This window comes from Xenopus laevis, chromosome 6L, assembly GCF_017654675.1.
Source record: "Xenopus laevis strain J_2021 chromosome 6L, Xenopus_laevis_v10.1, whole genome shotgun sequence".
Taxonomy (NCBI): Eukaryota; Metazoa; Chordata; class Amphibia; order Anura; family Pipidae; genus Xenopus; species Xenopus laevis.
In genome coordinates this window covers 16,224,261-17,158,616 of record NC_054381.1, presented here as the reverse complement: position 1 = coordinate 17,158,616, position 934,356 = coordinate 16,224,261, and the positions used below count along the sequence as shown (strand labels likewise).

At 39.6% G+C, this 934,356-nt stretch overlaps 4 protein-coding genes and 1 long non-coding RNA gene across 11 annotated transcripts in view; 4 read left to right on the top strand and 1 right to left on the bottom strand.

Moving 5' to 3' along the window:
- Window positions 1-38,156, top strand: part of esyt2.L (extended synaptotagmin-like protein 2 L homeolog) — a 90,647-nt gene extending 52,491 nt beyond the window's left edge. The window contains 17 exon segments of one of the 3 annotated variants that reach the window (NM_001087117.1): window positions 7,820-7,875; window positions 8,702-8,822; window positions 9,011-9,187; window positions 11,304-11,386; window positions 13,316-13,364; window positions 14,061-14,150; window positions 15,807-15,902; window positions 22,367-22,429; window positions 24,551-24,625; window positions 25,980-26,066; window positions 26,507-26,656; window positions 27,410-27,789; window positions 28,425-28,523; window positions 30,865-30,996; window positions 32,387-32,492; window positions 33,698-33,747; window positions 36,215-38,156. In NM_001087117.1, coding sequence (NP_001080586.1) covers window positions 7,820-7,875; window positions 8,702-8,822; window positions 9,011-9,187; window positions 11,304-11,386; window positions 13,316-13,364; window positions 14,061-14,150; window positions 15,807-15,902; window positions 22,367-22,429; window positions 24,551-24,625; window positions 25,980-26,066; window positions 26,507-26,656; window positions 27,410-27,789; window positions 28,425-28,523; window positions 30,865-30,996; window positions 32,387-32,492; window positions 33,698-33,747; window positions 36,215-36,260 — 1,860 coding nt within the window. In that variant the 3' untranslated portion in view covers window positions 36,261-38,156. 3 annotated transcript variants of the gene reach the window in all.
- Window positions 38,157-48,302: 10,146 nt separating this feature from the next.
- ncapg2.L (non-SMC condensin II complex subunit G2 L homeolog) lies at window positions 48,303-99,645 on the top strand. Of its 3 annotated transcripts, none has more exons than XM_018266532.2 (28): window positions 48,303-48,442; window positions 51,885-51,977; window positions 56,011-56,199; window positions 57,076-57,190; window positions 60,482-60,639; window positions 61,753-61,887; window positions 64,676-64,770; window positions 64,874-64,943; window positions 66,213-66,299; window positions 67,905-67,997; window positions 69,174-69,299; window positions 69,422-69,601; window positions 70,646-70,798; window positions 73,739-73,961; window positions 75,845-75,987; window positions 77,218-77,391; window positions 79,869-79,939; window positions 81,109-81,262; window positions 82,632-82,805; window positions 85,515-85,631; window positions 87,289-87,426; window positions 89,353-89,452; window positions 90,878-91,068; window positions 92,270-92,413; window positions 93,382-93,485; window positions 97,154-97,254; window positions 98,902-99,004; window positions 99,408-99,645. In XM_018266532.2, the coding sequence occupies exons 2-28, from the start codon at window positions 51,900-51,902 to the stop codon at window positions 99,460-99,462; spliced, it is 3,471 nt and encodes a 1,156-aa protein (XP_018122021.1). In that variant the 5' UTR covers window positions 48,303-48,442; window positions 51,885-51,899; the 3' UTR covers window positions 99,463-99,645.
- Window positions 99,646-122,799: 23,154 nt separating this feature from the next.
- LOC108718467 (receptor-type tyrosine-protein phosphatase N2-like) lies at window positions 122,800-729,162 on the top strand. Its single transcript, XM_041565802.1, has 23 exons — window positions 122,800-123,301; window positions 189,176-189,226; window positions 256,067-256,180; window positions 287,842-287,959; window positions 289,007-289,169; window positions 296,441-296,909; window positions 298,513-298,746; window positions 300,426-300,466; window positions 301,507-301,895; window positions 318,598-318,684; window positions 342,349-342,428; window positions 496,409-496,473; window positions 633,550-633,762; window positions 670,033-670,227; window positions 684,590-684,737; window positions 685,619-685,692; window positions 693,402-693,479; window positions 700,264-700,383; window positions 703,467-703,633; window positions 713,513-713,566; window positions 715,236-715,300; window positions 723,405-723,478; window positions 727,920-729,162. Exons 1-23 carry the CDS (start codon window positions 123,199-123,201, stop codon window positions 727,989-727,991), a joined length of 3,174 nt encoding a protein of 1,057 aa, XP_041421736.1. The 5' UTR covers window positions 122,800-123,198; the 3' UTR covers window positions 727,992-729,162.
- Window positions 729,163-856,251: 127,089 nt separating this feature from the next.
- dnajb6.L (DnaJ heat shock protein family (Hsp40) member B6 L homeolog) lies at window positions 856,252-915,756 on the bottom strand. 3 transcript variants are annotated; one of them, XM_041565801.1, is made up of 10 exons: window positions 915,596-915,751; window positions 892,965-893,052; window positions 890,539-890,648; window positions 886,503-886,559; window positions 886,028-886,141; window positions 884,040-884,183; window positions 880,141-880,297; window positions 878,931-879,001; window positions 862,111-862,329; window positions 856,252-856,466 (listed from the first exon to the last, which is right to left on the bottom strand). In XM_041565801.1, exons 2-10 carry the CDS (start codon window positions 893,027-893,029, stop codon window positions 856,384-856,386), a joined length of 1,020 nt encoding a protein of 339 aa, XP_041421735.1. In that variant the 5' UTR covers window positions 893,030-893,052; window positions 915,596-915,751; the 3' UTR covers window positions 856,252-856,383. The 3 variants fall into 3 exon arrangements, with proteins under 3 accessions (XP_041421735.1, XP_041421734.1, XP_041421733.1); XM_041565800.1 differs by lacking the exon at window positions 856,252-856,466 and having other exon boundaries at window positions 861,989-862,329; window positions 915,567-915,756; XM_041565799.1 differs by lacking the exon at window positions 856,252-856,466 and having other exon boundaries at window positions 861,989-862,329; window positions 915,596-915,755.
- A 15,422-nt stretch (window positions 915,757-931,178) lies between these two features.
- LOC121394852 lies at window positions 931,179-931,988 on the top strand. The gene is made up of 2 exons (XR_005962036.1): window positions 931,179-931,384; window positions 931,508-931,988. It is a non-coding gene; the product is annotated as an uncharacterized LOC121394852 (long non-coding RNA).
- Window positions 931,989-934,356: the final 2,368 nt, after the last annotated feature.

Below are 934,356 nucleotides of genomic sequence, written 5' to 3'. Positions count from 1 at the left end.
TGACCACCAGTTGGGCGGGTTCAGGTTGAATTGACCAACCGTTGTGGGTTATGGTTGGCTGTGGGTCAGGCAGGGAAGTACACTCCTCCACTGCTACTGGAGATTCCCTGTCTTGGAACCAAAGGAGCATACAGAAGAAGCTACAGAGCAGCGGGAAGATGTGGGTACACTTTGGGGCAGATTTATCAAGGGTTGAATTAGAAATTTGAACTTTCGAGGTTTTTTTATGGTCAAAAGTATCAAATTCGACTAGGGAGTTATTAAAGTAGAAACAAACCCTTTAATCCCCTACCCTACATAGACACCCTCCCTGCTCCCCCCCCCCCAGCCTAAGTGGTACCTTTGCTAAATGCCCCTAACTCTTTACTTATCCAACGGTGCAGATTCTGTCCAGCGGAGTTCACGGGCGCCATCTTCAGCCGCTTCGGTAATCTTCGGGTCTTCTTCCGGCGCTTCTGCAATTTCTGTGACTTTTGGCGCATGCGCTGTTGTCGCTAAAAAAGAAAATTGCTCCAACTGCGCATGCGCCGATATTCTGATCTATTCCTGAAGATTTCCGAAGAGACGAAGATGGCTGCCTTGAACTCCGAGGCCCTGAATCTGCACCGAGGGGCACATCACTATGGTCACGCTCAAGCAGATCCTAATGTCGGACAGCTAGATCTGTGGCTAATTTGCCTTAAGCACGTTTAGGGTACCCTAGCATAAGTGGGGACCTTGGGCTGTAAAAAGGACATTTTAAATTCTAACATGAATTTCTATATTATTTTGTTATACACATCAAGGATGTCCAGTATTCATAAAGTCACCCTATCGCTAGCCAGGGTTCCTTCTTCTTCCCTTAAAAAAATACGGACTCGTCTACCCCCATCCCCCAATAGTCTTGTGTTTTCCCAGACGCATAACTCTTTACTATCCAATAAAAGACATAAAAAAAATGCCGCCCCCCCTCCCCTTGAGATGTTTCTGTCTACAGCCTTTGACTCACTAAAGCAGATTTGGACGAAAAACCAAGGTTTTATGGGAAGAAGCAGAGCAGAGAAAATGTATTTAGCTGTGTCGGATCCCATTGGCAGCCACTTTGCTCGTTTTCCCTGAAAGTGTTTGCTGGGCCTTTGATTCCATATAAGGCCACAGGGTCTCATTGATTAATGATATAAATTCTTATCAAACCCATAGTCACAGAATCCCGTGCCCGCTCTGCAGGGTTTAACTGTACATGTGATACTGTGAATTCTCCTTGTGTTATGTTAGTATAGAGATGCAACATTCCACAACACTCTCTGCTATCCAGTTAAAGACTTTATGCTATCTAGTTAAAGGGTAACTAATGCCTTGGAGTAACATTATTTTATTAGCATAAGGGTTGTTCACCTTTAGGGTTCAAGCACACCGGCAGATTCGGGTAGATTTAGTAGCCTGGCGACTAATCACCTCTCACCGGGGCGACAATCTCCCCAAACTGCCTTCCCCCTGCCTGCCACCTGCTATAATGACAAAACGGCAATGCATTCGCGGCGCTTCGATTTCCGAAGTCGTCTGACGTTTTGTTGTTAGGCGACTTCAGAAATCGAAGTGCCTCGCAGGCAGGGGGAGGCAGTTCGGGGAGATTGACACCCCGCAGAAGAGACGATTAGTCGCCAGGCGACTAAATCTCCCCAAATCTGCCCGTGTGCTTGAACCCTTAGAGAGTGATATATTGAGACAATTGGTCTTCTTTGTTTTGTATTTATGGGCTTTGTTTTTTTAGCTTTTTATTCAGCAACTATCCAGTTTGCAATTTTAGCAATCTGGTTGCCAGGTTCCAAATTCCCCTAGCATCCATGCACTGAGACTGGAATATAGTAGCGGCCCTAAATAGAAAGATGAGTTACTCACAGAACAATTGTTATGTGGCTGCTTGGGTCAGATGAAAACTGAAAAAGGGCCAAAAAAAAAAAAAAAAAAGGAAAAAATTAGGATGCTTCAAATGAGCCATTCTATAACACAGTTAAAGTTAACTTAAAGGTACACTACCCCTTTAATGGAAAAGTGAGCTTACACTTTAAGCTACATCTAAAAGCCCCTATATTTTAGGATATAGAATAGAAAGATGTGTAATAAAAAGCAGCAATGACAATAAATGTGTAGACTCACAAAGCATTTGTTTTAAATGGGGTCAGTGAAAGCTGGAAAAAGTAAGAAGAAGAAGGCAAATCATTCAAAAACTATGAAAAAGAAAAAATGAAGACCAATTGAAAAGTTTTTCAGAATTAGACAATCTGTAATGTACCAAAAGGTGAACCACCCCTTTAATATGTCCTGCCGAATTCAAGCCGCCGGTATCATTAGTGACAGATTCCTGGGCATGATGCAGACAGGGTTCCTTTCCCTTTAAATGTTAGGGTTACAATAAGTGGTATAGTAAGTGCCGTCCCTCGGAGCCTTGTGATGACTGTGTCGTTAGTAACCGCAGCTGTTTCCTCCAACACCAAGCTCGCTGGCACATAATAAAGAGGGTGTGTCCTCACATGACCACAAACCTGACTTGGAACCAGTTCTCTTGCTTCACTGTATGAGGCTATGAATGTAGGTCCCACGTTTCCGCCCGTGGTTTGCTGGCGTGGCTCTAAATGCAGAAAGTAATCTTTCCACCTCATTTCAGACCCTCTAGTGCTCAGAGACGCTTTTATCTGCCTTGCCAATCCCTTCCCCAAATAAAGCCATAAGATAAGTAAAAACATATTTATGGCAACGGTCAGCCTTTATGCACAATGTAGATGTCAAAATGGCAGCTGAGTCATGTAATGGCAACTCCTGCGGCTGCTGAGGTGCAGGGAGGGCGAAGAATTAACCCCTATGGGGTGTAATAGTCTTTCTTTACTGTCTGCCAGCAAAGATCTGTTGAGTCTCTCTCAGAATTGGGCCCCCGCTAACAATATGGCAGCGGAATTCTGGGTTATTTCTGGGACATACAGGTTAATTTAATGGGATTCTGCCATGATTTTTATGATGTCGTTTTTATTCCTAAATTACACTGCAAATAATCTATTCTACAATTTAAAATTTCATTCCTGAACCAGCAAGTGTATTTTTTAGTTGTAATATTGGTGTGTAGGTGCATCTCAGGTCATTTTGCCTGGTCATGTGCTTTCAGAAAGAGCCAGCACTTTAGGATGGAACTGCTTTCTGGCAGGCTGTTGTTTCTTCTACTCAATGTAACTGAATGTGTCGCAGTGGGACCTGGATTTTACTATTGAGTGCTGTTCTTAGATCTACCAGGCAGCTGTTATCTCACTCATATCACATATCGCTCCAACTTGCAGTACAGCAGTAAAGAGTGATTGAAGTTTATCAGAGCACAAGTCACATGACTGGGGACAGCTGGGAAACTGTCAATATGTCTAGCCCCATGTCAGATTTCAAAAATAAATATAAACAAAAGTTTGCTTTTTTGAGTAACGTATTTCAGTGCAGAATCCTGCTGGAGCAGCACTATTAACTGATGCGTTCGAAAAAATAATTTTTCCCTAAGAATGGATACAAGGATGCACAGCATTACATATGTGCCTTGAGGCCCCTGAATACTTGAAAATCTAAGCACGCTGTATGAGTCTGATTCCTTGTAGCCTGCGCTTTCAGCACAATAACCCTGTAAGTGGCAGTACCCCTACTTATAGTAACTATGGGTATTTCTTCTGGCACTATTACACCTGCATAAAAGTACAGTATTGAGATACAGCAGCACCTTCTATGTACTGTAACAAAAGTAGGGATGCATCAAATCCACTGTTTGGGATTTGGCAATATCCCTTAAAGGACAAGGAAATTTAAACTAAAGAAGTAGCTAGAAATGTTGTACATTATGTTTTGTGCTTCTGTACCAGCCCAAGGCAACCACAGCCCTTTAGCAGTAAAGATCTGTGTCTCCAAAGATGCCCCAGTAGCTCCCCATCTTCTTTTCTGCTGATTCACTGCACATGCTCTGTGCTGCTGTCACTTACTGAGCTTAGGGACCCACTCACAATATACAGTACACATAGAATAGAAATGTCACAATATAAGGCTGATTAGTAATTAATACAGATAATTACTACATGGCAGCACAGAAACCAGTGCAATTAGCATCAGAATTTAATAATCGGCCCTGTAGCATCATCTTATATTACATATATTATATTTTCTGCTGGATAATTAGTGACGAGCCCTAAGCTTAGCTTCTCAAAAGCTGCTCAGAGCTCACTGAGCATGTGAGTGTCACAGACACTTTCCAAGAAACTTTAGGTTGGTGCAATAAGTTCAGTGTATAAACATGGCATTTTTAGCAATATAAATTTTTAGGGTTTAGTTCTCCTTTAATCCTTCATGAAAGATTTGTTCGAATACCGAAGTGAATCCTAATTTGCATATGCAGGAGTAGATGCAATCCCCCCCCCTTTAGCTATATATGAGCGATAGCTATGTTTATTTTGTTTAGGGATGCACTGAACCCAGGATTTGGTTCAGTATTTTTCCATTTTCAGCAGGATTCAGAATTGGCCCGAATCCTCATGCCTGGCTGAACTGAATTTGCATATGCAAATTGGGTCAGGAAGGGAAATTGTGTCACTTTTTGTCACAAAACAAGGATATGTATATGCAAATTAGAAAAGGGGAAAAGTGGGAATATTTATTTATTTATTTATTTTTTACTTCCTTGTTATGTGACAAAAAGTTACACGATTTCCCTTCCCTCCCCAATTTGCATATACAAACTAGGATTCGGTTCAACCAGGATGGTATGAGGATTTGGCCCAAATCTGAATCCCACTTAAAAAGGCCGGATCCTGGATTCGGTCTATCCTTGAACAAAAGAAACATAGATATATAGCTAAAAGGTGGCATTGCATCCCCTTTAAAGTGATACTGACTCCTGAACATAATTGGCATGCTGGGAAATGTAGTTTCCAGTTTACACAGCTTGGCAGTCGCCACCAATACGTATATTTGATATCCCACTTTGTGATGCAGTTTGTTTGGACTGAACCATAATGTTTAAGCAGGGGACTCATAAGGGGCCTGGGTAGTTGTGAAATTGATAGGGGTTGGTGGATCAGAAGTAGGGTGGGTCCGTGGCTTGGTTAGGTTCTGGCCACACGAGCAGATTCGGGGAGATTAGTCGCCCCAGCGACAAATCTCCTCTTCTTCGGGCGACAATCTCCCAGAACTGCCTTCCCCCTGCCCTCTGTCTGCTAAAATGAGGGAGGCAGTTCAGGGAGATTGTTGCCCCAAAGAGGAGATTTGTCGCTGGGGCAACTAATCTCCCCGAATCTCCGTGAGGCAACTTCGGGCGACTATGGAAAACGCATCGCCGCGTGTGCTTTAGCGCAGACGACTTTTCATTATAGCCTATGGGAAAACACGCTGAGGCAGTTTGGGGAGATTGTCGCTCAGAAGACGAGGCAATTAGTCGCCAGGCGACAAAATCTCCCGAATCTACTCGTATGAACTAACCCTTAGGTAGGTTACATGATGTTGCTTGAGGTTCGCAGGCATTGGGGTCACATTAAGGGTAAACACACCCTATAAATGGATCTTAAGTATTGTTGTTCCCTAAATTACAATCGGAGTATGATCAATTGTTTCACAAATCACAACAGGCAAAAGTTATGACTGCAAAAAATATTATGTATTATCTGTCATTCATTCATCATGAGTTAACCCTGTTAAAGGGTAACTCCGCCTACTGAAAAGTTAGTTTTTGCATAATGCAAAATATGTAGCATTCTCCATAGCTTTAAAGCATACATTGCAGTGTTTTCACAGTTATATGTAGTTTCAATCCAAAGTAGCATTTGTTTCTCCCGTTCTGCACTGCTGGGCCTGACCCTTGAAGCGCAGTAGCAAACGCCAGCTCTCCTCCAGCCAAGACTCGGTTTCCTATGATGCCCTGCATGCTTTTCCATTGGTCTGTTAATCAGCTGGCTTCTGCTACACTATTTCAAGAGTCAGAACCAGCAGTACAAGTTATGTAAGCAGAAAGACAGATTCCACTTTCAGCAGCAATTCCATGTACACATACCTTTAAAACCACTGACGAATTATAATGAATGCATATGGAAAAGTTGCTTAGAAGCACACCATGAGGTAAATGAGTTCCCCTTTAGAAAATTAGAAAGCATAGTGTGGTCAGTGTTTCCCTTTAAGCAACCGTGTAACATGTGACTCAGACATTGCAGCCCAAAACGGATACAGATAAAGCTGTTGGTAACGGAATTGTTATTTAAACAAACTCAAAGTCCACTGTAGTAAATGTGTCTGTATACATAGGCACCAGGATATATACAGGCCAGACAGGGCATTAAAGGGGTTGTTCACCTTTAAATTCACTTTTAGTATGATGCAGAAAGAGACAATTTGCGATTGGTTTTCGTTTTTTATTATTTATGGTTTTTGAGTTATTTAGCTTTTTATTCAGAGGCTCTCCAGTTTGCAATTTCAGCAATCTGGTTGCTAGGGTAATTTGGAACCTAGCAACCAGATTGCTGAAACTGCAAACTGGAGAGCTGCTAAATAAAAATCTAAATAACTGAAAAACCATAAATAATAAAATAATAAAAAACAATTGCAAATTGCTTTGATTTGAATAAGAGACAGGAATATCAATAGGAGAGGGTGTGAATAGAAAGATGAGTAATAAAAAGTAGCATTGATAAAAAATTTGTAGCCTTACAGAACATTTGTTTTTTAGATGGGGTCAGAGACCCTCATTTGAAAGCTGAAAATAATCAGAATAAATGAAGAGTTGCTTAGAATTGGCCATTCTATAACATACTTAAAGTTAACTTCAAGGTGAACCACCCCTTAGGGTTGGCCTTATTCTGTGTGGCAGTGCCAATCCTCATTGTGTATAAAAAAAGAAAACTACAAATGGCCCTGGACTGCAATGGATTCAGTAAAAATAATGGTAAAAATGAGCACAGAGTTGCAGTAGATAGCATTGCTGCCTTGCAGTGCTGGGATCCTAGGTTTGATTCCAGCCAGGGCAGCAATGTGTTAATAGTAGGGACTGTAGATTGTAAGCTCTACTGGAGCAGGGGCTGATACGAATGATAATATCAGAAAAGTGTGGGTGAATATGATACTGCTATGAACGTAAAGGATAATAGTAATAAATAATAATAGTAACAGTAGCCAAGTCAAAGAAAAGACTCATTCTGTTATACTGTCTTAAAGAAAAAGGAAAGGCTAAAACTAAGCAATCAGAAAGGTCTATATAAATACACCAGTAAACTCTCAAAGTAATGCTGCTCTGAGTCCTCTGTCAAAAGAAACACAGAATTTCTTCTATTGTGTACTCATGGGCTTCTGTACCAGACTTCCTGTTTTCAGCATAAATCTCTGGGGCTAGGGCTTGAGCATGCTCAGTTTGCTCCCCCCCGTCCCTGCTGTAATCTGAGCCCAGAGCTATGAGTTAGCAGGGAGAGATTCAGGCAGGAAGTGATGTCACACCAAGCTAATATGGCAGCTGCTATCCTAAACAAACAGAGAGAGCTTCTCGAGCATTGTAAAGCATTCTACAGAATAAATATAGTGTTATAATAAACTGCTTTGGTAATTTTCCTTCTCCTTTAAAAATAATAAATGTATGTCAAATTGCTCAGAATGCTCTTTGGAGCACGTTTGCATTTTTTTCTTACTTTGTTTTCAAGGGGTTATGTGTCCTTTAATCTAATAATGACCTTTTTGCTGTATAGGGTGGATATGTTGGCTTCTGTAACAGATTCAGGTTTAGCAGCCTTGTTCTATTCCTCTTCTGTTTCCTTAGGAGTGTTCATCTATCTTGTATTCTCTATTGCAGCTCCTAGAGATCAACTGGACGGGACTCACCAACATGCTGGACATGCCAGGACTCAAGTAAGCAGATTTACTATAGTTACTCTTTCCTCACATTCATTCTGTTATGTCCCCCATGGAGACGTCAGTGAGTAGCCAAAACCTGCTCTATTTTCAGCTGCTGTGGGAGGCTGGGGGGTTCACATATTCATAACCAGCTTTATATATGTATCCCAACAAAACCCAGAAACCCCCATTTTATTATTCTTAAAGGATACTGTCAAAGGAAAACATCTGACATGGGGCTAGACATATTGTCAGTTTCCCAGCTGCCCACAGTCATGTGACTTGTGCTCTGATAAACTTCAGTCACTCTTTACTGCTGTACTACAAGTTGTAAAGATATCACCCCCCTCCCTTTCCCCCCAGCAGCCTAACAAAAGAATAATGGGAAGGTAACCAGATAACAGCTCCCTAACACAAGATAACAGCTGCCTGGTAGATCTAAGAACAGCACTCAATAGTAAAATCCAGGTCCCACTGAGACACATTGAGTTACATTGAGTAGGAGAAACAACAGCCTGCCAGAAAGCAGTTCCATCCTAAAGTGTTGGCTCTTTCTGAAAGCACATGACCAGGCAAAATGACCTGAGATGCAACTACACGCCTATATTACAACTAAAAAATACACTTGCTGGTTCAGGAATGAAGTTTTATATTGTAGAGTGAATTATTTGTAGTGTAAACAGTGTCATTTAGAAATAAAATCTACACCATAAAAATCATGCCAGAATCCCTTTAACAAAGCTACATGCTGCCACCTAGCTGCAGATTTGTAAAGTATATTATCTCTCTTAACTGTAAAAAATAAGGATTGTGAGTTACTTTGTTTTTGTCCTTCTAACAGCGGCCTGTCGGACACAATTATACTGGATATCATATCAAACTACCTGGTACTTCCCAACCGTATCACGGTTCCTCTCGTCAGTGACGTGCAAATTGCTCAGTTACGCTTCCCAATACCAAAGGTAACAATTAGTCATTGCTCTGGAACAGACAGAAGGACTCTGTGGGTATATGGGCACAGAAACTGGTACTATAATAGAATGGACCAGCTAGAGCACAGGGGTAATCACTGCAGGCAGGGGCTACCACTGCAAAGTACTGGGCTAACGGCTGTTCTGATTAAAACGGAACTTCTTCCTTTTGTTTTCAGGGTGTCCTGCGGATACATTTTCTAGAAGCTCAGGATCTAATGTGGAAAGATACCTACATGAAAGGTCTGGTCAAAGGCAAGTCAGACCCATACGGTGTTGTCCGACTTGGCAATCAGGTTTTCCAGAGCAAAGTCATCAAAGAGAACCTCAACCCTAAGTGGAACGAAGTTTATGAGGTAGGTCGCAGTTCTCTTCCCAGGCATGATGACAATTTCCTTCTCTTCCAGCAGCTGTTTCTGCATGTCTTCTTCTGAATACACTTGGATTGCTTAAAGGAGAAGCAACCCAAAAGTTGAAAAACGCCTACCTTATATAGCCCCCCCTTCCTTCTCCCCCCAGCCTAGCTGCCCCCCCCCCCCGGCAAATGCCCTTAAGTCTTTAATACCCCTCGGTGCAGATTCTGTCCATCGGAGTTCACGGGCGCCATTTTCGGCAGATTCTGTAATGTTTGGAAGGAGACCGGTGCGTCAGCAATTTCCATAAGTTTCAGTGCATGCGCAGTTGTTCCGAAACAGAAAATTGCTCCAACTGCGCATGCGCCGATACAGCACTTACTTCCCGAAGCTTACCGATAAGAAGAAGATGGCGTCCGTGAACTCTGCTGGACAGAATCTGCCCTGAGGGGTAAGTAAAGGCTTAGGGGCAATTGCCCGGGGTAGCAGCTAGGCTGGCGGAAGGAGGGAGGGGGTCTATGTAGGGAATGGGGGTAGGGTATTTTTTTTTACTTTAGGGCGGTGATCCCCAACCAGTAGCTCACGAGCAACATGTTGCTCTACAATCCCTTGGATGTTGCTTCCAGTAGCCTCAAAGCAAGAGCTTATTTTTTAATTCCAGGCTTGGAGGCAAGTTTTGGTTGCATAAAAACCAGGTGCACTGCCAAATAGAGCCTCAATGTAGGTAGGCAATCTACATAGGGGCTACTAAATGGCCAATCACAGCCCTTATTTGGCACAGCAGGAACAGTTTTCATGCTAGTGTTGCTCCCCAACTCCTGTTACTTCTGAATGTTGCTCACGGGTTCTAAAGGTTGGGGATCCCTGCTTTAGGGTTTGCTTCTCCTTTAAAGGAACAGTTCAGTGTGAAAATAAACACTGGGTTAATAGGCTGTGCAAAATAAAAAATGTTTCTAATATAGTTAGTTAGCCAAAAATGTAAAGTATAAAGGCTGGAGTGACTGGACGTGTAACATAACAGCCAGAATACTACTTCCTTCTTTTCAGCTCTCTAACTCTGAGTTAGTCAGTGACTATAAGGGGGGCCACGTGGGACATAACTGTTCATTGAGTTTGCAATTGATCCTCATCATTCAGCTCAGATTCAAAAGCAACAGTTATGACCCATGTGCCCCCCCTCAAGTTACTGTCTGGTAACCAATGAGTGGAAACCAAGAGAGCTGAAAAGCAGGAAGTAGTGTTCTGGCTATTATGTTACACATCCAGTCACTCCAGCCTTTATACATTACATTTTTGCTTAAATAACTGTATTAGAAACATGTTTTATTTTGCACAGCCTATCTATTTACCCAGTTTTATTTTTACACTGAACAATTCCTTTAAGGGCTCATGACTTAAAATGAATAGACCTGCACTTTCTCAGTCTCATCTGTCATGCAGTTTGGCCTCCACATTCCCTCTCTGTTCTGTGTTATTGACCCTCAACAGGTGTAACGTGTAAGGAATGTGCACTCACATTAGCTAAGTGCTGAACCCTGTGGTTTATGCCAAGGCTTTAGGTTACCCAGGATTAAAGGGCAAGTCAACCCCAAAATAAAAATGTGCCTAATAAAAGAAAACCTAATTCTGATCAACTTTTCAATATATAGTGCATTCATTAGAAATATTCAGTGCTTATATTCAGTTATTTGTAAAAAAAAATTGCTATTGCTTCCAGTTGTTACTTTTTAAACAATATTGCAAAAGTCTTCGTTCCACAGCAGCAAAGACAGGTCTGTTAATCAGCTGCCTTGTCTTACATTGTATCAACAGTCTTAGACATAAGGACAGAGAATAGAAAGGGACAGACAAACACTGCTTTCAATAGCAATACATATACACATAACCTAAAAATCATAGAACATGTGTATTTAATGTATATCGAAAAGTTGTTTAGAATAATGTTTTCTTTTAAAAGGGAAATTTTTAACTTGGGATTTTAGTTTTTATTTTGGGTTGATTTGCCCTTTAATCCGGATTCCCTTTAATGCTGAACTGCAACAGGCTCCCTTTGGGAAGTCTGATCTTTGCAGACGTAGTTTGAGCATGGGAAGTTCTCACCTTATGTTTCTCCTTCTAGGCTTTGGTACATGAGCATCCGGGGCAGGAACTGGAGATTGAGCTCTTTGATGAGGACACAGATAAAGATGACTTTTTGGGCAGGTAATGGGCACCTCTCGTTGGTTCCAGCACTTTATACTCATACCATAACCCCTGTTTTCTGCCAGATACGTTCTCTTGATGGTGCAGTTATATCATACTTGTGACTGGATGCTGTCAGACTTGAGTCAGTGAGAAACAAGCATTTTATCTGTGCCAATACAGTCTTTCAGCTGCCAGAACTGGTGAGGGCCCCATAGTAACCTTAAAGGGATACTGTCATGAGAAAACATGTTTTTTTTAAAGAAATGCATCAGTTAATAGTGCTGCTTGAGGAGACTTCTGCACTGAAATCCATTTCTCAAAAGAGCAAACTGATTTTTTTTATATGTAATCTCCCTTAACTGCCTTCCCCCCCCCGACTAGAATGTAAATCGTTAGTGGGATGGCACTCGTAGGGTTTCGGCTTTCTCGTAAGGCAACTTCGAGCGACTTCGGAAAAGCGTTCAGAGTGCCATCCCGCCAGCTGGTGGGAAAGCAGTTCAGGGAGATTAGTCGCCCGAAGAAGAAGCAATTTGTCGCTGGGCGACTAATCTCCCAAAATAGCAGCGTGTGTCTCTGCCCTAAGAACAGCACTCAATAGTAAAATCCAGGTCACACCGTGACACATTCAGTTACATTGAGTAGGAGAAACAACAGCCTTTGAGAAAACAGTTCCATCCTAAAGTGCTGGCCCGTGGGAAAGCAGTTCAGGGAGATTAGTCGCCCGAAGAAGAAGCGATTTGTCGCTGGGCGACATCTCCCAAAATAGCAGCGTGTGTCTCTGCCCTAAGAACAGCACTCAATAGTAAAATCCAGGTCCCACTGCAAAACATTCAGTTTCATTGAGTAGCAGAAACTACAGCCTGCCAGAAAGCAGTCCCATCCTAAAGTGCTGGCTCTTTCTGAAAGCACATGACCAGACAAAATGACCTGAGATGCACCTACACACCAATATTACAACTAAAAAATACACTTGCTGGTTCAGGAATTAAATTTTATATTGTAGAGTGAATTATTTGTAGTGTAAACAGTGTAATTTAGTTATAAAAACGACATCATAAAAATCCCTATAATAACAGCCCCTACTTCAAACTGGGTTTACACGTTTCCTTTTATCTCTTTTGCAACAAAAGGAGGAATGCTATTAATTTATCCAAGAAACCTCTCCATATAAGGAATGAGTTCAGCCAGGAGAGACAATAAATTGGGCTTAGAAGCTCATGACTAATGCTATCTACATAACAGTGATCCAGTACAGTAGGAATGTGATAATCTGGTGAACGAAACCACTACTTTTTCAAATTAAAATAAAAATTCAAATTAAAATGTAGGGATGCACCGAATCCAGGATTCTGTTCGGGATTCTGCCTTTTTCAGCAGGATTCGGATCCTTCTGCCTAGCCGAACCAAATCCAAACCCTAATTTGCATATGCAAGTTAGGGATGGGGAGGGAAATTGCGTGACTTTTTGTCAGAAAACAAGGAAGTAAAACATGTTTTCCCCTCCCCACCCCTAATTTGCATATGCAAATTAGGGTTCGGTATTCCGCCTAATCTTTCAAGAAAGGATTCGGGGGTTCGGCCGAATCCAAAAAAGTGGATTCGGTGCATCCCTATTAAAATGATACAAGAACTTATGTAAAATGAACCTGGGTGTATATCTACAATCCTAGAATTCCTGCCATAAAGCAAGACTGCTGTTTCTGATATTATTTTTTTGCCAGAAAATATGTTTTATAGTGGAAAAATAAAACTGCTTTATACAATATTACTGTTATCTGTAATAAGTCAAAGTCAAACAGTTTCCTTTGCTCGTTAGCAAGGATTTCTGGAAACTTGATACAAGAAAACGGGTGCATCGCCTCTAGCAAAGAGACTTGCTGTATACGGTACTTCTTTTGGTGCCAGACAAAACACTGCATTACTAATGAATGCCCTACTTTCTTTCAGCCTCTTGATTGATCTAGTGGAAGTAGAAAAGGAAAGAATGGTAGATGAGGTACGCATTATTTCTGAAATCCCTGATAAAGTTCTAACTCTATTATTTAACTGGACCTAATGTTAGATTACCTATAAAAGGATCACTGAAAAGATCACTATTTGTCGCAGCGTTGATGCAGCATGCTGCGTCTGCATCCGATAGCGTGTTGCATCAACAATGCGACACGATCCGACACTGGCGTTACTTACCTTATTTCCGACTTTGCGCAGCACGGAATCGGCCGTGTAGTCCTGCCCTTACTTTTAGGGGCAGATTTATTAAGTCAAATTCAAAATTCTATTTTTTCTTATGGTCAAAACTCTCATATTTGAATTGTGAATTATCCAAACTCGATTCAATTTTAATTTGAATTTCGTGATTTATCAAACTCTGGCTCTTTAAAAATTAAAATTCGACTATTCATCACCTTAAACCTGCCGAGTTCATGTATAAGTCAATTGGAGAGGTCCAGGGACCAATTTGGACATGTTACTAGCCTTTTCGGAGAAAAAAAACTCTAATTGAGTTTAGCTGAATTCTATTTGAGTTTTCGAATCGGTAAAATTTGCGTGTAGGTATTTGATTTTTTTATTAATCAACACCCAAATCGAATTAAAAAAAATTTGACCTTTGATAAATGTGCCTCCTAATGTTAATTTATCATGAATTGATTGTATTCTACTTTCTAACTGGTCGATATAAATATTCTTTCAGTGGTTCACTCTAGATGAGGCCACCAGTGGAAAGCTTCATCTGAAACTGGAGTGGCTTACACCAAATTCTACTACAGAGAACCTTGACCAGGTGAGTCCATCTCGATGCCCCTGAAGCACAGACTATTTCATCTATTTTAGATTAAAGGAACAGTAATGCCAAATAATTAACGTGTTTTAAAGTACCTCACATATAATATATTGTTAGCATGCACTGGTAAAAGCTGTGTATTTGCTTCAGAAAGACTAGTATAGTTTATATAAATTAGCATTTGGGCAGCCATTCAAGCTGGAAGTAGGAGAAAAGGCACAGGTTACATAGCAGATAACTGATATGCCCCTGTAGAATACAATGATGTTTTATCTGTTATCTTCTATGCATCCTGTGCCTTTTTGAAAGCTGCCCCCATGGCTACACAGCAGCTTATTTAAATAAACTATAGTTGTCTTTTTGAATCAGACACACCAGTACAGCACTACACTACATTATATTTTAATTACTTTGAAACATTTTCAGATTTTGGTATTACTGTTCCTTTAATAAGATAAGGGTGGTGCTGCTGCTGATAAGACAAATAAGACACCAACTAGTGGTTCCTACATTGTGTCACTGTTTGTAGTCTTTATTGTTTATTGATGACCATAAATATGGAGATCCGCTCGTTTAGCGAGGCCTTGAGTCCTGCAGTGGGTCAGGTACCTGTGGGTTACCCTCAAAAAAAGTTGGGCACCCTGCAGAACGAGTGGAGGATTTTCAGGTGCGGGTATACCCGTGGGTAGGGTTGCCACCTTTTTACAAAATTTTCACTGGCCAGTGGTGGGGGCGGGGACAAAAGGGGCGGACTGTGATGTCAAAGGGGGTGGAGCCACAGCACACGATGGGCAGAAGGCAGTGAAAAAGGTAAATTTCAATCTGATTGGGGAGGGCCAAGGGCCTTTTTTAGGGGTATTACAAATTTACCGGTAAATTTGTAATACTGGCCTTGGCAGGTGTTTTACCGGCTAGGCCTGTAATATACTGGCCGGGTGTCAACCCTACCCGTGGGTCGGGTCTCATCTAAATTTCTTATCTTATGTAATATTGTCTATATTCTCTATATTTTACTCCTTTTAAAATTTTACAAAAGTTGTTTCTGTCCCCGCCCACTTTTGATGACGTCAGTTTTGGTTTGCAGCACCATCACTTCCTGTTTGAAGGAGGTCAGCGGGTTGGGTCGCGGATAAGGCAGTTGCGGGTCCGTGTCCGGTAGCGGATCAAAGTGGGTACAGGTTGTGGTACGGGTCGCGGGCTGTAGGTTGCGGGTTCGGGTAGGCTCCTGGTCTTAGAAATTGGTTCTGCCCAGGACTCTACTTGAGGCAGGTGATCGATCGTGGACCTTACGGCTGAATTATCGGAACATAGCGAGGAGAAAACAGGCTGTCGGATCGAGGGCCACATCAGTGTTCCAATGTGGTTCTCAATCTAACAGAATTTTTTTTTATTTATATATTTTTTTATTTGCAATTGAACAATTGACATAATTTGGGTTTTCCCGGGGGTACAGCTATTACTGTTGAAGATATTATTATTACATACATAAAATATGCATTAAAAAAACATATCCAACTGATTGTCAACACTAACAGGATTTTTAAGCCCTGGCCAGATCTAGATTGGGGAAACCAATTGGAGGGCCCATTTACTGGGAAATAAGCTTTTACAATAAGTTGTATCCAGTTCCTGACATGTGCCGTTTTTTTGCTTTAGGTGCTGAAGAGCATCAAAGCCGACAAGGACCAGGCTAACGATGGCCTCTCGGCTGCCCTGCTCATTCTCTACTTGGATTCCGCTAGGAGTTTGCCTGTAAGTGAAACCGTTGCTTTCCGTTCCGTAATCTCCACTGTATAAATCAGATCCGTACTTCCTTTTCTTACGTCCTGCTGTGATTGCCCATGTTTAAAACCACCAAGAAGAATCCATCTTTTGTCATCCATGATGATTTCATTTGGTAAATTGTAACCATGTGTATGAGTACTGATAAGGCAATTCCAAGAACAGTATCAGAGTAAGTGGCATTTTTTTTGGCAGCACGGTACACAAACTATTTTTTTTTACCTCTCAGCCAGTTAAATATCAGAACGGTGAGTAGGCAAAGTGCTTTGTAGATCCCTTGCATCTACTTTCCATTTTTATACAACAGACTTATAAAAGGCACTAAGTTTGTCAAGTAGCAGTAACCCATAGCAGCCAATAAGATGTTTGATATTAATCAGGTGACCGGTAGATTCTACCTGCTGATTGGTTGCTTTGGTTTACTGCTCCTGGGCAAACATAGTGCCTCTTATTTAGGGATGCACCGAATCCACTTTTTGGGATACGGCCGAATCCTTTGTGAAAGATACGGCCGAATACCGATCCGAATCCTAATTTGCATAAGCAAATTGGGGGCGGGAAAGGAAAAGGTGGGGAAAAATGTTATTTACTTCCTTGTTTTGTGACAAAAAGTCATGTGATTTCCCTTCCTACACGGTTCAACCATGCACAAGGATTCCTCCGAATCCTGCAAAAAAAAAAAATCCAGAATCCCAAACCGAATCCTGGATTCGGTGCATCCCTCCTTTTATTACATAACCCCCATGGATATTGCACTAATTTTAGGTTTAGGTCACATCGCTCACACCAGAAACCACATCTCTTATATTTGAATGGATTTTCCAATGGAGTGCCTTTAAAAGGGTAATTAACCACCTTGTTCAATATACAGAAAAATCTATGGATTTGAGTTAAACAGGGCAAATGGGAGATTGGAGCTGCTCTATATTTGGTTCTTGAGAGGTAGATAATTAGATTACCAGTGTACAGGTTATCCCCCTTCATAATGGACCTTTGCTAGTATGTAATCCAAAACAGTCAAAAGAAAGGGTGACGTAAAAGGGGGGTTGTTTATACATAGCTTATTATCTAACTTAAAATTACAGGGCAGTTTGTAAGTGTAACAGAAACCCATTATCCAGAAAGCAAAACAATCCTATTGGGTTTATTTCTTATCTAAATTATTTTCGAGTAGACTTAAAGGTACAGAGATTTTAATTACGGCCAGATCCCTTATCTACAAAACCTATATCAAGGCAAAGGAGTATTGCACTTTTTATAAAACATAATTTCTGAACGTATAAATGTATAGATAGGGTACACTTTTTTACCTTTAGAAATACCTGCACCACTTGGTGGGCACAACACTATAGCACCATTTCTTTAGAATAGGGATGCACCAAATTCAGGATTCTGCGTTTTTCAGCAGGATTCAGATTCGGCTGAATCCTTGTGCCTGGCGAACCGATTCCAGATCCTAATTTGCATATACAAATTAGGGTCAAGAAGGGAAACCATGTCACATTGCCCCTAATTTGCATATGCAGATTAGGATTCAGTTCGGTATTCGACCAAATCTTTCACAAAAAATTCAGGGATTCGGTGCATACCTTAAAATGCACCTATCCACCTCCGAGGGCATCACAAAGGGGATATTCAGAGGTTCACACACAATGAATATTATCCACTAGTGCACAAAGTTTGGGGGATGACTGGTGCTTCCCGTTCTTCAGCTGCATCAAAATCTGCCATTTTCCCAAGGCTGAGAGATAAGAAATTGCTGTGATATTGGGGCAGAATACTGCATGGCAGCCCAGGGGAACAAGACAACACTTAGCGCTGGCATTTAGCTAGTGGCACTCGCACATTCAGGGCTTCTAATGTGTGCACTGCCTCCTTATTAAATAAACAACTTTTATTACTGAGCATATATCACATTTCACATGTGCCTCTGCTTTATTTGTGAACAAGGTGCCTCTGTTTCGCTCCCAAAAATACAATGTCCTACCAACGCAATTCACTCCGTCATTCTCTTTATTTCTGGGTCTGGCTGGCCTCTTTACTCCTTGCTGCTTTCTGATCTCACCCTAAGAGTATCTACGAGGGGAACCTGGGTTGTGGCTTCTTAAAAGAGAGGAGAGCTTCTGGACTGATCTTTTGTGAGAATACCTCCTCGCTCTATAGATCATTATTTGTGAGTTTTGCCTGATGGCTGTGTGCTGCAATAAACATGCATGCGTGTGCTGCCAGTGCATGTTTTTCAGCGTGACATTCACACCGTCTACTTGCCTTCAAATAATGATTCCCATTGGGTGAGTCTTTTGGAGCGCAGCCTTCATGTAATGAACTGGACTGAGCTGCTGCACAAGTGTCATTACTGGGGGGGGGGGCATCCAATGACAAAGTGATCTTTTAGGCACTTTTGCAATCTACATTAATTGTTTTTTTAAAAAAAGTTTTGTTTTTTTATGATATATACAGTAATATATATATGTAACATAGGTGCCCCCTGCTGTTCTGGGTACAGGTTGGACATGACTTAAAGGAGAAGCAGACCCTAAAGTTAAAAAACTCTACCCATTTTTTATTATTTGTGATGTTTGAGTTATTTAGCTTTTTATTCAGCAGCTCTCCAGTTTGCAGTTTGTCATCTGGTTGCCAGGATCCAAATTACCCTAGCAACCATGAACTGCTTTCAATGAGAGACTGGAATATGAATAGGAGAGGCCTGAATAGAAAGTAATAAATAGTCGCAATAGCTATACAGAGCAATTGTTGTCTTAGATGGGGTCAGTGACCCCCATTTGAAAGGTGGAAAGAGTCAGAAGGAGTAGGCAAATAATTAAAAAACTATAAAAAAAATAAAATAATGAAGACCAATTCAAATGAACCCCATTTAAAAGCTGGAAAGAGTCAGAAGGAGAAGGCAAATAATTAAAAAACTATAAAAAAATAAATAATGAAGACCAATTGAAACGTTGCTTAGAAGTGGCCGTTCTATAACTAAAAGTTCGCTTAAAGGTGAACCACCCCTTTAAGTTACTAATGCAGGAAGTGTATTCACTCTGTTGCTCAGTTTGACAAGAGGGATTCAAACCAAGCAGAGAAGCATCAGGAGGCGCTGCCTGCATTAATAATGTAAGCTTCTGAATTTCTATCAGGCCCATGCCTGGACAGAACAGCAGGGGGCACTTACATTACACGTGTCATGGAAAAGAAAGGAATAAATTAATATAAATTATAGTATCTTTACATTTAGTTGTTTCTGAGGTTATAAGCCCTCCTTGGCTATCTTTACAACCAGTCACAAGAGTCACCAATCCTGTGCCTTTTTGGGAGCTAAGAGCCATGTTTTTGTCCCCAATGCACCTTCTCATCCCCAAGTTTTGTTTGTGAAACACAGGTGTAAGTCTCTGCTAAACAGGGTGCACCCGTCCTTGTATGTGATGCTGACGGCACATTTGGGCACCCTATACAAGAGGGTCACATGTTTTATCATAATAATATACTTTTTTAGTAGTATGTGCCATTGGGTAATCTCAGGCAGCACACAGACCATCACTAAATGGTGGCTCAAGGCAAGAGATGTAAAAGGGTAATATTTGCTTAAATATATATATATATATATATATATATATATATATATATATATATATATATATATATATATAACACGCCCACCCCTCATTTGAAACCCAGACTGGGACCAGAGAACATCTATAGGGAGCTCCAATAAAGGGGCTATTTTTAAACATATTATTAATTTTTAGCACCATGTAAAAGCAACACCATATATTCCTCATAATTGCAGACAAAATTAGGGTTTTTTCATTTGTCTCCTTTAACATCATAACCTAGGTATCCTGGTCAAACCACAACAACCCCACCATTATCCTTTCCCTTATGTCTTCAATTACTTTTATTTTCCTTTACACAAATGTATAGGGTTTATGCCAATTTGCCTAACGCCTCATACATTTACAGTTTTGCCTATGTTTTCAGTTGGTGTCTTCCCCTTCTGGCTTGCATGAGTGGCCTTTTATTTTATTTATCTGCTTTTGTTTCATGGTCTTGGGACTAAACCTGGCTTTATATATATATATATATATATATATATATATATATATATATATATATATATATATATATATATATATATATATACCAGTTTGATAAGATTCTTTAATATGTCACTTCATATAATATAAATAATCTGTTGCTTAAATATGCATTTTGGGGGTAAAGTTTTCCTTTAACTCCTTCTTAGGACTGCTGTTTGCTGCAAATGCTAAGTGCATTGTGCACAGTTTTTAAAGGTCTCACTTGGCCTTTGAGACCCTTTAGGAATAGGTTTTTGTCCACAGCAGTAATTGTTCCCAGGACCAGGAGCACTGCCAGGTAAACCAGGCAATAAATGGACCTCTGCGTATCAATAAATGTACAGTACAGTAGTCATGGGCCCTTGCTGCAACTGCTATTAATTGTATGATTTCAGAATGACTCCATTTAATGGTGAGGCCACACTACTTTATTTTACATGGAGTCTGCTCTGCTGCACACTCACTATAGGAAACTGGTTTTCCTTATATACACTGATATTACAGCAAATTCACTTTTACTGTATGGAATTCTGAGATTGTTGTGTCCGTGTCAGTTTGTTGTGTTCTGCATCCCTCCATTTGGGCATTACAGCTGCTGTAGGAGTGATCCCTGACCCTATTAAACATATAGCTGTTTAAATTCAGGCTACAGAGACTAAAAGTTAAAAAAACTAAGTCGAAATTTAGGTGAGCGTTCTCCCAATAGGGGTGATTAGCAGAATAAATGGAAGCAGGGCCAACTTGCACTCAAATGGATCCACAGGACCAAAGAGGACTAGTTAAAAATATATTTTAATTGTGCAAAGTTAAAAAATGTGTACCATCTCCATACGCCCTACGCGTTTCGCACCCACTTAGGGCATCTAGTCATGGGCATGAGCTGGGGGACAGGGGCTGGAGCTGGCCGGACCACAATCACTATTTGGCGAGTCATTTACTAATTATTCTGTTTCTCCTAATCAGTGGCGTAACTAGTTGTTACTGGGCCCCATAGCAAATTCAATTTAGGCCCCCAAAATATTTATAAGTTGGCCTATTTTACCAAGATATATTAAAATTGCTAATTAATTAGGGTCTCACTGGGCCCCCTACACTCCTGGGCCCCCTGCAACCGCAGGGTCTGCTTCCTCTATAGTTACGCCCCTGCTCCTAATTATTGCAATGTGATTAGCAGAATGTCAGTCCATGTTACTACTACGGCCCTTGTTATTACTGTAATAATGGAAATGTGATATAATGGTGATGTGACGTTGCTTAATGAGCCTCAACATGGCCTGGACTGATACAATTGGACCATATGCTTGAAAATCAGCTTTAATTTACATTTCATCAGCAATGACATCAAGCTGCCTAGGATGACAGTTGAAGCAAAGTCCCTCCCTCGCTGAGGCAACTTCGGGCGACTATAGAAAAGGCATCGCCGCGTGTGCATTAGCGCAGGCGACTTTGCATTGTAGCCTATGGGGGAAAACGCAGATGCAGTTTGGGGAGGTAGTCGCGCAAAAGACGTGGTGATTAGTCGCCAGGCGACAAAATCTCCCCGAATCTCCTCGTGTGGCCTTACCCTTATAGTGAAGAACACGAGTTACCCACGGAGCACTGTTTATTAAAGGGGTTTAGCAATCTGGTTACTAGGGTCCAACCATGCATTGATTTGAATACGAGACTGGAGTATAAATAGGAGAGGCCTGAACAGAAAGAGGAGTAATAAAAAGTAGCAATAACAATACATTTGTAGCCTTAAAGAGCATTTGTTTTTTAGATGGGGTCAGTGACCCTAGTTTGAAAGCTGGAAAGAGTCAAAAGAAGGGAAATCATTAAAAAAACTATAAAAAAAAAAAAAAGAGAAAAATGACGGCCAGTTCAAAGAGTGCTAAGAATTAGCCACTGTAGAACATACTGAAAGTCAACTTAAAGATGGACCACCACTTTAATGTCCCATTGGATACAGAAGGACAATAGCTATTTGGGTATATAGCTTTATAAAAACACTGTATCCAAAGGGTGTAAGGGTCTCCAAAATAAAGAGGCAAATATAAAAAGTAGAAAAATGTATTAGGACATGAAGACCTAACGCGTTTCGTGCCTATAGGGGCACTTACTCATAGGCTCATAGTATATAGCTTTATACTTTATGAAATACCAGACTTGGTAACAAGCAAACTGCCAGCCGATTAAGGTGCCATATTATTACCTCTGTACCCTCTACTCTTTCTGTTGTGTCCTTTTGTTTTGTTTGTTTGCTGCAATGTCTCTCATTTCATTTGCCATTGTGTCCCTTTGTCTGTGGTTAACCTGCCCGGTTGTCCTGCACGGTTTATTAACCCTGTGTGTGTTCATTTTCTCCATTGTAAGAATAATCCATTAGAAATTAACCACGACGGCATGAAGAAGGCTGCTGTTGAAAAGGCTAAAAAGGTAAAAGAAGATTTAAGAATGAAATTACCACTGAAACGTGAATACACAACACAAGCCACTCATTCCTAATGTTGATTTTATATTAGGACTTGTTTTTTTCCCAGGCCTCTGATAACAAGGAATTGGAGTCCTTGTATAGCGCAGAAACTTGTGGTTTTTGAGGCCTTATTGGAGGTTTAGAGACAAGGCAATGGTTTTCCTAGGAACATCTATGGGTTAAGAGCACACATGAACAATCACATCATGTCTACAAAATAGTCACCAAGTGCTTTTTGGGAAAAAAAATCTATTTGGCCATGCATTTGCAGTATAATAATAGTTTTAACCACAAACCAGCTGGTTATTTTTCAGTAAGTTCGTTGCTTATTACAGACAATTTCAGTTATACAGTAAAGTAAGCAAGATCACTTCAAAATTTACAAGATGTGATACAGGTGTGGGATCCGTTATCCGGAAACCCATTAGCCAGAAGCTCCGAATTACAGAATGACTCCATTTTAGCCAAATAATTATTTTTTTTTAAAAATAATTCCCCTTTCTCTGTAATAATAAAACAGTAGCTTGTACTTGATCACAACTAAGATATAATTAATCCTTATTGGAAGCAAAACCAGCCTATTGGGCTTATTTAATGTTTAAATTAATTTCTAGTAGACTTAGGGTATGAAGAGCCAAATAACGGAAAGATCCATTATCCGGAAAATCCTAGAGCTCGAGCATTCTGGATAACAGGTCCCATACCTGTACAATTTTTTTTTTAAATTCAAATAATATAAAGTGTAATACAATAAAATGTAAAATTAAAATTTTAATTTCTCTGCTCGACACCTAATTAAGGGATAAAGTCTTGAAGATTACTAAACCATCAATGTGAATGTGTTGACTTCTAAGCTTATATTACAGAAGAACAACAGCCCTTACAATCCAAACAGTTTAAGATAACTTTCTCTTATTGGTTTGTATAATTCCAAGATAAATGGAAGGGCTACCAAATGGGCTGATCCAAATTGGCCTAATCCAATGGTTCACCCCCCCCCCAGTCAGAGATTAGCGCCCATGCAGACTATTGCCACAGGGATACATATATGTGCTATGTGATCCTCTGCAATGTCTCACCCTTCCCTTTGGCATTTACCTTTTTCCATCAAAATTAAACCACACAATGAGATTTGTTTCTAGCCGAGTGGTTTCTTTAAAGGAGACATATTGTATAAAAAAGAAGAATGTACCAGTGCATTATACTCATTTAGATATAGAAGAATTATGCTTAAAAAAAGTAGTGTTTCCGGCTGATTTATTGGATATTTCTGCAAAACCCCTAATAATCCCTCCATTCTCTTCCACTTCTTGCTCCCTGAATTCCCAGGCTGTGCAGGGGAGCCGGCGGCACTCAGCTCACTGCACTGTAGGACAGGAACCAATCAGCAGCTAGCAGGACCTGATAGGGAACTGAAGCCTGTCTGTGCTTGTGTGACTGCAGGGCTGTGATTGGCTGTCCCCCTCCTACTGTGCTTCTGGCAGGGACTGTTAAGACACGCCCAACCCCTCGTTTGAAACGCACACAGTGAATAAAGAACATCTACAGGGAGCTCCAATAAAGGGGCTATTTTTAAACATAATATTAATTTTTAGCACCATGTAAAAGCAACACCATATGTTCCTCATAATTGCCTACAAAATTAGGGTTTTTTCATTTGTCTCCTTTAACATCATAACCTAGGTATCCTGGTCAAACCACAACAACCCCACCATTATCCTTTCCCTTATGTCTTCAATTACTTTTATTTTCCTTTACACAAATGTATAAGGTTTATGCCAATTTGCCTAACGCCTCATACATTTACAGTTTTGCCTATGTTTTCAGTTATTGTCTTCCCCTTCTGGCTTGCATGAGTGGCCTTTTATTTTATTTATCTGCTTTTGTTTCATGGTCTTGGGACTAAACCTGCCTGTGGCAGACTTCTGGATATATATATATATACACACAGGGACCTTTCTCAAGGCCTTACAATTTATTGTCTGCTGAAACAATCTGTGCCTAAACATGGACATCATTGGATGCATCCCAGATAGATGAATTTGTACAGAATCCCTTGTTCTTACCTCTCCATTCCAATACAGGCTGGAAAGAAAATCGGCAGCAGCCCCAATCCCTATGTGCTGTTCTCTGTGGGTCATACAGTGCAGGAAAGCAAGGTAAGACTGCTGTAACTTCACTCCTACCAAACACTGTTTTGACTAGTGTTCAGTGTTAGCAGGCAGGGATAGTGGAGGCCGAGAATTAGAAATGGCTGCAGAGGTACAGGTTAGAGGCATTTATGCTGGATATAATTATTATCTTGTGAATTATTCTACATACCTACCATATTATCACTAGGAATTTATACAGAGAGCAGAAGGGATTCTGAGTACTAATCGTGTATCAGCATGAAAGAAGGGAAATACTCATAAGAATATTCTGTTGAAAAGAAAAATACTGCATTATTAGAGAGGGAGTTCTTCTTCAGCAGTGACCATACAATTACTCTGTTTAATGAAATGCAGACCAGTTATAACCACAACAATACATAAACCCTAGGCCCTATAACAAACTGTATATTAGGGATGCACCGAATCCACTGTTTTAGGACTCAGCGAATCCTTTGCGAAAGATTCAGCCGAATACCAACCGAATCGGAACCCTAATTTGCATATGTAAATTAGGTAAACGAGGGGAAAAGAGAACCACGTGCTATTTTTTTTTTTTTTTACTTCCTTGGCACGTGATATTTTGGATTCAGATTTGGTTGGAGCAGGCACTTGGATTCGGCTCAAATCTGGCTGAAAAAGGCCAAATCGCGAGCTGAATCCTGGATACAGTGCACTCTTTACCTTAAAGGGATTCTGCCATGATTTTTATGGTTTAGTTTTTATTTATAAATTATACTGTTTACATTGCAAATAATTCACATTACCATTTCAAATTTTATTCCTGAACCAATAAGTGAATTTTTCTTTAGTTGTAATATGGGTGTGTAGGCGCCATCTCAGGTTATAGTGCCTGGTCATGTGCTTTCAGAGCAACTGCTGTCTGGCAGGCTGTTGTTTCTCCTACTCAATGTAACTGAATGTGTTGCAACAGGACCTCTATTTTACTATTGAGTGTTGTACTTAGATCTACCAGGCAGTTGTTATCTTGTGTTAGGGAGCTGCTATCTGGTTACCTTCCCATTGTTCTGTTGTTAGGCTGCTGGGGGTGATATCACTCAAATTTGCAGTTCAGCAGTAAAGAGTGACTGAAGTTTATCAGTCATATGACTGGGAGCTCCTGGGAAACTGACAATATGTCTAGCCCCATTTCAGATTTCAAAATTACATATAAAAAAAAAGTTTGCTCTTTTGAAAAATTGATTTCAGTGCAGAATTCAGCACTAATAACTGATTAGTTTTAAAAACAACATGTTTTCCCATGACAGTATCCCTTTAAATTAGACCAAGAGCAGGACTGCTACAATGTGCAGACGTTCATACTTTCCATGAAGAGCTTATTTGACTACTCTGTGCTTTACAGGTTAAGTACAAGACGGCGGAACCAGTATGGGAGCAGACTTTCACGTTCTTCGTCCACAATCCTAAAAGACAGGACCTTGAAGTGGAGGTATCTCAGATTCATTTGCTTATTTGGTTGGCACCATCCCACCACCTTCAGATACAGTTTTTCTGATCCATACTTATCCGTTTTACTTCTCCTCTGTAGCTATATCTTTCCTAAACACTGTGACTGCATTAAGTGTTCTGGATCTCCTTTCGCTTTACCTTGTGCTACCATTAATGCATTGTGCAAGCTTTGCATACTAGATACACTAGTCTACCAGCACCATTTAGCAGATGGAGCCATAGGAACTATGTATGAGAGTTTAGTTCCACAAGGGCCAAAATTCAGTGTAACATAGAAAAGTACTAAGACCTGGTTATAACTCACGGCATCACAAAGCAGCATTTATAAAGACATTGTAAAGCGTATTTATGCCGCTTTTGTATCACTGTTTTCTGTTTAATATAAGAACAATAACAACTTTTTTCTTTTCATCCCTGCAGGTTAAAGATGAGAACCATCAAAATTCTATGGGCAATATAAAAATTCCACTGAGCCAGATACTTGCTAGTGAAGACCTCACTTTGAACCAAAGGTTCCACCTTAATAACTCCGGGCCCAACAGTAGTCTTAAAATGAAGATCGCACTAAGGGTATCTGTAATTCTTTTCTTGTTTTGTAGACCATCTGTGATCCTTACCGTGTTTTGTAGACCATCTGTAATCCTTACCGTGTTTTGTAGACCATCTGTGATCCTTACCGTGTTTTGTAGACCATCTGTTATTCTTACCGTGTTTTGTAGACCATCTGTTATTCTTACTGTGTTTTGTAGACCATCTGTTATCCTTACCGTGTTTTGTAGACCATCTGTTATTCTTACCGTGTTTTGTAGACCATCTGTGATCCTTCTGTGATCATTACCGTGTTTTGTAGACCATCTATGATCCTTGCCGTGTTTTGTAGACCTTCTGTAATCCTTACCGTGTTTTGTAGACCATCTGTGATCCTCACCGTGTTTTGTAGACCTTCTGTAATCCTTACCGTGTTTTGTAGACCATCTGTGATCCTCACCGTGTTTTGAAGACCATCTGTAATCCTTACCGTGTTTTGTAGACCATCTGTAATCCTTACCGTGTTTTGAAGACCATCTGTGATCCTCACCGTGTTTTGTAGACCTTCTGTAATCCTTACCGGGTTTTGTAGACCATCATGTCCCAAGAGAAAAGCACCAACTCTTGACCGTTTAATACTTTTCTCTTGGGGCATGAAGGTGTTATAAGTTCATTGTGGTCAGTTAGTTTGATGGATCCTCTATGTGTTTTCTAAATTAGCCAATTGCTTGCCCATCTATATAACGTATACTGTTTGTGGCCATAGTGTTTTGACCAATGTTTAATTCCTTCTAGATCCTCCACGTAGAGAAGCCTGTACGTTCTCCTGACGAGCAGCACACATCCCAAGTCAAGAGGCCTTCCATATTCAAAGGGAAGCAGCCACCAACACCCCAAATGCCTGCACCTTCACCTGCAGTAGCTCACAAACCTCCGCCGACACCCAAATTAGAGACAAATAAGAAACTTGAAAATGGAAATAAAAGCAGCACGCCCAGTGCCAGCCCCAAGAGGCCGACAGAACTACACAAAAGCTCTTCAAGCCTCTCAGGTTCCAGTTTTACCTACTCACCCCCACACCTACCCACAAAAGAGCCCACGCCTAGCATCGCTTCAGACATATCATTGCCAGTTGCTACACAGGAACTCCGGGAAAGGCTGCGGCAACTGCAGAAGTAAGAATATATTTTTGGCTCTGGGATATGTGATAGGAACCTTTAGATAGTAAGCTCCAGTGCTATGTACAGGATTATAATATATAAGTGTGAGCAGCAGCAGAAGAATCCATAGTGAGAATGTCCTTAGTTATATATGTTTTTGAATGGGGGTGTACATTATAAATTGTGGCAGGGGTGTTGTATTTACGTTACTATACGGGGAGGCCCATTTATCAAAGTCCAACTTTCTGAAAAATACTCCAACCAAATCCGCACTGGTTTTTTCCCCCTTATTTATCAATAAATTTACCCAAAAATTTCCTGAAAAAAAAAACCTGAAAAAAATGAATTGTGCAAATTTTTTCAGATTTTCCACCCGAAAACTCAAATTTTTCAGATTTTTGGCCAAAAACCACAAAATCTTCGGATTATTGCACGAAACCAGATGCCAGATTTTCGGATTCTGACTTTATCCATCCTTGGGGTATAATAAATCGTGGAAATTTCGTGTTTTTTTTTTTTTTCCACTAAAGATTCGGATTTTATAGTAAAAGAAAAACAAATTTTTGGGTTTTTTGGTATTCGGAGATTAATAAATAACCCCCTATGTGTTTAGTACACCGACTAATATGCTTTTTCTTTTTTTTTTGAAGTGGAACAACGCTGGGTCAGTCACCCCTAGGACAAATCCAGTTAACGATCCGCCATAGTTCTCAAAGGAATAAACTGATGGTTGTAGTACATTCCTGTAGGTAAGTCAATAGAGTATTGCCTAAAAGTGACAGTGGGTGTGTAACAAAATGTCATCAGTAAGGCTGAGAGAGGACAAATAAAACATAGAATATCCATGTAACTGAAAGAAAGATAATAGAGGACGTTTGTGAAATAAATGTATTAAAAGAGAAGGAAAGGCTTGGGGCCAAATGTTAGGCACCCCCAAGTGATTGTATTGACTTACCTGGTTCACCTTTGAGATAACTTTTAGTATGCTGTAGAGAGTGATATTCTTCTTCTTTCATTTTTTATTATTTTTTTGAGTTATTTAGCTTTTTATTCAGCAGCTCTCCAGTTTGCAATTTCAGCAATCTGGTAACTAGGGCCCAAATTATCCTAGCAACCATGCATTGATTTGAATAAGAGACTGGAGTATGAATAGGAGAGGCCTGAATAGAAAGATGAGTAATAAAAAGTAGCAATAACAATACATTTGTAGCCTTACTGAGCATTTGATTTTCAGAAGGGGTCAGCGACGCCCATTAGAAAGCTGCAAAGAGTTGGAAGAAAAAGGCAAATAAATATAAAACTATAAGTAATGAAGACGAATGAAAAGTTGCTTAAAAAGTGGCCATTCTATAACATACTGAAAGTTACCTTAAAGTAGGGATGCACTGAATCCACTATTTTGGATTCAGCCGAACCCCCGAATCCTATGCAAAAGATTTGGCCAAATACCAAACCGATCCGAACACTAATTTGTATATGCTCATTAGGGGTGGGAATGGGAAAACCTTTTTCATTTCCTTGTTTTGTGACAAAAAGTCACGTGATTTCCCTCCCTGCCCCTAATTTGCATATGCAAATTTGGTTCGGCTGGGCAGAAGGATTTGGCCGAATCCTGCTGAAAAAGGCTGAATCCCGAACCAGGCGAACCACTCCTTTAATACACTAAAGGGGCCCTGAACTAACACTAGGGCCACACTACTCGAATCTCAGCCTGCGGCCCACTCCCCGCTGCTCCTCTTCTTCTGCCGTGTCTACACCCAGAAACATTACCTCCGTGTGGGTACAGACAGGCACAGCGGATTGCAGGGAGCGAAATGCAACATCTCATGTTTCAGCGTAGCAGTCCATGGCGGATGTAATAATTCCTGACATCGCAGCAGAAGAGGAGCCGTAGATCCGTATGGGATGGCCCTCCAGTGGGAGTCCAGACCAAAGTTTGGACTATAAATTGGGTCTTGAATTGAAAACATTTTGAAAAACACAGTTATAGATAATGATATCAAATTTAACACCTTGTGATTGGCTAACCTGTTCTGCTTAGTGTAGAACTGCTAATGGATAATCAAAATGAAGGTTGAATTGGCATAGCTATGTTAGGGATTATAGTGTAGCTGCGTTCATAATAATTATTTTTTGTATTACAGCACTTTTTATGTTATTCTTCATGTGCTTATATTGAAGCTTCTATCTGAAACTTAAATTACGCATGCTGTTTTTCTCTCAAGGGAAGCCATTTTGCTCATTCAGAGCGTGTTCTGGGCCTTGAGAGTGTTCCCGCCTTGAGAGTGCTTTGTAATTAACAAATGGAAAATTTAATGTTGCCCAATCCCTCTGGCTGTGGGAGTACATTATAGTCATTTTTCCAATCCTTTCGTTGCGCACTCAATTTTCCCTTTTAAGTTTTGTGCTGTGTGTAAGGCTTACAGACTGAGCAGCTTGTACTTTCCTAATAACTCACAGGAGCTGTAAGGGCAGCATCTATCTATCTATCTATCTATCTATCTATCTATCTATCTATCATCTGCCTATCTATCTATCTATCTATAATATCCATCTAACTATCTATCATCTATCTATCTATCCATCTATCATCTATCTATCTATCTAGCATCTATCTATCATCTATCTCTATCTACTGTATCTATCTATCTATAATATCCATCTAACCATCTGTCTATCCATCCATTATCTTTCTCTCTCTATCTATCTATCTGTCTATCTATCTATCTATCTATCTATCTATCTATCTATCTATCTATCTATCTATCATATCCATCTAACTATCTGTCATCTATCTATCTGTCTATCCATCCATTATCGTTCTCTCTCTATCTATCTCTCTATCATCTATCTATATTTATCTGTCATCTATCTATCTATCCATCCGTTCTCTCTCTCGCTCGCTCGCTCGCTCTCTCTCTCTCGCTCTCTCTCTCTCTCTCTCTCTCTCTCGCTCTCTCTCTCTCTCTCTCTCTCTCACTCACAGGAGCTGTAAGGGCAGCATCTATCTATCTATCTATCATATCCATCTAACTATCTATCTATAATATCCATCTAACGATCTGTTATATCTTTTATTTCACTTGACAGGAACCTGATCGCTTTTTCAGAGGAGGGCTCAGATCCTTATGTCCGAATATATTTATTGCCAGACAAGAGGAGGTCCGGAAGAAGAAAAACCCACGTACATAAGAGAACATTGAATCCAATATATGATCAAACGTATGTCCCATTTTATTTTTTAAAATAATTTCACCCTTTCTTCTGGTCTGGTGACAGCTTTTCCAGTTCACTTAAATGGAATACTGAAAAGTGAATTCTGCTTTGCTGCTATTTTCTAAACTTCTTGCTGACCATTCAGTACCAGTTCCTTAGGCCAGTGCACCCCAACTGGGGAGGGGTCAGAGCAATGACTGGGGGCCCAACTTGAAGGCTTAGAGTGCCTATTTGTTCCCATACTCCTGAAAGTCCAGCTTGAAGGTCAATCAAGGTGAGATATAGGGTCAACATTAGGGGGGTTATTTATCAATAGGGATGCACCGAATCCAGGATTCGGTTCAGGATTCGGCCTTTCAGCAGGATTTCGAATCGGCTGAATCCTTCTGCCTGGCTGAACCGAATCCTAATTTACATATGCAAATTAGGGGCGGCGAGGAAAACCGCGTGACTTTTTGTCACAAAACAAGGAAGTAAAAAATGTTTTCCCCTTCCCACCCCTAATTTTTATATGCAAATTCGGATTCGGTTTGGTATTCGGCCAAATCTTTAGAGAAGGATTTGCGGGTTTCAGCCAAATCCAAAATAGTGGATTCCCTATTTATCAAAGGTTAAGTTTTAGAGGCTTGCTAATGAACTCAAAACTAAAATGTTTTCTGATTTAAGAAAAAACTCAAATGCAAAAAACTCGAATCAGTGAATTCGGGGTGAAAAACCCTAAAAACTCTAAATTAATTTAGGTTTCAGCCAAAACCTCAAATCGATCTAATTAATCGAGTTTCCGAGCGAAACCCACTGAAAAAAACCCAAACATCACAGAGGCTACAGACTTCTTTAATTGGTTGAAGGGACTTCAACTATTGACTTCTACATGACCTCGGCAGGTTTTAGCTGCAGTATTTTCTGATTTGAGCTACTACTAGGTTCGGGGTATAATAAATCTTGAAAAATATGGGTTTTTTTTAAAAAAAAAAATTCAAGGTTTTCTTTTTACCTCGAAAACTCAAATTTTTCGGGTAAAAATCAACTTGATTTTTAATAAATAACCCCCTATATGTTCTTGGAACTATGGCAGATACACCAATGTTTTTACATATCTATAACCTTGTACTGAGATCTGGTCTCTCGAACAAAATATGCTGCTTTAGGCTAACGACACACGGGATATTTTGGTTCATCACCAATCATAATACCCTGACATGCCCGGTTTTATCATTTCAGTATTCTTTTATTATTTGCATTCTTCTGTCTCCTTCTCTAAACTGGAATAGAAAAGGCATTCTTTTTGCAGAGCTGCAAACAAAAGAAGTAGATCTTTGCCGGGCTGTGATTACTATTACTCCTTACGTCGTTGTTCAGTCTGCTATTCAAACTGTCACAACGGTTTCACTTTTAGGTTTGAATTCAGCGTTTCGCTGGCTGACCTGCAAAGAAGAACGCTGGACGTTGCGGTGAAAAACGGCGGGGGATTCTTGTTCAGGGAGAAGGGACTTCTAGGGAAGGTGGGTTACTCAGCAGCATCACAGAAACAGTCTCCTGCAATATTGTCTTATTTATTGCCCTATGTAATTTTAATGCATAGAGAATTAAACAGGTATTTTTATAAGTGGGAGCTGTGAGGTTGTTTGTATGCTGAAAGCTTTCCCAGGGTACAAGTGTAGCAATTAATTCAAATGCAATACAGGTATGGAACCTGTTATCCAGAAGGCTCGGGACCTGGGGTTTTCCGGATAACGGATCTTTCCGTACTTTGAATCTTCATACCTTAATTCTACTAGAAAATCAAGTAAACATGAAATAAACCCAATAGGCTGGTTTTGCCTCCAATAAGGATTAATTATATCTTAGTTGGGATCAAGTACAAACTACTGTTTTATTATAATAGGTATAGAACCTGTTGGGATCAAGTTCAAGGCACTGTTTTATTATTACAGAGAAAAAGGAAATAGTTTGTAAACATTTGGGAGACGGCCTTTCTGTAATTTGGAGCTTTTTGGATAACTGGTTTCCAGATAACGGATCCCATACTTATATAAATTACAAGGAATGAGTCCACCTCTAGGGATCTCGTCTGCATCTCCTGCTATTATAGAACCCCTAAGGATTCCTTTTTCTTTTTTTTGTGCATTCCATCTGCATGTGTTCAATTTAATTTTAAAGGAGAAGGAAAGCTACCGAAGCAGTTTATTGCCAATAGATTAGCCACAATAGTTTGAGCTATAATATTATATTTATTCTGCAGAATACTTTACAATACCTGAGTAAACCACTCTAGAAGCTCTCTGTTTGTTTAGGATAGCAGCTGCCATATTAGCTTGGTGTGACATCACTCCCTGCTCGCTCATAGCTCTGAGCTCAGATTACAGCAGGGAAGGGAGGAGGGAGGGGGAGAGGAGCAAACTGAGCATGCTCAAGCCCTAGCCCTGGAGGTTTAAGCTGAAAACAGGAAGTCTGATACAGAAGCCCATGAGTACACAATAGAAGGAAAGAAATGTGGTGTTTATTTTGACAGAGGACGCAGAGGAGCATTACTTTGAGGGTTTAATGGTGTATTTATATAGACCTTTTTGATAAAGCTTACTTAGTTTTAGCCTTTCCTTCTCCTTTAAGCTACGAAACATACAGTGATCTTTGCACAGGGAAATAAATGACGGTAGAGTGTCAGCATGCAGGCTCAATTTACTGAGATGTGTCTGTTGTTTTGCAGTTGTTGCTGGAGATCAACACAGAGGACGCAGCAAAAGGATGGACACAGTGGTAAGATTTATGTCAGGCTGGTACCCCGATAATCCCAAATATCATTAGGCATAAATAGTTTAGAGAAAGCTGCTTGTAATGGATTATCAGCATATATGCACAGAGACCCTGCTGTAAAACCCTTGTTTTCTGTCTGACCATACACTTGTACTGGCTGCACCTTGGCCTCTTATGAGTGCACCAGACTTACACGTCATTCCTAAGCCCTCTTTCTTTCTTAAACAGTAACACCAGATAATGCAAGTGTTTTAAAGTAATGCAAATATCATGTAGTGTTTCCCTGCACTGGTAAAACTGGAGTGTTTGCTTCAGAAACACTACTATAGTTTATATCCGTGATCCCCAACCAGTAGCTCGTGATTCCTTGGATGTTGCTCTCAGTGGCCTCAAAGCAGGAGCTTATTGTTGAATTCCAGGCTTGGAGACAAGTTTTGGTTGTATAAAAACCAGGTGTATTGCCTTTCAGAGTCTCAATGTAGGTTGATAATCCACAAAAGGGCTACCAAATGACCAATCACAGCAGTTATTTGGCACCCCAAGAACATTTCTCATGCTCAAGTTGCTCCCCAACTCCTATTTCTTCTGAATGTTGCTCACAGGTTCAAAAGGTTGGGATCCCTGGTTTATATAAACAAGCTGCTGTGTAGCAATGGTGGAAATTGAAAAAAGTCAGTATGGCACAGATTAAATAGTGGATAACAGATAACACCATTATGTTCTACAGAGCTTATCTGCTGTGTAACCTGAGCCTTTTCTCCTTTGAATGGCTGCCCCCATTGCTACACAGCAGCTGATTTATATGAACTATAGTAGTGTTTCTGAAGCAAACACTCCAGTTTTACCAGTGCAGGGCAACACTGCATTATATTTTTATTACTTTAAAACACTTATTTTTTGATGTTCCTGTTAAACCTGCTGAAAGGATTCCATTCAGCTTTCAGATTCAAGTGTTCTGCTGTCACTCATCTGTCTCACTATGTCCTCTAGTAGGGATCAGTCACATTCTTAAGTCTGTCCAATAATGGAATCCTCTATTTTTGGGAAACCCTGGCCCAGCACGTTTCCCCTCGGAGCCTCACCTAGGACCTTCTCTGTCAGCATTGTTCCCAGTGACTTTCTTTCTTTTTCTTTCTTTCTTTTTCTTTCTTTCTTTCTTTCTTTCTTTCTTTCTTTCTTTCTTTCTTTCTTTCTTTCTTTCTTTCTTTCTTTCTTTCTTTCTTATCTTTCTTTCTTTTTGTTCTTTTTCTTTCTTTCGTTCTCTCTCTCTCTCTCTCTCTCTCTCTCTCTCTCTCTCTCTCTCTCTCTCTCTCTTCTTCCTTTTCTTTCTTTTTTTCTTTCTTTCCTTTTCTTTTCTCTTTCTTTTTTGTTATCTGTCAGCATTGTTTCCAGTGACTTTCTTTTCTCTTTCTCTCCTTTATTCCTTTTATCTTTTCTTTCTTTTCTTCTGTCTCTCTCTCTCTTTTTCTTTTCTTTGGTTCTTTCTCTTTTTTTATTTTTCTTTTCTCTTTCTTTCCTTTTCTTTTATCTTTCTTTTCTGTTATCATTCTGTTTCTCTCTTTCTTTCCTTTTCTTTTTTTCTCTTTCTCTCTCTCTTACTTTCTATCTTGCTTATTTCTTTCTCTCTCATGGTACATCATAGGTCACCAATGCTCATCAGGAATTTCCATCCAGTAGGGTCTGACTCTCTGGAAGTGTCTCCTGCAGGGTTCCCTAATATCTCACATAACTTACTACAGGGTAATGTAGTACTTGTATTACTACAGGGAACTAACTCATTTGCAGCCTTATGACTCTTCTCAGCTTTCAAATGGGGGTCACTGACCCCAAACATATACATATATACATATATCAGAAGAGCATCCACTTATAGTAAAATAACTCACCAAAGTAGAATAGTGGTCCAGGTACTCTTTCCCCAGGCCTTCAGCTCAGGGGAACTGACAATCCTTTTACAATGTAAGAAAGGTTTAGGGCACTCTATGAAGCCACGTATGGATCAAACAAAAAAAAAAAACGTTGATTTAAAAAGTAGAAAAAAATCTTTATTTTAACAATCATCTTGAGCCTTACATGTTTCGTGTCCCTAAGACCCCACATGAAAACAAATGCTCTATAAGGCTTCACAATTGTTATTGCTGCTTTTTATTACGCATCATTCTATTCAGCCCTCTCCTATTCATATTCCAGTCTCTTATTTAAATCCATGCATGGTTGCTAGGGGAATTTGGACCCTAGCAACCAGACTGCTGAATTTGAAAACTGGAGAGCTGCTGAATAAAATCCTAAATAACCACAAATAATAAAAAATGAAAACAATTGAAAATTGTTTTAGAATGTCCCTCTCTACATCACACTAAAAGTTAATTTAAAGGTGAACAATCCCTAAGACAGGGGTGACCAATGATGAAAGGGCATGACTTGCTCCTGCAGCTTCAGTAATTACCCACACTGTGTTCTCTTTCTCTAGGTTCGATTTAACAGAAGATGGAACGAGAGCTGCTGCTTCCAGTTAGGCCCCCAGTCTCCTCCAGAACTATCCCCAGTCTCTGTACTTGCAGAAGGCGTCGGGCTGACAGAATGTGTCAATGTTATTTTTATAAATCCGTGTATTTCATTGCTTCACACCACATTTGTTTGCCTCCCCCCCCTTTTTTTTTAATGTGTACTTATGTTTTTTAAAAACCTTTTTTTACATTATTTGCAGACCTTGGCAAGGCCTCTTATTAAGCTGAATTGTGGCACAATCATACCATGTGATTAATCATGTGCAATAGGGCCTTCTCAATGCATTACCTAATTGGGAAACCGACAGTTGCTTTTACAAGATGGGAAATACGTTTTAGTCGAGTTAGTTGCCGAGTTGTATAGCATCACTGTACTCCCTGTAAATATGTACTATTCTCTTTTGTAATTCTTTTCTTTTTTTTTTTTGTTGCCTCTGCGTCAATTGGTATTTTAATTGTTGTTGTATTTAGTTGTGTGTGTCCCAGTGAAGCAGCCCCTACATTGGAGGAGACTGGGCTGGTGAAATATGACAATTGTAACGGTGTCTGAGATCCAAAACAGCAGCCTATTACAACCTGCAACATTTAAAGGGCAATTAAACCCCTCTAACTACAGTATGAATGTATGCCGTTGAATGTAATGTAGCCGAGAGCTCTATGCAATGTCTGTATAACTGTTAGCAGTTCTGCCAAATTCAACTAGGGAATTATCCTAACTCGATTTGAGTTTTTTTTTAAAAAAAAATTGAATTTGATTTTCGAGATTTATCATACTCTGGTACTTTAATAATTCAAAGTCGACTATTCACCACCTTAAACCTACCGAATTACTGTTTAAGTGAATGGGAGATGTCCCGGGATCAATTTGGAGATGTTTGCAGCCTTCCTGACATTTGTTTTTTTTCGGCAAAAAAAAACTCAAATTGAGTTTGATCGAATTCGATTCAAGTTTAAAAGGAGAAGGAAAGCTATGAAGGCATTTTATTGCCAATAGATTAGCCGCAATAGTGCAAGCTAGAATACTATATTTATTCTGTAAAATATTTTACCAAAAATAAAAAGCTGTAGAAAGCTGTTTGTTTAGGATAGCAGCTGCCATATTAACTTGTTGTGACATCACTTCCTGCCTGAGTCTTTCCCTGCTCACTCATAGCTCTGGGCTCAGATTACATACCTCCCAACTGTCCCTTTTTCGGAGGGACAGTCCCTCTTTTGACAGCTCAACCCGCAGTCCCTCATTTGTACTGGAAAGTCCCTCTTTTCTCTGCACTGAACAGCCAGAAAAAGAAACAAAGTTTCTCACTTAATTGGCTTTTAGCAGAGAGCCCAGAACAGCTAACAGGTGCAAATCAGATACTTTGTAACAATTTTGAGACACAAAAACACAGTTTAGATAAGGAGAAATATTTTCAAACTTTCATAACCTGCCAAATTTTGTAAAACAAACATGGTAATTAGGGGGTGTGGCCATAGAAAGGGTGTGGTCAAAAATTGCTGCGCTACATGCGGAAAAAATTTTTTTGTCCCTCTTTTTACTTCCAAAATGTTGGGAGGTATGAGATTACAGCAGAGAAGGGGGGGGGAAGAGGAGCAAACTGAGCATGCTCACGCCCGGGGCAAGGCGGTTTACGCTGAAAACAGGAAGTCTGATACAGAAGCCCATGTGTACACAATAGAAGGAAAGAAATTCTGTGTTTATTTGACAGAGGACTCAGAGCAGCATTACTTTGAGGGTTTACCGGTTTATTTAGGTGGACCTTTCCGATAAAGCTTAACTAATTTTAACCTTTCCTTCTCCTTTAAATTCGTCCGAGTTTTAATCATTTCATTATTTTATTAAGAAATTTCGCCAGGTCGAATTTCTAATTAATTTGAATTGAATGGAGTTAAATAAAAAAAAAAAAACTCTAATTCAAAATTCGACCCTTGATAAATGTGCCTCTTAATTGTGGCCTGTAAACCACCTGACACTCCTTATTATAAAGGAGTCATTTTTTCCTTGTGCTCAATGATGACATGAACCTTAAAAAAAAAAAAAAAACCCCCAACACTGTTTATAGCTCCCTTTTACACAATCTGTGCCAAAAAGTGAAGAAGTGGGTGCTGAGAGGTGGGGAATAGGGGGAATCATTGCTGCAGTCACTGTATATAGTGTTTGCTGACTTGTTCATTTAGTTCTCACACTAACTTGTCCATGTGATTTTTTTTTTAAAAGGGCAACGGTTAGTCCTCCATTAAAAGATTTGAAGCCCCTGGTTGAGGGGGGCTTCAAATAGACCATCTGCAACGATATATGTTACTGAAGGTGCAGAGTGAAGCCAAACCTGAAGCTTTAGGACCCAGTAGTGCTGACTGTATAAAGCAAGGTTACTGACACCCTCATGAAAATGTTCAGGGCCTCAGTGTGGCTTCCTGGGTGGCTCTGTTTTTAAAAAGGTGAGGGGAGCCCCTTTTTTTATCAAATGATGCATCACATTGGGAAATACATAGAAGTGCCCCTTTCATTAGTTTCATCCCAAGGCAGAATTCTAGTTTATTTTGAAGGTTAGAATGTTGGGGCAGGAGATGTAAGTGATAAATATATTTTTAAAGAAAACCTATTTATATAATGAAGTAGCCTACAGCTTTGCCACCTGCAATAGTTATTTAGTATAAAATTGATGTTGTATGTTATTTTTATGGCGTTCCTTACAGGATCGGAGCAGTCCCAGGGGACAATACTGTATTGAAAATGGGTTTTTTTAGTGGTTAATACTGGGCATTAGGATGGGTAGAAGCTGCGTTCATGAACTGAAACCATTGTGTACTTTCCACCGTTCATTCGTTACTGTGCTTAACACGTAAGGGCAGAGACAGACGCAAAGATTTGGGGAGATTTAGTTGCCCGGTGACTAACCACCTCTTCTTCGGGCTACTAATCTCCCCGAAAAGCCTCTGAACGCTTTGTTTTCCGAAGTTGCCTCACAAGGAACCTTCGGGCAACTTCAGAAAATGAAACGAGTGCCATCCCGGCCGGCAATTACAATTCTAGCCGGCGGGGAGATCAGTCGCCTGAAGAAGAGGTGATTTGTTGCCAGGCGACTAAACTCCCCGAATCTCCACGTGTGTCTCTGCCCTAAAGAGGAACTTTTGCGAAAATGAAAATTTTATATAAGCTTCATCTTACTGAAATAAGAAACTTACTAAATATCATCAATCCTAAATTCTGTACTAGCAGATGAATTAGAGCTCACTCAAATAACTGATTCCAGTACAAACAAAATCTAACAAAATAACTGCCTTTGGCACAAATCCTGCATGTAGAGATACATGATGTCTGGTGATTTTAATAGAGTGAGCTCTAATACATCTTCTAGGCAAAAGGAGCCCCCCCTATAAGATATATTGGATCGAACTGTCATTCAAAATCAGACTCCCAGCTCCTGCATGAGGACAGAATGAATAGCGACAGATGCTGAGAGAGGAATAGTGAATGTAAACTTGATAATGTTTTATTATTAGATATTGAAAACTAGGCCCATAGAAGCCTGCTGTCTGAATGAGCTGGAGGCAGGTATCATACGGTACAACCATATCCTGTTCCAAAGAGCTGGCAATTAGGAGCCACATGGAAGCATGTTTTAGGGGGACTGTGAATTAAAAGGCCCAAAGTTTAAAGTCAGTAGCCCATGGCGACAAAAAAGTTACCAGCCTTTGCTTCCTGCTGATTGGTTCCTATGGGTTACCGTTACTTAATCAGTTAAAGGGGTGGTTCACCTTTTATTTAACATTTAGAATGATATAGAATGTCTCATTCTAATCATCTTATTTTTTTATTATTTTATATAATTATTTTTAATTATTTGCCTTCTGACTCCTTCCAGCTTTCTGTATTGCTACTTTTTATTACTCTTCTTTTTATTCAGGCCTCTCCTATTCATATTCGAGTCGCTTATTCAAATCAATGCATGGTTGCTAGGGTAAATTGGTCCCAAACAACCAGATTGCCGAAATTGCAAATTGGAGAGCTGCTGAATTAAAAGCTAAGTATCTCAAAACCCACAAATAATAAAAAATGAAAACCAATTGCAAATAGTCTCAGAATATCACTCTTTATGTCATACTAAAAGTTCATTTAAAGGGGAACAACCCCTTTAAATTTGTGTACAGACCAATGGAATGTGCATCACAGTTACACTTAGTTTATGTCTCATACTGCACTTCTTTGAAAGAATATCATTTTTTAATCCAGTTGCTATTATAATCTATATTTTCTACTCGGAATATCGTCAATAAGCCATGAAGACTCTGTTGTACATAGTAGGAGGTTAGTAAAATAAAAAAAATATTTGTACAGGAAAAAAGAAAATCTCTAGATTTTACTGGGACAGAATCTTGCAGGGACACATAACTGTATGGCTGTATACAATAGAGGGCCCTGTGGCCTGTACAACACTATTTAAAATCCGAGCCTATCCAGAAGCAGGATAATAGGAATGCCATGTGCTTAACACTTCCTGGGACTCAAATAGGCTTTTATCTCTTTGTTTTTTTTTTTCTTTTTAAATAAGTATTTGCTGGCATCCGCTTAGCCTTTATTGTGCCTGATTGGGCCAAAACCGACTCTGCTTGGCCAGAACAATCTTTTACATGATATATATATTTATATTGTGCCTTAAATAAAACATGTTTAAATGTATCTTTATTCTGAAAAAGCAGTTTACCGTCTCATGGCAGCGTATATTTTTTTTGTGTTCCCGAAACCATGTTAAAAAGTGCTGTGTTTGGGCCACAGACTGCTAAACGCGGGGTGGGCGTAAAATCCAAATATGAATCACTGTACGACTTGGATTTGGATTAAAGATTTGCAATAAGAACGAGTCTCTAAGGTGTATTTCTTTCTCCCCCACAAGCATTGCTTTACCGGTATGGGATCCGTTATTCGGAAACCCGTTATCCAGAAAGTCCCAAATTACAGAAAGGCCCTCTTCCATAGACTCCGTTGTATCCAAATTTTAAAAAATGATTTCCTTTTTCTCTGTAATAATAAAACAGTAGCTTGTACTTGATCCCAACTAAGATATAATTAATCCTTATTGGAAGCAAAACCAGCCTATTGGGTTTATTTAATGTTTAAATAATTTTTTAGTAGATGTAAAGTATGAAGATCCAAATTATGGAAAGATCCCATACCTGGAAAGCCCCAGGTCCTGAGCATTCTGGATACAGAAGCTCTTCTATGTATATACAGTTATGTATCAGGTAGTGCTGGGGCAGGGCAATAGCTGGTCAGGCCGATTATGGCTCTGAAATGTGTCCTATAGTAGAGGATTTCAGATTTAGCTCAAACTTTTCCATTAAAGGGGTAGTTTACCTTTAAGTTAACAGTTACTGTGTTATAGGGTGGCTCATTCTAAGCAGCCTCGTTTTTTTCTTTTCTTATAGTCTTTTCTTATAGTCTTTCAAATGGTGGCCATCTTACCCCAAAAACCAAATGCTCTGTGAGTCTACAATTGTATTGTTACTAGAAGATGTTATTACTCTTTCTATTCAGGCCTCTCCTATTCATATTCCAGCCTCTTATCCAAATCAATGCATGGTTGCTAGGGGAATTTGGACCCTAGCAACCAGCCACTGAAATTCCGAACTCGAGAGCTGTTTCATAAATAATCACAATTCCATAAAAAAATGGAGACCAATTGCAAATTGTCTGAGAATATCATTCTCTATATCATACTAAAACGTAATTTAATAGTGAACAATACTTTTTCTCTGTAATAATAAAACAGTAACTTGTACTTGATCCCAAATAAGATATAATTAATCCTTATTGGAAGCAAAACCAGCTTATTGGGTTTAATGTTTAAATGATTTTCTAGTAATTGCAGAAAGATCCGTTATCTGGAAAACCCCTAGGTCCCCAGCATTCTGTATAACAGGTCCCATACCTATAAATATATCTGTGATTAATACAATGGCCTCTAGATGGCAGTCTCATCCTTTGAATAGTGCAAAACTTTAAAAAAAAACACACCATTTTTACAGTACAAATGCAAATGAAGATGTATTGGACATAGTACATGAAGTCTACATCAGTGCTGGCAATAAATACATCTTAATATTCCTCATTTGTATCTGCTCTCATAGATTCCATCCATAGGTTGCTCTGTGGCTGTGCCCGAGTGCCATTGTAGTTTCTCTGTGTCTCCCAAACCAAATTAGTCTGACTTTTAATCACAGTTCACAACTTAAAGGGACTTTGATAGGCAAGTGCAAAGTACTACATGTGTAATACATAGTATTTAAATATTCAGAACGTGAACCAAACATAATCCCAAGTTACTCAGAACAACACTACAGCTGCAGAGTTCTTCCTTCTGTACAGTTGGGCTCTGATGTTGGGGATCAGGCCTGGCTCATGCTAATTCATAAGAAAAAACAATAATTGTGAGTCTCTCCGAAAAAAGTAAATCAAAAAGTAATAAAATGTACAAAAATGTTTATTAGGACATAATGGATAAAGGCCTGACACGTTCCATGCCTATTAGGGCACTTACTCATAGGCTCACATGCTAATTCATCCCACAGGGGTTTAGTTGGGTTGAGGTCAGGGTTCTCTGCAGTTAAGTTTCTCCGCTCCAATCTCAGTGAAACCATTCTGTATGGACCTCCCTTTCTGCATTCAGGACCGGAACTGATAGTCACATGCCTAGGGCGCAAAAGCTGGGGGGCGCCAGGCTCGTACCTCCTCTGTTGCCTAGCTCAAGTCCGGTCCCCTTTCTCCGCCTGTCTTTTATTTGCCCGTGTATTTGCACTTTCGTTTCGCCATTCGGAAGAATTTAGGCCCCCATACACAGGCCGATAAAAGCTGCAGACAGACCAAGTCAGCAGCTTATCAGCCCATGTATAGAGCCCCCCCAATGGGCTTTCCCAATCGATATCTGGCCTAAAGTCGGCCAGATGGCGATTGGGCAGGTTAGAAAATCCTGTCGGATCTTTCTGTTGATGTGATCCCGCGATCCGTTTGGCCTCCGTTCTGATCCAATCGTTGGGCCCGATATCGCTGATTTGGCGACATCGCCAAACCACTGGACCTCCCTGTGTTTGGCCACCTTTACGTTGTTAAAGAAATGGTAAAACCAAATGAAAAAAGTGTTTTAAAGTGATTAACATTTAATATACTGTCAGGGCCGGGCCAAGGTATTTTGGCACCCTAGGCAAGGGCTTAAATCGGTGCCCCCTCCATCCGGATCTGCATTACCATTTCCCACCTTAAAATTCTTATTGCCCCCTGTACCTGTGCCAGTATCTATCATTTTGCCCCCAATCTGTACCTGTGCCAGCATAAGCCAAAACATAAATCATATTGTTACCCCCAATCTGTACCTATGCCAGCGATAGCCAAAAAATTCATCATATTGCCCCATATACCTGAGCCAGCAGCAGCCAATCCCTAATATTGCCCTCAATCTGTACCTGTGCCAGCAGCAGCGAAAAATTCCACAGTATTGCCCCCAAATATGTACTTGTGTCCGCAGCAGTCAAAAATCTTTCATATTGCTTCCAAAATACTGCATGTAGGTGTGCCAGCAGCAGCTAAAAATCCATCATATTGCCCCATATCATCTGTTTACCTGTGCAAGCAGAAGCCAAGATATTGCCCAAAAATATGTTCCTACGTCAGCAGCTGCAAAGAGGGAGATGGGAAGTGCTTCGGCCTGCAGTATGAATCAGGGTCAAGAGAGGGTTTGAAATTGAAAAACTATTAAAGGCCATGCAAAAAAGGGTTAAAAGAAATAAAAATAAAAAATACCCCTAGTTCCGGCCCTGTATACTCTTATCATGCACTGGTAAAAGTGATGTGTTTGCTTCAGAAACACTACTATAGTTTATATAAAACTATGTGTGTGAGGTCAGCCTGACCCGCGGGCCGGCACATGACTAGCACTTACACTTACATTCGTCTGTGTGAGTACAGTCCCCGTGATAATAATTGAGTGCGTTTATTCCTGCGCCCTACAGCTGAAAGTGGAATGCAGGGGAGCGCAGCAAAAAACGAGTGTAAGAGCCCTTATAGCGCAGAGCTGCAATCAGGTTTTCTCCTTGCCTGTGAGATTCTCTCTCTGTCCCTTGGCTCCCTCTCACTGCCTCTCTTCTATAGCTCCATTCCGTGCCAATTATTTCTGCTCCATCTGTGCCGTCATCTGTACTTGTTAGAGGGGGGAATAAAAACTTCTATAAAATATTAACTCCGTGCTTTTCTAACTTTGCTTTTCCATTTCGAGATCCACGGAAAATATCATCGTCGATTTCCAAAGGACAGGCTCATTGGCCTGATATAATCACGTCCACAGGGAGAGATGTCTGCGCTCCCTTCTCTTCGCATGTTCACAACAGTCTCCCGTCCGTATGACTGAGATATTAGTGCCACATAATGAAGGACATATGGGAGGTGATTATTGCTCTGTGTGTTTCACAGTTCCAGGTAATTGATAAATGAAGATTTCCCTTCTGTGCAGCCCTGGCTTTAACTGTATCAGAACTAATTATACAGTCTATTCCAACACATATCGGTTCTCCGCTAAGTGAAAGAAGCCAAAATTAGCATTCCAAGCCAGGAGGTAAAGCCGAACATAACAGCGTGTGGCAGAATTCTCATGCAAGCTGATTTTTTTAGGCAGTAGGCTGTTGTTATCACATCTGAGTTGGTATTTGCACTTCCATCTGTACCATGAAAAATCAAGTACAATTTGGATTCCAGTTCATAAAACTTTTCCCCTCAGGCCTTCGTTTCTGGGAATGTCCAGGTCTTGATTAACAGATAAATATAAATGGTGACAGACTCCCCTGTAATCTAAGTGCCACCAATGTGCGACTCTGAAACACTAGAAGGGTTAATTAGGAATTCAGTACAGCGCACATTTTGGACACAAATTTTCATGTTCTTTTACCCACATTCTGGTGAAGCTCCATGTTACGTCCATCATAACATTTTCAGTATGAAGATTGTGGCATTTCCAGCATGTGCCATTAAATCTGCTTTTTATATGTCGTGCATCCCTACCGCACACTCGACACTCAGTCTCTTGGGAGGGTCATGCAGCCCGCGACCCCCCCCCCTTCTGTGGCCCCCCCATGCTGTGTCTGCTTCCCATATGTAAGATTTAAAAGGTATCAATACAGAGATTTACTGGCCCCTGCATTGTTTAAACCTCAAATTCAGACTATAATCCCCTGTATTGTTCATACCTGTGACACCTCTATTGTTTATAACCCAGACTTAAACTGCCCACATTGTTCACCTGTTCACACCTTATTCAAAATGCTAATGAGCACCAGCACTGTGTCACTGTATGTAGTACATATTAGAATGATAGCTTTACTTGTCTCCTGCTCTGTTCTGTCTTCCCTCTCTGTGTGTGCCATTCTCTGCTTGCCCAGTGCTGCTTGTGTGTGCCATTCTCTGCTTACTCAGTGCTGCTTGTGTGTGCCATTCTCTGCTTGCCCAGTGCTGCTTATGTGTGTACGATTCTCTGCTTGCCCAGTGCTGCTTGTGTGTGTACGATTCTCTGCTTGCCCAGTGCTGCTTGTGTGTGCCATTCTCTGCTTACTCAGTGCTGCTTGTGTGTGCCATTCTCTGCTTGCCCAGTGTTGCTTGTGTGTGTACGATTCTCTGCTTGCCCAGTGCTGCTTGTGTGTGCCATTCTCTGCTTACTCAGTGCTGCTTGTGTGTGCCATTCTCTGCTTGCCCAGTGCTGCTTGTGTGTGCCATTCTCTGCTTGCCCAGTGCTGCTTATGTGTGTACGATTCTCTGCTTGCCCAGTGCTGCTTGTGTGTGCCATTCTCTGCTTGCCCAGTGCTGCTTGTGTGTGCCATTCTCTGCTTGCCCAGTGCTGCTTATGTGTGTACGATTCTCTGCTTGCCCAGTGTTGCTTGTGTGTGCCATTCTCTGCTTGCCCAGTGCTGCTTGTGTGTGCCATTGTCTGCTTGCCCAGTGCTGCTTGTGTGTGCCATTCTCTGCTTGCCCAGTGCTGCTTATGTGTGTACGATTCTCTGCTTGCCCAGTGTTGCTTGTGTGTGCCATTCTCTGCTTGCCCAGTGCTGCTTGTGTGTGCCATTCTCTGATTGCCGTACGCTACCAGTGGGATGTAAGCCTTTTAGGGGTTTGTTCTTGGGGTTTGTTAGCATTTGGAAATTGTTGTTAAGGGCCCCTAAGGTGTTTTATCATGTGTTGGGGGGTTGCTGTATTATCCACAGTGGAGGATGACGTATATGGGTTTAAGGGTATGTTTTTAACATGACTTAAATTTTTCACATATGAGTGATGAAGGATTTCCCTACAGTGAGCACCAATCATTTGGTTTTTTGGTGTGCTACCACCGTTAATGTGGATGTGATCTTAAAAGTTCTTGTGGTAACATGGGTGTGGTTTACAGTGGGTGTGGTTTAAAAGGGGGAGTGTCCAACACTGACTTCCATTATTGGCCATTTTGGCCCTCGGTACCACAGAAGTTGGACAGCACTGATGTAGTGGACTGTGGCGACCTCTAACTTCACTCTTTGATAAATAAACCCCTATATCTCTAACAACAATAAATGGCTCAAAATGTGCATTGGTATGCCATGCCAGCTACAAAAGCCTATCCTAAAATACCATTTGAACCCCTAACCTCTGGATCTAGGTCAACTTTTCTATTAGAGTATCCGGGAGATATGTGGCACGCAAAAAAAATTTCCGGATTGTGACATCAGTGGAAATTACAGCACACGCCCCTGCAGAGCCTCTCCTAAAGCCACCAAAAATACATTGCGCATTTCACATCACTGAAATGTTCTGAGCATACGTACACTGAATTTTTGCCTGCAATTTGCTGGAAATCTGTAGCAATAATCAGAAATCAGGGGAAAGCAGTAGAGTGACAGACGAATGAAAAGTCGGAGTTAACAACTTCACGGTCCGACTGTTGGATGAAGACGCTGCTTTCTGTGTCCACATCTGACAGTCGTATTGGATCTAATGAAGATATTACCTTTGACTTTTCATTCAGTCCAATTATATCTTCACGCGTGCAACTCCATCCGACTTGTCGTGTGCGTTTTGTCATTGGGCTTCGACCCGACAAAAAACGCTTGTGGAGCTCTACCCGAAGTCTGCAGCCATTAACCTACATTTGATCCACCTGATATTAGGCATGCACTGAATCCACTATTTTGGATTCGGTCGCACCCCCTAATCGTTCGTGAAAGTTCGGCCGAATACTGAACTGAATTTGCATATGCAAATTAGAGGTGGGAAGGGGGAAAACATTTTTACTTCCTTGTTTTGTGACAAAAAAAGTCATGCAATTTCCCTCGCCACCCCTAATTTGCAAATTGCAAATGCAAATTAGGATTTGGTTCAGACGGGCAGAAGGGGTCGACCAAATCTGAATCCTGCTGAAAAAGGCCGATTCCTGGATTTGGTGCATCCGTACCCGATACATACAAGATAGGAGCGGCTTTGGAATACAAGCGGAGACAGGGCTAAAATCAATCTTTTTGAATCTGCACAGTGCTCCAAGGGTGGCAGTTTTGCTTGCCAGCCACGAAGGACGAAGATTTGCATAAAAAAAGGAAAAACAAAAAAAATGTCTGGTTTGTCCACATTTACTAACATATCCGGAGTCACGAATAGCAACCAATCAGGGCTTTGCTTTTATTTCCCAATTGTGATCTATTGACATCTCCACTGACAGGGGCAGATTTGTTAAATTAGAGCTCACCACAGAAGAACTCACTCACTTTCTGTTCATTCCTAGGAATATTTATAAGACTATTCATCAATAGGTGAGTTATTCTGTGGCGATCTTTCATTTTAGAGGATTTATAGGTTGGCTATCCCTGAGCTTAACTCCAAATCCCCTCAAACTTGCTTCCTGCAATAACCCTAAACCCCAACCCATGCTCCTCACTACCATGTAGATCCCCTAACTCAGTGCCCGCCTCCTTCTAGAATTAGCTACACGTTGCTAAGGAAACAACAAAGAGTACGGAAGTGGCATTGAGTTACGTCATTTCCATGCGCGGTGTTTTCTACAGTGTGAGGCGGTGCGTTTCCGGTGACGTACTAGAGCGGGCAGAGAAGTTTTGAAACAGAAATTAGGCGGGAAGGAACTTCAGGACCGGGTTGGCGCTAGTCGGGAGAACGGTGAGTGAAGATTTAACCACTACAGGTGGGCGGAACGTAGCCTGTGAGCGGCAAGTATCTGTCAGTCCTTGCTTGACTATGTGTCGCTAAGAATGCTGGGACTTTGGGTTTTTGGCAAGAATTGGTTTTTTTTACATTCCCTCAGTGAGTGGCCTTCTGTAAGGTAAGGTATCTGGCGAGTAAGGTAGGGCTGTATTTACACAGTAGCTAAAGGGGATGTGCACCTTATAATTAACTTTTAGTCTATTGTTTTTGACTTATTTAGCTTTTTATTCAGCAGCTCTCCAGTTTCAGTCTGGTTGCTAGGGTCCAAATTCCCCTAGCAGCCATGCATTGATTTGAATAAGAGACTGGAATATGAATTTTAGTATGATATTTTGAGACAATTTGCAATTGGTTTTCATTTTTTATTATTTGTGGTTTTTAAGTTATTTAGCTTTTTATTCAGCAGCTCTCCAGTTTGCAGTTTCAGTCATCTGGTTGCTAGGGCCCACATTCCCCTAGCAACCATGTGTTGATTTGAATAAGAGACTGGAATATGAATAGGAGAGGCCTGCATAGAAAGAGGAGTCATAAAAAGTAGCAATAATAATACATTTTTAGCCTTACAGAGCATTTGTTTTTTAGATGGGGTCAGTGACCCCCATTTGAAAGCTGGAAAGGCTCAGAAGAAGAAGAAGGCAAATAATGAAGAAAAAAAAACTATAAAAGAAAAAGTTTAGGCCAATTGTACAGTTGCTTAGAATTAGCCATTCTAGAACAGATTAAAATTTAACGGTGAACCACCCCCGAGACACCAGTCCATCAGAGAGTGTACCATATACATCAGGTATCTAGGGGTTGCCACCTTTTTTTGGAAAAAAAGTACTGGATTTCCTGTGTGTTTAGATTTTTTCCCCTATTAATAACATTGGGGTCAAACATCATTTTTACCGGTCAAACCGGTAAAACACTGGCCAGGTGGCAACCCTAGGTATTACTGTCTGTGGCTAGAGTTGCCACCTGGCCCGTAAAAATGATGGTTGGTCCCAATGTTATTAATAGAGAAAAAAGATAAATATATAGGAAGGCCGGTATTTTTCTCCAGAAAAGGTGACAACCCTAGTTGTGGCCCAGAAATTGCTTTGCCAAAAGCTGCAGGCTCGACATCCCAGAGCTTCATTAGGTTTTCACCTTCTAATTCAGACTACTGGTTTCAAGCTGGGCCTTGGAGTAAGGGACTTTATAAACAAATTGCTTTTCTTTGCAAAACATTTTGTGTAACACACAGCCACCTTAACAGACATGATCTGCACCATTATTAACACAGCGTTCTTGTATGATTCTCTATATTCTCATCAGTATTAATTGCAGGAGGCTATTGGGGACAGCACTGGTGCAATTTATTATGTATGTTAAAATGGTTGTTCAGTTAACTTTTATAGTGTTGTAGAATGGCCAATTCTAAGCAACATTTCAATTGGTTTTCATTAGTTTTTTATAGTCCAATAATTATGTGCCTTTTTATTCTGACTCTTTGCAGCCTTCAAATGGGTGTTGCTGACCCCATCTAAAAACAAATGCTCTGTAGGGCTAAAAATGTATTGCTATTGCTACTTTTTATTACTCCTCTTTCTATGCAGGCTTCTCCTATTCATATTCCAGTCTCTTATTCAAATCAATACATGGTTGCTAGGGTAAGGCCCTAGCACATACCTCCCAACTGTCCCTTTTACGGAGGGACAAGTCCCTCTTTTGACAGCTCAACCCGCAGTCCCTCATTTGTACTGGAAAGTCCCTCTTTTCTCTGCACTGAACAGCCAGAAAAAGAAACAAAGTTTCTCACTTAATTGGCTTTTAGCAGAGAGCCCAGAACAACTAACAGGTGCAAATAAGATACTTTGTAACAATTTTGAGATACAAAAACACAGTTTAGATCAGGAGAAATATTTTCAAACTTTCATAACCTGCCAAATTTTGTAAAACAAACATGGTAATTAGGGGGTTTGGCCACAGAAAGGGGTGTGGTCAAAAAAATTGCTGCGCTACGTGCGTAAAAAATTTTTTTGTCCCTCTTTTTACTTCCAAAATGTTGGGAGGTATGCCCTAGCAACCAGATGGCTGAAACTGCAAACTGGAGAACTGCTGAATAAAAAGCTAAATAACTCAAAAAACACAAATACGGTAATAAAAAATGAAAACCAATTGCATATTGTCTCAAAATATCATACTAAAATTTATCTCAAAGGTGAACAACTCCTTTAAGAAACAAGCCCTGGTAAATATGAAATCATTCAGATTAGTGATGGCTAATGTTGTGATGTGATGCTGATTCAGTTAATGACTATAAGAATGGCTTGGATGATTTTTTGGACAGACATAATATCAAAGCCTATTGTGATACTAAACTCTATAGTGAGTATAGATATGTGTATATAGAATTTTATTTAAAGTAGGGAGGGGTGTGTGTATGTTTGCTGGGTTTGAACTTGATGGACTTTGTCTTTTTTCAACCCAATTTAACTATGTAACTAACTATGTACTAGTACCTGTATTGGATTTCATGGCGTCAGGTATAACTTGGCTCTGCTATAAGTACTGCTAGATGTACCCCCAGGTGACTGACTTTGTCATGCCCATTGTAATTAACGCAACATTTGAGCGTTGGCTTCACCTCCTGTGCCAACTGCTTGTGATACTCCCCATTCATGAGGGATGTGTTATGCCGCACAAGTCATCAGTGCTACAAACTTGCATTTTCTTGGCATGTTAGAAAAACAGTGCTGAAACCGCTGACCTCTATAAAGGGCCATAGCCATATAGTATATACCTCCTAGCAGATCACTGAACAGTAAACACTTATTCTACAACTATTGAACTGTAAACTATATACCGTACATATACCCATTAGGCAAATACCTGTCTGTCTTAATGTAAACCTTCCAAGACTATATATACAGCTATTGGATTGGTTATATGGAAACCCATTATCCAGAAAGCTCCGAATTATGGAATTGCTGTCTCCCATCGACTCCATTTTATCCAAATAGTCCAGATTTTGAAAATGAGTTCCTTTTTCTCTATATTTAAACAGTACATTGTAGTTGATATAATTAATCCTTATTGGATGTTTTTTTTAATGTTTACATGATTTTGTAGTAGATTTAAAGTATGAAGATCCAAATTACAGAAAGATCTGTTATCCGGAAAACCGCAGGTCCCGAGCATTCTGGATAATAGGTTCCATACCTGTATCTCTATCTATCTCTTTTAAGAGTCAAATGTGCAAAATGTACAACATCACTGTATTCTACTCAATTTACAAACAGAAAGTACTTTTGTCTGATTTAGTTTATTCATTTTGGGACAGCACTGATTACTACTGGATAGTACAAGTGACTGTGAGTTTGTACAGGCAGACTGCAATTTCTTTGGAACTTAAGTCGCTTTTCACCACAACATTATAGTATTTTCTCTTTATCTTGTAGGCTGAACAGTTCATAATGTCCAAGCGTGAAGCTTTCTTACAAGCCACTGCCAAGGATTCTGTTGAAGATTTCCTGAGCTTCATACAGCTCCACGTGAGTATATTTTTTTTTGTCCCACTTTGCTAGATAACAAGCATTCATTGTGATACTTTCAGACCTCTGGTCAGAATAACCCCCTAATGTTACCCCCTGAACATTAGGGGGTTATTCTGAAATTCAGATATGTAAATATATTGGAGAAGTAAGGTGAACTTCACTGGATGGTGACAATGTGTGAGGCACCTTCTATTGAATATATTCACTGACCTTAGTCATTGGGCTGGTGGTCCTCTCTGCTGAAAAGTGCATCAGCTAATGGTACTATTCCTGCTACACCACCAGAGTTCTGCTTCTCTGTACAGTAACATTTGCCAATTTGAAATTCCTAATATTTACTCTACTGTGCATAGGGTTGCCACCTGGCCGCTATTTTACTGGCCTGGTAAAAATGATGGTTGATCTCAATGTTATTAATAGGGAGAAAAGATAAATATATAGGAAGGCAGGTTTTTTTTTTCCAGAAAAGGTGGCAACCCTAACTGTGCATGAACTGTGTATCAGACACAGTTCATGGCAGCCCTTTGAATCTGAGCCTTTGTAATAGAGACAATAAGGAGGATACAAAATAATAGCTATGGGCTCTACACTGATATGGCTGGCTAATTGATTTTATACTTATCCTATTAAATGGGGCAGTGCACCTTTAAGTTTAGTGTGCTATAGAATGCAATGCACCATTCTTGGCAACTTTTCAATTGTTCTTCATTTTTTATTATAGTTTTTTTTGTATATTTCCAAATTCCAAATGGGGCAGCCAAAAAAAAAAAACATTTCTCTGTAAGGCTACAGTTGTACTGTTATTGTTAGTTTTTATTACTCATCTTTGTATTCGAATCCTCTCATGTCCATCTTCCAGTCTTTCATTTAAACCGCTGCCTGGTTGCTGGGTAAATCGGGCTCTAGCAACCAGATAGCTGGTGACATTCCAAATTGGAGGACTGCTGAGAAAAAGAGCTAAATAATTCAGAAACTATGAAGACTGATTGCAGTCTCCAACTATCACTGTCTACATTATGCTAACGGTCAACTTAAGGTGAACAACCCCTTTAATTAGTGAACCACTAGAAAGTTTTCACCTGCAAGCAATGGTGCTATGTTGTACTGCTACAGAACCTCCACATATGACTTCAAGTAGAAGTTTTAATTACTTTTGGGTTCAATCATCCCCTTTTAGTGTTCTTCATTTAGCTGGGCCCATTTAATTGTAGACTGGCCACCGTAAGGGGCCCAAAGCAGAAGAAAAGGTCCCAACCTGTAGGACAGGTGAAGATGAATATGCTTGCTTCTTTACTTTCATGGCTATTCAGGCAACCATAGCATAGTGACACAGTCACATTTCCATATGTCTACATAGTAAGTTAGGTTGAAAAAAGACACAAGTTCATCAAGTTCAACTTTTTTTTTAACCTGCCTATCTGCCAGTTGATCCAGAGGAAGGCAAAACCCCCATTTGAAGCCTCTCCAATTTGCCTTAGAGGGGGAATAATTCCTTCCTGACTCCAAAATGGCAATCGGACTAGTCCCTGGATCAACTTGTACTATGAGCTATCTCCCATAACCCTGTATTCCCTCACTTGCTAAACACCATCCAACCCCTTCTTAAAGCTATCTAATGTATCAGCCTGTACCACTGATTCAGGGAGACAATTCCACATCTTCACAGCTCTCACTGTAAAAAAAAAAACCTTCCGAATATTTAGCCGGAACCTCCTTTCTTCTAATCGGAATGGGTGACCTAGCGTTAGCTGGAAGGACCTATACGATCCCCTTATATATTTATACATAGTTATATTACCCCATAAGCGCCTCTTCTCCAGCGGGAACATCCCCAATTTGGCCAGTCTCTCCTCATAGCTAAGATTTCCCAGACCTTTTACCAGCTTAGTTGCCCTTCTCTGTACCCTCTCTAATACAATAATGTCCTGTTTGAGTGATGGAGACCAAAACTGTACGGCATATTCTAGATGGGGCCTTACAAGTGCTCTATACAGTGGAAGAATGACCCCCTCCTCCCGTGAATCATTTCCCCTTTTAATACAGCTCAGGACCTTATTTGCCCTTGATGCTGCTGACTGGCATTGCTTGCTACAGCCAAGTTTATCATCTACAAAGACTCCAAGGTCATTTTCCATAATGGATTTGCCTAGTGCAGTCCCATTAAGGGTATAAGTGGCTTGTCTATAATTTATGTGTAGTTTTATGAGCTAAGGGGACACCAAGGGGCATTTATCAAGGGTCAAATTTAGAGTTTATGGGAGTTTATAAAACTCCCATAAACTCGAAATTCAGGGGGGAAAAAAAGGACAAATTGAAATTTAATTTAAAAAAAAGGATCAACCTGCAAACTCGAATCGAATTTGATTCGAGTTTTATCACCAAAAAGACATTTTTTTTTTCTTCTGACTGACTTTTCAATTCAAGAATATTCCACTTCTTTGCTTTAATAAACTTCTGGGTTGCTTTGGCTGCATGTTTTGGGTCATTATGAAACACCTCCCAATCAATTTGACTGCATTAAGCTGGATTTGAGCAGACAGTGTCTCTGAACAGCTCAGAATTAATTCGGCTGCTTCTGTCCTGTGTCACATGATGGATAAACACTAGTGTCCCAGTGACAGCCATGCACGACCAAGCCATCACACTGCCTCCCAAATGTTTTATACATCATGTGCTATGCTTTGGATCATGAGCTGTTCCCACACCTGCCCGTGAAATAGCCTTTGAGCCCCTCGTCCAATTATTTTTGAGCCCCTGAAATGAAGTAATTGTGTTAAAAAAGTCTTTAGTTCCTCACATTTTTATGCAATCTTTTTGTTCAACCCACTGAATTAAAGCTGAAAGTCTGCAGTTCAACTGCATCTGAGTTGTTTCATTTAAAATTCATTGTGGTCATGTACAGAACCAAAATTAGAAAAAAAGAGTTATTGGCCTAACTGTATATATTGAAACCTTGGAGTAGCAACAATAACTCCTTTTATCAAGAGCATCAATAAATGATCTCACAAGTTACAGCAAGGTTACAGATAAAAATAAACATAAATAAGAGTGTCACCTCCAAATCTCACCCTGCATGGCTTTCAGACTGGGCCCCTTAGCTCATAGTAAAGGATCAGTTCTTTTAAAATGCCCACCTTGCTTTTATTCCCAGGATACCCAACGCAGCAGATCAGCATTCACTGCAAAAACAGATTTGGCTCATTGTATTATAACATGTTTACAGATGTATTGAAACCCTGGTGTAACAGTAATCCTGCTATATTTCCCAATGGAATCCACGGCAGAAAATATGCCCCCATTTTATAAAAGCATCCCATATATAACTGTGCTGTGCTTAACATTATTTCAATATCTTACACTTCATTTTCATTCTAGGTGATAAGCCACCACCATTCCCTATGTATGCTGATATGTTAATTATATCCAGCAATATTACAGATAACAGTTGCTTATATTACCTATAATAGAAAAGGTACATATATGGGATCAGTTATATGGAAACCCATTATCCAGAAAGCTCCAAATTACACAAAGGCCGTCTCCCATAGACTCCATTTTATCTAAATAATCAAAATTTTTAAAAATGATTTCATTTTTCTCTGTAATAATAAAACGGCAGCTTGTACTTGATCCCAACTAAAATATAATTAATCCTTATTGGAAGCAAAACCAGCCTATTGGGTTTATTTAACGTTTACGTGATTTTCTAGTAGATGTAAGGTTTCAAATTAAAGAAAGATCTGGAAAACCCCAGTTCCTGAACATTCTGGACAACAGGTCCCATACCTGTATATACAGACACCTGAATATAAGGCAAAATAAACCGTTCTAATTACTAAAAAAGTTGCTATGGCTGTATGATTAGGTATTTTACATTTTAATTGTTAACTCCATCTCAAATTAATTTTAAGTGCATTTTAATGGATTCTTTTCTTAACAGATAAAAAAAAAGGCTTGTTCTTATGTTGTCGACGTTTTTCATATTTTTTCTGATAATTCTTTTAAAACTTTTTTTTTTTTTCTTTTACAGAAAGATGTGTCTGATCCCTTTGATCTAAATGAATTACTGCAAGAGTTGTCAAGGAAACAGAAGGAGGAATTATGGGAGAAACTGAAGACTCTTTTAACGGAGGCTTTGGTGGCAAACCCAGTGGAAAGGTGGCAAAATATTGATGATGACAGCGATGATGACATGGAAGTAGAGAGTTCCTCAGATGTGGTAAAATAATATATTTTATTTATGTGCTGCTCTCGCACTGGCTTTAACTTTTTCTCTGGATCGTCTAACAGTTCTACTTATAATACCCTGTATTTTCATATGAACATGCACCAGAATAGTCAATAATGTGCCAATTGCTGGACAAGTATATGGTTATGAAATTTAAAATAACATTTTTATATAATGGGAAAAAAAATAGCAAACACTGAATTCAAAGTTTGTTCGGGTTGTGTGATAGGAGATTGTTGTTGTATAAGGATTATTGTTCTTGCTACTTATTATTACTCCTCTTTTTAATCAGGCCTCTCCGATTCTCTTAATCAAATCCGTGCATGGTTGCTAGGGTAATTTGGACCCTAGCAACCAGACTGCTGAAACGTTACAGAAGGCTGTATAACTCGAGTGAAAAATAATAAAAAAAACGAAAGCTAATTACAAACAGTTTCAGAATATCACTTTCTGCATCGTACTAAAAGCTAGGGATGCACCAAATCCGCTATTTGGGATTCGTCCGAATCCTTCATAAAAGATTTGTCCGAATACTGAACCAAATCCAAATTTGCATATGCAAATTAGGGATGGAAGTTGGGGGGGGGGACTTCCGTGTTTTGTGTGATTTTCCTTCCCGTCCCTAATTTGCATATGCAAATTAGGATTCTGTCAAATCCTGCTGAAAAAGGCTGAATCCCGAACCGAATCCTGGATTTGGTGCATCCCTACTAAAAGTTATCTCAAATGTGAACAATGCCTTTAACAAAAGTTATCCAGAAAACTCAAGCATTCTGGATGACGTATCCCTTAAATAAAACATTTCCTTACTAACAACATCCTAGAATATTATGTCATGCTTTGTTTTTTCTCCCTTGACTCTCTTAGAAACAAACAATGTGTGTAATCCATGGAGTGACAATAGCTGCTGCAGCTTCTCTGTGCGTCATAGATGAAGATGTGTGCTATGAAACTCTCTTAGAATGTGCAGCAATCCTCAGTGGTACGTTTGTCTAAATGTGATGCAAATTCATGCCAAATTTTTTTTGGATTGTAGCGGTTGCCTTGTCTTTTCAAGTCTTTGTATGTTTCTCAGCAGTGATATTTGTCCATCTTCCAGGGAGCTCAGGCTTGTGCCCCTCAATTTACAAATCGTACTACAGGTTCTCAATTGGACTGAGACTTCTGACTGGGTCATTGGAGGATATTTAACTTTTGGTTCTTGAGACACTTTCCTAGCATTGCTTGAAAATTGAGCTTTAGTAATATGTTGTTTTTGGTTCAATATCCTCTTTATATAGATATATGAGAGATAGAGAGATAGACACACACACACAGATCGAGAGAGATAGATAGAGGGAGAGAGAGAGTTAGAAAGAGAAATGGATATATAGAAAGAGAAAGATATATATAGATATATATAGATATATATATATATATAGATATATATATATATATATATATATATATATATATATATATATATATATATATGTATGTGTATATATATATATATATATATGTATGTGTATATATATATATATATATGTGTGTGTGACAGAGAGTGAGAGTGCATCAGTCCTAACTAAGTGAAAAGAATATTTTCTTTGGGAGGAGAGAGCGAGGTAGAGAGAGAGCGAGTTAGATATATATATAGATGGAGAGAGAGATAGATAGATATACAGTGAATAAAGTACCCCCTCTTGTAAAATATAAGGATATTATAAGTTACCGAGGAGTTTCATGACCATATAAAAACACGAGGCCGAAGGCCGAGTGCTTTTATACAGGTCATGGAACTCCAAGGTAACTTCTAATATCCTCATATTTTACAACTGGGGGTACTTTATTTATTATAATACACAAGTTTCAGTGAGTCATGTGACAGGAATGACATCAGAACTTGTCGTTTATAACTGATGACATCATATAATGTGTATTATATACTGTATATAGATAGTATATATTGTATTGCGTTCATTCACGCAAACTATTTTTACCCTAAAGCTGCGTGTCATTTGAGAGCAATATTTTGTGTTTGACAAGCTCTTTCCCTTTACACATTTATATAACAACTTGTATTCTATGTATGGCCATATCTGACAATTAACAAATGTTCATGCAGTTGATGTTTACTTCCCCCCCTTTCCTTTTTTATCGTGATAATTACTGCTATGGGAAAGTGGCTTTAAATAACCAGGCTCAACAGTGAAAGCAAATGTGATTTATTTTGGCAACTGTAGCACTGTAATTTATGCCCTGTTTGTGCCCAATTTAGTGATTTAAAAGAACATTGCTCACCTAACTCTGTGTGCTTTTCAAAATTCATCTAGTGCTTCGAACAAGGGAGCAGAATCTTAACGGGTAGTTAACCTTTAAAATAGCTTGTACAGGTAATGGACCTGTTACCCAGAATTCTCAAGACCTGGGTGTTTCCAGGTAACAGATCTTTCTGTACTTTGAATCTTCATAATTTAAGGAGGTTATTTACTAAACTCTGAATTAATCTGGTCAGGATTTTTTGGACAAAACTCAAATTTTTCAAGATTTATTAAAGCCTGATGTTGCAAAAAGCCTGAATGAGGTTATGTTTAAGTCAATGGCAGAGATCCCTATCCTATTTGGAAGTTTCTGTGGTCTGCACTGGAATTAGCCCAAAAATCCAACCATTTTGTGGGGAAAATCTGTCTTTTCTGGAAAGACTGAAAAAATCAAATGATTCTGGGAAAAACCCAGAAAAATCATTTCAGGTTTCACTCAATTTTAATGGATTTTTACCCGAACCGATTAAATCAAGCTTTTTTTAAATAAATAAATAAATATGGTAAAATCAGATATGGGCGTTTGGTTGTGTTTATAAATTTGGATTTTAGTAAATAACCCCCTAAATCTACTAGAAAAACAATGAAACCTTAAATAACCCCAATAGGCTGGTTCTGCTTCCAATAAGGATTAATTATATCTTAGTTGGGATCAAGTACAAGCTACTGTTTTATTATTACAGAGAAAAAGGAAATAATTTTGAAAAATTTGGATAAAATGGAGTCTGTGGGAGATGGCCTTTCCGTTATTCAGAGCTTTCTGGTTAACGGGTGTCTGGATAACAGATCCCATACATGTAGTACATTATAGAATGTGATATAAGACAATATGCATTTAGTCTAAATTGTATTTTGTATTTGAATGTGAATGAGATAAATTATAAGAATAGAAGTTTTTCTTTATACATATGTGATAGGGTGGCCTATTCTTAGCAACTTTTCAACAGGTCTTCATTTTTTTTTTTTTTTTTTCGTTCACGTATAATTGCTCTTCTGCTTCGTTCCAGCTTTCAAATGAGGGGACACTTTTTAAAGGGTGTAGTTCAAGTTAAGTTTTAGTATATCATCATCATCATCATTTATTTATATAGCGCTGTCAAGATACGCAGTGCTTTCTATATACACGACAAAATTGGGACTTCACCCCCTGCCCATGTGGAGAAATATAGTAACATAAAAGGCAATATTTATTCAACACAATGACAACATCTTATCTAAAACCAATTAAAATTAGGCAGTGCTGCATATGGAAAAGGGATCCCTTAATATAAATACTTAATCCCAAGGAATCAAGTATATATAATTTGGTATATTTGAGATAACGTGTGTAACTTTATTTCAGCGGATTAAACGTTGATTCCTGGCGCATTTCGCATCCTAAAATACGTAGTCATAGGCAAGTATCTTAGGATACGAAACGCATCAGGAATCTGTTTTTAATCTGCTGAAATAAAGTTATCTTTTACCCTACGAGTGGCGTTTGCAGTGCTTGACGATTCTTCCCCTCCATAATTATCACTGACCCCAGCAGCCAAAAAAACTGTTGCTCCAATTTAACTGTTATTGTTACATTTGTTTACTTAACTTTCTACTAAGACCCTCTCCTGTTCATCTTCTCATGCCTTATTCCAACCGCTACCTGGTTGCTACAGAAAACGGAACCGTAGCAACCAGATGGCTGGGGAAATTTTAAGCTACAGAGCTGCTGACCGAAAAAGTAAAATAGAAAACGAACTGCAGAAATTAAAAATGAAGACCTGTTGCTTCCTTGCTAACCAGCAGGTGGGGGCTTGGCAAAGATTCCGGGGATACCGAGTTTTAGGAGATGCTTTTGAAAAAGTAAGCCACTAACTCAAGGTTGCCACAGCAGCTCATTCTGCCTTATTCTGTTGTGGCGCTTTACTTGTCCTTTAAGTCTGTATTGCATCTAGCAACCCTGATGCTTAAATACTAAAATGTGTTTTGTTTTTAAGGTATTGTTTACGCTTTACCGAAATCTGAATCCCACATTACCCTTGCTATCAGACATCTGTGTGAGGCCTGGTGGGAAAAAGGGCTTCAAGGAAAAGAAGAATTTGGCAAAACTGCCTTCCTTTTGCTTTTGGCAAAATCTCTTGAAGTAAAGTGTGTGGTAAGTTTTATCCTAAAATCAATCTGATCTTTGTCTTAATTATAATCACTGCTCTGGTGGAAAAAAAATCACTTAAAGGGATACTGTCATGGGGAAAAAAAAAACATCCGTTAATAGTGCTGCTCCAGCAGAATTCTGCGCTGAAATCCATTTCTCAAAAGAGCAAACAGATTTTTTTTATATTTAATTTTGAAATCTGACATGGGGCTAGATATATTGGGGTATATTTATCAAAAAGTGACGTTGGAGATCGCCACAGTCCTCTAAAGTGAAATTCCACCACTCTCCATTCATTTCTATGGGATTTTGAAAGGCGTATTTATCAAAGGATGAACTTTCACCCATTGATAAATACTCTTTTAAAAATCCCATAGAAATGAATGGAGAGTGGTGGAATTTCACTTTAGAGGACTGGCAATCTCTAACTTCACTTTTTGATAAATATACCCCATTGTCAGTTTACCAGGTAACCCCAGTCATGTGACCTGTGCTCTGATAAACTTCAGTCACTCTTTACTGCTGTACTGCAAGTTGGAGTGATATCACCCCCTCCCTTTCCCCCAGCAGCCTAACAACAGAACAATGGGAAGGTAACCAGATAACAGCTCCCTAACACAAGATAACAGCTGCCTGGTAGATCTAAGAACAACACTCAATAGTAAAATCCAGGTCCCACTGTGACATATTCGGTTACATTGAGTAGGAGAAACAACAGCCTGCCAGAAAGCAGTTCCATCCTAAAGTGCTGGCTCTTTCTGAAAGCACATGACCAGGCAAAATGACCTGAGATGCACCTACACACCAATATTACAAGTAATATATACACTTGCTGGTTCAGGAATGAAATTTTATATTGTAGAGTGAATTATTTGCAGTGTAAACAGTGTCATTTAGAAATAAAAACTACACCATAAAAATCATGACCGAATCCCTTTAATTGGTTAAGGTGCAAAAACATCTAAATCCTAATTAAATTGGAGCCCACTTTTACTGGTACTATTCCTTTAGCTACTCCACTTTAGGAGGGGGTTAATGTTCCAAGGGTTCACCAAAAAAACATTTGAGCTGTTAAATGACCCATTTCAAATATGTATTCACTGTATGTCTTTCAAGGTTGCTGATATCGGGCGTTTGTGGCATCTGCATCAAGCTCTGCTCAGTTTCGATTTCAACTCTGAAGAGAGTCACAACGTGAAGGATCTGTTACTCCAGTGCTTCCTGAGCATTAACCATATTAAGAAGGAAGAGGTAGTGTATAGCCTTTCTCCGTTCCGTTTAAAGGAAAACTTTACCCCCAAAAGTAATATTTAAGCAACAGTTTATATCAAATTAAGTGGCATAATATAAGCTGATGCTACAGGGCTGATTATTAAATCACTGGTTTCTGTGCTACCATATAGTAATTATCTGTATTAATTACCAGCCTTATATTGTGACATTTCTATTCTATGTGTACTGTATATTGTGAGTGGGTCCCTAAGCTCAGTAAGTGACAGCAGCACAGAGCATGTGCAGTGAATCAGCAGAAAAGAAGATGGGGAGCTACTGGGGCATCTTTGGAGACACATCTTTACTGCTAATGGGCTGTGGTTGCCTTGGGCTGGTACAGAAGCACAAAAAAACATTTCTAGCTACTTCTTTAGTTAGGCTTTAGTTCTCCTTTAAGTGGTGTAAATGCCATGTGTCTCTGCAGCTGTGGAAACGTATTACCTGGAGTGATAAATGAAGTTTCACACATTTCACAAACTGGGTATGGCACATAACAGGCGAGCTTTACCTGCCTGAATACATAGAGACACATTTATCAAAGGTTGAATATAGAATTCATGTGAGTTTTTAAAAAATCCCCTAAACTCCCATAAATTCGACCAATCAAAATGTATTAAAAAAATAAAATTTTTAAAACTCATATGAATTAAATCGACCCGAAAACTCGAATTGAATTAGATTCGAATTTAGAAAACTCGGTTTGAGGTCGAATGTCAGGAAGACTGCAAACAACTCCAAATTGATCCCTGGATGTTTCCCATTGACTTAAACAGCAAGTCAGCAGGTTTTAGGTGGCAAATAGTTGTATTTGCAGTTCTTAAAGGGGCAGAGTATGATAAATCTAGAAAATCCAATTTGAATAAAAAAAAAAATTTGAATCGAATTTTGAACTCCCTAGTTGAATTTGACATTTTTGACCATTAAAAAATTAGAGAATTCGAATTTTCAATGCAACCCTTGATAAAACTGCCCCATAATGTTGATGGTAAAGTTTGGTGGAGCATTAATAACTTTCTTGGGCTCTTTTCCATGGTGTGGGCTCCTGGTTCCATTGAAAGCAAACCTTAATTGAATGATGAGTTCGGCCAGGCACGAGGATTGCCCTAAAATATATTCCCCCCCACCAAAGGTGCAGGCTAATAAAGCACCTACCGGAGTGTGAGTTCTATTAGCCCGCACCTTTGCTTGGGGCTAATATTTTAGGATAATTTGAACGGTGGCAACTTGCTCTGTGCTTTGTTAGATGGATGGCATCTCATAAACTATTGAAGTTCTGCATGCAGTGCTCACTAAATCTTTTCCCTGATGATTTTGTTTTCAGTACAAAGTTACTGTTATTTATAATAAATTCGTGTTCTAGCAGCAAATGCTGTCTCAAATGTAGTGATTAAGCGTAAAATATCAAGCTAAGCTATATCGAGTGTATCTTCTAATAGTGCCTTGTTTAATGGTCTGCATCTCACTGACTGCCCTCGCTGAAAAGCATTCCACTTAAAAGCAGCACCAGTCTCTCCTACTGATAAACATAAAAAAAGAATCTCTGTTGTCTGTGAATCCTTCTGTGCAGATTTTACTATAGTCTTTAAAGGGGTTGTTCACCTTTGAGTACATTTTTGTTGTGGTGTAGAGAGTGAAATTCCGAGACAATTTGCAATTGGTTTTCTTTTTTTATTATTTGTTGTTTTTAAGCTATTTGGCTTTTTATTCAGCAGCTCTCCAGTTTGCAATTTCACCAATCTAAATTGCTAGGTGCCAAATTCCCCTAGCAACCATGCACTGATTTGAATAAGACACTGGAATATGAATAGGAGAGGCCTGAATAGAAAAATGAGTAATAAAAAATAGCAATAACAATAAATGTGACATTTAGTCACTCCAATGATGCTGCATGTTTTTGGTCTAAAGGTGGCCATACACTATTTTAATCTATCATGCCCACTAATGGCTGGGCAATATTGGATTACAATGCTGCAAACGGGCACCGATGTGTCGCAGAATCGGTCTAAGGGACCGATATTGGCAGCTTTAATCTGCCCGTGTATGGCCACCTTAATTCAAATTTTTTTATGGTCAAAACTAGGGAGTTATTCAAATTTGATTCGAGTCTTTTTAAAAAAAATTTGAATTAGTTTTTTGAGATTTATCATACTCTGGCCCTTTATGAATTTAAATTTGACTATTCGCCACCTAAAACCTGCCAAATTGCTGTTTGAGTCAATGGGAGAAGTCCACCGACCAATTTGGAGTTCTTTGCAGCCTTCCTGACAGTCAAGGTTTTTTTTTTTTAGGAGAAAAAAATGCGAATTGAGTTTTTTTTAAATTTGAATCGAATTAAATTCCAGTTTTCGGGTCGATTTAATTCATCTGAGTTTTAAAAATTCAATTTTTTTCTAATACATTTCGGTTTGTCAATTTTTACTTAATGGGAGTTTTTAAAAACTTGCATGAATTCGAAATTCGACCTTTAATAAATGTGCTTCGATGTGTTGCATCGCACATTTATGTCTCGCAAAGAAAAAATTCATCAGCATTGAGAGCAATGACCGTGGTCCGACTGCCGTCTGTATAAACAGGCAGTTGTGAAAAAGCCCCCGGGCTATTATCAAGACACCTCTCTAGCTGCATCAGAAAATATCTCATTCGGTGTAATGTGACATAGCTATGAACCCTGAGTGATGTGAGGTTTAACAGGTGATAAAACAGAAACTGAATCTTTGTCTTATACTGTGATAACGGGTTTTAATTGATCTGTTTCTCCCTTTATCAGGGCAGGAGATTTCTAAGCTTTCTTTTCAGCTGGGATGTCAACTTCATTAAAATGATCCATGGGACTATCAAAAATCAGCTTCAGTGCCTACCAAAGTAAGAGATCATTCCAGCATTCTTTATTTCATTACATGCATAAGTGATCTTTTCTCTTGTGTAAAATCAATGCATCTAAAGGAAAACAAAATCTCATTGACAGATCATTGATGACCCACATCGCAGACATTTATTTTAGGGCTTGGAAGAAAGCGTCCGGGGATGTTTTACAGGTACGTTTTTTTTCTACTCTATGATTTGTTGCAAGTAAATTGCTCTTCTTGGCTTCTTTGTCTGTGACACAACGGGATCAGATCCTGATTAGAGGCGCATCGTTTTGATTACAGTAGAAACAATGCTAATAACGCCCAATCGCTGCGTGTACAAGCCAGACCCAAGGGCCAAAAAATTTTTTTGAATACAGCCCCCAGTCTGAAAGGGCCCAAATATCAGTTGCACAAAAATTATACTCCAAAAATGTTGAGTTCAGTATAATTTTTGTGCAATTGATTACAGTAGAACCCCCATTTTATGATTTTCAGGGGACCAGGAAAAAATCTGTGAAAATGTAAAATCAGGGAAATGTGTTAAAGCAACTTTTTTTTCAAGTACCGAAAGGAAATAAGCACAGTTTTAGTATTTTAAAACTCTTTATTTCACAAATAATAACATTTATAGAGGAAAAAAAAGCAGTTCATGGGAACATCAGGATAAAATTTTGATGTAAAATCCGGGAAAACATGACTTAAAATCAGGGAAATGCACCCATTGAAATGCATTATAAATTGGTGGAACCACGAATAAAAAATGTAAAATGCGGGGAAAACTTAATATCCGGGTTCTTAAAATTGAGCTAAAGAGTTAAATAGCCATTGTAGAATATAGATGTATGGTTTTTCACCCGAAAAAGTATAAAAAAAAACCAAAAGTATATCAAGGGTCGAATTTATGGGAGTATTTTCTAAATCTCCCATAAACTCCAAATTCGACCAATCGAAATTCATTAAAAAAAAAAAAAATAGAATTTTCAAAACTCAGCTGAATAGGATCGACCCAAAAACTGAAATCAAGTTTTTTTCGACCCTTAATAAATTTGCCCATAAAAGTATAAAGTCATTTATTAGGACAAAAAAATGGCCTAACGCGATTCGTGCCTGTTATCTGAAGCAAACAGATCCGTTTTACCAGTGCAGGGCAACAGTATATGATATTTTCATTACTTTAAAACACTTTCATTTTTTGGTGTTACTGTTCCTTTAATAAGTTAGGCTAGTCCTAGCCTAACTGCACATCGTTTATATGAGGCGGCAGAGGAAAAGGAGAGTGCTCAGAAAGTTGTCTTTAGGCCTATGAAGTACAGGTGTTCTTGGTTGCCATGGGCCTGTCATGGAGGACTGCATTAATCAAAATTTTTTGTAAATGAGTAATGATTGATCTGTGGCAAATTGTACAATGTATGCACCAAATTAACATGGTCTTTTTTTTATTTTCAATTTCTACAGACAATTGAACAGAGTTGTATTCAAGACTTTATGCATCATGGAGTCCATCTACCAAGGAATTCTCCACTTCACCCCAAAGTGCGAGAGGTACGGTTGCCCTTGCTGATAAAAATAGAACTAATCATTTGTTATTCCTCTTCTCTCCGAGCAGCCATACAAACAAGCAGAATGAAGGCTTATAAAGCTTAAAGGAAATTGAATCTGAAAAAAATAATTAATTTATTATTTGACCCTTTCTAATGGCAGGATTTCAGCTCAACAGCTATCATTTGCAACTCAAAATGTCAGCCACACGAAAGGCTTCATTTAGGAACACGAGAAGTTGATCTTATATGAAAGCAAATGTGCATTTCATTAAATGTGCATGCGCTCTTTACACTTTCACATTATTGAGCCAAGCTCCCATCTGCAATGCAACTCCGGAGGTACTACCGCCTAGAATCAAGCAGTAATTTTAGGGTTACCACAGCGGGCTGTGTCAGTAGGAACAACAAACTTGCACCTAAAGAATAACACACACTGATGTTAATTTAGAGGCACATTTATCAAAAGTAAAATTTCGAATTCATGTGAACTCCCCTAAACTCCCATAAATTAGAAATTTGACCAATTGAAATGTATTAAAAAAAAAATCTAATTTTTAAAACTCAGATGAATTAAATCGACCAGAAAACTCAATCAAAATTCGATATGAGGTTTTCCTCTGGAAAAAAACTTGAATGTCAGGAAGGCTGCAAACAACTCCGAATTGATCCCTGGACTTCTCTCTTATTGACTCAAACAGCAATTCGGCAGGTTCTAGGTGGTGAATAGTCAAATTCTTAAATGGCCAGAGTATTATAAATCTCAGAAATCAAATTTGATTCGAGTTCTTTTAATAACATTTTGAATAACTCCCTAGCCGAATTTGAATAAATAATATAAAAAAAAAAAAATGAAAATTCGAAAGGGGAACTATTGAGAAAATGAAAATTTAATATAAGTTTCAGCATACTGAAATAAGAAACTTTTCTAAATACAATCAATTAAAAATTCTGTACAGTTTCTAAAATAATCAAGTTCATGTTCACCATTCCTCTCTCAGCATCTGTTTCTCCTCATTCTGTCTTCATTCAGGAGTTGGCTGTCAGATGAATGATCTAATATATCTTATAGGGGGGCTCCATTTGCCTAGAAGAAGCATTAGAGCTCACTCTATTAAAATCACCAGACGTCATGTGTCTCTACATGCAGAATTTGTGCAAAAGGCAGTTATTTTGTTAGATTTTGTTTGTGCTGGAATCCGTCATTTGAGTGAGCTCTAATACATCTGCTAGGAAAGGAAGCCCCCCCCCCTATTGGATCTAACTCAGTGAATATCTGACACCCAACTGCTGCAAGAAGACAGAATGAAGAGAAGCAGATGCTGAGAGAGAAATGGTGAATATAAACTTGATTATTTCAGTTTTTCATTTATCGTATTTAGAAAGTTTCTCACTTCAGTATGAGGAAACTTGTATTAAATTTTCATTTTCGCCATAGTTCCCCTTAAATATTTACATGGTTTAGGCAAGGATAGATGGTGGTATGTGTTTTTAAGCAATATGGATGTAACTAATATCAACAGGCACCTGAAAATCATATACCGTTATATTGTACTGTGTTATTGTTTACTAGACTGTTTTCTAAATGAATGCATGCTTCTTATCCTAGGTGCTAAGTTACTTTCACCAGCAGAAGCTACGGCAAGGTGTGGAAGAAATGCTCTATAACCTCTATCAGCCCATTATTTGGCGTGGCTTGAAGGTGAATTTTTTTTTTTTTAGAATCTAAATTTCATTCTTCGTCGTCTGCATTAGTGACGGCTTCAGGCAATCTAGCAAGCACCGTTTCGTTAAATAATATTCAATACTTACCAATAACATGAGTAACTGAAGCACCGAAAAAACCCTTTCAAGGGATATAATATAAAATTTGCAAATACATATTAAAGTCAGACCTTTAGGATTTGCCGAATGCTTAAGTTTGCTGCCAAAACCCTAAAAAAAGGACAATGGCTGACAAATTCATAGGGGGTTAGGCACCCCCCAGTGGATAGAATGGTTAAGCTGGGCCTCCGCAACAATTATCCAGGCCTAGTGATCAATAAATGTTTTCTAGGCAGCTATAAATAGATACTAATCTGTCCATGTTATATCAGCCTTGGGTTTTATCCTGATTTAACACCAAGAGAATTCTAGAAAAATATCTAATGGCAGATGTAAGGGGATTCAAAAAAATCTAAATGTAAAATATTCTTGTGACTAAATGTGCAGTGATAATTTGAACAGGCAGGGTTGCTCTGCATACAATTATCACTTAAAGGGATACTGTTATGGAAAAACATGTTTTTTTCAAAACACATTAGTTAATAGTGCTACTCCAGCAGCCTTCTGCACTGAAATCCAATTCTCAAAAGAGCAAACAGATTTTTTCATATTCAAGTTTGAAATCTGACATGGGGTTAGACATATTGTCCGTTTCCCAGCTGCCCCCAGTCATGTGACTTGTGTCTGCACTTTAGGATGGAACTACTCTCTGGCAGGCTGTTATTTCTCCTGCTTAATGTAACTGAATCAGTCTCAGTGGGACTTGGCTTTTACTATTGAGTGTTGTTTTTAAATCTACCAGGGAGCTGTTATCTGGTTACCTTCCCATTATTCTTTTGTTAGGCTGCTGGGGGAGGGGTGATATCACTCCAACTTGCAGTGCAGCAGTAAAGAGTGACTAAAGTTTATCAGAGCACAAGTCACATGCCTGGGGGCAGCTGGGAAACTGACAATATGTCTAGCACCATGTCAGATTTTAAAATTGAATAAAACATTTTTTGAGAAATGGATTTCAGGGCAGAATTCTGCTGGAGCAGCACTATTAACTGAAAAAACATGTTTTCCCATGACAGTATCCCTTTAAAGAGGATTTCAATACAATTAAATTACACAGGCAAGAAATTCTGAAGTTCGGTCAAATGCTGCCCTGTTATTCGTTGAAGCATTTCCTATAAGGGACCCCAATCTTAACCATGAGGATATGGACAATGAAATCCAGAAACAGTTTGAAGAACTTTTTGTAAGTAAAATCTTATTGATGACTGATTCATTGCTGAACACCCACTTTTTTTTTTTTAATTAAATATTTATTTTTCTACAGCCATGTTTACTGTTCTCCCTCTCGTGCTGATTTTATCCTAGAATCTCTTGGAAGATCCTCAGCCTCTTGTCCGTTCTACAGGGGTTTTAGGTGTCTGTAAGATAACTGCGAAGTACTGGGAAATGATTCCTCCAGCCATCCTGACTGATCTACTGAGAAAGATACTCGGTGATCTGGCTGCGGACGTAAGCTCAGCGGATGTTCGGTGTTCTGTTTTTAAGGTAATTTTCAAAGGCAAATCCATGGTAAACCCAGAGCTTATTTATAAATAGAAGGAATGTACCAAAGCCATTGATGTGGTAGATTATGGACTACTGCAGAATAGACTGGCACCAACCCTAATTTAGATATTCACAGTCGGCAGCATAACGGCAGCATCTACGCCACAAATGATTTTGACAGCAGCCAGCTGCATTTTCAGATTTCTGCATTGTTTTTACAAAATTGCTGTGTGAAGCTCGGGGGCTAGGTCTTGAACATGCTCAGTTTGCTCCTCTCCTTCCTCCCCTTTCTGCTGTAACCTAAGCCCAGAGCTATTGTGAGCAGGAAGAGACTTAGGCAGGAAGTGATGTAACAGCAAGTTAATATGGCAGCTTCTATCCTAAACAAATAGGGGCAAATTTACTTATGGTCGAATATCGAGGGTTAATTAACCCTCGCTATCCGACTGCCGAATTGAAATCCTTCGACTTCGAATATCGAAGTCGAAGGATTTAACGCTATTCCTACGATCCAACGATTCGAAGGATTTTAGTATAGTACTTCGACTATCGAATGGTCAAATAGTCGAACGATTTTTAGTTCGAATCGAAGGTCGAAGTAGCCCATTCAATGGTCGAAGTAGCCAAAAAAAACATTCGAAATTCGAAGTTTTTTTCCTTTATTCCTTCACTCGAGCTAAGTAAATGGGCCCCATAGTCTCTAGAGTTAACTCATATATATGGAAAATGGTGTTGTAGCTTGCACTATCGTGGCTAATTTATTGGCAATGAACTGCCCTGGTAGCTGTCCTTCTCCTTTTAAGTACACATAGGTTTACAGCTTTCTATTGGAGAACTTGGAAGTTTTGTGGTCCCAGTACAAATTCATAGCAGCTACCAGACTTGGCACCAAAGGAGTTAGTTTGCTAACTGAATTACTCGAAAACGCAGAAAAAACTTTTATAGTGTGTGTGTTCTTTATCACACAGTGGGACCTTTTATAGATGTCACGATCTGAACTGGCTCTGAAGATGTTTTTCACACAAATACATTTTGTTCTTGCAGTGTTTACCGATTCTGTTGGACAACAAGCTAAGTCATCCGCTGCTGGAAAACATGCTGCCGGCACTGAAATTCTGTCTCCATGACAATTCTGAGAAAGTTCGAGTGGCTTTTGTTGATATGCTGCTGAAGATCAAAGCTGTCAGAGCGGCCAAGGTAATGCCCCACTGGTTTGGAGATGTAAAATATTACAGGTATGGCATACTTTATCCAGGAACTAGTTATCCAGAAAGCTCCGATTTACGGAATGCCCGTCTCCCATAGACATCCAAATAATCCAAATTTTAAAAAATGGTTTCCTTTTTTCTCTGTGATAATAAAACCGTACCTTGATCCAAACAAAGATATAATTAATCCTTATTGGAAGGAAAACCAGCCTATTGGGTTTATTTAATGTTTACGTGATTTTCTAGTAGACTTAAGGTATGAAGATCCAAATAATGGAAAGATCCCAGGTCCCCAGCATTCTGGATAACAGGTCCCATATCTGTACTAGATTCACAGTCGTAGCAGCTTTCCAGTTAAGATGATTTGGAACTTTCCATTAGTTTTTAACATGCCCTTTTCTGCCTTTGCTTTTACACCTCTCATGCATGCAGTTTTCCTAAATTTACTTTTTTCCTTCCTCGACTTTATTTTACCCTGCTTACTGCTTATGTATCCCTGTATTATGTGTGGGGTTTTCTATGAAAACGACGCATGCACAAAATGGAGTATTTGGTTTTGGGATTTGGCCAAATCTCAATTATCAACTGATCCCTTAAACTTGTGTGACTTTAAAGCTTTGGACAACTGAATGTGATCATTTCTTTTTTGCACAAAATTGATGGAATCTTTCGATCGTCCTCAAATTTGAATATGCAAATTAGGCTTCAGGATCTGTTCAGGACCTGTCCAAATCTTACATTAAATATTATTTGGACTATATTATGGATTCTCTGCATCCCTAATGAAAATAATTATTTCTGCTTTTTTGTTTAAAAACTCTGCATCGTTCATTTACTGCTTTTACACATGAGCTTGTCATATCGACAGCAAGAGTTCCTTCCTCAAACGTCGCTGTCGCTTGCATTTTCCTTTCTTTAACTACCTGCACCTTTACGAGACCATTTTTTATTTGCTTATCTAATGCACAGAGAATGCAGAAAGCACAGCAAATAGCTCTGTCTGAAATCATCAGGAAATGAAGCAGAGCTTTTAGGGGGCTAGTTAACCTAAAATTCAACTTCTAGCATGATGTAGACTGCAGTATGCAGGACGTTTGCAATTTGTGTTTATGTACATTTTTTTTGTTCTGCTAATTCTAGGTTTGCAATTTCATCTGCTATTTGGTTACTACGGCATAAGCCAGGAAGTAGTTTAGAAGAGGCCAAGAATCATGAGAATAAAACTGAAACCTCACAGTTTAACTTGGATTTTGGTTACCAGGGTCAGTGAACCCAGTGCTCAGACAGTCTAGGAATAAGGAGTCTAGCAACCCCTGATAATGCAGGCTGATGGCTAAATAAGACTTTGGCTGTATATGGGATGGAAGCTGCTGTGCAAATTTAAGGGGTTAAAGAATAATCTGCAGCTGGGGAGCCAAGGGTGGAACTCCACGAGCTTTTTTCGTCCGATCGACGCCCGCCAACAAAGCGCACACAACAAGTTGGATGGAGACACCGGCATCAAGATTCTAATTGGACTAAATGAAAGGTCACAGTTAAAAACGACATTACATCCGATGCAACACAACTGTCGGATGTGGACACAGAAAGCAGCGTCTCCACCCGACAGTCGGAGTTGTTACCTCCGACTTTTCATTCAGTCCAATTATATCTTGAGGCGCGACTCCATTCGACTTGTCGCGTGCGTTTTCTCGGCGGGCGTCGATCCGATGAAAACCGCTTGTGGAGTTCTACCCTTAATCTTATATATGGCACTGAGGCAGCCTAATGGTCAATTTGGGTCAGCTGACTGGGCACACAGGATATAAATAAGCAGGTAACCTAAGGGGTAACACTTACATTTGAGCTGGTCTTAAGACACTCCCATCCAGTATTTGATAAAATGGTTTAATTAAAAAAAAAACTATTGTCGCAGCTGGCGGCAGGTGGTTTGAAATCATTTAAGTAAATTGGTACAGATTTCTGGTTAAGTTAAACGCTGGAGTCGGATTTAAATAGGCGGCCTAAGGCACCCGGCTGGCTAGGTGATCATTGTTAATGATGATGATGAATATTTAATGTTAATGTATAGTTATCACTAAAGTGTAGTAATAAAAAAGCTGCGGCCATTCATCACCTAAGTCTTTGTGTCTCTGTGTTATTGGGCTAATCTCTAATTTAGTCTGTTTGGTGTTTTGGGTAGTTTTCATGTGCAGCTTGCTCATCCCATTCAAAAACCAGCCAATAATGAAGACCAACTGAAAAGGAAAGGTTAATCTATAACATACAAAAAGATGTGAACGTCTCCTTTAAAGGAACAGTTCAGTGTAGAAATAAAAACTGAATATATAGATAGGCTGTGCAAAATAAAACATGTTTCTAATATAGTTAGTTAGCCAAAAATGTAATGTATAAAGGCTGGAGTGACTGGATGTCTAACAAAACAGAACACTACTTCCTGCTTTTCATCTCTCTAACTCTGAGTTAGTCAGTGACTTTAAGGGGGGGGCCACATGGGACATAACTGTTTAAAGAGTTTGTAATTGATTCTCAGCATTCAGCTCAGATTCAAAAGCAACAGTTATGACCCATGTGATCCCCGTTCAAGTTGCTGACTAGCACAGAGTTAGAGAGCTGAAAAGCAGGAAGTAGTGTTCTGGCTATTATGTTACACATCCAGTCACTCCAGCCTTTATACATTACATTTTTGCCTAACTATATTAGAAACAGATTTTATTTTGCACAACATATCTATTTATTCAGTTTTTATTTTTATAAACTATTCCCATAAGGACTTTTCCTCCTTTCTGTTTTACTGTATCCCCACCAAACCAAACATCAGTAACTGTAACAGCTGTGTTATTTTGTCTAGTTGTCTACTTTGTTGCTGCTGCTTTTCCATGCACAAAGCAGACAAATTACCCTAATTGTTTTTCCCCCTTCACTCCAGTTCTGGAAGATTTGTCCTATGGAACAGATTTTGGCGCGTCTTGAAGTGGATTCCCGTCCTGTCTCACGTCGAATCGTAAATCTGCTGTTTAACTCTTTCTTTCCTGTTAATCAGCAAGAGGAGGTTTGGTGCGAGCGCTGTGTCGCTCTTATTCAGATGAACCCGGCGGCAGCACGAAAGTTTTATCAGTATGCGTACGAACATACCGCCCCCACCAATATAGGTAACTCAAATGTTTGTTCTTCGTTTTCAATTAGAGGGTCTCTTAAAGAGGTTGTTCACCTTTAAGTTAACTTTTTTTTTTATTTTTAATATGATGTAGAGAGTCTGAGACAATTTGCAATGTAAGGCTACGTTCAGTGTGCGCACTCTTACCAGATCAAAATAACGAAGATGGTCAAGTCATATTATACAGCTTTGCAAATGGACCCGCACCCCTTTTATCGTGAAAATAAATGTGTTTTATTTATAATATTTAATCTGATTGGGGACAAACTCAATAAAATTGTTTTCAGGCTTTTTCCCTGAAAAACACCACATTTTTTGGACTAATTTCAGAGCAGACCACAGAAACTTCCAGATATTATAAGGACCTCTCTCCCATTGACTTTTATATACAACCATGGCAGGTCCGAGTTGCCAGATTTTTGGATCCAGACTATTTCCACTCGCGTATAATAAATCTGTAAAAATCCCACTAAACATTAGGGGGCATATTTATCAAAGGTCGAGGTGAATTTTCGAATGGAAAAAAAAAGCAATTTTTTGTGTTCTTCGACAAGGGAATGTCCAAATTCCATTAGAATTTGAAAAAAATTTAAAATTGAAATTTATCATGCACTCGACCATTCGCCATCTAAAACCTGCTGAATTGCTGTTTTAGCCTATGGGGGCCCTCCTACAACCTAATTGGGGCATTTTGAAAAATCAAAGTTTTTTTTGGAAAAAACTTTGAATCGAATTCGATCTAATGCGCTATTCCTTTGATTCAAATAAATCAGAATTGCTTTGGGTGATATCCTTGCAGCGTTTGTATAAATATGTATCTGCTCTCAACAGGGTGTCTGACTCCGTCCAGTCAGGGAATTTCACAGATCAATGAATAAAGCTTACCCTGGAGAACCTTCAAACAATTGTATTGTTTATTTTAATGTACACAACATGTTTCGAGTCCAAGGACTCTTCATCAGGTGCGTAAGCACCTGATGAAGAGTCCTTGGACTCGAAACATGTTGTGTACATTAAAATAAACAATACAATTGTTTGAAGGTTCTCCAGGGTAAGCTTTATTCATTGATCTATTGCTTTGATTCATACGATTTGAATTCAGGCGAATACGGACCTATTCGATCGAAAACAGACCTATTCGACCAAAAAAAAAAACTTCAACTTAATTTCAGTTGGTTTTTTTGAATTTCGACATTTTTCCAATTCGAAATTCGACCCTTGATAAATATGCCCCCTAGGATTTTATAGTAAAAAAAAAAAAATAGAATTTTTCGAGTTTTTGCCATTCGCACTTTAATAAATAACCCCCTAAATGTCCAGTTGCCTTTGACTTAATTCTACTAGATACTGTATGATACCTTGACATTTAGCTTTAGGCTCATGGCATGGGGGACATATTTGAGCTTTTTCTAGCTGAAATTAATCTGTTTTGGTAGTAGGATTCATTCAAGTAAACTTTTACTCATTTTTTTATCATTTGTGGTTTTTGAGTTATTTAATCAGCAACTCTCCAGTTTGCACTTTCAGCAGTCTGATTGCTAGGGTTCAGATTACCCTAGCAACAATGCATTGATTTGAGTAAGAGACTGGAATATGAATAGATGAGGCCTGAATAGAAAGATGAATAATAAAAAGTAGAAATAACAATACATTTGTAGCCTTACATTGTTATTTTAGATGGGGTCAGTGACCCCCATTTGAAAGCTGGAAAGAGTAAGAAGAAGAAGGCAAATCATTCAAAAATTATGAAAAGGAAATAATGAAGACCAATTGAATATATGCTTAGAACTGGCCATTCTGTAACCTGCTAAAAGTTAATTTCAAAGGTGAATCACCCCTTTTATGTGTTTCTTATGGGTTTTGTGGATTTATTTTCAGCCAAACTGATGCTAACTATACGCCGCTGTTTGAATGCCTGCATTAATCGGACTGTTCCAAACGAAGATACCGAGGATGAGGATGATGACGAGGGTGACGGCGAGGGGATTGTACGAGGCGATAGTGAAAAGGAAAATAAAAGTGTATGTACAAGCTGCAAATAGTTGCTATTGATTTAATACTCTTGAATGCTGCCTTGCAAAAGGGATTCAGTTCATTCTCTCATTTTCCTACAATGAACATTTGTTTTCTGTCATATTTTTATTTTCAAACACTGAGATGATTTTGTTTGAAAAACTATTGCAATAACAGAAACACTATTGCCCTAACAGGAACACTATGGCCCTTCACCAGTGAATTACATAAAATATGAAACATTTTCTGGATAAAACCCCCACATATAAGGAGTCATTCTACAGGTTGGGACAATGTAGACTATAGAGCATTCCAAAGAATTTAAAGGGATAGGTCGCATTTTCAATTAACTTTACTTATTATGTAGACCGTGGTATTCAGGTATGGGTCTTGTTATCCAGAATGCACAGGACCTGGGCTTTTCTGGATAACAGATGTTTCCGTACTTTGGATCTTCATACCTTAAGTCTACTATAAAATCATATAAACATTAAATAAACCCAATAGGCTGGTTTTGCCTCCAATAAGGATTAATTATTTCTTAGTTGGGATCAAGTACAGGCTACTGTTTTATTATTGCAGAGAAGAATAATTATTTTAAAAATTTGGATTATTTGGATAGAATGGTGTCTATGGGAGGTGGCCATCCTGTAATTCAGGGCTTTTAAAAATTTGCACATTGAAGTCAATGGGCCTCAAAATTATTTTGATGTGTGACAATTGTTATACGTGCAACTCTTTTGTCCAAATGACAAGGACATCCGAATAATTTTGACGCGCAACAAATTTGTTTTTTTTGTTACAGCAAACTTTTCCACTGCGAATTTTCACAGCAGTTTCGCTAAAACATTCACAGACGTCGAAGTGCCGAAATTTGCAGAGAATCCATGCCTGGCGAATAAATTCGCCCTTCACTATTGCAGCTTTCCAGTTTGGAATTTTTAGCAGCTGTTCAGTTGCAAGGGTTCTATTTACTGTAGAAACATGGCAGTGGTTTGAATAAGAGACTGGAATATGAGTAGGAGAGGGCCTGAATAGAAAGATGAGTAATAAAATGTTACTAGTTCTAGCAAATTGCATAGTGTTGTGTTCCAATAAAGGGACTTTCTCTTTTCATACCTATCTATACATTGATATAGCCTTAACCTTAGCACCAATAGGAGTCATAAACCAGCAGTCTAGCAATCCACTTAATATCTGCACAAAGCAAAAATGTTGTTAAGCTTCTGATATTTCAGGTTTTGGAGAATGTGTTATCCACGGAGGACTCTGCCTCTATGGCAAGCTTACTGGAGATTGTGGTTGTTCTCTGGCGCAGTATCAGAAAAGCCCTTGACCAGAATGAAGAAGCCAAAACCTACACCATTAGCAAATTTGCTTCTGTGCTTCCAGAATATTTTAAAGCATTTAAGGTTAGTAAGCATTCCTTGTATGCAAGTATCACATATGTATATATGGGGCAGATTTATTAAAATGTCAGTTTAGAACACCTGAAATTAAATCTTTTTTACATTTATCATAACATTGTATTTGCATGCTATTTATAATTTTGCCATGAAAGTATTTACTGATGATTACCTATCTAATCCCCCATGTTCCTCTTCAAGGGGGCTGAGTTGTCCATTAGCATTAAAAACTCTTGACAGGTTGAGAAGGGACAATCTGGTTAGCAAAAACAATACGGTTTAGGAACTTCAAGTACCAAATACTTACAAAAGCTAAAAACGGTCAACATGACCCATAGGTAATTTTTTTGTGTACATTACTATTTTGAAAAGTTGTTTTTCAGTGGCCATATCACTTTAATAAGTAAAAACTCACCCACGTTCTATGCATGCCTATGGGATTTTTATAACTGTATTTATCAAATGGTCAGTCTGACTTTCACCCATTGATGAATACAATTCTAAAAATCCCGTAGGAATGAATAGAACATGGGTGAGTTTTTATTTTTTAAATTCTAAACTCACATTTTGATAAATCTTCCCCATGTGTGGGTTATATATATATATAATCTGATTGGGGACAAACTCGGTAAAAAAAATGTCAGGCTTTTTCCCTGAAAACCCCACTTTTTTTGTATTTTTGCCCGAAAAGTCCGTAATGGCCGGATTTTCGGACTAATTTCAGCACAGACCACATGAACTTCCAAATAGGCTAGGGACCTCTCCCATTGACTTATATAGAACCATGGCAGGTCCGAGATGCCAGATTTTTGGATTCCGTCTTTTTCCATCCTTGGCATTTACTAAATCTGGAAAAAATTTCATTTTTTCCCCCACTAAAAATTTTTTGTAAATTCTTTATTTGTGAAAAAATTAAGGATACAGAAGAAAGAAAGGGAGGGGGAGCAGACGCAAAAAAAGAAAGAAATATCCAATATTCCATTTCACTTTGAATATGTTATACATACTCTAATATTACGTTTACCATACATATTCTCTTATATCGGAGTGTATTTATATCCCATTCCATAAATTAACAAAATAAAATAAAAACTAATAAAGTTAAATGAATTAAATAAAATTAAAGGGAGACGGCAAAAGAGTAGGGGGCGCTTGCTTTCCTGGTAGACCTTGCATCGTATCGTTTATATTTGTAGTCCTATTTGCGATTTTTATTTAGATTGGAGTATCCTAAGGTTATCCTAAAATTATCCCAGGGTGACCAGATTCTCCAGCTATTTCCTTTAATTTTTTGATCTCTTCCATTGCTTTAACCCATTCTATTACAGTTGGAGTGTTCACAGATTTCCACGTTTTTGGAATTAAAGCTTTTGCTGCCTGTAACATGAAAAGTGCCAAATGATTTTTGACTATCTTACCCTTTGTTGAATCATAATGGAGGGCCATTAAAGCAGGAATATCTGCTTCCTTTAAAAAAGGGTGTTATTTTTTGGATATTATTAAAGATCTTTCCCCAGAATACTTTTATTTCTTTACATTCAAACCAAATATGTAGTGGGGTTCTACATGTGGAAACATTTTGTGCAATTGTGATGGTGTATAATACCAACCCATTAACAATTTATAATTTGTTTCTTGAGTCTTGGAAGCCATAGAACCTTTATGTAATGACATCATAATTCTCTGCCACATTGGTTCTGATATTTTAAGTTTTAAATCAGTCCCATTGCTTTTTCTTAAAAATTAGGATTTATAGTAAAAAAAATATATATATATATAATTTTTAGAGTTTTTTTGCATTGGCACCTTAATCAATAACCCCCTAAATGTCCAGTTGCCTTTGACTTAATTCTACTAGATACTGTATGATACCTTGACATTTGGCTTTAGGCTCATGGCATGGGACATATTTGAGTTTTTTCGAGCAGAAATTAATCTGTTTTGGTAGTAGGATTCATTCAAATAAACAGGCTGCTCAGCCATGTTATGGGCACTTCTCTGATGACTGAAAAATGACAGCAGAAAATATGCCCTGTGTGCAGTGGCTTCTGACTTTTTGTAATGGGATCATAGACACAACAGGAGGCCTGTGCGAGGTGATAAGGAACTTTGTGGCCAGCCTGCAGGAATGTCAGCCTTAATATACTTTAAATGGCTGGGGCTGGACCTCCGTACTGTTAAGTTAGTGAGGCTCTTGTTCACAACAGGGCACAATTATTAACCCATTGGTCACTTGAGCATAGGGCAGCAATTAGAATGGTGTCCTTGTGGAAAAGATCTCTGGATTCTTGACCACACTTCTTAATCAACCCAGTCATACACATACTTAAACCCTACTCTCCATCCACTGCTCTCTGTCCCCTTCATCACTCCAAATAACAGAAGTTTTATGTCTCCTGGAACCCCTGACTGCTTCATCCTCCCATTATGGCCCTGGGTGAGGGGCTTCTGATGAGGTTTTGTTTCTTTTGTTTGCAATACAGGAAGAACGCTGCACTGTTCCGTTAATCATTCTGGCTTCCTTTATGCCTCCAGCTGCTGTCCCAACTTTCAGGTACCTATTTATAGTGAAATGAAACGATTATAAGAAAGGGGGAACTTGTTAATGTTTCTATACATACTTAAGTAGCAGTGACTGTGATGTGAAACTATTTTACTTTAAATTTAAAGGGATTATGTCATGATTTTTATGATGTTTTTATTTGTAAAATTGAACTGTTTACACTGCAAATAATTCACTCTACAATATAAAATGTCATTATTGAAACCAGCGTGTTTTTATTAGTTGTAATATTGGTGTGTAGGCGCATCTCAGGTCATGTGATTTCAGAAAGAGCCAGCACTTTAGGATGGAACTGCTTTCTGACAGGCTGTTGTTTCTCCTACTCAATGTAACTGAATGTGTCTCAGTGGGACCTGGATTTTACTATTGAGTGTTGTTCTTAGATCTACCAGGCAGCTGTTATCTTGTGTTAGGGAGCTGCTATCTGGTTACCTTCCCATTGTTCTGTTAGGGGGGAAAGGGAGGGGTTGATATCACTCCAACTTGCAGTAAAGAGTGACTGAAGTTTATCAGAGCACAAGTCACATGACTGGGGAGAGCTGTGAAACTGACAATATGTCTAGCCCCATGTCCGATTTCAAAATTAAATATAAAAAAATCTGTTTGCTCTTTTGAGAAACTGATTCCAGTGCAGAATTCTGCTAGAGCAGCACTATTAACTGATTCATTTTGATTTTTTTTTTTCCCCCATGACCGTATCCCTTTAATAAAGACTGCTTTGATAAAGAACAGCAGCAGTCTTATTTCATAGAAAAGTCTTTCACCCTATAGTTGTAAAGAGAGCAGTATATGTGTTTATTCTTCATGTAAGTATTAAAAACAATATTATTGGTATACTGAACAGGTTACACATTATTTCCTATGCAAATGTGGAACTTGCATGGCTGTTCCAGTGACTACAAAGTATCCTGCTTATATTATATAACAATATTAGAGCTTCTTAAGCAAAATCAGACTGGAGATATATAATTCTGTGTTTGTAAGTAAGTATAGAGTGCTGCTGAACATTACACTTTTGGAACTTTATTCATGTGCACAGTGCATCCATCTGTTTATGCTGATTTACTGTTGCATACATTTAATTAGTGGTTAAAAGTTAGAGCTAGATCATTGCCAGAAGTTTTTTTTTTTTCTTTAACACTTGTTATTTAATATTTCAGCTGCTCTGTCTTATCCAAGCTGAGACATTTGGACAGTGGGGCTGATGAACAGAAATACTCCACTCTTATTGACTGTCTTTGCCGCTGGGGGCAAGTGGGGCATGTACTGGAGCTGGCAAGCGAATGGCTCTCAGAGTCATACCCAGAAAAAAGGGTATTTTGTTTATTTTATTTTTTTTATCTATATATTTTTTGTTTATCCATTGTGTTTATGGTTTCATTTTCTGTATTGTTATTACACTATTCCAATTCATATACAGGTATGGGACTTGCTCGTGACCTGGGGTTTTCCGGATAAGCGATCTTTCTCCATACCTTAATTCTACTAAACCGTCAATCAAACATTAATTAAACCCAATAGGATCGTTTTGCATCCAATAAGGATTAATTATATCGTAGTTTGGAAGTACAAGCTACTGTTTAATTTAGAGATGCACCGAATCCACTGTTTTGGATTTGGCGGAACCCCCGAATCCTTCGCCAAAGATTCGGCCGAATAACGAACCGAATCTGACTCCTAATTTGCTAATTAGGGGTGGGAAGGCGAAAACATATTTTACTTCCTTGTTTTGTGACGTGATTTTTCCTCCCCGCCCCTAATTTGCATATGCAAATTAAGATTTGGTTCGGCCGAATCCTGCTGAAAAGGCCAGAATCCAAAACAGAATCCTGGACTGAGAGCAAGCGATTCTGTTTCGAGAGGGCTCTGGAGTGCTCCGCCTAACCAATAGATGCATACTGGATTCGGTGCATCCCTAGTTTAATTACTACAAGGAAAAAGGAAATCATTTTTTAAAATCTGAATTATTTGATTACAGTGGAGTCTATGGGAGATGGCCTTTCCGTAATTCAGAGCTTTTAGGATAATGGGTTTCCGTACCTTACAAGTATGGGATCCGTTATCCAGAAAGCTCCGAATTACAGAAAAGCCCATCTACTCAATTTTATCCAATTTTTTCAAAATGATTTCCTTTTTCTCTGTAATAGTAAAACGGTACCGTGAACTTGATCTAAACTAAGATATAATTAATCCTTATTGGAAGCAAAACCAGCCTATTGGGTTTATTTAATGTTTATATGATTTTCTAGTAGACTTAAGGTATGAAGATCCAAATTGCAGAGAGATCTGTCACCCGGAAGACCCCAGGTCCTGTGCATTCTGGATAACAGGTCCCATACCTGTATAATGGAATAGAAATCTGGAGAGCTATAGTCATTCGTTCCTGTATTGTTTCGTGCTATGTATTTAAGCTCAGTTGGGCTGTATTTATATGGATTGGTTAGTGTAGCCATTATCTCTCTTCCCTCGTTATTCCTGGGGGTAAACCATTTTTGGTTGATGTTAATAAACAGCTATTTGCTTTGTCACACGCTGATTTCTTTTCCCTCTTCCATTCTATCTTCTAAACTGCTGCTTGGTTGCTGCTCTGTGGCTCTCCATAGGGTGTCGTACCCATGCCATGATCTTAATTTGATATATTGTGCAGATGTATTTATGCATTGCCTCTGGCTTTACTTTACAGGGGAGAAAAGATTCCAATCGGCAAGTGCGAATCCAGGACACAATGGAATCAAAGCCGGCGCTTGCCCTTGATTATATAGAATATATCATGACCCACACCATGAATAGAGATTGCCTTCTGTCCCTTCAAACAAAGAAACTGAACCAGCTCTTAAAAGTGCTTGGTTTAGTAAAGGTAAACCTCATATATTTAGCAAGTTTGATTCTCTTTGGTAATGGACTGTGTTTATGTGGTTTTTTATAAAGGTATATAGGATTCCTATCAGCACTTCTTTTTCTTCCACTTATTAGTGGTGCTTTGGTTCCCGGATGGCTGGACATCATTATGTAGCAGTATAAATGAATAATAGTAACAGCACTCCCGTGAATATTCTGGCATCTTGCACTTTATTTAAATGAACAGTAACACCAAAAAATGAAAGTGTTTTAAAGGAATGACAATATAATGTTGCCCTGCATTTGTTAAACGTGTATTTGCTTCAGAAAGACAACTATAGTTTATATAAACAAGCTGCTGTGTGGCCATGGGGTCTGCCATTTAAGCACAGGTTACACAGTAGATAACAGATAAGTACAACTATAGTTTATATAAACAAGCTGCTGTGTAGCCATGGGGGCAGCCATTCAAGCACAGGATACACAGTAGATAACAGATAAATACTACTATAGTTTATATAAACAAGCTGCTGTGTAGCCATGGGGGCAGCCATTCAAGCACAGGATACACAGTAGATAACAGATAAGTACTACTATAGTTTATATAAACAAGCTGCTGTGTGGCCATGGGGTCTGCCATTCAAGCACAGGATACACAGTAGATAACAGATAAGTACAACTATAGTTTATATAAACAAGCTGCTGTGTAGCCATGGGGGCAGCCATTCAAGCACAGGATACACAGTAGATAACAGATAAATACTACTATAGTTTATATAAACAAGCTGCTGTGTAGCCATGGGGGCAGCCATTCAAGCACAGGATACACAGTAGATAACAGATAAGTACTACTATAGTTTATATAAACAAGATGCTGTGTAGCCATGGGGTCAGCCATTCAAGCACAGGATGCACAGTAGATAACAGATAAGTACTACTATAGTTTATATAAACAAGCTGCTGTGTAGCCATGAGGGCAACCATTCAAGCACAGGATACACAGTAGATAACAGATAAATACTACTATAGTTTATATAAACAAGCTGCTGTGTAGCCATGGGGGCAGCCATTCAAGCACAGGATACACAGTAGATAACAGATAAGTACTACTATAGTTTATATAAACAAGCTGCTGTGTAGCCATGGGGGCAGCCATTCAAGCACAGGATACACAGTAGATAACAGATAAGTACTACTATAGTTTATATAAACAAGCTGCTGTGTAGCCATGGGGTCAGCCATTCAAGCACAGGATGCACAGTAGATAACAGATAAGTACAACTATAGTTTAAAAATGATTTTCTTTTTCTCTGTAATAATAAAACAGTAGCTTGTACTTGATCCCAACTAAGATATAATTAATCCTTATTGGGAGCAAAACTAGCCTATTGGGTTTATTTAATGTTTACATGATTTTCTAGTAGACTTGAAGTGTGAAGGTCCAAATTACAGAAAGATCCATTAACCACGGAAATTCTTTGATGTTACTGTTCCTTTTAACCAAATCCAATATTTTGAGGGGGACAGACATTTTTGATGAATTGAGGGTTTGCACCCCCCCCCCCCCCCCAAAACAATAAAATTCATTGCACACATCGGCCGGTGGCTTAAATAAAGGACAAAGTGCCAGAATTTTCCAGTGAGTGCTGTTAATATTTGGACATTTTTTTTTAAAGAAGGATCCATGTAACTTCATCAGCAATTAGTTTATCTATAATTGTGCTATTTCTGCTTTATCTTTAGCTACTTGCTCTATCTGTTTTACACAATCCTAAATTATATTCCCACCCTGCTAAATCTGCCATTGGTAATGTCATCATTAACTTGATTTATGTCCAATACAGGGAGCAGGAGACCTTATGTTCCAAGTTGTGACTGAATTCCTAATTACAAGAATAATCCGAGAGTCCGTGTTATAAAATCACTCAGTGGTGCCACCTTACAGCATTCACAGAAAGGAAAAATAGCTTTGTCTGATCCCCCAATTCTCAGGGGGTGGGGAAAATAATGGCGAGGAAAAAAACCTCCTATTCGCTGTATAACAAATATTTTAAATAATGCAATGGCTAGTCCACCTTTACGTAACTTTTAATAGACAATTTGCAATTGGTCTTCATTTGTTAATTATTTAGGTCTTTGTTCAGCAACTATCTGGCCGCTATGGTCCAATTAACCCTAGTAACCAGGCAGTGTGAATGATAAACATGGAGGATGAATAGGAGAGGGTCTGAATAGAAGGATTTGTCATAAAAAAATAACTGTAAAATTGTAGTATTTTTTGACTGGCCGAGGCCACTGACCCCCTGCTGGAAAGGTGCAAAGGAGGAAGACAAACTATAAAAAAAAAGACCAATTGAAACTTTGATTCTCTAACATACTAAAAGTTAACTTCAGGTTTACTTTAGGTGCCCTAGCCCTTTAAAATACTTTTATTTTCATGCAAAATTGTTCTTCGTAGTACAGGGGATACTTATGTCAGTATAGTGTGTGTGGCTATTTGTGACTGACCACACCTACAGTATCATTTACCATTCCTTGGTATGACGAAAACAAACGCCCCTCATAGGTGATACAGGAAACAGAACTAGATTTTAATTTTACATTTCGCAGTCCCTTGCACGAGCACAAAGTGAAAATGAAGGTCTGTTTAGTTTTAGATACGGTAGTTTGTTTAATAAAGCGCCACATTAATGATTGTTTCCTGCCCTTTACCCTTTTATTCTATTAGGAGGTGCTGTTCTGCTACATAAAACCATCCGAAGCCGTGACACATAATGTAAATCAAGATACGGCATTAAGAGCCTTCAGCCTGTACTGCAGACTCAGCATCCACCTGCAGCATAAGGTAAATATTAGCATTATTACTTAATTCAATGGTATGAACTAAAAAAAAAAAGTGGGCCACTAGCTTCCAGCTCAACTGTTTTAAAGAGGATGGTCAATAGATTAGCTGGATGGGGCAAGAGCAAATACAACAACTACTGATAGCATTAAATAATTATACAGTGAATAACGTACCCCCCTCTTGTAAAATATAAGGATATGTTACCAAGGAGATACATGGTCATGGAACTCTGGGGTGGCTTATAATAACCTCATATTTTGCAACAGGGGGTACTTTATTTATTGTAATGCACAAGTTTCAGTGAGTCATGTGACAGAAATGACATCACTACTCATCATTTATAACCAATGACCTCAATAAGCACAGTTTATAAGGATATGATTTACAAGATGTTCATGGCTGTTGTCTATTATATAGTGAATAAAATACCCCCTATTGTAAAAAAAAAGGATATTCTAAGTCATCAAGGAGTTTCATGACCATATAAAAGCTCAAGGTCGAAGGCCTGAGTGTTTTTATACAGGTCATGGAACTATGAGGTGACTTCTAATATCCTCATATTTTGCAACAGGGGGTACTTTATTTATTACAATACACAAGTTTCAGTGAGTCATGTGACAGAAATGACATCAGAACTCACCGTTTATAACTGATGACATCAGAACTCACCGTTTATAAGGATATAATTTACAAGATATTAATGGCTTTTGTATATTATATAGTGAATAAAGTACCCCCTCTTGTAAAATATAAGGATATTATAAGTTACCGAGGAGTTTCATGACCATATAAAAACACAAGGCCGAAGGCCGAGTGTTTTTATACAAGTCATGCAACTCCAAGGTAACTTCTAATATCCTCATATTTTGCAACTGGGGGTACTTTATTTATTATAATACACAAATTTCAGTGAGTCATGTGACAGAAATGACATCAGAACTCACCATTTATAAGGAAATAATTTACAAGATATTCATGGCTTTTGTGTGTTATAAGGATATAATTTACAGGATATTCATGGCTCTTGTGTATTATATAGAGGATAATGTACCTCCTACTGTAATTTATAAAGATATTATGTCACCGAGGAGTTATGTGACCATATAAAAGCACAAGGCCGAGTGCTTTTATACAGGCCACATAACTCCGAGGTGACTTCTAACATCTTGATAAATTTCAGTAGGGGGTACATTATGCATTGTAATCTACATTTTGTGTGAAATGCCGGGAGGGGGGTGGGGGGGGGGTCGGCATCAAATTTGCCGGCCAGGGACTCCCTGCTATAAACAGCACGTTCTGATGTCAGAATGCGCCGTTTATAAGGATATTATTTACAGTCTGGTCCCATAGGGAAATAACCAGACTGTAGTTTATAAGGATATAATTTACTGGATATTCATGGCTCGTGTATCATAAGGATATAATTTACAGGATATTCATTGTGTGTTCTAAACATATATCATAGATTCATCTTCATTTGGAGCTGCTGGACCCCTAGCTTATGCCTAAATCCCTTATGTTATTTGTACTTAACTTGCAGTAAACAAGTCTGCATGTGTTCCAAAAGGTATTTGTATAATGTTCTGTAGAAATGTCTTTCCATGATTATAAATGAAGGTGTGCAGCGAGGCAATAAAGATCTGTTTGTGTTTAACAGTTTAGTTCTGAAGGAAGAACATATTTGTCTGTGCTGGAAGACACAGGTGGGTGGATTGAGAGCCAAGTCCTTCCAACTCTCGAAAGTAATCAAGACATCTCTGAGGAGCCGCGTAATATGTGTCATCAAATCCTCAAGGTTAGATTGCTTCGCCATTTTAATTGCCTTTTGCGTTTGACGATGTGTAAATCTATTAGGCAGGTCGCTTTAAAATTGGAGAAAAAATGTAATCTGTATTTATTTTGCTATTTTTAAATGCTGTTAGTACAGTTATGGGATCGTTATCCAGAAAGCCCCGAATTATGGGATGGCCGTCTCCCATAGACTCCATTATAATTATATAATTCACATTTTTAAAAATGATTTCCTTTTTCCCTGTAATAATAAAACAGTAGCTTGTACTTGATCCCAACTAAGATCTAATTAATCCTTATTGGAAGCAAAACCAGCCTGTTGGGGTTATTTAATGTTTACAGGTCTAGATAACAGGTCCCATACCTGTAGTAAGTTTTAATGTTAGAGAAGGGTCTTGGCACTTCAAGATAAAGAATTGAAAGGCTTCTTTGACATTTGGAGCAAGTACCTAGACACATTGGAAGGACAGAAACAACAAAATCGACTAGCCCGTATCAGATACACCAAATGGTCGGCAGAAGCTTCCCTCAGACAAGAACTTGCCTAAAAATCCAAGATAAAGAACACCAAAAAGAAACGTGCCTCCTCCTCCTCCTCCTCTCCCTTTTTTCAGTGGCCATATCTAAACCTACGGGCGACCTTCCAAATGCCGACTTCCGGGTTGAGTTTTTATAGACGTGCGCCTTTAGCCCCGCCCCTTTTGTGACGTCATCGGCGGCCTGGGTCTATAAAAGAGACCCGGAAGTTGGGCTCAGGCTGGACGGGAAAAGTCCGACCTGCACTTCACTACTGCTTACTTTCAAGTCTTATTGTGCTTTATTCAATTAGAATGAAAACGTGTTCAAAATGACATTCAAGAAACGATGGTATATACTTACCCAGTATGTCATAACAAACACACAATATAAGGTTTTATCTGTTTTAATATTATGGATGCACCGAATCCAGAATTCGGTTCGAGATTCGGCAAGGATTCTGCCTTTTTCAGCAGGATTTGGATTCGGCCGAATCCTTCTGCCCGGCCGAACCGAATCCTAATTTGCATATGCAGGGAGGGAAATCGCGTGACACAAAACAAGGAAGTAAAAAATGTTTTCCCCTTCCCACCCTTAATTTGCATATGCAAATTAGGATTTAGTTCGGTATTCGGCTGAATCTTTCGTGAAGGATTGGGGGGTTCGGCCGAATCCAAAATAGTGGATTCGGTGCATCCCTATTTAATATATATACTTTTGAAAATACAATAAAAAAAGTTTGGGGAAAAAAAAATCGTTACCCTCAGGCTAGTACAGGAGGTACTTCAGTCTGAGGCCCCATGGGATGGGTGTGGGGCTTGTGAGCAGGGTCTGGACAGAATGTAGGTTTGTTTTGGGTCTAATGGGCAAGGTTAGGGTTGATTTGGGGCATAGCCAGGCTTTTGTTTCTTTGTTTTTGTTTTTTTATTTACTTGAGCCCCATTCTACTTACTTGGCAGAGCGCACTACCCAGGGTAGTTGCAAAAAAAACGTAATTTTTGAGAAACAAAAAATGAAATATCCCAAATTCTAAAATTAGAATATCCAATACCCAATGATTTCAATGCATAGCATTTTATCTGATCTGATGAACATTTCTGATTCATTCAAGTTTGTTATAACAAATCTCAAATTCATGGTTTTTTTTTTTTAATCCCAAAAGCTTGAATTGCAAATAATGATTGTATACAAACTGGGAAAGTTGTTTAGCAAATCTCTGCCCTTGAACATTGATGAATGTGCTGCAAATGACTTGACGCATTAAGCTATGAACACCAATATCAACCAAAGCAATCAAAACAAAACAACATTATGCCAATAGAGTTTTAGGCCCCCATTGCAACTCATAGTGACCCTGGACAAGGCTACTAACCTCCTCTGATTTATATGTCCAATTCTTTTTATCTGTAAACAGGCCTATCTGACTGTTTGTAAAGACGTTTTGATGGTCGGACTCGCTGACTCGGAATTTCAAGCACAGCTTCTGCAGATTACTCTTTCAGTAATACAAACCGGTAAGGGGAAAAATTCTGCAAGAATGTTTCATTTTGTGTTCTTGGTAAACACTAATGCCCAACAAAAGCAGTATTCCAGATATGGTGTATACGTACTTCTACATAGGGCTGGTATTATAGCCTGAAAGTACAGGAGTCGGGAGTTTAAAGATCCATATCTGTAATCTGTTCTCTCCAAAGCTTTGGCAAACCCTCTTATGCCTTTCCCATCCCATCCATCCCACTTAAAGGACCAGTAACATCCAAAAAAATTTCTAAAAAGATTTGTTAGTATACATCGAAAAACAGACACCAACACAAATTAAACTTTTAAATTGCAAAGCCTTTATTAAAAAAATAACTTACTGAAACTCCACTTCCGCTCTTCTTGAGAAAAGGCGACAGGGCGACCATCCAGTCAGTGCACAGAATATCACAGAGCTATAAATTGGCACAGCACTGAAACAGCAAAGGAGGGAATAAGATTTCGTTTGGCGGAGGAGGGAGACGGGGCAGGGTGGTGCGGGAAGAGACGGAGGAGCAGTGCTGGGAAGTGGGGAGCAACTGGCAGGCAATGGCGACGTGGGCTGGGTGATACAATATGTGCCCGCACAAAGAAAACAAATACATCACTTACAAGTGCTGCCCCAATCTTGCCGGAAGAGCGGCCAGGAGAGATAGCCAGGGAGGAGAAATCAGCTGCTGCAGAATGGATGGTCACCCTATCGCCTTTTCTCAAGAGGAGCGGAAGTGGAGTTTCAGTAAGTTATTTTTTAATAAAGGCTTTGCAATTGAAAAGTTTAATTTGTGTTGGTGTTTATTTTTCGATGTATACAAAAAGAATTTTTAAAAAATTTTTTTTTGTTTTTTTGATGTTACTGGTCCTTTAAAGGGCAAGTCAACCACAAAATAAAAATGTGCCTAATTGCCTTTCTAGCAGCCGCCATAACATTTTGCTGGGGATGAAAGAGTTAAAGGGGTGGTTCAACTTCAAGTTAACTTTTACTATGTTAGAAAAATGCCATTTCTTCGCAACTTTTGAATTGGTCTTTGTTTATTTTTTGTAGTTTTTGAATTATTGTCGTTCTAAATATTCTTTCCAGCTACAAATGTATTGTTATTGCTACTTTTTATTTCGCATCTTTCTATTCAGTCCCTCTCCTATTCATATTCCAGTCTTTTATTCAAATCAATGTATGGTTGCCAGGGTAATTTGGACCCTAGCAACCAGAATGCTGAAATTGAAAACTAGAGAGCTGCTCCAAAAAAAATGCTAAATAGCTTAAAAACAACAAATAATAATATAAAAACAATTGCAAATTGTCTCAGGATTTCACTCTCTACATCATGATAAAAATTAACTCAAAGGTGAACAACCCCTTTTTAATTGATATTTCATTGGAATATGCTGTTGAAATAAATAGGTTTCTATTTTCTTTCTTCCAGAGAAGTGCCATAATTGTTTGCCAATGCTGTTCTACGTGCTGAAGGAAATCACAGAACTGTGTTTGGCTCACAAGATGAGCGACGCCAGCGTAGAATGCGACGAGATGCTCGATGCCATCCAGAAAGCATTCCATAAGTCTCTGGAGACTGTAGCACGCAGGCTTAGAAAACAGAGAGAAGAGGCACTACAGGTATTGATCTGCGCAGTATACAGGAACTCTATCAACGACACCTTTTAACTAGCTTATTAGCCAGGAATACAATTAAGTGGTCTGAAATCTCTTTTCTGTAAGGGCAAGGGCATACGGCAGGTTCTGGGAGATTAGTCGCCCCGCGACAAATCACTTCTTCTTCGGGGCAACAATCTCCCTGAACTACCTTCCCGCCGGCTGTAATGAAAAATCGCCAGCGGTATGGCACTCTCATCACTTCGTTTTTCTGAAGTCGCCCCGAACTTTCCTTGTGAGGCAACTTTGCGCGACTTCGGAAAATGAAGCGCCATGACTGCCATACCGCTGGCAATTTTTCATTGCAGCCGACGGGAAGGCAGTTTGGGGAGATTGTCGCCCCGAAGAAGAGCCGATTTGTTGCCGGGGCGAATCTGCCCGTGTGCCCTTACCCTAAACTAGAGACCTGTGCCATTGCAAACTGATTAAAACTATAAGCAGCTTGCATATAAGTCGGTGATGATGAAAGGGTTAGCAAAGCAACACCTATCTATACAAGATAACATTTGTAGATGACAAGTACATCTCAAGAGAGCTAACACATTACAATAAATGATCCAGAAGGGTCCAGAAAGATAAGGGAGGAGATTTCTAATAGTTTTCTGTCTAATTGTATATAAGCTGGCACTCACACATACCAACATATTCATAGGCAATGGCAATAATCGATGCCTATGAATAAGTACCAGGGGGTATGAAACGTGTAAGGTGGAATACCATGTGGTTTATATTTTTTAACCTGAAATTTTTGCATAAAGAGTATAATTTTAATATAATATTGAGTTTTGGGATAGCTTTTCTTGTTTTCGATGTCTATACCCTTAGGAACTGGGGGCTTTATCCCACAAATCATGGGCCTTTTGGACAGGCCCTGTAGAGACTAGCATCCCATAATATATACACTTTAAGTATAGGCCTTACATTCCCTATGCTGTTTTAATTTGGATACATACCAGCTGGTACCTGTGGTTAAATATCCTACACTGGGGAAGCTTTCATTAACACCATAAGTAGGAAAACGACAAACCATTACTATTTGTATGTAGACACTGATACCATACGAAAGTACAAAAAAATTATTTTGTAGGTTGATCTGCCTGGCCCAGTAGTTTCAATGCACCTTAATACCCTGTATGGTTTTGTTACATGTGTTTTATCTTTGCAGCTCCTGCAGACTATTCAGCTTCCCCTTGGAGAATTTGTCCACACAGTTCAATGCTGGCACACTGCTTCCAAGGTGCTACATCGGGGGACGCTGTCCACCCTCTTGGCTGCGGTGGTTGTTGAAATCAGCCACTCACTGCGCAAAGTAGGTTTTAGTTTACTTTTATTTGTGTTTCAAATGAAATGTCCCACATCTAATGTTGTATTTTATCTCCTGCAGAGCATTGTTCTACCTTGCTGCTACTTGCAAGGTTAGCCAATTTGCAGGAATCTGATAAAATATATATCTTCAATACATTTCTCTGCTAGTACATCAGAGCAATAAAATACAAATTCACAGTGCAGACTATCAATCAAACTAAGAATGGGATTAAAGGGATTCTGTCATAATTTTTATGATGTCGTTTTTATTTCTAAATTACACTGTTTACACTGCAAATAATTCACTCTACAATATAAAATTTCATTCTTGAACCAGCAAGTGTATTTTTTAGTTGTAATATTGGTGTGTAGGTGCATCTCAGGTCATTGTTCCTGGTCATGTGCTTTCAGAAAGAGCCAGCACTTTAGGATGGAACTGCTTTCTGGCAGGCTGTTGTTTCTCCTACTCAATGTAACCGAATATGTCACAGTGGGACCTGGATTTTACTATTGAGTGTTGTTCTTAGATCTACCAGGCAGCTGTTATCTTGTGTTAGGGAGCTGTTATCTGGTTACCTTCCCATTGTCCTGTTGTTGGGCTGCTGGTGGGAAACGGAGGGGTTGATATCACTCCAACTTGCAGTACAGCCGTAAATTGTGACTGAAGTTTATCAGAGCACAGGTCCCATGACTGGGGGCAGTTGGGAAACTGACAATATGTCTAGCACCTAGTGCAAAATTCTGCTGGAGCAGCACTATTAGCTGATGTGTTTTAACAAAACAAAAAAAAACCCATTATAATTTGATTTCATTTCAGCCATAGACGCGGCATGTAGTTTGCGCCAGACTCTAGCACATGGCTCTTGAATCTTACTGTAACACATACTAATTGTTTCATTCTCAACATAAAGTATCTGAAGCTTGGTTGTACATCAACTGTACTGATGAACTGCTTTCCTATTTCCTCTTTAGATTACAGATTTAAGTGAACTAACACCACCCTCGTCCATCTCTGATCTACCTCCACTTTCAAAATGCATAATGACCATTATCGTTAAATCTCCAAGTGCTGTAAGGTGAGTGCGGGGATTTCCATCTAGTGCTTTGCCACTGATCAAATGTACCTGTAATAATCAAGTGCATGTTAAAGGGACACTAACATCAAAAAATGAAAGTGTTTTAAAGTAATAAAAATATCATGTAGTGTTGCCCTGCACTGGTAAAACTGTTGTGTTTGCTTCAGAAACACTACTATAGTTTATATAAATAAGCTGCTGTGTAACAATGGGGGCAGCCATTCAATGGAGAAAAGGGTCAGGTTACACAGCAGATAAGCTCTGTAGAACATAATGGTGTTATCTGTTATCCACTATTTAACCTGTGCTATATAGACTTTTTTCAATTTCCATCATTGCTACACAGCAGCTTGTTTATATGAACTATAGTAGTGTTTCTGAAGCAAACGCATCCGTTTTACCAGTGCAGGGCAACACTACATGATATTTTCATTCCTTTAAAGGAGAATGAAAGGCAAATATAACACACTACACCCCTGAATAGGCTTCCTATGGTAGTGTTTGATGTATATTTTTAGCTCACCAATGCGTACATTCAAGTAGTTATTCATATGTTCGATTCACAGTCTGTTTTGCTTAACGCCGGTACCATCCTGTGTAAGGTATGTCCGGTTCAGGTCCCTCACTGTTCAATAATAATTGTGCTCATGCAAATATAGCTGAGACCGCGCCAAGGTAGAATGGAGGAAAGGTTCATATTTCAAGCCAAGAGACGAGAAATTTCTCCTAATGCTATTCAAGGCTGTTGCGGGCAGCCGGAAGGAAACGCAATCAGATTTCTATGATGTAGATGGAGTCCTGTTCTTGCTTTCCACTTAGAGCGCCATTCCTCTTAAATGGCACCAGGGACACAGGCATTACTATGGGCTGTGAGTGCTTGCAAACAATCATTTTGATGTTACTGTTTCTTTAATAACCATTGCCTTTTTAAAAGCTAGTTGGTTACATTCAGTGATGCATAAGCATAACCACTCTGTGTGGAAGTCCCCTGCGTATATGCTGCAGGAGTCTAGGTGCCTTTAGAGTCAGAATGATGCATTTACTAATCCTGGTGTAAGTATGCTAAGATGGTGCAAATCAAAAGGAAATGTTCAAATGTCTTGTGTTTCTGTTCAGTCCCTCATCAATTCATATATCAGTCTTTATTCAAACCACTCCCTGGTTTCTAAGGTAATTTGGACCCTAGCAGCTAGGCAGCTGCTGAAATACCAAACTGGAGAGCTGCTGAACAAATAATAAGAAATGAAGACCAACTGCAAATTGAATATTACTTTCTATATCAAGGGGGTTGTTCACCTTGCTTAAAGGGGAACTCCGGCTTCCAAACCACAATTTTATAAAGAGGCCACATAACACCGAAACCCCTAATATACCCATCACAGTTACCTGTTTCTTCAAAAAGTATGAATAAATGCCATTTTCTATGCTGAAATCCAGCTGTTTGTTAACAGTTCTTCTCTTTCTGCATCATTTGATAACCTGGCAGGGGAGGAGGGACTAAACACTGATGTTACAAATTATAACAACTACTCCACAGCTTACAGACAACATGCAGGAACTACATAACCCACAATGCATTGCTCTGTGAAGTTCCTTTCCTTATTGAAATCAAATGTGCAGGGAATTGTGGGGTTTGGAGGATGCAGGCTGAGGACAGATGACTGTTGATACAAAGTAACAGTAGTCAGACAGCTCAGCAAAGTAGTCGGACAGATCAGCAGGAGGCTAGGCTTAGGGAACTGTCAGTAACCATTAAAAATCATGAAAAGTCTGCATATTTTTCTTGAAATTATAGCATTTTCCTCGCTTTTGAGCGCTGATCCAGATAGAGGAGGCGTTCTAATATCAAGCGTTATTCAAGCACACATATTAATGTTACAGCAATAACCACGCTAAGGTTTTCTGATTGCTTGAAATTATATTTACTTTTCAAAAAGCTTAAGTTATGTTTTTGTGGAGTTCCCCTTTAACGTTTAGTATCATATAGCGGGTGATATTCTCAGACAATTTGCAATTGGTTTTCATTTTTAATTATTTGTGGTTTTTGCGTTATTTAGCTTTTTATTCTGCAGCTCTTCAGTTTGCAATTTCATCAGTCTGTTTGCTAAGATCCAAATTACTCTAGCAACCATGTATTGATTGGAATAAGAGACTGGAATATTAATAGGGGAGTGACTGAATAAAAAGATGAATAATAATAAGTAGCAATAACAATATAGGTGTAACTTTACAGAACATTTGTTTTCAGATGGGGTCAGAAGAGGAAGGCAAATAGTTGAAAAACTTAAAAAAATATATAATAATGAAGACCAATTGCAACGTTGCTTAGAACTGGGCATTCTATAACATACTAAATGTTAATTTAATGAAGAACTAAACCCTAAAAAATGCCATGTTTATATACAGCCTAAAGTTTCAGCTTGTCAATAGCAGCAATGATCCAGGACTTCAAACTTGTCACAGGGGGTCACCATCTTGGAAAGTGTCTGTGACACTCACATGCTCAGTGGGCTCTGAGCAGCTGTTGAGAAGCTAAGCTTAGGGCTCGTCACTAATTATCCAGCAGAAAATGAGGTTGGTCTGTAATATAAGCTGATACTACAGGTTTGCTGATTATTAAATTCTGATGCTAATTGCACTGGTTTCTGTGCTGCCATGTAGTAATTATCTGTATTAATTACTAATCAGCCTTATATTGTGACATTTCTATTCTATGTGTACTGTATATTGTGAGTGGGTCCCTCAGCTCAGTAAGTGACAGCAGCACAGAGCATGTGCAGTGAATCAGCAGAAAAGAAGATGGGGAGCTACTGGGGCATCTTTGGAGACACAGATCTTTACTGCTAAAGGGCTGTGGTTGCCTTGGCCTGGTGCAGAAGTTCAAAACATCATGTACAACATTTCTAACTACTTCTTTAGTTTAACTTTCCTTGTCCTTTAAAGGTGACCCACCCCTTTAAGGCTGACATCTTTGGGCATCATCGATAACTTCCCACCTTTGCTGCTGTGTTTTAAATACCTATTTTAGAAGTTACAAAAGTAATAATGAAATGCTTTATACTTTGCTAGAAACAAATCGTTTTAGCTTTATATTCTCATGACCAACTCTAGCACTAGCAGCCACTGGTCTCCTACCTGTTCCTTTCCAGTTTACGGTAGTCCTTCTAGTTGTACAAGTTATACAAAAGCTGAGCCACCGTCGATTCTAACAACTGGTTCCTCTTTAAAGCTCTCCTGTCAGCATTCCATTAAATGTGTGAAATAGAATTCTGATTCTTGTAGCACATGTACAGCATCGTGTGGGAGTTAATAGCTGTAATTACTGCATGTAAAGGAAACCGGCCGCCTCGTTCCAGCCAGCTTGTTTGAGTAATCATAAAGTACATTTCTGATTGCAGTATGGTTACTCAGCTCAACCAAAAGCACAATGGGAGACTTGCTGAGCTCCCAGAACATCATAGAGAGATGTTCTATCCAACCTTGGCTTGTGAGTTAATGAGAATGATAGTTGCACAGTCTGAGCCAAGCAGTGGGTTCAAGCACAACATCTTCTCTACACATTATCCATCATTGCATTAGCATCTGCAGGCTGCGGCATGAAAGCAGTGATTAGGAAACCATAAATCTGCGGTAACATAAATATATTTTTTTTTTCTTCCCCTACAAAGTTCATTCTTGGACGAATTGACAGAATGCATCACATTGGAAGAAGTGGAAGGGATCTTGAGTTTGACAGCAGCTTTGTATGTTGCCGTTGTCAGCAGTAAAAGTAAGGAATGCAGCATGTTCCGTATTGTTTCTTTTTTTAATGGGAGCAGTGAATGGATCCTTCTTAGTAGGGTTGCGCTGAATCCAGGATTCGGTTCTGGATTCAGCCTTTTTCAGCAGGATTCGGATTTGACCGAATCCTTCTGCCCAGCCGAACTGAATCTTGCATTCAGTGCAACCCCTTCAGTAATCCAAATCCTAATTTGCATATGCAAATTAGGGACAGGGAGGGAAATCGCGTGACTGTCACAAAACAAGGAAGTAAAAAATGGTTCCCCTAATTTGCATATGCAAATTAGGATTCAGTTCAGTATTCTGCAGAATCTTTCGCAAAGGATTTAGGGGTTCAGCCAAATCCAAAATAGTTTACAATGAGCTAGAGTGGATGGATGGAGTTTAAAGAGGTCAGAAAAGGCAGCTCCCAGACAGTGCTCAGAGTGGAGGAGGCTTGAAAAGTAGAAGAATGATAAATGACAAGTGTGGTGTGTGCAGAAGATCCGGAGCAGAGGCTTCTTTAGCGGGGATGAGGATCAGGGGGGACTTGCTAGGACGGGGGGGGGTTCTAGACAAGTGTTGGGAAAGATGCGTTGGGAGAGCAGAAATTTGTGAGTAGAAGGTGTTAGTACAGACAAATGGACAGAATGCCAGGATCTAGAAAAACAGTGAGCCAAACTTGTCTGGACTTTAAAGAAGAAGGAAAGCTACTAAGGCAGTTTATTGCCAAGAGATTAGCCATGATAGTGCAAGCTAGAATGTCATTTTTATTCTTTAGAATGTTTTCCATAGCTGAGTCAACGACTCTAGACACGGCCTCTGTTTGTTCAGAATAGCAGCTGCCATATTAGCTTGTGACATAACTTCTTGCCTGAGTCTCTCCCTGCTCGCTCATAGATCTGAGCTCAAACTGCAGGAGGGGGGGGAGAGGAGCAAACTGAGCATGCTCAAGCCCTAGCCCTGGAGGTTTATGCTGAAAACAGGAAGTCTGATACAGAAGCCCATGAGTACACAATAGAAGGAAAGAAATGTGGTGTTTCTTTTGACAGAGGACTCAGAGCAGCATTACTTTGAGGGTTTACTGGTGTATTTATAGAGACTTTTCTGATAAAGCTTACTTAATGGAAAACTGTACCCCCAAAATTAATAAGCAACAGATATATTAAAGAATCTTAGTAAACTGGTATATATACACTTAAGTAAATTTTGTCCTTTTACATCTCTTGCCTTAAACCACCATTTTGTGATGGTCTGTGTGCTGCCTCAGAGATCACCTGACCAGAAATACTACAGCTCTAACTGTAACAGGAAGAAGTGTGGAAGCTAGTCACAACTCTGTCTGTTAATTGGCTCATCTGACCTAACATGTTTGGTTTGTTTGGCATGTTTGTGTGCACCGCGTTCCCAGGGGGCGGCCCTTATTTTTTAAAATGGCAATTTTCTATTTAGGATTACCCAATGGCACATACTACTTAAAACTTATATTATTATGAAAATGGTTTATTTACATGAAGCAGGGTTTTACACATGAGCTGTTTTATGCAATAACTTTTTATAGAGACCTACATTGTTTGAGGGGTATAGTTTTCCTTTAATTTTACCCTTTCCTTCTCCTTTAAGATTATTCCTAATGACAATTTTACGTCTTTCTTAGGGAAACAAATACCACCTGCAGTTAAAAATACTGCGTCTGCCATTTATAGAAAACTGAAGAACTTCTGCGAAGTAACAATGGACGATGCCGGAAGCATTGAAAGGTAAATTGTTCAGAGAATACTGGAATATATCGGTCTTCATTTATTTAAAAAAAAATAAAATAAAAGTAGTAGAAGTTAGAAAATGTGTGTTTCTGATATTAGGGCGCTGTGATAGACAAACCAGGACTTGCATTCATTTTTATCACAGTAGTGACAACAGTCTGGCTCAGGCCTGTCTCTCTGTTTTCTATGAATTGGGCCGGTTGCTGAATTATAAGCGGAGTTGTATATTCTAATACAATGAATGTCCTCCAAATAGGTTAATGAAGCTATGGGTCAGTCGGAGCCAATATAGAAACATTTACTCAATAACCAGACACTGGTCTGTTCAGTGGCAGGTATGGTTAACCCCTTATGTTGATAAAATGCCTTATTTAACCCTTTACATGGTTTTCTTTTTCAGGGCTGTGTATGAATCATCCATGAGGATATTGAATGAAATGCTTCATCCATCATAATGACAAAGCCGAGAATTCCTACCTGTTGGATAACTAAAAGAAAAATGTACAAATTCTTTTTATAAAGTTTCTTTTAATATTTCTTAAACGCAATCGTTGCTTTACTGATCAATGAACTCGTATCATGGCTCAATGTCGATTTGCTTGTTTCACTACATTCTGTCTATAAATACTTTTTACTTCTTCAAGTCTCCTGCTTATATATATACACCAAGATGTTTTACCTGGAACCTTGCCCTGAGTGTCTGTTTTATTTGTTTATAGCCCATAAAGCAGGGCAGTATTTTGTATGTAACCAAATAATTAAAATATATAGTTGAAGGAGTGATGTATATTGATTACAAATGATGTTATGTTAAAGGGGACAAATAACCACCCATAATAACTTAAAGGTAAAATTGCAAAAGGGCACTCTGAGCAATTTTCTTTTCAAGATTTTTAACCATTGTAATATTATGAATGTGTAAAAGGAGCACTCTCTGCCGTTGAATGGCAAATGCATAATTTGGTGACGTAGGAAGCGTCTCCTGGTTCTTATCTGCTCAGTTTTGCCACTCACTGTGACCCAAGCTGGATGCATTGTCTCTGCTAGGTTTGTGGGTTGCTTTTCATTTCAGTGGGGAACTCCGTTTATGTAAAGCAACTTCAATCTGCATAGCCTGCAGCAACTAGATTTTTTTTTGTGTGTGTGTGTGTGCCAAATTTAAAAAAAAAAAAAAATGTACAGAAAATGTAGAGAGCTTTCTACTTTATTGAGTACATTAGTTGAGCTCCAAATTACATGGCGACTGTAGCCAGCAATGCACATACATGTTTCTCCCACAGCTCCTTGGGAGACACAGGAACAATGGGGTATAGCTAGGAGGCAGGACACTAGAGAAAAATACCTCCTCCCTCTAGCTATACCTCCCGGCTCAGACAAACACGCTAACCAGTTTTTCTACTGTCCTCAGGAGGTTAAAAGAGAACTAAAGTCTAACTAAAGAAGTAGCTAGAAATGTTGTTGTACAATATGTTTTGTGCTTCTGTACCAGCCCAAGGCAACCACAGCCCTTTAGCAGTAAAGATCTGTGTCTCCAAAGATGCCCCAGTAGCTCCCCATCTTCTTTTCTGCTGATTCACTGCACATGCTCTGTGCTGCTGTCACTTACTGAGCTTAGGGACCCACTCACAATATACAGTACACATAGAACAGAAATATCCCAATATAATGCTAATTAGTAATTAATACAGATAATTACTACATGGCAGCACAGAAACCAGCGCAGCTAGCATCAGAATTTAATAATCAGCCCTGTAGCATCATCTTATATTACAGACCAACCTCATTTTCTGCTGGATAATTAGTGACGAGCCCTAAACTTAGCTTCTCAACAGCTGCTCAGAGCCCACTGAGCATGTGAGAGTTACTTAGTTAAATTGGGTTGAAAAAAGACAAATTCCATCAAGTTCAACCCCTCCAAATGAAATCCTAGCATACACACACACCCCTCCCTACTGTCACATAAATTCTATATACCCATACCTTTACTAACTATAGAGCTTAGTATCACAATAGCCTTTGATATTATGTCTGTCCAAGAAATCATCCAAGTCCCTCTTATAGTCATTAACTGAATCAGCATCACAACATCACCCGGCAGTGCATTCCACAACCTCACTGTCCTGACTGTGAAGAACCCCCTACGTTGCTTCAAATGAAAGTTCTTTTCTTCTAGTCTGAAGGGGAGGCCTCTGGTACGGTGATCCACTTTATGGGTAAAAAGGTCCCCTGCTATTTGTCTATAATGTCCTCTAATGTACTTGTAAAGTGTAATCATGTCCCCTCGCAAGCGCCTTTTTTCCAGAGAAAACAACCCCAACCTTGACAGTCTCCCCTCATAATTTAAGTCTTCCATCCCTCTAACCAGTTTAGTTGCACTTAGTCTCTGCACTCTCTCCAGCTCATTTATATCCCTCTTAAGGACGAGTCCAAAACTGCACTGCATACTCCAGATGAGGCCTCACCAGGGACCTATAAAGAGACATAATTATGTTTTCATCCCTTGAGTTAATGCCCTTTTTTATGCAAGACAGAACTTTATTTGCTTTAGTAGCCACAGAATGACACTGCCCAGAATTAGACAACTTGTTATCTACAAAAATCCCAAGATCCTTCTCATTTAAGGAAACTCCCAACACACTGGCAAAAATAATATAAATGCAAGTTATACACTAAATGGCAAAGTGCGTAACATTGAACCTCATTTTCCAGTTTGCTGCCCATTTTCCCAACTTACAGACATTTTCCAAGATGGTGACCCCCTGTGACAAGTTTGAAGTCCTGGATCATTGCTGCTATTGACTAGCTGAAACTTTAGGCTGGTGCAATAAGTTCAGTACATAAAATAGGGCATTTTAACCATATTAATTTTTAGGGTTTAGTTCTCTTTTAAAGAAGAAGGAATGAGAACTGCAAAATGTTAACTTTTGGTCTAAAAGTATCACATGAAATAATGTCCATTACTTTGGATTGAGTATCTGAGTGCTTATAAGAACAGCATTAAGCTAGAGATGGAGAATCTGTTGGATTGTTTACAGCATAAATATAGCTAGAATAAGCCATCCATATGGTGTGTTGACAAAATGCAAATATTCAAAGGTAACCTGCCATCTACTGTTCACATTCTGCTAGAATAAAAGCAGTCTGCTTCCAGCAAACACACACATTGCTCCGTGGCTGCATGCCTTATTGAATAAATCTGTCTTGCATTTATAGTTTATATTTTTTCTGCTTCCCCCTAAACATGTGTTCATCTGGTAAGAAGCTCTGGAAAATCGGGATGCTAAGTTAGAAGGCTCCAGGCAAATCTGAGGTTGGATGGAGAGAAAAGAACTGCTGGGATCTATTTTCCAGTTGCGAGCTGGTGTCTGCTGCCTCTCCTACCTGAAAGTGTGCTCTAGGGCCAGCCTCTCTGCTGACTCCCAATTAACCTCTTAGTTATTGCTGCTTCCTAAACACAACTATTCTTTTTACCTGTATTTCATATGCAAGTGAACAGATATCTGCGACATTTTTCACTGTGGAACTGTGCCAAGCTCTATTTTAACCCTTTGATAACTCTACCTTCAGAAAGTTCTTCCAAAATGATTATACCATACAATGACTATACTATAAAAAGAATGGAGCTCCTCTATGTTGTGTTCTTTTCATTGTTTAAGAAAGATCGTTCATAGTGTAAAAATATGTCAATTAGTCTGTAATTTTGGAAACGCCAATTATCAACAACATGGTCAAGTCTACGTGACTGTATTGATCCTTGTCTAATGTGACGTATGATTGAGGCCTCTCAGTCTGTTGAGACTAATGGTTGATGGCTTGGGAAAGACTTGAGAAGTTATGGTTTTGGATCCAGTATCTTCTCCCTAAGTCTGTAGAGATTATGGTTTTGGATCCGTTAACTTGTCCCTAAGTCTTTAGCGGCTGATGTTTGGGGCTTGAGAAGGACCTAAAAAGAGTATGGTTTTGGGTCCAGTAACTTTTCCCTAAGTCTATAGAGACTGATGGATGGGGGTTTGGAAAAGACCTAAATAGATTATGGTTTTGGGCCCAGGAACTTCTCCCTAAGTCTGTAGAGGCTGATGGTTGGGGGCTTGGGAAGGACCTTAAAAGGTAATGGGTTTGGGTCCAGTAACTTTTCCTAAATTTTCTGAATCATTAAGAATTATTTTGCTTCATTATACATTGACATAGTTGGCCAGCTTAAATATATTGCAATATATGGACCAACAATGCCTGTTTTGTTAAAAGGGTAAGGCATTTTTTAGTAGCTGTATGCACAAAATGTCTCAGTGTTTTAAATATATTGATAATAGGTTGCGTACAGAGGACCTCTTGTATTTGTCTATATGAATTGTTTGGTCAAAGCTTCATTGTACCCCCACTTAATGGTTTAAAAATTAGCGGTAAGCACAACTTTCCTTGTTTGTTATAGTTTTACCTACGTCTATAGAGACTGATTGTTGAGGGCTTGGGAAAGACCTAAATAGAATATTGTTTTGGATCCTGTACCTTGTCTTTAGAGGCTGATGGTTGGGGCTTGGGAAGGACCTAAAAAGATTATGGGTTTGTGTCCTGTTACTTTTCCCTAAGTCTATAGAGACTGATGTTTGGTGGTTTGGGAAAGACGTAAGTAGATTATGGTTTTGGACCCAGGAACTTCTCCATAAGTCTATAGAGGCTGATGGTTGGGGGCTTGGGAAGGACCTGAAAAGATAATTGGTTTGGGTTCAGTAACCTTTCCCTAAGTCTATAGAGACTGATGGTTGAGGGCTTGGGAAAGACCTAAATAGATTTTGGTTTTGAACTCATGAATGTCTTCCTAAGTCTATAGAGACTGATTGTTGAGGGCTTGAGAAAGACCTAAATAGTTTATTTTTTTGGATCCTGTACCTTGTCTTTAGAGGCTGATGGATGAGGGCTTGGGAAGGACCTAAAAAGATTATGGGTTTGGGTCCAGGAACTTTTCCTTAAGTCTAGAGACTGATGTTTGGGGGCTTGGGAAAGACCTAAATAGATTATGGTTTTGGACTGAGGAACTTCTCCCTAAGTCTATAGAGACTAATTGTTGGGGGCCTTGGGAAAGACCTAAATAGATTATGGTTTTGGATCCTGTACCTTGTCTTTAGAGGCTGATGGATGGGGGCTTGAGAAGAACCTAAAAAGATTATGGGTTTGGGTGCAGTTTGCTATAGTTTTCCCTAAGTCTATAGAGACTGATGGTTTGGGGCTTATGAAAGACCTTGAAATATTGTGGTTTTGTACCCAGTAACATTGCCCTATGTCTGTAGAGACTGATCGTGTGTGGCTTGGGATAGACCTATAAGATGTTTTTGTACCCTGTACCTTCTCCATTGTTATACCCAAGATCCATTGTTCTACAAATAAACCATACTATGATGTTTTCTTCCATTCAGCCATAAGAGCATTATTGAGGTTGGGCACTGAAGTTGGCATCAGGTCCCAAATCATCCCACAGATGTTGAGTGGTTGAGGTCCAGGCTCTGTGAAGGTTGTTCTGTATGGACCTTACTTTGTGCATGGGGTGCATAAAGGGAAAAAAAGACCCTTCCCCAAACTGTTTCCACAAAGTAGTAAGCACAAAACTGTCAAGAATGGAAATGCAAGTGTATGAGCCCCATTTCGGCAATGATGCCTGGACAATTATTTACATGAGGTCTCTATATTCTAAAATCAAATAGCTTGTACATGGAAGGCATGGGTATATTTATAAAGTACAATAATGTTTCTTGCATTCAGTAAAAGTAAGTAAGTTGTTTATTGTGGCATAATAATGACTTTGCTGGGGTTTGCTATGGAGACACACCATCGCCTATCTCTTTTGCCTCTTCAAAAAGAAAAATTACTAAGTGTCCCCAAATAATGGGGGCGTGGAACTATTATCTTCCCAAGGAACAATACCATCTTTATAGATAAAAACTTTTTTTGTCTTTCAAATAATTGGGACAGCATCTTCTTATTTTATCGCTAATGACTATAATAGCGCAATTGCTGTTGGGGTCTGGAACACATTAGAGCAGTTAACGTTGGATATTGTATTATCTGCAGATAACAAGAGGCCGCCAAGTCAGAATACAAAAAAGAACATAAACGTTATTAGAAATTGAATGTTTCCATCACAAAAGCACTAACTTTCACTTTCCTCATCTAGGTCAGGAGCCCACGTCCATAGAATTATTTGTCATCTAAACGCCAGTTTCATCATTGTTCTGTATTTCTTTATGGAAAAAAAAAAGAGCGGAAAAATGAAGAAAGCCGCCCACACACACATTGACACTAGGTTTATCTGTTCCTATGGGCTCTGATATACTGGAGCCTCTACTAATCTCTTAGCCAATATTTTTTATGATAATGGGACTGGATGTGAATTATAATCTTCTCCAAAGTTCTGCCTAATACTTGTTGCTATACATGTAAATGATAATAGAAACCATCACACTAGATACACAACATGGCTAAAAGTATGAGGACATCATTCCAAACTAAAGGGATTGCTATGAAGTTGGTCCTCCCTTTGCTGCTATAACGGCCTCTCATGAGGATTTCCTCTAGATGTTGGATCGTTGTTGGTGGAATTTGCTTCCATTCAGATGTATGAAGTTGGGGATCAGTCCTGGCTGGTATTAGTGATCAGATTCATCCCATAGGTGTCCAGTTGGGTTGAGGTCAGGGCTGTGTGCAGTAGTGATGTGTGGGTCAACAAAAAAAATCCACCTGCACCAGAGCCTTCCGACCCCTACCCTACACAGGCACTCTATTAATGGACCCGACCTGGCCGTCTCTGATGTCACAAAAGGGGCTTGGCAGGTGCAAACCTGTAAATAGAGGCAGAGTAAAGTTATGGGCGGGGAGAGAGGAAGGAAGAGCGACCTGTCAATCTTGTGTGGAAGTTGAACCAAACCGCGGCTAAACCTGCGGATTGTGGGCGGGTCATCACATCACTACTGTGCTAGTCAATTAACTACTTCTACTCCCATCTCTGTATGGAAATGGCTTTGAGGATGGAGTTACTTCCCTGCTGTAACAGGAAATGGCCTTCCCAAAACTGTTGCCACACAGTACAAAGCGTGCAATTCTCAGAAATATCATTGTGTTGGGTAGTGGCACCTGTATCAGAGATGATGGGTGTGGCTTAAAAGGGTGGTTCACTTTTAAGTTACCTTTAATATGTTATAGAATGGCCAATTCTAAGCAACTTTTTAATTGGCCTTTATTTTTTATAGTTTTTAAATTTTTTACCTTCTTCTGACTCTTTCCAGCTTTCAAATGGGGGTCACTGACCCCATCTAAAAAACAAATGCTCTGTAAGGCTAAAAATGTATTGTTATTGTTACTTTTTATTACTCCTCTTTCTATTCAGGCCTCCTATTCATATTTCAGTCTCTTATTCAAACTGATGCATAGTTGCTAGGGTAATTTTCACCTTAGCAACCAGATTGCTGAGACTGCAAACTGGAGAGCTGCTGAATAGAAAGCTAAATAAATCAAAACCCACAAATAATAAAAAATGAAAAGCAATTACAAATTGTCTCAGAATATCACTGCCTACATCATACTAAAAGTTAATTTGAAGGTGAACAACCCCTTTAAGTAGCCATTAGAAATAATTCAGTGGGGGTCCATATAATGTTGGTTGTATACAGCGCTTGAACTGGGGTCAAAAAAGTGGAGGGATGTTATGTGCCCTGCCCACAATTATAAGCCAACCCAATGTACTTTCATAGGCATTCTAAAGAAACAGTAAAAAAATTTTCAATAAAAATTATTGAAACCTACAGAAACAGTAACATCAAAAGAAATGAAAGTAATGAAAATATCATGTACTGTTGAGCGGCACTGGTAAAACATCAAAAACTCTACAATAGTTTATATAAATAAGCTGATGCGTAGCCATTCAAGCACAGGAGACAGTAGATAACAGATACATTGTAAAGAATCCCATTGTATACTAAAGAGCTTATCTGGTATCTGCTGTGTATCCTGAGCCTTTTCTCATTTTTCAGCTTTGAATGGCTGCCCCCATGGCCACACAGCAGCTTGTTTATATAAACTATAGTAGTACTTATCTGTTATCTACTGTGTATCCTGTGCTTGAATGGCTGCCCCCATGGCTACACAGCAGCTTGTTTATATAAACTATAGTAGTACTTATCTGTTATCTACTGTGTATCCTGTACTTGAATGGCTGCCCCCATGGCCACACAGCAGCTTGTTTATATAAACTATAGTAGTACTTATCTGTTATCTACTTTGTATCCTGTGCTTGAATGGCTGCCCCCATGGCTACACAGCAGCTTGTTTATATAAACTATAGTAGTACTTATCTGTTATCTACTGTGTATCATGTGCTTGAATGGCTGCCCCCATGGCTACACAGTAGCTTGTTTATATAAACTATAGTAGTACTTATCTGTTATCTACTGTGTATCCTGTGCTTGAATGGCTGCCCCCATGGCTACACAGCAGCTTGTTTATATAAACTATAGTAGTACTTATCTGTTATCTACTGTGTATCCTGTGCTTGAATGGCTGCCCCCATGGCTACACAGCAGCTTGTTTATATAAACTATAGTAGTAGTTATCTGTTATCTACTGTGTATCCTGTGCTTGAATGTCTGTCCCCATGGCTACATTGCAGTCTGTTTATATAAACTATAGTAGTACTTATCTGTTATCTACTGTGTATCCTGTGCTTGAATGGCTGCCCCCATGGCTACACAGTAGCTTGTTTATATAAACTATAGTAGTACTTATCTGTTATCTACTGTGTATCCTGTGCTTGAATGGCTGCCCCCATGGCTACACAGCAGCTTGTTTATATAAACTATAGTAGTACTTATCTGTTATCTACTGTGTATCCTGTGGCTTGAATGGCTGCCCCCATGGCTACACAGCAGCTTGTTTATATAAACTATAGTAGTAGTTATCTGTTATCTACTGTGTATCCTGTGCTTGAAATGGCTGCCCCCATGGCTACACAGCAGCTTGTTTATAATAAACTATAGTAGTACTTATCTGTTATCTACTGTGTATCTGTGCTTGAATGGCTGCCCCCATGGCTACACAGTAGCTTGTTTATATAAACTATAGTAGTACTTATCTGTTATCTACTGTGTATCCTGTGCTTGAATGGCTGTCCCCATGGCTACATTGCAGTCTGTTTATATAAACTATAGTAGTACTTATCTGTTATCTACTGTGTATCCTGTGCTTGAATGGCTGCCCCCATGGCTACACAGTAGCTTGTTTATATAAACTATAGTAGTACTTATCTGTTATCTACTGTGTATCCTGTGCTTGAATGGCTGCCCCATGGCTACACAGCAGCTTGTTTATAATAAACTATAGTAGTACTTATCTGTTATCTACTGTGTTCCTGTGCTTGAATGGCTGCCCCATGGCTACACAGTCGCTTGTTTATATAAACTATAGTAGTTACTTATCTGTTATCTACTGGTGTATCCTGTGCTTTGAATGGCTGTCCCCATGGCTACATTGCAGTCTGTTTATATAAACTATAGTAGTACTTATCTGTTATCTACTGTGTATCCTGTGCTTGAATGGCTGCCCCCATGGCTACACAGTAGCTTGTTTATATAAACTATAGTAGTACTATTCTGTTATCTACTGTGTATCCTGTGCTTGAATGGCTGCCCCATGGCTACACAGCAGCCTTGTTTATATAAACTATAGTAGTACTTATCTGTTATCTACTGTGTATCCTGTGCTTGAATGGCTGTCCCCATGGCTACACAGTCTGTTAATAAACATTTACTGTTATCTACTGTGTATGAATGGCTGCCCCCATGGTAGTACTTACTGTATTCTGTGTATCCTGTGCTTGAATGGCTGCCCCATGGCTACACAGCATAACTATAGTAGTACTTATCTGTTATCTACTGTGTATCCTGTGCTTGAATGGCTGCCCATGGCTACACAGCAGCTTGTTTATATAACTATAGTAGTACTTATCTGTTATCTACTGTTATCTACTGTGTAAATCCTGTGCTTGAATGGCTGCCCCATGGCTACACAGTAGATATAGTACTTATCTGTTATCTACTGCTTGCAAATGGCTGCCCCCATTAGTATGTTTATATAAACTAAGTAGTATATCTGTTATCTACTGTGTATCCTGTGCTTGAATGGCTGCCTGGGCACAGCAGCATTGTTTATATAAACTATAGTAGTACTTATCTGTTATCTACTGTGTATCCTGTGCTTGAATGGCTGCCCCCATGGCTACACAGTAGCTTGTTTATATAAACTATAGTAGTACTATCTGTTATCTACTGTGTATCCTGTGCTTGAATGGCTGCCCATGGCTACACAGCAGCTTGTTTATATAAACTATAGTAGTACTTATCTGTTATCTACTGTGTATCTGTGCTTGAATGTGCTGCCCCATGGCTCTTTATATAAACTATAGTAGTACTTATCTGTTATCTACTGTGTATCTGTGCTTGAATGGCTGCCCCCATGGCTATAGTAGTACTTATCTGTTAATCCCTGTCCCCATGGCTACAATTGCAGTCTGTTTATATAAACTATAGTAGTACTTATCTGTTATCTACTGTGTATCCTGTGCTTGAATGGCTGCCCCCATGGCTACACAGTAGCTTGTTTATATAAACTATAGTAGTACCTTATCTGTTATCTACTGTGTATCCTGTGCTTGAATGGCTGCCCCCATGGCTACACAGCAGCTTGTTTATATAAACTATAGTAGTACTTATCTGTTATCTACTGTGTATCCTGTGCTTGAATGGCTGCCCCCATGGCTACACAGTAGCTTGTTTATATAAACTATAGTAGTACTTATCTGTTATCTACTGTGTATCCTGTGCTTGAATGGCTGTCCCCATGGCTACATTGCAGTCTGTTTATATAAACTATAGTAGTACTTATCTGTTATCTACTGTGTATCCTGTGCTTGAATGGCTGCCCCCATGGCTACACAGTAGCTTGTTTATATAAACTATAGTAGTACTTATCTGTTATCTACTGTGTATCCTGTGCTTGAATGGCTGCCCCATGGCTACACAGCAGCTTGTTTATATAAACTATAGTAGTACTTATCTGTTATCTACTGTGTATCCTGTGCTTGAATGGCTGTCCCCATGGCTACATTGCAGTCTGTTTATATAAACTATAGTAGTACTTATCTGTTATCTACTGTGTATCCTGTGCTTGAATGGCTGCCCCCATGGCTACACAGTAGCTTGTTTATATAAACTATAGTAGTAACTTACTGTTATCTACTGTGTATCCTGTGCTTGAATGGCTGCCCCATGGCTACACAGCAGCTTGTTTATATAAACTATAGTAGTACTTATCTGTTATCTACTGTGTATCCTGTGCTTGAAATGTCTGTCCCCATGGCTACATTGGCAGTCTGTTTATATAAACTATAGTAGTACTTATCTGTTATCTACTGTGTATCCTGTGCTTGAATGGCTGCCCCCATGGCTACACAGTAGCTTGTTTATATAAACTATAGTAGTACTTATCTGTTATCTACTGTGTATCCTGTGCTTGAATGGCTGCCCCCATGGCTACACAGCAGCTTGTTTATATAAACTATAGTAGTACTTATCTGTTATCTACTGTGTATCCTGTGCTTGAATGGCTGCCCCATGGCTACACAGCAGCTTGTTTATATAAACTATAGTAGTAGTTATCTGTTATCTACTGTGTATCCTGTGCTTGAATGGCTGCCCCCATGGCTACACAGCAGCTTGTTTATATAACTATAGTAGTACTTATCTGTTATCTACTGTGTATCCTGTGCTTGAATGGCTGCCCCATGGCTACACAGTAGCTTGTTTATATAAACTATAGTAGTACTTATCTGTTATCTACTGTGTATCCTGTGCTTGAATGGCTGTCCCCATGGCTACATGCAGTCTGTTTATATAAACTATGTAGTACTTATCTGTTATCTACTGTTATCTGTGCTTGAATGGCTGCCCCCATGGCTACACAGTAGCTTGTTTATATAAACTATAGTAGTACTTATCTGTTATCTACTGTGTATCCTGTGCTTGAATGGCTGCCCCCATGGCTACACAGCAGCTTGTTTATATAAACTATAGTAGTACTTATCTGTTATCTACTGTGTATCCTGTGCTTGAATGGCTGCCCCCATGGCTACACAGTAGCTTGTTTATATAAACTATAGTAGTACTTATCTGTTATCTACTGTGTATCCTGTGCTTGAATGGCTGTCCCCATGGCTACATTGCAGTCTGTTTATATAAACTATAGTAGTACTTATCTGTTATCTACTGTGTATCCTGTGCTTGAATGGCTGCCCCCATGGCTACACAAGTAGCTTGTTTATATAAACTATAGTAGTACTTATCTGTTATCTACTGTGTATCCTGTGCTTGAATGGCTGCCCCCATGGCTACACAGCAGCTTGTTTATATAAACTATAGTAGTACTTATCTGTTATCTACTGTGTATCCTGTGCTTGAATGGCTGTCCCCATGGCTACATTGCAGTCTGTTTATATAAACTATAGTAGTACTTATCTGTTATCTACTGTGTATCCTGTGCTTGAATGGCTGCCCCCATGGCTACACAGTAGCTTGTTTATATAAACTATAGTAGTACTTATCTGTTATCTACTGTGTATCCTGTGCTTGAATGGCTGCCCCCATGGCTACACAGCAGCTTGTTTATATAAACTATAGTAGTACTTATCTGTTATCTACCGTGTATCCTGTGCTTGAATGGCTGCCCCCATGGCTACACAGTAGCTTGTTTATATAAACTATAGTAGTACTTATCTGTTATCTACTGTGTATCCTGTGCTTGAATGGCTGTCCCCATGGCTACATTGCAGTCTGTTTATATAAACTATAGTAGTACTTATCTGTTATCTACTGTGTATCCTGTGCTTGAATGGCTGCCCCCATGGCTACACAGTAGCTTGTTTATATAAACTATAGTAGTACTTATCTGTTATCTACTGTGTATCCTGTGCTTGAATGGCTGCCCCCATGGCTACACAGCAGCTTGTTTATATAAACTATAGTAGTACTTATCTGTTATCTACTGTGTATCCTGTGCTTGAATGGCTGCCCCCATGGCTACACAGCAGCTTGTTTATATAAACTATAGTAGTAGTTATCTGTTATCTACTGTGTATCCTGTGCTTGAATGTCTGTCCCCATGGCTACATTGCAGTCTGTTTATATAAACTATAGTAGTACTTATCTGTTATCTACTGTGTATCCTGTGCTTGAATGGCTGCCCCCATGGCTACACAGTAGCTTGTTTATATAAACTATAGTAGTACTTATCTGTTATCTACTGTGTATCCTGTGCTTGAATGGCTGCCCCCATGGCTACACAGCAGCTTGTTTATATAAACTATAGTAGTACTTATCTGTTATCTACTGTGTATCCTGTGCTTGAATGGCTGCCCCCATGGCTACACAGCAGCTTGTTTATATAAACTATAGTAGTAGTTATCTGTTATCTACTGTGTATCCTGTGCTTGAATGGCTGCCCCCATGGCTACACAGCAGCTTGTTTATATAAACTATAGTAGTACTTATCTGTTATCTACTGTGTATCCTGTGCTTGAATGGCTGCCCCCATGGCTACACAGTAGCTTGTTTATATAAACTATAGTAGTACTTATCTGTTATCTACTGTGTATCCTGTGCTTGAATGGCTGTCCCCATGGCTACATTGCAGTCTGTTTATATAAACTATAGTAGTACTTATCTGTTATCTACTGTGTATCCTGTGCTTGAATGGCTGCCCCCATGGCTACACAGTAGCTTGTTTATATAAACTATAGTAGTACTTATCTGTTATCTACTGTGTATCCTGTGCTTGAATGGCTGCCCCCATGGCTACACAGCAGCTTGTTTATATAAACTATAGTAGTACTTATCTGTTATCTACTGTGTATCCTGTGCTTGAATGGCTGCCCCCATGGCTACACAGTAGCTTGTTTATATAAACTATAGTAGTACTTATCTGTTATCTACTGTGTATCCTGTGCTTGAATGGCTGTACCCATGGCTACATTGCAGTCTGTTTATATAAACTATAGTAGTACTTATCTGTTATCTACTGTGTATCCTGTGCTTGAATGGCTGCCCCCATGGCTACACAGTAGCTTGTTTATATAAACTATAGTAGTACTTATCTGTTATCTACTGTGTATCCTGTGCTTGAATGGCTGCCCCCATGGCTACACAGCAGCTTGTTTATATAAACTATAGTAGTACTTATCTGTTATCTACTGTGTATCCTGTGCTTGAATGGCTGTCCCCATGGCTACATTGCAGTCTGTTTATATAAACTATAGTAGTACTTATCTGTTATCTACTGTGTATCCTGTGCTTGAATGGCTGCCCCCATGGCTACACAGTAGCTTGTTTATATAAACTATAGTAGTACTTATCTGTTATCTACTGTGTATCCTGTGCTTGAATGGCTGCCCCCATGGCTACACAGCAGCTTGTTTATATAAACTATAGTAGTACTTATCTGTTATCTACCGTGTATCCTGTGCTTGAATGGCTGCCCCCATGGCTACACAGTAGCTTTGTTTATATAAACTATAGTAGTACTTATCTGTTATCTACTGTGTATCCTGTGCTTGAATGGCTGTCCCCATGGCTACATTGCAGTCTGTTTATATAAACTATAGTAGTACTTATCTGTTATCTACTGTGTATCCTGTGCTTGAATGGCTGCCCCCATGGCTACACAGTAGCTTGTTTATATAAACTATAGTAGTACTTATCTGTTATCTACTGTGTATCCTGTGCTTGAATGGCTGCCCCCATGGCTACACAGCAGCTTGTTTATATAAACTATAGTAGTACTTATCTGTTATCTACTGTGTATCCTGTGCTTGAATGGCTGCCCCCATGGCTACACAGCAGCTTGTTTATATAAACTATAGTAGTAGTTATCTGTTATCTACTGTGTATCCTGTGCTTGAATGGCTGTCCCCATGGCTACATTGCAGTCTGTTTATATAAACTATAGTAGTACTTATCTGTTATCTACTGTGTATCCTGTGCTTGAATGGCTGCCCCCATGGCTACACAGTAGCTTGTTTATATAAACTATAGTAGTACTTATCTGTTATCTACTGTGTATCCTGTGCTTGAATGGCTGCCCCCATGGCTACACAGCAGCTTGTTTATATAAACTATAGTAGTACTTATCTGTTATCTACTGTGTATCCTGTGCTTGAATGGCTGCCCCATGGCTACACAGTAGCTTGTTTATATAAACTATAGTAGTACTTATCTGTTATCTACTGTGTATCCTGTGCTTGAATGGCTGCCCCCATGGCTACACAGTAGCTTGTTTATATAAACTATAGTAGTACTTATCTGTTATCTACTGTGTATCCTGTGCTTGAATGGCTGCCCCCATGGCTACACAGTAGCTTGTTTATATCAACTATTGTAGAGTTTCTGAAGCAAATACACCAGTTTTACCAGTGCAGGGCAACAGTACACTATATTTTGATTACTTTAAAACACTTTTATTTAATTGTTGTTACTGTTCTTTTAATACCCATTTTCCTGTGCCATAAACTATAGTTGTCTTTCTGAAGCAAACACACCAGTTATACCACTGCCAGGTAACACTACATTTTTATTGTCATTCCTTTAAAACACTTTAACTTGTTAGTGTTCCTGTTAATGAATAGACACATAACTTTCTGATAACTTTCCCTTTTTGCACTAATTGCCTTCCTGTCCTTTCTAGCCCATGGACTGTTTGCGGCCTGCGAGGCTGTCACAGAACACAAATATTTGCTTGTGCCGTGTGTTTCGCTGGTGATGGAAGAAGAATATCAATTATAGAGCCGGGCTTTATGTGACAGCTGCTTCAGATGGAGCACATTTAAACCTGAAAGGTAGGTCACCCTCGCTGCCTTGGATGAAATGTTACAAGGGAGAATATATTGTTAAATACCAAGCAAAAACGAGACAACTTGCTGTCAGCTCTTGGACCTTGAAGTGACACACGGGTGGCAGCTCTATTGGCAGATGCAGCGGGCAGGACGGCGCATTTCGCTGAGGCTGCCACTTTGGAAGCGTTTATCTGTTGCACGCAGAGCTGTTACTGAACAAAGGCCAGAGGAAGCCCATACAAACGCCGCACATTGGATTTGGCAGGGAAATCACAGCAAAGCAATAATACAACTGTTACAAGCATTATGCACTGCCATCACACAGAACGGCCAATTAAGGCCAACTGAACACCAAGTGCCGTGGCTTTAATTTTCCATTGTAAAAATCAGGCTTTCTTTTACGTAAAAACGCCAAGATGCACATAACAGCGACTCTCATTGCATGTCTATAGTCCATCAGATTTTTTAAAGCGGAACTATCGCGAAAATAAAAATGTAATCACACAGAAACGTTCTAAATACAATCAAATATTCTGCATCGTTTCTGAAATAATCAAGTTTATCTTCATTATTCCTCTCTCAGCATCTGTTTCTCAGTTAGATCAATATATCTCATAGGGGGGCTTCCTTTCCTAGCAGATGTATTAGAGCTCTCTCAAATAACTGATTCCAGTACAAACAAAATCTAACAAAATAACTGCCTTTGGCACAAATCCTGCATGTAGAGAGACATGATGTCTGGTGATTTTAATAGAGTGAGCTCTGATACATCTTCTAGGCAAAAGGAGCTCCCCTATAAGATATATAGGATCTAACTGTCGATGAATATAGGACACCCAACTCCTGCATGAAGACAAAGAAACAGTGAACATAAACGTGATTATTTCAGAAATGGTACAGAATTTTTAATTGATTATATATAGAAAACTTCTTATTTCAGTATGCTAAAGCTTATATACAATTTCATTTTCACGTTAGTTCCCCTTTTTACTGTTAATTAAAATGAGGCAGAGCCAAAATAATGGATCATTCCATCTCAGCAGCACACTAAGCTCCATGTTTCTTTATTTTCCCAGGGATTTCTTGCACTGCACGCATGACAGGAACATGAGCAGCATCGTACATTTTCAAACAATGCTGGAGGAAGAGATCCCTGGCAAAATCAAGAAACATGGTGGAGCAGAGCCGGGATAGAATGTACCCCAGTTGCTGCATTTTTTTACATAGGGGGTGGTCTAGAGTCCCAGGTTAATTTCTTTGGGAGATGTAACAAATTGGCACCCACAGGGAAGTTGGCTTTCCTTATCCTTTAAAGGGTAAGTAAAGTCTAAAATAGCATAATGCTAGAAATGCTGTATTTTGTATACTAAACATAAACATGAACTTACTGCACCACAAGCCTAATCAAACAAATGATTTATGCTTTCAAAGTTGGTCACAGGGGGTCAACATCTTGTAACATCTTTGCAAGACCAAGACTGTGCACATGCTCAGTGTGGTCTAGCCTGTTTAGGGATCGTCATAAATTATTAAAATAGCACAAGTCAAATATCTGCCTGAAGCAGATACAGCAAGACTGATTAATAATCAGAATATACAGACTGCACTGGGTCCTGTGTTGTCATGTAATCTAATGGGGATTTTATAGTTGTTGTATTGTTTAATACAAACTTTCTCCAACTCTGCAGAACCAGTGGCTGCAGAAAATTAATTCTCCAAATTAAATCTGGCTCCATGATCTTTGTCCCTTCAGCTGGAGTTGGAAAACAGTAAAGGGGATGTAAAGGCAAAAATAAAATCCAATACTAATCTCTACACAGTCGCCAACTGCTCTACAGGGAAACAAACAAAGCTGCTTGAGTTCTGCATGGCTGGGAAGTGAGGTGGGGGCTCCCCCTGCTGTTCATAAGTATGATTGTTTCCCTGCTCATCAGTTAGGGACCGTCTAACTATTCCTATCCACAGCCGTAAATGAACGAAGAATTTCACTGCATACAGTCAGGTTTCTTATAGAAAATGGTACACATTTTTTAATTAAAGTATATTGGAGATAGGTTTCTTTTTCTTTGAAGAAAGTAAAAATGTGATTTAAATTTTTTGCCTTTGCATGCCCTTTAAGTACCTTCAACTCAAGGATAAGCTTACCCTCCCCTTGCATTCTCTGCTAATTCATCCTACCTTGTCCCAGTCTAGCATCTTTAAAGGGCATGTAAAGTCTAAAATAGAATAAGGCTAGAAATGCTGTATTTTGTATACTAAATATAAACATGAACTTACTGCACCACAAGCCTAATCAAACAAATAATTTATGCTTTCAAAGTTGGCTACAGGGGGTCACCATCTTGTAACTTTGTTAAACATCTTTGCAAGACTAAGACTGTGCACATGCTCAGTGTGGTCTGGGCTGTTTAGGGATCATCATAAATAAAGCTGCTTGAGTTCTGCATGGCTGGGAAGTAAGGCGGGGGCTCCCCCTGCTGTTCATAAGTATGATTGTTTCCCTGCTCAGCAGTTAGGGATCGTCTGACAATTCCTATCCACAGCAGTAAATGAAGGGAGAATTTCACTGCATACAGTCAGGTTTCTTATAAAAACGGTACACATTTTTTAATTAAAGTATATTGGAGATAGGCTTCTTTTTCATTAAAGAAAGTAAAAATGGGATTTTATTTTTTGGCCTTTATATGCCCTTTAACCTCTCTATCCACATTGCCATTATGTAATGAGACTTTACACCATGATGTGACATTTTTAATCCAGGTCTTAGTAGCAGTTATTAAAAGGTTAGGCAGAATTTAACAACTATCTCCATTATGTGGTCATGCTGCAGATTCCAGGGAAGGACCTCACTGTGACTTCAATAGGGGCTTCCTACAGATCCTGGAGAAAAACCTTAGTTTCTTTTAGATGGATACATCCCAAAGGAGTAAGTGCACAAGTCAACTTAATTGAGCTGGTGACATAATCTCTAAGGAGTAATTACTATATGGTGCAGCTGTTCTATAGCAACAAGACTATCTGCATGATATCTGGCCAGGAAGAGATTCACCTTCCAGCACCTCAGGGTTCCATTGTGTCACATGTAGGGAAGAGGAGGATTGGTCTGGGCTCCCTGGTTAGTGCTTAGTTTATTTGGTGGAGAGGGGTAATAAATTGGAACCTGCAGTGAATTTGGATTTTCTTATCCTTTAAGTACCTTGACCTCATGGATAGGGTTACCCCCCAGAGCCAAGATCTCTTAGTCACAGTTTATTGGTGAAATGAGAGGTCAGAGGTTGGACGTAGATATAGGGGTCATGTTATACCCTATTAAAGTAGTTATTTAAAACTCTTAGTCCTCTCTGTGCCCAGTGGTATATCTTGTTTATAGCAGTGGGGGGCACAGGGAAAAGGGAGGAGGCTGGACCTGCTTTCTACCCAGGCCCAGCTACACCAGGCTCTATCATTTGCAAAGGGTCAAACTACAACATTATGCCATCTACTTGGCATGGACTAAGCACACCATCCGGCATTGATATAAATAAATAATATTGACAGAACAATAGCTGTACCAACATAATAGGCACTAGGTCCCATAACAAAGCATTGTCCATAGAAAACTGTCATTTAATGGTCTAATGAACTGTTTTGAAAAATGGAGCTGGGTCAGCAAAGCATGACCTGGTTAAGTCTGAGGTCAGCAGAACATCACTTGGTGGAGAAGGGGTTTCTGTGGCCTTAAGCTCCCAGGGTCTCCATACAATATATTGTGCCTGTCTCAATAAATGAATAAATGCTGCACTGCTGCTTCCATTTGATAACAAGCCTGGGGGAGACAAAATCTTGTATTATAAAGTATCATAGCCAAGAAAGATCAGAGGAAGACACTGTGCTACTGGTATGCTGTATCTTTCTATCTAGCCAATATTAAAATAAGGAATGATATCCCAATGTATTATTTTTGCTGTGGGTGTACCTTTAAAATCTAGATCTTGCTTAACATTTTTGTGAAATCACTAATATGATTTGATTTCCACCAACTGGCAGCAAATTTATCCCTCCAATAACAAATACACTATATGCAGCCAACAGTAGGTGGTCCCATGCCTGTCCAACATCTCATTCCTAAACCAGCCGATTAATATGAAGTTGGGTCTCTCTTTGCTGCTCTGCAGCCTCTACATTTCTTAGAGTTTGGATCATTGTTGGTGGGTTGATTCAATTCAACCAGAAGGGTCTCTGTCAACTTGCCTTACTCATGCCCTCACTGGGTACTCTGGTGGTGGCCCCTGAACATCCAAAAGGCATACCTCACTGAAGTGACCCTAAGGATCCTGGATGTGAACTTCACTACTTCTTTATGGGGGCATCCTACAGATCCTGGAGGGGAAGCTTACTATCTCCTTGTAGAAGGCACCCTGCATCCTGGAGGGGAACCAAACTGTATCTCCAATGAGCTCATCTTGCAGATCCTGGTGGAAAGCATTATGATATGTCCTTGAGTTGGCTATCACTAACTGCTGAATGGAAGAATCCTACAGATGGGCAGGGGGTCTTCACTATTGTTAAAACTCATTGTTAAATATACTTTACATCAATATAATTCTTCACCTGAGAGCTAATAGGTTAAAATGAGTGGGAGCCCTCAAAGCCCACAACAAGAAACAGGAGTGTTATAAAAAAAGGCATGTGCCTTAATTACATGAGGAACCCACGGAAAATCACAGTTCGTCCATTGGTTACACGGAACAAAAATAATAATAGTAAGATCATAGATCAGTCATTTTTAGATAGATAAGAATCCCTAGGAAAATAAAGAAACATGGTGGAGCAGAGCAGAGATGAAATGTACCCCAGTTGGTGAGTTTTTTTTTACAGAAGAAGAGGATTGGTCTGGGGTCCTAGGTTAGTGTTTAGTTTCTTTGGTGGAGGTAAAATATTGGAACCCCCAGTGAATTTGGCTTACCTTGTGGTTGAAGTACCTTGACCTCAAGGATTGGCCTACCCTCCCCTCAAATTCTCTGCCCATTCATCCTACCTTGTCCCAGGCTACCGTCCTTAACCTCTCTATCCAATTGTCATCATGTCTCAGACTAACTTTATTCCATGATATGAAATTATTAATCCAGCTGTCAGAAGCAGTTGAGGACCTCACTGTCATTTCAGTTGGAACATCCTAGAGATCCTGGAGAAGAACCTTAGTTTCTCCTTGATGGATACAACCCAAAGTAGTTTTTGCACATAAACATGGTTGAGCTTGTGACAAACTGTTTAAGGAGTAATTACTATATGGTGCAGTTGTCCCATAGCAACAAGACTACCAGCATGATATCTGTCAGGATGAGATTCACCCTCCAGCACCTCAGGGTTCCAATGTGTCACATGTAGGGAAGGGACAAGATTAAAGGAACAGTAACACCAAAAAATGAAAGCATTTTAAAGTAGTTAACATATAGGGGGTTATTTACTAAACTCCGAATGCAAAAATCACAAAAAATGTGTTTTTTTAAAAATAAAATCAGACTTTTAAAAAACCACAAATTTTTCGGAATTGATTAAACCCAGAGGATCGAAAAGTCTGAATCAGAAAATCCAGCATCTCAGACCTGTCAAGGTTGCATATAAGTCAATAGGAGAAGTCAAAAATGTTTTTTCGACGTGCGCTGGGTTTCATGCAATACCCAGAATTTTTCTGAGTTTTTGGGTGAAAAATCCAAAAAAATCATGACAATCGGATTAAACATCCGAAAAAAAACGTGAAATTGTTTTTTTTTCCTGCAAAGCAAGTTTTGGGGAAAATGTAATAATAAATAAGTGAAAAAGACCCAAGCGGATTTTATCGGAGTTTGTAGCAGAAAATGGATGGACTTGGGTAAATAACCCCCATAATATACTGTTGCCCTGCACTCGTAAAAGATGTGTGTTTGCTTCAGAAAGACAACTATAACTATAAATAAGTTACTGTTTACCATGGAGGCAGCCATTCAAGCTGGAAAAAAAGGAGAAAAGGCACAGGTTACATAGCAGATAACAGATAAACCCTGTCCAGTACAATGGTGCTATGTAACCTGTGCTATTTCTCCTGTAGCTTGAATGGCTGCCCACAAGGCTGCACAGCATCTTATTTATATAAACTATATTAGTCTTTCTGAAGCTAACACACAGCTTTTACCAGTGCAGGGCAACATTACATTATATTTTAATTTCTTTGATACACTTTCGGTTTTTGGTGTTATTGTTCCTTTAAACCCAGAATAGGATTTTCCAGTCTCCAGTCCACCCAATAGCTCTAGGATCCATTCATTTTATGAGAATCCAGCCTGCAAAAAATGTGCTATAATGGATGCACAGCCCACCATATGGTAAAAGCCGCATAGCACCGACCTACAGCATGTCTTAAAAGCAAATACTGGATTATGTTGTTGTCACGTGGGTTAGAAACCATGAAAATGCAGAGATGGGAAAATAATTATATTGGAATTTTCCCTGTGTCATGTCTTAGACATGGATGGAAGAAATATTTTTATACAATATTCATTTTTAAAATCCTGCTTCGTTAAGAGATTGGACATGGACATTAGGGCCACTTTGTAACTATGAATAGGTAAATAAATGCAGTTGAAAGAAACCAGAGCATTACATACAGAAATGATGTGCCCCCTTCAATGAACAAGGATATACATGGAATTAGCATTGTATTTATACTGCTGTGCATTCCAGGGACATTATATACGGAACTGGTACTGTATTTACCCCCACACCAAGTACGCGCGACAGTCAGGCCCGGACTGGCAATCTGTGGGTTCTGGCAAATGCCAGAGCGGCTGCTATAAGTTTCCATACAAAGTCAGTATTTAGTGGGCTGGTGGAGGCTGTTTGGGCCTATGTGTGGGCTGACTGGGCCTCTGTATAACTGAAATGCCAGGGCCTATTGTGAATCTCAGTCTGGACCTGCGCGAGTGTACATGTGAGAAAGAGCGCAAGCACAGAGGACACGCCGGTGCACATGAGCAGAAGAGCTCACACACTGCCACAACTTCTGGACACCAGTCTGAACTAGGGGAAGGCGTCAGATGAGATACGTGCCTGGCGCCTCTCTACCTTTGTACCCTAGGCTCGTGCCTCTTGTGCCTACCCCTACTTCCAGCCCTGGACACTGTATTTATCCTGCCATGTGTTCTGGGGTATTATAAATGGAAATGGCCCTGGGATACTATCAAGGAATCCATGTAGGAACTGTTGTTAATGTGTCTCCCCAAGAACAAAAAATCTCCCTCCTCCTATGTATATTCCGCCTACTGGGATCCCTAAGCATCAGTCAGAATTTAGCTTTTATTAGCATTGTTACAGCTGACCAATCACAGATAATTACTAATTGGTTACTATGGGTAAGGACGGCAGCTTAGCGAATACCCCCAGCACCCAGACTCTCCCCTTCTCCTTATTATATCCTAATGTTTAACCGACCCCCTTAAAATACATTACACACCCCACGGCGTCACCCAAATCTCACAACCCATAATACTGATTGTTTAACAACCTTTGTCCCTCTATTTCCAGCAGTGTCTCTTCATCTCTTTTTCCCATGGGACCCAGATTAAGTCTGTAGAGGTCAGAATGGAAAACCCAGAATAGATTTATGCTCAATTATTAACAGCTCAGATCTCTTTTAATTATCATCTGGAGGAGGAGGAGGACACTTCATTCTATTGAGGGGGATAATGGAGAGTCAGACAGTAAACAAAAGCCAATTTAGGGGACCGCCAATCAAAGGTCAAACATCTCTGCGCTACAAGAACCAACGTTTCCCGTCCCAGCAGCTCCTTCTATTTTGCTCTCCATTGTGATATCACCTGGCTGGTAACAAGTCATTCGACATAATGTGATGCCACAAGAGAATTACTGATGATGAGCATCTAATGTAACAAGCTGCCCCAGCTCTATTATACACATACAGCCCGAGCTCTATCCCTGTAGCACCAGCAGCTCGGCGTCTCCATTCAGGAATAAGGAGAGGGCGGAGAAAGCCACCTAAACTCATTCATCACGTTCCCATGACGTGTCCGTCCGGGGGAGGCGCTAGGAGGTGGGCGTGGCTGTTGCTGCTGGTCGCTGCCCTGGGTGCTGAAGCTGCTGAGCGGAGGCTGGAGGGAGACCGGGACTGGAGAGAGAGAGAGAGATCCGAGCGCTGCTGCCTCCACCCCTCCCATTCCGTTCATTGGCCCCGTCCCTCTCTGCTGCCCCCACATGTCTCACCCCCCGCACTGCTCAGACTGATGGATTAGCCGGGACTATGGCATCTGTGTGTGTCGCTCTCCTGCTGCTTCTCTGCTCCGCTACTGCTGCTGCTTCTTCTTCTTCTCTCCCCCGGGGGGTCACGGCTGACAAGCAATTCGGTAAGTGCTCAGGGGGGGGGATGCTGGGAACTGGGGGCTGCAGGGGGGGAGGGGGTCATTGTTGTTACAGGTGATGAGAGCGGCCCCTTTAATAGACAAGCTCATTGCAAGACACAAGGTAAAATTTCCTCTTCCAGCTGTTGCTCAACTACAGCTTCCGCCAACTCCACAGCTGAGGGGCTGCTGGGAAGTGTAGTCTTGCTGCTGCTGCTGAGGTGCTGCTGGGAAGTGTAGTCCTGCTGCTGAGGGGCTGCTGGGAAGTGTAGTCCTGCTGCTGCTGAGGGGGATGCTGGGAAGTGTTGTCCTGCTGCTGGGAAGTGTAGTCCTGCTGCTGCTCCTGAGGGGCTGCTGGGAAGTTTAGTCCTGCTGCTGAGGGGCTGCTGGGAAGTGTAGTCCTGCTGCTGCTGAGGGGATGCTGGGGAGTGTAGTCCTGCTGCTGCTGAGGGGGATGCTGGGAAGTGTAGTGCTGCTGCTGAGGGGCTGCTGGGAAGTGTAGTCCTGCTGCTGAGGGGGATCTTGGGAAGTGTAGTCCTGCTGCTGAGGGGCTGCTGGGAAGTGTAGTCCTCCTGCTGCTGAGGGGGATGCTGGGAAGTGTAGTCCTGCTGCTGAGGGGCTGCTGGGAAGTGTAGTCCTGCAGCTGCTGCTGAGGGGTTGCTGGGAAGTGTAGTCCTGCTGCTGAGGGGAATGCTGGGAAGTTTAGTCCTGCTGCTGAGGGGATGCTGGGAAGTGTAGTCCTGCTGCTGCTGCTGCTGAGGGGCTGCTGGAAAGTGTAGTCCTGCTGCTGAGGGGAATGCTGGGAAGTTTAGTCCTGCTGCTGAGGGGATGCTGGGAAGTGTAGTCCTGCTGCTGCTGCTGCTGAGGGGCTGCTGGAAAGTGTAGTCCTGCTGCTGAGGGGCTGCTGGAAGTGTAGTCCTGCAAAAACTAGAGTAGTAGAGCCTGGCTGCTGGGACTGTTATCATTGGCTTTTGTTCTGCTCCAGGGGCAGGAGGAGAGAGAGAATCATTATGGGGTCTGGTCATTTCATGGATCAGCTTCCCTTTAATCCCTAAACTGACTGGGGACTCAATGACACCTGCTATTCCTCCAGCACATTTAACCCTTTGCTCTGGGACAAACTGTCTGACATCTATTTGGATTCATAAAAGGGAGACTGACGGCAGATCCAGCCCTCCTGTAACTCTACTTTCTCTCACTCCTCTTGTTTAATAAGGGAGCTCCCAAACACAGGCTGGGGAATAAAGCTGTACTCACTATAATGGGACTTTACAGTCCTTCAGCTGTTGCTGAACTACAACTTGCACCACTTCTGCTGTTGTTGCATCTCAACCCCAAACAGCCCTCATGGGTTATTGCTGATGAGAGTTGCAGTTCAGCAAACGCAGGTCGGACATCCCAGGTATCCAGTGTAATTGTCCTGCACCAGTTACAGTTTCCTGCCCCACAAAACATAATAATGAGCCCCCTGCGACTATGAATAGAGGGGGATCTCTTTGCCCCCAGATCAGCCAATGGCTGGCGACTCTCATTTGTTCTTTTCTCATATGCTCTTTTTATCCCCATAATCCTATTGGCCAAATCCTGGGGATTGAAAGACATCTTTATAGTCACCTGACAGTGTTAGGAAGGAATTAAATGTCTATGAGATCATTACACGGCATTGGATAACCCCTTGTGTACCATTCTTGTGGGTACAGGCCTAGTGCAACACGTAGAGTTAATGAATGATGAAAGTTGATTTGCTGAAAATATGTGTATATATATATATATATATGTGTACAGGATATGTGTATATATGTGTGTGTATATGTTTGCTAAGCACCAGCACTCGTCTCTTGCATTAGATTTGAAGGGGTGGTTCACCTTTGAGTTAACTTTTAGTATGTTATAGAAAGGCCACTTATAAGTTACTTTTTAATTGGTCTCCATTATTAATTTTTTATAGTTTATTTATTTGCCATTTTCTTCTGAATCTTTCCAGGTTTCAAATGGGGGTCGCTGACCCCATCTTAAAGCAAATGCTCTGTAAGGCTACAAATGTATTGTTATTGCTTTTTTTTATTGCTCATCTTTCTATTCAAGTCTCTCCTATTCATATTCCAGTCTCTTATTCATATCAATGCTTGGTTGCTAGGGAAATTCGCTCCCTAGTTTCCAGATGGCTGAAATTGCAAAATGAAGAGCTGCTGAATAAACAGCTAAATAACTCCAAAACCACAAATATTAAAAAATGCAAACCAATTACAAATTGTCTCAGAATATCCCTCTCTACATCATACTAAAATTTATCTCAAATTGGAACAACCCCTTCAAAGGGGTGGTTCACCTTTCTGTTAACTTTTAGTATGTTATATAATAGCTGATTTTAAGCAATTTTTCAATTGGTCTTCATTATTTATTTTTTATAGTTTTTGAAATATTTGCCGCCTTCTTCTACCTCTTTCCAGCTTTCAAATGGGGGGTCACTGTCCCCATCTAAAAACAAATGCTCTGTAAGGCTACACATTTATTGTTATTGCTGCTTTTTATTACTCATCTTTCTATTCAGGCCTCTCCTATTCATATTCCAGTGTCCTATTCAAATCAGTACATGGTTGCTAGGGTAATTTGGACCCTAGCAACCAGATTGCTGAAATTGCAAACTGGAGAGCTGCTGAATAAAAAGCTAAATAACTCAAAAACCACAAATAATAAAAAATGAAAACCAATTGCAAATAGTCTCAGAATATCACTCTCTACATCATACAGTTACTTTAAAGGTGAACAACCCCTTTTAAGAGAGTTTGGAGGACATGTGATGCAGGATTCAGTACCAACTTTATCCGAGTCTCCTTTTGCCTGGTGCTTCTGGTTAATGAATATGAATACTCCCCATACCTGATATTGCTGCCCTATACTATCTAACCTCAACCTGGTCATTTGCTTTTTTTGTTGTTAATTATACTCACACTCAATATCAGACGAATAATTGCCGAATACTAATTTTTCTAATGAGCATTTTGTATATGTTTTCCAAACATTTATACAGGTATGGGACCTGTTATCCAGAATGCTTGGGACCTGGAGTTTTCCAGATAAGAGATCTTTTTGTAATTTGGATTTTCATACCTTAAGTCTACTAGAAAATCATGTAAACATGAAATAAACCAAATAAGCTGGTTTTGCTTCCAATAAGGATTAATTATATCTTAGTTGAGATCAAGTACAAGCTACTGTTTTATTACAGAGAAAGGGGAAATCATTTTTAAAAATGAGAATAATTCAGATAAAACAGAGTGTATGGGAGACGGCCTTTCCGTAATTCAGAGCTTTCTGGATAACGGGTTTCCGGATAACAGATCCCATAAGTACCTGCTGTGAGTTCAGTTTGCTTTGTTGCCTGGGGCCTCCCGATCGGCAATAAGTTCCGTCTGCCTAATAAGCCGATTGATGTAGAGGGCAGCCCAGCACCACCAGGACTCATTTATCAAGACAGGATTATTATTATTATAAACAAGTATTTATATATTACCAACATATTTCATAGCACTGTGTTGATTGGTGTGCTATTTACATCCCTGGCTCTCTACCTTTAGAACATTGATCCCTTCCATAAAATACACAATGAGAAAAGGACAGTGCATGGGCTACTCCACACTTCCTTATTACGGTAATTAACTGTGCAGTCATTGTTTAGTAATTAACTGGCAGTTTAGTTTCACTGCCACACGAAATGTAATGTTGGTATTTTTCTTTATTATTTGATATACAGTTCATATACAGATAGTAAGAATGTTTAGAAACTCAGGAAGCATTTGTGGACAATAATGTCCAGGGAAGTTGGTATGTTTCTATCTGCACTGCTGGTTCTTACTTTTAAAAAATGTAGCAAAAGCTTCCAGCCAAGACTCCAGTTCCCAGAGTGCCTTGCATGCTTCTTCTCGGGTCTATTAATCTGCTGGCTTCTGCTATATTGTTGCAATAGTTACAACCAGCAGTGCGGAGTCCAGAAAGGGATAGGCAATCCCTGCTGTCAGTAGCTGTTACATTAACTTATTACTCATTGGGGGTGTTATTCATGCAGACAAAAAATGGACCAACCAGCACCCTAGGAAATCTACAGGGCCACAGAAATAAAAGTAAAAGCAATATTTATTAAAAAAAAAAAAGTACAGGCATTTCTGTTGGCCCTATGATCGTTGTGTTTTTTTTTTTATAGTTTTTGAATTATTTCCCATCTAAAAACAAAAGCTCTGTAAGGCTACACATTTAACATTTATATATATATATATATATATATATATATATATATATATATATATATATATATATATATATATATATATATATATATATATATATATATATATATATATAGTTACTGCTACTTTTTTTATGACTAACCATTCCATTCAGGCCCTCCCCTATTTATAGTCCAGTCTCTTATTCCTATCAATGCATGGTTGCTAGGGTATTTGGGACCCTAGCGACTGGATTGCGGCAATTGCAAACTGGAGAGCTGCTGAATAAAAAGCTAAATAACTCAAAAATAAAAAAAAAATAAAAAATTAAACCCAATTGCAAATTGTATCCCTCTCTACATCATACTAACCGTTAGGGATGCACCGAATCCAGGATTCGGTTCGGGATTCGGCTAGGATTCTGCCTTTTTCAGCAGGATTCAGATTCGGCCGAATCCTTCTGCCTGGCCGAACCAAATCCGAATTATAATTTGCATATGCAAATTAGGGACGGGAGTGAAATCTCGTGATTTTTTGTCACAAAACAAGGAAGTAAAAAATGTTTTCCCCTTCCCACCCCTAATTTGTATATGCAAATTGGGATTGGGACTCGGTTCGGTATTCGGCTGGATCTTTCGGATTCGGGGGTTCGGCCGAATCCAAAATAGTGGATTCGGTTCATCCCTACTAACCGTACCTCTCAACATTTTGGAAATAAAAAGAGGGTCAAAAAGATCGTTTGTTTCAATACACACGTGTAGAACTGAATCGTCAGATATACAGGTAGATATACGGGAAGAAACAATAGAATTCTACCTGTATCTGACGATTCAGCACTAACAATGGCCGATGTTTGGGTCCCTTCAAAGGCACCCAATCAAGTCCAGCCCGATCGACGATCCCGATCCAAGTCTTCTGCCGATATCGGTCGGCTGTTTTTCCACCATACACACACACCGAATATCGGACGAAAATTTGTTTAGTACGATATTATCTGTGCGTCTATGGCCACCTTAAGTTTTCCCAAGAGACCTGCTTATCGTAAATTGTTACAGTTGCTTATTTGCTTATCTTAAATTGTTACAGTTGCTTCTTTGCTTATCTTAAATTGTTACAGTTGCTTCTTTGCTTATCTTAAATTGTTATAAATGTATCAAAGTGCACCTGCCGTGTATTCTTGGCTCTCTGCTAAAAGCCAATTAAGTTTTAGAAACTTTGTATCTTTTTCTGTCTGAGTTTTGCAGAGAAATTCAGCTGAACCTCCAAAACAATATACATCAGTCCTTGGACATTGTCATATATAGTATTTCCGACATTTATACACGAATGGGCAGGTGAATGAAACATGGCGCCATGCAGACTCCCCCCTTCCTCTTCTAATTTGGTTTTTTCTTCATGCATAAAATATCCAGCAGAATAAACCAAATCTAAACAGGGAAGCAGTGATAACGAACGACAAAGGAAATCCTTATCTTTTATTCTCAGAATTTTGTTATGAAGAGTGAGCCGGGAAATACGCGTCTGATAAGCATGGAATTAGCACCCTGTTCTGCACTTACACAGAATATTAATACAGGGGCTTAACAGTGAGGGACCCCTGAGGGTCCAGAGTGGTAGAAGCTTCTGAATTTAATATATATATATATAATACCTTGTCAAAGTAGACTCCAATTCTTTAATGTTGCCAGTAACATTCTTAATGCATACTTTATTTGTTCCTGGTTGTTCAGGTTGGTTGGATGGGTCTCATTCACAGGGCTGCCAGCTGGCAGTTAATAAACAGGCTGATAAACTGCCAGCTGAGGCCATGGCTGGTTTTACAAACTCATCAGCAATATACTTGTCATTTAATTTGTTGTCCAAATCATTACACCCTCAATTCTAATGATCAATTTTAAGGTACAGGGAATTGAGAGGGTCAGTCTTGGTAGCAGAGTAAGGGATCTGTCTAGAATTCTCTCAAAATTAGAAGTTTTTATACAAAAAACAAGGATCCGTGTGGGTATGCACTCAGACTTTAATGTTTCCTTTTATTATTGACTGTTGGTTGAATTTGAACTCAACGTAAATAATTTGCATAGAAAGTGTGTTTATGCATTCCGTGTTGAAAACTGATTATGTCTTTGTTTTTATTCTGTATAGATATGTTATTGTGGGTGTCTGTTTAAGATGTTTGGAGGTGACCGTTTCTTTAAGAACATTTTTTAGTAACTATCCTCTGATTGGCTGTGTCCCTCCTTAAATTCTCACTTCCTGTTTAGCCAGTGATTAAGTGCCTACTGGACACAAAGTGAGTAGGACCAATAGAGATGCCTGTACTTTTTTTTACAATAAATATTGCTTTTACTTCTATATCTGTAACCCTGGGGATTCTAGGGTGCCGATTGGTCCATTATTGTCTGCATGAATAACACCCCCAATGGGCGCTCCTGTTCTAACCAAATTTGTTCGCTCTCTGACCCAATAGGCTTGTCTCGACCAACCCAAACCCGACATTCATTGTGTCAAATCCCTTCCCCCTGACATTTTAACCCAGCCCCCTTCCAGTTCAGCCAATAAAAGGCCCTACTTCTGCACATTAGCTTTCCAGTAGGGCTTTGACTTGACCATGGTGGGACATTCACCTTTTTGTTCTTGAGCCTCTCCAGCATTCCATGGCTTTGTGTTTGGGATCATTGCTGACCTTTTTTCCAAGACCCATTTTTTAGCTGTCTGAACCCGATTCTCTTGCAGTATTTCCCTGTGTTTTTCACCCACCTGCTTCCTTTTATAATAACAATAGGCCCAGTGCCTGCTCATGACAAGCAGCTCCCATCATTGATTTTATATTAGAAGAGCTGGGAGCAAAAATACCTAAAGCAGCAGCCTGGACTCTGAAGGCAGTTCATAGGGGGAGGGGCTGGGACTTCTAATTTAAGCAGGGGCGTGGCTAGAACACTAAGATGGCAGCTTACAGCGGTACAATATTTATATGTAGAAAAAGACATAGCAGCCTATAGTTTATATTCGTTACCAACTGGAATGTTGCCTTGATCACATACAGGTACGTGGGTCAGAGGAAGAATCTTTATTTTTTTAACTTTTAGATGCGAGAAACCTTTACAAAACAGGAGGCTCAGATGTACAATGAGTATCTTCCCTATTACCTGTAGCAGTGTTTGCACAACAGAGTCAGCAAGCAGCGCATGTGTATTATTAATATGTTAACCAGACGCTGCTGAAAAACAAGTGTCGGAAATGTGTCCTCTGAATTATCAGGAAGGTCACACGAGTCTTTCGATGCTGCACCCCCCCCAAGGCCACGTTCTTGATATCAGTTAAAAGGCTGGCTTGTCAGCTCTGTAAGTTCTTAATGGTGTATTCTTACCAGCTGTGTGTACAGTTCATGGGCTCCCCTCTGCACCCATAACAAATGTGCCGTTCTGCTGGGAGAGGTTCTCCTGGTTGCAGTAATTGTCCTAAATGTGTTATTTATACATTATCCATAAACCCATTATCCTGAAAGCTCCAAATTATAGAAAGGCCATCTCCCATAGACTCAATTTTTTTAAATAATTTCCTTTTTCTCTGTAATAATAAAACAGTAGCTTGTACTTGATCCCAACTAAGATACAATTAATCCTTATTGGAAACAAAAACCAGCCTGTTGGGTTTATTTAATGTTTACATAATTTTCTAGCAGACTCCAGGTATGAAGATTCAAAATACGGAAATATCCGTTGTCCAGAAAACCCCAGGCCCCAAGCATTCTGGATAACAGGTCCCATACCTGTATGTGATCATTGGAAGAAAATACTGCTCAACATGGAAGAACTCCTACCCCCAATATATTGACAGCTTTATAAGTGGTGTTGTTGCTGGACTAGGTAAATTCAAATGGGAAAAGACCCACTACTAGTAAAGCAATAGCCCAAGTGTTTATAAAGTAAAAAAGACTTTATTAGGACATACATTAGCCTAACGCGTTTCATGCCTGAACAGGCACTTACTCATAGGCTGTTGGTCTTCCCTCAACACAATCCTTTTATAGGGGTGTCGACCAATGAGGTTTGCATACATTGCATTACACAGAGTCTTATCCAATCAAAGGGAGGCTTATTACAAAATCACAGACCAATAGGGATGTATTACATAGATTACATCACACCAAGCCATGCCTAATCCGAATAGGGGACATTACACAGGACTTGGACCAATAGAAAAAAGTGGGTAGGTTAAACTCAGCCAATGTATCTGTTTGATAGCAAAAATACACAGTGTAAACATTCTTTTCATATATTGTGAGTGTTCCTAAATTCCTTCCTATAGGGCTGGGTATGTTTTAAGTGACCACACCAATATTGGACACATTGGATGACTAAATAGGAGATAAATACAAAGTCTTAGTGAATGAATAATTATATTAAGAAAATAATTAAAGGTAAACATGAAACTATTAATATTAAAAAAAACTATTAAAGTTAAAAACACTTAGTAGCAGGGCCTTATTCATTTGTAATGAGTCTCAAGCTAGAGAGCTAGTACAGAAACTTGCAATTCATCATATAATCGCAATTTGTGCCTTATAGAAAAAAGCAAGTGATGTCATATTCACTGTTTAAACCATCTTGTATTCTAGTATGTAGAAAGAAGATCCATTTAGTCTCTATTTGCAGAAGTTTGGGGACTGGATCCCCACCCCCTGGGTCGGACTGGGCCAACGGGACACCGGGAACAAAACCCGGTGGGCCCTGTGACCCAGATCTGCACCTTGTTGCTGCCTCAAGGGCCCCCTCCCCCACAAGTATGTGCATGCATGATATTGCGTATACGCAAGCTGAGGTTTTTGCTGCAACTGCCTCGGAACCACCCTCCGCCACCCATGAGCGCACACGTGATATTGCGTATACGCAATCTGAGGTTTTTGCTGCAACTGCCTCGGAACCACCCTCCGCCACCCATGAGCGCACACGTGATGAGCCACCCATGAGCGCACACGTGATATTGCGTATACGCAAGCTGAGGTTTTTGCTGCAACTGCCTCGGAACCACCCTCCGCCACCCATGAGCGCACACGTGATGAGCCACCCATGAGCGCACACGTGATATTGCGTATACGCAAGCTGAGGTTTTTGCTGCAACTGCCTCGGAACCACCCTCCGCCACCCATGAGCGCACACGTGGGCCTTAAAAAAGCGCTCATGGGTGGCGGAGGGTGGTTCCGAGGCAGTTGCAGCAAAAACCTCAGCTTGCGTATACGCAATATCATGCATGCACATACTTGTGGGGGAGGGGGCCCTTGAGGCAGCAACCCTGGTGGGCCCTGAGCCTCCCAGTCCGACCCTGTCCACCCCTCAATCTTATCTTCAGTTTATCAATTCCCATGACCCTTAATTTGTGGCTGTCACCTCCATTGCACTGATTGAAGTGTCTCGCCACTTTTGAATCAGGACTTTTGTTTTCTATGTCCCGTATGTGTTCCCTAATGCGATTTTTTTAAGGGTCTACTTATAAAGTACTCCCTGTAGTACAAGGAAAGCTCACTGTGAGCTCTGATTTGTTGGTCTCCCAAGTGTGCCATGTCTCTAACTGAACTGATCCAGGGTTCTTTAGTGTCTCCATGTTTGTTCAGCTTCAACTTGTTCCTTGCTTGGGCTTTAGCTTCCTAAGGTTGGAGTATACTATGCATGTGCCCAGCCCAAGTTCATCTAAGGATCACTTTGGAGGCAAAGTACCCTGGCCTGCTTTGTTTTCCTTAGAAGAGTTATATGAGGCAATTTTGATCGTGATGGACATAAATCTTCCTTTGGCTTTACCCACCGTGTTATCATGAACATAGGCTCTTCAACCATATTCCATATCAGCCAATCAGGTCTTTGCTTTCATTTTGTAATTTTTTTTCAGACTTTTCAAAGCTATTTGTTGAATGGTACAGGCAGTTGTACAGGTGCAATTTAGCACATATGTCCAGTCCCTATGCATTATATTGTTTGAATGAATGTAATGTCTACATGACTGGCCCTTGATGCAATTCTCATCCAATAGTCATCACTGACTTTTCTCCTGGGGTGAGTGAATACGGTCCAATACCTTATGCAGCTGTAAGCCTCTCACTACTAGGGCATTATTAATACACTATTCATGTACCAATGCTGTGCATGATCCTTCTAAAAAAAAAAAAAAAAAGGCACAAATGAGTTGAGAGCTCAACTTGGAGAGTCCACCATTGTCCATAAAGCCACAGGATAGCTTTAGCTTAATTAGCTTTAAAAGCATTGTGGCTAATGAAATATGCATGGCACGGTCTGTACAACAATTAGGGTTATGTAGTCGTAGCCTTGAAAAAGCCAAGTGCACAGCTACTGCATTGTAATTGTTACAGATCTGCGCTATGCATTTTTCATTAACAGCCAATAATAGGGTCTGGTGCATTCATCTCATACTATTCACAATCAATAGAAATTATGTGTCATGTGTCAATGTCCTTTGTCACTCAAGAGCTAACCTCTGACAAAAAGCCCATGTCAGCCTCTGTATTGCCCCAAGTGAATTGCATAAGCAGTTGGCATCCAACTCTGGAGGTGGCCATACAAGGGCAGATAAAAGCTGCCGACAGACCGCGTCGGCAGCTTATATGGGGCCCCCCCGACGGGCTTCCCCTATTGAGTTCTGGCCGAAAGTCAGCCAGATCTCGATCGGATGGGACGAAAAATCCCGTCGGATCGCGGCTGCATCTGTTCGTTGATGCGGTCCCGCGATCCGACCCCCGTTTCCCGGAGACATCGCCAAACGAGCGGATCTCTTTGTGTATGGCCACCTTAAGACCTTTGTAGATGAGGAGGTGGCCAATGAGCAAAGAATACTGAGTTACTTGAAGGCAGTTGCAGTTTTAACAACAGCTCATGGGCTGCATGTTGCACAACCCTAATGTATCTATGGAACACATTGCAGTTGTATTGCAATATCATAAACTCTTTGTACTGTTAGCTATTCCCCCCAAGAGGCAAATCTGATGCTGGGGAGCCCATTCAAATGCCCTAAATCTAGCCATGCTTGTGGACCAGTTCTTGTACATGTTGGTTGAACATATGAGTGAGCTGAACAATCCAGATGCATGATTAGTAGTAGTAGTAGAATTGTGCCCCCTCAACCAGTGAGAGTTCCAGCTCAGATATTGATTAACAGGTTATCCCTCAGCTTTTAGGGCAAATTCACTTACCTTGATGCAGAGTGCAATCTGCAATTTCAAGTGCAATCACCATATTTTTTCCCATAATGCAGCGGGTTTTCCTTTGACATTAGGGGTGCAAACAGCTTGGTGCAACAGCGCTGTATCTACCAAAATTGCATCTAGTTCCCCAAAATAGGTGCAACTGGGTGTACACTTGGACTTAAATTGGGTGCAGTTGCACCGAATATTTTCAGTCTGCCTTTAATTTTCAGTGTACACTGTGCAAGTGATGTCAATGCCTGATTCGTTAGGTGCAACTGCACTCGGCTGATTGCCGCAGGGTACTGGGGGGACCCTGGAGCTACTGCTTGGTCAGGAGGTGGTGGGAGCTCCAGGGTTCTTCACTATCAACAGTTACAGCAGCGCCTGGTTCAGGAACGGGAGGCAAAAAGAACTGAACGGAACAAAGCACAACTCTCTGTGGGGGGGGGGGGAACAGCAAGTTGTAAACAGTGTAGGATAGGGCCAGTGGAACACAGGGGAAAACCCCAAAGGCCCCAGCCCTCTTGGGACCACCTGCCCAGACCAGCACCTCCCTGAAGACACTGTGGGCTTGCAGCGCTCCCTCTGACCTCCCTCGATTAGAGCCACTAAGGACAGATGTTATGAAGTATGTGGGGGGGGGAGGTGGAGAATTGCGGTATTGGTTACTGCCTTGAGGGCCCCTGAGGGGGTGTGGGGGCCCCTGAAATGGTAGCCCAGGTTGGCCCTGGTCATATAAGTGAGCCTTCTTGGGTCTTGAATTGCCATGAAAGTTGCAATTGCAGTCAATCAGTAGCAATTCCTGGGCTAGCAGTAGCACACGGCACCTGGACCTTTTCCCCATAGATCTTTGTGGTATGTCCGGTTGTTGCCTATTTATACGTAATCCTTATCCCTTGCATAAATAAATATTAAGCACACTCTTTTTTTTAGAATGCATTTGCTATCACATTATAGGGATAGGGTGGCAGTTATGTACATGGTGGGCTAGAAAATTCTATTCTTTGCAAAATTTAGGAGCCTTTTAACAGAAAAATTGAGTAACTGTAACTGTAGTATGTGCAATATATAAATACATTTATGAGTGAATATGAGTACTATCCATGGGATCTCTATGTTTTATTAGCTCTGCAGCTCTCGTGACCCTATCAGTTCCTAATATTGTCCTTGCATGGAAGAACTGCATGTAATATTACAAGCAACCTTGTTCTGTATTTAGATTGATAAGGGATATCACTGATACGATATGTGTGGCTTGGAAGTTCTCTTATAGAATGTTAACCCTCTGAATTCCAACAGCTTTCTTGTAACAGTCAGCCGTGGAGGAAGAGATCCATGGACATGTTTAATAACGGGTCGTCATCCAGTTTACTACCATAGAATAACTGTATCAGTAGAATCAGTGTACAGAACTGGTCCAGACGGCTAGCTGGCCTTTATTTCCATTTTTTTCTAAATGTATTTGTCCTAGAGAATCAGGGTTAGACTGTTCCTAGTGGGCTTCACCCTAGGAGAATTTCATCTACCCATCCTTATTTTGTTGCCATGGGTCTATAAACCTGTACCATTTGGGACTATCTACTGTATAGATAATTGCTGTAAGGGTTGGTTTCTCTGGTGGTTTTTAGTATACCCACTATGACTCTCTAAACTATTGTTGTACTTGTAAAAGTCCCGGAGTATTAAAACTGATCACAGATTTGGTTTTTATGGTGTTTGGCGAGCACGGTGCACACCTAGCCAATTCACTAATGATACCAAATATATCTCCAGCCTTGTTATGCACTAATCTTAGCCAGGGCTGGACTGGGAGTCAAAATAGGCCCTGCCATTCCAAGTACACAGAGGCCCAAACAGCCCCCTACCAGCCCACTATATGGTAACTTTCTATGGAACCATATAGCAGCCCCTCTGGCATTTGCCAGAACCCACAGATTGCCAGTCCAGGCCTGATTTTAGCCCTGATCAAATGTTGGACCATAAAAGGGGCTTGGAATGAAAAAAGTCTAAAAAACAACAACACCGCAATATTGGCTCCCCATAATCCCTCAGAATACAGTGATATTTCATTTTTCAGGAGTAAATAATATGTAATGGGGCAGTATACGTTTTGCCTATTGTTTTAATGGATAGTGGACTCCTGCTAACAAAACAGTCACAACAAAGGGGAAAGGGAAGAGGATTATCTTGGTATCTTGGTGTATATAGGTGATCTATTTGCCTCGTAAGGAGTAGCATTGGTTTCCCTGTTTAGCTCAACTAATAAAAATGCAGCCACAGGGTTGGTGGAGCCATAACTGGCTGTTTGTTTACCAATACCCAGGTCCCATGTATTCTATATATTTATATATATCCTGATCTGTGATAAAACTGCCTGCTCGTTCCCTTTGTTTATATATACATTCAAATTTGTTTGCCTTTTATATTGAAGAATTTATAATCTTTATGGTTGATGATAGCTCTTCCTCAGATATTGATGCCCAAATAACTGTATCTCTGGCTGATCTGTGTATCACCGCCCATATAACCTTCCTATTTTCTATAATGATGATATTAAGGGCACTTCTTTTTCGTACCTCTCAGCAACGCTATAAACAGCCGTTGAGAGTTTTGATCAGAATTAACTTCCTGGGCTTCATGACATTCCTCATCGACATCTGTGGTGAAAAATCTTGTGTAAAAAGATGTGGGATGTGTCGGTTCCTATTTTAATCTGTCTAGGGAATTCTTGGCATGCTGACTGCAGTAAAGTGTGAAGCTAGCGTGGCGATAGGAAGATTAAGGTTAAATGCTTTTAAATGATTACCTGAAGGCAACAGCTGATCAGTATCAGTTTCTGAGGACATAGATGGTGATAGTTTTCTCAAATTAATTAGAAACATATTCTTTGCAGATTGCCCTTCCTTACAATGGCTCTCTGAACTCTATTTATAAAGTGCTACATGATAAGTAATACCAGGCAGTGCTGGAATGTACCTTTCATCAGAAGATGACTTTGCTGAGCTCCAAATGTAGAGTAAGGGACTGTGCTTTGGACTGTTTCAATTTGATCACCCAACTCATGGTCAGCAGTGTCAGACAGGCCCATTGGGATACCAGGAAAACTCTCGGTGGCCTCAGGTGTCAGTGGGCCCTCAGGCTGCTAAACATTTGGCCTATTTCATGGCCATTCCCTATATCTATGAGAACAAAGAGGCTAAATAGATGGAATAATAGATTATATTATGTAAAGAAAAGGGACTAGGAGAATAGAGATTGAGTGAGGAGAGGAAGAATAATAGTACTGAGAGTGGGCCCCTGATCTAAGGTTTTTGGGTGGGCCCCTGCTGTCCCAGTCCGACACTAATGGTCAGTACTAGTAAAACACATCTTTATAACGTCGCGTAGCAGTTGCGGGTGAGTGCTAAGAATAAAGAGCTGATAAAGGGTACTTCAGCTTGTTTTTATTAATATCTGCCCATAGACGTTGTATTGATAAGAATGATCCAACAGTGCCAAGAATTCCCTAGACAGATTAAAATAGAAACCGACACATCCCACATCTTTTTACATTAGATTTTTCACCACAGACCTCAGTGAGGAATGTCATGAAGCCCTGAAAGTACCCCAGGTACCCCAGCCTGAGAAATAGACACAGCTCTGTAGTCTAGTGTAGGATTCTGGTTCTGGTAGGGATCCCTGCCTATAACTGGCCTTGCGTTTAACCCATCTATGTTGCCTACAGGTCTTAAATATAATTAAAATACTTCATAGATGCGAGCAAGGCAGGTTGGGATCAGTCATAGAGACTAGTTCACGTTTCAGAATTGGAATCAAGACCACAAGCAAAAAAGGTCAAGGCACTATGAAGGCCAGACCAGTGAAATGAGTGGTATGGGAACCAAACAGCATCTCAAGGACAGAACCCACCCAGGGGCACAAAAAAATCACCTACTGCTGGTAAGGGAGGAGTTCTGGACTTGGGTCAAGGAGGTCTCATTTTGTTTTGTCACTGAAGATGGCAGACATGATGCCTCCTCCATGATCTCTTCTGGATATTGAACTGGGACTAGAGGCATCAGGATTGTTTGTGTAGAGAGTTCTATTGCATTTTCCTACTCTAAAAAGGCAATAATTCCAGTTAGAATAAAATACTGTAAGCAGGGCAGGCTGTTCACTGTAAATATATTGTAACTGCCTTTGATTCTTCAGAGTTATAGTTCAACATGCCACATCTTTACCTACCTTTAAACAAGACTGATACCATATGAATGGTAACAGATATTATACTCGCTACTAAATATAAACTATAAACATATTAGATGTAACCTTGGAGTTCCAGTACTTGCAGCTTTCTTTGTAACTTAAACATAAAGGCTATAGTATCCTTTCTAATGTGGTTTAGTTTTCTGCACTTTCAGTTATGAAATATTGCAGCCCTGGTGGGGAGTCATGGCTGTACAGGATGAAAGGATGGGATTCAGATGAGCTTCAGTTCTCCAGCCTGGTCATTACTATTTTGCAAAGCCCTCTTGAAGCATTATTCTGTACCTGTTCCTAATAATAAATGGAGTGCTCCATGTAACTAGACAGAGGTCAAGATGTTTACAGGTCTAATAATGTCTAAAGGCCTAATTCATGGGTGCTGAAAAGGAACATTGTGATCTACCAGAAGATCTTGAGCCTGTAGATCACTGTAGATCACAGCATTGTCCACAGGTAGTTCCAGTAGATTACACTTCTTCATACTTCATCTTGATTGTAATGTGCATGCGATTGGGTGTTTTCTTTTGGAGTAATGCAATGTAGTTTCAGTGTAGGGTTTACGGTTATAGAATCGGATGCAAACTTCATTAGATCCCAGATTGGAAAAGTCTCGGCACCCATGATTGAATTTCTCTATAATTCTTCTCCTGAGTGTCTGTACATACCTGTAATGCTGTGCGAGGTTTGTGATGATAGAAAGCATTATGGCTGGCGTTGCTGCTATTCAGCAAATGTGCTGGTAGGTTTCCTGACTTCTGATGAAGCTGTGAATGTGACAGGGAAATTAGATTATAAGCCTCACTGAACAGAGACTAATGAAAATAACTCAATTCTCTCTGTGAAGGTCTTCATGATATGCTGGCTCAGTATGAATAAAGAACATGATTTTTTTTTTATTGATAGAGAGAATACACTACACGGCCAAAAGTATGTGGACAACTGCCTGTTCAATATCACAATCCCAAACCGAGGGGATTAATATGAAGTTGATCTTCCTTTTGCTGTTGTACAGCATCTACTCTTCTGGGAAAGCTTTGTTAGTTTACATTCAGCCACATGAGCATTAGTGAGGTTGGGAATTGGGCCTGGTTTGCAGTCCATGCTCCAGTTTGTCCTACAGGCACAGTTGGACTGGGCTGGCGGACACCGGATATAATCACGGTGGGCCCCCTCGACCCAGACCTGCCTCCCTACTGAGCTCCTCCCCTGGCCCACCAAGGAGAGAAGGTACATGCCTTGTTTGTGTGTGTGTGGGAGGTTGTGGCTGGGGGTCCCCAGGTCTAAGGTTGCCCTCAGGAGTTTAGCTTGGATTAAGGTCACTCTGATGAGAGGTGAAGCATTTTTAAGAATACATAATTCAGAAAGTCAAGTTGCTTTAGACTTATCACTTATCATAATATACAATAACAATACTGTATTTTATGACCTGGGTGAATAAAACTTTCTTAGACATTGTAGAAATATAGTGTAGTGCACATAGGGTCTCTTACCTTGTGTCAAAACAGATACATACTTGCCAACTGTCCCTATATAGGGAAGGCTAAATTGGTGGCTGTTTGGGGCACTCTGGGCAAAACTGTGCATGCAGTAACTGAATGTGGGGTTATCCTGGGTTTATTTGCACCTCATATTTCTCAAAAAAGAGCTTTTTTCCCTTTCTAATACTGGGAGTGCCGTCCATTAACTTATATTTGTCAAAACTGTGCATGACCTGGGCAAATTGAGTCATCTGCAGAAAGCTGTTGAAGGCTGGTGTCTCTAGTCACTGGACATCAAATGCAGTCTAAAGGTTCAAGGCACAAAGAGACCTTTATAAGATAAAGAGCTTAGTGTTCATCAAAATATTGTTCCGCATTTGCCCAGAAAAGAGAATGATAGTATATAAAATGATGGTGTGCTGCCTAGCCTTTGATATTGGCTGGTCTGGTTCAAATACAAGTCAACAAGCAGGAACGGGCCACCAGGATTTGAAATACGCGATGTCAGCATGAAACTGAGTTCTGCATTTACTCATCACTTGAGCAGAAGAGCCCTCAACCCCATAATCTGTCTATTCTGGACTCAGGTTTTTTCCATGAAATTTGCCTATAGCAATGTTTCTTGGTGTCTTCAAAGACAGAAACTTGGCTACAGACATATATAGACAGTTATATGTGGGAGATAAACAGATAACTTCTTGCGCAGAACTAAATGTTTCCGTATGCAGCACCATTGAACTCTTTGAATCTAAATGTAAGAGACCTTGTATTTTCAAGACAGCAATCAAGGGTAAAGCCCTTTATCTATGTATCATGTAGTTACCATAAGCCTACAGAGTGCCTTTATTCCCTGTTTGCTGCACTCTCCCTGCCTATAAACAAGACATATTAAAGAGACAGTGCTGTGCTTTAAATACAATGTGCTGTGTTTAGTGAATGAGTTTAATGCTGAAAATGTAAGATCTGATCTTCCTGCAATCTGCGAACGTTATAGCCAGTATCTGTATGCCTCAATATTTCCTAGGTAGACATGTGCCTATCTACTTTCTTGCAGCTATGTTATTCTAACTTATCCTTACCCAAAATAAGTTTTTTTGCTTTGAAGTATAGACAAAGCACCTTTCTATGTGTCCCTGGAAAACTTGCCATATTGATAATAAGAGGAATTAGAATCCATAACCTACTGTTGGCGACACAGGTACAACTGTGTGTGTATGTATGACTGGAACGGGCCTTATGGGCTCTGGTCTAGATCTCCATGTGACCTTGTATTAACCCAGCGCTGGGGATAACAGGCACAAGCATGACTGATTAGTTATTAAGTAAGTCTGTGGCTGCTGCTCGCTCATTGTCAGATTGGAGACACAGCCAAATGGCTCCTTGAAATTGCAATATGATGATTGGAATGACTCTCCTATGTTGTAAACACACAGCTTCAGTTGGGCAGTCCTGTTGTACATACATCAATTAACTGCTACATTATATTTTTTATTATACTTATCTGTTCTTGCCTCTAAGGGTTCACTAAGGGTGCCAAGGGCTCAGGTAAAATGTTGTCTTGGCCATGCTGTAAAACTACTATGATTATATTCCATATTGCTTTTTGCTTCCCCCAAAGACAGGACAATCTTTGGGGTATTGCATGAAACTTTAATACAGTTTTATTGCTAGAAATAAAGCCAGGGATATACAACGTGTGGCTAGAGCAGGGGTCCCCAACCTATTGTACCATGAGCCACATTCAGATGTAAGAAGACATGGGGAGCAACACAAGCATGAGAAATGTTCCTAGGTGGAGCAAAATAAGTGCTGTGATTGGCTATTTGGTGGCCCCTATAAGGACTGGCAGTGTAAAGGATACTCTGTTTGGCATCTGGTTTTTATAAAACCAAAACTTGCCTCTAAGCCTGGAATTGAAAAATTAGCACCTGCTTTGAGGCCACTGGGAGCAACATCCCAGCAAAGGGTTGGTGAGGAATATGTTGCTCACTAGCCACTGGTTGGGGAACACTGATCTAGAGACTTCTCATTCTGACTTCAACTTGGAACACATCTGAGCAAATGTCTTTACTATCAGGGAAATTGCAAATCAGGGTTGGATTGGTCGGCCAGTGAACTTGGAAAAATCCTGGTAGGCTTTGGTCCTGCAGGGCCTCAGCCTCTGGACTAGTGTCGCTATCCACCTTCTACCTGCCAACAGTCCAGCGGCAGCAGGGGGCTCTAGAAATCCACTTCTCTATTGGGCCCCATTTGTATAAAGCTGTTCTCATTATTTGCAGTAGGGACTCAACCCACAAGAGCCTGCTTAAGAGGAAGGTCTATTCAGACTGCCTGATACTGCCTGACAGTCCATGTGGCAACTCATCCTTACTTATGGGGTGCAAAAAATATGTTCATTGGGGTAGTTGTATGTTAGAACTCACTCATCAGCTTTGTGCAACCAAACTTTCCAGACTCTCGTTCTTCAACTGCTTCCTTTCTGTTTACACTCTTTAAAAGGAATGGCACAGATCCAAGTAGAGCCCACAATATCTTTATCTGCCAAGAGCTGCTGTGCATTGGAATCCATCAGAAATTCCATACACTCACTTTAGATGATTGTTAAATGTTTTGGGTAGGATTTCTTTCCCTTAAGTTCATTAACCTTGTTATATTTATACACAGTAGTTTGTCTGGGCAGTAGGTACCTCTATGGAATATCTATAGAAGGAATTAATTTAGAACATCTTGCCAGATGTGCTTCAACAGGACTCTCTCTTTGTAATGCTAGCTGGCATCTAGTGCTGAATGGGTTGAATCTGTGTTTTTCTGAAAATCTTTTTAATAAATAAAGCAAAATGATCCGAGTGCAGCTTCTGTGTAGGAAAACCAGGTGTCTGGATCAAGTTCCTTTCCCATTACTGTCAGTCCCTGTAGGATAGAGACAATGCTTTAGCACCTGGTCCTTTATGATAATCAGATGTTAGTGGCATTTAGCAGCGCTGCTAATGGAGATAGATTTCCAAATCATCCTCATTGGGGAAAAGATAAATATTGAATATTGACTATGATTAAAGATGGGGAACATTAACATTTACAGTCTGACCAAACTTAATTATTAAGTCTATATATATATATATATATATATATATATATATATATATATATATATATATATATATATATATATATATATTTATATTTATGTCCTACTTTTGAATAACAAAGATGGAAATCAGACCTCACCAATTCTTTAAAAAGGTAAATATACCTTAATGACGAGATAATCATTTTCATGCTCTTCGTGACCTTATGAATAGTCTTTTTAAATGACCTTTGTTGCTATGCTGGCTCATAGTTGGCTTGAGACTCGGATATATCTAGTATGTTTGATGTATTAAGTATTTTCCATGTATTAAGGCTGTTGCCAACATAATGCATGATCACTGGCAGTGGCGTAGCTAGATGTTACTGGGCCCCACAGCAAATTGAATTTAGGGCCCCGAAACATTGATAAGTTGACCAATTCTAAGAAGATATATTGAACTTGCTTATTATTTAGGGTCTTATTAGGCCCCCTGCCATCCTGACCCCCTGCAATCACAGGGTCTGCTTCCTCTGTAGTTACACCCCTAATCACTGGTGAGATTGTGTTAATTAAAGTTATAGTGGAGAGAGGTCTACACTGGGAACCATAGCAACCCCCATGGAGGACACCATCAGTGGCGTAACTACCAGTGGTGCAGAAGGTGCAATCATACCCGGGCCCGCACCCCCTTGGGGCCCACCAGAGCCTTGATAACAGTTATTGTGGGAGGCTGGGCAGGGGAGATTTTGCAGCATACATGCCAACAGCACAATTCATAGGGGTAGGGCCTGACAGGGGCCCCGGGTGCCCATTCTGTACCAGGGCCCACTGGCAAGTAGTTACGCCACTGGACACCATCCATCAACCAGATCTCTAGCCAATGCTAATGTACGATATTTTGCTAGAATTTTAACGTACAAACCAACAAATATGTATATATTTTTCTATGATTATTATTACCTGTCTCTTCCCCATTTCTCTGTCTTTTTATTGTTTTAGTTATTTATTTTTTTACTTAATCCTCATACCTGTGAACATTAAGCATGAATCATGTCTTAATCTAGAGTTTTCTGGCTGATTTCTGTGACGCTACTGCCAATGAAAGAAGGCAAAGATATAGTCTGTCCTCCATCTGAATGAACCCTGGGAATACACTGCAGGGAATGTTGAATTATATGTTCCCCCAAATAAATCAGGGTTCCCTCTTCCAGTGAACTGGTATAACCTTACTGATACAAACAGTAACAGTTGGTCCAGTGTTTTTAGATTGGTGCAGGGGATAGGCTTGAGGTGAAAGCAGGAGAACAGAATCTGTTTTTAATTATTGATCTCAAATCCTTGCCCCCCCCCCACAGTCAAGATGGACTTTATTTCATTATTAAATCGGAAGTTCACCTTCAACAGAGTCCTATCAATATGGAAGGACTAACCAAAAATAATATTAGTAAACAAAGACAGCATTGACCCGGTCGATGAGTTCATGCCATCCATTTAGAGGAATGGAGTCGCCAATAGGGTTGCCACCTTTATTTTTTTGGATGAAAATGGGCAGGGGGTGGGTCAGTGATGGGGGATGGGGGCAATGTGGGGAGGCAGGGCGCGTGGCATCAGGGGTGGGGCTGATGACATGGCGATCAGCGATTGTTTGATCGCCATGTCATTCACTTCAATGTCCTGTCCGGGCAGTCCTTCCAAAAACTGGGGTGTCTGGGTGAAATCTGGACAGGTGGCAACCCTAGTCACCAACGACCCCTACACTGATACTGAGTTTATCCATATAAAGTAAGGGGCAGGAGAAGGGGTCTCTGGGCAAAATTATTGGTGGTTCTAGGGAGGTGGGTCACTGCAGCTTTGTGCCTTTATATAAGCTAGGAACTCTTTATCCTTTCAATTGATTCATTATATAGTGCTAGTATAAGATGCTCACTTTACGATCGTCCAAAACATGATTATCCAAAACAAATCCATCTTTAGTTATTAGATGCTTTGCAGGCAGGTGACATGGGGAGGCCGATTTATCAAAGGTCGGATTTTAGTGGTTTTAAAGGTTTAAACTTAACTCACAAACCACGAATGTCATGACATTTATTAAAAGTTCCGAATATAAAAAGTACAAACGGAAAATTAAGTGAAAGATGCGCTAAAAAATATGAATACCTCTAAAACCTCTAAAAATTTGTTTGTTTTTTTTTGGACAAAAAAATCCAAAAACCACTAAAATTCAGAATTGATTTAAAACAGTCCAACATGATCAGTGCAGCTCCCATTGAGTTCTGTAGGTCTTCGGCAACTATTACCTAGCAAAGTTTTGTATTATTGTTTTTTTATGGTTTTTACACTTTTTAAAAAAACAGAAAATAGGAAAACCATGATTTTTTTTTGAGATTTGTGGAAAAAAAGAAATTTGATTGCTAATAAATGGGCCACTAAGAGTGATGGCAGACAGGGCTATTTAAGTGTTTTGTACCTTTGCTGTTAAATCACCCCTAAATGTGACAGTGTAGCACCGTGCCTGTACTTAATGCATTCTTCCGTTACTGTTTAAACCTAATTATATTTGTAAATGTTGTAAGCCACTTTGTAGTTACTGAATTACCTCGTAGTCTGATCTAATTAAAATAATCTGTAGTCTCTTTTTTTTCGGTGGTTTCCCTTTTACTCGAGTTTATTTTTTATAAATGATTATTATTATAATTAAAGCTAGCCTTTCTAAATTCATTGGGCTTATAGAGCATTTTGGCCAATGGCTAATTGGTCATCTACCTTTGAGGGCACATAATTGCTCCCCGTAGTGCAAGAGGCACTGGTATCTTGGGTCATGGTGACATGAGTAGAAGCTGCTGCCCTCTCAGATCCTTTCTGATTGGTGTCTGCATTACAGATGAGCATTGGGTGCCATGAGAACAGCGTTTCACTGCCTGGTGCATTGAGGAACTATCTGCTTGATGATTGGTTGGCATCCTACAGTGCTGCTTGCTCTCTTGAACATCATTGGAATGCAGTCAATGGCTGGGGTTTTGGGAAGTGGATTATTATCATCCTAATGACATGGGGCTACTTGGCATTTCTCCAGAAGTGATTCTATTTCAGATTAAATTTAATAGAACACATATTGGCTTTTACTGTTTAATAAACCTACAATGGGCCATCATAGTGTTTTATTATGAACAATCAAATTCCTAATTAATTTTTTTGTTAGCCTCTGATCTGTTCCATTCATAGATCCAGACCTTATTTTTTTGTTTTGTTCTTTTTGTAATTTAACATTGTTAATTATACAACTTGCATCATGGTTTTCAAAAACTGCCAGCCAGAGCCTGGAAACTCAATCCAACTAAACCTTAAAAAATGAATATGACTAGAAATGCGGTATTTTATGTACGGATCTTACCGTACCTGCCTAAAGCACCCGCAGTAATGGCCAATATGACAGTAATGATCGAGGCCTTCAAAGTTGTGCACAGGAGCTTCACATCTTGGATTTTGTCAGTGGCACTGCACATGCTCAGTGGGCTCTGAGCAGCTGTTGAGAAGTTAAGTTTTGGGGTTGTCAGAAATCATCAAGCAGAACGTGAGGTTCGTCTGGCACAGAAGCTGATGCTACAGGGCTGATTAGTAGCATCAAGTGTGCAGTTGTCAGGTAGTGTGTAACTTGGGTTAGCCAGCCTTGGATTTTTACTACTGATTGTTCTCATATCTACCTCTAGGTGGGGCATGGGAGCATTTTTAGCACTGCAGTTGTCAGGGAGCTGTTATCTGGTAACCTTCGCATTGTTCTGCTGATGGGCTGCTTGGGGGGGGAAGGAAGCGATATAACTCCAGCTTGCAGTACAGCTGTAAAGAGTCAATGAAGTTTACCAGAGCACAAGTCACATGATTGAGGGCACTTGGGAAACTAACAACATGTCTAGCCCCATGTCAGATTTCGAAATTAAATAATAATGAAAAAAAAAAAATCAGTTTTTTGGTTCAGTGCAGGATTCTGGCCAAATTACCCGCCATAGTCTAAAATGGCAATATGCTACACTTAAACAGCTTTGAAATTTATATCCTACCGTAGCTTTTTACAAAAATAAGGGAAGCGAAACATTGCTGATGGTTAAAAGACAAGACACAGTCTGGTTTTCATAGACTGGACTGTTGTAAATAAAGGTCTTGCTAATAGCTGAGAGTAATTACTGTAATCCTTTAGGGCTGTGTTTATTCCCATCAAGTCCTGTTCTCAAGCAGCATGCCAGGGATTAGCTACTGAATACAGGTAGACGTTTTATCCGGTGAAAATGCCTATTGTGGATATTTTTTTCCTCTTTTGGATATAAATTACTCACTTGTGTTTGTTACCCTTAGATCTGATGAGGAGCGTTCATACCGTCCAATGACAGTTTTCAAGCAGCTACAAACACAGGTAGCCACGGAATGGTTATCAACCACTATAGGCTGGAAACCAAAACCAAATCAATGATACCTGATGTAAATGTCATTTTTATATATAAAATATATAAAATAAAATAGAAGACTGATTGGCTGGGAGAGCTTAATACAATGCACACTGGTCAAAATCCAGTTTTAAAAACTTAAAGGGCATGTAAAGGCCAAAAATAAAATCTAATTTTTACTTTCTTTAATGAAAAAGAAACCTATCTCCAATATACTTTAATTAAAAAATGTGTACCGTTTTTATAAGAAACCTGACTGTATGCAGTGAAATTCTCCCTTCATTTACTGCTGTGGATAGGAATTGTCAGACGGTCCCTAACTGCTGAGCAGGGAAACAATCATACTTATGAACAGCAGGGGGAGCCCCCACCTTACTTACAGCCATGCAGAACTCAAGCAACTTTGTTTATGATGATCCCTAAGCAGCCCAGACCACACTGAGCATGTGCACAGTCTTAGTCTTGCAAAGATGTTTAACAAAGTTACAAGATGGTGACCCCCTGTGGCCAACTTTGAAAGCATAAATTATTTGTTTGATTAGGCTTGTGGTGCAGTAAGTTCATGTTTATATTTAGTATACAAAATACAGCATTTCTAGCCTTATTCTATTTTAGACTTTACATGCCCTTTAAGCAGTTGTTACATATACAGATCTGCTCATTTGGTCTGGTCACCAGACAAGAAGATCTCTACCTGTTGTGGCTATGGTTGCCACCTTGAAAATGATGATTGATGTAAATGTGTTATTAATAGGGAAGAAAGATAAAATTATGGGAAGGCTGGTATCTATTTCTAGAAATGTTTGCAACCATACACATGGCATGCTGAATTAGGGGAGGGAGACTAACAGAAATAAATTTCATATAGTGTAGTATTTTTAAACGTTTTTTGCTGACCCCCTTGGTGTCTATTTAAAACCACCGTGCTTTACAATTCACACTATAATTGTGTCATCCAATGTTTCGTGCCAAACTTAAATTAAAAGCAATTTTAAAGAAAAAATAAAAATAAAAAAATTCTCCCTCCCCAAATTTATTTGGAGGAATACAGCGACTTTACATTTGGAAGAATTTTCTAACAGGTAGAGGAGAACCTGAGTTGAGGCTGGACTTTTGGGAGTGATCCTAGCTTCCTCTGAATCGAACTATATTTGGACTTTTATGCTGAATTAGGGGCATCTGAATGCTTGGCTCCCCGGGTATACACTGAATCACAGTGGGGGTCATTTATAAAGTTCGCTAAGCGCATATTTATTCGCAAATGGTTGTATGTTTTTTCCTGAACGATAAAATATTGCACTGATGTGCCCGCCTTACCGGTTTTTGCCGGTAAGGCGCCCACTGTGCGAGGTTGTTGTGCGCGAAAATATCGTTGACAGTAACAAATCCGCAATTTGCAAAACTGTTTTGCAAATATGTTCTCCGCCACCAAAGTTGTGGCGTAATGCAAACGCAGAGTGCGCGCATAATATTCACAAATTGCGATTTTTGCCATATTTAAAAAGTTCTTATAGGCATTTGCAGTGTGAAAAAAAAATTGCAATTCTGTTTGCACCCTCTTATTCAGCTTTATAAATGTAACCATGTGCAGGGCAAATATATTCACTGTGCAAACCAATCGGCCCGGCGCATAGTTTATAAATGAGCCCCAGTGAGGGGGCAATGAAATGCTGTCCTTTAGCTGATGGGTTGATAAATAAAATCAGCCCCTTGGGACTTTGACGATCAGCTTCCTCATTTCATTAATTAAATATCAGAATTACACTTATGGCAACTTGTGATTTTATAGCCTTTGTTGTATATTATAGAATTGTATTAGATGTTTTAAGGCCTCGCTATCCGCAAAACCCTCCTGTGACAACTTTATTTTTGCACCAACCCTTTCTGTCCACAAACCCTGTTATGGATCACCAATCAACACCAACAACACCTTTCTTGCCGTTATCAGTATTGAGAAACTTTTAATCAATGCCTGGATGAGTTGTGTGGGTGTATTGTGGGGTACATTAAGATATTAGCAGCCAAACTGTTCTTGATGCATGTGGACTTTACCTATTTGAGCTTTAGCTCTGGACATTAACTATTAACCAGCATCTAAGGCAGTGATCCCCAACCAGTAGTTCACGGGCAACATGTTGCTCTCCAACCCATTGTATGTTGCTCCCAGTGGCCTCAAAGCAGGAGCTTATTTTTGAATTCCAGGCTTGGAGGTAAGTTTTAGTTGTATAAAAACCAGGTGTACTGCCAAACAGAGCCTCAATGTAGGTTGACAATCCACACAGGGGCTACTAAATGACCAATCACAGCCCTTATTTGGCACCCAAGGGACATTTTTCATGCTTGTGTTGCTCCCCAACTCCTTTTACTTCTGAATGTTGCTCACGGGTTCAAAAGGTTTGGGATCCCTGATCTAAGGCAAGGGTCCCCAATGTTACCCGTGAGCAACATTCAGATGTAAAAAGAATTGGGGACAACACAAGCATGAATAAAATTCAAAATACCGTAAGTGTTGTGATTGGTCATTTGGTAGCCTTTATGTGGACTGTCAGCCTACAGGAGGATTTGTTTGGCCGCACACCTGGTTTTTATATAACCAAAACTTGCCTCTAAACTAGGGATGCATCAAATCCACTATTTGGAATTCGGCCGAATCCTTTGTGAAATGTTTGGCTGAATACCGCACCGTATCTGAATTTTCATATGCAAATTAGGGGAGGGAAAGGAAAACATTTTTTTACTTCCTTGTTTTGTAACGAAAAGTCACATGATTTCCCTCCACACCCCTAATTTACATATGTAAATTAGGATTCTGATTCGGTTTTGTCAGGCCGAATCCCGAACTGAATCCTGGATTCGGTGCATCCCTACTCTAACAAGTAATTCAAAAACAAGCACCTGCTTTGAGGCCACTGGGAGTAACATCCAAGGGGTTGGGGAGCAACATGTTGCACATGAGCCACTAGCTGGTGATTCACTAAAATCCAGGGCCAAAAATATTTTTGTGTATCGCTTAAATGCCCTCATGCTGCCTATTCCAATTCAGGTTTATAATTCTGAGGCTGAGCTCATAAGCCTTTTTGAACAGTTGCCCAACATCTGAGAACTTCCAGTTCCATGTCAACGTCTTTATGAGATAATGTAGTCTTCATTTCATTGTCTTGGGCGTAATCCATCTGCTCAGGTGATTAATTCAATTTTATGTTCTCCAGTCACTTTATCACTTTTCTGTAGGTCAGCCAAGGACTTCCTAGAGATAATAAGGAATTTTTTTTTCACTGAGTTTTTTAGCTACAGCTGCAGATATGCTAAATAAAGGATTTTGTGAAATATCTCTGTGTGTTCCCCGTTGTTTATCATCTTGCCAGACTTCCACAAAGCCAGTGCTCGTCTTCACCTGCTGTAGCTCTAACCTGATTCAGAGCTTACTGAAACTCCGCTTGCGCTCCTCTTTAGAAAAGGCCTCAGGGCAACCCTCGATTTCTCCTATAAGGAAGGTATGGAGGAGAAATCGAGCGCCGCACGATGGATCACTCAATCGCCTTTTCTAAAGAGGAGCGTAAGCGGAGTTTGGGTAAGTTATTTCTAATTAAAGACTTTGTGATTTTAAAGTTTAATTTGTGTTGGTGTTTTTTTTCGTAGTATACTAACGAATTTTTGTTTAAAAAAATTGTGATGTTATCGGTGTTTTGATGAACGACCGATTTCAGTGCAATACAACCAATTCGCCAAATTATCGGTAGGTCGGTGTGCAACGAACGATCGTACATCTACCGATCTTTCTCCTGACATTGTTTGGGAAATTGATCTGGAAGGGTAAAGAATTTTCTAAACCATGAAAATGGCCCATTGATGGGCAGACAGATTGCGATTGTTTACAATTTGTAAAACTGCACATGTGTGGGGAGGTGCTTGCAGTTTAAACGAAAAACATAAACGTCAGATCCTCTTCCAGTTTTGGGCTACTACTGGACGATATCAATTGAAATGGTCATTAATGTTGATGGACAAATTGGAGCTGTAAACCATCGTTTCACCAATATCTTCGGTTGTACGATTACAAAAAATCTTACAGATCCCATACCTATCCTGGAATTCACCTATGCTCCTTTTGGGACCCTAGAATTTTTCACCTTCAGTGATCCAGCAGCACTTAGGAAAGAAGACAGGCCAATATGGCAGCCACGAAAGTAGTCAAGGTCCAGGCCTAAGGGGGCAGACATCAAGTATCAGAATGACAAAACTAGCTGGGCAGGTGGACAACAGCAAAAATCCATTAAGATTTGATCTTGGGCAAAGGACAGCAGTATCTCTATAACTGTTGGTAGCCAGGTGCCAGAGCTGTGTGCCAGATATAAAGCTACGTGCTTGTAAGTCATCAAGGTTTGTAGCTTAACTAGCGAGGAATCGAGCAGTTGTGCCAACTGACATGCCCTGCAGAGAACCAGAACTCCAGGACAGGGTGGCCGGGCATGTACTACCCAAGCCTTGTGATTGACAACAGAGCAGCCACTTCAGTACTGCAAAAAACATTCCCTTTAAAAAGCACTAACACTGCTACAATTCTACAACAATCTCATTTCTCATCATCTGCTCTGCAAGTTCCCTTTCTCTATCATTTTGGCTTGTTAATTCCCCGTTGTTTGTGCAGACTCGACTTCTTGCTTTATATATCCTCAGATGCACTTCTTTAGATTTAGGTAACTTAGGCAGTGTAACCGTAACTACACAACTTGCCATCTGTTCTGCAGTTTTAGCATTCCAGCCCTTTGTGATTGGTCCTTTCATACTGTTACTGGATGAGTTATTGGTGGTGGTGCATTTTGCAAGAGATCTGCTTCGCTCCTTGGAGTAGTGGTGGACAAACCCCTAAAGTGCTGCTAGTTGCATACAGTGCAAGCCTGAGAAACCATATTATTTCAAGCTTTATCAAACATACTCTACATTGATTATTTAGCCATAAGTTCACTTATGCTTTGCATCATCCCTTTACTTCTGAGAAAGTGTAAAATCACGTGCTGGTTTTCCTTAACAGGACTAAAAATGGGCTAATATGCCATGAATGGTGAGAAGAGAGGGACAACATGCAGGTAGACTTCCAATGTTTAGGTCAAGCACTTTCCATAAGAATAGCATAAAGTCATGTCATCCAAGTATGGAGAAAGGACAGAGAGGTCAAACAAATGGCAAGAAGTCAGTGGTTAGGGCAGGAGGAAATCAGACTAAAGATTGTACCAGAATAGAGTGATCACACCTGATACCTACAAATGGCAAACGAACCGTAAAAGCTGTTTGCCAGATAATGGTGATGATTGCTGCAGGGGCCTTCTCCATGTTTGGAGATCTAGATAAGAGAAGGGCAATTGCCTCTTGATTTTATCGTCAATCTCCATGTTGGAAAAGAGCACCAGCCATGTTTCTTGCATCAGTTTAGTATGGACAGTGAAGCACTAGGCACATTGTATTTATAACCCCCTGCAGCTGTCACCCAAGATACACTTGAAACCTTAAAAAAGGATAAAGTGTGCAACAAACAATATGAAGGTAACTTTGCGTTGTAAGTGGCCATGAATCTCCATCACTCAGCTGCATTCTAGGGGAGCTTGTGCAGCATCTGTAACCACAACCATCAGGTATGAAAGCAAATCCCTAAAGGTCCGTGCTTCTTCACTAGCTTCTTTCCTTCTCCCTTAGTTAATCTCATTCATTGCTGGCAAATTACCCTGCTCCTCAGGGTCTCCAAAAATGACGATTGGATCTGATCTCCTTCTAGGTCTGATCTGATTTTGTGCTTTATGTGCTAAACTTTTCTTGATAAAAAAACCCATGGTTGATCCAATATGAAAAACAATATTTTATGTTAATCGTTTCTGTTATTTCTTTCCCTTTCTGTTCTTCTCTTCTCTGTAGCCTTTGTCCCTAACCCTTTCTCTATAACTATCATTCTTGTGTTAGATAGATAGATAGATAGACAGACAGACAGACAGACAGACAGACAGACAGACAGACAGATAGATAGATAGATAGATAGATAGTTGCTCATTTAACAGACAGTAACACAACACACACATATTATATATAAAACATCATCATAAATAGCTAAAAACCTCACAAATTACTACCTGCTTAGAAGGGAAGCTTTAAAAACAGCTGCAGGTAAAAAAGATCTCCTATAGTAGTACATCTAGGTAAAATCAATCTATTGCTAAAGGTACTACGATATGACTCCAAAATTTGTAAAGGATGTAAAGGATGAGAATCATTAATTTACACATTAATTTAACAACATTCTTTTCTCCACGAACATCTCTAAGGTCTCAAATCTCATACCTAAAACAGAACCTGCCTTCCTAATCAATTTATTAAGTCTATTTATATCAGCTGCCGTCAACCGACTTCCCCAACACACAACACTATAAAACACAACACTAGCTGTAACCGATTGATAGAACATCAGCAGCATTTCCTTCTAAGAAAGAAAAGCCTACTCACATACCCTTCTTTAATTAACAAGAAAGCAAAAAAACCTCACTCAACTGGGTAGCACAGCCCTTTAACACCCTAGGGAATAGACCATCAAGTCCTGTAGACTTCCCAGAGCAAATCCTAAAAAAATCTTCCCTAACCTCATACCTTGTAATTGTAATACTCATGCTCTCATTATAACTATTCTTTTCTAACAGGGGACATACAGATTCATTATCAGCCTCAAACCTGTTAAAAAATTGATTCATCTCGACCTTTTCAATACCACATTCTAGTGTCTGATCAATCATCTTTCCAGGGTCATTAATAGTATTCATGCCCCTCTACACCTCTTTAATATTCCTCTGTTGGAGTTTCATCTCAAGTTTCCTTCTATAAATCTCTTTCCCCTCCTTGATTTAAACTTTTAACTCCCTCTGAACATTCCTTATCTCGTCCCCATCACACCTTCCTATTCAATAACACCTTAATATCATTGGTTACCCAAGCTGTATTATTAGAAAAGCAATGTACTTTCCACTCAAAACTTTACATAATCAGTAATACAATTCAGAAGACCATTTAAATCCCCCAAATAGGCATTATAGAAGACCTGAATCCATAGAGATCGCAGCACTCCCAGTTAATATTAAAATCACCTTTACTTCACATATGGCACAGCAGAGTTTCGAACCTCAAAGGTTCTTTATCAGGGTCCAAAATATTTCTGTGCCATATGTGAAATAAAGGCGATTTTAATATCATCAACTGGGAGTGCTGTAATCTCTATGGACTCTATCTCTCTGACTGTTTGTACTTTTATAGAAGACCTCCCATCTCAAAACAGTCCTGGAGTCTCTCTTCGACTTCAGGTGATCATGTTTTAACAGTTTTAATAGTCACAGGCTGACGTTGCGCCAGTGGTTTATATTGTGGCTTCAACCAAACCAAAATATGATCCAATCTGCCCAATTCACGATGAGCAAGGGAACTATATGAGTTTATAACATGGACATGTCCTTTCAGTCATTTCTTTATCTTCCTGTTCTCCTACCACTTCTTCTTCTTCTTTTATGTTGCCCTGCTTTTCTTCCCATTGTGCTTTCCCCCTCCTCTCAGGCTCTTCTGCCCGATTATCTATTCTCTTTGGCTTTTCCTTCAAATTCTAATCATTTTCACATCTGCTGTTTTTCTTTTGAATGTTTTCTTTGTTCCTCTTCCTTTCTCTTTTGCTGACACCTTGTCTTCCTCTTCATTCCATATAGAGGGCAAAAATGTTAGTTTGGAGATGAGAGTGTCCACACCAGATTATACCCGAGGAACTGGTCCCACGTTGGCAGTTTGCTTTAGTAATGATATCAGCCTTGGTGTCCTCCCAACCATTTCTCCAATTTGAGATGGAATAGCACAATAGAATGACTGAAGATGATGGACGCCTCACTTCCAAAGTGCAGTCACGCCAAGTATTGATGCCAATCATTAAAGGTACCTGCCCCGTGTGAATCTGATGGAGCATGTGATATTGACGCTCAGAATCCGGGACTTACAATCACAATAATTCCAGGGTTCCCACAGAAGGTTGTGTCAGACTTGTGCCAAATGAATTCTACATTGCATTAAAATGCCATTAATCAGCTTGCAGACCGTTGTTTGGACTTTATGACAAGAACAATTACATTTGTATGATACATGTACATTATGAAAAAATGGAAATTTTATTATGTGAATTTAAGGAGAATTATGTTCTTCCACATTATTTTATAATTCAGATAAAAGAAGGGGCGCACAAGGACGCCTCCCAAACATTCTCAGAAAGATACAGGAGATCAACTTCAGACTGCTAATTATCATGTATTAGTGATTATTAGCTTAGCTATCTGTTTGAACATGTTTCTGTCTGCTTTTCCCATCTGCCATCCTCTGATTCTGTCGCAGAAAACCTGCTCCCCCCGACTGGGTTTTTTTTTAAAAGAAATAAGATCTCCAGCGTTTCTGAAATGAAAGGCAATTTCTTCCAGTGTTTTTCAAGTCAGACAGTTGTCCATGGGCAGGTACAATGTTCTGCCAGCACAAAGGTATATATAAAGATATTTATGAGAAATCAATATAGGCCAGAGGCCATCAATGTAATTCCATCCACAGAGGTTGCATACAGCAGTAAGGCATAGGGCAACTGGCAGGGGATGGAACAGAGAGAAGTCAAAACAACAAAGGTTTTAGCTTTCAGGAGCTTTAAGCTGTCCATATACATGTACATCTGCTCGTTTGGCAAGGTTATCAAACAAGCATATTTTTGACCGATACGGTCACCTTGTGCTAGATGATATGTGGATGATCTGATTGTATGGACCAAGGATAAGCATCTCATAATAGGCACCTATCATCTGATATTAACGAGCCAATGTGGTCCTTGACCTAACAAGATTTTTAAACCTGTGCGATAGATTTCTGGCTGATTTTTTTACCAGATTTCTATTGGATAAGCCATTGGAAAGGGCCCATAAATGGGCAGATAAACTGTCAACTTGGTCTCAAGGGGCTGAACTAGCAGCTTAAATTGGATAGTTTTATGCCTATGGCAAAAGTGATATTTTACCATTAAATTGAGCATTTCCAGGTGGACCATGGCTTGACTGCCACCATCTGCCAAAAGTGCTGCATTTTCCTTGTTAAGAAGATGGACCCAGCTGCAGATGAGCGAAGGGTATTTTTAAGTAAGAAGTAAAGTCATACATTTATTAAAGTACTGAGTCCAGTCGCGCAGACCCATATCGTTGACCCACAGCCTGACCTAAATCCACCTACTTGTTCCACCCCAGACCTGCTATCTGACCATACCCACAGGTGGTTTACCTTAATCTCAACCTGGGATACCACAAGTGATTTATCACTTGGAAGCAGCTCAACCAGGTTAAACAACCTCCCTCCTCAGTGCGGTTAAAGAGCCCACACTTTACCCAGGTTCCCATGAATCTCCAAAACAAACAGATCTCAGAAGGACCATGGTCACTCATATCTGTAATGAAATGGTGGAGCAGCACAGCTAATTTGGTGGTCCCTATACGTGAAGCGTATTTCTTCCTTCACCTGTCTCACTACACAGGTCTGCGTTTTCAGTTCAGGTAAAGGGGTGCAGGACAATTTTGAGTGTCTGTATGGCGCTCTTGGGGAGAGGGGAGGGGGCCTCTGCAGTGGCCCAATTATTACAGCATGGGTTTACTTCTCCTTTAACTGCCTTGGGTTCTCTCTGATAATATGACCAGCACATCCTTGGCCCAGGGGGGTTCACAAGATACTGTTGGGGGCTTTTATGGATGCAAACATGTTTATTAGGCTTTAATTTTCCTTTAATTATGCAAACTGTATGAAATGGATATCGAGACACAGCTGAAATAACCTATAAGAAATACCCATTTCATATAAACAACTGCTTTTATTGCAGCTTTGTGATTATCTTTTGTTATTCCAATGATTGCTACAAAGAACACTTTAATATTACATCGTTCAGTCAAGTGGAATGTAAAAAGATAGTGTCTAGGCTGTAAATTAATAATGAATTGCCCCATTAGACTATTATGTACCGTACATTTTAATGCATAATGCATCAGGGACAGTGTTTACATGCTAATGGCTAATGAATACAACATGGTGTGCCTGGCATAGGGATTGTGCTCTGTCACAGTATTGATCTAAGCTTGTCGTCAATTCCTATAGCTTTTCCTGAAATTATTATACACACCTACAATGCACTGATTGATTAAGGCTGTATGTGTTGGGATAGACCAATTATGACTTGTTGTGACTTGGATCTGGGTTGGGGATCTACATATATGTCACTCTTCCCTCTTATCAATTATTTTGCTGTGCTTTTTTTTTTTTAAATTCCCTAATGAGAATGATCTCCCTGCTACTTAACATTTAGGAGTATCAGAGCCAACGGAAGTGCATGCAAGAGAGTTCCAATGGATTCATATTGTTCAGATTGCCTGGAAGAGCTTAATGGACAAAGGCTATAATGGAGTGGTACTTGGCCAGGTGGCCATAGACGCACCAATAATATCGTACAAAACCAATTTTGGTACGATATTTGGTGCGTGTATGGAGGGAGATGAGCTGACCGATATTGGCAGGAGACTTGGGTATCAGTTGACTCGTCAATTGGGCTGGCAAAACCAGAAAATTTTGTTCAGGTACTGTAAAGGCTTACCCTGGTGGTCTAGTGGGGGGACGGCGCGGACGCCCGCCGCGTCTTCTTCCTCCTGCGCCAGTTCATTAAGCGCACGGCGCGCCTCTTCTGCTTTGTAGGCGCATCATGCCAGCACGCAACGGCGCGAAAATTCAAATATTGAAAGGGCAATTCCACCTGTTCTCATTGCCCGTTATAGGTTTGTTCCTGGTGCCTTAGCTTTTGCTATTCTGGACTCTGAGCTTGTTTCTGATTATCTGTTGTGACCCCTGCCTGTTCATGATGATTCTGACCTCTGTATCCTGATCCATTGCCTGAATTTTGACTACCGCTTCTGCTATATCCCTCTGATTAATCTCCCGGTTTTGACCCTTGCCTGCCTGACCTCGCTTTGAACGCTGCCTGCCCAGACCCTGCCTGATTTGTTTACGCTCACTTTCTGCCTGCCTCGACCCGGCCACTTCCAACTACGATTCTATCTTACACCTTGTACCACGACCTTCTGCCCAAAGACTTTTCTAACAGTCGTGCCCCTCTGCTTATCCAGAACTTCTAGCCTTGCACCTCTCGTTTAAGTCCTGGTGGCATCCAAGTAGTTGAGGGCTCCTCCTGAGGCCAACAGCGGCCACACTACAGGTGAAGCACGAGCCGAGACCAGGGTGCTTGGCATTTGTTCTGGTGTTGGGTGCCGACCGTGACATTTACCTTTGAAGGCACCAGAACATCGGCTATGGTTAGTGCTGAATCATCAGATACAGAAATAATTTGTTTCTACCTGTATATCTGACAATTCAGCTCTACACGTGTGTATTGAAATGAACGATCTTTCCTGGAAAGATCTTTTCCTGGAAAGATCTTTTCCTGGAAAGATCTTTTCCTGGAAAGATCGTAATTGTTACGTCTATGGCCACCTCGTTATAAAAAGGTGAGACCTCCTAAAAATGGTAGAAAACTCTGACCCAAAGGAAGAAGTATCTCGCCCTAGTTAATATACTATGCAGTTATGGGATTTCCAGCCTGTGGTTTTCCAAATGCTGCTGAACAACAGCAGTTTTCCCCTGGAAGCCAGGTTAGTGGCTTTTAAATCATGTGCCAAGTTAAGTAAGAAAACACAAAGTGTTCTCCTGAGTGTGTTTACAATTTACTTCAAAGAGCAATTCAACTTTGAATACATTCTATGAGTAAGCCTGGGCAAGAACATCAGATTTTTAGTGCAGAGTTACAGGTATTACAAGCTGCCCAGTTAGACCTTGGATATGCAAACTTGGAGAACCCATTGAAGAATAAAAAGTGGACATAGATATCAGTGTACTTGGCTACAGTGTTCCCCCATCTACCCTCCACCATGAAAACAGCTGTACCCTTAGTTATACATAAAGGACTGCAGCCAAAGGAGGCTTTGTAGAAAGAAGCACCAGTTGGGCATCACTACTGTAGAGTTATTAAGACAGTTTTTTAGCCTCTATGGCTATGTTATTCTGTTTCTAGAAGCCCTCCTAAAATCCACTCCAGCCAGTGGGTGGGGTGCAACCAGGCACAGAGTATTAAAATTAGAGAGGAAATTAGAGATATAATAGGAGAGACAAAGATAGAGTGCAGCAGAAGACTATGTCATATATTGATGGGATCCTGTGCTACCGTGTACCCATAATTCTGTGGTTACTGCATCTGATATTGTTGGGGCAATTTGTTGGAGCCCGTGACATGGTGTCAGTAAATGTTATAAATAAATATTGTACGGGGGCCAGTGCTATATATTGCTTTGATGACTGTGTTATGTAATGCTGGGGACACTGTGATGATTATTGCTGGGGCCACTGTTACATATATTATCAAGGCGACGGTGTAATAAAATAGTGGGTCCATTGTGTTATATATTGTCGGGCCACTGTGTTATGAAATATCAGGCTGTCTCTTGAAATGCTGGGGCCATTGTGATAGAGCTGTTCTATGCTGTAAAGTTCGAATTCGGCATGTCACTTTGTAAGGGGATGGTCTTACACTAATCTTGTGTACCTTAAAAAATTGACAACTCATACCACCCCTCCACTTTTTGTAGCAACTTCAACCACTGACACCCACCGTCTAAGATACCCATTGGCTAGTTGAATAGCTTCGATTTCTGTCTGTACCCTCACGCCAAAATAAGGTTACCCTAGCTAAGTTAGGGTCTTTCAAAAAAAATGCATTGCAGCCAAGGAGTTAAGATGTAAGAAAACCTAGAAAATAATTGTCTCTTTCTCTCTGGCACATCTTTTTAACAACAAAGCGGTTGCAGAGTAACATAGAAAGTTTGGCTGCACAGTTGCTCTCCCATTTTTCTACTGGCTTTTGTTTTGTTCTTTATCATTTTCCAATAACGCTGCTCTAGAACCATTGTTTTGCTTTTTTCATCTTTTTCTTTCATTTCTGTTGAGGTGAGAAGGGCAGACATCTTACAGCAGAATTCTGCACCAGCAGCGAGCAATTATATTCGTGTTCAGAGAGTGAAAACGGCCTGTGTGCAACGCGGCTTCACCTTCTCACCTTCCCTTGGTTTCTCTTACTTATTTTGTACAGGTATTTTGCATACAGTTACATAATGGAATTGAATTGTTATGCCCGGCATGCCAATCCGATTTATTCGCTGAGCCCTCATTAATACAAAGTCATGTCTTTAGGAATTGCACAGCTTTAGCTTTCACTGACTAAAGGTAAAATTTTGAGCATTTCTGTCAATTAGCAGAACATTTGCTAGTAAGTCATGCCCATTTAGTGGACGTTGGACTGGGTAAACTAAATAGCAGGTCATTAGCCAATGGTCCCTTTGGTCTGCTCAGATGTTCTTTGGCAATAACCTCTTGAGGAACAGCAAGAGTTCCAAAGGTGGACCTCTTGCCCAATCACAGCATTGTTTGCTCTTAAGCATAGTCAAAGTTGAGCTAGGCATTCATGTAAACACCCCATAGCCACCAAAAATGTGGTTCTTTTCCTAATTTATCCACCAACATTTGGGCCAATATCATGAGGACCACATTGACCTTGGGCAAAAGGTTTTATAACCTGCTCAACAAATATCTGGCTAATTTTTTACAAGATATTGGTTGGCCACCCCATTGGATTGACCTCAACCCTGGGTCACAGCACAGTCTCAAGAGGCAGGGTCTTGGTTTATATAAACCATCATCATCATCATCATTTATTTATATAGCGCTGTCAAGATACGCAATGCTTTATAAACCTGTGTATGATCAGATTTAAACCAGATTAGCTTTCAAGTGGCCTCTACAAGTAGCTCAGTAGGTGGCCTCTGGATATTTCCAAAAATGTATATAAAGCCTACATGAACCATTTGAACCATTTACTTACCCTTGGATAGTTTTCTACTCCTGAAGAAGCAGTACAGGCAAGGGAGTTAGAAACAGATACCGATAATGGGTCATAAAAGAGGGAAGGTGTATAATGAGGGATAGAAGAAAGATGAGGGGGTTAGGAAATACAGAAGGATCCAGGGTCTGATACCCACCTTGACATTTGCCTGTCTTACTTGGGTGTCATCTAGGGTGATCCAGTTTAATATCACAATCCAAAAACATAGGTTAATTGGTTTATGCTGAAATTGACTGTTAGATTGTAAGCTCCACTGTACAGGAACTGATGTCGATGATTAAACATAAATCCATGTGTGATAGGTTGGTGTAATATAAAAAAAGCAATCATTATAAAATACCTTACTTTTTCTCTTTTTAGTGCCTTTATAAAGATGCTTTATCCTAAACCCCAGCAGAACAGAGCTGAGATTGAATGGGTGGTTTGTTTAAATGACGCTGGAACTGATGGCGAAAGCGTTGTAATAAAAACCCCAACTTCTGCTTCAAAAAACATATTTATGTTACATATACAGGATAGAAATAATCGGTGTGTCAATGGAAATCAGTCAGTACTGGTCCCCTGCTTTCTGTTGTACTGACCTGACTATTTTAGAAGTTGTTTATGGCACATTAATTAATAATTGTACATATATTTAGCCAGTGGTGGATGCAGACATCTCTCTCTGTCTGTAGTTTGCAAAATGAGTGTGGTGTTTGCTTATGCATTGAGCTGTAATTAATTACTATATCCCTGTAACTGGAAAACAGCTGTCAGTATTTTTCATCTTCCAATTTGCCCCCCCTTTGTTTGTGTGTTTATGGTTTGTAAATATTTATCTGTATTATGCACAGGACTGATTATTGGCATGTTCTACAGTTTATTGTTTCCTTTACTTTAAGGGACCACTCTACCCTAAGATTTTCCTTCAATATTGTACTTATTGCAGGGGGCAATGCACATGTTTGCACAGATTTAAAGACTCCCAAATGTACAGACTATGACAAAACTTAAGAAAATGTAACTTTTAGGGGGTTATTTACTAAACTCTCAATGGCAAAAATCTGAAAAATGTGTGGTTTGTTTGTAAAAAATCTGAATTTTTAGTGAAAAAAAAAATCACAAATTTTTCGGAATTTATCATACCCCAAGGATGGAAAAAGTCAGAATTCGCATCTCAGACCTGCCGAGGTTGCCTATAAGTCAATGGGAGACGTCCCAAAGATTTTTTGATCCGCGCTGGGTTTCGTGCAATGATCCAAAGTTTTTGGGGTGAAAATTCCAAAAAATTCGTAAAATTTGTATCTTTCATGAGTGTATTAATAAATAAATTAATTAATAATAAAAACCCTTGTGGATTTGGTCTGAGTTTTTTTCAGAAAATATTGAGATAAATTTGGACTTTGATAAATAATTCCTGTTTATGGTCCAACCAGTCATCCCATATTTGGTCAGAGTCCCTCTTAGGGTTTGGGTGGGATGGGATGTGGCCTGGGTGGCTGGGTGTGGTTGTGGCAGAGGAGGGGCATGGGCAAAATATATCCTCGGTTTATAAAAAGAAAGGTTGACACCTCTGCTTTTTACACCATCTGATTTGCCAATCCACTCCTTTTAAGCAGCTAGGGCACAATTCCTACTAGCTCCTTTAAGGGATTAGGAGGGTTAGGGAAGGTGATAGGGAATTCTCTGTTCAACCTGAGAGACCATGATAGTTTAGACAAGATATAAGGGTACATACTGTAGACTCCTCCCCCGAGTACAGACAAATATCCTTTACCCGTTACAAATGAATTAAGTTTACGAAAGACAATGGGACATTTTTATGAGGGTGACTGTAGACTCCCCCCCCCAAGTTACTTTAAATGTATGAAAATTCAACCTGTTACAAATGTTTATGAGGTTTATGATTATTCATTAGGCAAATAACAAAGAGAGGAATATTCAAATGAAAGAGAAAATATACCCCCTTTTTTAAATGAGATTGAAAGAAAGGCATTTTATTTGTAAGAACTGTTTTCCAGCCTCCCCTTAGGCTCACAGTGTTATGCAACCTACTGGCAGCCTATAGGAGACTCTGGGGCTCATTTATCAACACTGGGTAAATTTGCCCATGGGCAGTTACCTATAGCAACCAATCAGTGATTAGCTTTTAAAGCCAGCTGCAAGTAGAATAATGAATGCAGCAATTTGATTGGTTGCTATGGGTTACTGCCCAAGGGGAAATTTGCCCAGAGTTGATAAATGACCTCTCTGTTTGGCAGCACACCTTGTTTTCACTAAAACTTGCCTCCAAACCTGGAATTCAGCAAATAAGCTCCACTTTGAGGCCACTGGGAGCAAAATCCAAGGGGTTAGAGAGCAACATGTTGATTGAAAACCACTGGTTGGGGATCCCTTCTTTAAAGTGTATCTTTTACCTCTTCCAATTAAGGCAGAAATTACAAACCTGAAAAGGGGAACCCCATTGGCTGGAAAGGTGCGATTCCTTTATTTATTAGTCATACAAACCTTGCTGTGATGTGGGGTGAGTAGCTGAGTTACACCTCTGCCTGTTTCTAGTTTATCATCTAAACCTCATTAGCGCTTTCCATGAGGCTAATTGGAATTTCTGTACCTTGCAAATGATGTCTAGTTCTGTACATCTGTGTGTGCATTCTCCCCTCCTATAAATCATACAGTAATGTATAAATATAAGTATGTCAGCGAGGGTGTTATTGAATAAGCAAAGCAGATGGGAAATGTAAGATGTGCTTAATGCGGTACTTGGAGATGCAGCTGGCGGTGTCCAGGAATAGCCATTGCACAAAAGACGAATTACTGTATCAGGGCAATGTAATGTAATAAGAAAAAAAACATGCGTGTTATGATTTGTCTGGTCCAATGTTGAATAGGCTCCCATATAGCCACACAAGAACCAAGATGGGGGAGGACACGCCACCGTTAGGATTTATGTCTTTATATAAAACAGGTCAAATTCCAAGTAGCATTGACTGTGACTTGATTAGTTCTTTTGCCCAGAATGCTGTATTAGTGGACTACTAGGTTCCGGTTTCCAAAGAGCCCCTCCGTAATTATTGTTAACATTCATCAAATAGTTGCCATGTATTACCTTAAAGGGATCCTGTCATCGGAAAACATGTTTTTTTCAAAACGCATCAGTTAATAGTGCTACTCCAGCAGAATTCTGCATTGAAATCCAATTCTCAAAAGAGAATACAGATTTTTTTATATTCAAATTTAAAATCTGACATGGGGCTAGACATTTTGTCAATTTCCCAGCTGCCCCTGGTCATGTGACTTGTGCCTGCACTTTAGGAGAGAAATGCTTTCTGGCAGGCTGCTGTTTTTCCTTCTCAATGTAATTGAATGTGTCTCAGTGGAACATGGTTTTTTACCATTGAGTGTTGTTCTTAGATATACCAGGCAGCTGTTATCTTGTGTTAGGGAGCTGCTATCTGGTTACGTTCCCATTGTTCTTTTGTTTGGCTGCGGGGGGGGGGAGGGAGGGGGGTGAAATAACTCCAACTTGCAGTTCAGCAGTAAAGAGTGATTGAAGTTTATCAGAGCACAAATCACATGACTTGGGGCAGCTGGGAAATTGACAATATGTCAGATTTCAAAATTGAATATAAAAAAATCTGTTTGCTCTTTTGAGAAATGGATTTCAGTGCAGAATTCTGCTGGAGCAGCACTATTAACTCATTCATTTTGAAAAACATTTTTTTTCCCATGACAGTATCCCTTTAAACTGTGACAGGTTTGCTGATAACCCCAGTCTACCTTTATAAACCCCCTATTATTCATCCAGCCCTTGTGACACCACATTCAACTTCTTCTGCACCCCTCCAATCTGCTCACAGTTCTCCTCGACATGTTGGAGACTGCTCCAAAAGTCCTTTTCAAATTAAACATGAAATCCAATTTCTATTTTTTATTAAAACATTCATAGCTGTTGTAAGCGCATTTAAAAATCTCAGCTGTCAATCAAATATTGTCTGCCACTACTTTATGCCCTGGGCATAGAGGCGGGGCAGACAATTACTTTCACTTTCCATTCAGCACTTCCTAGATGTCACTGCTCTCCCCATATTTCTCCAGTTCTCTTCACCATTTAATTGTGTAGCCAGGACATGGGGATGGACATCTGGTCCCCCATTCTGGTGCACAAACAAGATTCTGAGATGATACAAGGCTTGTCTTAATAACAGTGTCCACAAAATGGCTCCTGCCTGCTTGTTATAATTATGAATTCCCAGACTGAAGGAAACAACATTCAAATAATTTATAATGTGTAATTAAAGTTCGTTTTGCTTGACTAATGTGATAAAATAAGATTTTAAATGTTTTTTTGGGTGACTGGTCCCCTTTAAGACCGGTATGAACATCCTGCACATGTTGTCTGTGTCCTATTTTGTAGCACTGCCCCTGATATCTGAGAGCCAATGCCTAGGGGTTCAACTTTGGGGAATGATCATTGGGTGCCTATATGGAAAATAAAATAGTTGACGGGAAAAAAACATCTGACATCTGGTTGCATTGCATCTCCCATCCTAACAAAGCTTCCATTTTCTTGTGCTTCATTTCCCATCTTCTTGCTCTGCTCATGACCTTGCACTTCATCTCCCATCTTCTTGCTCTGCTGATGACCTTGCACTTCATCTCCCATCTTCTTTGTTTATAGCTTAATGTCCTACAGCTCCTCATGGGTGGGTCCCTCATTACACGTACTTTGTCTGTTGGTTCTTCATAAACCATTTTAATAATAATGAAGTTTCTACTAGCTAACCCTACTGCTACCTGTGGAGGTAAAATACTAACCTGGGGCACCTGTGCCTTTTTTCTACACATTGGGTATTCTTTTTTCTTAAAGTGAGTAACGATGAAGGCAGACTAGCAGTAGGATCTTTCCTACTGTCCACCCCAATCTGCAGCTTAATGAATCAGCTGCTGGAGATAAAGGCAGTTGTCTTGGACGTAGTAATCTAGGGGCACTGGAGCACCATTTTTTTGCTTCCTTTTCATGTTTAAAGCATTCAGATATAGGAAGAGATCATCCAGTAGTAAAGTAGTAGCCAAAAGTATGTGATAAAATTAAAAAATCTTTATTAGGGCATATATTATTACATACTTTTGGCTACTACTTTACTACTGGATGATCTCTTTCTATATCTGAATGCTTTATCTATTCCAAAAAGTTTGGAAAACCCTTGGACTGGGGGTTACCTTGGTGAGAGATCATTCTATAAGTTATTGCTTTTCTTTTTGCTTATTTTTTATTTTTGATTCTGGTCAAGAAACGGAGCAACACACCATTGTCTATGCGGTCCTTTCTATGTTGCCTAAAAGTCCATCTGCTGATTAAACCTCACAGAGTGTTCCAGTCCCCTATACAGTCAATCCTTACCTTCTTATCCAGATGCACCACTATATATAAAGGGTCAAACATGGGGAAGGCGTGTGGCCCCCAGGTCTGGCACTGCTACTTACCCCAACTTCATTCACATTCACCATTCCGTGTCTCTTCTCTATACAGGGGAGCAACTTATTTCTGTATTCTCTGTCAGTGTGCGTTACAGTTGTACAGAAAGAGCCATTTAACACATCGTCTATAAATCATTTCAGGCTTTTCCCCATGGGGATGACTCATGAGTCACTACAGTTATTTAGCTTTTTATGTTTTTAGTAATTGCTGTGAAAGGATTGCAGCGGATTTTGTGAGTAAGGACTTATGGAAATGAATATGCATTTGTAGTATGTGTCACTTTGTTTGTGTAACCAGGGTGTGTATAGATACAGGTATGGTTTGTGTGTGACAATGGGACTCTGATGTAATCAACAAAGGCTGTGCCATCATGTGATAATGATCCAGCCCTGGCTTTTTTAACAGTAAAGAAACTAATACTACCATCACGCCACATTTAAAGGAGAACTAAACTCACTTAGCCAACATAGGGTCCCTGCATAGGTCCTTTTTCTGAATCTCTACAGCCTCGCTCCCCTTCTCTGTGCCAGTGTTCCTAAGGCAGAGTTGTGCAGCAGGGTTGGCAACTGCCATGTTCTACGGAACCCTGTCCTGGCTTCTAGCAGACATGATCAGGGTCAACCATCAGTGCCAGGGAGCTGGATTAGAGCAGCTGAATTTGGTAGTTGCCAACCCCGCTGTACAACTTTGCCAACTCTGTGCAACTTTGCCTTTGAGCGACTGTTAGAGGGGCAGTCCTGTATTGTGGAGCAAGTTGCAGAGGTTCAGAAGGGCCCTTAGTGGATTTATTTATCTTTTTTTTTTTTTACAAACCTTCTTTAATAATGCTGTGTTATTTTCCATCACACAAGAGGTTCATTTGGTCATAGAGTCATAGATTCACATTGGAACCAGACTCTTATATTCAGAATCAGAGCAGTCCATTTTGCTCCATTCACCAACAAATCAGTCAAGATGAATGCTCGGGACTTGGGGTTTTCTGGATAAGGGATCTTTATTTAATTTGGTTCTCCGTACCTTAAGTCTACTTGAAAATAGTTAATAAACCCAATAGGCTGGTTTTGCCCCACAATAAGGATTAATTATATCGCAGTTTGGATCAAGTACAAGCTACTGGTTTATTATTATAGATATTAAGTAAACCCAAAAGGCTGGTTTTGCTTCCAATATGGATTAATTATATCTTAGTAGGGATCAAGTACAAACTACTGTTTTATTTTCACAGAGAAAAAGGAAATTGTTTTTAAAAATTTAGATTATTTGTATAAAATGGAGTTTATGAGAGATGGCCTTTCAGTAATTTAAAGCTTTCTGGATAACAGATCCCATACCTGTACAGCTGTTCAGCTTTATTTCTGTTTGTGTAATTACAAATAAAGTTGATCTCGGTCAACCACTGAACTCCAGATATACATATAATATACAGATTTGAGAAGAGATGCCATTTATATTTCGAAGGTATCAGTTTTGTTTACAGCTATTCCCTCTGACTATTGCCACAGGGTTCCAGTACATGTCCAAGGCAACACCAGCACTTGGATATTTGTACCACCAAATCTACCTTTACTTTTTTACTTTTTTACTTTGTGACTTCCGTTCACCATAGAGTGACCTTACTAAGGTGGAGAGCTTGCTCCCTTCTCTGGTATCAAGGCTCACATGTATTAGATTGACCCATTTTGTCTCCTTTGGAGATGTTAAATATGAGATAAAGTAGAGTCAGTGTCTGCCGTATGAAGGTTTGTGTTAAATCTGTTATTCAACATAGTTTATTTTATGGAACTTAATCCCCTTGAGCAATTACAGCTTTAATCCAGGCAGCTGCTTGTGTTTGTGTTTCTTTACATTCCAGAGGCAAATCTCATTATTAATATGTAAATTTCCAGATGAAGTTCATGGACCAATCCTTTGATTAAATCAGAGTGATTCAATGATCTGCTGGTGATAATGTGCACGAGACCTCCATTGATTAGAGGAGCATTTGGTCTGTGTTTTTATAATTAGGATGTGTTATTCCTGGAAAGATGGTCCTCCTTGGAACAATATTATGCCTGTATATTTCATACAGTAAAAACAAACTCAGGTTTGGTGGGACAGTTTGTCCAGTTCTGACCGCACTGCATGACCACCCAAGTAAGTGTTGTATTTTAGCTGGTTGGCTACTTTTGACAGATGGTCCTCTGATTTTATGAAGTTGTGTCCAAATTTAAAATTGAATTTAATGGTGAACCTTGCCATTGGCTGCATGTATCATTGGCAGATGAGGAAATGAGATGGGCTTTTGCTTCTCTTCACTTACTGTCCGATCTGATGGCCAACAGCCTGAACAAACAGTACAACACAATGTCAACATGTCTGTGTTTGGCGCAATATCCATCTGTTGGGGAACCTTAATGGTCGTCCTAAGAATGTCCACTTATAAGGTGGCCATAGACACACAGATCCTAACGTATGAATCGAGGATTCGTACGAATTTCGAATCGTATGTGGCGTGTGCCGACATCTTTCGTCCGGCGGAGATCGGTCGTTTGTCAGGTTTGATTTTGACCCAACCGATCCCGCCGGAGCCCATGGCACATCATAATCGGATCGTTCAGCCATAAGGCCGAACAATCAGATTACCCCCGATATAGCCATGCTTGTTAATGGCATATCGGGGAAAGATCTGCTCGTTTGGCGATGTTGCCAAACGAGCGGATCCTTGTGTCTATGGCCATCTTAAGACATTGTTTTCGTGCATGTTGAGCCTCAAGTCAGTCCTCAATAATCACCAGCTTGTGGGTAAAACATGAAAGTGAAGTGTTGCCTCTTGGTTACTGAGCCTACGAATGTTTCCAAAGAACACCCTTCTCCTTACATAAGGCCTTTGTGTTTACACAGAAATAAAAATATCTGGCCATTTTGGCCAGACCACACTAAGAAATAAAAACCCTCAATCACAGAGCACCAGCGGTGTTAAAACCATTGCTTTATTTAGAAAATCTTAAAAAGCATGAACAACAAACTAATGATTGACGCGTTTTGTGGACGCTTCCTCAAAAGTCACAGCCAATATGGGGGGCATACTACTTAGAAGGGGCAGTGTATTGTGAAAATTAAGATAACTTCCCTTTATATAATCATTTAACATAATGGCCCTGTCAAAAAAGTTTTTTTCTAATATATATATTCCATTAGTAAAAATGATTAACCGCGTGGCTCTTCTGTTATAAATCACCCTACCCACACCATCGCACTTCATGCATCTGTCGGAGCTTCCACCAGTCAATTAACAGCATGTCTACGACTGATAGAGGAACGGGAGCCTTCCACTGCACGGTGGCACAGAGATGGGAACAGAGCTGCTTGAAAACTAGGTTAATATATACTGTATTGAGGAAAGGAAGGATGACGTTGAAAGGATACAGTCATCATGCATTGCCCTACTTTTCATGGTCACTAACATTTAAAAGAATTATTACATTACTTTAAGTTCAGCCTCCCAGGTTATATTTTCTCGGGTGAGTTCATACTGGACTGAGAGGGATACAGTTTCTGTGGCTGCAAAAATATCAACAAATTATCACCCCCACCACTGCTGTATTATGCGGTTGATATGAGGAATGCATTATAATGATGCTTTTTGGCTTCTGCCAATCATGGCCTCGTATTTTACGATCCAATAACGCCACTTCGGGCTCTTCGCTGCCAAGCCCATGTTCATTCAGTCTTCAGAAGCTTTCTTTTCTAATTTATAGACAGTGACCTTTATAACTCTGGATACACATTTTGGTACATCATGGAGCATCATGGAGCATCATGGAGTCTGATCAGGGATGCCTTCTCCTGGCAAGAGTGGTGGGTGTCTTGGATGGTTTCTATTTCTAGATAATAATTGCCTGTGTAGAATGATGGACTTACAACCCATCTCAGACCTGAATACTTTCTTATCCATTCCTGATCAAATGTTCTGCTTATCATTTCCTGGCTTTGATTGTGACATCATTTCATGATGACGTCCCTGAGTATATGATGACTTTATGATGGATCAATCATCCAATGTTCCCTTTGTGGGGTATATATAGCCTTGGGGTTACAGTAGCAGTGTGGGTTGTGCCAAGCATTTAGCGGTACTAGTTGGGCAGAATGCTAAGACACCCTACTGAAGGATAGAAATTCTTCCTGTTGGCTGCTGAGAAGAACTCGATGCTGTGTCAGTTATGTAAATGTGCACCTCATATTCAACACACATGGCACCATCTGCTCTCTTCTTATTTGCGAATGTAGAAATGACAGCTAAACAATAGGCTGCTGTAAAGACTCACATTACATTTCATTCCTCGTATACATCAGATGCATTTTAGAGATTTGACCGGGTTAGGAGTCATTTATTATGTGCAGGGCAGGGGGTAAAGTGCAAAGAACTGGAACAACCTGCTATGTTTTTTTTTGCATTTTGCTCCCTCCACTGCACATAAAATAATTGCTGCAGCTTTCTGCAATGCAAAACAGAACTCAGAGACCTGTGTACCCCCGCTGAATACAGTGCTGTCTGCATTTGGTGTCCTTGTATTCATAAGAGGCAGGGCCCCCAGCAGCAGGGTCATGTCCTTAATGCTTATGACTGACAATGCACCTCATACCTGATTTCATACTTACCACCTACTCAGTCCCCCTGCACCTCACACTGGATTACATAACTGGACAGAAGTAGTCTTTGAATCAGGGCCGGGCCAAGGGGTAGGCAGAGTAGGCACGTGCATAGGGCGCAAAGCTGGGCGGGCGCCAGTCACGTACCTCCTCTGTCGCCTACCCCCAGTCTGTTCCCATCTCTGCACAACTCTCTCTGCCCTTTTCTTTCTTTTTGAGCTCCTGTGCATGCACGAATTGGCGCTCACATGCGGTCCGCTCTCTGCCCTTTTCTTTTTCTGCGCATGTGCAAATTGGCGCGAACACAAGTTCGCACACAAGCACAGTAGCGCAGAAAGAAGAAAAGGGCAGAAACGGTCGGGCCAATTCGCGCACGCGCACTCGCGCTGGGCCAGCGTCGTGTCAGCCCGGCTTGCCTAGGGCGCCTGTGCGGCCCGGCCCTGCTTTGAATGATTATTAACAGTACACTATTGCACTCCTTTGTGCTATTGCACTTCTGTCCTGGGTCTAAGTAAATTGCTGCTATAATATAGATATAGACAGGCAGACAGACAGACAGACAAATACATAGATACTGATAGATAGATAATACATACAGTAGATAGAAAGATAGATAGATAGATAGATAAGAGATAGATAATAGATAGATAATGTACAAATAGATGATAGATAGAGAATACATAGATAGATAAAATATAGATAGATAATAGATAGAAAGATAGATTGATAGATAGATAAATAATAGATAGATAGATAGATAGATAGATAGATAGATAGATAGATAGATTGATTATAGATAGATAGATAGATAGATAGATAGATAGAAAGATAGACAGATAGATAGATAGATTGATATATAGATAGATAAGAGATATACAGACAGACAGATAGATGGATAATAGACAGACAGATAGATAGATAGATAGATAGATAGATAGATAAGAGATAGATGATAGATAGAAAGATAGACAGATAGATAATAGATAGATAGATGATAGATAGATAGATAAATAATAGATAGATAGATAGATAATGTACAGATAGATAATAGATAGATAGATAATATTGCTCAGTGGGCAACTCTTTGAATGGTGCATAGTTCATGAACATTGGGTTCTGTGCACTAATTGGCAGTGAGAAATAACACAGCACCCATTCCCGGCACTTCTGGTTTGACACATTAGATGGAGAAGACAGCAGTGTGTGTGTGTGAGAGAGAGATAGAGAGAGACAGCAGGTATCTCAGGGTGAGTCATGGTCCCACATTGTGCTACTTCTGAATTTAGGGAAATAATATCCAGACAGACGGCAGCTACAGTTGCTTGTTTCACATTCTCTATGTTATCCTTTGGGATCTGGAATTTAGGAACAAAATGACCCATTTTTAAGCAGTAGCTCAGTTTTCCTTGAGCTTTTCTGTGCCAGTGCCTCTTGGAATGCCAACTCTATCGACTGGTCAGCTGCCCAATGTGGACTCAAGCCTGAAAGTTGCACTAGAGATGTGACTGTGCTCAAATGTTCCTCAAACTCCCGTGTTTCATAGACACAAACCTGTCAGTCACTCTTCTTTCCAAAAGCTCCCTCGCCTCTCGCCTCAACAATTCAGAATTCATTTCCCACTTCTACTGAGCATCTTGTATATGCATACGAATGAGAATGTACAAATAAGAGAGGAGCGATTGTTCAGAACCGTGAGAAGCTACTCTGCATTCCACTCCATAGACTGATTCATTAATTCGGTGGTTCATCTTTAAAGGGGTAGTTTGCCTTCAAACAGCTAGTTGTTTTCAGATAGATCACCATAAATAACGACTTTTTCCAATTACTATTTTCTATGTGTCACCGTTTTTCTAATATTGAAGTGTAAAGTGTCATTTTTCACCTTCTGAAGCAGCTCTGGGAGGGGGGGGGGTCGCCGACCCTGTAAACTGTTCTAAATTGATACATTTAGTTGATACATTTCTTATCTTTTTCCCTGCTGAGCAGAATCTCTGGGTTTCATTACAGGCAGCTGTTAGACTTGATACAATTGTTGCTAATACTCCAGAGATGCTGCTGAGAAATGGATCAACTAATTGTTGCAAAATTGTAACAGTTCAGAATCTGCACCTGAATTACTGAGCTGCCAGACTCAAACACCAGAGACAGGGACATTCAACTTTAAACTTAGATTTTGGAAAAACAGTAAAAAATAAATGCATGGTTGCTAGGGTAATTTAGACCCTAGCAACCAGATTGCCAAAATGGCAAACTGGAGAGCTACTGAATAAAAAGCTAAATAACTCAAAAATCACAAATATTAAAAAAATAAAACCAATTGCAAATTGTCTCAGAACAGTTAACTCAAAGGTGAACAACCCCTTTAAGGTTCACTGATACCTTGTTATCTGGAAACCGTTATCCAGAAAGCTCCAAATTATGGAAAGGATGTCTCCCATAGACTCAATTTTATCCAAATATTCCACATTTTTTAAAAATGATTTCCTTTTTCTCTGTAATAATAAGACAGTAGCTTGTTCTTGAGCCCAACGAAGATATAATTAATCCTTATTGGAGGCAAAACAATTCTATTGGTTTAAAGAAGATCTAAAGTATGGAGACCCAAATTATGGAAAGAATCCTTATCCAGCAATCTCCAGGTCCTGAGCATTCCTGATAACAGGTCCCATTACTTGTACTATTGGTTAATACAGGACTTTCCAGCTGACAGCCTGTGGACCGTAAATGGCCTTTCAACATGTTTTTTATACCTCCCGGAGAGCTCCCATAACCTTTTTTGATGTCATCATGGTATTATAACCTGGTTCCCTAATAAATCAATATTAAAGGCATTTAACCCAAATAACATTCCATTTATCAGCCACTGACAGAACAGACTTATTAGCAATGATTTTACATGGAGCTGGTGACATCTAGTGGTAGCAGGTTGTATGACAGGTGGGCAGCCAGTGTCTCCCACCACGGAGTATTAAAGATACATTTATACCAATAATTTCCAGCCATTGCTCAGTTGTATTTCTCATTGGAAAAGCATTCTCAGCTGACAATGGAATAATGACACTTAGAATCCTTTTTTTTTATCTGCTTATAAAATACTACATAGGGAATGCAGAGGGAAGAAAGAACCTTTGCAGTACAAAAGGGATAATATAGAAGAGTATATAATAATCAGAATCAATATAAACCTCCCTGCACCTGCCATTAACACCCCTGCTGGGAGGCCATTCTGGATATCCACAACTATTTATGGAATTATTTAGTTCCCTTCTGTCAGAGCAAAGCCTCCACCTGTGACATTTCTCTTTCTTGTCATTCTATTTCCTCTCATTGATTTGTATCATTTGTCAGCTTTGTATCTTACATAGACATGAGCAGCTATTCATCCTTCCAGGCTGTCTCTGCTCTCCGCTATACCTTCATTATGTGAATGTATTATTTTATCTTTGCGCTTTTTTATTTGTTACACTTATAAGAAGAAAGAAAAGAAAGAAAGTGACAGCTATGGGGCTCTGTATGACCCCACTGTGTATCTGCCATGGAAGGAGCCATATGGTCCACACTAAAGTCCTGAGTGGGTCCAATTTAGGAAACCCGTACTCCTGACCCAACCTGGAGACACAACCAAAGTTTTACCTATTGAACCTAATACCCGCAAATGCCTCATCTGCAACCCAATTTGCTACCCATCACATCAGAAGACGTTGGCGATGAAAAAAAACGAACAAAGATAACTTATATTGAGAGCCACTACCTGATCCTCTGACTCACAACCTGCACCCGCACCTGCATCTACAAGTCCTACTCGCAACCCAGCTCCCTCCCTGATGCACAACCCCATAGCTGTCAGTTCCACCATGCACAATTGCACCAACAAGAAGGTTATAAAGTCTTGACTATGACTTGAAGCATCACTGTGAGGTTTTGGAATGAGAGAAACTTTGGCCTTTGCTGATATCACCTGGGTCATATTTAGTGTACTTGCCTTTGAACCCCAGCATCCTAGGGGCCCCTTAATAGGAAAACGACAGTTTATAAAGGGGGATCAGGGGTGTAACTACTATGGATGCATAGTCCTTTTTCAGCAGAATTTGGATTCGGACGAATCCTTCTGCCCAGCCGAACCGAATCCTAATTTGCATATGCAAATTAGGGGCGGGAGGGAAATCTCGTGACTTTTTGTCACAAAACAAGGAAGTAAAAATTTTTTTCCCCACCCCTAATTTGCGTACGCAAATTAGGATCCGTATTCGGTTCGGTATTTGGCCGAATCTTTCGCGAACGATTCCTGGGTTCGGCCCGAATCCAAAATAGTAGATTCGGTGCATCCCTAGTAACTACAGAGGAAGCAGACCCTGTGGCTACAGGGGGGCTCAGGAGATGTAGGGGCCTCACCAGTAACGCAAATAGAGGGGGGGGCGGGCCCTGGCGCAGGACGTGCAGCAGGGCCCCCCGCCCACATAATGGAGCAGCAAGGTCAGCCTGTACCCACCCACATAAACCCGTAGGTATCGGCCCGGCCAGCACATTACTAAGCAATGCCACAAGCTCCTGTTTTGATGCTTATGGGAAGGTCCAGTGCTGCCCTAGACACCGGAACTCAGCCTGTCCCCTCCCCTTAGTAACTGACCCAACATGTGCCAATCACAGATGAGACTGGTATGATTTAGCCATAAGTATCATCCAGTGGGCTAATAGGATTGTTTTTCCTTCATTTTATTTACCCTATAGGCACCCTATAAAGCTGCCACCCTGGTCACGAGCTTGGGCACCTATATGGTAAATACAGCCCTGATTATGGGGGTAATGTAATGAACGGGACTACTCTAGCAACCCATAGCAGCCAATTACACACACTCATTTGTACTGGAAAGTCCCGTTTTCTCTGCACTGAACAGCCAAAAAAAGAAACAAAGTTTCTATCTTAATTGGGTTTTGGCAGAGAGCAAAGAACAGCCTCAGCAGCAGATAAGATACTTTTGTAAAAATTTGGAGATAAGCAAATAAGTAATTGTAACAATATAAGATAACAGGTCTCTTGGCAGAAGTTAAACTCACAGCTTAAAGGGCAATTCACCTTCATTAGCAAAACTGTTAAGATTGAAAAAAAACCCAAAAAAACAGAAATATGTTCAAACTTTCATAACGTACCAAATTTTGTAAAATGAACATGGTGGGGTGTGGCCACAAAAAATGGCCCACTATGCACTACAACTTTTTCGTCCCTCTTTTTATTTTCAAAATGTTGGGAGGTATGGATTTGCACCAAGACTGACAGCAGCCAGAAGTAGAGGAAGGTTTTCAATATCCTCATTTAATTTATGACAAAGAGCGTTGCATGGTGGGTAAAATTTTGCTGATTTTTTTCTTGTATTTTGCCCAAGGACAAATAGCCCTGTGATACATCGGTACATCTGACCCCAGGAATTATTGGTTCCACAGCAGCTGAATACAATTTTTTACATTCAGAAAATAATACATAAAAAAAAAAAGTTTATATGTAAAGTTTTTGAAGAAGCCAAATCCCCAGCAGGAGGTGCAGAGACTTTGGCTGCAGGAATACAAATTAATGAAAATAAAATAACAGCCCATTCTCTTGCAGTGAATAATGTCAGACTTGGGGGCACTGATATATATATATATTTTATTAGACTTTCCCTCAATAGATATATATTTATTTGTATATTATTGTTCTGTGGGTTTGCAAAGTAATTGGAATCTTGGGAAATTGCAGGAAATATTGCAGGAAATATTGCTGCGCTGCTCATAAAGCTTGTGGGGAAGAGACAGTAAATTTTCTCGCTGCAGCGTCATCTTTCTCTGTCTGTCCATTTCACCGGGAGACCCTATTTCTGATCTATATCTACTTATGGTTTGTGCTATAGATACTTGGGACTATGGGGCAAATTCACTAACCTACGTAAATTCGCCAGCGACGGCTTCGCTCACGCTAATTCACTAAAATTCGAAGTTGCATCCAGGGCGCCGAACTCTGGCGAAGTTGCGCTAGCGTTGGCTAATTTGCATATGGCGGGAAGTTAAAGTTGAATGGACGTATATGTTGCAGCAAATACATTACAGGGAACCTTAATAAAATAAAATAAAGTTGTTATATTTCCCTACACATGAGCCCAGTGTATAGTTTATGTGCCATATGTTAGGAAATGTAGGGGGGAGCCCGGGTTTACCAAAAATTTTTATGGACTTTTGCAGCCTATCACCCTGAAAAAAATAGACGCAAGCGTTTTTTGGGACTTTCAACTAAAAATTGAAGAAGCCCTATACAGTCCATTGCACTTCGCCTGGTCTGAACTGTCGAAGGCAAGTCTGGCGGAACAGGTAACGTTCAGTAAAATCCACATCTTAGTGAATTTGCGAAGTAACGCTCGTTCACCAGAGCAAAACTTTTACTGGCGTTAGAGTGCGAAGTAGAGTTAGAGTCTTTCTCCTTTGCTTAGCGAAGTTACACTGGCAAATTCTCGCTAAGGTTAGTCAATTTGCCCCTATATGTCCAGCTGAGGCTGAGCAATGCTATATGAGACTCCGCAACTCGCACATGTATTGGATTAAGGGTATCCATGGGATAAACATCATTTCACACACCAAGTTCTCAATGGGTAATAGTCACATAATAGGAATTGGCCCCCAGTGTACTGGAATCCTCACAATTTGCCACAAGAGAATACTCTCCGATTTTTACTAGAGTCCCGACATCATGGTAGGGGTCACCTGGGGAACTACCACACCTTAGAGGGCGCTTGAGGGCCCATTTATATGCAATTTTGAGCGCAATCTCCATGATTGCACTGCCTCTGGCCTAGTTGCATTTTGTTTTGCCAAAATTACTGCACGTTTACAGCTACGTCAAATATTTCTAACGTCATTTCTAGTGATGAGCGAATGTTTTTCGCCACAAATGGATTTGAAAAAATTCCACCAAAAATTCACAGAAAATAAATGCAATAAAAATTTGAAGAATTTGCTGTGAGAAAAAAGTCACCCGTAGACTCTAATATATTTTGTTACAAAAAAGTCGCCACAACAAAAAAAGTCACCTTAGGGGTCGTCACTAATTATCCAGCAGAAAATGAGCTTCCCCAGTAATATAAGCTGATGCTACAGGTTTGCTGATTATTAAATTCTGATGCTAATTGCACTGGTTTCTGTGCTGCCATGTAGTAATTATCTGTATTAATTACTAATCAGCCTTATATTGTGACATTTCTATTCTATGTGTACTGTATATTGTGAGTGGGTCCCTAAGCTCAGTAAGTGACAGCAGCACAGAGCATGTGCAGTGAATCAGCAGAAAATAAGATGGGGAGCTACTGGGGCATCTTTGGAGACACAGATCTTTACTGCTAAAGGGCGGTGGTTGCCTTGGACTGGTACAGATGCACAAAACATAATGTACAACATTTCTAGCTACTTCTTTAGTTAAGCTTTCTTCTCCTTTAAACTCTTTAGGGATGGTAAGAAAAGATGGGCAGCTATGTTGCTGGTATATTGGTAATACTGTCCCTAGTTCTCGTTGGTGATTGACCAGCTTGGTCGGTCAAACCCTAGCTGACCTTATTTTCATGGGACTGTCCCCAACGGGGGATGGGGGGGAGTTTATTAAAAACTGTCAGGGACTTTGGCATAAAAAGTAGGGATGCACCGAAATCCAGGATTCGGTTCAGGATTCGGCCAGGATTTGGCTTTTTTCAGCAGGATTCGAATTCGGCCAAATCCTTCTGCCTGGCCAAACTGAATGCAATTTCCATATGCAAATTAGGGGCAGGGAGGGAAATTGCGTGACCTTTTTGTCACAAAACAAGGAGTAAAATATGTTTTCCCCTTCCCACGCCTAATTTGCATATGCAAATTAGGGTTCGGATTCGGTTTGGTATTCGGCCGAATCTTTCACGAAGGATTCGGGGGTTCGGCCGAATCCAAAACAGTGGATTCGGTGCATCCAGGGGCGATCCTGGCTGCCGCCCCCCCCCCCCAGAAATTCCCTCTTAAAGTACCAGGAGCAGCATTTTTGCTGCCCATGGTACCGAGTGGGGCGCTGCCGTCTGAGGCCTCATTGGCGAAGCACCCCTGGGTGCATCCCTAATAAAAAGGCAGTAATGTACAAAAAGGAACATGGCCAGGAGGATGGAGTGGGGGCCTGGTGTGTCCTGATAATTAAATAACAAAACTTAGGGGGTGCAAGGTGTAACAGTGCTGAGATATCGGCTTGGCAGGCTCTTTTATTTTGTGTATTTTGGTCATTCCCCTTTACACCCCTGTTTATACCCCATTCACACCCCCATCCCTGCCCAATCACCGTCTATGCAACTCCATCACTACATATTCTGGAAACCCCGCCTTTTCATCCTTCAAAATATGAATCCTTCAAAGAAATGAATATCTGAGGACTTGGTATAAACAGCATTAACGAGATTGCAGGGAAGCCTCAGCCGCGGTTGCTCTTACACGACGTGTCTCCTCAAAGTGCAAACTCATTTATCAAGCTTGTCTTTCCCCGGACTGTAAAATGATAGAATTTGAAAGGGGGGTCCAAAGGTTTCTTCCTGTTACCATAGCGACGGGCAGCCTCTAAAGCCGAATATTCTTTTTTGCCTATTTGGTGTGTCAGATGATGTTAGACTCAAGGGCTCAGATATGCCTCGGCAAAATGATTCCTCTCGGCGTTACAAGATACTTATGTCTCACATCGTGCATCGATATTACGCCGCCTTTAAGCACCAAGTCACCAGGCCTCGTACACATCCATCAATTTAACAATGAAGCCAACGCTCCATATTCAGTTGAATAATTTGGAATTATTCCCCTCGTCTCTGTAGAGGCATCTGAATAGCAAAGCCACTGAATGGGAGATATTTAAACAAATAGAAATATATCTATGGACTGCCCCCCCCTCAGGGTGTAGAGGGTCCTTCTTAAAGAAAAATAAAATCCTGTTCAGAATTCCAAATTAAATTCTATGTATCCCCTATAAATTGACAACAATGGAGTCATTATTTACTGGGTGCAAAAAGACTTCTTTCTGTTTGTTTATATGTTTGAGAGGGAGCTGAAATGTTGCCTGCCCTGATTCATTATTCAGATACTCTGATGGAAAAGTGATGTTGTTATGCAGGTATAAATACAAAAATGTAGTAGAGTAATAACATTTTCTGTATTGTTTGTAGGGAAGGCACTGAAAACAGCAATCCTTCAGGCAGTAGTAGTAAATAAAAGTTCTTTATTGAAGTACAAGTGTGGATTACAGCCTTACGCGTTTTGTGTTCTCACAACACTAAGGGGCACATTTACTATTGGTCGAATATCGTGGGTTAATTAACCCTCGATATTCGACCCTCGAAGTTAAATCCTTTGACTTCGAATATCGAAGTCGAAGGATTTAGCGAAATTCAAAGGATTTTAATCCATCGATCAAACGATTTTCCTTCGATCCCAAATTGCCTAGAAAGCCTATGGGGACCTTCGAAGTAGGTGGTCGAACTTTTTTTTTAAAGAGACAGTACTTTGACTATCGAATGGTCGAATAGTCGAACGATTTTTAGTTTGAATCGTTCGATTCAAAGTCGAAAGTCGAAGTAGCCATAAAAAACATTCGAAATTCGAAGTATTTTTTTTTCGTATTCCTCCACTCGAGCTTAGTAAATGTGCCCCTTAATCATAGAGCCTATGATTATGTTTCACCGAAAAATTGCGAATTCCGCACAAAATTCAAGGAACAGTGAAAGTTTGCGAAACCCGGATTTTGTCTCCCGTGTCAATTCGCATAAATTTAGACACCTGCGTTAAAGTCAATGGGCGTCCGAATAGTGTTGATGTGCAACGGTCTTGATGCGATCAACTTTTGCGATGCACTTCAATTTTTTTTTGACACTGTGATTTCACGCCTGCCGAATGTATTCGCCCATCATCCGCTTGTACATTATTAGAACAGAGATCTGTATGAATCAGACAAGAATGTTCCTACACGACGATGCTTTTGTAGCGCTATAGTAAATTGACAGTACGGTGGTCAATTCTAGCTACTTTCCACGTGGTGTGGAACCACAAATGAGACTCTCTTTACATGGGGGTAAGCCCTCGCAGTGGGGTGGAGGCAGGGTGTAGTGTAACTGTAACTGTGTAGCATATACTCACAGTACCAGTATAGGCTGAATCCCTGCAAGCCCGGGACACATCAGCAGAGGGCTGTGAGAGGTATTGCTCAGTTTTCAGGATCTCTTTAAGTGTCATCTAGGGGAATTCCTATCATCCCTAGTCTCAACACTTTGTCCCTACTCTGGGTCAGTAATACCTTGGGATCTTAATCCCTCTAATATCCTCGTCGGAGCCTTGAGCTGCTCAACTATATAACCTCTCTATCACTCCTAGGGGCAAATTCACTAAGATGCGAAGTTGCGCCAGGCGCAACTTCGCCGCACTTCGCCGCACTTCGCCAGGCGTAGTTTCGCCAGGGCTCCGCAAATTCACTAAAATCCGAAGTTGCGCACAGGGGTAGCGTAAGGTTGCGAAGTTGCGCTAGCGTTGATTCGCTATATAAAGCGAAGTTACGCTAGCGAAGGCTAATTTGCATACGGCGCGAAATTCAAATTTCAATGGAGGAATACGTATCTGCACTACAAATGCCTAGAAAACCTTCAAATCTGCAAATAAAAATTTTATTTTGCCCTACACATGTGCCCACTGTCTAGGTAAGTTGCCATGAGTCAGGAAATGTAGGGGGGAGGAAGGGGAGCCCCAAAAATTTTTCGATCTTTTTCAGCCTATCACCCATCATGTAGAAAACACGCCAGCGTTTTTTTGGGACTTAGAAAAAAAATTGACTTTTTTTTAAACAATCCCTATCTACTCTATTGCGATTCGCCAGGTCTGAGGTGGCGAAGGAAGTCTAGCGTAAAAGGTAGCGTTCAGTACACTGCGCAAGTTAGTGAATTTGCGTAGTTTCGTCGCTAGCGAAACTTCGCCTGGCGTAAGGTTGTGAAGTAACACTAGCGAAACTACGCCAGCGTTCGTTAGTGAATTAACGCTAGCGTTCGGCGCTTCGCATCTTAGTGAATTTGCCCCCTAGAGTGATCTATAAAAGAGTATGCTGTCACTTTACTAGGGCCACTGCTCCTAGGATCCACTACCCATTCCCTTCCAGCCTGCTTGGTTGGGCTAAAGTAATGGTTCCCAATGGTTCCCAATGGTTCCCAATGGTTCCCAAGACCTTTATACTATGACACAGTGCCATCTAGTGTACACTGTGAGAACTACAGGGGTTACATAAGCACAAGGTCCCCATAAGGACCCACTTAGGCATCCATATTACTAGGAATATGCCTCTCAATAATATGCGAGGGTGCCTAAATTTTCACATCCCTACATTTTCTTAGTATTCTGTACAAGAAACCTGACCTCGGTGACAAAATAGAATTCTGGTTTTGTTGCTTCATATAAACGTGCCAACAAATATACATATTTTCTGTGGGTGAGACTTTGCATAAATCCAGAAGCGAGAGTACAGTATCATGGGAGAACGTGCATTTACAAGTGTAATTAGACAGCAGCAGTGTATTGAGAATATTATCTTGAATTAATGGACACCCGCATTTTTTTACATTTCCTAAAAAAGTTTAACAATTTTAACAGAAGGAAAACCACACATTCTGTTTCCTTTTTCACATTATTGGCACCGAGGAGTCTGTATAATGAAGCCTGAAATGATGTGAAAAGGTGAAATCCAGGTTTTTCTCCCTGTCCCTGGCTTTAATTGGGTCTATAACAGTCAGTGGAAACTATTTGTATTTTATAACCCTATGCAAATCGGCACAGTGGCATGTGGATCATGGAGAATGCCTGTCTGTATTTATATAGCAATATTGTGTTTGCACATTTGCTAAAAATTTTTGTGCTTCCAAAATTTGCATTTAGGGTCAAATTAAATTTTTCTTGTGGTGCATGGATGGTCCTGCTGTAGCCATATATCAAACCGGTGGACTTGTTTTTTGGCTTATTTTTTGAGAGGTGCTTATTCAGGGTCAGACTGGGTTGTGCGAGGCCCACAGGGGCTGCAACCCCAGGACCCCACACCACCTCTGGGGCCATGTGAGTGCTCACCAACCACCAATCCCTTCCCCCCCCCGCACACTTTTCTCTTTTGCCGCAATCAGGGGGAGGGAGAGCAGCAGGATCGATGGTGGAGGGCCCATTAAGACTGAGGCTTACAAGCTTTTTTCTAGCCTATGAGTAAGTGCCCCAACAGGCACGAAACACGTTAGGACTCCACTCATTATGACCTTATAAATTATTGTTTTTTTCATGGATGTGTGGACTGGGGTGAACTGTAAGTATATCCTCCTTCCCATGTAACATTTTGTTTGCATATACTATTAATATCTTATTTTCTGTGGTAGTGCCCACATTGGCTTAATTTTTGTTATTTTTTCTGGCCTGGTCTGACTGGCCCAGTCCAACCCTGTGCTTATTCCATGCCCTTTACATTTTTACCTTTCACCATAGAATGAAAAGGAAATACCCTGCAGATCATGCACTTCCTCAATATTAGAAGTGTCGACCTAGTGGGAGATTCTAATAGTAATTAATGCCTAGATATCAATAGTCTATGCCTTAAACATAGACCAGTTGCAGTAAAGGGGACTGCTAACCAATGCAATCAACAAGATAATTTTGGTTTCAAATTAAAGTTGTTAATCCTTAGTAAAAATTGTATGTTCTCGAAACCAGTCAATAAACGATCTCTCTAAACTAGAGATTCCCAAACTGGACTTTAAGGTGGAGCTTGGAGCAGTGGCATTAGTGCTCACACTGAAGGTCAAGTTGGGTTATGATTTGGAGATTTTGGCTTTCCTAGATACTCCTGAGAGCCCAGCTTGAAGCTCGGTGAGATTTGCAGTGACCTTATTTGCCCTGTGTCAGACATACTATGTTTAAATGTCTGACACAGTATTTTCTTTCTATTGTAACCCAGTTGGTCATGACCAAAGACTAGTCTTGATCTAAAAAAGTCTTTGTGTATGTCTTCACAAATGTTGAGGCCACAAATTGTGGAGTAAACTGAGAAGTTTGCGTAAAAACACAATTTGATTCTTGTATGGATCCACCCAACCAACCAACCAACAAACCACCAATCTCTTTGTGCCCAACCAACCAACCGACCAACCAACCACCAATCTCTTTGTGCCCAACCAACCAACCACCAATCTCTTTGTGTCCAACAATTGGGAAAGGGTTAGGACTATCACAGTGCTTTTGTAGAACATCTAGTTCCAAGTGGTCTCATGTGAGGCCTCATTTGTTGCCTTTATTTACTTTCCAGTTAACTGTCAGCAGACATCATTTTATAAATAGCTAATTGCCAACAAAGAGTGAGGCTTAATAATATTATATCTGCCTTCAGGCTGCAGATGGGTTGGATCACAGTATCATCAATGACATGACGGTAAAGGCACCTTTAGCAGTTCCAGTATCTGGAAGGGAGTGACCACCGCAGGAGTCATTATATTGGGCTACGGCAGATAATAATGCAATTTCCTGATTTTGGATGGGTTACTAGCAAGGCATTATGGGAAATAAAAGTGAATTTTGTTTAATTAGCCGCAGACCGCATGAGCGAGGAGTTTAATCATACTTTTGTTTAACATGTTCCATTAATGCATTCCACTTGATTAGTGTTCTGTATGGCAATTTATATTGCTGTTGTGGAAAGCTCTTCCAGCCCATTATAAACCCATTACACACCCACATTCAGCAAATTTCTCCATACACGTAACTAATTATGGCAATTACGGACATAGTTACTGTGGTATTTGCATCTAATGGATTAAAAGGTAATTGTGCAGGGGGGCACCAAAGGGTATTAACAGAACCAAAGACTTTTAATGTTCAATGAGCAGCAGAATGATTCTTCTTGACAATGGATCATAGATTTCTGTTTCTTCATTTAAACAAATTGCCAACCCAACTATTCTCTGTCGCTGGCGGCACCAGGTTAGGTCCAAAATGGCACAAATAAATATCTTGGAATATTTTATGTTTTCCCTTAATAGGGAGTCAGACTGGTTTTACATGCAAGAGGCATTTTGTGATACATCAGTGTGTTGGCTTTTCATAGTTTCTCTTTATTCTGCATTGGCTTTTTTTGAGACCAGTAATGTTTGATCTTTACACTGTGGTGCTTATTTTTAATTGGTACAAATAGGAAAACTACCCTTTTTGCTTAGATTTCCTTATTACACATCTTCTCAATCTCAGTCATTTTATTTCTCTTATAAGTAGAGTGTACAGGTGGCCATACACGGGCAGATAAAGCTGCTGATATCGGTCATTTAGTCCAATCTGACAGTTTATCTGCCCATGTATGGGGGCTTCCGACCGGTCTTCCCAATCGTTATCTGGCCACGATATCGATCGGGAAGGTTTGATTTTTACCCGAACGACCCATCGGAGCCCCTTGGCGTATCGTAATTCGTACTTACGGCCGAACATTCGAATTACCCCCGATATAGCCATGCCGTTAATGGCATTTCGGGGAAAGATCCGCTCGTTTGAGTCTATGGCCAGCTTAAGGGTTCAATAAAAAAGGGGAATGGAGCGAGATACTGGTAACGGATTCATTATCCGGAAACCCATTACCTAGAAAGCTCCATATTACGGGAAGGCCATCTCCCATAGGCTCAATTTGAATAAAAAAAATTCTAAATTTTAACTGTACCTTGTACTTGATGCCAGCTAAGGCCCTGCTGCGAGACAACCATTGCCATGCAACTTTAGAAAGATTTGAACAAAAGTACAGATGGCAGTGGGTTCCACAGTGAAATGCACAGAGATTTTTAATTTTACCCCTGAAGGTGTGGCCTGATTACGGTTGCCACCTGGCCAGTATTTTACCTACCTAGCCAGTAAAACACCTACCAAGGCTGGGGCTGGTATTACAAATTTACCGACAATGTAGTTGCTGGTAAATTTGCAATATTCTTAAATTTAGCCCCTGCCCCCCCACCTAGGCCCTAAACCTGCCCCAATCTTACCTTTTACCTTTCCCAGTCTCCCCTCAATCTACTTTTTAGTTGTCTGATGCACAATAGCACTGCCTGCCTGCCTGCTTGTCATGCCCCCATTTATGTCATAGTTCTCTTTTCACCCCTGGTCAGCTGGTAAGAAGAATTTTAATAGGTGGCAAGACTAGGCCTGATAATTATGAATGATTAAGTAGTTGTGCAGGTAGTTTGCAACACTCTGCCTCTGCTACATGCAGTAAGTTTTCACTAACTGTCACCTCAGCTCCTTACTGACCTGCTGCTGCTTTCCCAGAAAATTTCTGTCACTGGGAAGCATTACACATAAAATTGCCACTGTGCCATCCTGCTATTAGTTCTGGGGGTATAATACATGAAATAGCCACTGTGGCATCCTGAGGAGGTATGCAATGGGGTTTTGGGGTGGAGTTTGCAAAGGGGGTGAGTGTGGTGGGACCCTTTAGGGTGGTGGCCCTAATGGCCCCGAACCCTAATCTGATACTGTCCACATGAATTTGCTTAACCTATTGATGTAGCCTGCAGTGAGAACCCTGGAATTTCTGTCAGCTTGAAGGTGGCACAGGAACTCCAGAATAACCTCTATTAATAGGTGAACTTCCTAACAGTTTGGAGAACTGGAAGCAAAACTGTAGGGACCTTAATATATTTAATATATGACAGCAATGTGTGTGTGTAGGAGCCTATATGGTTTAAATTGTTTCTGGGCAGAAGGGAATGTATCTAGTTTGGTTCATTAGCATAAGCGTATCAGAGGCTGAGGGTGGAGCTCCCCTTTTGGACTTCCATATCAGAATGGGGTGGATGGTGCTGGGAGCCTGGCACTTAGGCCCAGTAAAGGAGACGCCGCTTCCTTTTCCACATAGCAAAAACCCATTATTGGTAATATAATCCAGTGTAATCCCATGTTCTAGTCTGGGAAGACATTTATTGATCTGAAAAACAGGTTACACATATAATGACTGCATGGGCAACAACCCATTTATTAGTTCACAAACAAGCCCACAGGATTTATTTACTAATGCAATAAAACATTTTAGCAATTCCCCATGATTTTTATCCCTGATGCAACATAACTCCTTATAACTGCACTGTAATTGCATTTGAAGAGGGGGTTAATTTAGGGGGATAGGTAATATGCTACAAGTAAAACATATGTATAGATCTAATAACAGAGAACAGTGTTGTTTGTACCTGGAGCAAACATGTGAATGGAAGTTATAAAAACCGCAATGGAACAGATTAAAAAGCCTCGCGGGAACTGCTTTTCTATAACAAAGAAAAATGACACAAAGGAAAAATGATGATCAATCTGAAATAATAAATCTTGTGCTTAAATAAGAAGAAATCATGAAGCAGCGAATGGGACTGCAGAGTCCAATGAAACGACACATTATATGGCTTCGCTACAAAATAATCCCCATATCTGGAAGCACAGCACATGCAAAATTTATATTAAGATACCTAATGATGGATAGTACATCTCGGCAGATTTATTTTAGTTTATTTCTTTTATTAAACAAAGTTTGTAACTTTTTCATAGTTACACTAAGATATAAGGGGTTGTTAAATACAATATAGTGGTGCAGGCAGCTCAAGATATTATGTAGACGCTGAATCATCCCGTTGAGAGTGTCTCTGCGCTGGCCATTTTTCATGCCTCAAGCTTTTGTTGTAATACCTTCAGTGGTAACCATGTCGGTGGCCATAAAAGTATACAGCACCTCTCTTCTTGATAATTTTACTTAATAATATCTGGATGTGGTGTACTAATTGTAGAAGAGCACATCTTTACTGCTGGGTAGCAATTCCCATCAACATTTCAATAAGAAGAACCCACTCCAAGATTTAACTGCTTAGAGATATTGTTTTGTCAATTTTTTCAAGGCCCCTTGGCCAATGAGGTCTTTAGACATTCAATAAATCTTGTTTTAGGAGATATCTTTCCTATAGTGATGTGGAAAGACTTTGGTTGTTCTGATCAAAGTCAAATATTTACAAAGTACAGTATCTCTTATGATGTTCAACAGATAATATTTTTCCCTCTGATTCTCAAGTAATAATCACTGTTTTCTTGTTTTGTTTTAGGTTGTTTGTTTGAAGAAGACCTCTGCAAATCATTTGAAGTGTGCCTGAACGGTAGGCTTATACCACCTGTTGTTCTCAACTGTTGGTGTGATTGTGTTCCTCTGAATAGATGTTACATTAATTGTGCATGTTACAGGGTGTAAGATTTGCTATCTGAAGGTCTTTATGGCTTCCATTTATACACCAGTCATTATGTAGGGCAGGGCTGTCCAACTTGTGTGGCCCCCACATCAAAGTCTGCCTGCTGTGTCTGCTTACCATATGTAAACTTTAAAAGGTATCACTACAGAGATTAACTGCATTTTTTAATAAAATTCAGACTGTAATCCCCTATATTGTTCACACTTGTGACACCTCTATTGTTTATATCCTAAAGGCCTATACTGTTCCACCTGAGACCCAGACTGAAACTGTCCACATTGTTCACTTGTTCACACTCATACAAATTGCTGGAGGGGCACCTGCACTGTATCACTGTATGTAGCAAATCTTAGAGTTGTCCTGATCAGTGGAAACTGTCTCTTGCTCTGTTCTGCCTTCCCTATGCTCCCTGTGTGTGTCATAATCTTTGCCTGTCCTACTCTGCTTGTGTGTGTCATACTCTGCCTGCCCTATGCTCCCTGTGTGTGTTCTACTCTGCCTCTGGAACATAAGCCTGGTATTTGTTTTGGGGATTCGTTAGCATTTGAAAATGATTGTTAGGGGACCTTAAGGTGTTTAATCATGTGCTGGGGGTGCTGTGTTATCCACAGTAGAGGAGGCATATGGATTTAAGGGTAGGCCTTAAAGGACCAGTTCAATGTAAGAATAAAAACAGGGAAATAGGCTGTGAAAAATAAAATATATTTCTAATATACAGTAGTTAGTTAGCCAAAATGTAATGTATAAAGGCTGTAGTGAGTGGATGTCTAAAAAATCAAAACATAACACTACTTCCTGTTTTTCAGATCTCTAACTCTGAGTTAGTCAGTGACATGGGACATAACTGTTTAGTCAGTTTGAAAATGATCCTCAGCATTCAGTTTAGATTCAAAAGCAATAGATATGACCCATGTGCCCCCCCCTCAAGTCACTGATTGGTTACTGCCTTGTGACCAATCACTGGAAACCAAGAGAGCTGAAAAGCAGGAAGTAGTGTTCTGGCTATTATGTTACACATCCAGTCACTCCAGCCTTTATACATTACATTTTTGGTTAACTAACTATATTAGAAACGTTTTTTATTTTGTACAGCCTATCTCTTTGCCAGGTTTTTATTTTTACACTGAACAATTCCTTTAATATGACAACTTTTTTCACATATGAGTGATAAATGATATCCCGCCATTGAGCACCAATCATTTGGTTTTTGGTGGGCTACCACCATTAATGTGGACCTGGTCTTGTGGTTACATGGGTGTGGTTTAAAGTGGGTGTGGATTAAAAACAGGGAGTGGTCATCACTGCCTTCCATTATCGGTCCTCCACCAAGTAGGCCAGAAAAATTCCGTCCCTCGGTACCACAGAAGTTTGACAGCACTGATACAGGGCATGATACCTCCTGTGCTATTCCTGAAGGACCATGGGAAAATATTCTCTTTCAGCCAGGCCTGCAAATATATAAAAAACGAACATAAATATATTCAGTACGTGGTATCTTCAAGTTTTTATTACCCACAAAAACATATAAATTGCAAGAAAATACTTATTCTCTTAAAATTAAGCGTTGAAGGGATCACTTAAAGTAGATGAAGTCACTAAATGAGCAGATCTTTGCTTTGATTTGGCCATCCATGTGATGGATCAAAGTGGGCTGGTGCACTTGTTGATCATGATTCATGATGGCCTATGGGGACCATTCAGGTGAGAACGACAACTGGATCATGATGTGGGCCTACAGGGACCTTTCAGATGAGAACTGCATCCTTACGCTGCTTGTTTGGCCAGATATCTGTGCGATCAGCATGTTGACCCATATATGGCCATGTTAATACTGTCTACATTGCTTGTGGGCCTAAACTAGTGTCAAACACAATCTGGGGCATCTGCAAATATTTATTCTTCTTTTAAAACCCAAAACTTTTATATGAGGATCTTTATGTGTATATGTTATGTTCTGTAAGAAAAATTAACTGAGCCTTTATTTCAATATAATACACAAAAGCCATGAATATCTTGTAAATTATATCCTTATAAACGGTGAGTTCTGATGTCATCAGTTATAAACGGTGAGTAGTGATGTAATTTCTGTCACATGACTCACTAAAATTTGTGTATTATAATTAATAAAGTACCCCCAGTTGTGAAATATGAGGATATTATAAGTTACCTCGGAGTTCCATGACCTGTATAAAAACACTCGGCCTTCGGCCTCGTGTTTTTATATGGTCATGAAACTCCTCGGTAACATATAATATCCTTATATTTTACAAGAGGGGGTACTTTATTCACTATATCTTACACATTAACCTCCTAATTCAAATCTGGAAAATTCTCAGTTACGCCAACACACCGCCCCACCCCCTTGTTCAGTTCTTTCAGTTCTGTGCTAGAATCAACCTTCCTCTAATAAAGACAAGCTGGAAATGAAGAAATCAATACCATGATGAGGCCGAGGGGCATCATTCACAGGCCATTATTCCTGATGTGTGTAACAGCAATGGTCTGATTTCACAAGGGAGACAATCTAGGCAGGTATGAATACGTCGTCCGGAAGATCAATGGCAAACAATTGGCTATATGGAACAGATCATTCAGCGATGGACTAAATGTTTCTCCACAGAGACAGAAGTCTTGATGCTGATACAGTTGTCCATCTATCAGTCCATGTCCATGTCTGTGGGGTTCCTTGCATGGTCATTTCTGATGGTTAAGCCCAACTGTCATTAGGCTGCATCACAATGTACAAGGGGATTCAGAGAACCTAGGATAAGGAAATCTACCCTAGCTGCCCAATTGACCTTATATATGACCTTCAGATCCAGCCCTGCCCATTGCTTTAGAGAACATGCACCTTTGATAGTTAAGGGCCTCAATGTACATTAAAATTAACCAGTTCTTCTCATACATAGAGGTTGTCACAGCATTTGGTTTACATTAAAGGGGACCTGTCACCCTAAGAAATAATTCCAAAGCCCTTTCTCTTATGTTAGATGAGCAAATAAACTTTTCTTACACTATATATATTATTTACATATTGTTTCCTTGAGTCATAGAATTCACAATCACAGCAAGCAGGCAGGTGCCATTTTGTGGATACTGTTATTAAAGCAAGTTGTGTATCACCATAAATCTTGTGTATGCGACGGAATGGGGAACCTAATGGCCATGTGCAGAGCCCTACACAATTATAGAGTATGACGAGGGAAGGGGGAACGTGAGGAGTGCAGTGACATCAAGAAAGTGCTGAATTTAAAGTGAAAGTAGTCAGGGGTGCTCTGCCTCAGGCGGCAGTGCCAGAGAGGATTCCAGGGGCGGCAAAAAGCCGCTCCTACACCTTTAAGAGCCGAATTTCCGGTCTTTAAACCGGAAATTCGGCTGCGCTATTGTGAGAGAGCGCAATTGCGCTCGCCGCAATCGCGTTCCTGCCTCCCCTCCCGACAGGTAAGTCGTTGCGGGGGGCGGCATTGAAGGAGCCGCCTCAGGCGGCTCCTTCGCCAGAAACGGCGCTGAAAGTAGTTGACTGCCCCGCCTTTATGCCTCAGACATAGAGGCGGGGCAGGCAATATACTGTATGATTGACAGCTCAGATATTTAAACACCTTTATATCAATTATGGATGTTTTAGTGGAAAAGAAAGAATTAGTGTTCCATATTTAATTTTTAAAGGACTTTCATTATACAACTTTTTTTTTTTATAACATTTGAGACCCCGCTCTCAATCAACAATGGCCATGCTCAGTTACACACATGTCCCTGATCCCAACCCATTTTTGGAGTCCACTATTCAATCCACTCATTACTGTCCCACAGTATCTGGACCATTGGGAGGTATGTGACCATGTACTAGTAAGTCACGGTTGTGCAAATGTCTGGAACGATTTGGGCTTTGGACTGGCATCAGTTTAGTATTTCCTATCTTATAGGAAACAAGGCAGTCATTTAAATCAATATAAAATAGGTTTCTTTCTTCCCTACACTTTAGAAAAGCTTGATAATTATGTTTGTATAAGAGCACGATGTGCAGAGAAAAATAGAAAGGCATCGTGAAATGATGCAGCTCAGCTTTAAATTGCACAGGATAATTAAGTAAAATGCATAGAAATGGCTCAGTGTGTGTGTAGCTATTACCCATGCAGCCAGTGTGTATAGAGAATTGTACCAAATACACTCTTTTTTGCTGTATTCTGTTCCTCTGAACAAAGCAGCACAGTAAATAATGACTGTAAAGATTCCATAGCAGGTACCCAAGTGCAATAAATTCCCAAATAATAGCTTATCTGCATAGTGTTTTTGTTGGGGTGCGCTCCATTTTCCCGTGAATGATAAGGTGCTGTAGCATACATTATTGAGTGGGATATGCAGCTGTATTCCTGCAGGTAGGGAAATAATTGCATTAGAAACTCCGCTGACAGGTAGACAAGCAATTTATGTTTTTTTTACCCCCTAATAATATGCATTGAAAAGTAACACAGGCGTGCGAGTGTTCCGTCCCAGCTGTGAATATATTACAGAATCCTCAGCCGACGGATTTTTGTATTCCAGCAAAGCTGAACAACCGTAAATCCAAATTTGGTTATTTACTGCTTGATATTTTTACAAATAGATTTTCTGACCTAATCATACTGATGTAGAATGAGAAGGGGATCTTAGGAGCAAGGCTGGAGTCTCAGCGAGAGCCAAATTAGAATTTAGTCTATCGTAACTCTTGGCCCAAAACAAGGTTTCTATCTAATGTGAAGCAGAACATGGTTACACTATAACCCTTGCAATGTTGTAGGAGCAGTACTGTTGGACTACAGCTCTCATGCTCAAATGAATCAGGATAGCAGGGTAACGGACGTTCTTAACCATGAGAACCACTGGCACCACTTTGGAGATTTATTTGGTAGGTTTAAAGTTCACCTCAAGGAAACACTTCTATCCATTTCCAAACTCTGGTCCCTTTACTCTCAGGCAAAGTATCACCTTGACATACCTCCCAACATTTTGGAAGTAAAAAGAGGGACAAAACTATTTTTCCCGCACGTAGCGTAGCAATTTTTTGACCACACCCCTTTCTGTGGCCACACCCCCTAATTACCATGTTCGTTTTACAAAATTTGGCAGGTTATGAAAGTTTGAAAATATTTCTCCTTATCTAAACTGTGTTTTTGTGTCTCAAAATTGTTACAAAGTATCTTATTTGCAACTGTTAGCTGTTCTGGGCTCTCTGCTACAAGACAATTATATGAGAAACTTTGTTTCTTTTTGTGGCTGTTCAGTGCAGAGAAAAGAGGGACTTTCCAGTACAAATGATTGACTGCGGGTTGAGCTGTCAAAAGAGGGACTGTCCCTCTGAAAAGGGACAGTTGGGAGGTATGCCTTGAAGAGCTACCTCCGATCTATCAGTCCTATGGTATAACTCACTACTGCTCTTTCTTGCTAATCCTGTCTAGCTTATACTCCTACATGGTACTATTACAGTTGCCGGTCTGTCATCACCCCTTTAATGGGGTCCCTGTTCTCCTACTTCCACTAAAGGAACGGTTCCTTACTTTGCATGTTATCTCTGTGATACTGTCACACTGGGTTCCCGATTCCTGGTTCTGTCTCCCATTAGCCCCTGCTATCTGTATATTATGGTTATGTACTTTAATAATATCCGCTCAAAGGGACAACTACTGTAGATAGCAAGTTATTCACCCATGGAATATCTGCAGAGCAGTCACAATTTGGTCAGAAGACCTCCTGATTGTGGATGGTCTGTGTTTACCCTGCAGGGGGAGTCAGTTGGATGCCAGAAGGGTGTATTATATTTCTCATGTCACATCTGGGGTCAAGCAGGATGTAATGGGGAGCAGGTCAGATACTTTTTTTTATCTAGATTGGGCCTGGCAAAGATGGTGATGTGAGGGTCTGGGTTGGATCAATGCCTGGTCTGGGTCAGTAGCAGTTCTGCTGAACAAAAATAGGGTAGGCGATTCTTTTTTACTATCTCCTTCTCTTACTCTTTCTGACAGTCCTTCAAGCTCTATAATGGTTTAAGGGTAATGGTTTAAAGATAATAATTAACATATGTTGTTTATCCAAGGAGTAAAGCCATGAACATCCAGCGCCGGATTTCAGTGGCGGGCACCCTTAGGCTCTCCCCAGTGCTCCCCGGAAAGTGGCTGGGCAGCACGTGGCCCCTAGTAATTTTCCGCCCTAGGCCCTGGCCTTTGTGGACTCCGGGCCTGTGAGCGGCATTAGCATTGACAGTCATGCAATCTACCCTCTCTAATCTGGTGCACTTTACCAACATTATATTTGTCTCGAAATTAACTTTTGTTTTAACCATTTTACAGCTCCAGAACTTTAAACGTTAACCCATTGATTCCTACCCAACATGTTGCTCACCAACCCCTTGAATGTTGCTCTCAGTGGCCTCAAAGCAGCTGCTTTTTTTAAATCACTGTTTTGGAGACAAGTTTTGGTTGTATAAAAACCAGAACAGACAGAGTCTCCCGTAGGCTGCCAGTTCACATAGGGGCTACCAAATAACCAATCACAACCCTTATGCTGCACCCCAGGGACTTTTTTCATGCTTGTGTTACTCCCCAACTCTTTTTTATATTTGAATGTGGCTCACACATATAAAAGGTTGGGAGTGGTGACCCCCCTCCTTAACCTATAGAGAAGGTACCATCAGCTTTTTCTTCTCTTCTATTAATCTCCTCTTCTACTCAACCTTGTCTTCTTCTCCCTAGGCTTGGCACTTTACAAATCAGCCATCTTTTTTATTGTCACAGTGCAAAGGAACAGATCTTATTGGATCCAAGACAACCAGGAACGGATGCAAATAAGCATAAGGGAAACTTACCCAAGCTCATTAGGAAAAATTAATGGTCAATCTTTAAAAATAAGGGGTGATTATTTGATTTACAGGTGCAGCATTATGTATTTTATATTGTGTATTCTGCAGTGTGGCATTAGGAATATATTTACTTTTGTTAGATAAAATTGATACCGACTGACTCATTCCTTCCTACACTGCAAAGGCTGGCGAATAGTAGTCGGCCCATGTGGCATTTGAATGGCTTTCGCTGACTCCAGTTGATTATGTGTGATCAATAGCTTTCAGCAGGCTGCGTGCCTTACAATTGGAACACACGGTCTAAATGAAGGGTTATTGTCAATTCACTGAACTTTGGAGCCATCTATGCGCCCTGCTGTAATTGTCGGCTTTTATGTAGAAAAATACATTGCAGCCGCATCCGGAGCTTGCATTGCAGCCTTTATTCTGCTTAGCACACATGTGGGTTTTTATTCATCTGCTCAGGCCTGGCATGGAAATAGTAATGAATAGTCATACTGTGATCCTTATACAGGTATGGGATCCGTTATCCGGAAACCTGTTATCCAGAAAGCTCCGAATTAAGGAATGGTCGTCTCCTATAGACTCCATTTTATCCAAATTATCCTCATTTTTAAAAATGATTTCCTTTTTCTCTGTAATAATGAAACAGTAGCTTGTACTTGATCCCAACTGAGATTTAATTAATCCTTATTGGAGGCAAAACCAGCCTATTGGGTTTACATGATTTTCTAGTAGACTTAAGGTATGACGATCCAAATTACAGAAAGATCCGTTGCCTGGAAAACTCTGGGTGCCAAGCGTTCTGGATAACAGGTCCCATACCTGTACCCTGAAGCTTTTTTTCTCTGTACTGAGAAGCTTACAATCTAAATGATCTATGCACTGTGCTGTGCCACAGCAGTTGGTAGTAGCTAGTCTTCCCTGCAGCAATAAATATGTGTTTAGGAGTTCTTACAGCACCTGCATTCCTTCTCAGGAAGACAAACAGTGTGTAAATCTGGGTTCTCTATCTCCAGCTGTTCCCAAACTACAACTCCCTGCATGCACTGACAGCTGTCTAGATTTGCTGGAAGCAGGAGACAGGCAGCAGCTGGAGAACCACAGGTTGAGCGCGCCCAGCGTGAGAAAGCGATAAATATAACCGAGCGGGCAGATACACACTCTGCAATTTTTAATGGAAAATAGGCTTTTGGTGGAAAAATTACCAACGCCTCTGACAGATGCGTCCCCTGCATTTAATACCAACCGGTTCCACAGCTGGAAATCTCCTTGCTAATTGCGCTAATTATTTAAAGCTTTTGAGACACTTTTCTGCACACAAACATGATCCGACATTGTGGCACACAGCAGGCTGAATAATCCTGGCACAATGAGCGAGGCGTGGGCCGCAGAGGTACCAAGTGACTGGCGGGAGGTGTGATTGGCACTTCTAGCATTAACTTGTAGCTCTGGGATGGAAAGGGTTCCAGATCTTCTACCACTAAAGGTTTTGGTATGTTCTGCTATCTTCTGTTCTAAATGCAGATATTAGACATACACAGCAGAGCAGATCGTTGGGGGGTATTTGGACTCCTTCAGACAATGTATGTGTGATATTGTTGGTGTCATTCACATAGAGGCAGTGCAAAAGTGCAAGGGGCACAAGATCATGGTCATCAAGAGAACAATTCTGTCCCAGGTCTGGCTGTGCTCTGTCCCTTCTCCTAAATAAAACATCTGGCATGGGTTTCAGAGTGCATAGGGCAGGCAGTAATTACAGGACCCTGATGCATTGTAGCTTGTGTCTGTCACTGCTCCCTAAATTGCACGTAATTCAGATGGGGCAGGAGGGGTGGTGCCGTGTTTGCTTATCATCATTAATGAACAGGATCAGTGGGAATGCTGGGAGTAAAAATGCTGGAGGGCTGCAGTTTGAAGAGCTGTGATGTATGCACTGAAAATCCCTATAAATGATTAAACAAACCAAATGTCCCCCCAAGGGGCCCTGATGATCCTAAGGAACCCTCCGCTCTATAGGGCCAGTCAATGCAGACGATTGCGATTCACAGGAGGTAGAGAACCCGCTGCCCTGCTGCTCCCCTTCTCTTCTGAAGTCAGGGCAGATTTTGGAGTGAAATGCAGAATGTTGTCTTTTGGCTCCAAAATCTGCCACGTACAGACAATACTTCAGGGAAACTCAGGCAAATACCTACAATCGTCTGGACCTAATTGTCTGGTTCTAGCCTGACTCATCTTGAGGCTGTGGGTAGTGATGGGAGAATAAATTCAGCAGACACAAATTTGTGGTGAATTATTTGCAAACTGTGTTCACAATTCGTCGATGAAAAATCCGGCACGTCGAAAAAAAAATTGCCGCATACATAAAAATTGTTGCGTGTCAAAAACTGGACCAAGTAGCAAGGTGATATTACCTGACTCAGAGCCCTGATAGCCTGCCTCCTGAACACTTGCAACCACAACCAGCCGCCCATCACAAATTTGCTGCTGCTTCTCAACCTCCTGTTCCCCTTGTCACTTGCTCCTGTTTGTCTTGCAGAGACAGGTTGGAAGTCTACAGTGAGTGTTTCAACTGAGGAAATGCAGTTTTGTAAGGGGATATGACCATATAGGTTATATACATAGATAAAAGCAGGTGTGCAACTTAAATATGTGCAATTTCATCTTGGAATGACACTGATACTTATTTTAGTCTTTTTTTCCTCCAAATTCTTGGCCTTTGCTCATGGACTGAGTTGTCCATGAGTTTATTAATTCAAAGAGAAAGAGAGAGCACCCCTCCTCTATCAATTATAATAGTCTCAATACTAATCCAAATACAACCAACCAAGGGATTTCAAACACAATACCTGTGTGACAACACCAATTTAACCACTTTAGGAATTAATTGGTCAACTTAACTTAACCTAAAGTTTCTGATTAAAGTGCTTAGTGCAATTTTAACAGTTCAATAAATCAATATGTGTCAATGTTGTAAATAATGCCTTTTAATTAATTAATTCTAAAAATCAATTAACTGTTATTTATATAAAGTGCCCATGTGAAAATTGATTGGAAATGAATTAACAGAGTTGATAATATAAAATTAATTTAAAGTGCTGTGCCAATAAATACTTAAAATGACATTCCCAATTGATTAGTGATTAAAGATTGTGAATTAATTAGTAACCTGTTTTAAGAATTAATATACAGAATAAATTATTTCCAAATTGACTCAATTCATAGAGGACCAGTAGGAAAATGAAAACATGGAGAGGTGGAGTTGTCCCAAAAACTACTGCCTGAATTTTTTCTATCCCTGGGACACCACAAAGCTGTAGAATAAGGGATAACCGGGACTGTGGCCTTGTTGTTTTAGCTTGCCCTAAGCTGTAGGAAGAACTTACTTAGACCTCACAAATGGAACAAATCGTCGGTCCCCTTCAGGAATCCAATAGCGAAAAAGGAGAAGAACTGAATAGAGCGATGGATTCGAATGTGCAGCACCCTACTTGACCAATTCCCAACTAAAATTCTAAAACCGCTATAAGATTAACTGATTAAAATCAAATAAATTATGTAGAAATGTTTCGCTAGTTAAGCTTTCTCAAGGCAAATGGTTGGCCCGTCGGGAGATACGCGACTAAAACACTTCCGGGTTCTACGTAACACAGGAGGTCTCGTGAGAGTTTTCAGGCATAATGATCAGCCATTAAAAAAATGTCTGTTCTCAATATATTAGATCCTGGGGATGACATTCTAGTTTTGAAAAAATGTCACCTCTTGTAAATATGTCATCCTGGTGCAAGTGTGGATTTTATTGCTGATGCCTGTTCTAATTATCCGGCTTGTTCAACAAATTTAAGGAGCATATTGGGAGGGATTGGGGTGGCTCATGCCCTCAGTATTGCAGTGTATTGCAGAAGACAGTGGCCCTAGCCCAAACCTCAGTCTCTTCTGGGTCCCAGTACCACTGCAATGACCAAATTATGGATAGTTCTGCCCTTGTGCTGGTCCCACCCATTATTCCAGGGGGCGCAGTGGGCATTTGTCAGTGCCTTTATGGCAGCTGCCCTTCATTTCCAAGTGAGAATTAATCATTTCTATGGTTCTCAACATAACTTATTCCACCATGTGAAATGTATTAAATATGGTGGGCTAAACTACTAAAGGGATGCCCAACCTATGGGTTCTGGAGGCTGCTGGGGGTTCTGACACTTGTATATCAATTCTTTCAGGAGGGCTTTCTGAAATACCTGTACATATTTACAGAAGAGGAGATATCAACGGTAAATGTCTCTAATATATGCTTTGTAAGGCCGTAGTGTTGACCTGTTGAACTGAATTCCTGTTAAGCATTTTGTAATTTCTTGCAGTCATTAATAACATTTAGTTCTCTATGCAACATGCCAGATGTGTCCTGTGTGTGCCCTCTTTGGAACGAGCAGAAATACAGAGTTATTACGGCTAAGAGATCAAACAGTTTGCGTGACAGCACTAAATGTTATGGGATTACATTTCAGGAAGCGACAGGTACAATATTAGCCGCATTGTGTTAACGTTTGTGTCATCACCTTTCTGGCAGCTGACAAACTGCCGTGTCCGTTATTAGGAAAACAGCCATTGGCATAAGGGATCACAACAGGCTAATATGCTGTGACTCCATGTTTTTCTATCCATGCTATATGACATTGGGTGACAGAATTCCACAGTTAATCTCTAGAAACATCTCTGTATGTTTAAGTCGCACTACCACTGGAGAATTTCCACCATTTTCCTGTTCATGCCCCCTTTATTATTCTTATTCTTTATTTACTGTATATAATGTTGAGACAGCTCATTACAGAATGCATGCCGCTATCCAGCACAAAATGCCTGTAGGCTTCTGTTTTTTGGGGTTTGTCAGGAACCATTGCAGACAGGAGTAGGACATAAAACTCCTTGCAGATAGGGTCCAGGTTGGAGCTGAACATTGGACTCGAGTACTGCAAGGCAGAAGAGCTAACCACTGCACAACCAAACTTCAGTCTAAGACCATAGAAAATAAAAATATACAAATCTTTGACTTTATCTTACCCAGTCAGTTACATCTTACAAAGTTGGTTGCCTATCTATCAGTTGGCTGCATATCTTCCAGTTGGTTACACCTCCCCTAGTTGTTGGCATCACACACAGCTTCTCATCACTTTCAGTTTGTTAAGTATATTTTCTGGTTTGTTGTATCTCACTGGTTTTAGCAGGCCCGGATTTCATGGTCCTAGTGCCTGGGCCACGTGATCCTAGTGCCCGTCCACACTACCTCTCCCCGCGAGGAGCGTGGTAGAGGAGCCGGAGCATTGGGGAACTGTGCATCCCTAGTGCTCCAGATAAGGCAAGCCGGAGCGACATGTCTCCCCTAATTGTTTGCCTAAACTTGTCCACTGAAGGACCCTTTAGTTTATACAGGAGCTAGGTTCCTCTTCCGGGGTCAAAGCATGACCCTTAGAGTTCTCAGGTTTAGCCACTAGGTGGCATTTGTTATAATATAAAAGCTGAGCACACATGTGGTCAGGGTTCATTTTTGCCCGTCCCCTTACCTGAGCAGGCAGGAAGGGTTTGCACTTGGAACCTAGGCAAGGTCAGGTCTAGTAAGTGATGGAGAGGCTACTCGCCATAATAGGTCACTCTAGGAGTGATCAATAGTCAGGGCTATTTAGTCAAGCAGCACAGGCTCCACCGAAGAGTTTTGAGTGGGACTAGGATCCCGGGCACTAATTGCTCAGAAGTAGGGACTAACCCTCATATGTAATAAAAGGCACTAGGTTTGCCCAGGAGCAGTAACCCACAGCAACCAATACGATTATTATTTTTAAACAGTTGACCAGGAAATGCTACCTGCTGATTGGTTTCTATAGGTTACTGCTCCTGGGCAAACTTAGTGTTAATTACATAACCCCCCAAGTGTCAGAGCTAGGGCCTTGGGGCTCCAGGGTAAAGGCTGAAAGCTGGGAGTGTATTCTCTCTCTCTCTTACCCTGCAGGGATTTATACTGACCATTGGTGCATATACTGACGTTCTGTGTTCCTGCTTTATCTCTCTTTGAACTCCTATATGGATTAGGTTCTTCAATAAATACATTCTATGGTTAAGTTATAAGAATCACTTGCAGTATATTACACCGTGCCTCCACACCATTGCGAGGGCTCACCCCCTAAAAAAATAATAGGTCTTACCCGGAGCAAATATAGGGTTAAAGCTACAAGTTAGAGTAACGGTGCTGCTCAATTTACTATAGCCTTACACTGGAATTATGGAGAAAACGTTATAGGTAACAACCATGGCTGTTTACCTTGAATTTGTACTTTGCATGCTGTACTTGTTTTCATAAATGACCCCTCAAGTTTTACAAACTTTGTGGAAAAATGGTGAAATCATCAAACATTGATCCTTTTAAAACATCCCTGACATTTGTAATAGATTTTGAAACATCTCTTGCTAATGGCAGGCCCGTTGTTTTAATCAACCAGAAGTGCTCTCCGACATATCAATTTTCCTGGATAAAAAAAAAGTGACTCAACCCCTTTAAGCTCTTTGCCATCAATAATTACTCCGGCATCTGCGAGTAAGTTTCCCGCTCAGACGTAACTGCAGCATTAAGCAGTCATTGCAGAAATCTATGGCGGGTTATCCATTTTATTTTAATGAGGCTCAAGTGTAAGTGATTGATTTATGGTTAAACCCTGTGCACGTTAAGGCTGCGTTGTGCGCCATTATTCGTGGGTATATTCATTTCTCTACAGTTAATATTAGAATGCAGCTTGTGTCTGGTGGGTTCATTTAGGTTTCAGACAGACAATATACTGTACTATACACTATAATCAGGTATATATATATATATATATATATATATATATATATATATATATATATATATATATATATATATATATATATATATATATATATATATATATATATATATCTAACAATATAGGATATACATAAAAGTAAGTCATGGTTTTATCTCCTGAAGTTCAAGCAAAGGGGCACATGGAGCAGGTCTCATATTGGTACAGGAACAAGAACTGCTGCAAAATTGCGCAGGTCTCAAGGGTGCCAAGCTGTATAGGGCTCTAAGGTACTCCAAGGCTTGTTTCTTATAAATAACACGTAAGCTAGGCACCTTCCACCCCTCCTGTGTGTATTTCTGCTGAATTCACAGCTATTTACAGGACATTCTTGAGAGAACACGCTCACCTAGTTGAGCAAGGTGCAAAGTACAAAAATAGGCACAATGTTGTAGGTGCTACCACCAAAATATAAGGTTAGATCATATGTTCTAAGCGCTACAACCAAAACACAAGGTTTAAGTGGCCGTAAGAACTGCAACCCCATTATTTTCAGATTAGGCACAAGTTTCACATCCCATGTAGTAGGTCCTACCACCAAAATATAAGGTTCAGATCCCATGTTGTAGGTGCTACCACCAAAATTTAAGGTCAAATCTCATGTTGTAGGTGATACCACCAAAATATAAGGTTCAGATCCCATGTTGTAGGTGCTACCACCAAAATATAAAGTCAGATCCCATGTTTTAGGTGCTACCACCAAGATATAAGGTTTAAGTGGACATAAGAACTGCAACCCCATTATTAGCAGACTAGGCACAAGGTTCAGGTCCCATTTAGTAGGTGCTGCCACCAAAATATAAGGTCAGACCCCATGTTGTAGGTGCTACCACCAAAATATAAGGTGAGATCCCATGTTGTAGGTACTACCACCAAAATATAAGGTTCAGATCCCATGTTGTAGGTACTACCACCAAAATATAAGGTTCAGATCCCATGTTGTAGGTACTACCACCAAAATATAAGGTTCAGAACCCATGCTGTAAGTGCTACCACCAAAATATAAAGTCAAATCCCATGTTGTAGGTGCTACCATCAAAATATAAGGTTAGATCCTATGTTTTAAGTGCTGCAACCAAAACACAAGGTTTAAGTGGCAGTAAGAACTGCAACCCCATTGTTGCAAGATTAGGCACAAGGTTCAGGTCCCATTTAGTAGGTGCTGCCACCAAAATATAAGGTCAGACCCCATGTTGTAGGTGCTACCACCAAAATATAAGGTCAGATCCCATGTTGTAGGTACTACCACCAAAATATAAGGTTCAGATCCCATGTTGTAGGTACTACCACCAAAATATAAGGTTCAGATCCCATGTAGTAGGTCCTACCACCAAAATATAAGGTTTAGATCCCATGTTGTAAGTACCACCGCCAAAATATAAGGTTCAGATACTATGTTGAAGGTGCTACCACCAAAATATAAGGTTCAGATCCCATGTTGTAGGTGCTACCACCAAAATATAAGGTTCAGATCCCATGTTGTAAGTGCTACCACCAAAATATAAAGTCAGATCCCATGTTTTAGGTGCTACCACCAAGATACAAGGTTTAAGTGGACATAAGAACTGCAACCTCATTTTTAGCAGACTAGGCACAAGGTTCAGATCCCATTTAGTAGGTACTACCACCAAAATATAAGGTTCAGATCCCATGTAGTAGATGCTACTACCAAAAAATAAAGTTCGGATCCTAAGTACTATGTACTACCACCAAAATAGACAACAACCCAAATACCGAAAGCAGGGGAAATATAGTAGAAATTTCCACCTTATGACGTCTGAGCTCCAACTGCCCAGTCTGACATCAGCCTAAATATTATACAGAAAGGGAATGCTAAGGCAGACCTGTGCTTGGTGGGACCTATGCATTTGGTATTTATTGTTTTGGTTTAGCAGTTTCCTCTCATTTCGGAGTTTATTTAACAAGGTATATATACACAGGACTGTTCCAAGAAAAGGTCATGTTAATTTGGTTCTTAAAGGAATGAGAGTCTCTCAAGAAGCAAAGTGCAAAATAATTTCAGCAGAGCTACCTATTGACTTTTTATTCTCTGTAAAGCACCTAATTATAGTGCTGCATGCATGGCTGAACATTGACTGGATCGTGTGATGGAGCAAGGATTACTGACTCTCAAAGTGAGCTGAATTCAAATGAAACATTCATACAGAAGAAAGTATTTTCAGGTTCTATAACAGAGCACTTTGACTCTCTCTCTCTCTCTCTCTCTCTCTCTCTCTCTCTCTCTCTCTCTCTCTCTCTCTCTCTCTCTCTCTCTCTCTCTCTCTACTGGGTATTTGGCCAAGAATTAAAGAAGGCTATTTTCTACCTCACTTTAGTTCAGTTTAAATATTACCTTCAAACCAATTATCTATAATATATAGTCTGGAAACCCAGGGCTAGTATGGCAAGTAATTCTGTCAAGCTGAAGGCAGTTTAAGGTAAAAGCCCATAAGGCTCTTGCGCTATCTGGAGGCTTGTCTGAAGGAGGAGACAGAAAGTACAGAAGCAAAAGAGTAGCCAGAGTAGTTTAATCAAGATCAGTGTCAAGCAGGTCTTGGTCTTGGTCAGAGCTGGCAGCACTGGTGTAGGAACAGGAGCCAGGCTGGGGTCAGGATAATCAGAAATCAATAGTGAGAAGTAACCTCAGAATATCAAGTAGAAATTAGTAACCAAGTTTTGGGTAAGAGTGGGAGGAGAAGGAGGACCTGTTGGTGCCACAACTTGAGCATGTCCACAAGATTTTGTGGAGCAATGCAAGATGATCACGCAATTATGTTGATGCAACGGTGGCTCACAAAGGATTTGCCTGTATAGAGCCACAATTTCAAGCTGAATCTTGAGAGTCGGAGTTCGTGCATGTGCCCGTGGACTCACATATTGGTGAGGGGAATTATAGAGAGAAAGAAAACTGACTCCAATAGAAGGCAGATCCAGATTACCCAATTCTGTGACCCCAGATGCAGGCTCCTTTTAGTTAACTTTTAGCATGTTAAAGAATGGCTTATTTTAAGCAATTTTTCAATTGGTCTTCATTATTTATTTTGCATCGTTTTTTAATTATTTGCCTTTTTAATTCTAACTCTTTCCAGCTTTCAAATAGAGGCCAATGACCCCCAACTAAAAACAAATTCTCTATAAGGCTACAAATGTATTGTTATTGCTACTTTTTTATTACTCATCTTTCTATTCAGGCCTCTCCTATTCCTATTCCAGTCTCTAAGTGAAATCAATGCATGGTTGCTAGGGAAATTTGGACCCTAGCAACCCGATTGCTGAAACTGCAAACTGGAGAGCTGCTGAATTAAAAGCTCAATAACTCCAAAACCACAAATAATAAAAAATGAAAACCAATTGCAAATTGACTCAGAATATCACTCTCTACGTCATACTAAAAGTTAACTCAGAGGTGAACAACCCCTAAATAAAGCATATTTGTGTCACTATTCCTTAAGACATGGGTGACACCAGCACACTTCCCGCTTCTGAATCATCATCGCTTTCTTCCTGGGCCGGAGCAGCCACACTACTTTAAGACATGGGGGCAGATTCACTAAGGGCGAATTGTCGCCATCGACCGTTTCGCAAGGCTCAAATTCGCTACCACTACGCTAATTCACTAATATGCAAAGTTGTGCCCTGGGCGCAAAATGCTGGCAACTTTTCGCTAGTGTTAGCATTTCATAATCAAGATGCACTAGCGTACGTTTGTGCCTAGTGAAAATTCGCTAGTGATCTTGCGCTTAGGTCAATTTGCATTCGGCGGGTAATTTAAAGTTGTATGGACGTCTAATGCTTGAAGTTACCACTTTTTCTTACAAATGTCCAGGGAACCTTAATAAAGACAAGAGAGTTAATATAATGCCCTACACATGAGCCCACTGTAAAATGAATGTTCCATACGTTATGAAATGTCTGGAGAAAACCGGTTCCCTAAAAAAAGTTTGCTAGGACTTTTGCAGGCAATTCCACTTCAAAAAAGGAAAAGTCGCCAGCGTTTTTGTAACTTTAATGCATTTTCAGCACATAGGATATGATGTAAGTGACATAAGATTGAGGAAGATGTAGCTTATTTTTAGCAGTTCACCTGGTCTGAGGTGGCAAAGTCAACTCTGGCAAAAGAGGTAACGTTCAGTAAAATCCACACTTTCTGTTTCTGCAATGATAAATGTTCATACTAATATCCTAGTATATCATTACGCACTACTGAATTTCACCAGCTGGATGCAAAGTCAAGATGGTGGCCATGAAGAATAAGGAATGTAGTGAACTTATTAAACTGTAGTGTAAGTGTGTACTGTACTCCTTTATTTGTAGGAATTGGTGGAAAATCCTAGAGGCCATGAACATAATGATTATATGATTATAATGAAATGCATCTTTAAACGAATTGTAGATAGGGTCTACAAATCTTCTCCTAACTGGCCTTCAGGTTGGGACCTCCATCAGGGCCAGCCCCACAGTTTTGAAACTACAACATTAGATGGACACGATCACTTGTGATAGAGATAAAACCTACTGGCCCAAATCTTCAATGATTGCATCCTTTCCGGTGCTGATTACAGCTGAGCATTTCAGTTAGAGGCTCATTTATATTCATTGCAAACATTCTATTTGTGGCTGAAAACTCATCTTCCTTCTTCCTGTTGTAAAATTAACTGCTTAACAACACATGTGACATTATGTTCTACTGGGACTTAAAGCCTTGCAGCAGGGGAAGTAACCTCCAACCCATTGGTGGGTCCTTGTCAGGGTCAAGGTTGGATACAAGGGGATTGCTGCCGAGGCTGTAATGTTGAGAAGCCTATTGAGGGGGATTGTATAAATAAGGGATATCCAACCTAATGCTAAGTCCACAAACTTAGGTGGTACATTTCACATTCGGCATCCTATATCCAGAACCCAAGCTAAGTTCCCTGGTCTCGGCTCTCACTTCTGACTTTAACCGCCGTCTTTCACCTCGAGCGGAGCCCTCGGCTAATTGGATGCCGCCAGGTCTTAACAGAGAGAAGAGCAAAGCTAACGGTTCTGGACGAGCAAAGGGGCACAATCGTCTCACGAGGATACTGGAAGGAAGAACACCACCAGGAACAGGCAGGCCGGGCCAGCACAAGCTGATAGATTGGTCAGACAGGCCGGAATCAGGATAGAGAGCGTAGAATAGTCGATGGACAGGCAAAGGTCGGATTGGAGAGGTCAGAATAGTCACAGACAGGCAGGATCAGGATTGGAGAGATCAGAGTAGTAAACCAGGCAGGCAAGGGTCAACACACAATAGATAGTCAGGATTCTCAAGGAATTAACACCCAGGAACTTCTAAATAGAACCTAACAACGGGCAGTGTGCTGCAAACGAAATTCCCTTCTTATACTTGAATGAATTTGGCGGCATTGCGAGCTGACATCAGACGCTAGCGTCACTAGCTGAAAAAGCCAGAATCCTGGCCAAATCCCGAATCAAATCCTGGATTCAGTGCATCCCTAGTTGTTGTACATGAAAATATATTCTGTGTCAATTGCTCTCTTATATACACTTCCTCTGCCACAGGGAATACCTCTGAAGCTGGGGACTAAGGCAAATTCTTATTCTAATTAACTGTTTGGCAGGACCAAAATGATTGACCATAGACCAATGAAATGCTCTCCCTGGGACTTGTCAATAGGGTCTCCAAAGAGGCTCTCCAACTCCATCACGGTGGCAGGCATAATGGACAACTTGGTCCCATTGGGAGGCTTATGGGACATCAAGCCTTTCATTAAATGGCTGCAGGGAACCAGCCAGATTGTGGCCTCATAATTTCAAGGCAAGGTAAGCTGCTGATGCTGAGTCCATACAAAACCATCTTCAGCATTGACACTGCCATTGAACTAATAAAGTGACTTGTTAGGAGCTGTGCCTCGTTAGTCTAATGTGACAAAGGCAAACTGTGGTCACAACAAATACTTATTAAATGCTCATAAGTGAAACGCGTGGCACTCTTTGCGCAATTTATGGTGGGTTAGGGTAATGGAAAATACATACAGTATATATATATATATATATAGCGGTGAAGAAGATAAGCACTCCAATATTTCTGATCAACAATTATTTATTCCACTGTGGAATATTGGAGTGCACATCTTCTTCACCGCATATTTTGATATAACACCCATTTGGACAAGTCAGAGTGCGGATACACACCTGGACTGTATATATATATATATATATATATATATATATATATATATATATATATATATATATATATATATATAAAGGTTAGTTCAACCTAGCTGTTGTCCCAAAGGAGGTGCTGGTTTGCTGCGGGGGGACAAAGTTAGAAGGCACTTGGAATTTGGAATTTAGTGCCGCTACACTGTACTACATATCAATCTGTTTATAGCTCCACAGAGACAATTACATTTTTAAATGGAAACAAAAACAGCTTTAATGATGTCTGTATAATAAATGGAAAACATAGAAAGGATGACATGCCTGCGATACAGGTATGGGACGTGGAAACCCATTATCCAGAAAGCTCTAAAATACATTAAAAAGATTTGACTAAAAAAACTCTGCAGCTAAAACCTTGCAATCTTCTTTAGAAGGAGGTGTATTTTCAATATTCAATCCTATTTTTAGACACATTGTAGTTTCATTTTTTGTCCCTTGCAAGTTTTTCTTTCCGCAAATAAATATAGTCAAGCTTATCTAAATCGCATTAATTCAATAGCGAATCATTAAAAGCTGTACAGGCAGTGACATCAGATATATACAACCACCATAAAAGGAATTTTAGGGCTTGTTCAACTTTCCATTAACTTTTAGTATGACGTAGAGAGTGATATTCTGAGATAATTTGCAATTGGTTTTCATTTTTTATTATTTGTGGTTTTTGAGATATTTAGCTTTTCATTAAGCAGCTCTTCAGTTTGCAAGTTTGGTTGCTAGTGTCCAAATTACCCTAGCAACCATGCATTGCTTTGAATAAGAGACTGAAATATTCAGAAGAGAGGCCCTGGATGGAAAGAGGAGTAATAAAAAATAGCACTAACAATAAATTTGCAGCCTTACAGCTCATATCTTTTTTAGATGGCCCCCGTTTGAAAGCTGGAGTCAGAAGAAGAAGGTAAATAATTCTAAAACTATAAAAAATAAATAATGAAGACCAATTGAAAAGTTTCTTATAATCACCCTACCCTATACCATACTAAAAGTTAACTTAAAGATGAAGCACCCCTTTGATATTCAGCAATGGAAATTGACAAATAAATTTAAAATAATGGAAATAAGTAGCAAAAAGGGACAAGGCAAACCAATGAGTGTCTTGAAAAGAAGCTTTTTGAGGTGCCGGTAATTGGAATGTAAAGGAGAAGCAAAGAAATAATCACTGGGGGGTGCCAAAAATCTAAGCACCCCCACTAAATACAATCCTTTACCTGAGACCCTGAGCTGGTGCTCCTGTTGGCAGAAAACAGAGGTAACCCTGGGTACAACTGTAGAGGGCAGATTTATCAAAGGTCGAGGTGAATTTTCAAATCAAAAAAATTTGAATTTCAAGCTATTTTTTGTGTACTTCGACTAGGGAATAGTCCAAATTCGAATATCGAAATTATCATGTACTGTCTCTTTGACTTCGACCATTCGCCATCTAAAATCTGTCGAATTTCTGTTTTAGCCTATGGGGGACCTCCTAGAACCTATCTGAAACATCAAATGCGCTATTCCTTCGATACAAACTATTTGAATTTGGCTGAATACAGACCTATTCGATTGAAAAAAAAAATTCAACTTAATTTTGGTTGGTCTTTTTGAATTCGAATTTAGAAGTTTTTTCAATTCGAAATTCGACCCTTGATAAATATGCCCCTAGGTGTTGCAATCTGACCCTAAATTGCAGAACAGCGCAATGGAGCTCCAGGCCACCATCTTCCGCCGCTTCGTATTGTTTTGAATATGAATTTGAATTACTTGCGCATGCGTAGTTGAAGTTGATGCCTGACTTGGCCCAACTGAACATGCTCCTGCAGGCTTCGTTTCAGCGTTGAGCCCCGAAAGAATATGAATCGGCGGAAGATTGTGCCCTGGAGCTCAGCTGCATTTTAGGGTCAGATTTTTTAAGGGGTTGTTTTGTGACTAATGCTCAGTGCGGGAGGGGGGCAAGGACAGGCAGTTAAGGGGGGGGGTTTAGTTCTCCTTTAACTTCTCCTTTAAAGGGGACCCCTCACCCAAAAAAAATATTCCAAATTCTATTTTATCATGTTAGTCAAGCAAAAAAAACTTTTAATTACACAATAAAAATGATATGAATCTTGTTTCCTTCAGTCTGGGAATTCATAATTATAACAAGCAGGCAGCAGCCATTTTGTGGACACTGTTATTAAGACAAGCCTTGTATCATCTCAGAATCTTGTTTGTGCACCAGAATGGGGGACCAGATGTCCATCCCCATGTACTGGCTACACAATTAAATGGTGAGAAGAACAGGGGAATGTGGGGAGAGCAGTGACATCTAGGAAGTGCTGAATGGAAAGTGAAAGTAATTACTTGCCCCGCCTCTATGGAGGGGCAGGCAATATTTGATTGACAGCTGAGATTTTTAAATGAGTTTACAACAGCTATGAACGCTTTAATAAAAAAAAAAAGAATTTGTATTTCATTTTTAATTTAAGAAGGACTTTCATTATACAGCTTTTTATGTCTGGGTGACAGGTCCACTTTAAAGGGTGCATTTTAGTCTTATTATTAAGCATGATGTTAGAAATTTAACTTTATTTAATCATTTCAAATTCCGTCCAATACTTTAGGATACATATTCATTGAACGCTGTGGGATGATAAAACACGGTTATTTGCTGCCTATTAGGCATATAGTATATGTTCCCAAGTATATCTATAATACGGAGCCATTTGCAGCACATTACGGAGATGCGCGGGTGTCGTTTAAGCCACAGTTTAGGCTAAGTGCGCCATTCCTCAGGCTGGAGAGAGACTGGATTCTCAGCATTATTAAAGTGCTCGGCAGCTGCTAGATAACCTTATTTCAGCCTCGGCCCATTTATTTTCCAGCTTTTTCCCTTCTTCAGCTGCGCAGACATAGCAGCTATTTTGGTGGGCTGATAACGTTTCATGCCCAATAAGCTGAATTATTCAGTTAAGATGATGGATCCCCCCCAGATATTCCCTTCTCAGTAACGTAAACCCTGTGCCGTTGCAATTTTTTGTTTTATTGTTGTTAAATCCCATAATGCGGTGACACGGTTTTATTGTGTGTTTGAAGAGGGAACCTTTGTAAATACATTAAAGTGTAAAATACTGTTTTTCTTTCACCTCTGTGCTCCGGAGGGGCCCCAGCCCCGGCCTGCTGGATCGGTAATGGGAAATCTCTGTATGTGGGTGTGATGTATTGCTATGGACAGAGCGTGTGTTTCCTTTCCCCCCCAACCTCCTCCTAGATGCAATTACCCATTAGGAAATTTGGTCCTAGCTGCGAGATATTTATTGAAACAAAGAATTTTCCTCTGCACTTTTTTTTAACACTATATGGAGAGAAATGTAGATGATTTATATTGGTTGACCTTCTGTTTTTACACATATTAAAGGGGTTGTTCACCTTTAAATTAACTTTATGTATTATCTAGAGAGACAATTTGCAATTACTTTTAATTTTTTATTACTTGTGGTTTTTAAGTTATTTAGCTTTTTATTCAGCAGCTCTCCAGTTTCAGCAGTCTGGTTGCTAGGGCCTAAGTTACCCTAGCAACCATGCATTGACGTGAATTAGAGACTGGACTATGAATAGGAAAGGGCCCGAATAGAAAGGTGAGCAATAAAAAGTAGCAATAACAATAAGGGGCAAATTTACTTATGGTCGAATATCGAGGGTTAATTAACCCTCGATATTCGACTGCCGAATTAAAATCCTTCAACTTCGAATATTGAAGTCGAAGGATTTACTGCAAATAGTTCGATTGAACGATTAAATCCTTCGAATCGTTCGATTCGATGATTTTAATCCATCGATGGAACGATTTTTCTTCTACCTGTACCTAATTGTTCCAAAGCCTGTGGGGACGCTTTGCTGTTGCCCTGCATGTGAAAAATAAAGGCTTTTCTTTTAATCGGAGTGCTGCCCATTTGAATTCCTAACAAATATCGTATACGTGTGGAAGGACACGTGGGAAAAGTGCACCCGTGAACAAAGTTGCAGACAAGTGAGTGCGACCTAAATTGAATTCGAGGGACCTTCCCCATAGGCTAACATTGACTTCAGTAGGTTTTAGGTGGCGAACTAGGGGGCAGAAGTTTTTTTAAAGAGACAGTACTTCAACCATCAAAAAAAACAATAAAGCTTACAAAATGCAGCCCAATGAAAAAATGTCAGTCTCTTAGATTATTTCTTGCCGACCCCTTCACAGTCTCTCAACTGTACATGAATCCAAAATCGAATATATATAAACCCCCAAAAGAGGGAATACGTATAGGGAGCGATCAGCGCCTGTGGCAACAGAAATAAAAAACAACAAAAATAGCGCAATACGTTTGCAATGTAGAATATCACCCCGTGCTTGCACTGGATGTTAAGTGGATGTGTTTTCCCCTTTTCCTTCAGGTGGCTATTAGTGAATGAAAGTGGCAATTCAAGTGAACAGAGGGGCGGAAGAGTGCTTTTCCTGTAAAGATAAAATATATTCCAAGGATGCAGGTGCCTCCACCTTCTATATAAAATGCCTACTTACAAACCACTGGCGTGGTATAATGCGTTTAATATGAAGCTCTCTCAGGTTTTTTCTCCAGTGTTCGACTCCGTCCAGGTTCCCAAAGTAGGAATACAAACCGATGATAGTGTAACACCGTTTATTTAAAACATAATTAAAAGCAATTAAAATTTACACTCACATTTCCCTTGCGGGTTTTTGCGCATTGAGTCCAACAAACAGTTTTTCTGGGGTCCCCAGAGGCAGTCCTGCCAGCTCGCTCCAAAAATCTTTTCTGCTCGCTCCAGGTGCCTTGGTCCAGGCTAACATTGACTTCAGTAGGTTTTAGGTGGCGAACTAGGGGGCAGAAGTTTTTTTAAAGAGACAGTACTTCAACCATCAAATGGTCGAATAGTCGAACGATTTTTAGTTCGTGGTCGAAGTAGCCAATTCGATGGTCGAAGTAGCCAAAAAAAACAGTCGAAATTCGAAGTTTTTTTTTATTCTATTCCTTCACTCGAACTAAGTAAATGGGCCCCCAAATGTGTAGCCTTACAGAGCATTTGTTTTTAGATGGGGTCAGTGGCTCCTATTTAAAAGCTGGAAAGTGTCAGAAGAAGAAGGCAAAAAAATTCAAAAACTATAAAAAAAGAAAAAAATTAAAAAAGTTGCTTAGAATTGGCCATTCTATAAACTTCCTAAAAGTTAACTTCGAAGTAAACAACCCCTTTAAGGTAAAGTCATTTATTTGGCCCCTGAGTGCAAGAGCACTAGATACTACTGGAAGCTTCACACTGGAAGTAATTTTGGGGTGAACACATATTTGCTACCTTATATATTCTTGGAACAACAGTAGGATTGAATAATGAAAAGATATGGGACCCCTTATCCATAAATCTGTTATGCAGAAAGCTCCATCTTCCGTAGCGTCCATTCTAAGCAAATATGAAATATGCCAAAATCCCTTAGATCACAGTTATGACTTTTGCAACAATAACAGCAAGCATTGCTGAAAGAGCCGACAAGCTCAATAAATGACTCTTGTACACACCAATCCAACTCCAGTAGCAGACAAGGCTGGAGAACCCTGCTCCACATGTCAAATGCTTTTCCTGATAATAAAGCCAATGCTAACTGCCATCATCTATTCTACACTAACACTAATGTCCCCAGGGGAAAATGCAGTTCCTAAAACAGATGTACTGAAATGTACCTAACAAAAAATCTAAATTGTCGTTTGTTTGTTGGAATTCTGCAATTTTTTCTCTGTACTGTGACATATTGTAGCTACAAGTTACCCTTCTGAGAATTATGCATACTTATAAGCAAGCCTGTATTGGGTTTAATGATGTGCGAATCAGCAATATACACCCCACGCTTACATGCAAAATGTTGCCATTGTAGGACCCACATCTGACCTGTACCTGTGTCTTCTTACTCCATACGCTACTTCTGTTTGTGTCTATGCTTAAAGGGATACTGTCATGGGAAAAAAAAATGTCCAAAATGAATCGGTTAAAAGTGCTGCTCCAGCAGAATTCTGCACTGAAATCCATTTCTCAAAAGAGCTAACAGATTTTTTTATATTCAATTTTGAAATCTGACATGGGACTAGACATATTGTCAATTTCCCAGCTGCCCCAAGTCATGTGACTTGTGCTCTGATAAACTTCAATCACACTTTACTGCTGTACTGCAAGTTGGAGTGATATCACCCCCCTCCCTTTTCCCCCCCAGCAGCCAAACAAAAGAACAATGGGAAGGTAACCAGATAACAGCTCCCTAACACAAGATAACAGCTGCCTGGTAGATCTAAGAACAGCACTCAATAGTAAAAACCCATGTCCCACTGAGACACATTCAGTTACATTGAGAAGGAAAAACAGCAGCCTGCCAGAAAGCATTTCTCTACTAAAGTGCAGACACAAGTCACATGACTGGGGGCAGCTGGGAAATTGACAAAATGTCTAGCCCCATGTCAGATTTCAAAATTGAATATAAAAAAAATCTGTTTGCTCTTTTGAGAAATGGATTTCAGTGCAGAATTCTGCTGGAGTAGCACTATTAACTGATGCGTTTTGAAAAAAACATGTTTTCTGATGACAGGATCCCTTTAAAGACACAGACACATCTTAGGGAGTAGAGGAGGAGTGTAGTTCCCCAGTCTGACCTGCACCCAGCCCTAACCCACAGTGTTTGGCCAAATTTCAACCTGAACCCGCCCAGCCAGTGGTCAACCCATGGGTCACAGGTCAAGGGATGCCACCTGGTTTTGAACTGGACAGTTTGGTTTTTACAAGGCATGTCTGGTTCCAGACTTTAAGAAGACTAGCATATGGGCTTCCACTCAACTCCCGAAGTAGGGGCCAAAACATATACGAGTACAAATGTTTTTATTTACATTTCATTTACAAAAGACAACCTTACGCATTTTGAGCCTCATCTGCAGCAGGGGTCCGCAACCTCTTTTACCCATCAGCCACATTCAGATGTAAAAAGAGTTGGGGAGCATCACACGCATGAGAAATGTTTCTGTAGGGCCAAATAAGGGCTGTGATTAGGTATTTAGTAGCCCATATGAGGACTGGCAGCCTACAGGAGACTCTGTTTGGCAGTTCACCTGGTTTTTATACAACCAAAACTTGCCTCCAAGCCTGGAATTCAAAGATAAGCACCTGCTTTGAGGCCACTGAGAGCAACATCCAAGGGGTTGGTGAGGAACATGTTGCTCGTGAGCTACTGGTTGGGGATCACTGATCGACTATCGGCAGCAGAGACAATCTCTTCCAAATGATCATACTCCCAATATAAGAAAGGGGCATGGAACGCCATTTACAAAGCCTTCATTAGATACCGGTATCTTTACAGGGTTACAGATTGGGGCAGCTGCACCTTTCAAGGCTCCACAGAGCAGCAGTTGTAAGTATAGAGAGCGGGTAATGGAAGATATAACAGAGAAATTTGGAAACAGTAGGACAGGATGGTACCATTAAGACAAAATTTGGGGCCTTCTAAAAGCTGTTCTTCAACAACAACATGTAGGCAGCCCCAAAACCTGTCCCCTAAGTTATTGGGATTTTGTACCCCTCTGTGCTGTTGCCCTTGTGCCTGGGGCCCCCATAGGGGTTTAGTCTATTTTAGCAGCACAACATCCGTATCTTCTGGAAATGCTACAGGGAAAACCTTGCAGATCTGAATAGTAATCATTATTACAGCTCCTAAATAAATTAGAATCCTTTTTCCATTTCAGCCTTGGTAATTACTCATTGTTCTGTTAATAAGCCCATCATCCCCAGAATGTTATCAAACAAAAGTTCATGCTTTTCTGAATAAATAGGCACCTTTTAAAAACCATATGGCGATGCTGTTATGGAACAAACATCTCAAAACAATTAATAAGGATAATTACTTGCACGCTTTTGCTGAAATTACAAAAGGGCCGGTTTACTTTTTAGCTAGCCTTCAATTCTTATTCTAAGCGTCAGCCTCCACCAGATGGCAGCATGGTTTAAAGAGACACTCGAGCCTCTTGGTTCAGTTGGAGCTGCACACTTGCACTGGAGGATCCGGACAACCAATTTCTGAACTTAATTGACACCTTGGAAGCCACATACTGTGGCAGATCTTTCAGTCTGCGTTTGGGCAGAACATCTAAAATCGGTGTCATTTCTCTGTAGCTAAATAATCCTAGGTTGTGGGCACATTGCTGGAGAACACAGTCCTCCAAACTCTCAACTGTGGCTCCTGGCATCTTTAAACCGATAGCTGGCTGAGCATTCTGGGATTATTATATAGTATTTAACAGCGGAAGGGCGTGAGATTGATTCAGGCCCTTGCAAATCAGCAAAATATTTTATTTGAAGCATGAAACCTGTGTTATTTAAAGGAACAGTAACGCCAAAAAATGAAAGTGTTTTAAAGTAATGAAAATATCATGTACTGTTGCCCTGCACTGGTAAAACTGGTGTGTTTGCTTCAGAAACTCTACTATAGTTCATATAAACAAGCTGCTGTGGAGCAATGGTGGAAATTAAAAACGGCTATATGGCACAGGTTAACTAATGGATAACAGATAACACCATTAGACAGACAGAGCTTATTTGCTTTCTGCTGTGTAACCTGATCCTTTTCTCCTTTGAATGGCTGCCCCCATTACTACATAGCAGCTTATTTACAGTATATAAACAATAGTAGTGTTTCTTTTATTTTTTAACATTGCTGTTCCTTTAAATAGCACTCAACCAAATAGAAATCGACAATGTATTTTATAGCAAGCCACTTGGTGCAGTCAATATATTGGATTCAATTCTGATTTCCTAGTAAAAGGGGTTCTAATCTGCACACCATTCCTAATGAAAAAATATATAATTCTCTGCAACTTTCCAAAATATATATATATATATATATATATATATATATATATATCTATATATATATAAATGGTTTAAATGTTTTTAAAGTTCATTTTAAACTGAAAGCACTGCTTGTTGCAGTAACCAATGTGTTGCAGAAACTCCAAGATGGACGTAGATGTTCTTGACCAGTATATGTAAGTCGATGAAACTGGAAACCACCATAAAATAAATGGTTAGCATTGCACAGACTGTCAACCAAATTATTGAAGCCTTCACATCACTGAAGGACCAATGTTAGTGTTACATAGTTACATAGTTAAGTTGGGTTGAAAAAAGACCAAAGTCCATCAAGTTGAACTCCTCCAAATGAAACCCAGTATCCAAACACTCACACCGACCCCTCCATACACTCACATAAACTATATATACCAATATCGATACTAATTATAGATAGCGATGAGCGAATTTTTTCGACAGAAATGGATTCGCGGCAAAATGTTTTTAGCGAAATTGCAGCAAAAATTTGCCACGGAAAAATTGGCAGTGACAAAAAAAACGACAAAAATGTTGTAGAGGCAAAAAAGTCGCCATAAGTAAAAAAAAAATACCCATTGATTTTAGGTAAAACAAAGTTTATAAGGACACATATAAATGAACTGAGCTGTATATTTGGATATTTTTCTACTTGATTTTTTCTATTTTTCTGTTATTTTTGTTTTTCTGTGTTTTTTCTATTTTTCTATTTGTTATTATCCATTTTACTGATTACTACTTAATCTCACTGTAATGAGGTAATTGGGGGAGGTTCCTGGAATGGAGGAGGAGGGCATTTAATCCCATAATCCTTTGCACCCTGAACACCTGAGAAAGGGCTCTGCCCTGAAACATGTAGTGTTCTACACTGCTAAATAAAGAAAGCACTTGCAGTTTGAAATCACTGCCTCTGAAGCTGTTTATTCCATCCTTCTATTACCCATTGATTTTAATGCATTTGGACACAAATCGCCATAAGAAAAAACGCCCATTGACTTTGCATTTGGAGCCAGAAAACTTGTCACAGTCGAAAAAAATCATTGACTTCAATGCAAATTTTTCACCATTTCGCAAATTTTTATCTGTCCCGTTTTGTGAAGCAAAACGGGACAGATTCGCTCATCACTAACCTTGGATATTATGTCTGTCCAAGAAATCATCCAAGCCCCTCTTAAAGGCATTAACAGAATCACAACATCACCCGGCAGTGCATTCCACAACCTCACTGTCCTGAAGAACCACCTACACTGCTTCAGTTGAAAGTTCTCTACAACTCGCAATCAACTACACACAAACACACACAAACACAGCACTACCTACGGTGCACTGGTTGCAGAGTTGCCTGAAAGCATCACATGGACCATCTCCGAGTGTTGACTAATCATCTAATTATGCCTTATACCTCCGTGGTCTAACCTAACCCTTCTAGCTGTTATGCCTTCCTGGAAATTCCCTCAATAATCTCCTTGATGGGGTGTCAGGTGCCATGCTAGTTAGTCTGGTTGCCTCTGACCTTTGAGGCAGTGGCAAAAAACCTGGTGGGCCCGGCCCTCATGGGCCCCTGCTGGGCCAGACCCTGATTTGCCGGCCTCCACAAACAAATCAATTCCAAAGTAGAGGCCAAAACATATACAAACGTTTTTATTTACATTTCATTTACAAAAGACAGCCTTACGCATTTTAAACCTCATCTACAGCAGAGGTCCCCAACCTTTTTTTTACCCACCAACAGACACTGACTGAGCATGTGCCACTGACTGAGCATGTGCAGTGCTTCTTCTGCCTGTGTCTAAACACTTGGGTATCTAGGATGGAGGATAACACTTGTGGAATTTACCCCAGCAGAACAAACTACTTAATAGAACCAAAAGCTGTAAAAAGATCTTTCTGGGAGGCCCAACAGCTTCTAGTCATGCTGAATAATCCTGAGACACTAACTCTGATCCTTGATTATTCTGTTACTATACAGTGAAATAAAGCATACATTTAGTGCACAAAAATATTCATGTGATGGTTCAATTTGGATTCTGAATGTTGTTTAATGTAGAACTACCATCAAATAGAGGCTAAACACTACTCTTAATTAAGAGAAGCAGCAGAGAGACAGGACAGTTAAGGGTTTTTTTAAATGTTGTGCTTTTTTACAGCTTTTGGTTCTATTAAGTAGTTTGTTCTGCTGGGGTAAATTCCACAAGGTATAACTTCAGAGAAAGAAAATCACTGAGCAAAGTTTAGTTACATAAAAGATGCAGCTGCTCTCAGGATTTTACTTTAGAGTTAAAAGGGCCCTTATCACTTGAAGCAGCCATTTAGCTACGGTGAAAGTATGGAGAGCTGAAACAAAAGCCAAGAGGCACTACAGTAAACTCAAAATGAAAAACAAGAAATGGGTACAGGTAAAGTTAGGGTTTTGTTTAGAAAATTTGTGAAAATGACATGGTAATAGTAAAGCATTATGGAAGAAAGATAAGAGGGATGGAAGGAAATTAAGGATGGAATGATATCAAGGAGTGCATTGGAGTATAGAGGGACGTCAGGGAGAACCAGCATTGTTATGTATGACATCCAGAACTGATGACAAAATGTTATTTCACCAGTTCCTTGTTTTTGATCATATCATCAAATTATCATCAAACGACAGGGTGTGACCTGAAATGAACTCCCACCATACATGTTGAGCCCCATAGCAAGGTGGGGCACAGGTGGAGATGAAGTAGGATAGGGTTTTGTTTAAAGGGTAAGGTATTTTTATTAGCTTTAGGCACAAAATGTTTCAATGTCCTTAATATATTGATTATGGGTTGAGTGCAGAGGGATACTGGTCTTGGGAAAACATGTTTTTTTTTTTCTAAATGCATCAGTTAATAGTGCTGCTCCAGTAGACTTCTGCACTTTTTCAAAAGAGCAAACCGATTTCTTTATATTTAATTTTAAAATCTGGCATTGGTTTAGACATACAGTCAGTTTGCCTAGGGATGTGACTAGTGTGGTTCAGGAATTAAAGTTTACACTTTAGAATGAATTATTTGCAGTGTCAGCAGTGTAATTTAGAAATAAAAAGTACACCTTAAAAATCATGACAGAATCCCTTTAATTTAAAACTTATTTAATACAACTTCATTTGCCAACATCATTTTTTTTTTTCAATTCCTGCACCCAGTGGAAAATAATCTCACTGTGATTGCATTTGCCTTGTGGGCAGGGACCCCATTGTTTCAAAAAGATTTCAGATTATAACTCCCTCTATCTGCCTCATCTCTCTGAACAATCCACAATCTGTGTGTCCTTGTCAACTAATAGCAACAGCATCTTCAAATCTGAGCTGCATTCAATCTCCTGATCCCCAAACATATTGCAGTTAATATATGAGCGGAAAGATGTTAAATGATTCATAGCAGGTTTTTCTTCTATATCTAACCCAAGGGGTAGCGCCTTCAGTATTTGAGGCGATATTTTCATAAGATGTTGTACAGTAGGTGGTGGTGCAGTTGTTTCAAACAGTATAAAGACTGACAATACATATACAGTATAAATATATTATATATATATATATATATGTATGTATGTATGTATGTATATATATATATATATATATATATATATATATATATATATATATATATATATATACAAGAAGTAGGCGAGCACTCACAGGTCTTATCAAGCTTATAGAAGTGTTTTATTTAGCAAATAGTAGCTAGTACTCTAGGCTAGAGTGCTAGCTGAAATGTACACTGCTATGAAACCTAAAACTTTGAAATTGAACAAAGATGTAAAGGCCAAGGGATAGTGAGGCCCTTGAAGACCTTGGGGCACAGGGGCTCTAAGCATGGATAACGTTGAGAGCTGTCCTGAAGATTAAGGCAAGCTTCTTGTGCTCAGCTTGGATAGCTTGGGAGCCCATCTTAAGGATGTGAGATGCTGTGGATGCCTGCACCATCTCTGTGGGAGCCCTGGTGTTGAAAGTGTGTGTGTGAGAACAGAGGTTGTCTGTATGCCTCCTATGTGGGAGAACTACCTCTGTCCAACAGGATTGGTATTTGTGCCGGTAGTGCAACCTGGGGAAAGTTAAGAGCTCTTGGAGGAAAAGGACTGTGACTGTATTTATCCACTCGGAGTGGGCAGGCAGGGGTAATATTGTTATTGGTATTGTAACTGCCTTTTGCCTTTTTCACTACTTTCTTTATTCTTTTATAAAGTTCTATTTGCTTGCTGCATGTGTGTGTGATTATTGTTTCCTATTGGGGACACCCGTAGATGTATCCCCAGATCTAACTAGGTGGAGGCACTGCCACAAAAAGGAATAGTTCAGCGTGAAAATAGATAGGCTGTGCAATATAAAAAAATGTTTCTAATATAGTTAGGTAGCCAACAATGTAATATATAAAGGCTGGAGTGACTGGATGTGTAACATAATAGCCAGAACACTACTTCCTGCTTTTCAGCTCTATAACTCTGAGCTAGTCAGCGACTTGAAGGGGAGCCACATGGTACATATCTGTTCAGTGAGTTTGCAATTGATCCTCAGCATGCAGCTCAGATTCAAAAGCAACAGATATGATCCATGTGGCCCCCCTTCAAGTCTCTGATTGGTTACTGCCTGGTAACCAGGGTAACCAGTCAGTGTAAACTAAGAGAGCTGAAAAGCAGGAAGTTGGGTTCTGTTCTATTATGTTACACATCCAGTCACTCCAGGCTTTATACATTACATTTTTGGCTAACTAACTATATTAGAAACATTTTTTATTTTGCACAGCCTATCTATTTACCCAGTTTTTATTTTTACACTGAACAATTCCTTTAATATAATTTCCCAGTACCCTTCAATTTAGCAAAGGGGATTCAGGACCTGTACATTGAAATGATGTATATCCTATAATACAAGCGGTGGAAAAATAGGGTTCTTAACGTGGATCTTCATATCTTAAGTCGACCAGAAAACCATGTAAACATTAAATAAACCCAATAGGTTAGTTTTGTTTCCAATAAGGATTAATTATATTATATATCTATCACAGAAAAAAAAATGTGGATAATTTAGATATAATTGAGTCAATGGGAGATGGTCATCCTGTAATTTGGAGACTTCTGGATAACAGGCTTCCTGATAATGGATCCCATACCTCTATTGGTTAAATATTTCTACTGTTGCTGGTATAAAGCAATACTATCCTCTGCTGAACAGCAATATCAGTTCTGTAAAACTGTTAGAGCAGATTGTACAGCTGCCAATATCATGGGTGATATATGAGCAGGTTTACTTTATGAAAGTGCAAGTGGATAAAGGAAAGAGTGGAGTCATGTTTAAATTTAGGCACCCATGGGCTTAGGATAGCAGCTTTAGGGGGATCAGCCTTCTGGTGAATTCGTTTTAAAAAAAACTTTCCAAAACAAAAAATTCTCCCTGCTTGCCACTAGAATTCCAGCTAAATACCCCTTCTTGTGTGGTGGTGTCATACACAGACCATCCTGTGCTTGTGCTGATGGGGAGTTATTTGGTAGTCTGGTGCAGAGAGCAGAGCAGTGGGATAATGTAGATATGAAGCTCAATAAACAGGTATGCCTAAGTCTGAACATGGACTGGAAGTAGCACTTAGGTGAGTGAGAATACCTGGAGACCCTGTTGTTGCTGGAAAAGTGGGTGTTGGAGACCCTGGGTGGTCAAGATTCAGGACACAACATAAAATACAACTCAGATGAGTGGTGGGACATTTGCAACATTACTCAGCAAATCCAGTTTCTTCAGGGGTCCCAAACCTTTTTCACCCATGAGCCACATTCAAATGAAAAAGGTTGGGGAGCAACACAAGTATGAAAAAAAGTCTCTGGTGGTGCAAAATAAGGGCTGTGATTGATTATTTGGTAACCCCTATTTGGACTGGATAGTAGACCTGGTTTTTATGCAACCAAAACTTGCCTCCAAGCCTGGAATTCAAAAATAAGCACCTGCTTTGAGGCCACAAGAAGCAACATCCAAGGGGTCGGAGAGCAACATGTTGCTCCAGAGCCAGTACTTGGGGATCACTGCTTTAGACTTATCCCTATCACATACTGTGTTTAGCATGACCTAGATAAAGGAAACCTTCATAGACAACACAAAAAGCTGTTTATGTGAACTTCTGAAATTTTGTGAATTATTTGCTATCTTCTTACAACTTTCAAACAAAACAAAAAGCTTGGAAATTTCCAGTGCCAGAAGCACAGCTCTAATGCACAGGATAGTGAACATTATTTGGCCCAGAGAGTGTCTGTTCTTTTGATTTTGCTTTCTCCCCTAATCTATACTAGCAAGCAATGGCGTTCCTTGCAAGGAAAATGCACTTAGCACATCTTCCCACATGCCTGAGCTGAGAGGGAAACCAAGCTCTAATGTATTTACTGATTAATCAATAACACTACCCCAAGCCGCAGTGTGAGCATTTTCCTTTGTTTAACCAGCATCTGCCATGATTTAATTTTCTCTTGTGTGACTGAGTACGGAAATGGGGAAACAGCTGGCATCTTTTGTCTGTGCCAAAAAGGGGGCTTGTGTTTGGTTTTCCTTTCTTCTGTTCCAGAAATTTTCCAAACACCTTTACCGCCTTCCTTCCTATTTCTTTTAAGAAAGGATAAATGCTGAAGACTTGCAGTACTTAGGAGTCATAGTGTTAACGGGGTTGTTCACTTTTAGCAAAACTTCTAATATGAAAGCGATTAGTTTTCCGAAGTCGGAAAACGAATCAATCCGAGTGCCATCCCGACGGTGATTTACATTCTAGCAGGCAGGACGGCAGTTCGGGGAGATTAGTCGCCCCGAAGAAGAGCAGATTTGTCGCCAGGCGACTAATCTCACCGAATCTGACCGTGTGTCTCTGCCCTAAGGGTCGAAGTGAAAATTTTAATTTTTTTTTTGGTCAAAACTCTCAAATGAGAATTGTGAATTATCCAAACTCAATTTGAGTTTTAATACGAATTTGAATTTCAAGATATAAGAACTGAAATTTGACTATTCGCCACCTTAAATCTGCCAACTTGCTGTATAAGTCAATGGGAGAGGTCCAGGGATCAGTTTGGTGACGTTTGCAACCTTCCTGAGATTCTATGGATGTCAATTTTTTTTTTGTCGCTCATCACTATTTGCATGAACTGTGAGGTTGCTGGCCCTAAAAACATCTTATAGGAAAAGGCCCGCTTCAGACCCACCCTCTGCCTATCCTTCTCCACAGTTCTTGTATATACCATGCTGTGACCTTCCCTGGTGCTCCGCCACTGGCACCGTAGCCATCTCCACGCTTTTCTCAATCCCAATCCAGGCAGCATTCCAAGTTGCAACAGATTAATCATAGTTCCATGATTAAGGGCACCAGCGCCTGAAACACGTCAGGCCTTACCTGTTGCAATTAACCTAGAGTGCCACCTAATTTGTGATTGAGACAAGTCTTAAATAATTTTGCATCCATTGGAGCCTTAGAAGCTGCAGCAGTTAAGGATTCTTGAACAAGGACATGAACTATTGCTTCCTTGTGTACAGGTCCCACAGGGTGGCTATTGATCATAACTGCAGAAATCTCATTGGCTTTAACCTTACAACAACGGTGCTAGCTTAGATACAGCTTCAATAAATAAATCCAAACAATTACTGAAATTGAGCTTCTTTAAAATGATTCAGGTCCTGGTTTATGGCTGTGAGTAGGTAGGTATGTGTCTACTGTTTTGTTTTAAGGGGTTTCTAGGCTAGGTCAAGAAAAATATGATGTGGTGCAATGAGCAACGGGCCGGCGTTGGTACATGCGCGAGGGGTGTGCAGAGGTTTGGAAGTTGGGAAGAGTCTGAGGACTGCTAGGAGGGCCCTTGGTGTCACAGCTCCGGTGGGCCCCCCAATGCTCCAGTCCAACCCTGGCAGTATGCATAGTGCAATTTTAAATAAAATCTACCAATTTGGTGTTTTTTCCTGTAAATCTTGTGTTTTCCATATTGTCATGAGTTATATTTGTGCATCGAGTCCGTACATAATTGTCTGGCTTTTGGGAATCTGATAAAAAATACTACTGTACAATCTAGGGGTGTAGAATCCAATGATATTGTTGGTTTTGGAGGATAAAAATCAAAAATATCTGTAGAAATAATAAGTCAAATCAACTGGACTTGCTTTGTTTTTTCCATTGAATTCTTCAAGGAAAAAAGACAGCAAGTCCAGTTGATTTAACTTATTTCTACAGATATACCATGACGTGGATAAATGAGAATCTTCACAAACAAAAATCAAAAATATTAGTATCAGACCATTTTTCTAACTAATGAGATATATATATATATATATATATATATATATATATATATATATATATATATATATATATATATATATATATATATATATATATATATATATATATATATATATACGAAATCCAAAGGTGCACTCCGTTAACACAGTAAAGTCCTGGGTGCCAGCCAGAGTAGGTAAATATTTGCAAGAAAGAGCGACACTCACAGGTTGTTTTCAGTGTAGATAAGTTGTGCTTTATTCCACTCAATGTTTCGATCCCTCACAGGGATCTTCGTCAGGAGATTACAAACAAACAGCCAGACCCACTCCCAACCCAGAATTTAAACCCCCTGGCCGTTTATTGGCGCCAAAAACTCGTTGCTAAGCAACCACCAAGTGTATGGATCCACTAGGATCAGAGTAGGAAGTGAGAACATCGTATAAAGTATAAGTAGTGCTGGCAAGTGTAGCCATGTGAAACAAAGTATGCAGAGTTAGGAAAGAAAGAAAGTAGCGAGTCAAAGAAATGTCTCCGTGTCAGTGTAAAGCCATTCCTGTAGACCATAACCAACAGCCAATCACAGCGCGTCTAGGTATGAATTGTCCAATCAGGACACAGTGTAGAGGTGGGTGTGCGCCTCAGCGCACTAAGACTGCTGTACGCCGGTCTAAACATTCGCAGGGGTTACCGGGGCAACCGGATGACGCCAAAACAGTGCTGGGCTTGCGCTGGTCTGACAGGAGGAGCCGTGCAGGCGTTGTGTCCAGCATATCAAGGCTCAGATGGACACGCTGGGGTCGCCCAGCAGAATAAACAGTGCCGGCATACTTTAGAGCCCTTAGGGAACACTGTGGCAGCAGCTTACTTCGCGCTGCTTTCTGCCCATAAGCACGGTTATCCAAAATCTGTATTAGACGACCAGGCCAGCTTATACTCGATTCCACACGGGTACTTTCATCATACCCCACATATCATTGTGTCATGGATCAATGTCGCTCTCTCCTAGGTACAGGCCCAATGGTTACTGACATGTGCGGAGCAAGGAGAGAAAGAAGAAGAAAAGGGATAAAATAGGTTTAAAAGCAAGTAGCAGGAGCAAGGAAGAGGAGAACATAAATGCAGTTATGGTGGCATATAATGCTGAAGGGGCATAATCAAAATCAATAGGGCCCGTGGTCCAGGTTTCACTGTTCCAGGGTATTCAAGGAGGGAAGAAAAATATATATATATGTTTTGACGACAGGACCAAATAAAGAAATCTATGTCTAATATTGCAGTAAAGGGAAGGGATCTATGATACAGAGTCCAATGGGTTAAAGTTTATAAGAAACACCCCAAGGGGAGTGTTTCATTTAGGCCACGAGGGGTGACTGTGTCCAATCGCTGGATCCATCTTGCTTCTCTCCTGAGGAGGGACAGGTCCTCCTGTCAGACCAGCGCAGCCCAGCACTGTTTTGGCGTCATCTGGTTGCCCCGGTAACCCCTGCGCATGTTTAGACCGGCGTACAGCAGTCTTAGTGCGCTGAGGCGCACACCCACCTCTACACTGTGTCCTGATTGGACAATTCATACCTAGACGCGCTGTGATTGGCTGTTGGTTATGGTCTACAGGAATGGCTTTACACTGACACAGAGACATTTCTTTGACTCGCTACTTTCTTTCTTTCCTAACTCTGCATACTTTGTTTCACATGGCTACACTTGCCAGCACTACTTATACTTTATACGATGTTCTCACTTCCTACACTGATCCTAGTGGATCCATACACTTCCCCACACCACTTGGTGGTTGCTTAGCAACGAGTTTTTGGCGCCAATAAACGGCCAGGGGGTTTAAATTCTGGGTTGGGAGTGGGTCTGGCTGTTTGTTTGTAATCTCCTGACGAAGATCCCTGTGAGGGATCGAAACGTTGAGTGGAATAAAGCACAACTTATCTACACTGAAAACAACCTGTGAGTGTCGCTCTTTCTTGCAAATATATATATATATATATATATATATTTAGCGCTGTAATAAATGAGTGCACCGTTCTCTTTCTATAGGCTCCAATCCCAATACTGTGCTCCGGATGAGACCTTAAATCTTAGGGAGTAAGCCCTCGCAAATGGTGTGGAAGCAGGGTGTAGTTTAACTGTAACTAGATACAGGGTGCAATAATAATTGGGTGCCAGTGGTTCTTATAACTTAACCAATGAACATATTTATTGAACAATTACAATCCTCAGTCGAGTGTACATAAGAGCAAAGCAGGATCATACAGTACAGTGGGTAGGCATATACTCACAGCACCTTTGGTCAGTATTAGTCCCCATAGGGAAGAGAACATGAACAGCAGCAATGAAGGTACACCCAGCTTTCAGCATTTTCCCTAAGTAGAACCCAGGTGATTTCTACATCCCTAAGTCTGTACACTTAGTCCCTACTTCTGGGCAATTAGTACCCGGGATCTTAATCCCTCTGACTCTTCTCGTCGAAGCCTTGAGCTGCTCAGCTAAATAACCTGTCTATCTGTCACTCCTAGAGTGACCTCTTAAGGTGAGTAGAATATCCTTTTTAGCCCTGATCTGTCTAGGTTCCACTCGAGCTCTGCCTGCCTGCTCAGGCTAGAGCCAGCACAAGATGGACCAATTACAATCCTCAGTGGAGTGCACATAAGAGCAAAGCAGGTTCATACAGTACAGTGGGTAGGCATATACTCACAGCACATTTGGTCAGTATTAGTCCCCATAGGGAAGAGAACATGCACAGCAGCAATGAAGGTACACCCAGCTTTCAGCATTTTCCCTAAGTGGAACCCAGGTGAATTCTACATCCCTAAATCTTTACACTTAGTCCCTACTTCTGGGCAGTTAGTACCGGGGATCTTAATCCCTCTGACTCTCCTCGTCGGAGCCTTGAGCTGCTCAGCTAAATAACCTGTCTATCTGTCACTCCTAGAGTTACCTCTTAAGGTGAGTAGAATATCCTTTCTAGCCCTGATCTGTCTAGGTTCCATTCAAGCTCTGCCTGCCTGCTCAGGCTAGAGCCAGCACAAGATGGACCCTGAGCATGGCTTCAAAGGGTTTTATACTTTAGCAAAGTGCCATCTGGTCACTATTGTGAATAGCAGGACATTAACACAAGTCCCCATTAGGACCCATTTAGGCATCTAGAATACTGGGGAATTGCCTGCCAATTTTAACTGGGGGGGGGGCTATTTTACACATCCCTACATTTATATCACACATCACTTGCCCTCTGACCTTATCTCTGCCTTTCATCCCTTTGAACACAATATTGTAATGTTGACTTTGAAATACAAGACAAAAACTCATCCTTTCTTTGATTTTTTTTTTATTTCCTGTCATTTGTTATTTTTTTTTCTCTGCCATTACAAAGTTTTCTTAATACAAGAAAATGGAAATGACATTGGAATAATGAATTATCCAACCAGGTAAAGCATCTGATGAGTTTTTTTCTTTATATTTTTCATTCAATGGAAATTAAATGCAAATCCTAATTCCATCTCCAAGCAGCGCACAAAGGTTTTAAATATCCTGTTCTGGGAGCTAATGGACTTGCGGTAAATTAGCAGTGGGCTCGCTGCATCTCATTCTGCATTATGTTCCTCCTTTCATCTGATCTCTCTGAGAGCACTCTTATCCGGGAGCATTTCATTAATAGAGAACACGCTTCATCTTATAATTCACATCAAAATTAGAATCAATCATGTAACCTTGACAGTTTTTCTTAAACAAAAAATTGTTTTCCCATTTTGATTTGTTTTAAATCACCTACAATAGAAGTTGTTTTGTATAATACCCCTGTTGGTTTTTCAACAATTTAGAAGATATTATCAGCAGAATATTGCATTTTTTTGATTGCATGGCTTTCATTTCCTCCTAAGAGAGAAAAGTTTTTTTTTAGTACTTTTTAAAATAAGGTATTTTTTTTTTATGTCTGACTTAAAAGGCTTTTCTCTCAGCCTGTGAAAATTCATAGGAAAATCTTAATGCACTTACAATTGGCCATAACAGAGAACTATCTTTTAAATGAAGTGACCATGACAAGCAGTATTGTTTACACAGAAGTGAACTCTTGTTTTCTTTAATTAAAGGGGAACTATCACAAAAATGAAAATTTAATAAAAGCTTCAGCATACTGAAATAAGAAGCTTTCTAAACACAATCAATTAAACATTCTGTACTGTTTCTGGAGTAATCACGTTTATCTTCACTATTCCTCTCTCAGCATCTGTTTCTCTTCATTCTCTCTTCATGCAGCAGTTGGGTGTCAGATATTCATTGACAGTTAGATCCAATATATCTTATGGGGGCTCATTTTGCCTAGAAGATGTATTAGAGCTCACTCTATTAAAATCACCAGACATCATGTCTCTCTACATGCAGGATTTGTGCAAAAGGCCGTTATTTTGTTAGATTTTGTTTGTACTGGAATTAGTTATCTGAGAGAGCTCTAATACATCTGCTAGGAAAGGAAGACCCCCTATTAAAATATATTGGATCATTCATCTGACACCCAACTCCTGAATGAAGAGAGAACGAAGAGAAACAGATGCTGAGAGAGGAATAGTGAAGATAAACTTGATTATTTCCAAAACGAAACAGAATTTTTAATTGATTGTACAGGAATTGGATCCATTATCCTGAAACCTGTTACCGCATTACAGAAAGGCCATATCCCATAGACTCCATTATAGTCAAATAATCCAGATTTTTAAAAATGATTTCCTTTTTCTTTGTAATAATAAAACAGTAGCTTGTACTTGATCCCAACTAAGATATAATTAATCCTTATTGGATGCAAAACCAGCCTAGTGTGTTTATTTGATGTTTACATGATTCTCTAGTGGTCTTAAGCTGTGAAGATCCAAATTACAGAAAGACCCATTATCTGGAAAGCCCCAGGTCCCGAGGATTCTGGATAATAGGTCCCATACCTGTATTTAGAAAGTTTCCTATTTCAGTATGATGAAGCTTATATTAAACTATATTTTAATTTTCGCGATAGTTCCTTTTGTAATGGTCAAAGCTCAATATGCACCTGGAGGCACATATAGAATGGACGTTTGGGCAATTAGCCTCCAACACAATATCTGGGAGAGAATTCCAAGTGTTTTGCTTTTCTACTTGTTCCTTGATGGTGTCAGAATATGATGTTGCGTGGTATAGAGCAACTCATGTTTTAAATAAAAGGCTCACACATAGAGAAAGCTATGGGACGGCACAGACGAATCCATTTGCATAATTATCAGTTTTCTCAAGGCCTTTGCATTAGTGATCAAATTAGAAGGTGATTGAATGACAAATCATGATAGGCTGCTCATTTATGCCTGACCCAACCACCTAACAATGCGACGGGCCTCATCCATAATTGGCTTGATGCCGATCTGATGTGTCTTTAAAACATCACTGTGTAAATCGATCATGAGAGATTTTCTTCCTTGATGTATCACCCTATCTGAAACGGGTTGGTATACAATTAAAAACACAAAGTGCGAGACTTGATGAAATGGACACGTCCAAAATGTTCAAAAGTGTTTGGTCAATACACGTCTATGTCTTATGGGAGGTTATAAAATGAAACTGTGTGTAAATAAGGACAAAAATAACTGTTGGTGGTGTATCTCCATTTGACTTATAGAGTGTACAACGTGCTAGAAACACACCCGTGCGCTTCATGAAACCTAATTAAAGCGCCAAGCCCTTGGAGGCGCCACATGCCCGTAACAAATCTATTTTGATTCTCATCGTAACTCACCAAATGTTGTTTTTATTTCACATTATTGCACAGGAAATTACAAGTGTTATTACATAGAAGCGCTGTTCTTGAAAATGCATTTCCACAGGGATTTAGCAGGGAAATAAGCAATTCTGGACCCAGGATGCTGTTTTTAATTCATCTTTATTGAGCTAATAGTAGAGCCATGAAATGAAAAACTCCCAATTATAAAAATGGTGATGAGAAAACAAATACTGAACAATGTAATCTAGTTCAATAAGATATAGGAGACTAACTGGAGATTTCCTTTCCTTATTCTAACTGCTCAAAAACAGCAAACTGTTGGTTACCATGTTTTACGTGTCTTTAGAACGTACATTTGCCATTTCATTTGTACATTAGCAACTCGTGTATCGAAGGTACTTTCTCACTTGGAAAAACATCTCAAGGATAAGGACTTGGTGATTGTACAAAATGAAATTAAAGTTATTTGTCTTCTCCGGAAACGTATATTTATTAGGGATGCACCAAATCCAGGATTCGGTTTGGGGTTCAGCCAGGATTAGGCCTTTTTCAGCAGGATTCAGATTCAAATCCTTCTGCCTGGCCTAACGGGATCCTAATCCTAATTTGCATATGCAAATTAGGGTCAGGGAGGGAAATCACGTAACTTTTTGTCACAAAACAAGGTTAAAATGTTTTCCCCTTCCCACCCCTAATTGGTTTTAGATTCGGTTCGGTATTCGGCCGAATCTTTTGCAAAGGATTCGGTGGTTCGGCTGAATCCAAAATAGAATCCATAATATTTATGCCTAATTGTTAACTGATAAATGCTTTAACAGGAAAGCCTGGATGTGAAGGAATATATTTAAGGTTCTTTTCTGGTGTTGACCGTAACACAGATCAGTTCCTGTGAATGGTTTAGATTGGCTTGTCGTGCCTTCCAACAATCCATTTTTTCACTGAACATGTCATGAGTTCCTAGAGGCAAAAATGATATGATCCACCAGAAAGGTACTTGAAGAATTTGATGTGGCATTGGTAGATTAGAGTCTATGCCAATTTATTTATTGAACTGAGCATGTTTGGAAGTAAGCATTAGATCAGGAGTCTCTGACCTTTTTTTTCCCCATGAGTCAAATTCAAATGTAAAAACAGTTGGGGAACAACACAAGAATGAAAAAGCTGGGTGCCAAATAAGGGCTGTGATTGGTTATCTGGTAGCTCCTATGTGGAATGGTTTAGTTCAGCAGTCCATCTGGTTTTAATTCAACCAAAACTTGCATCCAAGCCTGGAGTTCAAAAATAAGCACCTGCTTTGAGCCCACTGGGAGTAACATCCAAATGGTTGAAGAGCAGTGATGAGCAAATTTGTCCCATTTCGGTTTGCCGTGAAATTCGTGCAACTGGCAAAAAATTTGCGAAATGCGAATTTTGATGCACATTAGTCAGTGGCCGCAATTGTCACAGCAATTTCACACATTTATTCGCCAGTGGCAAAATGCGGAAATTCACTGCGAATTCGCGCCTGTCGAATAAATTCGCCCATCACTATTGAAGAGCAACTTTCAGAAGTTATTGCCTAACTTCTGAAAAGTCAAATTGGAGCATTCGTTGTTGAGCCTCAATGTAGGCCAGTTCATTTTCATTAAAAACCTTCACTTTAAGCACACGCATTATAAATGTAAATACAGTTACATCTTCAAAACTCATTTGTATATTTCGCCTTGTCCAAAGCTGCAAAAACTTTTCCAGCGTTCCTCAAATTTGTTTTTCAATTAAAGTTTTTTTTTTCCCTTTCCTCCAGCAAAACTCACAGCTCATTTCAAGCATGCTGGCAGGCTCCAATTAAGCTCAGGCAAAATGCCATGGACGGAAAATATTAGAAAATCCCAGAAACAGAAGCGGCAACTTTGCAGAGAAGTTTTACATCAAAGAAATCTCGCTGGAAATTAATTATAGCCATAGTATTTTCTAAAGGATGATGGGCTAATGTCTTCAATTGTAAAGCTAACAGGAAGCCAAATGCAACAGCACAAAAGGTGTTAATATACTCTCCATTAACATCATGGAAAATGTAATAGCCAATTGAAAGCTTGACCTTCATGCCTTTACTATTTAGGAAGAGGAATTAGTTTTTCTTTCCTCTTTACAACCGTATCTGTCTTTCTAAACATAGACCAGTACCAACTGAATATTAATTAATGTTTCTGCCTCTGTTTGGAAAGCGTTGGCTTAGACTTGCTCAAAAAGGAGAAAAATTATATATATATATATATATATATATATATATACTATATAAAACTGGAAATGCCGGCACAGCACGTATACTGGTATAAGGTGCGTGGGTGAAGATATGTATTAGTATTTACAATGGCTCAAAAGAAGCTAGCACACACAGGACTTATGGAGAAAAAATGGTTTTTATTTTAACAGAAAAAAACTAACCTTTCTTTGAGAAAGGCTAGGGACCTAGCCGAAACATTAGTTTTTTTCTGTTAAAATAAAAACCTTTTTTTCTCCATAAGTCGTGTGTGCTAGGTTCTTTTGAGCCATTGTGTGTGTGTGTGTATATATATATATATATATATATATATATATATATATATATAGTTAAATTGCATCAAAACTGTAGCATATATATATAAGGAATAATATACTCCAGTTGAAAAAGCACCAATGAGTTTCATGACCATTGTATGCAGGTCATATGATTCATATGGTCATATTTTACAACAGGGGTACATTACGGGGCAGATTTATCAAGGGTCGAATTTCGAAGTTGAAAATACTTCGAAATTCGACCATCGAATTCAATTACCTCGAATATCAAAGTCGAAGTTTTTTTTCATCGAATTTGGCCATTTGCGGTCGAAATAAAATCGTTCGATTCAAAGGATTTCAGCGATCGATCGAACGATTTCTTCGACTTCAAAAAACGTAGAAAACTGCTCTCGAAGGGTCCCATAGGCTAACATAGCACTTCTGCAGGTTTTATTTGGCGAAGTATTGAAGTCAAAGTTTTTTTTAAAGAGACAGTACTTTGATTATCGAATGGTCGAATATTCAAACTATTTTACTTCGAATCAAAGTCGAAGTCGTAGTATCCTATTCGATGGTTGAAGTATCCAAAAAATTACTTTGAATTTCAAATTTTTTTACTTTGAAGATTCCCTCGAATTCACTTTGACCCTTGATAAATCTGCCCCTATATATTATAAAGCACAAGCCCCCACTCCTGCGTCATATATTGTTAAGGGCCCAACCAAAAGGTACCAATCCCAATCCTAATCACTAGGTAACTGATCATATGCCTAAACATCTTTCAAGCATACAATTAACAGGATATTCACGGCTCTTGTGTATTATATAGTGAATAAAGTACCCCCTCTTGTAAAATATAAGGATATTATAAGTTACCGAGGAGTTTCATGACCATATAAAAACACGAGGCCGAAGGCCGAGTGTTTTTATACAGGTCATGAAACTCCGAGGTAACTTCTAATATCCTCATATTTTACAACTGGGGGTACTTTATTTATTATAATACACAAATTTTAGTGAGTCATGTGACAGAAATGACATCAGAACTCACCGTTTATAACTGATGACATCAGAACTCACCGTTTATAAGGATATAATTTACAAGATATTCATGGCTTTTGTGTATTATATATATATATATATATATATATATATATATATATATATATATATATATATATATATATGTGTGTGTGATGTTATTTGTGTCACATGATTTACTGGCACTTGCGTATTATAAAATAAATAATGAACTCCCTTTTGTAAAATATAATGATATCAGAAGTCTACCACCTATGTATGAGCACTTCACTTTTGGCTTTGTACCTGTGTATGGTCAAGGAACTCTTTGGTGACTTCAACTTTTCTTATATTTTACAGTCAGGGTAACAGACTTAAATCTGGTTGCTAGGGTGAAGACAAGGGGCATATGAAGCAGACCCTGTGGTTGAAGGGGGGTCAGGAGGGTAGAGGTCCTAACTAATGAGTCATTTCAATATATCTTGGTAGAATTCGTAAACTGAGCAACATTTTAGGGTCCTAACTTGAATTTCCTGTAGCATCTAATTACGCCACCGGTGAAGAAGCCCTAAATGAGACTACAGTCATCGCTTTGCTCCACAGCGTAATAAATACGGGTGACTATCAAACAAAAAAAAATTTGTAATGGCTGATAAGTCTGAGGCCAGCATTGTGCACTTGCCAAAAGCCACATACTGGAAGGCTGTATGTATTAACATAAGCAAATAGTTTGCAAGCATTTGATTGGTTTATGTGATTACCCAGAGCAAACTTTACACCTGTTACCCCTTTATCCTATATAATGATGATGAAAAAGATTTGAGTAAAAGCAGAGTCAAGTGTTTAATTATTTAGGAATCCATGTGAGAATAACAAGAGACGGAGGAGGTTCCACTCTGGCAAGTGGCAAAGATCATGAATCGTACCCATAGCACAAATCCTGTGTCTATAAACCAGTAAATGACAAGATGCAGTCAGTATATCAGACTTCCAGAAAATCTTATCAGACTCGTTCTCACTTTCCTTCTGTTTATTCACCCAGAGCAACAAACCGAAATTCCACTGCCATTGGCAGACAAAAAGCAACAAGACTGCTGATAACCCTTTCTGTGATCATTGGAAATCATTTTATTTGTCAATGCCAATTTTGTTTTACACTTCCCACAGGAATCTGTGCTTTGTCTCCCCAGCAATTGCTGAACTGCAGTTTTGAGCTGTCATTGATGGGCCCCCAACCATTTTGGAAGGATTGGGGGGTTGTCATTTGACAACGGCTTTAGAGCCACATCTTCAGTGTACCCCGTGAAACATCACTTTACATGGGAAGAGATGAACAGCATGGGATCCAGGTCATTCCACCAAGTTCAGGGATGTAGAAATTATTGCTTCTCAAAATACAAGGTTCCACAATACATATCCAGTAGCTATTTGTCATTTTTAGTTTTTTTTCCCCAAAAGTCATGAAGCACCGGGCCTGCCCCCACCCCATCCCATTTGTCCAAGTTTTGGTGATATAGCTTCCAATGCCTAAAAGTAGTATGGCTTTTCAAGGAGGTTTCTGGTGGAGCAGGGCAAAGCTGGGCTGAACAGGAATGCCTGTGACTATGTAGCAGAGAAATCTGGAAGAATATGAAGCATTGTCAATCTGGCTTATTTCCATGAAGACTTTATACATATGTCCACTAATTACACACTGGTCTACCCATGTAAGTTGTGTTGTGTTGTGATGTGGTCCCTCTACTTGAGGGAACATTTAATGAAACAGGAAATTTGATCTGAGAACTACTATTGGTCAAGTAGACAGAGGGACAATGTGTCCCAGACACACATAAAGTTACTCATAAGAGCTAAACAAGGATCCATTTAAGTTTTTCATATTTGATGAATAATGGCCCCAAACAATATGGGAACTATCACTTTCAGGACTCCTTATCTACTTTAACCTCACAAATTCCACATTGTTAGAAGGAGGACAAATTGTGTCATTTCTATATGAATAGATCATTGAGTAGAGTGGAGAAATGAATACATTTTGGGGCAGATTTACTAAAGGGCGAATTGTCATCAGTGACCACTGCGCCTACTTCGTCAGGTGAAAATTCGTTACCACGACACTAATTTACAAAAATGCGAAGTTGTCTCCTGGCCGCCGAACGCTCGCGCCTTTTTGCTAGCGATACTTTTCAGTGCGAGCATTTCATATCAAAGATGCGCTGGCGTTCATTTATGCCTAGCGAAAAGTCGCTAGTGATCTTACGCCTAGGTCAATTTGAATATGGTGGGTATATTAAAGTTGTATGGACGTCTTTATTAGATGGTGCAAATGCTTGGAGTGGCCACTTTTTATTACAAATATCCAAGGAACCTTAATAAAAACAAAATACATCACATAATGCCCTAGACATGAGCCCCCTGTAAAATGAATGTTCCATGGCCCTCAAATGTCTGAGGAAAAATGTTAACCCAAAAAAGTTTGAGTTAGGATTTTTGCAGGCAATCCCGCTTAATAAAAGGAAAAGTCGCCAGCGTTTTTTCAGCTTAATGCATTTTCAACAGACAGGATACAATGTAAGTGACATTAAATTGAGCTTCTTTTTAGCAGTTTACCTGGTCTGAGGTGACAGTCAACTCTGGCTAAAGAGGTAACATTCATTAAAATCCAGAGCAACGACCATTTGTCTGAGAGAAAAGTTGTCTGGTGATAGCGTGCGAATGAACGCTAGCGAAGGTCTCTTTCGTTAGCGGATTGTCGTCTATGCCTGTAAGTGAATTGGCGATGTCCCTGTGGATTGGATTTCTGGCAATTTTCACTAGCAGCGGCCACTTCACCCTTTAGTAAATCTGCCCCATAGTAAACATCCAAGGGGCACTGTAATGGTTGAGCTGTAATGGTTTACATTCATAGAATGTTGTTGCTTTTTGTTTCCTAATTTATATGGGGAAAAAAATGGAGGATTTCAGAAAGAATCTACCTGGGCCATCCTACTGAAATTGTATTGGGTTTTGAAAGACATGCCTTTATCCATATTTAGCCTCATCATGTGTATTATGTTTTATCTCGAGACAATTATGTTTTACATGTATGTTTTGGAAGTTCCTCTCTTAGTTTCATATGTTTTTAAATATGTTTTTACTTTTTAAGTGTCTCTCCTGTCCACATCATGCCACATGCCCTAGTATCTCCTAAATTCCTGTCCCTGTTGTTTTTACAGGTTCTGGCATGTTAGACACTTTGAGGCAGATTTATCAAGGGTCGAAGTGAATTCGAGGGAATTTTCGAAGTAAAAAAATGTGATATTCAAAGTGATTTTTTGGATACTTCGACCATTGAATAGGATACTATGATTTCGAATTTACTTTGAATTCGATTCAAAGTAAAAAAAGTTTGAATATTCGATCATTTGATAATCAAAGTACTGTCTCTTTAAAAAAACTTTGACTTCAATACTTCGCCAAATTAAACCTGCCGAAGTGCTATGTTAGCCTATGGGGACCTTCTACAACCATTTTCTAAGTCTTTACACATCGGAGTAAAATCGTTCGATCAAACGCTAAAATCGTTCGATTCGAACGATTTAATCGTTCGCTTGAACGATTTTACTTTGATCACAGGATGTCCAAATTCGGTGAAAAATACTTCGACTTCGATATTCAAAGTCAAAGTATTTCAATTCGATGGTCGAATTTCGAAGTGTTCCAGTAGCATTTGGGTGGAGAACACTATAGACTGGAAGAAGAGAAGATAATGGCACAGAATGATGGTTAATCTAGGAATCGGCAACATGGAAATTATGCTTAACTTGCATATGTTTACAAGTTTGGTGAGGGTAGAGGTGAAATGTAGAATGCATCCTTTTGTAATAACAGCAGGAATTGGAAAGAAGAGGTTTCAAATAAATACCTACAGTAACATTGAGGATCACTAGTGTATAGACCATCACAAGTCTAAGAAAGGTGTTCTGGTTCATTTTCAAAAGCCAAAGGAAGAATGAGCATTTTCTATTATTTCCATAGGGGTGTATAGGCTAGAGCCAGACGATATGTATTCTCTGCAGGCAGTGAATCCGCTGCCTGGCTGCTCCCCTTCACTTCTTCATTATGGCGAATTTCATCTTGTTTTGGGCCCGAAATCTACTCGGTGTGTTTGTGCTGGAGCCAACAAAGGCTTCAAATACAAAAGAGAAGCCTTTGAAAAGGTTGAGGGCTGAAATTTGCTCCATTTGTCCTGTATAGGAGTAAGTCAGAAGGTTATGAAGTGAGTCAGTTCGAAACAAGTCAGTAAAGGAACTTAACAAAGAAAGGATGAACATGATGCACAACCCAAGTTCAAAGAATTAGAGAATTTCATCATCTTAGACTCTGGAGACAGATATGAAATAAAAGGTTTACACAGAAGAAACAGACCCAGTGATTGCGGGGGGGGGGGCACAGGACTGCAGGGGGCCTAGTAAAGCACAAATTCAAGAGCTATTTTAACATATTTCGGCTTACTAATGTTTTGGGGCCCTAATAGAATTTGCTATGGACCCATCTAGTTACACCACTGGGTAGTGAAGTTGTAAACATTGTTCCCATTTCTACTTCTTTGGATTTGGGATCTTAATTTCTGGAGACCTTTGATATACAGTCAAGTGAATTATTTTCATATAGCGCTCCTTTTTCAACGTATTTTGAATTGTGCTATTTATTGGAGAAAAACCCTCTGGGAAGAGCCAATTATTTTATTGAAGAAAAATATAGCTCAGACCATGCTTGGCTTGCACGTCATGGATTCTGCTCAGCCTAAGCCTGAAGGTTGGAGATGTTCCAGCATTGTACTCCATTTCTGAATTCCTCAAAGAGTCTTGGGCTTTTGGAGCACATACGCTGCCTATTACTTTAGATACGTTATATTAAAACCTGTCAAAGAAAGGAAACCAATTTCATAAGGTTTCCAAATTAATGAGAGTCTGGTTCCATGTTGGTTGCTTTCTTTATGCTTGCGGGCCTTAGTCCTTCTGCCATTCTTAATCATATTTTAATTTTCAAATAAATTGCTTTCATTATCCCTTCATTTACAATACCATGTGTGCATTACTGCTCATTAATGTTTGTCATCCACTTTGCTGAGACCAGGTTTTCAACTAGCCACGCATTTAGGACTGTAATTAAAAGTGATGCGTGTTGATTTTTACTGAAATGATTTCGCATACATAAATGAACTAGAAAGAGGTGTTGCTAGTCTCATCTTATTTTTCCTTGGAAAGCATTTGGAAACAAATTGTTTTTTTTTTTCAAATAGTTTCTAAATCTCGTCTTATGGTAATTGGCTCAGTAAGCCAAAGGTGATGTTCTTAGGGCAAATTTTAAAAAAAAATATTTTAAATATTGTTAAGGAATTTAGGTCCAGCACTAAGTGCCCCTTAGCACTCCTGCACTCCTGTGGTAAGTAAATGACCCCTCATTTCTCTATTTTCTACAATAAATCAAAGAATATTAAATAGAAAATCCAAAATTGCTGGTGGCATTTATCTGTTCTGTAGAGGACAATGTCCCTCTGGTTTGTCATGCAAATTAACCTACTGTATAAGTGTCAGGCTTGACCACAGGTGAGTGGCAGGTAGTTAGGAGCCTTGGTGCTGTATAACACGAGTACAGCGGGTATTTGAGGTTTTGATAGGCCGGAAACATGTTATGCAGAAGAGTATTTTAATAATGAAAAGTATGACAATATAACAGATGAACAAAAGATAAAAGATAATATAAGTTCTTACACCGGTCGGTGGTCAAGGGCAGGCAACAATAAACGCAAGTCCGAGAAACAGGCTGAGGTCGGGGGCAGGCTGATGGCAATAACAAGTCCGTATGGCAGGCCGAGGTCGGAGGCAGGCTGATGGCAGAGGGTAGTCCAGTAAACAAGCCGAGGTCAATTACCAGGAGATCCAACAGAGAGTAATGGGAAACTGGAGCAGAGAACACAGGAACAGGGAACCAAGCAGGAATCTCAGGAACAAAGCAGGAATCAGGCACAGGAGTCACAGGATCAAGGAGTCACAGGATCAAGGAGTCACAGGATCAAGGAGTCACAGGATCAAGGAGTCACAGGATCAAGGAGTCACAGGAACAAGGAGTCACAGGAACAAGGAGTATGCAGGATATAGCTTGGGAGCTTCAATGATCAAGCACCGAGTATCTTTAGCAACAGGCCTATAAAGGCCCTTAATTAACAAATTACCAACACCTGGTAGAGCAAGAAGGAGAAGGAGGTGAGCAAACGTATAAGGTAGAAAGTCTTTAATCATACCAGTAGAATCCGTTTCCAAAGGTCTCCAGTGGCTCAATGAAATAATGCAGGAGCTTGTGAGTGTATAGTTCAGAGTTCGATCCCAGGTAGCTCCTGACAATAAGTACTCTTTGCATGAAATGCGTCAGGCTGTTATAAACATTTTTTGCTAATAAATATTTAGGTTTTTTAGATTTACTTTTTGGCCCGATTGATTTCTTGCAAGTACCCATTTCTATTGTGGCTTAACACAAAAATGATTAGTATCAATGCATGTTGGTTTAAAAAAAAAAATCATATTCTTAGGGTTTAAAAATATGGTTCATTTTGGAAATGGGCTGTATTTCTATTGCATAGAATGAACCGATTTTCCTCGGTCATAAAAAATAAAATGAAACTCCTATCACATAAGAAACAAACAAAAACCCCATGCAGGGAAACATCAAAAGGGCATTTGTGGCATGATCTAAATAAAAGCTTACTTCCATTCTATAGTTGAAAAGCAATGTATTATGAATAGATTTCTCCCACGGTTGAAATATTAGAGATGTATACACCGGGTAATAGATCACAAGGCACACAATCACGTTATACTTTAATAGCGTCAGATTTATTTGATAGTGTCATTGTCACTGTGTCAAACTGTGCTGATGTGGAGGTCTGAGCCCTCTGCGTTCCTCTTAACAGCTTAAACTCTTGGAATCATTGGAATCATTAAACTCTTACAATGGTGTTATTTGTCAAGATAAAGGCTCCATTGTGAAACATTTTAGATGATACCACAATGATTAGGCTCCTTCAGATAAAAGTTGCTGATTATTTGAACCGATAAATGAAGAAGTAGAATTTTAACTTGAATGGGAACAAAACGCAACCAAGAAAAGGTGAGAGTAAAATAAACAGATAACTATATGGTATTCTTTCCACATAAGGGGCCATATTAATTGTATTCTGTTCCTACCCCCCGGTGGCATTGTATTCTATTCTTGTTTCAATTGTCAATGAAACATTATGGAACTGAAGTTGGCCTTCGTTACTTGGCAACGGCTGTTGAGCGGAGCTGTGTGTTTCTGATTGAAGAGATTAGCCGCCTTAGATAAAGCTTTTATTTCTGCCCTGCTGCTTATCTTTCCGTCTGTAACAGGCTGCAGTAAATATGACAGAAGTTTCAGGTTATGGATCGAAAATGAGCCTTGCAATAAATGGAGATTACAGGCACACAATGGCGTGTCTAAAAAGGTAGACTGATTTATGGGAAGGGATTATGAACCTTGTTAAGGTAAGAAGAAATAAACTGTGTTTAGTAAGCCCCAAGACATACAGTAATTGGTTTTGCTTTACCTTTAAAATTAAGGAAACATTGGCTTTGCTTGTATAATAAAATCTATAATGCAGATATATCTACTAGTATTGGGTTCTGGTATACAGTATCATGACCACAGACACCATGAGCTGTCTTGGACCTTGTTACTGAAAATAAGGGATGAACAAGGAAAAAAAAGAGAAAAGGGTAATTTTAGCTGTGTTGATTTTTACGTTCTTCCAGGTTAAGGCTAAAGGTGGCCATACAGGGGCTGCCCCATATCTTTTCTGTCTTCTGCTATGGGCCAAATGTACAGAGCGTGTGCAGCCAGACACTATATTGTGGGCTTCTTATTGTTCAGAACACCATATCGATTGGATCGGCACATCGGGTGTTACTATGAACTGGTGCTCCTCTTCATTTCTTCATTTTCAGTGAACCTTGCACTGGTTGATGTCTTCTAACCTTTTCAATTCTAGAACTGGCCATATACATAGTGCATGGATACTGGTTATGCTTAGTGGGCACCATACATGTACCAATAATGTTCATAAAATATTGTGTATGACCAGCTTAAGGTACTGACTGATTATGTAGTTCTAAGACCTATTCCATTCCTTGTTTGCCCTGTGGTACTGACTCTACACACTTTCTTGGAGAAGACTATCTTTGACATAAGGTTTAAGTGTATAGTTACACCTCCATTTCTCAAAATATAGGCATCACAGATCACTTGGTAGGCAACTCACTGCAGATGCAAGGCCAAATGCAAGGTACTTGCATTTACTTCATATAGTTACATAGTATCATAGTTAAATCTGGTTGAAAAAAGACAAAGTCCATCAAGTTCAACCCCTCCAAATGAAAACCCAGCATCCATACACACACCCCTCCCTACTTTCACATAAATTCTATATACCCATACCTATACTAACTATAGAGTTTAGTATCACAATAGCCTTTGATATTATGTCTGTCCATAAAATCATCCAAGTCCCTCTTATAGTCATTAACTGAATCAGCATCACCCGGCAGTACATTCCACAATCTCACTGACCTCACTCTAAAGAACCGCCATATGTTCCTGTATTACCCATTGTACAACCAGGCTGTTTTTTTACCTGCATTACCCATTGTCCAAACAAGCTGTTTTTTTAAGATTAATGTACATTAGTAACATTATGTTTAAGGTTGCCACGTTTTCCAGTGGGGAACTCGGGCAGGAGGTGGGACCGATAACGTGGGGGTAAGTGTACGTGATGTCAAGGGGCGGGTCTTTTGTATCAGGGAGTGAGTTATACCCAGGCCTGGATTTGTGGAAAGGCCACCTAGGCCTGGGCCTAGGGCGGCAGAATTTTAGGGGGTGTTATTGGTTCAAAAACACTGGGGATACAATCATTTTATAAATTTCTCATGCGCCAATCCCCATTGATGATGAAAATTTGCATGAATAAAGGGGGGATAGGGGCGACGAATGGCAGTGGGCCTAGGGGCACCCACTATGTAAATCCGGCCCTGGTTATACCATGGTGATCAGCAATTGGCTGATTTCCATGGCATTAACATCAGTGTCCTGTCTGGATTTTTGGAAATCCGGACAGACAGTTTTCCCCCTGGACAGCCCTTCTGAAAACCGGGCTGTCCGGGTAAAAATGGGACAGGTGGCAATCCAAATAGTGTTTTTTCTCCTGTAAGTAACTTCTCTCAAAACTCTCTTTATTCCCTTTGTTGTCTTAGGGTTGTATATCATAAGAATTGGAATTGTTGTATTATACGTCCTGCTTTCAGGATAAGATATAAAAATATATAGTCCATAATTAAAAGAAAATAGTATTGCCAGAGATATCTGCATATGATAAAAATACTATAGGACCTAATCACCCAAGATATAAAAATATAGGGGTCCGTTTACTAAAGTGCGGTAAATCTGACTTTAATTTTCCGCATGTTATCGCTGAGAGTATTTTTACACCAGAATATTCGCAGCGACTAAGTTTACTAAACAGCGATGCAGTCAGAAGTCATTGCGATCACTTGCGGTAACTACGTCAATGAACCAGCTTACGTTAGCCGCTGCCAATAATACGACTCTGAGCTGAAATTGCAGCAGATAGAAGCAGAAGCCAAAACATCCTGCCAGCGATAGCTACAGATCTCTCTCCTGTCAGCAAAGAATGATGGGTAAAAAAAAACAGTATTATGCGATATTTCCTGCCCCTTGAGAATTTTCTGGCGAAAAAAATACTTTTACGCCACTACATAGGTGGTGGTAAAAGTTTGCGATTATTCTGGCGTTAATTTTGTCTTTAGCACATTTCGCTGTTTAGTAAACCGGCCGTTAATGTGTACGTAGCGTTATTTTCAGTGAATACGATAACTGCCGAACAATTATTCTTGCGCAAGAAAATCCGCAAATTTATATTTACTGCAGGTTAGTAAACTGGCGATAATATACTTGGCGAAAATTCTGTCTATATATTGTGCGAATATTATAATAACGTACTTTAGTAAACGGACCACATAGTCTTGGAATAGTCCATAATATAAAGGAAAATAGTATTGCCAGAGATATCTGCATATGTTAACATACTGTAGAAACTAATCACCCAAGCTCGTATTTGGCACTACCCTGCAGTCCTATAAAACCAAAAGACGTGGAAGACATGATTAAATATCTAGTGAGCTATAGCTTTGGTCATGATATAAAAAGTACACCAAATGGGAATGCACGTCGCTTCATATACCACCGAATAGGGATATTAACGGAGCATACCCTTAACAGTCAGGAAGAGGTTAAGCGTTGGTTATGGTTCATTTGGGGGAAAAAAACGTTAACCTTGATGGAAGTGTTCCTGTTTTTTAACCTCATCTACTGTATAAGTATAAAATCCCAGTGCTGGTTCTTTTAAAAGCAATGCTCTGTGTGTGATTATTAGGGTATGCAATGCTGTGTTGTTATCCATCAGATGTAATCATACATTATTTGTACTTTATGCCATCCTGCTCCTATTTAATTGCATTAGGACACTGCTTCGCTGTGCTTGGCTTTCATAAGCAGATGGTTTCAGGTACACTTATCTGGCTTCTTAGTGATAATGATATTTTAGAAGCTTGTTTGCATTTCATGCTAGAAGCGGCTCTTTCACCCTTGCTGTTTTTCTAAGATCAGAAATGTATCCAAGCATGTAATCTGTTTTTCTAAACCTTTTTTTTTGCGGTAGAAACCTGTTAAAATTGTACAGAAAAATAACACAACCAAAAAAAAAAAAAAATGCAATGCCTGGTAGTTCTATGATCAAATTGTTCTGACTGTAGGAAAATATGGAGAAATGTATTCAAACAAAAAAGTAAATAAAAGCTTAATCGGATACAGATGGTCTTTGGTTACTTGGGTCTTGGCAACCTTTATATTCCACATGTTCAGGGGCCAGAAATGAATAAATAAAATGTTGAGTATGGCAGGTGCCTCCTCCAATATAGGTAAATGATGATTTGTAGTTGGGCTACTGATCCTCAGTAAAGGTTCTGCAGCGATATGGTGCTAATGGTGCACAGTTCAAATCAGGGCTGATCCTATCAAATGTGGGGCCCAATTGGGACCATGTTGGCGGGGCCCCTAGACAAAGTGTTGCTGGCTACTGACACACCAAGTATTTAGGAAAATAAGGGCATACAGGCACAAAATAGAAAGGAAAGGGGCAGACAAGGTAAGAGAGTGATTGGGATGAAATAGGGGCACATAATAGGGGCACACAGGGTAAGAGAGAGAGGGAGGAAATAGGAGAGTGGACTGGGCCAATTAGTTTGGGGCAGGCTGGGCCAATTCAGCTTGGGAGCAGGCTTGGTTGGATTGGGGGCAGGCAGGGCCTATCAAGGTTGGAGGAAGCTGGGCCTATGAGAGTTGGGGGCAGGCTGGCTTATCAGAGTTCGGGGTGGGCTGGACCCATGGATTTGGGGATGGACTGGACTCTCAAAGTTGGGGGCAGGCCAGGCAGCATCATGTGCTGAGGGAAATATTATCTGTGCTGCCCTGTGGTGGGGGGCCCCCAGAGGTGCGGGGCCCAATTGGTCCAATAGGCCTAAGGCCGGCCCTGGTTCAAATGAATCCTTGACCATTTTCAGGCCTGAGTCTGTGTTTGTTCCTGGATGAGCTTTATTCCTATTGCTTATGGTTTGGGTTCTAACTTGGCCTGTTTACAGACTGTTTGACACCAGTTTTCTGGATTTGTTTGCATGCTGCCTGCCAAGATTTTGTAGGCAGGGGATTTTCTGACTTCACTCCCCAATCTTTGTGGGTATAGAGCACCATAGTGCTCTATCAGAAGGAAGTGTGCTGAAGGTTGATGGGTTCAATAACTTACCACTAACCACCGTGGAGCATCTGTAAAGGGAGAGGTGAGGGTATCCAGTAACACAGGAGTGATTTTCATTGTCAAATAATATATGCTTTCCCCTTTAAACATATCAGGCTATTGTGGATATTCATTTTTTTATTTTATTAGTGCCAAGGAGACAGTTTAAAATGGTTACTTTTCCGTTTAGGATGCAGGAGACCATTTTTTTAATTAGACCATGATTAAACTCACCTTTCTGTCTTGGGTCTGGCAGTTCCTTTGTATTATTGTACTAAAGTATGGTTTCCATAGTGATCTGTTTCTAAAATACATCCTAAAATTGCCGATATGGGAGATGTTTGCCTCATTTCATCAACAGCTCTGGAGAGGTTATCGTAGACGTCTATGTAAATGAGACTCTTTGTCTGTAGCTTTTGTCTTGATCCATCCCTCAGCAAGACAGAACAAATACAATACAGGCTAGTTTCAAGAAATTTAGAATGTTTGCAGATGAAGTTGAAATCAGAGAGGGCTGTGTCTTTCTGGTGCATCTTTATAATACAATCATTGTGTAGAGTCAGTTTTCTCCAGAAAGCTGTGACTACCTTTGGGTTTGTAGAACTTTTGAAATTAACCCTAACAGAGGACATCATTTCCTATTTAGAAATTCTTTGTTGAATAGCGTGTTTGATTTGTGAGATGATGGGGGTTAGCTATGTTCTTTATATGAAACTTTTAGCAAATAAGAACTGATGGATAAAAATACCAGAACAGACATCAGAGCAGCTAATTTGGTGAAGGAGCTTAGGGATGGACTTTAAGATAGATCTTGAATTTCATGAAGTAGATTAAATGGCATTCTTGATAGTTTTGAAGATGATCCTTCTGATGGAATGTCTTGTGTGTTGTAGGGGACTCTATCATTACCAAGGTTTATATCAAACGTTCCTTATGCCTGTACTGAAGGCAGTTGCGTCCCTAAGGTTTGAATCCATGAGCTGCAATCATGAAAAAGTAAAGATAATACATATTCAGATTCCTCTGTGATTGTAATGACAGAAATAATATAATAACGTCTCTGCAACTACTGATCTTTGAATAATAATTGAAGTAGAGAGAGTAAGGCATTCCTCAGCAGAAAATGGTTAATTAAAATAAAGAAAAAAAAATGGAGTGCATCAAAAATGGAGTGCATCTAACGCTTCTCGTCCCCTCTGTGGCATGGGTTGGGTGAATTCACATTTTATTTTTCCTGAATTTATTCCCTTTGCACTGCAGTCAAGCAACATCTTTCTTGGTATCATGTTGACACACAGGAAGACTGTTAGCAGGTAACTGCTGAAACAAACATAAGCCTGCATTAAAGGCACAGTAACACCAAAAAATTAAAGTGTTTTAAAGGAATGACTGTATAATGTACTGTTGTCCTGCACTATTAAAACAGGTGTGTTTGCTTCAGAAACAGGACTATAGTTTATATAAACAAGCTACTGTGTAGCTATGGGGGCAGCCATTCAAGCACAGGATACACAGTAGATAACAGATAAGCTCTGAGACACCCCATTGTATACTACAGAGCTTCGCTGTTATCTGTTGTGTATCCTGTGCCTTTTCTCCTTTTTCAACTTTGAATGGCTGCCCCCATGGTTACACAGCAGCTTGTTTATATAAACTATTATAGTCTTTCTGCAGCAAAGTTTTACCAGTGCAGCAGGTCAATACATTATATTTTCATTACTTATAAAGACTTTCATTTTTTGGTGTTACTGCTCCTTTAAGCCTTGCGGGGACCATTTAGGAAATGGTATCCTCCATTGCCTGTGATTGATATAGACATGACCCTACTGAGATGTTTTCAAAAGAGTTTATGCAATGTCAGTTCAGAGTTCAGATATTCTGACTTGTGTTCTAATGTTCACGATGATGATGAGGAAGGGGAGTTTGAACATGTAAGTACTTGTATCTTCATGTCTGTATCCATGAATTGACCTGAGTGTCTAATTCAGTGAGCAGGGGTTGAAGGGAGCTTATTATTAACTCTGATGGCTGTGTCATGATAGTCCCTTGGTCTTATTGATCCAAGGAAACAGTATACTAAATGGTTGACCAATGTAGAATGTCCACTGATGCAACCAGCTCTTTACAGGTCAACTGCACCTACATAGGAATTAAAATGATGTGATGCAATGTCCTTATATTGACTTGTGCTAGGTTTCTTCTTATGGTGTATACTCCATGCCAGATGTTATTGGGGTTCTACAAACATTTGCAACAGGTCTAGAGAAGCTAGGCCAGGAATGGTGAGCAAACTTTGATTTTGATGCAATCAGCACAAGTAAGTGAAACATTCACAGAAATGGGTATATCACAAATATAATCCCCTGCCATGGAAGCCTCTGCTATGTTATCATTCGTAGAGTTGCTTTGAGCAAAGTATCTTTATGGTGATATGTCAAACTATTATATGGTTTGCATATGTGGTGTCTACAATGAGAATGTTTACACTGGTTTCTAGGACTACTTTGATATCTGTTTGGCACCAGCTTCCTAGTGGGGGTTATAACAGGGGTTCTCTGTGCCTTTGTTCTCATTTGTTCTTCCTGTGGAAGATGACGATGGTCAAAATGTTGGTGTGTTGCTTTAAACACATTATGAGCAGCAATCAGCATGGCTTTATGAAGGATAGGTCATGTCAGGCAAATTTGATTGCTTTTTATGATGATGTAAATAAGATACTGGACAGCGGGGGAGTAGTGGATGTGATCAATTTGGATTTTGCTAAAGCCTTTTATACAGTGCCCCACAAACGACTGCTTTCTAAACTAAAGTCTGTTGGGCTTAATGAAGTCATTTGCACATGGATAGGAAACTGGCTACAGGATCGGGTACAGAGGGTGGTTGTTAATGGTACATTCTCTACCTGGATTAAGGTTCTTAGTGTGGCCTTCAGGGCTTGGTATTGGGTCCACTTTTGTTTAATTTGGACATTAATGACTAAAGGAACCCATAACCGGGCCGATAAAAGCTGCCAACAGACGAGTCGGCAGCATATTGGCCTGTGTGTGGGCCATCTGACGGGCTTCCCTGAGAGCTGTGAAGATGTGGAATTCTCTCACTGAATCAGTTCTACTGGCTGATACATTATATAGCTGTATTAAGGGGTTGGATGGCAAGTGAGGGAATACAGGGTTATGGAAGGTAGCTCATAGCACAAGTTGACCTAGGGACTGGTCTCATTGCATCTTGGAGTCAGTGAGGAATTTTTACTCCTTTGAGGCAAATTGGAGAGGCTTAAAATGGGGTTTTTGCCTTCCTCTGGATTAACTACAAAATGCAAAAAGGAAAGGTTGTGGGAGCACTCCATGGCTTAATAAAAATGTACTAAAATACAATGGAAGTGCTACTGATCTGGCCAAATTAACTACAGACATAGAAAAAAGAAGAAAAATTAATCAATGCACATTCCCTGGTCCCCTGTCATATCAGTAATCTATGCAGAGGCATGTATTTACAAAGACAGGGGTTTTTTAGTTACAAAATTATGATCATAAGATTGATAAGCCACCATACCACGTCAAGGTAAAACCCATATGGCGGTCCCTAACTATTTACCTCTGGTCATAATTTCAAATGCTAAAGCCTCCCGGCATAAGAGCATTACCTGAAATAAAAGGTCCCCCGACCTGGGACATTGGTTTTCATCATAGGGCTTAGTCCTTCCCCGCCATTAGCTTTCAAAGGGGAGAGATAACCTAGACCCCAGCATTGGTTCCATGAGATTAATCCTCCCCCGCTTGCGGCTTTTAAGAGAGAGAAACTGCCCAGACCAACCCCCATTTCCAAAGGCATTGTTCCACCATTTAAAGGGACATGTGTGGGGGTGCTACAAACACATGGAAGCCTGGCCTGCAGCATAGCTGCTGAACTTCCGAACAGAATAGATCTGCTACAATACAAAATGCAAAAAGGAAAGGTTGTGGGAGCACTCCATGGCTTAATAAAAATGTACTAAAATACAATGGAAGTGTTACTGATCTGGCCAAATTAACTACAGACTTAGAAAAAAAGAAGACCAGGGAATGTGCATTGATCAATTTTCTTCTTTTTTTCTATGTCTGTAGTTAATTTGGCCAGATCTTTAGCACTTCCATTGTATTTTAGTACATTTTTATTAAGCCATGGAGTGGTATGGTGGCTTATCAATCTTATGATCATAATTTTGTAACTAAAAAACCCCTGTCTTTATAAATACATGCATCTGCATAGATTACTTATGTGACAGGGGACCAAGGAATGTGCATTGATCAATTTTTCTTCTTTTTTTCTATGTCTCTGGATCAGTTAGGCAGGTTATATATAGAGTTAAAAGATTGAACTTGATTGACGTGTGTCTTTTTTCAACCAAGTTTCTTGAGTGCCCCTCTGTGTATTATTACATATACATATATAATACATATATACATATATATAGTCAACTACAAGAGGTCCTCTGCACTCAACCCATTATCAATATATTTAAGACAGAGACATTTTGTGCATACTGCTACTAAAAAATGCCTTACCCTTTAAACAAAACAGGGATTGTTTGTCCATATATTGCAATATATTTAAGCTGGCCAACTACATCAAAGTCATCCCATATCTGGCCAGTCCTACGCTTAATTTTCATCTGATTCATTAAGAATTCAATTGCTTAATTATACATTTTACAAAGGGACTAAGTTTTACCTGCAACTTACTAGCTGCTTTCAAAGTAAAACTCCCAAACTTGGCTGCCCTTTTATTAGACACCAGTGGGATCACCTGACTATAGCTGGGAAGGGTGGCAGGTACAACATGGAGCTGGTCACTGCTCCTGTATAACAACTTTCCCTTGTTTGTTATAGTTATACAGGAGCAGTGACCAGCTCCATGGTTTTAAAAAATGGTTTTAAAAAATAGTGGTGAGCACAACTTTCCCTTGTTTGTTATATACATATATATATATATACAGTATATATATATATATATATATATATATATATATATATATAGCATTTCAGCTTTACAATATTTCCGTGATAGCATTCCTTTAGAAATGTAGTGATCAATGAACAAAGAGCAAACCATCTCCTCAGATGGTCAGATTTCCCCATCAAATATTTAAACAGTAATTTTGTCTTTTGTACAAAATTGAAAGGTAATTAAAATGTTTGAATGATGTACCCCCTACACGCACACACCCACAGGAATGCGACTTGATGAAGAATTCTCCAAACAATGACTAATTAAGAGTTAAGTTAATTATAAGGTGTGCTTTAGAAAAATGTTGATGAGAAGACTCATCATTTCAGTCAAATGGAATAGAACTAAATAAATTAAACTTCATTATAATCTCATTGTCCTTTGAGCTCTGTTCATTGCCTTCATTATGAAACAGCAAAGCCATGCGACCATTAAGCTATTCATTCCCCATGGCAAATACATTAAGTTGTCAGATCTGCATAATTTTTAATCACCTTTGAACTTTGTTTGATAGGTTGATTTAATTTTTAAATAATGTCATAATTATTATCCTCAAATATCACATTTCTTATCTTTTGGAATGTGTATGGTAGGGATTGAGGTACCTTCAGAAAAGTTATTAACGTAGAGAAACACAATAATTGGAGCCCTTTCATATTTTTGGCCAAATTTTGCAATCTAAAAATAAGTTATGTTGTCGGGTTAGCCATAAGAAGGAAAGTCTACTCATCTGACAAGGTTGGAGATCTTTGCTTGATTTGGCCACCCATAAAACAAATGATCAGCACACATAGGGCCAAGTACAGTAGCCGACCATATCCGCAGCTTAGTTGGGTCCTTGCCTAACCAAATTTTCAAAAATTCCCAACTGATATCTGACTAAACCCCTACTAGATATAAATTCAAGTAGACAGCCAATGTTGACCTATGTATGGCATGTCTAGTGGTTTTAGTGCCCAAGGGTTGTTCACCTTTTGAGTTAACTTTTAATATGATGTAGAGAGTGATATTCTGAGATAATTTGCAATTGGTTTTAATTTTTCATTATCTGTGGTTTTTGAGTTTTTTAATTTTTATTCAGCAGCTCTCCAGTTTGCAATTTCCAAATTACCCTAGCAAGCATGAACTGATTTGAAAAATAAACTGGAGTAAGAATAGGAGAGGGCCTGAATAGATAGTAATAAAAGGTAGAAATAACAATATTTTTTGTTGCCTTACAGAGCATTTGTTTTTTTAGATGGGGTCAGTGACCCTCGTTTCAAAGTGTAAAAAGAAGAAGGCAAATAATTCAAAAACTATAAAAAAAGAAATAATGAAGACCATTTGAAAAGTTGCTTAGAATTGGCCATTCTATAACATACTGAAAGTTTATTTAAAAGTGAAAAACCCCTTCAAATTATTTGTCACCGATGCAAACTTTTGTTTTGTGGTTTGAGCTTTTGGGAAATTGGAAGATAAAGGTCATAGATGGTCATAGATGGTCATAGATGGTCACACATTAACATCAACAACAGGTCTACAAGTTCCCACAACCAGCTATCTCCCCCCCCCCATGTATCCATAACAAAAGTATGAGCATTTGCAATGGTGCTGTAGGTCAGGATGGGTATAGACCTCCAGATTATGAATATTATGGCTCTGGGCTGCTCAAGCAGACATCGTAGTGTGTAATGTTAAGTAAAACTGATTTGGACAAGCGGGCATGTTTTTGACTGTCACTGTTTGCCAACAGATGGTACCACTAACCTCGAACAAAAAATAAATAAAACACAGCTTCTAAAAATACTTGCAAAACAAAATAGATTCTTGCAGTTTGGCTAGCATCTCAGACAATACTTATTAGGTGCTGTTGTTTATCATTTCATTTTAACAAAGCTGAAGTATTTGTTTTACTCCTCGTTATGTCCACGAGAAGAGACATCCTAGAAAACTACTTTATTTGTTCGTACTTAACACACATACAGATTTTAGAGAACTTTGCCCCTTGCCAAGCAAGCGTGAGTCTTTTTGCCAGAAGCTCTACTCTCACAATTCTCCCCAGAGGTTGTCACTAGCTCCAGTCTATGAACTATTGCTCCGGCATTTGTCTGCCTGAACGATTTCAGTTTAATTATTTGCCCGGGAGGCCACCGTGCCACTGAGAACAAATAATTATTTTTGGGAAGTCTTGGAATGGAATATCTCATTGCAATAACGAAGCAAATAAAAGTTTTTGTGATTTTGATGAATTCAGCAAAGTTATTACATTTATTGCAAGCTGGTTGCTCAAACCAGATCTTCATATTGGCCTTTAGATATAATATATCCCTAAACTTTTTTAAAAGTTTTTAAATTTAGGTTCATTTTAGCCTGTTAATGTACAAGGAACTGAACAAGCTTGCAGTCTGTCTTTTATTGATATAAGTTGACAAAAAAGACTTCAAAACCCAGCAGTATTTTATTAATTTCGTGAGAGTTGGACCATTGTCTGCCATTTTATGCCACCCGGTTGCTTAATTTGCTGTGCAGGGTTCCTGTGGCTTTTACTATATCACTATAAATGATTTCCATTGGTGGCAGAAGCAATTCTTGAATTAGCCACACTAACTCTAGATTGGACTGTTAACTCTGAGGTGTCTGGTGATGGTAATCAATAGGGTTGTCCTAGAGGTCCTGGTCCTGCTTCACTATGGATCCCCCTCCCCATCCTTGTGTACCTTTATTCAAATAAACCTAAATCAGGTAGGGCCACAATGCACAACTTAGTCACTCAGAAGATCCTGTGTGTTAACAGTTAACACCTGGCCTTACAGTCTCCTTACAGTTGATCGTTTCAGGATGTCCTCACAAAAGTAAACCTTTATCAGCCAGCAGGTCAGGGAGATCCATGTGAATGAGAATTAAACACTGCTGGTCTTTCATAACTAGTGCCCTGGAAAATCACTTCATTACTTGGGACATTAAGGACCATGATAGCTGGGTCATTATGCACAAAATGTATATAGGAGCAGTGGGTCTTGTTGTTTGCCCACATTGTACCTTGCTTTATGCAGTTTTACATGAACTTGCAGAGCTGTCGTACTCCCACCACAAAGGGGTGAGTATAAAGGGTGCAAGAAGGAAGTGAAGGTGGGTGCTTTAGAGCTAAATATGTAAATATGAGCAGTTGGACCTTTGGTCTTGTAAACTAACCCTAATTTCTTATTGACATAGGGTAAGGTCAGTGTCAGACTTGAGGGGGGTCTGGGCCAACCAGGGCTGTCACATTAGGGGCCTGCACACCCCCATTAGGGCCAGGGACCACCTTGTTTTTTTCCCAGTGTCCAGCCAACTCAGCCGGAACATGGGTAAGGTAATAACAGGTGATTGCTCTCCATTTCTCCAACAGAAATTTGCTTATCAGATGCTTTCAAAGGCAGACCAGTAAATGGTGCTAGATTATTGGTGGATATGGGTTAATAGTCCTTGAGCAAAATATCCATTGGTTTTTACATTTGCCTGGTTTGCATCATTTTCAAAATGAATATTTTTTTTGGAATAAGTTCAGAACACATCGGTTGCTTTTGTGTTCACAGATGGCGTGTTTGGAAGATGCCAGCGGTTGCCGGTGATAGACGTATTTAAGTATGAAGTTTCACCTGCCGTTGTCCAGCGTCTCCAGGCGATATTACAGAAGCTTTCACATAAAGGTAAGTGTTTGCATACAATACAGTTTCTTAGTATTGAAATTTGTAAATGCATTCGCAAATAATAAAACAAACGTATGCTTACCCAGTTGTGCTAAAATGTATAACATGGAAATGAGAGAACACAATCTTCAGCCGATGGTGGATTTGGTTGAAAGCAAAATTCAAGATTCAGCACATCCCAGATAGGGATAGTACCTTCTCCATTGTAAAGAGACACACTCTTTGTGAATGTATTATATATTTAAATTACTATTTAGTAGCTTCACAAGAGTCTGAGTGGATATCATCTAAAGCTTTGTATCTAAAAAAAGTTTAAACAATAACACTATCTTGTTCTTCAGAGGAAGAACAAAGGAGCTTCTCATTTGTCACCCATGTGTTAGGTTGGTTCAGGGCTTTTCCTTTTGCTGACATGTCTCCCATAGTCTGCTTGGCCACTCCTCTTCCTGGTTCTTGTAAGAGAACTATTAACACCATAGGAGAGTTGTGAGCCAGCCAGCTGAAGAAACAATGGCTATAGATTGAAACTACAGGCTGAGATGGCAAAAGCATCATAGAAATTAGGGGAAAAAGGGAAACTAAATGAACATTCAGTCCAAAAGTAAGGAAACAAATGACACCATTAAAGGGCATGTAAAGGCAAAAAAATAAAATCCCATTTTACTTTCTTTAATGAAAAAGAAACCTATCTCCAATATACTTTAATTAAAACATCTGTACTGTTTTTATAAGAAACCTGACTGTATGCAGTGAAATTCTCCCTTCATTTACTGCTGTGGATAGGAATTGTCAGATGGTCCCTAACTGCTGAGCAGGGAAACAATCATACTTATGAACAGCAGGGGGAGCCCCCGCCTTACTTCCCAGCCATGCAGAACTCAAGCAGCTTTGTTTGTTTCCCTGTAGAGCAGTCAGCGACTGTGTAGAAATTTGTACTGGATTTTATTTTTGCCTTTACATCCCCTTTACTGTTTCCAACTCCAGCTGCAGGGACAAAGATCATGGAGCCAGATTTAAACAGATAAACTGGTATTCTATTTGGAGGATTATTTTGCTGGTTCTACAGAGTTGGAGAGAGTTTGTATTAAACAATACAAAAACTATAAAATCCACATTAGATTACATGACAAAACAGGACCCAGTACAGTCTGTATATTCTGATTATTAATCAGTCTTGCTATATCAGCTTCTGGCAGATATTATTAGACTTGTGCTGTGATAATTTATGACGATCCCTAAGCAGCCCAGACCATACTGAGCATGTGCACAGTCTTGGTCTTGCAAAGATGTTTAACAAAGTTACAAGATGGTGACCCCCTGTGTCCAACTTTGAAAGCATAAACCATTTGTTTGATTAGGCTTGTGGTGCAGTAAGTTCATATTTATGTTTAGTATACAAAATGGAGCATTTCTAGCCTTATTCTATTTTAGACTTTACTTCCCCTTTAAGGACACATACGTATAAAGGTTATACAAGCAAGCAAAACAAGTGTTTTACAGCATGCTTCCTGAAGGCATCCAAGCTATTGACTATGAGTGACCAATTAAAGAACTACCCTTTAAGTGTCACTAAGCCTGCGGTTTTGTAGACATAAAAGTAATATAATATAAACAAAATAATAAGCTAGACATGACAACCGGAGTTCACTTACAAAGGGGAATTGCTCAGGCAGATTTCAGGAACTGTGGTTTACCACAAAAATGTCAAAGAAAGTAGATGCAGCAAACTGTACCACTGTATCTTCTGAACTGTTGTACACACTGAACTGTGCTACCTTCTGAACAGTAATACTCCTGGAACTGTGCTACTCCCTGAACTATGCTGCCTCCTGAACTGTGATACATTCTGAACTGTGCTACCTCCTGTACTATGCTACTTCCCAAACTGTACTATACCATGAACTGCGGTACCACCTAAACTGTACTACCCTCTTAATTGTACTGCCTCCTGAACTGTGCTACCTCCTAAATTGCACTACCTCCTGAACTGTACTGCCCCCTGTACTCTACTACCTCCTGCAGTGTGCTGCCTCCTGAACTGTGCTACTTGTTCTCATGAGATTAGCCATGGGTTAATAAAGGACAGTGGTAAATGTGCTATGGACAAAACCTTCATGTTTACACAACAGAAGCATTACTATTGAGGCAACCCTCTCCTCAGTTGCATGCAAAGCAGAAGTAATTCTGGGAAGCATACATAGTTTCCCTTCTAAAATTTCAATTGAATACCCTATAGGCTGAAGCTCACCCGTTGGGTTTTAAAACTCAACCAGGACAGTGGCTGATCACATCCCTCCAAGAGATCGATTTCATCCTTATTGGGCTCATTAGATTATTGCAGGGTTTTCTGATCACAATTTGTAGAGCCAAATATAATTCAAATGAATCATTATCTTTTGATTGGTTGGAAGGGTGTGAAACTGAGTCCAAAACATTTTCATTTTTTGTTTGTAGTACATGGGTAGTTTGGGACCTGTTATCCAGAATGCTCGGGACCTGGGTTTTTTTTACTGATAATGGATCTTTCTGTAATTTGAATCTTCAAACCTACTAGAAAATCAATTAAACATTATATAAACTCAATAGGCTTCCAATAAGGATTAATTATACAAGGTGAGCAATGTTTCTGTAAACTGTGCGCTCATGAACATGTACACAAGTTATAACACCAACGCACATTGCGGAGAGCACACGTAATGCGTTGCTTACTCGGACATTTTCTTCACAACATGTGCACTAAAGTGAATTTCGCCCATGCAACCTGCAAGAAATGAGTTACGTTGGGCGAGGGTTACTAAAAAGTTGAGAACAGCTGTTCTAGAACATATTTCATTTTATTTAAAAAAACCCAGTAACACGAGCCATTCTATCCATTTCTTCCACGCACAACAAGGTAAGGGTTCTGTGCTAAATTGATCATTCTCAACACATTTCCCGCTGAAGTTCGCCTGCAACTAAAAAGCAAGTGTTTTGACAAGTGCCGCCTTTCTCGCGGGAAAAAAAAAGAAGAAGAAGAAAAAAAAAAAAAAACGATCAAACTTGCAACAATCAAATCATCAAAGAACAAAAGGTAGATGGAGGCTTGCCAGCAGATGGTGAAGTGTTCGTTATAATTAATTCCACTAAGAGAAAGTTCATCAAAAAAGTGATATTGAGCAAGGGAGGGTAGATGTGCTTTACACGCATGTTCCTTCTGAATTTCACGTAGGTCTTTTTTATCAGACTGCTTAATACAGGTGTGGGATCTGTAATCCGGAAACCCATTATCCAGAAAGTTCCAAATTACAGAGAGTCTCCCATAGACTCCATTTTATCCAAATAATACAAATTTTTAAAAACCATTTTCTCTGTAATAATAAAACAGTAGCTTGTACTTGATCCCAACTAAGATATAATTAATCCTTATTGGAAGCAAAACCAGCCTATTGGGGTTATTAAATGTTTACGTGATTTTCTAGTAGAAAGATCCAAATTAAGGAAAGATCCATTATCCTGAGCATTCTGGATAAGAGGTCTCATACCTTTATAAGTGGAACTTGTTCTTATGACTACAGGTATGGGATCTATTATCTGGAAACCCGTTATGCAGAAAGCTCTGAATTATGGGAAGGCTCTTTCCCAAAGAGTCAATTTTAATCAGAATATTTATATAAATGAAACAGTAGCTTGTAGTTGATCCTATGCTGTACAAGTATTCTGTCTTGTGGCTCTGATACGCCCAAGGCTTTATAGTCCTTTTAAAGGGGACCTGTCACCCAAATATAAAAAGCTGTATAATAAAAGTCCTTTTCAAATTAAACATGACATCCAAATTCTTTTTTAATTAAAGCATTCATAGCTGTTGTAAGCTCATTTAAAAATGTCAGCTGTCAATCAAATATTGCCTGTCCCTCCTCTAGGCCTTAGGTAGCCAGGGCATGGGGATGGACATCAGGTCCCCCATTCTGGTGCACAAACAAGATTCTGAGATGATACAAGGCTTATCTTAAAGGGATACTGTCATGGGGAATTTTTTTTTTTTTTCAAAATGAATCAGTTAATAGTTAATTCTGCACTGAAATCCATTTCTCAAAAGAGCAAACAGATTTTTTTATATTCAATTTTGAAATCTGACATGAGGCTAGACATTTTGTCAATTTCCCAGCTGCCCCATGTCATGTGACTTGTGCTCTGATAAACTTCAATCACTCTTTACTGCTGTACTGCAAGTTGGAGTGATATCACCCCCTCCCTTCCCCCCCCATCAGCCAAACAAAAGAACAATGGGAAGGTAACCAGATAACAGCTCCATAACACAAGATAACAGCTGCCTGGTAGATCTAAGAACAACACTCAATAGTAAAATCCCATGTCTCACTGAGACACATTCAGTTACATTGAGAAGGAAAAACAGCAGCCTGCCAGAAAGCATTTCTCTCCTGAAGTGCAGGCACAAGTCACATGACATGGGGCAGCTGGGAAATTGACAAAATGTCTAGCCCCATGTCAGATTTCAAAATTGAATATAAAAAAATCTGTTTGCTCTTTTGAGAAATGGATTCCAGTGCAGAATTCTGCTGGAGCAGCACTATTAACTGATTTATTTTGAAAATTTTTTTTTTACCCATGACAGTATCCCTTTAATAACAGTGTCCACAAAATGGCTCCTGCCTGCTTGTTATAATTATGACCGAAGGAAACAAGATTGAAATTATTTATACAGTCTAATTAAAGTTTATTTTGCTTGACAAACTGGATAAAATAGGATTTGGAATATTTCTTTCAGATGGCAGGTCCCCTTTAATGGATGCTGAGTTTTACTAGTTAACCAACTGAAAACAAACACTTATGAAATACAAATGAGAAATAAGAAATATTATTCCTTTAACTGGTTTTCCTAGTGGGACAAGGGGCAGTTTTGGGGGAGGCCTTGCATGAATGGCAACTAGGGTGAGATTGGCAGATCATGCTAACTGCTTCTCCAGTACGGGCTTCTGAAAACCCAGTTTAAATGCCAACAGTGGATAGATATGGGGTAAACACATTTTGTTTTTTTTTTTTTAAACTAGGATTGCATAGATGATACAGCAGTGTTTTCTGTAACACATGGAGCACATGTTAATATGGAGTACAAGTTAATATGGAGACACAAAGCAGAGCTGTAGGGAAACTGGGGGCCACTACAGACCATCATGGGGCCCCTGGTTCCTATTAGAATTTAGTGATTGACAAGCAGGAAGTTGAATTACAGAATAAAGGCAGTGTTAACAAAAAACAGACTCTGGCACAAGGATGTTTAGGTAAAGGCAGGCACTGGCACAGGCAAGTTCATAGGAACAGAAGGCAGGGACACATTGCAGAAAGGGTTAACTAGATGCAAGGTCCAGATTCCAGGTACAGTTCAGGGCACGTAACATGTTAGCATGTTAGATAGGCAAGGATCAATACCACAATAAGGCATACAAGTGTATCCGTTGGACATTAATAAACAAGAAGCTCTACCAAGAATGGTCTACAAGAAGGCATGATCATTAGCATCAGTAGGCCTTTAATACTTGAATTTAGTGCCACTGACATCATGTTTCGGAATCTCCCTGCAATTTCCGGAGTCTGTTGGGCATTTTCTGGGTTATCAATGTGTCGGCAATGACATTATCTTACTGCGCCAGCTCAGAGCCCTAATATACATTCGGATATAACATTCTGTTATCCAGCATGCTCGGGACCTGGGGTTTTCCGTATAATGGATCTTTCTGTAATTTGGATCTTCATTCCTTAAGTCTACTAGAAAATCATGTAACCAGTAAATAAACCCATTTTATATCTTAGTTGGGATCAAATACAATCTACTGGTTTCTTTGGGTTATTATAAGAGAGACAATGGAAATCATTTTGAAAAATTTGGATTATTTGGATAGAATGGAGTCTATGGGAGACGGCCTTTCTCTAATTTGGAGCTTTCTGGATAACGGGTTTCCATATAACAGATCCCATACCTGTATAACATTAACATGTCTGTTAAGAGTTCAACTCCCTTTATATTGATTCAATCGTTGCGGAGGATTTTTTCTGCGGCTCCATCTGCTTGATACCCATCTACTAGATTGGTATTGTCTGGCATCCTACAGTGGCAAGTTCTGAGTGCCACCGGCTCTCCTGCTAAGCCTTCAAAAGCAGCACATGTTCAATAAAGCAGTATTCTTGACTCTATACGGCCCCTTTAAAGAAAAAATAGTTTCTCCTGACACTTTTTTTTATTCAGGTCTAAAACCTGTTATATTTTGTACATTCTGTTCTGCTCTTTTATCCGTTTGCATTCCATCCTTGTTCCATTTAGCCTGTCTCTTATAAGGTAGTGGAGTGGAAACACAATGATTTCAGCTCCAAGCTCCTGTGGCATGTGATTGTCTGATCAGTAAGTACATCCAAAACTCCTTATCATCGCTGCTCTTGTTCATCAACAGTGACCTTCATCTGCTCTTGTTTATCAAGCATGACCTTCACCCGCACTTGTTCATTAACACTGACCTTATACTAAACGTCTCTTTTCCAGGCAAACGACGCTGGATCTAAATACCACTTAAGGTGTGATGATGGCTTATAATTATATTAAGCCAGATGAAACTCTGTTGCAAAACCAAATTTCATATACATTTACAGTCAATTTCTTCTGCCCCCTTAAAGGTGAAGTCTACTTTAAAACTAACTCATAATAAAAGATATCCGCAACACTATTCAACAAGTTTTTAATGGTTTTTAAACTGTTTGCATTCTTGTAGTGAATGTCTTAGGCTTGGAATTAAATTATTATTTAGTTATGGACATTAATAAGCACAGCCACCAGGCGGCAGTTTGTAATTGTTTGAAAGTCACGCTGGAAGATGAGTAGATACATTATGTTGCTGTGGTATGTGACTCTACTTATTAAACACAGTCCAAAGATCAATGTGAATTCGCTAAGATCAAAAATCATTCACAGCAGTCAAATCCCAGAAAGACCCCAGAGCATGTACCATATGGTTAAGTGAAATCAAACAAAAACAAAAAAAAGCCTGACGCATTTCGTGCCAAGGGTGAGCACTTGCCCACACAGCATGAAACGCGTCAGGCTTAAGTCTATCCCTTTTTGTTTTTTTAAGATGAGTAGATACAATTAATCCTTATTGGAGGCAAACCAAGCCTATTGTTTTTTTTTTCAATGTTTAAATGATTTTCTATTAGACTTAAGGTATAGAGAACCAAATTCTAGAATGCTGCCTTATCCAGAAATCCCCAGGTCCTGTACCTGTACACTTATTGAGGTCAGTGCGAGTGCCCCCACCTGGTGTGAATGAATAAAAACTTTTAGGTAATAACAGTTGACTTTGGAAACTATGCTGCTAAAACAAGAATTAAGTGTTCCCCAACACACGTATTCTTATCAATGTGACACTTCGTTTGACTAGCAGCCCCTTTACAGTTTTTCCAGTGGACAATCCCTCAAAAGGTTGTAGTTTTTGCACCAGGGCTCATGCACAGGACCACAGACATTTCATTTATCTCTGGACAAGTATTTTTAAAACCACCTCCAAAGTCCCTCTGTCCTAAACAGGGCATTATCTGTTTACTTTATGTTCTCTCCTCATATATATATGGGTTTTCTCTGGCTTCCTCCTACAGCCGAACAAAACATGTTGGTGGGTTATATGGCTTCTGATGGAACTAACCCTATTGTGTTGGTAGAACCAGGGTTCCTTCAGCATCGTGCATCAATCTTAAAGGAGAAGGAAAGCTACTGAGGCAGTTTCTTGTCAATAGTTTAGCCACAATAGTGCAAGCTAGAACGCTTTATTAATTTTGTAGAATGCTTTACCATAAACAGCTCTCAAAGCTCTTTGTTTGTTTAGGACAGCAGCTGCCATATTGGCTGTAATTACCTGGTGGTGACGCCTATCACTGCCATCGTGGGGGATGCCCACACGCGTGAACCTTTCTTCTGCATGTCGTGTCCGTAACCAGGCATTGAAATAATGTTTCAACGCGCATGATGATGTCACATTGGCATGAAATTTGACGACTGCCTATACCCCAAACTAACGACAAGCTCCCAGTCTCGGCTCACACTTCTGCCTATAGCAACTTTGTTTGAGAGGAGCCTTCAGCTACTCAGATGCCACCAGGACACCAGGACTTAGTGTGAGAGGCGCCAGATGAGAGTTCTGAGTGAGCAAAGGGGCCAAATTGCAGCTGGTAGGAAGACAGGAGGAAACACCAGCAGATTGGATCATTGGCTCTACAGAAGCATTGCAGTAAGGGAGAAATGATTAGCCCAGGTGGATCACACACAAGGTCAATTCAAAGGCAGGGGTCAGTCCAGGCAGAGTTCAAGCAAAGTCAGGCAGGCAAGGGTCAAACCAGAAATACGCACCCAGGAACTATGAAACATAGACCTACAACTGGCACTGAAGCTCTGCTAGAAACTGGTTTAAATAGTAAAATTTTAAACAAAGGTGACGTCATCATGTGCATCAAAATGTTGTGCCATTGCCTAGTTATGGACAAGACTCGCAGAAGAAATCAAGCTTCATGCGCACACTTGACGCCAGCACGGATGCTGCTATGGCGGTGACAGGTGTCCCTATCTCTGCCCCCCTAGACCACCAGGTAATATTACATTAGCTTGGTGTGGCATAAATGCCAGATTGTCTTCCTGCTCACTCATAGCTCTGGGCTTAGATGACTGAGCAGGAGAAAAGCAAACTGAGCGTGCTCAAGCCTGTGCCCTGGACGTTTAGGCTGAAAGAAGGAAGTCTGATACAGAAGGCAATGTATACATAATAGAGGAAAGAAATGTTTCTTTTGACAGAACAGCATTACTTTGAGGGTTTACTGGTGTATTTATATAGACCTTTCTGATAAAGCTTACTTAAGGTAGCCATACAAGATAAGAGGTCGCCAAACAAGCAGATCTTTCCCCTATATGCCCTTTTACATCTCTTACCTTGAACCACCATTTCGTGATGGTCTGTGTGCTGCCTCAGAGATCACCTGACCAGAAATACTGCAGCTCTAACTGTAACAGGAAGAAGTGTTGAAGCAAAAGACACAACTCTGTCTGTTAATTGGCTCATGTGACCTAAGAAGTATAGTTTGTTTGGTTTGTTTGTGTGCACAGTGAATCATACGATCCCAGGGGGTGGCCCTTATTTTTTAAAATGGCAGTTTTCTATTTATGATTACCCAATGGCACATACTACTAGAAAAGTATATTATTATGAAAATGGTTTACTTACATCAAGCAGGGTTTTACATATGAGCTGTTTTATGCAATATCTTCTAATTTGCGATAAGTTCTAATTTAGGCTATATGTCCCCTTTAAGTGGAAACATTACAAGTTCATTCAGTTTATCTTCAAATCCTATATATGACTAGTCATCAATGTTATATCAGAAGGAGGAGAAGGTTTTAAGGGAAGCGGAATTGCTATACAGAGACAAATCCAAGTTCCCTAATGGCCTTTTCTTCTTTTTTTCTTCCAAGGGCAAAAGATAGCTGACTACACGATTGCAGGAAACGATGGGCTGTGTGTAAGATAATGTATAACTAGATGTAATGACATATGGCTCCGAGGGCACACAAGATAAATTACCCCGGACATTGTTAAGCTTTGTCTTGTTCAAGGAATCCCATGTTCTGGGAGGGAAATGAGTCCCAAGTGGTTACATTCTAATAAAACAGCCACGAGGGCCTAACCACTATTGCTCTGATATTACGTGGCCACACGAAAAAGACACTAGGAAAACCAGATTTTATCTTTTTTTTTTAAATTTCGTTTTTATTAAGAGGTTGAGCAGAAAAGGGAAGGCGGTGGAGCAGTTTGCCGTTTATTAGACTTTAATGGCAATTTAATTTGATGGGCCACCATAATTTAAAATTTTTCTGCAGAATTAGGCTTCCTATGTACAAGGGGAATGCCTTTACAAATTAGATGTATTCTGTTTCTCTGCTCAAACCAATGGACTATAGGGTTCCACTGGTAAGAGAACTAAACCCTAAAAATGAGTCCTAGGGGCAGATTCATTAAGGGTCGAATTTCGAAGTTAAAAATACTTCGAAATTCGACCCTCGAATTGAAATCCTTCGACTTCGAATATCGAATTCGAAGGATTTAGCGCTAATCCTGCGATCGATCGATCAAAGGATTTTTCGTTCGATCGAACGATTAAATCCTTCGAATCGAACGATTTGAACGATTTTAATCCAACGATCGAAGGAAAATCCTTCAATCAAAAAAAGGTTAGCAAACCTATGGGGACCTTCCCCATAGGCTAACATTGACTTCGGTAGGTTTTATCTGCCGAAGTAGGGGGTCGAAGTTTTTTTTAAAGGGAAAGTACTTCGACTATCGAATGGTCGAATAGTCGAACGATTTTTACTTCGATTCGTTCGATTTCGTTCGAATTCGAACAAATTTAACCAATTCGATGGTCGAAGTACCCAAAAAATACTTCGAAATTCAAATTTTTTTCATTCGAATCCTTCACTCGAAGTTAGTAAATCTGCCCCCAAATGTATTAAAGTCAATGGGCGTTTTTTTTCCCTATGACGACTGTTTTGTCCTAATGCATTAAAGTCAATGGAAGTTTTTTCTTATGGCAACTTTCTTTGTCCTAATGCATTAACGTCAATGGAGGTTGTTTTTCTTATGGCGACTTTTTTATCCTACTACATTAAAGTCAATTGGCGATTTTTTGTTATGGCGACTTTTTTTGCCTTAATGCATTAGGGAGCTAGCACATGGGCAGATTCGGGAGATTTAGTCGCCTGCTTCTATTGGGTGACAATCTCCCCAAACTGCCTTCCCCCTGCTTTCCGCCTGCTATAATGAGAAAACGCCAGCGACAAAGTCGCCCGAAGTTGCCTCGAGAGATTGTCGCCCAGCAGAAGAGGCGATTAGTCACCAGGGGACTAAATCTCCCCGAATCTGCCTGTGTGCTAGCTCCCTTAAAGTCAATGGGCATTTTTTCTTTTGGCAACTTTTTGTCCTAATTCATTAAAGTCAATGGGCGTTTTTTCTTATAGCGACATTTTTTGTCCAAATGCATTGAAGTCTATGGGCGTTTTTCTTATGGCGACTTTTTTTGTCCTAATGCATTAAAGTCAATGGGCATTTATGCATTAATGTCAATGGGCTTTTTTTCTTATGGCAACTTTTTGTCCTAATGCATTAAAGTCAATGGGCGGTTTTTCTCGTGGCGATGTTTTTTGTCCAAATGCATTGAAGTCTATGGGGGTTTTTCTTATGGCAACTTTTTTTGTCCTAATGCATTAAAGTCAATGGAGGTTTTTTCTTATGGCGACTTTTTTGTCCTAATACATTCTAAAATAGTTACATTTCCTGCAAGGGCACAGTCTTGGAGAGACAACTAATGGTAAAATTCCTGCAATTCTAGATACAGGTAAAGGAGCCATTATGCAGAAACCCATTATCCAGAAAGATCTGAATTACGGGATGGCCCACTACCATAAACTCCATTTTAAGCAAATAATTCCAATATTTTTTTTTTTATGTAAAAATAAAACAGTACCTTGTACTTGATCGCAACTTAACTGCATGAATGTTTTGGTGACAAAACATTCATCCTGGGTTTATATACTTTTAAAATAAGTTTTTTTAGCAGACTTAAGACAAGGTGATCCCTTTTCAGGAAAACTCCAGGTCCCAAGCATTCTGGATAACAGGTCCTGTACCTGTATATTATTTTTTCCTTCTGTATGAATTTAATTCACATCCCAAGATACTGAGTACTTTAGCAGCAGTGACATCTACTGGCAGCCAAGTAAAATGCATCTTGTGGTGGAGTAGCTGGTTCTGACATTTAGGGGGTTATTTATCAAGGTCCGAATTTATCTCAGTATTTCCAAGTTAGAAATCGGAACAACTCCCAATTCCCGAATGGACCTTATTTATGAATAAAAAATCCGAAAAAATAGGGTCGGGCAAACTTCTGAGCTTTCCCCCGAAAACTCTGAATTGTTAGATTTTTTCTGAGTTTTTTTAGCAGAAACCCTGAAATTATCTAATATCGTACGGACATCAGTGGTAACACTGGGACCTTCTCCATTGCCTTATACAGGACCTCAGGAGCTTTTAGATGCCCGGGTTTTTGATTTTGAGTCTTTAGACCATCAGACTTTAATAAATAAAACATTTTTTATTTTTTTTTGCTTCGAAAACTACGAATTATTCGAGGTTTGGATATTCAGACCTTGATAAATAACCCCCTTACTCTAGAAAACAGACCATTTGCAACTGGTGCACTCGCAAGTTAATCTCCAATGCCGGTTTGAGGAAAATAATATTATATTAACAAAAAAGAAACCGCACCAAACAGGACTTCATATAGTGTCAAAAAAACAAAAATATATTTTCAACGTTTCGGCTCTAGTGCTCGAACCGTCTTCAGGAATAAGCTTCAGGAATATTTCTCTTTCTTTTCATTTTTCTGTTTTATTTTGGACCTAGTTTTGCTGGTTAAGCAAGGGTTCCCTTCTGATACCCTATATAGGCATTTACAATGTACCCCTTTCTGATGATGATACATCTGTTAAAATCACTGCAACATTTAGGTTATCTTCTTTTATTTATTTATTTTAACCCCTATGCCTAAAATAGTAAAGGTATAATGATATGGATATGTTGTATCCAGTAGCTCATAGTAACCAATCAGCATTTAAATTACTGGTCGCATGCTAGAATGATACAAACAAACCTATGATTGGTTGCTGTTGGTAACTAGACCCTGGGCCTAACTTGCCTATGTTAACACCTTTCTCTGTACACGCGTGGGATCCATGATCTGGTAACCCATTATCTAGAAAGCTCTGAATAACATGCATCTTCAATAGACTCCATTTTATCCAAATAATCCAAATTTTAAAAAATTATTTCCGTTTTCTCTGTAATTATAAAACAATAACTTGTTCTTGTTTCTGACTAAGATATAATTAATCCTTATAGGTCAAAAAACAACCTATTGGGGTTATTTAATATTTACATGATTTTCTAGTAGATTTAAGGTATGAAGAAAAACCTCAGGTCTCAAACACTCTTTACAGAAGCTAATTGGAATATTTGTATCCATTGTGTAATAGCAAATACGTGGCAGTAATTTCACTGGTGGATATACATATATATATATATATGCACCCGAGGGCCTGTGCTTTTGGGGGGTGCCTATATAATTGAAAATCAATTTATTAAAAATTAAAAAATTCATTAAAAAAAATACCCCTAGCCGCCGCAGTAGACTTGCCGTTTAAATCTAGTGGCGGAGCTGGGGGCTGAGCTCACCATAAGCATGATGTCATTCTGAACCTTGGGGTTCTATAAGGCTTGGTACATAGGGTTGCACTGGACCTAAATAAAGCCATGTCTAGGGGAACTCAGTATGCACCCCAAATGTAACCCTGAGACCCATTACAAACTTTTTAAAGCCTTTGTAGTGGGACAGTCATACACGGTGGCAACCACTGGTAGGTCAGTAAATGATAACTGCTGATGGGTGACTGAAGAAGGGTCAATTCTGTTTCTGTTGATGGATAAACCCCCATTTATATTTTCTGCTCCATCAGTACAAATACTGTACAAGTACAAATACTGCTTCTGCACCACTGGACTTAAAGGGATTCTGTCATTATTTTTATGATGTAGTTTTTATTACTGTTTACACTGCAAATAATTCACTCTACCATATAACATTTCATTGCTGGACCAGCAAGTGTATTTTTTTTTAGTTGTAATATAGGTGTGTAGGTGCATCTCAGGTCATTTTGCCTGGTCATGTGCTTTCAGAAAGAGCCAGCACTTTAGGATGGAACTGCTTTCTGGCAGGCTGTTGTTTCTCCTACTCAATGTAACTGAATGTGTCGCAGTGGGACCTGGATTTTACTATAGAGTGTTGTTCTTAGATCTACCAGGCAGCTGTTATCTTGTGTTAGGGAGCTGCTATCTGGTTACTTTCCCATTGTTCTGTTCTGATGGGTGGAAAGGGAGAGGGGGTGATATCACTTGCAGTACAGCAGTAAAGATGTTTATCAGAGCACAAGTCACATGACTGGGGCAGCCGATAAACTGGCAACATGTCTAACCACATGTCAGATTTCAAAATTGAATATAAAAAAATCTGTTGGCTCTTTTGAGAAATGGATTTCAGTGCAGAATTCTGCTGGAGCAGCACTATTAACTGATGTGTTTTTTTTTCTCCATGACAGTATTCTTTTAAGTGAACGTTACCCTTGCTCAGAGGATTTTATTAAAAGTTGCCCTTAGTATGGGGGTAGTTAACTCTCGTTGCTAATTCGTACAAATCTCTGTATGGGATTCAACCCATTTAATACACACATTATACACCTGCCCCATGACGAAACTCTTGTTCATGAAGATAAAGCATCAGGTGAGCAAAGGAAGTTTGTATTGGTTTTACTGTGATGATTATGATCACCGTGCCTGCAAATAAATGATTTCCTGAGTGATTAAGGTGCCGTGGTCATTATCGCTAATGTGACATATTTGTCCAGCCTTCCAAAGAGAGCATCTGCTCGACAAAACGCAATTTCTCTGGCATGTACAGGCCATTTATTTTCCTTTCTTCCTGAATGCTCATTAAGAAACCAGAAGCGTCTATTATTTTAACCCTTAATACATAGCGCAGGAAAGAACTGAATGGCAAACGGCAGATATTTTCCATTGGATTGAAGTATTAAAGAGGCCCTCTGGCTGGTGACTTGAGCAAACTAATCCCCCACAAGGGAGTATAAAAACATAAATATTGTTCATTGTTCATGGCAAGATTCTTAAATGGGTGGTTCACCATTAAGTCAACTTGCGAAGGCACATTTATCAAGGGTTGAATTTCGAATTCATGTGAGTTTTTTTAAACTCCCTTAAATTCGATTAAATTTGAAACTCAACTGGGGGAAATGTATTAATAAAATCGAATTGTTAAAACTCGGTCGAATTTTACCTATCCAAAAACTCGATTTGAGTTGATTCAAGTTTTTTCACCGATAAAAAACTAGAATGTCAGGAAGGCTGCAAACATCACCAAATTGATCCCTGAACCTCCCCCATTGACTTATACAGTAATTCGACAGGTTTTAGGTGGTAAATAGTCAAATTCGAATTCGAAAGTGCCAGAGTATGATAAATCTTGAAAATTCAATCCAAATCGTTTAAAAAAATTCAATTGAGTTTAGATAATTTCCTTGTCCAATTTCACAGTTTTGACCATAAAAAAAAAAATGTGAGCCTTAATAAATCTGCCCGTTAATATATTATAACGTGGGTAATTCTAAGCAACTTTACAATTGGCCTGCATTTTTTTTCTTCTTTATAGTTTTTAAATTATTTGTCTTCTTCTTCTGACTCTTTCCAATTTTTAAACAGGGGGTCACTGACCCCATCTAAAAACAAATGCTCTGTAAGGCTACACATTGGTATTGCTACTTTTTATTACTCCTTTTTCTATTTAGGCCTCTGTTATTCCAGTCTCTTATTCAATGGGGGGCTGTATCTTAAGCTCCTCAAACCAAATCTATTTCTACTATGGGACTATGTATTTAGATTGGCCTGGAGAATTAAAAATTATCAGGGCTTGCTTTAGAATAAATAGCCAGAATATTATGATCATGAATTGCTATCCTTTGTAAAAGATGGACAATACAGAGAGATAGACAGAATATAGAATAAACAGTTGTGTTCCTTCAGCTCTTCAGCTAAGAGAATTAGCTTCCAGCTTGGACTTTGTTGGATGTTCTTTCTCCCCTTTCTCTTGTGTATTCTTCTGTTTAAGCTTGCTAATAAAAGTATACGCTTCTCGATACGCTTCTCTGGTATCAGTGCCTGTTGAGACTTCAAAACATATCCAACAAGTTGGGAGCGATAGGAAGTAGGTGTGGAAGTTGTAATAGGATTCTAGTGGAAGTAGTTAATTGTGATTGAAATCCCATTGTTTTAAATGCATTTCAATTACTTTATCCATATTATCCCAGGATACTGTCATGGGAAACGCATCAGTTAATAGTGCTGTTCCAACAGAGTTCTGAACTGAACCCCCGTTTTTTAAAAGAGCAAACAGATTTTTCAATATTTAATTTTAAAATCTGACATGGACATCTGACATGCAGTTTCCCAGCAGTCCCCAGTCATGTGACTTGTGCTTTGATAAACTTCAATCACTCTTTACTGCTACACTGCAAGTTGGAGTGATATCACTCCCTCCCTTCCCTCTACAGCAGCCCATTAGCAGCTTATCAACAGAAAAATGGGCAGCTAACTGGATGGCAGCTACCTGACACCTCTGCTAAAACATTTGTTTGCAATGCAAAAGGTGCTCCCTAGACCCACCTACTGGTAGACATGAGAATGGCACCAAAACAGGAAAAAAAAACCTAGGTCATGGTAAAATACAATGGAAAGGGGAGAAACAATAGCTATCTCAAAGCAGTTCCATCCAGAAGTGCTGGCTCTTTCTCAAAGTTCAGGATCAGTCAAAATGCACTGAGATGGCTGCCTCCGCACCAATATTACAATATTTGTTGGTTCAAGATGTTATAGAGCAGAGTGAATTATTTGCAATGTAAACAGCGTGATTCAAAAATAAAAAGTAAATCATAAAAATCATCACAGAATCCCTTTAAATATAAGCAAATCCTTCTCCCCTGTTAGCAAATAGAAGTTCTCCATTTTTCATAGGAAACATTTGGTTTTTACTAGTTCTAAGTTCCACTATTAGTTATTGAAGTTGATCCCTAAGTTGATCCCTAAATGCTGCATGGGATTTTATTTATTACCTTGTTTTATAAGTGTCCTACCCTGTATGAAGGTCCGAGATGTTGTCAGATCAACTCATAATAAGATTTCAAACATGAAAAGCTTGTTGGATCATCCATTTGACCATAGTTCTAAGGGCAGGAAAGATATCAGGCTAATTAATCCTCAAGCTGGACTTCCATGAGTATTTGGGTGAGAAAATCTCTTCCTCAATGGCCTTTAAGATTGGGTTTCCCCAGAAACAGGTCTTGTCTCATAGGAAAATAATGCAAATTTAGAAGGCTTAGCCTTCCAAAAAAAGATCACCTTCTATACATTATTATATAGCTGTATGTTCTACTGGTAGCCTCCCCAAAACTTTCACTCTTCTCCCTTGTCTTGGTCTCCAAAGCTAGACAACCTCATTAAAGCTGGCCATAGACGTGCAGATTTTATTCTTTGTACAGTGAAAGATCATCTTTTTTCAATGCAACGATCTACAACTAACTATTAGGACAAGTAGGAAAAATAACAAATCAGACAATGTTCTGGCCATGAATTGACAGACAGAAATCATACAAAAGTTATGTCTGACAAATAGTAGTGACAATCACTCATGGATAGTGCCAGGCAATACATGCACAGATATTATCGTAAATCGTAAAATCGTACAAAACAAAACAAAGGTCCCATTGTGTGTCCAGTGCATAATGCCTGTCCATATCAGTTTGAAAGAAGAGAAAGATATTTTATTAATTTCTTAATTTTTGCAGATTTGTCCTTTGTTCTTAAAGGAGAAGGAAAGCTACGGAGGCATTTTATTGCCAATAGATTAGCTGCAATAGTGCAAGCTAGAATGCTATATTTATTCTGTAGAATGTTTTACCATACCTGAGTAAAAAGCTCTAGAAAGTCTCTGTTTGTTAAGGATAGGAGCTGCAGTATTAACATGGTGTGACATCACTTCCTGCCTGAGTCTCTCCCTGCTCTGGGCTCAGATTACATCAGAGAAGGAAGGGGGAGGGGAAGAGGAGCAAACTGAGCATGCTCTTGCCCAGGGCAATGAGGTTTAAGCTGAAGGCAGGAAGTCTGATACAGAAGCCCATGTGTACACAATAGAAGGAAAGAAATGCAATGTTTCTTTTGACAGGGGACTCAGAGCAGCACTACTTTGGGGGTTTACTGGTATATTTAGATGGGCCTTTCTGATAAGGCTTACTTAGTTTTAACCTTTCCTTCTCCTTTAATGTATGTTCTACCATATAGTCAAAGTTGTTGTGTGTTTGCATCCCAGCCAATACTCCCAGGGGAATAAATAAAAGCCTTGACTTGCTCACCAAGCTGTTTTGAAGCTGCCAGCAGAAATTCAGAAACGTTAAAGGGATTAATAAGTGACTTGAAAGCGTTACCCTCTTGCTCTTTTGCCGTGGAAGTTTATCGCTTCGCCTATTATGGAAATGAAAAAGGGGAATGTTTCACTGCCAGCTGCTTTCTGATACGAATCGTTTTTAAAAAAATGCCATGATGTTAAGATCAAGCCCATTGGTGCAGATTCCAATTAAATTGTGAAGCCATGGAAGTCATTAATTCTGAAAAAGATGGTAGTTGTAAAATAACTGTCCAAGCAATCAAGTGCCTGCTGATTGCACTTTATATATATATATATATATATATATATATATATATATATATATATATATATATATATATATATATATATATATATATATATATATTATATATATATATTAGATTTTTTCCCCTGGTTTTCAATCCAACAATATTTTTTTTTTTTAATATTTTTTTTAACCATTATTTTCTAACCTTTCCTTCAGAATAAAAGAACAAGCCATAACATGAACATGCTGACATGGAGGGGGGATGCAGTAGGCCGAGCATCTGACCTTTGGATAACTATGCTGCCGAGTTCACATATATAATGGTGTTGTCAAGTTAAGGGAAATTGAAGGTGGCTGTTTAAAATCAATTACCTTCTTTAAATGTTATGACTAATTAACTTGGAAAATGAGAGCAAATGCCAACACTATGGAACACGGAATTGTATTTTTTTTATATTTACATTATTTTCACATCATTCTGTCCCTGGGTTAGATATTTGTAAAAAAATTCCTGTGGAGTTAAAAGTAAATTACAAATTATTTAATTGATGAAGTAGCTGAATGAGACCTGTTATGCTGAATGCTTGGGACCTGATGTTTTCCAGATAAGGGTCTTTTTTGGATCTCCATAAATCTGCTAAAAATCATTTATATATGTAAAATAAACCCAATAGGATTGTGTTCCCACCATTAAGGATTAATTATATCTTAGTTGGGATCAAGTACAAGCTACTGTTTTGTTATTATAGAGAAAACGGAAATATGCCACAGAATGTAGAATGCCAATTTTTCAGTTTTTGTTGGTATTTCGAGCTCTAAATCATGTTCCAGAAATACACAAAAACATCCCCCCACCAAAAAAAACACAACAATGTATAGTTTTCCTACCCAAACTAAAAATCCCCCCAGGAAATGCCCCTAAAGTCAGAGAGCACAAAATGTTCAAAAAACTTCTGGCAAACAAAATGCAAAATTCTGCGGGCACTTAAAGGGTTACAATTTTGAATTATTTTACTAAAATGGAGTCTATGGGATACGCCTTCCCATATTTTGGAGCTTTCTGGGTAATGAATTTCTGGATAACAGGTCCTATACCTGTAGTAAGGAAACCAACCACATTTATTTTTATCTAACACCCACTGATATCCCTGCACTCAGGGCCGCTTTTAGAAATCACAGGGCTCTGTACACAGCCGCCTCTGCACCCAAGCCCTACCCCTGATCCCGCCCACCCCACAGTTAAAAGACCCCACAGACATCAGCACTAAAAACTGTAAAGCCCCCCCACACACACAAGTTATAAAAAGCCATTGATAGTCAGGGCCCCCCTATAAGTTAAAAAAAACTGTGGTGCCCCCCATGAAAGTTTTAAAAGAATAAAAACATTGGCACCAGGGACCCATTAAACGTTTTTTAAAAATCATTGGTGGGCAGGGCCCCCATAAGTTAATGTTGGTGCAGGGGGCCCCATACAAGTTAAAAAAAACATTGGGGCCCCAGAGAATATTAAAAAAAAAACATTGGTGGCAGGGGCCTATAGAGTTTTTAAATAATACATTGGGGCAAATTCACTAACATTCGTAGTTTCGCCAGGCGCAACTTCGCCGCACTTCGCCGCACTTCGCCAGGCGTAGTTTCGCCAGCGCTCCGCAAATTCACTAAAATCCGAAGTTGCGCTCAGGGGTAGCGTAAGGTTGCGAAGTTGCGCTAGCGAAGGCTAATTTGCATACGGCGCGAAATTCAAATTTCAATGGAGGAATACGTATCAGCACTACAAATGCCTAGAAAACCTTCAAATCAGCAAATAAAAATTTTATTTTGCCCTACACATGTGCCCACTGTCCAAAAAATTTTTTTCGATCTTTTTCAGCCTATCACCCATAATGTAGATAACACGCCAGCGTTTTTTGGGATTTAGAAAAAATTTTGACTTTTTTTCAAACAATCCCTATCTACTCTATTGCGCTTCGCCAGGTCTGAGGTGGTGAAGGAAGTCTAGCGTAAAAGGTAGCGTTCAGTACACTGCGCAAGTTAGTGAATTTGCGTAGTTACGTCGCTAGCGAAAATTCGCCAGGCGTAAGGGTGCGAAGTAACACTAGCGAAACTACGCCAGCGTTCGTTAGTGAATTTGCGCAGTAAGGAAAATGCCAAACGCTAGCGAATTAACGCTAGCGTTCGGCGCTTCGGCGCTTAGTGAATTTGCCCCATTGATGGCTAGGGCTTTACATTTTTTTTTAAAAAAGTTCAGCGCTTTTTCATGACTTTCAGGTCTTTTTGTGGTTTCAGGACTTCAAATTCGGCTCTTTTTGGGACTTTGGGTCTTTTCGTGGCTTTGGGACTTCAACTTTGGCTCTTTTCGTGACTCACATCTTTTTGAGCACATGGTGCTATATCCCTTTATACTTTTACATGTTGCCACCTAGTGGGAAAACCAGAGCCTAGAGTAAATCCCAGTGGACCCAGGAAGGGAGCAACACACAATTATAATGGTCAGTCAACCACTGCCATAAGAAGGCTTGACTAATCAATACCTAAACAAACTGCTGGGATAAGACGAGGGCATACAAGCTGAAAACACTGTCTTGTAGGAGTTGGGCACCTGTATCTAGCATCCCTAGGGTAAAAGCAAGTCAGTTAGCTGCTAGGCCAGGTCAGTATCTTAAGAATACCAAATATAAGATTATTTATACAAGATAAGTCAAAATATAAAGTACAAAAATAAAGTACAAAAATAAACTGTTTATGGTGTAAACCAGGGGTCCCCAAACTGTTTCATCCACAAGCCACATTCAAATGTAAAAAGAGTTGGGAAACAAAACAAGCATGAAAAAGTCACTGGGGTGCCAAATAAGGGCTGTGATTGGCTATTTGGTAGCCCCTATGTGGACTGGCAGCCTATAGGAGACTCTGTTTGGCAGTACACCTGCTTTTATGCAACTAAAACTATGGTTCCAAGTCTGGAATTAAAAAATAAGCTCCTGCCTTGAGGCCACTGAGAGCAACATCCAAGGGGTTGGTGAGGAACATGTTGCTCACGAGCCACTGGTTGGGGATCACTACTGTAAACCATCTTACCTCTGATGTAAACTGAGATAATATATAAAACCCTATACAGGGATTAAAGGGGAAGGAAACCTCGTCGGCGCTAACCCCCTCCCCCCCTCCCTCCTCCCCCCTGGCCTACCCCTCCCGCTGGGCAAATGCCCCTAACTTGTTACTTACCCTTCTGCGCAGGTCCAGTCCAGGGAGTTCACAGACGACATCTTCTTCCACGCGATCTTCTTCCTCCTTTGACCGGCGTTTTGGCGCATGCGCAGTAGGAGCATTTCGCCGGTACGGATCTACTGCGCATGCGCCAAAAGTCACGCGCATGCGCAGTAGATCGTACCGGCGAAACGATCCTACTGCGCATGCGCCGGTCAAAGGAGGAAGAAGATCGCGTGGAAGAAGATGTCGTCTGTGAACTCCCTGGACTGGACCTGCGCAGAAGGGTAAGTAACAAGTTAGGGGCATTTGCCCAGCGGGAGGGGTAGGCCAGGGGGAGGAGGGAGGGGGGGCAATACACGGGAGGGGGGTTAGCGCCGACGAGGTTTCCTTCCCCTTTAAATAATGGAAGTGAAAATGTCTTTGTTTCCTTGGACCCCCAATAACAAAATATCTGTATTATGTGTACAAAATGTAGTTCTTCTGACTTGCTGTAACTCTTACTGGCAGCTCTATAAATCCCTTCTTTTAAGAACAGAGTGTTTTTAACGTTTGCTTCTTTTTAGGTTGCCAGGTTCTGATTTAGTGATTAAAACAGTTTGTAATTACAAACGGTAGTATTCGTAATCCGTTAAAAAAAAAGCGGCAGAATTTAATTTTTTAGCAGAGAAAAATCATATTGAAAATGTCATACTGAATGGTTTTCCATTATTAGTTGGCAAGTAACCAAAGTTTGCTAAATTGCATTTTTTCTCCAGTAACAATGGTTGCCAGAGGTACAGTCCTGCGGGCTGGAGCCTGACTTTGCTATTAACTTGTGTGTGTTTAAACCATACCTCCCAACATTTTGGAAGTAAAAAGAGGGACAAAAAATTTTTTCCCACACGTAGCGCGGCAATTTTTTTGACCACACCCCTTTCTGTGGCCACACCCCCTAATTACCATGTTTGTTTTACAAAAAATTGCGAGGTTATTAAAGTTTGAAAATATTTCTCCTTATCTAAACTGTGTTTTTGTGTCTCAAAATTGTTACAAAGTATCTTATTTGCACCTGTTATCTGTTCTGGGCTCTCTGCTAAAAGCCAATTAAGTGAGAAACTTTGTTTCTTTTTCTGGCTGTTCAGTGCAGAGAAAAGAGGGACTTTCCAGTACAAATGAGGGACTGCGGGTTGAGCAGTCAAAAGAGGGACTGTCCCTCCGAAAAAGGGACAGTTGGGAGGTATGGTTTAAACTAGATCCTACAAAATGATCTTGTGATCTTCCAGTAACCTGGGCAGGCCTCACAATTTGTAGGTATTCAAGTACAGATGGGATTTCACATTTTGTCCCATTTTGTCCAGACACCATTTTCTAGTGCTAAATCCTGCCTCTAGCTGGTGCTAGAGAGCATACGTTGCTTCTGATGGACTAAAGCCATTGCACTTTAGCACCATCTAGAGGCAGGATTTAGCACTAGAAAATGGTGTATGGACAAAATGGGACAAATGTGAAATCCCAATGGCTTCATCTGTACCTTTATGTTATATATATGAGTTAGCATAGCAACTGTCGTAATTTTGACAAATAAAAATAGGCAATTTGCAAAAACTGTTTAGAGGTAGGCAGAATGGAAGTAGTGGTGCTGATCGCAATCATAGGGAATTGTAAGGAGCATCTTTGGATGCAAGTACAGGTATGGGATCCGTTATCCAGAAATCCATTATACAGAAAGCTCCAAAGACCATCTCCCATAGACTCCATTTTTCCAAAAATTCCAAATTTTTAAAAATGATTTCCCTTTTCTCTGTAATAATAAAACATTACATTGTACTTGATCCCAACTAAGATATAATAAATCCTTACTGTTGGCAAGACCAATCTATTGGGTTTATTTAATGTTTAAAGATTTTTTTTAGTACAATTAAGGTATGAAGATCCAAATGACAGAAAAATCCCTTATCTGGAAAACCCCATGTCCCATGCCTTTGAATGTGTCCAACAAGTTGTGGAAGAAGATGTAGAAGATGTGTTCTTGGACACAAGAACCTTTTATTAATGGTGTAAATGTGAACAACAAGTTGCATTTTTGTGTCATCTATTTCTGCCATATGGTGTATTTATTTATTTGGCACATACAGTCATCTGAGGTTCTTTTTTCTGCAGTATGTTATAAAGGTGCATGTTGTGTGGCCTTGGGCTGGGCTGTGCCACCTCCCTCCAATATTCGACCAGACATCAGTGATTACGGCAACTGTCAAGATCTCAAGGTTTCTACATTATCAATGCAGTTGCCATGTAATCGTCCTCTACATTTATTTGCTTTGTATGTTGTTATGGAGATATTTGTTTTCAAGGTTTTAGCCAGTGTTGTGAAGTGTTTATTGTTCGGTGTATGTGCTAATGTGGTTGAAGGCTCTCCGGCTGTTCTGTTAATTAGCTACATAGCTTTGTTGAACGAATGTGCAAAACCTTTTCAGGCTCTTTTAATAAAAACTGATTATGAGAATCTCACTAATAATATGTACCGTACATAAACAAGTCAACGCAACACTCAACCGTATTCACATGGCGTGTTTTATAACAGTCATTCACTTCATTACTCTCCGATTTGCATGTGTTCCACTCATTTGTGCATTTGGCTGATTAAATGTTCAGAATGACAATGTGGCCTGGTATCCAGCAGGGAATGTCCATCAGATACTGGGTGTCCCTCTGTACTGTTGAACTTTAGTGACATGGAAGTAATATCTTCATAGCAGGCCTGTGATCCTGCTTAGATGGTGATACAAAATTATTATAATTGGGGCAAGAACCAAGAACTTTATCGAGATGCCATGGCAAAGACGAACAAGGAGATCCCATTTAGACTTCTCCTATAACAATTGACATGTTGGAATGAAAGGTTTAAGGTATGAGTCTTCACTGAACACAGCAGGTGGCAGAAAACTGGAGGACAACGAGGAATGTGCAACTAAGGTTGACGTATGTTGCACATTCCTAAAGGCAAAATTCCTGGTCCCATAGTGGGAATGTACAATGTATGCAGAAACCCTACTGTTTTATTATTCTTTTGCTATAAGGATCATTAATGTGTATTCCAGAGTAAGGATAAGGATTAATTATATCTCAGTTGGGATCAAGTACAAGATACTGTTTTATTATTACTGAGAAAAAGGAAATCATGTTTAAAAATGTGTATTATTTGATTATAATTGAGTCTATGGGAGGTGGCCTTTCTGTAATTCGGAACTTTCTGGATAACTGGTTTCCGGATAATGGATCCCAAAGGTGTGAAACTTGATAGGAAGCTAAATTTTGTGAAGTAAGGAGATTTTTCAAAATACAGATTCCAGAATTAGGACTGTGCTAGTGCCTGCTTCTCGTCATCAACTTTTTCCAGAGAGTTGACACGGTGCCCTTGGAGAGCATCATTCTCACGCGTGATACCTGGGACCTGGTTTTACCAAAAATGTCTTAGTTTAAATTTAAAAAAAATTATGTAATTTCTTAAAAAGCTGTCCTCAATGACATAATATCTGTTATGGGGCCAGATTCCATACATCTATTGCTATGGCTGCTTGGTGAGTTACCTGTACTATGATGTCATTTTACCACAATATTGACAGTATCTACAGGAACATATGTTGGGGCCTAGAAATATAGGTGGTCATTTGGCTTCTGGTCAAACTTTAGTTATGTCGTAGTGATGTGCGGGCCGACCCTATACCTGCGTGTCGGGTGGGTTCGGACCGACCTCGTACCCCCGGTGACCTTACAAATGCCTGCTTCCGGGTTAAACTATCATAGATGCACGCCTGCACACCCCACCCCTTTTGTGATGTCATCAGCGAGGTGGGGAGGTGAAGGTCTATAAAAGGAACCTGGAAGTTGGGCTCGGACGGGCGGGGAAAACCGGACCCGCACATGACTATTATGTAGGCTTTTCCACAGCCTGCTACCACCACACAATGGACATTTTTCCTTATGCATATCCATTTTCTATTAGATTAGTAAATCTAGATTTACTAACAGTCTGATTTAAATTTTTTTCACGAATCGTATTTTCCTCTATAAATTTGTGTTTTTTATTTTCCTCTATAAATTTGTGTTTTTTTATTTCCCTAAAAATTAGAGATTTATTAAGTGTAAAAACCACAATATACTCCAATACAAAACTTCACCAAGTAAAAGTAGTCGAGGTCCTATATAAGTCAGCGGGAGCTTCGCTGATCCTATTAGACCTTTTTTAGCCATTCAGTCTTTTATAGGTTTTTGGATTTTTTTAGCTAAAAATTGTCCGAAATAGAGGTATTTTTATTCAGACCATTCAGTTTTTTTCATTTGCACTTTTTATATTTGGATGTATAAAAAATGACAAGGCATTTGTAGTTTCAGAGATAATTAGTTTATTTGTGGTTTCAAAAGGCTTTAAAACCACTAAAAGGAGAATGTTTATAAATGGGCCTCTCCATGTTCTAAGTCATGTTCCTCCAGTACATCATGGTGGCAGCAAAATGCCAGGGCAAAAGAGCACATTGTACCCTGTTGTTCTGATGTTTGCTTATGGGATGATACATACTATGGGGGGGTATTCTCAATTTTTTTTATTAAAACAAAGCTAACTCCCATCCACGATTTGAATTAATTTATCAAAAAATCAGATTAAGAAAGTTGTGCAGGAAAAAGTCACTACAAAATTGTGCGTCAAATTGAATTGGGCAACTTTTCCAATTTAACGCCCAAAAAAACGTTTCCAATGAAAATCAGCCTGAAACCCTTGAAGATCATGAAGGCAAAATACATCTTCAAATTTTAAAAGGGACATCTGCCATTTACTTTTACGTGACTTAGCTAGAGTATTTTCAGATTCTGATTTTTAGCAGCTTTGGAGCATAATAAAGCTCATAAAATTAAGTCTCAATTTTTTTTGTTTTCCCCATAAAACTCGACCCTAAAAAATTGAGGCTTCAAAATAGACCCCATACGTTTTACACTTGCAAACTGGAGCAAGAACAGATACTTCCATGTATGGATGCAGTTGGGCGGCATTGTGGGTAGGATGTGGGTGTCTCCAGCATGTCCCTTACCTTGTATGTTAGGAAATGCAATGGAAAACACACAGAGAAGGGCAGCCAAACTCATTTTGTAAAAGAGGCTCAGTTCTGTGTGCCTGAAATGGGAACATGAAACCTACAACTCTGGTTTGATATAGACCAAGAAAATACCAAAATATCCATATATCCAGCTCTCTCAATGGAATTAAGTGGATTGAAATGTGATAGGAATTACTTTGATGTGAGTGTGGGGTGATACGAGTGATGTGTTTGCCCATCGGCTGTTGATATGTTCTGTTGTTAATGAGCAGATAAAAAGCGAATAATAAATAATCATCACTTGAGGAAGTGTTGCTGGTCTACAGACAACATCTCAACATGCCTTCATTTCATTTAGCCAGCAATGTATAAGTGAGACCACCTGGATAATGCCATTATTTTGTCATAGTTGTTGCAGTATCATTAATTGTTTTGTTACTGTACATCATCCTTCTATCCATTAACTAACTTAACTGTCTTGCTTATCGATACATAGATACTTAGTTATAATAGGTATGGGACCTGTTATCCAGAATGTTCGGGACCTGGGGGTTTCCTTATAACGGATCTTTCCGTAATTTGGATCTTCATACCTTAAGTCTACTAGAAAATAATGTAAACATTAAATAAACCCAATAGGCTGGTTTTGCTTCCAATAAGGATAAATTATATCTTAGTTGGGATCAAGTACAAAGTACCATTTTATTATAAAATTATTTAAATTATTATTACATTTGAAGCATTTTTGGATTATTTGGATAAAATGGAGTCCATTCGACAGCCTTCCTGTAATTCCAGGTTTCCGGATAAGAGACCCCATACCTGTATGGTATCATTACAGAACTCATATAAAGGCTAAATACTGCTTGACATTAGCCCTTGTTTTATTCTCCTGCCTGGATTTTATATGGAGTTAATACGGCAGGCACGAATTCACTGCGAATTTCCACTTTTTGCCGCCAGCAAATAAATTCACGAAACTGTGGCAAAAATTTGCTGCCAAAAAAACTGCTGCGACAAATAAAATTTGAATAGTCGCGCGCATAAAATTGTCACACGTCAAAATTATTCAGACGTCCATTGACTTTAATGCATTTGGACAAAATAGTCGCGCATATGAAAACTGTCAGTCGCATCAAAATTATCACACGTCAAAATAATTGTGACGTCCATTGATCTCTGTAAATTTTCGGTAAATTTGCAAATTTTTCGGCAAGTGAAACGGCACAGATTAGCCCATCAATATATGTGTGTTAAAGACCTATGGTTTTTTTTTGCCCATAAATATTTACTATTTATACACATACTTTCATTAGCACATTTATTTATAAAATATTTGATCAATAGTTCCCGGTCACTGGGATTTTCTTCATATTACTTTTATTAACACATCCAAAGGTTCATGTCAATATTCTGGTTCCTTTTGAGAACCTTTATCTAGAAAGGAACTGTACTCTCATCTTTTGTTATATTAATGTCATATAAATGTAATATAAAGAAAATCCCTGTAAGTTCCCTTGGAAACCTTTATATTTTACATGGACAATATCACTGTCGGGGCCCGTTTTTCACAAATATTATGAAAGGCAACTTTTTATTAGAGAGATGATTATGTTATTATATTACATTTATAAATAGTCAATAGAAAGCACCCACAGATAACATGAAAGAATATCTATTACTTTATTTACCTTTGTGCAAAAACATTAATGCGTTTTAATCTTTATAGAATGGTTGTACCAAATGCACCCACATCTAGAGTGTGTTGGACAGGTGAGAAGGGGAACACTATAGACTTTTGTTACTGGCATGTGCTACTGACCTGGCAGATTCCCCATCAAGGCCTTTTGCAGTGGCCAAAACAGGTTGTGTCCCCCATTGGCTAAACTGCAACTTCTACAGACACCACAGATAACCAAATTGCTTCATTTTATTCCAGAGACAATTACACCTTCCTGACATTCATGTTTGGTTAGTATCAGAAAATGTATTTAAGGAAAATAGAACGGTTCTGCTTTATTAAAGGAGAAGGAAAGGCTAAAATTACGTAAGCTTTATCAGAAAGGCCTATATAAATACACCATTAAACCTCAAAAGAAACACAGCATTTCTTTGCTTTTTTTGTGTACACATGGGAGTCTCTATCAGACTTCCTTCTTTCAGCATAAACCTCCAGGGCACAGGCTTGAGCATGCTCAATTTGCTCCCTTATCCTTCCTTCCTCCTCCCCTCCCTGCTGTAATCTGAGCACAGAGCTATGAGTGAGCAGGGAAAAAGGCAGGAAGTGATGTCACACCAAGCCAATATGGCAGCCGCTATCCTAAACTAACAGAAAGAGCTTCTAGAGCTGTTTACTCAGGTATGGTAAAGCATTCTACAGAATAAATATAGTGTTATAGCATGCACTATTGTGACTAATATGTTGGCAATAAACTGCTTGTTAGCTTTCCTTCTCCTTTAAACAGCCCAGGGTTGGGCAGGACTTCCTGTTGTCCACAAGGGAACCTGACATCCAGAGTATCTTAATACAGAAGTAAAGAAGTTAATGGGAAAGAAGAGAAAGGCATTTAAAAACTACAAATCTGTAGGGACAGAAGCTGCATTTAATGAATATAAACATTGTAATAAATGTTGTAAATCAGCAATCCGAAAGGCTAAGAAAAGAAATGAAGAGTTAATTGCGGTGGAGGTGAAAACTAACCCTAAAAAGTTTTTTAAATATATTAATAGTAAAAAGATGCAGGTTGAGAGTGTTGCTCCATTAAATAATGGTACCAGTATGGTTGTAACAGATACACATAAGGCAAATGTGTTAAATCAGTTCTTTTCTTCAGTGTATACAATAGAGAAGTCTGGGTTCACAAGCTCACTTAATAACTGCACGAATGGTTCAGCTCAATCTAGTCAGTGGCTGACTCAGGATATGATTCAAAAAGCTTTAATACAAATTAATGTAAACAAGGCTCCAGGGCCTGATGGCATACACCCCCGGGTTCTAAGAGAGCTTAGTTCAGTTTTAGACCAGCCCTTATTTCTGATTTTCTCAGATTCACTGTCATCTGGTATGGTGCCTATGGATTGGAGAAAAGCTGATGTTATTCCAATATTTAAAAAGGGATTACGATCTCAGCCTGGCAATTATAGGCCAGTAAGCTTGACATCTGTGGTGGGCAAATTATTTGAAGGCTTGTTAAGGGATCACATTCAAAATTTTGTCCTAATGAATGGCATTATGAGCAACAATCAGCATGGCTTTATGAAGGATAGGTCATGTCAGACGAATTTGATTGCATTTTATGATGTGGTAAGTAAGATTCTGGACAGTGGGGGGGCAGTAGATGTGATCTATTTGGATTTTGCCAAAGCGTTTGATACTGTGCCCCACAAACGACTGCTTTCTAAACTAAGGTCTGTTGGGCTTAATGAAGTCGTTTGCACGTGGATAGGAAACTGGCTACAGGATCAGGTACAGAGGGTGGTTGTTAATGGGACATTCTCTACTTGGAGTAAGGTTCTTAGTGGGGTCCCCCAGGGCTCAGTATTGGGTCCACTTTTATTTAACTTGTTCATTAATGACTTAGGGGAGGGTGTTGTAAGTAATGTATCAGTGTTTGCAGATGACACAAAATTATCCAGCCCAATTAATTCCATCCAGGTTGTGGCATCCTTGCAACATGATCTTGATAAACTGGCAATCTGGGCAGCTAAGTGGCAAATGAGATTCAATGTTGATAAATGTAAAGTCATGCACCTGGGATGTAAAAATATCCAAGCCACTTATACCCTTAATGGGACTGCACTAGGAAAATCCATTATGGAAAAGGACCTTGTAGATGATAAACTTGGCTGTAGCAAGCAATGCCAGTCGGCAGCATCAAGGGCAAATAAGGTCTTGAGCTGTATTAAAAGGGCATAGAGTCATGGGAGGAGAGGGTCATTCTTCCACTGTATAGAACACTTGTAAGGCCCCATCTAGAATATGCCGTACAGTTTTGGTCTCCATCACTCAAACAGGACATTAATGTATTAGAGAGGGTACAGAGAAGGGCAACTAAGCTGGTAAAAGGTATGGAAAATCTTAGCTATGAGGAAAGTCTGGCAAAATTGGGGATGTTCACGCTGGAGAAGAGGCGCTTAAGGGGTGATATGATGACTATGTATAAATATATAAGGGGATCATATAACAATCTCTCTAATGCTTTATTTACCAGTAGGTCTTTCCAGCTGACACAAGGTCACCCATTCCGATTAGAAGAAAAGAGGTTCCACCTAAATATTCGGAAGGGGTTTTTTACAGTGAGAGCTGTGAAGATGTGGAATTGTCTCCCTGAATCAGTGGTACAGGCTGATACATTAGATAGCTTTAAGAAGGGGTTGGATGGTGTTTAGCAAGTGAGGGAATACAGGGTTATGGGAAATAGCTCATAGTCCAAGTTGATCCTGGGACTAGTCCGATTGCCATTTTGGAGTCAGGAAGGAATTTTTCCCCCTCTAAGGCAAATTGGAGAGGCTTCAGATGGGTTTTTTGCCTTCCTCTGGATCAACTGGCAGATAGGTAGTTAATAAAAAAAAAAAAAAGGTTGAACTCGATGGACATGTGTCTTTTTTCAACCTTACTTACTATGTTACTATGTCTACTTTTACAAAAGTTAGCTGCTAAATGTTCATTGACTTTGTCCCTCTGTTATTCTTGCAGCCCAGTCCGAACTTTGGTGTCATGTTATTGAAATTATCTGCTGCAAAATAACTGGAATATCCACCCACAGTTATGCCATGCCCAAAATGTATGCTTTGGAAACATAGTAACCTCATATATTTGATTGGTTTCCTTTAATCCTGTTTTTAATTAATGACTGGAGACTATTCCAGGTATTTTCCATCTCCAATTCTCTAAGGAAAAATGCATTGGTGAACTACCAGTACTTGTATAGGATGCTCAATATATTTTATGGCAGCTTGAGGTTTTTACCTTTATTTAATTGTTTCCCTTTCAGGTTTAACTTGGAAGGATGATTTTACTCAACAGATCATTGCCAAGGAATTATCAAATATCCGCAAAATCTACAACAGGCAACCTGATGCTCTTTCTTCTGAAGGTTCCAGCACATCAAGGTAAGAGTCATGTTATAAAAGTAGTACAGAATAAATAGTAGTCTGTGCTTGATTGGACTTTTGGAGACAACATTCTTCTTCCCAAATTTCCATTTGGTTAGATTGGTACTTAATAGTGTTATACTTAATCTATGAAATGAACCCCTGGATTGAGGAAACATTCACGGCTGATGGGAGCCCAGTATGTTTAAGGATATCAGGTCTAGATAGCTGCAAAGACATTGACTGGTGGTCTTCAGCCTTTTTTGTTTAAGCTTCTGTAGTCCATTAATTGTTTTGGGGCCTATGTTACTGCATGCCAGGTAATAGAAAGCACTAAGGTGTCAGTAGTTCTGCTATAGTCCCAAGAATATCCAGATATGAGTTAGATGGGTAGTCCACTTTAAAATTTACTTGATATGCTATAGAAAAATATTTAAAGGCAATGTACAGTTGACTTCATCTTTTTGGTTTTTGAGTTTTTGTACTTTTTGCTCTACATTTTTCCAGTGTAGAATTCAATGACTACCTGGTTGCGAGGACCTCACTTACCCTACCAGCCAGGCAATAGTAAGGATTTCAGGATAGAAGATAAATAGGAGAAGGCCTCTACAAAAATAAGCAGCAAAAATCTTTTTTTGATTACAGATATGCAGATATCATTCTACTTTGTATTCTGGATTGCATTCCAGATACATATTATTTTTAAAAAAAATTTTTTTTTAAATATCATGAAAACTGGAAAAAACTTTTGAATGTAAATTGCAGAAGAGCTTAGAAGAGCACCTTGAGCAATTTTATATTGACTTGTTTAGAGAGTTTACTTTGAGGTTGGAGCAGAAGATTTAATTCTATCACTGTGTCCTCCTGTGTTCCTCCTCTGGGTCAAGTAGATTTCCAGGGCATCAGCTGAATTTAAAGAGACAGTGTCAAAATTCCCAGTCCAGCTGTAGGAATTCTAATTTCTCAAATAAAATTGTATTAAATCCTTGCAGACTTCTTTAGCCACAAGGATTATGCCTAAAAGGGTGTTGCTTGCATGGATTTATCATTTGAATATATTTCTAGGACTTCACAGATAAATGCTGAAAATAACAGAGATCATGAAACAGAGAGGAATGCCAATTTTGCCAAATCGTTTCACCAATACCTCCAGTATCTTGGAATTCTTCCACAGCCAGCACTGCCAAGTTTCTATCCTAGGACCAAGACGGAAAAGCCACTGATAATGGTAAATGATTCAATCACAGTTCATGTCAATGTCAGAGCATCAGGGTACGGGAAGCCAAAACATGACAGTGTTACAGTGTTATTTTATCGCTCAAAAATATATTTTTATTCATCCTTCCACTGGGACTGTGCATTTATCTCTAGCGCTAGAGCTTTTTATTAGTATGATATTATTAATTCCTTCATTTACCAGATTTGTAGTTCTTGTTTGGCGCCATATGGAACTTTGCTAGAAAGTAAAAAGTATGAGGAGGAGACCTGGGGGCACATTTACTAAGGGTCCAATATCGAGGGTTAATTAACCCTCGATATTCGACCCTCAAAGTAAAATCTGAAGGATTTACTGCAAATTTAATGCAAATACTTTGATCGAACGATTTTCCTTCGATCGAAAAAAGCCTAGAAACCTTATGGGGAAGGTCCCCATAGGCTAACATTGAAGCTCGGTAGGTTTAAAGTGGCAAAGTAGATAGTCAAAGTTTTTTTTAAAGAGACAGTACTTTGACTGTCGAATGGTCGAATAGTCGAACAATTTCTAGTTTGAATCGTTCGAATCGAAGTCAAAATCTTAGTTGAAGGTCGTAGTAGCCTATTCGATGGTCGAATTACCCAAAAAAACCTTTGAAATTTGAAGTTTTTTTTACTTGAAATCCTTTACTCGAGCTTAGTACATGTGCCCCCTAGTGTGCTTGAAGTCTGCAATGAATGATTCTTTGAATGCTTAGGGGCACATTTACTTAGCTCGAGTGAAGGATTAGAATGAAAAATACTTTGAATTTCAAAGTTTTTTTTGGCTCCTTCGACCATCGAATTGACTACTTCGACCTTCGACTACAACTTCGACTTTAAATCGAACAATTCGAACTAAAAATTGTTCGTCTATTCGACCATTCGATAGTCGAAGTACTGTCTCTTTAAAAAAAACTTCGACTAGCTACTTCGCCAGCTAAAACCTACCGAGCACCAATGTTAGCCTATGGGGACCTTCCCCATAAACTTTCTAAGTAATTTCTGATCGAGGGAAAATCGTTCGATCGATGGATTAAAATCCAATGCAGTAAATCCTTCGACTTCGATATTCGAAGTCGAAGGATTTCATTTCGATGGTAGAATATCGGGGGTTAATTAACCCTCGATATTCGACCCATAGTAAATGTGCTCCATAGAGTACACCATGAAAAAGGCACAATTTGAGGATAAATTATATCTTAATTAAGGGGGTTATTTATCAAAGGTCGAATTTTAGAGCTGTGTGAGGTTTTGTTTTTATCTCGAATGAACTCACAACTCTAATGATTTCTAATTTAAGAAAAAAATCAGCTTGAATCAGTGAATTCAGGTTTAGCAGGTTTAATCCACTGAAAAAAACTCAAATTTCACGAAGGCAGGTTTTAGATGGTTTATTTTCGGGAATTCTAGGTATTTCCAGCTTTGGGGTATAATAAATCTTGAAAAATTCAAGTTTTTTTTTAACCCAAACGTTTTGACTGAATAGTAGTATGTAGTATTGTAGTATGGCGTTTGGTGCACTAGTATACACTATTATAATACAATATATGGGCATCGTCATATCACCAGCTCTATGGAATCAATTTTATAGCTTTGGAACTGTTCATACCCCTGACCCATTGGCACTTTTTTTTAGATATGATCAATTGTCAATTTGAATCCTTACTTTAATGTCCCAACACTGGTGTGCTTGCCGTGGATTTTAAATACGGCCGGCTTCCATTATTACCTCTCCAGTAAATGGATCAGGATGTTTTCCAGCACACTGGTGCACCAAGAAACGTCTTATTAAAATTTTTCATTGCGCTTTTCTATGATTTTAGAAAATCACTGCTAAGAAATGTGATTTCGATGTGTTTGAGTTTTTTGAAGTTAAATTTATCAAGTGAGCAAATCTCGAAACGTCTAATTTAAAAAGATGTCTGAAGTCCATTCTAAAATCCAAGCTTTTTATTTTTTGAGATTTTCTTAAACAGTCAAATTTTAAAAAGGAACAATTTGTTTTTTTCTGGGACTTCTGTTTCAAGCTTTATTATGAATATGCAAGGTATCTGGGTAGAAAATAGAGATAGCAAAAAAAACACAGCTGTGTTTTTAAAGTGCTTTTTTTCCCATGTGAGTTTAGAAAAAAGTCCTCTAGAAAACATATTTTTGCCTATACAGGTATCAGACCTTTTCTCCAGAATGCTTGGGACCTGGGGTTTTCTGGATAAGGGGTCTTGCTGTAATTTAGATTTCCACACTTTAAGGGGCAGTTTTATTAAGGTTCGAGTTTTTACATTTATTTTTGAGTCAAAAATCTATTTTTCTGGCTAAAAAAACTCAAATTTTTAAACTCAAATTTTTCGCGATTTATTATACCCCAACCCTGCAAATAGCTTGATTCTGAAAATACACCATCTAAAACCTGTTGAAGTGATATAGAAGTCAATGGCAGAGGTCCCTTGAACCATTTGAGGTTGTTAACCCTAAATTTGCTGATTCAAGTTTTTTCCATTCGAGTTTTTTCTTAAATTAGAAACGATTCGAGTTCATTCGAGTTCATTCAAGGTCTAAAAAACTCTAAAATTCGACCTTTGATAAATAACCCCCTAAGTCAATAAGGATTAATTATATCTTAGTTGGGATCAAGTACAAGCTACTGTTTTATTTTTAATTATTTAGAAATATGTGCTTATTATGGAGTCTATAGGAGATGGCATTCCCGTAATTTGGAGATGGTTGGCTAACAGATAACGGATCTCATACCTGTAGTTTTAATCATGCAAAATCAAGCAAAAGTTCTTTGACTTAACAGGGAAATTGACACAACTCCATGTTTGGTCCTTGTGAGGTAGACAGACTACTTACTAGCATACAACCCCATCTTTTCACCTCTTGTTGTTACTGTTTTGTTACAATAGGGAGCTGCTATACTGACTGGGTCAGCAGACACAGTTCTTATAGATTTCAGAGAAACAGCTGTAATTATTACTTTTCGTGTTCTGTCTTGTTCCTTTATATTGTTTTTTTTTACAGTGAGAGCTGTGAAGATGTGGAATTGTCTCCCTGAATCAGTGGTACAGGCTGATACATTAGATAGCTTTAAGAAGGGGTTGGATGGTGTTTAGCAAGTGAGGGAATACAGGGTTATGGGAGATAGCTCATAGTAAAAGTTCATCCAGGGACTGGTCCCATTGCCATTTTGGAATCAGGAAGGAATTTTTTCCCCTCTGAGGCAAATTGGAGAGACTTCAGATGGGTTTTTTGCCTTTCTCTGGATCAACTGGCAGTTAGGCGGGTTATATATAGACTTAGGGGCAGATTTACTAAGGCTCGAATTTCGAAGTTAAAAAAACTTCGAAATTCGACCCTCGAATTGAAATCCTTCGACTTCGAATATCGAAGTCGAAGGATTTTTCACCGAATTTAGCGGTCGAACGTTCGAAGAAAATCGTTCCATCAAAGATTCGAACGATTTTAGCGTACGATCAAAGGATTTTCCTTCGATGTCCAAAAATGTAGAAAATGGTTGTAGAAGTTCCCCATAGGCTAACATAGCACTTCGGCAGGTTTAATTTGGCGAAGTATTGAAGTCGATGTTTTTTTAAAGAGACAGCACTTCGATTATCGAATGGTTGAATATTCGAACGATTTTTACTTTGAATCAAAGTAAATTCAAAGTCGTAGTATCCTATTCGATGGTCGAAGTATTCAAAAAATTACGAAATTCGAACTTTTTTAACTTTAAAAATTCACTCGAATTTAAGGTTGAACTTGATGGACGTGTGTCTTTTTTCAACCTAACTTACTATGCTACTATGTATACAGGTACAGTCGAATCCAAAAATTAAAAGAAAATATTCGGTGAACTTTTATAAAAAACACCTTTTAACACGACGCTATTCTATACTGATTATGAGGTCACGACAACACACCTAATGACTTATTTGACTTTTTTGTGGGTCGACTTTTATAATGCTTATTAAAAGCAATCCTCTTAAAGATTTTCTCAATAAACCAACGCTTGATAAATGATGTCAGCTGGCCGCGAGTTTAGCTTTTTCAGTAGAATGTCATTCCCCTTTTATCTCTTTTGCATTATTGATCTTTTATTCCTTTATTCTTTATTACTGATCTTTTTTTTCCTAAAGCTGCGGAGTTCACTAAAATAGTAAAACTAATTTAAAGGTTAAATCTGCTATTACATATTTATAAAAGCTATGGGAATCTTTTGATGTTAGAAGTCTACACTGCGATAATTTGCTCTGTGTCTATGTGTTAGTATTTTTTTCTTTTGTTTCTCTAAAATAATTAAAAATAAATATTCTTCCCTGTTCATAGTTCAGGTATAGGGTCTCTGTGTTATTTTGAAACCCCAAAATATAGAAATGTCACTTAACAGTAGTGTCTTATTTGTAATGAAAATTTTTTTTATGTATTATGTAACCTGCTAATATCGAAAATTGTACAATTTATTCTATACTTTAAACTGTCTGGTTGCTACGTCTTAATTACCCTGGCAACCAGGCAGCAATTTGGTAGTCAGGATGGAAGAGATTCAGAATAGAAAGATAAGTATAAAAAATAAGTATAGCAATAAAATTGAACCCTTATCGATTTTGTGAAAAAAGTGGCCACTTCAAGCATTTGCACCAAGATTACTAATAAAGATGTCCATATGACTTTTAGGTACCCGCCCTATTCAAATTAACCTTAGCGTAAGAGTACTAGTGAAGTTTCGCCAGGCAGAAATGAACGCTAGTGAAATGCTCGCCCAGCTGAAGTAACGTTAGAGAAAATTCACCAGCGTTCAGCTGCTGAGACGCAACTTTGTGTTTTAGTGAATGGAGCGGAGTGTGGCGAATCGGTTGCTGGCGAAAATTCGACCTTTAGTGAATTTGCCCCAAAGAACATATTCTATGTATTCTTTACTGGTAATTGCGTCCAAACCCACTCCTTCCACTGGGACATTGTTGTGTTTAGTGCCTGTTCATTTGCCCCACCTTTTACAAAGAATTGTTCACAAGTAGGCTTATTGATGCTGGGGAACCCTGAACACAGCAGGAGCTCCATAGTTTCCTCAGCAGCTTTCGTCAATAGCAGGCCACTAGAATTGCAGCCAAATTATTACACTTTAATGCCATTTTACCACTGGACACTAGGGGACTGATTTCCTAAAAGTCAAATTAAACTCAGTTTTTTCTGAAAACAAAGTCGGCCAAACTCCCTTCCACGATCTGAGCAATAAAACGTTGAAACAAAATTCAGTGTCAATTTGTATTGCATAAGTGGCATCTCTGAAAACTCGATTTTATCAAATTTTCGCTGCAGATTATAGGACAAAAACCCAGACTTTATCATTTATTTCCAGTGCAGACAACGATGTCAAGAAACAACTTCAGGGATATCTGCCATTGACTTCTATATGACCTCGACAGGAGTATTTTCAGATAATAATACACTATGGGGCACATTTACTAAGGGTCGACTATCGAGGGTTAATAAACCCTCGAATTCGACCCTCAAAGTAAAATCCTTCTAATATCGAATTCGAAGGATTTTGCGCAAATCCTACAATCAATCGATAGAAGTGAAATTCGTTCGAATGGAATGATTCGAAGGATTTTAATCGATCAATCAAAGGATTTTACTTCGATCAAAAAAAGCTTAGAAAAGTGACGGGGAAGGCCCCCATAGGCTAACATTGTACCTCGGTAGGTTTAAACTGGCGAAGTATGTAGTCGAAGTTTTTTTTAAAGAGACAGTACTTCGACTATCGAATGGTCGAATAGTCGAATGATTTTTAGTTTGAATCGCCCCTAAATATTTACATAAATGTTATTGCAAGCGCACTTTTTTTCTCCAATATGTCTCCAAGTAGTATGGCTGCTCCCACACTAAATAAAATTATCCGTACACTCACATGTAAGTGACTGTTTTGAAAAGTAAACAAAATCAAAACTTCATTATTACAGTGGTTATAGTTTCCCATTAGTTAAATGTACAAAATGATTCAAATTATTCCCGATTGTAGAGATTCAGAACATGTGACCTTCAAAGCACCATCGATTCTATTAGGGGACATTTGGTCGCCTGGCGACTAATCTCCTAGTTTTATCGGCGACCAATCTCCCCAAACGCCTTCCCTGTTCCTGCGCCGGCTAAAATGAAAAAACGCCGGTGCTAATCACACACGGCTGTTCGTTTTCCAAAGTCGCCTGAAGTTTCCTCGTCGCCACAAAAACGAGGCGATTAGTCGCCAGGCGACCAAATCTCCCCAAAACGCCCAGTGTGGCCTGACCCTTATACTTGAGCTTTGTTTGCTTTGATAAGGGCTAGTCCACACGAGGAGATTCGGGGAGATTTTCTCGCCTGGCGACTAATCGCCTCGTCTTTTGAGCAACTATCTCCCGAACTGCCTCAACGTTTTTCCCCATAGGCTAGAATGAAAAGTCACCTGCGCTAATGCACATGCGGCGATGCGTTTTCAGTAGTTGCCCAAAGTTGCCTCAGTGAGGCAACTTCGGGCGACTATAGAAAACTCCTCGTGTGGCCTTACCCTAAGACTGAAACGTACTGATTAAGTCAGTGTTTTAGTGCTAGAAGCATAAACCATGGGTAATGATGCTTCATATGGTTTCCTTAGGTTATGATTAGCATGTCATCTGTATTAAGACAATGGAAAGGTTTGTGTGGGATGATGAGAAAGATGATGATTATGATGAAAGAGAAGAATAATATGTAGCTCTGAATATGTAAATACATTATAAAGATTATTATCTTTTTTAATTGAAAGAGTTTGGACATGCACAGGCCAACAGAAGACACCATACATTTGCCAGTTCAAGTTGCCTTTGTTCCTGGTTTCATGTTTCAACTTCAGAAATTCATGGACTAGTATGAGATATCTTGGCATGTGGTCATCTTGACCAGTTGTGTAGATGTTAGATAAGAATTTTCTAGGAAGTTGTTTTGGATTCAGCTTCCATAAAATAAGCAACTAAATGGAGATAGCAGATCGACATCTCATCAACGTTTATTTAAAAAGTTTCATAAAGTTATTTGAACAGCTGTTAAAACTACGTGATATCTCATAATGAATTTGTCATAAGTGAATCCCGGCGGGGTTCCTAAAAAGAACTGGCAATTAGATTCGATGTGCTGGATCACCGCTTGACATTTTTCTATGGAACTGAAGTGAAAGTCAATCTAATATTTATCTGTTCTCTAAAACGTGACAGTTCCCATGTTCTTAATTAAGTTCTTTCTTGTTTTCTCCAGAATGATAATATAAAATCCGATCGGTTTATTGACCGTATATTCCAGAAATCGAAAGGGAAATCGCCCACACTTTCATACTCTACAGAGCACCTTCCTACGAATACTTTGCCCCAACCCTTACCATTACCAGGCAAAGTACCTAAAGAGCTGGACCAAGAGAAGAAATCCCTCCTTATTGTGCTAAAATCTTACCTTGCACAAAAGACAATGAAGCACAATTCTGATAAAACCAATCCTAATGGAAGAGCAAAAGTTTCCTTATCCACCCCTAACAGATACCTTTCCATACCCCAGATGAATCTACTAGATAGAGTGCTTCCTAAAGATGATAAAGGAGATGCTTTCAAAATAAAGTCTTTCCTTCAGAGGCCGAGAGCTAGAGTACTTTCAAAGCCAAGTCTCGGAGCGCTGATCTATAAATCCAGTTCTCGTCTGGAAGACCCAAAGGACCCTCTGAGTGCAGTGGATGGTAATATATTTTCTTTTCGGCATGTCTGTGATGTCATAAGAAAAAAAACATAGTTGTATTTGGTTCTCACCAAATTAATATTTTTTCTATTTTGTTTTTTTCTGTTTTAGAAATATCTTGGGTAGTGATGGACGAAGTTCTCCTGTTTCGCCGAATAAATTGCGAATTTTGACGCCGGCGTTAAATTCAATGTGTGTTCGAATAGTGTTGACATGCAATGTTTTTGACGCCGGCGACTGTTCCAAAAATTGTTGACGCCGGCAAATCTTCACGGGAGTTTTGTGAATTTATTCGCCGGCTGTGAAAAGTGGCAATTCGCAGCGAATTCGCGCCTGGTGAACTTATTCGACTATCACTAATCATGGGTTGATGTAAAACAGAACATTATTTGTCCTTGTTATATACAGACAATTTAATCTGTTTAATGTAAAGGGGAATTTAAGCTTGGGTCTATTACAGCCAAACATTTAACTGGGCAATAGCTCATCTATGCCACACTTAAATCACTATATTTATTTGAGAATGCACCTGCAAAATTTCGCCTTATGGCATTCTTGTGACAGCCCTCATCACAGCTGCCATTTTGGATTTTCTTTTTTCCAAGTTAGGGAGAGCCAGGGTTATTTCATCCTAGATTCGGTGAGAGCGTGCAAAAATATTAACACTGCAAGCTTTGAGGTTCTTTGTTGACTTTAATTTTTTCTTAAAGGAAAACATCCCTCCCCCTTTTTGACCAGAGCTTATTTAGATGGGTGTATGCACAACAAGTATTGTATATATATATATATATATATATATATATATATATATATATATATATATATTTATTATACAGATATACCTGATACCACAGATAGAAAGATAACCATGATGCTGTGGTTCTGTGTTGCTTGGGACCAGTTCCCCACCCCTTAGGCCCTTACCTTGTCATATTGTGAAGTGATGGAATCTGGACCCATGCTTCCTATAACACATATTCACTGGAGAGCAGATAAACTACTTGGCCCAGAATCCATCATTTCACAATGAAAGAAGGTGAGGCAAACTTGTTGAACTACTCTACAGCTGGCATCTGGTCAGCACCATCCCTAGCTTTATTTAAAAGCCCTGTAACATGATACATCTTATAGTGTAATGGTGAAATGTGAACTGATACCGTTTTCCATGAAACTGCACGGTATACTAAGGGGGTTATTTACTAAACTCCGAATGCAAAAATCACGATTTTGAAAGATTTTTTTAAATAAAATCGGACTTTTAAAAAATCACAAATTTTTCGGAATTTATTAAACCCTGAGGATGGAAAGGTCCGAATCTGAAAATCCGGCATCTCCGACCTGCCGAGGTTGCATATAAGTCAGAAGTCCCAATGATTTTTTGATGTGCGCTGGGTTTCGTGCAATACCCCGAAGTTTGATGAGTTTTCGGATGAAAAAAAAAAAATATTCGTGAAAATCGGATGAAAAAATCGTGAAAATCAGATTTTTTTCCCCTCAAAGCAAATTTTCTGGAAAATAACCCCCTTGATATATATTTAGAATAGGGCTTGATCCATTGAGATTTTACCTTAGAAAAATAACCCCAATATAATCTGTTTTCTAAGAAACATTCATCCAGAACGTGGTGAAGGAATTAGGAAAGCACAAACTGAACGTTGATAACCTCAGCCCCAAAGAGCTGGACGAACTGGCTGATGTAATTTCCGACACTCTTCAGTTTGTGGATGGGGAGAAACCAAGCAGCAGAAAGCTAGAAGCAGAGCGAGAGGAAATTGACATAAACCCAACAGAACCACAGGGATCCCAAGAAAATAAGGAAATCGACAGCCTGTTTCAAGGTAATAGAACAACTAAAATTAGAGCAATGCTAAATATTAATATCTTCTTTATTTGTTGAAAGGTTATTTGGTGCTCTTATTTGATGTTATTGCTTGTGTTTTAAAGCAAAATATATTATAGCATAGTTGAGGGTGCCATTTCCTAATATAAGTGCATGTTAAATATGCTTAATTGCTTCATATTACATTGTCTTAGGCCTAGTAACAGCTGCCATTGACCAGAGGGGTAATTCTTGATCCTGGGAGTGCCAATGTAAGAGCACTAAAGAAAAGCAAGAACATGCCCCTTGGTGCTCATTCCTGATGCACTTGCGTGCTCTGTGCACCACATTCTGCATTGAATACCAGATGAAAAATGTAGCACTCAAGTCAGGAGGAGCAGTCATCCCTGTCCTTACCACCTGTCTTTGGGCAGCCTCCAAGGACAGGGCCATGATGTGAGCTCCTTCTCCTGGTACCGGGGGATGCCCACATGCCTCTCCTCGCCCACCCCTCTTGGAAGGAGTGCTGTCTGCAAGTCTCTGTGCTCTGAAACAGAATATAAAAGCCTGAAGCTAATTGCACTTTGTCCACCCTGTAGGCAAAGTGCAAAATAATGGCATATTGCTTCTTTTTTTGCACTTTGCCCAATGTGTGAGGCCATTGTACACGAGGCCTCAGACATTTATATAGTTGTTATAATGCACATTTCCTGGGAACCAACTAAACTGCAGTCTACTGAAGTGCCATCACCCATGTCCCGCTGGCACCAAGTCCATTTTGTTACAAGAACAAGTTACTCCCAGTTACATAAATGCTGTTGGGGGCTGCTAGAAGTTGTAACTCAATAACAGTTCTGAGGCTGCAGGTTGGATATCCCTGAATTACAAATATTTTTTCCCTGAACTTGTGTCCCTAGCCTACTTCAATGGCAAATAATCTGTCAACATATGGCAAACGTTCAAGAGTTGCTGTACTTTTTTGAAATTATCATAGGGATCATTTATTAATGCCCTGGATGAAGAGGTACAGAAGATGCCCTTCAACAAGCAGTTGTGTCATACCTGTGCTCTGCACCTTGTGCTGGATTAAAAGTAGGGCAGGTAGTATGTACAATGGTCTTTTGCAACCTACACCAACTGGTCATCTTTAACCAGTGGTGTAGCAATGCTGCCCCAGAAGATCCTACCCAGGCCATCCCCACCTGCCGACTTACGTCCATAGCTCCCCAACTGCTCATGACTGATGAGAGAAGAAAGCGACTGGGGGGGGGATTTCTAAGACTATAGAGGAAGCAGACCCTGTGGTCCGGCCCCCCCTGCAATCATGCCAATGAGGGTCATTTATCAACACTGGGCAAATTTGCCCATGGGCAGTAACCCATGGTAACCAATCAGATTGCTGCTTTCATTGTTCTACTTGCAGCTGGCTGGCCTGGTTGCTATAGGTAACTGCCCATGGGCAAATTTGCCCAGTGTTGATAAATGAGCCCCAAAGTCTTTATGTGTGAGTCTGAATGATGCAAACGTTAGTGGTGCAGTGGCGAATCCACCATGTATCGCCCTGTCTGCACCTGCTCAACATGGGACAAAGTGTGAAAAACATGACAATTTGCTTCTATATTCTGCACCCTGCATACCAGTACAATACCAGCATTGTTGCTTCTGACTAAGTAATAACTACGTTCATTTATCCTGCAGATCAAGAGACAAATGAAAGCGATTCTCAGTCTGAAACGAAGGTAAGGTTTTACCGATTAAACAGTATTTATATAAATAACTTTTAGAGACCTTTTGGTTTTTGTTTTAATTTGAAAATATATAATACAGTTCTAATCTAATTGGGTTTCTCTTTCAATTCCAATGACGGTGCACTCTAATTTGAACTATGTTCTATCTAAGTGTAGTAATTACAGTTTTTGAGAAAATCTTAATTTCTGTAGGTGTCTGCTAATGACTTGAAAACAATGAAAGAAATTAACTTTTGTCCGTACAAATATTCTATACACCTCTCTAAATTAGAAGGGACCAATAAACATAGCCTTATGTGATAATAAAAAAAGTTTTCTTGGTTTGCATAAATTGTTAGTGAGAAACTTCTAATAGGGAATAATTTGTTTTGTTAAAATTTTATATGTCCAAAGTTAAATTACAGTAAATCATGTTCATATTGTAGAATACATATCATAAGGGTCACTAATATCACTATATTTTTTTTTGTTTCCCCTTTGATTATTGTAATTGAGAGACATTAGGAGCCAGATGTTTATTAATATTCTTTACACTTATGAACTCTGTTTTGAGTTTTTGCCTAGCTTAGGCTGTAATTCACTTGCTAAAAGAACCGGGGTATGGCCTGTACATCTAGTCTGAGGGATATTATAGATATAATCCATGCAGTTTTCTTATTGACCCATGGAATATAGATCCTATTCTAATTAGGCCCATGTCTAGGACCACAGCCCTTATCCAATTTAGGTGGCTTCACCAATCCTAGGTAGGTGCAGGGAGCTTTGTTTCATCGACAACTGAAGCGACATAAAGAATTTCTGATATAAAGCTTCTTGCAGGATGCAAAGAATAGTAAATCAGTAGCTCAAGTTTTAATAAAAAAACTTTATTAGGACATACAAAAAGCCTGACACGTTTCGTGCCTGAATGGGCACTTACTCATAGGCTCAAATAAAGCTTCTTGCCCTACTACCATTCCATGGGCACCAATTAATTTTCATGTTAAAATAATAATTTTATAGTGTTAATGAACTAAATATATTTTTGAAAGGTTGAAGGAACAGGCCCAAAGGATGGATACCTCCCTGGTTTTACTGTAAACCCACCTAAACGAGAGTTTATATCTGAAGAACCGATCAGCTCTGAACTGAGGTTTGGAGATATCAACTACAACTCTGATGATGATGAAGAAGAAGAAAAATATGGGATAGAAAATGTTAAGAGCGAGACATATACAAGAGAACTAAATGCTCAGAAGAAATCTGCCGAAGACATTGACTCCAGGGAGTTTATAGAGGGGCAGCACTGGGTTGAAGAAAGCCTTGCGCAGGATGAAAAATCATATTTTGAAGAACCAAATAAAGTGTATGTGGAAGGGTTGCAGTTACAGGTGAAATCTTCCAGTGGTGACAGATACGGCTATATTGTAACCCAAAAAGTGTAAGTATTGAGCGTAATTGACTTTATTTCTGAAATATATGCATTTCAATAAATCATGTGACATGAGCACCATTTATAACTGATGATATCACTAAATATATATATATATATATATATATATATATATATATATATATATATATATATATATATATATATATATATATATACTCCCATGAGGATATGAGCCGGCCACATGAAATAGTATCTGCACCATATGTCTAGCCTCCATGGGCGCTGTTTTGGTTATTTCAGCAGTGGTGTCAATATGTTGCTTAAACTGTATTGCTGGACTACTAAATGCTAGACGACGATGGGAGCTGTAGTTCTCTTGGATAAGCCGCATCATTGATGAGTTGTGCTGCTTTGTACCATGAAAAATGGTTTCCTGGGAGCGTTTTTAAGAACTGTATAAATGATATATTGCTGCCAGATGCTATGCTTTCCAGGCGACAGTCAGTGTTGTAAATTCTCCTATTGCCACATAATAACATCAAATAATTCCGAGGGAATTCATAAGCTACAAGGCAAGATATAGGGGGGAAAGCCACCCTGCCCTTGTACCTGCCAAGTATTGAGCAGCTAGCAATTTAACAAACAACAACTGCCTGCAATGTAGAAAGGCCCATTATTTTAAAAAACCTACATTCATTTTCCTCTGGATGAGCCATGAATAAAAGCGAGCAAAATGTCATATAAGTGCTAATTTTCCAGTTTTCAGCGTGAGAAGATTATTATATATCCTGCATTTGCTGTGCTGTGCCCCTTACACGTTGCCAAATGGGACTCATGTATATGACATGTGCTCTGTGAAAGTAATGTTTTTAATTTAAAGGGGTTGTTCACCTTCCAAACACTTTTTTCAATTTAGTTGTTTTTAGATTGTTCCCTAGAAATAATGACTTTCTCCAATTACTTTCCATTATTTATTTTTTAAGTTTTTTCCAAAATCTAAGTTTAAAGTTGAATGTTCGTGTCTGTGGTGTTTCAGTCTGACAGCTCAGTAATTCAGGTGCAGACTCTAAACTGTTACAATTTTGCAACATTTAGTTGATACATTTCTCAGCAGCATCTCTGGAGTATTAGCAACAATTGTATCAATTCTAATAGCTGCCTGTAATGAAACCCAGAGATTCTGCTCAGCAGGGACAAAGATAAGAAATGTATCAACTAAATGTATCAATTTAGAACAGTTTACAGGATCGGCGACCCCCCCTCCCAGAGCTGCTTCAGAAGGAGAGAAATGACACTTTATACTTCAATATTAGAAAAACCGTGACACATAGAAAATACAAAGTCATTGGAAAAAGTTGTTATTTCTGGTGATCTATCTGATAACAACTAGTTGTTTGAAGGTGAACAGCCCCTTTAAAGGTTTAATGCAAACTGGATTGTCCAATTTAAGTACGGATTTGTAATCTTTGGCACTAATCAACAGACATTGAGAAATGTATGTATCCTGCCAATCAGAAAGGAGTATTGATGATGGCATGAATGAGTGACATCACTGCTCAATGCCCTCAGTACTTCTTTCCTTTTGCAGAGAGGAGAGAGTGCGGCTGGTGTCCATTTAATTTTAGTAGGATTCTAGGTATATCTGTCAGAGCTGTGGTAGAGCAGCACAGGCTAATATCTCAAAGAGGGTATGCATGTGAGCTGGAAATGTGTCCTTTTTAAGAAATTCTGGCCAGATCCATTATCTTTATGCGTGGAGTTTTTAACCCCTTCAAATGGTATAGTCTGGTGGCTATATGTTTCATAGCATAGCTGAGTACATGTTGTTTTTAGACATTCTGGTTGGTATCAGGTTTATTTGGTAAACAGGATACGGCTCATGGAGTTTATCTACTAAAGATTTAAGATTACAGCTATAATAAAGGCTACCACTATGTAGTACAGTTTGAACAACCTTGCATCTGTAACTCAGAGATGGTGGGTTGGCCTCAAAATTTCCATGGATAGGATCAGTACTTGTTCTTGCAGTTGTATAAAACAGTTGCAGTCGAGCTTCTTTTCATGCATACATATCTATTGTGAAACTTCTGATCAAATCATTATGAAAATGGCTTTATGTGAAGATACAACATAGGGGCTCATAATATAATACAAAGTTAGCCCAAATCCAATAATCCATGGTGACCACTCAACACTGGCCAAGTAGAGTTATAAAAAGGATCTCATTACTAAATTGGAGTTAAAAAAGCCAAAGAAATTAGTTACCGCATTGGGCAAAAGTTTACCATCATGGGGACCCAAACATTGGTGCCAACCTATCCAGTGCATGATGTTATATGTTATATATAAGGGTAGATCTAAGATGATTTGCTCTTTCAGATATTGCAGGATCTATTGCAGGTTGATTGGGACTTAAAGGTGGTCATGGACCCAAGAATTCCTTGACTTACTCTCAATTCCCAGCATCTTTATCCAGTTCCTGCTCTGCTTAATAGAAGCAGAAAAGTCAAATTGGCTCTGTATTTGTGGAGTAAGTGTTTGATTGCAGCTCCCTCTAAATGTGTCCACCTTTCAGGACTAACATATAGGCTTGAAAATATATTCTTTGGGGAAGAGCAAATAAGAAAACTCCTGGTGCAAGATATCCAGATACGTAAATGCTCAATAAAAAGTGCAGAAACACATCCACCATGTCAGTATGGTAACCCCATTAATAAAGGTAATAACCTCTCTGGAAAGAATATTTATACACCAGATTTACGAGGTATATAGGCCAAACAAAGTTAATTTAATCTTCACAACCTTGGATAAAACAAAGTTAGGAAAGCCATATAGTGAAATAAAGCTTTTCAATTGTTAATAAAAGAGCCCCCCCACTGGGTATACTCACAGGATTCGAAATTAAAACAGGATTAAACAAATATTCAGCCGAAGTCCACAATATTAATTAAAAAATTGTGCGCCACACTGATTACATTTGGTGCCATTGGTTGATATAAGTTTTTGCCTTCTTTTTGGAACCTTTTTTTAAGGGTGGGGTCAAATATGTTTTATATGATTTATTAAATCTAGTTTTAAGATATGTGCCAAGCAATAATTGCAATGTTTGTAAAAGATAAATGAATATGCCACAATGTAATTGAAGGGATCCTTGAGTACTGTGTGCACACCGATGTATGTGCTGAACATTAGAAAGAAGGTCAGGCAAATTAAATGCAGAGACAGAAAAGGGACATTATGTATCAAGTAAAACAAATACTGTCTCATTAATGACATCACACACCTTCTTCATAGCCTTCATGATGACACGAGTTCAGGTCAACACTGTAGGCAGGGAGATCTACAGTATGAGAAAAACGCCATTCCAGCATTTCTAGGAATGCAAACATTGTCTATCCATGATCTATGGCTTTACTGTATGCTCCTGATACTCACTGTAAAGGTGATGGATCTATGCAAAAGCCCTTTGTCCAGAAAGCTTTGAAATAGGTGTATTGCCAAATTAGTCTACATTTGTACTATGCACTTGATGGTAATAGCATAAATCCATGTTAATCAGTTTAATAATAAAAAGTATACAGTAAATGGATACTAATTCTAATAGTAGAGGATAAAAAATAAATTGAAGTGCCAGCAAGGAAATGCAATCCAAGTACTCGGTATCGCATAATGTGACAGTGAAATGTTCAACAGAGAAAGCCAATTTGTGGTTCCCCAACTGTTACTAAACTATGACTCCCACGATCCGGAGCCACATATTGGCTGTCCTTTCTGTATCCAGATGGTGTAGCAAGTAGTGCATATTGACTTCACTTGAAATTGTCTAGATTGGGACTGTTTGTGACTATGTAATATTTACATTTGACGTTCACAGTCTCTGACTGCACTTGTTCTGGGGTTTGGATACTGACATTTTTGCAGAGATATTCTCTGCTTCTCTCTCTCCTGAAACAGTGGCTAATTTATATTCATAGGAGAACATCAAGTTACTATCTTTACTACTATCTTGTTCCTGGAACTGTGGCCACTATGTTATACAGGTATGGGACCTGTTATGCAGAATGCTCAGGACCTGGGGTTTTTGGGATAATGGATCTTTCTGTAATTTGCTTAAGTCTATTAAAAATTATTAAACCACTAAATAAACCCAATAGGCCTTCAATAAGAATTAATTATATCTAAGTTTGGATCATGTACAAACTACTAAACATAGAAAAAGAAAACCATTTTCAAAAATCTGAGTTATTTTGGAAAAATGGAGTCTATGGGAGACGGCTTTCCCACAATTTGGAGCATTCTGGATAACAGATCCCATACCTGTACTACTAGCAGCCCACATTAATTGGGTATGTAACAATCATAAGAATACATGCCGAGGAAAAAACGATATGTAACTACAATCCATAGATGACTGAAACTGAATGTACTTAGCAAAGTTCTTATGGAAGCCGATTTTTTCTTCCAGTGCTGATTTAATTTTTCTGTTTATTTGCTTTTCTTCATTTGTTATTGTCTGTTTGGAAGGCACCATTACTGCCCTGGCTACTTTGTTACATATATGGCCAATTTGGTCTTGTTAGAAACAAAGGCTTCTCACCACAATAAATGTTAAAATTGAGCTCCATCAGCAACCCAACTGTGTAGCCAAATGGGCTGCTTCAAAAGAAAGGTCATCCTCTGCCTCCTGCAAAGCAATGGGTTAGGACTTCAAAAGGAAATGCTGAAATGCTGTATAGATAATACTAAAGCAAGACTATCTTATCCAGTGAATCTCTGTAGGATGAATGTAGGCATTTAAATGAATGTATTGTGTGCTACTGTTTTGTCATGAAGAAGGATAAACTTTGAGATTGATGCATGGATTGTGTCAAAATAAACCTGGTTTGGGCACTGAATGGTATTGTAGGCATAGTCCCTCAGGTGCCCTCCTGCCATCTCATGCCAGTAAACTGTATCAGCAATGAGTAAAGAACAGAGAACCTATGAATATAAATGGAACTTTGATGTTCTTCTTGTAGTTCCATACACTCTTGTCAGGGTTCACAATATTAATCTTTAGCTAAGGTTAAAGGGTTTAGCAGCATCTTTTTGTCCTTTTTTGACCAATTTGCAATGGTTTTTGATTCATCCATTACTTATAGCAGTGGTCTTCAACCTTTTTTACCCGTGAGCAAAATTCAGATGTTAAAGAGTTGGGGTGCAATGCAGACATAAACAATATTCCTGGGTGGTGCAAAATAAGGGCTATTTGGTAGCACTAAGTGGACTGGAAGCCTACAGGAGACTCTGTTTTGCAGTACGCCTATATGTTATACAACCAAAACTTGCCTCCAAGCCTGGAAAAAAAAATATCCACCTGCTTTGAGGCCACTGGGAGCAACATCCAAGGGGTTGGAGAGCAACATGTCGCTCTCAAGCCAATGGTTGTGGATCACTGACTTATAGTTAAAGGGGGTCTATTTAGCGAAAATTAAAATTTAATTTAAGCTTCATCATAAGGGTGGAGTCAGATTCTGATGTCAGTTAGGTCTAATACAGGGATCCCCAACCTTTAGAACCCGTGAGCAACATTCAGAAGTAAAAGGCGTTGGGGAGCAACACAAGCATGAAAAATATTCCTGGGGTGCCAAATAAGGGCTGTGATTGGCCATTAAGTAGCCCATATGTGTATTGTCAACCTACATTAAGACTCTGTTTGGCAGTACACCTGGTTGTTATGCAGCAAAATCTTGCCTCCAAGCCTGGAATTAAAAAATAAGCACCTGCTTTGAGGCCACTGAGAGCAACATCCAAGTTGTTGGAGAGCAACATGTTGCTCACGAGCTACTGGTTGGGGATCCCTGGTCTAATATGACCTTTGGGAGGTTGGTTTGGACCCTTTGCCTAGAAGACGTCTAAGAGCTCACTGTTCCAAAATAGCTGTCTCTGATGAAAATTCTGTTTCTCTGCATGTAGGGTGTGTGCCCTTGCAGCCAGTTATTGTGTTTTTTTTGTTTGTGCTGGAGTTGGTTATCTGAGTTAAAAAGCATCTGCTAGGAAAAACCCTAAAAATGTATTAGTACAGAATTTTTAATTGATTATATTTAGTTAGGGGCAGATTTACTAAGGGTCGAATATCGAGGGTTAATTAACCCTCGATATTCGACCAGGAACTAAAATCGTTCGACTTCGAATATCGAAGTCGAACGATTTAGCGCAAATCCTGCGATCGAAGGATTAAATCCTTCGAATCGAACGATTCGAAGGATTTTAATACAACGATCGAAGGAATATCCTTCGATCAAAAAAACGCAGGCAAGCCTATGGGGACCTTCCCCATAGGCTAACATTGAGTTCGGTAGCTTTTAGCTGCCGAACTAGGGGGTCGAAGTTTTTCTTAAAGAGACAGTACTTCGATTATCGAATGGTCGAATAGTCGAACGATTTTTAGTTCGAATCCTTCGATTCGTAGTCGAAGTCGTAGTCGAAGGTCGAAGTAGCCCATTCGATGGTCGAAGTAGCCAAAAAAACACTTCGAAATTCGAAGTTTTTTTAATTCGAATCCTTCACTCGAGCTTTGTAAATGTGCCCCTTTGTGTCTTATTTCAGTGAGATAAAGCTTATATTAAAATTTCACATGCCCAAAAGATCCCCTTTATATATAAAAATTGCGTAAAATACTGCAAATAAATAAGTTTTACTGTGCTGCATTCTCCACCAATCCCAGTAAAGTCATTTTGTTGTAAATTCTTGTGTTGTTGTTTTATATGTAACAGAGCCTTAAAATACTGCACTGTACAGAATTTGCAGCTTTATGAATATGTTTCTTATTTTATACCAGCAAATCATGGCAAACAGGGAAAGTAAAGCTATTCCATGTTTAGTTCTAGCAAGGCAGATAATTACAAACCCCTCCCTTCGTGCTTTGTTGTGACTGTTTTGTTAGCAGTTGTCCATTAAGGAGGGGGATTATCTATGCACTGGCAATCAGTTATCAGTTATTAAGATTAAATAGATTTCTGGTTAACAAGGGGGTTTACACCCGTTTAAAACGAAATACATATTCTTGAAAGAGATTCATAGTATCTGCCTGTGCAGGTAAAACCTGACCTGTTAAAGCCCTTGGAGCTGGACACAAGTTTATTGTTTATCTCCCTTGCCATAAATAAGGCAGCAAATATAAAAAAGAGGAGGCTCATGCATAGAGGTTAAGTCATCTGGATCTCAATTTACTAAAAATACCTTGGGAGAAAAGCACCATAACATTTTTTTTCCTTTGATATTTTTATATGTTCATGATCAAAAGCAGCTGTATATCAGCAGTTCTAGCACAGATCATTATCGGAGTAACAGAAAGGATAAATAATGGGAATTTTTACAATCGCGCAAATGGAGAGCAGAAGGCCATTAGGCTAAATATATTTGCTGTAGTTTCACCTTCAAATCTAGGACCTTGGTGGGGTTTCATATTTGTTCTTTTCATAATCACAAGCAGCATTTTATCACATAATGTAAATGCCACCATGATATTTTCTGGGTGGGCAAGCCAAACCTTTTGCGTTCCATCTCTTGTTTACTTTTCAGGCTGATGAAATTTGATTTTGAAAGAATTAGAATGATATCTCTGTGTGCAGCTCCGTGTGCCTATTATTAGAAAGGCCCTTTAATGTTAGTGGCTGAAGATACCTTACCCAAGGAAGGGTCTCAAATTAATTGAATGAATTTCAAAACTAAACATACATTGCTCCCTAGAATATGCATAGATACATTAGTTATCAGTAATTTCCAGATTTGCTGTATGTTGATCTACAGTGGTGGTTGGTTTTTAGATTTTTTCAGTTCAAGCCCTAGTTGAAGGTACTTTTTTTAGGCTTACCTTAGCTTATAACAAGATTACCAATCTATGAATTTATCAGCATATCACTTATTCGGCCATAGATCCAACTTCACAAATCGCACCTTAAAGGAGAAGGAAAGGCATCCCACACTTGGGGGTGCCAAATTTTAGGCACCCTCAAGTGATTTTATTGACTTACCTGAAACCCTGGGCCAGTGCTCCTATCAGCAGAAAACTGCATGTCCCAGGGTTATACCAGTGAGCAAACAAGGGAAAGTTGTGCTCACCACTAATTTTTAAAACCATTAGGCAGGGGTGCAATGAGGCTGTGACCACAAAATACATATAGACAAATACAAGAGTCCTCTGCACTCCCACCCCTCCCAGCTATAGTCAGGTGATCCCACTGGTGTCTAATAAAAGGGCAGCCAAGTTTGGGAGTTTTACTTTGAAAGCAGCAAGTAAGTTTCAGGTAAAACTTAGTCCCTTTGTAAAATGTATAATTAAGCAATTGAATTCTTAATGAATCAGATAAAAATTGAGCGTAGGACTGGCCAGATATGGGATGACTTTGACGTAGTTGGCCAGCTTAAATATATTGCAATATATGGACAAACAATCCCTGTTTTGTTTAATGGTTAAGGCATTTTTTAGTAGCAGTATGCACAAAATGTCTCTGTCTTAAATATATTGATAATGGGTTGAGTGCAGAGGACTCTTGTATTTATACCAGTGAGCACCACTGAGAGCTTCTCTTCCATCTTCCACTTTCTGGGCACGGCTGAGCATGCGCAGTAGAACGAAAAGCAGAACTTTAACTAAAATGTCGGCTATTTTGTTCAACTGTGCATTCATCTGCCCCTGGAAATTTGAAGCAAAAAGATGATGGAAGTGGATCGCTCTTTGGTGGTCACCGTTATAACCCCGGCAGTTTTCTGCTGATAGGAGCACCGGCCCAGGGTTTCAGGTAAGTCAATACAATCACTTGGCATCTCCAAGTACAGGATGCCTTTCCTTCTCCTTTAAAGACCTTCAAGCTCATCTTTTTGGTTTATCTAGAGAACAGGCATTTTAACCAAATCTTACAATAACTGGTATTAAGCCTCCCATAGAAGGCCAACTCCGTATTTTGGGTACCATCTATCTAGAGCAGTGATCCCCATCCAGTAACAACATGTTGCTCGTTGGATGTTGCTCCCAATGGCCTCAAAGCAGACCCTTTTGAATTCCAGGCTTGCAGGCAAGTTTAACTTGTATAAAAAACATGTCTACTGCCAAACAGAGTCTCCTGTAGGCTGCCAGTCCACATCAAGGCTACCAATTGCCAATGCCATCCTTTTTGCACCCCTAGGAACTTTTTGAATGATTATGTTGCTCTCCAACTGGTTTTACATTTAAGTGTGGCTCACGGGTAAAAAATTTTCAGCTCTTTTTTTTTTAAAGATTAATTTTTATTGAATTTTACAACTTAAAGAAGATAGAGGGAAGAGAAGCTAGATAGAAAAGGAAAAGAAGGGGGAAGGAGGGGAAGTATGGCTGTAAATTGATGTTCACTGGTTAGCTGATGTGGCTGGCGACTCGAGCCAAGGTTTCAATTTTCAGCTCTTTAATGGATTTCTACAGCTGCCAGTCTGTTGGCACATGTGAGGCAATACATGTTCTTCCAAATGTCCTACCTGTGTTAAAGCTATTTCATGTAAACCTGTATTATCTCTGATATAAATGTATCCAAGCTATTTATTTATCTATTATGAGTATTTATATTGTATTTATCAGCTCCTCTTTTTGTAGGTAGGAACTTCCATATATTCATTTCCATTTCTGGAAGATGCAGAAGTAACAATTTCCCTTTACAGTTTTACTTTAAAAAATAATGGTGAGAAAAAGGACAGAATTAATCAATAGGAAATGTCTTAACAGTATTCAGAAAGATTAACTTTATTCTGATTTATGTAAAATGCACAAAACGTGATAGAAATTAACTCAATGGAGATTTTTTCTAATTATGAAATAATGCAAATCAGGTTAAAAACAATTAAGGAAAATTAAAGCAAATGTTCAAGATTTTTCAAATTGTGAGCAAGAAAACATTGGAACACTTTAAATAAAAAATCTCGCCACCTAATATTTGGGAATCAAAAATGCTTTTCATTGAGATTTTTTTTTTATCCTGCTAGTGGAAAACTGTGGAAAACATGTGAGCAGGTGAATATATGCATATATGTTGAAAATCAGGTAGAAAATGTTGAAAGATGTCAATGAAATTGTAGCTTGCATTTAATCTCCCAATAAAATAGTAACCATGGCCTTTGATAGGTTGCTGGCCAAGTTGGAGCATCTTCACATCAACCAATTAAAATCATGAAAGCCCTATTTATTTTTTATTGTCCCTAGAATTTTCATTTTAATTTTCAGATGGATTCTAAAAACAATTTTACACAGTTTATGAGATGAGCAGACCCTTTCTAATTCAGTCTTTAATGCCTATAAAAAGGCCCCTAAACTGGCCTTAGTTTATCTTGTCGCCTCGTGTTTCTTTCCGAGTCTCCATAAATGATGAGAAAATAAGGTGCGTATGTTTTTGAAGAGAATTATAGATGACTTGCCTCGAGTCTGTCTCACCTAATAGCTCTAGAGAGTTAATTTTCATCCGCCGTGCACCAGCCCTACATTAGCAATATCTTTCTACATTCTAGTAATCTTCGGTGACCTTCCTGGGCTAACCACTGAAATTGATTTTTTGCAAAGTGTCACCGATGTTACAAATTGGTTCAGACTTGCATCTGTCTGAGTAGAGAGGTTTAAGCTCCAAACCCATAGGGTAAGATGAATGAAATAGGATGTTTTAATATATTCCAAAATGATAAATACAGTATATTTCCCTACCACTACCATCCCTACATGTATTTGTATTTTTTCTAAAAATATATAGACTTTCTTTATTTTATTTTTTTTTTTAAATATATTTTTATTCTTATTTCTTTAAAGAAAAACATTCATGTTATAAGATGACATTTAAATATAAGATAAACAAATGAACTAAAAAAAAACCCATAATAATATAAGTAACATTAAACATGAATCAATATCACAAAGAATAGGCATTCAAATATTCATAACCATAAGGCTAGAATACAATAACAAATTACAAGTTAACAAATAGCAATGGAATATTCAAGTATCAATGGAGCAATCAAGAATCTTGTTGAGTTTAACTCTTTCTGCATCTTTTAAAGTATGGAAGAAAATTTTCCATTTGGTTATAAACTTGAAACAGTTCTTTATATTTTCTACTCTAGACTTTCTTTATTTAATATATTTGATATTTGAGAATTTGTTTAGTAGAAACCAAAAGCCGTGGCTGAGATAGGGCTATTTAGCAAACTCCAAAGTTAATCGTTTATACTGCTCATTTTATATGCATTGGTCAGAGCAACATACACTTGAAAAAAAGGCAGATTAGACATTAATTAGTTTACTGGGCTGGGAAATTGCTTCATTTCTCTTTGTCACATTTTACTATCTTTTCTGCCTATCTATTTATCAGTGTCTGTCCCTCGGTTCCTTTCTGTGTTTGATAAGGTTCCAAATGAGAACAAGCTATCAAATATCCCCTCAGAGCTCACAAGGAGCATGCATTCAGCTCTACGCTTCATAGGCTGCCATGGTTAGCATGTCAACCATCCTATTTGCAAGTCAGGTCAGTAGACGAACTGAACTATATATGGAGCACAGTTTATTGAGGTGCAAGCCGTATGCAAAACATACTATTCATTTCAGTGGGTGAATGCTGATGCTTCAATAAAACTGCTTCACTTGTTTGCCATATAATTATCCCCCCTGCTTATCAAGACCTGATGTTTTACCTTCAAAAATATCATTTTTTTTAAAATAAGGCGCATAGGGGCTGATTTATCAATATTTTAATATTATTTCCACATTTTAATGTTCTCAAGATGAAAAGATGCAATCACCGTTATTTTTTTGATCATGAATTTTAGGATTAAGAAGTAAAAAAAATAAATAAAACACCAAAGCTTTAATTAAAACATTTAGCAGATAAAACCTAGCAAATGGCAGGTGTATTTTCAAATATTAAAGGAGATATTCACCTTTAACTATTAGGGCGTTATTTACTGAACTCCGAATGCAAAAATCCCGGAAAATTTGTTAGTTTGTTTTATAAAATCAGACTTTTAAAAAATCACGAATTGTTCAGAAATTTATTAAACCCCGAGGATCAGAATCAGAAAATCCGGCATCTCAGACCTGTCGAGGTTGCATATAAGTCAATGGGAGAAGTCCCAATGATTTTTTGATGTGCGCTGGGTTTCGTGCAATACCCCGAAGTTTTCAGGAGCTTTCGGGTGAAAATACCAAAAAAAACGTGAAAACCGGATGGAAAAATCCAAAAAAATTGTGAACATTTTTGTAGCACAAAGGAAATTTTCGGGGAAAATGTAATAATAAATAAGCCTAAAAAAACAGATATAATGTATAATGTAATGTATAATGTAGAGAGTAATATTTGAAGACATTTTGCTATTAGTTTTTTATTTTTTATTATTTGTGGGGTTTAGGGTTATTTAGCTTTTTATTCAGCAGTATACAGTATTTCAACAATATGGTTGCTATGGTCCAAATTCCCCTAGCAATCATGTATTGATTTGAATAAGAGACTGGACTATGAATAGGAGAGGCCTGAAAAGAAAGATGAGTAATAAAAAGTAGAAATAACAATAAGGGGCACATTTTGATTTGATTATTCTGAAATGTTTTTTTTTTTCGTATTTAGAGTTCATGGGAGTTTATGGGAGTTTTTACAAACTCCCATGAACTCAAAATTCGACCCTTGATAAATCTGCTCCTAAGGGGCATATTTATCAAAGGTCGAAGTTCGAAGTTAAAAAAACGTCGAACTTCGAATTCAAAAAGACCAACCGAATGGTGGTCGAAGTTTTTTGGGGTAGAAGTGGGCCTACTTCGAATCATACGATTCAAAGTAGCGCTACTTTTATTTGAAGTTTTTTAACTTTGACCTTCGATCTCCCAAACTCCCCCAATTGCCTCCATACAGGTTCTAGGAGGTCCCCCATAGGCTAAAACAGCACTTCGGCAGCTTTTAGGTGGCGAATGGTCGAAATCGAAGTTTTAAAGAGACAGTACTTCAAAAAAATTCGACCTTCGAAATCAGTACGTCCATTGACACCTTCAGCCCTAAAGAAGTATGCGAGAGCGTCACTCTGTGCCTCATTATTATTAATTTCATGATGGAGGCTGAGGGCCGGTGTAAATTTGAAAAAGGGACGCAATTGGCCCCCGGGCCGCATTTTGGACATGCCTGATGTAAACCCAATAGGCTGGTTTTGCTTCCAATAAGGATTAATTATATCTTAGTTGGGATCAAGTACAAGCTACTGTTTTATTATTACAGAGAAAAAGGAAATCATTTTTAAAAATGTGGATTATTTGGATAGAATAGAGTCTGAGAAATTACCTTTCTGTAATTCGGAGCTTTCTAGATAACGGATTCCATACCTGTACTATTCTATTACAAGCAAAACCTTTCTCTGTATCCACTCCAAAATGAGTAAACACTCAAACACCGACATATTTATCCACTGGATCTGTTCTACCCAAAATAATGAAAAACAAGCTCTTTTATGAAATCTTATCTGTTTAGATTGCTCCAAAAATGTTTACTTGCCATGTTTTACAGAGTAAAATACCATTAAAGCTTATATTTTCTCTTTTTAGTGCTTTGATTTTCCAACTCAGATAGCTGCTGTTAAATAATGAAACATCTCTATACCTCCTCCTTAATCTTTCCCGTTGTGCAGGCTTGGCACAGAACATTATCCTAAAATGCTTGTTAGAAATAAAAAAGAGTGAGGCTGAGAATTACATAATTTCTTTCCTTTAAATTGCCTGTTAACTCTGTGTCTTTCAATTTAGAAATAATATTTAGTCTGACAATAGAGACAGGTAGTGTTCGAACATAATGTGTTTGCGGCAAGGCTTTTTTGTTCTGCCGTGGAACTGTTATTTACACAGCCATTACCCGTGGGCAGTTACTTAATGAGCTTGGAGCGCCAAAGATCACAAAGCAGGTCAACAAAGTCACTTTTATATTTAAAGGTGTTGAGCCTGCGGATGAATAGAGCAGATCTTTTCTCTCAATTTCCACCATTCTCATATATAAATATAGGTAACAAGTGACGTCAAACCGCAAGCGGTGAAAGTCATTGGCGTACACTGCTGAGATTCGACTTTCTACTGCTGTGAATAAGTTCCTGCTTCCTTTCATCACCCACTGAGATTTAAAATAAACCTCTTTTTTCCCCTACGAAAGATGCAGAAAAAAAAATGAACTGTTCTCTTGACTCTTGATTTTTTTATTTCTGTTTCGAATAGATCCGCTCTTTTTTTGGGGGGGGTTTTCTTAACTCTTTGTAGAGGACGGTGTGTAAAGAGCTTGCAGCTGTTGTTCCCGGCATTCTGCTTTTATATATTCTGGTCATGTCAAAGCCAGGCTGAGTGGGGTAGAACTGAAACAATAATGTGCTAATAGAAAAACGCTAGGCAGGAGCCAGTGACACAATGACAGCATCAAAAAGAAAGTTTTAATTAACCAAAGGGAGAAAAAGACCATCAATGAGGAGAGCGTGTAGGCATTGAAACTGGAGGAGTTCTAAGTGCAAACAAAGAAGGCAGCTGATGGCGGGAGGGTGCACCAGAAAAGAGTGAACCACCAAATAGGACTGCAAGAATCAAGACCTTATTATGATAGAGATGCAGCATTTGACTGGATTATATAAAGTAAAACATTGGTTTATTGAGTGTATATAAAATGCTTAGAAGTAGAAACCTTTGCAACACGGTGTTCATTGGTTTTCTATAATATTATTAAGCTAAGTGCATGTGATTACTTATAAAAATACTCTCATAACAAAGGAGTTTATTGCAGAGCTGCCAAATTACATGCCTGAGGACCAAATGAAGCCCCCGACATTTTGTTGATGTCCTTAATTTGTTATATTCTAGCCCACATTTAAATAAAAATGAAGTTGGGGAGCAACACAAGCAAAGTTCCTAGGGGTGCCCAATAAGGACTGTAGTTGGTTATTTGCTAGCCCCTATGTAGCCTGGCAGACTATAGGTGGATCTGTTTGGCAGTACACATGATATTTCTGCCTACAAAACTTACCTCTAAGACAGAAATCCAAAAATAAGCACCTGCTTTGAGGAAACTGGGTGCAACATCAAAGGGTTTGGTGAGCAACATGTTGCTCGTGAGCTACTGGTTGGGGATCACTGCTCTAGCTCGGGCCAAGAGGCACTGTTATCTAAGTAATGGCCAACCTGCTTGCCACCTTCCCCAACTAGCCTACCCACTTGCTTGCCACCAAAACCCCCTCCCTACCACCTCTCCCCAGCTAGCTTGCCTGCCATGTTGCACTCTCTTTAAATCTCTGCAATACCTGGCCTGAGTAAAAGACAGAAGAAGAAGTTTGTTCCTAGGGCCCTACCACTCCCCTCATTGGACACTTCCTCGTTTACCCAACCTGCTTGCCAGTCCCCTACTAGCCCACCTCTTAGCAATCAAAACCCCCTCCCAAGCTCCCACTCTATGTTCTGTTCTCTGTAAAGCACTGCAATATCAGACTGGAGTTATGGAAGGCAACGGAGCCATGTGCCTCGGTTTCTACCGCCCTCCTCGCCATTACCCTCTAAACACATGCCTTGGCCGCCTACCCTTAGTTCCATCCCTACTGTGAACATGTGGGCAACAATATTAGAACTAACCAGTATATTGAGAAAACTTGACAGAACTAATTTGTTGGTCTACTTATGTGGACCCATAAAGTCATATCTTTAAATTCTGAAATATCATATGCAGGACAGTAGAAAGTTGTATTAATTCAGGGACATCTTCATTAGACTTCAGGCTACCCCAACCTTCATTTCAGTGAACCTCCTTAAAAAAAGTAAGCCCCCACAATGTCAAAACCTCTGTGTGCAATCCTAAATCTCAGGGGAGCAGGTGGATTCCAGTCTAGACATGCTCTTCTGCCTATAACAGCCACCATGCCCTGTACTTGGCCCCCAGCTACTTAGGTACTTCCAGGTCTTACTGCACAAGAATCCAGAGACTTCCACTGGGGCAAGCCAGGAAGCCAAACGTACCAGTAAGGACAGAATCAAGAGGTAACACAGGACCAGACTTGGGTCAAAACCAAGTTATCTGATGGTAAACTTGTAGCCAGATTAGAAATAGTTGAGAAGACTCATAGAATCCAGGCAGGATGTTAAATTAGGTCTTTTTGTAACGAGTCCATAATATTGAGTGGAAGAGTAAATATTTAACATGAGACCCTAAAGAATTAAAGTCAAACGTTTTTAAATCTTTTGTGCAATTTGAAGAAAACATAAAACATGCTTATAACAACAGTGCTACTGATCAAGGTCTGGTCCATATTAGGACATTATTCACAAAGGAAGCTAAGCATGCTTCTATTTTTTAGGAAGTAGAGTAGCTTCTAACTTTGTGTCTTTATTTCTATTCTAGAGCTGCAATACAATTTAGCATCATGCACTGGACACATACACACATACCAAAGATATAGAACCTTTGCAGTACATACTGTACATAGCATCTGCATCAGAGGACAATTACACTTTCTAAGAATTCCATTAACACACCACTGTTTGTCTTATTGATGGAAAATTCACTTGATTTATCATGGAGTGTGCGGCACCTGATCCCACTTCCCCTGATATCATGCTCTCTGTGTGATGGGAATAAGGCAAGCTATGGCTTTCATATCCTGCCAGGCCAAGGTGATAACTCTTTTGACAATTTAGCCTTTCACCTAATGATGAGTTCCAGTCTCTTGTTAATGTTTTTTTTCCCCTCTCATTTCTTAACAGCCCTCTGACTGTGGCAAAAGGCTTGGAATTATTAAATGAGGTGGCCTTGATTCTCAAGCATCAAATGAATGTCTTCAGCGATGTCAGGTATGACTTCTTATCAGTTGGTTTTGTCATATTTTGGTTCTGTTTTTGGATAGATGCAAAGAATTAAAGTAGGGCATTAGATATTGTGCTGTATATATATATATTTATACCTTTTAGACTTCAGGCCTATAAAATGGTAACACTAATGGGTATTCACTAATGGTTATTCTTAAGGGTGTCCCTTGGTTGCAATTGTTGTTGTTTAAAAGACTTCTGTAAGCCTCACTTGTTTGTCCTTTACTCTCCAAGTTTCCAAGGCTCACGATCATTAATACAGTCTATTAAAGATACGTAGATCTTTCCATGTATACAATGAGCATGTACGAGCCCAAGTTATCAATTATTGAAATTCCTGGCCTTTGTTTTGGTCTTTTAGAAGGCAAGACCCACCCACCTATTGAGATCACTCATTCCTAACAGCTATTCAGAGATCCTCAACAAAAATCCAGGATCTGTCCATTTACACTGTTGTTTCTTTTTAAAGTGTATGAATCTGTGAAGACAGATCTTCTGTAGCTATGGAAAATATTTTATTACTGATTCCATGCTGCGCTTGCAGACATATTTTATTCAGTACTCTTCTCTGTTTTTTTTTCATGGTCACAAGTAATCAAAACATTTTAGATTTCTAATTTGCCAGTATACCGGCTTTAATCATAAATTCCTTTTTTTTTCCGAGACTGCACAACATGGCTGTGTAGGTTCTTTACACAGGGGATGCATTCAGAACTGCCTTGGTTGTGGAGACATGATCATTGTCTGTTTGATGTCTTTGAAAGGTATTATGATTTTTCAGAGTCTCCTGCAGGGACTGAGATATTTACTTTACAATAAATGTGAGGCAAGATAAATATATTCACTGAAGAATCTTTCCAAAAGAACGGCTGCATACTATGGTTGAGGACAAGAACGGGCACAACACAATCACTCTCGAGTAATGACCTGATACAATAGATGTCTGGGACATAAATGACTGCTTTCTTTTTACAACCTGATATTTTCATTACTGTTCTATGGATTTGGTGTGATGTTCATGAAATTGTATAGTTTGTGCTGTTTTTATAGCTTCATATTGTGATTTAGATGGGGCTTATTATTTTGTGAAAACTGGAAATGTAAAATACCAGGTTTTTGGAAACAGGTTCCTTACTGGTACGTTGTACCTGTGTAGGAAGGCAGGCAGATATTTATCAAAATCAGGGATTGGCAGACGCTTAATGTTCAAACTTCAACTTTTTCTATTTTTCTTGCCATGACACACCAGGGCATACGAGCACCAGTCATACGTTCTGTTGGGTCTTAAAGGAGACTCCAGTTGACTTGCAAAAATTTCACAATAATGGTAACTTCCTTGTCAAAAGGTCACACATTTCCTTCTTTCCACCCACCATGGGATCACCATCCCCACCTGTTCTCATCAACCTGACGCTCTCCAATAGCGCCCCCTTGCTATTCCAAACAGGACTTTGCTTCTGGGTGGATTCTGGCCCACGGCCCCTTTACCCTGACTCGTCTATCCCTGAACTGTCATTCAGTTCCCTCACTGTTAGAGTATCCAACTGGAAGACTTCCTCTATTCTCCTTGTTGGAGCAATTAGCGGCACATTCTAACTTTCTATTCTGCCTCAGACACCTATACACGTTATACTTAAAACGGCCCTTCTCTGAACTATTACCTACTAGAAACAGGGAGGCTAAGCACTCCTCTTCTACAGGTTGCTGTCATCCCTGCCACGTCCTTCATGGACTCCTCCTCTTTCTCTTATTGTTGCCCCTTTTATACGTTTTCTCATCTATCTCCCCTGGTTGTATGAATTACACTTAACATTAATTCTACAACTACTATGACAACCCTGTCATCTAGTGACCAACCCTAGTTTTGCTGATTTCCCATTTTCACATGCTATTCATACTTTACATTTATTTCCCAATAACGTTCTTTCATACATCCATAACCAACCCACAATCAGCTTGTCCGCCCCCTTACACCGTATAGTTTTTACCCAGGCTTTGTGCAGTAGCAACTTCCGGTTGAGCATATGTTACATGTACTTTTTTCTCTCAGACCGACTCTCGCTTTTCTGTTGGAGAAAGGGTTAACCACTCTGTAACCCACCATCAATCTTTATTGATGGAATAACTTTCTCTTTGGTAGCTGCTGATATGATGGTACAGGCAGCCTTGTCACAGCAGTGTATAAACCGTTATGAGCCTCCTTGGTGGAGCCTCTGGCTGCTCTACTAAATATCCTGATCCTGCCTATCATTTCTAGTGTGAGCTATTACAGATCTTCCTAACCTTTACTTCTTCTTTTAGAACCTACCTCCATTCCAGGTCCTTCAGCACCACCTTCTCCAGCAAGTGGGAACCAAAAGAGCATGTGCCAAGAAAATACTTCAACCTTCAATACTTCAAAAGGAATGGGAAACATCTTCCCTCCCCTCAGGACCAGTTCTTAGCTGTCCATAATCTTGAAATAAAGGTTGGAAAGATCTTTACCTGTTCAAAGAGCTTCCCAATCAGCTATTTCTGTGTAGATATATAAATATATATGCTGTAGGAATCACTTGTTATTTCCAACACCAACTTCTCATGGAACCTGAGCTCACGTTGCCACATTTTTTCAAGGTGCAATATAACAATATTAGAACATCATAACCTGTCGCACCATAAATGGTCCCTAGGAGTACTGTTTCCATTGGCAGCAAAGTGAAAAAAAGATTTTCATCAACTTTTATTTGTAGTTTCATGGGATAGCCATAAGATTTTGCATCTGTCATTAAAACCCACAAACAGTCAATTTGCCAGAGTTTTCTAACTTAAACTTTTTCTCATAAATTGCATTGAAATAAGTGCTACTTTTCTCCTATTTCACACTCAGAATTGCATAGTGCCTCGTTTTTTAGTTTTACTCACAAAGACCCTCCAACAGTTTTAAATAGACCTTCATATGAGTCACCAATTGGCAGCTCAGTCGTGACAGATCTGATAGAGCTCTTCGTACCTACAGAAACATACTGGTACATCCAATTAGGACTGGTACTGAGAATCTATGTCATGGGGGAATACAAATAATATTTCAGTGCTTCGTATTACGTAGACATGTTAACCCCTTCACCCAGTAATGGAAGTTATTAATGATTTTGCACTTATCTCCTACTAAATTTAACTCTGAATTTGGCAGTGAAAAGAGTAAATGACTTCAATTTATGATCTCTCCTCTGCTGCTCTCTTTGCAAATTACTGATATATGCAACTTGCTGGGCCCCTGCATGAATAGTGAAAGCAAAGGCTCTTTTGAGCTTTAACTAAATATCCTAGGCATCTGTGGTTCTTAAATAGGAGCAACAGATTTATTGAAGAACAGAAATACAGTAAAAGGCAGTCCACTTAATAATGTACTGTATATTCATAGCAAATCATCAGTATCATCTCAAACCACCAGGTGTCTGCCCCCAGCAAATTTTAGTGATAGTTTAGCTTTTTGAAACCATGGTTATTTCCCTAAAATCATGAATGCCATGAAAGTTATTAAAAGAGCCATATTCAAAAAGTATGAACGAAAAAAATCAAAAACCACAAATTATTGCGTACAAATGAAAAATTTGTACGACTATGAACTTTTTGATATCCGACAACCTCTAAAACCAAGAACGAAAGGCTGATCTTTGCAAAAAAAGAAGGGAACTTCCATTGATTTCTACATGACTTCGACAGCTTTTACCGTACAATTGGGAGAAACTGTTATACGAACTTAGGTCCCTTACTCTACCTCTACAAGAATTACATACAAAGAAAAGAGGTCTTATGCACTCAGCCATTATCAAAATATTAAGGACATTTTGAGCATAGTGATGCACAAATTTATCCAGTTTTGCTGAAAAATTCACCAATTTCCCGCAAAATTCACGAAACACCAAAAAATTTTGAAATGTGTAAATTCTGATGCTGGCGTTATAGTCAAATGGGTGTCTGAATAATGTTGATGCACAACGGTTTTGACATGAGCAACTTTTCCAACGCACATCCAAAACATTTTTTTACACATGGGAAACACAGAAATTTGCAGCGAATCTGCGCCTGACTAATTTATTCATCACTATTTGTGCATTAAGCCATGGAAATTATGCAATAACCTGGGCTTTACCCTTTGCCCTGCATGTATGACTATTGCCTTGGGTATAAGTGCTAAAGTGACAATAAAGTGGATTCCTTAGGGTTAACACATGCATGCAGAAAAAGTGAAAATTAAAACATTTTTTTTTCAATTAAAAGTCTTATTAAAACTTCAACATGAATGTAGAATAGCTGAATATGCTGTTTTAATTTGACATGAGCTCTGTGGATTCTAAACTCACAAAGAATGAGAATCCTGAACAAAGGAATCACAGAGTTTTTATAGACGTGTAAAAAAGAGTTACCGGTGGGAGAGGATAGAGATATTGCTTCACAGCACATAGAAACTGAGAACTGCTCTTACAGCCAAGCAGGTGGCTCTGCCTCAAGGCCAGGGTACTAGTGACCAAGGCTAGCTTGAAAACAGAATCCATCCTGGGGGAGTCTCTATAGACATCATTTTATTCTCTTTCAGGAACAAGAATTACCAGGAGCTCTTGGAAACTTATTTCTCCATTATCAGCCAAATTCAGATTAAAAACCACTTTCTGTTCATTCCTATGGGATTTTTATAGGTATACAGTATATGTCAAATGGTGAACTATAACTTCCACCCATTGAGAAACAGAGCTCTAATTATCCCATAGGACTGAATAGAAAGTGGTGAAATTTTACTATGGTGACATCTAATTTCACACTTGGATAAATCTGCTGGACTGAAACCGAGCTTTCTTTAAAGCTCTAGACAACTATATGCTGCAATGTTTTCTTCTCAGAGTTGAAAATGCAAATTAATATTTGGTTTCAGGCTGGTCAAATCTTTTGTAGAAGTTTTAATATGCAGCCAAATCCAAATACTATGGATTTGGCGCACCCCTCTAAAATATATTGGCCGATATTCTTGAAACAATGGCTGAATGACCACCAAGATTTTTTCCCTATATCTGTGGCTTTTTTTTTTATTAGTTATTGGAGGACCCTAAACAAGACACTATGGGGCCACTTTACTAAAATTCCAATTTCTAGTTTTTTTCACACTTTTCTTTACTCTAAAAATTAAGTATAAAATTAAGTATAAAAACCACAAAAAACTCTGCTCGAATTAAAAGCTGTTGAGGTTCCATTGAAGTCAGTGGTAGCTGAGCTGACCCTATTGGATCATATTTAATCAAGTCAAACTTTTAGAGGTTTTCTGAATTTTTTCACTAGTAATTGTCTGAAAAACTCAAATGTTTAGAGAGATATTCCTATTTTTAGTGCCTCATTCAGCATTTTTTTTATTTGTACTTTTTATCTTCGGATCTTTTAATAACTTTCATGGCATTGTGATTTTAAAGAAATAGAGTTTGATTGTGGTTTCAAAAACCTCTAAATCCACTAAAATTCAACTTCTAATTAACAGGCCTCTATAGTTTACCTGAAGACCCCTAAAACCAAGTAACTTTTTTCTACTTGTTTTGAATGTATAATCAGCTTGTTTGTTCTATGAAATGGAAAGCACTCACCACTATCACCACTGCAGGGTTCATTTTAGGGACCATGAAAACAAATTATAGGCGATATTGAAGGAGATCACGAAAACCCACTAGTGCTTATTGCACTTTTCTTGTGTTTAAAAGACAAGCAACTTTTCTCTTCTTCTTTTCAGGGGAAAGAAATCTAAAGTAAATGAGAAAAACACTTGCTTATTTCACCCCCCCCCACCAATTCCTGAAATGAACCATGCTAATAATACACGCCAGGCAGTAGAAACGGTTGCCTGCCGAGCCATTGAAACTCACATACCGGTTGGAAATTTTGAGAAACCTGCACATTTGATTCAATAAATAAATATAATGAAAGCAAGCTCACTGCCAGGAACGGCTTTAGGCTGCGCTGCATTTGATTGATTATTCCCCTTTCAGTCAGTTATCTAGTATTCCAACAATTTAGATATTTGTGAAAAGTGACGGTTTCCTTTCAATATAAAATAAAAAATCATAGTTCTGCCCAATTGCGTTTTTGCATCTGTTCGGAGTGGAAGGGGATATTGTTACAACATTAATCAATAAAAAAGTATTTGTTCTTAATTTATTAGTGATTGCTGTTTGGTGGGTGATGTGTATTAAGTAGTAGAAGGGGGTCATTTACGGAGACTCCTGATAGAAGTGCAAGAGCAATAATGGACAGAAGACTGCTAATTATTGCTCATTTAAAGAGCACTTCTGCTGTGAGTTTGGCTGCACTGGAGGTCTGTTGCAAGGATCAGGACGCATTACCTGGAGGTGCAAAGTAGCCCTTCCCTTACCACCTGCTAAAGTTAGTGGTTCGCTTACATGCTTTCCCTTGCCTCTCATGAAAACAGTGCTAATGAATCCAGGCTGCACTATATTTATCTTTGGGGTGCAAGAATCAGCACTCTGGAGCACAGACCTGTGATAATTTATCCAACTGCAGGGCAGGTTCAAAAGTATAGGACCTGGTATCTAGAATGCTCGGGACCTGGGTTTTTCTAGATAACTTTCCAAAATTTAGATCTTCATACCTTCATCAGTCTACTAGAAAATCAAACATTAAATAAACCCAATAGGCTGGTTTTGCTTCCAATAAGGATTAATTATATCTTAGTTGGGCTCAAGTACAAGCTACTGTTTTATTATTACAGAGAAAAAGGAAATTATTTTAATTATTTGATTAAAATGGAATTTATGGGAGTTCAAACAAGTGTCTACAAGGCCTACCGCTAAAACATGTGCGTCTATAAATGAATAAACATCTCCAATATAGAACCAGCCCCTCCCTATAATCATCTGGAATGTCTCTATGGTTTAACTGAAACCTCATGAGATGGGATGTCCCCCTTAAATGTGCAGCGTCTTTTATTACACAATCTTCTCACTCTTAATAGAATCAGCAAGGCATGCCTGGGATACTTTGGCTATGGTAGGCATCCAATCAAACCAGACACTCAGCTAATTGTTTCACCAATGCAATCATTTGCGCATTTGTACTTTTTACAGATATAGTTATCTATGGCATCCACTCAATGGGTCTTGTGGTCCAAGAGCAAAAATTCAATTGGTTTCTAATGGTTGCTAGACAAGGATCATGTGTTTACTAGGTGGTTATGACTATAAATAGTGAGCATCAGATTTATTCGGGTGACTAATTTCCCTTCCCGCCGGCTAGAATGTAAATCACCAGCAGGATGGCACTGGGATCGATTCGACTTTCCAAAGTCGCTGGAAGTCTCCTTGTGAGGCAACTTCGGGCGACTTTCAGAAAACTAAGTGCTCCAAATGCCATCCCGCTATCAATTTACATTCTAGCCGGCGGGAAGGCAGTTCGGGACTCTCGGGAGATAAGTTGCCTGAAGGAAAAAAGATTTGCCGATGGGCAACTAATCTCCCAAAATAGCAGCGTGTGTCTCTGCCTTAAAGCTGAGCAAGAGCACATTAAAGGACCATGATACCCTTACAATTTCCAACACAGTTACACAGGGGAGTATCATCTGGTACAGGTATGGGATCCATTAACTGGAAATCCGTTATCCAGAAAGCACTGAATTACAGGAAGGCTGCCTCCTATTTTAGCAAACAATTCCATTTCTTATAAATTATTTCCTTTTTTCACTGTAATAATAAAACAGTAGCTTGTACTTGATCCCAACTAAGATATAATTAATCCTTATTGGAGGCAAAACCAGCCTATTGAAATTAATTAACGCTTTAATGATTTTTAGTAGAAATATAAAGTATGGAGATCCAATTTTACAGAAGATCCCTTATCCTGCAGGTCCAGAGCATTCTGGATAACAGGTCCCATACCTGTATCTTTCTAATCAAAACCCTGAAACAAAGATCACCTTATTTGATTATAATGGAGCCAATGAGAGCCGGCCTTCCCATAATTCAGAGTTTTCTGGATAATGGGTTTCTGGATAATGGATACAGTACCTGTATTCAGGTTTTTATACTGTCCTGAGGCTGACCCATAGAGAAAATACAATAGATTGAATGCAGTTTATTTTAAAAGTACAGGTATGGGACCTGTTATCCAGAATGCTTGGGACCTGGGGGTTTTCCGGATAATGGACCTGTAATTTGGATATTCATGCCTTAAGTCTACTAAAAAATCATATAAACATTAAATAAACCCAATGGGCTGGTTTTACCTCAATAAAGATTAATTATATCTTAGTTGGGATCAAGTATAAGCTACTGTTTTATTATTACAGAGAAAAGGAAATCAATTTTAAAAACTTGGAATAAAATGGGGTCTATGGGAGACAGCCATCCCATAATTCAGAGCTTTCTGGAGAACAGTTTTCCGGATAACGGATCCCATACCTGTACTGATCATATTAATCCTTTAAACACATATACAGCTATTAGTAAGCCTCGTTGAGTAAATGTGTCTCTATTGTGGACCAGCACGAAAAAATACAATCTTACAAAAGCTTACAATCTAAATATTGATTCCACAGTGGACTAGAATTCTGCCTGTGTTATGGTTAATTCCAAATTGCATCTGGAGGAACAGAAAAAAACGTTCCTTTTAATGTGTGTTGTTCATAGTTATGTAGCTGTCAAGTAATCCCCATTATTTCTTATTACATCATTAAAGCCTATTAAAAGGACATTAGCGCACGGATGTAATTATGGAATAGGACGTAAAACGGGTAACCTTATGATCTGATCGGCTAATTAAGGAGACCTGTATAGCCTGGAGTGATTGATAGAGAAGTGGAATTAAGGCTCTGTAGGTGTTAATACTGAGATGATCAGGGTTTTATGACTATTGTCTGGATGGCCTTTAAATCACAATCATTCTCCTTCGCTTCATCATTGGTATAAGACTTTTGAACGTAAAAATAAAAAGGAATTAGGCAGAGATTTATCTTATATACATTTCGGATGGGACCTTTTCAAGATGATAAATTATTTGCCTACAAACATTATTGTGGAGTTAAATTCCTGGTTGGGTGATTGATGGGAGCTGACACCGTGCGTCTGTCCTGTACATTCTAGAGCATTGCCAAAGCACTGGGAGAAGTTGTACAGTTTCCAGCATGATTACTTAGGATGCTTTATTTATATAGCACTGACATGTTTTCACCAGCAGTTTTACAGATATTGTTCATTATTCACGTGACATTAATTTTGTATGAAAACTCAAATTCAACCTTTGCTGTACTGACGATGTGACATATACATATGGGACTGACTTCTGTGCTTATTAATCCTGTTAAGTACTCAGAATCCTGATGTGATGAAAATAATGAGTTTCAGAAATGTGTATTATTACCCAAGGCACACATGCAAGGCCCTAAGACAGGTATTTCCAACCTTTTATATCCGTGAGCAACATTCAGATGTAAAAAGAGTTGGGAAGCAACACAAGCATGAAACAAGGTCCTAGTTGGTGCCAAATAAGGGCTGTGATTGGCTATTGATGGCCCCTATGTGAACTGGCAGCCTATAGGAGATTCTGTTTGGCAGTACATCTAGTTTTTATACAACCAAAACTTTCCTCCAAGCCAGAAATTTAAAAATAAGCTCCTGATTTGAGGCCACTGAGAGCAACATCCAAGGGGTTGGGGAGCAACAAGTTGCTCACGAGCTACTGTTGGGTATCACTGCCCTAAAAGGAGCAAACTTTTACCCCTTAGGGCACATGCATAGAAATCTTGGGTTGCACACAGGGTAGTTATCCCAGGACCTTCCTTCACTAAGGACAGCTCTGGTCTACATACCATTCTTCTTTTAATAGTGCCTACGATGAGGTCAGCTTGTACATTTTCTATAAATGTAGTTATGACCAGTTTGGGTTGTTCTTCTGTTCACGAGTATGGGTTCTGGCAAGATGAAAAATGTGGTAGAATAAATACAAATATGAGAGCTGAGTAAATTTCCTCTTTAAAGCTGTAGTTAAATTAATGTGGCAGCAGAGAAGCCAAACCAAAACCTTTCTGATCTGTGTGCCTGCCCCCAGCCACGCCCCGTTCCACACCCCTATTCCAAAGAGGCCACGTCTATGCCCAGTGCTCCATGTTTTGACTGCTTCTGAGGATTCAAATGCCACTTCTATGTAATCGTGTTAGTAAGTGGAGATTCGGTTGTAAGTTACATACAGTGGGTGACTAGCCTGTTACTGTGGGTTATGTGGGGGGGGTTAAATCTGACTCCCAAAAAATGCAAGTGGCTTGAAATATCTTTGAATGACACTGACTGTCCCATAAAATTATGTAGGGGACAGGAAGAATCCTTCCCCTGTTTGTCTTCCAGTGACATCATCCAGCCCAGTTGCATGCTGGATAGTGACCCGATTGGCTGGGAACCCCAGTGCATCCTGGGGAGAAAGGGTGTGCCTGACTTTGGAGCCAAAAGCACAGGGTCTCCCAGGAAGAGAGCTGAGAGAGCCAGCGTGAGTAGCTGTAAGACTGTGAGGTGCAGAGAAGAAGCTGCTGAATCTGGGGAGATTGAGACCAGCCTGTCCCCTGCCAAGTTGCTGCAAACTCAGAAGGAGAAAGGTGCCACTAGTGAGACTGATTCTGCTGCAGAGCTGTGTGTGATCTCCAGTGTGAATTCCTCTGAGAGCACCCCGGTGAGTGAGCCACCCAAGGGAGGATACTGGCACGGATACAAGCGTGGGGCCCCATACTGAAGACAGCTGTTAACCCTTTACCTGCTACGAGAGAGCTGCTGCCAACATTCAAAAGGGAGAGGTACTTTTGGGGAATAAGGTAGCGCTACCTGGGGAGTAAGAGCTCTGGGGAAGGGACAATCATTTGAACTGTGTGATTATTAACCCCTTCAGGAGGATTGGGACTGTGATATCTACCAAGGACTGTGATATCTACCAAGGACTGTGTGAAGCAACAGTTAAGCACCTAATAGTGGTTTAGGGAGTGTCCCACGTGTCCCCAGTGTAGGAGTGCAGAGTGTATTAGTTGCCCAAGTGTTTACTTTTTGTTTATATAAAGTTTATATTGGTTCAAATTGCAAACTGTGTGTTTTATTATTCCTAGTGTAACCCCCTGAGGTGTCTTCCTCAGTGTTCACTAGGTGGAGGCACTGCGCTGTAATTCCCAGTTCCCAGTACTTTTCAATGCAAAAGGGACTCAGGGCCCCTGGATTGCCAAGGGTAAGTGGTGATTTAAAGAGACAGTAACCAAATTAGTGTTACATTTTGGAGGCACTGCTGAGATGTCGACTGGGAAGCTGGATATGTTTGATGAAAATATGTCTTCATTTGAAACTCCACAAACTGTTCGCCAGTGGTGTACTGCATTGGGACTTAACCCTCGAAAGGTTGCCGCTGTAGGGCCTATGGTGCCCAGAGTGAAAGAAGAATTTATTTACCAAATTCTCGATGGGGAACAGACTTTTTACCGCCCAAGAGTGGCTGCGTCACGGAGAGATTCTGCTGGGGTCCTACTAAATGTTCTTATAGAAAGCCCTAAAGAGATAGATCGTGACCGGGTTCCCCCTGATATTGATGCTGAAAGTGAAGGGCCCTGGAAGATTGTTCTGCCTGATATGTCTGATGATGCAGATGAGTTAACTTCCCAGGGTGATGCCCTTACTACTCAGTATGCTGTGAAGGCACAGGAAAGTGTGCTGCGGGACAAGACATTGTTTGATTCACCAGCTGGGAAGAGTCAAGTAAAGAGATGTCCATCCTGTGAGAGCGTGGTCTCCAAGGGGAGTCGGCATAGCTCTGGTTGCCGGCTGGATACCCCAGAGATTGTGAGCGCGCTGGGACAACTGACTGACCAACTAACACAGCTGGCCTGGAATGGTAATTTTAAGAGACTTAAAGTGTTTTCCGGCACAGATCCTGTACCTACTGGTGAAGAGTCTTTTGAGAGCTGGAGAGACTCCACTGTTGTGTCCGTGAGAGATTGGACTGGCCCCGAGACAACTATGAGAAGGAAGATCCTTGAGAGTCTCCGCAGTCCTGCCGTGGATGTTGTTAAATCCTATATGATTGGCCACCCTGATGCTACTTCAGGTGATCTGATTGAAGTCCTGGAGGTGACGTTTGGCCCTGTAGAGAGTGCTACAGAGATGCTTCATCGCTTCCACTCTACCTTTCAAAAAGAGAAGGAAGATTTGTCTGTTTATCTTGTGCGGCTAGAACAAGGCCTGAGACTGCTAGTGAGCCGTGGTGCAATTTCATACGGTGAAATGGATCCTCTGAGAATTCGCCAATTAAAGAGAGGGACCCTGAATAGTGACCCTGTTGCCATGACAATTAGAGCACACTACCAGGATAAGTTACCCCCTGGGTACATTGCTCTGATGGAGAGAGTGCGGCGAGAGGAGGCGGATGCCTATGTGAGGGTCAGACGAAGTCCCACTTCAGGGCATACAGAGAAATCCCCTGCTGATGCTAAACTGTTGGAGGAAAACAAGAAGCTTCGCAAAGAGTTGGAGGAGTTAAAAGCTCAACTCTCAGAGAGAGCCAGACCACCCCCAGCTGAGGCTAAGAAAATTCCTAAGTGTTACCGGTGTGGCAAGCTTGGCCACATCCAGCCAAACTGTCCAGTTCCTGATGAAGGTGAAACCCAATCTGCACTGTGTAAAGTACGCTGCAGGCGTAGAAGTTTCTTTGGAAGATGTTACAAGTGCCAAGTGATGGGTCATCAGGCCCGGAATTGTAAGACTTACAAAAATGTTACAGTACAGAAGTCTTATTATGAGCCTTCCATCTGTGAGAGTGACTCCCTTGAAGAGGATAAGGTGTTGAGTCGAGAGAAGACTACTGTGGAGAACCCTATTGGCATGAAGGTGGTCCCTGAAACCTCTGATACCCCCGATAGATCTAAAGGACTGGGTCTGGGTAAGCGCAGGTCTTCATGTAGGGCAAATGTTAGGGTCTCAGGTAACAGTAGTGACACCAACATTATTGACTGTTTTACTGTTGAGGCATGCCAGGGCGTACGGCAAGCGAGGTCGTTGCCGGTTTGTCCAAGGGGAGAATGTAGGGGACAGGAAGAATCCTTCCCCTGTTTGTCTTCCAGTGACATCATCCAGCCCAGTTGCATGCTGGATAGTGACCCGATTGGCTGGGAACCCCAGTGCATCCTGGGGAGAAAGGGTGTGCCTGACTTTGGAGCCAAAAGCACAGGGTCTCCCAGGAAGAGAGCTGAGAGAGCCAGCGTGAGTAGCTGTAAGACTGTGAGGTGCAGAGAAGAAGCTGCTGAATCTGGGGAGATTGAGACCAGCCTGTCCCCTGCCAAGTTGCTGCAAACTCAGAAGGAGAAAGGTGCCACTAGTGAGACTGATTCTGCTGCAGAGCTGTGTGTGATCTCCAGTGTGAATTCCTCTGAGAGCACCCCGGTGAGTGAGCCACCCAAGGGAGGATACTGGCACGGATACAAGCGTGGGGCCCCATACTGAAGACAGCTGTTAACCCTTTACCTGCTACGAGAGAGCTGCTGCCAACATTCAAAAGGGAGAGGTACTTTTGGGGAATAAGGTAGCGCTACCTGGGGAGTAAGAGCTCTGGGGAAGGGACAATCATTTGAACTGTGTGATTATTAACCCCTTCAGGAGGATTGGGACTGTGATATCTACCAAGGACTGTGATATCTACCAAGGACTGTGTGAAGCAACAGTTAAGCACCTAATAGTGGTTTAGGGAGTGTCCCACGTGTCCCCAGTGTAGGAGTGCAGAGTGTATTAGTTGCCCAAGTGTTTACTTTTTGTTTATATAAAGTTTATATTGGTTCAAATTGCAAACTGTGTGTTTTATTATTCCTAGTGTAACCCCCTGAGGTGTCTTCCTCAGTGTTCACTAGGTGGAGGCACTGCGCTGTAATTCCCAGTTCCCAGTACTTTTCAATGCAAAAGGGACTCAGGGCCCCTGGATTGCCAAGGGTAAGTGGTGATTTAAAGAGACAGTAACCAAATTAGTGTTACAATTATTTCCTTTTTATTTGTAATAACAAAACAGTATCTTGTACTTGATCCCAACTAAGATATAATTAATCCTTATTGGAAGCAAAACCAGCTTTTTGGGGTTATTTAATGTTTACGTGATTTTCTAGTGCAAAAAAGGGGGGTTGTAAGTGCACTCCTAAGGCTAAGTTAAAATGTGTTTAAGTACAATGGAAGTGCTACTGATTTGGACAATTTATCAATGCACGTTCCCTGGTCCCCTGTCTAAGTAATTCAGTATAAATGCAAGTGCATGTGTTTACAAAAACAGGGTTTTTTTGTTACAAAGTTATGACCATCAAGTTGATAAGCCACCATTCCACGTCAAGGTAAACCCCACACGGTGGTCCCTAACTTGTTTACCTCTGGTCATAGTATAAAATGTCTTGTACCTCTCTGCATAGTAGCATTACTTGGAGTAAATGTCTCCTGAACCTTGGTTTCAGTCTGAGGGCTTCATCCTTCCCCGCCACTAGCTTGTGACTTTTAAGAGAGAGAGACAGCCCAAACCAACGCCCATTTTTTAAAAAAACAATGAAATAATGAAAAAACAAACTTATATGTATAGTTTTTTTAAAAAAAAAATTGAATTACAAAATGTATCATTTACTGACCCTTTAAGAATTTGAATTCGACTGAAAATTTAGTTTTTTTTGGTAATAAAGCTCAAATCCATTTAGATCCGAGTTTGTGGGTCGATCCCATTCAACCGAATTTGAATTTTTGTTTTTATTTTCTTTGAATTTACAAACTCCTATGAACTCGAAATCAGACCCTTAATAAACCTAAGTGTTGCAGCCTAGCAACATCAACTATACGGCTAACTGCAGCTCATCGAAGAGTATTGTGGTGTCTTTGTAATCTATAACAATAGATTGTAGGTTTTGCCATCTTGAATAAGTCGATGACACTAGTTGTAATGCCAACATTACTGAATGTGGCTGCATACCTAGACAATATATCATATATTATTCTCCAAGAGGGACAATCTCGTCACTGGTGTCCAACACAAGTGTCACTTTAAGTCAGCACCTCTCTCGACCTTAACTCTGAACCATTGTTGACTCTTTTTACTTAATCGTGTTGATGGACTAAGACATCTTTCTTTGTTGTAATAAATGTGAGCAAATGAAGGCATTTCTGAAAGCCTTAGGGATAACTCCAACTGCCAGTTAATTCATGTGTCGATATTCTCCCATACTGTATAAAACTACAGACGTGTATTTGATTGGACATCAAGAAGCTGTGCTCTAGCTCATGAATACTGACCTTGATGAATTCATTGCTGTAGATCTGGCCAACAGAAGCACCAATGCAGTGAATTAATGTTGCTTTAAAGATAAGCGAATATGTTCCTTGCCGTGTTTGAATCTGTCTGAACTCAAAATGTTAAAATTAATATTTTAGCAATGATCAGTTTTTGAAGGTGCACATGTTATGTCAAAAGTGAACCATTACTCCAGATTTTCTTTATGTAGATACAAGACGACCATATTTCTTCTACATTATTTCTTTTTTGCATGTATGGCTTTAGTAATAGACCTCTGACAGCTTGAAAATATGCAAATGAGGGAAGCTGATGAGAAGCATACAGGTGGTGCAGTTGGCTCGCAGGTGCAGTGATATGGGGGTGCCCTGCAAATCCTGTTTCACCTGGATCATGAAGATGACCATAACCCTTTTTGGGAATGAAATGAGAATTAAGAACATCTCTACACTCTTTTGATGCAGAAGTCACATTCCTCTACACATACCATAGACAGGTAGCGGAATGGTGGGGCATAATTGCTTTCAGGGGGGTAGAGAGCGTATACTGTATTACTCCACCCATACCCAGTGGCAAGTAGATTTTGGTGGCCCTAGGAGATTCTCCAACCCATTGGTAGCATTTTAAGGCGTGTCCCCTCCAGGTAAATGGGTAGCATTCCATAGATTGCCACCTTCAGCTTTTACCCCCATAATCCCTCCTTCCCAAGTGTTGGACTTGTGGAGGGGGTCAACGTTAATCAGTTGGGCTCTCAAGTGACATTTCATAAGTGCCAAAAAGATGAAAAGGGTAAGAGTAATTAAAGAGAGATAAAGATAAATACATAGCCCATAACAATTTAAATTATTAACAATTTGCTAAAGTCACTTCTTTTTTTTATAGAGGATGGTTAATGAATAACCTTTTATAATTGGAGAATATTGTTATAGAAACTCTTCTAAAAAGATTTTTTTTGCTTTATTTTCTGGACTTTTCTGTTCAGATTCATAGTGAATTTGCTTGAACTCATTATTCTCTCAGTTTCCAGCAGCAGGAGGAGACATCACAGTAGGAGGTCACAGCATCACGTCCCAGAGGTACAGACACAGATGCTAGTTTTTAAATCTCCAGGGAACCCACTGATCACTTCATACATATATTCATGCTGATTCCTTTTGCTTTGTGGCATAGCAGCTGTCTTCTAGGAGACTCCTATCCTGCATCTTGTTAAGCAGTGTAGCTAAGGTTAGTAGGAATGGTAAAACTGAGGGACATCTTCTGCATCTCCTTAAGTCAATCACATCCTCCCCTGTTGACTTCTGAACTCTCATCACAGGTATTAGAAAATGTATCACGTTCAGAAATGATGGGTTGGGATCTGAGCTTTATGGGCAACGTGGGGAGAAATTTTTAATTTCTCTTGCTCTGTTCCCAAGATATCTTTGTCAGAAGTTAATAATATACTTTTAGAACTCATTTGGAGTTATAATGAACATGCACTGCATTGAAGTCTATTAGCATTAGCAAAATGGGTTCATATTGGTCTATGCAGTTCAACTCACATGTATAGTATCATACTAGGAGTTTTGTGTAAACATCTCTACATGGAAATACACGTAGCCATCATGAATTTTGTCAACTGCATCTGAGTGTGACTATGAAGATTTTCATTCATCCAGGTCATAGTATATTTAGTATAGGTCAATCTAAAAACAACTGGACTTGCTGAGTAATCAATGAAGACGTTTCACTACTCATCCGAGCAGCTTCTTCAGTTCAACTGTACCCCGGCGGATTCAGAACACTTCACACATCCATTCATGCAACTCTCATAAGTAACACCTGTGTCTAGGAGTTGCATGACACATTGGATAATCCTATCACAACTACACAGAATCAACACCTCTGTGAGTTTCTTCAGATGTCACCTCTTTGAAGAGTTACAATGTGCCATTGTAAATGGATTAGTGGAAGAGTTTATATGATGAGAATTTCCCACACCAGTCAGTTGAACTGAAGAAGCTGCTCGGATGAGTAGTGAAACGTCTTCATTGATTACTCAGCAAGTCCAGTTGTTTTTAGATTGACCGATACTAGATATGCATCTGAGTGTATTTAGAAAAAGGAATATTTTACTCTATACCCGAGTATCTCCCAGTGGGTCCAGGTCCTAATGAGCCCCAGCCAAGGACAAATGCATAATAGCATACAAAATTTAGCAGTAGTAGAGTAAATGTTCTAAGGAACAAGGACCTTGCTTCTCTTTTCTCTTAATGGAGAACTAAAGTTGAAATCACTGGGGGGAAGGGGTGCTAAAATATTAGAAAGTGGGCCCTTAGTGTTATGTTCTGTGGTGGTCCTTAGGAGGCCAGGTCTGACACTGCTTTTGGAGGGTAACACGCAATCTGCCATTTTTTTTGCACTTTTGGTATTTTTAAAGGAGAAGGAAAGGCAGTTTGCACTTGGGGTGCCAAATGTAAGGCACCCCCAAGTGATTGTATTGAGTTACCTGAAACCCAGGGCTGGTGCTTTTTTTAGCGAGCGGAGCACCAAGGAGAGATCTTCTTCCAGCATTTTCTTTCTTCAAATTTCCCCAGGCACAGTAGAACGAAATAGCCTGCTTTTTAGTTAAAATTCGGCTTTTTGTTCTACTGCGCATGCGCAACCGCGTGAAGAGAGAGGAAGCAGGAAGATCTCTCCGTGGTGCTCACTGGAATAACCCTGGGCCGGTGCAGTTTTCTGCTGATAGGAGCACCGGCCAGGGGTTTCAGGTAAGTAAATACAATCACTTGGAGATGCCTAACATTTTGCAAACAAACTTTCCTTCTTCTTTAAATCACTCCAATCCAAGGATGAGGGCAAAGTTTAGAATGATCTAGGTTTATATTTGCACTCTTACTTACTTGATCAGCAGGAGCCACAGTTAAGCTTACCTCACCTTGGTCATTTCTTTGTCTCAGGAAATAAATAAATATATACTTACAGCAGACAGGTTGTTCCATGGTCCAATGCCTCATTCTATTCCTGCTCTCTAAGCTGTGCAGCTGTGATACCGACCTGTAGAGGTGAGATTCAGTATGCTAATTGATTTCCTTAATGATGTTATTGCGAGATTCACTCAACTTGCAACGAGTGCTGGTTGAGATAACGTTCATGTTTCAGCTACTAAATTGACGGATGATGTCATTGTCAAATAGATTTTTTAGACATACCTCAAATAATTTACACTCCTCACTCATACTGTAGAGAGAATTGCAGGGCTGGAACTACTGTTGGGTTAAGCAGAAGAGTCACCTGCCTACGGCACAATGATGGGGCAGGTACCTCTTTTGCATACACCTTGTCCTGGCTTTCTTGCTCCCTCTTCCCAACGTGTGCCCCACCCCACTACATCAACATGCATGGACGTTCTCACACGGGAGGGGCCAAGGTGACTGGCTGAGTTGTCTAGGGTGCCTGGGCAGCTTGGCCCACCTCTGACAAACTGCAAATATATGAGGAAAGCATCTGCTTGGTACACAAGAAACTTTAATTGTGCTCAGCCAATTTTCATCTGTTACCAAAACAAAGCCTTACGTGGTGAGTTGTGTTCACCGGAAAAACTTGTTATTAGATGCCATTCCATATGGCCAGAGAGCCCCACAATGATTTTTAATACAAATATAGACATTCTGCAGAATTTTGGTGTGTATCATTTTAATGTTCGAACAAATTCATCCCAACAAAATTAGAAAGTTCTTCTCATGGTTTCTTTTGAGTTTTGAGAATTTTTCATGACTATTGATTTCACTAATGCATTTTCCTATTCCTTTTTAAGCCTAAATATGTTTTGTCTTTTTCTTGCTCCCAATGCATTGAAGTCAATGGTTGTTTTTTTTTCGTGTGTTTTTTCTTGTGCCAAATGCATCAGAGTCAATAGGCATTTTTTCTTTTTTGTTTCGTCTTGCACCAAATGCATTGGAGAAAGTTAGTTTTTTTCTTGTGTTTTCTTTTTATGCATGCTAAAATTCTAACACTGATTTTAAAAAAAAACTGCTACTCATAAAAACACTAACTTTGCTGTATCAAGTGAAAAAGTTTGTTCTTCCCTGGAGTTCATCTAATGAGGTTCGCATTCCAGGGAATGGTACTGCAGCCCTATCCTTAAGGCAGGTGGTAAGGACAGGGCCTTGATGCAGGCTGCACCTTCTGGCACCTTCTGGCACCCCCTAGGGGCGGGTGGGGGACACTCACACAGGCAGTAGTCAATCCAGATGCCCAATTGTGGCCTTTAACTTTGCACACTGTGTCCTGTATTATAAAGGACATCTTGTTTGTTAGCTTGTTAATATAAACAATATAGATGATTCACATTTATCAATTGAAACTATTTTTTCTTATCTAAAATAAGACACGGTACACATCACGACATGGAAAAAGTGAAAATATAAATGAATATTTCAGATATTTTCATTGTTTTGGCACTTGTCAGTAATTATTAAGTTTTCCTGGAGCCGTACCTCTATGACAGCAATAGCTGATTTTTTTGTCATTTTCGGAACACAGTAACACATTTCCGAGAAACACAAAACAACTTCAGTCTGAGTTTGGAATTTTGATGGAATAATCATTTTGTGGCAGCTGTCATTTTTTTCCTGCATTTATTTTATTCCACTAGAGGGTATAATAGACCTGTGCTTATTTTCCAACAAAAACTTATTATTATTATTATTATTATTTTACATAATGCAATAAAATTCATTTCCCCCACCCTGGGGATCATTTAAGGTGTAGTGAAATTAATACATAATTTAGCTGTGTAGTAAAAGCCACTTTTAAGAAGGTATAAACATTATGAATGGCTTGGCTTCTGTAAAACAGATTAGATATTGATCATGGGCCGTGATGTCTTTTTAGCTGCTGCTTTACTCAAAACATATTTAGATTTTTTTTTCTGGAGACAAGCTATTAGCGGACGCATAATGTTGCAATTAATAACAGTGACGAGTTGCATTTCTGCAAGAGAATATGCCATTGATATAAGAGCATGTTTGGAAAGAAAACCATGTTTAATTTATGCTGCCAACAAAGAGGCAAAACCAGAGAATTGTATGTACATATGTGTGATTAATTGCCGGACGTAGATATTAATTCAAGTTGATGCATTAGGGTGGGAAAGATATCGGCAGTGGATGTTTCGCTACATATTAATGTTGGGGAAACAGACAATTTAGGAAAGAATCCAAAGGCAGTCTATGTTTTTTCATCTGATTTTAAATCAAGTGTCACTGAGCCCACCACTAACATATGACCATTGGATATCATGTGCTTCTCAGATGAAGATAACCCCTAAAACACAAATGGATATCTCCAATCAGCACTCTTCTTTCATACCAACGCACCACAACCAAAAGTGTTTATTGAGAGTGAGGAAGGCGGGTTGTCCCTGAAACAAATGCAGAGATTTCAATAAACACTTTATTTCCGGTGCAGTTGCTATTGATAAAGAGTGTGATGACTTGGCCTTGGTCACCATTATTGTAGACTCTATCATTTTTTAACATTTAGATGGCAAGAAGGGATACTGTTCTTCTATGTCATAAACCTTAACAACTCTAAAGAGCCACTAAATACAGATTTTTAAAAATTTCCTATGGATTTGTATAATTAAAAGAAATTAATGTATATTTTCCTTTTGCTTTAATTCCATTTGTTTTTATAATGATGTTAATAGCTCATTGTGTAGCTTTAGCCTTGCCTAAGCAGCCAGAAACGGAAATAGGGGTGGGCGGGCCCTGGCGCAGGACGCGCAGCCAGGCCCCCGCCCCCCTTCGTACACCCGGAACTGGCCGGGGAACATGCGGCGGGCGGACTGCCAGGGGGCCCTGAGGGGGTGCGGGCCCTGGCCCGCTTGCACCCCCTGCTCCCCCGGTAGTTCCGCCCCTGTAAGCAGCCACTGGTTACAAGGCTTCTTATCACCTTGCATAGGACTCCTAATGCATTATAAAACCTTTACAGAAAGCCAGAAGGGATGCGCCCAACTAGTCAAGGTTCAGTGACCTCCTTTTTAAAGTTGGAAACAGTCAGGAGAAATGCTAAATAATTCAAAAACTATAAGAAAGAAAAAAGGAAGGACAATTGAAAAGTTGCTTAGAATTAGTCATTCTATAACATACTAAGGGGGATATTTACTAAACTCAGAATGCAAAAATCACAAAAAAATTTTCTGAATTTATTAAACCCAGAGGATGGAAAAGTCTGAATCTGAAAAACCGGCATCTCAGACCTGTCAAGGTTGCATATAAGTCAATGGGAGAAGTCCCAATGATTTTTTGATGTACGCTGGGTTTTGGCAATACCCCGAAGTTTTCAGAGTTTTCGGGTGAAAAATAGTGAAACTCGATGAAAGATCCGAAAAAAATAGTGAAATTTTTCGGGAAAGTGTATTAATAAATTAGCCCAAAAAACCTGTGCGGATTTGGTTGGAGTTTTTTTCAGAAAATATTGAGATAAATTTGGGCTTTGATAAATAACCCCCTAAAAAGTTAATTCAAATGTAAGCCACCCCTTTAAATAAATATATTTACATAATAGCAATTGACATAAGTAATTAGTGATAGGCGAATCTGACCCGTTTCATTTCACCGAAAATTTGAGAAATGGCAAAAAATTTGTCAAGTCACAGGGCGACAATTTTTTAAATTTGACGCAGTTCAATTTTTTTCACTCATTGGAGTCTATGGGCATTTTTTTTTTTTGCGGCAAAACCTTAGCTCATCACTTGACAGTAGCCATAGCCAATAGTAGGCAGTTATTTTAAATACATTTCTTTTGTATGATTCACAGTAGGACATCATCTGCATTTGTTATATTTTATGGACAAGACAAATGAGAGATCCTCAACTGTTACTCAACAAAACAACCAGTAAAATCCAATTAGTAGTTGAGTGAAAGATTGACTTCTAGTGGGAAGCTCTCATGACTCAATGACATTATCTTGTCTAATCTTGGGTCGGTGGCCATTTCTTTGCAGAATATACTAAGTATGAGAAGCCTGGAAACCATTAAGACTTTACCATAACTGCAAGTGAGCCTTTCAAGTGATTCTGGACTCAGATTAAAACAACTATGTAAAAGACATTCCATGCTGAATCATTTTGAGTGAATTTTACTCCACTGTACAGAATTACAGTGCCCTGTGCAGAAATCCATTATGCACTTTGTGAATGAACTTGCTTTATATCTTCACTTTATTGACTTCTCAAATTGACTTTTTCTTCTACAGCTCCATATTAGAATTGTTCTATAATTTATTTTCAACTGTTCGCTCTTACTCTCTTTTGCTCTTAGCTGAGTAGGTTCAGGAATGTGCAAACCTTTCTTTTTTCTACGGAACACTGTGCATTCTCGGTTCACTTTACGTTTCCAATGAAATGACTAAGAGGACTATTTTAGAATGATGCATGCTTTTGATCACAATAATTTGGCATATGCAACTTTTAAGTTAAAATGCCATCATGTGTTCCCTATTAAGCTATAAATGGGCATTTTAGTTTTCCTTTATATACCACTTTGAAATGATTGTATGCCTTGCTGAGAAAATAACAAGTTGTTACTGCGTGAGCAGAGTGGATCAGTGAATTTTATATTAATGTTATTTGTTGTTGTGCAGGCAGCATGATAACCACAAAAACACAGATATTTGGGGCATTTTAATCATCAAGCGTTCTATTTTATATTAATATGTACAGATTGATTTACTGGAGCTGTGGGTATTTCATTACACCTATCAGAGACACTTAGCCTGATTGGGTTGCAATCAGGACCAAAGAAAAAGTTAGGCCCTGGAGAACATGCCAATATCCTATACCTCTAGTTGTATCTGAAGAGTTCAGCCATGTTGAAGTCAGAATTTAGGCAATGCTCATGGCTGGCAGAAAACAGAGAGGTCAAGATCAGGCAAGAAATTCAGGAACATGTAAACAAGCCAAGGATAACTAAATAGATCACACCCAGGATCTTTATAAAGAAAACCTAAAATTGGGAACTGAACCTAGGTCTTTGGCTTTCTTTTATTTTGATCAAAATACACATGCAATATTGTAATGATGTCAACTATTGCTTACTTACTTCATTGCATCAGGGCAGCAGCCCATAACATCTACTGCAAGTAAAATAATAAAAGAAACCTTTATAATGGTTACTGAGGGTTCCTGCATTAACGCTGATTTGCCAATTTCTAGTGAACGAACTCCCTGAATAAATTTAAGAATGTAGTGGTAAGCTGAGGTTGGTAAAGGTATTAAAGCTATAGGTTAATGGAGAAGGAATGTTATAAATAGAAGATACATTTAATGGATATAAAGTTCTTATGTTGTGCTTGTTTTTATGTTCCAGTGTCCTAGGGTCAGCTGTAATGTTCCAAGTGAGCTCACATGTTCGAAACCTAACAGCCGAAGATGTGGCGAATGCAGCAGGTACACATATTTAAGGCTCCTTTTCTTGTTATTTCATTCTTTTTATTTGCATGATTGCATCTTTTGGGCAATGCCAAAATGATCATGAGACATGAAAGAATGAGCATGAACATATCACTAAGTTCACAATCACCATTGTTCTGTATAAAGTTAATGGTAAACATTGGGATACTGGGATCACCTAGGGACTTTTTTGATGGTCATCTACAACAAATGGCAAATCTGACTCTCTTGATGATTCCATATTTAAAAAGAATAACATACCTATTCAATCTATATCCCTCACTGTACTTGAATATGATCAAAGTTCTTAAATATGATCAGTAGCTGAGTTGCTGCTGAAAATGAAAATGTTTGTCTCATTTATGAGCATTTTGCTGCTATGAGCTACAGATCCCAACATGCTTCCATTATTATTGTATAGGTTGTGTAGCAGGTCTTTGAGTCATAAGGATGATTTTTGCAAAAGGGAAGGTGGTTGAATATTTCTATGGAAAACCACTGAAACTGCACAGTGGAAGATAATAACATTGCTTTTGGCGTTAGTAATGGGCGAAAATTTGAAATGTGCATGCATATTTGCATTGTCCTTAATATTAATTACGTTACTTTATTTTAAAAAAATTGACAAATTATTTCTCTGTTCACTCAAAACATCATAATTGGTGTCCATCCTGTATTTTACTTTCTACAGTATATTTATCTAGTGAATATTAGAAATTTTTAAAAAAATGTACACAACTATTTCCACCTCAAATCTTTTCATGTTAAAGGTTTGATAAAAGTATGTTTTAACCCAACTTAGTGTTTTGCAAATGTTTATCATTGAGTCATAACTTTTTTCTCATTAATAAAGCCAATTGAAGAATTTCAGGTCTAGGGTTCTGGGATACCACAGGCACTTTCCTCTTCAAAATGCATTTATTTACATGCAGACCCTACCTCATACTGAAACAAAAGCTGAAAACAGGACAAAAGTGCATAGGAAAAGCAACAGACATTTTAAGAGGAGAAATGAAGACATAAGTGTAAAACAGATGGGGAAAAGAGGAGAGAAATAAGGGGACAGTATCTCCTAGTTGACCCTGTTTATGTGGGGTAAACTGTATTTATCAGCTAGAAAAGAGTTGAGGTTCACCTGTAATTTTGTGGTGTCTAGGGCAGATCAGGTTCTGAATGTACTCAGATTTTCCCTGCATGAGTACTGAGGGGCAAGATGAAGATGTATTAAAATAGAAATAAGGGGGCAAACGAGAAGAATGTAATTGATTGAATATAAGTTGTCAGAGTGAGAAACCAGAATGAGAATAGTAAAAACAAATGAACAGAGGGAACATTGTGAACAAGAGTAAGAGGCTATAAAATCACACCTGTATTGAAAAATGTCCAAAAACAACTCACTTGAATGCTTTAGATATACCTCCATTGACTTCTATAGAACCTCAGCATGTTGTTGGGGGGATATTTTTTTCATTCAAAATCCGGATAAAAAATTGCTTTAAAAAACACATATATTTGAGATCACAGTTTATTGCTTTGGATCAAAGAAAAAGTCTTTTGATAAATCTGCCCCTTAGTTTTAGAATCCACTAAAATAAGCAGAAAACTGGCTATAGCTTTTATTTATAGTATAAATTAAGAAAAAGAAAAAACATATTAAAGACCCCCCAGAATAAGCTTATTTGTAGTATCTCAAGGAAATATTTTAAATTGCTAGGCAACATAATTAAAGTCATGTCAGGTTCTTTATGACCAATAGTGACTGTCTCATTTGTTTCATGGTTCTTCATATTTATTCCATGGTTGTTCATATTTATTTTCTCCCATGTTTTTTAAAGGATTGCACTGTGATTTATGACATGAACATGTATATGTGCATTAAGCACACAAGTCTTGTTTCATTGGAGTTGTATAAGGGGCACTTTTCTCTCGAGTGCATCAACACTGGAAGGATGCTGGGCACTTCTTCCATGATTGTCATATTGTTCCCTACATTTAGTCTGTTGGTAATTGGCAGAACATGAAATTGATCGTAGAAAGCAGAATAGGCATCAGACAAATGGATCCATTAATCCAGTCAATCTCCTGTCCAGAAGATCAATATCAGTGGTTGATCATTACAAGCACAATTAGCTACTTGGCAGTTTGTTCATTGAACAGATACATTTGCTCTTTGTTCTGTCTCCATCATGGTGAATGAAGCCCCACAAACAGAGAACCAGCAAGTCAGGAAAAGCTTATATAAAAGGCAGAGAAGTGCAGGCTCTTCATGTATATAATAAATTCCATATAACATGGGTAAACCCAATAAAACATTTTCTAATTTCCTTGATGCCTTTCTGCTTTGACCCCCAAGAATGATCTGTGATGCTCTTCAACTTCATTATTAGTGCTTTGCACAATTTCTTATTTGGATGGGAGCTAGAAAATATGTCTTCTGTTTATACTAATAACCAACAGTATTATTATTAAATGTCCAAAATACACCATACTCTTTATTTGAAGTTATTGCATTTGTGGAAAAATAATAAATCAAGGAGTGTGTGATGGTCTAAGGCTTAGCCGGTCGGTCATTAAAGAAGATATGTCCTGTGATCATTTTAAATGACTGTGTTTAGTTGCCAATGGCTCTCAGAACAGTGGATTAATCAGGACAACAAATCATACAGCCTTTACTGGTCACATCAACGCAGAAAACTGTATCAAAGTATCAGTCCCCAGTTCAGATTCTTATGAATATTTAATGTTGGCCATAATGGGGAAATATACAAAATATGAACCTTAAACCGGCAATAAACAAGGCATATCTTATATCATACCTTCATCTGCATATTTGAGTGGCATTTGGCAGGCTGCTTTTGTGTGCTTAGGAAGACTCCATAGATCTCCAACACCCAACTTCACTAGGGTGCAGTTCCTCAGCAATCTTTCATAAAAGGTCTGATCTAGCACATTGGAATAAATGTTTATGCCCTTAAAAGAGATTATGTGTGGACACTCCCAGAATCCATAACTTTCATCCTGTATCTAAGACAGCTGTCTATTTGTAATTTTATTTGTGGCTTCTATATAACAGGGTCTCACCTCAAATCTCAGCGATGGTGGGTTCATATCTATATTTCTGCTCCATTCTCTTTTCTAGTCTTATTCTTCTTTCTTATTTGGATTCTGCATGTGTTGAGCTGAAGATGGTAACCGCTAAATATAGGGTTTAAAACCCAACAGCCTTATTCTTAGGACATTGGAAGATGATTGAGATTTAGAATTCAAATATATATATATATATATATATATATATATATATATATATATATATATATATATATATATATATATATATATATATATACATGTATGTATCAGGGACAAAAAAAGCAGATACACCCCATAATACATCACTAAGCAGCCAGGTAATGACAATCTGACAAGTGTTTTCTGAAATAAAGGTCATAGCTGTCAATAGAGGAGATCTGTGCTAATCCGAACAGCTGGAGACAATTCAGTCAGACAATGCTGCAGTCTCATAATTAGAAGTTGTGATGAAATACATCAAGAGCTGTATATTTGTCATGGGATACCTTATAGGTAATATCCACTTTGTGATGTTTTTACACTGTGTGGACAGAACGGTTCTAATTGTATAACATTCAACTCAGTTGTAAATACACACCTAGCATTAAATGATATTTGCATTTAAGGAATATATTTTACTTGGATTGCCTGATTTAGCAGAGCACCAGAAGCAGATACAATATCTTCTTAGCTTGATTTCAGCAACATATGAACATTGGTGGTTCAGGTAATGACGATTATGTCTTCCTTGTGAGCAGGGTAGAGGAAAACAGATGACAATATTTATGTCCTTTTCAGGTAATGGAATATCTAAAGTTGGCCACATACTTGCCAATATTGTGTGCCTGTTAAGTTATCTTTAGAGTTATCTACAAAAAATATATTGAAAATGTCAACTGTGTTGAGTTTATGGTGGCCCTTCTTGAGTAGGATATTCAGGGCCGGATTTGCATAGTGGGCGCCCCTAGGCCCATTGCCGTTCGTCACCCATGCCCCCCTTTATTCCTGCAAATTTTCATAATAGGGACCTGAGTAATGTGGATTGGGCACGGGAAATTTACAAAATTATTGTATCTTCTGCACATGCCCAGTGTTTTTGAACCAATGTGGGTGTAATTGGGCAGCATGCCGCCCCCCTAAAATCCTGCCCCCTAGGCCCAGGCCTAGTTGGCCTTTCCACAAATCCGGGCCTGAGGATATTCTTCTTGTCCCTTCTTGAGTAGTATATTCTTTTTACCAGCCTTTGATATACTGTACATCTGATTTTTTTGCATAGATTAACCCATGAACATGTTGTGTGTACAAAACAATGAACAATCTTTATCAAAGTTGTTGCTTGCTAGCGTTTTCTTGCTTGGTCAACAAGTCTTGATGAGTCCGGACATTCATAATGTTTGACCTAGAGTTTTTAGAGCAATTTTTAGTGTTCTATTTCCAGTAGCTGGAAGGACACCAGCAGCCAAGATATCTAGTAGTTACTAGTTAAAATCCATTATCTAGAAATCCATTATCCAGAAAGTTCTGAATTATGAAAAGGCCCATAGACTCCATTTTATCCAAATAATTAACATTTTTAAAAATGATTTTCTCTGTAATAGTAGAAAAATACCTTGTACGTTATCCCAGCTGAGTCATAATTAATCCTTATCAGAGGCAACACCAGCCTGTTGGTTTAATTATTTATTATTAATAATTTTTTAGTAGACTTAAGGTACGAAGATCTGAATTACAGAAAGATCAGTTATACAGAAAACCCCAGGCCCTGAGCATTCTGGATAATAGGTCCCATACCTGTACAGGCAACATTTGTGATGATTAATATATTAAAAAAAAGTTAATATTAACACAATGATATTTATTTTATAACTGAGCACTGTACTTTACAAATTAAAGCTTGAATTGTAAATACAGAAGATGTTTATGGATTAACTAAATCACATTTTACAATTAGCAATTGTACACACTAAAAATTTCCCTTTCTCATGCCGTATACCTTCATATAAAAATACCCGTGGTTGTCCGTCTTCTTCATAGTACTTACAAAAGAGTCCGGTTTTTCAGTGAATTTCCATAAACTGTTTCCAAGTTCTTAGTCCTTTCCAAAATTAAAAGTCTGAACCCTGTGTAGAGGGGTAGAAGGGATTTGTTTATAAACACAGTGAGTTTACAGTATTTTTGTGAGATAATTACTGTGACTTTGCAGTGTACTTTGGCAAGTACAAAAGCCAAGTTAATAAAAATGCTAGTCATGATTCCCATTTTTGAAAGCCAGAAGCCCAAGGTTGGGGGGATCACTCTACAGAATAGCAGGACTGCATAGTTAACGCACCAGTGAGCAGACAGAGAAAAGAGCTCTCTTTTTAGAAGCCTTAGCACTTATTAAATGAGAATCTTATAATTGCACTTTTTGCAAAGGCAGGCCATTTTGCAGTCTATCAACACCTTGTCTCATTATGATGGCAAGGTACAAAAAGGTGACTTCAATCTAAAACATCTCTTGCGGTAATTAAAGTCTTCTACTTTACCTTTTCTCTGCCTGGCTTTTTTACTTTTGCTATACTTCTTCCTGCTCAAGACTTTCTACTCTACAGTAAAGGGGGCTGTATCCTTTTTAAAAAGAAATGACACGTTGACTGCAACCTTTGAGTATTTTTGGGGGGATCTAATTTAGAGAATTTCTGGAATGTAATCAGTATGGAATGTAATCAGTTTTTAAGCTAGAAGTACTATAAAATATTTAGGAATTATATTATAGGGAATTATTTTCACGAGGTGGGATACACTACCTGCATTTTATCTTTTCCAGAGGGCCTCATAGATTTTGTATATCGTTTCTGGCCTCCTCTGCATTTTATATAGTAACAACTTCATTTAAATTGTATGTATAGAAAAAATGGTAAAATCAGTGCTGGACCGGGGGTCTTGGGCTCACCGGTTTGCCATGTCAGGTTTGCCATGTCAGGGGCCCCCACCCCAGGTGCAACACCCTTTCAAAAACCTACCCCAAACTCAACCAACCTTCAACAGCCCCCAGCCGCAACCTCCCTCCACCGCCCCCTTCCCTGTACCCTTTTTCCTTCAAGAAGTGCAGTCATTGGGGCTAGTAGGGAGGTCAGGGAGCGGCATGGGGAGCGGATCTGGTCCAGATATGACTCTGGTGAAGATGAAAACAGTTTTAAAAGGAAAACAAAGTATATACTGTTCCTCACCTGGGTTTCTACTTTGCTTATTTCCCTGAAGGCATTCCTCTTGAATAAAACCAGTAGAAATGAATGTGAAAGTAAACCAGAGCACTTCATGGCAACTGTTCAGAAGTATTTTAGCGACCACCCGGGTATTCACAAGGGCATCCACCAGGGCAGGTTCTGGAGTCAGAGCCCTTCTTTAGGGAAATAGATTCAAGTAAGATAATCACATGCCTATTATAGGACAAGGAACCATATGTGCTTGAGACAAAAAAAAACCATATTAAGTGGAGGCTGTATTTTGCAAACATGGATATTGCTTGTTAAGGACTATTGTCCCGACTGACCTGATCCATGAGTTGGGTTAGAAGAAGCTCAGACAAGGTGTTGCGCTTGTGTGTAGAGCTGGATGTTTCTATTGCATGCAAATGTAATCCTTTCTATGATACAGTAAATAGTCCTGTTGTGCTCCATGAAGTCACTGTATCCTGATGTATAAAAAGGGAACTGATCTAATAATTAAGGGACTACACAGCTTTAACTGATGCACAGTTACATCTACATGGCCTACATGGTCATCTGTGGCACTGATGGAGTGGTTAGTGACCACAAAGCTATCCAACTGGAAGTCATTTGTCTCTGGCAAAACCTGGGACACAGAGAGGAAACCAGCTTTTGCTAATCATGTTCTCTCTACATATGGAAGAGTTATTACATCATAATCTCAGGACGGAATCACTGACACCTTCCATTTACTAAACATGTTCAATAAATGGAAACAACAAAAATGAAAGCAAATTTATATATTCATTTGAGCGACAATTGTAGTTCTTCTATGTTTCAGAATTTCTATACATGAATCTTGAATACCACAAACCTTATCTTTTTTGTGATCGTTTTTAAATAGCATTTTTATTTGTTCCTGAAGCCATGTTCAGGCCTTGGTTAAACTTCACTGCTCTTCACATTTCCCCCAATGTATTAGAATGCATAGAGCCAAAGCTCTCCGTAATTTGCCTGACTGCACTATATTACTCTTCCCCTCCGTTTACACTGATTGTAAAGATTTTCAGTTGTTTACCCATCATCTTAGGGGAAAAAGCAGCGCCTGTCTGGTTACCATAGTCATGATTTAAGGCAGAGTTCATGAGTCTCGTACAGTCAATAAAGAAGTAACCCGCAATACAGAGCCGGTTCTATAGCCGATTAACTATTTAGGAATCTTCTTTGATAAAAATCTATTTAAAAGACTATCCTACATGATGTACGGGATAAAAGATGCTATATCTCCCATGTTTTTGTGTTCCGTTCACAATCATTATTGTGGAAGTGAAAACGGAAAGAAGGCAAAGCTTCTTGATTCTGCAGCAGAAGTAACACATCCTCGTTTAGCATTTGACCTTTTGTGCGAGGTTCACATCAACCCGGTAAAATAGCTTCTTTTTTAATGAGTCATTCTCTCAGTTGGCACGAAAATCGGGTTGTGCTTTATCTTTAATTAAATCCGAAGTTGCTATTCTTTGGGTCTCCTGGTGGACTTTTACTTCATTATTGAAACAGTGAATTATGTTAAGGATCTTATTAGCAGCACCACATTTTAATGTTCTGACTTATTATTCATTTCTTGCTATTCTTTTTAATTGGGCTAATCATCTTATTCTTGTCTTTGCATATTTTTTTTTACATGTATAATTTATTTTATTGCAATTCCTTAAAAAAAATCAGCGTGAAATAAAAATGTGTGCAGGAGTTTGGGTATGTCTGTGTGTGTGGATGGTTACATTAGAAAATGGATCGATAGAAGAATAGCACTGGCTAAATTTGCTCCATAGCCATATCTTTGCACCAGACCCCTTGTTTGCCATAAATTCAGCTTTCCTCAATGAACCCTAAATCAATGAGGAGCTCATTGGTCCGCAGTAGATTCTAGCCACATTAATGCAGGTGTCCTGGCAGGTCCCACCAGTAGAGCAGGCACCAGTGCAGCCACCCTCTATACCTCCCTGGTAGTTATACCACTGGATGACAACGACAGAAGAATATTGATAGTGGTAGAACATATATATATATAGAAGATCTTTTTGACCAGTAATGTTTACTATGATTAGTGGGTTTTCACAGTAAAGCATATCATTTTCATCTTTTCTGTTACTCAAGTAATTCTTCTATAAGTAGTAAACTGGGCTATTTGGCTCATAGTAGTAGTGGGGGGGGGGGGGTTAACAGATTATGAGCTACAATTCAGGATCAGTCCTAACTGCTGTAGATGCCTTCACTGATATACTGCACATCATGATGGCTTTTACATGTTGAAGGGAGGACTAATTTTAAGAAAGCAATAGTGAAACAGCTGTTATGAAAGAACATTTTTCAAATTCTTCATGGGCTTTCATTGACCTCCAGGAACTCTATGCACCTGTTCTTCCTTGTGAAGTTTAGAGAGAAAGTTGGATCCTAAGTAGCAGGCAGAAGAACCTGTTGAAGAAATGACTCTAGTATCCAGCTTGTTTGAGCTGCAAACTTTTACCACCACTACCTGCCTACCACTAGCATCAACTACAAGCCTATATCGGGACTTATTGTTTCTCAGTTTGCACTTCATACTATTTAGTTATGTTCCATTAAACATTTTCTTCACTATGCCATGGCTTATCTAGTAAGTCAAAGGCCACAGATGGGGACAGATTTACTAAAAGGCCAAGTGGCAAATGCTGGCAGCAATTCGCCAGTGTTACCGCCCCCAGGGACATTGCCGATTTACTAATGGATGCAGACGCCAATTTGCTAGCGGAGATAGCTCTATCGTCCATTCGCACTCTATCGCCAGGCGACAATTCACTCTGGCAAATGGGCGTTACTCTGTAAATTCACTAAAATGAGGATTTTACTGAACGTTACCTCTTTCACCAAACTTGCCTTCGCCAGCTCAGACCAGGTGAAGTGCATTACAGTTCATAGATCTTCCTCAAGAGCCAGTTGGCTCATTTACTATGGCTTGGGTTACTTCTTGCAACAAATATTGATGCTGATTTACTAATAAGTGTGCTGAATTGCACTACTCATTTGGAACCAATTGCTTTCATTTTGTAACTTAAAGTAAACTGATAATTTCTAATTGGTTGCTATGAATGATTTCCCTGGGCAATTTAGCGCCTATAAGTTAGTAAATTAGTCCCTTTGTCTCTAGGTGTATAGGGAAGAGTGCTTACTAGTGATGGGCGAATAAATTCGCCAGGCATGGATTCGCAGTGATTTTAAGCGTTTCACCACCCGCAAATGTTTTTGCGAAAATTCACCAGTGAAAAATCTGGTACGACAAAAAAAACCTGTTGCACGTCAAAATTGCCATGCATATACAAATTGTCGTGCATCAAAATTATTTGGACACCCATTGACTTTAATGTATTTGGACAAAATAGTCATGCGTATAAAAATTGTCGCTCACATCAAAATTATTTTGACGCCCATTGACTTCAATGCATTTAGCGAATTTTCGCCCATCACCAACAAACCACATGGAGAATTATTATGCCTCATCCTACAGTATGTGGGGAGTGCTGGGGAATGGAGAGGTTATCCATCATCTCAATTTGTTTGTACTTTCCCAGGATTGCACTGAATGCCTTGATGAGAACTTAGATATACAGGTATGGGACCTGTCATCCCGAATTCTTGGGACCTGGGGTTTTGTGGAGAAGGGGTCTTATGGATATGTCTACTACAAAAACATTAAATATCCCCAATATGATTGTTTTGCCTCTAATAAGGATTATTTTTATCTTAGTTGGGATCAAGTACAAGAAGCTACTGCTTTGTTATTACAAAAAAGGTGAATTATTTGCATAAAATGGAGTCTCCCCGTAATTCGAAGTATAAAACTTTGTGCGGTATAGACAGGTTTCCGAACAGTTTATGCTTGTTCTAAAACCCACAACCCAACCGTCTTCCCACATTTCTATTTTTACTTCAACGTTGTCTCTGTGTGTTCCATTCTTTAGTGTTCGCTGTGTTCGGCCAAGCATTACAGTCACACATTACTGATGTTTCCCATGATAACAAAACCCTTTCTTAAAATTGTTGGTAAACAGTAGCGCCAAGGCTGAAAGTAGAACTTTGTTCCCAGGCGTCATGCTCAGCGCATAAAGAGCCGCAGCAAAGCCTAATTAGTAGGAAAAACAGTATCTCTGGGTCAGCTGAATCTAAGGAGGCTCTTTTCTGAGCTCTAATTGGGGGACCACTTAATTGTATAAGAACAAGTCTGCTGGCAAGGTAAGTGGGGGCTATTCATTAACAGTCGCAGAGTTAAAGGTACAGTCAATGTTGCTTAGATTAATAATTGTGCCCCTTTCCCCAGTGGTCTCTGCATTTTTTATTTCCCAATGTGGGAGTTGAATACAGACATAGGCTTTAACTACAGTATTCTAATTAACAGATTTCTTAGATAGACACGTGCAAACGAACTTCACTTTGTGTATAGCCTACTTTATTTAAGATTAGATTCATCCCTTGAATGTGATCAACAGCACAATAAGAGGCCGATTCACTAACTTCGAGTGAAGGATTAGAAGTAAAAAAACGTCGAATTTCGAAGTGTTTTTTGGGCTACTTCGACCATCGAATGGGCTACTACGACCTTCGACTACGACTTCGACTTCGAATCGAATGATTCGAACTAAAAATCGTTCGACTATTCGACCATTCGATAGTCGAAGTACTGTCTCTTTAAGAAAAAACTTCGACCCCCTAGTTCGCCATCTAAAAGCTACCGAACTCAATGTTAGCCTATGGGGATGGTCCCCATAGTCTTTCCTAAATTTTTTTGATCGAAGGATATTCCTTCAATCGTTGGATTTAAATCCTTCGAATCGTTCGATTCGAATGATTTTATCGTTCGATCGAAGGAATAATCCTTCGATCATTCGATCGCACTATTTGCGCTAAAATCCTTCGACTTCGATATTCGAAGTCGAAGGATTTTAATTCCCAGTCGAATATCGAGGGTTAATTAACCCTCGATATTCGACCCTTTATGAATCGGCCCCTAAATGTCCCTGTAAAGTTTATGGTTTGTAATAATACTGTATAAGTCCATGAGGCCCAGTCTGATGTACACAATTTTTTTTACCCATATTGAGGCTGGTTTTCTTCTTCTTGCACTAGCAGTTGTGTTGCAGTTGTTCTTATGTTCCTAAATGAACCTTCAGCTCTTCTTGTATCAATAGAATATTACTGCATAGCTGCTTTTTTAAATATGAATAGGGGGGGTAATGGATGGGGGTGATATCACTCCAACTTGCAGTGCAGCAGTAAAGAGTGATTGAAGATTATCAGAGCAAACGGCACATGACTGAGGGCACCTGGGAACATGTTTAGCTCCATGTCAGATTTCAATATTAATTATAAAAAATATCTGTTCTTTTGAAAAATGGATTTCAGTGCAGAATTCTGATGGAACAGCACTGTTAACTAATGCATTTAAAAAAAAAAAACAGGTACTACATTATCAGCTAAAAATATTTAGCATATGTCTGTAATGTTCCCATGTCCCTAATGAATGTTTTTATATAGGGATTAATGATGTGTGGGCTGAAACAGACGGGTTTGAGATGAAAAATGGGTCTGCACATTTTATCCAGGTCAGGTGCGGGCCATATTTTCCCTCCCCCAGTGTGTGTGTGTGTGTTGCAGCTGGCCTCCTTCATTGTTGGTGGGTCAGTTAACTTTTTGGAGGATTAGGTTGTGCCCAGGTTGGGTTTGGCTGTGAATTTTCTTCTCAACCTCAAGGTTGGGTTGAAAACGGATGGGTTAGGGTGGGGGCAGGTCAGAACATTTGTGACCCACACATCACTAATAGCGGCATGCTAAATAAAAGAAGAAATGAACATTAAGAAGAAAGTAGAACATATACTGGATTCCTATGAACACAATTAAATTAATACACAGAGGAGAAAGGATATTTACAGAGAGGGGTGAGAATTCCTCCCACACATGGATAATATTCCCAAAACACTTCCATTTTACTACAACCTCTGGTAAATATGCTGGGAATTTGTGTTCATTAGCAGTAGCTGAACAACAGATTGGAGATGCCTAAATGAAAGCATCTAAGGCCTCACCAACTCAAACAGCTTCACAGAACTCTATATTAAAGGGACCCGAGATGATTATTTATTTTTCCTCTTGCCTCAATGAATATCCTTGGTTTCAGCCTGTGTTTGCTTCAACTTTATTGTTCCTGACATCCTTAGGTATTAATAACATACATGAGGAATTCACAATTTGCAATTATCTTTGTGATCAGTCTACGCAGATATCAGACCATGAAAAATGACCTGAATTTGTAAACACTCTTTTGTAGATTATTGTGATGGGACTACATTGGAAAATTAATTAATGTATCCATCCTATTGAGAAAATATTAATTATGTGTTTTAATTATATCTTCCAGAGAAATGCATTTTCATTTTGTTACTATTCATATTCCAACAATCAATGGGTTCCAAATGAGTTGGAAATAAATGTAGCACGTGCCCCAAGTACGATGTTGGTTTCTAGTTATATGGAATGAACATTTCCATAGTGATGGTAATAATGTTTGGAGCTGTGCTTATAAAATATACTGTACATGAGGGGTTTTCCTGCAAAATGAGCAATTAAAAATGTTAGTTTGGTACATAAATCTCTTTTATATTTGTATCTATTTAAAGATATTTTTAAGTATTTTTTTGTTGTTGCTGAATGCTACATTTTTATTTTAGTCTTGTTGTAGGGTTCATTTATAAACATCACACTATGAAGGAGTGCCTCAGTATAAAAGGGAAATGCTAACTAAAAGGGAGTGCAAATGTGAAGAATCTCAAAAAGTTCTGGACATTTTTAGGTGAGGGTAGGATTGTTTCAGTTGCCTAAACTGGAATCAATTTCACCTTGAAGGGCTAGATGTAGACACATGTCTCATTGCTCTATTTTGGAGCACAGATGCCTATGGAATAGTGAAGTGCGGGTTGGTTAACCATAAGGGTTAGGGTTGGTTGGGGGTCAGACTGGGGAAGTACACTCATCCACTGCTCCCTGTCTTGGAACCAGAGGCAAAGTAAAGAAGAGTAAAGAGAAACAAAACTTGGGTATGGGTTGGGTGCCAGTCCAACAGTGGAAACGTTTTGTAGGTTAGGCTAGGCTACTGTGGAAATCCAGAGAAACATAGTGCTTGGTGCAAAGTTAAAAAAACTATGGTGCATTGCACCCAGGGAGGAAGACAACTCAAGTTACCAATCAAATTGAGCCTGATTGGGATAAAAGGCAGGCTCTATGGTGGCTTGTCACCAATCCTAAATCTTCAGTATTTTCATGACAGTCACTGACAATTAGTGATGGGCGAATTTCTTCGCCAGACGCGAATTCGCGGCGAATTTGCGCGATTCGCCGCCAGCGAATAAATTTGCCAAACGCTCGCGAAAATTCGCGGAAAAAATTCGCCGGCGTGAAAAAAAAATTTCCCGAAAAAACGGACGCCGGCACTGTTTCGCGAATTTTTCGCCGTTTTGCGAATTTCGCGCAAAGTTCGCGAATTTTTCGGCGAAGCGAAACGGCGCAAATTCGCCCATCACTACTGACAATGGCGGTGCAACTGTCAGCCATACTACTATAATAAAGCATTGAGGATCTACATTCTCCACATGACAAAATATGTTTTTTGGGAGGGAATAAAGAACATGGAGCCAGATTTTTAAATATCAGGTGGCATTCTCGTGGGTGGATTCTTATGCATTCTAATGGGGCTGGAGGCCCTGGAGAGCTGGGGAAAGTTATATCCCATAATAAGACAGGCATGTGGAAGCTTATTTATTAAAGGTCAAATTTTAGTGATTTTAGAGGTTTTTGAAACCACTACTAAATAACGATGGGCGAATTTGCGCCGTTTATAAAAATTCATGAAATGGCACCGGGGTCTCGAATTTTAGGCAGCGAATTTTCGTGGGCGTTTTGCGAATTTATTCTCTGGCTGCAAATCGCGCAAATTCTCTGCGAATTCGCTCCTGGCGAATAAATTCGCCCATCACTACTACTAAACTCACTTTCTCTAAAACCATGAATGTCATGACATTTATTAAAAGAACCGAATAACAAAAGTATGAATGGAAAGTAACGCTGACTGATCCAATAAAAATATGAATACCTCTAAAACCTCTAAAAATCCTTCAGACAAACCCTAGTGAATAAAAATCTGAAAACCTAAAAGTCTGAAATGATTAAAAATGGTCCCATAGGATCAGTGCAGCTCCCATTACTTCCAGAGGACCTAGAAAACTTCTACTTGGAAATGCTTTGTATTAGAGGTTTTCAGGTTTTTACACTTTTACACGAATTTGTGAAAAAAACACGGATGAGAAAAAAAAAACTTTAGCAACTTTTTTTCTAGAATGCTAGCTTATTTAAGAAAAAAAATGCAACAAAATATTCCTGCACGCATTTTTTCGTGGAAAAAAAGTTGCATGCCAGCGAGAATCTCATTGTCCCATTCATTTTCAATGAGGCTAAAAATCTCAAATGTTTTAATAACCTGGGAAAATAAATAAAGTTCTCAGAGAACATTCCCGTTGACTTCTATACAACCCGCCAGCTTTTACTTTTTGTGGTTTTATTCTTTAAAAAATGCTGACTATTCGAGGTTACAAAGAATATATTCTCAAGTATATTCGAACTTTTGTTTTTTCTCGTATCGTGAAAAAATCCAACTTGATTTTTGATAAATCAGCCCCTTAATAAATCACGAATTTTTTGAGTTTTTAAAAAAATAGGAAAACCACAAATTTTAGAGATTCGAGGAAAAAAATTGAATATTCGATTGTTAGTAAATCGGCCCCTTAGAGGTCATATGAATAAATACTAAGTACAGAACCATCTATGTAAGGCTGATCTGATGCCTCTTTATTTACAATAAACGTAATTGCTTTTAGGAGTCTGGTGTGGAGTCAGTACTGTATATTGGACTGCCTGCCTTATATATTTAACTCTTTATAATATACTCCAAATTGTCGTGTTTGTAGCCATTAGCCAAGAAGAATCTCAAAGGAGTAGCACTAGAATGCACAATATTCCCTTATAATTTGATATTGCTCTATTAGAACATTAAAACCTCCATATTCTCTGTGATCCTAAATCAGCGTGTAGTAAAAACCGTGGGTTATTGGATGCCTTTTAATCTCTCTAATCTTATCACATAATCCTGCATTCCAATTAGTACCTATTAGGCTGCACGGTGCAGAAAGGCCTGGTAGTTAATTAGACTGACAGGTGACACAGGTTTAGGACTTGCGAGTCAATATCATTCACGAGCATCAGGTTGAAATAGTGTCGAATTTAAGAGAAGCCACCAATACCAAAATCTATCCATTAGCACAATAGAAAATTCAATAAAGGAATCAATACTTACGATCACCTCCGAGTACCTCAAGGCAATTACAGGCCTCATCTAACAATCTCTACATCTCAATATAAATACACTCTTGGCATTCTGACAAGGTTACCAGAGGCTAAACAACTAGCCCGATCGATGTAGTTTGAAAAAAAAATTGAATTTTGCAATTATTTACTTAAAGAAGAGTATATACTCTACATTGTCATATTAACATATCAAGTGGCAGCAGGTCTTAGGGAGTAGGTTTAATATGCCGTGGGCAATAAGTCCAGCTTTCTAAGGCACTTGCTTGACATATTGATCAGAACTATGGATTGCTTCTCCATATTATATTCCATAAAATAGGGTGTAGTTTCAAGTCCCAGTCTAAAATATTGAACATCTGCAGAATATCATGGTGTTGGCCAAGTAATGGTGTGGCCCAAGTACAGTGGGTTAGACTTGCAAATCTACATGGCACAACCATTGCCTTCTTCTGGTTCAACCTTAACCAGTACCTTCTACAAAAGTCATTCTTTATTTTATAAAAACTATGCATCAACCCTATGTATCAAATGTCTTCAATGATTACTCAGCAAGTCCAGTTGTTTTAGAATTACTTATACTAGATATACCATGACCTGGATGAATGAAAATCTTCATAGTCTAAAAGAATTCATATGTATAAATGACCAGTATATATAAAAATATAAACAGACATAAAGAGGCATCAGCTCTGCCTTACATATATGATTCTGTACCTGTACTTAGTACTTACTCATATGAGCTACAAGTGAGTTATTTATTGGACATAACTCTCCCCAGCTCTCCAGGGCCAGCAGCCCAATGAGAATGCAAAAGTATCCACCTATGAGAATCTCACTTGATATGTATGAATCTGGTTCTACGTTCTTTGTTCCCCAAAAACATCTTTGGACATGGAAAGAATGTAGATCCTCAATGCTTCATTATAGTAGTGTGACTGACGGTGGTACCGTCAGATAATGTGGTGAAAATACTGTAGATTCTGAATGGGTGACAAACCCCCATAGAACGTGCTCAACAGTACCATCAATGAAAAAATGAATGATCTGATTTAAGTGAAGTGGCACGGTAGGACTTGTGGCCCATCTGAGCCATGTCTCTAGATGGAATTTGCTCCATCTTTATGTCAGGTCAGAGTTGGTCTAATGTGCACCAGAAAATCACTTAGGTGCCAAGGCTCCAGTAGATATCAGTGCTTTCCAAGGGTTTCTGGAAGTGAAGGCCTTGCTGGGCCAGTGTCTACTTTCAGTTAAGCCATCCTTTGCCTGAATTTATGTTTGCTCTGCTATATAGATGCTGCTTTCTCTTGTTGAACCTGGCCTGGTCCCCTCTATGTCTCTATTCTAACACTATGACCAGGTGGCTCAGTTGTGGTGACCTGGTCAGGGACAAACATCAATCTGCTGGAAAATTGAGAGAGGAAGAGCATATTTGAATGCACAGAGCATGTATATAGGCAGCGCTAAGCTCCCTGGTCACGGCTCTGCATTTGGCTTTGGGAGATGCCCTCAGCTGCTCAGATGCTGTCAGGTCTTAATAAGAGAGGAGCAAAGCAAGAGTTCTGGACAGGCAAAGGGGCACGGTCATTACTGAGGTTTAGGACAGAAGGCACCAGTTCAGGGGATGGACGAAAATCGTAGTCAGACAGGCCCGGGTCGGTACAGGCAGCGTTCAAGGATAGTCAGACAGGCAAGGGTCAAATCGGCAGAGTTCGGAATAGTCAGGCAGGCAAGGATCAAAACCGGAATCAGAATACACAGAAATCACACCCAGGATACTAACAAGTTAGACCTAACAATGGGCAATGAGTTTGTGCTCAAAGCTCCTTAAAATATTTGAATTTCACGGCACTCGGTGTGATGTCACGTGCATGGCGCGTAAAACCCGGGCGTGCGCGACGCGCACGCCCTAGGGGTTGCTGGCGAACTGAAGAAGAAGGACCACACGGCAAGCATCCCCGCTGGAGGCGTGGCAGGCATCCCTGCCGGCCCACTGGACCACCAGGGTACGTTACACATATACTTTGGCTATAAACAGCACATACTGTAATTGAAATTGGCTGCCAAAATTAGATTGGACTGTCTCATTAATAAAGGCTGACTTGGGTGACATGAGGTCACAAAGATGACCATAGATTTTTTTTCTGATTCTGCTATTTGCTCTATTCTCTATCTGTTTACTCATTCCCAATTGTTACATTGCAGAAATAACAGCCATTTATCTCTCCTGAGTAACAATACAAATAAAGGAGCCTTTTACACTATATGTGTCAGTCAAGAAATGTAGAAATGGATAGTAAAATTGCTTTCTTTATTTCTTTTACAGTTCCCCTGCTGATCCTCTTGTCTGATGGTAACCAATCACATAGCTGCTTTCAATGGGGTGGCCAGTAAATGGTACCTACTGATTGGTTGCTATGGGATGCTAGACCTGATGCAGACTTTGCACATTTTATTACATCACCCCCATTAAAGTTTGCTGAAACTGATGTTGCCTTGTGGTAAACAACCTTTGAATTTGTTTTCAGTCCAAAACTTGATTCTGTTTAAAAAATAACCTGATGTGAAAGTTACATGTTCTAGCAGTTTCTCTGGAGAGACAAGTAATATTTTACCTACCACAAAGCCTCTCCCCTCAATCCTCATTAGGAGACTCACAGACTCATTTATCAAGGGCTTGAGTACAACGTCGGACTGTAGGTTTACATGCCCACCGGAGCTTCTAATACAGGGGCCCTTGCACTCCCTCCAGGCTCCCTCTGCCTCTGCCACAACTCCCCTACAGGCCCTCTGCCGCAGACACAACCCCCCCATGGGGGCAGCCCAACCATAGACTGGTGTGGGCCTGGGTTGGCCCACCGGATTTTTACCCGATGTGCCGCTGGCCCAATCCGACCCTGTGAGAGCAGGATTGGTAAAGGATACAGCCATATATACACAATATACACAAGCACATTCAGCTGGCCTGGATCTGGTGCAAGGTGTAGTAGAGCATAGCGCTGTGGGTGCAATAGAGCCCCATGCTTAACGCCTGCCATTGACAGCTGGTAAATATAGAGCTTCCTTGCTCATAGGGCCAATTGGAGTTTATCAATGTAGCTTTGGTGAAGAGTTGAATGTTATGTGTGAGCACTTTTGCATATATTACACTCTCCTTGTTTTTAAGATATTAACAGTTTTCCAACAGCACCACCTGCTGGTCACTTCTGCAGACAGACCTGACACCCAGGACGAAATTTCATAAGAAGAAGATCAATGTCTTCTAATGTTGTGTACTCTCTACTCTTTTTAAAGCAGAGCAACATCAGAAGACTTTCCTCTTCTTCTTCTGAAATTTTCTCCTAACTGTCGGTTGTGAAGGTAACCAGTAAATGCTACTTGCTGATTGACTGCTATGGCATACTAGACAAGTAGCAATTTATTACAGTACCTGTCTAACAGCATACGTAGGGGACCTCCAGAAGATGGGTACAGGAAGGAAAAATTTAAAAGAAGAAGGATAGAGGCATTGGTTAGAACAGAGTGAAAATTATTTTTACAGGGGTCTTTAACAATGCAGGAGTTGCTGTGCAAAGTGAAAAACAAAATGCCCCCCACCCATTCTCCTACCCACCCCTAACATGTGCTTCATTTACACAGGCTATTTGGGAACATCTGGAGTTAAATCAGAATGGGGCTAGTGATGGGCGAATAAATTTGGCAGACGCGAATTCGCACCGGCGTAAAAAAAAAAGTGGATGTGCGTTGGAAAAGTCACTTGCGTTAAAACCATGTCGCGTCAACACTATTAGGACGCCCATTGACTTTAACGCCAGCCTCAAAATTGCATTTACATTTTTCGGTGAAGCGAAACGGGAAAATTCGCCCATCACTAATTGCCAGATACACTCATCATGCAAGAGAAAACGCTATAAAGGCATAGGACCTGTTATCCAAAATGCTCGGGATCTGGGGTTTTGCAGATAACAGATCTTTCCATAATTTTGATCTTCATACCTTAAGTTTAATAAACAATCATGTAAACATTATATAAACCAAAAAATTAATAAGGATTAATTATATCTTGGATTGGGTTGGGTTGGGTTCCGCTGCATGGTATATGCATAGGCAAAACACACTGTTAATAATGGGCCACCATATAAGTCTTCTGCATCTCTCCTCACCTCGTGTCATTCTTTTCCCTCAAGAGGTAACAGGGGGTACGAGTTTAACGTTTAGATAGTTAGGAAAACCTTTTAATCTGACAAGAAATCAAATGATATTTGCCTTTTGGTGTTAACTGCTTGAAAAGCAACAAAATGATTTAACCTTCAGTGTCTGAGTAAATGAGACATTTGATGGAGATAGATGTGCTCGAGTGGAAGAGAAGACAGCTCCCGCATATCTCATTACTGGCACGGAACATAGAAACGTCACCGCACCTGCCTGCTTTATCTGACTCATCTTCTCCAGGCATTTGTTAAGGGCTCATCCAAAAGGCTGCCTTGCTTTATAGACTTCAGAAATAATACGCAACTGCGATAATAGGTTATAACGCTAAGATTTCTTTAAAATGCTGAAAATTTGCTTTAAGGCTAGACATGAACCCTGATACATGGATATAGGGATAGGACCTGTTACCCAGAATGCTCTGGGCCTGGGGTTTTCTAGATAAGGGGTCTTACTGTAATTGGGATCTCCATACTTTGTCTACTAAAATAATTTCAACATTAGTTTAACTCAATAGGACGTTTTTGCCATCAATAAGGATTAATTATATCTTAGTTGGGATCAAGTACAAGTACTGTTTTCTTATTACAAATAAAAAGGAAATTGTTTTAAACATTTTAATTTGATTATAATGGAGTCTGTGGGAGACTGCCTTCCTATAATTGCTCACAATTGTGGCAGATGCTACTGATGTGCATGCCAGGTCGAAGTCCGCGGGACCCATGGGTTGGGTGGATTGAGGCCAACTTCCACACAAGATTTCTGGGTCGCTGTAGGGTTTGGGTTGAGCTCTTTCTTCTGCTTTCCTTGACCGCGACTTTACACTGCCAGCTTCCTCCTCCGGCAGTCTCTATTTATAGGCACGCGCCTGCACCCACCCCCCCCTTTCATGAAATCAGAGAAGGTCAGGCACAGGTCTATAAATAGAGGGGACTGGTGAAATGCCGCTCAGGATTTCACAACAGCACTGAAAGTTTGGTAAAAAAGGTCTATCTAGGGTAGGGATTTTTTAACTTTCGGGTTTGCTTCTACTTTAAGGAGTTCATTTGCGAATTTCCCCCAAAATGGCTAAAATTTTCGTTTAGACTGGCGAATTTTTGCTGCAGCTTTGCAAATTTATTTGCCGGCGGCAAAATGAGGGAATTCGCCACAAATTTGTGCCTGGCGAATAAATTCGCCCATCACTATTAATGGCCAGAACATTGTCTGATTTGTTCTTTTTACTAATTTATTTAATCTGAATGGTTAGTGGTAGGTTGGGAGCGTTCGTCGGGCGTAAAAATATATCTGCGTGTCTATTGGCAGCTTTATCCAATTTATTCATGTAATCACTTATCTGGTTAGACTGTGTCATTAAATATGGGCAGCAAGGCAGACTGGTGACTGTAGCTAATAACTAGAGCCTTTGGGGATATGCTAAGAGCAGCCATTCTAGGTTAGTTGTTAGCGTTAGCTTTTCCATCCTACCCTCACAGGTCTGCAAAATTATGCACATTGTAAAATATTCACCCGATGAAGGATTTTAATCCGAAACATGCTGTGCACTTCACGATTAAAAAGATCTGCAAAATTAGGAAACTATTTTGACATTAAGACTCAGTAAATATGATAACAGCCCTGGAAGCAAAATTGGGACCTCGTGCTGTTTATGGTCTCCATGACCCCTTCAATGAAGTGAAATCACAACTTCTTGTTACATGAGCACTAAAGGGAGTGCTCTAGCTAGTAGTAGCACTGAAGTACTGAGGAGTACAGCAAATAGTATCCCATTAGACAATGTAACTGGATTGAGATCTAAATATAACAGCAACATCCCATGAGGTTAGTTTCACACGTTGCATTTTCTACACCTTTGTTTGCTTATGCCAACAGAGATAACACATTTAAGTGATGGGTAGTGATGGGCGAATGAATTCGCGGCGAATTTGCGCGATTCGCAGACAGCAAATAAATTTGTGAAACTGCCGCGAAAATTCGCCGACATCAAAAAAAAATGGACGCCCGGCGTCCGTTTTTTGGACGCCAGCGCATTTTCCCCAAAAAAAACGGACGCTGGCATCAAGAAAATGGACGCCAGCATCAAAAACAGTCACCGGCGCCCTTTCACGTTTTTTCACGAATTTCGCGTCGGAGCGAAACTGCACAAATTCACCCATCACTAGCGATGGCCAACTAAATTCACCGGACACGAATTTGATGCTACAATTCACCGGCAAAAAAAAATTGGCACACGCATAAAAATTGTCGCTTGTTAAAATTATTCAGATGCCCATTGACTTTAATGCATTTGGACTGCTGCGTTGCGCATTTACAAATTGTCGATTGCATCAAAATTGACGTGTGTCAAAATTATTTTGACGCCCATTGACTTCAATGCGTTCAGTGAATTTTTTTCAGCGAAGCGAAACGGCACAGATTCGCCCATCAGTTAACACAATATGTGACATTAACCTAAAATCAAACGCATGTTATAAATGAAATAGAAATACCTCCAGTACATTAGGCTCCCATATTGCTTTATTCCTGCTCTATATGATAATGCAATCTCTTCTAAACAGTCTCAGTTCCTGGCGGATGAGGATGTTGTCTGGATTAGAGGCCACATTTCCATTACCCGATGAGATAATCTGACGTGACAGCCTCATATGCAGATGGGGAATCTCTTGTCAATATCTCTTTCTATGAAGACAAAGAGAGACAAATGTCTATATTCATCCTGTCCTTTCATGCATGAGAAACATTACCTTTTCTCTCTCCTTCCTCATTCAGGTAGCCTTTCAGCATTTAAATACACCCTTTTGTGATTGTTACTTAGGTGATGCATGGAAGGCGCTTTGCAAAAAAGCCCCGCTTGTTTAAGTAGGGTACCTATTGTGACATGAGCGTTCCCATGCGGCATATTTAATCACTCACACTGATATGCTAATTGGAGTCATCTATGGAGATACATAAAAGAACGGCGTTTTGGAAATATAATGTAGTGAACATATTAACAGCTGAGAAAATAAAAAGACAAGACGTGGAAAGAAGATGTGCAAAACTGATTGAACTAAAGATGGAGGGTGACTTGTTGCTATTATGCGCTATTATTTTAAATGGGGTATGTGCTGTACATGGTTAGTTATCAATAACACATGACCTACTGTAGCTACAGCGGTATTCTCAGAGAAGGAAGATCAAGGTAGTACAATGAGAAATTCTCTATTCCTCTATTTATACCTGCATTGGGTACATTCTTGATGCCAGGGGTGTGACTACAGAGGAAGTAGACCCTGCAGCTGCAGAGTTGCCCAGGAGGTATAGGGGGCTCCATAAGGCTCTAATTAAATTTTCAATATATATTGGTACAAAAGAACAACCTCTGAATATGATAATGAATTTGCTGTTGGGCCCAGTACCATCTAGTCACGCCACTGCTTCATGCTTAAAGGTAGTGGTAGTTATGTACTACACATTTACATAAATAGCAGTACATTTAACTAGCTCATTTACCCATTTACCATGCAGCTTACTTTTAGACCAAAAAGTCATTCCCCAAAGACAGTAGCTGTTCTGACTATATTAATAGATATGAAGCATGTTCTCTGTTTCTTCTTTTTACATATATGAATTCATTGCTTCCACCTTACTATAGGGCCATGAGTTGGCAACGTATATCTGAGAGTAAGACACGAGGGTTCATTTATGAACATGCAAAGTACCATTTGAGACTCACTTTGCCATTTTGTTTATCCAGAATGCAGCATTTCCCCCCATAATTCCAGCATAATGGCCGGCACAAGGGCATCATTGCAGGCACTCAACGTTCAAATGTCATCTACTGTTTGTCTACTGATTCTGTAGGACAAAGTATGATGCATTTATTGACACAGCCCACAGTGGGAACCCTGGATTTACCAATATCTTGAAGGTGGCAGTAGCTGCAGGTTTCCCTGACATCAGTAGGTGCAGTTGTGTGTGATTTCGAACAGAGCTGAACAAAGAACTAAAGGGAAGAACACAAAGACCTTCTCTTGATTACAACCAGTTGCTGGTGGATCAGAGAGCCGTGTCATGTTGAGAGGTGTTTGTATTACTTACTGTATATCCCTGAAGTTTACTTTTACTATTTATTCTGGCTATGCCGTCTGGACATTAAGAGGGTTATTAACTAAAACTCTAATTTATCTCATTTTTTTATTTAACCAAGCTAGACCAAACTCCCATCCACGATTTTGTCTTATTTATCGATAAAATAACCCAAAAACATCGGGTCAGCAAAAGACTCAATAAAGTCTAGTGAAAACTCAAATCGTACAGATTTTTCAGATTTGAAGGCATATTGCGACATTTTTTTTGTGTTATCATCCAAAACCGACCAATTTTTCGGATTATCCAATGAAACCGAGTGCAGATTACAATATCATAGTAAAATGGACTTCTCTCATTGACTTCAGGTTTGAAATAGGGAATTTTTCGGATTATCCAATGAAACCGAGTGCAGATTACAATATCATAGTAAAATGGACTTCTCTCATTGACTTCAGGTTTGAAATAGGGTATTTTCGGATTCTGATTTTTAGCAGCTTCGGTGAATAATCCTCTTTTTTTTCCACTAAAACTTTGAGTTTTTGCCCAAAAAACTGAGCATAAAGAATTGAGGTTTAGTAAAAAACCCAAAATGTGAAGTTGGCTCTGCATATGTAGTGCTATTTATGTGAAACCCCCCAAAAAAACCCAGAACTTTTTGGATTATCCGATAAAACCCAGCGCAGATCACAATATCTTCATTTTCGGATTCAGCAGCTTCGGTTTATTGGCTCTGTATATTTACTGCTATTTATGTGAAAGGTTGCCATAAAACATACTTTGAAAGTATTGCTTGGTTGTATTGCTGTTTGGTGTAAATTTTCCAGCGCTCTTTTTTCGTATTGCTATTGGCACCTACATAATTTTACACCCTGCAGTTCTGTTTTCTGCTTTTCATATTAATGTTTTCAAATAATCTATAGCTAATAACGAAAAATCTTTAGTGTCCATTATAAACTGCAGTCCATTATAAATATGTCATTGAGTGTAAAAAAATGTTTAGCTTTTTCAAATTACCACAATATACAAAAATCCGAAAAATGAATCAGCGCACTGTGTAGGTATGTGTGCATCTTTCATTTGTTTGTGAAGTTCAATAAATTACTTCACAAGTATTGGATCTTCTGGGCTGAGGTTATTTTCATTGAGGATCATGAAATATTGCTGGTGTGCCCTTGTGGGCACCTAAGTGGTAAAAGGTTGGCTGTAGCCTGTAGATTTCCAGCAGTTGCTGATCTCCTGGTTGATATTGAGAACTGTAGACTAGCAATAGCTAGAGAGCTCCCACCTTAGTTATCCTTTGTTAGTACTAATTTAATTTTGAAAGCTGTTTTATGTTTTTATGAGTTATAGATAATGAAATACATTCCTTAAGTTACAGTACCTGTGTCCAAACAAAGTTGGGGTGCTGAGGAACCCTTGAGCTGCCACCACCTTGAACCTGGTGGTAGCTTCAGTGTTACCGCATTGTGTTGTTTCAGTGGATACACCAGGCTTGCGCGAGTGGATCAGCTGCAAAATGCATTTTGGATGTGTAGGGATGTGTAAAATAGTCAACCCCAGTATTATTTAGCAGGCAGTCCCTTAGAGTTATAGACACCAAACTGGGTCCTAAAATACAGTTGGGAGGGGTAACTGTTTCCTATTCCTGCTTTAGGGTATGCCCCTTGTTGTTTCTCACAGTGACCAGTAGATGGCACTGGGCTAAAGTATAAAAGCCTCTGAAGCCATGCTTTAATGGTCCATCTTGTGCTGGCTCTAGCCTGAGCAGGCAGGCAGAGCTCGAGTGGAACCTAGACAGGTCAGGTCTAGTAAGGATAGGCTACTCACCTTTATAGATAACTCTAGGAGTGACAGTCAGGATATTTAGCTGAGCAGCTTGAGGCTCCTCCGAGGATTGTGAGTGGGATTAAGATCCCGGGTACTAATTGCCCAGAAGTAGGGACTAAGTGTACAGACCTAGGGTAGAATATTCCCCTCAGGTTCCACTTAGGGAAAAGGCTGAAAGCTGGCTGTAACTCCTCAAGGCTGCATACATTGTTCTTGTTCCCGAGGGAACTTATATTGACCAAAGGTGCTGTGAGTATTGCCTATCCAATGTAATGTATGATCCTGCAATCCTTCTCTTTGATGTACACTCCACTGAGGATTGTATATGTCCAATAATTCGTTCTATGGTTAAGTTATAAGGCGCCCAGTTATTTGCACCCTGAATACAGTTACAGTTTTACTACACCCTGCTTCCACATCACTGCAAAGGCTCACTCCCTAAGGTTTTCAGGTCTCATCCGGGGCACATTTATTGGGAGTGTAGCTTGTAGTTGAGTAAGGTGCACTCAATTTACTATAGCGCTACAGATGCATGCTCCAGAAGAGACTCAAGCCCACTCTAAAATGTGGCACAATGTGCACTTATATTTTGATATATCAAAATAAAAGTGAAATTGTAACTGTTTGCATCAATATCAAAAGATGTCACAGCACCTTCCGTAGGATAAATTTAAAATGCCTTTATCGGTTTATGTGGCTGGAATCTCCAACAGGCAACAAAGTTTCAGGACCAAACACGGCCCTTTCTCAAGTTTTAGTTCATCAGCCACAACTGCAGTAGATGCAAGTCGTTGCACAACTATAATTATGATTGAAGTTTGGAGTAAAAAAATTGTGCATTATGGTTACGTGGTGATTCGCATCTGAAATTGAACGTTGCATATTAAAAACATGTTTTTAATTCCCCCAATTTAAATTACATAGTAAACACATTGGGTGTACTGGACTCCATTATAAAGTTACGAGACCCATTTGCTGTTTAGGGACCTTTCCTACCCCCAAACTTGGATGATTTCCTGGAAGGGAAATTTGGGTGATTTATCTATAAAAATGCACTGATGGAAATGAGTTTGAATGAAAAAACTGCAATCCCAGGTGATTGCATTTTAAAAAGTTCAAAAAAAGTTTTATACACCCCTCCAAAAAATAGAAATTATATTTTATACTTATATTTTTTAGTTTTAATAGAAACTAAGGGGAAATTCATGTATTCCATTAAATGTCCATATTCACTCATGATCATAACTGAATTAAATGTGTTTTACTTTAGAATTTTACAGACTATTTTTTTTCAGACACATCTGTCACTTCCTAATGAATTCTACCCTGGTTTTACATAGCAGAATATGAATTTCCCCATGCTATTTTGGTAATAATGATATTCACATTATTAACATCTGTCTGCATTTTAAAAACCATACATAAATAATCATACCAAATGAATTCTGCCCAGGCTGAATGATGTTTTCAGGGTATGTTTTAAAGGCAATTTGCTGTAGATTCTGTTTTGATGAATTTAGACAAGAATTTCATTTGGATGTTCTGGGATCAGTGCTGTATGCTTAAATAATTTATCCAGGAAAAATTAATATAAGAGCTGAACGGTAGGTAGAGAGTTTAAGAAGATACTAGTAAGTGGCTGGATGCTGTTTTAGATGAATAAAGTACCCCCTCTTGTAAAACATAAGGATATTATAAGTTACTGAGGAGTTTCATGACCATATACAGGTCATGGAACTTCAAGGTAACTTCTAATATCCTCATATTTTGCAACTGGGGGTACTTTATTAATTATAATACACAAGTTTCAGTGAGTCATGTGACAAATGACATCAGGACTCACCATTTATAACTGATGACATCAGAAATCCCAGTTTATAAGGATATAATTTACAAGATATTCATTGCTTATATATACTATATATATATATATATATATATAGAATTTCGAAGCAGACAGCACCTCATGTCAGGTAAGCCATTTTGTGGCTGCCCCTGTGCACGGAAAAAATTAGTGTATAATTCAATCAAGAAAAACCAGCACCAGGGGACCCCTGGTGCTGGTTTTTCTTGATTGAATTATATATATATATATATATATATATATATATATATATATATATATATATATATATATATATATATATATATATATATATACTGGTTGCTTCTGACCATCTGACCATTGAGTCCCATTGAGTGGGATTTGATGGCGTCAGTGGATTATGCTGAATAGTTACTTAGAAATGGCACCCAACACTTCTGAAAAATGACTCCCACTAAAAAACAACAGGTTTATTCAGAACAGTTGACTCAGCACTAATGAAGACTCGTTCTTCACATGCCACTGTCTACTGACAGTTAAAAACTAGGATTGATCTTGGATTCTGCTTTCAAATTGGATTTCAAACCAAGATGGCTCTTTTTACCCTGCTTCCTTAAAATAAAAGCTGTTTTAGAAGGTTTTGGCACATGATAGTCATCTGCCGTCTGGGTTATTAAATATTTGTTGTGCATCTTAGGCCTGATGTGGTTGTTTGAACTACTGTGTTAGAGAGTTATTTATATTGTATTGATCACTAGAAGCCCAGTTAGACAGAAGAGCTTCTATGGAAACATTGTCTACAACAGGACTCCAGCATGAGACCTGTTGGCTGGAGATGGTCCTCCAAGAGATGTTTTGTCCTTAGACATAATTTGAGTAGAATCCTGCCACCAAACATGTATGGGGTTATTTACTAAACTCTGAATGCAAAAATCCTGGAAAAATGTGGGTGTTTTTTTTTTTATAAAATCTGACTTTTAAAAAATCACAAATTTTTCGGAATTTATTAAACCCTGAGGATCAAAAAGTCCGTATCAGAAAATCCGGCATCTTAGACCTGTCTAGGTTGCATATAAGTCAATGGCAGAAGTCCCAATGATTTTTTGATGAGCGCTGTGTTTCGTGCAATACCCCGAAGTTTTCGGGCAAAAAATGCAAAAAAAGCTAATTTTCAGGAAAATTTGAATAAAAAATAAATAAGCATAAAAAACCAGAGAGGATTTGATCGGAGTTTGTAGCAGAAAATGTTGAGATAAAATTGGACTTTGATAAATAACCCCAGTAGTATTGAGCTAATAATTGTGCTACTACTGTATATGGAAACGGTTGAACAGCACTGGTCTACAACCAAGATATGAATGCATCCTCAACATCCTATGATACGAAGTCAGTGTGAATCAATACATATGAGACAAGTCTAAGTGTAAACAAACAGGCTGTAACTCTTTTCCAGTAGTGAAGCTAAACTAGCCTCATTCTATTGAATGGGCTTCTGTTGTGGAGGCAGACGAAGAAGTCATTCCTTACCATTTATCCTGCTTTGTGTGTGTTTTTATTTTCTAGAGTTCTATAAAATGTGCTTGGCTTTTTGTGTTGCAACAATAATAATCCAAAGTAAAAGCAAAAAAAGAATATTATGAAAGATGTTGGTTGGATGCATTAGTCAGGTCTTCTTCCATTGCTGCAGAAAACACATTATGAATGTTAAAAGCACAGAAAAGTTAAAAATGTGGGCTTTGCTATATATTGTAATTCAGCTGATCACTTACGTTTTGTCATTGCACAAACCAGTTCATTAAGAACCAGTTCACAAAGAAGCAACAAAATAAGAGGAAGTCAATACAGGCGTTTATTTTAAGATAAAGTGAATGGGTTTTTTAGGAGAGATCTATGGTTTTGTAATATAATAATAATATATATTATTATATATATAACTCAGGCTGTTAGTTACATATACAGCATTGACTTATTAAATAGTAAGTTTATAAAGAGAACAGAGATGCCCACTTTTTAACTGAGAACATCTCGGATACACAGATTTGAATTCTTTCTTCTGCTTCAATAAATAATTATCCTTTCTAGGAACCAGTTTCTCTCAGACTGAGGTCACAGTAGAGGCAGATACACAATGCTGAAAACATGCTTCTATATGACAAATAGATTTTGTGTTTTCTTGATCTTATACTTTTTCAAAAAGCAGCAAAGTTTGAATTGAGATAATTGTTAAAAAACTCTGCGTTGTGGAGTTCGCGAAGTTCGGCTATACCAAGGAAATCACAACGTTCAAAAAGACTGCAGGACATTATTGCCTTCATTATTAAGCTGCGGTATGTGGTATATGTGATACCAGTCATTTACAGATGTACAGTAAACACTGCTTTTGTTAGCTAGATATTTGTTGAGTTGGAACTGCAGGATAGATGTTCTGCTTTAGGTAAAGGATAGCATATGTATTTGACAAGGATTTTTTTCAGTTAAACATTCAGTTTAGGTATTTTAATTAGTCTATCAAATCCTAAAGTACATTGATCTATTCAAACTCCCAAGAATTGCCCCATGCAGGCGAAATCCCTATCTCCTCCTAAGGACATCGAATAAGATTCTGATTGATTGAAGAAGTTGGATAGAAGTTGGACTTTAGAATATGCATCTTTTTAATTAGTCTATCAAATCCTAAAGTACATTGATCTATTCAAACTCCCAAGAATTGCCCCATGCAGGCGAAATCCCTATTTCCTCCTAAGGACATCTGATAAGATTCCGATTGATTGAAGAAGTTGGGTAGAAGTTGGACTTTAGAATATGCATCTTTTTAATTAGTCTATCAAATCCTAAAGTACATTGATCCATTAAAACTCCCAAGAATTGCCCCATGCAGGCTAAATCCCTATCTCCTCCTATAGGCATCTAATAAGATTTAGATGGATTGAAGAAGTTGGAATTTGGAATAGGTATCTTAATTAGTCTATTACACCCTAAAGTGGATAGAAGTTGTACCCAAGCTCAATGGGAACAACCTAGCTGGAAGGACACCAGGAGCCAAAGAGGAAGATCCACCCCTTTCCACACACTATATTGAAGTGTGGCAGGAAGTGGTTATTACACCCTTTGACCAATAAAACTGGTGTACAACTAAATAGATACATAGGCTTTTGCCTAGTAACTAAGGATAAGGAGGGGTAGGGCTTAAAGCCATAGGAACTTATTAAAAGCTATGGGTCCCTTCATATTCATTTAAATATTGCTTGTAAACTAACACATAGAACATGAAATCCAAAACAATATTTGATTGATTACAATAAAAGCAGAGACAAACTAGACATATCTTGAGAATTCATGTGAAATGCCCACACCTTTGTAAAGCTCCCCATAAACACGCTTTTGCTCTAAGGGGCGACCTATGAAAAAGTCCCTTGAAAGTCACCACTCATTTTCCTGCACGGATCTCTCATATGTTATGGCTGTGAAACTTGAGAAATGAAAAACTTCAAAGAGTTCTGTTGCATTCGCTGCTCTTCAGTTTCAAAGCCCTTTGTGCATTTGTAGATGTAGCCTTGTTATAATTAATGTATTTTAAATATTGTAGCAGAAAACATCTTTGGTTTTCACCTTCAGGATTTATTTCTTTTTTTTTCTACAAAACATGACATTTTATTTTGGAACTGATCCCCTATTTTTTTTTTTTTTTTTTGAATCAGCCTACAGCTTCAGAGTAACTGGCAATTTGTAGTTAATGCACCTTATTTACTCTTTGTGGGTAGTGATAAGCAAAACTGACCCATTTGGCTTCCCGTTGGCCAAACGGCCCCATTTGGCTTGGCATTTTTCCATCAAATGCTTTGGAGTCACTGGACCATTTTTTCTAAATGTTTATAACCTGTCAAATGCATTGGAGTCAAAGGACATTTTTTGTGGCGGTAAAGAAACATAATAAAAATGCTGTATTTCTGGCGCAAAAAAAAGAAATTTTATTGTCAAAACAAAATAAAACTCTAATACTGCCATTGTTGTTTTTTTTCCCATGTGAAATTTTATAAATTTACAAAATGTACTCATTCCTACTTTCACTGCACTTTCAATTAGGGGTGCACTGAATCCAGGGTTCATGGTTTAGCCTTTTTCAGCAGGAATCGAATTTAGCTGAATTCAAGTGCCTGGCCCAACCTAATCCAAATCCTTAAAATCATGTGACTTTTCGATGCACGAACACAAAATTTTTAATTTTTTTGATTCTTTTTAAGCACTAATAGGGTTCAGATTCAGTTCGCGATTCAGACGAATCCTTCATGAAAGATTCAGGATTCAGCCGAATTCAAAAATAGTGGATTTGGTGCATCGATACTTTTAGGTTATTTATTAAGTCCGAATCCTAAAAACACAGAAATATTCAAGTTTTGTTTTTACTATAAAATCCAAAATTTTAGTGGGAAAAAAGATTTATTTGAGATTCATTATACCTCGAGGCTGCAAAAAGTCTGAATCCATCTTCAACCTGTTGAGGTCCTGTAGAAGTCAATGGCAGAGGTCCTATCATGGATCCAGAAAGTCCCGCATTATGGGAAGGACATCTCCATAGTAGAGTCCTGCAGTGGGTTGGGTACCCGCTGGTTACCCCGCAAAAAAAAACGGGCACTCTGAGGTATGAGGGGAGGATTTTCAGGCGCGGGTATAGCTGTGGGTCTGTGGGTTGCGGGTCTCATCTAAATTTCTTATCTTATGTAATGTTGTCTATATTTTACTGCTTTTAAAGTTTTTACAAAACTTGTTTCTGTCCCTGCCCACTTTTGATGATGTCACTTCCGGTTTGCAGCACCATCACTTCCTGTTTGATGGTGGTCGGTGGGTTGCTAGTCGGGTTGTGGATGAGGCAGTTGCGTGTCCAGGTCGAGTAGCCGTTCAAACTGGGTAAATATGTGGGTTGTGGTTCAGTTCGGGTCCAGGTCTTAGAAATTGGTTCCGCGCAGGACTCTATCCCATAGTCTCTATGAAAAAATTATTTCCTTTTTCTCTGTAATAATAAAACAGTACCTTGTGCTTGATCCCAACTAAGATATAATTTATCCTTATTGGAGGCAAAAAATATCCCACTTGGTCTATTAAATGTTTTAACAATTTTCTAGTAGACTTTTATTTACTAAACTCCAAATGCAAAAATCTGACTTTTAAAAAAATCACAATTTTTTCGGAATTTATTAAACCCCAAGGATGGAAAAGTCAGAATCTGAAAATCTGGCATCTCAGACTTGTCAAGCTTGCATATAAGTCAATGGCAGAAGTCCCAATGATTTTTTTATGTGCGCTGGGTTTCGTGCAATACCCCAAAGTTTTTGTGTGAAAAATCCGAAAAAATCACAAAAATCTGATTTTTTTCTTGCAAAGCAAATTTTCAGGAAAATTTAATAATAAATAAGTGTAAAAAACCAGAGCGGATTTGATTGAAGTTTGTAGCAGAAAATGTTGAGATAAAATCGGACTTTGATAAATATCCCCCTTAGGTTTAGAAGATATAGAGATCCAAATAATGGAAAGATTCCTTATCTGGAGAACCTGTGCCATAAATAGGGTATTTTATATTTTTTATGCTTGATTCACCTTGTCTTAAAATTCTACTTCAATTTACAAAACATGGTTAAAATATCTCTTAGCCTCCCTCTGATTTAATAAAAATGAAACTCAACTTAATAAATACACAAATTAAATAGATTCAGTCTACTTTTAGATTCTATAAAAAGGCAATAGAAATATGTAAAATTACTGTAAATCGTGATTATTATATATAATTGCATTTAAGCCAATTTTTTCCCCAACAGATAATTTCTCACTCTCTGCATTATTAGATATGTTTCAATGTGGTTGTGTACACAATAGCAATCAATAATAAATATACCTTGTGTAATAAAACCATAAATTTATCTATTTATAAAAAAATGGCATAGCTATAAATAGATAATTAATTCTACATGTAAAATTTGTAATAGAAAAATAGAAAATGTCTCATATTTAGGATTTGAATAATATATGTGCGTGTGGGAAATATAATAAATAAATATTCATCTTTATTCATGAGGAAATCTCCTTCAATTCATTTATAATTAATGAAACACTTCCCTCTTGGTAAAAAAAAAAAAAAAAAGTAATTACATGATGTGTTATTTCACTCTGCTCCCTGTATACTGGGAATGACATATTAAAATCAAAATAAAAATTAGTGATGAGCGAAAATTTTCGCTGCATTTCTCCTCAAAAAATTAATCTCAATGGGTGAAAAAAATTGTTGCAAAAACAAAAAAAATTGACGCACCCCATCACGCGACAAAAACATTTGATGCCCATAGACTAATGCATTTTGGGCGAATTCTCGCGTTTCGCAAATTTTTGGCAAAGAGAAATGGGTCCTTTCTTGATATTTCCTGATTCTTCTCACATCATGAAGCAGTTTCTTGGGTTTTCCTTATTAATTTTTTTTATATTTAGTGTTTCTCACATCAGTGTTTTCAAGTGGAAAGATGCCTGAGAAATTTAATAGGTGGAAGATTGAAACAGAAATCTCAATCTGGGAAGAAGTTTCTCATTCTTATGATCTCATTTTTTAATCTCATTTAATAAACTTCACTTTGCCAAATGGTAAAAAATAATTATTTACAAGGCAAAATTTTGCCTAAATGTTGCCAAATGCATTTGCGTCAACCCCCTATTTGTAATAAAAGACACTTAAGGGGTTATTTACTAAACTCTGAATGCAAAAATCCCGAAAAAATTGATTTTTTTAAAAATAAAATCTGACTTTTAAAAAATCATGAATTTTTTGGGAATTTATTAAACCCAGAGGATGGAAAAGTCAGAATCAAGAAATCTGGGATCTCAGAACTGTCGAGGTTGCATATAAGTCAATGGGATGGATTTCGTGCAATACCCAGAAGTTATCAGGCAAAAAAGCATAAGAAATCTGAGTTTTCGGTTGAAAAATCCTAAAAAATGGTGAAAATGTAATAATAAATAAGCGTAAAAAACCGAGTGGATTTGATCGAGTTTGTAGCCAAAAAGTTGCAGCTAAATAAATCAGCCCCTAGTGCCTTTTATTACATAACTCCAAATGGATTTGGGGTTTTTTTGCTGCATGTTTTCTTGCACCAAATGCATTAGAGGTAATAGGCATTTTTTACTTGCACCAAATGCACCAGAATCAATGGGTGTTTTTTAGAATTTTTTTCATGCCCAATGCATTGGAGCCAATGGACATTCTCCAGCATTCTTTTAATGCCCAAATGCGTCAATGGGTGCTCTTGTTTGAAAAAAATTACTATTTTTTTCTCTGGCAAAAACAAAACTCATGGTGACATTCTAGCACGCATTTCTGAATATTTGTATCACCTGCAAATTTCGCCACAAATCAGTTTGAGCCCAAAAAAACCCTGTAATCTCTAAATTGGATACCAAAGCTAAGAAAAAAATAAATACCTCTGAAATACTCTTTTCATCTTGATTTTCATTTTAAAATGAACCAATATCCATTCTATAGTAGCTTCTATACAAAACTGCTTCTTCTTTATTTTGCACCCCCCTTTATTTCACCACTTCTCTGATTGTGCTCTGATTTGAAAACAGCGCCAATGCTTGATTATGAGTATGAATTTTTTACTCCATGACCACCAGTCATGATTTTTTTTTAAATCCATGTTTTCACTTTTTGTAGAGACAAGCACACCTTATTTTTCCAGCAAAAGTTAATTATTCATTTGTTGCCAGGAATGTTAGCTTTATTAAGAGTCTATAACAGGAGAGCTGATGCCAGTGGTTGAAACATGTTGAGCTTAGAACAGCAGAAAAAATAACACTATAGAGGGGGAAAGGTCGGAAGGTTGGTGCCGTGTAGATAAATAAAGAAGAGATATTACAAAAGGTGCTTGTGTTTAAAAAGGGCAGCAAAAAGATCACTGGAAATGAAACCGAGAGAAACAATACTTTGTCATTGTGGAATGGAAGTCAATAGGAAGATAGAGAAATTCAGTTTCAATGTTGTTTATTGGCCAAAGGTCACATTGTAAAGAATCAAGGTAGGAGATGGTTCCATGCAGCCATCTCTCTTTTCTATCAAGAAATTGTCAGTAATTACATATAAAAAGTTTATATATATATATATATATATATATATATATAACGTATGTATCATTGTTTTGTATGTGGTTTACATTGGATCTAGGATTAAAGATAAGATATTGAATCACATGTGAGATCAAGCATATTTTCAGAATTGTAACTGTAAAACAAAAAATGAGTCCAAATGAGGGGAAGAGTAGAAGGACTTGGCAGTGGGTTCAAGTGCCATAGTAATTAATGGGGGTGATCTGGAGTGGCTGTTGAGTAGAAAATCACTCTGGTAACAGAACACCCTGAATCACCCCCATCAGGCATCGCAAAGTATGAGCCAACTGATTTGCACTGGATTTTATATGTTTTGTTTTTTGCAAAGTTGCATTATGAAAAAAAACAACTGTGTCAAGATTGACTCATCTACCACATCCCTTGTCAATATTGACTTACCTACCACATCCTTGCGTAAAGATTGACTCATCTACCACATCTCAGGGTCAAGATTGACCCACCTACCATATCCCTTGTCAAGATTGTCTTACCTACCACATCCTTGAGTCAAGATTGACTTCACCAAGACTGACTCATCTACCACATCTCAGGGTTAAGATTGACTCATCGACCACATCCCTTGTCAAGATTGTCTTACCTACCACATCCTTGCGTCAAGATTGGGTTCACAGAGATTGACTCATCTACCACATCCCGGGGTCAAGATTTAGCAACCTACCACATCCCTTGTCAAGATTGTCCTACCTACCACATCCTTGCGACAAGATTGACTTCACCACAACTGACTCATCTACCACATCTGAGGGTCAAGATTGACTCATCTACCACATCCCTTGTCAAGATTGTCTTACCTACCACATCCTTGCGTCAAGATTGGCTTCACCAAGACTGACTCATCTACCCCATCCCAGGGTCAAGATTGACTCACCTACCACATCCCTATGTCAAGATTGCCCTCTGTGCCACATCTCTATGTCAAAACAGGATTGACTTGTTTGTCTGCCCTTCATGAATCAAGATTGGCTCTCCTTATTCATTCATGTGTCAAGATTGACTCACCTAACACATTCTTGCATCAGCCTGAATCAAGAACGGCTCATCCAATATATGCATTTAGTTGGCTTCTGCCAATCAGCGACAGCAGGAAGCCTTCTCCTAGCCCAGCTCACCATCTGAACTGACCGAGAAAAAAAACACCCTTAACTGTGTAATGTTGACTCCAATTCATTTAGGTGAATTTTTTTTGGGACAGTGAAAACAGGAAGCACAATGGAATAGTTTTTTTTAGCCATTGAGTCTCTTCCTTTTCTTCTAGAGCTAGGCAACTCTCAAATGACATACTGGAATGGCTATTTTATGTTATGAAGAACAATTAAAATGTATTTTTTGTAGTTGTTTAAAATAAAGAAATCCATATTATAGTGAAATGGTATATCAAGTTGCAGTTTTAAGACCAGCATTCCATCTTTTTCGGATTGTTCTAACTGCACAAAAAAACAGAATAGCTCGGATGTAATCCTTTTTCAAACAGTTCTAGGCCATTATCTTAATCTTTAGAGAAAACAACAGAGAGAATACTGCACGCAGGAACAATAAACTTGTACAACAGATTCTTCCATTCGCTTGTGTCTGGGCTCTGACAGTGCAGTGTGAATTGTTTGTTCCCAGAACATATTTCTTTTTTTTCCCCTTTTTTTTGGCAAAAGCGATCAAATTCTCTTTATTCGAGAAACAACCTTGTTGAGTTCACTAGCTCCCTTAACTGTCTCGGCTTTATTTAAATCTAGGTTAAGTGCCGTCTGTCAACCGATAGGATCAAAATGTCTTTATTTTCCCTTTCTTAGCTCTTGCAGAAAGCTTTGATTAACTAGGTACGTGAAGCTTAGAAGGGAAAAAAAAAACCTTCTAGTTTTTTATTTGTGGCCACGGATATTATACAATTGCCTCGGCTTACTTTCCTGTGTTCAGTACAAAGGCATACTGGGACAAGAATGATTGCTTTCTATTCTTTAACTGTGAGAAAATGCTGAACCTGAGCTGGAAAATCCTTTGTAAAATGATAGTTCATTAGGAAATTATTTTGAAAACAAAATATATTCTTGTCGCAACGATGTAGTAAATAACTTTTAGAAATATATGTAGGACTTATAATATTTTAAAAATACAGGTACGGTTATGGGATCCTTTATCCAAAAACCTGTTATCCAGAAAGTTCCGAATTACGGAAAGGCCATACACTTCATTATAATAAATTAATCTTATTATGAATTTAAAACTGATTTCCTTTTTCTGTGTAATAAAAAAATAGTACTTGATCCCAACTAAGATATGATTAATCCTTATTGGAAGCAGAACCAGACTATTGGTGTTATTTAATGTTTGCATGATTTTCTAGTAGATTTAAGATATGAAGATCCAAATTATGGAATGATCTGTTATCTGGAAAACCCCAGGTCCTGCGCATTCTGGATAACAGGTCCCATACCTGTATAAGAGTCGTTATCCAGAAACTTTCAAATTATGGAAAGGCTTCTCCCATAGACTCCATTTTATTAAAATAATCCAGATTTTTAAAAATTATTTTCTTTTTTCTGTAATAATAAAACAGTGCCTTGTACTTAATCCAAACTAAGGTACTGTATAATTAATCCTTATTGTAAGCAAAACCAACATTTCTCGAGATTTATTATACCCTGAAGCTGGAAATAGTTTGATTCCGAAAATACTCCAGCTAAAAATCGACATCATGTAGACGTCAATGGCAGAGGTTCCTTGAACCATTTGAATATGTTAATAAACTTCATGATGTTCAGGGTTTTTTTTGGTGGGTTTCACTCGAAAACTTGATTAATTCAAGCAATTCAAGTTTTTTCCGCCGAAAACTCAATTAATTATTCAAGTTTTTTTGCATTCCAGTTTTTTCATAAATTAGAAAACATTGAAGTTGTGGGTTTATTCGAAGTATAAAAGAACGTCACAAAGCTCACTAATTGGACCTTTGATAAATAACCACCTTAGAGTATGAAGATTCAAATTACGAGAAAGATCTTTATCCAGACAACCCCACATCCCAAACAGTCCCATACCTCTATCTATTGTATATAACTATCTATTGTATATAACTTTCATATGTCTTGGAGTATTGTCCAACTATGTTTTATATTACCTACAATAGAAGGGTCAGTTTGCAGTTTAGTCTTGTATAAGGCTCCATTTTTCTCATTCTGTCTGGCTACAGCCATCCTTAATGCCTTCTATAGCCAAACGCAGGCATTCAGATGGGTGCTAGTACTCAGCACTGCTGCTGAGTGGCACTAAGCACTAACACCCCATAGGTAATGTGCTCAACACATTCTGACAGATTGACACATCTATCTGCTTTGATACATTCATTTAGGGGCAGATTTATTAAGGGTCGAATTTCGTAGTTTTTTTGAATTCCCATAACTTCGAAATTCAAATTAAAAAAGAGCAATTGAAATTTATCAAAAAATCAAATCAAGTTTTTGATCGAATTCGAATCGTATGAATCATATGAATCAAAGTAATAGCGCGTTCAGGCAAAAATTAAAGGATGAGGAGAGCACTTCTCAATAGCAAAACGCTGTGGTTATGTTTATTAAAGGCTACTACACTTCCTTTATCATCCTTTAATTTTTGCCAGATGTTGGGATAGCGGTTTACCCAAGCGAGGATTTGATGCATTCTTTGAAAATTTGAATGGGCAGTGCGGAGGACGTCATTGGCTTATTTTGTAATAGCGCGTTCAGATCGTACACATCAAAGTTTTTCCCCAAAAAAACCCTTCGATTTTTCAAAGTCCACCAATTGAGTCCAAATGGGTTTTAGGAGGTCCCCCATGGGCTAAAACAGCAATTCGGCCGGTTTAAGATGGCGAATGGTCGAAGTCAAATGATACAAATGAAACAGTACATGATATATTTCGATTAATTGACTTTTCTATTTTTTTTTCAAATTCAAATCAAATTCCCTAGTCAAAGTACACAAAAATTACCTTGAAATTTGAATTTTTTTAATTCAAACTTTCATTTCGACCTTTGATAAATCTGCCCCTAACTGTCAGGAAAGTAAGAAAGTAAGAAAAAGATCAAACAGTTGAGAACTGCCCCAGTTTACACAGTTGTAGAAGTTCAATATCACCTGAAAAAAACCAAGGGGATCTACAGGTCACATAATAAAGAATGTTTCTCCATTGTGTCTCTTATGCACAGCCAAAAACAGAATTGCAGCAGCCAACCACATGCCCTAGTCTACCTAGCGACAATAGAGTTGTAGCTAATGAATTTATTATTAATAGTCTTACAGAAATGTTTACAATATGGCTTCCCCAGCACCAGATGCTCTTGTACTCTAGATATAATAGTACATCATTTCTCTATATTTGGAGGCAGCAAGGCCTCTGCCTCATTTATTTAAATCAAAATTAACAGCTTTCAAGGCACAAGATTGCCAAAATCAACAGTTTGTAAATAAAACATGGATCTGCAAAGAATCATTCTGTGTTTTATTTAAGTTGGCGGTAAAATGGTAATCCATCAGTGGATCATATTACAAGAAGGAGTCGTTAGAGGAGATTGATAAATGAAGTGAGGGACAATGCTGATGGAAATGCAATTATACATGAATGCTAAGAGGTTTTATGGGAAACAAATAGGATGGGAAGAAATTGCTGACACACTGGAAATGTAATCATGAATAAAGCAGCTTAGTTAATCCATTCATGTTTGGCCCTGGTGCTAATGGCAGTATTTGGTGTAGAGAGCTGTATGGGAGGATGAGAAGATTTATTTGGCATTTGGTTACAGGAATATGTTTTTGTCTAATCTGTAAACAATAATTTTTACTTATATACATTCAAACAATACTAATGGAACTGGTGGGGAAAAATACAATAATACAACATCAATATCTATATACAGTATAATATAAACAATTGCATTCAAGATTAGGTGCTAGGTCCTACAACACGGAGGGGCTGATTCACTAACTTCGAGTGAAGGATTTTTTAAGGTAAAAAACTTCGAATTTCGAAGTTTTTTTTTGGCTACTTCGACCATCGAATGGGCTACTTCGACCTTCAACTACGACTACGACTTTGGATCGAAGGATTCATAGTAAAAATCGTTCGACTATTCGACCATTCGATAGTCGAAGTACTGTCTCTTTAAAAAAAACTTCGACCCCCTAGTTCGCCATCTAAAAGCTACCGAAGTCAATGTTAGCCTATGGGGAAAACTTTTTTTGATCGATCGATTCAAAGGATTTTATCGTTCGATTCGAAGGATTTTATCATTTGATCGTTTGATCAAAGGAATTATCCTTCGATCGTTCGATCGAACTATCTGCGCTAAATCCTTCGGCTTCGATATTCGAAGTCGAAGGATTTTAATTCCTAGTCGAATATCGAGGGTTAATTAACCCTCGATATTCGACCCTTAGTGAATCGGCCCCACAATGGGTAGGAGGCCACTAATCCATAGATCTTAAAATTGAACTAGGTAGGTCAATATGGGGCAGATTTACTAAAGGGTGAAGTGGGCTTTTCTCGCGAAAATTCGGGAAAAGACAATTCGCACGAACATCTGCAATTTATTAAAATGTGAAGAGGACAATTCGCTAGCCAAAAAGTTCAGTGCTAGCGAAGTTTTGCGCCGTTTTCGCCAGCCAAATCTTCACGGTGAATGATTGTTACTCCGCAAATTTATCAAAGAGCGAATCTTCCAATTCGTTAGCCTTTTTGCCAGAGTCTGTTTCGCCATGGCGAATCGATAAGATGAAACTACATCCTCAACATTATTATGTCAGTGACATCATATCCTGTATGCCAAAAAAGTAATAAAAAAAGAAAAAACGCTGGCGCTTTTTCATATTTTAATGCGGGATTATGTTTAAAAGTTAAATATATGTTTTTTTTAATATATTTTTTTAACCATTTAAAACTCATGCCACGTTTGTTTTAGGGTGGGCTCATGTCTAGGACAATAGAGGACTTTTGTCTTAATTTTGCTCCCTTGGGCATTTTTAATAAGTGGCCACTTCCAGCGATAAATAATAAAGACATATATATCATCATCATCATCATCATCATTTATTTATATAGCGCTGTCAAGATACGCAGTGCTTTACTGCAGATATAGCAAACAGGGAATAAATGGTGGATAACAGACAAGGATTACAGAGTACAATAGGGTTTACAAACTAAAAGGTTAGGGTACAATTGAGACATTAGGATTATATAAACACTGTCATTTTTGATACAGCAATGATTAATTAAGGTACAACGAATAGGCCTCTTTAAACAGATGGGTCTTTAAGGAGCGCTTGAAAGTTTGGAAGGAAGGAGAAAGTCTGACAGCTTGTGGCAGAGAGTTCCAGAGAAAAGCAGAAGCCCGAGAGAAGTCTTGTAGACGAGAATGGGCAGAAGTGACCAGAGGAGAAGTGAGGCGAAGATCAGAAGCAGAGCGAAGGTTTCGTGAAGGAGAGTATTTGGAGATTAGAGATGAAATATAGGGAGGGGTTTCATTATTAAGGGCCTTGAATGTGAGTGTAAGTAATTTGAATTTGATTCTAGAAGAGATTGGGAGCCAGTGAAGGGACATACATATGGGAGCAGCTGATGTTGAGCGGCGAGCTAGATGAATGAGTCTAGCGGCCGCGTTTAGAATAGATTGGAGTTGTGAAAGGTGACTTGTTGGAATACCTGTGAGGAGTAAGTTGCAGTAATCAAGGCGGGAGATGATGAGAGACTGAATTAGTGTTTTAGTTGATTCTGAACTGAGATAGGGTCGTATTCGAGCAATGTTGCGCAGTTGAATACGGCAAGATTTTGCAAGTGTTTGAATGTGTGGTGAAAAAGACAGATGAGAGTCTAAGATGACTCCTAGGCAGCGTGCCTGTGTGGTGGAATGAAAGGTGGTGTTGTTTACGGTGAGTGATATCTGAGGGACAGGGGAAGATCTTGGAGGAAATATGATGAGTTCTGTTTTAGAAAGGTTCAGTTTCAGGTGGCGCTGTGACATCCAGGAGGAGACAGCAGAGAGACAGTCTGTGACTTGGGAAAGGACAGAATTAGAAAGATCAGGAGTAGACAAGTAGAGCTGGGTGTCATCAGCATAAAGGTGATACTGAAGTCCAAATGACTGAATGAGTTTTCCTAGTGAAGTTGTATAGAGCGAGAACAGCAGGGGGCCAAGAACAGAGCCATGAGGAACTCCAACAGAGAGTGGGAAAGTGGTAGAAGTAGAGTTAGAGAAGGAAACTTTAAAGGAACGGTCAGACAGATAAGATGTAAACCATGAAAGAGCAGTGTCCCGAATGCCAGCTGAGTATAGAATGTCAAGGAGGAGTGTGTGGTCAACTGTGTCAAAGGCTGCAGAGAGATCTAGAAGGATTAGAATGGAATAATGACCTTTAGACTTTGCCAATAGAAGATCATTGGTTACTTTGGTGAGTGCAGTTTCAGTCGAGTGTGATGGGCGGAAGCCAGATTGCAAGGGGTCGAGAAGGGAATTGTGAGTGAGATGCTGGATCAGGCGTTTGTAAACAAGCCTTTCTAGTAATTTGGATGCGAATGGAAGAAGGGAGACCGGTCGATAGTTAGTGGGAGAGCTGGGATCAAGGGAAGGTTTTTTGAGGATAGGAGTGATTAGTGCTTGTTTGTATAATGATGGAAAGGTACCAGTATATATGACCTGTATGTGCCCGCAATTTAAATTGACATAAGCGTAAGTATGTTAACGAAGTTTCGCTAGGAAGAAGGTAACGCTAGCGGACATTCACTTACAACTGAGTTTCTTAAAATGTGTAAGTTATGCAGAATTCTTTAGCAACCTGAAGTGATAAATCAAGTTCTTTATACAAAATCTGTCAACCAAGATACACAACTGACAAGTAATTGCACGCAATTAGATACTTGCAATTAGAAGGCTTTTCTATGCAGTGGGGGGAAAACATATCTGCCAGTTATCTGTAACATAACATGGCATTAAAGGTGAAATCTGGTTTCCACATAGTGGGCAGATCTGATGTCTGACGTATCTGTTGGCCGGATTATATTCAATTGAATGTGCATTGGAGCTGCCACGTCAAACCCAGGGGCCTCCTGTTGGAGAGACCTGTTAATGTTTGCCAGATAACTCTTGTTATAATGTTTTTCCTACATTTGTAATTATGGCATGTGACATATAACCAGTATCGGACTGGATCTTTGGGGGTCCACATACCTCCTGGGCCCCCGCGGCACGTGTGCAGGGCCGGAACTAGAGATAGGCAGAGTAGGCACGTGCCTAGGGCGCAAAGCTGGAGGGGCGCCAGGCACGTACCTTCCATGCTGCCTATCTACCCCTAATCCGGTCCCCTTTCTTCTGTAGAGTCGACTTGCGCGTCCATTGGCGCATGCGCATCAGCATCCGTTAGGGCATACACGCTAGCGTCTATTTGCGCATGTGCGCCAGGGTCCGTTCACGCGTGCACACGTCTGTTTGCACATGCGCGCACCAAGTCGTCGCTGTGGCCAGCCAGGTTGCCTAGGTCGGACGGCTGGGCCCGGCTCTGCGCGAACGCTGGCACATGTGCGCATGCACAGATGCACAAACGCCGGTGCATATATGTGAACGCCGCCACATATGCGTGCATGTACTCCGCACCGCTGGCCCACAATTTGTTTGTTTTTTAATGGGTCCAGCCAAATGGGGACTGTGTCTGGGCCACTGGGGGCCCACAGGGCCCAGTCCGACCTTGCATGGCCGCAACTGGGGGCAGAAAGGAAGTTTAGGAAGCAGCATTAATAGCAGGTCTTGGCCGGTGGTGCCCAGTCCGACCCTGCATATAATTATGTGACTATTTAAAAGGTTTACAGAAGTTTTTTTTGCACAATAATTTTCATAATTTTTACCAATGGGTTTCTGTTATAATGGAAGCCAACATTTTTTAAGGGTGATATACATCTTCTGAAAAAAAAACAACCAACAGATCATTTATATAGTGAATAAAGCACCCCCTACTGTAAAATATAAGGATATTATAACTCACGAGGAGTTCCATGACCAAATAAAACACAAGACCTGCCGAGTGCTTTAATACAGGTCATGGAACTCCGAGGTGACTTCTAATATCCTCGTATTTTGCAACTGGGGGTACTTTATTTATTGTAATACACAAGTTTTAGTGAGTCATGTGACAGAAATGACATCACTATGCTCCAATTATAACCGATGACATCACAAGTGATCTTTCTGGAATTTTGATCTCCATACCTTAAACCTACTAAAAAATAATTTATACATTAATTCGATCATATAGGATTGTTTTGCCTTCAATAAGGATTGATTATATTTTACCTGAGATCAAGTACAGAGAAAAAGGAAATATTTTGAAATAATTAGAATTATTTGATTAAAAATGAGTCCATTGGAAATGGCCTTCACATAATTTTGATCTTTCTGAATAACGGGTTTCAGGATCATACGAGTTTTACTAAGTCATATAACACAAATCATTTTAAATCACTAAGCACTGATTATAGCTGGTGACATTACTAAACATTGATTAATAACTGATGACATCACTATGCACTGATTATAACTGATGACATCACTAAGCAACATTTGTAAGGATATACTGTAATTTACAGGATATTCATGGCTCTTTTGAATTATATTCTAATATGTGATCTATCAAAGAATATTATCATACTGGCTTTTCCATATCAACACATATTTCCCTTTTACAGGGATAAAAGATCACTTAACAGGAGAAAGATTTAAAACACGTACAACAATGTCCTCAAATAAATCTACCCATTGTGAAACCTAGACCTGTAAGGGTACCTGGCTCAGCGTCTACACTAAGGGGCAGATTTATCAAGGGTCGAATTTCGAAGTGTAAAATACTTCAAAATTCGACCATCGAATTGAATCCTACAAAATTCGAATTCGTAGGATTTTTAGCATCATACGATCGTATTCCGATCGTAGTGCGATCGTACGATTCAAATGATTTTATCGTATGATCGTACGATTTTCCTTTGAATGCCAAAAACGTAGAAAATTGCTCTGGAAGGTCCGCTTAGGCTAACATAGCACTTCAGCAGGTTTAAGTTGGCGAAGTATTGAAGTCGAAGTTTTTTTAAAGAGACAGTACTTCGATTATAGAATGGTCGAATAGTCGAACAATTTTTACTTCGAATCGAAGTCTAAGTAAATTCGAAGTCATCCTATTCGATGGTTGAAATATTCAAAAAATTACTTTTTGTACTTCAAAAATTCACTCGATCCTTAGTAAATCTGGCCCTAAGTAAACCCTCTAGAGGGAGGGGCTGGGTGCAAATCCTGCACCCGGGCCCGGAAGCAGTAAGTTATGTTACTGGTCTTTGTAACAAGTGCACAAAAGAAATGTAAAACAAAGAAAAATAAACCTTGCACCAGGGCACTGGCTAAACACAGTTGGCAGCCTAACTGCAGTTGGGTGGATTTCCCAACACCAACTTAAAGTGGACCTGTCACCCAGACACAGATATCTGTATAATAAAAGTCCTTTTCAAATTAAACATGAAATCCAATTACTATTTTTCATTAAAGCATTCATAGCTGTTGTAAGCTCATTTAAAAATCTCAACTGTCAATCAAATATTGTCTGCCCCTCCTCTATGCCTTAGGCAATTACTTTCACTTTCCATTCAGCACTTCCTACATGTCACTGCTCTCCACACATTCCCCTGTTCTCTTCACCATTTAATTGTGTAGCCAGGGCATGGGGATGGACATCAGGTCCCCCATTCTCTTCACCGTTTAATTATGTAACCAGAGCATGGGGATGGACATCAGGTCCCCCATTCTCTTCACCATTTAATTGTGTAACCAGGACATGGGGATGGACATCAGGTCCCCCATTCTCTTCACCATTTAATTGTGTAACCAGGACATGGGGATGGACATCAGGTCCCCCATTCTCTTCACCATTTAATTGTGTAGCCAGGGCATGGGGATGGACATCAGGTCCCCCATTCTGGTGCACAAACAAGATTCTGAGATGATACAAGGCTTGTCTTAATAACAGTCTCCACAAAATGGCTCCTGCCTACTTGGTATAATTATGAATTCCCAGACTGAAGGAAACAAGATTCAAATAATTTATATTGTGTAATTAAAGTTCATTTTGCTTGACTTATGTGATAAAATAGGATTTGGAATCATTTTTTTGGGTGACGGGTACCCTCAGGGGTGCTTCGCCAATGAGGCAAGTTGAGGCTGTCGCCTCAGGCGGCAGCGCCCCACTAGGTACTAGGGGCAGCAAAAATGCTGCTCCTGGTACTTTGAGAGCGAATTTCCGGGGGAGGGGGGGCAGCAGAAACTGCTGCGGCCTCAGGCGGCGGACGGGCCAGGATCGCCCCTGGGTACCCTTTAATAGTAAAAGAAACCAAAGTTATCACAATCACTGGTAACCAGTACCTTTCCTTTTGTATTGAAGTGCAGCTCCTGCTCTCTCCCTCTGGAGTGGAAGGGCCCCTCCTCAAAAAACTCAAGTACTTCAGCTGCAGCAATTACCTTGCAGCGTTGGTCTGTATTAATTATTCCATGTTCCAGGGTGTTATATAACAAACTGGGAGAAATATATTGCCTATCTATAACTAACCCGGCTGCTTCGTTATACCATGCTCAACAAAAATGTACTATGGGAAGCACAAAGAAGGAATTCATTGTAAGACCACTCTTAAAAACAGCTTGTATTGACACGACTGGGTGGGCAGATGGAGGGAGTGCCAGGCCGGAGCTGCAGTGCGGCAGGTTCTCCTGTAGTTTTTTTTGCATGGGAACCGGCGCAAATTTTTATGCCACTGCCTTCCTCCTCTCACCAATATAGCAGTCACTAACACATTCAGCAGTATTCGTGGGGGAAACGGAGGATAGCGACCTGCGGAAATTGTCGGCTATTATTACACTTTGCACAAGTGCGCTATTTTTTTTTATGTAAATGACCCCCATGTTGTCTAGGCTGCTCTGTGTGAGCCATACGAGCCATGGGAAGTCAGAATATAGTGTGCCCCCATCTGTTTCACTTTTGGTTTTGCATAAAGGGCGTAGAGAGTGATATACTCATACAATTTGCAATTGGTTTTCATTTTTTATTATTTGTGGTTATTTAGCTTTTTATTCAGCAGCTCTCCAGTTTGCAATTTCAGCAATATGGTTGCTAGGGTCCAAATTACCCTAGCAACCATGCGTTGATTTGAATAAAAGACTGGAATATGAATAGGAGAGGCCTGAATAGAAAGTAATAAAAAGTAGCAATGACAATACATTCCGGGCCGTATTTATATTAAGGCCACCGAGGGCCTGTGCCTAAGGCGGCACAGTTTTGGGGGCGGTGCTCAGGGTGCCTATTTTTTAGGTTTTTGTTTTTTTAACCCTCCACCACAGATTTCCATAGGAAATTCGGTGACGGAGCTTAAGGGGTGAGGGGTAGGGGGGCTGAAGATGCAGGCGGAAGTGATGTCACATGCACAACGTAAGGGGGCGTGTTTAGGTCCAATGCCAAGGCGGGATCAGTCCTGAATACATTTGTAGCCTTACAGAGCATTTGTATTTTTTAGATAGGGTCAGTGACCCCATTTGAAAACTGGAAAAAGTCATAATAAGAAGACAAATAAATAAAACACAATAAAAAAGAAAAAATGAAGGCCAATTGAAAATGTGCATAACATACTAAAAGTCCATTTAAAGGCGAACCACCCCAGGTTTCTGGCTCTTCCAGAATTGCCGGGGAGTTAGAGTTGCCTTCATAGAATATATCTTATACCTGTAAGGCCAGTGTTAAGTGCCAGAAGAAAGATTAAGACAATTAAGACTCAGCATGGGTAACATGGGTAACATGAGAATTTGGGACTGTGCATTAGTGCAGTAAGCACATAACCACTGACATTAAAGGGAATCTGCAATCACATTATTATTTTTCTATTTTTTCCTATAATCCCATGTAGCCTCCAAAGCAAGTTTAATTAATTTCTACATCTTAACCATGCAAATGTGATTAGAATTCTATTCTTGAAGGGCTTTTTTTTTAATTGCTGTGCATTAGTATATTTGTTCCAGAAATATAGTATTATAAAAGGGGAACAGAACGGAACTGACTAATGAGTTTTGTTAAACATTTGTTAAAAGGCTGTTAGGCATCCATTTATTGTATAAGTGGGACAGGGCTGCATTCATCTTGGGATCAAATCAGTAGCTCGATGTTATAAATAGTGATGGGCGAATTTATTCGCCAGGCACGTATTTGCGGAGAGTTCCCGCTATTCACCTCCGGCGAATAAACCGCAAAACCGTTGCAAAAATTCGCCGGCGTCAACAAAAATGGACGCCGGCGCCGTTTCGCAAATTTTTAGCCGGAATTTTCGCTGGAAATTCGCTAATCTTCCGGCGAACCGCCCCAAATTCGCCCGTCACTAATTATAAAGTTACAGCACAGTGTACAGAGTTTTAAAGTTAAAGGTGAGATGGCCATAGGCTGAAACCCCATTCTGCTCCTCTATGGGAACAATTAGGGGGTTATGTATTAAGGTCTGAGTTGTGTTTTCCATGAAAATTCAAGTTTTTTTCTAGTTGATTTTCAAAACTCACATTTTCGGGTTTAAAAAAAAAAAAAATCAAATTTTTCAATATTTATTATACCTCGATACTGGAAATAGCTTGAATCCTAAAATAAACCATCTAAAAACCTGTCGAGGTCACGTAGAAATCAATGGCAGAGGTCCCTTGAACCATTTGAAGATGTTATTAACCTTCATGATGTTCCAGTTTTTTTTCGGAGGGTTTTGCCCGAAAACTCAAATAATTCAAGCTACTTGAGTTTTTTCCCTGTGGAAAACTCAATTAATTTGAGTTGTCGGGTTTCGCAACTCGAACTCGAATCGAGTTTTTTCCATTCAAGTTTTTTCTTAAATAAGAAACCATTCGAGTTGTGAATCCATTCGAGGTATAAAAACCTAACATTCGACTTTTGCTAAATAACCAACTCAAATAACTGCCAGGTTCAGGGTGGCAGTTGCTCCAGGGTTCCCAAGCTCCAATAGACAAACTTGCATGTGATTTAACAGAAGAGACAGGCACTTGGTACAACTATATGGAAGTGCAAGGAGCATGTTTGGTTGGTGCAGAATACTGTATCAGAAGAGGAAGAGATGAGGGTGTTTATTAATGTAAGATTAAAGGAAATGAAAGGGGTTGTTCACCTTTAAATTTTTAGTTTTAATTTAAAGTTTTTATTTTTTGTGTTTTTGTTTTTTTTAATTATTTAGCTTTTTATTCAGCAACTCTCCTGTTTGCAAATTTTAGCTATCTGGTTGCTAGGGTCAAAATTACCCTAGCAACCATGCATTGATTTGATTGGAATATGAATAGAAAAGAGTCTGAATAGAAAGATGAGTAATGAAAAGTAGCAATAACAATACAGCTGTATGGGATCTCTCTGTACAGACTATGTGCAAACATAGGGGCGCTGTTCCCACAAAACCGTGTTTAGAATAATACTGTTCCGATGGCGGTAGAGTTGTATTTAACTGTAAGGGCTATGGACATGCCCTGGGGGTTTCCCTGTTAATGCAATTATATAACTCATACCTTATCTGGCCATGTCCCTAATATTTAACCTGGGTCAAACTACAATAAGGGTCAGGCCACACTGGGCGTTTGGGGAGATTTGGTCGCCTGGCGACTAATCACCTCGTTTTTGCGGCGACCTATCTCCTCAAACGCCTTCCCTCACTCTGCGCCAGCTAAAATGAAAAAACGTCGGTGCTTATCACACGCGGCAATTCATTTTCTAAAGTCGCCCGAAATAGCCCAGTGTGGCCTGACCCTAAATGATCATATTTAGTTCTAGGAAGCCTAGAAACCTATTGAAAGGCCATAGTAGACATGTCAGCCTCCAATCATTAATTAAACATTCACGGGCTTAGTCCCTTTCTGTAGTGAGTATACAACTGCAGTGCCAGCTGGAATCCTACCCCACCTGCCGAATCTCATTAAGTTTTAATCTTCTGTATTTTAAGAGAGTTGAGCGTTAATGGAAAGAGGGGGGTGGGGTCATCTCTCCAGCACATTGGGCAGCAAACACTTTAGTGCCTGCCTCTTTTAGGCTGACACACGCAGAGGAACCAGAACTTCCTGTTGGGCCATTTGGGTTGTTTTTCCACTTTTCCACGTCTATCAGAATTGTAAATAAGATATCTGTCTGGTTGATGAATAACATTGAGTATGTACAGTATGGGGGTCATTGGCTGAAGAAGACTGGGACACATATTTCTAGTGATATGACTGTCCAACCTGCAGCCTATATAAATGTTTTCTTTCATCCCTATTAATCACATTGACATTAGGGATGGGCGAATTTGACCCGTTTCATTTCGCCAAAGATTCGCCGTTGGTGAAATGTCGCGGATGCCCATGAAAGTCTATGGGTGTCAAAAAAATGTTGACGTGCAGCGAAATTATTTTTGACGAGCGTCATTTTTTTTTTTGGACGCACAACGCCATACAAGTCTATGGGCGTCATTTCCGCGGCAAAACAAGGCGAAAAAATTCCATCCCTAATTGACATAAAATATACATTTTACTGGCAAGGCCATTATTGGAACATCCTAAATTGCACACAGGGGTATGAGTTTATTCAACCAGATTATGATGTCCCCTACTGGAAAGCCATAACAAGTCCACACTGTATAATTGTATATACAGTACATGCAGGTGCTGCTCTGTTTGGTACTTCTGCTGCTTATAGAAGGACTGTATAAATCCAATGAAACATAATCCAAATGTCACTCACATATTCTGCAACGTGCAATAATTCTGAAGAGCCCTGGAAGAAGGGTGTTGCCGCCGAAATCTTAATAGAGCACCATAATTATTGCATGTTGCACAATGTGTGAGTGTTGTGTTGATTGTGTTAGACCCGAGATACCACTAAATAGTAACATGAAACATACCAATGCTATACTGATCTAGATATTAGAAAGATTATAATGTGCAATAGTTTTCCCTGATGGTATGGACTGTGTTCCGTCTTTATACTGTATCTGGATGAAGCCAAATGTACTACAGGTTATCCGGAAACCTGTTATACAGAAAGCTCCAAACTACAGAAAGGCTGTCTACCATAAACTCTATTTTATACTAATAATCCTACATTTAAAAAAATTATTTCCCTTTTTTCTGTAATAATAAAACAGGAGCTTGTACTTGATCCCAACTAAGATATAATTAATCCTTATTGGAAGCAGAACCAGCCTATTGGGTTTATTTAACGTTTACATAATTTTCTAGTAGACTAATACTAAGGTAGACAGCAAAATGAAAATAATTAGACATTTGCTCCCTAATACTTCCATTAGACAAATACGGGGAGCATGTACAATGAAGGCATAGTGGTCCTTTGAAGCAATAAATTCATGGTTTCTTTGCTGCTTTTCCAGTAGTTTGTGGTTATTGCGAGCAGTGAATGTCTCAGTGCATGTATTCAGTGCTTCCAGCAGATGGCTGTGAAAATAATCTTTCTCCGGTTTTATGCTATGTTTGAGCCATGGGGCGTCCCATCCTCATTCTTCTGGACAGTGAGTTACATTTATTTATTATCAGTTCATTTACAATAATCCCTGCCTGATAAAAACACAATATTACCTTCCCATCAATGTCAACCAATCTCCCAACAAAGCAATCTAACGGGATATTGCGGCTCAGTGATGCTTAGAATTCCTGCTAATCCGTGCACTTTTTAGCCTGCTGTGTTGAGCCTCATTAGCCGTGAGTTATATATATACAGCATTTAAAGGGGCAATATACACCTTTGTAAAACATAAGCAAAATAAATTGGACTTGTGTTGGATTTAACAATTACATGGTAAACATAAAAAATGAGTTCTGTATGAACAAGCCCATCCCCTGTCTGTGTCCCTGCCTGTGCCTGTGTCTGCGCCTCATTATTACATATAAAAAGGTTTTCATTTTACAGGAGGTTTAAAGGAGATCTAAGGCTCAATGAAAAATTAGACACCCCATGTCTTAGGCTACTCTACCAGCCCAAACCCAACACACCCCTTTAGCAGTAAAGATCTGTGTCTCCAAAGATGCCCCAGTAGCTCTCCATCTTCTTTTCTGTTGATTCACTGCACATGCTCTGTGCTGCTGTCACTTACCGAGCTTAGGGACCAATTCATAATATACTTTATATGTAAAATTTTAAAGTCGCAACACAAAGCTGAGTGACCTGGTTCCTTTTAATGCATATTGACCTTGGTGAACTAAGTGAAAGGTCCAGGGCCGTTGCCCTCAGACCCACCCGGGAGAAGGGTGAGCGTCGCAGGGAATAAACTGTAATTCCAAAAAAATTTGCAAAGGTGTTAGGATTTGAACGCACCATTATACAGACAGTGTGAATTACATGAATGATTTTCTAGTAGACTTAAGGTATGAAGATTCAGATTATGGAAAGACCTTTTATCCTGAAAACCCAAGCATTCTGGATAACAGGTCCCATACGTGTAATAAGACCTGTAGTATCCGCTCCTATGAGAGACCAATCATATTTTCTGCTTTATAATTTATAATGTTACCCTAAGTTTAGCTTCTCAACAGTCGTCCACAGCACACTGAGCATGTGCAGTGCCACTGACTTTCAAAGGATCTCCTAAAAAGCTTCAATTTTAAAGACATGAACAATGATTTTTATAGGACTGCTTGGCCTCTGACCCGGTTCTCTCAGTTCAATATACAACATAGGCGTTAGTTCTCCAGGGAAATTGATTGACTGCCTTCTCCTTCTCCGCCCACAAATGCTCTGAAAAGCCAAGATTTTGGAAGGTGAAAATGCACTCAATTTCACTGTTTGCACTTCTTAATCCATCAAATACCAAACACCAAAGGTGTTTCTTAGTTAAACCAATAGACTAAAGGCAAGTTTAGCATAATACCTCCTTATTAAACTCAAGGGGATATGTAACCCCTTTAAATAAAACAATGTATTGCTTTTTTATGGTACAGTGAATTTGTATGGGATTAAAGGGCACCTGTTGGGCAAAATTATCCTTAACCAAAATTGCCCATCCCACCAGTGCTAGGGAGCTCCGGTGAGAGCGGCCATGTCATATATAATGCATGCACATAATGAGCTTCTGATGTCACGTGTATACGCATAATGAGGCATTCGCTCATTGGGGCAAATTCACTTACCTCCGGTAATTCGCCAGCGACGGCTTCGCTCACATTGGCACACTTCGCCAGACGAAAATTCGACAGGACAACGCTAGTTCGCTAAAATCTGAAGTTGCGATCCGGGCGCCAAACGATGGTGAATTTTCACTAGCGTTAATTCAGCAAGCAAAGCGAAGTTGCGCTATCGTTGGCTAATTTGCATACGGCGGGAAGCTACATTTCAATGGACGTATATGTTGCAGCAAATACATTACACTACTCAAGCCTACGGAAACCTTAATAAAAGAAAATAGAGTAATGATAATGCCCTACACATGAGCCCACTGTATAGTTTATGTGCCATATGTTAGGAAATGTAGGGGGGAAGTCGGGTACGCTAAAAAAAATTTACGATCTTTTGCAGCCTATCACCCTGAAAAACTGAAAAGTCGCCAGCGTTTTTTGGGAGTTTCAAATTTTTTTTGAGGAACTCCTATCTACTCTATTGCACTTCGCCTGGTCTGAAGTGGCGAAGGCAAGTCTGGCGCAAGAGGTAACGTTCAGTAAAATCCGCATCTTAGTGAATTTGCATAGTTACGTCCTTTCGCCAGAGCGAAAATTCACCTGCCGTTAGAGTGCAAAGTAGCGCTAGGGTCTATCTCCTTCGCTAATGAAGTTATGCCTGCACCCATTAGTAAATTGGCGAAGTCCCAAAATGACATTACGGCTGCTCATACCTGGAGCTCCCTCCCAGTGCGGGTGGCATAGCACTGGCTGAGGGCAATTTTTTAAGAAAAAGCTACTGTTACCCCCAACCAGAGTGCGGACTCTATTATCCCACACCTTTGGTTAGGGATAATATTTTAACCAAACAGTTGCCCTTTCAAATCAGAATACATGAGCCATCAGCATTATTTTTTGCCCACTTTCCTCGGGATTTGGCTACAGCACTTTCTGCCTTGACGTGTTCCGCGACCATAACATAAAAGTCAACGATCAAAGGTTGAGCTCGGGTTGTTAATGTTTATTTTGATGTTGGTAACAGTGGGCCTTGTTTACTACCTCTGAATTGTCAACATTTATCTTGTTTTAATACAGTTGTGAAATGTGAATTATTTGAAGGTCATCCCGATTTTTTTTTTCTTCAGCCTTCTCGTAGAGCGCTGTCCCCCCACTAAATGGAAAACTAAATTACCTGTCTACATCCATTGTGGGAATAAAGTGTGGACTTCTGTATTGCCACACGTCAGAGCTATTTGTCTGTCCACGTTTGGAGAGAAATATACTCTCTGTACTTTGTTTCTTTTGCTTTTTTTCCGGAGCCATTGTGCTAAAGCTTTTCTGCTATATCCTGAGCAGTGTGGGATAAAATTGCTTTTCTGCACTGGTGTGCTTTCATTATCAGCCAGTAAAGGCTCCTCTAATAGGATGTGTCTCAAAGAGCCTTGCATCACCGCGTATAGAAAAGTGATCTTCTTGACTTACAGAAATGACCCAGTGATTTGCTTTGCAATCGGCCGGCACGGCCAGCTGGAGATTAAATTGCACAAAATATGGTGTTGGTCGCCCCTCTACAATTAAAAAGCCAGCAGACACCTTTCCTTTAAGTACGTATTTATAGGCTGATACTTTGGGGCTGATTTATGAATTTTTAGGATTGTATTTTGCCATGATTTTTGTGCAAATTGCAAAAGCTTTGCATTTTTTTTACAACTTTCTTCAGGTTAGGGAAAGAAAACTCACCAAGGACCAAAAAAATTGTGGTCATGAATTTTATGGGTTTTATTTGTCAATCCTGTTATTGTTCTAAAGAAAATTGTACAAAAAACTCCAAAATCTTGCAACCGCAAAACTGCCAAGCTGCAGGTTTTAGAAAATGAGGGTAAAATGTGATTGCAAATTTTATTGCAGATCATTTTTTATTGCATCTTTTCTAAAGAAAATGATAAAAATTACAACCAAGACGCAGTTTTAAAAATAGTGGGAAATAAATCACAATCACAGGACAATAATGAAAGCTTGGGAAAAAAGTGATTGTATTAAAAAAAATTTAAAAAAATAAAATCAACCCCAAAGTGAAATTGTTTCTGCTGCATAGGGAATTATATAATATAATACGATGTAATAAGAAAATAAGAAAGCACAGAGGAGCGCTAGAACATGGTAAAAGATTGTAGGGCAAATGCTTTTATACATGATAAAGAACTCTGAGATGCCTTTTAAAAGAGTGGGTGCATATGCTTTAATAATACAAAAGAGCTTGAATAACTGGAAAATATATCCTTGTAAATGTTGCTTAGTGATGTCATCAGTTATAATCAGTGCATAGTGATGTCATCAGTTAATAATCAACGCTTAGTAATGTCACCAGCTATCAGTGCTTAGTGATTTAATATGATTTGTGTTATATGACTCGTTATACCGTTATCCAGAAAGATCAAATTTTACGGGAAGGCCATTTTCCATGGACTGATTTTTAATCAAATAATTCTAAGTATTTCAAAATTGTTTCCTTTTTCTCTGTACCTTGCACTTGATCTCAGCTAAAATATAATTATTCCTTATTGGAGGCAAAATAATCCTATATGATTGAATTCATGTTTACATGATTTTTTTAGTAGGTTTAAGGTATGGAGATCAAAAACCAAAGGTCCCAATCATTCTGGATAATAGGTCTCATATCTGTATTATAAAAAGAATGTATGAGGACATAAGAAATGTCTGAGTTCCATGATTGTGCAAAGATATTCAGGGCTTATTTATCAATGGTCGAATTTTAGAGCTATGTGAGCTTTTTAAAACCTCGAATGAACTTGAATGAACTCATAACTCAAATGGTTTCTAATTTAAGAAAAAAATCGAATGTAAAAACCCAAAAACTTGAACTGTTCAAGGTTATTAACATCTTCAAATGGTTCAAGGGACCTCTGCCATTGACTCCTTCATGACCTCAACAGGTTTTAGATGGTGTATTTTCAGATTCAAGCTATTTACAAGGTTTGGGTATAGTAAAAAATTCTAGTTTTTTGTTAACCCAAAAATAACCTCAAAAACGCAAATTTTTCGTGGAAAACAAAACTCGACCCTTAATAAATCTTTTGAAAATGTTTTATTTGATTTTCATATTAAACAAGTAATAACATTATGACAGCAAATATTATGCAGATGAAGCCTTAATAAATCTGCCCTTCAGTGTTTGTGTAGTCATGGATCTCCTTGGTGACTTTATATTACAGGTAGGGGACCTGTTATACAGGATGCTCGGGACCTGGGGTTTTCTGGATAACGGATCTTTCCGTAATTTGGATCTTCATACCTTAAGTCCACTAGAAAATCGTGTAAATATTAAATAAACCCAAAAGGCTGATTCTGTCTCCAATAAGGATTCATTATATCTTTGTTTGGATCAAGTAAAATGTACTGTTTAATTATTACAAAGAAAAAGGAAATTATTTGGATTATTTGGATAAAATGGGAGTCTATGGGAGGCAGCCTTTCCAGAATTTGGAGATTTCTGCATAATGGGTTTCTGGATAATGGATCCCCTACCTGTATAATGTATCTTTAAGGGTTAATATCTTACAGGTCATTAAAGCACCAGGACTCCCCTTTCATATGACACCCACTTAGTCAACCATTAATATGGGTCACCCTTAATTCTAATTGACTCAGTTAGAGGAGAGTCACCAACTTAAGAAGTAAAGACCAACTGCAGTATTGCTTAGCCAATCTTTATCTTAAAGTATCTACATACTTTAATGTCAGTTTAACTTCTCCTTTAAAATAAGCCCTTACAGAGTGAAGTTAAATAGACCAGGAATTCTAAACTTACCAAGCAACTGATGCTTTTCTCTGATTTCTATCATGCAATGCCCCACCACTTTATACGTATGAGCAGTACTAACCCATCAGGTGTGTACCTTCCTGATACAAAGCATAGGAACAGTCAGTCTTCCACATACAATACAATACAACACAACTGGGGCATGTTATATGCAGATTTGTAGTTGTTGTTGTGTTTGGGGTTCATACACTTGGCTGCTAGTTTGTTGAGCAGTGTTTTTATATTCCGGATATTCTCTTGCTCTTTGTACCTCTTGGTGATAGGGGGCAGTCTGATCTTGAGAAACACATTGAACTATTTTCATTTAATGCTGCAGCCATGTATGTTCTGTCATCTGCTACTATTAGACTATTGCTGAACTATATTTTATAGCAGGCTCAAGATATTGTCTGCAGTGGGCCCCAACCATTGGGGGAGCCTCTTAGCTGGAAAATGACTTACTGTTAAAATCACTAAATGTATATTGTTGTTGAAATCCCAGCAACACCCAGACTTTGAGTGTACAGCCTTCCTACTTTGCCCTTTGCATCTGCATTGCCCTGTACCACCAGTCCATATTCTTTCGTAAATGGGTCACTAAATGCAAAAAATAGGGAAACCCCTCTTGGAAAATAGGGAATATATAATTATATATAAAAATGTGTGTGTGTCATTAAATAATATATTGTTGTCTAAATAGAGAGTTTCTTCAATGTATTTTTCCACCTTACATGTACACTTCGGATCTATAAATATGAGTGGGAGGTGCCATATTGCTTGTGAAGTTAGCTAAAACAGTAAACCAGTAGAAGAACGGTTGTTGGTGTCCGTGAAGGCTTTTCAGCGAGAAATAAAGCATCTTATATATAATTATTTGTTTATAATTATTTAATACACATAAACCATGAATAAGTTGTAAATGATATCCTTATAAACACTGTTAAGTGATGTCATCAGTTAAAATTGGTGCTTATTGATGTATTTTCTGTCACATCTCTGAACTTATGCCTCCCTGCCTCCACACCATTTGCGAGGGCTTACTCCCTAAGTTTAAAGGTCTCATCTGGAGCACAGTTTTGGGAGTGGAGCTCATAGAAAGAGAACGGCGCACTCATTTTACTATAGCGCTACACTTGTATTTTAAAACAGGGGGTGCAATATTCATTGTATAATAGGTGACATCCCACAGTAGAGAATGTTTCTGCCATCCCCTCAAGCATCTTGCAGTACCCCCATCCAAATGTTTGCAGTATATAAGAAGTTCACACCCCTACCCTAATCTACCCTGCTACATTCCCCAACTATTCCCACTCTATAGTATGCTACAATTGTTTTGTACCATGTAAATTAAAGGTCTCCTGCTTTCCTCTGTATTCTTTGCCAGCCTACTCTCCTATGTTGATGGCCCTTTGCATGATCTGTAGCTACTGGACACTTGTAACCCTATCGTCACCCCTTCTGTCTGTGTAACTCTCCACGTGTGGCACTTACCTGGTGGCACTGGGTAAACCTGAGCCACTCCACAGTGGTATTGGGAGAGACTAGGTACCTGATACTTATAAGTGCAGTGCCTCCACCTAGTGGGATCTGGTAATTGCATACAAACTAGCCAAGGTACAGATTTGGGCTACTTTTTGGGTCTTTGGCTGGTTTGTAATTTGGAAACTAGCCACAGTTTTTCTTACCCTAATGTTCCAAGCCTGCATCTCCTAATGCATGTTGGGTAATGTAGTTTTTGTTTAACAATTTGCCAACAGCCAAGTTTAATGGAAGACTACAATACCCAGCATGCAATGGGACTGACTTGTGTAGAAGTCGGGAGTTACCAGATTTTGGGCTCTGTACCCCAGCTGGTTTTGTAGCTGACTTTGGCTAGTTTTCAAAATTAGACCTGGCAACCCTGCTCCTTCTGCTCCAACTCCCAGGCTGCTGTGCAGCTTCCTGCAGCCCTGAGATCACTGTGCAGCTGGTTGCTAGGCGACAGGTTACAGCAGAGAGATACAGACTTAGTACCTGCTCCACTGCAGGGGTAGGGTTGCCACCTGTCCAGTTTTCAGGAAGGCTGTCCGGGTCAAAACTCCTGGTCCAAATTAGGAAAATCTGGCAGGATTCCCTAAGATTGACACGGCAATTGGCCAATCGCCTTGTCGTAGCTCCGCCCACCGACCGGCCTGCACAACAACACCTCCCTGCCCACTATGTTTGCCACCTTTTAATAAAATTTCCACCGGCCCGTGGCCAGGGCGGGAGCAAAAGGGCAGGCTGTGGTGTAAAACGGGGCCAAACATGATGTAAAAGGAGGCGAGCAGTGATGTAAAAATGGCCGGAGCCACATCACGCCATGGCCAGAAGGAGGCAAAAACTTAAGTTTTGAGTGGATTGGGGCTGGGCCAAGGGCTTTTGTTAGGGGTATTACAAATTTACCGGCAGCTACATTGCTAGTAAATTTGTAATACCGCCCCCCAGCCTTGGCAGGTGTTTTACCGGCTAGGCTGGTAAAATACCTGCCGGATGGCATCCTTTCTGCCAACAAAGTTACTGCCCTGCCCCCATGACGTCATTGCCCACCCCCACCCAAAGTTCCTAGCGGGGAAAGGTAGCAACCCTATGCAGGGGACTGCTGCAAGATGGTGGTCAATACTACCTCCCTACACACTAGCATGTACAGGTACAGGATCCATTATCCGGAACCCCGTTATTCAAAAAGCTCCATATTACTGGAATAGACTCCATTTTGATTAATTACATTTTTTAGAAACTATTCCCTTTTTCTCTGTAATCTTAAAACAGTACCTTGTACTTGACCCTAACTAACATACAATTAATCCTTATTGGAAGAAAAACAACCCTGTTTTAAACCCTGGGTTTAGTTAATGTTTAAATAATTTTTAAGTAGTATGGAGATCTAAATTACTGAAAGATCCATTTTGCAGAAAACCCCAGGTCCCAAGCATTGAGGATAACAGTTCCCATACCTGTATGTGCAAAAGGCAAATAAAACAGTTGGTTCAGCAAGATTATACAGGGCCACTGCCCACTGGGTAAGAATGCAGGTCCCCTGTGATTCTGGGGGTTGTAGTTCAGCAACAGCCCCAGGTTTAAAATTCATCACGTATTTATTAATCAGACTATAAATAATCAATAACTACACAATGTAATATATACTTTAATAGGTTCGCTAAATAAATCCTCTGTTGGTTGGGGCCCTGAGCAAATGCTCTTTCTACCCAATCCTAACACTGGCATAGAGGAAAAAAATCTTGCAGGCATACATTATGTACAAAAGGCAGTGCTATATATATATATATATATATATATATATATATATATATATATATATATATATATATATATATATATATATATATATACACATATTGGAAGCAGAACCAGCCTGTTGGGTTTATTTAATGTTTATATGATTTTATAGTAGACTTAAGGTATGAAGTATCCAAATTATAGAAAAATCCGTTATCCTTAAAACCCCAGGTCCCAAGCATTCTGGATAACAGGTCCCATACCTGAATTATATCTCCAGGCATGTACATCAGCCGTATGAAATGAAATCAGCCATAAGGTAATCAACACCAAACTGGCCATGAAGGCATGGGAACCTTTCAGATCTGCCTCTTTGTAACCCAAGTTTATAGTAAATAAAATGCTGTTTCTGTAGGACAGTTCTGCATCGTTAAATGCCCCGCTGTAATTAAGAAAGTGTATCAGGGGAAAGTACAAGTGGACTTAGCATGACTCCACCAAAGGATTTATCGGATATGTTAAAGCAAACAGATTAAGGGGAGCTCAGTAGGCGGCAGAAACAAGTCGCCATTTGTGCGATTGGATTCACCTTGTAGTCCTGTCGCTGAAAATGCAATTAACAGTTTCATATTTAGAGGAGCTTGAGGTTTTTTTTCATCCTTTTTTGACGCGCAGTGTACACCATTTGCATCATAAAAAAAAACCTTAATTGGTAAACACATCCTCGCCAGATTCTCTGTCACTCACTCAGTTCTCCCAACGTTAATTGGCTTAGCTTCAGCACACATCGGATGGGCTTTCAAAGGCAGCCGCAGATTAGAGAGCGCTTGCAAGCACTTGTATTTCACAGCGCCGGCTCCAATGAGACCCTGGAAAAAAACATTTTAAATTAATGCTGAATTCAGTCGAGCTCTCATGTCCGTCCGTTACCATGGGAACCATTTTGCCTTCTAATCTGATAGCAGTATGTGTGTTTATAGGTATACGCATCAGTATAATGTCCTTCACAGACTCACACAGTTGGGCGGCATTATGCAGCCGGTGGACTCGCAGAAAGTGGCTAAGTGAGCCATTTACTCGGCTATCTCATTCAAGGATACATTTTATGGGAACGTTTGGCTTGCATTGCCTTTACTTATAATAGGAAATTTACTTAGAGCAGGGGTCCCAACCTTTTTTTACCTGTGAGCCAACTTCAAATGTAAAAAGAGCTGAGGAGCAACACAATCATGATTAAAGTCCAGGCGCGGATTTGTGGAAAGGCCACCAAGGCCCGGGCCTAGGGCATCAGGATTTTATGGGGCAGCATGCTGCTCAACCACACCCACATTGGTTCAGAAATACTGGGGATGCACAAGAGATAAAATTGTTTTTTAAATTTCCCGTGCGCCAATCTCCATTACTCTGGTCTAGACGAAGAAAATGTGTGCAAATAAAAGGGAGGGGATGAGGCGACGAACTTCAGAGGGCCTAGGGGTGCCCACTATGTAAATCTGGCCCTAATAAAGTCCCTGGAGTGTCAAATAAGGGCTGTGATTGGCTATTTGGTAGACCCTTATGGACTGGCAGCCTACAGGAGACTATGGGGTCCATTTACTATGGGCAAATTTATCGCTAAATATGTTTTCACCAGTTTACTAACCTGTAGTAAATATAAATTTGTCCTAAATTGCGCTACATACAAATTAATGCCCGGTTTACTAAACAGCGAAATGTGCGAAATACAAAAGTAACGCCAGAATATTCACAAACTTTTACCACCATCTATATAGTGGCGGTAAATAGTGATGGGCGAATTTGCGCCGTTTCGCTTCGTGGGAAAATTTCAGAATTTCGCGAAAAATTCGCAAAACGGCGAAAAATTCGCGAAACAGCGCCGGCGTCTTTTTTTCCGTTTTTTTTTCCAACGCCAATGAAAATGTATTTTTGACGCCGGCGAATTTTTTCGGGCGAATTTTTGCGGGCATTTCGCGAATTTATTCGCTGGCGGTGAATCGCGCAAATTCGCCGCAAATTCGTGCCAGGCGAATAAATTCGCCCATCACTAGTGGTAAATTATTTTTTCACCAGAAAATTCTCAAGGGGATAGGAAATATCCCATAACACTTTGTTTTACCCGTCATACTTTGCTGTAGCCATTGCTGACAGGAGAGAGATCTGTAGCTATTGCTGTCAGTATGTTTTAGCTTCTGCTTCTATCTGGTGCAACAGCAGCAGCTTCAGCTCAGAGGCGTATTATTGGTAGCGGCAGGTGTCTACGTATTTGTTGTATATATTTGATTTCTGTAACTTTATGATCCTATTGGCAAAGGGTTCGGTTTCATTGTGATTGGCTACATTAAACTGTGCATTTATATGATGCAAATAGATTCACTGATATGATTTCTTGTTCATATGGTTCTATTGGCAGAAGAGTTTGTGACTTGATGGATGAAGTATCAGTTTATATGACGCATACATGGTTGGTGTTACTCTGGTGATGTTGTTGGATGGTATAATCATCTGTCAATAACGTTTATGAGTTTTGAAGATGCATTTCTGGCCATAAATGTCACAGTAAAAATTGCCATAATAACCCGCCATAAAACAAGAATATTTTATAGCATAAATATTTGCAAACGTAATTTGTCACTAGAAAATTTGCAACTTGCTAAAATTACCGCTAACGTAAGCTGGTTCGTTAACGTAGTACCGCAAGTGATCGCAATGAGCACATCGCTGTTTAGAAAACGTAGTCGCTGCTTATATTTTGGTGGAAAAATATTTGCATCAATAACATGGGGAAACATATGGTCAAATTTACCGCACTTATAGTAAATAGACCCCTCTGTTTGGCACTACAGCTGGTTTTTATACAACCAAAACTTGCCTCCAAGCCTGGAATTCAAAAATAAGCACCTGCTTTAAGGCAACTGAGAGCAACATCCAAGTGGTAGTTGAGCAACATGTTGGCACTGGTTGAGGATCATTGGTTTAGAGATACATTTACTAATGGACACTGTTGGGGTCATTTACTTACCCCTAGGGGGCACAATCACAAGGGGTGGTTGGGGTAGCCACAAATATTGGGTCTGGGTCGGCAGGGCCTGTGAGGGGTGGGGGTCCACCAGGTTTTTTTCTGGTGTCCCACCGGCCCTGTCCAACCCGAAACGCGCAAATTTGTGCCTGGCGAATAAATTCACCCATTACTACCAACCACCACTAATATTCATGAGGGTGAATGGAAGCAAATCCCACCAACATCTAATGAAAGCTTTCCCAGAAGAGTAGAGGCTGTTATAGCAGCAAAGGGAGGACAATCTTCCTATTAATATCCCTGGTTCTGGAGTGAGTTGTTGGACAAGAAAACATTCTTGTGACCATTTAATGTACACAAAATATAGAATATTTGAAATGTCAACAAATCAATAGGTGAAACATCATTACAAACAACTACTGATACCTTTTGTCTAATTTGGACTATAAAATTCAGGGCTATGTTTTTTTCATGTTCAGTTGTTGGACTGGTACACTCAGAGATACTGGTGGAGGTAGTTCAGAAACATGTGGAAGGTGTGTATTCCTGTTTTGACTTGAAATGAACAGAGTGAAATATGAAATACTGTAGATCACTGAATATTGACTGATGCCCTGGATGTACTAGTAGTTCCTTATGCGTAATGCATAGCAACATGTTTTTTATTGGTTCAGCACTTTCTTGCCAGCTGTACAGGGCCAGAGACCAAAGTTGACTGCAGAAATAAAAATAAGTCCTATTTTTTCCCCCGAATTTTGTGTTGATCTGTCTTTTCCTCTATCCACCTCCCCAACCTTATTTTTACTTCTTACCTGGAGCAGCGTGTTTAAGCTTGCTGATTGCTACAAGCCTCCATAGAAAATGGTTCTGATGGAATACATTACTTCCGTGAGTACCCAGAGTTCAGTTTTAGCAGACTATTATCGCAGATCTTCTTTCCTTTCATCTGACATGGTAACAATCAACTAAATGGGAGATAATATTAACTCCATATTCGAAAAGGTACAGTAGTCTGAACCAGGTAAAGCCTGTAACATTATCAGTTATAGTGGGAAAATGATTGGTTAATAAAAGATTATAGATAAATATTAGGTTATGGATTTGGGGATTAAATATATTGAGGTTGCTTCTATTTATCATAGGACTATGATAGGCGAGTCATAGAACTTAGTCTCTGTGGATAATAAACTTAGATGTAGCAAACTTAGAGATTGTAGTCCTCGTACTTAATATGGCACAGTTAAGTCCCTATGTTGGGTATACAATGTAGACTTGGCCTCCAGAATGGCTAGGGACTAGAAAAAGCCCAGAGAACAGCAATGAGGGTTCTCAGTTATGAAGACAAGCTGGCCAACATCTAACTGTTAACACTTGAGAATAGACACTGAAATGGAGCTATGGTCACTAAACTAAAACATATAGGGCAACCAAACTCTCTGTTGCCTTTTTAATTAGATCTTTACAAAGGAAATGAAAGGGGGGCTTCTCCTTCTAGAGAACGTGTTTCTGTATACAGATGTATCCATTCAAATGCATAGCTATTAAATGGAAACAACAGGACCACCCTCAAATTTCATTTTGGAAAAAACAAAATGATTAGGCCTTACCTAGGTAAAAAATCTGTGTACACCATGGGGAGGCTCGTAAAAGGGCCACCTGTGGCTGTTGGACTCCTACTACCATAAAATGTACATTCATGGCCTTTACTGTAAAAAGCAGACATTCTCACAAAGTTGCAATGAACCAAAGAATACTTTATGGAGAGCTTCCTATAGGGAGGGATACGGACTGGGGCACTGGTTGCCGACTCAAGAATATAGTTACACAAACACAATACTCTAAACCACCACCCAATTCTCTATGGTGACCTCTCATTCAGTGTTCAAGCTTCTCCCTTCTAACCCACACCTAAATGCTCAATTCCCTACCTGGTGCACAATCGCCTCAGGGGCTCTATCCCAATCTAATTACTCCTAATCAAGATATTTTTCACTTCTTTACAGTCAGTCAATGGTCTCCTTGGATGGGCCTTGTTGACTAATTTAGAAATCTTGAGCAATGACCCAAACCATCAACATCTCAAATGACATTAAAGTTTAATAGGTGCCCTCCCACCATTAACAGTTCATGGGCTGGGCGAATTTGTCCCACTTTGATTCGCCGAAAAATTTGCGAAATGCATTGAAGACAATGGGCATCGAAATTATTTTGACACGCGTTGATTTCTAAGCCTTTGACAATTTTTACACACACGCCTATTTTGTCCAAATGCATTAAAGTCAATGGGCGTCCGAATAATTTTGACGTGCAACTATTTGTATGCGTGACTATTCTGACATGCGCTTAAATCTATTCGGCGAAACGAGGAAATTTGCCGCAAATTCGTGCCTGGTGAATTTATTCGCCCATCACTAGTTCATGACCCGACAATGCAAAGGATGATAGATCATGGAAAGATACCTCCCACATTTTTAACACCTTCGCTGTTACTTTATGCAGGTCTGATATTTCTAGGTCACCTGATATTGTCTGAAATGCAACAGTTTCTTACAGCAGGTACAGATAGTTCCCTAATGAAAACAATATTGGCCATGAACACATTGAATGGCTGACCTGACTCTGTGGAAGCAAATGTTTTTATTGCATGTTTTTGCAGTATAGAAAATTAAATTGCTTGTGCATTACAATAGGCACTAGTAATAACAGCTACAATACTGTTGTTCCCTGTACTGCTTTTTTCTGTCGCCCATTAAGGGACAATGCAAGGAATGCAAGCCAACTCTAACAATGAATATTGTGCCAAAGGAGTAAAATAAAAATATTTGTAAAACACATTACATCTGTAGAATGACTACTTTTCTCTTATTCTTTTCTTTGGTTATAATTTTTTTTTTTTTTATAAGTTTATCTTACTTGTTCACTGTAGCAAAATTACAGTATAAACTCTTGAATTTAAAGGTAAGTGCATTGTGCGATAGCTGCTTATATATTTTTACCCAAATCATGTATATCTCATTAAATGTATTTTATTTAGAAAGAATTCTCAATTTAGCATCTGTATATAATTATTTTATACATATATTTATTTACTGTATGAATCAACTTAACCTTCATATCCCTGCACAAGAGCCTATTTTTGCCAGACAAAACAACCCCAACCTTAATAATGTAGGGATGTGTAAAATAGCCACCCTAGTATTATTAGCAGGCAGTTTCCCTAGTTTTATAGACACCTAACTGGGTCCTAAAATACAGTTCATATTCCTGATTTAAGATATGCCCCTTGTTGTTTCTCACAGTGACCAGCAGATTGCACTGTGCTAGAGTATAAAAGGCTCTGAAGCCATGCTTTCAGTGTCCATCTTGCGCTGGCTCTAGCCTGATCAGGAGGCAGAGCTCGAGTGGAACCTAGACAGGTCAGGTCTAGTAAGAATAGTCTACTCACCTTTTTAGGTCACTCTAGGAGTGACAGACAGTCAGATTATTTATCTGAGCAGCTTGAGGCTCCTACGAGTTGTGAGTGGGATTAAGATCCCGGGTACTAAATGCCCAGAAGTAGGGACTAAGTGTATAGACCTAGGGTAGAGAGTATTCCCCTCAGGTTCCACTTAGGGAAAAGGCTGAAAGCTTGGTGTACCTCCTCAAAGCTGCATGTATTGTTCCTATCTCTGAGGAGAATCATACTAACCAAAGGTGCTGTGAGTACTGCCTATTCATTGTAATGTATGATTCTGAAATGTTCTCTTTATGTACACTCCACTGAGGATTGTATGCTCAATAAAGCTGTTCTATGGTTAAGTTATAAGAACCACTGGTGCCCAATTATTTGCACCCTGAATACAATTACAGTTGCACTATTATTATTTTATTATTATTAACATGTATTTATATAGCGCCAACATATTGCGTAGCACCACCCTGCTTCCACATCGCTGTGAAGGCTCACTCCCTAAGATTTTAAGGTCTCATCCGGAGCATATGTACTGGGAGTGAAGCTTATAGTAGAGTAAGGTGCACTCAATTTACTATAGCGCTACAATAGTATTTCCTCCTAGTTCCAATCTTCCATTTTCATTACCAGTTTAGTTGCATGTTTCTGCACTCTCTCCAGCTCATTAATATCGTTCTTAAGGACTGGGCCAAAACTGTACAGCATTTACTGTATATACAAATACAATATATACCATTATTATTATTATTAACATTTATTTATATAGCGCCAGCATATTTGCAGCGCTGTGGAATTGTGGACAAAAGCATTTGGATACCTGCCTGCCCAACATCTCATTCTGAAACCCAGCGTTTTAATATTAAATTAGTCCTCCTTTTGCTGTTACATCTGTCTCAACGTTTCACTTGATATAGGAACATTACTGGGAGAATTTGATTCCATCCTGTTAAAAAAACATTAGTAAGGTTGGGTGCTGATGTTGGATGGTTAGTTTTAATTTGGACACATTGTTTCAGATTATGCCACAGGTATTTATTTGGGTTAAATCCAGGATTCTGTGCAAGCAAATCAGATTCTTTCACTTACATCTTAGCAGTTGTCAAGGATGTCCATTAAGATTTGCTTTTAGAGCCTAACCCTAACCAACAACCCTAACCTAAACTATGAAAACCATCCCCAGATCGCTGTTTTTCCTCCAGCAAACTTCATGGTTGGCCTTATACATTCAGGCAGGTCGCGATTATCCTGATATCCACCAAACCCAGACTTGAATTTTGGACTGCCAGAGGTCAAGCCTGATTTATGACCTCAGAGACTCCATTTCCACCTCTCTAGAATCCATTGCCTTAGAACCTCACTGTAGTGCTGCCAATTTACCATTGTGCATCTTAGGCTTGTGTGATGGAATTTTTCGAAGGGTTGTCTGGATACATTTGGCCATACAATATGTATTTACAGTATATTTGACTTGCTCTTGATTTATAAGCATTTATAAGCATTTGAAGATTCCAGAGGAATTCCATGACCATAAACACAGATTGGGGCAAATTCACTATGCGCCGAAGCGCCTAATGCTAGTGTCAATTCGCTAGTGTTGGTCATTTTCGTTACTTCGCAAATTCACTAACGAACGCTGGCGTAAATTTGCTAGTGTTACTTCGCACCCTTACGCCTGGTGAATTTGCGCAACGGACGTAACTACGCAAATTCACTAACGCGCGCATTGTACTGAACGCTACTTTTTTGCGCTAGACTTCCTTCGCCACCTCAGACCAGGCAAAGCGCAATAGGGTAGATAGGGATTGCTTCAAAAAAAGTTCAAATTTTTTCTAAGTCCCATAAAACGCTGGCGTTTTTTCTATATTATGGGTGATAGGCTGAAAAAGATGGAAAAAATTTTTGGGGCTCCCCTCCTTTCCCCCTACATTTCCTAACTCATGGCAACTTAACTATACAGTGGGCACATGTGTAGGGCAAAATAAAATTTTCCCAGGCATTTGTAGTGATTGTACGTATTCCTCCATTGAAATTTGAATTTGGCGCCGTATGCAAACTAAACATCTCTAGTGTAACTTCGCTTCGCTTAGCGAATCAACGCTAGCGCAACTTCGCAACCTTACGCTACCCCTGAGCGCAACTTCGGATTTTAGTGAATTTGCGGAGCGCTGCCGAAACTACGCCTGGCGAAGTGTGGCGAAGTGCGGCGAAGTTACGTCTGGCGCAACTACAAATCTTAGTGAATTTGCCCCAGATTTTTACATAACCTTTTCTCCCTTTTCCTCCTCTACTTCTTTGTTTTCTTATGAGGTTTTCGTGTACTATGCAACATATTTTTGGAGACATACCTGAAGATAGATTCTAAATGGCTTCAAACTATATAGCTGTTGAAGTTGGGCACTCTTATGAACTACGCTACTCTGTTAACGTCCCCACTTGGTTGAATTACTGTATTAAAGAATAGATGTACAAGCCCTTTCTGTAACACTTCTATAAAAAATAAAAATTCTAAGTTACAAAGAAAACCCTCTTTTTATACAAGCAGTTGAAGCATAAACAGCTTTACAATATGAAAGAACAGGACATGATTACTATAACCGCTCACTCACAGGCCTGACTGCCAGCACATGGGTTGATACATACATAGATAGATAGATAGCTATATATATATATATAGTATAGGTTATTTTAAAAGGCTTCAAACTGTACAACAATTGTACCAATAAGTGGGGTTAGAAAAATAAATGGGATTGCTATCGTTCGCTTGGAGAAATGCAAGTGACATGCTGGTTCACACTCCGTAATGAGAATTACTGGTGTGATATTGAAGCTCCTCGAAGTGAATATTATACTACATATGTGTTAAGGTAGCACTCAAAGAGAAAAAAAAATAACATAGAAAATCCAATTATTCTGCGGAGTGAGAGGGAAAGATAAAGCTAAACTGCTGCTTTCTTTAAAGCACGTAAAGCAGTAATACTACACCAAGACATCAATTGTAGCAAACAGATACATTCGCCTTCCCTGCCCTCCGTGTACTCTTAACTTCGGGCTCAATGAGGAATGGCAGAATAAGACGCTTTGAGCCCAAGAAGTGAATGTACTTGTAGCTCGCCTGAGATAACTGAGTGGGTGTGGTGAATAAAGCCCATAATAAACTAGGCTTCTCTTAATTCTTCTGATGATAAAAAGCTGAAATCATCTAGTATTTACATGAATATTATAGATTTGTATTGCACCAATATATTCTGCATCACTTTACAGAGATTATATATCATTCCCATAAACCCCAGTGGAGTTTACAATCTAATATCCATATCAGATTAATATGCAACAGGTTTAGTTTTATCAGGAGACAATAATCTTTCTATATTATTTTGGAGTGTGGAAGGAAACTGGAATTCCCTGGAGGAAACCCACACGCACATAAGGGAAATATTCAACAACTCTTTGCAGATAGTATCCTGGCTAGAATGAAACCAGGGTATAAATACAGAGCGCCAGGCCCCTGCAAAAAACATTTGGAGGGGCCCAGAATACTTCTCGCAGCTCCTCCCCACTTGCATGCGCCCGCCTGCCCGATGCGACAAATGCAGTGTCTAACCACAATTCAACATTCTTTCCCAGAATTCTAGAGTCATTTCTCCTGCCATAATCAGATGTAAAATTCATGAGCATGCAGGTCTATGCCTTCAGTTGGTGTATTTCAATAGCAACAACATCCAGGAATATTGGGTTCCATTATACATCCAGCAAACTGGTACAGGTCCAGAAAGCTCAGAGTTACGGAAAGGCCTTCTCCCATAGACTCCATTTTATCCAAATAATTCAATTTTATAAAAGTTATTTACTTTTTTCTCTGTAATAATAAAACAATACCTTGTACTTGATCCCAACTAAGATATAATTAATCCTTATTGGAAGCAAAACCAGCCTATTGGGTTTATTTAATTATGGAAAGATCTGTTATCCAGAAAACCCAGCATTCTGGATGACAAGTCCCATACCTGTATATATTTAAAGTATAGATAAGTACATTGAGGAACAAATGTGTTGAGTCTGGCACTTTCATAGGTAAAATGTTTGGCCCAATCACATCTTCGTGAGCGAATCATGCTCTGGGTGGCATTCTTCAGCTTTATATCAAATTAGCACCAAATTATTGTGTTGTTTCTTTATGCAAACTGTTTGTCTGACACACAGCTTCTTTATGAACATTTTCTTACACGACCAAAATATTTCAATCAGATTTAATTATTCCAAATTATCAAATTATACCGCTAATAGCAGCAAATTCTCTTATTTTTCCGCGTGGACGATTTGTGTACTGAAATAAACTACAAATAATTCTGGGGGGGGGTGGAAGAAAAGACAAAATGTGAGCTTTTCTAAATATAACCAGCAGTACGCGCTAAATTATTGGAACAAATTGAATAATAAGTGCTAATTTAGGATTGCAAAATAGAATAAGCACAGGGATTGAATTGGAGCAGAGTTTCTGAACGTTCTGTAAACTGAATAGAGTTTCTTAGAACTGACAATTATTGCACTATGATTGCTTCACTAATACATGTGGCAGGGAACATGCTGTATTTTACATAGAAAAGCCCATGGGACTAAACTGCGGCATAATGAGAGTAATTGTCTTGGAACAAACTGGAAAAAAGTTCCTTTGCAATCGTGAATATTGGTTACCATGGATATAAGGTTTGTATGGGTACCTATCAAAAAGCCACACTAGGGTGTATGATGTAGAGGTATGGAACCTGTTATCCAGACTGTTCGGGATCTGGGGTTTTCTGGATAAAGGATCTTCATACAAATCTACTAGAACATTTGTTAAACGATACTTAAACCCAATAGGACGGGTTTGCCTCCAGTAAGGATTAATTATATCTTAGTTGGGATCAAGTACAAGCTACTGTTTTATTATTACAGAGAAAAAGGAAATCTTTTTTAAAAATGTTAAAGGGGAACTCCGGCTTCCAAACCAAAATTTGATAAAGAGGCCAACATAACACAGAAACCCCTAATATATCCATCACAGTTAACTGTCTCTTCAAAAAGTATGAATAAATGTAATTTTCTATGCTAAAATCCAGCTGTTTCACATTTCTTCTCTTTCTGCATCATTTGAAATCCTGGCAGGGAAGGAGGGACTAAACACTGATGTTACAAATTGTAACAACTTCTCCACAGCTTACAGACAGCATGCAGGAACTACATAACCCACAATGCATTGCACTGTGATGTTCCTTTCCTTATTGAAATCACATGTGCAGGGAATTGTGGGGTTTGGAGGATGCAGGCTGAGGACAGACGGCTGTAGATACAAAGTAACAGTAGTCAGACAGCTCAGCAAAGTAGTCAGACAGATCAGCAGGAGAGCAGGGGGCTAGGCTTAGGGAACTGTCAGAAACCATTAAATATTATGAAAAGTCTGCATATTTTTTAAACGATGTGTATTGCAAAGTTGCTTGAAATTATGTTTACTTTTCAAAAAGCTTAAGTTATATTTTTGTGGAGTTCCCCTTTAATTATTTCATTAAAATGGAGATGGCCCTCCCATAATTCAGAGATTTATGGATAACAGGTTTCCAGAAAACAGATCCCTTACCATATATTGCTGTATTAATTATATATATATTATGCATCAGTGGATTTCAACTAGTGAACGTGGGCACCTAAAGCCCTTCCAGTAGATGCCAACATATATGTTTGATGTTTGAGGAAATGTACAATCAGATGTGCACCCTCAGGGACTGGGTTAGAAGAAGGAGGTCAAGAAGGCCCCAATTCTTATTGACAGTAAATCAGGAATTCCAACCTGATCTCCACTGGTTATTAAACTACAGTTTTTAGCACCCTCCTGGTCCCCTTATCTATCATTACTAGGAGTTCTGCTTGTGTTTTTGTAGAAGGGGTGCAGGTGTGGAACCTTTATGTACTATACAGAATATACTGTATATTTACATGATAACATTTTGTTTGAGGACTGCGGGACTAATATTAGGGCCAACGTTTTTGGAGGTAGATGATATAAGGCAGTGGTTGTATTGAGATGCTGCATGAAGATGCTTGAAGAAATGATCACAAAAGATGGCCATAAACGGACTGATAAAAGCTGCTGATGGACCAAGTCAGCTCATTATCATTACATGAGGCCCTCTGATGGGCCTACGTTACTGATATCCACCTGAAAACTAGGCTGATGTCTATTGATTGAGAATCCAATCAGGATGAGGACCACATACTATATGTTAACTTGTGGCGGTCCCAAAATCTGGGTTCATAAATTCCAATGCTTTACTTCATCCCATTCTCTCCCTGCTCTGCTGATTCCTTATGGGTGTACTTTTTCCCACTCTACCGATTATCTAGAAATAAAATAAAGCACAACAGCAGGGAAACTTTTCTAAGGTAGCAATTTATTTACTTCATTTCGCCAAAGCCCCACTAATTTATATGCACTCACAAGATCATAGTAAAGTACTGCATATAAAAATCTTATCTGTGTGTATCCTCCAATCACTGCTCCATCCACTTCCAAACTCCTTTGTGTGAAAATTTTCCTTGTCCTTGCCCAGGCAATGGGACACTTTTCCAAAGACTCCTCATGCTCCCCATGGAAAATGTCCTTGCCCGACGCATTTCACGGGCAGCAGTCAACTGTCTTAAGGATACCTCGAGAAAGCGGGATACATCGGACAAGGACAATTAGAAGGTCTGACCATCCTGAACTGAGAACTTTGAGACAGTGGAGTCTGGATTCTCTGAGCTATTGATATTGCAGTGGAAAAATAATACAGTATAAGCCAGAGTGGTGATCACACAAAAGAGTTTGGAAGTGGTGATTGGAGGATATGGACAGATAAGATTTTTATATGCAGTACTTTACTATCATATTGTAAGTGCAAATGAATGAGTGGGGATTGGGTGATTCTCCATGCTGTTGCACTTTATTTTATTTCTACATAATATGATGAGGACCACATTGGTTGATGGATGCAATCCTTGCCCCTACGGGGCCCTGCCATACGAGTGGATATTAAAGTGGCCACTTCAAAGGTTAGGCCAGTGGACAATCTAATAGATATTGGAGGTCACTGGGCAAATTTGCACCTGGACCATAACCCATGGCAACCAGTCAGATTTGCTATGGTGCAAATTTGCCCAGTGTATAAATGACCTCCATGGTGTTCTATTACAGGAGAAACAAGCCTTCTATCTTCCTTTAAAGGTGATGCCATTAAGGGAAAATACAAGCATGTAAATGCCATAATTAGTACAGGTATATCTGTTATCCAGAATGCTGGGTACTTGGGGTTTTCTGGATAACGTATCTTTCCATAATCTTCATACCTTAAGTCTACTAGAAAATCATGTAAATATTAAATAAACCCAATAGGCTGGTTTTGCTTCCAATAAGGATTAATTATATCTTAGTTGGGATCAAGTACAAGCTACTGGTTTATTATTACAGAGAAATGAAAATCATTTATAAAAATTTGATTTATTTAATGAAAATGATTAATAACTGACTAATGTTTTACATTTCTGCTTCTTTCAATAAACAGTAGAGACCCCCCCCCACCCCCCTCCAAAAAATGATCTCTCTCTCTCTTGCATTCCAAAATCATGTTAATGTTCCCTTTTTTATTTGCTAATCATCTGCTGTAAAAGAAGTTCCATTCTGCAGTCAGTCTGTGATTTGGATGTCCAGGTTCCCCGAGGATGAAGCAATTGCTCAGATGCAGATCAAAGCAAAGAGAACTGCCAAAACCAGACAGTTCCTCACTCGGCTGAAGTGGCTGCAAAGAGAAAGCAACACGGAATTTTCTCATTATATAGATATTCGGCCATCTAAGGGAAGAAAATAGCATGTTGGGGGAAACATTCTTATTTATAATAAAAGGAAAGGGACCTAAATATGCAATTTGCAATTAAAGGGCCAGAAACACTAAACCATGACTTAATATACAAGTAAACATCATGTAGTGTTACCGTGCTCTTAAGAAATTGCGTTTGCTTCAGAAGTTCTAATGCCATTTAAGTAAATAAGCTGCTTTATAGTGGCAGAGGCTGCCCTGTGGGGCCCACAGTGCGTAACTAATAGCGGATAAGCTATTTTAGGATGGTTTTAGTATTTAATGAGGATAAAGGCAGACCTGTCAATCCACTCAGCTACAAGGTTAAAGGGATTCTGTCATGATTTTTATGATGTCGTTTTTATTTCTAAATGACACTGTTTACACTGCAAATAATTCACTCTACAATATAAAACTTCATTCCTGAACCAGCAAGTGTATTTTTTTAGTTGTAATATTGGTGTGTAGGTGCATCTCAGGTCATTTTGCCTGGTCATGTGCTTTCAGAAAGAGCCAGCACTTTAGGATGGAACTGCTTTCTGGCAGGCTGTTGTTTCTCCTACTCAATGTAACTGAATGTGTCACAGTGTGACCTGGATTTTACTATTGAGTGCTGTTCTTAGATCTACCAGGCAGTTGTTATCTTGTGTTAGGGAGCTGCTATCTGGTTACCTTCCCATTGTTCTGTTGTTTGGCTGCTGGGGGGAAAGGGAGAGGGATGATATCACTCCAACTTGCAGTACAGCAGTGAAGAGTTACTGAAGTTTATCAGAGCACAAGTCACATGACTAGGGGCAGCTGGGAAACCTGACAATATGTCTAGCCCCATGTCTGATATAAATATAAAAAAATTTGTTTGCTTTTTTGAGAAATTTCAGTGCAGGATTCTGCTGGAGCAGCACTATTAACTGATGTGTTTTGAAAAAAACACAACAGGAATCCCTTTAACTGTATTGTCGGGGTGTAGCGGGGTGAGCTGTGGATATGCACAGAATCACCCAGATTTGGTTCCTTAAAGGTTGATGTGTTGAAAGTGAATTTTAGTTGGTACAATAGATGGACTGGAGTTCATAATGGGGGCTTTGGCCAGCCAGCCTGAGGCTAGAGAAAAATATATATAAAAAAGTAAAATAATTATACATTTATACCTTTCAATTATCTCAACTGACAAATACAAAGAGAAAATTTAAGTATGCAAATATGAAAATTGAAGGAAATAAAGCAGAGAGTTTCACACCCTCCTCTCAGTTACTTGGCTTTTATTTAACATGATCTTCAAAGAAGGCTTCATGAATATACAATATTTGTTTTTGTTGTGCTTTGATAGATTACGACGTTCCACACTCACACGCTCATATTGCCTAGTGACCTTTTTTACACTGCCTTTTTGAAAAGGGATCAACAAAAGACAATTGTAACCTTTCCAACTTCAGTCTAATAAGCTGCACTGACCTTAAAAATCATCTGTAAGTAGGAACTCTTCATTTCCCCTCCACCTACCCTTCCATGTAATAAGCAATATTGCTATTTTAGCTGGATTACCGGGGGTTTATGGAGTCTGTACTAAACCTCAGTCAATTCTGATACATCTCAAGCTGCTGAAGAATATGTAAAATTACTGAGACGTAAATCTATTTTTATATAGTAAATGTAAATATGTTTTACTATCTATCTATCTATCTATCTATCAATCTATCAATCATCTATCTATCTATCTATCTATCTATCACTATCTATCTATCTATCTATCTATCTATCTATCTATCTATCTATCTATCTATCACTATCTATCACTATCTATCTATCTATCTATCTATCTATCTATCTATCTATCTATCTATCTATCTATCTATCTATCTATCTATCTATCTATCTATCTATCACTATCTATCTATCACTATCTATCTATCTATCTATCTATCTATCTATCTATCTATCTATCTATCACTATCTATCTATCTATCTATCTATCTATCTATCTATCTATCTATCTATCCACTCACTATCTATCTATCTATCTATCTATCTATCTATCTATCTATCTATCTATCTATCAATCATCTATCTATCTATCTATCCACTCACTATCTATCTATCTATCTATCTATCTATCTATCTATCTATCTATCTATCTATCTATCTATCTATCTATCATCTATCTATCTATCTATCTATCTATCTATCTATCTATCTATCACTATCTATCTATCTATCTATCTATCTATCTATCTATCTATCTATCTATCCACTCACTATCTATCTATCTATCTATCTATCTATCTATCTATCTATCTATCTATCTATCCACTCACTATCTATCTATCTATCTATCTATCTATCTATCTATCTATCTATCTATCATCTATCTATCTTTCAATCATCTATCTATCTATCTATCTATCTATCTATCTATCTATCTATCTATCTATCTATCTATCTATCTATCTATCTATCACACCTATTTGGGCTGCATAGCACACAAATAGTTAAACTGTCCAGCTAGCAGTAGAAGCATGGGTTACACGCGACTTCACACAACAGGGTCAGGGCCTTCGCCATGTGGAAGTGTTCCCTCTATGGTGTAGTGCAACTACATCCCCCCAGGCTACTGTGCATACAACAAAAGATGGGCGCCAGGAGGTTCTTGCAGTAAAACAGAAAACGGTTTATTTAACTATGCACAAGGCAAGTGACCACAGGTTTAGTACTCACACAGGAGCTGAGGCAATAGCACATATCTCACACAGAGCTGCAGCCATTAGGCATTTCTCACAGAGGAAAGATCTCCATTAGGCATTTGCAGTATTCACACACATTCCCTCCTGGAAGTTGTCAGGAAAGCAGCTTCTACCCTACAGTCCCTCTTCACTGAGGTCCCTGACTGGAGGCAACACATAAAGCCTCTGGGAAGCTACTCCCTTACTGCAAATCCTCGTTGGAGCTTCAGCTGCTCTTTCTCTCTCACCTCTCTGCCTTTCTCTCCTAGAGAGACTATGACAAGTCTGCCCTAGTGTAACTATTCCTCCTTCACGGGGTTACCTGGTCCCCGACTTCTTCTCCAAAGCACATGGGCCTTTCTGGGCCTAGCTGTACCCAGGCTCCCCTGAGCACACCCAGCTGGATCACCATCCACAGGCCAAAGAGGAAGTGGCCACTCCCTACACACACTATATAGCAGTGTAGCAGGGGAGTGTCATTCTCTCCTGGCAGATCACTCTAAGAAAAAGGTGGGGGCCTTAAAGCTGCAGGGCAGATTACCCAGTAGGGGTCCCTACATATCTATCTATCTATCTATCTATCTATCTATCTATCTATCTATCTATCTATCTATCTATCTATCTATCTATCTATCCATCCATCTATCTTGTATGAAGTATGGCAGGATGTATTGTCCTACAGAGGTCCAATCTCTAAAGCCCTGAGCCGCACTTGGACCTGTTATTTTTGCTAAGGATGCACTGAGTTCAGGATTCGGTTTGGGATTCGGCCAAAATTTTACCTTTTTCAGCAGGATTTGGATTCAGCCGCATCCAAGTGCCTGGCCGAACCAAATCCGAATAAAATCATGCAACTTTTCTTACCTGTATGCTGTACGTGCGGTTCTCTTCCCTCTCGTTTCCCTAATTTACATATGCAAATAAGGGTTTCGGATTCGGTTTGGTATTTGCCCATGTTTTTTTTTTTAAAAAAAAGATTTTGGATTCACTGAATATTAAAATTTATTTGGTGCATCCCTAATTTTTACCTGCTTGAACCTACTTCCTAATCTGACCTGCCCACTCCTCATCCCCAACCCAATTACCCCAATGTGTTTCACAACCAGACAATCCACAGTCTTCTTTACGGCAGCCCTTTCTAACGTATATGACTGGGTTATAGAATGGCCAATTGTAGGCAACTTTTCAATTGGTCATCGTTAGTTTTTTTTAATTATTTGCCTTCTTTCTGCCTCTTTACAGTTTTCAAAAGGGGGTCAGTGACCCCCATCTAAAATAAATGCTCTGTAAGGCTAAAATGTATTGTTATTGCTACTTTTTATTACTCCTCTTTCTATTCAGGCCTCTCCTATTCATATTCCTGTCTCTTATTCAAATTAATGCAGTTTTGCTAGGGGAATTTGGACCCTATAAATCATATTGCTGAAATTGCAAACTGGAGAGCTGCTAAATAAAAAGCTAAATAACTCATAATAAAAAATGAAAACCAATTGCAAATTGTTTCAGAATATCACTCTCTACACCATAGCTCAGAGATGAGCAACCCCTTTAAATAAATATATATATATATATATATATATATATATATATATATATATATATATTACCCCCTTTACCCATATATATATATATATATATATATATATATATATATATATATATATATATATATATATATATATATATATATAAAACAAAGGAAGCTGGAACCAAGCACTTGATAAAGGGTTTATGCTAACCTGAAACATATATGAATAAATCATTGATGCAGTTATCCTGCATAGTTCCTACTTCCTTTATTGTATTTGATTTATTCCCAACTCAACCTGGTACTTGAAGGCCACCATGAAAAAGGAAATAATGTTCTGCAAACCCAGATGCGATGCCATTGCTGACATGGGAAGGAGTTAAATAAGCTTATTCTGAGAATGGGACCAAAAACCCACTGACCAGAACTGATACCCTGAACTGATATGTTATGCATTATTTGTTACCCAGTATAAAAGCAGGAATAGTAGCTGGAATTCGTGATAAAGCTGAAGCCATAAGGATGGGACTTTATGCAAAACAACAGGCAAATTCATTTTAGGAATATATTATAGACTCCCTCGTGTGAATGAAAATGAAGAGACTCAACTCCCGTTACAAACAGAAATGCTTTAGGGAAGTTTTAGTCATGAAGAATTTTAATCACTCAGATATTGCATGTAGTGGTGCTACTGCCAACATATTTAAAGGAGAATGAAAGCTCCAATGGATGGGGGAGTCAAGTGTTAGGGCACCCCAAGGATTGTAATGACTTACCTGAGCCTAGCCAGAGCTCAATCCTTTTCCTTTATTCTTTGCGTGGTCGCCTATGAGCAGTAGAGTTAAAAGCCAGACTTTATGGGGCAGATTTACTAAGCTCGATTCAAAGTAAAAAATCGTTAGACTTTTCGACCATTCGATAATCGAAGTACTGTCTCTTTAAAAAAAACGTCAACTTCATAATTCGCCAAATTAAAGCTACTGAAGTGCAATGTTAGCCTATGGGGACCTTCCAGAGCACTTTTCTAAGTTTTTTTGGTCTAATAAAAATCCTTCGATCGATCGCTAAAAATCGTTCGATTTGAACGATTTAATCGTTCGATTTGAATGATTTAATTGTTCGATCGAACGATTTTTATTCGACCACAGGGTTGCCAAATTTGTTGAAGAAACTTCGAATTCAATATTCGAATTCGAAGTTTTTTAATTCGATGGTCGAAGTTTTTTGACCCTTGATAAATCTGCCCCTAAATGTCTTTTTCCCTCTACTGTGCATGCGTCTGCCTCTGGATTCTGAAGGAGAGAGAAGGAAAGCAGAGGATCCCTCAATCGAAAGCACCACCCGGGGTATCAGTCAAGTCATTACAATCTTTGTGTGGGTTCCCTAACATTTCCCCCCCCTCCATCAATTGGAGCTTTCCTTTAAGGGAAACAATTGTTCATATTGTATCATGACAACTCTGTGTAACAGATTGTATAGGAGCAACCAGAAATGTTGCCATTTTGAATCTCCAAGTCTCTAATAAGCCTGTATGTATAACAGGGTAATAATGGTCGTAATAAACACTTGTTACAAAAAGCAAACATAGAGGGGATGATTTATCAACACTGGGCAAAATTGCCCATGGTCAGCAACCTATAGAAACCAATCAGTGTTTGGATTTTTTTAGCCAGCTGCAGTTGGAACAATGAATGCAATAATTCGATTGGTTGCCATTGGCAAATTTGCCCAGTGTTGATAAATGACCCCCGCTCTGAGGGTACAGGCACTGAGGATGAAAGGAAAGGAAACTTTACACTAGCACAATGGTTTGACCATTGCATCAATCATCTGGTTCTGCATAAGCAGTGCACCTTCCTCAGATAAAAACACCAAACATAGGTGATTTGTCCTGCAGGTGCTAAGTAAGGGAAGAAACAGATAATTATTCAGACAAAGCAGCAATAATGCCGACATGTCATATAATTTTGTACAACCCCTTTTTTGCCTATTCCGTTAAAAATATGAGATATTCAACAAAGAGATCAATTCATCTTCAGCCAGAATCTATATGTGATAACATTGAGTTTCATTAATCTCCTAATTCCCCTTTGATGGTTCCATGCAAGACTGTCTGGCACATTTGTAGCTGTCGCCATTGTCTGGTGACACCATAACTCCTACCAGCTGAGACCGTTTAACCCACCATCTGCTTTTATATTAAAAATAGACTTCAGGTAAGCAAGCACTGCCCCCCTTTTGTAATACACTGTCGTGGACCTTTTCGGTTTCCGTGCCCATAACCAACCAAGCACAATATGTATTTGTACCAAACAGATAATAAATCATAAATATATATCCAAAATATGTTACAAATATGTAAGTCAGCTCACAGTGGATTTCCTATAGATTATCTCTTCTGCACTAAAGTAGCAGACAATAGCATTTACTAGGTGGACGGTGGATTCAAAGTGCAAAAAAGGCCACATCTTCTGTGTTTTTGCACTTTGAGCCCTGCCTTCCATACTAATTGAATTACTGCAGGTCGCTGCACTTTTTTTTAGAGCACAGAGACCTGCTGCCACTTCCATGAAAACACCACTGATTGAGGTCAGCAGCACAGTACTCATGAAGGGCAGGTTAGTGGAGACACATAGGGGCAAATTCACTAAACGACGAAGCGCATTCACGCTAGCGTAGAGCATTTTCGTTAATCCGATGCATTAACAGACGCTGGCATAAATTCGCTAATGTTACTTCGCAACCTTACGCCTGGCGAATTTACGCAACGGACGTAACTACGCAAATTTACTGACGCACAAATTATTCTGAACGCTACCTTTTACGCCAGACTTCCTTCGCCACCTCAGACCAGGCGAAGTGCAATAGAGTAGATAGGGATTGCTTCAAAAAAAGTTAAAAATGTTTCTAAGTCCCAAAAAACGCTGGCGTTTTTTCTTTTTTTATGGGTGATAGGCTGAAAAAGATCGAAATTTTTTTTGGGGCTCCCCTCCTTCCTCCCTACATTTCCTAACTCACGGCACCTTAACTATACAGTGGGCACATGTGTAGGGCAAAATAAAAATTTAATTTGCTGTTTTGAAGGTTCCCAGGCTTGTGAAGTGCTGCTACATATACCTCCATTGTAACTTCAATTTGGCGCCGTATGCAAATTAAGCATCGCTAGCGTAACATTGCTTTGCTTGGCGAATTAACGTTAGCGCAACTTTGCAACCTTACGCTTCCCCTGAGCAAGACTACTAAGGGGTGCATAAACCCTTTAGTGCTTATTCAGAGAACATGTCTGCTCAGGGTCTTTGTAAATATCTCCTAATGGTTTGCACCTTTATTATAATGAAGGGTTATTTTTTGCATGTTTCTTGCTTGCTACCTTATCACAATCAAAAGCAAGAAGCATGTTACGTCTATACTCCTTGTATACTGCTGTCATATGGGACTTGTTATCCAGAATCCTCTGGACCTGGGGTTTTCCGGAAAAGGTGGCTTTCTGTAATTTGGATCTTCATACCTTATGTCTACTAGAAAACCATTTCAACATTAAATAAACCCAATAGGCTGGTTTTGTTTCCAATAAGGATTAATTCTATCTTAGTTGGGCTCAAATACAAGCTACTGTTTTATTATTACAGAGAAAAGGGAAATCCTTTTTAAAAATGTGAATTATTTGATTACAATGGAATCTATGGGAGATGGACTTTCCATAAATTGGAGCTTTCTGGATAATGGGTTTGCGGATAACGGATCCCATACCTGTATTGCAAGTTCAACAATAGTTCCTCCTGCTCTAATGTGCCACTGAAAATGTATCTCAAAATATATCAATCAATCCATTTTCGCTCTTTTTTGTTTCTTAAATCTCATCCAAATCAATGACCTTTGAATCAAATGGATGGTTTTTATTTTATGTGCACTTTATATGTCAAGGCAATGACTAATTTGTAATCCTTATAGTAAGGTTATAATCTAAATTCGGTTTTACATAAGTACACCTAAACATCTTTTAATAAAATATGAGAATATTTAAAGTCACCATGGCATTCCATGAATATAAAAAACATTACATTAATCTCTTTATACTAAATGGGGAATTTAGTTTTTTTTTTTTTTAAGAATCCACCCTGAAATCTATGTAGTATAGTAGTATAGTAACACAACAAAAACTAGATATTGCTATCTGTATGTAAGAAACTATTTCACAATTACTAGAATGTTTTTATTTCTTTTAAATTTGAGTATGCAAATTAGGATTTGGATCTGGTTTTGGTTCGGGATGCAGCCAAATCCTTTGTTAAGGATTCAGTATTCAGATGAATTCTAAAGCATAGATTTGATGAATTCCTAAATTCTAAAACTGCTTTTTTTCAATGGAAAGTTGGAGGATGTTTTTCTGCTATATATATATATATACATACATGGATGGCTTGTGTAGATATTTGTAGAGAAATGTCTTTTCTGTAACAGAAGCCTTTGCTGTAGAAGAGAGAAATGTGTATTTATAACAGCTGGTGTTTTTGTAGAGCTTCCTTTCAATTAGCAGAGGTGAAAGATACCGTCATTTTCTTGGCCTGTTAGTTAGTGCAGCCATTATGAAAAATATACCATAAAATACCATTCTGAATTGGATAATATAAATATATAAAACCTTCAAAAAGCTGAATAACCAAATTTAAAAAACACATCAAGGATACCAAGCAGGTTGAATTTTCTCCCATTCCCAACTGTCAGGAAGATATTTAGAGAAAGGATGCCTGGTGGGAGTGAGCCAGGAACTGGAAAATGACAGGACCATGATAGGGTTAGGAACAGGGAACTTGACAGGTTAGTCCGGGGGAAGTAATTTGGGGCGGGGTTGCGAAGTGGGAGGAGTCACAAAGGGCTAATAGGGGAGCAGCTTTGTCTGTCTTTACAAAGAAATGGGTCAATGGCTTGAAGAAGGTTTATTTGAGATTAAGGGGCCGATGCATCAGGGGTCGAATATCGAGGGTTAATTAACCCTGGATATACGACTGGGGAATGAAAATCCTTCGACTTCGAATATCGAAGTCGAAGGATTTTGCGCAAAAAGAATAATCCTTCGATCGAATGATTAAATCCTTCGAATCTAACGATTCGAAGGATTTTAATCCAACGATCGAAGGATTATCCTTCGACCAAAAAAATTTAGCCAAGCCAACATTGGATTCAGTAGCTTTTAGGTGGCGAACTAGGGGGTCGAAGTTTTTTCTTAAAGAGACAGTACTTCGACTATCGAATGGTCGAATGGTCGAATAGTCAAACGATTTTTAGTTCGAATCCTTCAATTCAAAGTTGTAGTCGAAGGTCAAAGTAGCCCATTCGATGGTCGAAGTAGCCCAAAGAACACTTATAAATTCGAAGTTTTTTTTACTTCGAATCCTTCACTTGAGTTTGGTGAATTGGCCCCTAGGGGTTAGTAGTAAGTCACATTGGTGGGGAGAACTCCCATGGCAGGGAACAGGTAATAAGGGTACAGATTTGGGGTGTTGCAAAGGTCAGTCCTGAGGTCAAAATGGTGGAAGGGGGGGGTAAATTATTGGGGAGTGTGACAAGTAGGCTGGCCCCTCACTCTTTACCATAAGTGTCTGCAGCCTTCAATGGCACTGGTCTTCCCCTCTGATGTTTATTGCTCCACTTTCCCACCCAAAAGAACTTGTGTGATTGGGTATATTATTTAATAAAGGGGGAAATTGGTTGGTGAGGGGACCTGTCAACTGAAGCTGCCCCTGTTATGAACAGTCAAATCAACACAAGCTGCTCTGAGCACCCAAATTACCTTTTTGTTCTGTTAGTCCAACCTCCAGCCAAACCCCTTAGATCAAAAGCAAATTGCTAAGGATAATTAGGATAATAAAATGGTGAAGTAAATCTGAAACAATCTGAAACCATTGTTATCACTAAGTGGCCAGCAAACTTCCACCTTAATTATTATCCAAAACATTTTGTAACCCCTAAATATTATTCTTTTACAGTATTGTAGTTGTAATGGAGTATTTTGTCTTTTGCGGAGCAGAAGTGGCGTAAAATGGATCTGTCAGCTATTCCCGGAATTGCATCACATAAGGCCTAACCGTTTTCCATAAACCAGAATGCTGGCTGCAGTTAAGTTATCTGGGAGTTGGTGTTGAGTAAAACTAAATTTGAAAACAGAATTGAAGAGATTTTCTCTCATTAAAAAGGAAAGTGACATGCACTGTGTGTTTGTTGTCATTGATATAGATACAGGCACACAGCATCTTTTTGTAGTATTTGTTTTGTATTTACCTTTATCTGATGTCATTTTCCTCTTACCCCCCAAAAAATGCAAACAATTCTGGTGTAGAGCAGAAATACGACACTGTTTTGCTTCAAACCCCCTCATTTGAGGTCCAACGTTTGGTCAGGGACGCTCTTTGCTCATTTCAAGGTTATCGATTTATGAACAGTTTACATAATCAGTATCAGAAACAACTCAAAGAATATATATTATTGTTCACCTCAAATATCAATAGCACTGTAGGTAAAAAAAAACCATGGTTACCTGTGTTAGAAATAGCACTTTGCATATGGCATTTTTATGAAACTGTCAGATGTGATCCTTCTGGAACAGTACTGGACCAAAGGCTGATTGCTTCCAAAGTAGCACCCACTGCTCATTACACCTTACTCCCACTCCCCCTTTGTAGTAAATTTGCCCGATTTCCCACTCTAAGGAGTGGTAGAATTAGTGACAAGCAGGTCGGGTAAAGAGTGGTGATGAGCTGGGGTGCTGATGAGCTACAGAAGGTCCATGAGCTCAGGGTAGGCAGGTAGAACAAGTGTGTGCTTAGCATTCCCCACCATCGCACCCTAAGCACATGCCTCTTTTGCCTACCCTAGTTCCAGCTCTGTTCTAGAGCAATAGGAATGTGGCTTGCTTTGTGTGTTATCTGTCAGTTCCAATGTACTACTTCAGCACAGAGAACAACATGGATGAGGCTGATATAATTTAGACCTCCCAAATGACCTAGAGGAGCCAAACATGGTTCAGATTGTTCGCGATGGCATTTTTGAACATGGACATAAGTATTGTTAACCACTATCTCATATTCATTCCACTGTAATAAGTTTGGGGGTTAGAAGGCCTTTAGTACCCTAAAACATACCTTGTTTTAGATTTGAAAATGTTAATTCTTTCTATTTTAATTTATTCTTAGCTATAGATTAGCAACATTTGCAGCCCTGATGCTTGCTATAGTTAGAAATGTATTTCTTAAGGCTAAACTTCAATGAAAGAGCAAAATACAGCTCTTCGAGATCTACTACCCTCACCGGCTCAACAGAGACTTTTGTAGGGTTCCAGAATGAGAAATAATTTCATAGATATATCCATTTCAGTAACTTGTTATTATATAAAAGTTATATACAATTATATAATATTCTAATCCATCTGGATGAGAGTAATATGAAATGACTAGTAAGAAGCATATGAGGAGTAGAATTATGTTAAACGCTGGATGATATTACATTTTCCTTGAATACCAAGACACAAAATACTTTTTTTTTTCTTTCACAAGATTCTAAGACTTGCTGGGGATACTGAAACTGAATTCCTTTATCAAAGAGCTGTTTGCAAATTCCACAGAATGTCTTCTCCTTGACATAGATTGAAGCTGAGACATTTTGAAACGTGAGCAGCTGGTAGTTCTGATTCCTTTAGTCACTTTCATTCATGATAAGCAGTAAGAAATCTCCCTTTATCTACAAAGTTCAGCATTTTGAAAAAGATAGGTCTGTAATGTTGATGTGACGGTGGGGGGAAATCCCTAGTTCCGTGTATTGAAGGACTACGGTTGTTTTCAAGTTGGCCACAATATCTTTTGTGGGAGTCCAACTTGGGTTTCTCAGAAATCTTTTATTAATACCTTTACTTAAATATTCTATTGTAATTCTGCATCTTGATACTAACATGTCAATATTGCTTCTGATAAAGTTCTTAAATATTGTTTTTTAACTAAACTGCCCCTCAACTCATTGGTACATATCCATATTGACACCTCCATTAGGCTAGAGCTGCTTGAATTGGAGAGCCAGGTTGTAACTGTCTGTAAATCAGGAACCTTGGGTGACAGCTGGATAGCCCATCCACTTTTGTATAACAGTCTTCACTGATGTCCATTTGGGGACGCTATAGCTGTCATACCAGAGAAACTGCGGTATAGATAAGGGAGAGGCAAAATTGTAGTGGGGAACAAGCTATAGGTCAGGGCAGGTGATCTGAAATCTGAATTCTGTCAAAGGTCAAAACCAGAGAAAATCAGCAAAGCAAGGGATTTGAGCAAGCTTGGGCAAGGGCACATTGTAGAACAGAACATTTAGAGGAAAATGTGCAGCAAATTGAAAAATGCACAGAGAAATTACAAACACGGACAAACCTCCATGTAATCATAAAGATCACCATTGAGGTGAAGGTATTTGTTTGGACCGTAAGGTGTTTGGAATTTATCAAGAAGTTGGACTGATTTTTGGGCACTCAAGTCCATGTTTAAGTTATAAGTCTACTGTCACGTACGGCTCCCTAAATTCAAAGTGCTAGGCTCCCTGGTCATGGCTCAAATGTCTGCATTTAGCCTTTGGCTTTGGTAGGAGCCCTCAGCTATTTAGATGCCGCCAGGTCTTAAAATTGAGAGGAGCCAAGTAGATGTTCTGAACAGGCAAAGGGTCACGTACGTAAATAAGGTTAGGACGGAAGGCAACACCAGGTTCTCATGGATTAGACATTAAGGCATAGTCAGGCAGGCCGGGGTCAGTACAGGCAGCGTTTACAGAATGGTCCGGCTGGCAAAGGTCAGGATTGGCAGATTTCAGAAGAGTCAGACAGGCAGGGATCAAAACCAGAAAACAAACAGACCAAAATCACACCCAGATACTAACACGTTAGACCTATTAACGTACAAAGACTTGAAGCCCCTTCAAACTTCACGCCAAAGCGCAATGGAATCGCTACGCATGTGGTGTAAAATGCGGAAGTGCGCACGAGTCATAGGAAACCAGGCATTAAGAAGAAGAAGCAGATATCTACTGAGCTAAAATTGATGGACTTATTCTTGTCTGTTTTTTCAGTCTTAACTAAAGTATGTTCTGTACCGTGGGACCAACTAACAGTTTAATTTTCATTTAGAAATAAGACTAGTGATAGAATACCTATGATATTTAATTTGCTTAGTATATTATCCAGAAGAGTGCTAAAGGCAAGGTCACATTCATTTTTCTTGTAAAGAAAAAAAAATTAAACATTGATAAAGGTTTAGGAGCCCTGAAGCAGATTGGGAGGTTTCATTCATTTGGCAACCTCAAACTGTCATGAGTACAGTTTTAAACTACCAAGATGCTGACTGACCCACTTGTATTCAAGTATGGTTATCCTTAAAACCTTTAGAATTGCAAATAACAAGCAACTCTGTAGAGCTTAGCGAAGACTTCTGACAAAATGGTACATATACAACTAGGAGTTCTCATAGACAATATACAGATAGTCAGTGTCATAATTAGGACTTCCTGGATCCCTTTAGGACCCCACTAAAATTTAGGTCTGCTTTTGTGCTGTGGTCCAATAGGCCCCTCTCAGGACCCAGCTACAGTGCCAGGGTCCATGTCCACTATCGATAAGCCCCAGCTTCATGAGAGGCAGGTGGCAGAGGTATGGAATGAAAAGGAACCCCATTGTAACTACTTGCCCTATGGCCAAATGTTCCAAGATGTTTTTTCCAGAAAATAGTTTTAGTCAAGGGTGGTGGACTTTTCATCTGGATCGATTTTTCAGCAGATTGGAAGTTTTTGCCCCATAGGACAAAATGGTTTTTGACTACTCAAAGCTGGCAAACAGTTTTAGGAGGAAATGGTATTGATTCCAAAGAAAAGTGTGATAAGCTCCAGTATGAAGTCTGCCAATATTTACACACATAAGTGCACGGACAGCACTCCAATGTATCAAAAACAACACATGTCTTTATTCCACCATCTCACTGTGATTCCAATGTTTTAATTTCATATTGGTCCCAATCATTGGAATAGCAGTGAAATTATCAAATAGTGATGGGCGAATCTGACCTTTTTCGCTTTAGTGAAAATTCATGAAATGGCAGAAAAACACTGAAATGCATTGAAGTCTATGGGCAACAATTTTTTTTTTGACGCATGACAACTTTTTTTTGACGCATGACAATTTTTTTCACCCATTGGAGTCTATGGGTGTAATTTTTGCAGCTTGGCTAAAACTTTTTCTTTTTCCTTAGTTGATCCATGCTTTTTGTATATTTTGAGAATAACTGGCAATGCATCCAAACTTTTAGCTGTTTATACTGTATATCAGGGATCCCCAACCTTCTTTTACCCATGACCCTCATTCAAATATAAAAAGAGTTGGAGAGCAACACACATGAAAAAAGTCCCTGGAGTGCCAAATAAGTCCCGTGATTGGCTATTTGGTAGCCCCTATGTGGACTAACAGCCTACAGGAGACTCTGTTTGGCAGTACACCTGGTTTTTATACAACCAAAACTCACCTCCAAGCCTGAAATTCAAAAATAAGCACCTGCATTGAGGCCACTGAGCACAACATCCAAGGGGTTTGAGGAGCAACATGTTGCTCGCGAGCCACTGGTTGGGGATCACTGCAGTATATATAAAAATAAAAAAATGTCCCTATGTAAGGAAGGAGTATGATATGCAGAGATCATACACTACTACCTTCTTTCTGTGCTTGTCTTTGTTGATGTAAGATACATAATCTGTGTGTAGTGATGGGTGAATTTATTCGCCAGGCGCTAATTTGCGGTGAATTCCCGCAATTCGCCGCCTGCAAATAAATTCGCAAAACTGCCACGTAAATTTCAAAAATTTGCGAAATGGACAAAAATTTGCGAAACGGCAAAAAAATGGACGACAGCGTTGTATGCGAGACGCCGGCACCGTTTCGCAGGAAATTTGTGAATTTTTCAGCGAAACGCCCCAAATTCGCCCATCACTATCTTTGTGTTGATAAAATTATTTAAGTAGAAGATACTCAGATTGCTATAGCTGCTTTGCTTTATAGGATATTTACCATAGGTTGGATTGTTCAACACCGATTGCTGAATAAGCTCAGCTGCTGTGATATGAAGAAAATGGAATGTCCCAATGGGAATACCAGCAAAACACAACATGCTCTTGTCAAGGCCAATAGATCTGCGTCTTCTGAGCCTTTGGCATTGAAATGAAGCCCATGGTTCTGTCATAGCATTTTTATTGCTTCACTTCACTAGACAATGCTTGGGCTGCCTTCCTCCAATGCTCAATTGAACACGGAGTGATGTTTGGCCTGCATTTCTGATGAGACCTCCTGCTACTTCCTGTCACATTCCTTCTGTTTAATTTACAGAAAGCTTATATTTCAAGTAGTTCCATATCTAGATATAAGTAAAAACCCTTGGTAGCTGCTCTCCTTTTTGAAATGTAATGCAAATATTGAGTCCCATACACAATATATCTGGTTTTGATACAATTATGTGTTTTTTTTATATTGCCCTGCTAACGTTTCTGACACCATATCACTAATTAATCCTGTAATCCTGATGGTAAGAATTGGGTTTCCTACAGGATATCTGACCGCCATTGTCTGAATTTTAAAGCATGGCAAAAATGTTAAATGTTTTAATCATGATTTTTCCATTTCAATCATTCTTACCAAAAACAACACTTAAAGGAAAACTATACCCCCAACCAATGTAGGTTTCGATAAAAATATATTGCACAAAACAGCTCATATGTAAAACCCTGCTTTGTGTAAATAAACCATTTTCATAATAATAAACTTTTTTTTAGTAGAATGACAGCCACCCCCTGGGATCCTACGATTCACAAAATCAAACCACATGTAGGTCACTTGAGCCAATTAACAAAGTTCTGTCTTTTACTCCCACAGTTCCTGTTACAGTTAGAGCTGCAGTATTTCTGGTCAGGTGATCTCTGAGGCAGCACACAGACCATCACGAAATGGGGGTTCAAGGTAAAAGATGTAAAAGGGAAATATTTACTTAAATATATATTCCAGTTTGGTAAGATTCTTTAATATGTCACTTAATATGATATAAACTATTTGTTGCTCTCATTTTGGGGGCAAAGTTTTTCTTTAAGTTGAACTTTAGATTCAGTTTGTAAGATTTCAGCACCCTTATAAAGTGTATATAAATACCACATGAAAGGGTGCCCTAGTACCACAAGATTTCAGTAAATATCATGCTCTATGGTTGAAATCATGTGGTACTAGGACACTCTTTTATATAGTGCTCCTGGGTAATAAGGTTGCTGAAATCTTATTAATTGAGAACATCCAATGGTCTTGTTGACATCAGCATTTAGGTCTCCTCATTAGGACAATTTTGTGCTTGCTTTGGGTAGGCAAGATGGCTACTGAAATGTCCTGCAGCGGGTTGGGTACCCACAGGTTACTCGCAAAAAAATTGGGTCCCCTGTAGAATGAGGGCAGGCTTTTCAGGTGCGGGTATAGATGCGGGTCTGCGGGGTCATGGGTCTGTGGGATGCGGGTCCGGTTGTGGGTCTCTTCCTGTTGCAGCTCTCTCCCTGCAGCTTTCCCTCCACTCATCTCCCCCTCCCATCTGACTTCCGGCACAGCTCTGTTACATCACAAGGCACGCTTCTGCCCCTCTCCCTCTCGACTATCGGCCATGTTTGATGATGCCACTTCTGGTTTGCAGCAACATCACTTCCGGTTTGATGGTGGTCGGAGGGTTGCGGGTCGGGTCTCGGATAAGGCAGTTGCGGGTCCTGGTCGGGTAGCGGTTTAAATATGCGGGTTGCGGACTGCGGTTTGTGGGATCAGGTCAGGTCCGGGTCTTAGAAATTGGTTCCGCGCAGGACTCTAATATAGGGCACTCCTCTATATTGCCTGTGATGTTGCGGGTAAAATATAAGTGATGAAATTCCACAATATGAGCGTGCCCTTGATATATAGTCAGCGTGTAATGCCTCCTACTGGGACAACTTTGTGATTTCCACATTGTTGGTGCAAATCTATCTTATTTACCATCTCGGAATAGTTTGTAAGATTATCCACTATGAAAAAAGCCACAAGTTGAAATGTGCATTGGGGTTGTGACCATAGGGGTTAGGAGGAAGCATATCCACCTACTGATATGGGCACACTTTATGAAGGTTATTATCAAAATCCAAAAACATCTAATTATTTCCTGAAAGATACTCCCACCAAATCCGCACAGTTTTTTCCCCTTATTTATCAATACATTTTTCTGAAATCTTCCTGTGCAAGGAAAAGACTCAAAATATAGTGAAAAAATTCGAATCGCACAAATTTTACGGATGTGAAAAAAATGATTTTTTTTCAGATTTTTGCCCAAAAACCAAAAAATCTTCGGATTATTGCACAAAACCCATCGTAGATCAGGATATCTTATGGACTTCACCCATTGACTTTTACATGAACTCAGCAGGTCTGAGTTGGAGTATTTTTTATTCGGACTTTTAACACCCTCGTTGGTTTAATAAATTTCAAAAAATTTGAGTTTTTGTCATTCGGACTTTAATAAATAACCCCCTCAGTGTTTTAATTCTTGTGTGTATTTTGAAACGTTATATAAAATAAAGTGGGACTTTTTAGTTGCCACAAGTGAGACATCATTTTCCGTTTTCTTGCAACCGTCATTATATAGAACAATAGCTTTTCTCCTGGTGTAATTCAATAAAGTTGCCTTTCTCATGGCTCAGTAACAGTATTGTTATGTTGCACCCAATGATCCCACTGTGGTAGTGTCACTAAAAGTAACTGTATCTTTAAAGTCCCTGCTCCGAAACTTCTGCATTTTTTATTTTGTGTACCTATTTATTATAACACAATGAGTTAGAGAGACTTTCTTTGCTTACTCTTACGGGATTAGACAGCAATAAACATATGCATAGACTAACTAATTTCTCTGTGCCCCGCAAGAGACTAAAAGCATCTTCATAAAACCAGGGCTCTAATAGAAAATGAACTTATTGTGCAGTAACGCTTGTCATGTTATTTTTGTTTAAATTGTCAGCCCAACTCCTTATCAGGTTGTTAAAGAATCTTTTAGCTATTAATTCCCCTCTGAATTGGATTTGTTTAGTCTGTCAGCATGTTGAAAACGATTGGGATTGCTCGCTAGCGTAGAAGGTGTACACCGCTCAAGGCCAAATGCAAACGAGATCGTTTGCATGAAATCCCATAGGCTGCTTTTTTTTTTCATAGCTGTGGAAAAAACTAGCTCTAAATAAATGAGTAATAGTCACACACACACAATCTGCTCTACTGCATTTTATAGAGAACTTCATTTTCTGATCTTTCCAGTGGAAGAAAAGTGTTATGGGTTATATATTTCAGGGCTTTTTCAGTTGGCTAAAATTGACTACTATGTGAAAAATCACTTTAATGTAGTCAGTGTTCCCCCTATAGCCAACTATGGCACCTTCTTTCTATGAAATCAAACAATATCCATACCATCAATGTGTGGACCATTTAATTGGGTAGCATGAACATTAGTGATGGGCGAATCTGTGCAGTTTCGCTTTGCCCAAAAATTTGTGAATTTACAGGAAAATTTGCAAATTCACCGCAAAATTTTGCGAAACATATTGACGTCAATGGGTGTCAAAATCACTTTGAAGTGCAACAATTTTTACGCGCACTCCAATTTTGACACGTCAGATTTTTCGCCAGCAAATTGTCACCGCAGTTTTGTGAATTCATTCTCTTGCATGAAACACGAAATTCGCCACAAATTCATGTCTGGGTAAATTATTCGCCCATCACTAGTGAACATCAGTCCTTGTGTGATAGGTAATTTCCAACTGGAGAGGTACTAGTGTCATAAAGCCTTGGGTTGCTGTGGTGGCAACTATGGAGATCCAACCCAACTAGAAACAACAGGTAAATAAAAGAAAAATCAGCTAAGCAAGAAGCATAACCAAAGTCAAAGTCAGAGGTCCGGGCAGGCATCAGATGTCAGAAGACCACAAGCAAAGGGCAAGGCTCAGAGGTGCAGGCAATGTTGAGGAAAGTTGGCAAACAGCAGAATCCATATTCCAGACAAGTGCCCAAACCAAGCAAACCTGATGGATCTCTTCATAAGTGTCAATCACCGTCACCGTCACAGTGCAGTGTGCAATTTTTGATGCAACCCACAATGCAGCATTATCCCCATAATTATGATGTAATTATGAGAATAAGTTACATCCTCTACAGTTCCACTCAGTAGGGCTCATTTATCAACACTGGGCAATTTTGCCCATGGGCAGTTACCTATAGCAACCAATCAGTGATTAGCTTTTTAAAGCCAGATGCAAGTAGAACAATGAATGCAGCAACCTGATTGGTTGCCATGGGTTTTGCCCAGTGCTGGTAAATGACCCCCATCATGTCCAAATAGATGCAATTGCTCTTGCATTTTATCCCAAATCAGGCGCAAGTTGCATGCAGTGTTCTTAAAACAGTGTTTGCGTCCAATTCACTGGGCACAAGTCTGGTACACCTATTGAGGTGACCCCCTGTGAGAACCCTGGAGGTACCAACAGGTGCAGGACGGAGTTAGCTCCAGGGCTCCCCAGCATTAAAAGGTACATTTTGGAGCAGCCATACCTGCAGATGCATTCATGATAACTCAATGATATGGCACATGCAGCAGGGTACACACCTCAAAAGACTTGCACATGCACCCAGTATTGGGCTGCAGACACCACCATGCATGGCAAGGAGTCACCACGCTGGCTTACCAGCAGGCTGTCTGGCTCACTCAAAAATCTTTATGTGATATGGCTATTTCTTTCTTTATAAGATATTGAATCTGTCAGAACCTGGTGTTCCACATGATAGCTAAGGACATCTTTATTTTGCCAAAAGCTTAGCCATCTGTCAACACCTACAGAGTTAGAAGAAGACTAGATTTTATACCCATAATGTCCAGGAAAAAAATCAGCTTGGCATTTTCAGGTTCATTTTTTATTTTTAATATGGAAAAACGAAATCCACATGCATGGACACTGTTTACTAAAGCAGGAACAACACCCAATATTAACCTAAAATGAAAGAATATCCTTTAAACCTTAAAAGTACCGTAATTTGTTTTCCCTAATTATCGGTAAGCATGTCCCAAACTGTCTGGTTGCAAGGATGTGCCCTTTTCCTTGCCATTGACTTGGGCAGAATACCACCAACCTTTGTCATTCATATTTCTATTACTTTTTTCATCCTCTGCAAGAATTGAATGGATTTTTATTTCTGTTGAGTAATCTGCATAATGATTAGTGAAACATTCTTACAGCAGGTATAGAGTGGCAGATCGCATTAGTATTCTATTGAGAAATGTTTTGCCTTCTTCAGAAGAAAATACAAAGATTTATGTACCTTGATTAAGAAAGACAGTTTCCACACATTTTTCAAAAGCTGCCTATCAATTTTCCCCCTTCTACAACGGTGAAATGCAACACAGATTGCTGCCATAGTCAAAAATGCTAATTCATTTGCTAAATCTGAATCTGTCCCTGCAGTGTAATTGTGTTTTAGAATTCCATTAGTGGCGCCTTGCTGGTGCTGTGAGGTTCAAAATATTGTTTTAACTTCAGATACGGGCAGATTGGTCCTCTTGCTGGAGCTGATTTAAAAAATGCCAATGAATAAAAATGAGATGTGCACTAAAAAAAAAAGTCGAATTTAAAGTGTTGAATTACCCATCATGGCTGGGCTAAAACAAAGAGCGGCTCTGGAGTGATTTCAAAAAAGATAAATGTGAAACAAACGTGACCTTGGTAGTAATGATATATGTTTAAAGGAACATATATAAATTTATACTCCCCTATAGACGCATCCATGTAGTGGTTGAGGAGGTTAGCTCGTTCAATCATACATTTTTGGAAAAGTAGAATTACGCATATATCTCCGCTTGCTGATTAGCCCAGGAGCCCATCGGAGTGCTGCTGAGTTCAAGAGTGATTGCTTTATAAAACCAATCAGGCATTCTGCAATTTGTCACGACAATTTATCTTACTGCGTTACTAAAGCCGTAGTATTGTATGAGGGATGAATTTTTCTCCCATTTTCAGAATATAAGCATAATTCATGCAGTTGTAGCATTTTCAAATTGCCACCTCTTTATTTGGTTTATGGTTTTCATCAGGAGCCATGGATCTGATTGGTTGTAATTTATTTAGTCACATATTCGGGCAGATTTACATAGGGTCGAATATCGAGAGTTAATTAACCCTCGATATTCGACTGCCGAATGTAAATACTTCGACTTCGAATATCGAAGTCGAAGGATTTAGCGCTATTCCTACGATCGAATGGAATAATGGATTGAACGAGTCGAAGGATTTTAATCCATTGATCAAAGGATTTTTCCCCATAGGCTAACATTGGCCTTGGTAGGTTTTAGTTGGCAAACTAGGGGGTCGAAGTATTTTTTAAAGAGACAGTACTTCGACTATCGAATGGTCGAATAGTCGACAATTTTTAATTTCGAATCGTCCGATTCAAAGTCGTAGTCGAAGGTCGAAGTAGCCTATTCGATGGTCGTAGTAGCCATATTCGACCATTCGAAATTCAAAGTATTTTTTCTTCTATTCCTTCACTCGAGCTAAGTAAATGGGCCCCTTAATGTATCATATATAATGTATAAGCTGTGCTCATTATATAAATAAAGATTTGAGCTATTGTTTCGAGGTTTTTTTGTACCTCGAATGAACTCACAACTCAAATATGTTCTGATTTAAGAATAAAACTCGAATGGAAATAACTTGAATCTGTGAATCTTGGGGGATAAACTCAAAAAGTAGAATTACTCGAGTTTTCCGTGGGAAAAAATCTTGAATTGCTCAAATTTATTGAGTTTTCAAGCGAAACCCACCAAAAAAAAACTCGGACATCATGAAGGCTAGTAACATCTTCAAATGGTTCAAGGGACCTCTGCCATTGGCTCCTACTTTACCTCGACAGGTTTTACCTGGAGTATTTTCGGATCCAAGCAATATCCAGCTTCAAAGGGATAATAAACCATGAAAAAATTGATTTTTTTAACAAAAACCCTGAAAATTCAAGTTTTTTTTTTTGAACCTGAAAATTTGAGTTTTTGACTCAAAACTACCCTTGAAAAACGTAAGTTTTTTGGCAAACACGACTCGACTTTTAATAAATCTGCCCCTCAATGACTTTTCACAAGCAAAACCTTTAGTGGAAGTAGCAAAATATGTGTTGTATTTTGCTTTCACAGTGGGGCAGGAGTCCTGATTGGTGCTTTTTTTTGTCATATGACAGGAAGTAAGGGCAGAGTTTATTCCAGGTGTTCCATTTCTTTATTTTCCCTTTGGAAAGTTCCTGAGAAGAAAGATAAACACACAACGTCTTGTTTGAAACAGCATTGTGTTTTAATAAACAAAATGGTGTACTACTTGTTTGGAAATATAAAGAGGAATAACTTCTAATCTAAGGTTCTCTGAAACATGGGAGCACCCTTCTCACTTGAAATATATCCCTTCAATAATTATGCCAGGCCAGGCTTAGAATTTTTTGCATTTTATTTTGCTTTTTATCTTTGGAGAAGCTGTAAATATACTGGCCAAGGGTCAGTTATACTGCATAGAACTGTCTGTGCCTCTATTTTGGGTGTCCTTAGATGTATGCAAAGGTCTAGTCTCTAGTGCAGGGGTCCCCAACCATTTTTACCCATGAGCCACATTGAATTATAAAAATAGTTGTGGAAGCATGAATGTTCCCGGGGTGCCAAATGAGGGATGTGATTGACTATTTGGTAGTCTTTATGCGGACTTTCAGCCTACAGGAGACTCTGTTTGACAGTACACCTGGTTTTTATACAACCAAAAGTTGCCTCCAAGCCTGGAATTCAAAAACAAGCACCTGTTTTGAGGCCACTGGGAGCAACATCCAAGAGGATGGTAAGCTCACAAGCCACTCATTGGGGATCACTGCTGTAGTGAGACCATGATCCAACTACCTAAAACTGATACATAGTTGTCCCATCTCTCTTGCCTACTTTGCAACATCCAGTTCTCTTCATTAAAAAAACTTGCTTCAAATCCTTGTACTTCTGTACGGTTGTACCTTGGGTTGGTGTGTACATCATATCTCATCATGTCTCATGTATTGATGGAGAGGAACCTTGGATCTACTGACACCTTCAAGCTAATGGAAGCTTGCCGGTTCCCACAACGGCCAATGTCAATATGTTCATTATCCTTGTGCCTAAAGAATTAGGCACAGATATTATTTTGATGGCAAGTGATGGAAATGGTGCCACTCAGTTACACCTTCTTAAATCATCTCACCATGTTGAGATATTTGATATCCCTGATTAAATAAAAGACCAAGTTAAGTCCAGCTGCTAAGAAGCAAAAGCAAATAAAAAAAGCTGTCCTACCCAGAGTAATCCAACGTTTACATCTAAATAAAATTAACAAGGCCTAACTGAAAAGGGACAAGATAACTGATAGAGGTGCATGTAGCAAGAATAACAATGTCTTTTGATTAGAGGTAAATAATGGCTAGTTGCTCACCAGAGATACACACATAAAGCCACGGTGTGCATAATGAATGGTGGAACAAATGGTGATGTTCTAAGAACTGGCATGGCACATGTAAAAACAAAATGAATAAGTTATTAAAAAAATGGAGCTATGAAAGCAGTTCCGACAGATCAGTAGACGGCTGTACCCTAAGCGCAGTACATATTCATTCTCCGCAATGGGATTCTAGTGGTGTAACTGTATTTTTCATCTCTAATCATTGGTACTTGGTGTCAGTATCCTTTTCCCCCCTCCTTCTTTTGAATGGCACAGTGTGATATGTTTAATGACAGCTAGAACAAATTTCAGTAATGAGGTCACCTTGGTCCTGTATTACGCCTCTGACTGCTGATTTCCATAGAAATTATTTGTGAAAGCAAAGGCCCATGCCTGAAATCACTTGCCTCGCTGAGCAGACAGAACGAGGCGGGTTGTAACGTGCAGCCTTCTGATTGTCTATCCTGTGCGGTGTTTAATTTAGACCTGCAAATAGATCGCTGATAATACATAACACATTTGTGTTGGGCTGTAAACTTTAATGGTTGAGAAGGTCTAAAGATCAGAGCTTATGAGAGGTCATCATCTGAACTAGGAGTCAAAAGGGATCATGTAATAAAAGGCACTAAGTTTGCCCAGGAGCAGTAACTCATAGCAACCAATCAGCACGTAACATTTACTGGTCAACTGTTTTAAAGCAAGCATCTTATTGGTTGCTATGAGTTGCTACCCCTGGGCAAACGTAGAGCCTTTTATTACATATAGCGGAAAGACTCCTCCCTTCTTGAGCGCTGTGACAATTTAACCAGTGGACACAAAAATCGGATCAGTAAAAACGGCTCATCTAATTGCAACTAAATTGCAACCAGTGGCAGTTTTGTTTCCCATCAGTTTTGTTTCCTGCATACATAGGGAACCCTTTAATACTGCCTGCAGTGGAGCAGGTGATGTTATATGGCACCGTAGAGGAATACATTTGAGAGCTTATTTAGGATCGCAATTGTAGTCGTACTAAAATGTATGCCATTCATTAAAGGTACTTGTATTCATAGCCACACCTTGCACTTGAGCATTTTGGTCTACAAGGTGGCAGTAACTCCAAAGTTCCCACAGTAGGCAGCATCCAAAATTGCACTTAAATGACCCTGTTGGAGTTGGCTGTGTCTTCCTGACACCACTTACCTGTACACACCAGTCTCTGGTTAATGCATCGGCTCTACACAGGGGCATAACTTAAACCTCAGGTGCCATGTGTATAATCTTCAATTTAGACCAGCCCCTGTGGTTACTTGTAGCGGGTCCCCTGTCCCAGTGGTGTTTCCTTACAGAGAAGCAAGCAATGCAGAAATATCATGTCATATCACACATCCAAACTCACATGCTCCTTGGAGCTGCTACGCTGCATTTCTATTGATCTAATTTGTTTGCTGGGCAATACAATTCTGATTGTGCCATTGTTATGTATAAAGCATCTTGTAACCAGGTCCAATCTCTCTTTGAGCAGCACCTTCTTGGTTAGGAGGCCTTATCTTCTGAAAGAGCCCCTTTGGACTTTCTTTCAAGTCTCTCTTTTTATTTTGTCTTCAAAACAAATGTAAGTGTCAGAAGAGCAGCTCTGAAATGGAAGTAAAATCAATGTACTGATTGGGTAGAAATGAAATGATCTCAACTCAAAGTGTGCACCCACGGACACGTGGAAAGCTGGCTCTGGCTCTTATAAATGTCCCATTGAGACCTATCAAATATTTATTAAGCTGCGGAGACCTTTTTTTGAAATGTAATTTGTTGCTCAGCGATGATTGTCTTCAACACTTGTGTTCCCATTGAGCTTTTTATGCCGGTCTCCAGCTCATCCGTTTTCCAGCTCTGAATCATTTTTTATTTTCTAGAACATTAAAAAATAAAGAAAATCTTTCAACTGTGTAGCTATTCCTGCCAAACATAATTCTGATTTGTTGCAAGTAGTTAATTTTGTTTTTTAAAGGGAAATGTTATTACTTTAAGCACTGATGAGTGTATGAAGTTATTCTGGAATAAGTTCCCCAATTCTAAAGCTCCAGCCAATAAAATTGCAGACTCTGTCCTTCTGGGTCAATACAACAGCTTATTGACCCATGTATGGGGCCCACCAACAGGGTGCGGCCAGGTACGCATATGACATTCTTATTTCTACCCAAAGCTCAGTGCCTAGACACTCTAAATTATAAAATAGCCAAAATACAATCAATGTAAATAAAGGATTAAAGATAAAAATGTATGTAACCCCTATTTGGCAAATACCAACTAGTGTGATAGAACATGGGCTACACACAAACCTCTTTCACCAGGATGGGCTTAAAGCACCACAGGGTTATTATACTCATACATGAGGTAGCCACAGTAAATCTCCAAGTTCATTAACAGATGTAGCAGAGACAGCATAAACAGACACCACAGTAGGAATATCCAAAGGAGTTGAGAGATCACCTTCCAGGATTTCAGTTCCTCATGTGACCAGGATCCCATACAGAAGACTTGGAACAGGATTAAACCGTGGCCTGATTCCCTCTTCACTACTGCAGTCCCATCACTACAGGCAAAGCAAAACCTGGGGGAGAGCTACTCCCTTCTATCCACCTAGTTGGAGCTTGAGTTGCTCTTTCTTACTAAGCCTCACTGCCTCACTCTCTCTATAGAGTGCTCATCTGGTTCACAGGGTCCCTGTACCTCGACTTCACCAAAGCGGTTGTCCCCTTTACAACATACGGTCAGTCTGACTTCTGTGTTGTCTATCATGCTTTACTTTCTGGTTTACAGAGTTTAATGTATCTTTATCCTTTCTTATATGTATGTATTCTATGTGAGGGTCAAAACCCATTGGGGCCCAAATTGATAGCTTTGGGTGACAAACTGAAAGACGCTCTGAAAAAAAGGATCCCACAACCAAAATTATAAAATATATAAATAGCTGCTGCTTTTTGCTTCTTTTTGCCCCTCATTTTGTTAACCTCAGGTACAATAGATGGTCAAATCTGCACAAATGGTCATTGTCATAGGGCTTAGCTTGATCTCGGTGAGGCCAAAGATGTCTCAGTGTTCCACTTGCACTACAAATATTTCATGCCAGGTCTCTGGTCTTGTCTTTTTCTTATATGAAGGAGGGGACACTGGTCAAAGAAATATCCTGACATTTGAACAAGGCACACCAAACTTTTAAAGCTCAAGGCTCAAGCTCAAGCTCAGGGCAACAAAATAGACAGAACTTTAAAACTGAAGCAGAACTTGAAACACAACCGGAACATATAACTGCCCTGAAGCAAAGAGGACACCAGGACAATGTCACAAAAAGGATCTGGGTAAAACAGATAGGACATGTGGTATCACTATGTACTGTATATGGAAATTCAGAGATTACTAGGCCACCAAAAACTCATTCCATTTTTATGCTAAAATGTAAATAAATTGAATGCAACCTTTAAAGACCCTGGCATATAAATTAATATTCAGAAACCTCAGCTTTGGCCTTCGTTTCCTCCCCAAGTATCAAATGAAGACTAATATACCTGAAACAGGCAGTTGTGATTGTCATTTTATCATGCTGCGGCACTGCCGTGCGAATCCTAGAAGAATATTTTAATAATCCAGTGCACGGAAGAGTCCCAGCATTTTAATTGCTAACCTTATCTGCGATGGAATGGTCAGAAGACTTTAAACAGAGGCGCGGTATAGTACCCTTTAATAAGCCACTTCTGTTTCTCATTTCAATTATGTTGCCATCTTTAGAAAATTACAATACAGCCCATTTTTCCCTCTCCGTTTTCTTATTGATATAAATCTATTTTTGGCCGGGAAAAGATAAGTTTGTCGTGCGGTAATGATTGTCTGCTGTCCTGACACATAAGTAAACAAAATATAATTATTGTTGTGAGCGAATGCTTTTTCACTTAGACGTATCTGCCTGAACAGGAAGATGTGCTTTGACAGACACAAAATGTCATTTTCTTCCTGTTGTTATCCTTACACATTAACTCTCTGATGCTTTCTGATGCTGACCATGCTTCAGTAGAGAGGAACTTGATTGCTGCCTGGTTTCGTCTAAAGTCCATATGACATGCCAGGCATTTCGAACCAACTACAGAGGAATGTCTGTAAAGAATCAATAATGGAAATATCTGAAAAAATAAAAATCAGTGCCATGCCCAGGACTAAATATCCAACAATGACGTTAGTATTTTTACAGCATTGTATTTGTGGGGCTACAGCACTTGGCACCCATAGGTGCTCAGTGCATATGGACTCCTATGTTCGGCCATGTGCTGCCCTTTACATGGCAGGTGCAACGTACATTGATATGCACTATGTTTACTCCCCGTTGCCAGGGCATAACTAAGGGTAGGCAGAAGAAGCAAGTATCTAGGGTGCAGAGGCGGACGGGCGCCAGGCAAGTACCCTTTTTCTAGTTTGGACCCTTGTTTTCCCCACCTTGGCAGCATTTCGTGTATCCTTAGCAATCATCGTAATGTGTTCTTCCTCGTTTACTCACATGAACAATGGGGGAGGCACCTAGGGCGCCCAGCTGGCTTGGCCTGTCGCTGTCCACCACAGTGTCTCCAGAATCAAGTGTTAAGATTGGTGCCAGATATCTGATAGCACAATTAATGTGGACTGAAAAGAAATAGTGGGTCAGCACAAAACACTGGTGATATTTTTATGGACCTTCCCCATCCTACTTAAAATAGCCATACATGTGCAGATTTAAGCTGTCGATGTGGTCCATTCAGACTAAGTTGACAGCCCTCCAAAGGATCTATGCTAACCGATATCTAGCAGAAAATTGAGCAGCATTGAGTAGATGTGATCCCATCACTTTGATGGTGAGGACCACAATTAATGTGGATGGCAAATAATGGGTTAGAAATTACTCTTATAATGTCCAAAATAGATAAAAACATACACTTATTCCACTCGATGAGGGAATCTGCCCCCTGTGATAGCCCTGTTCTGTGGACTTTTTTAGGGAATATTATTCTTCTGCTACGAAAATCCTCTTTCTAGCCCTAATAAAATGGTTTCCTGCTACAGTTCCTTGGAATTTCAGTTCAGCAGTATCTGAAAACTCTAAATGCCTGTGATCTGTATAATGTAATTAAATGACTATATTATTGCTCTTTTGACATGCCTTTTTTTTTTTGGGACCAATATCAGTGCTTTGTGGCTCTGATACTTTTTGTAGAAATAAAAACTTCCCTTTGGAAATAGTGGAAACATTGTACGAAATATTTTTCTGCCTTCACCTGGCCCCCAGAACATTATGCCCATTATTGGGTATTAATATGGAAGCTGCCGGCTCCTCTGGCAAGCCGTGCTTTCTGGATGTGAATGATGGAGGCTCTAATTCAACAACAGCTGGATCCCCACTGGTTGCCTACCGTGATCTTGCAAAAGGAAAAGTTGTTTTTCAGAAGCAATCTGCTGCAGAGCTTTAGAAGATATTGAACAAGAAATGCAGAATGCTGGAGACAGATACGCCTCTCAGCCTTTGAATGAATAGAGAATGAAGTTTTAAAAGTGAGTTTGAGCTTTTTTTTTCTCCCTGTGTAATTCGGTTTTTGCCAATTACTGATGTATTTGCTTGGGCATGCCCGAGATTTCAGCTCTTCTCATTGTTCCACTTGTACCCGTCTTTGTCAGCTGTATGCTAGGAAAATGTGTTTTATAACACTCCCAGAGAATTGGGTTGAACAGCTGTCATGTTTGCTGTAGTGGCATCAGCTTACACAATGCCGGAAAGGACATTATAGCAATAAATATATTGTACTGTACCAGTACATTCGGTTCTATTGCTGATGTTTAGGGACTGTTATGTGGTGCACATTGAAAGGAGAACTATATCTTCTGAAAGAAAATGTAACCAACCGATCCACTGTCCATACATTGGCTGTAACCCGGCATGTATTCGTGTCTTATATGACTTGTTTATGTCCAACTAGCTCTGATGTAGAAAAGGATATGTAGACAATGGTCTCAGGTGACTCACCATTTCTCATGTTACTCGATTTAAATAGACGGTTATCACACACATGCTGCTACCTGTTGTACAATAGAGCGCCACAGGAACTTCGTAATGTCATAAAGAAGTTTGTTCCATATGTATGTCTAAATCCTTCTTACTACTGACAGTTAGGTTTGCCAACTTTAATGGGGCTTGATTCTGGCCATTAGCAAGATGAGGTGTTGGGGTGACATGATGGTGCAGGCCTATGATTAGGGTACCACTTTTACCAGCTGGTGGGGAGCAGGCACAAGAACGGGGCAGGGTATTGATGAAAAAGGGGTGGACACCCAGAGGGCAGATTATGGAGTGGATCTGGGAAGAAAAATAGTAAGATTGGGGCAGGATGGGGCGCAGGCCAGGGGCTCATTTTTATTAGCAATTTACGGCACCTACATTGCCAGTACATTTGTAATATCAGCCCCGGGCTTGACAGATGTTTTACTGGTTAGGGTAGCAACGTATGATGTTAAAGGGCAGTATTCAACAGCCAGTAGATAGCAAGCAGCATTTTATTCACCAACCCATTGGATGTTGCTCCCAGTGAGCTCAAAGCAGGTGTTTTTTTCAAGTTTCTGGCATAAAGGCAAGCTTTAGTTACATAAAAACAATGTGTACTGTCAAATATAGTCTCCTGTACGCTGCCAGTCCACATAGGGGCTTCCAGTTGCCAATCACTGTCCATATTTGGCACCCCAGGAAATTTTTGCATGCTTATGTCGCTCTGCAACTTTTTTTACTGATGAATGTGGCTCACAGGTATAAAAGGTTTGCGAGTCCCTGATATAGGGACAGGGCTTTGACTTTTCTGGGTGGCGAGTGGGCCGATTCACTGGTTGACTTTGTTGAATTTGGGAGGGTACAGAAGTAGTTAATTTAAAAACAAGTTGTGGCAAAACTAGCAGGGAGGCAAACATTTTGTAAATCTGTAATGTCGGCCCTAGCCTTAGCTGTTCATTTACCAACTAGGCTAATGAAACACTGGCCAGGTGGCAACCCTACTGCTCATATGTGCAATTTCAGAATGGCATAAGGCTGCACATGTGTCACATATCATCAGGCTGGGGAAAAATATCTTGAGCATTCAGCTAAGGACAACAAACATAGGCATAGGATAGCATAGGATAATGAAGTTTCACTAGGAAGAAAGTAACACTAGAGAAAAATTGGTATGAAATGTTCACGCCAACGAATCATCACTGAGGAAAGTACGTCAATGTTCTTTATTGAGACGTAATTGCGCATTTTGATGATTATGTGTATTCATCATAAAATAACGTCTAACATAGTTGCGTAAAGACTTCCGAAGCAAAAATTTGCGGGTAAGTAAATGTGCCCCTTTGTTGAAACTTTAAAGATGAGCAATAAATGTAAATACAGTGTCAGTAGTCTCTATTTAAGACTGGAATAAATAAGTCTGTTTTGATTCTAGTTTTTAGAATAGTTAGAATAAAGTCCTAAACCAGGACCTTCGTCAGTCTTTTTCTCCAGATGTGTCACGTATGGCTCCCTAAATTCGGAAAAAGTGCTAGGCTCCCTGGTCACGGCTCAATCTTCTCCCTCTAGCAGCCGCCTTTGGCTTCGGGAGGAACCCTCAGCTACTAAGATGCCGCCAGGTCTTAAACTTGAGAGGAGCAAAGCAAGCGTTCTGAACAAGGGGTATGTTCGTTACCAAGGTTAGGACAGAAGGCAACACCAGCTTCTTAAGGAGTAGACAATATAGCATGATCAGGCAGGCCGGGGTCGGTACAAGCAGAGTTCAAGAATAGTCAGGCAGGCCGGGGTCGGTACAAGCAGAGTTCAAGAATAGTCAGGCAGGCCGGGGTCGGTACAAGCAGAGTTCAAGAATAGTCAGGCAGGCCGGGGTCGGTACAGACGGAGTTCAAGAATAGTCAGGCAGGCCGGGTCAATACAGGCAGAGTTCAAAGAATGGTCAGGCAGGCAAAGGTCAGGATTGGCAGAGTTCAGAAAGGCAGGGATCAAAAACCAGAGAATACATAGACAAATCGCACCAAAAAGACCTAACAACGAGCAATGAGTTTTGGCCTGAGGCCCCTTTAAATATTTGATTTTTCGCGCCAAAACGTTATGACGTCACGCGCATCGCGGGTAAAACCCGGAATTGCACACGCCATAGGAGAACCCGACACTGGAGAGAGAAGGACTAGGGATCTGGGCCCATCGGCCCCTAGTCACCGCTAGACCACCAGGAAACTTACAAGATGAAGGCCATGGTTTAAGACCAAAACATGGAATAAAATCTCATTTTCGCATATATTTTGTGACTCATCTAGAATTTCATCATTCTTTTTAGGCATCCCAAGAGATTTTAATCAGCCGGGGCTTCCAAAAATGCCTCTTCAGAAGAGAATAGCACCAAGGCACTAAAAAGAAAAATCCCAATGGCTGTAAATTTTACAAAATGTTAGACTCACCGGGGGTGGGGCGGGGGGTCCTTAACATCTTGGTACCCCTATTGATTCTGCCTTCCCTTCTCCTTTAAAAAAAGCTGGGTGTTTTGAGTGTAGCTGAAACTGGCCAAAGAGAGAGTTTTGCGGAAGGTGTTACAATAAGTAAGTGTTCTATGGCCATAGAAGTGTTATGCATCAGTCACAATGGGAATCTGACTCCAGGTGGTTCTGTTGGCTTTAATAATGAGTCAGGCAACCCACCACTTACTTCTTTGCTTGCTTGTAGCTGCGGGCACAGACAAGTTAGTTGCACAAATAGGGAGGTGCGATCAGTGGCGTAATTAGATGTAACTGGGCCCCAAAGCGAATGCAATTTAGGCCCCCAAAACCTTGGTAAGTTGACCTATACTATCATGATATATTGAAATTGCTCACTAATTAGGGTCTTACTGCGCCCTCTACACTCCTGGGCCCCCCTGCAACTGCAGGGTCTGCTTCCATAGTAGTTACTCCCCTGGTGTAATAAATGCAATTATAGCAAGTTCCGTGCACTTTCCACAGCATTAAAACCTTGTCTTTACTTTCCTTAAATGTGTTTTATACTAAAACAGAAGCATTTATCTTTCCTAACGGCAGAGCAGAAATCCTCTGAAACTCTTTAAATTCTCAAGCTCACATAATAAACTGCTCGGCGGGCACAGAGCTCTACACAAAGTTCAGTAAAGAGTACGCCACCTGCTTCTCTCTCTCTTCCCATAGGAAATCTGAAGTGTGTCTAGCCTCTCACAAGTGTGATTAGGAGGAGTTTAAGAGATTCCGAGAAATCAGAGAAAGAAAACTTTGTACTTCTACTTCTTTTCTTTCTCTTATGTGATATTTTCCTTTTTGCTCATACAGTCGCCAGGCAAATAATTTAATGTATTCTGCAATTACTATTACTATTAATCATACTATTATGGTTTTGATTTTTTTGTATTACAGTACACATACTGAAGTATTCAAAAAACACTGGGTGGTTGTTACAAAGGTAACAATGAGAAGAAATAGTGACTTTTAGTCTTTGAAGTGCTAGTATACATTGTGATATCACTTTTGCATCAATATGGCTTTTCCATGTTTGCATCTTGAGTTTGTGCTACTGTACACATGCTTTAATATTCCAGGAAAACTGTGAGGTTGTTATAGAGGTGAGAAGAGATATGTGATTATATTCCTTGAAGCCAAATTATACATTGTGATATCACTTGTGCATTTAATTGACTTTTGCACATGGGCATCTTAAGGTGGCACTATTGCACGCATACTTTAACAAGTGGGCAGCTGTTACAAAGGTAACACTTTGAAGAGATAGGTATTACTTCTTGAAATCCCGGTATACATTGTGATATCACTTGTGCATCCGATTTCCTTTTTCACCTGGGAAGCTTAAGGTGATGCTACTGTACACGTTCAGGAAGAGTAGCTAGTTGTTACAAAGCTGACACTATCAAGTTCCAGTATACATTGTGATATCATTAGCAGATATTCAATCCGAAAAGCTCCTAACTCACACCGTTAGAGTACAATACCTGGGTGCTACCTTCAATGGCCAACTGTACACTTTGTAGGAATGAAGATGCACACCATGACCCCCTGAGGGTCTTGATAAAGGTCTTAGATTTAGACCGAAACGTTGACCGACTCTTTTTTAATGTAAATTAATAAAAATGGAATTTAACCTTTTTGCTAAATCCTGGTGTGCATCTTCGTTCCTACAAAGTATATATATATTCATTTATATATTTATGTAAGTAGTGATGGGAAAATATATTCACCAGGCGCAAATTCATAGTGAATTTCTGCATTTTGCTGCCGGCGACTAAATTCTCGAAACTGCTGCAAAAATGTGGCGGCAAATAAATTTTGGAAGTGCGTCGGAAAAGTCACTTGCGTCAAAACCTTCTTGCGTCAACATTATTTAGACACCCATTGTCTTTAACAACGGCGGCAAAATTGACGCGAGCATCAGAATTGACGATGGCCTCAAAATTCGCGTTTAGCAAATTTTTCACCGTTTCTAATTTTTCGGCAAAGCAATAAGGGACAAATTCGCCCATCACTATATGTAAGTATATACATAGACATTTACATTTTGACTTGAGGTGGATGAAGTGTGAAGGGAATACAAACATGGGACCTGCATGGACTATAATTGGCTAGAACTGTAATAGCCACATTTAATTGGTGACACAAAGACCTTGGAATAAAACCCCGTTTTGCAATGCGTTAAAGGCTTCAATCTCAAAAAATAGAATCTCGGCTCCGTTTTTTTTTTTCTGCCAAGCACTTTGCTAAAGAAAAGAAGGATCTTCAAGGGTTTGACATTTACAGTAGGCTGCACAGAGGAGTTTTGCAGATTCCTTAACACAAAAGCAGTAGAAGACTTTTAGGTCCTCTAATGGGTTGTTTGGATGCTGTTTCTTTTTCACCCACATCCTTTTGCCTTCCTATTCTTCATCTCCCTCCTTTGTGTCTGATTATGAATAAACCATCTATCCACAAAGAGACTTGCCTTCACCGCCGGCAATGCTTTTTTATTAGTGCTCTCAACTTTGTCTGCCTTGTCCCAGTGGTGGTAGGGACTTTGGGTGAGAGAAAGGGTTGCTTTGCTTTCACTATCCCTTACTAAGATTTTTTTTCTTTTTCATGCTTTTCGTTTCTTTCATGATTTTGCTTATCCTCTGGCTATTCATGTGTTTCAGTCCTAAATGATAAGTTCACAAACACCGCCTAGAAGACAAAAAGACTATAAACAGTATCACAGGCCAGAGATTTAAAATGCTGCTTTTGAGTTACAGCTCCCAGCCTTCCCCAAAAGTCAGAGGTACGACTAGAAGTTGTTAATAATAGACTTGAACTGTTCCTACTGTATATGAGACGTTCTTCTGCCGCCCTTGTACCCAGTTTTCTTGTTAATAAAGCAAAAAGAAAAACACAGCAAAATCTTTGCATCCAATAAGATTTATAGAATTACTGAAACACAAGCAAATGTAGTTAGCGCATATTATGGAATGTTTTCATTATGGAGACTGTATTAATTGCAGTTTTATTAAATATTCAGGTGCACTATTATTGCTTTTCATTTAATGCGATAAAAAATAATTAGTATGGAATTATTTCTAGTACCATTAGCAAAGTAGCACTGCCTATGGCTATACACAGCAATTAGGTGTGGGATACGTTATCCGGAAACCCGTTATCCAGAAAGCTCTGAATTACAGGAAGGCTGCATCCTATAGGCTGCATTTTATCCAAATAATCCAAATTTATATTTTAAAAAAAATCTTTTTTCTCTGTAATAATAAAACCATACCTTGTACTTGATCCCATACCTTACGTTTACTAAGGAATCATTTAAATATTAATTAAACTCAATAGCATTGGTTTGTCTCCAATGAGTATTAATTGTATCTTAGTTGGGATCAAGGTACTGTTTTATTACAGTAAAAAAAGGAAATCATTTTTAAAAATGTAAATATTTGATTAAAATAGAGTCGGTGGGAGATGGGTTTCCTCATAATTCGAGCTCCCTGGATAATGGGTTTCCGGATAACAGATCCCATACCTATAGCAGAATAATTTAAATGGATTAATGGGAGAAAGTTCAGAATTTAGAGATTTATCATACTCTGGCTCTTTAAAAACTCAAATTCGTTGGCACCTAAAACCTGCCGAATTCATGTATAAGTCAGCCTTTCCTGACATCCAAGTTCAAGATTAGTCTAATTTGATTCGAGTTTTCGAGTTAGTAAAATTCGTTTTTTATTAAATAACCCCCAATTGGATTTCAAGTATATTCAAATTTTATTAAAGAGTTTTAAAACAAAAATTTTTGAAATTTGACCATTGATAAATGTGCCTCCCCGTTCTTTGGAAATATCTTTTTGGGTTTTTTAATCTTTTTGGAGAATTGTCATGAATTGTTTCTTCCAAAGGGAGATTTATATGAACTATTTTGTTGCCAAAATATGAAAGTGACAATTGTTTTTATCTTTTGTAAGCTATGGCTGTCTAAAGGGCACTATATTGTGTGTATTTCACCAGCATTAAGCTGGTGAAATCAGAACTCCAGGGAAAAGTGTGTTGCAGCAGCAAGTAAGGTGGCTTAATTCTGTACCAGCTTGGGAAAAGATGGCTAATGGGTCCCTGGAGTGGATGGAAGAGAGCAGGATGGGCTTCCATCCATTGCTCTACGTAAGGTTTTGCAGCTGGCTAAACTAGCTAGCTAAGTAATTAGTTAATTAAGGATAGTTAAAAGGAGGTGTGGAGCAACACCTCGGGGGCTGCTGCTTCCCCATAGAGACCTCCTGGAGTGAAGGAGGGTGAGGGACCATGGAAAGGAGTGCTTGTGAGCACCTTGGAACAAAAGTGATTCCCCTGAGTTGGAGAGATCTCCAATAGTCTGAGAGAGGACAAGAGAAACTGCTCCCAGGAGACAAGAGTGTCTCAAGTGTGCCCAGAGAGGATTCTGGGATTTGTGGTCCACTGAAAGCTAGTGAGTGCTAAACTCAAACGTGAGTAAAGAGAACACCAGTGAGGGTGTGAAGCTGGACAGTTTATGTTATATGATTCCACCATGTGAAGCCAGTGGGCTGAAGAATTGTGTTTTGCACAAATAAAAGCCAGCAAAGCAGCAATTTAAACTCTTCAAGGTGGTCAGTCTCCATTTATGTGCTGAAATCTGTGGCGGGGCTTAGAGATTCGCCACAGTAAGCTCACACTTTATGGATACATATTAATTGCTTTGGGGTCCTGGCTGGACGGACAGTTTTTAAAGTGATTAAATGTTTTTTAAAGGCTAATAAATTTATTGTGTATAAACAGTATATTCTGCTTTTTAATTGTACCTTTTTGATTTTTTCTACTGCAAAATACTCAGTCATGCTGTGAATCCCGGACTAATAGCAGTAGGATTTGGTTGTATGAGGGCAAAATTATTGGTTTGATGCATTACAATGGATTTCAAATGTTAACTTCTTTAGGAAACTTTTATATATGTTATAAAAACATTTTTCCTTGGTATATTAACATAAATGGTCACACTTTTGACAAATATCACAGCCCCCATGTAGAACCCAGCCGGTCACTTCACTGTAGAACTGGTGACAGATGAGCCAACACTCTATTCAGAATATTCTTACTCTCTCTAATCTTCTCCTGAGCAGTATTTATAGTCTGTTATTTATTTAGTGTTTAAAGATGTCCCATTTTCTTTTTCTAGCAGAATTTTTTTTTTTTTTATCAGACTGAATCTCCGCTGTGTTCTATTTCCACAGAAGAGTTTTTATATCTCACTACAGTATCTTGGTTTGACAGGTCCCCAAGGAAAATAAAAGATCTTCTATATGCATTAGATTTTTAAGACCATTGTTATCTTTCCCCTTCCTGAAATTTATTACCGCTTACCTAAACACTCCGATATATTGAACAATATCAGTCTACGGGAATATCCTTAGGTGGAGCAATCTGCTTTGCAGAGAGAAATCACCAAATCTGGAATCCTCCACTTAATTATCAGTTTTTGTTCCTTTTTTAGCCTTTCTTATTTCTTCAGAAATGTTTTAATAACAGTAAAAATATATTTTGTGTTCTCCAGTTTAGAAAAAAAATCAAACATTGTATCACTGTTCTTTTGACAATAAAAATTGGGGGTTTGTGAAAGTTTCATGAATCCCCTATTTTTTGTTGTTGCTTAAGTTTATGATTTGCATATTGATTTTATCCAGTGTAATCAAATGTAATTCGGTTTAGTCAATTTACACTTTGCAGCCAGTTCACTCATCTCTGTAGCTGAGAGGCCTGGGGGATCTGTGTAGGGGGTGGGGTTTGTAACTGTTTCTATCATGAAATACTTGGGGACCATAGTGTGTCATGAAATGCTTGGTCACCAAAAGAAACATGGTTGACAGGTGAACAACGAGTACAACAGCAGCTGGCACAAGGACAGATGAAGAAGCAGGCACCAGGGCCCGAATTAGGGGTAGGCAGAGGAGGTGTACCTCTGCTACTGCTTAACCCTGTTCCAGGTCCCATCACCGACTGCTGCTTGCAGATGTGTGGCGTGCTGGTCGGCAGAGTGGGCTGAGAGTGCCCTACTGGCTTGGCCCCCCTCTGGCAAGCACCATTTGCCTGCCCAGCCCTGAAGCCCCCTGTAGCCTTCCAGTCAGCAACACCCAGTCTAGGGGACACCCACCACTATGGTCCAAATAGGGCTTGCATTTGGTAACACTGGCCCTGATTTGGGAACATGTCTTGTTTTCCACCATAGTCCACAGAACAATCGCATGGTCCTCTGTGAAATTTAGAATATTACCTTTCTAGCTGCTTTTGGAGGATTATTGTTGGCCTTTTGATCATGCAAATAAGGTAAAAACCGTATATACTCGAGTATAAGCCGTCCCGAGTATAAGCAGAGGTACCTAATTTTACCTCCAAAAACTGAGAAAGCTTATTGACTTGAGTATAAGCCGAGAGTGAGAAATGCAGCAGCTTCTGGTAAGTTTCAATCAAAAAATTGAGGGTTTCTGCTCCCATTGGAGGTGCCGACATCTCGTTTTTGGATGCGACCATTCTTGGACACCGGCGAATATTCTTGGAGACTATTCTTGGGCGCCGGCGACTATTCTTAGACGCCGGCAACTATTCTTAGACGGCGGCGACCGTTTTTGAGCTTGACCCGAGTATAAGCCGAGGTAGAGTTTTTCAGCATATTTTGGGGGCTGAAAAACTCGGCTTATACTCGAGTATATACGGTAAGCTTGCTGGTCTGGGGTAAAGTATACAGATAACATATACATATAACACTGGAGAGAAAGTCACCTTGGAGTCATGAAGCCAAAGGCCAACAGACTACCCCACATGAAACACAACTCATTGACTTTGTATATATTAATACACATCCTAATAAAAAAAGTCACCAAGGAGTTTCTTTAGACACCATATTAAACACTGTAAGTATCTACCTAGCTATGATATTTATAGCATCTATTTATCTATCTCACAATTCTGTTTGTCTTATAAAAGCATTCTTGAATTAGGAGCCATTCCAGTGCAGAAGAAGGGGACACTTTAGTCCAAGGACCCCAACCTTTTTATCCATAAGCCACACAAAAATGTAAGAACTGTTGGAGAACTACACAAGGAAGAAAAACATCTTTGGGTGTGCCAAATAAGGGCTGTGATAGGTTAACTGATGTGGACAGCTACAGTAGCCCATAGGAGGCTTTGTTTGAGTAAATGTGAGCCTTTATGCCTTCAAAACTTGAATTTAAGCCAGGAATTCCAAAGTGGGCACATACAGTATTATGTTGGGAGAAACATCAATGGGAGCGGAGGGCAACATAAGGGGAGAACTTATACCTGCCTAGAATTGCCTCATAAATGAGATTGGAGAACATGAGCTGGAGAGATTTCTATGGCAGCAACATGTGAGGCAGGCGACTTTAACTTCTGGCTCAGGCACTAAATTATAACTGTATGCTCAACCCATCTTGAAACGCAAGTAAGAATAAATATAAATGTATGAATGTTTGAGCCATGGAACCAGAAATATAATAAAGGTGATAGCTATAAATGGATAACAGGTATACTTTATGCTGCTTTCCTAATGTATTCACTGGAGATTGGTTTCTGAATTGACATTTCCATCCCAAGAGTACCTTCAAAGAATATCTTGATAAAGGGCTCCATATAATTGAAATGCTGATGGTTTGCTACTTGAACAAAAATAATCACAGAGGCGCCTCTTAAATCTGATTCAAACCTTTATTCAGTAACATTTATGCACATTTATAGACTGTTCTATATTAATACAAAGGCAGAAAAAGAGTCAAAACACAATGTATCTTTTTAAATAGTAATAATAATATGAGATTTCAGCTGGAGTTTGCTTCTAGCTTGTACAGTTCCTATGGGTTATTGATAGAGCTGCTCTCTCTCTCTGTGTTGATAGAATTTGTATGCTTTTGAAAGATCTGAAGCTTGCATCAAATATAGTGGTTGAGGTCCTGAGATACATATTAAACCTCCATAGACTAAACTGCACACATAGAGCAAGAGTTCATAAATGATCATACACTCCAGGAAGACCTTGGTGTCTGGTATGTCCATGAATAAAGAAAAATGGAGCCTTGTTTCTTATTATTATCACATTTATATTGACATATGTGTAGGCATTAGATATAGTTCCAATAAAGCAGATAACGTGGCTCACAGAAAGTCCTCATCATGGTCATTCACTTACCCTAAAATTATTTCTTCTTCCTCTACATCCTCTGCATCTGGATTGCCAGGTAACAGAAAAATTCTCCTTTTTTCATTAATTAGTAGGGAGAACAATATATAGAATGAACCTCATTGAGTATTCGTATCTAAATGGGGAGTCAAGGTGGACCCTGAAATGCTTATATGCCTTTAATTATTTTGATAAAATGGAAAACATAAGGATTAGCGACAACAAACGGGCAACATTACGGCTGATTAATTATTTCTGTGTTTTAATTGCTTAAAATCTTTCTGGTTGTTCCCTAGAGGAAGAAAGATCAAGGGAGGTCCCACTAGAGCAGTGGTTTTCTGTTCAAGTCCCACTTGAAGGTCTAACCTTTGACCAGTCCACCGGTGCGCTTGAAGGTCCATCTTTTGGTCAAGGTCCATTTAGCTCATGAAATGATTATGAGAGCGATGGGTGAATTTATTCCGCAGGCATGGATTTGCGGCGAATTCCGAGATTTTGCAACTGTGAATGTTTTTTTGAAACTGCTGGGAAAATTTACAGTGGATAAATTTACTGCAACATAAAAATTGTCGCACGTCAAAATTATTCAGACCACTAGTGACTTTAATGCATTTGGACGAAAGAGTTGCGAGTATAAAAATTGTCACTCGTATCAAAATTGACGCACGTCAAAATTATTTTCAGTCATTTCAATGTGCAAATTTTGCAAAATATTCGCTGTTTCGTGAATTTATTGGAGTTTCACAAATTTGTCCGCAAAGCGGAACAGGACAAATTTGTCCAAATCTAATTATATACAAAGGAAAATATTTGTGTATGAGTCATAAAGATATAGTTCCAAGAATATCTAGGACATTACTTACATAGTCACCCCAAATCTCACCCTAATTGACCTTCAAGCTGGCGGATTCAAAATGGGCACCGGCATCAAAGTTGACACCGGTGCCCATTAAAGTCAATGGGCGTCCATTAACCATTGCTGGCGGCAATTTCATGAAATTATTCGCTGGTGGCGAACCGCAGAAATTCGCCGCAAATTTGCGCATGGTGAATAAATTCACCCATGGCTACTGGCTATGTATTCTCTGCCACTTCAGAGTCTTATGCAAAGGTTTTCAATTGTTTTTTAAAGCCCCCATTAAACACTTAAGGGGAAATTTAATTAAAAAAATTTGAGTTTTGTTTAAAATTACATTTTTGTGAATTTTCAGTGCTACTCTCAGTATAAAATCCTTTGCTGGCGAATATTACATCTCTAAGCAAAGATTAGCATTAACACCTGCTCTGTGAAATTGCAAAATGATATTTTACATACACTGCAAATGTTTGCATAAGCCATTTGGTTGCAAGCTTTGCGATGAAGTTGTTGAGGTCTGTAATCAGTCAAAGAGGGTGCAAACAAAACATATTACATTCCCCCATTAGCATTTAATCATGACCCCTCTAGACCACAAGATAGTTAAAGTAATACAGGTATGGGACCTGTTATCCAAAATGCTCGTGACCTGGGGGTTTCCAGATTATTTGGATCTTCATACCTTAAATCTACTAGGCTGGTTTTGCTTCCAATAAGGATTAATTATATCTTAGTTGGGATCAAGTACAAGCTACTGTTTTAATATTACAGAGAAAAAGGAAATCATTTTAAAAATATTGGATTATTTGGATAAAAATGGAGTCTATGGGAGACGGCATTTCTGTATTTCAGAACTTTCTGGGTAAGGGGTTTCCGGATAACGGATCCCATACCTGTTCAGTGTTTCTGTAGACATACTGTATGCAGACAGAGGTCTAAATATACACTCTATTTACTTATGCATACATATGTGTTCCACCCACCCTGGACCTCTAAATAATTCAGTGAGGAGGATCACCTTGAAGAGTAGAGCCCCCACATTTTAGTAAATACTGGTATAAGGTGTAGATACTTCTGATGTCAGCAACTTTCTCTGATTTCTGCCTACTTGTAACTAATTGTCTGTGAGTTTAATATTTTATTATTTTTAGTGCTTAATAATGCCTCTTCTTCTTTTGGAGCTCATTGATTGGCCTGAGAGGACGGTTCCTCAGAGTTCTGGGTATTCCAGTGAGTATGATGAGAGGTTTAATAGACAATTAGGATTCAGAAACTGGTGAAGTTGAGCTGCTTTAGCTCAGTTCACTAGGTTTCCCACATTAGGGTCCTGCTGTGTTTGGCTTTTGTGCTTGGGATACCTTTTGTACAACTGTATTATTTTGCTGTGGCATTGTAAGAGAATTGAGTACATCAAGTAAGTCTCACACATATATTCTAATGCCATTTTACCTCCTGAAGAAAGAAATTGCATTTTATATCCTGAGTTACTAACTAAAAGTTGTGACACCTTTCCTGTTGTCACCACTAAAAATAATAAGTTAATTTTTGTACAATTCACTGTTATCTATGAGAATTATTTCCATGCGCAAAAAGGTATCGTTTTTATCCTCTCTTGAGCCAAAAGTTCCCATAAACAGCTCATTGTGGATGTATAATAAACATATAAGAGTTCATTTGTAGTGATGGATGAATTTGCGGCGTTTCGCTTTGCTGAAAAATTCGCAAATTTTGCGCGAAATTCGCGAAATGGCGAAAAATTTGCGAAACGGCGCCGGCATCTCGTTTTTGACGCCAGCGCCTGTTTTTTTGACGCCGGCGGCCGTTTTTTCACAAATTTATTCGCTGACAGGAAATCGCGCAAATTCGCCGCGAATTTGCGCCTGGCGAATAAATTCGCCCATCGCTATTCATTTGCCAAGTGCAGGGCAAGTGCAAAAAATGGACAATGTATTTTGTACGCTTGCACCATGTCCAGGGTCGGACTGAGGAATCTGGTGCCCAGTGGGGCTGGCGTTCGCCCTCCACCCCCATATGCTCTTCCCCCGTCCATACTGTTTGCCTCCCTTATCCTTAACTTCACGTCTTAACTTCTAGGCAGTGGAGCAGGGTCAGAGCCGAGGAACAAGTTTGGGATTTGTGCAGGGGAGCAAGCTTTGGGTCCATGCATGGGAGCATGCTTGGGGTCAGAGGAGAGGGCCTGACCCTGTCTTGCACTTTCTTGAATGGCTGCAGGTATTAACTCTCCAAAATGCAGTGCAGGGACCTTGGTGTGCCCCATGAATAAAGCTCTGTATTCATGAGAAGCGGGTCGGTGGAGAAAAATAGGTATACCCTGTCCTCAAATAAAATCATTATAAAACCCTAAGCAGGAGCTGTCATAGAGTCCAAATGAGCCCAGAATCTACTGCTATGGAAGACAGGAAGGAAGGAAGTTTACTAAACTCCAAATGCAAAAATTTGTGATTTTTTTTTATATAAAATCTGACTTTTAAAAAATCATGCATTTTTCTGAATTTATTAAACCCTGAGGATGGAAAAGTCTATAACAGAAAATCTGACATCTCAGACCTGTCGAGGTTACATATAAGTCAATGGAAGAAGTCCCAATGATTTTTGATGTGCGCTGGGTTTCGTACAAAACCCTGGAGTTTTCAGAGTTTTCGGGCAAAAAAGCATAAGCAATCTGAGTTTTTGGGCGAAGAAAAAATTGTGAAATTCGGATTTTTTTTCCCGAAAGCAAATTTTCGGGAAAATGTAATAATAAATAAGCGTAAAAAATCAGAGCGGATTTGATCCGAGTTTGTAGCAGAAAATGTTGAGATGAAATCTCAAAAATCGGATAAATAACCTCCTCAGTGTAGAATTCAGCCAGACCCTAGAAGAAACTGCTATTTAATTGAGCTCTGGGGGGGGGCATTTGAGCCCCTTATTTCCCTAACGCTTGCACCTGGCATCATGGTAAATTACCCTTATAACCTTATTCATTTTTTCTTACCATTTGTAGTTATTTGGGGGTTGTTAAATAACAAATAATACATTTCAGGTGTAGTTACCTTTAACAGCCAAATAGTAGAAAATGATGCTGCAATTTAGCTCCTACTTTAGTAAATGAGCCCTTTAATGGAGTAGTCGTGAGTTCCTCAACCTGGTATTTTTATTTTGCCTGTTGCAAAGAACGCAAGCATGTTGTCAGTCACAGTCTGATTTAGCCTTATCCAATAGGATGATGCCAGCGTGAGTCAGAGGCTTAGAATATCCAAGGGCCAAAGGGCATGTTAGTGTTTGAGCAGGAATAACTTGTTAGGCTGAGAAAGAACATTAATAAACCCGGTATATTTCAAAAACTACAAAGAGAAAAATGTATCAAACCTCTGCTAAAATGCTGGTGCATTATATATCTGTAACAGTTGCCCTTTAAAGTAATTCTGTTATGATTTGTATGGTATCATTTTTATTACTAAATTACACTGTGTATGTTGCAAGTGATTCGTTCTACCATTTAAAATTTTATTCTTGAACAAAATAAATGTATTTTTTTTAGTTGTAATATTGGTGTGTAGGCTCCATCTCAGGTCATTTTGCCTGTTCATGTGCTTTCAGAAAGAGCCAACACCTCACAATGGAACTAATTTCAGACTATGTAACTGAAGAGGTCTCGACTTGGGTTAGCCACAGGGGCGTAACTACAGAGGAAGCAGACCCTGCGGCTGCAGGGGGCCCAGGAGGTACAGGGGGCCCCATGAGGCTCTCATTGATGAGCAATTTGAACATATATTAGTAAAACAGGACAAACACTGGATATGTTGGGGGCCCTAAAATTAATTTGCTGTGGGGCCCAGCAACATCAAGTTACGCCACTGGTTAGCCAGACTTGGATTTTTTGTTGAGTGGTGTTCTCATATCTACCACTTGATGGGGCATGGGAGCATTTTTAGCAATATAGGTGTCAGGGAGCTGTTAACGTATGCCAGGGAGCTGTTATCTGGTTACCTTCCCATTGTTCTGCTGATGGGCTGCTGTTGAGGCAAGGAAGGGACTGAAGTTTATCAGAGTCACATGACTGGGAGCTCCTTGGAAACTGACAATATGTCTAGCCACATGTCATATTTCAAAATTAAATATGAAAAAAATCTGTTTGAGCTTTCAGTAATGCTGGAAGAACACTATTAACTGATGCATTTAGTAAAAAACATGTTTTCCCATACCTCCCAACATTTGAAAATCAGAAAGAGGGACAAAAAGTTCTGCCATGCGTAGAGCACCAAATTCTTTTTAGACCATGCTCAGTTTGTGGCCATGCCCCCTAAATACTATGTTTATTTTACAACTTTTGGCAGGTTATGGAAAGTTTGAACACATTTCTGGGGGTTTTAGGGCCATTGTTATTATTATGTGCTATTATATTTTGCTAATAAAGGTGAATTTCCCTTTAAAATGTAAGTCTCCCAAACACCTGTTTATCTTAAAGGAACAGTAACATCAACAAATGATATTGTTTTAAAGTAATGCAAATATAATGCAGTGTTGCTGTGGACTAGTAAAACTGCAGCTTTTGCTTCAGAAACACTACTATAGTTTATATAAATAAGCAGCTGTGTAGCAATGGGGGCAGCCATTCAAAGGAGAAAAGGCTCAGGTTACACAGCAGATAAGCTCTGTAGAACATAATGGTGTTATCTGTTATCCACTATTTACCTGTGACATATAGACTTTTTTCAATTTCCGCCATTGCTGCTCAGCAGCTTGTTTATATGAACTATAGTAGTGTTTCTGAAGCAAACACATCAGTTTTACCAGTGCAGGGCAACACTACATGATAATCTCATTACTTTAAAACACTTTAATTTTTTGGTGTTACTGTTCCTTTAAATAGTTACAATTGTATCCTTGCTTATCTTAAATTGTTACAGATGTATCTAAATGCAAGTGATGAGTATTCTGGGCTCTCTGACAAAAAAGATTTAGAAACTTTATATCTGGCGTCAGTGCAGGAGATCAAAGAGAAACTCTGGACATTTCAGTAGCAAGTTGGGACTGCGGGCTGAGCTGTCAAAATCGGGACTGTTCCACGAAAAACGGGACAGTTGGAAGGTATGGAATCCCTTTAAGGATCCCACATGCCCTGCTTCTCAGTATGTTTTCTACTCAATATACAGTTTGGTAGATGCCCATTCCTACCATCAAAGGATGTGCTCAGACTGGCGAGTCGCTTACTGGCGGTGCGCAGAATTATTGTTTTCCCGCCAGATTAATGAAAAACAGCCCTTGATGTATTGTGCTGTGCGCAAGATGTACAGTTAAACGCAGAATGGACTCCTGTATCATCCAGCACTGACTAATAGAAAGTCCAAAGGCAGTCATTCCCCTGGAGGCGTGCGGCTGGGGACGATGAACATTTACAGCCTAAGGAACTCTTTGTTCTCTCGCACAACCATTGTCCGCCACAGTTTCTTTCCAGCAAAGCGCCGCACTGGACAAAGGCGTGATTGAGTTGCTTTTGTGCGTTGGCCAGTGAGGGGGAATGCTCAGTCCAAAAAAGGAAAGATTTCCCAGAACAACACATCACTCCGGGCCTGACTGCTGGAAGAAATACGGCGACAAAAGCCGCACGGTTCTACACATTTACATCATTTAGAACTCACAACTGAAACTCCACAGGACTCATTTGGAGTGGAGAATACTTGTATTAGTGAAGAATTGCACCCGTTAAAAAAAGCTTTATACAAACTGTTAGCACCTCCGTGTTCTCATCTACACCCACCCATGCTCCAGTTTACTGATTGCACCTACTTTGAGGCATGGGGATCTCGGGTGCATATACTCTGTGTATGGCTCTCGGGTGCATATACATAGATTTTAATGGGCGCCTGCGACATTTCGCCGGGGGCGAATTTTTGGCAAAACTAAACGGGTCAAATTCGCCCATCCCTACCAGGCAATATATATAGGGCTCCCTTTGCAGATCGACACAGCGCCTTGGCTATTCTACTAGCTGTATTGCACACAAGGAACAACATTCTTTATGCCTGAAATTCTTTAGAACAGACAATTCACTAACTCGGAAGCAATTGTTTGCATATTGACTAGGGATGCACCGAATCCAGGATTTGGTTTGGGATTCGGCCAGGATTCTCCCTTTTTCAGTAGGATTCAGATTCGGCCGAATTCGTCTTCCAGGCTGAACTGAATCCGAATCCTAATTTGCATATGCATATGCAAATTAGGGGCGGGGAGGGAAATTGCGTGATTTTTTGTAGCAAAGATTTTTTCCCCTTCCCACCCCTAATTTGCATTTGCGATTAAGGATTCGGTTCGGTATTTGGCCGAATCTTTCGCGAAGGATTTGTGGGTTTGGCCGAATCCAAAATAGTGGATTTGGTGCATCCCTAATAATGACATTATTCATTACATTTTCTTGTATATATAAATGCTCTTCGTACTTCCATTTTGCTGGGCCAAGGGCCAATGCATTCTTTTGAATTGCCTGCAAGTGAATGGGCAATAGATTCGCACCCAATAAAGGACACGCAAACGGAATTTAAATGCGAGAGACAGAGAAATGCTTGGTTTTAAACAGGCTACCAGTCAGGGCCAGAACTAGGGATAGGCAGAAGATGCACGTGCCTAGGGCACAAAGCTTGGGGGTCACCAGGCACATACTTTAGCTTCTCTATTGCCTAGTCCTGGCCAATGTCCCCTCATTGATTAGTGGTGAGTGCCAGGAGGGTTTCCTAGGGCACAAGGCTGGCCTGGTCCGGCACTGCCACCAGTAAATGCTTCCTGCTGATTGGTTGCTATGAGTTATTGCGCCTCGGCAAATCTAATATCTTTTGTTTCATAACCCCCATCGGGTGCAACTGCAACCGGTGCAAATCCACACTGGAGTTATGGGGAAAAAGGGGATATTCGTCTCTAAATTTTCACTTTGTGCACGCTACACTTGTGTATGTTAATGATATTGTTATTTACATCACTGCAGGATTAAACCCTCAATGCAGTGAATCCCAAACTGTGGCACTGGCACGCTATAGGTGATCTCAAAGCCTTGACTGGGGTGGGCAGAAGGTCAGTTAGGGACAAAATTGCAGAGAAGTCATTTTTGCTTTTTGGGAGGTCAGTTGGAGCAACATTTGGGGTGATCTTTGATGAACTAGATATGTGTTCATATGTTTACAACTTTGGTATGAGCTGAGGGGGGTTTCTGGCAAAACGTTGGACATCATAGTGGAACTTGATCTGAATTTGTCTAACAACCACTGCCTTAAATTAAGGGATATGCTAGAATCCTTGACTAGACCTGTCCCATGGCACCTTGGGTAATGTCAGACTGGCCCATTGGGATACCAGGAAAACTCCCATTGGCCCAGGTGTCAGTGGGCCCTCTTGCTTCTAACCATTTGTCCAATTTCATGGTCATTCATTATTTCTTTAGGAGAAAAAGGAAACTTAGGGCATGTTTACTAACATTGGAGATAAATATCTGAAGAGATTGCCCATAGCAACCAATCAGATCTTTGCTTTTGTTTTCTAACTTATAGATGGCTGTTTAAATCTAATTGATGATTGGTTGCCATGAGCAACATCTCCAAACATCTCTCCAGATACAGTATTTATCTCCAATGTTGGTAAACATGCCTTTTAGGGGGGTTGACTATAAAATACGAATTTTTTGTGAAAAAAACCCTCAAATTTATTAGGATTTATTATACCCCAAGGATGGAAAAATTCTGAAAATCCGGCATCTTAGATCTGCCGAGGTGCATATGTCAATGGGAGAAGTCCCAAAGATATCCTGATCTGAGCTGGGTTTCAGGCAGTAATTTGAAGATTTTGAGGTTTTCTGGCAAAAATCCGAAAAAAAATCCAAAGAATTTGCACAATTTTTCATGATTTCATGAAAGTTTTTTCTCACACAGGAATTTTTCGGGAAAATGTATTGATAAATAAGGGGAAATCACCTGTGCAGATTTGGTCAGAGTATATTTCAGAAAATAATGAGACAAATTCAGATTTTGATAAATAACACCCTTAAAGGGCATGTAAAGGCCAAAAAATAAAATCCAATTTTTACTTTCTTTAATGAAAAAGAAACCTATCTCCAATATACTTTAATTAAAAAAAAAATGTGCACGTTTGTATAAGAAACCTGACTGTACGTATACAGTGAAATTCTCCCTCTATTTACTGCTGTGGATAGGAATTGTCAGACGGTCCCTAACTGCTCTGCAGGGAAAAAATCATACTTATGTACAGCAGAGGGAGCCCCCGTCTTGCAATGCAGAACTCAAGCAGCTTTGTTTATGATGATCCCTAAGCAGCCCAGATCACACTGAGCATGTGCACAGTCTTAGTCTTGCAAAGATGTTTAACAAAGTTACAAGATGGTGACCCCCTGTAGCCAACTTTGAAAGCATAAATCATTTGTTTGATTAGGCTTGTGGTGCAGTAAGCTCATTTTTATATTTAGTATACAAAATACAGCATTTCTAGCCTTGTTCTATTTTAGACTTTACATGCCCTTTAATATTGGAAGAAGAGAGTATCATAAGTAAATTTAAAAGACTAGAAGAATAAAGAGGCTGAGTGAGGAGAGGAGGAATAATAGTTTGAAAAGAGGGTCCACATACTAAAGTTATCTGGTGGGCCCCTGGCATCCCAGTCTGAAATTGTGGGTTGGTAGATACCCCCATTACGTGGGTTGGTAGATACCCCCATTGCTTCCTATTTTATTGCATGGAAGTGGTACAGCCAAGCCTAATAATCCTAATGGGGCAATATAAACCTGTTATTGGCATGAGACCAATATGTATTGAACTTAAAACCTATTCTGCCATAACAATCCATGGACATGTATTTGTATTTGTGAATACAAATTAGCGAATTTCCTGCAAAATCCACGAATTTCGAGAAACTGAAAAATTACGGAAAAATCTTGAAATCGGAAATCTGAACCTTTTTTTCTAAAAAATCTTGAAATTGCGAAATTCTAACACTTTTTCACGAACAATTGGGAAAACAGGAAATTGAATTTTCACTGGCCAATTTTCTCCGGGAGACTCGCTAATTTATTCGCTGACGGCGAAACTCGGAAATTCGCCACAAATTTGTGCCAGATGAATTTATTCGCCCATCACTAATCAGAACAGAGAAATTCATTTTACATTTTCATCTCCTGTTTGTTTGCAGAATAGATGTAGGGGGTGGTGAGATATTTAGTCAGTCTCCCTCCCAGTTAAAGCCATTATATAATGAATTCCTATTTTCGTGCCACGTTTAATACATGGGGAGACACATATGGGGAGGGAAGGGCACATTATATGAAGCTCATTATATCTCCTCTGCTGAGTTAAAGGGGTGGGAAGGGAAAGGAATAAAAATGGAAACAAAGCTGTGTTCCGTTTGACCTTTTTTCATTTGGAATACAACCTTAATTTTATTGGGCTCCTGTTAAATGAAGCTTTACATTGCCCATTTAATTGCACTGATTAGCAGGGGAAACCAATAAGTCATTTCACGAGCGTCGTATATCATTAATAATGGGGAACTGCACAGCACTAATCACTCGCCTACAGTCAGAATATTGGGAAGAAATGCATTATTTGTTGATAATTTCCCTGAGAAGGGCAACTAAAAAACATACGAAATATAATTCTTTGAAGAGCATTGAACTGCTCTTGAACTTTCCATGCATTGCAGCACTGTGTTACTTAAACAGGTATGGGACCTTTTATCCAGAATGCACGGGACCTAGGGTTTTCCAGATAAGGGATCTTTCCAAAGTTAAACAAACCCAATAAGATTGTTTAGCCTCCAAAAAGGATTAATTATTAGGGATGCACCGAATCCACTATTTTGGATTCGGCTGAACCCCTGAAACCCCCGGCCGAATACCGAACTGAATCCGAATCCTAATTTGCATATGCAAATTAGGGGTGGGAAATGGAAATTCTTTTACTTGTTTTGTGACAAAAAGTCATGTGATTTCCCTCCCCACCTCCTAATTTGCATATGCAAATTAGGAGCCGGATTTGGTTCGGCCAAATCCGAATCCTGCTGTAATAAAAGACCCTGCTGTAATAAAAGACCCTAAGTTTTCCCAGGAGCAGTCACCCATAGCAACCAATCAGCAGGTAGCATTTACTGGTCACCTGTATAAAGGAGAAATCAACCTGTTCTGAAAAAACCCGTACCCCCATCCCAGGTAGGCCCCCTCCCTCCTCCCCCTGGAAGAATCTGAGCCGAGGGGTAAGTATGGAGTATGGGCCATCTCCCTGGGGGGGTAGTTAGCCTGGGGAGAGGAGGGAGAGGGGTCTACCTGGGGTTGGGGGTATAGGGGTTTTTTTCAGGACAGGTTGATTTCTCCTTTAAAAGCAAGCATCTCATTGGTTGCTATGGGTTAGTGCTCCTGGGCAAACTTAATGACCTTTATTATCTATAGGGGTTAGGGATGTATTTATAAATACCTGATTTTTCCTGATATTTTATTTTAAAAAGTCAGACCAAACTAGAATCCACGATTTGATCTTATTTATTGTTGAAATGCTCAATTTATTCGGATTGTAGAAAAACATGATACAAATAGAGCTTAATCGTACAATTTTCTCGAAACGATTTTTTCAGGCTTTTTCCTGAGAAGTCAGAATTTTTCCGATTTTTTTTCCCAAAATTGTTGAATTTTCAGGCTTATTCCAGTGCAGACCACAGAAACTCTCAAATAGGATAGGGACCTCTCCCGTTGACTTATATACAACCTCGGCGGGTCTAAGATGGCGGATTTTTCAGGATTCTGACTTTTTGCATCCTCGGGGGTATAATAAATCTTGAAAAATTCGATTTTTTTTTTCCCACTACAGATTTGGATTTTATAGTAAAAAAAAAAAAAAAAAAAAAGTTTTTTCAGCATTCAGACTTAAATAAATAAACCCCTGCAAGTACAGAGATTCAAATTTCAAAAAGATCCTGTATCCAGGGAACCCCAGGTCCCAAGTATTCTCGATAACAGGTCTCATATCTGTATCTACAAGATAACTGAGTCCACAGAAATATAATTTTAGGCCCCTGAATACATTAAAAAAAAATATCTTTATTGAAACTTCCTATCAGCGCCATATTGGACCCCTATCTATGGACCTTCTGAGCCCCGCGGCAGTCTCAGCGGTTCTTCCTCTGTAGTTACGCCCAGACAAGAGCCGTGTGATATAAACAAAAGAAACCATGGTATTAGGGGGGCTTATTTGTCCTTCAAATAACTCTTTGTCGAGTATATTAAAATTTCCTATAATAAAATGTATTACGGGGGGATTAATTGATTGGAATAATGGCTACATCTGCTCTTGTGTGTGCGCTAATGCAAGTAGCTCTGTCTGCAAACAATTTCACCTTCAGGCTTCATATTAGTTTAAAGACATGTGCCTGTCTCTCATAAAAGCTTCCTTCCTCTACAGAAAAGCACTTATAGACATCAATGATATGTTCTTTTTCCTTCAGTCACATCTGCGCTCAGCATGCATTTAAAGTGAAGGATTGGAACACTGGGATGATGCACTGATCTTTGTGCGGAAAAAAAAGTCTTCACGTGACAATCCATTTTAAAGGGCCACAATGTCTTTTGTTTGCGTTTTGTGAATGCTTTATAGTATTCCTCAGAACTGACTTACCTTGCAGTTTCAGCCTTGTCAGCTAACCATTGTATCTCGGCCGGTCACAACATCTCTTGTCACCTCTCTTAGGCCTCCTGTTGTGTTATGATTAGTGATGGGCGTATAAATTTGGCTGTCACGAATTTGCAGCGAATTTTGCCGCTGGCGAATAAATTTTCGAATCTCCCGCGAAAATTTGCTGCAGCAAAAAATTTTGGAAATGCGTCTGAAAAGTTGCTTGCGTTAAAATCGCCGCGCGTCAACACTATTTGGACACCCATTGACTTTAACGCCAGCGTCAAAATTGATGCAAGCGACTTTTCGGACATCAATTTAGATTTTCCGAATTTTTTCTGTTTTTGGGGGAAATTCACGGATTTTTCAGCGAAACGGGAGAAATTTGCCCATCACTGGTTTTGATCTAATTCCAAGAAGCTAATAAAGGTGTGGCATAGGGAGAATGGTCACATGTTTCATTGGGGAGCGACCAGATTGGAAGTGACTTTCCTGAAAGGGGTGATTCATCTTTAAAGGGCAAGTTAACCTCAAAATATAAATGTGTCTAATAAAAGAAAATATCATTCTTAGTTATCTGGAAACCCATAATCCAGAAAACTCGGAATTTCAGAGAGGCCATCTCGCATAGATTCCATTTTATCAAATCCACATTTTTTAAAAATAATTTCCTTTTTCCAAAGTAATAATAAAACAGGAGCTTGTACTTGATCCCAACTAAGATATAATTAATCCTTATTGGAGGCAAAACCAGCCTATTGGGTTTATTTCATGTTTACATGATTTTGTACTAGGTATGGAGATCCAAATAACAGAAAGATCCATTATCTGAAAAACCCTAGGTCGCAAGCAATTAAGATAACAGGTCCCATTCCTGCATATTATTCTTTATATATGTATTAATTTCTCATGAATACAGTCAGACTTCTACACTCCACTTACTTGTAGATCCTGGTGCTCCTCAATCCCCTGATGCTCCAAGCCCAGTATAGTCTATGAAAGAAAGGCAGAAGGCACTACAGACACTACTACATTTTCTGTGGGATATCATTATATTGTCATTTATTATAAAGCCTTCTGTTAGCCGTCTTCCCTTCTTAAGTTTTTTATTACTCACCAACCCCTTGTATGCTGCTCCCAGCGTAGCGAAGTGACTAACGCTAGCGAAAACTCGCTAGCGTTAGCACCCACAGGGACATCGCCAATTTACTAACAGGTGCAGGCACTAGTGATGGGCGAATTTGAGGCGTTTCGCTTTGCCGAAAAATTCACGAATTTTCCCGCACAATTTGCGAAACGTCGAAAAATTTGCGAAACAGTGCCGGCGTCCGCTTTTTTGACGCTGGCGTCTGTTTTTTTACATCGGCGCAAATTCGCTGGCGAAAATGTGCCAACGTCCAAAAAAAACGGATGCCGGCGTCCATTTTTTTTGACGCTGGCGAATTTATTATTCGCAGCGAATTCTGGCCTGGAGAATAAATTCGCCCATCACTAGCAGGCACCATTTCACTAACGAAACAGACCGTCACTTGCAGTAATTCGCACTCTATCGACATGCGATTTTCGCTCTGGCGAATGGACGTTACTCTGCCAATTCACTAAAATGCGGATTTTACTGAATTCTTCCGCCAGAGTTACCTTCTCCACCTCAGACCAGGTGAAGTGCTATAAAGCAGCTACGTCTAAATCTTCTGTCACTTTGTGTGCCGAAAATGCTGGCGACTTTTCCTTTTTGGCTGACGTCTTTGTTCCAGACATTTTATAACAAATGGAACATTCATTTTACAGTGGGCTCATGTGTAGGGCATTATATTAACTCTCTTGTCTTTATTAAAGTTCCCTGGACATGTATAAGAAAAAGTGGTAACTTCAATCATTTGCACCAACATTTATAATAAAGACGTCCATACAACTTTAAATTACCCGCCGTATACAAATTGACCTAAGCGACACTAGCGAATTTTCACTAGGTACAAATGAACACTAGCGCATCTTCGTTATGAAATGCTCACACTGCCGAAGTAACGCTAGCGAACAGTCGCCAGCGTCCGACACCTGGGATAAAACCTCACATTTTAGTAAATTACCGTATTCGTAGCACATTTGCTCCTGGCGAAGTTATGCAAGGTATGGCAAAGCAGTCTCTGGTGACAATTTTCCCTTTAGTGGATCTACCCCTAAGGGATATATTTATCAAAGAGTGAAGTTAGAGATCACCAAAGTCCACTAGTGTGATATTCTGCCACTTTCCATTCATTTCTATGGGATTTTTTAAAGAGTATTTCTCAATGGGTGAAAGTTCATCCTTTGATAAATACTGCATGCCTGTAAAAATTCCATAGAAATGAATGGAGAGTGATAGAATTTCACACTAGTGGACTCTGGTGATCTCTAACTTTAAGGTGGCCATAGACGTAACAATTACGATCTTTCTTGGAAAAGATCTTTCCAAGAAAGATCGTTCGTTTCAATACACACGTGTAGAGCAGAATCGTCAGATATACAGGTTGATATACGGGAAGAAACAATAGAATTCTACCTGTATCTGACGATTCAGCACTAACAATGGCCGATATTTGGGTCCCTTCAAAGGCACCCGATCAAAATTTCCAGTCCAGCCCAATCGACAAGCCGACTGATATCCAAGTCTTCTGCTGATATCGGTCGGCTCTTTTTCCACCATACACGCAACGAATATCGGACGAAAATTCGTTTTGCACGATATTATCTGTGCGTCTAAATATACCCCCATATGTACTGCCAAACAAGACCCACCTGTAGTCTATCAGTCCACATAGGGGCTGCCAAATAATCAATTACAGCCCTTATTGGGCACTCCTAGGAACTTTCTTCATGCTTGTGTCATTCCGCCCCCCCTTCTCGAGTTATTCTATATTTAAATATGGCTCACAGCCCTGGGTAATTACATTTTTGGGGACTCCTTCTGTAGCTCTTGGACAGAGGTGCACAAGCAAAACTGACAATTAAAAGGGCTGTGGCACATTTATGGATCCAATGAGGTCGCAAAACAGAAGAACCATCAGTGGGATTGTATGAAATTGGGATGAGCTTTAAATTGTTTTTCATTTTTTCACTTTTACTCCTGAATCAAGAGCCGTAGGCCCTTAGTAAGTCACAAAGACTCTTAAATCCCAGCACGTTGTGCGATGCTCCTTTCTATGCAAATTGCCAAGCTAATGTGATATAATATGCAAGAAACATTGACCTGAGTGGAAGAGGAAAAAAGTTAAAGGAAATTATGCACCGGAATCATTTTGTCCAGAGCAGTTTCACGTTCGGTAATTTCGCTGGTAATTAAGTGTAATCTGAAATGTCAAGTGTGAGTGTTCTATGCAGCGACTACACCGGCACGCCGTGATCTTCATTTGCCAGTTAAGCCTTGATAACTTGAATTTTGATTAGAATTTGTTTTCAGGTTTTGACGCACAAGGAATCTTTGACGTTAAGTGATCACGGATATAGGATTTTCTGCCTTTCAGTCTTTTCCCTCCTGTTATGTAAATACATTCTGTATTTGTGCTCACTTTATGCCTTATTTTTATAGTTACATGTTCAACCCTCTCATAACAGTGATGGCACAATGTTCAGTTTATATTTTTACAATTACTCTACTATGTTGGCCTCAGTATCCCTACATTTACATTTACATATGCACCCCCTCTCCAAGTTTAATGGTCTCTGAAATGTTGGGAGTATGGTCAGACCTTTAACTTTGTGGTATTAACTGTGAAGCACAGGCTTTTAGGCTTTGGACTAACTCTAGTGGTATCCCATACACCTCAGCTCCACTTCTTCATATCTACTCATATCTACTGTGGCCTTGAGACCCCTAATCCTAAATTGTGTGCCAAGCTCATTCCGGTTCTCTCTCTATTCCCTGGCATACCTAGCTAGGAGCCCTCTTCCAGCAGATCCTGTCCTGTTAAGCAACCCCTTCTTTCCCTGGTGGTTGGTATTGTGATTGTATGTTATGCCGCATCTGCTTGTATATATTTTCTTTATTAAACATAACAGTGACCAGGAATTGTTGGTAATAATTTTCTGCTAGGGATACATACATCCTCTATGGATAGTGAAAAATTACAATGCTGGGTCAGATGATGAAGGGAAGAAGTATCTGCCACCATCTAGTGTACATAGATTGACATTTCCACAATTACTCTACCACCACCACCATCACAAAATCCGTGCTTAGGAGAAGTAGCAAACTCCTTGCCCTGTAGCTTCTATTCACTACTAATTTCAGAGCAGATTTGAGCTGTTTTGGATAATTAATATGCTTTTATTTTGCATGCTGTCTGCCAACACGATTTCTCCAACTATTTTCCTTTCATTAGCATAGACTTCCTTCCAACTCAGTTGGCTTTTCCTCGATTGGCGCGATTCGCCGCCAGCGAATAAATTCGCCAAAATTGTCGGAAAACGGACGCAGGCGTCAAAAACGAGACGCCGGCACCGTTTTGCTAATTTTTAGCCGTTTTGCGAATTTTGCTGGAAATTCGCAAATTTTCCAGCGAAGCAAAATGGCGCAAATTCGCCCATCACTAGTGTCAAACTGATTACTTAGCAGAAGTGGTGGCTTGGGGTATCTGTCTATGTGTCTTCACCTTCCCCTCTGTGTTGTACAGTATGTGCGATTCTTGGGTTGGAGGGTCCATGTTGTTTGAAGAAACTGTGTTGGTCAAAGATATTCATGCTTAGTTCTCTTTCATTTTAAACCCTTAGCTAGAGCCTTGGCTACCTCACACTCCAAGCTCTTCTCACCCTTATCTCTACAGATGACAATGGATGATTAATATCATGGAGCAGATCTAGTTTGAGCTACACCAACCAACTGAAAACACCTGAGTACAAAATTACCCTTTAAAGCAACATAGTGCTGATCAATTATGGCTTTGGGGATGTAGAAAAGCAAGACATGTTTTGTATGGTTTTTATTGCTGACAGAACAAGGTTACTCTTGTATCTGAGGGATCTTAAAATGCTATAGCCTGTAAAACGAAGCACATGTACTCCCAATTTTCATGGAAATTTGGTCACTGGGGAGCATGGTTTATTAAAGTATCTGGATGTGTTATTCTTGTAAGGGCAGCAATCATACAAATCATGACTGCTCCTGATGATATGGTTAAACTGTATATATGTGGAGAACGATAAGCATAGACAGATTTTAATGAAGGCTTTAGAAGGCTGAGCTTGCCTAAAGCAACACCAATTCATTCACTACAACCAACAGTATTCATGGCATTGCATATGTATCCTGCCATGTGTTATTTACAGGAATTATAATTGTAATTGCCACTACATTTATTCTTCCATGTCTTCTGGGGAATTATATGTTGAATACTATCAAGGAATCCTTAATCAGCCTCCCCAAACATCAAAATCACCCTCTGTCTATGACAATAAAGAGCCTGATTCAGGAAAAATACCCTATTTACACATATACCATATGAGCCAGCCGTATTGTTTTGTAGACACTGGGGCTCATTTATAGGTGCTAAATTGCAAGAGTACCAAATCAATCAGCAGTTCATTCTGATCAGTCTAGTCAAAGTTGGACTTGGGTACATGGGTCCCACTGGGTACCTGACATAAGGACCCACCATTCAGGCACCAGCTTCTCCCTTGCCGGCTCCCGCTTGTACTTGCTCTCCCCTACCTGCTCACTGGAACACATGACCATCACTCTGGTTGCTAGCAGGGCCCAACAGGACTGGGACTGAAAATCAAAGATCTGATTGGTTGCTATGTAGGGGAACCCCATTTTTGTGGTAGTTGTGGAAGCTTGAAAAAAAAAATTTGCAGGAGGGCCAAGACTCAGCACAGGACCTGTGTAGTATTTCTGCATTTCTGCCGTATGCCCTAGTCTAGTTATCACTGGCAGTTGCGACGTCTGGTAATATAATCCAAACCACACACTGAGTGTATTCTTTATCAGGAGTTGCTCCGTTTCCTACATATTAAAATAACCAATCCATATAAAATGCATAGCTTAACTGCAAGTCCAATAAGATGGTGAAGTATCTGCTCACCAACCTCTGTGAAATAGGAGTGAATACGAAAGCAGAAGATTGAAAATTGAAATTGTATGGTTCATAGCATTTCACATTGGAGGAACTTAAAGGTCTCTGTGTCTGCTTTTTTAATTTTCTCCTGCCTATTATCACATGCCCTTCTGTTAACTTAAAGATTTCTCAGGCTTACAAAAAAAAAAAATCAAATATTCAGAGTAGTAAGGATACCATGCATAATGCTGGATTTCTATCTCATATATTAAAATGTGGAATAGATATTATCCCCCCTACAGGTTTCGAGAGGAAAATTCATCATCTAGGCAAACTGAACTGACTTATACTACAGCGATAAAACAGTTATTATTATTATTTCATTTTACATTTACATAATGGGGAACATATATCAGTATTAATAATTGAAGGTACAATTGGGATCATGCAGGCAAACAACAATTAGGTCTGCTCAGTCAAGTGCATATACAATAATAAAAGTGCATGCCTGATTGGTCGCTATGGGTTACTCTTTACGATGGAAATTTGCCCCATGTTACTGCATAACCCCAATTTGTCCTCAAAAGAGATTGCGAAAATGTCCATCAACAAGATGTGAGACTGTCAGTTGTGCACTCGACAGATCTCTGCGGTTGGAATATTCTGAGCCAAACAAAAACTCAAACTTACAAGGGCTCATTTACAAATGGTATTGAAGGGTGCAAGCCGCCATGTTTTTCATACTGGCTCCCAGTCGCCACCATGTATTACCATGTATTCCCTTGTGCTGCATCCGGCAACTCTCTATTCATGAGGTGTGTGTTATCTGATTGGTTAGCCTAAGGGCAGTTCTTTTTCCCTCCTAATCCATTTTGTGTTGCTATTGGTTGTTGTTTATATTCTGCTTCCTTTCAGTGTTTGTGCAACCTATGACTAAGTGCCTTGCAGCAGTAAACACTTACGGATTTTTTTTAAGGACATGTAAACAAATTTTACTTACTTGGACCGTCTGTTGAGATTTTTGTTGTGCCTGCTCAATTGGTTTAATCTACTCCCTGTAGGCTATAGGTTTGGAGCTTGGCACCCAAACCCAATGATCCAACTGGGGAATGGAATGTATATTAATCCAACATCTATGGGCAATATTTCTCTTATTATTTTTCTATTATAGCCTCAGGGCAGTCAACTTGTATATGGGCCTTTTGGTTTTAGAGGTCCAGTTTTACTCATCCTGCTTCTTGGTACTTGGGTAGAGGTTCCGATAAAATAATAAAATAAATTTGCTTAGGCGTTGCCACATTTAATCTAGTAACATAGTGACATAGTAAGTAAGGTTGAAAAAAGACACATGTCCATCGAGTTCAACCCTTTTTTTTTTTTTTTATTAACTACCTATCTGCCAGTTGATCCAGAGGAAGGCAAAAAACCCATCTGAAGCCTCTCCAATTTGCCTCAGAGGGGGAAAAATTCCTTCCTGACTCCAAAATGGCAATGGGACCAGTCCCTGGATGAACTTCTACTATGAGCTATTTCCCATAACCCTGTATTCCCTTACTTGCTAAAAAGCCATCCAACCCCTTCTTAAAACTATCTAATGTATCAGCCTGTACCACTGATTCAGGGAGAGAATTCCACATCTTCACAGCTCTCACTGTAAAAAACCCCTTCCGAATATTTAGGCGAGGGTCGCTAGTCTAGCTTGCTCACTGGTGGTCAGAAATGAGTTTACTACATTTTGGGTAATGTTGTTGAGAACTACAATTGGTTTACATAGTTGTGACCTTGGATATAATAATCGTTTAAGAAGTCATCCAAGCCACTCAACCATACCAACATCCCCAGACAGGGTATTTGTTTCATTTGTGTATCTGTATAGCTCAGTGTAGTTTTCATGGCACTGCATTTGAACCAACAGCCCAATAGCAATGTCATGGTAAGAGAACAGGGGGCTAAACAAAGGATATCTTCTCCACATGGCATACAGTAATCCCCCCATAGCTTGAGCACATTTAAGCTCACACTGGGCTACGTTCTTCTTACAGTATGGCCAATAATTAAAAATATGCTTTGAAATTGTCTTTGCCAATGCACATAATCCCATCCTGAAACCAATGTTAAAACAATAGTTTGAATAGTTTGAATAGTTGGCTGAATAAGATCCAGTGTTTCATATATGAAGAAGCTATACTGGTAAAAGTCAGGATGGCATTTTGGAACTTCAAAGAGGCTCACTAGGGAGACAGGGCTGAATAAAGTGCTTTGTTTCATGCTCTTGATATCAGTTAATATAAAATAATGCACAGTTTCAGCACTATACATATGTATGCTCGGGATGGTGTGAGACATCAAGAGATAGAACATCTATTTTCAACTGTTAATCCCACATTGGCTTCTTATGTTTCATCTGTAGCTGGAGACTAAAAACATTCTCAGCGGGTTTATCACTTTTAGTACCCTTTTGCACGACACTGACACTTTTTGGCTCTTCTTTGGTCATATACTGGGAAGGGTAAAGGTTGTAAAAATTGCTTGCTGCCTAGTTATGCTCAGTCCTTCTTATCGGTTGTTTTACTGTATGTGTTCATGCCATTGGTCTTTTTGTGAATTCTATGGGCGCAACTATGACCCCTCACTCAACATCATGCTTTAACGCCCTTTACATAACTTATTCAGAAGGAGACGGCTCTAAAAATCTATATTAAATCTGCTCTTGATGGGCAACTATACTTGGGAGCTTTATAGTTGATGCAGGGCCCATGCATGAGTTATTTTGGACAATATCATTATCCTTTGCACAGCTCCAACATTGCACATATTTAGATGGCAAGAATGATTATCATGTGCATTATACTATCATATTCTTCCCAATGTATCCCCAATATCACTGTCTGTTATATTTTATCAGTTGGTTTGGACTATATAATGTGGCTTCATAAGTGTTTTAGTGCACTGGTGGAACGTTTTAGACTATTCAGAGTTTCCTTTCTTAACATAAAGCAGAAAGAAGCCCCGGCAGTATAAAACTGCCCATGTTGCTCACCGTCAAACCCTTAAGAAAGTTAATAAAGCCATGACAACCTGAATTTGCTGTAGCAGTATAGTTTTCAATGATGGCGTGTTGGGTAAAATATTTGTGTTGTAAACTGTCAGCAAATGTCAACACGGATAAAATATTATTGTTCACATTCCTCTTTACTTATACATAAGCTGACCATTTCCTATCCCCACAGCGAGCCTGCGATTAATAATTAATTATAGAGATATTTACATTTAAATACAGCTTTGACAAGCCAGCGAGTTGTATATGATGCAGAATTGAGAGTTAATTGGAATTTCTTATTAAAAGCATATCACCCGGCTCATATTAAACACAAATGGATTGATGCACAAAAAAAAATCACGGGTAGAGTGCACTTCAGCGTATAAGGGGAAAGTAGCTCTTGTAAAAATTAGTTTCTTGGTGCTATTTGTGCCTGGCATATTGACGAAATGGCTGGATTATTATAGTTCAAATTCGCTGGAAAGGAATGGAGGTGACATTTAAGATGAGCTCATCCTACTATTTCTCATTTTGAAGACAGAGAGCAAGAGGCTACTTAGAAACCATAGGAAGTGCCTTGCAAAAGATCATGTGTTAATGTTTTATAAACAGCAACTTCAAAAAAGCACATAAAATAGAATATCTGTCTTTCTACTTCCACATTCCTCCCTTTCGCACACACACACACACACAATGAATGCGAGATGTTCATTCATGACTTCCATCTAATAACTTGACAAGCGCCTTGACTTTTATGATCAAAGGATTTTTTCTTTTAAAATTTAGAACTAGTTTCGTTGAGGGAATGACGTATTTAATAAGAAAAACTGGAATTATTTGAGAATATTTTATTAAAAAATTAGGAATCATCATTAGACCTCATGGTGCTAAAAGCATAGCATAGTGCACAAGTATGGGATCTGTTATTTGGAAACCCATTATCTAGAAAGCTCCAAATAAAAAAGGCCATCTTTCATAGACTCTATTTTATCTAAATAATCAATTTTTTTAATAGACTATATTTTATCGAAATAATTGTTTTTTAATTATTTTCTTTTTCCTTTTCTCTGTAAAAATAAAAATGTAATACTAAAGATATAATGCGTACTTATAAGAAGCAAAACCAGCCTAATTAATGATGAAATGATTTTCAAATAGGGTATGAAGATCCAAATTATGGAAAGACTAGTTATCCAGAAAACCACAGGTCCCAACCATTCTGGATAACAGGTCCCATACCTGTATGTATAAAACATTCAGAAGGACCCTAATTCAAATATTGGTGTATCAATCATAATGTTTTTGGCCCACACTAGGACCTTTATCAAGGACAAAATACAGGTGAACCAGTGTAATGTAATCTAATTGTGTAAGTGGAACTTAACATTTTTTGAATTGGGAAAGGTTTGGGTATCTAAACAGTCACTGGTTCACTTGTATTTTGTCCAGATGACACATGGTCATCCATTCCAATTAGAAGAAAGGAGCTTCCTGCTATATATTCGGAAGAATTTTTTTACAGTGAGAGCTGTGAAGATGTAATTCTCTCCCTGAATCAGTGGTACAGGCTGATACATTAGATAGCTTTAAGAAGGGGTTGGGTGGTGTTTAACAAGTGAAGGAATACAGGGTTATGGGAAATAGCTCATAGTACAAGTTGATGAGGCAAATTGGAGAGGCTTTAGATGGGTTTTTTTCCTTCCTCTGGATCAACTGGCAGTTAGGCAGGTTATATATATACACTTAAAAGGTTGAACTTGATGGACATGTGTCGTTAGCTATCATGACTCGTTTCGAAATTCACAAATTGCCATGTGTGACTTCACCCTTAATGCCCTAATGTGGGCCAAAATGTTGGATGCAAGTATGAACATTAAAGAATTATGATTCTCCAATATTGGAGTGTGGGCCCTTCGGGCAGCAGGAGAGCCAGTATCAGGGAAAGAGAACCAGGTATTAGTGAGAGACAAGTGCTTTAAAGAGTTTCTTTTTGTTATAAATTAGTTTACCCAAAGCCCTGTGGAGAGCAACTCAGCGTTTCTCTAGGAGAAGTTCTGATAATGCCCCTTGGACTGTCATAAGGGGGGCACAGAAGATACTCTAGTCATGGCCCTTGTGGTAGAGAGATGACCCAAGAATTCAGAGTCTCAATTTATGGACTTGTGAGGAATGGACAGCATATAAAAGGGTTGTGGGTGAGATCTGGGCATACTTGGGTCATCCCAAGGGTGGAAATGGGCATGACCATGCATTCAAGGGCATTTTTTTCTATGGGGCTCCATTGTTCTTGTTAGTAGGTCCCATCATAAAAGAGGCCAGGTGACAGGTGGTCTAATAATTGAGGCGACTTGAGAGGAGGGCCCTGCTTACTTAGGGGTATGGGGCCCCAGATTACTAAAAGGGAGGCATATATCCCTGCTAAAACTGGACTAAGCATTAAGCAGACGATACTGTTAAATAATATGCTCTGACATTGTTCTCTTACAACAGAGGAGAAGCTAGTAATTTACAAAGTGTCATTTCCCAAAGGATCTCTGTGTTTCTTCAAAATTGGAATCTTTACTCTTCTCTGCGTTGCTTTTTTTGTTCTAACCACCGAAGTACGTGACATGTTCCAATATCACAATTCCCATATATTTTCCCAATCAGATTACTACCCTGAGCATTAACCATTCACCTTGATGTCTCATCTCCAACCAGTATTGCCTAAGTCGTTCCAATATGAAAGCCATATTTTTAGCAGATTGCCTGGGTTAAAGGTTCAGCCATCTCTTATTCTGTATGAACAGACAGAATTATTCCATTGGAAAAAGCAATCAAACTATTTGAGTTGGATTTTAATGCTTCTTTAATGGAAACGCTTGACAGGTTATATGGGAATTCGAGGATTAGGTGATGATTGTTTTTGACACCAATTTGGTGCAAGGACCCTTGCTGGAGATAACAGTTTAATGCAGTTTTGATTTTTCGAATTGGGCACCACTAGAGGCATGCCGTATAACACTATGCATACATTTATCCTTTTTGAATTATTACCTAGTGATTTAGCATGGTCTCTGATTTTCCAAGCTAATAATAATAATAATAATAATGCAAAGCATTTAATAAAACATGTCACATTATAGTCACAATGTTTTCTGAAGATTAAAACTGAAACCTTCTTGACTTTATCTTGAGTTTTTTATTATATTCTAAATGTGTCTGTCAGTGGGTGTACTCGCCGTAGGCATTGGCTGTTGGCCACACTATTCGACTATTTTGTCTTGAAATTATTTTAACTGTACAAGCTTGTTTTTAAAAAAGGGTAACTAAAGTTATGCACCCTATGCTTATTATTGCGCTTTATTTATACAGTGCAGACATATTAGTAGTGCTTTACCAAATCCCCATTGGAGCTTACAATCTAATTTCCCCATGACAGTTCTAACAGCACAATGGGTCAGTTTCATCCAAAACCAATTAATCTACCATTCTGTTTTTTGACTATGAAATGAAGCCAGAGCTACTGTACGAAACCCTAACAATCACAGTTTGGATATACAAAGTGTCCTGGATTTGCTTGGGACTGTTCTTCTAGCTTGTGGGATCTCTGACAAAACATGTTGTCCCCACCAAAGCTCTAGATATGACTAATTCATTGTCCAGACCACCAACTGGGTAGCAGCCTTTTACCTGACTATTTAGGCCGGGATTTGTGGCCTGCCACATAGACAGTAGCTGCATGAAAACAAGATGTAAGATTCAAAGGTGACCTAGTTTCTAGTATGTATTGAGTAGTATGTTGTTTACAAGTGGGGGCAGAGGCTACCTCCTCTGCTTATATTATACACAACCCTAACTATGTTTTTTTCTGTCTAGCTTTATGTACGAGCACTACCTGGTTTAGATAATTATAGTGTGGTCTCATGTTGGCACAATGCAGAAGAAGATCATCTCAAGCACTACTCAATACATATGTCTTTTGTTTCTCTATCATAGGGTGAGGGCCTAGCTCTCAAAGTCCATTACAAACCAAACTCAAACACAAAACTGCAGTTCCCCCAGAGTGGTCAAGGAACAAAAGCACCCACCCATGGTTGCAGCTACCTAACTTGAAGACTTGGCGTGACCTAATGCAATGGAGGACTCCTCAACTCTCTTCCATCCTAGATTCACTTCAGGAACCATAAGTTTAGATTTAAGACAATCAACTGAAACACTACTCAATACATATGTCTTGTGTGGTGAGGAGGGGGAGTGTATCTACCATAGGGTGAGTGCCTTGCTCCCAAATCCCACTACAAAAATACTTTTTCACAAGAATTGCAGCTCCCCCCAGATCATTCAAGGATTTCACTTCTCAGGCACCATTTGTTTTTGAAAAAAATTATCAGCCCTTGCATGCAATGGCCCTGCTTATCTTAGATCCAAGCTTGCAGTGTTAGTTCATGCAGAACTTATTAAAGCTTTTTAGGGGCCTTCCTCTTCTCTGGGTGATGGTCAATAACGACTAAATATTACTCTCTTACCCTCCAGTCTATCTGGCTTTCCAGACGGTATGACCAAATGCACCAAAATGTTGCAGGGACCATCCTCTTATTTGGGATGAGGTTAATGACTAGTTTGTGTTAATGATCACCCGCCTAGCTATTGGACCACGGAGAAGGATCCATTCCATAATATCAGAGCACATTGTAGTAAAGGCCACAAAAGGTGTTTATTTTCAATACATTGCCATCTATTTGTCCCATTTATCTCAGAACCAGAAGAAGAACCATGAAGAAGTTGTCCCTAAACACATTCAGCAACTCTCCCGGGTGCTGGTAACCCTCAACAGGAATACTTATGAAAAATCAACATTTATTGAAAAATCCAACTAATTTTGATTTCCTATCACTTCAGTTTCACTTTTCAGAACTCAATGGGTGCATTCCAGATTCTTAACGTATTTTTTTTCCGCAGATACTTTGCATAAGGGTTTTTTTTTGTGCCTGTTGAGCCGCAGAAAAGCTTCTTATGTTCTCAACATGGATCACACATGGGTTTATTGTACAAGTGAAAGGAGATTTAGTTTTTATCTTCTTATTTTAGTCTTACACCTGGTCTTATTTCTTGATGACTTGAAGCAGTCATTTAACAGCATGGCACATATCAGGCATCTATGCTGCTGAAATAGTGACAGGTCGGTGTTAATCTTAAACAAATGTAATCATGCTTATTGCCCAACAAAAGAAATTGGCATTACTTTTTTCACTTTAAATAATCCTAGTTAATTTTGAAAAACATTATTTTTTGTTAAATCAGTGATGCTTTGAAAAACATTCTACATGTTTAATTCATTCATTACAGTTTACTCATGCTGATGCTTACAACCTTTAATTGCCAGATTATTTTATTCTGTACCATACAGGTCAACATTTTTGATAACAGAGTTTGTTACACTTTTCTAATATATAAAACTTCAGGCAACTGAAATGCATAGGAGTAAGGCTTCAACCTATCATGTTTTGTACCAGGAAGTTGGATTTAAGCAAGTTTACTAAAGTTACTGTATGTAAAGGCTATGTGGGTTCAGGAGTCTGCCCTTTTGGCTATTTTTAAGAGTAACTTATTGGATCATGCATGGTGGGGTATATGGAAACATTCTGCAGACTGGTGATAAGGCAAGCTCTTCAGTTCACTTGTTCAATATGTAGGGTTTGTGGCAAGTGGAACATTGAGACTTTCAGAAGCGGTGGCCTTCAGAAGAGGGGGAGGGGAGGTCTTAAGCAATGGTGTATTGAAGAGTCATCCTTTACTGAGTGATTCTGTTTAGTCATATATTTGGGGTGTCTGTAGATTAGTGATACAGATCACTTCTGGAAAAACTCAGTTATTGGGGTGTTGTAGGGAACCAGATACAAGGTAACATTGAACGTTGCAGTCTTCAGAAGCTGTGTTTAGATAAGGCATATATTTTGGGGTCCTTGTGGACATTCTGCAGCAGGTGATACAGTCAGCTCTTGTCTGGCGGAGGTGAGTTATTAGGGTATTGTTGATAGCCAGGTAGAAGCTAAATGTAAGGTTCCTGGGAAGCTGAACATTGCTGCCTTCAGAAGCCATGGATTGATGAGGCATTTTTTCTATATGGGAGAAGGCTTTGTTGAGTGATGCTGTTTGGTCATGCATTTTGGGGTCCCTGTGGATAGTCTGTAGATTAGTGATACAGTTTCAATCTGCCAGAACTGGGTTGTTGTAGGGCACCAGATAGAAGAAAACATTGAACATTGCAGTCTTTAGAAGCTCTGTGTAGATGAGGCATGATGAGGGGTATTTTCCATTTGTGAGTGGACTTTTGTTTTATGTTTCTTCAATAATGTATATGTGTTTATGGCCACATGCATCATTAACCTAATGGGATGGGTTAAATGAAATGTAGGAGCTGTCACAATGCATCAATCATTGGCTGAAAGTCAGCAAACGCGCTGGCAGTCTTTATCAGGCTATGACCAATGTCAGATGTAATAAAAAATATAATATAATATGTAAAAATATATAAAATAAAAATATAATATGATATGGCAAGTTTGTGGTTGGAGTCTATCCCTTTGACCATTGTTTACATTTGAAGACTTGTTCGCCATAAAAGTGATTCTTAATATCAACACTAAATGTGTTGACAGCTTTAGAGTTGCTACTTGTATATCCTTTCTGCAAACATGAGCTTGACCGGTCTTTAAAGCATGGCTGTTTATATTTTTGCCGATATGTTTCCATGGCAACCAAATGATGGTACCTTGCACCTTAAAATGTGTTGCTGTCATTATTTCCAATCAAGGTTTCCCTTTGTATTTCATTACCTCTGTGGAGATGGCCAAAAGTCACCTTCCCTGAACTTTCCCTCACTTGAGACCGGTCATATCACTGGCGAATGGTCTGACTGGTCCCAAGTGAGGGAAAGTGCAGGGAAGGTGACTTTTGGCCATCTCCACACAGGTAATGGAATACAAAGGGAAACCTTGATTCGGAATAATGAGATGACACATTTTTACTTTTACAAGGTAAGAGTGAATGTAGTACAAGGTGGTCTGTAAATGTGCTGAATTCTAGTAGTCACTGTTATACCTGTATACTGCTCTACGGGCAAATACTTTTGTTTGTCAAATGTGCCGCGGCCAGTGATCCTTTAAAATAATTAGCATGTGGCGCATGTAGTTGCCTTGCCTCCATATTTGTGTCTAGCTGCTTGAGTCCCTTTGCTGGTGGGTGACACTGTGGGGTAGTAGCCCTCACTATCTCTCACTCCTAGAGTGAGCTATTACAGATCTTTTATTACTTCTCCTACTGAGGCCTACCTCCACCTCAGGCTCCCCAGTGCTGACCAAGCCCTGCAGCAAGTGGTGTCCAATGAGACTGAGCATAAACTAAGGAAACCTTGACACCCCTGTGTAACAAATTTCAATACCAACAGGGAAGTGCCACAGAAGACTGGTATAGATCACTCACCTAGTAGAAGCAGTGTTCCGGGTGCACCAGCCTCAGACCCTCGGGGAAGGAAAACCATCAATAATCCTCTCAAAATGGAACCTCCATGCACTCTAAGAAATCCACAGTGCAAAACCTCTGTTTATTTAGATTCATTTAAAAAGTGAACAACTCCTATGGCCCTACGCGCTTCATTCCCTATAGACACATAATCATGGGCTCATGACTAAAAAGTGAACATTTCCAATGGAGCTATGCGTTTCGAGCCCTATAGGCAGTGAACATCTTCAAGCCCATGATTTAGTGCCTATAGGGCACGAAACGCGTAGGGCTATTGGAGATGTTCACGTAATCTATGTGTTCAGTTAATCTATCTAAAAAGTGGTGCTCATTTATAAACACTGGGCAAATTTGCTCTTGGGCAGTAACCCATAGCAACCAATCAGAGATTAACTTTTTTTCAGCCAGCTGCAGGTTGAAGACTGAAAGCAATCATCTGATCTCTTGCCGTGGGTTACTGCCCTGGTGCAGATTTGCCTAGTGGTTATAAATGCCCCTCGTTTTTTTTTAAATTTTATAATTGTTGTCGGATTTCCTAGAATACACAGAGGTCCCCTTTTAAGAATATTGTTACACCTGACATCCCTGGCCCTCTACAGAGTTGCCAGGGAACACTTTAACCTGGAAAGGGAAACATCTCTCCATATACAAGTATGGGATCCATTATCTGTAAACCCGTTATCCAGAAAGCTCAGAATTTTAAAATGTTTTGTTAAAATGAATTCCCTTTTCTCTGTAATAATAAAACAGTAGCTTGTACTTGATCCCAACTAAGATATAATTAATCCTTATTGGAAGCAAAACCAGCCTATTGGGTTTATTTAATGTTCACATGATTTTCTAGTAGACTTAAAGGAGAAGGAAAGGTTAAAACTAAGTAAGCCTTATCAGAAAGGTCCATCTAAATATAACAGTAAACCCCCAAAGTAGTGCTGCTCTGAGTCACCTGTCAAAAGAAACACAGCATTTCTTTCCATCTATTGTGTACTCATGGGCTTCTGTATCAGACTTCCTGCCTTCAGCTTAAACCTCATTGCCCTGGGCAAGAACATGCTCAGTTTGCTCCTCCCCCCTCCCTTCTGTGCTTTAATCTGAGCCCAGAGCAGGGAGAGACTCAGGCAGGAAGTGATGTCACACCATGTTAATACTGCAGCTGCTATCCTAAACAAACAGAGAGCTTCTTTACTCAGGTATGGTAAAACATTCTACAGAATAAATATAGCATTCTAGCTTGCACTATTGCAGCTAATCTTTTGCCAATAAAATGCCTCTGTAGCTTTCCTTCTCCTTTAAGGCATGAAGAACCAAATTAAGGAAAGATCTGTTATCCCGAAAACCCCAGTTTTTTTTAAGTGATATTCCTACTTCTCTAAAGAGTAGGAATTTAGCCAATTATATATGGAAAAAGCTTGTATTTGTTGTCGGTGTCAGTCCCTGTGGCCTGTTTTTACATTCAGACATCAGAGGTGACAATCAAAGAGTAACATCAATGCCGACTGTACAAACAGATCAGACATTTTCGAGGTGTACGCATCACACCCTGCTAGGCAACTGCTAAAACCTATGGAAAACAAGGGATTTGATTTAAGCAGCCGCTGCACAGAAGGCTACACTTTGGAGTAGGGAGAGCGGCATAAGGGTTAAGGAGGTGCTCAGAATAATTGGGGAAAAAAAAAATAGGCAAACTCTCTGGAAAGCCGACCGCTCCAAAGAACATTGTGTTCCACGCTAAAGGAACAACATCTCTTTGAACAGTGGGAATAAATATTTTAGTTAGAGGGGGGTAAAAGATTTTTTTTATTATTATTTGTATTATTTACTGAAGTGTGTTTCTCAAGTGGTTGCTCTCATTTCGTTTTAAAAGCCATAAAAACCCTAAAAAATAACATGAATGTGTTTTTGGCTTTGGCTTTGATCCTTGCGAGGTTTTATTTCCACCATCAGAGAATATTCATTGTGCTATTCACTACATATATTTATCACTCCTAAGCAGGAATTGTCGATAATTGACGTGAAGTTACATTCACTGTAAAACGGCGAGAAAGAAGGACCTCGCAATAAGAGGAAGAATACAGGGCTAATATCAGTATAAAGAAGGGCATACTTTTAAAGGCAACATGTATTATGAGTAATTTCCCTAACTAGGCAAGGCAGAATTAACAAGGAGCGATTATTATTGTCATTATAATTTTTTTTTTGGTTCTGTTGCTTTTGTTTGTAATGAGAGAAAGGATTTCACAGTTCTGAATAAAGGAGATAATTGCTATGCACAAATTGTAACCCCATTGAACACCTTTTAACTTGCTGGAATTGTGTAGGAAAAGGGGAAACGGGCCATTTTTTGTAAGTAATGTTTCCCAGTTAGTATTTATTAAAAGAGACTTTAAAAGGACATTTTGCTGTGATCACGTCTATTTCCAATGTCGGAATATTAAAGGGGTTGTTCACCTTTGAGTTAACTTTTAGGGGCAAATTTACTAAAGGGCGAAGTGACTAATGCTGGCGAAAATGTCGTCAAATTCGCTGATTTACTAACGGGCGCTGGCGTAAATTCGCTAGCGAAGGTGATAGACTTTTGAGCTAGTTCACACTTTTTTAACGCCAGGCGAATTTTCGTAACTACACAAATTCACTAAGATGCGGATTTTAATGAACGTTACCTCTTGCGCCAGACTTGCCTTCACCACCTCAGACCAGGTGAAGTGCAATAGAGCAGATAGGACTTCCTCAAGTATAATTAGAAAATTTTTCAAGGCCCAAAAAAGCTGGCATCTTTTCAGTTTTTCAGTGTGATGGGCTGCAAAAGATCGTAAATTTTTTTTTAGGGTACCCGGCTTCCCCCCTACATTTCCTAACATATGACACATAAACTATACACTGGGCTCATGTGTAGGGAAATATAACAAGTTTATTTTATTTTATTAAGGTTCCCTGGGCTTGTGTAATGTAATGTATTTGCTGCAACATATACGTCTATTGAAATTTAACTTTCCGTCGTATACAAATTAGCCAACGTTAGTGCAACTTCGCTCTGCTTGCCGAATTAACGCTAGCGAAACTTCGCCATCGTTCGGCGCCCTGGATGCAACTTTGCATTTTAGCGAATTTTCGCCTGGCAAAGTGTGGGGATGTGAGCAAAGCCGTCGCTGGTGAATTTTCGGAGGTTAGTGTGATGTAGAGAGTGATATTCTAAGACCCCTTTACTTGTGATCGCAGGGTCTTCTGTATAGTAGTTACTCCACTAATTAGGATTGTGGATAGGCCTTAAGTGGCATCTACCTTTCCTTAGGGGAAAGAATGACCTGAGCACAGAGATATCTACCTCCTGCTAACCAAGTCAATTGATTTTTGGCCATGCTAATGATCTTACATTGTTCCTTTATGGCCTGAAATGTCCCTTGTTCCTGCCCCACTGGAGACATAAAAATATTTGACAATTTCAATACAGCGCATGCAGCAGAGAAAGATTAAATTGAATTATGGGAGAACAGAGTTCCACGGCAGCCGAATGAGGATATGTCTCAGTCTTGACCTCACATTTATTGTTCTGTATGTCGCACAAAGCATTGCATCACAGTAAAACAACACTTATGTGAAGGTCGTCTCCATTGTCTATGGGTAAATCAAACAGATGCTGTGTGAGGTATGTGTCGCATTTGCTTTTGCTTGTGTTTTCTATGGACTGACCTAAATGACAAAAGCCTTTTTATTATTGAGCATACAGAAGCATACAGAAGTCCTAGTCCTAATTTTCCCAAATGATTACACAGTGCATAAACCAGAGCTCTCCGGATAATAAAAACTACAGCATGTCTCTACTTCATAATGAGTATGAATGGACTTTTCAAAATATGAGTTTAATAGAAAAGCTAAAGATTAAGGTCTCTGCTATCAATACAAAGGATAATTCAGTTCTGCCCTCCTCTTCTCTCCTTTTTGTACACAGAACCGGCCAGGGGCGTAACAACAGCACGCTGCCCCCCCCGCCAGAAAAATATACGGCATTCATAGGGACTGCAGTGTGCACATCCGGCATTTACCTACCCCTCCCCCACCACCGCCATTCAAGCGCTTACAGAGACACGAGCACGCCAATTTTTAAAAGAAGAAAGTGCCGGGAGGGGGATTTCAAGACTATAGAGGAACAGACGCTGCAATTCGAGCCCCCCTTTTCTCCGGGCCGCCCACGACCACGGGGTCTGCTTCCTCTATAGTTACACAATTGTGCTACATACTGTATGTCTTGACAGAAATAATACAACATTTAGGGGGTTATTTACTAAAATCCAATTTTGTCTAAAATTCACGAGTTTACCCTATTCATCATTAAAATAACTTGAAAAATTTCGGATCGGGAAAAAACTCAATAAACTCGAGCGAAAACTCGAATCAGACACATTTTTCGGACTTTACTCCCAACTCGTTCTGAATTTTTCAGATCATGGGGCTAAACCCAACCCAGACCACGATATTTTCAAATTGGGATAGGAACATCTGCCATTGACTTATACATGACCTCAACAGGTTTGACATGGCGAATTTTTGCATTTGGACTTTTTGCAGCATTGGAGTATAATAAAATCTCAGTCTGCTGTTTTTGCTCAAAAAAACCTCGACCAGAAAATAAACCGAGTTTTGTAAATAAGTGAAATGTAACTCTCTCTATTGTCCATATACAAAATAATATAAAAAGTTATAACATTATTATCCCTATTAGATCATTCATCAGAGTTACCGACCTTCTTATACACAATGTTGGAACGTCAAAAGGGGAGCCCTTCAGTAAAATAGGAGTTTCCAGTGGTGTAACTAGATATTACCGGGCCCCATGGTAAATTATTTTTCAGGCCCCCAAAATGTCTAGAGGTTTACCCATTTTAGCAATATTTATTGAAACTGTATCTGAATCAGGATCTCATTGGGCCTCTACACCTCAGCCGCAGGGTCTGCTTCTTCTGTAGTTACACTGCTTGGGCGGTTCTGTGTATTAACAGTTCCATGAGGCTTTGCAGGGGTTAATATGGGTTTTGGAACACACAAAAGAAACCCACACAGGTATAGGAAGAACATACAAGCTCTGCGCAGACAGTGCACTGCTGGAATCAAACCTACAAACCTATGATCATGATAGAGTGAGTTCAGCCTCCTATACACACATTTATATGTAATTAAATAAATTGCCTCTATTATGTTCCTTTATGATCCCCGTGCCGCATGTTATTATGTATCCAGGAGTGCGCACATATTGCTCTTTATTACATAAACCAGCCCCTTGTTTCTTTTGTTATATTTCTAGTGTACAAAATAATATTTTTTTAACTCCTTTGACCCCATACCTTCTCACCTGCTTTACCCAATCTCTGATACACTCTGTCCTGCACCTAGCCACCTATTTAACCTTTACCTTTCTTCTGGTACATTTCTATCTTTATTTAAACAAGCACTAAACACTCCGGTCCTCAAAAAACCTTTGTTGATCCCAGCTCTCCCATCATCGTCCAGTTTCCCTTCTTCCATTTACATCCAAATAGCTGGAAAAGCTTGTTTACAAACGCCTGGCCCAGCATTTCACTCACAACTCCCTTCTTGACCCCTTCTGCCCAACACACTCAACTGAAACTGCACTCACCAAAGTAACCAATGATCTTCCCCTGGCAAAGTCTAAAGGTCACTATTTCATACTAATCCTTCTAGATCTCTCTGCAGCCTTTGATACAGTTGACCACAAATTCCTCTTAGACATTCTATACTCAGCTGCCATTTGTGACACTGCTCTATGCACGGTTCTCTATGCCTCATGCCTAATGCACTTAAATTAAAGGAAAACTATACCCCTCAAATAATGTAGGTCTCTATAAAAAGATATTGCATAAAACAGCTCATTTGTAAAACCCTGCTTCATGTAAATAAACCATTTTCATAACAATATACTTTTTTAGTAGTATGTGCCATTTGGTAACCCAAATACAAAAAACTGCCATTTTAAAAATAAGGGCCGCCCCCTGGGATCGTAGGATTCACTGTGCACACAAACAAACGAAACAAACTATACATGTTAGGTCACATGAGCCAATTAACAGACAGAGTTGTGTCTTTTGCTTCCTCACTTCTTCCTGTTACAGTTAGAGCTGCAGTATTTCTGGTCAGGTGATCTCTGACGCAGCACACAGACCATCATGAAATGGTGGTTCAAGGCAAGAGATGTAAAAGGGCAATATTTATATATTTTTATATATATACCAGTTTGATAAGATTCTTATAAACTATCTGTTGCTCAAGTATTCATTTTGTGGGTATAGTTTTCCTTTAATTGTAGCGCATGTTACCCTTTCTTGGCCTGAACCAGTGCTTTAGCTACATCTAAAGTAGAACACGTTTTCCTTTCAGTGGTCCCTTCCCGTTAAGATCAGTATTACCTGGAAGAGCTACCACCACTTTATCCTAGTATGGAGCTCAGGATTGCTCTTAGCTTACATGCCTAGAGTGTACTATTACAGTTGTTTGCCTATCACAGTCTAAATACCTCAAATAAGGGGTTTCTGTTCCCCAACCTACACTAAAAGGATGGTTCCTTTAGGTCACCTTTTTTTTACTGAGTTCTTGTGTCTCAGCTCCCCAATAGCATCCTCCATGGTCAGCAGGTAGAGGCCAAAGAAGAAGATCCATGTGCTCCTACCCCCCACTTAGTATATTAAACCTTGACAAGAAACGGTTATATCCCAATGCCATTGGTAATGCTCTCCAGATGGGGCTTCCTTACCCAACAAGGGATTTCAAAACATTCACAAGCCAGTAGTTAACGCTAGGTGATTATTGCTCCCATTAATGTGACTAGCATTTGTGTCTGTGATTATATAGTCGAACACTGGTTCCCCTTTATGTTCTGCAAGACCATGAAGTACTTTAAAGTATGTTTTTGATTATGACTTAAGAGACTTCTGCTTTGGAACCTCATGCCCTTCAGATATTTTATTTCCTTTAGAATTCTGTATAGAGATGATGCCACAATGGTTAGTGTCAGTGTTTTTAAGCCACTTTTGTGTTAGCCAGTCATCTTGACCTTCTTCAAGATCCCTAAAATTGTGACTATTGCGCACAGCAGAGAGGCCAAAGGCTATATTTAGTTGATAGAAAACACTTTCCGAAAATCCCAGAGGTTACTATTGAGGGTGCAGACCAAATTATTCTACTGTAGAAACGTGCTTAATTATATGGATTACTGAATAAATTGTCAAGTGTAAGGAATTATTCTGATAAATTAAAATACTAATTAAACAGGCTGTTGCAGAATTTTGAGAACATTATAGGATTCTGCTTCTCGGGGTAATTTGCATATCCTTCATCTATGAATTGAATTTTGAAGGACTTCATTTATATATTTGCCAACCCTTTGTTTCACACGTACAATGAAAAAAAACAACAAGAATTGTGCTGGTCACTGCTTTTCTGGATAAGTCATGGTTTTGCTATATATCCATTTATTTTATTATTAAAATTGTGCCAGTTTCTAATTAAGGGAACCTAAAATGTTAGGACAATTTTAGTTTTAATGTTAACGCACAAAAGACTGATGTAACTTACCATCTCTCACTAATAAGACTATTACACAGAAGATGCACTAACCCTCTAGACTTCTACTTGCTTCCAAGGACTGACTTTGGATATGATGATCCTTCCATAATTCACTTGCATTTGCATACCATGGGTATTGCATTCTGGGGTAACCTCCTGTACCTGTGTTTTCCCTCCATTAGAAAGATTTTGGCACGGTAGAAAAGGGGCAAGGATTTTCGGATATTGGAAAGGATTTGGGTGGATCTTGAATTGGCATGGACAGATCATGTGTGAAATGAGAAAATGCATAGAAAGATTTTGAGACAGTCCTGGTTCCTAGGAATAAAAGGCAAGGATTTTCAGAAAAGGGAGCAGAATTTGGGTGGATCTTGGATTGACATTGACAGGAGTGGGAGCCAGAAAAATCATTTAAAATTTTGTAAAATTAGTGATATCTTGTTAGAATACCAAAACAAATTTTGGACAGTGGGGCTCTGGTATGGACTATGATTTTCTGGTGGCCCCCTGGCACCCCAAGCAGACAATGGGTGCATAGTATGGAGTATGATCAAGCCTTTCTTTCTTTCTTTCTTTCTTTCTTTCTTTCTTTCTTTCTTTTCTCCCTTTTTTTCTTTTCCCTTTCTTTCTTTCTTTCTTTCTTTCTTTCTTTCTCCCTTTCTTTCTTTCTTTCTTTCTTTCTTTCTCCCTTTCTTTTTCTTTCTTTCTTTCTTTCTTTCTTTCTTTTCTCCCTTTTCTTTCCTTTCTTTCTTTCTCTTTCTTTCTTTCTTTCTCCCTTTCTTTCTTTCTTTCTTTCTTTCTTTTCTCCCTTTCTTTCTTTCTTTCCTCCACCTTCTTTTTTTTCTCTTTCCTTAGACATGTTAAACAGAGCCATGGCTCGGCCCTGCTTCCAAGAGCATACCTCAATAATACATCATAAGTTCTGTGCCTTTCAAGGTTCTTACCTGCCTAGTAAATTCAAGTTTCATACATAAGTTAGCATGTGTTCAAAGTGCCTGTTCAGCCAGCATTACCCAGTCCTAATAAAGCTTGCTCCTTTTGTCCCTGGAAAAACCTATTACATTAAGTCCACGCTTTACTTGAAGCTCAAAAAGGTATTTTGCATTTAGACAGTGGACACTAATGGCCTAACACAGCTGCCATGTAGGTGTTATGACAATAATAGCTCCAAAAACCAATGTGTCTTTTGTTTTATATATTAATCGTGCTGGCTTCTTACCAAGTTTGTGTTGTCCCTTAAGCTCCAGGAGAAGAAAAAGTTTATTGTGTCAACACCCTGGTTGAAAATGGAATATAATTAAGATAATTGTTCATGGTGATGGGCTTTTGAAAGAGTGGGTAGCCCGTTAGCTATTAATGAAATGCAGAAACAAGGTGAGTTCAACTGAGCAAAATCCCTTTTAAATAACCTTTGTGTATTTTTTCTTTTAATTTCATTAACAGCTGCCAACAAAGATGCGCTTGAAAAATCCACTGGTTTGAAAATCCTGCAGACTGGAGTTGGGGAGGTAGGCTCTTCAAATATATTACTTGCTAATTATTACTTACCCCTGATACTCAAAGGGGTTGATTTACTAACATACCATAGGTGCTAAATTGCATCCATGCAGTTACCCATAGAAAGCTTTCATTTGCAAGCTTTTAGTGGACTGATCTAAATAAATTGCTTATTGGTTGATTGTTGATTCTTTCACATCCCTCTGTTTGGGTAGTTTTCCTCCCACACTAAATATAGGAATGTTAATTGGCTCTTTATGAGATTGGCATGTGTGATAGGGACCCTAGATTGTAAGCTCCACTGGGGCAGGGGCTGATATAGAATCTCTGTGATGTGATACATAGCAGATATTAACTAATACATGATGCCCACTTATCCTGAATGTTGGTTAACTTTAACACCATGATCCAGGAAATATGGTCCTGGTGATTGTCCTGGCATTTAGACAGGCAATCAGCATTCAGCTTATTATACATCTACCAAATAGCAAAGAGGAAAGTAAGCTTTTATCGCTTTGCTCCTGTGAAAAAATTCTACATTTACCTCCATAGAGCTAGCTGCCAAAATAAAGGGATTGATTTACTACAAGCAACATACTGTAACTATAGTAATTGTTTGTGAATTAATCATAACATGTTTTTATATTAGTCCGCTCGCGACTTGTCCAATTTATTGCCTTGCATGGGGGCCGTTTTTAGTTGCAGTGGATCCAAGGGAAAATCAGACTTTGTGGAGCCTCAATATTCATATAAAGTAGGAGTCTCCAAGTCTCCCAGTCCAGCATCCACTAACAGAAAGGCTGCAGGCAATGCATCAGGTTTGGGATCTGCCATCTGGCATGTTCATGGTGGTTTTTCTTTTATTGACGCGCTGTGAGGGCCATCTTTAATTGAAATGGATCCAAGGGTAATTGGACTTTGAAGGGCCTTATTATTTATATTAAGTAGGATTCTCCAAGCCATGACATTTAGAATTCCAGCATTCACCAACAAATGAAGGACTGCTGATAGGGCAACAGCTTTGGCATCTATCTTCTGGCATACTTGATGCAACGTATGGCGTCCCAAAACCCAGAAAAAACCCCAAGGTCCTGGTCTCAGCTCACACTTCTGCCTCTAACAACTGCTTTTTGCTTCGGGAGGAACCCTCCGCTTAAAAAAAGGTCTTAAAAAGAGAGGACCAAGGGGGGAGTTCTGGACAGACAAGGGAACCACAACGAATACAGAAAGGACGGTAGAACAAGGAGGGTCAGTACAAATCAAACAGTGCAGTACAGAATCAGGAACCAGGAGCAAAGTCAGGATAAACAGGCTGGGGACAAAATCAATCGGTAGCATAGTACAAAGTCAGGATCCTGAAGAATGGTCAAACAGGCAAAGGTCGGGTCAGGCAGCAATGCAGCAAGGTCTTAAACAGGCAAAGGTCAGGAACAGATAATCAGGCAAGAATCACACCCAGGAACTATGAAAATAGACCTACATTGGGCAATGAGTCAGTTGCAGTGTATGTTTTTTTTATAGGCAGCTTAATGGCTTACACAAATCACCCGTGGCCACATTGGCAACAGTTGAAATAAGCCAAGCCTACTTGAAATTACATGGAAAGCAATCGGAGTGAACCAGGGCCTTAGCTGTCTGCTCACATAGTGCAGCAGAAATGCAGACAGCACAGAAACATCTGTACCTGGTTCAACTCTTGTTAAACTTGAGACCATCTTACTCTAGTGCCATTTGCCCTGCTGTACTCAGCTCTTTCTACTTATAACTGCTGGACTGCCAGGTCCCTATCTAAGGCCTGGCTGGGCCATTCAAGAAAGTTCTTCCTTACTTGCCTCTGTATCTTTATTGCACTTAACATTTTGAGCACTTATCTTTGTAAAATACATAGTATTTGTTCCTAAGCAATCACCGCGGGCACTAGTAGGAAAGTAAATATTCCGTGGGTGCAATCCAAGCACGGCTTCATTATACATAAGGGGTGTTCTGTAGACATCGTTAGTTCGCCGGTGAAATGCAGTCATTTCTTTTTGCTTTCCTAATTAAAATGAGAATACACTCTACCTACATGCTGGATAATACCGAATAGCAAATGTAATCCTACGATAATACCCAGTAACATAATTGGTAGTTAGTGTATGAAATTTCCCACGTTATAATTTGATTGCTACAGTCTTGAAAACCAACAGTATCAATTTACTATTGAAATAAAGCTGCTCACTTATAATGTGAAGATTTTAGTTTAGAGAATTAGAATTAAAGGAAAAGATCTTGTTAATGATTGGTATATAATGATATTTTGAAGATATACAATAAACTATGATTATTATAACTGACTGAAAGAGACATAGTTATTTCTGTATGGCTTCTTTAGTTTGAATTCCCCTTGGAGGTTCAACCTTCGGTCAAGCTGAGGCTGTAAGGCGGAAATCCCCAACTTTTTTTACCCATGATCAACATTCAGATGTAAAAAGAGTTGGGGAGCAGCACAAGCATGATATTTATTCCTGGGTGGTGAAAAATAAGTGCTCTGATTGGCTATTTGGTAGTCCCTATGTGGACTGTCAGCCTACAGGAGGCTCTGTTTGGCCATAAACCTGGTTTTCATGCAACCAAAACTTGCCTCCAAAGAACTGAAACATAAGCACCTGCTTTGAGGCCACTTGAAGCAACATCCAAGGTTAAACATGTTGCTCAAGAGCCACTGGTTGGGGATTACTGCTATAAGGCATACATCTCAAAACAACGGGAGAGTTGCTTCTGAAAAATTGTCAAGGCTGCTTGGCCCTTTTCAAGGTTGAAGGGGGGAACCAAGGAAGAACCAGAATTCACGAGAGCAGATTAAATCATAATAGTGGTATCCAGAGGGCTATGGGGCAGATTCACTAAAGCGCAAAGCGGCTAACGCGCCAGCGTGACGTTATTTAGTTACTTCGCCGATTTACTAACGGATGCTGCCGTAAATTCACTAGCAAAGTGGTCCTACTCTAGCGCTACTTACACCCTTATGCCATGCGAAGTTGAGCTATGGCAAAGGGACCCAACTACTCTAATTCACTAACTTCACATTTTACTGAACGTTACCTCCTACGCCAGACTTGCCTTTGCCATCTCAGACCAGTCAAAGTGCAATAGAGTAGATAGGGATTGCTTCAAAAAAAGTTGAATTTTTTTGAAGGGTGATGGGCTGAAAAAGATAGTAAATTTTTTTCGTGGTACCCTCCTTCCCCCCTACATTTCCTAACATATGGCACCTAAACTATACAGTGGGCACATGTGTAGGGCAATATAACAACTCTATTTTATTTTATGAAGCTTTCCCAGGCTTGTGTAGTGTAATGTATTTGCTGCAACATATACGTCCATTGTACTTTAACTTGGCGCCGTATGCAAATTAGGCATCGCTAGCGTAACTTCGCTTTGCTTGACAAATTAACGCTACCGCAACTTCGCTACCTTTCACCTCTCTGAGCGCAACTTCGGATTTTAGTGAATTAGCGGCGCCATGGCGAAACTTCACGAAGTGCGGCGAAGTGCGGTGAAGCCAATGCTGGCGTAACTTCAGAGGTAAGTTAATTTGCCCCTAAGAGTCTCTTAGTAGATATCTAGTGATGGGTGAACTTTTTTGTCTAGCCGACTTTTTTGTCTCAATGCTTTAAATTCAAAGGGAGTCCAGAACAATTTTTACACAAGCGACAATTTTTTTCTCACTCTAAATGCATTGAATTCAATGGCAGTTTTTTCTTATGGTGACTTTTTTGTCTCGGCGACAATTTTTTCACTGAAGTTTCGAGAAAAAATTCACAGGTGGCAACGTTCAGGATTTTTTCCGCAAAACCAAGCCTGGTGAATTAATTCGCTCATCACTAGATTAACCTTTGGAGAAATAGGAACATGACTATTCTACTGGAATACCAAGGGAGGTAGGAAAGTAATTGTTCTAATGGGTAGATTTACTAAAAGTAGCTAACGACTTTTGCACCCTTCGATTTACTAACGGGTGCAGGCACCAATTTGCTAGCGAAAGAGACAGGTGATAGCGGTAATTTGCACTCTATTGCCAGGCGACTTTTCGCTCTGGCGAATGGACGCTAATCTGCAAATTCACATTACCTCTTTCGCCAGACTTGCCTTCGCAACCTTAGACCAGGTGAAGTGCAATGGAGTGCATAGATATTCCTCAAATTCTGTCACTTACATCATATTGTGAGTGGAAAAAGCATCAACGTTCAAAAAACGCTGGCGACTTTTCATTTTTTTCAGAGTGATAGGCTGCAAAAGTCCTTAAAAAATATATATTTTGTAATGGTTTTCTCCATACGTTTTCTAACATTAAGTTTACAGTGGTCTTATGCGTAGGGCATTAAAACAACTCTCTTTTCTTTATTAAGGTTCCCTGGACAAGTGCAATGAACAGTGTAAAGTTCTTGCTCATACAACTTTAAATTTCCTGCCATATGCAAATTAACCTGAGCACAAGATCTCTAGCGAATTTTCTCTATGCAGAAATGAACTCTAGCGCATCTTCACTCGCATTGCCGAAGTCACTTTAGAGAAAAGTCAACATTTCAAAAAGAAGGTGTGAGTATCTCCAACAATAATGAATCAATTAATTAAAAAATGTAAAAATGTATTAGGACATAAGAGCAAGACCTAACGCGTTTCGTGCCTGCTGGGGCACTTACTCATAGGTTTTTCAATTTTTTAATTAATTGATTCATTATTGTTGGAGATACTCACACCTTCTTTTTGCAATGTGGTCTTGGACCTACACCCTAGGATTGGGGTGATGTGAGTATATTCTCCATGATTAACTCCAATATTTGTTTTTGAATTATTAATTATTTTGGAGTCGTACCTATCCAGATACATATATCTATTTCTTTGGCATTGACACAAACCATATTACTATATATGTTGTTAGCGAAAAGTCGTCAGCATTCGGCGCCCACAACGAAACTCCACTCCACAGGGAATAAACGTAGTCTGAGTGAATTTTTCGCCTGGGGGAGTGCAAAGTAGGACGCTGGCGACTTTTGGCCAGTTAGTAGATTTGCCCCTAGGGGAGGTACAGTAGTAAAGTTACTATCCAAATGACATACCAGCCAAAGGTAGAAAAGTAACTAATCTATGAAATACTAATGGAGATAGGAAAGTAACTATTCTAATAATGAAATATGGGGGCGGTAGGAAACTCACCATCCAAATCACATACCAGGTGGAGTAAAAAAAAAGTTATATTCTATGAAATACCAAGGGAAGTAGGAAAGTTGTAAATAAATGCCATGAAACGTAAGAAAGCTGCCATTCCAATGAAACACTAGAAATCAGAATATGAACATTACAAGTAAAAAGCCATTAGAAAACTTCTCAAGAGGAAGTAGTTTAGTGTCAACTGCATTTTAAAAAACGAATACAAAATAGTGACATATTTTCAGAAGAAAATCAGAGAGCTTTTTTTCCCCTATGATCAGTGTAATGAACAACTTTTTTTTCCTACCAACAACTGTGTTGGAATCATAGAGCAACTGCTTGTCTCTCTTGTCTGTGTACAGTAGAACTACATTTTTTTTTTTCATTAAAAGCCGTTACTGTCAATCTGCTAATTTGCTAAATGAATCAAACACACTCGGTCTTCAAAGCTCTGCTAATATAGGATGTCCACATTCTCATTTCCAACCCATCTTAGATCGCCGTTAATGAAAAACAATATTTAATCCCTCGTTAACACATGAATAAATGGAAACTGTCGCTTCCTACCAAACAATAACAGGATTATCTTGAGACCTGTCAGTTTGGAGGGAAAAAAAAACATAACAAAGTCCAAATTTTCATAAAAATTAACGGTGGATAGAATTCAAGATCAGAGCAAGAGGAGAAGGCGAAAAAAATTCATGGTAATAAATATTCATATTTGTCTGCTCAGGAGATGAAAATCTAATCAAGGGGCTATTGATGCACTCGTCCCCTCCCCCCATTTTATTTAAAGCAAGCGTTTTCATCTAAATTTGGTTTGATATGGAAATTAGCCTTTCTGTGAGCACTTGAGGCCATGAGCATGCTGGGAAATCCGTAGCTGTGTCCACTTTCTAAATGATCCCGTTGGATTTTACTGTTGCATAAGAAGCAAAAAATACAATAGTAGTGGTGGGGCTGAGCAATGGCCAGTCCAGTGATTAATATCTGGACCAAGGACAAGTTAACTCAGTGCTGGAGCATTTACGGTTGTATATTTTGCTATAATCCGGCATTCACACTGAAAACGTTTTATATAATAATACATTTTAGATTTCAAGGCACGTTCTCATTTTAATGATTTTCGAGGTTTTTGAGACGGCAAATAAACTCATTTTCTCTAAAACCATGAATGCCATGTCATTTATTGAAAGAAACTAATATAAAAAGATGAAGATGATTGAAAAAAGGGGAGGACACCCATTTTAGAGGTTTTTGAAACAACACCTAAACTCACTTTCTTTAAAACTGTCAATGTCATGACATTTACTAAAAGATCCGAGTAAATAAAGGACGAACAGAAAATAATCCTGAAAGCCTCTAAAAATGTAAGGTATTCAGACAATTACTAGTGAAAAAACTCCTAAAACCCTGTAAGGGCAGAGACACGCTCAGATTCGGGGAGATTTAGTCGACCGGTGATAAATCGACTCTTCTTCAGGGCAACTAAGCTCCCGGAACTGCCTCCCGCCTGCTAGAATTTAAATCGCTGGAGGGATGGCACTCGGATCGCTTCGTTTTCCGAAGTCACACAAAGTTTCCTCAGGAAACTTACCGATTGCTAGAATGTAAATCGCCGGCGGGAGGCAGTTTGGGGAGATTAGTCGCTGGGCAACTAATCTCCACGAATCTGAGTGTGTGTCTCTGCCCTAAAAATTGAATGGTTTGAATAGGATCAGCTCTCACTGACTGCTATAGAACCTTGACAACTTTTACATCTTGGACACCCTCCTTTTTTACCATAATTTGCACTCCTCATAATTCCCCCTAGATTCTTTATCCAGCCACCATATTTATACGTATCCCTTAAAGGATAAGTAAACCTTTAAAATAAGGGAATGTAAAATTGATGAGGGGGCTATTCTAAGCCCTTTTGTAACATACATTCATTATGTATTTTGTTTTTATTCCAAGATATTAAGGGACACATGTGCTGTTAATATGAATGAATTTAGTTACAACAGCGCCACCTGCTGGTCAGTGTCCGACCAGTCTGACCTCCAAGTAGTCAAGGAAGTTGTCAGGAGAAAGAAAAAGGCTGCTCTGATGTACTTCTGGTTAAAGATTTAAGAAAGGTTTCTATTTTTTGTTCCAAAGCAGAAGAACATCCTCTTTCTTTCTCCTGACAACTTCCTTGACTACTTGGTGGTCCGACTGGTCAGAAACTGACCAGCAGGTGGTGCTGTTGTAACTAAATTCATTCACATTAACATTACATGTATACCTTAATATCCTGGAAAAAAAACCAAAATAAATAATGAATGTACATTGCAACATTTCGTAGAATAGCATCCTCATCAATTTTACATTTGTTTATTCTAAAGTTTTACCTATCCGTTAAATGTTTTAAATGACAGTGTATGCTGCCCTCTTTACACTTTTCTTCCACTAGTTAAAGAGCTTTAGCACCCCTTCTGCACCTTCATTTTTATTACCTACTTAACTTTCAAGTACACACTGCATTGACCTCTGTAGGTTTAGGGCCTAGAAAATTGCACAAAGTTTTTCTTTGTTTTGCCGTCTGATTGGACGCTTTGATAAACTGTCAGATTTCTGCATTGTTTACTGGTTGTGCTGCAGAGCCATCGACTGCTGTTGAAATATCTTGAAATGTTTTATCCCTGCTTCTCACTCAGAAGCATTTCAACAAAACAACAATTATTTGCTGTATCCGCCCAAAAAGCCCCACAAATAAGATTTAGATTGAAAAAAAATATTTGAGGATAAGAAAGAAAGTAATGTAAGATGGCTTTCTTATAAGAATGAGAGAAATAGGATTGGAAATGAAACCTTAGGTGTGTGCCTCCTTCATAGCAGATGTGTGTTATTAATGGCTTGTTCTGTTACCCACACTGTCCCTGCCTATTCTGTGTTTTTATTCAGTTTTTCTTATTATAAATATTAATTTGTGTGTACTTCAGTGGGCCCACAAACAGAGACGTGTGGCATTGTGCCTTCCCAAATGATTTTCACCTGATTTTCACCTCAAAAATATGGCCGGGCGACCACTAATGTGAATTCTGAAAACAGCAAGTAGGGCTCATTCATTATTTGCCAAAATTGTATCCCTTATTGCTCATGAACAAAGCACTTGTATCTGAGGCAATGTTTCCACTCTGCTCAAGGCGTAAAGTGCAGCTTTGTTGGTGGCATAGAAGTCCAGTATTAGTCTGCAATTGGGCTTCTCTGCATCTTACAGCCCCTGGTAATGCAAAGCCTGTAAGTCCTGGGGCAGTATTAGCCACCCAACACCTGCTCACTATGAATTCCTTTCTGCTAATGTATTGTACAGATATGGGACCTGCAGGGGCAGTCCTGGCCCCTCTGTGCTTCAGGTTGCTGATTGAGCGAAATTGCAGTCTCTGCACTAGAAGTTCCAAATTTCTGTTTTGGAAGCCAAAAATGTGGCTCTTAAATTTTTGTCACCCCTGGTAGCCAGTCGAGTTTCTGAACTCGCCTCATTGGCGCAGTGCCCCTGGGGGACTTGTTATCCAGATTGCTTGGGACCTGGGATTTTTTGGGATTTCTGGACAATGGATCTTTCTGTAATTTGGGTCTTCATACCTTAAAGGGATTCTGTCATCAGAAAACATGTTTTTTATTTTCACATCAGTTAATAGTGCTACTCCAGCAGACTTCTACACTGAAATCCATTTCTCAAAAGAGCAAACAGATTTTTTTATATTTAATTTTGAAATCTGGCATGGGGCTAGACATATTGTCAATTTCCCAGCAGCCCCTGGTCATGTGACTTGTGCCTGCACTTTAGGAGAGAAATGTTTTTCCTTCTCAATGTGACTAAATTTTTTCTCAGTGTGACATGGGTTTTTACTATTGAGTGTTGTTCTTAGATCTACCAGGCAGCTGTTATCTTGTGTTAGGGAGCTGTTATCTGGTTACCTTCCCATTGTTCTTTTGTTTGGCTGCTGGGGGGGGAGGGAGGGGGGTGATATCACTCCAACTTGCAGTACAGCAGTAAAGAGTGATTGAAGTTTATCAGAGCACAAGTCACATGACTTGGGGCAGCTGGGATATTGAGAAATGGATTTTAGTGCAGAATTCTGCTGGAGCAGCACTATTAACTGATTCATTTTGGAAAAAAAATGTTTTCCCATCACAGTATCCCTTTAAGTCTACTAGAAAACGATGTAAACATTAAATAAACCTAATAGGCTGGTTTTGTCTCCAATAAGGATTAATTATATCTTAGTTGGGATCAAGTACAAGTTACTGTTTTATTATTACAGAGAAAAGGGAAATTATTTTTAAGATGGGGTCTATAGGAGATGGCTTTCCCATAAATCAGAGCTCTCTGGATAACAGGTTTCCAAATAACGGATTCAATAACTGTACCTAGTTCTTCTTACATTTGGATTCATTACACCAGTTATTGTGAATCAGTAGCAAGACACAGCATGCTAAATCACAAGGGAACCCTTTGCAGGTAAAGGATCCGTTCTCTGGAAACCCATTATCCAGAAATCTCTGAATTATGGACTGTACCACGTACTTGATCCTAACTAAGATATAATTATGTAACGCTTTTTTGGCCTAATCTGCCAATTAGAAGTTAAGGGTGACCAGCTAGGTAGTGAGCATGGGTTACATTGCGAATCTTCACCCAGGGCAGAGCCTTCACCAAATGGAAGCTTCCCCTTTAAACTGTAGTTGAACTACAACTCACAGGCATATAAGTACAAATAGAAAAATGGACGCCAGGAGGTTCTTTAAAAGGGTACAACAGGAGCAGATTTATTATGCCAGAGGCAAATGACCACAGGTTTTACTTACAAAGTACTGAGGACACAGCAGATGGAATCACTTTGGACAGTACAAGGTTCACAGTCAAACAGGTGCGACTCCCAAAAGAAATTGCAGATAGGTGTACATCAATTCCCAGTTCAACCGACGTTGCACAGTGAGGGGATCGGGATCTATCAGGTAGGGTACAGGTAGTCCTTTGCTCACCTAGATGCCTATCAACTGAGTTCCCTGCTCTAAAGGCAAACAGGCCTTGTGGGAAGCTACTCCCTACTACAATCCTCGTTGGAGCGACAGCTGCTCTTTCTGCTACACCTCTCTGTCTTTCTCTCCTAGAGAGAACTATAACAGTATCTTACTATTTTAGCTGGTCCTCGTTCACGGGGTTACCTGGTCCCCGACTTAGCACTAAAGGTGTCAGGTCCCTTTAGGGTAAAAGCTTACTGGGGCCTATGGTGATCCCAGGCTCAATGGAGATTCACCTAGCAGCAGCACCAGGAGCCAAAGAGGAAGAGGACACTCCCTGCACACACTATATAGCAGTGTGGCAGGGGAGTGTCATTACACTCTTTGTCCAATAGGTGTGGGTGTTACACTTTACCAGTTACAAGGGCTTGGCCCAATAACAAGGGAAAAGAGAACTACATACAAAAGGTAGGGGATTAACTCTATAGGGATAGGATATCCTATAGGTCCCTACAATTATATATCATTATCAAGGAAACCCCAGGTCCCGAGCATTCTGGTTATTGTCATTGTACAGGTTCTCTTTGCAAACCTTGCCTACATGCAATCTTATTTAAGCTATCTAACTGCACTCTATTAGACGTGTAAGAGAATACCCAAGTCCCATCTGTTTGATGCCCATTAAGATGCAGTTACAAGCTGTTTCTAGTCTTGAGTCTGTGTTCTAACACGCCTTGTATGTAGATGACTGCTAGAATGTTAGAGTTCTAGGGAAAAACAGCAGTGTGATATGAAATACATGGCATATTTGGACAGGTTTAACAATTAAACTTATTCTCCTGAAAGCAAATGAAATTCAGTACCTTTTGCAATTACTTTAAAGGATAAGAAAAGGCTTTGTGCACTTGGGGGTGCCATATCATAGGCACCCCCAAGTGATTGTATTTACTTACCTGAAACCTGGGTCGGTGCTCCTATCAGGAGAAAGCTTCACCTGCCCTGGGTTATACCAGTGAGCACCATGGAGCGAACCTCTTCCAGCTTCCGCCTTCTTTGCGCGGCTGTGCATGTGCAGTAGAATGAAAAGCTGAAAAAAACTGTCTATTTCGTTCAACTGCGCATGCGTCTGCCCAGGGAAATTTGAAGAAAGAAGAATCGCTCCGTGGTGCTCACTGGTATAACCCCGGGCCGGTGCAGTTTTTTGCTGATAGGAGCACCGGCCCGAGGTTTCAGGTAAGTCAATACAATAACTTGGGGGTGCCTAACATTTTGCACCCCCAAGTGCAGGATGTTTTTCCTTCTCCTTGCTGGTATGTTAGCTTAGATGACAAGTAAGCATTATCATTAATACAATTTCACAATCTCCTAAAGCTTTTAGTGCATAAAAGTGACTTCATTGAAGTTGATTTCCCATAAAAATAAAAATAAACCCCCCAAGCACATTAGTAAGTGGATTCATGAGCGGTTTAAAGGCACAAGATGATGACAAGCCCCTACCCAATCCATAGATTTAATATTAAATATTTTTGGGAGAAAGACTAAAATTCCGCCATTCATCTGTCATTCTACTGGATAGATTGAACCTTGCGCAGTGATAGAACTAACCAAGAGGAAATGAAGCAACCAATACATTGTGAATCAGTATTCATGCCGTGCTTCATTCTTCCATGTTGTTTGTCTATCCCAGCAGCACACACTTCTACAACAAATTCTACAATATCTATGTTCTAATGGTCCTTTCCCTTTAAATACAGATTTTTATTCAGTGTACAAGAATTCCTCTGGAATCTGTGACATGTTCCTCACAAGCACTGGAATGATGGAATTTAGGTTGTAATTTCCTGACACTTGTTCTTTTTTAGAACTCTTTCCAAGAAATTCCTTCATTCCATTGGGATCTAGAATTAGCATTTTAATGAGGCTTTTTTTTAGGGCAAGGAACCAAAAATTCTAGTTGCCTGGATATTTATGGGCAGAGATCCAGCTGTCAGGGAGAGGAAATTGGCATCTAATGCCCTACATACTCCAGTTGTGAATAATAATACAGAGGAATATATGGCATTGGCAGGCGCTGATTGGGTTTGTTCCTTGTTCATTAAATCTATAGGGTTCTGTCTCTTAGCTACTGAGATGACTTGGGCAAGTGCCACAGGCAGGACATGAAAATTACTTGATAGGAAATCCCTAAAGATAGAAGCTGTTATACTGCCAATCCTTTGGGTAAAAAGAGAAAGCCACTTAAGTAATATTATAATGTATTTACTTGGATAGCATGGACTGATTTATGCTGGTCTTTACACATAGGAGATATTATATATATTTACAGCAGTATGAGTAATGGCACACGTCAAATCTCTAGCGGTCTGTGCAAAAGCAAAAAGGTATTGTCAATAGTAGTCTAATAAAGAATAGGGTTAGCTTTATAAAGATTGGTCATTTTCGGGGCTATATAGTTAATGCCAAAGGGCTGCTATTCATATAAACAACAGAAAGAATCTGTCCCAAGCCATTGTAAAATGCATTGGGCAATGGATGTTTTGTCACAGTGAATTTTTGGCATGAAATACATTGGACTCGATGGGCATCTTTTATAGGCGACTTTTTCTCAGGACTAGGACGAAAACTCTGGGACAGAACAGGACAGTGTGGGCATAGAACCAGGTCAGTTAGACCAGATAGCACAGGAAGCAAGGAGTCAGGCCAAACAGGACAGGAAGCAACGAGCCAGAACAGACAAGACAGGAAGCAAGGAGTCAGACCAGACAAGACTAGAAGCTAGGAGTCAGGCCAAACAGGACAGGAAGCTAGGAGTCAGGCCAAACAGGACAGGAAGCTAGGAGTCAGACCAAACAGGAGAGGAAACAAGGAATCAGACCAGACAGCACAGAAAGCAAGGAGCCAGACCAAACAGGACAGGAAGCTAGGAGTAAGACCAGACAAGACTGGACAGGAAGCAATGAGTCTGGTCAAACAGGGCAGGAAGCAAGGAGTCAGACCAAACAGGACAGGAAGCAAGGAGTAAGACCAGACAAGACTGGAAGCAATGGGTCAGGCCAAAGAGGACAGAAAGCAAGGAGTCAGACCAGACAGGACAGGAAGCAAGGAGTCAGACCAGACAGGACAGGAAGCAAGGAGTCAGACCAGACAGGACAGGAAGCAAGGAGTCAGACCAGACTAGATTGGAAACAAGGAGTCAGGCCAAACAGGACAGGAAGCAAGGAGTCAGACCAGACAGGTCATGAAGCAAGGAGTAAGACCAGACAAGACTGGAAGCAAGGAGTCAGACCAGACAGGACATGAAGCAAGGAGTCAGGCCCAACAGCACCAGGATTGATGGCTGTTCTCCTGGCCCAATGATTAGGGCGAGCAACTAGCAACCAGAAAGTCCCTTGATCAAGCCCCAGCAGAGCCTGGCACTTTTCCTCCATTATCTTGAAAAAGCCTAGTTAAGAGAGAAAGGATCACTATGTCAGCAGCTATAGTAACAGAAGGGAAATCATTCAACCCCCTTTTTCTCTACCTGCTACATTTATAAATAGGCCCCTTTGTGTATTGCACAATGCATTTTCATGTAGAATCAACTTCCCTTTTTAGAAAGAGTTTTTTAATTCACCTACATTTTAATGCATCTTGTATGTCTGGGAGTTCAGCAATCAAAGAAGAACATGCAAAAGTGTAAAGATAAAATCTGTAACTTACTATTTGTTGTGTTCAAACATCACAAATGTATTAAAATGCTCAGCACATGCTGGACAAGTATTACGCCTGACTCTTCCAAGTAGAGAACTGATTATTTTCTAAAATTAGCTGAATTGATTCTCACTTGTGAATATTAATGCTCATTTACAATAATGCTACATTTCAATACAGAATGAATGTTAATCAATGTACAGTACGAAGCGACACTAAATATCTATATAAAGTCTACTGAATACGGTGCACGTGTCCCTGTACTAATACAGATCAACAAATACTAAAATTCTTTGTAGAAAACTTCATGGGAACCGGCAATGAAATGTATGGAAAGACAAAGTTAGTTAGGAATGTACAAAAATGTTTGCCATGTGTCCAGACATGCAGGGAAATCAGTAAGCCTTCAGGTAAATATAAAGGCTAAAATCTGATAGATGAAAGCCACCAGGTTTTCTTTTCAGCTGCCTTAGAGTACTTAGGGTTGATCAATGAAAATGAATGTGTAACGCTTTCTTGGCCTAATCTGCCAATTAGAAGTTAAGGGTGACCAGCTAGGTAGTGAGCATGGGTTACATTGCAAATCCTCACCCAGGGCAGAGCCTTCGCCAAATGGAAGCTTCCCCTTTAAACTGTAGTTGAACTACAACTCACAGGCATTTAAGTGTACAATAGAATAATGGAGGTTCTTTAAAAAGGTAAAACAGGAGCACAGATTTATTATGCCAGAGGCAAATGACCACAGGTTTACTTACAAATATACTGAGGACACAGCAGGTGGAATCACTTTGGACAGTACAAGGTTCACAGTCAGACAGGTGCGACTCCCAAAAGATATTGCAGATAGGTGTACATCAATTCCCAGTTCAACCGACGTTGCACAGTGAGGGGATCGGGATCTATCAGGTAGGGTACAGGTAGTCCTTTGCTCACCTAGATGCCTATCAACTGAGTTCCCTGCTCTAAAGGCAAACAGGCCTTGTGGGAAGCTACTCCCTACTACAATCCTCGTTGGAGCGACAGCTGCTCTTTCTGCTACACCTCTCTGTCTTTCTCTCCTAGAGAGACTATAACAAGATCTTACTGTCTTAGCTGGTCCTCGTTCACGGGGTTACCTGGCCCCCGACTTAGCAGCAAAGGTGTCAGGTCCCTCTGGGGTAAATGCTTACTGGGGCCTATGGTGATCCCAGGCTCAGTGGAGATTCACCTAGCAGCAGCACCAGGAGCCAAAGAGGAAGAGGACACTCCCTGCACAGCACTATATAGCAGTGTGGCAGGGGAGTGTCATTACACTCTTTGTCCAATAGGTGTGGGTGTTACACTTTACCAGTTACAAGGGCTTGGCCCAATAACAAGGGAAAAGAGAACTACATACAAAAGGTAGGGGATTAACTCTATAGGGATAGGATATCCTATAGGTCCCTACATACACCCGGGGGAAAAATCCATTTCGTCCCGACAATGGTGAAATGATATAGACACAATAGTAACAAAGTGAATATATAAGTGCAAACCAACAATACCATTGAACATCACTCTTCTGGTATCCTCTCCTGAGGAATACCTGGTAACAATGGGTACTGTGGAGAAAAGAACAGTAAAGAGCAAAAGTGCAATACTGTATTCGATAAGTTTCAGTGCAAATAACATCAGTTGCATAACTTTATTACATTCATGAGGTCCTTAAAGGAACACTCAGGCACTTAACTTACGATACTTGAACCATCCATAGTGTATCAGGAGGTCCAGGCACAGGCTTGGCTGAAAAGAAAAATTAGCATAGATTTCTTTTCACACATGAACACTCATTTTCATTGCAGTTGAGTTACATGACCCCACCATAACCAAAAGCTTTATTCCATATCACACCCCCCCCTACCCAAGTGTACAAAGTTACTGAGAGCCACTTGGGGAGTAGTAAGGCAAAGAATAAAGGTGCTACTCAGCGAGTAGTTAGAGGTAGAAGAGTTTTTGGTGGGGGCTCAGCAGTCTTTGGCTCATGAACCCAACTATTTACAGTTCCAGACAATGTTCAGAAGTCCAGAAGTGGAACAATGAGTGAACAAACAATGAAGAAGGCCCAAAACTTGGGGCATCAATCTTGAAGAACAATGAAGAAGGCCCAAAACTTGGGGCAATCAAACGACGTCCTCAAGTGTAAACAAAGCATCTCTAAGAGGAATTCTCACTCTTAGAGGCATACTGAAAATAACACACAGGGTCCAGCCGGAACCACTGTGGACAGCTCAAACATTCACCCCATACTTCTCCAGGGTGTGTTCGTAGGATAAATAGTAGGAAGGGTGAGGCTTTTCTACCTTCCCTCCATTAGGCAGAGTGGTTGACAAGCTGAAGAAGCGGTCCTCTTGAAACTTCCCACAACTTTTTACATGGTGCTTTAAGATGGTACGCCCATACCACCATTCGCTGAGGGTGTCACAGAGGAAGACCATGTCACGCTGCCGCTTCTGTGGATCGCTTTGAAACAATCCCTTGGGTCCCACATCTGTTTTCTTTAAAAGTTCTCCATAAAGCCATTCTTCCAAATTCTTCTCTACTTCGTCATAAACCCACTCAGGTGCATAGGGCATTGGATAACCCCAACGGTCACGAACACGGGCATTGATTATGCGTTGCACCCTAGACACTGCCTTCTTAGGGTCGGCCCTTCCCTGAGAGACCCAGAAACCTTGTGCCTCTGGAGAAAGCAAGGGTTTTGACAAGCAGGCAACAGGCTGCTGAGATTTTGGAAGCGCTGATGGAACCACTGTGGATGAAGCCTCATCTTTAGGTGCAGTGGTTGGCTTTGGAGTAGCAGGCCTAGGCGTGGCAGGCTTGGGTGTGGCCGGCCTAGGAGTGATAGGCCTAGGTACAACATCAGGGTTCCTGCGCATAGTACTCCCCCTCCCTCTGGGTGGAACACGTGGATCCTCACTCTTTGTGGCTGCATCCCCACTAGCGCCTACTCCCTGTGACTGTGAAATACACAAAGCTTTTATAGGAGTGGGCAGACTTTGGATGGTGGGTGGCCGCACTGAGGAGAGGTGATGAGGATATGCGGGAACAGGTGCAGGAGCAGAGTCTCCTGACACTGAAGACAGTCCATCTGTGTCTGTGGCGATGGATTTGGTCTTTATGCCCTTTTTAGGATCAGCATAAAGTACATAGGGACCTAACCAGCACTCGTGAAAACAATAGGGACACGATGAGTGAAAGTTACAGGTCTCTGTGGATAGTTCACGGGTACAGTGCCCGCAGTAGGGAACAACTATCCAGTTAAAGTGGACATTAAGCTTTTCACCATATGTCCCAGCCCAAATATATCTAAGGCCAAAGTCTACATCTTCAATGTCCTCATCCGAGAACAGCGGGGCCCCAGTTAGGGTTTCTTCCGCATCCGCCCAACCCTCCCAGGAATGGTCAGCCATAATAACGGAAAAGGGTTTTACCGGTATGAAGAATGTAGTGTAGTCCTCCACTATGCCCGCAGCCGCAGGGCAATGCTTGGTGAAGGAATCCGGAAGGTCCGCACTTGGATGGGCCACAGCCGTGGTCCGTGATGGTGCAGCACCTTGAACAGGAGCGATGCAGAAATCCACCGGTTTTGCTGAAAAAGAAAACGGTAGCAAGCAGGTACCGCTTGGGGTGAAGAGTAGGAAATGCAGTGAAACTTTCTAGGCAGCCGCCGGAAGTCCACAGGCACAAACAGGTGGAGTAGTGATGCACACGTCCTCTCTCTGCAAAGTCTCTTCACAAAATGGCGGCGGGACGTGACGTCAGGGACCGCCTTAATCCCAAAAGCGCGCCAACAGTTACTGCGCGGGAAAAAGATTGGCGCCAGCGAAATCTCGCGCTCGCGAGACTTGAGCTATGGCGCAGGCTCGTGTATCGGGAATAGAACCTCCAAGCCCGAACCCAAGGCCCTGAGATACTAGGGGAAAAATACCTAGCAATTTGGTAGAAAAAGACGTGCAGGCAGCCTTTTGCCAATCAGGTCCGCCGCCTGTCACGAAAATTTAAAGCAACAGTGCACAAAAACACTAAATCACAAAAATACAAAAATAGCCTGGATTTAGGGGCGTGGCCCCACATTGGGCGCCAAAATGTAACGCTTTCTTGGCCTAATCTGCCAATTAGAAGTTAAGGGTGACCAGCTAGGTAGTGAGAATGGGTTACATTGCGAATCCTCACCCAGGGCAGAGCCTTCGCCAAATGGAAGCTTCCCCTTTAAACTGTAGTTGAACTACAACTCACAGGCATTTAAGTGTACAATAGAATAATGGACGCCAGGAGGTTCTTTAAAAAGGTAGCAGCAGCTACCAGGAGCCAAAGAGGAAGAGGACACTCCCTGCACAGCACTATATAGCAGTGTGGCAGGGGAGTGTCATTACACTCTTTGTCCAATAGGTGTGGGTGTTACACTTTACCAGTTACAAGGGCTTGGCCCAATAACAAGGGAAAAGAGAACTACATACAAAAGGTAGGGGATTAACTCTATAGGGATAGGATATCCTATAGGTCCCTACAAATGAATGAAAACTGAAATAAAAATCAACCAGTTTCTGACCGTTTGGTAGTTAGACCTGGTTTATCCCAAGATGTTTTTGAAATCACTGGAATGTTAAATTGTTGGGTGGGAATTAATGACCATTTGGAAGTTTTTGTGGTTAAAAGGGCTTTGCAACTCTAGGCAGTGTTAGTCAGTGGCCTCACCTTGAGTCGTTTTGGGTCATGGTCATTAAATATCAATGCAGAGAAGTATAATTATGTTTATTAAGTACAAACTTTCAACACAGGGGATGTTTTTCCTGGAGAAAAGTAGCTTGCAAGAATATATAATTACTCTTCACAAATACATTAGAACACATTATAGGCAGATAACAAGAGATCTTTTTTCAAATAGAAAAGAATAAAGAACCAAAGGGCACTCCCTTAGACTTGAGGAACCACTGTTTCATTTGAAGCAGGGAAACCAAAGTAGTGCATTATTAGAACTTACTGTATGTGTGTCTTCCAACGGTACTTGTTTTAAAGCCCAATGTTTGAGCCAGGTCTACTCACCCATAACAACCAATCAAATGTTTCCCTTCAACAAGCAGATCAATAAACACTGTCTGTTGATCTGTTTGCATGAGTTACAAATATTAGATCAAATAGAACTGCTCGGGACCTGGAGTTTTTCTGTAATTTGGATCTTCATAGTCTACTAGAAAACCATGTAAACGTTAAATAAACCCTATAGGCTGGTTCTTCTACCAATAAGGATTAATTATATCTTAGTTGGGATCAAGTACAAGCTACTGTTTTATTATAACAGAGAAAAAATAAATCAATTTTAAAAATTATTTTGGATAAAATGGAGTCTATGGGAGACGGGCTCTGAAATTTTTCTGGATAATGTATTCCATACCTGTATATGGTTCACTAATGAACACATTTCTGGGCAAAAAAATTTTGGTCTTGTAATGCTATCAACATTATACAGCATGTCCATAAAAATGTTGATAAATATAACCAGATTTTATTATAACATGATAAAAGGATGTTTATACTATTTGGTAACATAAAAATTAGGGAACCAATGGAAACCAATGCAACATTTACAAAATGAGTTATATAGTAATAATTTGCAGTTCCTTACCCACTACGCACGTCTCCCGCATACACATACAACTATTAGCAAATCGCTTTATACCTTCTTGAAATTTCAAGTGTGATTATGACACATCAAACATATTGCTGTGAAGTTGGTCTAGCTATTTAATTTGATGACCAAGTTAATGATGAAATAATTGGGAGATGCCTCTTGACAGATTTGTTCTGGTGTTTGCATTTGCCAATAACCAGGTATTTCATGGAGTGTCTTTAATTAATTGCTTTTAAAAATATTTTGCAGATTAAGAGAAATTCCCAAATACCAACTTCTGTGCGTCTCGGTTTTATTTGAGGGCACATGCCTAATATACATAGTGCTATATTACTGGAAATAGCTTGTCAGATAGAGACTTGCTGGCCAACACGCAACCTAAATAGTTAACCGTTAGAACAGTGATCCCCAACCAGTGGCTCGTGAGAAACATGTTTCTCACCAACCCCTTGGATTTTGGTCCTAGTGGCCTCAAAGGATGTGCTTGTTCTTGAATTCCAGGCTTGTTTTGGTTACATAAAAAACTGTTTTAAAGAGCCTCCTGTAGGCTGCCAGTCCACAAAGGGGCTAACAAATAGCCAATCACAGACCTAATTGGAATATGTTTTTTTGCACTAGATCAAGATATAATATTTGGTCTTGGAAGATGCTTAAATGGAAGTTAAAGTGGGCAGTTACTAAGAAGTTGCTTTAAGATAAAGCTTTTGACTATGTTCCTTCATTCTTGGAACCTCCTCATGTATAACTGAATGAACTGAATGGAGAAGACATGTTGAAAATTCTTCCACATCAATTAAAAATGTATATTTTCATTATATAATTGTGTTTGTAATCGGGGTCCTAGGAATGGCCTCTTAATGCAACCCCTGTAATCCAGCCCTTGAGTAGCTGTAGGTGGTTGAGCCATCCCAGAACATTTTAGACATTAGACCTTCTCATACTTCTTCATTCCATTGACGCTTTAAGAAGGTCTCGTGATCAGGCTGATTTATATCCAGAACTGAATTATTGTTTACACTTTTGTTTTCATAGATTGTTGAAAGGAATTATGACATGATTTATTATCTGTAGACCTATGCGTAAAATGTTTTGTACATCATACATAGCATTAGGTTTCAATTTCTCACCTAGTAGGACATCTCACACATTCCCCAAGTTCATTACCATCTTATTACTTTCCAGACTTTTAATTTTCAAATGATATTAATCGAAATAACATATTATTTTATAACACAAAAAATGTTAATCTATTTTTTTAATTGTTTTGCAGCTATAACAATGTTCCCAGCTTGTGTAAAGGTTTAAGGACGAGTAAAATCCACAGCAACATATTTTAGATTTGTAGCTTTTCACTTGTCAGGCATTCCTTTTAAAATGTCTCTCACCAACTGTGTTCGTCTCATTATAAACTGATAATTCCTTCCTGGGAGCTGTCTGCAGCTCCCAAAAGAATAACTGGCAGCTCACCAAGAACTTTGTTCTGTACATGTCTATAAAAAACTTAACCCATTGCCTCTGAGTTCTTGCAGTTACACTTACAGGTATCAGAATTCACTCTCACACTCAAACTTTATTAGTTACAAGAGCATAGATCTACAAGGTTGATTTTTTACTTGGCTCCATTTTTTACTTGGCTCCATGTTGCTATCTCTACCCCTACATCTGATTGCATTGCCTGCACACTGGCCCCAAACTCTACAGTAAAATATTTGGAACTAGTGATGTGTGGGTCAAGAAAAACTCAACATCCAAGCCTGACCCTAACCCACAAAAACCTTAACCTGCATCCAACCCTATACTGCAAAATATTGCTATTGTAGGACCTATCACCAACCTCTACTGCTTCTTTTAGCTCTGTACGCTACTTCTGTGCATGTGTCTGATTCCAAGGCAGGGAACCTTTGGGAGCAGGGGGAAGTGTATTTCCAGAGTCTGACCTGTACCCGACCCTAACCTGCAGTGGTTGACCAAATTTCAACCAGAACCAGTGGTCAACCTAGGGTCGCAGTGGATTTGGGTCAACCCGCACATCACATACGGGGGGCGAGGTTAGTTTTGACTGTGAAATTATGGTTGCTTTTCTGACCAATATGAACAAAATAAGGGAAATGCAGTCTCTTCCTCAACCCAGTTTTGTAATTATCACTTTATTCATCTCCATTTAGTATTTTGGCATGGTTTAAATGATAGTTCCCAAAGGTCAAATGGGGATCAGCGGAGAAAATTAGAGAAACGTGGTTCCATCACAAAATTTATGTGAAAATTGTTCCTCCAGTTTTGTAGGTGAAGACCCAAGAATGCTAATTAGGCACGGTTACCCCTCCTATATGCTCTGCATGAGCAAAAGATAAAAGTACTGTCCAATCTGTATATAGGGGAATCTTCCTCTCCTTATTAATAGTATTAGTACCATGCTCTAATATCTGTCATCCTCTGCAGAGTATGCAACGTGAGATAGCTTCACCCTGTCATCCTGCTAAAGCTCCTGAGACTTGGAGGCAACTTTGAAGTTTCCCAGGTGTACAATAAGAATAGTTTTCACAATTATCTTTCTTTGTAGTTTTTTTTAACTGAAGAAAATAATATAGTAAAGATCCCTGTCTGTCCTCATAATGACTACCAGTGGGATTTCAGGTGGGGCTCTGCATATGGTTGTCACAAAGAAGAAACCAGCTCTGGATTTGCAGATTTAGAGTTTCAGAAGATATCTTAGGAAGATTACATTTCTTTCTGACATCAAAAAATCAGTATTATATTTGCTGTACCTATAGTCAATTTATACCAGTAGCTGTAACATTCAAAAATTATATTTTTACCCTTGGGAAGGCCTTTTAGCAGTATGACATGTTTGCTAAAGATACATGGGTGTTTCATCATATATGTAAGTCAAGGTTCTTTCGCCCCAGCTTTTTATTTCCATCCATGCTGCAGTTCTTGAGACACCTGAAAGTGGGTTCAGCAGCAATAAAGACTAGAGCCCAGAATTTTGGACAGGATGGCTGATGGTGGGAGAGAGCTCTGCAAGGCATGTCTGCTCACAGCTCCATCTTGAACACACACCCCAAGTCATGGAGGTGTTAAACTTGATGGACTTTTATCTTTTTTTCTGCACAAATTAACTTTGTAACTGTTAGGGTTGCCACCTTTTTAAAAATTCTTTACCGGCTGGTGGGGGGCGGGGACACAAAGGGACGGGCCATGATGTCAAAATGGTCGGGCCGTGACGTCAAAGGGGGCGGGCCGTGCCACGGACGCCAAAAAAAAAATAAGTTCAAGGGGATTGGGGGCAGGCCAAGGGCTCTTTTTAATCGTATTCAAATTTACCGGCAGCTACATTGCCGGTAAATTTGTAATACCGGCCCCGGCCTTGGCAGGTATTTTACCGGCTAGGCCGGTAAAATACCGGCTGGGTGGCAAACCTAGTAACTGTATAAGTAATTATATGTATATCTCTGGTAGAACCTCTCTTTACAGCCTGACTAATGATAAGCGTTTGTGATGGGCGAATAAATTCGCCAGGCGTGAATTTGCTACGAATTTCCACAGTTCACTGCCAGCGAATAAATTTGCGAAACTGCCGCGAGAATTAGTCCGCGAAAAATCCACCGCGTCGACAAAAATGTGGGCACACGTCAGAATAATCACGCTCAGAAACGGTCAAAATTATTTAGACTTTAATGCATTTGGCCAAAATAGGAGCGATTATAACAATTGTCGCCCATTGACTTCAAAGCATTTTGCTAAATTTTCGGCAAAGTGAAACAGTACAAATTCTCCCATCGCTAATGAGCATCATTTTTCACCAGGCATGGCGATAATGCAGCAATTGGTGAAGTGAAAAGGGACAGACTTACACATCCCTAATAATGCATTTCTTTTTATTGTCAGTATTCAACATTTCTTCCTTATATCCATATGCCCAGTTATTTTACTTGCTTCCAAATGAAGTTTTCTGCCCAGCCCTGTAGTCCACGTCAGCACTGTCAGCGTTAAGAGCAGATTCATTCGGCCAGTATCCAGCCATTTCCTAAACATGTTGTTTTCTAACATGACGGACAGTTTCTCAGCCATAATTGCAGCAAATAGTGATGTAAAAGCTCCCTCTGAACAGCACTGTTGAAACGGCACCATACTGCTAGTAATGGAAATTTGACATTTAGCCGCAGTCTGTGCTGTTTGAAGATACTGCCCATTATGGGGAAAAATATCAGCTTGCCTCTCACTCTGACCACTCTGGAATTCAAAGGGATTTCAACACTACTGAATAGATTCTCTAAAAAAAGAAAATGCATCCTATGAAAAGGGGGGAAATTGTGTTTCTAAAAGGTATAAAATCGAATGACTTGAATTCCATATCTTATGTAATATAAGGGCAGAAAAACACGTTGAGATTCGGGCGACTAATCTCCCCGAACTGCCTTCCCGCCGGCTAGAATCTAAATTGCCGGCGGGATGGCACTCGAATCGCTTCATTTTCCAAAGTCGCCCGAAATTGCCTCACGAGGAAACTTCGGGCAACTTCGGAAAACTAAGCGCTCCGAATGCCATCTTGTAGTGATTTAGATTCTAGCTGGCGGGAAGACATTGCGTGGAAATTAGTCGCCCGAAGAAGAGACGATTTGTTGCTGGCCAACTAATCTCCAAGAATCTCCATATGTGTCTCTGCCCTAAATGGCACATAAGAACGAAAGATAATTAAATATCGACCTTTCACATATCTACTAAACTAAGTATATTCTAAAGTGGCCGCACATAAATGGTATTGGTTACTCTAAAAGCGAAGTAAAATCACCTGCTTCCATAGTTGGATCTAATGTATTTTTCATAGGTAGAACAGGGGGGGGGCAGAATTATGTATGTACACAGATGTTTACTGTATGGATAATGGATAATACATAATAAATAACCAATGAAACTGCCACTTGCTATTTCTCATGAATAAAGTGACAAATAGTGATGAGCAAATCTGGCCCGTTTCAATTTCATCAAAATGCCGTCTTCCGTCTTCCGGGTTCTATTTTTATAGATGCTGCGCCTGCGCACCCCACCCCTTTTTTAATGTCATCAGTGGGGCGGGTCGGCGCAGGTCTATAAAAGGAACCCGGAAGTCGGATGTGGGCGGGCACGGGCTAAGGGAGGGCGGGTTATGGTCGGGTGCCTGTCGGGGAAATCCTGACCCGCACATCACTACTGTCTCCCATAGACTCCATTTTATTCAAATACTCCAAAATTTAAAAAATTATTTCCTTTTTCTCTGTAATAATAAAACAGCACCTTGTAGATGATCCAAAGTAGATTTTATAGTAGACATAAGGTATGAAGAGCCAAATTACAGAAAGATCTGTTATCCAGAAAGCCCCAGGTCCTGAGCATTCTGGATAACAGGTTCCATACCTGTATTACTGCTTTTGTTGTTTGCAGCCTAGAAAATAAAAAAAAACATGGTAAAGTGTTAAACTTGGCTCAAACTATTATGTTTTCTGCACTTTCTGCACTTTAAGGGCTATTCCACACGGGGAGATAGCGACGCGTTTGCGGTCGCGGCGACAAATCGCCGCGATAGTCGCCGCGACCGGCGCAGGCGACAGTTTTGTATGGGCGCCTATGTAAAAACGCCTGTGCTAACCACACGAGGCGATGCGCTTTTCAACAGTCGCCTGAAAATGCCTCGCCAGGCATTTTCAGGCGACTGTTGAAAAGCGCATCGCCTCGTGTGGTTAGCACAGGCGTTTTTACATAGGCGCCCATACAAAACTGTCGCCTGCGCCGGTCGCGGCGACTGTCGCGGCGCTTTGTCGCCGCGACCGCAAACGCGTCGCTATCTCCCCGTGTGGAATAGCCCTTAGAAATTGCTTCAGGTCTCCAAAACAGAGACCTGAATACAGCAGTTACTGCATTTGGCAGCACCGTATTCATGAGGGGCGGGTGGGCAGAGACACATAGGCCATATAGCAGGTGGGAAGGACAAGGCCACCTTGACACCACCATTTTCAGTCTGTTGCTAAGTGCAGAGGACAGCCAGACCCAAAAAGTGCTTTTTAATTGAGCACTAAAGGGAGCACTTTGCAGCTTTGTCAGAGTAATATTAGGTTGAAGGTAGAACGTGTAATGGATTATGGAAAGGAATTTCAGAGAAGTAGAATGAGTGGCAGATTTTTAGTAGAGTGCAATGGGTATTGTGGTAGTTTCTTGCATAACAGCCCCCAAAAATATGTATGTTATAAAGTGGCATGTTTACCCTGTGTTTTGCACCAAATAACTGGTCGAGACCATATTTCGCTTCCACAGTAGCTTTGAGGCATTAACAGAATTTCAAATCATCATGATAAATCTCCGTCTGGCTTGGCCGTATTTGCACTAATTACAATTTATGACTTGTGGGGTTGTATGGCAGCACTCCTCTGATCAAATGCTATGGTCAACAGCATGATTAATTCTATTATTATTGGATGTCAACTAAACCTTCATCGGGCGAGTGACTTCACAATGCAGATGTGCCACAAGCCTTGAGAGCAATTGTGAAATTATTCATTATTAATGGAATTGTTATGGCTGTGAGCTATTGAGTGCGCAGATGACTGGTTTGGCTTAAGTGGAAGGAAAATAGGAGATAAATTAATAAATATTGTCACCTTCATATAAAACTGTCATCATGATGTAGATGAAGAGTGCGGAGCAGGATCTGCATCTATACCGTGTATATGTAAAGTACCTGCTTCCTCCTCATACATATGAAATTAGTATATTTCTTGCCTTTTTTAATTACAGGGTTGACTTCAAAAGGCGCCTTCTGCTGAACCTTTGTCTCACGCTCAAAGCAAGAGGCAGGCAGTTATTAAGGAATAAATAAACAAGCGAAAGAGATTTCTCCCAATATAAATTCTGCAGCGATGATTTCTTTTTCCAAAGAGCAAATATTTCGATTAAAACGAAATTGCTGCCATTGTCTTTATGACCGTGGACTCATTACTACGAACCCCATCACTTGGCGGTGGGAGGCGTGACTAAATGGTTTGACATAACAAACTAATCAAGATTAAGGAGTTGACAGTGTTGCCACAACAAATGGTATATTTTAAACGGCAAAATTAATTCCAAGATTGATGGCGGTCTTGCCTGTCTTCCAGCAATGAAATTAGCATAGCGAAGGTCTTATTGTGTCTCTTTGTCTTTTCCATGTAACTTGGGATATACTTAGGGATGCCAACAACAATAACACTCGCAAGACATGGAATGCTGTCTTTTGGAATGCTACCAATTGCATTGGAAGGACGAAACATTTACAGCTGTGTTTAGTAGGAGTATCCATTGGAAAGAAACAGAGAGATATATTTGTTTGCAAGAAGCAGGGCTTGATTTAGGGTAAAAGGACATTAAGGCTCACAGCATCAAAAAGGTTCCTTGGTTAAAAAAAAATAAAATTAGATAAAAATACTAAGGTCATGTTGTGTATCAGATCTTGGGCCACCCACATGCTGGACCAAATCAGATTAACCTGATCATTGGCTCGTTTGTAGGGACTAACTTGATAGTGGGGATTACATTACCGGACCAAACGATGTTCAGGGAAACCAAACTTTAAAACAATCAAATCTTTATTGATCCATATTAAAACACATCAAAAGTAGCTGATCATTGGCTCGAGTGGACCTATCGGGACCAACAGTGGATAAATGTGCTGATCTGCAGGGTCTGACAGGGCCGGTAGGACTTAGCCCAGACCTGATCCCCACAGCCGCTCAAGAGACTCCCTGACCTCCCTGGTAGGCTGACAAAATAAGTAGGTATGGGGAAGGGGGTTTTTGGCTGGGGAGGGGTGCCTTTCGGGTGGCACGGGACCTGGGTGGGTGTGTGGGCCCCTGATATGGCAGCTCCAGTGGGTCTGGACCCCCAAATCCAACACTGTTTATGTGGTCCTCATCCAATGTGATTTTCAAGCCTGCCTCAACCTGACAAGATGGGCAGGCATGTTAGGGGCTCCATACATAGAGGCGCTTCGCCAATGAGGCATGTTGAGAAATCGCAATTGTGTTCTCTGCACTAGCAACGTGGACCCCCCGGCCCCCTCTGGCTCAAGGTGGAAGAGGCGGGGACAGATGGACAAAGGCTACCTCGGGCGGCAAAATGGCCAGGATCTCCCCTGTCCATATATAAACCATTAAGCTACTGTCTGGGTCTGGAGGAACCAAGCTCACAGCTTTTAGCGGCCTTTGTTCTGTTGCCCCCCCCTCCACTCACTTTGTCAGTGCCGGAGGGGGTCAGGCGGGTCCACGTCGCTGGTTCAGAGAGCAAAATTATGCTCTCTGCACTAGAAGAGCCGAATTTCAGGGTTGAAAAACGGAAATTCGGCCCATTGGGGAGCGCCCCTGCCTGTATGGGTAGCTTTAGCACCTACATTGTAAAAAGAAGAAGAAGTCAGCAATTAGAGACTAAAGAATAACTGGGGTTATGTTATAAAAGGTGCATACTGTGCTACGGGTCTATTCATCTCTATGGTAATCAATCAGTAAGAAACATTTGCTAGACATCTTATTGATTTCTATGAGGTACAGCACCTGGGCAAAATGTGTGCCTTTTATTACATATTGGGGCAAGAGCACATAAAGCATGAAAGCAAAGGGTTAATATAGAAATAATATAGTAGTACAGGTATGGGACCTGTTATCCAGAATGCTTGGGACCTGGGGTTTTCTGGATAACAGATCTTTCTGTAATTTGTATCTTTATGCCTTAAGTCTACTAGAAAATCATGTAAACATTAAATAAACCAATAGGTTGGTTTTGCTTCCAATAAGGATTAATTATATCTTAGTTTGGATCAAGTACAAGCTACTGTTTTATTATTACAGAGAAAAGGGAAATCATTTTTAAAAATCTAGATTGTTTGGATAAAATTGAGTCTATGGGAAACTGCCTTCTTCTCATAATTCAGAGCTTTCTGGTTCCCGGCTTTCCAGATAACTGATCTCATACCTGTAGTTTGAAGGAGAAATGTGGTGGTTACAACAGACTAGAAGCTTTAATTGAATCTTTGTAGGATGAGGAAAGAAGGAGGGAGAAGATAAGATTTTATGGAAGTTAGTGAATGCACAGAAGCAAAATATTGGAAAACCAGAAAAAAGAGCGATATGCCCTCTGTTTGACTGTAACTCACAGAGGCTTGGGTTGGCTGCCATATAGCCTAGGGCTAGTTACATTAGGTACCAAAGTACTTATTCTGCTGGGGTTGCCGTGTCTGAAAAAGAAATCTGTAGCACTGTAAAAGAATGATGATAATAATTAAGTAAAGGAATGTTCTATGCACACAAACTCAAATGCCTTCATAATTCAGTGTCTACTTAGGGGAAATAAATAGCAGATAAAAACTTACAACATGGTAGAATATTTCTCTTTAAATATATAGCTAGTGCTACTGGTATAGTGAACTGACTATGAGCCTGAATGAAGCAGAAAAAGCCTGTGTTTTACTCCCATGTCAGCTCCTGGTGACCTTAGGCAATTCCCTTTATCACCAGTGCTGCAGACACAATAATTAGATTGTAATCTCTACGGGGCAGGAGCTTAGTGTGCAACACTGTGTAGGAAAAATGGGAAAAATAACATGTAAATGAGTTAACTACTATGTATAAATCCCAAGGGCAGGACACATTCCTCATTTCGGAAAGATTTATGCCATTGTTTATTGTGCAAGCCCAATGCATTTTCCCTAGCGAAGGGGAAATAAAACCATTAAATACAGAGTGACGCATAGAAAAGGAAGCCAGGACCCTGCTCAAAAGAGCTCACAATCTAGAGGTATTAGGAAATGTCCTCATTTGATTAAACTTTTATATGTTTATTTTTATCTGTGTGAGGCTTCAAAGCCATAACCTGTGCTGATGGCCCCCAGTTTATCTACTCAACTGATTTGCCTACGGACAGGCCCACTACCTGCCTAAAACAAGAAAACACTTTCACCAAGAGGCAAAGGAATGCAGGAACAGAGCAGGAAGAATTTATTTTTAGAAAAAGAGAGCAGAATAATCTACTAGACCCAAGTATATCATTCAACCAACAATCCACATACATCTACTCTATACCCAACTTGCAATGCAGATACCCAATTGTATCCAACCTACTGCAGAACACTGGAGGGAAGTATATACAGGTATGGGATCCATTATCCAGAAACCCATTATCTAGAAAGATCCGGATTATGGAAAGGCCATCTCCCATAGACTCATTTTTACGAATCATTTCCTTTTTCTCTGTAATAATAAAATAGTACCTTGTACTTAATCCAAACTAAGATATAATTAATCCTTATTGGAAGCAAAACCAGCCTATTTGGTTTATTTAATGTTTACTTGATTTTCTAGTAGACATAAGGCATAAAGATCCAAATGACTGAAAGATCCGTTATCCGGAAAACCCCAGGTCCTGACCATTCTGGATAACAGGTCCCATACCTTTATATATTTAGATGGGAAAACAGTGTTAGTCTACGTAAAAGACCAGGCATAATATTTTTAAAATACAATACACGACAGAACCTGTGAACCTGTATGAATTATCTGCTTACCCCCTCTACTCCGATCCACCAAGCTACATATATAATACACTTTGGCCAAAAGTCTTCCCATTAGTCCATGAACCAAAGTGTGGGGCATATGGATCTTCCAGGTTGACTAGGCAATAACAGGGACAGTTGGTGCCCTAGAGGAGATGTCTACAAGTTGAGATATAGGCAACATAGGTTTTTATTGAAGTTTAATGTTCAATAGTTGTGCAGCACCTATTGATGTCTTCCTTGTGGTTTCAGATATTAAGTTAGGGTGAAAATGTTGCTGTTATTCCTGAAAACCAGTTAGGATGGGGAAATCCTATTCCTAATCTTTCCAAAGTTTATCTAAATATTTGGCTCAGATGGCTCTCCATATCCTGCCATATCACTCCTGTTAAATAGATAATTAACACACCATTTTGTTTGGGTCTACACCATATGATGTTCTTTGTCTGTATTGCAATCTAATTATGAGATAAGGTAGACCTCTGCCAAACAGGGGCCCTGAGAGGGGACTTGGATCCAAATAGTCTAAAAGCCTCTGATTTATATTATGTAGGTGTGTGTTTGGGGGTGATCCCCAAAGTACTTGCCCCACAGCTCCCATTTCTATTGAGTAGGTATCTGGAAAAGTTGACAAATGCTAGAAAAGCAGTAAAGTGACTAGAATGCTCCTTTACCTGCACCAGGGAAAGGTAACCTGTCATGTACACAAGCACATGCAGAATCAGAGTAGTCTCTGGGCTATATATTTAATTTAGATAATAAATCAGGCACTTATATGATTTTATCGAAACCTTTGCTTCCATGCAGAATTCTAGCAGTTAAGAATGTGTAGATGTGCTTGTATCTGATATGCAGAGTGAGACAGCTAATGTAGGATAAGCATGAATGGCAGGTTCAGATCAAGCCAATTCCTTTGATAATGTGGCCAGCCATAATCCCAAGTCTTATTAATTGTACCTGGGAATTTGCACACAAATTCAGAACGTGCCCAGAGCAAGTCTCTTCTCTGTATAGCTCAATTACTTCAGGCCTTATTTCATAGCTTTGCATATGTGAATTATAATGACTTTTACAATTGGCAGGTCCGTTTCAACAAGGACGTGGATAAAGGCCCTCGCATTTCATCACGTTAGGTGGTGTAAAGCTGGGGATGGGCAGGTCAAGTCAGTGAATATAGGAAAATTGGCAGCATTATTTTTTAATACAAGCTGTAGGCATACGGGGTCAGAGTTATAGAAAAGGGGATCTCAAGCAATAGAGGTTTTATAGAGGCTAAATATAAACACACATTCCAAAGCCAAAATCTTTTATAATAATAAACTAACAAGCCAGCAATAATAAGCTTTTGCTTCCTACTGCCATCTTTTAGTGATATAAGTGATTTAACAGAAATTCACCAGAACGGACCTCCCCAGCCTCCCAAATTTTTCATTTGTGTAGAGTTTGCTCTATTTTTATCCAATGATAGACATTTCCCTAAAATCCCATGTTAGTGTAAGGCTATAGTAAACAGAGTTTCACCGTTACTCTACTATAACCCTTACCCCTACATTTGGTCTGGGTGAGACCTATTGTCCTCAGGGGTGAGCCCTCCCAAACGGTGTGGAGGCAGGGTAAAATACACTGTAAGCAATAGAATGTCCAAAGAATGGGAGACAGTGGTTCTTGGCACATTAACCAGAACTGGTTTATTAGAACAAATCAAGAATGGAGAATATGATAACTCTACAAGGCACAGTTGTTGAGAAGTCAGTACATACTCACATTAAAGACTCAATAGAGATTGAGCGAGGGGTATCATACAGTCCACCCAGGGCTTCTCTTGCTTTCTTAGGGGAAAACTAAGTGGAGCCTAGATGGGAATCTATCTAATCCCTATAAACTGTCACCGGTTTCCTGACTAGGCCACAATGCCAAATGGGAATCTAATCCCTTCTAATAATCCTTGGTGGAGTCAAGAGCTGCTCATATAGGTAGCCCTAAACCCCGTCTGTATCTCCTGTCAGGAAGCTAACAAATACTCACTGAAACCTATGATCAGCCAGTGGTTCCACTCCTTCCCTCGGGAAAGCTGCTGATAAAAAATCCTCTAGAGCTACCTGGCTTACCCTTTTATATTAAAGCCCCCTGCCCCCTTCTAGGGGTCAGGCTTTGACCCAGGAATGGGAAGAACTACTCCCTCCAAAGTCTAAAGGCTCCTTTAGTGGCCAGCCCTTAGGAGAATGCATAATAAATGAGGACACAATTTACCAGTCCCCTACAATAGTGGATAGAGAGCTCTGATAAATATACCCTTTTGTGATCCCCCCATGAGATATATATATATATATATATATATATATATATATATATATATATATTGTATACTACACCCCTAGTTGCCAGACACCAAATGTATCTGTTGCACTACTGCTGCACAAATATGGCAGCCCCCTCACAGAGGAACATGGTAGTAAGAAAGGTAATGTAAAAGCATCAGGTAAATACTTTTATGGCAAAATTCTTAATAGCATTCAAAGACAATGTTATGATAGATAACAAAAAAAATATTTTCTGATATCAATATCTCTTTAAGCTACCACTTTAAAAACATATTTGCAGACAAATCATCATGCAGCTGACTAAAAATGTTCTTTCAGTGAATAACACCGGGCTTGTATTTTCACGGATGAATTATATAATTTATATAATGTGCATCCCGCAAAGCAAATGGTTAGGAAATTTAGCAGATGGTCACTCTTTGTTGCTCGGCAGGCTGGTTTTTAAGACTGGTGCTCCTACAAAGCTTATTGTTCATTGATCAACATTGAAGGGCATGGTTTTTTCTCTTCTAAAATGTGGTCATTTCGTTTTGGTATGTAGGGAAATTTCGCAATATTCTGCAAGAATTTTCCAGTCATTTCCAGTTATAATTGTACATATTCTCCTTTTCTGAACCTCCTTTCCAGCTCACTAGGCCACACTGCCTCTTTAGCCAGACCCCAACTACTACTACTGTAGAAGGTCTAGATCAGTAATTCCCAACCAGTGGCTCATGAACAACATGTTTCTCACCAACCCCTTGGATGTCGCTCCCAGTGGCCCCAAAGCAGGTGCTTATTTTTGAATTCCAGGCTTGGAGGCAAATTTATTGTTTGTATAACAAGTTGTACTGCCAAACAGAGCTTCAATGTAGGTTGACAATGAACATAGTAGCTACCAAATGGCCTTTTACTGCCCTTATTTTGCACCCCAGGAACATTTTTCATGCTAGTGGTGCTCCCTAACTCCTTTTACTTCTGAATGTTGCTCGCAGTTTTAAAAGGTTGGGGATCCCTGTTCTAGATGATTCGTGAGCTGGACAGGAGGCAATCTTTCATACTAAAGACATAGCACATTGTGTTGTTCTGCAGTGGTAGGGCCTAGGAAATTCATCTCTCAAACATATGATCTGCGGAATGACTTGCACCTTTCCCTACATTTAGCCTCCCCTAGGAAACACTCTAACAAAAGACAGCAGATTGCTGCTACAATAAAACAATTGGTAAGGAGCAAAATAATTCTGATTCTAAAATGAACTATGATCTGCACATATGATGACTGAAATAACATAATATTTCTAGTGCGTTTATCTGATGGCTCAGTCCCAATAGGTTAGATCTTTTGGTCATGGGTGGGATTCACATACACCAAGGATCAGGGCCTTCTTCCTCTCTTTTATTGGTTGGTATTGATGTATAATCTGTATAGTCAATGTATATACCCATATATGACATTGTGAGAATATGCAAACTGAACCTTTAATGGCCAATCAAAAACTATTCATGTTTCAGCAATATAGTGTACAGGTATGAGATATGTTATCCAGAAATCCATTATCCAAAAAGCTCTGACTTACAGCAAAACAATCTCCTTTAGACTCTATTTTACTATTAATTTTTTTAAGATAATTTCCTTTTTCTCTGTACAGGTATAGGATCCCTTATCCGGAAACCCGATATCCAGAAAGCTCCGAATTACAGAATGGTTGTCTCCCATAGACTCCATTTTATACAAATAATCCAAATTTTTAAAAATGATTTCCTTTTTCTCTCTTATAATAAAACCGTAGCTTGTACTTGATCCCAACTAAGATATAATTAATCCTTATTGGAAGCAAAACCAGCCTGTTGGGTTTATTTAATGTTTAAATTAATTTCTAGTAGACTTAAGGCAAGAAGACCCAAATTGCGGAAAGATCCGTTATCGGGAAAACCACAGGTTTCGAGCATTCTGGATAACAGGTCCCATACCTGTAATAATAAAACAGGACATTATTCTTTGTCCCAAATCAGATATAATCAATCCTTATTGCAGGCAAAATAATCCTATTGGGTTTAATTTAATGTTTAAATTTTTAGCAGACTACAGATAGGGAGATCCAAATGATGAAAAAAACTGTTATCTGGAAAACTACTGCATTCTGGATAACAGTTCCATACCTGTACAATTAAGATAATGAATTAGCAAAATTTTGTGGGATCCCTTGGAACTTAAACTTTCTGAGGATTCTCTTCCAACTACCCACAAAGTTCTTCAAACTCTCAAAGCAAATTAAAATGAAAACATCGCCAGCTTAATGATTCACGAGGAAATGGAACCAAATGTTTCAGAAATCTGTAGAAATGCCTGATGTTTTTGATTTGTTGCAAGTAATGAACCCAGTTTATGCTGGCTTGAACAGTGACATTTAGATCTACCATTGACCTACAAACCGGTACAATTTGTAGACTGGCCTTAGTGCTTTCTTCCAATAACTCATCAATATTATATAAAGTGGGATATTATCTCCAGGAATATAATGCCCAGGTGTGCATGTACTGTACAGTGTGTGTGACTGACAAGTTTCTTCAGAATGCTCTTACTTAAAAATAAACATATTTTTACATGCCCTATGTATTTAAAAGATATACCCCAACACATGTACCTAGACACAAACATGCTTTCATGGTGTGCTGATAAACTTGCTTAGTAAAAAATAAAAAGAATATATTTAACTTAATGTACTAGTAAAAAGCGTCTGCATGCCTTCAAAGTTGTCCACTGCAGCCCCCCCCCCAATCTTCTGTTAGGCCATCTTTAAAGTGTCAGTGGCACTGCACATGCTCAGTGTGCTCTGGGCTGTCTTTGAGAACCTAAGGTAAGAATTAGTGAATATCAAGACATGAGCAGAAAGTGAGGTTGCATCTGCAATAGAAGCTGAGGCTACAGGGCTGATTATAATTATTTTTGATTCAGAATGCACTGTATTCTATGCTTCCATTTGATGTGACTCTGAATGATTAATCATCATTTGCTTAAGAATGTTTTCATTGTATTTATACTGTATAGTGTGAGTTGGTCTCTAAGCTAAGCTTATTGACATCAGCACAGAGTGTATTCTGTAAATCAGCAGAAAAGTTGGGAGCTACTGGGGCACCATAAAATTTCAACTATGGCCCATTGTACTAAATATATTCTCCTCTCTACCTTCTCCTTCTTTATCACCCTCTACTATCATTATCATCATTTCTTATCCTCTATCACAGTGATCCCCAACCATTAGCTTCTGAGCAACATGTTGCTCTCCAACCCCTTGGATGTTGCTCCCAGTGGCCTCAAAGCAGGTGCTTATTTTTGATTTCCAGGCTTGGAGGCAAGTGTTTGTTGTATAAAAACCAGATGTACTGCCAAACAGAGCCTCAATGTTGGTTGACAATCCACATAGGGGCTACCAAATAGCCAATAACAGACCTTATTTGGCACCCCAGGAACATTGTTTATGTTAGTGTTGCTCCCCAACTCCTTTTTCTTCTGAATGTTGCTCATCAAAAGGTTGGGGGTCCCTGCCCTATCATGTCTTCTTCACTCTTTGTCCTCCAATTTTTTTTTACCCACCTTTTGGTTTTCCTTTACTTTCCATTCTTTTTCTTTCCTCTATTTCTAATTTATTAGGTAAAAAGAAAGGCCTATTGTACAGGTCTTGAAGACATTATGGTTGAATAAACAGGAGTTCCCCTGGGTGTTACTCTGTTGCTTTAATGACCTTTCCAGTGGGTGTGAATTTCATCTCCATAAGATGCATCTTGATTTGATACCATACGCAGTAGAGTTGCATCTATTTGTTGGATCACAGATGAGCATAGCCCATGAATAGCTGAACAGTCTGAAGAGAGCAGCTGCTCAGTTAAACAAATATCCCAACCTATCATTGCAAATTTATTTCATAACAAATATACTGGATCAACAAAATTAATGTTATTCTTTGTGAAGGCGTTTAAAAAACCAGAGAACACCTGTGTCAGCGATTATTTAATTACAACACAGGGATTAATACTGGGAATAAAAATCAATACTTGAGGTTGTTTCACAATAATTTTTGGTCTAAATTATTCATGCTATGTTTTCTGCTGGAGAATGGGTTGTAGATAACCACAGTGACATTTTTCCAAGTTAAATCTCTAGCTCTTTCCCTACTGGACCCCAGAATTTAAAGAAAAAAAGAAAAATAAATAAAAATTATAAAATGGCTTTCAATATTGTATGTTTAGTTGTTCCATATCCAGACCCCATGAACAAAGGAATGAAGGAACAGGAAATGGTTACTGTTAATGCTACATCTGGAGCTTCAAATGACTGATGGCTATTGAATGGCATGACTGCCATGTTGTTAAGCAACAGTTCCTATCCTGCCAGGCCATTACCTTTCTTAGCTCTATATAAGGAAATCTTAACTACAGTTGAGTCATTGGAAGTGAATGTTCTGGTCAGTCTCAGATAGTATCTGCCTAATAAAGACAGGAAATACACCAAGACTACTTGGTGGTCTAACGTTTGGTAAGGGCCCCCTTTAGCTGGTATATCAGACCCATAATCCCAAGAATATCCGGTACACATGAGTTTTATCCCACAGGTAATGCTAAATGGCCAGGTGTATCTAAGGAAGCACATAAGAATTTTCCTGACCTCCGCCTGCCACAGCTCCAAGTTCCAAAAGGCAGGTCCACCCCAACATTTTTAGAACCACTTCCTTACTTTTATCTAACCATGATGGTTTGTCAGATGGTTACTGTAAAAAATGGAATTCTGCCTAATTGTGTAAACAGAATTGTTTTATTCACCTGGGACTATGAGCAGATATGATTGTAATTGAAGAGGAGCAGCAGCTGGAAAGGAACATCAGCAGATGAAATTTTCCATTTGGGCAGACTGATTGTGATTTGATAGGACTGGAAGATGGTCCATCAAAGTGCCAACCCCAGATAAGGGATACACATACCCTACAGCAGGGATCCCCAACCTTTTGAACCCGTGAGCACTATTCTGAAGTAAAATGAGTTGGGGAGCAACACAAGCATGAAAAATATTCCTGGGGTGCCAGATAAGTGCTATGTTTGGCCATTTGGTAGCCCCTATGTGGATTGTCAACCTACATTGAGGCTCTGTTTGGCAGTGCACCTGGTTTTTGTTCAACCAAAACTTGCCTCCAAGCCTGGAATTCAAAAATATGCTCCTGCTTTGAGGTCACTGGGAGCAACATACAAGGGGTTGGAGAGCAACATGATGCTCACGAGCTACTGGTTGGGGATCACTGCCCTACAGTGTGCATATTAGGACATCTTCCAGCTGTTAAATTGCCCCACATGTGCCTTTCACTGTGTCAGGTAGGAAGTTATTCCTAAATCTTTAAGTGAACCTTATGCACACTTTGTCACCTATTTTACACCCTCCCTGTAATCTGGATCAGTTGCTCACGCTATGCTCACCTACCTCCATGGTCAGGCCTTCTTTATTCTCTGTCCTCCATCTGATGTCAGTCCTCTGACATGCTTCTTTCTCCATACTGTGTCAGCCCTCCTGCATCATCCATACTAAACCTAAGTCTAAACCCGTGGATACACTTTTAGGGATAGGGTTGTTGATATGGAGAGCATTAAAGTAAGAACACATACCAGAGGGATGACAGCGGTGGAGGTAGAAGCATTGAGGAGGCCTGACCACAAAGGCAGGAAGGCAAAGCCTGATGGACATTGAAAGAAGAAAGCAGAACAGGTGACAATGTGTGCATAAGGTTTACATAAATATATACTGATAACTCAGACCTGACCCAGTGTAAGGTGTTTGGTCGCCAATGTAATTGCTGGAGAATGTCCTTGTATGTATATGGTAATGCCCAGTGTGGTTGCATTGCTTTCAGTAAGAATGTGGTCAGGCTGGATAAAAAAAAAAACTAACAGCGGATATTAGATGTGGCACTTAATTAAAAATTACAGGCTAGTGCTATTTGTCCGTATCCAGAAGTAATTTAGTTGAAATGGGAGAATTTAGTAATTTAGTTGAGATGGGAGAATTTATTATGAGAAGTAAGAGTGTGCATCACCTAAGCATTATGTAACCTGAGCAGTCTTAAAAGAAAGCAGTGACTATGGCTGAAATACAGTACAGAGGAGAGGGCCCCAGTGCAAAGGCTTCAAAAGCAAAATTGAGACTATAAAGTTCATTTGGCCAGAAACGAACATTGATCAGATTAAAAATACATTATAAATCCATAACCCATCCCCTTTAATTGTATATATTGCAAGAAATGTGATTGACTCTGCATTTTGGATTTCTACATTTAAACATTGGGTTGTTTTTTTTTTTTTTTTTGAGACAATTACTTGCCCAAATGTCTGTTTGTCCATGGAGCATTGTTGTGCAGCACATAATCCAACGCTGGTGTTATAGCCCTTAAGGCTTTGCTGTCCAAGTGAAGGGCCTCTGGCTAGATGTTGCTTATAAGAAGATTTCAGCCATCCCAAACAAGTCATGGGAGGAAAGGTTAACAGAGCAGTTGCACAGAATACAAATCCATTGTGCACAACCTTCAACACCTTGGGTAGGAGAGGAAAACTTTCCATTCTGATTGAATGGCTGTGTCATTCCCCTTCACCACTTTTTAAGCTTAAAGAAAACCTGCCTGAAGGCTCAGTGATTCCTTAGGGTTATTTGTTCCTTCCTGGGAAGATACTGTATATATTTAGCATCTACCCTGATGCTTTCAGCCAGGCTGTTGTTTAAATATCTGGAAATCAGGGCCGGTTTAAGGGTAGGGCAAAGTGGGAATTTGCCTGGAAAAAAACAGTTGTGGGAGGTGCATAAAGTACGGAAAATGTTGTATAAGAAATGTTATATGTATACACAGTTTTGTCCTGAAGATTCTTGATGGAATTATTTGCAGTGTTCTTGAGACAGACTGTTCCTGAATGGCAATGGGTGGCCTTGTGTTAGGAAATTGATCCAATGGGTAAATTCTGTGAATACTAAAGGTCCAGCTACAGAGCAGAAAATATAATTATCTTGTGAATATCTGAAATGTAACATTGGCCTAATAGATGTGGCAAATTAGGGAGATTTCACCAGGGCAATTTGAAGCAAGAGACCAAAATGAATATATACAACTTGCCACAAAGATACTTTACCTACACATTCACATTTATTTTACAAAAGTCACTGATGTACCCATGGTTGCTCCAGTCCTTTGCTTACTATGACTTGGATTTTAAGGTCCTTTGGCCCAAAATGCAACACTCTTGTATTTGCAAAGAGACCTGAAGTTGTAATATTATCCATCCCAGTCAACTCACATGGATTTTTTGGGAGTCACCCTATTTTGCCTTCCCAACCCTGTCACCCACAGTAATGCATGCTCCCTGTACTTTACCCATGAATTAAAGCTAACTTCCACAAATTGATGATCATTATAAAATCACCCAAATATCTTCAGAAAGTTTGATCATTGGGTAGAACGATGGTTCCACTTGGAGGAAATGGCCATGGCATGACCAAGATGTACTTGGAACATAAAAACTCCCACGTCTTGTCGTCTGTGACCATGTTTGTGGGGGGTACATAGATGGATGTTGTTGTAGCATTATTGGTGAATTGATTGCCCAAGGGTGTCTGCTGGGGGATGGTGGCATACATTTTGATTTAAAGAACCCATGGCCATGTTGAAGTGAAGTTGTAGGCACCTTTACAGAAGCCTAAAAAACATTTCGGATATTTGTTATGATGAACAAACAGGCTATTAAAACCTTTTTCTATTCTGTAACCTAAAGAAAAGCAGGTTTCTTAATAATTCCACTTGGCGGTGCTAAAGAAAAGTTGCTTAAAGCTGTCCCCATCTCTTGCTGCTTTCCAGTGACTGACAATTAGAGCTTTTCAGTTCTCAGTATTGATTTTTATACTGCAGAAAGCTTTTGGCTCTGAAAAATGCACAAGGGTTTCATTATTTTTTGAAAATAATACAGTTTATTTGTTCTTTTGCTACTCAACTTTAGGGAGGAAAGAAAAAAATAATAATAATGGAGCAAAGTTCTGCTTTGGTTTTCCCAAATCCGTTCTGCAAGGGACATGAGTATTAATCTCTCGTGCCGGGCATGCAAAGGGAGCCATATAGGTAATACTGATAATCTGCAGGCAATTTATCAAGTCACGGCCGATGGGTCGATTAGTAGTTGGAATAACAGATACCTGCATAGTTTAATCAAATTTACATGTGAGAAATGAGTTTAGATGTATAGGCGATATTGTGTGAAGGGCAATGAAGGATTGTGCAATCAAAGAAGAAATGATATCCGGCTAATGCGGTAATTAAAATAAAAAACTGATTAAATCGTGTAATTCGGATAATGCACCAATTAATGGCGACTCAGGAGGAATATTTTAAGAGAGTTCTAATCAGACACGGGCGATCTACTCCATGGCATATGTTGTTCAGTAAAGCATCCTTTGGGTGTGGGTGAATGCTGGCAGAGATGGATTAGAATACAGAAAGTGAAGTAGGCATTTGGGACCCCATTCTTTCACAATGTCCTCTTCAATAGATTTCTCTTCCATGTTACTGCTGCCGCACAATTTTCATTTGTTATTTGTGAGCTTAAAGCAGAGGTACCCAAACTGGGAGGCTGGCTAGTGCTTTCAAAGCAATGGTGAGAGGACCCAGCTTGAACGCCAGCAAGGCTGATATTTGGGAATTATTTGGGATATCGCTGCTACTAAAGGCGACTGACTGGTACAGCCATGGTTTCTTTTTTGTTGGCGTCCATGAAGGGCCCCCTATGAAATTATCTATTGAGTTGTCAGGTGATAAAATGAATAAATATTTATGAGGTGCCACAGGAATTTTCTAGAATTTGATATGTCAAACTGAAGGTGCCTAAGCCCAGAAATATCCCACTGCGGATGTTTGGCCAATTTGATACCTGATTTGATTACCACACTGAACTCAGATCAAATATCAATTGAGGAGGCTGTTTTTAAGGCCAATACACATGACCACAAGCTACCGACTCCAAAGTGGCTAAACTGGTTGCAAAAACAGTAAACAGTATAGGGCTAATTCAATATGGCGAGAGGTACAATTGTTGGAGAGCTAAACAGTGCACAAGTGGTATACTGAGCATCAAGCCTCCATCTTCTTACAGTCTTCCAGGTGTCTTTGTAGGGCTTGAGCAGGATCATACACAAGTGCAGACATTTCTCCCAAATTTCTGTATCGTGCATGTGCTCTACTAGAAGTTTCTTATTGATACAACTGATAGGAAGAAGGGAAATGGTGGTGCCGCACCAGTACTCCAGACTGGTGCATTTTGAAGATCAGGGTCGCAGGTAAGCAACTAGAATCACTGATGGGTGCTAACAATAATTTTACCTTTGCTCCTCCTTTAACACCTACTCCCCTGCCCATGGTTGGTAGTACTTACAGGTGCTATTAATTCCCTGGCACCCTCAGTCCTTCGGTGTTTCTGCCTTGTGCAACTTGATATATTTGCAAGGTGGGTAAATTCTAGAGCAGTGATCCCCAACCAGTAGCTCGTGAGCAACATTTTGCTCTCCAACCCCTTGGATGTTGCTCCCAGTGGCCTCAAAGCAGGTGCCTATTTTTGAATTCCAGGCTTGGAGGCAAGTTTTGGTTGTATAAAAACCAGTTGTACTGCCAAACAGAGCCTCAATGTAGGTTGACAATCCACATGGGGCTACTAAATGGCCAATCACAGCACTTATTTGGCACCGCAAGAACATTTTTCATGCTTTTGTTGCTCCCCAACTAGTTTTACTTCTGAATGTTGCTCACGGGTTCAAAAGGTTGGGGATCCCTGTTCTAGAGGATGCCCATGTCAGACCACACAGCACTTCAAGAGAAATACAACTACAATAAGGACAGGGGACAATAAGGGGCAAATTCATCAAGGGTCGAATATCGAGGGTTAATTAACCCTCGATATTCGACTGGGAATGAAAATCCTTCGACTTCGAATATCGAAGTTGAAGGATTTTGCGCAAAAAAGTTCGAACGATTAAATCCTTCTAAACGAACGATTCGAAGGATTTTAATCCAACGATCGAAGGATTATCCTTCGACCAAAAAAACGTAGCCAAGCTTATGGGGACCTTCCCCATAGGCTAACATTGGGTTCAGTAGCTTTTAGGTGGCGAACTAGGGGGGTCGAAGTTTTTTGTTAAAGAGACAGTACTTCGACTATCGAATGGTCGAATAGTCGAACGATTTTTAGTTTGAATCCTTCGATTCGAAGTCGTAGTCGAAGGTTGAAGTAGCCCATTCGATGGTCGAAGTAGCCAAAAAAACACTTCGAAATTCGAAGTTTTTTTACTTCTAATCCTTCACTGGTGAATGGGCCCCTAAGTGTAAGTGCATTTAAGGCATTTTCATATTGCATTGTTATTGAACCATTTATAAGTGTATGAGGAATATTTGCAGAGCCACCCAACGCCATGCATAATAAGGAAAATGAATTTTGCCTGGCATCATAAACCATGAAGGAAAAGTAAATAAATAAAACATATTAACAATGTTTTGCACAAGACGTGGGATGTTTGCTAGATATTTGCTCGGTTGTCACAAGCAATAAGGTGCTCCGCTCTGCAGGTTGCTAGACAGGAAATGCAGGTTAGAAGTGGAGCAGTGCTTTTTGGCCGGAGGGCTGTATCATTATAAACCGTCGTTTTGTTTTCTGCAATGAAGGTTTTCTTCCCTGTCACCTCTCCAACTGTCAGAACTCTGTACGATCATATGAAATTGTTATTTATTTGCAGACTGTGACCCGACTGCCGTGTGCAGTTTTGTACATTGGGGGAATAGGAGGCATCAGTGCCCAGGGCTAAATACAGTTTTTGGCACCCCATTATATATATATAAAGTAGGACTATCCAACATATGGCCACTCATCTCACAGCAGTGGCAGTCAGGGGTGCCAAGAGTTGTATTTTAGCAATAACTGAAGGCCTATAAGTTTTGAAACTCTGATAAAAAAAACTTTACTGTCCTTCTGGTGCCAGGTTGTCCTTGTGCCACCATCTTGCAATCACCCTTTTCCTCTAATATACCTGCTGTTCCTCACCTGTCCCTACCTAAGTGCTGTAATGCAGAGCTTCCAGGGCAGATGCCCCTAATTGCACCCCCTGAAGATAGCGCTGGCAGGCATGTAACAATAGAGAAACCACCATGAAATCAATACCAAAGTCTTAACCATATAATAATGAAAGGTTGGCTAGAGAGCAAAGTAATTAAATTGGTTTTTATGTTTATAAGAGATATATAGCACTACATGTTTCGGACCACATGGTTCCTTCCTCTAGTGCAGTGATCCCCAACCAGTAGCTCATGAGCAACATGTTGCTCTCCAACCCCTTGGATGTTGCTCCCAGTGGCCTCAAAGCAGGTGCTTATTTTTGAATTCCAGGCTTGGAGGCAAGTTTTGGTTGTATAAAAACCAGGTACACTGCCAAACAGAGTCTCAACATAGGTTGACAATCCACATGGGGCTACCAAATGGCCAATCACAGACATTATTTGGCACCCCAAGAACATTTTTCATGCTAGTGTTGCTCCCCAACTACTTTTACTTCTGAATGTTGCTCAAGGGTTTAAAAGTTTGGGGATCCCTGCTCTAGTGCAATTTCACTACATTGCTCTCCAGCCAACCTTTCATTATTATGCTATATAACCTTTTGTGGCGAACCTACTTCACCGTTTGAGGAGCTGAAGTACACATTCTCGAAGTATTACAGAGGACATCTATTGTTAGACAAAGTCTTAACCAAGCAGACCCTAAGCCAGTGGTCCCCAACCAGTAGCTCGTGAGCAACATGTTGCTCTCCGACCCCCTTGGATGTTGCTCCTCATGGCCTCAAAGCAGGAGCTCATTTTTGAACTTGAGGCTTGGAGGCAAGTTTTGGTTACATAAATACCAGGTGTCCTGCCAAACATAGGCCCCTGTAGACTGCCAGTCTTCATGGAGGCTACTAAATGGTCAATCACAGCACTTATTTGGTACCTCCAGGACCATTTTTCATGCTTGTGTTGCTTCACAACTCTTTTTACATCCGATTGTTGCTCACAGGTAGAAAAGGTTGGGGATCCCTGCCCTAAGCTGTCCTTAGTCCAGCACTGCCTACTTCTCTCAACACTCTTACCAGGCTCTACAAATCACTAACTGGTCTGACTCTCATTGCCACATTGCTGGTTGAGAGATTTGGTGAATAAGTATTGACTTGGTTCATTACAAGCAACGCTAACACTTTCCTTTCTCTCATAGAAACATGTCATATCACCAACAACTGTCAGTATGCCACCAGCAGCCAAATTCAGAATTTTGCCTGAATGTACCACTATCTAGTCATGATTTTTGGTCTTTATTAAAGGTCTGAGATCTACAGAAACCTGGTTGGGCAAGTAATCATACTCACTGTCTTACAGTAACACATGCTCCAGGGCACTTGTATTAACTGTGGGTTAGTCAGTTATACATGCAAGCTCATTTACTATGGGTTCTTTCAAAGTTGCACCCCTGAGAGCTTAAATACCAAGCATATGGGTCATACTGATAGGGAAGAGCAAGAATTGTGTGCCTTCAGCTCAGAGTCTCTAGAGAGTCATACTTGCCCAAGGTTGTGCCAGTGGAAGCCTATGCACCACTCATGTTTCTCCTCAACATGCCAATACCTGGATGGGGCATGCCAATACCTATGTCACCCCTATGTGATGCCCCTCCTTATTGAGTATTTGCATTCAGAAACACTAAGGTTCATAAGGTGTTTTGTAGTCAAAAATGAATGAGCATTCGATTTTTCTGCACTTTTCCAAGGCTTGGCAGACCATGTAACTGATTAACCAGCATGAATCTGACTCTTATTTGATTGGAGCTGAGAGCTGAATTGGTAGGCATGCAGAAGCAACAGCCAGAAAAGGTCTCAACTTGTGATTCACATCTGGACATGGTAAAGAGACAGGAGATATTTGGTCCCCACCTTTAGTGATTGCTCAGCACCAGTCTCATCTCATCTCTCTCATTTACGCAATGATTTAATCTTGCAAAAAAAGTCCCATTAAACAAATCATGTTACAGTGATCCATTAGACAGCTCTGCTCTACTACATACTGGCAATGAGTCGGCAAGACAACAGTTAATTTCATAGACTGAAGGATCAGCATTAGATTTGCCGGATGTGCTGGCTCAATGGTGAAACATGTCTTTGAGGCAGACGTGACTGCTGCCTTGCCAGGATTGCAATGCTTTGTTAAGAGAAGGATGGGATTTTGCTGAATGTCTGAATGCGGAGATCATTTTACTCATAGAGTATCTTTACTCCCCTTTTCAGTTCCCAGATATCTGAAAGTCTTGTTTTGAATGTGTTTGTTATAATTAACTGTCATCTTGTTTGCTTTGCTGTGCAAATAGCAACCAGAAGCTTGGTATTTTTCGTTTGAAAACAAAGAACATCAGCAAAAAACTGAGCGTTGCTTTACAATGATAATATGGGACTTTCTAGTTTCTTCACAGCGAACCACTACATGAGCAGCATGTCTTTGGTCTTTATCTTTCATTTTTACACTAAATGGGCTTTACTTAGGTCTTCACTAAGGCATTGATGTTGCTAAATTGCTTGGTATTTTTTATGTGCACAAAAACCTATGTCAGTTAATCGACACGGAGGGACATTATATCCTCAATTATTATTGCAGAGTTGTGCTTAGTACAGAGGAATATGTATACTGGCTTAGATCCATGGTATCTTTCATTTCAGACTATTAGAACTAGAAAACTGCCATGGAGAGTGCCATTTATGGGCCTGGACACACCCAATGGGTTCCTAGGTTTCATCCTTCTCTGGCCTGTGGGATTTTAAATGCATTGGAGGTCTGATTTGATAAGGAAGCTTGTGCCCAATCGAATAATGGCAGAACAAATAAATGAAGGTACAGGAGTAAAATGAGGTTTGTTGCACCCCCAAAAAACAAGTCTGAAACATTTTCTTCTGCAGTTCCCCAGTTTGGAATTTAAACTGTACAATAGGGCTGTCTTTTGAATGCCTTGGGATTATTCTTTTTGGGCTTGCTGGGAATTACAGGCCAGGGCAACCAAATAGCATCTTAAATTTTAGGTTATATTGAAGCAGAGTTGACAGGCAACTAAGAAGAAAATGGCAGTTGCTATTTGAACTGCACTTTTTAGTACATTGAAGCTTGGATCTCTACCTCTTTTAACACCACTCTAACCTAATTAATGGACCATTCTTCAGAATTCTCCATCACTGAATATGAAGGATATCAAATAGGTATTCACCCCCAAATCCCACCCCTGTCATTCAACCCAAAACTCAAGGTTGCATGATATCCTCAAATTTAAATTTAGTAAGGAGCAAGATCTGACCAATGGCATCCAAGCCAGAGTCTATCAATGTTAAGGGAAACATTGCCATTTCAAGAGCATGGCAGGCATGATGTTGAATCCCATAGAAGACCATGGGCAAAATCTTTTCATTAATTTATTCGATTATTATTGATATATTGATTGAAGCTTTCCTAACTGATCAACCAGAATTAGATTGATTCCTAATAATTCTTTCTGATGCAAACGGATATGATCAAGTTTGCTATTTCTGTTGATAAATCCAAAACTGCTTACAGATCTATTGTATTCAATAGATTCATGACACACTTTAATAAATCTGCCCTATAGTTTATACATGGGAAGAAGTTTGCTAAACCAGTCCAAAACAGGATTTTGTAAATAACCATGACGCCATGTTGAATTAAAGTTTTACAAACTTAACAAGTTAATTTGTAATTGATCTGACTTTTTAAATTCTATTTGCATTCTTTGAGTTTTGACTGAATTGACCAAATTAGCTTCTGATTTGATTAAATCAATAGAATCTGTTAAAATTGATATCTAACATTGTCAAAGCCTTCAAAGAAGTCAATATCTCAGATCCATGCAAAGATTATGTGATCTAAAGAATTGCATCCCCTAATTGGCTGCCTTCCTGAAAAGCATGAACACACCTTCCAAGAAGGCTGATTAAAGATGGATAAAATCTTTGATTTTTGTAGAATCAATTGTTCCATAATGATCAATAGTAAATCATATGAAAGAAGGAAATAAAGTTCACAATGGTGAGAATGAATATCTTCCAGAAATATTTTTTTTAGCTGGTTTATTCAAATCTGAGTTTGCGTTTTTTTCCTCAACTTGAATTTTTGAGTGATCAGGAGTTTTCTGATTTCCAGTTTTCAAGATCCATCAATTGAAAAAAAATCTTGAAAACTCAAATTTAAAAATGCAGCAGTTAATTTTACAGACTTAGTAAAACTAAATAGTAAAGATGCCATTATACTACAATCAAGTTTATCCCCACAATTTAATACAACCGTGTAGTCTGTTGAATTATTTTGTATATATGCTGGAAATTGAGAAAAAAAACTACTATTTAAAAATTTAGTTAATTTTTCAGCTTTTTTCTATAGTCAAAAAGTCTTTACTTTTTATTAAATATGCTTCCCTGTGTTTTTTTCCCCTAAATTCTGTCCCATAGAAGTCACGATCATTCCTTCTTAAATTTAGTGGTCCACACTGGAAGCCCATTCCGAAAACTGCACCCAAAATTCAAATGACTTATTCTCTCAACTTTACTGAACTCTATTTAAAATCATTTTCTAAAACTTTGAAAAGACATGTGAGAGCAGGTTCCAGGCCTCTTGGGTTCCTTTCATTATTCACACATCTGCATGCATTATTCATAAAGGAATCTAATAACATTTTCCTAGTAAAGACCATATCTGCAGCCTGCACTACAAATGAATGGTAAGTGGGATTTTATCATTAGTTTCTTGTACGCAGGGTAATTGTAAGATTCTCGTATGAATCGAATTAAAAATATGTCTACCCTTTCGTCTCTATGTGTGATTTTCTGTCATTAGAATATGTGTGTATGTGTTGGGCCTGAATGTTCGCTGACAAGAAGGTATTTATTTAGTTGGGCCGAACGAGATCTGTATTTAGATATAAAACTGCATTTGTACGTGTAATGTGTTAATACTTAGCATAACTTTTCCGGAAAGTGGAAACCGAACCTGGTTAGGGTGAGAAGTCTGAGCCAAAAAGCCCTTCACAAGCAATTACATGCAAAGTGAAGTCTTCTGAAATCAGAAGGTATTTACTTGTCTCAAGCCATACATACAGCTTTTTCTGGAAAACACATTTTACCTGTTTTTCTGGCATAACTCTCAAACAACACTATATACAGATATTTGGGACTCTACGGTCAGGGCAGTTTTAAGCTGTGACCACAGGTAACAAAGGACATAGGACAGTTGTCCAACTGAAGATCCAGCTTGGCCCTCCCAGTCAGATTTATGGCATGACTATAGGTTTCATAAGAGCTTAATGAAAGGTGCAAAGTCTTTAAGAGGCCATTTAAATCAATAAGTAGTAATGGACATCTATTGTAAACACCTTTATTGGTTGCTTCTTGGTACTAGACCTGGACAAATGGTTCGCCTTTTTTTTTACAGTTCCCCAGTAGGCTTCTCTGTACAGCATCATTGCTTTAATATAAAATGGTCCAAGGACATGAGAAAAGCACTAGCGTCTCGTAGCATAACTATTTTCTGCCTTCCAGTGTAGCATTTGTTTCTAGATGGGCTGAGATTCTAAGATTATAGAATAGAAGAAAATACATTTTTGTTGTTAATTTCTTAGCAGGCCCAATGCATCTATAGAGCTAAAATTGACCTATAATATCTTGCCTCTACTCATCATGGTTCCTTGAATTCCCTCGAAATACAGTATAAATTACAGAAGAAAAGATGGAGCTGTATCAATGGTAATGTATGTATGTTACTATAAGTAATACTATAAAGTATTCTCCGATGTTGGCTAAAATCATTGCTCCCTCTTATGCTGGTAATCATGATACCGTACATCTAAGAATGATGCACTTCTGATTTCATCAATGACCCCAGAAAAGGAGAGGAGTGCCTCATGAGACGAAGAGGGGAGTGAAATGACCTTTAAAATGCTGTAGGAAAGGCAATCACTAGGACTGAGTGACATGGATTCCCACTGGGAGGAAAGACTGTGGGGGGGAGGGCAGAAGATAGCAACTAGTACAAGCAGAGAAAATGGAAACAAGCCAAGGAAATGAGCGTCTAAAACACTTTCAGGGACCATATACCCATTAAAATGTTAGAACTGCATTAACACAACAGATTAGTTTCTGTGTGCCAAAGGAAAGAAGAGCCATAGCCAGTGAAAGCTTGATAGACACAAAGCTGTAGAAGTAGTAAAGTGCACCTGTGGCCAAAAATGACCAATCCTTCTAGTGTATAAATGGTGCAACATTCACCCTCACATGCCACTTTCTATTTCATAATACCATGACCCTGCATGTTGCATTAAGCATTGGTCCTTTTATTTCATATTTTTTTCATTTATTTTTTAATGAAGATCATAGTCATAGTGCCAATGTGCCCCCCATGCAGATCACTGGGCACAGTGTCATTACAAAAGCTGACCCCCTCTCCTTTAGCGATGATCCTGCTTGGAATAGATGCTAGATCAGGGATCCCCAACCTTTTGAACCCGTGAGCAACATTCAGCACTAAAAGATGTTGCGGAGCAACACAAGCATGAAAAATGTTCTTGGGGTGCCAAATAAGTGCTGTGATTGGCCATTTAATAGCCCCTATGTGGATTACCAACCTACATTGAGACTCTGTTTGGCAATGCACCTGGTTTTTATACAACCAAAACTTACCTCCAAGCCTGGAATTCAAAAATAAACTTCTGCTTTGAGGCCACTGGGAGCAACATCCAAGGGGTTGGAGAGCAACATGTTGCTCACGAGCTACTGGTTGGGGATCACTGTGCTAGATCTTTAGCTTTAAATGAAGGAGCAGTTTAGAGGGGCTGGTTCTTATCTTCCATTGTGTTACACTATTTAGTAAAGGTGTTTACCTACAGTATATTCTTCATTATAATAGGTACCTTATCCCTGCTCTAAAGACAGAAAAGTTTTAGATGTGAACATTTTTAATGATGCTGAAACCATTATTACTGCCGAATATTTTGTTTTCCATCAGTGGATTCATAAAAGGTTACAGTTATTAAACGAAAATCTGTTTTCCTTTCGTGGAACATACTTGAGAAATATAAAACATTATTACTGAACCAGCTGACCTTTAAAAATGTAATAAAGGAATTCTCTGAGGACAAATAATATCTTAAGGCTGAATTTAGCACGGAAGTGACTTTCCAAAATGCGGCCAATTCCCCAAATGTATTCTGTGTAGCTCACCAAACCTCACACCATGAGGTGGAATATCCATCCAGTTGAACTTTATGGGAATACCTAGTGAATAAATTTCCCCCTCTTGTAAAATATAAGGATATTATAAGTTACCGAGGAGTTCCACGACCATATAAAAGCACAAGGCTGAAGGTCGAGTGTTTTTATACAGGTCATTGAACTCCGAGGTGACTTCTAATATCCTCATATTTTACAACAGGTGGTATTTTATTTATTATAATACATAAGTTTCAGTAACAGAAATGACATCAACAATTGTAACCAATGACATCGCTAAGCACCATTTATAAGGATATAATTTACAGGATATTCATGGCTATTGTGTATTATAAGGCTATTTCTAATAACCAACCAGGAACAGGGATCATTGTACATGGGATATTCCAGTATTTATTTTATTCATCTAATGAATATATTTAATGGGTGAATGTATCTTTATTTTCATATTACTTTGTTTGCATTGATGTAGTTTACAGTTTCAGCCTTACATAAGACTGCCTTGTTCTCTGATGTTCTGGTTGCAACATTTTTGGCTACTGTTGTCTTCATATTGTAGTATCCTACAGTCTTAGGCTCCAGTGGATAATGGACTTTCCTTACTCTTTGTGCATTTCATGGTACACACAAAGACCAGGTTATAGTACAAATCAGTGGCGGAACTACCGGTGGAGCAGGGGGTGCGATTGGACCAGTGCCCGCACCCCCTCAAAAAAACGCGTATGGAGCATGGTGCGGCTGGCATGAATTTGCTGCGAATTTCTGTGTTTCGCCACTGGCGAATAAATAAGCAAATCTCCCAAGAAAATTCGCCAGTGAAAATTTGTCGGCGTCAGTTTCTGATTTTCACAATTTTTTTTTTTGTGAAAATGTGATTTTTTCATGAACTTGCGATTTCACGATTTTTCGTGAACTATCTGATTTCACGTTTTTTCAGCGAATTTTTCGCTATTTCGTTTTTGTGGGAAATTCGTAGGGATGCACTGAATCCAGGATTCGGTTTGGGATTCGGCCTTTTTCAGCAGGATTCGAATTCGGCTGAATCCTTCCTCCCGGCTGAACCGAATCCAATCCTAATTTGATATGCAAATTAGGGGTGGGGAGGGAAACTGCGTGACTTTTTGTCACAAAACAAGGAAGTAAAAATGTTTTCACCTTCCACCCCTAATTAGGATTCGATTTGGCCGGGCGGAAGGATTCGGCCGAATCCAAATATGCAAATTAGAGTTCGGATTCAGAATCTTTCATGAAGGATTCGGGGGTTCGGCCGAATCCAAAATAGTGGATTCGCTGCATCCCTAGAAATTCGTGAATTTTTTGGCAAAGGGTTAGGCGAACGGGAGAAATTCGTCCATCACTAGTTACTGGTACAAATAGATATAGACAAGGAATGTAGGTACAATACATAGACACCATAAGGGGTATACCTTTGGACCTAAGCTAAATTTTGAATTCCTATTTTCTTTATAGTATATAAAGAAGTTCTTTATAGTTTACCAAGGTTTATATAGTGAATAAAGTACCCCCTCTTGTAAAATATAAGGATATTATAAGTAACCGAGGAGTTTCATGACCATATAAAAACACAAGGCTGAGTGTTTTTATACAGGTCATGGAACTCCGAGGTAACTTCTAATATCCTCATATTTTACAACTGGGGGTACTTTATTTATTATAATACATAATAAATAATAAATTTCAGTGAGTCATGTGACAGAAATGACATCAGAACTCACCGTTTATAACTGATGACATCAGAACTCACCGTTTATAAGGATATAATTTACAGGATATTCATGGCTTTTGTGTATTATAGAATAATATTGCCCATGAAACATTTCATTATGACGAATAATTTGTCAACCAACAGCCAACCTTTTGGAAGGTGACAGTATTTGTCAACCAACAGGTATCTGTAGGTCAGTTGAAAACCACTTCCCTTGGTTGTGAGTTGTTTAAATATTTAAAGGCCCTAAGTTTCCTTATAGTCTATAAGAAATACTATGAAACATAGCATAAATAGTTATTCCCCTGGTCTAAGCACAATCCAGCAGGAACAGCAGCCTAAATTTGCTCATAGACTGTACACGCCAAGCCGTGAAACAAAGCCAGCATAGTTATTCCCCTGGACTAAGCACAATCCATTAGAAAACATTTCAGCATTTAATAGACCATTCATAGCCCATTTAAGGCTGGAATGCATTTTAGCCTCAGCCAGCCGTAGACTGAAAATAAGAACCAGTGGATTGGTTGCCAATTCTTTCATTAATCAATAATCAGGTTGGGAATCGTATCTGAGTTCCTGTTGCTCAGGTGCCGAGCTCAAACACTGACTGGTAGAGATTTAATTAAAAGATTAAAGGAAGAAGTTTGTGATACACAGAACACATTTTATTTAGCTTTAACACGTTTGTGTCTGCCACTGGGGTTTTCTCTTTTTCTTTAGGATTTACATTGTTTTATCTGATACCAGAAAACAGATTTCTATGTTGTCCCTATTATTTATAAAACAGAAAAGGGGTTACTGTAGTTACCATAAATATCTTATACTGTAGATTATTGGTGTGGGTCATTGCTTCAATTTGTAGCATTTGTACAGTTATAGGATCCATTATCCGGAAGCTTGTTATCCAGAAAGCTCTGATTTACGGAAGACCATCTCCCATAGACACCCTTTTAATCAAATCATTCACTTTGTAAGAATGATTTGCTTTTTCTCTGTAGTATACTTTAGTATTTTTTTTAGTATACTTTACTAGTCAAAAACAACCACAGCCCCTTAAAGGACCAGTAACGTCAAAAAAAGTTGTCATTTTTTTGTATATATGTGAAAAAAAACCACCAAGACATCTTTAACTTTAAAATCACAAAGTCTTCATTAAAAAATAACTTACTAAAACTCCGCTTGCGCTCCTCTTCAGAAAAGGCGACAATCCATCGTGCGGCGCTCTATTTCTCCTCCCTGCCTTCTATGGGAGATAGCCAGGGAGGAGAAATTGTGCACCGCACGATGGATCTTTGCCCTGTATACAATTTTTTGTAATTCCTTTAACAGTAAAGATCTGATCCCTTTAGCTCCCCATCTTCTTTTCTGATGATTCGCAGCACTTACTCTGGGCTGCTGTCACTTACCTGAACTTTAGGGATCAGCTCATAATATATTGTATTTATTGTATAATAGGGAGCTCCTGAAGACAAATTTGAAGGCCTGGATCATTACTGTTATAGGGCTGCTAAACCTCTGGATTGCTACAGTATGTAAAACAATACATCTGTTTCCATATTCTCCATGAAAGTGGGTTGCTCACCTGTAGCTTTACCTGATTTGGTAGAGGTTAGTTGTAGCTTCAGCCAAACAGGACAGGAAAAAGTTATGTAGATGACGCCACAATACAATGAAATATATAGTTCAAAGGCTAGGTTTGCATTTGTCCAAGCAAGTGGCAGCCAAATCAATAAATAAATCAGGTGAATGGTTGAGTATCAACCTAAATTTTTAATTTTATACATCCAGAAATATTTTTGGTTTTACATTAATCAACACAGTTGAAGGGATCCTTCTATCTCGTTATCTATCCATGCATCTATTCATCAGTATAATAGCCTTCTAAGCTTCTCTAGCTTTGTCGTTCACACCATAATAGCCATTCAAGGGACCTTGTTGAACAACCAATTTACTTTCAGTAAAACAAAAGCCTGCACAATAAAACAAAAAAGTTAAACTGTTCTTCCTTTATTTCACTTGGCTCATTAGCATTGGCCACACTTCCACACATTAGCCGTAATTAAACTGTGAAATCAGGCCGATTGCCTTTAAGTTGAGACACCACACAAGGCTGTCATGAGTAATCACAGGGGATAAATCAACGGGCCTGCACAGCTCACTCTTGGCATGGGTAAGAGGGAGAACCATGGAATAATAGGGTTATTGAATGTGGTCTTGAGTACACTTGGCAGACAAGCTTTGGAAGTGTTGTCATGACAATGACGGGAGGAAGGGACTACTTATTCCCACTAGCTGGTATTAGTGAAGATGAGAAGAAGAAATGATGGCAACATGACAATAATTCGGTGCTATACTTTCTGGCAGGAACTACATAGCCTCAAGCTTAATAGCTCAAGACTGACAGTAATTGTTTATTGATAAATAGGGTAAAGACGTTACAAAGGCAAGATGCAAAATACCCTCTGTTTGCCTAGTTGAGCTACATCCCCCAATAAACATCTCCATTGTTCTTTTGAACACTCACTAGGTGGTTTTGGACTGATCCTGACGTAAAAAAAAAAGAAAACATCTCCAATCAATTTTCTTTGTCTGGTAGAGAAAGGGCCTAGCAATTAAAGCAGAGGAAACCCCATGTCCTTCTTTGTTTTTGCTGTTCAAGCACCATCAACCAAAAAAAAGAGAGAGAAAGACAAAAAAAACATTGATTTCCACATGTATAGCAGCAGGATTACTGCGAAATTGGCTGAAGCACATGCGCTTTATTTATAAAGAGAATCCAAGTAGAAAAGTGTTTATTTGAACCTATATCTCTCGCTGATTATACCACCACTACTTTTTGGCTTGGACCTATTGCTCCGTGCAGGAAAAATCAATAAAGATCATGCTAATTATGAAGATAATATCATTGTCTTTCTTGGCACTCTTGTCATAGGCTGATAAAGATTCAATAAATATCCTTTTGCCTATCAGCAAGTTGCTGTTTAGGTGTAAAATGTTTGAGGAGTTTTTTAAAGTGAAGCTATAATGCTATCGGCACGTGTGGCGCATTCTCCACCGTCGTTTTTCAGCACCCAAACCTGATGTAGGAGGAGATAATTCTATATTAAAAAATATTCTAATTTTTTTTTGTCTTTTTGTGACTTTTTCTCATACCAATTTCACTCTATTTTTTTTAAAAAAATAAATAATTTTTCCAACAATTGGAAAATGACATTTTAAAAAACATGTTTATATAAATCTTTTTTTTTCTTTGCAAAAAGTAAAATAATAAAAAACATTTTTTTATAGACATTTAGCATCTTGCCCTGTTATATTTGATACCCTTACTAACAACATGTAGCTAATCTTGTGTGGCACTGTTGAGTAGGAATGATTCAGGACCTTTCTGCTGCCTGCGGCCAAATAGCTGCCGCCCGAGGAGAGGTGCTTGCATTGCCTCGTGGCTAAAACAAAGCCCCTTGCTGTTATAGAATTCAAAGATGTATGCAAGGGCAATTTACCTTGAAACAAGTTACCTTGTTTAGATTCAAAGCACCATCTGCAACATGTAGGTAATGTATATCCATTAGCAGAAATGCAACATGGGGCAAGATATTCCCCACTGATGCTCTCTGACCATTAACATGTGGGATGCGAGGACCTACTCACAAAGATACATGAATAGACCAGATCAACATTCTAAACTCGTTTTCTCTAAAATCCTGAATGCCGTGTAATTTATTAAAAAATGCGAAAACTGCAAATTTGAGTTTTTGGACAATTACTAGTGAAAGAAATCAGAAAACCCCTAAACATCCACAACTTGACGCGGACAGTGTGAAGCTCTGGACCCTCCCCTCTTATACGAACACCACCCTCAGTAAACACACATACACATTTTCTTGTGGATTGAAAATTTTAATAAACATAAGTGAACATTACGTCTCTTAACGTTTCCAACCTGTTAACCTTAAACAACTATTCAGTGGAATCTCCCCCCCATTAGCTGCTGAAGGCTGCTCTTGTGGAGATCCACTTGCAAACCACCTGTGCAAATCCTGAGGCTAGTCATTTTGCTTTGTCCTTTCGACAGTGGCCAATCACCATCACCCCTAGCCTCCGACCTACCCAACTTCCACCAATTTTGCTTTGTCCTTTCGACAGTGGCCAATCACCATCACCCCTAGCCTCCGACCTACCCAACTTCCACCATGACTCAAGCCCTCTCCACTTTCAACACTAGCTGCGATTGTAAACGACCCGTCTCCCTTTATTCCTCTCTAAGGCGGGCAGGTGGGGCTGTAGGTACAAAACGGTGCCGATCCCTTTCGGCGCTATTCTTTTCCCTCCTCCAACTCCTCCTACTCCTCCCAGCTCATCCCCAAATATTACATTGTGCATTATCACTAAGCAAAGGTTTAGCGTTAACAGCTGCTCTGGAGTTTTGTATTTTGTTGCAAAAAACGTTTTGCAATTGCGGAATTTTATTGCATACACTGCAAATGTTTGCAAAAGCCATTTGGTCGCAAACTTTGCGATGATATCGTTGAGGTTTGTAATCAATCAAAACTGATGCAAAAACGGTCGCTAACGTTTGCAATTGTCTTTGAGCAGGTTTTTTTCGTTAGCGAAACATATTACATTCCCCCACTTTTCTCTAAAACCATGAAAGTTATTAAAAGATTTGAATACAGAAAATAGGAATGAAAAACAATGCTGAAAAATCCAAAAATTACAGGTGAAATATAATCCCTAAAAGTCTGAATGGTTAAAATAAAAGCCTAATAGGATGATTGCAGCTCCCACTGACTTCTATGGGACCTCGACTGTTTTTACATGGAGAAGGTTTGCATTAGAGTTTTTTTGTGGTTTTTACACTTAATAAATCTCAGATCAAAATAATGGAAAAACATGAATTTTTAGAGAAAAATAAGGTTCATGAAAAAAGGAAATCAGAATCTTAGAGAATTTTTTTCAAAAAACATGTATTTTTAGAGAATAACATTTGATTTCTGAAAAAAAAATAGAAATTGGAATCGTACTAAATAAGCCACATAATGTTGCTGAAATTGATCATATTTCTAAATGAATGTAAACATCCCCTTTAATGTGGCACTACATTTGTTATGTTCCTTCAGGCCAATAATTTGGATCAATGTTGATAAGGTGAATTAATAGATACAGTCTTAAAGGACATGTAAACCTCCCACCCAAAAATGTAATCACTGAAGAGCCTCTTTGACATCTCTAAATACTTGGCACTCTGGTTGTTCTAAGGTTAATTGTAAGGTTGCAGCACCTCCTTAATAACTTAGGATTCCTTCTCCTCCTCTAACCCACTCTTCCCCCTCCCTCAGGAATTTCCTAAAATTGGGACATCTTTGGGACGAGGCTTTTCAAGATCCTCTCATCAAGATTTCCTTGCCTCTGTTTTATTTTTATTTTTAGTAATCCCATTTGTTCTACTTCTAATGCAAATGGCACAAGGAGAAAAATGCTTGTCTGTTTTACAAAGAAGTAATTCCAGTGGAAGTAATTAGAATACATTTTTCTATGCTGCTCTACCTCAGATGACAAAAGAGACAGACCTCTGCCTTGGACCAGCCACGACTGACAAATCTTTTCTGTAGTTTACAAAGATTAAAGGGGAATTATGCTTATCAATCTGGAATTTTCAAAACAATAATAATTTTATTTTGCTGACAAAAGACAAGCAGTAGCCAGCTAAAAGAACTGAGAAGAAGCAAGCAAAGCATTATGGGAACTGGAGACTTGCTTCTGCTTGTTAGAACCAGCAGTGAGTGCACATATTAGCAAGGTACAGCTATGGGACCTATTATCCAGAATGCTCGTGACCTGGGATAAGGGATCTTTCTGTAATATAAATCTCCTTAAAAAATCCTTTAAACATTAATTAAAACCAATAGGCTGGTTTTGCCTCCAGTAAGGATTAATTATATCTTAGTTGGGATCAAGTACAAGTTACTGTTTTTTTGTTACTGTTTTTTTATTACAGAGAAAAAGGAAATATTTTTTTAAAAGATTTGAATTATTTGATTTAAATTGAATCCATTGGAGATGGGCTTCCCATAATTCGGAGCTTTCTGGGTAATGGGCTTACGGATAACAGATCCCATACTTTTACAGACAAAAACTGCATGGCAGTGAATTCTATCTATCTATCTATCTATCATCTATCTCTCTCTATATATCTATCTAATGTATCTCTCTCTCTCTCTCTCTCTCTCTCTCTCTCTCTCTATCTCTCTCTCTATCTCTCTCTAATGTATCTCTCTCTCTCTCTCTGTCTATCTAATGTATCTATCTATCTATCTTTCATCTTTCTATCTATCTATCTATCTATCTATCTATCTATCTATCTATCTATTATCTATCTATCTATCTATCTATCTATCTATCATCTATCTATCTATCTATCTATCTATCTATCTATCTATCTATCTATCTATCTATCTATCAATCTGTCTATCTTTCATCTCTTTCTCTCTCTCTCTCTCTCTCTCTCTCTCTCTCTCTCTAGTCATTTTGACAGTATACTTGTATAATTATATAAAAAATTAAATACAGTATGGTAGAAACCAAGCCCTCGTTTGATCTTTTATTGTCCCAAACCTGGCTGACCTTCTACCTCTGCTCCTTTTTGTGTTCAAGATTTGAAACTGACCCTTCAAAATAAGGACATATGAAATATAAGAAACCCCTGAGACAAATTATGAGTAAAGCACTATATCAGTGTTATTTTCTACTGAAAAAATAAATAAGCATTGTCATGTTACTGCAATTTTTTTCAAGAGAAAACGCAGTTTCAATACCATTCAAATGCCAATGTATCAAACTACCGACAAATCGAGTAACAGATAGAAAAGGAAACCTTAGACATTACAAATAACCACTTCTCTTGGGTGTCATGAAAACCATGTTTGCCACCACCATATACCACCATTAACAGTACAAACCAGGTGCATAACCATAATAAAAGAAGTTAGAATAAGGGCCATCAGACCTTGATGCTCACATTAATCTCTCTTGACACCTAATTTCCTTGACATTGTGGCTGTGTGACTTCTACATTTTTCTAGCAAAAGTATAGTCTAAATGTTTAAAACAGTCTATACCTCATAGTCTGTTTGTCAGGACATGTCAAATAATGAATGATTCACAGAGAATCTACCATTGGCGCTTTTGTAGATATTAAGAAAGGGTATATCCACATCGGCTGTCGCATTTTATAAATGATAAAGTCCTTCAAGGTAACAAGGCAAAAATATTTACAGAAAGAATCCCCCTACAACCAAACACCAATATAGAAAAAAAACTTTCTTTATACCATATGCAAAATATGTTTTTGTTTTTTTTTAAAAAACAAGCACACATAAAGCTAAAAAGATTGCACATAGGGTTGGACAATGAGCTTAAAACCTGATAGAAATCCATCTGGGCAGACTACATCATTAACATTATGGTAAAAACATATTAATATCAGCTCATTGGAAGTCTGTAAGTATACATGTAGTATGAAAAACATCGTGATGTCCAACTAAACAAAAACCCCAGATAGTCTCACCAAAACCATGTCTGAGATTAGACCTCTCTCTTTTCTTCTTTCTTTCTTTGTTTTTTTTTCTTTTTTTTCTTCAAGAAAAAAAACCTGTAAGATAACTAAAACAAATTGCCATGTATAATATTAATAATTATACAGTGCCCCTCTTTTATTCCACCAGCCCCTTTTTAGCACAAACCTTGATTACCAGCAGGTAAAGTAAAGCACATTGCATTGTAAAATGACCAAACACTTGCATCAGCTGTATATCTATAGATTTGCTGGTAAAAAGTCGAGTATACATGGGTGGTTGTCAAACTTTTCAGTCAGCGTTCCCTTGAAGGTTCAAACTTTGGTCAATGCTCCCTTTGAAGGTCCAAACTTTGGTCATTCTCCCTTTGAAGGTCCAACCTTTGGTCAGTGCTCCTTTTAAAGGTCCAACCGTTGGTCATTCTCCCTTTAAAGGTCCAACCTTTGGTCATTCTCACTTTGAAGGTCCAAAATTTGGTCAGTGCTCCTTTTGAAGGACCTACCTTTGGTCATTCTTCCTTTGAAGGCCCAACCCACTCCCTTTGAAGCTCCAACCTTAGGAAAATGCTAACTTTGAAGCTTCAACTTTTGATCAGGGCTCCCCTTGAATGTCCTGCCTCTGGTCAGTGCTACCCTTTACTTATAAAATGATCAGCATTATCAGTCATCAGCCATAGCATAGTTCTAGGATGGCAAATAAATATTCACACCAAATCTCACCCTATTCAGGTGCTATCAGGTGTATTTAGGAGAGTAAATGGCCATTCTGCAGAATTCTCTCCCTAACTAGCCTTCAGGATGAGCCCCCGTTAATGCTCCAAGCCCCTTGGCCACAGTTTTGGAAAAAATGGTATACATTAAATCTGGACTATTGCTACACTACATATAGGTCAGAGTTAAATGTACTTATTAATGAGGGCTTTCCAATATGTAATACTGGTGGGAGACATTGTTGTTTGTATACAGATGAAGCAGGCTTGAAGTAGAACAAAATCCAAGTATAACATGTGGTAGCCTTGGAGACGACTCCCTTTACCATTCCAAATCACACTTATGCACCCCCACCTGTTTGCAGAGTAGCCCAGGCCCCATATTCCACCACTTAATCTTCTTCCTGAAAATAAAACTCGCATTAATGGTGGCCATTAGCCCCATTGTAGTGAACTGTGCATCTCTGGGTCTCTGTTCCCAGATACTATAATATAATATATATGGGTGGTTTCAGTTCTGATCCTGGTACCTGGGAATTTTGAATGAGTCCTTTATTATGCTTTCCTTTTTATTTTACAAGAATTCTTACATCCATGCATTTTAAAGGTATTCTCTACAAACCCTTCTAAGATTTCACACCATTGTTGTTGCCCTATGAAAATGCCACAGGCAATACTGCAGCTCCTACAAATCTATAAAGCTGTATATATGCTGAGAAGGAATGTTCTGTTGGCACAATACGTTATTTTCTGGGACATTTCTGTCCAAAATAAATAACAATAACCTATTTTAATAGATTCCTACAAACTTCAACTCAAAAACATCATTAAGCGACCCTAAATGAAGTGGCGTACCACAAGATGTAGACAGAATTTAAACGTCAGGAAAACTGAGTAATTACCAAAGTGGAAAAACCCTGAATAGTGCAAGGGTTCAGGAAAGCAGAAAGCTTAAATAGGTAAGAAGCGAGAGAAAACACCTGCAGGATAAATGCTTCATAGCACCTTGAATTATTAGCTTCATAAACTAGAGACAAACCACAAACGAAGCAGGTTTACAACTAATGAGTTTACAAAGAATAACAATGGCATATTTCCCAGAGTTGAAGTGGCATAGCAGGAAGATCACATTTGTATTAAATCTAAGCTTCGGCAATACAAGACATGTGAAACTGCTTAATATATGGCTTTTTTTAACTTTTGCATAATGCTGACAGCCTCCTGCAACAATAGAAAAATCAAATAAAGATGTTTTGCGTTCACTCTTGTTTGAGTACTTGTACATGACCCGAAGTTCCCTTCCTCTGTAAGGAGAAGGCCATGTTTTTCCTTTGCCTTGAGCAGCAAAATAATTGCTTGTACACTAATTAAGATAACATTTAATTTTGACATTGAACTTGGAAAATCACTTAGCACTTCTGCGTTATCCACAGTTAGGCATTTGGCATACAAGGCATCAAGATGCCCAAAAGTGCCCACTGCTGCTTACCATTGTTTTAGATTAGGCAAATGAGAAGGTGGCAACACTGGTGCTTTTCAGGCCAGTCTCATTGATAAGTCTAGGCCTCAAAGGGTTGCCACCTTTTGGGGTCATGCAGTTTGGGCAGAGGTGCATGCTGGTGACGTCATGGATCTGGGCTTTGATGTGGCAACTGGCAACTGGCCAATCTCCGCATCAGTCTAGGAGAATCTTGCCCAGTTTTGTCCAGCAGTTTTGACCTAGGCAGCCTTTCTGAAAACAGGGCTGTCCATGTCAAAACCAACAGGGGCAACCCTATAACCAGGTCAGGATGCAAAGTGAAAAAAGGGCAATATTTTTTTGGGCTGAGGGTGGGATATGGGTGGTAGTGAGTAATAACGAACAGTTCAGACTGACCAGTTGCCCCCAGAAGCAGGTCGAGGTCAGGTAGCAAGTCAGATTCACCACCAGCTCAGCTCTTGACCTGTCAACCCTGTCCCAGCCCCTCTACTTAATTATATATCTGTGTTTGCCCCATGCCCTCCATAATCAAAATCATAGTATAGGGCCAGTCTTGGTTGGGTTAGGGTTGATTAGGCTGGCAAGGATCAAAAAAATGATCAACCTGTGCATCACTATCGGGCGTCCTCTTGGAGACTCGCTAGCTTTTGGGAGTGTTGAGGGGTGCGTTGAGGTTCTGCACTGTGCAACTGATTTTGAAGTATTAATGATGGGCAAATTTGTCCCATTTCGCTTCGCTGCGAAATTCACTAAATGGCAAAAAATTTACAAAACTCGAATTTTGACGCCCGTGTCAATTTTGATGCTGGCGCTAAAGTCAATGGGCGTCCGCATAATGTTGATGCGTGCCAGGAAGAAGATCGCTTGGAAGAAGATGGCGTCGGTGAATTCTGTAGACTGGACCTGCGCAGAAGGGTAAGTAATAAGTTAGGGGCATTTGCCCAGCGGGACAGGTAGGCCAGAGGGGAGGAGGGAGGGTGCGCAACACACGGGAGGGGGAAGGGTTTTTGCGCCGACTAGGTTTCCTTCTCCTTTGAAATCTATGGCACATGATGCAATTCATCATGGTCATATTTCCAGCTGCACTTTTTTCCCACCAACAGGACCAATGAAATTGCCAATGTCTTCTTTGACCTCATTGAAGCTCTGCAAGTACTGGGCCAACTAATATGGCAGATAAGATTATTGGTAAGTCATGAAGATGATAACATGGAGTTGCAGAGATACAAAGGTTCCATTGCTTGTAAAGAACATACTGATCCATTTAACCAGTGAGCAATGATGAGCACTAATCCAGCTGTAGTCAGTCTACAGCTCAAAGAATCCTGGTTTTAGAGAGGGGTGCGGGGAGTTGTAGAATCAGATGCTGCCTGTAGTCTAATGTGACTCTCTATGTTGGTTGTTTAATGAGAGGGCCCTGTGCTTCTTTACTACGAACAGGGAATTTTTTCTAAATTAAGGCAGCGTGGGTTTTAAATTAAATGTCAAATATAATTTAACATTTAAAACATGAAGGGGCTGACTGTGTTCCTGGAAAAAGTGACAGGTCTTCTGCAAAGCAGTTAATTGGTATGCGTCCGATAACGTGTATGAAAGTAGAGAACACTTTTGTAGCTAAATTTTCAACATTATCGAAATCACCCACACCAGTAATTGTTAGCACAAATTGAGACAGTGTTTGTTAAATTTAAAAGGAAAAAAATAATATTGTATAAGCCCGCACAGTGATAATATTATAAATGTCTCGCAGCCGTTGAATGCATTGCATTCTGCTCTGCCGTAAGCTCCTTAATCATATGTATAACTCACATAATGTTAGTAATGTCTTTACATTGAGGGGCAGATTTATCAAGGGTCGAATTTCGAGTTTATGGGAGTTTCTAAAACTCCCATCAACTCCCATAAACTCGAAATTCTAAAAAAAAAACCTACCAATCGAAATTTATTACAAAAAATCACATTTTTTTTAAAAACGGGTGAACAAGATTGAGCTGCAAATTCGATTTGATTTTTTTCACCAAAATTTTTTTTAAAGATACTGTTTTCAAAAGTCCACCAAACGACTCCAAATCGATTGTATGCGATCCCCCACCAGGTCTTAGAATGCAAATAGTCCAATTTGAATTCTTAAGGGGACAGTATATGATAAATTTCGAATTTGTACTATACCCTAGTCAAATTACACTAAAATAAACTCGAAATTCGAATTTAAAAATTCAAATTTTCAATTCGACCCTTGATAAATCTGCCCCTTAGACTGTATAGAAAGGCAGTAAGGATGCTCTGACTGTGAGACTGACAGTTGGCCTTGACAATTGCTCTCTAGGTCTCCATAGTAGGAGATCTAGGTTTGATATATTTGTGTGTGTTGGGCAGACTAGGAGTTGCAATCTGTGGGTTCTGGCACATGCCAGAGGGGCTGCTATAATATGCCATATACAGTCGCTTTTTATTGGGCTGGTGGGGGCTGTTTGGGCCTCCATGTACTTGTAATGCCAGGGCCTATTTTGACTCCCATTCCAGACCTGGTGTTGGGTCTTTACCAGGGCCAACTCCTGTGAACTGTATCCAGGTGGTTATTTTGGCCTTTCCAAAAAGCCCACCAAGCCCCCTTGCTCCTCGGTTATACATAACCTCCTCGGTTCATACATTAAAAGTAAAAATAAATCCCTAAAATAAGTTGCACTAGCGTTCCTATGCTTCTTGGCCAACAGACCTGTACCACAGTTACCATTGAGCCTTACCTGCTGAGAGGCAACATGATGACCCTCCATCTTCTCCATCTTCTCTAGGACAGAGAAGCTAAACAAGCATGAAAAAAAATCCTGGTGGTTGCCAAATAAGGGGTATAATTATTTTGTGTGTGTGGGAGGGAGTTGCTGAGGTTGGTTACACTACTGATTGTAAGCTCTTGTATAAAAATGCATGATGCATGGTGCATTGGATAAAGAACACATTTTGCATCTAGTACTATGACCCCTAATAGTAAATGAGACCCAATATCTTAAACGGATACAGTGTCCCCCAATATTTCTCAGACCATTGTGATTTAAATGCTCTGTTATTAAGGTACCTGGAAACTTAGCCATAAACCATGATGGAGCTGCTGCTTTGCAGAGGATGGAAGAAGATGTAACTGATTCCACTTCCTCACGCCAGTTCTAAAGTAACAATAATGGTTTAAAAACCACCAAACATATTGCATTAAGTCACAAGCATAAACTCTTGATAGTTGCATCCCTTTAGGTTAATGGGAATTGTACTGGTATTGTTACAGATGAAATTCTCCATGGACCCCCACCAAATTGAACAAAATTTTCCCAGGGGTTTCGGACACCTGCTGGCGTTGTGGACTTGCTCGGGGCACATTGCTCCATATTTTATGGGACTGTACTGAAATCCAGAAGTATTGGACTTCGATTTTGTCCATTTGCAAGGACCAGCTTCACTTGGAGATCGAGCAGACGGCGGCAGCTGTTGCATCATAATGACATGTCAACATCCCTCTATGCTAAATCCCTGGTTCAATATGCGTTGAATGCTGCAAAAATTTTGATTCCACGCAAATGGAAATCTCCTTTGGTACCTACTATCTCTGAATGGTGGACGGAAATGGAGGAGGTTCGAAAGTTTGAAGAGATCCATGCAGTAACCCAAACAGCTATTCGGAAACACTGGGCCACTTGGTTGCCATGGACTCTGTATTTGGAAGGGGCCAGACCCGGTTGCCTAGTTGGCTGCTCTCTGCCAGACCATGATAGGGCTACCCCCTGACTGAGTCCTTGTTTACTATTCTTTACATGTGTTGGCCTCATTTGGTACTTAATTGTGTCTGAACTATACTTATAATGTCACACTGTTTCCTACTGCCTGTACTCTCTTACGTTTTTTACAGTGTATTGATAAGCCTGGACATTTTTTTTTTTTTTTTCCCTTTTATTTCCCTCCCCACCCTATTTTTTATATATTATTTTTGACCAGATTGCACTACATTAAGGTTGTTTACTATCGGTAGCATAACGAAGACGGATTTGTCTGCTTTATGTGAGGTTATTTTGTCTTGTCCACTTTTCTAGTCTCTCTCACTATATGCAGATAATATTGACCTTAGTAGTATATATCGTACTTTGTTATTGAAGTGTTAATCTATTTGCGCTATGTTTACTGACCATGTGCAATTTTTTGTAACATTTGGTTTGCTTGACAAAAATAAAGATTTAAAAAAAAAAAGAAATTCTCCTTGGTGGAATAGTGGTCGTGGATGCACAGGGTCGGACTGGGCTGGTAGAACACAGAAAAAAAACCTGGTGGGCCCTGCCGGCCAAGAAATGCTGCCCACCTGGGTGGTCAGGGGTGGAGGAGGGGCGGAGGAGGGTTGCGGCTGGGGCAGGAGGCTCAGAGGCCCAGTGGGGGGGGGGGGTTACAGCTGAGGCAGGGGACCAGAAGTGTAGGGGGTTTCCAACTTGGGCAGGGGTCCCAGGGGTTGTGTGCAGGCCCCTGAACGGCAGCCCCTGTGAGCCACGGACCCTCCAGTCCAATACTGTGGGGCAGATTTATCAAAGGTCGACTAGGGAATAGTCCAAATTTTTTTTTTTGAATTTGCAAAAAATTAGAAAATTCGAATATCAAAATTTATCATGTACTGTCTCTTTAAAAATTCGTCTTCAACCATCCGCCATCTAAAACCTGCCAAATTGCATTGATTCAAACAAACTTATTAGATCAAAAAACTGACCAAAGACCCAAAAAAAACTTCAACTTAATTTCGGTTGGTCTTTTTGACCTCGAATTTCAACGTTTTTTTAATTTGAAATTTGACCCTTGATAAATATGCCCCTGTGTATGTGTGTATGTATAGAGGCATATCTGCCCTGTATTAACATGGGATTTTCCTACTAATTGATCCCAGTGTGCCTGTGTGCTATTGTTAACCACATCATTATATGCATCTCAATAAAGATTGTTCTGTCTTTGGAAAATAAGGTGAGTTTCCAATGATATTCCCGAAGGATAAAATATATATATATATATACTATATAATATACGTTTTGATGTAAAGAGTTTCCTTTGAAGATGAATGCTTAGAAAATGGATTTTGTGTTTAGATGGAAATGGTCAATAAAGAGTTTATATATCTGCAGTTTATCTTAAAGAACTTGCGCTTCGATTTCATTTCGTTTAATGTATTCCTCTAATTTAAGGTATGAGGGGTGCTATATGGCTTGTGCCTGAGCTTTTGTCATTTATATTGAGATTGATCACTACAGATTTTTATGGGAAGTCATCTAGCATTTGTTGTTTGCCCTGCCAAATTTAATGTATCAACTTATTAACCCTCACCTGCTGTGTGATGCCTTTGCGGTACCCTTTTTTTTCTCCGTTTCTCCTGCGTTGACAGAGCACGGGAAAATTAATCATACTTACAAGAGAGACAAAGAGTATTGAGGTCAGAGAAGCCATTACAAAATGACTAGATGGTAGGACCTTTTAAGGAGCAGATGTTTCAGAGGAGAAGTAATTTATTAAAAAAGGTGGGAAAATGATCTTCAGTGGGTGATAGTGTGGATGTTTGACAATTGCACTATTACTTTTCCATTTATACTTAAAAAATCAGCTCTTAAGTGCAATAAAATATACACATTCTGCTATATAGGTGATATAGGTCTACTGGTGTCCAAACCTTAGGCATCTCAGCTACTTGCAGCTCCTTCCATACTAAACTGTTCTTTACTGTCCCCAAACTTTAATATTTTACTGTGGAACCTGCATGGCACTTTGGAACCCTAAAACACTTACTGGTAATGGGGTTAAGCGTATTGAGGAGGCTAAGCATGGAATATTTATTAAGTTAGCCCCAAATTTCCTACAGGTTTGATGAAGACTTATAAAAACAAATTCTAAGCAAGAGATGTAAGTCAAGTTATGCAGAAAGGTTGCTGTCTCTGCATTTTGTACAAAATTGTACAGGTAATGGGATCTGAAATTCAGAATGCCTGGCGTTTCCGGATAACAGGTATTTCCATAATTTGGATCTCCATACCATAAGTCTACTGAAAAATGATTTGAACATTAAATAAACCCAATAAGATGGTTTTGCCTCCAATAAGGATTAATTATATCAAATGTCGACTGGACATTAAGGGGCCACCGGGTTACAAACCCCCAGGGGCTCCATGTGCATGCGCCTAAATCTGGAGTGCAGCGCGCATGCACCTAATGCACATGGAAAGTAAAGCTGTTGTGTATCATAGCAAAATCTTTTTTTGGGGGCCCGGCAGATCAGGGTCTGGCCTGCTGGGGGCCCATATAATCAGGGTTGGATTGGGTTGGACACCGGGAAAAAAACCAGGGACCAACGGGTTTTTTCCCGGTGTCCCACCAGCCCAGTCCAACCCTGATTATATCTTAGTTGGGATCAAGTACAAGTTACTGTTTTATTATTACAGAGGAAAAGGAAATTCTTTTCAAAAATTTTAATTATTTGATTAAAATGGAGTCTATGGAAAATGGCTTTCCCGTAATTTGGAGCTTCCTGGATAACTTTTAGCCCTAGAAATACATTTGCCATAGAATGCACTGACAGCCAAAACTCTGCTTTGATTAAGGGGAGTTTTGTTGCGATTCATGGGGGGGAGGGGAAATCACCATTAAAAATGTCTTCTCTATCGCGTTTCTTTGCTGCGATCACAGGATAGATTTTTGTGATTTGGGGTTTTTTTGCCCAGTTTTTCTTTAAAAAATTGCGATGGACAAAACTAAAATATAATTATCTAGAATAATGTATCTGGGGTTTTTTTTGTTGATATTTTTATTTTTTGACAAATTTCTGTGAAATGATCATGGCAAAATATTTTAATCTAAAGACAATCATAAAAATAACTCAAGAAATACCTGGGAAAAAAACACAATTGACAAAACAAACCTTCTGTTTCGAAATATTGAATTTGTTATAAAAATAAGCATCATGAATTTTTTAAGGAAAATTGGAAAAAATATAATATAAACATTAGGGATTAACCAAATCCAGGATTTGGTTCAGGATTCAGCCAGGATTCTGCCTTTTTCAACCGGATTTGGATTTGGGCGAATCCAAGTGCCTGGCCAATCAGAATCCAAAACCTTAAAAATCACAACATTTGGTCAGACATACAATTAAATAAATAATGTTTTAACCATGCACACTCTGTTCCTTTTCACCCTCCCTAGCCATAGTTTGCATATGTAAATTAGCATTTCAATTCGGTTTGGTATTTGGCCCAATCTTTCACAAAGGATTTAGGATTTGGTGCATCTCTAATAACCATCTTGCAACCTAAATCCTGTAAAGATGTAGTTTTTGGATATTGTGGACAATTGACTGACAAAAAAAAAACGTAATCAAAGCAAAAAAGCAAAATGAAGGAATAGCCCATAACCACAGGACAAAAGCACCCGGCAAGATGTGTTTTTTTTTTTTTTTTTTAGAAATTACGGAAATTATGGAAAAGATCGTGATTGACACGAAAAACATGAAAAAAAGAGATAAAAAAAGCATGATTTTAAAAACAATTTGATCTTCTTTTTGTTGTGTTTTTTATAGCAATAGTTTTTTGGTTCTGTCATGATTTTTCCCCCATGATTTGAAAATCCTATATCTCACAATGGTTTTTCCCATGTAGGCAAGTCTCAATTTGAAAAGTTAATAAATCAGCCCCTTAGTGACTGGTTAATAAATTGAAGGAGCCTGTAAGCCAAGCCAAGCTGATGAGTTAGAGAAACCTTAGAGATGTTGTTATTACCCTTACTGATCACTAAAGTGTGATAAATTCTCAGCAAAAACTTTAGGAAGATTGGTTTGTGTGCACAGGAGCCTCCAACAGATTAACTGAGTTATGGCTTAAAGAACTCTTGATTGCAGCTTTACAACTTTAACCTGGTCGTGTGGGAATTGTGAACTGCTGCTTAATAATGTGGTGAACTAGAAGAAGAGATAATGGAACTTGGAAATTTGGCAAGTCAGTAGAAATTGCTTTTAAGCATGAACGTAAGTAAGGTGGCTAGAAGTTATTAGACTTTAGGATGGCTTGATCAAAATAAACTGCCACCCTCAACGGTTGTTGTTCCTCAACCAAACATTAATTTGGTATTCTTTACCCCATTATCCTTTGGGATAATGAGCTGTTTAGCATAAATATATTAAAATTGTAAATTAGTAATGGCTGTGGATTAATTTTTTCACTAGTGTCCAAAACACCCCATGCACTTCTGCAGAGGTACCAGGAGAAGAGAGTTAAATATAGTTGGCATCTACATAGAGATGGTATGGGTATCTAGAGGGCTCAAGAATTGCTCCTCTAAATTTAGTGTGAAAGCATGAAGGCTAAGCCTCTTGCTGAACGCCACTAGAGAGAGTGGGTGCGGAGGAGTACCAGAATATGCTTTTCTTTTATAGTTTCTTGTAGATTCAGAAGGTATCATATTTAAAAATAATGAATGCATTGGGGCCATCATCACCTTTTTCCATCAGTGATCAAGTCCCATATCTCTACCTGGAATAGATAATGACATTCAAGGTCAGATGGGCTTACCAGGGTACTGGGAAAATCCAGAGAAATCGAGAGTTAGGTGATCGCAATTGCTTTCCCAGGACAGTTACAGTTTATATGCTGTATCCTAAGGATTTATTTTATTCAACAGAGAAACTGGCAATACAAACTCTTTTTTGAATATTTATCCCAGAATAGTTTACGATCAAACCAATCCTTAGGAATCCTTAGTAACATATAGTTATCTTGGATATCCTGAGATATCATTTGTGATAGCCAGTGCTCCATCTGTATGTTAACACTCTGGTTACTTAGACTGTTGCCAAAACCTTGAGGACATAAACCTTCCTGCCTAGTTAATATGCTGATCTGTTATCCTGCCTTCTTGACCGCTTGCAGCCTGCCCGCAAGATGTTTTAACCCATTTGCAATGACAAGTTTGCCAGCGGACGCATAAGAATGGTCATAGCCACGCTTTCCAGTACACTTTGAGCATATTTTCTCTAATGGAACATCTGCAGTTTATGACCTTTGGAGCAACTGACCTCCCTCTATATTTCCTCCCTCTTTGTTCATTGTTTGGCAAAGCCATGCCTTGCTTGGATTGCTCTTTATCTTCTCTTCTAGATAAGCTGTTTTTATCTGGAGCTAACTGTAAGCATGTGGCATATAAAATAAGAAGGTAAGAGATAAGAGAACAAACAACAAAAAAAAATAAATTTAAATCTCCATATTACAGAGGCTTTGAAAAAACCTACAGGGTTTTATTATGTGCATCAGTAGAACTGTCAATCTTGTCCCCTGGTCCAGTTTCCTTTGTTTCTCTGGCTATTCTAATCTCTTTCCGCCCTCTCACATTGCCTGGCTACATTCTTTGTTCAGGAGGCAGTGGCAGAGTCAGCCCCCAGTCTGCTGTGCAGATGCATTTCCAAGTGTAATACATACTGGCATTCGGATTCTCTTCCTAACCATGACAACTGCTGGAAACTCATCAATTCGCCAATGAAACACGCCGCCATTTGTCCAGCCTATTTACAGATGTCTAAAATTCCAAGGCTAGCAAGCAGGGTGTATATTAAGGGAATGTAATCAAGGGGATTAAATACCCTTTGTCTACACAGGGATTATCTTCCACTAAAAGAAGAATTAAAGACGAGGAAGTATTTTTTTTAGAGTATTCAACTGCCTCATACTTCCATGCTGCAATTTTAAGCACAGTTGCACATAGCCCACACCGTGGTACACACAGCATGACTGAGTAACCACAGCAAAACCAGAAGGGAGGATTTTCTAAGATAGGTGCTAATTTGCACCAGTGCAGTTGGCCATTGGAGCAATGAAGATCCTTGTTTTAATTTTCTAACTGGATAGATGAGCAACAGCACTGGTCTTTGTAAATGAGCCCTAGAAAGGAAGATGAGTGCTATATACTGATTGTGTAATCACCATTGTGCCAAGGCAGAGAGCTTGGTTTTTGAATAACAACAGATGTACCTGTATATTATCCAGACACAGAGTAAGCTTTATGGCACATGCATAATGTATAACAACAGATGTATGCTGAATAAACAGAGAGTAAGCTTTGGAGTGCATACAGAATTAATAACACAAACAGTGTGTACACTGCCTAGACAGAGAGTGAGGTTTGTGGCAAATACAGAATGAATAACAACAGATGTATGCTAAATAAACAGAGAGTAATATATATGGAGTGCATATAGAATTAATAACACATATGTACACTGCCTAGACAGAGAGTAAGGTTTGTGGCAAATACAAAATGAATAACAACAGATGTACACTGCTCAGACACAGAGAGTAAGGTTTGGAGTGTGTACAGAATGAGTAACAACAGATGTACACTGCCTAGATGGAGATTAAAGGGATACTGTCATGGGAAAACATGTTTTTTTTCAAAACGCATCAGTTAATAGTGCTACTCCAGCAGAATTCTGCACTGAAATCCATTTCTCAAAAGAGCAAACAGATTTTTTTATATTCAATTTTGAAATCTGACATGGGGCTAGACATGTTGTCAATTTCCCAGCTGCCCCAGGTCAGGTGACTTGTGCCTGCACTTTAGGAGAGAAATGCTTTCTGGCAGGCTGCTGTTTTTCCTTCTCAATGTAACTGAATGTGTCTCAGTGAGACATGGGTTTTTACTATTGTTGTGTTGTTCTTAGATCTACCAGGCAGCTGTTATCTTGTGTTAGGGAGCTGTTATCTGGTTACCTTCACATTGTTCTGTTGTTAGGCTGCTGGGGGGGAGGGAGGGGGTGATATCACTCCAACTTGCAGTACATCAGTAAAGAGTGATTGAAGTTAATCAGAGCACAAGTCACAAGTCACATGACTTGGGGCAGCTGGGAAATTGACAATATGTCTAGCCCCATGTCAGATTTCAAAATTGAATATAAAAAAATCTGTTTGCTCTTTTGAGAAATGGATTTCAGTGCTGAATTATGCTGGAGCAGCACTATTAACTGATTCATTTCGAAAAATAATTTTTTTCCCATGACAGTATCCCTTTAAGGTTTGTAGCAAATACAAAATAAATAACAACAGATGTACACTGCCTAGACAGATAGTAAGGTTTATGGTAAATACAAAATTAATAAAAACAGATGCACACTGCCTAGATAGAGAGTAAGGGTTGTGGCACATACCGAATGGATAACAACAGATCTACACTGCTTAGACAGAGAGTAAACGTTGGTGTGCACACAGAATGAATAACAACAGATGTATACACCCAGATACAGAGTAACGTTTGTGGCACGTGCAAATGTAATAATAACAGATACATACTCACTAGAGCAGTGGTCTCAAACCTTTTTTACCTGTGAGTCACATTCAAATGTAAAAAGAATTGGGGAGCAACACAAGCATGAAAAAGGTCCTTAGGGGTGCCAAATAAGGGCTGTGATTGGCTATTTGGTAGCCCCTATTGGACTGGCAGCCTACAGGAGACTCTGTTTGGCAGTACATCTGGTTTTTATGCAACTAAAACTTGCCTTCAAGCCTGGAATTGAAAAATAAGCACCTGCTTTGAGGCCGTTGGTAGCAACATCCAAGGAGTTGGTGAGAAACATGTTGCTCCTGAGTCACTGGTTGGGGATCACTGGTCTTTAAGGTTTGTGGCATATACAGAAAGAATAACAACAGATGTACACTACACAGACAGAGAGCAAAGTAGACTGTTAAAAGCTGTTGGCCCACCCTGTCCAAACTGAGTTGGCACCTTTTATCAGTCTGTTTATGGAGCCTTTTCTTATTTTCAGCCCAATCTGCCAGTTTAGAAAATGCTATTGGATAAGGGCCACATTTGTGCATCACTTCAGTTCTCAGGGAATGGGTGACCAAACTGAGCAAAGATCCACCTTTTTGTTGACCTCATCAAATGAGTGGCTCTGCCCATGTATACCAGGTATGTGTAGTACATACAGAATGCCTCTCCTCAGAGGTGCACTACTCATACAGAGGGCAAGGTGAGTGTATCCAAAGGTTGCCCAGGTACTGAGAGAATGACACGACAGGGTGAATGGGGTTGTTTAAATTAACTTTTAGTATGATGTAGAGAGTGATATTCAATTGGTCTTCATTTTTTATTATTTATGGTTTTTGAGTTATTCATCTTTTTATTCAGCGGCTCTCCAGTTTGCAGTTTCAGCAATTGATTCTGACTCTGTTATTAAAAAACCCCCCACAGATATACACTAGTCAGTCATGGGACGTGGTAAAATTGTTCATCTAAAAAAAGGTCAGATAATGAAATTAAATGACTTAAAGTCCCTCTTCAAAGAAGGAAATACTGTTGTTTGTGTTGAAGTTAATTTCCCTTATCAATGCGGCTCCGCTTCTCTTGTCATGCCTACACATAAATTATGCGCCAACCGCAGCATTACATTGGCAAGCATGTTTGCCAAAGAAATCACAGGTTCTTAATATTGCGCTTTCAACTGACACTTTTGTAACAGAAATGCATTTTATGTCTCTTCATTGCCTCCTGTAAGGCCCACGCAGAAAATAGATGCTATTCGCAGCTTGGGCTGGCACTTTCGGCACTAATTGGCACTGTCTCCTTTTAAGTCTGACAGTTGCATTGCGCTGTTTGCTGAGAGATGATGGGAGAGTGCACTGAACATGCCGGTAAACTAATGGTGTCTGTAAGCTGGATATTTTATTCTAATTAAAAATTAGTGTCATTCAATTTGCTCCAATCATTAAACTTCATCAGAGCGTTTCTACCTCCATTTAAATTCATTATTCTAGTTAAAAGGTTATGCATAGCTTGCATCATCCGGGCTGCGGGTAGAGTTGCCTGCCATTCTGATATGTATGGATATCACTTATATGGCTGTCAGCTGGCTGCCCAATACCCATTATAAGTTTATGGTACAAACGCATTGTAGAAACTGTCAGCAATGAATGCATTCAAGGCTAGATGTGGCACATGCAAAGCGGCGGTACAGAGATTCAGGTTTTACTTGATGAAGATCGCTGTTCTGGTTCCCTCTGGAAGCAAAGTCAGCAATTAACTTGGGGCTGTATCTGTGGCCTCATCAAGATGCACTACTAATGGTTTGCAGCTTGGGTTACAAAGTAACCCTTGCAGCTGCAGTTACTGCTGATGCCGCAGGGCTGAGTGAGCATTGCAGGAACACATAGGGGTTTTTTTTTAACTATTTGTTTTTCTGTTCTGCTTTCTGTAACCTGAAATGTAAAATGAAGAGATCAATGTGCCCAGAAAGCAGAAATCATAGTAATGATGATATTAGACCCTGCACACTGGGGATGCCATCAGGAATATGCCACTTAGTTATGTCAGTGGTCTTGCTGTGCCCATGCAAAACTGGCAGCCCTGTCCTTGCCATAAAGCAAGCAGTAAATAACGGACTCTTTTCCACCCCAAGATCTCCATAACTTACAAGTCTGAATGATATATACGTTAGGGAATTATCAGAAATATTGCACTGCCTTATGCAGAAGCGATGTATTCATGTGAATAGTACAGGCTGAATTGAGCATAAGAACCCAGCCCTGATATTCATAAATGTCCCCTTCAGTGTCTATTAACATCCTATAACTTCCTAGTGTCATTCATACCACTGGAATAGGACCCTAGCAACTAGTCTACCATTGGGACCCTAGCCACTAGTCTATCACTGGGACCCTTGTCATTGGGACCCTAGCCACTAGTCTATTGGGTCCTTAGCAAATAGTCTGCCATTTGGACCCTAGCCACTAGTCTGCCATTTGGACCCTAGCCACTAGTCTGCCATTGGGAGCCTAGCCACTATTCTATCACTAGGACCCTTGTTATTGGGACCCTAGCCACTAGTCTATCACTTTGACCCTTGTCATTGGGACCCTAGCCACTAGTCTATTGGGTCCTTAGCAACTAGTCTGCCATTCGGACCCTAGCCACTAGTCTGCTATTGGGACCCTAGCCACTAGTCTGCCATTGGGACACTTACCACTAGTCTGCCATTGAGACCCAAGCCACTAGTCTGTTATTGGGACCCTAGCCACTAGTCTGCTATTGGGACCCTAGCCACTAGTCTATTTGGTCCTTAGCAACTAGTCTGCCATTGGAACCCTAGCCACTAGTCTTTCATTGGGACCCTAGCCACTAGTCTATCACTGGGACCTTTGTCATTGGGACCCTAACCACTAGTCTATCACTGGGACCCTTGTGATTGGGACCCTAGCCACTAGTCTATTGGGTCCTTAGCAACTAGTCTGCCATTCGGACCATAGCCACTAGTCTGCTATTGGGACCCTAGCAACAAGTCTGCCATTGGGACTCTAACCACTAGACTGTCATTGGGACCCTAGTCACTAGTCTGCCATTGGGACCCTAGCCACTAGTCTGCCATTGGGACCCTAACCACTAGTCTGCTATTGGGGCCATAGCCACTAGTCTATTATTGGGACCCTAGAAACAAGTCTGCCATTGGGACCCTAACCTCTAGTCTGTCATTGGAACCATAGCAACAAGTCTGCCATTGGGACCCTAGCCACTACTCTGCCATTAGGACCATAGCAACAAGTCTGCCATTGGGACCCTAGCCACTGGTCTGCCATTCAGCCCTAGCAACTAGTCTGCCATTGGGACCCTAACCACTAGTCTGCCATTGGGACCCAAGCCACTACTCTGCCATTGGGACCGTAGCCACTAGTCTGTTATTGGGACACTAGAAACAAGCCTGCCATTGAAACCCTAGCAACTAGTTTGCTATTGGAACTCTAACCAGTAGCCTGTCATTGGGATCTTAGCAACTAGTCTTCCATTGGGATCCTAGTAACTAGTTTGCCATTGGGATCCTAGCAGCTACTCTGCCACTGGATCCCTAGCAGCAAGTTTGCTATTGGTACATTAGACGTTAGTAAACTGCAATTGGTGCCCTTGCAATTAGTGTGCCACTGGGACCCTAGCAACAACATAATAATTTAAAGTCAAAACTGGAGAGCTGAAAACAAAAAATTAAATCCTTCAAGCTCCCCAAAGAATATAAAATGAATTCCAACAGCAAATGTTCTTAGAAACTTCTTCTTCATATTGTCTTCTTCATAGTGAGCTGATCTTTCCCAGCATCCCACTGTTGAAGAAATACAGGTTGAATAAAAAAAAAACATGATTTATTCCATTATAATTGCGTCCTGGCATTCCGCGTCTATTTTAAAGTGACCGTGCGTGGGCAAAATCCAGCCATTGACTTCTAGTCTTTTCTAAACCCTGCGAATGCTTAACTGACTTTTCCGAAGAGATAATTACACACTGGGGCTTGTTTATCTATACAATATAGGCCACAATATGATAGCATTTTTTCATCTCTCTGACAGCATTCTTAGATACTCCGGGTAGAGATGTATCCTGGCTTCCCTACTGAGATCTGAACTTGTCACCTTTCACCACAAAGACAGGCCTGTGTACTCTGCTATAATGAAATCTACGCCGGGAGAATTATCATATTTTTTCAATAAATCTCTTTGTCTGTCTATTCATTTGTCAGTATGTGAGGTTGGGAAATATTTTCCCATTAATAATAACCTTGAACTGATAAAAAAAAACCCAAGCATGGTCTAAAAACGCCTGCCAATATCAGGAAAGAATATATACACACCAGTACACGCTTGGTTCCCTGCGAAGACCTTTGCTTCATGACATGTAACCTTTCTCTTTGAATATTTAAGGCAACAAGTCGGCGGGGACCATAGCTTTGGAAAGGCCACATCTTCCTGGGGGCGACGGGCTGCCTCAATAGTTACAAAATATACAGAGAAATGATAAATATCTATTCTAAAGCAGGCCATTTTATTCCATTTATAGTCAATTTATTGCATTATCTGGGGGTTCAATATGTACAAAACATAAACCATAAAAATAATATGTGCCTTCTGGGTGCTACCTGTATACTTTACTCACTATACTGTACATCTTTTGGACTACCAGCAAAATAAATACAATTGTTTGGGGTTACCCCATTTTATTGACTGAGAACTCGCTTCTTGATTTTATGCTGCCCTCTGTACCCCTTTTAGCAGCAGATAGAACCCCAACCCCACTGTGAGGTTGGCCATAAAGTTCAGTCTTTGGACAAATCTTTAGGGTCATCCCACACACTGAATAAACAGACACTGTATGGGGCAGATTTACTAAAGGGCAAAATGGCAGTCTCTAGCGAAAATTCGCCAGAAATCCAATCTGCAGGGACATCGCAAATTCCCTAACAGGCACAGATGACAATTCGCTAGAGAAGGAGACCATCGCTACCATTCGTTCGCACTCTCTCCAGACAACTTTTTGCTCAAGTGAATGGTCGCTGCTCCGCAACTTCACTAAAAGTGCGGATTTAACTAAACGTTACCTCTTTCACCAAAGTTGACTTTGCCACCTCAGACCAGACGAACTGCTAAAATTAAGGTACTGTATATACTCGAGTATAAGCCGTCCCGAGTATAAGCTGAGGTACCTAATTTTACCTAATTTTACCTCCAAAGCTTAATGACTCGAGTATAAGCCTAGGGTGAGAAATTCAGCAGCTTCTGGTAAGTTTCAATCAATACATTGAAAAAAATTCTTGGACGCCGGCGAATATTCTTGGAGACTATTCTTGGACACTTGCGACTATTCTTGGATGCCGGCGACTATCCTTAGGCGCCGGCGACCGTTTTTGCGCTTGACCCGAGTATAAGCCGAGGTAGAGTTTTTCAGCATATTTTGGGGGCTGAAAAACTCGGCTTATATGCATTAAAGTTAAAAAAAACTTTTTTGGGTTGACATTTTTCCCCAGACATTTGACAGCCATGAAACATTCATTTTACAGTGGGCTCATCTAAGGCATTATATGATCTCTTTTGTCTTTATTAAGGTTCCTTGGACATTTGTAATAAAAAGGGAGCACTTCAAGCATTTGCATCAACATCTCTAATAAAGACATCCAAATTTAATGTACTCGTCCTATTTAAATTGACCTAAGCCTAAGATCACTAGCGACTTTTCGCTAGGCATAAACGAACGGTAGTGAATCATCCATATGAAATGCTTGCACTGAAGAAATATCGCTAGCGAAAAGTCGCCATCGTTCGGCACCCAGGACACAACTTTGCATTTTAGTGAATTAGCGTAGTGGTAACAAATTTGCGTCTTGTGAAGTGGTGCGAAGTGTGCAAATTGGTCACTGAAATTCACCCTTTAGTAAATCTGCCCCTATGAGTGATGATACCTAGTATTACCAACGTTATATTGTTTTGTTAATTTCAGCCAACAGACTGAATGACCCAAACAGTAGTTTTGTTTCATTTCCTTCATAAGAGAAAATTACCATGAACTGGCCAACATGACGCATCGACAAATGAAATGATCAAACCTCTCCATTCAATAGACCAACTGATATCCAAGGGACAAAACTATCAGATGGAATGACATGCCCACGATACATGTACACATAGTTTTTGTTACATAAACAACCACCTTTAGTTCCTTCCACAGGCAGGTAGACATCTACCCTTGTGTTCTACTGAGCTTCTAATTAAAGATAAATAGCTTTCCAAATGACACACTTCCTAAGGAAAGTTCACTCCAATATGTTAACTGGACCAGTGGAATCATGTCTCTGCCCTACACAAACACTTCAGCTTTCAGGATCTAACAACAAGATTCTCTGGGGGAGATCAAAATGTAAAAAAAAGTTCTCAAGTTTTCTTGCCAAATGTCTTGCACGAGAGATTTCATTGAGCATTACTTGTGTTTTTTTGCATTCTTTGGAATTTATGAATTGTCACTTATGGAAACATCCCAAAAAATAATTTTCAATGTACTCAAAGGTTCGTCTTTGACTTTAATAGCAAAGCGATTTGAGAATTCTTGACAACTCATGGGAATACTCGAGTCAGCAAAGCAACAGACAAACAAACATCACCATTCAAACAAACGGGGATGTGCCTTTTGGTTTGGATGGATTCTGTTAGTGTCACATTCGGCACCGTATATCCAGAACCCAAACTAAGCTCCCTGGTCTCGGCTCTCACTTCTGCCTTTAACCGCCGCCTTTCACCTTGGGAGGAGCCCTCGGCTAATCGGATGCCACCAGGTCTTAATTGAGAGAGGAGCTAAGCTAACGGTTCTGGACGAGCAAAGGGGTACGATCGTCTCACCAGGTCTATGACTTTAAAAGACATCCATGGCATATTAGAATGATAGCCATCAGGGCAAGACCAGTGTTGTAGGAAACAATGGCTGGCTGGGAATGCTGGGAGCCATTTAGGACAAGATCTGATAGAGCACGGGTTTGAGATCTTCATGTTAAAAATGATTCCCTAAATGAACATATTTCCTTTTTCATCGCAAATCACTAGGCATCTAGCATAAAACAGCTCAGCTGTGTGATTTCCCTGACCCATTAAATTGCCTTTATAGCAGCACATTTGCTGAGAAACTCAGGAGTGTATTTAGCATCATGCTTGCTTAGCTCCTAATTACACTACAACTGTCAAGTGCATTGCCACCAAAGGCACTTTTTTGATTGCTGTCCCATCATTTTAATTCTAAGCAATGAACCAATATATTTTCTTTATGTGCTTCAAAAAAAAAAAAATTGGGAATATTTGCCGAAGAAATACTTTCAGGGATTTAAAGAAAATCAGCCTTGCGTTTATTTCTCATTCTTTGAACTTAAAAATACATTAAGGGAAGTGAGGTTTGGGCTGGTAATGTATTAGGAACTTGGTCAGCGCAGTTGTACAGATGTTTATAACGGTGCCTTAATATAGTTAATCATACAGCTGGGAGACATTATTCACTATGAGCTAAAGCTGCAGCCTCCCAGGGTAGTGCCCAGAGGCCAGAAAAGCTGCCTTTTAAGTTTAGGCGAATGAATTCTTCTAGAAAAAACTATCAGGCCATCAATAGCCTTTATTTCCTCTGGATATATCTGTAACTAATATGTTGTAGGCCACTTGTACTGGGAGGAAATTTGTGCAGTGGAAAAATACTGGTCATGCAGGGACTTATTTTGCCAAAATTCTACTTTATGGATCAGTAAAGCTGAAAGTGACATAAATATATATATATATTAAAATGTTTCACGTTATGCTTTAAAGTTGTGTGTGTGTGTTTGTGTGTATAAAAAATCCATATTTTCCAATTTTGTTGCCATTATACAACATTAATAAAAAAAGGGAAAAGTATTTTCCCTGAATACCATGAGCTTCATATAAACAAACCAATCCTTTCCCCCAACTGCAGTCTGTTAGGCTTTGAGATGAGGAGCAGCTCACTATACACAGGACTTCTGGTAATCTGTACTTTTACATGTGAAAATAGGTAGGTTTTCAGTAAAGTAGGTGTGAGTAATGGTGGGCTTGGGGGGGGAGTGGTCATGCCAGGTTTGACCTACATTTTCACAAACTTAATTTATGGAGGGAAGGATGCATTAAAGGTCTTCTCAAAGGAGTTTTATCCCCCATTTTATATTCAGTATTCATATATACACAATGCAGAGTGTATGCTTACAATTCCAGTGTCATTGCAGGTGAGAGTAAGGTTGCATCTAGGGATGCACCGAATCCAGGATTCGGTTCGGGATTTGGCCTTTTTCAGCAGGATTCGGATTCGGCCAAATCCTTCTGCCCGGCCAAACCGAATCCTAATCCTAATTTGCATATGCAAATTAGGGACGTGGAGGGAAATTGCGTGACTTTTTGTCACAAAAGTAAACTTTTTTCCCCTTCCAACTCCTAATTTGCATATGCAAATTAGTATTCGGATTCAGTTCGGTATTCGGCCGAATCTTCGCAAAGGATTCGGGGGTTCGGCCGAATCCAAAACCATCGTTTGGGCAGAATTGTGTTGAAATATTGTCAACCATGGCGGGGTAGGTTTGGGTGCGGGTCAGACAGTTTGACTTACACTCCTCCACTTCTCCTGAAGATTCCTTGTCTTGGAAGCAGAGACACTTACAAAAGTTGTATACAGGGCGAGATGATTGATTAAGCCCATGATTAAGTGTTGAAGACACGAAACGCATAAGGCGTAGGACACAATAAATTCTCACTTTGTTTTGACTATTCAGTGGAAGACTGCCTTCGTTTGAGTGCCTGCTCCAGATTTACCTTTTGGTTTTCCTGCAATGGCAACATTTTGCAAGTTAGGGATGCATGCAGGTTGAGTTTTTTTTCTGACCCGCACATCACTACTCTGCAAGTATGCAATACTTATTATCTACATTAAATTGGTAACACTTTTATGGGAAGACATTATTTGAATCAATGGAATGCATATTTATATTTAAAAATAAAATCCAGAGAATGGCTCCCAATGGGAAGGTAGGGTCACTGTAAATTAGGGTGAGTAAATACCTGCAGCCAATCAGCACCGACAGGAATGACCTTGATGTTTGAACATGTAGACCCTCTGTTTAAATGAGTTGTAGGCACTTTACAACACAACTCTACAACATTTTTTTACAACATTTTAATTTTTCATAAAAGGTGTGATAAACTCCTTTACTGCATTCATCCCTTCAGACATTAAGGGGGTTATTAACTAAACTCAGAATTTATCTAATTATTTTATTAAAAAAACCACCACCAAACTCCCATGCCCGAGTTGACCTTATTTGCTCATTAAAAAACTTGAATTAGTCTCATCGGGAAAAAACCCAATCAAATTGAGCGAAAACCTGCATTGTCTGTTGTTTTTTTTGTTTTTCCCCAATCGATCGATTTTTTCCGGGTTTTTGCCTGAAAATCCAGATTTTTTTCATGCAAACCATAATAATTTTTTTATAAATTCGTGCCTCTCTCATTAAATTATGCAGGACCTCGACAGGTCTGAGATGGTGGATTTTAGGATTCAGGCTTTTTCCAGCATATAATATAATAACAGTTTTTGCCCCATAAAGCCAGACCAGATAAATTCGATGTTTAGTAAATAACCCCCTCACATTATAAAAATCTATGAGATTTTATGCTACACCCAACTGACTCTTGGCATGATCAGAATCCCCCCTTCTTCTGCCTCAATGACCCCATTTTTGTGGGACCCTTTTTAGGACTGATCCATTGAAATAGGGATGATTGGGAAGGTATATGAGTAACGGAAACCCGTTATCCAGAATGTTCTCAATTACGGGAAGGCTGTCTCCCATAGACTCCATTTTATCCAAATAATCCACATTTTATAAAATTATTTTGTTTTTCTCTGTTATAATAAAACAGTAGCTTGTACTTGATCCCAGCTAAGATATAATTAATCCTTATTGGAAGCAAAACCAGCCTATTGGGTTTTATTTAATGTTTACATGATTTTCTAGTAGACTAAAGGTATGAAGATCCAAATTATGGAAAGATCTGTTGTCCAGAAACCCCCAGGTCCCGAGCATTCTGGATAACAGATCCTATACTTGTAAGTCTAGGTAACTTCCCAGTAAACATTCACTATAATAATAATTAAAATATTTATTATAATAATAAAACAGCACCTTGTAATTGATCCCAACTGAGATATAATTAATCCTCATTGGAAGCAAACTCAGCCTATTGGGTTTATTAAATGTTTAAATGGCTTTTTTTTTAGCAGACTCAAGGTATAGAGATCCAAATTAAGGCAAGACTCCATATCTGGAAAACCCCAGATCCTGAGCATTTTGGATAACAGGTCCCATACCTGTACTACATTGAAAGCTGAACTCATCTCTGCCTTTCAGCTGCTGTTTGTCATTCCCAGCATAATTTACTAGGAGGATTAAGATATCACACAAAAGGGCTACAATAAGCACAACTATTAGGCAAGCGATATACGGTGAGTCTGGTTGCCCCCCACAGTGATGCCCTGGCAGGCTCGGACTGGGCCGCCGGGGCACCGGGAAAATACCCGGTGGGCCCCAGCCTTCGGGGGCCCCTAGCCCCTTTACTTAATGCGACAAGCGATAGCGTGATAAAATAATTTATTATGTACCGTGTGGTGCAGAGTCAGTAAAATCAGAATCGCACCGGCGCCGCACTGGTATTTGGCAGTGGGCCCACTGTCTCCGGCTAATAGCGTCCCCTTCGTTAAGCAGCTAGTGTCCATCACTAGCTGCTTCACTTCCGCCCATAGTGCCTGCCAGTACTGGTTGGAGCAGGCTGGAGCCGAGGCTGCTGCTGCGTGCTGAGGACATGCGGTGCTATCATTTTCTATTGGCTGCACCCACTGTCTGTGCCTGCACGTTAATTTTACGTTTCAGGCAGGAGGCAGCCAACGTAAACCCCTGACATGTGCAAACCTTTTGTGCTGCAATACAGCCCTGGGCATCGGATCGTGATTCAGTTGCAATCACTAATGTAAAGCCCTCACGTGCATACTGTGTTTGACGGGGACGCATCCCAGAGCCAGGCTGTGTCGGGAGAGAACAGACAGGCTGCAGAACACTAAATCAACTAAGGAAGAGTTGCAGCTATCGGGTTACACAATGAATTTCGTACAGGGCTTTGTTGGTGAGGACATGCTGAAAAGTTTGTTCTGGCAGGGGTAGCCTCCTCACCCCCCCCCCCCATGTCTAAGCATGGAGACTACTGGTGGTAAGCAGCTTTTATTACTAGTACTACCTGCAAGTTACAGTGTTCAGTGTTAACTCTTTGCATTCTGGGGGTATTTATAAATTAAATTGCCTCTGTGCCATCATGCTATTTAGTATGGGGGTGTTTAAATATGGAATTGCCATTGTACCATTCTGAGATTAATTCTGAGGGTATTTATTAATGGAGTTGTCATTATGCCATTATGATATGAATTCTGGGGGATTTATAAATTAGGTTGCATTTCTGCTATGAGTTCTAGGGGTCTTGATACATGAAATTTCTACTGTGCTATCCTGCTTTCTGGGGGCGGGGGTATACAGAAAATACAGGTTTCAAGATCTTCGTACAAGTGCACAATCACTCTTGTATCTGACAGCAATTTTATACTTATGTGTATCTGTAGGTGGTAAGTCTTCCTATTATTTTTAGTGGGGATCACCTGCTACCCCCAGTATGGGTAGCTGAAGGAAGAGACATTTGAATGGTTGTCTGTGAGCCCCTGGGTTTAAAGAGATACTGACACCAGAAATTAAACCTTTTTTTATATCTATCATAATATTGTCTTTGCATACTATCTATAATTTTGCCATAAAGTATTTACAGATGCATTTACATTACCAATCTGATCCCCCATGTTCCTCTCTGAGGGGGCTGCCATATTTTAGCTTCAGCAGTCTGTTAGCATTAGAAACTCTAACTGACATGTTGGGAAAAGCCCGACTCACACATCACTACTGTACTGCTAGAAATGTGTGCTCTTGCCTGCTGATGTTTGGGGCTGTGGGTAGGAAATCTTATTGTTGCTGGCTATGGTGGATTTACGTTACATGGGGCAAGTTTAGGACTTTTTTAGTCATTTATTCACATTCCACTTTAAGAACATACGTATGTGAAGAGGCCAGGGCAAGAAAATAAAATTGGGAAAGCTTTCCCAAAAGATTCATGCAGGAGCTGCATTCTGAAGAAAAAGGGGATAATGAGAGATAAAATGGTTATTGAAGAATAGGAAAAGTTAGAACAATATGTAAAAATAGAAAGAAATGCTGGAAAAATTGCTTGTGCTTGGGTGTGACTATTCAGTGTTTCTAACCGTGTATATTATACTTGTGGTGCCAGTTGCTACCTACAGTATTACTGCCTACTGTGTATCATGTGTGGGGACTCTATTTACTGCAGTGATTTCTGGCATGTCTGGCATTATTGCTGATTATCTAGTTTCTATGGTGATTATTGGCATTTCTGGGGTTAATTACTTATCCATTTCTTCAGTGACTACTAGCATTTGATTTCATTGTATTTAATTTGATTTAATTAGATTTATTGCCCACATTATTGCCCATTCATTCCAAAAATCCTACTTTCCCAATCATCCGGTATCGGTGTGGGGGGAGGGTGCGGGCTCCTTGACATAAGGTTTCCTGGTGGGCCCCAGCCACCCCAGTCCGACACTGTGCCCTGGGCAGTAGTCGGTTGTCCCTGGAAATCCTTTTCGCATGTTGGCAGTTACAGTGTCGCTCATTGCTCCATCATTGTCCAGGCACATAGATTTAATTGCAAATCACCCATCTAGTTATGTTATCTGCCATCTCAGCACTTTTCATTTTCCAGCGCTCCACTAATTCTAATAGCAGAGATTTATTTGGACACTTGGTTGATTAATTGCACGATTAATGTACAGTTTGACTACAGGAGACAGGTTATGTTAGCGATCAGCGGGAAGTGGTAGCTATGCACTCCAGGAAAATATACCTGCCAATATATATTTTAATTGAATATATGTTATTTATATTTACAGTATATAGAGTGACCCATTTCTGTATACATTTAACCAATTTAAAGACCTTCAGTTTGACATTCCTATCTACATTTTTGATGGGGGTCACTGACCCTGGAGAACAGATGCAGAGTAGAAATAAAAATACATTGTAAATAAAAACCCACACACCTAAAAATAATGAACTGCTAGAAAAATCTGTTATGCGTTCTGCAGTTCCCCAGATCTAAATTTAAATTCTAATCTAGTTGCTGGGGTCACAGTATCCCTAACAACCAGGCAGCTGTCATAATATTTTTGCAGATTTCCTCAGAATAGTGAAGGGTTATTTACCAACGTACCAATGTACAGTGCAATTTTGGAAATAAAAATAGTCTTTTACCCACAATGTAGTGTTCCGCCCCCATAATTCCAGTGTATTTGCACCCTTTGGCGAATTGTGCTTGCCACAATTGAATGTGTGGCCATTCATTACAAGATGGAGGAAGGAGGTCGATATTTGTGTATTTTTCTTTGCTGATAGATAGATAGATAGAGATGATAGATAGATAGATAGATAGATAGATAGATAGATAGAGATGATAGATAGATAGATAGATAGATAGATAGATAGATAGATAGATAGATAGATAGATAGATAGATAGATAGATAGATAGATAGATAGATAAATATATAGATATATAAATAGATAGATAGATGATATAAAGATTATAGAAATAGAGATTAGAAAAATAGATAGATAGATAGATAGAAAGATAGATAGATAGACAGATAGATAGATGATATATAGACGATAGATAGAAATAGAGATGATAGATAGATAGATAGATAGATAGATAGATAGATAGATAGATAGAACAGAAGTGCCTAAAATAATCTTAAAGCAAGGATTTTGTCTACAGGGTAGAACTCGCTGTGTGGGTTTGACCCTGGTCAAATTGCTTTAATGGTCTTATTCCATTTATTCTCCTTATCCAGATCCACCTGATCTTCTTTACCACCAACATATACAGAAGTTTTAACATCATTTTGAACTTTGCAAATATATTTTTTAAGTTTTTTTGAAACTCTTTTATACAGAGGGTTATTCTCCTGAGATTATAAAAATAATAAATATAGCATTTTGCAAGGAAAATGAACTAATAAAAAAAAACAAGAAAAAAATGTGTTATTGCTGATCTTTCAAAGCCAGTTAGAGTGAAAAACATATGACAAAAGTCCATTTCTGGTGCATTGTAAGAAGAAGCAAAGGCACATACAGACGCATTTCTACCGCTCCTATTTAGCGAGCAGGTGCGCGGTTATGTGACTGCCAATGTACAGAAAAGCCTTTTCACTAATGCTAATTGTGTACAGAGCTGATTGGATGAAGGCGGCTTTATTGTAAAAGATTTCTGTCTTTGTCAAATTAAGTACAAATTATTGATTGCTCTATTGGTTTCACATGTGCTGCAAAGTCCTTGTATTTGGGGACATGTACGGGTTCTAGAAAGATGTTGGATCACGGAAAGAATTGTAAGTGGCTTTATTGGAGTTGTGCAGAATTCCTGGAATTTTCCATTAATTTTATATAAAACGGCGGGAGTACTGGGGTCCTAGGTTCCATTTCAGCCAGGGCAGGGAGTGCTGCAGGGAGTGGGTGTTCTCCCTGTGTCTGTGTGGGTGTCCTGCAATTACGTGAGTTTCCGCCTACCCTCCAAAAACATACAGGCTGGGTAGTTGCATAGCTCCCAATGTTCCTGTCTTTTGCAAGAGAGTCCCACGTCATTGACCCAGAAAGGGATTTGGGTTCATGGGAAAGTGGGTAAGGTTTGGATGGCGTATTGGATTGTAATTGGGCGTACTCTGGGTGGAACAGGGTTGTGGTTTATTTGTGCCTCATTTGATCATTTAGATGGTGGAAGGCATGTTATTGTCTCCTGATGAAGTTGACTGGGTGTGAATGCAATAGGGACTTAAATAGTGACGCACGAATCTGCACCATTTCCTGGAAAATTCCCAAAACACATTAAAGTCTATGGGTGACTTTTTTGTAGCAAAATATATTAGCGTCTGTGGGCACGTTTTTTCTCAATCCACTTATATTAAAGTCAGTGGGCAATTTTTCCCACTCCAAATGTATTGAAGTGAATGGGCGTTGTTTCTCTGCAAATTCTTGTCGCAGTTTAACAAACAAACCTGTCGATGGCGAAATGCGTGAATCCATGCGTGGTGAATAAATTTGCTTAGTGGACTTGAAGGTTCCAATGGGGCAGTGAATTATAAACTGGGGCAGGTTATGTATTCTTTAAAACACTGCAAAATAAAGGGGTCATTTACAATGCACTATGCATTGTGCAAAGTGCAAAAAAGGCCATAATCGCCATTTCTTTGCATTTTGCACGCTATGTTATTGAATTTAAGAATGGACATAGGCTTCTTTTTGTAGCACAGAGACCTCTTGAATTTAGCTCTACCTGTTGAGGGGCAGGTGGGGGGGACACATAGGTATCATTCTAATGCACAATTTAGGGAGCATCAGTAGGTGCAGCCCCCATTGGGGCCCTGTCCTGTCCTTTTAAATCTGGCGTGAGGAGCAGAAAGCAGCTTACCCAGGGCACAAGTGCTTCTTAAGTGATCCCTTTAGTTGGAACTATTTTTTTTTATATCTCCTGGAGACTAATGGTGCTTTCACTGACTTTGCTGCCACAATGATCCTTTGGTTACTAGGGGCAGTCAGAAAAGACATGTGCCTAAAGAGCAATGAGGGGGAGTGGGCACAATTCCCCCCAACCGAAATAATGATTGCCTGAATAATTTGGCTGCTACTGCCCTAAATCCATCCCAGGTTACTACAAGTTCCTGAATGAGCAAGTACAGGCTGTGCAAGTGAGAGGAGGGTGGTGAGTTGGTGCAAGAGGTACATGACTTGGGTACCAGTATTTGTTGGCCAAGCTCTGGCCCTGGGTCCTGTTAGTAACTAGCAACAGCCGTGGTCATAAATCTGTAATCCATGCAGAGAAGGGAACAGTTGGAAGGCTTCCCTGTTTCTTATCCTTGGGTCCCCAGATGTTGCTCATCTGCTCCGGTCAGTGCTTTACATGTTTGTTTTACAGGCAATTACAAAAACGATATGACCGCCCGCACCAATCAATTCATGTAAACACAATAAACAGGAGTTGTGATTTTGAAAGTGCCTGTATTTGTACGGGTTTATTATCCTGCTGCCGATTTTATTATCTATGGATTCCTGCCAGAGTTTCTGCTTTAACACAGAAAAGAAAAATTGCCTGGGGCCATTCTCCATCAGATTTGCTACTACATTGTGTGTAATTGTTCCCTTGCACAGATCAGTGGAAGATTTGCATACGAGGCCTACGCATTTCATTCACTTTTTCTTTTTTAACCTTGAAAGGAATAATATAGTCGGAAAGAGTAGCGCAGTAGTAGGAGTTATCATGTACGTATCTAATTCCTATCTGTGCAGCAGCTGCATCTGATTTTCCCCTTAATCTCTGTTTTCTTGGTATTTTTTTCAGGGCAAATGCTACTAAGTGGGTCAGCACATAGATTCTGAGTTATTCATGAATAAATCAAAGGTAGCACATTTTGATCTAATAGAGGAAAAATAAACCCCCCTAGGAGCAATGTGTGTTACCCATAGGGCTGGAAGTACAGCAGCCCTATGCCAGGTGTATGCAACTCAGATGGGTCTTTGCAAGGTGCTGGAGGAAAATTTAACATTTGAGGAACTCCCTGGTTTCGAACTGGGGACCTGTTTTGTTCCAGGCACTGCTCCACCTGCTTGAGCCACAGTAGGCAGTGTGGTGGTGGCCTGACTCTGATACGATGACTGTTGCTTTGCTGCCTCTAGTTCAGCCTTTCTCAGTTCATGCCCCGAATCCAGCTGAGGGCAATTACTCATTTGAGGGCTACTTAAACCTAATTCTCCAACACCATGTGCTGGATTATTGGCCCTACCGCTAACTCCAAGCCTTGTGACCTTGATATCCTGATAGTGTTCCTGATCCTGTTTTGGTTTTTCTCTTGTTCCTGAAATCTTGAACCTGGTAAATCTTGTCTTGTTCCTGCCTTGTTTTTCCCCTGCCCTGTTTCTTATCTGCTCCCAGTAACTCCTAATTTTTGGATCTCCCAGTATTGACCTCAGCCTGTTTTTTTGACCTTGTATGAACTTGCCCACCTTGACCTTTGGACTGTCCCTCAACTGTTGTCTGCTGCCTGCCCTGGAATTTCAGCCTGCATCTGGACTTGTATTTTTGCTTCCTTTTAAGTTTCTGCAAAGGTCTGTGCATATTTTTGTTAAATAAACACCTTAAGTTATTCAGCTAATAGGCTCCTATCTGTGAATCCTTACATAATGTTGCAGAACTGTAACTCTCAATAATATACCTTTGGCAGAAAAAAAATAGGTGCCAGTGATGCTTTATCAAAAAGATATTTTATTAACCAACAGTTGTGCTTCATGTGCTTCATACCACAACAACAATGGAGAGGCAAATATTATAGAAATAATAAGCAGTTTACAGAGGTTTGTGTGCCATTACTTGTAGGAGATCGTAACTAAGGATGTGATAGGAATAGTCTTAACAGTAAAGACACACAACTCCATGAAATAGATCCTATCCAGTAGAAGAAAATCTGTGGTCCCTACACTTACCTTGGAGGTTCTAAGTCCAGACTATTTCTCAGTGGAGTGGAAGCTATTATTTCTGAGGTGGTCTACCTATCTTACTATTGACAGAGCTGACTACCACTATCTTCGTCATGTACACTGGGTCCCTGCTTTCCAACTTCTCAAAGGTTGGTGGTCACATTAGGGCACAAAGCTTGACACTGGGACCTTATGTGCTCCTGGCTTCCAGCTCATCCACCCCTAGTACTAGGTGGAGACCACAGACGAAGAGTCACGTGCTCCATACCCTTACATAAAAATAGGCTAGCAATTAGCCACAAAACCCCCTGGGCCTATTGGAAAAACACCTTTCCAGAGGACATAGGTTACAGACCTGAGACATAAGAGAAGTTAATCCTTTTGGCTTCCTTACACAAGGAATTTAATTAAAACCAGCCATTGTTTCCAGAATTGGCATGCTGACTGTTCTGAGCTGATGGACTAACAATTTCCTTGCCTAGTGGTAGTTTGCCCAGTCACTCTCATTTACTCCTCTACCACACCTGGTTATGCACTGAACTTGCCCCTGATCCCTCCCACTCCAGGTTAATAAATCTGAATGGGTCACAGCTTTTGCTAATTTTATTAACTTCCCCAACTGTAGTTGATAAAGAATACCAGTTGCCTTTGACTTAATTCTACCAGATACTGAATACCAACCATCATTTCCGATTTTTATTTCTTAATTGTGGTGAAATCTTAATTGAACACTTTTTGTTTGAATCCCTTATCCCAGGAGCAATTGATTATCCCTGGGGGAAATTATTAGACTGAGGGACCTGCGACATTCACTGATTCATTGTCCTTCAGAGGCCAGCAAGTAGCTGAACTGAGTTGGTTGCAGTAGGAGAAATGTGCAAGGTTGGGGAACACATTAGCAAACCATATAATATGTAAAAGTCTATCAGAAAAAATATACCGTATATACTCGCGTATAAGCCGAGATTTTCAGCACCCAAAATGTGCTTGAAAATCCTACCTCGGCTTATACGCGGGTCAGCAGCCTTACCTGTAAATTTTAGCGATGAAACCCCCTCCCAGCCGTGAAGAGCAACAGCGCAAGTGTCATCTAGGCGTACGTGCCCCACGTGACAGCTTTGTTGAACTGCGCTTGCGCGTCTCCTACTCCATTCAGTGATTCGCGAGTGCACGTCTTCTTGGGTCCCGTGAGTACGCGTCTTCTCTAGTTTCTGTTTTTTAGCAGGATGAGGTAGCACATTTATTTCAGGGCTGCCGGTAGTAGTCCGGTTATCATCCCGCTCCTCCATTTCGCTAGCGTTGGATACAGTCGGTACATGTGCTGACCCTAAATGCCAACCCTCCCACCACTTGGAAGGAGGCGGGGGCAGAGCTGCGGCAGGGCAAAGGGCGTTTGTAATTGACAACAGAAGCGAAGTGCCTGTAAAGTATTCCGTGCTTGCTATGCTATCTGTTTAATACGTTTAGCCTGTGGTACATAAATCATGTGAACTCCTCACAAACAAACAAATGTACGCGGCGTGTCACGAAATGGATACTTGGGCTGCCCATGGTCTCAGTAAGAGGAAGTGATTGTGAAATAGAATATTGTATTGGAGAAACAAGTTATTTGACTTGAAGTGCTTTAAATATGCATGATGAGGTAGCCCTCCCTAATCTCATTAAATGGGTTGTTGGCTAACATGTTCTGCCATGTCATGCATGACTTCAATGGAATGGGCACTCTTTTTCTGTATTCTCTTTGATACGCTCACTCACATTCACACTACTATATTGTAGTTAGACTCCGGTTAGAACAAGCTGCATCTGACCACATAGCTATAAACGAACAAACGCATGTACACTTGCTCATAGCATTCACGGCTCCTGCATGTTGTAGTGAGGCATCCCAGCCGCGAAGAAAGAGCAACATATATAACATAGTTGTGTCTAGGCTTATACGCGAGTCAATAAGTTTTTCTGGTTTTCATAGGTAAAATTAGGTACCTCGGCTTATACGCGGGTCGGCTTATACACGAGTATATACGGTACCTGTTTCTAAAAGACATTTATTCAACACACTCATAATCTCGACGTAACTGTGGCCATGATCTGTGGCCACTTCATTTTCAAAAGGTGTTTGTATCACTACTGAAATGTGCATGTACAATGATTTTTGCATCCGACTCACTTGGTGCAAGTCTGGTTGGCCTATTGATGAAGCCCACTATGGGAACTTTGGGGCTACCAACAGGTTCAGGCAAGAGGAAGCTCTGGGGTTCTCCAGCATCAGTAGGTGAAGTTGTGCACCATTTGTCAGAAACAGCAGTAAAGGCACATAGCAAGCATGAAAGCGCATGTGTGTTTGTACACATGTAACTTAATGATTTCTATCAATATGCGCTCTCCATTGTGTCCATATTTGAGCAGGGGTACTTGTAGGTGTGTCCGTAAGTGATATGCAAAAATGTTTAGTGCTAAATCTGGTTCCGTTCACTTAAAATTAAAGGGATCCTGTCATCGGAAAACATGTTTTTTTCAAAACGCATCAGTTAATCTAGCAGAATTCTGCACTGAAATCCATTTCTCAAAAGAGCAAACAGATTTTTTTGTATTCAATTTTGAAATCTGACATGGGGCTAGACATTTTGTCAATTTCCTAGCTGCCCCTGGTCATGAGACTTGTGGCTGCACTTTAGGAGAGAAATGCTTTCTGGCAGGCTGCTGTTTTTCCTTCTTAATGTAACTGAATGTGTCTCAGTGGGACATGGGTTTTTACTATTAAGTGTTGTTCTTAGATCTACCAGGCAGCTGTTATCTTGTGTTAGGGAGCTGCTATCTGGTTATCTTCCCATTGTTCTTTTGTTTGGCTGCTGGGGGGGAAAGAGAGGGGGTGATATCACTCCAACTTGCAGTACAGCAGTAAAGAGTGATTGAAGTTTATCAGAGCACAAGTCACATGACTTGGGGCAGCTGGGAAATTGACAATATGTCTAGCTCCATGTCAGATTTCAAAATTGAATATAAAAAAATCTGTTTGCTGTTTTGAGAAATGGATTTTAGTGCAGAATTCTGCTAGAGCAGCACTATTAACTGATTCAAATTTTTTTTTTTCCAATGACAGTATCCCTTTAACAAAGGTGAACACCGCTAATTTAAGCACCAAAAAACATATACAAAGCCTATGCTATATGGTGCATGCTTCATCTCTAGCGGACAATTTCAAAAATTCGCATTGACAGCTCACCCAAAAAAGGTGGTGATCCGGGTGTATAAACCCCCGGGTCTCGCTCCTGGGTTTACTGTTGCCTGAAACAGTATCAAGGGTAATTTGCAAGAAGGAAGTCACCAGATCAGACGGGTGCATCGCCCCAAGCCCGTATCTGTAGGTGACTCACAGTCAGTAGAAAAGATTTGACAAGCCCTCCATTCACCCGTTGAATTAAAAGAAGTAATATTAAAAGCATCCGTTCAGTACTAGTGATGGGCGAATTTTTTGACGCCGGCGTCCGTTTTTTTGGAAAAAAATTTTTTGACGCCGGCGAATTTTTGCCGCAAATTTTCGCAGGCGTTTCGCGAATTTATTCGCTGGCGGCGAATCGCGCAAATTTGCCCATCACTACTCAGTACCATATTTACTTTTGGTCAAAAATGGACCCTTTTAGATGTGCAATGACATTACCAATTTGGCAAGTGATGTTTGTGAGGCAAACATGTTTGTTGGGGCTATTAATGGGATGGTTTTTCAGAAGAACTGTTGGTAATATTCTCGTCTGGTAGTTTCCTCTTTCTGGGAAACCTAAGCTCTCCAAAGCCTGTATGTGGCACTACATGCTGATGGGTCCTCTAGCACTGGGGTAAACTCACTAATGGTCAGCAGGCAGATTGAACACTGGGCTTTTCTCTCCATCATCATGCAAGTGTTATGGGGGAATGATCCCTTCTGGATTCAGGAGTCAGTTGCTTATGTGATACTTATTTTTGGCACAGAGTTGCCCGTCTTCTGGTATTACTTTAACTACAAACGGGGGAATGTAATATCACGTGCCATCGCATAAACTGTTCGCAAAGCAAATTACGAGTAGTTTGCACGCGAGAGTGGGTATGTAATAATTCGCTTTGCTACTGTTCTGCTACATTTACGACTGTTTCCGCTGTTTCCGCCGTTTCCCTCCATTTTGCGAACTTTTGTCATTGCGCTGTTGCGCTATCAATGTAATAACATTTCTTATCACAAATTGCTTATATTGCGCTTGGTTTTTTAACAAATCATGTCTGTAGTCGCTGTTATTCGCAATGTGATCACGTGACTTTGCTATTAGTGTTGTGAGAAGAAGGTGAATGTACAACCTTTGCAGAAAGATATTCGTGGAGCAATTCCACCGTTCGCATTGCGTACGTTTTTTCGCTATTCTTCATGTAATTTAAAAATGTGGTCAAGTTATATGTGGTAAAGATATATGTCAGCATTTTTTTTATATGTGGTAAAGGTATATGGTTATTAGTTTTTTTCCAGTGAAAACATCTTTCATTGCGACTCATCTTATTTTTGCTTTTGCTACTGTTTTGTGCTTCTGTAATATATCTGTGCGAAAAATGTTGCATTCCGCTTAACGCAAATATACTCGCAAAAGTGCGAATGCGTGCTGCGATAATGCCAAATATTACATTTGGGGGAAAGACTTCTGTCTGCCAATTTAAATGCATCTATAGTTCAGTAAGAAGTCCCAGAATTCCCAATCATTGGATATTTGGATCGGCATCTGAGATACAAAGGTGATAAACTGTCTACGGATCTTCTCTTCCAGAGACCCCTTCAAAGCCTGCATTGCTCTCATCCAGATCTTTTCCCTCGCTTCTTCCCTTGGTGCATTAGAAAAAGACCTTTTCCACGTCTGCCTGACTACCTTCTGCTTTCCATTGATCTCTTACCTTCTGTTGAAAAGCACCTTATGTTTAAATATTTTTGGTATTTAATTTCTTTTCCCTTTTAATCTATAAAGCCTAATTTCAGACAGATTTTAAATGCGTTTTTTAATTATATCCAAGCTATTAGCATAGAATGTTTGAGATGGAAGCCTATTATTTGCTCACAATAGGATTGTATCTCATTAGGACTTTCTTGCTTGAGAAAGAATGGATCAAGAGAAAAGATCTATAATTCTAAATGTAATCTGACTGGCTGTTTTTCATTGTAAGGTTCTGGGACAGAGATCATATTCAGGGTGGAGAACTTAAAGTTATACATGGTTATTTCACAGGGGTCAAAATTGTCAAAGAGGGGTGTCCTTAGTCATGATGGGGGCAATGATTGCCACGCGGCTGGTATTATACTGGCCTGGATGCTAATTAATAAAGAACAAAATATAATGCCAATATATTTTTCTAGGAAAAGGGGTAGCTTCTTGAAGGGACCAGTGGCAAAATACCTGGAGCCTTGTTATTTGCATTCCACCCCTGGTGCTCTCTAGGTGTAGTATATTGGACTATATCAGCAACTGTAGTAGCAGCACTGGACTATCTAGTGATGTGGGAAGTAAGATGGTGACTCTGTACATGCACACATAGGAGAGCACATGTAGGAGAAGCTCAGTCTGGAGCCTGGTACCTCAGTGAAGCCATGTTAAGGCTTAAGTAAAATAGCATAGTGTTTAGACACTGGCAGACCTCGTGATCATTGACCTGGAGGCAGGCCCGGATTTGCGGCCTTGCCGCATAGGCCCGGGCCTAGGGCGGCATCAATTAAGGGGCGGCATGCCGCTCGGCCGCACACGCAAGCTAAAAGGATGCGCATGCGCGCTATCTTGAGAGAAGGAAGGGGTGACGGAGGACGCCCGCCTCTTAGTGGATGCGCATGCGCGCTATCTAGAGAGTGAGAGGGGGCAACGGAGGACATGTTGATCCTTTATCAAGTGTAACACTTGATAAAGGATCAACAAGTGTAACACTTGATAAAGGATCAACATGGATCCGAAACATGTCGTGTAAAGCCTGAATAAACACATCACAGCATAAATTGCTATCTATGAGTGCTCTCCTCATTCTTGGAAATTTTGAAGTATATATCGGGATAGCGGTGTACCCGTGGAGGATTGGATGCATTCTACTACTAAGCTGAGGCAGTGCGGGGAACGTTCCTAGAATTATATCTGAGGATCAAATCTATTCACTGATGGAGTCTTCACCCAATAGACAGACAGGTCTTTTTAAAGGAGAACTAAAACCCCTTGCTAATAAAAACCCCTACCCTTCATAGTCTTCCCTCCCTGCTCCCCCCCTGCACAGGTAAATGCCCCTATGCCGGTAATTACCCCTTATTGCAGAGTCAATGCAGCAGAGCTTACGGGAGCCATCTTCCAGCACTTCTGTAATCTTCGGGTCTTCTTCCGGCGCATCAGTAATTTTCGTCAGTTTCGGCGCATGCGCAGTTGTAACGAAGCGGGAAAATGCTCCAACTGCGCATGTGTTGACATGAGTTCCGTGGATTCTAAAAAGAGTTAGAATCCAGATTATAGAGATCAGAGGGTTTTTATAGACTTGTAAAAATGGATTTAACGGTGGGAGAGGATAGAGATATTGCTCCACAGCACAGAAAAACTGCTTTTATAGCCGAGCAGGTGGCTCTGCCTCAATGCCAGGGTACTAGTAACCAAGGCTATCTTGAGAACAGAATCCATCCAAGTCATGGAAGCCCCTGGGGAATCTGTATAAGCAGAATGGCAGAATGTTATTCTCTTTAACTTTACTATCATCACCAACCCTTTATTTTACCTACCCCTCCCTCTGTGCCAAGCTATCTAAGATTTTACATTATACCTACAAACAAGGCCCCTGGGGTAACCCATTCTAAATAATTCAACCCGCTGCTTTCTAACTATTGGGGAACTCCCAACATTTCTTACAGCCTCCCTTGCATTCCTCTGCAACTCTGCTCTATCCAAAATAGGGAAGGCACCGGGCTCTGCTTCCAAAATTCTAAACCTGTATCATGGTGCCTCCAAAGGCGCAGGTTTACTTTTAGGGAAACAAAGTAATTTTTCAACTGGGTTATCCAGATATTCTTCTGTGTGTTATTATCAAATGCATGCTGTATCTGGGGGGAAAGGGAAAAATATGTAATCTTTATTATTGATGAAAAGATTGCTTTCCTGACAAGTAGTTAAAGCCTCCAAGATGCCTGTCTATATGGATTTCTTTTGTGCTATTAAATAGGGTGATTTGCCGGCGTGTACCTCTCACTTCCCCTTAATGTCAATATTCAGCAGCAAAGTGAGAATAAGACTCTCTGTGCCGCACGCTCTCTGCAAAATATACATTGATGCTATGCATCAACGTATATCTTTTTCTTGGACACCATTGTCTCATTGCTTACAGATTTGCTCAGCTAGTTATGAAGAATTTTTAATCTTTACAAAGTCTTACAGTAAATAAATTGTGCAGCAAATGTGACCATTTATTGAGAAGACAATTTGTTTATAAAGTTTATTGAAGGCTTGTATTTTTAAATGTTATGCTCCATTTTTCCCTACTTTCTCTATTTTATCCCTTCCAGTCATTTCTGCTGTTATTATGTTCTGCTCTCCTTTTGCTCTTAGCTTTTGTACTGCTTTCTTTGGTGTCTACACTATTATTAACTCCCACATTAAGTTTGTTGGGAGGGTGGTTCTCTGTAAACATGTACATTTGGAGAAAGAGCAGGTTATTGACCAAAGAAGACTTAAGAACCTGAGCTTTGAAAATTTGCTTAAGTAAGTTGATATTGACATTCTATAATTGTACTTTGACCCTCAGAGATCCCCAACTTTTTGGACCCATGAGCAACATTCAGAAGTAAAAGGATTTGGGGAGCAACACTAGCATGAAAAATGTGCTTGGGCTGCCAAATAAGGCCTGTGATTGGCCATTTGGTAGACCATATGTGGATTGTCAACCTACACTGATGCTCTGTTTGGCAGTGCACCTGGTTTTTATACAACCAAAACTTGCCTCCAAGCCTGGAATTCAAAAATAAGCTCCTGCTTTGAGGCCACTGGGAGCAACATCCAAGGGGTTGGAGAGCAACATGTTGCTCACGAGCTACTGGTTGGGGATCACGAGTCTAGTCTGTCCAAAATAGCTTGAACAAAAAATTAGCAACATGTGATCATTTGTCAAAGGCATTGAAGTCAACTTTTTTTTCAAACCACTCAACTTTTCCAGCGCACAATACATTTGGGCTTTTTTCAAGGTGTAAAATTTCATCCAACACTACTACAGGGTATATGTTTTCCAGGTTGAGGCTAATGTTACATGGACCACTCTTCCATAGACACACATAGTAAGTGTTAGCCGAGATATAATGCCTCTACGGGTTTAAAACCTTTGGCCTCCATCTTTAAAAATAATGTAAATCTAAACTTCATTTTGTTGTTCATGGATTTAGGGATTCAGTTTTTTTTCTGATTTTTCAATGTTTAAAGGTGACCCAGAAAGGCTTGATATGGTCAGCCTATTCTACCAGTCTACCATTTGAGTGGGTTAAAGGGATACTGTCATGGGAAAACATTTTCTTTTTCAAAATGAATCAGTTAATAGTGCTACTCCAGCAGAATTCTGCACTGAAATAAATTTCTCAAAAGAGCAAACAGATTTTTTTATATTCAATTTTGAAATGTGACATGGGGCTAGACATATTGTCAATTTCCCAGCTGCCCCAAGTCATGTGACTTGTGCTCTGATAAACTTCAATCACTCTTTACTGCTGTACTGCAAGTTGGAGTTATATCACCCCCCTCCCTTTTCCCCCCAGCAGCCAAACAAAAGAACAATGGGAAGGTAACCAGATAGCAGCTCCCTAACACAAGATAACAGCTGCCTGGTAGATCTAAGAACAACACTCAATAGTAAAAACCCATGTCCCACTGAGACACATTCAGTTGCATTGAGAAGGAAAAACAGCAGCCTGCCAGAAAGCATTTCTCTCCTAAAGTGCAGGCACAAGTCACATCACCAGGGGCAGCTGGGAAATTGACAAAATGTCTAGTCCCATGTCAAATTTCAAAATTGAATATAAAAAAAATCTGTTTGCTCTTCTGAGAAATGGATTTCAGTGCACAATTGTGCTGGAGTAGCACTATTAACTGATGCGTTTTGAAAAAAAAATGTTTTCCGATGACAGGATCCCTTTAAAGTAATCAGATTTCCAAATTGTAATCAAACATATATCTAAGGATCAGGATAAATAATGTAGTTAACAGATTGGACTATGTCTGCAGTCAGTAGACCCACCACATTGCCACCCAATCTAGGTATCAACAGCCCTTTAGGATTTCGCCGTAGAGAGAATAGCAGAACCACTTTCCAGAAACTAGTGTTTGCAGCATGTGGAATACTGGATGAGCCTATGCCATATGATACAACAGGATGGTATTAGGAGGTATGTTGGTATGCTGTATGTTGGAAGAGTTTGTAATCTCTACCTTCTCCATCCTCAACTCAGACTTTAAATATAGGTCCTCTGGTGTGAACTCACTAGGCTTGATAAAAGGCCGGGAAACCTTGCCCTTTTGGTGGATGCTTATGGGCTAAATAAATCACCCATTTCAATGAGTACTCTAATGGTGTGCTTCTGGATTTTTGATGATACAACAGACACCCCTTAATGTTATAGAGCCTATGCCAAGGAGGAGTACAATTCATTGGTTATCTGCCTCTTGAGCTTATTTGGAATATATATGCTGACTTTAAAGAGAAATAAACCCTTAAAATGAATATGGATAAAAATGCCATATATATGGAATTTATTGATCCAGTGTAAATGCTCATCATCTCTATAGTAGAGATCATGGCCTTCAAAGCTGTCACAAGAGTTTCCCTTCTTGGATTTTGTTAGAAGTGTCGGTGACAGACTCATGCTTAGTGTGCATGTGCTTATGGGTCATCGCAAATCATCAAGCAGAAAATAGGACTGCCAGTCATATAAGCTGATGCTGATATACATTCTGATGCAATTGTGCTGGTTTTTGAGCTGCCCTGTACCAATAATTTGAATTATTTACTAATCAGCCTTATGTTGTGACATTTATATTACATATATTCAGTGTATTGTGCATCAATCCCTAAGTTTAGTAGCCCAGAGCATGTGCAGGGGATCAGCAAAAAATAATTTGGGGAGCTACTGGGGCATCTTTGGAGACACAGATCTTTACTGCTAAAGGGAAATGTACAATATATCTGCCCTACTTCTTTAGTATAACTTTAGTTCTCCTTTAAAGTGGATCAGTGGTTATATACTTTTTCTGAACTGGTGACTTGAAGATATTCACTGCAATGTCCTTCTGTGTTCTATGGCTGTTAGTGTTTGTGTATGTGTCTATAGGTGGGTGTGTGATTTTTACAAAATAACCTTTCATATAAGCTTGTATTTGTACCTATCATTTCCTTTTAGCTATGTAAATCTAGCAAAGAAAAACTCCCCTGGGCAATTTGGGTGTTCTTAGTATATAGCATTTCAAGCAGCTTGACGCTTGCATTAATCCTCATGGGTTCAGCAATTCATCTTCATATACTGGAGTCCTTGGGAGCCTAATTAGTAGACTTCAGAATCCTTCAGCCAAATCCTATTTGCTTGAGAGACCACTATGGAACCTCATGATCCGAGAGGCTGACTTTTTTAGAATCCTACAATCCAACCTTCTTGTCTTTCCTTCCATACAGTGTACAAGGGGTTTTAAGAACAAGGTAATGCAAAAATAGTTCACTCCAATTCATAACCAATAGCTACCAATCACACATCTGATTGGTGGCTTTTGGTCACTAGTAGGTTCTCTAGATGGCAGGTGAAGGGAAAAGGGCAGTGATGTAATGGGGTGGAGAGGTAATGGGATTTAGTTGGGTTGGGAGATAAGGGTTTAGGGAGAGCTGGTTGTGGAGGGGACAGGGATCGGGTAGGGCAGGCCACCTCCCATAGAATGCATTTTAAGCATATGACGGACCTTGTACTTGATGGTAACTAAAATTGTTGGAGGCAAAACAATCCTATTGGGTATTTTTAATGTTTAGATGTTTTTAGTAGACTTAAGGTATCATAATACAAAATACAAAAAAAACTCATGCCAAAAAAAACCCTTATCCCAAAAAAAAACTTCCTAGGTTCGAAGCCTTGTGGATAAAAGATCCCATACCTTTATTATATGCACATATTTTAAACAAGACTCTTGTGCATGAATGTGAGTAGGTAAGGCTCTTTTCAATGCAGCTAAATCATTTATTTAGTCATTTGTAGTTCCATCTCTTTTATCCTTCAGTTCTCATTATCTGTTCTCTACCTCGGCACATCTTCACTGCAAATAAATCAATCGCCCTCCTTACACAGCACCCCGGCTTTTGCTGCACATCAAACACAGCACTGAAGCATTATGTCCTATTTTGCAAGGATGAACTCAAAAATGGCTAAATTGTCCAAGACACAGAAGCTTCTGAAAAAAAAAACGAGTCACCCATATGAATGGCCCTAAAAGGCACCTTGCCTTAAAAGTAACTTTTTCCTGTGATGTAGATATTGACATTCCAAGATCATCTGCAGTATTTCTTCATTCTTAAGGTTTTTGGTTTTTCTTACTTTGTTGGATCCATCACTGTCCGGTCTGAAATTTCAAACAGCTGTCTATTTCCTAGGGTAGCCTAGCAACCAGTCAGATTTTCTTTTGGGGATATCAGAATAGAAGATCCTCAGAAAGGGATCAGAAAACTCATTACAAAATTAAGATCCCTAAACATCTCTGGAACTTTTTAAATTTTAGAAGTAGAATCTTTAATTGGATGGTGGAGAAAATGAAGGTGGCCATACGATAACATCTGCTTTTTTGGCAAGGTCAGCAAAAAAGCGGATCTTAACCCCATATGCCCACTAATGGCAGGGCAATATTGAGTTAATCCCATCGTTCGGCCCTAGGGCCAAACAATCGAATTACAAAGAAGGAAATGGGTGCCGATGGGATGAGGACTGTATCAACTAGCCAATTGCCAATCGACAAAGTCAAACCTGCCCGATTGATAACTGGCCTAGTCTGGTCCGTGTATGGCCACCTTTAGACTGTAAATACAAATATTTCCAATAACACCATGAATGAAAAAGTGAACAATACCAGAGTCCCCAAAAATAAATTCATCTACAGGTATAGGATCTGTTTTCCAGAAAGCTCAGGACATGGGGTTTTCTGGATATATGGTCTTTCAATTATTTGGATATTCATACTTTAAATCTGCAAAAAAAATCATTCAAAGGTTAAATAAACCCTGGTTTTGCTTCCAATAAGGATTAATTATATCTTAGTTGGGATCAAGTACAAGCTACTGTTTTATTATTACAGAGAAAAAGGAAATCATTTTCAAAAATGTTAATTATTTGCTTAAAATGGAGTCTATGGGAGACGGCCATCCTGTAATTTCGAGATCTCTGGATATCAGGTTTCCGAAAACAGATCCCATACCTGTATAACATAGGCACAAAGTTTACCCAGGAGCAGTTACCCAGAGCAACCAATAAGACGTTTGATTTTTAACATGTGACCAATACAGGCTACCTGCTGGTTGCTATGGGTTACTGCACCTGGACAAACTTAGTGCCATTTATTACATAACCCTAAAAGGTTTAATTTAAAGGTGACCCTCCACTAAATGGCAACTATATTATGTAAATGCAAAGACCACTCATGTTTATTATTGTCTAGAACACCTTCTCTGGCCTTAACTCTTCCTATTGGCCTTAAGTACAGGTATGGGACCTGTTATCCAGAATGCTCTGGACCTGGGATTTCCCAGATAAGGGATCTTTCTGTAATTTGTATTCCCGTACCTTAAATCTAATTAAAAAATAAACATTTAAACACTAAATAAACCCAAGAGGATTGTTGTGCCTTCAATGCTTTATTTTGTAGTTGGTACCAAGTACAGTTATGGGATCCAATTAACAGAAAGCTCCAATTAACAGAAAGGCCATCTCCCATAGATTTAATTTTATCCAAATCTTTATTTCTCTGTAATAATAAAACAGTAGCTTGTACTTGATCCCAACTAAGATATACTTACTCCTTATTGGAGGCAAAACCAGCCTATTGGGTTTATTTAATGTTTACATGATTTTCTAGTAGACTTAAGGTATGAAGATCCAAATGACGAAAAGAGCCGTTATCCGGAATGCCCCAGGTCCGAAACATTCTGGATAACAGGTTCCATACCTGTACAAGGAACTGTTTTATTTAAAAGGAAATCAATTTTAAAAATGACAATTATTTCATTAAAATGGAGTCTATGGGAGATGGCCGTCCTGTAGTTCCGGATAACCAGAGGTTGCCAGATTGGAATGGATCCCATACCTGTGCTCTATTATTATATATTGGGCGTCCCTCTTTCTTATATCAGTGAGAATTTATCAAAGGTCTGATCTACAAGAATCCTTCAGCACAGAACCCTACAGAGTTCAACATTTTTGACTGATTTAATCAAATCTCTAGGAATCCAAATGTGAAAATCAAAATATCTGAGATATTCCAAGAAATCATTTGGCATAGCTAATGCTTCATATGAATACTCTCTCTTTTTATCAAGACCTCTCCTATTATCAAGACCTCATGCATAACGGCAGTTCTTTTGATATTAGGGATGCGCACAGGCCCCCCAAATACACCATTAGCAGAATTCTATTAAGATTCTATGCACTAGAAGCCAGAAAATCCTTCTGCAGCGTCACTTGTAGTCTTCACGGTCTCTTCTCATGAACACTGAGTTACAGCACAAGGAGGCAGCTGGGAATATCTCACGCGCTTTATGAACCTGAACGCAGTAAATCCTCATTGCCCACAAGGTATATATTTATCTTTGTGTCCAAACAGATTATAAACTTTGATTTAGCTGCTGCAGCCACTGTACGGAACATTATGCAGCAGGTTTCCCTGGTTTTCTCCCATTGCCTCTCAGTGGCACAAGGAAGGATAGACCTGATACTCTTTTCTACCTTTGTAGCAGATGCTTTCAACCTTTCATTCATAGGGGGTTCTGTGTCACCTTGATGAAGCAATGATAAATAAAATTTTGTAGCCATGTGTCACTATGTTATCTACACTATAATGTACATATTTATAAAAAAAAATCCCTTACTTTTCAGTGAGACTTGCTACTTTAAATTAGATATTTTCTTTAATGGTTATTTTATAAAATGTGCATAGAGCATGTTTTTAAAACAGAAGTTCAATTTGTTTGCCTAGTTTGATTAAACAAGTTTAGCGTCGGACTGGAGGGGTTCAGAGCTCACTGGGTCTGATGCTTTAGGGGGCCCCAACCCCTGGGCCTCCCACCCGAACTGTAAGCCCCCTGCCCCAGCCACAAGCCATTTGGCCCCCGGCCCAAGGGAGGTTAGGCACGAGAACACATGATTTCCTCAGGGGAGTGGGTCTGGGTTGGCAGGGCTCCACTGTTTTTTTCCTGGTGTCCCACTGGCCCAGTCCGACCCTGAATAAGTCATTTTCCTAGATTTATTTTCCTAACCAATGAGGGTATAACCCTGTAAGCCAGTCACCTTGCCCTAAAAGGCATTCCCTTGCGCTCTGGAGTGCTCTTGCTCTTGCACCCCCAGGGATCATTAGTGACCCCTAAGGAGAAATTGTAAAAAAAACAGTGTACCATGTTACCATTAAAAAAAAAAAAAAAAAAAGGAATGGCAAAAAAAAAATTCTGGTGCAGATCTGTAAAAATATTTGTTGCTGGTGAAAACGCCAATTTCATTGTGAAACTAGGCAAAAACTTCTCTTCATCTCTATAGAATGGAAATTATTACTGTATCAATTTCCAAGAATTAGTATCCATAAACTCTACGGTGTTTTACAATATTTAACTCTATAGGTAAAAGTACAGTAATATAAAGGGCAGCACACCAAGTTCACCGTCCACCACTTTCTGTAAATTCCATCGCCCTAAAGATGTACCACACCCCAATGAGTAGGGTAGGGTGACACTGTGCTAGGCCTGCTGTATTCATTGTGCCATTCATTGCTGATAATGAACAGTTGAATGTCTGGCATTTATATTTGTTTGTGAAAATCCAAATAGTTTATGAATTTCCTCTCTCAAATATTTTAGGTTTATGATTGCAAGGTGCACCACTAAGAGCTAAGATGGGTTGTGAGAATAAGGGAGGAGGGGGTGAAGGTCCGCGCACCAAAAAAAAAATGGATCCACGCATCCACATATAAGTAAACCTTAAAGCAAAATTAGGTACGCTATATTGAAATAACAAGGATTACCTAGAAAAGAAGAGAGAAGGACCCGATAGTGTGTTATCCTTTTTATCGGGTCCTTCTCTCTTCTTTTCTAGGTAATTCTTGTTATTTCAATATAGCGCACCTAATTTTGCTTTAAGAGGGGTTGTGACTATTTGCCAGTTGCACTTGCTTCTCTGTAAATTCTCCTTCTGCTTAACGGTCTGCACAAGACTCCCATTTTGTGTTGCACCCAGTGTCGGACTGGGATGCCAGGGTGCCCACCAGAAAACCTTAGATTGAGGGCCCACTTTCCAAACTACTATTCCTCCTCTCCTCACTCAACCTATTTATTCTCCTAGTCTTTTATCTCTACGGACTATACTCAATTCTTCCATTATTGAGCCTCTTAAAGAAATAGGGAATGACCATGAAATAGGCCAAATGGTTTGAAGCAAGAGGCCCACTGACATCTGGGCCCACCGGGAGTTTTTCTGGTATCCAGGTGGGCCAGTCCGACACTGGTTGCACCTATAGGTGGTGCCAGCTGAATTGAACACAAACCATGCTCTCGATGCTCCAGGACACCCACATCAACAATTTGAACCTAATTTACCTTGACACATCAAGCACCAGTTGCATTGGGTGCAGATTTTTCCCACCCATATTTTCTAGGGAAAACGTTTCATTCTTGGTGAAAAAACCTAGCGAATTGCGCCAAGTTTTTGCAATTTGCATTTTGCACAAGGTCAGTGTGCAACTACTGAACTACTGAAATGTACATGGCTCATGTTATTTCAACAAAACGGCAATGTGATTTCAGTATCCAAAAACGCAGAATAAAAGGCACACAATTTTAATATCAGGGTGGGTAATTGAAACTACTTTTATTCGGGCCGTGAAACTCGTCCTTCCGAGAAAACAAATGCAGCATGTAAGAGGTTAAGGAACATCTACATATTCAATAATCCAATTAAATGTACTGCCTATTGATTTTCTCCTAACGCCGCACAGAGGAAGCCGGACAGAAAAGTCTTTCTCTTGATAAAAGAGGAGAGAGGCTTATAGAGGCTCAGCGGGGAGGCTCACGGCTGGGAGAGTTTCCTGCAGAGCGAGTGCATAGAATAGTACAAGCTTCATTGTATATTTCTACACTGCAAGATCAATGTGGAGGCTCCTCTTCCAAAGCCAGAGAGGAACAAAGGGCTCTCACCTCCAAACCTTGCTTGTGTCAACCCTGGCACAGACCCCAAACGCAGCCAGTAATATACCCAGTGTGGCAGAAGGGCATCCAGTGCCCTGATATTCCTTACTGTATTGTATTCTGTACACATAGGGGGTTATTTATCAAAATCTGAAAATATCTGAGTATTTTCTGAAATCTACTCCAACCAAATCCAGATGTTTTTCCCCTTATTTATCAATTAATTTTTCCAGAAAATTCCAGTGCAGGAAAAAACTCAAAAAAATCGTGAGAAACAATTTTTTTTGGAATTTCCGCCCGAAAACCACTAAATCTTTATTTTATTAAATGTATATTGCATGAAACCCAGCGCAGATCAGGATATCTTTGGGACTTCTCCCATTGACTTATACAACCTCCGTAGGTCTGAGATGCTGGATTTTCCGATTCAAAATTTTTCCATCCTCGAGGTATAATAAATCCCCAAAAAATTTTGTTTGTTTCCACTAAAAATTTGAATATTATAGTTTAAAAAAAATAGAATCTTTTGATTGGATAAATAACCTCCATAGTATTAAAGGAGATCTACTGGCTTTGTTTACATTTTTTGCCAGAATTTTAATTTTTTTAGTAGTGCCATATAAGAGAGGTATGGTTACCCTCTTTTGTTTGGAAACAAACTCTTCTTATCTTTGTTATTAGTGATGGGCAAATTTATTCGAAAGGCGTGAATTTGCGGCGAATTTGCGTGATTCGCCGCCAGTGAATAAATTTGCGAAACATTTTTTGGCGAAACGGCGCAAATTCGCCCATCACTATTTGTTATTATTAATACTACTGCCTTCTAGTATTATTCTATTTATTTTTATTGGTCAGTGGTCCATCAGTTTTTTTGACAAAGTTGGACCCAGCAGTACCCTATTTATCTCTTGACTATGGTCCCATGCTGATTCAGTCACAGAATGCTGTATTTCCCACATGCACACTCATTTGCTAACTCTAAACATCCCTGGGGCAACATCACAGCCAAGGGGGTAGGAGTTTGGCTTAAAAAGATGCTCTTTCCATAAATATTTCTGGTGATCCTTTGAAAAATTTCCATATATGGTGAAACCATGGAGAGTCATGTGTAGGAACATTGGTAACATGTGTCCTGATACTGTAACCCATGTCAACCAATCAGCACTTTTGTGTATGATGGTGAGAGCATTGGATTGGTTGCTTACTGGGCTGATCTGTGCAGTTACAGCATCAGTATCTGTCTGTGCCTATATTCTTCCTGGGTTTCCATAGTGCTATCCCATAAAAGAAATAGTGAAAAAAAAGTGCAATTTTGAGTGCAATTGGCATGTTTTCCCCACATTGTAGACTTTTCCCCAGAATTCCAGCATCATTGCAGTTGCAAAGGGTTGATGCTCTTAAAACAATTCTACAATGTCGGCTACCAGGGAATAATTGGTAGACCCTGCCGACCCAGATATACTACCTGCCTGAAACCTACCTGTCTGCCTAGTGACCTACCCCTTGGTCCCTATCATGGCTACAGGGATAGAAGGTACACAATGCTTTGATGCAGAAGCCCAATGGAAACCGCCCACCCAGTCCAATGTTGAAATTGTGCCATTGTATCAAATTCGCCAAATTTAACACAACTGGGTGCACATTTTCTATGCAGTTGCACAGTAGTCCATCTTCTGTCTTTTCTGGTGTGTAAGTGGCATCTGTTCCCAACTGTTTAGGTGCAGATGTGCCGTTCTGTTTGATGCTGGGCGCCAACCAAACCCTGTAGCTATCACCTGGTCAGTAACTGGTAATGGATCCAGGGCTCCCTTGCATTAATAGGCAGAGCAGAGTTCTATTCAGAAAAGAAGGCAGGAAAAAACTGAATGGCGCCCCCTTAATAAAAGTAGTTTTGCACAAAACTGACTGTGGGGAAATTGCAGGGACTTCAACTGCACTTGTGGATGTAAATGAGCCCTATGGTCTTTCAATTAAAAAAATTAGCATTTTAGGTTTATTTTCCCTTGCTATGATGAGGGTATTATATTCTACAGGCTCAGGTTTCTCAATCAATAACTGGGGGAAAGCATGTGCAGGTGTGACAGTGGGGCTCGGTGGCAGATCCATAACCCTAAGTACAAACTGTCCGCGCGGCTGGCACTACGTTCTGTAAAAGCCTCACACAGTGGGAATAATGGTAATGGCAGTCAAACTCTGTGGTTACTGTGATGTTAGAAAATTAAAATTGTATTCTCCTTGTAAAAGATGAACCTGTTCTCCCCATCTAAAGGTTGAAAGGAAATTGCAATGTGCTTATTGCTACAGTGAATCAGCACGGCAAATGTTAGAGAGAAATTGTTAGAATAATCAGGTCATCGCATGTTACATTGGCTCTTGATGAGCCATATACCGAGGCGAGTAATGGATATGGATTATTCAGACAGTGGGATGTAATGCGTTTAATTATATATATAGCTCTAGATACATTTGCTGGGAAGAAAATAACACAACAGTGCAGCTGTTTTTCTGTCCCCTCTAACACTGCCGGAGAATATTTAGTGTCTCCTTCAAGAAAAAGTGAGACCTTTGGCTCGCTGGTTCCCAAACTGTTGGAGATCAGTGGTGGGGGCTTAGCCTGAAGGGCACTCCTAGATTATCCTGAAAGCCAAGTTTGAAGGCCAGTTAGATATTCCTGAAATAATGGCTGAAACTTGTTTTTATATCTGTGATCTTATTATGAGCAGCTAAGGGGGTTCCCTGACCAAAAGGTTGGACCTCCAATGGGAACTTGAACTAAGGGGGTTCCCTGACCAAAAGGTGGGAACTTGAACTAAGGGGGTTCCCTGACCAAAAAGTTGGACCTCCTATGGGAACTTGAACTAAAAACATACAGCAACCACCACTTAGATTAACAATATCCCCTAATAGGATGGAAGATGTAGTTCATCAACATTTGTATTGTGAGTTACAACAAGACTTCACTATGTGCAGTCATAACGCTCAGCCAACAACAAAATGGGTTATCAACTATAACTTCTCTGAAACCGTGACTACATAAAGGCAGTCCTTTATAATAAAGGTTAATACAATAATATATTTAGAATAAAAGGTACTTTAGCTGATGTTTAGAAGCAGCGCATGGTGTTCTGCTTCTGGTGTCAAAAGCCAATGTTACTTTTGTACTTGTGTGACCTTTGACATTGCAGGGTCATTGGCACACGTGGCTGTTTGTCACATTATGTGGCTTTTCAATAGTCCTGTATTTCGGCTTTGCCTGAAATACTCCTTATTTGGTGTTAATATGCATCCTATGAATTGCTTAGATCTGCACCATATTCATGCTAGATTTAATTGGTAGCTCAGGTCCCAACCAGAAGCTTTGCTGAGCATATCAGGATATATAATGGAGAAAACACTTTGGAAAAAAGATCAATGCATTTCCCTGTTGAAGGTTCCTCAGCTTCACCTACTTTACTTCTCAACCTACCTCTTTATTTTCATGGAGCCCCTGTGCCTTATCTTCAGATAATTGTTTTGTTGAATAATCACGGCTCCTTTCATAGATATCCCAAGGCTACTCCTTGCAAAATGATATTTGTTCAATGTCAGACATCAGAATTTGGGCAGATTAGTTTATTTCTGGGATTCGTTATCCGGAAACCTCTTTAATAATCAAATATTATTTTTTTCTGTAATAGCAAAACAGTTACTTGTAATTGATCCAAACTAGGATACAATTAATCCTTATTGGAAGCAAAACCAGCCTATTGGGTTTATTTAATATCTAAATGAATGTAGTAGACTTAAAGACCCTTTATCCTGAGAACCCCAGGTCCCTACACAAACTACACAAAACTTAACGTCTATCAACATAGTGATGGGGCTCTCAATTTCATATCAATCATTATTCAGCCTTAGTGATGGGCGAATTTGGGACGTTCTGCTTCGCTAAAAAATTCGCGAATTTCATACCTTAAAGTGGACCTGTCATCTATACATTAAAAGCTGTAGAACAACAATCATTTGCAAATTAAACATGGAACCCAAATTTTTTTTTTATTAAAACATCCATACCTGTAGTAAAGGTGTTTAAATATCGGAGCTGTCAACCAAACATTACCTGCCCCGCCTCTATGCCTTAGGCAGTAAACCCAATAGGATGGTTTTGCTTCCAATAAGGATTAATTATATCTTCGTTGGGATCAAGTACAAGCTACTGTTTTATTATTGCGAAGAAAAAGGAAATTTGCATTATTTGGATGAAATGGAGCCTATGGGAGATTGCCTTCCAGTAATTTGGAGCTTTGTGAATAACAGGTTTCCGGATAATGGATCCCATACCTGTACAAAACTTAACTCAATATTTTCCATTCGAACAATACAAAGAACATTTATCCATGTAGCATAAACAGCTGGAGGTCAATAGGGCATAGAAATATAATAAAGAAAATATAGAAAAAAAAATATAGAAAATTATCGTTATCGGCAAATGCTTTTCTTTACAAACCCACATATTTCTGGATGTTAAAGCATGACCTTCCATATATTCAATTTCACTGGCGACATCTTTAATGACATATTCATGCAACAATCGTTCCCAATTACCCTGCATTGAGAAGGCTCAGGAGCATCAAGGCATGTGTCAAAGGGAGAATTTTTTTTAAAAAAAATCATTCATTTATATATTTTGAAGAATATATATATATATTTATATATATGATTGCAAACCTGTTGCTGTTAAAGTAACCTTTCCGTGCATGCTTAGCCAGAGTGGGATTGTGGACAAGCTCCATTAGGGAATCAACCCCTCCTCCTCTCTGCAGGGCCCTATGGCTGGGGCCACAGGTGTGATTTTCTTACAGCGGTGGCCTATGACAGTAGACAGACTGCAGCCACACAAGAAAGAATCAGATGACTGACACCATTTGCCCATAGGCTCACTGAATGCTCTGGAAACAATGAAATCCTGATCTCCTCTGCTGGCCATATGCTCTACTAGAAACACCATTCACCATGAGAGGTTGCAAGACGTCCTACAGGTCCGAGTGTATTCAGGTCATCAACTGTTATGTCTCAGGGCTACCCATATGCCACCCCACACTCCATAGTCACCCCAACTTCCCAAACACTGCCAAGCTCCTCTTCAATATGTCTAAATTGTCTTTGTAGCCCTGCCCAAAGTAATTGAAAGCTGTTTAGAATACTGGTAATTTGTGATAAATATAGCCTATGGCCCTATATATGATTATAAGATAAAACAAATAATGAAAAAAAAAAGAATTATATGAATATATTGATTTACTAATCCTGGGTAATAATAAACAACACTTCAATCCACTTAAATACTTCTCTGTTTTTTTGTCGTTTGTGTTTTTTTAATTGATCCTGGCCTTTTAAGTCTGTCTGTAAGGTCTGCAGGCACTCAGCCATTCAACTGGATACAGATTATCTTGGGGAGGGCAGCTTTAACCCTTTTATGTCCAGGCTACACATTGCTTTCAGGTTGACTGACAAAGAGAACAGAACCCTCGCCCAGTCAACCTCTCCAGTGACTGAATGAAAACCATTTATGGAGACACCAAACCCCCACCTTTTCCAGGGACTTGGGAAGAACTGCTTTAAACTGTGAGAAATGTATCCTTTACATAATGAGGCTTGACTGTAATGACAATGTATAGAACAGTCTATTGTATTAAATCTGATATACAACACAACAAATAGGCAGCAGAAACAATTACAAGAACAGTGGTGAGCAAGCCTCTCTAGTATACAGCCTTCCATGACATTCACTGTAATTTCCTCAATATAATGACATTTTGGCTGGGGATTTTTCATTAGCAAATAATGTAGAAAGCAATCAATCCCCTCACCAGGGTTCATGTGAGGGTTGCCTTAACTCCACCATCATTCCACCATCACTGGAGGTCCTAGTCTGGTGTTCAAGGCATAAATCTGCAATAGTTATCATGTATTCCAAACCCAATTTTTAGTTAGGATACTTTATTATACTCTACTGTCTTGCAGAAGAAGGCTTGTGCTTCCATTGTCATCATGTCAGGGCAGTATTATTGAATTCATCAGTATTGTACCTCAGACTTTACAGGAGGAACAGCCTGGGTTAGAAGAAGTACCTCAGTTGTAGGACAACCTCTGCCTACAGAGACAATTGTCCAAAACTCCCAACTGCTCTAACTTCCAAGATTGACACTTCCTACAGAGAAAATCCCTAATCTGCCACAAAGAGTTCTAGAACTTTACCTTTCTACAGGGAGAACTGCCCCAATCTTTCAACTGCCTTCACATACAGAGAGAACAGTTCACACATTCCTTTCTTTTTTTATTTGTATTTGAGTTTTCATTTATGTCAAACTGTACATTTATTCACATTATATTATTCAGAGGGGAGCATTATTACACAGGTTCTTTTGTGATAATAATACAATTAACTGTGCAGTGGAGTCTAATGCATTGTTAGACGTCACATCCAATGAAGAGAATAATAGATTATGTTAATCATATAACTAATAGAAATAAAGAAAAGAAAAAGGTTAAACGTAAAATAAAAAAATAACTAAAAGAAAACATTTTTGAACCATCAGAGCCCGGGATTGTTTGGGAGGAAGGATAAACAGTTATATGACCCCAGTCCATGATATTTTTCTGGGGAGGTATTGTTATTGGGTGAAAGGTTTCTTTTTAGTTAAGGGGTACAATGAGTCCCATAGTGTCCACACTTTCTCAAAGTTTGGCAGCGGTGTAGTACCGCCAGGTATTCCATCCGTCTGATATTTTGGATGGCAGTCTTTAGCTCAGTTCCGGTGGGAGGCTGTATCTTTTTCCAGTTGCGAGCTATTACTTGTTTGGTTGCAGTCAATATGAGATTGGCTAGTTTCTGTACATGGCTTTTGAGTTTGGGAAATGGCATTCCTAAAATGTTTGCAGTTCACATATTTCAACCATAACATTTACTAAAACTGCCTATAAATCTCCTTACCCAATAGTCTTATACTAGACGTACCTACAAAAAAGACAGCCATGGGCACCCCAGTGTACTAGGACAGACTTTGCTAGTAGAGAGAATCTCCAGTCTCTCAACTAGCCTGGTTCAGAGACAATCTGAGGTTCAGAGAACTAACTAGCCTAAGTTCAGAGGTTCAGAGAACAAAACATACTAGCATCTGCATGTTGAGAGAAGAGCCCCAAAATACAAATAATCTATTGGCATGCATCCAATTAGAAAGAGAACAGCCTCAAATGTTATTCTAGACTTGGACTTTATGCCATCCTTGCTGCCCGGAGAGAATTCTAGAGTACAGTGTACTTTGGTGAAACCTGCTCAGTAGTGATGTGCGGGTCGAGAAACCCTCAACCCACAGCCGACCCAAACACGCCCCTCCCAAACTGCACCCGGCCCGGGCCCGTTGCTGCCCTCTATTTTTAGACCCATGCCTGCCCCACCCCACAGTGATGTCATAAAAGGCTGGAAGTCTATAAATTCCGACCCTGGAAGCCCGAAGCCAGAAGCCAGGACTGAACTGTGGTTGTCTGTTTTGGTCAAAATTAGATACACAACTGGTCATTTACAACCATAAACCATGGTTGTGTTAGCTGATATTTTCTAGCAGTAAGATGTACCTAAAAAACCCAGGTATCTGTGTCAACTTCGGTATTTCAGTAATAGTTGTGTTGGTGCCACTGTCTACCTCCTGTGACAAATTGGATTCCACTTCACCTATTGACACAGAGGAATCGTGGAGCTATGGTCATGTCTAAACCAGGCAGTAGCTCCAGGTTTGCCTCAGTGCCCTGTGTCAATATGGGCAACTTAGATTTGCTGAAAGAATAGGGCACTTTCATGGCAAACACTGGAAATTACGCCAACTGCACTTTTCTGTGTAACTGCGTCCGATATCGTCAAATGCATTTGTTTTGACTTATTAGGCACAATGCTGGAATTCTGAGGAAGAAAACGCTGCATTGTGGGTAAAAGCCATAGCAATTACATTGGACAACTGCACTTTGCACACTGTGGGTGTGGAAAAAAATTACCCCTATGTTTTTTTTTTATCACGACACACAGTAACATATTAAGGCATTGTGACATATTATTATTATTATTAATATTGACACTGTGTTACTCTGCAATCTCGTTTGGTATTCAGGTATGGAACCTGTTATGCAGAGTACTCTGGGCCTGAGGTTTTTATGGATAAGGGGTCTTTCCGTAATTTGATCTCCATACCATAAGTCTACTAAAATATAATTTAAACATGAAATAAAAATAGGATTGTTTCGCCTCCAATAAGGATTAATTATACCCTAGTTAGAATTAAGTACAATGCACTGTTTTCTTATTACAGAGAAAAGGGGAATATTGAAAATAATAATCATAATTATTATTGGCTTAAAATGGAGTCTATGGGAGATGGCCTTTGTGTACTTCGAAACTTTATGGATAGCATGTTTCCGGAAAATGGATTCCATAACTGTATAACACATAGGAAATTATGTTCTAAACATACATGTTCATACAAGGCATGATTTATTTGTAGTGATGGGCGAATTTGCTCCATTTCAGTTTGCCAGAAAAAAACGGCAGAATGGCGCTGGTGTCTAGTTTTTGACACTGGGGTCCGTTTTTGGGCGCTGGCGTATGTTTTTTTGGATGTCGGCAAATTTTTGCCAGCGAATTTTCAAGCCATTTCGCGAATTTATTCGCCAGCGGCGAATCACGCAAATTCGATTTTTCGAGATTTATTATACCCAGAGGCTGCAAAAAGTTAGAATATGAAAATCCAGCATCTCAGACCTGCCGAGTTTTTATATAAGTCAGAGAGGACCCCATTCTATTTGGAAGTTTCTGTGGTCTGCGCTGGAATTAGCCCGAAAATCCGACTATTTTGGGGTTTTTGGGCAAAAATCCGAAACCTTTGGGCCTGAAAACAATCGAGCGATTCAGGGAAAAAAATCATATGATCCGTGTTCTCTCTTGATTTTAATTTTGAGTTTTTTCCAATTATATGAAGCTTTTTTTTTAATACTATATAAGGTCAAATCATGTATTCTAATTTGTTCGTACTTTTTTAAAATCTGAATTTTTAGTGGGGAAAAAAACTTGAATACCCAGAGGATACAAAAAGTCAGAATTCGAAAATCCGGAATTTCAGACCTGCCGAGGTTGTATATACTGTAAATCAATGGGAGAGGTCCCTATACTATTTGGAAGTTTTTATGGTCTGCGCTGGAATAAGCCCGAAAATCTGACTATTTCGGACTCTTTGGGCAAAAATCCGAAAAAATTTGGGCTTTTTGGCCTGTGAAAAATCGAGCAATTCAGGAAAAAAAATCCTATCATTCGTGTTCTCGCTTGATTTTGTTGAGTTTTTTCAGATTAAATTAAGCTTTTTTTTAATAATAAATAAAGTCAAATCATGGATTCTAGTTTGTTCGGACTTTTTTAAGTTAAATAAAGAAAGATTTGGATTTTGATAAATAGCCCCCTTAATGTTACCAAGGCTACAAGTATGGAAAGTGACCCAAAGCAGAAAGGCATTTGTCTCCAATTGTTACTCAATATAGGACTTTTATATAGGTATTTCCTCTATGTTTTCACTCCTCCGGTCCCTCTGATTCCAGGGGCTCCAAGTTATATGGACCTTTTTGCTGCAAGACTGATCAGTGTTTGAGAAGTCTTGTGTGTGTGTAAGTTAGACAATAAAGAGGGCAGAGGAGAAGGCTTCCCAAGAGCTATCATCTGCATCTGACATAATGTCCAGCGTCCCCCCCACGGCTCCATGCCTCCCTGTTTGCTGCAGCTGTGGGCTTTCAGGCAGTCAGTAAATTATGCAAACACTTGCTTATTTGTAGGCGGAAGATAATCTTACCCTGTTAGGAGGTGTCTATTGTAGTTGAACTAATTAAACTGTTTGCCGGCTTCTCTCTCTGATATAGAACTGAAATGACGGTTAAAAAAAATCTTTTAAAAAATCATCTAATCTAATCATTTTTTAGAAATTCTATTTCCTCATCAGAATGAATCATGACAAACCATCGCTATATTCTATTGCTGTCAGTTTGTTCCAAATGCTTAAATGCTTGGGACCTGGGTGTTTCCGGATAATGGATCTTTCTGTAATTTGGATCTTAATACTTTAAGTCTACTAGAAAATCATTAATTAAACCCAGTAGGCTGGTTTTGCTTCCAATAAGGATTAAAGGGGTTGTTGCCTTTGAGTTAACTTTTAGTATGATGTAGAGCAGTGATCCCCAACCAGTATTTCGTGAGTAACATGTTGCTCTCCAACCCCTTGGATGTTGCTCTCAGTGGCCTCAAAGCAGGTGCTTAATTTTGAATTCAAGGGGGTCCGTTTACTAAAGTGCGTTAAAAATATTCGCACAATATATAGACAGAATTTTCGCCAAATATGTTATCGCCAGTTTACTAACATGCGGTAAATATAAATTTGCGAATATTCTTGCGCTAGAATAATTGTTCGCCAGTTATCGCATTCGCTGAAAATAACGCTACGTACACATTAACGCATGGTTTACTAAACAGCGAAATGTGCTAAAGACAAAATTAACGCCAGAATATTCGCAAACTTTTACCGCCACCTATGTAGTGGCGTAAAAGTATTTTTTTCGCCAGAAAATTCTCAAGGGGCAGGAAATATCCCATAATACTGTTTTTTTTTTACCCATCATTCTTTGCTGACAGGAGAGAGATCTGTAGCTATTGCTGACAGGATGTTTTGGCTTCTGCTTCTATCTGTTGCAACAGCAGCAGTTTCAGCTCAGAGTCGTATTATTGGCAGTGGCATCACAGTCCAAGGATTCGTCAGTCTCTACACTTTTTTGGTTTCATTGTGATTGGCTACATTAAACTGTGCATTTCTATGAAGCAAAGAGATTGACTGGTATGATTTCTTGTTCATATGATTCTATTGGCAGAAGGGTTTATATGATGCAGACATGTTTGATTGGTGTTACTCTGGTGATGTTGTTGGATGGTATAATCATCAGTCAATAAAGTTTATGAGTTTTGAAGATGCATTTCTGGCCATAAATGTCACAGTAAAAATTGCCATAATAACCGCCATAAAACAAGACTATTCTATAGCATAAATATTCGCAAAAACTTAATTTTTCGCCAGAAAATTCGCAACTCGCTAAAATTACCACTAACGTAAGATGGTTCCTTAACGTAGTTACCGCAAGTGAGCGCAATGACTTCTGAGCGCATCGCTGTTTAGTAAACTTAGTCGCTGCGAATATTCTGGCGTAAAAATATTCTCGGCGATAACATGCGGAAACTTAAAGTCAGATTTACCGCACTTTAGTAAACGGACCCCAAGGTTTGGAGGCAAGTTTTGGTTCTATAAAAAACTGATTTATGGCCAAACAGAGCCTCCTGTAGCCTGCATAGGGCTACTCAATAGCCAATGATATCCTTTATTTGGGATCCCCAGCTACTTTTTTCATGAATGTGTTGCTCCCCAACTCTTTTTACATTTGAATGTGGCTCACGGATAAAAAACATTGAGGATCTCTGATGTAGAGAGTGATATTCTGAGTCAATTTGCAATTGGTTTTAATTTTTTATTATTTGTGGTTTTTTGGTTATTTACAGGGTCAGACTGGGGGGGCCCGGGGCCCACCAGGACTGCTGTCCAGGCCCCCCTACTGTGACGCTCCACCTTCTGTGATGCTCGGAGCACATGCAAGAAATACCCACTTGGTGTGCATGCGCCAACAGCGATGCAAGGCGTGCATGCACAAACTGAGCTGTGTGGCGCCTAATTTTTTTTTAGTAGAACCGAATGTCGGGAGAGGGGGCCTGGCCCAGCGGGCCCATGAGGGTCAGGGCCCACCAGTCCGACCCTGGCTATTTAGCTTTTTATTCAGCAGCTCTGATGGATTTCAGCCATCTGGTTGCTAGGGTCCAGATTCCCCTAGCAACCATGCATTGATTTGAATAAGAGACTGGAATAGGAATAGGAGAGGCCTGAATAGAAAGATGAGTAATAAAAACTGGCAGCAACAATACATTTGTAGCGTTACAGAGTATTTGTTTTTATAGATGGGGTCAGTGACCCCCTATTTGAAAGCTGGAAAGTGTCAGAAGAAGAAGAAGCCAAATTTAAAAAAATAATAATGAAGACCAATTGAAAAGTTGTTTTCAAAATGGCCATTCTATAACTAAAAGTTAACTTAAAGGAGAACCACCCCTTTAATTATATCTTAGTTGGGATCAAGTACAAGCTACTGTTTTATTATTATAAAGAAAAAGGAAATCATTTTTTAATGACACACAGACCACAAGTTGTAGCACAAACTGTCCTCAAAGGAGAACATTTGTCCTAAATGCTATATTTATGCTTTGAACCCTCTATAGCATGGCCAGCTTCACAGTTTAGAAACATCGACTTTAAGGGAAGAACAGAAAAGTATAACACGATCATCAAAGTTTTCATTTTGTATACTTGTTGTAAATAACGGCATAGGCACACACTTGTTGCCTTATTGCACACAAGTATTTCTCTTATACAAGTTCATGTGATGAAACCATTGCCTAGAGAGCTGTCTTCTACTAAATGTCACCAGCATCTATCTTGATTATTTAGTCATAACAGGATATTGCAACATCTTCTCAACATGTTTTCATAGCCCCAACCTCAGACCTATAATCAAGTAAGGACTAATGTTTAGCTTAGCTTATTCCTGACAATGCTGTTCATTGGCAGCCTTTAAACTCCCTAGAACGTCCTTTTTAGAGGGTGAAACTGTTTCTTTGAGCACAAACCATGACATAGAGCAGTGGTTGTCTGACTTTTTTTAGTTGAAGTTCCCCTTAGAAGACAAACCTTTGTTTAGTGCTTCAATCATGGTAAAACATTGGTGCCTCAGGCATTCAGCCATAGTTCCAAGAATACCTAGAGGACCAAATAACTGTTCAACACAAATCTCATCAACCTTGACCTTCTAGCTGGGATTTCGGGGGTATCTAGAAAGCACATAGTCATTATCTCCATATCTCACTCTTACAGGAACCACTAATATTGCCCAACAAATTTTTTAAACTTGTTTTACTGGACTCCAGTGGTTTCCAACACCTGTTATCATTACACAACAAATTGTCAACATTTTCTTAAGAGATGGGTCAATTTTTACAGAAGGTTATTGAAAGGGGAAGGGACAATTTAAGGGTAACTATAGTCTATTTATAAATAGCTTGCAGGGTCATGCTACCTTCTGATTGGTTGCTATAGGTTACTGCTCCTGTGCAAGCTTAGGGGCCTATTTATCATGCCCTGTAAAAAGTGGAGTGAAGCATTAGCGGTGATGTTGGCCAGAGCAACCAATCAGATGCACAGATTATATCGTACAAAACAAATTTTTGTAAGATATTCGGTGTGTGTATGTTGGCCGATTCAGCTCTACATGTGTCTACTGGAACGAACGATCTGGAAAGATCTTTTTCAGGAAAGATCGTAATTGTAACGTCTATGGCCTCCTTTACAAAACAAAAGCAAAGATCTGATAATGTTTTACTCCACCTTTTTCACAGAATAATAAATAGACCCCTAAGTGTATTTTATTACATAACCCCCTTAATATTCTAAGGAGAAATAGATATTAGCATCACTTTCTTTGCATTATGACAGATATAACAGAGAGGAACATATTAAATAGAGGCTCTTACAATAACTGTTAAAGGCAACATATATCATTCAGTACTCCTGACACTGCCTTCTCTGTGTTATCAGGGGTGGGAGCTGCCAAACTGCTGTTACTTTCTACAATATAAGGACATAGAGCTACATGAAAAGAGAATTCCTCTTCAGTGTATATTTATTCATATATATATATATATATATATATATATATATATATATATATATATATATATATATATATATATATATATATATATATATATAGGTAAGAGCTGTCATATTGTTTTCCCCAGGCAGAGTGCATTACAAAAGCCAAACCATAAGTAATACTCTCATATCTCTTTAAATGAAGATAAGACTGTACTGAAAGCGGGTTTTTTTATTCTTTTACTTGAACTGCAGTGAAACCAAATAGAACATGAAGATGGTGATCGCCAGTTTGATGCTCAACGTTCCTATGAGATTAACTGTATTGGCCTGGTGGTCCTGCATTGTTTTCCATGGTGGTCTGGATGTTTGAAATTTGTCAGTGTTCCCAGTCCCTAAAGCTAATGAGCTGGCAGTGTTAAGCATCCTCTACAGTCCCTAGAGTGCACCTATAAGTTCTCTTTCTCTAATCAATAAACTTTCTGAGATACAAATCAATGGGCAACTCCTGCTATCGTAAAAACTAAACAAGTTTCCTAAACAAATATCGATGTTTGCTTTACCTTTACAGATTCATGGCACCATTAGTTACAGCATAAGACCAAAGGCATTGAACTACCTTGCTCAGAAGAGATACATTTATTTTTAAGGAGCTAAGGCATAGCATTTACAGGAGGCACAATACAAACAATGCAGTGGAAGGGTTTGGCTTATAGTCAGTCAGATATACCTACATGAATAGCCTGAAGAAGCTGTGTGAAAGGGCAAGGGCTTAGGTAGCTGCGTGAGTGGTTGTGTAGACATCTGCTGGGTGATAAAGTGCTCGTGCACTTACCTTAATCATGGAGCAAACATGGGGTTATTTGGTACAGTCAACCACTGGCTACTTGTACAAGCCAATACAGTTCTTGGCCTTCAGGTTTACTTTCCTGGAGTGAAAATAGCAGTTATTAATCGGGAAAGGCCACTTTTTTTAGTCCCATATATGTCGGGCAGCCAACATCGTGAATGAAGGGACTGACGTAACAATGGAAGAAGAAGAGATTATGGGGGTTTTGTAATAAAAGGCACTAACTTTGTCCAGGAGCAGTAATCCATAGCAACCAAAGAGCAAGTAGAATATACTTTTCACCTGTTTAATGGAAACATCTTATTGGTTGCTATTTGTGAGGAGTGAATCTGACCCGTTTTGCTTTGGCGTAAATTCGTGAAGCAACAAAAATTCATCGAAATGCATTGCAGTCAAGTTTTTTTTGACCTATTGGAGTCTATGAGCGTAATTTCTTCTGCAAAACGTGGTGAAACATTTTGCTCATCACTAGTTGCTATGGATTACTGCTCATGGGCAAACTCTGTGCCTTTTATTATAGATGGGGGTCTGAATATTATGGGCACTTAGGGTTGTTGATGACTTAATGGGACCTGATCATGGCTTTTCATTGTCTCAACTTTCTGTGGTTGACTTTAAAATATGTTATGTTAAGTTATGCTCAATAAATTTGAGTTACATCAATCTTAAGTAGCAGCTTGAGGTAACTCCCCAATACTCCCACCCCCTCAGTGAGCCCAGTTTGAATCAGGTGGTCTGGAGATATATAAATACAGGTATTGGACCTGTTATCCAGAGTGTAATGGACCTGGGGTATTTCTGTAATTTGGATCTCCATATTATAAAATTTAAAAAAAAAACATTAGCTAAACCCAATAAGATTGTTTTGCCTACAATAAGAGCTAATTACATCTTGGTTAGGATCAATTACAAGTTACATATATAGGGTCCATTATCCAGAAGCCTGTTATCCAGAAAGCTCTGAATTACAAGAAGGCCATCTCCCATATACTCCATTTTATCCAAATAATCAAACTTTTAAAAATGATTTCCTTTTTCTCTTTAATAATAAAACAGTAGCTTGTACTTGATCCCAACTAAGATATAATTAATCCTTATTGGCGGCAAAACCAACCTATTGTGTGTAATTAATGTATAAATAATTTTCTGGTAGACTTAAGGTATAAAGAAAGATCCAAATTATGGAAAGATCTGTTATCTTGAAAACCGCAGGTTAGTACAGGTCCCATACCTATACTAAGGAAAAATAAATAATTTTAAAACATTTAAATTATTTGATTAAAATAGATCCTATAGAAGATGGCCTTACTGTAATTTAAAGGTTTCTGGATAACGGATCCCAATACCTGTATATTTTTTTTTTGTAAAAATAACCTTCAGTAATTACTTTTTTAGCTTTTGTAGTATGTTTTCCTATACAGCCTTATTTTATTTGTCTAATCTCTGAAAATCTGTGTTTAATTGGTCATCAGCTCATTCCAAAATCAGATATTTATTTAAAGAAATGAATTCAGTGTTCTTTAAGGGAGCAGTGATCAGTGACAAGTGAAGCTAAATAGAGACCATCTTTGGGTAAAAGCTGAAGGGAAAGGTAATTGGGCCGGGGCTTCCCACCCCAAGATAAAGATCTTACCTGCTCATATTAATGTAAAGAAGCTGCTGAGAGAGAGAGAGAGAGAGAGAGAAAGAGAGAGAGGGAGGGAGGGAAGAGAGAGAACTCTAAATCAATGCTGCTCACAGAGGAATCTCGGAGAATCTGGATGTATTCTTATGCAAAGCATCTCATGGGCCTGGAAACTGCTTAGCATTTACCTTAAAGGTTTTGTTTTTTTTTTTATTCAAGGGGCTCTTTAGTTTCCCCTCCATTTGTCTTATCACATTCAATTTCTAAATTGCCATCTTGCACACTGGCACAAAATGTTAAAGAAACAAGTATGAAAGGGAGTTAAAAAAAAAATAGAAAGAAAGAAAGCACCAAACAGCTTTACAAATGAGTGACAAAGCAGATGTCCATTCATATCCCCACTCTTGCTAGGGTCTATTAACAGCAAAGGCCCGAGCAGCCAATTGCTGTCAGCAACATGTGGAGGTATTGCTATAGCAACCGTTGGAAGGGCCATGTGCTACAGTCTGGGGGGCTCAGATATAAGGACGGGGACCAGCCCTGCCTGCACTTTTCCTTGTCACCAGCCGTGACAATGAGCAGAGGTAACAGAAGCGGAAGGGTTTCACCCGTGCTAAATCCAGCACTTGGCCCAATGCTTATTCCTCCACCAGGACAAGGCGCTTTCCAGAGTGCTGAAATCACCTGCACTGCTCCACAATGTGGCCTTCTTTTCATCAACCCCCGGCACCCTCGCCCGCTCAACATCCTCACTTTTGAGAGGCACCAGAGAACGACCGCTCTTCACCTTCTTTCTCTCGGATCTGCCTTGTGAGTTTCTTTGTCTACTTCCTTTTGCCTCCCCAACCTCCTCCTTCCTTTTCCCCCGCTTCTTCTGGAGAGTGTCACATTCTCTAGAAGTTTTTTTTTTCATTTTTAAATGAAGGATTTAGCCCCAATTGTGTTTTTGTTAAGCTCCAAAAATCCAGCTTCGCTGGCAGAAGGAGAGATATGTAGTGTCACTTCCATGGGGATCAGGTAAATAATCCAAGTTTTATGTATTTCTAGTAATATTAATATTTAGCTATTTATTAGACTTGCCTATAATGAAAGCACCATCGTGTCCTGAAACATTTCCTAGGGATGATATTACCTGTAGTTTCTTAACAAAGAGGCTCCATAGAAAGGTCCTTAGATATTAATAGAATTTTTATTGGCTGTAGTTGCGTAGAAGCAAAGTTGTATAGACAAGCGAGAAAAGTGTAAGCTGATAATTATGGATAGATAGTCTTGCAGCCTTGTTTGTTCTGTAAATACAACGCTAACCATAATTAACTGTGAGTTTATACCTTGTAGGAGATGTTTGGAATGTAAGTGTATTAAAGAAGGGTTATGTGTGTTGCCTTGGAACCAATCAATATTTCCTTACTACTTATTTCACCTGTGCAGTATTGGACCCAAAGCTGAACTATATATATACTCCATACTAGAAATCTATTTTATCCTTTTGTTATTTGTTATTTAATAATATATATTAGTTATTTTTAATGTTACTTTGTAAATAACCCAGTTTAAAAAATGACTAATTTTCGACTATTCAAAATATTCCTCAAAATAGACTGAAAAGAGAGAGAACCCTTATTCACTTTTAAAGGATTCTTTTAGAGGGCTACATTTAGCCCATAGACCATTTATATCCCCAAAAAATGCAGTAGAGGTTGACAGAGTGCTGGGGAGCTTCCATTTGATGAACTGGACTCTATTTTCACCTTGGTATTGCAATATAAACAACTATTATTGATTAAAATTGTCCTCCCCCAAATATTGTAGCCTGGATTCACCAAACCAGAAATCATTGCCATGATATAAAAATACATTAATTCTCCTTATTTAACTCACCCTATACATGATGATCATGCCATGAACATTGGATGTGTCTCTATAATGAATAAAGATTTTATTTTTGTTCTTGTTTAAGCAGCATATTACATTTTAACATCAAGGTTTTTATTTGCTATATTTCTACAACATTAATAAATGACTATATATTGGGGATTTAAGCAGCTTAAAATGTTAAATAATGTCTCATTAGATCCTATGAACCCAGGGACACTTTTTTATGGTTAAAATAAATAATAATGTGTTTTAGTGAGCGAAGAACAGACTATTCAGATTCAACGAATGCAAAAGGGGAAAAAAAGTGCAAAATGGGGTATCGCTTTAATTGTAAAGCTTATGCAATGTGTAAGAAGAATGGATGTTATTTATGACAATTCCTGTCATTCTTTACGAAAAAAGAAATCAATGTGTCTATCTGTTCACCACTCATGGGTTAAATTGGTTGCAGTCTTGTTAGTAGCTGAGTATACCCAAGTGATCTGCTTGATTTGCAGAGTTGGCTGGACACCATGTTTGAGAATGACAAGGAATTTCAATGTTTGAAGTGATGGAATTCTTGATGTATTTAGTCATTAATGGGGCTGGTAATCCTCTTGGTACACCCAATGAACAATCTTTTGGAGTTAAGAATTAGCCCTCCTCCCTATCCCCTTAAAAAAAGGGGGGGGAGTAAGATTTGAGACGTTGGTCCTGACCTCTTTCAGAACTCTGATTAAAATGGTATTTCAAGACAACCTTTGCCTTTAATGTTGGAAAACATCTTCTCCTCTTTTAAAGCTGCAGGGGGGAGGAAGGAAATGATAACAATAAAGATTTTCTTTCACTAACACCCCAGTGAGGGAAGTGACTGCTTTCTGGCCAGGTTTAAGACACAACTGATGATGATAACTGTCATCCAGGCTCAAATGGCCTTGAATTCTCATTTGAACAGCTTAAAAAATGGATGTGCAGTCCATTCTCTGTTAAGGTCTAGCCTTACCAGCCATTTTTCTTACTGCAACTGTCACCACTGATTTCTACATGGCACGGTGCTGATCTGCATAAACTTGGCGCCAGTTTTATACTAGAGTAATAAATTGCCGCCTGCCCTAATAGTAAATCTGAGCTTCAAGGCCCAACATATATATGTCATATATGCAGATGTGGCCTTCACTAAGACTGAACCTGGCAGCAACCCCCACTATTGTATTTTATTTTAGATATCTACAAAGATATACATATACAGAAATATTCAACACCAAAGAATGTCCAAGATCAACCATGTGATTCTAAATAATTGAGTCATTTACATTTTCCACCCATATCTATGTTTCTTAGCAGACAATTTCAGTGGTATATATATATATATATATATATATATATATATATATATATATATATATATATATATATATATATATATATATATATATATATACAGCAACATTTCCATTATTTTTTCCCTTCTTAAATCAATAGCCCCCTGACTACCACCAGAGTGCTATATGATTGACATCTGAAAAAGGGCTTGGGTAGGGTAATGTTGAAGCATACTGAGTAGTGCGCTATGTATAGAGCAGCAATTAAAGACATAAGTACAGTGATCATGGTTTCTAAACTACATTTACAGTCCATATACAATTTGCAGACAAGTCCCAAGATGTATTGACAGCAATGATCTGTTGACCATAGGTCCAGTTTAAGGGTATTGTAGAAAGGGTATTTGTAGTGGGCCCCCAATATCATAGGTATAAATAAGTGTATAATGAAAATATATTGAGTAACATTTGTTAGAAATCCAGTTGTTCAGTGACAACTGGAGATTATCTCTTATTTATGTCATCAGAGGGGATAGGAGTTCTGCATTACCAGGGGCCCACATGTCCTTAAGTCCCTCATTTCTTAAGAGAAGCTGGGAGATTTTTAATACAGTATTTGCCAGGCAACCTGTACCGTCAAATCCTCCAAAAGTCACTAAAAATAGACTGGTTGTTAGACATGCTTACGGGGAACGTATAGCTAGCATTGTAGCTAACAGCACCTAGAAGCACGCAATACCTGTAATCGTTTCTAATCCCCCTCGTGCCTTAGGCACTTCATCTTGATGAATTAAAGCCCCTTCCCTTGTTTTCTTTATAAACCTTTCTTGTACAAGGCTGACATGTCACTGGAGCACATTCCCTGAACTGGAATACGTTGAAGAAAACAATAAATACACAATAAATCTGAACAATGAAATAAAACGTCATTCTTTTATTAATATGTATAAGTAGCAAAAGAGAAGTTCCTAAAAAATATTGCTTTCTGAATAGGGTTCCAAATGCATTAACTTTATGAAAAATTCAATTCATGGTATTTTATTTGAAAATGTTCCATTTGACCTATTACACTTAAAGTATTGTATTCATTTTAACAATGTTGGTAATATATTTTTACGAGATTTTTTGGAGTGTAGGGATAGCTTTGTAGGGTCCTTCATAGAGAGGAACCTTGCAGAACAACAGTTGGAAGTAGGGAGATATGTTATAGTAGATAAAGATGGCACCAGGAGGACAAACAGAAGCATCCAACAGCAGCTAAAGGGGGTGAAAGGCTAGACAGCACTACTTGCAATGAATAATGAGGCCCCATATAGTCTGTTTTGCTCGGAGCCCCACCACTACTAAAGATGTCCCTGCCTTTTACTGCAGGATGACCCACGCACCAGAGAAGGTGTTCTACTTTGAGGAAACTATCTCGCTGTAAATGCCATCTTCATAAATATTTAAGCAACTCCCTTTCAGTATAAGCTGAATGTTGTCAGGTTGCTTCTAATTAACCCTCAGCTTCTCTATCAGCCCTTACAGCTCTATCCCTGGGAGAACTCTGCCTTTATACGTAGCTGGCAAGGCTCGAGCCTGGGCTGATGGGAAATCATGGAAATCCAAGATTTGATGTGACAGGATGAATACATTGCTTTCATATAGCTAACTCAATATGTGCTTGGAGCCTTTAATAAAAAAAATGCTTAATACATGACAAGACAAAGGTGAATATAGTATGTATATATACATCTGTGGATGCTTTGTAGGGAACACTGGTAAAATAAAAGGATATTCCATAAGGAAATTCCATGACCATGTAAAAACACAATGCTGCGTGCCTTATATTATAAAATGCAGAATTTAGTGAGTTATACTATACAAATGACTTCACTAAGCACTGAATATACTGATAACATCACTGACCATAACTTTACTTTACAGGTTTTTATATACTATTACTATATAATTTATCGATTGTAGAATAGATGATAGATAGATAGATAGATAGATAGATAGATAGATGATAGATAGATGATAGATAGATAGATAGATAGATAGATAGATAGATAGATAGGATGATAGACCTTATTGGGTTTAGTTCATTTTTCAATTATTTTTAGCAGACTAAAGACCCGTTGTCTGGAAAACCCTAGGTCCCAAGCATTTTGGATAACAGGTCCGAATACTGTAGCTGAAGAAAATCTTATGCTTGCCTGGGAGCATTATTTATCCTGTTGGGAGCATTTTATATCTAGGATGACCACTATGCAACCTGATAAAGTACAACTCCCAGCATTTGAATTCTAATTGAATTTGCCAAAATGTTTAACTTTTGTGCACATTTGGAGCATTTTCCTCCTTGTCCATAATGTGCACTGTGATCCCCTGCATTCTAAAGTTGACTTGTCTGGCAGTAGGTGCAGAGGATTGTTAACCATAACAGGTAGAAGTTGGCTGTATTACAAACACATTATAATATTGGACAGTGAAGACACTGTCACTAGTGACTATTTCTATCCAAGATTCAATTGTGTATCTACGCTCTCCGCCCTTGCTCTATGGCAGCTAGAATTTGTATTAAAATGCTCCAGCATTTTTAATGTCCTATGTATATCTTTACATTATCAGGAGGTGAGAAAAAAACAATTTTTGAATTCAACAACAAATCTGAATATTATTACCGTATATACCCCGAGTACAAGCCGAGTTTTTCAGCATCCAAAATGTGCTGAAAAAGTCTACCTCGGCTTATACTCGGGTCAGCGGTACCCGACCCGAGTAGCTGAGATTGCAGTCACTTTTAATCATTCCTATACCAACAGTACACTTGGGGAGAGACTGCAATATCCCACAATGCCCTCTGTTGGTTATATGAAAGAATAACAGTGACTGCAATATCACACAGCGCCATCTGTTGGTTGTATGAAAGAATAACAGTGACTGCAATATCACACAGCGCCATCTGTTGGTTGTATGAAAGAATAACAGAGACTGCAATATCACAGCGCCCTCTGTTGGTTGTATGAAAGATTAACAGTGACTGCAATATCACACAGCGCCATCTGTTGGTTGTATGAAAGAATAACAGTGACTGCAATATCACACAGCGCCATCTGTTGGTTATATGAAAGATTAACAGTGATGGCAATATCAAACAGCACCCTCTGCACATGGTAGTGGGACAGTGGGACAATGCACACAGTAATCCGTTTGGCAATTCTCTGTCACCATCAACTTTGCAAAGAAGTCCGGTTGATCGCTGGGGGGGTCGCTTTGGCAGAATGTGCGCTGCTGGGAGACAGGGCTGTAGTTGTGTCTAGGCTTATACTAGAGTCAATAAGTTTTCCCAGTTTTCGTAGGTAAAATTAGGTACCTCGGCTTATACTCGGGTCGGCTTATACTCGAGTATATACGGTACACCCAAATCCCATTCATTAATTTCATGATGATGATGATGCCTTCAAGTTATTGGCAGGAACTTGTCATAATTGGTCAGCACAGCCACCATGGAGCTGGTTGAAATTTTTGTGGAGATTGGAAGAACTGATAAAATATGTTATAACTGGCTAATATAAAATGGCATGATGCTGCTTGAATATCGTTCAATAACTGTTCATTAGAAACAGAAGTACAGATAATAAGAAACTATTAGTCCAGAGACCCAATATTCAAAAGGGATTCATTGATGACATTATCTTGTTGTAAATTACTGTATCTGAAGCAATGACACCCGGGGTTTTTTAAGTTGTCTTATCCTTCTACAACTACCAAGCCTGCTTGTTGATGTGGCTACATCAATAACTAATAGTCAATAGTAAATTTAAAGTTTTTCATTTTGAGAAATGATATGTTGAAGCTCTGGTGTCTGACGTTGTTCTTATCAACTGGTTATATCAGTCAATACAAGTATTTTCATTGGGTTTAGAGGTTAGTAACATAAAGCTAGTGATTATTGTCCAATTACATGGTCCACTTGGCCAATATTTGTCTGATTGGAGAAGCTGATCAAGCCACTAAGAATGAAATGCCTGTAGCAATTAATTAACAGAAATATAGTAGGTCAGATTTTTGTGGAATGGTTTTTATTTGGATAATACCTTGTTCTTTCAACATTGGTGGAAACCTACATCTTGATTATACAGCAGCATAGTGATGGGGATAAGAATAGGAGTGATCAGGCTTCCCATTTGTGTGTTTGTCCAACTATTCCTGAATTCCCTATTCCTAAATATCTAACCTGAAACCATTTAGCTCTTGTTGAACAGCAGATCCCACCATCTTTGGTTATGTTTGTCCAGCTGCTGCTGCTGAACAGGTGTTGTAGGGCTTCACGTTAGGTATTGCTAGGGTAGGTGATCATTATATCCAACCAGATGCCATGGGCTTTTGTCTATGTGCCATGCAGTCTCATTTTTTCATTGCTGGAGGTCAAGAAAAGCAGCCTGTAGCATGGCAATCGTTTCCCTTAGTAATGGTGGTTGATTTGCAGCACTCAGTGCATCTGATTAGTGTCACAGGCCGAGCCTTTATTAGACAGGCTTTGTGACCCACTGGCTCTATCATTTTTCAAAAAAAAAGAACCCTTCACTATTTAAATGCAGATTATGACCTTTCACCCCCTCCAGTTTTGTTCTTTCAGAGCAGAGCACAGCAGACGGATAATACGTGAACTCTGGCTTCTGCAAGCTGGGCCAAAGGTTTGCTAGCAGTAGACTCAATGTTCAATTAACTCCTTCAGTGCCTGACACAAAGAAAGAAATCTATTTTTTTTTACCTTGGAAACCAACCTCAACAATGGCCATTTTTTAATCTCGACTTCTTTAGCATTTGTTCACAACATATAGAGAAAAAAAGTGTGTCAAATATCAAATAATGGACCTGTTTCTTTCTAAGCTAGTACTGGATTTGAGAGACTGACTGCACACCAAGTCACCAAATTAGAGTTGGTTCAGATATATACTATCTATGTTTCTAGCTATTTGCTTGGTACTGGGTTTTGTGTAGATTCACTTCTGTTACCTGCCCAGTTAATGTTTTTTTTTTCAGGGGAATTTTGTACATCACAGTCAAGATTTGTCTGGAGCACAGAATTAGCAATATTGTCAGTACAATGTTGGTTTGATATGAACATTCATGCAGTGTTAATATATTTCTTAACTGATAATAAGCTGAGTAATTGCCGTGTTCTGAAATTGTGGTGCCTTGTCATTAAATGGGAATGGTGTCAGTGCAAAAGTCATATAGCTTTCCTGGGCAGATGGATATCTCAGTTGTACATTGTATTTGGCAGCTGCAGTGCAAATTAACCAAGACAAGTTAAAGCCCATGGGCTGATGGACACTGCAGCTCAAAATCCTTATTTAATTGGCTATTACAAAGAAAGGCTCTTAGTGAATGGGTTGTCTTCAAAGATGCCTTTCCGCTGATACCCAAGTAACTAAATATGTATGCAAGTATCCAAAAAAACAACATATTTTCACTGCTCCGTTTGAAAGAGCTCAATGCAGATTTGTAACAGAAAGTTAATCAGTGAAAAATAACTCAGCTCAGCAGGATCTGATGAGTCTCCCAAAATACCCCTTTACTGGCCATAATAGCTGTGGACTTTATGGGCCTACCTAGAATACTGTTTCTTTCCAAGTTGGCTAAATATTCGCCCACCAGCATTTCATTGGTTCTCATCACAGGAAACTGGTGGAGGCAGAGAGAAAGGAAAAGTGGATAATTATAGCAAAATGGAGAATAAAGAAAGAATGGAAGACCAAAGGAGATGGTGGAAAGAAAGACAAGGTGTGCAGGAACAGAGATGGGTTGTTAGTAAAGAGGAGGAGGATGAAGAAAAGAAAATGGAATAAGACAATGCAAAAAAGAGTTTGAGAATGGGAAGGAAGGGTGCAAAGAAGGCAATGACATAAGAGAATAGAGATGTAAGAGAAAACAGAAAAGGAGAGAACAACAAAGGGAGATGTAAGAAAGATGAGAGGAGAAGAAGAAGAAGAAGAAGAAGAAGGAAAGAGCAAGGGGCAAAATAAATAGTCAAACAAACCCGAAATTGTAGAGAATGGGGGGGTGGGGCAGTGGGTAGGGAAAGGTGCAATAAAAAAGAGATGAGGAAAAAGGAAAACATAAGGAATAAAAAAAACAGGGGCTTTGAGAAGACAAACTAGAAGGGCAGGGAACAGTAGTCTGACTCTCAAAATCAAAATAATACAACTGTAGAGATGTAGATCCTTCGAAAAATAGAGAAGTATGAAAAAGAAAGGTTGTGGATTATTTTCTCCAGAATAAAGAAACAGTGCTTGTTAAGGAGAGATATATACCCACTAGCAACTAGTACCATGCCTAGCTCACTCTGTAGCTATACAAAAGTGGAGAACATTTCACTGGTTTCCCAGACAATGCACTTTGGGAAACACTAATTATAGGTGACGCTAATCCTTTTTTTTAAGGGGGTTCTTTAAGAGAGAACCTTGAATAATGTGGGATATGGCACATGCACTTGCTGATGACATACTAAGCCCATCCGATCCCAAAGTAGGATATCAGATTTTATTTTTTCCAATATTTTTTTTCATTACTTAAAAATATGGCTCAGAGAGTTTGTATGATTAATATAGGATAAATTGAATCATATGAGTACAAGCAGAAGAATTGTTGTATAAGGTGGATTGGAAAGGTGCAGTAATATTAAAAAACACAATTGTATTTTTTTCTATATAGTATTTAGTATAGTGTATTTTGAATAGTTATGGTTATTTGCACCTTCCAAATAGGCCCATCTTCTTCTCCATTCAAGGGGTACATGTGGGTGGCCCATGGTCATAGATATACAGACAATGCTCACTGCCTACTTAGGTGTCATTCGCGATGTGCAGATCATTGTGTTTATAGGCGAAAGGAGGAGGTGTAGCACTGTAATTCATATCTGTTCAAGGCCATTTAGTGCTTCAAGACAGGTGCTCCTGCACATAATAAAGGGGTCTATAATTGATTAAGGCAATAGAAGAAAAAACCAACATTATGTCTGCTTCCTGTATTTTTACTTTAAATTGTATTATATAATACCAAAACAATTACTATATGCAGCAAGGGGTGTGTAGAGACACACAGTAAGTACTGTTGTCTTTCTGAGTAGGTCACACATTTTATGGCAACCTTGGGCTATAGTTACAATGTATTTGAATCCATAGCACAGATTTGTTTTGACCCAGATACCAAGGCCACCTGCACAGAATCTTGTTTTTGTTTTTTCTAGGGCTTAACTAAAAAAAAGTGTGAAGATGAGATGACAATATGGCATCATTTGTTCCTACCTAACCCACCTGCCCCTTGACATGTATTGGCTCCTTGGCTGGTATGCATTGGTTCATTGGCTGGTATGCATTGGCTCATGGGCTGGTATGCATTGGCTGGTATGCAGTGGCTCATTGGCTAGTATGCATTGGCTCATTGGCTGGTATGCATTGGCTCATTGGCTGGTATGCATTGGCTGGTATGCATTGGCTCATTGGCTGGTATGCATTGGCTCATTGGCTGGTATGCATTGGCTCATTGGCTAGTATGCATTGGCTCACTGGCTGGTATGCATTGACTCATTGGCTGGTATGCATTGGCTCATTGGCTAGTATGCATTGGCTCACTGGCTGGTATGCATTGACTCATTGCTTGGTATGCATTGGCTCATGGGATGGTTTTTGTAACTGCAGGTTGAAGCATTCTAGTTGAAGGTTTTCAGGGATACTAAAATGCTTGTTAGTATAATACCCCTGATGAATGCCTCTGATGGAGATCCCAGCCAACCTGCATTTTCATGGAACCCCTACCACATTGATGGTATTGATGCCCCCCCCCCTTCAACTTAGTGGAGTATAATGAATTAAGACCCCTTTGTCCCCACTTTACTAGCGAGTTCCATTCCCCCACACATTCGCAGAATTGAATTGAACATTGTAATTCCTTATCAAGGCTGGTGTCTGTTTAATATATAAGCCAGTATGGGAACTATCTAAATGCTTTTTTTCATAACTAAAGCACACACAGCACATTCCGATTGCTATATTAAAACACAGCTACCTGCTTTGAATCCCTTCCTATTAATATGAATAGGAAGCACAGAACGTTGCCCTCCATGGGTGATTATTGTCCCACAAAAATAAAGGGAGATCTGCGTTCTGCTTATATATAAACATATGCAAACAGTAGCCTCCATGACCTATACACACACATACATACAAACATATATATATATATATATATATATATATATATATATATATATATATACATGAATAATGAAACAGCCTGTCTTTTGCTTCAGTACAAACATCAAAGAAATGTGTTAAACCAATGTGAAAATAAATCTTTCACCAACATTTATATCTGCTGCAGTCACTCAATACAAAATTAATTTGCTTTGATTTAACCAATATATCATTGGAGCAAAAATTTCACTGGTGGGGAACGGGTCATGCAGTCAACTCTAAACCTAAACCTAGGACAGTGCTAAGGATAACTGCCATACCACCAATAACTTTTCTTAGAAGTATTAGATAGTGGATAGTCTGTCGATAGTCACTGTGGTTCAATAGTGACAGATCTGGAAAAGAACGGACTTCAGAAAGGGTTAAACTGGCATGTTATATTGTAATCTGGGCGTGCTTTGGACACTGCACCCATGGCTGGTTTGGAGAGTGATGCTTCTTCTTGAGGGACACAAGAAGCACCAAAAGGTGGGGCCACAGTAAACCTGTTTGTGACAATGAGAGGCAGTCTGCTTTGAAGCACCAGAAATGGGATTTGCAGCCACACATGCATTTCAAAAACCCATTCTACTCAGCTTAGAGGGTTTTTTTTCTCTTTTTCCTCTCCTCCTCCTCCTCTTCTACCCCTCCTTCCTTCTCCTTTTCTATCCACCTCCTGGGGCTGCCAAGCCTAACAATCCTCCTCCTCTGAAACCAGGCAAGGAAAGCTTGGGAGTCTTATTGAACCTGCATTTCCATTAACTCAGCCCATGCAACAGCTAATCCACTGCACTGAAGGCTAGAAGGCTAATTAATGACAGGCTTTTACAGTCAAGACTGGCGATAATTGCTTCGGTGGCCTTTATGATGCCAAGATAAAAATGGACCGGGTCTAACATATGAGGCACTGTGTACACTGCAAGACAGGAGGACATTAAGAGCTGGCTAGCTGAATACGGAGCAGAAAATTACTCATAGACAAGAGATAATGAATAGGCCGGTCAGGCATTCATGGGGAAAAATCCATTTTGTTAGCACGCGAAATGAGGTGCTGGAAAGGAGTTTGCTAATTGTCCTCATCTTGTAGCAGGCAGGGCTGAGGGAGGGCAGCTCCCCAATTCATTTCTCTGCTAATTGTAAGCGGGGAAGGGTGCCCACAGAGTCCTTCTGCAATCTGCTTGCCCAGGCTTTTCAGAGTGTTTTTTCCTGTTGGGTTTTTAATTGTTGCTAATACACCTTTATAATGAAGCTAATGAGGGGAAATTATTGGACAACTCCAGCACATGGATGCAAACGCAATCTACCCCCAGGAATATGTGTAAATTCTGCTGCTGATGTCTGCGGATGTGTTTGTAGACCCTCTGCCTCTCTCCAAAGGTAGACATGTGCACCTCTACTACTTTAACGCTAATACCAAAAATGATACAGTATTCTTTTCTAACGGTTTGCTTCCATAATGTGTTTTATTTTGCTGTTAAACTTAAATAATTATTTTACAAATTTGTATGTGTATATAGAAAGAGAGGGGGAGACAAAAGCGTTCCAAGGCATCAGTCATTATATCGTAAGGCAGACTTTTTAGAAAATCACATTTGACTTTACCTGTAAAAAGAAAATGCATTAGATCAGCTATAGTTTAAAGGTGACGTGAAATTCCTTGATTTGTGTTGCGTTTCTAACTCTTATTAGCAACATTCTGAGATCTTTTTATCTCCATTTGAAGTTCAATTACTCCAAACGTTTTCTGATTTCTGATTTTTGCTCTTTCTGTTTTTACAGAAAAGCAAGTTGAAGTTTTTGCCTCATCATTTAGAAGAAGAAGACACAACTAAATTTATTATCCTAACTTTGATCTCTATCGCCTCTATCATCGGAGTCCTTACTGGTTCTGGAGTCATCTACTGCTTGCGCCACCAATCGCACCACAAGCTTAAAGAAAAGTTATCATCCTTGGGATCTGACACCAATACTGATGCCACCCACACATACCAGGTAAGAATTATTTACCCAATTCACAATATATATTGAAATATAATTGACATATAAATATCAGTTCTTTCAAGCAACATCAATTCTTTCTTTTGAGTTAGTTTTGTCATTTTAGTAGATTTTACCATTTTTTGTTATACTATTTTTTGCAGTTTTTTTAACAATTGCCAATAATAGCAATGGAAAGAGTTTACCCACTAGGTAGGTAATCTGGTGTAGCTTCTGCATTGGACATTTGACTTTTAAAACATTAAACAATCTATTCTTCTATTTTCAAATTGTTCTACAGAATATTTTTATAGATATGTACAAAGTTCTGTTAAAAAATAATCTATGTCTTTATTTATTATTCTTTTATTCTAAAAAAGAAAATATTAAGACAATAGAGTGGGTATCTGATGGCCAGCATCAAATCAAACTTTCTTGTAAGTGGAGCACGCTTCTAGAGGATAAGGAAATCTCTGGTTCCATCTCCTCCCCCAAATTGCCTGAAGATTAATTGCTCTCAAAGCTAACCATATTATTTTGCCTTAATAAATTTTCAGTTAATGCCAAAAATGTCAGAAGTATAAAAAGCCAGGATCTAATTTAAGAATAACATGACAAATAAATATTGCAATTTCTTTCCATTTTGAATCTCATTTAAAAAAAAAAAAATTCTTTACAAATTAGGGAGCGTCTTATTACTATTCATTATAGCCATCTCTGGTCCCTCTGCCATTGATAGAATTAAGCCTAAATCCTCAAGTCTTCTTTTCACTCTCTTTACTATTTGTATGCGCTTCTTTTGTTAGGCTGGCTGCTTTTGTTTTTTTTTGTTTTTGCTCTCTAAAAAGTTGAAATTAATTTACTGAATGATTTTTTTTAATGATCAGAAATAATTCCGTTATTCTTTGTAGCAAAAGTTTAAATTTTTCTTTGGAATTATTCAATAATTAAATCAATATTGATATATTTAAATTTCTGTTACATATTAAAATGTATTATAATTACATTTTTATAGGAGAATTGATTATAAAAAATACTAAAGCAATTGAGTGCCCCATTCTGGTCTTGGAAAATCTAAAAAATTATAACAATAACTAAACTTATTGTATGTGTTATATAAATAAAATATAAAATAAAATAATATATAATAATATAATATATAATAAAATATAATAATTAAAACTATTAAAAAGAAATAAAATAAAATACAAAATAAATAATAATATAAAGTTTTTTCTAAAAATCTAAAAAAAAGATTCAAAATTTACAGTGATATATTCTGTATTTATCAAAAAACATACATTTTAGTGAGACATATATGATTAATAATATGTGTAATTAAAATTCTACATTTCCAGCAGGAAGATTGTTTAGCATTGTCGGTGTGACCTTTTTGTTCATTTCCCTAGAGAACTCCTTGCTTAAGTTTATATTGTATTTATGACTTGTGTAATTAGGAATTTACACACTATATGAAATCTGAATCAAAGCCAAAAAAATATTAGCATATATATCTCCTGTAGCTTGGTTTTTGCAGAAATTGCTAAAAGAATCAAAGTGAAGGTAATATTTTTATTGCAGAGGATTTAAGATTATATAGAAAAGCGAAAACAACAGAATTGTTGTGGACGTGGCTTAATTTTAAAATTAATATGGATTACAAATAAAGTCAAGAAAAAAGCTAAAATAATATTGTGTAATCTCCGTTGTACATTTGTATTTTAAAAAATATGATTTTAATGTAGGAACAAATGGCAGGAAAAAAAATATATATGTATCTCACAACATATATTTTATTAAACAGCATGACATTTTCCAAAATCTCATAATGATAATATCTTAGTTTTTCACATGAAAATCAAGCAGTAGTATTTTGGGATGAATTTTGATACTCATTTTGATGCATATTTCATGCACAGAATTATTATTTATTGATGAATGCCACTGGCAGTCAACAAACAGTGAGGTGAGAGATGTGAATTCTTATCTTTCTTGCGTTGAACATCTAAAATTCAAATTTTCCCTCATTTTGCTTTTTTCCCACTTGTTTTATTTTGGAATTGTGCTATTTAACACTATCAGAGCCAGTGCCAAGAATACTGTGCAATGGAATAGTGAAGGAAGCAAACAGGAGACCAAAGAGCACATGGAATTTGTCACTAGTCCCATTAGAGGGTGATTATTAATGTAATGGTCGTCTGCTTCAGTGATCCGGAATGTTTAGAGCTGCTTCAGTTGCACCGGATAGCTGCAGTCTGGTATCCTAGTACCAGTGATCAACTGTCCTGGGATGCACTCTTTTTACTCTAGAGCCATTGCCATGGTTTAGTTTATTCCTCTAAAACCAATAAGCGCACCCTTCATAGCAAATGTTTCCTGAATTAATTAAAAAAATAAAAATAAAGTATGAGGACACTCAATGATTACTCTATTGAGGCAGAAGATCTGTTCAGTCTTTCAGTTTGTGTTTTTGATTGGACACTTACTTGACTCTGCTTGCCCACCATACTGTACATTTTGCCACAATATGCCTATTTTTTATAAGAGCAAATTATTTCTAAGTTCTTTACGTTCCTTGACTTTTTCAGAAAGGTCTGGGAGCATGCAGGTATGGTCATGAATATCCTAGCTAGTGAGGGGTTGATACATTATGTGTGAGTCAGCACCCTGTTGACCGAAAGCAGCACATTAACCACAGATACCCTACAATACACTGAAGCAGTCATAGAGATCAGTTGTGGAACCAAAGCTTTTATCCTCATCTTCTCATTGAAGGACCTTCCTTGAGTATATCATCATGATTTGTAAACTATGCTTTTAATTGGACACTCCCTGATGTTATATGGCAGCCATACAGTTTGGCATGTCATATATGTGCATTAGATGAGCAAAGATCTCCAGCAAGTGTCTTGACTTCCATGGAAAGGCACGTGAGACTGCTAGATTTAGATAAACACAAAAAAATATAGTCAGCAGTCTGTTGCTTTAATACTGAGAGGTTGATACATCATTTGTGAGCCAGCATTCTGTAGACTGAATACACAGGTACTCAAACATGAATGTCCGTCAATACATTGGAGTTATAGAGACCAACATCCCATCGTCATATTCACTTCATCTTCTTTGCTTATCTACTTATGTCACCCAAAATAGTTGAATATGGTAAAAAAAAATTATAATAATATAAATGGAATATTTTAGATAATTGTGTATGGAGATTTTTTCTTGCCTGAGCCTCCCTATATTAGCTACAGTATTTAGTTTTGAAGGCAAATACAGTCAAATAAATCAAGAACAAGCCTGATTAAGCTTGTTTGAATCTATAAGTTGCTTATAGAATTATGTCACGTATATATTCTGCTTAATTCGGCAGGTTCAGCAGTGTTGATTGGCAGTTACTGGGTAAACAGAAACAAGGATCTGCAGCCATACAGGTTTACGCTAGACCATTTCTGATCATTAAATTTTTAGAAAGGACATTTGTACCTTCCCCCCCATATCTTATAGGGAAATGATTTAGAATCTGCTCAATAATTGCTCCCTCATTTGATTTGGTCTTAAGTGTTGGGGCACAAAGTGGACAATGCCGCTTATTTATAACCGTGCAAAGCATAGGATGAAAGTAAATCGCCATGTTTTTTAAGCATAAAGCAGCATTTTTCCAAGAATTGCATTTTAATAACAGACACTACAACTTGTTCATGAGTTACCAACATGGACACAAACTGTAACTTGGCAAATCATGTGCAAGTTGTGGCACAAGTTGCTCTAAGTGCAAATGGTATAGCAAGGTCTCTATAAACAGGGAGTAAATATTGCCCTCAGAACCAAGGAGCAACATCAAAAACCAAAAAGAAAATATCCTGCAGCTCAAAACTTGTTCATAAAAAAGAAAAAGGTTTATTCGAAGCATAGCGTTAAAAATTTTATACAAACACCATAGTACTCCACCTTATGTTTTTCATACCCTTCTGGTAATTATTCATATTTTTTTAATACGTTTTGAGCTTCAGGATATTTTCTTTCTGTTTTTTAAGTGCAAATGGTGTTTTACCAATTCGCATGACATGAATCTTGGCATTATTGTGGTATTAACTAGACATAAGCTTTATGGGTTTGTAGGTGTTCTATGGGAACCCTGGAAGAAAGTCCTCCTTTAGGCACGTGTTAATTTAATGGTTTCTTTGCACCGTGCACCATATTAAACACAATTTATCAGATGAACTGAATTAGAACATTGGCTCATGGTGTAATGCACATGTATGACCGCAAGTTAGTATAAATAGCATTTGTAAATGAGCATTTGTTCACAAGCTACTTTTTCCAAGCAAAAATATATTTAAAATTGTGACCTTGTTAATAAAAAGTGGGAGAGTTAAACCCCCAGCAAAAACAGTTGATGTGATGTGTATCACATGGTTTATCACACATAGATGTCCAGCATGGAAAATAAATGTGATATAATTGAATAAAAATCCTCTGTTGAATTGAATTGAACCCTCTATTCTTTTGACCCTATACAGGAGAGTGTCTTTCTTTCTTTCTTTCTTTCTTTCTTTCTTTCTTTCTTTCTTTCTTTCTTTCTTTCTTTCTTTCTTTCTTTCTTTCTTTCTTTTTTTCTTTCTTTCTTTCTCTTTCTTTCTTTCTTTCTTTCTCTCTTTCTTTCTCTCTCTCTTTCTTTCTTTTTTTCTCTCTTTCTTGTCTTGCATTGTATAAATGTCTTGACAAGTGTAAAAAGTTTTCTCTGTGATGCCCATTAGTGATTCTTCAAAGCAGAACATTTGTGAAGCTAGAGACAAGGATCAGCTCTGAACAGATCATTTTTCTTTTTTTAGGGGATAAAACTCTTCTGTCTTTAACTCTGGCTCTCCTTCTCCCTACGCCTGTCATAGTTGTATCCCACATTTCCATAAGATAGAAGTTATCGCTCAGTTAATATAAGCGAGTACCAAAGTCCAACTGAACTTACATTGCAGAGTTGGACTTGTGTAGATATGGGTGCATGCATATTTATGTGTGTCTTGGTTGAATGTATTAAAATGACAATCACTATCTACTATTTTCCATAAATTCTATAATATATCTTTCTGTTAGTAGTTAGTCTGTAGGAGTGAGATAGTAATGCATAATGCATTTCCATCATTAATCAGTAAGAATTTGGCAATCTGTGGGACTAGGGAGGAAATATTGGCCTTCTTATAAGATGATTTATCCCATTTAGAAATAATGTTTATATGAAAAGGTGTACAGAATTGTCTTCAGCATGTGTATGAGATACGGCATAGACAAACAAATATGTTGTATTTGTAACTGTAGTGTGGGGTTATTCTTGCCAATGCAATAACTTTCTCATTGGTAACTCCACCATTTTTCCCCATCTCTTGAGATGTTGTGCGCTATCCCATCTACCATAGCTTCTAGGTACCTCTCTCAGTGTCCATTGCCAGCTGTTATTACTTAGCCTCCTCCATCTCCTTAATATGTCTATTTAAATATGTGTTAAATAGTCAAATAGTGGAGATCAGTCAGTGTGAAAAATATGGTCCATTTCTAGTTGGAAAAGGCTCGGATCTAGTGGTGTTGATGGTATTTTTTTTGGAAGAACATCATGAAAAGGCAACATTGTGAGATTCAGCCCATAAATTCTTCTTGTTTTGTAGTGTTGTGTTGCTTTTTGAAACTGATCCAAGTGTGGCTATGACACACTCGATTCACAATAATGGCACCCTAGTCATTGTGGCCCCACAGTTTGCTTACATGTGTCGCCCTGGAGTGGGGTCAGACAGAATAGAATAGCATCTGCTGTTAGCACCGTGGTGTAACTAAAGTGATTATCCACAAATTTTAATTGCCTGAGCAGCTTGTGAACTGTGTATAGAAACTGTGTATAGTCATCTTACTGTTTATACTCAGGTTGATACTTCATCAACAAGGTTCTAATTGTTCTGTTGATTACCAGTATGGATCACGGCATGTTGACTGCTCTGACATGAAAAACTAAGCATATCTAGATTACCAATAATAATCTGTCAAGTGTATTTGTCACACGAAATGATTAATTGTAGCCAATCCGTTCAGCATCACAAATGTACACAGGCAATCTACAGTGGAAGGTAGCCCTAGGAGAAAACACCTAATTAAAGTCATCCTTATGCCATATTTAAGAAACATAAATTATGTATTGATGTATATTAGAAAATACCTAAATAAAAGATGAGATCTTGACTGTTGCGAATAAATTACTTTGAACATCAATATCCCTTTAAATTACTATCTTTATTAATCCCTGTGTTTGGATGTAAAGAATGAACTGTATTTTAGTGTATCAAATAGAATTGCAATTTGAAAAAAAGCTAGCCTACTCATTGCTGAGACCAAAAAACAAGTTGATCAAAAACATATAGTAACATTGGCTCCAAATATGTATGACAATCATAATTGCCATGATAATCATAATTAGCAACTCAAATTTAGTGGTATAATGCCCTGTTTCGGAAACATTTATGCATCTGCACCATACTCGTCAGCAATAGAAAACAAAGCTATTGGGTTCTTCATAAATATGTACTGTAGTTCAGCAAACAACTTGGGTTCTGCAGCTTGGATATCCCTGATTGTTGTGGGTCATAAACCTGTAGCTTTGTAGATAGATAGATAGAAATATTGATAGATAGATAGATAGATAGATAGATAGATAGATAGATAGATAGATAGATGATAGATAGATAGATAGATAGATAGATAGATAGATAGATAGATACTTGGAGATACTCATGGTTTATGATGGCTGGGAAGAGAAGTCATTTCCTGGAATGCTTTGTTGCTTTGTTGGACTAGGGTAGTGGAAAACCAGAGGAACTGTACTAACACATTTGCAGACCTTGATACTCCCATTATTAGATGATAGATAGATAGATAGATAGACGATTGATGATAGATAGATAGATAGATAGATAGATGATAGATACTTGGAAATACCCCTGTTTATGATGGGTGGGACAAGAATTAGAAGTCAGTCCCTTTAATGCTTTGTTGGGCTAGGGTAGTGGAAAACCAGAAGAATATAGACATAGGACCCACCATCCAATTTCATATTGCAAGACATAATGTTCACACACTCTTGAGCCTTTTTCAGTTATAAGGCAAAAATGGTGATCTTGAATTAGATTGGTCCAACATTACTTGGAGTAAGTATGGCCCTGAACTATTAACTATATTACTTTTGAAGTGATAGCTCTGAAATATTTAACTGGGGCCATGGATAAATGGTGCTACCTCTATAGTAGAATTTCCCTCTGGACTGTGAATGGGAACAATAAGCCCTGTAGTTTTTAATAGGGCCGCATCCCATCATCTCTCTTTTCCTTTTTTATATGGTTTAGAACATGCAAGTAAAACCCATTAAGGATGGTATTCAGTGCCGCAAGAAAGAGCCAGTGCTTAGGGGTGATGAACATTGTAATTAGACATAAATTGGAAGGGTGCAGGTGTTTTAAATGAATCCTCATCTTGGGACAATGAAAACAGATGTCTTGTGCCATTATGTTGAGAAGAAGGCCACAGCTTGTGTAAAGTACATATTGATTGTCCTGCTGGGCAAGGGGTGTGTGATGCAAAGGACTTACATTGATACAATGTGTCACCAATTACCAAGTGAGGAAATGCAATTGTGACTAAACTTTGAGCTACAGCTGTCTTAGTGTACTGGGAGTCATACTTCAACAATAAATGAAGCTCACAGGTTTGGAAGTTCAACAATTGTGTTGTTGTTGCCATTTTATCCTACTGTTGCCTTCTTACCCTATGATGCTTGTTTTTTTACCTCTCCCTATTCACACCTGTTGCTTTTTGGATCCCTTTCACGATCTCCATAAGGCAGCTCTGAATACGTCCCCCTATCTCACATAGATGGATGCTAATCTAGCACATAGGATTAGGGTATTGAATGAGGCTTTATTCTTTTATTTAAGATCAGGTAGCAGTTGCAGTGTGCACAGGACCCTAACCTACAATGAATAGTATTCAGAGAGCATGGTTTTCTGCAAATGCACTTCATTAGCTCTGCTGCAAGTCCACCTAAATAGAGGTTTATTCAGCAAATGAGAACTGGGGAGACTGAAGCTCCAGATGATTATTTTTGAAAATCAGAACTTCAACTTTTGCAGACCTCAGTAAACCTTTCATGGAATATATAGCTTCAACAGGTAGATAGATAGATGATAGATAGATAGATAGATAGATAGTTAATAGATAGATAGATAGATAGATGATAGATAGATAGATAGATGATAGATAGATAGATAGATAGATAGATAGATAGATAGATAGATAGATAGATAGATAGATAGATGATAGATAGATAGATGATAGAAAGATAGATAGATAGATAGATAGATAGATGATAGATAGATAGATGATAGAAAGATATATATTCATTGCCATATGTTGAAAACGTGCCAACAAATATAGTAGCTGTTATCAATCTAAGAATAACATATATCTGATATAGGCTGGGATGTATTCAAATCGATCCAACTAGCCAGTTCAATCAAAGCAATAGATATCAATCAATACTAAACCTTCAGTATTCATTATTCCAAACCAGCCATAATAATGACCAGTTTGATATTATGCATCCCATAGAAGGTAAATGGAAGTGATGTTGTTTTATTTTTGAATTAATATTAATATTGATCACTATTAGTGTAAGGGAACCTTACCCTGGTGGTCTAGTGGGCAGCGGGGTCCAACGCTGCTCCTTCGGGGTGGACGCCTGCTGCGCTGCTCCTTTCCCTTGCTCTGCCGGTTCCTCTATGGCGCGTGTGCCGGCGTGCTTCCTGGTTTATGCGCTGGCATGATGATGTCACGTGCAAGGGAACGAAATTCAAACAGTATGAAAGGGGAATTCAGTGTTCTGCTAACCGTCCATTTTTAGGTTCAATTTGCCTTGTTCCTGGGTGCGTTATTACTTGTATTCTGATTGATTGTCTGTGTTTTGACCCTTGCCTGCCTGTTTGACTCTTCTGACTTCTCCAATCCTGACCTTGCCTGTCTGTGACTACGTTGATCTCTCCAATCCTGAACCTTTGCCTGTCCTCCGACTATTCTACGATCTTTAATCCTGATTCTGGCCTGTCTGACTATTCTAACTGCTTGTCCAGGCCCGGCCTGCCTGTTCCTGGTGGTGTTCTTCCTTCCAGTATCCTGGTGAGACGATCGTTCCCCTTTGCTCGTCCAGAACCGTTAGCTTTGCTCTTCTCTCTGTTGGCGGCATCCAATTAGCTGAGGGCTCCTCCCGAGGTGAAAGGCGGTGGTTAAAGGCAGAAGTGAGAGCCGAGACCAGGGAGCTTAGCTTGGGTTCTGGATATAGGGTGCCGAACTTGACAATTAGACTGCGAGTAAAGGCTTTGTTTACCTTGCCCAAGTTGCAAGTATAAAAGTACTAAGCAATGCTAAAAATACCGAGCATAGGCAGTGCTGTATTCATGAGAGATGTTGAGGTCTTTCTACTCCATTCTAGAGCACAAAGACCTATGACCATGTATGCTACTGTAAGTGCGGCTCCAGTTGCAAAGTATGAAAAACATTGTTGTTTTTGCTTGTCTTTTGGCCCTTGCCAATCCATAGTGATTTTAATAAATTCATTGTTAAAGGTAATTAGGGTAGTATATAGAGTAAATACCATTTGGTTAAAGATGGTATGAGCCAGGAGCTCCTGAACCTAGACCTAGACCTCTGCTCTAGACTTCTAGTTAGTGGATCCTTATCTGTTTTAGTCAAATTTTTCCATGTGTAATGTGGCAATTGTAAGTGCAAAACTGATGTTTTGCTACTGCAAACCTCCAATGAATCAAGCACTCAAACAAGTTTTACAGCTACTAAAGCACATATGTTTGCTGTTGGATTTGATGCTACATTATACATTAAATATCTAAGCTTTTACATTTGATAAAGCCTACACTAAATAAGGATTTATGTTCAGTTTTAGTTTTCCCTTATTTTTCAAATTTGTTAAATATGAGGAAATTCCTTACACTTTGCATCATTGCAGGCCTTTGCCGTAGCATTATCAACACATATCAGAGGCCAAAATAGTCATTACAATGGTACAATGCTTGATCAGCCTTACAATTATTTTTGACCAATATTTTTTCAAGTTGGATTCTATTCTGGTAAAAATTCTGATATTTAATTGACAGAATGGTTACACTTTGCTACAGCAAAGACTGCTATGTAAATTAGTTGCTACAATACATACCAATAAAAAATTCAATCTGATTGAGTAGAAGGAGACTGGGAATACATAGGGGGCACAGTGAAGATGCATTGTAAATGCAATTTGTATATGAAGGACCTAATATAAGTAATATTTTGGACAGAATAGCCCTTTTAAGATTTTCTCTAAACTCAACATGGACAATTCATTTTTTTTGCCAAATTTTAGTTTTTTTATCTCCTTTTTTCATCCTGATCATTAGTATTTTGTTAAATCACAGAAAAACCTCAATTGCAAATTAAAATTGCATTGTACAATTCATTTTAGAGTCTGTAAAAATGACAGTTTTAACAATCCATCAAATACATGAAAACACACCTTCCATTAACTTCTATAGAGGCTCGACGGGTTTTATCTGCTTTGTTTTTTCTCGTTTGTTTATTGATAAATTTAAAAAAGTTGAATTTGAAAAAAATGAGATTGTAAATTTTTCTTAAAAATAGAAATGATGAATATTAAAAAAAATTGTCCCTAAGGGTTGTTTTTTTTTCAGCCAGTCCAAATCTTGGGAAAAGATTCTATTATCCCTTCACCCAGGTTTTTATTTTCTTTTTGAATAAACTGGAACTTAAGTTGTGTAGAAATATTATATTTCAAACAGAACACTTGGGGGGTATTTACTAATACTCAAATTTCTCCCATATTTTTATTAAAATAAAGTAACAAAATCCTTTGATTCGATTTGATTCCTCAAAAAAACTCGACTTTCTCAGATTAGTGAATGGAAAACAACCCTAAACCCTCAAAGATCATGAAGGCAAGAAGCATCTTGAAATTGTAAAAGGGACATCTGCCATCGACAAATTTAGGGGAAATGAAAGCTAAATATATAGTTCCAATTTTGTCCCTATATTTTACATTATATTTTCAAATTTTCTACAATCTAATCTGGACTATTGGGTAGTACTAAAATCTAATCTGGACTATTGGGTAGTGCTACAATCTAATCTGGACTATTGGGTAGTACTAAAATCTAATCTGGACTATTGGGTAGTGCTACAATCTAATCTGGACTATTGGTAGTACTACAATATAATCTGAAAAATTGGGCAGATGGAAGCAAATTATTTTTACCAAAGGTTACAAAAAAGAAATGGCACAGGAATTATACAAAGTAGGGTCATGCTTGCCTTCCAGAATACCAGAATATCTCCCAGTGGTCAGCAGCCAAGGATCATTTCATCTTCTCCATAGGTCTATTTGATACCTATTACATGGCCTACATGTAACTGCTGTGAGAGTTGAACCTCAATGTTAGGTTTTCTGGTGGGCCCTAGGAGGCCCATTCCAACAGTGATCTCAAACTTCTCTGAATCATAGACCAGTCCAGAACCAGGGCAGGCATCAGAACCACTAGGAAATTGCAAAATCTGGTTTTGATTAAAGATTCTAAAATTATGTCGCTTCCTTTAGCCAATAAGTAAAAAAACAAATGCATAAATGTTTATTCAGGCACAGGAAACATATTAATGATTTTGTAAACCATTTCTTCCCCGTTGACTTCAGTAATTCTAAAGTAAAGTTTGAAAACTTCAGGGCCACATTTTGTGCCAGTGAAGCTCGGAACCCAGTTGTGAGAGCTTGAACTTATTTTTGCCACAAGCAAGAAAACATATTTTGGCTTTATATGGATTTAGCTGCGCAGGTAAATAAATGTCAGACCTCTAAAGCTTTATTGACCTCTTTTATAAGCAATCAATCGTGCTGTTCTCCAGCTGAATGGCTAAACATGTATGAGTTTAATGTACATCTGTAAAATATTTAAGCCTTTTTAGCTGGAACAACCTGTCTTGTTCTTCATAACTCTGTATTTAAGCAAATGTGATGGGGAGAGCCGTTTACTGTTCTTTTCAGCTTCTCACCATACGCAACTAATGAAACAGACCGTACCCATGACTCTAGTGCACATCTGCCGACTAGTGATGGGCGAATTTGTCCTGTTTCGCTTTGCCAAAAAATTTGTGAATATACAGCTAAATTCGTGAAACGGCAAAAAAATCAGTGAAACGCATTCAAGTGGGCATCATAATTATGCAAAAAAAATTGGACTATTTTGTCCAAATGCATTAAAGTCAATGGGCGTCTGAATAATTTTGACTTACGACATTTTATGTGTGCAACTATTCAGACGCGTGGCAAGAGTTTGTTGACGAGGCATAGTTTTCGCCAGCGAATCTTCACGGCAGTTTCGTGAATTCATTCACCAGAGGAAAAACTTGGAAATTTGCTACAAATTCACGCCTGTCTAATTTATTCACCCATCACTGCTACTGACTTATCCTTGCTTCACCAAGTTTATCTAGACTTGGCATAGTAACTGTTTCTTCTGCTGTGATCAGGTCCCAGTTAATTGGATGCTGGTGTCAAGTAGATCATGAATGGGACCAATGAAGGAAATATTTGAAAGCTTAAACTATTGTGCATAATGATATGACAACATGGTAAACTGGGTTGGTTGATGCATCATAGATGCTAACCAATAGGCCTACAATTTGTGATAAATAAAGACAATGTATGGCCAGGCTTTGTCTGGGAGATCTTTACCTTAAAGCAAGAGTGGATTGTTAGGTTACTCCATTGTATGGAGCAAATCAAAAATCATGTGCATGAAAGTCTTTTGAATAAGTACAACAATTCTATAACTTTTCCAGAAAGCTACAACTATTTTGTCCAATGAGAATATTGCTCAGTACAAAGACCACAGCCGGTTGATCCAGTATTTGTTGCAGGATGAATTTCAGACGTAATGGAATTGTCATTTTTCTTCTGTGTAAAAACAGATTTGTGAAAGATCCCAATAGTTTGTGCGTGATTCATGGTCTCATTAATATTCCAAAATCCATTTAAACCCAGATTTAAAAATGGATATTACCCCGATATGATGACGATTTCCCATGATACATTTTTATTAGGCAACCTTATCAGTCATTTCCAATCAAGACAACCCAATTTGAGTCAGGCTTCTGCTTCAAGGAGACGTAAAGATGGAACTTCTGTAGAATCTGAATCAGGGTGCCCCATACCATAATTAAATCAAAAGGTCAATGCACATGTAGTAGAATGCAGAAAAGAGACAATCCCACCCAATGAATGGCCTGTCTAGACAGTTCATTTCATAAACAAACAACCAGCATTTAGGGGCAATACCAATCAGGGAGATCCTCTGTGTTTATTGTGTCAATTACATGTGTTAAACATGTTTCTAGAGCAGTAATCCCAAACCAGTGGCTTGTGTGCAAGGTATTGCTCACCAACCACATAGATGTTGCTCCCAGTGGCCTCAAAGCAGGTGATTATTTTTTAATTCCAGGCTTGGAGGCAATTTTTAGGTGCATAAAACCAGATGCACAACAAACATAGTCTCTTTTAGACTGCTTATCCACATAGGGGCTACCTATTCGCCAATCACTGTCCTTATTTGGTCCCCTGAACTTTTTTATGCTTGAATTGCTCCCCAACTCTTTTTAGAATGGAATGTGGCTCACATGTAAAAAAGGTTGGGGCCCCCTGTTCTAGAAAACACCACTTTTGTCAGTGGGCATACCCCTTTATCACCCACCTTGCAGTCCTCCTTTAAATATTCCTTGAGAATGAAAAAATACCCAGGGCACATCTTCAGTCACAATAGGTAATATTACCTACAGGCAAACAGACCTTAGAAACCTTAGAGAACAGGGTCTAAAAAAGGGTCTAAAAAATTACAGCATGCTACATTTTTGTTCAATTTATTGGATGTTGTTTTTATATTTTATATTCTTTTAATATGCAGTGACCTTTGTTTATAGTTGCACCCACTGAGCAAAATAACAAATTAAAAAGTATTCACACCCCAGCAAGAAGCAACTAAAATTAGGGGATTGTGGGTGAAAAGAACGTCCTGCAAAGCTAAATTTAGATCCTATTCTTTAGAATTAAAATAGAGGGTCAGCGTTTAATGAGCTTACCATAAAAGTAATCTGATTATACATATTGTAAGTAGGGATGTAGCGAACGTCGGAAAAAAAGTTCGCGAACATATTCGCGAACTTGCGCAAAAATGCGAGCGGTTCGCGAACGGTTCGCGAACCCCATAGACTTCAATGGGAAGGCGAACTTTAACATCTAGAAAAGACATTTCTGGCCAGAAAAATGATTTTAAAGTTGTTTAAAGGGTGCAACGACCTGGACAGTGGCATGCCAGAGGGGGATCAAGGGCAAAAATGTATCTGAAAAATCTGCCTGTGTGTGCTTGGAAGAGATAGTGTAGGGGGAGAGCTGTTAGTGATTTCAGGGACAGATGATAGTAAGTTTGCTGGCTAGTAATCTGCTTGATACTGCTCTGTATTGGAGGGACAGAAGTCTGCAGGGATTTGAGGGACATTTTAGCTTAGGTAGCTTTGCTGGCTAGTAATCTACTGTTCTCTTTAAACAACTGCCATACGTTGACCTTGTAGGCATTGTTTGCCCAGTTTTTTTGGACGCAGCCACTGAAGCACAGTTGCCAGAAAAAATATGCCATATAAATGCTGAAAATAGTCATTTTTCGCCATACGTTGACCTTGTAGACATTGTTTGCCCAGTTTTTTTGGACGCAGCCACTGAAGCACAGTTGCCAGAAAAAATATGCCATATAAATGCTGAAAATAGTAATTTTTCGCCATACGTTGACCTTGTAGACATTGTTTGCCCAGTTTTTTTGGTTGCAGCCACTGAAGCACAGTTGCCAGAAAAAATATGCCACATAAATGCTGAAAATAGTCATTTTTTGCCATATACGTTGAGTCAACGTATGGCAAAAAATGACTATTTTCAGCATTTATATGGCATATTTTTTCTGGCCTCTGTGCTTCAGTGGCTGTGGCCAAAAAAACTGGGCAAACAATGCCTACAAGGTCAACGTCGTTGACCTTGTAGGCATTGTTTGCCCAGTTTTTTTGGCCACAGCCACTGAAGCACAGAGGCCAGAAAAAATATGCCATATAAATGCTGAAAATAGTCATTTTTTGGTCGCAGCCACTGAAGCACAGTTGCCAGAAAAATTATGCCATATAAATGCTGAAAATATAAATTTTTTTGGTTGCAGCCACTGAAGCACAGAGGCCAGAAAAATTATGCCATATAAATGCAGAAAATATGCATTTTTTTGGTCGCAGCCACTGAAGCACAGTTGCCAGAAAAAATATGCCATATAAATGCTGAAAATAGTAATTTTTTTGGTTGCAGCCACTGAAGCACAGAGGCCAGAAAAAATATGCCATATAAATGCAGAAAATATGCATTTGTTTGGTCGCAGCCACTGAAGCACAGTTGACAGAAAAATTATGCCATATAAATGCTGAAAATATAAATTTTTTTGGTTGCAGCCACTGAAGCACAGAGGCCAGAAAAATTATGTCATATAAATGCAGAAAATAGGCATTTTTTTGGTCGCAGCCACTGAAGCACAGAGGCCAGAAAAAAATTAAACCAGTAGGGTTTGCACCCTAGTTTGTAACGGTGGCGGAGGGAGGAGGAGGACGCTAAAGGACAGCTGTGTGTGGAGTCATGAGGCTTGAAGAGAAGGACAGCTGCATAGAAGTCAGAACAAGTCTTCCGGCGTGCAGTAACCCTCCGAGATCCACCCCTCATTCATTTTAATAAAGGTCAGGTAATCGACACTTTTGTGACCTAGGCGAGTTCTCTTCTCAGTTACAATCCCTCCTGCTGCACTGAAGGTCCTTTCTGAGAGCACACTTGAGGCTGGGCAAGACAAGAGGTTCATGGCAAATTGTGACAGCTCTGGCCACAGATCAAGCCTGCGCACCCAGTAGTCCAGGGGTTCATCGCTCCTCAGAGTGTCGATATCTGCAGTTAATGCCAGGTAGTCCGCTACCTGCCAGTCGAGGCGTTCTTTGAGGGTGGATCCAGAAGGGTTGTGGCGCTGCCTTGGACAGAAAAACATTTGCATGTCTGACGTTACAGACTGGCCAAAGGGCTTTGTCCTTGCAGGTGTGCTCGTGGCAGGATTACTGGCACCTCTGCCCCTGGAATGTTGATGAGTTCCTGAAGTGACATCACCCTTAAAAGCATTGTACAACATGTTTTGCAGGCTGGTTTGTAAATGCCGCATCTTTTCGGACTTGTGGTATGTTGGTAACATTTCTGACACTTTATGCTTGTACCGAGGGTCTAGTAGCGTTGCGACCCAGTACAGGTCCTTCTCCTTAAGCCTCTTGATACGGGGGTCCTTCAACAGGCATGACAGCATGAAAGACCCCATTCTCACAAGGTTGGATGCAGAGCTATCCATCTCCGCTTCCTCATTATCAAGGACTGCATCATCCACGGTCTCCTCCCCCCAGCCACGTACAAGACCAGGGGTCCCCAAAAGGTCACCACTAGCCCCCTGGGAAGCCTGCTCCTGTTGGTCCTCCTCCTCCTCCTCCACAAAGCCACCTTCCTCCTCTGACTCCACTTCTGGCACCTCTCCCTGCGTTGCAGCAGGTGCCTGGGTTCGTTCTGGTGATTCCGACCAGAAATCGCGCGCTTCCAGCTCCTCGTCACGCTGGTCTACAGCCTCATCTGTCACTCGTCGCACGGCACGCTCCAGGAAGAAAGCGAAGGGTATTAGGTCGCTGATGGTGCCTTCGGTGCGACTGACCATATTTGTCACCTCTTCAAAAGGTCGCATGAGCCTGCAGGCATCGCGGATAAGCACCCAGTAACGGGGGAAAAAAATCCCCAGCTGTGCAGATCCAGTCCTACCACCCAGTTCAAAAAGGTACTCGTTGACGGCCCTTTGTTGTTGCAGCAGACGTTCCAACATAAGGAGCGTTGAATTCCAGCGAGTCTGGCTGTCAGAAATCAAAAGCCTGACTGGCATGTTGTAGCGCTGCTGAATGTCAGCAAGGCGTGCCATGGCTGTGTAGGAACGTCTGAAATGGGCCGACACCTTTCTGGACTGGGTGAGAACGTCCTGGAATCCTGGGTACTTGGAGACAAAACGTTGGACTATTAAATTTAACACATGTGCCATGCAGGGCACATGTGTTAAATTGCCTAGTCTCAACGCTGCCAACAGATTGCTTCCATTGTCACACACCACTTTTCCGATCTGCAGTTGGTGTGGGGTCAGCCACCGATCGGCCTGTGACTGCAGAGATGACAGGAGTACAGATCCGGTATGGTTTTTGCTTTCCAGGCACGTCATCCCCAAGACAGCGTGACAACGGCGTACCTGGCACGTCGAATAGCCTAGGGGGAGCTGGGGGTGCACAGGTGTGGAGGAGGAGAAGGAGGACCCAGCAGCAGAGTAAGAAGAAGAAGAAGACGAGGTAGAGAGCGATGGAGGAGTAGAGGTGGTGGCAGAACCGCGTGCAATCCGTGGCGGTGACACCAACTCCACTGTTGTTGTTGAGCTAACCCATTCCCTGCTTCCCAGCCATTACCAAGTTCACCCAGTGGGCAGTGTAGGTGACATACCTGCCCTGACCATGCTTGGAGGACCATGCGTCAGTAGTCATATGGACCTTTGGCCCAACACTAAGTGACAGAGATGCGGTAACTTGGCTCTGCACATGTTGGTACAGGTGTGGTATTCCCTTTTTAGAAAAAAAATTGCGGCTGGGTACCTTCCACTGCGGTGTCCCAATTGCTACAAATTTGCGGAAGGCCTCAGAGTCCACCAGCTGGTATGGTAAAAGCTGGCGGGCTAAGAGTGCAGACAAGCCAGCTGTCAGACGCCGGGCAAGGGGGTGACAGTCAGACATTGGCTTCTTACGCTCAAACATGGCCTTCACAGAAACTTGGTGGCAGATGACTGGGAATGGGAACAGGTGGTCAAGGTGGAAGGCGGAGTGGAGGGTGGTTCAGATGGGTCAAGGAGAGCAGAGGTAGAGCAGTAAGATGCTGGACCAGAAGGAGTGTGGCTTTTAGTTTGCCTGTTGCCTTTGAGGTGTTGCTCCCAAAGTGCTTTGTGCTTGCCGCTCATGTGCCTTCGCATAGAAGTTGTACCTATGTGGCTGTTGGGCTTACCAAGGCTCAGTTTCTGACTGCACTCATTGCAAATTACAATGCTTTTGTCAGAGGCACACACATTAAAAAAATCCCACACTGCTGACTTTTTGGAAGTGTGCGATCTGGCGGTAACAGTAGAAGTTGGCGGAGTTTGCGGTATTGGCGGCAATGGCGGGTGCGTTGGCCGGCTGAACACAGGTGCCGATACATGTTGTTGCCCTACTGATCCCTGCGGGCTGTCCTCCCTGCTTCTTCTAAGTCTTATTCTCCTACTGCCTCTCTGACTCTCCGTCTCTCCATCTGAACTACCCTCCTCTTGCTCTCTTCTACTAGGCACCCACAAAACATCAATCTCCTCATCATCATTCTCCTCAGATGCATCAATTTCTTCTGACACATCACAGAAGGAAGCAGCAGCGGGGACCTCCTCCTCATCACTCATTATGTCCATCTCTATCGTGTTCTCTGCCAGAATTAAATCTGGTGTAAGGTCCTCATCTCCTTCATCTTCTTCTGGCAATAATGGTTGCGCATTACTCAGTTCAAGAAACTCATTGGAAAATAACTCCTCTGACCCCAGTGAAGAAGGGGCACCGGTGGTGGAGGAAGTGTTACGTGGGGTGGCCATAGCAGTGGAGGATGAGGAGGATGTTGTGGTAAAGTTAGAAACGGTAGAGGATGGGGTGTGCTGTGTAAGCCAGTCAACTACCTCTTCAGCATTTTGGGAGTTCAGGGTCATTGGCTTTTTAAAACTGGGCAATTTGCTAGGGCCACAGGATTGCATAGCAGCACGGCCCCTAGCACGGCCTCTGCGTGGCGGCCTGCCTTTGCCTGGCATTATTTTTAAAAAAACAACAACAACAACAAAAACTCAGTTGGTTTTTCTGGAAACGATAATACACACAGCTAGATGGCGGGTTGAAGAAAACACTGTGCAAATAATGCCTACAAAGTCAACGTATACACTACTACAGCGGTGGATACGGATTACGTAAAATATATGAATGCTGCTTGAAAAAAAGTAACTCAAGTGGTTTTTCTAGAGACGATAATATTATCAATATTTAGACAAAATGTGAACAAGGTCACACAGCTCGATGGCGGGTTGAAGAAAACACTGTGCAAATAATGCCTACAAGGTCAACGTATACACTACTACAGCGGTGGATACGGATTACGTAAAATATATGAATGCTGCTTGAAAAAAAGTAACTCAAGTGGTTTTTCTAGAGACGATAATATTATCAATATTTAGACAAAATGTGAACAAGGTCACACAGCTCGATGGCGGGTTGAAGAAAACAGTGTGCAAATAATGCCTACAAGGTCAACGTATACACTACTACAGCGGTGGATACGGATTACGTAAAATATATGAATGCTGCTTGAAAAAAAGTAACTCAAGTGGTTTTTCTAGAGACGATAATATTATCAATATTTAGACAAAATGTGAACAAGCTCACACAGCTCGATGGCGGGTTGAAGAAAACAGTGTGCAAATAATGCCTACAAGGCCAACGTATACACTACTACAGCGGTGGATACGGATTACGTAAAATATATTATGGCTGCTTGAAAAAAGTGACTCCGGTGTTTTTTCTGGAGACGGTAATATTATGGATATTTAGACAGAATGGGAACAAGGTCACACAGCTCGATGGCGGGTTGAAGAAAACAGTGTGCAAATAATGCCTACAAGGCCAACGTATACACTACTACAGCGGTGGATACGGATTACGTAAAATATATTATGGCTGCTTGAAAAAAGTGACTCCGGTGTTTTTTCTGGAGACGGTAATATTATGGATATTTAGACAGAATGGGAACAAGGTCACACAGCTCGATGGCGGGTTGAAGAAAACAGTGTGCAAATAATGCCTACAAGGCCAACGTATACACTACTACAGCGGTGGATACGGATTACGTAAAATATATTATGGCTGCTTGAAAAAAGTGACTCCGGTGTTTTTTCTGGAGACGGTAATATTATGGATATTTAGACAGAATGGGAACAAGGTCACACAGCTCGATGGCGGGTTGAAGAAAACAGTGTGCAAATAATGCCTACAAGGCCAACGTATACACTACTACAGCGGTGGATACGGATTACGTAAAATATATTATGGCTGCTTGAAAAAAGTGACTCCGGTGTTTTTTCTGGAGACGGTAATATTATGGATATTTAGACAGAATGGGAACAAGGTCACACAGCTCGATGGCGGGTTGAAGAAAACAGTGTGCAAATAATGCCTACAAGGCCAACGTATACACTACTACAGCGGTGGATACGGATTACGTAAAATATATTATGGCTGCTTGAAAAAAGTGACTCCGGTGTTTTTTCTGGAGACGGTAATATTATGGATATTTAGACAGAATGGGAACAAGGTCACACAGCTCGATGGCGGGTTGAAGAAAACAGTGTGCAAATAATGCCTACAAGGCCAACGTATACACTACTACAGCGGTGGATACGGATTACGTAAAATATATTATGGCTGCTTGAAAAAAGTGACTCCGGTGTTTTTTCTGGAGACGGTAATATTATGGATATTTAGACAGAATGGGAACAAGGTCACACAGCTCGATGGCGGGTTGAAGAAAACAGTGTGCAAATAATGCCTACAAGGCCAACGTATACACTACTACAGCGGTGGATACGGATTACGTAAAATATATTATGGCTGCTTGAAAAAAGTGACTCCGGTGTTTTTTCTGGAGACGGTAATATTATGGATATTTAGACAGAATGGGAACAAGGTCACACAGCTCGATGGCGGGTTGAAGAAAACAGTGTGCAAATAATGCCTACAAGGCCAACGTATACACTACTACAGCGGTGGATACGGATTACGTAAAATATATTATGGCTGCTTGAAAAAAGTGACTCCGGTGTTTTTTCTGGAGACGGTAATATTATGGATATTTAGACAGAATGGGAACAAGGTCACACAGCTCGATGGCGGGTTGAAGAAAACAGTGTGCAAATAATGCCTACAAGGCCAACGTATACACTACTACAGCGGTGGATACGGATTACGTAAAATATATGAATGCTGCTTGAAAAAAGTGACTCCGGTGTTTTTTCTGGAGACGGTAATATTATGGATATTTAGACAGAATGGGAACAAGGTCACACAGCTCGATGGCGGGTTGAAGAAAACAGTGTGCAAATAATGCCTACAGGGCAAATAATGCCTAAAAGGTCAACTTATACACTACTACAGCGGTAGTAAAATAAAAAAAGTAAAATAAAAAAAAAATGAATATTGAAAAAAAAAAATTAAAGTTGGTGCTGCTGAACTACTAGGAGCAGCAGATTAGCACACCAGTCCCACTCCCCAACACTGCTAGACTAATAGCACTGGGCTCTTATAGTAGTAGTAGTAGTAGTAGTAGTAAAACAACAAAAAAATAAATAAAAGCAGTCCTTACAAGGACTACTGTTATTGCAGCAGTCAGCAGATGAGATCAGAAGCAGGACAGCTGCCCACTGCAGCTACATACAGAGCACTGCAGTAGAAGGTAGATTACTAGCCAGCAAAGCTACCTAAGCTAAAATGTCCCTCAAACCCCTGCAGACTTCTGTCCCTCCAATAACAGAGCAGTATCAAAACGATTACTAGCCAGCAAACTTTCAACTGTCCCTGAAATCACTAACAGGCAGCAGCTCTCTCCCTACACTATCTCTTCAGCACACACAGGCAGAGTGAAAAAACGCTGCAGGGCTTCGGTTTTTATAGGGAAGGGGAGTGGTCCAGGGGAGAGCTTCCTGATTGGCTGCCATGTACCTGCTGGTCTGGGGTGAGAGGGCAAAAAAAAGCGCCAACAATGGCGAACCCAAAATGGCGAACGTCGCGCGACGTTCGCGAACTTCCGGCGAGTGCGAACACCCGATGTTCGCGCGAACAAGTTCGCCGGCGAACAGTTCGCGACATCTCTAATTGTAAGGAGGGATTGCTAATGAAGTGAATGGCTGGAAAGAGTCCAATAATACCATGTGGGACGTGTGACATACTTTACAGTACATATTGTAGTTTATAGCACATTTTACAAAGAGTTGGGGCTTTCTTTTTGGTGCTTAACTACATCTACTGGCCAATGGTACAGCTGGAGGATCAAAAGGTCTTGCCATGCAATGTTAAGATGTCTGCTGATCTTTATAGCTATGGCTTTGTTAGGACACACCGCATGGAGTGAGATACATTGACGATATTCCAGTTATCGGCCAAACAAGCTGTAGCTCTTTAAAATGAAAATACCCACCAGATGGAGTGACTACAATTAGGTTGCAGACAACAGAAGTTTTTTGTTTCCATTCCGTGCTGTCCATCTGATTGTGTTTTTCATTTTGAGAGTGCGATGGTCAGGAACTGTAAATTACATATTAGACACACTTGACTCTAGTCTTATGTTGAAAACTGGCAACAAATTTCACAAGGTTATATAAATATAGCATTGGAAATAAAGATGGCAGTCTATATTGATATACATTCACCTCCCTGTGCCCAAGGGGCAATGACTGGTCAGGATACGCATATTTGAGCACAAGCGACTCTATATGTAACAATTACATTTTCATTGTGACATCTGGAGCCTGAGGACTTCATGTTTAAATAATCTTTTTTTTTTACAAGACCCACAGTATTATTCCTGCACAATATGTAAGGAAAGTAATGTGACATTCTAGAAAAATATTTTCTTCTAGAAAAGGTTGAAATTGAAAGTGTAAATTTCCATCTATTGGGATAGAATGTTAGAAAAAGCCAAATATACATAATGTGGAGCTGGGGGTTGATTAGTAAATTGAGTACAACTCCAAATGCATTGTGGCATCCCTTTGTTTTATGTGCACATTTAACTACCTCAGGGATAAACAGCTACCACATTCACAAGGGCCTGATAGTACAGAAAGAAGACCACTGATTAAGGGATGTTGGACTTTATTATCATTTGCCCCTTAAAAGTTGTGTGCATGCATTTATTCCCTTTATGTTTTTCATTTTACTCATGTGCGTGTCTATACCTTGCTCAAGATTGTGCACATACATATGACAGTTCACGCTTGTGTTTTGAAAGATGGTTAAAATACCCATAAACAGTATTTGCTAGAAATAATCATTGATAGAGCCATCTGAGCTATTGTCATACATATATCATACATGAGCCAATAAAATCTGCCAACTGACAAAGTCAGTTATTGGCCAGTGTATGGGGCACTTTCCCGATCGTAATCTGGCCGAAATGGGGCAGTTGTTGACCAAGCAGTTTTAAAAATCCCATTGGATGAAGGACTGCATCAGTTCATTGATGTGATCCTCTCACCGACCGACTGCATTCCCAGAGTTGTGATGTGGTTGAAGGGCCCTAGGGCCCAGGATCTAATCAACTTGATATTGTCCACTCAAGGTGTGCATATCGGGACAAGATCTACTTGTTTGACGACCTCTCCAAATTAGCACATTTGCACATGTATGGCCACTATTAGTCTTGTAAGAAATAGTTGCTTGCTTTCAATCCAACCCTATTGTTCAGTATTTAAATGCAGCTCCAAAATGAATTAGGGTTGATGGAATTCCAAGTCATGTCACTCCCCGTCATTAGCTACATCTGAGCTTGAAACAGCAGACCCAAGAACATGGAATGCCCAACAGAAGTGTGATTGAGGTTTAATCTCTTCTTGGGTGCAAACCAGTTCATATTCAAGGTTTAAGGGGAGAGGGGGCAAGATTATACTTAGGTGTCCAGTTATTTCCACTTACACACTTCTCAGTATATAAATATCAGCAAGACTAGGGTCAAAATATTTATACAGTATATTATTTAGAAGCTGGCCTCTGGATTTTTTGCTTCAGGTAGTGAATCAAACATGTGGTTGAGGTGAAACAGGCTGGGCCATGCCATGGACATATCTAAAAGTCACCCTGATTTTGGTTTCCAGGATGTTGACTTCTCTGCAGTTATGACTTAACGACATTCTGTCATGGGAAAATATGTTTTTTCACCAAAATGTATCAGTTGATAGTTCTGCTCCAGCAGACTTCTGCACTGAAATCCATTTTTCAAAAGAGCAAACAGATGTTTAATATTGAAATCTGACATGGGGCTAGACATGTCAGTTTCTCAGGTGCCCTCAGACATGTGACTTGTGCTCTGATACATTTCAGTGATATCACCCTTCCCATTCCCCTCCCTGATGCAAGATAACAGCTCCATGGTAGACAAGAGAATAGCACTCAATAGTAAAAATTTAAGTCCCGCTGCAACTTCCCCAGTTACACTGAGTAGGAGAAACAATAGCTTAACTGAAAGCAGTTCCATTATGAAGTGCTGGCTCTTTCTTAAAGCAACGGATCAGACAAAATGAGCTGAGATGTCTGTCTACACACAAATATTACAACTAAAAAAAAAATAAACTTGTTCATTCAGGATAATAAATTTTTAAGGTAGAGTTAAGAGAATTATTTGCAGTGTAAACAGTGTAATTTAGAAATAAAAATTACACCATAAAAATCCTGACAGAATCCCTTTAAAACACAAATAAAAGAATTAAAAATACAGTAAAATAAAATGAATAAAAGAACAAAGAAGGTATTTGAATGTGCAGCATAAAGTACTATTTGCAAGCCAATACTCTATATACTTTGTTATTCCTTGCAGTAGGCTATTGTGCATACAATTCCCAATCCGGCTCCGGTTCCACACAGGGGGAACAGCTGTACAACAAATATAATGGCGCTTATCCAATAGAGGAGCCAATATTTTCCTGTATTTCTTTTCCTAAAGTTCTGTGTGTCGCAAAAGCAATTTCCCGTGCAGTGTATTCGCATAGCTGGGCTCCCAGAAACGGCTGAGTAAATGACATTTATTTTCCTGATGTGCAGAGATTTGTATTCTGTGGTGCACCCAGATTTATTATGCATCTCCTGCGCTTCAGCTGTGTTCATTTCTCTAGGTTTAGCCAATCCATTAAAAACAATGTGTTTATGAATAGCAATATCAATACACCCAAGACTTGTTTGACTTTCATATCCCAGACACAGTGATTTGTTTACTTTGGTTAAGCCACGTCTCTGCATCAGCGGTGTTTGGCTGGTGTGTACAAAGGATCAGCACGCGGAGGTTTTACACTCTTGTGTTAGTGTAGCAATATTTGCTGAAGAAGAGCCTTGTTTAAAAGGGGAAATATGCCCTGTTTATAAGCAGGATTTGCATGAATTCTATATCTCCAGGAGAGTTTGGTAAAACATATTGCTCTAGGGTTGTACTATACAGGGAGCTTCATATATCTGCATATTTGTGCTTCTTCATATCAGCCAGAGCAGAAGGTATCCTCATCCCCAGACTAACTAAGCAGTGAATGCTGCTGGATAGAATTTCAGGGACGAATAGTGAAATGATGTTTTATAGAAGAAATAAAGCACCCTGCAGACCTGGGACTAAAATAGTCATAGTCAGCAAGTAGAGTCTACAATAATCAGTTGGATATACAGTAGCAAACAAATGTAGAATACTTGGTTGGGCATTATGTCAATGAGCACTTAAGGCAACCTGGGCACTGATAGGGACACAATTATGTAGAGCTCCATGATTGAGTAGCTTTTTAAAGGGTAACTATTGTGAAATTTTAATATAAGCTTCAGCATACTAAACTAAACACAATCATTTAAATAATCTGCATTGTTTCTAAAATAATCAAGTTTAGGTTCACTATCCCTCTCTCAGCATCTGTTTCTCTTCATTCTGTCTTAATGCAGCAGTTGGGTGTCAGATAATCACAGTTAGATCCAATATATCTTATAGGGGGAGCTTCCTTTCCTAGCAGATGAACTAGAGCTCACTCAAATAACTAATTCCAGTACAAACAAAATCTAACAAAATAACTGCCTTTTGCACAAATTCTGCATGTAGAGAGACAGGATTTCTGGTGATTTTAATAGAGTGAGCTCTAATACATCTTTTAGGAAAAAGGACACCCCGCTATAAGATATATTGGATCTAATATCTGACACCCAACTCCCGAATGAAGAGAGAATGAAGAGAAACAGATGCTGAGAGAGGGATATTGAAGAAAAACTTTATTTTTTCAGAAACAGAACAGAATATTTATTTATAATGTTTCTTGTTTCAGTATGATGAAACTTATATTAAATTTTCATTATGGCTATAGTTCCCCCTTTAATGATGCAAAGTTATTGTTGGAGCAAAGAAATGCTTTTGCATGGTAATTGTTTCAGGTTTGTTTTCTGTTAGTCACGTTTTGGATTGTGTTATCTAAAACCTTTGAGGTTCATTTACAAATCTTCTTAGAACGCCCATTCTAAATGCTCATGTGTAGCACCAGCCATGTTGTATGAAATTGTCTTTCGCTTCACAATGCATTCCATGGTCAGATATGGGAGTTTAGCAGCAAAGCCCTGTCCTCTGGACAACAGAAAATATGTTTTCAGATGCAAGTATCACACTCCAGGGGTTACTTGGGCATTAGTACAGGGTTTCAAGGTAGGTCAGTCTATCCCTGCTGAAGTCAAGCTGATAACACAATGGCTGCCCTGACCTCTTACTTGGAGTATATGATGGAAAAAAGGAGCACAGTGGAGCAGAATAGAGAGGACAAGATGGGCATCTGTTCCACTTGTAGGTGGTATAATTTCAGATATGAGATCAGAAACCCAAGGTTACATGGATATTACAGTTTTCCTGGATAGATCAGTCTATTTCTGCTGCTGTAAAGCTGGTAGCATGATGACTTGCTCTGACCTCTTAAAGGAAGTATATTAAGAACAGGAAACCCAATCAGAATGAAGAAAAGAGGAATATTGTCTATTGAACCTGTGTAAGGTCTGGACATAGAACACTCCAGTTATAAATATCCAACCTCTACCCAACCACGTTGCTTAGTATGGTGGCATCACATCAATCCACTTTTCTATCAGTTTATGTGATACCCAGGGGCTGCAGTGTCCATGGCCGGTGGGGCATGTTTTTGTGTCACTAAAGTAACGGTTGGATACTTTAAGTAGCAATGGCTATGTAGATTAACATACATTATAATATGTCCTTTGTACTTTTATCTGCACCACCCGATGCTGTCCTTCTAACACTAAATGCCCAGGGCAAATGTCCTCTTTGCCCTGCTGTCTAAAGCATGAAAGTTGGTGAAGTGGCTGGACTCTCTGCACATTACAGTGTATATCCTTGGGAAAGAGTAATTATTAAGCGCTTACTTGCTGTTATGATTTATTTATTATACAATGTACACCTCCCTAATTTGGCAGTTTTATCCTGGCGGATTTATGTCTAAACCTTGTTTTCTGGTTCAGTAGCCATTCAGTTGTTTTAGGCACAACTCAGAACAGATATTGCCAGGTTATAAGGCTTAAATTTCCGCACTCTTGATAGCTACAATATCAAGCAAAGTACCATTCGTTATATTTAGTTTGGCTGAAATAGTGGCACCATCAATTTCATGTCTTGTTTACAGTCTGTCCCCTCTTTGCTTATTTGGGTTTTATACTGTATTGTCTTCTATGGCACACGGGTCTGTAGTCTTTAGAATCTGAGTGGAGCCATTTATTGTTATCTTTGAGAGATGAAGGGAGGAATCACCCAAGCTAAATTCATGTACTGGGACCCTCAATCGTCTTGTCTGACCCCTGATTGTTTGCATACTTTGTTTTCTTTAATTGCTGTTGAGCAGTGTTCTTCTGCACATGCTGTGTTCCCAGTGCCCCATTATGCGTTCCTTCACAGCCATGCTGTCACAGTAGTTAGAAGCATTTTAGCTACACGTGCTCATTGACGCCCATAAAATTAGTGGCCAATAAGTCAGCAAGGGCTTAGAGCTGCAAATGATAATGACCCTATTTCCTAAAAGAAGGTTTTCCTTTTATTTATATATTAATATATAGATATTGCTCTACTGACCTTGGTTTAGAGCAAAAAGTATAATGCAAACTTCAACAATTTCAGTCCAAAAGCAAGAAATAAGAAAAATATGGTAGGTCAGGCTTCAACTCCTTCTAGATGAGTCTTACAGGTTCCTTGGTTTTTAATGAAAAATGGCCTGGAATTGCATCTTTATCGTTTCCATTCTATTCCAGGCCCTTTACATTAAGACTAGTAAAAGCAAACAAATTTGGCAGCCCCACATTCAGGTTAATTTCACATCACAGACATGCTCTTCCATGCTTTATTATCTTTGGCTCATTCACACTTGTGTGTGTTTAAGTCATGTGGTCAACTCTTTATAATACAGCATAGTAAATTGATCATCAAACCTAAAGTCATACATCTGAAAGGGAGAAATAATTAGAAGGAAATGTATTTGTTTTGGGTCTGGTTAAAATTTCCAACAATATAAGGCAATGTCAAAGTGTATAACCTCAACCACAAGGCCAGCTTTGCATCCCAGAGGATTTATTATACACAGACCCTGGAAATAGCTCAAATTGACCAGACGAGAGCCAAAGTAGAAAAGAGAGTGAATGTATTGCACCGTAGTTGTTAGATGTTGTACAACCCTTGTGATGACAGATCATTGGCGACCTGAATGACCATCTTGCATTAGCTACAGTCTCTCTGCAGTCCTCACTCTGCCTTCATTACGGGTATTGCACGGAATAATACATATATGATTTAGTTACATGTTCAAACAGAATGGCTTGGAAGTGGTGAAAACATGTTAATTGACTATAAATGCCTAAAAAAAAATTAGCGTTCTTTTCACCCATGTTCCTCCTGTATGACAAGGTAAATTGTACTATGGTTTTGTTGTAAAAGGAAGGTACATCCTGAGCACAATCTAGTTCACTATAATATTTCATCATCATCAACATAGGGGCTGATTTATTAAAATTCATATTTTTGAACAGTTACTAAAACTTTTTCTCTCTATTAGGAAAGCTGTTGGAAAGGCTCAGGAAAATTCAGGATGTATTCCACTGCTTGGGACGTTGACCTTTACATGCTATGTGGTGTTGGAGCTCAGTGGCAGCACTGAACTCTAACACCCCCAACCCCTTTGGTTAATACCTGAAAACCAATGATCCTTGTATGAACATTAACACAATGCAAATAATGATTCAGAAAAGTTCTTCAACCTAGAACCAATCAGCATTAATTTTCCAAATAAATAAAAAAAAAGTAATCGTTATCATTACTGGTTCATTACCTTCTATGAAATCATTTAAAGAGTCAACCGGGCTTACTGAGCCACTATGGGGAATCTTGACTAGGGGAACATTAAACTAAGGTTTATATTTCTGAAAAATGGAGATAGTTGAGAGAAGTCCATGTGCCATAGTATTCTGTGTTCTTTTGACCAGATTCAATGAAAATTCAGGGACAAATGAAAGAATAGAGTCACTTAGCAGGGCTGCTGACTGGTTTCTCCAGAGATGCAAAAGGGTCTTTTAGATGATCTGCCAACCTTGCGAGAAGCTGACGATTTGTTTTTGCCATATTTCACAGCCCAGGTAGAAAGATAATTGATATAAATAGCTGATGAAAGAATGATTATGCCTGCCTAATAGGATGAGTGTAATTATAAAGATAGCCTCTAAGCAATTGTTTCATATGTCAGGTGAACACAGTGAATAGTCTGAGCTTGAATTCACTCCCTTTCTTACATAGAAGGCACATTTTCTATGGAGTTTCTATAACTTCATACATTATGGGGGTTATTATTATTAACATGTATTTGTATAGCGCCAACATATTGCGTAGCACTGTGCCAACATATTGCGTAGCACTGTTATTTATCAAATGTTGAGTTTTTTAATGAATTTGAATGAACTCGCAACTCCAATGGTTTCTAAATTAAGAAAAAACTTGTAGGGGAAGAATTGATTGAGAAAAAATGTCCATTGACTCTCAATTTGGCAGTTTGGCAAAGTGTCATCAATTCACAAACTTTTCAAAATGGGGCTGTTTCATTCATCAATACTACCCAGGCCAAAAAACAGGTATCCTTGGGGATTAATGGTTTGAAGAGGTGTTAGAGCTCAGGGTTGTTGCTTAGCACTAACACACCATAGCACAAAGCCCTGTTTGTCCGACTCAAAGCAGTCGAATATATTTTTTGAACTGACTTCATTTTAGTTGTTAAATGTATCAGTTTTGGAGCAAACGTAACAAATGTTTAAGAAGTTTTATTACATACACTATAAAGCTTGCAATCACTATTCTACTGTTGAGCGAGGGGCAAAGGGTTCTCAAAATATTCAGAAAGGCAAATTTGTTCACAATGAGACCACTTATACGCATTGTGAACACATTGTGAACAATTTTAACATTAGCGACCTATATTACATCCCCCCATATTTCTCTAAAATTATGAAAAGTAGAAACGACAATAACTAGCGGAAAAAAAAATCCAAAAAACCTCTAAGGGTAGAACTACACAACGTTTTCGGCGTGATCCGATGCGCTGCACGCTGCGTCTGCATCCTACAGTCGTGTTGCGTGGGATCAATGATGCGACTTCATCTTCATTTCTATCTCTTACCTTATTTCCGTCACATGCGATTTGTCACAGGTGTTTTGTCGCAGCACGTTGGATCATTCTGAAAACGTCCTTGTAGTTCTACCCAAAAAGTCCAAATGGCTAAAATGAGGTCCAATAGGATCAGCACAGCTCCCATTGACTTCTATAGGACGTTGACTGCTTTTTCATTGTTTTTATTCTTTATAAGTTTCTTATTTTTATAGTTTTAGAGAAATTAAAAATCGAAAAATTGATTCATGAAAAAAATGGAAATTCCTGTGTTAGTAAAAAAAATATAAACCTTGGGTTTGGTTTATGCATCTTCTGGATCATGTTTTGTTGTGGCAACAAAAAAAATCATAATCGAAAAAAAATTTCTCGTTTGAAATATTTTGTTAGCATAAGGTACATTAATTTGCCATTTTTTAAAACATGAAATCAGGAAAAAAGCACCACTGCATCATACAAATTTGGAATTAAGACTAATTTGCAATGAAACTCAGTCCTAAAAAGGAATATATTGATCTCTTAAGTCTTGCAAAATTCTTTGCAAGATAGAAAAAGCAGTTACGACATCTGTAAAATCCCATTTTTGAGTATTTTTACATGGGTTTTAAGTGCAAGTAAAACATGTGATATTGATAGTATCCTGGTTAGAAGAAGAGTCCTGCGGAGCATTCAGCCCAGGGATGGGCATTTGCCAATATGAGCGTAATAAGAACAACTGATGGAATGGCTGCGACAAGAGTAGTGTTTCTAAATGTGTAAACATTCATCTAATCCTGGGGTCCCTCTTTCCTCTTTATCTCCTGCCAAGTTATTATCTGCTCCTTAATTGTCCCTTGAAAGGCAAAGCAAAACCCATCAGAGGATTCTCCCATTTCTGAGCAGGAGACAAGTTGCAGGATGTCAGGCGGATGAATCCGGCAGCTGCATTTCACAGGGGTTAAAACTGGGGGCAGATAGGTCAGTGGAATGGCAGTTAGAAGGAGGATGCTCTAGCTGAGCTTTCAAGGTAATTAAACAATCTATCACAAGCTATTTAAATGATGGAGCCATTGCCTACACATGGCACTAATCCTCCAATAAATGCAGGCAGAGAACTTCTGCTTATCCATCTGCAACAGCACGTTACATTTGATTCGATGCTTTAATTAATTAGGTTTAATTACAGTCTCACCAAAGAAACAGCCGTGTTTCAAAAACCAACTTTTTTTTTTGAGAAAGGGATTTGCATGTATTTAAAATGTCGCACTTGCAACTTCGGAATGCTCAAATAAAATTGTTGCTCGGTTGTGTAATTGTTTGTATGTGTAGGATCCCCATAGATATGACAGTTGTCCATGCAGAGTATGTTTGTGCTCTGTAGAGTGTCAGGGGTGGGACTTTTCTGTTTGCGTAGGCTTAAATGATTAATACCTGCACACCTTTGAATATGGAAAGAGTTCCATCCCTCACACACTACAGAGCAGAAATCACAGTCTAGATGTGTCATTATTACTTGAAAGGTACCCATAGCCACCAGTTAATGATGCTCTAGATCCAAGGACTCATTTGCAAACCATAGTTTGGACAAAAATGTTGCACTTATTGATGCAAAGCTTTGAAGGTACTTACAGCCAAACACATTCTTTGAACTCCCATATAGTGGTGCTAAGCACCCTTGCATCCATCCTGCTTCTTCCAGGGTTGGACATTCGGTGGTCTCCACCGACCCAAGCCTTCCCCCTGCCAGGACCAGCAGCTGTAAGTTTTAAGGAGGAGAAGGAGGAAATACAAGGTAGAAAGGAGCTGGTGGTCGTTGCATTGGGTATGGTGGGTGGTGCATTGGTTTGGTGCATTGGATATGAGGGTGGACTTGCATGCAGAAGGAATGGGCCCTTATGTTTGGAGCCTGGAGGGCCCCAGACACCCCAGACTGACCCTAACCTCATAGTGTTTGGGTGAGTTGATTCTTACTGATTAAAATCTAATTATAAAGTGACCCATTGTGTGTGCAGGGGATTGTATTACAGGGATGGGACCTGTTATCCAGAATGCTCGGTAATGGATGTTTCCATGATTTGGATCTCCATACCTTAAGTCTACTAGAAAATCATGTAAACATGAAATAAACCCAACAGGCTGGTTTTGCTTCCAATAAGGATCAATTATATCTTAGTTGGGATCAAGTACAAGCTACTGTTTTATTATTACAGAGAAAAGGGAAATCATTTTTTAAACATTTGGATTATTTGGATAAAATGAGATCTATGGGAGACAGCCTTTCTGTAGTTTGGAACTTTCTAGATAATGGCTTTCCATATGACCGATCACATTAACATATAATTATAAAGTGACCCAATGTGTGTACAGGGGCTTGAATTACAGTTATCCAGAATGGTCTGGTCTGGGGTTTTCCCGGATAACAGATCTTTCCTTAATTTGGATCTTCATATCCTGTCTACTAGAAAATCATGTAAACATGAAATAAACCCAATAGGCTGGTTTTGCTTCCAATAAGGATTAATTATATCTTAGTTGGGATTAAGTACAAGCTACTGTTTTATTATTACAGAGAAAAAGGAAATCATTTTTAAACATTTGGATTATTTGGATAAAATTGGGTCCATGGGAGACGGCCTTTCTGTAATTTGGAACTTTCTGGATAACAGGTTTCCATATAACAGATCCCATACCTGTATATGTATTCTACTTGTAAAGAAACTGAGCTAAAACAGGGTTCTTTAAGATTTAATATCCGGACATGGTTCATAACATACAGTCCATAGAAACATTCTATTTTTACATTATTCTCTAGGAAGGCTTCTCAGACTCGGGGAGGGAAAGAATGTCTATTGCCCTTATCAGCACAAGTTATTAACATCTCGCTGTGAGGAAGGCCATGTCATTATTTAGTGACAAGCAAATATAATGCCCAGTTGATGGAGGAGAAATCCAACTAATCTCCGCTAATTGATTTTTGTTTTTTTGCTGTATTCATACATTCCGCCCACATGGATGTCCTGTGTATTCTACATTATCGTGTGAGATCGATGCAGGGTCACTACATGTCAGCGAAACATCTCACCTCACTGTACGATATATATATAACTCAATCAGTATATACATTTCTATCAGCAAGCTGCCGTTTCTTCATATATATATATATATATATATATATATATATATATATATATATATATATATATATATATATATATATATATATAGATAGATAGATAGATAGATATAGATATATATATAGATATATATATAGATATATATAGATATATATATAGATATATATAGATATATATATATATACACAGATGGAACCTGGCATCTTTTTCAATCCAGGGCAGTGCACTCATTTGAGATTCATCTGTAGTTCCCTTACTAGGACTTTAATTACCCAATTAGCATCAATGTGTGCTCAGTTTTACATCCGAAGTACAGGTGTGGGATCCGTTATCCAGAAAGCTCTAAAGGCCATCTCCCATAGATTCCATTATAATAAAATAACTCACATTTTAATGATAAAACAGTAGCTTGTACTTGATCCCAACTAAGATATAATTAATCCTTATTGGAAGAAAAACCAGCCTATTGGGTTTATTTAATGTTTAGGTGATTTTCTAGTACAGGTATCGAATCTGTTATCTGGAAACCCCATTATCCAGAAAACTCAGAATTACAGAATGGTCATCTCCCATAGACTCCATTATAATCAAATAATCCACATTTTTTAAAATGATTTCCTTTTTCTCTGTAATAATAAAACAGTAGCTTGTACTTGATCCCAACTAAGATATAATTAATCCTTATTGGAGGCAAAACCAGCCTATTGGGTATGATCTCTTATCCAGAAAACCCCAGTTCCCAAGCATTCTGGATTACTTTGCATTTGTCAATGAGCCTTACCCATATACCCCTCTATTTTGGCACACCATGTGACTTTTAGCCACCGTTAAGTGATCAAAAAAAACATTGTTTTTTTAATTATTTCGCACCTTTCTTTTGGAAATTGCAAATTATAAGTATGAGATCAGTTATCCAGAGACCCGATGTCAGAAAGCTCCAAATTACAGAAAGTCCATCTCCTATAGATTCATTTTAGCCAAATAACCCAGATTTTTAAAAATGATTTCCCTTTTCTCTGTAATAATAAAACAGTAGCTTGTACTTGATCCCAACTAAGATATAATTAATCCTTATTGGAAGCAAAACCAGCCTATTGGGTTTATTTAGTGTTTACATAATTCTCTAGTAGACTTAGGGTATGAAGATCTAAATGATGGAAAGGTCCGTTATTCAGAAAACCCCAGGTCCAGAGCATTCTGGATAACAGGTCCCATACCTGTACCAGTTTTAACCTTAATAGGGAAAATATTTTTGAAGAATGAGGAATGGGTCGTGGCAATCGCTATATAGCACTTTGCGATTGTTTGTTTGTTTTGTTTATCATTGATACGTTTCCTTTTTATTTTTTATACTACTCTTGTAAGCAATGTAAGATAACATAGAAAAAACAAACCCTCATCAGTGAGGCGTTTTCATTATACATATGGATCTTTGCACCATAGACTAGTGTCAAATGAGGAACTTACTGTGATATAGACAATTGGTTGGTCCCCTTCCCATGGGCAGCAGGCAGTTTTACTATCACCACTAAATCTTATCACCACTAAATCTCATGGAAGCAAAGAATAAATGGCCTCAGAAGTCAACTGAGGCACCCCCCTTTACCCTAATTGCTTTCTTGACCCATAGTCTGTGCGTGAGATAGAGAAAGCACTTCTTATTTCCAACCACTATTCCCAGTGGAGAAAGTACTTTATTAATACTTCCTGACAAAGTGTTAGTTGGTTATAGTTGGGTGACTCTTTCTCTGTAATTAATCTCCATGGAAAACATTAAAAAAAGATATATTCTAGCCACTTAATCATTGTTTTCAGTAACTTTTTATTTCAAAATGAGACCAAATCAGGCCCCCTTTCTGCAGTTAAAAGCAAGTCCGACCATGGTATCAGCCTTAAATGAAGCATCTGGCACACACAGGTGCTCATTGGTGTTGCGTGCCCCAGATAACAGATCAATCACGTGTGTCCAAATGTTAGACTTTCTTATCGGTTTTGTTGTCCTTGTACCACTGCTCAGTGTTGGATGACGTTCACCATCTCCATGAACATAAGGCTAACTGTGATTCTTTGGGGCAAGATCAGCCCAAGTACGGTCATGTCTGGATAACTCTTGCCCATAAGTTCCTTCCTTCCCTGTTTTTTGCTATTTTTATATATGTTGGTAGATATATGCATCCATACAGATTTTCAGAACCCCTGTCTTCTTCACTCACAATCAAAGTGACTTTATAGTGAGTTAGAAATAGCAAACCATGGATTATTTGACAGAGCCAACCACTGCCTGTGCCGTGTGAATGACAGCTTTTCTCTTGATTCAACAGCAAACTGGGCTACTTTTTGGCATGAGCTGTCAAGTGGTTCTCCCTTGGGGCGACATTAATTCCATATTATTCATATGCTGTGTCTCTCTCCCTCTTTTCTTTTAGGAGCTTTGCCGGCAACGCATGGCTGTCAAGTCTTCAGATCGGCCAGAGGCCCTGCGCAGTTCTCGCATCAATAGCATCTCTTCACAGTTCAGTGATGGGCCAATGCCAAGTCCTACAGCACGGAGCAGCACTTCATCTTGGAGTGAGGAGCCGGTCCAATCAAATATGGACATCTCCACCGGTCACATGATACTGGTAAGGGTTACTGACACAATGTTTGTAATTGGTGTTAAATCTTTGTGGTTAAAGGGAACATTAACACAGGTGACTTCCATATGGAGCAGATCTTTCTGCAGCCAGTGCACCTTGTAGGCCATTGGTGGCAAGTGTTCAAGCAAAGCCTGCCCTATGTATGTGTATTTACAAAGCCAAAGATGTGTGTATGTCTGGCTTTTCACTGGTTGAGTGGATCTTGTGTGGCTTTGGACTGGCTGAGTGGACCTTGGGTTCCTTTGGCATGGTTAATTTGAGAGCAACATCATGTTAGGGCTCATGTGCATCAGTTGGGTGCAAAACTACTTCACAGGTACCTGCATCAAAATGTGCTCCTTGCACTTCCACTTTGCTGCTCATCCTTCCATTCTGAATTGAGCTCTGCTGCACCTATTGACACAGGGGAACCCTGGAACTACTGCCACCTTTGGACCAGGCGGAAGCTCTAGTATTCCCTCCGCGCACTTTATCAATTGCTGCAGTTCAGTAGCATTAAAAGAATATGGCCCACACATCACTTGAATAGGCATGGTGCATTTGTGTCAAGAGAATCATCCCTTTGAGACAACAGTAAAAAAAAAGACTACATTATGGGAAAATAACATGGCAATAGTGATGGCGAATACATTTTCCAGGCATGGATTCACGGTCAATTTTTGTGTTTCGCTGTCCTCAAATGTTCTCGCAAAACTGCCTAGGAAATTTGCCGGTGAAAAATCCACTGCGACAAAATTAACGCTCGCGTAAAAATTATTCGGGCGCCCATTGACTTCAATGCGTTTCGCAAATTTTCCCCCAGATTTGCCCAGCACTACACGGCAGTTACCCTTGAAATTGCACTTTGCTCGCTGCACTTGCGGACATACGTGTACCCTGTTTTGTGTTACAATAAAGGCTTATTAAAGGCATAACAAGTAGTTGTTGTAGGGAACCAGAACCAATGGTAGTTATGATTTCTTTACTGGTTATTTAAAGGGGTGGTATACCTTTAAGTTAACTTTCAGTATGATGTAGAAATGTCAATGCTAAGCAACTTTTCAATTGGTCTTCATTATTTATTTTTTATAGTTTTTTTTTAATTATTTGACTTCTTCTTCTGACTCTTTCCAGCCTTGCAATGGGGGTCACTGACCCCATCTAGAAAAAAAAAATTCTGTAAAGCTACAAATGTATTGTTATTGCTTCTCTTTCAGACCCTCTCCTATTCATATTCCAGTCTCTTATTCAAATCAATGCATGGTAGCTAGGGTAATTTGGAGCCTAGCAACTAGATTGCTGAAATTGCAAACTGGAGAGCTGCTGAATAAAAAGCGAAATAACTCAAAAACCACCAATAATACAAAATAAAAACCAATTGCAAATTGTCTCAGAATATGACTCTCTACATCATACTATGATAAAAAGTAGCAATAACAATATATTTGTAACCTTATAGATAGTTTGTTTTCTACATGTGGTCAGCGACCCCAATTTGAAGGCTGGAAAGAGTCAGAAGTTAAGGGCAAATAATTAAAAACTATACAAAATAAATAATGAAGACCAATTGAAAACTTGCTCACAATTGGCCAATCTATAACATACTAAAAGTTAACTTAAAGGTGAACAGGTTACATTACAGTTTTTATTTGTATGGCAGAATGAACAGAAGGCAACACAGATATGTTAACTAAACAGAACGAATAATAGATCCTTTCTTTGTATATTTCCAACGTCATTTGAAATTTAAGGTTAATTACAATCCGGCATATCACACATGTTTCGATACGTTAGGAATATTTAATTCTAGCAATAAACAGTTGTGTAATTTCAACTCCATTTAAGAGAGATGACTTAAACCCATTCAGAGACAGACGCGCTTAATGAGGACCGTAATGCACCCTGGTTTCATGGTGTCAACTTCTGAATGCAGCCGAGATAAAGAAGCAAGAAGGATGCGCAGCAAAATAGTAATTATCATTTTCTCAGCATAAATACATGAATTTCGTTAAACAACCAAAAAAAAAAAAATCTGCTGTGATATTTTGGTTTCTTATGCCGTCGTGTGTAGTTGTGTGAGCGCTCGCTGGAACAAGTAAAATATAATCACGTCTTTGGCAATAATAAAGATAGTGTGTGTGATGGGAAACATGTTATTAGGGTCTGTGCGTCGGGAGAGAGAGAGAGCGGGACAAATCTGTTAATAAGAGTGGATTTGCGTCATTGCTGGGCTGCTTCTATTTAGAGTGTTAACATAAGTGCGGGACTTTGTTATAACAATGACACTTTTATCTGAAACACTGCTTTCTGGATGGAGATGGAGGGAGATGGTTTGTAGGGCATGTTACACAGAAGCTGAGGCTGATAGAAATCTTCAGGTTGTACTGTTGGCTAATGTGATGTCTTCTTGAAAGTAGTCCCCATTAGTGATGGGCGAATCTGTGCCTCTTCTCTTCGCCATAGAAATCACGAATTTACAGGAAAATTCGCAAAGCGCATTGAAGTCAATTGGCGTCAAAACAATCTTGACGGCGTCAAGTTTGACACAAGCGACAATTTTTATATGCGGGACTATTTGGTCCAAATGCATTAAAGTCAATATAATCAGTATATAGTCAGTATAATCCAACACGTGACAATTTTGATGCACACGACCATTTTGACGCGCAACAATTTTTTTTTTGAAGTGACGGATTTTTCGCTGCCGTATTGTCGCAATTTACTTGTGGCGATACACGGAATTTTGCCACAAATTTGTGTCTGGCTAATTTATTCGCCCATCACTGTTCTCCTCACTGACTTTTTAGTTTGTCAAAAATGCATCAAATCCTCTCTTGGATATGCCGCTATCCCAATATCTGGTAATGAATTAACGAATGAGGAGAGCACTTCACAATAGCAATAATCCATTATTCGCCCATCACTAGTCCCCATTATACATAGCACCCAAAGACACCTTGACTTTAGTCTAAGAAAAACTAAATTTGAACTGCCTTACAGTGTTTTTTTTAATATTTCTTCATATTTTACAACCCAGCCTACTTCACTTTAGCTCATGTATCCCTAACCTCAAAACCCACCACCACAAGCCCTTCAGACATATGTCCCCAGTTTTAGAATGGGAGACAAGTGCCACCAGTTACTTTAGAAAAACAGTATATTCTCTGAAACCTCTGGCCACAGGTTAGCTGACAATTAAGTTAGAGGCTAGATGGGACTAAACCTAAATCTGTCTTGTAGGAGAGTGCGAATGATATGGCTTCATCTGTGTTGGGGGGGGTGGCCTCAATGTGCTTGTTTCTTTGTAGTGTCTCCATGACATAATTTGGTTTAGAAGGATCTTTGGCTGCATAAGTGGGTTATATTTATCCAGCTTTGGATGACATACCATTGGCATATGACTATTTTATTGCTGTCTTAGACATTAGTCTAAGACAGTGGTCCCCCAAGCACTGGCTCATCAACCCATTGGATGTTGCCCTTAGTGGCTTCAAAGCAGGTGCTAATTTTTGAATTCCTGGCTTGGAGGCAAGCTTTAAATGCATAAAAACTAAGTATACTGCTGAGTAGGCTGTCCACATAGGGGCTGGAAACAGCCAATCATAGTCTTTATTTGGCATTCCCAGGGACCTTTTTTCATGCTTGTGTTGCGTGAAGTTGAGTTGAGTACCCCTGGTCTAAGACTAGGCCACCTTTGATATCCAACATGTGGTTTGGATTCCTCTAAGCCCATAACAAGGTTGCAGACATATTGCTCAGCCATTCACACATTGCTCAGCCATTCAATTATTGATGGTGAAGGGCAGCAAATTGTACAGCCCTGAATCTGGATTAATCTGAATCAGATTAATTGACTTTCAAACTGTATTACCTGGAGCATCAAGAGAGGAACAGATGTTCATCTCAAATCTAACTACAGTATATTGGCCTTTGTGATCTTCTGGCACCTAGTTTTGGACCCAATGGTTCTAAATCATATAGATATATCTATATGTATCTTTAATAAAACAGCTTGGACTGTGGCACATATTGGGTTTTACCAATGCAACCAATTGTGGCAATAAACCACGTGGAAGTGTCTCCCCTGAAAAGTCTATAGCAGGGATCCCCAAGCCTTTGAACCCATGAGCAACATTCAGATGTTAAAGGAGTTGGGGAGCAACGCTAGCATGAAAAATGTTCTTGGGGTGCCAAGGAAGTGCTGTGATCGGCCATTTGGTAGCCCCTAGGTGGAATGTCAACCTACTTGAGGCTCTATTTGGCAGAATATGTGGTTTTTATGCAATAAAGATTTGCCTCCATGTCAGTAATTAAAAAAAGTGCTTGGTTTGAGGCCACTGGGAGCAACATACAAGGTGTTGGAGAGCATGTTGCTCACTGGTTGGGGATCACTGGTCTATAGGAAAAGCAGAGAGTTGTGGAATTGACTTTTCTCTTTTTCAATGATAGACAAATAGTCTACAATATTATATGCTTCTTAAAAACTAGTGGCTATGTGGGCGAAGAGGTGCTTTACTTGACATTACATAAATGTGTGATTTCTGCCCTTCTAGTAATTATACAGGCAATGTTCCAATATATGTATCTTTTGTGGGCATGCCTGTGGAGTACAGAGTGCTCAGCACAATACAAATAATACAGTAGAAGTGCATAGACTGTATTTATGCAAAACAGTAAAGCAAAAAGTTTTTCAGCTACCCAGTTTGCATGGAATAATGTGCTCTGACATTTATATATAGTTTTGAAGCCAGATTCTACAAATAACTGGAATTAGATAAATATGAAAAGGCAAAATTACTAAGGTATCACAGTTACAGATGCTTTTACAATTCAATTTTCACCATGCAAGCATCTTTGGAAGTTAATAAAGACACCTCAGAACAACTATACGGGTGATTTATTCTCAGTGGTCTTTAGTCACTTATAACCCAGGGTGTCAACTCAATCCTACAGCCAATAGAAAGCATTGCCAATCATTGCCCTAGTTAGACAATTTCAGATAGTTGGGCTGTATGGGCATTTGTTTAATTAAGCAAAGTATATTTCGGAGGTTATTTATTAAACTCCAGTCTAGCCTGAATTTTACAAGATTTATTAAAGCCCAATGCAGCAAAAAGCCCGAATCCAAAAATCCACCATCTCAAACCTGCTAAGGTTGTGTATAAGTCAATGGCAGAGGTCCATAACCTATTTTGAATTTTCTGTGGTCTTCACTGGAATGAGCCCGAAAATCCAAACTTTTCGGGCAAAACTTCAAGAAAAAAAATCATTTGATTCAGGTTTTTCCTCGATTTTATCGGGTTTTTATCCAAACCAATTATTTTGATAATAAATAAGGTAAAATCGGGTATTAGAGTTTGGTCATGGCTTTTTATTAAATTATTGAGATAAATTCAGATTTTAGTAAAAAAAACCCTCTTCATGCTCTTATTAAAATTGCAACTACCATTAAAGGGGTAAAAGTTAACTTTTAGTATGTTATAAAATGCCCAATTCTTATTTGCCTTCTTTTTCTGACTCTTTCCAGCTTTCAAATGGCGGTCACTGACCCCGGCAGCCACAAAACTATTGTTATTGTTACTATTTATTAATCATCTTTTCATGCAGGCCCTCTCTTATTCATATTCCAGTATCTCAGTCAAATATCAGTCAATAATTTAGACCCTAGCAACCAGATAGTTGCTGAAATTCGAAACTGGAGAGCTGAACGAGAAGCTAAATAATTCCTAAGCCACAGATAGTAAAGCATGAAGACTATTAACAAATTGTCTTAGAATATCAATCTCTACATCATACTAAAAGTTAATTTTAAGGTGAACAAAAGCACTCAAGTACTTCTTTTTCAATATTTTATTAGGAAAATTCTTACTATTGTGAGGAGTTTTACTGTGCCATGTGCAGTTGTAGAATGTGAGGTCATGTTCAATAGAGATAAGTGGGTGGACTGGAAAGATGGGAACTGTCCTAGTATACGACATTAAATCTGGGCAAAACTAGGGATTTAAATAAATGCTGATATTTCCATAGGCAGATAGAGGTCCAGAATGAATAGGCTGTTGTCATGTGATATCTAGTCTAGATGCCATTCAGTAGAGATCAAATGTAGTCTGTATCAATTATATGAAATTATTTGCCTTCAGACATGCACTTGGCTTCTTCCTCATCAATGTGCTTCCATCCTGGTTCACAGTTCGGCCTATTCATGCTGGGGAACCCTGGAGGTCTTCCTGGTGGTAGCTCCAGTATTCCCAGGTTTTCAGGTTGCATCAGTCGACTTGTGCCCTTTGAATCAGATGCAAATACCATTTAGACCAGCTTGCACCTAATTAGCATCAAAATACAAGTGCGGCTGTGTCCGTTTTAGCATATCGGTTCAATTGCGGTTGATGCAACGTGGAGGATGGCTATCATTATGATGGATTTATGGGGGGGATGCTAAATTATGATTAAAAATGGAACTTTGCATCCAAAAATTGTGCACTTATGTTTATAAAAGAACCCTAGTAAGTTCTTGGTCATGCTATGTCATATCTATTCAAGACTCATTGGTTCTAGAATATGGCTGGGGAACCCAATCAGCACAATGATATATTTGCACAAGATCCACACCATTCTATCTACTGGCATAGAAGCAAAGAGCTAATGATTAGTGGAGTGTGGCAGCTTAAAGGTTTTTCCTGAGACACCAAGTTCTTTGGTAGGGTGCAGGTTCCATGGCACTCTAAATTCTGCATTTATAAGGCTGTTGGACAATCAGACAGCTCCCGACAGCGTCCTTCTGGTTGCAGCCTGCCATTTTATATAGATTTCACCTATCACCTTTGGCAGCCCAGAGCTTCAAGGAAAGGGATTAAGATGCTGTGCCGCCACCTGATCCCGTCTCTTGCAGAATGGATTGGAATAATCCTTTTCCACATTACCAGACTCCATTATCACCATGTATAGGGAAAGGTGGCAGTGTTATTGAAAGTCATTAATGCACTGTTAATGGAAACCATGTATCCCATGCGAGGGTTTAGGAAGAATCAGTAATGAAACGGTGCAGAGAGGGCTCCACTGCAACTCCCATCACCTTACAGGGAACACTGGCATGGGGGTCTAACCTGATCTTCTTTTATATGGTTTGTTACTTTTAAGTATTAATTTTTAGTATTGAAAACAGAGGGGCAGAAGAGCAAGATAAAGTGAATAGAAGGAGAGAACAGGAAGATACAAATCCTAGGAAGTTATTTATTTAAGGTTGAGTTTCAGTTTCACTGAAAACTAAAATTTTTCAGGGGGAACAAAAATCAAATTTTTGGAGTTTTATTATGCCTCAAAGCTTATAAAAGTCTGAAGCTGAAAATACTCCAGCTAAAACCCATCAATGGCAGAGGTCACTTTAACCATTTGAAGATTTTTTTGCCTCCCTGATTTTGGGTGTTTTATTCTGGCTTGCGCTCAAAAATTCGAGGTAATCGTGTTTTCCCCCCATTGCTTTCAATCGAGTTTTTTACATTCAGATTTTCTCATAAATAAGCAAACATTCAAGTTTGTTTGAATTGTGAGTTTACTCGAGGTAGAAAAAAACTCACAAACTCAACCTTTAATAAATAACCCCCCTTATGTCCTGATATGTGAGATAGAATATCTTTCATGTCTGACAATGGGTAGCTAAGAATGCTGGGATGTGTAGCCCCCAATATCTATAGAGGTCAGTCTACACAAAAACATAGTGTCGTGCTTGTTAAGAAGACAGGGTACAGTTGAAGGGAAATGATAGGAATAAGTATTTCATTGAACACAAGGAGCAGTGGGATCCCACAGTTCTTTATTTAGATGACAGCTGTTGCTTTGGCTGCATGTATGTGAAGCTCATACAGATACTTTCCTTAGTGACTAGGGTTAATGCATTTCATTTTGTGCAAAATAAAACACCAGTTTAATTTATAGACATGCCTGGATGCAATTCCTTCCCCCTTCTCTGCTGTTATCTCATGGAAAAACAGTGGACCTCTTTACGTGCATGGTCTATGTTCTCATTTACAAACACAAGTGCAAAGCACTAGAATAAATGCAATACTGAGCATGTTTTCATGCCAATATCAAAGTCACTTGCACCTTTAACAAGCGCCTTTGCACTCCTTCAACCTACTCTGATTAATGGACTTAAGGAACCCTGGTACTACTGCTACTCTGGACCTACTGTAATTCTAGAATTCCCCATGGATGCCAAGAAAATCACACACTTATGCCGTTACTAATGCCACACACGCTGGAATTGATGCCATCCTAACTGTGGAACTGTGCTACCCAACTTGTGTATGCTAATTTGCATTCTGACTGACACATTTTTGCTCAAGTTGCAGTTGATGCTATAATAATTCTGATATTCTGTGGGTAAAGACATGGCAAATTGGTCCCTAAAAATACACTTTACATATAGCACTTAATTTGTAAATGAGCCCTGTGACCTATTTTTCAAGGAGTCTAGTGGTGCAAGATGCAAAAACAGGTGTTATAATCAGAAGTAAAGTACCATGTAATAGGCCAAGGGGAGCCCTGTACAGTACTTTCCTCCTGCTTGTTATGTGCAGGGCTCCATTAGCATTGGGCACCACTACCAAAATATATTTGTGCTGACTAAATCAAGAGCACATGGAAGGACATGCCAAAGGCAACTGATTATGTCCTCTTTACAACAGGTGAGAAGCCTCAGGGCTTGTGTAATCATTGGCAATGAGGCATAGAGGAGACCCCAACATTATTTTTTTAAATTTGGAAGGAGGGCTTTTTACCATATTATTATTAGACTTATTTATCCATATATCTTGGAATTTTAATGGGAAATGTTTAAGAAGAACTCACCAAAGATAGATAGTTTGAAGCTAGACCCAACGTGGTCATCTTAAGTTGTTGCTTTTGGTGAGGATCTGTCATTTGCCTGCAAATAGGAGGGTAAATGTATGCTACCTCTGCAAGCTTTTACTTTGCAATTGGCTGTAGTTCCAAGTATCTGGGTAAACTTTCTTTCTGTTTGATTCTAGAGGAGCGAAGGAAGATTTCACTGGCACACAAAGGTTCTTTCAAGCAGGTACAAGCCCTTGCTAAGTTTATTTTGCAGAGGTGCAACGTTTCGGGGTGAACCCCTTTATCATATATGCTTGATAAAGGGGTTCACCCCGAAACGTTGCACCTCTGCAAAATAAACTTAGCAAGGGCTTGTATCTGCTTGAAAGAACCTTTGTGTGCCAGTGAAATCTTCCTTCGTTCGTACTATTGAGGTTGCCGAGGCCTCCTTCACAGTGCACCTGGTCATCGTATCGTGGAGAGCCAGGGTGTGCAAGCGTGGTAATCCTTTACTGACTGATTCTAGAGCAGGACATAGGCCACAAATTGACTTCAGCTCACACTAGCTTAAGAGGCTGCAGCATTGTAGAGCACTGTTGAAGGTTTTCTTATGGGAAGATAAACCTCAAAAAAGTCTTCTTTTTTGGTTGTGAGAAGAGTTAATCTAAAGAAAGTTTTTAGAAAGTCTACAGGTTTGGGACAAAAGCTGTTAGTCAGGAGATTTAATGTGCAACCTTAAGCTACAACTCAACGGCCACTGTGGGAATAAGGAAAAGGCACCTTCTGGTTTTACTTCACTCTTGGTGGACCTTTATGTGCCGTTGGCGCACAGTAGGTACTTATGCCCCCTTAACAGCTTTTGGGGGTGTCAGAGGATACAAAGAACCTCAAAAAGCATTTTTTTAATGATAGCAATGCTTTTCAAGATCATTCATGTCATAGGATAGTTATGAGCTCTTTCACATGCTCATTTGGATCTAAGGAGATCTTGGCCATGCTGGGGGCCATAACAATCTCTTGGAGGGTCACATCTGAGCCACAGGCCTCAATTTGAATACTCCTTCTTTATAGTAACCCTTGAAAGAAATATATATATATGTGTGTGACCGGTGTGTAAATGGTTTTATACAAGTTGAAGAGCTCTTGGGAGCATAGATAAGAAGTGACATTCAACAGCAGAAGCAAGGTTAAGACAGACTTTTTCTTTCAGCATCCAAGTAAAGTTCTTGCCCGAGGCATGTTTTATGTTAATGTAGGGTCTTTTCCAAAAAGATGAAAATCATATGGGTGAGAATGTCACAAGATTTTTATGTCTTTTTGATGCAAGTCTTTGGCATTGAAAAATATAGATTTTTTAGCTGGTTAATTATTGAATCTAGAATATTTTGATGACTGATTATTCTTTTTTATTATTGAGGAAAGTGTGTTGGGACTAGAATAATAAGGGTCACTGAAAAAGATTTCTGAACTGCTGGGTGCCACTTTGATGCACATTCCCCAAATGTCGTGCATGAGCGGTGCCAGTCAGACAGTGCCAAGTCCTGTTACATATATTAGTATTCTGCAGGCATAAGAGTGTAATTGAAACATAATCAAAATTAGCACTGAAAGTGGCATTCAAGGGTTCTATGAATTTACTTACCAATCAAATATTCTAATTAAGTTTTTTCCCCGTTTTGCTAATAAAAAAGGCTATAGTACTCAACTCTCATTGACTTCCACCAGGATTGTCTCATGCTGTGGATACAAATTATCAAACAGCAGGTTTAATGGAGAGGCTCAAAGGATGCCAGTTGGCAATAACCCCCGACTGCAGTATATTTCCTCCCCTTGGCATCTCTTGAGTACTGGAATGGTTAGTGGTTTGATAGTACACAGTATTCTCCTTCCAAACTGTTATGTGACTGTAGGAATTACTGGCTATGTTTTTTATCAGAAGTTCTCTTCAAACAAGGAGTAATCATATTTCTACCCTAAAGATGATAATAATGTTATATTACAATTGATATGTAATAATAACGTTCCCTACTTTCCCTTTCTTGGATTATATATTATATAAAGTATATATGAAGTCACAACTGAGTCCCATGGCCTGAATCCAAAAGCTTCATTGAGGGTTAAGCACTACACACAGGGGACCTCATTTACTGAAGGTGGGCATGGAGCATATTGCAAAAATTGGAACAGGAACCATATATTTATGCAGCATCATGTCTGCATCTAGACAGTAGTGAACCATTATATTATATATATTGTATATATACATTTGTGCACCCCTATAAAGCACTTCTTTTACATGCCCAACATTTGCACACTAATCAGTTGGGGTAAAAATATCTATTTTGTAAAATGAATAGGCTTATTGTGGTTTTATTACAGTTATGGAACTCCTCCGCCAGTACTATCCTCATAATTCACACTACCAGCAGGGAGGGGAAAATGTAACTTGTTAGTGCTGAGCTATTAAGAGATGGAGGGATGTGAGGGGACTAAGACTAACTTGGTTTGGGATAAAAATTTGACGGTCGCCTATCTTCAATTCAATGAAACTTAAGAGACTTCAAAATTAGAGTTATTACTAATTATGGGGTGCTTCAGATTGGCAGGAGTAGTAGTGAAGTGTATAGTAAAAGAAAAGAAATGAGTAGGAGAAGGTAGAAGTTGGAGACAAGAGAAGAATAGGAATAAATGCTAGAAAAAAAAGTAGAGGGGATTAAGTGGCTAAGATGATATGGCAGTTTTTGGAGCAGAAGTGAAATGAGTATCAGAAGATGGCAATTCCAACAGAAGAGAGCAGGAAAAGAGGAGTTGGAGAAGTAAAGGATTAATAAATAAACTGGAGAGAAGGATGAGTGCAGCAGGACAGAAAACTAAAATACAAAAGGGATTAAGCTCATACTTCCACGGCTTTATGCAAGAGCCTTACTCAAGGAGCCATGTCCCTATGCAAAAGATCAGCTTGAAAACAAAGAGTGACCAATTATGGCTTGATCTTATGTAACAGCAGATCCTCTGCATCCTATGGATGATGTCATTGGCAGATACTTTGCAATGCTTTTCATTCGCTCTCCGATTCTCACCTCACCTTTTCTGGCGCTTTATATGTTAGCTATTTGCATTTATTGCTACCGAGCCTGGTATCAGGTATGGAGGGAAATTTATTAAAGGGCGAAGTGGCTAATGCTAGCGAAAATTCGCCAGAGTGACATCATTTTGGTAATTCTCTAGTGAACTAGACATACTCTAGCGCTACTTCGCACCCTAATGGTACTTTAACTTGGCACCGTATGCAAACTAAGCATCGCTAGTGTAACTTTGCTTTGCTTGAGGAATTTACGCTTGTGCAACTTTGCTACCTTGCGCCTCCCTGGGTACAACTTTGGATTTTAGGTGAAACTACGCCTGGCGAAGTGTGGCGAAGTGCCGCGAAGCTAGCATTTTCGGCACTTAGTGAATTTGCCCCATAGTGTTTATGTCTTTAGTCTCACTTCTTCAGTATTACATTTCATGAGAAAGATATAGAAACTGTATGTTTGTGCAGAGGAAAATATGCTCTAATTTTTGTTTTGTTTTTCCCAAGCCCTATGGAACATACTTGTATTTGCTCTTCATTTTATATAATGGGCTTATGATAACATACTTTAGTAACATGCCGTTCCATTACCCACTACCATCTGTGTTTGAAGGCATCTCCTGCTTGAATTCACATTAGCCATGCTTCATGCATTTTAGATGGCATGTCTTTCCTTGTGAATGAGTTTCCTACATGTCTTTTTTCCTGAATTGGCTTGTTTCCCTCGGCCTTTACAGAATATAGACCCAACAACTGATTTTCATGTGCATTAGCATGTAATATTAGTATTTCTCTAGATATATATATATAGAAAGACCTTCAGCTTTAATTCAGTTGGTTGAACAAAAAGATGAAACCTAAAAATGTGAGGAACTAAAGCCTTTTTTTAACACAATATATATATATATATATATATATATATATATAGTGTTAAAAAAAGGCTTTAGTTCCTCACATATATATATATATACAGAACACTGCAGCCAGTGTTGGTACTTTATACATCATGCCCTGTTATTTTAATTCTCCATGTCTTATTTCAGCAATAAAAACTGTATATGACTCTTGTAAAAACCAGCTCTGACAGGGACCAAAATTAGAATATATCAGAAACGAGTAGTTCCAGAAAGAAGGCCCCAATCAAATAGAATAACTGAGTAGTGATGAGCAAATTTTCTCGTCAGCCATGGATTTGCGGCGAAGTTGCGAATTTCACCATGTGTGAATTTTTTTCACGAAACTGTGGTGAAAATTCGGCACAGACAATTGGATACGAAAAAACACCCATTGACTTTAATGCATTTGTAAAAAAAAAAAAAAAAAAGTCACCATAAGAAAAAACTCCCATAGATTTTAATGCATTTGTAAAAAATAAGTTGCCATAAGAAAAAATACCCATTGACTTTAATGCATTTGGAGAAAAAAGTCGCCAAAATAAAAAACGCTCATTGACTTTAATGCATTAGGACAAAAAAAGTCGCCATGAGAAAAAACTCCCATAGACTTTAATGCATTTGGAGCGAGACAAAATGTGTAAAAATTTGTTGCGCATAAAAACGCCCATTGACTTTAATGTGTTTCACGAAATTTCGCTGTTTTTCAATTTTTTTTTCACAGTTTTGAGATTTGCTCATCACTAGAAATTAGTTATTTTTTCTAAAAACAAACTAATGGACAACGGGAAGCAGCTAAACAGATGGGACTCATCTACCATGTAGCCATGACTTGCTTTGCATTCAGGAGTCTGTTGATACCTTTGCTGCTTCTGCCCCTGCACCCCAGTGTCATGTGACAAGTATTGCCCTGCATTCTCATATATTGGCCCCATATTCGTCTAAAATAAAGTGGATTTCAATGTATCTCCTTGGTATATATTCCAAAACCATGTCCACCACCTCCAGAAGCCTTTCCAGCTATCACTGCTGTCCTCATGTTAGTAAAGGCTGCATAAAAACATACTTGTGCCATATAATGATTGGGAGTAAAATAAAAAACTGTTTGTATTAGGTCTGGAAACCCACTGCAACTAAACAGAAGGTTGGTTTCTTTGGGTTCAAACTATACAACTTTTAATAGATTAACCTAATGTCCCTCTGCCAAAATGTAAAAAAATAAATAAATGTGATCTTGAAGTTCTTCAAATTGTATAGATTTTCTAACAGCTATTGAGCTCAATGATAAATCCTAATATCCTCATGTATTGGTGCTGGGAAATCCTTCTTCCCTGTATAACAGTAGTATATACATTAGCATAAGGATATTATAACAGTAGGATGCACATTATATTAGACCACATCTAGCAAAAATACTTCTTCTGAGACAGAACTTTTGCTGACTTGCACAGAAAATAAGATGTTCATGTTTATAACCTAATAAACAGTGGCAGAAAAACACAAATATTTCCAGTACACGGCAAGAAATCTGACGACCCCTCTTTGTTTTGTTTCTCTGTTTTTCTCTCAATAGTCTTACATGGAAGATCATTTGAAGAACAAGAATCGCCTGGAGAAAGAGTGGGAAGCGCTGTGTGCTTATCAAGCTGAGCCCAACGCAACAAACATTGCGCACAAGGAAGAGAGCATCTCAAAGAATCGCTCTTCGACCGTTGTACCATGTAAGTAGGGTTATTTTCAGCATGAAAGTTATTGTTAACCTCCCTGATCTGATTCCAGGCTTGACCAGTAGGATAAAAGAGCAAAGAATATGGTGACCTGAAGCCATTTCTTTCTTTAAGGGGTTTCAAAGAATCACCAAAAGGGGAATTTTTTCTTTTGCTTTGTTCGATGCATGAATCAGAAATATTATTTATTCACTTTTATCCATCTTCCTAAACTTGGACTTGGAAGCCACAGAGACTGAGTAGACTCCATATGAAGTTTGTTATGTCTTAAGTACAATTCTGACATCTTATTTTTAAATAAATAGATTTTATTTATGTATATAATAAGCCAAGTTCAATTTTGTATTAGGAAACGTAAGTCCAAATTGAAAATCCGCTTCCATGTAGACACCAGTCATTTCCATGAGATAAGCCATTACTTGAGTTTTTTCCACCAACTTCCATGTTGCTCATTAAGACAAATGAATAGGACTATATTCCTGGTGCAGGGCATCCTCCTGTTTCTATAGAAGTCTCCTTGGAGATTATTCTTTGCATATAGAAGCCATTGTTTAGTTGTTACAGATTTTTTTCTTACCTCCTCCATAAGGCCTTTGTTAGACTTGTGTGGTTATCCCCTATTACAGAATTTTGGCATAGAAAGCCAATGTACAGTATCTAGGGGTTGCAATGCCTATGACAAGGTTGCTGCCTTTTTAGAAGCCTTCATATTTCTTCTGCCCGTTTGCTCTTTAAGTAACAGGGACATCATGGAGCATTGGATATGGAACCTGCACTTTCACAGCCAACAGCACAAAGTTGTTGATGGAGACCTTCCTTGATCTTTGTCCTTGATCATAGAATTTGAAATATATGTATTTTTTTTAACTTCTTAGATGACCACAGCAGAATTATACTGAAGACTGAGAACAGCCATGATAATTCAGATTACATCAATGCCAGTCCAATTGTAAGTATTTGTGTTCCTTTTTTTTTATTATTCTGTTCTGAGCCTTATCAATGAGCAGTACCTCCCTTTAGAATTTAACTTTTTGCCTGAAGTGTCCCCTTCCCTGAATGATATTATGTGCGTAACTTTTCTGAGTCTCTACTCTTTCTGCACAGCAATCTATAGTTTGACAGCTGAACCTGACAACTTTGACAACCTAAAAATCTGTATGAGCTTTAGAGAATAACACCCCCATTGCTCCACTCAATATAACCATGGGTAAGGCTCTCAGGGCTTTTATTATAAAGAATTGGTCATTAAAACGTCATTCAGGTCCACTATCCAGTAAAGTTTAATGATTTGGAAATTTAATTCCCCTTGATGGTACTTCTATGGGAAACCATCCAGTCTCTTGGCTTTGCCTGAAAAGCCAATCCTGTTTCGACATTCTGGAACAGGCTATGGTGCTATGGAGCAACTCAACTATGCCCAGTTTGCATTTTAACTCAAGGTAAAACTAAATAGAAAAATCTATAATAAAATCTATAACAGACATACTTTTCCTGTGAAGTTTGGACACTACTTCTTGGCTTGTAGTGTAACTTGAAGTTATTGAGCCCCACTCCAAATTTGTTTTAGGGGAAATTACATATTACAATTATAAATTATTTATAGACTTATTTTTGGGTTGCACATCTTTTAGGATTCTGCAGAGCCCAACAGGAGTTAAAGCATTTACCAGCTAACCCTATTTTTATGCCATATTGCTTCATAGAACATATAATGAATTGTCACTAAGGGGGTTATTTATCAAAGGTCGAATTTTAGAGTTTTTTATATACCTTGAATGAACTCACAACTTGAATGGTTTCGTATTTAAGAGAAAACCTAAATTTAAAAAAACTCGAATCACTTAAATTGATTGAGTTTTGGGCAAAACGCTCCAAAAAAAAAAGCTTGAATCATCATGAAGGCTATTAGCATCTTCAAATGGTTTAAGGGACCTCTGCCATTGACTCCTACATGACCTTGACAGGTTTTAGATGGATTTCAGATTCAAGCTATTTCCAGGGTCAGGTATAATAAATCTTGAAAAATTCAAGTTTAAAATTTTGAGTTTTTTTAACCCGAAAAATAGATTTTTGACCAAAAAAACCCTTGAAAACAGTAATTTTTGTGGAAAACACAACTCGATCTTTAATAAATCTGCCCCTAACTGTTGTGTCCAAGTAAAGGCTCCCATCTACCCAACAGCAGACTAGAACTGGAGTAAAATATAATACACATCATAGTGCACAAGGCAGGATCATGTTGGTCATCATCTCTGCTTTAGGCGGCAGAAAGCTAGACATCAGAGCCCTAAAAGATTTTGCTTAAGAATTTGAGGGCATCTTATATGAATACAAAGAGCTCTGACAATGTTTTAGAAATGAAATGCTTTCATCATTGCACTATTCAGACTCCCTATTTGATCAAAAAAAAAACAAACCACCTTATCAAATACACAACATTTATCAAGGTTCCCCGGAGATGCTGCAGACGCATTTGTTCGGTTGGAACCACATGAAAGAAATTGTGCTCGTTTGTTACATTTGCTTGGAACTCTGCTCCTCGGAACTAGAGGGAACATACTCTAAACACATACGCTAATCAAAGATACTGATGCAAAACTCCAAGGAAAATAGTTTCAGACTGTGGATCAGTTAGTTGTGGGTTTGACACCATAAACTACATGGGATGTAGGAAATAAAAAAAAATTATATTGAATTCATGAGTTGAATTTGTTGATTATGTCCCTGTTACCTAAACCCCTTGTCTCACAATCACAGGGTATGAAGTACAACTATAGTGACCAAATGCTTAAAAAATACATGAGACTGTCATCGCTTTTTTTATTTATTATAGTGATAGCGCCAACAGTTTACGCACCATCATTTATAACAGGGATCTTACAATAAACAAACAGCCAGCAATGGCATTACATAATATGTATCAAGATTTTTCTCCACCCAAGAAAGCCCTCTTATAGCCTAATAGTTGATATGGATTCCCTGATGACTACCTTACACCTAATTGACAAAACTCAGGTCTACTTATCATTAAACTCACATTAAATAAATCCAATAGGCTGGTTTTGCTTCCAGTAAGGATTAATTATATCTGAGTTGGGGTCAAGTACAAGGTTCTGTTTTAATACCACAGAGAAAAGGGTAATACGTTTTAAAAATTTTAATTATTTGATCATAATGGAGTCTATGGGAGACAGCCTTCCCATGATTCAGAGCTTTCTGGATAACGGGTTTCCAGATAATGAATCTTGTACCTGTATAAGGTTTATCCATTTTATAAAAAGAGCTTTACTCTTTGTTTAAGATGAATTCAAGTTGCTTGTTTCTCACTTGCCTTAAAATAGTTAAGCCCAGGCTACGTAATCTTTAGTGGTGCTTTACATTTCTATAAGAGTGTTGGGATTTGGTGGGCTCTACAGCTGCTGATAAATGCCCATTCCAGGCCTTCTAGTGCTAGAAACTATCATTCATCAACAGATGGAGCAGCACAGATGGGAAGTATCTGGATAATACAGTGAATAATCAATTGAAAGTCATCATCTCTACACAGTGGTAGCTGTACGGTGGTACTTAAGGGAATACTGTCAGCACTTAAATTCCCTTTTCTGTAATCCTATTTGATTTGCTACACAGGCTTAAATAGTGGTGTGTCATTGTCTCAGGTGTGTTTTTATACAATTACTGTATATATTTTTAAAGGTTTTTAGGTTTTGTTTTATTCAATGTCTCAGCCTGCTGGTTAAGTAAGTCTTGTGTTGAAGAAAGGCATACCAAGTATTGTTTACTCTCTCTCTCTACTCATCAATATTCTATCCGCTATCCGGAAACCTATTATCCAGAAAGCTCTGAATTACGGCAAGGATGTTTTATCTAAATAATCTGAATGTTTATAAATTATTTCCTTTTTCCCAGTAATAATAAAGCAGTAGCTTGAATTTGATTCCAACTGAAATATAATTAATCCTTATTGGAAGCAGAACCAGCCTATTGGGTTTATTTAATGTTTATATGATTTTCTAGTAGACTTATGGTATGGAGATCCAAATTATAGAAAGATCCCTTATCCTGAAAACACCAGGTCCCGAGCATTCTGGATAATATGTCTCATAACTATGATTAAGGGGGTTATTCATTAAAATCCAAATCTTAAAATCTGGAAAGATTCAAGTTTTTTTCACTAGAAAACTTTTAGAGGAAAAAAAAAACCTAGAATTTTTGGAGGTTTATTATACCACAATGGCCTGAATCTGAAAATCCTCAATCTAAGACTGGTTGAAGTCCTGTATAAGTCAATGGGAGAGGCACTCACCTTAATTTGAAGTTTTAGTGGTCTTGCACTTGGTTTAGGCCCAAAAATCCAACTTTTTTAGGCCCAAAAATCCAAATTTTTTAGAGGTTTTTGGGAAAAAACTCAAAAAATATTAAAAATTCTGGAGAAAACCCGAACAATTCGGGAAAAAGCCCAAAAAAATTAAGCGATTCAGGTTTTTGCTCAATTTTATTGAGTTTTTCACAAGCTGATTAAATCAAGTTTTTTTATTAATAAATAAGCTAAAATCTGGCATGACCGTTTGATTGTGTTTTTTTTTAATATAATATGAGATAAATTCAGATTTTACTAAATAACCTCTTAAATGTAAAGAATGTAAACCCTGGCCATTAGATGTCGATGATCCCTGATCCTTCAGTGATTGTTCTTGATGGCCTTTTACATGTATGCACTGCTAGAAATAAAGTAGGAAAAGAATGTAGGAATGATTGCAATCATGTGTTTTTATAATCAACAGATTTACATCTATTTTTCTGATAAGTATAGTAAAATACTCTAGACTCCAAATGGATTGACTTTAGTAGGACGTTTCTCATCATCTTGCCAGTTGAGTGTAAAAATAAAATCTAGGTAAATAGATAGGCTGTGCAAAATAAAAAAAAATTCTAATATAGTTAGTTAGCCAAAAATGTAATGTACAAAGGCTGGAGTGACTGGATGTCTAACATAATAGCCTGACCACTACTTCCTGCTTTCCAGCTCTCTAACTCTGAGTTAGTCAGTGACTATAAGGGAGGCCACATGGGACATAATTGTTCAGTGAGTTTGCAATTGATCCTCAGCATTCAGCTCAGATTTTAAAGCAACAGTTATGACCCATGTGCCCCCCGTCTAGTCACTGATTGGTTACTGTCTGGTAACCAGGGTTACCAGACATTGTAAACCAAGAGAGCTGAAAGTCAGGAAGTAGTGTTCTGGCTATTATGTGAGACATCCAGTCACTCCAGCCTTTATACATTACATTTTTGGCACTAACTATATTAGAAACATTGTTTTTATTTTGCACAGCCTATCTATTTACCCAGTTTTTATTTTTACACTGAACAATTCCTTTCAATAAATTCAGTTGACACGTTCTTATGGAGAACCCGATTTGGCGATGAAAGATCTGAAATTCTTAATTGTTTGCCATATAACAAAATGTTCCTGGAATAATTGCCATAGTATTTAGCGTTCTAAGACAGATGACACATTCCGCTGCTCGGGAATCATTATGTCAGCCACGTTCCGGAGAGCAGCTTTATGACAGCAGCTGATTAGCGCTAACAGGTGACGAGTGGCCTGCTTCTGATTTAGCAGATAGCTGAGGTCTGTGACAGCGTTGCTCAAATCAGCATTGATTCTGCGTGCCCTTGTCTGCCGCTGCATGAATATCTGGCGACTTAAGTCAAACATTCCTCATATTTATTTCTGCCGTTGAAATGACAGCATAATGGCATTTGCGCTGGGAAACATATGTCACTTGGACCAGGGGTGATGTGTTAAAGAGGTTGTTTCTTTGCTTCCGCCACTAAAAAACAGATTGCGTTGCATATTGCAGCTACTCTCAAATACCTCTAGGTACAGCTGCCTAACCGTGTTTATTGGTAGCTTTCCCTGACTTGCTGTGGATAGATTTCAAAGGAATGACGATCCCCTGTTTAGCCAGCACCCCTTTACCCAAACCAAGAGGATGCCTTCTGTCCTAAAGGAGTTAATCGGAGGCAGTATTAGGCAATGAGAAAATGGGAGGCATTATAGATAGGGTTGCCACCTGGCCGGTATTTTACTGGCCTGGCCGGTAAAAATGATGGCTGATCCCAATATTATTAATAGGGAAAAAAGATAAATATATAGGAAAGCCGGTATTTTTTTCTGAAAAAGGTGGCAACCCTAACTATAACACGGAGACAATGAAATAAATGTCTATATATCTGTAAGCTAGAGAGCTAAAGAGGCCCACTCTGAAGTCCAATTAGTGGGAGATTTGGGGTGAGTGCTTATTTGTGCCCTGGGTATCCCTGGAATTGTAGCAGTGTCACTGTTACCCCAATGTTTCTATATATCTGTAACCTTGTTAAGAGTGAAGGGGGCCCAGTCTGAAGGCCAGTTAGAGGGAGATTTTGGGTGAGTGCTTATTTGTGTCCTGGGTACCCCTGGAACTATAGCAGGGTGACTGTTACCCCAATGTTTCTATATATCTGTAACCTTGTTATGAGCTAAGGGGGCCCAGCCTGAAGGCCAGTTAGGGGGAGATTTGGGGTGAGTGCTTATTTGTGCCCTGGGTACCCCTGGAATTGTAGCAGTGTCACTGTTACCCCAATGTTTCTATATATTTGTAACCTTGTTATGAGTGAAGGAGGCCCAGCCTGAAGCCCAGTTAGGGTGAGATTTGTAGTCAGTGCTTATTTGTGCCCTGGGTACCCCTGGAACTATAGCAGGGTGACTGTTTCCCCAATGTTTCTATATATCTGTAACCTTTTGAGCTAAAGGGACCCAGCCTGAAGGCCAGTTAGGGGGAAATTTGGGGTGAGTGCTTATTTGTGCCCTGGGTACCCCTGGAACTATAGCAGGGTGACTGTTACCCCTGGTATAATACGCCACACATCGGCAGGTTTCGCCATGTAAACAACAGTGTAAAAACATCGTAATTCGTAAAATATTTACGTGTCTTTTCTTAGAGTGACTTCTGCCAGATGTAAAATAATGTAAAATAACAGCGGCAAATCTGGTGTTCAGTAGGCGTAAAATTGTCAAATTTGCCATTTATTTTACACAGCTTTTTACACCATTTTTTCAGCAAATTTAATTTTACACAGCGTAATAAATATGCCCCTGAGTGTTACCCAGCTGTCAGAGCTGTCTTTAGGGTAGTGCAAATACCTAGACCCTATACATAGACCTTCTAAATAGGGACAATTGGTATATGGACAAATGTATCCTTTACCCTGAATGACTGCAGACGTATCCCGAGCCAGAATATAATACATAAATACCATTTCATCTTACTGCAGTATTAGGCAATTGGAGAGAAACTCTGCATGCAGAACCCCAGCTGTGAATGTAGGTATTTTGTGTGCGGATGATTACTTTGAAAAAAGCAATTTTCCATCCACAACGTTGCATATATATATGTAGTTCTGTGATATATGCTTAAAGTGCATATTCAGTATGGCTATGGTATGGGACCTGTTATCCAGAATGCTTGGGACGTGGGGTTTTCTAGATAAGGGGTCTTTCCATACTTTAAGGGGCAGATTTATCAGGGGTCGAATTTCCATAAACTCCTATGAACTACCATGAACTCGAAGTTCAAAAAAAAAATGACCAATCGAAATTTTTCAAAAAAATCTAATTTTTCAAATTCTGTTGAATGGGATCAACTCGCAAACTCGAATTGAATTCGAATCGATTCTTGATTTTCTGGAGGGCTCCAAACAACTCCAAATTGATTTCAGGACGTCCCCCATAGGCTAAAACAGCAATTCGGCAGGATTAAGGCGGTGAATAGTTGAATTCTAATTCTTAAAGGACCAGTACATGATAAATTTCGAAAATTCTAATTCAATATTTTTTTAAGCTCGAATTTTAACTATTCCCCAGTCGAATTACACTAAAATAAACTAGAAAATTTTATTTTTTTAATTCAAATTTTCACTTTCGAACCTTAATAAATCTGCCCCTAAGTCTTCCAAAATATAATTTAAACATTAAATAAACCCAATAATGTTTTGATTACAATGAGGATTTATTATTTCTTACGATCAAGTACAAGATACTGTTTTATTATTACAGAGAAAAAGGAAATTTAAAAAAATAGAATTATTTGCTTAAAATAGAGCCTATGGGAGATGGCCTTCAGGAGCTTTCTGAATAATGGATTTCCAATTAACAGATCCCATATTGTACTGTAAACTGCTTGAGCTCAGCTCAGGTAAACATATTGTTCACTGTCACTGTCACAAAAAGTACAGGGTTTCCTTGCACCTCTACAATTGCGCCTTGAACCTTATTCACATTAATAAGAACCATCACTGGTAGTAGCCAGTTAGAAAATAAGCAGCTATTTTTGCTATCTAGTTACTATCTGCTATGTGGCTCATTGATTCAAGGAGTGTAGTAGAGTTTGTCTTGCAGTTATAATTACCCTATTGTCTTGGATGTTTTGGATTATTACTTGCTCACCTTGTCTTTGCCTTAGCCTGACCCATATATATTGCTTTTCCAGCTACATTTGAGCCATTATTTTTTATTGTAATTGATTTATTACTAGTGTTCTTTCATTTTAAAATGTAATAAAAACCGGATTTAAAGGAAACTTCATAACGTACTGCTGTTTTTATGCTCTTCAGATGGATCATGATCCCAGGAACCCAGCCTACATTGCAACCCAAGGACCTCTTCCTGCAACTGTTGCTGATTTCTGGCAGGTAAAACTCATTCACAATTGAAGTCATTTGGTCCTTATCTTGGGGGGATGTAATAATAAGGTTAAACACGCTATAATTTGTTAGCTGCAAACAAATTGTCCTTTGTGCTTATGTCTGTGAAGGTTTTCATTCATTCAGGTCATGGTATATTTAGCAGAAGTAAATCCAGGCCAACAGGTCTTGATGAGTAATCATTGAAGATGTTTTACTACTTATCCAAGTAGCTTCTTCGAGAAGCTTCTTGTCTTCTTCAAGAAACCTCACAAGCATTCACAACCTCATTGAGTTCAATAGTCACCTCTCTTGATAGTTAAAGGACCAGTAACATAAATTTTTTTTAAAAAAAAAACAACTTTGTTTGTACTTAACAAAAAAATAACAAGAAACTTTTAACTTTAAATTCGCAAAGTCTTTATTAAGAAATAACTTACTGATTCTCTGCTTGCACTCCTCTTCCAAAACGGAGACAGAGCGATGATCCATCATGCGGCGCTCGATTTCTCCTCCCAGGCTATCTCCTATAGAAGGCAGGGAGAAGAAATCGAGCGCCGCATGATGGATTGTCGCCCTGTCGCCGTTTCTGAAGATGAGTGCAAGCAGAGAATCTGTAAATTATTTCTTAATAAAGACTTTGCGAATTAAAAGTTAAATGTGTCTTAGTGGGGTTTTTTCGTTATGTAGAAACTATTTTTTTTTATGTTACTGGTCTTTTAAGTTGTACCATTGTGATTGGGTTTATTGGCCCATACCAGTCAGGTAAACTGAAAAAGCTGCTCGGATGAGTAGTGAAACATCTTATATGGGTCTGAACTGGGCTAGCAGATTACTAGATAATCCCCTCCTGGGCCTCAGGTTAGTAGAAGTTCCATTGGCCCAATCTTATTTCCACTGTATAGAAAAACCAATACCAATGGCACTATCTACTGTATATGTAATTTTTGTGATGGTGGGCCCAGGGTGTCTTTGCATATTTTAGGGGCCTGGAAGACCCAGTCCAGCCAGTTTGAAAGGCATCTCTCCATTCTTGTATACTTGTCTATAGTGAAGGGCGCATTTATTTGGCAGGCATGGATTTGCAGCGAATTTCCACATTCCACCGCCTGTGAACTGTTTCGTGAAACTGTTTTGTGAAACTGCTGCAAAAATCCACTAGCGAAAAAATTTGCTGTGACAAAAAAGTTGCTTGTGTAAAAATGATCGTTCGTCAAAATTATTTCGACACCCATTGACTTCAATGCGTTTCGCAAATGTCTTGCCGTTTTGCAAATCTTTCGGCAACACGAAATGGGACAGATTCACCCATCACTAGGGATTGTGTTGAATGACACTAACAAGAGAATAAAGTCATTAAAGTCCTTATGAAGTTGTCTTCTGCTTAAACTAAGCAATAAATCTAGGGATGTCCCCAAACCGTTTGACAGAAACAAGAACAGCAGCCACATCCTCACTATAACCAAATGTTTCTTTAACCATCTTTCCTGCAGCCTGAGAACCTTGGATAAATTATTCCTGTTCTACACCGGAATTAGAGTGCAGAAGTCTTATTTGGGTCAGTTGGTCAATGAATACAAGGGCAGTATGGTGACATACAACTTTGCACAGCAGTGACAGAGATATACCCAGTTCTGTGTTGTCTAAAATCTACAAGTGGTTATTGCCCATCATAGTGTATTAATAAAAATGTATAACGTCCTCATATTACCCACCTGCCTGTTATTTAACAACCCCCACACAACAATCACAGCATTTTCAATCACAACTTTGATATATTTCTCTCTGTGTAGTGTCAGTCGTGTAATGAAATACCCAGTAATTGGAACAGAGTGGGAGGAATGCGGCGTGTTCTTGAGAAATACTGGTTCTTTCCGTCTTGTTAGGCTGCAGAAAAAGTTGCTGCATACAGGTATGAGAAGCAGGCAAAACCAGGGCGACTTGCTTCATTGGACTTATTCATTCATGTTGAATAAGGGGGTATACTTTCCCTATAGTGGGCACTTGGTCTGCTTGGCCGTTCATGGCGTACCACTGCTCCATCCTCTCTGACATTTAATGGTGTGTTAGTGCACGCTGTTTATGGTGAGCCACCACTTTCTGTCTCTCTGGCTGTTTATGATGAGCCTTTCTGGTGAATCACCAATTTCCGTCTCTCTGGCCATTTATGGTGAGTCACTAAGGATGAGTGAGATATTTTGCCACGTTGTGAAAAAAACACCCATAGATTTTAATGCATGGAGAAAAAATGTTTGAAAAGTGTTGCGTGACAAACTCCCCAATGTTTTTGGTGAATTTTTTGCCATTTCGTGAATTATCGTTGAAGTGAAAACGGGTCTGATTCACACATTCCTATGAGCCACCACTTTCCATATCTGTGACCATTTATGGTGAGCCACCACTTGGGGTCTCTCTGACAGTTTATGGTGACTCGCTACATTTGTTTTCAGTTGTTGGTATGTGACTATGCACACACACAGCACTGTTTCTTAGAGAGAATATAATATGGGGTTGCTCTTGCAGACAGTTGATGATCTGTGGTTGCCTGGTGTTTTTCACTTTCAAATGTTGCTTTTAGCATCTTATAATGTTGGATTGCTTCCTCTCTTATCAGTCAATGTGTTCCCAGTGTCACTAAAAATTCATGTCCTTATGGCTGCAGATATCCCTGGCATTGCATGGTGTGTATTTTGCGGCTCACAAAATAAAACATAATTAGTGGACGATACTAGGCTTAATCAATAAATGTTATGTATACACTATATTTGTCTTGTCTTTAAGTAATAGAATAGCACTATTCATTATTGTGCTGGTTAACTCATTTTCCAGACACAAGTGTGAAGAATTACAATTTTTTTCTGAAGCCGGTTATCTAAGGGGTTATATATGATTGGAATGTAATCACATTAGGTCATTTGACAGATGCAACCACACATGTGGTGGAATGTGATATTGTGTGGTGTTTAGTGACTTGTTTGCTCAAAAGAGGACCAAGCTATTCATATATTTGTTTATGGTAGTCAGTGGGCAAGTTGGGAGGTAGCCTTTGGGCATGAGTAGTGAGGATGATTTTGATTGGCTACATCTGAGGTCTGCTCAAGCAGCCATACAGTCTATCAAGGAATTGGGTTATGGGCATCTAGTAAAAAATGGAGCTTTATGTATCTTCAGTATCTTTTATAGAAAGTGACATGTGAAGGTTCATAACTACTTTGGCAACTGCCTCTTGCTTCAATGCTAGAGCACAAAATATCCTTTTGTAGTTTGTAGAGTGAGCAAATCCCTGTTACTCTAGAGAACTTTTAAGTAGAATATGAAAGAGTAATGCGTATATAGTACAAATACAACCCCTGCAGGACCTTCTCTATGCTCTGTGCTGTCCTTTCCTCCTAACCCTCACCCTTACCCTTCTCACTTCCTACTAAAGAACACAGCAAACCTCAGAACTTTGATGGAAATGCCACAACTCTTTATTGACAAGTGAATGAGCTAATTTACATGAAACATTAGATTGCCTGACTATTTAATACTGTACTGTACTGTGCCAGCCACCCAACTCAGCCATTGTGGATGGGGGCATGGGGCAAGAAACCAGAAACCATCTATCCCAGGATCCAGACCCACAGAGAGTCGAATAACCACAGATATCTACCCAGGCCAAATCCTGTCCTGCGCAAGCATTCTGGTAGCTGTGATATTCCGTCAAAACTACTTGACTATTGCAGCCTACTATGGATGGGCAGTTGGGATGGCTGGCTCTGGAAGTGATACAATCCCGCTCTACACTGACTTAAAACCAACCTTAGGACCTCCCTTGTTCCTCACCCAGTCAAGCCCCCCCCCCACACCCCAAGACTACACCTGGTCCAATAAAACATAGGAGATAAGGAAACCATTATATTAACTGACTCTGTATTTAAGTTAACTACTTTTATTATATCTGAGATTTGTATTTGGTATTTTTAGAATAGATCAAATTTTAGTATGAGGCTCCAAAAGCTAGTTAAAAAAGTTAATGCAAATCATAATAAGCATATTGCATCAGTGTCAGGACAGAGATATTCTGTTTATCCATAAACTTACAGCCTTGCACTGAAAGTATTTATATTCAGCGGCTAATTGTGAAGCAGCCATGCAAAGCGAGATAATCCTATTTATTCATCGGTTTTCATTTCAGTAACGTGCTTTGGGTAATAGGCCTGGTGCCAGTGGTCCATGATGATTGATTTAATACAAACCAGTCTCAGTCTGTGCTCCATCAACTGATGCAGCATATGGTACAGCAAGTCAGCATGTGCTTCAAGTCATCGTGTAGTTTGTGCCATGCAGTGAGCTGCCAGAGCTCCTCACATTAGGAACAATGAGATCTATCAAAGTGTGTGATGCTCGCTCTGCAGCTTGGGATAGTGCCGAGGGATTCATTTCAATCTATAGCTTTATAACGGTCTATCTGTATATGTCTGTCTTTCTATCAATTATATTTCTACAGTGGAACCTCAATTTTACATCCCCTGATTTTAAGTTTTCCCTCATTTTACATTTTTGTTTTGTGGTTCCCACCTATATATTTTGTATAATACATTTTCCCTGATTTTACATTGTCCTGTATTTGACACCATTTTTTCTTGTCCCCTGAAAAACGTAAAATGGGGGTTCAACTGTATTTGTCTTTCTGTCTGTCTTCTTGCTCTTGACCCCCCAATGCCTATCTACAGTATCATCTATCCATCTATTGACCTATCTAATCTATCTATCTATTGATCTATCATCTATCTATGTATCTGTATCCATCTATCCATATCTATCTACCTATCTATATATCTCTCTAGCTATCTATCAATTATATATCTCTCATCTACATACTAATCTATCATCTATATATCTGCCTTTCTGTTATCTATGATCTATCTGTCTATCTTGGCATGGGGGCTCTATCTATCTATCTATCTATCTATCTATCTATCTATCTATCTATCTATCTATCTATCTATCTATCTATCTATCTATCTATCTATCTATCTATCATCTATCTAAAGTCCATTTATGTCTTCTTGTTATAGCTGTCTTTTATATCTTTCCTCCAGCCAAACAATTTTTCTATCAAATATCTATCAATCATATCTGTTTGTTGTTTTCTCTGTCTCTTCTAGCTCACCCGCCCATATTTGTCTTTCCATCGATTTTCTGTCTATCATCTGTCAATCATATATCTGTCTACTGTTCTATATATCGGTCTTCTCCTTTATCTCGCCAATATCTAATTGGCCTAATTTGTAGCTTTTTTGGAGTTATGGTATAGTCCAAGTGTTGCAGCCAAACATCAAAGATATTTGACCTTTTTCACTTAATTTTACCTTGTTCCATAGGAAAAAACAACCATGGTCCAAACATGTCTAAAAAAGTATTACTTCTCCATTACATATGGAAATATATTATACATATTATATATTTTAAATGCTGATATCGCTGGCTGATACTTATTATTGTTCATGTACAATATGACCCACACCCTCAGCGTATCTAAGTATAACAGAAATATGGCATGCTGGGAATGTCCAGGCCCACCCACTGATGTCTAGATCTATGAATTACAAACAAAGCAGGCTGGGAACATGCAGACTGGGCCATTTAAATCTAGAGATTTAGAATACAAAGGGACGGGCCCACCGTGTGTCCTGCTGGCCCAGTCAGACCCTGCAGGCTAACCTTTTTTGATCTAGAGATGTACACCAGATATATGGAATTATGGGACGGTGCAGTATGGCCTGTTTATATTTACAGTATCCAGTAAAATTAAGTCTAAAGCAACTGCACTTTCTGAGGATTCTTGAAAACTTTTGACCACTTATTTCGCCACTTATAGCCACTCGTGTAAGTGGTGAAACGTTTTCAGGAATTATCAGAAAGTCCATTTGCTTTAGACTTAATTCTACTAGATGCTCTTTATCATGACCTGGATGAATAAAAATCTTCATAGACAACCTGCTTATATATACACTTTAAGTACACAGCTGTTCTTAGAGAGTGCAAAAATGAGCATCTACCCCATGGCCTGCTTCATGGGGGGTCCTCACAGACCAGCAGCCTCGCTCAGATGGAAATAAAGAAGCTCTAGAACGGCAATAGCAGTGAAAGACTTTTACACAGTGGCTTTTGGACTTCTGCTAGATTCTCTGCTGGAGTCTCGTCAGAACAACTTTTTGAAGGATCTCAACATTGAATATCTTTGATATAAAGTGTTGCAGTTGCCCTGCTGTCACCAACTTGTTCTACTATATTTACTTTCACCTATTTTTTACAGCACTTTATTATGTATTGGGCCATTGTACAATGGCCCCAATTGGGACCCTCACCTCAAAACATCTCCAAATGTACAACACATTTTGACCCGGTAAAAATGCCATATCGTTCTTGTATTCAGCAACCTAAATGAACTGTTTAATTCAGAAAGCTGATTCTCAGAAAACATTTTTAGCTAACTTCATAATTTTGGCTGTTTCAAAAATATCATCAATAGGCATTACGTATTGTGTGGAATTTGCCACTTTGTCATTCTGACTTTTCATGCGGGGAAAAAAATATTTAAATGTAATACTTTATAAATGCTAGGCGCTGCTTGGGTACTTAGGGATTTGGAAGCAGCTGCAGAGCGAAAGTGTCTAATGAAAATGAAATTTAAATTTGCTGCGAATGGAATGAATTTTGATTGTGTGTCTGAGTGCAGTAATTATACGTGTCACACAGTAATTAAGCGGTTGCAATGTGACCACGGTGTGTCTTCCTTTGTCTGCAGATGGTCTGGGAGAACGGCTGCGTGGTAATTGTTATGCTGACATCCCTCACGGAGAATGGAGTGAAGCAGTGCTATCACTACTGGCCAGACGAAGGGTCCAATCTCTACCACATCTATGAGGTAACTGCAAAGGAAAACTAACTGCAACTGAAAATTAGCTGCCTGTCTATGCGTGATGTCCAAGTCATTTCCCATTCAACCAGGCAAAGGGTACTTTCTCAATAGGCAGGTGTCCAAAATGGTTGCACATCATTGGCTTGGATATAAGCTGCCCTATCAGGAATGGCTCTTATTTTGATTTGGTTTGTAAGCTTTAGTTCAGTGATCCCCAACCAGTGGCTCGTGAGCAACATGTTACTCTCCGACCCCTTGGATGTTGCTCCCAGTGGCCTCAAAGCAGGTGCTTATTTACAATACAGGCTTGGAGGAAAGTTTAAGTTGTATAAAAACCAGATGTCTCCTGTAGGCTGCCAGTCCACATAGGGGCTACCAAATAGCCAATCACAGCCTTTATTTGGCACCCAAGAACATTTTTCATGCTTGCGTCGCTCCCCAAATCTTTTTGAGTTTCAATGTGAAAAAAAAGGTTGGTGACCCATGTTATAGTTATAGGAAGGGCATGTACAGGTATGGGATCCATTTCCTGGAAACCCATTATCCAGAAAGCTACCAATTACAGAAAGGTCATCTCCCATAGACTCCATTTTATGCAAATAATCCAAATGTTTTAAAAATAATTCCTTTTTCTCTGTAATAATAAAACAGTACTGTGTACTTGATCCCAACTAAGATATAATTAATCCTTATTGGAAGCAAACCCAGCCTATTGGGTTTATTTAATGTTTACATGATCTGTAAAACCTCAGTCATTCTGAATAACAGGTCCCATACCTAACCCAATAGGCCAGTTAGCTATTCGCAAAGAAGAAATGGCACACCATGACCCCTTCTAGGGCACATTTCATGTAACACATGTGGACCCTGGAAATTATATGATGGTGGCAATTATGTTGTGTTAAGTGGAGTCCTGCCCTTCGGGTATGGAACTCGAGGGCGTGATTTTCCACTTGCAATCACCTCTTTACCTAATGCATGATTAGACAGTTCTTGCAGTCGAGTTATGTACAATGTATATACAAGGAGTGAATACTATTCTTGGTACAGTTGGTTGCACCTCTATATAACTATTCTTGCCAGCCAATCAGAATGTAAAATGATTTGTACTGCATTGACCATTTGCTGGCTACTTCACATAGGAGTCCATTGCTTTCTAGGAGCATGCAGCACACCACAGGAAAAAATGAATCCTATTCCTAGTGCCTAATCACCATGTGTCATATAAAATCAGATTTCATCCTCTAAAAAAATACAGAATATTTTGCCTAATTTTGATCTGATTAGCTATCAGCAAAGAGCTCACAGAACGATCCATATACTGCAACTATGTGATTCAAGCCACGTGTGTAAAAATGTCTCACCTAATAATCCTAATCGCCTGAGGCAAAGACCTTGTTACTACTTAATGTGTTATAAATAAGAAAGATCTTCTATTTTCCCATTACTATTTTGGTTTCTTTTGCATCTCATTTGCAACCACGTTGGCTTGTCTTCTTTCTTTTCACCCCTTTCTCTGCCAGTGGGACCAAGAACACTGGTGGTTTGATATTTGGCTTACTAGATATTTGCAGGTATATGAATGAACAATATCTTGCACAGCAGATCCTTACAAAATGTAGGCCATGCTATACAATATTATTGATGACTCACTTATTAACATTGAACAAAAAAGTGTTATTAAACATGTGAAGAATTCAGATAAAACAGTTCTTTCGATGCTTTTATAAACCATGAGCTAAGAATGAATTAATTTTGCTTTTTTTGTTGCAGTTACTTCAGAATATATAACATTAATCCCAAGTGCTGATTTCATTTTTATCACTCGTAAACTCACTTTCATGCCATATTGCAGGGGTCTGATGTATTTTCATTGATGTTACCATTTCACGCTTAGTGGGGTACCTCATTAAGGCTCTGAATGCCAGAATACTTCACAATAGGTAGTATTTCTGTTGTTCTAATTCTATGGGGCCTATGGAATAATGTAGTCAAAGTGCCCAGTAACCCATAGCAACCAATCAGATGTTTTCACTACTATAACTGATTTAAGCCAACTGCCAGTTGGTTGCTCTGAGTTACTGAACTGCTGCAAAATTCCCTCATGTTATTACATCATCCACAAAGAATTCGAAAAATTGTTGGTCCAATTATTTCCAACACTGGGACAAACAATTCAGTCGCAGAGTATTCTGGCGCTCGGAGCTGTAAAGGGTTCCCCCCACTAAGCGTGACATGATAACATTGGCAACAAGACACAATATTCCTGCAAAATAGCACAACAGTGAGATCATATTTCATTGCTTTCAACTACATGACCCTGTAGGGTTGCCTTTTAGGTGTAGATAATAATTAAAATTTTAAATTTGGAGACTTAGACAGAACAATGGGTCTTGGTTCATACCATGTGGGATGAACCATTTTGTATTGTTATAGTTCACCATCCAACAATACAGTATATATAATATTTTATGTAGGATAGACTCATATTGCTTGATTTAGGATATAAAACAGTGGATCCCAAACAGTGGGTCTGGTCTTTCTGGGAGTGCTCAGGGTACAGGGTGAGAATGTGGGAGAATGGTGAATTGCTCTCCTAGATAAACCTGAAATCCCAACTTGAAGGTAAATTAGGGTGAGATTTGGGCTGAATACATATTTAATGTCCTAGATATTACTATTGAATGACTAATACACCAATATTTTCCTATACCTGTCCTAATTTCAAAAGCAAAAGAAGATGCTGACCAAACAGAGCCCTGGCCAAAGGTTTGACAAACTGGAAAAGTCTAATAACTAGGTTTCAACTTTGATGATGTTTCTTCTTTAATCAGTTCTGTGAGTACAGCCGGTAGAGGCTGCAAAATCATATTAGAAAATAATAACTAGCTGGAACTCCCACATTTGCATTAGTGCCTGTCGTTTGTCATGGCTTTATGCGTAAAGTTTTTTTTTTTTATTAACATTTAGCTGCTACCACGGTGCCAGGTGCAGAATGCTCTAGAGATGCCCGATTCTTGTAAAATAATTTGAAACAGATGTTTTCAAATGTACTTAAGTTGTGTCTTCTATCTTTGTGCCCTCTCTAGGTAAATCTGGTCTCTGAGCATATCTGGTGTGAGGATTTTCTAGTGAGGAGTTTCTACTTGAAAAATTTGCAGACCAATGAGACGCGTACCGTCACGCAGTTTAATTTCCTCAACTGGAATGACCAGGGCGTGCCAGCTTCGACAAGGTCACTTCTAGATTTCCGCAGGTATGATATTAATCCCCTCAAAGCTAAATGCACAGCCATATTTCTTGAGAAACACTGAATGACTGCTATACTTTGTAGACCCAGCTAGAATGTTCTTGATGCCTTTTTAAGAATTTTTTAGCTGAATAATAATAACCATGTCCACAATGTAAGGCTCATACAGAATTTGGAGTTTGGAGTTAGAAACTTGACTGGCCTGCAAAACTAAACTGACATCAACTCAACTGAAAACTCTGTGGGATGAAGTAGAACACCTATTATGAGCCAGGCCTGATCCCCAACATCAATGTCCTACCTATTGCATATAAACAGAAGCAAATCACCTCCACGCAGGCCAGGATGGTGCTCGGAGCGATTCTTTTACTAAAGTCGCCCGAAGTTTCCTCGTCGTCGGGAAGACAGTTCGGGGAGATTAGTCGCCCGGGGAAGAGGTGATTTGTCGCCGGGGAATCTCCCCAAATCTCCACGTGTGTCTCTGCCCTTAAGTGTAACAAATTATCTTCCAAGGTGGAGCAATTACAGCATATTACAGCTATAGTTTTCGTCTAAAAAAAATGTTGTTTCATGCTGTATACTGAAAAATCCATTTCATTGTATTCCGAAAGCCTTAAAATAGATTTTATTGTTCAAAATAAAAAAGTCCTGTTGTGTAATTTGCCGAAGTTACATCGACAAGAACAAAACTCCTCCATATGTAAGGCACATACTTTTGAAAGGGTACATAAAAGCACATAATTATGGTGTAGAACAGTACTTGACATGTAATCAGCAGCAGTTACTGCATTGTGCGAGGCTTTTATACTCTGATTCTGCTCATCATATCACAGAAATAATAGGGGTTACAGAGAGAGAACGGCGACCTTTTATTTCTCGGGGGTTTGTAATTTTGTGAAATTGTAAAAGGCGTTTTGAAACGATGTGACATATTGGTTAAGGAACTGTTCTCCCATTGCTCAAGGTCATCACTTTAAATCCTGCCTCTGTCACGGACACTCAGTGTGGTCCTGGCCAGATCCATTTGTCTGCTTGTGTCTAAGGTTGACTGCCTATGACTGCATTCTTACAATAACATTAATCCTTTTTTTTTCCACTTTCCTCTTTGGAGTCTGCTTGATAGTTGCATTGAAATTGTATTCCAATGGTCCCAAGATTAGATGCTTTGTATGTGCAAATCATAATTATACACATTAACCATAAATTTCTAAAGATGGACAGGGAATGCTATTGACTGTTAGATTCATGCTAAAACCCTCTTATTATCCTTATTTATGAAATATTCCACTTTACAGAGATTATACATCATTCCCTGCCCCGATGAACCTTACATTTAAAGTCTCTGTCACATACTGTGGTCTTTTGTATGAGTGTGGTAGGAAACCAATACCCAGATGAATCCCAAACCGACATGGCGTGGACATAAGAACTCACTGCAGATAGTGCCCTGGCCGGAAACTGAGCCTAGGACACTTAAGTCCTCTACCACTATGCTGCCCATATAATAACCAAATAACCCTTCTGCTATGCTATTTACTTCACCAGTTTTTATTTTCATGTGGTTGGTTCATCTTTGGTTTCTTTGCAGTTAGAATGCACCTCTAATTTTTAGAATAAGATGTTATACTGATACCTTATATACAACATATACTTATTAAAGATCAAACCAGGGGGTCCAGAATTTATTTTCACCAACAAAATGGCAAACATTATTCACCTTTAATGGGTGTGAGTGCTCTGTGCAGCTTAGCACAGCACTGGGCACTAACAGGGACAGGAAGTGATCAACACATTTATAGGACGATATCTAAATTTGTTTAAATGTGTTCAACTGCAATTCAAAATTTTTATTTTCATTGGGGTGTTAGTACTCCCAGACACTCATCCCCAAGGCGAATGGCAAGCTTTTTTACTGCTTGATAAAAAAAATTCTAGACCTAAGCAAGCTCAGAGAATCCGCTGCTCATTTCTGTAACACAAATAAATCACATGTAAGCAAACCACATGTTCCCATGTCATCTGATCTCTATGTATTTGTATGCATGTCTTTATATCATCTAAGCAACAGCAACAAATGACTCTTCTTGAGTCGGACCTGGACCATGGGTTATGGTTTAGACATTTGAATTGATCTTGAATGTAATTTTAGTGACTATTGTTTATTTGTATTATTTTATTGTTTTATACTTCAACATATTCATGTTCATGTTTCCAGTATATTTTGCAAAGATAGACCTTATGGCGAAGGGGTGATTTTTCACCTGTGGTCACTCTGCTCTTATTGAACTACTACTTCCAGAATTCCTTGAGCGCTGTTGGCTGGAGTTCCATAGATCCACATATTAGAAGGTCCTTACTATAAAGTATAGATTGTAACTAAGCATGTCATATAAAGAGAAGGAGGACATTGTTTCCACTAAGAATATGCATTTTATCTACACTATGTGGCACAAAGTATCCAGACACTTGCTTGTTTAAAATCTCGTTACCAAACCAAGGGGATTAATTATTGGTGCTGTACCAGCCTCTACTCTTCTCTACTCTTCTAGGGAGGCTTTCTATTAACTGTTGGAATATTGTTGGTGGGGTTTCCTTCCATTCAGCACTAGTGATGTTGGATACTGAAGTTGGTCACAGTTTTCCAATTCATCCCACAAGCGTTCAGTTGGGTTAGGGTTTTGTGGGTTGGATTCTTCTACTTCCATTTCTACAAACCAAGGCTGTACTGATCTCATATTGTTCAGGGGGGCATTGTGGTGCTCAAAGAGGAAAGAGCCTTCCCTAAACCATTGCCACAAAGTAGAAAGGAATATTCAAGAGGGTTATTGTGCACTGTAGCCTAAAGGTTTGCTTCCCAGGGGCTCTAGCCCAAACCATGGGAAACAAGCCCAAAGCTCAACCAAAGTTTATTGTGTGCACTATGCATTCAGGCAGATTATGTTTTCCTAACATTTACCAAACACAGAATATTATTTTAGACTAGCAGATGGTGAAACACCATTTAGTACTCTGGAGGATGTATTTACATTGTTCTGGAGTCAAAATGGGGTGACCTTTATTCTTCTCTAACCGATGCTTGTATTATACATGGTGATGTTAGGTTTGTGTGCTTCTGATCACCTATAAAACCCTCATGCTTCCTACAAATAGTTTGAGACAGTTTGGAACTCACTAGTGGGTGCTCCAAATGAAGATATGTGTCCAGATACTTTAGGCCATATAGGGGCTTTTTATTATGCTGAATAAAACAAAATATGGACCATGTGTCTCTGCCCTTATGGTCTAAGGCAGTTACCCCCCATATGTAATGAAAGGTACTAAGTATGCTCAGGAGACTAATAAGATGTTGGTTTTCAAACAGATGAACAGTAAACGCCTTCTGCTGATTGGTTGCTATGGGTTACTACAAATGTCCTCCTTCTGGAAGTACCTTTTGAGGGTTCTTTCTAAATTTAAATTTAAATATTCCATCCAGAATACCTCTGAGGATGTTGGTTGCCGTGATTCATCTTTTATGATTTTTTTTCCCTTTAGGTACACATCTATAGTAACCATATTTGTCCAAATATCACACGGTAGTATATACAGTACAGATACAATAAAAAGAGTCATCAATAAACCTCAGAAAAAAGGTCACAATGAAGTTTGAAGAGTAATCTATACGTGGCTTTGAGAGTATCAGTAACGAGTGCCCCTACGTGTGTGCAGCCCACTAAGATCGCCTTACCACCACGGGGCGAATTTGATCTCTCTCTCGCTGTACGCATTGGCATTTACTAACACTGCTCACTTGTAAATCGTTTAAATTCTTATTTTTGCCAGCTAATTAGCAGTTGCCAGTGTCATTTTTGTGACGTTGCAGCTAGTAATATGAGCCCAGTTGCATAGTCACAAAAGTGATTATTGGAAACTGTCACACCTCTGCGGGGGACAGTATGGGATTGGCCCCCTTTTCTGTGCCTCTAACGACCTCTGACCTTTGCTTGCTGATGGTTTTTGCATTAGGAGTCTCTTTATTCCCTCACTGAACCAAGGGGTTTGGGTTTGTATCACTATTTATACTGTCTCTGCCGTGCCTACACATTAATAAAACATATATGCTTCTTTCAACTGCTTGCTCCTTCTCATAATTTGTACCTTAATCAACAGAATATTTGCACCCATACTCGGGAATTCCTCTATCTTTGTCAAGGTTTAACCCCTTGGCTGATAAATTGCTGCAAATCTTTAACCACCTGTCTGGCTCCAAAATGGTTATTTAATATAAGGTATTATGCAATTAAATGCTGCTGGGCTTGTTTGTTTTGCTTTCACAGTTTTATTTAGAATGGAAGAAGTTTGTACATAGCCGTATTCCTGATTTTGATTATTTGCTTGTTTATAATACTGTTTCTTTTGCCCCTGCCTTGGTGTTTTTTAAGATAGAAACCTAAAGGGATACTGTCAGGACTAATTGTTTCTATTCATTTCACTTGGGCTACCTGGAAGTCTTCATACATTAAATAAAGGCAATTTTGTGCTGCTAAAGTCAATTATGAAAAAAAGATATGGGCTAAACCTTCAGTACTATTATAATGTAAGTACCAGTACCTTGGTTCTATTATTGCTCATAGAAATGAATTTAATACAGTTTCCTTATATACATTTCATCCAGACATGACAAACTGTGAAATTAAAGTCCTTTTCCAATTAAACACCAACCCCAAAGCTCAGCTTATATTGCCTGCTCCGCCTCTAAGCCTTAGACATAGAGGCGGGGCAGGTAATTACTTTCACTATTCTAGTTGTCACTGCACTCCTCCCATTTCCCCTCCCTCCTCACTGTGAAGCCAGTGTAAGGACATGGACATCGGGTTGGACTGGGTCGGAAACTGGTGGGCCCTGGCCCTCATGGGCCCCTGCTGGCCCATACCCCCTCCCCAGTTCTGCTGGGCCTCCCCCCCAAAAAAAACAAGTACGACAGCGCGTGGCAAACTGTGTGCATGCGCATACGCACCAGCATTTGCGAATGCGCGCAGGGGCCCCCGAGGGTTGGAACCAGGTGGGCCCCCCATTATCCAATCCGGCCCTGCATGGACATCAGGTCCCCAATTATAGTGCATAAACAAGATTTTGCCATTATGCAAAATTCTCCTTAATAACACTGTTCACAAAATGGCCTCTGCCTGCTTGCTGTGATTGTGTACTTCCAAGACTGAAGGAAACAACATTTAAAGAATGTATATAGTGCAAGTAAAGTTTATGTTGCTTGCCAAACCATATTTAGAAAAATTTGGAATGATTTCTTAGGGTGACAGGTCCCCTTTAAAATGAATCTCTATGGCAGGGCTTAAAGGGTTTTCAGCATATCTATCTTTGCAGAATTTCTATCTATTAAATGATGGTGTTAACTAGAACTAGTTCCAAACACGGCAGGATGGTATGCCAAGTATTCCTGCCACCAAGCTGTTACAGTAATAGCTAGGAATAAGGAGGGAGGTTGGAGATGCTTCCTTTTGCTAGCTGCCTGAGAAAACTGACCTCTTTCAGAAAGAACTGTCTCATTTATCCCATTCCAAAAGCATCTCTTGACCCATATAACTGTCCACCTAAGTATGTGCACCTTTCTCAACTACTACCCCTATTACCCAGTGCCTTTATTACCCTGTCAAGATTCCTCTCCTATGTTTCATTGCCCTTCACAGCCCCGAAAATTACGACAAATATAGTGTTCACATATGGATGGCAGTATCCCTTTAGAGAAACATTGCTTCTGGAACAAAATGATTATACTTTTAACATTAATGTTATTTCTTTGCACTTTTCCTCCTCCTGTGGATCACTACTGCTGACATGTCAGGCACTTGTCTGTTTTCCAGAACCAACTCTGCTGCTGTAGAAGACATTCTAAAGAATTGCTTTTTAGCTAATAAAGTGGCAATGGAATATGTGAATGTGGACATCTGAGTCCTGGGGATGGGAATGAGTAAAGATTTTGGCAGTAAATTAAGGGAGAGGTAAACTTCTCCTACAAGGTTCTCCCAAGTACGAACCTAAGACTTAATTAGAGATGCAAGAGGATTCTCCAATTAGTATCATCCCTATCAGAACTAGGGCAGTCAATTCACCCTTATTTAACATCATGCAATATTGACTTCTCCCTGTAATAAAACATAAGAGGGACAGTGAAGTCAAAAGCTTATATAATGCCTCAGCAATAGTAGCATGACAAGGACAGGGAGCCAGGAGTTCATAGAGCAGGTAGGATGCTCATTAGAGGATGCATTGAGTCTTCTACTGTCCCTGGAGAACTTAAATAAATCAGTGGTCCACCCTTAATAAAATGTGTTGGAATAAGCTGGGATTTTTAGTTATGGGTAGTCCTCTTTAAGATGCACAAGTAGCACCATGGTTGATGAACATGGTCAGAAGGTCTCTTGTTCCAAGTCACTCTCACATATTTCCAGCAAATTTACTTCTGAATTCTACGATTCAATTGTTCCCTTCAATGGACTGATGTTACCGTAGTGGAAAAATAATGACAATGTTTGAGAAGATCCCAGCAATATGTATGGGCTAAACCTACATACAGTAGATTGCTGCATCTCCCCATAGCTAAAATATTGGTCTGGGAGGCAAACAAATCCAAAGAACTGTCCATGTCTTTTCTGTATATGATATATTTATCTGTTATTAAGCTTAAATAGCAAATTTGAGGGAACTGTCTTTTTTTGAATTATACCAGGAAACATTCCCATTATATCAGAAAGCTAATCAGCCACGCAGTATTTCAGTTTTTTTTTAATAAAAGCTAGTATGGGTATCTGCACAAAAACGTTATTATTTTTATCATTCTAATGAATAATATGCATATAGCCTTTACTGGTGACGATTCTTCTTTAGTTTCCACCCCAACCCTATCAAACATTGCACTATTGTAATTAACAAATTAGCATATTTCACCAAATCATTTGAGAAGTAAGCAACACTAAAACATTTTGCAACATCAGTAGCCAATCAGAATGCTTACCCTTCATGGTCTGTATGGATATGACTTTGTTTTATAGGGATGAGTTGGTGACAGAAGTCCTCTCCAAACAGGTCTCCACCTAATTTGCTAAAAATACTCATATTAGCAATCCCATTGCTGCATGGCTGATTAGTTTTTTACACCAAAACATTCTACAGAGCTGTTTTTTTTTTTGATTATTGATGAACATGAATTACATATGTGTTTAGATTTAATGGAATGAGGTGGAACACTTTAGATGGTTTTACTGGAAACCTTGCTGCCCTTTAGCACTCTACTGTTGGAGAACATGGGTGATTATAAATACTGATGTTCCATTAAGCAAATGTGGGTTCTGTAATGCAATGTGACCAAACTCTGAAAAATTAATTGATTGGCTCATCTATTTCATTGTTAACATCACTGTTATTGTGCTCGAATCAGACAATATCATTTGCTGGGGTTAATGTGCATGTGTGCAAATTTACTTGAAAATAATTTGAATAAATAAATCTTGGCTTCATTTTATGTACTTTGATACCAAACCCCAGAGTATAGAACTTCTATTATTGATCGCTGTAGCCTGAGTTCATTCTCAAAATTAATATTCAGTGCTGAGTACAATTCATTTTAAATTGGATTGCCGAGCGCCTTACAAATGGGCATGTCTGTCCACACAACAATTACAAAAGGTGTCTGAAAGAATTAGAATAGCATTCTTGTTGTATTATCGAACCAGCTCTTCTTAGTTCTCTCATATAAGGGATAATTACTGGTAGCCATCAGGAAATGCTTTCAGATAAAGGGAATGGAATAATTATTTTTAGTTAGGAATTTTAGGGTATGTATGTATTGGCATTATCTAGTAACATAGGAAAATTTGCCCCAGACTGCAGTAGACCAGTGTGAGCTGGTTGTAATTGGTTGACAAACAAGGGCTAAGTTCTACATAACATCCCCCATTATCTTAGTCAAAGCTTCATTGGTTTTTTTATCTAATTCTAGGCTTTTAGAATGAACAAGAGGTTATTTGGAAGATTTTGCCAGATAGAGAGACCCTGTAAATGTGGTAAAATTCAGGTCGTAAAATATCTCACGTTAAACATTCAAATTCCTTTTGATTTGAAGTTGACTTCGCTACCCTGAACGAGCCTTGAAGGTGAAACAACTGTAATGAATGATCATTTGCTATTGGAATGTGCTAGAAAAAAAAAACATGCTCATTAGATGGATTTGTCTGTACAGTGGCCTCTACCCAATGATCAGCTGAAGTTGTTGTAGCATCCAGGATTCATTCTTTCCTCTTATTTATCAGACGCTATCATAATATCTCTCCCATTTTAACTTTCAGTTTATCTAAACAGTCTAGGTACAAAATACATATCAGCAGTGAATTGTTATTTTCATTTTATTTCAAAATGTCTTAATTTTTGAGCTTCACATTCCTAAAGTTACAATTCTGTAATTAGATAATGTGTTACCATTAGTTGGTGGTGTTGTTGTTTTGTATTGTACACTAGGTTTTATCCTTGAATTTAGACTTAAACAAAAATTGATGTTTGGGTTGCAAAAAAAATGTTTGTTTGTCAAGTTCAGCCAATTACAGAAAGACCAGTTCCGTATCCAGACATACTTTTATATTCTTACCTTCTAGCATTTTTATTTAACCAGACCTGTTCCCATCATATTTTCTGTTGCACGGTTCTTCTAAGAACCCATAGCAAACAATCAGCAAGTTGATTTCTCAAATCTTCTAGTGCAAATTTTACACCTGTTACTATATTAGGCTGGGCTTCATATCTGAGCACCATGAATGGTTGCCTTTACTGTTTCACTCCCAGTGTTTATGGAAGTCTCTCTCTCTCAAGTTCTTAAAGTATTACATTATGTTCCCTCTGCCTGTCAAATATTATAGCAGATAAATTCAAGATAAATGCTTACTAGCTCTTTTTTATTATCCCAAATGATTCATTTTTCCCCTTGGCTCATTCTTAAGCACAACACACACCAGCCTATTTGGTTGTTTATAGGGATAGACATCTGACATGTCTGGTTCAAAGAGAATCATTTTGATCTAATGACAATCCAAACATGCTAATGTTCTTCTGTACTGGTCAACCTCAACAGTGTTTGGTGGCCCCTTGAACTCTACCAATGATATCAACAAATTGCAGTTCTTCTGTGAAGACTTTGGATGACCTCAGCTGGCATGTGTGGATGGTCATCCATTGACCTGGATGTGCCAAAGGACATACCTTCCTCTTGTTTTCAATGTGATCCCATTCCTCAGCTTGTAGGCCAAAAGGTCTTGTGCAAAGTAGCCCATTCTTCGTTAGTAAATAAACAGTATTCCACCTACAATTATCTGCTACTATTAATTGTAAATTCCAGCAGATGGACTAAAACGAGATCTACATTGCTTGCTACTGGTTGCTTCAATATAGTCCAAACCACATGGCATCCTAAAATGTGGTAGACACTTGCAGACAATCAGTGGCATGACGGGAGTGGTGGCATTTGTAGTCCTCCTGTAGCTGTATATCCATGTTTGCATCTTGAAGTTCTATTTTTAAAATGTATCTAGTATATATTTATGTTAACCAGAAGAATCTGATCTTCCCAGCAACAATATGAAAACATGCCTTCCTTGGATAGTTCCTGCTATACTTGGGGCAGAATCTCATTGGATTCAACAGAACTATTGGTCTCTGTTATACACTGCTGGGTCCTACCGCACAGTTACACATAAGGACTACCAGCAACTGGATTATGTTCATTAATCATCCCATGTTACTGTGCACAGAACCCTCATGTTTCTCATATTATTACTTCTCTCCTTGAGGTCTGTAAATGAGGACACACTGAATTGATGACTTCCCTTGTCTTATCTGTTGTAGGAAAGTTAACAAGTGCTACAAGGGGCGCTCCTGTCCTGTAATAGTGCACTGCAGGCAAGTATGATTTCCTTAACTCCCACTGCTTTTCCCAAAAACGACTGAAGTAGGTCGGTGAACTCTTTTTTTTTCTATGGCATAATAATAGACATGATTGCTTGGATAAGTGGCCCTTCAGATTGCTGGTAATCCTCTTTCTTGTGTTTTTCGGATACCACATGCTTTAACTCTTCCACTTCAAGAAGGATCTGTCTATGAATGATAGATACATTCATTATATAGTGAATAAAGTACCCCCTTTTGTAAAATATAAGGATATTATAAGTTACCGAGGAGTTTCATGACCATATAAAAGCATGAGGCCGAAGGCCGAGTGTTTTTATACAGGTCATGGAACTCCGAGGTAACTTCTAATATCCTCATATTTTGCAACTGGGGGTACTTTATTTATTATAATACACAAGTTTGAGTGAGTCATGTGACAGAAATGACATCAGAACTCACCGTTTATAACTGATGACATCAGAACTCACCGTTTATAAGGATATAATTTACAAGATATTCATGGCTTTTGTGTATTATATTAAAATTCTTGCAATGTGGAAATGCAGTCGTTTTTAATTCTATTAAAAAATGTTTTTTGCTTTGCTGTTAAATTGCCAGTTTTATTTTAAATTCCACAATTTTTTTTTTGCTGTCAACGTAAACTGCCTTACAGAGTTATTTTATGAATTTCCGAGTATTACGATCATTTGTCGATGAATTATAAAACCATTAATTAATAATGATAACTCCTTATGCATTGCATGTAAATTTGCAATACAATTATTCCTAAGATTTTCACATTTGTGTTTCAAAAACAATGAGCATTCATTTTGCTCTTTTTGATTAACCATGTGAAATAATGTGGAAATTTCGTTTTTTTTTTTCCTTTGGAAATCGTACATTTTAATCATTTTGAACATGACTGTGCCATCTCCTATAGAGTCCATTTTGAGCAAATAAATCAATTTTTCATTTAAATATGAATACAGTATATCTCATGCACTTGACAATGACCAGGACGACAGAAATCAAAAACTTATAGATTTAATGCAAACAAGAAATTCTAAAACAGTTACATTCCATACGTTCATGGTTTGAGCTACGGTATTTTCAGTTCAATTTGGTTTGGTTTTTTTTCTTCTTTTTTTTTTGGTAATATTATATTGTCAGATCAGAGACCAAATCATTTCCTATGGAATTCCAAGTGTTCCATAGAAGCCTCATACACTGTGAGCCCCAACAGAAAAGAGAAAAAGCCCCACACAGTTCATTGATTTTGAAAAGACTGAAAGAACAGCTTCTTTTTTTATTGTCCTTGTTACAACTTTATATAGTGTTTTATTGCATGTGTAATTTGTTTATTTACTCCACTCGTAGCTATTAAATTTGGGTTCCTTTTAGCAAACTACCTTTTTATGATATGTTCTATCCCCCCCCCACACACCCTCAGCAAAGACTACCCATGTAGAACAATAGATAATCCCAGATGAACAGCTTGTGTTGATTAAAGGGTTTTAGGTCCTTTGTGCCGTTCCGCTCTCTGTTGCCACCCTTTTCTTTTATTCCTTGGTTTCATGTAGCTTCTTCCATATGACATTAACAATAAAATTACTAGCAGAGAAAAGCCTTTGACTTCTCTCAACCAGGGGAGTGCTAACTGAATTCTCTTTATTTTTCACAGCGATGGCGCGGGGAGAAGTGGAACTTATATTCTGATTGACATGGTACTCAATAAGATGGCGAAAGGTGAGCTTCAAAAGGCTCGGTGCATTAATTCTGATGTATGTATGTGGTTGCCATAGTAACAGGGAGCAGTGTTATGTGGTCCCTCTTTTAATGTAGTCAAGCTGATTTTTTGTCTTTTTATTAAGTTGTTTGGTACGTTTGGTGCATACTACAAAGGACTAATGTTTTACTTAATTTTTTTAATGTTACCTTTGTGACAACAGCACTGGTATTAAACACCACTAAAAATAATATCATCAATGTACTTTTAGAAAGTATCTATCTACCTATTTTATATCTATCTACAGTATCTATCTATCTATCTCTCTCTCTCTCTCTCTCTCTCTCTCTCTCTCTCTCTCTCTCTCTCTCTCTATCTATCTATCTATCTATCATCATCATCTATCTATTATCTATCTATCTATCTATTATCTATCTATCTATCTATCTATCTATCTATCTATCAATCATCTATCTATCTATTATCTAGCTATATATCATCTATCTATCAATCTATATATCTATCTATCTATCATTTATCTATCTGTCAATCATCTATCTGTCAATCATCTATCTTTTATCATCTATCTTTATATCAATATATATATATATATCCCTCGATCTTTCTGTTTATCAGTTTATAGATCTCTATTATTATATTAATCAGTACATCTATCCAGCTATATATCATCTATCTATCTATCTATCTATCTATATATCTATCTATCATCTATCTATCTGTCAATCATCTATCTGTCAATCATCTATCTTTTATCATCTATCTTTATATCAATATATATATATATATCCCTCGATCTTTCTGTTTATCAGTTTATAGATCTCTATTATTATATTAATCAGTACATCTGTACTGTTATCTGGCAAACCATACTTACCCATACTGTTGGTATGATAAATAGAATATTTGCATGAGTGGGTGCCCCATTTTAAGCTACAATAGACTGTACATTAAAATAATAAGATTATACGATGACTCATTTTTGCATGCACAATTGTTGTGATACCAGAATCTGTATACAAATGTCAATCGAGGTACTCGAGCAACTGGTTCTTATATGATCTTGGTCTATAATCTAGTGTACAAGCATTCATATTGTCTCTATATTCCATTTTCCTTTGTTAGAAAACACAACATGAAGCCAGTGCTTATTGTCCCTTAGTAGACAAATAAAAATTGTTGCCTGTAGAAGCCGTAACAATGAGCCTTGCAACATCTTTTAAACATCAGGCAAATTTGTTTCTGTCCTATTGTACCATGATGTAGTGAGAGAAAAAAAGCCCGGCCTTACAATATACCATTTATACCTATACAAAAGTAAAGAGAATTTTTTTTTTATTCTTCTCGTTTGAGCCTTTCAGCCACTTAGATTGACTTTGTTGCCTGAACACTAAAGAATGCCATTTATTGACTCCATTGTAGCATGTAATGTCAAATTCCGCTAAGTGTGTGCTTAGTGTAGCACAATAGAAGACAAGTCATGTGAAACTGGCAGAAGAATGGAGTCATAGAGCTTTTTTAGATTGGTGACCACCATCTTGTGTTTGACCTGCTTCCCTATGCCGATGGGGTTTGCAATTTGAAATTCCACTGACCTAGTGCTTAGGCTGTGGTTTAACTGAAAGATCAAAGGGCAACGCGGGCATTTCAACCCTGCTGAGGTGGGTCTTTCCCAGGCTGTCACACTGTGAGGCAGCCAAAGGGTTTTTTTTTTCTCTGACGGGAATGTAGGCCCGGTTTGTGAGACGTAGGCCTTCTTTGTCTGGCCTGAGAAGTTTGAGGCCCAGGTTCAGGATCTAGTGTTCATCAAAATGATCAAAGGCCCTGAAGTCTTGGACATGAAATCTTTCTTTCCATTTCCTTTTCTTCCAGAATGAATTGTACAAGCACCAAAGAATACCATTCCTAAAGCTTTTATACTGAGTGCTAGCTGTAACTTTAGAGTCCTTCAGTTTGCACATGAAAATGTAAGTGCACTTTCAGTCTAGCCCCAGCTGTAAGACCGGTTTCTATAAGCAGTTCTTTAAAAAAAAAAAAAAAAAAAGGAGGGGGCCTTTTAAGGATTAGGAGTCTGTAAAAAAAAAGAAGTTTTGAGAATAAACCTAGAATAATTTGCGTTCTTCTTCCCCGGCATGGCGTATTGGAAAGGGAACAATACTGTGTTTCAGAATCAAAGTAGCACTGAAAGAAGAAAAAAAAGCAACAACATAAAACATTTAGGCAGTGGGAAAGCAGAAAATCTATAAGACCATGAGCCATTTCTCTTTGTGCAGAAATAAATAGCGTTCCTTAAAGGATTTCTCTTTGTAATAGAGCACAAAAAAAAATATTCTACTGTAATTTTTTGTACTGGGCTGGGAAAAATGTTTAACACCTGTTAGGAATTTGCGGCTGTATATCGATAGGTGTGTCATTTGCCCTTCCATTGCTGTTAAAAAGCAATGTAACTGAATCACTGTTTAAAATTTATGAAAATATAAACAGGCAGGAATAATGTTGGGAACCAGTTACTGAACATTTAAGCTTTGATTTCAACCAATTACAGTTTCCCGTCCCTGCCTTTGTCTTTTTTTCATATACAGGTATAGGACCTGTTATCCAGAATGCTCAGGACCAGGGGTTTTCCGGAATAACGGATCTTTCCGTAATTTGGATCTTCCTACCTTAAGTCTACTAGAAAATCATATAAACATTAAATAAACCCAATAGGCTGGTTTTGCTTCCAATAAGGATTAATTATATCTTAGTTGGGATCAAGTACAAGTTACTGTTTTAGTATTACAGAGAAAAAGGAAATCATTTTTAAAAATTTGGATTATTTGGATAAAATGGAGTCTATGGGAGACTGGCATTCCATAATTCGGAGCATTCTGGATAACGGGTTTCTGGATAACTGATCCAATACATGTGTTTTAAATATTTTTATAATTAAAAAGACCCCCTTGTATACAAGCTACAATTATGCTATACATATTTAAATGTTTTTATTGTTCAGTTAATTTGCCAGATTTAGAAGCTCTTATTATACCGCCTATGTGCAATTAAACGCCAGCACCACCACCATTCATTACCATTTATGATTTTAGCATTATGTATGCATTTTTTTTTTTTGGTTTTATAAACAGATTATCCAAATCTGGCAGGAAAGGTATAAGGTTTTTAAAATTAAAATTTATCTTTCTTTTTTATCCACCCAAACCACGCAATTGGACCAGAAATAAGCTTTCTCATAAATTGACGTATCTGGTTGTCCTATTCTATTCTTAGCTCTGTAAAGAAGCAGTAAGGCCGATTTCTGTGCCATTTGTGAATTTAACTACAAATTCATTCTAAATATCACACATTGTTTTATTCCCATGTATAGATTTTATTTATATGATGATAGAGACCCTGTAATGGAGAAATAACCCTTCTCCATACCCAGGGCAGAAAGTTAGAGTTACACAGGAGAGCTGGAGGCCGCCATGTTTGGCCGCATCACATCCTGCCTTAATACTTTTTTTCCGGACATTGTAAGATCTATGGGGCAGCAGTCACCTTCCTCTTGTCTCTTTGACACAATCAAGGGTCGAATTTCAAAGTACAAAAAATTCGTCCATCGATTTCAAAGTTTTTTCATCGAATTTGACAATCCTACGATCCAATAAAAATTGTTTGATCGAATGATATTAGCGTACGATGGAAGGATTTTTATTCGATGTTTAAAGACTTAGAAAAAATTTGTAGAAGGTCCGCATAGCAATTCGGCAGGTTTAATTTGGCGAAGTATTGAAGTCGAAGTTTTTTTAAAGAGACAGTACTTCGATTTACCGAATTTGACAATCCTACGATCCAATAAAAATTGTTTGATCGAATGATTTTAGCGTACGATCGAAGGATTTTTATTCGATGTGTAAAGACTTAGAAAAAATTTGTAGAAGGTCCGCATAGCAATTCGGCAGGTTTAATTTGGCGAAGTATTGAAGTCGAAGTTTTTTTAAAGAGACTGTACTTCGATTATCGAATGGTCGAATATTCGAACAATTTTTACTTCGAATCGAAGTCGAAGTAAATTCGAAGTCTTACAATCATATTCAATGGTCGAAGTATGCAAAAAATTACTTCGAAATTCGAACTTTCAAACTTTTTGTACTTTTTTTATAATTGTAATCACCCCTGTCTGTTCTATAAATTAACTACTCTGCTGTAGAGCCTTGGGTACATGTAAATGTATACATCATTAAAAATATACATAAATACATTATCACCTTTTAATAAAATGGGGGTTATTTATTAAAGGGAGCAATAACAATGCCCCATTGCCTCAAGTGGGTAACTCATCCAACACAGGGCCTTCTACTAGTACCAGTTGGTGTAGGGGAGGAGGTAATTTGAGGATTCCATATTGATCGTGGTGGGGGGCAAATTAAAATAAGTCACCAGTTATACTGTAGGGTGTTCTAGCCAAGGAAGCCTCTCTGTCCTCCCAAGCATAATGCATTTGCCTATGGTTCTACCACATTAGTTCAACAGCTCAACATGTTGGCAAACAAAATAGCAATGGCCCCAATTTCATTGACAAATGGCTTGGCTGTTCATACATATCATCCACACTATGCAGTGCTGTATTTAGGGGATTTAAATAGGGGCAACACACATAGTATACTTTCATATCATAAACCGGTTGGTTGGGTGTGGGGCATCAGATACAGTGTCAGCATGTGCTGGTAGTTGTAGTTTTGCAAGGCTGAAGGCTCATAGCTTAGGTAGTTCTACTTTATATAAATAGGTCCTGGCAAGGCTTTATTACTTTTAAAGATTCCCCTTTAATATACTGTAAGTTTGCAGCTTAATTTAAAGCTCTTTCCGAGAGTATTTTTTCCCATAGATGAGACAGTCGCTTGCTGCTGATATCAAAGCTCTATGACAGCTCTAACAGAACACCAAGTAATTACCTGCCATATGCGCTGCTGTTTCATCAAACAATTCCTTTGTCAGGAAAAGAAAGTGCAAATGAATTGCAGGATCCATATTTACTCCAAAGCCTGGGACTCTGGATGGAACCACAATGAAATCAGTATTTAGCATAATATGGTCTGAGCCGGACATGATACTGTGTGTCTTAGTGCATTGTCCTGGTTCTGTTCTACAACAAAGAAAACATTATTAATATAGAGTTTCCTATCCCAGGCTAGCATTCTGCCATTGCCTGAAGGCACACACATTACAACCATTAAAGTACAGATTCCAAGCAAATAACACTTTAATGGAAACTGGGTTTTGTTCTGTAACTGTAAGAGAGCGCAGAGAGGGCAAAAGTGTAGCGTAAAAGATATCTGGTGCATTCACTAGTTTGAGGCATGACTCTGAAATGTTAATTAGCTCTTTTCTGCCTTGCAAGTGACTATCCATTGGCAGGGCCTCCCAATGCCCATCCAAATGCACTGGGTGCATAATGGGAATGGAACCCCAATTTCAAATACTACTTGTCTCATTATGGGGCCCATTCACTAAGTTCAAGTGAAGGAATAGAGGAAAAATAGTTCGAACTTCGAATGTTTTTTTTGGCTACTTCGACCATCGAATTGGCTACTTCGACCTTCGACTAAGACTTTCGACTTCGAATCGAACGATTCAAACTAAAAATCATTCAAATATTTGACCATTCGATAATCGAAGTACTGTCTCTTTAAAAATTTCTTCGACCCCCTAGTTCGCCACCTAAAACCTTCCGAGGCCAATGTTAGCCTATGGGGAAGGTCCCCATAGGCTTGCTAACAATTTTCTGATCGAAGGATAATCCTTCGATCGATGGATTAAAATCCTTCGAATCGTTCGAACGATTATTCCTTCGATCGATCGAACTGCGCAAAATCCTTCGACTTCGATATTTGAAGTCGAAGGATTTTAATTCGGCAGTCGAATATCGAGGGTTAATTAACCCTCGATATTCAACCCTTGATACATCTGCCCCTATGTCTCATCCCAATCTGCCCTGGCCCACTCCTCAAACCTTATGGCAGTGATCCCAAAACAGTGGACAACGAGCAACATTTGCTCCCCAGCCCCTTGGATGTTGCTCCCAGTGGCCTCAAAGCAGGAGCTTATTTTTGAATTCCAGGCTTGGAGGCAAGTTTTGGTTGTATAAAAACCAGATGTACTGCCAAACAGAGTCTCCTTAAGGCTGACAGTCCACATAGGGGCTACCAATAGCCAATCACAGTCCTTATTTGGCACCCCAGGAACATTTTTTCATGCTTGCATTGCTCTCCAAATCTTTTTACATTTGAATATTGCTCACGGGTATAAAAGGTTGGGGATCGCACCTTAGAGCAGCACATTTGTCCTATGGGAGCAGACACCTGACAATTCTTTCACCTGTGCCACCCTGATTGGACCCCTGCCCAGAACCTTTGACCTTATTGAACAATAATAAAGCTCAACACTCAACACATGATGCAAAGTGCACTATTCAGACACTAATAAACAACGCAGGGTTTATCTGCTGCAATTGCATGCCGTGCCCCAAAATGTTTATTAATTACTGTCCCTTGTGCATTTCTGTGAGTTGGGGCACGTTGTGTCTAACTTTTGCTGAGCCGTAATAGCGTCATTTCCTCTGCGACAAGGTAATTTTTAAGAGCATTTGTGTATGATCCACTCGCCTGTTCATGCAACCTACCACCAGGTCTAGGCATTGATAAATGCACTTTCACATAATTCTTTAGAGCAGGCTGGATGGGCACATTAGCACTCCCCGCCAGTATACTCAAGTGCAAGGAGCAGGTCTGGGTGCAAGTGAATCACGTAAATGCACAATTTTGTGCCCATACTAGTATACTACTTTTGCTAATACGTTTGTAACTGAGCCTTAAGGTCTTTCTAACTGTAACTGCCCTATGTTATAAGAGGCACTTAACGTTGCCCAAGTGCAGTTACCCATAGCCACCAATAAGAAGTTTGCTTTTAAACAGGTGGCCAGTAAACACTACTTAGGAAAAATCTTCAACTTTTCTTACACTAGGTTGCTTAAAAGAGAACTAAAGTTTAAATACCTGGGGGAATTGCAAATGTTAGAGACCCTCCAGTTATTACGCTGATGCCCTGGGCCAGTGTTTACTTTAGCAGAAAACTGCACCAGACGGTGGTATTTCTGTAGAAGCTCATCAGTAGTGATGGGGTGAATTTCTTCCGTTTTGCTTTGCCGAAAAATTTGCGAATTTCCTGAAAAATTTGCAAAACTTCTAAAAATTCTTAAAAAACGCAAAATTGACGCCTGTATCAATTTTGAATGCGTGTTCCTAAAGTCACTTGTGTCAATTTTGACACCGGCTGGCAAATTTTCACAGGAGTTTTGAGAATTTATTCGCCGGCGGCGAAACGTGTGAAATTCGCCGCGAAGACGGAAGAAGATGGCGAAGAGGATCTTCTACAGAATTATTTCAGTGCATTTATTAGCAGGAGTACCTGCCTGGGGTATCAGGTAAAGGCATTTTAATTACTGGAAGGGTGACTAACATTTTGGCAACTCTAGTGATTTAAACTTTAGTTCTCCTTTAACGATGAATTAGTGAAGGGAGATGGTGTATAGAATGATAGGAAAGTAGAGAGATGCTGGGAAACAAAGCAGTTCATTATTCTAACTGATTAAAGCCCACTGTGCTATGTATGGCTGAATGATATATGAAATAATAACATAAACCCAGAGGCCTATAATAAGTGCTCAGAGTTCCCTGTACATAGTCTGTTAGTTATATGGAATCTCGGTGCTACTGTGATTACTAGACCCCAATTGTTATCCCCAGCTCTGCAGCAATTGGAGCTCCGTATGAAGCAGAATATAATATGTTCTCTAAGAAAGATGATTTTGCTTTGCACACACCAGGCAGGTCTCTGTCGGGACTTTTTCTTTTTTAAGTTGATGATAATCAAAGATTCCCTCCCTCCCCTTTTTTTCTCCCTGCGTCTGAACACGGCAATTGCATCTGTCTGCACGTTCCGCCGAGGCACAAATTAATATTTTTCAATTGGCCGGTTGTCCGAGGGGAACGTGCTTGGGAGAGATTGGCAGATGCCGCCTGGATTATCTTGTGCTCTGAACTCAGCCCAATTTATTGTCTCTTGCAGGTGCTAAGGAGATTGATATCGCTGCTACCCTGGAGCACTTGAGAGACCAGAGACCTGGCATGGTCCAGACAAAGGTAATTGTACTTGTATTTTGGGGAATGTCTTCCTATTAAATGCTTTTTCTTCCCCCATCCTGTAATTGTTTTGGTGCTAAAAAAAGGAGAAATGTGACCTATTTTAGCAGCAGCGGGGGCTGGGCTGGGGCTATGCTCTGAATTCCAAATAAATGCATGTGAAGATGTATCTGGGAACGGTAAGTCATTGCAAATTCTCCCAGGGCCAAAGTTAAATCCATACCAATTACCACGAGGCAAACGGAAAGCGCAGCCTTTTCTCACAGCTAATCAGAACGAAAGATCTAATATATCGGATGTGGTTCTTAATTAGGAACCAGAGGGAAATTCTCATTTAGCATTTTTGTTGTCTTCACAATGTATCTGCTAACATCTTCTTAAACACATAATTGTTTAGTATATTAAAGATGGGCCTGTTCTAATTCACGTTCCCTTGTTTTTCCTTTGTTTTCATTAGCCTTCCTGTTCTGCCTTATTCTAGTCTGCAGATGTAGGTGCTTTCTCTCTGTTGGGGGTCACTGACCCTGGCCAGCAAAAACACAGATTAACTGGGAGGATTTCAATATCATTATTCTTATACCGCTATTTATATCCCCTACTACTGCCTGTCCTAAGTATAACAGACATAAAGACCCATTCAGGGTCAGATTGGGGCATCTGGGACAGATTTGGATTGCATCAAGTGGGCGCACCAGAATTGCGCCCAGTGAAAGTGATTCAACCCCCCACTCCAAAAATTCTAAACGCAACTCAAACCCGATGTGTCAAAACACAACTGCAGTCGTGTCTGTTTGGACACACAGGTGTAATTGCAGCAGATGCAACTTGGAGCAAAGCTGCAATTACACTGAAATAATGGGCAAAAAAAAATGTGATTTGTGTCCAAAATTGGCCATTGTACACTGCACTTGCTTTTGTAAACGTCCAGTGCGACGAAAACGGTCCATTTTGATAAATGAACCTTCCAATCCAGGCTGAAGGTAATTCCAGGGTTCTTTTGCACCAACGTGTGCACTTGAATGTAATTCAACAAGGGCGCATTGGCACACACCCCAAGTCTAAAGGGGACGATATGTTTCCAATTACCTTTAAAACTTTTATATGGGCCTGTTTAGTAAACCTCAATTTTTTCTGGTCGAGAGGAGAACTTGAATTTATAGAGGAAAAAAAACGCGAATGTATTATACCTCAAAGCTGCTAAAAATCAGAATCCGAAAATACTCCGTGTAGAAGTCAGTGGCAGATGTCCTTTTAACAAATTCTTGACATTATGATCTGCACTGGTTTTCATACAATAAGTCGAAAGAATCATGGGGGGTTTGGATGACAACTCGAAAAAAAATTCGGAAAAGTCGGACGACTCCAGTTTTTTTGGACTCCCATTTGGACTTTTTTCGGAGTTTTGCAAATTTTTAGATGAAGCAAAACGGGACAGATTCACGCATCACTTGTTATTAAATATTTTTAGTATACACAGGGGTTCTCACCTGTGCATGTAGTTTTTGCTAAGCAACAACTGGAAATGCTGTATTTATGTCCTGCTCCCCAGGTATTGGGTCCCAAGCCTTCCTGCAGTACTAGGGGCCCCGGCATCTCTAGCCACCACCCTGCAAACACTACATGACCTTATCCTGCTGTTTTTCCCTCATAAAAAAACATTGTGTTGTTGATCAGCTCCAACTCTCAGTAATACTGCCTGAATCATTTATGGAAATATATGTTAAATTTTAAATAACTGATTACTTGCCAGGGCTGTGCTCTCTCGGGAGATTTGCTGTTGATGGATTTAAGCAAACCGCACATTTTGCCGGTGGAATACAAATAAGAAATTGTAGACTAAGGATTTAAAATCAGGTTAGAAATGCCAATTAGAGTGAGTCCCCAGGCAAACAGCCACCCAAATTACTTTACCAGTGTCTTTACATTTATTGGGCGCGTACCCCGGCCTCTTAAACATCCTTTAGAAGATTTTTTTTTATGGAAATTCTGCTTAATCCAATTATCTCTGCTCAGCTGTACATAGCTGATGGACATCGGAAAAAGAGGTATAATTAAAAAATATGGGAGGCCAACAGCAAAAGGTTGAAAGAATGGATATTTAAAAGAACTCTATTAAAAAAATACAATTGTACTGCCAGCAGGTTAAATATTTTACTGACCGTTGAGGCTGATTTTTCGCTCATTTTTGTGTTCAAAGACAGGCATGGCTGTGATTTCAGTTGAAGGAGATAGGTAGAATGGGAGCAATCCGCCTTATTTTTGCACCCTGCCTTCCAAGCTAAATAAATTGTTGCAGGTCTCTATGATTTGTTTTGGAGAACAAAAGTGGGGCCACCTCAGTCTCCTCTTTTCACCCCTTACCTGTCCCTTAACTTGAATGTCATTCAGATTCAGATATGTTATCCAGTTCAAAATGCAGAGCACAGCCAGTCCCTGTAAATGTTTCCTAAAAGAACAATAGCTGGATCTCTTTTGTGCCTCTTCATGCCCGTGCATTGGGATCTGAGGTCTTAAAAAATGACCCCTATAATGTGAACAGCATTGGCCATAAGCAAGTATACGGTTATAAGCTTATGGAAAGCCATCTAATGCCTCCTCAACCACAAATTTCACCTCTACCCATAGAAAGACAAGCACCTTCCCTCAATGTAACAATTTTCTCCAGCTCTCATTTTTATGTAGCACTCTAATTTAATGAACATGAATGGCGGTGTTATGGCACATTGCCCTCAATCCATTTTACACCTACTTCTTTTTAGCACAGGACCACTGCTTGTCATCAAATGTAAAGAATCCATTGTATGAGCTCAAGTCAGTCTCACATAGAATTAATGCTTCCAGACACACTTGATAGGTAATCTTTAGATACATTTTTAGTATGTCTCAATCAAACTGATTGATGGTAATAGCCACTGATAGCTGCGTGTGTCATTCATTTAAAGTAATGTTCCTTTCTGGATTATACACTGGAACGTTCAGCATGCTCTAGAGTTCTGGATCCACAACAACAAAAAAAGGCATTAAAAGCAGTTGGAATTCCTTGAGTTTATTTATAGTTAAATGACTTAAAAGGTTTTATTCCAAATTCAGTGTGATAAGCGTAAGATAGTTGGTAAATTGAAATAAAAAGTGCAGGTTGATTCTTTATGTTGTTCCAGATGAGGACAAAAATAGTTCATCATCCCATTGAAAGGGAAATTATATCCTCTTTATAAATTGGGTTTATGGGGCCATCGGGCCACCCATAAGTGAAGGAGTTGAATGTTAGCATAGTAAACCTACTATCTATCACCAAACAGGTTGATCATCTGCAGTTGAGGGTCTCCTGGCATATCTGTCTGTCTTGGCAACCAATCTGTGTTTGTTGTCCTGTACTGTTCTCAAAGAAGCAGGCTGACATCTGAAGTGAATATTTATTTGCCGACCATGATATTTCTGGAAACCCAGCTTGAAGGCCAAGTAGGGTGAATGGGACCATTATAAGTGAAGGGGTTGAACTTCAGCATAGTGACCCTATCAACTAACCTCTGACCGAACAAGTGGTCAGATTTGATTGTGGGTCTCCTGGCATATCTGTCTGTCTTGACATCCAATCAATATCTATTGTCCACTACTGTCCTCAGAGCAGCAGATGGGGATGGAGCAGACTGATAAATAAGTTAGGTGACATCTTAAGGAAATATTTATTTTCCAACCTTGATATTTCTGGAAATTCAGCTTGACGGCCAAGTAGGGTAAATGCCTTTATCAGCCAACTCATAAGTGAAGGGGCTGAACTTTAGTATAGTGACCCTATCAACTAACCTCTGACTAAAAATGTGTATTAGCTGCAAATGTGGAACTCCTGGCATATCTGTCTATCTATCTTGACAACCAATCAATGTCTATTGTCTAATACTGTCCTCAAAGCAGCAGATGGGAAAGGAGCAGGCTGATAACTAAGTTGGGTGACATCTGAAGGAAATATTTATTTGCCAACCTTGATATTTCTGGAAACCCAGCTTGAAGGCCAAGTAGGGTGAGATTTATTGTCAACATTCTTGTTGGCTCTCATATATTGTCTTGGAACTATATCAGATATGAACATGTATTCATATGCCAGTAACCTTACTCCTAGGTAAGAGTTTGGCCCTTACCTCCCATAGAATACAAAGTGGCTTTGAGCATTGTTCCTCGATACTAAATAAAACATACAGTAGTACCAGGTCATCTACACTGCCTAGGGTTAGATTAAAAATGGCAGCATGGGTGGTTCTCATGTGGTTCTTTTTACAAAATATTATTTCAAAATCATCTGTTTCCATTATTTAATGAGATTCCTATATGGAACAATGAAGGAAGATCAGTTCGGCAATTATTATCTGTTTTTCAAAACGTTATGAATGAAAGACAAGAAAATATGTAGAGAGGAAATCACAAATATTTATTATTTATTTTACAGGAGCAGTTTGAATTTGCGCTAACAGCAGTTGCGGAGGAAGTGAACGCCATCCTAAAGGCCCTCCCGCAATAAGCAGTTGACCTCAGCAAGAATCCCAGTGGAGATTATTTTCTCAACCCCTTTACCTGTCTCTGTAAATGTTGTTGGAATTGTGATCTGGTGTGTACCATGTACTGTATTCGCATAGATGATTGGGCCCGAAATGCGATGCTGCAAAGGGGCAAAAAAAAAAATCTATATTCTGTTAAAGCTATTCATTGAATTGTGTTGATTTAATGCTTAGAAATCATAATGTTACAAACTCTGGTTTGGGCTAATTACTGCTGATCTGCCAACCCTTAGCAGCGGCTACTTTTCTATAAGGATATTACACTAGTAATGAATTTAAGAAATGACCCAGTGCCTTCCAAGGCTTTTCCTTTATCATTAAAAAAAGGGTATTATCATGTTATAGAGACAATTTGTTGTAACGTTTGCTTGCATTTTTCCATTTCATCTGATATTGCAGTAGGGTTTGTATCCCTTTAAGCAGACGATGAAGGATTGTAGTACTAATAGGAAATAATGATGTCTGTTAGGCTACATGCTGGATATTCCAAATTATGCTTTCTAATTACACAATGTTGCTCGTTTATCAACAATGATTACATTTCCACAAGCTGCAGTCACCTATGGCAACCAATTACATTTTTGCTTTTTATTATTCTACCTGAAGATGAAAAAATATAAATTGGTTGCTATGGGTTACTAACCACGTTCAAATTTGCCCATTGTTGGTGAACGAGCAACACCATTTTTGTTAAGTCTACACAATGGCCAGTGCTGTCCAACTTTTATGGCACCGAGCACGGGAATTTTTCTGGCCTACATGGGGAAGGGCCGATAATTGAAGCTAGTTTTGACCACTCCCTGTTTTTAAACCACACCTACTTTAAACGGCACCTATGTTACCACACAAACTTTGCCACATTAATGGTGGTAGCACACCAAAAAGCCAAATGGTTGGTGCTCACTGCAGGGATATCACTCATAAGTGAAACAAGTTTATTAAACTGTATGCTTCCTCCACCTTGGGGGCCCACCAACAACAGTTTCCAAATGCTAACAAACCCCCAGAAAAAACTCTACCAGGTTCGCATCCCACGTGTAGAGTAGGACAGACAGGGGGAGCATAGGGCAGGCAGAGTATGGCACACACAGGGAGCATAGGGCAGGCAGAGTATGACACAGACAGGAAGCATAGGGCAGGCAGAGTATGGCACACACAGGAAGCATAGGGCAGGCAGAGTATGGCACACACAGGAAGCATAGGGCAGGCAGAGTATGGCACACACAGGGAGCATAGGGCAGGCAGAGTATGGCACACACAGGAAGAATAGGGCAGGCAGAGTATGGCACACACAGGGAGCATAGGGCAGGCAGATTATGGCACACACAGGGAGCATAGGGCAGGCAGAATATGACACACACAGGAAGCATAGGGCAGGCAGAGTATGGCACACACAGGGAGCATATGGCTGGAAGAGTATGGCACTCACAGGGAGCAGAGGGCAGACAGAGTATGGAACAAACAGTGAGCATAGGGCAGACAGAGTATTGCACACAGGTAGAGTATGGCACACACAGTGGGGCATAGGGAAGGCAAAATACAGATGGGGATAGGGAAAGCTATCAGAACCACTGTAAGATGAACAGAGGTGTGAACAGAAAAGGGCTTTAGGGGTGTGAACAATAGAGGTGTTACAGGTATTTTAAAGTCAGGTGTAAACCATGCAGGGGGCAGTTAATCTCAATACTGATACCTTTCAAAGCATACACAAGGTAAGCAGTCACAGCAAGCAGACTTTTATGTGGGGGCCACACAAGGGGGGGGTCATATCCAGCTCGCAGGCCGCCAGTTGGACAGCACTGCTCTAACTAGCTAAAGCTTGGTTTAGCCCCAGTGAACATTCTAACACTCTAACTGAATACCGTGGTTGGTCAAGCCTTAAAGAGCTATATATAGTGGGCCTAGTTCTTTCTGTATATTTAATGCATTGATTTTTTTTAGTAGAGAAAACATGATGAATGTCAGCCTAAAGTCAAGTTGCTGGTGATCTGCTAGTAATCAGGTGTCTTTTACCAACAATTCCAATGCCATGCTGTAGATCAGCCAATCTGTGCACATAAGCACAGGGGAGTTACACAAGTGTGATCCTTAATGGTAGAGACTCGCAGCTCAAATTATAATCTATTTTTGATTATTTTTGAAGTACAGAGATCAGCCCCGTCAGGCACCTGTGTGCTCTTGCTATCATGATATTTGCCAAGCTTAAGTAATTACCTTCTGATCACCATCCCTTTTAATCTCATTAAGAAATTAATATTTGTCTGTTTTTGCCATTGCCTTGGTACAGCTGGTTATAGAATAAATGGGACGAAGAGATTTAGTCCTAGACAAAAAAAAGTACACATAAATAAAACGCTAACATCTTTGGTATTGTGAATAATATATTGTACTAATATATGTAATCACCAGCCCCACCACCAACATAATTCTCCCCACCCCTTTCATATATAGAAATTTTTTTTAGGGAAAATTCATTGTTGTTTGTGCTATATTATAAAGCAAGAAATATGAATGTAAGTGCTCACATTTGAAACATGCCACATGCACAAAACTATTTGCAACACTATTATTAATCCTGTTCATTTGAAATCAGGGCGAATAGAAAGCAATAGAAACTATATTTGCAGAGGTTTGTGTTATTCTAAGAATTAAAAGATATTTCTGGTGTAAACAGACAAGTCGATCTGCCAGTATAAATAAATCATGATTTTTTTTAGACCTTTGTACTCTCAGATGCGTCGACAGCATAACAGATTTAGAAAGCGGTCGCGGTTACATTTCTTTGTGATTTGAAGTGTTTATAGTTTTTATGCTTTTTACAGTTTTTAGAACGGAAGGCACTCACCTATCAGGACAGACTTTTCAATACTTTTAGTGGAGTAATAAATGAGTGGTCGTTGGAAATAGAAATTCACTGGTGATATTTCACCGGAATGCACAGTCCATAATTACAAATGTCATGTACTTTAAGGGATACTAATATGAAGACATGCAACAGTTTCCATATCATACATTCTGTCGAGGTTTTATAAGAAGGTATTTAAAGGACTATTAATTCACCTTTCAGTATGATTTAGGCCTATGGCACATACAGACATGTCCTTTTGATACATTAATTCTTTCACCCTTGTGGCCCATTCGCAGTTCCATATTTATTCAAAATCATGACTTTTACATAATACAGTACTTCCTCCTGATCTTCAGTAGAAAATTTAATGGGCAGCTGATTTACATACAGGACAGGTGGCCTTTTCTTCACTTTTTTTTTTTTAACAATGTCATGTCAGCTAATTCTTTTTTAAAATATTTGCCTCTCAAAATGTTTCCTGGTTTCCACGTCTGACCCAACAAAGAATAGAAATAAATTAATCCTGGCTATACAAAATGTATATTTACAAGGCTAAGTGGCACCAGACCAGCCAGATATTTTAATTACAATTTGCAGATAGTGATGGGCGAATGAATTTGCCAGGCGTGAATTCGCGCGATTCGCCGCCAGTGAATAAATTCGCGAAACGCCCGTGAAAATTCGCCAACAAAAATTCACCGGCGTCCAAAAAAATGTTTTCACGGTGTCGGGAAAAAAGGACACCGGCGTCAAAAACGGGCGCCGGCGTCAAAAACGAGACGCCGGCACCATTTCGCAAATTTTTCGCCGTTTCGCAAATTTTTCGTCAAAGCGAAACGGCGCAAATTCGCCCATCACTATTTGCAGAACATTGTGTTTTGATCATTCGCAAACAATACAAAATATATACAATTTTCTTAGAATACCACTGTCTACATCAGGGGTCCTCAATCTTTTTTACCCATGAGCCACATTTAAATATAAAAAAAGTTGGAGAGCAATAAGAGCATGAAAAAAGTTCTAGCTGGTGAGCCACTGATTGGGGATCACTGGTCTACCTCATACTAACAAATACTTTGAAGGTCAACTGTCCCTTAACAACCTCCAGATGAGGAGGTAATACTGTACAATATAATGGTCAGCAGGATGTGGAACAGCGATGGGGACTGAAAGGGTGAAATATTTAATGTATTATATGTCCACACCTTTGATTTTCTGCTCAAGAACAGGAGGTAATACAGGTATGGGACCGGTTATCCAGAATGCTCGGGACCTAGGGATTTCCTGATTTTTCTGCAATTTGGATCTTCATACCTTAAGTCTACTAGAAAATCATGTAAACATTTAACAACCCCAATAGGCTGGTTTTGCCTCCAATAAGGATTAATTGTATCTTAGTTGGGATCAAGTACATGCTACTGTTTTATTATTACAGAGAAAAAGGAAATCATTTCTTAAAATTTGGATAATTTGGATAAAATTGAGTCTATCTGTAATTCAGAGTTGTCTGGATAGCGGATTTCCAGATAATGGATCCCATACCTGTACTGTGCAGTATAAAGGTCAGTATTCAGGATGTGGAACTGCGATGGGGACTGAAAGGCTAAAATATTTAATGTATTATGTGACACAAAAGGAGGGATATGTATTGGGCACTGAGTAAATCCATATGTCCAATTTGAAAGTCAACACCTTTAATGTTCTGCTCAAAATCAGGAGGTAATAATGTGCAATATAAAGGTCAGTATTCTTTATACATTTTTAGCAGGGAGTGGAACTGTGAAGGGGACCATGATGTGCTTAATGAATATAGGACACGGATAGACACTGAGGAAATCATGCATCCCGCAAATACACATTTTATACTTGGACTTGGAATGCAATATAAAGCAAAAATGTCCTCCCATCTTAGTTGACAAAAACCCTCATCACTCAATATAGCACAATAATACAAATTAAATACCAATGTTTTAGAATGCCATTGTCTTTATCTTAATCAAATATGCTTTCAAGATCAATTGCCCCTTTAACTTTCTATTACAAATTGGGAGGCAATTCTGTATTATACAAAAGTCAGAAGAATTCTTAATGAATATGTAGCAGGGAGTGGAACCGCGATGGGGACCACAATGGTAAAGTACAGGGAGGGATACATGTTGGACCTGTATTTGTACTTGGACCCAATAATGCCCTTAGATGTAAGAAATATAGAGCAAAAATATTTTCCTATCTTGTTGAAATAACCCACACAATATAGCACAACAATACAACATAAAGACTATTTTCTTAGAATATCATTGTCTACATCATACTAAAAGATACTTTTAAGATCAAGTGCCCATTTAACTTGCTACTCCAATCAGGAAGCCGTACTTTACTATATAAAGGTCAGGATTCTTAATAAATATGTGGCAGGTAGTGGAACTACAATGGGGACAAGGGTGAAATACGCAAGACATATCTGACACAAGAAGAGGAATGTTGTGCATTAAAGGAATAGTAATTCCAAAAAATGTGTTTTAATGTCATTAAAATAAGATGTACTGTTGCCCTGCACTGGTAAAACATAGGTGTTTGCTTCAGAAACACTATTACAGTTTATATAAATATGCCACTGTATAGCCATGGGGGCAGCCATTCCTGTTTGAAAAAAGGAGAAAAGGTACAGGTTAAATAGATAACTGAAAAGTTCCCATTGTATTCTACAGAGTTTATCTACGTAAACCTTTCTCCTTTGAATGGCTGCCTATTTATATAAACAATAGTAGTATTTCTGAAACAAACAATGATTACCAGTGCAGGGCAACAATATATTCTAAATGAATTGCTTTAAAAAAAAATTTGGTGTTACTGTTCCTTTAAGTAAATTTTTCATCCTCACATCACACATTTTGTACTTGGACCCTAGTTATGCCCCTGTATGTAAGGAATATAAAATAAAGGTTCAATCTTTTTGAAGAAAAGAAAAACCATCATATAAAACAAATTCTTTATGTATTAGTGTCCCTTTAAGTTTTCTTTCCCATTTTTTTAATAATAGAAGCAAAACAGAATACTTAGTGTTACACCAGCAAATCTTATTCCAGCTCGTACTCGTGCATGCTCTTCGTATCGGTCACAGATCACTGGCTTCCGAGACTTCCGTTTGTGAACTGTTCTCTCGTTTCCTATCCATTCAGATGATGACATTTTAGAATCTTTATATGTATATAATTAAGAAGAAAAAAAAAGAAATATAAAGTATTTTGTTCTACCTCTGTAAAAACTTCATTTGTGAATAAAGTCACACTGTCTGTGGAGTATTGTGAATACTGCAACATTGCCTCCTCGCTTTCTTTCTTTCTTTTTTTTTTCCTTTCCAAATTCAATTTCTGCCACAGCAGGAAGCCTTCAGATGATGATTATTTGAAAGGAACACAAGGTTTTAATATTGTTCCGTGCTATTGTTTTTTTTTTTTCAAACAAAAGACATTAAAACAAAAAGCCCTGGTTTTATAGTAATACAGCAAGAAGGTGTAAGATTGCAGCTCCCTACGTTTCCTGCCAGTACAGATAGACTTCAAGCATTTAAAGGAGAACTAAACCTCCATTGTGATGTCCCCACTTGCCTCCCTCCGCTAGCCTCTCAACCGCTATAGAAATAGCGACCGCACATTCTCTTCGGTAATCTTCGTGACATGAGAGGCGTATTGGCGTATGTGCAATTGGAGCAATCTTCCCGTTCGCGACAACTGTGCATGCGCCAAAAGAGACGGAAATTGCCGAAGGGGAGGAAGAAAACACAAAGATTACCGAAGAGAAGAAGATGGCGCCTGTGAAATCAGCTGAGCTTACTCTGCGCTTACTCTGCATGTGCCGTCGCTATTTCTAGAGGAGGCAAAATTCAGGGGTAAGGCTGTGCAGGGGGAGGCAGGGAGGGGGCCAGTGGGGACTTATCACAATGGGGGGGTTGGGAGGGAGTTGTTCACCTTTAAACGAGCAGTAACACCAAAGTCTTTTAAAGTAATTCAAATATAATGTACAGTTGCCCCGCACTGGTAAAACTGCTATGTAGCCATGGGGGTGGCCATTCAATTTGGAAAAAGGAGAAAAGGCACAAGTTACATAGTTGATATCAGAAAAGTTCACATTGTATTCCGCAGACCTTATCTGTTATCTGCTATGTATGCCTGAGCTTTTTCAGCTTTGAAAGGCTTTCTCAATTTTTACCAGTGCAGGGCAACACAGCATTATAAATGTATTACTTTAAAAACTTTCATTTTTTTGATGTTACTGTTCCTTTAAATCAACTTTTAGTATGCCGTTAAGAGTGATATTCTGAGACAATTTGCCTTTTTTATTATTTGTGGTTTTTAGTTCTGTTTTTTTATTCAGCAACTCTCCAATATACAATATCAGCGGTCTGGTTGCTAGGGTCTGCTGTAAAGTAATCTAACAACCATTCATTGATTTGAATAAGAGACTGGAGTATGAATAGGAGAGAGGCCTGAATAGAAATATGAGTAATAAAAAGTAACAGTTAACAACATATTTATAGTCGTACAGAACCTTTTTTTTTCTAGATGGGGCCAGTGACGACCATTTGAAAGCTAAAGAAGAAGAAGAAGAAGAAGAAGAAGAGGAAGAAGAAGAAGAAGAAGGCACATAATTCAAAAACTATAAAAAGAAAAGAAAAATTGAAATTGAAAAGTTGCTTAAAATTAGCCATTCTATAACATACTAAAACTGATGGTTTGTGCGATAGAGGCTGGGGGTCAGTTACAGAAAGGAATTGGCAGAAAAATCTGCTTACATTTTAAAATGAATCCGCTGTCTTTCTGGAATTATCCCATAGTCTTATATGTGTATGTCTGCTCTGCTTATGTTGGTGGTCACTCTCTAGTAACAACCAGACTGACATATGCACCACTGCACCTTACCAATTCACTAGTAAAATAATGGCATTTTATCCCATGTCTGCAGAGGATACATCTCCCAAGCCCTGATCTTCCCAATCCCTACACACTTTCTAGTATTCACCAATGGGTCCATACATTGGAGCTAAGTGTAAGTAGACTGCGGTGCTATGTATAGAGCTAGATGGTTTTATCGCAAGTTCTGTGCTTCCCATGCAGAGAGGAGAAGAGGGGAGGTATTTTTAGGTGACACACGTCCATCATCTTTAGCATCATCCACATCCATCATCCACTACCATGGGATGATCTCTAATGAATATAAATTTAAAGTTTGTAAATGACATTGAAGTTTTCCTTGCTTCAAAGTCAACCCACCCCCTGGGTTCTCCACCAAACATCTCCTTTAAACTGAAGAGTTTTGCAGAGGTGTCTGATTCATATAGCTAGACCCCAGCTAGAAGTGCCCCTTAGGGTCTAAGGGGCAAAAAGCTGAATGCTGCCATCACTGTATTAATGCGGGGTAGGTATCGTCACTCCATTGTGGAGGATGGAGACCTGCAGGAATTCTTCTATGTACAGGACAGGAAGTAAACTTGAAAAAAATATGGAGGTTTGCACCCTTTTGTTTGCACTTTGTTTGCATAAAATAAACGACCCCTTACGTTGTTGGAATAATACTATTCTTTCTGCAGCTCCAAGTGTCCATATATTACTGCAATTTAATAGAATAGTATGGGGACTAGTAAAAGGTTTGCTTCTCATTGCCTCATATGATAATGTCTTTTCTCCACTTTGATATATCATGCCAACTTTATTTACACTTATATCACATGACTCACAAAGAGTGATTTACATGGAGCCGTCTGTGTACAGCATTACGGGATATAAATTCATGCCTAGAAAATATATAAATAGTCCTCTTGGGTGGAATGAGTGAGTTGCATTGTCTTATGTTTTCTGCCGGCATTCTATTTTTTTTCTAGTTGCCATGAAACTATGTTCAGATGTGGTGTCTGAGGGCAGTGTAATGTCAAAAGCATTTTATTTAGTCACATAGTCCATGCACCTCTATAAATGACCTGCCTGTATCTTCATAAGTAGAGTAAATCTTCTAAGATTTTCATGTGCATAGTGATAGTCTAGAGCAGAAGTCATCCATTGACCCACAGAAACCTCTAGGGGGCCGATTCACTAACTTCGAGCGAAGGATTCGAAGGTAAAAAAACTTCGAATTTCGAAGTTTTTTTTGGGCTACTTCGACCATCGAATGGGCTACTTCGACCTTCGACTACGACTACAACTTCGAATCGAAGGATTCGAAGTAAAAATCGTTCGACTATTTGACCATTCGATAGTCGAAGTACTGCCTCTTTAAAAAAAACTTCGACCCGCTAGTTCGCCATCTAAAAGCTACCGAAGTCAATGTTAGCCTATGGGGAAGGTCCCCATAGGCTTGGCTAACTTTTTTTGATCGAAGGATATTCCTTCGATCGTTGGATTAAAATCATTCGAATCGTTCGATTCGAAGGAATTATCCTTCGATCGAACTCTCTGCACTAAATCCTTCGACTTCGATATTCGAAGTCGAAGGATTTGAATTCCTAATTCCTAGTCGAATATCGAGGGTAAATTAACCCTCGATATTCGACCCTTAGTGAATTGGCCCCTAAGTGTGCTGGCCATGCAGTAAATTTATAGCTGAACAAGCTTAAATGAGTCTGCTCCCCATTCCCTACCAGTGGAGGGTCCTCCACTCTGGTTGGTCTTTTTGTTAATTATACCATGTTAGAAAATGTAAACTCTCAATCTTTTTTCCATGTATGGTATGGCCTATATTATTAGATAATTGAGACTGCTTGCTGCTATTTTAGATGCTATAGTAAATTAAACCAGGGATTAAAGTTAAATGAGGAACAGGCCAAAATCAGAAAAGTAGTCCTAGTAGCCAAAGAAAGGGGGAGTCTGTACCCGAACTGGTTCTCATTGCTGTACTTGCATTGTAGATTATCATGAGAATTCGGTGCATCCCCAGATACATCACATGCAATGCATATATTTTCATATAACTGTAATGATTTTATAAGATGCAGCTTTTTGCAGAACGTAACAGCTAAAATGCTGAACCTAATAATTCATGCCAGCAGGACAGAAAATAAAAATCAGACAGTTATAAATAAATTAGGTCAAGAAACAGAAGTGGCTTAGAAGTTAAGTCTGGCCAAGTGCAAACTTTCTGCCCACATACCAAGTTATCCTTAGCATTATGATGTAAAAATGTTTTAACCAATAATCTGTAAGACAATGCTTTCGATATGATAAATATATGTGTAATGGTCAGCTGGGACACAGTTCTCTCCGAGCTACTGAATGCTTCTGTATTCTCTGCTTGAATAAACTTCCTTCTCTGATTGAAACTTTGAAAAGGGCATTTGCTGCAAAGATTGGGATAGACTGACACTGAGGTCTGGACCCAACAATGGTCAAACACAATGAGATACAGTAAAACTTATTTAAATAAGGATATTTTCCCTTTTATTTCAATAAAAATTCTGGGGCCCAGATCAGTGGAGACAACAGTCTCCGGGGAGGCCCAGTAGAGGTCCTTCCTCATGGACAATATACACATGCAAAAATCTTTGGTGTGAACTACGCCACTGCTGAGGCATGCATGTTTTCTAAAAGAAATGTATATAAAAAAAGGGGCATGCACTGTGAGTAATAATTGAATACCATGGTACAAAAATCATGCATTCTTAGGCTGCTAGGTCAGAATCTCTAATTCCCCACCTTACACAAAGTAAAGCTCACCGAAGTAGCAGACATTGAGCACTGACCTTGAAAAGTGGCAAATAACTGGCAAGTAAAGTCATTGTTCTTTTGTTGATGTATTATTCCAAAATGAGTCATATCTATCTATTTAGGGACTTTTTAGGTATAAATGTTATATGACATCATGATCCATGATATCAGCGGGACTTCAAGGAAAATCTAAAGCAAGCAATAGAATGAAAAAAATCTACATATAGAATACGTTAAAAACTAATTACATACAAACTGATATGTTTGCCATTGTATGGGGCCAATTTGATGCGCCTTGTGTCTTTATCATCATTCCTCACCAGCAGCCACTTCCAATTCTGCTAAATGGAAAACATGTCCCATGGCACCATCATAGTGTGAGAAAGGGCATTTTCATGCCATTTGCTTTCTCCATGTGGCATTTCCTAATGGAGATTTATTCATCAAGTCTATAGCCCTTCTGCCATGCCAGTGTGGAGGAAACACACCTGGAGAATTACACCACACTAGGGGGCAAAATCACTAAGATCCGAAGTTGCGCCGGCGACAGCTTTGCCACACTCTGCCGCACTTCGCCAGGAGTAGTTTCGTCAGCGCTACGCAAATTCACTAAATTGCAAAGTTGCGCTCAGGGAGGCGAACGGTAGCGAAGTTGCATAGCGTTAATTCATCGAGCAAAGTTAAAGTACAATGGACGTATATGTAGCAGCAAATACATTACACTACACAAGCTTCATAAAATAAAGTTGTTATTTTGCCCTACACATGTGCCCACTGTATAGTTTAGGTGCCATATGTTAGGAAATGTAGGGGGGAAAGAGGGTACCCCCAAAAAAAATTACGATCTTTTTCAGCCTATCACCCTTAAAAGACGCCAGCGTTTTTTGGGACTTAGAAAAAAGTTGAACTTTTTTTGAAGCAATCCCTATCTACTCTATTGCACTTCGCCTGGTCTCAAGTGATGAAGGCAAGTCTGGCGCAAGAGGTAACGTTCAGTAAAATGCGCAAGTTTGTGAATTAGCGTAGTTACGTCCCATTCGCCATAGTGCAACTTTGCCTGGCGTAAGGGTGCGAAGTAGCGCTAGAGTAGGTCCACCTCACTAGCGAATTTACGCCAGCGCCCGTTAGTAAATTGACGAAGTAACGAAATGACATCACGCTGGCGAATTTGCGCTGGCGTTAGCAGCTTCGCGATTTAATGAATTTGCTCCTATATTCCTTGATGGAGCAGAGGCTGTCACCACTTCTAAGAAGTTGTTATAACAGGATCTGCTATCCAATGACTATACCACATTCACAGGATTCCTTTTTCTGACTTCACTAAAGGTCTCTATCCTTTATAGTACAAAGCCTTGACCTAGAGGTTTAGTGATCAGACTCTTGTGACCCTGGACAAGTCACTTAAAGAGGTGGTTCACCATTAAATTAACTTTTAGTATGTTATAGAAATGACAATTCTAAACAACTTTTTAATTGGTCTTTTTTTTTTAAAAAACAGTTTTTCTAAATTATTTGCCTTCTTCTCACTCTTTCTAGCTTTAAAATGGGGGTCACTGACCAATTTAAAACAAATGCTCTGTACGGCTACTTTTTACTACTCGTATTTCTATGAAGACCATCCTCTAATTATATTGCAGTCTCTTATTCAAATCAATGCATGTTTGCTTGGGTAATGTGGACCCTTGCACCCAGATTGCTGAAATTGTAAATTGGAGAGCTGCTAAATAAAAAATCGAAATAATTCAAAAACCACAAATAATAAAACATGAAAACCGATTGTGAATTGACTCCGGATATTACTCTCTACATCATACTAAAAGTTAACACAAAGGTGAACAACCCCTTTAATCTCGTGTCATACATAGTGGGGGTCATTTGTAAAGTTTGTGCAGCACATATTTTTTCGCAAGTGGTTGTATTGCCCATGTTTATATTGCACTGCTTTGCGCGTCTTTCCGTTTTTTGCGAATTCGCATTGTGAATAAATGGGGCACCAATGAGACGCAAGCGCACCCTATGTGCGCGGTTGTTGTGCATGGAAATAACCTTGACAGTAACTTAAATTTGCACTTTTTGAAACTGTTTTGCGAATATTTTCTCTGCCACCAAAGTTGTGGTGTAATTCAGTCGCAGAGTGTGCGCATAAGTATTCGCAATTTGCAATTTTTGACATATTTTAAAAGCTGTCATAGACATTTGCAGTGTGAAAAAAAATTGCAAATTCTGTTTGTACCACACTTATTCAGCTTTATAAATATAACCATGCACAGGGCAAATATATTCACTTTGCGAAACAATCTGCCTTGCACAAAGTTTATAAATGACCCCCAGTGTGCCTATAAAGCTTGCATTCTTTGTTGTAAAGTGTTGAGTCTCATGGGAGAAAAGTGCTTCTTCCTTATGCTCCAGTCTCTCCAGCACATTCACCCCTTCCCATAGAGGAAGAGCCTCGTGCACCCTCCCCTTAAATAAACTATGGGCAGAGCCAACTCACTCCTGGGCCTATGGGAACATGTCCATCAGTCAGGACATAGTACTGGGAATGGGGCAACTGGGACCTCCTAAGAAAAGTAGGGGACTTAAAGCTTTGAGTACCCTACATATTGTATCAGCTTTTGGGTTGATCGTGGGATAACAAAGAGCAGAGATCCACATTCCAATGTAAAAAGAGTTGGGAGCAACACAAGCATGCAATAAGCTCATAAGGAATGCCACATAGGGGCACTGGTTGGCTATTTGGTAGAACCATGTGGACTGGAAGCTGGGAGAAGGCTCAGTTTGGCCTCCAAGCCAGGAATTTAAAGATAATCAGCTACTTTGAGAGGCCCCTGGGAGCAACATTAAATGAGCCATCAAGCAGTGTATGGCCACCTTATTAACACAGAATAAACTGAAATATATCACTCTTCATCTATCTACTACTGTATCTATATATACATTCATCTATCTATCTATTCCTCTCTCTCTCTATCTATCTGTCTTTCTATATTTCTGTCTATGTTGCATTGCCGTGGAATAACAAACCTACAGCAATTTGCTCCAGTCATTTCATCTGCTGTAATGGAAAATGGAATTATTGAGTTGGGCGAAGTGCATCGATTAAACCTGTATCTTCTTTTCCCTCCATGTCTTCCCAATACTATTGTTTTCTTGGCATTGTGAATAGTCATTTTTTTATTGATTATAAAATAATATCAAGCCTTTTTTTTTTTTTTCTTAAAAAATTCTTTTTTGTGATAGCAGAAGCTGAGGGAAAATATAAGTACGGTGCACTTAACATCTAGATGGCTTTGATGAATAATATTCAGTTTGGAACTTGGACACTGGCAGATCCAGCTCTTTTTTTTTGGCAGAAATCCACCTTCCCGCCCGCCCCCCACCCCGCCTTTGCTTACTGTTTTACAAAAGACCCAGCAGGAATTGCAGTTTCATCTTTGCAGTGAATTGTGGCCTCCCGCTGCTTCTTTATGATAGGTGAAATAGTGACCTTGGACACGTGCTGCCACCGTCTCATGTTACTTCTGGGGTCTCCCCACTCTGCTGCGTTCTCTGACCTTGACCTGTTTTTCATGTCTCCAACACTACACTTTTAGTAGCCTCCACTATGATTCCTTCTCTTGTGCATTCCCTGCAATGAATTATAGACAATAAGTGTGGGGATGGGTTCCCATTGTTGTCTATAAAGAACTGAAGATTCTTTATAGACAACAATAATAATACCGGAAGATTTCAGGTTTACCGTGTATACCTGCTGTAATATAAATACCGGTCGTAAGTCTCAAGTTGCACGACCACAAGGAAAAGAATTGAATTTATAGTTTAGCATTGCAGTCTTATGACTGCTTCCCTAGTTTAGCATATCTGTGGTGGGGGGGGAATATTTCCTTATAGATCGCTGTACATGACAATATAAATATTTAGCACACCAGAAATGTAAAAAAATCTCTTGCTAATGTTTGTGGTTTGCTCTCAAATTAAAGGGATTTTGTCCTGATTTTTACAATGTCGTTTTTATTTCTAAATTATACTGTTTACACTGCAAATAATTCACACTACAATATAAAATTTCATTCTTGAACCAGCAAGTGTATTTTTTTTAGTTGTAATATTGGTGCGTAGGTGACAATTCAGGGCATTTTGCCTGGTCATGTGCTTTCATAAAGAGCCAGCACTTTAGGATGGAACTGCTTTCTGGCAGGCTGTTGTTTCTCCTACTCAATGTAACTGAATGTGTCTCAGTGGGAACTGGATTTTACTATTGATTTTTGTTCTTAGATCTACCAGGCAGCTGTTATCTTGTGTTATGGAGCTGCTATCTGGTTACCTTCCCACTGTTCTGTTGTTAGGCTGCTGCAGGGAAAGGGAGGGAGGGGGTGATATCATTCCAACTTGCAGTACAGCAGTAAAGAGTGACTGAAGTTTATCACAGCACAAGTCACAGACTTAGGGGCCGCTGGGAAACTGACAATATGTCTAGCCTCATGTCCGATTTCCAAATGAAATATAAAAAAATCAGTTTTTTCCCATGAAAGTATCCCTTTACGTAGAAAAAAGAGTATCACTGCTATGTCTATAACATTAAAAACTCTGCTATCACCCCATATACCTGCAACCGGTGACATCTAGTGTTATGTTTAATTGCTCTGTCCTTTACTCCTTATAACCAATCATCAGTCTTTCTTCCATTCTCTCTGCCTTTAAAGGGGCTGTTCACCTTTGAGATAACTTTGAATATAATGTAGAGACAATTTGCAATTGTTTTTAATTTTTGATTATTTGGGGTTTTTGAGTTACTTAGCTTTTTATTCAGCAGCCCCCAATTTGCAACTGGACCAATCTAGTTGATAGAGTCCAAATTCCCCTAGCAGCCATGCACTGATTTGAGACTGGAATATGAATATTAGACGCCTGAATAGAAAGATGAGAAATAAAAAGTAGCAGTAACAATACATTTGTAGCCTTACAGAGCATTTGTTTTTTTTTAGATGGGGTCAATGACTACCATTTTAAAGCTGGAAACAGCTAGTAAAAAAACAAGTAATTAAACTATAAAACTATCAAAAACAAAAGTAATGAAGACCAATTGAAAGTTGATTAGAATTGGAAATTCTATAACATAGTCCAACTAGGTACAACTATCCCTGGAGGAGAGACCAAAACCTTCTTGCCCCAAGATTAAAACTAGACCTGGTTCCCTTGGTTTGTGAGCTTTTACACTGATAAAAGGAAGCAAAAATACACACGTTTCAGTTAATTTAACATTATTGCCTTCAAATATTTTTTTTTTTCAAAAATGAAAATCAATTCTTGTTTGGTGGCTCAGCTCAGACCGCAAACCAACAAATAAAAGTACCGGATGCAGGCATGCACAGAAAGAGCTTGAATTGAATTGATTCTTTTCAATTACAGTGTGTTCTTCTGTCACTATAAGGGCTACAATTGCAGCATCTGTACCCAGCTGTTAGAATAATGCAAAGCTCCTATGTCTGTAATGTTTTACCATTTTCCAGCATGTTCTATTCAGGCCAGCCTCCTTATAATAATAATAATAATGTGTGCCAGGAAACAATGCCTTGGTTTAAGTGCTTAGAATTCAGTGGTTTTAGACTTATTCTGTTCAAGCCCACCTTTGATATCCAACGTATAACCAGTGCCCCTTTTGCTCATAACCAGGACACAGACATTAAGGGGCCCATTTACTTAGTTCGAATGAAGGAATAGAGGAAAAACAGTTCAAATTTATAATGTTTTTTTTGGCTACTTCGACCATCGAATGGGCTACTTCGACCTTCTACTACAACCTTTGACTTTGAATCAAACGAAAAAAAAAATCGTTCGACTATTCGATAGTTGAAGTACTGTATCTTTAAAAAATTCTTCGACCCCCTAGTCCGCCACCTAAAACCTACAGAAGCCAATGTTAGCCTATGGGAAAGGTCCCCATAGGCTTCCTAATAATTTCCTGATCGAAGGAATATCCTTCGATCGGTGGATTAAAATCCTTCGAATCGTTTGATTCGAAGGATTTAATAGTTCGATCAAACGATTATTCCTTCGATCGTAGGAATAGCGGTAAATCCTCGATATTCGACCCTAGGTAAATGTGCCCCATACTGTACTGTCCATAGTTTCAAGAGTATCTAGAACAGGATTGTCCAACTGGACCATATATGACCTTCGAAAAGATTGTTATGGCCCCCAGTCTGCTCAGAGGCTTCTTAGACCTTACAATATGACATAATGTTAATTGATTCCTTCTCTCCGACATACTATATGAGATATAATTAGCCCACTAAATGTAATTTAAAAGTTAGACAACACTGATCTAGGATATCGAAACAAGTGTTGACCCCACATCTTCCTCAGGTTGACCTTCAAATGGGCTTCAAGGAGTATATAGAAGAGCTAAAAGGCAACCTAACCAAGCCTGCCTCTAACTGACCTTAAAACTAGACCCCCCCCCAACCAAGGCTTTAGGTCTTGAGAACAACCCACTGTTTTGGAAACACTTTTCTAAGTCCTATAGCACTTTGACCATTTTGTCCTCTGCTGCCCTTAGGCAAAATGTCCTTAACCACCTGTCATTGTTTCAAATACAGAAACTTGTTATCCAAAATGCTTGAAACCTGGGGTTTTCTGGATAACGAATCTTGAACCCAGGATTCTTAACACTGCAAAGAAGCAATATAGCCACTACATATGTTGTGTGCTGGCTACCTCAAAATTACTTTCAGCTTTATAATGTTATATAATGCAGGGTATGCACATTTTTAGCAATACACTGTATTATAATAAAGGGTAGGGGACCTGTTATCCAGAATGCTCTAGACCTGGGGTTTTCGAGATAACAGATCTTTCCATAATTTGGATCTTCATAAGTTCATAACTTTAGTCTACAAGAAAATCTTAAATTAAATAAACGCAATAGGCTGGTTTTGCTTCTAATAAGGATTAATTATATCTTAGTTACTGTATGATCAATTGCAAGGAACTGTTTCATTATTACAGAAACAATTTTGGATTATTTGGATAAAATGGAGTCTATGGGAGTGTATGGAGTCTGTAATTTGGAGTTTTCTGGATAACAGGTTTCCAGATAACGGATCCCATACCTGTACTGTCAACGTTTGAAATACTTCAATGATAAGCATTCTATTGAAAGCACATGGATGGGTGGAAAGCAGGCCCTGGTGCCAAAACATTCAAGAGAGTGAGGAGGTCCACCTGCCACCACTCCAAGTCCAGTAGACCAGTAGAAGCATTCTATTCTGCAGGTTTCTGGGCAATAACAGGAGAAGAAGGTTGTTTTGTCCTTGCTGCACATATGAAAGCTTTTCCCTGACATTCTGAAAACCTTTCATGACAAAAAGTAGAGTAGGGGAAGAAAGGTGGAATGGTAAGAAAATGGATATTGAGCTTCTAATCTCTGATCAGATTTTCTGGTGGGCCTGAGGTTACCCAGTATGCTCTTCTTCATGTCGTTACTATAGGCTTTGTTACATTATTCAAGGCTTTCTGTTCTTGACGAAAAATTAAACCTTACATTTTATGCAAATCACCTTCAAGTTTTTAGGTTATCTGCGTTCCCTTGCACAGAGCAAAGACTACCACATCACAGTGGATAATTAAAATTGCACTTCAGATGTATTCTTTGATCTCAAGAATGCTTTGAATTTTGCAGATCTCCAAATTCTTTACATATGGATCACCATCCTGCCGGAAAATATACTTTTTCTGCATAATGAAACTTATTGCAAGTTCCTTAAGATTTTGCTTTGATACCAAGAAACTTATTCTGTCTTGGCAGTATACTGTAAAAATATACTCTATAAAACTTTATTTATATAGTTCTATTATATATATATATATATATATATATATATATATATATATATATATATATATATATATATATATATATACATTTTAAGCTCATGACCTTCAAACCATCACCATAAACATTGGTGGAGAAGATCCTCAAATTGTGACAAGCTACCCAGATGGATCAGTATCCATTAACGGTTGGATCTCACTTAATTTGATGGTAAATCAAGCTGTGTTAACCAAAACCCATGGACAGATTCAAGATTTCAAGACGCTGGGCTGGGGGTGGAGCGATACTTCCATAGGCTGCAGTACTGTTTTTATTTGTAAGGATCGCACTGCCCCCAGCCCAGAGTCACTGAGACAACACAGAAGATAATTTAGCAGTGTCGGAGGGTTGGCTCAAAGGAGAAGGAAACCCCCTAGGCACAAAAGCCCCTCCCCTGTATTGCCCTCCTCCCGCTAACTTGTTACTCACCCCTCTGCACAGGTCCTGTTCACAGGCACCATCTTCTCCTAATCGGTCTTCTTCTTGCTTTAGACAAGGCGTTTTTGGTGCATGCGCAACAGGAGCATTTACTGGTATGGATCTACTGCGCATGCGCCGAAAGTCACGAAGTTTTACGATTTCATGACTTTCGGCGCATGCACAGTAGATCCGTACCGGTAAATGCTCCTACTGCGCATGCACCAGAAGATGCCGATTAATCCAGGAAGAAGACCACTCGGGAGAAGATGCCCCTGTGAACTCGGTGGACAGGACCTGCGCAGAGGGGTGAGTAACAAGTTAGGGGCATTTACCCAGGGGACAGGTAGGCCAGGTGGGAGGAGTGAGGGGGGGAACACTTGGAGGGGGAGGGCTTTTGTGCCTAGGGGGTTTCCTTCTCCTTTAATGAAGGTTCACAAGGCTGGGGGCGGCTTTGGGGGGCTTTTAAAGGAAATTATTTGGCGTGCAGCACCTCCTAGATATGGACACATTAATATGATTTTTATAGGAACAAGTGGGTATTGCTTTAAATAGATTTAATAAGCTCTTACCCCACTATGTCAACCTAGACTCTAGCACATAAGATTTACACAGATTTGATCAGGTATATTTGCTGAATATGACCTTCTATGCCTGGGGGAAGGCACCTTGGAGAAGGGTTGTCAGTTTTAATAGACCATTCTACTGTATAATCCTTTTGGATAGCAATTGCATTCCTTGGCTGCTACCGGTCATTACTTAATATCCTCAATAGAGGAGACACCGCTCCATTCATGATTCATTTTCCATCATGATCCATCATGAAAATCTTCTCAACGCCATCACTGCCACAGGCCAGTACCACATCCTCAAAACTGGAGACACTGCCCCATTGATTCCTTTCCCATTATGATCCACCATGAACATCCTCCCAACTGTAAGGGCCAAATACCCTTCTATGAAGGAGCATTTTATAGAGAGAGCACAATGGCCTCAAGTGTAACGGTGCTGATCATCATTACTGAGGCACTTAGTAAAGTAACAAACTGGTCAATGGCCATAGAGCAGTGATCAACGATCAGTAGCTCATGAGCAACATGTTGCTCCCAACTCCTTAGATGTTGCTCCCAGTGGCCTCAAAACAGGTGCCTCTTGTTGAATTCCAGGCTTGGAGGCAAGTTTTGGTTGCATAAAACTCAGGTGTACGGCCAAACAGAGTCTCCTGTAGGCTGCCAGTCCACATAGGGGCTACCAAATAGCCAATTATTTGGCATCCCAGGAACCTTATTCATGCTTGTGCTGCTCCCTAACTCAACATTTGAATGTGGTCATAGAGTTTTAGTGCAGCTGAATGTATCTTGGGGGTTACTTTACTGAGCTGCAACATTAAGCATACAGATTAATGGTCTCTTCAATATACACAGAGATTGACACAATATAGCATCCCCTCGAATTCACAGTGTGTTAGAGGGAATCATATTTATGTAGCAAAGGGCATTAAATCAAGGGGTGATTCTAAATGGGGTGATTGAGAAAACTCATGCAGAGGTTTTCAGGGGAACATACTTCTAAGACGAGTAGTGCAATGAACTGGTTAAAGAGACGACATAAGATGATGATTACCAGCTGCCAAATGGTCGGTGTAGATGAAACCATTGGGATGTAGCAGGTTGCATTAAAGAGAATGTATTTGTGCCCCCGGCGTTTATACAACGGATGGGCTGACAGTTTGCATCATCCATCTGACCTTTAAGGCAACGCTTGATGTTGAGTATCTCACGGGTGCTTAATCCATAAAGTCATGCCGAAAATAACGAGCAGACTCCTAGAGACTCTGTAATCTGTGAATCTAAGGGGGAAAGGTTAGACTAATAATATAGCCAGTGGCAACTGAATTGTGGGCATGTATTGTCCCATTGTTGAAACCTGTAGTAAAGAGGAGATGCAAAGTCTTGTTTATAATGAGGCTGCAATTGTTTCAATGAGATGAATGAGAATATATTGTAATTGATTGCTACTTTGCTTTGTAGGTAGAATGTGATTCCAGCCTCTGTGATTCTGCTGTTCTAGTAACAGACAATAACCAATCAACAGCTCTGCTTTTTTAAAGCAAATATCTGATTGGCTGTTATGGGTTGCTAGGTATAAACAAAATTGTGCTCCTGGTATTATTTTAAATAGATAGTTCACATTTAAATTTCCTTTTACTGTAATGTAGACATTGATATTCTAAGACTATTTGCAACTTCAGTTTTTACCTTTTATGGGGGTTTTTTTTCCAGTTATTTAGCTTTTTGTTCGGGCAGCTCTCCAGTTTGGTATTTCTGCAGCTACGGGTATGGGACTTGCTATCCAGAATGCTTTGTACCTGAGGTTTTCTGGAAAAGGGATCTTTCCATAATTTGGATCTCTATACCTTCAGTGTAGTAAAAAATACTTTAAACATTGAATAAACCTAGTAGGATTGCTGTGCTTTCAATAAGGTTTAATTATATCTTAGTTGGGATCAAGTACAAGCTACTGTTTTATTATTACAGAGAAAAAGGAAATCATTTTTAAAAATTTTTGATTAAAAAGGAGTCTATGGGCCTTCCTGTATTTCGGAGCTTTCTGGGTTTACTGATAACGGATCCCATACCTGTATCTGGTTACTTGTAACCAGGCAGTGGTTTGAACAAGTGATGAGAGTAATAATAGGAGAGGGCCTGCATAGAAAGAAAAGTAATGGAAAGTAACAATAACATGAAAATGCCTCACAGGGCATGTGTTTTTGGCTGTCAGGGTCAGTGACCACCATCTGAAAGCTGAAGAGTAAAACAAATAAATCAAAAACTACAAAACATAAAGTTGCTAGGAATAGGGCATTCTATTATACACTATTGGGGGAATGTAATAAAAGTCGCAAAGAGCAAAACAATTTGCACAAATAATAATAAAAATTCACATTTCACAACTTCCTTAAACTCTTATTGCATTTAGAATTTTAATTGCGCATCGCCCACTTTTAAGAAGTGCTTGAAGGTGTCGTAATCTTTTGGAGCAAACATAACTTTTTCTGTAAGAAGTTTTATTAGGGTTACGGCACACCTGGAGATTCGGGGAGATTTAGTCGCCCGGCAACTACTCGCCTCTTCTTTGGGGCGACTAATCTTCCCGAACTGATTCCCCGTGTCTTTCGCCAGCGCCAATGCATTCACGGCGCTTCAATTTCCGAAGGCGCCTAAACTTCGGGCGGCTTCGGAAATCGAAGCACAGCGAACTGGGTTCGCAAAAGCTATATTATAAGGTATAATAAGGTATAACTTTTTGCATTGCCATTACCGACTTTTATTACAACCCCCCATATAAGTTCAAACTTGTATTATAGAATGCCACCCCTTTAACACCATATGCTCAAGTGAAATGAAGAGGATAGGGGACAGGACCAAATTGTAGACAGTCATATTATTTGGTTGTCCTCCAGGCTGGCCAATGGATATCAACTTTAAGTTAACGGAGCACATTGGGAAAGAAACAGCATCAAAATGTGTGTGAAGTTCATCCATTGTGCCTAATTAGAATCTAATGTTTGTATCAAGCTGGAGACCATGCCCCGATGTACTGGAAAATACCATCTGGTGCTTCATCTTTATTCTGTTCCAAAAGCAGCATGTGACATGAAAATATATAGAGAATTACTCATTCTCTTAAGATTTCCAGTCCTTCTATGGTTTGAACTGTATAAAGTAGAAGTGCTTGGAAATCATTGGAAAGGAAAATGCTGAGACTGATGGAGACCTGTAGATCTAAGTAGAGTACTCGCAAAAACTGCTTTGCTGGAAAGAACTGGATTTGTTATACAGGTATGGGATCCGTTATCCGGAAACCCGTTATCCAGAAAGTCTCCCATAGACTTTTTATCCAAATCGTTTTTAAAGATGATTTCCTTTATCTCTGTAATAATAAAACAGTAGCTTGTACTTGATCCCTACTAAGATATAATTAACCCTTATTAGATGCAAAACAACCCTATCGGGTTTAATTAATGTTTACATTATATTTTAGTAGACTTGCGATATGGAGATCCAAATGAATGTGCATGTTTCACATTAGGGATGTCCAGAATGCCTTTACATAATCTTCTTACTGGATTTGTCTACTGGAAAGAGAATGGTCGATGTTTCACTTGTTTCTTGCACTGGATTAGCTTGCGGTTTCAGTCCTGTCCAAAGAAAACATTGTTCCCTGCTTGATTAAAACCTTCCTTATTAGTGATGGGCGAATTTATTCGTCAGGCGTGAATTTGCGGCGAATTTGCGCGATTCGCCGACAGCGAATAAATTTGCTGCAAAAATTCGCCAGCGTCAAAAATATTTTCTGAAAAAATCGCACACCGGCGTCAAAAACGGGCCCCGGTGTCAAAAACGGGCGCCGGCATCAAGAAAAACGGGAGCCGGCGTCAAAAACGAGACGCCAGCACCGTTTCACGAATTTTTCGCCCATCACTATTCCTTATTACATTACAAAAATCCTCCCGCATGCTAAAGTCCCATTGGTCCAGAGGCCTTGACCTGACACTAATAGAGATATGTGAAAACCCCAGGTCCCAAGCATTCCAGATCTGAGATCTCCTAAGTGGCCCTATAAATAATGGCCAGATATTACATTCTTTTTCTAGATTTGCCGCAAAAGATAGAATCCCCATTCTTGGTATCCTTTGATACTAGAGAAAAAGTACCTGAGCGTGTTGTGCAAGGCACCAGTACCGCTCCTAGCTAAAGTAATAGACAAATCCTATGCAATCCCCAGCCCATCATCTTGGATCAGGCTTGTGATAAAGGTTTCTCAATGCGTCATGAAAGCACAATATGGTTTATATATGGAACTGGCTGTCAGCTTCCTGTAATGCCGCTAGCTTTAACAGCTCTGCTGAAGGGTTTGTTGAAATGAAATTAAAAACTGTAATAGTAGCCCCGCAGAATGGCTCATTTAAGGGAACCGTGACTCATTTTAACCTCCTTTCATTTGGCGTTAGCCTTAATGTACTATAGTTTCTGATTCAAATTTTGTACTTGTTCTTTTGATTGATTTGCTTTCCATCACTATTATTATCTCTGCGGAGCCATTGTGATCCTGTTCTTTCATCCCACAAACCTTTTTGTTACTTTAGTCGAAAATCCCTTGTTTCTTAATATAACATTGGGAACTAAAGGGTAACAGTACAGTACAGGCTTTTTTTGGGGTGATTAAAAAAAAGACAAAATCTCTTTTCGAGTTTAAATATTTAAACTCAAAAGTACAGGTATTGGACCTGTTATTCAGAATGCTCAGGACCTGGGGGTTTATGGATAAGGGATTTTACTGTAATTTAGATCACCTTTCTGCAAAATGGTGATCGAACAATCATTTAAACTTTCAATAAACCCAATAGGATTGGTTTCCTTCTAATAAGGATTAATTATATGTTAGGAGCAAGTACAAGGTATAAGATCCGTTATCCTGAAACCCATTATCCAAAAGCTCCAACTTACAGAAAGGGCATCTCCCATAGACTCCATTTTAATCAAATCAATCAAACAATTGAAATGTTTTAAAATGCTTTTCGTTTTCTCTGTAATAATAAAACAGTACCTTGAACTTAATCCCAACTAAAATAGAATTAATCCTTAATGTAGGCAAAACAGAGGCACGCGCTCATAATCGGGGAGATTAGTCGCTCATCGACAAATCTTCTCTTCTTCGGAGCGACTAATCTCCCCAAACTGCCTCCCCTGACTTCCGTGGCTAGAATGTAAATAACCGGTGGGATGGCACTCGGAGTGCTTCGTTTTCCGAGACAACTAATCTCCCCACATTTGACCGTATCTGCCCTTAATGTTTAAATGATTATTTAGTAGACTTAAGGTACGAAGATCCAAATGAAAAAAAGATCCCTTTTCCAGAAAGCCCCAGGTTCTGAGCCTTTTGGATAACAGCTTCTATACCTCATCATCATCATCATCATCATCATTTATTTATATAGCGCTGTCAAGATACGCAGTGCTTTACTGCAGTTATAGCAAACAGGGAATAAATGGTGGCTAACAGACAAGGATTACAGAGTACAATAGGGTTTACAAACTAAGAGGTTAGGGTACAATTGAGACAAAAGGATCATATAAACACTTTGTCATTTTTGATACAGCAATGATTAATTAAGGTACAACGAATAGGCCTCTTTAAACAGATGGGTCTTTAAGGAGCGCTTGAAAGTTTGGAAGGAAGGAGAAAGTCTGACAGCTTGTGGCAGAGAGTTCCAGAGAAAAGCAGAAGCCCGAGAGAAGTCTTGTAGACGAGAATGGGCAGAAGTGACCAGAGGAGAAGTGAGGCGAAGATCAGAAGCAGAGCGTAGGTTTCGTGAAGGAGAGTATTTGGAGATTAGAGATGAAATATAGGGAGGGGTTTCATTATTAAGGGCCTTGAATGAGAGTGTAAGTAATTTGAATTTGATTCTAGAAAAATAATACTGTTTTATTATTATAGAGAAAAAGGAAATATGTTTTATATATGTTGAGGCAAATTGGAGAGGCTTCAGATGGGTTTTTGGATCAACTAGCAGTAAGGCAGGTTAACTATAGATTTAAAAGGTTCGCGGTGAATTTTTGCGATTTCGCAAATTTCGAATTTTCGCGGAACGCCGGCCTCAAAAATGAGTTTCACCATTTTTTTTGCCGTTTCGCAAATCTCGCGTGAAATTCGCAAATTTTTCGGCAAAGCGAAACTGCGCAAATTCACCCATCACTACTAGGGGTTATTAATAATGTTCGCTCAGCGCATATATATTCGCAAATGATTGGAATGCCCATGCTTTTTCCTAAAAGCTAAAATATTGCACTGGGGTGCCCGTCTTTCTGTTTTTTTTGCGAATTCGCATTGTGAATAAATTTGGCTCACAAATGAGACGGGTGTTTGCGTTAGTGCGCCCAGTGTGCGAGGTTGTTGTGTGCGAAAATAGCGTTGACAGTAACTTAAATTCGCAATTTGCAAAACTGTTTTGCGAATGTTTTCTCTCTCAGATTGGCTCATGTTACCTAACATGCATAGTTTGTTTGGTTTGTTTGCGGCCCATATTTTTTAAAATGGCAGTTTTCTATTTATATTACCCAATGGAACATACTACTAAAAAAGTATATTATTATGAAAATGGTTTATTTACATGAAGCAGAGTTTTACATACGAGCTGTTTTATGCAATATCTTTTTATAGAGACCTACATTGTTCTTTGGGTATAGTTTTCCTTTAAGTACACCACTCTTAACCAGCTTTATAAATACCGTATAACCATGTGCAGGGCAAATATTTTAACTGTGCGAATCATTCTGCCCTGTGCGAAGTTTATAAATGTAACTATGTAATTCAGTTTAACTGCTCAACTCAAGCATGTCTGAAAGTCCCAACATCGGTTGAGTGCGTGAACATATAACCTATTGGGGCATCCAATAATGGAGATAATGTCAACACAACAATTTACTGTATGAATGGCAGCTCTTTCACTCCATTCATTTGTAGTTTCTACACCCCCACTGTCCAGAATCATTTTACTAACACTACCATTGGTTAGGTGCCCAAATATCATCAAATAGCGTGTTTATGCTAGTGAGAAGATCATTTTAATTTTACAAAAGTTGCATTCCTGGCTAAATGTTTTGTCCTGCCTATTTTGTGCTTAAGTGGGAAACTTTCTTCTATTTACAAAATCACCTTTCTATCTATTTTCCCTATTTAACACCAAGATTAGTAAATTCAGTACAGGTATGAGATAAATAATCTGGAAAGCCATTATCCAGGAAGCTCCGAATTACAGAAGGGCCATCTCCCATAGACTCCATTTTATTCAAATAATCCACATTTTTAACATCCTTTTTCTCTGTAATAATAAAACAGTAACTTGTACTTGATCCCAACTAAGATATAATTAATCCTTATTGGAAGCAGAACCAGCCTATTGGGTTATCTAATGTTTATGTGATTTTCTTGTAGACTTTACATATGGAGATCCAAATTGATCCATTATCTGGAAAACCCCATGCCCTGGACATTCTGGATAACAGGTCCCATACCTGTAATAACCTTTTTTCTCCTTACGGCAGGGATTAGGGATGTCGCGGACTGTTCGCCCGCGAACTAATTCGCGCGAACATCGGCTGTTCGCGTCCGCCGAATGTTCGCGAACGTCGCGCGACGTTCGCCAATTTGGGTTCGCCTTAGCTGGCGCTTATTTTTGACTTCTCACCCCAGACCAGCAGATACATGGCAAGGAAGCTCTCCCTCCTGGACCACCCTCACACCCCCTGGACCACTCCCCTTCCATATATAAACTGAAGCCCTGCAGCGTTTTTTCATTCTGCCTGTGTGTGCTTGGAAGAGCTAGTGTAGGGAGAGAGCTGTTTAGTGATTTGAGGGACAGTTGATAGTAAGTTTGCTGGCTAGTAATCTTCTTGATACTGCTCTGTATTGTAGGGACAGAACTCTGCAGGGATTTGAGGGACAGTGAGTTTAGGTTAGTTAGCTTTGCTGGCTAGTAATCTACCTTCTACTGCAGTGCTCTGTATGTAGCTGCTGTGGGCACTGCTTCTGATCTCATCTGCTGACTGCTGTAATAACCCAATAGTCCTTGTAAGGACTGCTTTTATTTTCTTTTTTGTTTTTTTACTTTGCTACTATAAGAGCCCAGTGCTATTAGTCTAGCTGTGTTGGGGAGTGGGACTGGTGTGCTGCTCCTAGTAGTTCAGCACCAACCAGAGTAATTTTTTTTTTTTAATATATATATATATTTTTTTATTTTACTTATCTTACTGTTCTTTAACGTGTCCAGTGCTGTTTGCTGTTCTCATAGTAGTGCACCAATAGTAGTGCACTTGCAGGCATTGTTTGTCCAGTGTGTTCTTCAAACAACTGCCACCTAGCTGTGTGAGCTTTTTCACATTCTGTCTAAATATCAATAATAATACCGTCTCCAGAAACACCACCTGAGTGACGTTTTCCAAGCAGCAATAATATATTCCGTATCCACTGCTGTAGTGTATACGTTGACCTTGCAGGCATTGTTTGCCCAGTGTGTTCTTCAAACAACTGCCACCTAGCTGTGTGAGCTTTTTCACATTCTGTCTAAATATCAATAATAATACCGTCTCCAGAAACACCACCTGAGTGACGTTTTCCAAGCAGCAATAATATATTCCGTATCCACTGCTGTAGTGTATACGTTGACCTTGCAGGCATTGTTTGCCCAGTGTGTTCTTCAAACAACTGCCACCTAGCTGTGTGAGCTTTTTCACATTCTGTCTAAATAACAATAATAATTCCGTGTCCATAAACATCACCTGAGTGATGTTTTTACAGCAGCAATAATATATTCCGTACCCACTACTGTATACGTTGCCCTTGCAGGCATTGTTTGCCCAGTCTTTAACCAAGTGCCACCTAGCTGTGTGAGCTTTTTCACATTCCGTGTCCAGAAACATCACCTGAGTGACGTAGTGTGATTTCTGCCCTTTACAGCACAAAACGCAGCGCTGTGTCAACAATGTATTTTTCAGATACATTTTTGCCCTTGATCCCCCTCTGGCATGCCACTGTCCAGGTCGTTGCACCCTTTAAACAACTTTAAAATCATTTTTCTGGCCAGAAATGTCTTTTCTAGCTTTTAAAATTCGCCTTCCCATTGAAGTCTATGGGGTTAGCGACGTTCGCGAACCGTTCGAATTTTTTGACGCAAGTTCGCGAACATGTTCGCAAACATTTTTTCCGCCGTTCGATACATCTCTAGCAGGGATTCCCAACCTTTTGAACCCGTGAGCAACATTCAGAAGTAAAAAGAGTTTGGGAGCAACACAAGCATGAAAAATCTTCTTGGGGTGCCAAATAAGTCCTTTGACTGGCCATTTGGAAGCCCCTATGTGGATTGTCAACCTACATTGAGACTCTGTTTGGCAGTGCACCTGGTTTTTATACAACCAAAACTTGCCTCCAAGACTGGAATTCAAAAATAAGCTCCTGTTTTTAGGCCACTGAGAGATACATCCAAGGGGTTGGAGAGCAACACGTCACTCACAAGCTACTGGTTGGTGATGAGATCACAGATGTTGGGTCCTAGATTGTCCTGGTAATTAAGGGTGGAGTATGAGTATGTCGGAGTCAGATGTCATTGGCTTGCTCTGGCTTGAGGTGTTTTGGGTAATGAGACAAAAGAAGGAGAGTGCGGCACACAGAAAAGATATTCAATGCGAGAGGCTCGGGCTTCAGCTGAAGTGATATGCTACTGTATTTACAGGCACAAATTAAAAGACAGTAGAACGTATTGAGATGATTTAAGGGATGCATTAAAAGATTATGCAAAATAAATGGATTATTCTTAAAATGTTACAATGGAGAAAATGTAAAGATTGCATTACGATGACATTTGGAGAGACATCTCAATGGTAAAACGTGGGGGGAAAATGGATGTAATTAAGTCGTATTTAACTGTTGTTGATGCAGATAAATGGGACGACTATAGGTAAGTACTCGGCTTTTCAAACTGCACTATTACAGAGATTAGCTGAAGGGGGATCAAAAGAATCTTAATAACTGCTACAAAGCTCTAGATAAATGATAACGGTCATTTATTCTTTTATAACAATGTAGTATTAGACTTACAGTATGTCCTTTTGCCAAAGAGGACCATGAATAGGGATGTAGCGAACTGCCGATTTGGTGTTCGCGAACGCCGTTCGCGAACACCGGCAAAAAATGCGAACATTCGCGGACAGTTCGCAAACTTCGAACACCCGCTAAAATCGTTCGATTCGAACGATCGAAGGATTTTAATCATTCGATCGAAGGATTTTCATTCGAATCGAACGATCGAAGCCATTCGATCGAATGCTTTTCATTCGATCGAATGCTTACAATCGTTCGAACGAATGGAAATCGTTCAATTTTTAGCGGTCGAAGGAATTCGAATGGTCGAACGACTTGTATTCGAATCGAACGCGAACTCAAAATGGGAACGTTCCCAAACGTTCGCGAACATTCGGCGGACGCGAACGGTCGAAGTTCGCGCGAACTAGTTCGCAGCAGAACAGTTCGCTACATCCCTAACCATGAAGACTGCTTTTCCCCAGATCCACTGGAGACAAATATAGCAACCCCAGTAACCCATAGCAACAGGAGAGCAGTTCATTTTTGTTTCATACGTGTTTCATACGTTTGCTCAAAGCTAATTTCCGATTGGTTAGTAACTACTAACCGCTGCAAAGTTCAGACAGTAATGATATTTGCTCAACAGCTGCTATTGCTAAACTTACATATAACATAGGACCAGGGCATGCTAAGGGCTTCCTACAACCTCCTACATGTGTTCAGCAAATGGAGTGCCATCCACTTATTTAAAGGTCAAAAATAAGAATATGGGGCCACACAAGTGAGGAAGGTGCAAGGTTTATAGCCACTTTTAGAAAAAGGAAAATGCAAGTTTAAAAAAAAAAGGTCCTTCTTCAGGTGTATAAAAAATCCATTTATTTCAAGGATGTATAAAACAAAAATCCACTTATTTAAAGGAGAACTATCACTGCTAAAAACACGTGTCCATACTGTAGCAGATAATCAATAATACTTTTCCCAAATAGGTTTTTTATATTTATTTCTTATATAGTCTAAAACATAAATGGTTTATTATTGTGCTTGGTCAACCAAACATTTTGCCAACCCAGCCAACCGCCCAGCCACGCTTTGCAAAGTGTTGACTCCTGTTGGAATCAGCCAATGAGAGCAGTGGAAATCTGTCAGTGTCTGACAGCACAGGTTTGTTGGCAGCAGCCAGCAGCCAGGAAATCAATGCTTTATTGAAAAACACACATAAATAAAAACAAAATATAAGAAACTCAATCGTATTCATTGAATATCCACTGTAATAAGGATGGTATTTTATTTATGTAGTTGTGGGAAACAACTAGGGTTACCCAGGGCCGGATTTGCCCTGAGGGCGCCCCGAGGCCGGCGTCCTCCGTCGCCCCCTCCCTCTGTAAAGAGGGTTTTGGAGCGCTAGCCTGAGGCCGGTATCCTCTGTAAAGATAGCTTAATTGATGCCGCCCTAGGCCCGGGCCTATGCAGCCTTGCCGCAAATCCGGGCCTGCGGTTGCCGTCTTTTAATGACTGATGACATTGGAGGTGGAGCAGTGACATAAAGGGGCGTGTCAATAATGCAGCAGGGTGGTACAATGATGTGGCGTCCGTGATTGGCCAAATCTAGTGTGAAACAGTCTGAAAACCAGGCAGGCAATTTTGGACCGGGCCGCAGGTGTAAAAACCTGGCTGAGCAGTTCAAAACCGGACAGGTGGCAACCCTAGAAATAGCCTTTCCATATTAATTATTACTATGAGGGGTATCCATGGCGTAGGGATGCCATTCGACTATATTCTTGTATATGTGTCTTTATTACTGCAATGAAATTGTACAGAAAAATAAAATCACAGATTGGTTGCTATGGGTTACTGCCCAGGTATAAATTTGGCCAGTGTTTATAAGTGAGTCCCGCAGTGATTTCAGAGTAATTCCCCGCCCCCATTAAAATGAACACTTAACATCACAGTAGTAAACGCATATTTCAGCAGCTTAAAACTGCCATCTGTCACTAAACGAAAGTCAATTTGTTTCTGGCACATACAGTATTTAACTGATGAAATTTGATGTGCTAATGTATAAACCATCAGCCAGGTACCAGTAATGTACAAGAAAGATGTACTTATATAAGTGGTTAATGGTTGGTTGAGCGCAATGAATCCATATTTATCTAAGGATGAATCAGACTGGATTCAGTACAGCATAATGCTAGAACTTGAATACAATGGCAACACCTAGGGCATAATTATCAAGGGTCGAATTTCGAATTGAAAAAACTTTGAAATTCGAATTCAAAAAGACCAACCGAAATAGGTCCATATTCTGCCGAATTCGAATCATACGAATCGAAGGAATTAGCGCATTCGATTGAATTCGATTCAACGTTTTCCCCCAAAAAAACCTTAGATTTTTCAAAGTCCACCAGTTGACTCCAAATAGGTTCTAGATCTAGTAGGTCCCCAGGCTAAAACGGCAACTCAGCTTTTAGATGGCGAATGGTCAAAGTCGAATTTTTTAATTTTTTTCAAATTCGAATCGAATTTGGACTATTCCCTAGTCGAAGTACACAAAAAAATAGCTCAAACTTCGAATTTTTTCATTCGAAATTTCACCTCAACCATTGAGAAATCTGCCCCCTAGGGTTGCCACATTTTAAAAGAATACTTACCGCCCAGTGGGGGCGGTGACCTAAAGGGGGAGTGGCATAAAAGGTGTGGTTATGATGTTGCGGTGGCAGGGCACTGCATGGAAAGGTCTGAGGATGGGCAATGGAGCGGCGATCCTTGAAGAAAAAAGATGTGTCGGGTAGATTGGAGCGGGCCAAGGGCTTATTTTAAGGGTTAGTGATGGCTGAATAAATTTGCCTGGCACGAATTTGCAACGAATTTCCGCATTTCACATAAATTTTAGATTTTCACGATTTTTTTGTGAAAACATTCAAATTGCTCGATTTTTTTGTGAAAACGTTCAAATTGCTCGATTTTTTTGTGCAAAATGTTCGAATTGCTTGATTTTAGTGAAAACGTTCGAATTGCTCAATTTTTCCATGAAAAAGTTCGAATTGCTCAATTTTTCCATGAAAAAGTTTGAATTGCTTGAATTTTAAGTGAAAAATTCGAATTGCTCGATTCTTAAGTGAAAACGTTCGAATTGCACTATTTTTTTGTGAAAACATTCAAATTTCACAATTTTTTGCGAACTTTTTCGAATTCAAGATTTTTCGAGAATTTTTTGCCGTTTCGCGAATTATGCGGGAAATTTGCGAATTTTTCTGCAAAGCAAAACGGGAGAAATTCACCCATCACTATTAAGGGTATTACAAATTTACTGGCAACTACATTGCTGGTAAATTTATAATACTGGCCCCGGTCCTGGCAGGTGTCCTGGCAGGTGTATGGCCTCATGGCCATTATTTTAAAATAATGGCCATGAGGCAACCCTAGCAACACCTGTGCCAGGAGAGAGGCTAATTTGGATAAATGTAGGCTCATCTGTTGCTTCATGGGTCAGAACAATGACTCAGTAGATAGTGGTATGCCTGCAGGAGCCAGAGCCTGGCCAAAGATAAGAGATGATAAGCATCACCACTGGTCAAGACAAAGTGCAAAGTGTTGTCTTTTTTTAACTTTGCAACTACTTAGTGCCCATAGGTGCAGGTCAGAAAGGGGAGCAAAGACTTGGCCACTTCTTATGAATAGAGCCCTTCCTGCATTCAGCAACTCTGTATTCTTAGTGGCAGGCAAAGGGTGAGTTGTGATGGTCCTCTTGGAACTCCCACCATAACTTGGACAGCATTTTGACATGGGAGAGGGCAAGAAACAACAGAGCCCTTTATTTAACTCCTGACAATGGAAAGGATTAAAGAGGGTGTTCACGTTTGAGTTAACTTTGTGTAGAGAGTGATATTCTGAGACAATTTGCAATTAGTTTTCATTTTTTATTATTTTTGGTTTTTGAGTTATTTAGCTTATTTCAGCAGCTCTTTAGTTTGCAATTTCTGCAATTTGCAATTGACTTAAATAAGAGACTGGAATATGAATATGGAGGGGCCTGAACAGAAAGATGAGCAATAATAAAAAGTAGCAATAATGAAATTTGTAGCCTTAAAGAGCATTTGTTTTTTAAGATGGGACTAGTGACCTCCATTTGAAAGCTGGAAAAAGTCAGAAAAAAAGGCAAATAATTAAAAAAACTATAACAAATAAATAATGAAGACCAATCCAAAAGTTGCTTAAAACTGGACGTTCTATAATATTCTAAAAGTTAACCTAAAGGTGAACCACCGATTTAAGTACAGGGCTCTTCTGTGCCCACTAAACTTTGCACATCAGGGGTTATTTACGACCGCAAGTACAGTGAGCAAAGTGCAATTTTGAGAACAATTTCCCGCGAAATTCACGAAACTGGCGAAAAATTTGTGGAACAGTGATTTTGACGCCGGCGACAATTCGCCGGTGTCAAAATGGGTGCCGGCGTCAAAGTTGATGCAACACCCATTAAAGTCAATGGGCGTCCATTTATTGGCACCGGCATCTAAATTGGCGCCGGCGTCACAACAGTCTATGGCGTCGAAAAAACTCGCAAATTTATTTGCCGGTGGCGAAATGGGCACATTTGCCCCTGGCAATATATAATAAATTCGCCCATCACTATAGCTGACTTTGGCGGATTTTAAAAATTAGACCTGGCAACCCTGACAGACCTGGCAACCCTATACAGGTATGGGATCCGTTATCCAGAAAACTGTTATCCAGAAAACTTTACAGCAGATGATTTCCTTTTTCTCTATTGTAATAAGCAATAGCTTGTACTTGATCCCAACTAAGATATAATTAATCCTTATTGGAAGCAAAACCAGCCTATTGGGTTTATTTAATGTTTACATGATTTTCTAGTAGACTTAAGGTATGAAGAGACAAACTATAGAAAGATCCCTTATCCAGAAAACCCAAGCCCCCAACAGTTCCCATACCTGTACTCCTGGGTCTGCCAGCAGCAACTGGGCCTGTTATCATTATTATTATTATTATTCGTCCATACAGAGTTGGATCTGATACAAGAATGAGATTTATTTGCAACATATTCTTCGGTACGGTAACTAAGTTACTGATACACTTGTGTGACCAGGAATAACGCTGCCTGATTAAATGAACCTTCTGGTTAATTTGCATTCGAATAAATAAAACTGGAAGGTTCTTTTTTATGAGCGCTGAGGTTAGTTACACAATGTTCAGTTATATTTGTGTGTTTTTTTCTTCAATAAACTGTTGAGTTTTCTTGTTGAAATATACATCACTCAGCGGCACGGAGCACACAGGGATCACTTCTGTTTTGCTTAGCATTCTTATAGCGTGCTGCGAATGTTAGCAGAGAATGAGGCGCCCGCTGTCATGTTGTCTTCTTATATTTGTATTAAAACAATATGGTGACCTTTAAAGGACACAGACACAGATACAGAATGGAAGGCACAAATAGTAACAAATATTGCTCTATGTACCTCCAGGCAACTAAAGGAGTGTCAATAAAGTACTGTACGACTGCAGCACTGGTAATAAAGAAATATCTTCCAGAAGAGGCAATATACCAGCAATTCCCAGTAACAACATGTGGAAGTACCTCTGCATTTTGGGATCTCTATCGGGCAACTGAGATATGTATGTTAGTGGCTTCTGTTACTGTTAGAGCCCTTATTATTATGATGATGATGGTTTTTATAGCTCCAATATTCAATTAACTGAGTGTGGGATGAACCTACCTGAGTGTTTCTCTAAGGAAGAAGATAATTAGGAAGCTTAATGTCAGGACTCCTGGGTATTCAGCAGGTGCTGGATTCTGCTGAGCCACTGGAGGCATTTGGACTTTGCTACTTACTACTGTCCATATAGACAACTGCTACCTTTGCTTCTTCCTCTGTCTTCACCCTCACTCTCATTAAGGCCAGGTGTCTATAATCTGGTCAATATCGGTTTATTTAAATCCCCTATTGCCTCCTGGTGCTGGATCATTAAGTCCAGTCTGGTGATCTTGCCCCCTTGTTCCTGCCTTGTTCCTGAATCCTTGATTCTGTTCCTGTGTTTGCCATTTTGACTTCTGGCTTTAGACTCGGCCTGTTTCCTGGACATTCTCTATAATTGTACTCTGCCTTTCTCTGACCTCAGCCTCTCCCCTGACTATGATAGATCTCCAACTGCCTCTGACCTTGGCCTGTCTCCTGACTACAATTGAACTCTGCTTGCCCCAGATCTCTTGCCTGTCTAAGGACTAGGTCTTGTTATGTGTCTATCCTCATTGTGTACTTGACTTGATTCCTTCATTCCATCTAATTCTTCATAGCTACTGTTTACCACTGCTGTCACCATTGCTGCACCCAACTTGGCTTCTGCAGTCGATCTATCGGGGCAATGTGCATAACCTGGATTTCACAGCACACAGGCTCCCTCCTGCCAACCTCACACCCGAGGTAGTTCCTGACACTCAGTTACATGATGTATCTTGGAGTGGATAGTGGCTAATAAGGCAGGCAAGATCAACACACAGAAACCATGCAGCTGGCCGTACGTATTGCCAAATCAATTGCCAGAATAGTTGGAATTCAGTAACTGAGGTGGATTTCTGGCAACATGGTATTGCATAAGTAGATCAGAGATTTCATTTTGGATAGATCATCTGCGATCTGAAAGGATTAAAGTATGAAGTATTCAAACTGTCAGGGAGCAGGGAGATCTCACCAGGAAGGTAGTCAGGATCGAGGAGGAAGCCCTCTGGAGGAATCAAAGTCGCGGTGTCCAAGGGGTTAATCAAATGGATAATCAAGTTCAGGCGAGAGTTCAAAGACAGGCAGATAGAAGCAAGATCCAAAGTCCAGGCAAAGGTCAGGATAACAATCAGGAACAAGATTCAACAATAACAGCTCACAGGGAACCCAGGATACACACAGGAAATGTTTCCTATACTTGGGCGCCATTCTGTCGTCTAGGATGCGCTTTTATATTTGAATTTGGCGCCATAGTGACGTCACTGGCGTCCTTACAGCGGCGTGTTTGCGCGGGCATGTTTGTGCATGCGTTGCGGCACTGGCGTCCCGGCGCCCACGTGGGCCGACTGGGCACCGCCATTTTGGACACGTCTCCTCGCGCTCCCGGCGGCCTTGACACAAACTGACTTTTAATAAAGACGTACAAGACCAGATTGGCATTGGGCATTATGCTAGAAATGGGCCAAACTTTTACCATGCCATAGATGCTGGGCCATGCCCAGGTTGCATTCCAGTCTCTGAATTGAAAGTGATTATCATGCATAGTCCTTCAAGAGAAATAATATTTACACTCATTACTTGGTATATCTATTAGACCAGGGATCCCCAACCTTTTGAACCCGTGAGCAACATTCAGAAGAAATAGGAGTTGGGGAGCAACACAAGCATGGAAAATGTTCTTGGGGTGCCATATAAGTGCTGTGATTGGCCATTTGGTAGTCTCTATGTGGATTGTCAAACTACAGTGAGACTCTGGCAGTACATCTGTTTTTTATGCAACCAAAACTTGCCTCCAAGCCTGGAATTCAAAAAGAATCACCTGCTTTGAGGCCACTGGGAGCAACATCCAAGGGGTTGAAGAGCAACATGTTGCTCACGAGCTACTGGTTGGAGATCACTGTATTAGACAGAGCCCCCTTTTATGTCCTATTTCCAAATGCGTTTTATTCTAGAATCTCATTTCCTCACATTTAAGAAAACTCTTTTCATTTAGGATCTTAAAACTAAAAATTGGACATTTTAGGTGACTTTTTGTTCTGTATGGCTAGACTGCCAGTGGTTTTGAGATGTCCCTTTCAATGGATTCAAAAGCTAATTGCTAGGTGATAATTAGGTGACCTACTAATACAGTATATGGACTGATGTGAAAGCTTCAAGCCTCTAAAAATGTATTTGTTTCAATAAAGTACTAATAGGTGTAACTATAAGATGGCTTCAGTAACAGATCTTGTACACGGGAAGAGGTGGCAACCCAAAAGCATTGGCAAAACCATCACTTTTTAATTACTTCATTACCATTAGGGTTTGGTATTTATCATCTGGTTGCATTTCTTCAAATCTCACACCCTACCTTTTAGAAGTCTTCTAAAGCAAGATAGGACCTCAAAATAAAACCCCCCGTAAAAGGACAGAACAAGTTGGAATCTTAGAGCTCAATAAATACGTTTTCTACTTGCCCCAATACCGACATTTTATGATTAGATGTTTCACCTATGTCAGTGCATTTAGCTATATATAGTAAGGATAAACCATGTAGAGGAATACATTTTTCTAACACCGCATTTTTCAGGACTGGTTCCAGGTTTGTGTTGACCAGTATCCTCCAAAACCTTCATGGCTTCATAATGGGGGATGTAGTAACAGGTACAATATTAATCCAAAAAATAGTAGGTAGCATTTACTGGTTTTGCAATTTGAAAGCCAACATCTTATTGGTTGCTGTGGGTTATTACAATAGTTTTGAATTGATAGCCTCTGCCCAAACATGGCCTTAGTGAACACTGATAATAGCATATTTCTGATTTCCCGTTTTGGTATCCAGGACTGCTATTTTCAGCATTTCTAGTGAACTGGCAGAAAAGTGTAGAGTTGCTCTAATTAGTCCTGTAAAGGGCTAAAAATCGATACCCAATCTAAACATCTGTTTTATAATGGAAGTTACCTGTACATGGTTCTTATAGTGGGATATAACAATGTATACCCATAAAAATCATTTTGTGCAGTGTGTTTTCTTTGATGACATTTAGGAAGAAAAAGGGGGGGGGAGTCCTAGGTTACACCTAGAAAACAATCAGTCCTTGATGTACACTCACTGGGATAGTAATCCGCTGAAATAATAGTTTCTTGCTCCTCCTGCTGAGATTCAAACAATAAATTGCTCCGGCAAGACAAAGGCGCATTTAGGCTGAAATTATAGTTTGCAAGCTGTTCTGTAATTGTGGTATGAGACATTCTGCTTTAGTTGCTCAGAAGTCATTGACTCTTGCTATAATGTATATTGTGCCTTCAAATAAAAGTTTTTAGTGGGAAGTTTCCTCTACAAGTCTACAAGAATCAACGGTAGAAAACTGGAAGGGAAATAAAGATGGTGCGTCTTCATTTCTTTTCAAGGTAGAGGTTCCAAAGGGTGACATCAAGCTGCTATTTGACCACCCATAGGGTTGTTTGTTTTTGTTGATCTGGTCTAGGGATGCACCGAATCCACTATTTTGGATTCACCGAACCCCCGAATCCTTCTCGAAAGATTCAGCCAAATACCGAACCGAATCCGAATCCTAATTTGCATATACAAATTAGGGGTCGGAAGGGGAAAACATTTTTTACTTCCTTGTTTTATGATGAAAAGTCACGAGATTTCCTTCCTGCCCCTAATTTGCATATGCAAATTAGGATTCAAATTCGTTTCGGCCGGGCAGAAGGAGTCAGCTGAATCCTGCTAAATAAAAAGGCCGAATCCGGGTCGAATCTTGAACCGAATCCTGGATTCGGTGTATCCCTACTCTGGTCGCTTGACCACCATTTAGAGTACTTAAAGGGGAAGGAAACCTAGTCGGCGCAAACCCCCCACCCCCCTCCCGTTTGTTGCCCACCCTCCTTCCTCCCCCCTGGCCTACCCATCCCACTGGGCAAATGCCCCTAACTTGTTACTTACCCTTCTGCGCAGGTCCAGTCCAGGGAGTTCACCGACATCTTCTTCCACGCGATCTTCTTCCTGCTGTGAACAGCGTTTTGGCGCATGCGCTGTAGGATCATTTCGCCGGTATGGATCTACTGCGCATGCGCCAAAAGTCACGCGCATGTGCATTAGATCGTACCGGCGAAATGATCCTACTGCGCATGCGCCGTTCAAAGCAGGAAGAAGATCGCGTGGAAGAAGATGTCGTCTGTGAACTCCCTGGACTGGACCTGCGCAGAAGGGTAAGTAACAAGTTAGGGGCATTTACCCAGAGGGACGCGTAGGCCAGGGGGGAGGAGGGAGGGTGGGCAACAAACGGGAGGGGGGGTGGGGGGTTTGCGCCGACTATGTTTCCTTCCCCTTTAAGCCTGTGGAGACCTTTACACACCAGCTTCATGGTTTAATGTGAAATTCAGCCCACCGGATGTTTCACCTTGCCGAATCATGTAGGGGATTGTGTGGGCCCATACACTGGTCAATGCACCGCGAAATTATCAATTAATACATATATTTTTGGTATAATTCTTTTCACAGTTTATAACTATTAATTCAGTTTATTTTCAATAAAATACTGAAGAAGTACATTTAAAAACTGGTCTGGTCTAATCTGATTTTCTTTACCACTTCGCGCTGTTGTGCTGGTAGGAACAGAATCCCTGAGCCTTCACATACTCTAAACAATAGATGTTGTGAGTTAGTGGATCATCGATTGTGCCTGAGATTATAGTATTCCTGACATTACTAAAAAGGTTTCTAGAATGCTATAACTAAACATGAAAATGTCTGCTGTTTCTGACAAGAAGAAAGAAGATGGAGAGTTTCTCAAAACCAAGAGAAATGTATTTTTATTTAATAATTTCTGTTTTTCATTTCTTTTATCTACTCACTCATGGCTTGACATTACACACCACAAACGATCAATGGTCTATGGGAAACAGGGAGATTTAAAACTGTTCCATGTTTGGTCATTAGGTGGTAGATTAGCCGTTTACAACCCCCCTTCTTTCACTGTTTGTTGTGACTGATTAGTTAGCAGAATTATCCATTATGCAGAGAGATTATCTGTGCACTGGAAATCTATTTATTCACTTTACAAGGACCAAATATGAAATCATTTCAGTAGGGATGCACCAAATCCACTATTTTGGATTCGGCCGAACCCCCGAATCCTTTGTGAAAGATTCGGCCGAATACCGAACCAAATCTGAACCCTAATTTGCATATGCAAATATGCATATGCAAATTAGGGGTGGTAAGGGAAAAATAATTTTACTTTCGTTTTGTGACGAAAAGTCACGCGATTTCCCTCCCAGGATTCAGATTCGGTTCGGCCGGGCATGAAGGATTAGGCTGAATCCGAATCCTGCTGAAAAAGGCAGAATCCTGGCCGAATCCCGAACCGAATCCTGGATTCGGTGCATCCCTACATTTCAGTCTCCCTCTTTTAGGGCCTAGCGGCTCTGGTAGGTTGGAGTTGGGACCAAGGAGGAAGCTGTCTACAGAAAAGTCCAGTTCACAAAATCCAAAAGGAAAGAAATTTTGGCAGCGAATAGCAAAGTCACAATCAAGGAACCGAAGAATCAAGGCAAAATAGCATTTTAGGAGCACCCAGAAACGTTACCAATATTGGCGCATTGAACCCAGGTCTTTGGTGTCCTTTTTTTAAAAATGTTTGTGCCAAAACATTGCACGATGTCGTCACACACTGCAGCATCAGAACATGGTATGATGAAGTCACTACGCGGCCATGGGCACCGCCATCTTGGACGAAAGGAGCACTCCTGAAACTCTGTTCAGCCTATTTAAGTAACAAAATCCATAGATATTTTATGATTAAAACAAAAGGTATGAGGTATGTCTAGCATAGGCCCTATTTTTTGCACTGATGGGGGAGCATGAATGGAGTTGTAAATTTAAAAAAAATTTTTTTGCTTTATAGCTCTTGAAATTTAGAGGAGCATGTAATAAAACTTATAATATATAATATAACAAAAGACTGGTTGCTATGGGTTGCTAGACCTACGATATACCATTCATTTTAGGAGCACCCAGAAACATTACCAATATTGGCGCATTGAACCCAAGTCTTTGGTGTCCTTTTTTTTTAAATGTTTGTGCCAAAACATGGCATAATGTCGTCACCCACTGCAGCATCAGAACATGGTGCGATGAAGTCACTACGTGGGGGTCACTAGTGATGGGGGTATAAAGGCCTTTTAATAGGCTATGGGTTACTAGACCTACGGTATACCATACACCTTACATTGTATTACAATAACTGTTGCTAAGGTTACATTTACTCTAACAACCCAAAAGGGCTTTGAGTGACAGTCTGGAAGATGAATTGGAGAGATAAAAATAATAACCATACAAAATCTAGCCACTAAATAGTTGCTGGCAGGGGTGTAACAATAGAGCTGCCCTCTGTTTAGAGGGCCCCATGTTTTGGCCTTCTCTACCAGCCCAAGGCAACCACAGCCCTTTCACGGAAGATCTGTGGCTTCAAAGATGCCCCAGTAGCTCCACGCGCATGTCCTTTAAATATGGCGGCATCCCTTGGCTGCTAATAGTATTGACATGAATGGCTTCTCCACTAGCCAATGGTTTGCAGTAAAAAAAACCTTAAAGGGGAACTATTGCAAAAATAAAAAAATAATATTAGCTTCATCATACTGAAATAAGAAACTTTCTAAATACTGCATTGTTTCTGAAATAATCAAGTTTATCTTTACTATCGCTCTCTCAGCATCTGTTTCTGCTCTTTTTGTCTTCATTCGGGAGTTGGGTGTCAGATGAATGATCCAATATATCTATCTTTGCCTAGAAGATGTATTAGAGCTCACTCTATTGAAATCACCAGACATCATGTCTCTCTACATGCAGGATTTGTGCAAAAGGCAGTTATTTTGTTTGTAGTGGAATCAGTTATTTCAGAGAGCTCTAATACATCTGCTAGGAAAGGAAGCCTCCCCTATAAGATATATTGGATCATTCATCTGACACCCAACTGCTGCATGAAGACAGAATGAGGAGCAACAGATGCCGAGAGAGGGATAGTGAAGATAAACTTGATTATTTCAGAAACAATGCAGAATTTTTAATTGATTGTATTTAGTTTCTTATTTCAGTATGATGAAGTTTATATTACATTTTCATTTAGAGCCCAATGGCATCTACTGATATGTAGGGAGTGAATGCTAAACAGTTGCTTCATTTTAACTTTAAAAAAGTTGATGTCACAATGTCATCCATATGATGCCGCCCTAAGGAGATAATGGGGTACATTCTGCCAAACACCAAGGCTTCTTTATTTTCTCCTATTGTTTATCAAGATATTACAGATCAATTGTGATTTGTTTTACTCTTTCCTCCATGAAATCAGCTAAACGCTTCAAATTGACAGCCTGGTAATTTGACATATCACATCCTTGAGGAATGATTGCAATACTCTTATGATCCGGTAAGATTGCCTTTTGTTTGTCAGCGATGAACAGCATTTGCATGACATTTAAGAGCAAAACTAATAATTCAACTTAATCAACCTCTACACACGAGTGCCGCACAATGAGAGGGGGCCCGAGACAGAAAGAACAATCTGCTACTCACTCTGCTTCACCCCTTTATGCCTCCTTAGATTACATCCCAACCTCAGAGTTTCGCCATTATTGTGGCAATGTAATATTGTTGAAAAGCAAGTAACACATCTACGAAAATGAAAATATTCCTCCGGAGAAACATTTTTAATATGTGCTCTGTTCCCAGAATCTAATTACAATAAAGAGTAAATTGCTTAGTGTTATTAAAATGTTACACTACACAAAATAACCATTTAATTGTCTCTTTTGGGTGCTGGAAGGGGAAGCCTTCCCCCCACAGTGTACTCTGTGTGCTCTCTGCGTTTATTTATTTATTTTTTGTTTTCTTGTTAAAATAAAATGTAATTTGGTTCAATTATGTTGTGCCGTTGTATTTTTCTTTTACAGAATTTGTATTATATGAAACGGCTGAGTCTGTATTTTTTTGCTGAAAATAACTTTAGGGCAGCGTATCCTCCCCTACAATACATTAAATTAATATTAGTAATCACCAAAGAGTTCAATGGCCATATTAATATATGGCAAGTAGTAATTCTGGACAAATTAAACAGAATATTAACTAGTAATATAAGGTTGTGTTTTAAGGCTAAACTTATAGTTTTTTATTACAGGTCAGAGGATTCTTGGGGGGACTTTTCTTTAGAGGTAAACTCTAGCTGTATGTTAACTACAAATCCTAAACCCTTTGTTAGCCTCAGACTGTAAGGGAATGCTATAATAACTGCAATATAGATTTTGAGTGAAGGCACATTATTTCTTATATTGAGTGATGTCACAATTGGGCGGTACATTATTCTTCACAACTGGGACTTTGATTGTTGAGAATGATGAAAGCTTAACTTCAGAATCATAAGTCGCATGTACATATGTCAAGTGTAAGGAAATGATGGGATACTGCCCCAAAGCAAAATAATTTTTTTTGTTGATGTACATTGATTCTTATAATACAAGTGATGTCACAATTGACCTTGCTCTGTTACTAACCATTCTTCTGGATCCTGACTTTGTAGTGTGTTTACTAGTGATGGGCGAATTTGGGCTGTTTCACTTCGCCAAAAAATTCGTGAATTTCTCATGAAATTCGCAAAATGGCGAAAAATTTGAGAAACAGCGTAGGCGTCTCATTTTTGACACCGGTGTCCATTTTTTTTTTGGATGCCGGCATCCAAAAAAACCGACGCCGGCATCCATTTTTTTGGACGCCGGCATCCATTTTTTTGGACGCGGCATTCATTTTTTTGGATGCCGGCATCCATTTTTTGGACGCCGGTGAATTTTCGCTGCGGTTTCGCAAATTTATTCGCCGTGAATTCTCACATGGCGAATAAATCCGCCCATCACTAGTGTTTACTGTTTGGTTTGACCCAGACTGTGCCCTTGACTACACATCTGGTTCCTGATTCCTGATTCCGTTCTGATTGGTTTTGACTCCGGCCTGTTCTATGACTATGCCTTGCTCTAACCCTGTTCCTCCTGTTGCATGTTACGTTTCCCTTATCTGCCCAGAACTCTCATCTTGCTTCTCTCACTTTAATAGAGGAGAAGCGGAGGGCTCCTCCCTAAAGCTAAAGTGTCTGTGTCACCAAGTTCTTAATGGATTATCAGTCCTTGTAAAATAGAGCCCTACTAGAAATACTCATTTCTGGTCAAGATCAATCCTATTCCCACCGTTTTTGGAGCACCAACCAGAGGTTCTCCTGCTCTACCATTAGGGGTGTTTCGCCTTTAATTTAACTTTTAGTATGTTATAGAATGACAGATTGTAAGCATCCTTTCAATTGGTCTTCGTTATTTATTTTGAATAGTTTTTTAATTACTTGCCTTTTTCTTCTGACTCTTTCCAGCTTTCAAATGGGGGTCACTGACCCCATCCAAAATCAAATGCTCTGTAAGACTACAAATTGACTATTATTGCTTCTTTTTTCTGCTCTTTCTATTCAGGCCTCTCCTGGTCATTTGGACCCTAGCAACCAGATTGCTGAAATTGCAAACTAGAGAGCTGCAGAATAAAAAGCTAAATAACCACAGCCAATAAAAACCAATTGCAAATTGTCTCAGAATATCACTCTCTACATCATAATAATAGATAATTTAAAGGTGTAAAACCCATTTAAGCCCCTTCTACTTCCAGCATCTGTCAGAATTATGTACTGCAGTTGTACTCACTTCAGAGCACTTGAAGGTATGTCCTGAAACGTTTGCTGAGGTCTCAGTAAAACTTCACCATGATTGCACGTTGCTAAGTTATGTGTGACCCATTTGGTGATACAGTAGAACACCACTTTCATGTGTCTCAAGGGGCCAAGCAAAACAAAGGTAATATTCGAGAAAGCATAAAATCTGGTAGTGTACAAAAGACTACAAAAAATCTGGGTTCTACTGTATTCGGATCTAAGTAGAAGTTTTTAACCTATGGGTTGGGACCCAAAACTCGGTCCCCATGCTGCTTATAGTGGGTCACCATGATCATCTAAACACAGTAAAAGTACCTCCTACAATAGAAAATAGTCATTAAAATTAAAGGGATACTGTCATGGGAAAAAACATTTTTTTCAAAATGAATCAGTAGTGATGGGCGAATTTATTCGCCAGGCGCGAATTCGCGAAACGCCCGCGAAAATTCGTGGCAAAAATTCGCGCCGTTTCGTGAATTTTTCGCCGTTTCGCGAATTTCGCTCCAAATTCGATAATTTTTCGGCGAAGCTCTAGCAGAATTCTGCACTGAAATCCGTTTCTCAAAAGAGAAAACAGATTTTTTTATATTCAATTTTGAAATCTGACATGGGGCTAGACATATTGTCAATTTCCCAGCTGCCCCAAGTCATGTGACTTGTGCTCTGATAAACTTCAATCACTCTTTACTGCTGTACTGCAAGTTGGAGTGATATCACCCCCTCCCTTCCCCCCCACCCCAGCAGCCAAACAAAAGAACAATGGGAAGGTAACCAGATAGCAACTCCCTAACACAAGATAACAGCTGTCTGGTAGATCTAAGAACAACACTCAATAGTAAAAACCCATGTCCCACTGAGACACATTCAGTTACATTGAGAAGGAAAAACAGCAGCCTGCCAGAAAGCATTTCTCTCCTAAAGTGCAGGCACAAGTCACATGACTTGGGGCAGCTGGGAAATTTACAAAATGTCTAGCCCCATGTCAGATTTCAAAATTGAATATAAAAAAATCTGTTTGCTCTTTTGAGAAATGGATTTCAGTGCAGAATTCTGCTGGAGCAGCACTATTAACTGATGCGTTTTGAAAAAAACATGTTTTCCGATGACAGGATCCCTTTAAATACATAAGCTTGGGTTGCAAAGTTCATAATCAAACTTTATTTTGTTCCACTGAAAAAAAGTTGAACGAACAAAAATGGCCATTTTTGCATTAATTGCATGGAATTTGCCAGAACTGAAAATGCACCCTACGCTAATACACCAGCGTCCCATAACATCTGGGGGGTGGAATTTGTCGTTCAACAGACTGGTCATTCCTTATTTACACGCCAATATTTAATGATATAGATAAAAAAGCGTCCAGACATATGTGATTCCTTATTATTTCCCATCTCTCCGCACCAGTGGAAATAGAAGGCATGTGTTCCGGAATAGATTGCAAGATCAAACATGTTGCTGTGTTTGCCTGAGGCTGGAATGGAAATGAAAAATGTATTTATCTTAAATCAGCACTTATGATTCTGCAAACAACTGACTTATTTAATAGATCAGTTAATGGATAGAAATAGAATTTGTCCAGCAAAAAGAGTGAAGGTATCCTAAAATCTTTATGTGAAGACTAATGCCCAGTTCTTTCATTTCTACTGAATGACAAACCCTACAGTGACATTTCCTTCAGGACTTTGATTGAGCCACTGAATTTCTTTGATATGTTTTCAATGTTACTTTGGCCTTGGATTTGGGAACATTTTCCTACATAATGAGGAGCTTTCACTCAAGCTTCTATTTTTTTTTTAGCAGACAATAACAATAGCAATTTGGCCAGTCCCTGAAATTGAAAGACAACCCTACAGCAAGATGCCATCTCCACCATAAGGCCACAGAGATAATAAGGTAATTCTAACATCAAAACAGTTCGCTTTTGTTCTAAGACACCAACAGTATCTGACTATATGAGGTGCACCTAGTCTAGAACCTAGTCTAGAACTCTGCCTTGAGTCAATGGAAGCTTTGTGTGGTTGGCCTTTCAAAGTACTCTAACAAGCTTCTTCTTCAGCTGTCTCTGCCTCCAATCTCTAAGATAGGTTGCCAGCAATTTATCAATCAAGAGTTTTTAAAGGTGAAGGAAAGCTACCAATGCAGTTTATTGCCAATAGATGAGCCAACAATGCAAGCTAGAACGCCATTTTTATTCTTTAGAATGCTTTTCTATACCCGAATAAACAGCTCTCGGCATCTGTTTAGGATAGCAGATGCCATATTAGCTTGCCGTGACATCACTTCCTGCCTGAGGAATGAATGTGATATGAAGAATATGCAAGTGAAGTAGACTTAAAGGAACAGTGAAAAATAAAAACTGGATAAATAGATAGGCTGTGCAAAATAAAAAATGTTTCTAATATAGTTAATTAGCCAAAAATGTAATGTATAAAGGCTGGAGTAAATGGGTGTCTAACCTAATCAGCGGAAACCAAGTGAGCTGAAAAGCAGGAAGTAGTGTTCTGGCTATTATGTTAGACATCCAGTCACTCCAGCCTTTATACATTACGTTTTTGTCTAACTGACTATAGTGAAAACATTTTTTTATTTTTCACAGCCTATCTATTTACCCAGTTTTTATATTTACCCTTAACAATTCCTTTAAGGGAGTCAGCTAGGCATTGCAGGTCAATAGCGTGTGCATTCTGAATTAGGACGTTGGGGAAGAAGTAGGTGACGTAGGAAATTATGAGACAGAAAATGGAACAAGATGGTAATGGGAAAGGGGTAAGAGGTCACTTTAAAATCAGAAAGAGACTAGATCCAGAAAGTGGCAATAATTGTGGGAGAATGTTCCATGTGTCTTCCTCAGTGACCTAAAAGTGCCATTGGTAATAGTGATGTGTGTGTGTTGGCCTGAAACCTATGGTGATCCGTAGGTTGATACCCAGTTGGGCAGGTTCAAGTTGAAATTTGGCCGACCAATGCAGGTTAGGGTTAGTTGTAGATCAGAATGGGGAAGGACACTCCTCCCCTGCTCCCAAAGATTCCTTGTCTTGGAACCAAAAGCTTGCACAGATGTAGCATACAGAGCGAGAAGACCCTGGTGCAGGTCCTACAATGACAACATTTTGCAGGTTATAGTTGGGTGCGGGTTAAGGTTTTGCGGGTTACGGTTGGGTGCTGTTTGAGTTTTTCCTGACCCACAGATCACTGCAAATGGAAAATGGCTACAGCCCCAGAAGGTGCTTTTAATGCCTTTGTTCTCCATGAGAGGATGGCACCTATTAGAACACACTGTGGCACAGCCCTATTAAAAAACCATATGAGCATTAGTAGAACAAATCGGTTTATTCTAGCCTCCCATCCTGCCCTCGTGATTTTCACCTTTGTGGCAACTTGAAATAGCAGTTGCCTTACTTTAAGTGCCCAACCACTGATTGTAAATCCGGTACTGTGCTTGATTGCCGCAGAAATGCTCCCTCTCAATTATTGGGTTTTATTTCGCAATTTTCCAACCTCTGCTCCTCTGTGCTGCTGCTTAAAAGATTACCATTATTGGCACTTTATTTATAAAACATGCATTATGTATAGTGAATAGGAAAACAAATCATTTATTCTAAGTAGAGTGGAGAGCAAAATCATGAATCATTCAAACTTTATACTGTGCAAACATCAAACAAAACTATAAGAAATCTCTGGGCAACTAAATTGCTCCTACTCTGCGGGTTTCTCTAGTCAGTGGTGACAGCTACTAGTCTGCTGCTTGCTAGCAAACATTGGCTTTCTGAAGTAAACTTTGTCCAATTATTGTTAATTAATTACTTTATGGATACATACAGGAGCAACTGAGCTTTTATGTACAGGGCACTTGTATTTGGGGAAACAGCTGTTCTTTGCACCTTGTTGGCCTCAAAACAGTCTTAAACCTGCCATAGGTATACTAGCTAGGGGGTGATATCTATAGAAGTAAATCTAGAACTACTGGAGCTGGTGAGCAATGATTGAAGATGTTTCACTACTAATCCGAGTAACTAAATTCATCTGGTTGAAGTAAATCTTGAGCAACTGGACCTGCTGAGTAATCATTAAACGTGTTTCACTATTTGGACTACTCGATTACTCCAGTAAGTCCAGTTGCTCAAGATTTACTTCTACAGGTATAGGGTCCATATCTAGAAAGCTCTGAATTACGGAAAGGTCCCTTCCTATAGACTCCATTTTATTCTAATAATCCAAATTTTTAAAAAATTATTTAATGATGATAATAAAACAGTAGCGTGTACCTGATCCCAACTAAGATATAATTAATCCTTATTGGAGGCAAAACCAGCCTATTGGGTTTATTTAATGTTTACATGATTTTCTAGTAGACTTCAGGTATGAAGATTCAACTTATGCAACGATCCTTTATCCAGAAAACCCCAGGTCCTGAGCATTCTGGATAACATGTCCCCTACTTGTACTAGATATAGCTAAGGGGAGCATTTCAAGGGTTGTCTACCCGCTGCAAACCTCCACAACAACAACTCCTTTCTAAGAGATCAAAGTGCTTTGCCTTAGGGCACTATCTGCCAGCCATAATACAAAGTGCCAAAAACAGAGCACAATGAACCTATAAGTAACTAAATCTTTGCATATTTTATTGCATTACTTCCTTGGTGTTGTCTTCTTTGGACAATGTTCCTACTGACTGGAGAAGAATTTTATGGAAGAACTGTCTCCACTACCAATTACTAACTATAGTGTATGTGAAAGACAAACCCAATGGAAAGCATTTTGGTGGTCTAGGACCAAAAGTGTAAGTGTTCAGTAGAATAGGGGACCATACACCTAAATTAAAGGACAGACTTCCAGAGGGGAGGGTAAGATACCCCTAAACTGGGACGACAGTAAGGAATAGGGTCAGTAGTGCCTTTTGGTTGGTCACTGAAGGACCTTTTTTTTTTTAAAAGGTAAGTTTTATTGCTTTTTGAACACAAAACAGACACACAAAACAGACAGTCAAGCAGACCGCTTCACATAGATTATACATAGGTACAAAAAATGGCTGGACATGCAAGTTGACTACAAGCACAATAAAATAAACATCGCTATGAGGCAATAATGGACTTCTGGGATAATCGAACACCCAAAAGACCTTACAGGGAATACAGGATGGGTGGAACCACCACTAGTACGACCCAGACGGTCAGCATAGCTACCGTTCAGTCAGGAAGGTTTGGATCTATGTCAGCCCACGAGCCCCATATTTTGTCAAATTTCGTAGGCGAGCCCCTGGATTCATAGGTGAGTTTGTAAAGGGGTAAGACATTATTAACTAGTTGCACCCACGCTCTAAGAGAAGGTGGTAGGTTGCCCATCCAGTGCATTGCAACTGTTTTCTTTGCATAGAAAAGGAGGATACGAAAGGCAATTCTGGGGTATTTGGCCGGGACCAGTTCTTCTAAGACCCCCAACAGACAAACGGACGGGGTGATAACCCTCGGGAAGTCAAGGTTATCGGCTAGAAAGTTAACCACTCGCGTCCAGAAGCTTAAAATCGGTCGACATTCCCATAATAGGTGGAAGAAGTCCGCACCTGGTTGCTGACACCTCGGACAAATGTCAAGGGGGATTCGGCCCATTTGCTTAAGACGTACTGGGGTTATATACACATGGTGTAAAATTTTATACTGAATCAACTTATCTTTAAGAGAGATAAGGCCGGTGTACACATTATCTATTGCCTCCTCCCAGTCCTCCTGTGTAAGACCAGTAATTTTATTAGTCCACCATTCTTGAGTAATCAGGAAGGGTTTAGGTCCAGCTAGTAGTAGCCGGCGGTATAGCCGGGACACCAATTTGGAAGGGCTAGGGTCATGGAGGGTGTCTTCTATGGCCAGGGAGGACTGTTGGGGGCCAAGGGTACCAAATTGGGAGTAAAAAGCATGTCGAAGCTGAAGGTATTGAAATAACAAAAGTGGCATCGGGTGGGTCTTACGCTGAAGAGCACAATATGTGGGAAACACCTGGGGATCAAGAAGATCTTTTAAGCACTTAATGTCCCTGCTAGGCCAAAATACGAAATCCGGGAGGTACCTGAAGTGAGGTAAGTATGAGTTACCCCACAAAGGTAAGTGAGGGGACAGCAGCGGAGGAGCATGGCCCAAAGTTTTAAGGGCTACCTGCCAAGCTTTGTGAGGGGTGGTCAAAGTAGTGGGCAGGGGACTGTAATCCCTAATAGAACGGTATGGAAAATGTCGGAGACCTTCCCAGGAGGCTACAAGGAGAGCCTGTAACTGCGAGTTTGGGTTGTACGGGTCTGGGTGAAAGCACCAGTGTAGGTAATAAAGTTGTGAAGCCAGATAATATAGATAGAAATTGGGGAGAGCCAGGCCCCCCTCCTCACACGGGGCACATAACCGGGTCCAAGCAATTCTGGGTGTTTTATTATTCCAAAGGAAGGGGATCATGATCTGGTTAAGGCGCTTGAAGTAGTGTTTAGGGAGATATATGGGCGCATTATGGAGCAAATAGAGGATTTTGGGAAGATAAATCATTTTAATAAGATTGACTCTACCCCACAGAGATAAAGGTAACTTCGTCCAACGGTTCAGCTTGGTGGTCAGATTGGTAAGGAGGGGGTCCAAGTTGAGGGAGACATACTTGGAAACATCTGCCTGGATTGTCACGCCAAGGTATTTGAACTGAGTGGCCCACTCCAGGGGGGTCTCGGCTGTCAAAGGTCGAGGCTGGTCAGGGTCAATGGGGAATAGAACAGACTTATCCCAATTCACCCGCAAACCAGAGAAAGAGCCAAATCGGTTGACCAGGTCTAAAAGGGCGGTAAGGGAGTCATTAGGGTCGGCCAGGTAAATGAGAAGATCATCAGCAAATAGAGAGATTTTTTCTTGTATAGTGCCGAAGGTTAAGCCTTTTATCCGAGGGGACTGTCTGATCAATATCGCCAGAGGTTCAATCGCAAGGGCAAATAGGGCTGGGGAAAGGGGGCAACCCTGTCTCGTACCTCTCGTCAATGTAAAAGGGGGCGACATAAGGCCATTGACTCTAACTCGCGCCGTGGGATTCCTGTAAAGGAGCTTAATCCAAGTTAAACAGCGGGGGCCGAACCCAAATCGGGCCAAAACCTCCCACAAGAAGTCCCACTCCACCGAATCAAAAGCCTTAGCAGAGTCTAAGGAGGCTACAACTCTGGTGCCTGTCTCCACATGAGTGATTTGTAAGTTGGTAAACAGTCTGCGAAGGTTAATGTTGGTGGAGCGTCCTGGCATAAAGCCAGATTGGTCAGGGTGGATCAGGTCTGGGACCACCCGCTGAAGGCGGGAGGAAAGTATTTTAGCTAAGATTTTGGCATCGGTATTGAGCAGGGAAATAGGGCGGTAGGAAGAGCATCGGGTAGTGTCCTTACCTGGTTTGGGGATAACTACTATGAGAGCTTCATTGAATGAGGGGGGCAATGAGTTACTATCAAAAGCCGACTGGAGAGTGTCAAGGTATTTGGGAACTATTTGATCGGAGAGGGCCTTGTACCAGTCGGGAGGGAGGCCATCCGGTCCAGGCGTCTTATTAGGGGGTAGTGAGGCAATGGCCTCCCTAACCTCTTGGGGAGTAATAGGGGCATCTAGAAAAGCTTGATCGTTAGGGGAGAGCGATGGTATGGGGATGGAATCCAAGAAATGCTGGAGTTGGGCTTTGGAATACAGTGCCGTGGTGGTGTAGAGATTTCGGTAAAAGGTAGCGAATTCTTGTGTTATAAGCCTAGGTTCCGTGACCACTGAGCCATCGTCTAGTACGATGCGGGAGACCGCCGAGGGTGCAGAGTGTTGCTTGGCCAGAAACGCCAGGAGTTTACTATTTTTGTCGCTTTGGTCAAAAATGCGTTGATTCTGATAGAGAAGGGCTTTCCTGGTGAGGGAAATAGAGGCCTGAGAAAGGGTATTTTGAGCCTTCAACAGATCAGTGTAATTAGCAGGGGTAGGGTCCTGGGTGTGTATAGAGAGAGCTTGCTGGAGATCATATTCCGCAGCAGAGACTCGTTCTAGGGTAGCATTTCTAGCTTGTGATATGGCCCCCGTGAGAGCACCACGCATAACTGCTTTGGAAGCATCCCATAATGTTTGCTGGGAGGCAGAACCCGCATTACAGGTCCAATAATCCCCATAAGCGCGAGCGTTAGCATCGGCCACAGTATTGTTTTTGAGCCAAAGAGGGCTCAGCCGCCACAGCCTATCAGTGGCCGCAGGGTTCCACCTTAAGGTGAGTTGCAACGGGGAGTGGTCTGAGAGGGCCTGAGGTAAATACTTGACCTGGTCAATAACGGGCAAGAGTTCCATAGATACAAGGGCCAGATCAATTCTCGAGAAGGTCTTGTGGGTTGGGGAGTGGCAAGAGAATTCTCTTTGAGAGGGGTGTTTCCATCTCCAGGGGTCAGTTAGGTGCAGGGCCTCTGCCCAGGAGGTGAGATTAGTCAGAGTACGGGGGTCGGGGCCTAGTTTGTCCAAAGAAGGATTTAAACAGCAATTAAAATCCCCAAGGATGCAGAGAGGGCTGGGGGGGAATGCAGAAAGCTTAGTCACCATTAGGTCCAGGATCGACACTGCGAATGGCGGCGGCACATATATGTTAACTAAAAGGATGGGTTTGTTGGCAATGAGGCCATGGAGTATTAGGAATCTGCCATAGTGGTCTAGGTGGAGCTTCAAGAGCTCAAAAGGTAAACTTTTCCTGATTAATATAGAGACCCCCCTCGAGTGCGAGGAGAATGTAGAGTGGAAATGCCAACCCACCCACGGCTTTTTTAATGCCAAAATTTTTTGTCCAGTAAGGTGCGTCTCCTGGAGAAGAAGGATGGACGGGGGGTATTTTTTCAGATAGTTGAACATAAGGCTCCTCTTAAATTTAGAATTGAGGCCTCGCACATTCCACGAAAGGATTGAGAAACTAGCCATAACTCACAGAAATAGGTATATGCCAGGCCAAACGAAGTGTCCATCCCGTAACACAAAGCCAATGGAAAAACATAGCGAGCACATTTTGTACACATATTACATCAGTCAACACACAGTGAGTAGTCTGCAAAACATATTGAAACATAACCCAACAATAACATATACCCAACCCACCCTACTCACCCCCCAAACTTGAGCGAGTCTAGTACCCATAACACTTAAGAACCTAAACAGGGCTCAGTCCCTAGATATCTGCTAAAAAACAGTCCCTCCTGCGGGATCTAGGGTGGCAACAAGTCCTAGCGATTGCCTAAAGCTGAGGCCCGCACTGGTGTGCTGAACAGTTACCCTGTGACAGAATGCAAGCGTGGCCCCCAGCAAGGGGGGCAGAGATATAAACCCAAGAGAGGAAAATATATGGAGGGAGAAAAAAAAAAAAAAAAAAAAAAAAAAAAAAACCACCCCCAACCGGGGGCCGGACTTCAGTGCTTAACCAAAGGGCCATGACACACCTATGGCAGGAAGTGGGAAGGAAGTTCCATAGTATAAGGCGGTGCAGTCGAAATGGCAGAGCATAGTCAAGAGGTCACATTCCAACCCTGGGGCGAGGTAGTGGCCCATTAGCTTAGTTGGGGAACCAGTAATAGGAATCAGGCGTGGAAAGGACTATCCTCAATATGAAATCCACCGAGAAAAAGAAAAAAAAAAAAAAAAAAAAAAAAAAAAATGGTACAATCCACTGCAGATGTTTGATGCCCATAGCATTGCCAAAAAGGTTGTCACCCAGGTGTGAATGGGGTGAAATTCTAGAGGCTTCCTGCGGTTCAAGGCAGCTCAGAAGGACCTGTAGGCGAGGCTTGCTACAGTCAATCATTCCTGCTTGGGGATCGGCGAGGGCCCCTTCTGTTAAGCCAGTCATCGACCTCCCCAGGTTTGGAGAAGAAGAGCACATGGTCACCATCCTGGATGCGCAAGCGCGCAGGATATTGCATACTGTACTTTAGCTGTGCTTCTCTTAGGCGCCGCTTGATACCTGTAAATTCAGCCCGTTGCTTCTGGATGACAGGAGAGAAATCCGGATACAAAGACACAGTAGCCCCCTGGTATTGAATTGGGCCCTTTTCTCTGGCAGCTGTAAGGGCAGCATCCCTGTCCCGGTAGTTAAGGAGCTTGAGGAGAAAGGGACGTGGGGGGGCTCCTGGAGGGGGAGGCCTCGCAGGGACTCTGTGGGCTCTTTCAACAATAAAAACTTTGGAAAAGGTATTAGGCCCCAAAGTTTCTTGAAGCCAGCCCTCAATGAAGACCGTAGGGTTAGTGCCCTCCACCCTTTCAGGCAGCCCAACTATCCTGACATTGCTGCGTCTCGACCTATTTTCTAGGTCATCAGATTTTTCTAAAGCAGCCTTGAGTTGCAGCTTCATGGCCTGCACATCAGTGTGGAGAGGAGGCAGGGCGTCATCTATGGCAGAGACCCTATCTTCCAAGGCCTTGGTGCGGTCTCTCACCTTCTGCAAGTCCTGGCGCAGCAGGGAGATGTCAACCCTGAGCTCCTCAAACTGCGCCGTGCTGGATGCACGGCTCTCCATAATGGCGGCCAGTACCTCTCCCAGCGTGGGTTCAGTGGGCGCAGCCTGCTGGTCGGGCTCAGGGCCTAGAGGGGAAGATGGCGGACTAGGCGGCTTGGGGGACGGTGGCTGAACCGGATCGCGGGCAAATCTCTCCAATCGTGACGCCGCCTCCGGTTTTGGCTTCGGAGTATTCCGCCGCATCGTTGTGCGGGTATGTGCGGGCAGTTTTACCTCTCTTGGGAGACTGTCAGTCGGGTAGATAGCCGGGTTTACAGGAGCGGTGCGCGGAGCTCTAGGGAAGCACGTCTGCTCAGTGCGCCATCTTGGACACGCCCCCCCGAAGGACCTTTATTGGAAGCTCCTTTAAAGGAGAATTCAACCCTAAAACCCCTACCCCCCTACCCTACATAGACCAGCCCTCCCCCCCTCCCCCAAGCCTAAGTGTTACCTGCCCCTAATACAGATTCAGGCATTGGAGTTCACTGGCACCACCTTCAGCTGCTTGGGTAATCTTTGGAATGAGACCAGCGCTTCGGCAATTTTCGTGAGTTTCTGCGCACGTGCAGTAGTCGTAAAACAGAAAATTGCTCTAACTGCACCTGCGCCGATTCGCCTGTCTCATACCGAAGAGAAGAAGATGGCGCCTGTGAAGTCCGATGCTTGAATCTGCACCGAGGGGTAAGTAAAACGTTAGGAGCATTTGCCCGGGGTAACACTTTCGCTGGGTGGAGGAGCGAGGGTGGTCTATGTAGGGTACGGGGGTAGGGTTTTTTTAAGTTTAGGGTTGAACTGTCCTTTAAAGGGGACCCCTCACCCAAAAAAAAAACATTCCAAATCCTATTTTATCACATTACTCAAGCAAAATGAACATTAATTACACTATATAAATTATTTGAATCTTGTTTCCTTCAGTCTGGGAATTCATAATTATAACAAGCAGGCAGCAGCCATTTTGTGGACACTGTTATCAAGACAAGCCTTGTATCATCTCAGAATCTTGTTTGTGCACCAGAATGGGGGACCTGATGTCCAACCCCATGTACTGGTTACAAAATTAAATGGTGAAGAAAATGGGGGGATGTGACATCTAGGAAGTGCTGAATGGAATGTGAAAGTAATTGTCTGCCCCGCCTCTATGCCACTGGCATAGAGGAGGGGCAGACAATATTTGATTGACAGCTGAGATTTTTAAATGAGCTTCCAACAGCTATGAATGCTTTAATAAAAAATAGAAATTGGATTTCATGTTTAATTTGAAAAGGACTTTTATTATACAGATTTTTGTGTCTGGGTGACAGGTCCACTTTAAGGAACTTAACAGACATTTCTGAACAGTGGTGTTCCATTTATCAGGGGTTGCTTTGAAAATGGGAATTGCAACCATCTGACCTTGACCTGCTAAGAGTGACCTTCTGCTACCCCTCCACTGATCAAAATACATTGTGTGCCATAGTCCTCAGTAGAACTGAAGCTCCTGCAGCAAGATGTCTGCAAAGTCTCAAATCGCAGGAGCTTCTGTGAAAGGCGTAACTTCTGCTGTAACAATTACGTTAAATGGATAGAAATCACGATATTGTTGTATTATTATCATATTGTCAGTTTTGCAGATGTGGAGAATTAGGAGCCGCTCGAAAATGAGTTGCCTGTCAACAGTACAGCTTGTCCCAACAATAATCAGCCCAGCAGTTCTCCGCGCAATTTGCATCTTGTGTATTTTACATCGTGAATCTCCACTGGGAAATAGAGGAACAGAACCAAACTTGGGGCTTTATGCATCACACATGCTGATTGCTGCATTTATAAATGGATTTATATGGGAGACAATCTTCCTGTAATTCGTAGCTTTTTGGATAACAGGTTACGGGATAGCAGCTTCCACACCTGTATACATATAAAATCCATTATTTGGAAACCTGTTTTCCAGAAAGCACTGAATTACAGAAAGACAGTCTCCATTTTATCCATAATAATCCAATTTTTTTAAAACATATTTCCTTTTTCTGTGTAATAATAAAACAGTAGCTTGTACTTGATCCCAACTAAGATATAACTAATCCTTATTGGAAGCAAAACCAGCCTATTGGGTTTATTTAATATTTATATGATTTTCTAGTAGACTTAAGGTATAATGATCTAAATTATGGGAAGATCCCTTATCCAGAGAACCACAAGTCCCAAGCATTCAGGACAACAAGTCCCATATCTGTATATAGTGTTGGTAATCACTTCTGCTAACGAATCAAAATTCCCGTGGACACCTAGAAAGTAACAACTAATAAATACATGAATGTAAATGAGATCCGCAGAATTGTGAATTCTTTTAACATTAAAAGGATTGTTGTTCCAAGAAACCAAGGCTGAAATTTTCTCTTGGGGTTCCTAGGGTAAATAGTTCACCTGAAGCATAAGTGGCTTTATCTTTCTTACCGCATTCTAAATAGATTATTTTAATATTTTATAGTCATTTACTTCCAAAGTATGTTGCACTCTAGATACAATATCAATAGATCCAGAAACACTACAGCCACCCTGAGGACAGAATCATGTTGTTCCCAGTGTTTCTCATCTTCTGGATCAAAAACAGATTAATAGAAACGGCTTGAACTTTATGGGCCTTTCTCTCTTTTTCAGTCTTCTTAACTAAGTAACCTTTTTGTATTGAAGTAGGTTTTTATAAAGAAAGAACAGTGCTAATATTAACATCAAAATAGCCCTACTATCTTTAGGGGACAGATACTTTCGGCAAGGTTTTCATAAAGAGATACGGCTTCATCCTGATAAACCGTGAAGGGGATAAAACGAGTCAAATGTGTTCAAGGACAAGCACGGCTTTTAGATACGGATCTAAAAATAAAAATGACGTGCTGCCTCCAGAAAATAACCTACAACACGTTTCTCGAAATACCTGGAGGTTTTATCAGTGCTCTCTATTCTACGTTCTTTGAGGGACAGCTGCAAATTATTATTTCTTTCACAGTCAATTAAGAAATGGAGAGTGTTTCAATATGCATAACAACCTCCCAAATGGGTAGAGCAACCCTTGACAAAAAAATTGTATATTTTAATAAAACATACAGCAGAAAATCACTCCTTTTGCTATGAAGGTCACAAATGGGAATAAGAATAAGTTTTTTTTATTTTTAAGAAATATGCCAATAATAAACCAATTCTTTTATTTTGTTAATAAACCTCCCATTTCATGCCAACCAGCTGAAAACCTTGTATTCTTTCTGGGTTTCCACAGCCACACCTTAACTTACCTCCATTCAAATAAAATTCAAAAACCTCAAAATGCTTTTTTCGAACTCTTGGGCCTCAAAGCAGAATAAGATATTTGATATCATACACCTATTGCTCTGACACTCTTGGTTACCTATACAATATTTTCTTCTTTTCTTCTAAACCCATCCTTAAATTGCACTGATGTGAAATTTTGGCTAAACTTATTTGCCAGGCATGGATTTGCTGTGAATTTCCCAATTTCGCCACCTGCAAATTATTTCGCGAAACTGCTGCAAAAATTTGCCTGCGAAAAAATTAGCTGCAACAAAAAAGTCGATCGTGTAAAAATTCTTGCGAGTCAAAATAATTTTGATACCCATTGACTTTAATGCATTTGGAGAAAAAAGTTGCACGTGTAAAAATTGTTGCATGCATAAAAATTGTCACACGTCAAAATTATTTTGATGCTCATTGACTTAAATGAATTTGGACAAAAAAGATGCGCATGTAAAAATTGAAGCTCGTAAAAATTGTTGGCTTTCACGTCCCCACTTCCCACACCAGAAGGAGCTTGCCTGCTTGTTCCAGCAAAATTTAGCATCTATTCAATCGTATGAAGAGAGAAGAATTATAAGTAATCCATGTGTCGCTAGTCATAGTAACCTTGTGAACAGCCTTCTGCTGAAAGTCCATAGAAGTACAATGAAAATATCTTTTGTTTTTTACCTTTGTAGAATAGGTCTTTGCCCTAAAACCATTGACGTGCCTTTGTTAACTGGTAGCGCATCCTATGGCATTGTATCAAATAAATGTAAAATCTAGTATTCCACCAGTTTGAATTGCCTGACTAATATAGAATTTTGGTCAATTAATCCTACCACTTGGTCATTGATTCTCTTGCTGAACCCTGAAAACCTGGTGAGGTCTCTGTAATATGTTAAGGTCCTTTCTATGGCAGATTCACACAAAGTCCTGCACGGGTCCAATCGGACAGACCCATGCCTAATCTGGACCCGCCGACCCATCACCCGACCAGTACCTGCCACTCAATACGGCACCCTAACCAAAACTACCCGGACTAGATAAAGTTAAATTTACCTTTCTGACCTGGGACCCTCAAAATCGGAAGTGACATCACCATCATCTGGACATGAAGTCACTCGATCAATGATACAGCAGAACATGGAAGAGGAGAGTGAAGGGTACCCAGGTGGGTCACCCACAGACTGCCTACATGTCAGGGAATTGGGGATTTTCTGGCCAAATCCCAACCTATTTGCTGGCATTCTGCAGGTACCTGACCCAGTGCAGGACTCACAGTTGACTAACCCTGAAGAAATTCCATTTCTCCTCATGCAACAGTTATGGTTATTCTTTTATTAAATACTTGTAAAGGAAAAAGATCACAGTTTTGTATCTGCCGCCATAGAGAAACTTTATAACACTGATAAGTGGGGAGTAGCACCCTGAAACCAACTCTTTGAACAGTATTTTTAAAGCTGCTATAGCAAATTCTTACTGCATCCTTATCTACACTTTCTCCTTTAAACCTAAATGTTTATTGGGAATACAACCCACTAAGGACCCAACACTGCCAGTCACTATTTGGGAACCTCTGTGCCTTGTTATCTTGGTACTGTGCAATCCAAATCATCCAATAGGCACTTACATACATTCTGGCAGTGTAGCTGTTAACTTTTTCTTCTCTTCTGAGTCCTCCATAAATCTTCCAGATTTTGAGTTCTCATGAAATACATTAGGCACAAAAAGCCCAGGAATGCTTTTTTTCCCTTCCATTTAAATAATTTATACATTCTAATTAGTTGATTTGCAGAGGAGTGGAGTAACACTTCAGGGACCCAAATCCTTAGAACAAGATCTTCATTCAGTGGTGTCTTCCTCATTAGACAGTAAAAAAGATCCCTACACAAATAGTTTTATTTTAGGCTTGAGAGAATTATTAATCATTCCATTTTTCTTTCCTACAGAGATTGTGCCTGTTGCTGATACAAGACAGCACTGGCCAACTTTCTGCTCTTTTTTACAGCCACAGGTTGGGACCAGCCATGTTGTCACTCCTTGGAGTTGACCATTCTAAACTGACCAATTGTGATGGAAGAATATGAAAATGTTACCAGATCTAACGTTACATTTTTCAAACCCAAAAGACAGGAAAAAAAAAAGAGTTATGGAATCCTTGAAGTTTAGATTATTTTCCCTTTTTTGTAGTCACACACATTGATATAACCTGACCCTTTCTCGTTCATATACCTTTGGTTGGGCAAAAGTGAGGGAAGCGGAGGAGTGTATAAGTGTTTAGCCTCAGTGGTCATGGGAAAAAAGTTTATAATTCATGCATGTGTAAGCCTAGAGTAAACTGAGTGGCAATGTTGCTCTAACTATGGGCTTCACCCCAATAATGTGCTCCGGATGAGACCTTAATTTCCAGGGGTTGAGCCCTCGCAATGTTGTGGAGGCAGGGTGTTGCACAACTGTAAATATATTCAGTGTGGAATAACGTGGGCGCCAGTGGTTCTTGAACAATAACTGAACTAATTTATTAGAACAGATCCATGAGGAGAATGGAACAACGATACAGAAAGCAACCATGGTGTAACAGTCATTGCATACAATGCAGACCAGTTGTGAAGCTTTCCCTCCAATAGAGCTGAGAGGGAGATATCAGTCTACCCAGAGTTTCTCCTGTATTCTCTGGGGACACTTTTCATGGGAAACCCTACTGCCTTGTCTCTGGTTCCCTGATTAGCCAACAACGCCCTTGGGATCTAATGCCTTCTATCACTCCTCGGTGGAGCCAAAGCTGCTTAATATAGGTAGCCTTAACCTATCTGGCTCTCCTAGAGAGACTATTACCGGATCTAGTCCTGACTAATGAAGAGAGGCTCATGTCAATTTAGGAGAGGTTCAAGCAAAAGCATCTGGCAGAATCATCTGGCCAAATCCCTCCTAAGCCCACATGGCTCAGGCATTATATATTATGGCATAGCGCCACCTAGCTGCCAAACCTGGGATAGCTAGGGGTTATGCTGTGACCCAGGAAATTGGAAATTAATCCTTCCATTGGACTAAGGGTCCCCTTTGTCCCCAATCCTTAGGGGAAGGCAGAGTCAATGGGGATACATGTAGCAGTCCCCTACACATGCAAAACTAATTTTATATGGAAGTAGATCAGCCAAACAACCAAAAGGCTTGGAGCTACAGTGGCCTCAAAGCAGGTGCTTATATTTGAATTCCAGGCTTGGAGGCAAGTTTTAGTTGCATAAAAACCAGATGTACTTCCAAACTGAGTTTCCTGTAGACTGACACTCCACTTAGGGACTGCCAATAGCCAATCACAGCTTGTATTTGTCACCCCCAGCTTGTGTTGCTCCCCAACTCTTTTTACAACTGAATGTAGCTCATGGGTACTAACAGTGGGGATCCCTGCTCTAGAATTCCAGTTCATTCGCTCCCAATAGTAAATTGCAGGCAAATAGGTAACTGCAAGGAAAGAGGCAAGACATTCAATAGTAAGCAGCAAAAAATGCATTAGAAAGGTACATGTCTCCCTTGTACCTGAGCTCATCTTGCCTTGTGCCTCATGCACTAAAGCAAATACAGTAGGCAAATCAACCCATGGCAATAGTGATGGGCGAATAAATTCGCCAGGCATGGATTTGCTGCTCATTTCCATGTTTTGCCGCTGGCAAATGTTTTCCGAAACTGTGGGAAAAATTCGCTAGGGAAAAATCGGCTGCGTCAAAATTGGCACGCACATAAAAATTGTCGCTTGTAAAAATTATTCAGACACCCATTGACTTTAATGCATTTGGGCAAAATAGTCTCACGTATAAAAATTGTCGCTTGCATCACAATTATTTTGACACCCATTGACTTCAATACGTTTCGCAAGTTTTTCGCAAATCGTTTCACGAATTTTCGGAGAAGCGAAATGGGACAGATTTGCCCATCACTACATGGCACTAGTATAGAAAGGCTCAAGGAGGTGCTATTGCTTTATCTATGGTGTTTTAATAGGTCCTGTGTGGTGCCTTTAATATTGATGTGACTTTAAGGAGATTTATTCATTTCATGTTGATTTTAGGCTCTACCATTGTGTTAACTGCTCGGTATAAAAATAGCAGTTGCCATTGATGTTTCTAATAGCATTTTAGGTTTCATACACCGATAACATATCCCTTGCTAGTGTCTTTTTCCATGACAAAAGGCCCATTATGACATGGAGGCACCAATTACAGCCAATGGGCTAGCGCTTCATCTGCACAATAATGACTGACTGCTGAAATATTCTTATCCGCCTTTTTTTGTACAGGAAGCAATAGACCCTTATTTCTGACCTTCTCCGTAGTCTATTCATCCCATTTGTAAGAGATTAGTGGAGCAGAAAGGCACAGTGCATTCAATGACTATCTATATTAACGCATTGGGCAAAAAGTTTTTATTTCCTTGCTAATTCACAGAGAGGAGAATGAGTCCCTCAAACTCAAATGTCAGTGTGCTGAATATTCTCTGGGCCATTAATGGATGCTCATCCCCAATTCAGCGGCAGAAAGAATTCATAATAGGCTGCACTGAAAATAAATGTGGTGGTGGTGGGGGGGTGTTTAACCTGCAAGGTTCCTGTTTCTGCACTGTCCATCTATAAACATAAAAACTGCTAAGGCCGAAGGGTTGGAGTCAAAATTAAGGCTGGTGCTGAACCCCTGTAATTCTAGGATGTCCAGGCCACAACCCTCAGCTTTAGTATTTATTGTCTAACTTGGCTACCCAAAACCAGAACATAATGTAGTGCCCCCTAGCCTTGGAGTAGCCATGCAAAATTAGACATAGAACATGTGGTGTAATGTAATAATAGGTGCAAACTTTGCTCATGGGCTTGACCAAGGGCCAGTTCATACTGTTGTGACCAAAGGGCAAAATATTAGGGACCACTGGAAGCAGTGTTTGGACCAAGGTTGGCAGGTTCTTGGCTAATAGGAACAGCTTTATTAATACACAGGCTGGTTCAAGGTGAGGCAGACGGGAGGCACTGATGGGGGAAAGTCCAAGGTTCAGCACAGGAGGTTAATATGATATCAAGCAAATAACTATATATCTGTGGTGTGTGCCTCTACTAATTATTAACATAATCCAAAGATTCCAAAAGATCTTATTCCTTAAAATCAAAGTCCTTCACAGTAGTCTAATCCCAAGTAGACCCCCCCAGTCCAAGTGCCCACCTCTGGCACAAAACGGATCAGGCTTGAATATGTCCTGATAAAGATTTTTCTACTTTTTATATATCATCTGGGCTTTTTTTTTAATTCACAGTAAGTCTGTCCTGTTTATGTTCTTTGTTTAATATGATATCAAGTCCAGAGTTCAAGGAAAGTTTTAGGACTGGCAGCAGAGTCAGACAACCAAGGGTCTATACCAAGGTCAGATCAGAAACAATGGTAACAGGAGCTACTATGGGCAGGGGGGCCAACAGAAAGGTAACCAACAACAGCCATTGGTGTGAGTGGGGCTTTGAAGAGGTTCTTGAGGAACTAGAAAGCACGTTCCTATCATCACACATGCCCAAGCCAGTAGTAGTTTCATAGCACGTTTGCATTGACTCAGCCATCGCTCAATGACATCAAACAGGCATAGGTCTATACCAAGAACAGATCAGGAACAATGGTAACAAGAGAACCTACCATGGGTAGAGGAACCAGCAGGAACTGGCAACATGGCCATTGCAGGTGCTTTAAAGTAGTTTTCTCTGTTCTTAATATCAAGCTCACATCATAACACAGGACCAAGCCAGTAGATCCTACACAATGCCTATGCAGCTCAGTATTGTCAGCGGCTGATTTAGAGGCACATCAATACAGTAATTCACAGCAACCAGATGCTCATTTTAAAGAAGATGGTCCCTGCTGATTGGAGACAAGAGTGGTTGCTGCTTGTCCGCCCATATGTACAGTATGTTTTTCCTATACACTGTAGGGTTCATTTAGTATTACTGGTCATAGAGCAGTAACCCATTTACTTTTATTGTTCTACCTGCTGTAGTGAAAAGCTAATTACTCATTGATTGCTATGGGTTTCTGCACAGGGGCAAGTTTGTCCCTATATACAATGAAAAAACACTTGAGCAAAGAAATATGATATTGGCCAAGATGTTACATCTACATTGAAATAATATGCAATTAAGCACCATTTTCCTTCAGCTGCAATTACACGCTTATCATCCATAGCTTTCCCTTTACAAGCGGAACCAGCAATAAACTGCACAAAAGGGGAAAAGTCGTGAAATAATTATTTTTAGCAAAACAAAATAAACCTCGCCAGGCTTGACCTTAGCTGCCTGAATAATGGCTGTTTGATCACTCGCAAAAGCTTTCTCTTTCCAGCGCTTAAGACAATAAAATGAATTTCAAGGTGACAGCATCTGGAAGATCAAAAGAAACCGCACTTCAATCACCGAGAAGCTCTCGACTCATTATACGCAATCATATTGTGTTATTAATAATCTGAGCGTGGAGGCTGACATTTTCCTTGTTCCGTCCCATGATGCATTGTGGACACGTCTGCCATTTACTTCATCATTTTCATCAGTGTCATCCTTGGGGTGACCTCCCTGACCCAGAAATCTTATACTGTCATTCATAGTAAGCGAATTCATCAACACAAGCAGGCGATCAATACCCTGGGGGGGCTTTAACCGTTTGCACACTTGCTGATGTTTCATTCTTCACGGAGGCAATTTTGCATAGAGAAATAACAATTTAGACAGCGGACAATGATAGGGAGGAAATTATACTGCTCTGTGATTGGAATCTGAAGCTATTGTGAGATGGTGCCTTGAGATTTCGGCTGTATTAAGCCTCGGCAGATGACAAAGCCATTCCATTTGGTATCCACAACTACTTTTGTCCCCTAGGAAAGTCTAACTCGTACTTCTCATTCTAATAGCACAAATCTGTCAGCCAGGGGCAGCTCTAGGGTTGGGCGGAGGTGCCGCATCAGAGGGCTTGAGGTGGGAACACCAATAAAAGTACAAAAGGTAATATATTTTGTTAGATCTCCTTTTGTATACACATGAGGTATAGGTCAACTTTTAGCTCTTGTTGAACTGTAGATCATTTATTAAAATTTACATCCTCATCTTCAGAAGCGAGGCAACAACCTTTCTGCATTAAGGGATGTCCTTTTCTGTAAGGGTCAGGGCACACGCTCAGATTCGGGGAGAGTAGTTGCCCGGCGACACCGGCTAGAATGTAAATTGCCAGTGGGATGGAACTCGGATCGCTTCGTTTTCCGAAGTTTCCTTGTGAGGCAACTTCGGAAAATTAAGTGCTCCAAGTGCCATCCAGCCGGCGATTTACATTCTAGCCGGCGAGAGGCAATTGGGGAGATTAGTCGCCCCCAAGAAGAGGAGATTTATCACCGGGCAACTAATCTCCCCGAATCTGAGCGTGTGCCCTGGCCCTTATAGTAGTCGTATTGCCAATGAGCATTTGATAATGTTAACAGTAAAAACTAAAAGAAATGAAAGGGTCATAAAAAAAACTAAAATTGCACCAAATTCATCTCTTTTGGATTGTTCACATAAGGAATCCTCAACAAACACACCCCAAAAAAAATAATTAATTTACTGAGATGCTGCTAAACTACAGTTTCGAACTTAAAACAAAATGCTGATGCACAACGGCACTTGCAGTGGAGGAAGGTGGACTTGGCGAGGCTACCAACAGATGGCTTACAATTGGAGAAACCATAACGTAATATAAATAAAAAGCAGTTGGTCTCCTTTTGGAGAGGCTCACCCTCACTAGATGTGTGTTATTCTCCAAATATGTTCACTTGTGCTACTTACCACCATGTTCCAGAGTCAGAAAATGTTGCCCTGCGATTTCTGATGGCGGCCCTATCCAGAGTCAGGCCAAGTACAGGTATGGGATCCATTATCCGGAAACCTGTTATACAAAAAGTTCAGAATTACAGAATGACCATCTCCTATAGACTCCATTTTATCCAAATAATTATTTTTTTTAAAAATGATTTCCTAATAAAACAGCAGCTTGTACTTGATCCAAACTAAAATATAATTAATTCTTATTGGAAGTAGAACCAGCCTATTGGGTTTATTTAATGTTTTCATGATTTTCTAGTAGATTTAAGGTTTGAAGATCCATATTACAGAAAGATCCATTATCTGGAAAGCCTCAGGTCCAGAGCATTCTGGATAATAGGTCCCATAGCTGTAGTATTGGCACTCAAGGCAATACTACTTGTCCGTTTGCCCTGCCTGCTTATCCCCATCCGCTTGCTAACTCCTCATTGGTCCAAATACCCCACCACCCCCCACTCCTTGTCCAATTGTGTCCCCCCTTTTTTTGCATCTAAGGCATGTGTCTCTGCTGCCTACCCTTAATACCAGCCCTGTCATGTTTATAAATAGTGTGTTAAAAAGGCCAAATGTGGAGGAAAACTGAATTTAAGCTAAATTAAGTATTTGAGCCGCCAAGTTGTATAAGCTGGTTAAATCCCATAAATGGAGAAAGTTGCTGAGCAAAAACTAAACTGAACATAATACTTAAACCTTATTATTATTATTATTATTATTATTAACATGTATTTTTAGAGTGCCAACATATTGCGCAGTGCTGTACTTATTGTTACTTATTTTATTTTCTATGGGAAATATTAAGAACTGGTTTATTGCTTTATTACTCCAGCAATAACTGACTCAGTGTACAGTTTTATCCCTGCCTAAATGTCCATTGTCTCCTGGACCTGCTCATAGACCTCCACCATATTGTACATAGCAGTGAATGAAAAAATGAAATCCATTATGATTGTGTGGATATATCAAATTTGATGTACAATTTGTGTATCCAGCTTACTGGTGGTCTCCCAATTGAACTTAAGAATGGCCTGACCTGCCATAGTAAACCTTTAATTCTTTATTATAACATACATACCATTTAACATGTTATTCTTTTGATAGCTGTGACAGTGGCCTCCAAACATCAGGTTCTCCTGTGCACCCTAGGAGGTCTAGTCCGACCCTGGAACTACTTCTAAAATCCTTAGTCAGTTACTGGAGTTTGTATCTTCCAAACTTGTTTTAATGACATTCTTAAAGACCAGTATAAATGTTTCTTAGCTTCCCTGACACTGTTACCCCCTTGTTCTTTTATTTATACAAGCCTTCAACTTCTCACACACATCTACTGTGAGGCCTCTACACTATACAGCTGAAGCAATATTGTGCTTTTAATATAGAGTAATAGATTTTGGAGACTGTTTCGAGGCGTATAAATGTTTTATAAGGTCAGTGGTTTGGTCAGGGTCAGCCAATTATAAAGACAAGGAGCATATTACATCCAGTGATATTACACCCAGACAGCTGTTAGATAAAAAAACACTTGGAAACATTTCACATTTCATGTGAGAAGAGATTGACTGACACCATCACAGTAAGACATTTCCAGATTATTAGAGGCCGAGACAAAGCTCAGATTGGTTTGGTATCTGCCTTTCTTCCTATCACAGGTGATATCAGCGCAGAACTTCTTTTTTTTTTGTAACAAACAGGTTTTTGTAAAGATTGGGACTATTTGCTCTTAGAACAACTGATTTCAAGAGCAAGGATCAAACTGCTCAAATCCCAACAGAAGCGAAAAAAAGAGTGCACTCCCCGTAGAGCTATGGTTTATGCTAATTGTAAGCCACAATCAATATGATTTGCACAGGTTTGAAAGACTAATGAATGTATGCAACTTTAAGGAGAAAAAGCAACGCTGAATTGAAAGGCAAAAGGGCAGGTTGTTTAATTGCAGAGTTGGAAGACGGTCAGACAGTAAGATTGCAGAGAAACGTTAATGGGGGGACCCAATAACCTTTCATTTAAATTCAACCTTCAAATTAAAGTCCAAACAGAAACATCTGATGCTAAAACCAAAAAGAAAAAATGGCGACTTTTCCCAAGAAGCAAAAACGTATCAACCACCTGGTGGTCAGCCCAGTGGACCAGTTTAGGATATGTCCCTAATATGTAGCTTATGGGAAAGAACCATCTAAAAAGTAACTTTTAATTTGCAATTTAAAAAAAACTAAACAAGGAAAAACTAAAAAACATCCAAACTGAATTAATCTATTTAAGGCAAATTCACATAGCAGTGGGCTGTGGATAACCTAGACCAAATCAAACTGACTGGCTACCCAATTGCCATATATTATACAGCCAATTAGTAAATCTTACCTAATAGCATTGGAAGAAGTAGGAGCTAATCCACAACTACAGTTCATCAATGCCATCCCTACGCGTTTCACTGCCATACCGGCCCTCTTTTGGGGATCAAGTCTTAAAATGTGTCTTTTTTTAATATTTTTTTTTATTTTGAATTGCAAATTATTGTTAACTTGTACATCCTTCCCATGAACTACATAATATGAGGCTGGCATCCAAACGCAGTAGATATAAAGAATGGTGGTAAACACCTCAACTCAAGGTCTTACCTGATACATATTCTTAGTTGTCCCCAGTTGGGTAGTACCATTGTTTGGACCACAAAACTCTGCCCTGGGTTTAATGTATTACTGTATTATGATCTTATCATGGAACTCAGCCCTAAGCAGGTTACAGTAAAAGTCAAAACTTCCATATTAAACAAAAAAAATTGAAACCTGCGTTCTCTGTAAACTGTTTGTAAACAGCTCAGACTCCACCCATCTGTACATACAAGCAATGGGAGTGCATTAAGGGAATTGTTTCCATTTATACATTTTATTAATATCTACTAAAGATATCATACAGTGATAGATCACCTATGAAAAAAATAGCCCCCGTTCCATACTTGTTCATTGTTGAGTTTGGCAACAACATTCTCAAGTACCTTTCTAGGAAATTCTATCTATGATCTCTGTAATTTATAGCCTCATGAGCTCAAATCTTGTCACTGGATAAACCTTTTGAGGCCATCCCTGTATATTAGTCAGGCTACATGCAAGCATTTTCAACCAATCAGAACGAATTATCTCAAGGATGACTGTCCTCTGCCCCTCACATAAGCCACATTGTGAGTATCATGGCCAACTGAACAAGCTTATGTCCAAAAGTGAGGAATATTTTTCCCTTTAAGCATTGGAAAAGCAGGTTTGGCTCCTACAATATTTTGAAATGGATGTATCTAATTCTATAGGGCTTAAACTGAGTTTTAAAAGGTTATCCCATTTGCCCGAGCAATTTTTTAGGCTCCGTTTGTCCCCACTGCAATAAAGTATAGGATCTCTAAAATGTTTAATATAGACACAGTACTATCATATTCTACCTTTTCCAAACCCTTCTAGTAATTGTGATCTAAATTCTCTGCCAGACATTTGAACCCATCCCAACATGTTTAGGGATGGGCGAATTTGAGCCGTTTCGTTTCGACAATAATTTGCCGCTGCTGAAATGTGGCCGATGCCTATTAAAGTCTATGGGCGCCAAAACAATTTTGCGCATCTTTTTTTTTTGACGCACGCCACCATACAAGTCTATGGGCGTCATTTCCACGGCGAAACAAGGCAAAAAAATTCGAACATCCCTTAACATGTTGGATAAAATAGATGCATTCGTGGACTCCCTAAAATGAAGGAAAAGCTATATATTGGGGGTAGGTGGAAAGGTGCAATGTTTTAAAAAAAATGCCATATATTATGCACCCTACTGTGGTTAATCAACAGCTGAGAATGATGGAAATTCTATTAAAGTAACAGTTTTGGGGGCTGCCTAAATTACATATGAGTAAGTGCACACTATAGGCACGAAACGCGTTAGGCTTATGCATGTTCTATGTTCTTTTTAATTTTGTAATACTTTGGCTACTCCTTTACTATTGGATGGTCCCTTCCCACATTTGAATTTTCCTACTTCCTTAATTAGAAACTTAGAAAGTGGTAAATCTGAGCTTGGTGCTTCCATCCATGCGATACAGAAGGTGAAAGATGAAAAGTTTCTGTACCGTGCCGGCTGGAAAAGCAAAGGCACAAAGTCGACAGAACATGTTCAAGGCTTGAAAATCGAAGGTGAATTGTATGTGGCTGGAAAAAAAGATGAATTCACATTATTAATTTAAAGGACTCAAGAAAAAAAGAAAAATGATTGACTTTTGCTAAAGGAAAAAGAGAGCAGAGATTTTAGGTAGTACAGTTTGGCCTCATTAAGACGGCAAGTAAGAGAAAAAGCAGCAGGGATTTGCAGAGACATCAAGGCACTAGACATAAAATAAGGCGTTCTACATTCACTAATGGGAGCAAAGGGGTGGAAGAGGAGTTCAAATTAAATAGGACAGTAGAAATCTTAATCTCAGTCTAAAGACTTTTAATTATGGACACAGTATATCAGCATTCAGGGTATTGTGTGTTTTATACATAACCTTGTTGGTAGCTCAGCCTCGTTCCTACAGTCTTACAGCACACAGTTAAAGAAAGGAGCTTATCTGCTGGAATCAGGCCAGGGCTGTCCTTATTCACTGGCCTATTATTTATAATCCAGCGTAGAACTCTACAGTCAGAGGAATATGAATATAAGAAGCAGAGCATGCAACTGCCACAGGGCTCAGGAGTGACAAGGCTCCAATGGGGTCCTAGGTAATATAAGGAAAACTCCCCAGGTATCAGTGGGCCCTCCTGCTCACCCAACCATCACATTGTATGCCTGTACCATGGCCATTCCCCATTTCTATATCAGAGGAGAAACAAAAGGAAGGATAAATTAAAGTAGATAAGGAGGAGCAATTATGAAAGTTAGAAAAGGACAACCTGTTAGTGAAGAAAATAGATTGTGAGTGAAGAGCAAAGGAAAAATAGTTTGGGCATTAACCCCAGACCAACACTGAATAAGAGAGACAGAGTAAGTAAGAAAGAACTGGGGCTGCAAGCGTTTTAAGCCTCAAGCTTATTCATGCAATCCCCATTCAGCACTTGATGATAGAGATAGATAGATAGATAGATAGATAGATAGATAGAGAGAGAGAGAGAGAGAGAGAGAGAGAGAGAGAGAGAGAGAGAGAGAGAGAGAGAGAGAGAGAGAGTGAGAGACAGAGAGAGAGAGAGAGAGATATACTGTAGATAGATACTGTAGATAGATAGATAGATAGATAGATAGATAGATAGATAGATAGATAATAGAGAGAGAGAGAGAGAGAGAGAGAGAGAGAGAGTGAGAGAGAGAGCGAGAGAGATACTGTAGATACATAGACAGACAGACAGACAGACAGACAGACAGACAGATAGATAGATAGATAGATAGATGATAGATAGATAGATAGATAGATAGATAGATAGATAGATAGATAGATAGATAGATAGATGATAGATATCTCTAATATATCACTAATTGGTTGATGTTGGAGACCTCTCTGCATTAATGGCAAGGATAAGCTTAGAAACCCAATGCATCTGTCAAGAAGACGCTGGTATAAAAAAGCATGAATAAGAGCGTTTGTTCCTACCTATAAAAGTCATGTGGGACATCCACGTATTGACTTTCTTGCTGTTTACTGTTTACAAGGACATTGTGAACTGAGAGACCCCTCTCTGTAAATACACCAACCCCACACCTTCACCAAATAAGATATCCAGCTCCTCCTGATTTTGATCCTGATTTTCATCATCAATAAAGCACAACACCAATGTAAACCATATATCATGTCTTAACCCCAACTTAACTTTCTTGTAACCTCCCGTAGCCACACTAGGATCTCTTTTATAACCTGGGGCATTTTATGTTTTTACCACTGTTCCCTTCAACTGGATTCCCAGCACACAACATCCCCCATAAATCTTAACCAACAACCTGTAAGGTTCCCTATTCCAGCCCCGTCATGGATCTGTCATTCTGCGGTTCTTGGCTTAAACCCCCCCCCCACCGCATTCTTTTCAAACATTCCAGTAAAATAAATTTTTTACACGTGTATCTGAAGACACCTAAAGTAAATTATTAAAGCGAATTTCACCTGAAAAATGAGGTGGAGCAGGATTTGAGATTTTGAGAAGTTTGAGGCACCATGACAAGCACAGGCAATGGATGAATAATGAGGAGACAGTGGACAACAGAAATATGACAATTAGGAAGGTGTGAGGTAGAGGGGGCCATATTGGAGAATTTTAATTCAATCACTAGCAGGGGCAGCAGATTCATTATAGAAGATGTGCAAGAGAATGAGATCATGTGAATAAGGCAGAGGAAGGAGTCTAATGATCTAATGATGGGTGGTTGTGTTTTAAAAATCAGTTCTTGATCCCTGAAGACCCACTATCTTTTCTGCTTAGATATTCATGGCTTCAAAGATCTATGTAAAGACACAGAGAAGTAAAGGAGATGATTGTCTTATGTTTTTTAATGTTTCATGAAAGAAGGAAATCGCCCAGTGGGATAACGCACTGATCAGCAAAGCCTGGATTGATTAGTGTGTCCTTGACTTACTTCAATATTTTATCTTGTTCACATTCTACAGTGAAATGAGATTGTATTTTTAGGTGCTTTGTCAGGTGGCAGGTTTTAAGATATATGAACCCAAAGCAGAGCAGGGTGCTATATCAAGGGGATCTTGAACAGGATTAGACTTGTCTGCAGACTATTGCATATATACTCATGGCCAGTAATGCAGAATGGCTGCACCTATTTTAACCAACTGTTATATCGGGATAATATGCTGCATTACAAATCACATATGTGGCCCAAAATGTATTTAAAGGCTCATTAAACCCCACTGTATTATTTGTCAAATTGAATATATTCTGTTGAATTTATTGCTCTATTGTTCCCCTCCCACCACATTCTATGAAGGCATCAGGTTGCCTTTCACGACTGGAAGGCTAGTTGCCCATGAGCTTCCTCATCACTTCCACCATATTTCCAACTGGCTGATGGGATTGTGATTTTTTGTAGATCATAGGAGCAGTGTATTATGTCACTAATTGGTGTGGTTGGTAAAATAGCACAAGACGTCTCAGGACAATTTCTAAGGTTCTCTAGAAAAATAGAACACAAATCATTATCACTGCCATTGTGATAGAACCATTATGATTGGTGAGATTCTGTGAACTTTAGCTCAAAGACAACTGGAGACAGGGCTGGAGTTACACATCAGGGGGGCCCTGGCAATTCAGGAAGGGTTTGGTACTATATGGGAACGTGATGATATAACTCAAGAATGCCCACCCTATGGCCCTTCTGTTGTTATTGAGCCACAAATCTGAAGCTCTAGAGAGTAGCCCTGGTGCAAAACAGGCTAATACATAGGTGACCCAAATATTTTAGATTTTTAATTATTTTTAAATATCAAAACATCAGGGGCTTTGTAATAAGAAACCAAAAATATACAGGTACAGGTATGGGATCCATTATCCGGAAACCCTTTATCCAGAAATTACGGAAAGGACGTCTCCCATAGACTCCATTATAATTAAATAATCCAAATTATTTAAATTGATTTCTTTTTTCTCTGTAATAATAAAACAGTAGCTGGTACTTGATCCCAACTAAGATATAATTAATCCTTATTGGAAGCAAAACCAGCCGATTGGGTTTATTTAATGTTTACATGATTTTCTAGTAGACTTAAGGTATGAAGATCCAAATTACAGAAAGATCCGTTATCCAGAAAGCCCCAGGTCCCTAGCATTCTGGATAACAGGTCCCATGCCTGTACTTCCAATATTTCCTCTTTCTTCTATTTCTGATTCAAGTATACATAGAAAATATCTATCAATGTTTGCACCATATAATATGTCCTTTGTACTTTACCTACCTTCCCCCCAATCAGCTTCTCTCATGGTGAGAGCTCACTGTGAATGCCCTTTCCACCCTACCCCAGTGCTGGTACTGTCTGGTGATCCTCCAGTAGCCCAAACTAGACCACTGATAAGGATAAATGCAAAATGAGGAGAAAGAGAGGTGCTGCTCCTCAATGTACCAAGAACCTATCAAAGGCTGGGTCCAGAGTTCACTGGGCCAAAGACTTGTCATTTAGAATCTAAATTTTAAACTTAAAGGGGTTGTTCACCTTTAATTTTGCAATTGGTTTTCATTTTTTATTATTTGTGGTTTTTTAGCTTTTTATTGAGCAGTTTGCAATTTCATACTGTATATCTGGTTGCTAGGGTCCAACTTACTCTAGCAACCGTGCATCGATTAGAATAAGAGACTGGAATATGAATAGGAGAGGCCTGAACAGAAAGATGATTAAGTAGCCATAACAATACATTTGTATCCATACAGAGCATTTGTTTTTTTAGATGGGGTCAGTGATCCCCTTTTGAAAGCTGAAAACAGTCAGAAGACAAAGGCAAATAATTTAAAAACTATGAAAAAGGAAAAATGAAGGTCAATTGAAAAGTTGCTTAGAATTGGCCACTCTATAACATACTTAAAGTTTACTTAAAGGTGAACCGAGCCTTTTAATTATAGCCTGTAAAATTCTTACAAGAATTGTAGGCGGCACCAATAGATTTATGATAGGTATAAGTCTTCGAATTTATATTTGGATCACTGTGCACCTTTTTGGGCAGCAGCAGGACCTTCATTTTATATCCCAGATATTTGACAATTGTAACGTTGCCTAAAAACCTATGCAGGATAAGAATGACAGTTACCCACTGGATGATGTCCGGGTCACGGCAGCACAAATGATATGTTCAACTGAGGGATTTACTTTTGGAACATAAACATGAATTAGAACCAACGTCGCGGCATTTTCATTGTGCATTGGAGAAGGCGATTTTTTTTGGCTTCGATAATTAGAAAAAATGCCACTTCTGCCTCCTGTGTCACGTTTTGTTTCAAAAACAAAAAAACACTTCTTATGGTAACACAGTTCATTGAAATCCCAACAAGCTTTTTCCAGGACAAATAAGAGAGAGTGACCTTCCAGACCTCTCTCTGCATAAGAATTAGCATCGTTATGCCGGAGTGACTGGGAAGGCAACTGGGAATTTGTAAATGCCGGCTTCTGATTTAAAACCAATCCCCCCCCTTCTTTCTTTCTTTCTTTCTTAAAGAGCCCAAAAGAAAAGAGGGGACTCGGATCTCATCTGAATTACAGATCAGGCCTCTTTGAAAAAATCAGCAATCCATAATTCATGATGTGCGGCTCTCGGAATCCTAGCAACAGAATCGTAGCAACGGCATTTAATCCCAACCAATCCACTCTCCGGCTCTCTGATCGCATTGAACCAATGGAGGCATAGACAGCAGAGTCTGAAATGTTGTCAACTGACTCTTATTACTGACATGCACCCAGTTTGCACTAATCCTCTGTTAGAGTCGTTTCTAAGAATTAACGTTTGGGAAAGAAACGGCACAAAATACCGTTGCCAAAATGTCACCTACGCTAAAATGTGGGGGAAAAGAAGGGGTGTGGAGTACCCATCACTTACTGGAAATGTGAAATCTTTTGATCTGCAGCAGTAACAAAATGATTAGTTTACCAGGCAATACAGTGTTTTTTATTCTAACACTTTCATAATGATAAATGAATAAATAAATATATATCCCTTAGTGTGTTCAGGTTCTGAGCACTTGCATCCTGGGCATTTGCTTCACTCTGTGAGGATTAAAAATCTGGCACAAGCTGTAGAGTGCAGCACTGCCAGAAGGGGTTAATTAAAGGGTTCTCCTGTATCGTGCCACCTCTGCTGCTTCTAAGCCAGCCTGCATAATGTATAAGCTTGGGTGCCCACATGCCAACAACACCCTCCCCTCCCCATGGAGCTCTTTGATATCCATGTCAGAAGCAGTGTTGGGTCTTGCCCCCCACCCAAGGCTGACTAACACCTACTGTCCCCTCCCATTACTCCCAACCCCAAATAAACACACCAGAAAAAAAAAGGCTGCAGAACATTTTTAAAGGGAAAGTAGTTAGCATATAGTACATATAGTACATATAGTTAGCAAAAACATAGCCAATATGTATAACAAACAAACAATCCTTAAATAATCACACCCTAATTGCCATATTTCTATCTAATCAAATAGTGATACCAACTGCTAGACTGGCCAAGAATACATTCCTCCACCAACCCAATCCACTTCTTGGGTTGTCTGCAATCCTTAAATAACCACACCCTAATAGCCATATTTCTATCTAACCAAAAAGTGGTACCAACTGCCAGACTAGCCAAGAATACATTCCTCCACCAACCAAATCCACTTCTTGGGTTGTCTACAATCCTTAAATAACCACACCCTAATAGCCATATTTTTATCTAACCAAATAGTGGTACCAACAGGCAAGAATATCATCCTCTACCAACCAAAATCACTTCTTGGGTTGTCTGCAATACTTAAATAACCACACCCTCATAGCCATATTTCTATCTAACCAAAAAGTGGTACCAACTGCCAGACTAGCCAAGAATACATTCCTCCACCAACCAAATCCACTTCTTGGGTTGTCTGCAATCCTTAAATAACCACACCCTCATAGCCATATTTCTATCTAACCAAAAAGTGGTACCAACTGCCAGACTAGCCAAGAATACCATCCTCTACCAACCAAATCCACTTCTTGGGTTGTCTGCAATCCTTAAATAACCACACCCTAATAGCCATATTTTTATCTAACCAAATAGTGGTACCAGCTGGCCAAGAATACCATCCTCTACCAACCAAATCCACTTCTTGGGTTGTCCACCTACTACTGAGCTGCCAGCTGCCCATAAATGTGGAACAATCTTGCTGATATACTCATTGGGTCACAGACTTGACTGATATCCTAAACTGCTGGGGTAGGGACTCACCTGGGCTGCATAAGATAAAAGGAGTTGGAGGATTGGCAAAAAATACAGTGTTCCCAGACTATCCAAACAGCCTGCTTAAATCAAATTGGCCATTTAATGGAGTAGAAGATAGGATTTATGTAACCTCTTAACCCTATCATCCCCCTACCTTCCTAATCTGCACTATGGATAAATGGGGTTCTTAGTAGAAGCAAAGTACAAAAACATTTGGCTGCAAAGCCTGTGTCTCCAAATAAAAGCAAGCTTAAAATTAAACCTTCATTTATCAACACTGGGCAAATGTTGGAGGCATAACAATGACATTAAATATTTGGTAATTTGCCAGAAATCGGTGTTTATCTAAATTATCAGCCTTGCATTGTGTATTTGATGTATTTGGTGTATTTTCTATATACACTGTATATATTATGTTAGTTCATAGCTTAGGTGAGTGACAGCAGCCCATAGCATATGTAGAAAAGAAGGTGGGGAGCTTCTATGGATGCCACCTGCCCTGACATCCTGGTTTTTGGAAGGGTGAAAACTGCCTGTTGGGACTTCCATGGCATAACCCCACCCCCTGGTGACATAGCCACACACCCAAAATTTCACCAGCCCCGTCTGTGGCTTCATCTGCCCCATCCCTAACATCATCTGCCCCCGACCCTAACTCCCAAACCACAAACCCTAGGAGCTACTGGGGCATCTTTGGAGACACAGATCTTTACTGCTAAAGGGCTGTGGTTGCCTTGGGCTGGTACAAAAACCCAAAACATAATAAGTAGCATTTCTAGCCTAATTACTAATTACTATATCATTTAAAGTTTGCTCAGTTTTGATGAGTCTGTGGGTCATGGGCAGGTGACTTATTCTGTATATTATCATTATATTTTAGGAGGACCACAAACATAATTTTTTTTTAATTTGTTCTTGATAAATACACAGTCAACTATATATCCTCCAAATGTTGCAGAAGTGAAAATCCCTTCACCGAACAAAGCGAATAGGGATGTAGCGAACGTCGGAAAAAAAGTTCGCGAACATATTCGCGAACTTGCGCAAAAATGCGAGCGGTTCGTGAACGGTTCGCGAACCCCATAGACTTCAATGGGAAGGCGAACTTTAACATCTAGAAAAGACATTTCTGGCCAGAAAAATGATTTTAAAGTTGTTTAAAGGGTGCAACGACCTGGACAGTGGCATGCCAGAGGGGGATCAAGGGCAAAAATGTATCTGAAAAATCTGCCTGTGTGTGCTTGGAAGAGATAGTGTAGGGGGAGAGCTGTTAGTGATTTCAGGGACAGATGATAGTAAGTTTTCTGGCTAGTAATCTGCTTGATACTGCTCTGTATTGGAGGGACAGAAGTCTGCAGGGATTTGAGGGACATTTTAGCTTAGGTAGCTTTGCTGGCTAGTAATCTACTGTTCTCTTTAAACAACTGCCATACGTTGACCTTGTAGGCATTGTTTGCCCAGTTTTTTTGGACGCAGCCACTGAAGCACAGTTGCCAGAAAAAATATGCCATATAAATGCTGAAAATAGTCATTTTTCGCCATACGTTGACCTTGTAGACATTGTTTGCCCAGTTTTTTTGGACGCAGCCACTGAAGCACAGTTGCCAGAAAAAATATGCCATATAAATGCTGAAAATAGTAATTTTTCGCCATACGTTGACCTTGTAGACATTGTTTGCCCAGTTTTTTTGGTTGCAGCCACTGAAGCACAGTTGCCAGAAAAAATATGCCACATAAATGCTGAAAATAGTCATTTTTTGCCATATACGTTGAGTCAACGTATGGCAAAAAATGACTATTTTCAGCATTTATATGGCATATTTTTTCTGGCCTCTGTGCTTCAGTGGCTGTGGCCAAAAAAACTGGGCAAACAATGCCTACAAGGTCAACGTCGTTGACCTTGTAGGCATTGTTTGCCCAGTTTTTTTGGCCACAGCCACTGAAGCACAGAGGCCAGAAAAAATATGCCATATAAATGCTGAAAATAGTCATTTTTTTGGTCGCAGCCACTGAAGCACAGTTGCCAGAAAAATTATGCCATATAAATGCTGAAAATATAAATTTTTTGGTTGCAGCCACTGAAGCACAGAGGCCAGAAAAATTATGCCATATAAATGCAGAAAATATGCATTTTTTTGGTCGCAGCCACTGAAGCACAGTTGACAGAAAAATTATGCCATATAAATGCTGAAAATATAAATTTTTTTGGTTGCAGCCACTGAAGCACAGAGGCCAGAAAAATTATGCCATATAAATGCAGAAAATATGCATTTTTTTGGTCGCAGCCACTGAAGCACAGTTGCCAGAAAAAATATGCCATATAAATGCTGAAAATAGTAATTTTTTTGGTTGCAGCCACTGAAGCACAGAGGCCAGAAAAATTATGCCATATAAATGCAGAAAATATGCATTTGTTTGGTCGCAGCCACTGAAGCACAGTTGACAGAAAAATTATGCCATATAAATGCTGAAAATATAAATTTTTTGGTTGCAGCCACTGAAGCACAGAGGCCAGAAAAATTATGTCATATAAATGCAGAAAATAGGCATTTTTTTGGTCGCAGCCACTGAAGCACAGAGGCCAGAAAAAATTAAACCAGTAGGGTTTGCACCCTAGTTTGTAACGGTGGCGGAGGGAGGAGGAGGACGCTAAAGGACAGCTGTGTGTGGAGTCATGAGGCTTGAAGAGAAGGACAGCTGCATAGAAGTCAGAACAAGTCTTCCGGCGTGCAGTAACCCTCCGAGATCCACCCCTCATTCATTTTAATAAAGGTCAGGTAATCGACACTTTTGTGACCTAGGCGAGTTCTCTTCTCAGTTACAATCCCTCCTGCTGCACTGAAGGTCCTTTCTGAGAGCACACTTGAGGCTGGGCAAGACAAGAGGTTCATGGCAAATTGTGACAGCTCTGGCCACAGATCAAGCCTGCGCACCCAGTAGTCCAGGGGTTCATCGCTCCTCAGAGTGTCGATATCTGCAGTTAATGCCAGGTAGTCCGCTACCTGCCGGTCGAGGCGTTCTTTGAGGGTGGATCCAGAAGGGTTGTGGCGCTGCCTTGGACAGAAAAACATTTGCATGTCTGACGTTACAGACTGGCCAAAGGGCTTTGTCCTTGCAGGTGTGCTCGTGGCAGGATTACTGGCACCTCTGCCCCTGGAATGTTGATGAGTTCCTGAAGTGACATCACCCTTAAAAGCATTGTACAACATGTTTTGCAGGCTGGTTTGTAAATGCCGCATCTTTTCGGACTTGTGGTATGTTGGTAACATTTCTGACACTTTATGCTTGTACCGAGGGTCTAGTAGCGTTGCGACCCAGTACAGGTCCTTCTCCTTAAGCCTCTTGATACGGGGGTCCTTCAACAGGCATGACAGCATGAAAGACCCCATTCTCACAAGGTTGGATGCAGAGCTATCCATCTCCGCTTCCTCATTATCAAGGACTGCATCATCCACGGTCTCCTCCCCCCAGCCACGTACAAGACCAGGGGTCCCCAAAAGGTCACCACTAGCCCCCTGGGAAGCCTGCTCCTGTTGGTCCTCCTCCTCCTCCTCCACAAAGCCACCTTCCTCCTCTGACTCCACTTCTGGCACCTCTCCCTGCGTTGCAGCAGGTGCCTGGGTTCGTTCTGGTGATTCCGACCAGAAATCGCGCGCTTCCAGCTCCTCGTCACGCTGGTCTACAGCCTCATCTGTCACTCGTCGCACGGCACGCTCCAGGAAGAAAGCGAAGGGTATTAGGTCGCTGATGGTGCCTTCGGTGCGACTGACCATATTTGTCACCTCTTCAAAAGGTCGCATGAGCCTGCAGGCATCGCGCATAAGCACCCAGTAACGGGGGAAAAAAATCCCCAGCTGTGCAGATCCAGTCCTACCACCCAGTTCAAAAAGGTACTCGTTGACGGCCCTTTGTTGTTGCAGCAGACGTTCCAACATAAGGAGCGTTGAATTCCAGCGAGTCTGGCTGTCAGAAATCAAACGCCTGACTGGCATGTTGTAGCGCTGCTGAATGTCAGCAAGGCGTGCCATGGCTGTGTAGGAACGTCTGAAATGGGCCGACACCTTTCTGGACTGGGTGAGAACGTCCTGGAATCCTGGGTACTTGGAGACAAAACGTTGGACTATTAAATTTAACACATGTGCCATGCAGGGCACATGTGTTAAATTGCCTAGTCTCAACGCTGCCAACAGATTGCTTCCATTGTCACACACCACTTTTCCGATCTGCAGTTGGTGTGGGGTCAGCCACCGATCGGCCTGTGACTGCAGAGATGACAGGAGTACAGATCCGGTATGGTTTTTGCTTTCCAGGCACGTCATCCCCAAGACAGCGTGACAACGGCGTACCTGGCACGTCGAATAGCCTAGGGGGAGCTGGGGGTGCACAGGTGTGGAGGAGGAGAAGGAGGACCCAGCAGCAGAGTAAGAAGAAGAAGAAGACGAGGTAGAGAGCGATGGAGGAGTAGAGGTGGTGGCAGAACCGCGTGCAATCCGTGGCGGTGACACCAACTCCACTGTTGTTGTTGAGCTACCCATTCCCTGCTTCCCAGCCATTACCAAGTTCACCCAGTGGGCAGTGTAGGTGACATACCTGCCCTGACCATGCTTGGAGGACCATGCGTCAGTAGTCATATGGACCTTTGGCCCAACACTAAGTGACAGAGATGCGGTAACTTGGCTCTGCACATGTTGGTACAGGTGTGGTATTCCCTTTTTAGAAAAAAAATTGCAGCTGGGTACCTTCCACTGCGGTGTCCCAATTGCTACAAATTTGCGGAAGGCCTCAGAGTCCACCAGCTGGTATGGTAAAAGCTGGCGGGCTAAGAGTGCAGACAAGCCAGCTGTCAGACGCCGGGCAAGGGGGTGACAGTCAGACATTGGCTTCTTACGCTCAAACATGGCCTTCACAGAAACTTGGCTGGTGGCAGATGACTGGGAATGGGAACAGGTGGTCAAGGTGGAAGGCGGAGTGGAGGGTGGTTCAGACGGGTCAAGGAGAGCAGAGGTAGAGCAGTAAGATGCTGGACCAGAAGGAGTGTGGCTTTTAGTTTGCCTGTTGCCTTTGAGGTGTTGCTCCCAAAGTGCTTTGTGCTTGCCGCTCATGTGCCTTCGCATAGAAGTTGTACCTATGTGGCTGTTGGGCTTACCAAGGCTCAGTTTCTGACTGCACTCATTGCAAATTACAATGCTTTTGTCAGAGGCACACACATTAAAAAAATCCCACACTGCTGACTTTTTGGAAGTGTGCGATCTGGCGGTAACAGTAGAAGTTGGCGGAGTTTGCGGTATTGGCGGCAATGGCGGGTGCGTTGGCCGGCTGAACACAGGTGCCGATACATGTTGTTGCCCTACTGATCCCTGCGGGCTGTCCTCCCTGCTTCTTCTAAGTCTTATTCTCCTACTGCCTCTCTGACTCTCCGTCTCTCCATCTGAACTACCCTCCTCTTGCTCTCTTCTACTAGGCACCCACAAAACATCAATCTCCTCATCATCATTCTCCTCAGATGCATCAATTTCTTCTGACACATCACAGAAGGAAGCAGCAGCGGGGACCTCCTCCTCATCACTCATTATGTCCATCTCTATCGTGTTCTCTGCCAGAATTAAATCTGGTGTAAGGTCCTCATCTCCTTCATCTTCTTCTGGCAATAATGGTTGCGCATTACTCAGTTCAAGAAACTCATTGGAAAATAACTCCTCTGACCCCAGTGAAGAAGGGGCACCGGTGGTGGAGGAAGTGTTACGTGGGGTGGCCATAGCAGTGGAGGATGAGGAGGATGTTGTGGTAAAGTTAGAAACGGTAGAGGATGGGGTGTGCTGTGTAAGCCAGTCAACTACCTCTTCAGCATTTTGGGAGTTCAGGGTCATTGGCTTTTTAAAACTGGGCAATTTGCTAGGGCCACAGGATTGCATAGCAGCACGGCCCCTAGCACGGCCTCTGCGTGGCGGCCTGCCTTTGCCTGGCATTATTTTTAAAAAAACAACAACAACAACAAAAACTCAGTTGGTTTTTCTGGAAACGATAATACACACAGCTAGATGGCGGGTTGAAGAAAACACTGTGCAAATAATGCCTACAAAGTCAACGTATACACTACTACAGCGGTGGATACGGATTACGTAAAATATATGAATGCTGCTTGAAAAAAAGTAACTCAAGTGGTTTTTCTAGAGACGATAATATTATCAATATTTAGACAAAATGTGAACAAGGTCACACAGCTCGATGGCGGGTTGAAGAAAACACTGTGCAAATAATGCCTACAAGGTCAACGTATACACTACTACAGCGGTGGATACGGATTACGTAAAATATATGAATGCTGCTTGAAAAAAAGTAACTCAAGTGGTTTTTCTAGAGACGATAATATTATCAATATTTAGACAAAATGTGAACAAGGTCACACAGCTCGATGGCGGGTTGAAGAAAACAGTGTGCAAATAATGCCTACAAGGTCAACGTATACACTACTACAGCGGTGGATACGGATTACGTAAAATATATGAATGCTGCTTGAAAAAAAGTAACTCAAGTGGTTTTTCTAGAGACGATAATATTATCAATATTTAGACAAAATGTGAACAAGCTCACACAGCTCGATGGCGGGTTGAAGAAAACAGTGTGCAAATAATGCCTACAAGGCCAACGTATACACTACTACAGCGGTGGATACGGATTACGTAAAATATATTATGGCTGCTTGAAAAAAGTGACTCCGGTGTTTTTTCTGGAGACGGTAATATTATGGATATTTAGACAGAATGGGAACAAGGTCACACAGCTCGATGGCGGGTTGAAGAAAACAGTGTGCAAATAATGCCTACAAGGCCAACGTATACACTACTACAGCGGTGGATACGGATTACGTAAAATATATGAATGCTGCTTGAAAAAAGTGACTCCGGTGTTTTTTCTGGAGACGGTAATATTATGGATATTTAGACAGAATGGGAACAAGGTCACACAGCTCGATGGCGGGTTGAAGAAAACAGTGTGCAAATAATGCCTACAGGGCAAATAATGCCTAAAAGGTCAACTTATACACTACTACAGCGGTAGTAAAATAAAAAAAAGTAAAATAAAAAAAAATGAATATTAAAAAAAAAAAATTAAAGTTGGTGCTGCTGAACTACTAGGAGCAGCAGATTAGCACACCAGTCCCACTCCCCAACACTGCTAGACTAATAGCACTGGGCTCTTATAGTAGTAGTAGTAGTAGTAGTAGTAAAACAACAAAAAAATAAATAAAAGCAGTCCTTACAAGGACTACTGTTATTGCAGCAGTCAGCAGATGAGATCAGAAGCAGGACAGCTGCCCACTGCAGCTACATACAGAGCACTGCAGTAGAAGGTAGATTACTAGCCAGCAAAGCTACCTAAGCTAAAATGTCCCTCAAACCCCTGCAGACTTCTGTCCCTCCAATAACAGAGCAGTATCAAAACGATTACTAGCCAGCAAACTTTCAACTGTCCCTGAAATCACTAACAGGCAGCAGCTCTCTCCCTACACTATCTCTTCAGCACACACAGGCAGAGTGAAAAAACGCTGCAGGGCTTCGGTTTTTATAGGGAAGGGGAGTGGTCCAGGGGAGAGCTTCCTGATTGGCTGCCATGTACCTGCTGGTCTGGGGTGAGAGGGCAAAAAAAAGCGCCAACAATGGCGAACCCAAAATGGCGAACGTCGCGCGACGTTCGCGAACTTCCGGCGAGCGCGAACACCCGATGTTCGCGCGAACAAGTTCGCCGGCGAACAGTTCGCGACATCTCTAATAGCGAATCCTGTCAAGATTTTCTCCAATGGATCTTTAGAGGCAGAATCAGGTCCTACATTAACACAATGTATAAGTAAACCTCTATTGTAATGTCTAAAGGGGTTAGAAGCCACAGAAGAGTTCCAACACCACATAAAGACATAAGCCAAGGGCAAAGTGACTTCTAATATAATGTTACACATAATATTTTATAATGGTGAGTCGTGTGACACAAATTGCATCACTAATCTCATACTGTAACTGATGACATCACATTCAGAGATATTTCTTCAAAGAGGGAGACTTTAAAGACTAAGGCCTGGAGCTAAACACTATTCTATGAGAATTTAATGGAGATCTTGTTCGGTTTCTTAACTATATACTGTAGTCTCTTCCACAGTTTTCCTTCTTGAATTGAACTTTATCAGAACACCAAGGTTTCTCTTAACTGGCACAATCCTAGATCATTTTCTCCCTGTCAGCTCTGAGATTGCAGGCGTTCTGAGACATTTTGGGCTTTCTGAGCAAGGCATGGAATATTAAAGTAAGAACATGATAATGATTGTTGATTATTATATGATTATTATATGTTTTGAGAAAAACACACACACAGATATAATTTCCTAAGACATTTCCAAGGCACATAATGACCACCTACTTAAACTCTCTGTTTATTTCATTAATGTACTGGTCTGCACTTTGGTCCGGCAAAATGCTCAAGATATTTACTTAAAATGTAGACTTGAGGACCCATCCAAGTTCTTGAGGACCCATCCAAGTTCTTGAGGACCCATACAAGTTCTCAAGGACCAATACAAGTTCTCGAGGACCCATACAAGTTCTCAAGGACCCATACAAGTTCTTGAGGACCCATCCAATATCTACTGCATGTGTCTATGTACACACAGCTAACCCCTTCTTTTCCTATACCTTCATTAAAGCTTTCTCCTAGAAACATGTGTGCATTATAGTCCTGTGGTTGTATTGCTCCTGTACTGTTTAAAGCCAACCCGGTTTCCTTGTGGTGGTCCAAGCACAAACTGGGGTCAACAGAGTGGTGCAGTGTTTCCAACTCAGATTGGACCTACAGATGAGTGGAGTCATGCTCAAATAGATTGTGTTTTGGAGTGCAAACCCTTGCAAAGGAAGAAAGAAATACTGTAAAACTGCTGAACATTTCTACACATAAAGAATTGCAAAATTAAATCAATTCATTGTGTCACTTACCCTTAAAGTCTTGGAATGCATTGGCTGTTCTGCCTTAGAAAAAATATAATTTGAAGGTACAAAGGGACAGAAGCATTAGATCAGAATCTTTTCAAAGTCCTTTGCCTAGGGGAAGGTAATCGGGTGCACTTCTTTTCATGATTGACATAAAACTTATTTAGCCTGGAGACATCCCCTAAGGATTAAAAAAAACTATCAAGCCCCGATAGGCTGTTATCAATGTTAAGCAGACTTTTATTGTGGTTCTTCCATCTAACATCAAAGTTGATGGGCTTATTATGCGCTGGGAATGAATGATGGAAAAAGTCACATAAAACTGAAGATATAAACTATATGAAATGTCCTAGAATGGGGGGGACGGGGGAGCCAGATTAGAACGCACCAAATCCACTATTTTGCCACGAAAATAGACTCCAATGGGTGAAAAATATTGTTGAGCGTCAAAAAAAATTGTCCATCGTCAAAAAAAAGATTGTCAAAAATGCATTTTTCAGGAATTTTCAGTGAAGAGAAGCTTCGCCCACGACTATGTCCTATTATGTCCAACATGGCTGCCAAGAACATATTGCTCACTGTTACCGTTTTCTTCATTAGGGGAAACAATTTTATTATGATAGGTGCCCTAATATATATATATATATATATATATATATATATATATATATATATATATATATATATATATATATATATATATATATATATATATATATATATATATATATATATATATATATATATATATATATATACAGTGGTGTGAAAAACTATTTGCCCCCTTCCTGATTTCTTATTCTTTTGCATGTTTGTCACACAAAATGTTTCTGATCATCAAACACATTTAACTATTAGTCAAAGATAACACAAGTAAACACAAAATGCAGTTTTTAAATGAGGGTTTTTATTATTTAGGGAGAAAAGAAATCCAAACCTGTGTGAAAAAGTAATTGCCCCCTGAACCTAATAACTGGTTGGGCCACCCTTAGCAGCAATAACTGCAATCAAGCGTTTGCGATAACTTGCAACGAGTCTTTTACAGCGCTCTGGAGGAATTTTGGCCCACTCATCTTTGCAGAATTGTTGTAATTTTGCTTTATTTGAGGGTTTTCTAGCATGAACCACCTTTTTAAGGTCATGCCACAACATCTCAATAGGATTCAGGTCAGGACTTTGACTAGGTCACTCCAAAGTCTTCATTTTGTCTTTCTTCAGCCATTCAGAGGTGGATTTGCTGGTGTGTTTTGGGTCATTGTCCTGCTGCAGCACCCAAGATCGCTTCAGCTTGAGTTGACGAACAGATGGCCAGACATTCTCCTTCAGGATTTTTTGGTAGACAGTAGATTTCATGGTTCCATCTATCACAGCAAGTCTTCCAGGTCCTGAAGCAGCAAAACAACCCCAGACCATCACACTACCACCACCATATTTTACTGTTGGTATGATGTTCTTTTTCTGAAATGCTGTGTTACTTTTACGCCAGATGTATGGGACGCGCACCTTCCAAAAAGTTCAACTTTTGTCTCGTCGGTCCACAAGGTATTTTCCCAAAAGTCTTGGCAATCATTGAGATGTTTTTTAGCAAAATTGAGACAAGCCTTAATGTTCTTTTTGCTTAAAAGTGGTTTGCGCCTTGGAAATCTGCCATGCAGACCGTTTTTGCCCAGTCTCTTTCTGGTGGAGTCGTGAACACTGACCTTAATTGAGGCAAGTGAGGCCTGCAGTTCTTTAGATGTTGTCCTGGGGTCTTTTGTGGCCTCTCGGATGAGTTGTCTCTGCGCTCTTGGGGTAATTTTGGTCGGCCGGCCACTCCTGGGAAGGTTCACCACTGTTCCATGTTTTTGCCATTTTTGGATAATGGCTCTCACTGTGGTTCGTTGGAGTCCCAAAGCTTTAGAAATGGCTTTATAACCTTTGAAATTGAACTCAGGTGTGATAAACCACAGTTAAGTTATTTTTTAACAAGGGGGGCAATCACTTTTTCACACAGGCCCATGTAGATTTGGAGTTTTTTTTCTCCCTTAATAATGTAAACCTTCATTTAAAAACTGCATTTTGTGTTCAATTATGTTATCTTTGACTAATAGTTAACGGTTTTTGATGAGCAGAAACATTTAAGTGTGACAAACATGCAAAAGAATAAGAAATCAGGAAGGGGGCAAATAGTTTTTCACACCACTGTATATATATATATTAATATATTTTTTTTTATATCAACCCCTTAAAATGTTTACCCAATACTATTTGTGGAATCCCTACTTTTAATAAAACAGGGAAAAACACAAGAACAAGATCTTTTTTTTCTTTGTTTTCTATTCGATTCACCTGGAAAACTTAAAAACTGTCTACAGTTTATGAAATCTGATTCCTAAATAATTATTACGGTGAGCCAACTGCTTTCCTGACGCTGTTGGAGTTGCCCGTTGAAAGGAAAGTACAAGATGCTTCCTCCCGGCTGAACTTTCAATGGCAGCTTTCCAGCCGGACTCCAGCCCTGTAGCCACATCCATTGCCTTCGGGAGCAAAATGCTGAAAATCTAAAGTGAAAAATAAGATTCAAAGCACCTTGTTGGTTTTTCAGGTCAATCAATGTGAGATGAAATAAAAGGAACTGGTAAATTTACAAAGATGTTTTTTTGTGTCTGATGTCCTGTAAAGGTGGCCATAGACACACAGATCCGATCATACGAATCGAGAATTCGTACGATTTTCGCATCCTGTGTGGCGTGTGCCGACATCTTTCGTCCGGCGGAGATCGGTGGTTTGGTCGATCGGTCCGGTTTGATTTTGACCCGACCGATCCCGCCAGAGCCCATGGCACATCGTAATCTGATCGTTCGGCCATACGGCCGAACAATCAGATTACCCCCGATATAGCCATGCCTGTTAATGGCATATCGGGGAAAGATCCGCTCGATTGGCGATCTTTGCATCTATGGCCACCGTAAGGCTGTGCAAAACATGTGCTGCAAGAAAACAGTGGTATTTATGTATAAGGAGACCTATAAAAGCTTATTGAAGAACACAAGATTGCTGGCAAAATATGATGAGCTTAAACGTCATTATACCTGTGTATATAAATGCCCCTTGTGCTAATTTACCACTTATATAAAGGAATGCACCCAGCAGCCCAGACTCGTTAGGATCCTGAGTGAACTGGTCATGAAAGTCCAGGCAACAATACTGATTATCTTGCATTTTGGAAATTTAAAAAGTTTCTCATCAGCAGCAAGTCGGTTTCTATGGATAACATTGAACTGATCATTTATAACGTCACTCTTTCAGCTGCACAAATCTTTTTCAATAACATAGATATTTGTTATTTGGGAGCTACTGGGGCATCTTTGGAGACACAGATCTTTACTGCTAAAGGGCTGTGGTTTGGAAGTTTTCTGATTTCTTTTTACGGAAACTTCTTGACTTTTGGAGCATGCGCAGTAGAGCTGAACCAGCAAATGCTCCTACTGCGCATGCGCCGCCAAATGCCGGGCAATCCAGGAAGAAGACCGCACGGGAGAAGATGGCGCCTGTGAACTCTGTGGACAGGACCTGCGCAGAGGGGGTAAGTAGCAACTTAGGGGCATTTGCCATGGGGGGGTAGGCCAGGGGGAAGGAGGGATGGGGCAACACAGGGGAGGGAGGAGGGATTTTAGCGCCGAAGGGATTGACTTTTCCTTTAAGTTAACATGTAGTATGATGTAGAGAGTGATATTCTGAGACAATTTGCAACTGGTTTTCATTTTTTATTATTTGTGGTTTTTGAGTTATTTAGCTTTTTATTCAGCAGCTCTCCAGTTTGTAATTTGTTGCTAGGGTCCAAATTACCCCAGTGACCATGCAATGCTTAATACGTACGTCTGCCAAATACTGTACAGATACAAAAATCGATAGAGATGCTGGTCTCACAGCCTACAAGTTGGGTACATAACCCTGCCTGCAATTCATGAAGCAGAATGTTAAATGGCGGTGACATTTACACAAATGAAGAGGAAACCCATCTAATCACCATTCAGCATTAAAGAATAACTGTTTAAGAGAACAGCGTGTAAAATTTAATGCAAACACATTCGAGCAGTTGAAATCTGCAGGAGAGCAGTATAAAAATAATAGCACTAATAATAAAACAAAGACGGCCTCTTTTATGAATCAATATAACATCAAATTTATTGGCAGAGGTATAAAGGTTTACATCCCTTAATATAATGATGAACACACATATAAAAGTTAAATAAAGGTAAATCTTGGTTACGTTGTACTAAAGCCGAGTCCGGGCACAAAATGAATAGACTGATGGGCTGGGGAGAAAATGCTGCCAGAGAGCAAATAGAAATAGCTTCAGAGCAAATGATCTCACCAGGAAACACCCACTACCAAAACGAAAAACATATGTCCCTAAATGTATCTAGGAGGCTAGTTAAAAGGGGTTGGACCATAGGCATCATTTTTTTCATAATTAATAATTTTTCATAATTGAGAAAGGGTCCTGCGAGGCCCGAAACGTTGCCACATGTCTGCTCGTAATTGAGCTAAATAAAGTACACCTTTATATTTACACAAGTTATAGTGTGCTGCAGTATATTGGATTTCTACTAAATGTATCTAGGAGGCTAGTTAAAAGGGGTTGGACCATAGGCATCATTTTTTTCATAATTAATATCAATCTCAATAAGTAACAACATATATATCAAGGTCATTAGTCCATTAGTAAAAATATGGCAACCATCCATAAAAGCTTATTCTGAATTAGTTCCTACAAAAAACATCAGTCATCTTGCTACAATGTCACCCATTGGCATTAATATTCAGTATCACAAACACATTGTCTATGTCAGGTCATTAGAGGATCTCCTGGTGAGCCCAGTCCCCATTGGCACCCTTCCTTCCGTTCCCTTCCTTCCTTTCCCTTCCTCCCTTCCTTACTTCCTTTCCCTTCCTTCCTTCCTTTCTTCCTTCTTTCCTTTCCCTTCCTTCCTTCCTTTCCCTTCCTTCCTTCCTTCCCCTTCTTTCCTTCCTTCCTTCCTTCCTACCTTCCTTCCTTCCTTCCTTCCTTTTCTTCTGTCCCTCCTTCCTTCCTTCCTTCCTTCCCCTTCTTTCCTTCCTTCCTTCCTTTCCCTTCCTTCCTTCCTTCCTTCCTTCCTTCCTTCCTTCCTTCCTTCCTTCCTTTCCCTTCCTTCCTTCCTTCCTTCCTTCCCCTTCTTTCCTTCCTTCCTTCCTTCCTTTCCCTTCCTTCCTTCCTTCCTTCCTTCCTTTCCTTTCGTTCCTTCCTTTCATTTCCCTTCCTCCCTACTTCACACCCTCCCTCTACCTTCCTTCCTTCTTTTCCTTTGCCTCCCTCCCTTCCTCCCCCCCCTTCCTTCTATTTTTGCACAGCATACTTTCTAGAATGCACCTAAATCTGTTTAGGCTGTTGGAGAATAGCGATGTCACTGTGACAAATATTTAAAACACAACAATGTAGAAGAGCAATTAAGCAATCTAAACTACATCCAATTTTTCTCACATTTTCTGATGCTGTTAATTAAAAGTGACATGCTATTCAGTGTTTAGCAAAACCAGTGTACATCTCTTCTTGGCCTGCAGCATCTCTGGTGAAAAGCATTGGAAGAAAATCCCATTGTGATGCCATGCTCACAATAGTTGCTACATAATTATTCATAAACTAATATTATACACTTAATTTATGGGACTGTACAATAGAAACAAAGTAAACTGAACTATATGAGCAGGGCAGTTAGAGCAAAGGTAATATAAACAATGATCTTTTAAAGCAAGACCATCTAAAAGAAGACATGATGTTGCTCTACAAAAAATCTTATGGTCCCAGTCTGCTCACAGGCTCCATACTAGGGGCAATTTCTGTCATTTTGCTGGATGAGGAGGCAGAACCATCCATCCACTGCCCCACTCCACCCGTCCTTGCCCTCTACTTGGAACAGATGACATGTAGTGAAACACTAAATTAAATTAAAAGAGCCAAACCTCCTCTCCTTATACAGCAAGCCAAGCCCTGTCCAAGCCCTGTTTCTAAACATTAGGGGTCACTTTGAAAACAATTGAGGCCTAGGTGTCCTTGCCCCTCATGTTTGCATCCCATAGACTCCATTTTATCCAAATAATTCAACATTTTTAAAAAGATTTCCTTTTTCTCTGTGATAATAAGATGGTACATTTAACTTGATCTCAACTAAGATATAATTAATCCTTATTGGAGACAAACCTAGCCTATTGGATTTATTTAAAGGGATACTGTCATGGGGAAAAAAAATTCAAAATGCATCAGATAATTGTGCTGCTCCAGCAGAATTCTGCACTGAAATCCATTTCTCAAAAGAGCAAACAGATTTATATCGGTTCATATTCAATTTTGAAATCTGACATGGGGCTAGACATATTGTCAATTTCCCAGCTGCCCCAAGTCATGTGACTTGTGCTCTGATAAACTTCAATCACTCTTTACTGCTGTACTGCAAGTTGGAGTGATATCACCCCCCTCCCTCCCCCCCCAGCAGCCAAACAAAAGAACAATGGGAAGGTAACCAGATAGCAGCTCCCTAACACAAGATAACAGCTGCCTGGTAGATCTAAGAACAAAACTCAACAGTAAAAACCCATGTCCCACTGAGACACATTCAGTTACATTGAGAAGGAAAAACAGCAGCCTGCCAGAAAGCATTTCTCTCCTAAAGTGCAGGCACAAGTCACAAGGCCATATTTTATATTCAAAATTGAATATAAAAAAATCTGTTTGCTCTTTTGAGAAATGGATTTCAGTGCAGAATTCTGCTGGAGTAGCACTATTTTCTGATGACAGGATCCCTTTTATGTTTAAAAGCATTTTTTGTAGATTTAAGGAATGGAGATCCCCATTACAGGGGATCCCTTATGCATAAAAAAAACCCAGGTCCTAAGCATTCTGGATAAAAGTTCCTATACCTGAACATGTACCGTTAATTGTTATATAAGTAGGAATTTTTTAAATGAGTGAGGCCTGGGTGCTGACCAGGGACATAGTTATAGTAGAGTAGATGGAGCTCTAGCTCCAGGCTCATCTTTAAGACCTGAAAGTCCCCTCAACAGGGAACAGTGAAAGGATTGCATAAACATTGCCAGAAAACAAATTATTTTCTTTTTGGTTCGTATTGAAATGAATATGCTCTTTCCAGTGTATGAGATTGCATGTGATCGGGGCATTTAAATGCAGGTAATTCTGCGTGACTGCAGTGTAGGTCATATTGTCTTCCTAAATTACATTTTTATCATATCTGTTAAAATCCTTATAGATAAAGGCCATTATGATTTCATTCCATTGCCTATTAATTTGGCATTGGCGTTGGCTCTCATAAGCTCGGCCTTGATAAGAGAACGCTCTTACTGAACATTATATACAGAATTCTGTACCTACTACAGAACAGCCATAAAAAAATCTTTTACTTTTCTTTATTACACCACGACAGCAAACTGAGATGGAAAATTAGTAAGCAAGGGAATATGTTTATTGGAACTTTTCCTTATTCAGCAGCATCTCAGAAAGCTGATAACTTCCGAGCCTTTGAAGAAATCCGTGGTTTCACACTGGAACGTTTTATCAGCCTGTAAATCTTCCTAATTAGGAGACTGTTTGTATATTCTCTCTTCCCGAGGCTTTACTCTGACACAGCTACCAAATATGAGCCTAGATCAAACCCCAGTGACAGGACACTGCTTTCACAGAGGCTTTTCTACTGACCTATTTGAAAATCCTTCCAGAAAGACATAGACGCGTTGAAATGCAGACAACAGGCAGGAGACATCTTCTTAGAAGTTATTGAGTTTTGAAATTGAAAAACAGCATCACTTACTTATTTATTTTCTATATGAATTTCAGTGTTGTCAGGACCAGATAACTTAGTGGTTGTTGGACTTTTTTCAGTTGAAGTCCCCCCTTGTGAGCCCAAACCTTTGCCAGGGTCCCTACTTGGCTCAGTCAGGCACAGTTTCAAGACAATCTAGGACAACAAATAACTATTCACCCTATATCTCACCCTTATAGACATACAAGCAGACTTCAAGGTGTATCTCAAGTCCTTACTTTACTGGCATTCACCCTGAGCCACCCCAAACTGCTCAAACCCCCACCACAGGGAGGGCAGCCCCACAGTTTGGGAACCATTGAATTTTATCCAGTTGTGTCTCAACACTTTGGGGCCGATTCACTAAGGGTCGAATATCAAGGGTTAATTAACCCTCAATATTCGACTAGGAATTAAAATCCTTCGAATTCGAATATCGAAGTCGAAGGATTTAGCGCAGATAGTTCGATCGTACGATCGAAGGATAATTCCTTCGATCGAACGATAAAATCCTTCGAATCGAACGATTCGAAGGATTTTAATCCAACGATCGAAGGAATATCCTTCGATCAAAAAAAGTTTTTTTTAAAAGAGACAGTACTTCGACTATCGAATGGTCGAATAGTCGAACGATTTTTACTATGAATCCTTCGATTCAAAGTCGTAGTCGTAGTCAAAGGTCGAAGTAGCCCATTCGATGGTCGAAGTAGCCCAAAAAAAACTTACGTTTTTTACCTTCGAATCCTTCACTCGAAGTTAGTGAATCGGCCCCTTTATGTACTCTAACAAGAAAGGACAGATGCACGGGTCCAATCTATGCCCAGGCTCCCCCTTAGCCAGTCACATATAAAGCAATATCAATGTATCTGTCATTGAGCCACAGTTTCAAGACCTGTCAACGAAAAAAAAAAATTCCAGCTTTATCTCACCCTTATTGGTATAAAATCTGGACTTTCAGGTGTAGTCTTACCTTACTGCCATTCAGCCTGAGCCACCCTGCCACTGCTCTAAGCCCCCACCCGAGGGAGGGCAGCCCGACAGTTTGGGAACCATTGAGTTATATCTCAACACTTCATGTAATAAATATTGAAGAGGGGTCTCCAAGTAGTAAGATGATTACTCACCACATAGAGGAAGAGGCCCAGGTGCACCACCCTGAGGGAATGGACATACTGAAAATTCTTTGGAGCAGGCACTCAAATAAAGGCAATCTTCCACCAGGCAGTTGAATTAAAGAAAACAGTTTATTGTGTCCACAGCCTGGACTCTTAACAAAAAATAGGACAGATGTGTGGGTCCAACCTTTGCCCCCCGCCCCTTAGCCCATAACTAGGTTTCACATATAAAGAAATATCTGTGCATCTGTCATTCAGTCACAGTTTCAAGAACTATCAATGAAGAAATATTCATTCATGAGGGACATAGGTTAGAGTCATGCATGGAACTGATTTCTAAAACCCGCAACCCGAAGACCACTACCCCAACCGCATATTTACCCAATTTGATCTGCTACCTGAGCTGGAGCAGCAACTGTCTTATCTTCAACCCGACCTGCAACCCGCCGACCACTATCAAACAGGAAGTGATGCTGCTGCAAACCGGAAGTGACATCATCAAAAGTGGGCGGGGCAGAAGCACATTTTGTAAAATTTTTAAAGGAGTCAAATATAGAAAAAATAACATAAGATGAGACCCGCAACCCACAGACCCGAGACCCGCATCTATACCAGCACCTGAAAATACAACCCTCATTCAGCAGGTGCCCGCTTTTTTTTCGGGTACCTGACCCGCTGCAGGATTCTAACATAGGTATCCCCCTACCATACATTACCCATCCCCTAATTGGGTTTCATTGAGACGTGCAAAATAAGGATCAGCAATAAATACTGGCAGCAACAAGGGTCCTGTATTTATCACTTGTCCTATGGCCTGTGCATGCCAAGTACCAACACTGTGCTCTGCACCTTGTAGTAAATGTATAATGCAGCCAGACCCTGGGCAGAGTCTATGTATACACCCCTAATGTCTAGCATAAAAGAAATGTCTCTTAATATTTCCATTAATCACACCCATAGGTACAATTTTACAAAATGATGGCATCCTCATGGTCAATGATCTTCAGGTCTTCAATAATACAGCTTAGAAGAAGTATAACTGAGTACAACAGAGACACGGAGACAGAACGTGCTGCTCGAGAAACATCAACAAACCAAGACTGAAAACATTTTACAAATATTCTTTTATTACATGGGATCATGGTCTTGCCTGAAAAATTTGTTTCTGTTCCTTTCGAAAACTGTCATTACCAAAGTAAATACAATTCATCAAAAGCAGCCTTCTTTTGAGTAGCCCCTTTCTCTATGACGGCTGATTAAAGATATGCATACAATCACTGCAATCATTTCCCCCCGCTGCTTGAATCATTGCAGAACCCAATGTTTACGACACTGGAATGAGTTCAATGATGATGAATGGTAATGCCACTGACATGGAATTAGTCAAATGAAAGATTCTGACAGTCGGGCTAAAAAAAAAACCTCATCTTTGAAATGAGAAAAAATGACACAAAAAAAGAAAATGGGCATAAATAGAATTACAGGAGAATGAAACCCTTAAGTGTATTTGTGTTTCAGTACAGGGTAATGTACTGTATTAATGTATGTTTTATTCCAGTGCCTCCAACTGTTAAAGACTGTGTCTCCCCCGTCAGTTGCCATTTCAATGTTCTAATCGAGCCCAATGATTCTGCCTGTGATTCACCAAACTGGAAATATTACCTGATTATTAAAGGGATTCAGTACTCTGGAATGTTCATGCACAATTCTGCTTAGTAATGGGGTGGGGAATAGCTATACTGGCATCTTATGGTGAGTGAGTTGCCCCTAGTATGAGCCGAGTGATGTCTAGTCCCATTCCTCAAGAACGTCACCATTGAATGGTAGTGCTGAGATAGGGTGTGGAGATGCAGCCAAACTTGGTTAAAATTGTAAAAAAAATGTATTAATCCATTTTAAAACATCCCATACAAGGCAGGCAGGCTGAGAAAGGCTTAACACGTTTTGTGACCTACTAGTCACTTCATCAGAAGCCAGAGCCAGTTTGATTTGTTGAACATTTCTGCAAAAATCATACTTGTCCTGTGTTCCACTTCTTGCTGCCTCCTTTCCCAGGTTGTGCAGGGGCGCACTCAGTACATTGCACTGCAGGAACCAATGGGCAGCAAGGCTGACCTGATAGGGAACTGAAGCCTGTCTTTGCTTGTGTGACTGCAGGGCTGTGATTGGTTATTTCTGGCAGGGACCGTTAGGACACGTCTACCCCTCATTTGAAACACAGAGGGGCTGTAGCAGATCTATAGGGAGCTCCAATAAAGAGGCCATTTTTGAAGATAATCATTTTTAGCCCAAATTGAAACCAGCACCAAATATTATTCATTATCATCTTTAGGGGGGTTTACTTATCCTATATGTCTCCTTTAACTCCTAACTAACCCCACCATCTTCCTATCACCTGTAGGCATTGTCTTCACAAAAGACTAACCAATACTTTTCAAACTTAGTCAGTTTCCTGGCTAACGCTAAGTTTCAGCAACATTCCAATCAATAATGACAAGGACTCCCTTTAGCTTCACTATGTGGCAAATTTACTAAACGGCGAAAAATCGACAGCGACGGCTTAGCAGCCATTGCAAGACTTCGCCAGGCGAAAATTGCTCAGACAATGCTAATTTATTAAAATGCAAAGTTGGTGAAGTTTCGCACGCATTACTTTGGCAATGCGAGCAAATCAAAGCGAAGAAGGGCTAGCGTTCAATTCTGCCTATCACAACTTTACGCTCAGGCTAATTTGCATATGGCAGGAGATTTAAAGTTAAATGGACGTCATTATTTTACATGCTGCATCTAATACATTACATTTACACTAAAAACTACACATGCCAAGGGAACCCTAATAAAGTCAATTGAGTTGTTATAATGCCCTACACAAGCCGAGTGCAAAATAATGTTCCCATATGTATAAATTGTATGGGGGAAACCGGTTACGCAAAAAAAAAATTTAAAACACTTTTGTAGGCTATCACCCTAAAAAAAAGGAGAAGACGCCAGTGTTTTTTGGACTTACAAGTTTTTCCGTTTAAAAAATATGATGTGAGTAACTGAAGATCGAGGTTCTATGAAGATTGAAGTTCTATGCACTCCATTGTACTTTGCCTGGTCTGAGCTAGCGAAAAGTGGCCAGGCGTTAAAGTGCGAATCACCTATAGCGTCTATCTCCTTCGCTAGCGAAGTGACCCCTGTGCCCATTAGTAAATCGTCAAAGTGTCTGAAATCAGTAACGCTGGTGAATTGTTGCCAGCATTAGTCACTTTGCCCTTTAGTAAATCTGTCCCTATGTCCTATATATGATGCTTGAGTAGCAATGTATCTCAAGTTGGTCTCCAGATCACCCTCCAGTGCCGTCTCATCTCTGCAGAACATTATAGACTATAGCTCATATACTACTATATATTATATTCTCACTCATTCTCTGTGACATATTTCTGTGTGTTGCCTCCGTGCCAAAGGTGACCCAACAATCTGAATGAGAACATTTTAATTAATTCAGGAATTGGTTTGTGGACCTTACTCAAGTAATCCTTTTCAATGGGACAGAAACAGGGGCTAAACAAATGTAAAGTTGACTTCAATTCAAGGGTAACCCTGTTGACAAGTAGAATACAGGCAAGGGTTTGCAATGTGGCAGATAATGGGCCAAAACATTTTTTTGGAGCCTTAATAAAAGATCTAAAGAAAGATACACCAGGCCAGTCCTCGATAACAATACAGGACAATCAGTATAATTTCTTGGTAGCATCTTACACTACTTGTGGGCCTCCTGAATTAGGAGAAGTGTAGGGTTGCTGTTGAGAAGCAACATCTACCTCTAATTCTACACACTTGGGGGCAGATTTACTAAGGGTCGAATATCGAGGGTTAATTAACCCTCGATATTCGACTAGGAACTAAAATCGTTTGACTTCGAATATCGAAGTCGAGCGATTTAGCGCTAATCCTACGATCGAACGATCGAAGGATTATTCGTTCGATCGAACGATTAAATCCTTCGAATCGAACGATTCGAAGGATTTTAATACAACGATCGAAGGAATATCCTTCGATCAAAAAAATTCAGGCAAGCCTATGGGGACCTTCCCCATAGGCTAACATTGACTTCGGTAGCTTTTAGCTGCCGAAGTAGGGGGTCGAAGTTTTTCTTAAAGAGACAGTACTTCGATTATCGAATGGTCGAATAGTCGAACGATTTTTAGTTCGAATCGTTCGATTCGTAGTCGTAGTCGAAGGTCGAAGTAGCCCATTCGATGGTCGAAGTAGCCCAAAAAACACTTCGAAATTCGAAGTTTTTTTAATTCGATTCCTTCACTCGAGCTTTGTAAATGTGCCCCTTGGAGTAAGGGCCAGGGGATTAACACCAATACTGATTATCTCTTAAGTCTTGGGCTACAGTACATAACTCTAACTGCCTTATGATCCTATTACTTCTACACCAGATCGAGTCCTGCTCTAGATAATCCCCCAAGAATCTCCCCAACTCTTTTTTAAATTTGAATGTGGCTCACAGGTGAAAAAAAAAGGTTGGGGACCCCGATGGAACATCATGATCCTGTTTATCAAATAGGACTTCTGGCAATCCTAGATATCCCTACAAACCCAACTCAAGGAATTAAAGAATCAATTTGTTTAATTACAATTTATTCATAGGTAGTATTTTTGTGATAGTGCTTTAAATGTTCATGCTTTGGTAAGCTTAAATAGTTGCAATAAAATCTAGGGGGAAAAAAAAACTTCCATTTTTAGCGGTTTCATTTACAATCAAGACATTGACTAAGCCGTTTGTTTACCTTTTTCCCTTAATTATAATATAAGAAAATGTATGCATAATCTTTTTGGAGGAAAGTACGGCAGAGGCTGGTAATTAACTTGCAGTCAGGCAAGCAAATGAGAGAACGCGAGGAAAACGAAAACCTGAAAGAACAGAAAGTCATGACGGGATAAAGTAGGATCCAACTGAATCTTGTTTATTGAGATTTTCTTGAGAATTTCTTTAGGAGTATTTCAACAAGAAGGGAAAAGGATAGCAGAGAAAGTGGATGTTCCTGAGTATTCAATATCCATATAAAGCAGCTTTAGGTCATGATGTTGCAGCAGAAGTATTGGTGCTGATGGACCAAACAATATATAGGCTGATATTGGGGTGATATATTATATCATTCAATCTCTTGCCTCTCTTGTCTCGTGCAAGACAGTGTAATTTATTAGTTGGATGGGTCCAGGGAAAATATTCTCTATCCACAGGATATCCTTTATGTATAATCTAATTCTAACCCATATGACAACCAGCTGCTATTTAAGTCAGCTCTTTCAGTGGCAGCCTTTAGCTGAGTGTGGGATGTTGGACGTTGCAGTCCAATTACAGTTGGAGGATGCAGCTTGAACAAGCCTCATATTAAGGGGCACATTTACTAAGGGTAAAACTTCGAATTTCCAACGAATTTTTGGGTACTTCGAACATCGAATAGGCCTAAATTCGACTTTGACTTCGATTCGAAGTAAAAAAGTTCGACTTCGAAAATCGAAGTACTGTCTCTTTAAAAAAAAAGTTCGACTTCGACTCTTCGCCACCTTAAACCTGCCGAATTGCTATGTTAGCCAATGGGGACCTCCTAGAAACTATAGCCAACAAGTTTTTAGAAGTCAAAGTAAAATAGTTTGATCGAGCGAGTAAATCGTTCGAATCGTTCCGAAGGATTTCATTGTACGATCGTACAATTTTACTTCGACCGAATAGGGCAAATTTGATAATATAAAAACTTCGACTTCGAATATCGAAGTAATGCAATTCGATTGGTCGAATTTCGAAGTTTCGAATTTTCGAAGTTTTTTACACTTCGAAATTCAACCCTTGATAAATCTGAGCATAAGTGTTACAGACACCATTTGTGGGCATTCACGGGGGGGGGCTCAACTTGAAGGCCAGTTAGGGAAAGATTTAGGGCGCATGGCATTTTGCTTTACTAGATAAATATGAAAGTCCACCTTGAGGGTTGGTTAGGGTGAGATTTGGGGCACTAATTTGCAACTGATGCATCAGAGCATACGCAATTGCATTTTTGTGAATCGGGCCCATGTTGCAGTCAAATGGTCAGAGTGAATAATTGTGCCGTGAGGAGTGTGACTGCTGTGGCACAAGTCTGTTGCACCTATTGACACAACCCAGTACTGGAACTCTAGAATTACTGCCATGTCCAGGGTTGTGGTAGCTCCAGGGTTCCCCAAAGTCATGCAATGGTGCTTAGGACAACTACACAAGAGTGCAAGGATTGTGTTTGTACACTTATAACTTTCATCAATGGCTTCAGTAAGTGCAACATTTGCATTCATTTTAGCACTACTGTACTAGAGGCTTTTTGACTACATTTGTTCTTATCCTTTCCAGAATAGACTACCACAACTTTTTGAGCCACCTCAAACCATCCTGCTACTTATATTTTGTGGCCTAAATCTAATCAACTCTCCCTCCTTTAACTACTAAAGACTCTGTTCTAGACTACTTTCCAAAGCTGATTTCCTCTGCTCTTCTGTGTATAACTGCTCTCATCTCTCTCACTTATGTTCAGCTCAGGACACTCTATTGGCCATACAGTTCACATCAAGAGCATAAAGCCATTTTACATCATTTCTCTGCACTTCTGGAATAACATCTTCCATCAGAAAAGCTCCCACACTAAACCTTCTCAGGGATCACATTATCACATTCTAGAACTTTCCCTTAGACTTAGAGGGCTATTTGCTAAACTCTGGTCTTGCTTTTTTTTCGCAAAACTCGAATTTTTAGTGTTTTTTTCAAGATTAAATTATTAAAGCCCGATACATCAAAAAGCCAGAATCTGAAAATCTGCCATCTGAAACCTGACGGTGTTGTGTATAAGCCAATGGCAGAGGTTCCTATCCGATTTTGAAGTTTCTGTGGTCTACACTGGAATTAACCAGAAAATCCGACCTCTTCAGGCTTTTTGGTCAAAAATCTGAGCGATTAGGAAAAAAACTCGATTCGGATTTTCGCTCAATTTTATCGAGTTCTTACTTGAACTGATTAAATCAAGCTTTTTTAATAATAAATAAGGTCAACTCGTGTATTAGCGTTTGCTTGTGTTTTTTTTTATTTAAAAAATGCAAAAAATTCTGATTTTAGCAAATAACCCTCTTACTCTTCTGCAACACACCCCAACCCCATGTGTTTGTCCCCCTCTTATTTCCTCTTTCCAATTGATTGAAAGCTCTTCAAGGCAGGGACCTCATTCCAACTGTACATTGAAACTCCACACCCATATGTATTTATCCTCAATGTCTTATACATTGTACCCCTGTCTGTGTAATGCCTTGTGGAGCACTGAGTATCCTTGTGGTGCTGTGTAAATAATGAAATACAAGACATTGCAATACTTTAAATTAGCTGCAAACAGTGCCTCCCTTCCAGGTGGATTTTCTTAAAGGGACACATGATCTAGTAAACTTACATTGGGCTGCAGCCTCCACAGAGGCAGATGCAGATGAACAATGTCTGCATATATATCTGTGTTATATGATTAATTTGATAATTCGACTGGATTTGATAGCACATTTGCTTAAACTGAAGCTATTAATATCACTGAGTAATGTATAAGTGTATGACGTCTCCATTGGCCATTGAGGAGCTTCTTCTTCTTCTTCTTCATAGGCAACACAGAAGACTATGCTCCTGCTTTATGGCAGATCTTCCCTTACTTTATTCAGCCCATAACTCTATGTTGCTTTGATCTGGGTTTTGGACGTCTAGACAAATTGTTACATCATCATAATCTGCAAGTAACATCCCAATGGCCCTTCCAGTAATATCCCAGACCATTATACCACCCTATGTCTTCCTTGGGCCTCCTACTGCGGGCAAAGCACAGTTGATTGTGTCGTCTCAGGCCCTTATGACATTAGTTTTAGGAAGGCCTTTTAATCTCCACGAACTGCCTTCCCGCTGGCTAGAATGTAAATTGCCAGCGGGATGGCACTCAGAGCACTTCGTTTATCCAAAGTCGCCCGAAGTTTCCATTTCGGGCGACTTCGGAAAACGAAGCTCTCCGAGTGCCATCCCGCTGGCAATTTACATTCTAGCCAGCGGGAAGGAATTTCGGGAGATTAGTCGCCCCGAAGAAGAGGAGATTTGTCACCGGGCGACTAATCTCCCTGAATCTCACCATGTGTCTCTGCCCTAATAAGTGTTTGCTTTACTGCTCAGAGATTTAGCTAAGCGGCATAGCAGTTTGTATGAGATAAGAAGAGCAAAATAAAGCAAATAAATCGATGAAACTCGGCTATGGGATTTATTAAAACCGTAAGAGCAACAGGAAAAAACTAGACGGCAATGTTTAAGATACAATCAGAAGTAAATATGGCTGAAACAATGATTTATTAAGAAAACAGTAGGTGGGTTAGATAAAAAGTCTCCCTTTTATTTATGCATCGGTTTTCAATCAACTTCCTACTAGAAACCAAAGTCGTTCCAGGCAGCAATTAATTTGGGAAAGCGATTAAATATAAGCGATGGGACCATCAAGGCACATATAGAGCACCTATTCCTGCCAAGTTCCACAGTATCCAAAGAATAGAGACGGCTCCGTCGCTTAATCTGCATTATCCACAGAGCACCAGTATTATGAATGGTAATTCTATATCCACTTACAGCTTTACTGTGATGTTTGCAATTCCTTTCAATGCAAATGCAGGGATAAAAAAAATTGAAATATAAGCTGTACATTTGGATCTCGGCTCGAAATAGAAAGTAGAATACCGGCGAGATGTATGAGGGGACTGGGAAAACATTGGCTTTCATTGCAGCTAAACCTATTATAAATGTTACACAGATCACAGGCGAACGAATGGCAGGGTGGGAGGACTGTAATATAAAGCACTGGAATTGAAATCTATACAAGGCAACATAATCACAGACAGCAACTGCTCTCATTGCCTGGCTTAGTGGACTCTGTATATGTTATAGTAATCCATCAGATTCATTGTCATTGGTGGATACGTTTATCACTGCCTTATCGAAGATAGTAACTAGGGTAAGGGAGGGGTTTGTTTATACAGAGTTCATTATCTCTATTTATACCAATGCTGGTCATTCACACACGGACTTCACAAAGTTGGACTGATCTATTCATTTGGCCCCAGGGTCGATAATCAGATCACAATGGAGACCTTGACAGACCCATTGATAAAGAACTACATCCATGGCCCAAAGCAGTCCTCCTCCTTGTGTCCAAGTCAGTAGCTTATTGAACTGTGTATGTGGGGAAAAACTGATTAATTGACATTGGAGGATAAGTTTATTACTGCCTTATCGGAGTCAAGGGTAGCTATTAGGGTAAGGGGTGGTTTGTTTATACAGAGTTCATTATTTATTATTATTTATTTAATCCAGGGCTGGTCATTCAAACAATGACTTCACGAGTTGGGCTGATCTAGTCATTTAGCCCCAGGGTCAAAAATTAGATCACAATGGGGACCTTGGCAGATTCATTGATAAAGACCTACATGCATGGCCCTAGGTAGTCAGTAGCTTTCCCTTGTTTGTTGTAGTCAGTAGCTTATTGAACTGTGTATAGGGGCAAAACCGATTCTTTGAGAATGGAGGATAAGCTAATTACTGCCTTATGAGAAAGTCTGAGTCAAATGTAGCAAATAGGGAATGGGAGGGGTTTGTTTATACAGAGTTCATTGTTTCTAATTGGCGTAGTGGTAGTGGAATTTGCACCTGACGAATTCGAAAATTCACCCTTTAGTGAATTTGCCCTTAAGTTGGACTGATCTATTTATTTGGCCCCAGGGTCAATAATCACATCCCAGTGGGGTCTTGGTAGACCCATTGATAAAGGACCACATCCATGGCCCTATGCAATCCTCCTCTAATGGGATTTTTACTTGTGTACAAGTCAGTAGCTTTTTGAACTGTGTATAGGGGCAAACAGATTCATTGAGATTGGAGGATAACTTTATTACTGCCTTATCAGAAAGTCAAAGGTAGCAATTAGGATAAGAGAGGGGTTTGTTTATACAAAGAGTAAAATATCTATATATACAATATATACCATATACAGTATACAATATCTGGCCAAGGACCAGCCATATACCATATCTATACGGCACAAGTGAAACTCCCATAGGAGTGAGGACTGCATCAGGCCATGAACATGGTCCTTTACCATTATGATGTGATTAATGACCCAGTTAATCACTTGCAGGTGCCATTTAAATAAGAGTCATTGAAAGGTATCAGTGGGTGCAGCAGCTCTAGACTGCATGGGTCCACAAAAATAAAAATTAAAGTAACACGGAAAACCATTCTAGAGGGTTTTAGATAAAGACATAATGAACAGTGGTGGCAGGTGACAAAATGATGAACCTCAGTGACTGAGGCTGCTGCCCCCGGTGGAGACGCCATAGTTTTCCTTTAATTAACATGACTGGCATCTTCTCCCCTTTGTAGTCCTCTGGATTTGTATAGTTCAGCCAGCTATGTTCATAAGCCAGAATTCTTGCAGTGACATTTATTATTATTAGTTCTTACTAAGCAGAACTGGTAGCAAGGCTGCAAGCTGTGCTCAACATTGAAAATTCTGTTTTGTATGAGACAAAGCTCTACCTGAAGCAAAATCTGTTACGGAAACCCAGACATTTTGTGTTCAGGTCAGTCGTGTTTGGTTCAGTCTGCCCTTTGTCCACAAAGAATTACACCTGAAACGTGGCAGTTACAGGCACCAACCATAGGTCCAGGGACGTAAATACATATTCAACCCCAAATCTCACTCTTAAGACTAACACTCCCATCCATTTATTTGGGAGCCAACCCTCAGTTGAGAAACCTCTGCTCTATGCGGAGCAATAAGTACAATGCTTAGAGAGGTACCGGAATCATCAAAGTACTGCCTGTTTGTTTTATTATTGATGTCCCAAGACATTGCACCGGTGATGAAGGAATGTCAACTGTAGTTTATACTCCATCTAGTGGCACATCAACATCTTGGTAGATTAAGGTCCCTCTTTATTAATAATGAGGGACAGAGACCAACAAACAAAAACAATTTACATTTGAACAATAAGCACAGAAACGTACTCAAGCAAGCACAACCTTTTTGCATAACAGAGAGCATGTAAATGTGTTGCACCCCAACTATCTACGTGTAAGATAATGGAATCCCAAAGATTACATATAGAGGCAGTGGAAAGTAAAAGCTTCTGTTAAAATAAGAGCGAAGGGTATGGTTTGGTCCATTTAAAAATAAGGTACCATGATGATAAGGAGAGGCTTGGGACTTGAGCTTCTATAAACTGTAACACTCTGACTCTGCAGAGAGGTATTCAGGAGGTGATAGGTAAGGCGGGAAGCCTGGGGTATACCAATAGATGGAAGGACAGAGTCTTGAAGCCATAATAACACAGTTTAATAAAGAATAAACTTACAGAAATGGTGCAAACCACCGTGCAGGGCGTGATGAAGAAAACAACAATCAGGGATCGTAGTTAGAAATAGGCCAAGGTCAATACTGGGAAATCTACAAAGGTAGGGATCAGGACACAGGAATCAAAAACAAGGAACTAGCAACACAGGAGCTTGGAATGCAGGAACATGGAAAGGACAGAAAGTCTTGCAGGGAAATACGCAATGATCAAGCGTCAGGCAAGGGTCAGGGCTGGGCTTATAAAGGGGACATAAATGGAGATAGGAAACACATGAGGGTAACGAGATGGGAAGAGACCAGGGAGAAGACAGACTGGGAACAGGCAGAGTCAGGAACATAGATGGACAGTTCAGGACAAGCCCCAAGAGCCTCCAGCAGCTCACAAAGTGCAAGTCCCAAACTGCACACATAAGAGCTTGAATCCGGGCTGGTCCTGACAGTAACTCAATCACTAGTGATTATGAAGTATGTAGCAGTATTTAAGATGCATCTAAAATTTATGGAACTGGACTAAGGGCCCCTTTTTTCTTAGATCAACAAGAGTCAAGCTCCTCTTACTCATAAATGTTTTTTTTGTACTGTTCCTGTAGTTCCAGCAGTATCTGTGACAGTTTCATTTGGAACCCATTTAAGCAAGATTGCAAGTGTAGCCATGATTATTACACCATAAATGATACACTGAACCAGGGACTCCCCCATGAAGGGTTTTGGAACGGCTGAAGTGCACAAGGTAACTCAGGCTAAAGAAGCATGACATTTTAGGAAATCTGGCACCGTCCAACATAACATTATTTACGTTTACAGAATTATTTGATTTACTCTTAGGAAATACTGTAGGGCTAGTGAAACATTAATTATTCAAGCTTCACTAGCCTACTTTGGTATATATTCCCCAAAGGACCCATTCTTTAATGTCATTACATTTTAACTCATTGTTGCCATCAACTTCTTTCAGTTCTGAGACCAACAAGCCTAACAAATGAGGGATTATTATCATTACTACCATTGCCCCCAACTCATATCTTCACTTTCTCCCTTTCCTGTTCCTCTGCAGTTTCTTGTTATTCCTCTTTCCTCTCCCATTTATGTCATCATGTCATTAATTCTTCTTCTTCTCCCCTACTCTCTAATTCCATCATCCTTTCCCTGATTTCTCTCTCTTTTTCTCTTTGCATGAAATTAATTAAGGTTATTTTTACCACAGTAACCCTATGCCCTTTCTTGTATTTCCTCATCTCCTTTTCTTCTCTCTCATCATCTGGCTTCTCTCTCTTTTATTCTGCCTTGTACTTATTCTACACCCCTTTTTTCCAGTTTCCTCTTCTCTCCTCTTTGTCCACTCTGTCTGTCTCTTCGATTCACTTTACTTCATTGCCTAATCCAGTTCTGTCCAACTTGCTCCCGAGGGCCGTAATTTTTCAGGCCTACATGGTGGAGGGCCGATAATGGAATCCAGTGTTGACCGCTCCCTTTTTTTAAACCACACCCACTTTGAACCACACCCATGTTACCACAAGACCATGTCCACATTAACGGTGGTAGCACACCAAAAAACCAAATGGTTGGTGCTCACTGCAGGGAAATCACACATATGTGTAAAATGTAAGTGCTATCAAAACATACCCTTAAATCCATATGCCTCCTCCTCCCCTGTGGATAAAAGAACAACACAACACATGATTAAACACCTTAGGAGCCCACTAATAACAATTTCCAAATGCTAACAAAACCCCAGAACAAACCCTACCAGGCTTATGTCCCACAGGTAGCGTAGGGCTGGCGGGTCCTAATACCTTTTAAATGTTACACAAGGTAAGAAGTCACATCAGGCAGACTTTCATGTAGGGGGCCACACAAAGGGGGTTGTAGGCCACCAGTTGGACTGCACTGACCTAACCATTTCACTGTCTATCCCTCTCTCTCAATCAATCACTTTCACTCTCTCTCTCTTGCTGTTTCCTCCAGTTGTTCCCTCGTTTTTTCAAACCTGTCCTATGTCTTCTACTGTATATTCTTCATTCTTTCTTTTTCTCTTCCATTCCCACTGTCCCTCATACTCACATTATCTCTTCCCAACCCCCTTACAATCTTTTCCAACCGTCTCTTTCTTTCTTTCTTTCTTCTGCTCCACAACATTCCTATTTTCATTCCCTCTCTCTCTTCTGGTCCAAACACTCTCTCCATATCTTGCTGTCTCTCCCATACTCATTCCTCTTGCTGTATCTTTCCCAACTCTCTCTGTCTCTTCGCTTGTATTGTCTCTAAGAAACAACCCCCTGCTACTGTATCTCTCATACTCTATCCCTCTCTAAATCTCAACTTTGTCTATCCCTCTCTCTTCTGTCTCCCTCTCTCTCTTCTTTTGCCCCCTCTCTCTTCTGTTTCCCTCCCTCTCTCTCTCTCTCTCTCTCTCTCTTTATCCTCCCTTCCCTCTCCCACCTCACCTCTTCTCTCCCCATCTCCTCAGGCAGCATATAGAATCAGACGTTTACTCACACATAAATGCTCCCATACATGCACATACACATTACACCCACCCCCATAGAAATGAATGTTGAAGAGATTAGCATTACCTTTGTGCTGAGTGCAATGCTCATTTCATTCTGATCTCCTCCACTGAATAATGACACCCACCCCAATCTCTCTCCGTACCCTCAATAGGACCCCTAGGTTTGAACCAGCTCTACTTGCCCATTGTCACATCTGCTTTACACACCATATATTTCAATTCCCGCATTTCTTTCCCTGTCCTTTGTTTTTTGTTTTTTTAAGCTTTTGATTATTTCAGACATTTTATTATCTTTTTTATTTATCAGCACGCAGAGCCTTGGGAACATAATTCATATATATTTAAAATGAAATAGTATGTACAAACATGAGCACGTTATTATCTATGCCATGTTGTGCTTAGGATTCCACTCACGTCTTTTCTCAGGGGAAGTCTTCCCCGGACTGAATGAACAACTACCCAACATCTAAGAGAAAGGAACGCCAACAGAATATGCCATTAGACCCTCAATTATGGCTTAGATCATAAAGCTTCCATTTCTGGCAGATTTTTACATCACAGATCTGTTCTCTAGGCAGGTGGGGGCTCTTAGGTTTAATAACGACTACATTTTATTTCTTTGTGGTTTAATATTAGGCTGGATCACTGGACATGGATTTAATGTGACAATGAATTTGATACTTGTCTTTGTTTATGTGAACAAATTAATTTTATATTTCACAGTCAGAAAATAAATTCAATGGAAGCCATAATAGCACCAGTGAATAATTTGTTGATAGTTTTGGTGTCATTATCGGAATTAAGGCACAAGGTTTCATTTTTGTTGGTAAAAGCTTATTAAAGGGTGTTTGCCGACCCCAGTCTCTTTAAACCCATAATGAAGAATAAGGCAATAGAATTGTATCGCTTGCTCATTTTAGGCATTTCTGTATATTTGTATTTATATATATATGGCCGGCAATTGTTAGATTATTTCCCGTTTGTGCACAGTTGATGCAATCTCTACAAATCTGTATTTCATGAGCCAATTTGGGCAACAATAACATTAAAGGATAAGGAAAGATTAAAACTAAGAAAGCTTTATCAGAAAGTTCTATATAAATTCACCAGTAAACCCTCAAAGTAATTCTGTCAAAAGAAACACCACATTTCTTTCCTTCTATTGTGTACTCATGGGCTTCTGTATCAGACTTCCTGTTTTCAGTTTAAACCACCTTGCCCCGGGCGTGAGCATGCTCAGTTTGCTCCTGTCCATCCTTCCCTTTCTGCTGTAATCTGAGCCTAGAGCTATGAGTGAGCAGGGAGAGACTCTGGCAGGAAATGATGTCACAAGCTAATATGGCAACTTCTATCCTAAACAGAGCTGATATAAGTAACTCTGCATTCTGGAAATACTGAGGGTCATTTATAAACACTGGGCAAATTTGCCCAAGGGCAGTAACCCATGGCAACCAATCCAATTGCTGCATTCATTGTTCTTCTTACAGCTTTAAAAAGCTAATCCCTGATTGGTTTCTATAGGTAACTGCCCATGGGCAAATTTTACTCCGCAAATTCACTAAAATGCGGATTTTACTGAACGTTACCTCTTTCGACAGACTTCTCCAGCTCAGACCAAGCGAAGTGCACTGGAGTGGATAGATCTTCCTCAATCCTATGTTACTTACATCATATTTTTCAGTGGAAAAAGCTTCCAAAAAACGCTGACGATTTTTTTCAGAGTGATAACCTCCAAAAATCCTTACTTTTTTTGGGGGTAAACGGGTTCCCCCCATACATTTCCTAACATATGGAACATTAACTATACAGTGGGCTCATGTGTAGGGCATTATAACAACTCTATTGTCTTTATTAAGGTTCCCTGGACTTGTGTAATGTAATGAATTTGCTGCAAAATATACGTCCATTCAACTTTAAATTTCTCGCCGTATGCAAATTAGCCTGAGAGCAAGACCTCTAGCGAATTTGCAGTAGGCAGAAATGAAAGCTAGCGCATCTTTGCTTTAAATTGCTCGTATTGACGAAGTAATGCTAGCGAAACGTCAAAACTGCAAATTCCAGTAAATTAGCGCTGTCTGAGTGAATTTTCGCCTGGCGAATGTTGTGTGTTCCGCAATATTATCCGTATAGTGTATGAGAATGTGTAGAGTGACACATGTGTGAAGTGTTCGCTGGCGAATTTTCACCCTGGAGTAAATCTGCCCCTTAGTCAGCAGACAAGGCAATTGCAGGTCGAATCCAGTAGCAGTTCCAGAAGGGTAAAAATTAAGGCTGTAGGTCCGGATTCATGTCTTGTGTCTGAGCTTCACAAATGTGACGTGTGAAGGACTGTAAGGGCTAAATATCAGTGCTATTTTGCATCTATTGCACTTTGCACCTCATTCACAATAGTCGTCACTGTATCTTGTGCCCATAATTGGCTTCTCATTATCTTACTGCAGCTGCTGTAGGTGCAACAACAGGGACACCCAGTGTCAAGAGCTTATTGCAAATGTTTTTGTGTGGCACATCACACAGGATTTTGATAAATGAGCCCCACTCAATGATATTATGGGTACTTACATCCAAACCCCCACCCTGCAGCTTATAAATTCTTTTCTTAATGGGATAATGTCGGTGTAAAATAAAAATGCAAAGAAAATGTCAAACTTTTATGTTTTATCTCCAGCGGAATAAAAGCGAGATTGAAAAATTGTTGTCCCTCAATGGGAAGGTTTTAATGTGCAGGACTAGTTTGGAAGGGATTACACTCAGCTCTGGAACTCATCCCCAGGCCCTGTCACCGACGCTTCTCTCCTGCTGCACAGAATCAAGTGTTCAAATCATGCAGCTCAAACATTCACCCCAGTAATGAGGCGCAGGAACCCGGAATAGCAGCAGAACAAGGTGTTTCTGGGCTCTCTGGGTACAAACTGACTTTATATTAGGCTGGAAAAGGGATATCTTATTTGGCGCCAGTGTTTATCTCCCCGATGGAACATTTTTAGTTTGTTTTTCGCTTTTTTTTTTTAATTTAGAAGTAGGAGGAAAATAAAAGCGTGAGAAGACATTTATCAATCTCATTAAGAATTACTATATAAGCAAACAGTATCTAATGGAGTATAATTAAATTGGGATGATTTACTGCAACATTTGGGTCATACGTTTTCTTATCCGGTGAAGAGCTCCCCCAAGTGGCATTTTTACAGAACTGAAAAGCAGTAGCGGTAGCAACAAAGGTGAGATAGATATTGATGGATAATAGTCTCTGGGAAGGGAGTGTGACTGTGGGATAGCAGGTATAGTAGGGAGAGATGGTGCCTATAGTAACAGTGGATAATAGTCTCTGGGAAGGGAGTGTGACTGTGGGATAGCAGGTATAGTAGGGAGAGATGGTGTCTATAGTAACAGTGGATAATAGTCTCTGGGAAGGGAGTGTGACTGTGGGATAGCAGGTATAGTAGGGAGAGATGGTGCCTATAGTAACAGTGGGATAATAGTCTCTGGGAAGGGAGTGTGACTGTGGGATAGCAGGTATAGTAGGGAGAGATGGTGACAATTGTAACAGTGGGATAATAGTCTCTGGGAAGGGAGTGTGACTGTGGGATAGCAGGTATAGTAGGGAGAGATGGTGCCTATAGTAACAGTGGATAATAGTCTCTGGGAAGGGAGTGTGACTGTGGGATAGCAGGTATAGTAGGGAGAGATGGTGCCTATAGTAACAGTGGATAATAGTCTCTGGGAAGGGAGTGTGACTGTGGGATAGCAGGTATAGTAGGGAGAGATGGTGCCTATAGTAACAGTGGATAATAGTCTCTGGGAAGGGAGTGTGACTGTGGGATAGCAGGTATAGTAGGGAGAGATGGTGCCTATAGTAACAGTGGATAATAGTCTCTGGGAAGGGAGTGTGACTGTGGGATAGCAGGTATAGTAGGGAGAGATGGTGTCTATAGTAACAGTGGATAATAGTCTCTGGGAAGTGAGTGTGACTGTGGGATAGCAGGTATAGTAGGGAGAGATGGTGCCTATAGTAACAGTGGATAATAGTCTCTGGGAAGGGAGTGTGACTGTGGGATAGCAGGTATAGTAGGGAGAGATGGTGCCTATAGTATAATAGTATAGTATAATGATCGAGTGCATGTGTGTGTCAGTCATTTATACATAAATACATTCAGGGGGCTTTATTCAAATTAACTATCATTTCTTTAAGACCGTGCAATCACTGCACTCATTATGGCTATAGGACTCGTCTGGCAATCAGAAACCCTTGACATTTACAAAAAAAAAAAAAAGCCCCGGCTCTATGTATTATTATAGATCACACACGCAGAGAATACGCCAGGCATGAACACAGCAGGGGGTTAAAATGAAGTTCAAAGACTGACACATGCAGAATATTAACTGTTTCCTTATAATTCGACGGTTGCTTTGCATAATCCTGTTTACCCTTTAAATAATATAAATAGCATTTCCCGTCTCTGACATAAAAGCAGCCGCTAATAGAGAATACATGAAAGTGGGTTTTCAGGGATTCATTATATTTTGGTGGAACAAAAGATAAATGGAATAGTATTTGCATTTTATTATGATTAAGGGAAGTTCTTTGCCAGTTTTCTTAGGGACGGGGATGTTTTTAGAGCCGTTGTTTCTTTGGGTTAGAGATTCAGCCCCATTCAAAACAAGATTTGGAGGTGAGGGGGGAGCAAATGATATAAAGCCCTTGGGGAGAGTTACCTGTTCCAAGGAGAAAAGCCAGAAAAGCAGACATATGCTGGGAATGGAGGAAAGGGGGTTTCGCCAGCAGCAAAGGAGGGTGTCCTTAATGAAAGGGCAGTCAGGGAGTGAGTTCCAGTGATTGGTCAGCAAAACTCTTCAAATGGCAATTGCCCTAGACATGAATGGGGAGCAATAGCCAAGCAATTTGATAAATGTCAACACTAGATATGTGCACCATATGGCTGTATAGAGAATCAGCTCTGCTGCCCTTCAGTGCTTTATTTTGGATACAACAGAGATAAGAGCAGGGACTATATTGGCCTCTAGGCAAGGTGATAGCTTGGGGCCCTACCCCCCAGGTAGACCAAGTCACATATACTGCAGGTGGGTTCCCTGTGATTAAAATAAAATTCTCTGCATGTATCAGGCTGAGCTGTACTGATGTAGGTTGTGCATTCATTGCTAAATAACCCGCTGTGCACTGCTGACTCTGACTCATGACCTTTTGCTGTATTTGTGCCGCACTAATGAGCCTCATAAGGTCCAAATGGCAAAAAAGCTTATAGCACACAGCCTGGTTATTTGTATATATTTGTATGCCTGGTCTCATGTATATATAGAAATATGTAATACACAGGAGCTATGAATATCCTGTAAATTATATACTTATAAACAATAGTGATGTCATCAGTTATAAACGGTGAGTTCTGATGTCATTTCTGTCACATGACTCACTAAAACTTGTGTATTATAATAAATATAGTACCCCCTGTTGCAAAATATGAAAATATAAAAAGCCACCCGGAGTTCCATGACCTGTTTTTATATGGTCATGAAACTCCTCAGTGACTTATAATATCCTTATAATACACAAAAGCCATGAATATCCTGTAAATTATATTCTTATAAACGGTGAGTTCTGATGTCATCAGTTATAAACGGTCAGTTCTGATGTCATTTCCGTCACATGACTCACTGAAACTTGTGTATTATAATTAATAAAGTACCCCCAGTTGCAAAATATGAGGATATTAGAAGTTACCTCGGAGTTCCATGACCTCTATAAAAACACTCGGCCTTCGGCCTCGTGTTTTTATATGGTCATGAAACTCCTCGGTAACTTATAATATCCTTATATTTTACAAGAGGGGGTACTTTATTCACTATATATATTACAAGAGGAGGTACTTTATTCACTGTATATATAGACTGCTGGTGCATGCCCAATCTGGCTCTTAGCAGTAATATACAGTACATGACAACCATTGTAGGGGGTGGAAAGAATGTTACTGGGTCTAGTAACCCATAGCAACTAGTTAGCAGTTTCGATATACTGGCCAACTGTTTAAAAATGGGTGCTATGTGTAACTGAACCTTGTGCAAACTAATGGGGGGCATGCAGGGAATATGGAGATGAAATGTGGGCCAATCGCGTGCCTGCTCTGCTCCCAATCCAACAGAACACACTTGATGTGACACTGGGCAGGTTGGGATTGGGGACTCAGACTAAGACCGTGGCTGTTGCCTCCCAGCGTGTGAGCTCTCTGTCTCTTTAAGGGTTCATACCAATTCAGGGGGTGTGTTGTAGCAGAGCAGAATGGGTATTCAGACATTGTGTGCCTCTGTGCCCCCCAATAAATGCAAAGCGTCTCCCCTCAAACACATCTGTCAGCTGGGTGCCCACTTGCAGTCGTATCGGTGACTCCTATTTAGGACAGTTTGGGACATTTCTGGGGTATTATCAGGACTTGGTGCCCCCGTTCCTCTAGGATCCATCTAACATCTTTGTGTTCTGTAGCAGAATTCCCTGCAGCTCAGCCTCTATCCACGTGATGTCGCTTTAGCAATAGTGATGGGCGAATTTGTCCTGAAAAATTAGCGAAACGTATTGAAGTCAATGGGCGTCAAAATTATTTTGACGTGCGTCAATTTCGACGCCCGCTACAATTTTTATACGCACGCCTATTCTGTCCAAATGCATCAAAGTCAATGGGCTTCGGAATCATTTTGACGCGCCACAATTTTTAATGCGCGTGACTATTCTGCCGCGCGCCCGAATGTTTTTGACGCGGCGGATTTTTCACGGAAATTCTATCCTGTCGAATTTATTCGCCCATCACTATTTATCACATTTTATTTTGTGTAGTCAGGGAATCTGCCCTTTACCAAGATGGCCACCATTGCTTCTTTCAGTGACCAGGTTTTACATATTATTTGTCCTTTCTTTAAGGCTGGTGAATCACTCTTCTGTGTAATTGCTGGTATTTTTTTTATCTTATTTACTTACCCACAGATAAAAGCATAAAATACCCTCTTTGTTTGTCTCCTGTCTTGATCCTCATTCTCATCTTGTCTTTGCTGCCCTAAACTGAGGCCTGTTGCTGTGTGGCACCCTGATTGGCTTTGCTCTCACCTCTAGAACTAAAGGGGTGGTTCAGCTTTAATTAAACTTTTAGTATGTTAGAGATTGGCTAATTCTAAGCAACTTTTCAATTGGTCTTAATAATTTATTTTCTATAGTTTCTGAACTATCTGCCTTCTTCTTCTGACTCTTTCCAGCTTTCAAATAGGGGTCACTGACCCCATCTAAAAAAAACCAAATGATCTGGAAGGCTACAAATGTAATGTCATTGCTAATTTTTATTTCTCATCTTTATCGTCAGGCCTCTCCTATTCATAGAACAGAAAGAGGAGTGATAAAAAGTAGCAGTAACAATACATTTGTAGCCTTACAGAGCATTTGTTTTTTTTTTTAGATGGGGTCAGTGACCCCCATTTGAAAACTGGAGAAAGTCAGAAGAAGAAGGCATATAATTCATAAACTATAAAAAAAAATGAAGACAAATTGGAAAGTTGGCGACATTTTATAAAATACTAAAAGTTGACGTAAAGGTGAACCACCTCTTTAAAGTCATTCGTAAGATACTGCTTAGAGCAGCCCAATCGAAGAATTCCCCTTTGGATTGTAAGCTCTTTTGCACAGGGCCGTCCTCACCTTTTGTACCGGTACTGGTCGTTGTGTATGTAACTCTGTATGTTCTATGTATGCAATTCATGTGTTTTCTATGTATAAACGCATTTATATTACAGCTCTGCACAATATGTTGGCGCTCTATAAAAACATGTTAATAATAATAATAATAATAATAATAATAATGGCATGCATACAAAGCATTAGTAGTAACTCATTACTTACATTACAGGTGCAACTTTAAAGGGTTGTTACTAGGGATGCACGGAATCCAGGATTCGGTTCGGGATTCTGCCTTTTTTAGCAGGATTTGGATTCGCCCAAGCCTTTTGCATACCTCCCAACTGTCCCTTTTTCGGAGGGACAGTCCCTCTTTTGACAGCTCAACCCGCAGTCCCTCATTTGTACTGGAAAGTCCCTCTTTTCTCTGCACTGAACAGCCAGAAAAAGAAACAGTTTCTCACTTAATTGGCTTTTAGCAGAGAGCCCACAACAACTAACAGGTGCAAATAAGATACTTTGTAACAATTTTGAGACACAAAAACACAGTTTAGATGAGGAGAAATATTTTCAAACTTTCATAACCTGCCAAATTTTGTAAAACAAACATGGTAATTAGGGGGTGTGGCCACAGAAAGGGGTGTGGTCAAAAATTGCTGCTACAAAATTTTTTTTTCCCTCTTTTTACTTCCAAAATGTTGGGAGGTATGCTTTTGCCCGGCCGAACCCAATCCGGAGCCTAATTTGTATATGGGCGGGGTGGGAAATCACGTGACTTTTTGTCACAAAACAAGGAAGTAAAAAATGTCTTCCCCTTCCCACCCCTAATTTGCATATGCAAATTAGGATTCGGATTCAGTTCAGTATTCGGCCGAATTTTTTTCGAAGGACTCAGGGGTTCGGCCGAATCCAAAATAGGGGATTTGGTGCATCCCTAGTTGTTACCATAGCTACTTCTCTCTGATAATCATATCCCTGGATATTTGCCAAATAGGCTCCTTCACCATTTTATAGCTTTATAGAGAAATTCCCTCCCTCCCTATTGATACTGAGGGACCACTTTTAACTCTAATCAGATTCCCTGTCCCACACTGCCACCTAGGGGCTGGAACAAGTAATAACACTGTTCAATGGTGCCACGTGGAACAGCCTGTGTCCTCTATGTATTTCCATCCCGACTCTTGGCTAAAAGCAACTATCAATAAGTGAATGAGAACAACATCACATGCATTATCTTACACGGCTCCCCCAATTAAATGTAATAAAGGCTAATTCTGCCTTCTCTTCTCCATACTTCACATCAAAGTTGCCTTTTATACCCGCGCAGGATGGCGTATAATGAGAATAAAGGCAGATCGGAGTGTCGCTACCATAACATGTGTCCCTGGAATAATAACTTGTAATAATAATACTTGTTGTGAGAGAGAGAGAGAGAGAATCAGACACCCATCACAAAAAGTCTCTGTAAGGAATGGACTCCTCTGTACAGTGAAAGGGGCGTTGGTATAATAAAGTCCTGTGCAAATCAGTGATACTTTACAGCAGAGGTGTTATGGCCGCGTGCTGATTTCAGCCAGGTAATAGAGAAAGTGCTGGAGGATATAGAAAAGACAACAGGAGCACATATGTTAAAGGGATACTGTCATGGGAATTCGTTTTTCCCCAAAACACATCAGTTAATAGTGCTGCTCCAGCAGAATTCTGCACTGAAATCCGTTTCTCAAAAGAGCAAACAGATTTTTTTTATAAATGTCATTTTGAAATCTGACATGGGGCTAGACATATTGTCAGTTTCCCAGCTGTCCCCAGTCATGTGACTTGTGCTCTGATAAACTTCAGTCACGCTTTACTGCTGTACTGCAAGTTGGAGTGATATCACCCCCCCCCCAGCAGCCTAACAACAGAACAATGGGAAGGTAACCAGATAGCAGCTCCCTAACACAAGATAACAGCTGCCTGGTAGATCTAAGAACAACACTCAATAGTAAAATCCAGGTCCCACTGAGACACATTCAGTTACATTGAGTAGGAGAAACAACAGCCTGTCAGAAAGCAGTTCCATCCTAAAGTCCTGGCTCTTTCTGAAAGCACATGACCAGGCAAAATGACCTGAGATGCACCTACACACCAATATTACAACTAAAAAAATACACTTGCTGGTTCAGGAATGAAATTTTATATTGTAGAGTGAATTATTTGCAGTGTAAACAGTGTAATTTAGAAATAAAAACGACATCATAAAAATCATGACAGAATCCCTTTAAGTTACAAATGCTGTATTTTATATACTGAACTTACTGTATCAGTCCAGAGGTTCAGCAGCCCTATAACAGTAATGATCCAGGCCTTCAAAGTTGCCTCCAGCAGCTCCACATCATGTTAGACTCATCATTTAAGTGTCAGTGGCACTGCACATGCTCAGTCAGCTCTGAGCTACTGTTGAGAAGCTAAGCTTGGGGGGTCATTGGAAATCGTCAAAACATGAGCAAAACATGAGCAAATGTGAGTTTCCATCTGTCACGGAAGCTGAAGCTACAGTGTTGAGAATTATGATGCAGACTGCACTGATTTATGAGCTGCCATGTCGTGAATTTTAATTCCTAATCAGTCTTGTCTTTCATATTTTATATCTGTACTATGTGAGTTGGCCTAAGCTCAGATGACAGCCACCCAGAGAATGTGCTGGGAATCAGCCCACAAGAAATGATATTCCTGTAATGTAAATATTTGCCACTAAAGGGCAGCAAATCACTGTCTGTCCTGCTGCAGTAGGAAAAACGAGTTCCTTAAACTGCCAGAATGATGATCGACCCAACCACAATCCTGTTGGTTATAGAACTAGAAGAGCTTTTTGCTTTATGGGTTGAAAGATGTATCTTTTAGTTTGGGATAATTATAAAAATGAAGCGCCCAAATAATAGAAAAGAAATTCTAAAGGAGAAATGTAAACTTTTTTAACTTTTGAGAAATGTAATTCTAAGCAACATACCAATGTACATTGGTTAATCCTTTTCAATATTCATGTCATTGTATTAATATTATCACAAAGCTTCCTATTACGGAATGGCCATCTCCCATAGACTCCATTTTAATCAAATAAATAAAACTTTTAAAAATAATTTCCTTTTTGATCCCAACTGAGATATAATTAATCCTTATTGGAAGCAAAACCAGCCTATTGGGTTTATTTAATGCTTGCATGATTTTCTAGTAGGTTTGGGATGTATTATCTAGAACCCCATTATCCAGAAAGCTCCCATTTACAGAAAGGTTGTCTCCCATAGACACAATTTTATCCAAAAAATAATAATAAAACAGTAGTTTGTACTTGATCGACTTTCGAGGTGTATACGGGTGTGTCTCCAATTCGAATCTGGAGGATTTTCAGATATTATCTCTCTGCCCAATGAATTAGTAATAGGCACAGCTGACTTGAGGTTGAACGAGACTCTACTCGCCAGGGTCATAATTATAGTTTGGGGTCCCACAAAGCAGCAGCTGTAGATAAGAAGGCTGTAGGGGGCTGACACAAGAAGCTGGAGTTTAACAGAAGGAGGGTGGGATATTCTTGATGGAATTTTACCTTATCAGTTGAGGGCCCAGCCTTCCTGTATTGCCAGGGGCAACATCTTCCCAATTACACCATCAGTGTAATATCTTGAAGGCTTCTTGCCAGAGACATAGATCTACCAAATGTGATAGGTCCATACAGTTAGATATTTAATGACACACACACAAGAGACTATTGTACTGCCCAAATTATTTTATTTTAAGCCCCTTCTCACAAATGGAAAAGGCAGACTGGATGAGATAGTTATCTGCCTCCATTTTTCTTTGGTCCCAAAATCCTCTAGTTTGGGTTAATCCTATCTTGAAGTTGTTTCTCTCTGTTGGACAATGGCCTAGACTCAGAGGTCCCCAACTTTTTTCACGTGTGAGCAACAATCAGATTTAAAAAGAGTTGGGGAGTAACACAAGCAGGGAAAATGTTCCTGGGAGGTGCCAAATAAGGGCTGTAATTGGCTATTGGTAGCCCCTATATGGACTGGCAGCCTACAGGAGACTGTTTGGCAGTACACCAGGTTTTTAAGCAACCAAAACTTGCCTCCAAGCCTGAATTAAAAAATAATCACCTGCTTTGAGACCACTGAGAGCAATATCCAAGGGGTTGGAGAGCAACATGTTGCTCATGAGCTACTGGTTGGGGATCACTGGCCTAGAGCAATGGCTGGGAAGGGGGAAGATTGTGGGTGGGCATTTATTTGATACCCTAGATTGGAGATCCCCAAACTTCTTTTACGCATGAGCAACATTCAGATGTAAAAAGAACTGGGGAGCAACACAAGCATGAACATATTCCTTGGTGGAGCTAAATAAGGACTGTGATTGGTTGTTTGGTAGCCCTTATGTGGACTGGCAGCCTACATGAGGCTCTATTTGGCAGTACATCTGGTTTTTATACAACCAAAACTTGCCTCCAAGTCTGTAATTCAATAAGAACCTGATTTGAGGCAACTGGGAGCAACATACACAGATTTGGTGTCAAACATGTTGCTCAGGAGCCACATGTTAGGGATCACTGCCCCAGATATTCTTGGAACTGTGGTTGATACTCATATATCTATCACCTTGTTATAAACTAAGGGGGGGCAATGACAGATATAATTAGTGATTCATTCTGTGAGTACAGCAGCCCAATGGTCCATGTATAGGCTAGAAATGATGGTCTCCCTGACTGATATCCGATCATTGTCCAGGCAAGTGGAACATCTTGATGTCCAAGCAGAGGCCTTCACTGTGGATGAGGTCCATTGTCCATGGCTGATCAAGGGCCCCTTTCCCATATACTGAACACTGACACAGCAATAAATGGCACAACATAACGTTCAGTCCTTATCTTTATTAATATTATTCCATTATAACAACAACCCATAAACACCCAATGAAAAGACCTCCGTACGGAGACAATAATCTTCACAACGGTCTCAAAAAGAAAAGAGATACAAAGAAGTGAACAATCGAGGAAAGCTGTTGAAACAACTTATGGCTGGAGTACAATGATGCAGCAAGTCCGTAGTCCTGTTGATACCCTGATTATATGTGATCACAGACCTACCTGCAAAACCGGGGCTATTTGCAACACAACTTTTGCAACGAGGAGATTAGGTCAGCCATATTACTTGCCTCAGCTGAGCAACATGTTAATAACCCCCCTCATGGTGAAAGACAAATCAGATCACATGACCACATAAGAGTTTCTACACAATGAATCATTTTTTTTAGCCAACAAAACAGAAAAATAAGAGGAAAATTCAAACAGAACTTTGATGAAAAAAAAAAGAGAGGCACTGAAGAGTCTATGGGGAAGAGGTGGACCTCCCAATTAATCCACCATCACTGTTGAGTATACTGAGTTACTATGAGGTGTAAACTTTTGTAGAACAAGGTGAAAGGGAAAGTACCAAAAGGGAGGTAGGTGCTTCTTCAACCTGGGTAACCCAGGGGGGCTCTGTACCTCATTCTGGAAGTGCTGGAAAAATATTCCCCATCGACAGGGAAAAATAAACAGGCAACACCCATGCATTTGTCATTTTATAACGTATAACATACAATCAGAGTCTACTCTCCATTCTCACTCTGAGGCAAACTTTATAAAGATAAAATATTTCTCAGTGATACTTATTCAACTAAGAAACTAAGTGAACCTATGTGGTGGTAGAGACCCATGGAAGTAGGTAGAGTTTGATGGATGAAAACTAACAATAATAGGGAAGGCATTGGTTGGCTAATTTATACTCAGAGCAGGGCACCTTTAAGGGTGGTGGTGCCCAAGGCAAGACAGATATTTGTGGGCCCACCCTATTATATTTAAAAAGTAAATTGTTCCAACCTATGGAGTTCTAGTGGAACTTCTGGCATCCATTGGCAGCCACAAGGTGGAAAACAAAGGAATGAAGTATCAGTGGTGGTATCTTAATCTAGTATATCAATTCCTCTGAGCTACTGCTCTCCAGAGCTCTACTATGTGCGTCTCCCCCATTTGAACCCACCCTAAACGCATCTCTGACGTGAGTTGCACAGACCCAAACATTCCCCCTGCCTGAGCACAGCTGGATCCGATGGAGGCCAAGCTGCATTCACTGTAATTAAAAAATCTTAGACAATCGTTAATTAGTGCTTAATCCGGTAGTAGGAGGGTGATCTAGGGCTGAAAACAGCCTACGATTGGCTGGAATATCCAAATCATATATCTTTTTAGCCCATTGCAACCCCTGCCCAAGCTCTTACTCATGATCTCCTGGCCTCCTACCCTTTTGTACTGCCGTGTATATGGAATGTTTACAATGATAAGCTATGAAACCCGGTATCAACATTATCAGAACGTCTTGTGATTAAACCATGGTTCATATCTCAAAGGTGAAAAATGAATAATACACTACTGCTCATGCAGCTTTCCCTGACTCTCCACATACTCAAAACATCTCAGAAACCATTTCTAAACCTGCTCAGAAGTCCTTCTTACAACTACTCCTTGGAACATAAGTCCTACCTCTCTGGTGTCCTTAGATTCTAACCAGCACCGGGCTTAAGCTAAAGGAGAGGGAAAGAGGACCAGTGTGGATCGTCCTTAGATTTGGCCCAAGGGTAGGCCTATCCATCAGTCACCTGCTATTCTCAAGTTCAACTCCCAAGTACCTTCCACCAAATTATCTTACACCTGCTTGCATTGCTTTGTCTGTTGTATGCCCCCAGGAGACACGGTTCAGGGTTATATCACAATATGTCAGAGGAGATTATTCTGAGATTAAGAAATATACAAACATCAAAGCAAAATCAAGGTTAGGCGGTGAATCAAGTGAATCCAGGCATGCACGGTCATGCATATACAATGGGCATTAGTCTGACCTAAGGAACTGGTGCTGGCTTTACAAATGGAAAAGTGGATTAGAACAGAATCAAGAAGCTTGGCCTTTGCGTGGGAAGCAAATGTAAACATTTGAAGAATTAAAGGGGATGTAAACCCAAAAAGAAATTGTTGCCTTCTGAAAGAAAATGTCATTGTCATCAACTCTCCAATATACATTCATTAAAAATGTTCAACGGTTTTAAAGTTAATTGTAAATATAATTGAATTGAAAGCCAAGTCGCTCTGTGCCTTCCTGGTTCTCGTGAAGCAGGTTACCCTTATTTCTATTACTGAGCTGGCTTTTGTTACATTGTTTCACCTGGGCGGAGACCAGAAAATGACTGACTGAGATACTGATTCAATAACAATTACATGTACTAATAACTTGAAAACCACAAAGAATTTGTAATTAATGGATATTGAAAAGTTGGTTAAAAGTATGATTCCTCAGGCAACATTTTCTTTTTTGCGTTTACATCCCCTTTAAATGTTGGTTTTATTGGAAGACGGTTGCTTCTGCTAATAAACATAATTCACATTTTTCATTTTACTTTACAGAGGTTGCATCTACCTTTCACTTGGCTTAGGGGACGGAACAAGATGTAATTTGATTGGGTGAGCTCTGCAGATTTTTTATTGAAGCTTTATGGAATAGTGCAAAAGAAAATTCTTCATCAAAACATCTAATTTGGCTTGGCTCAGGAGGTAGGTATACATGATAGTTTCATATGTATAAATGCACATTCATTCAAGGTTATTCAAAGTGTGCCGCTTGTGTTGTACTAAACTACGTATCCCACCGGCCCTTTGCATCTGGTTTAGGAGGAGCAATAGTTGAACACCGGTCGGATCGCGGGACCGCATCAACGAAAAGATGCGGCTGAGGATTGCCAATTTTTGTAAAAAAAAATTCCGGCTGGTGGAGGGCGGGTACAAAAAGGGGCGTGGAGTGATGTCAAAGGGGGCGGGGTTGTGACGCAAAGGGGTGGGGCACAGCGCGTCCAGGACAAAAGCTAAGTTTACAGGGGATTGGGGGCGGGCCGAGGGGTCTTTTTAAGGGTATTACAAATTTACCAGCAGCTACATTGCCGGCCTTAGCAGGTGTTTTACCGGCTAGGCCAGTAAAATACTGGCTGGGTTGCAAGCCTGTGCGGCCGCGATCCGACGGGATTTTTCGTCCCATCCGATCGAGATCTGGCCGACTTTCGCCTAGATCTCGATCGGTGAAGCCCGTTGGGGGGCCCCATACACGGGCCAATAAGCTGCCGACACGGTCTGTCGGCAGCTTTTATCGGCCCATGTATGGCCACCTTTAGTTGGAGTGATATCACCCCTCTCCCATCCCTCCCCAGCAGCCAATCAGTAGCCTATCAACAGAACAATGAGCAGCTAAACAGATATCAGCTGACGCCTCTGCTGAAGGATTTGCTTGCATTGCTAAATATGCCCCATCTAGTGGTAGACATGAGAATAGTGTCAAAGCAACAAAATACGACCTGGGGTCATGGTATACAACGGGAAGGGGAGAAACAATAACTATCTCAAAGCAGTTTCATCCTGAAGTGTTGGCTCCTTCTGTTCCAAACTTTAGAACCACCGTGGCGGAGACCAGAAATGAAAGACTGAGATACCGATTCTATAACAATTACATTTACTAATAACTTGAAAACCTCAAAGTTAATTACAAAATTTGTAATGAATGGATATTGAAATGTTGGTTAAAATTACGCTCTCTTTCCTCGGGCAACATTTTCTTTTTTGCGTTTACATCCCCTTTAAATGTTGGTTTTATCGGAAGACGGTTGCTTCTGCTCATAAACATAATTCACATTTTTCAACAGTTACTTTACAGAGGTTGTATCTACCTTCGACTTTGGAAAACAAAAACAGCCCAGCACACTCTAGTATAGAAGCATGGGGCTCTTCAGCTTGGGCTCTCTCATGGTGTAAGCTCTTCAGCCACAAACTGAATACACCAGAGAAAGCCAGACAGTAAGTAAGGGAAGAGCAGGATGCATATCATTACTATAGGGAAGTGCCTTTCAAATAAAGTACTTCATACATATAAATTGAGCTGTCACTATGTTGCACTATGTATTTATCATGGGCACTGTAGTGAGTGCAGCTATAGAGTGTTTTTATATTATCCTTGCCTATGCAAGCAATGGACAATTCAATTAATATGTATCCATGTAACTATGCAGAGGAAGAACAACATGCAATTGAATGCTATACTACAAACAGGATTCTCCTTTTAATTCTACACAGAAACAACAAACATCAAAACAATGATCCACTTAAGCCTCTGACACAGAAGTGATAGGCTGTACAAATGTTGTTAATTTAAACAAAAAAAACCCCACATAATTGGTATACGCACCTCTAGCTGAGAAATAATGGCACTTGTCTCCAGTGCGGGTAAAGAAATTAAAGGAGCACAAAGTAGGGCCCATTCACTCACAGCTCACAATATTATACATTACAGAGAAAGAATTGCTCAGGTGCAAATCTGAAGAATAAACTATAGAGTTAAACATTTTATATCAAGAGTTATTGAGAGTTATAAGGGGTCTTATCTGAAAAACAGCAGCACCACTAATAATATGTAGTGGGGAAAAGGAGCCTGGCCAGTTGGGTACTGCAATGGGCACAAATTGGTGTCAGGAATACAACTTTCCACAAGAACTCCTGTAAATTATAAGCATGGGGAAGAGTAATAGATAAGTTACAACACACCAGGGCCCCTAAAAGATTATGGAGCCTGGCCAGTTGGGTACTGCAATGGGCACAAACTGGTGTCAGGATTAGAACCTTCCACAAGAACTCCTGTAAATCATAAGCATGGGGAAGAGTAATAGATAAGTTACATTAAATTAAACCATGGCCCCTAAAAGATTAAAGGAGCCTGGCCAGTTGGGTACTGCAATGGGCACAAACTGGTGTCAGGATTAGAACCTTCCACAAGAACTCCTGTAAATAATAAGAATGGGGAAGAGTAATAGATAAGTTACGTTAAATTAAATTAAAAGATTAAGTAGCACCACTAATAATATGTAGAGGGGAGAAGGTGCCTGGCCAGTTGGGTACAACAATGGGCACAAACTGGTGTCAGGAATACAACCTTCCTCAACAACTCAGGTAAATAATAAGCACGGGGAAGAGTAATAATGTAAGTTAGATTAAACCAGGGCTCATAAAAAATTAAAGGATAAGTAAACCTTTAAAATAAGTAAAGGTGACGAGGGTGCTATTCTAAGAACTTTTGCAATGTACAATTATTTATTTTTCTTTAATTGCAAGATATTAAGGCATACATGTGCTGTTAATATGAATTCATTTTGTTACAACAGCACCGCCTGCTGGCAGTTTCCAACCAGTCTGACCACAAAGTAGTCAAGGAAGTTGTCAGGAGAAAGAGGCTGTTCTGATGTTCTTCTGCTTAGGACAGATGTGTGAAAGGTTTCTATTTTTTCCTAAGCAGAAGAACATCAGAGCAGCCTCTTTCTACTGACAACTTCCTTGACTACTTGGTGGTCAGACTGGTTGGAAACTGCCAGCAGGTGGTGCTGTTGTAACAAAATTAATTCATATTAACAGCACATGTATCCCTGAATATCTTGCAATTTAAGAAAAATAAATAATGAATGAACATTGCAAAAGTTCTTACAATAGCACCCTCGTCAGTTTTACATTCAATTTTAAAGGTTTAATTATCCTTTAAGGAGCCAGGCCAGTTGGATAATGCAATGGGTACAAACTGACATAAAGAATACAACATTCCACGAAAAGCCCTGCAGTTTACAAGAAGAGGAAGGAGTAACAGATGACAAATTAAACCAGGGCCAATAAAGAAAAAGGAGTTTAGCCAGTGTGGCACAACAATGGGCACAAACTGGTGTAAGGAATATACCATTCCACAAGAAGCCCTGTATGTTTTATAAGCTCAGGGATGAGTAACAGATGAGTTAACTTAAACCAGCATCCCTAAAAAGATTAAGGAGCTTAGGCAATTTGGTTCTGCAATGGGCACAACGAGTGTAAGGATTACAATCTTCTACAAGTAGTCCTGTAAGTTATAAGCACATGAAACAGTAATAGATGGGTTGAATTAAACCAACCTCCCCCCCCCCCCCGGAAAGGATTATGTGTGGGGGTGAAGGGGCTTGTTTTAAATGCTGGAAAAGGTACTAGTGCAATCACAATAAAAATGAAACCCTTTCAGCTTCCGATGCATAACACAAAACAACTCCGGAATCTACCCAATATCCCATGAAGGCATCGGCCCTTAGGAGAGTAGAGCAGATCTTTCCTTGATCTGCAGAAGGAAGGTGACTGGTGAGAAATTACACAGAACAAGATTAAATCCCTAGTTGTCGCCTAAGCTCCAAAAATGTTATCTAATCAAACAAAATTGGTGTCGAAGTTACGGCCATAGAATTACGGTGCTCTCCGGTGTGAGGTTTTTTTTTTTTTAAGGCCTCCCTTGTCCGCGTTAGTAGATTGGTTTGGAAGACTTCTTTTTCTTGTACTCTTCTCTTTGCTTCTGCTTCTTTCTCTTGCTCCCTTCTTTGTGTCCTGGGAAAACACGGCCAATGAAGACGGTTTTATGGCAATTCTACTTGCAACAATTGTACAACTTTGCATTGGTGTGTGATATTTAGGCGCACATGATATACTTTTCCCACAGAAGCCTATGTGCCTCCCATTGTGGCCCCTCTTGACCAGAGAGCTAACACAATCTGTGTTCTATTCAAGGTAGGGGATGCAACCAATCCAGAGAGCTAACACAATCTGTGTTCTATTCAAGGTAGGGGATGCAACCAATCCACGATTAGGGATTCGGCCGAATCCATAAATCTTACACAATACTGAATCGAATCTGAATCCTGCGTTTGCAAATTATGGCCAGGAAAGGAAAAAGTGGAAAAAACACTTTTTACCTCCTTGTTTTTTGACTAAAGTCACGATTTCTCTTCCCGCCCCTTATTCACAAATGCTAATTACAATTTGGATTTGGTTCGGCCAGGCACAAGAATTTGGCCGAATCAAAATCCTGCTGAAAAAGTGGTAGCCACACGTCTCTGTGCTCCAAAATATAATTCTGAGAGCTGTGGCAATTCTGCAATACCAGAAGGCAGTGGATCCCTGGCGTAATGTTGGGCCTTTAGCCAAATGCCAAAAAACTGTGCTCCTAAAAAAAAAAAATTAACTTTCTGGCAACACCCATTTTTATATGTGTAAGTGCATTCAAATTAGTTCAAGTGAATGCATAAAACATATGCTCAGGTATGGCACAGCATTCTAGAAAATAGTGCTGAGCTGCCATGTTGATTTTCAATGCTTAAAGGAGTTGTTCACCTTCCAAACACTTTTTTCAGTTCAGTTGGTTTCAGACAGTTCACCAGAAATAAAGACTTTTTCCCAATTATTTATATTTTCTATGTGTGACTGTTTTTCTAATATTGAAGTGAAAAGTGTAATTTTTCACCTTCTAAAGCAGCTCTGGGAGGGGGGGGGGTCGTCGACCCTAACACATTATACATTTCTTATCTTTGATAAGAGTAGAATTACTGAGTTTCATTACAGGCAGCTGTAAGAATTGATACAATAGTTGCTGATACTCCAGAGATGCTGCTGAGAAATGTATCAACTAATGGAGCAAAATTGTAACAGAATCTGCTCCTGAATTACCGAGCTGCTGGGACATTCAACTTTACATTTCGATTTTGGAAAACGGTAAAAAATAAAAAATGGAAAGTAATTGGAAAAAAAAAGTCTTTATTTCTGGGGAACGATCTCAAAACAATTGAACTGAAAAAAAGTTTTTGGAAGGTGAACATCCCCTTTAAAGGAAAAATAAAGCTAAGCACATAGGCGGGTTAGAATTGCTACACAATAGCAGGGAGGATCTGTACTTCTGAAAATGCCCCTCCCCCAGTAGCTCCCCATCTTCTTTTCTGTTGCTGTTCTGGGCTGTTGAATATTATATGACCTTAGGGAATCAATAACCAGGTTATATAATGTATAATAATTACAATACATTGTAGCTCAGAATCCAGTGCAATTTGTATCAGAATTTAAAGGAGAATTCAACCCTTACGTTAAAAACCCCTAACCCTACATAGACCCCCCTCCCCCCAACCTAAGTGTTACCCCGGCAAATGCCCCTAACGCTTAAAAACCAAAGATTCAGGCTCTTCGGTAATCTTCGGAAAGAGACTGGCGCTTCAACAATTTCCGTGAGTTTCGGCGCATGCGCAGTTGTCGAAAGACAGAAAATTACTCTGACTGCCCATGCGCCGCCATGCCCGGCTCATTCCAAAGAGAAGAAGATGGCGCCCATGAACTCTGATGCCTGAATTTGCACCGAGGGGTAAATAAAATGTCAGGGGCATTTGCCCTAGGTAACACTTGGGTTGGAGGAGGAGGGAGGGGGTCTATGTAGGGTAGGATTTTTTTTAACTTTAGGGTTGAATTCTCCTTTAATAATCAGCCCTGTAGCATCAGTGTTTATGGCCCAGAGCTCACTGAGCATGTGCAGTGCCACTGACACTCAAAAATGGCCTAACAAGATCCAAGATGGGGAGCTCCTAAGGACAACTTTGAAGCCCTGAAACATTATTATTATTATAGGACTGCAGAGCCTTATAGTTCACTATAGAAAATACACTCCAGCTGTTGTAGATTAAATTCTTGGCTAACTAATTATAATGAAAATATTTTTTATTAATATCTATTTACCCAGTTATTAGTGTTGCGCTAAACGGTCCCTTTAAAGCAGGAGTGCCCATACTTTACTAATGTGGGGTCTACTTTTATTGATGTTGTCCCATTATGATCTACATCCATAAAAGCATTGTTAGCATTCTGTTCCATGGGAAATATTTCTTAAATATTATATAAATATATGAGAGAATTTATATTGCTATATTTAACAAACAACTATTTCTTATGTAGCCATAACATAATCATCTGAATGAAAAGCTTGAGACAGGAGGGAGATTTAGACAAGCTGTTTGTTGATAATGTCTTGAGATCTACTGACCACCAGCTAAAGGTCTTCTGGTAAATCCCGATCTACCTTTTGGGCACCCCTGCTTTAAAGTAAAGATTCAGTTTAAAGACTATTATTTCCCATTTACAGGGTTAGTTCTAGGGATGCACCGAATCCACTATTTTGGATTCAGCCGAACCCCCGAAATCCTTTGTGAAAGATTCGGCTGAATACCAAACCGAATCCTAATTTGCGTATGCAAATTAGGGGTGGGAAGGCAAAAACATTTTTTACTTCCTTTTTTCGTGACAAAAAGTCACACGATTTACCGCCCAACCTTCATTTGCATATGCAAATTAGGATTCGGTTTGGCCGGGTAGAAGGATTCGGCCGAATCCGAATCCTGTTGAAAAAGGCCAAATCCCGAACCGAATCCTGGATTCGGTGCATCCCTAGTTAGTTCACCTTTGACATGTAATAGAATAACCCATTCATATTTTTTTATTTTTTAAGGTTTCTGAATTATTCTTCTGCTGCTTCTCTCCAGCTTTCAAATTGGGGTCAGTGGCCCCGGCTGCCATAAGACTATTGCTTTGTAATGTTACACTATTATTGTTACTTTTATTTACTTATCTTTCTATTAGGACTCTCTCATATCCATATTCCTGTCTTTTATGTAAATAACTGCTTGGTTGCTAGGATAAATGACACCCCAGCAACCAGGTAGCTACTAAAAGTCCAAGCTAGCTGAACAAAAAGCTAAATAATTAAAAATAAACACAAAAATGTAAAAATGAAAAGCAATTGCAAATTGTCTCAGTTTACCAATGTCTATATCATACTAAAAGGTAATTTCAAGGGGAATTACCCCTTTTAGGGATTTACTGAGTGACCCATTATATCCTAAATTATCATCGCCTGTGCCGTTAGCAGAGAGTTATTGTAGAATCAGAGCTCGTCGTTGTTTTACCTAATGTTACTGCAGCACTAAAGGATTATAATACGCCATGCGGGGATAACTAATGAATTAGCAATGGTGGGACTGATATTTGGATGAAAGTCAGGTTAGTATTTTAGTGGGTTGTAAAATCATATATAAATCCATGGAGTATGGTGTAATTAGGCAGTGGCATACAAAAAGACAAAACTACATTTAGCAGAAATCAGTCGTGTCCAGTGGTGGAATAAAAGCAAAAGTGCAATTGCCGTATAAATGTAGCAGGGTTCCGCCTGCCCTATACATTATAACTGGGACTAAACAATCTCTAAATATATCACCTTAGGTAGGTAATAATAGTCTAATCTAATGTAAGCGGTGTTCTCATATGCGGATTTTTACTTGTTTTTAATGTTTATTTGCCTTTCCATTTTGCCCTTCTTTAATCTGAAATGTAACCCTGCCTATTTCTTTAAAGGGGTGTTTCTCCTTTAAGTTAACTTTCAGTATGTTAAACAATGGCTAAATCTAAGCACTTTTTCAAATGGTTTTCATTTTTTTTTCTAGTTTAAATTATTTGTCTTCTTCTTCTGACTCTTTCCAGCTTTCAAATGGGGGTCACTGACCCCATCTAATATAAATGCTCTGTAAGGGCAGCGACACACTGGCAGACTCGGGGAGCGACTTATCTCCCCGAACCGAGCCTTCCCCCAGCTACAATGAAAATCGCCGGCGGGAAGGCACTCGGGAGTGCTTCGTTTTTCGAGGAATCTGTCTCTGCAGATAGATAAGGTGATCTGTTCAGATTTACTAGAATTAGTAAATTTCATTTTCATTTCAAGAGAATGAAAATATCAACAAAAAAACATAAAAAAGGCCTTTTTTATGTTTATTTTTGATATTTTGTGCCCCTGAGGAAGACCAATTATGGTCGAAACGCGTAGGGCTTAATATCCTGATTATGTAAAAGAATTTCGATAAGGGATACACCCAATCCAGGATTCGGTTCGGGATTCAGCCTTTTTCAGCAAGGATTCGGATTCGGCCAACTCCTTCTGCCTGGCCGAACCAAATCTGAATTTGCATATGCAAATTAGGGGCAGGGAGGGAAATCACGTGACTTTTTTTTCACAAAACAAGGAAGTAAAAAATGTTTTCCCCTTCCCACCCCTAATTCGCATATGCAAATTAGGATTCGGATTGATAATCGGCTGAATCTTTCGCGAAGGATTCCGGGGTTCGGCAGAATCCAAAATAGTGGATTCTGTGCATCACTAATTTTGATTCAATAAAACAAATTTTTTCATACTTTCACACTTTTTGGATTTTGTACTATTTTACTGGAGACCTATGGGTAGCCTCCTTTGGATTTAGCACCTTGCAGTGAGTATGCCGAGTGTGCGTCTGCTAACTGTTTTTTTTTTTTCATTTTCAAGCACATAGGATTTCTGAAGCTAACTCAATTTCATGTGTTTTATGATCTATAATTATTCATCCTCCATTAAGAGGCGAGTGTCCAATCATTATCTACAAGCTGCAGGTTCAGCCTTTCTACAAGAATCCATTGTTCTTGTCTAGTTACAATCTAGCTTTACTGCTCCCACTGCCCTGCTATATACCTCATGTATGAAGGGCTTGCAGATCTAGCAGCTCATTTACTAACATATAGTAAATCTTACACCTATAGCAACCAGTGGTCTGTTTTGCATATTCTACAGGCAATGGGCTTATGGGTAGCTGCATGGGGCAGTCCCACTCTATCTTTCCATAAAGGGAAAATATATTTTTCAGACTGTGGCAAGGGATTATTTGCAGCACTATGGTCAATATGGGAGCTACACGTTCCTTAGAACATTTGTAGGGAATGTGTAGAAGCCATATTTGTGGTTTTAATGTATTGACTAAATAACAGTGGAAATAATAAATGATAAGTGATCCCTGCATAAATTAGTGATGGGGAAGTGCTCAGAGGAGAACCCTAGCCAATGGGATAGAGTAGAAGATAATTCTGTGTGGGGGTTGGATATGCAATTGATCATCATGGACCAAGTGAAATAAATGATGCTGCCATGATTTGTGGCTGGGATGAAGCTATTGCTAAACCACAAAAAAATAACTGCTTGGCACCTATGGCACTGTTCACACTGATTGCTGCATGTGTATATTCTCTCTCTAGTCACTTCATGTCAACACACAACAGTGCTTTTTCTTAAGGGTCGTACACTTGCTCAACTGCCTGACTGAAACACCAGCATCACTGGAGCCTTCACTCAGCGTATTGTGCACACCTGCAGATTCCCAGTTGCTTGTACCCCTCATCCTTTCCGGTTCCTCCTCGTCGTCGCTTTTGTAGTTATGGCCGTGTCTAGGAAGACCAGCAGGCCGGTGAGGTTTGGAGGTTCTTGCGCCGCCACCGCCGCTGCTGCTGCTACTGGAGGGTTGAAAAGGTAGAGCGTTCTGTCCCCGGCGCCGGCACTCTTCCACCAACGCTGCTTCGTCTGCAACACCTGGAGGTATAAGGAGAGAGATGCAAACATTGAAGCATTGCCGCTAAATAATTCCCCCTCAAGGATCAGATAAATTGTGTTAAAATATTGCTGCATACACAATACTGATAGGTCATTGCAAGGTGAACTTCCCCTTTAAATCTGCTGAGCTATTCTGTATTTAGGAGTCGGCTGTTCCCACGCTGCCTCTTTCTTATCAAGGATCGGAACATTTTATTCAGGCCCGTCTCAGTTCTCAGCTCCCCGTGTTTATGTTCTGGCTATTTATTGCCACTTTAGCAGCGCTCTCAGCAATTACCCGCTCAGGTTTCTTTCTGGCAGTTTGTCAGCGGACACGCTTGTGCCCAACACACTGACGTGCCCTCTCCATGGAGCTGTGTCCCCTACACTCTTATTTCCCTCTCTCTGGATTTCCCCTGGGGCAGGATCACTGGGCAGATCAAACCATTAAGAACAAAGAACTGCCATTAGGAAGTGGCAGTTGCATGAATGATAAAACTGATAAAAACTCATACAAGTTGTGTTTAAAATGGGTTGTTAACCTTTAGGTTAACTTTTATTATGATGTAGAGAGTTTGCAATTGTTTTTCATTTTTCATTATTTCTGGTTTTTGAGTTATTTAGCTTTTTCATTTTTTCAGCAGCTCTCTTGTTAACAATTTAAGCCATCTGGTTGCCAGGGTTCAAATTACCCTAGCAACCATGCATTGATTTGAATAAGAGACTGAAATATGAATAGAGGAGGCCTGAATTGAAAGATGAGTAATAAAAAGTAGCAATAACAATACATTTGTAGCCTTACAGAGCATTTGTTTTTTTGATGGGGTCAGTGACCCCCATTTGAAAGTTGAAAAGAGCTCCGAAGGCGGCAAATAATTCTATAATATAATTTTTGCTTACTTAGGGCAGAGACACACGCGAAGATTCATTCGTTTTCCGAAGTTGCCTGAAGTTTCCTAGTGAGGCAACTTCGGGCGACTTCAGAAAACGAAGCACTCAAGAGCGCCATCCCGCGGGCGATTTAGGTTCTACCCGGCGGAAAGGCCGTTCGGGGAGATTATTCACCCGAAGAAGAGGCGTTTTGTTGCCTGGTGATTAAATCTCCCCGAATCTTTGTGTGTCTCTGCCATGAAAGTTAACTTAAAGGTGAACCACCTCTTTAATGTACAAAATTGCCAATGTTTGTTCTTACTAAACCTACAGGCTTTCATAATAGGTTTTTTAATATGAAATATTTGGAAACTGCTGCAAAGTTGGTTTTCTGCTAAATAATCCTGTTAAAGGGGTGGTTAACTTTTAGTATGCAATAGAATGGATAATTCTAAGCAACTTTTCAAATGGCCTTTATTTATTTTTTTTATAGTTTTTGACTTATTCACCTTCTTCTTCTGATTCTTTCCAGCTTTCAAATGGGGGTCACTGACCCCATCTAAAAACAAATGCTCTGTAAGGCTACAAATGTATTGTTATTGCTACTATTTATTCCTCATCTTTCTATTCAGGCCTCTCCTATTCATATTCCAGTCTCTTATTCAAATCAGTGCATGGTTGCTAGGGTAATTTGGACCCTAGCAACCAGATTACTGAAATTGCAATCTGGAGAGCTGCTGAATAAAAAGCGAAATAACTCAAAAATTACAAATAATAGAAAATTAAAACCAATTGCAAATTGTCTCAAAATATCACTCTACATTATACTCAAAGTTAACTCAATGGGGAACGCCCACTTTAACAAATAAAGTAATGTGTTACATTCCAGCGAGGTAATTGCCACCTTCAAGTGTCAGTTGAATGTGGCAATTATCTGCGCCAGAATGTAACACATTGCTATAGAATATGGTGGAGTTGTAATGGAAAGAGCAGCCTTGCAAAAACATAAAATAAAGAGCATGTTATCTTGCCGGCTCCTCTCCTGACGGGGTTAATTTTTAATACTGAAGGGATCAGGGCCCACGGTTTGATTCATATCTCTGTTATGATTGGAGGATGTGTCACATGCAAGGAAAAGCCTTGGTTACCATGGTAATGTGCCTAGGAGCGTGCTCTGCAAAGAACGCAATGTTTCTCAGCTACGTGGCAATATGTATTTACTGGTGAAGAATGTACCACGTCTATTTTGGGGGGGGGGTCACGGAAAAAAGTTTCTACAAACAATATTGACTTCTTTTAGATGGACACTGGCGCAAAACAGATGCAGCAAACTTTATTGATGCATCTGATGCTCACTGTTTATGGTAAGGGCAAGGTCACACGTGGCGTTTTTAAAAACCTGCGGCCAAGCATAAATAAGCATAAATACGCCAATGAAACCACACATGCATGATATGCGTTTTTCAGCCTGTAGTTAACTTTTCCCAACATGCATTTCTGTTTTTTCTACTTCCCCACAATTTTAGTTGTGAAAAAGCACAATTTCCATGCAGAATGTGGCCGTACTGCCCGGCAATACGCAACGTAATTACTTCACCAGCATTCAATGGCGTAGATACAAAATTCATCTTGTGAGCGTTTGGCCGAAATGTTGAAAAATACACAGCGTCTATCAGCAAAGTGTATTTCCAAACCTGCAGATCCCATAGATAATAATATGGCATTTCTTTGGCGTATTTGCGTTTCTGCAAAAAAAAAAAAAACGCAAATACTGGAGTCTTGTGGCGGATGTTGGCTCGCAAGTGCCCTGTGAAAATTGCTATAGTGTGTATTCCATTATTTTCAATAGGGCTTCGTCTTGTGCGTATCTCAGCTCGGCTGTAGGTTTTTAAAAACACAACGTAAAAACCCCACGTGTGACCTTGCCCTTAAGGGATCGTGTACATATAACATAAGAAAATTTGATTGTGAGCACCCCTGGACTACATGGACCTTTAGGGTCAGGGCACACGCACAGATTCGGGGAGATTAGTCTCCCGGCGACAAATCTCCTCTTCCTTGGGGCGACTAATCTCCCCGAACTGCCTGCCACCGGCTACAATGTAAATCGTTGGCGTGTATCAGAAAAATGCGGAGTATTTATAAGCCTCGCTGTCTCTGCCGCTGTTAGACAGTCATCTTGCACAAAATCCCATGAGAGCTAAAATGGGCAGTGGTCCTTTAATTTAACTGACAGTTGCTAACGTTAACAAGGCAGTGTGTAAGACTATTTGGTGACGCTTTAAGCCTTCAATAGGTAGACTTTAATGGGGTTATGTAATAAAATGGCTGCATGTGGGGTTATTGATGTCTATTTTAATATGATACAATAAATATATTTTTTAAATAGCATGAGTATAGAGAATTTTTTTTTGAGTTTTATATAATAAAAGGCAGGTTTGCCCAGGTGCAGTAACCCATGGCAACCAATCAGCAGGTAGAATTTACTGGTCACTTGTTTAAAAGCAAACATCTAATTGGATGCTATGGGTTACTGCTCCTGGACAAACTTAGTGCCTTTTATTAACTATGGGGGGTAAGTCTACATAGTATGTTATGCCTAAGGCCTAATATTTGCTTATCTAGCCTTAACATGTACCAGATTACTCCTTTTATTATTCCCAAAATTCTACTGAATATTAGCAGAAAATGTACCCTTGGGTTCAAAGGTTGAATGCACAATACAACAGGCTGTATATATAAATAAAAAAATGTATGGGATCTGTTAAACAGCAACCCGTTATCCAGAAAGCTCTGAATTACAGACAGGCCATCTCCATGAGACTCAATTTTTTCCAAATAATCCAAATTTTTAAAAATGATTTCCCTTTTCTCTGTAATAATAAAACAGTAGCTTGTACTTGATCCCAACTAAGATATAATTAATCCTTATTGGAAGCAAAACCAGACTATTGGGTTTATTTAATGATTTTGTAGTAGATTTAAGGCATGGATAATCCAAATTACAGAAAGATCCATTATCCGGAAAACACCAGGTCCCGAGCATTCTGGATAACAAGTCCCATACCAGTATTATTTCCTTTTTCTCTGTAATAATAAAACAGTAGCTTGTACTTGATCCCAACTAAGATATAATTAATCCTTATTGGAGGCTTAACAATCCTATTGGGTTTATTTAATGTTTAAATTATTTTAATTTTTTATTAGTAGCCTTAAGGTATGGAGATACAAAATTCGGAAAGACCTCTTATTCAGAAATTCCCAGGTCCCAAGCATTCAAACAAACATTTGGGAAATCATAAAATTTGGGAAAAAACCCGTGCAGGGGACAAATGGTGGACCACTAATAATCAGCGAAAAATCAGGGAAACAGTGAAAAGCTTTGCCAAAGCCACAAAAATGGCAAAAATTTGCAATTTTTTTCACCCATTGGAGTCTATGGGCGTCATTTTCACGGCGACACTTGCCGAAAAATTTCACTCATCGCTACTAGCTAGGGTTGCCACCTTTTCCTGAAAAAAAATACCAGCCTTCCTATATGTTTATCCTTTTTCCCTATTAAAAGCATTGGGATCAACCATCAATTTTACCAGCCAGATGGCAACCCTACTACTAGTGGATATATTATCTGTGGAATTCTTGAGTTCCCAAATCATAAGTGGAGTTTGGGAACATGTTTTTTTTGTTAATTCATACACGGATGTACCCATTGGGTTTGAATAGTTCTCAGGGAGCTATAAGCTTTCTGTAGTAAAGGATAGTTAGCAATAGTAATGGGCAAATTTATTCGCCAGGCACGAATTCGCAGCAAATTTCCACGTTTCGCCGCCAGCGAATAAATGTGCGAAATTGCTGTGAAAATTCCGACGCCGGCAACAATTCTAGGCGCCCATTGACTTTAGTGGGCGTTGCGAATTTTTAGTAGTTTCGCAAATTTTTCAGCTAAGCAAAACGGGAGAAATTCGCTTATCACTAGTTAGCAACATTCACAGTCTGCAGGAGAAAAGCAATGATTCTCTAGCCAGCACAGAATTCTGGAGGTTAAGCTGGCCATAGACGCAAAAATCCGATCGTACGTTTCCTCGATTCATACGATTTTCAGAACGTGTGTGGAGTGTCCCGACATATGTCGTGCCATGCCAATCGATCATTCAGTCGATCGGACAGGTTAGAAAATTTCTGTCGGCTGCCGATATTATCTGCGCATGTATTGCTGATCTGACGATCTTTAGTGGGAGACTGTCACCAGCTTTGGTCGGACATAACTTTCGTACGATTGCTGTAGCGGCAGAACATCGGCTGATCTGTTCTTTTATTACTTTATTTGATCTGAAAGGTTAGTGGCAGGTCGGGAGATGGGAAAGTCTGATAAGTCCGATCGTTCGAGGATTCGAACGATCGGATCTTTGCATCTATGGCCAGCTTTAGGCTTGGTTAGGAGACTGCTCATGTTGATGTACACTAGATATACCATGACCTGGATGAATGAAAATCTTCATAGTCATATGGTCATGTTGATGCTTTCCTTGGGTAGGGAAGGGGTTTCTGTGATTGGGACTTTGGTTGGTTCTGTGGTTGCCATTAACCCTGTACTGCAAACCCTGAAAAGGGGTCAAGAAATTTAATGAACTCAGAGGGACCCCAAGATCATTTTGGCAGGTATCTTTTTTTTTTTTTTTTTGCCCAAGTCTTCTTGGTGAAATTGGCCAACATGAGCAATAGAGGAGGGAACGCTTTCCCCTGGGACATTCTATGAGCGTTGCTGTTCTATTAAGTGCTCTTACCCTGCACTGAATGTTCTGGAACATCTCTTTTGTACAGTCTGCACGAAGGCTTTGAAAATAAACCCCCTCTAGACAGTAAATGTATAGAAACAACAATGCAGAAGAAACAAAAGCCTGACTTCACTCCTCCGCTCATCGAACCTCCGCACCTTCCAATTTGCTCACAGCCGAATACACAGAAAATGTTCAACACTATCATAAGCCTAAATGACTGTGCAGAAGCTTTAACCAGAGCGGGTTTTAGAGAAGAACAGAGAGACCATTTATATTGTTTCACCCCAGGGGGCAAAATAACAAATGATATAGATTATATAATGAAATATGAGATGTATTATCACGAATTCCCTGTGGCACCATGCCAAGCCCCCAACTAGTAATGAGCGAATCTGTCCAGTTTCACTTTGATGAAAAAACGCAGAAAAAAAGTCATTTTTGTAGCAAACTACATCAACAGTTTTTTTATGGCACCTTGTTTCTGCTTTGGGGCTACCAAGGAAAATTTGGGAGGGCCAAATTTTTGATATTACCTCTGTTTGACTGTTAATCGTATCCACTACTACACCATATTGCTATTTAAAGTAGAAGAAAAGGCTAAAACTAAGTAAGCTTTATCAGAAAGGTCTATATAAATACACCAGTAAACCCTCAAAGTAATGCTGCTCTGAGTCCTCTGTAAAAATAAACACCACATTTCTTTCCTTCTATTGTGTACTCATGGGCTTCTGTATCAGACTTCCTGTTTTCAGCTTAAACCTCCAAGGCTTGGGCTTGAGCATGCTCAGTTTGCTCCTCTCCCCTCCTGCTGTAATCTGAGCTCAGAGCTGTGAGCGATCAGGGAGAGACTCAGGCAGGAAGTCATGTCACAGCAAGCTAATATGGCAGCTGCTATTCTAAACAAACAGAGAGTTTCTAGAGCTGTTTACTCAGGTATGAAAAAGCATTCTTAAGAATAAAAATGGTGTTCTAGCTTGCACTGTTATGGCTAATCTATTGGCAATAAACTGTCTTGGTAGCTTTCCTTCTCCTTTAAGCAAAAAGTACCATCTATAGTTCTAGTATCTATATATCTCTATATATATCTATATCTATATATCTATATCACTACTAGCTTACAAACACAGGCACAACTAATAATACATCAGACCACCAACAGATAATATCTAGGTGCTTTGTATCCCACATTAATATAAATAAACCATATATTTATGTGTATGTCTTTCTAGAGACAGTGGGATGACTCAGATCCCTATAGTTGATGTGGAAAAAGAGGGGAAGGATAAAATGACGTATGCATTTGTTGCGCCCACCATTTTGTTACAAAAATCTTCAGCAACCGGTGAAACGCGGATATTCGCGGCACATCTGTACATGGTGACATTTTTCGCTCATCACTGCTCCCCAACCCATCTAACCCTGGCACCTCAACTATCCCACTTGCCTGGCAGAGCCTTTGATCTTGAATCACATATTGCAACCCAAAAGCTTACAATCATGTTCTTGACCACCTGTGTCCCTGTAGAATTTATGATTTTCACCAGACAAGCAGTTAAGGACTCTCAGTATCTCAAACACGGGCATGACACCGACACTCTAATTATTGGACAGTGAAAAGCCACAACACAGTAAACTCAACACAACCCGAGTGCCAGGGCTTTGTGCATCTAAAAGGCTTCAAATCTTCCAAATTGTGTTTCAAATCCGAGAGCTTTCAGAAGCTTGCTTTTCAGACTCATGAATATTTAGGAAGTTTGGGAAAAGCTTTAAAAGTTTTACAGCAAGTCAGATTGGGGATTATGATGTCAGCTCTGAAATGTGTTAGAAAGACCAGTTTCCCTGAAACTCAAAGGGGTTGTAACACCTTTGAACTAACTTTAAGCATGATGTAGTGAGTGATATTCTGAGACACTTTTCAATTGGTTTTCATTTTTTATTATTTGTGGTTTTTGAGTTATTTAGCTTTTTATTTAGCAGCTCTCGAGTTTGAAATTTCCTCCATCTGGTTGCTAGGGTCCACATTACCCTAGCAACCAGCATTGATTTGAATAAGGAACTGGAATATGAATAGAAGAGGCCTGAATAGAAAGATTCCTATGATTAAGTGCTGGGTAAGCATGAAACGCGTTTGGCTTTTTTGTGGGGTCTAATTGATTTTAATATGCTATAATAAATTCAGCTTTTTAATTTAAATGCATGAGTATATGAAGTTTGTATTTCCATGAATAGCAGAGGGCCTTAAAAGAAAGAGGATTATTAAAAAGTAGCAATAACAATCAATTTGTAGCCTTACAGAGCACTTGTCTTTAGATGGGGTCAGGGACCCCTATTTGAAAACTGGAAAGAGTTAGAACAAAAAAACAAAAACGATAAAAAAGAAAAAAGGAAGACCCGAAACTAAAAGTTAACTTAAAGGTAAACCGCCCCTTGAACAGTCATTTTCTTTACCCTGGCAAAGAAAATACATATACTGGTATTGGACCGGTTATCCAGAATGCTCAGGAGCCAGAGTTTTCCAAATAAGGGATCTTTCTGTAATTTGGATCTTCTTACCTTAAGTAAAACATGAAACAAACTGTTTTGTCACCAATAAGGATTAATTGTTTCTTAGTTGTGATCAAGTATAAGGGATGCTTTTATTATTACAGAGAAAAAAGGGAATCATTTTTAAAAATTTGGATCATTTGAATAAAACCCGAGTCTATGAGAGACGGCCATTACTGATTTCGGAGCTTTCTGGATAATGGGTTTCCGACTAACGGATCCCAAACCTATACCAATAAAGCTTTATATACTAACAATGTCCATATAACAATGCCATGTATCCTTCAAGCTTCTTGTCTGTATGACACGGAACCCTATAGTCCATACTAATGACATACGTATGTATGAGAGTCAAAGCCATAAAATAACATCCCAAACAAACCCTTGAGTTTCAAAATGAAAAATAAGAAACCCTGGTCAGACGTTCTAGCTGAAGAGAGACTCTCCTTTTCCTTACATCAGGTTTCCTGGACTTGTAACAGGCCTATATATCTATATATATAAATGCACATTTATGAGTGTATATATAACCGTCGCTTGTTGCCTAGCAGAGAGCTAAACATGAAGTTATTATGTTGGAAACCCTGCATTGTATTAGGCAGAGACGGATCACAGGATTCCTGCTACGACTGCAATACATACCCCATGATTTAACCCTTCTAATATTAAAATGCCTTGTAAATAATCTCTATAGGAAAGAACTGAGGACGAGTAAGCAAAATATTTTATTAGGCTTTTTTTTATTGCAAATGCCCAATACTCCATCTAGTAAGGGGTGGTTCATCTTAAAGTACATTTTTAGTATCTTATAGACTGGTCAAATCTAATCAACTTTTCAATTAGTCTTCATTATTTTTTTATATAGTTATTTGCTTTCCTCTTTTGACTCTTTCCATTTAAAAACTCAAATGCTCCGTAAGGCTGCAAATGTCTTGTTATTGCTTTACTTGGGCCCTTTCCTATTCATATTCCATTTTTTTATTCAAATCAATGTATGGTTGCTATGATACTTTGGACCCTAGCAACCAGATTGCTGAAATTGCAAACTGGAGAGTTGCTGAATAAAAAGATTATATATATATATATATATATATATATATATATATATTTTTTTTTTTTTTTGCACTGTTTGATTCCTGACGAAGGACCCTGAAAAGTCATGAATATCTTGTAAATGATATCCTTACAAACGGTGAGTTCTGATGTCATCAGTTTTAAACGGTGAGTTCTGATGTCATTTCTGTCACATCTGTCTGTCTGACTGGTTTGGGCATTATTCAGAATGTGGACGTACAAAATTCCTCATTCTAGCAAAACATGTAGAGGCATTAGACTCAGCCATATTTAATGCAGGGGTTTGTGGGTTGTATAAGGAAACAAGACATACTTTCGTGTAAGATTTTAGTTTGGATTTTAATTGTATGGGATCCTTTATCCGGAAAACCCATTATCCAGAAAGCCCCAAATTACGGAAAGGCCGTCTCCATTTTATCCAAATAATCCAAATATTTTAAAAAATGTCCTTTTTCTCTGTAATACTAAAACAGTATCTTGTACTTAATCCCAACTAAGATATAATTAATCCTTATTGGAAGCAAAACCAACCTTGCCAACCATAACATATTAAAAGTTGACCTAAAGGTGAACCACCCCTTTAATCTCACCGACAGAGCCCCAACTCCCCCATCTACAAAATGGTTTACAAGCAAAATTATATATATTTATATATATATATATATTTTTGGATGTGGATGACGTCAGATATGGCGCCAAATTCAAATGGGGGTTGTTTGTATAAAAGCACAGTTATAATGTACATCATTTATCCTTGAAAAAGGCCCTAATGTGGGCCGAAACGTCGGATTAATGTACTAAATAAACACTTTATTGGAAAGAAACATTGGTGTGCGGGTCTATATACTACTTCTGCATATGAAAACAATTGACCCTGCACCCGCAAACAATAACAAGAAGTCCGGTGTACAGAGTGCGGTTGCTTAATACAGCATGTATATATATATATATATATATATATATATATATATGTATATATATATATATATATATATGTATATATATATATATATGTATATATATATATATATATATATATATATATATATATATATATATATATATATATATATATATATATATATATATATATATATATATATATATATATATATATATATATATATATATATATATATATATATATATATTAATGAATCAGATGAAAATTGAGCATAGGACTGGCCAGATATGGGATGACTTTGACGTAGTTGGCCATCTTAAATATAATCCCTGTTTTGTTTAAAGGGTAAGGCATTTTCAGTAGCAGTATGCACAAAATGTCTCTGTCTTAAATATATTGATAATGGGTTGAGTGCAGAGGACTCTTGTATTTGTGTGTATATATATGTGTATGTATATATATATATATATATATATATATATATATATATATATATATATATATATATATATATATATATATATATATATATATATATATATCAGTATAGAAATACTGTTTTAAAGGCAAGTTATCAATCATTATTATTATTATAAAGCAGTCAATTTAGAACTGTGGAATTATTGCTCAGTTCTGTACAATTGAAAACCTAATGAGCTTTGCATTGAAAGTGCACTTGTAAAGAGTTCTTTCTTTTATTACAATTAGGAAAGAAAGGAGACTCAAGGAAAGTTCAGAATTTCAGCAAAGCTACATCTAAGTGTTAGTGAGGAAAATCAGTGATCGGCAGCTTTATAGAAATGAAAGATTAGCAGAAACCATTATTAAGCTAAAAATGCTACATATGGGGGGGGTTATTTAGCAAATGGTTGTGAGCTTTTTTTAGACCTCGAATGTTTTCTACTTTATGAAAAAACTGGAATCTTAAAAACTTGAACCAGTGTAGTCGGAGTGAAAATTGGATCGAGTCTTTGATTAAAAAAACCCTCAAATGAATCGACTTTTTGAGCGAAACCCACCAAAAAACCCTCAAACATCATGAAGGCTAAAAACATCTTTTAGCTGGAGTTTTTTCGGATTCAAGCTATTTCCATCTTCTGTTATAATAAACCTCGAAAAATTCCATTTTTTTTTTTAACCTGAAAATTTGAGCTTTGACTAAATAACGCCCCCCCCCATGATATGTTCGGCTTCTGTAGCCCCACTGTGAAAATCTGTGCCTCTAAAGAAGCCCCATCTTTTTTTACGGATTCCCAGCACATGCTATGAGGGCTGCGGTCACTCACTGAGGTTAGAGACTCACAATACATATATGTATATATAAAAGTGACAATACAAGACTAATTAGTAGATAATTAAGATTCATAATATGACGGCTCTGAAACCAGCACCAGAAATTGAAAATCAGCCCTGTAGCTTCTATGGCAGAAGGACCTCATTTTCTGTTCAGTGATTGTGAGTGAAAGCCCCTAAGCGTAGCTTCCCAACAGCAGCCCAGAGCCCACTGAGCATGTGCAGTGCCACTGACACTAAACAGACCGGGAGCTCCTGTGACAAATTTCAAGGCCTGGACCATTACAGTTATAGGGCTGCTGTTGCCCTGTACAGTAAGTTCAATATATAAAATACTGCATTTCTAGCCAGATTCATTTTCAGGCTTTAGTTCTCCTTTAAAAATGCCTTGCGGCAAATGATCTGCTCAGTCTCAAACAGTATCATTCCATTCCTTTACCTTTTTTTTTTTTTTGTTTTTCCATATGCAATTGTAGAAGATTTTTTTATACTTACATTTTATCTTGCAGTACATTGCAAGACCTGTAGCCAATATAATGTGACATTTTAATTTAGCCTGAAAAGAACAGGATGAATGCCTTCAAAAACCTGAACATGTTTTGGCGGCATTGGTTGCCTTAGTTACAGAGGTGTTTAGTGTAAAGCAAAACAAACGGTGTGTGAACAAAATAAAGTGGTGCAGACCATGCGTATGTTACCCCCAATCATGCACATTTGGAGGGGTCCAGTGAGTCAAATTAAAATAAAAACAAACAAGACAACTTGTGGACTACAGAACTTTATTATTTTTTTATAGAGACCATAAATGTGATTAGATTAAAGGAGAAGGAAAGGCTAAAACTATCTAAGCTTTATCAGATAGGTCTATATATATAATATATAATATATATAATATAATGCAGTGTGGCCCTGCACTGTTAAAACTGGAGTGTTTGCTTCAGAAACACTACTATTGTTTATATAAACAAGCTGCTGTGTAGCAATGGGGGCAGTCATTCAAAGGAGAAAAGGCTCAGGTTACACAGCAGATAGGCTCTGTAGAACATAATGGTGTTATCTGTTATCCACTATTTAACCTGTGCTATATAGACTTTTTCAATTTCCACCATTGCTACACAGCAGCTTGTTTATATGAACTATAGTAGTGTTTCTGAAGCAAACACATCAGATTTACCAGTGCAGGGCAACACTACATGATATTTTCATTCCTTTAAAACACTTTCATTTTTAGGGGTTACTGTTCCTTTAAATGGAGGCACCGTGTACCGTTCTTTTTAAAACACCAGCAGACTTCTACCATAGTAACGTTCATACGATGAAGCAATCTTTACTGCCATTTCATAATGGCGGCATAAATACAAAAGTACAACAATGGGGAGATCACCTGTGCAAGTTAACCTTCCCCATAAAGCTACCAATTACAGAGTTTTCAGCTGGCTAGTCTAAGATTTAATGGAGAAAAATTTGCTAGGCACCCCCAGTCTAGTCACTTACCTGCTACCCCATGCTGGTGCATATTTAAAAAAAAAACACACAAGCCCGGGGTACCATAGTGCTGCCATTTTTTTCCAGCCTTTCCCTGTCAGTCTTAAGGTGGCCATACATGGCCAGAGTCGGCAGCTTATTTGCCCGTGTATGAGGCCCTCCGACGGGCTTCCCTGATCGATATCTGGCCGAAATTCGGCCAGATGTCAATCGGACGGGACTAAAAATTCCATCCCATCAGATCGCGGCTGCATCTGTTCGTTGATGCGGTCCTGCAATCCAACTGCCCGTTATGCAATCCGAACAGCCCGATATTGGCCACCTTAAGGTGGGCATATTGGGGAGAGATCCGCTCATTAGGCGACATTGCCAAACGAGCGGATCTCTCTGTGTGCGGCCACCTTTAGGCAAATCCATGTGCAGTACTGAATGTTTTCTTAAAAAGTCTGTACTGCATATGTACTAGAATGACGAGAAACAGATGCTGAGAGAGGAATAGTGAAGATGAACTTGATTTTTTCAGAAACAATGCAGCCTTTTTACAAAGTTTCTTACTTCAGTATGAGGAAGCTTATATTCAATTTACATTTTCGTGATAGTTCCCCTTTAAGTAAAACCAGACAATCTGGTCCAATATATCAAATCAGTGCAAAGGGGAATTCAGACTCCCACAACTTAATAATCCAAATTCACTTTCCTTAGAATTTTGTTGGTACGCCTGTGGCCATTCAGCTATCTTACCAACTTGTGGTATGCAGCATTTTACCTAAATGTTTTTAAAGGCGTGGTTCACCTTTAAGTTCATTTTTAGTATGTTAGAATGGCTAATTCTAAGCAACGTTTCAATTGGTCTTCATTATTTATTTTTTATAGTTTTAGAATTATTTGCCTGACTCTTTTTATCTTTCAAATGGGATTCACTGACCCCATCTTAAAAAAACAAATGCTCTGTAAGGCTACAAATATATTGTTATTGCTGCTTTTTATTGCTCATCTTTCTATTCAGGCCTCTTCTATTCATATTCCAGTCTCTTATTTAAATCAATGCAGGGTCGCTAGGGTAATTTGGACCCTAGCAACCAGATTGCTGAAATTGCAAACTGGAGAGAAGCTAAATAAAAAGCGAAATAACTCGAAAACCACAAATAATAAAAAATGAGAACCAATTGCAAATTGTCTCAGAATATCACTCTCTACATCATACTAAAAGTTAACTCAAAGGAGAACAACCTCTTTAAGGACAGCACAATGAGGGGGTAATTTATAAACACTGGACAAATTTGCATCTGGGCAGTTACCTATGGCAACCAATCAGATGGTTGCTTTAATTATTTTCCTTGCAGCTGGCTGAAAAAAAAAAAATCGAATCCCTGATTGGTTGTTATTGGTTACTGCCCAGGTGCAAATTTGCCCAGTGTTTATAAATTAGCTCCGGGTTATTTCCCACTTTGGAGGTGCAAATTAAGTCTTATATGGTAGAAAAACACCAAGGACTAATAAAGCAGAGAGCAGGTGAACAGAGTGAAATGTGACCTGGAAATATTTTACCATAACGCAGTTCTATGCAAGTCATCCAGTGAAGCCTCGTGCAAGCTGTAAAAGCACCATGGACCCCAATCACACGCAGACACAAGAATGCTACCAATGCCATTAAGGAAAGGGATGCACTACAAACATCAGCATTTATTTGTATCCAACTTTTATGCAAATGACAAAAAAATTGCTTTGTTTGACGAATTTACATAGTTAAACGACCGTCGAAAAGTACTTAAAGGTCGTGATTCATGCAAAACTAGACGGCAAGTAAGTCTCAATGGAAGGCAATAAAAAAAACCCCCCCAAAAAAAACGCCTTACAATGTGAAGGGCTTTTTCTGTGGAAAGAAACTTGGCACATAAGCCATAGTGTAGGGGACAGGGGCAACCAGAGAACTGTAAAAAAAAAAAAATGGCTGCCATCAAAAAAATCTGCATCGTAACATGAAGGCATTTTGCTTCGGCCTTCAAAGGAAATGATGCAAAACTCAATGGGGCATATTTATCAAAGAGTGAAGTTATAGGTCGCCACAGTCGTCTAGAGCAGGGGTCCCCAACCGCCAAGCCTAGTGACCAATTAACACGGCACGCCGAATTGGACGCCGACCCCTCCCAACTCCCTGGTCCTTGCAAAAAACAAATTGTCTCTAAACCGGTAGCCAGGGCAAAAAAGGTTAGGGACTGCTGCATTAATTTCTATGAGATTTTGAAAGGCGTATTTATCAAAGGATGAACTTTCACTTTCACCCATTGATAAATACACTTTCAAAAATCCCATAGAAATGAATGGAGAGTGGTGGAATTTCACTCTAGTGGACTGTGGCAAACTCTAACTTCACTCTTTGATAAATATACCCCAATATTGTTTCCAGTGACTCAAAGTGAAGCTCAAAATGACTACCTCACCAGGCAGGGTCACATAAAACTAGGGATGCACCAAATCCAGGATTGGGTTCGGGATTCGGCCAGGATTCTGCCTTTTTCAGCAGGATTCGGCCGAATCCTTCTGCCCAGCCGAACCTTAATTTGCATATGCCTATGCAAATTAGGGGGAGGGAAATCTCGTGACTTTTTGTCAGAAGAAAAAGTAAAAAATGTTTTCCCCTTGCCACCTCTAATTTGGATATGCAAATTAGGGTTCGGATTCGGCCGCATCTTTCGCAAAGGATTCAGGGGTTCAGCCGAATCCAAAATAATGGATTTGGTGCATCCCTACATAAAACATAGAGGTACAGACTGTCTCTGGCTGCATGGGAGCGGCTTAACACAGTCCAAAGCAAACTAGAAAAGTTTCATCAAAAAAGAAGGACATTTAATTAAATATATTAAATCTCCTTTAGAACTAAAGAACATATGCCCTGAAGGGTTTATAACGCAGAACACAATGGTGCTCATTTATAAACACAGGACAAATTTGCACCTGGGCAGTAACCGATAGCAACCAATCAAAGATTAGCTTTTTTTCAACCAGCTGCAGGTTGAACACTGAAAGCAATCATCTGATTGGTCGCCATGGGTTACTGCCCAAGTGCAAATGTGCCCAGTGTTTATAAATAAACCCTAATGTCGCTCATTCACTCAGCAATCTTTACACCAAAAATAAATAAAAAAATAGCCTAGGAGCGGCGATATAATGGTTTGCTGGGAAAGTTGGATTTCTAGCGGTTTGGCCGACTTACAACTTTGTGCATGTTTGAAACAAAATGGGAAGTCATGCGTTTAGTGAAGCCCCTTTGTTCAACCACTAATGAAATGTCAGTGCTCACCTCTGGGTTTCGCTGCCAGAGAGGTTTGCTACAACCACCCTCTGGCAAGTAGAGGGTTAATTTTTAAAAGTGCATACAGAAAATTACGATATAAAAAAAAAAAAAGAAGAAATTAAAAAAAAAATGGTCCTATGAACTTGGTCCCAAAATTGTCTATGACAAATATCAGGAACTCCCAACGAGCTTCTTATAAATATGTCAGATAAAGCACAGATAAAATCTGAGCAGTTCTTTTTGAAATCTTCAAAAAATGTTCCTGATATTCCACAAATGGTGCTTGTGTAAGTTAATAACTCTGATACATGCGTGCGTTGGATTTACTTGTTATCCAAGCGAAGCAGCTGCTCCTTACCATTTACTGTTAAGGACTTTAACTGCCCGTCTTCTTCTACTTCAACGCGCTCTTGTCCATTTTCAACAATTCTGTAGGGGCAAAGCAAAGGGTAAACTGTCAGATTTACAATGCTGATACTTTGTCCTGCAGGAATCGTGGCCATTCTCTGGCCCGAGGGTTGAAGAGATAACCTGAGAGGCAATACACTAAATGGCCACCCATCTATTGTTTCATTTATCCGGGCAAACGTTTTTTAGGAACCTTAAAACTGACCAAGATCCATGGTATCAGTTTGTCCATCAATATTTGTCGAGACCTTGTGCCCAACATATACGTACCAACAATTGCATGAAATGATTTTAGGCCCACATTTAAATTAGTACCGGTATGGGACCTGAGTTTTCCGGATAACGGATCTTTCTGTAATTTGGATCTTTGTTATTGTCTTAGGGGCAGATTTATAAAGGGTCGAATTTCGAATTCATGGGTGTTTTTTTAAAAACGCCCATAAACTCGAACAATTAAAAAATCTAATTTTCTAAACTCCAGTGAATAGGATCGACATGAAAACTAGAATCGAGTTTTAAAAACTCGATTCGAATGTCAGGAAGGCTGCAAACAACTCCAAATTGATCCCAGGACGTCTCCCATTGACTAAAACAGAAATTCAGCAGGTTTTACGTAGTGAATAGAATATGATAAATCTCGAAACATCTAAATTTTTTTAAAAAAAACTCTAATTGAATTTTAACAATTCCCTAGTCTAATTTGACAGATTTGGCCATAAAAAACTTTAAAATTCAAATTCGAATTTTCAATTCGACCCTTGATAAATCTGCCCGTAAGTCTACAAGAAAATCATGTAAACATTAAATAAACCCAATAGGCTGGTTTTGCTTCCAATAAGGATTAATTATATCTTAGTTGGGATCAAGTACAAGCTACTGTTTTATTATTACAGAGAAAAAGGAAATAATTTTTTAAAAAATTGGATTATTTGGGTAAAATGTAGTCTATGGGAGGTGTCCTTTCTGTAATTCTGAGCTTTCTGGATGACAGGTTGCCGGATAATGGATCCCATACCTGTAGAATGAACATGTCCTTGAGAACAAAGCAAACGGGGGTCTATGTCAGACTCAATTGATGAATGCAGGAGCACATATTTTATTCATCAGCAACACCGGAGAGAGAAAGCCAAATAATAGTCCAACATTCAATGTGACTGTACCTCTTTGTTGTAACTCTTCTTCCATTAACTACTTTAGTTGAGGTCGATACGGATCTGAAGTTACCCATTTCTGAACCGCCAAACGACGAAGAGGAAAATGAAGTAAAACCACCGTGACCCCCATGGCCACCAAATGACCCGAATGAAGAACTAAAACCTAAACGAATGAAAAATAAGAAAGCATGGTCAGCTACAAATCACACTGCAGCTACAATTTCCTGAATATCTTCTCTTAGGGAAAGCTCCTAACTTTGGGCCTCCTACACTGGAGTTAAGTTATACAAGGGGTCCCCTGACCATATAACATGGTATAAAGTTGCAGGTATAAAAAACCTTTAGGGAGTTCTAAGAACTTCTTAAAACTATTAGTAGGGATATATTTCCTACAACTAACATCATTGGTTCCCAAACTGTGGGGTTAGCCACTCAGGTGGCCAAGTCCATTGGATTAGCAACCCAGCCTAAAGGAAAATTAGGACAAGAATTGGGCAAATGCTTTTATGCATACGGTCATGGGAAAAACATGTTTTTTTTTTTTCCAAAACGCATCAGTTAATAGTGCTGGTCCAGCGGAATTCTACACTGAAATCAGTTTCTCAAAAGAGCAAAGAGATTTTTTTTTTAATATTTAATTTAAATCCAACATGGGGCTAGACATATTGTCAGTTTCCCAGCTGCCCCCAGTCATGTGACTTGTGCTCTGATAAACTTCAGTCACTCTTTACTGCAAGTTGGAGGGATATAACCCCCCCCCCAGCAGCCTAACAACAGAACAATGGGAAGGTAACCAGATAGCAGCTCCCTTACACAAGATAACAGCTGCCTGGTAGATCTAAGAACAGTACTCAATAGTAAAATCCAGGTCCCACTGAGACACATTCAGTTACATTGAGTAGGAGAAACAACAGCCTGCCAGAAAGCAGTTCCATCCTAAAGTGCTGGCTCTTTCTGAAAGCACATGACCAGGCAAAATGACCTGAGATGCACCTACACACCAATATTACAATTAAAAAATACACTTGCTGATTCAGAAATGAAATTTTATATTGTAGAGTGAATTATTTGCAGTGTAAACAGTGTAATTTAGAAATAAAACTCATGACAGAATCCCTTTGATTCTGCAATAGCAGTGTGAAAAATGATGGCTACGATTCCATATAAGTGACTTGTTTAGAAGGGTCTACACAAATGTTTGACCACATAGGGGCATACAACCAAAAAGGTCTGAAAAGCTCTGCCTTACAGTCACTGCCTTAAAGGTCTCCATACATACAAGATAAAAAATATAAATATTCAGCTAAATGGATCGTAGAAGCATGATGGGAATCTATAGGGAGCACTTTCCAGCTTCTGTGCATAGAAAAGACATTTCACATTAAAACAGGTGAAAGAAATAACAGTGGCATTTACATGAGGTATATTATAATACTTCATTTATATCTGTCAGCTTGCCGCTGTGTCTAATGGCATGTGAATATACTAGCAGCAGCTGAGTGCTGCCAGTGCATGCTGGGATTAATTCTGTTCAGTCGCATGCAGGAGGGCCACATGTTGGACAAGCGTGCAGTATATAAAATAACTTTATATGGTTCACCAAGTTAAGTATGTTAATGAATTTCTAATTCTAAGCAACTTTTCATTTGGCCTTTTTTTCTTTTTTTATAGTTTTTGAATTATTTGCCTTCTTCTGACTCGTTCCAGCTTTCAAATGGGGATCACTGACCCCATCTAAAAAAAAACAAATGCACTGTAAATAATAACCCCCTAAATGTGTAACCTTAAAGTCCAAATGCTAAAAATTCTAAAAAAAATTGAGGGTTTTTTTTACTAGAAAATCTGAATTTTTGGTGGGAAAAAAAAAACTATTTTTCAAGATTTATTATACCCTGAGGCTGCAAAAAGTCAGAATCTGAAAATCCGCCATCTCAGATCTGTCGAGTTTGTATATTAGTCAATCGGAGAGGTCCCTATCCAATTTGGAAGTTTCTGTGGTCTGCACTGGAATTAGCCTGAAAATATGACTATTTCTTGCTTTTTGGCAAAAATCTAAAAAAATTCAGGCTTTTCGAGAAAAAGCCCCAAAAAAATCGAGCGATTCCCCGATCCAATTAAATCGTGCTTTTTTTTTCCAATAATAAATAAGGTCAAATCGTGGATTATAGTTTGGTCAGACTTTATTTTAAAACATCAGATAAATTCAGATTTTGATAAATAACCCCCTTATTATTTCTACTATTTTCATTACTCATCATTTTATTCAGGCCATCTCCTATTCATACAGTCATATGAGTTCATAAGTTTGGGAACCCCTCTTAATTCTTTGGAGTTTTGTTTATCATTGGCTGAGCTTTCAAAGTAGAAACTTCCTTTTAATATATAACATGCCTTATGGAAACAGTCGTATTTCAGTAGTGACAAAGTTTATTGGATTAACAGAAAATATGCAATATGCATCATAACAAAATGAGTCAGGTGCATAAACGTGGGCACCCCAACAGAGATATTACATCAATACTTAGTTGAGCTACTTTTGCAAATGTAACAGCCTCTAGATGCCTCCTATAGCCTTTGATGAGTGTCTGGATTCTGGATGGCGGTATTTTTGACCATTCGTCCATACAAAATCTCTCCAGTTCAGTTAAATTTGATGGCTGCTGAGCATGGACAGTCTGCTTCACATCATTCCATAGATTTTCCATGAAATTCAAGTCGGGGGACTGTGACGGCCATTCCAGAATATTTTACTTTTCCCTCTGCATAAATGTCTTTGTAGATTTCCAAGTGTGTTTAGGGTCATTGTCTTGTTGGAATATCCAACCCCTGTGTAACTTCAACTTTGTGACTGATGCTTGAACATTATCCGAATTCATCCGACTTTAACAAGGGCCCCAGTCCCTGAACTAGCCACACAGCCCCACAGCATGATGGAACCTCCACCAAATGTGACAGTAGGAAGCAGGTGTTTTTCTTGGAATGCAAAGCTCTTTTTGTTATGACCAAATAACTCAATCTTTGTCTCATCAGTCCAAAGCACTTTGTTCCAAAATGACTGTGACTTGTCTAAATGAGCTTTTTCATACAAGCGACTCTGTTTGTGGCGTGAGTGCAGAAAGGGCTTCTTTCTCATCCCCCTGCCATACACATGTTCTTTGTGTAAATTGTGCTGAATTGTAGAACGATGTACAGATACATCATCTGCAGCAAGATGTTCTTGCAGGTCTTTGGAGGTGATCTTTGGGTTGTCTGTAACCATTCTCCTGTATTTTTCTTGGCCTGTCAGACCTGGGTTTTACAGCAACTGTGCCTGTGGCCTTCCATTTCCTGATTACATTCCTTACAGTGAAAACTGACAGTTTAAACCTCTGAGAGAGCTTTTTGTATCTTTCCCCTAATCCCTGATACTGAACAATCTTTGTTTTCAGATCATTTGAGAGTTACTTTGAGGATCCCATGCTGTCACTCTTCAGAGGAGAGTCAAACAGAAGCACAACTTGCAATTGGTCACCTTAAATACCTTTTCTCATGATTGGACACACCTGCCTATGAAGTTCAAGGCTTAATGAGCTGATCCAACCAATTTGGTGTTACCAGTAATCAGTATTGAGCAGTTACATGCATTCAAATTAGCAAAATTACAAGGGTAACTACATTTTTGCACAGCTAGTTTTTGACTTTGATTTACTTTCATACAACCGAATACTGCTTCACTAAATCTTTGTTCAGAAAACACCCCAGTACTCGGATGTTCTTGGGAAATGAAAGACATACCACTGTTATCTTTTTTTTTTTTGAAAGTGGAGTAAATTATTATGCAGACAGAGAGGTTCCCAAACGTTACTGTACAAAGGTTTGTCTAACAGGCGTGAGTGTGCAGGTAAGCGAGTATTGTACAACTGTACCAGAGTCAAATGGAGAGAAGCTAGGGCCAAAGGCAGGGAAACCTCCAAAGGTAGAGAGAAAGGGACCTCCTCCGCCTCCTGCTGGCCTACTTCTGTTTGCTCTGTGACGACTTCTGCCAAAGAAATCATCAAATGGATCGTCGGCTGGAAGAGAAGCAGCATATAAATAAAGATACGTAACATAGGCTACAATATCAAGGACATTTAGATCATCTATAGATCCTGTTAAATACAGTTCTGAACCAATAGATTTCCATCCTCTGCTTGACACCATTATTAGTTTGACATATGGGATACTTTCATGGATACTTTTTCAAAACGCATTAAAGGGGAACTAAAGTAGGGATGCAACGAATCCACTATTTTGGATTCGGCCGAACCGTTTGCGAAAGATTCGGCTGAATACCGAACGGAATCCTAATTTGCATATTCAAATTAGGGGCAGGAAGGGGAAAACATTTTTTACTTCCTTGCTTTGTGACAAAAAGTCATGCGATTTCCCTCCACGCCCCTAATTTGCATATACAATTTAGGGTTCGGTTCAGCTGGGCAGCTGTATTTTGTATACTAAACAAACATGAATTTAACCAAATAAAAACAAATTATTTATGCTTTTAAATTTGGCCTAAGGGGGGTAACCATCTTGTAACTTTGTTATACATCTCTGCAAGACCAAGACCATGCACATGCTCAGTGTGGTCTGGGCTTCAGTTGGGAGGCTAAGGTTTGGGATCGCCATAAACAGCACAAGTCAAATAATCTGCCAAAGAAGCCGATAAAGCAAGACTGATTAATAATCAGAATATGCAGACTGCACTGGGCCTGTGGATTCGAATCTCTACACAGTCGCCAGCTGCTCTACAGGGAAACAAACAAAGCTGCTCGAGTTCTGGGAAATCCCTCCCCCCTGCCATTTGAAGGTATGATCGTTTCCCTGCAGTTTCCTATCTGCAGCAGTCAGAGCAAGTAAATGAAGGGAGAATTTCAATGCATACAATCAGGTTTCTTATTAAAACTTTACACATTTTTTAATTAAAGTATATTGGAGATAGTTTTCTTTTTTATTAAAGAAAGTAAAAATGGGATTTTATTTTTTTTGCCTTTACATCCCCTTTAATAGTGCTGCCGCAGCAGAATTCTGCACTGAAATCTGTTTCTCAAAATAGCAAACAGATTTTTTTTTTTATTTAATTTTGAAATCTGACATGGGGCTAGACATATTGTCAGTTTGCCAGCTGCCCCCAGTCATGTGACTTGTGCTATGATAAACTTCAGTCACCCTTTACTGCAAGTTGGAGTGATATCACCCCCCCCAGCAGCCTAACAGAACAATGGGAAGGTAACCAGATAACAACTCCCTCACCCAAGATAACAGCTGCCTGGTGGATCTCGGAACAGCACTCAATAGTAAAATCCAGGTCCCACTAAGACACGTTCAATTACATTGAGTAGGAGAAACAACAGCCTGCCAGAAAGCATTTCTCTCCTAAAGTGCTGGCTCTTTCTGAAAGCACATGACCAGGCAAAATGACCTGAGATGCACCTACACACCAATATTACAACTAAATAAATACACTTGCTGGTTCAGGAATAAAATTTTATATTGTAGAGTGAATCATTTGCAGTGTAAACAGTGTACTTTAGAAATAAAAACGACATCATAAAAATCATGACAGAATCCCTTTAAAGATCTTTTTAGTGTGCCAGGATGGCAAATTGAAAAATTCAGCAACCCACACTTAAGGACAGACCTTGCTGATCTATGTATTTAGTTATTTCCAAAAAAATCTAAGCAAAACAGTTAGCTAAGGCTTATATGAATAGGTTAACACGGCCCTTGGTCAATCGGATTTTCTGTGAATTCAATACATGATTATTGATAATGTTTTGAATCCACAGTCAGTAATAAACCGATATCTGTTATATTAAAATCCTTAGCCTTTCAGGAGCATCTGAAAGTAAAGAAAATCAATGTAGGCTCACTGTACCGAATAAATCAAATGAAAATGGATCTCTTCCCCCAAAGAAGTCCCTGAAAACATCATCTGGGCTTCGGAATGTAAATCCAAATTGAAATGGCGCTTCATCAAAGTGACTGCCACCTAAAATAAAAAGCAGAGAGAACCGAATTAGCGCGAGACAACGGAATTGCATTGTTTGTTCTTGAAATTAAAATATAACAAAGCTGAATACAGTTTGGGCTGCACCTAGTACAGGGATATAGCAGTATGTAGAATTGTGGTTAACCCTCTCAGGGAATTCCTGTGGCAATCTGATGTGACTGTTCACATTGTGTAATCAGGATGGCACTGCCAGAAAAGGCTGCACACAGGCGGCAGTTGGGTCTCAAGTGTCGACAGAACAGACCTCATTAGTGTCTCCAGTCTTGGTAGTCAAGTTGCATGGAAGCATAAATAAGGCGTAAATATGGTGTTAGAAGTTTTAAATAAAATGAGCACTCACCACCACGATTTGTCAGTCCTTCTTTTCCATATTTATCATAAATATCTCTCTTTTTAGCTATGAAAGAAAGAAAACAAAAAATAAATAAACACAAGCTGTTTTGTCCGAGTGCAGTTGGTAAATCATTTCAGGATACAATTTCACACACAGTCTCTTTTCGAGGCTGAACATTGTTGTGATGTATTTGTGTGTCTCCCCAGCAGCTGGGAACAGACACGGCTATAAATAAGCAATGCATTCCAGCACAGGAGGGCCAAGCTCAAAAGCATCCCCACCACCGGGTGCCATCAGCCTCAACCAAACAAAGCAAAAGCGCAATCTAAACCTGGATAAATTATATTGCCTCCCTTCCTACGCATATTAGACACCTTACTATTTACACATTTAGACATATTACTTGGTTCAACACAGAAAGATTATTCAATAATCCCATCGTACAAGAAACAGATCTGTATGTCCAAATCCTTTCCCATTCACAGGAACAGAATCTACAATTACCCCCCAGGAGTCACCCACCAGATGCTTCACACAAGTAATTGACTATTCTTTAACTATGATGAGAAAATATGGGTGTATTATTTATCCTCTTACAAAAGCTAGCTATACCGACTTGTAACTTGGTTTGTTCTAGATAATTAGCTATGAATACATTAATGGAAATGTATTTTATGTACCTCCAAACTTCCATTGTTGTTATCTATTTTATGTTATTTGAAAACTAAACAAAAACATGTTAAAAAAAAAAAAGTGCAATCTAACCTGACTACTGGAGAAAGACAAAGCAAGGGGTGAGCGTTCTCCTTGCGATGAGCAGCTCTGCTGTGGGCACTAGCAAGGAGACTTTCCCCGGCAGTTTAATACCAAAGAGCTTAAAGGAACAGTAACACCAAAAAATGAAAGTGTTCTAAATAAATGACAATATAATGTACTAGTTACAATTGGTGTGTTTGCTTTAGATACACAACTAAAGTTTATCTAACAAGCTGCTGTGTAGCCATGGAGGGGCAGCCATTCAAGAACTGGAGGCAAAGTAGATAACAGATGCGCTCTAAAGAATCCCATTGTACACTACAGAGTTTACCTGTTATCTGCTGTGTATCCTGTGCCTTTTCTCCGTTTTCCAGCTTGAATGGCAGCCCCCATGGCTACACAGCAGCTTATTTATATAAACTATAGTAGTACTTATCTGTTATCTACTGTGTATCCTGTGCTTGAATGGCTGCCCCCATGGCTACACAGCAGCTTATTTATATAAAATTATAGTAGTACTTATCTGTTATCTACTGTGTATTCTGTGCTTGAATGGCTGCCCCCATGGCTACAGAGCAGCTTGTTTATATAAACTATAGTCGTACTAATCTGTTATCTACTGTGTATCCTGTGCTTGAATGACTGCCCCCATGGCTACACAGCAGCTTGTTTATATAAACTATAGTCGTACTAATCTGTTATCTACTGTGTATCCTGTGCTTGAATGGCTGCCCCCATGGCTACAGAGCAGCTTGTTTATATAAACTATAGTCGTACTAATCTGTTATCTACTGTGTATCCTGTGCTTGAATGGCTGCCCCCATGGCTACACAGCAGCTTGTTTATATAAACTATAGTCGTACTAATCTGTTATCTACTGTGTATCCTGTGCTTGAATGGCTGCCCCCATGGCTACACAGCAGCTTGTTTATATAAACTATAGTAGTACTTATCTGTTATCTACTGTGTATTCTGTGCTTGAATGGCTGCCCCCATGGCTACACAGCAGCTTGTTTATATAAACTATAGTCGTACTTATCTGTTATCTACTGTGTATCCTGTGCTTGAATGGCTGCCCCCATGGCTACACAGCAGCTTATTTATATAAATTATAGTAGTACTTATCTGTTATCTACTGTGTATCCTGTGCTTCAATGGCTGCCCCCATGGCTACAGTGCAGCTTGTTTATATAAACTATAGTCGTACTAATCTGTTATCTACTGTGTATCCTGTGCTTGAATGGCTGCCCCATGGCTACACAGCAGCTTGTTTATATAAACTATAGTTGTACTAATCTGTTATCTACTGTGTATCCTGTGCTTGAATGGCTGCCCCCATGGCTACACAGCAGCTTGTGTATATAAACTATAGTAGTACTTATCTGTTATCTACTGTGTATCCTGTGCTTGAATGGCTGCCCCCATGGCTACACAGCAGCTTGTTTATATAAACTATAGTAGTACTTATCTGTTATCTACTGTGTATTCTGTGCTTGAATGGCTGCCCCCCATGGCTACACAGCAGCTTGTTTATATAAACTATAGTAGTACTTATCTGTTATCTACTGTGTATCCTGTGCTTGAATGGCTGCCCCCATGGCTACACAGCAGCTTGTTTATATAAACTATAGTAGTACTTATCTGTTATCTACTGTGTATCCTGTGCTTGAATGGCTGCCCCCATGGCTACACAGCAGCTTATTTATATAAATTATAGTAGTACTTATCTGTTATCTACTGTGTATCCTGTGCTTGAATGGCTGCCCCCATGGCTACAGAGCAGCTTGTTTATATAAACTATAGTCGTACTAATCTGTTATCTACTGTGTATCCTGTGCTTGAATGGCTGCCCCCATGGCTACACAGCAGCTTGTTTATATAAACTATAGTCGTACTAATCTGTTATCTACTGTGTATCCTGTGCTTGAATGGCTGCCCCCATGGCTACACAGCAGCTTGTTTATATAAACTATAGTAGTACTTATCTGTTATCTACTGTGTATCCTGTGCTTGAATGGCTGCCCCCATTTGTCAGTTTGGACCAGTGATCATCAATGCAAACAAACAGGGAGCGGAATCCTTTATTCGAGTAAGAAATGAACACCCAATCTATGCTTTTAAAGGAGAAGGAAAGATCTTTTAACTTGGGAGTGCAAAAAGTTAGGCACCCTCAAGTGATCGCATGTACTTACCTATCAGAAGAAAACTGAACCAACTCAGGATTCTTCCAGCGAGCACCACGGAGCAATCGTCTTTTGGCTTTTTCTTTTCTCGCGCGCATGCGCAGTAGAGCGAAAAGCGGAACTTTAACAAAAAAAGTTGACTATTTCATTCTACTGCGCATGCATCTGCCCCGGGAAATTTGAAGAAAGAAGAAGCCGGAAGACGACCGCTATTTGGTGCTCGCTGGAACAATCATCGGCTGGTGCAGTTTTCTGCTGATAGAAGCACCGGCCCGAGGTTTCAGGTAAGTAAATGCGATCAATTGTAGGTGCCTAACATTTGGCAACCCCAAGTTAAAAGACGTTCCCTTCTCCGTTAACCAGTGGCACAATAGTCTTCTTTGGCATAATGCCAATTTTTGAAGGTCACTAGCTTGTCTATGACAAGTTTGCTTATGCTTATAAATATTGATATTTGCACTGGAGAGTAGGACGTACCTCGTGTCAGTTGTTACTATCATGCAATATTTGAGAATAAACTCCCTGGACAAATTGGTTGCCTATTAAAGGAAAACTATACTCTCCAACAATCTCGGTCTCTATCACATAAAACAGCTCATATGTAAAACCCTGCTTCATGTAAATAAACCATTTTCATAATAATGTACTTTTTTAGTATTATGTGCCATTGGGTAATCCTAAATAGAAAACTGCCATTTTAAAAAAATAAGGGCCGTCCCCTGGGATCGTACGATTCACGGTGCACACAAACATACCAAACAAACCATACATGTAAGGTCACATGAGCCAATTAACAGACAGAGTTCAGTCTTTTGCTTCCACACTTCTTCCTGTTACAGTTGTAGTATTTCTGGTCAGGTGATCTCTGAGGCAGCACACAGACCATCACAAAATGGTGGCTCAAGGCAAGAGATGTAAAAGGGCAGTATTTACTTAAATATAAATTCTAGTTTGATAAGATTCTTTAATATGCCACTTAATATGATATAAACTATCTGTTGCTTATTTTGGGGGTATAGTTTTCCTTTAAGGATTACTACCTATTGGCTGCCTATTAAGCCTAAGGGGGGGTTGGGGTGGAAGAGGATTAGGAAGATACTTACAATCTGACAGGACCTCATAAGCTTCAGCAACTTCTTTGAACCTCCTCTCGGCTTCATCTTTATTGTCAGGGTTCTTATCGGGATGCCACTTTAAGGCTAGCCTGCGGTATCTGAAATACAGGTTTATCAAGAAAAGGGTTTATTATGGTTTAACATCAAGTACAACTTTCCACTTGTAGATATGCTACCCCCACTAAAGTGTCTTTTCTTCATCTCTCTCTCTCTTTCCCCTCATTAGGCATTTCCCACCCATGTTTTCTCGTGTCCCACCTCTATTTCTTCAATCGGTTCTGATTAGAAACCACCCTACCAGCCTGTGTATGCTGTCATCACACAGTTTTAAAGGACCAGTAACTTCAAAAAAGATTTTTTTAAAAATTTGTTACTATGCAACGAAAAAAACCCACCAAGACAAATGAAACTTTAAAATAGCAAAGCCTTTATTAAGAAATAACTTACGGAAACTCCTCTTCCTGTCCTCTTCAGAAAAGATGCTCAATTTCTCCTCCCTGGCTTCCCTCTCCCTCGCTCCTCCAGCTCATGCTGCTCTCAGATGTGGCCACTCTGACTGCGGATCTGGTTTTGTATTTGTCTCGTGAGAAATAATAGTAAAATAACAGTTCATTTTTCGACTGGGTTTGTTCCGCTGTCTAATTTCTACATTGTTAAAGACGGAGCCCCAGGTAGTCTGATCCCCCGGTGAGCAGTCTTAGAGGCACCGACAGCATAAACCGCTCTGGCCCACCCCTCCCGTGACAGGGGAAAGAGACTGAGTTTTATTTTATTTTTTTGGGGGGGGGGGGGGGCAGGCCCTCCTGGCCCAGTCTCCCCTCCTGCTGGCTCCCGGGGCAGCCAGCAGGAGGGGAGACTGGGCCAGGAAGGCATGGTGCCGGTGCGCAGGGGCAGCAGTAAAAGATCTACTCGGCTGGATTTTCTGTGAGAGACAGGGAGGTTTAAGTAGCGGTCCAGGGATGATAGCTGTGATAGGAAAATCGGGACTGATGGGTAGTATGCATTTGCCTGACTAAGAGGGTGTAGTTTGAACTCCCACCCGCAGCCTATCCAGGACGATAACTGTGACAAAACGAGCGGTATAGAAAGCTGTGTTGGGACAAGAAGATGCAGGTAACCGCTCTTCCTTTACGAAGTCTGCAGCTCAGTAACAGCAAGGGACCCAGTGTTTTTCTTAATCCTAGTAAAGTGCAGTAAAGTTGGGTCCCCCCCCCAAAAAAAATAAAACTCAGTCTCTTTCCCCTGTCACAGGAGGGGGTGGCCCGGAGCGGTTTATGCTGTCGGTGCCTCTAAGACTGCTCACCGGGGGACCTGACTACCTGGGGCTCCGTCCTTAACACGGTAGAAATTAGACAGCGGAACAAACCCAGTCGAAAAATGAACTGTTATTTTACTATTATTTCTCACGAGGCAAATACAAAACCGGATCCGCAGTCAGTGTGGCCACATCTGAGAGCAGCATGAGCGAGAGAGAGGAAAGCCAGGGAGAGAAATCGAGCGCCGCAGGATGGATGATCGCCCTGTCGCCTTTTCTGAAGAGATGGAGAAGTGGAGTTTCTGTAAGTTATTTCTTAATAAAGGCTTTGCTATTGTAAAGTTTCATGTCTTTTTTTTTTTTTTCGTTGTATAGTAACAAATTTTTTTTTTAATTTTTTTTTGATGTTACTGGTCCTTTAAAGGAACAGTAACACCAAAAAAAAAATGAAAGTTTTAAAGTAATGAAAATATCATGTAGTGTTGCCCTGCGCTGGTAAAACTGATGTGTTTGCTTCAGAAACACTACTATAGTTCATATAAACAAGCTGCTGTGTAGCAATGGCGGAAATTGAAAAAAGTCTATATGGCACAGGTTAAATAGTGGATAACAGATAACACCATTATGTTGTACAGAGGTTATCTGCTGTGTACCCTGAGCCTTTTCTCCATTGAATGGCTGCCCCCATTGCTACACAGCAGCTTATTTATCTAAACAATAGTAGCGTTTCTGAAACAAACAGCAGTTTTAGGGTGGTGGCAGACGGGGAGATTAGTCGCCCAGCGACATATCTTCTCTACTTTGGGGGACTAATCTCCTCAAATGCTCTCCCGCGGGCAAGAATTTGAATCACTTCAGATTTCCAAAGTCGCCCAAAGTTTCCTTGTGAGGCAACTTCGAAAAAACTGAAGCGATATGTATATGATCCAGCCGTTGATTTGTATCCTTGTGGCGGGAAGGCATTTGAATAGATTAGTCACACCGAAGTAGAGAAGATTTGTCGCTGGGCAACTAATCTCCCCGTCTGCCACATCCCTTACCAGTGCTGGGCAACACTGCATTATATTTGTATTACTTTAAACAATTGAATTTTTTGATGTTACTGTTCCTTTAAACTGACCCACAGTTATATCTCACCATCAAAGCAGGAAACACTTACGCTTTCTTAATATCATCTGCAGAGGCATTCCTCTGGACTCCCAAAACTTCGTAATACTCCACCATGGCTCAGTAATGTGATGTACAATCTGAAAAGGATAGACGATGTTAGTGTGATGACAAATCCAAATGCAAGTGGAATATGATAAGAGAATGGAACACACTGCACACGTTCTATTGAACAGATAAAGATATTAACAAAAAAGTATCACAACATTTCCATTTTTTATTATTCAGCTGAACACAAGCCAGTGGCGCCCGTATCACTAAAATACGCCTGTCAAGAAACGCCAGTTACTTCTCTGTCTGTCACTAGTTATTAATATTACGGGAAGGCCGTCTCCCATAGAGTTAATTTTAAGCAAATGAATCTATTTTTAAGGAATGGTTTCCTTTTTCTTTGTAACAATAAAACAGAACCTGGTACTGGATTGTTGCTAAGCTGCATGAATCCATATTGTTAGCAAAATTATCCTACTGGATTTATTTAATGTTTAACTGCTTTTTAGTAGACGCTGTATGGAGATCCAAATTACCGAAACATCCCTTATCTGGAAAGTCCTAGGTACCAAGAGTATAGATAAATAGATAGATAACAGAGAGTTCAAGAACAGATAGATGGATATATAGATGAATAGATAGATGGATAATAGATAGAGAGAAGATAGAGAGAGGATAGAGAAGATAGAGAAGAGAGGAGAGGGAAGAGAGATGGATGGATGGATAGATGGCAAAATGTAGAAAGATAGATGATAGATAGATAGATAGTAGGGATGCACCGAATCCAGGATTCGGTTCGGGATTCGGCCTTTTTCAGCAGGATTCGGATTCAGCCAAATCCTTCTGCCTGGCCAAACGAAATCCTACTTTGCATATGCAAATTAGGGCCGGGGAGGGGAATTGCATAATTTTTTGTGACAAAACAAGGAAGTAAAAAATGTTTTTCCCTTCCCACCACTAATTTGCATATGCAAATTAGGATTCGGATTCGGTTCGGTATTCAGTCGAATCTTTCAAGAAGGATTCGGGGGTTCGGCCGAATCCAAAAAAGTGGATTTGGTGCAATTGATAGATAGATAGATGGATGGATCAATAGATGGTAGATGGATAAATAGATGGAGACGATAGATAGATGATTGTTTAGGGAGGAGGGGCTTGAAGCTAATTTTGCACATGGGCCTGTACCTTTGTTATTGCACAAACAGCAACCATTTTAAGCTATAATGGAAAAGAAAGTTGATGTGTTTCAGTAAGGCATGGGATCTGCTATCCAGAAAACTATGAACTAGGGCAGGGGTCCCCAACCTTTTCAGGCCCGGGGACCAAAAAAAGAGCAAGGACCGGGGGGGTCGGGAGGTTGTCAGAGGGGTCGGCGTCCAATCCGTTTATTGTTCGGTGGCCCAGTACAGGACTGTCCATGATCCGGTTCTGGGCCGCGGCCCGGTGGTTGGGGACCCCTGAACTAGGGCAACAACCTGTTGTAGATCATTGTTTTTTTTTCTTTAACAATCAAACAGTACTTTGGACTTGATGGAAACTAAACTGAAAAAATCCATGTTGTTGGCAAAAAAAAAACAAATATCCAATTTTTTTAATGTTTAAATGTGTTTAAAGGGATACCGTCATGGAAAAACATGTTTTGTTTTTTCAACATTCACCAGTTAATAGTGCTGCTCCAACAGACTTCTGCACTGAAATCAGTTTTTCAAAAGAGCAAACAGATTTTTTTATATTCAATTTTGAAATCTGACATGGGGCTAGACATATTGTCAGTTTCACAAATGCTCCCAGTCATGTGACTTGTGCTCTAATAAACTTCAGTCACTCTTTACTGTTGTACTGCAAGCTGGAGTGATATCACCCCCTCCCTCCACCACCACCCCAGCAGCCCATCAGCAGAACAATGGGAAGGTAACCAGATAGCAGCTCCCTAACACAATATAACAGCTGCCTGGTAGATCTAAGAACAGCACTTAATATAAAATCCAGGTCCCAATGCGACACATTCAGTTACATTGAGTAGGAGAAACAACAGCCTGCCAGAAAGCAGTTCCATCCTAAAGTGCTGGCTCTTTCTGAAAGCACATGACCAGGCAAAATGACCTGAGATGCACCTACACACCAATATTACAATTAAAAATACAATTGCTGGTTCAGGAATAACATTTTATATTGTCGAGTGAATTATTTGCAGGTGTAAACAGTGTCATTTAGAAATATAAACTACACCATAAAAATCATGATTGCTGCTCAAAATGACAAAGACAACAAATCCTCTGCTTCCTCTCACCCCAAAAAAAATACCCAGTTGTGCTGCTATTTCTCAGCATGCAACAACGCCCTTTATAAAAAGCAGCATTTCTGATGACGGCGTTCATTTGATGGAAAAAAAGCTGCAGCTGAACTTTCATCATTCCGGGTGATTAAAGGCTTCAAAAATAAAGGCAACATTTGTGTGCGTGTGTGTGTGTGGGGGGGGGGTGCTTAAGTAAAAAGCCGTGCAGGAAGCTGAAGGTCACGCATGCACAATCCTCCGACCCCCAGCGCAGCCACACCAGATATATTTATAGCCCACCGCATGGAGATAATTAAAGCCAAGGCTCTTGTTGTGATAGCTTTCCCTTCATCTCAATTAAAGGGCTATCCCCAAGTGTCAACGGGGAGCCAGAAATAGTTGTGTTTCCAGGGAATTACATAGAGGATTCTGAAGAAGTCTGACAGCATGGAGACCTAGTTTAACTGTCACACGGGAACACTTAGAGGAGATGTTGTCATCTTGCCGGAATCATTGCCAGGGCTGCACAGTAAGGGCCACATTTATCAAGGGTCGAAAGGGAATTGTTCAAATTTGATGAGAATTTCTTAAAAAAATTGAATTTCGAGATTATTTTACTCTGGCCCTTTAAGAACTCTTATTTTACTATTCGCCACCTAAAACCTGCCGATTTGCTGTTTTAGTCAATGAGAGTCGTCCTGGGATCAATTTTGAGTTGTTTGCAGCCTTCCTGACATTTGAGGGGTTTTTTTCTGCGAAACAAAACTCGAATTGAGCTTTTAAAACGCTAATCAAATTCGATTCCAGTTTTCGGGTTGATCCTATTCATACAAGTTTAACAAATTCTATTTTTTTTAAATAAAATGAATTCGAAATTCGACCTTTGATAAATGTGCCTTCAAGAGTTAAGGTGGCCATAGACGCAAAGTTCCGATTGTACGAATCGAGGATTAGTACAATTTTCGGGCCGTGTGATTTTGTCCCGAATGTCCCGCCGGATCCCATTGCGCTCTCATCGTAATCTGATCGTTCGGCCATAGGGCCAAACGTTCAGATTACCCCCTATATAGCCACGACCCGTTAGTGGCATATGGGGGAAAGATTTCGCCAAACAAGCGAATCTTTTGGTCTATGGCCACCTTTACAAACGTAAGAAGAAACAAAACAGGGGGGCTGTCCTTTTGCACTAGTCCAAAAGGCCCCCATACACTGGCAGATACAAGCTGCTGACAAATAAAGTTGGGAACTCATTGCCCAGTGTATGGGGCCCTCACACAGGCTTCCTCGATAGATATCTGCCAGATGTCGATCGGCCGGGTTTAAAAATCCTATTGGATCGAGGGCCGCATTGGTTTGTTGATTTGGTCCTCGATCCACCCGTTTTCTACTCGTTGTGCCCCAGGGCCTACAATCGGATCAGCCCAATATCGCCCACCTCAAGGTGGGCATATCGAGGAGAGATCCACTCCTTTTGCGAGAGCTCCGGCAGGCTACTTTTAAAGGAGAACTAAAGAAAGTAGGTAGAAATGTTGTACATTATGTTTTGGGCTTCTCTACCAGCCCAAGGCAACCACAGCCCTTTAGCAGTAAAGATCTGTGTCTCCAAAGATGCCCCAGTAGCTCCCCATCTTCTTTTCTGCTGATTCACTGCACATGCTCTGTGCTGCTGTCACTTACTAAGCTTAGGGACCCACTCACAATATACAGTATACATAGAATAAAAATGTCACAATATAAGGCTGATTAGTAATTAATATGATAATTACTACATGGCAGCACAGAAACCAGTGCAATAAGCATCAGAATTTAATAATCAGAACTGTAGCATCATCTTATATTACAGCCAGGGAAGCTCATTTTCTGCTGGATAATTAGTGACGAGCCCTAAGCTTAGCTTCTCAACAGCCAATCAGAGCCCACTGAGCATGTGAGTGTCACAGACACTTTCCAAGATGGTGACCCCCTGTGACAAGTTTGAAGTCCTGGATCATTGCTGCTATTGACAAGCTGAAACTTTAGGCTGGTGCAATAAGTTCAGAATACGGTAAGTACTTATAGCCATATTCATTTGTTCTCTTCTAAAGGGGTAGTTTGCCTTTACTTTGATTTTCAGTATGTTATAGAATGAGCAATGCTAAGCAACTTTTTTTGTTTTTTCACTATTTACCTTTTTCTTCTGACTCTTTCCAGCTTTCAAATGGGGGTCAGTGACCCATCTAAAACAAATGCTCTGTTAAGGCTACAAACATATTGTTATCGCTACTTTTTCTTATTCATCTTTCTATTAAGATCCTCTCCTATTCATATCCCAGTCTCTTGTTCAAGTCAATGCATGGTTGCTAGGGTAAGTTGGACCCTGGCAACCAGACTGCTGAAATGCAAACGAGAGAGTTGCTGAATAAAAAGCTTAATAACTCTAAAACCACTAATAATAAAAAAATTAAAACCAAGTGCAAATTGTCTCAGAATATCCCTCTCTACATCATACTAAAGGTTAACTGAAGGTGAACAAACCCTTTATCCACTAGGATGGTGGGGATAGACTCTGCTGGATACCACACGTTAGCAAAAAGAACATCCATAATCTCAAGAGCTTGTGTCTGAACTCTCAGAAAAGGCGCATACAGCATGAATTAAATATGACAGTAAAATGCAGCAGGTCAAAATCCGTGCACTCAAGTAAACAATTTTTCTTAAAACAGAAAAACACTGGATAACTGTGACAGTAACAAAGGGTCTATAGATATCAGCTGATCCTACAGTCTGTGGAGTTGCTTTTATTTGCTTCCCAGTGACGCTTCCTGCAAGAGTCACACGAGATACCCTCTAAAAAGGGCAAACCCATGTATTAAAGGAGAACTAAACCTTAAGAATTAATGAGGCTAAAAATTTATGTTTTATATAATGACCTTATTGCACCAGCCTAATGTTTGAGCTTGTCAATAGCAGCAATGATCCAGGACTTCAAACTTGTCACAGGGGGTCACCATCTTGGAAAGTGTCTGTGACACTCACATGCTCAGTGGGCTCTGAGCAGCTGTTGAGAAGCTAAGCTTAGGGCTCGTCATTAATTATCCAGCAGAAAATGAGCTTCCCTGGCTGTAATATAAGCTGATGCTACAGGTTTGCTGATTATTAAATTCTGATGCTAATTGCACTGGTTTCTGTGCTGCCATGTAGTAATTACCTGTATTAATTACTAATCAGCCTTATATTGTGACATTTCTATTCTATGTGTACTGTATATTGTGAGTGGGTCCCTCAGCTCAGTAAGTGACAGCAGCACAGAGCATGTGCAGTGAATCAGCAGAAAAGAAGATGGGGAGCTACTGGGGCATCTTTGGAGACACAGATCTTTACTGCTAAAGGGCTGTGGTTGCCTTGGGCTGGTACAGAAGCACAAAACATAATGTACAACATTTCTTGCCACTTCTTTAGTTTAACTTTCCTTGTCCTTTAAACAGGATATAAATCATGGCATTTTAAAGGGGCGGTTCCCCTTTGCGTTAACTTTTAATACGTTATAAAACCGCCAATTCAAAGTAACTTTTCAATTGGTCTTCATTATTTACTTTGTATAGTTTTTTTAATTATTTGACCTCTTCCTTGGACTCTTTCCAGCTTTCAAATGGGGGGATCACTGAGCCCATCTAAAAAACAAATGCTCTGTAAGGCTACAAATGTATTGTTATTGCTATTTTTTATTACTCATCTTTCAATTTAGGTTTCTCCTAATCATATTCCGGTCTCTTATCCAAATCAGTGCATTGTTGCTAGGGTAATTTGGACCCTAGCAACCAGATGGGTGATATTGCAAAGTGGAGAGCTGCTGAATAAAAAAAGCTAAATAAATCATATATATATATAATAAACCATAAATAATAAAAAAAAGTAAAATCAATTGCAAATTGTCTCACTAGCCACATTATGCTAACAGTTAATATAAAGGTGAACAACCCCCATTAAAAATGATTTCCTTTTTCTCAGTAACAATAAAACATTATCTTGTACTTGATCCCAACTAAGATATAATTAATCCTTATTGGAGGCAAAACCAGCCTATTGGGTTTATTTAATGTTTACATGATTTTCTAGTAGACCTAATGTATAAAGATCCAAATTATGGAAAGATCTGTTATCCAGAAAACCCCAGGTCCTGAGCGTTCTGGATAACAGGTCTCATATCTGTATTTTCATATATAATAACACAGCAAACCCCTGTAATTCTTCTAACGCACTGCAGACAAGCTCCCAAAACAGTACATGTGTCTTTGAGATAACATAGTTTGATGTAGAGAGTGATATTCTGAGACAATTTGTTTTCATTTTTTATTATTTGTGGTTTTTGAGTTATTTAGCTTTTTATTCAGCAGCTCTTCAATTTGCATCTTAACCAGTCTTAACCTTATCAACCATGTATTGATTTAAATAAGAGACTGGAATATGAATAGGAGAGGCCTGAATAGAAAGATGAGTAATAACAATACATTTGTACTCTTACAGAGCATTTGTTTTTTAGAAGGGGTCAGTGACCCCCATTTGAAAGCTGTAAAGAGTGAGAAGAAAAAGGCAAATAACTATAAAACATGAATAATGAAAACCAATTGAAAAGTTGCTTAGAATTGCTATAACATAATAAAAGTTACCTTAAAGGAGAAGCACCCCTTTAGAATATGAATTGAAAATGAACTGCAGCACTGTGGGATTGTATATGAAGGAACGTTAGGCTTGAAAGATACGCACAATTATATATTCAGAGACCTTAGCTTGTATATAGTATATCTCTGGGCAAGAGCTGGAGTTTTCCACGAGTGTCCCTGTGATCTGTGTGCAGTTTAAAGTGCAGTATAAGAGCAAAGGTACAAAGCAACCCAATATCCAGATTTTATCTTTCAGCTACAATTCCACATCATATATATATATATATATATATATATATATATATATATATATATATATATATATATATATATATATATAATTAGTCTTGCAGATTAATTGCAATATAATATATGGCCACTATCATTTCTGGGAATCCTATTTGGAACAGGTATTTTTAGTTGCAGTTTTTCCAGTTTGCCTCACCCGTGGTCCAGTAACAATAAAAGCTCAGCTGTCGTAGACGAGATCACCAGGGAATATTCTGCAGAAGAATTTGCATTGAATCTAGCCTCTCTGAGGTGTATATTTATCGAAGAGTGAAGTTAGAGATCTCTACAGTCCGTAGAATGAAATACCGCCTCTCTCTATTCAGTGCTATGGGATTTTTAAAGGCGTATTTATCAAAGGGTGAAAGTGAACGTTCACCATTTGATAAATACGCTTTTAAAAATCCCATAAAAATGAATAGAGAGAGGCGGTATTTCACTCTGCGGACCGTGGAGATCTCTAACTTCACTCTTTAAAGGAGAACTAAAGCTTAAAGGGATCCTGTCATCTGAAAACATTTTTTCAGTTAATAGTGCTGCTCCAGCAGGCTTCTGCACTGAAATCCATTCCTCAAAAGAACAAACAGATTTTTTTATATTCAATTTTGAAATCTGACATGGGGCTAGACATTTTGTCAATTTCCCAGCTGCCCTTGGTCATGTGACTTGTGCCTGCACTTTAGGAGAGAAATGCTTTCTGGCAGGCTGCTGTTTTTCCTTCTCAATGTAACTGAATGTGTCTCAGTGAGACATGGGTTTTTACTATTGAGTGTTGTTCTTAGATCTACCAGGCAGCTGTTATCTTAGGGAGCTGCTATCTGGTCACCTTCCTAATGTTCTGTTGTTTGGCTGCTGGGGGGGGGAGGAGGGTAATATCACTCCAACTTGCAGTACAGCAGTAAAGAGTGATTGAAGTTTATCAGAGCACAAGTCACATGACTTGGGGCAGCTGGGAAATTGACAATATGTCTAGCCCCATGTCAGATTTCAAAATTGAATATAAAAAATCTGCTCTTTTGAGAAATGGATTTCAGTGCAGAATTCTGCTGGAGCAGCACTATTAACTGATTCATTTTGAAAAAAAATTTTTTTCCCAAGACAGTATCCCTTTAACTAAAGACATAGACTAGAAATGTTGTACATTATGTTTTGTGCTTCTGTACCAGCCCAAGGCAACCACAGCCCTTTAACAGTAAAGATCTGTCTCTCCAAAGATGCCCCAGTAGCTCCCCATCTTCTTTTCTGCTGATTCACTGCACATGCTCTGTGCTGCTGTCACTTACTGAGCTTAGGGACCCACTCACAATATACAGTACACATAGAATAGAAATGTCACAATATAAGGCTGATTAGTAATTAATACACATAATTACTACATGGCTGCACATAAACCAGTGCAATTAGCATCAGAATGTAATAATCAGCCCTGTAGCATCAGCTTATATTACAGACCAACCTCATTTTCTACTGGATAATTAGTGACAACCCCCTAAGCTTAGCTTCTCAACAGCTGCTCAGAGCCCACTGAGCATGTGAGTGTCACAGACACTTTCCAAGATGTTGACCCCCTGTGACAAGTTTGAAGTCCTGGATCATTGCTGCTATTGACAAACTAAAACTCTAGGATGGTGCAATAAGTTCAATATAAAAAATATGGTATTATTAGCCTCCTTTAATAAATATACCCCTTAGTATAATAATGGGAGCAATCTTACAATCCTGTGCAACTGCTCTTTGATTTTGTGTTTCTGGCAGGGGAGACAGCTAGAAGAACAGGACACAACAATAAGCTGGAGGATGGTAAATACATGCATTATCTTCCTACATTGAAGTCTATAGGCGTCCTTTCTGCGGCGAAACTTAGCGAAAAAATTCGCTCATCCATAATGTCCACCAAAAAATGGGCAATGTCGTCTAATCTGATAGTTTGATCCTATGGCCAAACGACTGGAATACAATAACGGGAATACCAGCCAACGGGACAAGGACCACATCAACTAGCCAATGGGGTCCTTGATTGGCCAGGAAAATTAATCCTGCCCAATCGAGATCTTGACAATTTGAACGAGGGGTCCGGGGAATGAGGCACCCGGGCCAAAAAGTATTCAACAGTGAGCCACACGTGGACCCTAATAGATAGAAAATTTAAATTGTTTGCCCCAATCTATGCATTGGATTAACTATGTAAAGCCCGAGAGGAGCGCTGGATTTATATATTTGTTCTATAGGCATCTTAAATCAGCCCGTGTATGGCCACCTTAAAGGTAGCCACACAGCTAGGAGAAGGAAAGCTACCGATGCAGTTTATTGCCAATAGATTAGCCACAATAGTGCAAGCTATAAGACTATATTTATTGTGTAGAATGCTTTACCATACTTGAGAAAACAGCTCTAGACACAGTCTCTGTTTGTTTAGGATAGAAGCTGCCATATTAGCTAGGTGTGATATTGCTTCCTGTCTGGAGGTTTAAGATGAAAACAGGAAGTCTGATACAGAAGTTCATGGGGCAGATTTACCAACCGTCGAAAATTCGCCAGCGTCCACCAGCAGCCAGGTGAAAATTTGCTCAGACTACGCATTAAAATGTGGAGTTTCGTCGAACGCTGGCGAATTATCGCTAGCGTTACTTCGGCAATGTGAGCATTTGATAGTGAAGATGCGCTAGCGTTCATTTCTTCCTAGAGAAACTTCGCAAGGGATCTTACGCTCAGGTCAATTTGCATAGTCCATTTGTATGGACGTCTTTATAATAAATGTTGGTGCATGTACTTACAAATTACACTTTTTAAAACACATGTCCAGGGAACCTTAATAAAGACAATAAAGTTATTCTAATGCCCTACACACTCAGATTCGGGGAGATTAGTCGCCCATCGACAAATCTATCGAAGCAACTAATCTACCTGAACTGCCTCCCCTGCCGGCTAGAATGAAAATCGCCGGCAGGATGGCACTCGGAGCGCTCCGTTTTCCGAAGTTGCCCCAAGTTTACTCTTCGGAAAACGAGACTTGAGGGGGGCCACATCTGTCATATCTGTTGAAGCACTCCGAGTGCCATCCTGCCGAGACTTGAAGGGGGCCACATCTGTCATATCTGTTGCTTTTGAATCTGAGCCGAATGCTGAGGATCAATTACAAACTCACTGAACTGTTATGTCTCATGTGGGCTCCCTTATAGTCACTGACTAACTCAGAGTTAGAGAGCTGAAAAGCAGGAAGTAGTGTTCTGACTATTATGTTAGATATCCAGTCACTCCAGCCTTTATACATTACATTTTTGGCTTGCTAACTATAATAGAAATATTTTTTTATTTTACACATCCTATCTATTTACACGGTTTTTATTTTTCCACTGAACTGTTCCTTTAACATCTACATTGTAAAAATAAATGGTATTAAACCAAGTTAATCGTTTTTACTGGACCTTTAACACAAGACAATCCAACGGTTTCGTTTTTGCGGTTGACCTGTTTTTTCTTTCAATCATTTACTTTTCTATCCTGCAAAAATGCTTCCTGGTTGTTAGGGTCAGTGACCCCACAGTAAAACTCTGAGGCTAGAACTGTAGTTCTGTTCTTTCTTATTGCTGTTCAGGCCCTGTTGAAGCTTGATTCTGACATGCAAACGAATGCTGTGTTTATCAGCTTAGTGCCCGGCAACCAGATAGCAACTTCCATTCCGAACACAAGAGCTGCACCAAAACAGAAAAGCAGAATAATTCCAAACGCGTAAGGCAGTAGGGACTGTTCATGGATAACTGCACATATGGGTTATGGTTTTAGTCCAAAGCAGCTCGGTTGTGAAGCAAGAGATCAAAACAACCCGACAGTTTATTATCTGGCAAAAATAAAACAGAATGAATTATAGTAGCGGTTCTGTGAAACTTCCCATTCAACTGAACGTCAACATTTTAAGCGCGCCAAGTGAATAAGCTAGATAAATACAGTAGAACCCACATTTTAGATTTTTCAGGGGACCAGAAAAAAAATGGTGTAAAATTCAGGAATGCATTATGCATAATATAAAGGTGGGACCATAAAACAAAAATTTTAAACAATTTGCAATTTTCATTAGTTAAATTATTTGTAATTTAGCTTTTCGGTCAGCAGCTCTCCAGTTTGCAACTTTCTGTAAGATGGTTGCAAAGGTCCAAATTACCCTAGCAACCATGCATTGATCTGAACGAAAGACTGGAATATGAATACGAAAGGCCTGAATAGAAAGGAGTAATAAAAAGTAGCAATAGCAATACATTTGTAGCCTTACAGAGCATTTGTTTTTAGATTTTTTTTCATTTGTTTTTAGATGGGGTCAGTGACCCCCATTTGAAAGCTGGAAAGAGTCCGAAGACGGAGGCAAATAATTCAGAAATTCTAAAAAACAAAAAATGAAAACCAACTGAAAAATTGCTTGGAATTGGCCATTCTATAACATACTAAAAGTTAACTTAAAGGTGAACCACCCCTTTAATAACGATAGCAGAAATGTATAAAGGGAAATTTAACACTGTACAAGTGGACAACCTTAAGGGCTAGTCCACACGGGGAGATAGCGACGCGTTTGCGGCGACAAAGCGCCGCGACCGGCGCAGGCGACAGTTTTGTATGGGCGCCTATGTAAAAACGCCTGTGCTAACCACACGAGGCGATGCGCTTTTCAACAGTCGCCTGAAAAAGCCTGGCGAGGCATTTTCAGGCGACTGTTGAAAAGCGCATCGCCTCGTGTGGTTAGCACAGGCGTTTTTACATAGGCGCCCATACAAAACTGTCGCCTGCGCCGGTCGCGGCGACTGGCGCGGCGCTTTGTCGCCGCGACCGCAAACGCGTCGCTATCTCCCCGTGTGGAATAGCCCTAAAGAGCAAGAGTTGACTACAACAAGTGAAGCTCTGGTGTGTGGAGGTCATAGCACACGTGGAGATTAGTCTCCTGTAATAAATTGTCTATACCACAGATCCCTAATCTCTTGAAAATACCTTCCCACGGGCCATAATATCGATCATCGGAGGGAAAATATATGCATTGCTTTGTACAGGTATGGGATCCGTTATCTGGAAACCCATTATCCAGAAAGCTCTGAATTACGGAAAGGCCATCTCCCATAGACATTTTATCCAAATAATCTAGATTTTTAAAAATGATTTCCTTTGTCTCTGTAATAATAAAAAACAAGTCATTCATTATATACACAGTCCTGCTGTATGGAGCCTGGAGAGACATCCTCTACATGCAGGCTCCTATACTCAAAGGGATGATTGTGATATCAGCACCCCCTGTGCTATTCCTTGCAGAACAGTACTAAACTGCGGCGATAAAACGGGCTACATACAGTATTATGATATCAGCAGCCCCTGTGCTATTCTTTGCAGGACAGTACTAAATGGTTGTGATGAAACAGGAGCTACATACAGTATTGTGATATCAGCACCCCCTGTGCTATTCCTTGCAGGACATCAATAAACAGCTGCAAAGAAACAGGGGCTACATACAGTATTATGATATCAGCATCCCCTGTGCTATTCCTTGCAGGACAGCACTAAATGGCTGCACTGAAACAGGGGCTACATACAGTATTGTGATATCAGCATCCCCTGTGCTATTCCTTGCAGGACAGTACTAAATGGTTGTGATGAAACAGGGGCTACATACAGTATTGTAAAATTAAAAGAAAGGCTGACGTGAGTACGGACAGTAACATTCTTCCTGCATCTGTCAGTAATGAGAGACATCTGTCTGTCCCCACACATGGTGTGCCAAGCTGAAGGCAGGCTGATAAGGAACAGCTGACTGGCGCCTCCCATGCAGGGAATAACAGAGTCCACTCACCCACAATGATACTCTCTAGCTAAAAGCCCTGTCTTTAAAGGGATACTGTCATGGGAAAACATGTTTTTTTCAAAACACATCAGTTAATAGTGCTGCTCCAGCAGAATTCTGCACTGAAATCCATTTCTCAAAAGAGAAAACAGATTTTTTTATATTTAATTTTGAAATCTGACATGGGGCTAGACATATTGTCAGTTTCCCAACTGCCCCCAATCATGTGACTTGTGCTCTGATAAACTTCAATCACTCTTTACTGCTGTACTGCAAGTTGGAGTGATATCACCCCCTCCCTTTCCCCCCAGCAGCCTAACAACAGAACAAAGGGAAGGTAACCAGATAGCAGCTCCCTAACACAAGATAACAGCTGCCTGGTAGATCTAAGAACAACACTCAATAGCAAAATCCAGGTCCGACTGAGACACATTCAGTTACATTGAGTAGGAGAAACAACAGCCTGCCAGAAAGCAGTTCCATCCTAAAGTGCTGGCTCTTGCTGAAAGCACATGACCAGGCAAAATGACCTGAGATGCACCTACACACCAATATTACAACTAAAAAATACACTTGCTGGTTCAGGAATTAATTATTTGCAGTGTAAACAGTATAATTTAAAAATAAAAACACATCATAAAAATAATGACAGAATCCCTTTAAAGATCTCACTAGCCCACCATGACAAGTGACCAGAAAGCCTTGCTATTCAATAAGGGAAACTTCAACCAGAAACTGCTATTTGCAGAACCAACCTCTAAGCAACTTCCAATACGCATTAGCTCAATGGTTTTAAAGTTATTTGTAAATGGAAAGAAGTGTTTATTTATCCCTCTATATTCTCTGCTCCTGACCCATTAAATCAGTTTAGTAGAATTCAGCTGGCTTCGGTGACACCGTTTCTGGAGTCGGAACCAGCAGTGCGCAGCGTATTGAAATGCATTACAATAACATTTGCAAATGGGAAAGTTGTTTAGAGCTACATTTTCTTTCACTGTCTTGGGGTGGAGTTCCCCTTTAAACACCAGAGATTGGGGAACTGGAGCAAGCAGGACAAATGGACAGCCCTTATTAGAACTTCTTGGTGTAGTCAATGATAAGCAACTTTATCACAGCTACTTTTCCAAGTAAAGAACTATTAAAGGCAGGCCCAGGCAGGGGGAAGGCAGTTTGGGGAGATTGGTGATAAGTCGCCAGTCGACTAAATCGCCCCGAATCTGCCTGTGTGCTTGAACCCTTAGTATGTTATAGAATGGCTAATTCTTGCAACTTTTCAATTGGCCTTCATTTTTCAATAGTTTTTTAAATTTTCCTTATTTCCAGCTTTTACGTAAAGAACTATTAAAGGAGTGGTTTCCCTTTAAGTTAACGTTTTTGAATGGCTAATTCTTAGCAACTTTTAAGTCGGTCTTTATTTTTTACTTTTCTTTATAGTTTTTGAAATTTTCCTTCTTCTCTTGATGCTTTCCAGCTTTCAAATGGGGTCACTGACCCCATCTAAAAAAAACCTAATGCTCTGCAACGTTATAAATTAGTTATTGCTACTTTTTATTACTCATCATTATAAGCAGACCCTCTCCTATTCATATTCCAGTCTATTTTTCAAATTATTGCATGGTGGACCCTAACAAGCAGGTTGCTGAAATTGCAAAGGCAAAATAATAAAGTATAACCAATTGCAAACTGTCTCAGAACATCACACTCTACGCCATATTAAAAGATAAATTAAACCCTTTTTTAAGTATAATGTTATCATTTAATGCTTGAATATATGCTTGGATTTCCAATGGGTACTCCCGTCTCCTCCAACATCCCAAATACATACAGGCAGGGTAAATGGCTCCTGATTAAACTGTTCCTAGTTGATGTGATGGGGACATTAGATAGTAAGCTCCAATGGGGCAGGGACTGAAGTAAATGATGTATGAATCATGTATAAATATGTCAGCGCCATAGCTAAGGCACAGCTAAGTGTTTTGACTGGAACGACTGAGCACTGAAAATTGAAACACTGCGGGCACCTCCCGTGGATATAAGCATATTGAAAAAAACTACGGCAAGCCACTGGGTTTTAATGCTTATTTATAAAGACTTGGAAATAGTTATGCCAAGGGCTGCCATCAGGGGGTCACAGGGGGGACAGTTGTTGGGGCCCGCAGGCCACCACATTTTTTTTTACTTGTAAGGGGGGCCCTGCCACCAATGTTTTTTTTAGGAAAAACTTTTATGGGGGGCCCTGATAACCATTTTTTTTTTAACTTGTAGGGGGGCCCTGATCACCAATTATTTTTTTTAACTTGTACGAGGGGCCCTGACGACCAATTGTTTAAAAAAAATGATGGGGGGCCCTGGCACCACAGGTTTTTTTTAACTTATAAGGGGGCCTGACCATCAATGGCTTTTTATAACTTGTGTGTGGGGGGGGGGTTACCTTTTTTAGCAGTGATGTCTATTTCGTCTTTTAACTGTAGTGTGGAGAGGGCGGGATCTAAGGTGGGGCTTGGGGGCCCTGAAAATTTTGTTGTACGGGGCCCCGTGATTTCTAATGGCGGCCCTGGTTATGCCAAACATTGGTGTAAAAGTGTGTGTAAAATAATTTGCGCATTTATTGCACAACTAACAGTTGCTTTGTATACAGGTATGGGATCCGTTATCCTGAAACCCAGAAAGTTCCAAATTATGGAAAGGTAGACTCCATTATAACCAAATAATCCAAATTTTTTAAAAATGATTTCCTTTTTCCTCTGTAATAATAAAACAATAGCTTGTACTTGATCCCAACTAAGATATAATTAATCCTTATTGGAAGCAAAACCAGCCTATTCGGTTTATTTAATGTTTACATGATTTTCTAGTAGACAATGTATGAAGATCCAAATTACAGAAGGATCTGTTATCTGCAAAACCCCAGGTCCCGAGCATTCTGGATAAAGGGTCCCATACCTGTATTTATAAAGGTATTTTATAGATCAGGGTTGTCCAACTGGCGGCCCGAGGCCCCCCTTATGTGACCCTCCACATTAAAGTCTGCCTGCTGTGTCTGTTTACCATTTGTAAGATTTAAAAGGTATCACTACAGACATTAACTGACCCCTGCATTGTTTAAACCTCAAATTCAGACTAATCCCCTGCATTGTTCACACCTGTGACACCTGTATTGCTCACTCCTCTAAAGCCTGTACTGTTCTACCAGAGACCCAGACTGAAACTGCCCACATTGTTCACCTGTTCACACTTTATACAAAATGCTAATGGGGCACCAGCACTGTGTCACTCTATGTAGTACATATTAGACTGGTCCTGATTCCTGTCTCTTGCTCTGTTTCGTCTTCCCTATGCTCTTGTGTGTGTCATCAATGTGTGTTTAATCATATGCTGGGGTACTATGTTATACACAGGGGAGTTAAGGGTATGTCTTAATATGACAACTTTTTTCACATGAGTGACATCCCTGCTGGTGCCGGGCCAAGGTAGTTTGGCCCCCTAGGCAAGAGCTTCAATCAGTGCCCCCCTGTCCTGCATTACCATTCCCTCCTTACCATGATGGTTTTTAAATAAAGAAAGCAAAAAAATGTACATTTTTTAATTTATATTACTGCCCACTGTACCAGCAGGCTCAGCAGCCATCCATCATACAGCCTCCAGCAGCCATCATATTGCCCCCAATATTTACCTGTGTCAGCAGCAGACAAAAATAAATCTGATAACATCATATTGCCCCCAAGTATTTATGTACCTGTGCCAGCGCCCAGCCCAGCAGCAACAGCAAACATATGGCCCCCAAATCTGTACCTGGCTGTGCCTGCAGGAAGCTTTAAGGTACCTGTAACTGCAGCCGAGGCGCAGACACGGGGGTGCTTAGGTTCCTGAGGATTCCCGGCGTCTGACGCGCGCGTCTTTGCACAGGCGCGCGTCCGTTCATTCGGACGCGCGCGCGTCGCGATGGACGCGAGCGCTTTGACGCTGCATCATTACGTTTTTGGCGCCAAACTTGTCCCTATAAAAAGACGTCAGCAAGAGCAAACAGTGCTTGGTGATTTCCTTGCTAGTGCTTGTTACTGTGTTCTCTGATTATTCTTTGGATTTGTCTTTCTTCTTACCGACCTCGGCCTGACCTGGACTTCGATTACCTTCTGCCTGCCTTCGACCTCGGCCTGTTCCTGACTACGAGTATTTCTGCCTGCCTACTGACCTATTGCCTGATTCCCGTCTACGAATATCTTCTGCCTGCCTCCGACCTCTGCCTGTCCCTGACTACGTTTACCTCTGCCCGCCTACCGACTCTCTGCCTGTTCTCGACCACGCTTTTGACTTGCATCTATTCCTTCGGGTCAAGTTCAGCAAGCTGTACACTAACAGCAGTTCTAACTGCTCTTCCTATTGAATCTCCAAAAGAGCCTGACAGAAGCTTCACACTTTAAAGTAATAGAAAGAAAGTCTTCAGTTCAGTGCAACTGTGCAAGTCTGAGAGCAGCGAGAGCCACACCAAGCAGCCCCCCAGCTCTCTGCCTCTCTCTGTCACCCAACTGCATCAGTGACGTTATTGGCGCGTATACGCACGTCGCGCTGCACTGCCACACCGCACACAAGGTGCTGGCAAGAGGGAGAAGGTGAAGGAGGGGAATTCCACCCGAATGAGTGACCATGATTACTGAAACAAATGATTAAATAAACACTGGAAAAAAAAAGAAAAAAAAAACCCATTAAAAGTGCGCCCCTCAATGATTGTGCCCTAGACAGCCGCCTACCCCTAGTTCCGGCCCTGATCCCTGCAGTGAGCACCAACCATCTGGTTTTTTGGTGTGCTATTAATGTGGACATGGTCTTGCGGTAAAATGGGTGTGGTTTTAAGTGGGTGCGGTCTAAAAACAAGGCGTGGCTAACACCGTCTTCCATTATTGGCCCTCCACCATGTAGATTAGAAAAATTCCGGCCCTCTGTACCATATAAATTGGACAACACTGTTATAGATTATCCAGAATGCTCGAGACCTAGGGTTATTCAGATAAAGGATTTTTCTGTAAATTGGATAAACGAATATAAATTTAAACATTAAATAAACCCAAAAGGATCATTCTGCCAGAAATATGGACTTGTATAGCTTAGTTACCAGCAAGTAAAAGGTATTGCTTAATTATTATAGAGAGATAGTTAATCATTTAAGCACTCGCTTCGCTTAGACAAAGCAATGTAAGCAACAAATGTCCCAGTGATACTTTCAGTTTCACAGCTCAAACCCACACAAGTCGCATTTTCTGCTTTCAGGGCCTGTAAAGGTGGCCATACACGGATAGATCCGCTCGTTTGGCGATGTCGCCAAACGAGCGGATCTCCCTCCGATATGCCCACCTTGAGGTGGGCAATATCGGGCTGATCCGATCGTGGGCCCTAGGGCCCAACGATCGGATCCTAGCGTTCGCCAAACAGGCGGTCGGATCGCGGGACCGCATCAACGAACAGATGCGGCCGCGATCCGACGGGATTTTTAATCCCATCCGATCGAGATCTGCCCGACTTTCGGCCAGATCTCGATCGGGGAAGCCCGTCGGGGGCCCCCATACACGGGCCAATAAGCTGCCGACTCGGTCTGTCGGCAGCTTTTAACGGCCCGTGTATGGCCACCTTAAGTGTATAGAGCAGGGGTGCCCAAAAGGTAAATCGGGATCTACAAGTAAATCTTTAGCTGGTGGTCAGTAGATCTCATGAAATTGTCAACAAACAGCTTGTCTAAATCTCCCTCCTATTTCAAGCAGGGGATCTCCCCGCTAACCTGCCTACAGTGTTTGGTACTCTTCTTGCTATAGTAAATTGGGAGAGGTGCCGACACCTCCAACCAACATGGGACATTCGCTTTCCGGAGAGACTTGGTGAAAAAGTAAAAATTGTTTACCACGCTAAATCTCCTCCAGTGTGGATGACAATCATTTTAACGGCAGGGATTTTAAGAAGTTTTCCTATCTGCTCTTAAGGCGATTTAGATTGGGCAAATTAAACAGCAGGGGGTGCAACACTTTCAGGGCAGAACTAGACACATTTATTCAAGGGGAAAATATTGAGTTCCAAATCCGTGTTAGTCCCACCCCAAACCACTTCCGGCTCTCCTCAACCGTCAAACTACAAATTCAAAACAATTTGCTCTTGACCAGCTCCAACCATGTGGCGAAACAAGACAAAAATATAAGCTGCAGGCGACAGATCTGCCGTAAATGCCTCTCCATTGCCAATAATTGAAATCGCTGGCAGTATGCCCAACTTATTGCTAAATCTCCCAAAGTTGCCTCCAGAGGAAACTTTGGGAGATTTAGCTATATGTTGGGCATACCGCCAGAGATTTCAATTACAGTGAAACCTCGATTTTAAGCCCCCTGATTTTAATTTTTACTGCTTTTTACATTTTTTATTTGTGGTCCCACCAATTTATAATGCATTTCAATGTGTGCATTTCCCTAATTTTAAAGTGGACCTGTCACCCAGACACAAAAATCTGTATAATAAAAGTCCTCTTCAAATTAAACATGAAATCCAATTTCTATTTTTTATTAAAGCATTCATAGCTGTTGTAAGCTCATTTAAAAATCTCAGCTGTCAATCAAATATTGTCTGCCACTCCTCTATGCCCGTGGCATAGAGGCGGGGCAGACAATTACTTTCACTTTCCATTCAGCACTTCTTAGATGTCACTGCTCCCCACATATCCCCCCCGTTCTCTTTACCATTTAATTGTGTAGTCGGGGCATGGGGATGGACATCGGGTCCCCCATTCTGGTGCACAAACAAGATTCTGAGATGATACAAGACTTGTCTTAATAACAGTGTCCACAAAATGGCTGCTGCCTGTTTGCTATAATTTTGAAATCCCAGACTGAAGTAAGCAAGATTCAAATAATTTATATAGTGTAATTAAAGTTAATTTTGCTTGACTAATGTGATAAAATAGGATTTTGAATAATTTTTTTGGGTGACGGGTCCCCTTTAAGTAATGTTTTGCATCACAATTTTGTCCTGATAATCCCAAAAACTGCTTTTTTTTTCCTCTAGAAATGTTATTATTTGTGAAATAATATAAAATACTAACCAGATCCCCTTGACAAAGGCTGTGTGCCGAAACGTTGGGGCCATTCTCATTTGGCAGGTGTATCCGCTTCTTGTTGTTCCTTTGACATGTTATATTTGGTTGCTCTGTAGGGGTGACTTTAGGTTTTTTGCACCTCCAATTGCATTTTGTTTCTTCGTTTTTTTAAATGAGTGTGCCCCCCATTTACCTATATTTTTACATAATATTTGCCTGGTCCCCTGAAAAACGTAAAATGGGGGTTCTACTGTATTGGCAATGGAGAGGCATTTTTGGGAAATTTGCCACCTGAGATTTTTTATGCCCGACTGTAGGCAACTAACTACTAAAAATGCTTCTACATATCACTAAACTGCCCAAAGTTTCCTGTGTGCCACTACCCTGAAGGGAAAGAGGTAAACACTACCAGGCTAGTTAATATACAGGATAGATTTTAGTGGTGGCAGAGCATAGATAAAGAGGTGTGGAACTCATTAGTCATATATACACTGTTATCTAACAGACAGTCCTCTAGATAATGTTAAATTACTTTCCCAATCAGCCCACAGGCTTTCAGAGAATGCTGGGAGCTGTAGTGCAGAAGAAGCAGCTACAGGTTCTACATTGAACTCCATACACATATTACAGGTGTGAGATCCGTTATCCTGAAAAGCTTTATCCAGAGAGCTACGAATTGCAGAAAGGTCGTCTCCCATAGACACCATCATAATCAAATAATCCAGATTTTTAAAAATAATTTCCTTTTTCTCTGTAATAATAAAACAGTAGCTTGTATTTGATCCCAACTACGATATAATCAATCCATATTGGAGGCAAAATCAGCCTATTGGCTTTATTTAAAGTTTACATGATTTTCTAGTATGAAGACTCAAATTATGGATCAGTTATCCGCAAAACACCAGGTCCCAAGCATTCTGGATAACAGGTCCCACACCTGTATTGCTGACATCTTTTTACTACTATATTCACAAAATTTCAGTTATAGCTTCTTTCCCGTAAGCCCATTTTGGGACAATGTTGTGAGTCTACCACTCCCATCATTTCTTAAAATATAACAAAGTGTTAATCCTTAACGGGAGATGCAGTTCAGTAACATCTAAGGACCCAATTTTAAAGGGCAAGTCAGCCCCAAAATATACATTTGCCTAATATTATAAAAAATAATTCTAAGCAACTTTCCGATAAACATTTATTAAAAATGTTCAGTGCTTTAAAAGTTAATTGGGAAAACAATTGCCATTGAAAGCAGTATTTGCTTAACTTACTGTTTAAACAATGTTGCATGATCTCTTCCAAAGACACCATTAGGTGAGGAGCGGCATTTCAGCTTGTTTGTTTAAAAATGTTATAATTTTTGGGGAGGTGGCTTTCTCCTTAAATGCTCTCCCAACCCCCGCCTAATGGTGTCTTTGGAAGAGATCATGTTAAATAAAGAGAAAAGCAGGTATGGTCTGTCTCCCCACAAAGGTAACACTTTATTTTTTTCACTTAGGATAAGGACTGACGCATGGACACTGCCTTGATGGGGCGCATCAGCTTATGCATACTTTCTACAAACTTTGTAACTAAAAGTGCCTTTTTTTAAGAAAGTTATCAGTTCAGTTGTGCAAGAATATTTTTTCAGGGGGTTATATATTGAGAGTGCTGGGGCTAACGTGTGTGTGTGTGTAGATATATATATATATATATATATATATATATATAGATATATATATAGATATATATATATAAATATATATATATATATATATATACACACACAAGTATGACATCCGTTACCCAGAAATGTCTGAATTATTGAAAGCCACCTCTCATAGACTCCATTTTATCCAAATAATCCAAATTTTTAAAAATTGAACACCATACCTTTCCCTTTTCTCTGTTATAATAAAGAGCACCTTGTACGTGATCCAAACTAAGATTCTACTAGACTTAAGGTATGAATTACTGCCAGACCCGTTATCCAGAAAACCCCAGGTCCCGAGCATTCTGAAGCTCCCATTTATTTATATACCTATATATTTATTTACATAGGCTACTTTTATACAACAGTGCAACCAGAGAGAAGAAACAAATATAGAGCGTTACAAACATTATATGTCCTGTGCCATGTCCCTGTGCAGCAGAGCTTACAATCTAAGTGGGTGGGTACACCAATAAGAAGGCAATTACTGTTCCACATAAAGACTGGCCCTTTAGAAGGCAGGACTGGAGCATCATGTAAGTGTGGTGATAGGCTGAATCCCCTACTACTGCCCTACCCCAGGGTAACGTCTCTATGGTACTAGCATTACACACAGGGCTATAAAGGGTCTTGTCTCTATGGTACTAGCATTACACACAGGGCTATAAAGGGTCTTGTCTCTATGGTACTAGCATTACACACAGGGGTATTGTCTCTATGGTACCCGGCTCTCACAGGGACACCTCGCGCGCCGCCTGCCAGACAGCTGTACTGGGTTTATATACAAAGGCCTCCAACATAATTATTTTACACTCAGTGCGACCCTCACCCAATCGGGACACCGTTTGCCGACCTCACCTTGTGTCCTCTTTCCAGTCTGACGCCCACAGCCCCGCTCACTCGGGATCTTCCGTCGCAGCCGCAGCAGCCTCAGATGCAGCAGCAAGCAGACGAAGCGGAAGTCAGTGTTACTAACATCGCGTCACTTCCTGCCCTTCTCTGTTGCCCTGGGAGACGGACTGGAAGATTCCAGAATAGACAGGAGGGTTGGCCTATGATCTTAGTGAGGGGACAGTGTGGCCTGGGGCAGAACAAAGGGAAATCAGTGGAACAGGAGCATAATCACAAAGGGATACATATCTTATATGTGTGTATATATATATATATATATATATATATATATGTCCCTTTTTTGGAGAGACAGTCCCTCTTTTGACAGCTCAACCTGCAGTCCCTCATTTGTACTGGAAAGTCCCTATTTTCTCTGCAGTGATCAGACAGAAAAAAAACACACAAACAAATAAACAGCTTAGATAAGGAGAATTATTTTCAAACTTACATAACCTGCCACATTTTGTAAAATGAACATGGTAATTAGGGGGTGTGGCCACAGAAAGAGGCGTGGTCCAAAAAATTGCTGCGCTAAGTGCGAAGAAAAATTTTGTCCCTTTTTTTTCTTCCAAAATGTTGGGAGGTATGAAAAGGGCCCAAATACCATCTCTTCAATGGAAATATTTGTCCCAGGAAGGGCCCTAGGGTTTTCCCAAACACGTTTCCTCTGGACAGACTAAGGAATTGTTACTACTTTTTATCATTTATCTTTGTATTCAGGCCTCTCCTATTCATATTCCAGTCTATTCAAATCAGTGCAGGGTTGCTGGGGGAGTTTGGACCCAAATAACCCAAAAAAACACAAATAATAAAAAATGAAAACCAGTTACAAATATCACTCTCTATGTCATACTAAAAGTAGATTTAAAGGGCTGCCAGTTATATTGTATTAACCATTTCTTCCAGAAAACTGTTTGTCCCTGGAAGTGTCACAGGTACTTTTCTTAACAAAAATACTTGACCTCCCAAACATTTGAGTGACACCTCCCAAGGGTTGCCACTTGTCTGGTTTTCAACTAGACAGCGCAGTTTTTCTGGTTCAAAACCTGATATCTAGTGTTTAGGTTTGTAAATACTGGACACATTCCATGCATCATGTAGACATAGCCCTGTCCATAACATCACTAGAGCCAAGTCATGTGCCACCAGGGGCGCGCCGCCAATGAGGCGAGCTGAGACGCTCGCCTCAGGCGGCAACGCCGAAGCGGTTTCCAGGGGCGGCAAAAAGCCGTTCCTGCACCTTTAAGAGCCGAATTTCCGTTTTTTAAACCGGAAATTCGGCTTTACTAATGCGAGAGAGCGCAATTGCGCTCTCCGCATTAGTGTTCCTGCCTCCCCTCCCGACAAGTAAGTCAGCGAGGGGGGGCGGCATTGCAGGAGCCGCCTCAGGCGGCGCTTAGGTCTGAATCGGCGCTGTGTGCCACTGGCCTAAATGTGGTCATACCGTTAGTGGGCATATCAGGGAAAGATCACCAAACGAGCGGATCTCTCCTCAATATGCCTACTAACGACTGGGCGATATTGGGTTAATCTGATTGTTCGTCCCTAGGGCCAAACAATCGGATTATATCAAAGGAAATGGGCACCAACGGGTCGTAGAACCCCATCAACCAGCCGATGCAGTCCTCGATTGCAGGAAAAATCAAACCTGCCTGATCGATAGGGGGACCCATCAGAAGCCCCCAAACATGGGCAGATAAGCTGCCGAATCTGTCTAAAGGACCAATATCCGCAGCTTTAATCTGCCCATGTATGGCCACCTTTACCCACGTGACCTCATGTCCCCCACCCTCGTTGCATCACTAGATTTTGAAAAGTGAAAAGGTGGCAAACCCTACACTGTACAATTGTCCAACTGGAAACAACTTTATTAAAGGAACAGTAATACCAAAAAATGAAAGTGTTTTAAAGCAATGCAAATATCATGTACTGTGGCCCTGCACTGGTAAAACTGATGTGTTTGCTTCAGAAACACTACTATAGTTCATATAAACAAGCTGCTGAGTAGCAATGGTGAAAAATTGAAAAAAGTCTATCGGGCACAGGCTAAATAGTGGATAACAGATAACACCATTATGTTCTACAGAGCTTATCTGCTGTGTAACCTGAGCCTTTTCTCCTTTGAATGGCTGCCCCCATTCCCCCATTGTTACACAGCAGCTTATTTATATAAACTATAGTAGTGTTTCTAAAGTAAACACACCAGTTCATTCAGTGCAGGGCAACACTGAATTATACAGTATCTGTATTACTTTAATACACTTTCATTTATTGATGTTACTGTTCCTTTAACTGCTGGCACATGATGAAAGGGACATGGTAATAGGGTGGCTAATTCACTTACAGCGGTGCTACATTGCACTAGCGCAGTTACCCATAGCAACCAATGAGAGCTTTGCCTTTATTTTCTAACTCATATTAGACTCAGATTGTAAGCTCCAGGGGCCAGGGACCTCCCTCCCCTGCTATTTAGCATGTTCTACCTAGTTCCCCTGTTTGTACTGTAATTGTGTACTGTTACTGTATTATACAAATGTACAGCTCTGTCTATGCAGTAGAGTTCTATAAAGATATTCAAACGTCAGAGACATTGGCCTCCAGACCAGAACTGTATACCCTATAGTCATACCTCCCAACATTTTGTAAATAGAAAGCGGAACCAAAACTTTTGACTACGCCCATTTTGCGGCCACACCCCCTAATTACCATGTTCATTTTCTGAAATTGTCAGGTTATGAAAGTTTGAACACATTTATGTGGTTTTTATGTGTTATTACAGAAGGTGAATTGCCCTTTAAGCTGCAAGTCAGTTTCTCCAAGAGACCTGCTTATCTTAAATTGTTACAATTGTTTCGTTTGTATCTAAGTGCGCCTGTATAATATCAGTTTTAGAAACATTGTATCGTTTTCTGGCTGTTCAGTGCAGGAGATCAAAGAGAAAGTCAGGATATTTCAGTAACAATCCGGGACTTCGGGCTGAGCTGTCAAAATCAGGACTGTCCCGTGAGGAGGTATGCATATGGGCAGCACCCAATGGGTCATGTCTAGGGTGACAGCTTCAGGGGTGCAAGTCTTAGGTGACTATATGGTAAATAAAATAGACCCTTGAAAAAACAAAATCCCCTCAGCCCTCCATTAAATATTTGCTGTTAACTGTGGGGGTGGTGTGTGCAGGACAGCCGAACCACTTGTGCCTGTGCTGATTACTGGGAGAAGGAGGGAGGCAGAGATCCCGGGCCTTGGGCAGCAACTTGGCAATGCCCATGAATTGTATTTTTTTTTTTAATTATTAGCCTTCCTTTTTGGCTCTTTCCAATCGAAAGATAAAAATGCAATCTGGTTGTTGGGGTCAATGACCCTGGCAACCAAAAATATAGATTGGCTGTAACTGTAAGACTTCTACTTTACGGCTATTCTTTTTTATTGTCTGTTTACATTTTCAAGGGCCCCTCTTCTATTCATCTTTGACTGTCACTACTCCCTGGTTGCTAGGGTAATTAATCCCTAGCAGCACACATCATCCCAAGCCTGAGTGCTGCCGAAGAAAAACAAAGCAACTAATTAAAAATAGTAAAAAAAAATACAAATTGTCTTAGAATTCTGCTGTCTGTATCTTATTCAAAGTTAGTTTTAAGGTGAGCTACAGTATGTCCCGCTCCAGTCACAGAAATATAGGAATAGTCTGACTCACTGGGATATTACATAAGAGATGTGACTCATTTCCCATATCCAAAGGAATGGAATCGTGCTCGGTGCAGGGAATTATGGTGTGCACCCTGCAGGTCTGGCACCCACAGCTTCTTTTCACCCAGGATCTGATCAGTGCGTGTTGGAACTGATTCATCCAACTGACAGATATTAATAGAGCAGACTTTTAAATTCTTCACCATTGGTTAATATCCCTATAATACACAAAAGCCATGAATATCTTGTAAATTATATCCTTATAAACGGTGAATAGTGATGTCATCAGTTATAAACGGTGAGTAGTGATGTAATTTCTGTCACATGACTCACTGAAATTTGTGTATTATAATAAATAAAGTACCCCCAGTTGTAACATATGAGGATATTAGAAGTTACCTCGGAGTTCCATGACCTGTATAAAAACACTCGGCCTTCGGCCTCGTGTTTTTATATGGTCATGAAACTCCTCGGTAACTTTTAATATCCTTATATTTTACAAGAGGGGGTACTTTATTCACTATATCTTTCCTTTCTTCTAATCCTGGAATTTTACAGATAATCTTACAATGACCATACTGCTGCCTGAAGAGACCTGTAATACGGGTATGGGATCCGTCATTTGGAAACCCATTATCCAAAAAGCTTTGAATTAATGGCCGTCTCCCCTAGACTTCATTTTAAACAAATAATTAAAATATTTCAAAATGATTTCCTTTTTCTGTGTAATAATAAAACAATAGCTTGTACTTGATCCCAACTATGATATAATTAATCCTTATTGGAGGCAACAACCAGCCTATTGGCTTTATTTAATGTTTATTTGATTTTCTAGTAGACTAAAAGGGGTTATTCACCTTTAACTTTTAGTATGATGTAGAGATTGATATTCTGATACAATTTGCAATTGTTTTTAATTTCTTTATTATTAATGGTTTTTGAGTTATTTAGCTTTTTTTTCGTTATTTAGGTTTTTTCTTTGGTTTTTTATTCAGCAGCTCTCCAGTCTGCAATTTCAGTAATTTAGTCACTAGGGTCCAATTTACCCTAGCAACCATGCATTGATTTGAATAAGAGGAATTGAATAACAGGAATACGAACAGTAGACGACTTGAATAGAAACATGAGCAATAAAAATAAATTTGTAGCTTTACAGAGCATTTGTTTTCAGATGGGGTCAGTGACCCCCATTTGAAATCTGGAAAGAGTCAGAAGAAAAAGGCAAATAATTAAAAAATACTATAACAAATAAATAATGAAGACCAATTGAAAAGTCGCTTAGAATCGGCCATTCTATAACATACTAAAAGTTTATTGAAAGGTGAAGCACCCCTTTAATGTGTGGCAATCCAAATTATGGAAATCCCTTATCCGGAAAACCCCTAGTCCCAAGTATTCTGGATAACAGGTCCCATACCTGTCGTTTAATACTAGAGCCATATGGGCATATATATGTCAAGCACTGCGTATCTTGACAGCGCTATATAAATAAATGATGATGATGATGATATATCATTTAGCAATGCCCTCTCTCCCAAACATATAAAAGATAATTAGTACAAGTCACTTAACGCCCAGCGCACTTATGTCCTATCCTCACTGCTCCATCTTGTGGTGTGACAAGCTAATAACACAACCACACAGGAAATACAGAATGCTCAGGACCTGTGTTTTGCAGATAACGGATCTTTCCGTAATTTGGATCTTCATACCTAAAGTCTACTAGAAAATCATGTAAACATTAAATAAACCCAATAGGCTGATTTTGCTTCCAATAAAGATTAATTATATCTTAGTTGGGATCAAGTACAAGCTACTGTTTTATTATTACAGAGAAAAAGGAAATCATTTTGATTTTTTTTAATTCTTAGTATAGTGAATGTTTACTGAGAAGTTACTTTTACTTACAAGTATAGGATCTGTTATCCAGAATGCTCGGGACCTGGGCTTTTCTGGACAACAGATCTTTCCATAATTTGGATCTTCATACCTTAAGTCTACTAGAAAATCATATAAACATTAAATAAACCCAATAGGCTGGTTTTGCTTCCAATAAGGATTAATTATATCTTAGTTGGGATCAAGTACAAGCTACTGTTTTATTATTACAGAAAAAAAGGAAATCATTTTCAAAAATTTTGATTATTTGGATAAAATGCAGTTTATGGGAGACAGCCTTTCTGTAATTTGGAACTTTATGGATAACGGGTTTCTGGATAACGGATCCCATACCTGTCAGCTGTAGTAACCCATAAACACCTTCCATTCAGTACATTTCCCCAGTAGAGACAAGCCTATAGTCTGGGGATAAATAAATTCTTTGTGTAGGACAAATCCAAGGCAGTAGTGCTTTGACTGCAATTTAATTTATTGAAGGAGTGGATACACCCTACATGTTTCGGGCTAGGCCCTTTATCAAGTGTGAAGGAACATTCCAAAGTCAAACCTATAAAACTGCACGTGACCTTTCACCTGTGTCAAAGTGCATCATGGGTAATGGACTTAAAGTGACCGACAAGTAAAAAAAATCCTTTAACAAAACCATATTGTTTTAAAGCAACCGCCTTCATTCATAAATAGATAATTACAACAATCCATTAAAATTCAAAAGTCCAATTTACATGAGGTGGGGTAATAAACCCAATGTAGAGTCCAACAAAAGTCCAGGTAAACTGCTTAAAGGGGTGCTTCACCTTTCAGATAACTTTAGTATGATGTAGAGAGTGATATTCTGAGACAACTTGCAATTGGTTTTCTTTTTTTATTAGTTACGGTTTTTGAGTTATTTAGCTTTTTATTCAGCAGCTCTCCAGTTTGCATCTGGTAACTACGGTCCCAATTACCCTAGCAACCATACACTGATTTAAATAAGAGACTGGAATATGAATAGGAGAGGCTTCTGGGGGGGGGGGAAGGGAAGGGTGATATCACTCCAACTTGCAGTAAAGCAGTAAAGAGTGACTGAAATTTATCAGAGCACAAATCACATGACTGGGGGCAGCTGGGAAACTGACAATATGTCTAGCCCCATGTCAGATTTCAAAATTGAATATATAAAAATCTGTTTGCTCTTTTGAGAAATGGATTTCAGTGCAGAATTCTGCTGGAGCAGCACTATTAACTGATGCATTTTGAAAAAAACTTTTTTTTCCCATGACAGTATCCCTTTAAAGCAATGTCATTGGGTTATAAACCTCCCTTTCAATAACTATAGGGGTCAACCTGTGACTCTCCCTGGAAACTTGGAGCAACCAGTAACTCTGCATTTGGGGCAAATCTATTCCTAGTTCGGATTTTGAAATAAAACTAAAGAAGTTTTCTTCTTTTGCCTGAGGGTGGCGCTGCTGGTGTTTCACAAAGCATTGAATCATGCCATGTCTTTTCTATTTTACTCTTTAGGCAGATTCTAAAAAGCCACATATGACTTTTATATATTACAAACAAAGTATGAAGACATAGTATGTGTAGGACTGCTGTTAACAATGAGGGGTCAATGCAGCAAAGCCGAGGGCCTCGTCCCTGGATAGGACCTGTTATCCAGAATGCTGAGGACCTAGAGTTGTTCAGATAACGGATCATTCCATAATTTGGATATTCATACCTTAAAGGAGAAACAAACCCTTAATAAAAAAAAAACCCTAGCCCCTCTAACCTACATAGACTCCCCTCCCTCCTCCCCCACAGCCTAGCTGCCCCCGGGCAAATGTCCCTACCGCTTTACTTACCCCTCCGTGCAGATTCTGTCCAGCGAAGTTCATGGCGCCATCTTCAGCCGCTTCAGTAATCTTCGGAATGAGACCGGCAAAGTGGCGCATGCGCAGTTGGAGCAATTTTACTGTTGCGCAACAACTGCGCATGCGCCGAAACTCACTTAAATTGTCGAAGCTACAGTCTCATTCCGAAGATTATCGAAGCAGCTGAAGATGACGCCTATGAAGTCCGCCGGACAGAATCTGCACAGAGGGGTAAGTAAAGAGTTTGGGGCATTTGCCCGGGGTAGCAGCTAGGCTGGGGGGAGGGGGTCTATGTAGGGTAGGGGGTAGGGTTTTTTATTATTAAGGGTTTGTTTCTCCTTTAAGTCTACTAGAAAATCATGTAAACATTAAATAAACCCAATAGGCTGGTGTTGCTTCCAATAAGGATTAATTATATCTTAGTTGGGATCAAGTACAAGCTACTGTTTTATTATTACAGAGAAAAAGGAAATCATTAAAAAAAAAAAAATAGAATTATTTGGATAAAATGGAGTCTGTGGGAAACAGCCTTCCCGTAATTCTGAGCTTTCTGGATCGCAGGTTTCCGGATAACAGATCACATACCTGTATTCCAAATTTGGTAGATTAAAGTAGCTCACCTATAAGGTAATCATGCGCCTCCTGTAATTACCCGTTTATCATTGTTATGAACAGTCATTTGTACAGTTTCTTGTGCTTCATCAGTGGGACGCATTGAGATGTCTCCTACCAAATGGGTTTAGAGTGGGGAACCTGGGCAAAGGGGATGCTCCAAGTTAGTTGCTTGTCCACTGATTGATCTGGGAAAAATTAAGGTCATTGGAAGTTTGGTGAAGATTCTGAAAATATGGCCCTTTCGAAGTAAAGAAATTGCAGGACCCTTTAGAGTTCATAGACTTGACTCAGGAGACAATGACCTGATCTTGGGAGAAATGCACTAATTCACCATAAAATTGTTCAAAACAAAAAAGAGTTGTAGATCTACGAGAACTTAAGGTGGCCATAGACATAGAGATCCACTCGTTCGGTCATGTTGCCAAATGATCTCTCCCCGATATGCCCACATTGAAGTGGGCGATATCCGGCTGATCTGATACGGGTGGTCGGATCACAGGACCACATAGAAGCACAGATGCGGCCGCGGGATTTTTTAACCTGACCGACCGAGATCTGGCTGACTTTCGGCGGGATATAGTTCGGGGAAGCCCGTAGGATGGCCACACACAAGGGCCAATAAGCTGCTGACTTTTATCTGCCCATGTATTGGGGCCTTTGAGGATCAGAGCCTCCCCCCCCCCCGAAATGTGTTTTGCCCCAGCACTACTTGCAACAGTCATGTTCATGACTTGAGTCCATCATGTTGGTGTTCCTTTATTCTCTTGCTTTGAAATTGTCTGTTTCAAGGGGAACTTGACTAGTAGAAATAATAAGGAATATACAGTGTATTTGGTTGCGATGTGCTGATCCCATGTGGAACTTGACTGCAGATCTAGTAACAGGCCATAGCTGAGGGAGGTCAAAAAGTCTGCTGTCAGTCAGGATATATATAAACAATCAATGTGTCAAAAATACTGACTCACAGGACTAAAAAAATATATAGTTTATTACAAAAAATGGACTAAATGTGAGTGTAGGATTTTCGACAGCCCCTAGGATCCTTCAGCCCCTAGTTCCTGTTTTCGAGGGTGTACAGAAATAGGTGACTATATACACATATGGTGGACCCCAAAGCAGTGACATATTGGATATAAATTTTCCAAATAATAGGGAGGGTCCTCAATAAATCCATCACCCTGGATGTTCACACTGCAATATTAGCTCTTGCTTACAAAGAGCTCACAAGACTCAAAAAAAACCCAATGTTTACAAACAGCGATAGAAACTCACGGAATAGAAGAAAAACACAAAACCTGTTATATTTGACAGCTTTATTGGAGGAAAAAATAGACAAACATACAGAAATTTGGACACCCTGGAACACGTACAAAGAGACAGGTAGTAAGAATAATAAAAAAAATAAAAGAAAATTCTGGTTGATAAGTAAAAGTACTGGCAAGTTAATTACATATATGCTATTTCTTTTCATCTTGTGTATTTCCCCATACTAACATCCCCTTCCCCCCCAAAAAAAACATTGATGGGCAGATTTACAAAAAAGTACAAAAAGTTCAAATTTCGAAGTAATTTTTTGGATACTTTGACCATTGAATAGGATACTACGACTTCGAATTTACTTCGACTCGAAGTAAAAATTGTTTGAATATTCGATCATTCGATAGTCAAAGTACTGTCTCTTTAAAAAAAACTTTGACTTCAATACTTCGCCAACTTAAACCTGCCGAAGTGCTATGTTAGCCTATGGGGACCTTCCAGAGCATATTTCGAAGTTTTCGGGTATCAAACGAAAATCGTACGATCGTACGATAAAATCGTTATAATTGTACGATTCGAAGTATGATCGTATTTCGATCAGAATACGATCGTACGATGAATAAAATCCTCCGACTTCGAATGTCGGAGGATTCTGTTCGATGGTCGAATTTCAAAGTATTTTCCACTTCGAAATTCGACCCTTGTTAAATCTGCCCCTGAATGTTTGTATTTACATTATCCTATGAAAAGCAAAAATAAAAGAGATAATAAAAAAAACTAGAGAGGTACATTTCCTGAAGAAAATGTGAGTGGTGCTTGCCGTGGCAAAACTCAGGCCCAAATCTGATTGGCTGTTGTTGCCCCGCCCCTTTTTTTCCTAATTGTGAACCACAGTCACTCAGTGACTAACATACCAAAGTTTGGGAATGCTGTCATTTAATGTGTAAAAATGGCAGCATTTCTATTTTTTTCTATTGAAAATCAATGAATGAAATTTGATTGGTTGTTGGTGGCTCCGCCCACTTTTTCTAAACTTGAAGTGGAAACCCCCAGCGACCACATTTGTGATATTCAAGGTCCCTGACATCAATACTGAGAGAATGGCAGCCTTCTTAATTTTTCCCATTAAAACCAATCAAAGAAATCTGATTGGTTGGTTTTGGCTCCACCCACTTTTCTTAATTTTAATCCCAGTCCCCCAGTGACCAACTGTGCCAAGTTTGAGGAGGCTGCCATTAACCGTCTAAGAGCGGCAGCAGTTTAAAATTTTCCTATTTAATTGAATGGCTGAAATTTGATTGGCTGTTGTAGACTCCGCCCACTTTTTGTAAATTTTGGCCGCAGTCACCCAGTGACCCACGGTGCCAAGTTTGGGAGCTCTGGCTTTATTACTGTGAGAATTACAGCTGTTTACATTTTCTCATTGAAGTCAATAGGGAAAATCTGATTGGTTGTTTGCGGCTCCGCTCACTTTTTTGGGTCCCCAAAATAGGACAGAAAAGTCACAACACCCCATTCCCGAATAAGCTGAACGGTTTGACACCTCATTCATGGGTCTGCGACAAACTAATTATTCGATAAATTCCCCATTATAAGTCAATGGGGCAAATTTGGGGACCTCTCCTGCCCCGGGGGTAAAACTTATACCCTCGTGTGGGGTATCATCTGACACAGGTCGCAAACCTCTTCAAATGTGGTAAATTTAACGTTTCTACAAGATTCCCTCTCTGCGCTAGAATCCGTCAAAAGTTGGCCTCAATGTTAATCTATGGGACTTTTCGGGGTGGTTAATTGCCCCCGCAAGGGGCAATTAACCACCCACCCCTTAGAAAAGTCATACCACCCCATTCCCGATTAAGCCGCACGATTTGACACCTCATTCATGGGTCTAGGACAAACGGTGCGGGACTAGTTACGCGCCAAACTTTCATACGGAAGAAGAATAAAAATAAGTTTGCAAGATAACAGTAGTGATGCTTTGCTTCGCAAGCACCACTAATTAAAAAAAGCCTATAGAACCAGGACCAGCAAAAAAAATATATTAAAAAAAAAAGTGATTTTATTCAACGTTTCGGCTACTCTACTTGAATCGTCTTCAGAAAGTGAAATCTGTACAAAAAAGCAGATCTATTTACAATGAAGAAAAGGCGCCAAATGCTAAGTGACGTGAACAGTGAGCGTGATCTCACCCTATGAACCGTTATCACGAACAATTATATAGAACAACCAAAATATTAGGGGCAAATGGACTTAAGGTCGAATATCGAGGGTTAATTAACCCTCGATATTCGACTGCCGAATTGAAATCCTTCAACTTCGAATATCGAAGTCGAAGGATTTACCGCAATTCGTTCGATCGAACAATCGATCGAACGATTAAATCCTTCAAATCGTTAATTTTAATCCGTTGATCGAACGATCTTTCTTCGAGCTAAAAAATCTAGCAAAGCCTATGGGGACCTTCCCCATAGCCTAACATTGACTTCGGTAGCTTTTAGGTGGCGAATTAGGGGGTCAAAGTTTTTTTTTAAAGAGACAGTACTTCGACTATCGAATGGTCAAATAGTCGAACGATTTTTAGTTCGAAGTAGCCCATTTGATTGTCGAAGTAGTCAAAAAAAACATTCGAAATTCAAAGTTTTTTTTCCTCTATTCCTTCACTCGAGCTAAGTAAATGGGCCCCAACAAATCTCCTTGCAAAAATGTGAAGATAAAAACATAGCAGGGACTATATCCCTTTCTTTTGTATTAATAAAAGCAGAGAAACTCTTAGGGGCACATTTACCATGGGTCGAATATCGAGGGTTAATTAACCCTCGATATTCGACCATCGAAGTTAAATCCTTCCAATATCGAAGTCGAAGGATTTACCGCATTTCGTTCGATCGAACGATTCGAAGGATTTTAATCGTTCGATCAAAGGATTTTCCTTTGATCAAAAAAAGCCTATAGGGACCTTCCCCTAACATTGGTGCTCGGTAGGTTTTAGGTGGCGAAGTAGGTTGTTTTTTTTTTAAAGAGACAGTACTTCGACTATCGAATGGTCGAATAGTCGAACGATTTTTAGTTCGAATCGTTAGATTCGAAGTCGTAGTTGAAGGTCGAAGTAGCCAATTCGATGGTCGAAGAAGCCAAAAAAAAAACCTTTGAAATTCGAAGTTTTTTTCCTTCTAATCCTTCACTCGAGCTAAGTAAATGTGCCCATTTACTATACCAATGCGAGAAAGTTAGAATAACCATACGATACCCTGCCAGGTGGCTAGTTTGAGCAGATCGTACCCACGCTAGCCAACTAGCAGGTAAGAGTTTCTCTGCTTCTCTGTGAATAAAATCACTTTTTGATTACATTGATGTCCCGTGAGTGCTGTTTGCTTCGTAGTATATAAATATAAACTGGAATAAAGAAAATAATGAGGGCTCCCATGTTATCAAGTTGCCACATTTCAAACCAATCTGTGGCACATGTAGAGACAAGCTCTAAGCCATGGAAACATATTACCTCCAGTGTGTTTATTGTGCTACGAACACAGACCCCATCGGTACACGGGGGCGCAAGAATTCTTATTTGAATCTATTTAGAAATCCTTTCCCTTCAGCAGAATTAATGTCCCCAGGTCTGGCCTGTATCTCCTGAACATTTATTTGGGAGGAACTGACCTAACAATGTAGAAATGGCTTCTACCGTAAAAGGGATTCATCTCCCAGCGTGCTTTAGAATTTCCAGGAATCATTTTCTGTTATGCGCGAGCGCTCGCCGAGAAGATAATGTCCAGTCAAAGTTCACGCTTAAAACTCTTCATTGGGATCTTGCCCTTAAACACCTAAACCCAATCTACATGCAATTTGTCTTATACCTCGGAGAGAAACGGTAAATGTGAGGTTCTTTCTTGGCTAATCGAATGATCACACCCAGTGATAAACTAGCAGCACTTATCCTCCTTAACAGCACAACACTAGAGCTTACAGCAAGCGTTTATGAGCAACTGTAAATGGGCAACTGCCGGGGGAAGATTTATTAAAGACTGTTGAAAATTTCTCACCTGTTTTCAATTTCTTCTGCCAGGGAGAGAAGGTTTTTTTCCTGCATTTTTCACCAGGGTTAATATTTTTTTGTTTTTCAAGTATTTGCTATTAATTAGGAAATATTTTTTTTTTCTAATGCAAAAACACTCAAGAAAATCGTGGAGGGATGTGAGTAGAGCGTGAGACTCTCTGGTTTCTCCATGTGTCTGGAGAAAGGCCATGTCGGAGAAAGTACCATTGGTGAAGGCTGATGTTGGAGAAGTTGATCTCTGATGGTGGATTGTGAGTAATAAGGTGCTAAACTTGTGGGTTTCAGTGTTTGTGAGGAGCCTTGGAGAAGTCAAGAGGACTACAGTCTTTTAGTTTTTCAAGAATTTTCTATTAATTAGGAAACTTTTTTTTTTTCTAATGCAAAAACACTCAAGAAAAAGCTGAACCTGCAAATTGTGGAGGGGTGTGAGTAGAGTGTGAGACTCTCTGGTCTCTCCATGTGTGGAAGACTGTGCCTGGAGAAAGGCCATGTTGAAGAAAGTACTGTTGGTGAAGGCTGATGTTGGAGAAGTTGATCTCTGATGGTGAATTGTGAGTAATAGGGTTCTAACCTTGTGGGGTTCCAGTGTATGTGAGGAGCCTTGGAGAAGTCAAGAAGACTACAGACTCTTAGTTCTTAAAGAATTTGCTATTAATTAGGAAACATTTTTTTTTCTAATGGAAAAACACTCAAGAAAAAGCTGAACCTGCAAATCATGGAGGGATGTGAGTAGAGTGTGAGAGTCTCTGGTCTCTCCATGTGTTGAAGACTGTGCCTGGAGAAAGGCCATGCTGGAGAAAGTACTGTTGGTGAAGACAACTTGGAATGTGACTGATGGTGAATTGTGAGTAATAGGGTGCTAACCTTGTGGGGTTCCAGTGTATGTGAGGGGCCCTGGAGAAGTCGAGAAGACTACAGTCTCAGAGGCAAGACACTGTTTGATTTTGGTGCTGCCCAGGGCCGGAACTAAGGGTAGGCAGAAGAGGCATGTGCCTAGGGTGCAAAGTTGAAGGGGGCACCGGGCATGTACCACTTCCAACCACTTACCCCTAGTCCGGGCCCTCTTCCACACACTATGTGCGCTCTCTGGTGCCCCCTCCTGACATGAGCGTGCGACAGAGCGTATGCACTCGTGACATTGGTGCACTAAGGAGCACAAGGGACTGTCCGCGGTGGCTTGGCCTGGTTCTGGTGCTGCCTTGTGAAGGAAAAGCACCCTGTTCATATTTTCTTCAGTGGAATAAAGTAAAAGCAAAGTTCTTTTTTCAGCATTTTTGTCTCTTTTCTGCATAAGAAACTTATTTGGTTGAAATCAATGTTGACATTGGGGACATGAGAAAATCACTGAAGCTGAGTCAAAGCTAAAATGGGATTAATATCTATGAAATAATGTTTAGACTTGTAAAATGTTTAAACTTCTCCTGAACAGACACATTTTCAGCTTTTATTGTTAATGATTTCTAATATGGTACAAAATGAGTTAAACTCGTTACGTCTCTGATTGGTCGGTGATCTGTCGTCAATGGAATACTCAGCAAGTTATTGGCAGGGCCAGGCTTCTATAAAGTTGATGTTTGATCTGACTAGGGAGTTTTCAACTGAAAATGAGATGCTGAAGGTTATGCCCATTTGTGCCCCCTTTAGAGACAACAGGATGGCAGAAGGACTGCACTGGGGAAGCAGTAGAAGCAGCAGTCAGTCAGTCAGTCAGTCAGTCAGTCAATCAGCAGAAGTGGAAGGTCAAGGCTGGTTTGCTTTTGAGTAAGGGTGGCCATACGAGCAGATCTTTCCCCACTGAATGGTGATATTGGGTTAATCTTGATGTTTATCCCAAGGGCAGAACGATTGGATTAGAATGAAGAGAATGGGCGCTAACAAATCATAGGACTGTATCAACTAGCCGATGTGGTCCTCGATTGCAGGAAAAAGTAAACCTCCCTGATCGATATCTGCCCGATTTTTGGCCTGATATCAAATGGGAAGACCAGTCAGAAGCCCCAATACACTGGGAGATAAACTGCTGAATTGGTCTAAAGGACCAATATTGGCAGCTTTAATCTGCCCGTGTATGGCCACCTTAAAGGAGAACCAAACCCATAATTATTAAAACCCCTACCCTACATAGAACCCCCTCCCTGCTCCCCCCCCGCCTAGCTGTTACATTCGACAAATGCCCCTAACTCTTTACTTACCTCTCTTTGCAGATTCAGCGGAGCTCACGGACGACATCTTCTTCTCTTCGGTAATGTTCGGGAAGTAAGGGCCGTATCAGAGCATTTGTAGCAGTCTTCCAGTTTTTGACAACTGCGCATGCGCCGAAATTGATGGAAATTGCCGAAGCGCCAGAAGAAGACCCAAAGACTACCGAAGAGCCAATGGTGGCTGTGAGCTCAACTGAATCTGCAAATAGAGGTAAATAAAAAATTAGGGGCATTTACCCAAGGTAACAGCTAGGCTGGAGGGGGGCAGGGAACGCGGTCTATGTAGGGTAGGTGGTAGGGGTTTTTATCATTAATGGTTTGGTTCTCCTTTAAGGGCCTGAGCATAGCACGAGGACGACAAATGAAGGATCTTTGCCCGATGTGGCCAAATACACTCTGGGAATAACTCGGCTGATTGGATCCTTTGAACAGATCATGGCTGATGTCTATGCAGGTCCGTAGAGAGAGGACCACATCCAGGTGTTGTTGCGGCCCCTGTGCCGATGGGATTTTCAAATCTGCTCAATAAGATATCTGGACAATTTTAGGCCCATAAACGGGCAGACAAATTGCTGACAGGGGTTGAATCAGCAACTTAAATCTGCCTGTGTATGACCTAGATTTAGTCCAAGCAATAAGATAACACTTGGACATCCTATGCAGGGGGTTCACATATTTAATTTGGCCTTTATGGCTACAAAGTAATACCAAGGCATATGTGGGGAGCAACAAACTTGAATTTCATCTTGTTGAAGGTGTTTGTCCCGAAAGCTTGTAAAAATCCCTTTCTGCTATTAATAAACTCTGTAAGGAAAGCCCACGTGCACTCATTTTGGGGGTCTGAGATAAATCCACTTCTAAATCGTTTGGCCTATCCAATCTATCTAATTGATAGGCCAGCAGGATGAATTTTTGAAAAATTCTAGAACAGACGGAACAGGTGGGGATCCTGCTGTTTCCAAGCTCCATCCTTGATAAATCTGCCCGTGAGCACAAAGCATGAGAGATCAGCGTCGTACAGCAAAGATGTTAATGTATCTTTTCACTGTAACGCCATTTTTATAACATGCTGTAGCCAGAACGTCCTTTTCCTAATAAATTACGGTATGAAAATGTAACGACTAAGCAGGGCGCAGAATACACGGATCGGCCTATGAAAAAATAAATGAAGAAAAAATAGTCTCCCAATTGTAAAGGCAGCAATAATCGATGAAATAGTGCGCAATTCCGCCAAATCTTCATTTATTATAACAACACTAAACATTCTTCACTAATTCCAGTCCAGCCGGGTCCCACTGGGAATTGGATCCCCTCCAACTTTTAATGAACAACATTGCACACAAAAAAAAAGATTTTTTTGGCAGTAAAACGGGCGAAATAAATCTGCTACCGAAATGTGATATGTTTTGTTGTTAATGGAAAATGTGCACCTAATTTCCTGTTCTTCATTCCAAAGTGCGACCTTTCATTATACGAAAAAGCGTTAAATCGGCGGGTATTTCAGTCTGTTATCTGAGGGAGGAATTAATGGAACTGGACGAATGGGGAATAAAATCTTTATTTTTTTAAGGATTCACAGGGTTGAAAAGCTACGGTTTTCTTTTGTTTTAGAAGCTAAATCTGGAGGCTGGAAGCAGGGCGCTAGATTTCTCTATTCTTTTAGTAGCAGGTTGGACTGGGCCAGTGGGATATGGGAGAAATGTGGGTGGACCATACTCCAGGCCCGCTGATGGGCCATGATCTGCAGACGGGGACCAGAAGTTGCAGCACCCAGCACAAGCAGCAAGATGAGGTAGGTGCCAGAGGTTTTTATGAGAGGGGTGGGGGCCTCCGTGGCTAGAGTGGTGGGCCCTTGGGTTGATAGCCCACGGAGGAACCCAGATACCCAGTACAAAACTGCTTAGTAGCCTCAGGTTTCAACTGAAATATGGTAAAACAACAAGCAACAAATAGCCTGAAATATAACCCCGGTTACCGGGGAAAAGCTAAATGTGCCAAGGCCCAAGTGATGGGATCCTAGCCCTTTCTATTGCAAACATATAGCTACGTTCAGTGGTCTTGATCCAAATGTCCAATGATTGCTTTAAGGCCTGGAAAGATAAGAAAAGGAATATTAGAATCATGTGACTATTTTCTTGAGTATTGTAAGTGAAGTCAGCCGGCGCTCCGGTCCCATGGACAAGATGGCGGCGCCCAGGATACCCACGTGGCACGTTCTGATGCCAATGTGGCAAACGTGTGCAGCGTCATGACGTCGGCGAGTCAAAACACGACGTCAGCGCGTGACATCATCACGCTTGTTTTGGCGTGAAAAGATGCCAGAGCCTTGCACAATTATAGGTTCCACTTATCGTGTTCCTGGGTGGATGTACTTCTTCTGACCTTGATTCCTGTTATTGACTTCAGTCTTATTGACTAAGAACCTTGCTGCCCAAACTGACCTTTGCTTAGATTTGACTGCCGGTACTCTTCTTCTTTAAACCCCTTGGATATCGTGAACTGTGTTGAAACCTGCTGCTTCCTCCTTGGTCCACAATCCTAGCGAAGCCTTCGGGCCCTGACAAGTAGATGACCAATCTTCCCACAGTCTATCGACTTGTCTATTCAAAATGCATATGGCTGTGCCATTGGTCAGATATCTCACAAGCAGACCCATGTTCGCTCCCCCTGAAAAACCGCTCCGTCAGTTGGTCTTTCTTCATTTTACGACCATTGCCCCTAAAAAACTCCTATACTGTGTTTTTTCTTTACCCCAACATAGGCCTGAGAGACGAGTGCACTCCCAAATACGATGCCATTAAAATCCAAGTGAGAAGGCCTTCTAGGCTCCATTTAGCCAGGCCACCATTCAGCCCCAGCACCCCGCTGCCCACGCTTTATTGCCGTTTACTTAAGCCCTTCGGAAATGATTCCTTGATGATGACTTAAGGTGGAAACTTGTTGATAAGTTATAACACTTTGTGTACGGCGGATCAGCGCAGTCTGTATATTAATCTGAATCTGGTCTTTTCTCTGTTTATAACAGTGTTTAACACTTTGAACTGGTGGATATTTTATCTGCCGTAATGGATGATAATGTACTTCCAACAGCGCAGTCATCCTCTCGGAATACATTACCGCCCTTCCTCGCAATGAATTCACATACTTTAGGTGTCCAGGAACACATTATGGATTTATTGTGCG

What these genes read in the sequence shown, in the direction of transcription:
- ncapg2.L (XM_018266532.2), top strand. Translation starts at nt 51,900, where the DNA reads ATGTCCAAGCGTGAAGCTTTCTTACAAGCCACTGCCAAGGATTCTGTT. An exon ending in GTGAAAAGGAAAATAAAAGT is followed by an intron (nt 75,988 to 77,217) that starts GTATGTACAAGC and finishes CTGATATTTCAG; the next exon opens with GTTTTGGAGAATGTGTTATC. An exon ending in GCTGCTGTCCCAACTTTCAG is followed by an intron (nt 79,940 to 81,108) that starts GTACCTATTTAT and finishes TTAATATTTCAG; the next exon opens with CTGCTCTGTCTTATCCAAGC.
- LOC108718467 (XM_041565802.1), top strand. Translation starts at nt 123,199, where the DNA reads ATGGCATCTGTGTGTGTCGCTCTCCTGCTGCTTCTCTGCTCCGCTACT. An exon ending in CACGGCTGACAAGCAATTCG is followed by an intron (nt 123,302 to 189,175) that starts GTAAGTGCTCAG and finishes GTTTTGTTTTAG; the next exon opens with GTTGTTTGTTTGAAGAAGAC. An exon ending in TCACTTCTAGATTTCCGCAG is followed by an intron (nt 703,634 to 713,512) that starts GTATGATATTAA and finishes TATCTGTTGTAG; the next exon opens with GAAAGTTAACAAGTGCTACA.
- dnajb6.L (XM_041565800.1), bottom strand. Translation starts at nt 893,029, where the DNA reads ATGGTGGAGTATTACGAAGTTTTGGGAGTCCAGAGGAATGCCTCTGCA. An exon ending in ATTTTCATTTGATTTATTCG is followed by an intron (nt 884,184 to 886,027) that starts GTACAGTGAGCC and finishes CTTCTCTTCCAG; the next exon opens with CCGACGATCCATTTGATGAT. An exon ending in AGAAGAGTTACAACAAAGAG is followed by an intron (nt 879,002 to 880,140) that starts GTACAGTCACAT and finishes TTGCCCCTACAG; the next exon opens with AATTGTTGAAAATGGACAAG.